The 1153433-nt window shown below is 40.5% G+C and overlaps 2 non-coding genes and 1 pseudogene across 2 annotated transcripts; 2 read left to right on the top strand and 1 right to left on the bottom strand.

Annotated features, from left to right (window-relative positions):
- Positions 1-597922: 597922 nt before the first annotated feature.
- Positions 597923-597994, bottom strand: TRNAS-GGA (transfer RNA serine (anticodon GGA)). Its single transcript has one exon. It is a non-coding gene; the product is annotated as a tRNA-Ser (tRNA).
- An 87305-nt stretch (positions 597995-685299) lies between these two features.
- TRNAC-ACA (transfer RNA cysteine (anticodon ACA)) lies at positions 685300-685372 on the top strand. Its single transcript has one exon. It is a non-coding gene; the product is annotated as a tRNA-Cys (tRNA).
- A 395206-nt stretch (positions 685373-1080578) lies between these two features.
- Positions 1080579-1080940, top strand: LOC138088784 (ribosomal protein eL22-like; annotated as a pseudogene).
- Positions 1080941-1153433: the final 72493 nt, after the last annotated feature.

Raw genomic sequence — 1153433 nt, 5'->3', positions numbered from 1 at the left:
CTACAGAGACTAAGAATGCCTCCTCTTAGTGTGGATGAGAAAATGATGAAGCTGGCTTTATTTCTGGAGGGAATTAGTGTGTGCCCTGCTAAGCAATTTACTCGCATGTCCTTTATTATGAGCTCCATTCCATAAATGAAGAAACTGAGGCTCAGTGAGGCTAAGAAGCTTACCGTTATGCTGCATGAAGGGGCTTAATTACTTTCTCCACTCCGCTTCAGTCCTTTCAAGGTTGTTCAAGTTCAAATGTGTTCTCCTGTCATCCACATCTCCCTGCTGACTCATTCTGGACCACTTTTGACTAAAACCCCCCAAACATTTTCATACTGGTCATGTCTCCTCTATCTTTTTTCTTGTGTTTTATCTTTTCTTTTTTGAACATGAATGAACTTATTATGGAGCAGACAGGTGGATGAGAAACCTGGGCATTCAAATCATACCATGAACGATGAGGAAGTCCGAGAATAAGCCCTGTAATTTGGTAGTGAGAAGTTGCTGATCACACCGACTTCACACTCTGAAGCCCCAGGGGTAGTATTAATAAAATGCATGAGCTTTGCATTTTCCTTCTCAACTCATCTGGAAAGAGTGACTTCTGAGGTGAGAGTGGGTGAATGGAGGGGTTGGGATCAGTCGAGGGAGGGTGTCTTTGGGCTGCCAGGGCTCCTGGGAGACACTGAGGGACAGCGGTCAACAGAACTGAGCGAGGACCACGGGGCCACCGCAGGAACGGGGGCGCCTGGCGGTTCCGAGTTCTAATTCCTGCTGTGTCATCGCGTGGCCTGAGCACGTTACCCAAGTCTCCAAACTTCATCCTCAAAACGCAGCCAGTGGTATATCGGTTCTGGAGGTCTGAGACCAAAATGAGATCATGAAAGACTCAACTTTGTGCTGGGACCAATTTCAGTCAGCATCTTCTCTTCCTCGTGAGCCCCCCACTCGCACCTGAGGGATCAGGTAAATGTTGAAACATAAGACAATCTGTGCGCCCACACGCTCCATGCCTAGGGTGGGGAAACCATACAGAAGAGAAACTCAGAGCTGCCAGGGAGAAAGGCAGTCACTGAGGTCAAACTGGCCCAGATGGGTCCTTTATCCTCATTTTGACAACTTCATTAATTAAAAAAAAAATCAAAATCAATATGTTTTTGTGGTTAAAAAAAAAAATCAAACCAGGCTGGAGCATCTGGAATAAATAACAAAAATTCCTCTTGGTCACCCTTCAATCCCACTCGTGTCTCCAGAGAGAAGTACAGTGACCAGTCTCCTTGTGTGCTTTTCTAGGCATCTTGCTGGGGCTTTGAAGTGTGCATATGTAGGCACATATACTTCCTCACCAACACCATGAATGTTCTGTGACCTGCATGCTTCACACAGCTTTTACAGAGAGAATGAAATGCTGGCAAAGGGAAGAAAAGATTCCCCTGGCTCAGTAGTTTCCCCACAACTCTTCTGTGTGGTGCGGATGCCCCCCAAATGCAGAAATGGCTGGAAGCGGACATTCTACCTTCTCCGTGTGGCCACCACTTCACGCTCTGGTCCTTGGGCTTTTGTCTATCAAGGGACTTGGGCCCTTTGGATAGAATGATCCTTCCCCATCCAAGGGGAAATGGGACAGGCCCAGGAGGAAATAAGTGTCCGGATGACAAATTGCATGAGTCAACGGGACTTGTGAAAATGACCAATATTATTTTAAAACATATACTGTCTGCAGAGGAGGGAGGCAGTTGCTTCTGCTTTGGCTCTTCTTTTGAGAGTGAGTAGAAGCCCTTCAGAGGTGATGTTGGATGCCATACTTTTTTTTTTTTAAATTTTTTAATTGGTGGAAAATTGTTTTACAATGTTCCATTGTTGGTTTCTGTCCTGTGCTCAGTTGCTCAGTCATGCCCGACTCTTTGTGGCTCCATGGACTGTAGCCCAATAGGCTCCTCTACCCATGGTATTTTCCAGGCAAGGATACTGGAGTGGGTTGCCATTTCCTTCTCCAGGGAATCTTCCCAACCCAGGGATCAGACCCGCATCTCCTATGTCTCCTGCATTGGCAGGCAGGTCCTTTGCCACTAGTGCCACCTGGGAAGTCCAATGCAAATCAACCATAATTATATATAAACATATATATCCCCTGTCTTTTGAGCCTCCCTCTCTTCCCCCAGTCCCACCCCTCTAAGTCATCACAGAGTGCCAGGCTGGGCTTCCTGTGCTGTAGGTCAACTTCCCACTGTCTGTTTTACACGTGATAGTACATGTATGTCCACGCTGCTTTCTCAGTTTGCCCACCCCCACCTTCCCCTGCTGTGTCCACAGGTCTGTTCGTTCCCTACTAGCTTCATCATTACCATTTTCCTAGATTCCATGAGGCTGCTGCTAGGTCACTTCAGTCGTGTCCAACTCTGTGCAATCCCATAGATGGCAGCCCACCAGGCTCCCCCATCCCTGGGATTCTCCAGGCTAGAACACTGGAGTGGATTGCCATTATTTTCTCCAATGCATGAAAGTGAAAGATGAAAGTGAAGTCGCTCAGTCGTGTCCAACTCTGTGCAACCCCATGGACTGCAGCCCACGGGCTCCTCTTTCCCTGGGATTTTCCAGGCAAGAGTCCTAGATTCCATATATACGAGTTAATACATGATTCTTGTTTTTCTCTTTCTGACTTACTTCACTCTGTAAAAGAGGCTCTAGGTTTATCCACTTCACTATAACAGACTCAAATATGTTCCTTTTATGGCCGAGTAATATTCCGCTGTAGATATGTACCTTGTCTTTTTTATCCATTCATCTGCTGATGGTCATCTAGAGAGTTTCCATGTCCTGTCTATTGTAAATATTCCTTCAGTGAACATTGTGGTACATGTGTCTTTTAGAATTGTGTTTTTCTCAGGGTATCTGCCCAGTAGTGGGCTTGCTGGGAGCTCTTACTTTAATGTGGTTAATATTTAAATGGTGATATTAGTGTTAATGTACCTTTTGGGTACACAGTTTTGGAGAAAGTTATTAATTGGGCTCAATCCAAATAGTCTGAGGATTGTTGAGGGTACGACAAAAGCTCCGTGGAGTTTCATTTGGCAGATTTCCCCACCCACCTCCCTCAGGACGTTTAGTGTGGAATCTGATTCTAACTAAAGTAGTTTCCTAATTGCTTTCTATTGACATACTCCAATTGTCTGTATTCTTGCTGACCATCTATCTATTCATTTGCTTATTAATCAAAATGTTTTGAGGTGGCTTGATTTGCCAGGCCCTGTGCTATGTGCTGGGTATTGATATGGACACAAAAGAGAGCGCCATTGGTTGTCCATAGAGCTGCAGCTGGAGCCGACTTTCAACAGAGGGAATACTCGAGAAAGCTTTCAAAGTAGGAATCGGAGTCTGCCCCCCCGAAAAGGGTAGGGGAAGAACATTTCATGAGGGGAAGCACCGTTAACCAATGTTGGAAATACAGGATGAGAGGGTAAGATTTTGGGTGATGAAAGAAAGTCATGGCCTGGACTCACGTTGTTCCTTATGGACAAAATCCCAAATACTGATTAGAGAAAGATTTCCTTTTGTTCTATCTAATTGAGTTCCAATGAGCCACTGATTTACTCAAGAAAGATTTACTCAGTAACTACTACAGTCCTTGCATTGCGGTGGTGCTAGGAATACGATGTTAACCACTTCTTTTTGGCCATTTCCCCAAAGGCTCAGTAAATAGTATTAACGTTTAACTTGGCAGTGATCACCCTTTTCTTCCTCCCATGACAAATCATCTTTCTATTTAAGGGGCATCTATTGTGAGAATGGCATGGGTTTTTATGTTCTGGACAATGTAAGGGAGAATTTCAAACAGTTTTATTGCCTTCTCAGAAAAATCAAAATACAAATTTAGATGTCAGTGTAACTCATTGTTACATCTATTGATAATACATCGATATGATCAAACCTGATCTTGTGATAGACAACTCATAAATACCTTAATAAAACTTATAACCATGCCTCTGAATGCCATCACTTTGTTCAGTGCCCCCCTCCCCCTTTTCCCCCCCACAAGGGAGAAATGACTTGGTTACACAATGAGTTTTATCGAGTGGCAGGAGAAACATAGTGGCTGGTGCCCAGGCTGCTGCATTCTGATGCCTCCGCAAATAAAACGCCCACGTCACACAGTCAGTCCATAACCAAAACAACAGTGGGATCTGTCCTGAGGTCAGCATTATTGCAATCCAACTTCCTAACCCCTCCTACCTCCACCGCCTCCTCCCCACTCCAGAGGTTAAAGGACAACTAGCTCAATTCTTGACATCCTGCCTTTGGTCTCTCTTAGCTTGGTTGTCTCAGAGAAGGCAACGGCAACCCATTCCAGTGTTCTTGCCTGGAGAATCCCAAGGATGGGGGAGGCTGGTGGGCTGCCATCTATGGAGTCATACAGAGTCGGACACGACTGATGTGACTTAGCAGCAGCAGCAGCTTGGTTGCCTGGTGTCTTCCCACCTGTCAGTCTTCCAAGAAGAGATGCTTCGCTTCCTTTTAAAAATCTTCTTTGAACAGCCCTTTCACTTGCTACTCCAAGTGTCTCTTTGGTTGACAAAGCCACAAACCCAGATGGGTAATTAGGGATTGAGGGCATCAGTGGTTTGGGATTTCTTTCAGCTAATTGCTGTCCTATGTGAAAGATTGCATCAGCTGTGACAGCTGGCCTGAATAATCATCCCTCTTTAGCAGTAAGTTTTCACCTTCTGTGTAGTGGGGGACTTCCAAGGCTATTTTGACTGGTGATAAATCTGAAAAGGTATTATACATATCTCATTGGGTTGTTGTGAAAATTAAATAGGAGACAGCCATCAAGTTTTTGCCATCTGCCTCTTTACAGTAAGCATTTGATTTCAGTTAGGCATTTTAATCTTCTCAAATCTGCGTATCCTGGACCCTCACACCCTGCACTCAACTCCACTACTCTCTGTTGCTGATGGCACAAGGCCTGAGATGGCTTCCTTTTTTCTGTACTGGTTTTAGAGGTAGAAAGGAGGATGCTGGGATGTGGATATAGTGATTCAGAAGGCTCTGCCAAGCTTTAGTTCTTTGCTGGCTGGGGGCAATGAGCTCTGGAACACGCTGCAAGGTCTAAATGGGCTTTTATTTTGGGTACAACGAGTTATGTTCTCATTTATACCAGTGTAACAAGGATTGCTACCTTGACTATTTAAACTGAGGTGGGAGGGGTGCATGGGCTGGGAGCAGAATGGAGAATTAGATGTTCTCATATATTGCTCTTAGAGTTATTTGGAAATAAGTAATTGTAGCAGGATTTCTTTCTTTCTTTTTTTTTTTTTTCCTGGGCTCATAAGGTCAAGTACAAACCCGGAGAAGGAGGAAGTTAGTTCATATTCTTGCTTTCTTCTAAGGGCAAACAGATCCACTGACCTGTTCCCAAGGGCTCATTTTCCATCTCCCTTGGGCTCATCAGAGTGGATAGTGAGTCTACAAAGGCCGACAGGGAGGAATGCTGCTGAGAGCTTACCTTTTAGGTCCCTGCCTTTTTCTATGGAACATGTCCTGGTTCCCTGACCAGTGTGTTTGTAGTGGAGGCGGCCTGCTGGGCCATACAGGGGAGCTGCAGGGGGTGTCCAAGTTCACATGTCCCACATTCCAGGCGAATGTTTTTGACATTGAGCAATAGCATAGCTCTGCCAGGTTTGGGTCTGTCGGATTGGAATGTAACCTAGAAGGAAAGTCCCGGAGTGATTCAAATGTTCACCTCCCTGCAACCTTTTCTTTTTTTTTTTTAATTCCTTTTAATTCTCCGATGACAAACTCAACCCAGCACTCTCACCCTCCCGCAGCACTTGTTGGTGCTGATAAGTCCGGCTTCCCAAGAGATAGGAATGCAAATCCGAATATTTTGTTGAGTCATGTGTACTCTGCGGCTCTTTCCCAAACATTGCATCAGACCCGTCACTGGCAGCTCCCAGGACTCTGCTGGATGACATTAGAGGTCCAGGAAAAGCTCTGCTCATTTCTTGAAAAAATAAAAGGCCTCTCACTCTCTCCATCTAACGGGTTGTAACATCCTGTTCTTAAGAAAGCCGAACCCCTGGAGGGAGCAGAGGCGCAACCGGTTTTGTAGATAAGTTTGAAAAATAGGGCTCTTGGCTTTTCCCACCCACTCCCGTCTCTTAGCAACAGGACAGCTGATGGTATCCACCCAGGGGGAAAAAAAAAAAAAACAAAACACAGAACATGTGGGGGAGCCTGTCTGCATTCTTGACTGCAGTCTGATTTATTTAAACCTTCCTGCATTCTTGGGTGTGGAGACCCAGGAGTCACGTCAAGAAAGCATTCCCCTGCCCTTCTTGTGACCCTGCAAATGAGTGGATAGAAGACAATCTCAGAAGGAGATGGACGTTCTTCTATGGCAAGAATCGGCTTTATCTGGGAGCAGGCACTTCCTTTGATTTGGGGGAGTCACCGTTTGAAAACTTGAGCACATTCATAGAGGGAGGTAGACTGGGGTATGGCTTTGGAGAGAGCCCTGGACTGGTGGGATGGGAGTCCAGTGCCCCCAGCTCTTCCTACCTTGGGACCCCTGGCAGGAAAGCTCTGATGCTCTCCCTGTTGGCTTTCACAGCTGCAGAGTAAGGGCATTGAATGGACATTCTCTCAGGAAACTTCTAGCACTGGATCTATCATTTGAGAGTACACATGTGTGAGTGTACATGTACATAAACTTTCTGTTGTATCATGCACCCATCTGACTTTCTCTTTCTCTTGAGCTTTAGTGTTATTAAGTGTTAAGTGAAAGAGCAAGAATGTGAGGCCAGGTCAAGCCAAGCCTGAAACCCATATTTTTAATCACAGCCCTAATCACAGCTCTATATTTAGGTTCGGAGAAGGCAATGGCACCCCACTCCAGTACTCTTGCCTGGAAAATCCCATGGATGGAGGAGCCTGGAAGTCAGACATGACTGAGCGACTTCACTTTCATTTTTCACTTTCATGCATTGGAGAAGGCAATGGCAACCCACTCCAGTGTTCTTGCCTGGAGGATCCCAGGAACAGGGGAGCCTGGTGGGCTGCTGTCTATGGGGTCACACAGAGTCGGACACGACTGAAGTGACTTAGCAATACTTAGATTATGCACACAGAGGTGCCATGCGGTTGGTATGTTATGTAATATCTTGTGACCTTTCTGTCTGTACCTGTGAGTCCATGGGAACAGAACTGGGATGTTGCAGAGGGTTTAGGCTTTCACGGCCAGAGGGATCTGGGTTCAGATTCCTGCTCCATCTCTCAATAGTTTTGTGGCCTTGGGATTCTTGACTGTGACATGAGAGTAACAAATCCTGTGTGACCAGGTTGCTCTGAGGATCAGGTAAAATGATGTCTTTGAAACACCTGGCCCAGTGCCTGCTACATGAAAAGTGCTCAGTGAAAAGGGGATTGAGGTTGAAATATTGATTGATTATAGGTTTCTTGATGGTAGAAATTTACTTTAATTGTTATATAACCCCAATATATTTTGTGGCACACAGGAGACAATTATGTTTGCTGAGCCAAAGATATCTCTCTCTCTCTATCACACACGCACACACACCCACCCAAAAATGATGAGTTTTATGATTTCATGTTGCTGGAACTTTTTGGTAGGGCTCTGCATTTTAGAGCACTAAATCATATCTAAGATAACCAGTATGATTTAGTTGCAGTTGGCTGTTTATCACACAACTTGAATGTTCTTCAATCATTTTCAAATATGAGCAGTTGCTTTTCGAAGTACTTTTTAAAAAGCCAGATATTGTCAGGGTGTCTCTCTCTCTTTCTGCCTCTCTCTTGGTTTCTGTGTCTCTCTCTTTCTTTTCTATTGAGCTCTTCCTAGGGAGCAGGCACTGTGCCTGTTGTTTTACATTCATTATTTCAACTTTACTTATAACAACTCTGCCAAATGGGTTTTGTTATTCCCATTTCACAGCTGAGGGTCTTGAAGCTCAGAAAGTGTGAGTCATCCACGACCACTGTTAAGACCACAACTCTCAAGCAGCAGAGAAAAAATTTGAACAGAGATCCCTCTGACTATTAAAATGGGGAGGAGAGAGATCAATTCATATTTTGTCTTAGTTATAAAGCCCACTCCCTTGGGAAAAAAGCCATCTATTCCCTTATTAATACTAGGGAACTCCAAGCAGGCGCTGTACCTGGCTGTGCTAACTCCATTATATATTATCTTATTTAATGCTATTCACAATGCTGAAAGGCTAATCCTTTGTTATTAGACCTAAATATCAGAGGAGGTAATTACTGAGCTGCAATTAGATTCAGTCAGTTCAGTTCAGTCACTCAGTCGTGTCTGACTCTTCGTGATCCCACAGACTGCGGCACTCCAGGCCTCCCTGTCCATCACCAACTCCCGGAGCCTGTTCAAACTCATGTCCATTGAGTCGGTGATGCCATCCAACCATCTCATCCTCTGTCGTCCCCTTCTCCTCCTACCTTCAATCTTTCCCAGCATCAGGGTTTTTTTCCAATGAGTCAGTTCTTCACATCGGGTGGCCAAAGTATCAAAGTTTCAACTTTAGCATCAGCCCTTCCAATGAATATTCAGGGTTGATTTCCTTTAGGATGGACTGGTTTGATCTCCTTGCAGCAAAAGGGGCTCTCAAGAGTCTTCTCCTAAGCCCAAGTAACCCAGGCTACACTTGGCATAACTGGGAATTTAACTTAAGTAGTCTGACTCCAGAGTAAACTCTTCTCACAAGCTCATTTACTGGTTTTGTTAGTGTCCGTGAGGGCAAATGGTCTCCATTACTCTTAGGAGCATTATTACAGCTTCTGTAGAACTTAACTGCTGTTCTTTTAGGTGATGCCCATCACCAACCTCTCCTTATCCCTGAGAATAAACAGTGGACATTGAGGGAATGGAAGCTTTAGAATGATAGACTGATAGATTTACAATACTGAAAGATTTAAGAGATCACCAAACTCAGTGGCTTCTAACCATGGGGCATGAGCTGTTTGGCGGTGGTCCAGAGGATCTTCCTGACCCAGGGATTGAACCCAGCTCTTCTGCATTGCAGACAGGTTCTTTATTGGCTGAGCCACCAGGTAATTCATGATCAATATTTACAAAGTGAGATGAATAGAATGGAAAATATAGACTGCATTGCACTGAGGGTGAAATAATGCTGAGAAACAATTGATTTACTGATCTGTGTGAACCTGTGTTCTGGGTCATTGTGTAAAATACCTTACTTATTGAGGGTCATGCTTGTCATACTTGGAAAGCACTGGTTTCATCCAGTGGTTTTTGAATTTTGTTCCAAGGAGCCCTCAGATACTTTAATGGAGATGAGAGAAGTTGAGTAGGAAGAGCTTCAAGAATATCACTCTTACAGCTAAAGCAGTCCCATGCATGTTTACCTGTTTTTCATGTTGAATTTTCATATAATAGTTTATCTTTTTTAAAAAGGACTCTAGAATCAGTCCTGGGTGTTCTTTGGAAGGACTGATGTTAAAGCTGAAACTCCAATACTTGGGCCACCTCATGTGAAGAGTTGGCTCATTGGAAAAGACTCTGATGCTGGGAGGGATTGAGGGCAGGAGGAGAAGGGGACGACAGAGGATGAGATGGCTGGATGGCATCACTGACTCAATGGACGTGGATTTGGGTGAACTCAGGGAGTTGGTGATGGACAGGGAGGTCTGACGTGCTGCAATTCATGGGGTTGCAAAGAGTCGGACATGACTGAGCGACTGAACTGAACTGAACTGAAAAAAACAATTGAAGAGCCACTGATTAACCATTGGAACTGTGTTGTATTGAATGTTGATTCATCCTTGTGTGACTTCACATGGTTATCAAGTACAATATACACAGCCAATTAGATGGCTGCCACTGAAATATACAGCAGTGTTAGAAAATATGATCTTCCCTGTCTTGAACTTGTTGTAAGAACCAATTGTTATAACAACAACTATTTCTTACACCAGATATGGTAAAGGATTACATGATGATGATATTCAGAATTTGGTGGGTTTTTCGAGGTGGCTCAGATGGTAAAGAGTCTGCCTGCAATGCAGGAGACCCGGGTTCGATCCCTGGGTAAGGAAGATCCCTGAGAGAAGGGAATGGAAACCCATCCAGTATTCTTGCCAGGAGAGTTCCATGGACAGAGGAACCTGGTAGGCTACAGTCCATGGGTCACAGAGTCGGATATGACTGAGTGACTAACATTTTCACTTTTTGAAAAGTTATACAAAGGATTGTTACAAGAATGGTTATGGAAGGATAGAAGCTGGCTAAAGCAATGGAGATGAAATTTTAAAAAAAGGATTATACTTCGGTTCAGATCATCAGCATGAATACAACTGTAATATGAATTTACTTGATACTAGATGACTCCAAGTCTGAACTTGTTAACTGATTTCTAACTCTGTAGGTCAGTACAGTAGTGCCATGTGGACCAAAACCTAAGGTCAGCTTGCCTACATATCATGCGTTCATGGACATATGGTATAGAGGACCCCTGTAAAGAGAAATTGCTTACCCATGGCCAAAGTACTTTGCAGCTTTCCCCATGTTAGATAAAGTCTGTTTCCCTTCTTCTTGATTTTGGTGGACCCTATGGTTTGCCTTGGCCAATAGAATGTGGCCAAAGTGATGTGCCATCTGGAACCTATGCCTCAGGCATGCTGCCTACACAATTTGGAACCCCTGGAGCTCTGATACAGGCGTGTGAATAACTCTTGATTATCCTTCTGGAGGAAGGCAACGTAAGAGAGACCTCAGTTGTCCTAACCAAGGTCATCCAGGACCAGCCAACCTCTAGGCCATCTGCCAGCTGATGGCAGACACGTGAGTGAGCCCAGATACATTCAACCACATTCAGTGCAGACCAGAAGAATTGCCTAGCTGACCACTGCAAGAATGAGCTATTAGTAGTTTTTGAAGTGTTTTGTTAAGCAACAAATTCTTGCAGATGTACCCTCTCTCCTGCTCTGGCAAATCCATGCTGGAAGACACACCATGGCCACATCTGATCGCGATCAACATTAGTTAGAGATGTTAACACACTAGGATTTGCACAGGTTGGAGCAAGGAGAGGGTTTCTGAGGACATACCAAATAAGGAATGAGGAAGCTTCATCTAGAAAGTAAGGGTATTTGTAGGAACATATGCTCTACCTTCTGAGATTTGACATTAGTGGGAGAAGCGGGATGAATTCTCTTTAATGTCTGTGGTTGCGATTTTTATCCCACTGTGTCTATTCTTGCAGTCGCCTTATGGTGGGCAGGGTGTTTCTTCTCCTGAGCACTATCTTTGAGCTTGGGTTTGGATGTGTAACTTGTTTTGGCCAGTGCAATGGAGGCAGAAGTTATAGTGTGCCTCTGAAGGACTCAGTTTTCTGTACTTCTGTTATCACCACCAGAACAGAATGCTGCTGGCCCACTGGTCCCAGAGGAAGACGAAAGTCATGTGAACAGAGCCACCTGGAGCCTGCAATACAGTCTTTCTGGGAGACCCATGTATTCATAAATGAAAGATGAATGCTTGCTCATATGCTGCTATGGTTTCCTATTGATTTTTACCCAGCCGTAGGTGACCAGAAACACTTCTGAGATTAACATTAGAATCAAGGAATGGCTGCACTGGGGAAGCAGTCTTCCATTGCATTTAAAGATGGGTATCTTTGCTGAGGAAAATGAACCTTTCCAAAGTGAAACACATGGTTATATTAGGAGTCTCCTATCCATGGGCTATTCAATCATCAGGAAACTGTACATGGTCTTCTTAGTTGGAATGGGAATCAGATTTTCTTTCAGAGTGACTAAGATGCTAAGCAGTTTGGGAAATGACTAGCTGGTCATTTCATCTGTGTTTCAGCAGAGAGGGAGGACCAGCAGGAGGGTAAGCGTGTGTGTGGGTGTGCGGAGAAAGTGTAAGTTAGGAACAGCAGTTGGTGTGGGAAGCTGCAAATGCCCCACCAAGATGTTGACCTTTGATTCAAACTGGGAGCTTGAAGACCTTGTTTTGCAACCGGGAGCCCCTCCTGCTTATATCCAAAGATCCAGTTAAGTCCAGTTTTCTCTCTGGGAAATTTTCCTGACCTTCCTGGTCTTCAGAGACCAACTTATCTCTGAGCTCTTCATCTTGATGTAGTTCATATGCTGTCTTAGCTTTTTCCTTGACTTTCTCAGGCTAAGATGGTGGATTTCCATGTGCTCACATAGTGTTTCCTCAAATTAAAGAGCTTGCTACTCTGTGCTATGGTCTTGTGTCTTTCTTTAAAGCCGTGTGTTGGTTGAAGTAAAGAATTTGGCTTATCCATTCTGGTGCCCCCCTCTATGTACCATAGTGCCTGGCACACTCTAGGGCCTCAGTAAATACTTCTTGGATGAATGGATGTAGAGTCCTTTCATCTTTTTGACAAACTGAACTCCTGAAAGGCAGTTGGTATTTACATTTCCATAGTGCTTCAAGGTCTGTGCATTTATTCATTCAACAAATATTTGATGAATGAGCCTTATCCTGACTTACAAAGCCTTGTGCCATCTGGCTCCTATCCATCTCTTTGACATTATTTTGTGTGGCTCTAACCCTCATTCATTCACCTGTTCAAGCCATACTGGGCTTTTCTTCTGTTCTTTGTATTCTTAAAGCTCCTTCCCATCTCAGAACTTTTGCAGTCTCTTTGGTCACAATCTCTACCCATTGCTCTTCTACGACCCCCTCCTTCTTGTCATTCAGTTCTAGCTTAAAGTTCTCCTTCAGGGGTCCTATCCTGAGTGTCCAATCAATGATACCACCTGCCTCTCTATCACATTCTTCAGTCCCTGTTCCCTACATGACATTCAACTCTTTCTGATAAATAATCTCATCCCTTCCTTCCTTATTTGCTTGATTGATTGTCTCTCTTCCAAAATATATCCAAAATATAAGCTTCATAATAATAGGTACTTTAAAATTTTTTTACTTCTCTATTCCTAGTGTCTGATAACTATGTCTTGAATGGATGAATGAATGAATATGGGTTCAGCACTGAACTGTGTTGCAAATTTAATGGAAAGAGGACTGATAATTTTATAGTTTTGCTGAATGTATGATCAAAGTACACATGGTACAGCAGAAAAACCAAAACCAAGCCAATGAACACTAAACACAAAACACTGGCGTGCGTGTAGCCCACTGATGCACTGATGCCTCAGCTTCCTCTGTGAGATGAGGATAAAAACACCTGGCTTGTCATGAGCCTTAAGTGAGAGAAGGAAGGGATGGCACCCGGCATCATACCTGGTGTACAGCAGGTGCCCCACGAATGGTGTTCTCCACCCTCCCCCTCTGATGAGGCAAATAAAATGCACTGAAAACCTTATATTGGTCTACCTAGACGATCCACTCCAGAGAACTGAACTTCAATTCCAAACATGGCTCCTAGGCTTAAATTCAATTCTGAAAATGTTGCTGGTGTTCCAGTGTCGACAGTGGAGGTGGAGCTGATTATTGTTCATTTGTGAACCACATACTTTGAGTCTTTGAAAGCCTTGGTGAACCCGGGAAGTCTCATTAGTTGCTGTTTTAGGGCAGTGTGATGTGGAACTATGTGATAATTGGCCGTAAGCCACTGAAAAAGCCCAAAGAGCCAGGAAATGATGTAGTCGGGGCTGATCATCAGCAGAGGTGCTGTTGATAACTGCTGGTGTTGCCTGACATGCCATCCTTGGAGAATTAGTCCTTTAGCTTAAATCGTTGCCTGATTAAAAACAACAATTTCAGCAGTCACTAGCATCTTAGTAAGAGTTTGCTGCATAACATAGTTCCATTCTATTAATAGGCCTTTATATAGGTCTCATTCAATTCTCACATCTAAAACAGTGGTGGTGTTGAGTGGCCAGGGTTAAGGCAGGTTGAGTCTGCATCTTGGGGTAGTTCTTTCTAGAGGCTGGGTGGCTGAGTGTCTGGGGTGTCAGGTCCCATCAAAACCCTGGAGATGGGGCAAGTTTGGCCAGTGCAGGGGCAAGGGCAAGGACGATTACACAACAGAGCTCCCAAAGTGAACTCATATTTGTTTCCAGCCTGTTTTTCCTCTCCCCACTCCACCTACACAGATGTGCTCTTTAAATATTTATTTGCCCACCTTTGCTGTGTGTGGTAGACTTGATCCCTTTGAAGGTGTTTACTAATTAGATCAGGCTGGGAAGTTGGGCAACTTCAGATGTCTTTGTCCTGTGTAAAGTAGACCCCGGGCACAAGACTCCTGAATAGCTCCAGGGAAGTCAGTTGCTCGCTGATCCCCACTACCCCCAACCCCCACCCCCTGCCTACTTTCTTTATTGGAGGAAGTCCTAATGATTGCTCAATTAAGCTAAATGACACTGGCTCTTTTTCTGCCATTAGCTCCTGACACAATTCTGAGACAGACATCAGAGAGCCTGGAGCCGGAAGGCTAAATGCTCTTAGCGAACACGATTATGGATCAGTTGCATGCTGGGCTCAATTTGACACCATCCGCATGCAGTTCTTACTCCGTGACACAGCATCCAGGCCACACGTATTGACTCGCATCTGATCTTGGCTTGAAAGGAAAATCACTGCTGCAGGAATTCAAGTTCCACAGCCCCTCAGGTCCCTGGCCTCAAATATTTAAAAATAATATTTGCTTCAGGAGAATTTGTGCTCATGCATGAGTGGATGTGTCTGAGGGGATGTGAGCAGGGTGTGTGTGTATGTTTGGGCATATATATCCAGTTGAAAGAGTTTTAGAAGAGATGATGCATGTGGTGAGTGGGACAAGTCTATTGTACTGGGTCTAAAGGCATCCTTGGTTTGTGGTTCAGGTTTATTTGATGTCTTTCAGCCACTTTGGCTATTGTCACTGTTCTGATAGTCAGAGAGAGGTGAACAGCTGATGATGACCATGTGGGATGTCCATCTGTGTTCTCAGGGGATCCGTTAAGAGATTCTTGCCTTGAACATCTTAGCTTGTTTCAACGATAAGATCAAAGCACTTCCCGCTTTCAGATCAGTGGCAAGAAGCCTGAAAATATGCTGGGATCGATGCCTGTCAACCTGTGACAAAGATGTAGGTGTCCCTGGGCTTTGCTTGCCCTGGCCCTCCTCTCTGTTCTGTGGACTCTTGCGTACATGTCTGTCACAGTCCAGAATCCGGTTTCTTGGTATGTTCACTGGGAGACTGGGAGCACCTTAGCCTTGTAACCTCAGCACCTCACTCTGTTCCTGGGTCAGCAATGTGTATCAGATGAACCGAATAGGCACATCTCATAGGGAGATGTAGGCTTCCTCCTGATATTACTAAAGAATAAAAAGGAGAGCAGAGCCCCCAAAATGAGCATTGGATGGAGAATCTTGGGTAGGCAGGGTGGTGCAGGGCAGGCCAGTGTCCACCTGTCCCTGTGAAATTTGACTTTACATTTGGGGGTGGGGTGGCTTCCCTTTTAATCCTTCTGCTACCCTAAGATTGTGTGCATGCTAAGTTGCTTCAGTTGTGTCTGACTCTTTCCAACTTTATTCACTGTAGCTCACCAGGCTCCTCTGTCCATGGGATTCTCCAGGCAAGAATACTGGAGTGGGTTGCCATCTCTCCAGGGGATCTTCCTGACCCAGGGATCAAACCCATATCTCTAATGTCTCCTGCATTGGTGGGCAAGTTCTTTTCCACTACTGCCGCCTGGGAAGCCCATAATAACAGCTGACTCATTGGAAAAGACCCCAATGCTGGGGAAGATCGAAGGCAAAAGGAGAAGGGGGCAGCAGAGGATGAGATGATTAGATAGTATCACCAACTTAATGGGCATGAATTTGAGCAAACTCCAGGAGAGAGTGAAGAACAGGGAAACCTAGCTCTAGTTCATGGGGTTGCAGAGAGTCAGATGGGACTTAGCGACTGAACAGGAAGAGCACCATCAGGTTGGCCTCCAGTTCATTCTGTTTCTTGATGCAACACTTCGGTTTGAATAGGGATAAACTTCGTTCTTGTGATTGTGTCCTTTGGGAATAGAGCTTAGTATTTAGAGCTTCTAGGGCCATACTCAGAGAAGGCAATGGAACCCCACTCCAGTACTCTTGCCTGGAAAATCCCATGGATGGAGAAGCCTGGTGGGCTGCAGTCCATGGAGTTGCGAAGAGTCGGACATGACCGAGTGACTTCACTTTCACTTTTCACTTTCATGCATTGGAGAAGGAAATGGCAACCCACTCCAGTGTTCTTGCCTGGAGAATCCCAGGGACAGGGGAGCCTGGTGGGCTGCTGTCTATGGGGTCTCACAGAGTTGGACACGACTGATGCGACTTAGCAGCATCAGGAAATCTGCTACCTGAATCTGAATCCCATCCCCACCATGAACACGCTGTGTAACCTTGTGACCTTACTTGTCTCTCCATAGCCCTTCATCAGTTTCCTCAGTGGTGAAGTGGAGGGAATACCATTCTTTCTTTTTATTTTCCTTTTGGCTTGTGGGATCTTATTTCCCCAAGCAAAGATCGAACCTGAGCCTATTCAGTGAGAGCATGCCCTCCTAATCACTGGATTCCAGGGAATTCCTGATACTGTTATTTCTGAAGGTTCTTATGAGGATCACAAGAGATTCTAAGTAGAGTCTTAGAAGACTATCTGGCTTCACGTAAATGCTCACATGGTTTAGTAGCTAAGTCGTGTCCAACTCTTGTGACACCATGGACTGTAGCCCACCAGGCTCCTCTGTCCAAGGGATTTTCCAGGCAAGAATACTGGAGTGGGTACTCATTTCCTTCTCCAAATGCTCAGGAATTGTAGCTATTCCTTCCTGCGACACAGGGATACTCCCTCCCATCTCACCTGTAACTGTGGGAAGCACTGGGTACTAGACAGAAAGCACCTGGCCCTGTAAATATAGTGATTACTATTGCTAATATTGATTCCCCAGAACAGATCAAAAATAGAAAAGAGCTTACAACCTCCTTAGGGATTGCACAGAGAAAATTTGGCACTGGGAACACCTGGACATTCTTCTTCCTTAACTAGTTCACTCTCTAGGGTTATGAGTCTTAAAAACTTTGAGGACTGTGTCCCAGGGACAAAAGACCCAAGGAGGAAATTTTTCCTTTTATTGCTTGATTTCCAAGAGGTGCCCTTTTCTTCCCTCTGGAAAATGGACAGCAGGCAGGATGGCACCCACTTCAGAAAAAAAGCCCCCAAAACCCTGTCTCTTCTGTTCAGGAGCTTTAGAGTTACCTAACTTCAGATATGCCAAATCTTAGGGCAGTGCCATTACTGTGGGTACCAGGCCATCCCAGGACCATCATGCCACAGCTTTATTTTATTTTATTTTTTATTTTTTTACTATACTCATAATATATGCACTTAGGAATAGAGGACTATTTCAACGTGCTGTATTTTTGAATAAAAATGCAATATGACTCCAACTATTATTTTGAAATCTTTTTTCTCCACTTAAAAATATATCATAAACTTCCTGCCAGATCAGTGAAAAGACCTTTATATCATTTTGAATGAGCACTGAATATTATATAGTATGAACACACCACAGTGTTCTTATGTGGCTCAGTGGTAAAGAATCTGCCTGCAGTGCAGGTGACACAGGAGACGCGGGTTCGATCCCTGGGTCGGGAAGGTCCCCTGGAGAAGGGAATGGCAACCCACTCCAGTATTCTTGCCTGGAGAATCCCATGGGCAGAGGAGCCTGGTGGGCTACAGTCCATAGTGCTGCAAAGAGTCGGAGACAACTTAGCACACGAATATACCACAGTGTGTTTAACAAATGCCTGTCTATAGATACATGGGTTGTGTCACAGGGGCCTTCATTAAAAAAGACTCTGAAATGAACATTCTTATCCTTAAAATTTTTTGCATCTAATTTTTAGTATAGAATATATCACTAGTAGTGGCATGTCTGGTTTAAGGGGCATGTATTTTATCACACTTTTGATAAATACTGCCTAGTTGTCCTTTAAAAAAAGGGCTTTGCCAAGTTCTTCACCAAATAATAGGGCTTCCTTGGTGGCTCAGTGGTAAAGAATCTGCCTGCCAAGGCAGGCTCAGTGGTAAAGTGCAGGAAAGGCGGGCTTGATCCCTAGGAAGATCCCCTGGAAAAGGAAATGGCAACCCACCAGAAATGGACAGAGAGGCCTGGGGGGCTACAGTCTATGGGGTCACAGAAAGGGTCAGACACGACTTAGTGACTGAACAACAGCAACCAGCTGTTCGTGGTGTTAAATTCAAGCACGTTTTTCAGATTAGTTTCTAAGTTACTGGTGGAGAGTAACTCAGGATCATTTCCTGCTCGTCGGCAGAACCTGGTGAGTCTGAATGAATCATGACAAGGCCTCCCAAGTCCTAGCAGACACAGAAAAGAATTTGAACAACCTTTCTGCTGAAACTGTATTAGAGAAGTGATGGCAACAACTGGTCTTTGTGAAGGCGACTGTGGCTGACAGCCTTTGTAATTCACTGTGTCTTGTAAAGCTTTTATGAAATCTCTGTCATCCCCTTGGTAAGAAGGATGTTGATCACAAGGAATACACCATCTATGACTTCTTCCAGGTTTCTGATCCTTCCAAGGAGGGAAAGTTAACGTTTTGGGGGCTCTTCCCAAGAAACCAAATTGCTTAAGTTGTGGGACTTGTTCCCAGTGGTCAGATCTTGTTTGATGAGAATTACTGCAGCTTTATGTTATTCTATATTGACCTCCCTGGTGGCTCAGATGGTAAAGCATCTGCCTACAATGCAGGAGACCGGGGTTCAATCCCTGGGTTGGGAAGATCCTCTGGAGAAGGAAATGGCAACCCACTCCAGTACTCTTGCCTGGAAAATCCCATGGACGGAGGAGTGTGGTAGGGGTTGCAAAGAGTCAGACATGACTGAGTGACTTCACTTTCTTTCTTATGTCATTCTGGGGCTTATGGGCTTGGGTGAGAACTCCCTGACATCTGTTGGAATTTGATGACTGAATGGTGCAGAGAGGAGAAATGGGGAAGGCAGATGTTTATTGACTCAACACAGACTTGTTAAAAAAATATCAGCTACATATATAAAATATCTTTGCATTAAAAAAAAATTGCTAACTCTCAGGAGAGAAAATGATTATCATTCACTGCTATTTCTCCTAGGTAAGCAGATGATTATACATACCTATGTCAAAGAGAAAAGTTCAGCATAGGTTCAAATATGGGTTCCTGCAAGGCACAGCCTGCCGTGTATTTTCCAGCATCTACTGACGAGACTTCCTAGGATTTCATCTTTCTCTCTATTTTCCTCTTCACCTACTCTCTTCTTTTTCCATGTGGGAAAATAGAAACAAAGAAACAACAAAACCAACCAAGATTTAGAATCAGTTTTCCTGGAGTCAAGTCTCCAAGCCTCATTTTTGCCATCAGCAAAGTGGGCATAAGGGGATCACAGGTAAGTTGAATATCAACTACCCAGTTACCAGAAAGCAGAAACATGAGCTCTAAAACTTGGCATGTGTTCATTTTCATAGGGTTTACTTTCTGCTTTTAGAGATTCTGCTGCTCCTGTCCTTCTGGCTCCATCTCTGCTCTCCCAGACATGTATAGGCATATTAGCTCTGCTGGTAGAACTATGGGTTCTTGAATTTTGAGGTTATTTGAAGACTCCCTGCCCTTCTCTTCTTGGTGCAAACTACTGCTCAGGAAATAATGCTAGAATCAGAATAAGCCTCTTTTCCTTTTTTGATGTCTTTTTCACTGCTTCCAAACTTTCCATATAGCTTTTCTGTCTTTACCTATATCATTAGGCTGCTATTGTCATAAGGGGTGTTTTTGATTTTTTTTCTCTTTCTTTCCTTCTCAGCACATCCTATACAAGGTATTCTTTCACTCCTTCACTTAGGAAACATGTATCAAATACATGGTTCTGAGCACTGTAGTTGGTGCTGGATTTGTCCCCTGACCAGTTCAAATGCCTCCTTCAGATTCCCTTCGCTTTTACTTAAATGCCAAGCTCCTTTGCCTCGGATTCAAAATTGCTTATATACTTATTGCAGCGTCTTTTTTAAATTATCTCACTCCATAATATTATCACCTCTCAGCTCTGGCTGGAACAAGCTCTCTCTCTGCCTTTGCATTTAGCATTATCTCTTCTAGGGATGCCATCCTATCTCTCTTTCACTTATTGAAATCTAACCTTCAGTGGAGAGCTCAGATGCTAATAATTTTGTGAAACCCTCCTGAGTATCCTTCCTGGGGACCCTTGTCGCTTCATATCTGAACCAGTATAATTCATATTATTAGTGACCTTTCTAAGCATGTAGGAAGACAGTGAGATTTCAAGGTGTTTGAATGAAAACAGAGAAACATCCTGGCTTACACCTTCTTGCATCCTCCATGGGCTCTAATAATACAGTGTCTTGGGACGTTCCTGGAGGTCCAGTAGTCTAGACTTTGTCTTCCAGTGCAGGGCGTGCAGGTTTAGTCCCTGGTCGGGGAGCTAAGACCCCACGTGCCTCATGGTCAAAAAACCAAAACATAAAAGAGAAACAGTATTCTAACACATCCAATGAAGACTTTAAAACACTAAAAACACCCCACTTAAACCAGTGTACTGCTCAACACATGCTTGTCTATTTATTGTTTGAGTCATATAATAAAACACACACACCAGAAATAATGCACTGTTGGAATTATCCCAACATTTTATTACTTTTCTCTCATTTTGGGGGATGATGTTAGATGTTGTTAGTTCAGACTCCTATCGAAAGTATCTTCTGCAACTTGGTTGCCACAGCTCCTTAATTCCTCTTCCATCAAAGACCTCTTGCTTGGAAATTCATATTATCTGGTCTTGCCTGGAGATCTTGGTATCAAGCAGAAAGAGCTGCAGTTTTGTATAGATGTCTAGGTCTGGGTTGTAATTTTAACTGTAAACTCTGTAGTCTTGGAAAAGTTGTCTTGCTTCTCTGAGTCTCAGGTCCCTCTTCTACAAAATAGAGTGAATAAGAACAACTGTAGGCCTGTTTTGAAAATCTATTGTGATAATATGTGTATATAGTACTTACTACCTTACTCAATTCATACTAGGTGCTTATTAAATTATAGATATTACTGATATGGACCATGAATGTTAGAGTGCTCCACATTTTCTAGAACATTTTGGAAGAACCGCTGGAGTTATAAGGATCCATACCAAACTCACGTGTGGTGGGCTCTCTTGAACTTCCTTTTAGGGAGCTGTCCAGCACCCAACCTTCTTCTCTATTGGTACAGCATCTTTTCTGTAGTCTTGTCACAGAGTAGGGGCCTCTACCTACCACAGATCTCAGAGAGTATACACTCAACCCTCACCCTTAATCCACCAGAGCTGAGTAAACATCCAGGCCTGGGTCCATTAGATGCTTCTGAGGCCTGACTTCTCAGATTTGGGATCCCAGCTGTATGACTCTTGCTTCTGAGATTTCAAAGCTAAATGACTCCTTAGAATTCACTGACAACTAGGTCAGCTTTGATGGTTATGTTCAACTGCATTCTTCCTTTTTCCTCTAAGATCATTGTTGCATTTTCTCTTCCTTAATTATCCAGACTAGCCTCTTGTTCTTGTGAGTCTCTGATAAACTTCCAGTAAAACCTGTCCCCTCTCCCCCATTTTTTGTCTATATGCTACTTGAAACTCATCACTGACAATGACATAACTATGCAATTCAGGCACTTCATTTGGTGACAAAGAATCCCTGGGGCATCAGCCTGATCTTTGATCCCGTCCCTATGATGGCCTGGTGGGCTCTTCTGCTGCCATTGTCTTTGCAGCTGGGCTTCGTTGTTTATCTTCTGGGAATCCTGAAGAGAGGAAAGATGCTGGGTTACTCTCTGGCTTAGCCACCAGCCTTCAAATCCCCTCTCTTCTGTCTTTACGGGGTGGTACTTCTTGTCTTGAATTGTCCTTATGCTCCAGTCTTTCTCCCCTGCCTTCAGAAAACTGGCTTAGCCAATGAGCTTGGATGCCTTTTCTCTCAACACCTGAACTTGTCTAGAAAAATGGTTCTGAAGAGTTTATTTGCAGGGTAGCAATAGAGAAACAGACATAGAAAATAGACTTATAGACATGGGGTGAGGGGAGGAGAGGGTGAGATGGATGGAAAGAGTAACATGGAAACTTATATCACCATATGTAAAATAGATAGCAAGCAAATATGGCTCAGGAAACTCAAACAGGGGCTCTGTATCAACCTAGAGGGGTGGGATGGGGAGGGAGAGGGAAGGGAGGTTCAAAAAGGAGGGGATATATGTATACCTATGGCTGATTCATGTTGAGGTTTGACAGAAAACAACAAAATTCTGTAAAGCAATTATCCTTAAATAAAAAAACTAAATGTAAAAAATTTTAAAAAAAGAAGATATGGGTTGATAATCTTTATGTAAGCTAGTTCATCTCCTTGTTCTTCAGTCTTCCCACCTATAAACTAGGCTAAGTAGCCATGAGGGTCAGTTTGAGGAAGAAATAAAATGACTATCATGCTGGGATCTTTGCAAAGTAAGACTGATGTGGTGATAGGAATATTTTTCACAGTAACAGTGACAATAAAATCAATGGTGAGAATATTAGGAAGGATTGGGTGGGTTTTGGGTTTGGACTGTTAACTGCTGAGAACTGTTCATTAAATAGCAGTGGGGGGGGGCTGAGGGTTAGAGGTCAAGCTACTGTTTTTCTTAATCAAGTAGTGACCTCTTCTGGGGACAGAAAGAGGCAAGCAGGGTCTTAACACCAAGGGACTTAAAAAAAAAAAAAAACATCTGCATCAAGAAAAGCAATAATAGAGTAGATGGTCCCCAGGGGGAGAATCTTTCAGGGTAGATGTTTGCTCTGTGCAACCAGGTGAGGACAAACACTGGATGAACTGAAGCTGAGCAACATTTGCCCGGGAGCCTCGTCTGGAAGGACTCTCAGCGAGCTAGTGAAACTTTACGGACCCACTGGGTGCACTATGGTGAGACAGCTGGTCATGCAAGCTGCCCAGATCCAGGAAGCCAACACTAACTAGCCTTTGGGGAGAATGGTTCTAAAAAGGTCCAGACGAGAAATGCATTTTTTTTTTTTTAATGTCTGTCTAGATAAAAAGAGAAGTACTAGTTCTGATGTAGGAAATAAGGTTCAGAGAATAGCGAGGCCTAGAAGAGCAATGAGTTTTGCCCAGTGGTCCTTCTTTGGGGACAGGAAAGAAACAAGTTCTTACTGAAGACTTGTCAGCTGAACTGAGCATAAGGAAACCAGGAAAAGCTGTTTTTTTTTTTTCCTCCAGCAAATGTCACCATATTCATTTGTTCCTTCAGGCTCTTGGAAGGAGGAAGAAGGAAAACCTCCAGGAAGCCGTCTTAGCAACTCCAGTCACCACTGTTTTCCTCTGTACCGTGTGCTTAAAGGACTTAGGCTGCACAGGATGGTGGAGCATTTGGTAAGCCAGTCTGTACTGGGCAGCGTGCTGCATGGCACTCTCCTGAGGACACAGATCATGGCTTCTCCTTAGACTTCTGGGTGGCAAAGTGCAGGGTTGAGGGAAATCATATTGTTCTACCCCTTCTTGAATAGGATTGGAAGAACTGACGCAGAGAGAGGCGGGAACTCATCCAAGTACAGAAATATAGGGACAGGGCTCCCATTAGAACTACATCTTCTGATCATTTTTCCCCTTCCCATTAGCAGTCACCACTCTTCTCCTTCTCTCCAACACCCCACTTCATACTAAATCAGCAAGTAAAGTTAATAGTATAGACATACTGGATGGCATCACTGACTCAATGGACATGAGTCTGAGTAAACTCCAGGAGTTGGTGATGGACAGGGAGGCCTGGCGTGCTGCAGTCCATGGGGTCGCAAAGAGTCGGACACGACTGAGCAACTGAACTGCACTGAACTAGATGGATTGGGCTTCTCTGGTGGCTCAGTGGTAAAGAACCCACTTGCCAATGCAGGAGACCTGGGTTGGGTAGATCCCCTGGAGAAGGAAATGGCAACCCACTCCAGTATTCTTGCCTGGGAAATCCCACGGACAGAGGAGCTTGGCAGGCTATAGTCCAAGAGGTTGCAAAGAGTCGGACATGACTGAGTGACTGAGGATGCATTAAATGGATTAATAATATGCTGTTTTTTGTCGCTAAGTCACGTCCGACTCTTACAACCCCATGGACTGTAGCCTGCCGGGCTCCTCTGTCCATGGGATTTCCCAGGCAAGAATACTGGAGTGGGTTGCCATTTCCTTCTCCAGGGGATCTACCCAACCCAGGTCTCCTGCATTGGCAAGTGGGTTCTTTACCACTGAGCCGCCAGAGAAGCCCAATCCATCTAGTTCAGTGCAGTTCAGTCGCTCAGTCGTGTCCGACTCTTTGCGACCCTATGGACTGCAGCACGCCAGGCTCCTCTGTCCATGGGATTCTCCAGGCAAGAAGGGTGGAGTGGGTTGCCATTTTTTTCCTCCAAATAATATGGTAGCTAAACTTTATTAAACAGCTACTATATGGTAGCCCGTGTTCATTCATTTATTCAGCAAATATTTATTGACTACAATGTGTTAGACACAGGGGACACAGTATTAAGCCCTCACCCACTGTAAAAATCTCAACCACAAAGATAAAACTAAAATGATGCAATCCCTGAAGGCCAGGGATCTGGTGCTGTAAGAGAAGACGGGGCTATTAGTCCAGGAGAGCTTCTCAGTCAGTGGCCATTCTACTCATGTAGCTGCTCAGACCTGATATCTTTGGACATCTTGCCTCCTCTCACTTTCTTACGCTCTACATCCTATCCGCCAGCCAATCTGGTTGTCTCTGCATCTGCCATATTCCAGAATCTATTTGTCTGACCACCTCCACTACCATCTCCCTTCTTTCAGATGTCCCCTGCCTTTTGCCTGTTTCGTTGGGATGTGGTTTCTCTGCTTCCACTCTTGCCTCGTGGTCAAATCTATTCAGACAATTCCGGGTCACACACATGTTTAAGTCGCGTACAGCAGGACTTCTCAGAGGCTGTCATATGCTAATCAACATGGTAAAATGCAGAGGGGGACATAGTACATACAGCCTAGTCCAGACATATTTGGCCCCAGAAAACCTTTCTTATAGAGCATCTCACACAGCTGCAAGTCCATGGAAACGATTCTGGATAACCCAGAAAAAGTCAAGCAGATACATTATGTAAAGTATTAATATTATCCCATGTGATGTGGGAAATGGAGCCACTCACAACCATCTGGCTGAACTGAGAGTCGGGTTGGCTGGGTTTTAGCCACAGTTAGCTTTTGCTGAGCTGTGTCACCTTGGGCAAGTCATTTGCTTTCTCCGAGCTTGGGTTCCTCATCTGTGAAATGCAGATAATAATTCCCATCCTGTCTACTCTGCCAGGCTGTTGAGAGAATCAAACAAGATAATGTGAACGTTAAAGAAAAGCTATCCTTACCCCTCACTCCTGGCTAAACTAAACCAAAACAAAACCCAGTACCACTACTGTGCTACTGTGGATGCCTAGAAAAACATTATTTCCTGTTATACCAGCTCTGCACTTAATCGTAATCAATGAGCAACAAATTAACTTTTAGTTTATTTATTTGAGTGACCAGGAATAAAACCCAGGGAATTGCTGGCTGTTGGCTAAACGTCAAACAAAACAAAGAATTAATTAAAGTTAAGGCTGTGGGGAGTGCCAGTTTGTGACATGTAAGGAAGCAGGCAAGAAAAGCCAGTTGCCTGGACTGCATAGTCGGAAGAATGAAAAGAGCAGGGATTGTTATAAAAGGCTTGGGAGATAAGAAAGCCTGAATGAACAACACTGTAGAGAGACTATGAAATGCAGTGATGCTGATAAAGAATGAATGATCACCTCAGCTAGTGCTGGTGGCACGGTTCCCTGCAGAGTCACTGGAAGGCCCTGGGTGTGGTCCCTCAGTGAGAGTCAGTGAGGTAGTGTGGAGCCTCGAAGCTGGCAAAGTTCTGTCGGTCTTTGTGAAATGCCTATTCAGAGGGCCTGGTTCATGCCAGGTCACCAAGCTCTGATGATGTCCCATTCCAGATCCTGGATACTGCCAGCTTCTCTTTTTCTGCAGGGCTTTTGGCAGTGATTGACCAGTGACCTTGGTCTCAGGACTCTGATCCCCCAAATTAATTCATCACATCAAGATGCATTTGTTGAGTCCAACTCTATGATGACAATGATGATAATAGTATTAAGGATGACAATAAAAAGTACAGCATCCATCTGGCAGCTTAGAAAGGAGATATCAAATCCCTCTGCTGACAGCAGAAAATGAAAATGCCCATCTCGAGATGCCTAGAAGGGAACAGAAATCACCCCTGGTGGTCATGTGTGGAAGGAGGGGTATGTGTCAAAAGTAGGAAGGGGCTGCCCCTTTTACAAAAGAGGGCTGAAAGATTTGAGTGAAGGTGTTCATTGTTAGCTCTGGGTATTTCTTAATGTCAGCCAGTAGAGCTAATTCTCTGATATTGTCATCGCCAATACTTCCATCTCAATACATACATGCATCTCCTTGAGTCTCTACACAGATATCTGTCCTTGCACAAAAGAAACTGCCTTAAGAGCCCATGGTAAAACCTCAGTGCTTTATATTTTCATGGGTGCGCTAGATCACTCAGTTGTGTTTGACTCTTTGTGGCCCTAGGGGCTATAGCCTTCCAGACTCTTCTGTGCATGAGATTCTCCAGGAAAGAATACTGGAGTGGGTTGCCATGCCCTCCTCCAAGGTATCTTCCCAGCCCAGGATCAAACCTGCCTCTCTTACATCTCCTGCATCTGCAGGCAGGTTCTTTATCACTATTGGCACCTAATAGTTTCGTGGATGAAAGAATCATTAGAGAGTGCATCTGTCAGTTTTGCTGCATAACAAAGAACTCCCTACTCTCCAGACCTCAGTGATTATAATAACTAGAATTTATTTTCCTTTTATTTTACGTGGCGCCTACAGTCATCATGGGCTTCCCTTGTGGCTCAGCTGGTAAAGAATCCAACTTCAATGCGGGAGACCTGAGTTCAGTCCCTGGGTTGGGAAGATCCCCTGGAGAAGGGAAAGGCTACCCACTTCAGTATTCTGGCCTGGAGAATTCCATGGACTGTATAGTCCATGGAGTCACAAAGAGTCAGATACGACTGAGTGAATTTCACTCAGTCATCATGGCCTCTGCCTGAAACTGCGGGTTGACTGTAAGTGAGTTCCATAGGCTTTTTTGGGATCTGTGACTGCATTGGAAGAACAGCCCCAAGGTACAATGGGCTGGTTGGGCAGAAGGCAAGAATCTAAGAAAGCAACCTCAGGTATGCAGTCACGTTAGACTTTTGCAGGGTGTGCCTCACAGTCCACTGGCCAAACAAATTCAATGGGCCAAATCTAACAATGGAATTGGGAAATTCACTTGCCCTGCAGGGAAGTTTTGTAAGGGTGTAGATGCACAAACCTTTTACAGAAGGACGAAGTGTAATATAGACCATCCCAGGAATATTCTGAGCATGCAAATTCCAGGGCCCTTCTCCAGCTATTTTAACTTATTAATAATAGGTCCGATTAAGTAATAACAGTACAGTAATAATAATAAAAACGATGGCTAACATTATCTGTTTGCCTGTTGTGAGCCTGAGACTGTATTAAGTACTTAAACACCTGATGCAGCTTAGCTTAATCCTACAATCTCTCTGTGAGATAAGAACAAGGATGATCTCCATTTTCCTGGAGAAGAAACAGAAGCTCAGAGGAATTCACAAACTTCCCCAGGTCACACAGCTCATAAATGGTGGCGCAGACATATGGATCTGTGGAGTGGTACTTCAGAGCCCCAAGTCTTTTTCAGTTCCCCAAATATGCCTATCTGTCTCCGGCCTCAGGACTTTTGCACTTCCTTTCACCTCAGCCTGTGTAACATTGCCTCCCATTCATTCACTTCAGTTCTCAAGTTTCAAGTGGAAAGGCCACTTCCTCAGAGAGGCTCCTTGCCCTCGGCCCTTGACTGGCTCACTTTGTGGGTCTCCTAGGTTTTCTGAGCCACTTCCGACCCTCGGTACTGAGTCGACTCTCTCGATGGACAGCACCACCTCCTGAGTATCACCTGGCCTCCTAACACCTCAGGCTTTCTCCTGAGGATCATCTGGCCTCCTAATACCTCAGGTTTTCTCAGCTTTCCCCAAGGAAGGCAGGGGATGAGAAGGAGCCAGCAGACGAGTCTCTTTCCCTTCCTTCTCCTGGATGACTTACCATGTTTCCTCTGATGGCCCATCATCTGAGCCATTGGCTATATTTTTCCCCAGACTGTTGCCAGCTTGGGTAACATCACTTCGCATCTGCTTTCCCTCTTTCTTCTTTTGCTCTTCCTCGTCTTTCTCTTGTGGCCCTAGTCTGCACCTCCCAAAAAAGCCTTCACAAATAAGCTTTAATTCAAAGGACAGAGGAACTGGCAGGCTACAGTCCATCGGGTGACAGAAGAGTCAGACACGACTCAGTGACTAAACAACAACAAGGTAAGCTTTACCGCAGGCTCTGCTGTCTTGAGAATCCAGCCTAAGGGACTCCCTCTTCTTATCTACTTGTAACCCCTCTTTTTCTTTCTCTAATACCCTATGCTTTTCTCTCACAACTGGTAATCATATATAATATATACATTAATGTGATTATCTATATAACAGCACTTTCTCTTTACCTCCTGTAAGTTCCAAGAGGCAAAAATTATGCAGGGTGTTTTGTTTGTTTGTTTGTTTGTTTTTGGCCTGTGACTTGCAGGATCTTAGTTCCTCAACCAGGGATTGAACGTGGGCCCCAGCAGTGACAGCACCAGCTCCTAACCACTGAACAGCCAGGGAAGTCTCAGTGCAACGATGCAGTGGTTTTCCTGCTTTGCTCTCTGTACCTGGCGCATGCCCAGCACAGAGCAGTTGATCAACGACTATTAAATGAATGTACATGTCTAGGCTTCAGTCCTCACTTTGTCTGTGCTGTTTTTCGATAGGTTACTAAGGCTCAGTGGTGAAGAATTCACTTGCAGTGCTGGAGGCTTGCAGAAGACATGGGTTCAATCCCTGGGCTGGGAAGATCCCCTGAGGAAGGACATGGCAAGCCACTTCAAAATTCTTTTCTGGAAATCCTCATGGACAGGGAAGCCTGACGGGATACAGTCCATGGGGTTGCAGAGAATCGGACGTGACTGAGTGATTGAACAACAGCAACAGCAACACTTCTCTATGCTTCATTTTCCTTCCTTTTTGGAAAAATGAGACTGGGTACCTACTTCAGAGTTTCTGAGACCTAAATGTACCTAAATGTTCAATAACTGATCGTCGCTGCTGATCCTGTTATACTAGACCCACAGTCAGCAATCTTTCTTTGTAAAGGGCCAGAGAGTAAAGATTTTACACTTCACAAGACAAATGACCTGTGTCACAAAGACTCAACCCATGGCATGAAAAGAGCCATAGACAATATCTGAACAAATAGGCTTGGCTGTGGTCCAGTAAATGCATATTTCCAAAAACAGGTGACAGGCCAGATTGACCGTCATTGTAGTGTCGTTGTAGCTGGTCAATCTCTGCAATATATAGCCTGAGCAGTGTGACTCTGCAAGTTTGTAGTAAGAACATCAACAGATTGCAAATGCTTGTGAACCTTCTAGGCAAAGCTTGTCTCTTCATTTCTTTCCAGTGTTAAACATGTGCGGTCTTTTCCTGGCAGTGACAGTGTGCTTTCAGGGAAATCTGTGTTCTCAGAGTTTGTGTTTGTTGATAATATTTCTGTAACACATGTGAGTGATAAGAGTCTTCCCACATATTTCCCCTCTGACTCCCTTTTCCCCGGTAACAGTGCGCCTTCTCCACCTACCTCCAGGGCTAATCTGTGATGAGAAAACTTGGGATTTGGGAGACTAGAGCTTTACTTGTCTGCTTAGTAGAAACTTTAGTTATGTGGTAAGTCTAGTTAGAATAAGTGGTTTCCTAGAAAAGAAATAGATGATCAACTTGAAAAAAAAAACATAGCCAAGTCTTGAGAAAAGGGCAAATTTTTATATATGTCAAGTATATGAAATGAGGTTAGGAGAAGGTGAATCTCCTTTAAAGAGACCATTAGTAGATTTTTTTAGGACTTACTATGTGTCAGGTATGTGGGAGGGGAACCCAGACACCATGATGGCTGATTCATCCAGAACTGAGTGGACTGTAGTTACTTATAAGAAAATTGAAGTGCTGTCAGCAGAAGAAGGGGGAAGGGATGTTAGAGGTTAAACACTATAGCCGATGTGGGTGAGTAGGACATGGCTCCCCACCTTAATCCTGTGAGCATCAGTTGTGCTGAAGAAAAAAGTTATTGTGAAAAGCGCCTTGTCCATCACCTGGTACAAAATAGAGCTGGAATAAAGGGATGCGACATGTTTTCATGTTTCTCTATTGTAATTATGTATAGAACATAGTGCTCTGCACATCCTGCTGCTGAGCTGATGGTATGCTTGCTGGACACTGATGCATGTCGCCTTTGGATGTCACTGAGGACCCATGCTCTGTATGTCTTCCTGTTCTCCCATCCTTAGAGTTTTGGCCATGACTCTCCTCATGATTTGCAACATGTCTGCCTCAGCTTCAAGCATCATGTCTTCCTAAGACATCATCTCATATGAGAATGAAGCAAGCAGGTGCAAAAATGGCTCCTTTCATGTATTAGGGAGGGAAAGTTTCCAAGAAAGCCTCCTGTAAAATTCCTTACATGCCACTGACCAGAAGTATGTCACATGTCCATCCCCAGACCAACCTCTGGCAAGGGGAGTGCAGCAACCATGATGAGCTGTGAAGAACCGTGATTCATCCACTGGGGCTGGAACAGGAACAGGACATGGCCTTGAGACAGGTGGTTCTTCCTTTGGCATCTCTCTTTGCTTTTCATGGCTAGAGAGGGTATCTGTTTTGTTCACAATTCTTAAGCTTGATCTAAACCAGACACTCAATGAATATATTTGTTGTGGAATTAATAAATGAATGAATGAATACATTATGACCAGATTATCCTGTTTTTTTTTTCATTTATTCATCTTGTTTCCTCATTTCTCAGAGTCTGGCAGTCCGTCCTTTCTGTCTGAAGGTGAGCCTTTCCTAAATTTGGTAACATGGTAAGAGATGACTCTAATGTATGACACTGTCCACTTGCAGTCTTTGGAGCGGGTTGATCACTGTGGTCAAGGAAAAGACAGGGAGGTTGAAGCCGCTAGTGCATTCAAGGACTACATGCCCAGGCATGACCAAGACCATTCTCAGCAAAATGGGAAATCAAGATACGCTGTTCCATTTCATTTTCTCTCTGGGCAGTTTCTTATGGCTTTTCAAGCTCCTTTAATACAATGTGAACAAAATCACAGCGATCTGCAGAAAATATTAAAGAGAAATGGTTTGAAATCTCCAAGCACCTTGCAGACATTCATTATCAAGCATTTAATGAAATAATTATAAACCTCTTCCATTGAGCTCATAGCTCAAAATGTCTAAACACCCTTTCTAGGTATCACTTTGTTGATCCAGCTTGAATGAAACCATAGAAAATAATTTTTTAAAAAATAGGCAGGTCTCCTGGATTCTTCATGATTTCAGTCTTGTCTACCCCCACAGTTGGGCCAAAGGTTTTACGCTTGATTTTGGAGTATCGTTGGAATGGAGATAGAATGATAGTTCAGTTCAGTTCAGTCTTTCAGTTTTGTCTGACTCTTTGTGACCCCATGGACTGCAGCACATTGAGCTTCCTTGTCTATCACCAGCTCCCGGAGCTTGCTCAGACTCATGTCCGTTGAGTCAGTGATGCCATCCAACCATCTCATCCTCTGTTGTCCCATTCTCCTGCCTTCAATCTTTCCCAGCATCAGGGTCTTTTCCAAGGAGTCAGTTCTTCACATCAGGTGGCCAAAGTATGGGAGTTTCAGCTTTAACATCAGTCCTTCCACTGAATATTCAGTGTTGATTTCCTTTAGGAAATATTCACCAGTGTTGATTTCCTTTCTCTAGTTGATGGGAGAGCTACTTTCTAGGAGCAATGTGCGGGCTTCTCAATGCGGCATCTTCTCTGGATTTGGAGCAGGGGCTCTAGGGCTCAGGGGCTTCTGTAGTTACAGCTCCCGGGCTTTAGAGCTCAGGCTCAGTAGTTATGGTGCATGGGCTTTGTTGGTCCGTGGCATGTGGGATCCTCACGGGTCAGGGATCGAACCCATGTCTCCTGTATTGGCTGGCAGATTCTTTACCACTGGGCCACTGGGGGAGCCCAACACTTGCCCTTGTATGATCAGTTCTTTCCAACTTTCTGGATAAAATCCACGCCAAATGTAAGCAGGAGCTATTAAAAAATGTCTCTGACTTGATCACCCGAACATCTGAATGGACTAATGTGGAAGTCTGGGTTCTGAAAGCTCATAAGAGGACAGGAAGCAATGCCCAAGAGATTTGCTGGAGGAAACACTTGTGGAGAAAGAGGAGGAGGAAGTAGAAGGAGGCACGGAGAGCCTTCAGACCCTGATGTGGATCTCACACCTGTGAAAGGAAAGGAAGAAGGAAGAATTGGAGAGGAAGAATCTCATGCTGGAGTGCATTTCTACAATCTAGTATTTGACTGGCCAGTGGGAGTTCTTGAGCCCAAACTGTTCAGGACAGCAGTTCCCTGTCTTGCAGAAATGGGCTCCGCTTGCCATCTTCAATCATTTGCAGAAAGCCTCTGAGGGGTGTAGTCTTGGCATGAATGCAGTAGTGGACCCAGCAGCGAGGCATTCAGTCAACGATGCTTCCCATCAGAGAAAACGTGAGTACTATGTTTTCATGGCTACCTACCAAATTGTCATGGGTTTTCTCTTTCAAACAGAGATCTTAAGAAGTATGAAAAATAAACCCAAATGTTTGTGGTAGTGTAGGTTTTGCACCCTGAATCACTGTTCCATCCTGTCCTAGGACTTTCACTTCCCACTTTGTTTCAGCTAGACCAAGTATGTTGTAAACCCCACCCAGGTTTGTAGAGTTCCTCATTTGACAATTTTTAAAATATCTGTATGTGAACAAGTCACATGAACTTCCTTCATTTCACCTTCTCAATGAATTAAGATTTATGCTTTTGGAGTGTCATCTGTTTTCTGCTTCTTTACACATTCATGGTTCTTTCATATGGGAAAGGTTCACTGAGGTCACTTTGCTCTTCTGCCTTCAAGTCTGACCAGATGGACCCAAAGGGTTTGGTCAAGATGTGCGAGTGTGCGTGCTTAGTCACTCAGACATGTCTGACTCTATGCAACTCTATGGACTGCAGCCCACCAGGCTCCTCTGTCCATGGAGATTCTCCAGGCAAGAATACTGGAGTGAGTTGCCATGCCTTCCTCCAGGGGATCTTCCCAACCCAGGGACTGAACCCAAGTCCCTCACATTGCAGGCTGATTCTTTACTGTCTGAGCCACCAGGGAAGCTGACCATCGAAAAAGATGTATGATAGAAAGGGGATAATTCACAGATGGTGTGTGTGTGTGTGTGTGTGTGTGTGTGTGTGAGTCACTTAGTCGTGTCCAGCTCTTTGTGACCCCATGGACTGTGGTCCACCTGGCTCCTCTGTTCATGGAATTCTCCAGGCAAGAATATTGGAGTGGGCTGCCATTCCCTTCTCTGGGGGATTTTCCCAACTCAGGGACTGAACCTGAGTCTCCTGCATTGCAGACGGATTCTTTACCATCTGAGCCACCAGGGAAGCCCCACAGATGATGAGAGGGAGGCACTGGAAGTGTCTGTAGGGTTTACTGAACATATAGCATTCTTGAAATACATAATCATCATGGCATATTGCTTGGGTGATCTCTGAAGGATTGCACAAGAATTTGGCATTCGAGAATCATAGAAAATGGTTGTGTGTTAGATGTTTGAACTGGGGTTGCCTTCTTTCAACAGAAAATCCGTTATTTTTCCCATTAAAAAATTGTATTGATGGGGATTGTGGCAGAGACTAGCCGGACACTCCTCAAACCTCTTCCTCTTCCTTCTGACCATATCATTCGATGAAATTTCCTGTCTTCCTTATAGTTATTTGTGACTGTGTAATAAGTCACAACCAATAGTAAATGAGCAGAAATGGCGACTATCGCTTTCAGATCTGCCATCCCTGGCAGCAAATTCTCATGTTCTCTCCCGCTCTTTGCCTGCTGTCTGGATGTAGAGGGTACAGTGGAAACTCCAAGGTCCTAGGAAATGGCAGAGCCACTGAATGAACAAGCCAGGGTCTCTAAATAACTCCAAATAAAAGAAGATGTTGCTGGCCCATATTGGACTGGAAATTGAGTGAGAAATAAGTACTTATTGAGTGAAGTGGCTGAATGTTTGAGTAAGTCTTATTGAGATAAAACAGAATGTATGGGAAATTTCTGATGAAGAATCATGCCAAGAGAAGGGAGACCTGGTGGAAGGTCAGTGAGCTCAATTCGACAAGCACTATTTGAAGGATATCTTTAATTTTATTTTCAATCAGTGCATGCATGCATGCATGCTAAGTCCCTTCACTCATGTCCGACTCTTTGCCACCCTATAGACTAGCCCACGAGCCTCCTTTGTCCATGGAATGCTCCAGGCAAGAATACTGGAGTGGGTTGCCATGCCCTTCTCCAGGGGATCTTCTCAACCCAGGGATCAAACTTAAGTCTCCTGCGACTCCTGCATTGCAGGTGGATTCTTTACTGCTGAGCCACAGGGGAGGCCCTTCAATCAGTGCAGGGAATCTGTAATAGTAGACAATTGGAAGCTAGCATTATTCTTTTCCCTGTGGGGAGAGGTTTTGATCTCCGTCCTAAATGATCTTACTCCAGTAGAGGGGAAAAGTCACAGTCACCTATATTTTTTTTTAAGTTTTTATTTTGTATTGGAATATAGCTGATTGGAGTATAGGCTGTGTATTGTCACCCTGCTTATTTAACTTCTATGCAGAGCACATCATGAGAAACGCTGCGCTGGAAGAAGCACAAGCTGGAATCAAGATTGCCGGGAGAAATATCAATAATCTCAGATATGCAGATGACACCACCCTTATGGCAGAAAGTGAAGAGGAACTAAAAGTGAAAGAGGAGAGTGAAAAAGTTGGCTTAAAGTTCAACATTCAGAAAACGAAGATCGTGGCATCTGGTACCATCACTTCACGGGAAATAGATGGGGAAACAGTGTCAGACTTTATTTATTTATTTATTTTTTTGGCTCCAAAATCACTGCAGATGGTGACTGCAGCCATGAAATTTAAAGACGCTTACTCCTTGGAAGAAACATTATGACCAACCTAGACAGCACATTCAAAAGCAGAGACATTAGTTTGCCGACTAAGGTCCGTCTAGTCAAGGCTGTGGTTTTTCCTGTGGTCATGTATGGATGTGAGAGTTGGACTGTGAAGAAGGCTGAGCGCCAAAGAATTGATGCTTTTGAACTGTGGTGTTGGAGAAGACTCTTGAGAGTCCCTTGGACTACAAGGAGATCCAACCAGTCCACTCTGAAGGAGATCAACCCTGGGATTTCTTTGGAAGGAATGATGCTAAAGCTGAAACTCCAGTACTTTGGCCACCTCATGCGAAGAGTTGACTCATTGGAAAAACCTCTGATGCTGGGAGGGATTGGGGGCAGGAGGAGAAGGGGACGACAGAGGATGAGATGGCTGGGTGGCATCACTGACTCGATGGACATGAGTCTGAGTGAACTCCGGGTGTTGGTGGTGGACAGGGAGGCCTGGCATGCTGTGGTACATGGAGTCGCAAAGAGTCAGACATGACTGAGCGACTGAACTGAACTGAACTGATAGCTGATTAACAATGCAGTGATAGTTTCAGGTGGACAGCAAGGGGACTCAGCCATACATATACGTGTATCCATTCTCCCCCCAACTCCCCTCCCATTCATGCTGCCACATAACAAAGAGCAGAGCTCCCTGTGTTCTAGAGTAGGTCCTTATTGTTTACTTATTTTAAATACAGCATTGTGGACATGTTGATTGCCAACTCCCTAACATGCTCACCTATTAAGTCATACTCATTTAATCGACTCACACTTTTGAGTTCCTATCACGTCAGCACTATGCTAATAGCAGGGGTGTAAGAATAAAGGCACACCACATGTTCTCAACAGGTTTCACCTTCTTCTGGGAGAGGAAAAGTGACTGCAGTTGGTGGCTAACAGCCCACAAGAATGGAACCACCAGCGATATGGAAATTCAGTAAGAGAAAACAAGTCACAGAGGCTGGAGTAATGGAGAAAGACTTCTCAGGGGCCATGGACTTCAACTTAAGACTCATTCAGTGGGTTTTGAATGATGGCTTTGAGCAGCAATATAGATTATTAGGATGACAGAATGGACAGAATGAACCTTTGGTGTCTGGCTAGCTGGGTGGTGTGAATTCTGAGTCTACTTTCTATATAATAGTTAGCTAGAGAAATTACTCTCTGTACCCTTGTCTCCTCACCTGTAAAATGTTGAAATGGAGGGAACTCACCTGTAGGGCTGTGAAAAACAGAGCAGCAGGTGTCAGTCAGTCTTTTCTGAAAGGATCAGATAGAGTATGCGTTGGGTTTGCAGGTCATGAGGTCTCTATTGTAGCTACTAAACTCTGGCACTTCACTGTATTATTCCTGCAGATGTGTGCCACTCCTGCATTAATATGTCGAAACCCTATACACCCAATGTGATGGCATCTGGAGGTGGGGCCTTTGGGAGGTAGTTAGGTTTAAATGAGGTCATGAAGGTGAGGCCCACATAATGGAATTAGTGTCCCTATCAGAAGACAAAGAATAGAATTCTCTCTGCTTTTCATCATGTGAGGAAGACAGTAAGAAGACTGCTGTATATGAGCCCAGAAGTAGGTTCTCATCAAACACCGAATCTATTTGCATGTTAATCTTGGACTTTTTTGTCTCCTGAATCATGAGAAATAAATTTCTATTGTTTAAGCTGCCAGTCTATGGTATTTTGTCATAGCAGCCTGAACTAAGACTATATGGAAATATTCTAGACAATAGGTAAATAAATACTTATAGTTGTATACTAATGAAATTTTATTTACGGACACAAAAATTAGTTTCGCATTATTTCCATGTCACAAAACATCATTATCATTTTTATCCCCCCCCTCCAATCATTTAAATTGTAAAAATCACTCTTAGCTCTTGGCTAAACAAAAACAGACAGAGGATGAGAAGGTTGGATGGCATCACCAGTTCGATGGACATGAGTTTGAGCAAGCTCTGTGAGTTGGTGATGGACAGGGAAGCCTGGCGTGCTGCAGTCCAAGGGGTTGAAGAAGTCAGACACGACTGAGCCACTGAACTGAACTGAACTGAAACCAAAACAAGGGGCTTGCTGGACTTGATGATTTGGTCTACAGATTGTAGCTGTTGTATCATAGCGTAAGGTATTCCTAAGGTGAGCTATTATCATTGTTAACCCCACTTATCAGACAGGAAAGTGGGCTTTAGTGTATTCACAGAGACCTGGACAAGAATGTCAGCTGTGTGGCTCTTCATCAAGTGTTCTGCTCAGTCAAAAGGGAGGAAGGTCACAATTTAAGGTACCAACCCTGAGTTCCTTACTCACCTCGGATGTGTCTCCACCTATCAGCTCTCTTTACATATTATTTTTAGAACTCTCAAAATGGCAGCCCCTGAATGCAGAATATCCAAAACAGAAGGAAATAGGAACTAAGATGAAGGGAAACACCTTTTTCAGTGAACATTTAATTTGAGTTCAGCTATTCATCCCAGGACAGAAATGAATCAAAGTTTACCCAATGATATGTGAGCATGAAGAGTTAAACCAATTTTTTTGTGTTTGTTTTTTTACTTTGAAAAACATATTTGATTGTTTTTACTTTGAAAAACATTTTTGATTTTAATCATCTATGTCTTGCTGTTCCCCCTTGGTTCAGCCAGCTTCTATAGTAACCCTTATCCTCCTCATTTTCCGGGGAACAATGAATGTTTCAAATAAAAATAGGTGTAAATCACTGTGTAAGTAAAATGAATAAACATGATGTGGCTGGGAACAGTGCTTAATTTGAAGTTGCTTTCTTCCTTTAGCCTGAGGAAATGCATTTGTGTGTTGCCTTGGTTTTTTGAAGGTTTCCATGTATAGTTAGCTCATTTGTATTTTGCAGGTTTTTTAATTGTAAAAAAAGGTGTTTGCATGCTCTCCAAATTTACCATTTCTCCTTCTTCCACCACAGAATAAATAAAAAGAATTGTATAGTCAATGAATTGTAATGAACTTTCCCTTAGCCAGTCTCCCTGCCTATTTCCAGCTTTTATTTAAGTCGCATTCAGATCATCTTTCAGAAACACACACATTTAACATCCTTAATGGCCATGGGATAAAATTCCAGTCCCCTCACATGGCATGTGAATGGCTTTACTATCTGAAGCTTTCTTCACCTTTCCAGTTACATCTCTTCTCCCATTGTGTACTCTGCATTCAAGTCACTCCACAGTTTACGGAAGAGTCCATGCTTCCTCACATATTTATGGTTTTGCTCATAGTTTCCTTGAAATTGAACGTTTTCCACCCAAGAATCAGCCTACCTTGAGCACAGACCAGAAAGAACAAAGGATGCAATTTGAGGAAGTTCTATAGTCATCAAATCTCTCTGTTTTTCCTCACTCTTTTCAAACACCAGTTTCTGCTACTATTTTGAAGAATGAGAAATCCCAGAATGGGAACACCACTCGGTGTCCATTGTCAAATGTGCTGAGCATCCTCTGTGTAGTGGGTGCTGGGAATACAGCCGTGAATCACCTGTCAGTGAACCTGCAGCTAGCAGGGAAGATAAGGCCAGGCCACACATTCCCAGAACACCAGGCACGAAGTTACAAGAAGACTATGTATAAATAGACGGCTCCATATAAAGCTCAGAGGAGGGAAAATCTATATTAAGCTGGAGCAATCAGAAAAGACATTTTGGAGCATTGGCTGTGTGATTTGAACCTTAAAAATGAGACAGATTTGAAAAAGTGAAGATGGTTCAGGAAGTGGAAGAGTGTTGGTGTCAGAGTTCATTCTGAGCAAAGGCAAGGAGGCGGAAGAGAGCTGGGCTTTCAGAGAGAACAGAGAGACCCAGCTTAGCAAGCGCAAGGAGGGGCAGAAGAAATCAAAGAGGAACGGTGCGTCAGGGCCCGGTAATGGAGGGGGCAAAGGGGTTTGCTGATAACTCACCTGCACATCCCCAGACAACGAGCCAGCAGTAAACTCATAAAGCGTCTCTTCTGATTCAAGCTAACAGAATAGCTTGCCTGGCAGGGACACTCCAGAACTTGATCAGAAAGCTACTCATCAGCTTTCAGATGATCAGCATGGTAGTGCCAATGCTTTAGAGTTATATTAAAGTACTTTTGTTCATTTTGGACTTCTATTGAGCTTATCAGAAACATGTACCCTGAAATGAGAATTAGGGACCACTTGCTGATAAGACCTCAATATTGAACAGAAAAAGCCAGAGAAATATCCAGTGTGTATGTGTATTTACCTTTTCTCAGAGAAATTGTAGAGCTTTGCTAATATCATCTCTTGAAGCTTCCCTGCTCCCAGATGGCTTTTAAATGTAGGAATTATAGATACATGGGCAGGAAAAGAAAATTCTATGTGGTAATGAAGATAATCAAAGAATTACCTCTATTTGGATATTTTCTGTGTAAGAGAGTACTACATTGGCCAGAGATGAACCTTGACTCTAGGCTGATCAAACTCTAAATAGATCCTGAGTCCAGCCACCTGTCACAGCTTTTCTCAAATGGTAAGTGGATGACTTCTTATTTCTTATCAACAAATTTTTTCTAGGCCCCACCTAGGCATCGATGACTGTGCTGTCTGCTAACATAGGTAGAGGCATGAAATGAAATTAAAGTAGTCCTACTTCTTGAGGTCCTTTGGGGTAAACACAGATGCAGAGATCTTTTCAATCAATGTATCAGATGGCAGTAAGCACAGGGTGACAGGGAAACCGTGAGGAGGAACATCGTAGCCTGGACTAAAGATTTTGAGAAGAGTCAGGGAGGACTGACTGAAGGAACTGACACGTCAGTATAATTAAGATCACCTCTCTTGTTGGTCGGAGAAGGCAATGGCACCCCACTCCAGTACTCTTGCCTGGAAAATCCCATGGACGGAGGAGCCTGGTGGGCTGCCGTCCATGGGGTCGCTAAGAGTCGGACACGACTGAGCGACTTCACTTTCACTTTTCACTTTCATGCATTGGAGAAGGAAATGGCAACCCACTCCAATGTTCTTGCCTGGAGAATCCCAGGGATGGGAGAGCCTGGTGGGCTGCCGTCTATGGGGTCGCACAGAGTCGGACACGACTGAAGCTATTTAGCAGCAGCTTCTGTTGGTCCAACTTTAAAATCACAGCATCTCAAAGCTGGTTATCCTCGAAGTTAGAGCGCCTATCAAATTTGATTGTCATCCCTTGCTTAACTGTCTTAGCTTCAAAAGACTTCTACTGTTTCTATTTTGTGCATAGCTTGTCTCCACCTCATAACGGTATCTGACACCTTATAGGTTCCTATAAGTATAGGTTGTGTGTTAAGGAAGAAAATATTCGCCTGGGAATTTTCACCCTCTCTCTCCAAGTGCTAAGGGGAATTCTGCTGTAACATTTAATGCATTCCTAACTCTGAGCCAAGTCTAGAAGGAAACAACAAAAGAAAGAAAGGCATGTTAGGATGCTGGACCAAAAGGAACTTGGAAGTTGGCTGATGCTATGCCTCATTTCTGCAGATAGAAAATTGAAATTCAGAGAAGTTACATTGTAACTGTTGGTGCAAGGTCACCCAGTTAATTAGTAGCAGGGTGAGTCGAAACATCAGGTATGGTGATGTGCAGCTCTCACTTCTTTGCTGTGAGTCATAGGTATTTTTCTGTCAGTTAGGGATATATAGTGAGGGAAGCACAAAGGATTCTGAAAAGGGCTTATTTCTTTTGCCAGTGTATAGAATACTCAGATTCTAAAGGAGCCTCATGTTGCAAGGAAGGCTTTGTTTAACAGAACATTTTATGTGATAGGATGATGTTCTACAAAACCCCCAAATTTTAAAGGATGCTTTCTTCCGTGCTAAGCAATTGCTTCTGGCAGGAGCATCTTCTACTTTACAAAAAAAGACCTCTTCTCCTGCTTTCATCTGATATCTCAGGAAGGGCCCAGAGGGAAATGTTGAGAACTCATGCTTGTTTGAGCTGTAATATTCCCTTGAAAAGTGAAGCTTGAAATCCTTTAGGGATCCCGGTGTTCTTTCAAAATTGATTTTGACACTGTAGAACTACATCCTAACTAACTTCTGTGCCAAAGTATATTGTGGCTAGTGGTTGGAGAGTTGAAAGAATATTTAAAAAATAAGTTTTCATATCAAGAGCAGAAAAATAAATGATTCATATGCTGTGCCCTGGGGATTGTCCTTAAAAATAATTTTCTAAAGAGGTTATTGGAAGAAATTATGAGAGGAGGCTTTAATTGAAGGCTATGGGATACTGTCCTAATAGAAAATATTAAATGATAAAAAAAAAAGAGCACCAGGGAAAAACAAAATAAGAAAACTTTTTATTGTGTTGTCAACAATAGAAATCCATGATTTCTAACATCTATTAAGCACTCACTATGTGCTCGGCCCTGCTGTTTAAGCCCTTACAGGAATTAATGCATCTAATCTTTCCAACAATGGCATGAACAGGGTACAATTAATATCCTCATTTTATGTTATTTTTTATTTTTTTAAAAGAGTGAAACGAGGCACAGAAAACGAATGTAACAGTCTAGGTAGTGGTGGAGTTCATGTTCAGACATAGGGAGTCTGGCTCCAGAGTCCATGTTCCCTTTTATTTTGTAAGCTAAAAATTTCAATGCTAAGCTAACGTGTCCTGCAGGCATCCCTCATGATTCCAAATTCCACTTAACATGAATTGAGAGGTGCACACACACATATTTATGTATAAGGAAGTTCAGCAAACCATTACTTCCAGTAATGGAGGTTGGAAACAAACCAAATGCTGAGCAATTAGGAATGTATTAAGTGCTCAATTGAAAAATGAAAAAAAGAAAGCAAAGCACAAAGAAGAAAATGAAATCCCTCATAATCCCTATGCTCTGAAATAACCAGGAAGAAATCTCTGTGTTTCTCTTTTCAGCTTTTTCCTGTATTTTGTTTCTGATACAAAATTGGGATCACACTGGATATATTGCTTTATAATTTGACTTTTCTATGCAGATAGAATTATAAAATCTCTTAAAGATGTTACTTGTTCTTCTATCACTTATTTTAATGGCTTAAATAAGTTCCTTTATTTGCACATATCATGATTTATTTACACCTTTTATTGTTGGATCTGTACTCTTTTAACCCTTATTCTATGATGCCTCAATGGATGGTATCTCATTGATCACTGAAAATAGTCCAAGCTCTCTAACTTGGAGTTCAAGTTGCATGATTTGCCCTAACTATTCTAACTTAATCTTCCTGTGTTTCATAATTCACTAACCCAGAATTATAGAATCATTTGTTCTAGAAGTGTAACTGGGTATCTCTTTTAGCACTTGAGCTGTTCCTCTTATGGCACGAATATATCTACCTAATGATCTAGCTATGTTCTATGAGAAAGAGAACTTCTTGCCCGCAGAATTTCTAGCTGAATCTGCTTGTTAATTCCACATGGGAAAATTGTGTCTTACACTTAGTAGATGCTCAGTAAGTGTTTATGGAATAAATGAAGGCTTTATGTGTTTCTTTTTAACAGTGTCAGTTCAGTTCAGGCGCAGCACGCCAGGCCTCCCTGTCCATCACCAAATCCCAGAGTTCACTTAGACACATCTATCAAGTCAGTGATGCCATCCAGCCATCTCATCCTCTGTCGTCCCCTTCTCCTCCTGCCCCCAATCCCTCCCAGCATCAGAGTCTTTTCCAATGAATCAACTCTTAGCATGAGGTGGCCAAAGTACTGGAGTTTCAGCTTCAGCATCATTCCTTCCAAAGAACACCCAGGGCTGATCTCCTTCAGAATGGACTGGTTGGATCTGCTTGCAGTCCAAGGGACTATCAAGAGTCTTCTCCAACACCACAGTTCAAAAGCATCAATTCTTTGGCGCTCAGCCTTCTTCACAGTCCAACTCTCACATCCATACATGACCACTGGAAAAACCATAGCCTTGACTAGACGGACCTTAGTCAGCAAAGTAACATCTCTGCTTCTGAATATGCTATCTAAGTTGGTCATAACTTTTCTTCCAAGGAGTAAGTGTCTTTTAATTTCATGGCTGCAGTCACCATCTGCAGTGATTTTGGAGCCCCCAAAAATAAAGTCTGACACTGTTTCCACTGTTTCCCCATCTGTTTCCCATGAAGTGATGGGACTGGATGCCATGATCTTCGTTGAGCTTTAAGCCAACTTTTTAACTCTCCTCTTTCACTCTCATCAATAGGCTTTTGCGTTCCTCTTCACTTTCTGCCACAAAGGTGGTGTCATCTGCATATCTGAGGTTATTGATATTTCTCCCAGCAATCTTGATTCCAGCTTGTGTTTCTTCCAGTCCAGCATTTCTCATGATGTACTCTGCATATAAGTTAAATAAGCAGGGTGACAACATACAGCCTTGACGTACTCCTTTTCCTATTTGGAACCAGTCTGTTGTTCCATGTCCAGTTCTAACTGTTGCTTCCTGACCTGTATACAGATTTCTCAAGAGGCAAGTCAAGTGGTTTGGTATTCCCATCTCTCTCAGAATTTTCCACAGTTTATTGTGATACTACAAAGTCAAATATCTAATGATAGGGGGCAAGCTGAGTTTAAAAAAATTTGAACAATTAAAAGGAAAACCATAAGAAAAGAGAAAATGTCTGAAAAGAAGCAGAAATATAAATTCTGAAAAACCAGATCTTTTCCTGCCTCCTCCATCTCTGTCCAGTATTCCTCCACATCAGTCTAACTTCTTTGAATGGTTTGCTGCTCACAAACCTAAGCTTCTTAGCCTCCTTCTCTGAGAGTTTCTGCATCTTCTGTATTACAGTATGTATCAGAATAGCCAGAGCACAGCTGGGGCTCAAGGAATGGTTAGTGAATGAATGATAAATGGAGAGACATGGGTAGACTGCAAGACTTAGGTCCTTGGTCTTGACATTAGCATTATTATTCTCCTATTAACAGATTTTCTTAAAGTGTTCTGCCTGAACCCCCAGGAATACACACACACACACACACACACACACACACACACACAAATTGTGGTGATTATAATAGAAAAAACATATTTAGCTTTATTAATAATGCATAGAGTCAGCAAAGTGTCAAGTTTTTCTAATTTTGCTAGAATGAAATCAATTTAGTGGAGCAACACAACCTCATGCTAATTAGAAGCTCTAACTGGCATCTTAAGAAAACTGTGAAACATTAAAATCACTGAAAATAGTATTTGAAAAAAATGGGTACATGATCTTTTAAAAACTTTCAACCTGTTGGGATAAAAATAATTAGTATAAAAATGAAAGCTGCTTAAAAAATTGGGATTCAGTTTTAATGTTTGTAAAATGGAGATTGATCTCCTAGGTAAATCTCAGATATTTATATCCCAGGTACAGGTTAAAATTACCTCAGTTCTTACCTTTGTCCACTGTTATATCATCAGAAGGTCAAGGTCTCATATCTTGGTTTATTTCCAATTCCTGAATCAGGAGCTGGGCTACACTAGCCATTAAACTGGAGAGGGAAATGGCAACCCACTCCAATGTTCTTGCCTGGAGAATCCCAGGGATGGGGGAGGCTGGTGGGCTGCCGTCTATGGGGTCGCACAGAGTCGGACACGACTGAAGTGACTTAGCAGCAGCCACTAAACAAATATTGTTGACTAGATAATTGAACAAGCTTTGAACTCTTTCTGAAAAGGAAGAAAAGGAATTATATCCCAGGATATAAGTGAATCATTTAGGGAATAATGATGAGTTAAACCATATTAACTTTTGCAGAAGGGAATGGCGAGGCCACTTGGAAACAATTTACAAGTTGAATAACTGCATTGCTGGTGGAGGCAGTTAGGTAGGGATTCAATGAACCAAGCATCTTTGGGAATGGTCACAGACAGTAGAAACAAATAGGTAGAAATTTTTTGAAACAAGAAAAAGAAACACAGACAATTATTACTACTGATTTTAACTATCCATCCTTGCTGCCCACAAGTCTTTCTTTAGTGCATGAATGAAGAAATAAAAGAGCAAGACCCATAATGACTGAAAAATGAAAGTGAAAGTCACTCAGTCGTGTCTGACCTTCTGCGACTCCATGAACTATATAGTCCATGGAATTCTCCAGGGCAGAATACTGGAGTGGGTAGCCTTTTCCTTCTCCAGGGGATTTTCCCAATCCAGGGATTGAACCCAGAAGCAAGGACTCAAAAGATAGAGTTTGCAGTATGAAGATGAGGATGATGATGATGACTGCAATGATGCTTATCAATGTTTTATGATAATCTACTATGTAAAAGGGACTTCCCTGATAGCTCAGTTGGTAAAGAATCTGCCTGCAATGTGGGAGACCCTGGTTCAATTCCTGGGTCAGGAAGATATGCTGGAGAAGGGATAGGCCACCCACTCCAGTATTCTGGCCTGGAGAATTCCATGGACTGTACAGTCCATGAGTTTGCAAAGAGTTGGACACAACTGAGTGACTTTCACTTTCACTATGTAAAAGACACCTTACATAATGGGGAAGGATGCAATGGAAGGAGAGAGGATGATAGATTAAGGGGATTAAATAACATTATTAAGTAAAGTACCTTGCTGCTGCTGCTAAGTCGCTTCAGTGGTGTCCGACTCTGCGACCTCATAGATGGCAGCCCACCAGCCTCCCCTGTCCCTGGGATTCTCCAGGCAAGAACACTGGAGTGGGTTGCCATTTCCTTCTCCAATGCATAAAAGAGAAAAGTGAAAGTGAAGTCGCTCAGTCATGTCTGACTCTTCGCATCCCCATGGACTGCAGCCCACCAGACTCCTCTGTCCATAGGATTTTCCAGGCAAGAGTACTAGAGTGGAGTGCCATTTCCTTCTCAAAGTACCTTAATCTAGTAGGAATCAATCAATATCAAGTCTTCTCTTTAGTCATTAGGATCAAACAGACCTCTATTTGGATACAAGTATATCAGTTACTCACCATGTAACTCTTGGCAAGTTGCTTAACCTCTCTGAGCTCAGATTTATTACCTATAAAGGGAAAAGAATGCCTAGTCCACAGTACTATTGTGAGGATTTAATGAAATATTAAATACAAAAGTGATCTGTTAGACTTCCCTGGGGGTCTTGTAGTTAAGAATCCACCTGCTAATGCAGGGGACACGGGCTCCATCTCTGGGCTGGGAAGATTCCACATTCTTCAGAGCACCTAATTCTGAGTGCCACAACTACTGAGCTTAGGCTCTAGAGCCTACATGCTGCAACTACGGACATCTGTGTGTTCTAGAATCTGTTCTCTGCAACAAGAGATGCCACCGCCATGAGAAGCCCGTGTACCACACTAGAGAGTTACTCCCACTAGCTGTGGATAGAGATAGCCTGCAAGCAGCAATGAAGACCCAATGCAGCCAAAAATAAATAAAATTTTAAAAGAAGTCATTTGTTAACTGCCACACAAATATGAGATTTCAAAGGTTATCTATTCGTATTACTCAACAATTAGATAAGATGTGTACAAACAACCATGAAGAGTAAGCAGGGGATATTTGTGTAAGAGTTGGAAGGAGAGCCGTGTGCTGAAAGCTGAGTAGCTGACATGAGGTAAGAGAACTAAAGGCTTCCCTGGTGGCTCAGATGGTAAAGAATCCACCTGTAATTCTGGAGACCTGAGTTCGATCCCTAGGTTGGAAAAATCCCCTGGAGAAGGGAAAGGTTACCCACACCCATATACTTATCTGGATAATTCAATGGACAGGGGAGCCTGGCGAGCTACAGTCCATGGGGTCACAAAGAGTCAGACATGACTGAGGAAATAACACACACACAAAAGGGAACTAATGGGGACCATTAGTTTTCTTCCCGCCATTCCTTCCACCTCTGCCCTGCCTTGATAACTCAATGATAACTCATAGGATAGAACCATCCATTCATACCTTAGATCCCTTGTACTTTACTGGTTTATTTTTTTGCCTCTACACAGTGCAATGACTGCCACACCTTGTTGAGATTTTGATCCAAGCCACAGAAGAAAACAATGAAACAGAGAATTGGGAAGTAAACCCATGACCTTCGATTCAGGAAATTGGTGCACCAACCAGCTTCCAGAGATGAAATATTCTGCACAAGCATCAACAGATGTATAAATCAGAGAATAAATCAACATCAACAGAGTATAAATCAACATCCCTGCTTTCAACAAAACCCCCCATTATAAACACAAGTTCATTTACTCTGTATATTCTAGGGGATAAATGCTTGGTGTGTTTAGAGAGGTTATCAGAGAACCAGGAAAATTGCCTTTTGTCTTCAAGCAGTGCATGCTTCAGTGGGGAAGTTAGCCTTATTCATGAGAAACTGTATCATATATTTAGGAGAAAAGAAAAGGACCCTGGAAGGATGGAGGGATTGCTGAGAAATGAAGTACTCTCATTTGATCATTACATTCTAGAGTACATGTCATGTCCCCTGCAAAGTCATCAATAATTCCTCGTAAGAATGATCAACAGATTCATGATTCTCCAGAGAATACATTTTATTATTATAAGGTTTATTTTATTATTGCAAAACTAATACTAATGTACCTTCTTTGTGATACTAATGTACCTTCTTTGTAAAAATAAAAAAAAAAATAAAAATAAACAACCATAAAAACACAGAAAGTTTCATGACCAGAGATGACTGTGAAATTACATTTGGGGTATTTTTTTTCTATGTATTTACTTATTTTACAAAAATAAGATCACACTGTGCTTCTTTGTAGCCTTTTCCTCACTTGATAATAGAGCTGAAGAGTCTTCATAAGCATTTGCCTACAACTTCATCTGAATATCTATTATCAATGTCATGACTCTATTATGATGGTGATGTGGGCTTGGGGATTGTTTCATTTTATTTTTCCTCAGCATCCAGGACAATAATGGATAACAGGATGTTCTTACAATCACAGAACATTAGAGAGCTCAAAGCTCCCACAGGCATTGTCTAGTTAATTTCCTATTTTGCAGATGGAAAGTTAGGACTCAACATGTAAAATGGATTGCAGTTCAGGTGGTCAGAAAGTTGTAGAGCCAGAATCAGAACCAAGTGCCTGGACTGCAAGCACAGAGTCCTTTCATTACAAAGTCCAGACTGAAGGCAAACCCATCATCTGTGAAACAGACATGCAGTGAGAGAAGAGGGTATACTTGGGCAGGGGAAGTTTGGGGAGGAGAGGTCTCTTGTGGTTCTTTTGGAACTTTCAGTTTTACTTCAAACCCTGAGACCCCAGAGGTTCATAGAGGGGTGAAGTTGCAACATGAGGTATGGGGAGGAGACAGCTTGAGGAAAGAAACTTATGAGCTCAGGTTTGCAAAACCCACAGTTGTACAATAGCTCAGCTCCAGCCAACACCCTGGAAGATGCAGCAAAGCCCTAGTAGAATGTATAGCCACCCAGAGTCTCCATTCTGGTTTTATATTATATCTTATTAATCCTTCAGCACTGGGCTCTATGAAACCAAAAAACATTTTGGCTTTGCTCTCGGTTGGGAATGATTTTTCAGTTTTCATTCTGACAACCCAGAATGTTCCTGACTTCCTGGAATCACTCTCCAAGCCTCCTGGCTGTAGCAGGAGAAAAGAGGTGCTTTGAAAACTTCAGACCAAGGTCAACAGTGAGTGAAGAGCAAGGAATGCTGGGAGTTCTAGATCTGCTATTGAAATGACACCATTGTGCCAATTCGTCTTCATAGTTCCGCTGGTGTGATTGACCTGAAATGTACATGCGCTGTGCCACTCCTTGCCTAAAACCTTCCGTGGCCTCAGGGAAAAGTTCACGTCCCTTTGTGAAGCATGCAAGACCCTCTACAACTTGACATCTGCTCACCTCTGTCTCATCTCTGCCATTCTGTCTTTGGCAACACCAAACTCCCTACGGGTTCCTGTAAAGAATCACGTTAGTTTTTCGTCCAGTTTCTACTTTCCCGAAGGCCCTGCCTCTTCTTTCATCTGTAGTTCATCTCACTTAGCTAGACCCTCTGTGTTCTGTGTCTACTTGTTTGTATGTGCGTTAGCTGCTTAGTCATGTCTGACTTTTTGGGACCCCATGGACTATAGCCCACCAGACTCCTCTGTCCATGGAATTCTCCAGGCAAGGGTACTGGAGTGGGTTTCCCTTCTCTTCTCCAGGGGATCTTCCTGACTCAGGGATTGAACCTGGGTCTCCTGCATTACAGGCAGATTCTTTACTGTCTGAGCCACCTAGGAAGCCCTCTGTTTACTTCAATAACCCTAAAATTCTGTAATCTGTGATAATGTCTGAAGTATCCTTGGTGATTTTCAGTCAAATAATTGAACTTTTATCTTAAATCTTGTATTCTCATCTAGGATCAATGTTATATCACCCAGTGACATGTTCTAGATGAGATCAAGAGCATTCTGCATGGTTTGGCCATAGACTAATGGCATATTCCAAATCACAGGATACCTGCTAAACATGCAACATTAATAAAGCAAGGAGCATCAATTTGCCAGACTTGAATCTAAAGAGGATTCCATTGCTTATTTTTCCCAGCTGCAAATTATCTGAATGGCATACACAGTTTTCTCTAGCAGTGCACTTAGAATATTTACTTAAATACTGGCAGTGATAAAATGGTGGGAAAGAAATTGCACATTCATCAAAAGTAGGCGGCCTGATAGAAGTGCATAAACATGGTACTCATCTCAAAATTAAATTACCATGTGTACATGGTTTGGCTTGTCATTTATGTACTTGTATATTTATATACCCATCATCCTTAATCACCTACAAGAATGAATGAGTGCATTTAAGAACAAATGTTTGCAACATAAGCTAATGGTTAATTGAAGAGTTCTTCTTGGAGGAGAGAGCTGAAAGACAATAGCAGATTAGACAAAGACTTTTTAAAAAGAACAGCAAGACTTGCTCATACCATTCAGCTTAACTTTTGCTCATTCTAAAGGAAATTCCTGCTGGGAGATGCCTCAAAATTATTATTTTGAAAGCATGCCATACCCAGCCCAGAGAGATAGCTGAGAGTATCAGAAAGAATTTAGCATCAGGAAACTTCAGGATAACTCCTTGCATAGACTTTTCTGGGTTTGTGATCATAAGTAATTCATATAACTTCTTCAAGTCTATTTCCTCAAATTTAATTTGGGGATAATACTGCAGCCTTGCTATTAGATTTGAAAAACATAAAATACATGAGCTTTCATTGAGGTGCTAATTAAATCTTATTTGTGTTAATATGTTATTTTCTACCCTTATCTGTATCTCATAAAAATCAAGGTCCTAGAATCCAAAAATACTACTGCTACTAATGCTATTAGGTGCTACTATTACAACAATAACAATAATGACTACTATTAGCTGATAATTACTGAGAATACTTACACCTGCATTGTTTTAACATTTTACATGAATAAGTTATTTATACCTCTTAAAATGCTTAAGAAGTGGCTACTATTATTTTCTCCATTTTATAGGCAAACAACTGGAGACCCAGAGAAGTTAAGAAACTTGCCTAAGATCATACAGTTGGTAACTGCAAGACTGGGATTTGAACCCAAACTTAATCTCCATAGTCCTAGCAGTAAGAATTATGCTTTCTTCCCTATCTGAAAATAATAGTGGGGCTTCCTGTTGGCTCAATGATAAAGAATCTGCTTGCCAACGTGCAGGAGACAGTTCAATACTCTATCTGGGAAGATCCCATGTGCCGTAGAACAACTCAGCCCGTGCAGCACAGCTATTGAGTCTGTGCTCTAGGGCCCGGGAGCCACAACTGCTGAAGTCTGTGAGCCCGAGAGCCGCTGCTCTGCAACAAGGGAAGCCACCACAATGAGAAGCCCGCGCACCGCAACTAGAGAAAGGCCCATGCAGCAACGAAGATGCAGCACAGCCAAAAATAAATACAGAAACACATAAATAAATTTAAAAATGAAAATAATAGTACAATTAACTTAGAGTTGGATAGCTCTTCATTTTTTCATAGAGATAATCTCATTTTATCCCTCCAGTAGTCCTTTGAGATAAAGGTTACTATCTTTTACAGATAGGAAACTTGGGTCAAAAAGATTAAGAGATCAGCCCCAACTCACCTTGCTCCGGCAGAGGAAAATCAGATGGACTGTGGACGTCTCTCATCCTGTTTCTATCTCTATTCTGTTTTTTGCAGTCACCTCCTCATTGAATATGCCTTCCACAAAGACCCCAGTGGAGTCCTGGTATGTTTTTATTTGTTTTGAAAGCTCTATTCTCTACCATTCTTTGCGACACTATCTGTGAGACTGTTTCTACAAGTATCATGTGGTTCTGCAGAATTTAGGAGTTACAGTGGACTTCCAGCCTAGAATTCATCGGGATTTAAGGGAGTCACCCTGAGAGAGTGAGTCCAGGCAAACTGGACCTCTGATGTCAAGGTCACCTCCTCTCCAGACCCTGAGCTCAACGCTCAACCACACTCCCTCTAAGGGAAACACAAGCTCATCCTTAAACAGAGTCTACACTATGTCATTGCTCTCTGCAAGTGTTAAGCATGAGCTCTATTCTCTGCCGTCTTCAGTTCTGAACACTCCATAATCTGGCCTTGATTAACCTGCCTCCACCCGCCAGCCTGTTGTTTCCCAGTTATGTCATCTTCCTTGGCACTGACATAGCACCCTGGGCTTAGGGTGTTCCTTTAACTAGAACTCTCTCTCTTTTAACCCTTGTTTTGGCTAACATCGTCTCAGCTTATATGTGACCTTCCTCGACCCCCTAAACCACGCCTCTGCTCTTCCATCTCATGTAATCTCTTTGAAAAAAAGATATTCTACTCATTTTAGCATTTGTTGCATTGTCTTGAGATTGCCCATTTAATTGTCCATCTTCTGAAGTATGTAATGAGCTCTGTGAGGGCAGCGGTTTTTGGTATCTCCTCTAATGTCTGTCGGAGAAGGCAACAGCACCCCACTCCAGTACTCTTGCCTGGAAAATCCCATGGACGGAGAAGCCTGGTAGGCTGCAATCCATGGGGTCGCTAAGAGTCAGGCACGACTGAGCGACTTCACTTTCACTTTTCACTTTCATGCATTGGAGAAGGAAATGGCAACCCATTCCAGTGTTCTTGCCTGGAGAATCCCAGGGACAGGGGAGCCTGGTGGGCTGCCATCTATGGGGTTGCATAGAGTCGGACACAACTGAAGCGACTTAGCAGCAGCAGCTAATGTCTGTACATAGTAGTTGCTCAATAAATAACTGTTGATTAAACGCCTCTGAAGTCACCAGATATTGTGAAAGAATCTGACTGATATCCTTGCCTTCTAGGCTGTGAGTTTTCTGAAGACATTCAGCCTTATTCAACACTGAGTCTTCAGTGTCTTGTATGGAGAAGGCACTCAGTAAATGAGGAACTGACCAGAATTTCAGATCCTCAAATCCTGCCCTTCAGCCTCTCCATAACCTGCCCTGCCTCTTCTGAAATGCATTCCTCTCCACCAAGGCTCCATCTTCCATTTTCTCTTTATTTCTAATGCCTTCATTTGTGGTTTGTTTTATATAATTTGTTGTTGCATAGTCAGTAAGTCACGTCCAGCTCTTTGTGACTCCATGAACTGCAGCACAGCAGGCTTCCTTGTCCTTCGCTGTCTTCCAGAGTTTGCTCAAACTCATGTCCTTTTGAGTCAGTGTTACATAATTTTAGCAATTGCTTATATTATTTGCTCTCACTTTTCCTGTGTTTTATTTGTTCATATCCCTCCCTTGCTAATGAAAATAAGTGTAAGCATAAATGGAATCATACTTTTTTTGTATGATTATAAAAATAGGAAAAGGAGTACGTCAAGGCTGTATATTGTCACCTTGCTTATTTAACTTCTATGCATAGTACATCATGAGAAACGCTGGACTGGAAGAAGCACAAGCCGGAATCAAGATTGCTGGGAGAAATATCAATAACTTCAGATATGTAGATGACACCATCTTTATGGCAGAAAGTGAAGAGGAACTCAAAAGCCTCTTGATGAGAGTGAAAGAGGAGAGTGAAAAAGTTGGCTTAAAGCTCAATATTCAGAAAACGAAGATCATGGCATCTGTTCCCATCACTTCATGGGAAATAGATGGGGAAACAGTGGAAACAGTGTCTGACTTTATTTTTCTGGGCTCCAAAATCACTGCAGATGGTGACTGCAGCCATGAAATTAAAAGACGCTTACTCCTTGGAAGAAAAGTTATGACCAACCTAGATAGCATATAAGCAGAGACATTACTTTGCCAACAAAGGTCCATCTAGTCAAGGCTATGGATTTTCCAATGGTCATGTATGGATGTGAGAGTTGGACTGTGAAGAAAGCTGAGCACTGAAGAATTGATGCTTTTGAACTGTGGTGTTGGAGAAGACTCTTGAGAGTCCCTTGGACTGCAAGGAGATCCAACCAGTCCATCCTAAAGGAGATCAGCCCTGAGTGTTCATTAGAAGGACTGATGCTGAAGCTGAAACTCCAATACACTGGCGAAGAGCTGACTCATTGGAAAAGACCCTGATGCTGGGAGGGATTGGGGGCAAGAGGAGAAGGGGATGGCAGAGGATGAGATGGCTGGATGGAATCACCAACTTGATGGACATGAGTTTGGACATGACAGGGTGGCCTGGCATGCTGTGATTCATGGGGTCACAAAGAGTCGGACACGACTGAGCAACTGAACTGAACTGAACTGAAATGAACTTCTACCCACCTTTTTCATATTCCAAATATTATGTATCCATCAGTGATAAATGCCCACATTTAATAAGCTCTTAAAGTGTACTGCTTGAAGGTGCTTTTCAGACAAATCATGTTGACCTGCACGAGGTCATTGGAAGTAGGCACGGGGGAAACTGAGTCTTAGTAAAGCTATGTCTTATCCAGATGGTGAATGACAGAAGCAAAATTTGAATGCAGAGCCCATGCTTTGACTCATTTCTACCTCTGCACTAGTGATAATTTAGAAAAGAATGGGAACAATAAAAATATTATTAAGGACAGCCATAATTCTGATTCCCTAGTACAGGCATCTACTACCACCATTTAGGTACATGGCTTTTCTGTTTCTGCATGTAGTAAGTCACCTCTGGCTTGAACATGGCTCATAACGGGCCCTCAATACATCAGTTACTATTGAGTAATAATTGTAACTTCAGAACACCATCAAATAATGATTTACTACATAAGACGTAAGAAAGCACGTGTACTTTATTATATTATTTTTTGACCGCACTGTGTGATATGCAGGATCTTAGTTCCCTCACCAGGGAGTGAACCTGTGTCCCCTGCATTGGGAGTGCAGAGCCCTAACCACTGGGCAGCCAGGGAATTCCCACCATACGTATTTTAAAGCATCACAGCTTTATTTCTTATTAAATGAGAAATGCTCATGATAAAAGTTTTAAAGAATTTTTTTTAAGTATGAGCAAGAAATCAGCAAATCACTTCAAAATGCCACCAACAAGAGACAACCAACACTGACCCCGGAGGACATTGTTCCAGACATCCCTGTGCATAGATAGATAGTTTGGAAGTACATAAAGCTACTTAGGGTGGATAAAATGTTAGCTAACTAATTACAGATCATAACACTTTTTCAAATAAAACATTACATAATTTCACTTGAATGTAACTAAAGAAAAATAAACTGAAGTGAAACTGAAGAAATTGCTGAAATTTAGATTGTGTTTCTTTCTTTCTCCATGGGCAATGATAGTATTTCCTCAAATATCTAAGTTATGTTAAGCAAAAACTTAATGAAATCAAGTAAGTTAGTTTCATTTTTTTCCCTTTTAATATACATCTTTCAATTTTTCAGGCAATGCTAATTAAAAATAACCTCCTACTATAAAAAAAAGTGTTCTTTTTGAGAAACCTCCGTGCTGTTTTCCACAATAATATTGGTATTGAGCATCTTTTCATGTGTGTGTTGGCCATCTCCATTCCCTCCTTGGAAAACCTATTCAGGTTTTCTGCCCATTTTTAAATCAGGTTATTTGTTTTTTTTTGATGTTGAGTTGTAAAGCTATTTATGTATTTTGGGTATTAACCTTTCGCAAATATTTTCTCCCGTTAAAAACAGAACTACTATATGACCCAGCAATTTCACTCCTGAGTATATATTCAAAGAAAAAAAATAATGAATGCTAATTCAAAAAGATGAATGCATCCCAGTGTTCATAGCATCAGTACTTACAACTGCCAAGATATGGCAGCAACCTAAGAGTCCATAAGAGATGAATCAATAAAGATGTGATGTGCACACATGCACACACACACACTGCACGGTATACTACTCAGCCATAAAAAGAATGAAATTTTGCCATTTGCAGCAGCATGAGTGGACTTGGAGGGCATCATGCTAAGTCAGAAGTCAGACAAAGGCAAATACTGTATGATGTCTCTTATCTGAGGAATCTGAAACATACAACAAACTCATGAATATAACAAAAAAAGCAGCAGACTCACAGATAGAGAGATCAAATTAGTGGTTTCTAGTGGAGAGAGGGAAGGAGGGAAGGGCAATATAGGGTAAGGAATTAAAATGTACAAGCTATTATGTATAAGATTCAAGGATATATTGTACAACACAGGGAATATAGCCAATATTTATAATAAATGGAGTACAACCTTAAAAAATTATAAATCACTATATTGTACACTTGTAACATATAATATGGTACATCAATTATATTTCAATAAAATAAAAGAGATAAATGATTCATCCTCTGATACTTTCTCCTATCTCCTTTTCTTTGCCCTGATTTTTGTTTCTTTAATAATTTTAAATTTAAAATGATTGATAACATGTTCTGTTCAGCCATCAAAATTTTTGCTGTTGAAATGAATATAATCCCTGCAGTTTGTTCTTTGAACTATGTCTTCACATTACAGGGGTGTGTGTCTGTGTGCTGTAATAAATTTATTTTGAGATTTGATTAATCTTCCAGTGTATTTTCCAAAAGGGCTCGAATAGTTCCTCAGTTCTTTCATGTTTCAGAATATCTTCAGTTTTAATCTTCTTAAGTTATGTTTACTCCTTCACTCAGGACTTTGTGTACATTCATCTGATTTCTTCTGGAAGAATATGGTTGTGGTGAAGTCTGAGATGACCTGGAGCCCACCTCATCCCCTTTTCATCTGCCTGGAAAAAAAATCTTCCTCTATAGATAATGTTGATCTGAATAAGTTCAGTGCCTCCTTGTATACTGCACTGTTTTTTTCTAATACGTTAATTTCTTGTAATTTGCAGATTTAGTATTTTTCTAATATCTCAAATGTATATGAAATGACATCTCTGAAACAATCTCAGTTTTTGGTTACTCTCTGTAAGAAACGCGAGTGATCTTTATGTGGGACAGCTTTGAAGTCTTTATTTATCATCATCTATAATTGATTTATTCATTTATCTTTTCCTTTTTCATCACTGTGAGGCTCTAAAGCCTTTTCTTCTTGCTGTTGTTTGAACTTTCAATTGCACCTAGCCTCTTCTCCACTGGTTTACATTTATTTATTTGATTTGTACAGATGCTGCTTTGACCCTCAAGTGTTTCCTTAACCTGGTAATCTGCCATTTTATCCCAGCATATTGCTTCATCATCTTGTTTTTGAGTCTTGTATAAATGACTTCATGCTGAGCTTTTTATTGTTCTTTTGCAGATTGTCTTTCCTTTCCCTTTTGTGTTCTAGAATGCTTGCATAGTTGAAATGCCATTTTCCTCCCTTTTTTCTCATGCTTAGCATGGAGTGCTCTGTCCAGAACTTCTCTTTGCTCTGATCCAGTGTGGAAAGATACGATTATTCCTTTTTGACTTCATTTATGATCGGGTAGTCTTGTCACTTTTATACATTTATTGATTTTTGGCCGTGCTTGGTCTTCATTGCTGCGCACGGGCTTTTCTCTAGTTGCAGTGAGTGGGGGCTACTCTCTAGCTGTGCACAGGTGTCTCCCTGCGGTGGCTTCTCTTGTTGTGAAGCATGGGCTCTAGGTGCGTGGTCTTCAGAAGTTGTGGCATGTGGGCTCAGTAACTGCGCCTCCTGGCCTCTAGAGTGCAGGCTCAATAGTTGTGGTGCTTGGGCTTAGTTGCCCCATGGCATGTGAAATGTTCCTGGCCTAGGGATCGAACCCATGTTCCCTGCATTGGCAGGCAGATTCTTATCTACTGTACCACCAGGGAAGTCCTGTCTTGCTACTTTGAGTTAAATTGATTGGGCTGGAGGTTTCTTTTTGAAACTTCTGGAATCTGAGGATACAGGGCATGCGGTGAGAACTCAGCTCGAGCTGCTGGTTGACCCAACATGGGTTTTTCTCTAGAATCTCACAAAGTACCCTGGACTGGGGCCCACCTCCAGACATTTAGATGTCCCCCCATCCATCCCATCATCTCAGCATGAAGCCACAGAAAAAGCTGGTCCCTGGTGACTCTTCCTGTTTCTGCTGAGTCCTCTGCACCTCATCAGTATTTTATTTTCATTGCAGGTGTGACAACATTTCTTCAACATTATTTATCATATTATGTCACTCCCCTGCTCAAAGTCCTCCCAAGGCTCCCATCTTACTTGCTTAAAGCCATTTGTGTTGTTCAGTCGCTCAGTCGTGTCCAGCTCTTTGCTACCCCATGGACTGCAGCATGCCAGACTTCCCTGTCCTTCACCAACTCCCTGTCTCAACCACTCAAAGCCCCAGTCTTCCAGTTTTTACTGGACCCTTGGTGTGATGGCCCCTGGCACCACCATCCTATCCCTTGCTTCCCTTGACTTAAACCACACTGGCTCCCTTGCTGAACCCCAAGTGTGCCAGGTTCACATCTTCCTTAAAGAAGCTCCCAGCAGGTGTTCTCCCTGCCTAGCTGGCTCTCTCCCAGACAGCCTCATGACTTCCCCTTCCATCCATCAAGTCTTGGCTTAGATGTCAGGATGTCAGTGAGGTCTTTCCTAAAGATGCCCTTTCACGTGACCAGTAACCGGGTGTTCCATCCCTCTTCTCTGACTATGGGGCTCAGCCATCTTACCCAGGAAGAAGCGTGTGGGTCTCTAGGTGAGAGAGAGCTTCCTTCTGCAGGTTGCATGACTGGCTGTGAGACATGAGACTTCACAGACCCAGCCGGGGCCACTTGGCAGAAAGGCTGAGAGCCCACGGATGGGACAGCCTGCAGAGGCTGAGGTGCTGAGTGAAAACTAAACTTGCAGTTTAAACTTGAAAGCTTCTGTGAAGAAATTTACAAAATAAAATAATCCAAACTGAACTAAGACGTTGCCACCTTTTTCGCCCCCTCTTCCTCTGTGAATATGTTTTCAACCAGACTGTGTAGAAGAGAGAAGGACAGGCCACCATGGATGTCAGTTTGGGGATGTACATATTTTTGACCCTTTACAATAGCAGGTGCTTGGAAATTGAAAAAGTTCAAAGTAAACTGCTGCTGAATTCTGATTCAAAATGGTAGCTGGCTGAGAAGCTAGCAAGAAGCTGAGCATTTCAGTTCAGTTGAGTCATTCAGCTGAATGAAGCTGAGCCATTCTGTTCTTGTTAAAACCGTAGGTGAGAAGGAAAGCTAAGACTGAATGAATATAAGTATGGACATCAAGCAGGGAAAAAGAGAGTGAGATGAATTGGGAGATTGAGATTGCTGTATATACACTACTATGTAAAAGGGCTTCCGTGGTGGTTCAGATGGTAAATAATTTGCCGGCAATGCAGTGATCATACCCTGGGTCAGGAAGATCCCCTGGAGAAGCGAATGGCTACCCACTCCAGTATTCTTGTCTGGAGAATCCCATGGACAGTGGAGCCCGGTGGGCTACAGTCCATGGGATCGCAGAGTCAGACACGACTGAGCGGCTAACACTTTCACTTTCACTATGTAAAAATAACCAATAAGGACCTATTGTATAGCCCAGGGAACTGTAGAGTGCTCGGTGGTGACCTAAATGAGAAGGAAATCCAAAAAAGAGGGAATATATGTATCCGAATAGTTCATTCACTTTGTTGTACTGCAAAAAATAACACAACATTGTAAAGCAATGTTGTGTGTGCACACACGCATGCTCAGTAGTGTCTGATACTTTGTGAGTCAACAGAACGCCACCTGGGAAGTCCAGCCTTAAAAAAAAAAAAAAAATTAAAAAAAAAAAAAAGACAGCCTGAGGACAGAAGGTAGAAGGGTTTACAGTGTTTATGGAGAAGATGGATCTGGACTGGGGACCAGCTCTCTTAACTGTAGTATACGGCACTCCATTGCTTTCCTTCATGAAAAAACTCTACTTTGGAGATTTTAGAAGTATTATCTCTCCCTTTTCTCCCATTATCCCCGGTTCAGATAAGCACTAGGAAATGCTGGAAATCACAGGAATGGAGTCATAGAAATGCTGGAGTCACAGGAAATGCTGAACAGAAAACAAGGAGAGATGGAAGTAGCCACAGGGAGGCAAGGGACCCTGCGAAAGTCTGGAAGTAGCTACCTAGTCGTGGAATCTTGGGCGGCCTCCCCCTGGCAGGAGTGGGGAGCTTGTTCCATCCTGCATTGGCTCTGAAAACCAGAGGCTGGACTGGGGGCTGAGCAAGAGGAAAGCATATTCAATGTCCCTCCTGATAGATGAGAGCCGGGTATGAAGCAGGATGTGGACTAAACCTGTGAACATAAATTGTGGATTGGAGAAGAGCATTTGACCCCCAGGGCGTGCATGGAGCAAATACTCTTTTTGATATATTTAATTTATTTATTTGGCTGCACTGGGTGTTAGTTGGGGCACACGGGATCTCCCATCTTCCTTGTGGCATGCAGGATCTTTAGCTATGGCGTGATAAGAACTCTCAGTGGTGGCACGTGGCATCTAGTGCCCTGACCAGGGATGGAACCCGGAACCCTGCCCTAGAAGCGCAGAGTCTTAGCCACTGGGCCAACCAGGGAAGTCTCGCAAATCACTCTTCCTGGCTTTAACAAACACTGGCAAACCAACCTGGTCCTATCTGAGGAGAAGTAAAACCAACAATATCATTATCAACAAAAAAAAGGGGGGGATTGAAAAATCTTGCCACAGGAAGGTGGGTCAGGTGGGAGGACTAAGGCAGAGAAATCCAGAGAACAGTTTATCGTAGAATCCAGATGGTCATTTCAGAAAACTGTATGAGGCTCGCACAATCTGCCTGAAGGTCTCTCTGAAGCAGAAGCAGCGGTGTCTGGACAAAAGATCTGGAGGGGAAAAGGCAAAACAATTATACCGAGGAATGACGATGGGAGGAAGCAAGAAAAATATGTGTGCTTAATGGCTGGAATGAGGTCCGTCTGAGAGGCAAGGAAGGGCAGTATCGCTATTTCCTGCTGCATGAAAGGTTACCATGGGTGTGGAGGACATGTCTGAGAAAGTCCCTCAGAATTTAGGAAAAAGGAGACGCCGCGTTGCAAGGATGAGAGTGACCATAAGGGAGATTGCAGAGATGTCGGCCAGAAAGTGTTCAGCTGTGTGCCGCCAGTGTGGATGTGTGCTCAGTTGTGTCCGATTCTTTTGTGAGCCCATGGACTGTAGCCCACCAGGCTCCTCTGTCCATGGGATTTCCCAGGCAAGAACATTGGAGTGGGTTGCCATTTCTTCCTCCAGGGGATCTTCCCGACTGAGGGTCTGAACCCTCGTCTCCCGCATCTCCTGTACTGGCAGGCAGAGTCTTTGCCACTGTACCACCTAGGACACCAGTATTGCTAAAGGAAAGGGAGAGAAAGCCCACAGGAGGCAGAAACAAGTCACCCTGATTCAGGAAAGCACAAGGATAAGAGCCTCGAATCCAAGTAAGTCTAGTGGAAAGGACAAGCTTCCCAGGGTAAATACAAATCTCTATAAATATTCAGAAGTGAAACACTGGGGTTGTTTCATGTCAATAAAAATTAACCTAGTCTTCATCGTCTTCTTTCCAGCTCACAAAATGGCAGAAGACAATTTAGTAACAAGGGCTTCTCTTGTGGCCCAGTGCTAAAGAATCTGCCTGCAAGTGAAGGAGACAAAAAGAGACACGGGTTCGATCCCTGGGTCAAGAAGATCCCCTGGAGGAGGAAACAGCAACCCACTCCAGTATTCTTGCCTGCAAAACTCCATGGACAGAGGAGCCTGGCAGGCCACAGTCTGTGGGGTTGCAAAAGAGTCAGACAGGACTGATCCACTGACCATTACCACATCAGAGTTTCAAAAAGAAAAGCATGTGATCCTGAAATGTTCCATATATGTCCCAGTGAACACTGATGTATGCAGAGAACAGGATGCTATCACTGGATGTGCCAAGGAGATAAAATATATTATTTGCAATCCCTCCTTGAAAAATTTCTTAAGGCATGTTTGCAAACTGAGCAATAAAACCCAGTTAAGAGCTTGTCAACCATATAGGACTCTGGGTGAGCAGTGATAGCAATTAAAGAAGAGATGAGCTTCAGTGTCACTATTGTGGTTATAAAATTGAATTAAAGTCAGACATTCATTCAGGAAACAAAATGCTTATAATATGTAAAATAATACTGTCATAGCCATGATCTGGATCCCAAAACTTCAGAGAATTATTTTAAAAGACTGGGAAGCACACGAGACAGTGTGGGGAGAAAAATAGTAAAAAATAAAGTGCTGAACTCATTGTCTTACAGGGGACTTATGAATTTATCATTGTAATGTGTTTCTAGATTTTAGTTTTCTTTATGTGGGTGTGTGTGTTAGTAGCTCAGTCGTGTCCGACTCTTTGCGACCCCACGAACTGTAGCCTGCTAGGCTTCTCTGTCCGTGGGATTCTCCAGGCAAGAACACTGGAATGGATTGCCATTCCCTTCTCCATTAGTTTTCTTTAGGTCTATCTATGTTTTTTATTTTTCTAATACAAATAAGTATTGACTTGACTAACAAAGAAACAGCAGAAGCTAAAGAAAGTGAAAGTGAAAGTGAAGTCGCTCAGTCGTGTCTGACTCTTTGCGACCCCACGGATGGTAGCCTACCAGGCTCCAGGTCCATGGGATTTTCCAGGCAAGAATACTGGAGTGGGTTGCCATTTCTTTCTCCAGGGGATCTTCCCAACCCAGGGGTTGAATCCGGGTCTCCTGCATTGCAGACAAACACTTTACCATCTGAGCCACTAGGGAAGCCCGATTTCACTTTATCAAAAAATAATAAATAAACCTCCCTGAGATGAATTTGACCTGAAATTTTGAATATCTACATAAGCTCTAGTCTCAGAAGAGCCCTCTCTGTCTTTCATGTCTTTGGGAAAATGATACAGAGAGAGGCCAGGTTGGAGGTGGCACCCTACTGTGGCTAATGTCACTGACAATGGTGAGATATTTTCTTGGGATGAAGGGGGAAGGAAGGGTAGTGAGATGAGGTCAAGCTTCTCCAGTCTTGCAAAGCTAAGGCTGTTTCAACCTCCATGTAACCGAGGAATGCCCCGTGGAATTCAGAATTCACTTATAGTAGAAGAATGAAGGTTCTGCTATTTTCTTTTGAAGAGAGCAGTGGGTGTGTGACCTCAGAAATATTATTTTACCTTTCTTGGTCTTTGCTTCCTCATCTGGCAAGTAAGGGTAATAGGTTTATCTCAGAGGTCCCTTAAAGGAGCCAACACATCAGGGGCATAAAGCATCTAACATAGCAAGAGAAACCGTAGGTGCTTCACGGGTGTCTCCCCTTATCTTCCCAGGACTGCAAAGTTTCTGTCAATCTAAACTTTGAGGGAAAGGTGAAAGATGAGCTGCCAGTGGGCTGGTGCTCTGGAGAGTTCCAGTGTGTCTCTGGGAAGGTTAGGATGGGGCTATCAGGGAAATGGAGTTTACGATCAAGGTAGAGAGGCTAGCCCTGACACCCACTGAAGTCAACAGTTTCTTTCTCTTGACACAACGACTCCAAAGTGCCTATGAACTCTCTTCTGAGATTTCAGAGGAATACTTCCCACTTATGTTTCCATTGAGGAAGGTATTGCTGTTTGATTGAGTAACTCTCATTCTTAACTCTCTTTCTGTGGAAAAGTTGCTTGCAGTGATCCATCTTGAACACAAGATGCTGAGAAACTTGGGCTATGTATAGCCACCTCTTCTGGTTGCAAAAGATGAACACTTCTTGGGAAGGCGGTACTTCTCTTATTCAGGCTCTTGCAGCCTAGAAAGGGAAACTCCTTTGATGAATCATTGACCAAGGCCAGGGCTTGGCCAGCTCTGGTCTTTCAAAACATTGTCTCTGGCATCGCATTCTCTAGGAAGTCTTCCTGAATCTCCTCTAAAGTTGGATTATTAAAACCAACTCCACCTTGTTCCCTGCTTCCTTCTACATCTTCCTCTGCTTGGGAGAAGCTAGTCTGACAGTACAATCCCTCAGTTTCTGCTTGCAGGGGTTAAGGTTAGATTCTGGTAGGCAGAGGTGCCAGTTTGGTGTTTTGAAGGCCGAGGAGAAGGAGAAGTTTTTATTTTCTATAGCAGCTGTCCTGTCCAGGAGTAGTGCCAATACATGTGGGATGTTGCCAGTGGCTTCCTCTCATTCATTCTCTTGAGAATTCACAACTTCAGCACTACTTCCTGCATTCTAGTCTCTGCAAATTTCCCTACTGACCTGACTCTAGGCCATCCCACTACTGTTCCAACTTTCAATTCACATTGTTAAGTCTCTTTCTACTTGAAATATCTGGTAAGCCTCCTGTCTTCCATTTCAAACTTGGAAACACTCAGACCAAATTAAGCACTCTGTTCTTGGCAGGCTTTTAGCACCTTGGACTCTTATTGCCCAGATCAACAATCCGGAGGTTGAGTCCACGGACTGTGGAGTAAAGCCACAATTTTCACAGTGTCTTCAGCTGCCAAGACCTGCGAAAGATTCTTTAAAAAGAAACCTAATTGGGAAAAGAACTTGTGAAAAAATAGATACATGTAAATGCATAACTGAATCACTTTATTGTACACCTGAAACTAATAGAACATTGTTAAACAACTATACTCCAAATTAGAAGTTTAAAATATATATATTCATGATAAAGAAGATGTGCTGATTTTTCCCTCTCTTTACGTTGATCAAATAAAAATATTTTAATTTGCTAAAAAACTGTGGGGGTGGGACTTCCCTGGCAGTCCAGTTAAGGTTAAGCCTGGTGAAGACATGCTTCCACTGCAGGGGGCACAGATTCAACCCTGGTTGGGGAACTCAGATTCTACATGCCACATGGCATGGCCAAAAAAAAAATCTAAAAAAAATGTGAGGGCAAATCAAGAGCCTCCACAGCTAATTCTGATATAAAGGTTTTCATCAGTATTTGTAGCATTAACAGATAGTATGAGTATTGAACGAGGACCTAAACCCATGAAATCAATAGTAGTAAATTTGCAGACTCTGATGAGTCATTTCAGTACCACAGGGTTAACCACTCATTTTAGCTCTTAGCGCGCGCCTTAAGAGTGTTGCTTTTTTCTTGATTAGGATACAACATATTTATCTACTAGTAGAAAACCAACTGCCTGCCACTTGACAACCACATTTTTTCTGGTTTTGCAGAACTTGACAGTTAAGAGAGGTGGAAAGAATTTGGTGAAAGATGACCCCTAGTCTGCTTTAGAATATAAGGTCCTACTTCTTTTAGCTGGTCTTGCCATTTTACACCACTTTATCTTGGAGCACTGGGGCAGAAAATGACAGGTGTCAATCACCTTCAGACAAAATACCACATATATCCTACAGTAGGAGCAGGCAAAATTTTCTGCCTATAGGTAGATTACAAGACCCTCTTTGCAGACACTTATTCAGGCAATGCATATTCTGCACAAAATTACATTTTTGACTCCTTACTCCAGCCATCCATGCTCTTCAATGGAGGAAGACCCCCTGTTTCTGATTATTCAGGCTCCTTGTAAGCCTCTCACTCACACAGACTGAGCACCTGAGAGTATGGGCCTAACCGAGGGATGTACAGGCTTGCCTGCTTGATATATACCAACACACTGATGTATATGGGGCTTCCCAGATGGCTCAGTGGTAAAGAATCTGCCTGCTAACGCACAAGATGCAAGAGACACGGATTTAATCCCTGGGTCAGAAAGATACCCTGGAGAAGGAAATGGCAACCCACTCCAGTATTCTTGCCTGGAGAATCCCATGGACAGAGGAGCCTGGTGGGTTACAGCCCATGTGGTCACAAAGAGTCGAACACAACTGAGTGACTGAACATACACATGCGCGCGCACACGCACGCACACACACACACACAGAGGTATATGTCCTCTTGACCTTTCCCATATATACTGTAATTGTATTTTTCTCTTTCTCCTTTTCTCTTTTTCTTTCCCCCCATTTTAATCAGTTTTAGCTATGTAGTTCATTAGTGTTAAGGATATTCACATCACTGTGCAACTAATCTGCAGATCTTTTTTCATCTTGCAAGACTGAAACTCTGCACTCATTAAACACTAACTCCCTCTGCCCTCCTCCTCCCAGGCTCTGGGACCTACCATTCTACTTTCTGTTTCTGTGAATCTGTCTACTTTAGATAACTCTTATAAATGGAATCATACAGTATTTGTCTTGTTGTGACTGGCTTATTTCATTTGGCATAATTTCTTCAGGGTTCATCCATACTGTAGCATGTATCAGAATTTCCTTCTTTCTTAAGGCTGAATAATATTCCATTGTATGTGTGGACCATGTCAACCACTGATTGACACTAGGGTTGCTTCTACCTTTTAGCTATTGCAAATAGTGCTATCATGAGATATGCACATCTCTTTGAGGTCCTACTTTCAATTCTTTTGGGTATATACTCAGAAGTGGAATTGATCACAACAGTTTTCCAATGAACCACAACCTGTCACAGAAGTATTTATTTCAATGATGTTCATGTAAAATAAACTTTAGAATCAGTTGGCCCTTAGGAAAAAAAAAAAACAGGACTTCAGAAGCACAGGCAACAAAAATGAGGGAAAGCCATTTTTTGAATGTCTAAAATAGAAAAGCTTGGCCTCTGATAGCCAGGTATATGAGATATGTTGTTCCACAATTCAGGTATGAGTAATGTCTACCTTTATAAGGTCAAAAATAGATTATCATTCAGGGCCTTCATGAAGACAGACAGCATGTTGACAGAAATATTTTCATGCTTTAAGACCAACATATCTGGTCTCCAATGTACGAAGACATTATTTCAGCAATAAATAGTTTTCAATGTAAAGCTCAAAAATTGTATAATTATATTTTTATATTTTTTGAGGAATCCCTATACTGTTTTCCACAGCAGCTGAATTATTTGACATCCCATCAACAGTTCTAATTTCTCTGCACTCCCAATTTCCTCACCAACACTTTCTATTTTCTGGTGTGTGTGTTTTAAAAGCAGCCATCCCAATGGGTATGATGTGGCTTTTCATTTCTTATAATTAAAAAAAACTGAAATCACACAATCTGGGAACCTACATTTTTCCCTTTAATATCATGAACATACTTTAAAGTCAACAAATATTTATTTACAATAGCCTTTCCAATGTCTGCATAGCTTTCTGTTCCATCACTTGCTTTCTCTGCAGCCTTGGCCAGGTTACTCAACCTTTCCCTCCCTCCCTTGTAAACACTTTAAGAGACCTTAGGAGAAAGCTGTGAGGATTAAATGCAAAGAACCTAAAACAGCACATCTCGATACATGTTAGCTATGATTATCAGTGCTTTCATTATTGTTTGCCCACTGCATTGATGGATGTAAGCAATTCCTATTGACTTTCAGATTAGTTTTGCATTTTTATTATTATTTTACTTTCATGGACATGAGCTACATACCTATAGTAATTTCTTTAAAAAAAAAAAAAAGCCATGCAAACAGGTCCCCCTTTTCAGGAATTAGTTGACCAAAGGAGAAATTCCACCCCAGCTGAGACCTCGCCTCTATTCTTGGCTTCCTCAGAACAGCTTTCGGTCACATAGAGCAGGCCTCCCCACCCCTTCCAGAAATACACTGCTCTGGCCTTGGTTTTTAAACAAGTCCTCTCATAACTCATTGCTGAGGTATCTCACCTGCAGATCTGTGGACCTGAAGTTTTTCTGGGGGCTCGGCACAATGATGCATGGCTCAGAGAAAGTTTAGTCAAATATTTACATGGAGGAATGTGGCACTTCCTACCCTGGTGCTCTGATTACCATCAGAGTCTTATCTTTCCCCATAAAAGGAAGTGCGGACATGTATTAAGTTGTCAACACTAGCAAAATACAAGGTCTAGCATAGAGGGCCTGCCTGGGAGGCTTCTTGAGGTCCTAATAACATCTGATGGTAAGAAGGAGATTCAGCCGGAAGAGGGAGATTGTGGGGTTTCTGAGGCTGGGAAGTCTATGAGGTCAGGTCTACTTTGATGGACAGTGATCTGCCTTCTCATTAAACTCAGTTTTTTTTTTAATGTTTTAATTGGAGGATTATCGTGTTGAAACATGGTGCTGGTTTTTGCCATACTATAACATGAATCAGCCATAAGTAAAATATGCCTCCTCCCTCTTGAACCTCCCCTGACCCCTCCTCATCCCACCCGTCTAGGTTGTCACAGAGCGCTGGGTTGAGCTCCCTGCATTATACAGAGACTTCCCACTAGCTGTCTATTTTACAGATGGTACTGCAAATGTTTCAGTGCTACTCTCAATTTGTCGCACCCTCCCCTCCCTCCACTGTGTCCACAAGTCAGTTCTTTAGGTTTGCGTCTCTATTCATACCCGCAAATAGGTTCATCAGTACCATTTTTCTAGATTCCATATATATGTGTTAATATACGATATTTTCTCTTTCCAACTCACTTCATTTTGTGTAACAGGCTCCAGGTTTATCCATCTCACTTGAACTGACACAAACTCGTTACATTCTATGGCTGAAACTCAGGGTTTTTGAATGGTCAGTAGACTGCATTGTTATCATCAAAGGGAGGGAACTGCTAATGACCAAGATGGGCCTCCATCTCAAGCATCTTGGTGATAGAAACACACATCAGACAAGCCTTCTCTGAAATGAAGCTGAGCATTATGTGGGGAGAACTTGAGCTTAGAGTCAAGACAGAACTGAGTTGAAATTCTGCCTCTGACACTAAAGACTTCTATTATTGAGCAGGTAACCAAACCTCTCTGAGTCCCTGCCTTCTTGTCTGTAAGCTAAAGACAGCATGCCCTACCATACAGGTTTCACATAAAGGTTAAATTAGATCACACGTCTAAAGTTCCAGCATGATGGTTTGCTACCGGAGATAAAGAGTGACCATACCAAATTGATAAATTCCCAGATAAATGCAGAGAAACTGATGGTTTTGAATTTGGGGAAAGCAGTAACATGCAGAAACTCCCTACTTTTATTGGCTTTTTTCTTAATATTAAAAATAAGACTTCTAGGAGCTGAAAGACTCCCTGTGGGAAAGTATTACTTTAGACCAATATCATCACACACGAGCCTCACTATGAAATACTTATCTTAGCCCAAACTTTAAAAGATCATCATGTTTCTTCTGTGGGTTGTCAGCATCATCCCAGCACACTTGGAATAATTCACTCATCCATCCATTCATTCTGCCAACCATTACTTAGGGTTTACTGCCTCCCAGAAGCTGTTACAGACACTGAAGATCCCAAGTTGGAGGAGATCCAGTCCCTGCCTTTGGATAACCCTAGCCTAGTGGAGGAGGGAAAACTCTAAATCAACCCTTTTGTGTTATAAACTGACAATCTGAGCAATAGGCACAGTTATAAAGGTATCAATGGGGGCAGCAGACAGTGGAGTTTTAGAACTGGAAGGAAATGTAGAAGCCGACCGTCCAAACCCTGCTGATGCGTGGAGTCTGCCGCAGTGATCTTTAATCTCAGGGGGTTCAGGACCCACCTGCACTCCCAGCCCTGGGCAGCCTTTGGGCAGCTGTGACAGTCTGAAAGTTTTTCCAAAAGTTGAATCAGTATTTGTCTCCTGGGAACCGTCACACAGCTCCGTGGAGTTAATCCCCTTCTTTCGCATGACAAGCCTTCAGATACTGGAAGTCAGCTCACAGGTGACAGGCCAGCAGAGATAATTTTAGCCTTGCATGGCCCAGGGGAATACTGGGATATCCTGGGATGCATCTGACTTCAAGAAGAGACTCTGTCTGACATTGAGGACATGATGAGACTGTTTCATTTTGGATTTATTTGGATTTTAACGACTAACCTTAATAATTTCACTGGAATTTAGAAAGTACTTTGGTATTCATTATTTCACAATGTCCTCACATCGACCTGGTGAGATGGTTCAGAATGATTTATTATTTCCATTTTGTTCATAAATAAAGCAAGACTCTGAGAGGTGGCATGCTCAAGGTCACACTGATAACTTCTGGTTGAGTTGGGACCCAAATCTTGAGATCCTGAATGTAGAACAAATGCCACCCTAGTGTCTTGTCCCTTCAATGCTAGCTCTCCTGCATTCAGTTAGGAGAAATATACACAACAGGTCAACAGAAGCCAAGAGGATGTGGTGGGGAGAAGCAGCTTGGCAGCCATGTGCAGGACACCATATAGGTCTCAGAGAAGGATGAGGCCATCTTGGAGGCAGAGCCAGTTCCCATCAGCTGTCACATTCAGGGAATTGGATTTTATACTGCAAACCGTGATGCACCAAATTGGATTAAAGCAGGCCAGTTGCAGCTCCATTTGGGATAGGCATTTGAGGGCCAGTCCTTCGGTGGCCCTGGTGAGGAGGGTGGACTGGAGCCAGAAGTTGGGGTGGATGAGTGGGAGCCAGTCTGGCTAAAGATGAAGTAAGTGAACTGTCATCATGAATCAGGGGAGTGAAGATAAAGGACAGTAGAGGCCATCCCGGGAAGAGGAAGGATCTTCACATATTTTAGGAGAGAAAACCAAAAAATCTGATAACTGGGTGCTTGTGGTGATTGATCAAGGAGAGGGAGAAGTCAGGCTGCTCATATTTCTTGGGAACTCCTAGACTGGGAGGAAGATGATGATCTTATTGCCACACTTATCCTAGACTCAAGGAGGTGTTGCAGGAAGGAGGTGTGCAGTACCTATTAGTAGGTACGTTGATTTCTTTGGGCTGATCTAAAAATAGAGAGTGTCCCTTCATGTTGGTGGGGTGACCCCGGTGGCTGGCTACTCCTTTATACCCATTCCCTCTCTTTCCTGAGGCAGCTGACAAACTTGACTTCCTGTGGTTAGGCTAGGCCTTGCAACAGGACTCTGATAGTCTAGCCTTGTCCTTGCCACACTCGGCCACATTTTGTCCTCTCCGCCAAATTGATGCAGAACATGATGGAGGCTTGAGAGGGAAGGAAGGTCCCTCTCTGCTGTGCATCAGAGAGCTGGCCATCAGCCAGGAACACCCGTTTTAGACATGAGTGAGCAAAAAAGTAAATTCCTATCATGTTTGAGCCATTGTGCATAGCATTTCTTTGTTACACCAGTGAGCCCCACCTAACCTAGTCTCCTTTCCTGTTTCCTAAGTCACCTGAACAGGAAAGCTAAATAGCTTAGCACAAAACGTTTCATGTCAGTCACTGCACTCAGTAGATTTATGTGCGTTACCTTATTCAATCCTGTAAGTGTTCTGAGATATTTAAACACTCTTGTTTTGCAGAAGAAAGGAAAACTCCCTCAAATGTGTTGCTTTGCTTAAGGTTATACTGTGTTTCCTTAGAGACATACACAAGACTGTGCAAAGCAGACTTTTTTCATGGTTTTGAATTTTGTTTTCCTTTTCAGCTCTATTGAGATGTAATTGACATGTAACATTGTGTAGGTTTAAGGTGCTCAGTGGGATGATTTACTGTGTGTGTATATTGTGAAATGATTGCTGCAGTAAGGTTGATAACACCTCCATCACCTCTACAGCTATCTTTTTTCTGTATGGTAACAACTTTCCAGATCTCTGTGTGTGTGTTCAGTCACTCAGTTGTGTCCATCTCTTTGCAACCCCATGAACTATAGCCTGCCAGGCTCCTCTGTCCATGGGATTTTTCAGGCAAGAATACTGGAGCAGATTGCCATTTCCTCCTCCAGGGGATCTTCCCAACCCAGGGATTGAACTTGTGTCTCTTGTGTCCCCTGTGTTGGCAGGTGGATTCTTTACAACTGAGATGCCTGGGAAGCCCTTTCAAGATCTATTCTCTTCCAACTTCCAAGTAAACAACACAGTATTGTTACTTACAGTCATCACATTGCATATTACATCCTCAGAACTTATTCATCCTGTAACTGGAAGTTTGTACCCTTTGTACACTTACAGTTTCTTACAAAATTCCCTGTCTCTGTGTCTCCAACCACACTTATAAAGCAAGATCATGATCCAGAAGAATAGACAGTGACGAGGAAGAGAAGGAGAAAAAACTTAATAGACGGAATCCTTTTGTTTAGGTCTGACTTCTGTAAATATCAGAAACAGTAAAGAGCATGTGCATGGGATGAGCACACGTTCACAATGACTAAGTTAACAGTGAGTGCTTCTGAAAGCAGCTCTGTCCTCCTGATGGCCCGGTTTTCGTGTCCTTTCCTTCCATGTTGGGTCTCTAGGCTTTAGTCACCCTGGTCTTCTTTCAGTTCCTCAAACAACTCATGCTCCTTCTTGACCCCATGGCTTCAGAAGCGCTATTTCCTTTGCCTGGAATATCACTACCCGCATGCAATTGGTTAACTTGTACTCATCCTTCTGCTTTCCCCTTCAACATCACTTTCTCAGGGAAGCCCTCCTTGACCCTGAGATTACTGTATGTCCCTTGATAACTCTTTCATTGCATTCTAAGCTCCTGCAGGGCAGTCATCAGAATTTTGATGACCTAATAACTTTTAGGGACTTCCCAGGTGGTGCCAGTGGTAAAGAACCTGCATATCAATGTAGGAGAAACAAGGGATGCAATTTCCATCCCTTGGTTGGGAAGAACCTCTGGAGAACGAAATGCCAACCCACTCCAGTACTCTTGCCTAGGAAATCCCCTGGCGAGAGGAGCCTGGTGGTCTACAGTTCATGGGACCACAAAGGGTCAGACACAAATGAGCACGCATGCACCAGCATGCACCAACTTCTTTTAGAATTCAGTGTTTGCTAGTCCATTCTTCCCAGTAGACTCTCAGCTCCATGAGGACAGAGATGAAGTCTATTGGGTTAGTTTCTCTATCCCCAGAATTTAGTAGAAGGGCAGGCACATAGCTTTCACTCCATAAATATTGGGTGAATGTGAAAAAGATTTTTTTTTTTCTGAGTAGAATAATAAAAAAAACAAACTTAAAGAAGAGCCACTCTTCCAAATGGCTTTCTGGGAAACAGACTACACATGTAAAATTCTGAAATGAATCAGGCTACTTGGTAACTTGAGACTGACTTAAATCTAAACCAAGTAAGGGACTGTTCCATTCCACAAGTGAGGAGGCAGACAACACGAAAGTCTGACACAGATCCCTGGGTCATGAGTCAATGGTGGGGGCCTCTCCCACTCAGTTGCCCCTGCTCACTTTTGGTACTTGTGTTGGATGTTGACTTTGATGAGGATTTGGGGGTTGAATGGCAGGAAGCCCCTGTCCCAAAGGAAAGGGAAAGAGCATCAAAGTTACCTGGCTTACCTACTTCAGGTGCTCTAAGACCTTGGACCACTCTGCGCTTCCATTTCCTAACTTGTAAAGTGGAGAGAATCTTTTTTTTCTAGGGTCTACCTGTAGGAATCTTGCAAGGTTCAAATGTGCCATGTGTAGGTGGAGAGACCAACACTTAGTAGGTGCTCCAAAAATGTTAATTGACATCTAGTATTTTCCCAGTATTGGGGTTTCTTTCAGATGGCCAGGATATGTTTCATGTGAACGAGTAAGTCAGCAGCTCCATTAATAAAGACAAGAATGACTTTTCCGTTCACTGGTGGCTAAAAGGTTGATTTAATTCCTTTCCCAGTGACAGAGATCTGAAGACAATGATTTTATTCCCTGATCATGAACATGCCCCTTCTTCATAAAGTGTGAGAAGTTGAGCAAAGAGGAGTGCGCTGGTGGGGCCATGTTGCATGAAGCCTCTCTTTGAAAGAGCTTGTGTGTGTCCTATTCATTAGCAGACATGATGTGGTGAAGGAGTTTGTTTCTCCAGATTCAGACATTTCTGAGGACTTACTAAGTGCCAGGTACACCCTGTGAAACACTTTCCACATGCTATTTTGTTCACTTCCTGCTTTATTTCTGTGATGAATTTATTATCCCTATTTAAGGTAAGGGTAAGGAAATTCAGAGTCAAATCAATGATTTTGTCCTTGGTCACATATAGCAGAGTTGGTGTTTGGACCCTTGTGTGAAGCCGAAATGCGTGCATTTCCAGATGTAGTTTGTTCTCTTCCTAGTGGGCTTCCCAGGTGAGTCAGTAGTAAAGAATCCAGCCAGTGCAGGAGATGCAGGAGACAAGGGTTTGATCCCTGGTTTGAGAAGATTCCCTATAGGAGGAAATGGCAACTCACTCCAGTACTCTTGCCTGGAAAATCCCATGGGACCCCGTGGGCTGCAGTCCATGGGGTTGCAAAGAATCAGATATGACAGCTTCTGAGCATGCATGCACACACTTCTACTAAAGTGCATTCTGCAGAGAATGAAGACCAAAAATACCAATAGGAAAACCTCGTCTAGCTTTGTTATTAATACTACTAACTATGAATAGCTCTTATTATCACCTGATAGCCTCGGAAACAACTGGTTTCCTTTGGAATGAAAGAACTTTCCATTTTCTTTTATAGAAGCTCAGTGGTTCTGATTTCTCTGTTTGATGGGGCACAAAAGCCCCTGGGTAGAAGGCTGTTTAGTGGAGTGGAAAAGGGTCAGACTGGGGACTCTTTTGAGCCCTGATTCTCCTTTGCATGACTTTGGGAAATTCATTCACAGTCTTCAAGCCTCATTTTTCTTCTGTGTGAAATGAGGACAATTATGTTGCTTGCTCGCCTACGTTTATGGGTTTTGTGAGGATCTATCAAGATAATTGTTACACAATGTTATGCAAAAGACCTCGTGTTATTATTCTAAGGCAGAGTCATCACTTTGTTCCCACTTTTACTTTGCCTACAGAATCTCTTGGCGTCCCACCCGGATGAGAATTTATGGCTCCCTGGATAGAACAGCAACATCTTGCTCCCTGTGACTTAAATGCATCCTGACGTGTTTCAGCTTTTGCGTACAGGAACGGTTTCTAGTTGGAGGAGACACAATTCTATTTTGAGGTTGTGGGCTCGAGTCACCACTAAATGCAGATTCATTTGCTTCCATTGACGTAAAGTGAATCCTTCATTTGTGGACAGCTCTGCTGCCCAAACCCAATCTGTGACTGCAGCCAGTGGCCTTATCTGGCGAGTCTTGTCACTGTCAGAACCAAAGCCAAATACAGCAAGGACTAGTGATTTCACTGAGGTGGTCTTTCCTGTGACCACAGAAGCCTGCTTAGGGGGTTTCAGTCACTATCAGAGACCCGTGATGGGATAACAGCCCCTGAGTTCATTTTTGTTCTGGTTCATTATCTGGATAAGCTCCATACCCAGCTCTCTTCTGCCTTATCTGAGGGGACAGAACCAGCCATGAGTGAGTCATAGGATCTGGTCAATCACATTTCTGCAATTTTATTAGAACAGCTGGGTAGATTAGCTTTGTGAAACATGGAAAAAGTGTCTTGGGCATTCATCAGAGTCTCCCACAATTCCTAGAATTATTATTATTATTTTTTCACGGTAGCCTCTGTGGAAAGAGAGCACGGAAGCCAGGAGACCTGAGTTACTGGGTCCTGACCCCGGTAACTCCAGGGGTAACCTTGAGTATGGTCAGAATGCTTTTGGTCTTGGCTGGTGGTATGGACAAAGTCCCATAGAGCTTAGGGCTTGGCAAGAGGGGCAGAGAAAGTTTTTCTAGGGAGACATTGGAGACTAGGGTTTTAAACCATGAACTTAATTTCACCAAGCAGACAGAGGCAAGGGCAAGGGGTTTCCAGTCAGAGAACCTGACTGAACAGAGTGGTGCGAGATGAAAGTTAGTGAAGGGTCTCAGGAATGGTACATCTTTGATTGTGGTGAGAAGGAAGGTTGTGCTGCAGAGCCTGGAGAGGTAGAGGGTGGAAGCCAGGTCTGGACAATGGGCATCTCCCAAAGGCTGTTGAGCGTGGGGAGGCGGGAAGGGAATATGATTACAATTTATTTCATTAAGCAGTCGACAGCCATGATAAAACTGAAGGAATCACTTGTTGCTCACATTGGCCCTGCACAGTATGTGAACCACCACTGATCTCCCCATTTAGCAGATGAGAAACCTGAGCCTTGGAGAGATTACATGCTCAAGGACAGAATACAGAAGATAAAAATAATATTTCAGCATCATGATTCATACTTAAGCCTGACAGGATTCCACTGAATTCTTATAAATGTCAGAGATTAGACTGTATTTGCTCTGAGGCATTATCAGGGTTTGGACATTCATCCAAGATTCTAAAATGGAAAGAGGCCAATACTGCTTCAGTAAAATTCAGAGTCATTAGCAGGGAGATAATTTGGCCTCTCTCTTAATTATTTCTTACTCAGAACCAACGTTTCATTCTTTTCATTGGCTCTAGGGGAGGCTGGGACTTGTCTGAAGATGGTGGGGCAACTAAAATTTTTGTAGCATTTTCTGCATCAGCTCTGATAAGGCAGACTTCATTTACGGATGTTAATGCCACAGTGGAGGCCTGAAAGATTCTGGGAGAGTGAAAGGAATTTTAGTCTTTACAAATACATCAGTCTCCCCTTATCCACCGAGGGGATACATTACAGGACACTCAGTTGATGCCTGAAACTACAGATAGTACCGAACCATATATATACCATGTTTTTTCCTCTATATACATACCTATGATAAAGTTTAATTGATAAATTAGGCACTGAAACAGATGAACAACAACAACTAATCATAAATTAGACTGTGATAAAAGTTATAATGTGACCTCTTTTTTTTTTTTTTCCTCTCTCTCAAAATATCTTGTTGTACTGTACTCACCCTTCTTCTTGGAAAGTTGTGACATGAAAATGCCTATGATGACAAGTGAGTTGAATGACGTAGGCTTTATGATATGGCATTAGGCTACTGACCTGATGATGCTTCAGAAGGTCAGTCTGCTTCAAATGATCCTGGACCATTGAACTGTGATGATGCTGGTGACAGGATGCCAGGAGCAGATGATGGTGATGGCTGAGAAATCCCAGGTAGGCTGCAACGGGATGGGATGAGATTTCATGAAGCTACTTAGAATAGCACACAATTTAAAACTCATGAGTTGTTTATTTCTGGAGTTTTTCATTGACTATTTTTGGATCAAGTTTGGCCATGGGTAACTGAAATGGAAGAAAGTAAAACCACAGATAAAGGGAAAAACTGTATTTTCAGAGAGGGTGATGCTTTTCCACAGACTTGCAGATAAACTCAAAAGAATCCACTTGGCTGGATCGAGCTTAACAAGGGTTACCATATTGCATCTCAGATCAGGAAAGAATAAGACAGGGAAAGCATTGGAACTTATTTCTTGAGTTGCATTTTCAACAGTCATAACAAGGAATTCTCGCTTTTGGCACTGGGAGTTGACCAATCAGGACTGAAGTACTCACCCTTCATTTACAAGTGTAAACTTTGGGAAGTCACTTACCTGCCATCAATCTCAGTTTACACACCTTTAAGGTAAATCTAATATCCCCTTCCATATAGAGGTGTTGTGAGAATGCTGCTGACACACACACATCTAGAGTGGGTTCAAAATATTTATGAAAATTATGTAAGTTTGGAATTATTTCCCCCCCCACAGGTCTTAGATGCTTTTTACTGGTTTTTGTTCTCCATAAGGTTTTATTATAGTGATTCTGATTTTGTCTCCTAAATTCCTCTCCAGTGGCTCATGACATGGCTCCAGGAAGACTTTCCCAACACCTAAAGAATTTCTTTATTCCTTTTCCCAGTCTGGTATTTCTACTTACTATTTTGCCAGCTCCTAGACCTACTGTGTCTGGGATCCAGGGTGAAGCCAAAGGTAGGTGTATCCTTCAACGCTCCTAGCTATAAAGTGCATTGTTGAGATTAGGAAGACGATCACATTTGGGGGCTCCCCAAATTTACTTTATCCCAAGATACAAATGACATTCTAAAATGTATGAGAATAGAATTGATAGAAAACCAAGCTAAAGCTAGCACTTAATTGGAAAGAAGTTTATTTTTTAAATTTTTATATAGAATAAACCATTGCGCATTTATTACAAAATCACTAAGAATTTATAGCAAAAAATGAGGCAAATTCTAAAATATTACAAGTTTCTTTTCAAAATGTGTTGATGCATTTTCACCATCATTGGGTTCCCATGGGGGTAATTTAATGTCTTCTGCTCTTGAAATTAACATCCCCTCTCCTTTTCTTATCCACAGCCACAACCACCCTGATGCTCTGGATTGCTCCGAAATTCCAAATTTCCTGATGCCTCACTGACTGGAACAGACTGGAATGCAACACAGCTGATGAGAACAGCAGAGGCCTCAAATCACAAGGGCAGGCAGCCCCAGGAGCTAATCCTTGCTCCACCACTTCTGGTGAAAGATAAGGTCCAAGTTACTTAGCCTTCATCATAGGTCACATTTCCCGGGAAAAAGAGACGACGTCTCTGAGGAGTGTGTGGAGGAGGCTCATCGGGGAGTGAATTCAGAAACAACATCTGAGATGGGGAGGGAGGCAGGACTTGGCAGAGGGAGAAGTTGGACCATGGTGCAGCTTCTATGGAGACCTCTAGTGATCCCACAGAGAGCTGCAATGGCTCTTCAGAATTGTTCTGGTTGCGGACAAATGGTTAGGCGCTTGTTCTTCCATGTTGACCTATCACAGATGCAGGCTGCCTTCTGAGAAAGGGTCTGAGACAAAAGATCTTTTTGATTGACTCTTAGAGCAGCAGCCAGAGGTCCTGGTAGTAGGCAGAATGAACACCTCCATCCTGAGGTGTACCTGGGCAGCCCATTGTACCTTTGCCTACATTCTCAGTATATCACAGAACCGAGAAGTGCCCTTGGCCACTCCACTGAAACTGCAACCCCTTAATCTCATGTCCTCCTACCCCATCTGACTGATATTCATTGCATTTATCATGAACTGACATCCTTTATAAGAATTTATCTGCTTAGTATTCTGTAACAACCTAATAGGGAAAAGAATTTGAAAAAGAACAGATAACATGTATATGTACAACTGAGTCCTTCTTCTCACCAGGAACTAAGACAACATTGTTACTCAACGATATTCCAATATACAATAAAAATTTTAAAAAAGAATTTATTGTCTTTCTGGAACTGCTCTAGAACAGTGGTCCCCAACTTTTTTGGCACTAGGGACTGGTTTTGTAGAAGACATTTTTTCCATGGACAGTGCAGGCAGAATGGTTTGGGGATGATTCAAGCACATTACATTTATTGGGCTCTTTATTTCTATTGTTATTACATCAGCTCCACCTCAGATCATCAGGCATTAGATCCAAGAGGTTGGGGACCCCTGCTCTAGGACACACTCCAAGTTACTTGAGGGCAGGAATTTTGTTTTGCTCATGATTGTGTATCCAGTCCCCAGAACAGAAGTTGGCATGGATTGAACTCTCAATAAATATTTTAACTGAGTGGAATAAATATAACACATACTGAGTACTTATGGGAAGTGTTCAAGTTCTAAGCACTTGCAGTAGCAAACACAATTGTCACAACTCCATGCAGGGGGCACTATTGTTATCCCTATTTTAAAGATGAGGAAATTGAGGCACAGAATGTTCAATGACCTTGCCAACCTCATGCAGCTTAGAAGTGTTGTATTCAGGATCAGAACCCGGCAAGGGGATTCGTACCATAAGCCACCATCCCTTACTCTCTCTCCAGCTGGTCCTCCATCTGAGTCAGTTAGCTGTGCCCTTCTTCCCTTCCCCTTTCTGTGTCCAGTAATCACATCGCTGCATGCTTCAGATACTTTGGTTGAATCTTGTTGTTTTATAGCTTCAGACCAAAAGGTGAGACCTCGACTGAGTTCGAATTCCTGCACTTTTCTTCACACTTTCTCAACGCTAGTACCTTAGAACCTGATCAACTCACACAACTTCTTTTTTTTTCAGTCTAACACTGCCATTGACAGATGTAGATGCAGAGGCTATCATGGTTTATGGTGCTTTTTTGCATCCATTATCTCACTTGATTAGCCCAATAGTCATGGGATACGGGCTGTACAAGGATGGCCACCTGCAGTTTATAGAGGAAACAGAGGCTCAGAAAGATTAAGTGGAGCTATTTGGAAGCAGAATTTTTAGTTCTAAGTCACATGTTTGCTCTATTTTGCTCTTTCTTTTTTCTTGTTGGTGCCTGGAAGGCAGAAATTAAGCCCAAAGCATTTCTGCCCTCCATATTCATTGAAAGTCACTTGGGACATTGGTGAGCATTTATCATTGGCTTCTTCCTATTTGACAAATGAGGAAACTGAGGCACGACAAGGTTACATGATTTCTCCAGGTTACATTGTAATGTCATGGAAGCTGGGATGTTAATTTCAAAGTTCATGCGCTTGTACCCCTTAGCACTCTCACTGCTTTTATTCTGGGGTCTATTTCAAACCTCCATCTGCCTTTCCCTGAGTAATGTAATAGGGTTCATGCGTACATTCTCAGTCGCTCAGTCCTGTCCAACTCTTTTGTAACCCCATGGACTGCAGCCTGTCAGGCTCTTCTGTCCATGGAATTTTCCAGGCAAGAATACTGGAGTGGGTTGCCATTTCCTCTTCCAGGGGATCTTCCTGACCTAGAGGTCTTGCATAGGCAGGCAGATATCACTGAACTACTTGGGAAGCCCAGTAGGGCTCATAGTTAACATTAAAAAAGTAATGATGGTTACAAATAGAAAAGCCCAGTTTACTTTAAATGCACTCAGGATATATTACTGCCCTGCGAATCTGAGAAGGTGTTTAAAGAGACAGTGTTGGGAAATTTTACTTATTATACAGAGCTCCTTTTATCCAGTTACATCAGAAAAAAATCCATGGTATCTTTCAGAGACCTAAGGAAAGCAAGAACATTTATCCTCCTCTTTGAATTTAACTTAAACATAAAGACACTGGGGTCATCTTCCTGAGGCTGAGCTCCAGGTGACAGATTCCAGACAGGAGGAAAAGAACTTGAAGGAGCCTATTTTACACAGGCCACTGGAATGCTTTCTTTGGTTCTGAGCCTCATAAATGGACACAGATACACAGAAATATATAGCTACCTCTTGAGAGAAATGGACCATAAAAAAAGCTGAGAGCCAAAGAATTGATGCTTTTGAAGTGTGATGCTGCAGAAGACTCTTGAGAGTCCCTTGGACTGCAGGAGATCCAACCAGTCAATCCTAAAGGAAATCAGTCCTGAATATTCATTGGAAAGACTGATGCTGAAGCTGAAGCTCCAATACTTTGGCCACCTGAAGTGAAGAACTGACTCACTGGAAAAGACCCTGATGCTGGGAAAGATTGAAGGCAGGAGGAAAAGGGGACAACAGAAGATGAGATGGTTGGATGGCATCACTGACTCAATGGACAAGAGTTTGAACAAGCTCCAGGAAATGGTGATGGACAGGGAAGCCTGGCATGCTGCAGTCCATGGGGTCACAAAGGGTTGGACATGACTGAGTGACTGAACTGAACTGAACTGACCTGAGAGAAATGGTTAGGAGAATAAATGCTAAAGTTCTGTCCTTATAGTGAAGAAAATCAATTCAGTTCCCAGACTCTCAGAGCTCCTCATGGCCCTGGCTTGAGAACCACCACTCCGGTCAGAATGAGGGCAGTTGTGGCAGTTTTAAGACCTGACTATATCTTCTTTCACATACTGTCAAGAGGGAAAGTCTAGTTCTCTCTCTGGCTTGAAAGGAGGCAGGAATTTATGACTGCTTTGACAAGCAAAGTGTGGGAGAAGTGACCCTAAGTCATTTATAAGACTGGGTTAGAAACAGTCATGCAGCTTCAGCCTAGCTTTCTCTTAGGACACGAGCTTTTGGATGGAGACCCTGACCATGCTGTAGAGTCCACATGGAGTGAGTGAAGCCCAAGGACTCTAGCTGATGCCACATAGAACAGAGATATTTGAGGCTTATCTGTTGAGTTTGGCCCAAATTGTTTATTCATGAACTATGTAGACGGTTATCTTATTTACATGTCACATTTAAGCAGTTTGCTTCCCAGGTGGCGCTAGTGGTAAAGAATCTGACAATGCAGGATGTGCAAGAGATGCAGGTTCAATTCCTGGGTCAGGGAGGTGTCCTGAAGTAGGAAATGGCAACCCACTCCAGTATTCTTGCCTGGAGAATCCCATGGACAGGGAGCCTGATGGGCTACAGTCCATGAGGTCACAAAGAGTCGGACACGACTGAGGCAACTTAGCACATTGCAGAATAACAGATAATCTTAACAATAGCCAGTGCCATAGATGACATGCTGGAATGTGAGCTATCATTCACAGAATTGAATGGGTGTGAAGGTAGCATCTTATGTTTGGATTCAAACTACCATTTATACAATGCATTGAACATAGAGTTACTTCACAAATGGTTGTTGAATGAACTGATGAACAAATGAGCAAAGAATCTTTGGGAGAGATCTTTCTCAGCAGAATCACCCTTGGGGTTGTAACTGACCACATTTCTAATTGAAGTCACTCATAGGATGAGGTTGTCAAAAATCTGTGCAGTCCAAGTTAAAGGAATAAATGTTTTTCTTATCTCCTGTAATGATTTGATCATAAGGAAGGCTGACATCTTTGGGGAGGTAATTTAAGGGGAATTGACAAGCTGAAGGGAGGCAAAGATTGTGTTGATGCTTCAAAACCCATTTCAGGAAAAGGTGAGGAATATTTATTTAGTCTGAAGAATAGAAGGGGAAACAGAGTTGTTTCAAATTCTTGAAGGAAGTGACAGATTTCTTTTCTCTTATCCAACAGCTGGATGAAAACAAACAGGCTAATGCTATAAAATACCAGCTGGTCAACTCTTTTAGTAAAGGAACTGATGTAAATACTTTAGGCTTTAAAGCCCTGTGATCTCTGTTGCAACAATCCATCGCATCTTTGTGGAACAAAAAGCAGACATGTAGACAAATGAGTATAGCTGTATTCCAATAAAACTTTATTCACAAAAACAAGCTTTGACTGGGCCAGGTTTGACTCTTGCCAATAGTCTTTCAATCCTTGCTATAAAGAAATGTTTTTTTTTTTTCTTTCCTAGATAAGTCCAAGCTACCCAATACACAGAGCCATCATAAACTTCAGAACTAATTGTCTTAGAGAAGAATGATGTTTCCTTAGTATGTTTAAAATAGGCTGGATGTACAGATTGGATAAAAATACTCTCTCTTGATGGTATGTGCATATATATGTATATCAAAGGGCTTATATTGAGAATATATAAATAATTCTTACAACACAATAATAATTAAAAAAATAAAATGCCCTTTACTCCCCATGGGTAAAAGTTATGAACAGGCACTTTACAAAAGATATAATGATGGCAAATAAATATCAAAAAAGATACACTATCTAATTTATCTTCAGAGAAATGCAAACTTAACCATATAAATTACCAATGTACTCATTTAAGTGGCTGAAATTAAAAAGACTGACAGTGTGTGTGGGCTTAGTCACTCAGTCATGTCCGAATCTTTGCTATCGCATGAACTGTGTAGCCTGTCAGGCTCCTCTGTCCTTGGAATTTTCCAGGCAAGACTATTGGAGTGGGTTGCCATTTCCTCCTCCAGGGGATCTTCCCTACCCAGGAATTGAACCCGGGTCTCCTGCATTGCAGGCAGATTCTTTACTGTCTGAGCCCTATCAAGTATAAATAAGAATGTGAGCAAGCAGAGCTTTTGGGCTTTGATGGTCAAAGTACGAAATGTTATTGTCACTTTGAAGATTTTTTGGCAATTCTTTATAAAATCAAATGTTCACATATCATCAACCAATAGATCCTATTCCTGGATATTGAGCCAAGAGAAATTAACACATGTGTCCACAAAACATTGTTGATGTTCAGTCACTAAGTCATGTCCAACTTTTAGTGACCCTGTGGACTGCAGCACGTCAGGCTTCCCTGTCCTTCAATATCTTTCAGAGTTTGCTCAGATTCAAGTCCAATAAGTCAGTGATGCTATCTAACCATCTCATCCTCTGCCTCTTGCTTCTTCTGCCTTCAATCTTTCCCACAAAAAGACTTGTACACAAATGTTCAGAGCAGCTTTATGCATAACAGCCTTCAAATGAAGCAATCCAAATTCTTGTTAACAAATGAATGGATGAAGAAATGGTAATATAGCCATGCAATGGTACATATTATTCACAATGAAAAAGAATAAACTATTGATACTCTCTACAACATAAAAGAATCTCAAAATATGTTGAGGAAGGGAATTCAGACACAAAATACCTAGAACTCTAGAACAGGAAACAATTATTTCTAATGACATCCCACCGTAGTGGAAAGTAGATGAGTGGTTGCCTGGCGCTGGGGCTGGGACTGATGGACTTTAAATGGTTACAAGGAAACTTTCTGGTATCATGGACATGTTTTATAACATGATTGTGGTGGTGCTTTCATGACTGTATAAATTTGCCAATGCTCACCAAACTGTGCCATGTCTTTAACAGGTTCTCAGTAGGGTCTTGGAGAAGGCAATGGCACCCCACTCCAGTACTCTTGCCTGGAAAATCCCATGGATGGAGGAGCCTGGTAGGCTGCAGTCCATGGGGTCGCTGAGAGTTGGACATGACTCAGTGACTTCATTTTCACTTTTCACTTTCATGCATTGGAGAAGGAAATGGCAACCCACTCCAGTGTTCTTGCCTGGAGAATCCCAGGGACGGGGGAGCCTGGTGGGCTGCCGTCTATGGGGTCACACAGAGTCGGACACGACTGAAGTGACTTAGCAGCAGCAGCAGCAGCAGCAGCAGTAGGGTCTGACTGTTTGCAGCCCCAGGGACTGTAGTCTGCCACGCTCCTCTGTTCATGAGATTTTCCCGGGAAGAATACTGGAGTGGGTTGCCATGTCCTCCTCCAGGGATCTTCCCAACCCCGGGATCAAACCTGCGACTTTTGTTTCCTGCATTGTGCTTCCTGCGTTGACAGGTGGATTCTTTACCACCAGTGCCACCTGGGAAGTCTTATTATATGCACAGTTTTCCTCAATAAAATTAGTTTTCAAAAAATAGGGCAAATGGCCATCCTTCGGGGATCTACTACTACTAATAAAGATACTCAAAGTGAAAGTCTCTCAGTCGTATCTGACTTTTTGCAACCCCATGGACTATACAGTCCATGGAATTCTCCAGGCCAGAATACTGTAGTGGGTAGCCTTTCCTTCTCCAGGGGATCTTCCCAACCCAGGTCTCCAAAACCCACATCTCCCACATTGCAGGTGGATTCTTCACCATCCGAGCCGCCAGGGAAGCCCAAGAATACTGGAGTGGGTAGCCTATCCCTTTTCCAGCGGATCTTCCTGACCCAGGAATCGAACTGGGGTCTCCTGCATTGCAGGTGGATTCTTTACTAACTGAGCTATCAGGGAAGCCCAACAAAGATATTAATAGCTAATATTTATTGAATGCTCACAGTCTCCGATATTGTGCCAGGTGCTTTGATTATCTGTACTAATTCTAGAACTACCTTTTGAAGTAGCAGTAGTGTTGGCTCCATATTCCAGAAGGAAAACCCAAGCCTTAGAGATTTAATGACTTTCTCAAGGGTATGCACTAGCTGTTTGCAGAGGTGGGGTCTTAAACCAGATGTTTCAGATCCTCAGACTTCAGCTTTATTTGTTACACCATAGAACCATGTTCTAAAAAAGTTTCTCCTAATTTGAAGTTCTAGGAATATAGGGAAAATCAGCTGTCTGAAGTTGAGTTAGCAGATAAGAATCAGATATCTGTTGCCTCATCCGAGCATATGTCTGAGCTATTTGGGGAGTAGCACCGCTGCTGACCATCTAGATTGCTTGGAAAGATAATCTGGAACATCATCTGAAGCATGTGAATGTCAACTCTTGGGTTGAAAAATAAAATGTGGTTGTATTTAGCGTTAGGACTCATCTGGTCATGATCTCATGAAGCATTTCTGAGGAGATCTGGTACACTGTTGATATACTGGTTCCTATTTTTATCCAAAAGTAATTCAGCTGTTTTTTTTTCTGCTAACAATTTCTGGACTTTTTCATAGCATGGAGTGTTTATTAGATTACAGTGCTTAAGTTCACAGTTGGTTAAGAAGACATGGTGATGAATCAAGCCAATCAGGGTAAGAATTATGGCTCACAAGGCAGGAATCCTCTTCTCTTTGCTCTGCCACGGACTCTGGCAACTCATTCTCTGATCTCAGCGTCCTTATGTGAAAAATGAAGTAATGGACACTTAATTACTTTTCAAGCTTTCATAAGGATTTAATTTATGAATCTGTTAATAAACATACCATTTCCACAGGCTCATTGGCAAAGATGGAACTGTATTATTCAGATTTACTGTAGCATCAAATTACCCCCAATATCAGTGGCCTCAGTATGAATTTTATTTCTTGTGTATGGGGCTGTGGGTCAGGTTTGGTCTGTGGACTGGGTCTTGTCTGCATGTCAGGTTCAGGGGCCCTCCATATGTCCCTCATTCCCAGAGCCAGGCTGAAGCAGCAGCAGACACTTGGACATCTACTTCTCATGGTGAATACAGGAAGGGAGAGACAGATGGGAAATACACAAAGCTCAAAACTGACCTCCAATTGGGCAAAGCAAGTCATGCGGCCAAGCTCAGAGTCATGGAGCCTGGTCATCAGGCCCTGATGTGGTGTTGGGAGCATAAAGGTCTCCTGACTAATGACGCAATCTGCAGTGAGTGAAACCTCAGAGACTTTAAGAAAATTTTAGGTAGCTGGATCTAAGAGTCAAAAGTCTTCTCTCTCATTTACTCAGAGACTGATTTACTAACTTCTAGTTTCCTTTTCTTCTCATCCTCTCCCTGGGTTCACTGGCTATTAAGGGTAGACTTTTAGACTCAGAAGTCAAACTGTAGGTCCTTTGAGGGCTTTTGGCATTACTAATCATTCACACAATTTAACGATTCAAATATTTTTAATAACACTGACTTGTAGCATTAGTAATCTATTGTGATCTTGATGGTGTTAGGAAAACATTTACACGGGAGGATGTATTTTCTGAGTGGGGTCAGTCCTATGGTATATCTTGCTCCCATACCAGCTGTGACATTCTTTTTGGCTACATTGGTTCATGACTGTCAAAAAGGTAAAATGAGGAGTCCTGCACGGAGTAAATTACTGCATCCTCACTCACTCTTTAGCTTTCCTCTACGTAGGAGGAATTCACAGGCTGGAGATGACTGAATCCTGTATTCGTTGAGTCAGGCTTCAGTCATCGGAGCATGAAAGTGTCCATAGACAACAAGTAACTGAACAAATTTGACTGTGTTCCAACAGCAATTTGTTTACAAAAACAGGTGGCTGGCCAGATGTGCCCCATGGGCTGTAGTTTACAGATCCCTGCTCTAAGTGACAGCTGAGTGATAAAAAACCAATCTTGTTCTGATGGAGACTGATGTTACAACAGAGGTTGGTGGGTTTCCAACAAATTCCTCTTTTCTGGAAACTTGATAGTATGTTTTTCTTGGAAAATCAAGTCTTTCATCTGGTCATGCAACCCCTTACTATGTGATGTGTGTGAGTGTACATTTTTAAAAAGTTTTTCAGCTGTACTGAAATAAAGTTGAAATATACCACTGCATAATTTTAAGGTGTTTTGCAACTTAAGGTACAATGGCTTGATGTATGTGTATATTACAAAATAATTACTGAAATAAGTTAATACATTTTTCAGAGAGTAGTAGGGTAGGGTAAAAAAAGAATAAGGATGCTTTTCATGAGTGGAATGAGGGAGAAAGTTTCTCCCACTATGTAGCATTGTCCCCACTGTCACTGATTGGAAATATCTGTGGACTGAGATGTAATATGGTATGCTTACATTTTCACAGAAAAATCACTAAAGCTAGAACTGGAGCCCAGATACCTTGTCTTTGTTTCAGAGTTTCCGTACCCACCCGTGGCTTCTCAAAAATAAATTATCATTGGAGAACTGGAGTTTTGACTCAGTTGGATACCACTTGTTTTACTGTCCATCTTATATTTTCTTTGAAGTAACTTTTTAAAAAGCTTAAATAGAAACATGACAGAAGAAAATGTGATCTTACTACTTTAAATGGAAGACGAATATCAATACTTATCCATAATTATTTAAAACACACTCAAAACTTTACAGGAGAAGAATAACATTGATCTAGGCACCACTTAGAATCACCTCCTTAGTATGGTCATACTTGAGCACACTGAGCAGGACTTTCTGCAGACCTCACCTGTCAGAAGCAGTCTTTGCATAGATGCTGCAGCTTCCATGATTCACCTTCCACCATCTCAGGTTAACTGACAAAGTTACGGCCTCCAAAAATTGAATGTAAATTACATACAAATGAACCAAGCGTTGACTCTGATGAAACAAAACAACAAAACAACAAACCCCTTATGAACCATTTTACCTTATTTCTTCTTTACATAAACATAAATGGCACAAAAAAGCAGCCTTGAGGAAAGAAAAGGATCAATGAATCCTTTTATTCCCAACTCTTTTGCAGCATATTTTGATCACCTGCAAGTGTGCAAGCCCCATAGTAAGTGACAAGTGCAGCAGGTTCTTGTCCTTGAGGATTATGTTTGAGGCTGGATTTGGGGGTTATAAACCAGCTGGACTCATGGTGACTTGCTGACAACAAACCACTAAGCTTTGAGTGACCAGCTTGCTGCTGAACCTCACACTGGCCATAAGGGCACTTCTGCAGGTGGACCGCCTTTAAAAAAATTTTTACTTTCTCTAACATTTCACTTGACATAGTAGTCTCTAAGATCACCCATGTTCAGTGACAAATGTTCCTTCTTCTTATGGCTGAGTTCAGTTCAGTTCAGTTCAGTTCAGTCACTCAGTTGTGTCCGACTCTTTGCAACCCCATGAATCGCAGCACGCCAGGCCTCCCTGTCTATCACCAACTCCCAGAGTTCACTCAAACTCATGTTCATTGTGTCGGTGAGGCCATCCAGTCATCTCATCCTCTGTCGTCCCCTTCTTCTCCTCCCCCCAATCCCTCCCAGCATCAGAGTCTTTTCCAATGAGGTGGCCCAAGTACTGGAGTTTCAGCTTTAGCATCATTCCTTCCAAAGAACACCCAGAGCTGATCTCCTTCAGAATGGACTGGTTGGTTCTCCTTGCAGTCCAAGGGACTCTCAAGAGTCTTCCCCAGTTACCACAGTTTAAAAGCATCAATTCTTCGGTGCTCAGCTTTCTTCAGAGTCCAACTCTCACATCCATATTTTATATATATATATATATATATATACACACACACACACTGCTTCTGCTGCTGCTGCTAAGTCGCTTCAGTTGTGTCCGACTCTATGTGACCCCATAGATGGCAGCCCACCAGGCTCCTCCATCCACAGGATTCTCTAGGCAAGAATACTGGAGTGGGTTGCCATTTCCTTCTCCAATATATATACACTACATCTTCTTTATCCATTTGTATGTGAATGGACATATAGATTGCTTCCATATCATGGCAGTTGTAAATAATACTGCTATGAACACTGGGATGCACATATCTTTTCAATTAGTGCTTTTTTCTGGATACATACCCAGGAATTGCTGGGTGGTTCTACTTTCAGTTTTTGGAGAAACCTCCATAATGTTTTCCACAGTGGCAGCACCAATTTACATCCCCATCAACAGTGAACAAGGCTTCCCTTTTCTCCACATGCTCACCAATATTTGTTATTTGTGTTCATTTTGATGATAGTCATTCTGACAGGTGTGAGGTGACATCCCTTGTGGCTTTGATTTGCATTTCCCTGGTGATTAGCGATGCTGAGCATCTTCTCATGTACCTCTTGCAGACAAGATTTCTTTTTTAATTCTCATTTCACCAGTGAGGGTCAAAGAACTTGAGCCATTTTCCTGGGGTTACATGTTTAGAAAGGAGAGGGAAGAGAGGAAAATGGTGAGAATGCAGACGTGAAAGGCATGGTTTTCTTTGGCTCGAGAGAGGCAAATGGAGAGGGTCTGAAGAGGCAAGAGTGGCTGTAGCTGATAAAACCCAGCCTCCTCCTGTGTCTTGTGTTCGAAAATTAGGAGGGTGTGTTTCTCAGTTGATGATTTCAGTGTAACTGTTAGAGTGAGGGAGGGAAAAAGGAAGCCCGATTGCTAATTTTGTCTTTGTGGCATTTTACTAAAATGCCCCTCAAGGTGGCCAGAAGTTGGAAGCCCTCAAGGCTTGAAGCTCTGGAGTAGCATGCAAAGAGAGGCGCTGGGCTGGGGGTGGGGCACCTGGAGGTGAGGCACCACACAGCTTCTCATTTGGGTTTTGACTCTCAGCAGCTATTAAGGTGTTTTCTCTCTGGCTCTTCATTTGCATCCTGTCATACCCATATGGCATGATTTTATTTATCTCTTGAAGGGGAATGACTGATGTAGAGTGAGGCAAAGCCAGAAGCCTGGACTTTCCGAACCTTCCTTCTGTCCTTCCCATCCTCCCAGCCTCAATCTTTCCTCCCTCTCTTCTTTGCCTCCCTCCCTCCTGCCATCTTGACTTTTGTAGATGAGAACCTTGGCTGAGTGACAGGATTCATTTTTTTCAGGTGAATGGTGGCCAGGGGGCATTTGCCTTGTAGAAGGGTTTATCCTGGCAACATTCACAACCAGGGTGAGTTGAAGCTGTGACCTGCTGCCCTTTCTTCACCATGCAGGAGCATTTGGAATTGATATATATATATACACTGCTGATACTTTGTATAAAATAGATAACTAATACTGCTCTTAAGCTCAGGGAACAATACTCAGTGCTCTGTGGTGACCTAAATGAGAAAGAAATACGAAAGAGAGAGGATATAGGTACGTATAACTGTTTCATTTTTCTGTATGGTAGAAACTAACACAACATTGTAAAAAAACTGTATTCCGATAATTTTAAAAATGTGTACTGAGGATGATTCTGCTCAGATAGATTAAGGGCTTAGTTTACATGCCGGTTTGCTATTTTTCCGAGATTTACAAAGAGAAAGTGATCAAAGTGAAAGTGTTAGTCACTCAGTCTTGTCCTACTCTTTGCGACCCCACGGATGTATAGTCCACCAGGCTCCTCTGTCCATGGAATTTTCCAGGCAAGAAGACTGGAGCGGGTTGCCATTTCCTGCTCCAGGGGATCTTTGCAATCCAGGGACTGAACCTGAGTCTCCTGGGTCTCCTGCACTGGCAGGGAGATCCTTCACCACTACCTCCACCTGGGAAGCTCTAACCTCATCGATTTTGCCATTTAGGTGTGAATTGTGCGATTTACACATAGTTTCTTAGAGCTCTTCAAGACAGAGTTTGCATCCTATGTTGGGGTTAAGATAACAATTGTTTCAATCTTTCTTTGTTCTCAAAAAGATAGTGGGTGATTCACTTATTCATTTATTTATTCTTGGCTTGCTAGCCTATGGGAGTCAAATGCCTGAGAAGTATGAAGTATTAAACAACAACCCCCAAATCAAACAAATAAAAAAGGCCTTTAGAAATACAGCTAAAGTAGGATTCACTGTTCTTTTAAATACTTTAATTCTGTGTTTATCTATTTAGCAAGCACATAGTTTAGGTGTATAATATGCTGGGCACTGGGCTAGATGTCCAGAACCCAGAGTTGGAGACATGTTCTCTGCTTTGAATCTGTTCAGAGTTAGTTAATTTCACAACTTAGGGGCTACAGCTACACAAGAGCTATGGAAAAGGGCCCAGGAGGATAAAGCTTTAGGAAATTTGGGGATTCCATGAGATATATCATATTATGCACGTGCATATTTTTGGGAGGAGGGGTTCATAACTTTAATGGGAATCAAGTATTCATGAACAAATTTAGAAACATGGCTTCTGTAATTGCAACAGGTCTTTTAGATGACCTACCCACTGTGTTCTACAGGTAAGATCTTCTCTCCTTGCTCAGTGTTGCATTTGGAGCCTGGTCTACTGGCTTTATGGGGCTTCTGTGGTGGCTCCAGTGGTAAAGAATCCTCTTGCCAATGCAGGAGAAGCAGGTTCGATCCCTGGATCAAGAAGATCCCCTGGAGAAGGAAATTGAAATCCTATCCAGTATTCCTGCTTGCGAATGCCCACGCCCAGAGGAGCCTGGCATGCTACAGTCCATGGGGTTGCAAAGAGTCAAACCTGACATATCAACTTAAACAACTACCGGCCTGAAAGTCTATCTTCTGAGGGTAAACATCAGAAGATACTGGGTCAGCATCTTTGTGTTGTTTGTCCTTTGGTGCAGGGCCTTGTATCATGATGTTTTTACATGTTCTGTAGTGCTTAGCTCTTATCTTGTAGCAAATAGGAGAAATAAAACTTCATTGATTAATTATGTTCCAACCTTCTTACTCGATTCTCTCAAGCCTTGCTTGTCCCTGATTCTGCTCCATCTCTGGCCTCTGTGAAGTATCCTGCCTCTCCCAAGTCAGGATGAGAATAAAGAACATTCCTTAATTGGGGTGTGTGCACCACACAAGCTTACTCTCACCCCTAAGGCTTTGTTCCTTGACTATCATGTGGAGAGAGGTGTTTGGACACCATATTAATAATAGCTCTTAGTATGTATGTGGCACATTCCATTTTCAAAGGCATTTATAAACATTGAAAGATGAAAGTGTACACCACCCATCTTGGGAAAAAAAGGAATGTTAATCACCACCATGTCTGTTCCTTGGAGAGGGTCACAGAATCAGAGCTGGAAGGGATGTCAGAGGTCACTTTTCAACCTCTGGTCCCTAGAGGAATTCTCTTTCCTTGGAGCCCACCAAGGTTGGGGTATTATTCAGAATTTCTTCTTGAGTTCAAGCCAAGTCTGCCCTTCTGTAACTTTTCAATTATCTATCTATCTATTTTATTACTTCCTCAATAACCCAAGGTAGCTGATTTTTTAAAATTATTTTTTAATTGGCAGGTAATTGCTTTACAATAATGTGCTGGTTTCTGCCTATATATGTGTTTGTGTGTGTGTGTATATACATCAACATGAATCAGTCATAGGTATACATGTGTCCCCTCCCTCTTGAATCTCTGTCCCACTTCCCACCCCACCTCATTCCTCTAGTTTGTTGCAGAGCAAGGGATTTGAGCTCTTTGCATCCTAGACCTAGAGCAGATTCCCACTGGCTATCTGTTTCACACGTGGTGATGCATGTGTTTCCATGCTTCTCTCTCCATTCGTCCCACCCTCTCCTTCCCCAATGTGTCCACAAGTCTGTTCTTTATGTCTGCGTCTCCACTGCTGCCCTGCTAATAGGTTCACCAGGACCATCTCTCCAGATGTCATATACATGCATTAATATATAATATTTGTTTTTCTCTTTCTGACTTATTTCACTCTGTATAACAGGCTCTAGGTTCAGTCACCTTATCAGAACTGACTCAAATGTTCCCTTTCTATGGCTGAGTAAACTCCCATTGTATATATGTACCACGGCTTCTTTAGGAAGTTGGTCTTATTGTTCCCATTTTATAAAGGAGGCAACAGAGCCTTTGAAGAGCTGAGTTCCCCACCATCTCACAGCTGGTGAGGAATAGAGCTGGGCTTTACACTCGCTCTGACTCTAACAACTCTATTCCTTTGAGTTGGTTTCTTATTTCTGAGCTTTGTAATTACTGCCAAAAAGCACAGAGAATTTAAGAAATTAATTTCTGCAACTAGATCACGGGTAGTTGTGTTATTCTATAGGACTTCATTTTTCTTACCATAGTTAACCACTGAGTTTGCCCACTGGTAAGATAGCCAGTAAGACTATCTATAGGAGAGATATTAGCAGCATCATATTTACATTCAGATCTAATACAATTTTTGTGCACATAATATTGAGGCATAATAACAGCAACAATAGTATAATAATGTAATAATAATAATAATAGCTGCTACCAGTGGAAAGCTACCATGTAAATGACACAGTTTTGTGCTAAGCACTTAGTTTTCTCCTACAATCCTCCACCCACTACATTTAATCTCTATTTTAGAGGAAGCCCAGTGTCTGAGACATTAACTAAGATGTACAGGTAGTACTAATATGGATCTTAGGATTTGGGTCCAGAAGCAAACTCTGGGAGATAGTGGAGGACAGAGGAGCCTGGCGTGCTGCAGTCCATGGGGTCACAGAGTCGGACACGATTTAGTGACTGAACAACAACCACCATCTGGCCCTAAGGCCTGGACGTTTAATCAATGTAATACACCAGAAAACACCATCCACGTGGAAAGAAGCACATGGGGCCTCCAAGTACCTTGACAGGAGAAACTTACACCTGGAGACAAGTGAGGATAATCTCGTGCAGTTGTCAGGCGCTATTTCTAAAGCATGAGGCCCTTGGTGACACAAGAATGGGGTCAAGGTGGGGGTGGTTGGTATTTCTGAAATCCGGAATTCTAGCAATAGCCATTCTGAAGAGTCCTTTCTGAATCTTGGTTGTTCATCTTTTGCACTGCATATGAAGCTCCTTGAAGGACAAGGTCCTTGAAGATGTTCCATAGTACGCGGTTACAGTGAATGGCACATAATAGGGGCTCAATAAATGTCTTGAGTTGCTATGGAGTTTTGGGAGCAGATAAGAGACACCATTTTTTGCCTGGAATGGTAGGGGGAGAGGGATTATGAATGAAGCAGGGGTGACGTGAAGACAAACTATGGGTCCTCCCTGCTCTGCCAGTGACAGCTGTGTGCTTTTAGGTGAGTCCATTTGCTGTCTCTGAGCCCACATTTCCACAGAGCAGAATGTTACCTGCTTATCTTTACAAGAGAACTGTTATGAACTTGTAATACAGAGCATATGAGAAATACATGAAAAAGAATACAGTCACATAAATGTGGCAATGGCATCAACCGCAGCAATGATAAGGAAAGCTTTCTTGTGTTGATTGCCATCCTGGCACTCTTCATACTTTGTCCTCATGAGAACCCTGGGGACCATTATCTCTAGTTTGCAGATGAGGAAACTTTGAGATATTATCACTATTATCACCATTATATAATTACCAAACGCATGCAAACAAATCCCAACTTTCACTCAGTTTTCTGGGAGATGGCAGAGTGAGAGAGTTGGGAATTCAGAGATACCTCTTCTTTGGCTAAGAAAACCAACCTTACAATTAAGTCTAATTCAGCTTGTGCTGGGAACTTCTGTACAAAATTAGATTCACAAGGAACTCTTTTTTTTTTTTTTTAAACATGTTAATTGAAGTATAATTGCTCTGCAATGTTGTGTTAGTTTCTGCTGTACAATGAAATGAATCATCTATCTGTAAATATACATCCCCTCCTGCTTAAGCCTTCCTCCCACCCACCCCCATCCCTCCCATCTAGGGAGTTCCCTGTGCTATACAGCAGCTCCCGGCTAGCTACCTGTGTTATATATGGTATGGTATACATGTCACTGCTACCCTCTCAATTCCGTCCAGCCCTCCCCTTTCCCTGCCAGGTCCTCAAGTCTCTTCTGTGTCTGCATCTCTAGCCCTAGCCTGCAAATAGCTTCATCAATACCGTTATACATATGTATATATACACCCCCTATCCAAACCCTCTAGGTCATGACAGGGCCAAGCTGGCCTCCCTGTGTTATATAGCAACTTCTCAACAGCTATGTGTTTTACACATGGTGGCCTATATATGTTGCTGCTGCTTTATCCATTCATCCCACTCTTTCCTGCCCTCACTGTGTCCACAAGTCCATTCTCTATATCAGTGTCTCTCCATCTTTTTTATTATTATTTTAAAGAAGTCTTGTAAAGTGGAACTTGCTCCTTTCATCAAACATTCTGCAAGAACTGTGATCCAAGGAAATATCCAGATTCTTCTAGAATGGACCCTTTTTGAATAAAAGCAGCTGATTTTGAAACCATGTGACCAGAATTTGGGCAACTCTACTGTCTCAGCCTCCATATTGTGTTGAAGAAAGTAAAATAATGACATTTTCCCAAGGCTGGGGCTGGGTGAGTCTTAATTTGTGAGTGCTTATAAGTGGCTTTGAAGCTGGTGGAGGTTACTGAAGTGCTAAATGTTATTATTATTTATTGTGGTTTTAAGCGCTGTTTCCCCTTCCCATTGTCAGGCTACAAAACAATACAGGACCTGATAAAAGAACCTCTGAAGTATCCAAATGTCAATAAATTGGGTAACTTTGGCCTGAGTTCTGTGATGGTATCTGAAAACCTAGTTTTAGTTTTGCAGCAATTTTGTGTGGGTTGGTGGTTGCCTCATTTACCTTTAAACTTGCCAGCAGCAGGCCCTGACATACGTTCGGCACACACGGGTGATGCAAGCACTCTTTGGACAGGCCTGGGCTGCTGACATCATGCTTTGCTGAGTGCTCTTTGAGATGCAAATTAGGTCCTGGAGGGGCCCCTGGTCCTTTCATCATGATGCTTAATAGAAGAGAATTAACATTCATTGAGCCACACACCTCCTGTGTGCCAGACACTTTTATGAACATGATCTCACTTATTCTCACAACAATCTAATGGAGCAGGTCTGAATGGTCTCATTTTACAGATGAGGAAACGGAGGTTCAGAGAAACTGAAATAATTTGCCCTTGATCATGTAACTAGTTAAAGAGGCTTAACTAGAATTGAAATTCAGGACTGTCTGGCTCCAAAGGCCATGCTCTTCTATTGAACTACAAGCAACAAGTTCTACTTTACCCTCAACTGCCTGGTCAAGGTTCCCCAATTCCCTGGTAAGTCTCTTCAGTGTCTTTCCAATGCTTTCAGTGGAATAAAAGCCATACTTCTGCTACGTATGCTCAGTTGCTCAGTCATGTCCAACACTTTGTGACCTTGTGGACTGTAGCCTGCCAGGCTCCTCTTGTCCACAGAATTTTCCAGGCAAGAATACTGGAGTGGGTTGCCATTTCCTCCTCCAGGGGATCTTGCTGACCCAGAGATCGAACCCACTTCTGTGTCTCCTGCATTAGCAGGCGAGTTCTTTTACCACTGAGTCACCTAAGAAATCCTATACTTCTACCATAACCCAACACAATCTGTCTCTGGCTTCCTGTCCAGCTTTATTCAACCCCATGCTTGTTAGTTTCATGACTTAAATATGCCAAAACTTCCCATCTCTGTGTTTTTGCACATACTGCCTGCAAAAGCTTATCTTTTCCTTTTTCTCCAGCTAACTCTTGCTACGCCTTTGTATGTTATTTTCCTGGGGATATCATCTCTGAAAATACTGACCAACAGTTCTCCAAGTGTTGTCCTTAGTCCAGGAAAGAGTAGCATCACCTAGGAACTTATGTGAAATGCAAATTTCAGGGCTCACCCCACACATTCTGAATCAAAAAGGCATGTCTGAAAACTACCAGGCTTTCTCGACCTGGACACTATTGAAACAGTAGGATGTTTAGCAGCATGCCAGTTTTTGCCTATTCAAGGTCAATACTCTTGATCATGTCCACACATCCCTCCAAGTTGTGACAACCAAAAATATCTTCAGACATTGTCTAATGTCCCCTTGGGGGAAGGGGGCAAAATTGCCCCTGGTTGAAAATCACTGCTTTAGAAAGTATACCTCCCTGTGAGACACACCTATGGCATCCTACTGGAATCATTTGTTTAAGGCATGTTTCTGTTGTCATAAACTGGCAGGTAACATGTGACAGTATACCCAGCTGGTTCTCAAGAAATACAGCTGTATGGATAAAGTGATGTGATGAATTTGGACCATTATCTCCTGAAGCCCAACTCTTGAACTGAGGAGGAGAAAGGACTTGGGGCTAAAGTGGGATCACAGGCAAGTAGGATCCCTGAGATTCTTCACAATTTAAAGGTTAAGTCTCTTCCATCAGAACCCTGGAGCAAAGGGAATATTTTGTGCCCAGTTCAACAGGATCTAAGCACTGTTTTTTAAAATTTTAGTGGCAGAGCATCTGATTAAATGCAGGAGAAATAAAAAGCAGTCATTTTAGGATGATGCAGTCGATCCTGACCAAGATAGGCTCAGATAGACCACTGTCATCGAAAGAGAAACAAAACCTCATTCTGCCTGCTAGAGCACCGAGGAGATTGACGGCTAGGAGACTTGACTCAGCTCACCTTCTAGGAGCTGGCCTTTATGTTGATGGTACAGTCACACCAAAGAGGATGGGGGAGGGAGGTTCTGGCACTTCTGCTGCCTTATACTTCGTCAGCCTGAGAAGTCATTTCTAGATCCCGGGTAAAGGACTGCGGCAGATTCTTGCTTGAATTCCTTTTCTAAATGGATGCTCAGAGAATTCCCTGGTGATCTAATGGTTTAGACTTTGCCTTTCAATGTAGAGAGCATGGGTTTGATCCCTGGTCAGAGGGAGCTAAGATTCCACATGTTTCATGGCCAAAAATCTGAAACATAAAAACAGAAGAAGGGCTTCACTGGTGGTCTAGTGGTTAGGAATCTGCCTTGAAATGCAGGGGACACTGATTCAATCCCTGGTCTGGGAAAATCCACAGGCCACAGGGCAACTCAACCCGTGTACCACAACTACTCAGGCCTGAGAGACCTACAGCCAGTTCTCCACAGCAAGAGAAGCTGCTTCAACTAGAGAAACTCCATGCTCAGCAACGAAGACCCAGCACAGCCATAAAAAATAAAAATGTTAAAAATAAAAAAAAAATCTTAAAATTAAAAAAAATTACTAATAAGTAAACAAAACCAGAAGCAATATTGTAACACATTTAGTGAAGACTTTAAAAATGGTTCACATAAAAAAGTCATAGAAAGAATGTAAATAGATGCTCATTGCCATCATCCTTGCTCCATATGAAGTGGTTGTGGACCTGGGACACTTGATTAGCTACGTAAACATCTGTCCTTTCAAGGCTCACATTGCTTCTGGGAATGAAGCCCAGCCAGCTGCATAGAAGGTATTGCAGTCACCTGGCTAATATCAGGCTTCATGTAATCTACATGACTGTTACAACCTGAGAGTTACAGTCAAGGTATGGGAAGGTGTAGATGGAAGAGGCAATTCTTTTCAAGTTATATATATGTATATATATATTTTTTTTTTCTCAAACAAAACTTTAATTTTTTTTATTGAATACTTTTTTTTCTAACAGTTCACCCTTTATTAAGGTCAGGGCCCAGGTCACTTGGAGCTGGTATGCTTGGTCATGGCCTTGGTGCCCTTGGACACAGTGTGTGTGGCTGCCACCCTAGGCAGCCACAGATACACAGTTTTCTGGACCTCCCAGATGTCAGGATGGTTCAGCCGAAGTACTGGATCAGCCACTCAAGCACATTGTTCACGAATGGGCCCATGATGCCCGTGGCTTTGGCGGAGATGCTGATGCCGGGGCGCGCCTGCTTCAGCACCTTGCAGATGTACATGGAGTAGCCTTCTTTACGCCGCTGTGCCTTCTGGACTTCTTGTCCCCAGGACTCCAGCCCCTCTGGCCCCCAGATGGCTGCGGCTGTCCAGGCTCGGCACGCACCCTCCTGCTCCTCCTTGAAGAATTTTGAATTTCCATACAAATCGTGAAATTATTTGTTCTAGTTCTGTGAAAAATACTGCTGGTAGCTTGATAGGGATTGCATTGAATCTGTAGATTGCTTTGGGTGGTATACTTATTTTCACTATATTGATTCTTCCAATCCATGAACATGGTATATTTTTTCATCTATTAGTGTCCTGTTTGATTTCTTTCATCAGTGTTTTATAGTTTTCTATATATAGGTCTTTAGTTTCTTTAGGTAGATTATTCCTAAGTATTTTATTCTTTTCGTTGCAATGGTGAATGGAATTGTTTCCTTAATTTCTTTTTTTACTTTCTCATTATTAGTGTATAGGAATGCAAGGGATTTCTGTGTGTTGATTTTATATCCTGCAACTTTACTATATTCATTGATTAGCTCTAGTAATTTTCTGGCGTAGTCTTTAGGGTTTTCTGTGTAGAGGATCATGTCATCTGCAAACAGTGAGAGTTTTACTTCTTCTTTTCCAATTTGGATTCCTTTTATTTCTTTTTCTGCTCTGATTGCTGTGGCCAAAACTTCCAGAATTATGTTGAATAGTAGTGGTGAAAGTGGGCACCCTTGTCTTGTTCCTGACTTTAGGGGAAATGCTTTCAATTTTTCACCATTGAGGAGAATGTTTGCTGTGGGTTTGTTATATATAGCTTTTATTATGTTGAGGTATGTTCCTTCTATTCCTGCTTTCTGGAGAGTTTTTATCATAAATGGATGTTGAATTTTGTCAAAGACTTTCTCTGCATCTATTGAGATAATCATGGCTTTTATTTTTCAATTTGTTAATGTGGTGAATTACATTGATTGATTTGTGGATATTGAAGAATCCTTGCATCCCTGGGATAAAGCCCACTTGGTCATAGTGTATGATCTTTTTAATGTGTTGTTGGATTCTGATTGATAGAATTTTGTTGAGGATTTTTGCATCTATGTTCATCAGTGATATTGGCCTGTAGTTTTCTTTTTTTGTGACATCTTTGTCAGGTTTTGGTATTAGGGTGATGGTGGCCTCATAGAATGAGTTTGGAAGTTTACCTTCCTCTGCAATTTTCTGGAAGAGTTTGAGTAGGATAGGTGTTAGCTCTTCTCGAAATTTTTGGCAGAATTCAGCTGTGAAGCCATCTGGACCTGGGCTTTTGTTTGTTGGAAGATTTCTGATTGCAGTTTCAATTTCCGTGCTTGTGATGGGTCTGTTAAGATTTTCTATTTCCTCCTGGTTCAGTTTTGGAAAGTTGTACTTTTCTAAGAATTTGTCCATTTCTTCCACATTGTCCATTTTATTGGCATATAATTGCTGATAGTAGTCTCTTATGATCCTTTGTATTTCTGTGTTGTCTGTTGTGATCTCTCCATTTTCATTTCTAATTTTATTGATTTGATTTTTCTTTCTTTGTTTCTTGATGAGTCTGGCTAATAGCTTGTCAATTTTATTTATCCTTTCAAAGAACCAGCTTTTGGCTTTGTTGATTTTTGCTATGGTCTCTTTTGTTTCTTTTGCATTTATTTCTGCCCTAATTTTTAAGATTTCTTTCCTCTACTGACTCTGGGGTTCTCCATTTCTTCCTTTTCTAGTTGCTTTAGGTGTAGAGTTAGGTTATTTATTTGACTTTTTTCTTGTTTCTTGAGGTATGCCTGTATTGCTATGAACTTTCCTCTTAGCACTGCTTTTATAGTGTCCCACAGGTTTTGGGTTGTTGTGTTTTCATTCTCACTAGTTTCTATGCATATTTTTATTTCTTTTTTGATTTCTTCTGTGATTTGTTCATTATTCAGAAGCGTATTTAGCCAAAGCAATCTTGAGAAAGAAGAATGGAACTGGAGGAATCAACTTGCCTGACTTCAGGCTCTACTACAAAGCCACAGTCATCAAGACAGTATGGTACTGGCACAAAGACAGAAATATAGATCAATGAAACAGAATAGAAAGCCCAGAGATAAATCCACACACATATGGACACCTTATCTTTGACAAAGGAGGCAAGAATATACAATGGAGTAAAGACAATCTCTTTAACAAGTGGTGCTGGGAAAACTGGTCAACCACTTGTAAAAGAATGAAACTAGATCACTTTCTAACACCACACACAAAAATAAACTCAAAGTGGATTAAAGATCTAAACGTAAGACCAGAAACTATAAAACTCCTAGAGGAGAACATAGGCAAAACACTCTCTGACATAAATCACAGCAGGATCCTCTATGATCCCCCTCCCAGAATTCTGGAAATAAAAGCAAAAATAAACAAATGGGATCTAATTAAAATTAAAAGCTTCTGCACAACAAAGGAAAATATAAGCAAGGTGAAAAGACAGCCTTCTGAATGGGAGAAAATAATAGCAAATGAAGCAACTGACAAACAACTAATCTCAAAAATATACAAGCAACTTATGCAGCTCAATTTCAGAAAAATAAATGACCCAATCAAAAAATGGGCCAAAGAACTAAATAGATATTTCTCCAAAGAAGATATATGGATGGCTGACAAACACATGAAAAGATGCTCAACATCACTCATTATTAGAGAAATGCAAATCAAGACCACAATGAGGTGCCACTTCACACCAGTCAGAATGGCTGCGATCCAAAAGTCTGCAAGCAATAAATGCTGGAGAGGGTGTGAAGAAAAGGGAACCCTCTTGCACTGTTCGTGGGAATGCAAACTAGTACAGCCACTATGGAGAACAGTGTGGAGATTCCTTTAAAAACTGCAAATAGAACTGCCATATGACCCAGCAATCCCACTGCTGGGCATACACACTGAGGAAACCAGAGTAGAAAGAGACACATGTACCCCAGTTTTCATCGCAGCACTGTTTATAATAGCCAGGACATGGAAACAACCTAGATGTCCATCAGCAGATGAATGGATAAGAAAGCTGTGGTACATATACACAATGGAGTATTACTCAGCCATGAAAAAGAATACATTTGAATCAATTCTAATGAGATGAATGAAATTGGAGCCGATTAAACAGAGTGAAGTAAGCCAGAGAGAAAAACACCAATACAGTATACTAACACATTATATATGGAATTTAGAAAGATGGTAATGATGACCCTGTATGTGAGACAGCAAAAGAGACACAGATGTATAGAACGGACTTTTGGACTCTGAGGGAGAGGGAGAGGATGGGATGATTTGGGAGAATGGCATTGAAACAGGTATACTATCATGTAAGAAACAAATCGCCAGTCTATGTTCGATGCAGGATACAGGATGCTTGGGGCTGTTGCACGGAGAGATGGTGTGGGGTGGGAGGTGTGAGGGGAGTTCATGTTTGGGAACTCATGTACACTCATGGCGGATCCATGTCAATGTATGGGAAAACCAATACAGTATTGTAAAGTAAAATAAAGTAAAATAAAAATTTAAAAAAAATAAATAAAAATTAATAAATTAAATGACTGTGGAAGAAAAAAAGAAATTTTGAAAAGAGGAAGGAAACTGGAAAAAAGTAGGACTTTTTCTCTTCAAAGTGTTCATTTCTGCTTCATTTTTTGTTATCAGACTCTATCAATAAGTTTCTTTCATACTTTTTCACTTAACGCTATCTTTTAAGCCTGTTTCCAAACTTCGCAAAATTGCATCCACTTCAAAGTGACCCCAGTATTCAATTTCAATTCATTCCCAAATGTAAAGTCATCAAAATGCCCCAAACTTAGAAAGAGAAAATACAATATTCTAGCCACTCAGAAAGCACAAACTAAAGTGTTCATTTAAATCTAAAGACTGAGGTCACAGCTTCTTTGACACCAGATCTCTAAAAATTTAATAATTATGGGTTTACTGATCTGCAATGTGTAATAAGGGCTTCCCAGGTGGCTCAGTGGTAAAGAATCTGCCTGCAGTGCAGGATGGAGAATGAATGGCAACCCATTCTAGTATTCTTGCCTGGGGAACACTATGGACAGAGGGGCTGGTGGGCTACAGTCCCCAGATCTGTAGCTCTTTGGCTACAGATCGCAAAAGAGTTGGACACAACTTAGCCACCAAACAACAACAGCAAATATGTAATAAACTGCATAAAACCAAAGCTACAGCATAATCTCACACACCTTTATTATAGTCTAGATTGAAATTGATTGAAACAACCCCATTGTTAGCATTTGCTGTCATAAATAATTTTGCAATATACATCTTATATCTAAGAATTTTTGTTTCCCTGAAATTAAGAGCATTGCAGATTAGAAATTCAATGATTGGTTCAAAAAATATGAGTGTATCTAACCTTGCTACAATTTCCAAAGGAACTACCTTCCAAATTGTACTTCCATTTGTGATGTTTGAGTGCATTTATTTCACTTACGTTCATTAATATCAGGTGAACCTACACCTCAGTGTTTGCATTTCTCAAATGATGGATCAGATTCAAGGGGGCAAGTCAGTGTGAGTATTTGGTTTGAGGTAGATACTTGTGAACAGGCACAATCTGTTCGTCTTTCATCCTGCACACCTCTAACATCAAGAACATCAGTTCGCTTTGATTAGAGTTAAGGTGTTTTTCTGCCAGAGACTCTTCAGGCTTCCAGTTGTGAAATCTGTTTTAATAACTGGTGTCATGAATGCTTTCCTTCCCATCCCACCCTTGAAATAAATTCAAATTCCCATAAGAACCAGATCTCTTCTTGGAGTTAAAGATAATTTGTCAGCATGTATGTTTCTTACAGAACCAAATTACCAAAGGGGGCTGTAACCTGGTTTCAAATACTTTTGGATGTCTTTCCTCAGAGCTACTTTTCGTCACTGCAATTAGAGCAGTGCAATTTCAAACCCAAGGGTCCTTGTCCAGTCAGAAAACGGTGGAGAAAGCCCCCCCTCCCCCACCCAGGGGAATTGCTTCCTTAGCTTCTTTGTCTTTTCTCCAGCCTCCATCCTTCACTCCTCACTTCCTCCCTTCTTTCTTTCTCTCTGTCCCCCTTTTCTCCTTCCTCTCTCCCTCCCTCCCTTCCTCTTTCATTCCCTTGGCTTCTGTTTAATCTCTGGTGAATTATACATACATAGGAATTCATTAGGATAATTAATACTGCAATATCCCTGTTAAAAAGCCATGGCTTATTAACAGGTTAGGATAACCTCCCAATTAACTAGACTGAATAAGGAATGTAACTTTTGGTAAATTAAAATTTCAAACTAATTAGGGATATATATATTTTTTCTCCTTCAAGTCTTGTTGAAACTCTTGTTTTGCCCTATAATATATCTCTTCCCTTTCATTTCTCAGGAGTTTTCCCATTATGGTGATATTTTCTTAGAGGAAGAAAAAACCTTCCCAGATCTTTATTCTACACCGGGATCTTGTATAGGACTGACGATGTGTTATTAGACCAGGTCTCACTTCTGTAGCCTCAAGGGCATACTCTGGAAACTTTGTTATTACTGTTCTGATTTTATTCCCTATTGTCATGGAGACTGGCTAGCAACACAACACATCCATTTCTTCTTCTTTCTGGGTACACAGACTATATCTCCCAGCTTCCACTGTATTAAGTGTGGTTAAGTGAACTCTAACAAATGGAGTGTGGTCAAAGTGAAATGTTTCACTTCCTGGTTCAGCACATGACGACCTCTCATGGTCCCTTCCGTGCTCTTTCCTGTTGACCAGCTTGGTGCAGACATAGACAAGCCATTAACCTTCAACAGGGAGCCCCATGTTGAAGATGATAGAGCAATGAGATGGAGGAGCCTATTTGCAAGAATCAGGACGAGGACTATGGCTGATCAATGCCACCCATTTTAGTTTTGACATGTGTGAAAATTTCTATTGTTTGGGACAATATAAAATTTTGAAATTTGTTTATAAGAGCAGAGCATTGACTATAAGAGCATTATAAGAGTATAATGACACTTTCATTAATGTTGTTATTAATAATAGTAAGGTCAAAACCCAAATTTCAATTAACTCATGTTTATAATGAGTTGATTCCCAGGGAATTAAAGTTTTCTGACAATAATTGCCTAGAGTTGTCTCCTAGATTGTAGAAACAGCACCCATGCAGGGGAGGAGATGGAGGTTTAGCAGGTGGGATCAGTGATTCCAAAATTCTTATGGTGCTTCCCAAGCCTTTCCCAGCCAGAGAACTGATGCCTGGGAAAGAGAGGAATGAATATCATCTCCATTTTTGACCTTTAACTCTCAACATATGAACTCTCAGTATCACATTTGAATTATTTAAACTGTTGTGTACAAGAAGTGTCTCAGTTCAGTTCAGTTCAGTTCAGTCGCTCATTCGTGTCCAACTCTTTGCAACCCCATGAACTGCAGCACGCCAGGCCTCCCTATCCATCACCAACTCCCAGAGTTCACTCAAACTCATGTCCATCGAGTCGGTGATGCCATCCAGCCATCTCATCCTCTGTCATCCCCTTCTCCTCCTGCTCCCAATCCCTTCCAGCATCAGGGTCTTTTCCAGTGAGTCAACTCTTCGCATGAGGTGGCCAAAGTATTGGAGTGTCAGCTTCAGCATCAGTCCTTCCAATGAACACCCAGGAGTGATCTCCTTTAGGATGGACTGGTTGGATCTCCTTGCAGTCCAAGGGACTCTCAAGAGTCTTCTCCAACACCACAGTTCAAAAGCATCAATTCTTTGGCACTCAGCTTTCTTCACAGTCCAACTCTCACATCCATACATGACCACTGTGTCTAAAGAACAGATAAAATGAATACTGGCTTTTAGATAACATCCATGGAGTACATTGAGATCCCGGCTAAAATGCAGTGTTCAGTGTCTGATTTAAAAATTAGAAAAACAAACAAAAAAAACTTGTTCTGGAAGAAGGGACAGCCTTTAAGTAGAGAACTGCAATGTAAGAGGCTCAATTTCCCTTCTCATGGACTGCACATGATGGTCTCTAGGTATATCTGCAGTGTATGCATGAATCATCCCTTTGACATTTGGGGGTACAGTTTGGGGTTTGGGTTAATAATAGAGTCAGCTGCCAATTTCTGTCTTTTAATGTGGAGATTTTGTTGGGGTGGGTAGAAGGCAAGGATCTAGAGACTTTAAAAAGACAAATAAACTTTGCCTTATTTCTTTGAACAAAAAAACTTGACAGGGCAAGGAATGACTTCCTAAATGCACAAAGGAGATGCTCCCACAAATTGTTGCTGAATGGCTCTTTTTTTTTTTTTTTTTAATCTGGGCTGACGAGGTGTTCTCTACCCTGGGAGAGTTACTTCTTTTGTCTTTGTGGCTTGATTCTCTTGTATCTCTGAAAACATTCATGCCTTTCATAAATACTATTGACTGAAGATTGTTTATATTTAACGGGAGCTCATAAATATGCCTTTTAATTTTTCTTCAGTCTTCTGGTTCTTCTTGATGTTTTTGATTTCCCATCACTCATCTGAGCCTCACATTTAAGATGAATTTGCATATATATATATACATATACTTCATGAATGTATTTCTTTATCAAAGGAGCCCTGCACTGGGGTTAGAATGCCTTGATTCAAATCATTGCCACTAACTACATTTGTGATGGGTCACAGTAATTTCTGATCTGCATGATGAGAGCTGGAAAAGAGTGGGAGACTGAGTCTCCTTGAGGTGCCTGCACAGTGCCCAGGAAATGGGGTTTCCATAGCACGTGCTCCAGGTGCAGCATTCTATGATCAAGGGATGTAACCTGTCACTGATTGCACCCTCCTTCCTAAATCTTTGTTATCCATTTCTTTCTCCTTCCTCTTGCTCTTGTTATCTTGAAGAGATCATTCAGCGGTGGAGTCAGGATGATGGATATGCCAGAGAAGCTGAACTGTCAGCTCCTCAGGAAACGCCCAGATTGTGGACCATTCATTACATCACTAGACAGCCATTGAGCATCTAAGATTTGCCTGGTACTATGCTAAGCTGTTGTTGTTGTTTAGCCAGTAAGTTGTGTCCAACTCTTTTGTGACCCATGGACTATTGCCCGCCAGGCTCCTCTGCCCATAGGATTGCATCCAGGCAACACGGCTGGAGCAGGCTGTCATGCTCTTCTCCAGGGGATTTTCCCGTCCCAGGGATCAGATCCGTGTCTCCTGCATTGGCAGGTGGACTCTTTACCACTGAGCCCCACTACACTAAGTACAGTGCTTTTTCCATCTATTTTTTACCTGTGCTATCTTCCTAATTACACAAACAACACTGGGTCATTGAGTCTTTTCTGAAGATACCAAAAAAGACATAATAAGAGGAAATCACTCACAGTTTCACTTTCTAGAGTTTACCACTATTGGTAGTTGAACGTGTATCTTTTCCAGGGTTTTTTTCTATGTAAAAGCGCACTTTACAAAAGGGAGAGAATATGAAGTTACATTGTACATCTTATTTTATAATTTCATTTTCCATCTTAAAAAATCCACTGACTTCATTTCACTTCTTCTTCGATTCTGACTGTTTCATTGGAAGTGATCTTTTTCGGATGTGATGTAAATTCATTTCAGGGTGTATGCAACAGAAAAATACTGTAAGAGTCCACTCCAATGGACTGTACTTCCAATTTGGCCAAAAGGAGATGAAGGCACAGATGATGTCCAAAAAGGTCTTTATTGTGAATGATTTACTGTCATCAGGTCAGAATCTTTTTTGGGTGTGAGAGGAAAATTACAAGACTGAGCAGATTCAAGAGTGAAACTCATCTGTGTCAGTGTGTGTTGGTCTAAGTAGGACACGCACGCAAACATGCTACCCTTTTACTAACAGATCATTGTTTCAGATGCAAAATAAACAGCTGAAGGATTTCTCAAAAGTTTTCCTTAAATGAGATAGGAAACAGCCTGCTCATACAAAATAGTCTAGTCCTAATTAACACATATTATAATCATTATTATTATTTATAATTAATGTTCCAGGTACCATGTGAATTATCTGATCATGATTTTGTTTTAAAAGTTCTATGTCATAGAAACTTTTGCTCTCATTTAGTGTTGAGGAAATTTAAGCTTATAAAGATTAGGAGATTTACACCCAAGTCGAACAGCTAGCTGGTAAATAACCAGTCCCTGGGGCAAGTTAAAGCTGCCTGACTTTAAATCTGAAACTCTAAGACTACCACACACTGCTGCCTCTCCCATCTAAAAAGGACACAAACTATATTGAGTGAATAAATAAATCAACTTATCTTACAGATGGATCTTAATATATGTTAATTGACTGGGAACCATAGTTCTCTCACCAAATTTGCTTCTCCACATCAAATGAGACAGTGAATTACGTGTAATGAACCTACTGGCCAAGCTACATTTCCAAGTATTTGAGACCTGGTTTTTCCAGTAGTCATGTACGGATGTGAGAGTTGGACTGTGAAGAAAGCTGAGCACCAAAGAATTGATGCTTTTGAACTGTGGTGTTGGAGAAAACTCTTGAGAGTCCCTTGGACTGCAAGGAGATCCAACCAGTCCATTCTAAAGGAGATCAGTCCTGGGTGTTCTTTGGAAGGAATGATGCTAAAGCTGACACTCCAATACTTTGGCCACCTCATGCGAAGAGTTGACTCATTGGAAAAGACTGTGATGCTGGGAGGGATTGGGGGCAGGAGGATAAGGGGACAACAGAGGATGAGACAGCTGGATGGCATCACCAACTCGATGCACATGAGTTTGAGTGAACTCCGGGAGATGGTGATGGACAGGCACCCTTAAAACTCAACATTCAGAAAACTAAGATCATGGCATCTGGTCCCATCACTTCATGAGAATTAGATGGGGAAACAGTGGAAACAGTGTCAAACTTTATTTTTCTGGGCTCCAAAATCACTGCAGATGGTGATTGCAGCCATGAAATTAAAAGACGCTTACTCCTTGGAAGGAAAGTTATGACCAACCTAGATAGTATATTGAAAAGCAGAGATATTACTTTGCCAACAAAGGTCCATCTAGTCAAGGCTATGGTTTTTCCAGTGGTCATGTATGGATGTGAGAGTTGGACTGTGAAGAAAGCTGAACGCTAAAGAATTGAGTGAACTCCGGGAGTTGGTGATGGACAGGGAGGCCTGGCGTGCTGCAGTTCATGGGGTTGCAAAGAGTCGGACACGACTGAGTTACTGAACTGAACTGAACTGAAAGTCTCCTGGGGATAACCATGAGACTGAGGGGAAAAAACACTGGAGGCAATACACCATCAGCACAACACTTCCTCTTTGAGTTAATATCGTGGCATCAAGCCATGGAGTCCTCTACCCACCATGATTGCTATCCAGCATTCGGTTGAAATTAAGACACCAGGATTTGGTGCAACCCTGCTGCTCAGGGCTTCTTGACTCTGCCTCTGTCTCTGGACCCATATACTTAACTTGAAAATGAGACTTGGGTGGAAGATGGCAGAATAGGGGTTTTTCAGGAGTCTTTGCCTTCTTTTGACTCCTAATAGCAACAACAAAGAATCAGAGATTGTCATACTAAGTGAAGTAAGTCAGACAGAGAAAGACAAATAACATGTTATTACTCATACGTGGAATCAAACTTAAAAAATGACATTCGAGTTGACCAAATAGTTCATGCGGGTTTTTCTGTAACATGTTACGAAGAAACCTGAACAAACTTTTTGGCCAACTCAATACAAATGAACTTACTTAACAAAACAGAAATAGACTTACAGATATTGAAAACAAGCTTGCTTATCCTTACCAAAGGGGAAGTGTCGGTGGAGGTGGGGGGGATAAATCAGGAGCTTGGGGCTAACATAGACACTGCTATATATAAGGCAGATAACCAACAAGGACCCACTGTATAGCACAGGGAACTCTACTCAGAATTCTGTGATAACCAATATGAGAAAAGAATCTGAAAAAGAATGAATATATATGGATGTATATAACTGAGTCATTTTGCTGTACACCTGGAACCAATGCAAAGTAGTACATTGACTATACTCCAAAAAAAAAAAAAAATAGAATATGAGTAAAGATTTCAAAGAAGCCAAGAGATTGCCAGACATCTACCTTATAACAGTCAAACATGGTGATGTCTGGGTTAAGAAGGGTAAGAACTCTATATTTTGACCTTGAACAGTATAACAATTACACAAAAAGCAACTGCCAATATTCCAAAAATCCTGTTCCATGAGCTTCTCAATGAGTCACATTGAGAATAGGATCATGGAAGAATCTTAGGAGAGAGGAGACATATGCCTCTGGAGATCAATTCAACGAACTCTGCAGAAGAACATGAAAGAGAAACCAAGCCAAAATGCCATTTCTATCATCCACAAGCTTCCTGGTCAACTAAGACAGATGATGCATTTCTATTTCCTCAATGACTACCATAATGCCTTGCTCATGGTAGCTATAATATTCTAAAGGAATAAAAGGCTTTAGTGTGATGGATACAGTTGAAGGACACACAAGGACACTTAAAACTTTGTGCCATATTTGAACCTCTGGATTTAACTTGTCAGGTAAAGCTGTGAGGTTCGTTTGAGTCCCTTTCTAGGAAGCATTGTCAGGGACATGAAATGCGAAGAGTGTGAGGTCATTCCTTAGTTCTAACATCCAGAAGCTATGCTTTTTTCAGAGGGTGTCTGAGGCAGCTGATCCAACCCCCAGTTATATCTGTAGGCTTTGTAGACAGTGAACATGTGGTAGTAGTCAGTCCACCTCCTAATCAGCAGGAGGATGAGGCCTGGTGATGCCAGCCCCTCTCTGACTCCATGATATAGCTATCCTGAAGACTCCCAGGCCCTGGTGCCGGAAGCAAGCAACCCAGGCCTCCCCAGGCCTGAGTCTCACTGACCCCCTCAGATGACTGTCTCTGAGCCCAGGGATTCATGCATCACACTGTCTTTAGCTCTAGTGAGACTTTCTGGAAAACCAATGACAAGACACTTTCAGGTATTGGCCATTGTGATGATTCTAGAGAACTGGACACATCTAGGAACACAAGGGGCTGCTTCTACTTAATTTATTCTTTTTCTGCACAAGCAGGTGGGAGGATACTCTACTTCAAGTTCATCTCTGGGTACCCTCCAGTCTGTATCCTGACCTCTCATGTTCATTCTTCTGATGGTGGCTTAAGTGGTCATCTTCCCTGGGGATTAAAACTTTACAGTAACAATAGCAAACTTTCCTTGATTATTTCCCAGGGGCTCTCTGAAAGGCTTTACATGCTTTATCACATTTAACTCAAGGAAGACTTTTTTTTCTTTAGGACAAATGAGACACAAGCTGTCTAAATAACTTGCCAAGATCACAAAGCTTGTGAGTCCTAGAGCTAAGATATGAACCCAGATCAATCTGACATCACAATCTTAACCTGTACTCTATGCTGAATAATTCTGATAGTGAATCTTCAGGAAGTTATGCAGGGATTTAGGGCTTCATCTTTGCATTCCCTTGAACAGCAAGGAGATCGCACCAGTCAATCCTAAAGGAAATCAGTCCTGAATATTCATTGGAAGGACTGATGCTGAAGCTGAAGCTCCAGTACTTTAGCCACCTGATGGGAAGAACTGACTCATTGGAAAAGACCCTGATGCTGGGAAAGATTGAAGGCAAGAGGAGAAGGGGACAACAGAGGATGAGATGGTTGGATGACATCACCGACTCGATGGACATGAGCTTAAGCAAGCTCTGGGACTTGGTGACGGACAGGGAAGCCTGGCGTGCTGCAGTCCATGGGGTCCCAAATAGTCAGACAGGTATGAGTGACTGAACTCAACTGTGCCTTCCCAATACCAATGGAGTCAGGGAACCTTGAACTCTATGTTCTCTTTGTAATAAATTAATAAATATGTGATTTGGACATTTCCTTCCTTCCTTCCTACGTCTCTTCTTTCATTCCCCAAACCTTCCTGAAGTCCCAGAAGGATACAACTGAATAAAGGTATAGAACCCACCTTGAACTTCATGCTGATCCCGACTTTACATATATTCAAGTGATTCATTTCCAAACCCAAATGTTTGAAGAGCATGGAATCTCTTGAATTCTCCTTTATTAACTCTCTCATTCCCCTTCACTACTTATTTATTTACTAATATTCATTGAACACTATCTATGGATCAGGTTCTATTCTGTCTTAATAATTATCAAAGAGACTTCTGAGTTGTGTTCATTCCTGTGTGTGTTCACTGATATCATCAGCAGCATCAGCACCAATATCAACACCATCACCGTGAGTTCTTCATAATCTTATGTACAACCCTTCCTTGAGACTTTGCAAATGATTTTCATGTCGCATTTCACATTCTGTGCTCCCAGCCTTCCCGAGGAGGCAGAGATCACTCCCTCTGCCCTGAAGATAGGAGAACTAAGGCTTAGGGAAGGTAAGTAGTTTACTCCAGGCCACATAATTCGTCAGTAACAGACCTGAAACTATAACTCATCTGACTCCTCATCCAGGACCCTTCCCTCTGTATGCTTGGGAGGTCAGTGTTGCTGACATAAACTGAAAAGGGTAAACACGCTACACTGCTAAGAAATGATAGAGTACTGTGGTTGAGAGAAAACCTGTGTTCAAATCTCCATCCCTTCTCAGTTGTTTGACCTTGGACGGTGACCTCTCATCACCCCCTGAGTCTCAGTTTTCTCACCTGTAACTTGGGAGTTATAATAATATCCACCTGAATAAGGACTGAATAAGGTTATACGTGGAAAGTGGTTGCACAAGTGCCTGTTACAGAATAGGTATTCAACAAAAGTTAGCTAGTGTTGTTGTGGACTCTGACACTCTCTTTTGGACAATGGGCTGTGGCAGAGAGGGCAGCTCAGGGAATAGGCATGATGGTATCCTAGAGTACCCATCTGACTGAAGGCCACACACCCTACTGGGCACCAACCCAGAGCTCAAAGGACAGCCATGGCTTGTTCCAGCCAAGGGGAATTAGCTGCCACTTGACCTTGTGTAATGGGACTTGACCCATGCCAGTTACAACTCCCTAGGGTCATGTACCATCGGGTCAGCCCTCCTAAAGATTTTTTCTTTCCTGAGATTCAGTTGCCCAGAGAAATGGCCCCAAAGTAGTGTGTTGTGTCTGTGTGCTGGGTGAAAATGTGTTGGAGATGCAATTGGTCAAGGAGAAAGAAGAAAGAAGGCAGGGTGGGTGGATACCATAGGACCACAGAATCTTGGCTTTGCAAAGGAACTAATTACCCTAACTCATATGGAACTGGCCTTTCTGGGACCTTCATATGACATTGGACTGGACCAAGATTTGCGATCATATGGATTAGGACCTTATATATAAATAGAATTTAATTTGTAAAACTATCTTTTGGGGGGGTCTATTATTACCTCTGTTTTATAAATAAGGAATAAATAAAGACACAAGCTCACAGTGATCATCTTGAGATGGTCCAAATATAATTTCTCTTTTTCTCTCCCCAAGGTGATTATCCAATCACATGCCAATCTTACCATCTATAAGGTGAAAAAGTCAACGTCTTCATTTCCAGCCTTGTCTTCTCCTTTGAACTGTAAATTCCTGCATCTAAATGCCTACTTGACACTCATACTTGGCTATCTAATAACATCTCTAACCTAGTATGTCCAAAATGAACCCTTGAATTCCCTTCCCAGTGGCACCAGAACTGGCTCCTCACCCAACTTCCAATTTTGTTGATTGACACCAAGACACCAGTTCTTCAGGCCCAAACCTAGAGATCTTCCTGGATTTCACCTATTCCCTTATCCTCCCCACATCCACCTAGTCAATGAGACCTCTTACCTCTACCTTGAAAACATTTTTCAGATCTGTCTGCTTTGCTCTGAATAAACCCAAACCATTCTTGCCCATAACCCATCCTCACGCTCCTTAAGCTCTGTGGTACCTTCCTAACTGGTTTCTCATCTTCCTTTGCACCCTGTAATCCACTCTCTACACAGCTATCATGTGGATGCTTTTCTCAGTAAAAATAAGCTCCTTCTCTGGCCTGCTTACTGTCCTCAAATAGCATCTACATCTCTGCAAGTACGATTCAAGCTTCTTCCTGATGCGACTCCTGGAGTTCATCTCCTACTATTTTCTCCCTGGCACACTGTGACCCAGCCAAACTGGCTTTCTCGGTGTTCCTCAAGTACTCCAAACTTTCATCAGTGGTAGCATCTTTGCACTAGCTCTTCCCTTCCCCTGGCTCCCTTTGGCTTCAGACCTTCACATTGAGGGTCCCTTCTCCCTATTTCTCCCCAGTTCAAACATTACTTTCTCCCAGCCAACCTTGACCACCCAACCTATTATATGTCTTCCACTTGAATAGCTTTCTTCCATGTCACTCTTGCTTGTCCAAGAGTGTGTCTCAGTTTGGTATCATGTTAATCATTTGGTTTGGAATTTAACACCCATCTCCCAACTAGAATGTGAATTCCAGGGGAACAAGTGTTCTGTCTCTTCTGGTTCACTGTCATGCCTACGTTGCAGAGTGAGTGGTCTGATATAGAGTAAATGCTCAATAAATGTTTGTTGGCTGAATGAGTGGCTGCCATTCTGAAAATTCTGTGATTGCTTGGTTGGTGAGTACTAATGGGGAAGGGAGTCAAATGTGTGTATCAGTGTGGCCGCAAATATTATCCCAAACCCAAAGTAGCATTTTAAAAAAGTTCTACTCATTTGGGTGCATTTTGGAAGGAACCAAATAAAAACCAAAAGCTCTCTCGGTGTTCTGATTTTGGTTTAGATGACACCTACACCTTGGTATAGATGACAAAACAAAATGCAACTTAAAAACAAGACATTCAAAAAAGAACCCAACAAGACATTCTAATGCTGTGTGGTTTTTCTTGGGTGGAGAACTCAGAGAGGACAGGGCTGGGTCCCTCCTGACAGCTGGTCCAGCTCACACCTCCTGCATCTCTATAGACCCACCTCCATCCAGCCTCCTGCCCCGGCACCCCATCTTCTCTGTGTGCCCTGGCTTGCCTTCTTCTCTCGTCCAAGTCTGAGCCATCTCCACCTGGATGGTACCTTCCCCTCATCCCAGTGGCCAGGTGAGCAGAATTAATGGCTCTGGGAATTAATGTCATCTTGAGTCAGCAGTTTATCTTTGCTGAACCCCATTGTTCTCATGTCTGGAAAGGGGCTGATACAATATCTATCCTACAGAACACTTGTGAGGAAGAAATGACCTGGTTCTTGTGACATGCTTGCTATATAGGACTTTGGGCATGCCAAGTGTCTCATAAGACTTAACTGCAGTGCTTCTTCTGCAATAACCCTAAAAATGGCATTTTCATAAGTAATTTCGTTCTTGGAAATGCAACTTTTCAATTTGAAACTTAAATCATTTTCATTCTAAATCTCCAGCTGTCCGATATGGATGTGTGTGAGCCCTTTTTCTGTACCAAGAAGTGGGTTTCATGAGAACAGAACCATCTGATACAGAAGTAAAGAACACTTTTCACCTTCCTTCTTAGAATGCTTCTAAGCCCAGACTAATAATAACTACTGGCATTTATAGAGTACTTTATATTTTGCTATTGCTACTACTGTTATTACTACCACTACTACTGCTAGTATTACTAGTACGACTCTTAGTACTTCATTACCACTTTTGCTATTACTCTTGCTGCTTTTGCTACTACTGCTATTACTAACACTAGCTACCATTTATTGAACATTTACTGTGTGACAGACAATATTTCTGCACACTCTACACTTGTTACCTCATTTGATGAGTGCAATAGCCAGTGAAGAAGGCAATGTACACAGTGCTTAGAAATGCACATGGAAGTCAGATTTCTTGGCTTCAAATTCTTGGCTCCAATGATTACTAGCTGTGTGATTCCAAGAAAGTTACCTAACCACTCAGTTACTCAATTACCTTAAAATAAAGATTAATAATAGAATCGAATCAATGAGACAATGCAATGAAAAATTTTGATAATTTCTGAACAGGGTCTGGCATTTAATGAACACTCAAGTTGCTGTTCAACGGAGAAGGCAATGGCACCCCACTCCAGTAATCTTGCCTGGAAAATCCCATGGATAGAGGAGCCTGGTAGGCTGCAGTCCATGGGGTCGCTAGAGTCAGACATGACTGAGTGACTTCAATTTGACTTTTCACTTTCATGCGTTGGAAAAGGGAATGGGAACCCACTCTAGTGCTCTTGCTTGGAGAATCCCAGGGATGAGGAAGCCCGGTGGGCTGCCGTCGACGGGGTCGCACAGAGTTGGACACAGCTGAAGCGACTTAACAGCAGTTAGCAGCAAGTTGCTGTTGATATCAAAAGCACTTTTCAGTGTATTTAGGGCTTATTTATTACCCCTCTGCCCCATCCTTGCCTCTCCCCCAGGACACTGTATTCTGCAGGTCTAATGCATATCTTACAGGACTATGATAGTCTTTTTCTCTGTGAATTCTCCTACAAGCTAGATACATCTTTACAGTAGAGGAATAAACCTTGTTTACTGTTGTAGCCACATCTTCTGGTACATCTTGTTTTTAACAGACATTTGTTGAATGGATAAAGGACTGAAATTTTGAGTGTGTATTGTAACTTCAATCTTTTCTTAACTCGCCATAATATTGAATGCACATAACAATCCCATAATGTGGAAAACATTCCTTCCCCTATTCTTTCCTTTTTTTCTTTCTTTTACAATGACAAAGGGCTTTCTTTCCCCATTTTACAGATGAGAAGACTGAGACCTGTGATTAAGTAACCTGGCCAAAGTCAACAGTTTCTGTACAGAAGACCTTGAATCTACAACTTTGGACTCTGCATTCCTCGATCCATATAGACTGAACATACGGGATAGACTTGATTGCAATGACTATTCTTAAATGATGAGGCGTTACCTACGAATAACATCTTGGCATCACTGAAAATAAAAAGAATATGGAATCCCTCTGAGGACCCCTGAGTATTTCCATCAATTTGAATTAGTGAGTATGCTACTGACCTTGTCTATGTAATGAGAAAATACCCAAGTCTGTGTTTGGGCTCTTGGCCGAGAACTGAGCTGACTGCATGGCTGATCCACATCAATGTAGGGAAATTGCCTGTTAATCTTTTATTACCGTGTTCTTGTTCAAAGAACACTGTTTCCAATTTGCCTGTAGTGTATGGACTCAGTAATTGGAAGAGTATATTATATTATTTCTGGCTGGAAAGCAATCTCCAGGTTTAAATGTTTGAAAGATTAAATACACATACACACTTATATCTTCCTTATTTACAATGGTGATAAAATAAACATAGAAACCATATGTAGAAAATTCAGAAAAGTTTAAAAATAAAGAATCACTCTTAATTCCATGACATCAGTACTGTTATTCTTAGCATATTGATGACTTTTCTTCCACAAATCTTCCTTATTTTCACATTTTCATTATAACAGTATTTGTAAAAACTGTTTCCCTTCCTTCCCTTTGCATCTTAACAGAATAATTTTCTTTATTATTATAATACAGTAAAAGTGTTAATCACTCAGTCATGTCCAGCTCTTTGAAGTCCTTGAACTGTAGCATTCCGGGCTCCTTGCAGGCAGATTCTTTATGCTCTGAGCCACCAAGGAAGCCTCTATGATACAGTAACCATGGTCATAATATTTAATTGTTAAATACTGTTTCTATAGACTATTATTAATTTTTCACTCCTCACTAAAAAATAGCTTATATTAGATCTAATTTCAATCTGCAGGGCCAATGGTGAAGAGATATGGAAAGACAGATTTTTCTTTGCCATTGGTCAGAGCTCATAATATTGCTCCATTGGTAGATTTGGGGTCTCACGGTCTTCACTCTTGGCAGATGAAAATAGCTACAAAGTCATAACATTTTTGTGGAAGAACTTTAGAGATCATCTGATAAAATTACCTTGTTTTGTAGATAAGGAGACCAGGTCCAGTAACCTATGTGATGGTGGACCCAGGTGAGAGGTGTGCATCATTTTTGGAGAAGCAAGGAGACTGTAGTTGTCAAGGGAGACATACAACACAAGGATATAAGGCCCGAGGGAAAATGTGTGTGTGTGTGTGTGTGTGCTCATGTAGGGTCTCATGGGTACTAGTAAAGAAATGAAAGTGAGTGTTAGTCACTCAGTCATTTCTGACTCTTTGCAACCCCATAGACTGTAGCCCACCAGGCTCCCCTGTCCATGGAATTCTCCAGGCAAGAATACTGGAAAGGATAGTTATTTCCTTCTCTGGAGGATCTTCCTGACCCAGAGATGGAACCTGGGTCGCCTGCATTGCAAGCTGATTCTTTACTATCTGAGCCACCAGAGAAGTGCCAGGTTACTAGTTAGGACTTGGGCTTTTACTTTGATGAGATGGAGAGCCAACAGTACCACTCAGGCTGTTGTGAGAATAGAATGTAGGGGGCCAGAGAGGGAGCAGGGAGATCTTTGGAGGCCATGAAGAAATCTTGGCCAACCTAAGTGGTGGTGGCTCAGGCCAGGGTGGTAGTAGAAAGATAGCCCCTTCCCTACATCTGTTTTATAGGTTGAGATGAGAGTACAGTATTGGAGAGCAGATAACAGTAAAGGCAGACAGACTGAATGTGCATGTGAGACAGAGTGAGCAGTCAAGTGTTGACTTCAAGTTCTTTGGGCTTTAGCAATGGAATACCTGATGTTTCCACAAACTGAAGCTGAAAAACATTGGGAAGAACAGATCAGGGATGCCGAGGGGAGGCAAGGAGAGGTCAAAATTAATACTTCTGATTGAATAATCATGGAATAATTATTGAATAATCATTCAATTGAGAATATGTTAGCTTTGAGATGTTTATCAGATTTTTGAGTGGAGATGTGAAGGTAAAGCCTGGAGGAGTAAGTCTAGTGTGCAGGAGAGAGGTATAGAGATACAAATTCAGAGGTTTTGAGCATTGAACTGTGTGTTAAAAGTCATACAATTAGGTAGGTGAGAGTAGCTTAGAAAGGGCTAAGGACTCCTCTTTGGAGAGATGAGGAGGAGCCTGTAGATGAGACCGAAAAATGGTATAAAGTGATGTATTTAATGGCTGCGTGCCATCCCACTGTATGGAGGAAATATGATTTCCTTAGCCATTCTGTGGGGGAAAGGCATGGAGGTGTTATTTCTAAAGCACTCTAGAATTTCTACTACCCACATTCTAACAGTTCTCTTACATTTTCCCTGATCTTTCACACAGATGTCAGCTATGTGGTAGTACCTGGCGGCTTGATCCCCTAATCGAAGCCCTGGGAATGTCTCATTAAACCTCTGACTAACTCTGTCTTTTGCAAAACGTATTATAATTAGCCTTGAACTGGGCTAAAGTTAACCTTTACTCTGTCTCTGAGGAGAGAGACATTCATTCAATTCACTCCAATCATCCTCATTCATTTTATAAATTAGCTGTAAGTTAGCTGTAAATTAGTTAATCTATACTGGGTAACAAATAGTATAAATAGTATTGCCAGTGAGCATAATCTACTTAAAGGAATGAACTGCTTACAAAGCTTTCATGCATTCACCGTTTGCTTACAATGATGGAGATTCTGGCCCTTTGGTTTTAGCCATTATCTCTCATGCAACTGACCTCATAATGGCTTGCAGATGCCATAAGGCCAAAGAAGAGGTAAAAACCGAGGCTCTGGGATGATCCAGGTCCATATTAGGATCCTAAGACCTAATCTCCAGTGGTGTGTCCTTGGGAAAAATACCTTCTTATAATCATTACAATGAGAATATAATACTGATAACTAGAGACTGGTCTTCCCTGGTGCCTCATAGGGTAAGGAATCTGCCTGCAATGCAGGAGACTTGGGTTTCATCCTTGGGTTGCGAAGATCCCCTGGAGAAGGGAATGGCAACCCATTCCAGTATTCTTGCCTAGAGAATTTCACGGACAGAGGAACCTGGCGAGCTCCATAGTGTCGCAGAGTTGGACATGACAGAGTGACTAAAAAATACCTTAGAGACCAGTAGGAATTAAGTTAACTACGGCATATAAAATACGTGGCACAGAGTAAGTACTCAACAAAGATGAAGTTCTTAATTTTCCCTATGAGTTTCATCTTCAAAGCCCAGCTATAATAGTATCTCCTCTATAAAAGGAAATTGGTTATTTGCAAGCACAATAATGGCTCCAATCTGGAAGCTTATACAGTTTGCAAACTTTTCCTCCCTTTTATGTTATTTCATGCTATCTCAAAATGAAGTGGGATATCTGAATGCCTTTCACCCAGGGAAGACCCTGGGTCTCTTTCATGAGCGTATTCTCCCTTACCCCTTAGAGTGGTATAGAGCAGACTGTGTGCTCAGTATTCTAATCTATTATATATCCTATTCAGAGAATTTCAGTGTGAATCTGTTTAATTAGTATTGAGGTGACTGAGGTCCCCATGTGAACTTGAAGGTGTTACAATGGCATTTTTGAAAATCCTTCAAATTCATGATCTGTTCGTCCCTCTCTATTAGCCTGAGTTAAGGAGGTTAATTGGAGTGTATTTAATGAGATCTTCTTTCTTTGATGGGTGTTCCTGTATCTCGGGTAATTAAAAAACCCCACCATCTAAACTGAGAGCAAACCATGATTACTGCTTAGGAAGAACAACACGACTTTAACTTTTCCCTCAGCTTGGGCTCTTTTAATTTTTTCCTTTTTCTTCCTTTGATTAAATGACTTTCCTATCCCACACCACCCCTCTCTCCTGCCACACATACGTGCACTTGACGACAATGAATCACTTACTAGGCTTATTTGTTTAGTAAGCAATAAACTATGAAGAAGGTGGCAGTTGATTAAGCTGTAGCTTTTTCAACCTTAAATGCTATTTCTTTACGAGCCTTGGGGTCATGGAAAAAAAAACAAAACTGCTTTCAAAAGAAATATCTGTGATATAGTTTTAATTAATATGATCGTGCTTATATGCTTCTACTTGAACTAGAATAAGAAAATTCAAGTTAATGTGTGTTTATAGGGAGCTATTCTTATGTACTATGCCAAGAGGTATGTAAAATAACTAAATAATCACTGACTATGTATTTGAAATTCAAAGTTACCTCTTGTCAAGATTTTTCCATGTGGGAATGAATGAAGTTTTACAGAGGTAATTTTGAATTAGATATAAGGAACCTGAAATTTCAGGCCAAAGGATTTACATTTTTTTCTTCTCAAATAAACAGGGCTGATGAAAATATCACACTTTGCCAAAAGGCATTGCAATGCAACCCAGGAGCTATTTAATGCTGAGTTACCTTCAATTTCTTTAAAATGACCTGGACTCCATTTGATTAAATTTTTGTGTTCTTAGCTTTGCAAAATAAACTTGCCTAAATTGGTAAATCTTTTGAAAAGTGGGATGACTATACTAAGGAGATACTGGGGACAAAACACTTTATTTTACTATGAATGCTCCAGGTACCAGGAGTCAGGTTGTCTCCGTAGACAAGTTTTCATCTCTGTCAACCATTTGCCAAGTACACATATAAATTCAATTTGGGAAAGCAGTGAAAATGGAGAGTTAAGTGTAGGGGAGAAGGTTCAGGGAAGGTGTTTTCCAGGAGACTTAATTTACCAGGCGCAATAAAAAGAAAGCGCCACCTTAAGATGCCAGAAATGACTATGTCATTAGCCACAAAGGACATTCAGCAGAAGCCCTGTGGGTTGTGTGTGAAGATGTCCGCCAGGGGCTTGGAGTCCAGATTCATCCTGAAAGAAGACATATTTGTCTAACTATTTTCTTGCTGAGTAAAAATGACCCCCGGAGAACTCTCTTTAGCTGTGTCTTGGGGAGGGCCAGTCCAACTGGCTTGATGGCCCAAACATATTAGGCTAGGGGTAGGATTGATCTTCCCCAAATATCTTTTTTATCTTTTTGCTCCATAATCCAGGAGGCTTCAGAGGGTCCTTAAGGTCAATAGTCAAATTCCTTGCAGTGTTACCCCAGAGGCCAACATACTATGACCTTGGTCTATTTTTCACACCACCCCTATCTTTTCCCATCATAGCTACAACTGAGATTTTCATATATATCCACAAAACAAAATGTCATGTCCCTGCCTCCGGTTTTGCACCCCATTATGAACATACATGACCTTGCTTCCATTTTCTTACTGCCTGATTAGGAAAGTTCATTCTTCAAGGCACAGTTTAGGTCTCACCTTCAGAATGTCCTTTCTGAACTGCTGACCCTGCCGTGAACTCTCCTTCCCTCACATGACTAGATGTATTCAGGGTCCTTCTAGTTTTGAGACCCGAATTTTACGGATTGTCATCTGTATCACTCCTTTGTCATTCATTTTTATGCTTCCAGACTGTTATCCTACACGTGTTTCTGTAGTATCAATTTTAGTTTCAGCTCATCTCTATAACTAGGCTACAATCTTCTTTGTGGGCCAGACTCTGTGTTGACTTATTAAAGTCACTCAACTTCTCAGTTCTTTAGTTTCTTCATCTTTATAATAGGGATAATAATAGAAACCACATTATAGAGTTGTTGTGAAGATTAAATGAAGAAACATGAAATAGAACTTAGAAGAGAGCCCTGATTAGGGAATATGCTTAATTCACCTGTGAATTGTGCTTTTTTGCTTCTATGACCCCCCAGGAAAGTAACGTCATAAATGTTGGACTTCTATTTAGAGTAGAGTTTCCCCTATGTCTACTTAACCCATGCAAATTCATACGTACTCTTTTGTATGTAGTTATAATACTGTAAAATTATATACCTGCACATATCTTGCATATATACTGACTACTGCATATATCATATATTTATATGTTTATTTTACTGTGGCAAATTATATATAGAAGAAAATATATATTGCCCTTTCTGGACAATTTAACAGATTCTCAATGGTAATTTGAACTATATATAATTTCTACATGTTGTATGCAATTCAGCTCCATTACAATGCATTGGGTGCTTTACACACATGATCTCATGCAATCTTTGTGCCCATTCATTATATAGAAGAAGAATTTAAGGCTAAAGGAGGTTAATTAACTTGCTCAAGGTCACACAGCTAGCAAGATCAAGATTTTTAAATCACAACCCGAAAGTCTGAAACCCAAGCCTTTGGCCATTCATCCCATTTGTATTGACCTATGGGCAACAGGCATGAGGTGTGGTCAGTGGTCAACAGCAGGGATGGAAACTGGTCATCTCTGAAAATGTGGTCTTGTCTTTTGTCCTCATGGGAACTTTGTCAGTGCTCCGTGGCTGAGGGCATCTTCAGGAGGCTGGGGATAACCTTAGTCTGATCCTCTGGTTCTCTTAGGGACATCTTGTGCGTTCTGCATGTAAATGCAAGCTGTGTCTGGAAGCCAGACCTTGGTTTGGTACCCACTGGCTGATCTAGATGAGGCTCTGATGTCATCAGCTTGATGTCACTTAGTGCCTCTTTTATTACTCTCAAGGAGACATCTGACAGCACCAGATCACGTTGCTAGGTGAAAGGTCACAAAGGTTTGTTTTTAGGAATGTTTTCAGCCCAAATGCAAGCTCTTGATTTGATTTGACTTGATAGAGTAATTAATTGGAAGAGAGTTGGTTCATAGCTCAGGACTCCCTCCAAACACGTTATTATCCAAATAGAAGAGTAACATGTTAGTTGCTGAATTCAACAAACATTCACTCTGCTGAGCTCCAGGCATAAACAGGTCCACGGGACGTGGCCCTTGCATTCAAGGAGCTTCTAAACTATCTATATTTGGTAATAAAAATTTCATATTTGCTTTGTACCAAGACAGATGACTAGCTGCACTTCTGTATGACTTGCTCATTTTAAGTTCAGCTTGTCTATCCATGTTGGCTATGCTTGCCTTGGCTTTAGAAAGAAAGAATGATAAAAAATATGGGGCAGGACATTGCTCGCAGAGTGAGGACTTGAGAGACACAGCTCAGATTCTAGTTCTGCTTCCTATTTGCTGAGTGACCTTGGAAACATAATTAAATCTTGCTAAGATTTTCTATGTTTAATGCAGATAATCCTATTATCTCCCTTATGGCATTGGTGTATCCTATTTGGTAGTGTTCTTCAGAGTCCTCTGTGAGCTATAAAACGTTATTATTTCATATGAGGTTAAATGTACTGTGTTCTACTCTAGTCAACAATCTGGAAATCTACAAATCCGTCTTTTGCTATCTCTAGTATTTTTTAATTCACCAGACTATTAAATTAATGAGACCATCCCATCTCCTGGCTTTTAGGTGAATGAGAACTAATGGTCATATTTCCTGTCTTTGAAGAGCTGGCAATTAGTTAGGACTATAGTGATTACATTCCCTGGAAATGATCAGGCACCTAATATAATTATCCTTTCCAAAGAAAGGGTTTGAAAAAGTTTAAGAAAGGATTTCAAGGGTACCTTTAGATAAAGAATAGTGAGAAGACCTGAAGGGATTTACATGAAAATTTTGTTGTTCATGGGTCTTATGATATGTCCTCTCTGAATTCTGGATTAATCCCAGCACATCTGATCTTACCTTCTATCTTCTGAAATCAGGTTTTGGATGCTGACTGCTATGTAACAGCAGTCTTTCATTTTGGAATATGCAGATAAAATTAAGTCAGTGTGGGTAGTCAGGAGTATTTTGACCTACTTCCAGGGAATAAGTTTGATATGAAGTCTATTTCTTCTTAGCAATGACTCTGTTATTCAGGATAGAAGTCATAATAGGATGAAGATGTCAAGAACCTAACTAAGAGAATATTAACCCAGAAGAGAAATGTGGGTGGTAGAACAGCCTTTTTTAGCTGAATGAGCTTTGGAGTCAGACTCGGGTTTAACTTCTGATTATCCTTCTTATGAACTGTGTGATCCTGAGCAATTATTTAACCTTTCTGAGTTTGATTTTCCTCATCTGAAAAATAAGATAAGAATACTGCCCACCTCCTTGGGTTGTTTGTGAGGGATAAACAAGATAAGGAATGTAGAACATTTGCTCAAAATATTGATGACTCTCACCATGATTATAATTATCATCATCAAGAACATCATCAACTTCCTCATCAGCACAATCTGCTTTGACTTCTCCACTTATTCCGGTGGCTCAATTGAGGTCCATCTCTATTTTCCCATTTATTTTATTCTAGCCTGCCATCTCCTGTGTTAAATAATGGGGCTTATTTTTTTCTTAAAACAATCATTCATGTTTTCTAAAACACATTTGCCTCAGCCATCTGAAAATAACTCTTGAGGATAAGAATAAATTATACATTTTGATCCTTGTATAAAATGGCCAAGAAAACCACCTGGATTTTCAAAATCCCAGCACTGGGAGATGAAATATGGTCTCAACAAGAGCTGTAATACAGTCCTTCTTTGACTGGGACGTCCTCTGCTCCCCTCACACTGGAATCCCAGGGTATCATTCATGCTCTGAGGAACTAGTCTTTTTGACCACTTTGTGCTAATTGCCATTTGCTGACCATCTTCCATGGGGTCTCAAAGAGTCGGACAGGACTGAGCAACTGAACTGAGCTCAACTGACCATCTTCCATTCTCTCATTTAGTCGTTCACTTTTTCAAAGTCAACAGTTACTTTTTCCATGTTAGGTAACAGACTAGGGGGTAGAAAGGAGATATGATGGCTGTCCTAGTGAAACAAACAGTCTAATGAGAAATGCAAAAAAGTTAGTGGACAATTACAATTCAGTGTGATAAAGGCTATAATGAAAGAAGCATGGAGGGCTGGGAAGCATAGATGCATAGTAACTGACCCTAACCTGACCTGTCTCTGTGGACTGGGGAAGGGATGCAGAAAGAGTTGATGTTGAAGCTGAGTCTGGTCAGTAATAGAGGGAGGTTGCAGGTGGTACAGTCAGAGGAACCAACATGAAGCTAAGGGAGAAGTCCGTCTTCCAGTTCTTCCCAAGCACCAGCAATCAGCTGTTCTCAGTTGCCTAACCCCTTTTATTTTACTTTCTATTTTCTTAAGAAATTGACCAGATACAGGAGACACAGGGCAGTGTGAATGACAGACACCAGCTAACCTTGGAATCCTTACTCTGTGGCCTTTGAACCAAACACAAGTGTTTTCAGGCAGAGATGACTACACATTTTGCTAAACCTAGGCAGGACCCTCTGTGACACGTGATTCTGTATCCCTTCCTGCTTCAAACTGAGACAGGTCTCTATCTCTCTCTTCCTTCGGCTTTTATAATGTGCACAAATTACACTCTGGACTGCAAATCTGAGAGACGAAATGAGATGTCTAGTATTATATAGTAAGTTGAGAGCAGGGACAGGAGTTGGAGACAGGTTCCAGCTCCATGAGCATCATCCCTGCATAAAAATGAATTTTCAAGCCTCCAAACACTTGGCCCTGGTTTTCTCTCTACCTGGAGTGCCCTTTCCTACATCCTACCAGGATGTAGGTGAGGTTCTTCATCACCAAGGCCACCTCCTGTAGAGACTTCTCACAATCCCTTCCCTTCCACTCCCAGTCCCACCTCTCCAATCTTACGAAGGATTCACCACTTGCTCCTCTGTGCTCTCTAGCTCTTGTTGAGGCATCTCTTTTTACAATTTATCTCTCAGTGTTATACATGTGTTATATTGAAACCATGAAAGACTTGTAAAGACTGGGACTATCTCTTAGTCATCTTGATATTCTTGGCACATAGTAGGTCCTTGATGAACCTTGCTGAATGACTCAACAAACAAATCCAAGATATTCCTTTTCTTTCTGGAGTCAAGGTGCCTTTTAGTTTAAAGCCCTCCACTCCCTTTTTTAAGCCCTAGAGAAGGTCAGATCCCTTCCAAGCCAGCCTTTCTCTGGACACAGCTCATAGAGCTAGGGAGTTGTGTGGACCCAGCTATTGGGCAATGTGCAAACAGAACACTCTTGTGATGGATGGGTGGGAGATTGCCATCAAGTCACCATCAAGTCCAATGACTTGACAAACTGGTATTTTTACAGAAGCAAATACAAACTGTGGTTACTCAAGCAGATAAAATGGAAATCCTTTCCCTATCTTAAATAGAATTTCCTGGGTAAATTCTTTTGTCTCCTTGCAAAGATCACTGTGTACTCTGCAGCTTTCAAATACAGTTTTCAAATCCAGGGGTCCAAGTCTGGGCCCATGGAGCTCAAGGATGAGTGATTTCTGAGCCTTGGAAGGTATCTTTCCATAGCCCAGGGTAGCATAAAATCAGGGTGGTAGAAACTATGGCCTCAGACTTGGATTCTAAACATGGTTTCACTCTTGCAACTTTGGGCAAGTCACATTGCTCTTCTAAGCTTCAGTTTCCATGTCTGTAAAGGGAGGTGTTCTCCTAGAAAGGTTTTGGAGACAATTAACTGTGCTATCCAAGAGGGGCCTTAAAATAAACTGGGTTTATACTTGGCACTTGATAAAGCTGACTTCCTTCTCCTTCTAGGAAAGTGAGGAAGCTGGGGCAGACAAGAGATCCTGAGATCTTTTTTTTTTTTTTTGAGAGTGCTAAAAACTGCTAGAGACATTATTTTGCTGACTAAGGTCCATCTAGTCAAGGCTATGGTTTTTCCTGTGGTCATGTATGGATGTGAGAGTTGGACTGTGAAGAAGGCTGAGCACCGAAGAATTGATGCTTTTGAACTGTGGTGTTGGAGAAGACTCTTGAGAGTCCCTTGCACTGCAAGGAGATCCAGCCAGTCCATTCTGAAGGAGATCAACCCTGGGATTTCTTTGGAAGGAATGATACTAAAGCTGAAACTCCAGTACTTTGGCCACCTCATGTGAAGAGTTGACTCATTGGAAAAGACTCTGATGCTGGGAGGGATTGGGGGGAGGAGGAGAAGGGGACGACAGAGGATGAGATGGCTGGATGTCATCACTGACTCGATGGACACGAGTCTGAGTGAACTCTGGGAGTTGGTGATGGACAGGGAGGCCTGGCGTGCTACAATTCATGGGGTCGCAAAGAGTCGGACACGATTGAGCGACTGAACTGAACTGAACTGAACTGAAGAACTGCTAAAGGAAGAAGCACTGTGTACTAAATACCACTGGTTTAATAAATGCTGGAGAGGATGTGGAGAAAAGGGAACCCTCTTGCACTGTTTGTGGGAATGCAAACTGGTACAGCCACTATGGAGAACAGTGTGGAGATTCCTTAAAAAATTGCAAATAGAGCTGCCTTATGACCCAGCAATCCCACTGCTGGGCATACACACTGAGGAAACCAGAATTGAAAGAGACACATGTACCCCAATGTTCATCGCAGCACTGTTTATGATAGCCAGGACATGGAAGCAACCTAGATGTCCATCAGCAGATGAATGGATAAGAAAGCTGTGGTACATATACACAATGGAGTATTACTCAGCCATGAAAAAGAATACATTTGAATCAGTTCTAATGAGATGGATGAAACTGGAGCCGATTATACAGAGTGAAGTAAGCCAGAAAGAAGATCACCAATACAGTATACTGACACATATATACGGAATTTAGAATGATGGTAATGGTGACCCTGTATGTGAGACAGCAAAAGAGACACAGATGTATAGAACGGACTTTTGGACTCTGAGGGAGAGGGAGAGGGTAGGATGATTTGGGAGAATGGCATTGAAACATGTATACTATCATGTAAGAAATGAAGTGCCAGTCTGTGTTCGATACAGGATACAGGATGCTTGGGGCTGGTGCATGGGGATGATCCAGAGAGATGATATGGGGTGGGAGGTGGGAGGGGGATTCAGGATTGGGAGCTCGTATACACCCATGGTGGATTCATGTCAATGTATGGCAAAACCAATACAGTATTGTAAAGTAAAATAAAATAAAAATAAAATTAAAAAAAAATCCTTAAAAAAAAATAAAGACCACTGGTTTGAACCTTTTTTTTTTTTCCCCCTTTTTTGGATAGAGACAAGGGTCAGTGTTTCCCCTTCACCACCAAAGGCTGTTTCATTTTCTGCTTGCTCTTACCTCAGCTGCCTGAAACTACCTCAGCTGCAAAAAACTACCTTTTTCTGAATGGAGCCCCCTGGGCCCCCCTTCCCACCGCAGTGGTTCTCGGGTTCTCCTCTCACCTCTTGGACACCGGCCAGTACTATTCAGTGACAATTTCCCAAATACCGGGAACTCAGAGGGAGTACCACGAACCGCAACTTCGCTCTAACCTTGACCAGTGTTGTGGCCCCAAGCAGCACATCCTGTTAGAAAAAAAAAAAAAAGGTACCGAAAGCAATAATTATAACACCGAACACCCCTCCCTGTCACATCCCCAACCTGTGAAATTCCCCAGGAAGTGTTAGAGGGTTGAGACTGATGGGGCGGCCCTACTTGGAGGCCCTCAGAACAGACCAGAGCCTTCCCCTGACTCCACTACTTGTTCAGGCCAGAGATGAGATACCTTGCCCATTTCTTAGAATCTATGCACATAGACCAAAAATGAAAAGATGCCAAGTTGTATCCAATGAAAGTCTCCCTCCCATTCCTGTCCTGCACCCTGAATTCCCCACCAGAGAGCCAATTTCCTGGTTCTTGTGTCTGTCTGCAGTATTGCAAGCATGTACACAGTCGCATTTTTTCATGCAAAAGTAGCATGATATACATGATATACCAATGGCTTCCCAGGTATCTCAGTGGTAAAGAATCTGCCTGCCAATTCAGGAGGCTCAGGAGATGTGGGTTCAATCCCTGGAAGATCCCCTGGAGAAGGAAATGGCAACCCACTTCAGCATTCTTGCCTGGGAAATCCCATGGACAGAGGAGCCTGGCGGGATACAGTCCATGGGGTTGCAAAGAGTCAGACACGACTGAGCAAATGAGCGCACACACACATGCACACACACACAGCATGACATAGATGTGATTTGCACCTCCTTTTGGTACTCAGTACTAGATTTTGAAGTTCAACCCCACACTAGCAGACACAGCCCTCTCTTTTTCTAAAGAGAGGGATAGAACTCATTTACATGCATGACTTGGAGTTTATTCAATAAGTCATCTGCTGATGAACATGTAAATTCTTTGCAACATGCAAAGAATAACTGTGCCTAAGTCACTTCCCCAGAATTCATCCCAAATTCATTTAGGAAATACGATGGTGGTGGTACTGTAAACTGGCTTAAACTCCTGAAATTCCTGGAATGTTCCTGGCCAGCTTGGCTTCTCCCCTGGAAAAACTCTCACTCTCCTTTAAAGACCTGTTTCAAAGGTCACTTCCTGTCTTAAACCTTTCTAGACCAGCATCAGACAAGCAAAGTTGCTCCTGAATCTTTCGGCTTTCTAGGCAGTAGTTCCCAGACTAGCTATGTAAGGATGGCCCCAAGGACTTGTAAAGACCAGACTGTGGGCTCTGCCTGGCTCCAGAGTTTCTCATTCATGAGGTCTGGGGTGGGATCTGATACTGTGCACTTCTAACAAATTCCCAGGTCATGCGCTTGCTGTGGGTCAGGACCACACTTAGAGAAACACAGAGTCAATGATTTTCTTCCTTCTGGAACCACTTGCTTAGTGAATCTCCTTACTGAAAAGACCCCTTCCCACCCCTTAGCCCAGACTGGGTTAGCTGCTCTTGACATACTCACTTATCTTTCTTCTTTAGGTTGAAAATTCCATAAAGGCAGAGACTGGCTACATGTTTACTCCACACTAGATCTGCATGGCTTGACAGGACTCCCAGAGATACAGTAGGTGGACAATACATGTGTGTTCAATAAATGAATGCTTTGAAATTATTATTGCATCTCTTCAAGAGTACTAAATTTCTTAAGTCCAAAGCCTCTAGGTCCTTAAATATCTCGTCTCCATCTCCATTTTCACCTTAGCTGATCTATTGCTTTATAAAAAGTCTTCCCACTTTCACCCTCACCCTTCTTTAATCCCTTCTGCCTAGGGTGGACACACTGATATTCTAATAATATTGATTGGAAAGCTTGGTAACTAAGCTTATTTTCAGTAGTAGGGGGCTGGTTAAATAAATTACTGTATATCTATGTCACTGTATAAAGAATTTCCCAATTATTTACCATAGTTATATATCCTCTCTTACCAATGTCATTCGATTAGTTAAATGCTATGACAATGGAGGGTAGGGTAGTTTAGTATGACTAAATGATGTGTTTCAAATGTCTATTTCACAGATCACCTTTCCATCAAACTTTTATAGAATTACTAGTTTTCTATTGACACAAATTATGCCTGGATCTTCAGTGAAGTAATTGAGGATATCAAGGTTCTCATTGGTAGAGAATTTCTTGTGGAAATCAATGAAGGGACTTCAGAGTCAGGTCAAGGTGGATCTTGATGGCCATGTCTATAAGCTTGGATTTTATTCTACAGATAATAGGAGATGTGGAAGTGTGCAAAAGGGGAGAACTATGCTTGATTTCCATTTAGAGATATACCTCTGGCTTTGATGTGGAGCTTGGGTTTAAAGGAAGGAGGGAGAACATTCAGGAAGTTCTCCCAATAGTCAGGTAAGCAACGATGAGGGTCTCAGCTCAAGGGCCATGGTAGCAGGGTTGGAGAGGTAGGGAGGATAGAGAGGCAAAATTGACAGGACTTGGCCTTTGCATATGGGGTTTATGTGTGTGTGTGTGTGTGTGTATACATGTGTACATGTGTGTGTGTAGGAGAGAAAGCATATGGGTACACATCTGTGTGCATGAATGAAGCATGTGTATGCAATACACATGTGTGCATATATGTGTAAGAGAGAAAGCATGTGTGTGGTTTGTGTGTGTATGTTTGTGTGTGGTTTGTGCATATATGTGTGTGGTTTGGGTGTGTATGTTTGTGTGTGGTTTGTGCCTATATGTGTGTGGTTTGTGCATATATGTGTGTGGTTTGTGTGTGTATGTTTGTGTGTGGTTTGTGCATATATGTGTAAGAGAGAAAGCATGTGTGTGGTTTGTGTGTGTATGTTTGGGTCGTGTATGTGTGTGTATGTTATGGAGGTGATGCTTGTGAGAATCAGTTAGGATTAACAATGACTCCAAGTTCCTGGCCTGAGTAACTGGATAGTTAGCCATGTGGTACATCTAGTCTTGGGCTTTCCTAGGGGCTAAGAGGTAAATAATTCACCTACAAATGTAGGAGATGAAGGTTCGATCTCTGGATTGGGAAGATCCCCTGGAGAAGTAAATGGCAACCCACTCCAGTATTCTTGCCTGGGAAATCCCATGAACACAGGAGCCAGGTTGGCTGCAGTCCACGGGGTTGCCAAAGGGTCAGACATGACTTAGCAACTGAACAATAGCGATGACAACAAACACTAGTCTTAGACTATGGAAGAAACAGCTTTTGGACATGTAAGTTCAGTTTGGACCATGTGAAATTTGAAATACTTCAAAATCCTGCAAAGAGTTGGATATTCCAGTCTGGAGGTCCAGAAAAGAAGCCAGTACAGGATCGATACATAGGTTATCGGTATACTCAGATGGATTATCCCAGAAGAATGTGGACTGAAGTCTGAAGGGTTTGGAGAGGCCAAGTGTTTGGAGGTCACCAGTGTCTGAGAGTCAGGCAGAGAACATGGATTCTAGGAGGAGAAGAATGAAAAAGAAAGGTGAAGCACTAGAGTGAAGGCAAGAGGAGGATTCAAAAGTCAGGAATGGTTGGGTTAGAAGACTGCTGGTAATTGCTGGAGAGAAACTGCAAGGGTGTAGAGCAGAAACTCAAAAAGTGTAGAGAGGAAGGTGGAGCTGGGGTGGGAAGGGGGTCAATTCTATCAGTAAATTCAGATGCAGAAGGACAGAGAGCAATGAGATTGCAAGTAGCTGTTTGCTCTCCAGATTAACTGAACATTGTTCAGATTTTGTTTGCTATGAAAAATGAAAGAATTTTGTAAGTCTTCTTATAATACCACTTTATCACTTTACCACTGAAAAATCTCGAAAACAGTAAAAAACCAACAAACTCAAAGCTTAAAAATAGGAGAAAAACAAAACAAAACACCCCACTCCAATGTGGTTCTTTGATTTTGTTTTATGACATTTTCCTCCAAATTGTGCGACAGTCCTTGCAGGAAAGCAGAATGAGTGATGACTGCAAACACTGTGTTGCAGCATCTGCTAAAACCACTTGGCAGTCAGACTCATCTCGCTACGTATTGGTGCTGAAAATACCACATGGATTGCCTTCCCGACCTCACTCTGCAGCTGGGTGACCTTGGGCAAGTCATTTCACCTCTGGTGTGGTTTCTCAGCAGTATGAGGCTCTTGAAAGGAACTCATCGAACAAGGCTTTTTATACCTTGACAGCTGGCAAGGACTCCACTTTGTTCAGCCCCAGCTGAGCACAGTTTAAGAAGGGATAACAACTTGGGACAGCCTCCCCTAACCACATCTTTGTACTTAATACAGCAAGATGCTCTTCTTTGCTAGACACCTAACACACTAGTAGTTTGCAAGTTGTGGAGTCAGGTGGCCAAACTATTGGACCTTCAGCTTTAACATCCATCCTTTCAATGAATAGTCAGGGTTGATTTCCTTTAGGATTGACCAGTTGGATCTCCTTGCAGTCCAAGGGACTCTCAAGAGTCTTCTCCAGCACCACAGTTCCAAAGTATCAGTTCTTCAGCTCTCAGCCCTCTTTATTGTCCATTAGCTTTCTGAAAGTTTGCTAGCAACTTGTTTTGCAACTGATTGCTCCAAGGCCAAGATAAAAGGGCATTCAGGTTTTTGATGATGGTCATTCTGACTGGTGTGATGTAATGCATATATATGGAATCTAGAAAAATTATATTGATGAACCTATTTTCAGGAAAGGAATGGAGATGCAGATGGAGAAAAAGGACTTGTGGACACATTTGGGGAGGGAGAGAGTGGGGTGAATGGAGAAAGTAGCATCAACATATATGCACTGTCACGTGTAAAATGGATGGCTGGTGAGAAGTGCTGTATAAGACAGGGAGCCAGTCTGGTGCTTCTGTGTTAACCTAGAGGGTTGGGATAGGGGGAGGGCAGGGAGACTCAGGAGAGAGGGGATATACTTATGGTTGTGGCTGACTTGAGCTGTTGCGTGGCGGAAACCAAAACAGCATTTTAAAAATTTGAAAACAAAAAATAAAAAAAAACTACATTCAGAACATCTGTAGTTTAAAGCAATAACATTTTAAAATGGCAGATTTCACAACTGAATTTTGTTATTAGCTCTTAGTTACTAACCACTGTGAAGCAGTGATTCTTAATCTTTAGCAGCATCAGAAACACCCAGAGGCGTTGTTAAAATCTGGAATGCTGGGCCTCAACACCAGAGTTTCTGATTCAGTGGTCCTGGGGTGGAGCTCAAAATTTGCATTTCCCACCAGTTCCTTGGTAAGTGGCGCTGATGCTGCTGGTCCCAGGATCACACTTTGAAAAACACTGGTGCAGAGGAAGGACCCCTGGCTTTCAGATCACAGGTGACTCAATATCTCTGAGTCTCAATTTCCTCATCTGTGAAATGGGGAAATACAGGCCCAACAAACCCAGTGCTCAAAAAAAGAAAGAAGGAAAGAAAAAAGAAGGGAAAAAGGCAACTAAAATGTTTTTTTCTGGATTTGTATGTTGTTGCTATTGTTTGTTCATTTGTGGCATTTTCTTCCCAGCTGTTCTCAGGAGGGTGGGGAGAATGACCATTTTAAGCACAATTTCGAACATCATCTATTTGATCTGGTAGTCACAATTCCTTAAATCTCTGTGCTGGAAGGAACTCTATAGTTTTCTTCCTCCATCCTCAATCTACAGCCTTGTGACACTGGGGAAGTCCTTCACTCCCTTGGAAATCTTTTCTGTTTGCCTCTCATTGGGCAGAAATGGATCATGCTGCTACCCCTAGAACCATCTTCACTTAAGGTATCTGCCCTTTTCTTTCTTAAGGCTTCAAGACCGTGGAGGGCTGAGACGGCCTTTTATCAATTTGGGAGTATAGGGACAGTCAGTTCAATTGCTCAGTTGTGTCCAACTCTTTGTGACCCCATGGACTGTAGCATGCCAGGCCTCCCTGTCCATCACCAACTCCTGGAGCCTACTCAAACTCATGCCCATTGAGTCGGTGATGCCATCCAGCCATCTCATCCTCTGTTGTCTCCTTCTACTCCCGCCCTCATTACCTCAGATACATGGTAATGTAAAGGTCAGAATCAGATAGAACTAGGTTCAAATCTCTGCTATGCCACTTATTTGCTTGTGAACTTGGACAAGTGACTTGAACTCCTGGAGACCCAACATCTCATCCCAAAATTGGAAATAAGAGTACAATCGATCTTCCAGGAGGTCTGTGGGGGTTAAAGGAAATCAGAGACAAAGATTCTTGACAGGCTTTTGAATACAAAGTAAAGAATCAATAAATGACAGATATTGTGTACATGGAAATTCCCAGAACAATGAGGTAGTTACACTGGACCCACGCCCCTCATCTCCCACTCCCCGAACTGAATCCTAGCTGAACAGACAAGAGTATTAAAGGAATAACCCAAACCACCAAGAAAAAGAACAAAAATAGAACAGCCCATCTTTCCCTAAATAGGACCTTCTAAAGCTTCCCTTGTGGGTAGCAAGGGGTGGTACCAGGCTGCTCCAGGAAGATGAGCAGAAGCAGCTGGTTGGTACATCACGGGGAAGCACCGGCCAAAGCTCTCTGGTCCACCTGCAGCAGCAGTTTCTGCAGTGTGTCCTTCACCAGATTCTAGAAGCAGAAGAAATTCAGAGAAGCCGAGGAGGGGGGCAGGGGGAGCAATGAGAGAGCTTAACAGACTTTGCAATTATCTCCCTGAGACTGTTTAGAATGTAATGTTCCTCTCCGCCCCCTTTCCTTTTCACGTTGTAATTTTCTTCACAGAAAAAACACAGTGGAGAACATATTCCAGGCTTTCCAGAGCTTGCAACTAAACCCAGCCACCAGACACAGGAACAGATAAGGGAGAGGGGGAAAAAAAACAGGCTTTTTTTTTTTTTTTTTTTTTCTGCCTGCGGAGATTTCACAGAGATGGGAAGCTAAGAAATCCAGTTAGGTTTGGACACTGCATTACACACCCACCTCATGGTTTCAGTATGATCTGTTCTTGATGCTCAGCGCTCAGCAAGTTTCAATAGCTCTTTTCCTTGCCAGGAGGGTCAGGGCTATCCCATGGAATCTGCCCTCTACCTCCATCCCCAGGAGATAACCAGGAGGCAGCCTGTGTTTGCTCCACCTGGATTCCAACGTAAGTATTTAATTGCCCACAATTTCTCTCCAGGAAATGAAGAGAGACGCAGTGCTTGGGGTCAGGGCATCAGCTGTCTTTGGAAGAGCTCAGGACTGAGGGGTCAGAGGGCATGAGGAGGCAGGATTCTTTCTCAGGTTTCTACCTCCTCCCACTTCCTATCCAGGCCCCCATCTTTTCTCCCTTGCCTCTTCCCTGCCACTCTCTGTCTAGCCTTTCCCCAACCTTTCAGCCATAAGCTCAAATGAGCAGCCAGGCTGCGTTTTGACACATATCACCAAGTTGCCCTCTAGAAAGGTTGCATGTTTCCTCCAGCAGAACATAAAGGAATGTGGAAAGAGAACATCTGATTTCTTATCTCTTTCCTTTTCACTCTTGTGGACCTGTCTGATGGAATCACTTTCCCAGGATAGCTCTTAATGCTATTGTGTGCTTGGTTGTGTCTGACTCTTTGTGATCCCATGGACTGCAGCCCCACAGGCTCCTCTGTCCATGGGATTTTTCAGGCAAGAATACTGGAGCGGGTTGCTGTTTCCTCCTCCTGGGGATCTTCCCTACCCAGGGATCAAACCGTGTCTCCTGCTTTAGAAGTTTAAAGCTGCCCTGCTAAACCTTTGCTTTTCAGAAGATTCCATCATCTCTGAGAGCAAAACTCAATGATCACAACTGAGGGCTTCCTGGACCAAACAGGCCCCTGCTGCCCTACTAGCTGGTTAGTGATGCTTATATGTGTCCGGTCAAACCAAACTGAGTCCAGATGACATCAGAACAGCACATCCAAACCTGCCGGCTCAAGAGAAATAAGAAATGTTTGTTGCTTACGCCATTGCCATGAACTGACTATGTACCATGTGTCAAACACTGCGAAATGCAGAGAACACAATGAATGAAGTAAGATCCCTGCTTTTGAATGGGCCACAAGCATTCACAATGTGATTAAGATGGAAAAGCACTAAAATGTCAGTTTTACAAGTGGGTAAAACAGCCATGGAACAGTGCTACGGTTTGCTTAAGCGGACAGTGTGACATTGTGGCCTCACTCAGAGAAGAATCCCAGAACTTGACCATCCTTAACTTAAGCATTTTTTCACAAGAAAACTTATAATCAGAGGAAAAATGGAAAGAACACTTCCTTTTCAATCCCTACTTCTCAAATCACCTGAAAAATATTTGCAATTATTTTACACTGGGGAAAATATTAAAAAATTTTCCCTAGCTTAGCTTATGGTTTATTTGGAGAGATGGAGCAAAAAGTCCTGAATTTCAATAACAATCAAGAGTTTAAGGGTAATGTTCATCAGCTAAAATGAAATTGTACGTTCAAATTAATGGTATTCCCTAACTTCCCTTGTGACTCAGCTGGTAAAGAATCCCCCTGTAATGCAGGAGACCTGGGTTCGATCCCTGGGTTGGGAAGATCCCCTGGAGAAGGGAAAGGCTGGCTACCCACTCCAGTATTCTGGCCTGGAGAATTCCATGGACAGTCCATGGGGTCACAAAGAATCAGACACGACTGAGTGACTTTCACTTACTTATTCCTTTTACATGTTTCTTTTGAGGTTTTGGCTTGTTGATTTTGTTTTAACTTTATTTGAGGGCAAAATCAGAGCATTTCATATCTATAAAGAAGAGAAGGACTGATACTGATCAAACACTTGTCATGTTCCAGCAGCATATTAGGCCCGCCATATTCCTAATGACAGTGATCATAGCAGGCAGATTTTGTTATTGATATGAAGGCTCAGAGAGGTTTAGTAACCTGCTAAAGATCACACAGTGAGTATGTGGAATACAGTTAATAGAGTTTTTCAATTTAAAACTTACTCTTTCCCCCCACCTCCCAGTGCTAACATTCTTCCTTTTAAATCACCTATTTCAGTCTCTTCCCCGATGACTCAGGAATCTTCTTGGTGGTGATTTTGAAAGGCCCTCAATGAGGGGAGTGAAGACAGAAGCTACAGTCTTCCAGAAGACTCATGCGTTTGCAGCTGGAGAACACTTAGAGTCACAGAGTTTATGGAGTCCCGGTGGGATAGATTAGCCCGTGGGGTATGTAATGACAAGGTTCACCAACATTCCTAGATTGAAGAGTTTATGCGTGCCTCCCTACTTTCACCAGCTGTACTTGCCTCTGACTTAATTATATGCTCAGGGCACAGATGCCTCTAGAATTGCAGGCCATATCTTGCTTCCCAGGATGGGTTATTGGTTAGATGACACTCAGCTCTTGGAATGCAGGGGGAAAATTGTTGTTGGCTGGTCTCTAAGTAGTGGATCTATATTTGAATCATTATAAGCCAAGATTCATTCACCTGGATCCTGCCATGCTTGAATCCCAACATTTGTAGCTTCACGGAGCAGACACCTTCTCTGCAATCAGCTCTCGAGTCGGGAGCTAGCAATTTGGGGAAGATGAATTCCTTTCCTATCTCTGACTTCGACTTGTGTAGGGAAGACCCCAGGAAGTTTTGGAGAGGCATAGCTGATGTTATAAGGCAAGTGGAGGACTTGGAGTCAGAGCTGTGGGTTTGAAGCCTTGTCCTTGTGTTGGTCCTTTTGCAATCTGATTATAAGATTTACTGTTCTGGTCCTCGGGGAAGGCAATGGCACCCCACTTCAGTACTCTTGCCTGGAAAATCCCATGGATGGAGGATCCTGGTAGGCTGCAGTCCATGGGGTCGCCAAGAGTCAGACACGACTGAGCGACTTCACTTTCACTTTTCACTTTCATGCATTGCAGAAGGAAATGGCAGCCCACTCCAGTGTTCTTGCCTGGAGAATCCCAGGGACAGGGGAACCTGGTGGGAGGCCGTCTATGGGGTTGCACAGAGTCGGACACGACTGAAGCATCTTAGCAGCCGCAGCTGCAGCAGCTCTGGTCCTAGGAGTTGGGGCAACCATAGGCTTTCTTCTCATCCCATAGTGATGAGAAGTGGGGCATGCAAACCTACTAACTGGCTGCATAATTTTAGAAAATTAGTTGGTCTTTCTCACCCTCAATTTCCTTATTTGTAAATGGGAGCTAACAAGAATGCCTTTCTCCAGAAGTTATGAGAATCTAATGAACTAGTGGCTATGAAAGCACTTTGCAAATTATGAAGGGACCACACCCCAAATTTCTGCATGGGTGGGGCCTGATTTGGTTACCACTGATCAAGTGCTTATACTTAAGTACTAAGTGCCTACTAACCACGTGGTTGATGGTCAATGTGTTTGGTGAAAGAATAAAAAAGTTATGTTATTTAGCAAATCCTCTTCAGCTAGACAGGCTGCCCTGGTGACTCAGTGGTAAAGAATCTGCCTGTCAATGCAGGAGACTCGGGTTTGATCCCTGGGGGAAGATCCCCTAAAGTAGGAAATGGCAACCCACTCCAGTGTTCTTGCCTGGGAGATCCCATGGACTGAGGAGCCTGGTGGGCTCCGGTCCGTGGAGTCCCAAAGAGTCAGACACGACTTAGCGACTAAATAACAACTTTAGCTGCTGCTGCTGCTGCCAAGTCATGTCAGTCATGTCCGACTCTGTGTGACCCCATAGTTGGCAGCCCATCAGGCTCCTCCATCTCTGGGATTCTCCAGGCAAGAACACTGGAGTGAGTTGCCATTTCCTTCTCCATTGAATGAAAGTGAAAAGTGAAAGTGAAGTCGCTCAGTCATGTCCAACTCTAGGGACCCCATGTACTACAGCCTACCAGGCTCCTCCATCCATGGGATTTTCCAGGCAAGAGTACTGGAGCGGGTTGCCATTGTCTTCGCTGAATAACTTCAGCTAGATGCTCAAAATTCTGCTTTTTCTTTCTATAACCTGATTACAGTGTATCTCCAGAGAGGATCTGGCTTCCTTGACCATGAGAAACTTATCAAGAGGAACATTGTGTCAGTTAACTATTGTTTTGACAAACCACCACAACATTCATACTACTAATAATAAAAAAATCCCAACCATTTATTATTATTGAGTCTATGGGTCAGTTGGGTATTTCTGCAAATCTAGGCTGGGCTTGGCTGGGCTTATCTGTTCTCATGCATCAGATGCCAACTGCTGCGTCAGCTGGGGAGGGGCTGGTATAAGATGCCATCTGATGGGAAGTCTCCAACTCTTCAACAGGCTTCCCTGGGCTTCTGTTCTTGGAGGTGGCATGTTTCCAAAAGACAGTAGAATTGCTCAAGGCCTCTTGAAGTCTAGGCTCAGAACTGGTCCACTTCCTCCACATTCTATTTTCCAGAGCAAGGGTATAAGGCTAGCCTAAATTTTGGGCTTAGAAATATAGACTTCACATATCAAAATGCTATAGACACAGGGAGAATAGAAATTAGAATGTGTTTACAATCAGTATTTCACATAACCTTTGGGCTAAGCTAGGGAAGTTATGCTGTAAACCAAGAAAAAGAAAAATGTGGATTCTCTCCTTTCTTATCCCTTTGCCATCAATGATGCTCAAAGAAGGACTGCTTTCATGATCTCTGCTGCCTAGACAATAAATGTAGCTCCAGCCACATCTGCCTGCCTTCAGACCAATTTGGCAAATATTTTTCTAGTGCCTTCTGTCTCCCTGGGGCTGTAAAACTCAGAAGAAGCAGACATTCCAAGAATACAGTCCTTCTCTCCTTTACCCCAGCCTAGAAGGAGGTACAGATTTATCTGACCTATAAGAAAGATGGATAAATGCCTCTCCATATTCTTATTGTAAATTACTCTCCAACTTGTCATCAAGGTTATTTCATTTTTTTCTCAAGGTTATTTTAATAGGGTTTCTTGTGTTGCCTACAAACTAATGTTCCTATTTCTTCTTCTGGAATTCAAAGCTTTCATGAATTGTCCCCAATCTCTCTTTCTAGGCACTTGCCCCATTATTTCTGGGAAAGAAAGCAACACCTCCATTATATTAGAATCTTCAGCATTTCATAATTTCATATTTGTTTGCATGTAACATTTTCTCTGCCTGTATATGCCCATTCTCGTCTCTTCCTGTTACAGTCCCAATCATGCTACTGAGATCCTGCTCAGTTATCAACCTCCTCCACAGAGCCTTTCTTTCCTAACCTATTTAAAATCAATTTCTTATTTTTCTCTGTTCCCCTAATCATTCTTTTTTTTTTTTAATATACTATAATATCCTATTCTTGGGTTTTATACTACCCTGGATCACAGTTCCCTGAGGCTGGGCCTTAGTGCTCTCACCTGAGTGTCCTCCAATTTACCTGGAATGTCTTCCTCTTGTGAGGTACTGAGTCAACGCTATTGACCTGATTGAATCTCTTCCCACTTCTCTCCACCGGCTCTGCAGCCCTGCTTCACATCTCAGAGCTGGCGAGAGACGTGGTCACTTTCCAGGACTCCATTTAGCCAGTAGCATAAACAGCACTTCAGTTGGGCTTACTCCTAGGCCACTGAATTGGCATGAGCTACAGGTCTAAAAAAGTCCTGCCCTGTAACAGGGGGTCAGCTACTAATTGTAGTTCCTCCTCTGGACACTTTTCTGAGGCTCATGCTGCTTGCTGACTTTATTTTTAGGTGTCTGGCAAGTTAAAAGAGGGATGCAACTGTCTTTGGTTTATTATTATACTATGAATGGTCCTTGAAAACCCAGAGCCCTGATAATGATAAGATGACTTGCTCTGATGAGGACTCTACTTTACGTTTAAAACCCCTTGTTTTAGATGAATGGCGTTTGGACAGTGTGAATCAGAACCATTGGGGTATTTGAAAGGCTGTGAATTCCTGGGTGTTATCTCCAAGAGTGCCTGAATTCTTAAGTCTGGGCTGGTCCTAGGATCATGCAATTTTCTCAGGCTCCCTAAGGAATTCTGCTGCCAGCCAGTCTTACTTTGAGAAAAACTACTGTAATATTATAAGCATCAGACAATGACAATGCTTCAGTACTGTAGCTGGGCAACTAAAGAGATGCCAAAATTATCACATCCCAGACACCAGGGAGGTCTCCAAATACATCTCCTGTCACCATGCCACTCCTCTGCTTGAGAACTTGTGATGGCTCCATCTTTCCTTTTCTAGGTCAAGCCCAAATCCCTTCCCATGCCATTCCAGTCTCAGCTCAGCTGATCCCTGGGGTCTCACCTTCTGTGGGTGAAGTGCTATTTCATTTCCTTTGCTTTTGATTCTGCTTATTTTGTATTCCATTTCTTCTTAGAAGTCACCACATTTTTATTGAATGCCTTCAGTATATTAAACACTGTCCCACATATTGGGCTTCCCTGGTGGCTCAGATGGTAAAGAATCTGCCTGTAATATAGGAAAGTGGTATTCAGATCAGTCTTTAGGGATAAAAGCAATATCGTGCCTGTTGCTGCTATAAATGAGTTTCTTTGTCTTGCCCAAGGTCACACATGCTGGTAAGTGGACTTCAAACCCAGAGTGACTGAGCCAAGGGCCATGGTCCTTTTACATGATGCCAGGCTACTTATATGAAGCCGATTTCAATTGTCTTCTTCCTTCACAGACTTGCAGAATAAACTTATGGTTACCAGAAGAGAAGGGTAGGGGGAAGGGATGGGTAGGGAGGTTGGGATCAACATGACCACACTGCTCTGTTTACAATAGATAATCCACAATGTCCTACTGTATAAGCACAGAGAACTCTGCTCAGTGTTAAGTGGCAGCCTAGATGGGAGGGGAGTTTGAGGAAGAAAGGATACATGTGTATGTGTATGGCTGAGTCACTTCACTGAGCACCTGAAACTCACAACACTGTTTACTGGCTATACTGCAATATAAAATAAAAAGTTAAAAAAGTTGCATTCTTCTTTCAAAATTACACCCTCCTGCACTGTTGGTGGGAATGCAAACTAGTACAGCCACTATGGAGAACAGTGTGGAGATTCCTTAAAAAATTGCAAATAGAACTACCTTATGACCCAGCAATCCCACTGCTGGGCATACACACCGAGGAAACCAGAATTGAAAGAGACACATGTACCCCAATGTTCATCGCAGCACTGTTTATAATAGCCAGGACATGGAAACAACCTAGATGTCCATCAGCAGATGAATGGATAAGAAAGCTGTGGTACATATACACAATGGAGTATTACTCAGCCGTTAAAAAGAATTCATTTGATTCAGTTCTGATGAGATGGATGAAACTGGAGCCGATTATACAGAGTGAAGTAAGCCAGAAAGAAAAACAGCAATACAGTATACTAACACATATATATGGAATTTAGAAAGATGGCAATGACGACCCTGTATGCAAGACAGGAAAAAAGACACAGCTGTGTATAACGGACTTTTGGACTCAGAGGGAGAGGGAGAGGGTGAGATGATTTGGGAGAATGGCATTCTATCATGTATACTATCATGTAAGAATTGAATCGCCAGTCTATGTCTGACGCAGGATACAGCATGCTTGGGGCTGGTGCATGGGGATGACCCACAGAGATGTTATGGGGAGGGAGGTGGGAGGGGGGTTCATGTTTGGGAACACATGTAAGAATTAAAGATTTTAAAATTAAAAAAATAAAATTAAATAAAATAAATAATAAAAAAAATAAAATTAAATATCAAAATATCAAAAAAAAAATTACAGACAAGTACTCTCTCCTAATCTCAGAGGTAAACCCCACTTCCCTCATCTGTAAATTGGGTGCATATCAAGCTCAAATGTCACTATGAGGTGCTGTTCTGTGTGCTCAGTCATGTCTGACTTTGCGACTTCATGGGTGTAAGCCCGCAGACTCCTCTGCCCACGGGATTTCCCAGGTAAGAATACTGGAATGGGAAGTCATTTCCTTCTTCCAGGGGTCTTCCTGACGCAGGGATTGAACCCAAATTTCCTGCATTGCAGGTGGATTCTTTACCACTGAGCCACCTGGGAAGCCCCATTCTCTCATCTGTAAATTGGGTGTGCATACCTAGCTCGGAGGTCACTGTGAGGAGAAGGGGCTAGATGTACTGTGCACTGTGTCTGGCACACCAGATGATGAAGGGGTCCTACTGACTGGATACCATTTACCTAGAAACAAACGACAAGTCTCTTCAGGCTGGAGACATGACAGTTGTGTGGCTTTTGTGGAATAATGGGATGTACTGATCAGAATAAAGTTTCTGGCATCATTGCATGATTTGCCCTTTTTCTTGGAGGCCAGAGGTATTATTCAAGGATAACAATATTAGGAATCATTCTTCCGGCTGGAAATTTTTATCTCCTTTTTCAAAGAGTAATCTCAGGGCAGCCACAGCCATGGAGACAGAATGTGGCAGGTGTAGCCACTCTCTGGATTAGAATTTATTTTCTGTGTTGGAGAGGAGAAAGGCTGTGGTCAGGGAAGACGAATGGACACAACTGTTTGGTCATGGTCTGCAGCGCCTTCTGCCCATGCCTCGATCAATCAGCCCCCTTGTATTGAAGACCCTCTGTTCCATTTTTGAGTGACTTGCAGCCTTTTTGTGTCATCTTGGAGGGACTTCTCATCACTTGGGTGACCTCAAACTGTGATGCAGCTTACAGCAGGCCCACAACGAAGAGGAGATTTGTTTCTTTGTTCTTTCCAGGTAACTGGAAGCAAAGGGTGTTTGGAGTGTTCCCTAAGAAGAGCTCCATCGCCTGCAATTGCCCAGTTTTTCTTGCTTTGTCAAGTGTGGACAAAGTTGTAACAGTCTCCCACGAGGAAAGAATGAAGTGTGATGAGAATGAAGGGGTGGGCTTTGAAGTCAAGTCAATGCAAATTCAGATCCTGGCTCAGTGACAAAGCTCTGTCTGCCTCAGTTTCCCCAAACTGTAAAACGAGGGCGATGGTGAGTGCTTCATAAAGATGTGACAAGGATTAAAAATAGTTACAGCAAACATCAGATGTGTAGTGAGACCACTGTATGCAGCGTGCATGCATGCTAAGTCCCTTCAGTCATGTTAGACTGTAGCCTGGCAGGCTCCTCTGTCCGTGGGGATTCTTCAGGCAAGAATACTGGAGTGGATTGCCGTGCCCTCCTCCAGGAGATCTTCCTGACCCAGGGATCGAACCCATGTCTTTATGTCTCCAGCAATGGCAGGTAGGTTCTTTATCACTAGCGCTACCTGGGAAGCAGGAAAGAACAGAAACCAGATTCATAATCTCAGCATTCACAGTAGTGGCTGGTTCCTCATTTCAGTTCAGTCGACATTTATTTTGTGTGAGTCTTGTGTGTCTTAGGGTACTAGGTTAGCCTCTGAGGGTATAAATATGATGGAGATCTGGTTCTCATGGTGAGTTCATAGTACCAGAGTGCCAGGAAGAAATCAGAGCCCAGGTGATTTAAAGGACTCACATGGGGTCAATAGCTGCTTGTATATATAAAACCAGCTATGATATGGTATTATATCCCTCGCTTTGTCCACAGACCAGCAGCTCTTGTTCTAAGAAAAGAGCAAGGGACAGTTACATCCTTATGAACATAAGCTACCCAGAGATCAGACCAGAGGAGATTATTGAATATAACTAACCAAATAAAAGCTAACCAGGATAAAGTCTGATCACATTGGTGGATGGAGTCATCGTTTGCCAAGACTGAGCTCCTCATCTGCTGGCCTGGGGAGCCCTTGGCTGACTGTTCCCTTCCAGACCCAGCAAACAGGTCACTCTGGTGATCTAAGAGATGAGCCTGTGGTGATGTCAGCCTCCCCCTGGGCACACGCACATGCACTTTATCACATGCACTTGACTTTCACTCCCTCATGCTGCAGTGTCACTGCTCAGGAGTGACTCAGCAAGGGTGTGACTTTGTTTCTACTTAGAGAGAGGTCTGGTTTTCTCAGGACAAATGTCCCCTTGTCTACCCAGGTGTATGAAGTCACACCTTTCAGCCATTTCCGATCTGATTTAAGAGAATTAGGATGAGGATTTATCTTAGCATCTGTGGATTTGCTTTTTTTTTCCCTCTAAATTTCATTATGAAAATGGTCATACATACAAAAATGTTGAAAGCATTCATACACCAATCACCGTGATTCTACTACAATCTTCTGATATTACTTACTTGTATTTTTACATATTTATCCAAGGTGAGGAAGGCTTCCATTCTATTCTGGCGATGTGCAAACAGGTTTAATGACTTTAAAGTAAAAGCTTTCTAGGCTTTGCCCTTCCATTTTGTAGGAAGAACATGTTAATAGGAGATATTGGTAGGAAAATACATTTGAAATAAGACTATAATTAATGTTTAATATTTCAAATGAGGTTGTCAAAATAACTTCAAAGTCAACAACAGACTTTAAATTTAACATGTTACTGAGTGTTTTCTCTGTGCCAGGCACTGGGCCTGTTGACTGCGCATTGTCAGCAGACTTGACAACCTGAACTCTACCCATAAATGATGCTGTGCAATCATGTGTCCTTCTTGGGAGCAACTTGAAGAATTGACCTGTTTACTTCCACTGTTCTCTCAGTTCAAGGTCTGAGTCATTTCATTAAATGAGTGTTCTGCCTTGGCCCTCTCCCAGCCAACAGCTGCAAGGTACCAGATTGGCATGAAGCAGGTGAGTAAAGTTAGCTTAAATTTAGCATCACAGAAATCTGTTCCTATGGACTCCTGGGAACCACTCAGCGTCCTCAGGACAGGGTAGTCACCTACACAGCCACTAGTCCCAGGAGGGAACTTTTCTTTCAGAGATTAACAAAGGCAGCATGGTTTTTCTTTAGTCATCACACTCCCTTGTGTAGAAAATAACGATCATCAATGGGCAGAGCTAGAGAACTATCGTAAAAGAAGGAAACGAAACATACACTTTACATACATTTTCATAGAGTCCCAAGCCCACTCTGTAAGGAGAGAGCTCTTATTATTCCCATTTTGCTATGTGGTAGGTGATTTATGTTGGTTTGTCTGAGAATTTCCCATGTTTCACACTGTAAGTTCTACACCTTCAAAATCTCTGTGTCTTGGACCAGCCGGGACATCTGGTCACCTGAGGTGGATCTGAGATTCTGCATCTACTGCACAGAGCATCCTTATGAACTTTGCCTTCTCCTGCCTCTCCTGCATATGGTCTTCTGATCATTCAACCACATTGTAACTGGGGACATGACTGAAGCTACTTAGCAGCAGCAGCAGCAGATACCCATTTTACTGATGGGAAATGGAAGCTTAGAGAGAATAGTGACTTGCCTAGGTCCAGTGACTAAGCAGTGACAGAGGCAGGTTTGGAATCCATCTTTTTTGGGCTCTGGGCACCTCTATACAAGTCCAGTTGAAAGGTAAGCAGTGGCAGCTGTGAAGAGGCAGTGGCTTCTCTGGGGACTTTGTCACCTGCTCTCAAGTCTCTAATAATTCATCCACCTCAGTTCAACAGGCTCAAATTTGTTCCTTGTTATGGCTGAGTAACATGCCATTGTATATTGTGTGTGTGTGTGTGTGTGTGTGTGTGTGTGTATTTATATATATATACCACAACTTCTTTATCCATTCATCTGTTAATGGACCTCTAGGCTGCTTCCATGCCTTGACTACTGTAAATTATACAGAGTGAAGTAAGTCAGAAAGGGAAAAGCAAATATTGCATATTAACACATATATATGGAATTTAGAAAAATGGTACTGATGGACTGATCTTCAGGACAGGAATGGAGACACAGATGTAGAGAATGGACTTGTGGGCACAGCAGTGGAAGGAGAGGGTGGGACAAATTGGGAGAGTAGCATGGAAATTTACACTAGCATGTGTAAAGCAGATAGCTAATGGGAAGCTGCTGCATAGCACGGGGCGCTCAGCCCAGGGCTCTGTGATGACCTAGCGGGGTGGGCTGGGGGAGGGGTGGGGTGGGTGGGAGGCTCAGGAGGGAGGGGATATATGTACACTTATGACTGATTCACGATATTGTATGGCAGAAACCAACACAAACTAACACAACATTAATTATCCTCCAATTAAAAAAAGGAAAGTGTCTCCAGTGAAATTTCATTTTCAGAAATTTAACTGTTTATTCCAAAGGGCTTCATGGATTTCTGACCCTGGGCATGATGCAAAACAGCAGGGAAGGGATATAGTGGAGGATGCCAGTAAGGGCAGCTGGAATCCAGGGGATGCTGTGGAAACAGTGGTCCAGCCGTCATCATCAGGAGCCCAGAACCAGCCTAGACTTGGTGTCAAGGCCTTGTGAGGGAAGGCCAGCTCAGAGAGGGCAGGAGACCCCGAGCGAGGAGGGGCCAGAGGGCAGGGCTGGACCTCTCCTCACGCAGCAGTCAATCTGTCTAAGGGAAGAGCTTTCCTTCATGTGAGTCTTATTTGACCTGACAGCCTGGACCAGCTGGCAGGAGCTGCACATGCTGGGAGAGTCCTCCGCCCTAAGAACGCCCTTCATAAACATGTCTATATTGTTCTTTTTCCTCCCAGTGCATGTAAACACATCATATTTGAAACAAGTTGCTGATGCCTTGTATTTTATTCATCCTTTCATTCAACATTTACTGTAAGCCCACTGTGTACCAGGGACCTGTGTGAAGTGCTGGGGAGCGAGGGATCAATAAAACATGGCTTTTCTCTTAAACAGTGATGATTCATTGAGAAGACCGGAGAAGGCAATGGCACCCCACTCCAGTACTCTTGCCTGGAAAATCCCATGGACGGAGGAGCCTGGTGGGCTGCAGTCCATGGGGTCACAAAGAGTCGGACACGACTGAGTGATCACTTTCACTTTTCACTTTCATGCATTGCAGAAGGAAATGGCAACCCACTCCAGTGTTCTTGCCTGGAGAATCCCAGGGACGGCAGAGCCTGGTCGCCGTCTATGGGGTCGCACAGAGTTTGACACGACTGAAGCAACTTAGCAGCAGCAGCAACATTGAGAAGACAGTGATGGAAGCAACTCATTGTGCTGTGCAAAAGAGCAAAGGGCTTGGAGTCTTCACATACCTGAGTTTCCATCCAAGATCTGTTACCCTGATGAAGTTACTAAAAATTTTGTGTGAACCTCAGCCTTATCATCTGTAAAATGGGGTTATTAATTACACAATTGCTGTCAGGATAACGTGTAAACATACATGTTTAGTGTTAAGTCTAGGACCTGTTACATAGTGATTACTGAATTCATGAGATTTTGTTTTTCTAGTTTTACCACTCACCAGCTCTACAAGCTAGTTTATTTTTCTGTGCATCAGTTTCCATTCTGTAAACTGGTATCATAGCAATAGCTGTCTTTTAAGTATGTTGTGATGGTTAAATCAGATAATACATGCAAAGCACTTAGAACAATGCCTGGTATACAATATAAATCGAATATACAATAGTAATTATTACTAATGGTAATGGTAACACATGCTACAACAGATGTGGACAGAAAGTAAGATACTTAGGAGAGAATTCTAAGAAAATGGGTCGGAATGCATCCCAAGGAAAGGGGCAGCATGTGTAAGATATGAGAGGTGTGAAGAAGCATATTCTAAAGAACTGGGTCAAATTGGGAGATCAGAGTCAGGGGGCAGTGGGCAGAGGAGGGATGGGCTCTAGGATAAACCAGAATCCAGGTTCTGCCAGTTATTAGCTAGTGACTTAACCTGTCCAAGCTTCAGTCTCCTCACCAATCACAGATTGCTAATAGTTTCTGTAAGTTTTAGGATGAAGTGACATACCTTCCATAATTGCTCCGCCAGAGCCTGGCACTAAGGAGGCCCTTAATAAGAAGCAAGTAGTTATTACTCTTTTCACTAGAGAAGTTGACAAAAGGTGTAAGGGGGCCAAGAGAGGGAGGCCATGCTACGGAGATAAATCATGACCAGATTGAAAGGAGCAGGTTATGACGATCTAAAAAAGGGAGACTTTTTTCCCCCTGGAAGTCTTGGGGGAGCACAGTCTTCATGACTCATGTTGGCGCTGTCTCTTTTTTAAAATTACTGTTTTAAATTGAAGTATAGTTGTCTTCCGGTGTTATATGGTGTGCTAAGTCGTTTCAGTCGTGTCCGACTCTTTGTGACCCCATGGACTGCAGCCCACCAGGCTCCTCTGTCCATGGGATTCTCCAGGCAAGAACACTGCAGTGGGTTGCCATGCCCTCCTTCAGGGGATCTTCCCGACCCAGGGACTGAACCCGAGTCTCTTACAACTTCTGCATTGGCAGGCAGGTTCTTTACCACCAGCCCTACCTGGGAAGATCCCCACTGTATTATATTCATTTCAGGCATACAATAGAGCGACTCCATACGTTTACAGGCGGCGCGCCATACTGATTTACTCTAATATTATTGACCGTATTCCCTGTTCTGTACTTCACAGCCCTGTAACTTGTTTATTTGACAACCGCTAGCTTGTACCTCCTGGGCTCTTTCTAAATGTTGCGCTGGCTCCTTTTTGCCCTGAGCCCGGCTTCTGAGCTCACATTCCCTCGGTTCCATCAGAGTCTAAATTTATCCTCATTGTAATTATTCACACTGTGTCCCATCAGCTTGTGAGCAGCAGAGCTAACGGAGGCCAAAACTGGGAGCAGGGAGGGAGAGAGGGAGGAGGCACAGAAAAGAAGAGAAAGAAAGAAAGAAAACTTCATGGAGTAGGGCTGCCCGGTGTCAATTGCAAGTTGCGGGCATGGGCCCGTCCCCTCTGAAATAACTCCTAAGGACAGAGCTGGCTCATGTGTCTTTGAACATTAAAATTAGAGTGAACCAAGATTAAATGCTCCCGAGAAACTGACCAGCCTAACATTTTTCTACTCCGTCTCTCTTTTTATAACTATGACCACAGTAGTAATTCAATTGGAAACATGTCCCGTCCCTGATTGCTCCAACGCTGGCACTAGATCATTCCCAGGGCTTGATATTTTTATTAAATGCACACGGCCGTTATTTTCTGCTGGGACTAAAAATACCTCTGACTGAGCAGCAAAGACTCAGTGGGGGCCTCCTCCCTGTTCTCTCAGAGGCCAGGACGGAGGGAGGAAGAGCAGACTGATGGGCCTGTCAATTAATTTAGGCAGCAGCTCGTTTCCAAGGAAAACTGCCCCAGATACTAACAGAACTGTAAACATAAAGATGGGGCTCCAGGCTGACAGGATGAATAACGGGAACCTGCATCCCTAACCTCATTTACGACCACTCTTCTCTCACTTCCAGCTACCCCACCACGGCACCGTTTCGGGACACTTGACGTAGCTTTAGGCCCCTAGTTTTGGCGCACGCTGTTCGCTTGTCCCCTCCCTCTCTGTGTGTTTGTGATTGTCTCTTAGTCTCAGCTCATCACCGTCATATTTTCCGAGCCCCTAGTCCATCTGAGGTGCTCCTGTCTGATTCTCCTGCTCATTTTGCTTACTCCTGCCGAGACTCATCTTCTGCATTATCACTGATGGGTTTATGTCTGTCGGCCTGTTAGACCTTTACCTTCTTGAGAGAGGGATTGTGTCTTAAAAAAAAAAAAATTATTTATTTACTTGCCTGCACTGGTTCTTAGTTGTGGCATGTGGAATCTTTAATGGCAACATGTGGGATCTAGTTCCTTGATTGAACTTGATCTGCTCTGGGAATGAACCTGGGCCCCTGCCTTGGGAGCATGGAGTCTTAGCCACTGGACCACCGGGGAATTCCTGGGCTTGTGTCTTAAAGACTATTGTCTTCCTGACACAGGGCTGGGCCCCACAGGGCTGGGGTAGGGTGAGACAGGTGAGGCATTATGGACACAAAATTAAGGGGGTGTGGCTTTCAGGTGCTGATGATTCTGAGAGTGAGTGTCCCTTTAAAGTTCGCACCCAAGGCTCAGAGCTTGTCTCATCCTGGTCCCCGCCCTGGGGCCCAAAGTGATCAAAAATGATTCTTGGGTGCAGGCAAGTCAATTAGCTTTTCCTTTTGGAAGCTCTGTCCTGTCTATTGGCTTTTATGACAGCGCACCCTTCTGGTTTTTATCCTCCCAGATCCTTCTCTGTTCCTCCTTGAATTCTTCCTCCATCTGCTCCAGAGACGTTGCTAATGAGATGCTGCTCCTCCAAGCTCTCACAATATTGTCGATGTACTACCCATCTGTTCCTTCAATCACGCATTCATTTACTCTGGCACTAGCTGCGGAGTACTGACCTGGCACCAGGAACTGTTTGTAGGTGTTTCAAATATGGCAGAGAGAAAGCCAGAGAATGACTCTGCCTTCATGGAACTTACATTCTAATGGAGCATGCAGAGATCAGAATAAAACATGTATCATAAAATGTTAGTTGTTTTATTGTTCTATAATCTTTGAGAGCAAGGGTCTTGCTTTATTCAGTTCAGCTTCTCACAGTGTCTGGTAACCCATTATGATGCTCAACACATGGATAAATCAATGAGCACTTGAATGAATGAAAGATTGAATGGAGACCTAGTTTATTTTATAAAATTTTTTTCCTTAACTTGAAAAAGATTTATTTGGAGACCTAGTTAATTATTTTTTTTTTATTTTCTTAAATTTTTTTTTTAATTTGAAGGATGATTGATTAACAATGTTGTGTTAATTTCTGCTGTACAAGAAAGTGAATCAGCTATATATACATACATATATATATACACACATATATCCCCTCCCTCTTGGATCTCCCTCCCACGTCCAACCCATTTAGGCCATCGTGGAGCGCCGAGCTAGCTCCCCGTGCTATAGCGCAGCTCCCCACTGGCTGTCTATTTTACACATGGTGGTCACGTATATATGTCAATCCTACTGTCTCAATTCATCCCATGCTCTTCTTCCCCTGCTGTGTACACAAGTCTGTTCTCTACATGGAAACCCAGTTTAAAAGCAAACCTACCCTAAATAAATGCAAATAGCGTCCCTAAACTCCTTGGGCAAATTTTAATGATTAATTAATTAGTTATTAATTACTAGCTATTTCATTGGTTCATTCATTCATTCATTCAAATGTTTATTGAGTGCCTCCTCTGTGCCTGGATATGTTCGAAGCACCTTGAAAACACCTGTTATGGTACCCTGCACAGTTTTTCAATTATTTGTTTATTTGCCTGTCTCCAACATTCCTCAAGGAATGCTCAAAGAGTTCAAGGAATTCTCAAGGGAATTCCTCAAAGAGCTTGCCTAATTCATCTCTGGATCCTTTGACTTAACACAGTACCTGGTACCTCGTCGGTCCTGAAGAAAAGTTCCTTGAATAAGAAGTGTAAGTTTAATAATTTACAGAGGAAAGAAATAACTACAGCATAACAAGGAGGGTGGGTGGCTTCTACTTCTCTGAAAATTCCTGGGTTGATGTTTTATTTATCTTAAACTGGGCTTCCCATGTGGCGCTAGTGGTAAAGAATCCACCTACCAAGGCAGGAGACATCGGAGATGTGGGTTCGATCCCTAGGTTGGGAAGATTTCCTGAAGGAGATCATGGCAACCCATTCCAGTATTCTTGCCTGGAGAATCCCATGGACAGAGGAGCATGGTGGGCTGTAGTCTATAGTGTTTCAAAGAGTTGGACACGACTGAAGCGACTTAGCACACGTACATAATAAAATGTAGCAAATACCTAGGTTTGGAAGGAATCTTCATCCTCCCACAACTTTCTACTTTGGGTGACTTTAGAATATCATTTTTGTGCCCCAGAATTACAATGATTTTAGAGGACAACTTTGTAAAAGTCAGGGAGATTCTGAGCAACCCTCTTAATCTATAATACAGAGCTTCTAGCGCAACAGCTCAGTGAGAACTTCTCTCTTCTAGCGCAGAAAGCAGTTTCCAAATAGACTGTTACAAACCCTTTGAGAAGATTCCAAACCTACCTCACTATTGAGACTTAGGCTCCAGCCTCAGAGTTGCTCCTAACTCACAGTGTGACCTCAAATATACCACTTCTCTCTGAAACTAGATTTCCTTTCTGGAAAAGGAGATTATGCTTCTTAGTTGCACAAATTCTCCCACAATTTTGATCCTGGAAGGAGTCCCCATGTCTTCCCCTCCACTCTGGGGGCTAGTTCAGGAGCATCCTTCTTTCACCTTCTAATTGCTTAAGCAGGGGTCCCCAGCCTCCAGGATCTAGTGCCTGATGACGTGAGATGGAGCTGATGTCATAATAGAAGAAATAAAGTACAAAATAAATGCAATGTGCTTGAATCTTGCCGAAACCATCCTCCCACCCCAATCCGTGGAAAAATTGTCTTCCATGAAAGCAGTCCCTGGGATCAAAAATGTTGGGGACTGCTGGCTTAATGGACACAAAAACTGATCTTCAGAGGGAGTATTCCTTGCTATCCCAAGGTGGTCAGCTCCCAGACATTTACTGAGACTTTACTATTCACAAAATCTGCCAAAGGTGGGTGGTATTGCAGAGACTGTATTTCTACCCTGAATAAAGCTGTTGTTGAACTGTTTCCGCCGGTTAATGAATTCCCAGGAATATGTTATGATGTAGCTGACATCAAGGAGAGGTGAGAGAAAAGTCATGGCAGTGAGCTTTAATTATGGAACCACAGTCTTACTCAGAATCAAACACCAGAGCAAGGGCTCAACACACTCTTTAGAGACACCATTACAGAAAGGCTCTTGCTGAAGGGCATCCCAGATCCATTATTTAGGAATCAAGAGGAAGGGAATCCCTGAGAACCTAGTTAATTAGGAGAAGTGTTTAGGAACAGGGTGGAACTTGGAGTTGATTCTAAAGGATGGGGGCCAAAGATGGTGAAGAGGACAAAAAAACCTCTAAAGTGAGCAGGGACCCATTGTGTACACTGGTTTATCTGTTCATTAAACCCGTGATCAGAAGCACAGGTCTTCTGTGAGATTTTGAGTCAATCTGAGTCCGGGGTCTGGGTCCAAGACTCAGGATTGGCTGCGGGCAGAACCAGACATGTCATTAGCAGTGTGGTCATATGTGTGACATCCATCAAGGTCTTGTGTGGGCAGATACCTTAGACGAAATTTCTCTACCTTCTTTCTGCCTCTAAGTGAGTTTTACTGTAGGAGAGTCTCTTGTAGGAGGGGAAGAGAAACACCTCCTCTCTCTGTGAGATCAGGAAGAGACTTAACACTCACTGGCTTTTTCTACCTCACTATTAGGCTTATTTCTGCTTTTTGAGTCTTGATACTCAAAGGATGTGAGAGATCCTGTGAGCAGAAGTCCTTTGCAATGAAGAGTGAATAAATCCTGTCTGCTCATTTGGAAGATAATTAACTGAGAGGTCTTGGAGGTAAGATACATTGGTTTCTATTATTAGAGTCAGAAATTTGGGTTGTAAAAAAATCCTTCCTATAAGATAATGTATGTGTGTGCCTATGAGTATGATTGTGGTTGAGGTGCTTATCTGCAAGTGTTCGTATGCATTTTGGTGGCCATTAGTTATTTTCTATTAAAACTGATAAAAAGGGGAGTTATACAAAATGGTAAGCTGTTAATAACTTGGAGTGATTAACAAAATTTTGAAAATTCTGGCTAATTCTCTTGTCTGTATACCTGAAACTAACATAACATTATACATCAACCACACTCCAATAAAAATTTTAAAAATTTGCTAATAAGATACATATTTTTTAATTGTGGCAAAAGACACATGATGTAAAACACTATTTTAATTTCAGTGATTTTTTAAGTGTACAGTTCCATGTCATTAAGTACATTCACACGGTTGTACAACCATCTCTCAAGCTTCTATTCATCTTCCCAAACTGAAACTCTACTGCTCAGCAATAACTCCCTATTCCTCTCTGACCGCAATAGTCCGATAACTATTCTGTTTTCTGTCTATAAAACTGAATACTTCAGGTATCCCAAATAAGTGGATTCATATGAGTCACTAGCTTATTCCATTTAGCATAATTCTCATAGTGTTCATCCATATTGTAGCATGTGTTAGAATTTCCTTCTTTTTTAAGGCTCAGTAATATTCTGTGGTATGTATATGCTGCATTTTGTTTGTCCATTTACCTGTTGAAGGACATCTGGCTTGCTTTTACCTTTTGGTTATTATAAATAATTCTGCTATGAACATGAGCATACAAGTATCTGTTCAAGGCCTTGTTTTTTCTTCTTTTGTGTGTATACCTAGGAGGGGAATTACTGGATTCTATGGTAATTTTACTTTTAATTTTTTTGAAGAATCACCATACCATTTTTCACAGCAACTGTACCATTTAACATTCCTATCAGCAATGCACAACATTCTAATTTCTCTGCATCCTCTCCAATAGTTATTACTTTCTATTTTTTTCCTTGTTTTTGTCTTTTATAATATCCATGCTAATGGGTATGAAATGATATATCATTGTGCTTTTGATTTCTATTTCTCCAAAGACTAGTGATATGGAATATTGTTTCATGTGCTTATTCTTTCTTTCCCATTTCTATTTTTGCCTTTGATTTAAAACTAAGCTCTTCTTTGAACCACTAAACTAATTTGTACTGAAAAGCAATTAATTTAAATTCAGTATTGTTCAGTGAAACTCTACAGGCATTTATGGTACACATGCTCTGTGCGAGATTTGGCATCATGCTTTCTCTAGGACTCTGGGTTGCTCTTTTGAGACAATCATCTAATTAGGGGAGATCCATAAATACATAAAAGTAAGCCATGAGAATTACTACAATGAAGATAGTCGAATTACTGCATAAGTGAAGCAGAGATTATTGCGGGAATACATAGGTCAACCCTTAGAAGACTCTTTGAATGATTGATTGATTCATTCATTTATTCATTAAATACTTATCAAATATCTGTTTTGTTTCAAGGAATGTGCCAGATACAGGAGATGTAAAGAGGAAAAATCTCTAGTCTAATCCTGCTTCTTTACGATGGTCAACTTTCTCCTTTATCTCCAAGACATCACCAGAGAATCGAAGATCCCTAGAAATGACGCTCCTGTTTGCTACCCTACTTTCCCTCTGTCCTAAACCTTTCTACCATATTTCACATCACACTTCACTTTCCTGCTTAGTCTTTAATACCACGGCTGAGGACATCTATCTTCATATTTTACCTCTGGGTTTACAGCACTGATTGTGTCTGTTTTGGTCTTCCTGTGGTGACCCTCCTTGTTTCTGATTTGCGTCCAACCACTTAACCTATGGGCTTCCTAGGTGGCGGCGCAGTGGTAAAAAATCTGCCTGCTAATGTGGAAGATTCAAGAGATACAGATTGGACCCCTGGGTCGGGAAGATCCCTTGGAGTAGGAAATGGCAACCCACTCCAGTATTCTTGCCTGGACAAGTCTGTGGACAGAGGAGTCTGGTGGGCTTCAGTCCTTATAGTTGCAGAGTAGGGCACGACTGAGAGACTGAAAACGCCCACATGCAGTATCTGCTGTGGGTAACCACCTGGTCTGCTCCAGCATCCAAGGGGTGGGAACTTCCCCAGAGCTGGATGCCTCTTGTCCTCTAGGAAACATAATTTGACAGTTCCTACCTCTAAGAGGATCACAGCTTGTTGTGAAAGTGATGTGCTAATGTATCAACACAGTGCAACATGCTTAGTACTGGAATAGAAAGACATTTGCAGAGCAATTAGTGAACACAGAGGCCAGTTATGGAAGCTCTTACCAAAGGATCTTTGAGCTGAGTTTTGAAGTAGGGGATGCACTTTGACCTAGCTGTAGCATTTAGTGTTTAGTATTTATTTATGTATTTAGTATGCAGCATTTAGTGCTAATGACAGGAACATTTATTAAAATGGTATAATAACTCCTAATTTTTATGGGAAATTACAAAGTCATACCTTCTGACCAGATGTACCTTCTAACCCCAGACCAAGACCAAGTCATTGAGTGTTATTTTCATTTAGTGCTTGATAACTTCTGCTAATAGGGATGAAGAAGTATGAGACTGTGATCTATATTTTGACATGCGTTCTCCAGCCTGGGGCTGTCCTTTGACAGCAGAGCCTTGTGTATCAGTTGGGGGAGTACAGATTTCCAGATGAGGTCCTCTGATGATGTGGTAAACATCTTGGAAACTTTTGATACCAAAACATAAAAGTTATCTATATTCTTTCTACAGTGGTTCCAGTTGGTTGATTAGATGGTACAGAGAAAACATTGTGAGCTAAAAAGCACCACTTTAGATATTTCCGTGTTGGTTGTTGTATAAGATTTCCTATATTTAATGCAAAAATTGAATGAAGCCATCAGAATATGTATCTGAGTCATTTGAAAAGTGAATGCTATAGATTTGCCACATGCCAGGAAATTCCTATGCATCCTGTACCTTCAAGTGGATGCCTCAGTACTTGTTCTCATTTTAGTATCACTGCCTAGTTAGCATACTTTGGTGGGCGTGGAAAAAGCCATTTTATGGATGTGAGTGGAAACCATCCTGAATGTAAGAAAAACCTACATTTCAGATCTTGCTCCCTCACTGCCTGGTGACTAAGTGAAATTAGACAAGCCCCTAGACGGACATGGAGAATAAGTTGGCATTGCTGTTTGCTAATTTTGTCACCAGAAAATAGAAATTGAGTTAAGATAACAAGAAACAGGCTGGGCACAGACAGACCTTTGATGTCACCAAAAATTCCACCCATGCACAATTAAGAGAACCCAAATGTAACAAATATAGTAATAGCAGAAACAAAGATGTTAACTCAGATTTACAAGAGTCCCTCAAAACATGTTCTGAAATCTCATGAGAAGACTAAATAATTAGCATCTTTAGAGTTGATTCATTGGTTTATGATGCTCTTAACAAGGACCTATTGAGGGGATAAAATGCTAATTATACTCTCAAGTCTAATGTTAATAGATATTATGTTTTGACTACCTACTGAGGGTCAGGTACTTTGTAAACAGTTGATATTCATCATCTAATTTAATACTTACCACCAACCTTATGAGGTTGATTCTATTCTTATCCCTATTTTGCAATGGAAGAAATTGAGGTTTGGCAGGGTTAAGTAACTTGCCCCAAATCTAATGCCTGTTAAGCAGCAGAGACTGACCCTATCTGATGTCACACCTGGGCTCTGGTATTGTCTTCTCAATTCCTTGCATGAGCAGAATGCTGAACTACTGGTTTGCACCTATGTTGTTCCCTAGAACTTCAGATTTGAGAAAGATCCTTTCATTCAACATCTAACCAGTGAATATTTCCCTGCTTGGAATCGATGATGAAACATCTTTCTTCCAAAAAAATAGCCTTTATCTTTCACTCCTCAGGTCAAAGCTTCTTTCTGTGGTTTCCTTTACCTTTAGGATAAAGTCCTAGCTCCATCATGAGCATTCAGTGACCTTCTAGGACTTCTCCCCATGTAACTTTCCAGTGTGAGTGCTGTATCCTAACCCAGACTCCCTATTCAGGTCAAACAGGTCTTGTCATTGCCCTTGAATCACCTCCCTTCTCCTGCCACCCTACTTACTTAGGAGAGTTCCTGTCTATCCTCTCTGTATATCTAAAACATATCCATTTGAGAGTGCTCATTTGCTAGGTCCCTCTCAATTCCCACTCCTTGGGTAGCACACTCCTGACATGTCAAGACGTCCATTTCAAAGCCGTCTATATATTCATTCATTTATGCACGTATTTCCTCATTATGTATTGAGCATGTCCCATGCACCTTTATGCTATGAGAGGCCTTGTAAACTACATAATATTCCATATTTCTTAAAGTATGATTAATTTTTGTAAATGTACAGAAATTTTCTTGATAGTAGATCATATTTTCTCATCTTAAGTGAGAACGAGAAAAACAAACATGGTATATTAACACCCTAGTGACGATAGTGGTAAAGAAGCTGCCTGCCAATGCCCAAAACATAAGAGATGTGGGTTTGATCCCTGCATTGGGAAAATCACCTGGAGGAGGAAATGGCAGCCCATTCCAGTATTCCTGCCTGAAGAGTCCCATGGACAGAGGAGCCTGGTGGGCTACAGTGCATGGCGTTGTGAAGGGTCGGACATGACTGAAGTGACTTAGCACACACACAACACATATATATGGAATCTACAGAAAGGCAGGATTGGAGACACAGATGTAGAGAACGGACTTGTGGGCACAGCAGGGGAAGGGGAGGGCGGAATGAACTGAGGGGTAACACTCATGTACACACTGCCATGTGTATAATAGACAACTAGTGGGAAGCTGCAGTGGAGCACAGGGAGCTCTGGGATGACTTAGAGGGCCGGGGTGGGATGGGGCAGGGAGGCGGACTCACGAGAGAGAGATACGTGTATCTGTATAATAGATTCACTTCATTGCACAGCAGAAGCTAACACAAGACTGTAAAGCAATTATGCTCCCCTCAAAGCAGAGCTGGACATTTGCACGTTTAGCACTGGTATAGGAATTGGTCAGTAAATGGTTTTTTAATGAATTTTGGAATCATATCTCCTTTCTACCTTATTCATTTATAGAACACCTACAGGGATTCAAAACATGCATAAATAATTGGCAAGAAGTTTATGTCCACAAAAATATCAATTATGGAGAAATGACCAGGGTTTAAAAGGTGTTTTTTGGTTCATTATTTTCTGTATTATTTTCTTATAGAAAACCCAGAAACAAGTTATACGAATGTAACTGTGAGAAGCTATTTCTGTTATCCTTTTCTTATCTAAAGTTGAAAAGAGTATAAGCTAGGAACCTTGGTACAGCCATTTATTTTTTTCTTCCATAGATAATGTGCAAGAGATTTCTGGGACAAAGGTCCAGGTGGATTTTTAATAACTTCAGAGGAAGAACTTCTTTGTGGGAGTTTCAGCGTCAAAGTTAACTTGTACTCTTGAATTTAACTCAGTTGACCATAGCGGTTTTTGCCTTGCAAATGGGATTTATAACAAAGACATTGATAGATAACATGCTTTCTGGCAATGGTTTCACCCTTAAGGAAATGGTCCGGTTGGGGATGCCCTAAAACTTCATCTCCTGAGCATCATTTCTGGGAGATGTTAACAGAAGTACTGTACACACAGCGAGGGTTTTCCATGGACAAGTATGTTGGGAAGTACATCTTTACTAAGCACTTAATAAATATCATAGCCTTGGATATTTACTAAACACATAGGCATATGAAAGTCTATCTGGAGAGTCCATTTGTAATGAAGTCTAGCTGACTTTTTTCCTCCAAATTATTGGACAAACTTCAATGTCATCTTCCACACCCACCCTATTTAAATTTTATTTCTCCCCAAAGCTTTACTTCTTCATCCATTCAGTTGGCAAATTGGCTTTCCCTGACATTGTGCTAGACACGGAGGTATGGGTCGCAGCCTGTCCTCAGTAGCTTGTGGTCTACTGGCGGATAGACAAGTACTGATGGATACACAAGACTGGAATGCAAGCTGAATGAAGCACTCGCTGGGGGCTGTCAAGCAGACGAGGCAAGGCCAGTGGTCCAGTAAAGAAGATCCAGGCAATGAGAAGCGTGTGAGGGCCATCAAATCAGGCTAAAGGCGAAGTTCGGCTTGATTAGGGCTTGCACAGGGCACTAGAGGGGAATGACATGAAAGAAGCAAGATATGACGTGAAAGAAGCATGAAGAACCTTACAGCGAGTCCCCTATGTATGAATGAGTTCCATTCCAAGGGTTTTCACTTGTAAGTCCAATGTGTTCGTAAGTCAAGCTTAGCCTAGGTACCCAACTAACACAATCAGAGGGCAAGTGGAAATGTAACTGACAACTAACATTGATAAAATGCACTTGTTTTTCAAATAAAAAGATTTTAGTGGTCAAAAATAAAAGTAAACTCTATGAAAATGGTGTTTTCATAGTTGTAGGGGTGGGGTGGATAAAGGTAGGTCTGGTCCGCTATGACTCTGGCCCTGATATTGAAGGTCAAGCAAATTACAGGTGCTCAATAAATATTTATCCAAAGAAGGAAGAAGGAATGAAGTTCACATGATTTCATGGCAGGGGACAAGGAGGCCTTTGCAAAACCTCTCCAGAGAACAACTGACTACACAGCCCAGTGCCCTCTCTTTTCTGCAGCTTCCCGTCCAGGTGTCTTTGATTTCTGTAATTGTCTCCCTCCCAGACTCCAGGTCAACCCCCTTCAGGTTGCACCAGTGGAATGCTTGTTTGCATCTTTGGAAATTCACAACTTGAAGGTTCTTAGGTAGGGGACTTACTGTATTTCTAAGAGATGTTTGCCTCTGGTTTTCTAGAACAGACTCTATGACTGGGTTTATTAATCTTTGTTTGGCTCTTCATTTCTTCTTTCCAGCAGCAGTGAGGGGAGGCTCACCGGGGTGACTCAGAATATGGGGGAACCAGTTTCCAAAGCTGTAAGAGTTGGTCAGAACAGGAAGCAGCTCTTGATGCCTCTGGAAACTCCCCTGAGAGTGATGAGTACTCTTGATAACACACATTTTCCCCTCTGGCAATTGTTTGTGATATAGCACAGCCATTTATGCTTTTATTGCTCCACCACTGCCCTCTCCTTCAAATGTGGGCATTCAGCTCACCATGGCGCTGCTTAGAAATTCCTGTAGAAAACTATGTCCATATCATGAACTGTCATAATTGACAAATGGTGACATTGAATCCCAGGTTCTTTCCGGCTCTTTAGATCCTGGCTGCATAACAATGTTTCTCCCAAGTAATTTTTAATTTTTGTCAGTTATGTATGTATGCATGTATTTATAAGATGATAAGTAATTAGAAGAGAAATAAAATATTCATAAATAGTGTCATGTCTTATCAGGTCTTAGAACAGGGAACACCATAGTAAAATGACATGGGGAAAAGAAAACTGTAGAAGTTGTCTTTTCCTGTATCTGCTAATATAAAATGATGGGGTTGGACTAGTTGGTCTCTGAGGTCCCTTCTCGCACTAATGTGATTTCTTGGATTCTAAGCAGTGGTAGATGATTGTGGACTGTAGAGGTGGAGAGTAATTGCCTCAATTGGATATTTGTCTCTCACTGACTCTCTGGGAAATGGTGGGTGTGTATTTTGTTTGTTGTTAAGACTGGAAAATGTGAGCAATTATTATTGGCAACATCCATAGAATTTCCCCTGTGGTGTAAAATACAGATAAGACTTCTATAATATTATCCCTTGATGACAGAAATGTGTGATGGCTGAAATTCTCTAAGGGGCTCAGTGAGACTGTGCTTCTGGTCATCCTGGCTTGACTTGTCTATGGGTTGCCCAGGCCTTTGGGCTGGTTCCATTGATCAATTTATTCATCCATCTGATAAATCTTTATTGAACATCAGTCATGTGTTGAGCATGGTGTTACAGGCTGGGGACTCAAGGGTGAATAAGAGCTCACAGTCATAGGGGAGCATGGATTTGCATTCCATTCAGCAGACATCTATCGAATGCCAAAAATGTGCTCTGCTTTTCACACAGAGAGACAAATAAGAATGAGAAAAATGAGACTTCCCTGGCAGTCCAGTGGTTAAGATTTCACCTTCCAATATTGCTTCTGTTTTATATTTTGGTTCTTTTTTTTTTTTTTTTTTTTGGCCATGAGGCATGTAGAATCTTAGCTCTCCAACCAGGGGAGTCTTTTAAAATTTTTGCTTAAATTACACTGCCTCCAACCAAGTCATGATCTTGCACCTTGCACATGGTAGCCAATATTGTCTTTCCAAAGAAAAATCTGATCTGCTTTTTTTTCCTTTTTTTAAATTGGAGTATAGTCGGTTTACGCGGCTATGTCAGTTTCTACTGTACAGCAAAGTGAATCATCCCATGTATACATACATCCCTTCCTCTTTGATTTCCTTCCTGTTTAGGTAACCACAGAGACCAAGTACAGTTCCCTGTGCTCTAAGGTAAGTTCTCACTAGTTATCTGTTTTACACACGGTATCACTAATGTTTGTCTGTCAATTCCCTTCTCCCAGTTCCTCCCACTCCACCATCCACTTTTTTTTGCAACAAAGAATTAACTCTTCAAAGACAAGCCTCCTGCCATGTTTACTGTTGTGTTCCTGACACTCTGCAAAGAGCATCCAACAGGAATCTCTCAACAAATACATAAATAATTAAATTCAGCTCTCACCTCCCCATCTGTTGGAGGCACACACTTCTGTCTCTTCAGGCTTCCTCTAATCCTAAAATCCTCTATTCTGTCTGGGTTCCCCTTCTCTTTCTCACCTCTCTGATTCAACAGCATTGTCTAAGAGAGCAGCTTTCTGCCTTCATCACTGTGTCTGGTCCAAAGCAGATATCTAACGTAAATTTGATGAATAAAGGAATCCTTTCATAAATATATGAGTGGAGTCATGAGCCTGTGAGAGGACATTCCCTGGAATATGCAAACATTTGCAGCCTATTTGTACCTTCCAACTGAATTTTATGTGGCAGGAAATGAACAGCTGATTTGGGTCAGAAGGGATTCGTAAAGTTAATCTGGTCCATTCCTCTGAGATGCTCTGGAAAGCCGGTGAATTTGGGCAATGCTTCACCCTCTATTGGAGGGTGGCAATGCACAATAGCATTCTAAAGGTAAACAACTTGATAGTAGAAAGAACACTTCGACTTTTACAGTCGTTTTAAGTCTTTCCCAAACCTTATACCGTGGAACCCTTTCTTCCTTCTATTATCTACTAACATCCTACTGCTCCAATGTCTCAATCAATAGAGTTTGGAAAATGTCAGCCTAAGCAGGCCTTCACTATTTGTGCAATTTAACTTTTACAAGGTGAATAAAATTTATTTCAATGAATATTCTCCCCACTTTCTGAACCAATCAGATTCAGAGGAACCTTAAAATGACATTTTTTTTTTTCTTTTTTTAACCCGCCAGAGCAGAAGCAGGTTTTAACATCTCCCCTGTCAAAGTAAGTCTTGCCTTTCTTTAGAGGGGAGGAAAAAAAAGCAGGTAATTACCTAGTGATGGGAGAGCTATTCATTTTTCTTCCGTTGAGTACCAATGTCAGTCTTCTCAAACAAAGGGGCTATTGAAACGGTGAATTATAAAATTTATTTTTTCCAACTTGTGGGCACCAGCTGGGATCAGTAGGAAAGGGTCTCTAGTGCAGCGGAAGGTACTTACAGCCAGAGGTCTCTTATTGTTTCCTTCAGGCACTTCATGTAGTTATTCTGCATGCCATTTGTTCCTTCCATAAACATGCATAGAACCTCCGTTCTGCTTGCCAGTATCCAGACTGTCAAAACCCATCTCTGGCCTCCTTGAGTGAGCTAAGATTGAATACACTCAGGTGCCATTTTGCTCTCTACTGTTGGGACACTCATCATGTCCCCGGCACCAAGCTATGTGCTTTCATTGTCTTGCAAAATCCTCATAGTTACCTGGGAGATGATTCTCATAATGATATTACAACTCTGGAAACTGAGGGTAAGAGACTTGGTCACACACGGCAGTTATTAGGGGTCAGTGTCAAAGTTCTAACCTGGGATATGTCCACTTCGTGGCTCACGGCTCTCGCGATTGGACAGGGTGATGTCATGGGTAGAAAACTCGAACGTTAAACTTTTGCTCAGGGTCAAGGGTAAGCTGGTCTGGAACAAACAGCCTCCAGTCCTTTGTGTGTGTTTTTGGGGAGCTATCACTCAGTTGCAGGAACTGCACAGGAACTTTTCCATCCTATCTCATGCAAATTCCCTCATAGCAGCACTGGCTTTGTGAAGAATTATATTTCCTGCTGCAGTGATTAGATAGTCAGGCTCATTTAAGCCCTATCAGCCAGAACTTAGCTCTGTGTTTTGCTGGTAAATTTGTGAATAAGCTCTTCAAACCAGCTTCTCCCCTCCCTTGTTTTTTTGCTGTGGGATAATAATTCAGGCTCTTTGTTTTCCATTTACTTCCATAGGCATTATTTCCTTTGAGATGTGCCTGTTGTCTGGCTGGAAAAACAAGTAGTTTCGTCCCCATGAGTGAGTGGCAGCACTGAGGATCAGAGGCGCCTAAGAGCAGGGTTGAAAGTCACACAGATTAGCAGCCTATGAACCCTGCCATCCTAGTACTTGTCAAATAGTAAGGTATCCTTTTTTAGCTGTCTCTTTTTCCCATGGTTCTAAGAATATCTTGAAGGCATAAATGTCTTTCACTTGTATTTTCTTAAGATGTAACCAAGAGAATCATTTCAGTTCAGTCGCTCATTGTGTCCGACTCTTTGCGATCCTTGGACTGCAACACTCCAGGCTTCCCTGCCCATCATCAACTCCCAGAGTTTACTCAAACTCATGTCCATGGAATCGGTGATGCCATCCAACCATTTCATCCTCTGTGAGTATGGATCATATCAATATGTAAAATATTAGAGAAATGGATCTTTGAAAGGAATCATGATTCCTGAATTTTTATCTCTTCAGACTTATATATCTAAATGCCAGCCTAACATGGCCACATAGATGCTGCAGGCACCATAACAATAACATGACCAAAGAAAAACTCTTGATTTTCCTTTACAAACCTGTTTTCCCCTGAACTTTGCCCACCAAATAGCTTTACAGTTTTTCATGCCAGAACTCTGAGTTATCTTTGAGTTTTTTCTTTTTTTTTTTTTAATGTGGACCATTTTTTAAAAGTCTTTACTGAATTTGTTACAATATCACTTCTGCTTCATATTTTGGGTTTTTGACCTCAGGGCATGTGGAATCTTGGCTCCTTGACCAGGGATCCAACCTGCAGCCCCCTGCATTGGCAGGCAAAGTCCCAACCACTGGACCACTAGGAAAGTCTGGTTTTTTCCTTTCTTCCACCTTCCAGGTCTAATTGGACACAAAGTCCCCTTGACTTTCTGTTAAAACACATCTAGAATTTTCCACTTCTAATTATTTCCTGCTTTCCACCTTAGTTTAGGCCACCATCTTCTCTTACCTGAATCACTGAAAATCTTTTTCTCATTGGTCTACCTTTTACTCTTGTCAGCTTAAACGCGTTCCCCACAAAGCACTCAGAATGATCTTTTAAAAATGGTAAATGAGAGAATTCTCTGTTAGCCTGGTGGTCAGGACTCTGCTTCCAAGGCATGGAGCACATGTTCCATCCTGGGCCAGGGAACCAAGATCCTGAATGCGGCATGGCATGACCAGAAAAAAAACAAGCAAATAAGACTAAATCACTCTCTGCTTAAAGCTCTTTGCTGGCCTCCCTTATCATTGAAAAAAAAAAAAAAAAAAGACCAAAATACCAAAATTTTCCCATGGTTTGTGAAACCCTCTGTGACCTGCCTCCTCCACCCTCTTCGATAGTGTTCTCTGTTGCTGTTGCTGCGTCGCTTCAGTCAGGTCCAACTCTGTGCGACCCCATGGACAGCAGCCCACCAGGCTCCTCCGTCCAAGGGATTCTCTAGCCAAGAATACTGGAGTGGGTTGACATCGCCTTATCTATCACTCTCCAAACTCCAGCCATGCTAACCTTGATATGCCTTAAGCTTTCTAAGCTCACTGGCCTAAGGGCCTTTGCACTGGCTATTCCCCTGTCAGGAACATCTTATTCCATCATCCTGGTTATATGACTGGTTTCTTCTTTGCATTCAGATCTCAGCCTAAATGTGACCTTTTTAGAGAGGGTAGCCTTCTTTTAATACCCACCAGTTTAAAGTAGTCAAATAAAATTTCAAATTATCATAAGTCTCTCTTTAAACACTTATCCTGAAATTCATCTTGTTTCTTTTGTCTGTTTCTCCCTACACCCACTTTTAACTCCCTGTATTATAAGTTCCTGGAGAATAGGAATGCTCCTGTGTTTTTCATCACTGTATCTTTTTGTAGTGCCTGGACTACAGTTTAAGCCCCATGAAAATTTATGCTACGGGTCTCAGAGGTGTCACTTTACACTCAATAGTGATTATTGGTATTTCCAGCAGAGTAGATGGTCAAGGACTAGAAGGATGTTGTCTAAATTAATTCTTGAACAGCCTAGGATGAAATCCATTATTATCCCTCATTTTTTCAGAGACAGCAACTGACATTCAGGCTTCCCAGGTGGTACAGTGGTAAAGAATCTGCTTATTAATGCAGGAGACGAAAGAGACTCAGGTTCAATTCCTGGGTCAGGAAGATCCCCTGAAGAAGGAAATGGCTACCCACTCCAGTATTCTTGCCTGGGAAATCCCATGGACAGAGGAGCTTGGAGGGCTATAGTCCAAGTGGTTGCAAAGAGTTGGACACAACTGGGCAAGTGAGCACCCATGCATTCATGCAATTGACAATCAGGGTGGTTAGGCATCTTGTGTAAGGTCAACAGGCATAGGGACCAGTTAGACTCGGAAGGTGAGAGAAAGAAGAGAATCAAGAATATTTCAGGTAACTTCCTTGGGGGTCCAGTGGCTAAAACTCTGTGCTCCCAATGCAGGGGCCTAGGTTTGATCCTGGTTGGGGGACGAGATCCCACATGCTACAACTAAAAGTTTGAATGCCACAACTAAAGACTCAGTGCAGCCAAATAAATAAAAATAAACTTTTTTTAAAATTAAAAATAATCAATCAGATTTTGGTGTAAGAAACCATGACATTGTTTCCTGAGATGGGAATCCAGGAGGAAGCAGGTTTTCAAGAATAAATCAAGATTTATCCTTTGGTCATATTATTTTTGTGATGTTCAAAGATCCCCACTTCATGCTAGTGAGAAGGTCGTGATCTGAGCTCTTGTCTTTGAACTCCAAACATCATGCTGCCTTCCTCAACAGGGTTTTGAACTTTCACAGTCTCCTTCCTTCTCTGCAACTAGAGTGCTCCATCTAAGTAATTTTCCATACATATTTAGAGAGCTGGTCGGCCATGCATTTCTGTAGTCTGCAGATAAGAAAGATAATATTCCAACTGGGAAGTGTAAGTGATACCCCTTAAAAGGAAGCCAAGGAGGCAGTTTGCTTTGTGCACTCATGGCTGATAAATGGGGCCTTTGAAGGCTGGGGAAGAAGTGAATTTCATGGTCCGAATGGGAAAGACAGACTACACAAGAAGGGTAACTTTCCTCTGAGTCCTGGGCTCTGATAATGATGTCACTCTCAAATGCAGACAGGGTTTTACAGTTTCCAAAGCACTTCACATAGTTTAGTGTATGTGAACCTTACAACAACAGACAAGATGGGATGTTTTATTCCTGAGAAGCAAAACAGCAAATTGAGGATTAAGAGAATTAAGTGATTGTACAAGATGACAGTGTTAAAAATGGGATGGGACCATCCTTTAATGCCAGCCTTCCAGCTAAGCCCCAGCCTCTACATGCTGCTCCCCTGACAAAATCCCTGTGGTTTTTCTTGTCGGTGCCCCTGTGGGGGACCACTTCCCTCTGGTCCTCTACATATCTCTGTATTCTGCCCACCTTAGTTCTGGAGTTCACTTTCCTGACTGATCTGCAAAGCTGCATTTATAACTCCTCACGGTCTCTGTTGAGGAGTTAGCTGTCAGTCAGCTTTGTGCATGCGTGTTAAGTCACCCTACTCTTTACAACCCCATGGACTGTAGCCCCCCAGGCTCCTTCCTCTGTCCATGGGATTCTCCAGGTAAGAACACTGGAGTGGATTGTCCTGTCCCCTCTTCCAGGGGATCTTCCCGACATAGGGATCAAACCCATATCTCTTATGTCTCCTGCACTTGCAGGCAGATTCTTTGCCACTAGTGTTACCTGGGAAACCCATCAGTCAGCTTCAGGAAAGGGTTACTGAGACACGAAATCACTGGGAGTGGTCAGGGTGAGTTAGTGGTTGGACAACTAATAGCTCTGTTTCTTCTGCTTTAAATTGATGGTTCTCAGACTTCACTCAGCATTAAGAATCATGTGGAGAGATTGTTAAAACCCAGCTTACTGGGTCCCACCTATGCTGGTAGAGTAGGTCTTGGGGGAGCACCTGGGAATTTGCATTTGCACATAATACTCTTGTTCTAGGACTCCCCCGGTGACCTACTGGTAAAGAATCTGCCTGCCAGTGTTGGAGACCTGGATTCAATCCTTGGGTCGGAAGATCCCCGGGAGGAGGAAATGGCAACCCACTCCAGTATTCTTGCCTGGAGAATCCTGTGGACAGAGGAGCCTGCCAGGCTACAGTCCATAGCGTGGCAAAGAGTCAGACATGGCTGAAGTGACTGAGCATGCATGCATGCATAACCTCTCTGGAGGAGCAACCGGCAATTCCAGCTAAAATTTAAAAACTGTTTGCTGGGGGTTTGACGTATACGGCCTTTATCATATTGAGTGGATTCCCTCTATGCCACTTTCTGGAGAATTTTTATTAGATACACGCTACTACTATTAATAACAACCTGCTGTAAAGCACAAGGAACTCAGCTCAATACTCTGTAATGACTTATAAGAGAAAAGAATCTTTTACAAAGAGAGTGGATATACGTATGTATATAACTGATTCACTTTGTTGCACATATGCAACTGACACGATTTTTGTAAAGCAGCTACATTCCAATAAGATTGTTTTCAAAAATTCTAAAAAGTATGCTTTGACCAAGAGTTACACTTCTGGGATCTTTTTCTTAAAGACATAATTATGAGGATGAACAGAATATTTAGGCACTGTGCACCTGGCATTGTAGGAGCTCTACATCTCTGTAAAATGAGCTGTTGAATGGAAGGATGCTCATTGCTAAGTGTTCATAATAGGGAAAAATTAGATGCAGTCTAAATGTACAAATGTCAAAAGGGATTGATGGACAGCATTAATATACATACTTCTGACTGGAAGCCAGGCAAGATTAAAGTGTTAGAAAGGATGACATGACAAAATAGCAATATGTGAAACCATTGGTATGACTTTGTTTCACTATATATTTTCAAAAGCAGTAACTGTGTTGGGATATCAGTTAATTCTTGTTTGTAATGACTTGTGTTTTCTACATTTGGTTCTTGATAAGCATATGTTATTTGTGTCATTAAACAAAACCTTAAATTATACCAGCATAAAAGGCTTTTTAGTTCGGAGCTCAACTCCGTGATTCAGGGCCTTCTTCTGGATGTACCATCTTGGAGGAAGCAAGAGATTTTAGGCATGGAGGGAAGAATGTTTTCTGCCTTTGAGGAGACTTTTGCAATTCCCAGTTAATGGAAACCAGATGTGTTTGAACCCCAGCTTTCCGGCTGGGTTACTCTTTATCTTGGAGTGTTCCTTTAACTCCAGTGCAAGCGGTCCTTCCTGTGGGGCTGATGTGCAAGGCTGGTTTTTAGTGGAGGTGAGCACCCTGCGGCTGTAAACATTAACCTGATTGGGCATCGTCTCAAAGTCAGCTTGGGCAAATTGTGTACATCTCCTTTGAAACTTTAAATTAGTTGGTCAATATTAACCAGCAAGGATTTGTTTGATCAACATTTCAAGGGAGGTTATTGATTACTCTTTGATGATTTCAAAAATAGCAAAGACATTGGTATCTGCTTTCTCCATGAAAAAAAATGTCACCACCAATAATCTCTGTAGGAGACATAACATTATAAACATGAAACTTTATGCATCTGGACTGAAAAAATGAATAATGTTACTTCTGGTTGACTGAATTTGGAATAATATCTCTTCATTTTGCAAGGATTTTCCTGGAATAAGTAATTGATTTTATAATCACTAAAAATGGGATAAAATATGAACTTGTTAAAAAAGAAAATGTCACTAGGGAAAAGAAGAAATTAGTAAATAGAAAACTGAGAATCTAGAAATGGCATGTATAGAGCCTGGTGGTCATTGTGTGATGATTGATAAACTGCCTCAAAGGTTTGCCTTAGTTTCTAAATCTATGCATTGTGTAGATTTTGAAGTGAGAATTTCAAGTTAGGGTTTTTCTTATCAGTTGTATAACTTGGAGAAAATCCTCAATATTTGTAGACTGCAGTTACCTTGTTGCATAATGAGAACCCAGAACTTCATATTATATAGGCCCCTGGTCAGTAAAAGTTTACTTATGATAACGATGCTGATAGTAACACGAAATCTAGACAAAACTTTTCCCTATCACATAGATTCCCTGCATAAATCAGTGAATTGAAAATGCATTTATAAATATTATTTGCATTATGAACAGTAAAAAATAGCAATCAATTGGGAAGTAGTTAAAAAGAAAAAAAAAAACCCTTTAGTTCCACCATTTCATCACTGAAAGATAATAATATATTTTATAAATGAAGGATTGTAAGGTTAAAAAAGTTAAAAACTCTCATTCCAGGTTGGAGATTGGATGAGAAGACTTTTTGTTTCCCTTCGACTCTAAAATCCCTTGTTTCCAAGGGTCTAGAAAATTCAATTTGGAGATATCCTGTTTTCCCAGTATTTTTGAGGTTTAACTCTGAAAAAGTAATGAAACATTGTTACCATGAAAACACCATTGATTTTTATTAGAAGCAGTTAAAAATACAGCTTCATTTATTCAACAATTGACAAATATTTCATGATATTTATTGCATTTGGAGCTAAGTGCTGGGGATACAGTTGTGAACAACAATAACAAAAAAGTATATAATCTCTGCTTTTATGGGCATTGTAATCTGATTCAGGAGACAGACTTCAAATAAGGAAATCACATACATCAAAACGCAGAGTTCCAAACTGTAATAGCGAATCATAAGGAAACACAGAGCCTCCTCAGAGACAGCATAACTTGGGGGCTATTTAATCCAGGAGTCAGAAAAAGACTTTTGAGTACTGTTCATGATGGAGGATGGGTAGATACTAACAAGCCTGTAGGATGGAATTAGATTAGAGTGGCTGCATTAATTTACATTCCCAACAGTAGTGTACAATGTTTCTCTTTTCTCCACATCTTTGCCTGCATTTGTTGGTTGTACCCTTTATGATTATAGCCATTCTGACAGCTGTTGGGTGATATCTCATAGTGGATTTGGTTTGCATTTCTCTAACTCTTAGTGATGTTGAACATCTTTTCATGTGGTGTGTTTCCTTTGGAAAAATGTCTATTCAGGTCTTCTGTCCATTTCTTAATTAGGTGGGAGTGAAGTTAGATTAGAGGAATGAGTGAATATGGGAATTAAGATCCCGAAGTGAGAAATAACTTGGTGTGTTTGAGGATATGGAAGCAGAGCAGTGTGGTTAGGGCCTGGAAGTTAGCAGGATGTGCCCTGGCAAAGTGGCCCTGCTGGGTATGGTAAGTTATAGTAAGTTCCCTACATATGAATGAGTTCCATTCCAAGAGCAAGTTCATAAGGCGAGTTTGTTCATTAGTTAGCTTAGCCTGGGTACCCAGCTAACATAATGGGCTATATAGCACTGTACTATAATAGGTCTAGCATACTTTTCACACAAATAATGCAAACATAAAAAGAAAGACAAAAAACAAAGAAAACGTGTTTGATCTTATAGTACAGTACCTTGAAATTATGGTAGGACAGTACAGCAGCTAGCATACAGGCCCTGGCATGCATGTTTGCATCTCTGAAAGTCTGAAACTTGAAGGTTTGTATGTAGGGCACTTACTGTATTTGGATAATATCTGAAATGCAAAAGTGGGTGTTGAAGTGTTTTTCGTGAATAAGTGGCCTGATCAACTAACGCATTCAGGGAAGAGAATCTCTGCTGCTGTATGGAGAGTGGATCAAAGAAAGTGAAAGGACAAGGGTAGATGCAGAGAGAACAGTGGGAAGGCTCCCAGGTGGTCCGGAAAAAGTGATGACATCTTGACATAGGATAGGGTCATTGAAGAGTTGAAAAGTGGGAGATTCGAATATTTTGGAAGTCAACTTGATAAGAATTCATGAAAAACTTACCTTGAAGGTTAGGGAGAAGGAGAATGTCTCTCATACTTCTGGCTTAATAAACTTGCTGGATGGCAGCTCTTGTCACTGAGAGAGGAGGTCAAAGGGGAGGTTTGGGGGTTCGATGAAGCTTTCCGTTTGGAGCAGGTTGAATATGAGAAAGTGTGATATGTCTAAGTGGAGATGTTAAGTAGCAGTTGAATATACAAATCTGGCAATTGCATGTATATCTCATTTCTCCCATGGATTCTGAGAACCAATGAGATTCTCTCTTGCTTTACTGAGTCTTCCCTGGTGGCTCAGATGGTAAAGCGTCTGCCTGCAATGCGGGAGACCCTGGTTCAATCCCTGGGTTGGCAAGATCTCCTGGAGAGGGAAACGGCAACCCACTCCAGTACTCTTGCCTGGAGAATCCCACGGGCAGAGGAGCCTGGTACACTACAGTCCGTGGGGTCGCAAAGAGTTGGACACGACTGAACAACTTCACTTTCACTTTTCTTTCACTTTCATTGTGTTAGTAATTTTTGCTAAGCTACATCTAATAGGCATCTCTGAGGCTATACTTGGTGGCTCAGATGGTAAAGAATCTGCCTGCAATGCACAAGACCCCAGTTCAATCCCTGGGTTGGGAAGACCCTCTAGAGAAGGGAGTGGCTACCCATTCCAATATTCTTGGGCTTCCCTGGTGGCTCAGATGGTATAGACTCTGTCCATGGGGTCGCAAAGAGTTGGACACAACTGAGTGACTAACGCTTTCTTTTTTCACTTTCATGAGGTAATACAAGACAATTTCCAAATATTATCTTCTTTTGGACTGATAGGCAGTGAAATGTTCTTCTCTAATTTCACTTGAGCAAATTGGGACCCAGAGACGTTAAATATCTGAGATAACGCACACATTTTGGAAGTAAGTAAAGTCTGCTAACAATGGATGAAACAAAGATTCAAACCTGGGTCTTGTTCTAGACTGGATCTCTGTCTTCTTATGCCATTTCTGCTGTGAACTTCCGTCCCTTCCTTCCTGCTTTCCTTCTCCCTTCCTTATTTCCCTCCCTCTTTTCTATCATCCATCTATCTCTATCATCATCTTTATTATCATCTATCATCTTTCTTTATATAATTTAGCTTTCTGGGTTTTTTAAAAGTCTATCTATCCATCCATTTCTCCAGGAATAAATATCTCTTCCAAATTGAAAGCACTTAAAAGGTCATTAATCTGTATGGGTAAGGATATTGAGACCCACAGGAGAGAAACCTCTAGATCAGCGGAACTGGGTAATATTCCACTTCTGCTCATAGCATCCCCCCTCCCACTTATCCAATACTTTTCATCACTGTGGCTCCTTAGGGAATGGCTCTGCTAGAAGGTAAGCCCCAAGAACACTGCAGCCCTTACCAGGAAGAGTTTGCATCTCTATTTCCAGCATTTCCTTCCCATGGCGCTTAACAGTACGGGGCTCCCCCTTGAAGTCCTGCAGGGTGAAAGTATCAGCAGGTGGCCTCTTTCAAGGAATCCACAGTCAGTCTGCTAACCCACAGCTTGTCTTCCCTGCTGCTGGGGCAGGACAGAGAATGGGTTTATAACCGGGACAAAATAGTGATCAAAGGAAAACTTAGAGTAAGGGTTCCAGAAATCTCTTCTATGGCTGATTTATAGGTAGAGAGAGTGGAAGCTGCCAGCCTCAAGGCTGCATGCAGATTTCGCAATCTGCCAGGAGTTAACTCTTTGGGAGTCACTGGACCGCAGGGCTTCAGAACAGGAGAGGAGCATCAGAAGAGAGGTGCCAATTCCTGACTTATCTCTGCTTTGAATTCTCTCCAAAACTCAATGGCATGGAATGAAGAATTTTTAAAAAAAAAGCAAAGGAAAAAGGATAAATCCACTGTTCATTTTTACACCTACTACATTTAATCCAGGAGTCAAATAGATACTAAGGAGCTCAATGGTTATGTCTCTTGGCTGATTACTACAGCACATATTTATCAAGTGCCTGCCAAATAGCAGGCATCACCAGGACACTAGGGAATCAACTGCGAAAAAGACCATTTTCTCTGTGCTGTAGCTCTGGGCTCCATGGTTCGTCCTATTTATACTCCCTCTCCTTCACATCAGACCCCAGACTCATCTCCTGGTCAAAGGTCTTGGCGTGTGCTCTGGCCTTTGTTGAGACAGTCCTACTGTGCTCTGATCTGCCAGTGAAACATCTGTTTACCCTTCTCATTTTATCTCCAGTAATGACTGCCCAGGTTTCTTATCATTCTTATCTGATGTTATGGAACACACTTAAAGACCTCCCCTTAGAAACTTGACTTCAAATTAAGGCTGCCATATTCCACCGAGTAGACTAGATTTGAAGGGATAAAAGATATAACTACCCCCCCCACACACAAAGAGATGACAATCAATTGGAATGGAGGTAACTGAAATTGAAACTGGCACTGTATCACAATAGGTGCAGTGATGATGTGCAGATATAGAGGTGAGTCTGCATATTGGGAGAACACAAAGGAGAGATCACTAGTCCAGACTAGTGGGGAGGTCAAAGGAGGCTTCCTGGAGGAGGTGTCATCCAAGTGAGTGGTACAGAATGGGTAGAATTTAGCAAGCAAAAATGATGGGAAAAGAGCAGGTGCAAATACAAAGGGTCTTGAGAGATTGCAGCCTGTTCAGGCACCTGCTATTAGTCCAGCCTGAGTGCGGAGTAGGACATGCAGTAAGAAAAGTGCTGAGAACCAGGAAAGGAGAAGATGATGCTGGTGCTGGTGGAGTGTAGATCGTAGAAGTTCTGATGTCTTGCTCGGAGTTTGGGTTGATCCTAAAGGCTTGTGACAACATCTCTTTTTCCTCCTCTTTTCGTTTTATATTTTAAATGGGAAGATAATTGCTTTACAATGATAAGTGCTTTACAATATAATAAATGCTTTACAATACAATATATACAAGATGTAAGATAAATGCTTTACAATATAATATATCCCTTCCCTCTTGAGCCTCCCTCAGCTGTAGTGAAGTGGATGAAGCTAGAGCCTGTTATATAGAGTGAAGTTAGAAAGAAAAAAAAATATTGTATATTAACTCCTATATATAGAACCTAGAAAAAAATAGTACTGATGAACTTATTTACAGAGAAGAAACGCAGACTCAGACAGAAAACAGTCTGATGAACACAGTGGGAGAAGGATAGGCTGGGATGCGTTGAGAGAATACCATTGACATATATTCACTATCATGTGTAAAATAGGTAGCTGGCGGGAAGCTGCTGTGTAGCCTGGCGCTCAGTGACATCCCCCCTTCCTTTTGATGAGTAAATGTATTAGGTTTTGCCATAAGATGCTATGGAAAAATCCAAGCGCACTTTTTGGCCACCCCAATGTTAACAAACAAGTGCCGCGACATCTCAGGGTGCCAGGACTTGATCTAAGGTTCATAGTTCTTTTTCTCATGTCTTCACAAAACCACGAAACCACAGAGGTAAGCAACATTCGCATGAAAAGGGCCCCCTTTCCTACCCTCCTGTGACCTCCTGTCCCCTACCTGCCCAGTCCTAGGGAGAAGCTGCAACTCACAGACATGCAGCTGTCCTGGGCTAAAACACGACCCACCCCCAACCCTGATCCCCTGTTATTAGTGTAGCTCCAAGCACGCCGAGCAAATACCCTCCTTTTAGGAGTTGCATGAGAAACAGCCCAGAAAAATAATATTAAGACCTAAAAGATGCAATTTAAGTTTCCTGTGGCTGTGGAGATGCCAGTGAAGGGGTAATTACTGATGTTGGGCAAGGACAATGCCGCAGGGGACCCTGTAATTGGAGGTCCCAGGCTGTGGGCAGTAGAGGAAGGGGAACACCCGGCAGAAGGCCTGTGTGCCCTGCTAGACTGGGCTTGGGTGTCACTGGTGCATGGCACCCATTCTAGGGACCATTCATTTCAGAGGTAGAAGGGGCTAACGAGAGTGGTGAGTCCAGAGAGTTTTGTCATGTGACCATGTTCAGCATTTTCAGAGCTGTCTAATGCCTGACCCTGAAAAATAAGGAACCCACCTTCGAGGATTAGCAGAACCAGTAAGAAAAATCCTGTGGCTCCTCTCTCAACTATCAACAGCTAGAAAAGTCTAGAAGAGATGTTGCTAGAGATGAGTCTGGCACTAAATATGTGAATACAGGAAAATCACTAGTCTCTCTCAGCCTTGTTTTTTTTTCATCTGTCAAATGGGAGCAATCACCTTTGTTGACGGGGTTGACAAGAAGTTTAAATGAGAAAATAGGCATAGAAGTCTCCAATTAAAGACTAAACTGAATGCTATGAAGACAAAAAGTGCTGCTGATTCTGAGCAGGCAGACGTTAACATGACGGGGAGCCCCCAGAGATTCTGGTGGAGAAGGTGGGTAGACACAGTGAACATGCAGGAGTTTTGCTGATGTTTAAGTTTTTATCACACCATTGAAACAGTAATGCATGCTCATTGTGAAACATTGCATCAGAACTATAAAAAAGAAAATTGAACTAATTTCTAGTCTTATCACTCAGAACCAATGCTTGTTAACATTTCTGGGAAAACTTTTTCACATATACCTTAGTTTGGTGAAATAGAAGAGAAAGAAAATTCTGATCAGTTAATATTACTTGAACACAGAGGCTTAGCTTGAGCAAGGAGAACGTTTGGGTCAGGGGTGGAAGAAAATGAAGCAGAAGATAAAGTTGGAGACAATCAGATGGATCTGTATGCAAAGGCACCAACAGTTTTCCCTTCCTACATTTTCTTTTAAAGGAAAGTCATAAAACCCTAAAGTTCGGTCTCCTCTTCCTGCTCTCTCACCTCCTGATCTTTATCAGTTCTTTATCAATTGACATGATTTGTTGTGGGAAAGGCAAACTCCCATTAGCCAAGGGAACAGAGTTTGAGGACGCTTTGGTCCCCAGTGGAATTGTTGTGCCTGAGTCAATAGCACTCTCCTGAAAAATACACTGGGAGTCTATGCTATGCTGGGTTATTGTATGGGTCGCCCACTGGGTTATTAATGATTGGAACACTTTGCAACCTTCAGTCTCTGAACCCTGCTGCACATATGAGCCTCTTCCTAGAGTGAATTTTCTGGCTCCTGGCTTTCTGGAAGTGGGGCATTCTCCTCCCACCTGGTGCATCTTTTATAATACATTTAGATATATTTCAAAAGGTGAGATGAGGTGGTGGAGCAGGAGAGAAAGGGGTGTGTGTCTGTGTGTCTGTGTGTCTGTGTATGTGCGCACGTGCTTGTGATAGAGAGAAAGAAACCCAGAAAAAAGTCAAAGATGTGGCATAAAGAATGGATGGGGGAAAAGGCAGAGAAGAGGGAGAGAATGATGATGGGAGACAGTAAAGGATGCGTGAGTGACAGCGTGAGTGCAGAGGAGTCAGAGACAGTCTAGTTAATGATTAATACAGGATCAAAATGAAATATTCATGAAAAGAAATTGGAGCTATAGACGAATCCAAATGCCACTTCCCCAATCCCCACCTCCCCATTTCTACTCAAAACTGAATTCCTTGGAGATTCATGCCCTCTATTGTCATTACATGGGAACAATTGATGGATGTAACCTTGAGAGGAAAAGCTTGTTCCTTTGATGGTATTTGGCTCCATTAAAAACATGTTGACTAATTAGCGCTGAGCTTCTGTGAGAGTGAAGCACTTTGGGGAATGTTCCTGGCACCTTGGCTTCTCCCTTCCTCTGAGCTCTATCTGTGGTCAGAGGCTCCATGTTCCTTGATTCAGGATCTTCCTTTCCTGCAAGTGACAATGAAAACATCCTTTGACATGCCTACAGGGCCCAATGGTGGTTAAATAACCGAAACTCAATACATCCAGGTGTACTGCCATTTGCCCTCTGACCCCTGGTGGCTTAGATAGTAAAGAATTCGCCTGCAATGCAGGAGACCTGGGTTCGATCCCTGGGTCAGGAAGATCCCCTAGAGAAGGAAATGGCTACCCACTCCAGAATTCTTGCCTGGAGAATCCCATATACTGGTTGGGGATAGTCCTTGGGGTCGCAAAGAGTCAGATGCAATTGAGTGACTAACTCTCTGTCTCAAATCGGCAGGGGATGAAGCTCATGTCACCCCTAGATCTTGTCCCCGGGGGAGTAATGCCGAAGTTAGTGATTGGGAATTAGGGTCCTCTAGGCCTGCCCCTGCCCCTGTAGTGTGGGGGAGGGTCACCCTTGGGGAAGTTGCACAGGCGCTCTGCTTTTCACACTCCTCCATACGCCTGCACCAACCCCCCTGAAGAATGTTTTGTTTTTATATTGAAATTATGTATGGGCTAAATTTTTGCTTTTGCATGGTTTTTAAAGTACTGTGTTGCCTCAGTTCTGAAGGAGCTGGGAAGTTAATCTTCTTACCATAAGAATAATGGGAGCTGTCAAATTCCCATTAGGATGATGTCTTTAATGGTCTCCTTACCTTCTGACTTTCCTTGCATAGTCTTGGAATCTCAGTTACTTCATTTAAAATGAAGATGATAATATTTATTTTATTAGGGTCATCTGAGGATCAAAGGAGGGCTTTTGAAAATGTTAAATCTATTCAGATGTTAAATATTGTTGTGACAGTGTGCGTTCAATCTTGCCTTAGTCTGGAAGCTCAGGGAAGATAGGAGACACCTCCGTATTTTCACTGTTGCATACCCAGCGCCTGTGCAAAATGCCAGGCACACGGTAGTTGCTCAGTTAATATTTTCTAAACAAATGACAAAGCACAGATCTTCAGATGTTAATCTTTACTGCCTTATACCTATTTTCATCCCTGACGCAGGATACAGCATGCTTGGGGCTGGTGCATGGGGATGACCCACAGAGATGTTATGGGGAGGGAGGTGGGAGGGGGTTTCATGTTTGGGAACACATGTAAGAATTAAAGATTTTAAAATTAAAAAAAAAAAAAAAAGAAACAGAAAAAAAAAAATTAGACTTTGTAGCTGCTGACATCCTTACTCCAGTCCCCTCAACCAGCCACTCCCAGTCCCTACCCTAGGCTCTGGGGGAGAGTTAATGAATAATTCAGCATTTCAGATGATCACTTGGACCAGACAACACTGGACCACAGGACTTGAAAGAGGCAAATACAAAGAGATTGGACCACTATAGGCAGAATTAACACAGGTGAAACAGCTGTGTGCCTTCAGAAATGGTTTCTGTTTAACTCTATGGAATGGGTAAGAGGTAATTCCAAAACAGCACAGAGGTCTGAAAAGGGCACTGTCTCTACAGAGATATGCAGGCGTGACAGGCCAAGGATGGCTGGACGTAGATATCCAGAGGTTTCTAGGTACAACCTCAGATGATTAAACCACAGTTGGTCCCATCCTACAAACAGGATCTGTGTACAGTTTTCATATTATTGTATTCATTTCACTGAACCAGGACGTGTATTTCTGTTTCAAAGGCTAGAATAGGCCGGACTTTCTATACGGGTTTAGCAGAATTGGTTGGTTAAATGTAGGCGCTCTCCTACCCCCTTCCCCTGCATCGTCTTTCTTCTCTAGCCCTTAATACTATCTAACTTGCTGCCCATTTTCCTTATTTATCTTTATTCTTCCATGTTTCCTTCCAGATCTATAAGTTCCACAAGAGCAGAAATATTTTTATTTTTGTTTTTCCTCTGCTCTGCACTTGGCATGTATTAAGTATGCACTAATTATTATTTGTTTATTTAGCTAAAGAGTGAATTTCCTATGTAAGTGATGCTTATTCCTTCATGTTAAAAGAAAACCAAACAAATATATGTAACTGCATCTTCCTGTGTGATAGAAATGCCTTAGAATATATTAGCCAATCCCCTAAGTTTCTCAACAGAGCTTGAATAATAGTAGATTGGATTTTTAGTGCTTATTTCTCTTAGTAATGAATGCTGTATTGAATTTATTTAATTTTTGTTATCAGCTTTTTCTGTAGATGAAGAAGATGAAGCACAGAGAGGGTGAGTGATCTGCCCAAAGTCACATAGTAATTAAGTTACAGATCTAGCATTTGAACCCGAGCCATCTGGTCTCAGAATCTGAGGACTTAAGCTTTACACTAGACTGCGAACGAGTTTCATTATCTGCACAGAGTCAGTGTCTCCTCTATGAAGGTGAAATCTGCCATAGTGACTCCCTACCCTTGAGATGGGAATGCTTCTTCTTCGCTGTTAGCTATTACTAGGAAATGTTGGCAAGATCCTGAGAAGTCCTACTGCCATGATGCTTCTGTTCTGCTAGATCCAAGAGGAAACCAGATCATGAAGACCTTGTTTCATGCCCCAAGGGAATTCATCTGAATCCCATTAGCGAGCTTCTGGGGAACTCTAATACTCTATAGAAAAACCAGTACCCCCTGAAGTGCAGCCTCTTTACAGACTGAAACTGTTGAGAAAATGTCCTCCACAGGCTTCGAGGACAGAGGTGTCCAGGTGTTGGACAAGTGACCAAACCAAGCATTGATGTGTGTTGCTCACGGCTCTTTATTTGTGATTGTGTTAACATGTGCTGGTTAACATTGTGTGTGTGTCAGTCACTTTGCACTTCCATTTTCATTGCATTGTAAAGGTGATGGTAAAAGCAACTCAGTGTGATACTCGGTCATAAGGCACAAAGCACTGCCCGCCCCCTCCCAACTGTTTGCAAACCAGAACAGAATTTTCATCTTGGAGACAAGTCAGGTCCTCATAATTCCCTAAGTATGAGTATGTTCTATACTAAAGCAATCATATGGGCTTCCCAGGTGGCTCAGTGGGTAAAGAATCTGCCTATAATGCAGGAGATCCAATCCCTAGGTCAGGAAGATCCCCTGGAGGAGGGCATGGCAACCCACTCCAGTATTCTTGCCTGGAGAATCCCAATGGACAGAGAAGCATGGTGGACTATAGTCCATAGGGTCACAAAGAGTTGGACACAACTGAAGCAGCTGAGCATGCATGCAAAACAATAATGCAAACATTAAAGGTAATAACATGCATGGGCTTTGTGACAGCTTAAAAGCTTTTGCCCTTGCGTCTGAGTCTGTGGTGGGAGGAGCCAAGGCCTACTATCTACATAGATTGTGCAAATTTACTGTCATTGTCTTGGCCTTTCAAAGTGCTTTCTCCAGCCAATCAGGAAGGCACCAGCCACATAAAAGCTGGGTGAAACAGACACATGGGCACTCATTTGTTTCCTAACCAGGTTTTTTTTTTTTTTTTCCTCTTAAGAAATAACTATTGATAAGCATGGGAAAAAATTCAGTGATCATCAATATTTTTATCAGTCAGGATCAAAGATCCATCCTATAGATAATATTTTAACACTTATTTCATGTTGGGAACAGTACTAAGTGCTTTATTGGATTAACCCATGTAAACCTCAAAACATAAATGAAAAGCATGGGAATTAAGAACATGGAAAGCCTGTAAGATAATTTTTTTTATAACAGTGTAAATTACTGTATAATATACCCCAAAATCTACCTTATTGACTATGCTGTTTAGGTCCTCAATGTTCTAACTATGTCATCACCTCTTTATCTCCTACTAGGAGTGACATCTCAGCATCTTCCTTTCCCTTTTTTTAAAATTAATTAATTAATTTTAATTGGAGGCTAATTACAATATTGTAGTGGTTTTTGCCATACATTGACATGAATCAGGCATGAGTGTACATGTGTCCCCCATCCTGAACTCCATCCCACCTCCCTTCCCATCCTGTCCCTCGGGGTCACCCCAGTGCACCGGCCCTGAGCACCCTGTAAGACCAACTTTTTACTCATTCCATATCAGAGAAGCCAGCCTTGGGGAAACCTGTAAATATCCCCTGTGACTAAGAATCTCCTCCTGATTTCCACTTTCAAACCTCTGATTCATCAAACATTGCTCCTCTACTGAAGTCGCCCTCATTTCTCCTAAAATAGGATCTCCTCGCCTCATTTTCAACCCCAAACAACCTAGCTGTAATGTTCTCTGCACTGATCCTATTCTGCCAGGAACTGTCATTTCCTGAGGGTATGTGGTATGCTCTGAGCAGGGGATTTGGAATCAAAAGGCACCCGTCCGACTTCTCCAGACTCACTGGGTAAGTGGTGCCTGTGTGTGTGCTCAGGTGTGTCCAACTCTTCAGGACCCTATGGACTTTACCCTGCCAGGCTCCTCTGTCTGTGGGATTTTTCTGGAAGGAATAGTGAAGTGGGTTTTCATTTCCTCTTTCAGGGGAACTTCCCGATCCAAGGATTGACCCTACACCTCTGGTGTCTCCTGCAAAGCAAGCAGATTTTTAACCTCTGAGCAATGGGGGCAGCCTAAGTGGTACTAGCAACAGTATTATCATCCTCAGCCATCTTACGAGACCTAATCAGGAAACGTACAGATAGCATTTTGTTACTGGAAAGGAGGTTCACAGAGTTTGTTACTTTTGTGTGGGAATAAGTGGTGAGCTGAGATCAGCTTCATGACACTTTGAACATTGCCTGGAAACTGGCAGTCTGGTCTGATATTTTAAAATTAAGTTTTAGTGAGTATAAATGCTTTACAATGTTGTGTTAATTTCTACTGTACAGCAAAATAAATCAGCTATATGTAGATATATATCCCCTCTTTTTTGGATTTCCTTTCCATTTAGGTCAGCACTGAACACTGAGTAGAGTTCCATGAACTATACAGTGGGTTCTCATTAGTTACCTATTTTATACAGAGTATCATTAGTGTATTCTACCTGGAAAAAAATCCCATGGACAGAGGAGCCTAGCAAGCTACAGTCCCCTGAGCTCTCAGAGTCGAACATGACTGAACCACTAGGCATGGGTGCAGCAATAATGTCTGTGTGTTAATCCCAGTCTCCCAGTTCACTCTACCCCACCTCCCAGTCTTGCCTGATTTGTATTGAAGGCATCTTTTCAGGAGATGACTAAGTGTCTTCTTAGAAGCCAAATAGCTCTGTAGCATTCCAACATCACCCTTCCCAAGACTCAGAAGTAGGCTATTTAGACCCTTAGTTGGTGCTGGGTTTTTTGAGATCAGTGAGGTACCAGGAATATTTTTGACAGCTGGGAGGAGATGACTGATGGGGATGCTTTTGTCAGCAAAGAAGAAACTACTCTTTTTTAGAAAAAAATATACCTTTATTAATGTAATGAAATCCTCTATCATGAGGTCAAAAGGCTCAAAATGAGAGATTAGAGTGGATTAAATTAGATTAGAGATTAGAGTATAGTGCTGTATACAGGAGAAGTGGACAACTCTTCACCAAGTTCAGTTCCCAACCATGCAGACATGCTTGGTTGTTCCGTACTTCTGGAAGGAAGACTGCATTTGCAAGATGACGGAACAATTTCCATGGCAACAGACTGTCTGGTGTCGGAACAGAAATGAAAGCTTCACATGCCAGCTCTGTGTTTATGTGATGCTTATCAAGCTGCCTCTTGCAACCCTGAGAAGGCTTGATCTCTCAGCAGACAAGGATGCCAGTGCAGAAATCGTGCCATCCTATCAGTATTTTCATATCTCAAAGCTGAGTGTGCTATTTTTGTCTTGTAAAGTTTTTGGTCGTCTGAGTGGAGCAGTCAGGGTCCTTGTAAACAGATCTTCTGGGACCTGCAGGGGTGAACAAGAGGGAGGCAGCGAGGGCTTGGGTCTTCTGGGAATGCAGCATCATCACCTACCTGTCCCCTTGCTGCAGAATAAGGGGAATAAGGAAGTGCAGTCAGACGACCTGGGTGGACCCTTGACTCTGGGTGGCTGGCCAGGTGGTATTGGCCTGAGCAGACAGGCTGGGCTGGCCTGCTTCGCCGCTGCTCCCTGTCGCTATAAGCATTTTCCTGCAGTTGCTGACCCTTGCCCTCACCGTTGGGTCCTAACCTTTGATGTTTCCAAGGCTTTCTCACCATGATCTGTGCAGGTGAGACCTCAAATGAAAAGACTTTGCTCTCGGTTCCTTTCCTGACCTCAGGCTTCTTCACAAACCACGAAGCCCCATTGTGTTGCTTCTTAGGACTTAGCACTTTCTGACTCATTCCTGTCTGTGCCAACCATAGGCCAAGTGCATCAGGAGATGCCTGATCACACCTGCCTGGCTCGGAGACTGGATGCTGCGCAATGTCTCCAAAAGGGCGGGACTTTCTATCACTGTCAGTCAGCAAGAGGCCCACAGGAGGCACGCACGTGAGCATTTTCAAAAGGGTGTTTGTTGTTGTTTAGTTGCCAAGTCATGTCCGACTCTTTCATGACCCCATGGACTGTAGCCCACCAGGCTCCTCTGCCCATGGGATTTCCCAGGCACGAATACTGGAGTGGGTTGCCATTTCCTTCTCCAGGGGATCTTCCTCACCCAGGGATCTAACCTAGGTCTCTTGCACTGGCAGGTGGGTTCTTTACCACTGAATTACCCGGGAAGCCCAAAAAGGAGTTGGTCTCGATTAAAATGTCTTCAATTTTCCTGTGGCCATGGCTGCATGTTCTGTGAACACATTGAAAAACATTTTGGTTTCCTTTTTTTTTTTTCTCATTGGAGTTAGCAAAATTGAATTTTGCTTATTTTTTTTAATTGAATGAAGTATTCTTTAAGTTCATATTTTTTAATATTCAAAAGTTTCACACACATAATTTCATAAAATCCTGTAATAAACCCCCTTTTCCCATCTCAATATCACTTCTCCCCACTGGTGACCACTAGTTTGTTCTCTATACCTGTGATTCTGCTTCTTGCTGGAGAAAAACCACTTTGCTGTACATTTTACACGGGTGGATTGTATGATACATAAATTGCATCTCAATAAAGCTCTTTAAAAATGAGTTAATAGGAGAATGACAATGACATAAAACTAGTGAGATCAACATCTTACAGGTATTTAGTTCAAAACTGAGTGGATTTAGAGAAAAATATTGTCTATATCATAGAACAGGTGGTATGTGGATATGGTCTGGACGTTTAGGGAAAACTGGTAGAATGGGAAAAGTCTGGCTGTTTCCTCCCCTTCTGCCCACTCCCACCATAAATAATTTCTGAACTCTTTCTGGCTAGATTATATGCCATTTCTAAGACTCCATACACTTTGGACCCACCCTTAATAAATCAGTCATCACACACTGTGGTTATTGTTTTCCCCCTCCTAAAATCTTCTGAATCAAGCACTGATCCTCAGCACTTTGTACCATGTTTTGTAGGCAACTTGTGGACTGAGAGTCAGGCTTTCTCAGTCTTGACACTGTTGACACTTTAGCTTGGACAGTTCATCACTGCAGAAACCTTCCTGTGCATTGCAGTATCCTTGACAGCATCCCTGGTCTCTACTTACTAGCAAGATGCCAATAGTACACACCTCAGTTGTGACAGTATGAAGCTAAGTTGCTTCAGTCATGTCTGTCTCTCTGTGACTCTATGGACTGTGGCCCACTAGGCTCCTAGGTCCATCTCTAGACCCTAACAAATATTCCCTGTTGGGGGGGGGGGGAACCATTAGTACTGTTCTCAGTCGGTTCTTGTTGAATATTCAGTTGATATTTGTGGTCATTTTGGATGAGCCAAGTGCCATTCTAGGCAGTGGGGACACAGCCTGAATGAGGTGAACAAAGTTCCTACTCTCAAGAAGTTTATATATTCAATAGAGGGAAACAGGCAGAAACTAACTGAGAAAGGGTGATGGGATGGAAAGTGGTGGTTGGTCAAAGATAGCCTTTCTGGAGAGGTAACATGGGAGTGAGACCTGAAGATCTAGAGGGGCCAGCCATAGGGAGGGAAGGGACTGGCATAGAGACCGTTGGAAGGAGGAAGACTTGGGAAGTCTTGAGGGAAAGAATAAGCTTGGAGTGTTTGGGGAGCAAGAAGGAGGCTGGAGGGACCCAGACTAGTAAGAGAGGTGGGAAGTGGACCTGGGTCATGTCAAGCTTGCAGAGTTCAGGGCAAGATGCTTGGATTTTGCTCTGAGTGAGATGAGAAGCCATTGCTGTGTGTCAGCATGGAGTAATTCGTGTTTTTTGTTACTCACTCTTGCTGCTGCATGCAAACGGTCTACAGAGGTGCCCAGGTGGGAAAACTAAGGTCCATGAGACAGCCGTCATCCAGGAAAGCATTCCTGAAGCCTGGACTAGGATGGTGGTGATGGAAGTGAGGGAAATGAAGATGAATGATCATAATTGAGGGAGGGTATCAATAGCAATGAAAAGATGAATGAATGAATGCCTTGAGAGGACACGTGAGCAAGGCAAAAAGAGAGATGGAACTTCTCTCTGAAATGGGGAGTCCACAGAGTTTATGGAGAGGAGAAACATAAATGGCTAATCCAATTAGACTACACACTCATGAGATTTTCCAGCCCATGGTGCAAGTTGGGTTTCTATTTTGGAAAGACCATTGTTTTCTTCCTATAAAGGGGGTTAATCGACTGTAACACCAGCTTAATTATACCTGTTTCTTTGACTGCTTCTTTAGTTTAATATTTACTCAGCTTAGCATTTATCATTATCTCAGGGTAGGGTGAGGCCACTGGAAAAAAAAAAATCCCTGAATGTAAGCTTTCAATAGTTTAAACCTTGCATTAAAAGCAGACCAGTCTTTCATCACATTTTTTGGGGACAGGCAATAAAGTCCATGATTATTGCTTTGATTCAGCTTTTGTGAAATTCATAGTATTAGTAACAACAATGTGATAGGTACAACTACTGTTATTGAGCACCCACTAAGTACCAGGTTTTATGTTATTTTAGGTTTAACTCCCACTAAAGCCCTATAGGTAGGTGTGCCTTTCCTCATCTAATAGAGGCCACTTCAAGTACCACATTCAAGATCACACAGATGGTGTGTTATTAATAGTTTCCTAGGTTGGCTGTGATCAATTACCATAAACTGGATGACTTAAGACAATATAAATTTATTCCATCATCACAGTTCTGGAGGCCAGAAGTCCAAAGTCAAGGAGTTGGGTGGGTCACTTGATCCTGAAGGCTCTAGGGGAGAATTGGTCTTTGGCTCTTCCAGCCTCTGGATGCTTAAGGTGTCCTTGGCTTGTTGTTGTTCAGTCGCTAAGTCATATTTGACTCTTTGCAAACCCATGGACTGCAACACACCAGGTTTCCTTGTCCTTCACTATCTGTCTCCTGAAGTTTGCTCAAAGTCATGTCCATTGAGTCAGTGATGCCATCCAACCATCTCATCCTCTGTCACCCCCTTCTCCTCTTGCTCTGAATCTTTCTCAGGATTAGGGTCTTTTCCAATGAATTGGCTCTTAGCACCAGGTGGCCCAAGTATTGGAACTTGAGCTTCATCTTCAGCATCAGTCCTTTCAGTGAATAGTCAGGATTTATTTCCTTTAGGATTGAGTGGTTTGATCCCTTTGCTGTCCAGAGGACTTCCAAGAGTCTTCTCCAACATCACAGTTTGGAAGCACCAGTTCTTCAGCGTTCAGCCTTCTTTATGATCCAACTTTCTCATCCATACATGACTACTAGAAAAACCATAGCTTTGACTATATGGACCTTTGTCAGCAAAGTGATGTCTCTACTTTTTAATATGCTTTCAAGATTTGTCAGAGCTTATCTAGTGATTGCAAAACTCTGCCTTTCTCTTCTTTTTCTCCCATGTTTTCTCTGTGTGTCTTTTATGAGGACACTTGTCATTGGATAGAAGCCCCATCCATATAGCCCACAATGATCTCATCTTGATATTCTTAGTAAGCACATCTGCAAAGGCCCTTTTTTTCAGATCGGTTCATATTCATGATTTCAAAGGTTAGAATAGGAACATATCTTTTATGAGGAGTGGTAGGCACCATTTAACCCCTGACAGCTGGTTACTTGTAAGTGTCAGGGCCTTTGCCTTACAGCATAGAGCCTTGTTCATACTAAGTTTTCATCATAAAGATGTAGATATGCCTTTATAGCCTCAAAAATTCTTCTAGCTTGTTTTGAGTGACTCTGGACTAAGAGTCAAACAATTTTTTCATCTAAAATGAATTTAGTAGCATACCACAGCAAAATAAAAGTTAGAATTATAGGTTTCACAAAGGCAGAAGTCTTCAAAATGATGGTGAGTATTTTAAGAACATTATCTTGTAAAAAGATGCTGGTCTTGCTAATTCTAATTATAAAAGAGGGTCAGTCAGTTCAGTTCAGTTCAGTCGCTCAGTCCTGTCCGACTCTTTGTGACCCCATGAATCGCAGCACGCCAGGCCTCCCTGTCCATCACCAACTCCCACAGTTCACTCAGACTCATGTCCATCAAGTCAGTGATGCCATCCAGCCATCTCATCCTCTGTCGTCCCCTTCTCCTCCTGCCCCCAATCCCTCCCAGCATCACAGTCTTTTCCAATGAGTCAACTCTTCGCATGAGGTGGCCAAAGTATTGGAGTTTCAGCTTCAGCATCATTCCTTCCAAAGAAATCCCAGGGCTGGTCTCCTTCAGAATGGACTGGTTGGATCCCCTTGCAGTCCAAGGGACTCTCAAGAGTCTTCTCCAACACCACAGTTCAAAAGCATCAATTCTTCGGTGCTCAGCCTTCTTCACAGTCTAACTCTCACATCCATACATGACCACAGGAAAAACCATAGCCTTGAATAGACGGCCCTTTGTTGGCAAAGTAATGTCTCTGCTTTTGAATATGCTATCTAGGTTGGTCATAACTTTTCTTTCAAGGAGTAAGCGTCTTTTAATTTCATGACTGCAATCACAATCTGCAGTGATTTTGGAGTCCCCCAAAATAAAGTCTGACACTGTTTCCACTGTTTCCCCATCTATTTCCCATGAAGTGATGGGATCAGATGCCATGATCTTCGTTTTCTGAAGAGCTTTAAGCCAACATTTTCACTCTCCACTTTCACTTTCATCAAGAGGCTTTTGAGTTCCTCTTCACTTTCTGCCATAAGGGTGGTGTCATCTGCATATCTGAGGTTATTGATATTTCTCCTGGCAATCTTGATTCCAGCTTGTGTTTCTTCCAGCTCAGCGTTTCTCATGATGTACTCTGCATATAAGTTAAATAAGCAGGGTGACAATATACAGCCTTGATGTACTCCTTTTCCTACCAATAATCTCAAAATATATCTTGGGAGTTTTCAATGCAATAAAAAAATAAGCTACAACAACTAAATGGCAACTGATATCTGGATGGATAGATGATACAGATTTTTTCTTTCCTTTTCCCCGCATGTTAATTAAAAGTTAGTTGTACTGTTAGAAAGTTAGGCCAAGTTTTTAGTTTCCCTCATTCGTGTTAAATCTTAAGTCTAATGAAAACCCCAGCAACTGGGTCTAGGCATCACAGAGTGAGGCAGAGAGCAAATGAGTCACTTTCTAACATGACAGGGCATTTGAGCAAACCAAATGTTCTTGGTTGAGGAGAATTCCAGGCAGTTGACTGCACAGAGCTGGCTGGATCAATTTGTCTGAGTCTGAATGGTAATCTTTAAGACAGTTGATTAGTTGGCCATTAGTTGCTTGCTCTGCAAGGCTTCTCTCTCTTTCTCAGGAATGGGAATGGCTCTGTCTTGGATGATGGGTGGGCCTGGCATTTCAGGAAATGGAGACCATCCTCCTCCCTTCCACGGCAAGAATCTTGACATTCCCAGGTCCCAGCTGACGTTTAAATGAGAAAGGAAGGGAAGGCCCTAAGAAGAGTGAAGAAGAAACTGAGCTCTTGACTTCAGCAGCCTCCAAACTCAATGACCTTGATTGGATCCTTGTGGGAAAAAAATGCATGCACATACACACAAACACGCACATCAGTACATATGTATGTAAGAAGATATCAGTTCAGTTCAGTTCAGTCGCTCAGTCGTGTCTGACTCTTTGTGACCCCATGAATCGCAGCACACCAGGGCTTCCTGTCCATCACCATCTCCCGGAGTTCACTCAGACTCACATCCATCAGTGATGCCATCCAGCCATCTCATTCTCTGTCGTCCCCTTCTCCTCCTGCCCCCAATCCCTCCCAGCATCACAGTCTTTTCCAATGAGTCAACTCTTTGCATGAGGTATCCAAAGTACTGGAGTTTCAGCTTCAGCATCATTCCTTCCAAAGAAATCCCAGGGCTGATCTCCTTTAGAATGGACTGGTTGGATCTCCTTGCAGTCCAAGGGACTCTCAAGAGTCTTCTCCAACACCACAGTTCAAAAGAATCAATTCTTCCACGCTCAGTCTTCTTCACAGTCCAACTCTCACATCCATACATGACCACAGGAAAAACCATAGCCTTGACTAGATGGACCTTAGTCGGCAAAGTAATGTCTCTGCTTTTGAATATGCTATCTAGGTTGGTCATAACTTTTCTTCCAAGGAGTAAGCATCTTTTAATTTCATGGCTGCACTCACCAACTGCAGTGATTTTGGAGCCCCCAAAAATAAAGTCTGACACTGTTTCCACTGTTTCCCCATCTATTTCCCATGAGGTGATGGGACCAGATGCCATGATCTTCGCTTTCTGAATGTTGAGCTTTAAGCCAACTTTTTCACTCTCCACTTTCACTTTCATCAAGAGGCTTTTGAGTTTCTCTTCACTTTCTGCCATAAGGGTGGTGTCATCTGCATATCTGAGGTTATTGATATTTCTCCTGGCAATCTTGATTCCAGCTTGTGTTTCTTCCAGTCAAGCGTTTTTCATGATGTATTCTGCATAGAAGTTAAAGAAGCAGGGTGACAATATATAGCCCTGACGTACTCCTTTTCCTATTTGAAACAAGTCTGTTTTTCCATGTCCAGTTCTAACTGTTGCTTCCTGACCTGCATACAGATTTCTCAAGAGGCAGGTCAGGTGGTTTGGTATTGCCATCTCTCTCAGAATTTTCCACAGTTTATTGTGATCCACACAGTCAAAGGCTTTGGCATAGTCAATAAAGTAGAAATAGATGTTTTTCTGGAACTTGCTTGCTTTTTCCATGATCCAGCAGATGTTGGCAATTTGATCTCTGGTTCCTCTGCCTTTTTCAGCTTGAACATCAGGAAGTTCATGGTTCATGTATTGCTGAAGCCTGGCTTGGAGAATTTTGAGCATTACTTTACTAGCATGTGAGATGAGTGCAATTGTGCAGTAGTTTGAGCATTGTTTGGCATTGCCTTTCTTTGGGATTGGAATGAAAACTGACCTTTTCCAGTCCTGTGGCCACTGCTGAGTTTTCCAAATTTGCTGGCATATTGAGTGCAGTATTTTCGTAGCATCATCTTTCAGGATTTGAAATAGCTCAACTGGAATTTCATCACCTCCACTAGCTTTGTTCGTAGTGATGCTTTCTAAGGCCCACTTGACTTCACATTCCAGGATGTCTGGCTCTAGGTGAGTGATCACACCATCATGATTATCTGGGTCATGAAGATCTTTTTTGTACAGTTCTTCTGTGTATTTTTGCCACCTTTCCTTAATATCTTCTGCTTCTGTTAGGTCCATACCATTTCTGTCATTTATGGCACCCATCGGGACAGTGTAAAAAAGTTTTGGAAGAAATATGATACCTTAACCATACTGTTTGCTCAGTTTTGTAGGCTGCTTTTAAAAATATAACATTATAGACATCCTTTTTAAAATGTTGCTGTATGACCCTAAGACATTATTTAAATTGCTCTCTACAATTCTGCAGAGGAGTTATGTTGCAATTTAACCTACCTCAGCATAACAGGTTGGTTATGTGGATTGTTTGCTCTCCTCTGCTCTGTTTAGTAAGAGCAAAGAACATCTGGCTAGAGGATCTTTGTGCCTGAAGCCTTAAAGATATATTTATCTATCTTCTGGGAATGAAGAAGCTGCCTGTAGTAAACAAAGGATGCTGTGGCTATCAGGTCATCAACCACTGCAGCCACCCCCCCACCCCCCACACTGTGCATGCTGAGGCAATTTGGGATAGAGAAGAGCAGGATACTGGCTCTAGGTAGTGACCATGCATATCAAAGGAATGATTCCAATAAGCCCAAACGCTTGCATTTTCCCAGCATAGATTAGCAGCAAATTCATTAACTAGAGATATCTGCTTTTCTTGAATTAACATGAATATTTTGATGTTCCAACTACTGTTTTTTCTTTTCTTTTTTTATTATTTGCAAAACCTCTTATATATCCTGGCTCTCCCCATTACCTCTTTGGAGCAGACTCTCAGAGTTATCTGAAAAGCTGCTTTCTGGGCTTAAGTCCTCATCAAGTCGACCAAATAAAACATAATTCTCATCTTTTAGGCTGTGCATTTTATTTTGGTGAACACTATCTTTTGTCCGTCCATCTATCCATTAGCTATCTATTCACCCATTGAGCCATTATCTATCTATTTATCCATCATCTATCCAACCATCCATCCATCTATTCATCTATCTCTCTAGCCATTATTTAACCATGTATTCATTATCTATCCATCCATTTATCCATTGTCTATTTATTGTCTATCTACCTGTCTGTTTATATATCCATTTCTCTATCTCTATATCTACCTGTTTATGTATCTAAGGGAGAAAAACAACCTTTTAGGACCAACTGGAGAGAGCTGAAGTCTCCGTCCTTCTCTCTCTTTCTCCCTTCTTTTCCCTGTTTCTTCTCTCTCTCCCTATTTCCCTTCTTCTTTTCTTTATTCCCCACTTTACAAATTGCTAAGACAATTATCTCTTCCCAGTAATCCTGGAGCATTGTCTGTTAGGAGCTTTCAAGGGATGAATATAAAAATCATGAGAAGGGATGCCTTTTTGTGCATCGATACCCATGGACTTCTGCATATAAATGATGCAAAGAGTCTTAAAGTTGAAACTAGCTTTGTGCTATTTTTTTCTGGAAAAATTGATGGGCAGACAGAAGACCGACAACATTCTGATTTGGCATTTAGAAAATACACAAATATGTTAAACCACCCAAACCAACACCATATTCTTAAAAGATACTGACTGACACCCTACCCCAAATGTCAATATATTTAACTTCATGAAAAATTAACTTCATTGGACTTGTTTTTCTCATTTTGTTGCAGATGAGGGAGTGCTTGATCATGAACTAGCTTTTAAAAGTCATTAGTTCTGCCTGCAATGCAGGAGACACAGGAAACACAGGTTCAGTCCCAGAGCTGGGAATATCCCCTGGAGGAGGGCATGACAGCCCTTCACCTGTATTGGACAATACTCCAGTATTCTTGCCTAGAGAATCCCCAAGGACAGAGAGCTATAGTCCATGGGGTCACAAAGAGTTGAACTTGACCTAACGACTGAACAACTGGATTCGAGGAACTGCTTTGAGCCCTGCCTGCTCCTTTTTAGTTTTCCCCCACCCCTTCAGCTCTCATCTTTAATCTTTCTAATAAATTACATTTTTGGCTTAGATTAGTTGCTTGTAATTGGGTGGCAGAGCCTGGAAATTAGAAACCTAGACTCTTAAACCTCTGTTCTTATCCCAGTTCTGCTATTTACAACTATGTGACGCTGGACAAGTTGCCTAATCTCACAAAGGATGTTTTCTTACCTATGAAATGGGGCTAATAGGAGTGTTGGAAAAGTGAGCCGCTTCATATAATTCGCTTAGTAGACTGCTTTTTAAATTAAGTCCTTAATAAATATTAGTTCTCTGATGTGCCTTAGCAAGCTAAAGAGAAGCATGTTCGCCCCCATCTCAATCCAGGACCAGACAGTTTGAGCAATATTAAATATAGAGAGATATCAGGAAAGAAAATCATGAGAATGAAATTTTACAAAGTCAGAACTAAGGATAAACTGAAGACATACAAAGCAGTAGAATATGGAGGATTTAGGGGCTTGAAATTTTGCAGATTTCAGAGCATTAAGAACTCACAAAATCATATGATCCAGTGTCTTGATTTTCAGGTATTTAAAAGTTTCGATTTCCAATTTACAGCAGAGGTAACTGTTGACCTTTTGTTTGGTATTTATTGTGAGTCTGACACTGCGCTAGGCTCTTGGGACAAAAAGGAAAAAGATATGGCTAGGACTGGAATCCAGGTTGGATCTAGAAACACAAGGCGTCATGGATGCAGCAAGTATATCTGAATAATGGCACAAATCCTGAGTGGACAATCAGGAAATCTGACCAGTACTAATGACCTGTGCTACTTAGGGTCACATTAAGCCACAGGAATAAGCAAAATCTCTAACATTTCAGTGGTTTAGCATGAAGTTAGTTTTTTGCTCCCAGAACTCTTCTGCATGGGTATTCTTGGTTTACAAGGAATGTTTTCCATTTGATGATTCAGCAGTGTAGGTTTTTCCCATCTTGTGGAATTATCACCCTCAAGAGCCTCAGCATCCTCTGGGTCTAGTCAGGAAATGGGGGAAGGGAGGTAGGAAAAAGCACAGCTGTTTCTTAACCTGAGATGGTTAAGGTGCTGAAAAGCCTGGGAATGACACTTCTGGCTTCCCCACCCTCTCCGTTGATGTGATCACATGGTCTATTTTGGATGCAGAGGCCACAAGACATGTGCTGCCCCTCCCAGCAACTCTGCTGTATGAAGGGAGCAGAACCATTGCTGGAGGTCCCGCCATCTCTGCCCCTCTGAAAACAGAACTCTCTGGGTGTTAGTTCTTTAATATTAAAATGATGGATTTGCACTGCCATGTGTAAAGCAGGTCGTTAGTAGGAAGTTGCTATATAGCCCAGGGAGCTCAGCTCTGTGCCCTGCGATGACCCAGAGGGGTGGGATGGGGGGTGGGGTGGGAGGGAGGCCCAAGAGGGAGGGGATATATGCATGCATATAGCTGATTTGCTTCATGGTGCAGCAGAAATTAACACAACATTGTAAAGCAACTATTGTTGTTCAGACACGACTCTGCGACCCCATGGACTGCAGTGTATCAGGCTCCTCTGTCCTTCACTATCTCCCGGAATTTGCTCAAGTTCATGTCCATTAAATCAGTGATGCCCATCTAACCATCTCATCTTCTGCTGCCCTCTTCTCCTTTTACCTTCAATCTTTCTCAGCATCAGGGTATCAAAAAAATAAATAATAAAATGATGGCTTTGACCTCAAGATGACACATTCCAGGGTTCTAAAAGTTTATGAACACTAAGAGATGCTTGGTGTTTATTTGACACACCAAATTTAAGATTCCATTTATCCATCAACAGACAGACACACAGACAGTAGAAAACAGACAGAGTATTGAATCATTCTATTAACATTATCCTAGCTTGGTAATTCTTTATAGCCTTATCTAGAAATAGTCTACATACCTTAATTTAACACCACCATACCTTGAAAGGCAAATATTTTGTGTTTACATATATTTGTGTGTATTAAAGTTTTTCTTATCTAAGGAAATTCTGGTTTTATTCTTCTTGAGGAGCAAAAGAATCTGATATTTTGGCTATGATTTATTTTTAGTAGTGAGGTTTGCTCAAGTGATATTTATTTATTTTTATTAAAAAAATTTTTGGTCATACCACATGGCATGTGGGGTCCTAGTTCCCTGAACTCATGCCCCCTGCAATGGAAGTATGGAGTTTTAACCACTGGCCCGCCAGGGTAGTCCCATGGCTATTACTGAAACTGCAAGCTTTGAATCTGAGGTCAAGTTTTCCTGTTTCTTCCCCTTCTGCTCATTCTCTTTTTCACTCTCTTGTTTCTCCTCTTCTCATTTTTCATCTTCTTGAGCAGCTGCTAAAATGAACTGACTCCATGAAGATTAGTTCACACAACGTAAATCAGGAGATAGGAATTTTAGTGTGACTCTATGACTATGCAAATTACACTATGCTTCATATCAGGTGAAGAGCTGCCGAGAAAATTAAAGGGAAATGAAATCTTACTTCCAAATTTTCCCTACACTTGTTGTGAACTGGAACTGACCATTTTGGTTTTTTAACAGTGTTTGTGTGCTAAATGGACTTGACCGCTGTATCCTTCCAATATTTTTCAACCACAGTCTGTAGAACCATTGCATTTGTCCCATGTGTTAATTCAAATCAAACGTGAACACAAAATTGTGATGGCAAGCAGTCATTTTCTCCTTTGTCAGCTGTTTCAATCAATCATTGACCCAAAGGGTGGAAACAGAGCTGACAATACTGCCTCTGAGATCCTATCTATCCTCTAGGATTGTTTTAAATAATAATGTACCACGACTCCATAAAAATCGGCAAGTCAATACCCTTTTCCCTCCTATGGCCAGGGCTACTAGATACAACACCCTGTAGACACTCCGTAGACACTTAACTAGGCAGCTAGGCAGTAATATGTCAGTTCTCTTTCCAATAGTGGAGACAGAGATGCAAAAATGATGTATGCAATAGTTAAAAGTAGGCTCCAAGATCACATTGCTTAGAATGTACAAAACCAGAATTTTGCACTGAGACAAAAATGATGAGGGGGAGGTGACCACTGAGAGGCAGAAGGGCAGCAAGTGCTTGTCTGTAAAGCAGAACTCTTTTCTTGGAATCACAGAACATGAACATCTCATCTTGAGAGGGCTTCTAAATCAATTCTATCCATTTGCTTAGTTCATAGGTGAAGTGGCTGAAGTGCATCAAGTGGCAGGTCACCCAGCTAGATACTAGGATTCAGATCTCCTGGTCCCCAAGGCAGCGCATGCACCATTATTCCAGAATCAATCCATGACACTGGAGGTAAGAGGTTCTTTCAAATCAAGGGTTTCTTTCAACCATTTTTTAAAAAAGTTAATTAATTATCTGTTTTTGGCTGTGCTAGGTCTTGTTGCTATGGGTGGGCTTTCTTGTTGCAGTGAGCAGTGGCTACCCTTCTGTTGAGGTATGCCGGCTTCTCATTGCAGTGGCGTCTTTTGTTGCACAGCACAGGCTCTGGAGCACAGGCTCAGTAGCTGTGGTACACAGGCTTAGCTGCATTATGGCACGTGGAATCTTCCCGGGGCGAGGATGGAACGTATGTCCCCTGCATTAGCAGGTGGATTCTTAACCACGAATCCAAGCCAATTACAAGGGAAGTCCCCAAACTCTAGGTTTTATTAGCTAGTTCTTTGCTTCCTTTTAAGTAGATTATGACATTGAGGACTTTGGTTTAAAACTGTCCCTATCCTTGCTCAGATCTGAGTTTCTTTCCTGAGGTAGAATTGTCTGCTTATTCAGTTTTTACTGAGTACTTGTTGGTCTCACATCCTGGACCTGGAGTAGGAGGCAGGGTTCTAGCATGAAGGTCACAGAGATGGCTCTGTTGCTTACTAGATATTTGGTCATGGGCGAATCATTTAATTTCTCTTTCTCCTTTCTTTTTCCCACCTCTAAAGTGGGGGCCACTGTGAATACTTATCTGACAGGGTTGTTGTAATAATACAAGTTATGTGTGGAAATGGATTAAAACAGTGACTGTGAGTATAAGGTAATATACTCCCTTATTTAGGGAGGTTATAATCTAATTGAGCAAGCTGGTATTATTTTTATAACTAAGGTACAAGTGTTATGTTAGAAGGAGACCAGGGTTCTGGAAGGCTATACAGGCACTCAGGCTAATGGAAGTGGGGACTCCGAGGGTCCAGGAAGATGGCTCATCTGGACCAAGTCCTAGGGAGGTCATGTTGGAGAGGGAAGACCTGCAAGGGGGAAGGGCCTGCCACTTCCTGGGTGTGTATACCTCCATGTGCTCCTTTATCAGCAGAGAGACAGGTGGGGACAGGGGCAGGAGTTTGATGAGCCAGAAGAAACAAGGAGGTCAGACCATGTGGAGCCTTGTGTGTCTTGCTAAGGAGTTCAGACTTGGTCTTCAAACCAAGACCATCCAATTTGCAAAATCATTCAAACCACCTGTTGTGTGATGGGAAGAATAGGACTGAAGAAACTCAAAATTTGCTTGTGATACAGAGGAGTTTTGTCCCATGAATCCAGAAGCATTACTAAAGTTTTAAATTATGCAATGACTATTCAAAATATTAACAATTGGTTTGAACATGAAATGCAGAGTTGATCTCATGTCTTACACAATTGCTTCCTTCCAAAACTTAATTTTTTTTTTTACCTTATTTAAAGTGGCATTTGATAAGAAGAAGCAATTTACTTTAAAATACAGAAGAACGTCTTGCTGGTGGTGATTTTGAGAGACTGAGTAGGAAATTCATCAGGAGACTGTGAGGGTGACTAACAGGATTTTGCAAGGTTTTGTCAAACACTTGTCAGATGAGACCTGAGGATGAGACTATTTTTCCCTCTTCACAGGGGAACACAAGCCAGGCTCATCTCTACGACTGCTCTCTGGTTCCATGGGCTTCTCAGGCTTTGGAACTCTGGAAGGGGTTTTGGTGGCGATTTTCATAATTTCCATACTTTTTAAAGCTTTCTCCATGTCTTTCAATAAGCCTCATTTTTCAATACAGTCCCAGATGATCTACTTCCAGAATACCCTAGATGTTCTTTAATTTGGTACCCTCTCTTCACAATTGGACATCCAGACGGCCGGCTTCAGGCCACTGGGGATTCCGATATAACCAAAGATTGGCTTGTTTCAGCACACTGAGTGGTTTTTATCTTTGTCTCAATCGTTTAGCTGCTCGTGCCAGTGCTTATGTTTTTCCACTTCCCACTCATCTTTATAAAACACTAGGGAAAAGTGCACGAGAACACCAAAAGGATCGCACAAACACAGCTACAAAGGCCAGTGATGCTGCAGAACATATCTGGATTCTGTTTATGAGGTGGCTTTAAGGATGTCCACAAGAAAAGGAAATATATGGAAATCCATTTATTCAGTCAACACATTGTCTTAGGGTGACTTTTCCAGAAGCAGAGTCTAACACAAGGATTTGCATGAAACTGACTCATTTAGGAGGAGTTCCCATTAGAGCCTCCAGGAGATTGAGGAAACGTAACAGGAAAAGGAAGCAAGCCAATCAAGGGTATACAGTTACTTTGGACACAATAAGAAAATAAGCTAGGAAGGTCCTGTGGAGGGGACCTTCGTTCACTCCTGTAGGTGAGAACTGCAGGCAGTGTAGGTCAGAGCCCAGAGTTGTCCCGGCCTGGAGGTAAAGGGGCTGGAGTGTTTATACCCACTACCCCACTTTCTCCCTGATGGCTCAGCAGTAAAGAATTGCCAGCAATGCAGGAGACATGGGTTCGATCCCTGGGTAGGATAGATCTCCTGGAGGAGGAAGTAGCAACCCACTCTAGCATTCTTGCCTGGAGAATCCCATGGACAGAGTAGCCTGGCGGGCTGCAAAGTCCATGGGGTCACAAAGTGTAGGACATGACTGACACGACTGAGCATGCACACACCCCATTTCCTGATCACTGGCCCGAGCTGTACACATTCCCAGCCTTCAGCTCTCTGTGCTTCACTGCAGGTCAATCCACCTGGCCCTCATCAGCCATGGGGCAGCCCTCCAAAAGGAGAAGCAAGAGCTGGTTGTTGAGAGTGAGAGCCCTCTGGGCAGAAGTGTGCACAAAAATGATAAAGGAAGTTTAAGGGAAGGCGGACGAATCCCTCTGCCAGGCACACTGCAGTGGAGAATGGGATAAATATTCTACCTCCTCTCATGGAGCTTATAGTTGGGTAGGAGGAAAATAGGCAATAACAAACCAGTTGCAGATTATTATACATGCATTGAAAAGCAAGGCAAGGGACTGGTACAGAGACTAAGAAATCTACTGTATATAGATAATCAGGAAAGGATTTTCTCTGGTGGTGATTTTAAGCTGTGGCCTAAAGGATGTCAAGGAGTAAACCACTGGATAAGGCAGGAGGGGAAAATTTCCCTTGTCTAGGGCTCAAAAAACTGAGAGAAGACCAGAGAAGCTGGAGCCCAGAGCCTGAAGGGAGATGGTAGCCCCGTTATCCTTTGCTGCCTTTACATATCTCCCACCGACTTAGGGGCTCAAGACATGTCTTGGCGTTGTAGTCATGCTGGAGGCTGTATGGTCAAGGAGGGCCTCACTCTGGCAAACGCTACTGGTTCTTGATGGACCATGTCTCTAATAGGTTAGTTTGGACTTCTTTATGTGGATGGAGTATTTGAGACTGTGAGGTAGAAGCTCACAGGTAATGTCCTGTGAGGCCCTGCTTCAGGCCCTGCTTCACTTCCACCAAATGCAATAGGTCAAAGGCAGTCATAGACCAACCCAGAATCAAAAGAAAATGACTTCACTTCTTGATGTGGGAGGCACTGCATAGTATTTGCAACCTTTAAAAAATCTACTACATGAGGAGGATATGACTTGAGATATGCCAGGGGTCATGTGAAGCAGGTCATTGTGGGCCATGGTAAGGTGCATAGATAGAGGATATGTGAGTGTCCAGGATCCATTCTTGATCAAGGTCTAAATTAATATGTAAATATATTAAAGGTGCCTGGACATCAATTTGATGCCTGGACATCAAATTCTTCTTTTATCACTTAGCATGTGGTTTGTGTCTGTGGGCACATGAAGTCCCTAATAGAGAACCACAGAATTAAGCAGAATTACCCACCTGGTCACTGACGAAGCTCTTCAATTATTAGATGCATGGTCTTGAGCAAATTGCTTACCCTTTCTGTTAAAGAGAATACAAGAAACAATGCTTTCCAATGTATAGTCCAGTTTGTGCTGTGGAATGGGTGTTCTACAAAGTCTGCTACTGTTATTAATAAAAGCAGGTAACTCTAGGTCAGTGATCTGCACAGAGTTCATGGAGGGTAGTATGCCTGCTGTTTTCTTCTTCCCTTATCTTCTTTTTTGAAAAGCCACTATTCTTTCTTTTATCATAGACTTTTCCTTTCCTTTTCGCCAACATTTTTGGTATTTGCTCTCATGGATGTCTCAGGCATAAGAATGAAAGAGATTTCAGCAGAGAAACATCTGTAGATCTTAACAAGTGGTGGTGGTGGTTTAGTCACTAAGTCGTGTCTGACTGTCTGCAATCCCATGGGCTGTAGCCTACCAGGCTCCTCTGTCCGTAGGAAATCCCAGGCAAGAATACTGTAGTGAGTTATCATTTCCTTCTCCAGGGGATCTTCCCGACCTAGGGACTGAACCTGTGTTTATCGTGTCTCCTGCACTGGCAGTTAGATTCTTTACCACTGCGCCATCTTACTTAGCCCCCTTAAGAAGTAATCCTTTGCTTTATTATCTTAGTAAAGACGACAGTGAATTTCAACAAAAATAATCAACAAATTTCATTCTTTTATTCCATTATGAAGACAAAAACCATGAGAAGTGGTTCTTGGCATCATCTGGTGTAACTGTTTCTCAGAAGACAGACAATGAAATATTTCCTCTCAGGAAGATTCCACGAAAACACACAGATGTATCTGATGCAGTCTCTCAGACCTGAGCTTCCAGACAACTAATTGTTTCTGTCTTTAACACTTTGAACTGCAGGGAATCCATAAATTCCATAATTTGCTATATATCATTGCTCATACAAAAATGATGGTCATTATCTCAGACATATTTATGGACCTGGCTAATACTAAGTATTTAAAATGTTATTGGAGATTTAAATCTAGGCAAGTGACTTTCACCAAGCTTCCAGAGATATCCAATTTGCTGCTCCCCTTCCAGAGTGAGCCAGCCAGATATGGAAAAAGTATTACATGGTTGGATGAAAAGGAAACAGAATAACAGAAATCGCTTCCACCCCTAAAGAACAATGATCTATGAAACAGCTAAAGGGAATAAGGAAATGAAGTTTCTCAATTAAAAAGGAGAGTGAAAAGGAAATCACACACCAAAAAAAGGTGGATGAAGGACCTAGGCATTGAGACACTCTACGTCCATCGAGAGACAATGAACACTCTTGGAAATCAACTTCCTGTGCATGCTTGCTGTATTTACATCTCTTGCTTAATTTCCTCCAACTGTTTCCTGCAGAAATAACAGTCTATTTCAGAATATTGTATAGTGTCCAGAATACATTTATATCACTTTATCTGATTTTCATAGTTTCATGAGACCTGTAAGATAGGGCTGGCAGATGATAGCCCTGCCTCAAAACAAACTAAAACAAATGGGTCCTCACACTCTAAAGCTTTATTGAAAATTTTTCTATTTTATCTCAGCTTATAATAGCAGGGAATAATTGAGAGAGATAAAAAAGATGAGCCACACACACACACACACACACAAAAGACACAGGGTTGGGCTCTGAACCAGATCTCCTATTATTAGTTTGATCAGCTCTAGAAAGACCCTTGGGAATAACCGATTCCAAATTCTTCACTTGTCACAAGCAGAAACTGAAGTCCAAAGGCAGGGAAGTTACTGCTTCCATTCTCTGTAACAGCTGAAAAAGCTCATTTTAGAACATGGAATTTCTAGAACTTGGCCAAGAGTTCTTTCTTGATTCGCAAACCGATTTTCAAAGCACACGGTGAGATTTCTATACAAGAAAATGTGAAAAAACTAAAAAGGAAGCTAAACTAGTAAATTTTCACAAAGCTAAGGCCATCACTCTGTCGCAATGCATTTTAATGATACATTGATTAATGCACAGCAATTTTTCTCTGTTGCTGAAATCTGTCTCTGTTTAAACACACACACACACACACACACACACACACAAAACAGTGAATCAATAAGTGTTTGTATATTCTGACTTCCACCATCTTTTGTGCTTCCTTTGTGCCCTAAACCTCTTATTTTCCCTCTCACTCTCATTATCCAGGTATTTTCTCAAATCTCCTGCCCAGTTTCACCTCTGCAGGGAGATCTGATGGAAAAGAGACAGACCTGAAGCCAGAGGGGGTTGGGTTTAAACACCTCACTTGGTCTCTGCCAGGCGTGTCAGGTTGGACAAAGCACTCATCTTTGACATGCTGGTTTTTCTAGAAGTACCACTCTTCCCTTAGTAATCACCATCCCCTTTCTCGCTTGAGTCGATATGTACTCGCTGACCCACTCTCCATCAGCTATTTTTGAATCTTTGCCTCGTTTCAGTGTTTGTAGGATGTGATTACCTGGGCAGGTCACCTCCAAGGTCTTGGGGAGGCAGGCAGAGCAGAGATAGCTCTGCAGCTTACAAGCTGTGCAAAACAGAGCACTTTTAAAAATTCTAATTGAGCCTCATGCATCCCCTCATTCATTAAGCACTTGTAATGTGGCAGGTAGAGGAAATGCCACGGCAAACAAGATAGTAGGAAGACAGACAACAACCAGACTAGGAAACTCTCAGGTTGTGATGAGTGGTATGCAGTTATGATGGGGGTGTGTCCTCCTGTTACGTTCTCACCGGGTCTTTTTGTTTTGATTTTTTGTTTGCTTTGCTTTCTTTTACTTGGAACTATTTTAGGCCTTAAAAAAAAAAAAACTGTTTTTATTGGAGTATAGTTGATTTACAATGTGGTATTGGTTTCAAGTGTACAGCAAAGTGAATCAATTATACATATATATACTCTTTTTTAAGATCCCTTTCCCATATAGATCATTACAGAATACTGAGTAGAGTTCCTTGTACTATACAGTAAGTCTTTATTAGTTTTCTATTTTATATATAGTATTGTGTATATGTCAATCCCAATCAGGTCTTGTACATTTTTTTCAATTTTCCCTGGTGCCCTGTAATTGTTTGCATATTAGAATATGCATTAAAAGTCCTCCATTAGAATCCAAGTTTATGAAGAAATATGACCTTATCATCTTACTTCTAAATTACCAATTCTACTTGAGCCAGCTCAGTAAAAGTTTGTTTACATTTTCAATACTAACCTCATCCTTTCCTTCATCTTATTTTTTCTCTGTTCTGACTTCCTTTCTTCCTGAGGTCATAACATATTTGCACATGTTTTTATAAACTACCAAAAATCTTTTCAGAATGAGATGACTTTGTATAGGTCACTAGCAAATAGGTAAATAGACATATAAAATGCCTGAAGAGTGTGGAATGGATAAGTGAGTAAATTTAGAAGTAAGTAAGCCTAGGTTAAACAGCATTTCAACTTTTTTGCTGCTAACACTAATTTAGGACTTATGATGGAAAACAGTAAAATAGTGAAGTGAAGACTTATCAGACAGACTTGAGTTTGAATATAAACTTTCCAGCTTCTAAGAGTTTTGTGACTTTTGGAAAGCAGCTAATCTTTGCTGACCCTCAGTGTTCTCATCTGAAAAATTAGGTTAATGACATTCGGTTCATCAGGCTTCTGAAAAGATTAGAGAGTATTATGTACAAAGAATTCTGCATCCGATCATGAAAGCTCACCTCTTTGAGTCCTACTTTGTACCAGTGCTTTATGTTTGCTAAAGACAGAGGCTCAGAGGGACTGATCAGTCTACCAAATGGTTAGAATCAACCTGATGTTCTTAATTGCAACTCTAGATCTTTAGGACCACAAAGTAGGCACTCAATAAAAGTAGCCACTGTAGGTATTATTTATTACCTCTTTTTGCATTATCTCTTTGGCAATATTTAACATTCCACAGAAATGCATTCTATGAGATGACAAAGCACAGACCTACACTGCTGATATAAGGCATGATGACCTCAAACTAGGATGAACACACAACCTTGCTTTCCAGGAACTGTCCCAGGTTACTCTAATTGTCACTGGGTAAGAGTGCCCCAACTTCCTTTTTACAGAAATGTCCTGATTTATACAGTGACCCAATAAAGCTGACTCATCCAATGACAAGAGTGCCTAAGGAGGAAAAAAGAAAGAAATAGAAACACAAAGCACTCTCATTCTGTAAACATGTCTTCTTCTCACGTACACATCCTCAAAAGAGTCTCTGATTTATGGGTCCTGATACATAGCAACTGGAAGCGTGTAAGATTTGTCACCTTGGATTTTGAGGGTCTAATTATTTACACTCAAAAACCATGTCTTCACCTCCCAGAAATGATGGAGGGGTGGTATGTGAAGTCTCATGTTAATGGGAGGGCTGCAAAAATCAATGGCAAGATTGGGGACAGAGCCATTTAATCTCATTTCTGCAGCTAGACGTGCCAGCCCATTTGTCTTTCTCAAGAGTACGCACACAGCTCTATTAGGTGCTGGGCATGCCATAATTCTACTGTAATTGCAATAGCATTATAAATTATTGTTATAACATCATGGAGTAAGTGTGCCAGAGCTTTGGTTCATGGCTCTGTATGTTCTCTGTGTGTGGCCATTTTTTTTTTTTGGAGATGGTATATGTGGCTGTGGGCATAAATATGCCCATACCCTCATGTCACATGATTAGTCTGCTGTCTGCTTCTCTGATCAGCTTTCTGAGATTGTGCAGTGTAGTGAGAGGATGGAGTTGTGTGCTCTACTTAACACTACTATTACTACTACCTATGTGACCTCATAAAGGTCATATTCCCTTCCTCACTTTCATGGTATGTCAAGCAAGTGCACTGAATTGAATCATGGATTTCAAATTTCAGTCATTTTGCTACCTCCTTATTTTGGGATGGTTTTTGCAAATTGCATGTACTATTAATCTTTTTCTTTTAATTGCCTATGCTCTATGCAAATCATTGTAATCACAGAGTTATGCAAATAGTGTGCACAAGGAGATATGTGTGTGTGTGTGTGTGTGTGTGTATATATATATATATATATATATATATATATAAAGTGGTTTTCCCCAGGTTTGAGAGTTTGTGTCACAGATGGAGACAGAAGGCACAAATGCCCTCTGTATTATTAGATGCACTTGAAGTCTGTCCGTTGGGCTTCCAAAACTTGTGTTCTAGCTCACTGTTATTCTTGTAAAATATGGTGCCTGCCCTGGCAGACATACAGCTGGTGCCAAGAAAGTGTGTCTGATAACCTTCTTCTCCTTATGTCTACTACCCACACTGATATGTTTTTGCTTTAGAAGCCCCTGGGGTGAGCCTAACATCACCACATGTCCCCAGTCTCGTTCACAGTCTATTGCTAAGTCTTGAGATTAAAGGCATTCTGTGGACTCAACTGTCAAACCTTTTGAAATTGAATTTGGAGGCAAAATGGTCTGACCTGCCTCTTGAGAAATCTGTATGCAGGTCAGGAAGCAACAGTTAGAACTAGACATGAAACACCAGACTGACTCCAAATAAGAAAAGGAGTACATCAAGGCTGTATATTGTCACCCTGCTTATTTAACTTTTATGCAGAGTACATCATGAGAAATGCTGGGCTGGAAGAAGCACAAGCTGGAATCAAGATTACAGGGAGAAACATCAATAACTTCAGATATGCAGATGACATCATCCTTATGGCAGAAAGTGAAGAAGAACTAAAGAGCCTCTTGATGAAAGTGAAAGAGGAGAGTGAAAAAGTTGGCTTAAACCTCAACATTCAGAAAACTAAGATCATGGCATCCGGTCCCGTCACTTCACGGCAAATAGATGGGGAAATAGTGAAAACAGTGTCAGACTTTTTATTTTGGGGGGCTCCAAAATCACAGCAGATGGTGATTGCAGCCATGAAATTAAAGTACACTTACTGCTTGGAAGGAAAGTTATGACCAACCTAGTTCTGTTCAGTTCAGTTCAGTCGCTCAGTCATGTCTGACTCTTTGTGACCCCATGAATTGCAGCACATCAGGCCTCCCTGTCCATCACCATCTCCTGGAGTTCACTCAGACTCACGTCCATCGAGTCAATGATGCCATCCAACCATCTCATCCTCTGTCATCTCCTTCTCCTCCTGCCCCCAATCCCTCCCAGCATCAGAGTCTTTTCCAATGAGTCAGCTCTTCGCATGAGGTGGCCAAAGTACTGGAGTTTCACCTTCAGCATCATTCCTTCCAAAGAAATCCCAGGGCTGGTCTCCTTCAGAATGGACTGGTTGGATCTCCTTGCAGTCCAAGGGACTCTCAAGAGTCTTCTCCAACACCACAGTTCAAAAACATCAATTCTTTGGCACTCAGCCTTCTTCACAGTCCAACTCTCACATCCATACATGACCACTGGAAAAACCATAGCCTTGACTAGACGGACCTTATTCGGCAAAGTAATGTCTCTGCTTTTGAATATGCTGTCTAGGTTGGTTATAACTTTTCTTCCAAGGAGTAAGCGTCTTTTAATTTCATGGCTGCAGTCACCATCTGCAGTGATTTTGGAGCCCCCCAAAATAAAGTCTGACACTGTTTCCACTATTTCCCCATCTACTTCCCATGAGGTGATTGGACTGGATGCCATGATCTTCGCTTTCTGAATGTTGAGCTTTAAGCCAACTTTTTCACTCTCCACTTTCACTTTCATCAAGAAGCTTTTGAGTTCCTCTTCACTTTCTGCCATAAGGGTGGTGTCATCTGCATATCTGAGGTTATTGATATTTCTCCCAGCAATTTTGATTCCAGTTTGTGTTTCTGCCAGTCCAGCATTTCTCATGATGTACTCTGCACATAAGTTAAATAAGCAGGGTGACAATATGCAGCCTTGACGTACTCCTTTTCCTATTTGGAACAAGTCTGTTGTCCCATGTCCAGTTCTAACTGTTGCTTCCTGACCTGCATACAGATTTCTCAAGAGGCAGGTCAGGTGGTCTGGTATTCCCATCTCTCAGAATTTTCCAGTTTATTGTGATCCACACAGTCAAAGTCCTTGGCATAGTCAATAAAGCAGAAATAGATGTTTTTCTGGAACTCTCTTGCTTTTTCCATGATCCAGCTGATGTTGGCAATTTGATCTCTGGTTCCTCTGCCTTTTCTAAAGCCAGCTTGAACATCAGGAAGTTCACGGTTCACATATCGTTGAAGCCTGGCTTGGAGAATCTTGAGAATTACTTTACTAACATGTGAGATGAGTGCAATTGTTCGGTAGTTTGAGCATTCTTTGGCATTGCCTTTCTTTGTGATTGGAATGAAAACTGACCTTTTCCAGTCCTGTGGCCACTGCTGAGTTTTCCAAATTTGCTGGCATATTGAGTGCAGCACTTTCACAGCATCATCTTTCAGGATTCGACCAACCTAGACAGCATATTAAAAAGCAGAGACATTACTTTGTCAATCAAGGCTATGATTTTCCCAGTAGTCATGTATGGATATGAAAGTTGGACTATAAAGAAAGCTGAGCACTGACGAATTGATGCTTTTGAACTGTGGGAGAAGACTCTTGAGAGTCCCTTGGAATATAAGGAGATCCAGCCAGTCCATCTTAAAGGAGATCAGTCCTGAGTGTTCACTGGAAGGACTGATGTTGAAGTTGAAACTCCAATACTTTGGCCACCTGATGTGAAGAACTGACTCATTAGAAAAGACCCCAATGCTGGGAAAGATTGAAGGCAGGAGGAGAAGGGGACAACAGAGGATGAGATAGTTTGATGGCATCACTGACTCAATGGAGATGAGTTTGAGTAGACTCCAGGAGTTGGTGATGGACAGGGAGGCCTGGAGTGCTGTGGTCCATGGGGTCGCAAAGAGTCAGACATAACTGAGTGACTGAACTGAACTAAACTGGTCTTGTCCATCTGTCCTTCAGGCAGATCCCCATTGTACCATCTCTTCCCAATCCTCTACTCTTCTTTTATGGTACTACAGAGGCAATTCTAGAGATTCACAATTATGCAGGCAACAAATCAGGCTTCCCTGGTAGCAGAGCAGTAAAGAATCCACCTGCAGTGCAAGAGACAAAGGGGGTGCTGGTTCGATTTCTGGGTTGGGGAGATCCCTTGGAGGAGGAAATGGCAACCCACTCCAGTATTCCTGCCTGGAAGAATCCCATAGCTAGAGATGCTTGGTGGGCTACAGTCCATGGGATCACAGAGTCAGACATGACTGAGCGACTGAGCACACAAGTAGCTAACTTAGCACTCAGAGTGATCATTTGAAATTAAATAGAGGGGACCTCCTGGTAGTCCAGTGATTAAGACTTTGCCTCCCAGTGCAGAGGGTGCAGGTTTGGTTCGATCGTTGGTCGGGAAGTTAAGATCCCATGAGCCTTGTAGCCAGAAGTCCAAAACATAAAACAGAAGCAGTATTGTAACTAATTCAGTAAAGACTTTAAAAATGGTCCATGTTAAAAAAAAATCTTTAAAAAATAAATTAATTAAAGTAAATAGAAATCAGATCTTTTCACGTCTTTGCTTAAAACTCTTCAACATTTTTTCCTGTCACTCAGAAAAAAAGATATAATCCTTAAGTGAAGTGAAGTGAAGTCACTCAGTTGTGTCTGACTCTTGGCGACCACATAGACTGTAGCCTACCAGGCTCCTCTGTCCATGGGATTTTCCAGGCAATAGTCCTGGAGTGGATTGCCATTTCCTTCTCCAGCGGATTTTCCCAACCCAGGGATAGAACCTGGGTCTCCCGCATTGTAGACAGACACTTTACCGTCTGAGCCACCACTCAAATCTAGGTACATGCTGGCCCCAGCTAAAATCTCCATTTGTACTTCCTCCTACTCACCTCTGTCCTCAGGCAATCTGGCCATGCTGTGTGCCATGCAGTTTTTAAGAAGCTAAGACATTTCTGCCTTGGGGTGTTTAATGCTTCCCCTTGCTTCTGCCTGGGATATTTGTCTGTTATTCTCCCTCTAGAGTCAGACACGACTGAAGTGAATTAGCACACACGCTCGTATGCACAATCGCACACACTCTCTCACCTATAGGTCTCTGCCCGAGTGTCCCCTTAGCTATGAAGGGGACTACCCTATCTAAGGCAGCAACTTCTCTTTCCCTTGGCCTGCTCTATCTCCCTTACTGTGTTTTACTTTTCTCCATCTTTTATCTTTTGACATATAATAAGTTTTTTTGGTCTGTTGTCCATCTCTCCTCTTTAGAATGAAAGTTCACAAAGACAGAGATTTCTATCTGCTTTCCTTATTGTCTCAAACTCAGTACTAGACTGGTGACTGACACAGAGTGGAATTCAGTACGAGTTTGCTGAACACATCTGAATCCATAATTGTTGAAGCAAGCCTATTACTTTTCCTTCCTATTTATTATGTTTCTATCTTGTTCTTTTTTTCTGCTTAAAAAATTCACATGTAATAATTCATGTCATCCAGAAATTATAATAAATAAAATGCTGTATAGTGTATAGCATTAAAAATATTACTTGTATTTTAAAAAACATGATTTCTTGAAAGAGAAGTGAAAAAATGCTGACTATCCCATCATGTTCATGTGGGAAATTCTTATCCTTGTTTTTGACTATGTTGATTCTCATTAGAATTCTCTAGAAAGCAGATTAAGTAGATTTCCTAGTTTTTTTTTTTTTTTTTTTAATGCTCTGAGTTTTCTGAATTGAACTGTTTGGGACTTCCGTTCTAGCAGTGTAGATACAAGTTTGCTGAGTCAATCATTACCTCTCATTCAGATTCCTATAAAAGAGTTGTCTAGGGATAGAAGTGTGTGGGCTATGAAAAGAAAATTTACATCTGAAAGGAATGCATTTTTCTATTGGGAGAAGTACTGGAGTTCACTAATACTCTTGCTTTAGAGAAAGTCAAGTTTATCTTCGGTCACATAATGTAACACCAGAGCCGGAAAGAACCACAGATGCGTCTTGCCTCATACATTCTGGAACACTATTCAGATTATGCAGACCAGTGGGCAAGATAACTGTTGTATATACATACAATTGTTAAAAGGTTGCAGTAATAGCCATTCACACTTTCTTTGTCTTATTCTTGTCAAAGACTAAAATAGTAATCTAACAATTCTATATAGCAGAAGCCCCACATGTTACTCTTGCTCTACTATTCTTAAACATGTGCTGCAGTTGTTAATCTCTCAAATCTTTCTTTCCAAGGGGCCCCCCAGAGGACCATGGATTTGTGTCTGGACTTGGAGGGTAGATGAAACTCCTTAGACTTTTGTGCACTGTGTGAACCAAGCCATGTCTCCAGCCCAACTAACCGAAGAACATATAATTGGAGTCAGCTGAAAGCTCATGTGAGTATAATAAATATATAATTATGTAATATATAAATAAATAAGGTGGCCCTTGATTTTTTATTTTCTATTTTCTCTTGTGCATCTATCTCTTTCAAGGCTTCATAAGACGGTAACATGAAAACATACCTTACCATATGTAAAACAGATAGCCAATGGGAATGTGCTGTATGACTCAGGAAACTCAAATGGGGGCTTGGTAACAACCTAGAACGGTGGGATGGGGAGGGAGGTGGGAAGGATGTTCAAGTGGGAGGGGACATGGGTAATCCTATGGATGATTCATGTTGATGTTCAGTAGAAACCAATGCAATACTGTAAAGCATTTATTCTTCAATTAAAAATAAATAAATTTTTTAAAAAAGACTTCCACAAGAAGGGCTGATAAAGCCTTGGCTGCTGCTGCTGCTAAGTCGCTTCAGTCGTGCCCGACTCTGTGTGACCCCATAGACGGCAGCTCACTAGGCTCCTCTGTCCCTGGGATTCTCCAGGCAAGAATACTGGAGTGGGTTGCCATTTTCTTCTCCAGTGCATGAAAGTGAAAAGTGAAACTGAAGTTGCTCAGTCGTGCCTGACTCTTAGCGACCCCATGGACTGCAGCCTATCAGGCTCCTCCGTCCATGGGATTTTCCAGGCAAGAGTACTGGAGTGGGGTGCCATTGCCTTCTCCAAAAGCCTTGGCAGGGTGTGGGTTTTCATGGGACCTATAAATACCCTCTATATGTGTCCCCGAACTCACCATAATCCCAAACAGAAATTGTCAGTACACTTCAGCTATCTGTCCAATTGAGAAGTGGCTATCTTACTGCTTGTTTGTACAAGCATAGCTTAGCAGGGCACGAGATGAAATTCTCTCCAAGTTTAAAGGCAGCCACGTATTTAATTAAGCAAAATCATATGTTTATCATTTCCCAATATTTCTAAAGTATTGGTTCAATCTGTGCTGCAGATGCTTTTTAAGATGTATTGTAAGCTAGCCAGGGTGACTTTGGGAATGCTTAGATTATGACTACATTAGCAGTGCAAGCAAATAGGCCACAGCGGGAACCTGCAAAGCTGCAGGCCTGATGAGTCCATAATGGATCCTCTCTTTGGTAAGTAAACTGGCATCTGCTCCTCTTTGAACATCGTTAGAGCAGATTACCTTTCCCTTCTCTGTGCATCAGAGAGACTGGGGTTTTCTTCCGCTCTTTTCAAAATTTAATTAATTAATTTATGGCTGCACTAGGTCTTCATTGCTGTACAGGCTTTCTCTAGTTACTCTAGAGCTACTCTCTAGTTGCAATGCACAGGCTTCTCATTGCAGCAGCTTCCCTTGTTGCACAGCACAGGCTCTAGAGCACGGGCTCAGTGACTATGGGCTTAGCTGCCATTGCAGCAGGTGATATCTTTCTGGACCAGGGATCAAGCCCATGTCCCCTGCATTGGCAGGTGGATTTTTAACCCCTGGACCACCAGGGAAGTCCCTGAGGTTTTCTGCTTTCAGCAAGAAAAAAATTATTTTTGGACCCAAACTTTTGAAGATAAGATTGGAAAGAAAGGTCTAGGCAAGGGGAAGTACAGACAGAGGAGTACAAGTAAGTGGAAAGATGTCTTCATGATTATCAAATGGCTCTGTGTGGCTGGAGGTTCAGAGCAAGGACAGGAAATAAGGGGAAGAAAAGAAAGGCAGGGGAAGGTAGCAGAAGAAGCAGCCAGGGTTGGATCTGGAAAGGTGTAATCTGCCACATTAGGGGTCCTGGACACTATTCTACGAAAAATGAAGATCTATTAGATTACTTAATGCATGGAAAAATATGACCAAGTTTATATTTCAGAAAACTGACTCTGGCTGCAATTTTGAGAGTGGATTTAAAGGAGGCAAGATTGGAGACAGGACTAACTTTGAAGCTATGGAGGTGGATGGGGATGACTGTGTAATGAGGGTAGCATGGCAGACATGGAGTTGGTCATTGTCATACATTAGGTGACTCCGTTCTCATTGCAACCCAGAGGTAGAGAATATTATGTCCCCTGTTTTACGGATGAGGACTGGCAGTCACACAGAGCGTTAAGAGGCAGACTAGTATTCCAACATGGGGGTCTAACTCTGGAGGTGGAATGTATTCTGGAGCACAAAACATGGAGTGCCTGAAATAAGCCAGACCTTGTAGATCACAGATCACTATGTCAGGAAAGCACCTGTTCACTGGATGGTTCTAGTTCCTCTGTTGACTCTTCCCAACTTTATAGCTTGAGCATTTCATTTACTTTTAACACGGATATTGTAGAGCTAAGTGAGATAATTCACCTGATGCTAAATTCTTAAAGAGATGGGAATACCAGACCATCTGACCTGTCTCTTGAGAAAACCTGTATGCAGGTCGGGAAGCAATAGTTAGAACTGGACATGGAACAACAGACTGATTCCAAATAGGAAAAGGAGTACGTCAAGGCTGTGTATTGTCACCCTGCTTATTTAACTTCTATGCAGAGTATATCATGAGAAACGCTGGACTGGAAGAAACACAAGCTGGAATCAAGATTGCTGGGAGAAATATCAATCACCTCAGAAATGCAGATGACACCACCCTTATGGCAGAAAGTGAAGAGCAGCTAAAAAGCCTCTTGATGAAAGTGAAAAAGGAGAGTGAAAAAGTTGGCTTAAAGCTCAACATTCAGAAAATGAAGATCATGGCATCTGGTCCCATCACTTCATGGGAAATAGATTGGGAAACACTGGAAACAGTGTCAAACTTTATTTTTTGGGGCTCCAAAATCACTGCAGATGGTGACTGCAGCCATGAAATTAAAAGATGCTTACTCCTTGGAAGGAAAGTTGTGACCAACCTAGATAGCATATTGAAAAGCAGAGACATTACTTTGCCAACAAAGGTCCATCTAGTCAAGGCTATGGTTTTTCCAGTAGTCATGTATAGTTGTGAGAGTTGGACTGTGAAGAAAGCTGAACGCTGAAGAATTGATGCTTTTGAACTGTGGTGTTGGAGAAGACTCTTGAAAGTCCCTTGGACTGCAAGAAGATCCAACCAGTCCATCCTCAAGGAGATCAGTCCTGGGTATTCACTGGAAGGACTGATGTTGAAGCTGAAACTCCATGCAACCTCATGTGAAGAGCTGACTCATTGGAAAAGACCCTGATGCTGGGAGGGATTGGGGGCAGGAGGAGAAGGGGATGATAGAAGATGAGATGGCTGGATGGCATCACCGACTTGATGCACATGAGTTTGGGTGAACTGGAGTTGGTGATGGACAGGGAGGCCTGGCGTGCTGTGATTCATGGTGTTGCAAAGAGGTGGACACGACTGAGTGACTGAACTGAACTGAATTTTTTCCTCATCCATCCTGAGGAAATTTATTATGTAGTTATAAAGGAGAAGGAGAAAATTTAATCCAGAATTTATAAAGATTTTCAAATGAAAGTGGTTAGACTAATGGAAAGTATTGTCCCAGAAACACTCTGAAATCCTTGAAGGCAAATGTAAGTCAAGTAAATTACACTTAATGGTAGGGCAGATATTCCATGAATAAATGTAATTTGGTCTGTTTTTAGTTTCCATAAAAAAAAAATTAGTGCCCTGTGTTAGATCTATTAGCTAAAAATAAGTCTCCTACATGTTAGGTTCAGAAAGAGTCATATTTTAGATTCTAAAATTGGAATACCACTTATATATCCAGTTTTCATAGAAAATGGATTTTTTCTAACCTTTCAGTAACTATAAGTTTTTTTCTTATGATGAAAATAAGGACTGGATTAATTTCTCTAAACATCTTAAAATAAATTTAGTAGATTTTTTTCCTACCTTCTCTCCTTCCCTCCCTTCTCCTGTCTCTCCTTCCTTCCTTCTTCCCTCTTTTTTATTCTATTTTTGGCTGCACCGCATGACTTGTGGGATCTCAGTTCCCCGACCAGGGGTTGAACCCGGGTGAAAGCAGTGAAAGCACTGAGGCCTAACCACTGGACCGCCAGGGGACCCCCACCTTTTTCTCATTCTATTTAAGCGTTAACCAAAGGCAGGGAAACCCATTTGAAGAAAAAAGTGCGCTCTTCCCTCTTCCTCCTTATGTTGTAAAATCTGCACATCGTTGACAGAATGTTGATTTAGAATTACGCTAATTGGCAGTGAAAGACTTCATATAATCCTGTTTATATGACCTCCAATAATGTTGAAAGATCAAATAAAAGACCTACCCTGGCAATTTTCAGAAGCCGTCATAGAATATAACAGAAATGATTTAGATGGATGAACTTCCAGTTTCCACAAAATGTGAATTTACATTTTACACAAAACCCACTTCATCAGTCACCTGGCCTACCCTACAAGGAAGACTTCTGTGGGGACCAAGTGCCCGCTTTTCTTTATGGGCACATTCAAAAAATCCTTATTAACTGTTTCTAATAAGCTGCAAATACTGGTCACTTCTCTAGAAGAATTATCACTAGGTCTTTGTGTCCTTTATTCAGGAGGGACACTGGTTTTCAGTATCAATGCCAAGAGCCATCAATAACACAACTGGCAATAGTCCCTGATGTTAGCAAGGGTCATCATCACCTTTTAACAGGTAGATACTGAAAGAAAGGGCCAGATCTTCAAAGACTGGTCTAAAAAAATATACACAACAAAATCTGAGACCATTCATGCTTTCCTAAAGGCAGATCTTTTTTTGACTTTGTTATAAAATAGTGATTCACACAATTGCTTATGTAATTTTCAACATACTATATCTTTTATCTAAGCTTCAGCATCTTTCTTTCCTGTTCTTAGAATAAGAACATCAGAACCCAGAGTGACCTTACTTAAGAAGCACCCTTTCCATCAGGGGCCAGGGCTCTGGTGCCCCAGAGGCAAACAGTGCTGAGAATGAGCAGCAGGACACGCACACTTGAGACAGAGAGGAATGGAGACTGATGATGTGGGAGACAGAGGGACACTGTTTCAGACTGAGTAGCCAGAGACCTGAGCAAAGCTAGGGCGTGAGCCATGCAGATGTCAGGAGCCAGGGCATTCTTGGCGGAAAGAATGGAATGTGTAAGCCACCTGAGGTGGGAGTGGATGTGGCTGCGATAATAGTTATTCACAATCTTACAGGGCTCTGGCAAAGCCAGCCTAGGACACCATGTGTGATAGTATCTAGAACACTCTCTGGAACTTACTAATCATTTAAAGAATGCTTTTAAAGAATGAGAACTCTCCTCAATTGCTGACTTGACAAATTCAAATGCTATCTATAGAGCGATTATATGGGGCACAGTTGAATTCCTCAATGATTCACAAATCAAAGGCTTTAGAACCTGACAGTATCTCTCAGCAGAGTTGGTCTTCATAGTATTGTTGAAATAAGCTTGTTTAGATTCTAAAGAAAGCAAAATATGCCATCATGTAATGAGACTTTACTAGTCAGAGTAAATAACAGTAACCACTGTAACAAATAATCCTCTAAAATATGATTTAACCCCAAAACATCTTGTTCTCACTCACAAAATTCAACATGGATATTCTTGGTCAGGCAACTTCCTTCCACATGGTGATTCAAGCATCCAGCTCCTACTACTTTGGGATGCTGCAATCTTTAATATAGTTGGCGTGGAGGGATGAGAGGAGCAAAGTGGTGTCTGTGGACTTCCAGGAACAGACATCACTTCTGCATACTTTCATCACGGCCAGAACTCATCACAAGGCCCCACCCAGCTGCAAAAGTCTGGAAAAACCATTTACCTCAATATTCAAAAAGAAAAAAAAAAAAATCTGGTGAGCACATGGGCACAGACGGTATAGCCATTGTCTCATTTATAATATCAAGGAGGCAGGCGATATTGCTCCCATTTGTTTCCTGGGAAGAGACCTGTAAAAGGTCGCAGATTTGGCGGGTGTCACAAAGAGATTCCATCTTAGGTCTGCATGAAGAGCCGATGGCTTTATGACCACTTTACAGTGTCTCCTGAACAACAACAGGAGACGGTGTCAGAAAGAGGCTGAACTGAGTGGAGCTGGGTTTCCTGGGGCACCTTGTTGCTGTGCCCTTAATAGCTCAGCAGCTTTGGGAAGACACTCCCTGCCTTGGCATGCCAACTTTCTCATAAGAAGCGGTACTATTTGATCATAACTGCCTCGCAACTGGACTCTCTACTTCTACTCTTGTTGCCCTAAGTCTTCAATTGATTTGCTTCCCATATAGAAGTCAGAATGGTCTTTTAAAAAACATGCCAAGTAGAGACCCAGGCGTGGACACAGGTTGGGGAGGGGATGGTGGGATGAACTGGGAGAAGAGCACTGACATATAAACGTGTCAATGTGTAAAACAGAGAGCTAGTGGGAAGCTGCTGTCTACCATAGGGAGCTCGGCTTGGTCTGTGGTAACCTAGAGGGCTGCGGGGGGAAAAGGGTGGCAGGAAGGCTCAAGAGGGAGGGGATATATGGATATATAGAGCTGATTCACATTGTTAGCAGAAAAAATTCTCTAGCTCAAAAATTCATTTAGCTTTCTGGCTTTTACATTTTTTATAAGTATGTCAGTTGGAGAACCACTTCTGCACCCCTTGTAATGGTCCTTACCAGGACTAGAGGATACTGGGGAACAGTTCTGCTAGAGTCAGATCCGTATGGAATACTCAACTCCTTCTCATTCCCTTTATTTCTGGTCCTCTTAAACAACTTCCCATCGGTTAGCAGACCATTCTGTCAGAGAGCTGCTGATTCCTGTTGGTTTAGGAACGAGTCCAGAGTGGCTTGTGTTCAATAGCCCTGTTCTCTTTTCCGGAGCACCCTGAGTTTGGAAACTGCCAAATCGCTTTCACCCTAAACATGACGTGAAATGCACCCACCCGTCCAGGCTTCAGAGCCGGCCAGCTCATAAACCAGGAGATTGCGGAGGAAAAGCAGCTCTTTGCGCTGCTCCGAAACTCCTCCTCCTCCGCGTGTCCAGACTCCGCCCCCCTGGGTGCTCGGGGGGCGGGGCGGGGGGGGGTGGGTATGGGATGCTGAGGTTTTACAGGTTTAAAGTCAAGACTACAACTCTGGCCCTCAGCCAGCTTCCTCGGGGGCGGGGCGGGGGGTGGGGGTGAAAGTCCCTATCAGAATTCCCTCCGCCTTCTCTTCACCTTTTCCTCTCTGTCTGGTTGGAGCAGAACCTGCTTTCCCTTTCTTTTTCTTTGCCAGAAACAGGAGGCTGTTTCCTATTCACTGGCATGAACAGTGGCAAGTAAATGATGTCAAACATGATACCATGTTACTAAGACAAGATGGTGATTTTTGCAAGCCTCTGACATGGGAAAGCTTGGCCTGAGATGAATGAGGAATTTCCAGAATGTGGTTGCTGAACGTTTTTCAGAATAAGTCGAGTGCTGTAGGTGTTACGGGGAAGGAAGAGATATTAATCACAACCGGCTGGTAAAGCACTGGCTGGCCATAAGTTTTCTGTAAGCCCCAGGGTAATCTAACCCATGCGTTCATTCATTGTTTTATATTGAGCGCCTCTGGCCAGAACTGGGTGGGGGGTATCTCAGGTGTTGCAGTGGTAAAACATTCCACCTGCCAGTGTAGGAGACACAAGAGATATGGGTCAGGAAGATACCCTGGAGTAAGAAATGGCAACCCATTCTAGTATTCTTGTCTGGAAAATTCCATGGGCAGAGGAGCCTAGTGGGCTGTAGTCCATGGGATTGCAAAGAGTCGGTCACGACTGAGTGACTGTGCTCATAACACACCCATAGGAGACACTGAGTTTGGTCATGGAACAATAACCCCTGTAACTGGACTATCTACTTCTACTCTTGTTCCCCTAAGTCTTCAATCTATTTACTTCCCATAGAGAAGTCAGAATGGGCTTTTAAAAAGCATAAGTCAAGTAGAGAAAGGACATGTGGACCTGGATGGGGGATGCGGGGGTGGGATGAATTGGGAGAGTAGCGTAGACACAGACGCACGACCTGGTGTGAAATAGATAGCCAGTGGGGAGCTGCTGTATAGCACAGAACTCAGCTTGGTGATCTGTGATGACCTTGAGGGGCTGGGGGGAGGAGAGTGGTAGCAGGCAGGCTCAAGAGGGAGGGGTAGATACATACATAGAGCTGATTCTTGTTGTTGTACAGCAGAAACTAACACAACATTGTAAAGCAATTATACTCCAATAGTAAAATGAAAAGATAAGTAGATAAATAATAAGCACAAGTCAAATAATGTCACTCTCTCGTTGTTGTTGTTTAGTCACTAAGTTGTGTCCAGCTCTTTTGCAACCCCATGGACTGTAGCCTGCCTGGCTCCACTGTCCACTGGATTTCCCAAGCAAGAATATTGGAGTGGGTTGCTGTTCCCTTCTCCAGGGGAGCTTCCCAACCCAGGTATCAAACCTGCATCTCCTGCATTGGCAGGTGGATTCTTTGCTGCTGAACCACCAGGGAAGCCCCACTCCTTCAGTAAATACATTTTAATACCTTCCCACTGCATTTAGAATACCCCAAACTCTTTTCTGTGGCCTGCAAGGCAGAGCCTGATCTGGTCTGGCTTTGTGTCTACTCGGTATTTAGTCTTGCTTCTGTCTCCCTGTTTCTTACCACTTCCCGTCGTCACACTGGCCTCCTAGCTCCCTACACGTACTGAGCTTCTTGCCCCGGCATTCAGTGGGGCTCCTATGGGCTTGTCCTTGGCCCAGCGCATAGTGGACCTGAATCTTTCTTTTCCTTTAGACCACAGCATAAATTCGACTTCCTCTAAGAGCTCTTTTCTGATCGCCCAAGCTTAGAGGTTGCCTTTTCCCTCTATTCTCTTCTGTATCACCCATTTATGTTCCTGCCAAGAACTTATCACAATCTATAATATTTTGCTTGTTTATGCGTTTGCTTTCTCATTCATTGACTGTCTCCCCTACTTGAATGAGAGCTGTTTTTCTTTTTCACCAGAAAACAGAGCCATAAAAATGATCTCACTAAAGCCCAGTCTCTAGGACTGTCAATTGAGTGGGGAAGAAAGATGTTCCAAGGCATACCCCAGGTATGCAGTTATAATGACCATATCAGAGGGAAGCAGGGGCAAGAAGACTAATCCTTAATCTTCTCAGGCTAAATGGTCAGGGGGAGCTTCATCAGTAAGGTGAGTTCTGAGCTGGGCCTTGAACTTGACCTTGATGTGATTTGTGGATAGGGCTTATGGGATAGAGTCTTCAGTGTGTTGAGGGATGCAGGGATCTCTGGGCAGTTGAAGCACAGTGTGTATGAGCTGAAGAAGGGAGAGAGAAATTGGTAGGCAGCTGTGGCCAGATCTGGGAGACTTTGGGATGACGGAGTGCGGAGAGCGTGTCAGTCACCACAGACACCTTGAATCCAGTGAAAAATTACATTCCTCCCTCTGCCGACAGTTTGCTAGACAGCTATGCTTCTGTTGAGAACTGTCTCCTTGGTGTGCTTTTGAAGGGGAAGAATCCATTAACTACACTTAATTTCTTGCCCTTATTATGGCCCCCAATTATATGTTTCCAAGACTTCAAGCCTATCTGTGTCTGATTTGGAAATCTTGGAGCCACTTAGAAGAAGAGAATGAGACAGATATGACAGGATTATTTTCTTTTTCATTAATGTCATTCAAATATACCTTTTGGAGAAGGATCAAGCTATCGTTGCTGTTTAAAGAAGGGCTGTTTAAAGTGACAGGATGGAGGCCTCTGCCTTTAGGAAGGCGCTCACCTGCTGTCCCTGAACAGTCTTGAATCCATTGCAAATACAAAGGCTTCTGTAAAGCCTTTGAGTGTGAGTGGGGTCGCTGCTGTAGGATTTGCTTTTTCTTCACTTGCTTTTCTCCGTTCAGGAGGACAGGAGGTGGTAAAAAATCACGGGTGTGTATCAATATGGGAAACTGGAAGGTCAAGAGTTCACGCATCTTTATTTGGTGTTGTTCTCTATTAGTGCTAATTGGTATAATTCTGCTTTTTTATTAAAGTCATGTAGTCAAATCAGTTTGTTTTCACAGTGGTGAGTTAGAGAGAATGAGGAAGTTCAGCATGAAGGCTAGGAGGGTGAATTTGGGTCAGACAGACCTGGGTTTGCCTCTTGGTTCTGTTCTACTTCCGGATGATATGATCTTGGTCATGTTGTATAACCTCTCTGAGCTCTGTTCTCTCTCCTGTAAAATGGAAATAATAATTCCTATCACAGAAGATTGCTTAAAATGCTAAAGAGATGATGCTGGCAAGATGCCAATTATTGTGTCTGGAATGTAGTGCACGTCAGCCTAGCCTAGTGCATTATCTTATTATTATTATTATTTACTTCTACTGTCACTAGAGCAATTTCTGCATGTTTACTAGGCTATACATGTTAAGTAGGCAGAATTCATATCTAATTCCTTTTTATCTCCCATAGCAGCGCAATGACTAGCACATAAATAGCCCTTGATAAATATGTATGGAATGGTTTTTAATTATTAATATATTAATTTGATTTATTAATAGTTTCTTAATGGTTTTAATTCTCATTAAATTATTTGTTCAAGAAACATTTGACTAAATTCTTTTTTTTTTCCTCTCTTAGACTCTTTTTCCCATGGGTTTTAGCCAAACTCCATGAGGCAAGAGGCAGGGTGGCACTCTTTTGATAGGGTTAAGAACAGGGGTTTTGAAGTCAGGCAGAACTGGATTAGACTACCTGCTATGTGGCCTCCTGGACTCAAGCTTTTCCTCTACAAAATGGGGCTAGAGTCCATGGTGTTGCAAAAGAGTTGGACCCAACTTAGTGACTAAACCACAACAATATTTGTAGTAATAATACTGACAACAATACATACTTTGTAGATTTGTGATGCTAAGCCCTTAATCTATATTATCTCACTGATTCTCACAGACACCGAGGGAAGGACATGTTGTCATCATCTGTTAAGTGGTCTCCTATGGGGAAACAGAGGATCAAACCAGGTGAGATGAGTGAAGAGCCTGGTTCGTAGAGGCTGATGACATTGCAGCCCATCTTCCTCTCCCTTCCGTCATGTCACGGGGCACTGAAGTGCAGAGACATTCCAGCCACACAGCTGCAGAGGGTTGGGCTGAGGATCCCAGTTCATCCAGGTGGTTCCTGGTCTGTGCCATTTCCACTGGGCCCTAGAGCTTCCATCGGAGGTGCTTGGAAGATGCTTTTGCATTTATACGAACCCCTCCGTCACTCTCTAAGCCACCTTCACCTAGCTGTTTCAGGGCCAGGCAGAATGAGTTGGCCAGTCACAAGCCTGCTCTCAAGCCCAGCTTGCAGGTGATGGAGACAAAGGTCACACTCGACCCGGGCATAAAGACCTGTCTGGATTGGCAGCCCTTACGCTCACGTCCCTAGAAGCACCCCACCATCGTCCTCACAAAAGAGCCAGCACTGTCTGCCCACCAGCTTCCTAATGGGTAGTAGCTTACTGTGGAATCAGTTTGAGGGCTTCTTGAAGCTGCCTTTTACCTTTTAAAATAGCTGATGGTTGAGCCTTGCTGAGAGGGCCAGAGCTGAGTCATCTTCGGCGTAAGCTACATTCACGTTTGCTGCCAATTGCCAGATGGGCACTCTCTGCTTTTCTGATGCAAGGGACAGCAAGCTCCCTTCTCTGAGTCAATGTCACCCTGCTGGCTGGCTCTATCCACACAGTTCAATAAAACAATTTAGCCTGGACAGAGGGAATGAGAATGAGAGAGAGAGAGGGGGAGGGAGGGAGAGAGGGAGGGAGAGAGAAAGTTGGAGCTGGTGGTAAGGGAGGGAGAGAGGGAGGAAGAGATTCCTTAGACTCTAGGATGAAACCTGAGTCCTCCAGTTCACATACCTGGCACGACCAGGCAGAATGAAGACGTCTCGTTTGGAATCACCCCTGCCCCCTGCTCTCCACCCTTGCTGTTGATACTCGGAATCTGGGAATAGTGCCTCAGGGAAGAGTTTTGACTCCCTGCCCTAAGCCTTTGTTTCTGTGGCATCATGATTAATAACTTGCAAGGCTGTCCGGGGACTAGCCTACCTAATACGAAAGAGCAAGTGCCCCCGTCTCTGACTGCCACCCTCAGACTGTGTCGGGACCCGGTGTGGTCCACTTTCAGAGGCCAGGAAACTTCCTAGAATGTTTCATTCTAATAATGTGATTAATTGTGCCTATTGTTTAATATTTGTCACCCTTACCAGAACAGGACATGGGTAGGTGTGTGGATCACGTCAGCCTTGTTCACCACTCCATTTTGTCTGTCTAGCCAAGTGTCTGGCAGCAAGGGTAGGTACTAAATTAATAGTTGTTGAATGATTACACTGAAAATTGTTTGAACACATTCCTAATGGGTTTCCATCAGTCCCTTGTATTTGTTTATATCCCCTCCCCAAACCATGCAGCTCAGAGGTGATGGGGTAATCTTTGTAAAATACAAAGCCTACTTTTCATGCCTTTCCTTAAAGTCCTGCTCCTTTTACAGACAAGGAATATTTCAGCTCCCCATTTTCAACCCCTGGTCTTTCCTCTTTGTAATTCAAACTCTAATCATCCCAGAGTTTTGGGGTGGCTCCAAGACATGACATTATTTAGAGCATCTCCATCTTTTCACATGAGATTCCTTCTGCCTGGGACTTCCCTGGTGGTCCAGTGGCTAAGACTACCAATGCAGGGGGCCTGGGTTTGATCCTTGATCAGGGAACTAGATCCCACATGCTGCAAATAAGAGTTTGTATACCTCAACTAAAGATCCCACTTGTTGCAATGAAGAATCAGTGTAGCCACATAAATAAAGAAATATTAAAGAAAGATTCCCTCTGCCTGAAATGTCCTCTCTTGTTTGGAAGTCTTCTTCATACTTATTCTTTTTTTTTTTTTTTGGCCATACAGCAGGTGTAATCTTAGTTCCCTGACCAGGGATCAAACCCATGGCCGCTGCATTGGAAGCTCGGAGCCTTAACCACTGGACCACCAGGAAAATCCCACACTTGTTCTTCTTGGAAAACTTCTGCCTGTTTACCTCCACTTGAAGCCATCCCTGGGCAGTCACTCAGGCCTCCAAGTAGGATCATGGGGCCCCTCTTTATGTCCCCAGCTCTGTTCTACCTTGATTTGTTAATCGTCGGTTGCATACTCATCTTCCCCTAAAAGATAGTAAGTTTGGGGGAAGGGACGATGGGGTGGGTGAGGATGAGACAGTGGGAGGGGAGGGGAGGCAGAAATCATGAGTGAGAGGACCGAAAAGAAGACGGCTGGAAGGACAAGCCTGCACCAGAAACGGTGCGTCTCTAGCCCAGGATGGTTGCAGGGTGTGCTGGATCCATCAGGCACCTGCAGCAGCCGCAGCTGAGGGTTCTGAAATAGATTGCACACCAGGTGAGTGTGTGTGCACCTGTGCTCCAGTGCAAGGCCTGGCACGCGGCCCAGAGTCAGGCACCGATCCAGATTAGGCTTGAATTCCCCCATCAGCAAACAGCAGGGCAGGGAACAGAGGCGCCGGCTAATTTTGAGTGGGTCAATGCCTTCTCTGCTGGAGACGTCCTAAAACAGGTCAAGAATCACGCCAGAATCCCGGACTGCCTCAGCTGGTCCTCGGTGATGCTGGAGGCATGTGATTGGGGTTTTGCCCCTGACTTTGGAGAACTGGTTAACTGGCCCATAATATCAAGCTGGTTTGGGGCATTTTGAAATAGAAAGTGGAAATTAACAGCATAGTAGAAAGGACCTAGGCCTTACAGTCAGATAGATCTAGCTAATCCTCCCACGTAACCGTGGATAATCATTTAACTCTCTGAGCCTCACTTTATCCTTCAATAAAATGGAAATAGTTCTAGTATCTGCCTTATGCCCTGCTGAGGATTAGATGTGATACTATACTGTATCCCCAGGAGGCTTCCCAGGAGGTGCATGTGGTAAAAAACCCACCTATCAATGCAGGAAACATGAAAGATGCAGGTTTGACCCCTGGGTCTGGAAAGATCTCCTGGAGCAGGGCACAGCAACCCTCTCCAGTATTCTTGCCTGGAGAATTCCATGGACAGAGGAGCCTGGTGGGCTACAGTCCATAGGGGTGGCAAAGAGTCAGACATGACTGAAACGATTTAGCACATACACTATACGGCATCCCAATGTTTAGTGCTTAAGTGTTTCTTAACTAGGGGCAATTTTGTCCTCCTGGGAACATATGGCAATGTGTCGAGACATTTTTGATTGTTACAACTGGGCAGTGTGCTATTGCCATCTACTCAGAAGAGACTGAGGATGCTGCTAAACATTCTGTAATTCATGACACAGCACCTCCCTCCCCAACCAAAAACAAAGAATTGTCCAGTCCAAAATGCCAACAGTGCTGAGGTAGAGAAAATCTGCCTTAGAGTAAGCTTGGCCATCTGGAGGTAGTAAAAATGCTAACTATTAAAATATAATCATTATCTCTTTCCACTTATATTTACTGAACATATATTTAGAAAATCTGTAAGAAGCTATGGCAAATTAAAAATGGCTATAATTTCTTTGGTGCTTCTTCCTTTAAGAAGTGGGGTCTCTGTCACCTCACTTTGAACCTAAGAAGGCTCTTCGATTGCTTTGAACAACAAAATATGGTATAAATGAACATCTGCTAGTTTATGGAACTAGTAGCTTCTGCTTCCTGCCTCTTAGAACATCCTCTTTGAGAATCCTAAAATACCATGTGGGAAGGCTGGCTTCTTGAGAGTATCACGCTGGAACACTCAAGGCAGGTGACCTGGTGGACAGCCCCAGTGAAGTCTAGCCTTCCAGCCACTCCTGCCAAGGATCAGCCATGTGAGCAAATTCTCTTGAACACTCCAGAGCAGCCCGTCCACTAGGGAAATATCACTGGCAAAGTGATATAGTCATCACACTGAGAATTGCCCAGTTGGGTCCTGCCTGGATTTCTGCTTCACAAAACTGTGTAATATGATAAAATTTACTGTCTTTAGCTATGTCCTGGGGTAATTTGTTTTGCACTGATACATGATCACAAAGAAGGATTAGATCTGCTCAACTGATAATATCTTGATAAGAAAAGATCCCCTCAACAGAAAAGAGAAAAGTGCAAGACAAAATATTTGTAAGTATGGTCATGAGAGGAAGCCACTGCAGTGGCCTTGAAGATTACTGCATTTAAATCACAAAGATCAAAAGTCTTACTACCTGAATGATTTGGGGCCAGTTTCTTAAGCTCTTAGGGCATCAAGGTTTTTAACTGTATATGTTGATAATAATAATACCTACCACATGGAGTTATTCTGAATATTTAATAAGAAAAAAATACATGAAAGTGCCTAATGCAGTCATTGGCACAAAACAAGCCTTTGTTAATATTTGTTGAATTTCAACACTTTTAGGGGTTAGGAGAAAAAAGATTAGTAAAAGCTTGTGTTATAGAGGTTAATTTCTGAGAGTCATAAATCTTGAAGAAAATCATAAATTATTATAATTCTGAACTTCTTCCTGAAGCATAAATAGGCAACATTTGGATTTTCGATTGGTTTAGGATGTGTATGGAAATAGTTTTCTGGGGAGAGGGCTCAGGTGATTATTCTAAAAGCCCATTTGAGTTGGGCTGGAAGTCTTCTGAGAAAGCACTCCTTTAATATACATGTTGGACTTTACTCATGGAGAAAAATGGAGTAGTTAGGAGACACAATAGAAACTAAATTTCAAAGATGAACGGTGGGTCTCCTGGGGAAAGTCTCTTATGTGTATTATTAAAAAACAATTTACACAACTTGAAAGTTGCTAGTTAAGCTTTATTTGGGGTAAAATGAGGACTGCAGCCCAGGAGAAAATGTTTTTGATAGCTCTGAGAAACTGCTCCGAGTAGGCGAGGGGAGGAGTTAGGATATACAGGAGTTTTGCAACAAAAGGCGGGTGGGTGGGGACATCAAAAGATTACTGTTAATTAAAGCAACCAGATATGACAAGTTGAGGAATTTAGTGCTTTTTTATGTATGGGAAGACGCAAGAGTCCGGGCTCACTGAAATCATTCCTTTGATAGGCACCTCAACTGTGTGGGGCCAGTACCCGTGTTTTCACATCCTAAGTCTCCTTAGGGGAGAGGCTGCAGTCCGGGACTGCTGTGTGGCAGGCATTCTTTCTTCCCTGAGTGTCCTCAGGGCCCACCAGCTCACCACCAGTGAGGGGCTGCAGTGACTGTGACATGCTTTGCTTACCCATTTGACAGGAAATATTCCATTTCTCAGTATCCAGGTCTAGTCAGATGGATTTAGTAACTCAACCCAAGGTTTGGAGGCAACCGGATCTTGATGGGGGGACGAGACTAGATCTTTAGTATCATGACTGGAATGTCTAAGCAACCGCAGGGAAAGACGCTTGCATCTGGAGAGAAAATACAGTGATTGCGACTCATCCTTAGAACCTGAGTGGTGCTGCTGTGGAAGCCACTTTGAGAAGAGGAACGAAAGAGTGAGAAGCAAAGTGACTCTGGAGCAGGGGATGCACGGCCCAAGAGGAGCACCAAATACAGCCTCCCCTAAAATATGAGGCCCACAGCAGCATGGAAGTTAACCTCAGGGACTCAGAGGGAGCCAAAAGACCAAGGAGCGAGACCCCCGAGAGTGAAATAAGGTCATGAACTTAGAAAAGGGGAAGTGACTAAGCTAGCACAATTTGGGTCTAAATTTGAGTCCATGGGTTAATGAAGTGTGGAGACATTTGGTTGACAAAGACATAATAAAACACTAATCCTGAATTGTGACTTTCTTAACCTTGAAAAATGTTTATTTTTCTCATCCAAAACTGTCCAAAGGAGTGATTTGAAAAAGCTTCCTTTCAGAGAGCTCATGATCTTTCCACTCCCTGTATAATTCCCGCTGCATGTCTGGTATATTTTGTTTCTCTAAGGGTAATAGTTGGTCTGTGAAATTGGGCAGACTATGGCTCCATGGCTCCAAGAGTATTAATTGGTCTGTGAAATCGGGGAATAGCTCATGAAGCAGTCACAGAACAACCCATGACTGCTGTAGGGGGAAAGACAGAAGGTATGCCAAGTGGCTCATTGGTAAAGAACCCACCTCACCTGCCAGTGCAGGAGATGCAGGTTCGATCCCTGGATTGGGAAGATCCCCTGGAGAAGGTAGTGGCAATCCTCTCCAGTATACCTGCCCGGAAAATCCTATGGACAAAGGTGCCTGGTGGGCTACAGCCAATGGGGTCACAAAGAATTGGACACAGCTTAGTGGACAGAGGAGCCTGCTAGGCTGCAGTCCATGGGGTCGTGAAGACTGGGCGACTTCACTTTCACTTTTCACTTTCATGCATTGGAGAAGGAAATGGCAACCCACTCCAGTGTTCTTGCCTGGAGAGTCCCAGGGACGGGGGAGCCTGGTGGGCTGCCATCTATGTGTTCACACACAGTCGGATACGACTGAAGTGATTTAGCAGCAGCAGCAGCAGTAGTTGTAAGTGAGCACCCATACAATCAAAACAGCTAGATGAAAGGAAGACTTTGCCTCTGGTTGATTACTCATCCTGACTCCTGCATCCATCCACAGGGGAGCACTGGGCCAGGTTGAGCCCAATTCAACTCCATCTCCGGGGCCTGTCTATGCTAAAAATTCTTTCCCAACTCCCTACCCTGCATGTAGTCCTTATCTTCATGGTACCACAAAGTTCCTTATAGGTGCTCCTATCTTGTCTATTCTCCTTGTGGAATAAGAAAAAGTGCGCTTTGGGGATAAAACCTAGGATTTGTAATGAACTTTCTTAGTACTATGATTTAAGAACTCCATGACGTGGGGACAGCTGTAAAACTTTCCGAACCTTGCTTCTTTCATCTGTAAAATGCTAATAATAAACAAACCTTTTCCAAAGGCATGTGGAGGAGATGGATATTAAAATGTTCTGTAATATTATTTAGATGTTCTTTGGCTGATTCCTTCATTTTCTACTCATCAGTCTGCATTGGAATGGTCTTTTTTAGAACCAAACAACCATAAGCGGTCAGACTGCCCAGTATGCTTGAATTTATACCCTTCCAAAGAGGTCTTCTCAGGGCTGAAAATCTCTTATGTTCACTTGTCTTAGGGCAGAGAAACCCCAAGATACTAAGGAACATAAACAAGAAAGATGAATATGAGCCATGGTGTTTGGACTTGTGTGGTCTTTCTCCATACCTACCAGGGACTACCAATGGAAGAGAAAAAATAAGAGTGCATGAAGCTGTTTACTTCTTTCCAGAGTGTTCACCATCATTATCTGATCTGAGCTATAACATAACTCTGTGACGTAGGAACAGCAGACATTATTATTGTTACCCTTGGTTTACAAGCCAAGGCTCTAAGCCTTAGAGAAGTTCTGTGTTTAATGATTGCTTGATATACAGACTTTGGGTCATGAGGACAGTCACTAGAATGTGGCTGATCTGTCTTTTGTCTCCTGATTTTTACTGTATTGGATCACATATGGAGTTAGAGGGAAGTGCTAGTACTTTCCAAAATAACAAATATGTTCTACAGAAGAAATACTGTTTTTTCCATTTAATACTTCAGTTCAGTTCAGTTAGTCACTCAGTCATGTCTGACTCCTTGCGACCCCATGAATTGCAGCATGCCAGGCCTCTATGTCCATCACCAACTCCTGGAGTTCACTCAGACTCATGTCCATCGAGTCCGTGATGCCATCCAGCCATCTCATACTCTTTCGCCCCCTTCTCCTCCTGCCCCCAATCCCTCCCAGCATCAGAGTCTTTTCCAAGGAGTCAACTCTTCACATGAGGTGGCCAAAGTACTGGAGTTTCAGCTTTAGCATCATTTCTTCCAAAGAAAATCCCAGGGCTGATCTCCTTTAGATGGGACTGGTTGGATCTTCTTGCAGTCCAAGGGACTCTCAAGAGTCTTCTCCAACACCACAGTTCAAAAGCATCAATTCTTCGGTGTTCAGCCTTCTTCACAGTCCAACTCTCACATCTATACATGACTACTGGAAAAGCCATAGCCTTGACTAGACGGACCTTTGTCGGCAAAGTAATGTCTCTGCTTTTCAATATGCTATCTAGGTTGGTCATAACTTTTCTTCCAAGGAGTAAGTGTCTTTTAATTTCATGGCTGCAGTCACCATCTGCAGTGATTTTGGAGCCCCCCAAAATAAAGTCTGACACTGTTTCCACTGTTTCCCCATCTATTTCCCATGAAGTGATGGGACGAGATGCCATGATCTTCGTTTTCTGAATGTTGAGCTTTAAGCCTTACAACAGCCCTTCTAAGAAGTGGTTACCATCTCCATTTTATGAAGCAAATAAGGCTGAGCAAGGCTAAATGACTGTACCAGGTAATATAGCAAGTAAGTGGTGAATCCAGGATTTGAACTCAGTTCCTCTGTCTCAAAATCCTGTGCTCCTTTCTTCCCAGTGGGCCTCCTCTGTGTATGGTATTTCATGTCAAAAGAGTACTACTGTATATCTAAAATGACCTTCTGGAAATAATTCTTTTTACTAAAATAACAAGGTTCTTTCTCAGCAGAAAAAGATTTCACTTAATGGCAGTCACACACCCACTGACATTTCTCTTTGCTCTGTTAACTTAGTTGTTAAAAAAAAAAAAAAAAAAAGGTTACAATCAGCGATTTTGCCACAAGAGTGGAACTGACACCCTTAGCCAGCTGTGACCGAATGATCCATTATTCATGAAGCACAGAGGCTCCATGACTGCTCACCACCTTGCTCGTCTGTGATGGACTCTCGTTTGCTCTGGTCCCTTTGGGATATTTTCTGATTGTGACCACACAGAGCAAGCCCGTTGAATCACTTATACCCAACAACCTCCCTACGCTAAAGATTCAGAAGGACAACTTTCTCTATTTCAATATTATAGAAAACATCTTTTTGTTGCTGTTACAAGCTAAAGACGTTTCTCATTGTATCCAAAATGGGAATCATCTGCAGTATGGCTTTAAGCCACATGGAAGCAAGTAATAATCAAAAAGAAGTCTTTCCAAGGGGACAAGTGGAGTGTTTTAAATTCCAACAGCTGTGGGCAAGGTGATTGATCGTACCACAACTGTAGGGACCATGGAGAGATGGTCTTCTCAGAAGAGGAGGAAAATATCCTAGTAACATTAAGTATGGAAGTTGTTCTTTTTCTGTCCAAAGCAATGGAGATTTACAAAAGCTTTTGTAGTGAGTGCGCGCATATTAAGTTGCTTCAGTTGTGTCCAACTCTTTGTAACCCTCTGGATTGTAGCCCTCCAGACTCCTCTGTCCATAGAATTCTCCAGGCAAGAACTCTAGTGGGTTGCCATGTCCTCCTCCAGGGGATCTTCCCAACCCAGGGATTGAACCTGTGTCTCTTATATCTCCTGCATTTGCAGATGGGTTCTTTAACATTAGCAACACCTGGTAAGAGTTGGGCTTCACTTACTCATTTAAAAATGGTTCCTTTAGTTATAAATTTATGAGCTTCCCTGGTGGCTGAGGAAGATCCCCTGGAGAAGGGAAGGGCTACTCATTCCAGTATTCTGGCCTGGAAAATTCCATTGACTGTATAGTCCAGGGGATCTCAAAGAGTCAGACACGACTGAGCAACTTTCACTTTCACTGGTGGCTGAGATAGTAAAGAATCTGCCTGCAATGCAGAAGACTCAGGTTCAATCCTTGGGTCAGGAAGATCCCCTGGAGAAGGGGATGTCAACCCACTCTAGTATGCTTGCTTGAAGAATTCCATGGACAGAGGAGCTTGGTGGGCTACTGTCCATGGAGTCGCAAAGAGTTGGACACAACTGAGCGACTAACACTTATTTACTCATTTAAAGATGGTTCCTTTAGTTCTAAATTTATGTCAGATTCACATATTTCCAAACTAGCAAACAAAACAAAAAATCCATGTCCTTGCTGCATGCAAAATCCAGGCGTATAGCTGAGTACATATAAGCACTTGGGTTTCAGTTTCCATATAACCTGGTATAATTTTATGCACATATGTAAATGCAGATATGTATGTATAATGTATATGTATGTATAAAAATTAGATAATTATGTGTGGAGGGAGAGAGGGGGTGGTAATAGCTCTGAATGAACCCTTTGTTACGCTTTTTACATCCTGAGTTAGAGAATCCTCTAAGATAAGAATGAGAGGAGGAATCTGAATTGAAGTGGTTCAACTGTCCCATCCATTCACCTTCTTGGTGACTGGAATGGATCAGTAGTAGTCGCTCCCCAAGGACAATTCTTATTTGGATACGGCATCCCTTAAGGTAGTTGCTTGAGATAGCAGGGTCAACAGCCTATCTCAGGCTGCCTATCTCAGCTAGTTAAAGATTAATGTAGAGGCTGGATTGCAAGTTTCAGGACCTGGGAGAGTCTGCAGCCCTATCACTTGTTTGATAAGAACAGCAGAGTTCAGGGTAAGGGAATGTGAGCAGATCTCAACCATAATCGATTTTTGGTCTTAAAAGACAGTGTAGCACCGCAGCACGGAATGTTCCAAAGTTCTGGATTCAGGAAATGCGGGTTCAAGCCTGGTTCAGCTACCTCTTTGTTTAACAATCTTTGGTAACTTAATTAATCTCTCTGAGCCCAGTATTCTAATTAATGATGAGTGAATAACAATATTCCATTTTGGCATGGCAATGGAGAGTAAATTAGCTTGTATGAGCAGAGCATATTACATAGTATCTCATGCATAGGAAGCAGTTAATGAATTATACTTTTGTTTGTCTTTTATCCATTATCTATCTATTCACTCACTTATCGATATATCTAACTCAGAGTTATGTATGATTGGTCAGAGTCAATCTGTTGTGCTTTCCAGATGATGATTTTGGAACAATGAATAAAGAAATCATTACTTGACACATTAATACTATAATAATCATTGATCTGTAAAGTTTGACAATGGTAAGTACAAATAGATAATGACAGGAAAAATTACTTTTATTTTGGAGGATTTATTTAACATTTTAAAAGTAAACGTAGAATTTCTGTAACACATATTATTATTAAGCACATAATATATTCTGAACTCACAATATTAGTGGAATTTTATGAAATAATAGAACACACACAAGCATTTTACAAATTGTGTGCACCTTCTAAGCACCTTCTAAGTTCAGTGGGGCTTCCCTTGTGACTCAGACGGTAAAGCATCTGCCTACAATGTGGGAGACCCAGGTTCGATCCCTGGGTTGGGAATTTCCCCTGGAGAAGGAAATGGCAACCCACTCCAGTATTCTTGCCTGGAAAATCCCATGGACGGAGGAGCCTAGTTGGCTACAGTCCATGGGGTCACAAAGAGTGACCGACTGAGCAACTTCACTTCATTTCACAGTTCAGTATATGTTTAAAAATCTGCTTAAAATTTCCAAAATTTTGTTTACTTATGAATAAACTTTTATTGATTGCTTAAGAGTTTGATCATTAGATTCATTAAACGTTGCCTTGAAAAGAATAACATTGTTCATTGTGATGACAATAAAATATATCAGAAGTATAGAAGGTGGACTAAATTATTATTACCTGCTATTGAAGTCATTCAGAATGCTATATACAATTGGTTGCATTGATTTCATTGATCAGCCTTATATCTGGGCTCCTGATCTGTATTCCACAGTATATCCATCTCTCACATTCATGCTGGCACATGTTCTTCTCAAGTTAAACTTTTTAATTGTTTCATATCTGTACATTCACTTTATTCAGCAACCTATTAAATGCCTACTGTGTGGGTTCATTCATTCATTCATTCATTCATTCAACTTCTTTGGGGAGTTTAATATATTACAGACATTAAATTAGCTTCTAGGGACACAATGCAAACTTAGACATAATCTTCACCTTAAAGCAGCTTGTGATACAATGTGGATGAGTGGCAAGGCTGTATAAATATTAAAACAATATAATACAGCTGGCATAGACAAGAACTCTGAGTCATGGATCATTTTGGAGAGTCAGTTAGCCCACAGTTAACCTGGAATCTGGGGCAGCTTCTTGGAGGAAGTGACACCTAAGCTGACTATTTTAAAATAAAATAGATTAACACTAGATGAAATCGAGAATTAACATTTGAAGCAGAGGAAATAGCATGTGCAAATACCCTGGAGCAGAAGAAACAACCGCATATTGAGAAATAGAAGGCAGCCCAGTGTAGGTGTATTAGACATTGAAGTTGGATAAATCAGAAAAATATTTCTCTTAAGTAGTGTTTCATCTGCAGTAAAGGAGAAAAATGTATCAGAAGAAAGTGTGTTAAGTTATTGTATTAACATGTGCCAAGTCTTAAGGGAGTAAAGGAGAGGGTGCGTCAGTCTGCCTGGCAATATCAGGGAGGGCATTATAGAGAGGGTGACTTTGTTCCTCCGTTTGATCATAAGCTCCTTGAAGTCAGAAGCCAAGTCTTTTTTTAAAAATGATGCTTTATTCATTTTGCCCAGCACAGTAACATGTGCCTCGTAAGTACTGGATAGATCCCTGGCTTAATGGTATTTGTTACAATGAACCCTGAGTGACTGGAGCAAAGGCTAGTACAAGATTGTGTGCATGGTGGTGACAGGCCAGGTCAGTACAGGGATACTACCATATTATTTTTCTGTGGCTCCTGCCAGAGGCTGCATAGTTTCTATTAATTCACTTTTGCATTCGTTCATTGACCAGCTATGTGTTGGGCATTGGTTCAACATGGTGAATGTAAAGATTAATTGCTCATGGCCTTGCCCTTGACAAAGTTGAACATGGTGCTGGGAGACAGTTATTAGATCAATGAGATGTGAGAAATGCTCTGACATAGTACAAAAGACTGAAAACCATATAAAGAGAAGTGATGATGTTTGTGGGTTTGGGTGATGAAATATGACTAGGACTTTTCCTTGGCTTCTCTCTCTTCTCTTTCTAGGGCCTTCCCCTTAGTAGTTGATCCAGGGCTGTATCTTCTCCTAACCTCTATGTGTCTAATTCCCAAATCTATTTCTGCAGATACGGCTTCTTTCCAAAGCTTCATCCTAGATATCTAATTCTTGTGACATCGCCACCTAATGTCCTGCTGACACCTCTAACTGAATTTCTTCAATGCTGAGCTCATCTTTTTCCTACAAATCCTGTTCATCATCCCACTTCTTATTTTAGACCTAGTGATACAGACTCTAAGTTTCACCACAAACTTTGATTCACCTCTTTCCTTTCCCCACACTGAATCCAATTTTTTTTGGTTAGTTCTCCCTCTGTGACACCACTCACGCCATCTTCTGTCATTCTTATTTTTACCCTAATTCAGGTCCACATTTCTTCTCTCATGGAAGCAACAGACCTTCAGCCATAAAGAAAACATCATGGATATTTATGAAGCAAAAGCAGACCTCCAAGGTTTACCTCTTTTTTTAAAAAAAAATTATTCATTTGTTTATTTATTGATTTATTGGACTGCTTTTGGTCTTAGCTGCGGCTCCCAGAATCCTCCTTGCATCATGTGGGTCTTTCTTTGTGGTGCACAAACCCTTTAATTGTGGCAAGTGGGCTTAATTGCTCTGCAGGATGTGGGATCTTAGTCCCCTGGTCAGGGATGGAACCTGAGTCCCCTGCAACGCAAGGCAAATTCTTAACCACTGGATCACCAGGGAAGTCCCCAAGGTTTACCTCTTGACGGACACTTTCCAGGGGAGAAGGGAGATTCTGGACTAAAGTTTCCCATCTTTGGTTGTATTGGAATTACTGGAGAGCTTTAGAAAATGCTGAGTCCTACCTTCTGCCCTCAAGAAACTCTAGCTTAATTAATCTGAGGACTTTCAAAAACTCTGTAGCTGAGATTCTAATGTGAAGGTAAGGTCGAGAACCGCCAAACTAGACCAAGCGAACTCAACTCTCTGTTCTTTGATTGACACACCCATCAGAAAGTTACACATTAATGCAGGATGGAAATTTTCAAAGGCTTTAAAAAATACTAAACAGAAGGGAAATAAATATAAAATACATGAAGTACAAAAACCTGTTTCTGATGCTATGATAGTCAGCTTTCTCTAGGTTGACAGATGAATACGTCAGTACTGCACAATAGTCACAGCATCTGTTAAAAAAACTATATAAACATAGAGGCATAGAAACATCCTTCTCTCATACTTGTTTTCTTTTCTTCCAGTTTTTCTCCACTCAGTCAATCTCAAGCATTACTGTCAAATTAATTTTCCTGACAAAGGTTTTGAACTTACCAATCCTTTTCTTAAAATCTTTTAATAATTCCTTACTACTCATAGAAAAAAAATAAAAAAAAAATCTTTTCCAGTTTGGCCAACAATTGACCATTCCAACTTTATTTATTATAATTCTCTTTCATGCAATCTCATCTTCTGGGCCTTGCTTTTATTGTTCCGTATCATTTGTTCCTCCCAATTGCACATATATGCAGTCCCCTTATCCGTAAAGATTCTACTCACATGCTGCCTCCTCCACAAAGCTTTTCATGATCATTTTGGCAGGAAGTTACTTTTCCATCCTCTTAAATAGCATAGTCCTTTTGTAGTCTATAAAACTAATTTATGAACAATGAGAAAATTTTCACATTAAAATCACTTGGTTCATAAAAATATTTCAACCATTCAACATGCAACAGCAACCTGCTGTATGGGCTTCCTGCTAGGAATAGACATAGACCATGGAAGACATGGTTTCTGCCCACAATGAGGCTGAACTGGATGCAAGACTTTACTTAAGCAAGTAACATTATTATTTGTGATTGTGTCTGGGAATTTGAGGGGAAAATGCAAATGAGTGTCAGACTGTAAACTTCCACACTCTGATAAGAAAGTGAATTGTCTTTCTAAATGAAATCAATAGTTGAACCAATGATGATTAGGTGCTAATTCTAAGAGGCTGGTCCTAGAAGTAAGTGAAATTATGGAGAAGAAGATCTTGATTTTGATGAAACAACCTTGGAGGAGATGGACAACAAAGTAGGCTTAAAGGAGGCTCTGGGATGGAGGGAATCTGACAAAGCTTAGCCTTGGTTATAACTGGGCTTCTTGCAGTGCTCATCCTACACACTGGATGATGTATGAAGACTTCAACTACTTTTGGGGTCTTGCTAAGGATAAGTGCTATTGGTGGGGACCCACCAGCAGCTGAGCCCTAAAGAACTGATGCTTTTGAACTGTGGTGTTCGAGAAAACTCTTGAGAGTCCCTTGGACTGCAAGGAGATCCAACCAGTCAATCCTAAAGGAAATCAGTCTTGAGTATTCATTGGAAGGACTGATACTGAAGCTGAAGCTCCAATAGTCTGACCACCTGATGAGAAGAACTGACTCACTAGAAAAGACCCTGATGCTGGGAAATATTGAAGGCAGGAGGAGAAGGGAATGACAGAGGATGAGATGGTTGGATGGCATCACCGACTCAATGGACATGAGTTTGAGCAAGCTCCAGGAGTTGGTGATGGACAGGTAAGCTTGGCTTGCTGCAGCCCATGGGGTTGCAAAGAGTCGGACATGACTGAGCCTCTGAAATGAACTGAACTGAACCCCAGCAGCAGGCTGTGCACTGAGCAGGATCGCTAACATTTGTCACCAGCTGCATCCACCATGTAGAAGATGGAGGCAATGAGGGTCTCACAGAAAAGAACTGGGAGACTGAGGCAGGGAGGAAGCGGTAGCACTACTAACTCATATATTGTCCACTAAAACAAGTAGCAAATTGTACTTTTACTTCTAAGAGCTTATTGAGCCTCATCGTAATCAGCCCTTACACCAGGGTCTAGAGAACTATTTTTTAAATCCTCCATCTACTTTCAGGGAGCCCCAAGAACTTTCACAGAGCCTTTATCTCTTTCTACTTTTGTTATATTAACTTAGATAATGTTTTTATATCACCCCTACTAGGCTAGGAGTCTCTTAGAGGAAGATCCAACTATCTTGATATTCCTTCAATTGCCTACTGCTATTTTTAGTACTGAATAAGTGTGTGGCATCCACTGGTTCAGTCAACAAATGAATGAATGATGAATGTCTTAGTGGGTTAAGTCTGTTGTCACAAACTGAGTGGCTTCAACAAGAGAATTTATCATCTCACAGTCTTGAAGGCTTGAAGTTCAAAGCCACAGTGTCAATAGTGTTGGTTCTTTCTGAGGCTCTGTTCCAGTCCTTTCTCCTTGTAGATGGCCATCTTCTCTCTGTGTCTCTTTGTATCATCATCCTTCTATGCATGTTTCTGTGTCCAAATTTCCCTTTTTTATATGGACACCAATCACACTGGACTAGGGCCCATTCTAATGGCCACATTTTAACTTGATTATCTTTATAAAGACCTTACCAAATAAGGTGCTGAGATACTAAGGATTAGGAATTCAACCTATGAATTTTTGAGTAGACACCATGCAATCCATACAAAGAATCAGGTCTCTCAAACACCACGTTCTTCTTTCTTTTTCTACTTCCTCCCTTTTCCAGGAATAGTCTAGAGCAATAATGTCCAATAAAACTTTCTGTGATGAGGAAAACGTTCCCTATCTGAGCTTTTCAACATGGCTGCCTCTCACCAACATGGCCATTGAGCACTTGGAATGTGGTTACTGTGACTGAGGAGATGAATTTTAAACTTTGTTTGGTTTAAATTCATTTTTAAGCAAAAGTGGTCATATTTTACAGTCCAGATTTTACAAAGGAATACTTCTAATACAAAAGCATACTGTAATTGATTTATTCTGGAGAATTGATTCACACTATACAATGGTGTGCTGCAATTCATGGGATCACAAAGAGTAGGACACGACTGAGCAACTGAACTGAACTGAACTGATACAATGAGATTGGTTATGGTCTACATGTGTAATGCTCCCAGGTGAAGTTATCTTCGCTCTGAAACTCTGTGACTCTGTTTGACTTCATCTGGAGATGACATCAAAACATGTACATTTGTGGCCTTGGGGATATAAGGCTAGGCCTTGTGGTCCATCTGACTTCTCCTGTTCATAGGCCCTGCTTTGGACCCACACACTGGTCTCACTTTTTTGGCATCTGATTCCTTCTGGAAATACTTTATCACTAAATGTCAGTTGATTTACATTAATTTAAATTTAAATAGCCACATGTGGCTGGCAGCAAGCACATTGAAGGGCATAGTTCTATACATTGGAAAGTAGGACCAATTACTCATCAAAAGTGAAAAAATGTCACTTCTGTGATTTGAGGTAGATAAGGCTTATGTGAGTTCGTGTTTGCATGGCTTTTAATATCAGAGATGAATGTTAGGAGTATGTACTCCTCATAATGATAAGAACAAGACAAGGCAGAAAATGGAAGTTGCCTCCAAGGGCCAAGTGGTAACTGGTAGAAGTGGAATGCTGACTCTTCTGAATAGCAGCATTTACACTCCAGTCTAGTCAAATGCCGGAGAAGGTAATGGCACCCCACTCCAGTACTCTTGCTTGGAAAATCCCATGGACAGAGGAGCCTGGTGGGCTGCAGTCCACGGGGTTGCAAAAAGTCGGACATGACTGAGCAACTTCACGTTCACTTTTCACTTTCATGCATTGAAGAAGGAAATGGCAACCTACTCCAGTGTTCTTGCCTGGAGAATCCCAGGGATGGGGGAGCCTGGTGGGCTGCTGTTTATGGGGTCGCACAGAGTCGGACATGACTGAAGTGACTTAGCAGCAGCAGCAGCTAGTCAAATGTTGGCATGGGAGAAGGTAATCCCAGTGTTGTTGGACTGACTGATTTTCTATGAAAACCTGGACATCTAGGTCTTCATGTGGGACCTTGTGTTTTTTTTACACGTTGGAGACTGATTTTACCTTTTCTATCTGGCTAAAGCATCTTGTTGGCTGGATGTAACCTTGAGTATCCCAATTTGTAATCTCTGTTTCGAAACAAAAATTTTGCAGAGACTTTCCTAGAAGATCTTAACATCACAGAACTTTGGGGAAATATCAGTGTTAAAAAACATTCCAGTACAATGAGTTCTCTTTACACATTCAGATTTAGAGAGAATATGAATCATGATCATTTTTAAATGAATGTATTGTGAATTTCAGGATCAGCTTGCTTCCAGAAGCTCCCAAAACTTGCACCGTGCTGTGATATTCCTGGGACTGACAGATGTGTTTCCATCTCTGATTTTTCCCATCAGTTCAATTCAGAGAACAAAAAAGAGGAGCTGATAGAAGGAAGATTGGCAATTGCCAGCTCCAGAGATACTCAGATATCTCTTGGACACACAGGGACTCTTTAAAAAGACATACCGTGATAACTATAGTAATTTCTTTGTCTCTTACAAAGATATTTGATTTTACTGAAATTTTTTTGCTCATTAAATTAGTCCTTTCAATCACTTAGCATTCACTGAGCATCCGCCTCATGCCAGGTCATGGGCAAGATGCTGCAGATAGTGGACCAGCCAGGTCAGACGTAGGCTCTGCCCACATCAAGTCTGAAAAATGAGCAGGGAAACTGGACTTTTACTAATCTTTTTCAGTGCATTCATTCCCATGATAAGATGTGCTATAAAATGAAAATCTCTAGGAAATCTTTCAACACGGAGTCCTAGGTTGTCTCGGGGTGTGTGTGCGATTGCAAGTTAGCTCTGCCAGGAGGGAGGTGGGGCCAGGACCAGGCATGTGAAGTCTTGGGAAAGAAGATGAGCTTGACACTGTCCAGGAGCTGAAGGCAGGCCATTGTGACTGTAAGATGGTGGAAGGCAAGGTGGTGAGGGAGCAAAATGAAGGTGGTTGGTTTGTGTGAGGATTTGTAGCTCATGTTCAAAGACAATGGTCTAAGACGCCCTTTTGGCAAGAACAATAGGTGCAAGGAAGTCGGTCCTGTAGAGGCTGTGAGGGAAGAACTGGGCTTCTGCAGCTATGCTACCTGTGAATCAGAGCTAGTCCTCAGTGAAGTTTAACCTTAGCGCAAAGCACACAACCCCAGTGCAAAACCTCCCTGTGCTGTGGAAGTTTAACTCACTCGGTGTTGATTCTCAGTGGAGGCATTTCTGCCCCCCACAGGATATTTGGCAATGTCTGCAGACATATTTATTGTTAGGATTTGTAGAGGAAGTGCTCCTGGCATCTAGGGGGAAAAGGCAAGGGATGCTGCTGAACATCCTGTAATGCACTCATGGGGCAGCCCCCACAGTAAGGAATTATCAGCTCTAAAACATCAATTACACCAAGGGTTTGAAACTCAAGTTCAAGTGCACATCAAGGGAAGTAGTAATTGATGGAATTAGGAACCTGGACAGAAGCAATAGCAGGTAGAGATGCCGAGAAATAGGGGAACATTTTCAGTTTCATGACTAAATTAGCAAATGTGAAATTATTTAAAGATACAAACCCTTTGTTTTGTCTATTTGCTTCTTTCTTCTCAGTTTACCAACTGCCAGTAGCATCTCTCGAAATATCTGGCCTCAGCCAATCAGCCTTATTTGCCTTAATAATCCTGACTGTAATTCTGTCTGCTCAGCATTGAAATAACTGTTTAGAATATTGATTGAATAAATAAATGAACATTGACTTATTTCCAGAGAATGAAATTTTGTTTAATTATGATAACTATTGAGCTATTCATTTGTGCAAAGCACATTCTACACTTTGATCTAATCCTTTTAAAAGCGCTGCAAGGGAATTATTAACTATAATTGACAGAGAAAGAAACAGAGGCTCGGGGATGTTAAGACCCCTGCCGAAGGTCAAACAATAAGTAAGTCTGTTTGATACCACTGCCTGTCCTTTTTCCTAACTTTGAAAGTGATTTTGCATTGAGAATGGGATGTGAGCCAAATTTTATTTGCTTCATGCACCAGTGGGAATCAAGTATGACTACATACATGAAAATGCCCAAAATAGTTTATTTTGATGCACATAAATCAAGTGCAAGGTAGACAGAGTGACTGCAAAGCTATCTATCAGAGGTCCAGACTCCTCTGTTTTACCTAGACTTCCTTTAATTTGCATCTCAAGGCTGCCTCATGGCCCACCATGTCAGCTAGATCTCTAACCATCAAGCTGTTCAGAAAGAATGGGATGGGATAAGCAGGAGCAATAAGCCTTATGTCCTGCTTGATTCAGCTCATGTTTCAGTAACTCCACCTGAATATCTATCTAAATGCTTTGCCTTACCAATCATTGGTCATTCCTCTGCAAGAGAGCCTAGGAGATGTCATTTCGGGGCTGAGAGTATTACTGTTATCAAGGAAGGGGAGGGATACTTACCATATGAAGCCAGCAGCCCTCTCTGCCAGACCACAGTAGCAACTATCACACTTAGAGAGAAGCTTAGCGGTTTCTCATGTGGTTGAGAAATCCCAATAGAAACAGCAGTGTGACAGTTCAGTTACTGCCAGTTGATTGTGTTTGGATCCATGAAGCCCTTTAGGACTCCACTCTGCTCTAATGAGCCACTTGGCTTCTGACTGTCCTCTATCTCTTCTCCCCAAAATTTGACCTGCCCTGCTTGCATGTTTCTCCAGTCTGACACCTCTTTCCATCTTTTCTTTCTTGGTCCTTTTTATCTTTTGCTTCTGGTCTGCTTTGTCTCTTTTCCACACTTGGAGATTCTGAAAACAAGAAAGAGGGAACTGAACCCTGCAGAGCATTCTGTGACCCAACGTTTTTACATGAAATTATATTCATTATGAAACACTGCAAGCAGGAGAGACAGATGTTTTACTTCACCAAAGAAAAGGGGCTCAACCTGAAACGAACATAACACTGTAAATCAGCTATACTCCTATAAAAGTTAATTTCAGAAAAAGAGCCAGGATATGATTTAACATGTTACCTTTTGCATGTAGTCATGAAACCATCTGTCCAAATGGAACTTCAGCTGGAAATCCTGCAGATCATTTCGGGACACATAGCATGCGTGAGAGCTAAACCTTCATTTTGTTAAGCCACTGCTATTTGGGCCTTCTTTGCTACTGAAGCATGTTCTAGCCCAATCAGTAATAAATGAATTGATTTTATGCACATGCACACACACACACACACACACACACACACACACACATGAAGGAGGCTCAACTGGATTGCTAGAAAGATTTTTTTTGTCTTGGATAGGCTGTGCAAGGTCAAACACTGAATCTATGGAAGAAAGGAACGTCTATGATCTAAAACATCGCTCAAGGGACTAGACTAGGTTAGTATAGATAGATTGGTCTGCCCTCTGCATAGGAAAGTAGAAGCTGTTTACCACACAAAGCCTGGATCCTGTGAAGAATGGATGAGATAATGCAAGAATCAAACCTAGATTAAGCTATGATTGATGATAATTGAAGTTTAGTATATGGAAAAACTACCAGCCTGTACCTAAGTGTTCACGTTTCTATAAATCTTGCTCTAAGTTGTGATGTATCATCTATATATTCCAGTAATGAACAAATAATTTATATCACTCCTTTAATATAAAGATACATTTTGTAGGAGTGCAGTCAGAGAGTTTGTTTGTGACTCATCTCAGTCACTTTTTCCTGCTTGGGCTCACCTTTGAGCCAAGAAAGTTTGACTGAAAACACCGCATCTCATCTGCTGGCAGTTTTCCAACTTGCATCTTGGGAAAACACAATATGTTTCTTTCAGGGAGGTCATGTAAACCTAAAACCTATTAACCATTATAGCCAGGTGAGCTAGAGAAAACAGTGTTAGAGCAGTGCTGCTTAAAGAATAGTGTGTGGACCAACGCTGATGAGAAAAGTACAGCATCTCCGTCCAAGGCAGGGAGAGCAGTGTGTACAAAGGTCCTATGGCAGGAAGGAAGCTGACGTGGCTCAGATGCTATGGGAGAGGAGAGTATCTTGCAAACCTAAGCTTTCTTCAGTATACATGCTACTTAAACCTTTTAGTCTGGCTATCACTTAATGTTTTTTTTTTTTCCTTCTCCATAAACCAAGAATCCTAAAGGAAATCAACCCTGAATATTTATTGGAAGGACTCATGCTGAAGCTAAAGCTGCAATACTTTGGCTGCCTGATGCAAACAGCCGACTCATTGGAAAAGATCCTGACACTGGGAAATATTGATGGTAGGAGGAGAAGGGGGTGACAGGGGATGAGATGCTTGGATGGCATCATTGACTCAATAGACATGAGTTTGAGCAGACTCCAGGAGATAACGAAGGACAAGGAAGCCTGGCATGCTCCAGTCCATGGGGTCACAAAGAGTTGGACACAACTTAGCGACTCAACAACAATAAAAATAAACCAAGAAGTCCAGATAATTGTATTCATACTTTTCTCCATATTCAGGAGTCCCTGTATTGTAGTGGCTTGTTTTCATAAATGGTGACTCTTACTTCTTCTGGGAACTCTCCTTTCCCCAGTCAATGGCTGCAATCATAGTGCTGAATTTTATTACTTCACTCTTGATCAATGGACTAAGTTTATCCATCCAGCAAAGCACCACATCCTCTGCTACATTCTTCCTTTGCTTTGGCTGTACAACATTCTTGGTCAATTTTCTCTAATACTAATTAATGCTGACTATTTACCTAGTTTCCCACCTTCGATATTACCAAATGCTATAAGTAGAACACTATTATTTTGAATGATTTCATCTCTTTGCTGGAAGTGCATCTCACCTCTGCTGCTTCTCCAACTAATAAATTTGTTTAAAGTAAAGGGAACTTTCTGGCCTTCTCTATTACCTCTCAATCATTACTTCTTTGTTCAGATCTTTCCCTGATTTATAGCATACTCTCATTGTGGCTGAGACGGTAAAAGTGTCTGCCTACAATGACGGAGATCTGTGTTTGAGCCCTGGGTCAGGAAGGTCCCCTGGAGAAGGAAATGGCAACCCACTCCAGTGTTCTTGCCTGGAGAATCCCAGGGATGGGGGAGCCTGGTGGGTTGCCGTCGATAGGGTCTCACAGAGTTGGACATGACTGAAGCGACTTAGCAGTAGCAGCCTGTGTTCTAAAGCCTGTTTGATCCTGAAGAAAACAACTCAAATAGAAAAGACACTTCATGAAACATGTACATTCAGTTCAGTTCAGTTCAGTTGTTCAGTCGTGTCCGACTCTTTGCAACCCCATAAATCACAGCACACCGGGCCTCCCTGTCCATCACCAACTCCCAGAGTTCACTAAACTCATGTCCATCTCAGCCTGTCATCCCCTTCTCCTCCCGCCCCCAGTCCCTCCCAGCATAGAGTCTTTTCCAATGAGTCAACTCTTCGCATGACCTGTACATTACTATATGTTAAATAGATGACCAGTGAAATTTGATGCATGAAGCAAGGCACCCAAAGCTGATGCTCTGGGACAACCCGGAGGGAAAGGTGGGGAGGCAGGTGGGAGGGAGGGTTCAGGATGGGAGGACACATGCATGCCTGTGGCTGATTCATGCTGATGTATGGCAAAAGCCATCATGGTGTTGTCATTATCCTCCAATTAAAATAAGATAATTAATAGAAAAGAAAAGAAAAGACACTGCAGCCTCACCTCAGACAAATCAGTAGAAACTTACATGGTCAATTAAAATGTTAGTCCTCCTCACTGAAGAATCTGACACAGATTGTGTTGTGTTTTTTATTAATATTTTATTTAGCCAACCTACCATTACAGAAGCCAGTCTCTCTCCATGAACTTCTCTTTAACTTTTTTATTAACTTATTAATGGGATTGGGGAGATGGATATCGTTTAATGGGACATTTCTCCCTCCCTCTGAAAAGCATGACATCCATAAATTAAAGAAGTTATACATTTGCATCCAGCCAAGGGGCTGGCTCTGAAGAGATGGTTTGTAATCCGGAATTCTGGACTTGTGAGAAGTCTGAGAAGTAAGGGAGAGGGGAAGATTAACTACAGAAAGGGCAAGGAGACAGACAGGTTGGGGTCTGTGGATGAGAAAGCAGAGGCAAAACGGGCCCTAAAATAGATGAACTAAACACAACGTGATAATGAGAGCCTGGGTCGTGGGGAAGAAGGGCTGGGAGACAGACAGTGACAGCCAAGTTTCTTTGCATCAGGAGGCTTCCAGTCTGAGGCGGGATGGAGGGTTTCCCATGAGCTGGAAAGAATGGAGTGCTTCCTGAATTTCTGTCACTGTGTGAGGGTACAGAGCTTCCAAAGGTACAGTCCCAGATGTAGAACCAATGACCTATTGAAAAAGAAGGACCTTCAGTACAATATTATCAGAACAATGTGGTAGAATGCCGTGATGGAAATATGTTATGCAAGCACTAATGATGAAGACCTGAAGTCTTTCTGGGAAGATGAGGAATGACATATCAGAAAAAGAGCCTGGCTTAGGTCAGTCCACCAGAGGCAGAGCCTGAGATGGGGATTTATTTAGGGTATAATCTTAAGGGAACCAGGTAGTAAGGGACATGGGATAGGACAGAGGAAGGACCTATGCAAAGGTGTCCTTTCACATTGCACCACAGAGGTGGTCCTACCTAATGCAAGGGACCTGAGGTTTTATTTCCCTTCATCACTCAGTCATTTGCTCTGGGTGGGTGGGTGTCTGTGTGTCATATCCTGGACATCTCTAGGAAAGCCAAAGACCATCTTTCTGGAGAAGGAAGCCATGAGTGGTTAACTTTAGCAGCCAGTGCCTGCAGCCAGTGATGGATGAGCGCACCAGTGCTGTACATGGACACTGGGCAGGGAGCTCACAGAGTCTGGTAGGGTGACATTTGAGGGCACTCCTTTGCTGAGATGGCTTGGAGGATGCTCCAGCATCCAATGGAGAAGCAAAAGTACATGCAAGGAAGCAAAAGATTTGTAGGATCAGTCTTTCTTAGAAGGGCCATCAGTCAGGTGTGTGTGAGATGGGAAGATGGGAGAAGTGATCAGAGATGAGGCTGAGAGAATGGTTAACAGCATGGGTTTGGGAGTGAAACAAGTCAGGGTTTGAATTCTAAATGTTGCTTATTGACTGTGTGGTCTTAAGCAAGATGCATTATTTTTCCTAGCCTCAATGTCCTCAACTGACAAATGGGTATGATAAGGTTACTTATCAGGGTTGTTGTAAGAATGAAATGAGGTAATGCAAGGAAACCATTGTGAACAGGACCTATGATGTATTAACTTTTGATAAATGGCAGTTATCCTAATTATTATAAAGTTGGAAATAGTGACTGATTTTGAACATCTTGAATTATATTCAAAGGAGTTTGGATTTGATCTAGAAATGATAATCATGATGATGATGGTGGTGGTGATGGTGGTGATTATAATGGCAATGTGCTGTGTGCTGTGCTTAGTCGCTCAGCCATGTCTGACCCTTTGTGACCCCATGGGCTGTGGTTTCCAGGCTCCTCTGTCTTTGGAGATTCCCCACGCAAGAATCCTGGAGTGGGTTGCTAAGCCCTCCTCCAGGGGATCTTCCCAACCCAGGGACTGAACCCAGGTCTCCTGCATTGCAGGCAGACTCTTTACTGTCTGAGCCACCAGGGAATAATGGCAATAGTGGCAACAATAGCAGCAGCAGCAGCAGCAGCAGCAGCAAAATCTAGAGGTAAAGTGGAGAACCAATGGATGTCTTTAAAAAAGTAGGGAATTTGCAGGTCTCTGCTTGAGGAAGATATTTCAATCAGTCCTGTAGAGAATGGATTGATAGGAAGAGGCCCCCTCAATAGTCTATGCAAGAGAAAATGAGAGTTTGAATTTGGTCAAAAGTGGCGATAGAGTCCCTTCCCTTGGTCCCAGGAAGGGACCAAGGCCAGATGAGAGTGAAGCCAATGGAATCCCATAGCAACAGGGCTCAAATTGCATGCTTGGGGCTCAGCCACCACTCAGATGAGCCCCTTCTACTACACATGGTACAAACACAGCAGCCTCTCACTTTGGAAGCGACCTTTTATTAATGGAAAATTGGCTTTGTGAGATGCAGGTGGCCCCTGGTAAGGATGATTTCAATGATGCTCCTGAGCCTTCTCTGTCACTTTTAATGAGTTTCTATGTACTCAAATTCATTAATAAAGAGACAAAAGAGGAACCTGGGCATATTTTACTCTCATCATTATCTGGAAGAGTTTTTTGATGAAACTCATTGAGCATGATGAAATCGCTGTTTCTGCTGAAAGCTCATCTCTGTACAGATTGACCTTGGTTACAATCTTTGATGAAAATTGGGGAAACATGCTTTATTAAGTTGGTCTCATAAAAGCCCTCTATGGAGGAAATCAATAGACATATCTCAATGCTGCTACTGCTGCTAAGTCACTTCAGTCGTGTCTGACTCTGTGTGACCTCATAGATGGCAGCCCACCAGGCTCCCTTGCCCCTGGGATTCTCCAGGCAGCAACACTGGAGTGGGTTGCTATTTCCTTCTTCAATGCATGAAAGTGAAAAGTGAAAGTGAAGTTGCTCAGTTGTGTCTGACGCTCAGCGACCCCATGGACTGCAGCCTACCAGGCTCCTCCATCCCTGGGATTTTCCAGGCAACTGTACTGGAGTGGGGTGCCATTGCCTTCTCCGATAGATAAATGCAAATAAAAATCTCCTACTCAACTTCATTGAATTTCCACTGTATCTTCAGAAATAAGACCGTTAGAAGAGAACTTCCTATCTCTAGATTATACTGTTAGGTTTGATGGAGTGTCATATTTCTTCTAGCTCTAACATTCTGATCCTTTGGCTTTTCCAAATTATAATAAGAGAGTAATGCTAACATTTATTGAATCATTGCTTTGTGGCAGGCACTGTGTTAACCACTTTACTTAGATTTCATGCAGTTGCTACTATTGCAATTTCCATTTTACAGATGGGAAAACTGAGGATTGATGAGGTCAAACAGAAAGTGGGGAAGGGCAGGGATTGAGAGAACGAGTCCAATATACGGATTTCAATTTCTTTGAATTCTGAATTCTGTCTTTTGCCTCTCTTTTTCACTTATTTTTAATAGTACTGTTTTGTGACATCCAGAACAAGTCCCGCATCTGGTCATTTAACAGATAACTGGTAAAAGTCCTGTATGCTTCTAACCTCTCCCGTTGTCGGTGGACTATCTCAATGCATGCTCTTCCTGTGGACCAAAGGAACATGAGGTCACGTTGTCCTGTGCTGTTTTCTGCTTGTTTAATGGGTGGGATCCATCACCTCCCAGTCACACTTTGGGAGAAATGCCATACCCTGGCATGCCCATCATAAATTTTTAGCTCATGCTGATCACTTCCTGTTGGAACTGAACCACTAAATATCTGTCTCTTTTCCATGCTAAGCATTTGTTAATATACACCATTTTCCTGCCTCATACTTGAAATTATATTTACTCAGCCAGATTGCAGGCTTCCTGAGGGCCAAAGACAATATTTCTTTTTTCCTTTCTTCCACCTTCCCTACAGCACCTTATCCATAATATAAGGCATGGAGAAGCACAATAATCACAGATTTATTAGAGATGCTTTCCTGGTATAGAAATAAGATGGTGAAGAGAGTGAGAAACAATTTCCTGGAAAAGAAGATATCCTATTTCCTGTGCCAAGTAGTTTTCTTGTTAATAGTATTCCACTCTCAGAGCTCCCTATTCAAGGATGGAGAACCTACTACAACCATCTGCATAAATAATATATGCTAAAATGCTTCTTTGTGCCACAAATATTGACCTTGTTTAATAATTGATGATGAACTCCGGTACTAGCCTGGAACCATGCTGACACAGTTTTGTGTCCTTGCCATGGCTTATATTTATAGCTTTTGTTTTCTTAAGCCTGAAATTTGCTTAAATTTCTTTGAGGAAGGGCATTTTTCCCCTGGGGATCTAATATGATACTAGAAACTGAATCCCATAAGACAAGTACAGTGGAGTTGAAAGGGAGGCATCTCACGCCATCACTGTAAAGAAAGTCACGTTTCTTTCCTTTAAATGATATTCCTACTTCCCTTCTTTGCCATAATCTTTCAAAACTTTATTTTTGTCAAATAATAATACAAAACATGGGACTTCTTTGGTGGTCCAGTGGTTAAGATTCCATGCTCCACCACAGGGGTTATGAGTTTGACACTTGGTTGGAGAGCTAAGCACAAAAGCAACCAACCTACCAAACAAACAAAATCTACTTAAATTACTAAGTGCCAGATTCCCTTGTAAGCACTTAACTTGTATTGTCTGATTTAATCCTCAAAATTAAAGGGGAAAATTGTGATTATTTATATCCTACAGAGGAGAAAACTGGAATTTGGGAGGTTAAGTAATGTTTTAAACACAGAGAGGAAGTGACAGGGTTATGATTCCAACATCAACAGCACGAATGAAAACCTTATGTTCTGAAACAGCATGACAAACTGACTTCCTGCTTGCACATCCTCGTAGCGGAAAATGGCTGAGTTTGCTTTCTAATCATCACTTCTTATGGGAACAGCACTTCACTTTCCCCTTAGAAACCATCACTGCTAAGCTTTTTGTTCACACTTGGTTCATAGAAGCTAATTTAAATATGAGACTTTCACACAAGACCAATATGAAATTGATTGCAAAAATGATCTCAATTTCTTACCTTCCCTGTATCCATGCCCTTTGCAATGTGACTTTAAATTTCTTTCTGGGGACTTCCCAGGTGGTCCAGTGGTAAAGAATCCACTTTCCAATGTGGGGCACACAGGTTCAATCCCTGGTCAGGAAACTAAGATTCCACATGTCTCAGGGCAACTAAGCCCGTGCATCACAACTAGAGAGAAGCCCACACATGCTGCAATTAGAGAAAGCCCATGTGCTGCAGTGAAGAGGCTGTATGCTGCGACGAAGACCAAGCACAGCTGGAAACTAACCAACCAACCAACCAAAAAAAAAAAAAAAACCCAAAACTCTTTCCAGTGAGTTTCTTCCAATGCTTTCCATATGAACTGGCTTTGTGACTTTGTATGACCAAAAGATTGTGGCAGAAGTAAGTTATATGAATTCTAAGTCTCGACCTCAAGCTGACTTGTGAATCTCCATCCTCTGTCTTACACCCGTGCAACTGCCATTAGAAAAAGTTTTGGAAGATGAGAGACATATGGAGGGGAGCCTGGTTGTTCTAACTAACGTCACTCTAGAGCAGCCAGTCTGCCATTGCCCAAACAAGCTGAGAGCCCAGACAAGATCAGCAGCCAGCTGTCCCCTTGCTGACTTCAGAGGCACCAGTGAGCCTGACTGAGGTGATCAGAACAACTAATTTCAACTGTAGACTCGTGAGTGACAACAGAGTATCATTGTTCTAAATGATGAGTTTTAGGGTGATTGTTTACAAAACAATAGATAACTAGTCTAACTGACTAGCAGAAATCTTTTGAAATTTTTTTATAGCTATTAGAAAAATAACTTGATTTTTTTATACTGCTAAGCAATTTTTCTATCATTTTTTTAATATTGCTAAGCTATTAGGATTTATGATGAAATTATTCATGGTCATTTCTACCACCAATAGAAAGATGACTTAAAAAATACCAACACAAAGAAACAGATAAGAAAGATTAAAGCAAAATATTTCTGATAACTTTTTTGATCACTTGGATGCACCAATGCCTGAAGCCAGTGCCAGAACTTTCTTGGAAGATGAAGTAATAAATTTCCTTTCTGGCTTAAAACACCTTGGTTTGACTGTCTGGCCCTTATTAACTAAAGAGTTCTGCTTAATATGATGACTATAGACTTTACAATAGCCTTTAATGAACATTATTAAATTCTTTACCTTTCTCTGTCCTTTCTCTCATACATGTCCTCATCCTGGAATGTCCTCTGCTCATATTTTTATCTTAATCTTTTGAAGTCCAAGCCTTGCTTCAAAATCTTATGAAAGTAAAAGGTGGAAGATTTGTATGATCTGAAAAGAAACTAGAGTATATGGAAAATATTTGCAAGTCATATATTTGATAAGCGGTTAACATTCAATATATACAAAGAATTCATATAACTTGATAGTAACCCATTTGCCCCAGTCAATCCATCTGATTAAAATATGGGCAGACAAACTGAATAGACATTTTTCCAAAGACAAATGGAGTTCACAAATGGCTGATAGATACACAAAAGGTACTGATTATCATGAATCATCATGAAAATACAAATCAAAACCACAATGAGATATCACCTCATAGGTGTAGAATGACTGTCATCAAAAAGACAAAAGATAGTAAGTGTTGGCAAGGACACACAGAAAAAGGAACCGCTGTACACTCTTGGTGGGAATGTAAATTGGTGCCGTTATGATAAAAAAAAAACTACAGAAGTTCCACAAAAATTTAAAAATAGAACCTCCATGTGATCCAGCAGTTCCACTGCTAGGTATATATCCAAAAGTATTGAAAACTGGATATTGAAGTGTTATCTGCACTAGCATATTAATTGTATTATTATCCATGATAGCCAAGATATGGAAACCATCTAAGTGCCCATGAATGAATGAATGAATGAATGAAGATTTTTTTTATACACACACACACACACACACACACACACACACACACACATATATGTGTGTGAATACTATTTAACCAGGAGATCAAACCAGTCAATCCTAAAGGAAATCAGTCCTGAATATTCATTGTAAGGACTGAGGCTGAAGCTGAAGCTTCAATACTTTGGCCACCTGATACAAAAATCGACTCATTGGAAAAGACCCTGAAGCTGAGAAAGATTGAAGGCAGGAGGAAACGGGGATGACAGAGGATGATATGGTTGGATGACACCACCAATTCAATGGACGTGAGTTTGAGCAAGTTCTGGGAGTTGGTGATGGACAGGGACACCTGGCGTGCTGCAGTCCATGGGGTCGCAAAGAGTCAGACACGACTGAGCTACTGAACTGAACTATTAAATCAATAGAAAGAAAGAAACCTTGCCCTTAGCAACAATATGGATGGACCTTGAGGGCCAGGGAAATAGGAAGAATTTGGTAAAATGGTACAAACTTTCGGTTACAAGATGGATAAGTCCTGAGGGTCCAATGTACAATACAATGACTATAGCTGATAATACTACGTTGTATAACTGAAATTGCTAACAGAGTAAAACCTCAGTGCTCTCACCAAGAATATAAAAAGATAAATATGTAAGCTGATGGATATGATGATTAACGATGGGAGAAATCGTTTCACATGTGTATATATATGAAATCATCATGATGTGTACTTCAAATAATTTTATCTTTCAATTATATCTCAATGAGACTGAAAAATGTTATGAAAGTACGGTCAAAGATCCAAAATGAGGTTAATTAGCAGGGATGAGAATGAAAGCTACTAAGGATGAAATAGGAGGAATATCATGCTTTGGAGCAATTATGAGCCAAGGTTAAAATCATTCATTCAGTCACTGAATAGATAGTTGTTGAGTAACTCCATGTACATAGGGTCATGCTAGGTTTTGGGAATATAGAGAAAGCAGATAATTTTTCTTACTCCAAGAAAACTTATTTTCTAGAGAAGACAGATACACACAAGAAGTGCACAATTTCAGAGAAAGATAAATATTTAACTTCAATACAGCTAGGCAGTGGAAAGGCAGTGATTCATGTGGAACTGAAGCAAATGAGTGGTCCTGGAGGCCTCTCTAAGCTATGACATTGACTAGGAGCCTAGGGGATGAGAAGCCGCTAGCTTGAAATCATCTGAAGGAGAAGCATTTCAGGCAGAGGTAAGCTCAGTGCAAAGGTTTGAGAGAAGCCTAAGATCTTGTGTTTTGACAAAGGGAAAAGAACAATAAAAAATTCTTGTTTTGAGGTAAGTGTGGGAGGGCTTAGCAAGAGGTGAAGTTGGAAGATTTGCCAGAGTCTTCAGGTCATGCTTAATAAGGAGTTTGGATTTTACTCTGAGTGTAAAGGTAAGCTGTAGAAGGCTTTTCATAGGAGAATGGCAGGATCAATTTTACAGTTTTAAACTGTATAGCCGTAAGAAGAGTGGAGTGTATGATCAAAACTGATGACACACAGACTTGTTAAAAGGCTTTGTGGTAGTTCAAGGGAGAGATGATGGTGGAAGCTTAGACTACAGAGGAGGCAATGGAGATAAAGAAAATAAGAAAGATTCAGAGCTGCCACACAGCAGAAAGAAGGGATCAAGAATCATCAGCACAGCACTGTCATAGATACATGCCGCACACACAAATGCTCAGATGCAGCTACATAGCACAGACCAAATGCAAGCGCCCAGTCATTCAGTGCCCTGCTCTTTGTGACTCTTTGGACTGTAGCCTGCCAGGCTCCTCTGCCCTTAGAGGAGCTACAGTCTTTCCAGGCAAAAATACTGGAGCAGGTTGCCACTTCCTACTCCAGGGGATCTTCCCATCCCAGGGATCAAACCTGTGTTTCCTGGATCCCCTGCATTGTAGGTGGATTCTTTACTGCTGAGCCACCAGGGAAGCCCAAATATCACAGATAATCAGACTGAATTTAAAGTTAAATAAAATCACCTGAGTTTTTTTAATGAGTTTTTAAAACTCTTTTATACTTTTGCATCTCAAGAAGAGATAAATTTATGATAGTCAAGATATATTCAGACTCACATATACATATATACATATACATACACATATACATATATATGTATCTACATATATATTAACTTTATAAAATTATAGTCATCATGTGCAGTACTAAGTTTATCTGCTTTTGCACTTGACATTAAATTTACTCATTCAGGAAATAGTTATTGAATGTTATCTGCCAAGTAATTTTCTAAGAATTGGAGGCTAATACAAAGTACAAAATAGACAAAAATATTATGGCCCTCATGAAACATACATCCCAACTTGAAAAAGCAAAAATAAACATAATTAGTGGGATGTATAGGTTTCAGGAAGGTCATGGAGGCTAAGGGGAATACAAGAGAGTTTGGAGGGCTGACATTTTAGAGATGAAAGCCGCAACATTCTATTACCTTAAATAATTAACCAAACATTTTAATGACTCCTCAATATTCATTATGTTAGCAAAACTTTAAAACCCCTATTTTTAATGACAGTATATATTCCTGTATTTAATATTCCTATTGAATTTGTACATTTTGATTGCTCTTACTTTTCTCTATTATATATAGTTTTATCTAATTCCCTGCAGACACCTAGATTTCTTGTATTTCCTTCAATGTGAGCTTATTTAAGGCTCTTGAAACCTATACCTTCCACAAGGAGGTATAATTTGTCTTCCAAACATCAGTATTTGAGAATGCTTTACTGTTGAACACTAACTCAAATTCATGAGATACAGAGGCAATAAAACATTGTCAATTCTAAAAGGCCTTCAGTTCAGTTCAGTTCAGTCACTCAGTCGTGTCCGACTCTTTGCGACCCCATGAATCGCAGCACGCCAGGCCTCCCTGTCCATCACCAACTCCCGGAGTTCACTCAGACTCATGCCCATCAAGTCAGTGATGCCATCCAGCCATCTCATCCTCTGTCATCCCCTTCTCCTCCTGACCCCAATCCCTCCCAGCATCAGAGTCTTTTCCAAGGAGTCAACTTTTCGCATGAGGTGGTCAAAGTACTGGAGTTTCAGCTTTAGCATCATTCCTTCCAAAGAAATCCCAGGGCTGATCTCCTTCAGAATGGACTGGTTGGATCTCCTTGCAGTCCAAGGGACTCTCAAGAGTCTTCTCCAACGTCACAGTTCAAAAGCATCAATTCTTCGGTGCTCAGCTTTCTTCACAGTCCAACTCTCACATCCATACATGACCACTGGAAAAACCATAGCCTTGACTAGATGGACTTTTGTTGGCAAAGTAACATCTCTGCTTTTGAATATGCTATCTAGGTTGATCATAATTTTCCTTCCAAGGAGTAAGCGTCTTCTAATTTCATGGCTGCAGTCACCATATTTGGAGCCAAAAAAATAAATAAATAAAGTCTGACACTGTTTCCCCATCTATTTCCCATGAAGTGATGGGACCAGATGCCATGATCTTTGTTTTCTGAATGTTGAGCTTTAAGCCAACTTTTTCACTCTCCACTTTCACTTTCATCAAGAGGCTTTTTAGTTCCTCTTCACTTTCTGCCATAAGGGTGGTGTCATCTGCATATCTGAGGTTATTGATATTTCTCCCAGCAATCTTGATTCCAGCTTGTGCTTCTTCCAGCCCAGAGTTTCTCATGATGTACTCTGCATATAAGTTAAATAAGCAGGGTGACAATATATAGCCTTCACATACTCCTTTTCCTATTTGGAATCAGTCTGTTGTTCCATGTCCAGTTCTAACTATTGCTTCCTGACCTGCATACAGATTTCTCTAGAGGCAGGTCAGGTGGTCTGGTATTCCCATCTCTTTCAGAATTGTCCACAGTTTATTGTGATCCACACAGTCAAAGGCTTTGGCATAGTCAATAAAGCAGAAATAGATGTTTTTCTGAAACTCTCTTGCTTTTTCGATGATCCAGCAGATGTTGGCAATTTGATCTCTGGTTCCTCTGTCTTTTCTAAAACCAGCTTGAACATCTGGAAGTTCACAGGTCACATATTGCTGAAGCCTGGCTTGGAGAATTTTGAGCATTACTTTACTGGTGTGTGAGATGAGTGCAATTGTGCGGTAGTTTGAGAATTCTTTGGCATTGCCTTTCTTTAGGATTAGAATGAAAACTGACTTTTCCAGTCCTGTGGCCACTGCTGAGTTTTCCAAATTTGCTGGCATATTGAGTGCAGTATTTTCATAGCATCATCTTTCAGGATTTGAAATAGCTCAACTGGAATACCATCACCTCCACTAGCTTTGTTCGTAGTGATGCTTTGTAAGGCCCACTTGACTTCACATTCCAGGATGTCTGGCTCTAGGTGAGTGATCACACCATCGTGATTATCTTGGCTGTGTAGATCTTTTTTTGTACAGTTCTTCTGTGTATTCTTGCCACCTCTTCTTAATATCTTCTGCTTCTGTTAGGTCCATACATTTCTGGCCTTACTACACATTTATTTTTGAACTAAGAGAATTTATAAGATCCACTGAGCCCATTATCAGCATTTAAAAGATGGTAAGTTGAGAACAGAGGAAAGAATTGATTTGGCTAGATCTTCAGCAATTTAATGACAAAATCTCTACTATATCCTAGGTTATTTAATTCTCAGTCCTAGGCTCCTTTCACTCCTTGATTCAATCATTCTTATCAAGTGGACAAACCTTAAAGTGTTCAAGGGACTTTCCTGTATGAACAGCAATATTTATTTTTATATAGCATTGCAAGGGCTATATACTATGGTGCTCTTTACCCTTTTCTGTGGAAATCTTACTTATATTTGAAAGATCCAGGCAGCTATCCAGGGTTCAGCACCAAGGAGAGCTCCAGCAAGCCTGTGGCCCTTGAAGTTCTACAGACTTTGAAGCTTATTTCATGAACAATTTAGTATTGTCTGTCTTTGGGAAGGAAATTCCTAAGCTTTAAGAGAGCTGGTGTATTAATATTAGTGTTGATCCCTCAGAATAGAATAATAGATCTCTCCACGGAGACTACTAGCTCTTCACCCACATCAGATTGGCTGTGGAACCAGATCCCAGCTAATGGAATATGGGCAGAAATGATGTGCTCCAACTTCAGGTCTGGGCATAAAACCTCCCATGCAAATTCTTCTAAGTTCTTTTCCTTCGAGATGATAACATAGAACAAACTTAGAAGTCACGTGTCGAATATGACACAGCCATTACAAACCTGGGTTTTCAGTGGCCAACTGAGGAAGAGCAATTTCTAACTTGGATACCTGACTCTGAGCATGAGAAAGAAATAAGCATCTTGTTCTTTTAGCTCTGAATTCTTTATTTAAGGGGGGAGGGACGATCAAGCTATTTTATTGGGTTGAAATAAAATGGGAGAGAATCAAAAGGTTGAGAGGACAAAGAGATCCAACATTCTTCTCGGAGGGGAGGGGGATCTTGACAGTTTCACGGTTGCTGAAAAGTCACTGAATTCTTTGAGTTCTTTTTGTCACAGTAGTTTACAATAATTTACCTTATCTTGCCCTAATATAGTTCTTTCTTTGATTAATGTAGAATCTTTCTGCTTTGTTTGAAATCTCTGCTCCCTCCCAAAATTGCTATTCAGAACTGATTGTGTGTTTCACAAACCCCCTTTCCTTACTTACACCTGCTTTTCTTCGTGCACATTTATAAAATAGTAAAGCCACCTAATTTGGAGTTTTTCATCTCATTTCCTCAAACGTTCATCATCATACCTATCTTGAAATTTCTTATCTTTACCTTCTTTCTTCTGCCTGAAGAGATATCCTTATACCAATGTTTTCAATTCCATCTCTTCTCACCACCCCAAGAAAAGTTGATATAACGTTTATCAGGTCTTCTCCTTAGAGCATCAATCTCTCATTCTATGTTGCAACCAATATTTCTTCTTATCACAACGGTTTGCTTTTCATGATCACATCAACCCCCTTACCTCTCCTTTTATTTCTTTCTCTTTTTACTGTTATCTTTATTTCTGTCTTGTATCCATTCAACACCAAACTATGAGAAAAGTCATTCCACATCTTTTTGCATTGACTTTCAATACAATCTCTTCCTTTCCCTTGAGATTTGATATGCTCCATGTGTTTTGAGGCTGGAATTGCTCTAGCAATCATTTTATCAGTGGTTTCTTAATTCTACTTTCTTGACTTCTACCTACATTTTAACCTTGTCCATCATTTTTTCTTCTCCTTCTTTTGTCTTTAACCTCATGGAATACTGCAGCTTTTCTATGTGCTTCTGCCATATTAAAAAGCAGAGACATTACTTTGCCAACAAAGGTCCATCTAGTCAAGGCTATGGTTTTTCCAGTAGTCATGTATGGATGTGAGAGTTGGACTATAAAGAAAGCTGAGCACTGAAGAATTGATGCTTTTGAACTGTGGTGCTGGAGAAGACTCTTGAGGGTCCCTTGGACTGCAAGAAACTCCAACCAGTCCATCCTAAAGGAGATCAATCCTGGGTGTTCATTGGAAGGACTAATGTTGAAGCTGAAACTCCAATACTTTGGCCACCTGATGCGAAGAGCTGACTCATTGGAAAAGACCCTGACACTGGGAAATATTGAGGGCATGAGGAAAAGGGGACAACAGAGGATGAGATGGTTGGATGGCACCACTGATTTGGTGGACTCTGGGAGTTGGTGATGGACAGGGAGGCCTGGCGTGCTGCAGTTCATGGAGTTGCAAAGAGTTGGACACGACTGAGTGATTGAACTGATACTGATTCTTCTTAGTTGGTTCTTCTCCTTCTGGATTTATACTAAATGCATATTTTTTCTTAGCCCCTGACTTCAGCATCCATGAGCTGTTTTCTCTTTCCAACACTTTTTCTGTGAGGCTTTGTCATACTAAAGTAATTGCTGGGCTTCGAAGTTGCATGATATCTGTGACATTGCTCTTGTTATTTCCTCTTGCCTTCCTTTTCTTAATATTTACTATAATGATATTCCTTCTTCTGTTACTGTTCAAACATTATACCCACTATGAAGCTTTCTCTGACTCTCTCAGATGAAAATTCTGTTGCAGTCTAAAGTCATTTTATACTTTACTTATACCTCTACCATGAAATATTTTATTTTACTGCCATGAAATATTTTTGAATAGAGCTAGACAGACACAGAGTTGGCCCTCATCAAATAACTTCTTCCTGAGAAGAAGAAGAATGAAAGAGAGATTGAAAGGTTCTTTTTTTCCTGGATAATTTTGTACAACTGCAACCAAATAGCACATGCACTGTCTGTGACCATCAGGATCTCGAGTCTAAATAGCAGTTAACCTCCATGAAACCTCATGCATCAAGCTCTGGATGTGTTCTGTGCCGTTTTCTCCTTTTCAGAGAATGATGAATCAGACTCGTCATGGTATTCAATTAATTCTATACAGCTGACTCCTGGGGGAGTTTGTACCCAATGTCCTCTAACTGATGATCAATCATGCTCTTGTGGTTGGTACCCAAGGCAGCAGGCAGCAGGCCTGTGACACGCTCCAGGTTGTCGAACAGAACATGTCCCCATCCAAGCAGGAAAGGTTCTGGTGACCTTTGATGGCATTTGAGAGAAGTCATTTGCTCTGGCTTTTCTGAGGCCATATTGATCTCTGCCCAGGATTCAATTTTAGACAAACAGGAGACATAATTTATGTAAACTGGGCAGGTAATTAAACTCCCCTCCCAGGCAAAAAAAGGTCAGAGAAGAATATTTAAAGTTTTATTTCTAAGTAGAAGCAGCTAGCTAAAAAAAAGAGAAAGAAATCTCACTGGGACTGTCATGTTGCCAACTGTTACCCTGTAAATTATATGACCCAGATTATCTTCCTAAGACTAGGTCTGAGTTCTTTTTGCTGAAGGAGCAATAAAAGACAAAAATACTCATCAAGTACAAAGTTTGCATATTCAAAACAACTGAGGGGTAGGAGGCTTACTGCTAGGTTGTGCTGACACCTTTCAATAACTTTTTCAGAGTGATTTCTAAACAATATCATGTTTAAATAAAAGTTGCAAGACTATATAAAGATTTTCCCTTTTCTCCCCCTGAACCATTTGAGAGTAATTTACAACAGGATGTTGCATCACCCTCAAATTGTTTAAGGTTCATTTTCTGTAAATAAGAACATCCTTCTCTATGATCACAAAACAACTATCAAAGACAGAAGGTAGCATGGATACGTTACTACTATCTAATCTTCAGCCCCAATTAAGGTTTTCCAGGTATTCTACAATAGCTGTTTTTAGATAGCACGTCTCTTGGAACAATTTCTTTCTCCATCTTCCTTGGACTTTAGTGATCTTGATACTTTTGGCCAGTCACTGGCCAGTCATTTTGTGGACGGCTCCCTCGGTTTAGGCTGGTTTCCTGTTCACTGGTGGACTCACGATGTGCGTCTTAGTAAGCACACCACTGAAGTGCTGCCGTAGCCTTGTTTCCTGTCAGGTCACACGTCATTTCTACTTGTCCCACTACCAGTGATATTAACATTGACCACTTGATTAAGTGGACTCTACCGGGCTTCTCCACTGTAAAATTATTCCTTTTTCTTTTGTTGGTTAAAAATGTTTTGAAGGGAGCTATTATGTATGGAACTATGTAAATATCCCATTAATCATCAAGCTTTCAATTTATTCATTGATATATTTATATCAGTGTAGACACTTGGATTCTTCTTTTATTCAATAGGTCATAGCCCATTACTCTTATTATTTTTTGAGGCTATAATTGTCTGTAATTTGACAAATGGGAGCTCTTCTAGGTTGACATAAGTGTTCTTTTGATATGTCCCCATTCATCTTTGAGCACTTTTTTTACACTGGCCAAAAAAGGTGCCCCAGGCTCATTTTTTTTATTGTCCCTGTACAGCCCTAGATTCAGTTTCTCCAAGAAACTCTGACTCCTTTTACTGGAAAACAATACTTTTTAGAAACCAAGAGGTGACTGCCAGATGTGATCATTGCTATCAGAATGACTCAGCTCTTTGGCCCTTTCTGTGGCCAGAGCATGAGAACACATGCATATGCTTTAGAGGTCCATGTATGCACCTTTGCATGACCCTCCTGGTTGTGCATATCTATATATTAAAGACCATCAGATTATACTGGCACCTCCAATTCCAATTCAACACTACAAGGTTCATTCTGGTTTTCTCTCTTTTTACATTTAAAACTCTCTTTTGCAAGAATCTTGAAGCCATTATCCTTAATGAGCTTACTTACTTGATCATTCTCTCTGCATGTAAACAGCTCCTCACCCCAAAGGTCACCCTTTGCTTTTGCAGAGATCACCTGGGCACCCTGCTTGGGCTTTCCTGCTCTCTTTCACTGTTTAGCCCTGATTCCTTCTGGGCACCCTCCTCACCAGCCCAGGCTGTGACATACCTCTCTGCCACCATTGCTGGTTCTCTGCCCACTGAAGGGATGCCTTCCTCTCCTCACCTGAGCTTCAATCTCCCAGGCTGGGCTACTGCTGCTGTGATTCCGCTGCATGGATGCCTCCTTTGCCCTGCCCAGGCTCTGGTGCCCTGCATTGGGCTAATCCCTTCCCCTATGTGGAAATCCTTCCTTGACCACTCAGGCTCTGATGCTGTGCTGTGATGCCCTCTACATCAGGTTTCCTAAGTCTTTCTGAACTCTGACATCCCATATCTGAATGCCAATTCTGCTGTCCCCCTATGTGTATGTGCCTCTCACTTCATTTAGGATCCAGTAACCCTGCAGGTTAACACTGCCACATGAATGCTTTCCAGAGGCCAGTCAGACCCTGATATCCATGGTAGGCTGCCCCTCCCCTGGGGCACTCCCCAACATCTGACTGGGTTCCAGTCCTCTGGGCTGGGCAGCCCTGCTGCGCAGGTCCCCTCCTTACTCTGCTCAGACTTCAAAGCCGGGCCTGTGTGACTATGATCTGCCTCTTCCACCCACAGACACCTGCCTTACTCAATGTCCCCTTGAATCGCTTCTGCATTGAATTATTTGGGAAGGAAGGGCTTCCCAGGTGGTTCAGTGGATCAAAAATCTTCCTGAAATGCAAGAGATGCATGAGACCCAGGTTCGATCCCTGGGTCAGGAAGATCCTCTGGAGGAGGGCAGGGCAACCCACTCTGGTGTTCTTGCCTGGAGAATCCCATGGACAGAGGAGCCTGGCAGGCTACAGTGCATGAGGTCACAAAGAGTTGGACACAACTGAAGGGACTGAGCATGCACTCATGCATTTGGAAAGGAAACAGGAAGAGAAAACTATTTTTTAATTATTATTTTTTAACTTTGGAAATTTATGTGACTTTTTTTGTTTGTGTGTGTGTGTTTTTTTTTTTTTTTTTTTTAGTTAATTCTGGCATATTTGTCAGAACATGGTCCTTAATTTTCCAAAAGTATTCTAACCTCTTTGTTATCTCGTGGTCTCAAAAAAGCATCTGGTTTTTATAATCTTCCTAGATAGGTGTGATCTTCTGACATTATAATATTAACACCTGAAAAAGAAGTGTTCCCAGTAGAAAACAGATGGCATGTGGAAATTGGGATGATTTAAGTAGAGTTTAATAAAGGAACTACTTACAGAGTTGGAGGTGAAGCAAAAAATCCACAAGGGATCATGCTGGACCTTGGAGGTAGTAACTATAGGCATACTCAGCATTCCCAGGCCTTGTGTCTTTGGATTCCTGCTTAGAATCCTGAGATTCGCACCCAGTCCTGGCATGGGTGGACTGCTCCTAGCTCTCTTCTTAGACCAACAAGCTGGTGGCTTCATCCATTCTAAATTTTTCCAGTTTTTGTACCCAGGAGGACTTCTGTTTTCCTTTCAGAGTAAGGCCTCCCCCACTCTTACGCTTTGTTCTCCCCTTTCTATAATTTCCTTACAGTCACTCCAGTTCCTTACATATTAAAAACATAAATAAGAGAAAGAGAAAAAAAGCAACCATGGGACTTCTGAGACATACTTTTCTATTCCTAGAATCAGTTTGGGTTTCCTGGTTATTATCTCCCTGTAGGCTCAAGCAAACAACACTGTTCTGGAACTCAGAGCTTGATAGTGATGTCTTCCTTCTGAGCACCATTAGGGAGAGAAAGCCACATAACCATCAGGAACAACCAGCGATCCTCCGGTCAGTTTAGTTGCTCAGTCGTGTCTGACTCTTTGTGACCCCGTGGACTGCAGCAGACCAGGCCTCCCTGTCCATCACCAACTCCTGGAGCCTATGCAAACTCATGTTCATTGAGTCAGTGATGTCATCCAACCATCCAACCATCATCCTCTTTCATCCCCTTCTCCTCCTGCCTTCAATCTTTCTCAGCATCAGGATCTTATTTTAAATGAGTCAGCTCTTCGCATCAGGTGGCCAAAGAATTGGAGTTTCAGCTTCAGCATCTGTCCTTCCAATGAATATTCAGGACTGATCTCCTTTAGGATGGACTGGTTGGATCTCCTTGCAGCCCAAGGGACTCTCAAGAGTCTTCCCCAACACCATATTTCAAAAGCATTGATTTTTCAGCACTCAGCTCTCTTTATAGTCCAACTCTCACATCTATACATGACTACTAGAAAAACCATAGCTTTGACTAGATAGACCTTTGTTGGCAAAGTAATGTCCCTGCTTTTTAATATGCTGTCTAGGTTGGTCATAACATTTCTTCTAAGGATTAAGCAGTCCTTAGGAATTAGCAAAGGGGTCCCTCCAAGGGGTCCTTAGGAATTAGCAAATTTTCATTTAACTCATCATATAGAGTCTTCCACTATATGTACAGGCTATGAAATGGGTATTATTATCTCAATTTTACAGATGAGGAATCTGGCTCCAAAACTATGTAGTTTTCCTGAAGACATAGCCTGTCATGACAGGATCAGGATTCAAACCTATCTTTGACTATAAATAAATTCCTTTCCCACATTGCCTACTGTTACTCCATCACTCTCATCTGCATATAATAATCTACAATTTATTTATACAATGAACATTCATGATTGCTAACACAGCTCTCAAAATAATAGCTTGTGGTGAAAACTAGGGTCATTTTGTGTCTGTGCACTTAAAGAAATGACATTTTGTTGTCATAGTTCTTTTTGTTGGTGGGGAGGGGACCATCTTAAATTTCAGGTGTTTAAAATATAGAGTGGTTGAGGTTGCTTAAACTGTCTGTGACTTATCGGTTGTTTTGGAGTCAATTTCCAAAAACTGTGAAGCATAACCATCCATATGCTAACTCAGTGATCGCTAGAGAGAAGACGGTGCTATAACAACTCTTTGAGGACTGGTGTTCACCATTGGGATGTAGGGCTCAGATAACTATTTAACCAATAACTTGCTGTTCATTTGTAGGGAATAAGGTCAGATGACATAGTCCAGCTATAGAATTCTTAGACTGGCCAAAACATTTGAGCAAGACTACTCTTCTGGGGCATAAGGAGGTACCCATTTTTGCCCAATTGTGGTTGATGAAGGAATGCCCTTGCTCTAATGAATAGTCTTTGGTCTCTGTTGGTTGAGACTTTGTCAGATCTGCCACACAGACTGAGGCTTTCCCTGCCCAGTCCTGCTTCCTCCTCTTTTTTTATTCACTGGCTCATCCCGCACCACCCACCCTATAAGCCTTTAGCACTTGTAACTCTGGCTCAGCATCTCATTCCTGGAAGCCTCATTTGGTGCAAAACTACTAAACAGAGTGTTGAATCTTTTAGCTCCAGGGTTTACCAGTAGTGACACAAGCAAAAGTTAAACTCAAGACTATTGGGCTCAGTTGATCACATTGCCTGATGATATCTGAGGAAGTAAGAAGCGTCATTAAATGGCTGTGTCAGGAATTTATAGATCTCAGCAAAACTGGGTTGGAAGCAATGGGGGATACTGACATAAGAGTGGGTGAGAGGTTTAGTCAAAGTAGCAGTCTAGGCTGGAAACTATGACACAACCTGAAGGAAAGTTAAGGCAGGCCAAACCTGCTTATTTCCTGTGCAGCCAAATCATTCCCATCTCCATGACTCCATCTTTTTCTACTCATATATCTCTTGTAACTCTTACCAGATATTAATTAAGAAAACAGATCTTTCTTTAAAATAATCTTAGGCATGCTAGAGCAGCAAGCACCATGCCTTGGGGCTCTCTGGAGCTCACCAGGGCACAAAATGGGACCCATGCTTCCTAGGTGCTCAAAGAATGTTTACTGAATAAATTTATGAACAATGATATATGAAAGTCCCTGATATATTAGTTTCTAATTATGTGTTCTAATCACAACAAATTATTTCTTTAGACTTCACAGGTGTTATTCACAATGAACTGACATTAAGGTTCTTCCAGAGAGAAGAGTCAGCCTTCTCTGTTTTAGCTGGCAATGGAGTCTACTGGAAAATCCACTATGGCACAGTGGAGTCACCAAGGAAGAGAGACTGGCTTGTCCGATGGGGTGTTAGTTGGGATGGATTTGCCACCAAGAGAGTCAGCAACAACCATATCATCTTGGTATTACTCAGATATGTAACACTGTGACTTTAGCTTCCAAGAACCATCCTTTCTTCACCAATCATCCCACTGAATATTTTTTCTGTCCATCTGAACTTCTCATCAGAAAACGTGCTTCAGATATTTGGTCATAGCACACCTTTTTGAATGTTCAGACCTAAATCTACACAAATGCATAGTATTCTGTTCTGTAAAGCCTTTATTAGCATTGCATAATTATTGAATATTATTCCATTCTCAACACTGGTACTATTAAATGATTTGAATGTATTTAATTTGCTTTTGCTTCCTTTATCTTAAGGATATTTGTCTGTAACATCATTTTCTTGGGTCTAAAGTATGGTTTTTTAAATAAAAATGATATCACATTCATGTATGGTAACTTGCTTCAGTCCTGTCTGACTCTGGGTGACCCCATGGACTGTAGCCCATCAGGCTCATTTGTCCATGGGATTCTCCAGGCAAGATGACTGAAGTGGGTTGCCATGCCCTTCTCCAAGGCATTCATGTGTAGAGGACTCCACATTTCACAAAGAACTACCACATATATTATCTCCTGGGGGTTGGGACAGTTGTCGTACAAATCCATGTGCATTAAGAGATTTGAATGAGTTCATTACCATAGTCCTTTGGTCTGTTTAAGGATGGGTAATTGCAATATACTTTGATCACAGTGATTATGAGACCTTCTTGAACATTTTCAATATGCTAAGGGATGTGAAAAATGTGTTCCAATGAAACAGATTCCTGAAATTTTTTTTCTATAGCAGTGTAGTGTATATTCCACCTGTCTAGTCATTCCTGGAGGGTGGAGGTCATAGGGCACTGTTGTCCTGGCAGACTGTGGGCTGAGGGTTCTAGGCAGATGCCATGCAGCATCCTTATCCTGAAACCAGTAGGGCCACTATTAAGTGCATTCAAGGGAAATGCCAGACAAGCTCTAAGAGAAATACTTCATGCTTTATTGGCCAAGTCAATTGGAATTACTAGAACAATGATTGCTAAACCAGAATCACATGAAGCAGAGGCCAGAGTGAGAGGAATCTGGAGGTGGGTTGAGAGTCTGGGAGCAATTTAAATGTGAGAATGCCGACAAGCATAGCGGCATTTGGTCTAGTACTGGGAGCCTCTCGCTTGGACTCTTCAGGAACATTGAAAGCCGCTGTCAGTCTGGCTTCACATTAGAAACATGTGAGTTGCTTTGACAAGTATATAGTTGCCTGGCTCCACCTCCTAAGACTCCAGCTCTTTTGATTTAGGGTTGGCCTAGGCAGGTGCATCTTTTTTCTTAAACTGTAATTTTATTTGGAGCAGAATTTTCCTTAAATAATGTTTTTTAACACCTTAGGACAAACTGTTCCAAAAAGGGACATTTTATTTCAGAAGGGGCTTGAGTAAGTGGTTTTTTATTCCTATCTTCCCATCATTGTGAACATTTGCTTTATAGTTAAGTATATTCTTAGTTACACCCTTGTAATCAAATCAGGTGATGAAATTGCTGTCAGTACTGAAATATTATAGATAAGAAGTAGGCATATGTACTTTTGAAAGTTCTTCAGAAAACTTGATCAGTTGAGAACAAGTGATCCCAAACAAATAACATTTAAGGTACAGAACTTACTAATTCTGACTGCTGTTTCATAAACACACAGGTATTTTTGATGAATTCTTGTGAAAGGTTGGTAATGAATAAAGTCAGTCTCCCCTGCTGAATTGATACACATAAGGTCAGTGCAATGGCAGTGAAGAATTCTTGCTGTGGTCCATCTACTGTTAGTGATATGTGGTATGATGTGTTCTTAGGGTGTGAACCCTTCAAGGCAAGGAAGTGTTTCGGGCAGGATCTGAGTAGGGAAGAGATGATGCACTCAAATTGGGTACTGCAAAGAAAGTTTAAGTACATTTACAAACGTGTCAGTGGGGAGTGTGGAAGCCCTAAGGAATAATTACCATCAAGGCAGAATTTAGCACTCTTGGACCTAAAGGGGAAAGAGGAGGAACAGTTCCTGGAAACAGGTCAGGAGAGGGCTGTGACTTTGTTGAAGGAGGGAGCCCTAAGAGATGGAGCCAAGGAAATAAATTATCTGACCACATCCTTTCCTTCTTTCCAATTGGCCACTGATGCTTCCCAATCAAAATCAAGCCCAGTCATAATCTAGAAGGCAAGGAAACCTATTGACTTGGTTCACATAGGTTTAACTGATAGGACACAGTAGGGAGCATGAATCTAGAAGGCAAGGAAAGACAGCCACACAGGGACCAAACGCATTTCATCTATGTGATCATTCCCCATGATACCTACATGGCTTGGCATATATAATATTCTAACAAAATATAGAATTACTACGGTCAGTGACCAATGAGTTTACGAGAGAGAGAAGTAGCATTTACTAGATATGCTCCATGTGTTGAGTGTCCTATTTCATTTTGTTGAGTTTCCTAAGAACTTGGTAAGATGAGTTATTATCACTGCCATTTACAGGTGAGAAAGAGCAAGTCAGAGAGGCTGAGCGGCTTAATGAGGAGCACGTGACCAGCACATAGTAGAGCAGGAATGAGAGTCTGTAGAGCAGCCCATTCCTGGCTGACTTTATACCCAAATCTCTTTGATTAAAATCATGCCACTCCAAACAGAAATACCAGTCATTCCTACAGGAAATTTTGTGCAATCTCCCTGTGATGAGGTCGATGTAAAGACTGATTCAATTCCCTTTGTCCTAACAAAGCCTGTCCAGAGTTCCAGAAGTCCAGGGCTTGTTCCCGCCCTCTCAGAGTGAGCAGTCTCACACATATTGTAACCATCTGTGGCAAGCTCAGTTCACAAGTGGCCCAAGCTTTAAAATAGAAGCCATCATTTATCTATCATTCACATGTTCATTCATCTATTGTTTCCATTGTTTTTATTCACTCAATAGTTCTTGTCAATGTTCTAGGCCTGGGCAATAATGCTGTAAATAGTTTAGAGTCTATGATCATATAAAACTTACATCATAGTGGGAGCAGACAAACCAACAAACAGCTAAATAAACAAGAAAAAGTGAGTAGTGATATGTATTCATATATGCAGAGAATTAAAGTAGGTGATGTGATAGTGATGGGTGGCTAGGTCAGTTTGCATGATTAAGAAAGGCTCTTTTGAGGAATTTGCATCTAAGCTGAAATCTGCATGATCAAGAGGATTTTCCAGAGAGGAAACATTTAGTGGAGAGGGTCTAAGGCAGGGATCCCAGGAAACGAAAGACAACTGAGAATGCTAAAGCATGGCAAGTTAGGAGAAAAGTTGTGAGAGATGAAATTGGTGAAGTGTACCAGGGCTAGAGGACACAGGATTTAGTAACCTCTCTGAGGACGGTGGGAAGCCATTGGGAGGCTTAGAGCATGGCAGTCAGGTGATCTCATGCACAATTAAAAACATTACTCTAACTAGTGTCCAGAGAAGAGATTATAGTGGGAAGGAGTGGAATTGTTAAAATGACTATTACCGGGATACAGAGAAATGCTGGCGAGTTGGACCACGGTGATGAGTGAAAGTAGATGGTCAACGGGACTTGCTGATGTATCAGATGTGAGAGATGTAAGAAACCGTATTAAAAACAAACTCACTGAGATAAGAAAGAGCAGGGAGAGAGTAGATGGGGACAGTGAATGGGGATGAAAATCTGGAATTTTGTTTGAACACTGCTAATTTTTAAACACTTGTTAGAAGCCTAAGTGGAGGTGACATTAGTAGTTAGATGCAGATATCTGGAAGGTCACGGCTGAAGACACTCTTGGACTTACTGATTTAGAGACCCATAGGAAAGCCCTGGGACTTGATGAAATTACTTAGAAAGTGGTTACAAAGAAAGAAGAGGCAGAGTCTTGGCCAAAACCCCAAGGCATTCCAACATTTTGAAGGCAAGTAGAAGATGAGCCAGCAGAGAATGACAAGGAGTCACTTTTATAAAATATGTGAAGATCCTGGCATTGCAGAACAGAGAGACTTTTAAAAACACAAAAAGAATTCATCATTGAAATCAAATTCGCAGGCTTGGAGATACTTTGTCCACCCGGCACTACGTTGTGAGCTATAAGGGCAAATATAAATCCTTTTTCATGTTCATAGCAGTAACTTACATTTGTAAGTGCATGGTTGTTTACAGGACATTTTAGAATATATCAGTTTCTTTGAGCAGTCCCCAGTGTGTGGGAGTTAGGTGCCATTATCCTTTATTTGACATTTTAGAGAGGTTACATGACTCTCCTAACTTCTCACTAAAGACGAGAAGGGCAGGAAAAATTTGTGTAAAGCATCTGATACCAGTATCCTCGTGCCCCACTGTCCTTTCCATCAATGCAAATTCTTTGATTTTCCCCTGAACCAGCTTCACAGTTGACAGTATAGATGAACTGCACTACATATGGCATTGCTTTCTAGCTCTCTCTATCCCAAAGAAAGTGGACACCTGGGACCTGACTTTCTCAGGCTCAGTTAGGTACACTGCTTTCCATACAGGCTAGCATTTTACTGTGTCTCAGAAGACAACAGTGAACAATAGCTTTGAGACACGGGGGCTTTATTTCAAAGGCTGGCCCTGTCATTCATTAGATGTATGTTATCACATAACTCACTTAACTTCTCTGAACTTCTTTTTTCTCCTGGGCAAAATGAAGACAGTGTCAGTTTGTAATGGGTATTTATTGATACTGCTGCCTTGTATCCATTTTTTTCTCCCTATTCCACTGTTACAGCAACAATTTCACTTTTTCTTTTTTTTGATAGTACCATCCTACCCCTCCCTCGGTTCTTCCCCTTTGAATGAATTTGTCTCAATCATTTCTCTCCAGAGTACAAACAGGTGACATAGGTTAAGGTTAAGTCAATCGATGCAATCAAGAGCATTCATACCTCAGGCTTTGATGATTGGCTTAGGGTGAGTCACATGATCTAAGCCTGACCAATCAGAATCAAGAAAATTTTATTCTGGTTTTTCTTTTCTAAGCTGATTGAAGAGACAGATTCTCTGTCTCTCTCTGCTGGACTGGGTGCTATGCTTGTGAGTCTGAGCTGAGAGCTAATGGTCACCACAAGAGCTTTGAGAAGACAAGTTTATCTAGAAGCTGCAGATGAAGAAAATGATTCCAGGGATATCATTTGAGGCACTGGTTGAATCATGTCTGAGTTTCCTGGAATCTACCCTGAATTTGCAGACGACTTAATAAATCTTTCTTGTTTGAGCCAGTCTGAACTAGGTTTTCTGTTGCTTGAATGCGTGAGTTTAAATTGATAAACTTATCTTTAAAGGGTTGTAGCAAGGATAAAATGAATAATTATGAAAAGCACTAATCCAGAGGAGACTCTCAATAAATAGAAGCAATTATTGTGATTTCATCTTTAGGTTTTTTCTAAATGAGACACTCTTTCCATAATAACGATTGGAGTAGTCTCAAAAATTGAAAGCTATACAGGGCTCTGAGCAGAACCAGGAGCTGCAGGTGCACGTGTATTTTCAAAAGATCAAAACATCAAGTCAAAATGCCAGTTACTCTGATGCAGACTGAATATTCATCATCAGAAGTACATATGTAGAAAACATATACATGTGCAAATGTATAAGACTCTATAAACATTTCTCCTCATATCCAGTGACTATGTAAGTCTAGGGTAAAAAAGAAAAGAACAAAACTCGGCATATCCTATCAGATGAAGTCAATGGAGTGTTCAAAGCAGATTACATTAATTCCAAAAGTAATTTTTAATATTTGTAATGTAGTATATTACTTGATAATATTGTGAAACCTTCTGACAGCTTATTAGCCAGTGCCATTAAAACCAAATGTCAACTTTATCAACTCTTGTCAGTGAAATTAGCAATGAAACTGTCTCTAAGGAATGGAGGCTCAGTTTATGTTGGATAATGGTGTGAGTAATCACTTGGATTATACAGCAACTTTTTTTCTGAAGGGTTTAAAGTTTTTACATATATTTATTCCTTGGCGGCTGCGACAGCGCATGAGTGCAGCCAAGAGGAGCTACCCCACGCCCGAGGTCAGGGGTGGCAGCCAAGAGGAACAACCCTGCATCCGAGGTAAGGAACAGTGGCTGTGCTTTGCTGGAGCAGCTGTGAAGAGATATCCAACGTCCAAGGTAACTGAAACCCAAGTAAGACGGTAGGCACTGAGAGAAGGGATCAGAGGGCAGACAGACTGAAACCACAATCACAGACAACAAACCAATCTGATCACATGGACCACAGCCTTGTCTAACTCAATGAAACTAAGCCGTGCCGTATGGGGCCACCCAAGATGGATGGGTCATGGTGGAGAGGTCTGACAGAATGTGGTCCACTGGAGAAGGGAATGGCAAACCACTTCAGTATTCTTGCCTTGAGAACCCCATGAAGAGTATGAAAAGGCAAAAAGATAGGAAATTGAAAGATGAATTCCCCAGGCTGGTAGGTACCCAATATACTACTAGAGATCAGTGGAGAAATTGCTCCAGAAAGAATGAAGGGATGAAGCCAAAGCAAAAACAATACCCATTTGTGAATGGGACTGGTGACAGAAGCAAGTTTCAGTGCTGTAAAGAGCAATATTGCATAGGAACCTGGAATGTTAGGTCCATGAATCAAGGCAAATTGGAAGTGGTTAAACAGGAGATGGCAAGAGTGAACATCGACATTCTAGGAATCAGAGAACTAAAATGGACTATAATGGGTGAATTTAACTCAGATGACCATTATATCTACTACTGTGGGTAGGAATCCCTTAGAAGAAATGGAGTAGCCATCATAGTCAACAAAAAAGTCTGAAATGCAGTACTTGGATGCAATCTCAAAAATGACAGAATGATCTCTGTTTGTTTCCAAGGCAAACCATTCAATATCACAGTAATCCAAGTCTATGCCTCGATCAGTCATGCTAAAGAAGCTGAAGTTGAATGGTTCTAAGAAGACTTACAAGACCTTCTAGAATTAACACGCAAAAAAGATGTCCTTTTCATTATAGGGAACTGGAATGCAAAAGTAGGAAGTCAAGAAACACCTGGAGTAACAAGCAAATTTGGCCTTGGAGTACAAAATGAAGCAGGGCAGAGGCTAATAGAGTTCTGCCAAGAGAATGCACTGGTCATAGCAAACATCCTCTTCCAACAACACAAGAGAAGACTCTACACATGAACATCACCAGATGGTCAACACCGAAATCAGATTGATTATATTCTTTGCAGCCAACGATGGAGAAGCTCTATACAATCAGCAAAAACAAGACCAGGAGCTGACTGTGGCTCAGATCATGAACTCCTTATTGCCAAATTCAGACCGAAATTGAAGAAAGTGGAGAAAACCACTAGATCATTTAGGAATGACCTAAATCAAATCCCTTATGACTATACAGTGGAAGTGAGAAATTGATTTAAGGGACTAGATCTGATAGACAGAGTGCCTGATGAACTATGGACGGAGATTTGTGACATTGTACAGGAGACAGGAATCAAGACCATCCCCAAAAAAAGAAATGTAAAAGAGCGAAATGGCTCTCTGAGCAGGTTTTACATATAGCTGTGAAAAGAAGGGAAGCAAAAAACAAAGGAGAAAAGGAAAGATATACCCATTTGAATTCAGAGTTCCAAAGAATAGCAAGGAGAGAGAGGAAAATGCTAAGAATCAATGCAAAGAAATAGAGGAAAACAATAGAATGGGAAAGACTAGAGATCTCTTCAAGAAAATTAGAGATACCAAAGGAACATTTCATGCAAAGATGGGCTCGATAAAGGACAGATGGTAGGGACCCAACAGAAGCAGAAGATATTAAGAGGAGGTGGCAAAAATACACAGAAGAACTGTACAAAAAAGATCTTCATGACCCAGATAATCATGATGGTGTGATCACTCACCTCGAGCCAGACATCCTGGAATGTGAAGTCAAGTGGGCCTTAGAAAGCATCACTATGAACAAAGCTAATGGAATTGATGAAATTCCAGTTGAGCTATTTCAAATCCTAAAAGATGATGCTGTGAAAGTGTTGCACTCAATATGCCAGCAAATTTGAAATACTCAGCAGTGGCCACAGGACTGGAAAAGTCAGTTTTCATTCCAATCCCAAAGAAAGGCAATGCCAAAGAATGCTCAAACTACCGCACAATTGCACTCATCTCACATGCTAGTAAAGTAATGCTCAAAATTCTCCAAGCCAGGCTTCAGCAATACGTGAACCGTGAACTTCCTGATGTTCAAGCTGGTTTTAGAAAAGGCAGAGGAACCAGAGATCAAATTGCCAACATCTGCTGGATCATCAAAAAAGCAAGGGATTTTCAGAAAAACATCTATTTCTGCTTTATTGACTATGCCAAAGCCTTTGACTGTGTGGATCACAATAAACTGTGGACAATTCTGAAAGAGATGGGAATACCAGACCACCTGACCTGCCTCTAGAGAAATCTGTATGCAGGTCATGAAGCAACAGTTAGAACTGGATATGGAACAACAGATTGGTTCCAAAAAGGAAATGGAGTATGTCAAGTCTGTATATTGTCACCCTGCTTATTTAACTTATATGCAGAGTACATCATGAGAAATGCTGGACTGGAAGAAGCACAAGCTGGAATCAAGATTGCTGGGAGAAATATCAATAACCTCAGATATGCAGATGACACCACCCTTATGGCAGAAAGTGAAGAAGAACTAAAGAGCCTCTTGATGAAAGTGAAGGAGGAGAGTGAAAAAGTTGGCTTAAAGCTCAACATTCAGGAAACTAAGATCATGGCATCCGGTCCCATCACTTCACTGCAAATAGATGGAGAAACTGTGGAAACAGTGGCTGGCTTTATTTTTGGGGGCTCCAAAATCACTGCAGATGGAGATCGCAGCCATGAAATTAGAAGACGCTTACTCCTTGGAAGAAAAGTTATGACCAATCTAGACAGCATATTAAAAAGCAGAGACATTACTTTGCCAACAAAGGTCCATCTAGTCAAGGCTATGGTTTTTCCAGTGGTCATGTATGGACGTGAGAGTTGGACTATAAAGAAAACTGAGCACTGAAGAATTGATGCTTTTGAACTGTTGTGTTGGAGAAGACTCTTGAGAGTCCCTTGGATTGCAAGGAGATCCAACCAGGCCATCCAAAGAAGATCAATCCTGGGTGTTCATTGGAAGGACTGATGTTGAAGCTGAAACTCCAGTACTTTGGCCACCTGATGCGAAGAACTGACTTATTTGAAAAGATCCTGATGCTGGGAAAGATTGAGGGCAGGAGGAGAAGGGGACGACAGAGGATGAGATGGTTGGATGGCATCACCGACTGGATGGACATGGTTTGGGTGGACTCCGGGAGTTGGTGATGGACAGGGAGGGCTGACGTGCTGCAGTTCATGGGGTGGCATAGAGTCAAACATGACTGAGTGACTGAACTGAACTGATTCTCACAAATCCCTGAATAGAAAGAAGGGACCAACTCTATTACCCCTATGTGGTTGGTGGTCACTTTACAGCTTTGAGTTTGTGGAGCTATGCTCAATATCGTATTTACATCTCCTCTAACTACTTTTCTTGCAGTTAGGATATAGTATCATTGGGTGTGGAGAGATGCCTGCATAGAAGAGACTAATACTAGAAAAAAGAGAATGGAGTTATTTTCCATTTTATTAAATTGAAACATTCAGTTCAGTTCAGTTCAGTTGCTCATTCGTGTCTAACTCTTTGAGACCCCATGAACCGCAGTACGCCAGGCCTCTCTGCCCATCACCAACTCCTGGAGTTTACTCAGACCCATGTCTATTGAGTTGGTGATGCCATCCAACCATCTCATCCTCTGTTGTCCCCTTCTCCTCCTGCCTTCGATCTTTCCCAGCATCCGGGTCTTTTCCATTGAGTCATTGCCTCTTATGTGAGACAAATTGAATAGACTTTGAACATTTGCTAATCAGAAAGATTTTATACATGTGGTGCCTCCTAAACCATACATGTCATGGATTACTAATTAACCTAAAGTTGCTTTTCTTTTGGGTGGACATGTAGTCAAGATGGGCTAGGGTTTGCTGTGGTAACAAATACTGCTATAGTCATAGTAGTTTAAAACTATAATTTGTTTTTGTTTTTTGCAGCTTAAATGCAAATCTATAGTGGGTGGGCTAGAGGCCCTTTGCCTTTTCAATAAGGGTCTCATCTGTCATAAAGACCCCACATAGGAAATATTGACAAAGATATGGAAGAAAAGAAACGCTTGTACACTGCTGGTGAGATGGTCCACTGGTAAGCATAATGGAAAACAATATGAAGGTTCCTCAGAAACTAAAAATTACCATAAAACCCAGCAATTCCACTCCTGAGTATGTATAGCCATGTGATTACTTTTAAAACAATGGCATGGGAACAGAAATGGTGTACACTATTATGAAACAAACCATAAAACTTCCTGACTAACCCCCATTCTATAGTAATGGTAATGGTGGAAGTCACATATTGAAAACAGTAGAGTCATAAGGTGTGAGGAGCTAGGGTCATGGAATCATTTTTTAAAGAGAGTTACCCAGGAGAGTCAGAGATCTCCATAGAGGCATACCATAAGAAATAAGCCTATAGTGCTAAGCCACTGTGCTGTGCTAAGTCACTCTAGTCGTGTCCAACTCTTTGCGACCTCATGGACTGTAACCCACCAGGCTCCTCTGTCCATGGGGCTTTCCAGGTAAGAATACTGGAGTGGGTTGCCATTTCCTCCTCCAGGGGATCTTAAGCCACTGAGTTTGTATTTATTCTTTTTTAAAATTTTTATTGCATTATAGGTGATTTACAGTGTTGTGTTAGCTTCTGGTGAATAGCAAAGTGAATCAGTTATACATATACATGTATCCACTCTTTTTTAGGTTCTTTTCCCATATAGGTCATTACAGAGTATTGAGTAAAGTTCTCTGTGCTATACAGTAGGTTCTTATTTATTATGTATTTTATATATAATAGTGTGTACATGTCAATTCCAATCTCCCAATTTATCCTTCCCTCCTCTCCCCGCCTCCCATGGTAGCTATAAGTTATATTTATTCTTTTTTATAGCTGGTGTGGATTTTTCTCTAATATATCAGAATGTATAGAAACCATCTCAATCATTTCATAGCAATTGCTGCCTTGGGTTGCAATGACATAGGACTTCCCTGGTGGCTCAGCAGTAAAGAATCTGCCTGCAATGCAGGAGGTGTAGGAGTCATGGGTTCAATTCCTGGGTTGGGAAGATCCCCTGGAGAAGGGGTCCCCACTCCAGTATTCTGGCCTGGAGAATTCCATGGACAGAGGAGCCTGGTGGGCTCTGGTCCATGGGGTTGCAAAGAGTCAGACATGACTGATCATATATAGACAAAGAACACGCGCATGACTCGATTGAGTACACCCAGGTCATCTGGAATAGTCTCTCCATCTCAAGATTCTGGGGATTAGGTATTGTTGGGGGAGGAAGGACATTTTCCTGTCTACTACAGAACCTAAAGACAGTGTTTCTAATGAACTTGTGTATGCAATCAAAATCACCCTGCAAAGCACTTAATAAGTAAGAGATTAGACCATTTTAGAAATGAGTATATTAGCTTTCATTGGCTCCTGCCCACCCAGTTCTCACTCCAGTGTTGCCTCAGAATCATTTTCTTCAACTGGGTGTTGGACAAAGCCATTGGTTGGTACTAGGGGCCATCATGTTAGAAAAAGTATGTTGTTGTCATTTAGTTGCTATCTTGTCCAACTCTTTGGAGACCCCATAAACTGTAGCCCACCAGACTCCTCTGTCTGTGGGATTCTCCAGGAAAGAATACTGGAGTGGGTAGCCATTCCCTTCTCCAAGGTATCTTCCCAACCCAGGGATCAAACCAGCATCTCATTCATTGGTAAGTGGATTCTTTACCAATGAGCCATCTGGGTAGCTCTTGAAAAAGTATGTATACAAATACAATATCACACACAGTGTAGAGACATCCCTAGAGAAATCCAGATGAATGATGCTTGCAAACTGAGCTCACCAAAGAAGCAACCACACATAGCATGCATGTGCCACTACAGAGCATGAATAGAAAATACTGGGGCAGTGAGACAGGCTTGAATTTGGGGCATCTTTAATTAGACTTAATCTTGTTCAATGACAATTTTTGTGTATAGGTCTCTTCTGAGCTGGAGACTTTATTCTAAGAAAAATGCACATGTACATAATTTAATACCTTGCCTATCATTCTAGGAGAATTATAAATTTTGAAGTCCACACATGGATTCCCATGAGTTAAGAACTTTTGGCCTAGACTACCTTAACTCTGAGGATAGGATTTTTCTTGATGATTCCATGTACCAATCCCTAAAAATAATTTTCTAAGACTCCAAGATTTATGAGTATTAAATTCTGAGAACATAAGACTGTTACATGACAATTCAACCAGAAATACAATCCAAATACCTTTTCACTTGGGTCATGCTTTGGACACAATTCTAATAAAGTCTCTTTTGATGTCTCCATGGATGACGTTTTGACAAGTCTTGCCCAGGATGACCTTATTGGCAGTTGAATTGTGGAATGATCTGAGTGGCTATCCTTGAATAATATTAATAATGGCTCTGTGTCACAGGGGAGCATTGTCTCAAGTGGAGAGTGAGGACTAAACAGTATTTAATAGTTATATCTATTATTTAGGAGATACACAGAAGGGAGGTATATGGAATATAAAGATTCTACAATTTAAAATGCCCTAAACAAATATTTTTTTTGCAAGAAACCAAAGATGTGATTAGAAATCTAAAGTCCATCATTTACAGTGATGCCATAAATTACATTAATGGAAATACACTGAGTAGATGACCGTCTTGCACATCTTCTTATCGTTTCTAAGGGTACTCTTGGCAACTCTGCCTAAGAGACGTCAATGAATTTGAGCAAGTGCAAGTGTGAGCATCCAGTATGATGGGTGGTGTGTGGTAAGAGTAGAATTGATCCAGAAATTATAAAGACTAGCTTTAGGAAATGAAGGACTTTTCCCAAGAGTAAAGAAGACCATGGAGAAAAAGAAATCTGCTTTCAAATACTTGCAAAGAATCTATGTTTTGCATGGCTCCTGGTGGTGAAGTTCCAGCTTGTACATGGAAGTCATAAAGAGGTACTTTTCATCCGTTCTGAGTGAATAAAAGTCTACGCTCAGTCCCTCATCATGTAATGATTTGTCTGAGTGTCTGTTGGGTTCTTATTAGGGTTTTTCTTGGAGAAGACAGTGGCAACCCACTCCAGTGCTCTTGCCTGGAGAATCGCATGGACAGAGGAGCCTGGTGGGCTACAGTCCATGGGGACGCTAAGAGTCGGACATGACTGAACGACTTCACTTTCACTTTTCACTTTCATGCATTGGAGAAGGAAATGGCAACCCACTTCAGTATTCTTGCCTGGAGAATCCCAGAGACAGAGGAGCCTGTTGGGCTGCCATCTATGGGGTCGCACAGAGTCAGACATGACTGACACGACTTAGCAGCAGCAACAGGGTTGTCATTGGCCAAATTTGCTAAAGAAATCGTGTTAACATTCTGTGGGTGGTTAGATTGTGGATCCCAAAGATTCTTAGGATCTTACAACTATAATACTTTGTATCGGTGATTTACTGTAAGCCTTAAAATGATAGCCAAGTAAGAAGAACTCTGATTTAATGGTTAGCATCAGTATTAAAATGCTAAGTAAATAATGATTCATCAGTCCAGTTCAGTTCAGTCCCTCAGTCATGTCTGACTCTTTGCGACCCCATGAATTGCAGCACACCAGGCCTCTTTGTCCATCACCAACTCCCGGAGTTCACTCAGACTCACGTCCATCGAGTCAGTGATGCCATCCAGCCATCTCATCCTCTGTTGTCCCCTTCTCCTTCTGCCCACAATCCCTCCTAGCATCAGAGTATTTTCCAGTGAGTTAACTCTTCACATGAGGTGGCCAAAGTACTGGAGTTTCAGCTTTAGCATCATTCCCTCCAAAGAAATCCCAGGGCTGATCTCCTTCAGAATGGACTGGCGGATACATACATTTCAGTAATTATTGTTTTGATATGAGATTTATTTAGAACCAGGTGTTTGATAAGTATTTCTAATTAAATAACTATTATTTGTTGAGTGCCTATGTATTCCAGATGTTTATGAAACACCTATGAAGTAGATATGGCATTATTTCCAATGTGTAAAATTTAAATAAAAGGGTCAATGATGTGCAATGTGTACATGGCAGGGCTAAGATTCAAAGTCCAGGTGCCGACCCAGTCTGCCATTTTGCCATCTCCTAATTTGGAAGGAACTCACATTTCCTGAGGCTATAAATATGTTGGGTTTAGAATACATAGTCTTCAGGAGTGGTTTATTTCGGTCCATTTACTGTGGGTCATTTTCTCTGCTTGAACCCTTTAAACGCTAATAGGACCCATACAAATGTCTGAACTTGACAAACATTTGAAAAGCAAACATCAATGAAAAACATATAAAACCCTTTAGTGGGCTCTGAGGAGTTTTCCTAAATGAATCAGAGGAAGCTGAGAGGGGAACATCAAGCTGACCATTAGCACACATTTGAAGAGTCACAGATGCGATGCTTTTTAAAGCAGATTTGCATTTGTGAAAGGTTACTCTCCTCTGAATGTTTGCACTTACATCTAAGACATAAGAAGGCCACTTTACCTCGTTCCTCCAATTTGTCTGTTTTGTGATCAATATCAGAGTCTAGACTAGCAAGACTACAGAATCTTACTGCTGCTTAATTTCCCAGAAGGTCAACTGGACTTCCTGAGTGATCAGGTGGACCGCACAGAGAAGTGCATTGGAGAGGCAGAGGTCCTTATGTTCCACTAAGATGCACAATTAACAGAGCTGAATGCTTCCTGTTGTCTTCATCCACCACTCTGTGGAGATCATCCAGCAAAATGTTTATGTGTGAAATAAAGAAAATGCTGCAGGACTGAGTCACAGAGCCCTGCTTTTGAAGAAAAGTCAAAGATGTATGTGGCATTTCACACTCTGTCTAGCAATGACCTGAGAATATGCTGCTCTTAATAGGATTTTCTCCCCCCTGGTAGAGCCTCTTGCCTTCCATCAGAAGACTGCTTAGTCAGGCTCAAGCACTGATGGCATCATCGACTCAATGGATATGCGTTTAAGCAAATTCTGGGATGTAGTGAAGGACAGGGAAGCCTGGCGTGGGGATCGCAAAGAGTCGGACATGACTGAGAGACTGAATTACAGCAATAACAAGCACCGAAGTTATCTTTATTCAAAGACATTAAAACAGGTCCACAGGAGTCCCCCTTGGGAGGCATCCTTTAATTCCTCTTCCTCATAGTCCTGTCCAACTGAAGGTCTTCAGTCCCAGGGACTAGGCATCTGCCTTAACTGAGATCATGTTCTAATTTAAACATATAAGTTTATGGTACTTAACCTTTCTTTCTGTCCCTGTGTCTACATCCTGTGCCTTGGAAGATTAGATCCTTGGGAACCCAAGGCTAACTACATGCGGATATTTCTCTCATCCAGCAAAAATGTACTGACTACTTACTCTGTGCTGGAAAACACAGTGATGAACAAGATAGAGATATTTTCTGCTCTCATGGAGCTTACAGTCTAGGAAAAGGAGATGACCAAAAATGTAAATTAAATGTGTGTGCTCAGTTGCTCAGTCATGTCTGACTCTTTGCGACCCCATGGACAGAAGCCCACGAGGCTCTTCTCTCCATGGAATTTTCCAGACAAGAATACTGGAGTGGGTTGCCATTTCCTCCTCCAGGGGATCTTCCTGACCCAGGGATCGAAACTGTGTCTCTTGAGTCTCCTGCATTGGCAGGCAGATTCTTTACCAAAAATGCAAATTAAATAAACAAGAAAAATAAGATGCTAAGAGGAGGCCACAGCTGAGGAATGCTCAATGATCTAAGGGAGCAAGAGTACAGACATGTGGGAGAAGCTATTCAAGGTGGAGGGCAGTGACGACAAAGTGAATTAGGAAGCCTATGCTTGGTGTGTGTGAGAAAAGTTATAAGGGCTATGTGACATTAAAAGGGGCAGAGTGGGAATGGCGGAGGCCCTGGCTTCTGTGCCTTGGTAAGTTGCACTGGGTCTTTTCACTTCTAGCGGTGGCACTGACTTTCTATTGCTGTGCATCTCTGAGTTGCCTCACGGTCCCATGTTTTGCTTCCCTGCTTTCTTATCACCCAGGTATCTAATACCAAGTGCTAGATTCTCTTTACTGAAATATCTGAAGTGATTCCTATTTCCTGGCTAGACACTGTCAGACTCATACATTAAGTACTTGACATATGTTAAGCACTGCCCAATCCTCAGCCTGACCAGTGGGTGAGATGGATGGGTAGGAACTTTTATAGTTATTACTATTTTTCAGTTGAGAACATTCCATTGAAAGAATGTGTATAATTCATCAAACGATTAGCAAATGGCGAAATCAAAGTTTGTTGTTATTCAGTCGCTAAGTCATGTCTGACTTTTTGTGACCCCATGAATTGTCGCAAGCCAGACTCTTCTGTTCTCCACTATCTCCTGGAGTATTCTCAAATTCATGTCCATTGAGTCAGTGATGCTATCTAACCACCTTATCCTCTGCTGGCCCCAACTTCTGTTAGTTTCAATATTTCCCATCATCAGGGTCTTTTTCCAGCTTGAATCTCAGCAATTCTTCCCCAGAAACCATACCACCTGACTTGTATGCTGTATTGTCTCCTATGAACAAATATCTGGGCTCTGCATTTCTCCTATGCATTTGACATAGCGTTTGTGTTTCTAAAGTTTGCACTGCTTACTTTTATCCTAGCTTCTAAAAATAACTTAGATTATAAGATTACCCTCTTCTGGGTCTGGCATCTAATGGATATTTTCCCTCCTCTCATTCCTGACAGACTGTTCTCAGCATGACATCCATTTTTTAAAGGCTGAGCTGATAAAAATTCTCATAGTATTTTTCAAGGTTATATAACTAAGAAACAGGAAAGGTCACTTGCAAATCCAGGTTAATTTGAGTTTCAATCCAGCTCCCTCATTTCAAATAGTGTTGCCAAGAGTAATTTCTTTGCCTTTGTTAGTATGAAATGGAAATATCATTGGTTGCTGAGAAGAGTGAGTTAACTTCTGCTAACTATAACAGTTCCTTGTACATAGATGGCACTTGACTGTTAGCTCTAATTAATCTAAGTATACCAGATTTAACTGTTTCTTCAATTGCTTATTTGGCATCTTCATTTGGCCTCCTATCTTAAACTCAATTTATTATCTCTCATATCTGTTTTTTATTCATTGTTTTCTGTTTCAATAAACCATCCATTCAACTATCTAATGTGACCCAATTCTCTCCCTAAATTCCCCTACCTAATCAGTCATGAAGCTCATATGTGAATATTTAGGGTTAAAAATTCATCCAAATTGACCCAGAATTGTCCCAGTTTCAGCACTGAAAGTCTATTCTGGGAATACTGGGAAATTTGATCATTCTATGTCTCTTTCTTAAACATTTCCCAAATAATTTTATTTCTCCCTATTCCTAATCTAATCTGTCATTTTTGTTCTCACCTGGACTACCTCAATAGCTTTCCAACTGTTCTGAAAACTTCCCATTTTACAATGGCCAGATCAAGCCTTTAAAAGACCAAAATCTGATCTTACCATGCACTTAAAATATTTCGATGGCTTCCTATTGCCCATGGGATAAAGCCGCAGTCCTTTAATTGGTCTGTATTTCCCTGAGTGATCTGTCTTCTATTTTCCCATCAAAACTCATATCTCATAACAATCATGTTTTCTTGTCTTCACCATATCTGCTGGACTCCAGACACCCTACATGTTACCTAGCAGATTTGCTGTCAGGATGGTTGCTTATTCTTTGCCAGTTGTTTATTACTCAACCCCAGGAGCACTCTTCATCTTGTAGCCCTTGTTGAATTGAATGTTTTTTTAGGACAATTTTTTCAGTAGATAAGAAACAGACTACTTTAAGGAAGGAGTCCTCTATCTGTAAGGATAGGCTAAGTTAGGCTGCATAACAAACAATGCCTAAATTTCAGGGGCTTCATCAAAAGCTTTTTTCCTGCTCACATGCAACTACTTCAAATCCATGGGGACTGTCTTCAGTAGCAGTCCTTCACTCTTTGTGATCCCATGATGTTCTGGTTTTTGCTGCTGCCATTTCAGTATGAATACTTTGGCCACCTGATGCGAAGAGCTGACTCATTTGAAAAGACCCTGATACTGGGAAAGATTGAAGGCAGGAGGAGAAGGGGATGACAGAGGATGAGATGGTTGGATGGCATCACTGACTTGATGGACATGAGTTTGAGTAAGCTCTAGGAGTTGGTGATGGACCGGGCAGCCTGGCATGCTGCAGTCCATGATATTGCAAAGAGTTGGGCATGACGGAGCAACTGAACTGAACTAATTTCAATATGAAGCTCCCTCCACAGTTGCTGAGTCAGAGGGAAAATATTCTGGAGGATCTTGCATTAAACTTTACCTAGGGTTGTCTGGAAAGGACACATAGCACTTCTCTCAGAACCACAAACTAGAGTCATCACATAGGTCAGCTCACTATAGAAAGGAGCTGATGGGAAAGTGTCATCTGGCCAAGTTCATAGAAAGAAGGGGAAACTGGCTATGACTTATCATTAAATATTTATACCATGAAAATTTCAACCTAAATTGTACAAATTTTCCCTCAAGTTTAGTGGGATATACTTCTGAACACTTAAGCCATTGCTTTGTCTGTACAATCATTTTCTTGGGTTTGGGGAAGGCTTCTGGTACTTTAAACCTGGAATAGGCATGTGGGGATGTCGCTTCCTAGGCAACAAGTACCCAGCGTGATATCAAATTGGAGGAAGTGCTAAACAGAATAAACGCTTCACCAGGTAGTGGCTGGCTAGAGGGTGTTTTGAAGGAGAGTGATCTAGAGCTTTTATGGCATGATACAGCTTAACTTGGTCAAAAGTCCTTTGGACTTGATATTGCTTGCACTTGATCAAGAGTTCAAGTCCTCTGACTGTGGGATTTCAGTTGTTTAATATTCCTAAATTTGTTTTTATATTTGTCAAAAAGGGTTATAATTGTCCTGTCTTCCTTCATAGGCTCGTTTGAAGAATCACATGAGACGAAGTATTTTTCGTAAAGACTGGACTCTTGGTTGTACTAGGTAGAATGGATGTGAAAGCCCAATGGAAACTCTACAATACTCTATAAAAATATAATATGGCATTATTATTGCAATAATTATCAGGGACAATTAAAGTGAACCTAGAGGAGGAGGATCATGGTGATCTCTTTTGAGTATTCACCTGAGTGTATCTCCCTTAATTTGTATTCCTAGAGGGAAGAATGTGAAGACATATTGACTTCATTCCATATTCACATATTATAGATTGCCACTAGTGTGCATTGAGTGAAAATCTTTATGAAATAAATGGTGCTGGTACACTCTTCTCTGAGGATTGCAGCCCTTTAGCCTTGAGATAAGAAAAAAAAAGTAAATATTTCAAGTAAATAGCCTAAGATTGCCATATTAAAACCAAAAAAAACCCAAAATACAATGCATGGATCTCATTTAGTTCTGATACACTGAATCCAATTGTAAAAAGGCATCTTCTAGATAATTAGAGAAATTTGAATATGGACATTGTATAAGATGAAATTAAGTGACTGCTGTTAGTTTTATTAGATGTATTGCCGTCATGGTGTTAGGGAAACCATACAAACAAAACATGACCTTATCATTCAGAAATTCATACCAAAGCATTTACACATGAAATGACATGGCATCTGGGATTTGCTTTAAACCAATCTAGTAAGCAAATAAATAAACAAAATTAGAAAAGGCACTCATAGATGAGAGTGCCTGGCACTCTGGCACACTGGCAAAGCCATGATTATTGTTGAAACTCAGGGCCTTGATAGGAAGGGGTTCATTTGCATATATTTATGTTAGAAAGTTTCTATAATAAAAGAACTTCAAAAATTTCCACATAGAAGAATGAAGTCATCTTGGGGGTGTGGAGGAGCTTCTAGAATGCTTTTATGAACAATGAGTACTTTTGGAAACATCGCAAGCAACTCACGCCAAGAAGAGGATTATTGTACTTCACTCTGGAACCTATCCCTTTTCTAAGGGTGACTAAGAGATAAATTCAAACGTATGCTCATAACAGAATAGTAGTCAGTTCTCTTTCAAAGAAGGGGGAAAACTGACAAGAAACTGACAACTGGTCTTCAGTCACCAAAAATAATTTGAAAGTCAAGTTTTTCTCAGGGCAGTCCTCTTTGTTTTCTATGTGGGCCCCCACCAATGACTGTTGAATATTCTGACAGCTCGTAGACCTATTTATCTAAATATGTGTAAGTGTGTCTATATGTATGCTCAATTCCTTTGTTTGCTCAATTCCATGCAGACTAATCACTGATGCAAAGCTGTGGAAACAGCTAAAGATTCCGGAAATGTGAACAGAGCTGAAAAGGATATTAGTGATGATTAATTGACTTTCATTTATTGGGTTGTTCACACATTTAACCAAATTTGAGTACCCACATGTGCCATGCACTATGCTAGGCACTGGGACTCACGTGGTGACTCACTTATGGAAGTTACAGTTTAATGACCCAGGACTCCACATGTTATTAATGAGCGCATAGGGGAGCCTGGTGGGCTACAGTCCATGGGATCGCAAGGAGTTGGACATGACTGAGCGACGACACACACAGGAAGCTGAAGAAGGTAAATCATGACTGTGCATGTGTATGAAATCACACACTAGGACAACGTCCATAAAAACAAAGAGTTTGAGCTTCATCTCTGATATCTGGCTTGCCCTGTTCTCACCCTCACCAATCACGGCACACATATTACAACTAGACAGTCATTCTTCTGTTCCCTAAACATGTCACCTCGCTGAATGCCTCTGGATCTATGTCTCGGCCTGATCTGGCTTCCCTCCTCTGTCCTCGAGAGGACTGACTCCTCATCTTTCTTCACGTCACCACCTCGCACCCTTACTGTAATACTCCCTTTCTTGTCACCCAGAAGAATTACATCCTCTCTCGTGTCTTTTCTCACAGCACTCTGTGCAGACATGTGCGGTAGCACTTAAGACCTGTATTGTCATTTTTGTTTGTTTATACATCTAGCCTTCATGCTGAACTCTGAAACTCTCAAGGTAGAGTTTTTACATGCATCCCTGTAACATCAATGCCTAGGACCATGCCCGAATCATAGTAGGTGATCAGTAGAATATATTAAACAAGTGAAAGTGTTACTCATTCAGTCCTGTCCGACTCTTTGCAACCCCATGAACTGTAGCCGGTCAGGCTCCTCTGTCCATGGGATTCTCCAGGCAAGAATACTGGAGTGGGTTGCCATGCCCTTCTCCAGGGGATCTTCCCAACCCAGGGATCAAACCCAGGTCTCTTGCACTGCAGGCAGATCCTTTACCATCTGAGCCACCAGGTAAGCCCGGATGAATAGATATATTAATGAGTCATATACATGAGCTTTTGATATAAATGTTTAGTTCCCTAAGAGCAGTATACAACAGTTCTTTCAATCCAAGTCATAGGATTTCAAAGTTGGGAGAAGTCTTAGAGATTATCTATTCTAAACCCATAATTTAGCTTTCAAGTATACATTATGATGAACTGGACTTTCCTGGTTGGCATGGAATGAATTGCCTTGTTATGCTTTGATTACTGTAATGATTCTGTGTTAACAGATTCAGAAAGAAAAGAGAAGAGCCAGGACACATGAGAGAGGAGCGGGGAGAAGCCAAGGCAAAGTTAAACATTTACAAAGGGGCTTATCTGCCTTCGGAAAATGGTCACATACTGTCCTAATGACCTCCTTATTTAGTAGTGCGGGCCCCTCCCTTGCCTCCTGATTCCCTTACCTAGATCTAGTCTTTCAGTTTTCCCACAACACTTATTAACTTTTAACATGCAATATCACTTATTTATTGAGCATGCCCATTGTTTAAAGTCTTCTGGTTCCTGATTTGGCGCTCCTTTCAATGTATTCGTTTATGCCTCACAGGTTTACGACTTTCACAGCAAACACTGAGGTTTGGAGGCCACAGGGCAGAGAGCAGTAGGTATCAAACCTTCTCTGGTGAAGGACTTGTTTTTGAATTTCCAGTCGTTCATGGAGCTACATGTGGTCCTATTGAACATAACCAGCATGCAGCCTACGTCACATGTACTTTATCATGTGAGTTCGACCACACCGGGACTGTTCTATACCCTGTTGACTCAGATGAATCTGCTGATCATGCTCTTGGCAAAGGGCTATAACATTGGCTAGTGCTCACTCTCAATTTTTGTACTCATCTCATCACACTTGGGGCTTCCCGGGTGCCTCACATAGTAAAGAATCTGCCTGCAACCCAGGAGACCTGGTTTGATCCTGCAGTCAGGAAGATCCCCTGGAGAAGGAAATGGCAGGCCACTCCAGTATTCTTGCCTGGAGAATGCCCATGGACAGAGGAGCCTGGCAGGCTATAGTCCATGGGGTCGCAAAGAGTCAGACATGACTGAGTGACTAAGCACAGCAGCACACAGCACCACAGGCTGGTCATGGGTTGGGACCCGTCCCCAGACCACCTTTTTGACTTGAGGGTCCATTGACCTGGGTTTGAATTCTAGCTCCACCCTTCCCCAGTGAGCCTTCCTGGTCTCAATTTCCTCTTCTGCAAAATGAGGATGATTGCGGTGGCCCCCATAAAGGGCTGTTGTGTAAGTGACAAAAGTTTATGCACGTGAATGGCTGAGAACAGTGCCGGGCACAGAGTCAGTTCTCAATAAATGTCAGCTCTTATTGTTACCACTTGACCTTTTCTCAATCAAGAGCACTCCCTTAATCTCATGGTTGCTGCATTTCACAGCCGTGAGTGCCCTGGGGGTGCAGGAGAAGTTGGCTATGGAGGCTTGCGGAGGAGAGCAGCAGGACAGCTGTCTAGAGATGGAGATAATTCCCCTTTCCTTCCTCTTTGCTTCTCAGCAGCAGAGGGGCTCGTTCTGTGCTTCTAGCAGGGAAAGGAAAGAGAATTCATTGTCCTAGATTTGAATGGCCAAAGATGAGAAGAGATGTTTTTCTTGGCCTGGAGATGCCTGGTGAGTCTCTCCATCCTGCAATGAAGCATTCACATCTGGGTAGAGCTCAGCTTGTCCTAGAAGAGGTGAGCATGTGAGTAACATGAACCCTTGCGTCACTCTCTGAAGAGCTCAGACCCCGGCTTTCATCCTAATTTCACGGGCCTTGCCTGGATTCAGTCAGCACCTCTTTGGGGAAACACTTTTTTGAATAGTTAGTAATGTCCTGAGATGCTGCTGTTGTTTAGTCGCTCAGTCATGTCTGACTCTTTGCGACCCCATGGACTGTAGCCCACCAGGCTCCTCTGTTTGTGGGATTTCCCAGGCAAGAATACTGGAGTGGGTTGCCGTTTCCTACTCCAGGGGATCTCCCTGACCCAGAGACCAAACCCATGTTTCCTGCTTTGGCAGGCAGATCTTTACCACTCAGCCACCAGGGAAGCCAGTGTCCTGAGAGCAGCGGTGATGCCAATGTTCTGGAAGATGATTTCTCCACCCTGGATGAGCATTTATTTGTCGAAAGGATTTGTGTATATAAGCGTAAGCCACTTCCTAAGGATATGACATCTCCTTATGTCACTTTGACACACTGACACTTAAAACAGATAAAAGAGAACAGTCAAGTAATAAACAAGGAATAAATCTGTTTGCTAAGCTGGTTCGCTTAATTTAACCAATATTTCAGGGACGGCATAACTAAACTTTTATGAATATACATACTTAGCATTGAGTCAGCTAAAAAGTTCATTTAGGTTTTCTGTACCATCTTATGTAGAAAGCCAAATGAACTTTTGGCCAACCCAGCACTACAGACTTTTGTATAGCACCTCCTATAAGCTAAAGGTTTTTACGTTTTTGGTTTTTTTTTTAAGGTTTTTATGTTTTAACTAATTTAATCCCCTTAAAGTCAGCTACCAAGATTGTCTCTATTTAGAGATCAAGAAGCTAAGATGCAAATAGGTTAAGTGATTTACCCCAAGGTTGCAGTGTAGCAAGTGGCAGAGTTGGGATTTGAAATCAATCTGGAGTTAAACACCCCTGTTCTTAACTGCCATGGCACCATGCAGGATGTTAGAGCTTCATTTATGGTCAAGTATATAAAAAAGTTTAACTGTTTAAGAATCAGGTAAAAAGACGGAGCTTTGGTCACTGTGATGTATGGCTCTAGATGAGTTACTTTCTGTCTCTGAACCTTAGTTTGCCAACCTTGTGAATGGAAGGATTTGATAAGACACTTCTTGAGGGTTCTTTCAGTCACAGCATCCAAGGATTCTCGGCCTCTGGTAGTGTTTCCTTCTCAGCAGCTCTCTTTTGCCTCCCCACCTCTCCTTTACCTAGCACGTCCTACCTTTCTTGATTAGTCTTATTTATTGCCTGACTTCTATCACAGCAGGCTGAAAGGAACATTCCATGTTGTTTCTGCATAAAGGTTAACAACTCCACCAGGCACAACCCTGGGAGAGATCCAGAGTGTAAGGATTCCCACATGGGACAAAATTAAGGGTCACCTATCTCTTCATTATGTCAACCCCTCCCTTTTGCCCACCCTCAATACAGACATCATAGAAAAGTCCAGGATCAGAGAACAAAGGAAAGATCCTTTTAAAAGTCCTTAAATTATAGGAGTCTCCAAAAACCTGAGACTGTATTTTTTTTTTTTTTGATTCACTGATACATCCTCAAGGCTCAGCATAGCACCTGCAAGATATAAACAGTTTGATTTATTCAGGAACATACTAGTTGTGTCTTCCCTTTCACTAACAATTGGCTGACAGGGGACAATAGTGGATACTGATGGTGTGTACAAAGACTTCTACCATTTTATGTAATTATTCATGAGGGCTTATTAAAAGCTTTGCTTTAGAGTAACTTGCCTGCCCTGAAGTATGTAAAGCTCTGGCTTATTAGATATATGAGTTAAATAATCTCTAAGAATTGTAAACTCCTCTTTTTAAATCAGAGATTTGAGTTGAAGATTGCAGTAAGCAGCTGTGGGCTTCAATCAGTCTGAGCCTTTTTGGAAAATGGAGAGTGGATATAGTAGTATTATGAGGTGGCATTGAGTGATAAATGTAGATCCTGGAAAGCTTGGGATGGGGATTATTATTTTTTTTTTAAGGATCATCTCAGTTCTCCCTGACTAATCAAGGTGATGCCTGGCACAGTGGAGGTACCTGATAAATGTCAGTTAAACAAAGGAATGGACAGCGAGATGTAAAATCCAGGGATGACGGTGGAGACTGGGTTAGTAACTGGACTCTGAAAACAAGGATCTGACTCAGACCTCCTTGCAGGTGTCCAAAGACCTGGCTCTGTGATTTGAATCCATTGTACTACCTTCCAGTAGGGTGTCTGCTTCAAGGACATACTTTATTGAAACCTGTTTTTATTCAAGCTTCATTTTTTAGTTTGGATTTCCCATTTAGCAGGAAACAAATACCCTTAGGGGCATACTTTCTAAATTCTCTTGAGTCATAAACACCTGAAGAGAAATAGAACTAAAGACTGGCAGGAGCTTCCCAGGTGGCTCGGAGGTAAAGAATCCATCTGTAATGCAGGAGACGTGGGTTCAGTCCTCCGGTCAGGAAGATCCCCTGGAGGAAGAAATGGTAACCTCTTCAGTATTCTTGCCTGGGAAATCCCATGGACAGAGGAGCCTGGTGGGCTACAGTCCATGAGGTCACAAAGAATTGGGCATGCGTAAACAACAGCAACAAAACAACTGGAGGCTGGTTTTGATGAATGTAGGGACAGAGACTATGAGACTTGTAATCATCTGGGAAGGAGTGTAGATAAGGAGAGGCCTCCAAAGGAGTAAGATGCTTCCCTCTACTCCATGACTGGTGCAAAAGCACCTTCCTCGTAATTTTGCTGAGGACTGTCCTTGACACCGCCTATGTCTTAAATTACAGTCAAATTGAAGGGAGATAGCAAATCTCAAGGTGCGATTAAGAACCTTTTAAAAGGGCAAAGTTCAGAGGGAACAAAAACGGTCTGCACAAAACCATAAACAGTTATGGTCCTTCGGCCTTTTTCATTCATGATTGTTAATCAGCTCCTTGCCCAAGGATGGAAGATGTGATATTTGTGCATGTGCTAATCAAACTGTGCCAAACGTTAGGCTCACATGAGACTTACCCTTCTGCAAAGTAAACACAGGCCCTTATTGGTTATCACATCAACTGCAAAGAATTTTAAGTCAGGTACTGCTGATCCCAGTGTGCTTAGTTGCTCAGTCATGTCCGACTCTTTGTGACCCCATGGACTGTAGCCCATCAGATTCCTCTGTCCTTGGAATTCTCCAGGCAAGAATACTGGGGTGGGTTGCCATGTCCTTCTTCAGGGGATCTTCCCAACCCAGGGATCGAACCTAGGTCTCCTGCATTGCAGGCAGATTCTTTACCATCTGAGCCACTAGGGAAGCCCAGTAAAAGAGAGTAAAACCTGAAGAAGTTAGAGCGCATGTGCTTTTCCTTGGGGCAACTTCTGTCCGTCTCTCCAGTTTCATATTTCGTAGCGTCATAAAGTGAACTATGCAATGCCTCACATGAACACAGCTGTCACTGACATTGCCAATAATAACAGCTCCTGAGAGGCTGAAGGTGAGAAGTAGGTACAGTATTGGCATTGTAAGAGGAACATGGGCCGCAGGGCCAGACAGGCCTATTTCTGCAAATATTATTACAATGTTACTACCTCTTTTCCGCTCTGGTTCCTGTCCAGTGCCATGATCTTTGTATATTTTGCAGCTCTTTTGTTTGGTGTAAACAAACAGGATTGTTATGTCTTCTTGTTGAACTGAACCTTGATCATTATAAAATCTTTCTTAAAAAAAAAAAAAAAACTCTAATGGTGATTCTTACTTTAAAGTAAATTCTGCTTCTCTCTGTAATGATTGAGACCACATTAGCTTTCTTTCTTTCTTGTGGTATAGCTTTTCCTGTGTTTTTACTTCCAACTTCTAACTTCCTTTTAAGTGCGTTTCATAAACAGCATATCACTGGATTTATATTTTTTTGTCTTAAATCTAGGCTGACAGTTTTGTGATTGAATTATTGATAGAATGAATCACCAATTTATATTGAATCAGTTCAGTTCAGTCCCTCAGTCGTGTTTGACTCTTTGCAACCCCATGAATCGCAGCACGCCAGGCCTCCCTGTCCATCACCAACTCCCGGAGTTCACTCAGACTCACATCCATCGAGTCCGTGATGCCATCCAGCCATCTCATCCTCTGTCGTCCCCTTCTCCTCCTGCCCCTAATCCCTCCCAGCATCAGAGTCTTTTCCAATGAGTCAACTCTTCGCATGAGGTGGCCAAAGTATTGGAGTTTCAGCTTTAGCATCATTCCTTCCAAAGAAATCCCAGGGCTGATCAGAATGGACTGGTAGTAACTCCTTGCAGTCCAAGGGACTCTCAAGAGTCTTCTCCAACACCACAGTTCAAAAGCATCAATTTTTCGGTGCTCAGCTTTCTTCATTGAATACTAATTACTAATAAAATTGGGCTTATGTTTGTGTGTGTGTGCACTCAGTCGCTTTGTCATGTCCAACTCTTTGTGACCCCATGGGCAGAAGCCCACCAGGCTCTTCTGTCCGTGAAATTTTCTAGGCAAGGATACTGGAGTGGGTTATCATTTCCTCCTCCAGGGTAACTTCCTGACCCAGGGATTGAACCTATATCTCTTGCATCTCCTGCATTGGCAGGCGAGTTCTTTACCACTGTGCCTCCTGGGAAGCCCATTTTGGCTTATGTTTACACCTTGTTTTCTACTTGCCCCATGCCCTATTTATTTCCCCTTTTTTCTCCCTCTTTTTTTTCTGGATTAACCTAGTATTTAAAAAAAAAATCACTCCATTTTGTCACCACTTTCTTTTGGAGGAATTACTTCTATCCCTCAAAAGTTCATCTCTTTAACCTCATGCTCCAAACAACATTAAAAGATGGCAAATGCCTTGGGAGGAAAAAAGAAATTTCATGCTGCCTTTTCAGGCCACTCTCAGCCGCAGTGCCTCCCTCGCACTTGGCTCTAGTTTCTAGGGCTCTTCCAGTTTCCAATACGCTTTACCTGTCCCTGTCGCTATCGAGCCCCCGCAGCTGCCTCTTTCCCTTGCTGGGGCTGTTGGCTTAGGCCAAGTCCAGTCCTCAGTCTGTGTTCAGGACTGGCCAACACCCTCACGGGAAGAGAATGGTAGCCAGCTCAGCTGCCCTAAGAAAGACTCTTCTCTACAGTTCTAGCTCATTCAGCCCTCTATGTTTCCCCAGCTTGCTAATGTAACTAAAATTATGATTTTGGTGGTAGGGGGGTAATTTATCATTTCTCATGTGAAGATTTGACTCATTGGAAAAGACTCTGATGCTGGGAGGGATTGGGGGTAGGAGGAAAAGGGGATGACAGAGGATGAGATGGCTGGATGGCATCACTGACTTGATGAAGATGAGTTTGAGCAGGCTCTGGGAGTTGGTCAGAGAAGGCAATGGCGACCCACTCCGGTACTCTTGCCTGGAAAATCCCATGGATGGAGGAGCATGGTGGGCTGCAGTCCATGGGGTCGCTGAGGGTCGGACACGACTGAGCGATTTCCCTTTCACTTTTCACTTTCATGCATTGGAGAAGGAAATGGCAACCCACTCCAGTGTTCTTGCCTGGAGAATCCCAGGGACGGGGGAGCCCTGTGGGCTGCCGTCTCTGGGGTCGCACAGAGTCGGACACGACTGAAGCGACTTAGCAGCAGCAGCAGCAGCTGGGAGTTGGTGATGGACAGGGAAGCCTGGCGTGTTGCAATTCACAGGGTCACAAAGAGTCAGACACGACTGAGTAACTGAACTGAGCTGAATTTATCGTTTGCATTTTTGTAGCCATTTTAGTAGAAGCAATGGCCTGTGACTACCTCCCCAGAAACTGAAGTCACCATCATCATTGAAATTACACATTTGAAATGCAGAGACACATATGAGAGGTAAAGTGAGCAGGGCTGGAGTCAGATTGCTTGGTTTGAATTACTGTTCTGCTAGGCAGCCTTTGTTGGGCTCTGGACATGGGATTTCAGCACTGCACTTCTATTTCTTCTCTTGTAAATTGGGAATAATGGTGGAACTCATAGGTCACTTTGAGGATCTGATAATATGTATGTGTGTGTGTGTGCACTCATTCATGTCCAACTCTTTGCAATCTCATGGACCATAGCCCACTAGGCTCCTCTTTCCATGGAATTATAGCCAGTCAAGAATACTGGAGTGGATTGACATTTCCTACTACAGGGGATCTTCCCTGTCTAGGAATCAAACCCATGTCTCTTGCATCTCCTGTCTTGGCAGGTGGATTCTTTACCACTGCACCACCCAGGAAATCCTTTGCTAATGTAATGACTGTCAAATATTTCACATGAAGACTTGTACATAGTAAATAATCAAACTGTTAGCTATTATTCAATATTACTGATTATATTAATTAGGCATCCAGAAATCACTGGTTTTGAATCAGATATCACTTAGGAACAGTGCTACTTGGAATGACTTGCTTAATCTCTTTATGGATTCATCCTCTCATTGTGAAGCATTGGATTTGTAATTATATCTCATAAGGGCTTAGTTTCTAATTTTATAAAGCCTCAGCTTTGAATCATAGGGGTGTGAGCTGGAGACATCATGATCTATAAAGCAAGGTTACTCATGACCAAGACTCATGTCATGGGCTTGAAGCTGAGCTAAGGTCTTGGAGAGAATTCTACCTTTTGAAGGAATAGCACAATGAGTATTGTTCTCATTCTCATGACATGGAAATAGATTTCTAACAACAGTGTTCCAGGTCAAGTTGCATATTCCAGTTCAACTTTATGTGAGCATGTTCAATACAGATGTCCAAGTTTTAAACAAGCATCAGAAAATTCCATATTATTTTTAATAATATCATCTATCAATGCATAGCGAAATTTTTCTGTGTTTTCATATATTTGTGTTATTTAACCAACTTGGGAAATATGTTTGATTCTGAGATTATGGCTTTTATTTTTTTTTATTAAAGTGATTCTTGTTTTGTAAAATGATGCCAAATAGTAAAAATAGTTGAGTATTTTAAGTGATTTTATTTTGTTAAAATAAAATCCTGGAAAACTTAGAATAATCTCTTAGTTAAAAAAGCAAGCAAGCAAAACTTTTTGTTCATTCTTGAAAGCAGAAAGTCTGAGAAGAACTCACTTGGGTATATCATAATTCAGATTCCCCTCAAACTTTGTTTTTCTCCTTTCAGCTTCAGATACGTTGTAACACTTGCCAAGTATCCACAAACTGTGGATTTCAATTTTTCATGTATACTTTGGTGGCTCAGATGGTAAAGGATCTGCCTGCAATGCAAGAGACCATGGTTCAATCCCTGGGTCAGAAAGATCCCCTGGACAAGGGAATGGCATCCCACTCCAGTATTCTGGCCTGGAGAAACCCATGGACAGAGGAGCCCAGTGGGCTACACAGTCCATGGGGTCTCAAAGAGCCAAACACGACTGAGCAACTAACACTTTCACCCTTACCAAGTATCACATTGTTGACATTTTAATTCCCTTTGTTACGAAAGGAAGAAACTGAAGCATGGAGAGTTTGGGTGAGGTGTTTGAAATCTCAGGATCAATGCTGAAATCTGGGAAAAAGATTTCCCAGAACTCCCAATTCTGTGAATTCCTAGTCTCTTCCAGGCAAGTGGAAAAGATGTCGGATCTCCTTTCCGGTCTCCAGTCAGGGTAAACGTAAGAGAAGGTAGTAAGTCTCTTCCTCTACCCTGTGTATCACTCACCTGCCTCAGAAGCTGTATCACAAAATCACCCTGTTCCTTGGTGACTTCTGAATCCAAACCAACTCCTAGTCCATCTCTGGGCCTGCAGGAGGCTGGCCGCTCTCCCGCCTCTCTGGAGGCTGCCAGTCAAAGATGTGGATTCCAGCACATAGTTCATACCCATGTTTCCAAGAGGTGCACAGAGGACATTTTGTCAGGCTTGCCCTGCACCTCAACGCCCTTCTATTTTTTTTTTTTTTCTGTCATCAGCACAGACTGTTCATCTGGTTTGTGCATACTTTGTGGTTTTTTTCTCCCGTAGAACTTGGAGCCATGGTAATAAAGTCAGTTTTCAAGGAAGCAGTGGATTGAATGTGACTCTTTCAATGAAGCTCAGAATCACAGCACTTACTTGTCTCTCGATGTTGACAGGCACATTTTTCTGAAAGGACTCTGGCTTGCCTGTGTTGTATTTATGTGGGCCTCACACGATGACATGGTTTTGATCATTGGAAGTCAACTACCACATACAAGGTCCTAGAAGGTTCGCTTCTTAGCACTGTATGAACTTAGCATTGTTGATTTTTAAACAGGAATGTCAACATGTGTTTGGTTCAATTCCTTGTCACTGGGCTATTATTAACCCTACCTGGTTGATGAGCCAACTGAGGTTAACCAAGATTAAAATTCCCCCAAATAAGTGACAGGGGAAAAGGAAGTGAAGCTACCTTGTTTTTAAATTCTTTAAGTAAAGAATCCTCTTCTCAGGGAAATCTAACTTTTAAACCCATTAAAGCAACTGGCATGCCATTATTTCAGAAGTTCTACTTGTTTATGTTTATTTTACTATCAATAAATGAAAAAATCTTGAGGCAGTTTTGATGAAATAAATAAGCAAACTTGCCAACCTGAAGTGATAATTTCTTTCATACTGGCATCAGCACTCCATTTACTTCTGGTTTTTGTTTCTTGTTTGAGTTTTGCAGTCTCAGGTGAGCCTCCACTCACACGTGAACAGAGGTGTAAAAGTAGCAGTAAGAGAACCAGATTTCTGAACATTCTCTGGTTAAACTGACCAAGCAGCTGTGAAGAGCATTGAGCCTTTTCTACTCAAGTTGAATCACTAACCATATCTACCTACTGCCCATAGTCCTTATTATAAACACAAATATCAGAGGATCCAACACCTACAAGTACTAAAATAAAAAAGGTGATGCTCTGGTGTTTTGTGTACCTTTTTGCTGGACCACCTACACCACACTGTGCTGAAAGTCTGCTCTGAGTACATAGAACCCCTGCTGAACAGTTAGTTGAACACAGTGTATGTGTGTTCATTTGTGCCATTTTTCTGAGAGCAGATGTGTACAGGGCTGAATTGCAAGAAAAAGGAATTCCAAGTTAGGAAAAAACCTTTCTAAATAATAATATAATTCCATGAAGTTTAGTTGTACTTGCAGAAATGGGATAAGAATCTCCAAGTTTTACACAAAAACTAGTTGACTTAGCCTAAGAAATCGCATTAGAGGGTCTCTGAGGTCCTAAAATGTAACTAACACATTTGAGTGTCCTTCCTGTGATAGTTTTTTTTTTTTTTTTAAATAGTGTATATTGGGTTGACCAAAACGTTTGTTTGGGTTTTCCTGTTATACTTTATGGAAAAGCCCAAATAAACTCTTTGGCCAACCTGATATACTATGGATATTTAAGTTGAAAATTGTTAAACTTCTAAAACAACCTGGAGAATTCTTTCGTATAGTGTGTACCTCTCTAGATTCTGGCTCTTGTTGGCTGCCCCATCTACAACTTCTATAATAATCCCCTCTCTGTACCTTCTGCAAAGTCCTTTCCCATTGGAAGATCTTTGTATTAGCTGTTGCTTTCTCTGCACTCCTTCATCTGTGTCTACTTCCCTCTTAATCTTAAGATCTCCACTCAAAGGTCGCTTCTGTAGTGGGAGAAGACCTCTACTGAAGGGATTATCTCTTCTAAAGCACCCTCCTTCCTTCAGCCACATCCTATCACATCACCTGTTAGACCCTAAGACATATCACAGGCCTTTGCTTTTCACTATGTTGTTCCCTGCCTTCCTCAACTAGGAAGAACATGCTGCAAGGACAGAGCGTCTATGACCTGACTATATCTGGATTATCCTGATTTATACATAGCCATTGTTCTGACTCTTGTCTCTAAATTATGTCATTTTGGACAATAAATTACATGGTCTCTTAAGTCGAGTCTGTCTAGTCTAAAGTCTCACCCCCTAGTCCTGATTTTGCACACATGACAGGATAAATGTTTAGTGAGATTTTGCTGATAGTCACATGTCCTGGATTGGAAATCATGAGTCCAGCCCCAGGTCCCATCAGGTAGTGATCCTAAGACCCCTAATGATCAGAAAAGCAGGTTTTAGCAGACAACATCATCAAATAGTTTCCATGATCCTGCTTTCTACTGTATCAGGTAGATAACCGAGTACTTTTAAGCAAAGTAATTCTATTTCTAGAGGTTTACATGTAACGTCAAAGTTAATTAACACTTCCAAACATCCACTGACACAGGAGCAGTTTAACTTATTGTAAGGAAGAATTCTCCGAGTTAGGAAGACCACATGAGGTAGTGAGTGCCTGCTTCTGGAACTGCTCAGTGAGCTTCCCAGGGAAGCATATTCCTGTGGAAGGAATGCTAGGCTGTATGTTCTGATCTTGAACTGTCAGGTAAGAACTGTGACACTATCTCCCTGAGACCAAGACTTCTCATGTGACACATTATTATATATAAAGTAAATAACTAATAAGGACCAACTGTGTTTGGGGTACTCTACTCAACAGTCTGTAATAGCCTATTTGGGAAGATAATCTAAAGAAGAATGCATACTAAGTCATTTCAGTTGTGCCAACTCTTTGCAATCCTATGGAATATAGCCCACCAGGGTCCTCTGTCCATGGGATTCTCCAGGCAAGAATACTGGAGTAGGTTGCCATTTCCTTCTCCAGGGAATCTTCCCAACCCAGGAATCAAACTCTCATCCTTGCATCTCCTGCATTGGCAGGCAGGTTCTTTATTTTTAATGCCACCTAGGAAGCCCAAAGAAGAATGGATATATGTATATACATAACTGATTCACTTTACTGTACACCTGAAACTAATACAACATTATAAATCAACTTAACTGCAATAAAACATTTTTTAAAAGATAATTAAAAGATGACTTCTCATGCATAAAATGTAGAATATAATTTTGGTTCTTCCTATCAGACTCTCCCATTTTCTGTCTCTTTTTAGTTTGCTGTTAATTAAAGGACTAGATTCATTATTTTATTATAAAGTGCAAGTGACAAAACTGTTTGTTGGCATATGAATAAGAAGGCAGTCCAGCATAAAATTATTCATCTCAGATGGTTGCCTGGATTTCCATTCCAGGAGTTGAGGGGTTAGGCAAACTATGTAAGGAACTCAGATGAACTGTTCAAGAGTCCTTTAGACAGAGATAAGTCTGTTCCTGTCTTTTATGTCTCAATTTTGAACTTTGTAAAATGGTTGTGATGAGTTGTTTTACTTCTGTTCCTAGATCAAAAGAGGATTCCATTTGAGAGTGCCGCTTGTGGTTGAGGAAGTACTATAGGGATATGAAAGTCTTGAGGTGTTGCACAGAATCTAGGTGGGGGCTCTTGCATGTCTAGACGGAAGCGAGAAACATTCAAGGGTGAATGAATTTCCCTTCCTCCAAGGTGATGAAGTTGAAGGCACAGTTGTTCCTATAGATGTAAGAGCCTTGAAAGGTGAGAGTGTAAGAATGAGCCTAGATGTCCATGACGGAGATAAAAGCAGAGTCGAAAGGAAAGTGGTACTTTTTAGCACTTATTTGGTGCAAGATTGTCTTACATAGTGATCTCATTTATCTTAAGTTTCATACAGAGCCAATGAAGGAGATGTTGTAATATTATTCTTATACTCCAAGTGGAGAAACTAAGGCTCAAAGAGCTTAAATAACTTGCCCTGGATACTGTAGGTCATGGGCAGCTGGCTGGAATCCCAATAAGCAGAGACAGAAGTAAAAACTGGAAGTACGTGAATACTCCACAAACCAAGCCTTGAGTGTTGGTCTGCCCCTCCTCCAATTTAGTGATATAAACAGTAGCAAGCTCTCCCTTTTCTTACTCCTTGGCATCATGGTTTTCTCACCCTCACTTCTCGTGGGACCACTCAACTTCAGTTCCACTCATAAGGACAGCAAGAGAAGTACAAGGAATTGTGTCCATTCATCTGTATCCGTGTCTTGTGTGCCATCTACTAAGCTTGTTTACTTGTTTAGTGATGAAAGTAACCTTAAACCTAGTCCCAGCCAACATTCTCAGAAATCCTGGGACTCAACCCAGACCTCTGTGGTTTTGCTTAGGCATAAGGGCACACTGGTTGTAAGTGGCAGAACCAGAATTTTAACTCACTTCTTTCTAACCCACGCTCTACCTGTTCCACCATTCAGCCCCCTTGGTTATACACAAAAGGATAAACTCTACTTCATAGAAGATTCTTTTTCTGAACCATAAAAGGATGGTTATGGGGAATTTCAATTCTTTAAAATTCATTCAGACCCACAGGAGTTAACATTGTATTAGTAGATAATGTATTTGCTTATCTGCTTCCAAAGAAATGAGTCTAAATTAAATACAAATGATGACTGTTCTATAAATATCTTTTTTTTAATTGGCAAAGGAGATGGAATTGATGACTACCTAGTTCTTTTATCATCAAGATCTATTTTCTTTTTCATGATGACCTTAGAGTAGCCAGGGCATTTATGATCCTATTCATATGGGCTCCCTGCCCAGAAGCACAAGGGAATGAGTCTTTCCCTAAAATGAATAATTGTGATGACTCTCAAGCACCTCATTGCCCCCTAAAATAATTTAAATATTTTATTGCTATTAATAAGTATACCTTTCATGTACATCTATGTTTCATTTATTTTCTGCCTCTAAAGAGCTTCACAAAGAGTTTCTTCCCATAGCATCTCCAAGAGTGAAAAAAAAAAAAGGTTCTCAAAGTGTTGCTTCTAGAATTATCACTGTGGTGTGGTGGGAAGCACATGTATTTGAGAATGTAACAGACTCAGGGTTAAAGGTCATACTTGAAGTTCCAACAAACTATGTGTCCTTGGGCGTATAGCTTAACCTTTCAGAACTTTGGTGACCTCATCTATAAAATCCATATCATTGTGCCCACCTCCCTGGGTGTAGGAAGCTGTGTGGTACTGTCTGGGTTTTGTGATGGGCTTCCTCATTGCTCAGTTGGTAAAGAATCCACCTGCAATGCAAGAGACCCCAATTCGATTCCTGAGTTGGGAAGATCTGCTGAAGAAAGAATAGGTTACCCACTCCAATATTCGTGGGCTTCCCTTGTTGCTCAGCTGGTAAATCTGCCTGCAATGTGGGAGACCTGGGCTCGATCTCTGGGTTGGGAAGATCCTCTGGAGAAAGGAAAGTCTACTCCAGTATTCTGGCCTGGAGAATTTCATGGACTCTAAAGTCCATGGGGTCACACAGAGTTGGACATGACTGAGAGACTTTCACTTTCACTTTCTTTTTGCGATGGTTCAGTAAATCTTGTTTCCATTCCCTTACACCTTCACAGGCTCCTGACTGATCTGATCTGGCACACTTTCCTATATTGGTAGTCATCACTGTGATTAAGTCAAATATTTATGTTATTTAGCTAAATGAAATTGATTTTAATCAATTTTAAAGAAAATTTTATTTGTATTGTACAATAATACATCTTTATCTATAAGCATGTCCAGCCTGCAGGGGCATGTATTTGGTAAAAAGTAAGTCCCTTCTCATCTACCCTGAATACCTATGTGCCACTTCTTAGAGGTGTAACAATTTAAAGCACAAATTTCAAGAAAATTACAACATGTATAGATGTATAAATATGGGTATAATATTGTTTCAGAATCACTTACTATGGCTTCTCTCCATTTTTTTCACTTAATTTATCTGAGTTATTTATTAGCATCAATTTACTTCATTCTGTTGAATAGACTCATATTATACCATAAGATAATCATACAGAATAATATTTTTAAACATAAATTAGCAGCAGTGTTTAATATTTATTTTTGAGGTAAGCATGCTGGTTTTGGAAACAAATTTTGGTTCCAATTCTGGATCTGCCTCCAGCACAGTAAACTTGGACTCTCTAAGCTTCTATGTTCCCATCAGGACAAGATTAACTGGCTCAAAGTATCATAAGGATTACATAGATAATGCCAAAGATGACCTAGTATACCACCAACTTACATAACTTACGTAAGTTTCCAGTATATGTTAATGGTAACCTCATAACTTCTGATTGAAGAGCATTCCTTGTGAGTTGATGATTTTGAGAAACAACTGTTAGAAGGACGCTGCAGGATGTTGTGTTTATCACTGATGTTTTTTAGCGACCAATAGAGGGAGGCTGGGTAAGTAAACCACAGGTCTTGACCGCTCTAAAGAAATCTGCAGACGACAACATTTTGAGGTCATCTCTCACGCTGTATTTTTCATTGCGTGCAATCAACTTGCTCCCTTTCTAAGAATAAAAGGGAGGTGTATCTTCTCACATAACTTGCACCTTACAGAGACTGAGAAATATTGTAGTAGAGATATGGGCTTGATTATGGTGGTGGTGGAGAAAGAAGAAATCTTAGTAGGAGAAGGTAATATTTACTGAATATCTGTGTTTGGGACTTTACTTGAATTATCTGATTTAAGATCCACACTATGAGGTGGGTGGTATAATTTTCAGCACACTACCTAAGTTTGGGGTGTATGTTTCCATGTGTGTAAGACAGGGATCTTTGCAGGAAGATCTCAGAGCTTAGGAGTGAGGTTTTATCGAGATCATATGTGCAAAGGGTTTAAGGTGTAAGGTTTTATTGAGATCATACATGCAAAGGGTTTAGAATGAGATTCAGTGTATGGAGAGCATCTAAAGAGCAAACTGAGGGTATAGTGGGGTTTTGAGGCACCCTCAAGGGAACCTGTGGTATAGACATAGCAGTCGAATTTACTGCTGCTTCTGTACACTTGCCATGAAAGTGAGTCGAATGACTCATTGCCTTTATAGAGAAAAGAAATTCGATTTAGGAAAGCAGAGTGACCCGGGTGTATCTGATATTAGGACATTTCAATATCCTTCCAAGCTCTCTGTTTGGGGATGTTCTCCACTACCATCAGCAATGCAGTTTCTGGGTTTTGAATCAGATGCATGCTTGCATTTTCCACTTTTACTCAGAGGATCGGGAGGCTGGAGAGTGTAGGAATCCAGGGCCAAAGTTCCAGTGTTCCTCTTATGTTCCTTTGGACTAGTTACCATCATGCCTCAATTCCCTCATCTATAAAATTAAGACATTTTTGTAACCCCTTATTTCCCTATCAGGTTTACTCAGTTTTGTCTGTTTCTTACCTCTTATCCAGTGAGAGTGGTAATTGCTGCTTAGTTGCTAAGTCATGTCTGACTCTTTGCCACCCTATGGACTGTAGCCCACAGGCTACTCTATCCATGGGATTTCCCAGGCAAGAATACTGGAGTGGGTTGCCATTTCCTTCTCCAAGGGGTCTTTCTGACACAGGGATTGAACCTTCATCTCCTGCATTGGCAGGCAGGTTCCTTACCACTGAGCCACCAGGGAAGCCCATCCAGTGAGAGCTAAAAACCTATAAACCCATCTTCTCCCACTGCTCATTTGCCAATGATCTTCAGTAGTCATTGAGATGATTTATATGTTCAGGTTAACCTGAGCAAAGATATAATGAGAATTAGTTGAAATTCCTTCTCTGATCCATTGACCTGGGACCGAATGAAGGGGCCAAGCCCTCTTGTAATGAGTTGTCTCTGAGCAGTCTGTCCCAGTGACATCAACATCACTTTTTTTTTTTGGGAGGGGTGCTATGATGAGCCATCTTTAAATGGCTCACACCTGTTGTTACTATATGTGTAGTTAAGGCTCAGATGCTTTGACATCAAAACAAGAATGGTTGCTGGGAGACAGAACAAAGATGTAGAGTTCATGCACACTTGTGTCAGTACTACAGAATGCTCAGCAGCATGTCAACTCAAATACTCGAGAGGCATGTTGGGGAGACAAAAGAAATACAGATATTAAATGCATCTAACAGAGAGTTTCAGACTTCTACAGTCAAAGGAGGTTGAAATAATGTTCCTCCATTTCAGCTGCCATATGCAATGAGCTGCTTTACCCTTATTCTAGCACAGATGTGTCAAACTCCTGTTGTAACATCCCCTGAGATGGAAACCTCATTTCCTCACAACTGTCCTGAAGTCTAGACAATTCTGTGATCTTGTATCCCTATCCCAAACTGAAGTCTTTATGACCTTCAAACAACAATCTCAGCTATATCTCTATTGGCATAGAGCCCAAACCCAGTCATTCTTCCACATGGCAGCTCTCAATACTTCCCAACTGTTTTCTTTACAGTAAGACATTTCCCCCTGATATAAACACATCTTTCTACTATTTCTCAAAGGATATGATCTCAAATCTTGTCGTAGTTATGACAGAGACCATGGTTGATTCAGTTCAGTTCAGTCACTCAGTTGTGTCCGACTCTTTGCAACCCCATGAATTGCAGCACGCCAGGCCTCCCTGTCCATCACCAACTCCCAGAGTTCACCCAGACTCACGTCCATTGAGTCAGTGATGCCATCCAGCCATCTCATCCTCTGTCATCCCCTCCTCCTCCCACCCCCAATCCCTCCAGCATCAGAGTCTTTTCCAATGAGTCAACTCTTTGCATGAGGTAGCCAAAGTACTGGAGTTTTAGCTTTAGCATCATTCCTTCCAAAGAAATCCCGGGGCTGATCTCCTTCAGAATGGGCTGATTGGATCTCCTTGCAGTTCAATGGACTCTCAAGAGTCTTCTCCAGCACCACAGTTCAAAAGCATCAATTCTTCGACACTCAGACTTCTTCACAGTCCAACTCTCACATCCATACATGACCACTGGAAAAACCATAGCCTTGACTAGACAGACCTTTGTTGGCAAAGTAATGTCTCTGCTTTTGAATATGCTATCTAGGTTGGTCACAACTTTTCTTCCAAGGAGTAAGCGTCTTTTAATTTCATGGCTGCAGTCACCATCTGCAGTGATTTTGGAGCCCCAAAAAATAAAGTCTGGCACTGTTTCACTGTTTCCCCATCTATTTCCCATGAAGTGATAGGACCAGATGCCATGATCTTCGTTTTCTGAATGTTGAGCTTTAAGCCAACTTTTTCACTCTCCTCTTTCACATTCATCAAGAGGCTTTTGAGTTCCTCTTCACTTTCTGCCATAGGGTGGTGTCATCTGCATATCTGAGGTTATTGATATTTCTCCCGGCAATCTTGATTCCAGCTTGTGTTTCTTCCAGTCCAGTGTTTCTCATGATGTACTCTGCATAGAAGTTAAATAAGCAGGGTGACAATATACAGCCTTGACACACTCCTTTTCCTATTTGGAACCAGTCTGTTGTTCCATGTCCAGTTCTAACTGTTGCTTCCTGACCTGCATACAGATTTCTCAAGAGGCAGGTCAGGTGGTCTGGTATTCCCATCTCTCTCAGAATTGTCCACAGTTTATTGTGATCCACACAGTCAAAGGCTTTGGCATAGTCAATAAAGCAGAAATAGATGTTTTCTCTTGCTTTTTCGATGATCCAGCAGATGTTGGCAATTTGATCTCTGGTTCCTCTGGCTTTTCTAAAACAAGCTTGAACATCAGGAATTTCACAGTTCACATATTGTTGAAGCCTAGCTTGGAGAATTTTGAGCATTACTTTACTAGCGTGTGAGATGAATGCAATTGTTCGGTAGTTTGAGCATTCTTTGGCATTGCCTTTCTTTGGGATTGGAATGAAAACTGACCTTTTCCAGTCCTGTGGCCACTGCTGAGTTTTCCAAATTTGCTGACATATTGAGTGCAACACTTTCACAGCATCATCTTTCAGGATTTGAACTAACTCCACTGGAATTCGGAAGGTTAAATCATATACACTTGTTCACTAATTCAACCAGTCATTAAACATAAATATCTTATGTGTCTGCTGAAAGCAAGGCATTCTGAATTATGTACAGATGATTCATATCTGATCCCTTTCTTCAAGTTGTCTCAACTTTGTCAGTTTTTCCTTGCTGTGAGACTTTAGATGATTTGTTTAACCTTTCTGAATCTCAGTTTTCTCACCACTAGAATGTGGATCAATTGAACAGCCTCACAGGACTGATGTGAGTATCAAATACAAAAAATTTTCGTGGCACTCTGAGCAAACTGTGCATCATGAGGACATAGGGCATCCTGGTTAGAGAAGAGAGGAAGATCGCAAACTAACTAACTATCCATTGTAGATAAGGGATCCGTATCACAAAAGAATTACTAACCATGCACTAAGATTGAAAGACTGAATGTTAAGTGCAGTCTTTTCTTGGTGTTGTTAAATACCAGAAAAAGGAAAAGTTTCTAAGCGCAATTCCAAATTAGGAATTGTTATGTGAACTTCCAAGCAGACAAAATTAACCCACAACAGAGATAGTGATGAATCTAAGGGAGAAAGGCAGAAACTTTTACTGTACAAAAATCCAAGTGAGAAACGACTGCATTTAAAATTCTTTCCGTGAGGCAAATGAAAGAAAAATACTTTTGGAAGTTGGCCTGAAAATGCACAAGTGTGTGTCTATCTCTGTCTACATGCACTTGGACGTGTGCATTTTCAGTGGCATTCATATTATATGTTCCCTGCTTCCCATGACATAATAGCCAATGGCATGGCAAGCGCTCCACAGAATATGGGGCAACTGGTGGTCTCCTCATTGGAATGCCCCTGACCCTGGGATGAAATCCTAGTCAGGGGGCTTCTGATTGAATTTTTATCCATGGCAGAGGTCAGAGCTTTCTCCAGGGAGATGGAAAGTTATAGGCAGATGATTAGATCACATGCTTTCTAAAATGGAACACTTTTGAGAGTACAAAAAAAATGACTTTAATAATTGTTCCAGGACAGTAGGTGGATACTAAGACTTTCCCAGACAAACAGGGATGTGTGGCTTAAGAAATGAGACCTAGGGTCGGTATAGACCAGGTTTCTCTTTCATTTCTGCCCCCAATTAACTGTATCATTTTGGGCAAATCATGAAACTTCTCAAAGACTCTTTATTTGTCAGACAGAGTCAGTAATACCCATTTCAAAGTTGCGTAGAAAAGACTGGAAAACATGCTGTGTATAGAAGTACCCAGTTCGGTCATGACATCTTGAAGCTTGTGAGATGTGTTGGTGTTCTTTTGGTCCTTGGTTATGTCGGTTTTTTCTCACCTCTCTGCCTTCTCTTCCTTCCTTCCTGCCACCCTGCCCTTTTCCAGTCTTCAGGTAGCAAAGCTAAGGACAAGAACTGGCACACCCATCTACGCAGAATCCATCAGGGCTATCATTATGATGATTATGATCTACAGGCTCACGTGCAGACAGGGTAGAAAAGAAGGGAGATTTTTGAAGTGTTTACTTAATGTCTGCACCACATGGCTTGCAGGGTCTTAGTTCCTCTCCCAGGGCTGGATCCTGAGCCCCCAGGATTGGAAGCACAGAGTCCTAACCACTGGACTGCCAGGGTATTCCCAAGAAGGGAGAGTTTGTAAGAAAGAGGTCAGCTATAGATCAGGGCATTTGATTCACTGGAAAGTGGACATCTATATAATATAGATAATGAAAAAGAAGAAGGAGTATATAAACATAGAATGGTGGAATTTATTCAACCATCCACCCATTCATTCAAAAGTACTGAGTGCTTCTTGAGTCTCTGACCCTGTGCTAGGCATGGCAAACATGGTGGGAACATAAGACAGATTCTATGCTTATGAAATTAATACTTTAAACTTTCAAGAATCCTGAGAAACCCTAAACTGTTCTATGAATCTCAACAAGGAAGAAAACAATGGTATTTTAGCAAGTATACTTAAAGTGTTTTCTTATTACTGAATTTTTGCATTTACTGGCAAAATCAGAGATGCACATGGACACCTGAAACTGATACTGTGTGCTCAGTATGTCCAACTCTTTGAGACTCCATGGACTATAGCCTACCAGGCTTCTCTGTCCATGGAATTTCCCAGGCAAGAATACTGGGGTGGGCTGCTACTTCCTCCTCCAGGGGATCTTCCCAATCCAGGGATCAAATCTGCATCTCCTGCATTGGCAGGTGGATTCTTTACCACTGAGCCACCTGAGAATCCCCTTCTCAAATTGCAAATCTCATATTACAGATACATATGCATCAGCATTTCACTCTGTTCTCCGGTATAGAGATTGCATAACAAAAAATTGTTGTTAATTATCATCAGCAGAAGTCATCATCTCTAATCCAGGAGTGTTTTTGTAAATAAAGTTTTATTGGAACACAGCCACAGCATCTTGTGTATGAATGATCTGTGGCTGATTTTTGCAACTGAATTTAATTGGGACAGAGTTTCTCAGACTCATAAGCATCTGGCTGTCTAAGAGAAAATTTCCTGACTCCTACTCAAATGATCATCCAAAAAACACATTTGTATATTAAAAGCTCTGAGAAGTGTTGTAGTCAAGATTAACCCAGAACTTCTGGGCTGGGCATTTCCTAATATGATCATCAATGATTCCCATTCCCTGGTGTCCCAGTCCTTGCAGAATCTTCTCTCTTTGAGTATAAGCTGGATTTTTCTTTGCTGTTAATGATAATATTCTCTTGCTGATGAGATGTCACTTTAGAGATTAGGTTATAAAAGAAAACGTGATTCTGTCTCTGGTCCTCTCTTGCTTAAGATCACTGGCTGCCATGTCGAATACACTTGGGAAGTCTCTGGTGAAGCCCACATGGTGAGGATCAGAGACCTACAAAGAACAACGTAAGCACATTTGGAAATACACCTTCTGATGCTGCCGACAGCCACGCAAGCGAACTTGGAAGTAAATTTGTTCTCTGTCTCATTTGAGCCTCGAGGTGATTGCAGCTATGACTGATTATCCCAAGGCTTCTTCATGGGAAACTGAGCCAGGGGCATCCTGCTAAGCAGACACCAGATTCCTGGCCCCCTGAGACAGTGAGGCAATAAGTTCCTGTGGTCTTCAGTTGATAAGCACTGGAGTAGTTTGTGATACTGTAAAAGATGATACAACTTCTTAAAGTATTTGGCCATTGAAAACACTCTATTTTCTCTGTTTCCAGCTCTTTCCCATGAATCATTTATTGCCTTCTATCAGGATGCCAACCATCCAGAGAATGCCATTTGGGAAATGATAATATAAGATATTAAATAATAGAATCTTCCAAATATTCTGAACTAAATAAAAATAAAGATAAATTTTGTCTCTATCCTAGACTTGGATTAAAACCTCAAAGGGGTTGGTTTTAATGACTTTTATTTGATATGGTACTAACATGTAATCTTTACAAAAAGGATGATTATTCAGATCAAGTTTCCCACACCACCATCAAAAAGAAATATAGTTATGGAAAATCATCAGAAATAACAACTGCTTCAGAAAAGAGTTTATTATTTGCTGCCCTCTAAACTGTGTTTTCCTTGTTTTAGAAAAGATAGAGATGCTGTGCAATAGAGACACATGTTTGTAAGCACTAATATCTTCCCTGCGTCCTCACTGGCAGACATAGAACTGAGCATCATTATTGTTTATGAGCTCCGGGGAAATGTCTTGGTTGTCCTGGAACCTGCTTTGCCTTCTGATTTAGCCCTCAACTGACTCATTGTTTCATGACGTCAGTTTTGCTGACTCATTAAACATGTGGGTTAGTGATGTATTTTTCCCTCATAAATGACCATAAAGTCTTTTCAATTGAGCTGGATCAACAACAGAAGAGACAAGAGCTCAGAATAAATGATTCTGCAGAGCTTAGATACTCAATCTATCTTTCATTGCCAGTAGCAGTTGAGCAAAATGCTCATCAATTCAATGATGTCTCTATAATAAGCTTGTTTTTAGTATCTATTTTGAGGCTTCCCTTGTAGCTCAGCTGGTAAAGAATCTGCCTGCAATGCAGAAGTGGGTTCGATCCCTGGGTTGGGAAGATCCCCTGGAAAGGGAAAGGCTACCCACTCCAGTATTCTGGCCTGGAGAATTCCACGCACAGAATTCCATACACAGAATTCCACTATACAGTCCCTGGGCTCGCGAAGAGTCAGACACGACTGAGCGACTTTCACTTTCACTAGTGTCTATTTTGTGCTCAGGGCTGGGCTTGCACAAGAGCTTGCTTTTCTCTCAGTGAAGAATTTAAGCCCTTTCCTAAGTGGAACCCATGGTGACTCAAAAGAATGTGCACCTGAAAATTAGACAAGAGGGAATTAGAATTCTAACTTCACCACTGGCTGGGTGTTTGAGCTTGGGCAAGATATTTTGTTTCCCCATCCATCAAGGTGTAAAACCATGATTTTGAAAATTATGAAATGCACGTGAAGTATCAGTTCAGTTCATTTCAGTTGCTCAGTCGTGTCCAACTCTTTGCGACCCCATGAATTGCAGGACGCCAGGCCTCCCTGTCCACCATCAACTCCCAGAGTTCACTCAAACTTAGCATCAGAGTCTTTTCCAATGAGTCAACTCTTTACATGAGGTGGCCAAAGTACTGGAGTTTCAGCTTTAGCATCATTTCTTCCAAAGAACACCCAGGGCTGATCTCCTTCAGAATGGACTGGTTGGATCTCCTTGCAGTCCAAGGGACTCTCAAGAGTCTTCTCCAACACTTCGGTTCAAAAGCATCAATTCTTCAGCGCCCAGCTTTCTTCACAGTCCAACTCTCACATCCATACATGACCACTGGAAAAACCATAGTCTTGACTAGACAGACCTTTGTTGGCAAAGTAATGTCCCTGCTTTTTAATATACTATAACCAAACATAAAAATTTGGTTAGCTTTTTCTATAAAAGACCTTTTGCTGTCCCCCTGAAACTATCACAACATCGTTAATCAACTATACTCCTATATAAATGAAAGTTTTTTTAAAAAATAGGCAAATCCATAGAGACAGAAAGTAGATCTGGAGCTGTCAGGACCTGGTTGAGGGGGTGGGGAAGGTGATTGCTAATGGGTATGGGGTTCTTCTTGAAAGACCCAAATATTCTAAACTTATAATAGATAGTGGTAATGATTTCACAGTTCTGTAAAATACTAAAAACCATTGAATTGTATACTTTAAAAGGGTGTATTTGATAAGTGAATTCAATTTCAATATACAAATTATAAATGAAAAAACAAAGACCACATAGTAAATACATTACACTTTGTGGTCATTACCTCTCTGTCACAAGTGCTCTAGTTGGCAAATGTAGCACGAAAGCAGCCATCTCTTAAAAATGATCATTCCTTTCCTTGTTTTACTCTCTTAGGAGACTTACGTTTCACAGGAAAGCACTGTGAGGTCCTTTTCTACACTGCATCCTGGATGCGCTGAGCTACTGTTCTGTTTGTGTGCCAGTACCACTTACTTAGCTCATTATCTTTTGAATCTTTATTGTGTAGCTGCTTTTTTACCTCTGATTTACATGCGCTCTCTTTGACACAAAGGTTAGAAAACTTCAGCATTTTCCATAAATGACTAAGACGCTCAGTAGTTAATAAAAATCCTAACTCAAAGGATCTTAACTAGTTGAGAGATTACTGGGAAGCAGTATAGATCTCAAGCAAGGGTCAGTTAACTAAGGCTCTTGGACCAGATCTGGTCCATTGCCAGTTTCTGGAAGTGAAATTTTATTGGAATGCAGTCATCTGTTTATGTATTGTCTGCAACCAGTTTCCTGATACAATGGAGTGGAATATTTGTGACAGAGACCATATGGCCCACCAAGCCCGAAGTATTTACTACTGGCCTTGTATAGAAAATATTTGATAAGCCCTAATCTAAAGAGTTGATCTCTGGAGGCAACTTTAGGGGCTAGACTCCTGAAGGGCTGAACTGATAAATATTATTGTGGAAGTAAATTAGACTTGATAAAACAATAACCATCAGAATGTGGGAAAAAACAGCCTGAAAGGTCTAGAACTAAGATGCATTTCAATAAGATTAGCAAAGGTAGGTGGGAGAAAATAGGCATGAATTCAGGTATTTTGGGTATAAAGACATAGATTCCTTTCACAGCTCTGTCACTTTCAAGCCTATGACCTTGAACAAAATACGTTGCTCTTAAAGAACTGGTTTCCAAACCTGTAGAATAAGGATGGTGGTTAGTCTTTTGTCAGAGAATTTTCTAAAGAGTCAATGAGATAGAGTACTCCATAAACTTTAATGCTTTATACAAATGTCATTGTCACATTGTTATAACTCACAACAGGCATTGGAAATATGTTTGCTGAGTTAATTAAATTAATTCCTTACTTGAATAGAAGTTCATCTCTAAGGTTATTGGCAAATTTCTACAATTCTACATCACATTATACGTTATTTTAATAGTCAAGTATGGGTTAAATTCATCCTTGTCCAATGTATTCCAATTACATTTTGTTTTCAACTCAAATGATATTTTAGATTTTAAGGTGAACTTCCAACGTGGACCCTTTCAAATCCTTGTAGATGATGTTCCATGTGTAAAATGATAAAAGCCGTGAAAGGCCATTGGATCCTCTCCGTACTGATCAATGGCAAGATCAAGCATTTTTGACTCTTCTTTAGGGACTGTTCCATCACTGGGCCTGGAATGACCAGCCTGTCTCTGAACCACTGGAACCATATTGGATAAAAACCTTTTCCACTCTTCCTTCAGCCCAGGGTCATTGATACCTTGGCAGTTTAGGTAAGTCTCTTTGTGTTCCTACCCCATGCGCCTTCAGGCCTTGTTTCAGATTCCCCATGCCCATTGGTTTGTAGGCATCTGCAAATGATATCTTTGGGAAGGTGCTGGAAGAATCCAGGGGCTTTTACAACCAGGATGAGAGGGGAGGAAGAGTGAGGCAGTTAAGAAGATGATAGAGAAAGAGGTCTTCCTTGAGGGGGGAAAAAGGGGGTGAATTTAAATGAAAAATTATTATTCTGGGAAGATGCTGGCAGGATTCCCAGATTCCCCTTTGTGTGAATGGCATTCGGTTCAATTAGGTTTCCAGGCTGGAACACACTCCAGCTGTGACTGGTGCTGCCATGTCAGTGATTTACTCTCTGCCACTTTTAATCCACACATTTTCAGGACTGGTGACAACACATCCTGGCACCTAATTTGCAGTGACTGGTGTCATTCTGACATCAAAATGTCAAAAAGTAGAAAGTGCCTATAGGGAAAATTCCTTGCGAGTGTGGGCCACAGAGGGAGTTTGGGTGCCCAGGGAAAGAACCTTAGGAAGACCTAAGGCCTATGCCCAGACTCCAACGCAAGCTCTCATTCTCTCCTCTTTGCTTCACATACATTTATTTCAGATACTGTGTATAGACAGATATTCTCACCATTTTACAGATGAAGAAACTGAGTTGAGATGAAGAACTTGTGTATAGTTATTCAGGCAGCAAGTATTACCTGTGTAGAGAACACAGGTTAGTTTGTCCATATTCTTTCCATTTTAAAGAGTTGCTCTTATAAGCCCTGGCTGGACTCTTTACTGCCAGAAGTGTCTATTGCTTCCTTCTCTTCCTATTCCCTCCCTCCCTCCCTTCCTCCTTCCTTTCCTTCTTTCCTTCCTTTCTTCCTTTATAGAGCTTAGAATTGGAGTTCAGTCCAACAATCAGTCCATGCCAACAAAGCAACTTTCTCTTTCTGCTGTCAGAATTGAGAGTGGTTGTGAATAAAAGCATGGTGGTCCCCTAACCACCAAATCCAGTGCCAAGCCAACTCCATCAGAGTTCCTCATCTAACTGATACATGTGAGTTAATTTCTGAAGGAAAACGATTAACTTTTTCTGTAAAGATTAGATAGTCCACATACTAGACTTAGTGGTCACCTGGGCCCTGTCCCAGCTCTGCAGCTCCAGTGTAAAAGCAGGCATAGACTGTCTATAAACAGATGAGCAGGGCTGTGTTCCAAAGTAAAATCTTATTTACGAATATAAGCAGCAGACCAGCTTTGGGCCACAATCTGCTGACTTGTGTACAAGACTGCCTTCAGCTTTAAGGGGCTGAGCTGGAATTTCTCTGCAGTCTACGTCAGATAGCATGAAAACAAGGAAATTGCCTGGGGAAAATGTCTGATTGGCAGAAAGTGCCTCCAAAGAGCTCTAGCTTCCCTGATTTTTGTATGATGAGGTGAAAGAGGGTGATCACTGGTGACCAGAACAGCCAGACCCAAGAGCAACTGCTCCCGTGAGCCTAAATATGAGAGGGCAATTGATGGACCTCAGTCCTCAGGGCCAGCACTGGGGTTGAACTTGAATTTTTCTAGAGACATTGAAGAGAAGATAAAATAAGGAAGAGGTGGTGGAGGGATTTAGGGACCCATGTAGGGACAGAAGTCAAGCATTTCAGGCATCGCTCTGACATCAAACTGACTTTGAAAGATGGCAGGTACTTCTTTTGTCCTGTGTTCTAAGCAGCCAGGGCACACTCCATCTATCCAACCATCCACTCCCTCACTGACTCATTCTTTACACATTCACACCAATCACATTAATTACTTTTGCATTGCAGGTCTCCGCCCTTGAGAAGCTTAGAATCTAACCGCACGGGCCTGAAAAGTGACTAACAAGTGCAGGGACATCTTGTGGATGCCAGGATAGAAGTTTATATAAGGTACACAAAAGAGGCACAGATAAATGAGTGTGTATCAGTCTCAGGTCAGAATACCTGCTTTTATTGAGCTTCGCAGATACTGCATTTTTTGCACACAGAACGTTTGTGGCAACCCTGCATCCAGCATACCTTTTGGTATCGTTTTCTCACCAACATTTGCTCACTCCATGTCTCTGTATCACATTATGGTATTTATCACGATATATCAAACTTTTCCTTATTATTATATTTGTTATCGTGAACTGTGATCATTGATCTTTGATGTTACTTTGGCAAAAAGATTATGACCTGCTGAAGGTTCAAATGATGGTTGGCAAATTTTAGCAATGAATGATCTTCTATTTAAGGTATATACATTGTTCTTTTAGACATAATGCTACTGCCCACTCAATAGACTATGTGCTAAGTCGCTACATTCGTGTCCATCTCTTTGCAACCTTATGCACTGTAGCCTGCCAGGCTCCTTTGTCCATGGGGTTCTCCAGGCAAGAATACTGGAGTTGGTTACCATTTCCTTCTCCAGAGGATCTTCCAGACCCAGGGTTTGAACCCGCGTCTCCTCCATCTCCTGCATTAGCAGGCAGATTCCTTACCACTTAACCACCAGGGAAACCTAATTTGTCATGAGGAACCAATAAAAAAAAAAAATTCACTTTGGGGCTTTTGCTAAGTGCAGCTTAGTAAGTATCAACACATTTTTATTATTGATATTAATAATTATCTAGATAGCTAGTGTTTATACAGGGCTTTAGCATCTGAAGAATGCTTTTACATATCATCTTTTTTTCTGGCAATTGTATGAAACTGGATGAAGATGGAGGAGCAGAGATGTTAAATGACTTAGTCAAGTTTTCATAGTTTATTAGTAGCTGGACTGAATCTCAAAGCTGCTTCCCCAATTCCAAATTCTGGTTTAAAATTCTTTAGAATCCACCATGCCAGTTTTAGTTCTATTATTTCCCTCTGTTGCAGATATTAAATGAGCATCATGAAATATTATTTTTTAAGTTAACACAGAAGGGCAGGGAAGATAGAGCACTGGGAGCTTAAAGTTGGGAGGGAAATTGATTGCTGAGGATTTGCTCTATCAACTTCTGCCCTCCAAATGGGCAGGGGGTGTTTGTGGTCATAAACGTAAGCTAATTCTCTCTTAGTCTCTGGGAGGTTATAAAAAGAAGACCTAAAGTGGTAGGAAGATTTTGATATCTCTAAGGAGAGAGAATGGATCCAGTGATCTCATTCTTTGGGGCTGGAGATGAGTGTTAGAATTATTCAGAAAGAATGTCACATGAGGATTTCTGTGTTTACTCAGTCTTACATTCTGTATAAGGATCAGGAAGAAAGGTGGGGGGTGGGGGGGTGGAGTGGATATAAACCAAAAGGATTTTCAAACTTCCTTATAGTCCAACAAGTATTTTCTCATTGGTTATCTCATTGAGGCCTCCCAAATTTTTGGAAGTATCATGATTGTTTTTAAGTAGTATTATCACCACTTTCATAGAGTAGATGGGAAAACAGACTTAGTGAGATGAAAAGCCATGTTCATACTCACTCAGCAAATGACAGAGTTGAGAGCTGCTTCATTCTTAGTTCTATGTGAGGTCCAGGCTTTTCTTGGCTTATTGCTGTCTCTACTGAAAAGCTTATTTGTATTTTGTCCAGACGGAAGGAGATCTCTATCTTTTTTGGCCACCAGCCACTTTCATTGCTAGAGGACAGGGCAGAAAATTAGTTCCCCAGCGTCACGCACAATCTGCCTCCTTGAGTAGCCTGGGTGTTCCCTGGTGCCTGACACATACACAGAGGAGATTCTGACACACACACAGAGATGCTTGATACATGTTTGCCATGAAAAAGTGAGGAACTGATTAATGGATTAATGGGTGGAAGCCACGGACGTGTCATTGACCCAGATCACAATACCTCAAGGACTATGGGCATGACTTTTATTCTCCCTGGGGACCATTTTTCAAATCCTTGGCTGTCAGAGCTGGAAGAGGTTTGAGGTCATTCTAATCCAACCTCCTGATGTTGCAGACAAGGAGCCATGAAGCCCACTGGAGAACTATCTAGCTTAAGGCTCAGCTTGGCAGCCATAAAGCGCCGCTTTGTAACTGTGCAACCCTATGGACTCTAGCCTTCCAGGCTCCTCTGTCCATGGGATTCTCCAGGCAAGAATACTGGAGTGGGTTGCCATTTTCCCCTTCAGGGGATCTTCCTGACCCTGGGATCAAACTGGCACCTACTGTGTCTCCTGCTTTGGCAGGCAGATTCTTTTACCACTGAGCCACCTGGGAAGCCCCTGGTAGCTATGCACAAAGGTGCAAATTAGTCACGAGGCTGGCCAATTCAGTGGGGGAAACTGTGCATGCTGGTGAAACACACATTAGGTCTAGTAATGCATGGGATGATGGAATAAATGAACAAATCCATGTTCATTCCTGGCAAATGATCCTAAATATATGCCTTACAGAGAACGAGCCATCCCGTTCTTATCACGAGGAAAGAGAGTAGATGTGTCTGGGTGTCCACTCCAGAAAGAGAGAGTCTCAGAGCCTGTTCATGTCTGACTTTTAAGGATTCATTTACTTCTGGGTCAAGAATACCCTGGCTGACAGGTACAAATCCCCTCTGCCTTTCCAGAACCATCTCAATTAGCTAGATGTTAAAAACCTCCTGTCTCTTCATTCAGAGAAATCGAGGTTAACTCTACTGTTTTCTCCTCCTTTTTGGTCTCTGATGAATTCTTGAAGACCAGCTTCCCCTCCCAGCAAATTATCTGCTTTCCCATAGAAAAATGCAACCACAATGGCCATTTACGTTTCTGAGGAACATACCTGGAACAAAGGCATCTTTGTGTAAGGCTAAGTAAAGAAAACCTCTCTTTTCTGATTTTTTTCTTTTAATGCCACTGGAATAAAATTTAGTTTCCACAATCCTGAAACTACAGTAAGATCAATTAACAGAAATATGGGTCCAGGTTAAGCCAGAGACTTCCTTCTCTGAAGGCTTTTGAGAAACCTACCTGAGCAAGTGAAATTCATTTGTATGTCCTTTCAAATTGAGGATGCTGGAAATCAAGCAATCAGACTTTTGTAAATAACAGGTGATTTGTGTCCATATTGTATGGCTGAACAGGAAGAACATTGGCTCAGAGTTTGGGTCCTGCTCTATCACCATCATTTCCTATTTATATGACTTTGGGAAGGCAGGTCCCTTATAGTCTCCACAACACTCAGTTTCTTATTTCTAAATAGGAGAGCTTCCTAGGTGGCGCTAGTGGTAAAGAAGCTGTTTGCTAATACAGGAGAGTTAAGAGATGGGGGTTGATCCCTGGGTCAGGAAGATTCCCTGGAGAAGGGCACTGCAACCCACTCCCGTATTCTTGCCTGGAGAATCCCAAGGACAGAGGAGCCTGGTGGGTGATAGTCTATAGGGTTGCAAAGGGTCAGACTTGACTGAAGCAACTTAGAATGTACTCAGAGGTTACCTGGGAAAAGAACTAACACAGTCTGAGGGACCTAGTTGGCTCATGGCTTGATTTCAAGCAGTGTGTGGAACTTTTGGAAACTAGATTTCAATGGAATGAACCTTGGACAAGAATGACATTGGGCAAGTAACTATTCCTTTGGACCTCAGTTCCCACACTGTGTTCTGAGTGTAGCTAGGTTGATCTCTGAGAGGTTTTCAAATAGTAGGAATTATATGCAAATGACTTAAAAAGTGCTCTATATAAGTATGGGTATGTATGACCAGCCTGGATAGCATATTAAAAGGCAGAGACATTACTTTGCCAACAAAGGTCCATCTAGTCAAGGCTATGGTTTTTCCAGTGGTCATGTATGGATGTGAGAGTTGGACTGTGAAGAAAGCTGAGCACCGAAGAATTGATGCTTTTGAACTGTGGTGTTGGAGAAGACTCTTGAGAGTCCCTTGGACTGCAAGGATATCCAATCAGCCCATCCTAAAGGAGATCAGTCCTGGGTATTCATTGGAAGGACTGATGCTGAAGCTGAAACTCCAATACTTTGGCCACCTCATGCGATGAGTTTACTCATTGGAAAAGACCCTGATGCTGGGAAGGATTGGGGGCAGGAAGAGAAGGGGATGACAGAGGATGAGATGGCTGGATGGCATCACCAACTCGATGGACATGAGTCTGAGTGAACTCCAGGAGTTGGTGATGGACAGGGAGGCCTGGTGTGCTGCAATTCATGGAGTTGCAAAAAGCCGGACACGACTGAGCAACTGAACTGAACTGAACTGATGTATGTTAATGTGATATATGTCCATAGACGAGTCTGGCAGGCTATATAGTCCACAAGGTCACAAAGAGTCAGACATGACTGAGTGACTAAGCACAGCACACACACACACACAGGAGTTAAATAATATCATCAGTTAAAAGAGGAAGGTGGCAAGGTTGGGAGAGAGCAAATCCAAGGCCACAATACCAAGAACAGGAATCACCAGATCCTGAAGACTATCAAGACCCTACACGGATCTGCCATACGACACTGTCATCTCTGAGATGGTGCCACGATGAAATATATAGGTATGTTGGGGGCAATACTAAGGCACTTTGATTCACTTGCCAGCCTCTCAATGATTCCAACACTGACTTCCTAGGTCAAGCTTCCCTGAACCTAGACAAAATTAGAGAAAAATTAAATAATCTATAATCTTTTCCTCCTTATTAATTTAGACTGATAACTAACAAACTGACTATGAGCCCCTCTAGGGTGGATGATGTCTCTCCCCTTTGAATTCCCAGCTCCCACTGGACACATGGGTCTTTGACTTGAGCTTACCTGTACTTTGTCTCGGAGAAGGCAATGGCACCCCACTCCAGTACTCTTGCCTGGAAAATCCCATGGACAGAGGAGCTTGGTAGGCTGCAGTCCATGGGGTCGCGCAAAGAGTTAGATACGACTGAGTGACTTCACTTTCACTTTTCACTTTCATGCATTGGAGAAGGAAATGGCAACCCACTCCAATGTTCTTGCCTGGAGAATCCCAGGGACGGGGGAGCCTGGTGGGCTGCCATCTATGGGGTTGCAAAGTCGGACATGACTGAAGTGACTTAGCAGCAGCTGCAGTACTTTGTCTACCTCTGTTTTCTGCTCATCTTTGCAGTATTTTTTAATTGACTTTCAGTTCAGTTCAGTTAAGTCACTCAGTCGTGTCCAACTTTTTGCAACCCCATGGACCGCAGCATGCCGGGCCTCCCTGTCCATCACCAACTCCCGGAGCTTACCAAAACTCATGTCCATTGAGTCGGTGATGCCATCCAACCATCTCATCCTCTATTGTCCCCTTCTCCTCCTGCCTTCAATCTTTTCCAGATCAGAGTCTTTTCAAATGAGTCACTTCTTTGCATTAGGTAGCCTAAGTATTGGAGTTTTAGCTTCAACATCAGACCTTCCAATGAACACCCAGGACTGATCTCCTTTAGGATGGACTGGTTGGATCTCCTTTCAGTCCAAGGGACTCTCAAGAATCTTCTCCAACACTACAGTTCAAAAGCATCAATCCTTCAGTTCTCAGCTTTCTTTATAGTCCAACTCTCACATCCATACACGACCACTGGAAAACCATAGCCTTGACTAAACAGAACTTTGTTGACAGAATAATGTCTCTGCTTTTCAATATGCTGTCTAGGTTGATCATAACTTTCCTTCCAAGGAGTAAGCGTCTTTTAATTTCATGGCTGCAATCACCATCTGTAGTGATTTTGGAGCCCCAAAAAATAAAGTCTGACACTGTTTCACTGTTCCCCCATCTATTTGCCATGAAGTGATGGGACTGGATGCCATGATCTTCGTTTTCTGAATGTTGAGCTTTAAGCCAACTTTTTCGCTCTCCTCCTTCACTTTCATCAAGAGGCTTTTTAGTTCCTCTTCACTTTCTGCCATAAGGGTGGTGTCATTTGCATATCTGAGGTGATTGATATTTCTCCTGGCAATCTTGGTTCCAGCTTGTACTTCCTCCAGCCCAGCCTTTCTCATGATGTACTCTGCATATAAGTTAAATAAGCAGGGTGACAATATACAGCCTTGACGTACTCCTTTTCCTATTTGGAACCAATCTGTTGTTCCATGTCCAGTTCTAACTGTTGCTTCCTAACCTGCATGCAGATTTCTCAAGAGGCAGGTCAGGTGGTCTGGTATTCCCATTGCTTGATGAATTTTCCACAGTTTATTGTGATCCACACAGTCAAAGGCCTTGGCACAGTCAATAAAGCAGAAATAGATGTTTTCCTGGAACTCTCTTGCTTTTTCGATGATCCATCTGATGTTGGCAATTTGATCACTGGTTCCTCTGCCTTTTCTAAAACCAGCTTGAACATCTGGGAAGTTCAGAGTTCACGTATTGCTTACGTGAGGAGCTACCCCACGCCTGAGGTCAAGATGCTTAGCCTGTGGAATTTACATTCCTTATCCCTAAGTATTGAGCTGGCAAAAATGTTTTTTCAAGTTTTCCCTAAAATGGTATAGTAGAACCCAAACCAACTTTTTGGCCAGCCCAATGCAGCATTGGGATTGAGTTGAATCCTAAGACAACCATTTAATGTTTCAGTTTTTCTTAGATATTTGGGACCCTTCCCCACTGAAAGTGGGTACAGCACTCTTATCTCCCTAACCACATGCAGGAATAATAAAAACCTATCAATTGAGATGCTACTCAAAGCATGAGAAGGCCCTAGGGAAAAGAAAGAAGACGACTCATCAGGAGGAAAAAATGTATGGGCTAATATTTTATTCATTTCTCCACACTGAAAACTCTCAGTGGGCTATTCCATGTTAACAGCAAGACATACTTGGCCCTGGGATGTCTGCCACAAGAAAAAAAAAAAAAAAAAAGGTATCTTCAGTCTTATCAAAATTGGGCTTGGGCCAGCGAAGTCTGTGCATCTGGTGTCCCTGAGAGAGGTGCATGGACAAAATCTAATTGTACCTTACTGAGAAGTTAGCCAAAGACAATAGCTCCTGCAGGCATGCTCAGTCATGTCTGACTCTTTGAGACTCCATGGACTGTGGCCTGCCAGGCTTCTCTGTCCATGGTATTTCCCCATCAAGAAGGCTGGAGTGGGTTGTCATTTCCTTCTCCAGGGGATCTTTCTTGACCAAGGGATGGAACCTGCATCTCCTGCATTGGTAGGAGGATTCTATACCACTGAGCCACCTGGGAAGTCCCGAAATGGCAAAAAGGAAGAGAATGTTTATTGAGTATCTACCATGCTCCCGGTCAAGAAGGCTTTAACCGACAAACCTGCAACCCCAGATCCTTAACTCTTCAGTTATACAACCTAGCAATGTATTTAATCTTCCAGTATATTATAAAGTTTTAATGAGCATGAAACCAGATCAATTAAATAAAGTTCTTAGAACACACCCTAGCATGTGGTAGCACTTGATAAGTTTTATCTCTTATTATGTTGAGGTTTTTCGCAATGTTTGTGTGGGGGTGGGATGGGGCAGAGAGGAGAGCATATTTTCAGTCACCTAGGTGACCAGGGGTATTACTGATATTCAGAGCTCAGCTTTCAGAGATATTTACTATTTTACAATGTATGCAACAGACTCACACAAAAGAGGGTTTCCCCTCCCCAACGTCCATAGTACTTTTGTTGGGAAACCACAGAGCTAGGACCTATAACGTGAGTTGCATAAGTTTTAATCATTACCAAATACAATAAGGTCAGTTATGATTACCCCTAATTCACAGATGAGATACCTAAGATTTTCCATCACTTGCTCAAGGTCAAAAAGCTATTAATTAGCATGGCTTGCTTTTGAATGTACACATTTGTGTCTCTAAAATTAATAGGCTTTTTGCAATACACTGCTTTCTCAATTTTGGGGATCCAGATATTGGAGTTCAAGTCCTTTAGAAAAATGGAAAATTGGGAGTGAGTCCAAATTTCTATCATAATTTGAGTAGAAATATCCTAATTGGGTGGAAGAAATAGCTAATTTACAGGACAGGTTGTTGAAGTTTAGCAGCTTTGGCTATGTGAGAAGCTGCTCATTAGCTAGGAGGGAGCTTGTGTTACTAATAACCAGTCTCTCCTGTATCTGGAGTCTCTGCTATCACAGATGGTGTGATCACACCATGGAGATGCCATGGACATCCACAGGGGCCACCAAAAACATGAGCTTCCCACATAGGTGTTTTGAGCTGATGTGCGGAGAAACCTGGTAATTAAATGAAGGATCAGACACATCAACATGATACAATTTAGGGCACTAGATGAAAGCACCTCTGTGAAATATGTATTTTTCTTCAACTAAAAAAAAACAACAACACAGAAACATAGCCTCCAAAGGCTTCCTGCATCTACTTCCCAATGTCCACAAAAATCCCTTGGACGGGGTGCCATGCATTATTACCCAGCACCTGATTTCATCTGTGTCTATATTCACTTATTCATTTAACAGTTGTTTCTTGACTCCATTCAAGGACAAGCCATTGTGCCAAGAACTGCGGATACTAAGATGAATGTAGCATATTATTGTCTTTAGGTTTATGATTTAATGAGGGGGGTGTTAAGAAATGATTGCTATCCCTTGTGCGAAGAATGATACTAGAGGGATTTACAAGGTACAAAGGTAGCACAAAAGTCAGAAAGGCTAAAGGCTCATCTGGAGAATCCAATCAGGCTTCCTGTATTTCAGTATTGGTTTGGGCATTTGTCAAGGGTGCAAGAGGAAAAGACTTTCCAGGAAGAGAGGTGAGCAGGTGTGCCACAGTAAGAAGCTCAGCTCCAAGAAGTTTGGTGAGGTGTGAACAAAGGTAGGAGGGGAAAGTGTAGACATACAAGGCTGGAGAGCAGGCGGGGGCAAGGTCAGGAAGGGAGCTTGCTGAAAAAAGTTGCCTTTTATTTGACAGTTAATAGTGAACCAGTAGCAGTGTAGGGATATAACAAAATAAAAACTGAAAGTGGATGCCTCTTAGTATTTGATACAGGAGAAAAAAAAAAGGTATTGAGATCTGCCTTTTATCCCATGATGTCCCTGTTAATATTCAATGAGATACCAAGTCTGTGCCTCTGTCCTTCAGGGCTGTATCTCACATTTCTTTCTTAGGATCCACTCAGTATGTGTGTATTAACTCCTCAGTTGTGTCTGACTCTGTGACCCCATGGACTGTAGCCCACCAGGCTCCTCTGTCCTTGGAATTCTCCAGGCAAGAATACTGGAATGGGTTGCCTTTGCCTTCTCCAAGGGATCTCCCTGACCAAGGGATTGAACCCTGGTCTCCTGCATTACAGGCAGATTCTTTACCAACTGAGCCACCAGAGAAGCCCAGGTGTGAGTAAAAACACCATAGTTGCAAATTAAATATAATGGGAGTCTGAATTAGGGGACCACTCTTACTATTTGACACAGAAAAAGAAGGTATTGACATCTGCCTTTTGTCCCATGATGTCCCTGTTAATATCCAATGAGACACCAAGTCTATGCCTCTGTCCTTTAGGGCTGTATCTCACATTTCTTTCTTAGGATCCATTCTCTGGTCCCCTAATTCAGACTCCAATTATATTTAATTTGCAACTATGGTGTTACTCACAATTACTGTCTCCTTCCTTTCAGCCTTACTGAGTTTTTTAAAATCAGAAAATCAGGGAATATGTGCAAAATACAAGATAAAAGCTCAGTACATACTTCTTGAGAGATTGCTTCTTGTTGTTTTGTTGTTTAGCTGCTAAGTCAGTTGCAACTCTTTTGTGAGCCCATGGATTGTAACCACCAGGCTCCTCTGTCCATGGGATTTCATAGGCAAGAATACCGGAGTGCATTGCCATTTCCTTCTTCAGGGAATCTTCTTGACCCAGGGATCAAACTCCCATCTCCTGCATTGCCTGTATCTCTTGCATTGCAAGTGAGTTCTTTATCACTGAGCCACCTGAGAAGCCGGAGACTGCTGCTGCTGCTAAGTCACTTCAGTTGTGTCCGACCCTGTGCAACCCCAGAGACAGCAGCCCACCAGGCTCCCCCGTCCCTGGGATTCTCCAGGCAAGAACATTGGAGTGGTTTGCCATTTCCTTCTCCAATGCATGAAAGTGGAAAGTGAAAGTGAAGACGCTCAGTTGTGTCTGATTCTTAGCGACCCCATGGACTGCAGCCTACCAGGCTCCTCTGTCCCTGGGATTCCCCAGGCAAGAACACTGGAGCGGGTTGCCATTTCCTTCTCCAATGCATGAAAGTGAAAAGTGAAAGTGAAGTCGCTCAGTCATGTCCAGTTCTTAGTGACACCACGGACTGCCGCCTACCAGGCTCCTCCGTCCATGGGATTTTCCAGGCAAGACTACTGGAGTGGGTTGCCATTGCCTTCTCCGGAGAGACTGCTAATAAATGCTAATTAAAAGTCACATAGGATTTTATTACTTACATAGTAATTTTTCATACCCTTTACATGTTATAGCTATCTCATGTTGTGTTTATAAAGGACTGAAGATTGTGATAAAGACAACAAGCAGACATGGTGAGGGTACAACGTCAAGAGTTAAAATCCCAGACAGCAGTACCAGGAGGTGAGAAGGTGAATATGGGTATGGGAGTGGGTTACTGTTTTGGGGTTTAATAAAGTTTGTGAAATGGAAGAATATTATTATAGATTGAACGGTGTCTTGTTAAAATTCATACATTAAAGTCCTAAACTAACCCCTAGTACCTCAGAATGTTATCTTGTTTGGAAATAAGGTCATTGCAGATATTAAATAAAATTAGTTAAGAAAATGTCATGTTGGAATAGGATGGGCCTTTAATGACTTGTGTCTTTATAAAGGGGAAATCTGGAAAGAGACATGCATAGAGAAAAAACTGTGAGAGGAGACTCAGGGAGAAGATGTTACTGAGTCCAAACTCACTCTGATCACCTCACATCATGCCAATAAATCTGAGAGATGAGGGGCTGACGCAAGGATTATGACTTTATTCAGAAATCTGCTGGCCATGAAGATGGCAGATTAAGTTCTCAAAATAACCATCTTATTTGTGTCTGGATGCTAGGGGTTTTTTTAGGAACAGAGATGGAATAAAGTAAAAAGACTATTAATATTGTAAATATTTCCTAGAACGGCAAGCCTCATGGAGGGGATGTATTAATTTCCTCCTTCCTGTGGCCACCCACAGGTAGACACAGTCCTGAATGAAGGCACTTTGGTTTAAAATTCAGGCAGAGGGTCCGAATTTCCCAAGGCAGTCCATTATGTATAAAGCAGCATCTTCTTAGTGAGCAATAGCACTTGGGAGCAAAGGAGTCAGAGCTGGTTCTTCCCTGCAACAAAGACAGATGTCTATAAGCCAAGGAGTGAACCGTGGAGCAGACCCTGCACTCTTAGCCCTCCAATCTTGCCAACTCTTGGATTTTGAACTTCCTGCCTACAGAATTGTAAGACAATGCATTTCCTGTTGTTTAAGTCACTCAGTTTGTGATACTTTGTTCTGGTAGCCCTAGAAGACCAATATGAATGTCAAGGAGTTATGACATTGGGCTTTGGATGACTGATCCATGTGACTGCCTCTAGTGGATACTATTGGCATTTCACCTTTATTCCCTTGAGTGGGTGAAAGTGGCTCAGTCATGTCCAATTCTTTGCAACCCCCTGGACTGTAGCCTGCCAGGCTCTTTGGTCCACAGGATTCTCCCAGAAAGAATACTGGGGTGAGCATCCATTCCCTTCTCCAGGGGATCTTCCTGACCCAGGAATCAAACGCAGGTCTCCTGCATTTCAGGCAGATTCTTTACCATCTGAGCCACCCGAGAAGCCCTATTCCTATAGAAGCCTTTTATCATTTTCTTAAACTCTGCCCCACTCCCTCCCCACTTCATTGGGCCTTATCTACTTTCTGGAAGATAGCCCTTAGCTGATAGAACAGGTTTGCCCTCACCTGCAGACAGTGGGAGTTTAGAACCACCCTCCCTATACCCAGTGGCCCTAGACCAATAATTGAAGGGTGAGGGTGTAGAAACACCCAGCTTTCTGGACTCTGAGGTGGAATCTCCACTCCAGGGGTCCCTGGCAGGATGAGGATGAAGCTCCCTTTCACAGAGCTTCATCGGAGATCACCCTCTTGGCCTGCTACCGCCATTTTTTAAAACCAGATTCTCCTGGGAATACTGCTTTCCTAAATCATTGCATCCGAATCCTCACTTCAGAATCTGCTTCTGAGGGCCCCAGCCTAGGATAATGTTGACTCTCCACCCAGAACCCGAAAGACTAAAATTAGAGTATAGGTAGTAAGACTGTGATTTCCATATGAGCAAACGAAGTGACTCTTCCCTGGTGACTCAGTGGTAAAGAATCCACCTGCAGTGCAGGAGACCTGGGTTCTATCTCTGTGTTGGGCAGATCCCCCGGAGAAAAGAATGACAACCCACTCCAATATCCTTGCATGGAGAATTCCATGGACAGAGGAGCCTGGCAGGCTACAGTCCATGGGGTCACAAAGAGTCAGACACCACTGAGAGACTTTCATTTTCACTTTCAAAGGAAGTGAGGTTGGTAAATGTCAGCCAAGGTGATAGCTGAAAGGCAGAATGGAAAGATGACATGTTCCTTAGAAGACAGGGTTTGCATGAGGATGAAAAAATAACACGTGGAGGTGACAAAAGGAACCTAGGAGAATGTCAACACAACCGCTATATCTTTGGCACAGAGGAAGTCATGGTAGTAGGAATAACATGAGTGGGACTTCCTTGGTGATCCAGTGACTGACTGCACGATTCCACTGCTTGGGGCACTGGTTTGACCCTTGGTTGAAGAACTAAGGTTCCACATCCCACTCAGTGGGGCCAAAAAAAAAAAAAGAATAACATAAGCATACTTGTAATCACAGCAGATAGATTAAAGGTTTACGCACCTTGATTCTTAGAATATTATTTTACACCTCACTGTACTCCAAGAGTTAAGGCAACCTGTGTAGCTTGTAGCAAAGAAGTGACTTTTTCACCTGCAGAATTTGGCTCTGCGTTACTTAAATGCTTTGGAATTTAAGGTGATGTTTTTCTCTTTCTTTAAAATGTCTGAGTGCTGTGTTGGTAAATGTCATAGACAATAACAAATGTGATGGAATGTGCTGAGGATAATGGGAGTGACTTTCTCGTTCACCTGAACCATGACTTGTCTGTGTTTAACAAGAATAATGAGTGTAATTTAATACAGCACCTTTGTAGGAAAGGAACTCAAAACACTTTTCACAGAGAATATTAAAATGCTGAATTATGCAATAAAGACATAGATTTAAGTAGATAATAATAAATCACATTTACAAAATCACACAGTGTAGCAGAGGGTACATTTATTTAAATATGCATTATATTGTTATTAGGTAGAAGTATGAACATAGAGAGGTCCATATGGAATAAAGAAAACAAAGGTCATAGAAAGATTAAACAGCTATTTTAATGAATAGAACCAGCACCAGATACAACACAAGAGCCAGACACAGATGGAAGATAATTGGATCCAACATGGTTGAGCTGGGTGGCTTTAAACAAATCAATTAACCGATCTGGGCTTTAATCTCTCCACATATGTAAAAGGAGCTAATATTACCTGCTTTATAGGGTTTTATGGGGAATTAATGAGATAATACATATTTTAGCAGGTGTTCAATAAAAGATAGCATTTTAAAATATTACCCTTATTTTCAATAAGATGTAATAACTACAGCCACCTTCTACTACCTCATAAGGTCCTGCTACACACTTCAACATACATCAGTGACACGTCAGTCTATAAATCTTAACAATCCCATCGCTCTCTATTCCATGGAATACAGTCATAAATCATGTACAGCACCCAAAGAAAAAAATTGGAATTCATCTAGTTCAACCACCTTACTTAATATATAAAGAAACTGAGGCTCAATGAGGTGAAATGGTCTGCTCCTAATCACACACAACTGTAGCTACTATTTTGTTCCATGGACTCTGTCCACCCTTTAGGTGCATTATTATATTGGATTCTTATGAGAAGTTTATGAAGGAGATATTCTTAGTTATCCTAAAGAAAATGAGGCACAGAAAGAGGAAACCCTTTGCCTAAAATTACCTGGCTGTCTGGTGGCACAGTCAACTGACGTCTGGATTTTCAGTCAACTGACGGTTTAGCAGATGTCTTCGGAGTCTCTACCTTCCATCCCATCTTCCCACCTCCATGTTGCTACTGAATTTCCATAAGGCCAGGAAGCAGCTTGGGTCTTATTTTGTTGGTGTTAATAGCTATGTGAGCAGGTTGCCGGTAACTACTGTCACTTCTCCTTTCCTAGAGATCTTCTGTGTCCCAATGGGAAAAACCAAAAATACCACATACTGTTTATTTTTTAAACATCAAACAAGAGGTGAGACTTAGAATGAGTTTTCAGGTAATCCATATTTTTTGACATAAAAGTGTTTGCTGACCCACTAGCCATAGGACACAGATTCACAAAAAATGATTACTCTGTTGACTTTTTATGTCATTATAGCTATAAAGGGTTGTTGTTGTTGTTGTTTTTTGGCTAAACAGTTTTAAATTTAGAACAAAAGTAAAATATCAGCTACTTTGTTTTTATTTTTTTGAAGTATAGTTGATTTACAATATTGTATTAATTTCAGGTATAATATTGATACAAAGTGATTTGGCTATACATATACATTGGGTCGGCCAAAATGTTTGTTCAGGTTTTTTCATAACATTTTATGAAAAAACCTGAACAAGGTTTTAAGACAACCCAATATATGTGTATATACCTATGTAATCTTTTGTTTTTCAACTCTTTTCCACTCTAGGTTATTGCAAGATACTGAATACAGTTCTTGTGCTATACAGTAAATCCTAGCTTTTCAAATATCAGTGACTTGAAATGATGGCTAAGGAAGCAATGGTTAAGAACTTAGAAATTTCACATCAGGCCACCAATATGACTTTCTGAGCCTGCAAGATCCTTGGCAGCAACTTCTTGTAATAAATCAGCATGTCAAAAGAAACAATGACCCTTCCCATGAAACAGGAATAAAGCCACTGAACTCTCCAAGTGGACTTGGAACAGAAGTCTCCAAGACAACCTCGATACATCTCCTTCCTTTCCCACTCATTGAGGGCAAGTACGCAGGGTGATGGAATTCCTTCAACCTAATCAAGAGGTTCACCAATCCAGAACGACACTAGGGGACTCAGATAAGAGAGTGAATTAATTGCCCATTGTAAACAGCAGTTTCCTTTGGCCAAGCCACCAGCCGTTAGTTATTCTCTGATGTGAGTAACATGAAGCATTTTCACTTGGACTGGAACCTAGGAAGCACATAAAAACACAATAGTTCATTTTAGCTTCCTGACAACAATTGAGGTAGGATGATTTGTCACCAGAAATTGAAAGGGAACCAGATCAATGGTGGGATATTCTCAATTTCATAGATCTTGAGAGATGAAAGGCAATTGATATATCATCCTGTCCAAACCCCTTGTTTTACCCGGGAGGAAACGTGCACCCAAGAGGCAAGGCAATCACCAGGGCACACTGGTAGTAACACGGTAGAGTGCGATCTAGTTGCTAGCCTCCTGGCTCTCTGACATTGCTTCTCCAGTAATATAGTGTGGTCTTTCTGATTGTGAGCTGGGGGTCTGGCATAACTTCCTCTGTCATATGTGTAATGAGCACTTACTATGTTCTTAGCTATGTCTCCAGGACCAACTCTAGGAAATTAAAATGAATGAAGTAAATGATAAAAGAGCCACTTGTTAATGTGTATTGCCTCTTTAATTCTCACAGTGGCACTGAGTCCCTTTTACCAGTGAGGAAACCGAAGCTTGCTTATGACTACACAGCTAATTGATAGCAAAGCTGTGATTCAAAATGAAGCTGTTTAGCTCAGTGTTCTAGGCTTATGACCCCATCATTCTGCCTTTCACAATCCAGATGCTTTCCTCTTCAACTTGTATAACCCCTGACATATCCACAGGGCCTTTTTCTAATCTAGTTGTCAGGGATGAACCATGATCTGGGAACATACAAAGCCCCTGACCTCCAGGAGCTGACATTCTAGGGGTCATAGACCAAAGATCATAAATAGATGCATACAGGATATGCTCTACTGGGATAAGGGCTAAGAAAGAAAATGAAGCAGTGGAAAGAAGAATCTGGCCAGAGAGGGTGCTCTTTTAGGTGGGGTAGTCAGGGAAGGTCCCTCTGAGGAGGGAATATCTGAACAGAGGGTGAAAATGAAAAAGAGCAAGAAGAGACATGGCCACAAAGGGAGATTTGGGGGAGGGGTCAGCAGAGCCTGGCAGTTAAGGGCATTCACCATTATGTCACTATTCCTGGGATTAAATATCTACTGGACTGCACAGCTTGAGTAGGTTCACTCAAATTCTCTGAACCTCCTCTCTAAAATGAGACTAAAAATACTGCTCACTTCTAGGGTCATGTGAAAATTAAATGAAAATAATTTAATATCTAACACACACACACACACAAATATCTAAGACACACACAAAAAATCATCTTTTTCTCCCTCTCTCTAAATTCTATGCTCATCATCCTTTAACTTCAAATCATTGCCCTAGATGCTATTTCCACTTTTCAAAAAAAAAAAAGACATTTTATTTTTACATTTTTATCACTTTAACAAAATATTGTGGAGAAGGCCAATAAAATAAAACAGATAAAAGGGAAGCTGTTCTGGTTGACCCAGGGGAGCAGCAGGCAGGCACAATCTGCTCAGCTCCACCTTTACATAGCCCATCCCATGTGGTCCCGAGAAGGCCCTAGACTTCAGAGAAAGCACTTAATCACATTCCCACCTGACAGAGCTCCTAACAAAATGACTGATGTGAAATATGGGCTGAACATGTAATTGTTAAAATAGTGTTGAAAACTGCAAAGTCTAGCCTCTTGGCTCTTTGATTTTTTGAGTCAAGAGATTACTAGGCCATACCGCACAAAGCCATCCTCCTTGAGGTGGGTGCTGGGGGGGTTGTTTATTTAGCTCAGGCTTAGTCACAAGTTCAGAACATTCTGTGGGTTTTACTGGAACTCGGTATCATGGCTCATCCAGTCTCAGATCACTCTGGCTAAGGCTGCCAGTGATCTCCCCTGGGGGAGTGACTAGGGTTCCCAGGCTCTACAACAGCCAATGGGCTTCCTGCTTCTCCTTAAGCCTAAGGGACAGCCCCTGTGTGTCCTTGTCCCCAAGAGCTGAAAGGGGCCTTGGCCTGTGTGTGCAGTGCCCTATGAGGGAGGCCTCCCTGTGTTGAGGAACCTGGACAGCCTGCTACTTTAGATTTCTAGAAATATGTCCATCACCTGCAGGCCAACTTATGTTTTCATTCCTTTTGTGTGTTCCGCTTGTATGCAGCTGTGAATCTGGGTGTGGTTAGCCCAAATATGGGTCTGTTGTTGAGGGTTTGTTTGTCTCTTGGATGCTTACTTCACTTCACTTCACCACAGCACTTACCAAACCCTGTTTGCTTCAGTTTTTGAACCTCACTTTCTTCAGGGAAAGAGACTTGTGTTTGTTGAAGACCCTCCTAGGTGCCAGTCAGTCACGCCCAACTACCGAAACTTATTCAATCCTTTCAACAGTCCTCTGAGGAAGAACTTGTCCTCTCTCTTTAAAAGAAGAAAATGAGTCCCAAAGACATTAAATATGTCACTCATGCTCATGCAGTGAGTGAAAAAGAGAGTCATTTCCAGCCAAAGTCAGGCAGGCTCAAAAGGCTGTGCTCTAATGAGAAAATCCATCTAATTAAAAAAAAAAAAAAAAGCTGGTGCACAGTTTAATCCTCTATGAAATAGTCACATTTTTAAGACCTGAGGTTGACTTATCCACATGAATTTTTAGGTGGATTAATTTCAGTGACAGTAGGTATGTGTGTGTGTGTGTGTGTGTGTGTGCATCTGTGTGGGGCAGAGAAGAAGGCAAACAGAATATGGGGGAAATTAACTTAATCCTTAGAATGACAGCAGTTAAGAACATGGGTAAAGTAAGATGGGCTTGGGGCATCAACCATGGTACTTAGTAGTTGTATAGCTCTGGGCAAAAAAGATAATCTTTATGAGCCTCAGTTTCTTTAAAATAAACTGAAATTCTTTGCATTCTAGAGGGCATGATGTGAAGATTGAATAAGATGTTTATAAATTATTTAGCACATGCTTGGAATAAGAAAAGTCTTCAATAAAAGTTAACTTATGCTTTATGTAAATACATCTCATTTTAATCCTGTGAGCATCCTATGAAGTAGTTAGTATTAGCCCATTTTATGTGTGAGCAGATTGAGTCTAGGAGAATTTGAATTCAACTGACCATGGTACCAGAGCTAATAAATGGCAGAGTTGGGAATTAAACCTAGGTTGATATAGCTACAAAATCTGTTTATTTCAATTAAATCACTGTGCCGTCTGTGTTGAGTGAAATTCTGCTTTCTAGTGACTTGGAAACAGCACATTATAGATTTTAAGGACATGAGATAATACTGCAAAAATCACTTGTAGTACTGCAAAAATTAGGTGAGATAATAAAAATAAAGCACCTTGCATACTGGCATATGGTATAGCACTCACTTGTGCTAAATTTCCACTGGTATTTCCATTGTTAGCACAGACCCTGGTACAGAGCAGGTGTTCGATAAGTGATGGCTCAATAACTGCTGGCATACACTTTGAGTTTTGGAAGCATCATGGGTAAAGTCTACCCCTACTCAAGCACCATACAGATAGCAGAGGCATTTATCACATCTTTTCCCCAATTTCTTACCAAGGCTACCTTTCCCCACCACCGTCACCACCCCCGCCCCCCCCACCCCCCGCCCCACCATCCTTCTGGCCATTTCTCATGCTTTTGGACAGAGGTCCATGGAAAGTCTGCCAGGATCACTGTGGGAAAAACCCAAAGGAGAAAGTCACAGGCTTGACTCCCCCCACCCCCTGGTCACCCAGCCTCATTTCCGTTTCCCAAACAAGACACACTTTTATGAGACACTACTCTGATTTTCCCCTCCACTCTCAAGAAGAGAAAACTTTAAAGCCTGGTTGAGGAATGTAGCCTGGGTGAGGCCCACTGGGTGGAAATATTTGATGAGCTTGTAACACTTAGATTAGAGCCTGAGCACCATGCATTTGCAATGGGAAGTGGTTTTTTAGATCTCCCCAGAAGAGCTGCCTCACTCAAATCTTTGTTCTTAATATGGTATTAACCTGCTTTTATTCTTCAACTTTAGCTCTCTACCTGTTAACCCCAATTGCTCTTTCCCTTCTAATATTAGAAAATATGACATTGTGATAATGTGCAAGTGGTACATTATACGCTGGTAAAAAAATTTCTAAAGGAGATGGGGAGCTTTTACCCCTGCAGTTTTAGTTCACCTGACAAGTGGAAGGAGAGCAGAGAGCTGTCACTCTACATCAGTGTGGAGGGAAGCCAGGAAGTGCTACCTGATTCCCAAGGACAGGCAGCCTGACCCGGATATTCTCTGGGGCAGTGCTCCCCAACCTTCAGGCCATGGATCAATACCAGTCCGTGGCCTGTTGGGAACCAGGCCACACCACAGGAGATGAGTGGCGGGCAAGTGAGTGAAGCTTCAGCTGTATTTACAGCTATTCTGCATTGTTCATATATCCCCCTGCTCTGTAGAAAAATTGTCTTCCATGAAACTGGTCCTTGGTGCCAAAAATGCTGGGGACTGCTGCTATAGGGCCTGAATACCAGAGGAGGCCCACATGCCTTTGGTTACAGAATATAATCCATTGTTTCCATACTGAGAAAACTCTGCTTTCTGGAATTGGGGATACACAACCCTCAATGTGTAAATTGCTAAGGTTTTTTTCATTTACTCATATACTCATTTCACAAATTTCTTGATGATACTAATTGGCATTTATTGAAGATATTTTCCATCTGCTTTTGTTTGTTGTTTGTTATACATCAGACATTGTACTGATTTTTTAATGAGTTGTTTTACTTCATCTGCATGATATTTCTGAGAGATGAGATTGCTATCACCATTTTTAGGTGAGGAAATTGGAGCTCAGAATATTTATTACTTTCTGGTACTCTTAATTGTGGGGTTATTGGAACTTACCAATATTCATGTTTATTACTGAATTAATAAAAGAGCTAAAATCCAAGCCCATAAGGAATTCACCCTATGTCTCCTAGGTGACACAGTTAGTTAACTAGCTAGCTAGATTAAAATAAGAGATGTACTTTGAGATTTAACTTTTAATAACATGAAAATCAAAGTAAAGCAATACAACCTCACATAAAGTATATATACGTAAGCTTTTTTAAACGTGCATAGACAAAAGTTCAAAAGAAAGATAAATCTTTAAACACTGTAAGTTAAGAAGAAACTCAAATATGTCACAGTGGGAAATATCTGAGTAACATTATGGCAACTTGTGTCTGGATAATGAATGCAGAATAGACTTTTCCGGTTGATGGTCAAGGTTTGATTGCTCCCTATGTGATTAGGAAGATCAAAGCTTGAGCCTGAGTACAGTGTGGAGGTGAAATGTATGCCTTGCAAATACAGGATCCTGTAAGGTTTCCACTTATATTAACGGAGTCCTGAGTGGATAAGAAATGTCTCTCATGAGCAATCAAAACTTAAGCCTCTACATTTGGCCACCTGGTGTGGAGAGCTGACTCATTGGAAAAGACCCTGATGCTGGGAAAGATTGAGGGCAGTATTAGAAGGGGACAACAAAGGATGAGATGGTTGGATGGCATCACCGACTCAATGGAAGTGGGTTTGGGTGGACTCCGGGGGTTGGTGATGGACAGGGAGACCTGGCGTGTTGTGGTTTATGGCATCTCAAAGAGCTGGACATGACTGAGTGACTGAACTGAACTGAACTGAACTTGAGGCTATGGGATCTGAGCTTACAGGTCCTCTCTGGCATAGGTTTCCTAGAGTTACTGACATAAAAATTCATGAGGCTCAATACTAAGTTCAATATACAGGAATCAGTTCAGTTCAGTTCAGTTGCTGACATCCACAAACTGGATGTCATTCTGAAAGATGTATAAAGCATCCATGACTTGCACCTGTGTGAGTCCATCTGAGGCCAGGAATAGTCTCATTCACAAATGGAGACTAGCCCTTGAAAAATTATCAGTGAAAGGACCAGTCAACATCAAGTACTAAAAAAATTGATCAACCAAATTGCAATAAATAAGTACATAAATAAAGTCCTTATCTCACACCATCCACAAAAACAAATGCCAGGTGAATTAAGGACCTAACGGTGAACAACAAAACTTTAAAAGTTGTCAAAGAAAATAAAAGAGGCTTTTGTTTTTACTGTACTGGGTAGAAAAGGATATTTTTTTTTTTAGTAAGCCACAAAAAGACCAAACCAAAAAGGAAAGGATTGATTAACTTTGAATACCTTGAAATTCAAATCATCTACACAACAAATGGACCAACAGCCAAGTGGAATGACACAGACTAGTAAAAGCTATTAGCAAAACATGTTATTGACATAAAGTTGGTATAAAAAATAAGTCAGAGGAAACCCAGTCATAGAACAGACATTAAAAAAATAAACTGGCAACTTATGAAAAAGGAGGCAAGAAGAATGGCCCATCAACAATAATATTCCAGTTTACATTATTTTAGCATTGATAAATAAGTTTAAGAAAATACCAAGTGTTGGTGAGGATATACAGAAATGCAACTTTGTTTTCTGCTGGCTGGAGTTAGATTAGAATCCAATTCATTCAGCAATTTGGCAATAACCATAAATCTGTAGAGGGCACACAATGCCTATCATGTCTCTCCTCCCTCAGGCAGATCATATATTTTAGGAGAATTGACCTTGCTCCTGGGTCTATGAGGCTCAGTACTAAGTTCAATATATAGGAATCAGTTCAGTTCAGTTCAGTTGCTCAGTTGTGTCCTACTCTTTGAGACCACATGGACTGTACCAACTCCTAGAGCTTGCTCAAACTCATGTCCATCGCATCGGTGATTCCATCCAACCATCTCATCCTCCGTCATCCCCTTCTCTTCCTGCCTTCAATCTTTCCCAGCATCAGCATCTTTTCCAATGAGTCAGTTCTTCGCATCAGATGGCCAAAATATTGGAGTTTCAGCTTCAGCATCAGTCTTTCCAATGAATATTCAGGACTGATTTCCTTTAGGATGGACTGGTTGGATCTCCTTGCAGTCTAAGGAACTCTCAAGAGCCTTCTCCAACACTATAGTTCAAAAGTATCAATTCTTCGGCATTGAATTGCTTAGTTGGATCCATTCAGTCCAATTCTCACATCTATACATGACTACATGTATACATGACTGGAAAAATCATATCTTTGACTAGACAGAACTTTGTTGGTAAAGTAATGTCTCTGCTTTTTAATATGCATTCTAGGTTGGTCATAGCTTTTCTTCCAAGGAGCAAGCATCTTTTAATTTCATGGCTGCAGTCACCATCTGCTGTGATTTTGGAGCCCAGAAAAATAGTCTCTCACTGTTTCTATTGTCTACCCATCTATTTGCTATAAAATGATGGGACCAGATGCTATGATCTTAGTTTTCTGAATGTTGAGCTTTAAGCCAACTTCTTCCCTCTCCTCTTTCACTTTCATCAATAGTATCTTTAATTCTTCCTCGCTTTCTGCTATAAGGGTCATGTCATCTGCGTATCTGAGGTTATTGACATGTCTCCTGGCAATCTTGATTCCAGCTTGTGCTTTATCTAGCCTGGCACTTCACATAAGGTACTCTGCATATAAGTTAAATAAGCAGGGTGACAATATACAGCTTTGATGTACTCCTTTCCCAATTTGGAACCAGCCTGTTGTTCCATGTCCAGTTCTAACTGTTACTTCTTGACCTGCATACAGATTTCTCAGGAGACAGATCAGGTGGTCTGGTATTCCCATCTCTTTAAGAATTTTCCACAGTTTATTGTGATCCACACAGTCAAAGGCTTTGGTGTAGCCAATAAAGCAAAAGTAGACATTTTTCTGGAACTCTTTTGCTTTTTCGATGGCTCAACAGTTCCTCTGCCTTTTCTAAATCTAACTTGAACATCTGTAAGTTCACAGTTCATGTACTGTTGTTGTGTACAGAAATAGATAGGTAGAAATTCTACCTGGCCATGTAGCAGCTAGAAGAGTTAAGGAGATCCCATTCGACCAAAGTCAGGACTTATATTCAATGCACATCTCCTTGTGTTTTGTGAACTAGTTAGTGTGAATCCCATTGGCAATCATTTTGGAGCCATGAGGGGAGGAGCTTGCAATAAGGGTGCCAATGCTGAGTGACTGGGGCAGAGAAATGGAGAGAAAGGACTTCTTGGTCTTATCTCATCACTATACGTGTGTGTGTGTGTGTGTGTGTGTGTGTGTGTGTGTGTGCGTGCACACGCTCAGTTGCTTGGTTGTTTCTGACTCTTCAAGACCCCATACAGAAGCCCATGAGGCACCTCTATCCATGGAACTTTCCAAGCAAGAATGCTGCTGCTGCTGCTAAGTCGCCTCAGTCGTGTCCGACTCTGTGCGACCCCACAGACTGCAGCCCACCAGGCTCCCCCGTCCCGGGGATTCTCCAGGCAAGAACACTGGAGTGGGTTGCCATTTCCTTCTCCAATGCATGAAAGTGAAAAGTGGAAGTGAAGTTGCTCAGTCGTGTCCGACTCTTAGCGACCCCACAGACTGCAGCCCACCAGGCTCCTCCGTCCATGGGATTTTCCAGGCAAGAGTACTGGAGTGGGGTGCCATTGCCTTCTCCGCCAAGCAAGAATACTGGGGTGAGTTTCCATTTTTTCCTTCAGGAGCTTCCCCTAAAATTATTAATATTTGTTCTTGGATCTTTCAGTCTTATGAACCAAAAAAACTATTCTATGCTAATTGTCATTTTGAGTTTTTATTTATCCTTGTAACCACAACCAACACAACCCTAAAATGAGTAGGATTTAACTAGACACAAGGAAAACAGGTCATTTACCCAGAGCTGTGGGATAAAAGAAGATTGTGTTACTGTGTTTATTTTCTCTGCTCTGATATGTTCTCCCATACCACCCTGTTCCAAGCTTACCCGTTTTCACAGTTAATTGTAACTGCTTCTTTCCTACTTAAAGCAGAGATGCCATATCTATTATGGCCACCATTGTATACATAGACGCCAGTTCAGTGCCAAGCCTATAGCAGGTACTTCATAAAAATTTGCTAATCAGTGTTGAATGAAAAGCATAAAGCAGAGCTGGTAGGCAGGATCAAAGGCGAGGGTGGGATGATTTGAGAGAACAGCATTGAAACATGTATATTATCATATGTGAAATGGATCGCCAGTCCAGGTTTGATGCACGAGGAAGGGTGCTCAGGGCCAGTGCCCTGGGATGACCCTGAGGAATGGGATGGGGAGGGAGGTGGGAGAGGGGTTCAGGATGGGGGACACATGTACACCCATGGCTGATTCATGTCAATGTATGGCAAAAACCACTACAATATTGTAAAGTAATTAGCCTCCAATTAAAATAAATAAATTAAAACAAACAAACAAAAAGACCCCAATAGTTCACACAATCCATTTAGAGCAGAATTTGCTGGGCATCATATTCAGCCCTGGGACCAAGAGGCAGGTTGTGAGGAATGGCCAGTGCAAAGTACTTAGAGGAGAGAGACAACAGAAGAACGTCATAGGAGAAAGGAATTTGCAAATTCACTCATGCATTCATTTATTAATAAGAAATGGGATTTAGGACACAAATAGGATGGCTCACTTACTGTAGGCCAGAAAGTATTCTAAAGACTTAACTTTTACTTTATTTCATCCTCATGACATCCCTCTACATAGGCAATTGATGGAAATGACTACCTATATGTGCTTACTTTATTGAGCAATACTAGTTGGATAAATTAATACACCCAAGCCCTGTGTTCATCTCTTTTCTCATGTTACTTTCCATGAAGAGTGACTGGATGCCACTCCTGAGACAGTAAAGCCGAAAGCAACTGCTGGGGCAAAGAGAATAATCCTGGCAGGTGGTGCTCCATTGTTCTGGAACGCCTTTTTTCAAACTTTGATGTACAGGACCTTTTAAAAGCCCCACCAAACAAAGTTTACCCCTAACAAAGTTTAAATCATGGAGAGAATGATAATCCAATCTAAATGGACACAAAGAGACTTCTGTCTTGGTTAGTACGAAAGTAAAGTTTTTGCAAGATGATAATAGCAGACAAGGTGAAGACAGATAATGGACTCAATTAGAATACGGCCTATTTATTTATTTGTTCAGTCACTAAGTTGTGTCCAACTCTTTGCGACCCCATCAACTGCATCACGCCAGGCTCTTCTGCCCTTCACTATCTCCTGGAGTTTGCTCAAATTCATGTCCATTGAGTCAGTGATGCTATCTAACCATCTTATCCTCTGCCATACCCTTTTCCTTATAGCTAAGGAAGGAGGCTGTTTTCCTTATCAGATGCTTGAGAATCTCTTCTGTGGCATGAATGAGCAAGGAACAAATATAGCTTTAAGAGTATCCTACAGAATGAAGTAAGTCAGAAAGAGAAGAGCAAATATCAGATACTAATGCATATATGTGGAATCTAGGAAAATGGTATAGATGATGTTATTTCCAAAGCAGAAATAGAGACACAGATATAGAGAACAAACCTATGGATACCAAGCAGGGAACAGGTGGGATGGGAGGAATTGGGCGATTGGGGTTGACACATATACACTATTGATACTATGTATAAAATAGATAGGGCTTCCTGAGGCTTTCTTGGCCGCACAGTGGTAAAGAGTCCACCTGCCAATACAGGAGATTTGGGTTTGATCCCTGAGTGGGGAGGATCAACATAGGAAATGGCAACCCACTTCAGCATTCTTTTGGGCTTCCCTGGTGACTCAAAGTGTAAAGAATCTGCCTGCAATGCAGGAGAGCTGGATTTGATTCCTGGGTTTGGAAGATCCCCTGGAGAAGGGAATGGCTCCCCACTCCAATATTCCTTTCCTGGAGAATTCCATAAACAGAGGAGCCTAGCAGGCTATAGTCCATGGGTCATATAGTCAGACATGATTGAGCAGCTAACAGACACACATAAAACAGACAAGTGAAGGGAATATACTGTATATGCATAGCACAGGGAATTCTACTTAATGCTCTGCAGTGACCTAAATGGGAAAGAAGTCCAAAAGGGAGGAGATAAAATATGTATACATATGGCTAATTAGTGTTGCTGCTATGCAGTAGAAAGTAACACGACATTGTAAAGCAACAATACTTCAATTAAAACAAATAATTTTTAAAAAGAGACTATGGAAGAAATGTACTAGACTTAGTGACATTGCCACGGGCAGCAGAACTGAATGGATAAGAGTGTCAATGGTAGAGTTAGAATTCTAGGTTACCATCCCCTCCATTCAGAGGAACTATGTGAATTTTGCAGAAGATGACACAGAGTTTGGAATCGGAGTCATTGTTGTAAATAGTCTTTTCTACCACAAGAGAAGCATAGGCATGTGGACAGAGATTTGGGAGGAAGAGAAAAAGGGGGCCAGTGGGGAGAGCAAATGGGCCAAGGGAAAGAACGATGGATGAGAACAAAGGAAAGGAATGTGTCTGAGAACAGAGGGTAGATGGCGTTTCTACAACAGGGAACCAAAGGGATCCAGTGTCACTGAGAGGTCCGAGGGATTGAGGCTTGAGGCAAGATCTGGGGTAAGTTTCACAAAGGCAGTGTAGGTACCATTATGGGAGCAGAGATTCAACTATAGATGGTTGCAGCAGGAAACACTTTCAGGGGAAATTTAGATGCTACCTGATAGCTAATAATGCCATGCAGCTAACATCATCCTCAGGACAAGAGGCAGTGTGGCTCCACTCCTGTGTCCAGATCTGCTCTGTGACTAGGGAAAAGGGTTGCTTTCCTTTCTCAGTACACGTTCAGCCTCCTTGCAGTTGGGTATGGCTAGGGGACTGAGTTACCGCCCCGGGGATGTGAGCTGAGTGATAAGCACCCATCATGAGTTTCCATGGACCATCCTCCTGCTCGTTGTCAATTTCGAGCTTCACAAGCGGAATCCAAGTATGTAGAGGAAGATGTACTCATCGGAGGAAGGTGCCTTGGTCCCCAGATGACTTCATGGAGGAAGGAGTATCCTGTCTGCTCCCCGCAACTGTCACTGGACTATGACATGAGTGAGAAATTCAATGTCATTGTGTTATGCCACTGTTATTTTAAAGTTGTTTGTGACTGTGGTTAATCTATCCTGCAATTAGAATAATTACCCTGGACCTCTGCTTCTTCATTTATAAAATATGGCTTCCCAGGTAGCTCAGGGGTAAAGAACCTGCCTGCCAATGCAGAAAATGTGGGTTCAATCCCCATGTCAGAAAGATCCCCTAGAGTAGGAAACAGCAACCCATTCCAGTATTCTTGCCTGGGAAATTCCATGAACAGAGGAGCCTGGTGGGCTACAGTCCACGGAGTTGCAAGAATTTGATAAGACTTTGCAACTAAACAATAACAACTAATAGCCACTTACCCAACAGTTTTCCTTTTTTCTTGCTAACAGGATCCTGATGATGATGGGTTAATTATCATTCTTTTGCTTTAATGGAGTCTGAGTCCCTCTTCAGCCCTAATCATGAGATGGGGTCTGAGGGTGTGTGTGTATGCGTGTGTGTGTGCATGCACGTGTATGTGTGTTGGGCAATATAAACCAGGTGTGGTATTCTGTCTCTTGCTTGTGAATGACCCAGTAATGGGCATAGATTACTGAGATGTGGAGGAAAGTCTTCTGGAAAATCTTTCTCATTCTTAAATAAGAACTCAAAAAGCAACATTTATTCCTCTTTTCTAATTTTGCACATTGTTATGTGAGGATGTGATGCCTGGAATTACAACAGTCACCTGTAATCATTAAGAGAAAACTGCAACAGCTGACAGGCTGAAGATGGCAGAATCTCAAGGTTGTGGGGCCAATTCTGGAAGCATCCGACTGCCAGAAGCGCTTTAAATGGGATAATGATATTTTCTTTTATTTTTATCTTTCTTTGTTGGTTCTTTGCTACTCACATCAGAAATATCCTAACCAGAAATTTCAGTTAGGACTAAATCAATGAAGACATAAGAATTGCAGGCCATGCGCTAGGTGATCAAGAGCGTCATCGTAGTAATTACCGCCATCACCATTATCATAGAATCATGGATTTCCTGAGCCCAGCCCAGTCTTCCTACGTCACTGACACCCTGATCTCAACAGGAGAGTAAAATCTCCTTTCAGACTGTGACACAATGTATTCCAAGGGGTGGAATAATAGCCTTAGAAGGGCCACCAGAGTCTCGCCTCTTTTGGAAATTGAGGCAGAGATTTGATGATTGATGTCACTGGGATATACCTTTTCAATAATGAGATATTTGTAGGGCAAAGTGAAACCTTTGGATAACAGGTGTTCTATACAAATACGGGTATTACTAGCTGGATAATATTTAACAAACACTCCCTTCTTATCACAAGCAATTCAAGGCAATAGCATAGGCTATTACAGCTCCTGGCAAGCAGCAGGTGGGGAAAGTGTGGAATCCTTACGTTATTTCTAGTAATTGATGAATGGGGATAAACGCAGAGCCTCTCACCATCCTGTTTTCTTCCTTCACTCAGGTTGTTCAGAAAGACAAATGCTGCTCTAAGAAAGATAACGCCAATATAAAGTGTGTCTTCATCCTTCCAGAACCCAATAAAGAAAATCAAATCAGATATGTGTGATGAAGAACTAGATGACATGAAAGGCTCTTTGCTTGCACAAGAATGATAATAATAATAATAATAATGGCATCATGAGAAGACAGAGTGAAAGAAGAACAAAAGCTTTTTTTCTGGTTTCCTCTATCTGTACCTTTCATATGTGAACTTACTGCTCTCATTTTAAAGTATATACCTTATTTATTTATTTACGCCATGCTGTGTAGCTTGTGAGATCTTAGTTCCCCAACCAGGGATCAAACTTGTGCCGACTTCAGTGGAAACTCGGAGCCCTAACCACTGGACCACCAGGAAATTCTCTGTAATCTCTTTAAGTTTGATCCTCTAACAAACCAGTGAAGTTGTCTCCATTATTCATATTGATCAGATGGGGAAAATGATGTAGTGAATCTGACTGATGTATCTGGGATCACAACCAAAAAGTACAGGTAAAGGTCTTAAAATCAGGTCCCTGAGTCCAAACACCATGTTACTTTTGCTTAACTACATCTCCTTTCATTTCTTTCTCTCGAGCATGAAACTCTTGGATGGTCAAAACTTAAGACTTAGAAATTATAGTCCTCCTACCCTTAGACACATAGGAAGAGCAATGCTGTGGAGGGTCCCAGAAGACCTGACTCAGAGTTCTGGCTAAAATACTATAAATGCTTCGTGATCTGGGGAAAACATCTCTCTCTCAGATCTCTTTCTTGAGTTTTGAAAGAAAAGGCCCCTTACTAGGTTGTGTCTCAGGTTTATTATAGTGTAATAATTCTTTTCTCTTCTGTTTTGCTTTATACCAATTGACCACTATTAAAAGAAAATAAATTTAACATGGGAAAAAACACTCCTGCTCATGTGTGCTATTTATGCTCATCCTATATAGATGTTTTCTTAATGTGCATAAAGAAAAGTCCTTATGAATGTCACTTTTCATAAAGATGCTGCAAGTTGTAATTGTACAGAACTGAACATTTTAGTCATAAGGACTTCTCTGGGTCACAAAGCTAACATTATATAAAAATTGGCCAACAAACACTCTCATAAATCAAACTCAATCCAGAACCAAGTTGTTGGATTATTGAGCGCACATCTCACTCTGTTCCAAACTCTCTTGGCTGGATCACTTTTCTGGAAGATGAAACTGTGAGGATTATTCCTCTTGCCACAGACTAGATATCCAGCTAGACCTCTGACATTGCTCCTTAAGATAAACTAGATTTCTTTCTGGCTATGTGACCCCAGCCTCTCTTGTTCCAAAAATATTTAGCCCAAACACTCAAGGTCAATACAGAACTTCTTTCTTCTCCTTAAAGGACATTTTTTTTTTTTTATTCTGGCACCTGGACAGCATCCATTCATGTTACAAACCACACCTACCTTGTAGCCACATGTGTTTCTCATTTATTCTTCAGACCAATCATGTCATGCAGGGAAATGATTGTCCCATTTCACAGAAAGGGAAATTGACTCAGAGTGATCTGATCCCATGTCAAAGCTGATGGTACTCCTGAGAGCTTAAACTAATCTTCTAGCCTCCTGTCTTCCTCTGTCTTCCTTCTCTAGCCCATCTCTACAAATTGTTTCAATGAATTGTTATCCTTGTTGACAATGTGATTTCTATGAAACTTTGTATACACTCACTTCTTTTCATGATCTATTAATTTTCTCTGCCTCAATTTTCCTATCTTTTAAAAAGACAAAAATTAATAAGGTTGAGTTACCTATGTTTGATCTGTCAAAGTAGTTTGAATTCTTCTGAATCAGGATGAATGCAAATTGCCTTGTTATTTCACTAATTGATGGTATCTGCTTGGAAATGCAACTATTAGTACACAATAAATGATAAGGCCTATAATTATGGATGACAGTAATTGCTTTTTATTTTATTTTGCCCTTACCTTCATCCAAGTTTATCTCCCTGAGTTATAGCTACCTCTGTAGGGGTTAGCAAAATATATTTTAAAAAAGTCTAAACAATAGGTTCTTTTCCCAAGGGTTTGGAAATTGATGAATCATCTTACTCTGCTTGCAGCCTTCAAGCTGCGTGCTTTGACACATGGGCGGAAGAGTGGGCTCTTTGAAATTCGAGCTGATCATGTCACCTGCCTGGCGCGTGACCTGTTGTTCCACATGCCACCTGACCCCCTGTGCCCAATGTCACCTGGAGCCTGAAATCTGGAAGTGGAAAGTCCTTGACTGGAGTCAGTGGAGAGAAAATCATCACCTGCTTGGGCAAAAACATGCCTAGTGACTGCGTCACTGTTTGTTAAATGGGATCAGCTAATAGTTGCACAGCGGGCCTTCAAAGCCCTAGGCTGCGGCTGATGAAGTTTCTGTAAATGACTCCCGGTGTGGAGGCCTTGGACTTTGAATTTCAGGTACACTGGCATGTTTTGAGCTTGCCGACAAGCTCTCTGGTGCGCTCTGTTTGGTTAAACTGTAGTGGAAAAGAACTGACTTCAGTTCTACCACCCCTCATCTGGATCCAGCCATGCTCCTGCCTCGGGGCTTTGCATGTACAGTTCCCTCTGCCTGGACACCCTTCTCCTGAACATGCTTCCTCCTGCATACCAGCAGTTTGCTCCTGTGTTTCATTTAGTCCATCGTCGCCATGTTGAGCTCAGTCATGTCTGACTCTCTGAGACCTGATGGACTGTAGCCCTCCAGGCTCCTCTGTCCATGGGATTTCCCAGGCAAGGATACTGGAATTGGTTGCCATTTCCTTCTCCAGGGGATCCAGGATCGAATCTGTATCTCCTTCATTGGCAGGCAGATTCCTAACCACTGAGCCACCTAGGAAGCCCAATGATTTCTTTTCGAATCACCTCTTTAGAGACTTCCCAACTGCTCTCTTTGTCCTTATCCTGCCTTGTACTTCTTCATAGTACAATATCCTATTGATATTTTACATAGTTATTTGATTAGTCATCTGTGGTTTGTCTCCTGCACAAGCCACAACTCTTTATCCATTGCTCTGTCTAAAGTAGCACCGATTTGTAGCAGATCCTCAAGAAATATTTCCTGAATAATGAATGAGTGAAGGAAATATCTTCCCTTACTTTGCAAGTGGAAACACTGAAAAATAGAGGGAATAAGCTAGTCAAGTTTGACAGCCACTTAGTGACAGAGTTAGTATTAACGCTTTGATTTCCTGGCTCAAACAATCCTGTTTGTTTTTTTTTTTTCTTCCATTTAACATTGTTCTCCAAATATTTGGCAACTACTGGAACTGGAACTGGAAGACATCCTTGACTCACCATGTGTTTAGCAATCTTTAACCATTTTGTGTCTGCAGCAATAACTAGAACTTCATGAAGGATAAGAGCTTATTAACTTCATTCTTGAATTTGTCTGCTTTTTAACTTCTCAGAGCAAAACTGACTGAAAGTTGCTTAAGCTACTTGCTAAATTTTAAAACACTTTAATATAAATGATTATGAGCATTTATTATGCAAATGTGGATATACATAAAGTGCAAAATAATAAACTTTATAGTTCCATATGTCATCTTTTAGGTATAGATCATATATATTCAATAACTAGAATCATGCTTTTGAAAAGTCTTCTAATTTGTGTTTTTACATGTTATATCGTAGACACGTTCTGATTCACAAAATCTAACACTGGCTTAGGGACTGCATGTATTCCAATATGAGTGTGCCACAATTTTACTTAACCTTTTTGCTATTAATCTATCATTAGGGTTATTTCCATTTTTTAGTTTTTGGATTTGTAAGCTTTAGTGCTTTTATTCTTGTCAAAACTATGCAGTTGATAAACTGTCTAAGTCCTTACTAAAAATGCTGCAAATAATCTAAAATCCTGGGTTGGAAGCTCAAAGCTCACCTTCAAATCAGTGCACACTGATGACTTCATTCATTTGGGCTTCCGGTCTTTGATCTGGAAAGTGGGAACCCGGGGTCGGTGGTGCTGGACACATTGGCCAATCTGAGAGCAAACAGAGGCTTGGAGCCTGTGTTTATGTTTCTGTCGTATGTGTGCAACTCTGGCCTTTGTAGCAAAGGGGACAGAAAGCCAGACTCTGTACCTTAACAACCTGTAACAAGTTGTACTGGGTTTGAGTCAGCATGACTCAGCCTCAGAGTGAAACTCCATAGTTCTGCAAAGTTCTGCATAGTTCTGCATAGTTCTTGGTCCTACCTCCCATGGCAGGGGGAAGGGAAAGCCCTCAAAGTTCTCTCCCTCTGAGAAAGCAGCCTGTGTTCAGTGTGTGGCCAAACCTGTTGGGAGATTCTAGCCATAATTCTAGTTGGGGATGGCCTTGCTGCATGGCTCCCATACTTGGAAAGCTCCAGTCATTGCCACCTCTCCTTGTAGCCTTGCCTCTGTGATAATTGCCGCCATTGACTGAGCATCTTCTGTGTGCTAGCATGTAGCATGTTATGCCAGGTGTTTTCAATAGGCTGTCTTTTCTAACCCTCAAATAGGTCCTGAAGTCAAGTATCACCAGTTGTTTTCCAGATAAAGACACAAGTTCAGAGAGGTTAAGAGAGCTGCCCAAAGTCACCCAGAAATGAGATTTATAACTGAACTACTTGACTTGCAAGTTCATGCATTATGAACTCCTCTGGTTTTTCAGAATAAAAGTCTTTCTTTACACTCAATGAGCATTGACTTTGTACCAGAGTCTCTACTATTTTCCACTGAAAGAGCTGAGTAAATGAGCTTCAGTGTCTTAAAATGGAAGAAAATAAGCACAAAGGACAAGATTTGGGGCTATTTAAGCCTCTATCCTTAGGACCTAGGGTATTATATTCAGCACAGGAACTACTTCATCACAGAAACTCAATATATATTTGTGGAAGAAAAGAATGAATGAAGGATGGGTGATATGTTGTAAAGCACTGAAAACCTGGTCTGAAGATTTTACTTGGTATTTGCTGTGCAGCCTTTGGGAGCTATGAGCCTATCTCCTTATTTGCAAAAGTGGGGTAATTATCCTTGCCTGATTCCACTCAATAGTAGTGAGGATCCAGTGGATCAGAGATCAGCTATGGATATCAGAGCTACTAAAAAATGCAAACATCATTTTCCCAAGTATCAAGAGCTATTATCCTGCAGTCCCACTTCTGGGCAGGTATTTGGAGAAAACCAAGATTGAAAAGATACATGTACCCCAGGGTTCATGGCACCATGAATAATACCCAAGACATGGACGCAACCTAAGCGTCTTTCAACAGAAGAATGGATAAAGAAGATATGGTATATTTATAGAGTGGGATATCACTCAGCCATAAAAAGAATGAAATTATGCCATTTGCAGCAACCTGGATGAACCTAAAGATTATCATGCTATGTGAAATAGGTCAAAGACAAATACTGTATGATATTACTTATATTTGGGATCAAAAAATGATACAAATGAACTTATACAAAATAGAAATAGACTCAAGGCCACAGAAAACAAGCTTGCAGTTACCAAATTGGAAAGCAGGGGATGCCTTAGCAGTTTGGAATTAACAGATACACACTACATGTATGAAACAGGTAAACAACAAGGACCTGCTGTATCGCATGGTGAACTATACTCAACATTTTATAATGACGTATAAGAGAAAAGAATCTGTGAAACAGAGATATATATGTATGTATTGAGATAACTGAGTCACTTGGCTATATACCTGAAACTAACACAACATTATAAATCAACTATATGCCAATAAAAATAAACTCAAGGAAAAAACCAAAGTATCATGAGCTGTAATAGCTGTTGGTGAATTAACCTACCAATATTTATCTTGTGCCACACGCCAGGTATTGGATTAAGAGATTCACAGTCACAACCCATACTTGTGTCCTTTCCATAACAAACATGTGTCCTTTCCATAACAACACTGGTTGATGTAAACAGCTTAGCTGACACACCTGAGATGGCACAGTGAGCCAGGGCAAATGCAGGGGTCAGACCCCCAGCTGCCCGATGCTGATGTCCCAGCTCTCGCGGCTGCTCAGTCATTGGCCCTAGCAGCTTCATGAGAAAGTCATCCCACCTGAAACATTACTCTAGGAAGAGGAATTAAGTGCTGATTCTGATAGCTTCCCACTGAGTTAGAATCAACTACAGGAAGTCAATTCACTTGCCAGAAGTCACCCCAGGGATGCACAGCTGTGCAAACCAAGAAGCCCTAATTACCCTCAGATCTTCATCTTCCAAGTCCTTTCTGTTCAGTATCCAAGGCCATCTTGCTTCAGCTCTGTCTGCTCTGCCCATCCCTCTTCGTAACTGCTGGGGAGTAGGTGTGGAGTGAAGAAGTTATGCATATTGTGTGTGAAATTCAACTGAGGTGCCCAGGGCATTTGGGGAGAAGGAGGGAACCCTGAGATTTTTGTACAGAAGCAACTTCCTGCCTCAGCTCTTTGCAGGCACAACCTCCTTTCTTCTTAAACCCTTGCAGTTCTTTCTTGCATCTCTGTTCTTGGGTCTCTGTGCTTTAGCTCGCTCTATATTTATGTTTGGAATGGTCTTTGTTGGACACAAAGACCTCTATACCTTCCCTGTGGCCTTTATAATACAAGGGGAAGTCTCGGCACTCCCAGATTTCATCTCTTGCTCTCAAAAGCCCTCACTCCAGCTCACTTCTTCGTGCTCAAGCTTCTTGATGGTCCTTGAATTCTCCATGGCCTTTGGCAGATCCCTCTGTGCCTCCTGTCATCTGGGCCTGGACTCTGCTTTACTCCCCACTCCCTCATTTTTCTTAGTGATCTGCTGTCTCTTCAGGGTCTAGCTCAGGCAACAGATCTTTGTGTAGGGTATTCCAGGTGGTATTATCTCCTTCCTCTTCTGCGCTCTTGTGGCACAAGGTACCTAAGTCAATTCTGACACATCTCCTGTTCCTACTTCTATATGTCTCTGACTTTCCTGCTGGACCATGAGCTCTGCTGCACAGGAATGATGTCAGACTCATTTTTACCAGCACAATGCTTGGTACGTAGCAGGTGCTTAGTACACATCTGACAAGTTTAATTGAATCAAAGCCTCCAGCATGAGGAGTAACTGATGAAAATTGTAGAAAACTTGGGAAAGAACTTGAATAGTCCAAAGAAATAATTAATATGAAAGAGTAAAGAATAATATGGGGCTTCCCTTATAGCTCAGTTGGTAAAGAAGCTGCCTCAATGCAGGAGACCCCTATTCGATCCCTGGGTTGGGAAGATCCCCTGGAGAAAGTCAAGGCTACCCACTCTGGTATTCTGGTCTGGAGAATTCCATGGCCCGTATGGTATGGTCCATGGGGTCACAAAGAGTCAGACACAACTGAGCTATTTTCAAAGAATAATGTTTTAAAAATAGTAGTTATTACTTAAAAGATAAAGTTCTGGGTATTAAAATACCCAAAACAAAACAAACAACCCAAAAAGTGCAAGTGAAAATTTTTATTTCTAGGCTCCCTCTAGGACTTTCCAAGAAGCCAGGTTCTATTTATGTATTTAATTAACTTCTATCCCCAGTGGTTTCTTTTGATGACTTTCTGTTTGAGGAGCTTATACCACTGAACAGTCCTGAAACTGTGACTGATGTTGGCTTTGCTAGATTGATTTCCGGGTTCTGCTGCGTTAGCATAAGATTGTAATATTTTGTTAGTTTGCCGGCTATCACCTCCTCTGTTCCTTTGCTTCCAGGTCCAGCCACCTTCTTGGCTCCTTGTCCTAGCACCAAAAAGAGAAGAAGAGGAAGTGGAAAAGAAGGAAAAAGAGAAGGCAGATGAGTTGTGATACTTCTGAATTACCTTTAAAATTCACTACAACCTTTTGTTGTTGTTGTTGCTGAAATCAGTTGTTGTGTTGACCTCATACTAGGTAACATAGATGAGGTAAGGGTACCTCACATACCAAGCCTTATACATGTGGAGATTTTGGAGGGATGAGAGCTGAAAAGCTTCAAGGTTGAGAGCTGAAAGCTTATAGCCTTCCCCCAACCTCTCCACATCTCCATGTAATAGAGTTATATATGTATGTATGTATGTATGTATCCATATACCACATTTGCTTTATGCTTTCATCCACTGATGACACTTGGGTTGTTTTCATAGCTTAGCTATTGTGAGTAATACTGCAATGAACATGGAAATACAGTTATCTCTACACAAACCTATTTTTATTTCTTTAACAAATCTTCCAGGTGATTCTGATGGTCAGACTAGCATTTTCAGTAGAAATATAATGTGAATCACATGTAAATTCTTAATAGCTATGTTTTAAAAAGCAAAAACAAAACAGGTGAAATCTGTTTTCATAGTACACTTTATTTAACCCATCTATCCAAAACATTACCATTTCAAAATATAATTAATACAAATAATTACTAATGAAGATTTTTACATTTCATATGCAGTCTTTGAAATATGACATGCTTACAGCACAACTCAATTCAGATGTTCAACGTTAAAGTGAAATATAGCCTTATCAAAACAGTAATGTTTTGTATAGTGGTAAAAATATTTTACCCTGCCTTAGTTTTTTACTCTCAAATGAGTTAAAATAAATAAGTATTAGCTTATCAGATGCACTAGCAACATTGCATGCAAGTATCCAATGGTCACAAATGGCTCATACCTACCTATGGGGCAACGCAGGTGCAGACACTCACTGCCCACAAGTTCCAAACTCATTAGTTTTTGGGAATTCTAAAAACTGGTTGTCCAGTGGTTAGGACTTTGCACTTTCACTGCTGGGGCCCAGGTTTCATCCTTGGTTGGGAACTAAGATCCCGCAAACTGCTGCCAAAAAAAAAGCTCATTAGATTTTTACTTTTTATTACTTCCCAGGTGATTAAGTCAGAAATTATAATGAGGTGTTGCCTTTTCAACCCCAGGCATTTACCTGGCATACTCTCATAATTCTGCAAAACCGAGATCATTGATGTTTTATCTTCTTGACCACCTTCCAGAATCTGCACCTTCCTCTCCATAATAGTCATGAATTCTCTGTTTGGGGCTACTTCTCAACCTGATTTACATGGCAACGATGACAGTAGATACTATTTGTCTACTAGTTATCAGCCCCAATGAAGCTGCAAGGGCTGAACCTCATTCATACTTGCACATTAGGTGCTCAATAATTTTGAATCAAATTGAATGAAATCAGTTATTTTTCAGTGTTCTGAAAGATATCTTCAAATGATGTTCTTAGATAGAATGGCCTTGTGTTGCCTTCACACTTGTATTCTGACCCCATTAGAGATTTCATTCATTCATTTCATTTATTTAACAATTATCTGCAAGGCATGTGCCAAGTGCTAAGCTAATATGCCATATCAGTATGGGTGGGCTAGGATATAACACATGTAACCAAAAACCAAAACGAATTAAACTGATGAGAATTATTTATTGCACACTGTATAGATCCACTGTGGCTTTGCTGGGACCCTGATCTATGTTATGCTCCCACATGGGCCCAGGCTAATTAAGCTGTTCCCTGGAGCATTGTCAACATTGGCAAAAGGAAGGAAGCAGTAAGATGTGTATGAAATGTCACATGAAATGGTACATGTCATCTCCATTTACCTGTCATCGACTACAGCAAGTCGCATAGCCTTGCCTAACTTGCAGAGGGCAGGCAGTGCAACTCTGGCTATCTTGTGCCTGGAAGGCAGAGAGTCCTAATATTAGTGAGTAGCTTTAATACCTACTATAATGAGCAGACACAGAAAATTCCCATCTTCATGGATTACATTGTCTGATGGGAGAGCCATTAATCAAAGTGCTGTGTTAATATATAGAGAGTGATGATCATCAGAAGTGTTGCAAAGCAGATGTATGTATTACCCTTGAGAACATAGAATAAGCAGATCTGGGAACTGAGAGATTATAGGAATCAACTAGGTAAGGAAGGAAAGAATACCGTCCAGGCAACAGAAACAGTATGTGCAAAGGCCCTGAGGTTGGAAGTAATCTGGTATATTTCAATATGCGAAAGGCCACTGTGATTGGCAGGTTAAAAGAAATGGTAGATATTGCTGGAAGTGTATCTTCCTTATAAATGTATCTTTCTTATAAAGTGTATCATTCTTATAAATTCAATGGAAAATGCTTACAGTGTTTTAAGCTTGAAATGGTGGCATTATTTTTCGAAGTTGAGAGTTATGTCAACAAAGTGGAGGGGATGGAAGGAATTGGTTGAGCACTGAATCAAGAAGATGGATGTTAGCTAGAGAGAAAAGGTAAGGCTAGGAAGAAAATAGCAGTGGCCTTTTGTGGAAGACTTTCTTTAGAAGTGATCTGTGGTTGGAAGAAAATGTTAATTTTACTTTTAGATGGTGAAGAGACAAAAGGGTGTTTCCACAGGGGTCTTAGTTCATTCAACAACAGTGTTCAAGGAAGGAAGTAACATGTCCATGGTGTTTATGAATATCTCTTATATCCCACTTCATCTTTGCAGGACAGAGAGGCTCAGGGAATTTATTTACGCAAGCTCCAGGACAGTCAACTCTATGGTAGAGTTGAGATTCTAGTATGAAGCCCTTTAGTGGGTACCATCTTGAATCTTGGATTTAAAAAAAAAGAAGTGAAGTTGTTGAAACAGTCTTTGAAGTATATTTAAGTCTTTTTTTTTTTTTTAATAGATACTCCCCAGAGATAAGTCTGGAGGTAGAAATTGCATCAGTTCTTTTCCTTATTTCTATAATTCACTAAATCTCTATCACTCTTTTTTCATTATGCTGACTTTTTACCAATGAAATTTCAAGAGGTTTTTTCTCTCAGTGGGCCTATTAAACTCCACAGTGCTTATGCGTTATCAAAATGAAGAACCTGGCCTACATTTTGCATTTTTATACTTCTAGTCTCTTGTCTTTGACCTCTTACTTTAATTAATTTCTAAGGTGATTACCAGAATGTGCCTACCCACCATATCATTTGCTTACTATCATTTAGATTTTAGAAGCTGATTCATTAGCTGGTACCACCCAATTAGCCAAAGGCTAGAATATGACTTCTGCTCCAGGAAGTGAATTGGTGTAGGAAGACTTGTGGTTAGCTTCATCTGTCTCCATTGCTAATCAATGTCAAAGCAATTTCATGTGCCTAAGCAAAAAGATGACAAATGATATTTTGGAGAAATTTTCTTCTTTTCTTGGCACTTGCAATGGCGTTTAATTCACTGGTTATTTTTTCAGAGAATGATTAAGAACAATGATTAGTTTCCTAGAGAATATGTTAAATTTTAATTATAGTTTTTAAACTAAGTCGTTCTGTGTTCTATATGAACTAAAAGATGTTTCCAGTAGTTTCCTTAGTAACATTAATAGGCATACCCAACTTCCTTTAACAGCCATTCTCTATGATAAAACTAGGGCATATACTCATTTGTACAGTGTGATAGTTAAACCACAGGCTTCAGAATTGCATTGTTTTGGTTTAAATTCCCACTGAAGTACTCAAAAATAATTTTAAAATTAACCAAATTTCTCTGAGCCTCCATTTTCTCATCTGTAAGATGAAGATTATGATCATTTGTATCTTATTGAGTTCTGTAATATTTAAACGAAAGAGGTACATAAAGTTTCCCTAATAATGCTAGCTATTGTTGCTGCTAACATCACATAAGCACACATGTGTGCACACACACACAAATAAGCAAGGACAAAGGAATATGGATCTGGAGGCTATTTTCTGAGTCAATGCATTATCTAGGACACATGCAGGAAAGTGGAAGTCAGCTTAGAAAAGCTTCTGTGTTTCCAAGATTGATGGTTTGATGAAGACCTATTGTGTGACCACTTGTGGTCTTACTACTGAATACATCATAACGTGTACCCTCAAGGAGTTTAAATTCTAGCAGAAAAGACAAGTTATGACACTCTACAGCAAGAAGGAGGAGGAGGAGAAGCGAAAGAAGAGGATGGGGATATGAAGGGAGAAAAGGGGTAAAAAGATGGGAAAGTGGTTGAGGAAAGGAAGCAGGAAGAAAAGTATCAGCTCCAGAGTTTCTTTTGTTTTAGGAGAAAACACACTTTCTACTTATCTGAAAAGTTGTGATTCTAGACTAAAAATTTGACCTGAGTTGAATGGAATAAGCTATGATTTTAAAATTTTTAAAATTTTTACCAGTGAGCCCCATGTAATAGCAAAACCAGCAAAAGCTTGCCAATTTCACTCACAGGTACAATCTTCTTTTAGTGAACTTTATGGTAAAGCAGAGTCAATAGAACATAACTGGAGTATAGTGGTGGAGACTGTGCAAGAACTTTCTTTATATACTTAAATAAAGTGATACAGTCAAATTAAAAAGAACAACAAAACTTCTACCTGTTCATTATGTCAATAAAAACGAAAACGCAAGTAACAGCCTACATTTATTGAGCTTTTCTAGGTACCAGGCACTGTGATAAGATCTTTCTATATAGTATCTTGTTTAGATTTTATGACAATGGAGAGATAGGACCCATTTTCCTCCTTTTACAAATGAGAATACTGAGCCTTAAATATATTAAGCATCTTTGTGAAAGAAAGCAGTTTGGTGAGGACAGCAAATATCCAAGATCATAGGATGGTTGGGAATCGAGAATCCAAAGGAATGGGTGTTCGGGGTGAGCTGGGAAAATAGATGCTATATCCTTCCCTGACCTCCTCCATATCCTTGAACATTTGGGAAGGCTTGAAATTTCTCTAGAACTTGGAACAGTTATTCATGGCATTTTAGTTCTATGTTAATGGAGTCATTCAGGTTGTGCAAACCATTATAACATAGAGCAGCATATGTCGTGACGGTGGAGGGTCCAGGGACCTAGAGAGACACAAGTGAGGGGGACTCAGCCCAGTGTGAACAGTTGGACAAGACATCCTTGGAGAAATGGCCTTGGATAAGATTTAAAGGAGGAGTGGGAAAGAGAATTAGTGGGTGACAGGGAGGAGATCACAGGTAGAGGGAACAATGTAAGCAAAACCAGGATGTGAAAAGTAGTTTGGTGTGCGGAAAACCATAATTAGACAGGTAAATGAATACAATTAAATTACTTGTTTAAAGCTGTACTACAACGAACCTTGGAATGTTTGTATCTTTTTGAATTATGGTTTTTATCTGGGTATATGCCCAGGGATGGGATATAGAGACTGTCATACAGAATGAAATAAGTCAGGAAGAGAAAATATATATATATATCAATGTATATATGTGGAATCCAGAAAAAAAATGAACTTATTTGTAAAGCAGAACTAGAGACACAGATGTAGAGAATAACATATAGATACCAAGGAGGAAATGGGGTGGAATGGAATGGGAGATCGGAATTGACATATGTACCCCACTATGTGTGAAATGGACAACTAATGAGAACTGACTGTATAGCAGAGAGCTCTACTTGGTGTTCTCTGGTGACCTAAATGGAAAGGAAATTTTAAAAAGGGGGGTATATGTATATGTGTAGCCAATTCACTTTGCTGCACAGCAGAAAATGATACAACATTGTAAAGCAACTATACTCCAATAAATTTTTTTAGGCTATACTATACATCCATGGGAAAACCAGAAAGATTGATTCATATTCTAATTACCTGTTCTTTTCTAGAAAATTCAGGCAACTGAATTATCTGCTTTCCTAAGTCTCAGCAAATGTGGGTTAGGGAGAGAAGGTGAGACGAGAGACAGGTACTCTCAAAAGCAGTGGAAAGAAGGTTATAACGATAAAGTCACACATAAAAATTTTAAATAATAGCTGACTGCAGCCATATAGTAGGCTTTCCAGCTAGCTCAAATGGTAAAGAATCTGCCTGCAATGCAGGAGACCCAGGTTCAATCCCTGGGTTGGGAAGATCCCCTGAAGAAAGGCATGGCAATCCACTCCAGTATTCTTACCTGGAGAATTCCATGGACAGTAGAGCCTGGCGGGCTACAGTCTATAGAGTTGCAAAGACATGTAGTACCTGGACAGACTCACAAACTTCAACAGAACCACAGCTTCAATTCATTGTATCATAATAGCATGCTCTAGCCCTGTGTTATGAACTGAATGTTTAGGCAGAGATTAGATCAAGAAAATTGGGTCCTCCATGATGGGATTGATGTCCTTCAATAAAACCCACTCCAGTACTTTTGCCTTGAAAATCCTATGGGTGGAAGAGCCTGGTAGGCTGTAGTCCCTGGGGTCGCGAAGTTGGATATGACTGCACAAGTTCACTTTCACTTTTCACTTTCATGCATTGGAGAAGGAAATGGCAACCCACTCCAGTGTTCTTGCCTGGAGAATCCCAGGGACGGGGGAGCCTGTTGGGCTGCTGTCTATGGGGTTGCACAGAGTTGGACACGATTGAAATGACTTAGCAGCAGCAGCAGCAAGGAGAGGAAGAGAAGTGAATCCTTCTGTAAAGATTCAGCAGGAAGGCAGCTGTCTGCAAATCAACAAGAGGTCTCTCCCTTGCCTGATCTTGGATTTCCCAATCACCAGAATCATGAGAAATAAATGTCTGCTGTTTGAGCAATTCAGTTAGTGACATTTTGTTATAGCATCCAGAGCTGCCTGACACTTAATCCCTCATCCAGTGCAAGAATGGTTTCTGAAATATGCCTGGAGCATTGTGGGTCGTTTGCATCTGGACATACAGCAGTGATGTGTAAGGTCACTTCAGCATGTCTGGGAACTGAGGAAGAAGAGGGTAAAGTACCTCTCAGGTTATATATTTGGGGGAAGATGGAAGGTATAGCTGTAAATGGACTGTTGCCTTAGATTAGGGAGAACTATTGGTTTAAGTTTAGATACCTATAGTATAAACAAAGGGAGATATCCAGCAGGCATTGGAACATCTGAAGCCTAGAAAAAGGTCCAGGACAGCAATTTAGACTTGGGGTATTTGTGGCTGAGTAAGTCATTAGAACAATGAGAGTGGAGAAGTTTGCCTAAGAGACCATGATTATTCAATGAGAAGAGGCAAGACTCCCAAAGAAGACAACATCAGAAAGTTGAGAAAACCCACCAGGACAAAGAAATTGCATTCAGCCCTTTCTCCTGATACTCTGAAGCTTCTGTAGCTGTCTCTTCAATGCTGGTATCCTGAAAGAGCTAGAAATTTTAGCTATCCAGAACAGAGCTGAACTTTCACCTATCTTTTTAAAATTTCTTTGTAATTGAATTATTGCTGATTTGCTTTATTTTATTAGCTACAAGTAAAGAACAGAGTGATGAAATATTTTAAAAGATCATATCCCATTAAATATTTTTATAAAATATTGTCAATTTTCCCTGTGCTACTGTTTGCAATAGATAGGACATGGAAGCAACCTAGATGTCCACTGGCGATGAATGGATATGGAAGTTGTGGTACATATACACAATGGAATATTATTCAGCTATAAAAAGGAACAAATTTGAGTCTTAATGCATATATGTGGAATTTAGAAAGATGGTAATGACAATCCTATATGCAAGGCAACAAAAGAGACACAGATATAAAGAACATGATTTTTGGAGTATGTGGGAGAAGGCAAGGGTAGGATGATTTGAGAGAATAGTGTTGAAACATGTAAATCACCATATGCAAAATAGATGACCAGAGCAAGTTTGATGCGTGAAGCATGGCACTTAAAGTCGGTGCTCTGGGACAACCCAAAGGGATGGGGCAGGGAGGGTGGTGGGAGGGGGTTTCAGGATGGGTGGATACATGTGCACCCATGGGTGATTCCTGTTGATGTATGGCAAAAAACCACCGTAATATTGTAAAGCAATTATCCTCCAATTAAAATAAATTAATTAATTAAAATATTCCCTGTGCTGCACAATATATACTTGTAGCTTATTATTTCAAACTTAGTACTCTTTAACCTCTTTTTTTAATTGGATATGTGAGAATGTCATCTTTTTCACCTGTCTTATTTAGCTATAGTTTTATTTAGCTTATTTATCTACAGTTCTACAAATGTAGCTTGTGTCTATATTAATGTTTTGTTAGCCATATTCCCACTGTTGGCTTCTTTTCAATTTTTAGTCAAACTAAAGCCTCTGTGTTATGTTCTCATGAACTGTTTTAAAGCCAAACTTCTGTAATTTATGCAGTTGGTTTTTGACCTCAAATATGTCTCATCGACATTAATTTTTTTATCCTTTGTTCCTTGGTTACCTTAGCAATCAAGAAAACAATGAGAATATGTTTCATTACTTTAATGAAAAAAGCCAGGTAAATGATTACTAAAAAATTATTATCAGAAATATTTCAATTAAAAGCTGTGGTTTATTGGGTCAGACTTCAGTTACCTGGGTGGTCATAAAATATGTATCGTTCTTTTAAAAATTAATTCTATAAAGATGTTCTAAAAGCCTGCTATTTGCCATGCACTGAACTAGAGGCTGGGTGTTCAGGATGTAAACAGTCCAGTCTTTACCCTCATGATTCTAAGTGAGGAAAAGAATCAGGAAGCAAATAAACAGAAATATAAAATCATTATGTACCATGAAGGTAAAATACAGGCTCCCATGAGAAAGAATAACAGAGACATTCATGTTAAATGTTGAGTCAGGGCAGTCTTTTCAGAAGAAGTGGCCTCAAGCTAAATTTGAAAGTGCGAGCAGGTCTCAGTGAAGAGAAGATGAAGTGGATGGCAAATGGCTTCAAGACAGATTGGGGCAAAGAAAAGATCCTAAGGAGCTTACCTGGTGGCTCAGCTGATAAAGAATTTGCCTGCAATGCGGGAGACCCAGGTTTGGTCCCTGGATTGGGAAGATCCACTGAGAACGGGACTGGCAACCCACTTCAGTATTCTTGGCTGGAAAACCCCATGGACAGAGGAGCCCGGCAGACTACAGTCCATGGGGTCACAAAGAGTTGGACACGGCTGAATGACTTCATTTCACTAAGGACCAAAAAGAAGGTTGAAGTGATTGAATGGCAGCATGGAGGTGACCTCTGATGGGACTGCTAAATGAGGAAGAAGACAGGTCAACCTAGCCTGGTACACTAGGGTAAAGATTTGAGTGTGTGTGTGTGTGTGTGTGTGTGTGTGTGTGTGTGTGTTTGCCAAATACAACAGAAAGCTATTGAAAGATTTTCAGAAAGAAAGCACATTTTTATTTGAGAAAGATGATTCTGGGAAACTAGTTAGAAGGTCACTGCTAAAATTCAGGTGAACAATGTTGGTGGCTTGCACCAGGATGTCAGAAGTCAAGATGGAGAGATTCACAATGGGCTTAGGAAAGATGTGTGGAAAAAGGTATAACTCATGATGGCCAGATTTTTGGCCAGCTCAGCTGGGTGAATGGAGGTTAACATTTACTAACATAATAAGAACAAGGGTAATAATAGATTTACAAGGGCAAGTCAAGATTTCCAACATTAACATATTTAGTCTGATAATCTGTTGGTTGTTATGCCAGTTGGGAAAATAAGAAATCGCACTTCTGGTGAGAGATATAAATTTGAGAGACTTCGACATGAAGATGAAATTTAAAGCCAATAGATAAAGTTGTGTAGGAGATAGTGGAGATCAAGAACTGGCTTGAGATCAATGCCTTAGAAGCTCCAACCTTGAGAAATTGTGTAAAAGGACTTATTTGGCCAAAGCAATTGAGAAGGAAGACAGAAAAAAGAGAAGGAATTCCTGGACTATAATTTCTTGGAACACAAGAGAAATGAATGTCAATAAGAAGAATGTGATTAAATGTTACTAAAAGGTCAAGTGATGGGGAGGTCCTAAAATGGCAGAGGAATAGGACGGGGAGACCACTTTCTCCCTCGCAAATTCATCAAAAGAACATTTCAACGCTGAGCAAACTCCACAAAACAACTTCTGAATGCTGGCAGAGGACATCAGGCACCCAGAAAAGCAGATCATTGTCTTCAAAAACAGGTAGAAAAAGATATAAAAGGTGAAAAAAGAGACAAAGGAGGTAGGGAGGGAGCTCCGTCCCAGGAGAGGTTTGCAAACACCAGGAAACACTCTCCCTGCCGAGTCTGTGGCGAGCCTTGGAAGCACAGAGGGCAACATAACAGGAAGGAAAAATAAATAAATAATTAAAACCAACAGATTACGAGCCCAACAGTAACTCCCCCAGCAGAAAAGCAGCATAGACGCCTGCATCTGCCACTAGCAAGTGGGGGCTGGGCAGGGAGGCACAGGAGGCGCTGGCTGCAGTGCTTTGTAAGAATCAGGCAGGAACGCCCCACAAGTAACCAGAATGAACTAACTTGGGCTAGCAAACCAGACTGTGGGATAGCTACCACGCGAAGAGCTTGAACATAAGACACCACCAGGACCACACACAGAACAAGGGACGGAACAGAAACAGCCGGCTACAGACCATCCCCCGCCGCTGACAGGCAGCCAGAGCCGTAAGGGCTGGAAGGGGGCAATCGCAGCCCCGAGAGACTTTACCTACCAAACTGCAAGCAGTCTTCTTTGCTAAGACTTCTGGGGGTTCTGGACAGTCACCATCTGCCTCACAAGGGGTGCCAGCGGTACACCCAGAAAACTGAGCAGCAGAGAAAGGAAAGGCGATAAGTCGCAGAGACCATGCTTGCCAAACACCTGAGCTACTCAGACCTGGGAAGGGCAAAAAACTCAGTCCCAACTGAATCTGTGCCTCTGAGGGCTACCTGAGAGCCAAGCCTGAGCAGCTTAGACCAGGGAGGTGCATGCAGCCTAGGGCCGGCCCCAGACGGTTCCCGGCGGAGCAAGGTAGAGCCTGAGCGGTGTGCGCAGCGAGCAGGGGCAGGCCCAGCGGGGCTGAGACACTGCATGCACACAACAGTGTTATTTGTTTGCAGCATCCCTCCCTCCCCACAGCACGACTGAACAAGTGAGCCTAAAAAACAAACAAAAAAAGTGTCCACCACCACCCTCCCTGTGTCAGGATGGAAATCAGACACTGAAGAGACCAGCAAACAGAAGAAGTTAAACAGAGGGAACTGCCTTGGAAGTGACCCCACACTGCCCACAACACCAGAGAAAGGGTCAGGTATATCTTTACTATTTTTATGACCATTCTTTTTTTTTTTCTCTTTTTTTGTTGATGTTGTTGTGTGGTTGTTTTTTCTTCTTTTCTTTTTCTTCTATTTTTTTTAAACTTTTTAAAATTGTTAAGCCCTCTATTTCTCCTTTAATTTTTATTTTTATAACCTACTATTACTTTTCAAAAAAAGAAAAAGACCCTATTTTTAAAGTAAACACCATATATAGTCTTTGTGTGGCTGTTGGTGTTGTTTTTTTAATAATTCTTGTGGCTTTTTTTTTCTTCTTCTCCTTCTTTTCTTTAATATTGTATTTTTGAAAATCCAACCTCTACTCTAGATTTTTAATCTTTGCTTTTTGGTATTTGTTGTCAATTTTGTACATTTAAAAATCCAGACTTCACTACCCCCCCAATTTTACCTGAGAGCAAGATTACTGGCTTGACCACTCTCTCCTCCTTTGGACTCTCCTTTTTCTCCACCAGGTGGCCTCTGTCCCTTCCCTCCCCCTTTTCTTCTCTACCCAACTCTGTGAATCTCTGTGTGTCCCAGAAGGTGGAAAACACTTAAGGAACTGGTTACTGGCTGGATCTGTCTCTCTCCTTTTCATTTCCCTCTTTCATCCTCCTGGCCACCTCTGTCTACTTCCTCCCTCTCCTCTTCCCTGTATAACTCCGTGAATACCTCTGAGCGGTCCAGACTGTGGAGCGCACATAAGGACGTGACTACTGGCTAGCTTGCTCTCTCCTCTTTTGATCCCACCTCATCTCATTCCCGTCACCTCTAACTACCCCCTCCCTCTTCTTTTCTCCATGTAACTCAGTGAACCTCTCTGGGTGTCCCTCAATGTGGAGAAACTTTTCATCTTTAACCTAGATGTTTTATCATCAGTGCTGTATAGATGGAGAAGTCTTGAGGCTACTGTAAAAATAAAACTGAAAACTAGAAGCAGGAGGCTTAAGTCCAAAGCCTGAGAACATCAGAGAACTCCTGAATCCAGGGAACATTAATCGATAGGAGCTCATCAAACGCCTCCATACCTACACTGAAACCAAGCACCACTCAAGGGCCAAGTGCCAGAGCAAGACATACCACACAAATTCTCTGGCAACACAGGAACACACCCCCTGAGCTTCAATATACAGGCAGCTCAAAGTTACTCCAAAACCATTGCGTCTCATAACCCATTACTGGTCACTCCATTGCACTCCAGAGAGAAAAAATCCAGCTCCACCCACCAGAACTCCAACACAAGCCTCCCTAACCAAGAAACCTTGACAAGCCACTGATACAACCCCACCCACAGTGAGGAAACTCCATAATAAGGAGAACTCCACAAATTCCCAGAATATAGAAAGGCCACCCCAAATGCAGCAATATAACCAAGATGAAGAGACAGAGGCACACTCAGCAGGTAAAGGAACAGGAGAAATGCCCACTAAACCAAAAAAAAAGAGGAAGAGATAGGCAATCTACCTGAGAAATAATTTTGAATATTGATAGTGAAAATGATCCAAAATTTTGAATTAATAATGGAATCACAGATAAATACCCTGGAAACAAGGATTGAGAAGATGCAAGAAAGGTTTAACAAGGACCTAGAAGAAATAAAAAAGAGTCAATATATAATGAATAATGCAATAAATGAGATCAGAAACACTCTGGAGGCAACAAATAGTAGAATAATGGAGGCAGAATATAGGATTAGTGAAATAGAAGATAGAATGATAGACATAAATGAATCAGAGAGGAAAAAAGAAAAATGAATTAACAGAAATGAGGACAATCTCAGAGACCTCCAGGACAATATGAAATGCTCCAACATTCGAATTATAGGAGTCCCAGAAGAAGAAGACAAAAAGAAAGACCATGAGAAAATCCTTGAGGAGATAATAGTTGAAAACTTCCCTAAAATGGGGAAGGAACTAATCACCCAAGTCCAAGAAACCCAGAGAGTTCCAAATAGGATAAACCCAAGGTGAAACACCCCAAGACACATATTAATCAAATTAACAAAGATCAAACACAAAGAACAAATATTAAAAGCAGCAAGGGAAAAACAGCAAATAACACACAAGGGGATTCCCATAAGGATAACAGCTGATCTTTCAATAGAAACTTTTCAGGCCAGGAGGGAATGGCAAGACATACTTAAAGTGATGAAAGAAAATAACCTACAGCCGAGATTACTGTACCCAGCAAGGATCTCATTCCAATATGAAGGAGAAATCAAAAGCTTTACAGACAAGCAAAAGCTGAGAGAATTCAGCACCACCAAACCAGCTCTCCAACAAATGCTAAAGGATATTCTCTAGACAGGAAACACAAAAAGCGTGTATAAACCCGAACCCAAAACAATAAAGTAAATGGCAATGGGATCATACTTATCAATAATTACCTTAAATGTAAATGGGTTGAATGCCCCAACCAAAAGGCAAAGACTGGCTGAATGGATACAAAAACAAGATCCCTATATATGCTGCCTACAAGAGACCCACCTCAAAACAAGGGACACATACAGACTGAAAGTGAAGGGGTGGAAAAAGATATATCATGCAAATAGAGACCAAAAGAAAGCTGGAGTGGCAATACTCATATCCAATAAAATAGACTTTAAAACAAAGGCTGTGAAAAGAGACAAAGAAGGCCACTACATAATGATCAAAGGATCAATCCAAGAAGAAGATATAACAATTATAAATATATATGCACCCAACATAGGAACACCACAATATATAAGACAAATGCTAGCAAGTATGAAAGAGGAAATTAACAATAACACAATAATAGTGGGAGATTTTAATACCCCACTCACACCTATGGAAAGATCAACCAAACAGAAAATTAACAAAGAAACACAAACTTTAAATGTTACAATAGACCAATTAGACCTAATTGATATCTATAGAACATTTCACCCCAAAACACTGAATTTCACCTTTTTCTCAAGTGCTCACGGAACCTTCTCCAGGATAGATCACATCCTGGGCCATAAATCTAACCTTGATGAAAAAAAAATCGAAATCATTCCAAGCATCTTTTCTGACCATAATGCAGTAAGATTAGATCTCAATTACAGGAGAAAAACTATTAAAAATTCCAACATATGGAGGCTGAACAACACCCTTCTGAATAACAAACAAATCACAGAAGAAATCAAAAAAGAAATCAAAATATGCATAGAAAAGAATGAAAATGAAAACACAACAACCCAAAACCTGTGGGACACTATAAAAGCAGTGCTAAGAGGAAAGTTCATAGCAATACAGGCATACCTCAAGAAACAAGAAAGAAGCCACATAAATAAGCTAACTCTACACCTAAAGCAACTAGAAAAGGAAGAAATGGAGAACCCCAGAGTTAGTAGAAGGAAAGAAATCTTAAAAATTGGGGCAGAAAGAAATGCAAAAGAAACAAAAGAGACCATAGCAAAAATCAACAGAGCCAAAAGCTGGTTCTTTGAAAGGATAAATAAAATTGACAAACTGTTAGCCAGACTCATCAAGAAACAAAGAGAGAAAAGTCAAAGCAATAAAATTAGAAATGAAAATGGAGAGATCACAACAGACAACACAGAAATACAAAGGATCATAAGAGACTACTATCAGCAATTATATGCCAATAAAATGGACAATGTGGAAGAAATGGACAAATTCTTAGAAAAGTACGACTTTCCAAAACTGAACTAGGAAGAAATAGAAAATCTTAACAGACCCATCACAAGCACAGGAATTGAAACTGTAATCAGAAATCTTCCAGCAAACAAAAGCCCAGCACCAGATGGCTTCACAGCTGAATTCTACCAAAAATTTTGATAAGAGCTAACACCTATCCTACTCAAACTCTTCCAGAAAATTGCAGAGGAAGGTAAACTTCCAAACTCATTCTATGAGGCCACCATCACCCTAATATCAAAACCTGACAAAGATGCAACAGAAAAAGAAAACTACAGGCCAATATCACTGATGAACATAGATGCAAAAATCCTTAATGAAATTCTAGCAATCAGAATCCAACAACACATTAAAAAGATCATACACCATGACCAAGTGGACTTTATCCCAGGGATGCAAGGATTCTTCAATATCCACAAATCAATCAATGTAATTCACCACATTATCAAATTGAAAAATAAAAGCCATATGATTATCTCAATAGATACAGAGAAGGCCTCTGACAAAATTCAACATCCATTTATGATAAAAACTCTCCAGAAAGCAGGAATAGAAGGAACGTACTTCAACATAATAAAAGCTATATATGACAAACCCACAGCAAACATTATCCTCAATGGTGAAAAATGGACAGCATTTCCCCTAAAGTCAGGAACAAGACAAGGGTGCCCACTTTCACCGCTACTATTCAACATAATTCTGGAAGTTTTGGCCGCAGCAATCAGAGCAGAAAAAGAAATAAAAGGAATCCAAATTGGAAAAGAAGAAGTAAAACTCTTACTGTTTGCAGATGACATGATCCTCTACACAGAAAACCCTAAAGACTCCTCCAGAAAATTACTAGAGCTAATCAATGAATATAGTAAAGTTGCAGGATATAAAATCAACACACAGAAATCCCATGCATTCCTATACACTAATAATGAGAAAGTAGAAAAAGAAATTAAGGAAACAATTCCATTCACCATTGCAATGAAAAGAATAAAATACTTAGGAATATATCTACCCAAAGAAACTAAAGACCTATATATAGAAAACTATAAAACACTGATGAAAAAATCAAAGAGGACACTAATAGATGGAGAAATGTACCATGTTCATGGATCAGAAGAATCAATATAGTGAAAACAAGTAAACTACCCAAAGCAATCTACAGATTCAATGCAATCCCTATCAAGCTACCAGTGGTATTTTTCACAGAACTAGAACAAATAATTTCAAGATTTGTATGGAAATACAAAAAACCTCGAATAGCCAAAGCAATCTTGAGAAAGAAGAATGGAACTGGAGGAATCAGCTTGCCTGACTTCAGAGTACACAAAGTACTACAAAGCCACAGTCATCAAGACAGTATGGTACTGGCACAAAGACAGAAATATAGATCAATGGAACAAAATAGAAAGCCCAGAGATAAGTCCACACACATATGGACACCTTATCTTTGACAAAGGAGGCAAGAATATACAATGGAGTAAAGACAATCTCTTTAACAAGTGGTGCTGGGAAAACTGGTCAACCACTTGTAAAAGAATGAAACTAGATCACTTTCTAACACCACACACAAAAATAAACTCAAAATGGATTAAAGATCTAAATGTAAGACCAGAAACTATAAAACTCCTAGAGGAGAACATAGGCAAAACACTCTCTGACATAAATCACAGCAGGATCCTCTGTGATCCACCTAACAGAATATTGGAAATAAAAGCAAAAATAAACAAATGGTATCTAATTAAAATTAAAAGCTTCTGCACAACAAAGGAAACTATAAGCAAGGTGAAAAGACAGCCTTCTGAATGGGAGAAAATAATAGCAAATGAAGCAACTGACAAACAACTAATCTCAAAAATATACAAGCAACTTATGCAGTTCAATTCCAGAAAAATAAACGACCAATCAAAAAATGGGCCAAAGAACTAAAGAGACATTTCTCCAAAGAAGATATACGGATGGCTGACAAACACATGAAAAGATGCTCAACATCATTCATTATTAGAGAAATGCAAATCAAGACCACAATGAAGTGCCACTTCACACCAGTCAGAATGGCTGCGATCCAAAAGTCCGCAAGCAATAAATGCTGGAGAGAGTGTGGAGAAAAGGGAACCCTCTTACACTGTTGGTGGGAATGCAAACTAGTACAGCCACTATGGAGAACAGTGTGGAGATTCCTTTAAAAATTGCAAATAGTACTCCCTTATGACCCAGCAATCCCACTGCTGGGCATACACACTGAGGAAACCAGAGTTGAAAGAGACACGTGTACCCCAATGTTCATCGCAGCACTGTTTATAATAGCCAGGACATGGAAACAACCTAGATGTCCATCAGCAGATGAATGGATAAGAAAGCTGTGGTACATATACACAATGGATTATTACTCAGCCATGAAAAAGAATACATTTGAATCAGTTCTAATGAGATAGATGAAACTGGAGCCAATTATACAGAGTGAAGTAAGCCAGAAAGAAAAACACCAATACAGTATACAAACACATATATATGGAATTTAGAAAGATGGTAATGATGACCCTGTATGTGAGACAGCAAAAGAGACACAGATATGTAGAACAGACTTTGGACTCTGAGGGAGAGGGAGAGGGTGGGATGATTTGGGAGAGTGGCATTGAAACATGTATACTATCATGTAAGAAATGAATCGCCAGTCTATGTTCGATGCAGGATACAGGATGCTTGGGGCTGGTGCCCAGGGAGGATCCAGAGAGATGATATGGGGTGGGAGGTGTGAGGGGGGTTCATGTTTGGGAAATCATGTACACTCATGGTGGATTCATGTCAATGTATGGCAAAACCAATATAGTATTGTAAAGTAAAATAAAGTAAAAAAATAAAAATAAAAAAAAATAAAAGGTCAAGTGAATATTTTGTGTTTAGTGCTTCTATCATAGATATAAGGTCCTTGTGGATAAACATGACTTCATTTACTTTTGGACCCCTAAACATTTAGTTCTCACATAGTAGAGTCATAATATAATTTTGTAAAATCAATGAATGAATAAGATAGCAAAATTATATTGGTTGTCATAATTTGTACAATATTTTAATGCATAATTACAGTCACACAGTAAGGTAGTTTATATCAGCCCCACTTTCCAAAAGAAGAATTGACCTCCTGGAGAAGTTCAGTTTCTTGACAAAACTCAAATGTCTAGGGGCAAAATATGGACAGGACAATTGTATTGTTCACTCAGGATGATGGATCAGTGATGTCATACAACTAGGTATTAACACAGATGAACATGTGTCATATTAAGACATGTTAAGATACACATCTTGGAATGTATTTGCATATGGTTCTCTGTCTGCCTGCAATGCAGGAGAACTGGGTTCGATCCCTGGGTTGGGAAGATCCCCTGGAGAAGGAAATGGCAACCCACTCCAGTATTCTTGCCTGGAGAATCCCATGGACGGAGGAGCCTAGGGGGATGCAGCCCACAGGGTCGCAAAGAGTTAGATACGACTGAGTGACTTCACTTTCTACTTCCTTTCTCTGTGTATATATGTGTGTCTGTATCTCCCAAAATGTGAAATATAATCAAAGACAAAAACCTTGAGGTTGGCAGTCAGCTCACAGAAGCAGTGGCCACATTCCTTAGTCTAAATAGAGCATGCTGGTTGTTACAGGCACAGACAGATGGGAAGAGGCTGAAAGTGTGAGATACCAAGAATTCTAGCCACATTCACTCATGGCAAACAAGTGCAGCTGCAGTGTCATCTTTAGATACTGAGCACAATGACCTAGAGTGAAGGAATTAGTCATTCTTCGCCTTCTTTGTCTCACATTGTCATTTTGCTGTAATAACGGTTAACGGATGGAAGGATCTTCCCTCCCCCATCACTTCCAGTTCCCATCACACCTGCAAATCCATGTAAACCCTAAAATGTGGGATGGGGGATATACAGGACATCTAGGATTTGGGGAGCTTTGCTTTAGCTCAATGGATTGTATCATGATTTCAGCTTTAGAAACTGCATCTTCTTTCATCTCCCTTCTTTTATTCCTTCCCAGCTGATCTGGGAGTAAATGAACCCAGGAAGAATTCCTTAAGACACACATTTTTAAAGAGAAGATCCTCATGATCTTTTGGTTCCATAAGGACAGAAGCTTATTATTTCACAGCATTTTGATTCTGTAAATTTCTAGGAAGGAATCACAAAATGGAACATAAGTCCCTTTGTGGTTCTTGGAGCCAATGATCTTAGAAGATGAGTCTGTAGCTTATTACACTGTTGCTGTTTAGTCACTAAGTCATGTCTGACTCTTTGCAACTCCATGGACTGTAGCCCACCAGGCTCCTCTGTCCATGGGATTTTCTAGGCAAGAATACTGGGGTGGGTTGTCATTTCCTTCTCCAGCTGATTTTTGTGACCCAGGGATCAAACCCACATCCCCCTAAATGGCAGGCAGATTCTTTACCTCCAAACCACCAGGGAAACCAGCTCACTACATTAGGTACTTCTAAATTCATGATTTTAGGAAAAGGATCCTAGGAATGCTTTGAGATTAGCAGCAATGCTTGAAGCAAAATCAGCAGATCTATACTCTCTAGGCTTTTAATGGCTTCCTGGTGTGGACCATGTTTTCCCAGATATACCTTTAATGACTGAACAGCAGTTCAAGTGATGAACCCAAAGGAGTCTTCTGTTCTTTGAGATATTATGAAAACTCAGAGAATAGCACACAACGCTAGACTCAGGAAGCTGCTATACAATATTTCCCAGCACGTGTTGAGTCCTATGAGTGGCTCCTTATTGAAAGGGTGAGACTGGTAAAATGTTTGGGTCATAATTCAACCATAAGCTCTTCTTGGCTAATACAATATTTCATTCTGGGTACTAAGAAAAGTTCATGTTTAAGAAACCAATTAATTTTGTTTTATCCTATGCTTTCCAAATTTCTTTAACTATAGGACATTTGGGTTGCTTTTGTCTTCTCTCTACAATAGGAGTGTGTTTTATTGAACAGAGATTTGGCAAAGTCCAACTAAGACCAAGCTTGGAAAGACTTGGGTTCAAATCCTAGGTCTATCATTTTCTAGATTACCGCTTCTGCCATTTAGAGTGGCGTGAACTTGGACAAATCATTTTAATTTCTGAAACTCACGAGAATAGTAACATTTGCCTCAGCGATCATTGCAAGGATTAAATGAGGCAACAGGGCAAAGTAGAAATCATAGTGTTTTGCACATAATAAAAGCCTAGGAACATTAACTAAATCTAAATCTGAATTATGGCACAGAGGGTATCAAAATTAAAAAAAAAAAAAGGCACTTTCCATCACAGTGAAGACTGCTGTGGCAGACTTTGCAAAGCACACACACCAAGATGTCACACCACTGTTTGCTGTTTAATTCTCTGTAGCAGATGTGTATGGTAGAAATGCTTTTAAGTAACTTGGTAAAATGTCCTTGAATGCTTTCAGCTTTATTTTAAAGCCCGATTAGTAAGTAGACTGAAAGCCAGACCTTTGCATTGAACTTCCTTGAGGAAAAGCATCACAGAACTGGAAAGCTAGAAAGGCTATTCAAATACTTTCCTGGGAGATGCCAATTTTTTTCTGAATGCTGAATAGAAACATTACGACACTCCATCACAACATTAATGTCCGGTTTGGTCATGATGCTGAACACTGGAGTGGGTTGCCATTTCCTTCTCCAGTGCATGAAAGTGAAAAGTGAAAGTGAAGATGCTCAGTCGTATCCGACTCTTAGCGACCCCATGGACCAGGCTCCTCCACCCATGGGATTTTCCAGGCAAGAGTACTGGAGTGGGTTGCCATTGCCTTCTCTGGAACATTTATTTTACATTGTGCAATTGAAAAAAAGAAAACATTTTGTTAAGGAAGCTCTTGTGGCCTAACAAGTTCAAGTTTAAAAGGAATCATGTTAATGTACAGCAAAACCAATACAGTATTGTAAAGTAAAATAAAGTAAAAAAAAAAAGAAGAAGAAGTTTGACTTCCAGCTCTCTTTCACTTTTAAAATAAGTGAATGTGTTATTTTTTTTCAGCCAGCAAGGAGTTGACTGTATCCATTGACTTATGAACAGAATTTCCTTACACTAGTCCAAGTCAACCCTGTATTTGTAAATTAGCAAAAAATGACCAGACTTCCGACCAGAATGGAAATCCCTAACTGATCTTTCAACTGCATAGTACAATTTTGTCTGTGAAGAAAGTGAAGAAGCAGCTTTCTGGGAAGGGTTATCTTGTCCTAGCTTAAACTGGAACACATTAGTCACCACCATAACTTATTAAAATCTAGCAAAACAGTGGGTAAAGAACAATCTCTCACTGGTATGCTCAATTTGTCAGTTAGCCTCCTAACAGTCTGAATCAGGAAGAGAAGAAGCTGGATCCAATGGGTGAGAAATGTACTCAGTAACAACTTACACCTCCAGGCATTTCCAGTAAAAAGGGGGTGATATTTTCTCCAGACACGTCTGGAATCTGGAGATGATGACTCAGATTCACAAACTATCTCAGTCACTTAATTTTCAGGCCATGAATGTGACATGTGAGATTCTGTGTCATTCGAATCAACAAAGATCCATGTTAGATACATGAAATGTATCTGAGCCTGAAGTTGTACCAAGTTTGAAAGATGGCTTCTTCCAATGATTCAAGTTGAAGCACTTTGTAATGAAAATCCATCCAGTCTATGCAAAAGTCTAAGGATGTGAAATAGGGGCTGGTGAACTTATTTTAGGCCAAATGGTCTTCACCTAAAATATCACTGAAAAATGTTGTTGCTCAAGTCCCCAATTTAGACAAATTGTGAAGTATGACACCAGAGTCTGAGGAAGGGAAAAGAAGATAAGGAGGAGATTGATATTTAGTTAGCACTCTCTTTGTTCCCTAGAGGCACTGTGTTAATTAATATGCATACGTGTTTTCATTAGTCTTTATTACAACAGTCTGAGGTAGGCATCCACAGTGCCTTTCTAAAAAGGCAAAGAGAGAATAGACACCTTGCTCAAGGTCACACAGGGAAAAAATCAAATTCTGGTCTTCTAATTATAAAACAAGGGCTTTTTTTCCTTCTCTGCTCAATTATCTCTAGGACGTGTTTTGTAAATCAGCAGTTTGGGTGTTATTCAGTAAGATAGTATTCTTGTTAATTTTCTCAAGTCCTTTTAGCATGTACATCTTTGTTCCTCTAAGTTAAAATTAAACTAGCTAATATTATTGAATGACAGAAGCCAAGCCAGGAACTTTATTTGTAAAATCTTCTTTAATCACTGTAAAAAGGCTACAAGTTCTAGCTCTCATTTTACAGATGAGAAAACAAAACACTTTCAGCGTACTTAGCCCAGCATCACTCAGTTTAGAAGTGAAAAGACCAGTTTTGAACTTAGGTAGTTTGCTTCCAGACATGTTCCCTCAGCTATTTTCCTAGGCTAAATATACATACATACACTGTGCATTTGCTTTATAAAACTGGGATGGCTTGGTTTAAACCTCTTCAGAAATACAGTCATCCATGGAACCAGTACAGAACCTCATCCTTTGTCCACACACATGCTATGGCTATCTACTTCCTATAGGATGAGGTTTGATCCTGGGAATGTCTTTGCTTTCCCATTGAGTGTCTCATTTTGGTTGATGGACTGTCATTAAGATGATAAAACCTACCAGTCAAGACTAGTGGGTGGCCTGCAATTGATGTATTTATACTGGTAGATAAATTATCAAAAAAATTTGAGAGTTGCTTGCCATAAAAATAAGAGACCAGTGGATTGCTGTGGATTGCTAGGATAAATATTTTATAGCTCAATTCAATGGGTGGAAAAGTACTTAGTAATATGAATGTGACTCATGAATACTAGACCCTAACACAGGTGTGATTACCTATAGTAACAATGAAGTGTGTGCCTTTTTAGGACTTTGTTTACAACAGAAAGCTTTATCAACATAACATGAAGTCTGTAAGCTTCAGATTCAATTTAAAAGAAAAAAATCTTTTTGCATTTATCATCATTCTTACATGTCGATTCTTACATGACATTCTTACATGTCAATAACAGTTAAAATATTACTATAATCTTATTCAAATATGTTAACTTAATTCTTTTAGAGACATCATGTAGATTTGAATTGTCCCTAGAGTTTGTATAAGATCAAGGGAAGCCTACTACTCTTTCTTCTTTTTTAAAAAAATATTGGGGAGGGGGATAGCTTATTCATTTAATTTATTTATTCAAAGTTTTGACTGTGTTTTCTCTAGCTGCAGCATGCAGGCTCAGTAGTTGCAGCACATGGGCTCTCTAGTTGTGGTGCATGGGCTTAGTTGCCTTGCATCGTGTGGGATCTTAGTTCCCCAACTGAGGATCAAACCCACGTCCCTTGCACTGGAAGGTGGATTCTTAACCACTTTTGCTCCAAGGAAGTCTCCTACTCTTTCTTCTTTAAGAGACATTGCCACTCATCCTCCATCAAAGGACAAAGAGAAAATACAGTTGCTCAAGTCACATTGATCTGTGCCCTCACACTGATAGTAAAACCTATATCTTAGTCATATAAAGAGTGATTTTTTTCAATGCTTTAGTAGGACACAGAGAAAATATTCTTTCCAAAATGACTCACAAGAAATAAAATAAAATGACTTTAGTGAACAGAAGTTTTGTTAGATATTTCTTACAGTTTAATTTAAAATGTTTTATCTTTTAATATCTGGGTTTGCCTCTAGACGAAGACTATGACTCTTCTAATTCATTTTCTTTTTTAAAAGATTCTCAAATACTTTCTCCAAATGGCCACAGAATTTTCATCCAATTTCCCTTCATGGCCAGTGTGGATCCCACAGTCATTGCTTGGGTTGGGCACTCAGAAGAAAGGGCTAAGCAGGCCAGAGCATGGCTGGCCTCTGTTTAGGAGGTGCAGAGAACCTGGTGTCTGGGTGTGGAGGGAAGATATCTCCAGGAGGCATGGGGGCAGTTTCTGAATGTCCATTCCATGAGGACAGTCCTGAAGAAAAAAGTAAACTTCAAAGGATCTGCAGTGAGTATCAGGCAAGCATCAGGAATTGACGCCTGGACAGATGCCTTAGAGCAATGGTAGATGGAAAAATTAAAGCCATTTCAACTAAGTCAACATATTTTTTAAACTTTTTATTTTGTATTGGAGTATAGCTCCATAGCAATGTTGTGACAGTTTCAGGTGAACAGCAAAGGGATTCGGCCATACTTATACATGTATCCATTCTCTCCCAAACTCTCCTCCCATCCAGGCTGCCATATAACAGAGCAAAGCTCCCTGTGCTATGCAGAAGGTCCTTGCTGTTATCTATATTAAATGCAACAGTGTGGGCATGGCATCGCAAACTCCCTGGCTATCTCTTCCTCCCTGTTCTTCCCTTCAGCAACAAGTTTGTTTCCTAAGTCTCTGAGTCTCTTTCTGTTTTGTAAGTTCATTTCCTTTTAGGTTCCACATATAAGGGATGTCATATGATATTTTTCTTTTTCTGTCTGACTTACTTCATGCAGTCTAACGATCCTTAAGTCCATCCATGTTGCTTCAAGTGACATTATTTCATTCTTTTTAATGGCTGAGTAATGTTCCATTGTGTAAATGTATCACATCTTCTCTATTCCTCTGTTGATGGACATTTTAAGCCAACATATTTAATAAGACATTAGCTACAAGCTTGTTTAGACATTCTCAAATGTGAACCCTTCCAAACATAATTTGAACAGAAATTAGACAAGATATGTTTGCTAATCATGTAAGCAGCCTTTGTCCCAAGTTGAAGCTTCACGTAGTGATCCTGTTTACTCAATGTCCTCCCCGCAGTCTCAGTGTTGAGATGCATTGTGCTTCCTTAGAAGCTCAGCTTCATGTTTCTGGCCCTCCCCAGATCACTAACACAAAGAGCTTGCAAGTGAACAGGGTGACGAGCCAATCTTTATGTTGCGTTATAAACATAGTACAGAATGTGGGGGTGTTTTGTTTCTTAAATGTAACAGTTTATTTTGGTGAAATTATTATCATTTTCAATCTCTTTCATTGTGTTCCAAAGTCTGAGCAATTCTTTTAATTAACATAATTATTTTTTGTTTTTCAGTTACATGTATGTGTTTCATAAGTCACATGGACATTTTCTCTGTACTGATCCAAAGCCTAAGTAGACGTGAATGACTATGCAGTGAATTCCAATCTGCTTTCCTGCATGCAGCGTTAGTCACTGTGTGGGAACAACTTACTGGTTCAACCTAATAGAACACGAAGATTCTCAGAAAAATGAAAGCCATAGATTAGAGCAGAACTGTGCAGTTCACATTTCAGCATCTTTTCCAAGACCTCATATTTTTAACTCTTGTCCAGGGGTTTTAAGAATTAAGCAAAAAATCAGCCTTAACTTTCTCTACTGAAATAGTGTGGGGAAATAGTTGTAAATGACATCAGAAATTCTAGGCTCATTTCCCCCAATTACTGACTGAGTAAACACGGAGAGGTCACATAATTTCTCTGAATCTTCACTACCTAACTAATCAAGTAGGAGCACCAATCCTTTCTTTGTCTTCATTGTCTCACAAGGTTGTCCCTTAGATCAACTAAAATAGCTCAGCACATCGGAAAGCATAAACAAAATGTGAGAAATGTTTATTATACTTTCTCTTCTTGCTAATTTGTCAAAAAAGAAACTCAACCATGACCTCAAATAGCCAAAAGGTAGTTGGGTTGGTATACGGTTTGCCATGTACAACTGTGCAGTCTGTACACTGTAAGACTAGGGCTGTCAGGATGGGATGCAAGGTAACCTGAGGTCTGCTGACAGATCCATGTAACCTGGCATGGGCCTGCTTTATTATTTATTTTTGCTAGTTAACACAGAAGGACTATTTGTGTTAACAGAAGCCTGGATATTACAAGAGAAATTGGGGCTCTGTGGAATCAGTCTTGAATATTTAAAAAAATGATAGTTAATATTACTATATTAAATACATTATCATTCAATGGCATACATCTTAAAAGAAGAGGTTTACAATCAGGAAACCTAGATTCTAGCCCTGGCTTTGCTGGAAATCAACAATTTTAAGCAATTTCCCTGAATACTTGGAGCTTCTCATTGCTCATTTTTAGAATAAATTGGTTACCTTCCATGTAACATTGATGGTTAACTAAGTGCAAATCTATTTCTGTAGTACTTTGAAAATGCAGACACGTTCATCATTCCATAGATGGTCTGACTGAATCTTATCTAACTATTTGCCTTACTTTTAAAAACCTTGATTAGTTGGTTCCTGAGAACAATAAACTCAATATTTAAAATACAGAAAACTCAGGCAGTCAGCCACCACCCAGGCAAATCAGACCTGATGTTCTTTACCCATGGCAAAAAACCCACGCCCACTCTCTATCTCCTTTCTCCATCATGTTTGGTCTCCAAATTCCCTTACTCATCTCAGTCAAAAATCGCTTGCTGGCCATTATGTAAAAGATAATTGATTTAATTACTTTAGGCTAAACCAACAAGGCCAAACATCACACGATGGGATTCACCACTGGCATCTCCAAGGTCTTAGGTTCCAAGGCACCCAGTTTAAACAGCAGGTTCACAGAATCGTGAAGAATGTTGGGGGAAGGGGGCTTATGGAGCATCAAATTCATCTTATTTCTTTTGTAGAGAAGACATTGAGGCTTTCTCTGCAGAGCAGGCACAGGCCCTGAATCTTGTGTCATGAGTGGCGGCATCTGACTCAGAAACCAGGGCATCTGATGTTGGGCGCATTACTTTTCTGATGACATCATGGTTTGACTGTGCCAGCTACATCTCCTGACATTCTCCCTCTTGCTCGTTAAACTCACGGCCCTCCCAGGGCTGTGTCTAGTGTCTTTGAGCACCTTGGGAAAAGGCAACCAACCCTTCCTCTGTGAGACCATGCACAAGGGCACATGGATTTGTGCACAGACCATGAACTGGTTTGCCAGAATTTCCTCATGCTGAACTTGTCTCTACTTCAGGGTCTTTATTGTATTTACTTGTTTGGCCACATCAGGTCTTAGCAGCTGCACATGGGCTCTCTAGTTATGGCACGTGGACTTAGTTGCTCCAGAGCCTGTGGGATCTATGTTCCTCAACCAGAAATCATACCTGCGGCCCCTGCATTGCCAAGTGGATTCTTAGCTACTGGACCACCAGGGAAGACCCACCTCATGGCCTTTAAACTGGCTATTTCTTCTCCATGGATGCCCTTTCTCCCTGTAGACTCCCATAGAAGTCTCCTTCTCATCTTTCAAATTGTTCCTTAAATGACAGCTCTTATGAGAAGCCACTATCTCCTACTCCATCTGAAATCCTTGACCCTGTCATTATTCTCTATACTATGTACTTTAATTTTTTCATAACCCTTATCAGTCTTCAATATTATATTTGCATTATTTATTTTTAGACTTGATAATTATCTTTTTTTTTCCTCCACTTGAATGTGAGTTCAAAATTTTTTTCTTGTATTTACTACCTTATCCCCAGGCACAAAGTAGGTGCTCAACATATTGTTTTTGTTTTTTTTTTCTGTTTTGTGTTATTTTTCAAGTGGACTATTTTTAAATCTTAATTGAATTTTGTTACAATATCACTTCTTCTTCTTCTTTTTTTTTTTTTAATGTTTTGTGTTTTGGCTCTGAGGCACGTGGGATCTTAGCTCTCCCATCAGGGATGGAACCTGCACTCCCTTGCTTTGGAAGGTAAAGTCTTAACCATTGGACCACCAGGGAAGTCCCAACACATACTGTTGAATGAACCAATGAATAATTGAGTTTATGAATGAACTAGTCTTCTTAGATTCCAGAGGGTTTTTCTCTTTACTCTCATTTAGCAATGAAGCTTGTTGATTTGGGTGGTTCTAAGAAATTAGATTAGTATAATTCAGCCTTCGTTTAACACTATTTAAATGTCAAGTCCCTCTTTTTCTCTCAGCACTGAGTCATTCTTACTCTTTTTTTGTCTCATTTTACAGAGAATTACAGTGTAAGTAGAAGTATACTCCCACAAATTCTTTCTGGAAGTATCACAATAGATTCAGAGGTCAACATGCTGTTTGTGCTTTATATTTGCTTTGAAAAAAAAAAAAAAACTCAAAGAAACCTCACACCTTGTCTTTATTAAGATACTAGTTGTTGATATTTGGTTGCTATTGCTCTGCTGACCACGATGCTCTGAAGCCAGAACTGTGCTTTTTTAATGTTCATGGAGGTCTCAGCAAACGGTGTCATGCTAATTTTGTTGTCTACTCAAATCCCAAAATAATGACGGATTATGGGCTAAGGGTCCTAGTGGAAAGCTACCAGAAGGGCTTCTTACCTGTTATGACATTTTTATTTAGCTCAGTCTTTATTTTCCAATCTACTTGTTTTAGAGTCACTTCGTTTAAGGGGTTATTATTCACAGAAAGAACATTTTTTTTTCCTGTGGCAGAGAGAAGAATGTAAGATTACAGTTGATGCAAGGGCAAGTTCAGAAGCAATCCAAGCCAGACTTTGGCTTCTGTGCAGAGCCAAATCCATCAAACCGAGGAGATGAGACAGAACAGTACACCCTTTAATTAGCTCCTACTTGCAGAGTAGTTTTTGACGGGGAAGGAAATACTTGGGTTCTCCATACAAGTGTCTTCTTGTCTCTTAGGGACTTCCTGTAGCCTTGAGGGAGGCTCTATTTGTTTGCAGATTAGGTATTTTTTTGTTGTTGTTTAAGTCTCTTTCTCTCTATATATACATACATATATATATATATCAAATTTACTTAGCCATTCACAAAGTTGATCTGTAAAGTTCTCAAAGGGCAGAAATATTCACAGTTTATACAGAACCTAGAGTAGTTTTTGGTACATAATAGTGCTTTTGAATCAATCAATCAATGAGAAAATAAGGTAAATCAGTGAATTCATTCTTTGTACCTGATTATTTATAATGAGGAATTAACAAAAGAATAACATGTGTGTAGTTAATTTGGCCATATCCCAGCCTCTTGTCTCAGTCTGGGGGAACTTCAGAGCTCTTTGCAGAATCAACTGAGGCCTCCGCTGTGACTGCACTAATTTCTTCTGTTGAGTCCCACTCCATCCAATCTCTTCCTTCCAGATGTGGTTCCCACACTTTCTTCCCAATAAACCTTTTGTTTGCAAATCTCTGCTATTGACTCTGTCTCCAGGAAACCCAACCTAAAATCCTAACATAGAGGAAAAATGTCCTAGTTGGTCATCAGTGGATGCTAATTTCTTTTCCTTTTTTCTTCACAAACTGTGCCATGATTTAAGTGTTTTGCTGCCACAAAATTAATGGTAAGCACATTCTTGTAGTATAAATGCAAACTGCAAATGCCCGCATGTGTCCTTTCTGTAGTATCCAGAGGGATAATACAGGTAAAGGCCAAAATGCTGAAATACCAGCCCATCTCATGTGGACTCTGCAAATGAAATTTCAAAGTTCAACTTCAGTAAGGTTTGCTTCCAGTAAGTTTGAGTTCCTCCTTTTATTAAAAGTAAAGAAAAGCCAGAAAATTACACCAGACTATTTTTATCTATTAAAAAGAATTTTCTTGCTCCCTTTTCTGGGCACAGAAGACGTTTCATTAACAAAGAAATTAGGTTAGTTACCTTCATCTGTAGTAGTTATACAGGTTTTCCTACAATTAATTTGGTTTTCTTTTTACATGCATTCTCAAGCCTGGCTTTAAGGAAAAATCCCTTAGATCTAAGCAGGAGTCCTCTGACCCATTTCTATCTTCCCACTTCTGATTCTCCTTTGAATTAAGACTACAGTGTCTCAGGTAAGACTCTATGCCTCATTTTCCTCTCGTGTAATGTGGAGTATACTCTCTGGTAATGGAGTATTTTGTTTAATATGGTATCGAGATAAATTCACTTAAAAGCACATTTCATTTTTTAAGGGCTCGATGTTAGGAGAAGGATAAGAACAGTTGGCTCTGCATTTATGCAGCATCTTTCATGTGCTGTTAGTTGCTCAGGTGTGTCTGACTCTGTGACCCCATGGACTGCAGCACGCCAGGCTCCTCTGTCCAAGGGATTCTCCAGGCAAGAGTACTGGAGTGGGTAGTCATTCCCTTTTCCAGGGGATAGTCCCAACCCAGGGACCCAAACTGAGTCTCCTCCATTGGCAGGTGGATTCTGTACCATCTGAGCCACCAGTGTTTCTTTTGTGTAACATTATTGCAGCAATAGTCAATACATACATGTTTCTAGCATATGAAAGAAACATTTATGGAGCCATCTTTTCTGTGCTAGAACCATATATTTGTTGACTATTGTTGAAATAATGTTATGCAAAAGAAAACCAACCCAAACAAAAGGCATATGAACAATAAGCATTTGTTTTCACAGTTGGTCATGGGATTTGGCTACCATTTGGCTGATGGTGGTTGGGCTTGGCAGAGTGATTCTGCTTTAAGTTGTTGGACCTTCTGGTCTTGGCCCCAAGAGGTGAATTCAGTTCATGTCTGCTCTTTGTGAGTTTGTTCTGGAGCCTGAGATAAAAGGGCCTTGCTTTCTGAAGGAACCCACTCCCCAAAGGAAAATACAACCCCTAAACTCTAATTCTGTAGTACCATCTGCTATTCTCCATCATCATCTATAATTACATAACAGTTGCCTATTGACCTGAACTTTTGGGTGACAATAGGTCTTAGTCATTTCTAGATCTTGTAAGTTGGCACATAAGAAGTGCTCAATAAATGTGTTTGATGCTTAAGTGAATAAAATCTGCATAAATCTATACCAATTCATTCTAGAATACAGGATTGTGCTAAATGATTAATGGTTGAGTTACAATCTGTAATAAGAACAAGCTTGACCTGCTTGGGCACTTGCTGAGTCCTTTGAAGTTGACATTATGGAACACAAGTGACAGGTGGCCATTTCATGTCAGTATTAGTGCTTAATTCTGGGTCCTAACACTGGGTGGAATGGACAACTGATCTGACCCCATATGTTTTGTATTCATTCATGAGAACACTATTGAGTAATTGAGAGATTTCAGCAAATGTCCATGCACAGCTCTGAGTTCTTCAAAATATTGCCATTGGAATTATTTGGAGAAAATTATTTATTATCTATAAAGTATTAAACAAGAACTATTCCAGTAACTCAGGCTTCCCTGGTGGTTCAGTGGTAAAGAATCTGCCTGGCAACACAGGAGCCACAGGAGATGCAAATTTGATCCCTTCATTAGGTCCTGAGTCAAAGGATCAGAGAAGGAATTTCAACTAACTCCCAATATTATCTTTGCTTGGGTTAGCCTGAACACACAAATCATCTCAATGACTACTGAAGATCACTGGCAAATGAGCAGTGGGAGAAGATGGGTTTATAGGTTTTTAGCTCTCACTGGATGGGCTTCCCCGGTGGCTCAGTGGTAAAGTATCTGCCTGACAATGAAGGAGATTCAGGTTCAATCCTTAAGTCAGGAAGATTCCCCTGGAGAAGGAAATGGCAACCCACTCCAGTATTCTTGCCTGGGAAATCCCAGGCACAAAGGAGCCTGGTGGGCTACAGTCCATGGGGTTGCAAAAGGGTCAGACACAACTGAGTGATGAAATAACAGCAACAAATTTCAGTAACTCACTTATTACCTCATGGAGAGCAATTCAAAAATAATTCCATCAAGGCGCATAGCATTCATGGAGATTATTCACATCAGAGTTCCAAGAGTCAGCTTTCAGAAGCTCAGCTTCAACGGGAGGTGTTTAGTAATGGACACAGAAGCTGTGAAGACTCAGGTTTGATTCCCTCCTTCAACTTTTAGCAGTGAATGATGCTGGGCATGTTGTTAACTTCTTTAAGTCTCAATTTTCTCTTTTTCCAAAGGGATATAATCAAATCGACATGTAGCTTAATAGCGAAGATTAAATAGGACAATGTATGCATGGTAGCTGGTGATCAGTTCTTCTGATTTTTTTTTCATGAAAAGTCCTTTTTATATTTTGAAAGTAGCTTTTTTGGTGAAATATTCATGGACTTTCCAGTCACTTCATTTAACTTTTGTTTTCCCATTATCTTGGTTTGCTATGCATGTGTGCTAAGTCACTTCAGTTGAGTCAGATTCCTTGAAACCCTAGGGACTGTAGCCCACCAGGCTCCTCTGTCCATGGGAGTCTCCAGGCAAGAATATTGGAGTGGGTTGCCATGCCCTCCTCCAGGGAATCTTCCCAACCCAGGGACTGAATCCATATCTCCTGCAATGATGGTGGTTTTTGTTTGTTTGTTTGTTTACCACTAATGCTACCTGAGAAGCTCTGGTTTGCTATAGAAGTATAAAATTATTTTAATATTTATCTTTCTAAAATCTATTATCAGTATGATGTGGGTTCAGTTCAGTTCAGTCACTCAGTCGTGTCTGACTCCTGCGACCCCATGAATTGCAGCAAGCCAGGCATCCCTGTCCATCACCATCTCCCGGAGTTCACTCAAACTCACGTCCATCAAGTTGGTGATGCCATCCAGCCATCTCATCCTCTGTCGTCCCCTTCTTCTCCTGCCCCCAATCCCTCCCAGCATCAGAGTCTTTTCCAATGAGTCAACTCTTCATATGAGGTGGCCAAAGTACTGGAGTTTCAGCTTTAGCATCATTCCTTCCAAAGAAATCCCAGGGTTGATCTCCTTTAGAATGGACTGGTTGGATCTCCTTGCAGTCCAAGGGACTCTTAAGAGTCTTCTCCAACACCACAGTTCAAAAGCATCAATTCTTTGGCACTCAGCTTTCTTCATAGTCCAACTCTCTCATCCATACATGACTAATGGAAAAACCATAACCTTGACTAGACAGACCTTTGTTGGCAAAGTAATGTCTCTGCTTTTGAATATGCTATCTAGGTTGGTCATAACTTTTCTTCCAAGGAGTTTCATGGCTGCAGTTACCATCTGCAGTGATTTTGGAGCCCCAAAAAGTAAAGTCTGACACTGTTTCCACTGTTTCCCCATCTATTTGCCATGAAGTGATGTGACCGGATGCCATGATCTTCGTTTTCTGAATGTTGAGCTTTAGGCCAACTTTTTCACTCTCCACTTTCACTTTCATCAAGAGGCTTTTGAGTTCCTCTTCACTTTCTGCCATAAGGATGGTGTCATCTGCATATCTGAGGTTATTGATATTTCTCCCGGCAATCTTGATTCCAGCTTGTGATTCTTCCAGCCCAGTGTTTCTCATGATGTACTCTGCATAGAAGTTGAATATGCAGGGTGACAATATACAGCCTGGATGTACTCCTTTTCCTATTTGGAACCAGTCTGTTGTTCCATGTCCAGTTCTAACTGTTGCTTCCTGACCTGCATGTAAATGCCATTAAATTTTTTATTAGGTTATCTTCATTCTGATTCATTTATGAGCAATTTCTCAGTTATTTAACTGTTCTGAGTCTCAGTTTCCTCATTTGAAACTATTTTTTCGAGTTTATTGAAGATGTAAGAGTCTATGAAGGCTTCATCCCCCTGTCTATCTACTTTTCACTATCTGTTTTCTTATTTACACATGCATCCATCCAGATGTCCATAAAAAACACTTTTCATGAAAGAATATGAAAAAGATTGTTGCTGTTGTTGTTGTTGTTGTTTAGTTGCCAAGTGATGTCCAACTCTTTGTGACCCGTAGATTGTAGCCCTCCAGGCTTTTCTGTCCATGGGATTTTCCAGGCAAGAATACTGGAGTGGGCCATTTTCTTCTCCAGAAGATCTTCCCAACTCAGGGATCGAACCCATGTCTCCTGTCTTGGCAGGCAGATTCTTTACCTCTGAGCCACCAGGGACGCCTATGAAAAAGAATATGTGTATGGATCACTGAGTTACTTTGCTGCATAGCAGAAGTTAACACATTTTAAATCAAATATACTTGAGTAAAATTAAACAAAACAAAATGCTCTTCATGCCATTCACAAAATGACATTTTTATAATAAATGAATCTTCATATTAACTTGAGGATACAGGTAAACAACTAAAATTAACCAAAACTTGCTGAAACTGATGCAGTGAGGATAAATATTATTATTGTGGATGAGAAATATCTACACAGTATTATATAGTAAAGTATATAATTTAACCAAGTAAAATTGAATTGGTGGCAAAAGCATACAAAATATGCATTGAGCTAACCCAAAACATGGAAATTCAACTTAAGTGAGCATATATAGTATTACTAGTGCTTTGTCCGGAGAAGGCAATGGCACCCCACTCCAGTACTCTTGCCTGGCAAATCCCATGGATGGAGGAGCCTGGTGGGCTGCAATCCATGGGGTCGTTAGGAGTCGGACACAACTGAGCGACTTCACTTTCACTTTTCACTTTCATGCATTGAATAAGGAAATGGCAACCCACTCCAGTGTTATTGCCTGGAGAATCCCAGGGACGGGGGAGCCTGGCGGGCTGTCATCTATGGGGTCGCACAGAGTTGGACACAACTGAAGTGACTTATCAACATACACACCATGTAATAAGCCAAGATTTTTTTTCACTGTTTCCACTAAATATGAGCCTCTATTTGGTTTTAAACTTTAATATTAGATCTTAGTTAATCCTTTTCTGAATTCAGCCTCTAAGAAGACAGATATTTTCCCCCAGTTCTCTCTTTCATATCCACCATTCCTGCCACTGTCTTACTCCAAACCCTTAGGAATTCTCTCTCCTGGTGTTTAGCTGATCTCCCTGCATTCAGAGTCATCCTTTTTCAATTCATTTCATTGGCCAATCAAGTGATCTTTAAATATATAAAGGTGATTCCTAAAATCCACCTGATGATTTTGCATTTCTCTTAGGCAAAAGAACAAACCCCTTAGCAGAACACACATCACAATCCTACCATCTACCCCAAGATGGTGGTGAACTGATCTTCGTGCTCTTCCTTGAGCTTTCTTATGCCTCTCTGCCCTTTGCATAGATCTTTGCCCGGGAGGAAACAGCTTTTTCCCATTAACACATCTGACTCTATTTAAATCTCTGATCAAATACCTCCTCCTTCAGGAAGCCACCTCTGACCTCCACATGCGTCTACCCTCCCCCTAGCAAGTGTATTATAATACTTTCTTTCTTGCTCGAAAGGTAATCTTGTTTACTTTTCTTGGTGCCTAACCCACTATGTTGTTGCTGTTGTCGTTTAGTCTCTCAGTTGTGTCCCAGTCGCTTGCTACCCCGTGGACTGTAGCCCTCGGGGCTCCTCTGTCCATGGGATTTCCCAGGCAAGGATACTGGAGTGGTTTGCTATTTCCTTCTTCAGCGGATCTTCCTGACCCAGGGATGGAACCAGCATCTCCTTAATTAGCAGGTGTATTCTTTACCATTGAGCCACCAGGGAAGCCCTAACCCATTATAATTATCTGAAAAAAAAAAAAATTGTTTTCATTTCCCCCAGTTCACTGTGCCCAGTTGAGTGTGAAGGTCCATGAGTCTAACATAGTGCCTGGCATGTGTTAGGATTTAGTAAACATTTGTAAAATGAGCAAAGTGAACGAACTTTAATATAAAGCAGCCGCAAATTAGTCATCACATCCCAAATTTCAAATGAGAAAGAAAATTACCATACAAGATGATTTGTCTGAGTGCTTTGTTTCCTTGTCATAGTATGTCAGGGATCAAAGGATAGCGTTTTTTTCCTCTTCAAGTGGAGAATAGCTTTGTTTTTACTGCCTTTTCGTCCCTCCTATTAAAGGGAGCTTTCATCATAGACTTTAATATGACTTGATTGTCTCTGTATTCATATCCCTTGATACCCTGCTTTTCACTGTAAGTCAGCAAGATCAAAATCTTCTCCTAATTATCTTCACTACCTGCTGAAGTATCTGCTGCTGGGAATGTGTCAGTTGCTCCAACAATTATGCTGGTGGTAACGGCACACATTCCCATGAGGCAGGGCAGTGATGCCTGGACTTCAAAGGGCCTACGCCAAGTGGTGATGTATATTGTACTTCAATTAAAGTATAATTAAGGTGGCATGCTATATTCAGACTTCTGCTTGTGTCAAAGATAATCCATTTCAGTAGTTCGTACTGCCACCTTTATGGCAGCTCCAGAGTTACATGGCGGATGGTGAAGCACTGCTGTCTAACTCCTTCAGTGCCCATGCATGGGAAGATGACCCTGGATAGTCAGTGGGATCAGGTTTATTTCAGCATCCAGGTAATGAGCTGAAGCTTTGAGCCAAACCCAAAGGTAGTCTGATGTACAATACTTCACCAGTTCCTGGTGGCAGATTTTATTATTCTCATTTTTTTCAGACAGGTTACCTAAAGCTCAGAGAGGTGCTATACCATGCCCAAAGTCATGAGATCTGTCATTCATTAAGTCCATAACCTTGAGAAAGTTTCCTAACCTCTGAGAATCAGTATTTTTAGCTGAAAAGGAATCTATGGCTTTGTTACTGTGGTTTGCAGGTAATTTGCCATGAAACATACATATGCTTGGGCTTCCCAGGTGGCTCAGGTGGTAAAGAACCTGCCTGCCAATGCAGGAGATATAAGAGACATGGGTTCCTTCCCTGGGTCAGGTAGATCCCCTAGAGGAGGAAAAGGCTACTCACTCCAGTATTCTTGCCTGGAGATTCCCATGGACAGAGGAGCCCGGTGGGCTATAGTCCATGGGGTCACAGAGTCAGACACAACTGAAGTGACTGAGCATGCATGCATGCATACAAACAGCTGTGTGTATATTTTCACTGGTCTGTCCTCTATCCGTCTTGTTGTTTAGTCACTCAGTTGTGTCTGACTCTCCATCATCTGTCATCTCAAGTAGTGACCAACAGAATAGATACTCCTTAACTTTTAAAAAATTGTTGCCTTTTTGGTTATTTTTAAAGACCTCAGGAGCAGGTGAAACAGCCAGTCTCCCAGTTTTCTCATGCCTAATGGTACACAGAATATCATGAACTCTCTATCACTCTATCAAGGAGCAAGTGGAAAAATACTAATATTTGGTCAGTCTCCAAGTTGACAGAAAAAAGCTATGTAAAGACTCAATTCCCCTCATACATGTCATAGTTGAAAGGGTAACCCAGAGGACTATAGATTTGGGGGAAGGTGTTTAGATGAGGTCCTTGGCACTATTTGGGCAGCTTATTTTCTGGTCTCCTACTGGTTACTTGGTGAAAGACACTGAGGTGGTTTGTTGCAGTTAAGAATATAGAATCCAGAGTTAGAAAAGTATGAATTTACTTTTAGGCTCTATGCATTAATAATTGTGTAAATATAGCTGTTGCTCTTGCTATTTAGTCGCTAAGTCACCTCTCCAACTCTTTGCCACCACATGGATTTTAGCCCACCAGGCTCCTCTGTCCATGGGCTTTCCCAGGCAAGAATACTGGAGTGGGTTACCATTTCCTCCTCCAGGGAATCTTCCCAACCCAGGGATCGAACCCACGTCCACTGCTTGGCAGGTGAATTCTTTAACACTGAGCCAAATATGCAAGCTACAAAACTTATCTAAGTCTCAGTTTTGTCATCTAAAAAAAGAATCAAAACAGCACTTGCCTCACAGTGCTGTTGAAAGGTTTAAATAAGAATGCATATTAAACTCTTGGCATTGTGTTTGCCAAATTCTCAGAATGCAATAGATAAACATTATTTTTACTCTTAAATACATAAGTGTGTAGCTACCAAGAACGTTCTCTTACATAACCACAATGATGTTATGTCATTTAACATTGATATCATGCTACTATCTATGCCCTGTATTCAAGTGTTATCAACTGGCTCAGTAATGTTCTTTTCAAAAAAAAAAAAAACTTTTTATTTGATATTGGTGTATAGCTGATTGATGTATATGAATAGCTGAGTCCCTTTGCTGTCCACTTGAAACTATTACTTTTATTATTATTACTACTTCTACTGTTCTTCCTCTGTCTCCTTGTAATCTCATTTCTTGTCACACACACACACTCTTGTCTAACCTCAAAATCACCTCAGGTTTTAAAATATTCTTGAAGCTACTATAACGCAGTGATACAAGTGAGTGAAAATACAGACTTAAGCAAATTACCTCTGGAATGCATTCCAAACCTCTATCTTTGCATTTCAATCAGATTCACATCTCAAAGGCCTGAGCCTTGTCTGACAATTCTCCTGGAAATAGCACAATGGAAGCAGAGTCCCTGAGCCATTTTAAAAGCCAGGTTTTCTAGTTCTCATAATTCACTGGATTTCAGAGTGTACCGAGCATTCTCAGTGAGCTGTACCAAACCTTCAGAAACATCCAGTCATGGGTTGGATGGAACAGTGCTCTGAACAGAACTCTATCATTTCCTGTCTCAGACCTAATCAGCGATACCAGAGTGGTTCCTGTTGCAGGGTTCCGGTTTAACAAGATGAAAACAGACTCAGTGTAGAATTCTGCTAATGTTTCAACTTGCAAGACAAGATTTAGTGGGGTATAAACTTACTTAAATCTTGACATACAAGTTTAAACACAGGGGGCAGAAGACCAATTAAGGAAGATAAAAGGGAAACAAGGAAGAAGTGAGAGAGGAAAAACAGCATGAGATGGTCGTTGTGCAAATACTTGGTATTGCAAGACTATTTTCTAAGTATTTGCTATCTGCTAAGAACTTTCGTTTTCTCCTGATATCTACTATACCCTTTCAGCAAAAGATATTTTTTAAAAAAATTCCAAACACTCAATGAATTCTCATAAATGGTATTAAAATTGAGAGAAAAAGATTCTCACTTTTTAAAGAATTATACTAGGCAGTTAGAAATTTGAATGGTTGGCAATTTTTCAAATATACAAATTTACAGTAAAATACCCAGTTTTCTGGAAATAAGTGATTATGTGGGGCCAAAACTAGCTAATAGCTTTGTATTCATTTTTTCAAATGCTAAAGTTATGTTTTATTATTAGATGTACTTTCCCCTCTAATATATCTTGCACAATTCCTGGCCTTATGAAACTATGAAGTAGACTCCATCAAGTAAATTGAATCTTGTCTTCATGTATAAACGTGCTTGTTAACACCATCAATTACACCATATACTGACTTCAGGGTCAACCTGGGTAGTTAATTGCCCTACACTGGCTGGCCTCAGACTGCTGTATGTTAGGAATTCTTACGTTTGTTTTTTGTGGATTTCTGTCCCCTTTCTCTCTCTGGTTACACATTGTTTGGAAAATTACATCTGCCCCAAAAAAAGCATTCTAATGAATCCTGTCTGCAGTGGCAAAGAAGAAAGAATTTAAAACAACAACAACAACAAGATCATCAAACCTTTGTTTGCTTTCAAAAAGTGAAGTAAATGTTTACTCCATGCCACATATGTGTTAAGTTGAGGCTACTGACATGCTAAACCCAAATAGCTCATAGATTAGTGACGAGAACAGGCATTTATAAACTTAACCATATGGCAAGAAAAGCAAAGTATTCCGACAGGGATCCTAAACTAGGGGCCAACAGAAGATGAATGACCAGATAAGATGAATTAGGCATATCAGAAAATTAGAGGAAACAGTCCAATGGGCGAGTCTATAGCCATTTTAGCTGGTACTTAGTTCTAACCCATTTTTGTCACACAAAAATGAGGAACAAGAGGTGGAGAAAGGGGGAGTAGCATTCTACAGACTTAGCACCATCTGACATACAGTATAACTTATTCATTCATGTGTCTGTTTCTTTTCTCCTTCCTCCAGGGTGAGAACTTGAGACACTCAATACATATGTATTCAGTTCAGTTCAGTCACTCAGTCGTGTCCGACTCCCTGCGACCCCATGAATTGCAGCACGCCAGGCCTCCCTGTCCATCATCAACTCCTGGAGTTCACTCAGACTCACGTCCATCGAGTCCGTGATGCCATCCAGCCATCTCATCCTCTGTCGTCCCCTTCTTCTCCTGCCCCCAATCCCTCCCAGCATCAAAGTCTTTTCCAATGAGTCAACTCTTTGCATGAGGTGGCCAAAGTACTGGAGTTTCAGCTTTAGCATCATTCCTTCCAAAGAAATCCCAGGGTTGATCTTCAGAATGGACTGGTTGGATCTCCTTGCAGTCCAAGGGACTCTCAAGAGTCTTCTCCAATACCACAGTTCAAAAGCATCAATTCTTTGGCGCTCAGGCTTCTTCACAGTCCAACTCTCACATCTATACATGACCACAAAAAAACCATAGCCTTGACCAGATAGACCTTTGTTGGCAAAGTAATGTCTCTGCTTTTGAATATGCTATCTAGGTTGGTCATAACTTTTCGTCCAAGGAGTAAACGTCTTTTAATTTCATGGCTGCAGTCACCATCTGCAGTGATTTTGGAGCCCCCCAAAATAAAGTCTGCCACTGTTTCCACTGTTTCCCCATCTATCTGCCATGAAGTGGTGGGACCAGATGCCATGATCTTCATTTCTGAATGTTGAGCTTTAGGCCAACTTTTTCACTCTCCACTTTCACTTTCATCAAGAGGCTTTTGAGTTCCTCTTCACTTTCTGCCATAAGGGTGGTGTCATCTGCATATCTGAGGTTATTGATATTTCTCCTGGCAATCTTGATTCCAGCTTGTGCTTCTTCTAGCCCAGTGTTTCTCATGATGTACTCTGCATAGAAGTTGAATATGCAGGGTGACAATATACAGCCTTGAGGTACTCCTTTTCCTATTTGCAACCACTCTGTTGTTCCATGTCCAGATCTAACTGTTGCTTCCTGGCCTGCATACAGATTTCTCAAGAGGCAGGTCAGGTGGTCTGGTATTCTCATCTCTTTCAGAATTTTCCACAGTTTATTGTGATTCACACAGTCAAAGGCTTTGGCATAGTCAATAAAGCAGAAATATATGTTTTTCTGGAACTCTCTTGCTTTTTCCATGATCCAGCAGATGTTGGCAATTTGATCTCTGGTTCCTCTGCCTTTCCTAAAACCAGCTTGAACATCTGGAAATTCACAGTTCACATACTGCTGAAGCCTGGCTTAGAGAATTTTGAGCATTACTTTACTAGCATGTGAGATGAGTGCAATTGTGCAGTAGTTTGAGCATTCTTTGGCATTGCCTTTCTTTGGGATTGGAATGAAAACTGACCTTTTCCAGTCCTGTGGCCACTGCTGAGTTTTCCAAATTTGCTGACATATTGAGTGCAACACTTTCACAGCATCATCTTTCAGGATTTGAAATAGCTCAACTGGAATGCCATCACCTCCACTAGCTTTGTTCATAGTGATGCTTTCTAAGGCCAATTTGACTTCACATTCCAGGATGTCTGGTTCTAGATGAGTGATCACACCATCATGATTATCTGGGTCATGAAGCTCTTTTTTTTGTACAGTTCTTCTGTGTATTCTTGCCATCTCTTCTTAATATCTTCTGCTTCTGTTAGGTCCATACCATTTCTGTCCTTTATCGAGCCCATCTTTGCATGAAATGTTCCCTTGGTATTTCTAATTTTCTTGAAGAGATCTCTAGTCTTTCCCATTCTGTTATTTTCCTCTATTTCTTTGCATTGATTGCTGAAGAAGGTTTTCTTATCTCTTCTTGCTATTCTTTGGGACTCTATATTCAGATGCTTGTATCTTTCCTTTTCTCCTTTGCTTTTCACCTCTCTTCTTTTCACAGCTATTTGTAAGGCCTCCCCAGACAGCCATTTTGCTTTTTTGCATTTCTTTTCCATGGGGATGGTCTTGATCCTTGTCTCCTGTACAATATCACGTACTTCATTCCATAGTTCATCAGGCACTCCATCTATCAGATCTAGACCCTTAAATCTATTTCTCACTTCCACTGTATAATCATAAGGGATTTGATTTAGGTCATACCTGAATGGTCTAGCGGTTTTCCCTACTTTCTTCAATTTCAGTCTGAACTTGGCAATAAGGAGTTCATGATCTGAGCCACAGTCAGCTCCTGGTCTTGTTTTTGTTGACTGTATAGAGCTTCTCCATCTTTGGCTGCAAAGAATATAATCAATCTGATTTCGGTGTTGACCATCTGGTGATGTCCATGTGTAGAGTCTTCTCTTGTGTTGTTGGAAGAGGGTGTTTGCTATGACCAGTGCATTTTCTTGGCAAAATTCTATTAGTCTTTGCCCTGCTTCATTCTGTATTCCAAGGCCAAATTTGCCTGTTACTCCTGTTTCTTGACTTCCTACTTTTGCATTCCAGTCCCCTATAATGAAAAGGTCATCTTCTTTGGGTGTTAGTTCTAAAAGGTCTTGTAGGTCTTCATAGAACCGCTCAACTTCAGCTTCTTCAGTGTTACTGGTTGGGACACTGAGTTGGATTACTGTGATATTGAATGGTTTGCTTTGGAGATGAATAGAGATCATTCTGTCGTTTTTGAGATTGCATGCAAGTACTGCATTTTGGACTCTTTTGTTGACCCTGATGGCTACTCCATTTCTTCTGAGGGATTCCTGCCCACAGTAGTAGATATAATGGCCATCTGAGGCCAGAGGCAGCAGCCAGGAGGAGCAACCCCACATCCAAGGAGCAGTGGCTGCGCGGGCGCAGGAGGGCTTAGAGGAGCCATCCCACGTTGAAGGTCAGGAAGGGCAGTGGTGAAGAGATACTCTTCATCCAAAGTAAGGAGCAGTGGCTGTGCTTTGCTGGAGCAGCAGTGAAGATACCCCACGCCCAAGGTAAGAGAAACACAACTAAGATGGTAAGTGTTGCAAGAGGGCATCAGAGGGCAGACACACTGAAACCATACTCATAGAAAACTAGTCAATCTAATCACACTAGGACCACAGCCTTGTCTAACTCAATGAAACTAAGCCATGCCTGTGGGGCAACCCAAGATGGGTGGGCATGGTGGAGAGGTCTGACAGAATATGTTCCACTGGAGAAGGGAATGGCAAACCACTTCAATATTCTTGCCTTGAGAACCCCATGAACAATATGAAAAGGCAAAATGATAGGATACTGAAAGAGGAACTCCCCAGGTTGGTAGGTGCCCAACACGCTACTGGAGATCAGTGGAAAAATAACTCCAGAAAGAACGAAGGGATGGAATCAAAGCAAAAACAATACCCAGCTGTGGATGTGACTGGTGATAGAAGCAAGGTCCGATGGTGTAAACAGCAATATTGCATAGGAACCTGGAATGTCAGGTCCATGAATCAAGGCAAATTGGAGGTGGTCAAACAAGAGATGGCAAGGGTGAACGTCAACATTCTAGGAATCAGCAAACATATGTATTGACTATATCTTAAAAATCTCAAAGAAAGATAATAACACTTCATATACAATATGGATGTAAAAATGTATTTTTTGGTGAGTATGTATTAGATCTTGCTTCCTTCCCTCCCTTTTCTCTTTATTTATTTGACAAATGAGTATCAAGACAATGAATATTATGTACCAGACACTGTTTTAGGTGCAGGGAGTATAGCAGGTATTTAGTAGGAGTATAAATCCCTCTTCTCATGACACTTACATTCTATTTGGAAGATGTGGACAATAAACAAATAAATATTATATTTGTAATGAGTATATACTTATACATGAGTTTATAATTGTTCAATATGTATTTATGTATACACTTATTTGTTTACTGTCTGCATCATCCCAACTAGAATAAAAGCATTCTGTACACACACACACACACACACACACACATGTGTGTTGTGAGGATATACACAAATATGTATAGCTTCACAAAACATAGATATATGAATATATATACATATATGTAAGGACTTGTATATATGAAGGGGCTTTCCAGTTAGCTCAGTGGTAAAGAATCTTCCTGCCAAGCAGGAGATGCAAGTTCGATTCCTGGGCCAGGAAGATCTCCTGGAGGAGAAAATGGCAACCCACTCCAGTATTCTTGACTGGGAAATCCCATAGACAGAGAAATCTTGTAGGCTACAGTCCATGGAGTCACAAAGAGTGAGATACAACTGAGCAACTGAGCATGCAGACATGCATACATAGATTATATATAATAGTAATTGCACTGGTTAAAAGTAGAGAAAGAAAGAATATACCAGGGCAGCTATGGGAGATTTTATTCTTAAAGACAGGAAGTCAGAGAGTCTCAATGAAAATCCACAGTATGAAAGGCATATGTAATTTTAAGGAGATCTGATAATAAAATAAACCTTTAGCACTTGGAAAGCTGAATACAAAGTTATTAGCTATATTGGCCCCACAGAATCACTTTTGAAGTGAGATGAGTTAATATGGTGTGTATTTTTCACAAGCCATTTCAGTGGCCCAATTCCAATATGGAATTGGAAGAGTATGATTTAATGAAGTTTTAGGGTTTCACCAGGTGAGTATGAGAGGAGAAAAGTAAAGGATTTGAGATGTACATAAGAGTATGATCTCAATGACAGAGCTTGGAATCTAAGCTTTCTGTTTCCTTACACTGAATTTGGGGAGATGGGAAGATAAACAAACATGTTTCTTGCTCTTAGAGAAAGAACATATAGTCCAGTGAAATTTCCCAAATTTCAGTCAGTCAAATGTCCCCTTGTGTTTTTTTATATCTTTGTGCTCCCTACATTATTTAATGTTTTCTCTAATTATATATACTTTTATAACTTAATGAACTTCCTTTGAAAAGCAATATTTCTGGAATTTTGCTCAGTAGAAAACTCAGTTTCATTTGCTATAAATAGAAGGTAATTGTTAAATGAAATGCAATGAAAATAGTCACATGATTGAATTTTCAAACCAATAACTTTGTGTGCTGAAGTCTCCAAGCATACGTTTGCTTGTCTCTTTGATAAATAATGGAGATTACAAAGCATTCAGTTCAGTTCAGTTCAGTTCAGTCACTCAGTCGTGTCCGACTCTTTGTGACCCCATGAATTGCAGCACACCAGGCCTCCCTGTCCATCACTAAGATTCGCTATATACATTACTTTGCCGACTAATGTCTGTCTAGTCAAGGCTATGTTTTTTCCAGTGGTCATGTATGGATGTGAGAGATGGACTGCAAGGAAAGCTGAGTGCTGAAGAATTGATGCTTTTGAACTGTGGTGTTGGAGAAGACTCTTAAGAGTCCCTTGGACTGCAAGGAGATCCAACCAGTCCATTCTGAAGGAGATCAACCCTGGGATTTCTCTGGAAAGAATGATGCTAAAGCTGAAATTCCAGTACTTTGGCCACCTCATGCGAAGAGTTGACTCACTGGAAAAGACTTTGATGCTGGGAGGGACTAGGGGCAGGAGAAGGGGATGACAGAGGATGAGATGGCTGGATGGCATCACGGACTCGATGGACGTGAGTCTGAGTGAACTCTGGGAGTTGGTGATGGACAGGGAGGCCTGACGTGCTGCGGTTCATGGGGTTACAAAGAGTCAGACACGACTGAGTGACTGAACTGAACTGAACTGAACTGATAGGCATACTAGCACCAATTTCTTCTTAGGGTCCTCAGAAGTATTGAAGATAATGAAAAGGAGAACTTCTCCCACTCACCCTTCATATAGTGCATTGTGAAGCACAACAAAAAGGCAACTGCCATCCTCTAGTAATGCATGCTCTATGTTTAACGAAACACACATCCAGGCAGAAGACAGTCATGCTAACAAGCAAGTACAATATGTGGGTCAAGGGATGAGAGACAGACCTGGCTAAGGCAACCAAATTAGTTTGTCATGTCTTAAAAATTAAAGTTTTGAAACCAATAGATGGCTTTAGTATGAGTGCTGTTAGACTTATGTCATAGTTGAATTAGAAGCTAAATTTCCAAGAGGTAAGCTCCACAAAACTGAACATTCAAAAAATTAAGATCATAGCATCTGGTCCCATCACTTCACTGGTCCCATGGGTGATCCAATACTTGATGTGAAAATCCGACTCATTGGGAAAGACCTTGATACTGGGAACGATTAAGGGCAGGAGAAGGGGGAAGCAGAGGATCAGCTGGTTAGATGAGCATCACTGACTCAATGGACATGAATCTGAGCAAACTCTGGGAGATAGTGAAGGAGAGGGGAGCCAGCGTGCTGCAGTCTATGGAGTCACAAATAGTCGGACACGACTTAGCGACTGAACAACAACAGCAAAGCTCTGTGCCAAGTGAGGCATAGGATGATGGACTTACTCAGGCTGATTGGCGACAGACAGTCATGGGAGACTCCGCCACTAAGGTGGGTTTAGTATCTTTCTTACATTAAGGCTTGTTTGGGGTATCTACTTTATCTATTTGATTTCTTATGATTTTCAATCCTATGTTGGAGAAAAAGAAAGAAGAGGTAGTGAGATCTTCTAAGAATGAGCAATCCAAGTTGGAACCTATAATGTCTAAACTAAGTCAAGATAAGTTGAAATTAAAGGATATTTGACTGCAGAATCTATAGAGATTCGTGATAGATGAATTGGGAATAGTACTTTAAAGAGGGAAGATCCTAAGATGACAGTGTGGTCCTGACATATTTAAGAGCAGGTAGAATGTACAGCATGATTTAAGAAACGTTTTTTATGCTATCCAAATCTGTAAACTATTTTAACTGGAAAGAGGCTTTCCTGGCTAGTTTCTACCTTTTCCTTTATTCCAGGCAGGTGGAGTTACCAAATATTTAAGTTTCTTATTTATGAGTCAAATGTTAAAACATATATGAAATTGCTTTATATATGAAGGTTTGATTTGCAATAAAGAACTAGTTTGAGATTTGCCATGAGAAGGTCCCACTTGGTGGTAAGCCCGATGAAGGCAGAAATAATGTCTATTGCTAAATAAGTAGTGAAACAAGTCCCAAATCTTGCTATGTTGTATTTTTACTCTTTGAATCCTATTACACAGCTGTATTTGTGTATTCCATTAGAAAATATTTATTGAGAACTACTTTCTGCCAGGCATCCTTCTAGGCCCTGGAATATACTTAACAATCAAACTGAAATACTCTTTTCATAGATCTAGAAAATGATAGCTTAATCAAATAACCACATAAACACATGTAAAATGACAGTAACAGCTGTCATTGCATGTTACTAAGAGACATAAAATTGCATTGCAATGTTGCTCTGAGCTGTTGTGAGAACATGAATGCATTCATTCATTCATTCAACAATTAATTCTTGAGTCCTTTTTCAATCCCATCTTAAGGATGGAGACAGAATAATCTATGAAAAGGAAGTTACCTAAATTGGAACCCAGAATATCTAAACTAAGTGAGCAAAAGTCAGGATGGAGAGGAAGAGTTGGGATTAAAAATAAATGTAAAATTCAACTGTAATTGCCTACTACTCAGAGGGCTCTGAGCCATCAGGGGAACATGAATGCATTCATTTAATAATTTTGGTGGACTCGTATGATGTACTGAGAACTCTCTTCTAGGGATACAGTTCAGTTCAGTTCAGTTCAGTTCAGTTGCTCAGTCATGTCTGACTCTTTGCGACCCCATGAATTGCAACACAGCAGTGAGCAAATCAGGCAAAGCTTTCTGCCATCATGGAGATGACATTCTAAAGGAAAGAGATAAATAATAAATGAGATAATTAACTGGCAATTAATTAATTGGTAAGCAAGGAAAGGGACAAGAGTGTAAAGAAAACCATGGTTTTGGATAATACACACTTTTTTTTTTTCCTCCAGAACAAAAATGGAAACAAAAGAGTTGAAAACTCTCTCTCCTTGGACTGATTTTTAAAGGTTTTTCAGTGGAAATTCTTATAGGTACAGAAAGGTACCATCCCCTAGGCCTGGAAGAGAAGGAATGAGTGGGAAGGGGACTTTTAAATAAGGACAAAAGATATGAGCTCTTCTGCCTCCTCTGTCTCAAAAATGAGCTAAGTGTACAGAACCAAGGTTGTTGTGATGATGAAATCAGATCACCTAAGTGAAAGCTTCTAAACTCCTGCTGAGAGCCCCAGAAATGTTGGTTCCTAAGGGGCTAAGTCTAATCGTTCCTTGTATTCAGATGAGGTCCTGATATCTCATTCGCATGCGTGTACATTTTTTCCTACATTACTCTACCTAACTTTCAGAACAAATATGTCAGTCTCTCCTACCCACTCTGAAAGTGATAAGTAATATTTGCTTGCAGCTAACATATTTGACACTTAAGCTTATTCCTTTTGGTTCACCTCTTAGCTCAGTGGTCCTGAAGAAACCAGGATGCAATAGAGTCTTGTTTTGTTTGTTCAAGGCATAGCTTGAAAGATATAGAAAAGTAACACCAATGGCATTTGGTGGCAGTTCCAGGGAAGAATGAAAAACACCCTAGACACATTTCCCTGTGTGAGTTCCCGGGGTATCTTCAGTAGGGAGGAGAGGATTAGATAGCATGTTGCCTTCCTCAATGACCTTGGTAAAATGCATAACTTTCTTAGATCTCAGTTCTCTCATCTATAACACAAAGTGAGTGCTAACATTCTTTGACCCCTTGGAAGAATTAGGAGGGGGAAATAAGTTAATGTTTGGAAAGGCCTGGGTGACCCTGTGAGCCAAGACATTATTAAAGCACAAAGTAAATTACAGGCACTGTTTGCTATCCCATTAGTAACTCAAACAGTACAAGGGGCTCCTCCTGTCAGATCCTTGTAAGTTAAGCTTGTAATACACACTTGTCTTTTTTTCCAGAGCAAAAATGGAAATGAAAGAGTTGAAAACTCCCTCTCCTTGGACTGATTTTTAAAAGGTTTTGCAGTGGAAATTCTTATGCATACAGAGAGGTCCCATCCTCTAGGTTCACTCTGTCCCAATCCTTTCATCAAGTCCTAGGAGCTAGGAAATAAGAAAAGATTTTGAGTCTGGAACCTGAATCCAAGGTTTCGAGACTTGTGATGTTTTAGCCAACTTGCTTAGCATCTCTGACAGTTTCTGGACATGTAAAATGAGAATCACCACCATCATCATCCCTTCTTGGTTATGATGTCTCTTTAATCAATTAAATATGGATAAGCTAGCCTCCCACAGTCTCATTTATATAATATGAAGATTAAGGATAATAATAATCCATAGAGGTTTGGAGAAGATCTACAGAGATAGTAATTAAGAGTGTTTAACGTTGTAAAAGGTCTATAGTCTATATATACTAGCTGTTTAATTATAGACTCTTACCTCTTACTATATTAAGCACTCAATGCTATCTCTGTAAATCCTATCCAAAACTCTATGAATTATTGTTATCCTTAAACTTCACATTAAATGAATGAGGCTGTGGAAGGCTAACTTACCCATAGTTAGAAACTGCAATGGCAGGAAGGTTAGACTTTGCTGCGGATCTATATGATTTCTGGCAGGAAACCTGAACCTCAGCTCACTATGTTCTTTTCATCTTTTTATTCACTCAGCTAGGCACAGAATAGGTCAGAGATCCTTAGTGCTAGGCACCCGAGAAGCAAAATTGATTTGTTATTTTTAAAGCATTATTCAAGTGGTGGTTTTTGGATCAATAGTCACATTTCCATAGACCAAATGCGTTCACTAGCCCCTTGTGCAAGACAGTAAACAGACATCTAACCCCTCTGCATTTTTATCCCTGGGAATTTCTGTTGTTATTCAGTTGCTAAGTCATGTCTGATTCTTTGTGACCCCATGAACTGCCAGGGTCCTCTGTCATTTACTTTCTCCCAGAGTTTCTCAAATTCATATCCACTGAGTTGGTGACACTATCTAAGCAAATTATCCTCTGCCACCCCCTTCTCCTTTTGCCTTCAGTCTTTCCCAGCATCAGAGCCTTTCCCAGTGAGTCAGTTCTTTATATCAGGAGGCCAAAATATTGGAGTTCCATTTTCTGCATCAGTCCCTCCAAAGAATATTGATTTCTTTTCAGTTCAGTTCAGTTCAGTCGCTCAGTTGTGTCCAACTCTTTGCGACCCCATGAATTGCAGCACACCAGGCCTCCCTGTCCATCACCAACTCCCAGAGTTCACTCAAACTCATGTCCGTTGAGTCGATGATGCCATCCAACCATCTCATTCTCTGTCGTCCCCTTCTCCTCCTGTCCCCAATCCCTCCCAGCATCAGAGTCTTTTCCAATGAGTCAACTCTTCACATGAGGTGGCCAAAGTACTGGAGTTTCAGCTTCAGCATCATTCCTTCCAAAGAAATCCCAGGACTGATCTCCCTATAGAACTGAATGGTTGGATCTCCTTGCAGTCCAAGGGACTCTCAAGAGTCTTCTCCAACACCACAGTTCAAAAGCATCAATTCTTTGGCGCTCAGCTTTCTTCACAGTCCAACTCTCACATCCATACATGACTACTGGAAAAACCATAGCCTTGACTAGACGGACCTTTGTTGGCAAAGTAATGTCTCTGCTTTTGAATATGCAATCTAGGTTGGTCATAACCTTCCTTCCAAGGAGTAAGCATCTTTTAATTTCATGGCTGCAGTCACCATCTGCAGTGATTTTGGAGCCCAAAACAATAAAGTCTGACACTGTTTCCACTGTTTCCCCATCTATTTCCCATGAAGTGATGGGACCAGATGCCAAGATCTTTGTTTTCTGAATGTTGAGCTTTAAGCCAACTTTTTCACTCTCCTCTTTCACTTTCATCAAGAGGCTTTTTAGTTCCTCTTCACTTTCTGCCATAAGGGTGGTATCATCTGCATATCTGAGGTTATTGATATTTCTCCCAGCAATCTTGATTCCAGCTTGTGCTTCTTCCAGCTCAGCATTTCTCATGAAGTACTCTGCATATAAGTTAAATAAACAGGGTGAAAATATGCAGCCTTGACATACTCCTTTTCCTATTTGGAAACAGTCTGTTGTTCCATGTCCAGTTCTAACTGTTGCTTGAACATCTGGAAGTTCACAGTTCATGTATTGCTGAAGCCTGGCTTGGAGAATTTTGAGCATTATTTTACTAGCATGTGAGATGAGTGCAATTGTGTGGTAGTTTGAGCATTCTTTGGCATTGCCTTTCTTTGGGATTGGAATGAAAATTGACCTTTTCCAGTCCTGTGGCCACTGCTGAGTTTTCCAAATTTGCTGACATATTGAGTACAACACTTTCACAGCATCATCTTTCAGGATTTGAAATAGCTCAACTGGAATTTCATCACCTCCACTAGCTTTGTTCATAGTGATGCTTTCTAAGGCCCATTTGACTTCACATTCCAGGATGTCTGGTTCCAGGTGAGTGATCAGACCATCGTGATTATCTGGGTCATGAAGATCTTTTTTGTACAGTTCTTCTGTGTATTCTTGCCACCTCTTCTTAATATCTTCTGCTTCTGTTAGATTCATACCATCTCTGTCCTTTATTGAGCCCATCTTTGCATGAAATATTCCCTTGGTATATCTAATTTTCTTGAAGAGATCTCTAGTCTTTCCCATTCTGTTATTTTCCTCTATTTCTTTGCATCGATCACTGAGGAAGGTTTTCTTATCTCTTCTTGCTATTCTTTAAAACTCTACATTCAGATGCTTATATCTTTCCTTTTCTCCTTTGCTTTTTGCTTCTCTTCTTTTCACAGCTATTTGTAAGGCCTCCCCAGACGGCCATTTTGCTTTTTTGCATTTCTTTTCTTTTAGCGTTGACTGATTTCATCTCTCAGAAGCCCAAAGGACTCTCAAGAGTCTTCTCCAACACCACAAAAGAGTGAGGGTTAGTGTGTGGCTGTTTGGAGCCAATACTTGGATATTCCATAGGTTTATTCAGGCTTTGTTTAACTTTTAGGCTATGATGTTAAACCAAATTACAACTACCATAATCTTCAATTTATCCCCCAGTATAAGTTCACACTAATAAAGGATAGAGGTTTAGAGGCTGTAAGAGGAGAAAGGAAGTGGCAGTAAAAGCCAGTGGAAGTATAAAACATTTAGGCCTAGAGGCCACTTTTGGCAGTCTTCAAAAGTCTTCTAGACACAAACCCTCATGTAGCAGAGAAGTTATCTCATACCCTGGGCTATACAACAATGTTCGGAAAATTATTTGGAATGGAGATCTAGAATGCACTCTTTCCTAGTTTCTTAAAAGGAAAGACCAAAGTTGACTATGTGTTTATAAGAGGTATTGAGACCAGTATTTGCAACCAGTATTTCAAAGTATTGGTTACTTAATTTTTTCTCAATTTTAATAAGACAAGTTATTGAATACTCACCCTTATTAACATTGTCTTTAAAAATTACTATTTTTATTGTGATGGAAAGGGACAAGACAAGAAAAGTTATGAAGTGAAAGATCTAAACACCCTGGTCATTAGAACTAGTAACTCCAGTGGAAATGATGTTGGTTTTGCAATTTCAAGGCATCTTCGACAATGATATTTAAGCTGTGCCTAGGATAAAGTAGATTCAAACCCATTGAAAATGTTACAGTTTGCTGCAGAAACACCTCAAGTGCATGAATTTGGCTATCACAGGATTGAAAGACAAACAGAAAATTATTTATTTATTTATTTTTTCATTTCAAGGGGGAGCAAAATGCCATTTTAAAATGGGCTCTCAGTCTCCAAACTTAGATCTTCCATGTCCAACTTCTGTAAAGTGGTGTTTTTTTGAGCAGTAAGCTCATATACATTCAGCAATATTCATTCTCTTCAAGAGAGAAAATAAAGAGTTCAGGTTATTTCTCCTACCGCTCCACTAAATGTAGCAATGTACTAGAATAATCCTCTAGATTGCTGTATACGATGCAAAGTACAGAAAGAAGGACATGTCCTTTGCTGGGAAAAAAAAAAAAAAGAACTACTGATAAAGGTTCTATTGTCCTTGAGTGAAAAATATTACTCTTCAAAATGGCCTTTAACCTTTCTAATCTATTTTCATGGTAATTTTGATTGTATATTAAAAAAAAAAACTCACATACTCACGTTAGAACTTTTGCAGAAAGATGTATTCTGACCCTACAAAATTATATTCTAAAGGTCAAGTTGGACCATAACTCTCCATAGTCAATGATTCTGTATTGGTCATTTCACAAATATTTAATAGGCACCTACTAAACAGAGATCAAATTGCCAACATGCGATGGATCATGGAAAAAGCAAGAGAGTTCCAGAAAAACATCTATTTCTGCTTTATTGACTATGCCAAAGCCTTTGACTGTGTGGATCACAATAAACTGTGGAAAATTCTGAAAGAGATGAGAATACCAGACCACCTGACCTGCCTCTTGAGAAACCTATATGCAGGTCAGGAAGTAACAGTTAGGACTGGACATGGAACAACAGACTGGTTCCAAATAGGAAAAGGAGTATGTCAAGGCTGTATATTGTCACCCTGCTTATTTAACTTCTATGCAGAGTACATCATGAGAAACCCTGGGCTGGAAGAAGCACAAGCTGAAATCAAGATTGCCAGGAGAAACATCAATAACCTCAAATATGCAGATGATACCACCCTTATGGCAGAAAGTGAAGAGGAACTAAAGAGCCTCTTGATGAAAGTGAAAGTGGAGAGTGAAAAAGTTGGCTTAAAACTCAACATTCAGAAAACAAAGATCTTGGCATCTGGTCCCATCACTTCATGGCAGATAGATGGGGAAACAGTGGAAACAGAGTCAGACTTGATTTTGGGGGCTCCAAAATCACTGCAGATGGTGATTGCAGCCATGAAATTAAAGAACGCTTACTCCTTGGAGGGAAAGTTGTGACCAATCTAGATAGCATATTCAAAAGCAGAGACATTACTTTGCCAACAAAGTTCCGTCTAGTCAAGGCTATGGTTTTTCCAGTATGTATGGATGTGAGAGTTGGACTGTGAAGAAAGCTGAGCACCAAAGAACTGATGCTTTTGAACTGTGGTGTTGGAAAAGACTCTTGAGAGTCCCTTGGACTGCAAGGAGATACTACCAGTCCATTCTGAAGGAGATCAGTCCTGGGATTTCTTTGGAAGGAATGATGCTGAAGCTGAAACTCTAGCACTTTGGCCACCTCATGTGAAGAGTTGACTCATTGGAAAAGACTCTGATGCTGGGAGGGATTGGGGGCAGGAGGAGAAGGGGATGACAGAGAATGAGATGGCTGGATGGCATCACTGACTCGATGAATGTGAGTCTGAGTGAACTCCGGGAGTTGGTGATGGACAGGGAGGCCTGGCACGCTGCGATTCATGGGGTCTCAAAGAGTCGGACATGACTGAGTGACTGAACTGAACTGATTCTGGTACAGGTGCTAGGAAAAAAAAACAGCAAATAAAGGAAGCGAAATGTGTCTCCTGTTGAACTTTTATCTCAGTTCAGAGGAAGGCAGAAGATACACATGTACTTAACCAAGGTGAGTCCATGTAGTAGGAAGCACCAAGGAAAAAGTGAAGCAGAGTGGAGAGACTAGCGGTGGGTCAATTTCAGATTGCGCTGGGAGGTGTCGGTTCTGAGAAGATGATATCTGAACAGAGATTTAATTGATAGTTGGTGGGAAGCAGCCAGCTATATGAATGCCAGGGAAGAGGGGACTAGAGCTATGAATTCTTGTAAAGGTTCTGAGGCAGGAAGAAGCTTGGCATGTTTGAAGAACAGACAGAAGATCAGCAGCATTGGAAATTCAGAAGCATTAGCAATTGGTAAACACTTTTTCTGCATATAAAATAATACTTGATCTGATATTAGCTTATTTTCCAACCTCAGCTCTCAACATTGCTCTACTCGGTTCTCTAGATTTGCTGAACTGCTTGGAGAGTTTGGTGTGCACATACCGGGCTGTTCACGTCCCCCGTTTTTAGTACATGCTGTTTTCCCTGCCTGAAAGTGCTTCTCCACTTTGTCATCTGATAAACCTTACTCATCTTTCAAGATCAGTCTTCCATCCCATCCCTGTGGAGTCACAGAGAAGGAATGATTAACTGCCTGAATTATCCAGGCCTCTATAGATATCAAAATATTCTGTCACTTGTTTTAGAGCCTGTATTCTAATGCAGTACCCATCTCTTCTGCTCGATTTTGACCTGTCATCAAATTCAGTATAACATTCTAGATTGCAGACTCCAGAAAAACATGCACCTTTCCTGTGTCTAATGCAGAATTAAAGCATGTGTGCTCAATCACTAAGTCGTATCTGATTCTTTGCTACCCCGTGAACTGTAGCCCACCAGGTTTCTCTGTCCATGGGATTCTCCAGGTAAGAACATTGGAGTGGGTTGCCATTTCCACCTTCAGGGAATTTTTCTGACCCAGGGATCAAGCCCACGTCTCCTGCATTGGCAGGCAGATTTTTTTACCTAATGAGCCACCTGGGAAGCTGCAGAAATAGAGATTAGCACTCAAATGAATCAATCATTTCTCCTTCTTTCTTTCCTTTCAATTCATTTTAACTAATTTATTTTAACTGATTTTTACTAACTCACTCATTTGATATCTCCTTTTCCCTCTTCCCTTGCAGCCATGTTATTAGAAAATCACATTGAAGCTACCTGCAGCACACGCATCATCTATTCACCTCTACAAACTCTCACTGTACCATCCTCCTCCTTCAAGAGAGATGACCCTGGCAGTCGGGTCTCCTCACTCCTTGTGCATCAAGAAATTTCTCACCAGGCCTTAACCTTGCTCCCTCTTCAGGCCTCACACAGAGGCTGTCCTAGACCACCCTGTCACAAGCAACATACTTTCCCATACTCTTTATTACGTTACCATTTATTGCTTTCATAAGATGTATCAAAATACTGGATTATCTGCTTATATATTAGCTTATCATTCAGCCTCCCTCATTTTACGATAAGGTCACTGACCTTGTATATTTTACTCACAACTGTGTCCAGGACCCAGCATATGTGGTACATGTACAGCTTTAACAAGTGAATGAGTGAATGAACCGATACATGAGCAGTTGTAATGTGCCAGGCTCTGCATTAGATGATAGAATACAAAGAAGTTAGTTCATTGACTTTGGCACAGATGCCCTCTTTCCTTCTTTGTAAGTCCAGTTTTTCTTTCTTCTGTTCTCATGCATTTTTGGAGAGGATATTTGTTTAGTGCAGGGAGTTGGAACCTTGTGATAAAGCCCTAAAGCAGAGGTCATGGCTCTCATCTGGAAGAGAACCAGTTATTTGCGTCCTTAAAGGAGTCCCTAACCTTGAGAACTTACTTTGCAGTCATTTGAGCTTGATAATTAGGTGATGTGAATGGGTTAGGGGCTTCCCAGGTGGCGCTAGTGGTAAGGAACCTGCCTGCCAATGCAGGAGATATACCAGATGCAGGTTTGATCCCTGGGTCGGGAAGACCCCCTAGAGGAGGAAATGGCAACCCACTCCAGTATTCTTGCCTGGAGAATCCCATGGACAGAGGAGCCTGGTGGGCTACAGTCCACAGGGTCACAAAGAGTCAGACATGAGTGGAGCAACTTAGAACAGCAGAGCACTATGGGTTAGGTAGAAGATATTTCTCTATTAGCATTCATCACAAATACTGTGGTTAATAGTTTAAGTATCTACCTTTCTTACCAAGTTCTGAGATACTCAATAGCAAGCAGTGCATCTTACTTATTTTTTCATTCTCTTCATCTAGTACCACAATAGAAGTGCTCATTTTTCCCTAAAACAACTATCACAATAATTAAGGCACCTATTTAATCCTTTTTCAGAGCATATAAGAAGCTTTAGAGATTGTGTTGCCTACTTTCTAATATTTCAGATGAGAAAATGATGGGAAAGATTATGTTCAAATTAAATAGCACACTCAAAAATGTGATTTGGGTCCATGACTCCAAGTCTTGACAGCTTCTTTGGTCCAAAGTCACATATTTATCAGAGAGAAAAAGCAACATTCTTGGGAATCATGCTGGGCTGATGAAACCTCTGCTCTCATATGGCAAGGCAGCAAACAAGTGATTTAGAAATGAGTGCTGAGTTGGCATAGAGAGCTGATGTTTCATCTATAGAAGACTCAAGGCATATGCCAGTTTGACAGCAAGGAAATTCTGAATACTCTGAGTCTGTCACTGGCAAGAAGGAGATGAGAGCTGTCACTGAATTAATATATCAGGTGATGCTGGAGAAAAACACTCCCTTCTGGAGGATGGTCTACTTGCAGTGACAGCAAAGAATTAGACATAGCCTTCGAGATGATCTATGTTTACTGGAACATTCAATTAACCAGAGCATTGCTATTTTGGAGAACTTTGAGAAAATCCTTGTTTAATTGCCTTGAGTTTTTCAAGTTATTTGAGGAGCAAAGATAAAAAGAGAGACCATAAGCAGTCAGGATCCCAACGTTCATTGAAAGCCTCTGTTGGGGAGTACTGACTTCCAACAGAGCCTAATCATCATGGTGGTCTTAACTGTTTATGTAACATCTTGGATAATCAATTCCTCATCCAAATTTTTAATGCCAATTCCCTGTGTAGTTAGATTCCATTGATATCTCAACAGTCCATACTCTAGACTTTTTATCATCTGAGCTGTGAACAAATTTCTAGGTTCTTTATAAAGCCTTTTTGATAATTACGGTTTGCACACAAAGGTTAGAGAGCAGGGCTGTAGAGACCTCTTATCTGGTCTGAGCAATCCTGCCTTCTCAAAAACTGTTGTATTAGCTCAAACAATGTTCATACCTTACACAAAATGTAAAAATAAATTAAAAAGCCACTTTATTCTCTATGGGACTTCCTTGGTGATCCAGTGAGTACGACTCTGTGCTTCCAATGCAGGGGGTACAGGTTCAATCCCTGGTTGAGAAACTTCTAAATGCCGTGTGGTGAGGCCAAGTAAATAAATAATAAAATAAAACAGCTCTACAAATAAAGTATATTAAAATTAGGATGCTCACTGGGTCTATGGGAAAATAAAGGAAGAGAAGCTGGAGCGTTTGTTGCATTTGCTAGATGGACTGTAATACCAGTTATGCCTTCCCTAGACCATCGGGTCATATTGCGTGGAAGGCACGTTGGAGTGAAGTAACCGTTTTAGAGGGAGCTTAATGGAGAAGAGCCCAGCTAGAGACACTTAAGAGAGGCTTAAGTAGAAAAATTGGGGGTTGGGTTGACCCAGTCCCACTCTGGTCAACTTTTCTAACATCCTGATCTTTGTGAGTCATCATTTCCCTTCACCATTTAGTGACATGCTGGATGGATTTTTTTTTAAGAGTAAAAGCAACTCAGAAAGATGAATGTGTACAGCTGAGCTAAAAAATTCATCAGCCTTAAGCAGAAGAATCACTTATGAACATCTCATTCATTAGGAAACCACTAATTTGACATCTGTACTCACTTTAACTTTTATATAGTCACTCTCTATAAAGACAGCATTCAAAACATATACACTGTAGCCACAGATGTAAGAAAATGTTTAACCTCCATAAGAAAATTCACTGTATTCTGTAACGATTTAGTGGCAGAGTAAGAACTAGATTCTAGACCTCCCATTTTCCAATCTAGTAATTTTTCTCCTAGTTGATAATTTAAGATATTCTGGAAAACAAATAAAAAACTCATGCATTTCTGTGTAAATGTTGCATGTGGGCTATTTGTATACAGAGGAGCTAAAACAATAGTTATTATTTTTACACAATTTCTATGTCACAAGTACTTCCCTAAGTACTTCAGATACACAAAGTCATTTAGTCTGGCAAACAGCTTCATAAAGTGTGGACTACTGTTAGGCCTGTTTTAAAGATGAACAAACTGAAGCCCAGAGAAGTTAAGACTGTTAGCTAAGGTCATATATCTCCTAAACAGTCAGGCCTGGGCTACAAATCCTGGACATTGACCTCCAAAGCACTGCACTATACTGCCATTTTTATGTTCTTGTGGCTATTGAGCGTGGAACTTGGAAATTTAGCAAATAGTCCCTGACTAATGATGTGCTATAAGGAATCACCTTGGCCTATTTAGGGGTGCTAAGATCTCAAGGTCTCTGGAATTTGGATGAAAGAAGGCAGATTGAGAATACTGGAGTTCCTGAAGGTATTACAAAGATGGAAAATCATCATAGTTACAAAGTGGAGTCTATTCCAGAGTACCCCTGCAAAGTTCCAAAGGCATAAACTGGGTCCTGTGTTGATACTGAATTGAGGGGTAGAGGATGAAATTGGTGCCCTAAGACTTTAGGAAGACAGTCTGTTTGAGTGGGTAGATTAACAATGGAAATAGTGACAGACTTTATTTTCTTGGGCTCCAAAATCACTGCAGATGGTGACTGCAGCCATGAAATTATAAAACATTTGCTCCTTGGAAGAAAAGCTATGACCCCGAACCCAAACAGCATATTAAAAAGCAGAGACATTACTTTGCCAACAAAAGTCTGTCTAGTCAAAGATATGGTTTTTCCGAGAGTCATATATGGATGTGAGAGGTGAATATGAAGAAAGCTGAGTGCCAAAGAATTGATGTTTTTGAACTGTGGTGTTGGAGAAGACTCTTCAGAGTCCCTTGGACAGCAAGAAGATCAACTCAGTCAATCCTAAAGGAGAGCAGTCCTAAATATTCATTGGAAGGACTGATGCTAAAGCTGAAACTCCAATACTTTGGCCACCTGATGCGAAGAACTGACTCTTTGGAAAAGACCCTGACGCTGGGAAAGATTGAAGACAGAAGGAGAAGGGGATGACAGAAGATGAGATGGTTGGATGGCATCACCAACTCAATGGACATGAGTTTGAGCAAACTCTGGGAATTGGTGATGGACAGGGAAGCCTGGCATGGGGTCGCAAAGAGTTGGACACAACTGAGAGACTGAATTGAACTGAGGGCTGCAATAGAATGGATATGAGGGAGAAAGAGAATTGAGAGAAGTAAGAAAACTTGCAAGGATACAAATGAGGTAGAATGATTTCTTGGGACAAGAAGGTGAGATTGTTGCAAAATTTGAGGTCATAGGCAAATATTTCAGAGGAAGTGGATTTCCACCAAAGCATATGTCAATATTCTACAAATATCACTGAAGGGGCCTTGGTGTAGGAGCCAAGCCTAACTTTGAGAGGTGAGTGGGAATTCAAAGAGCTTGGATAGGCTAATTCTCTGGCTCTCCTTCAAAACTACATTTGTTACATATTTTTTCAAAGTTCATTTGGAGAGGTTCAACCTCAATCTTATATACCCACTTGAAAACACAAACATCTTGTCCTTCACCAAATCCATACTTATTATAGGGCAGTTTAGATACCATCTTCTGTGATTTGAACGTCTTATAAAGTGAGGTCCTCACTTTATACCCCATAAAGTTTACTTTATAGTGTCTTATAAAGTGAATTCCTCCTCTTATACACCATGAAACTTACCAAAGTTTTGTTTTCTTTTTTTTTTTCTCAATCATGTATAGTAGTCTCAGAAGATAGTTATAATGAATACAATTATGTCTGGGCACATTTCCAAAGAGGTTGAAATTCCCAGCAAGTGCTTAGTTCAGTTCAGTCGCTCAGTGGTGTCCAACTGTTTGTGACCCCATGGACAGCACACAAGACTTTCCTGTCCATCACCAACTCCTGGAGCTTGCTCAGAGTCATGTCCATCGTGTCGGTGATGCCATCCAACCACCTCATCCTCTGTCATCCCTTTCTCTTCCTGCCTTCAATCTTTCCCAGCATCACGGTCTTTTCCAATGATTCAGTCCACATTAGGAGGCCAAAGTATTGGAGTTTCAGCTTCAGCATCAGTCCTTCCAATGAATATTCAGGACTGTTTCCTGTAGGATGGACTGGTTTAATCTCCTTGCTGTCCAAGGGACTCTGAAGAGTCTTCTCCAATACCACAGTTCAAAAGCATCAATTCTTCAATGCTCAGCTTTTTTTATAGTCCAACTCTTACATCAATATATGACTACTGGAAAACCATAGCTTTGACTATATGGACCTTGGTTGGCAATGTAATGTCTCTGCTTTTTAATATGCTGTCTAGGTTGGTCATAGCATTTCTTCTAAGGAGCAAGCAGCTTTTAATTTCATGGCTGCAGTCACCATCTGCAGTGATTTTTAGAGCCCAAAAAGATAAAGTCAGATACTGTTTCCATTGCTTCCCCCATCTATTTGCCATGAAGTGATGGGACCAGGTGCTATACTAGCTAATACAAGTGCATAGCTAGTATTCTGCTAAATAGAACTCTTAAAACTTTTGAGTTCTGGATATGTCCAGTAGAATCCATGTAATCTGGGCAATTTGTTTCCTGAGCACAGACCTGCTACCTTCTTCATAGAGTAAGGCTACTAAAATAAGCCAGACACACAGTGTATGACAGTTTCTGTGAACTATCCAGAAAGGCCAATTCATATAGATAGAAAATAGATTCTTGCAAGAATCTGGAGGGAGAGGGGAATGAGAAGTGGCTGTAATGGGTACAGACTTGCTTTTTAGGGTAATAAAAATGTTATATGGATATACTAAAAAGAAAGGAATTATATACATTAAAAGTGTAAATGTTACACTATGTGAATTATATTTGTATTAAAAAAGGAGATACAAAGGCTCTTCCTACTGCTGACATTTAACAAATTTTCACAAATGAGGTATCCTTTTTTTTTTCTTTTCTTAAATTTATATTTTTAATTGGAGTATAATTGCTTTGCAATGTTGTGTTAGTTTCTTCTGTACAACATGAATCAGCTATATGTTTATATATACCCCCTCCTTCCTGAACCTCCCTCTTACCCCACTCAATTCCACCCCCCTAGGTGAAGTGTCTTTTTTTTTTTTAAATTGAACTCAACCTGGAATAGAGTACAAAGTAAAAAAAAAAAAAATTTGATGATACAATCTTCTTTTGCTCATGGGCGTCAGACTACAATTTTTGCAGCTCCATCTAATCCTGGCTCTCCTAGCAATGAGAACTTGATAGTTCTTGGCAAATTTGCCAGATGGGCAAGTTCAGGAAGAAAAGAGAGTCACCTGAACTGGGGCCTTAGGAAATGAAAGATAAGTGTATTTATCTCAATGGGCTTCAGTCCCATTTCAGTGAGCAGTTTGAACTTGAATTCTAGTGATTTGGCTAACATACAAATAGCACACATTATATGCAGATTTCCCAAGCACATGAACACAATCACATTCACAGTTGGAAGAAAGTGAAACAAAATCTATATATAACTGTAGGGTCACACACTAAGCTAAAAATACCCTCTTTATCAAGATACAGCTTTGTACTGTACCCTCTGTGACACTAATGGTCAATTGTAAAATTATAGCATAAAATTTTAATCTGCTCTTTCTCCCTACTTGGAGCAACTGATTCCTAAAAGCCTGTCTCCTGTTTCCCGGACTTTGAGCAAAAGTGATCATTTGACCACCTGTTTTTGTTTTAAAATTTGTACCATTTTGCAATATGTGTGATGACACAGGATGCCTAGCTGTGCAGTTCTTACCCCACTTGTGACTTAAGGATATCACCACTTAGCTGGAGGCTGGGAAGCTTTTATCTGTTGTTTCTGATCACCATCCATAACTGGAAATTGTTGCAGTTGAAGGAAGAGGCAGTGTTTGCCCTTAGTGCTGTGCAAGTTGCTTCAGTCATATCTGACTCTTTGCAACCCTTTGAGCTGTAGCCTTCCAGGCTCCTGGGTCCATGGGATTCTCCAGGCAAGAACACTGGAGTGGGTTGCCATTTCCTCCTCCAGGGGATTTTCCCAGCCTGGGGATTGAACCCTTGTCTCTTACATCTCCTGCATTGGCAGCAGCATCTTTATCACTAGTGCCACCTGGGAAGCCTTTGCCCCTTAGAACATGCCTCAGAGCCTCTACCAATAAAAAGATGCAGCACTGAGAGAAGAAGAAAGCAAGAGGAATGTTGGGCTTTTTTTCTTTTTAACACTTCCCTCACCCATTTGATTGTATCTTCCTTCTTTAGCTGGAGGCAATCAAAACTGTTTCCATGTTGTTTTTTTTAAGGAATGCTTGGTATATATGAGGTTTTAGAGTATTTTCCTTGTCCAAATTAAACAAACAAACAACTGTGAGCCTAGAAGCCTGTAAGAGTGCAGGGTAGGAAGCAGAGGCAGATAACTTGGTGCTGGTGATGGATTTGAGGTTAATAATATTCCTTAGTGTATTAAAGACCCTGAGAAGCCTGCATTCAACTATCAATACAGTCGCATGGAAGTACATTTCACTGGTTGTCCAAGAGATCCTGTTTGGGAATGTGACCTACAGATTAAATATTTTGACTCTTGGGTTTCACTGGTGGCTTAGCGGTAAAGAATCTGCTTGCCAATGTGGGTGACACAGGTTGGCTCCCTGGTCTGGGAAGATCCCACATGCTGCAGAGCAACTAAGCCCATGCTCCGCAACTATTGAGCCTGTGCTTGGGAGGTGCAACTACTGCAGCCCACATGCCCTGGAGTTTGTGCTTCACAAGCGAAGCCACCACGATGAGAAGCCCAAGCACCACAACTAGAGAAAAGCCTGAGCAGCGAGGAAGACCGAGCACAGCCAAAAATAAGCAAACAAAATTATATTTTAAAAAATTAACTCTTACCCTGGCCTTATCTAATGCCTTTAAAGATGTTAAAACTCAAGTTTCTTACCTTAACACACACTTATTTGTCAGAATTGTTTTCAGACACTATAGTGACTTCCTATTTTCAATTGAATACTTTCCCTGAAATGGAAAAAGTTCTGTTTTTTGTGTCTCTTCTGGGTATTCTTATCAACTCTCCTAACTTGAGGATCACATATGAAGGCACATTTCCTGTATGCTGCTGCTGCTGCTGCTGCTAAGTCGCTTCAGTCGTGTCCGACTCTGTGCGACCCCTTAGATGGCAGCCCACCGGGCTCCCCCGTCCATGGGATTTTCCAGGCAAGAGTACTGGAGTAGATTGCCATTTGCCTTCTCTGACATTTCCTGCATAGCTCAGGTTAATTATTCCTATTTAAGCTAAAACAATCCCCAGCTTCAGTGATTTGAAACAGTGGTTTATTCCTTTCCCACATTATAATCCAGTGTGAGTTGGGTGACTCCCCTTGAGTGATTTAGCTCTTCAAGCTCCTTCTATCATAAGGCTGCACCACCTTGAGCCTCTTTCACATTCAACATTCCAGACAGAATGAGAGGGCATATTGAGATGCATATGGGAGATTCTTAGGACAGATATATGAAGTCTCCTTAGTCCGGGTGAGTGAAGAAAGTTCCATTTTAGGCTCTGATTTTTCTCTCTGATGAAGGAACTTCTTTGTCCTTTGCAATTCATTGTCTGTGGCTTCACCCTTGGAGATCTTATGTTTTCCCAACAGTCCCTTAGGGACTTCTTAAGTGGGTGTTGGAGAATAGATCATTCTTGTTAGGGGCTTGGAGACTTGCTTCTGCCTGTGAAGATAGGGTCCCAAATGTTGCCTCAAATGCTAATGTCAAAAGACTTCTTGAATGAGATTGTGATTTCTTTGACAACACAACTCTTTCAACAGTTCCCTAACATCTAATCTCTACATTCCCAGTCATTTCTATGTTCAGGAACCACAACCTGAATATTTTTTTCTAGACATAGCTCTCAGGTCTACTTTATTGCTTTGTTTCGTAACCTCCTCACTTATTTCTCTGAAATAAAGGTAAATTAAGGTTATCAGGATTGAATTGGGTTGACTGAATCAGGATTGATCATTGTCCCCAGTCACTTCATCCTGAAGAGTTTTTCAAAGAAGAATTTTTCAGAGAAGAGTTTTTCTGAGACTTTGCATTTCAAAGTATTTAAAAATCTTCTATATTAGTTTTGGGAGTCTAGAATCTTAACTTTTTCAACTCTAAATTTCTGGATTTTTCTCTATTCCCTATCATTTCTGCCGGAAAATATTTAATTCTCCTGTGAGTTCATATCTGACAATATCTTGCCAAAGGCAGCCATTGGTAGCCAATACACACTCCTAAGGTTCTGCTTTCCAAGCTTTTCTGTTAGAGCTGCTGGTTGACTAAACGTGATCTGTACCTCAAATGTGCATGCATGTGTGTGCACTCATAGTTGTGTTCAACTCTGTGTGACCCCATGTACTATAGCTTGCCAGGCTCCTCTGTTCATGGAATTTCCCAGGCAAGTGGGTTGCCATTTCCTTCCTCAAATAAACACAGGCAAGAATTAAGCCAAATTCTTTGCAATTCGTACTGCATCACCTGGAGTGCTATCCCTCCAGCCTTCTGTGTTAGCTTCCTTGATGCCCAGGTCTTGCGCTTGTGCATGCATGCTAAGTCGCCTTCAGTTGTATCTGACTCTGTGCAACCCTATGGAATGTAGCCTACCAGGCTCCTCTGTCCCTGGGATCTTCCAGGCAAGAATACTAGAGTCGGTTGCCATGCCTTCCTCCAAGGCATCTTTCCAACCCAGGGTTCCAGCCTGCATCTCTTACATCTCCTGCATTGGCAGGTGGGTTCTTTACCACTAAAGCCACCTGGGAATTAATGCCAATTAATAATGCCAATTGTTTTTAAAGTTTTTGTTAAGGCAGCCCCTGACCTGAGAGTACTGACTTTTGTATGAAGTTACATAACCAACGATCCTAAAATTGCAGTGACTTTGCTTGCAAACATGTTGAATTCTTGCTCAGACCAGAGCATTCTGCAGATTGGATGGCTTTTCCTAGGTTTTCCTCAAAGAGAAGGATCCACGATTCCTTCATGTGACCCTCATCTCTGAGTCCTTTTATTTTGTCATTTGGGCAAGTAGAAAGCATGAGTTGAATATCTTGAGAAAATTTTAAGAACTAGGTTTGGAAGCAGTGCATATTACTTCTGTCAGGTCTCTTTGGCCCGAAGTAGTCATAGGATCAAAAAGGATTCTAGTAAACATAATTATCCTCTATCCTTGGCAAAAGGGAGAGAGATTGGGTAGCATTATATTACTTGCTTTCATGCTTCCAAATCTTTGTATTTCCAACCTAGGTTTATCTCTGAATTGAAAATAGATACCAAGGAATAGCTAAGGTGGCTCCATGGTAAACAATCTGCCTGTAATGCAGGAGACACTGGAAACACAGGTTCAGTCCCCAGATTGGGAAGATCCCCTGGAGGAGGGAATGGCAACCCACTCCAGTATTCTTGCCTGGAGAATCCCACTGATAAAGGAGCCTAGCAGGCTATAGTCCATAGGGTCACAAAAAGTTGGACACCACTGAAGTGACTGAGCGTGAACCCATGCACATGAAGTTTCAGTTTTCTTAGGTGCTCTCACATGCATTATATTATTTGATTCTCAAAGCAGCCTTGTAAGAAATGCTTGTTTATTCCTCTTTGACAGAAGATAGTGGTGAAGTTCACAGATTTAATTTTTTTAACATTTATTATCAAGCTTCTACTATATGTTTTTGAATTGCAGTGCTAGAGAAGACTCTTGACAGTCCCCTGGACTGCGAGGAGATCAAACCAGTCAATCTTTAAAGAAATCAACCCTGAATACTCACTAGAATGACTGATGCTACAGTTGAAGTTCCAATACTTTGGTCACCTGTTGCAAAAAGCTGACTCATTGGAAAAGACTCTGGTGATGGGAAAGGCTGAAGGCAACAGGAGAAGGGGGTGGCAGAGGATGAGATGGTTAGATAGCATCACTGACTCAATGGACATGAATTTGAGCAAACTCCGGGAAACAGTGAAGGACAGAGGAGCCTGGCATTCTGCAGTCCATGGGGTCATCAAGAGTTGGAGATGATTTACCGACTGAATAAGAACCACTGTATGCTAAATATTCTGCTGAGCATTAGTGACAAAACTTTGACCTGGAAACAATCTCTGTTCTATTGCTTAAGTTCTAATGTAAGAAACACATACTGACTGATTAATAACATCAGTAAATGTGCATTTACAAATGAGATCAGTGCTCTATAAGAAACATGCATGATTGTGCAAGAAAATGTATTTTTAAAAAACATAGCCTACAAAGTTTCTTTTTGGAGCAATGAAAATATTAAAAATTAGATTATGGTAATGGTTGCACAACTCTGTAAATATGCTAAAACCATTAAACTGTACACTTTAAATGAGTAAATCCTATAGTATGTGAATTATATCTCACAAAGTTGTCAAAAAAGGAAATATATACTGGAAAAAAATACCTGAACAATTTACCCATGTTATATGAGTCATATGGACTATAAACACTTCAGACAATCAAAAGAGTGAAAAAGTACTTAGGTTTTACAATCAAGTCTTCAGGTAATTTCTCTAGGCTTCTTTTTCTTTGATAAATCAGGAAATGTAAAGAAATGTTACTTAAAAGGAAAATCCATGCCAACTCATTAACTTTTTATCTTTAAATTTTGCCCTATTCTTGGGGAAAATTATGTTAATGAAACAATCGAAGCCACATTTTCCCTTGATGACTTCTTCTGAAACAGAGTTATAGCATACTGTCTGTTGTTTTTCAGTGCTACAATAGACATTTGAAAGATAAAGCAAAACAAAGCACACAAAAATGTAGTCTAAACTGAGGGGTCCAAGGAGAGCTTCCTAGGAGAATTCAAACCCTGATATCTGAAGATGGATTGGAGTTAATAAGAAAAGAAGGAAGGAAGAAGAACATCCTGCAACAAGGTGCTGTGTATACGCAAAGGATCATTTAAGGTATCAGGAGGTGGCTTATTCATCAGGAGAATAAAGTATAAGGAGATATCAGGCTGGAGGGCCCAGGGAAGCTTAGATTGTGTCAAGTTCAGACTTTTTATCCCCCTGTCCCCTAAACAGTGGGAAGATATTGAATACTTCTGAAGAGGACAGACAAGGTTAATTTTTTTTGCATTGATTTTTAAATTTTAAAACAATATTTTTTTTTAATTGGAGGGTAATTGCTTTACAATGTTGTGTTGGTTTCTGCTGTACAACAATGCAAATCAGTCATAACTGTGCATGTATGTGTATATATATATATAATCTCCCCTCCTTTTTAAGCCTCCCTACCATCCCACATTCCACCCCTCTAGGTTGTCACAGAGTGCCAGGTTGGGCTCCCTGTGTTGTACAGCAGCTTCCCACTAGCAATCTGTTTGACACAATGGCAATGTATATAGAGACAAGTTTAATTTTAGGAAGAATTTTTTTTTTTTTCTATAGCGGTCATCTCTATAAATTTCTTACCTAATTTCAGCTAGAAGTAGTTGAGTTGGGCTCTGGAACTCAAGTCATCAGACTATGGAGGCTACCAGATAGAACAAAATGCAGCTGGTACAGGTTTGTACTTTGGGAGGCCTTGGTCAGACCTGACCTACCAGGAAGCTAAGTATTCCTGGTAATGCAAGAAATATATTCAAAGTATATAATCATCAAATTTCTTTTTTTAATTAATGTAATTTAAAAATTTGAAGTATAGTTAATTTACAATTGCACATTAGTTTCAGGTGTACATCATGCTGAGTCCGCCATATATGCACACAGTTATTCTTAGGTAGATCCTTTTCTCATATAGGTTATCACAGAGTATTGAGTAGAGTTTCCTGTGTTATACAGGAAACTTGTCTATTATCTATTTTACATCTAGAATAGCATACATAAAAGTGTGTGTTCATCCCAAGCTCCCGATATATCCCTCCTCCAACATGTTTCCCTGTGGTATCCGTAAGTTTGTCTTCAATATCTGTAAGTCTGTTTCTGTTCTGTGAATAAGTGCCTTTGTATCATTTGTTAAAAATTAGATTCCATGTATTAGTGTTATTATATGATATTTGTCTTCCTCTGTTTGACTTACTTCACTTAGTATGATCATCTCTAGGTCCATCCAAGTGGCTGCACATGGCATTATTTCATTCTCTTTTATGGCTGAGTAATATTCCATTGGTATATATATATACCACATCTTCTTTATCCATTTCTCTGTCAATGGACTTTTAGTTTGCTTCCATGTTAAAATTTCTTGATTATGCCAACAGTATGGATCTTTGAGATTTGAGGTTGCTTCCATAGAAAGATAGGGAGCAGAAGGTTCTGGAGTGTACTGATTATTGATTCATCATCCAGTATGGACTGCTCAATCATGAACCCGGAGCACATTTCTGAGGAAGCAGGGTGGTGTTGAAAGCTGCATATCTTCCTTCTGGTGTCTTCATTTCCTCTATATCCTTTTCATTGCTTGCTGGCCAGTTCAGTATTAAACTGAAGCAAAGGTAGTTTCCAAATCTACGTCTCTGTTCTAGCCACTGCTGATAGGTGACCTGTTTAGGGTGGCATGACTGCATTTGTCATTTTCAGCTGGCATCAATTCTGACTAATCAGTGCCCACACTATAGCATCCTACTTTCACCCCTGGTCTTGGCAGGTCTTCAACCTAGAAATAATAAATAGGCTTTGTGAATTAGCCTAGCTCCACCAGACTGTGCTAGGCCGTGATATCTATGTCAGAGCATAGATACATTATTTGGTAAAAGATTCTGCTTTCTTTCCCTCCAAAAACCCAAGTGTGGACTGGCAGAGACCTCTGCCATGGTAGGTATGATGAGTAGAACAATTTGAGATGAGTGCAGAGGAAACAATGGAAATCATGTATTAGTCAAAAACCCTGCAGAATTTCTCTGAATTAAGATCTTATAGTTAAGCATACAGTAGAGGGGATTTCCCACTTCTACCCCAGCAATCCTGGGAAATTCTCCAAAGCTGCTCAGTCACTTCAGTTGTTCTTCATGAATGAAGTCTATAAACGTGGGAACCATTTTTCTTTCACATGCAATTCAATGAAGAAGACAATTTGCCTTCTACCTATAAAGATCCCATGGTAGATACTGAGGTTGGAACAAGTCATATGTGACCATATTTAATTTTAATAACACTGTCATGTGAATATATGTTTATCCTCATTTTGCAAATGAGAAACTTGAGTGTGGGGTAGTTAAATATTACAGTAAAGATTATGCAAGTGGAAAGTGGCAGAATGTGGTTTCAAAGCCAGATCTTTCCTAATGTCATAGGACATGCTCCTTACTTATTCAACACTGACTCTTAAATATATTTTGATAAATGAAGAACCTTGAAACACGAGTTGTATATATCTTGCCAAGATTGTAGTTCTGATTAGATACATAGCTGGGCTTCAGTTAATATCTGTTGATGTGTCTCTTCTTGAAGAAGCCCTTTCAAGTATTTTAGGAACAAGAGAAAGAAACTCAAGGTGAAGGTGACTGACTGTCTCATTCAAACTGTTGAAATTTAAGCACAAAAGAACAGGGCTCATTTGTAAACAAACCTATCAGAACTTACCAATATTAGTGGGAACCAAGTCCTCACCAGACTAATTCTTTTGGGAATATGCCCACTTATTCCAGCAGTGCTGAGTGGCAACAGAGAATAAGCATGGACTTTGAAATCACAGGACCTGTGTCAAACCCCAAGTTCACCAATTTCCAATTGCTTGAACCTGGGATAAACACTTCTCTCTCTGAATCTGGATCTAGAGAAACACGCGGTTGCATACTCACACTGTCCTTTATAGTACTGCTTCTGATCATTTTCTTCCCTTCCTCTCACAGTCTTTCTCTCTCTTCCCTGCCTGTCCTTCCTTCATTTTTCTTTCAACCATGAGTATTTAAAGCCCTTTCCAGCCACATCTTTCCTGAGATGTTTTATCATGACAATACTGTTTCCTAGCAGGATGGTGGTTCTCATCTCTGTGCCTCCCTTACCTCTTCTGGCTGGAATGGCTTTCATTTCTCATTGTCTTCATGAGATTTTACTTGTCCTTGAAGATCTAACGGAAGTATCACATTTTCATTGCCATTATCTCTATTTCCCTCTTTCCTCTTCTCCAAATACAACTGCTTTCTTCTCTCTGGTCAAAGATTCAATCTTCAAATATTGAATATTTAACATCTCATCATGTCTGGCTCATTAACGGGGCAGAACTGTTGTCAGATATCTTACAAGAAGGATTGAGATATCTTATGGAAGATAATGCAGCATAGTAAAAAGGCCAGAGAAAGAAGTCTGTTTTAGCCTTTAGAAGCAAGGAAAACAGTGTGGTGTCTACCAGTAGGCTCGATCCTGCCCTCTTCCCATACCTCTGTTCCACTCATTCTTTGGTTCTAGGATTGGATTTAATCAAAGATAGATTTCATCTAAATTGCAATATAATACTGACTGGTTGTACTTGCCTAGGATAATGGGTTAAATGGAGTTTTGCATCTGTAGCCAAGTTTAGTGATTGATTAATAATGTCTCATGATTGATTAATGATGTCTGCCGGAATCTTAGAAAATTAAAATGGCCACACACGTATGCACGTTTACTCTCCCTAGACTAGACAGTTTCTGAGTCCACATCTAGTGCTGAAAGTTTATAAATAAGAATTAATCAAATCTGACCTCTATTTAATGCTTCACGAGTTATCCTGATGTCTACATTATGAAGATCAGTGCCAGTGAAGTATTAACAAAGATTTCAGTGTTCTGGACTGTTGGATAACTAGTTGTGTCTGTTCTTGTTCTTAGGCTGTCTCATATTTAGCACTTCACAGAACAGGCTTATTAACTAAAGTTATCTAATAGTATTATTTTCTACTATGCATGATGAAATCCTATCTGTTTCATTTTGGTTTAATCTGAGAGACACTAGGTTCTCTTCAGTATGAAGACTCCTAAGGACCCACTGATGAATAACACTGATGACTTTACTAATATATTCCCCAGCATTTACAGTAAAACAGACGTGAAAACAAATTAGTAAAATACAAGGTGAGGTGTACAATCGCAGAAGTTTCCACCACTGCTTTTCAAGCTTTTCTACCAACATTGGAAAGACAGATTGCCTATATCAAAGAATCGGAAGCCAGAATCTATAATAGGAAATCGTAAGTATAAATGGTGTCTAAAGATTCTCTATTGATACAATTTTTAAAAATTTAAAAATCCTATACAACAGCGTATCTTTTTGTTGCTAATTGATAGTGTTTTTCTCTTAAGGTCTTTTCATATAATTTGTGAACAAAAAAAATGTGCCAAGTATCTACATGGATTCCTGGGACTTTTATATGTTTATAGGGACAAATATATCAACACATATATGTGTGTTATACAAAAACACACATATACAGAAAAGTGATATAGATGAACCTATTCACAGGCAAGAATAGAGATGCAGACATAGAGACTGGACACATGGGCATGAAGACGATGGGATGAACTGAGAGACTGGGATTGACATGTATACACTGTCATGTGTAAACTAGGGGGAAGCTGCTGCACAGCACAGAGCTCAGCTCAGTACTCTGCTGATCGAAAAGGGTAGAATAGGGGTAGTGAGAAGGAGGTGCAAGAGGGAGGGGATATGCTGCTGCTGCTGCTGCTAAGTTGCTTCAGTCGTGTCTGACTCTGTGCGACCCCAGAGATGGCAGTCCACCAGGCTCCCCCGTCCCTGGGATTCTCCAGGCAAGAACACTGAACTGGGTTGCCATTTCCTTCTCCAATGCATGAAAGTGAAAAGTGAAAGTGTTGCTCAGTCATGTCTGACTCTTAGCGACCCCATGGACTGCAGACTACCAGGCTCCTCCGTCTATGGAATTTTCCAGGCAAGAGTACTGGAGTGGGTTGCCATTGCCTTCTCCTAGGGGATATATATATATATATATATATATATATATATACACACACATATATATGATATTTGATTTATTCTACAGCAGAAACTAACACAACATGTGAGGCAACAGTACCCAATTAAAATAAAAAAGAAGCAAGGATGATTCCAGTAGAGAAAGTTTATAAAGTATACAGGAAGAAGCTATTCATCTTGTTTCACAAAGGATAATAAGGAAAAGCTTCATCACTGAGGTCAAACCTGAGTGGGGAGGAGGAAAGGTAATTCATTCAGAAAAAAAAAAAAAACAATTTATGTAAAGAAAGAGATTTTAAATGACACAGTTTGCCCAGGAAACTGAGACGAGTTTTATGCTATTGCATATGAAGTTTCCAGATTGAGCAAAGCGTGAATAAGTCTGAAGAGAGAGGGAGGAGCCAGAATGTACAATAAGCAATTCTGTTAGGAACATTACATTTTTCTAAATATGCATTTTTCTTAAATTTATAATTGCTCTTTTCCTTCTTGCTTAACTTCCCACTCACAGACCGAAAGCCAGATCAGGTGAAAGCATTTTTTCCTTATTTCATTCATAAACCGTACTTCAACATCAAATCATCCGTGGCAAACCTCAGTTTGGCCTTGGCCGCCTATCAAAGTCCTCCTCTCACGCGTGATCAATGGTCCTTTTAGCCCTGGAACTGAGCCAAAAGGAAACAGCCCACTGATGAAAGAGTGAGGTAGCAATGCAGTGAGACCAAAACGTTCTGACCAGAGAGCAGGCTGAGTATTTCTTCTTAATAAAAAGCTTTCTGCTGGTATAGGGATTGTTCATGAAATGACCTGCAAAGGGGTGGCAATGTCCTCAGAAAGTTATTAATAACCATCTTCTATGTTTAACCTCCAGATCATTTTGAAGAAATATTTACAGTAGAAATCTAGATGTTGCTGCGGAAAACCAGCTTATTTTGAGGGTCTGCAGAACCAGAAACCTTTGAAGATGACCTTCCAGCGTCCTTTGGCAGCTTGCCATAAAGGTACCCTTCTTAGGTACTGGTCCTGGTTCTCACCAGAAAGAACTGGACGAGATCTTCACATGCACAGAATCAGAGGCAATGATATTTATTTTCCTGAGAAGCAAAGAGATTTTAACTAATATTTGTAATGTGCATTACCTTTGGAGTCCCCTGTGAATTTTTCTCAGTTGGAATAATGGACTGTATTTCCAAATTCTTTTGGGTAATGCTTGTATCTTATGCAGTCTTGAGATTACTTAGTCAAGGTGGTGCTGGGAGTAATAGACATTGTTAGTAAGACAATTTCCGCAGTATTGATACCAGGTGTTGATACCTTAAACTACATAATACTAGCAAGAGCTACTCAGTTACCACACCTTGATCTCCAACTTCCAGCCTCCAGAACTGTAAGGAAATAAATTTATGTTATTTAAATCACTCAGTCTGTAGTGGTTTGGTATGATGGCCCTAACACACTAATATAGCTCTCCTTTACTAATCTTAAAATATGTAATTAATTGCCAAATTGTGTCGTTTCTACTCCTTAAAAACTTCATGAATTCACCTACTTCTTTTGGTCCATAAGGTTGTGGTCATTTCCAAGATTATTACATGTTTTTTCTTATCTGGATGAGAAAGAGTCTCTCAATAGGTCAGGAAGTATTCCATCTCATGTTCCTATAATTGATTCTTTCCAGTAATAATAAGATTATTTAAAATCCAGCAATGAAAACGTACAGGATCTAAAAAGTTTCCTTAGACTGAGATCTTGACTGAATGATGCAACATAGCTTTTGCCTCCATCTCCCTCTCTGATTTTGTTTCTCTCCAAAGGCCCCCTTGCTCTCTCTGCTGTACCTTCAGGATTCTTTTTTCAGGCCCTCTAAGGGCCATATTCTTTCACTCTTAGGCCTGCATTGCAGGAAAGCCAGGTATGATTACTGGGTAAGGAATATTCCCTGGAGAAGGAAATAGCAACCCACTCCAGTATTCTTACCTGGAAAATCCCTTGGACAGAGGAACCTAGCGGGTTATGGGTCATGGGGTTGCAAAAGTCGGACATGACTTAGCAACTAAACCATCACATCAAACTTTGGTCCATTTTCTCTGCCATTACAATTTCTATCCCTGAACCTCACAACGAGGTTAGGCTATTGTTTGATATACTTCCAGGACATCTTTTTTCTCCCCTCTAATAATATTCATGATAGATTGCTGTAATCTACTTTCAGTGATGATAACCTTAGCCTGGATGAGACCCCAGAAAACAAGGAAGTTATCTGTCCTATTCACAGTTGCATATCCATTACTTACAGTACAGTGCCTAGAGCATAGAACATATTTTAAAAGTATAACTGAATGCTGTTGGTTGAATCATTTAACTTGGATTTTAAACCTCACTAACTGGACCTCTCCTCTATACATGGTTCTTGTCTTTGTCTCAGTAGCACAAAAATTGAAGCCAGATCTGAAAAAAGGTCAATAGAAATAGACAGAGAGATATAGATAATCAATTTATCAGTTCAGTTCAGTCGCTCAGTCACGTCTGACTCTTCGTAACCCCATGGACTGCAGCACACCACGCTTCCATGTCCATCACCAACTCCCAGAGCTCATGTCCATCATATCGGTGATGCCATGCAACCATCTCATCCTCTTTCATCCCCTTCTCCTGCCCCCTTCAATCTTTCCCAGGATCAGGATCTTTTCCAATGAGTCAGTTCTTCACAACAGGTGGCAAAAGTATTGGAGTTTCAGCTTCAGCATCTGTCCTTCCAACGAACATTCAGGACTGATTTCCTTTAGGATGGACTGGTTGGATCTTGCAGTCGAAGGGACTCTCAAGAGTCTTCTCCAAAACCACAGTTCAAAAGCATCAATTCTTTGGCACAGCTTTCTTTAAAGTCCAATTCTCACATCCATACATGACCACTGGAAAAGCCATAGCCTTGACTAGATGGACCTTTGTTGGCAAAGTAATGTCTCTGCATTTTAATATGCTGTCTAGGTTGGTCATAGCTTTTCTTCCATGAAGCAAGAGTCTTTTAATTTCATGGCTGCAGCCCCCATCTGCAGTGATTGTGAAGCCCAAGTAAATAAAGTCTGTCACTGTTTCCATTGTTTTCCCATGTATTTGCCATGTAGTGATGGGGTCGAAAGCCATGATCTTAGTTTTTTGAATGTTGAGCTTTAAGCTAGCTTTTTCACTTTCCTCTTTAATTTCATTAAGAGGCTCTTTAGTTCCTCTTTGCTTTCTGCTATAAGAGTGGTGTCATCTGCATATCTGAGGTTATTGATATTTTTCCCTGCAATTTGTGCTTCATCCAGTCTGTCATTTCAATATATAGACACACATATATATGTGTATATGTGTGTGTATATATATATATACACATACATACACACAAATTTAACTTGAGAATCAATGCAAAATCAGTTAAATCCACTCTATCTGCCATTTGGGTGCTACAAAACCATCACCAACAATTCAAATGATGAACCTGAACAAATACAGAGAGATTCCCTGTAGCCTATTCTCATCCCAAATGGAGGTTTGGTCAAATGGAAGGTGACCAAGGGTGAAGCCTGGGAAAAAGAATACTATGGCCTGAGGATTTCCTGGGAACGTGAGGTAAACCACAAGAGTCAAAAGGAGTCTGTTCTCTTTATGATGAAGTGGCCTGAAGAATTTCCCTCGGCCCAAGTAGTAATAATCCATGATTTTGTTTTCAACAATACATCATATTATGATTGTTTATAATTCTGCCTTCCAGGGTCTAGAACTTTTCTCCTTGTGCCTTTAGATCAAAATTACAATAAGTCATTCAGTTTTTCAAATAAGCAAAAATTCTGATGCTCTATTTTTGTGTCAGGAACTCTACAAGGAATAGAGCAATAAATGAAAGAGACATGACCCTTGAGCTCTGGGGACTTTACTCTTTATAAAGCATTTTATAAAGGTATTGTTTTATGTATTCTCCAAACTACCCCAGTAAGCAGATATTGAAAGTGAAGCTAAGACAATTCAAGTGAATTGCTCAGGATCATAAAGATATGTAATGAAAGGAGCTAGCAGAAGGCAATGGCACCCCACTCCAGTACTCTTGCCTGGGAAATCCCATGGACGGAGGAACCTGGTGGGCTGCAGTCCATGGAGTCGCTACAAATTGGGCATGACTAAGTGACTTCACTTTCACTTTTCACTTTCATGCATTGGAGAAGGAAATGGCAACCCACTCCAGTGTTCTTGCCTGGAGAATCCCAGGGACGGGGTAGCCTGGTGGGCTGCCATCTATGGGGTCGCACAGAGTCAGACACGACTGAAGCAAATTAGCAGCAGCAGCATCATCTACATGAAGTTCTTCTGACCCAAAGTCCATGTTCTTTCCACTGCACTCTGCCTTTGCATAAGTGAATTTCCTTCCCGAGATTACAGTGATTTCCACCTGTACTGAAAACCAGAGGGGAGGAGCAATCTGGTGAAGGATGTTAAAGCATGGATTTAAGTGTGGCATTCTGAGAATCAGAACCAGATCTGGCTCTCTCTTACCAGTCAAAAAAAAAAAAAAAAAAAAGCTCTAATTTGTAATTCCTGGAAACCTAAGAAAAACTTCTGACAGTTAGGTTGGGACCAGGAGACTAGCTCTGTCTAGTGGGGCTGAAAGGGAGAGTGACAAAAGATATATCCTACTGTAGCAGTGCCCTGAAGAAGAACCTTTAGTGGAGAAAGAACTTGCTTTGTAAACAGAATAACCATAGCATCAGCTATTATCATAAAAGAAAATTGACAGAGGTTACTACTAAAATCTGTGAAGAACTTTTGAAAATATACATCTATTAATAACTGAGTATAGGATCCAAGTCCTTAAAATATTCTATTCAAATATTCATGCCAGGCTGAGCTTAGCAAAGTAAGGTTGTGACTATGGTGGAAATATTTCCAATTTTCTAAAACTTGCTTATTTAAAATATACATTTAATGTATAATTCCATCAGGTATAGAGTCAAAGCATTTAATATTTGGAAGTACTCTTGTTACACAGAATAGGGAAACACAAGGTTTTATAAAGGAAATAACAAGTAAGTACTTTTACCAATAGGATACTCATTTTGTGAGCACACAATTAAATTTTTTTAATTAAGCTTTAATTTTGAAATCATTGTAGATTTACATGAAGTTGGAAGAAACAGACTCACAAATATAGAAAACAAACAAAATGTCTAAGTTTTAGTCACTCAGTCATGTCCCACTCTTTGCTGTCCCATGGACTGTAGCTTGCCAGGCTCCTCTGTCTACGGAATTCTCTAGCCAAGAGCACTGGAGTGGGTAGTCATTCCCTTCTCTAGGGGATCTTCCCAACCCAGGGATTTTTACCAATGGTTACCAAAGAGGAGAGAGATAGAAGGAGGGGCAAATTAGGGGTATGGGATTAAGAAATACAAACTACTATGTATAAAATACATAAGCATTAAGGATGTGTTGTATAGCACAAGGAATTATCAGTTCAGTTCAGTCGCTCAGTCGTGTCCGACTCTTTGCAACCCCATGAATCGCAGCACGCCAGGCCTCCCTGTCCCTCACCAACTCCCGGAGTTCACTCAGACTCACGACCATTGAGTCGGTGTGCCATCCAGCCATCTCATCATCTGTCGTCCCCTTCTCCTCCTGCCCCCAATCCCTCCCAGCATCAGAGTTTTTCCAATGAGTCAACTCTTCATATGAGGTGTCCAAAGTACTGGAGCTTCAGCTTTAGCATCATTCCTTCCAAAGAAATCCCAGGGCTGATGTCCTTCAGAATGGACTGGTTGGATCTCCTTGCAGTCCAAGGGACTCTCAAGAGTCTTCTCCAACACCACAGTTCAAAAGCATCAATTCTTCAGCACTCAGCCTTCTTCACAGTCCAACTCTCACATCCATACATGACCACTGGAAAAACCATAGCCTTGACTAGATGGACCTTTGTTGGCAAGGTAATGTCTCTGCTTTTGAATATGCTGTCTAGGTTGGTCATAACTTTTCTTCCAAGGAGTAAGCATCTTTTAATTTCATAGGGAATTATAGACACTATCTTGTAATAACTTTTGAGTAGAATCTGTTCTCTGTGCTATACACTTAAAACTAATATAATATCTATACTTCAATAAAAATAGATAAATCAAAGGTATCTCACATAGCTGTTACTGAGTTATCTCAATTGTAATCACTTGCAAAACTATAGAAAAATATTAAAAATATGGTATTGACATTGATACGAATACAAAACATTTCCATCATAGTGTGACTCCTTTTTATAGTCACACTGATTTCTTTCCAACTTTCATCCAGTCCTTAATTAGTGGCAACCACTAGTCTGTTTCCCACTTCTGCAATTTTGGAGCACCAAGGCTCAGCTAAAATTTCCTGCTTGAAAATACTTCACACATGTCACACATCATTGCTGGGAGGATTAAATACCTCCCCATGCAATGTCTCTAGCAGGAGATACTTGCAAATTTGTGTCTGTTTTCCCCTAGGATTCGTCCAAGTACCTTTTTCCTTTTCTGACTTTTATCTGCATCCATTTGCTGTAATGCATGGTAATGGTGAGTACAACAGTTTTCCTGGGTTCTGTGAGTCCAGTGATAATCAATCATGAGAATGGTGTTGGGAACCTTAACAGCGTAATATTTTTATTTTATTAAAGTCAGTGTATTTTAAACATTTCCCCAGAGACTTCCTATTTGATTCATGGATTATTTAAAAGTATGCAGTTGAGTTTACATGTACCTGGAGATTTTTCTGTTATCACTGTTATGAATTTTAATTTCATCCCACTGTGGTCTGAGAACAATTATTTTCAATCTGTGAAGTGTGTTGAGTCTTTTTGTTAAAAAACTGTCCCAGGGTATGATCTATCAAGGTATGTTTTCCATAGATACTTGAAAATAATGCATATTTTACTTTTGTTGGATGGCATGTTCTATAAATGTAGACTAGATCTCGTGGTTGGTGGTGTTCTGAGGTCTTCTATAATCTTATTGATTATTGGCCCAATTATCTTAATAAGTGGTGAAGGAGAGGTTGTTGAAGTTATCAAATATAACTATGGGTTTGTCTATTTATCTTTTGAGTTCTACCAGTTTTTGTTTCATATGTTTTACACTCTGTTTTTTGATTCATACACATTCAGGAATACTGTATCTTCTTGGTGGAGTAACTCTCTTATCATAACGCACTGTCTCTCTCTGTCTCTGATAATTTTCTTTGCTCTGATTATACTTTATCTAATATTTATTTAGTCACTTCTATTTTTTTTCATTAAAGTTTGCACAATATGTTTATTTCCATCTATTTACTTTCAACCTCCCTAAAAAATTATGCTTGAAATGAGTTTATTATAGACAGTATACAGTTGGGTCATGTTTTTAATCACCTTGCCATCTTTATCTTTTAATTGGTATATTTAAATCATTTATATTTAATGTAGCTATTGATTTGCTAGGGCTTAAGTTATCCATTTTACTCTTTCTTTTAGTTCTTTTTCACTTATCTGTTTTCTTTCTCTTGCCTTTTTGTGAGTTGCTTGAGTATATTTTAGGATTTCATTAAGATTTCTTTATAGTGGTTTGAGTGCATCTCTTTGGATAGCTACTGTTAGTGGCTGTTCTAATTATTACAGAACTTAACACATACACATATCATTACTTAGCAAAGTTCCTGGTGTTACTAGCTAATCTGAAGTGGAGATATCCTACCCTCTTTTATAAACTTTATCTTCCCCTGTTTATAATATAATTGTCTTAATATTTCCTCTACATACATTTAGAACCACCTCAACAGTACTGCAGTTTTTGCTTCCACCATCAAACCCAAATTGGTTCCCTGGCTGATCTGTCTTCTCTTCATCTTTTCAAGTAGACTTAGGTTTGTTTTCGTATGTAATACGCAGGGGAGTGGGGGCGCACGTTGTTGTTGTTTTACTTAGCAGGAGGAATAGGAAAGATATACAGCTACTCCACCTTCCCAGAAGTGGTTTCACACCATTTATTTTTATAGCAAAGAGGTTATCAATGTTTTTGGTTTTTTTTTGTTTGTTTTTTTTTTTGCTTGCTTGCTTAGTTCTCTTCTTCCTTCCCTTTCCTTCCATTTTTTCTCCTCCCCTTTCTCTCTCTCTCTATCTGCTCTTTCCTTTTCTGTTTCCCCTGTGCTACTCATTCTTTATTTTTGCATTTTATATTTGTTCTCTGTATCAATCTTAAATTTCACTTTAATACTCATTTTGTAACCAGCTAATTGAATACCTAAGCAGAGACCTTGGTGGTATTCTAACTCTTTCTTCTTCTTTGCCTCAATATGTATAAAACTGAGTTGCTGCTTGGGGAGCCACAACCGATTTTTTTTTTTTTTTTTACAAGTCTCTGTTGGTGTTCATTCCCTCCTTTGAAAGGTAGTCAGAACTCTTAGCTTTCTTCTCCAAAGTCTTCTGCAAAAGCCTTCAGCAAAATAATCTTTTCTGACATGGTAGGAAAAAAATGGGTTTTGAATTTATACTGTGCTGGGCTGGGTTTGAATTCTGGATCTATGATTTTTTTGTGTGTGATCGTGGGGAAGTTATCTAACTTCTTTGGTTAGATTTCTTCTCAGAAAACTGGGTTTAGTGAGATAATGATTGCAAATGATAAAGCACAACTCCTGTTACATAGTAAGTGTTCAATAAATCTTAGTTAAGTCTCTAGTTATTCATTCTCGGTGCTCTTTAGCCCCCAAAGATCACTTTACCCACTTTGGCTATCAACTTTATTTCCCAAGGTCAGTATATATCTATCACTATCTTTGTTGTTGCTATTTTGTTTTCTGGAAGGGTTGTCTGTGTGTAGGGTGAAGAAGTTTCTGAGATAATTAGAATTTATTGACCATCATTATAATCACTAAGATTATCTTCATCCAACTCATGCTCCCATCTTATGACAAACAAGTTCCTCCATAAATATTTACTTCATTAATAAAGGGGCACTTCTTAACAACATATTCTTAACCTCTCATTTACAGTACCATGACTGTCATCAGATCCAGTGTTAAATATAGCGTGTTTTTTTTTTTTAATAATGGTGATTTTGCTCTTCATGTGCTTATGACAGAAAGACTCCTCAAAGAAAATCTAGATAATTATTGATTTGAGACAAAATCACTTTGACTGTTATCACTTCATGAGAAAAACAGCTTAACTAGAGATTATTTCAGAAAATTAACTCCTGTGGTTGTTTATCTGTAATATCAGTTCATTCTGGATTTGATGAGTTCTGTGCAAGAAAAAATACAAAGCTCACCTTACATTTGAAAATACACAGAAGAAAGGTTTCATTGTATTTGAAATCTAGTCGCAGATGATGAAAGCAAAGTTCATTTCAGTTAGAAAAGGAATTTCCAACTATCTTCCCCAATATTTTTCATAACTTACTTTTTATATTTGTATTTTAACTTATAGCTTTGTGCCATGATATTATTTTATTAAAAATGCAAGATGTTTTAGGTAAATACAAATACAAAACAGAAGCATCCCCCCCCCCCCCGCCCAATTTTCTCCTGTTATGCATATTGTCTCTTTGTCCTGCACGTTTCTTTTTTTTCTTATCTCTTTTGGTCTTTATATACCAAGTTGGACACTTTTTTCAATTTAATGGTAATCCTTGGCTCTCCATCGATAATTGAGAATAGGTGCTATAAAGCTTATGGGAAGTTCTGGTTGGTTTTGTCAACTGGTGAGCTTTTGAATAAGATGACATGGCAGGAACCAAATTATGTCATTGATGTTTACCCAAATTTGGCTTCCCTGGTGGCTCAGAAGGTAAAGAATCTGCCTGAAATATGAGAGATGCAGATTCGGTCCCTGGATCGAGAAGATCCCCCTGGAGAAAGGAATGGCAACCCACTCCGGCATTCTTGCCTAGAAAATTCCAAGGACAGAGGATCCTGGTGGGCTACAGTCCATGGAGTCGCAAAGAGTCGGACATGACTGAGCAAGTAACACTTAGCCAAATAGCTGTAGTTGCAAGCTTAGGGGCTGTTTTGTGCCTCCAAACAACATTCTACTAACCTCCTGTTTGAGAAAGAGATGGCTCAGAGTGTGGTGAACTGGGGGACAGTAGTGGTAGCAAATCCCACCCAGGTTCTTGGAATCTAGCAAAGAAGAAGTGCTAAGAGTGTCTTCATCCAGTCTTTTTTGTTCTTGATCTTCCTAATTGTCTCTATGGGTGTGATATTCTTGAGTCTGAGGCCCCCCTGGCTCAATTTATCCATAGAATGACACTTCTACTAGACTAAGGTAGACATTTTGCCTGAATTTGGGAGTAAAGATAGTTGTATTGGTGTCTAATAGCCCTGGTTCAGTTTGTCAATGAACCCTGTCTGAGACCTCTTATTTATTCCAATATTTAATGGCACGTGGTACTGCTAATTTTTGAGACATTCTACATTCCAGAACATAAGTTACCTTGGTACACACACTTTAGTGACTTTTCGCTTTTAGGCACTTATTGTTCAATTTCTCTGCTTTGCTGTTTTCCTTATCTATTTTCACTCTATCTCAAATTTATTGACAGTTCATTTTTTGAAGTTCTATTCTCTTCCATTTTCTTCATCTTTAGGGTTCATAGCTTGTTTCAAAGCACAGCAGACAATGACACACATTTATTCATCTATGTAGAGCTTTAAATCTTTCTAAGTTGTTAAAAGAGAACTCTTGTTAATAACTCTAAGATTACCAGGGTAGATATTGGGTTAAAAGGAATATGCTTGCAAGCTATCTGCAGAAACTTGGCAAAGGTCAATGATATTCTGAGAAATTCTTCACGCTAGGTTGACTACTGAAAATTTCTGGATTAGAACATCTTTTAGTGTGATATCTTTTCCCTTTAATTGACCTAGAAACCTGAAAATAGAATTTAACTCAAAACAATGTCAGAATTTTAATGTCATGGCTGGTATCACCCTCTCTTTTACCCCATCCAATCACCAAGCTAGGTTGATTTTTCTTATATTTTGAATCTGTTTCTTACTTCCACGTGCACAGCCAAGAGTGAAGTCCAAATCACCACTGTTTTCATTTATATTTCTGTCATAGCCATTTAATTGAATGGCTTTTCCTTTTTACACCCATTTTTCACTTTGTAATCAGAGCTATTTAAATCATTAGTACACACATCTTTTAAGCTCAGAAACAAACATTCCTGGCTGCCATTTCTCTGAGTATAAAGACCAAAACCCTTACCACGGCCCATAGGGTCCCATGTAGTCTGAAGTTCATCTGACCCCTCTGGCTTTGCTGAACTTCTTTTAGCTCCTGCTCTATTATAACCTTCTCCTCAGCTCAGAAATTTTACTCAGTTATTTTGCCTGGAACCACTGAATTCTCAGAAACTCTATCCTTTGCATGCCGGGCATTTAGGGTCATTACTTGGTAGAGTAAGAGGTCAGGTGCAGGGGGAAACCCTGAAACATTTGCAGAAACTGCTCATCTCTATCTTTTCAAGCTATGCACTCCTGAGTCACGCATGAGCTCTTTGGGGGTCATTTCTTTGCTTATAATGGGTACTGAAATAATGGATGTAAAATATTTATCGCAGCGCCATGTAAATAATGCTTATTCTGTACATATGAGTCCCTTTCTTCTTTTTTCCCTTCTGTTGCGGTATTGATAACTATTTGGTGAAGGGTAAAGTTTGGAGCAAGTTTTAGGTACAGTAAGAAATAACATGTTAATACAAATAGACTGGCAATAACTCTCAACGCTAAAATAAAAACCAATTTCAATAAAAGCAATGAATTCTAAAAGAAATTACAGAAAGAACTATTTTTGACATCCTTTTCAGAATTATCCTTCTTTTCCACCCCCCTCTGTGTAGATTCCTAATCAAGTATGTATCTTTAAGGTTTCAAAAGAAAATGTTCCTAAATGTGAGGTATTCCATTTAGAAGGTAAGCAGAGAATATTAATGATAATGACAGTTCTAGTGTTGACTTTTACATTTATAGTCACATTTCTTTTCAAAGCACCACTCTATCTTTATGTAAAGGCAAGGAAAAAATTAAAGTGAAAATTTCTCAAATATGATTGACTGCACATTCGTGTCATGCAGAATAATGCCTAAGTGTGGGTTCCTCACAGGTGGAGGGGCCCATTATTTCACAGAAGCTTTTGTTTTATTCATTTATCATGAGTCCAGCTCAGGAAAATGTCTACTCACTGAGAAATTTCCTCAGGCAATCCCAATATTTAAGGTAACTCATCAAACAGTACTCTCTATAATTGTTGGCCGAAATATAATTTTTGTCAAAATTTCTCACTTCTCTAAATTGTATTATATCACATTCCCAAACTGCAAGTGTTGACTAAGGTTTCTGTCTTTTCTTCTACTTTCCTTTCAAAGGTGTCATGGTACCAGCCATTCCTCCAAACACTACTGAGTATGGTGGGCCATCAATAGCAAAAAAAAAAAAAAAAAAAGGACCTGGATCAATTTCTTTAGACTTGCTTCTCCCGTTTCTAACCTTTATAACAACCTTTACTTGACCATACAATCCAAGTCCCCAAACTCTGATCCTAGAATTTTATTTTAGCTCTATTCCAAAAATACCTATGATGCAAAGGTGATGCACTGGTAAAGAATCTGCCTGCCAATGCAGGAGATGCAAGAGGCATGGGTTTGATCCCTGGGTTGGGAAGATTCTCTGGAGGAGGAAATGGCAACCCATTCTAGTATTCTTGCCCAGGAAATCCCACGGACAGAGGAACCTGGTGGACTACAGTCCATGGGGTCACAGAGAGTCAGGTATGACCGAGCACAAACACACACACACACACACACACACACACACACACACACATGTACTGCACACATCTTATTACTCTTGTTTTTTTCCAACTTCCCTCATGGCTCAGACGGTAAAGCGTCTGTCTACAATGCGGGAGACCCGGGTTCGATCCCTGGGTCAGGAAGATCCACTGGAGAAAGAAATGGCAATCTGATGGACAGAGGAGCCTGGTAGGCTACAGTCCATGGGGCCGCAAAGAGTCGGACACAACTGAGTGACGTTCCTGTTCCCACTTGCTTTGTTATCCATTCTCAGAGCATCAGTCTGTAGTTTTTTGTAAACTATAAAATGACAGAGGTGCATAATTCAGATTGAACTGATTTCAGTATAAACTATATTCTTTGTTAGTAAAGGGATTTTTGCTTTTTCACTTTTCTATTTGAAATAAAATATACTATTTTAATAGTTATATCACATAAATTTTTATTTAAATCTGAATTTAAGATTTTCAATACTCTTCCTCCCCAGGAAGGGGATGGGATTTCCCAGAAAAAGGTTAAGAATTTTGTTCCATTAGTATTTTGGATAATTTCCCATTGTCACCATTGGTATGCAGAAAACATAAAGTAATTTTCATTGTATCTTTCAATTCAGTGCAATGAAGGCATCTGCAGTGAAAGAATAGGTTTCAGAGGTCTTCCAAATTTAAATTGTGCTTCATTGTGGATTTCAACACAGATAAAATATAGGATGTCCTTAGGACCCAATGGGAGGGCCTCCTAGCCAACCTCCCCCTTCAGCAGATAATGATCTGGAGACTCAGAGATGGGGCAACTGACTATTTAAAATCTGCAACTCTCTTTATCTGGGGGGCCTTTTATATTTTTTTCTTCTGACTACTGATTTTCTTTTCGAGTACCTTACTAGTCCTACAACCGTTACTATGTGAAGATTTTTTTTAAAAAAAGCAAAAAAACTATGTTTCAGGCAACAGAGCTGAGAAGAATCTTGATCACTGCATTCTCATCTTTCATTCTCTCTTTTTGAACAGACCTGAAGATGCAATTCAGCAGAACAGAAATGTTGGGGAAAACCCACTCTGAACTTAGAGCAGTATGAAGTAGGCTCAATTAAACTGAAATGAAAAAATAGGGAGTGACAGAAAATCTCACTCACATTGTGAAGATTACCCACCAAGTTAAAGGGTGTTATATTCAATTAAGCCACATAATTATATTCCACGATCTTTACAGAGGAGCAGACCCAAAGAGGAATATATATTATTAAGGTATTGGTCTATGGTGAGGGGTTGTTAACAGATATATTAACAGATATGTGCTTTCCTACTGTTAACAGTTAGGTCCTCTCTGAGCACCAGGAACCTGCTTGAAACCCCAGAGGGTTTAATTGGCTCAGATCTCACATCTTAAAGTTAGTAAAAGTGGTTTCTTAACTCGGGTCTTAAAGGAACAAAAGTAAATATTTTGTTGATAATGGCACCCACCTCATTTATTAAACACTTATAGGTGACAAAAAGTATTCTAGGCACTTTGTGTATATAATCTCTTTTTATGATAACCACAGTTCAAGAAATCTAGTGTGCATGCTCAGTGGCTCAGTTATGCTCGACTCTTGTGACCCCATGGACTGTAGCCCATAAGTCTCCTCTGTCCATGGGATTCTCCAGGCAAGAATACTGGAGTGAATTGTGATTTCTTGCTCCATGGGAACTGCCCAATCCAGGGACTGAACTCTCATCTTTTGTGGCTCCTGCATTGTAGGCAGATTCTTTACAACTGAGCCACCAGGAAAGCCCAAGAAATCTAGAGGTTGGTGTATTTATCTTCATTGTATAGTTGAAGAAACTGAGTCTTGGAAAAGTTGTCATTTGTATTACTAATTAAAAAGCCAAATTTCCAAAATTTTCCAATTTTATATACTCTCTACATTAACACACCCTTAGTGTCCAGGTATATTTGAAAGAGGTCTGGTATTAATTCATAATTCCTAATCACTAGAAAATATCAGAGAAATGAGGTTTTTGTTTAATTCGCCTAAAATTTATTACACACCTACTTCCTACTAAGTTCTGAGCTTTGCACAGAGGGAAAGAGATAGATTACAGAGATCTTAACTTAAAGGAGTACATGTGCTATGCTGTGCTTAGTCTCTCAGTCATGTTCAACTCTTTGCAGCCCCATGGACTATAGCCCACCAGGCTCCTCTGCCTGTGGGGATTCTCCAAGCAAGAATATTGGAGTGGGTTGCCATGCCTTCCTCCAGGGGATCTTCCCAACCCAGGGATCGAACCCAAGTCTCCCACATTACAGGTGGATTCTTTACCGTCTGAGCCACCAGAGGAGTTCATAGTATCATCTTAAAGATGGATGTGAAAATCTATAACTTCATTCTAATTTGGGAAATGCAATGAGAGTGGTCTGGGTTTTACCTGTGACTGACTCTGATTTTCTTTATGATCCTTGGGGCATCAGTCTTGGCCATTTCTGTATTGCAGCTTTCTATTCCTGCAAGTTAATTGATTGAGTACATTTACTGACTGAGTTACTGTGCAAGACAGTAAGAGGTACAGAAATGGCCAAACCATCGATTGGTCTGGTGCTTAGCACCCAGAGACTTGAAGATCTCACCAGATCCATTGGATCCACCCAGACTGGCCAGTTTCTTCTATATCAGTGATGAATATTCAGAGAGATTTCTATGATTCTGTATGTTCAATTTACTCATCTTGAAAGTTGTCTCCATTAATTACTATCATAGTTGATTTGATTTTTTTTTTTTTTCGTTCTTCACAAATCCTCAAAAGTACTGAGGGTATGTATTAACATTTTCCTTGTCTCCCTATTCTGAGAAACTGCTGCTACAACATCTGTCTTTCCTCTGCAATGGTAAGTATTTTGTAGACCTCTTTTGCTTTTTGCCCAGAGAGGACAACTTTTATCTGAGACAGGCTTCCTTGATTCCCTTCGAAGCACCAAGTCTGCTATCAAATGTCTCCCAGGACAGTAATTCAAGTTAAGAATTATCTTCTGGCAGCTTCCCTCAGATCTTGCTAATGCACCATTTCACTTCCATTTGTCTCTGAAATGTAAGAGCAAGACTCTGTTTTTTACTCCTTAATTCTTTTACCAGATATGAATCATTTGGTTAATTTAAAAAATGGCAAGGGTGCCTCATATTTACTAAACAAATAAAATGTGAGAGGAGATTATTCATTGCAACTTTCTTTTTAAAAAGGGGTTTTCCTTGGAGTGTTCCTTAGAGATGGGTCTGTGTATGGTATCTCTCATTTGAAATTCTGAGCTCTGACTCAGTGACATTTTGCTATGTGATCTTGGGAAGGTCATTTTAACTCTCCTGGCCTGCCCATTTTTACAATGAGGTTTATAGATGAGGTATTTTTATTTCCGCTGTAACATTTGATTATATTGTTTGAAATTAGGGGTCATTTCTTAGGAAGTTTTCTGAAAGCCCACCCTGCCTTGCAGCAGTTCGCAGCCAACATAGATTAGACACAAGAAAGCATGAATTTGTAAGATTACAAAGTCTTCAAGTTCATAGGAACTGTCAAGATCGTGCAGCCCAGCCCCCATGGGGATACCTGAATACCTTCTGCAACATCTCCACCATGTGGCCAACCTGCCTCCAGGTAAGGACCTCTATCAACCCTCACTACCTCCCAAGTCAACCAATTTTTTTCCTTTTTCTTTTTCTGTAGGCTATTATGAAATTCTTGCTTGAGTGTTTCCAAAATATGTTGCCATGCAATTTTCACTATTGGGTCAGACTTCTACTAAGAAGAATAATTCTTCTTTTTTTCTGAACAAGTTTGACTCAGTTCTAATGAGATGGATGAACCTAGAGCCAGTTATACAGAGTGAAGTAAGTCAGAAAGAAAAAAACAAATATAGTATAATAATGTATGAATATGGAATCCAGAAAAATAGTCTTGATGAACCTATTTGCAGGGCAGGAATAGAGACACAGACATAGAGAACAGACTTGTGGCCCCAGCAGGGGAAGGAAAGGGTGGGCTGAATTGAGAGAGTAGCACTGAAACATATGTATATCACCATATGTAAAATAGATAGTTGGTGGGTAGTTGCAGTATAACATAGGGAGCTTAACCTGGTGCTCTGTGACAACCTAGAGGGGTGGGATGGGGTTGGGGGTAGGGGGTAGATTCAAGAAGGAGGGGACATATGTATACTTATGGCTGATTCAAGTTGTTGTAAGGGAGAAACCAACACAGCCTGGTAAAGCAATTATCCTCCAGTTAAAAAAAGTATTTCCTTTTTCACATAAAAATCCTTTAGATATTTAAAATGATGACACAAATACCCTTGTCTCCAGGATAAACAAACCGAGTTTCTTAAAGCATTCCTGCTGTGGTATGGTGCTGAGCGTGTTCCTAATTTTGATCAATTTCCTCTTAATCTGGCCCAGATTGTCAGTGCCATTCTTACTGGCCTTCAGACCCGATCAAATGTCCATGGCAGTCTTTGATGATAGAATTTGAAAATGGACTTTTAAAGAGAAAGAAAAATAATCTGATGAGAGGTTATCATTGTAATTTGAGTCAAAAGTGACAGGGACCATGGCAAAGAGGGAAGGAGGACACTAATATGTGTTAAATATTGTGTGTTTTGTTTTAAATATGTCATCACAAGTAAGATAGTCAGTGAGCCCTTCCCATTTTAGAGTTTAAGTTACCTTTACAACACTAGTATATGATAGATCTGGGAATCCAGTCTATTTTCTATCATTCAGGTATCCAGTAGTACTGCTTAAGAGGGACTTTTCTGGTGGCTCAGTGGTAAAGAATCTGCCTGCCAATGCAGGAGACACAGGTTTGATCCCTGGGTTGGGAAAATCCCTTGTAAGAAGAAATGGCAAGTCACTCCAGTATTCTTGATTGGAAAATCCCATGGACAAAGGAGCCTGACAGGCTACAGTTCATGGGGTCACAAAAGAGTCTGACATGATTTAGCCTCTAAACAACAACAACTGCTTATCTGAAAGATTTCAAAGATTGTATGAGAATTGTACCTCAACAAATAGAGGGACAGGATGGAAAACCTTGTTCCCAAATTGATTTTCCAGAGGAATTATTTTGGAAAATGTTGTAGGTAAAGGCAAACACCACACAGAAATGCCAAAAAAAAAGAGAGAGAGAGAGAGACAGGCTTGAATTAAGGAGCAAAAAGAACAGTGTTTAAGATGACACCCAGAACAGGGCAGACTTTGGCTCCTGAACATAGCAGGTGTATGCTTTGTGATGTATGAATGAGTCATACCTGTGAGTAGCTTCAGAGGATCAAGAGGAGTATTAAGTGAGCTGATAGATATAAGTACTTAGAATGCTAACTGGTACTGAGTAAATGTCCAATAAATGGTAATGATGGTCACAAGAAATTGCTATTGGTTCAGAAACTTCACTTGTGGAAAAATTAAAATTATCTTGGGTATATGATGGAGGGGTATAGATTCATTGCCATGTCTCACAGTTTCTAAACTCCTCTGTCTTTTAAAATTTTTATTTTTTATTGGAGTGTAGTTGATTAGCAATGTTACTTTCAGGTGCACAGCAAAGTGACTCAGTTGTACATATACATGTATCTATTTTTTTTCAAATTCTTTTCCCATATAGGTTATTACAGAGCAGAGTTCCCTGTACGGTACAGTAGGTCCTTGTTAATTACCTGTTTAAATACGGTCATGCGTATATGTCAATCCTAAACTCTCAATTTATTCTCCCCGCCCCGCCCCCCCCGCCCCCCCGCCACCGCCTTACCTTTCCCCTCAGTATCATACGTTTGCTTTCTATCCTCTCTTGAAATTTGATAATGGACACTCAGACTGAGACTGACCCGATCCTTTGCAGTGAAGAACCATGAAAGTATCAGGATTGTTCCCTAATTTCAAACCTTCACTGGCTTCCTTTCTTGTACAGGATACAGTCTAAACCCCCAGTGAGAGTACACACACACAGCATAATATGTTCCTGCCTGTCTTCACACCCTCAGGCTCCCTGCACCCTCACTTCTCACTTTTTGCCCTTGAAATACTGCACCTGGCCACAGAGCCCCTTTGCCACTTTGTGTTTTGTCCTTCTTGTTCCTCATCCTAGAAATAACACTATCGGCCAAAGGAAGAGCTGAATCACATCATCTCATTCTCACATGACATGGGGCCATCTGTTGATGGCTTGTGAAATACTCAGTGTTTGTGTTGGCCTAGTAGAGGATCACATGATTTATATTTCACAACCATTTATGAATTGCCTTCTGTGTGCCAGGCAAGGTGCTGAGATGGAAAGGTTAAGATAGAACCCCTCTCTTTAGGAGGTTGTGTGGAGAGATAAAATAAGTGCAGTGTTAAATATCATGGTCAAGGTCAACACAGAAAGAAAGCTCAGCTGGGAAGCCCTGGATTAACCCTGAGTGTATCAGGAAGATGAGAGTGCCTGGGCTTTGCAGAAAGGGCAGTTCACCTAGCAAAGGAATGAGTGGGTGAGCATCCCCATGGAATGAGAAGTGTGACGGGACTTGATCTGTGAAGGTCTATGTCTTTAAAAGAACCAAGTTTCCCAGGAAGAAGAGTTTTGCTCAAAACATCCAATGGTCAGGGTTTATTAGGATAGCTCCCAAACATAATACCTCAAGGAAGGGAAGTGGGAGATATGAGACTTCTGAGGCCATCTTCAGAGCAAGGCTGTGAGCATCTTTAAGAGATCAGAAGAGGATGGTTTCACCGGGAAAGGCTTTGCCAACTATGAGCTTCCGCAGGTGGAAAGAAGACAACACAAGGAGTTTCCATCTTGGTTTTCTGAGCATCCCTCTGAGTCTGATATGATTTAAAAAAAAAAAAAAAAGATAAGCTCCCCAGAAGGCAGCCACCCAAAATTTCAGTCTATCTGAGTTCAAGTCCAGAATTTAAATTCTCAAATGCCTGCAGTTGCTGACAGGTGGCAAAAATTTGTGAGTCAGGAAAGGTGTAACACAAAGGGAGGAAATTGCTTGAATTGGCAACCATTGACCCCATTTAGTTATATTCTCTTTCAAATAAATGCCTTGGGACCCAAAGGAAACAAACAAACAAACAAATGACCCCTCCGGTTCCTATCAGTGATCCCTTTCCAGGTATTCTTTTCCATCTCTGTGTTCCCATCACTAAACCCGTACCCTCCTGTATCTCTGCCAAACAGAACCACGTGATCATGAGCACCACAGAGGGAAATACAAGGAGTGGGCTTTGGAGTAAGGTATCCGTGGATTCAAAGCCACTTCTGACCTGTATAACACGATTCAACTTCCCTGAGTCTGGTTTTGTTTATAATTCCTACCTTGGAGTGTGGCTGAGATTTGGCATCATGTAACCTGCCAGAGTGAAAGATCAGCAGATAGATGACAGCTCTGAAGACAGTTATTTCCACTACTATTATTTCTACTTATGTGGAAGGAGCAGGCAACTAGATCAAGACTTTGGGCACTAGTGTGAAATATGCTGGGTTCTCTGGGTCAGACAGTATGTGTATTTCACTCACTGATTATCTGACCCATCAACCCCTTCAATGGCACAGAACGTGAAGTGCATCCTGCCCAGTAGCACATCTCTCCCTCCACCCCTCCACACCCCTAGAATCTAGAAATGCCACCTCACCTTGTCTACCTTCCTGAAGCCAGGGCCCACAATCTCTCTAATCTTTAATTAGAGACGCTGACCTCTGAAGGCCCCTCTAAAAATACATGTAGATGTGACTATTTTAATACCCACCCTCACGTTAGTACAAAGGAATTTGATGGATGCCCAGAATGAACCAGTTTTGCAAGAAAGTAGGTGGGGAGGAAGAAGGGGAAGACCCTGGCAAGGTACAAAATGACAAGGAGGATGTGGTCACTGGATGTCGGGGGCAGCTTTTCAACCCAGAAGGGCATGAGGCAAGGAGAGCAAGTGATTCTTTGGGTGGAAACACGGTAGTTCTCTGTGGTGAGTCACCTGGCTGGGGTTCCCCAAACGGTAGATACTTAGTAGAGCCTCTGCGCTGTGAGCCCTTGAACACAGAGGCTGTGTGGGAACGTGGATCAGAAATTCTGACTCCTCCATCCTCATCTTGCTCACCGGTTGTGAGATCCCAGACATGGGGTATTCTCTCCTGGAGCCCATTTCCTCATTTGTCCATGGGAGTGGGTGTGTGTTTGGGGAGGGAGGGTTATTTACGTCTCTGACTCTGTCCTAATGTGATTCTTCGCTAACAGAAGAGGAACAGAAAGTGAGACTGAGAAAGGTGATAAGAAAGACGGAAACCTGCTCAAAATCCTTCCTCCTTTAGTGGGCTTGGGCTGATGAACACGGAGATGAATTCACCACCCTCCCATTCAAGAGCCACTTGTGGTCCAGTCAGGGAGGCAGCTAAGAAAACAGGCAACAGTCCAGGAACATGCAATGAGCATCGTGTGCTAAATGCCAGGGCCAAGAAAGCCCAAGTTCTGGGTCCTGTGCATCTGACCCAAGGCAAAGGGGAACCAAGAAGCTGTCAAAACCTCTGGGTGGCCACACCCCTGCTCTGGCTTCCTTCCGATCCTGGGCCCAGCTGTGCCAGGTGGTGGGAGTGGAGACAGGCATAGACCTTTTCCTTCTCTTTACTCTGTAAATTTGCATCCTCTCTTGAGCAAAAGACATCCTTCATATGAGAAAATGCCATAAGTGAGAGGATCAAGATATATTCCTCAAAGAAACACCACAGAACTTAGTGAGATTCTGAAATTGCTAGAAATGTGAAACCCGTGATTTTTTTGTCTTGCCTACTTTTTTATAATGATGAAAGAAGAAAGGGATGATGATGGTGCTGACGGCAACAGTGCTGACTGTAACAATGATGATGATGAGAGCAACACTAACAGCTAAGATTTATCAAGCCCTTACTATATACCAAGAACTTTGCACGCATTATGTGAAACAGGAGATTTATTATTGTGTCAGCTTTGCAGATGAAGAAGTTGATACATAGGCTTGCTGTGCGTGCTAAGTCACTTCAGATGTGTCCAACTCTTTGCGAGCCTGTGGACTGTAGCCTGCCAGGCTCCTCCATCCATGGGAGTCTTCAGGCAAGAATACTGGAGTGGTTGCCATGCCCTCCTCCGGGGATTTCCCAACCTGGGGATCAAACCTACCTGTCTTACAACTCCTGCATTGGTAGGCAGATTCTTTACCATCAGATCCACCTGGGAAGTCTATATAGGCTTGGCTAAGATCACACAGTTTAATAATAGGAGGGACTCTTTTCAAAGCCAGGTGTGTCCAACTTCAGAATCTGAGCTCTTCACCACTCTGCTTGCTCCCTGCATTGCTTTCTGATTTTACACTCTTGGTCTTGTGTGCTGGTCTTCCAGGGAAACAGGAAAGAGAGCAACTGGAGAGGTAAGGCTCTCGTCTAAAAAAGGGATGCCTGAATGTAGAAATTGGGAATGATAGCTGTGAAGAAGAGAACGAAACAGTCTGAAGGACTGGGGTCAGCCAGGAGAAATTAATGCATCCCTGGAGAGAAAGCTATGATCAAGTGGAATGGAAGGAGAATTTATCCAGCCGCTGTTGCACAAAGCATGAGACAGCGGCTAATAAAAAGGAGGTGATCTGGACAGCTAATCCCCAGCATTGGTCTACTCCTCCTCCTGAGAGGGCAAAGTGGAAGAGGAAAGGGTACACTCTGGAAGGGTCCCTCCTAGTGCTTGCAGCCTACATTTTAAGAACTCAGTTATCTCTCCAGTGTTTGTGGTTCTACTTCCCCTTTGGAGGTATCTAGTAGCCTCACCCACTCACCCTCTGTAAAACTCAGGTGACTCTTTCCAAAAGTCAGTAGCTGCAAATGTCCAACCTTGCAAAGCATCTTTCCTGTCTCACTGGCTTCACAGGTGCAGGTGAGTTTGCACTGAAGGCTCAACTTCCTTCTGCTCAGCTCAAGAGAAACAGGCAGGCAGCTTTGCCACTGCCTGTCCTCAATCTGCTGCTGTTCCACACCTTCCTTCCAGAAATTGCTTGGGCAATATCATTATGAGGGCTTCCCAGCTGACCCAATGATAAAGAACCCACCTGCCAATGCAGGGGCCTCAAGAGACTCGAATTTGTTCCCTGGGTCAGGAAGATCCTCTGGAGTAGGAAATGGCTACTCACTCCATTATCATTGCCTGGATAAATTCCAAGGACAGAGAAGACTGGCGGGCTGCTGTCTTTGAGATCACAGAGTCAGACACAACTGAGCGTACACATGAGCACACACACATATACACACATCATCATGACACCTCTTCCAAACATTGCTTAATGAGAGCCACCCATAAGGGAGGTTGATCTATAACTTGAAGAATTTGGAACTCTGTGGAAGCTTTGGGGTTTTTTCTGAACAGGAGTGCTATATATAGTTGTTGCTTTTAAGTTCTTATCTACAGCGAAACAGAGCTTTCTCCTTTCTCTGTAAAGGGTACTTGAGCTCACCCAAAATACCTGTATTCAGATCAGCATGGTTTACCTTTTAGAAGGCTGCAGGCAGGATTGGTCTCCTGAGGGGGAAAGTGGAATTCTTTTCCCTTCCAGTGCTTGTCCCTTGCCCTGTTTAACCCTCCCACCCCTCCCGCATCCAGATTCTTCCAGCCTTTCTCTGAATTTTTCTTTTAATGAAGGAGTTACAGAGTGCTATCTGACAGAATGGAAATAGAATTAGTACCTGACCTCCTGCATAGTTTCTGTTAAGTGCTTTTCTAATGTTGAAGACCCATAGTTTCACTGGTTTTGAATAAATTCCTGCAGAGTGAAGAACATTGGGCTGGCAGTGAGACGGAAGAGCACTTGCATCTCAGCATTATGCTTGAGCTTTGCAACCTTGGCCAAGGTACTTTTGTTTCCTCATTTGTATATAAGGTCATTGGAAGATTTAAAAATCATTTAGAAGTGATAGCAATAAGTAGCTTGTTGTGAAGGACTTGGAGTTGGTTGCACATCATCAAAATCTTTCCAGATTTTATGCCCTGGGTGCTGAGGGTAAATATTGCTGTAAACATCATAGTCACGTTTTTCAGAACATGTAATTGTCTTGGGTGCCATAAAAGTTCTTAAAATAGTTGACTCTTTTATTGAAGTAGATTTTTCATTTTTTTAAACCAGCTGCTGGCAGTGTTAACTTTGATCATTTGATTAAGATGTGTTTGCCAAGTTTCTCCATTGTACAGGCACGATCTTTCCATTTGCAATTACTAAACAGCTTGTGGAGAAAACATCACCTAAAATGGGATGAACTGACACTATGTGAGCCCTAATGAGACGTACTGACATCACTTGGCGTGGTGGTGTTTCTGTCCAAAGTGAGTCAAATCATTAGGCAATATCAGCCAAACCCAACTAAGGTGCTGTCTACACAGTTACTGACTGGTGTTATCCAAAAGTGTCAGTCTTATGCAAGACAGTAGGCTGAAGAATAATCCTCAAAGAAAGAGACCGAGAGACCTGGCAACTAGAAGCAATATGTGATCCTAAATTAGATATTGGACCAGGAAAAATTAATATAGATAGTACTATTGGCAGAGAAGGCAATGGCAACCCACTCCAGTACTCTTGCCTGGAAAATCCCATGAATGGAGGAGCCTGGTAGGCTCCAGTCCATGGGGTCGCTAAGAGTCAGGTATGACTGAGCGACTTCACCTTCACTTTTCACTTTCCTGCACTGGAGAAGGAAATGGCAACCCACTCCAGTGTTCTTGCCTGGAGAATCCCAGGGACAGAGGAGCCTAGTGGGCTGCTGTCTATGGGGTCGCACAGAGTCAGACACGACTGAAGTGACTTAGCAGCAGCAGCAGCAGTACTGTTGGGACTGTCAGGCAAGTGTATGGTCCTCAGTTCTGTCTAGTCACAACAAAGATTTGGAGTGATGGACATTAAAGCCCTCGGCGCGTCACAGCTCTCGGGCCTTGGACAGATCATGTTATAGCTCTCAGGTCTCAAACAGTGTTATAGCTCTTAGACAAATCAGTGTTACAGCTCCATGTTACAGCTTTATTTTATTTAGAAAATAGCAGGAAAATTCATCCCCAAGGCATGAGGGCATGCCGACCCAAAGACGTGAAAAGAAGAGAGTGGGGGAGCGCGCCAGTGCACGGGAGAGAGAGAGAGACCCCGGCCCTTTGGCTCCTCTTTTTACGTGTCTTTTCCTGTCCCTGGGCCTGCCCTATGTAAGTTGAGCTGGCCGGGAGTGCTGTGTGTTCTACCTGAGGTCCTCACTCTGGTCTTCGGAGCTTCCTTTGTTCTATTTTCATGGGCTTTTCCCTTTTTTGTCTTTTAGCCACCGCCATTCTGGAGTCCTGTTTCCTATTCTAACTACCTAACAGGACAATTGGTGAAATTTGGCTATGATCCTAGACAAATTAGTAATATTGTGCCAATGTCAAGTTTCCTGAAGTTCATAATTTGTATCACAGTTTTGGAGGTGAACACCCTTGCTCTTAGGAACTACAGAATGAAATATTTACCAATAAAGGGACAAGATGTCTGCAGCTTACTGTCATTCATTTAAGGGACAAGGTTTTTATATATATACATACACATACATACATACATATATGCCTGGTCAGGACGGGGTCAGGAAGATCCCCTGGAGTTGGGCCTGGCAACCCAGCCCAATATTCTTGCCTGGAGAATCCCATGGACAGAGAAGCCTAGCAGGCTGCAGTCCATAGGGCCACAAAGAGTCGGACACAACGGAAACGACTTAGCGCGCATGCACGTACATACATGCATATGTATTAGAGGGAGAATGACAAAAACAACTGTGGCAAATTTTTAAAACGGATTGAATCTGGATGAAGTGTATATAAAGTTTGGTTTTGCTTAACTTTTACAAATTTTCTGTTAAGTTTGAAGTGATTTCATTTTTTTTTTTTTTTTAAATAAGACAGTCAAATTAGAAACCAGTATTTCAGGAGAGAAAAGAAAGTAAACGGCAAAATCAAAGTCCTACATTCCTCAAAAGCTCAAAGCAGTGGGGCCTGGTTTCCATGAGTTCTGTTGGCTGAAAGCTGTGATTTTATTGTTGTGATCATGCTCCCAAGGAATATATAATCATTGCTTCTCTGTCACAGATGGTGACTGAGGTGGGGTAAGAATGCAGAGAAAATTCAAGCATTCCATTTGAGCTTTGTTGCTAAACTTTTGAACAAAGTTGCCTAAGAAGATGTGATTCAAGCATTTGGTCATGGATGTCCTCAAGATTTATTGAACATTTGTATTTTTCCCCTATGCTAGGTTCTGGAACAAAGATTTGAGTAGTATCTTTTCCTTCACACAAGGGGCTTGGAGTTCAGATGGGGAGAGAGTAATATCATAAGTAGCAATAATACAGAGTTGCAATGATTTTAACCATTGCAATAGATTAAAACATAGAAATAAACCTAAGGTGTTATAAAGCAGGAAAGAACCAGTAAAGTAAAAAAGTCTTAATCCGTATATGACATTGATGTCTGAGTAGAACTGTAGCAGCTGGAGAAAAAGATGGTGGCCTGAACAATCACAGTGTATTTGCAGAAGGTAACTCACATGATGTTGATGGACTCTATACTTCACTTTCACTTTTTACTTTCATGCATTGGAGAAGGAAATGGCAAACCACTCCAGTGTTCTTGCCTGGAGAATCCCAGGGACGGGGGAGCCTGGTGGGCTGCCGTCTATGGGGTCACACAGAGTTGGACACGACTGAAGCGATTTAGCAGCAGCAAATGGGGTGAAAGTAAAGATGTTGGAAAGAGCTCTGTGCAAAGAGTGTCGTTTCTGTTGTGCTAGAGGGTTTAGGTGATTTTTATATTCTCCTTATTACCCGAGGACCAGACGTCTGAGTGTCTCACAAATCCTACAGTTGACAGTGGTTGGTCATTTTCCTTTAACACTGAAATAAATAGACTTAAGCTTCCATCTAGATACACTGAAGAACCCAGCAATAATACATCCTCCTGTTAAATCTGCTTGGATTGTTGTTGGGGAAGGTCACAAATTTCCCCTGTTCTTCCTTCATTCTTAGTTTCTTTCTGGATTCTTGAGCTCACTAATGACTTGCCACTTGTGGGTTTTATCCTCTTAGCTTGAGTCAACCCAACTGCAGAATCTAGTCTTCTTTCTCTGTTTTGATTCAAGATTTAGACAGAGGAGAAGGAAGGGTTTTTTGGTGGCAGTATGCAGGAAACAATGAGAAATTACTAACACGATGTCCACTCCCAAGAATTCTGTAGATTCACTCCTCTCAGGGCTTTCTCATTGGCTGGAGTTTTCTTTATGGATTTACTGGCTGTCCCATTAGCCAGATACTCTGTTTCCTTATATATTCCACTCTTTCGCTTCCATTCCTGGGCTCCTCTCTGCCTCTGGTTTGGACTACCTGAAAAACCTTCTTAGAGTTTTTCCTTTTTAATGCACAGAATAATTTATTTTTCAACCAAATCTCAGCTCTGTCAATCTTTAAAACGATGCGTTATTACATTTTTCTCCTAAACAGAAGATCATCACTCTGAGGTTTTCAACTTTTGACAGCCAAAGAATTGGTAGACTCTTTAGCACTATAATCTTTCCTTTTGTATGATTCAGCATCTGGATGTGGTTTCACTTGTACTTGTAAAGAAGGGAACTGTATAAAGATATATCCTCCCATCAGTGTGTGTTTTTCTACTCCATGGAGGACAAATGTGGTTATAACTATTTATTAAAAGGACTAATTATCTTTATTTTCATTTCATTTCACTTCTGCAAAGAAGAGCCGTTGTAGGAGAAAGTACGTGGACACTGGAGACAGACAAATTTGAGTTCTTCCCCGACTTACTTGAGTGAGTTAATCGAGCTCATGCAGATTTACCCACTTAGGGACCCAGTTTTTTTTTTCATCTGTAAAGTAGGAGCAGAAATTTCTAGGAGAGTAATATCAACAAAATTGCTGCACAGGAATTAATAGTGCCTGTCTCCTCCCAGAAACGTAAATTGAAAAACTCTGTGCACAAAAATATCTCCATGGGAGCTAAGAATTCCAGGTAAGAGAATATAGCACCTAGAAGAAGCACAGACATGAGACACATTGAAGAGGGCAGGGAGCATGGAACCACGCTTCCCCTGTCTCCTCTGTTTGAAATCCAGGCTGCTCAGTGTGGAAAGAAACACCCTCCCTGCAGGAAAAGGGGAATGAAGTCAGCACCAGACTTTACAGTGGACCCCAGCGCTGGTCTGCCCCAATACCAGGGCCACTCCCAAGGGTGGGTGGCTCCTCCTGAGATCCTCTGAAACCTGCCCCCAGCCCACCCAAGTGTCAGCCAGTTCGTGAGGCCCCAGGTCATTCCAGGCCCACAGTCAGCCCTCATGAACCCAGGTTCCAGGTGGGAACTTACAAACCAGACTCCCACGTGGCTCAATGCCAGGCTGGTTTCCTGACCAAGTCTTTCTATCCACCCGGCACCAGGCCAGCTCCCATGGGTCCAGCCTCAAGACCAGCTCCTAGGACCTCAGGTTCCAAGACCATCTTAGTACCAGATTGGCCACCACAGACCCAAAGTGCATGCCAGCCCCCAAAGCCCCAGGCTCCAGAGTGACTCTCAAAACCTGAGGTTTGGGGCTCATCCCATGGTAGAAAGGAATAGAAATCTTCTCTGAGAAATAATGGCTGTGAGTGCGTGTGTGCTAAGTTGCTTCAGTTGTGTTGACTCTTTGCAACCCTATGGACTATAGCCCACCAGGCTCCTCTGTCCATAGGACTTTGCAGGCAAGAGTACTAGAGTGGCTTGCCATGCCCACCTCCAAGGGATCTTCCCAACCCAGGGATTCAAGTCTCTTAAGTCTCTTGCATCGGCAGGCAGGTTCTTTACCACTAACGCCACCTGGGAAGCCCAATAATGACTGAGAATCTCCCAAATCTTGGGAGAGATTTGGACATCTGAGTTCATGAAGCTAATAAGTCACCCCAAAATTTAAATTCAAAATGAATTATACACATATTTGTTGCTGTTGTTTAGCCACTAAGTCATGTCCAACTCTTTGCTACCCCACAGACTATAGCTCTCTAAGGCTTTGTTGTCCATAGAATTTCCCAGGCAAGAATACATCAGTGGGTTGACATTTCCTTCTCCAGGGGATCTTCCTGACTCAGAGATTGAATCAGCGTCTCCTGCATTGGCAAGCAGATTCTTTACTGCTGAGCCACCAGGGAAGCCATGTTTGTTTACCCATCATCTATGGCTGTTTTCTCTTTAGTAGAAGAGTTGAGTAGTTGCAAAAGAAAACATACAGCCCACAGAATAAAATAGATTTCCTATCTTGTCTTTTACAGAAAAAGTTTTTAATCCACTGCTGGGAATTATGCAAAGTTGAGGAGTTATCACTTTCAACTCCAGGTTTCAAGATCAATGGTTAATTTAAATGTATTATAAAGTCTTCAAAATTCTTACCTTATTACAATTTTTGACATAGTTCTTGAATCCACGAGTCTATTCAACTCTAATATTAATTTATGCATGTTTGTATATATTAGTAATAATCAAGTATACTTTGTGTGTATATTTGTATATGCCAAAGTCAGAGCTACATATATGTAGATTTGTACCAAGAAACGAATTTGAATGTAGAATATGGCCATTTTAGATCTCCCTGAAAAACTGTGTGCATTGATGATCAAGGTTGAATAAAATTACTCAGCATAAAATGAAGAATGATACTATCAAAATCATTTGTTTTTAAATACATAATCAGGTGCTCATTTATATTTTGTGGTACTTGCTGCTACATGTTCATTTTCTTAGGTAATTTCTTAAGTGCATAAGCATGGGTTAGGGCTTGTGTCACTTATGATGGGATCTCATCAGTTCAGTTCAGTCGCTCAGTCGTGTCTGACTCTTTGTGACCCCATGAATCGCAGCACGCCAGGCCTCCCTGTCCATCACCAGCTCCCGGAGTGCACGCAGACTCGCGTCCATAGAGTCAGTGATGCCATCCCGCCGCCTCATCCTCTGTCGTCCCTTCCTCTCCTGCCCCCAGGTGACTCCTATTTTCATTTTATTCCTATGATGCGGGCTTTGTTGGACTCAGAGAAGTAAAACAATTTCATTTCCGTGCCACTTTTAAGATGCTCTTTGGATTATGGATGTCTACTTGTATGGGCCTCTTTATTAAGATAATAGCTTTGTCAAATGTCACAGAATTATTTCAAGGATAGGACAAGTTTCCTATTTCAGGAACCTTTCAGTGGAAAGCCAGTCTAGCTCTGTGAAATGACTCAGAATCCAAGTTTATTTAGAAAAAAATATATAGATCCTTGACTTCCATGTGCAGGAAGAGGAAACAGTGGTGTGTACTTCCCATCAGAAGGGTAAAGTGTTCTTACAAGTAGGGAAGGAGCAGGGGAGGTGGGTGGAGGGAACACCAGGCAGGAACTGGGATACCAGCCTCACTCCTGTTTGGTTGCAAACCAACATGGGGACTTTAGCACAGCTTCTTAATTGCTCAGTCTTCATTCTCCCCTTTTGAAAATCAAGGACTTAGTTGAAATCAGTAGTTTTCATGTTTTTAAAGCAGTGAACACTGGCGAAATGATATCCTGACCTGGTGGAAGAGACGAGGTGCTGGACTCTCGTTCGACCCCTGGACATAGCTCCAGAAGCCCCTCTTCAGAGCTGAGGACTCTTTAGAACAGCCTGACAACTACAGGACCATTGACCAAACTGCCATTTCCTTCTCCAAATAACCTGTGCATCTGTGGATAGCAGTAATCATGTGCCTTGTTTGTACACGCATTAACACATTGCATTTGCTGAAAAACAATGTGTTCTCCTAAAAGATCAAGCCTTCCTATTGCAGGTGTATTTTCATTATTAATATGCTAGGCAAATCCTGCAGACAGAGATGGAGGTTCAGTCATCTCAACCCCATGTGCTATCAATGGAAGTCACCCAAACACAGTAATTGCAAAAGAGATTCAGGGTCTTCAGGTTGTGCGACTTACTCTGAACTTTCACGACTATGTCTCCTGTTATACCCAAATTCTATGAGGTCTATATATTAATCCTCTTCTTTCACCAGTTCCTAGTCCAGTGATTAACAATTGAAAATGCCCTGAAGTTTTTCAATAAATGAATAAACAAATGTGAATTTCTAAGTTCACCATACTTATTGTCAAACTGATACACTAAAAATGAATCATTATCTAAACAAAAGCAAAAGCATAGGAGGAAAATCTGCCCATTGGAAATTGAGGATTAAAGTCACTGAGCAGTAAGAACCATAGACCCGAAGTTCCATGCCAACATTAACTTTGGTTGTCATCTCAGATACCCATCTATTAATATCAGCCTGAGAGAGATAAACCACACAATCTCTAAATTTCTTCCCAGCACTGATATTCCATAAGGCTATGATTCAGTTGACTCAGAAAATAATCCTTTTAAAGTCTTTCTCATAAATTATTCAAGTAATTACTATACGTCTTCATGTCCTGAACCCTGCCATCTGCAAACTCCATGGATTCTCCCTAGTGCAGCCTTTCGAGGACCACGGTGGTCTAGTCACCAAGTCATGTCCGACTCTTGTGACCCCATGGACTGTATCCCACCAGGCTCCTCTATCCACGGGATTCTCCAGGCAAGAATACTGGAGTGAGTTGCCATTTCTTTCTCCAGAGGATCTTGCTGACCTTGGAATCGAACCCTGGTCTCCTGCATTGCAGGCAGATTCTTTACCCATTGAGCGACACAGGAAGCCCAAGGAACATGGGGAAATATCAAACGATCTCAGACCCACACTTGACATTGACCCTTTATGCTGCACCATCCAACAAGCTCCCCCTGCTACCACCTCCAAATGTGTACCCAAATTTCTTGTTCTGAAATGTTCAGGGACAAGGGACCACACAAAACGTTAACACCAGATGTCCACTGTGACTGTAAGCTGTTAGAGAAGCCCTCCACTGTATGTGGCACCAATGTGGAAGAGGACCATAAAGATGACGAGCTGCAGCTATTTGTAGTATTTTATCAAAGCAATTGTATTGCATAAATAACATCAGTAACTGTATCAGGGTTGTTTGGGGACAAACAAACAAAAGCCTCCTCTCTGTAATGTAGCAACATCACCAATTTTACACTGTACCTCAGATATCCAAAAAAAAAAAAAAGGAAGGTTTCTTATTTTTGTGTAACTCATCTAGGATTGGTTCTGATACTCAAGTCTTCTGGATAGGAAGAAAGAAATATCTTGACAGATAAGGACATTTCAGTTTTTTTACAATACAAATGGGATTCCTAACAGTTCCAAAGAATCTGTGGGGAATAAACTATCAATATTTTCACCCATTTCTCTTTCCTCTTCCCAAGATGACACCTGGATGTGTTACAAAACTCTCTACATTTCTGAAGGAGGAAGGAGTCTTTGGATCAATGGTCAGGTCCTTATTTCGCTCTAGTCCTTGCTGGCTTTGGAGATGATGCCTCTTTTTCACGAGTCCTTATTTGCATGGATGCATGCACTGCAGAGGGGCTTCCTAGGTGGCACAGTGGTAAAGAACATGCCTGCCAATGCAGGGGATGTAAGAGTTCGATCCTTGGGTCAGGAAGATCCCCTGGAAGAGGGCATGGCAAATCCCTCCAGTATTCTTGCCTGGAGAACCTCTTGGACAGAGGAGCCTGGTGGGCTATAGTCCACTGGGTCACAAAGAGTCAGACGTGACTGAAGCAGCTTAGCACACATGCATGCATACACTGCAGAATGAAAGTTCTGGCATAATTCTTGGTCAGCATGCAGCTGATTTAAATACCAGATGAACCATTTCATAACCATGTTAACTTCTTAATCAAGTTGTTTGTACTGTCCTTAATTTTTTGCTTCTGTAAAGTGGAAATTATCTTGGGGGTTCTGTGGGATAATATATGTTAGGTGTTTAGCACATAGTCAGCAGTAAATAGGGGCTTCCCTTGTGCTTCAGCTGGTAAAGAATCCACCTTCAATGCAAGATTCAATCCCTGGGTCGGGAAGATCCCCTGGAGAAGGAAAAGGCTACACATTCCAGTATTCTGGCTGGGAGAATTCCATGGACTATAATAGTCAATGGGGTCACAAAGAGTCAGACATGACTGAGCGACTTTCACTTTCATTTCACTTCACTGATGGCTCAGTGATAAAGAATCTGCCTGCCGATGCAGGAGATGCAGGATCCTTGGATCAGGAACATCCCCTGGAGAAGGAAATGGCAAGCCAGTGCAAAATCCTTGCCTGGAGAATCCCATGGATAGAGGAGCCTGACAGGCTTCAGTCCATGTGCATGTGCTCAGCCTCTCAATTGTGTCTGACTCTTTGCAACAGTATGGACTGGAGCCCACAAGGCTCCTCTGTCCATGGAATTTTCCAGGCAAGAATACTAGAGTGGTTGTCATTTCCTTCTCCAAGGGATATTCCTGACCTAGGGAACAAACTCCTGTCTCTTGCATCTCCTAGACTGGCAGGCGGATTCTTTACCACTGCCTCCGTGGGGTCACAAAAAGAGTCAGACACAACAACTACACAAGAATAACTAAATAAATGCTAGTATTATTGTGTAAATTATATAGATACTAGGCACAGCAAACTGCAAATTTTAGGCTCACAGTGGGATGGAACTGCATGTAAGTTATTGTTGTTAATTCTAGTTTTAGAGTCTAGGTCTTCTCGTTTCAAGGTTGGACTCAAACACTCAAGAAAGAAGGCACTTTCATCTTTACTCTGTCTGGCTTTCAATCATTTCCTTGTAGATTTGCAAACTGATACTAATTTCACAGCATTAAAGTGTGAGAAAAAAATCATTCCAATAGTGACTGTTAAAAAAAAAAAAAAAAAAACCTACAGGGCTTCTAGCTGCCGGGCTATTGTACTTTCTAAATTATTCATTTTCAATGTGTGTGTATCTGCATTGGTGGTTTCATTGACCAGTAGGTGTATGTTCCCTTACTATGTGGTTTGCCGCTCTTTTTTGCTCACTTAGTCAATCTGCTCACAAGGATATCACATTCTTAGTTTTTAAATATCTTGGCCTTTATCCTTATTAGCCCTCTAGTCAAACAGTTCTTTCATTTCCTCTGGGTATTTCATGAACTGTAGCAGGTAGTTCACTAATAATAACTTTAATCTTTCAAAAAAATTGGTGGCGTCTGCAAAACGATGGGCTTTGTGTCATGAGCTGAGAATGAATACAGTAAGAAACACAGCTTTTAACTCTTGCCTTGACCAGTGGGGGTACCATGGTGGAGTTTTTGAGTTGAATGTGTTCTTGGAAGTCACTTGCTTCAACTGGTGGTAGAAATAAAAGATGCCTTCTATATCATCTGGATCATTTCCGTCCAGCTGTTGTCCCAGTTTTCTTCTATTCTCACCACATTTCTGTGTATCTTTCTCTACTTCCTTCCCTCCCACTCTCTTCTGGCTTCTGCTTCCATCACTTCAGTACTTCTGCTTCTGTCGTTTATGGCAATGGCTGTCCATCCAAAAGGTCTCAGCAATATCCAAACATCCAGTTTCAGGCAATCTCCGCACCTAACACTTGTACTTGACCATTTTGGGATTTGGAAATGCAATTCATTTATAATTTTATTTTTATTGGAATACAGTTGATTTACAGTGCTGTGTTAATTTGGGGGTATATAACAAAGTGAATCAATTTTACATATACATGTATCTACTCTTTATTTTAGGTTCTTTTCCCATATAGGTCATTATGGAGTGTTAAGTAGAGTTCCCTGTGCCATACAGTAGGTCCCTGTTAGTTATCTGTTTGATATAATGATGCATAGACAGTGTTGACCACCATTTTCTGAAGGCAGTCCTCTTTTCCTGACTGGTGCAGTAGTCTTCTGTTTCAATGGCACCTTTGATTGGTCACTCCTTCTCAGAGCCTTTTACAATCATTGTTCCTCCACTAAATAGACACAAAAAAACCTCAGGGTTCCTCATGGCCATTTGCTCTCTCAGTTTAGAACTTCTCCTTAGGTCACATTTTCTGTGCCTATGGTTTCATTAGGGCTTCCCTTGTAGCTCAGCTGGTAAAGAATCTGCCCGCAAGGCAGAAGACCCCAGTTAGATTCCTGGGTCAGAAAGATCTGCTGGAGAAGGGAGAGGCTACCCATTCCAGTGTTCTTGGGCTTCCCTTGTGGCTCAGATGGTAAAGAATCCACCTGCAGTTTGGGTCAACACCTCAAAGGCTATAACTTTCACATCAATATTTCTCATTTGAATCTTCTTCTTTTTCAAGCTCTAGACCTCAACCAGAATGTCAATTCACTGATTTGACATTTCAGCCCAGATATTTCACGAGTAAAGATAACACTGTTGATCTCAGAATATTTTTCCTGGAAAATGAACTCCATCCAGTAGTCACATATGGATGTAAGAGGTGGACTATGAGGAAAGCTGAGCACCGAAGAATTGATGCTTTTGAACTGTGGTGTTGGAGAAGACTCTTGAGGGTCCCTTGGACTGCAAGAAGATCCAACCAGCCCATCCTAAAGGAAATCAGGCCTGAATATTCATTGGAAGGGCTAATACTAAAGCAGAAACTCCAATAGTTTGGCCACATGATGCAAAGAACGGACTCATTTGAAAAGACCCTGATGCTGGGAAAGATTGAAGGCAGGAGGAGAAGGGGACGACAGAGGATGAGATGGTTGGATGGCATCACCAACTTGGACATGAACTTGATGGTGATGGGCAAGGAAGCCTGGAGTGCTGCACTCCAGGGGCTCGCAAAGAGTCAGACACGACTGAGCAACTGAACTGGACTGAGAGTGTTTCCTATCTCAGTTTGTGGCACCTGCAGTCTCCTATTTGCTCCATCATTTTGAACATATATCTAACAATATTCAAGTGTAGGCAAGACCCTTTCTAATTTTTTTTTTTTAATCCAAACATGTATTCACATCTTGATGGTCCTAGTTCTAATCCAAGGTACCATGCCTTACTCATAGAAGCATTTCAGAATCTTCTAACAGGACTTAATCCTTCTCTTTCTTGTCCCTCTTTTTCCTAGTTTCCTGACAAAGTAATCTTTTGAATGCCCTTTTGACCTTGTAACTGCACTCATCAAAACCCTCCATGACTTTCTATTATTCTTATGATACTGAGGAGCTTTCCTGTGACTCGGTTGTAGCTGCATGTTCTGGTCCCTCCCTAATTCCACAGCCTCATCTTATGCCTCTTTCTTCCTCTGTCTTGTCCTCTCAATCATTTGGCTGCTCATTCACCCTCAGTACTTAAAATCCATCCCAACTTACTATTCCATCTGCCATTCCTCCCTTCCAACTAACTATTACTCATCTGTTATGTCTTGGCCTAAATATTATTTCCACAGTGATGCCTGTCTGAATACTCAGGTCAAATTACACCACTGTTTATATGCTCTCATTTTATGATATATTATTGCAACTATAAATACAGATCATTTGTATGATCATATGTTATATTCTGTTTTTCTGGTAGACTGTAAGAGCTATGAAAGCAGAGGCTATCTATATTATATATTTGTTCTATCTTCATCACTGGCAGTCTAAAGTTATTTATTGAGTAAACGAATGAGTTGGACATACATTTTCTGCTTAAGTGTTTTAGGCTGCTACCAAGAAATCTAGTATTTTCCCCAGTTATTTTATTCTGTGTCCCTCATTTATGTGTGGTGAATAGTGCCTCATTGGTGGTATTGTTGTAATGAGTAAATGTATTTCACATCTCTAACTATGTTAAATTCTATAGGAGCAAGTATTTAGAGCATATAAGCCAAATGAATTGCAAAGATGCAAGCGGGCAGGGGGGTAACTTCATTTTGGAGTACTTTGAAATCTTCTACTTATTTTCTGAAAGGAGAACCTTAGTTACAAAGTTGGTAACCTCAGCATGAAGACCAGAAAAAAATGGAGGGTAATTGTGGATTAATTTCAATATGTTCCTACAGAAGAGTATCACATTTACTAGTGATGTACTCTGGGGAGAAGCACAGCTTAATTTCTGAACCCTCTCACCCTCATTGACTGAGTCAAGCTCACAAGACTATTTTCAGAGGCCCAGAAATAGCATAGACTCTTGAAAACAGGAGGGAACCACTTGAGGTACTCAGCACATTTGTTCGGTCAGGCATTGCTCTAGAGAGACAAAGACACATCTTCAACACCACCTGTGTTGCACTTAATTCACTTAAAATCATTTCCTTTTCAGGGACTGTGGTAAGGACCCACAGCAGAATGCTAGATCAGGCAAATCTCAGCACATCTGGGGCTCTTCCTTTCACCCCCGCAGAGACGGAGGCCAGGTGCCTTTCTAGGAAACAGAATTATCTGAATTGTTCTATTGTTACGTATTATCTAATAGTGGAAATAGCCAAAATTAATTTGAAGAATCAGGTTATAAATAGCCACCCACCTACCTACTTACCTAAAACATAACTGGTAAGAATTCCCCCTTCCACCAATTCTCTCTCCATTTCCCTCCCTTCTTCCTCTTTACTTTTTAAAAAATGTTTAATATTTGTTTATTTGGCTGAGCCAGGTCTTGGCTGTGGCATGTGGGATCCAGATCCCTGACCAGGGACTGAACCACAGCCCTCTGCACTGGGAGCGCAGAGCCTTAGCCAGTGGACCACAGGCAAAGTTTCTCTTTTTTTCCTCCCTCTTTAAAATGTATCGGTTTTATACATGGATGCACAAACGTCATCCTCACCACCCTGCACCCTCACTCTGAGCCAGTAAGCAGATTCTTCAAAGTGAATTTAATTTCGGAAAAAAGTAAGAGACAAGACGAGGTAGTATAAAACGGGACTTGTGAAAGGGAGGCTTAAGTCAGATGGACCACTTTTGAATTTGGGGGTGTCTGGCAGGCAGTGTAATCTTGAACAAGTTGCTTGACATCTTCAGGAACCCTGTCTTCAGTAATATAAGTGGAACTATCCCTATGGCTGAGTTATTTTCCATCCAGTCACGTCAACCACTTAGTCCAGTGTCTGCAACATATTAAGTGCTGAGAAAATAATAACAACTTCCTTTCTAATTATTTTGCTTTTGGTAGTTCAACACTAGTTGTTAGTTAATACTATGCTAGCAAGCAAGGGATTCAGATGCTTTAAGCGGTCATTTATTATCCTAGGACTCTCTTCAGCTTTTTTTTCTCACCCACTCGCAGTCAGAGAAACTTGAAAGAAAGAAATAGATGAAACAAATTCTACCTTTTGTGGATATCCCTGGAAGACTCCAGAGAAAGCTGCAATTGCAGAGGGGTTGCAGGCTTAGGAGAAGTAGAGCTTGTTTCATCAATTTATTTCTAACTCTGAGGTTTGATGACTCTTTTTTCAGCTGTAATTCTGAAGAAAATATTATTGAGTGTTTAGCAGATTGACGACCCAGACTGGGATTGAATTGTGCCCCTTCAATATTCATATGCTGAAATCCTAAGCCAGTACCTCAGATCATAATCTTGTTTGAAAATAAGGTCATTGCATGAGCTTCCCAGGTGGCACAAGCAGTGGATAATCTGCCTGCCAATGCAGGAGTCACAAGAGACACTGGTTCGATCCCTGGGTCAGGAAGATCCCCTGAAGAAGGAAATGGCAACTCATTCCAGTATTCTTGCCTAGGAAATTCCATGGACAGAGGAACGTGGGGGCTACAGTCCATGGGGTTGCAAAGAGTGGGATATGACTGAGCGACTAAGCATAAACACACACACACACAAGGTCGTTGCTATGCAGTTACTTCAGATGAAGTCTTTAGAGTGGGCTCTAACCAAATATCACTAGTACATTCATTTAAAAGGACATTTAAACATAGAAACACATTTGTGGAACAATGTCATGTGAAGGTAGAGGTAGAGATCAGGGTGATGCTGCTAGAGATCAAGAAATGCACAACTTTCCATAAAACCAACAGAAACAAATGAAGAAGCATGGAAAGGATTCTCCTTCAGAACTCCCAGAGAGAACGAACCCTGCTGCCACCTTGATCTTGGACATCCAGCCTCCAGAATTTATGGAGACAAAACATTTCTGTTGCGTAAGCCACTTATTTTGTGATGCTTGATTACAGCAGTTCTAGCAAACTAATGCAGGTCAAAAATATTACATGTCAAATGTATTGCATGTACAAGAAATGTGATTAAGTTATTGCTTCCCCTTTGAGGGGATGAAGTCTCATCAGGGATGCTCACATTATACTTCCCCAGTGGATTCACATGCATTTATTGCTGGAGGCAGATTTTCATGCCTTCTCATGCTCATGAACTTCCACAACACACTTTTTGAATCTTTTATAGCACACCGACTTGTAATGTGTGTATTGCTCCCCGAGGATATGAACCATTATTAATCCCTTTTATCCCTACACAATGCTCTTGCAACAGATAAGAGCCAGAGAGATGAAGGAAGGGTGGGGGCGGGGCAAGATAAGAGAGTAGAGGGGAAACAAGCTCCTTCAAACGATGGTGACTCAGCTTCTTCCCAGGAGTGTTTGATGTGACGTGTCACTCCCAGTTTTCCCATCTCTTAACTGCTTTGAGTTCTAGAAAGTTCCTTCTAATTTTGAACGAAAATTTGTCTTCCTGAATCTTCTGAAATGTGAGTCTTAGCTTTTCTTTTTAGAAAAATACACAAAAATTTCTCATCCTCTTTCTTCCTTTCAGTCCTTCAGATAATTAAAGATCTAGAACTAGTGACCCAGAGACTTCTCTCCTAGAGAGTCTATCAAACTGCAGATGGAGATGGTTTCTGTTTCAGTTCATATTGATTGAGGGTCTAATATGGGCAAGGTTCTCTCATATATTCATTTCAACCTTAGGGCATACTTGCAAGATAGGTGCAAGTTCCACTGTAGAGTAAGAAATGTTAAACCGGGTGAGGCAAAGTGATTTGCTGGTTACACAGTTGAGAGGGGTTTCCCAGGTGGCGCTAGTGGTAAAGAACCCACCTGCCACTGCAGGAGACTTAAGAGAGTTTCCATCCCTGGGTTGAGAAGAACCCATTGAGGAGAGCATGGCAACCCATCCCAGTATTCTTGCCTGGAGCATTCCATGGACAGAGGAGCCTAGAGGGCTACAGTTCATAGGGTTGCAGAGAGTCAGACACGACTGAAGTGACTGGGCAGTTGAGAAGTGGCAACTGTGGAATTCAAGCACAGCTCTGTGACGTGAACTCAGTTTTTGGTTCCACAAAACCAGGGGAGTACTTTTTTCAATGGTGATTCTCTCTCTCTAACCTTAACTTTTGCATTAAGAAGGGGACTGAGGTCCATGACTACATTAATAACAACTGGAGCCTTACCCTTCTCAAACAAGGTCTATTCAACAAGAACAAGCACCAGCTGGCATATGGCATTGGATGCCAATAGACCTGATGGTGCCAGGCAAAACAGCCTTGATTGGCAGCTGTTCCTTTGTCCAGCTGTCCAACAGATGGGGAGATGAGCTACAAAATGGCCTAGCTGGCATCAAATAAACCTATTCCTATTTTTATGCTATCTGAATGTCAGAGCAATGAAACTGATGAGTGATGTTGTCTCTAAAAGAGGGAAAGGCCTACACAACTGTTCAAAATCTGAACCCACCTCCCCCCCATATTGTGCAGTAGGAAAGAAATGATTTCGAGGTGAGATGTCTGGGTTTCACCCTAGATCTGTCATTGACATGCTATGTAAACAAGAGTTTCTCTCTTGGATTCTCTGGGCTCAGCTGTCTTATTTATAAAAACCTTCACAATTTTGTTTGATGATAAATACAAGGGTGTATTTGAAAGTTATTTAAAATGTAAAAAGTACAAGGAAGTATAAACAGACAAAAATTTTAGGTAATTTCAGATAACTACAATTTTGGGAGGCGATGGAAGGAAAAGTAGAGCATTTGTTTACCATGATAAAAGAAAAACTCCACAAAATTTAACAGAGCAGATCAGAGGACTCATCGTCCTATGCAGAGAGCTGTAAACCACACATCTACATAAAAGAGCAGAGCACCGAGTTTCTATGAAATTGATTTGTCACTTGTTCTGTGAGTATTTTCAGAAAATACAGAATTATTTTTTTCACTTTGACTTGGTTTGTTTTTCCTATTGTGCACTGGACTTCAACTGTAAAAGTAAAGCCCTTCTTTATAAACTTTACACCGAGGGAATTGGTGTCATTTCTAAGGAATAAATAAGGTGTATTATAATTCAGCAACTATTTTGATGAAACAGTGGATTATTTCTGAAAGATTGTGAGGAATAGTTTTGACTCTCTTGTGTTGGAAATCTTGATGCCAATTAGGTGCTTATGCTGTAAGCATAAAATACTAGAATTTGGTGAGACACACTAAATTATATCGTCCAAATTCTTATTATAAGGAAAAGAAACATATTCAGAGAAACAAGATGGAAAAAGATAGCAAACATTTATGTAGCATCTCATAATTTTTTTGCTTCCCATAGTGATAGTGATAGTGTTAGTCGCTCAGTCATGTCTGACTCTTTGCGACCCCATGGACTGTAGCTCACCAGGCTCCTCTGTCCATGGAATTCTCAAGGCAAGAATACTGGAGTGAGTTGCAATTCCCTTCTCCAAGAGATCTTCCCAACCCGAGGATCAAACCTATATTGGCAAGCAGAGTATTTACTGTCTAAGCCACCAGGGAAGCCCCCTTGCTTCCTATGACTAAATGTAAATTGTTCATCTTTTAATTTCCCTTTGGAATTTGTCCATTGGTACTCGTGTGTGTGTGTGTGTGTGTGTGTAAAAGCCTTCATTTGGGCACAGTAGAAAATCTTTATATTGGAAGACTGGATTTGATGCTATTCAGGCTGAAACTAAGAGCTTTTTCATCAAGACCCTAAAGTCAGTGCTGATGAGCCTGTGATGGAGCATGGGTGACAAAAAGCAGTCAGGTATTCTACAGGCAAGTTGGGTATTTCTCTTGTGACACTTATTACCGTGTGTGTCAGTCTATCTCTTTAAGTTGAACATTCTTGGAGGTAGAACTGCATTCTTGCTCTACCTTGCCATCTAAAGTTTTCACATTAGTTCTATGTGTTCAGTAATGTTGATTAAGGTCAATACTGCAATATTTAAACAGAAGTTTCATTTTTCTTACAGAAAGTCAAGAATATTAAAGAAAACTCTCCCACTTGGGAGCTAGGCTTTTGGCAATTATTGGGAGGTAATTTAGAATTTACTCTCTTCATTGGAGGAGAGTCATGAACTACACAGATATGGGAAATAAGGGACAAAGAAATAAAGTGGCAAATGTGCAGTAGATGAAACTTTGTGTTGTAAAGGTGGGAAGACTGTACACTTTAGAAAGACTGAATTTGGTTCTGGGCAAAGTGAGACTTTTTAAGGAATTTTTACATTCAGCATTGACTGGTCTTAAATGAACCATTGTGAGACAGCATCAAGCTTATCAAAGGACAATAAATCAAGAACACAATGTGTAGAAGAAAGGGAAAGAGAGAGAGAAAGGGAAAGAGAGAGGGAGAGGGGAAAGGGGTGGAGGGAATAAGGGAGAGAGAGATAGAGAGAGAAAAAGAGAGTCACGGTTTTGGTATACAGTCTGTGATGCCCTCAACAATTTCTCACATCCTGGTACAGACTCTCATTGCAATGTGTCTGCTGTTTCTTCCATCAGTTTGCAATATCTGTAATAGCTGGAGTAGGGACTGGTCCTATAATTGCTTTGGCCTGAATGTGTCATACATGACATTGTGCATCTTGCAAACTTCAGTTTCAAGAAGTTTGCAGTTTTTGTTCTTGTCCTTTGGGAATACTTCCACCATCATTAGAAGAAGTATTCCTGGTGAAGAATCCTGGGCTAGCAGTTTGGAAGAAAAGAGGGTATGTGTGGCACAGACAAATTATACCAGCTCTTGGACCAATCAGCCAACAGCCAGCATCATTTGCCAGAAATGTGAGTGAGGCCATCTGGGAACACCTAGCCTCTGTTGAGCCATCAAGTATTAGAGTGACCTCAGGCAAGATCAGCTGAAGAAACACCCAGCTGTTCAGTTCACTCGCTCAGTCGTGTCCGACTCTTTGCGACCCCATGAATTGCAGCACGCCAGGCCTCCCTGTCCATCACCATCTCCTGGAGTTCACTCAGACTCACGTCCATCAAGTCAGTGATGCCATCCAGCCATCTCATCCTCTGTTATCCCCTTCTCCTCCTGCCCCCAATCCTTCACAGCATCAGAGTCTTTTCCAATGAGTCAACTCTTCACATGAGGTGGCCTGAGTACTGGAGTTTCAGCTTTAGCATCATTCCTTCCAAAGAAATCCCAAGGCTGATTTCCTTCAGAATGGACTGGTTGGATCTCCTTGCAGTCCAAGGGACTCTCAAGAGTCTTCTCCAACACCACAGTTCAAAAGCATCAATTCTTTGGTGCTCAGCTTTCTTCACAGTCCAAATCTCGCATCCATACATGACTACTGGAAAAACCATAGCCTTGACTAGATGAACCTTTGTTGGCAAAGTAATGTCTCTGCTTTTCAATATGCTGTCTAAGTTGGTCATAACTTTTCTTCCAAGGAGTAAGCGTCTTTTAATTTCATGGCTGCAGTCACCATCTGCAGTGATTTTGGAGCCCCAAAACAATAAAGTCTGCCACTGTTTCCACTGTTTCCCCATCTATTTCCCATGAAGTGATGGGACCAGATGCCATGATCTTCGTTTTCTGAATGTTGAGCTTTAAGTCAACTTTTTCACTCTCCTCTTTCACTTTCATCAGGAGGCTTTTTAGTTCCTCTTCACTTTCTGCCATAAGGGTGGTGTCATCTGCATATCTGAGGTTATTGATATTTCTCCCGGTAATCTTGATTCCAACTTGTGCTTCTTCCAGCCCAGCATTTCTCATGATTTCTGCAGATAAGTTAAATAAGCAGGGTGACAATATACAGCCTAGACATACTCATTTTCCTATTTGGAACCAGTCTGTTGTTTCATGTCCAGTCCTAACTGTTACTTCCTGACCTGCATATAGGTTTTTCAAGAGGCAGGTCAGGTGGTCTTGTATTCCCATCTCTTTCAGAATTTTCCACAGTTTACTGTGATCCACCCAGCTGAGACCAGTCCAGTTTGTTGGACCTCAGAATCAGGATTGTTACCCTAAGGGATAGGTTTTTGAGGTGGATTTTACAGAAGTGTATAGCAGATATAACGTGATCCTTCAGAATAGATTATTCATCCTAATGCAGCAAGCACCTATTAGTTCTATGGACATATTTATACCCTAATCAGAAGATATTGATCATTAGCACTAGAAATAAGTTTTAGTTTTCCTGAAGATTATATATCCTGTTATGGAAGTAAAGTAACTCTTATTAGTCCACAGTATCGCCAGTCTATGTCTGATGCAGGATACAGCATGCTTGGGGCTGGTGCACGGGGATGATCCAGAGAGATGTTATGGGGAGGGAGGTGGAAGGGGTGTTCATGTTTGGGAATGCATGTACACCCTTGGTGGAATCATGTCAATGTATGGCAAAGCCAATACAGTATTGCAAAGTAAAATAAAGTAAAAAAAAAAAATTAAAAAAAATGGATATGCAGGAGTATACAAACAATGGACAATTTTTCTCTTTCATTGATTAATTTCTGTATTTTTTCTCCCAATCATTTTTTAATAACCAGGTAATACTTCTACACTTCTAGTAAAAGAGAGGCTTCTATTTAAGTTAATACTACCATTATATATGGCTTTCCCTGGTGTCTCAACAGTAAAAGAATCCACCTGCCAATGCAGGAGATGCAGGTTCAATTCCTGGGCTGGGAAAATGCCTGGAGAAGGAAATGGCAACCCACTCCAGTATTCTTGCCTGGGATACCCCATGGACAGAGGAGCCTGGTGGGCTACATTTCATGGGGTTGCAAAGAGTCAGATACTGTGCAACTGAGCACACACAATGGGTTACCTTATGTCCCAGTGGTCTAGGATGGCCTCACTTCTAAGTCTGGAAGTTGGCAACCTGTCACCTGGAACAAGTAATGGAGATGACTGAGTCTTTGCTCCTCAGCACTCTGCAGGCTACCTTGGTCTTAATTCTCACAGTAGAGATTCCAAGAGCGTAAGAAGAAAGATGCATATGATGTGTCTAGAGGATCCAGGGTGATAAAAGAGTGCTCCAAGTATATCACATTCAAATACTCTTCTCTGAACTACTTCCTGTTGCGTGCTGTATGAAACTCATATTTCTAACCTTGACATTCAGTGCTTACACAACAGGCATTGGATAACTTTCATTATCTCCCATCGCTGCTCTCCCTCACTTTCTAATTTAGATCTTATTAAATTAGATCTAAAGAGCACTGTTTATATACTTCCAAATAGGGCTTTCCCTTCCCTTTGGGTTTTCTCATGCCAGTCCCTCCATTTAAAAATGATTTCCTCTGACCACCTCTTGTGGAAACTGTGCCACCTTTTTAAGACCCAGGAAAAATGCAAATCCCATGCATATTTTAAAATTTGTTTTGTAGCACTTGTATGATATTCTCATTTTGGAACCTTCTAGCATGTTTTGCCTGGATCATATAACTCTTAGTGTACATTTCCTGTACAATAGTTAGGTTATTAGTTCTCTTGAAGGCAAAAGTATATTTCCTTTTATTTTGCATCTCCTGTAGTACCTAGAATAATGTCCAAAACACACTTAGCAAAGGGAAAAAAACGTTTGCTGTTCGCTGACTTGAATTGAATTGAAAATTCAAATTACTTAAGAAGGTATTATTTTCATGCTTTTGAAACTAAGATTGCTATCATAATGTATCTCTCCATAAGGGTCTTTGAATGTACTTTTAATAACAGCAAAAACTATGACTGTGAAGATAGCATTTTCCATTCCTCCCTCAAAAACAGAGTTTCAAGGCCATTTGTGAAAGAAGGTAGGAGGCAAAATCACTTGCCTGAAGTTGTAAAGGTGCTGTCCCATTTCCCTGAAACCACAGGATTGACTCACTCCTGCTCCAGATCTTTGGGCCATCATGCCCACCCATGCCAGCTTGCCAATCAGCAACTGCCCTTGAAGAGTCTCCTCCTCCTCCTGAACTAATAGCAGTACTTGGTCTTCATTGATTTCCTTCTTTGCACAATACAAGGAGCCTTACTCTTCTTTGAAAGATTTGGCAGTTAGTAGTATGCTCCCCTAACCCCTGACACTGTATCTGGGTCTAAGTTGAAGCTATTGTTTTTACTACCAGCCATTTATCACTTTGGGGCATTGATAGTGAGTCTCAATATATTCAAAAGTTTTCCTTAACAGTTGAATAACACTGGACATTGCCCATGCACATGTACACAACACACACACACACACAAATCAAACACATATTTGATTTATAAATATTTTCTATAAGCACCAAAAGTATTAAAAATTAAAATTTGCTGAAAAAATTTCCCACACTGAAAAATCACAGAAGATGGTATATTGCCATGTTTGCTTTAAATTTTACTTACTATAAAGGAGAACAGTTAAGATAAATTTTAAGTCTTCTTCACATATGCACTATTGATGTGCTTAGTTGCTCAGTCATGTCCAACTCTTTGTGACCCCATGGACTGTAGCCCACCAGGCTCCACTTCCCCTGGGGATTCTCCAGGCAAGAACACTGGAGTGGGTTGCCACTTCCTCCTGCAACGAACTATTAATACTATGTCTAAAACAGACAACTGATGCAAATGTACTGTATAGCACAGAGAACTCTATTTAATGCACTGTGGCAACCTAAGTCCAAAAGGGAGACGATATATGTATATGTACGGCTGATCCATTTTGCTGTACAGTAGAAACTATCACAACATTGTAAAGCAACTATACTCCAGAAGAAATTAATTAACAAAACAAGTTTGAAATCTTCTTTATTCTCCTCTCCAATCTCATGCCCTTCTTTCCCTTTCATTGATATAACAACTGTAAAGAATTTGGTGACCTTCATTCCAGTCCTCATTGTGCACATTTGCTTTCTGTATATGTGTCCACAAAAAGCATTACTTCTTAAAGGTTCATAAATGGCATCAGATTGTACTTAAAATTCTTCAACTGATTGTTTTTAACTCACAGGAATTTGGGATTGACTCTTGCTATAAGCCAGGCTTCAGCAATACGTGAACCGTGAACTCCCTGATGTTCAGGCTGGTTTTAGAAAAGGCAGAGGAACCAGAGATAAAATTGCCAACATCCGCTGGATCATGGAAAAAGCAAGAGAGTTCCAAAAAACATCTATTTCTGCTTTATTGACTATGCCAAAGCCTTTGACTGTGTGGATCACAATAAAGTGAGGAAAATTCTGAAAGAGATGGGAATACCAGGCCACCTGACCTGCCTCTTGAGAAATCTGTATGCAGATCAGGAAGCAACAGTTAGAACTGGACATGGAACAACAGACTGGTTCCAAATAGGAAAAGGAGTACGTCAAGGCTGTCTATTGTCACCCTGCTTATTTAACTTATATGCAGAGTACATCATGAGAAATGCTGGACTGGAAGAAACACAAGCTGGAATCAAGATTGCCAGGAGAAATATCAATAACCTCAGATATGCAGATGACACCACCCTTATGGCAGAAAGTGAAGAGGAGCTAGAAAGCCTCTTGGTGAAAGTGAAAGTGGAGAGTGAAAAAGTTGGCTTAAAGCTCAACATTCAGAAAACGAAGATGATGGCATCTGGTCCCATCACTTCATGGGAAATAGATGGGGAAACAGTAGAAACAGTGTCAGACTTTATTTTTTGGGGATCCAAAATCACTGCAGATGGTGACTGCAGCCATGAAATTAAAAGATGCTTTCTCCTTGGAAGAAAAGTTATGGCCAACCTAGATATATGTTAAAAAGCAGAGACATTGCTTTGCTGACTAAGGTCCATCTAGTCAAGGCTATGGTTTTTCCAGTAGTCATGTATGGATGTGAGAGTTGGACTGTGAAGAAGGCTGAGCACCGAAGAATTGATGCTTTTGAACTGTGGTGTTGGAGAAGACTCTTGAGAGTCCCTTGGACTGCAAGGAGATCCAACCAGTCCATTCTGAAGAAGATCAACCCTGGGATTTCTTTGGAAGGAATGATGCTAAAGCTGAAGCTATAGTACTTTGGCCACCTCATGTGAAGAGTTGACTCGTTGGAAAAGACTCTGATGCTGGGAGGGATGGGGGCAGGAAGAGAAGGGGGCGACCGAGGATGAGATGGCTGGATGGCATCACTGACTCAATGGACGTGAGTCTGAGTGAACTCCAGGAGATGGTGATGGACAGGGAGGCCTGGCATGCTGCAATTCATGGGGCCGCAAAGAGTTGGATACAACTGAGTGACTGAACTGAACTGATTACACTTAGATTGAACTGATTCATTTTAGTGCACAATATAGTAATTATTTTGCTAGATTGCATTAGACTAATTTTTCATATATTTACTCCTATTTATATATATTTGGATTATGTCTTATACTTTTCTACTATTATAAACAATATTGCAATGAATGAAAAAATGCTGTACTGTGTATGTTTTTTTTTCCCCCTAGGATGTAAATTCAAAATGGAATTATTAGGTTCTTGGTTATTTTAACCTCATTTATGACTCCACATATTCAGAAAGATGTGATACAAGTTTTTTAGTCAATATCCAAGACCCTTTATGATGTAGTTCTATCTACCTTTCCATTCATATTTTATCCCCTAATGATACTGAAATATTTCTTTCTCCACAGTGGCATAATGAAGTGCTCAATCTCTAACCTTTGACAAATTTCTTCCTCTGTTTGGAATTCCCTCCTTCTACATTCTTGGCCTCATTTCACCCTTCAAATCGTATCCTAGGTTGACCTCCAATAGTAATAATAATAATAATAATAGTAAATAACATTCATTATGGTTATGTGCCTGAATTTATCCTTTGCCAACTTCTCGTCCTGTCCAATACTAGGTGATCCCTTATTTAAAGATCATCCCAAGAGTTAAATACGTCTTCCCCTGTTCCCACCTTGTTATTCCCCCTCTCATGCATATACATATATAAATATGTGTGTTATTAGATCTATAAGAACAATGTTAATAATCATCTTTGTGTGTGTGTTAGTGGCTCAGTCGTGTTTGACTCTTTGTGACTCCACGGACAATAGCCCTCCAGGCTCCTCAGTCCATGGGATTCTCCTAGCAAGAATGCTGGAGTGGGTAGCCATGCTCTCCTCCAGAGGATCTTCCTGAATCAGGGATCAAACCCAGGTCTCCTGCCCTGCAGACAGATTCTTTACCTCTGAGACACCCGGGAAGCTCCAATCATCTTTATGGTTTTCATTTGTTAATTGCCTGCTCTCACCAGTATCATCACTTTAGTTGTATTTCTTCCTTTAAAGCCACTTGAAGCAAGAATTATTACCACTAGTCATCACTCCAAACTTACAAGACATTGAAGTTCTGAAAACTTCATGAATTGTCCTTTTAAATTCTATATTTCAATGACTGGTTTACATATCCACATCCCCACAAGTCTAGAAACAACTTGAGGAGCCACCTGCACTGCAGTATTCCTAATGCTTAGCATTGTAACCCTAGTACTTAGTGTAAGGTAAGGGCTTATCAAATATTTGTTAAATAAGTAAGTTAAGCATCCTAGGTAATGAGGCATCTTTTCTTTTCTTTTCCTGGAAGTCATCATATAATGAAGAATTTGCAAAGAGTTCTGAGCTCTTCTCTTGTCACTACAGATTGTGGTAAAGGCATTTTGCCAAAGATGAGTTAAAAGTCACCTTTTGATGTTAAAACCACTCCTTAATAACCAAGTCATAAAGCCACAAAGGCTTCACACATTTCATCCCACCCGTTTCGCTGAGAGATAGCATCTTTCCTTTCCCAGGGTTTAATGCTCCCTTGACTTGGTCAATTTCCAAGTTTTAGAATTCATTGGTAGCCCAAAAAGAGAGAGTGCGTTAGTTATGCTAGCTTCTCCTGAACCTAAATATTACATGAACTTAAAATGAAATACCATCTCTGATTGTGATACAAAGGGGCGCCATCAAGCTCCCGTAGAAGAGACTCATTCATCTTAGTAAAGCTGAGCTACTTTCCCAACTGCGAGTAAAAAGAAGAGTGAAGATATTTTATAAGATGTGAGTAGATCATTTAGTGCAGACATACATGGAAACGTCCAGAGGGTTTGGGATATCAGTAGGAAATATCAGAACTCTAAATACATTGATCATTTCCCAGCTGGAATCCTTGACAGGAAGTCTGTGAACTCAGAGAAGGGAGACCTGGCAACAAGCACTAGGGACAATCCCTGGAGAAATAAAGTTGTATAATCTATGATCTTATGATTTCTACTTGTGTAAGAGCCCCTTTCAGGGAAGACATTATAATGCAGGGTCTGCAGCCAACTGGAACACATAAGCAGAGACACCTGTGTTTGCACTTTGTAGATACACCTTGTGAATTAATTGATTTGTTGTTTTAGGAATCCTTGACAGTGTCTTTCTGAAAACTGATACCTAAAGAGAATATTTGTCAAATGGAAATATTTTATTATCAAAATTTTCTTGAGTTGGTGGAGAATCAATGCCTGGAATATCCATGTAGAATAAATGAAACACCAGATTTAAAATCTGCCAAGCTTAATGCCTTCAAAGTCAGCAATGTTGATTTTGCTCATAAAAAGTTATCATTTCTTGAATATCTACTTGAAACTAGACACTTAACTGAGACACATTTCTCCTGTGTATTATACCATACATAATCATCTGTAATCCCCATAATAAAGCTGTGAAATATGCATCACCCATCTTCCCTACCCTCATTTTAAAGATGAGGAAATGGAGGGCTAATAACTCATGAAACTCACTAAGCTAGTGGGTATACTATAGTACCAGAACCAGAACTTCAAACTAGTGAAAACTCAAAATCACACTGCCTTTAATGGGCATCTCCAACAGCAGAATTAGACTCTGCCAATTACCAATGGGTGACATTTTGAAACAGTCATCAGGAACAGTTGGCTTGACAGAGCATGACCTTGTCTTCTGCCCAGACCTGTAGTGGCTCTTTCTATCCCTCTAGAGACAGGCCAATTCAGTCTCCATTCCAGACACAGAAGGCCTCCCAAGCTGCTTCTGGAAGTGAGGCTCATGAACCTAATTAAAGTTAGATGTTACTGTTCCAGCAGGATTGTAAAATGACAAGGCTGGGGATGTGGCTTCGAGTTATAGAAATGTTAATATTATATGTCAGCATCTTCTATTATATAAAATGAGAAAGTCAGAGGGAGAGATAGGAGTGAGATAGACAGATACACAGCTGAATAGAGTGTGCTAAGTAAAAACATCATGGTAAAATGTGGGGCTTAAACAGACTTGTTTTCCATCATAGCCATGTAAAAAAATACTTGAGTTGTTTGCTTAATCTCTGTGGGCTTCAGTTTCCATGAGGATAAAAAAGAGCTCCTCCATAGTGCTGCTCTGATACTAAATAAAGGTGACAAGTGAATGGTGCTTAAGACTAACTCTGGATCAAGAGTTCTAGGGACTTAAATCTTGGTCCCAGTGCTTTGCTTCTTCACATATAAAATGAGGGCAGTAACAGTACAAACTTGTATTAAAAAAATAAAACTTGAAACCAGCCCAGGCTTTGCATTTCTCACTATGAGAAAGTAATTTTCTACAGATGAACTATATGACATTTAACGGCACATGGTGAAAATTTAAGCCTTATTCCTCTGAGTGACTCATAATGTGTTTTCTAGAAGAAAAAACTGTCCTGTAAACCAAGAAAGGCCTTCTCAGAAAAAGAGCAAACAGAGGTCTGGTATTGTTTCTTGTGATTTGGAAAGCCTGTTCGAGAGGACTGCTTTCCAAATTGTGGTCACCATCTTGAGCCTGCAGACATTCATTTTACTTTAATATTATGGTTTAATTGAGAGACTGGACACATCCAGGATAAAGAGAATTTCAGGGAGTCTTATGGCAACCTCTCAAATAAGCACACATATAATCAAAACCATTTAGTACATTAAAATATTTACTTCTGATCTTCACTGGCTTTAGAATTTTGTAGACACAGTTGAAATATCACTGGTATTCACCTTATTTTCATAATCCTGCCACTCAGTCCAGGGGCAGTAATTCTGCTGAAATCAGTGTTTTTTTCTTCCACAATGGAGTAATTTTACTCCATCAGTGAATATTTTGAAAGGGTAAGATTCCATTTTAAGCATTTGCATACATTGTTTTTCAGTGAACAGATCAAAGTGTAAGATTAAATTTATGTTTTGGAGATTTATTTGTACTGATGCACATATTATTAAGTTGAATGGCATATGACTGCCAATAATCAAGTAATGTTGACCTATAAAAATGATAGTCTTAAATGAGTAAACACAGTATAGCAGCTTCACTCAGTTTAACTGCTGTATTATGCTTCACAACTTTTAAGATGCATTCCCCCATTGTTACATATTGAACTTAATTCTACTTTCTTTATGATGACAAACTGTACTATAATTAATTTTCACAAGTCTGGGTCAAAGACTTTTAAAAGTCTGGAATTTTTTACTATTTTATAGGCTAGCAATTTTGTCTGCCACCATTTCATGAATTCTGGCAAAAGTCATGAGGTGCTTGTGGCAGAGGCAGAGGACTTTATTACTCATGACTCAGGGCTTCCCTGGTGGCTCAGATGGTAAAGAATCTGTGAATCTGCCTGCCATGCAGGAGACCTGGGTTCGATTCCTGGGTCAGGAAGATCCCCTAGTGAAGGGAATGGCAACCCACTCCAGTATCCTTGCCTAGAGAATTCCATGGACTGGGGAGCCTGGCAGGGCTACAGTCCATGGGGTTACAAAGAGTCAGACATGACTGAGCAGCTAACACTAACGTGAGAATGAACATATCTGCACCATTTCCCCTTGCCTCTCAATTCCTTAGGAGTAACCTGTTTGGGCAGGAGTAGAGACTATGCATGCAGAGGCTGTGTACAGTAGCTGAGGAACTCTGAGCTTAGGGAACCTGATTTTTTTTTTATAATGCACTGTGTGTTGATAAGTATACAACACTCATCCCAGGAGAATTCCCAGTAAAGTAGTTATAGGTATGGGTAGAATGACCTTATGAGAACAGTAGGAATATCTCAAAGGACTGCTGTTCATATGACCCTTGCAAGATAGCCACATATTTTTCTTTCAGTAAAGGAATCATAATTAGTCCTAATGAGTTAAGAATACCAAAAAATTGGGACTTCCTGGAGAGGTTATGAGTTCACCTACCAATGCAGGGGATGTGGGTTTGATCCCTGATCCAGGAATTAAAATCCCACATACCTTAAGGGCTAAAAAACAAACAAACAAACAATAAAACCAGTAGCAATGTTGTAACATTGTAACAAATTCAATAAAGAGTTTAAAAATGTTCCACATCAAAAATCTTAAAAAGAAAAAGAATACAAAAGAAGTGAGGAAAGGAAGAGAAGATTCTCCCTTTCCAAGATTTTCAGGAGGAGTCATTTTCCTTATGCACACCTCTGCCTTTTTTCAGTCTATCCTTTTATCTCACCTCTCCTAATGGGGAGTGAGGCAATGACTGGAAATTTGCAGAGAATAAGCAGACATTCTGGGCTTAGCAATGAGAGACCGTCCACTTCCTGTTTCTGTCCATAGAAAGCATATCCTAATGCTCTCTTCCATGCCCAGCGGTTCCCATTTTGGCAAGACTGTGCCAGTCTACACTGGTAGGACTTGGTAACTGAGTTTTCCTGCTTCTACTTTTACATTAGCAAGTCTGCTTGCCTTTCGTTCTCAAGATAGGATTCTCCAAATTGGCCTTTATCAGTAATAAAAGTGTTTTGTTTTTTTAAAACCCCTTCTGCCATTCATTCAAGATATATATCTCTATATATCTCTCTATATATAGGTATGAAGTATGAAGTGAAGTATGAAATTAGTCACTCAGTCCTGTCTGACTCTTTGCAACCCCAGGGACTGTAGCCCACCAGGCTCCTCTGTCCATGGGATTCTCCAGGCAAGAATACTGGAGTGGGTTGCCATGCTCTCCTCCAGGGGATCTTCCCAACTGAGGGATCAAATCTGCATCTCCTGCATTTCCAGGAGATTCTTTAACCACTGAGTCACCTGGGAACCCCATATTATCTCAATTTATGCAAAGCTCTGATGATAGAGAGAGGTGTCATTTGCTGGGAGTTATTTAGGTCCCCATTATGTAAAATAAACTTAACATGTTGTTTAACATGTTGTGTTGGTTTTCTAGGACTCCATAGCAAAATATCTCAGATTGTGTGGCTGAAGCAAAAGAAATGACTGTCTCATAGTTATGGAGGCTAGAAAGCCCAAGTCAAGATATTTTATTTCTCCCGAGACATCTCTTGTTGGCTCGTGGATGGCTGCCTTCTCTTGTGTGACCTTCTGTGTGCAAGCTTCCTCAGCATCTCTTCCTTTTCTTGTGAGGACCCAGTCATTTTGGACCAGAGCCTCATCTTTATGAACTAATTGAATCTTAATTATTGTGTTCAAGCCTTTCCTCTAAATATAGTGACTTTGGGAGGCAGGGCTTCAACATGATTTGGGGGCAAACATAATTCAGTCTGTAACAAACACATAAAAAAGCAGAGTTTAAAACATATTTAAAATTTTCAAGTTTTTATTATTATGCATAAAACTGATATAAACAATTGTGTATAGGTTGTTTTGTGAACATAAATATTCATTTGTCTCAAGTAAGAGCTCAGGAATACAGTTTCTAGGTGATAAAGGATTTGAATGTTTAGTTTACTTTGAGAAAGTGCCAAACTTTTTTCCCATCACCTGTACCATGGTACAACCCCACAAGCAATTTGTGAACAATCCAGTTTCTCTTCGTCTTTTGAGTATTTAGTGTGGTCATTCATTACTTATTTTTCAGTCACTTCTATAGGCATATGAAAGTGAAAGTGAAAGTCACTCAGTTGCATCTGACTCTTTGCAACCCCATAGACTATACAGTCCATGGAATTTTCCAGGCCAGAATACTGGAGTGGGTAGCCTTTCCCTTCTTCAGGGAATCTTCCCAACCCAGGCATTGAACCCAGGTCTCCCACATTTAAGGTGGATTCTTTGCCAGCTGAGCCACAAGAGAAGACCAAGAATATTGAAGTGGGTTGCCTATCTCTTCTCCAGTGGATCTTCCCCACCCAGCAATCGAACTGGGGTCTCCTGCATTGCAGGCAGATTCTTTACCAACTGAGCTACGAGGGAAGCCCCCTCTATAGGCATATAGAGATATCTCATTGTGATTTTTACTCTTCATTTTTCTAATGACAAATTAGTTGAACATCTTTTTACGTGCTTATTTGCCATCTGTATGTCCATACCAGTGAAGAGTCTCATCATGTATTTTGTTTATTTTCTAATTGAATTGCTTGGCTTTTTGTTTGATACTCTGGTAGAGGTTTATTTTCTGATTATGGCTGTCCATTTCCTCCTGCACAGATTATGGAGGTGGTTATCTTTCCTCCATTGAATGGTTTTAGTATTTTTGCCGAAACTGTTGGCCATATTTGTGCTGGCCTGTTTCTGAATTCTCTGTTCTATTCCATCAGTCTATGTGTCTCTTCCACCAACAACACACATTCTTGATTATTGTAGCTACAAAAGAAATCTTAAAATCAAACTGACTGATCTCTTTCATACTTTATTATCCTTTTCTCAAGATGAGTTTAGCTATTCTGTTTCCTTTGCCTTTCCATACAAATTACAGAATAATCTTGTCTGCATCTGTAGAAACTCTTGTTGGAACTGTGATGGAAATTGCATGAAACTTGCATATCAATTTGCGAAGGATTGTCATCTTTTCTATATTGTCTTCCAATTAAAAAAACAGTATATTTCTATATTTATTTAGACCTTATGATCTATCTGTTTAGATCTTCTGGCATTTAGATCTTCTGAGAAGGAGAGGTGCAGCTTTATTCCTGCCAAATAGAAGCAGGAGTCCAGGTTACCTACTTGGCCTCGGTTGATGCCTTCACAGGGTAAGTTTCTCATTACTGTTGGGATGTGGCAGGAATCTGGGTTCCACACAGGGTCTCCACTGGCACTGGATTGAGGGTGGCTTTATTACTACTGGGTGACGGACAAAGTGCTGACTCCTCACTAGGTCTCTCCTGTCAACACTCCAGTGGGAAGGGGCATCTTGTTACTGCTAGGATAGGGTTCAGAATCTTTCTGTGTCTCTACTGACAGTGCAGATGAAGAAGGACCTTCTACTGGCCAACCTGGATGAGAGTCCAGGCTCCCTAACTAGTCTTCTCTGACACTTTGGCAGCAAGAGAGTTGGGGTATCTTGTTGCAACTTCTTGAGGGTGGATATCTAGTTGTCACTAGCATGAGTTGGCCTGTTTTTCTGTTTTATTCGGCTGGAATACTGTGGCTATTGTTTGAAAGTTTTCTGTCTTCTTAAGCTGCCTGTTTCTTCATCATTTGCCTAGAGAAAGCAGGCTTCTGTTTTTTTGTTTTTGTTTTTGTTTTTTTTAATCTGTACCTATTGGTGTTTCTAATTCACTGGCTTATTTGACTTCAAGGCTGGGGATAGAAGATGAAAACAAAACAAGACAAAAACACCCACGGGGACTCACCATCTTTTCATCCCTAAGATCCTATGGTTCCCAGCTCTCTGTTTTATTTTCCTATAAAATTCAGAGTCTTCTTTATGTTTGTTTTATACATAATATCCAGCGTTTAATTCCATTTATCAGGAGGAAAATGGAAAAGTATATCTTTTCTATCTCCAGGAAATGAAAGTCCCCTGCTTGACTTTTTAGAGACTAAAGAGTTGAAAATACACACAAGATTATCATTCATAAAAATATTGTGGAAAACCTTTTGTGTCAGTACATACAGATGTTCCTTGGCCCACACACAGCAAATCTGAAAAACAAACTAAGCTCTAGACCCCTAAAGCAATTCTCACTGGGAAAATTATGTTCCTGGAACACAATATTTACCACTGCCAAGAAGCATAGAAGAAGCTTAGTGATATGTGAGTGAAAAAGAAAATCTTGGTATGGTCTCTCCAGAGTGTCTGTCAGTTGATTCCAGGTTGCTGGATTTCATGACCTGAAAATTCAGTTGGGAAAAATCTCTAACTAAAATTTTGTCACTATATATCCACCTATTTCAGAAGGAAATCCCCCAGTACATAATTTCTTTCTAGTGGACACTGGTGTTCATCCTGAATTCCCTCAGTACTGCCAACCTACCCAGGTCTTCATGACCAGTAGCTGAATCTGCAGTCTACGGGGTTGCAAAGTGTTAGACATGACTGAGCAACTAAGCCTGCACATGTGCACAACCTTTATAAACTACCACACTGGGTATGTGGAGAGTTAAATGAGTCGGCCTGTGTGTATGTCAGATACATTGTCTGATGCTAAGCAAGTTTTAAAGAAATGGGAAGCCATTTACTTTACTTTTCCCCATCTTATCTGTAATTATAGGAAAAATAAACAAGCAAACTCCGTCTTATTTGTTGACTGTGGTCCTTGGCCACTGTGGAAAAGAAGGATAAAGAATGGCTATTAAAGGAGACACCAACAATGGTTTGGCCTCTGGGTCAGAGTGTCCTGGCCAAGTCATCCATTGTCACAGATGAGCAATTCTATTGTAACAAGGCCAGAGTGACCATTCTCTGTGATTTTTCTGGAAATGCATTTTAAATATCTCTTCTACAGGAAATGAGGAAAGGCTGTGATGACACAGAGAGTCATCAAAGGTTTGGGATCTGCAGTTAGTGTTGGATACCCTGGCTCCTGGTGCATTTATAGTTGCTTCTAGCTGTATCAGAACCGTAGAACTAACTGGGAAATTTGGCAACAAGCTCAGTCCTCCTTCAGGAGTCACCTTTTGAAGACTTTCTCATTAAAATAGGGATTCAATAAAATTTCCTGAGTTCCTACTTTGTGCCAATCCCTGGAAATGACAAAATAAGATGCAGCACATAATCCATTTTGACACGTATAGAAATGGGCAGTAGCAATACAGTGTTTAAACCTATGGGAACAGAAAGCCCAAGGGATTAGGTACCACTGAGCAACCAGAAGAAACAGTGATGAATCTTGTCACTTTGTTCTGATATGGACATCAGAAAGCCACATTGATAAAAAGGTAAGCTTGCTCTTCACAGGTGAATCCCAAAAAGGATGCCAAGATATTGTGATTTAGTAGAAGGGACATAAAGTTTGATTTAGGCACACTTGAACTATAATTTCAAACCTAGTTTTTGTAGTTGTTCAGTCCCTATGTCTTGTCCAACTCTTTGTGACCCCATGGACTACATCATGCTAGGCTCTTCTGTCCTTCCTTATCTCTTGGAGTTTGGTCAAATTCATGTCCATTGAGTTGACGATGCTATTTAACCATCTGATCTTCTGCCAGCCCCTTTTCCTTTTGTCTTCAGTCTTTCCCAGCATCAGGATCTTCTCCAGTGAGTCAGCTCTTCACATCAAGTGGCCAAAATATTGGAGCTTCAAAATATTGGAGCTTATCAACAGTCCTTTCAAAGGATATTCAGGGTTTAGGATTGACTGGTTTGATCCCCTTGCAGTCCAAGGGACTCTCAAGAGTCTTCTCCAGCACCCAGTTCAAATGAAGCAATTCTGCACTCAGCTTTATCTACGGTCCAGCTCTCACATCTACACATGACTACTGGAAATACCACAGCTATGACTATACAGATCTTTGTCAGTAAAGTGATGTCTCTGCTATTTAATGTGAATTTTATTATCACCTTTATCTCTTTTCTTTCCTTGTCTATCAAATGGTCATAATAATCCTCCCACTAAATTTGTCCATTGTGAGAATTAATTATATAAGGTAGAGTTGGGAATATACTAAGCTTGCAATAAATGATAAATTACCAATCTACCAACATGGTATCATGGGCTTCCCTGATAGCTCAGTTGGTAAAGAATTCACCTGCAGTGCAGGAGACCCCAGTTCACTTCCTGGATCTGGAAGATCCAGTGGAGAAGGGATAGACTATCCACTCCAGTATTCTTGGGCTTCCTTTGTGGCTCAGCTGGTAAAGAATCCACCTGCAATGTGGGAGACCTAGGTTTGATCCCTGGGTTGGGAAGATCCCCTGGAGAAGGGAAAGGCTACCCACTCCAGTATTCTGGCCTGGAGAATTCCATGGACTGTTGTCAATGAGGTTGCAAAGAATTGAACATGACTGAGCAACTTTCACTTGCTGGAAATACCTGTTGGCTTACCCAACATGGTATAGTCTTGGAGAAGAGTTTTGAGGTTTTGAGGACATGAGTTAGAATTTCAGATTTTCTATTCAGCATCATTTGACCTACAAGAATTATATAACATTTCCAAGGGTCAATTTCTTCATCAAAAAAAAAAATAGATACAGTACATTTGAAAGCATATGAAATGTAGTGGCTTGACAAATATTGTTCTCCTACTGTGAGTCTTCCATGAATGATTTATCCAGCTTTATTTTGAAACTGTGTATCCTCAACCAATATTAAATTCCCTATTTTATCTGTTCCTCAAGGTCTCTCTCCTGCTTCTCTCTGAGTAGAAAAGGACTTCATCTGCTTCCAGTGGGACTCTTGTCTAGGCGTTGAGAAAGTTTATTCATTGGGAATTCACAATGAGGAAATCAATAACTAGTCTTCAAGGAAGGCATACACATATTTTTGCTATGGAGACCATCCTTTTTCTCTCCTTTTCAAAACAAAAGAGTATACCCATAAACTTGGAGATGGTTTCAGTAATTCTTTTCTAAAGAACTTAAACAGTTGCTTTAAAGTTATAGATTGTATGTGTGTGATTCTATGTGTGTGAATGTGTGTGTGTGTGTGTGTGTGTGTGTGTGTGTGTGTGTAGTGTGAGAAATTTGAATGTGATGATGGAGATTAAGAGAAATATGGGGACAGAATATGGTTTCCTTGGTCTCCCTTCTTGACCTTCTTTCAGCACAGTGTTGTGTAGTGTAGGCTTCTGTTGATCCCTACATGGTCCTTATAGTTTTTGAGTCACTCATGTAAAATATCCCCTTTTCTCCTGTATCTCTCTTACCTTTCCACTTAACTCTTCTCCCTATCTTAAAGGATATTAAAGCTCTTCCCCTTCAAATAATCAAGTATCACTCTCCAGATATTTTCTTCTACCTTGCAGATTGGACAATTTCCATGGTCAATTTCCATTGAGGACTGGGAACCAGAGCCTGCTGGCCCTACCAGGAAAGGAGTTAGGATGAGTACTAGTCACACACTTAAACTAAATGTATCATTTCTATTAAGATCTGTCCCCTTCTCCCAAACTACTATCTAAGAATTAATAAAATGTTTGCATTACGGGGTTGGCCAAAGCATTCATTCAGGTTTCTTCTGGAAGATGTTATGGAAAAACATGAACAAATGTTTTGGCCAACCCAGTATTATCATTTTGACCCTACTTCAAAAGAGTGAACAACTCTGGACTGATTACACAAAGGAGATGTTGATTCCTACCTGTCCTACTGTTCCTTTCATATAACTACATGGTTGTATAGTTGTTAGGCTGCTTGTGTTCATCCATTTTTAGGTAAACTTGAATAAACAAGAAGGTCCTTACTGAATACAGGGAACCCTACTCAATACTCTGTGATGGTTTGTATGAGAAAAGAATCTTAAAAAGAGTGGTATATGTATATGCACAACTGATTCACTTTGCTATACTCTTGAAACTAACACAACATTGTAAATCAGTTATGCTCCAATAAAAAAATGTTTTAAAAATGAAATGCAAATGCCATTACTTGATAAAATTAAAGTAATGATAAGCCAAAGCCAACTGGAAAAAAAGTAAAAGAAAAGGGTGATTTCAACCATCCTGTGCATTTTTCTCAAGTTCTATCTCTTGAGGTAGGGACAACTAGAAAGCTTTAATAATAAGGTGGGATAACATGTCTAAAGCATCTTCCCTTACACAGAGTCCTTTTCATACATATATTATCTAATTCATCATCATAACACCATCATGAGGTTGGAAGAATTTCATTCACATCATTTAAAGATGGTGAAAGAGATTCAGAGAGGGGAAGTGACTAACTTAAGACCACACAACTCATGAACTACGGAACTAGATTTTACACCGATGTCTTCTGAATTCACCTAACAAGTCCCTGACACATTATGGAGGACCAATTATAGTTAAGGAGCTTAAATAAGTTTGTCACTGTTGGATAATCTCTAAGATTCCTCTAAAATTTGTCAGCTTAATATGTGGACTTTCTTGAACAAACACTATTGTCCTTATGCCTCACTCAGTGTTTATAAAGACATCCAATATAGATAAATCACAAGTATCATTCATTATCTTATTGAAAAAGAAAGGTGCTGGCAGCAACTCTATCTTTGATAAGCAGTTTGGTGCAAGACTAGCACTTACTGCTGATGCCCCTTAAGTTAATTACACAGGGTTTAATCTAATTTGAGTTTAATCTAATTTGGGGACACCATATTAAGTCTTCTGAATTCATCATATCTCTCTATGGAGTGGTAGCTAAGGGCTCTACATGTCCTCCTTTCTGCTGCCATGAAATTCTAAGCATTATTTTCTTAGCTCTAATAGATGCCTGTTTCTTATGTGACCTGGAAATATGTGTGCAGTGGTTGATATTAAACAAGGGTCCTTTCCATCTTTCTCTTTCTCTCTTTCTCTCTCTCTGTCTCACACACACACACACACACACACACACACACACACATTCATGGCCATAGTGAGAAATTACTATGTAATCATTGGTCAGTAGCTGAGCTTATCAGAAAAATAAAACAAATTCAATACTTATATAAACTCTTCAACTGATAGTTAGGCTATTTTGACCACCTTAGAAATGCTTTGACCTTAAACATGATATTTCAATAAATGGCTTTGTTTCAACTCATCAGTGATCAGGTTGCTTTCAAAATGCCCCACTTATCTCCAAATCTAGCTCCAAAATATTTTTCCAAATTAAACTTTTCTCCACTGGCCTTTTTTTTTTTTTTTTACCCAATTAGCCTCTAAAACTGTAAGCATCAGACTCCTTAGAACAAAGTCTCTGATATTTGGAACAACTGGCCTGTTTCCCACTTGCCAAAATTTTAAGGATCAACAGAAATGCCACCCTTATCCTAAACACTTAATAACTTAATTTTGAAGGTGAATAATCACCTTTATTTTGAATTATGACTAAACACTTATTTATGTCTGTTCTACTAGATTGCAATTTTTTGAAGATAGGAGACTGACTTTATTGGTGGTAGAAACTGAAAAATAATTAAAACATAAACTAAAATGTATTGAATGAAGCAATATGTCTATAAAATCTAGAGAAGAAAGCAGTCATCTTGGAATAGAATTAGAGATAGTATTAAAAGTAAATCTCAAAATCAACTTTGATCCACTCTATGGTGTACCACTCTATGGTGTAATTATCGGTTTATATATCTCTAACTACCACTGAAATGAGAACTCTTTCTTGGGTGGGGGTGGAGAGATGTATCCTGTATCCACAGAGACTATGCATAGAGACTCTACACAGACAACACTATTATTTGTTGAATGAGTAAGTAAATGTCCAATCTTCATTCCTCTCAGCTACCACCTAGAGAAGAGAGTAGTAGCATTCTAAATCCCAGATAAATAGCAATGTCCTCTTTCAGACTCTATATTGGGACACTAAATCATTTGCCCTTCTTTTCCAGAAGTGGCAAACTTCAGTTTCTTTCCAGTGTATCTCCTGATCTTCTTTTGTTCAACAGCAGCAAAGTCAGTGTGACACCATAAAACACATTTGAGGATACAAATATTTAAGCTTGACTCTGTTTCTGACTTGCTAATGACCTTGAAAAAGTCATTTCCATCCTCTGGTCCTCTATGTCTCATTTGTTAAATGAAGCTTTTTGGCAGAGAAAACAAGTTCCTTTGGGGACAGTGAACAGTTTTCAGGGTAATTAGAGAAAATTAAGCTCTCTGGAATCAAATATTAATAAAAAGAATAATAATTCTTGGAAACAATTAACTTCAGTGAAACTGTGAGTTCAGCATACCACTTATGAGTTCAGATAAATGGCTTGTACATTTATACACACTCTGACACTAATTTACAATGCTATAGAAAGAGAGTGTCTGTTGAAGTTTTGTAGAAAATCAAAATTGGTACCAATTTTCAATGGCAGGAAAATATGATCATGGTAATTATGGTGTAATTATGATGCTCTAAATCTAATTTTAGCATCTGGGTATAGGAAAGAATGGAAACCCAATATAAAAGAAGAACAAAACACATCGACTTTCTAAAGATAATGGAGCCATAAGAAATAACAGAATTGTGTTATAAAAAAATAAATAAATCCACAAACCTGATTATAATCCCTCCCCAAATTTTCCCTAGTGAGAAATATCCAATTTTCAGTGCAAAACAATTGATGATAAGTAACCCTTAAAAGGGAGAAGGCAATGGCACCCCACTCCAGTGCTCTTGCTTGGCAAATCCCATGGACGGAGAAGCCTGGTGGGCTGCAGCCCATGGGGTCGCTAGGAGTCGGACACGATGAGCGACTTCACTTTGACTTTTCACTTTCATGCATTCGAGAAGGAAATGCAACCCACTCCAGTGTTCTTGCCTGGAGAATCCCAGGGATGGCGGAGCCTGGTGGGCTGCAGTCCATGGGGTCGCACAGAGTTGGACACGACTGAAGCGACTCAGCAGCAGCAGCAGCAGCAACCCTTAAAAACTCAATTAGGCCCACTGCTGTTAGGGAGAGACATTTCTGAGCCAAGATGGACCCATAAGACATTTTTTTCGATTCTTCTATTGAGTGGGGCTTGATTTGCATGCTGATATCCATATATTGTTCAATCTAAAAAATGGATTCATGAACTAAATAACTGCAGTTTTGTACCCAAAGAATAATTTTCTGATCCTCAGAATTGATAGGCATGTGAAAAAGAGAGAAGTTTTGGTGCCAGGAAAGAAATAGAAAGAAGAACATGGATTTGAACCCTTTGACTCTTTGCAACCCCATGAATCGCAGCATGCCAGGCCTCCCTGTCCATCACCATCTCCCAGAGTTCACTCAAACTCACATCCATCGAGTCGGTGATACCATCCAGCCATCTCATCCACTGTCATCCCCTTCTCCTCCTGCCCCCAATCCCTCCCAGCATCAGAGTCTTTTCCAATGAGTCAACTCTTTGCATGAGGTGGCCAAAGTACTGGAGCTTCAGCTTTAGCATCATTCCTTCCAAAGAAATCCCAGGGCTGATCTCCTTTAGAATGGACTGGTTGGATCTCCTTGTAGTCCCAGGGACTCTCAAGAGTCTTCTCCAACACCACAGTTCAAAAGCATCAATTCTTCGGCACTCAGCTTTCTTTACAGTTCAACTCTTGCATCCATACATGACCACTGGAAAAACTATAGCATTGACTAGATGGACCTTTTCTCCACTTAATAGTTTTTAGACCACTTATTAGGTCACATTTTGGCCTCTCTTTATTATCTGCAAAATGGGATAATAATGTTTATGTTTTGAGGAATGATGATATTCTGTATAAAGCATCCATCAGTGTCTGCTGCTGCTGCTGCTGCTGCTACGTCGCTTCAGTCGTGTCCGACTCCGTGCGACCCCAGAGATGACAGCCCACCAGGCTCCCCCGTCCCTGGGATTCTCCAGGCAAGAACACTGAAGTAGTAAATGTTCAGTAATGAAATATTTGCTCTCTTCCTGATTAAAGGAATGTTTCTCAAAACATCATCTTCTCACCACCCACTTGCATCAGAATCACCTTGCCTGCTTCTTAAAGATAGAGATGCTTTTTAAAATAGGAGAATCATATATTAATGTGTATATGTGGAATCCAGAAAAACTGTATAGGTGAAAATATTTGCAAAGCAGAAATATAGACACAAGTGTAGAGAATAATGTGTGGATACCAAGGGGAGCAGGGGGTTGGGATGGATTGGGAGAGTGAGACTGACGCATATACACTGCTGTGCATAAACTAGGTAACCAATGAGAGCAGACTGTGTAGCACAGGGAAAGCTGCTCAACGGTCTATGGTTACCCAAGCGGGAGGGAAATCCAAGGAATAGGGCATACGTGTGTGTATACCTGATCCACCTTGTTCAGCAGAAGCTAGCACAATATGATAAAGCAACTACACTCCAATGAAATAAATTAAATAGTAGAGAACCTCACCTGGTTTTTCTTGTCCTAAACTTTCCCAGGTAGCCAACCTACTAGAAGATATCTTCTGATACTTTCCTATATTAGGACTAAACACTGCTTTATATGAAATAGATAACCAAGATCACAGGGAACTCCACTCAATACTCTGTAATGGCCCATGTGAGAAGAAAATCTTTTTAAAAAGTGGGTATATTTAAATGTATAACTGATTCACTTTGCTGTATACCTGAAATCAACACAACATTGTAAATAAACTATACTCAAATAAATTTTTTTTAATGAAGGCTAAATGCTCTTATCACTAGTATTGAAATGTTGCTACAACTTCTAATCATTCTATGATTACATTCAGTGTTCCCACAAATGTGGATGATCACGGCTGGGAGGAGCTACCCCGCGTCTGAGGTCAGTGGCTGTGGCTGGGAGGAGCTACCCCACGTCTGAGGTCAGGGGCGGCGGGCGGGAGGAGACACCCCGCATCCGAGGTCAAAGGCAGCAGCCGAGAGGAGCTACCCCGTGTCCGAGGTCAGTGGCGGCCGGGAGGAGACACCCTGTGTCCGAGGTCAGAGCTGCGGCCAGGAGGAGCTACCCTGTGTCTGAGGCCAGTGGCGGCTGGGAAGAGACACCCCGTGTCCGAGATCAGGGGCAGCCAGAAGAAGCCACCTCTTGCCCGCGGCCAGGGGCGGTGGCCTTGAGGAGCCACCCCAAGCCCCAGGCCAGGGCCAGAGGCCGGGAGGAGCAACCCAAGGAGCGGTGGCTGAGCAGGCACAGGAGGGCCTAGAGGAGCTATCCCACCTTGAAGGTCAGGAACGGTGGCGGTAAGGAGATATCTCTCGTCCAAGGTAAGGAACAGTGGCTGTGCTTTGCTGGAGCAGCCATGAAGAGATACCCCACGCCAAGGTAAGAGAAACCCAAGTAAGATGGTAAGTGTTGCAAGAGGGGATCAGAGGGCAGACATACTGAAACCATACTCACAGAAAACTAGTCAATCTAATCACACTAGGACCACAGCCTTGTCTAACTCAATGAAACCAAGCCATGCCTGTGGGGCAACCCAAGATGGGTGGGTCATGGTGGGGAGACCTGACAGAATGTGGTCCACTGGAGAAGGGAATGGCAAGCCACTTCAGTATTCTTGCCTTGAGAACCCCTTGATCAGTAGGAAAAGGCAAAATGATAGTATACCAAAAGAGGAACTCCCTAGGACATTAGGTGCCCAACACGCTACTGGAGATCAGTGGAGAAATAACTCCAGAAAGAATGAAGGGATGGAGCCAAAGCAAAAACAATACCCAGTTGTGGATGTGACTGGTGATAGAAGCAAGATCTGATGCTGTAAAGAGCAATATTGCAAAGGAACCTGGAATGTCAGGTCCATGAATCAAGGCAAATTGGAAGTGGTCAAACAAGAGATGGCAAGGGTGAACATTGACATTCTAGGAATCAGCGAACTAAATGGACTGCAATGGGTGAATTTAACTCAGATGACCATTATATCTACTACTGTGGACAGAAATCCCTCAGAAGAAATGGAGTAGCCATCATGGTCAACAAAAGAGTCTGAAATGCAGTACTTGGATGCAATCTCAAAAATGACGGAATGATCTCTGTTCGTCTCCAGGGCAAACCATTCAATATCACAGTTATCTAAGTCTATGCCCCAACTAGTAACACTGAAGAAGCTAAAGTTGAATGGTTTTATGAAGACCTACAAGATCTTTTAGAACTAACACCCAAAAAAGATGTCCTTTTCATTCTAGGGGACTGGAATGCAAAAGTAGGAAGTCAAGAAACACCTGGAGTAACAAGCAAATTTGGCCTTGGAATGCAGAATGAAGCAGGGCAAAGACTAATAGAGTTTTGCCAAGAAAATGCACTGGTCATAACAAACACCATTTTCCAACAACACAAGAGAATACTCTACACATGGACATTACCAGATGGTCAACACTGAAATCAGATTGATTATATTCTTTGCAGCCAAAGACGGAGAAGCTCTATACAGTCAACAAAAACAAAACCGGGAGATGACTGTGGCTCAGAAAATTCCTTATTGCCAAATTCAGACTTAAATTGAAGAAAGTAGGGAAAACCACTAGACCATTCAGGTATGACCTAAATCAAATCCCTTATGATTATACAGTGGAAGTGAGAAATAGATTTAAGGGTCTAGATCTGATAGATAGAGTGCCTGATGAACTATGGAATGAGGTTCATGACGTTGTACAGGAGACAGGGATCAAGACCATCCCCATGGAAAAGAAATGCAAAAAAGCAAAATGGCTGTCTGGGGAGGCCTTACAAATAGCTGTGAAAAGAAGAGAGGCAAAAAGCAAAGGAGAAAAGGAAAGATATAAGCATCTGAATGCAGAGTTCCAAAGAATAGCAAGAAGAGATAAGAAAGCCTTCTTCAGCAATCAATGTGAAGAAATAGAGGAAAAGGACAGAATGGGAAAGACTAGAGATCTCTTCAAGAAAATGAGAGATACCAAGGGAACATTTCATGCAAAGATGGGCTCAATAAAGGACAGAAATGGTATGGACCTAACAGAAGCAGAAGATATTAAGAAGAGGTGGCAAGAATACACAGAAGAACTGTACAAAAAAGATTTTCATGACCCAGATAATCATGATGATGTGATCACTAATCTAGAGCCAGACATCCTGGAATGTGAAGTCAAGTGGGCCTTAGGAAGCATCACTATGAACAAACCTAGTGGAGGTGATGGAATTCCAGTTGAGCTGTTTCAAATCCTGAAAGATTATGTTGTGAAAGTGCTGCACTCAATATGCCAGCAAATTTGGAAAACTCAGCAGTGGCCACAGGACTGGAAAAGGTCAGTTTTCATTCCAATCCCACAGAAAGGCAATGCCAGAGAATGCTCAAACTACCACACAATTGCACTCATCTCACATGTTAGTAAAGTAATGCTCAAAATTCTCCAAGCCAGACTTCAGCAATATGTGAACCGTGAACTCCCTGATGTTCAAGCTGGTTTTAGAAAAGGCAGAGGAACCAGAGATAAAATTGCCAACATCCACTGGATCATGGAAAAAGCAAGAGAGTTCCAAAAAACATCTATTTCTGCTTTATTGACTATGCCAAAGCCTTTGACTGTGTGGATCACAATAAACTGTGGAAAATTCTGAAAGAGATGAGAATACCAGACCACCTGACCTGCCTCTTGAGAAATCTGTATGCAGGTCAGGAAGCAACAGTTAGAACTGGACATGGAACAACAGACTGGTTCCAAATAGGAAAAGGAGTACGTCAAGGCTGTATATTGTCACCCTGCTTATTTAACTTATATGCAAAGTACCTCATGAGAAATGCTGGGCTGGAAGAAACACAAGCTGGAATCAAGATTGCTGGGAGAAATATCAATAACCTCAGATATGCAGATGACACCACCCTTATGGCAGAAAGTGAAGAGGAGCTAGAAAGCCTCTTGGTGAAAGTGAAAGAGGAGAGTGAAAAAGTTGGCTTAAAGCTCAACATTCAGAAAACGAAGATGATGGCATCTGGTTCCATCACTTCATGGGAAATAGATGGGGAAACAGTAGAGACAGTGTCAGACTTTATTTTTTTGGGCTCCAAAATCACTGCAGATGGTGACTGCAGACATAAAATTAAAAGATGCTTACTCCTTGGAAGAAAAGTTATGACAAACCTAGATAGTATATTCAAAAGCAGAGACATTGCTTTGCCGACTAAGGTCCGTCTAGTCAAGGCTATGGTTTTTCCTGTGGTCATGTATGGATGTGAGAGTTGGACTGTGAACAAGGCTGAGTGCCGAAGAATTGATGCGTTTGAACTGTGGTGTTGGAGAAGACTCTTGAGAGTCCCTTGGACTGCAAGGAGATCCAACCAGTCCATTCTGAAGGAGATGAGCCCTGGGATTTCTTTGGAAGGAATGATGCTAAAGCTGAATCTCCAGTACTTTGGACACCTCATGCAAAGGGTTGACTCATTGGAAAAGACTCTGATGCTGGGAGGGATTGGGGGCAGGAGGAGAAGGGGATGACCCAGGATAAGATGGCTGGATGGCATCACTGACTCGATGGACGTGAGTCTGAATGAACTCCGGGAGATGGTGATGGACAGGGAGGCCTGGCATGCTGCGATTCATGGGGTCGCAAAGAGTTGGACACGACTGAGCAACTGAACTGAACTGAACTGAACTGAACTGAGGGCATAGATATATCTTCCCACCCCACAGCAAGCATGGAGACATTTTCATACTTACCCATCACCCAGAATAAAAAGCTCAAATGAGTTATGAGAATTCACAGTTCTTCAGGCCAAAATGATAAAACCAAGTTTAAAGGTGAAATGAGAAGAAAATGGGGAAAGTTTTTCATATTTTTCTTCTCTATTTCCAACCCAATGGTCTTAATGTTTGGGATCCTTAGTACCTTTCTTACATGTGATTGCTCATTGTTGTGATTTAAAAACTGCTTTTTTGTTTTCTTTTTTTACAAAACCAATAAAAACACAAGTACAAATATTCATAGGTGCATGAAAAAGCTGTTGCATCTATGTAAACTAATTCATAAAAGTCCTTAACAATACTTGTAATTTAGATTTTTTTTAATTTTTTTATCGTGAGCAAGTGATTCTATTTTAAACAAAAAGTTGCTTTTGTTTTTGTTTGTTTTTTCACTCTTTCATTTCTTCTCCTCCACCCACCGAGTAGGTTGGTTTTGTGGGTTTTCCTTCCTTTCATTGTCCATGAGACGACCCTGTGAAATGGAGCCAGAGATGTAAAACAGGACACTGTTTTAAATCTTACAAATGTTTTCCACGTCTGATTTTTTTCCCATTCAGCCTGACATTCTTTATCTTTAAGGAAAAAAACAAAAAACCAGCAAAAACAATATTACCTTGAATCAAAAGTGATTCTTGACTTTTAAGAAATTTTTCATAGACACAAGTTTCCTAAAAGGGGCAGGTGTCATGAGGTGTATGTGCTCCTAAAGTTAGCTGGTATTCTTTTCTCTGTGAAGTAACATATTCGACTTCAGCGGTAAAAATTCATTTCTGGAAATGCCTGCCTGATCTGGATGTAGGTGCCAGGAGTCTGAACAAGGTTAAATCTTCCTGTAGGGTTTGACCACAACACACTTAATTAAGAAGGGTGTTGGGTTCTCCTCTTTTCTGCTGGAAGGTCATTCAAGGCCATTGGGGAAAAAAAATGGCTTTTATCTATGCCAAAGTACTTATATTTTCATTTTAGAAAAGGAAGATTTTTTTTCCATTCCTACCTAGTACTTTTACTTGGGGTCTATTCAAGCTAAACTTAACTTTTACTCAGAAAACTATACACAAAGCAGGACTTCAAAATCAAGCACTGGTAATCCATCTTTTGCCTTCTCTAAATGAAATTTCAAACCTATGGGTAATTGAGGTCCCTGTTTTTTGTTTTTTATTTTTCTAGTCCATCTTATCTCATTCACTTATTCATCCATTTGCTTCATCATTCCTTCATTCAGCAAATACTCACCGGCTTACTTTGCAAGACAAAGTGTTGGATCTAATATTGATTATAGTGAAGTGATGGTAATGATGATGGTAGTAATGATGGTGTCAATCATGAACCATTGGATATCACTTCAACTGATAGTGTATCTTCTGTAGTTTTGCTTAACTCTCAGAACAACTGTGTGATTTTGTTTGTTCAAGCTCATCCTCTCCATTTCACGGTTGAAAAAATTTTCTGGCCACATAATAATTGAATAGAGCAAAAATTTCAACTCATATCTCTTACTCCACTTACTATATTCTTTCATTCATGTAAAGGGGTTGGAAAAATGGAAAATTTTGATCCTTGTCCTTAAAAAGCTTATAGTCAAATATCAAAAACACACACAAAAATAATCAAAATACCTAGAAGAAGGACAATGATGAAAGTCATATATTGCAAGTATAAATAAACATCCATTCTATTTTATTATGCATCTATGGTATTTTAGTGTATACATTTTCATCTCACACAGGTAACCCTTCTTGATATTTCAGGAAATATTATTCCTATTCTTGTTCTGCAATCTTCATGTTTTTTTTTTTTTTTCTCATGCTTTCATTTATAACTAAAGTTAATGTACTATACAAATTCATTTCCTGCCTCAATGTCCCAGCCCACAACTTCTTTGGTATGGCACTCGCATTCTGTATTATGTAAAGTGTTAGTGGCTTGGTCATGTCCGACTCTTTGTGATCCCATGGACTGTAATCCACCAGACTTCTCTGTCTATGGAGTTCTCCAGCCAAGAATACTGGCATGGGTTGCCATTTCCTTCTCCAGGGGATCTTTCCAACCCAGGGATCGAACCTGGGTCTCCTGCATTGCAGGTAGATTATTTACTATACTATGTAAATCAATTCCTAAATCGTATCAGTTTGTGCATTAGCATATCACAGTGTTAGGGACTGAAAATAATAGTAGTGTCTTGTAGTTTTAGATTATAGATTTCATGTACATTAAAAAAGCCTGAGTTAGCCCTGTGAAATGGCTCTGGTAATTCACAGCCTCAGTTCAGTTCAGTTCAGTCGCTCAGTTCTGGCACACTCTTTGTGATCCTATGGACTGTAGCACGCCAGGCCTCTCTGTCCATCACCAGCTTCTGGAGTTCCCTCAAACTCATGTCCATCACATTGGTGATGCCATCCAACCATCTCATCCTCTCTTGTCCCCTTCTCTTCCCACCTTCAATCTTTCCCAGCATCAGGGTCTTTTCCAATGAGTCAGTTCATCGCATCAGGTGACCAAAGCATTGGAGTGTCAGCTTCAACATCAGTCCTTCCAATGAATATTCAGGACTGGTTTCCTTTAGGATGGACTGGCTGGATCTCCTTGCAGTCCAAGGGATTCTCAAGAGTTTTCTCCAACACCACAGTTCAAAAGCATCAATTATTCGGTGCTCAGATTTCTTTATAGTCCAACTCTCACATCCATACATGAATACTGGAAAAACCATAGCCTTGACTAGATGAACCTTAGTTGGCAAAGTAATGTCTCTGCTTTTTAATATGTCATCTAGGTTGGTCATAGCTTTTCTTCCAAGGAGCAAGCCTCTTTTAATTTCATGGCTGCAGCCACCATCTGCAGTGATTTTGGAGCCCCCAAAATAGTCTGTCATTGTTTCCATTGTTTCCCCATCTATTTACCATGAAGTGATGGGACCAGATGCTATGATCTTAGTTTTCTGAATGTTGGGTTTTAAGCCAATTTTTTCACTCTCCTCTTTCACTTTCTTTTATTTTTTTTTTTATTTTAAAATCTTTAATTCTTACATGTGTTCCCAAACATGAAACCCCCTCCCACCTCCCTCCCCATAACATCTCTGTGGGTGATCCCCATGCACCAGCCCCAAGCATGCTGTATCCTGCGTCAGACATAGACTGGCGATTCAATTCTTACATGATAGTATACATGATAGAATGCCATTCTCCCAAATCATCCCGCCCTCTCCCTCTCTCTCTGAGTCCAAAAGTCCGTTATACACAGCTGTGTCTTTTTTTCCTGTCTTGCATACAGGGTCGTCATTGCCATCTTTTTAAATTCCATATATATGTGTTAGTATACTGTATTGGTGTTTTTCTTTCTGGCTTACTTCACTCTGTATAATCGGCTCCAGTTTCATCCATCTCATCAGAACTGATTCAAATGAATTCTTTTTAACGGCTGAGTAATACTCCATTGTGTACATGTACCAAAGCTTTCTTATCCATTCATCTGCTGATGGACATCTAGGTTGTTTCCATGTCCTGGCTATTATAAACAGTGCTGCGATGAACATTGGGGTACATGTGTCTCTTTCAATTCTGGTTTCCTCGTTGTGTATACCCAGCAGTGGGATTGCTGGGTCATAAGGTAGTTCTATTTGCAATTTTTTAAGGAATCTCCACACTGTTCTCCATAGTGGCTGTACTAGTTTGCATTCCCACCAACAGTGTAGGAGGGTTCCCTTTTCTCCACACCCTCTCCAGCATTTATTGCTTGCAGATTTTTGGATCGCAGCCATTCTGACTGGTGTGAAGTGGTACCTCATTGTGGTTTTGATTTGCATTTCTCTGATAATGAGTGATGTTGAGCATCTTTTCATGTGTTTGTTAGCCATCTGTATGTCTTCTTTGGAGAAATGTCTATTTAGTTCTTTGGCCCATTTTTTGATTGGGTCGTTTATTTTTCTGGAATTGAGCTGCATAAGTTGCTTGTATATTTTTGAGATTAGTTGTTTGTCAGTTGCTTCATTTGCTATTATTTTCTCCCATTCAGAAGGCTGTCTTTTCACCTTGCTTATAGTTTCCTTTGTTGTGCAGAAGCTTTTAATTTTAATTAGATCCCATTTGTTTATTTTTGCTTTTATTTCCAGAATTCTGGGAGGTGGATCATAGAGGATCCTGCTGTGATTTATGTCTGAGAGTGTTTTGCCTATATTCTCCTCTAGGAGTTTTATAGTTTCTGGTCTTACATTTAGATCTTTAATCCATTTTGAGTTTATTTTTGTGTGCGGTGTTAGAAAGTGATCTAGTTTCATTCTTTTACAAGTGGTTGACCAGTTTTCCCAGCACCACTTGTTAAAGAGATTGTCTTTACTCCATTGTATATTCTTGCCTCCTTTGTCAAAGATAAGGTGTCCATATGTGTGTGGATTTATCTCTGGGCTTTCTATTTTGTTCCATTGATCTATATGTCTGTCTTTGTGCCAGTACCATACTGTTTTGATGACTGTGGCTTTGTAGTAGAGCCTGAAGTCAGGCAAGTTGATTCCTCCAGTTCCATTCTTCTTTCTCAAGATTGCTTTGGCTATTCGAGGTTTTTTGTATTTCCATACAAATCTTGAAATTATTTGTTCTAGTTCTGTGAAAAATATGGCTGGTAGCTTGATAGGGATTGCGTTGAATTTGTAAATTGCTTTGGGTAGTATACTCATTTTCACTATATTGATTCTTCCAATCCATGAACATGGTATATTTCTCCATCTATTAGTGTCCTCTTTGATTTCTTTCATCAGTGTTTTATAGTTTTCTATATATAGGTCTTTAGTTTCTTTGGGTAGATATATTCCTAAGTATTTTATTCTTTTTGTTGCAATGGTGAATGGAATTGTTTCCTTAATTTCTTTTCCTACTTTCTCATTATTAGTGTATAGGAATGCAAGGGATTTCTGTGTGTTGATTTTATATCCTGCAACTTTACTATATTCATTGATGTTCTTTAGTTCTTCTTCACTTTCTGCCATAAGGGTGGTGTCATCTGCATATCTGAGGTTATTGATATTTCTCCCTGCAGTCTTGATTCCAGCTTGTGCTTCATCCAGCCCAGCGTTTTTCATGATGTACTCTGCATATAAGTTAAATAAGCTGGATGATGATATGCAGCCTTGATGTACTCTTTTTCTGATTTGGAATCAGTCTGTTGTTCCATGTCCAGTTCTAACTGCTGCTTCTTGAACTGCATACAGATTTCTCAAGAGGCAATTCAGGTGGTCTGGTATTCTCATCTCTTTAAGAATTTCCCACAGTTTGCTGTGATCCACACAGTCAAAGCCTTTGGCATAGTCAATAAAGCAGACATAGATGTTTTTCTACTGTGCAGTGCTGGAGTGGCAAGTGGTGGAGAGAAGATACCCATGTCCAAGGTCAGGAACAGCAGCCATGCTTTGCTGGACCGGCCATGTAGAGATACCCCACATCCAAGGTCAGAGAAGCCCCAATAAGATGGTAGGAGTGGCGAATTCATGTTTAGAATCAAACCCCATACTCTCCAGAGACACTCAGAGGGCTCAAACAAGCCTTGTGCATGCCAGGACCCAGGGATCCCACAGAGACTGAGACAGAACTGCGTTTGAGCATCTCCCGTGGAGGTACAGGTCGGCAGTGGTCTGCCACAGGGACCAGGGCTCTGGGTGTGGGTATGGCATAAGTCCTCTTGGAGGAAGTCGCCATTAATCCCACCATAGAGCTGCCAGGACTGACGTAGGACTGGGAAATAGACTCGGAGGACACATTAGCATCTTGTGCCCTAAGACCAAGGAGGAAGGAACAGTCACTGCACAGGAGACTTGCCTGTGGGAGTCTGGGAGTCTCTGGCGAAGGCATGGGTCAGTGGTGGCCTGTTGCAGGGTTGGAGGCATGGACTGTAGCAGTACATGCCTGGGATCTTTTGAGGAAGATCACCATTATCTTCATTACCTCCACCATAGTTTGGCCCCAGGTAAATAGCAGTGACAGGGAACACAGCTCCACCCATCAACAGAAAATTGGATTAAAGATTTACTGAACATTGCCCTGCCCTCAGAACAAGACCCAGTATCCCCCTCAGTCAGTCTATCCCATCGGGAAGCTTCCATAAGCCTCTTATCCTTCTCCATCAGAGGGCAGACAGACTGAAAACCACAATCACTAACCAACAAAAACTAACCAATCTAATCACATGGACTACAGCCTTGTCTGACTCAATGAAACTATGACTCATGCCATGTAGGGCCACTAAAGACAGATGGGTCATGGTGGAGAGTTCTGACAAAATGTGGTCCACTGGAGAGGGAATGGCAAACCATTTCAGTATTCCTGCCTTGAGAGCCCCATGAACAGTATGAAAAGGCAAAAAGATAGGGCACTGAAAGGTGAACTCCCCATGTTCATTTTTTCTTGAGCACAGAAGAATTGATGCTTTTGAACTGTGGTGTTGGAGAGGACGTTTGAGAGTCCCTTGGACTGTAAGGAGATCATCCTAAAGGAAATCAGTCCTGAATGTTCATTGGATGGACTGATGTTGAATCTGAAACTCCAATACTTTGGTCACCTGATGTGAAGAGCTGAATCATTTGAAAAGACACCGATGCTGGGAAAAATTCAAGGTGGGAGGAGAAGGGGACGATAGACGATGAGATTGTTGGATGGCATCACTGACTCAATGGACATGAGTTTGAGTAAACTCCAGGAGTTGGTGATGGACAGAAGGCCTGGTGTGCTGTAGTCCATGAGATCACAAAGAGTCAGACACTACTGAGTGACTGAACTGAATTGAACTGAAATGTTTTAATGGAACTCTCTTGCTTTTTTGGTGATCCAGCAGATGTTGGCAATTTGATCTGTGATTCATCTGCCTTTTCTAAATCCAGCTTGAACATATGGAAGTTCACGGTTCACGTATTGTTGAAGCCTGCCTTGGAGAATTTTGAGCATTACTTTGCTAACATATGATATGAGTGCAATTGTGTGGTAGTTTGAGCATTCGTTGGCATTGCCTTTCTTTGGGATTGGAGTGAAAACTGACTTTTCCAGCTCTGTGGCCACTGCTAAGTTTCCAAATTTGCTGGCATATTGAGTGCAGCACTTTCACAGCATCATCTTTCAGGATTTGAATAGCTCACGTGGAATTCTATCACCTCTACTAGCTTTTTTCATAGTGATGCTTCCTAAGGCCCACTTGACTTCGTATTCCAAGATGTCCATTTATAGGTGAGTGATGACACCATCGTGGTTATCTGGGTCATGAAGAACTTTTTTGTATAGTTCTTCTGTGTATTCTTGCCACCTCTTCTTAATATCTTCTGGTTCTGTTAGGTCCATACCATTTCTGTGCTTTATTGTGTCCATCTTCGCATGAAATTTTCCCTTGGTATCTCTAATTTCCTTGAAAAGATCTCTAGTCTTTCCCATTCTGTTGTTTTTCTCTATTTGTTTGCATTGATCACTGAAGAAGGTTTTCTTATCTTTCCTTGCTATTCTTTGGAACTCTGCATTCAAATGGGTATATCTTTCCTTTTCTCCTTTACCTTTTACTTCTCTTATTTTCTCAGCTATTTGTAAGGCCTAGTGAGACAACCATTTTTTCTTTTTGCATTGCTTTTTCTTGGGGTGATCTTGATCAGTGCCTCCTGTACAATGCCATGAACCTCTTTCCATAGCAGGCACTCTGCGGATCAGATCTAATCCCTTGAATCTGTCACTTCCACTGTATAATTGTAAGGGATTTGTTTAGGTCATATCTGAATGGTCTAGTGGTTTTCCCTACTTTCTTCAATCAGATTAATTATATTCTTTGCAGCCAATGATGGAGAAGCTCTATATAGTCAGAGAAAACAAGACCAGGAGCTGACTGTGCCTCAGATGTTGAACTCCTTATTGCCAAATTCAGACTTAAATTGAGGAAATTAACAGCATACAAGCAAGGAAATGAAGTTCTGTGAGTTGAGGTGATTTTCCAAGACCATAAAGTGAGTAACAACTTACTGATAAAGCTGTGAAGAATAAATGAGTGAATATATGTAAAACTCTATAAATAGTGTCAGAGATTTTGTAAGAACTCTGAAATGCTAGGTATACAAAAAACTTGAGCCCAGTTTTCTACAAGTTCTATTTTGTCTATAGCATAGCTATATAGAAGTTCCAAGCCTGCTTCAAATTCAAAGCTTGTCTTCAAATTTTACTTCTTAAATCACTCTGATCTTTATAGAATGTTGTTGTTCATTTGCTAAGTCATGTCCAACTCTTTGTGACCACCTGGACTGCCAGGCTCTTCTGTCCTTTACTATTTAGATTTTTAGCAGAGAATACAAATATGTGGATATATGATGCTATTCTCATGACCTACATCCATGCAGGAAACATTCAAGGAGAAAACCCTGGGACTCTTTCTTCTAGCACTGTATGGAACCATGAAACAGATCTGTGCCTGCAGGAATCTGGGAACACACTAATAAACTAGTTATTGTCGTGTGAATCAAAATGTGCTTATATCTAAGCTTTGTGATTTCAATTGTTTAATGATTTCAGTTGGTCTGCATGACTCTAATAATATTTTCAAGCATAAGAAACACTGATTTAAGGATATAAAGTATCTTGGGACAAAACCAGTATCTTATATTTCTTTTTACCTCTGTTAGAGTCTGAAAGCTTCTGTCCTCCCCAAATTCACATATTGAGATCTTAATGCTCAGTGTGATGGTGTTAAAAAGTAGGGCCTTTGGGAGGGAATCAGGTCATGAGGATGGGTCTCTCATGAATGGGATTCTGCCCTTATAAAAGAGACCCCAGAAAGCCCCTTCCACCATGTGAGGACACAGCAAGAAGATGATTGCAACCTGGAAGAGCACCCTCAACTGACTGTGTCGGTACACTCATCTTGGACATCCATTCTGCAGGATTCTGAGAAATAAGTTTCTGTTGCTTATCAGCTTCCCAGTCTGCTTATTTTCTCATAAAGCTTGAATAGACTAGGATAACTTTCAAAATGCATAAGTTACTGCTGGGTACATGATAACTATTCAAAATAATCTTAATGAGAAATAAAAGAAAATCAGATAAAAACAACAATTAATAAATATTTATTGAGTATTGGTGTATGGCAAATGCTGGTTAGGTTTTAGGAATACAAAGCATTGCTCCCTAATCACAAGAAGTTTACCTAGAAACAAAGAGTAACTAAATTAAACTACACAGAATATGATCTCAAATCATGATGGAATTAAGCTAGAAATGAATAACACAAAGACTATAACCAACCTAGACAGCATATTAAAAAGCAGAGACATTACTTTGCAACCAAAGGTCCATGTAGCCAAAGGCGTGGTTTTTCCAGTAGTCATGTATGGATGTGAGTTGGACTATAAAGAAAGCTGAGTGCTGAAGAATTAATGCCTTTGAACTGTGGTGTTGGAGAAAACTCTTGAGAATCCCTTGGACTGCAAGGAGATCCGATCAGTCCATCCTAAAGGAAACCAGTCCTGAATATTCATTGGAAGGACTGATGCTGAAGCTGAAACTCCAATACTTAAGCCACCTGATGCAATGAACTGACTCATTGGAAAAAAACCCTGATGCTGGGAAAGACTGAAGGTGAGAGGAGAAGGGGATGACAGAGGATGAGATGGTTGGATGGCTCAACCAATGCGATGGACATGAGTATGAGTAAGCTCTGTGAGTTGGTGATGGACAGGGAGGCTTGGTGTACTGCAGTCCATGGGGTTGTAAAGAGTCGGACGTGACTGAGTGACTGAACTGAACTGGACTGTAAAATGTCCTGGGGATTCTGGAAATGTGTTAATGACTACAATATGGATTTTGAATCTCTCAGAATTTCCAGATAAAACAAACAGAGTAACAGGATAACAAAACTAAAATCCATTGGCAATATTTATAACAAAACAGTACCCTTATGAACCCCACCAAGCAAGGAAGGAAAATTTGTCATGACCTAAGGACCTGCAGGCTGAAAACATATACCATGAAAAAGCACAGGGGGCACTTCTACTACTACTAAGTCACTTCAGTCGTGTCTGACTCTGTGTGACCCCATAGACAGCAGCCCACCAGGCTCCCCTGTCCCTGGAATTCTCTAGGCAAGAACACTGGAGTGGGTTGCCATTTCCTTCTCCAATGCATGAAAGTGAAAAGTCAAAGTGAAGTCGCTCAATCGTCTCCGACTCTTAGCGACCCCATGGACTGCAGCCCACCAGGCTCCTCCATCAATGGGATTTTCCAGGCAAGAGTCCTGGAGTGGGGTGCCATCGCCTTCTCCGAGTGGGGGCACTAGAGGATGTTTAACAGCAGGAAGAACAAGAAAACACAAAATAGCCTGTAAGTATCCACTGGAGATTGCAACAAAGTGATTTGAAAGCAGCAGCAAAACCTTAAAGAGTGGTTTCTTCCAATTCAGGGAATGGTGAATGGGAATTGACTGGACAGGACTGAGTGACTTCACTTTCACTTTTCACTTTAATGCACTGGAGAAGGAATAGCAACCCACTCCAGTGTTCTTGCCTGGAGAATCCTAGGGACAGGAGAGCCTGGTGGGCAGCCGTCTATGGGGTCGCACAGAGTTGGACAAGACTGAAGCGACTTAGCAGCAGCAGCAGCAGGAGGAGTTGTATTAATTCTAGATCTTATGAACTCTCAAAACTCACCAGTCAGAAACCCTTTCTAGGATAGGGCTCAACACTGGCAAGAAATTTCTAGGAGCTGAACGAAGAGGACACTGGAGAAAAACTGGAATGAGAAAAGAAGGTCCAGATAAAAGAGGGGTGGGGAAAGAAAGCATGAAATCCCAGAAGGAAATCTGGACAGTACCTGAAGGATCAAAACAGGGGATAAAGTTGAAAATGCTACTTTGAAACTTGCAACCTTCTAAAAATTCATGAAAATTTATTTCACATAAAACTGAGCAGCAGAAAAGTATTGAGATCATATCCCATGCTAAGTCATCATGAGAAAAAAAAAAAACAGAATAAAGAACAATTTTAAAAGCCTATAGACAATAAAATTATACCAGAAAGTTATAGCCACAAAGCAGGTAAAAACTGTCACCTTCTATTTCAAAACAAGCTAAAATACTTTTTAAAGATTACTCAGAATATAAAAGAACATCATTTCTAATCAAACTTAGAAAAACTCAGACAAGAAGTAGAAAATTTTAGGAAATAACTGAAAAATTTTAAATATTAATAATAGAAATGAAGGCTAAACTAGAAAACACATAAAAGCAAGCAAAGAAAATAGAAATGCCCAAATGTTTTGTGACTTCTGGTTCTAGCATAGAACTATGAATTGGCCATGGATATAGTGATAAGGGGCTTTCCAGGTAGTGCTAGTGGTAAAGAACCCGCCCGCTAATGCAGGAGACGAAAGAGATACAGGTTCCATCCCTGGTTTGGGAAGATCCCCTGGAGGAGGGCATGGCAATCCACTCCAGTACTCTTGTCTGGAGAATCCCATGAACTATAGCCTGGAAGGCTATAGTCCCCAGGGTCACAAAGAGTCAGACACAACTGAAGTGACTGGGTATGCACACATATGGTGATAAAGAACAGACACAGGCCTAGCTGTTGTTTTCTATGCAAGAATAATCACACAGCAGAAAGCTAATTTCTTAGAAACCATATGGATACCACTTCTATGTATAGTGGTCCAACCATTGCACATTATTGCTTGTTTAGGGCAGAGTGAAAAGAATGAAAATTATAAGCAATGTTAACAGTTTCCTCACCTGTAAATACTACTACTTACCTTTCATAGTTGCTCAGAGAGTGACGTGTTACTATAAGAGGCAGTGGTTGATAACTTGGATCTTAAGACCCAACAATCTTATGACTTAGGAACTGTGTGAACATAGGCATATTGCTGACTCTCAGCAAGTTCATATGTTATGAGGGGATAACATCATCAACCTCACAGCATAGTTCTAAAGATTAAAGGAAAGTGTTAGTTGCTCAGTCACATCCTACTCTTTGCCATCCCGTGAACTATAGCCCACCAGACTCCTCTGTCCATGGGATTTTCCAGGCAAGAATACTGGCGTGGGTAGCCTTTCCCTTCTCCAGGGTATCTTCCTGACCCAGGGGTCAAATCCAGGTCTCCAGCATTGCAGGCAGATTCTCAACCATCTCAGTCACTAGGGAAGCCCAAAGATTAAAGGAGGCAGACATCAAATATTTAACAAAGTGCTTGGTTCATGCCAATCCCAGGTGTCACTAGTGGCAAAGAATCCACTGTTAATGCACGAGATGCAAGAAATACAGTTTTGATCCTTGGGTCAGGAAGATACCCTGGAGGAGGATATGGCCACCCACTCCAGTATTTTTTCCTGGAAAATCCCATGACAAAGAAGCCTGGCAGGCTACAGTGCGTGGGGATGCAAAGAGTCGAACACGACTGAAGTGACTTAGCACGCAGGCGTATTTATCATTTTTCACTAATAACTTCTCAAAAGTCTTTGAAGTCAGGAGTTCTGTTTCCTTCCTTTTGCATTCTTCAGGCTGGTCAGTAAACAACCATTGATAAGCAAATGAAGAAATAAACAGAAACCAGAATTACACTTATATGTTGGCATTGCCTACCTCAAAGAACATTTGAATCAGAATCATTTGAATAGAAGAGAATGCTCAGGCCTTGGACTAGGATTTACTTGCTGTGCAATAAAACTTACACAAGCAATTAACCTCACTGCTTCTCAATTTTCTCCTCTATAAAACTGAGTTATTACTAAAATCTTTGTCACATGGTTGGGGTTCAATTAGGATAAGTTAAATATTGGAAATCTAAAGCATTATGCAAATGTGGGGCATTATTATCATGATTATTGTAACAATATTGTCATTATAAATTGCCACATCTTGAGCATTCTACTGCTCTGCAGAGGACATGTTCCTCAGCTTCCCCAGGGTGCTGGTATACCAGGATGCTTCTGTAGAAGAGAAACAATATATTTGATCCAAGGAAACAGAACCTTCTAAATATATTGGCATTTTCATAAAGGCCACACATGCACAACCATGTAATGGCCTCACCCACAGCTTTCACATTGTGGTAGAGATTGCTACTTGTCCTCTAATATCCTGTTGTCTTTTGTTAATACAACTTATACATTTAAGCTGAGCACAAACTGAAAATTCTTAAAGAGATGGGAATACCAGTCTGCCTGACCTGCCTCTTGAAAAATCTGTATGCAGGTCAGGAAGCAACAGTTAGATCTGGGCATGGAAAAACAGATTGATTCCAAATCAGAAAAGGAGTACTTTAAGGCTGCGTATTGTCACCCTGCTTATTTAACTTATATGCAGAGTACATCATGAAAAACACTGGACTGGATGAAGCACAAGCTGAAATCAAGATTGCCGGGAGAAATATCAACAACCTCAGATATGCAGATGACACCACCCATATGGCAGAAAGTGAAGAGGAACTAAAAAGCCTCTTGATGAGAGTGAAAGAGGAGAGTGAAAAAGTTGGTTTAAAACTCAACATTCAGAAAACTAAGGTCATAGTATCTGGTCCCATCACTTCATGGGAAATAGATGGGGAAACAGCAGAAACAGTGACAGACTTTATTTTGAGGGGCTCCAAAATCACTGCAGATGGTGACTGTTAAAAGATACTTACTCCTTGGAAGAAAAGCTATGACCAACCTAGACAGCATATTAAAAAGCAGAGATATTACTTTGCCAACAGAAGTCTGTCTAGTCAAAGCTATGGTTTCTCCAGTATTCATGTATGGATGTGAGAGTTGGACTAAAAAGAAAGCTGAGTACCAAAGAATTGATGCTTTTGAACTGTGGTGTTGGAGGAGACTCTTGAGAATCCCTTGGACTGCAAGGAGATCCAATTAGTCCATCCTAAAGGAAATCAGTCCTGAATATTCAATGGAAGCTGAAAATATTCAATGTTCATTGAAGCTGAAACTTCAATACTTAAGCCACCTGATGAGAAGAACTGACCCATTTGAAAAGATCCTGATGGTGGGAAAGATTGAAGGTGGGAGGAGAAGGGGACAACAGAGGATGAGATGGTTGGATGGCATCACCAATGTGATGGACGTGAGTTTGAGTAAACTCCGGGAGTTGGTGATGGACAGGGAGACCTGGCTTGCTGCAGTCCATGGGATCACAAAGAGTCAGACATGACTGAGCAACTGAACTGAACTAAGATCTACGTAGAATAAAGATTACTTTTCTCCATCTCTTGACAATGAGCTACAATGGCATGCCTAAGCTTTGGTGCATTTTTTTTGTTGAGTGAAAATAAGTATGCTACTTTCAGGAAATATTCTTAAAGGGAGATCCTCTTCTTCCTTCCTGCTGACTGGAACATAAGCATGATGATTTTATTTGAGCAGTATCTTGAACCAAGAGTTGGAAACCACGTGCTGAGGATGTTGAAACTACAAGATAAATAGATCCTGGGCCCCTGACATTGAAGAGCCCACACTAATCTGAATTGCTATGAAACTGCTAAAGAAAGTAAGCAGCATGGAGATTTTGTCCATGCACTATTGTTTACCCATTATAGCTGTTTTTGCAATAATATAGAATCTCTTGTCCTAATCTGCTGCTCAGGACTAGAATCTGCTAGAGGCCTGATTCTGGTTTGATACCTTTGATCTCTGCAACTAATTCACCACCACAACTTTGTGGTGAGGCTAATGGTCCAATTCTAGAAGCAGCCTTTTACATATACAAAATATTTTGGTTAGAGAACACAAAAATTTTTGTACAGATATCTTAGTGATAGAAAGTTACCATCTTAAAATTGCCTTATCAGTGAACATCTATGGTGTCAGATGGGAATGGACACAGGCAAAAGGCTAAAGAATAATGGAAAGGGTCTGATTCTAAGGATTATAGCAGGTACCCAAGCCAGCTGAGCTGATGATAGCTCATGGCAACCAGAGTGCCCTAGAAAGCCTTTTTAGGGAGCTGGAGGTACCAGCACTAACCTGGGAGGCACAGCTTACTCTACTTGTCCCTGTCTAGCAGAGAGGAGACCGTGTGCTGTGGGAGGGGAAGTGCAGGCGAAGAGATGGCTGGATGAGGGTATCACTTGCTGCTTTCTGTTCCCGGCCACCGATACCAATCACTCACAGAATGGCTGCTCAGTAAAGGCTGCTTTTCATGGGATACATTAATTTTTGCTTGTGCTCTGCTGCCAACTTGGGCAAGCCATATCACTCTTCTAGGTATCAGTCTTCCAATCCTTAAAGTAGGAGTGATAATAACATTTACTTCCAGGGGAGTATTAGGATGAAATTGGATACTGCATTCAAATATACTGTAGAAACTCTAAAATCCTATATAAACTTAAATGGCTTGAAAGAGAAAAAGAAAGTTATCTCTTTATTGTTGCTTTTTAACTATGCAGTAGTTTTTGTGTCTATAAAGCAGTATTCATTTCCTCATTGTGTAACAGTTATGATTCATTTCATTTCAAAGGATAGAAAACCTACCAATTTAAGTTAAAGAGACAATGTATTAAAAGGATACAGAGGGGTTATGGAAGCTCAGAAATGAATCTGGAATGAAGAAGGTGAATGTTATAAAGATTTCCTCTCTCTCTTCATTGCTTCACTTTGCTCTTCTGACCTAACTTTTCTTTCTTTCTTTCTTTCTTTTTTTTTCTGCAAACTTTCTTTCTCTGTTTCTCTGATCTGCATGGTGGGTAACATAGCTGACCCAATGGTTTGCAATTGCATATTTTATGTATTACTATTCAAGATACATAAGCTTTATTTTCAAAACTGGATTCTCAAATTCCTATTCAATCAAATCAGGAGATGTCTAAAATAGCCAAAATCATTGATCGTGAAGAACAAAGCTATAGGACTCGTACTTTCCAGTTCCAAAACTGCTGCAGAGCTACAGTATTGGTTTCCTTAGCTCATTGAGCATATTTGTGACATGTGATTTAACTTCTTTGCCTAGTGAATCCAATAGCTAGGCTTCCTCAGGGACAGTCTCTGTTCATTTATATTTTGCTTGAGAGTGGGCCATGTTTTTCTGATTCTTTCTTGTCTTCTAATATTTTGTTAAAAACTGGGTATTTTGAACATAATAACATAGTAAATCTTGGAATCATATTATCCTTCTTCCCTAGTGTTTGCTGTTATTTGTTGTTAAGCACCATAGTTATGTTTGTTTAGTGACTTATCCAAACTATAAAATATTTTTGCAAAGACTGTATTCCTTGTTGCATGTCATCACGGAGGTGTGTTCATTATATTCAACTAAAGTGACATGATCCCTCTTTTTGAGAGCCAGTTGTCTCTTTTTTTTTTTATTTTTTGCCCATGGGTTTTGGCGATGTATTTTGTTTTCAAAGTCTGATCTACAAGATGTTCACTGGAGACCATTAACTCAGTAGCAGGTTGACTGTACCACCAAGGAATATTAGATACATTGACTATAGTAAGAGTCCTAAGTGGTCTTTCAACAATTCCTGTATAGCATTATGCAAAGGAGTTTAAGAAGAAAATGTTCCTTGGGCTATTCTGCCTCAGAACTAATGGTGAAAGAATCTAAAGCTCATTGCAATGAAGTAAATTAAGAACTAACATTTGAGCAAGAGGACCAAACTTTACTTCTACTTCTGGCATTCCCTAAAGGCTCAGATAGCAAAGAATCCACCTGCAAAGCAGGAGGTCTGGGTTCAATCCCTGGGTGAGGTAGAACCCCTGGAGAAGGGAGTGGCTACTCACTTCACTACACTAGCCTGGAGAGTTCCATGGACAGAGGATACTGACAGGCTACAGTCCATGGGGTCGCAAAAGGTCAGACACGACTGAGCATAATTCTTCCAAGGGTAAGATGAGTAATTAGTGAAAGATTCAGAGAAGAGGTCCTAGTCAAGGTAGGTGATCTCTAAGTGGAAAAGAGAGAAAGGGAATCCAGGCAGAGAAATTAGCCTAACATACATGTCAATTGCTAATAGTCACAACTTTCCAGAACTTTAATTTCTTCTTTTGTCAATTGGGATACTATACTATACCTACTTAATTAATGTGGGGATTCAGATGAGATAATGCATAGAGCTTTATATTTCTGTATGTTATCATTTATACTGGTATATTCTCATGCTAGGAGCGCATTGCTCTCTTTGGAAGATGATTCAAATAACTGAATCTCTTTTTTTCAGGCAAGGCTTTACTGGAGCCCCTGCTGCAGCAGAGCGGAAAGAGAGCAAAGAACAGATTCCCTTGCTTGCTCTCTCCCTGAGTAGGAGCAAGTTTCTTTTTGATTTGAAGCTCTTTTCATCAGAAAACTCATGCTCATGATAAATCAAAATGGATCAGTAATGTTGGGGTATTGGTCTCAGCTCTATGTTTTGGCATCACACAAATAAATCTTTTTTCCTAGGGATTTCTTCCAACATCTGTTCTGTTATTATGGTACCAGCTAAGACATAGTTATATCAGGACATAGTTATTGGCAGTTATTGAATTGGACTTAGAAGGGCACAACAAAGTTATTCTACCTAAATCAGTAAATTCAATCAAATATAAGATAAACAGTGTTTACTAATGGCATATGTGCCCAGTTGCTCAGTCATGTCTGACTACTTGTGATCCTATGAACTGTAGCCCATCAGGCTCTTCTATCCATGGAATTCTCCAGGCAAGAATACTGGAGTGGGTAGCCATTTCCTTCTCCAGGGGATCTTCCTGACCCAAGGATTGAACCCACATCTCTTGAATCTCCTGCACTGAGAGATGGACTCGTCACCACTGAGCCCCTGTGAAGCCTCTTACTAATGGCACTTCCCTAATAAGTAAACAAGAAATAGTTAAGGTATATATCCTGACCTTGAAAAACTCCCAGCCTACTCAAGAGGCAGACAAGTGACAAAGAAAAACAACTCCATGTGATGGATGCTATAATAGACTCAATATTTAACACATTGCCATGAGGATCTAACAGTAATTATTCCAAGAGGAAAATGGATAATTACTCAAAGATTCAGAGATGAGGTCCTAGTCAAGGTAGGTGATCTCCAGGTAGAAAGGAGAGAAAAGGGAATGTAGGCAGAGAAATTAGCCTAAGAAAAGATATAAAAGTGGGAATGTACTTAGTGTCCTACAGGCATAGGAGGTAAAAAAAAGACTGTCCTCCAAAGATGATCATGGCCTCCTTCCCAGTGCCTGGGAATATGTTACTTTATGTGGAAAAAGCAACTTTACTGATGTGAGTATGATAAGATATTTAAGATGGGGCGTTTATCCTATATCATCCTGATGGACCCAGTTATAAGGATCCTTTTTTAAGGAAGAAAGGAAGCAAAAGAAGGTCAGAGTTAGAGACAGTTTTGAAAATCCTGTATTATTGACTTTGAAGAAGGAAAAATGGAGTCATAAGCCAAGGAACAGCAGGCAGTCTCTAGAAGCTGGGAAAACCAAGTGAACTTGTCCTCCTCCAGAGAATCAGGAAGGGACACAACCCTGTACTTAGTACAAGATTTGCATTGGACTTCTGACCTTTATCACTGTAAGATGATCAGTCTGCGCTTTGTTAAGCCGCTAGGTTTGTGGTGATTTGTTACAGCAGGAATAGGAAACCAACACAGTAGAAATCAGAGCATGGCTGAGAGGTAGGGCGGAGTGTGAGTGTGTGTGTCTAAGGACTGAGGAAAGAGAACTGGGAGACGGCAGAGGTAGAGAAGGTTGGGGTTGGTTGTAAAGGGTTTTGATAATCGGTTCCGAATCTAAATGGTCTGAGTTTTCCGTCCTTAGAGAATGTGATCCTGAAAGTAAGCTCTCATATACAGAAGCCGCCATTCCATTAGCTCATTGGTCTGGTTCAATCCCCGAGTACGATAATTGAAACCCGTAAATAACCCCCCTCCTACCTGGACCTCCATTTGAGAATTTTGAGGCATCTTCTCATCTTGGCAGGCACTAGTGCTCACTCACACACACATACACCACAAACGTGTGTCCACACCCATACACATCCCTCACTGTATTGTACTGAGCACCATCATTTTTACCTACTAATGGGCATTTCAGGGATCAAGAGTGGTGCCCATAGTTTTAAAAATATATTTGCAAACTTTGATAAGAACTATAAAACAAAAAAGTAGGCTGCTATTTAGACACATTTGTGGGGAGTTTGTAGATACGTGAGATAGGAGAAGCCTTTTTGAAGTCGCTGCCTCTCTCCTCCCCTTCTAATTTCCTGTGTCACCTACATTCTCAGTTTGTGTTTCCTCTTTCATCACTTCGGTCAGAGGAAGTGACCAGAATTATGACAGGAGGATCTAGAAGATGTTTTTTTTTTTTTTTTCTCTTATCTCCTCATTTCAAATCCTTTCTTGTACTCTCAATTCTTTTGTAAAACAAAAGGGTTGGTATGTGCATGACTAAATTTTCCAGTTATGAGAGTTGTTAAGGGAACTCTCAAAATAGAGAGTAGACCACCAAAATTAAGCCTGAGAAAGGGAATATGTGATACTCAAAGTCCTTGGAAGCATAAGAAAGAGGCTTTTTGGATGTCAGCAGACCTTCTCTGGGAATGGAGTCATTTCTCTGCTGTGCAGAACATTGCAAAACACACTGTTTCATAATCACGGCATGGCTTGCTGTGAAATCACTGGTGGCCTCTTTGCTTCCCAAATCACTTTTCAGTGAATGCTTTGATCCTCTATGATATCAGTCTCTTGGGTTACTAATTGCTTCCAAGTGAATTCAGGCTTGCCAAGACTCTGGGTGGTGTCTCCCTTCGGATAAAATTCTTTGTGCTTATATATTTGTTTGCTTCCAAATTCCTCTGAATACTTTAACAACTGAAATTCTCTCAATCCAATCAAGTTGAAAGATACAACTGGATACCTGGGATTTTTCCTGGCACTGTAGCTGACTCCCAGGGGAATACCCTAAGAGCACACATCTCTAAAACTCTGGTTTGCATCCCAAAGAAAATTTCTATCTACCTCAATGGATTGCAAGATAATGGTATGAAAATAAATCTGAAAAATACTCAAACAATTCAAAAATTATTATATAAGACCCACCCAGGCTTTTCAACTCTCTAGAGACTTTGAATTCACCATTGAGTATTCATCTTTCTCATTATTACATCCAACTGATAACAATTCTATTGGTTATGCTTTCTAAACTTCCCCAATATGTTGGATCCTTACCCTTATGCCCTTCTTACCCTGCCCTCTCTAAAACCATTAATCTGGCATTGACCTACTTTAGGTCTTTCCTAGAATTTTAAGTAGTTTCTCTACTGATCATTTCTCTTCTGATCATTTTTGATTCCCAGTTTCAAGAATTAGATCTTTCCTTTTAAAAATAAACATGCTGTGTTCTCAGTTGCTTCTGTTGTGTATGATTCTTTTCAACCCTATGGACTATAGCCCACCAGGCTCCTCTGTCCAGGGATTCTCCAGGCCAGAATATTGGAGTGGGTTGCCATTTCCTCCTCCAGAGGATCTTCCCAACTCAGGGATTGAACCCGAGTTCCTGGGTCTCCCACTTTGCAGACAGATTCTTTACTCACTGAGCCACCTGGGAAGCTCTGAAATAAACATATTAATGTTTATTTTTTCTTGGCTCACAAGGATTAAACAAGGGAACTTCAGTATTATCCATGAAAGCATCCAGTAAATTTCCTGGCACATAGTCATCACTCAGTAAACATTTCCTTCCTTCCTTGATCCTCAGGATCAGTTTCCCCATCTTAGAATTACCTTTCTAAGACAAAAATTTCATTATCTTGCTACTCTCTTTAAAGAAAATCAATGACTTGTTATTGTTCAAGAGATTAAGTTGAACAGTAAGGCCAGACCTTCATAATCTGACCTTGACTAAGCAAACAAACAAACAAAAAACACAGTCTACCTTGCTATCCCCCTTATCCTATGGCTCAACAAAACACACCTCACTCTGGCCACCTCAAACTATTTTAAACATCAGACATTCTCTTTACTCTTTGCCTTTGCATGTACTGATACTTTTCTTTGTAATTAGCTTCATCTCACCAGTATTTGCCATTCTTATCCTTCTGCAGAATTATCTTCCTAACTTTTCATATGGCAAACTTCTTCATCCTTTATGTTCAACTTCAAGTTCACCTATCCACCTATGTCTTTTCAGAATTCTTGAGCCTTGCCGATTGCTCATAAAACGTCCAGTGTTTATCATCACCGTGATACTTAGCACAGTGAATCATCATTATTGGTTTGCATTTGGAGTTTCCAACCAGGCTGAGAGTTTCTGAAGCATCAGGAGATAGTTTTATTCATCTTTATGTCTCCATTGCCTAGATTTGTGTCTGACATAGTAACAATTCCCAAATCCTTATTGAGCAAATACATGTTGGTATTTTATATTAGACTTGCTCCTTCACTCCTTCATCCAATATAATTGAGTATCTGCCGTATGCCAGACACTATGTTAGGCTCTGTGGAAGATAAATGTAAAAACAGATCCTGCTCTCAAGAAATTTATGTTCTGATTGAGAACATAACAGATATTTCACATACCAAGAACAGAGAACAAAAAGCGTCAAACTACTTCCAGAAGAGAGAGATAAAGCTCTGCAACTGATGGAATAGACACACTGAGTAATGCTTACAGATCAGTCAGCAAGTCATACTGAATCCCAACACAATTTGCATTCAACCTATTGTTATACTTAAAATTGATGATATGCTGGTTTCTATTCAATGCTAGGTCATGGATTTATGCTTAGGGCAGGGGGGTGAAGGGAAAATTTTGTTTGTATTTTAGAGAAAGGACAAGATCTTACTCATTTTGTTTTTCTTTTGTACTCAGTGCACCATCTGGTCCATGTGGTTACTGAAGTGGTCTTCACTGAAATTGCTTAAATTGCTGATTTCATGAGATCAGGGTGGAGTTTCAATATAAATAATTTAAAGATGATTTAAATTGGTTTGAATTAGTTACTTTGTCAACATTTTAAGTGTAAGAGATGTATTCATTTCTTTGACCAGTTTTATTCATTCTTTCAATCATTGCCTTAGTCAGTTTGAGCTGTTACAACAAATACCATAGGCTTTTTAGGCAGTTTGAAGGACAGAAATTTATTTCTCATAGTTCTGGAGTCTCATAAGTTGAAGATCAGGATACCAGCAGGATCTTTTTCCTGATTCGCTTCCTTCTTGCTGTGTCCTCACGTGGTGGGGAGAGAAAAAGAGAGGGTGGAGGAGGAGAGAGAGGAAGCAAACTTTCCCCTGTCTCTTCTTATAAGGACACTTATTCCATCATGATGGCTCTGCTCGTGACCTAATAACTTCCCAAAGGTCCTACTTCCAGACAGCATCTCTCTGAGTATCGGGGTTTCAACATATGAAGTTGTAGGACATGAAGTCACAAACAATTCATAGCCATCATGTTATTCATTTATTCATGTGATGTCAATAAATAGTAATTAAACTAGCTCTTCCTAGTTCTTAACCATTAATTATCCTCTTTATCTTATGAATCACTGTTCATTCCCTGAATAAATTTTCATTTTCCAACTAAATTTTAAACCACCTTATGGCAAGGGTCCAGTCTTCGTCTTCTACTAAACTGAGTAGATATCCAATGCTAGAATTTACTCGACAACTTCCCACTCTCTTCTTAACTATGACAAGCAGCTCAAGCCTCAATATAGACTTTAAATGGATTCCTATTTATGAAAATCAGAATTGATCAGACAGACTCATTTCTGTTCCATCTCCATGGAAACTTTTATTTTGCCTGGCTGTGGAGGAGGAAGCGCCATGGCAGGAGATGACATAACCTTGGAACAGCTCTCCTTTCAGGTTGGAGCACTTACTCAGAAAGCACTCATTTGTGTGCTGAAGTCCCCAGCCCTGGGAACATTAGGAAGCTCATAAAGACGGGTCTTCAGAAGCCAGAAGATTAAACAAATGCCAGCTCCATAAGGCCATGCTCTTTCATCAGAAGAGAGACACCACGTAAACAAAGAACCTGAAGGTGGAAATGAAATTTTAGAACAGAAAGAGCACACAAAAGAAGGATTCATACCAGGCCAGCCTGGGGGAGGAGGGGAAAAGCGAGGAAGTGAGGCACCGAACAAGCAGAAAGCCTGCAGAGAAAGAAGTCAATAGATCAATTAAAAACTGTGAGTCATTGGCTTCCTGATTCCAGGGGGCTAGTGGCAGAGGATTCAATCTGATTTAATATGTGTTAATTTATTAATGGTGGGATAGAACTTAAAAGCTTGAGTGGGAGAGGAGGTTACAGTGGAGAGTAGATTCTGGATGGTGGGAATGAGAGGTCTGGGGAAGAAACATTAATTGTATACCCTACGTGGTGCCAATCTTTCTATGTATTTCCTATTAGGGAGCCCTTAAAGCAAAATTTTGATGCAGGCAATGCTCTTCTCATATGATAGATGAGGGAACCAAGACTTGGGGACTATGTAGCTTTCCCAATCACACCGTTAGTAAATGGCAGATCTTATTTCCCAGTGTAAATGTGCCTGATTCCAAAATTTCATCCTGTCCTCAACCTCATTTTATCACCAATGCCTTACTCAGTGCATTATGATAGAATCCAAGAGCAGGAATATAGCACAGAGTACAAAGCAGGTTTAAACCTCTTAAAAAATGCTCTGGATGAGTAAGAAAAGAAAGGCATGTAAACAATGAGCCAAATCATGTGATAGAGTGAAATGTGTGTTTGGGTGGTTATAAACAAAGTGCTGAGGATCCCAGATAAAAGAGTGCTTCGCTGCAGTTCTTGTAAGGAACAGGAAACGCTATCTGAGAATGTGGTGCTAATGGACTGAAATGAAAAGATCTTGGATTGAGTTTAGTAAGCGAAGAATTAAGGGAGGACTATCACGCACGAGGAAGAGGCAGCGATTATCATGCACAGGACATGGAAATAAGATTGGAAAAATTGCTTGTAACCAGCCTGTGGTAACCCTTGAATATAAGTCTCAGCATTTGGATTCTGTACTGTAAGCAACAGAGGTCAACAGAAGAAATCTGAGGAAAGAGAAACGTGGTCTGCTGCACAGATGTCTGGGGCAAACCCTGCCTCAATATAGTCACAGCTTACTTTGAGTAAGTAACATAAGGTTAAAGAGCTATAGAGAGGCTTTTACCTCCAAATTCCTAGTCCTTCCTCATCCTTACCTAGAAGGTCTGGAATTTTCTTTCTTTGTGTTTAAAGTTTATAACATGGAACCTAAGGATGTAAACTAGAAGTTTCATTATCATAATTTCCCACCCATTATAGATCCAGAAGAAATGTCATAAGGCTCCACGTCTCTATCTATCTGGGATAGAGAATAATATTTAGATGGTACCTACAGGCTAAACCAAGAGGAGGATTGGCGGTCTTTCATTGTGGCAGAGGTATAGAAGAGGATTTAGTTCTAATGAATGGGTTCAGAATCATAACTTCAGTCCCTAAGGACCCCAATCCTAGAAAGCTTGGACACCAGTAAGGGACTTAGATATGAGAATCAGTTATAAAAATGCAGACCTTGAACTCAGAGTTTAGAACCCAGGGCACTGTTTGGAATAGAACTCAAAGCCTGACTGTCCTGACAATGGATGCTCAGGCCATGGGATTATTTCTCTTCTCAAGTGAACAGACTGACTAGGAAGAATGGAGTAAGATTAAATCTGTGGGCAAAATAGAAAGCTCCAGTTTTAAGGTCAGATGAGCAGAGTAGCCGAAAATTAGGCTAATCTGTAGATGGCCAAGAGGCACTGAGGATTATCATAAAATAATGAGCCAGGGAAATTGAAAGCAAGAACACAAAGAACAGTTCCTTGCACTCCACAAAGCAAATATAACTCCTGGTCTTGGAGCTCTGTCTGGGGAAGTTAAGCATGTATGGAGTACATGCAGGGATCCCCAGGGGCACTAGTGGGAAAGAACCGCCTGCCAATGCAGGAGACATAAGAGATATGATCTCTGGGTTGGGAAGATCCCCTGGGGAAGGGAATGGCAACCCACTCCAGTATTCTTGCCTGGACAATACCATGGACAGAGGAGCCTGGCAGGCTACAGTCCACAGGATAGCAAAGAGTCAGACATGACTGAAATGACTTAGCATGCACACATGCGTGCATGGAGTACACACATCTGAGAAAGGGCAATGGATGTCAGTCTTCCTAATAGAAATCTCTAGTGAAACAAAAAAGAAAAATAGAATAGTCTGCAGGTCAAACAGAAGTTGGAGCTGGTTTTTTAAAATATCAAGGTATTTTCCCGAAGGAAGAATCTCATCCCCAAGGGAAACTTTAATTTCAGTAGTTAAAACAGTTTCTTCACTTTACTACCGTGAAAAACTCCCAGAAAAGTGACAGAGAGAGAACCAGTATTTGATAGATATTAATGTTCCCTTCTTTTCCCTCTCTTATTTTCAACCTGCTATTTCCAAGGCATTTATGATGCTTGTGATGCCAAAGCAATTGGGTTAAGAACATGGTTCTTCAAGAGTTTTACTAACATGGATAAGATTATCTGAAGCAGTGTTTTTTGAATTGTCGATGGTGAAGACTTTTTCTTTCTAAAAGTGTTCAATACGTTATAGATGAATACTTTCGTAAACCCTAATAAAAATGAATGTCAGATGAAGGATCTCAAGCTATGTCTTCTGAATTTAGGGAGTCATTGAAAAGTTTTCTTTAAAAGAGTCACATAATCAAGCCTGTGTTCTCGAAAAATAATTCTGGCAGCAAAGTAGAGGATTCAAGGTGTGTTTGGTGGATCCTTAGGAACTAGATGATATAATATTTCAGCCTAAAGATGAAAAGAAGATGTAGCAGGGGAATTTTTTGAAGGTACTTTTGGCAGGATTAATTCTGCCAAATTAAAGAAAGGAAGGAAGACAGACTGAGAGAAACCATTGATTGTAGGGATGAAGGTGATGGTCCGTGATTCACTCCCTAGATCAAATTGCCGTAACTCTTTTTTAAATTGCTGCCAGAGCCTCCAATCTAGTCTCTACTTTATTCTTGACTCTTTTCAACGAATTTTGATACTCCAGACATACTCATTTTAAAGTCTAATTATGATTATGTTGCTATCCTCCTTTTCCCTCATTGCTCTCCACTGCTTTCAGGAAGAAGGAAAACACATTTTCATAGCCTACAAGCCCCTGTAGTAATATCTGCTTATTCCTGTAGCCTTAATATGTCTCAGTTTCCTCATCAAATATTTAAAAAACATTAAAAAAAAAAACCCAAAGCCAGAACTTGTTTTCTTTTTTAAGCAAGATGATTAAGCATCTCTCTTGCTTCTGCAAACTGTGTTTCGAAAGACAGTGAAAAGATTTCAAGAAGGCATAAATTCACAAAGACAAAAAGACAAGAAACAAGAAAATTATCAATAAGAGAGAGCCAAGATATTTTGGAACTCTGAAACCCAAGTTAGAAATACAAGGGTCTTGAAAACATTCTATTCTGTACCCATGAAACTCCAGAAAGTTTCAGAAGTTCAAATGATCAAATACTTCTGAAATGGGTCTCAGAATGATTGCCTAAAGATTGTGTAGGAAGAAACCACACCTTTAGATACTTTCTCCTCTCTAATATTATAGACATCATTTCCTTCCTACAGCACAAAATAATGGAGGGTTAGTCCTTAGAGCAGTTGAACCAGCGACAAAGCTGATGTTTGAGAACCAAAGAGAAAACAGAGATTACACAGAAAGCCTACATACCCTATAATAATATTCTCTTCCTTCATGAAGCAATAAATCAGTGGGAAATAGGGCTTAACGTTTAAGGACAAAATTTTTATGGGGTATCTGACCAACCAAAGGGAAAAGAAATGTAAATACTGACATGTGGGAATTCCTAAACACTATGAACAATCCAGATCTCCCTATAAAGAAGCTCATCAGTAGACAAGGCTTACCCATGCATTGTGGGTTTTGGGCAGTTTTTAATTTCTGATGCTTTACTGTCATATATGAACAAATGAAAATGCAAAGTTAATAGGACATTTAAAAATCAATCAATATAGTTTACCATATTAACAGAGTAAATGAGAAAAACCAGATGATTATCTCAAGAAATCAAAAACAAGCTTTCATGAACAAATTCTAAGTAAACTACACTTACAAAACCTGCTATGTCTAACATTATATCTTTTATTGCTTCTAGTCCACAGCAAACAGAAGATCCTAGTTATTATAGTAATGCATGAAGATATAAGCACGATCAATAAGCATATCCAAGAATACTCAACATTGCTAGTCATCAGGGAAATGGCAGTTAAAATCACAGTGAAATACCACTAAACATCCACTTACAAGGCTGGAATTGACATCAGAATCAAAAGATATCAGTACTAAGTACTGGTGAAGATGTGGGGCAGCTAGAATTCTGGAAGTGTAAAATGGTACCACTCTTTTAAATACAGCTTGACAGATTTTTATAAAGTAAAAAATACATTTATATGTGACCTAGATATTCCATTTTGAGGTATTTATTTAAAAGAAATGAAAGCATGTGCCATAGTCCTTCTTTTTTAAAATTTTTATTAATTTATTTATTTTGGCTGTGTTGGGTCTTCCTTGCTGCATGGCCTTTTCTCTAGTTGCAGCAAAGGCAAAAAGGGGCTCCTCTCTCGTTGCGGTGCCCAGGCTTCTCATTGCAGCGGCTTCTCCGTTGTGCAGCACAGGCTCTAGGGCACACAGGCTTTAGTAGCTGCAGCTCATGGTCTCCAGAGCACAGGCTCAGTAGTTGTGGCACACAGGCTTAGCTGCTACACAGTATGTGGGATCTTCTAAATCATGGGTTGAATCCGTGTCTCTTACATTAGCAGGCAGATTCTTTACCACTGAGCCACCAGGGAATCTCATCATAGTCCTTTGGTATATGCAGGGTATTGGTTCTATGACTTGCCACATTTACCAAAATCCACAAAATGTTCAGGTCCCATCATTGCCATTATATATCTGTGGTTCTGTATCCACAGATTCAACCAGCCATGGATCATGCAGTACTATAGTATCTACTGAAAAACAATCCATGTATAAGTGCAGTTCAAATCTCTGTTGTTCAAGTATCAACTGTATTCACACATAGGCTTGTCCGTGAATGTTTATGGCAGTTTTATTTTTTGTAGACTAAACTAGAAACCACTCAAGTGATCATCACCATAGGAAAGAATTAACTAATTGTGGCATGTCTTTACAATGTATTGTGTTTAACAGTAAAAGGGGATAATGAATAAAACATACAAACAACATGGGTAAATCTCAAAATCAATATGCTGATGCACAAGAGAACATGCTGCATGATTCTGCTTAAATGACATTCTAGAACAGACAAAACTAATCTATAATGACAGATTGGGGCTTGCCTAGGGCCAGGAACAGACAGGAGTTGATTGCAAAGGACTACAAGGGACTCTCAAAGGGTGATGTAAATGTTCTATATTTTGGTTGGAGTGGTTATATGGGTGAATATATTGGTCAAAGCTCACTGAATTGTATCCCCAAAATGTAAGTTACATCTCGATAAAATTTATTTAGTTTTTTAAACAGGAAAGATATTATGAAAGGAAAATTTAGGAAAACTTATAAAAAATGCAGTATGTATGTTTCCAGATTCTTCAGTTCAGTTCAGTTCAGTTCAGTCGCTCAGTCATGTCTGACTCTTTGCGGGCCCCATGAATCACAGCACGCCAGGCCTCCCTGTCCATCACCAACTCCCGGAGTTCACCCAAACCCACGTCCATTGAGTCGGTGATGCCATCCAGTCATCTCATCCTCTGTCGTCCCCTTCTCCTCCTGCCCCCAATCCCCTCCAGCATCGGACTCTTTTCCAATGAGTCAACTCTTCGCATGAGGTGGCCAAAATACTGGAGTTTTAGCTTTAGCATCATTCCTTCCAAAGAACACCCAGGACTGATCTCCTTTAGAATGGACTGGTTGGATTTCCTCGCAGTCCAAGGGACTCTCAAGAGTCTTTCCAATACCACAGTTCAAAAGCATCAATTCTTCAGCACTCAGCTTTCTTCACAGTCCAACTCTCACATCCATACATAACTAGTGGAAAAACCATAGCCTTGACTAGATGGACCTTTGTTGGCAAAGTAATGTCTCTGCTTTTCAATATGCTATCTAGGTTGGTCATAAATTTTCTTCCAAGGAGTAAGCGTCTTTTAATTTCATGGCTGCAATCACCATCTGCAGTGATTTGGGAGCCCCCCAAAATAAAGTCTGACACTGTTTCCACTGTTTCCCCATCTATTTCCCATGAAGTGGTGGGACCAGATGCCATGATCTTAGTTTCCAGATTCTTAGTAGATGTTAAATTAATATTTTTAATTTGATTGATGATATAAGGTATATGTGGGCTTCCCAGGTGGCACAGCGGTAAAGAATCTGCCTACCAATGCAGAAGATGCAGGTTCGATCCCTGGTTCAGGAAGATCCCCTGGAGCAGGAAAAGGCAACCTGCTCCAGCATTCTTGTCTGGAACATTCCATGGACAGAGGCACCTGGTGGGTTACATTTCATGGGGTCACAAAGAGTCAGACACAACTGAGCATGCACACTTAAGGTATATGTAATACTCCTAGCATGGTGCTTGGTACATGGAAGATATTTAATAACTGTCTATGGGACAAATGCCTAAATGGGTTCATTAATCTTTAGAATCCACCAAAATAACTGCAGATGGTGATTGCAGCCATGAAATTAAAAGACGCTTACTCCTTGGAAGGAAAGTTGTGACCAACCTAGATAGCATATTCAAAAGCAGAGACATTACTTTGCCAACAAAGGTCCATCTAGCCAAGGCTATGGATTATCCAGTGGTCATGTATGGATGTGAGAGTTGGACTGTGAAGAAAGCTGAGTGCCGAAGAATTGATGCTTTTGAACTGTGGTGTTGGAGAAGACTCTTGAGAGTCCCTTGGACTGCAAGGAGATCCAACCAGTTCATTCTAAAGGAGATCAGCCCTAGGTATTCATTGGAAGGACTGATGCTGAAGCTGAAACTCCAGTACTTTGGCCACCTCATGCAAAGAGTTGACTCATTGGAAAAGACTCTGATGCTGGGAGGGATTGGGGGCAGGAGGAGAAGGGGATGACAGAGGATGAGATGGCTGGATGGCATCACCGACTTGATGCACATGAGTTTGAGTAAACTCTGGGAGTTGGTGATGGACAGGGAGGCCTGGCGTGCTGTGATTCATGGGGTCGCAAAGAATCGGACACAATGGACCTACTGAACTGAACTGAACTTCCACTTATCTTGAAACTGTAAATGCTTAAGAGCTTCTTTATAAAGGGGCAATCTGCCTTTCTTCCAAGGAGGTACTTCTCTTGTTTTAAAGAAGAGGCTGAGTAGACGATTCCACTAGAAATACAAATGCAGTTGCTAAGGCATCAAATTAAGTGACTTTACAAAGAAGAGAGGCCCCAAAATTCAAAGAGGAGAAAATACAAGTAGTTAATGAAGTAAAATTGGACAAATAGAGTGGGACTAGAGAGCAATAAGAGCTTACTTAATGCAAAGCAGCTTCCTGAAAGGAAGCTCAGAGTATAGTAATATGGCCCCAAAGGCTGATGTCAGTGATCTGAACCACAGGTAGGAGAGAAGCTTGGGCCTGAGCTATTTCAGAGCTCCAAGCTCTTTCAAACACCTGAGAAAGGTCTTCTAGAGCTTTCTACTCCACCTTTACTTAATAGGTGAGGAAATGAAAGCTTGAAGAAAGGAAACGACTTACCCACCCATGCACAGGCATGGAGTCAGAATTTTCCCAAACCTTGTCAGTCATGGTTGTATTTGCTGTTCGGTGTAAGTGAAAACCAATCTATTTCAGAACTAGATTCAGAGCCTCTGAAAAGAGGCAGCTTCTGACTGGCTCAGGTCCTGGTGGAAAACATGTTCTTTTGACTTTTCGCTGCTGAGAACTGAATTGTGATTCTTCCGGAGAATTGAGGGCTTGAGTTCCTGAGGCCAAATATGGAAAGAAATTGTCCCATGCCTCTGGGGAGTCCAACCAGCCTGGACCTCCCAAGCTGAGCCAGTGACACTTTGCTCACCAGAAGGTGGTGTCTTCTGGTGCTCGTGAGCAAAGAGAATTGGTCTGAGCAGGCTTCCAGCTGGCACCAGTTGCAGCTGTGGTTTCTGGGGTCTCAATCTACTCCGGTTATTGAACCACATTCTTTTTTTGTGGTTCTAGGTGTCATCTGGCTAATTATGGCATGTTGCTGTAACTAAAACCCAATTCTTGTATTTTACTACTGACATCACACGCTTATTTATAACCTTCAAGGAACATGTTCAACACCTCATGAATCTTACCACATCTAGTCAGTACCATACATGGCTTGAGTGCTTATTTACATGGAGGGCAGTAATTACAGCCTTTCTCTACATTACACTAAGAGGACTGCCCAAGAGGTCCTTTGAGAACAAATCATACCAGCTTTGGGTTTTGAATTTTAAAACTAGATATTTTTCCAATAAATGACAGTATAAGGCACCATAATAAAGTAAAAATAGCTCAGGATTAAGAATCAGAAGGTATCTGAGGAAGGTTGAAATAGAAGATAGATGATGCCTAGTATCAGAAGGCCAAAGAACAGAGCACCTGTCTGAGTTGGTTTATGTTGCCATAACAAGATATCAAAGACTGGGTGGATTATAATTGGAAACTTATTTATTGCAGTTCTGGAGGCTGGAAATCTGAGAGCACAGTACCAGTATGGGCAAGAGAGGGCCCTCTTTTGGGTGGCAGACTTCTAAGCTTCTGAGTTGTATCTTCACATTGAAGAAAGGGTAGGAGAATCCTCTTTGGTCTCTTTTATAGGAACACTAATCCCATCATGAGGTCTCCACTCTTATGACCTAAGCACCTCTGAAAGGCCCCATCCTTAATACTATTACACCAGGCATTAGGATTTCAACATATGAATTTGGGGGGACACAAACATTCAGACCATAGTGGCACCCATTGTTTGTTACTTGTGTTCATTTGACACTATGTTCAATTATAAACTTTAAGCAATTTATGGACAGCCTTATTTAGTCGCTAAGTCAGGTCTGACTCTTTCGAGACCCCATGGACTGTAGCCCCCAAGGTCATCTGTCCATGGAATTTCAACTTCTGAGGCAAGAATACTGGAGTGGGTTGCCATTTCCTTCTCCAGGTGATCTTCTGGACTCAGGGAATGAACCTGCATCTCCTGCTTGGCAGGTGGATTCTTTACCACTGAGCAACCAGGGGAAACAAGCACAGTCTTATATCCATTTGATTTTCTATACCAATGCTCATCACAGTACCTGACACTCTTAATAGTCCAACAAATGTTTTTAGAATGGATGAATGAATGACAGACAGATACTCCTTTTAATCTTATTTCAGATTGAGAAATTAGGCTTTAAAATGTTAGCTGTTGTGTATAAATTCACACCGCCATTGTGTAGAAAAGCCTAAAATCTAATTAGAAGTGATCTCTTTGATTTCAAAGCATATCCTCTTCACTACATCATGGGTTTTTAGTCAACCAATATATAATTAGTTAGATGTGTCCCCATTTGGGTGAAGTTTGGAAGATTTGGGATTGCAATGTAAGGAGGAGCATTCATCTTAGCTGTACTTAAAAAAGACAATTGAAACATCTTTGTAGAGAACTGTAGTGGGCGAATGTGGAAGAAGAGAGTCCATCTGAGGCATTAGCTGATGGACTTCCACACTAGTGGTAAAGAACTTGCCTGCCAGTGCAGGAGACATGAGAATGGCATTCAATCCCTGGGTTGGGAAGATCCCTTGGAGGAGGAAATGGCAACCACTCCAGTATTCTTGCCTGGAGAACCCCATGGACAGAGGAGCCTGGTGGGCTACAGTCCATGGGGTCACAAAGAGTCAGACACAACCGAAGAGACTTAGCAGGCACATGTAGAGAAGAAGGAAAGAGAGGAACTGGGCATTATTTCAGGCCTTCGTTTCAGATACTGGGTGAATACTGGTACCATTCTCTGAGGTGCAAAAGTCTGAAGGGAGAATGGTTCTGCAGGGTAGAGAATCGAGAGTTTTGTTTTGAACACGGTATCATTGATATGTGTAACAAATAAGCAGGTAGAAATGTGGAATTGGCTGCTGGATAGATGAGGCTAGAATTCTGGGAAGAGGTGAAGGTAGAAGACAGACATTTAGGAGACTTTGATAGTAGGGAAGCCAGAGCTGGTATTTAAACACTAGGCCACTCACTGTAAAGGTCCCTTCAAAAAAAAACCTGGTATACAGCAGTCAGACAACCATATCATACTTGACAAGAACGCTCACTATACCTCAGAGTGACTGGGTCTGATGACTGACGCCCAGTTTGGGCAGAAAGGTTGCAAGTAAAAACAGTCTTTACTGAGAATTCCCTCGGGCACAATATCAAATATGAAACACCGAGTAGACTGAGCTATAGACTTCGGCAGACAGAGAGTAGACGCAACCACTACAAGGTTTAGAGAAATTACAATGAGCCTTTGGGTTAGTCAAAACAGACTAATGGTATCAAAAAGTCAGCTATGTGTAGTCTGGATATAATGACTAACTTCTTTCTCTCTCTCCCTATCTTTTTTCCATCCAGGAAAGAAAACAATCATCAGCACCCCACATCCTGGAGCTTGGATGCACTGAAGTTTTGGGACTCCATTCAGCTGCTGCTGGAGAACTGACTGTATGATATTGCAATGATTCATTCAGTGTCTGCCTTCTTTGCATAGGCTGGGATCCTTTAAGATGGGAATAAACCCTTTCTTAACCATATCTCCAGCCTCTCAAAATCTCTGGAGGATTATACTGAATTAATCATTGTGCACTGAGGAATTCAGTGAGTGCTTGAGAAGGTTAATCTTCCAAATATCTAACAGAAAATTTCTGACACAAAATAAAAATAATTTTTCTATGAAATTTTCTTTCTGTGAACAGCAATGTGTCTTCATACTGCCGCTGCTGCTGCTGCCAAGTTGCTTCAGTCGTGTCCAACTCTGTGCGACCCCATGGATGGCAGCCCACCAGGCTCCTCCATCCCTGGGATTCTCCAGGCAAGAATACTGGAGTGGGTTGCCATTTCCTTCTCCCGGTGACTTATAAAATATATGGATTTTCCTGCCACCAGTTTTTGCTTCAGTCCTCTTTCTTTAAGGGCAAAGAATTATATACACACAATACATGATCATGGTGCTTAATTTCTTCAAACATGTTTCCATGGAGCCCTGCCCTGAGGCTAGCCCCTTGAACAAGTCAACCACAAATGGTAACTAAATCTAACCATTCTCTTGATTTCTTTGTTTAAAACCCAAGAGCAGAAGAATACATTCTTTCTCCTAGATCCAGGGTTCATCTTATTTTATTCCCCCTGTGATTGATTTATTCATTCAGAAGAAACCCTCAATGAATTCAGGTAATTAACTAGAGATATAAATACCTGGGGGTGAAGTGTTTATACCTCTAAAATATTTTTCAACAAATAATTTCAAAAATTGTAAGAAAAAATGTCAGAGGACTCTGTCTCAACCTTTAGTTCATATAACATGATATTTTTAATTTAGGCAATTTATAAGTATCTGTTTTTACTGTACACTTCTTTATTTTTGTGCCCATTCCCCAATCAAATAGGAACTTGTGTCCAAAGAGCTATCTGACCTCCACAATAGATAAGTACTCTTGTATACTCAGAGCCTAGCACAAGGCAAGACACTTAAAATGTGTTCAATGAATATATGTTGAACATATGAATTACCTCCAGCATTTATATCAATCTTACAAATTGGAGAGTACTATTTTTTTTAAGAGGGAAAAAATGTTTCAGAGATGTGACATCTCTAAAGTAAAGGAGCTGAGATATGATTTTAAATCCTGCCTTTTTTATTTTAAATCCTGCCATTTTTAAGGAACAAAATAGTGCCATTTGCAGAAATATGGACAGACCTATTATAGGTCATACAGAGTGGAGTATATCAGAAACAGAAAAGCAAATATCATATAACATCACTTAAATGTAGAATCTAGAAAAAAATCTTGAGATGAATGTATTTGCAAAACAGAAATAGGGTCACAGACTTAGAGACTAAACATCTGGACACAAAAGAAGGAAGGAGCCGAGGATGACTTGGGAGACTGGGATTGACACAGGCATACTACTATGTATAAAATAGATAACTAGTGAGAACCTAATAATAGTACAGTACTCTGGACTCTGCTCAGTGCTCTGTGGTGACTTAAATGGGAAGGAAACCTAAAAAAGAATCAGTATATGTATACTTACAGCTGATTCACTCTGCTATACACCAAAAAAAAAACAAAAACAAAAATACTAACACAACATTGAAAAGCAACTATCCTCCAATAAAAATTAGCTTAAATTCTGCCTTTTGTAAAATGCCAATGTACTGGTTAACCATATCATACCACTCTCATTGTCAAAACTTGGTGAAATTCGGTGATTGCAAATTTCTATACCTCTGGCTGGTTTTCTACAATGATTAGCCATACAGACTCTTTTTTTTTTTTTTTTTAAAGAAAGTTTACTCTTTTAGTTGAAAGACTCTGAGAGTGAGAGGAAACTCAGGCCACAGGTTGATGATGGTGGGAGATTCAAAAGAGAAAATTTAAAACAAGAAAGATTGAAAGAAAAATAGGACACAGTGAGCATATGTATTGTAAATGACTATGGATGCCTAACTAGCAGTAGGATATGTGATTTCCTGACATTTATGGCCAGTTTGTGTTGATCCCTGGTGTCTCAGATGGTAAAGAATCTGCCCCAATGCAGGAGACCTGGGTTCAATCCCTGGGTCGGAGACCCGAGTTCAATATCTGGGTCGGGAAGATCCCCTGGAGAAGGGAATGGCAACCCATTCCAGTATTCTTGCCTGGAAAATCCCATGGACAGAGAACTATAGTTCATGGTGGGCTATAGTGCATGTGGTCTCAAAGAGTTGACCATGACTGAGTGACTAACACTTTGTTGATGTTCAGAGAAGTCTCTAAAAAGAGATTCTGTAACTAAAACTAAACATTTTTGTTACAGACAAGAATGATTTTTAAAAAGAGAATATTAAATATTATAATGTATTTCTAACGGAAGTCTGTCAGAAAAACAAAATTAGCAGATATGTCTTCCATTCAGTTCTGTCAAGACTATTGGTATAGATATGCCACGATCAATAGAAGTCTAAAGTGAAAGCTTTCTCAAATATGTACTCTGAAATACATACTGTTTACTTTGTGATTTTAGAGATGTACTTTTTGGTGCCTTCATTCTAACATTAGGGAAAGCAAGTCAAGATATAATGGTCCCATCATTTCATGGGAAATAGATGGGGAAACAGTGGAAACAGCAGCAGACTTAACTTTTGGGGGGCTCCAAAATCACTGGTGATTGCAATCAGATGGTGATTGCAGCCATGAAATTAAAAGACACTTACTCCTTGGAAGGAAAGTTATGAGCAACCTAGATAGCATATTCAAAAGCAGAGACATTACTTTGCCGACTAAGGTCCATCTAGTCAAGGCTATGGTTTTTCCAGTAGTCATGTATGGATGTGAGAGTTGGACTGTGAAGAAGGCTGAGTACCAAAGAATTGATGCTTTTGAACTGTGGTGTTGGAGAAGACTCTTGAGAGTCCCTTGGACTGCAAGGAGATCCAACCAGTCCATTCTGAAGGAGATCAGTCCTGGGTGTTCTTTGGAAGGAGTGATGCTAAAGCTGAAACTCCAGTACTTTGGCCACCTCATGCAAAGAGTTGACTCATTGGAAAAGACTCTGATGCTGGGAGGGATTGGGGGCAAGAGGAGAAGGGGATGACAGAGGATGAGATGGCTGGATGGCATCACTGACTTGATGGACGTGGATTTGGGTGAACTCTGGGAGTTGGTGATGGACAGGGAGGCCTGGCATGCTGCAGTTCATGGGGTAGCAATGAACTGAAGGAGACCAATTGGTTACTTTTGTGAGAAACCAGGAGGCAGTTGATGGCAGCCTTCCTGGAGGAGTGTCATTATGGATAAAAATGAAAAGTTGAACTCAAGATACAGTGAGGACATCACAGAACGCTGAAACGGGTGGGATGGGGGTGGGCAGGGAGACTTGAGAAGGAGGGGATATGTGTATACATATAGCTGAGTCATTTTGTTGTATAGTAGAAACTAGCACATTTGTAAAGCAACTATACTCCACTAAAGGGGCTTCCCAGGTGGCACTAGAGGTAATGAAGTTGTCTGCCAATGCAAGAGGCATAAAAGATGCAGGTTTAATGCCATGGTAACCCACTCCAGTATTCTTGCCTGGAGAATCCTATGGACAGACGAGCCTGGTGGGCTACAGTCTATAGGGTTGCAAAGAGTTGGATATGACTAAAGTGACTTAGCATGCATGCACACACTGTATATATGTCAATGTTACTCTCTCAATTAGTCCCAACTTCTCCTTGCTATAGGGGAAGAATCTTCCTTCATAGGGTGGAAGATGGGATTAGATTATCTCTAAGTCCAGATATAATTTTCTAGTGGCCATACTCCAATTTCTTTATGTATTTACTAACTGTGAGACAACATGGGAAAAGCTCTCCACAAATTATTTTATCAATGCTGCTGAAAATTCCATGAGGTAAATATTATTATTATCTTCATTTTATACTCAAGGAAACTGAGGCACCAGTCAGCGAGAAAAAGTGTCCAAATTGCCGCATAGCTCTTACATCTTGGAGCCAGAATCTCTACTGAATTTTCCTTATCAGAGAGGTTCTCAGCCTCAATACTATTAACATGCAGATTCAAAATGTTCTTTGCTGCGGGGCTGCCCATAGGATATTTAACAGCATCCCTGACCTCCGTCAGTAACACCTGCTTCCCTAAACTGTGACAACTAAAATGCTCTATGCTGTGCTTAATGGCTGAGTTGTGTCTGGCTCTTTGTGACCCCCATGGACTGCAGCCTGCCAGGCTCCTTTGTCTGTGGATTCTCCAAGCAAGAATACTGGAGTGGGTGGCCATTCCCTTCTCCAGGGGATCTTCCTGACCCAGGGATCAAACCCAGGTCTCCTGCATTGCAGGCAGATTCTTTACCATCAGCACCACCAGGGAAGCCCTGGGGTCAGTTGAGACTGACTAGCTTTCTATTGCGCCCGAGTCCAGTGCTGTCTGACACCCAGCTCTTTGTCCCCTGTGAACCCCATGCTCTTCATGTAATTTCCTTCTCCTTCTGACTATACATTTCTTGCAGTGATATAAGAAGCCTGCACTGTTTCTATAATTTGGAATTCTTTTAACTTGTTCTTCAAAAAAGCATAAATCTCTCCACAGCATAGAGAAATGAGTTCAACAAGGAAAATACTCCATAGATTATTGCTCTTACCATCAGTGTTGATATCATTAATGACCACTGTGATGGTGGAACTCAGGGTGGAACTCTGAGAAACCCAGAGGAAGAGATCTTTCAAAAGCCATGAGAAGAAGTGCTGGAAGGTTTGGAGGAGTCTGAGCAGAATGAGAGTATGACCACGTAGTTGGGTAAGTTAAGGTGTGAAGAAAATGAAATCTTGCAAAGAAGTTGAGCTATTGGATAAATCTACTCACATGAGTATGAAAATCACCAGAGGAAGGAAGACAGCTGTAGGCATCAGAGAAAAGAATTCATGAGACAGGTGCTAAAACATTTCGTAAGAGAAGTATCCAAGAGTTCTGTACTGGAGGTATCAAGTAACAGATGATGTAGCCCAGCTGTGTCTTTTTCAAAGGATATTTTTAACAGAAAAGAGGGTAAACAATTGAGAAATGCCCATGAAGAACAAGGAAGATACCTTCTCCATAAACACACCCACAAATTACATGGGAGGCAAGACTGACTCTGACTTATTAAGCTTGACGGGAATCAATATCCTCAGGTTTAGGTTATAGAGAATTTGCTAATGACAGACTACAAGTTCTTGAGTATCTTATGGAAAGATTTGGAGAATTGAGGGGCAGTGTGAGACAAGTCAGATTAGGGAAAGTACACTTAACTGGGCTGAGGACCAGGTAATGAGGTGTGGATTTGTCTTAAATTACTCCACATATTCGATGACATTCCAATCAATTTTTCAGTAGCGTATTTTTCCCCCCACAGATCTTGACAAAATGTTACTTAAAATTCATACAGAATAGTTGTTCAAGAATAACTAAGAAAATTCTGCCAAAAAACAAAGATGTTATACTTACCCTAGTAGACATAAGGACTTATTTTTAAGCCACATTAATTAACACAGTGTAGGACTGATCAACAGGATGAAGCATGAAGCCCAGAGACAGACCCTGGCAAATTAGGAAATTGCTGATGTACAAATTAATGGGAAAATGGGCTTTTCAAATACAGAGTGAGAATGGTGAGCATTCTCTATTCGGAAAAAAAAAGAAACAAAAACCCTCAAACTCATTCCATATTAAAAATACATTCCAGGTAATTTGGAAACTGAAGATGCAAATGCTAATTCAGTTTGAAAAAAAGTGTGTGTAAAACACGTGTTTGTCTGTGTGTATATATATCGTGCTGTTGGGAAATAATTCTTAAGTAAGACATAATATCTTGACTTTTCAATAATATCATGATTTTCTGATCAACTGGAACCCTGGATCCTTGCCAAAGAAACAGCTGATGTGATAAGAGTGGCATCAAAGATCTTCCTAGTTTCTTTTAACTAGTGGATATATTCCACTTCATTCAGCAATTATTGTGACAGCCACAAGTTGGGATCCTTAGTTGCTGAAGTACTATAGCAAGTGAAATTTATTTTCAGATTCTAGCAAGAGTTTGAGTGTCATGGTTTTTAGCGTTGGGAGCATTTGAGTTTTTGTCTCATTATGTATCATCAGAGGAGAAGGCAATGGCAACCCACTCCAGTACTCTTGCCTGGAAAACCCCATGGATGGAGGAGCCTGGTAGGCTGCCGTCCATGGGGTCACTACGAGTCGGACACGACTGAGCAACTTCACTTTCACTTTTCACTTTCATGCATTGGAGAAGGAAATGGCAACTCACTCCAGTGTTCTTGCCTGGAGAATCCCAGGGACAGGGGAGCCTGGTGGGCTGCCGTCTATGGAGTCGCACAGAGTCGGACACGACTGAAGCGACTTAGCAGCAGCAGCAGCATATATCATCAGAATGATTTTAGGAAAAGATACAGAATATGCCAAGGTCTCATATCATATTATTTTAGCACAGGAAGCTCCCTGAATGGAATGTCAGAATTATCTGGGAATACTCAGGTGAAGAAGAAGACTTTAGGTGGAATAAATGCATTTGTGACTTGTTCACCTGGAAAGGAGACGGTGGTGGAGGGGCTGACCCTCAGACAAGGTCTGTTATCTCTTTAGGTCTCAGCTAATTAAGAGACACTATTTCTTGCCTTACATAACACACAAGGTTGTTTGGGATGTCAAAATCACTTTGGGGAAAAAAATGTCTTTAAACGTTGTTACTGTTTGCAAAATAAGCAGCGTGTTCAGTCGCTCAGTCACTTCTACCTCTTTGTGATCCCATGGACTGTAGCTCACCAGGCTCCTCTATGGGATTTCCCAGGCTAGAATACTGGAGTGGGCTGCCGTTTCCTCCTCCAGGGGATCTTCCACGCACAGGAATCAAACCCAAGTCTCCTGCATCTCCTGCATTGGCAGGTGGATTCTTTACCATTGAGCCACCTGGGAAGCTCAAGCATCAGGCACAGGGTGAGATAGCAGGATGTACAAGACCTGCGTCAACCCTCACCAGTTGTCCAGTTGGGAAGCCAGACCTGGAAAATGCTATCAGGCAGCATTAGGTGAAGTAAGAAACAGAAACTAACAGATACGCGAATAAACAAGTCATTGGAATATCAAATCTGGAAGTTCCTTTTTAGACCACAACTGTTTGCCCAAGTGAAGAACAGCTTTGGTAAAAATGATAATGTTACTAATGTGAGATTATGCTACTTATCTTGCTTTCTATTACATAATGGTGCTTAATGTCAAGTAGCCAGGACATGAATACAATCTGCTGCTCTTTTCTGTATTCTAAAATATCAGAAGTCAGTTTCCCAGACAGATTACAAGACACATGTCTGTTATCTTTAGATGAATCACACGCCTAGCCCAATACAGCAAATTACTAAGTCTCCGTGGAGAGAAGGATGCTGCGATGCCCACATCTAGGTCTACAGTACCATTTTTTCCTTTTGAAATGTTGCACTGCAAGAGACAATGATCCCACTTGATTGAAAACAGATTTGCCAATTTACAAGGCCAAAGCAATAATTCTATAAAAAGCCTCAGTCATCCTATTCAAACCACTGAAGTTGAAATGAAAATATCATGTCTGTGTACTTCGGGCATGTTTCTTACTCAGCAGTCAGTGTCTCACCCCCCTTCTACTTGGGCCAAAGAGACAATCTGTTCCCCACAGCCTGAGAAATCTTTTTGTCATTTCGCAAATTTGCAAAAAAAAAAAAAAAAGAAAAAAGAAAAAACCAAGTGCTTGGCTTTGTGGAAAAAGAGAGTTTGCTGAACATTCTCACACGTTTTTCTCTCCTTGCATAAATTTTCCTTGTTGCACTCTTTCAGGGGGTCTGAGAATTAGTCCAAGGATCTACTTTGGTGATGCCCCCGATGGCTTGGAACAATATTGTACAAACTTATCAGCCGACTGGCTTTGTTGAACACTAGCCATGGACACACAGACACTTTGACAAACACAATAAGACGATCCAAAATAAGCATCAACCATAGGATCTTCCCTGAGAAAGATTAACAATCACGATGGTAAGGTGTGATTTATTGTCAAGGAGCTATTTCAGCAGTAGTACTTGAAACAGTGTTGTGTCGACACATTATGAATATCACAAACTGAAACCAAATGAAGATAGATAATCTGGCTTGAATGTCTTGTTGTTACTGTTGTTCAGCCACTAAGTTGAGTCTGACTTTTTTGACCCCATGGACGATAGCCCTCCGGGCTCCTCTGTCCATGGGGTTCTCCAGACAAGGACATCTGTCCATGGGGTTCTTCAGGCAAGAATACTAGAGCGGGATGCCATTTCCTTCTCCAGGGGGTTTTCCTGGACCAAGGATGGAACCCGTGGCTTCTGCATTGGCAGGTGGATTCTTTACCAGTGAGCCACCATGGAAGCCCCCTTTCTTGAATTATGAACTAATATAGAATCAGATCACTTTAACTCTAGTTCCCATCCCCATATGGAAGATGGGAAAACTGAGGCTTTGAGTTGTCCAGGGCCTTGTCCGTGACCAGCTGTCCAGTTTGAAGGAAAGAATCTAGTTTCCTTCCCAGACCTTTATTTTTCTTTAGCTGTCTGAATCTTATTTTCATGATGACAAACAAACTTTTAAAACCTATATGCCTGATTCACTTCTCTTCTTTTTCTTTCAATTTATTTCATCTCCTGCAGCCCATATTTTCTGTGCAAATTGCATGGTAACTAATCATGTCATGCTCTTGACACCTTTTCTATTATTGCCTTAATGTTGTACAATAACTCTTTAAGTCTTAATTTTTACCTACCCTGTGAAAATAGAAATTATGTCTTTCTTTTCATTTATTCTATAGGATCCTGCTAGTTGCCTGGCACACAGTAAATATCAAAAGTTTGTATTGCTGAAAAGTCCTTTTTCTATTATTTCATTCTGAAATGTACATACTGAGTTCACAGTGGACCTTGGATATGGAGTTACAGAGGAGAAAACTGGGAGACGTTGCAGAAGGGAATGCCTGCCTGCACTCCCACCCCAGTGGGTAGCAGATGAGGACTTCTTCCCATTATCAATGCTATGCTTTTTCTGTTATTTTCAATTGTGCCAGCTATGGAATAACCCACTAAAGGTGTAGAACTGTTCAGCAGTAGTACTTGAAACAGTGTTGTGTAGACACATTGTGCATATCATAAGCTGAAACCAAATGAAGATAGATAATCTGGCTTGAATTTCTTGCTGTTATTGGAGAATGCTCACCATTCTCCAAACTCATTCTCTTATTAAATATACATGAGAGATGTTTGACCAATGAACTTGTCATCAGGAATCCAGCTCTGACAACACCCATCATGAAGCTAAAGGAAGTCATCTTTGTCCCAAAACATATCCTGGTGTTGGGAGCTGATCCCCAGGACGGTCTGAATGCTGAGAGACGACTGATGAGCTCAGCCATGACTTCATTAGAGAATCACGGTCTGGCAAGGCCTTCATCCTCTTTTTCATAACTCTGGCCCTCATCATTGCCATAACCGAGAGAGGCAACAAGAGGCAGAGCTGCGGAGCCGGCAGCCAGTGGGCCGTATGGAAATGTTTGAGGATTAGGAACAGTGCCACATGTGCTCAGCTCATTCTGGGTGAGGAATTTCTCCCCCATGCAGTGAGGAGGAAATTATTTGCAGTGAGTCACATGGGAGGAAGCAAGCAGGGCCTGAGTCAAACCAGCCCCAACTCCATCACTTTCTGGAAGTAGCTTGTTGTGATCACAAATGACTGATTAGCCATGGAGCAAGTACCAAGTACCATTGTTCTAATAAAGCCATTTTGGATGAATGGGAGAGAATGTGAATTCTCTCAAGTCAATAAAAACAAAACACCTTCTTCCCCATCATAACTGACCACCTACTATGAGCTAGTGCTGTTCATATTTAACACTCCTAATTCTTTCCCTAACCCAAAGAGATCAGCATTATCCTCAAGTTACAGATGAGAAAACTGAGCCTCGTTCAGATAAGAATCTACATGGAAGATTAAAAACAAGTAGAAAGAGCAGGATTTGACTTCAGGTCTCTCTCTCTGGTTCAAAGCTCATGGTCTTTCCATTATGAAGACAATGTGTATATTAGTAAGTGTTCAAAGAGAGCTGCAGAAGCACTAGGTGTGTAAATCTATGTATAATTAGGAGTATGTCACAGGGATTTGACCTTACCCAAACATGCAGCTGGTGGAATAATGTCTGTAAGGCTGTTGTCTTTGCATTTAACGCTAGACCCTGAAACCCACAAGGCAGGCAGTAGAGAAGGAAAGCTAAATCAAACTGAAAAGTAAGCCATAACCCCAAACACAAGTTGGAACTCAAAAAAGATGGGCTGAAATCCATCTCGGTTCTCACTGCCTCTGACCTTGATGGTGCGGGTGTCTTGAAGAAAGTGACTGGCACTTTGCATCAACAGGACAAAACACACACACACCTGGCCCAGAAAATGGATAAGCGTGGGAAGGAAGTGGAGGAAGCTGGGTTAGTTGTTAATCCAACTATTGCCTCCTGCTAACAAAGTGAGCTGGCAGATAACGGCCATCCTGTATAATACTGAAGGGTACTGTCACCCTTCAAATTTTGCGTAAGAGTCTCTATGAGTCCACACTAACCAGAGACATTCTGGAAAAAGAAAAAAAAAGTTCTGGGAAACTTAGTTTAGCCTCACCAGGTTAACACATTATAAAGCCCCCAGAGTGTTTTTGTGGTAACAGGGCTCTGGTGAGTGAGTGAGTGAGTAAGTAAAAGTCGCTCAGTCATGTCTGACTCTTTGCGACCCCATGGACTGTAGTGGGTAGCTGTTTCTTCTGCAGGGGATCTTCCCAACCCAGGGATCAAACCCAGGTGGCCCACAGTGCAGGTGGATTCTTTACCAGCTGAGCCACAAGGGAAGCCCAGCCTGGTCTCCACAGGACTCCAGACTGGTCTTAAATGTCTTAACCAGACCACGTTGTCATCCAATAAACTTGACCTCCTGGTAGCTCTTCTTGGTCCCTAAAATAGGTCCTGAGTCCCTTTACTTTGTGTTACAACCTTTTTCTTTGCCCCCTGACTCTGTTTCCAGTGTCCCTGGCTCCTGTCTACTGCCTAGAACGTTGCATTTAAGATGTCCAATTGCTCCTCTGCACTGATCTGGTTTCTTCTATAACACCTCTATCTCCTCTCCCCTCCTGGATGACAGCTGGTTTGGGCTGTTATTATTACTGTTGTTACTGTTATTTTTATTGTTAGAGGGCTTTGGTTCCCAGGAGACATTTATGACCAACTTTGTATTAGGCTGTTCACTTTCTCTTCTCATTTCCCCAAACAAAGAAGCCCTACAAGAAGCAGAATGTAATGCCACTCCAGGGGAGCAATTTGTACAGAGGAGTAGAAATCCCACTTGTACCTCCCAGAGGAACGAGCTTCAGATACGGCTTTTATAAACAGACCCTTGGATCTCAGCTGAGGGGATTTGAAAAGTCAAACATGCTGGGGCCATGACTATAAAAGTAAAATTACAAGGCTCAGGAACCTTTCCAGAGACAAGCTTATTTCAAACACTGCTATCTCGTAGGTGTTATTCTTAGCAGAACACAGGCTCGTGTTGGCTTTCATTTCGACATCCAGCTGGGGTGAGAGTTGCGCAGTAGCTTCATTAGGCGGCTGAGGAGTTCATTATAACAGAATCCCGGATTTTCCTGGAGTCTTATCATGGCCTGTGAACCCGTCTCCTTCCTCTCCCTAAAGAGCTCTCATTCATTTCATTGGGAATTTGTTTATTCAGTCAGTAAAATTGGTGCTTATACTGTGCCAGGTACTGTGCTGGGTCCGGAAAATACAAGGACAGATAAGACAGAGCTCCCACTCTCAAGGACTTAGAAAGAAGATAGAAGGGAAGAAAACACACTTAGCAATGTGCTAGGAGCACTGTAGCAGATGTCTGGACAATGGAGCCATGGGAACCAAAACAGGGAAACCACAACTCACCGGGGGTGAAGATGGGGATAACTAAGCCTTCCTTGACGAGGTGGATATATATGGCAAAACCATCACAATATTGTAAAGTAATTATCCTCCAATTAAAACAAATAAATTGAAAAAATAAATAAATAATGAATGACTTTTTAATGCTTATCTTGCTTTATTTCTTTTTTGAGTGTTTTTAAAATTGAAGTATAGTTGATGTACGAAACTCTGTTGCTTTCAGGCATACAGCAGAGTGATTCAGTTATACACAAGTATGGTGGTGGTGGTTTAGTCGCTAAATCGTGTCTGACTCTTGTGACCTCATGGACTGTAGCCTGCCAGGTTCCCCTGTCCATGGGATTTCCCAGGCAACAATACTGGAGTGGGTAGCCATTTCCTTATCCTTATGTGAATATAGCAAATGCTGAATGTTTGACAACCTTATTGAATCAGACACATCTCATCCTCCAAGGCCTTTTGATTAGTAATTTGTGGTCTTGATCTCCTTCTCATTAGCCGTTCCTCCTTATCCTCTATTCTTCTGTCTGACCTTAAAAAGAGTATCTGAAGGCAGTGCAGCAAAATGCTTGTGTTCAAATCCCAGCTCTGCCATTGACTCTTGTGTCACTATAAGCAAGTATTTTAACCATTTTGTGTCTTGTTTCCTCATATGAAAATGGGGATCATAATAGCACTCACCTCCCTGATAGCTCAGCTGGTAAAAAAAATCCACCTGTAATGCCAGAGATCCCAGTTCGATTCCTGGATTGGAAAGATCTCCTGGAGAAGGGAAAGGCTACCCACTCCAGTATACTGGCCTGGAGAATTCTGCATCATAAAGAGTTAGACACTACTGAGAGACTTTTACTTTACAGGGTTATTGAAAGAATGAATGGGATGTCAATGGAAAACAGAATATTGTTGGCAGTGTGGTCAGCACTACAGGAATGTTTACCATTAATAAGACATTTCCTTTTTAGAACTGACATGAAGCCAAGTGCAATGTTCTAGAATTGAACGTTCTACCATCCTTTCCTTTCACTTCCAAGATTGGAAGATCTCCCAGAGGCACTGTGACTTTGGACAAGTCACTTAATTTGGGGGCCTCCGTTCACCCATCTGCATAAATTTAAAACATAAAGAATGTCTACTATGTGTCAAACATCCTTTAAACTCTCCATAAACATCATCTCATTTTATCCTCACAATAGCTCAGTGAGGTGCACTCTCTCATTTTATTTGCAAATAAAGAAAATGGTATACAAATGCTTGTCTCCAGAGGCCATGGGCTCAACCCCTCAACTAGATGGAAGGAGAGAACTACACTTGGCTTTCACTCTCATCCTACCTGGGGGGCTCTGAGTACAAAGATTTATATTTATCATCTCATTCAGTTCTCAGAATAACACCCTCCTATATGACAGTATTATTTTTGTCCCATTTTATAGATATGCAAACTAAGAGAGGGCAAGTAGCCTAGTAAGAACCTACTGAATATCACAGGGAAGTCTACCCAGTGCTCTGTAGTGACCTAAATGGGAAAGAAACCCAAAAAGAGAGAGAGAGAGAGATGTCTCCATATAGCTGATTCACTTTGCTGTATGGCAGAAAGTAAGACAATGTTGTAAAGCAACTATACTCCAATAATTTTTTTTTTTTTTTAAGTAAAATAAAGAGAGGATAAACATCGTGCTCTGTGTAACGGAGTTAATGACTGGAAGAACCCTACTTGACCCAGCTCTATCTGAGCCTGGCACTTGCGTCTTTACCCGTTGAGTTAGTTATGCTATTTCTCTCCACATAGGAATGAGGTGAGAGGATGATCACATACACACACATCTCCAAATGAGTCTACAAATAATTCCAAGAGATTTATACTCTTCTAAAGGTTGTTCACATAAGTATAAAAGGCACCACAGCATGCTTTCATCTGAACTTTTATGTAACTCTACTCAGGAACTTTCATTAAGCTTTACTCTGTTGACCTGGATGAGAAAGCAGACTTTTTCAAAGTTCACCCACTTAAGAGATGCTGACATTATCCTTAGTCAGCCCCATTATCCTTAGCCCTTCTGAATGTTGCTGGTACTCAGGTCATCTCTCCAGGATCCGAGTCCTTGGACTCTGCAAGTTCTTAGGTTCTTCTTGGTCTAAATATCTGTCTCTCTCGCTGGTTGTTGTTCAGTTGCTGAGTCATGTCCCACTCTTTGTGACTCCATGAACTGCAGCACATCGGCCCTCCCTGTCCTTCATAGTCTCCCAGAATTTGCTCAAACTCATGCCTATTGAGCCAGTGATACCAACCAACCATCTCATCCTCTGTCATCCCCTTCTCCTGCCCTCAATCTTTCCCTGCATCACCTTCCAAATCTAATTTAGTGATTTCCCACCATTGCGCTTTCATTTTTTAGTACACAAGGAAGACTTTCCTACATACTTTATCCCTTCATCAGGGATTAGCAGACTATAGCGCATAGGCCAAAGCTGCCAGCTTGAAGTTGTATTGGAACACAGCCACACCCATTTATGTACTGTCTGTGGTTGCTGTAATGCCGGCATGCCAGAGTGCCTGTGACACCACATGGTCCACAAAGCTTAAGATAGTTACCATCCGGCCCTTTACAGAACAGGGCTTCCCAGGTGGCTCAGTGGTCAAGAACTGGCCTGCCAATGCAGGAGACACAAGAGGCCTGTGGAAGAGGAAATGGCAACCCACTCCAGTACTCGTGCTTGGAAAACTCCATGGACAGAGGAGCCTTACGGTCACAGTCCATGGGGTCACGAAGAGCCGGACACGACTAGCAACTGAGCACACACCTTTCAGAAAGAGTTTGCTCCCCAACCCTGTCTTAGAGTATAAGCGTTCGGTGGCCTGAAATGTATCTTGCGTCACTTAGAATGGAATATAGGAGGCAGTGTGGTAAAATGGTTAGGACCCAAAGACTAGAATTGGACTGCTTTGAATTAAAACCAAACAATGCTTTGCCAGTTCTACCCCCCTGTGCAGATGCAGAAACATCCCAGAGTTGAGTTTTTTTTCATCTGAAAAATAGGACTTGATGATGCAGTATGTATGAAGTTAATGGAAATGATGGTAGCTGAGATAGTTATGTGCACTAGAGAAAAATATACATGGAGCCTAGTGCCTGAAAGGCCTCCCCTCTGTATTAGGTGGTATGATGATACTGGCCAAAATGTTCATTTGGAATTTTTCATAAGATGTTACAGAAAAACCAGAATGGAGTTTTTAGCTAATCCAATAATACTGAACCATTGTTGAAACAGATCTTGAATCCACTTCCTCTTCCCTATGACCTCCAGTGCCCTTTTTCAGACACTTTTCAGCCTTTTACACCATCGATCTCTTGCTCCACCCCAACCCAATCCTCAGGGCAGTGCGTTTCATTCCTAAAGGGTAACTAGTTATTTTACTCTGGCTTGTGTGTGTGTTAAGTTGCTTCAGTCATGTCCAACTCTTTGCAACCTCATGGACTGTAGCCCACCAGGTTCCTCTGTCCATGAGACTCTCCAGGCAAGAATTACTAGAGTGGGCTGTCATGCCCTTCTCCAGTGGGTCTTCCCTACCCAGGGATCGAACCTGTGTCTTCTGCATTGGCAGGCAGTTTCTTAACCATTGAACTGTCCTTTAATAGCTCTCCATCACCTAGAACAGCTTACAAATTCTTCAGCGCCTATTTCTCAGATGCACAGAAAACTGCAGCTTGCTTCCCCTGATGTGCTGCTTCTGCTCTCCTTTCTCCTGGAGACAGCACCAACTCAAGCTGTAAAAAGTACTCCTTACTTAAAGATCCTACCTCTGTCCTGGAGTACACTCACCTTCTCTGCCTGAAGCAGCCTGATCACCTCCCCTTGTCTGCCTTTTGACATCTTACCCCTTCTGGGTAGTTCCAGTATTGGTTACTTATATGGAAGAAGTAGGAGATGAATGCTTGAAATTCAGTTAGAACTAAGTTTACGTACAGTTTGTGTTTAATAAATGCTTTGAAATAAAATTTTAAAAGGAAAAAAATCCATCCTAAAATTCAGTTATCCAGATATTCCCTAGGAATCTCCTCCTAAGTGAAGACCAAAATCATCGTAGGTTTTTCTACTAAATTCTCATGATTCTACCAAAGTGGGCACTGCCTTTCTTCCTTTATGGAAATTCTTTCCAGGCCGGAACCCCTTCCCGCCCTCAAAGCCCTGCAGAATGCTGCTGCAGAATGCTGGGGGTGGGTAGCATGTTTCTTGCAGCAAAGACAAAGACTACATTGTTTCTTGTCTGTCCTCAGAATAAGATGATGCAAGAAAAAGATGAGACAAGACTGGCCGATGAGCTGAGCGGATGGGCTTCTGGATAAACGCAGGAGAATTATCATCTATTCTTGGACAATTAAAATCGAGATGGGTCAAAAGGTGCAGAGATCCCCACCCTCTCATCTGAGTCTCAAACTTTCCTCTTCTCTTACTTATCAGAGAAAGGTCTGCACTTCGGAGCTAGTAAATCTGCTTGGCAGGTAATCGCTACCCATCCACCAGCTGCTGCCTTGGCAAAAGGCGCATCGCCATTGCCATGGCAACACAGAGGCAGGCAAATGGCGAGCAGGCCTGGCCCCTGGCCAAGGTAATCCAATGACATCGCGCTTTGTTAATAGAAAGAGAAAAGCAGGCCGGAGTCTCTTGCCTCTGCCTTTGCCAGTAAAGGCTGGACGAGAGCAGAGTGCAGGGCTCATTAACCCGCCTGACCAGCTGTTGGCTGCTGCTTGCCAAATCCGACAAGTGGCCCGGGCTTTCTCTCTCCCTAACCCTTGTCATCTTCCAGGGAGGCTGGGCCCTCGGGGAACAAGGGCCTTTTCTTGGTGATGTCATCCGGGTATTTGTAGAATTTCCTCTTTGTGGGAAAGTTCTCTGGCAGAATCTAAAGGGATCTAACTTCCCTCAGAAGACCCCTTGGCCTTTTGAATTTTGAAGAAAGATTTTTCTAGATGAGAAAGGAGTGTAGGGTTATGCAGGAAGCGGGTTGGTGAGGGGGATGGGTCACTGATATTTTAAGTCATGCCTAACCTTAAGCAGTGTTCAGACAGGAACATTTAACATCGCAAAACCCCTCATCAGGAAAAATAAGGCAAAGACTATCTTCAGTGAGAAAAAATGGATTACCCTGGAAAAACTAGTTGTGACGGACAGGGAGCTAACATATTGAGTGCCTAGTACATGACATATGGCTCATGTATACAAAATCCGGGCCAGGTGGGTGCTGTTATCACAATTGTACAGACGAGAAAACCAAATGTGTAAGGAGCTTGCCAAGGTCACACACTGACCTTGAAGCAAGGTGCTGTTCCATGGCTGAGCTGAGATTAAAGCCAAGATCAGTCCAAAGTGCATATCTTTCTTTCAGTCCACACAACAGTGACCTCAGCTATTCTCACAGTGTTATTGACATCTTGGAGAACATCTGGTTTCATGGGAATAAACAAATAGGTCAAATGATTTCTTGGAATTCATCAATATGTGCCTAGTAAACACTTTACAAAGATAAACACCAATTTAGTTTTCCATGACCTTTATTTAAGGTTTTAATACTCCCTACATTAAGTGTCCATGTACTAGACATTTTATGTACATTATCGTTATTCTCCAAAATAGGGATTCTAACCACACTGTATGGATGAAGCAACAAAGCCTTGGGTTGCCTATAGGGAAGTTAAAAAAAAAAAAATGCATGACAACAGGGTGGATCAAACTGGGAAATCTGGGACATTGGTGGCTATATATGTCTGTAGCCTTGAAGTCTTAACAAGCAGGTACCTGGAGCAAAGCTAGAAGGGGAGGGCAGGGTTCCTGTGATTGAGGGGTGGAAATGCAACATGAGGAAGGTCTGGAAAAAAATCTAAGACAGACTGACATTTTACCCCAGGAGCACAAGCTACATCCAGGGAACTGGTAGGTCTTATCTCTCTGAAACTGGCTGATTTTTTCTTCAAATAGAAATAACACTTGCAAGAGGAAAGAAGTCAGAGCAAAATAGAGTTCATGGCCAAAAGAAAGCCATAGTCTGGTGCTATTCATGGTTGAAGTATTTGCAGCCAGAACAATGGACTAGCAGAGCCAAAGGATGGAAGGAAAAGATAAGCATTCGTCATAACAATCATTCTACTTGCCCTTTTGCATTTAAAGCTGTGCTTTCTGTGACATAGATATTATAGGATCAACTAAAATGCAGAAAATAGTTCATCAACTTAAGGAAGAAGTGAAACGAGAGGACACATTTTCTCATCCGTCGTCACTGTACTCTCTGGCTTTCCGAGAGCCACGTATAGCTCTCAATAGCTCAAGTTCAGGAATGTGGCCCAGTGAAATAGCATGAATTAATGTGGGCATAGGAGGTCAGAGGTCAAGGCAAACAGGGACCCAAGATAGGATGCTGAGCAGTAAAGTGGAGAAGCTAATTCCTTGTTTGGTTTGAGGTTAAGAATGGATTGAGGAAATTAGACAACACTGAGTTGGGAACAAGGCAAATTTAGTGTGGTAAGGATAACACACAAACCCATGAATGAGTTGTGAAGTAGACATTAAAGATTCTTATAACAGACTGGCAGGGGGCAAGAGAGATGCTGTAGGGAGAAGAGCTGGAGCAGCAGCCTTCGCAACTAAAAGCCTCCTCAGCTTTGCAACTTTAACATGTAGGCATTTCCCCAATGTCAGATTTTATGTATATAATATTACAGAATCCTCCCAGCAACCCACTGAAATAGGCATCATTATTTATCTCTCTATTTAAAGATAAGAAACTGAGGAAAAGGGAAGTGAGGTAAACTGCCCATGCTCCCTGAGTTGGCTATCTTTTGCCGTTTAACTAATTACCTCCAAATGTACAGGATCAAAATAATACATACTATCTTACATTTTCTTGAGTCAGGAAACAGGACATGGCATATCTGGGTTTTCTGCTTCACAGTTTCCCATAAGACAGCAATCAAAGTGTCCTCTATGAGTGGGCTTGACTGGGGAAAGATCTGTTTCTAGGTTGATTCACACAACTATTGGCAAAATTCAACTTCCCACTGTCTAACACAAGCTGTTGGCTGGAGGTCAGCCTCATTTCTCCCACATGGCAACTTGCTTCTTCAAAGCCAGCAAGAAAGTGCTGAGAAGATGGAAATCACAATATTGTGTTACCTAATCACCAAAATAACAACTGTCCGGTGTTGCCGTATTCTCCTGGTTAGAAGCAAGTTATTCAGAGGAGGGGATTACACACAGCTACAACTGCCAGGAAGTGGGATTGTTTGGGAACACCTTAGAGGTTCTGCCTATCCCCAACTCCCCAGCTAATAAGCAGCAAAGGCAATACTTGAAGCCAGATATTTTTTCTCCAGAGTCCATGCTCTTAGCCACCATTATCTTACAGCTACTCAGCCACATGACCTAGGGGTAAATACTGTACTTTTGTGAATCTCCATTGTCCTTGTCTGTAGAACATCCAGTGATAATATTTGCATTTCAAGATTGCTCTTGGGATCAGATATAACGCATATAAAATCCCTAATACATTCGTGTTTCCTAATGTGTTGAAGGGCACCTAAATAAACTGAAATGGTGGTTAATATAGATATTGCTATTTAATCAGAATAATTCAGCTTAACTTGGAGGCTAAGGGGGCACTACCAAGCTCCCATTGTACAGCACAGGGTCTTTATCGACCTGTGCTGTGTCATCCTTGGTGTCTGGATTTTCCTTCTGCTGCTGCCGCTGCTGCTGCTAAGTCGCTTTAGTCGTGTCCGACTCTGTGCGAACCCATAGACGGCAGCCAACCAGGCTCCCCTATCCCTGGGATTCTCCAGGCAAGAACACTGGAGTGGGTTGCCATTTCCTTCTCCAATGTATGAAAGGAAAAAGTGAAAGTGAAGTCGCTCAGTCATGTCCGACTCGTAGCAACCCTATGGACTGCAGCCTACCAGGCTCCTCTGTCCCTGGGATGTTCCAGGCAAGAGTACTGCTAGAAACCCCATTTAATTCTCAACATTTGCTTTCCTCCCACCGCAGTGGGGTTGATGTTCCTTTCATCATACAATTGCCTCTGGGACTGAGATAGACCATAGTCTGCAGGTATAACTTATCAATGGACCATTGGTAGGAAAACTCAAAGCACACCCTGGACTATTCCAGAAAACTTTTCCAAACTCATCTTCTCACCTTTTTTTTTTCTTTGCCTTTCTTCCTTTCTTCTTACTGCCTCACAAGACTGTAGGTAGCTAATGCACATCCTAACAGAAGCAGAAGATATTAAGAAGAGCTGGCAAGAATACATAGAAGAACTGTACAAAAAAAGATCTTCATGACCAAGATAATCACGATGGTGTGATCACTCACCTAGAGCCAGACATCCTGGAATGTGAAGTCAAGTGGGCCTTAGAAAGCATCACTACGAACAAAGCTAGTGGAGGTGATGGAATTCCAGTTGTGCTATTTCAAATCCTGAAAGATGATGCTGTGAAAGTGCTGCACTCAATATGCTAGCAAATTTGGAAAACTCAGCAGTGGCCACAGGACTGGAAAAGTCAGTTTTCATTCCAATCCCAAAGAAAGGCAATGCCAAAGAATGCTCAAACTACCACACAATTGCACTCATCTCACAGGCTAGTAAAGTAATGATCAAAATTCTCCAAGCCAGGCTTCAGCAATACGTGAACTGTGAACTTCCAGATGTTCAAGCTGGTTTTAGAAGAGGCAGAGGAATCAGAGATCAAATCACCAACATCTGCTGGATCATCAAAAAAGCAAGAGAGTTCCAGAAAAAACATCTATTTCTGCTTTATTGACTATGCCAAAGCCTTTGACTGTGTGGATCACAATAAACTGTGGACAACTCTGAAAGAGATGGGAATATCAGACCATCTGACCTGCCTCTTGAAAAACCTATATGCAGGTCAGGAAGCAAGAGTTAGAACTGAACATGGAACAACAGACTGGTTCCAAATAGGAAAAGGAGTATGTCAAGGCTGTATATTGTCACCCTGCTTATTTAACTTCTGTGCAGAGTACATCATGAGAAACCCTGGGCTGGAAGAAGCACAAGCTGCAATCAAGATTGCCAGGAGAAATATCAATAACCTCATATATGCAGATAACACCACCCTTATGGTAGAAAGTGAAGCGGAAATAAAGGGCCTCTTGATGAAAGTGAAAGTGGAAAGTGGAAAAGTTGGCTTAAAACTCAACATTCAGAAAACGAAGATGATGGCATCTGGTCCCATCACTTCATGGCAAATAGATGGGGAAACAGTGGAAATAGTGTTAGACTTGATTTTTTGGGGCTCCAAAATCACTGCAGATGGTAATTGTAGCCATGAAATTAAAAGACGCTTACTCCTTTTTAAGGAAAGTTATGACCAACCTAGATAGCATATTGAAAAGCAGAAACATTACTTTGCCAACAAAGGTCCGTCTAGTCAAGGCTATGGTTTTTCCAGTAATCATGTGTGGATGTGAGAGTTGGACTGTGAGGAAAGCTGAGCACCGAAGAATTGACACTGTTGAACTGTGATGTTGGAGAAGACTCTTGAGAGTCCCTTGGACTGCAAGGAGATCAGTCCTGGGTGTTCTTTGGAAGGAATGATGCCGAAGCTGAAACTCCAGTACTTTGGCCACCTCATGCAAAGAGTTGACTCATTGGAAAAGACTCTGATGCTGGGAGGGATTGGGGGCAGGAGGAGAAGGGGACGACAGAAGATGAGATGGCTGGATGGCATCACTGACTTGATGACATGAATTTGAGTGAACTCCAGGAGTTGGTGATGGACAGGAAGGCCTGGCGTGCTGCGATTCATGGGGTCTCAAAGAGTCGGACAGGACTGAGCAACTGAACTGAACTGAACTGAATGCACATCCACGCCTGTCTTCTGATTGACTTTAAAGCTGTTTCCCTATAGCATGCAGGGGAGCCTAGTGGCCTGCTGTCTATGGGGTTGCACAGAGTCGGACAGGACTGAAGCAACTTAGCAGCAGCAGCAGCACCTGCAGCATGAATGAAGCACATGTCTTGTCCTGGACAAGATCCTGGGTAAAACTGGGTAGAAGCTCTGTCAGTTGCTACTGCACTGCAGCAATTGTGTTTCATTGTTTCTCTAGAGTAGAAACAATGCAAGGCACAAGTTGCTGTTCCCAACTTCTCTGTTGCCAGATCTTTTTCAGTTCAGTTCTGTTAAAAAGGGACAAAAGAAAATCTCTAGGCTATAGAGAATAGCATCCTGTGAGTCTTACAAATCTAGACTAATTGATCTTACATTTCTGGGAGTTCCCCTGCTCAGCAGGGAAAGAATCTGCCTGCAATGCGGGAGACCTGGGTTCGATCCCTGGGTTGGGAAGATTCCCTGGAGAAAGTAAAGGCTACTCACTCCAGTATTCTGGCCTGGAGAATTCCATGGACTGTGTAGTCCATGGGGTTGCAAAGAGTGGGACACAACTGAGCAACTTTCACTTTCACGTCCTCTTCTTACTTTTATAGAGCCAGCAATGATTCCTCTAGCCCACATTCTTGACACTGTTACAGAAACTCATCCCCAACGCACAACAGGACCCAGGTGACAACACCTGAGAAATACTATTTTTGGTCATTGCATTGGGAACTGGAATGGTGGAGTTAAAAAATGGGAAGTCCTTTCATGAAAGGGCTCCATTGAGTATGTTTTAGCTTAATTTCTATCTCATGCTTCATAGTGGCAGGAGACCTGTATTCCAGTCCTGATTCTTAAACCATCGCTATGCGGTTTCGAATAACCTCTTCCCTCACCAGTAATCAGTTCCCGCAGCTATCATATGGAAAGCTTTAATCACACTCTCTAAGTGTCCTGGGATTGGACAGTGAAATCACGTTTTTCTTTGCATCTGTCACTGAGTTTTCTGTGTAAAATGTAGCTCAAGGAAAATTCTTTGTGAATCTGCACTCCAAGCTATCCTAAATATGGCAAAGCAAATCCATTTCCTGTTAAGTTTCCTTGGAAGCACAAAAGAGCAGAGATTGTGAATTCTCAGCTAAGTACATTTTTTCCCCCAGACCTACTTGAGGGAGGATGGGATGGGAACACTGTGTCAGACAAAATTAAAACGTACCACACAAGTGGAGCCCTCGGCTAATCCAAACAGAATGATGGGGGTGGATGGTCAAAGTCTGAACCATTTTAATGCAGGCATGAAGATAGGCCACACAGTTAGATCAGAATTTAAATAACTTCACTTCACATGTTGCATTTTAAAGCCCCACTCCCAAGCACTCAGAAAAACTTCCAAATGTTTCATTTGGGGAAGCAGATGCCCCTGCATGAAGACTGTTCCTCTATTGTCTTCTCCTTTCTCCCTTCCCCAGAGTTAACTGCTTATTCTCCAGGACTGAGAATTCTGGAAGATGAGGAGTCCTCTGAAAAGACGAGCTTCCCTGGTGGCTCAGCTAGTAAAGAATCCACCTGAATGAGGGATACCTGGGTTCGATCCCTGGGTTGGAAAGATCCCCTGGAGAAGGGAACAGTTACTCACTCTAGTATTCTGGCCTGGAGAATTTCAAGGGGGTCACAAAGAGTCAGACACTACTGAGTGACTTTCACTGAAAAGACAGTCTCTCGCCATTTTAGTTTGAATCTCCTGTGATATAGGCTTGGTAAGGGCAAGTTCATGGGGTCATCTGAGACAGTGTCCCAAGTACAGACCAGAAGATGCAGATGTTTGTCAGCCACTATGTGAGGTCTCTCCTGATTGGCCAAAACTCATTGAGCATCTCCTCAATGCCAAGCACCATCCTAGGAACCAGACATAAAGTGGTGAGCCAAACAGTGTAGTACCTGCCTTCCTGGAGTTGGTTGCTGTTGTTGTTTAGTCCCTAAGGCTCTTTGCAACTCCATGGACCATAGCCCGCCAGGCTTCACTATCCATGGGATTTCACAGGCAAGAATACTGGAGTGGATTGCCAATTTCTTTTCCAAGGGCTTGTCTCGACTGAGGGATTGAACTTGCATCTTTTGCATTGGCAGGTGAATTATATATCACTGAGCCACCAGGGAGACTTAGACTTACTGTCTTTTAAATGTAGCCAGAGGAAAATTGAAATTACTAGGGAGGAAAGTAAATTGGTACCGATTCGTTTGTCCAAGGGATGAGGTGAGATCATAAGTGACCAAGGAGTTCAAAGGTTCAAAGTGAGAGGCTGGTGTGAGGAAGAATGTAATATAGGCAGAGTAAGCTATTCAGAACCAGGATATGGAAGATGGTGAGAACAGAGGAGTCCCAGTGCTTATGGAGCAAGCTGAGTAGTAAAAATTAGATTATTTCATTTTAAAGAACTCTTTTAGATAGAAGAGTAAACAGCCATCAAAGACCCCCTTCTTGCTTTGTCTCTTATTGTGCCAAATCAAATATTCTTAAAAGTGTGCATTTTAATATTTTCATTTGATATATTCATATGTATACTCCCTTCTTTCTTTTCCTTAGCTACTGCTTCACAGTATGCTCCATACATAGTTCAAATGAAGGCCAAAATACTTGTTTAGTGCCCAAAATGTGCGCTAAGTGGACACATGACTATATTTTCACAGATAGTGTAGTCCTGCTGCTGCTGCTGCTGCTAAGTTGCTTCAGTCATGTCCAACTCTGTGAGACCCCATAGACAGCAGCCCACCAGTTTCCCCCATCCCTGGGACTCTCCAGGCAAGATCCCTGGAGTGGCTTGCCATTTCCTTCTCCAATGCATGAAAGTGAAAAGTGAAAGTAAAGTCGCTCAGTCGTGTCCGACTCTTAGTGACCCCCTGGATTGCAGCCTACCAGGCTCCACTGTCCATGGGATTTTCCAGGCAAAAGTACTGGAGTGGGGTGCCATTGCCTCCTCTGTTACTACTTTTATGAATGGCTTCTTTAAATAAGAATACAACTAGAGGAGAGTAAGTTAAAGAAGGACTTAGAAATTGTTTTAATCTCAAGAAACCTACTGGAGTCAAGGATAGTGCCCCAGTAAAAGAAAAGTTTTGAATATTTGAAGGCAGCATGGTAACTACCTGCAAATCACTGATTGGGTGAAATGTGAATAAGGAATTCATCATGTGAGGATAGATGGTGGAGAATTATAAGGAGAACACTACTGATGCAATCTGATGTATATATAGAAAGAGATGTATAATACTGCCATGAGTTTTCTAAGGAGGTATTATGCATAAGCATAAGCATAGGATGGAACTTCTCTGGTGGCTCGGTGATAAAGAATCCACCTGCCAATGCAAGAGACACAGGTTCAATCCCTGAGTTAGGAAGACCCCTTGGAGAAGGATATGGCAACTCACTCCAGTATTCTTGCCTGAGAAGTCCCATGGACAGAGGAGCCTGGTGGGCTGCAGTCCATGGGGCTGCAAAAGACTCAGACATGACTTAGCAATTAAACAACAGCAACATAGGATGAAGAATAATGTGACACATGGCTCGTGCGGTACACATTGTCATGGACTAACCAATCTCCCCTTAATGAAGAAACTGCAACCCCAGCTATAAGTCCTTTCAGGGACTGCCCGAGCTCTAGAAAGCCACTCACCCAAGGTCATGCCCCTTCTCTGCATATCTCAGATTCAAAGACTGATCCATGTGGGAGTATAGAGGTCTTCAGTTCAGTTCAGTTCAGTTGCTCAGTTGTGTCCGACTCTTTGCAACCCCATGAATAGCAGCACGCCAGGCCTCCCTGTCCATCACCAACTCCCGGAGTTCACTCAGACTCACGTCCATCAAGTCAGTGATGCCATCCGGCCATCTCATCCTCAGTCATCCCTTTCTCCATCTGCCCCCAATCCCACCCAGCATCAGAGTCTTTTCCAATGAGTCAACATTTCGCATGAGGTGGCCAAAGTACTGGAGTTTCAGCTTCGGCATCATTTCTTCCAAAGAAATACCAGGACTGATCTCCTTCAGAATGGACTGGTTGGATCTCCTTGCGGTCCAAGGGACTCTCAAGAGTCTTCTCCAATATCACAGTTCAAGGCATCAATTCTTTGGCGCTCAGCCTTCTTCACAGTCCAACTCTCACATCCATACATGACTACTGGAAAAACCATAGCCTTGACTAGATGGACTTTAGTCGGCAAAGTAATGTCTCTGCTTTCGAATATGCTATCTAGGTTGGTCATAACTTTTCTTCTCTAAATAATTCCTGAAAGCCAGTCTTGTTCCTGCCCTTCTCATGGGGCCACCTAAAGGTTTTGAGAATGTTTGTAGCTTGATGACTTCCTCTTCCCAATCTTATTTCTTTCCCTTCCTATCAAAGGTATTGATGCTAAGAGGCTTAAAGTATCATGCATGATTGCTCTAACTCTCTCTCTCAGAGTCTGATTCCCAGAAACCCTACATGTTACAGAAATCAGCATATCAAAGTGCAAGACATTATCTTCCTTTGGTAATTATGGTTATTTGAACATGACTTATATGTAGAGTACAGCATGAGAAACGCTGGGCTGGAGGAAGCACAAGCTGGAATCAAGATTGCTGGGAGAAATATCAATAACCTCAGATATGCAGATGACACCACCCTTATGGCAGAAAGTGAAGAGGAACTAAAGAGTCTCTTGATAAAAGTGAAAGAGGGGAGTGAAAAAGTTGGCTTAAAGTTCAACATTCAGAAAACGAAGATCATGGCATGTGGTCCCATCACTTCATGGCAGATAGATGGAAAACAGTGAAAACAGTGGCTGACTTTATTTTTGCGGGGCTCCAAAATCACTGCAGATGGTGATTGCAGCCATGAAATTAAAAGACACTTACTCCTTGGAAGGAAATTTATGACCAACTTAGACAGCATATTGAAAAGCAGAGACATTACTTTGCCAACAAAGGTCCATCTAGTTAAGGCTATGGTTTTTCCTGTGGTCATGTGTGGATGTGAGAGTTGGACTGTGAAGAAAGCTGAGTGCCAAAGAATTGATGCTTTTGAACTGTGGTGTTGGAGGAGACTCTTGAGAGTCCCTTGGACTGCAAGGAGATCCAACCAGCCCATCCTAAAGGAGATCAGTCCTGGGTGTTCATTGGAAGGACTGATGTTGAAGCTGAAACTCCAATACTTTCGCCACCTGATGCGAAGAGCTGACTCATTTGAAAAAACTGTGATGCTGGGAAAGATTGAAGGCAGGAGGAGAAGGGGACGACAGAGGATGAGATGGCTGGATGGCATCATCAACTCAATGGACATGGGTTTGGGTGGACTCCGGGAGTTGGTGATGAACTGGGAGGCCCGGTGTACTGCAGTTAATGGGGTTACAAAAAGTCAGACATGACTGAGCGACTGAACTGAACTGAACTGAACTGAGAGATTAAGGATTTCTGCTTCATTATTTAAAGGCTGTATCCCTTTTTCCTTTTCACTGTCTTCCCTCTCATGTTCCTTTTCTCCTTTCCCTTTTCCCTCCCATCACTGCCTTTCCCTACTTAGTTTAAGGTTGTTAGCCCGAGACTGAACATGAGCCATCATTTTCCCAATATCATTAGAATGAGACATATCACAACAGAAGCAATTTTCAGGACCATGGGCAGCAGCGCATATGCCACCCTTTTCCCATCCCATCCCCCCCACACTATAACATTTTTATTCTCTCAGGAGTCATTCCAGGAAGACCCTAGAGTAATCTTTGTCAATGGGGTTGATATTATTGATGTGATTCCTGCATTGGGATAGGTGAATTAGACCAGGGACTTGTCATCCATCTTTGAGATTTTATGATTTTGTGCTTGAATTTCTTATGCCAGTCCTGGTAATATCACTACCCTTCTGTTCAGTTCAGTTTAGTAGCTCAGTCATGTCTGGCTCTTTGTGATCCCGTGGACTGCAACATGCCAGGCTTCCCTGTCCATCACCAGTTCTTGGAGCTTGCTCAAACTCATGGCCATTGTGTCGATGATGCCATACAACCATCTCATCCTCTGTCATCCCCTTTTCCTCCTGCCCTCAATCTTTCCCAGCATCAGGGTCTTTTCAAATGAGTCAGCTCTTTTCATCAGGTGACCAAAGTATTGGACCTTTGGCTACAGCATCAGTCCTTCCAATGAATATTCAGGACTGATTTCCTTTAGGATTGACTGGTTGAATCTCCCTTCAGTCCAAGGGACTCTCAAGAATCTTCTCTTAACACCACAGTCCAAGAGCATCAATTCTTCAGTGCTCAGCTTTCTTTATGGTCCAACTCTTACATCCATACCTGACTACTGGAAAAATCATAGCTATGCTTCATCCAGTCTGGCATTTCTGTAGTTGCATACTTTGAATCTGCCCAGGTATTAGATCTATACATTAATAAAACTGGATATGAGTGCTTCTGTTGGAAAATTTCACTGAATCATTGGAAACTATTCATGATCCTCTATGTATTTGGCTGTCTGGCTTGTCTAACCAATAAAGACAGCTAAAGAGTAGGCAGATCTCCTTATATGTATTATATGAAGCATTAAATGTCTTACTCTGATTAATTTAAAATTGTAATATTTTCTTTACTCCTAAAACTATCTAAGAAGTATATCTGGAACTTTTCTTTTCTCCATACATGTTTCAAGCAAATGTTGACTTTTTAACTTAAAATGTTAATATAGGAATGTTTGCACATTACTTCCATCATCTTTGATTTAAGTTAAGTGGAATATATCATAGGGAAAGAGAGGGAGAGCCTTAAATATTACTAGTCTCTAAGCTTCATGAGGACAGAGACCTTCCCTTTCTTGATTGCCTGATATCACTAGAACACCCCAAAAGAATAGTGTTTTAAGAAAAAAAAAAAAAAAACACTTAAATTGAGCCAAGTGGAATCAAAGGCCGAGTGGAATCATTTCCTACTTGCTGGAAATGAAGCAAGGACATTCATTTTAAGGTCATTTCTGCTCAGAAGGGAAGAAATCCAAGTTTTGTGATATTGATATGAAGATAGTTTCCATGGAGTGCAAACTCAAGCAAAGAACAAATAACTCTCTCCTCCACAGGGAGCTTTTGTGCTTTCCCTGACAAAGTGTTGCCTCGGACTTCAGCGAGGACATATTAGTTCTACTCAAGGGACTGGAAACTGTCCTTAGGGGAAAGGAAAGTTAACTTGAAGTACTGATCTCATTGATTCTCTTTTCAAATGAGTTGAGAAATGGTCAGCATGACCTGCCTTGAGTGGGTCTGCCTACTGGCCCTATGCCTTAGGCCACAAAGACTCTAAAAGTAGCCAAGGCACTGTAAACAGCCTGTTCTTTAATAGTACTTCTAATAATAATAATAGCAAAATAATAAATGAAACATAAGAATTATAATAAGAGCTTCCAATAGGGGTCTTCATTACATGCCAAGCACTACTTGAAGCATTTGACAACACTTAATTCTCTGAACAACTCCTGTGATGTATTATTGGTTTACAAATTTTGTATTTCACAAATGTGACAACTCAGGCTTGGATTTGTCCAAAGTTAAGAAGTAAAAACAAAATGAAATGTTTGTTAAATTGATGGATAAATTCTATAACCCTGATAGTTCCACCTGTTGTACAACAAATTCTTCAGAAAAATACTTGATTTCTATGAATTAATCAATTAAATAAAATTAATTAATTCAAGTGAAGACTTGATTGGGCATAGAATTTCAAAAATTAAAAATAATGTTGACAGTTGGTCAAAAAAATCAGAAAACCTAAGACGTAGCCACCTCTCTTGCCATTCATGGTGGCAAAAAAAATGTGTGGAATTTCCTCTTTCCCTGAATTACAGAAAAGTAATCTTTATAGTGTTTTCTGGGGTATTTGGAAAACAATAGTGTCTGAACATCCCTGACAGACAGGAAATAATGAATAAGCCTCCTAAGTGAAGTAAAAAGAGATAATTATTCATCCTGGTTTGATCAAAACCAGCGTTGTGAAAATGAGTTTAAAAATATGCTTTAAGTACATTTCCTGACCAAGCCAGTTTTCCACCTGGATGAAATTAATTAAAAATTCTGCACACCATCCTCACCCTCTGCCTCCAAGTCCCTCTGCTGATAGAGAGGTAAGTGGGGATCCCCAGCTTTGTGATTGAGAAGCGCCCAGAATCTGGCTTGGCTGTGTGATGACAGGCGAGTCTTTTCACTTTGGTGGACTCCAGTTCCTCCTTTTGAGGACGAACAACAACCAGCAGGCAGCAGCAACCAACCTGATCCCCAAAGCACTGATCAGCCATGCACTCTTTGATTCTGAATCACAATAGACATTATCACCAATTCTTCTATGTTTTATTGCTCTAGAAATTTCTTACAGTATTAAGCATACAGCCAGACCAAACCAATATACTCATTCACTCTTTACTTTTTTTCATTCAACAAGTGTTTCTTGAATGCCTGCTATGTACCAGGTGTTGTAGGCTCAAGGGCTGACATGGTGAAAAAAGTTTTTAAAAATCTTGTCATCGGGAAGCCTCATCTATGCTAGAAGGACATGGACAAAAGGCAAGGAAACAAGTAAAATAAAAACTGTGTCAGATAATGAGAGTAGATCAAGCAGGGAAACAGAGTGGGCAGTATGGAGCGCCAACCTGAAGCAAATGGACTGCCAGGTTTATTCAGCGGAGAACTGCAGTTGGGGATCTGCAACTATGGTGAACCACACGCTAATCCTCCCATGGCAAGGGAGGGAAATGTCTTTCCTAGATAGTAAAAGGAAGTTGAGAGGGTTCTCAGAGACAAAGAATCCATGGCCGTTTATTGGCTGAGTCCTTGCCAGGAAAGAAGAGGAGTCTTTCTTCTTCCTATTGGACTCTTGCTATCATCACTGGGTATGAGAGCTCCCCCTTCTGGTCTCTGACTTTCTGTAGGTGAAGTTTCTTTTGGCTTATTATTATAATTTTTTCAATAGGAGGTGGCTTTCTCCTGGAGGCTCAGCAGTAAAGAACCCACCTACTAATACAGGAGACATGGGTTCCATCCCTGGGTTGGGGAGATCCTCTGGAGTAGGAAATGGCAATCCATTCTAGTAATCTTGCCTGGAGAATCCCACGGACAGAGGAGCCTGGTGGGCTACAGTCCATGGAGGTTTCAAAGAGTCAGACACGATTTAGCAACTAAAACAACAAACAAAAATAGGTTGGGTTGATTTGGTCCCACAGAAGACCAGGCATTATATGAGAGACAGTAGAGGCATGGGAGAGAGTGAGCTGAAAAGACATCTGGGGGAAGAATTTACAGAGCAGAGAGAATGCAATGCAAGGACATTGAGGCAGAAGCCACTTGGTGAGGTCAAGGAAAGCAAGGCCACTGTGGCTGCAGCAGTGTGAGGGAGGGGTGGCATGACCTGACTCCGTTCCAGGGCAAAGAGATTGACGTGGGGCCAAGGTAAATGCAAGGTGGTGGGGTTGGCAGTCCTTCTATAAAAGACTGCATTGTGGAGTAACTGCCTCATAGACACTGTACCTGGGTGCTCACCACCCAAGGTGAGTCTTCAGAGTTCATCCGTAGGTGTGACTCAAATACTTGCTGTACTTCTCCAGATAAAGTTTGCTCATGGCTTACTATAAAACACATGGGATTTGTTTTTTTTTAAACACTGAGGAGTTTGGATACTTTTTTGTATCGTTTCAACTCTTAAAACAGTAATAATGTTGCACATATGCAAAAATTTATGTAAATAATCCAAGTCAAGATGTCAGGAAAATTCAATGGAATGTGTATAATAATAAATAAATCTAACTGCATTACAAAGGAACAGTGTAACCAGTCTGATGCAGGTGGGAAAAAGGAAAACTAACCCTAAGTTACCTTTAACAAAATAGTATTTTTGACTGCACATGCTGGTATGTGCTCAGTCGTGTCCGACTCTTTGTGATCCATGGACTGCAACCTACCAGGCTCCTCCGTCCATGGGATTTTCCAGGCAAGAGTACTGGAAAAGTGCCTTCTCCAGGGGATCTTCCTGACCCAAGGAGCAAACCCATGTCTCCTGCACTGGCAGGCAGATTCTTTACTGTACATTGTAGAGTGAAAGACAAAAAAAAAAAAAAAAAAACCCTACAAAATATTGGTTATGGTACAATTATAATACAAATAACCAATATTTCCAGTACTCTTGCCTGGAAAATCCCATGGATGGAGGAGCCTGGTAGGCTGCAGTCCATGGGTCACAAAGAGTCGGACACATCTAAGAGAATTCACTTTGACTTTTCACTTTCATGCATTGGAGAAGGAAATGGCAAACCACTCCAGTGTTCTTGCCTGGAGAATCCCAGGGACGGGGGAGCCTGGTGGGCTGCCGTCTATGGGGTCGCACAGTGTCGGACACAACTGAAGCGACTTAGCAGCAGCAGCAGCAGTACAATTATTATTCAAAAGTATTAGCATGATCTCATAAGTTTTAAGATAGATAGGAATGTGGTTACAGTTCAGTTCAGTTCAGTCGCTCAGTTGTGTCCGACTCTTTGCAACCCTATGTATCACAGCACGCCAGGCCTCCCTGTCCATCACCAACTCCCGGAGTTCACTCAGACTCACGTCCATCGAGTCCGTGATGCCTTTCAGCCATCTCATCCTCGGTCGTGCCCTTCTCCTCCTGCCCCCAATCCCTCCCAGCATCAGAGTCTTTTCCAATGAGTCAGCTCTTCGCATGAGGTGGCCAAAGTACTGGAGCTTCAGCTTTAGCATCATTCCTTCCAAAGAAATCCCGGGTTGATCTCCTTCAGAATGGACTGGTTGGATCCCCTACAGACAAGGTTAAATACATACATTCTTTCTAACCCTCATCTCTGAAAGAACCTAGATGTAAATGACACCTCAGTAGCAATTAATGCATCTAGCACCCAGGTATTGGTTTTGAAATACCATTATCCAATAGAAATTACCAGGACTTCTTGGAGAAATGACGTATGGCAGGGAAAGTACAACATGGAGTTCACTGACAAACTATGGGTAGCTTAAAACTAGACATGGTGAAATCAGGAAACAAACAACAAGAGTGACGAGAAACCAAACATGACTCTCATTTTTCCTTATCTTTTTTTTGTTGTTGTTCTATTTTGTTCTTTTCTTCCTTCTTTTTCTCTGAGAACCAGGTGACCATCATATCCTTGTTTTGTGGTACCAGCATAAGAATATGGTTTACAAGTTGTGGTATCAATCTGAAGGAGTTCCTAATAGCTCAATCATGTTTAATAGGTACAAGAAACTAAACAGTAATGGATTATAACTCTCAAAAACTAAAATAAATCCATAAGTTAAAGCCATTTAAATTTTAAGAAAAACAAACAAACAAACAAATAAATGGGAGAAGTGGAAAAATTCTTCCTTACAGAACTTTAATATATTCAGAAGAAAAAATAGAAAAAGAAAATCACCCTTTGGGGAACATCATAGTAATAATTGTTGCCAAGAAGAACTATTAATAGATAGTAAAATTAATGGGTGATAGTAGAATAATAAACAGCTTATTTGCATAACCTCAAAATATCTCCCCACAAAGTCATTAATGAATACAAAGGGGGAAATTGCAAATTTATAAGGCAGCAATCTGGTAACTATAACCTTGTGTGCATGCGTGCTAAGTTGCTTCAGTCGTGTCTGATTCTTTGCGACCCTATAACTGTAGCCCACCAGGGTCCTCTGTCCATGGGATTTTCTAGGTGAGAATACTGGAGTGGGTTGCCGTGCCCTCCTCCAGGGGATCTTCCTGACCCAGGGATCAAACTGCATCTCATATGTCTCCTTGTATTGGCAGGCAGTTTCTTTACCATTAGTGCCACCTGTGAAGTCCCAGCTATAACCTTATGCAAGTGTTATTAAATCACCAGTAATATCAATAATAAGGCATCAACATTTTGCAAAAAGTGATTAACTTCCTGAGTCTTTGTTTTGTTATCAGCAAAATGGGCATATCCTTGCCTACCTCAGAAGGTTATCATGAGAGTTAAATGATGTATATGTATTCACAGAAAGTATGTAGTATACAACTTGGTACTCATATTCAATCAGTGCTGATCCTCCTTTTTCAATAATTTGATCCCAGTATCAAATTATTTCTGTTTGTTTCAAAAGGATCACATTAGATTCTACACTCAGTATGTTGTTCAAATTTTTTTCTCCAGTTTGATCCCCAAATTTGAGTCTGCCAAGTTACTTTAGAAATCGCAACTTTTCTGCCATAGGCAAAATTCTCATGATACTAGATTAAACTTCCCCATCTCACAAGTTTACAAGGTTTAGTTACAGTTTACAAGGCCATTTACATTACTGACACATTCCATCACATAGGCAGCCTACAACGTAAATTATTTTGAACCACATTTTATAGATGAACATAGAACCTCAGAAGAATGATGATTTGTCCCAAGAGCAATGGTTCGCAAATGGACAGTCACAACTTGAACTTGAGAGTATTGCTCTTTTGAACTCATGGCGGCCCTCTGAACTATGGCAACTGACTATAGTATACATCACAGATTCCTTTAAATGGCAGCTCTGTGGAGAGAGGACCTATATTTTCAACACTGAGCCCTTCATCCATCTTTCTCTGATAGGAATATAAGTTTCAAGGCACAGAAAAGTTGAAGCTAAGATAGATGTTTTAATGAGCAATTGCAGCTGCTACATTTCCAGTTGGCCTCTTGGTTTTGAGAGTTGTTCCAAATTGTTTGTTCTGGTTTTTATTCAGCTCTTATCTCTTCCTTTCTTATAAGAGGAAAAATGAGAAAACTCATATAAACAGACAGGACAGGAGGTAACACAAGGAAGATAGTTACAGCCTGCTGCTATCCACAGCTTTCCCATTCTCACTAAAAAGAGGATAAAAGGAAAGTAGAAGTAGAAAAGAAACCATGTTGAAGAGGAAATAGTCAGCTTTAAGGGCCGTTATGTGCAATCCAGATACCCTTGCCCTGCTAACCTTTAGGGAGAAAGATAGTTCAGCTGTGAGATAACTTAGCTGTGTCCTCCATCACTAAGTAATTCGTTCTAATGAGTTTTCCAAGGAAAATTAATTTTTCAGCACTAAAGGAAAGAAGGCATGGAGTCACAGAAACAATCTGAGCAGACTTTGCAACGAGGGTTATCTAAAGAACTGAAACTAGAGAAGCGTCAAAGGCATTATCAATTCTGGCATTCAGGGACATGATCTGACCACTCTGCCCCCCGGCTCTGACATATCCAAAATGCCCCCAGAGTCTCTGAATATGAAGAAACATACTCTATCTAACCCATCCACATTTCACCCGAAAACCTGGGCACCAATATCACTGTTCGAACAAATTAGCAAGAAGAGCAACTGTGATGGAATCCACAGAGAAGGTATTAGTTGGAGGAACAGATTGTAATGAATAATCCAGTCTTTGTCATCACTACCCCAGAGAGCACTGTGCACACTGACCTGTTGCTTATGCTAGAAATGATTTTTATTTGATGGCCCTTTTGGAGAAAGCAAATAGTTCATGCATTTTGAGTTGGCCTGATTGGACTCAGGACTGCCTTTCAAAGCTGGCTGCCTTATGGGGCCTCTGGGTCAGGTGACTGGTGGATTCTGCATTGGGCTTCTGTGTACAAAACAGAAGAGCCATTGGCAAGCACTGCAGGTATCTCTCCAAGCCATCCTGCTGAGTGGGCAAACAGGCAGGCTTATGCTTGTACCACTGTTGCAGGTACCATCAGTCACTGGGGGCTGGAGAAATGAGACCAGTGCTACCTATTAGACTGGCTGACTTCCTCAGTTTGGCTCTTGATTTTTGTTTCCAGTCTTCAATTAGGGAAAGTGTGTCCCTGGAGAAGGTATAAATCAGCCTCACAGATGAACGCAGTGTAGAGGCGTGGGAACACAAAGAAACCAGACTGCAAGCATGTTCCTATCGGCGTGAACAGGGACCGCACTTAGTTCCCTTGTACTTCCTTATAAGGGTACGGCTCACCTTGGGAATGACTGTGAGGTTCAGCTCAGTTCAGCTCCAACACATTTATCAGGATCCGTTATCTGCTGGGATTTAAGCTGGGATCTGGCTATGAGAAGAGATGCTAATAATGATCAATATTTACTTTGCACTTTCTCCTTACTCAACAAGGCTAACAATATTAAATCTGCTATCTCATTGAATCCTTACAACAACCCTGGAGATATAGTCTATTGATATTAAATAACAAAGGAGGCTAAAAATGAGAGCTCTTAAGTGCTTGTCCGTGTGCATATGCCTAAAAAAAGAGGCGACTAAGCTGCAGATCTAGGTCTGATTTCTCAACCTTGCATACACTGCTTATGGCAGATTGCTAGCTGCTCATCAAAATCCTTTTCCACACATTTGTAAGGTTTTCGTTTGAAACTGAGTCTAGCCATATGCAACTTCTCCCTGGTAGATTGTAAATAGTTGATTATGAAAAACACTTTTTTAGCAAGGAATCATTTTGGAATTCATTTGAAAAGACCATCATCTGAGAGGTTAAGGCAATTAGGAATAATAAGACTGACTATGCATCCATTTATCTGAACCTCAGACATCTTATCCATAAAATGAATTCTCTGGACTCAATTATGTCTTTCCTATCTCCTTAAGTTGAGATGTAGATGTATTCTTTTATTTTTTGAAGATTCTTTTTGATATGGATCATTTTCTACGTCTTTGTTGAATTTGCCATTATATTGCCTCTGTTTTGTGGGTTTTTGGTTTTTTGGCTGCAAGGCACGTGGGATTCTAGCCCTCCAACCAGGGATCGAACCCACATCCCTGCACTGGAAGGCACAGCCTTAAACACTGAACTGCAGCCTTATTCTTGATGTAACTGATACCATGCAGAGATTTTGCCAAATGTGAGGACTGAAGAAATCACTGGGGATGGTGACCCATTTTGCTGACCCAGATACATGGCCTGTTTATGTGTATTCAAATGAAAACCTAGGAAAACTATGACTGATCAAAAAGGAGAAAATGTCAGAATGAGCAAAGAGCTAAAGAAGTTCCATGTCCTTTGGAAACATCTAGTTCACTTTTAAGAACTGTTTACAAATTTCTTGCAAGTTGTTTCCCTGACCTACATAGGCCCTCTTCCAAGATTTTCAAGCAACATCTGCATTCTTCACTTTATTTAGGATTGATTCCATTAAACACATGGACCTATGTTTTCATGAAGCTTTATTTCCATGCAGATGCTACAGCTATTCATTACATTTTCTTGTGCATTCTAGGTTGCTATTTTCTCATTTTGTCTCTCTCTCTCCTCCTCACTGAGTCACAAGTTAGTCCTGCAGATTCTAGAACTAGAATATTTGAGGCTCTGTATCCAAAATAGCCTGGAGCCACTGGGTGAGTATTACACCGAAAAATAACTTCAGGCTTTAATCTCAAAGGTCCAGAGGAAGGGAATGGCATAAAAACCTGATGAGGGAAGAGAAAGAATCTCAAAAGTGCTAAATAGAGGGTCCTAGTAATCACTTTAATAGACATAGCATTTTTACATTCATTTTATTGGCCTCTGGCTGCTTAAGTTATGAGTGGCTCCATGTTGGTGAAAAGTTATATGTTATGGATAATGTATTATTTATTTAGTCATTCATTCAGTAAATATTCATTGAGTATCTCCTAGGTCCTAGGGATATGGTCATAAGCAAAACAGGAAATCACTGTCTTCATGGAGCTTACATTCTGGGAGCAGGGAAGTGACAGATGAGCAGCAGTAAAAGAATGTACTGTGTGGGGGTCAGGTCTCCACAGGCTGCAGAGGTTAAGGTGATAGCAGTGGTTAGGTGTGTGGCTGGGGGTGCCCTAGGTCTTCTAGGGAAGACCAGACCTGGAGACATTGGAGCTGAGACCTCCAAGATGAGAAGGGGCTAGATACAGGAAAAGCAAGGGTAAAACACTCCAGTCAAAGAGAAGGGCAAATGTAGGACTCTGAGGCAGAAGTGAACACAGGCATCATCTAAAGATAGCCAGCAATGTATGACAGAGGAGAAGCTGGCATCATTAGAAACCAAAAAGGCAGAGCAGGGCAGTTTACTCAGGGCATAGGAGACCACAGTGAAAATTGTACTAGGAAATTCGCTCTTATTTTCTTTCTTCTTTCTTTTTCCTCAAATATTTTGGTCTTTCTCAATGTTAAACTTTTTATTTGGCTCCTTTGTTGTTGTTATTCTGTCATTAAATCATATTGAAAAGCAGAGACATTCCTTTGCCAACAAAGGTCCGTCTAGTCAAGGCTATGGTTTTTCCAGTGGTCGTGTATGGATGCGAGAGTTGGACTGTGAAGAAAGCTGAGCGCTGAAGAATTGATGCTTGTGAACTGTGGTGTTGGAGAAGACCCTTGAGAGTCCCTTGGACTGCGAGGAGATCCAACCAGTCCATTCTGAAGGAGATCAGCCCTGGGTGTTCTTTGGAGGGAATGATGCTAAAGCTGGAACTCCAGTACTTTGGCCACCTCATGCGAAGAGTTGACTCATTGGAAAAGACTCTGATACTGGGAGGTATTGGGGGCAGGAGGAACAGGGGACGACAGATGATGAGATGGCTGGATGGCATCACTGACTCAATGGACATGAGTTTGGGTGAACGCCGGGAGTTGGTGATGGACAGGGAGGCCTGGTGTGCTGCAATTCATGGGGTTGCAAAGAGTTGGACAAGACTGAGTGACTGAACTGAACTGAACTGAACTGAAGTCATATCTGACTCTCTGCAATGCCATGGACTGCAACCCACCAGGTTCCTCTGTCCATGGGATTTTCCCAGGCAAGAACACTGGAGTGGATCACCATTTCCTTCTTCAGTGGATCTTTCTGACCCAGAGATCAAGTCTGTCACTTGCATTGGCAAACAGATTCTTTACCACTAAGCTAGCAGGGAAACACGTTTGACTCATCAGTTCAGTTCTGTTCAGTCACTCAGTCGTGTCCGACTCTTTGCGACCCCATGAATTGCAGTACGCCAGGCCTCCCTGTCCATCACCAACTCCCGGAGTTCACCCAAACTCATGTCCATCGAGTCAGTGATGCCATCCAGCCATCTCATCCTCCATCGTCCCCTTCTCCTCCTGCCCCTAATCCCTCCCAGCATCAGGGTATTTTCCAATGAGTCAACTCTTCGCATGAGGTGGCCAAAGTACTGGAGTTTCAGCTTTAGCATCTGTCCTTCCAATGAACACCCAGGGCTGATCTCCTTTAGGATGGACTGGTTGGATCTCTTTCCAGTCCAAGGGACTCTCCAGAGTCTTCTCCAACACCAATGATCCTTTATTTTCTTTCCTTGTCTCATTTTCTGTCCCACATCTCACCTTCTTTTGAAGGGATTTGCACTAATTTCTTTTTCTCTCCATGCTCCCCTCTTAGTTAGAGCAATATCTATGAGAGCATTACCTGGAATGCAGTCCTTTCTCCCCACAGTTTGTAGATCCCACCTGTAACATGACGATCAGATTCCCCTGACTCTGCTAAGGAGTTCCCTGTAAGACTCAAGCAATATGACTGCCTAGACCTTTAGGATTGTACTTAATCATTCATGGGCTTCCCCATTTGCATTCTGGTTTCACAAACATGCCTTAGGCTTGTTATCTTATTTATTGCTCACAGTAGTCCTTTAAGATAGATAATATGATTCCTATTTTTATTGATGAGGAAATTTCCAGATGCTCTCAACATGAGGCAGATAGTAAATTGTAGAACTGGGGGGTATGGATGCAGGTGCTTGTAATATCTTTGCTGCTCCTTTGAGTTCATGCTTATGTTTTGTGTTGCTCTTCAACAGTTAACTCATTGTTTCTTAGTCTTGTCACTTTGATGGTGAATCTAGAGGGTGGAGACTGTCCATGAACCACTTTCCTGCAGACATCTGGGCCTTCTTCATGAATCCCCATCTTCATTCTTGTATGTTTGCTTCTCATACAGCTTGAAAAATTTCGAGCTCACTAAGAAACATGAAGTTCACCTTCCTCTGTGCTCCTTATATGCCTTCTAACTAGCTTATCACATTATTATAATCACTTTTCCCCTTTTAGGTAGTCTCTAGCCTCTTCTGAACAAGGGTAGCCTCTAGCCATGTGCAATATGGCTTGTATGTCTGAAGAACTGAATTTTAATTTCATTAAAATTCCTTGATGGACTTACATTTAGAAATTAAAGCACAATGAAAATGTTTCACTACATATAACTTTTATCATTTTGGTAAGAAAGCACTTCACTTTAACTATCGAAAATTTAACCTCTGAATTGAGATGTTCTCTAAATATGAAAAGTGGGCTTCCTTGGTGACTCAGCTGGGAAAGAATCCATTTGCAATGTAAGAGACCTGAGTTAGATCCCTGGGTTGGGAAGATCACCTGGAGAAGGAAAAGGCTACCCACTCCAGTACTCTTGCCAGGGGAATCCCATGGACAGAGGAGCCTGGTAGGCTACAGTTTATGGGGTCGCAAAGAGTCAGGCACAACTAAGCGAATTTCACTTTCACTTCACTAAATATAAAATACAATTGGATTTCATAAACAGAAAAAATGCAAGATATCTCATTAATATTTTTGTATTGATGACATGGAAGTGATCGTATTTTTGGACATACTGGGTTAAATATAATACATGCAAGCATGCTAAGTCACTTCAGTCATGCCCAACTCTTTGTGACCCTATGGACTGTAGAATATCAGGCTCTTCTGTCCATTGAGGCAAGAATACTGGAGTGGGTTGCCATTTCCTTCTCTAGGAGATCTTCCTGACCCAGGGATCAAACGTCCATCTTGTTCAAACATAGTACAGCATAAAAATTAATTTCACCTATTTCTTTAACTTTTTAAAATGTGGCTACTAGAAAATTCAGAATAATGTATATGGCTTGCAGTGTATTTCTATTTAACTGTGCTGCTATCAGACTGCAAGATAAGGATGATGTTCTATTTATCTTTGTACTCCCAGATGTTAACACAGTTCCAGGTTTATAGTAAGTACTCAAAGTAAATGGTGTGAATGAATGAGTCAATGTAAGAATGACTTTGCTTCATCTTTTATAATTTGCACACTGCCTTACATGTCTGAAGTAGTCAGCAAACATTAGATCTTCAGTTGACTCATTGATCACAGGTCTAGATTAGAATATTTTATCCAGAAAATGGATCACTTTTTTCCCTTTCCTCTGGACACAATTTGTGACTTTCAGGTCTTTTTTGGAGGGAACATAAACAAACTCAGAGGAAAAAAAAAAAAAGAAAAAACCCCACAAGTTGGAACAGTAAATGATCAGAATTTTCTTTGCTTTTATTATCAGAGTACAGCATGAGCTTTTGAGGAACATACCATCTGCTCTCTTTATCTGACTCTAACACGAACACGTTTCCCCAATTTTATATAAGTGACAATTAGGTTGCCTCTTACAAATGAGGAATATATTTAATGTGGAGGGAAATAGTCATTTCCTTCTTTTTAATCAACAAATAGCTTTTATTAAATCAAAGTGGTTTCTTATCATCAATGACATCTTACTTTAGGGTAAGGTCAATAGAGATTCAAGACCAATACATTTGCATAGACAGAATATAGACAGAATATTCAGGGATATTCATTTTTCAAATTTTTTTCAAATGAGGTGTTCTTTCAGAGTTCTTCCAGGATTTTTACATGATGACAATGAGTATAAAAAAAAGAACAGATTAGTGAGATCCAGAGCAGATCAAGAGAAAGTAAAATGAAGTTTCAAGAAAACCTGGGGGTGCTTTATTGGGGAAGTCATCTGAAAATAAATGATGCAGTTGCTTAGAAATTCTTTTAGTGCATTTTCAATGGATAAAGTACACGACTGGAGTAAGGCCCTTCCTGATTCGACTCTTGCCGCCTCCTTTCATTTTTATTTCCACCGTCCTGCCCACCTCAGGCTCTACCTATCAGACTTCAACGCATTTGTCTGTCTGTGGTCAAAAGTTTGAAACTCCATCTTCTCTGTATATTCTGTATTGCCCTGTGCTAATGACCAGAACTATCCAGTAAGGTGCTTACCTGACAGAAAGGACATTTTTGATCAGATACAATCAGTGGAGTTAGATTAATAAGTCTCAGAAGATTTATGAGATTATATGGGGCATTTATACATACAGGTAACCAGAATTATAATTTGCCTTTATGCTGGATTAGCTTTAATAAATATTCACTCCCCTTCCCTCATGGAAGGAAGGTACTTCCTGTTCCACTGATACTGAGCTTATCTAATTTGCTTTGGCAGTTAGAATTAGTGGATACTAAACATGCCACATTCAAGTATTTTTTTTTACATTTTAATTAATTTCTTTTTAATTGAAGGATAATTGTTTTACAATATTGTGTTGGTTTCTCAAGTTTTAAATATGACTGTGCAGCTTAGCTTGACTTTGTGCCTTCTGCTGCTAGCAAAGCTTGTGCCAGATGTGGGCTGGTAGGCACATGGAACTCAAGCAAGCAGAGCTGGAATAGTAACTGACAAGTAATCTGATATAAAAAACAAACAGAAAATGCTTACTGTTTTAAGCTCAGATTTGGGGATTGTTGTTAAGCAGAGAAACTGACTTATACAATCAACTTCTCATAGGCCAAGAGACCTTCAAACTATATATGCTTGTGAAACATGAAATTTTAAATAAAGACAGTATAGGCTTTGGCACTCCCATTGGAAATGTTAACCTATTCAGTTATGGGCAAGACTTATGAATAAAATAAAAAAGATTGGAATGTAATTGGAATGTATCTTCTAGGCTTCCCAGATGGCTCAATGGTAAAGAATCTGCCTGACAATGCAGGAGATACAAGGAGACCCAGTTTCCATCCCTCAATAAGGAATATTCCCTGCAGGAGGAAATGGTATCCCACTCCAGTATCCCTGCCTGGAAAATCCCATTGACAGAGGAGCCAGGTGTACTACAGTTCATGGGGACACACGGAGTCAGACATGACTGAGCAACTGCACACACACACACACACACACACACTTCTAGTTATTAAAAAGTGTTAATTAAGACTCAGGCTGTAAAGTAAGCATTGTGATAGGTAAAGCCTTTGTAAGAATGATAAATTTGAAGACATTACCATTATGATCAGAATAGTTTTAGGCCAAACTTAGCAGAAGATTAAATTTTCCTTTTAAATCATTCTAAATTTTAAAACTATATCATTACACAGTATTATCCATATGCTTTTCTCAACTGTTTCATTACAGAGGAGGCAGTTAAACAGATCAAGAGACTCTATTAACTGGCAAACTCAAAAGCAAATATGATGAAATATAACTACAGGGAATAAATGATCTGAAGTTTCTCAGACCCTCTCAGAACTCAAGGAAGGTTTCATATATATACATACGCTTTTTTAGTTGCTCAGTCGTGTCTGACTCTTTTGTGACCCCATGGACTATAGTCCACCAGGCTCCTCTGTGCCTGGAATTCCTAGGCAAGTACACTGGAATGGGTCACTATTTCCTTCTCCAGGGGATCTTCCCAACCCAGGGATCAAACCTGTGTCTCTTGCATTGGCAGGTGGATTCTGTACCACTGAGCCACAAGGGAAGCCCTATATATTTACACTTAAAGGCATATTGCAAAAACTGTGTTAGTTGCACTAATATCAATAATCCAATCTATGCTTCAATTTATGTAATTGTTCTATTTCTGAAAAATTGAGCTTGAGTTACACATCAGTCTTAAACATAAAAGTATGTCGAATCACAATACAAATGATCATAGACTCAAAGGATATCAAAATTTAGAAGAGACAAGTTTCCCCTAATTCAGCTCCTTTCTTAAGGATTTTTATAGTTTATCCTTGGGAAACTACTCTTTGTTCCTTAAAGAATATGTTTATCCACTTTGAAGGCAGCCTTTTCATTTTAAGACATTAGAAAACAATTTTTCTCACATTGAACCAAATCAATCTCTTTGTAATCCCCACCCACTAGTTATGGTTCTCTATTTAGAAGTTACACAACTTTTTTCTCCATACAGTGGACACTATTATGTCTTCCTTAAATTCATTGCTTCAAGATAAACTTCTCTATTTTCTTTGACTATTCTTAAAACCCAATTTATCGTGTGAATATTTTTTAGAAGAAATTATTTTTGTAAAGTAAATAACCATCTTAAAACATGCTTTGTAAGTTTAGTAATAGTAAGTTTGGTAATAGCTTTTCTATAAAGCCAAATAATTACAAATTCACAATTAATTAAAAATATCCTCTTCATGATATTACTAATATATGAAATTTGCTAGTCTTTACAAGCCTATGTCCTATTCTTAAATTCTCTTTATTGTTTTGAAGTTTCCACTCTGGATTTTATATTTGTATTCCTTTTATTAAGTTTTACTGGGACATTCTCATTACTTTTTAATTGTGGATGATATTTTCCTTGGAATTGTGCACTCTTAGGACATCTGTGATATACCTTTCTCAGAGTTTGGGGAAACAAATGGAAACCACCATAAGTGTTTTCAATAAGAAAGAGATTTGAAACAAGCATAGTTGCTTGTAAACTTTCTGGAAGGATCTGAGGAACGTACTGAACGGTGAAGAACCAACCTGCTCGGATAGGCATTCCTCTAAAGTGAGGAAGGAAGGGAGATAGGAGCCCACTGCAACAGAGTTCAAGAACAAATTGTTATACTCTGATTCAGTGACCAGGGAGCCAAAACCAGGAAGCAGAGACCAGCATATGGACTCTGGAGCTCAGAATCCTTCCCCACCAGCCACCGGGTTCCTCTGTTCATGGAATTCTCCATGAAAGAATACTCGAGTGGGTTGCCATTCTCTTTTCCAGGGGATCTTCCCGACTCAGGAATTGAACCTGGGTCTCTTGCATTGCAGGCAGAATCTTTAATGTCTGATCCACCAACACACACACAAGTTTATTCAATCTTTAAAATCCTGTTGTTAGGTACTATCTTCATTTTGTAGGACAGAAAATTGAAGCAAAGAGGCTAAGCAATTTGTTTCTAGCTTCCCAATATGGCAAAGCTAGAAAATGGACACTGATCCTCCACAATTTTACTTGTCACAGAGAAACTTTCCAAAGCTACAGGAAGGTGCCTTTGGCTGTCCGCCTGTCAAAACTTGCATGAGTGTCCTGAATAAGTGGGATGTAATTTGCACCCAGATCCTGAGCTCCAAGAGGCCTCTGGAAAGGGTAGTTTTTAGCCTTCTGTGCTCAGCAAAAGAGCTAATACATCGGGAGATAGTGGGAATGGATATAAAGCATCAGTTGGCCACATCCTGAGCAATACTTAAGCATTTGGTCTTGCTGAAAAACATAAAATTAACCTTCACTGAAAATCAGACATGTTTGAGGCATCACATTAGCCACTTAACACACACAAGCTTATTCAAGCTTTAAAATCCTGTGGTTAGGTATTATCTTCATTTTGTAGGACAGAAACTAGGATCAAAAGTGAACATGTTAGTTGCTCTGTCATGTCCAACTCTTTGCTACCCCATGGACTGTAGCCCACCAGGCTTCTCTATCCACCAGGAATTCTCCAAGCAAGAATTCTGGAGTGGGTAGCCATTCCCTTCTCCAGGAGATCTTACCAATGCAAGGATCAAATGTGAGTCTCCTGCACTGCAGGAAGATTCTTTACAGTCTGAGCCACCAAGTTTATTCAGTCTTTAAAATAACATTGTTAGATATTATCTTCGTTTTGTAGGACAGAAAACAGGAGCAAAGGGTAAGAAATTTGTTCATGCCCACCTGGCTACTAAATGCAATAGGCTGATACCTTCTAGTTTAGAGTATTTGTCTTCTGATATGCTTTTTCTTTTGAGAAAGAACTTAGAATATTGTATAGCATCTCCTTCCATCACTGGGTAGTTTTAACTGTTATAAAGCTCATTATTACCAAGGCTAAATCTCATTTGTCTACACTCCACTCTTTGGGATCAGATACAATGATTCCATTATACCTTTTACAGAGCAACACTGTGTATGGATATGTGGTTTACCAATTTTATTGTTTCCTTTTCTTCCCGTTTTTGGATGTCCTTTCAGTTTACTTTGTGCTAGGATCACAATTAATGCTATAAATAAATGAATCCTCATCAAAGTTTCTAGCCCAAGTCCATGTTTATGAGCCAACATTTTATTATGAAGTGCGATTGCTCTTAAGTTACCCAAGCCAGGCGGAACAAATGTATGAGGGAATCTGGGGAGACAATGGGTATAAAACAAACCATTGATTTCTTTGGTAAGTTCTTCAGAGAAGATGTATTGTATCTATTAGGGGTTATAGCCCATCACACTGTAAGCTTCTCCTGAGGAGAAAAAAAAAAAAAACTGATTTGTTCCCTGGAAAGAAATATACCCTCCAAAGACTGGTGGAAGGAGCCACATGGATTGCAAGCTTTTTCTCCCTGCAATTACAGTGCAACAAATGCTCTAAACTAATAAACAGACAAATGATTGCTGCAATCTGCTTCAACAGTCCACATTTCAGAGGGAATATTCTAGGCAAATTCTTTTGACTTGAGTCCTAAATGAAGCTAGTAACAGTTCACCCAGATAAATAAGATCCTGATACTGCCATCACCACAATATATGTATCTTTCCATTTTTCTAGACCATTTTGGGAAATGAGGCTAGAGACTAGAGAGCAGTTACATTATTGCTTGTGTGCAATAAGCCAGCATAAATTCCTTACATGCTTGTCACCAAAAAAAGGTACTGTTTCAGTCTTTTGAATAGAAAAATGTTATTCCTCTTAAACAGGGGGTGGTGGTATGGGGAAGCAGCAGAGACTAAAAAAAGCTCTTGATTTTGTAAAGAAAAATTTATCAACCTAATCAGTTCTTTAGGTTTACAATCTTTTAAAATTCTCCTGTATGGATGACTACAAGAATATAAGTGTATAATATATCTCAACGAAATAAAAAAATAAGATTGACTAAAATCTGTGTTGCCTTGTACTGAGATAGGCATGTTTGTGAAGAGGAGCCAAAGTTCTATGAAGCCCTTCCTTATGCCCAAAGGGGGATGTAGGTGTCAAAAGCTAGATACACACGGTCTCAAATGTCAGTGAGGATTTCCATAATCCCAGGACTCTTGGGATTTTTCTTGGGTTAAAGAGAAAATTTCGAGGGAGAACAAGATGGTGGAGGAGTGGTGGACATGGAGTACATCTCTCTCCACGGATACATCAGCAATACACCTTCAGACACAGAAGTGCATGCAGAACACCAGCTGAGAGTGGACAGGAGTTCCTGACCAGAGGAAAAGCATATATAGACCCACGCAAAACTCGGTGGGAGGAAGGAAGCAGGGAGGAAACAGGAGTGTTAGTAGGACTGGACCTGACCTCGGCCCGTGGGGGAACTGAAGCTGGAGTCCGATCCCCACATCGGGGCAATTGTCTGACTCAGAGGAGAAACATTTAAGGCTGAGAGTGAAACAGCTGATCTGTGGCAGCCTAAATGGAATGAGAATCAGACAGTCCTTGCTGCAGCCATACATACCCCGGACAGGGACACAGGTCCCCAGGAAGGCACAGAGGCTGGGATCTGGAGTTTGGGGATTGTGGAGCAATCCCAGGGTCGGGGCTGCTGTTGACTGCCAAGATGGATTGAGGGGATGTGAGGGAGGAGATCGAGGTGGGAAATGCCTGTGAAGGAAAGCTGGGCAGCCATGGAAGCAAGGTGATACTGCTGAGTCACACTTAGGGGGTGGAGCCCTCACTGTAGCCTGTCTCCCCGGACAAGCCAGCATCGGCAGATGAACAACAGAGAAGCTGGCCCATCAGATGCCTGCCGCACTGAACTACAGAGCAGGACCCCAACCAGGGAGCTCTTTTAAGTGCCTCATTCCACAGAATAGGACCCCAGCCAGGGGGAACCCTCTATGTGCCTGAAGGGGCAAAGCTATGGAGAAAGACAGGCCAAAGAGGCCTTCTGATCGCCAGCTACAAGAGGCTGGAAAAAAGACTCTGATAGGGCCATAACTCCTGTGGCTGAGGCAGTCTGTGTCCCTGCACAATTGGCACCACCAGGGTCCCCGCAAGCCAAGCAGCTGTGCTACCTTCACGCTCAACTCTCACTGGGGCAGAGCTGCCACAGGCAAAAAAACCCTTGCATCTATGCACACAGGGTCGCTTCAGCAGTGTCCGACTATTTGTGACCCTGTGGACTGTAGCCTGTCAGGCTTCTCTGTCAGGGAGGGGGGTTTCCAGGCAAGAATACTGGAGCATTTTGGCCAATACTGGTTCCCATACTTCTAGAGCACTATATTTCCTGCTGCCCTAGCTGCCAACTGCCCTGAGTACCTGGTGCTGCCAGAAAACCTGCGACCCAAGCAGCTACACCACCTCCACACCTGGCCCTCAAAGGGGCAAGCCCAAGTCCTCCAGGGCACCGTCAGGAGCAAACCCCAGTGGACGACTCACATGCAGAGGTGGAAATAAAGCCACAGTTGAAACCCAGGGGCAGTATGGCTAAGGAAGACCCAAAACCTTGCCACCAGCTGTACAAACTGCAGATTAAATCCGCACAATCAACTAGGCAGACTCAGTGTCTATGGAATATATAAAACGCCATTGAGAGCAGCCCCCAAAAGAAAACACACTAGTTTTGGTAGCTGTGGACATTGGAGGCAGGAACACATAGGAGTAGGACCAGGTTAGAACCTGAGCTGCGCCCACAGCAGGTCCAGAGATCAGCACAGTGTTGGAGGGCATCCTAGGGAGGTTAGGTGGACTGTGACTCCCAGCAAGGGAAAGGATTCTGACAGCAGTGACTCAAGAAAAATATTAACTATTCTTATGTTTTGACTTGTTCTGTAGATTCTTTTGGATTTGGGGGGTTTTTTCCCCCCCTTTTCTTTCCTCCTCTGTTGTAGTTGTCAATTTTATTGGCACTATGAAATCTAATTAAGCTTTTGAGCCTTTTTTTCTCAGTCACATTTGTTATTGTTGTTATAAACCTCTGCCTCTATGTTGGGCTCTTGCAGTTCTGTGGAATTTTCCTTCCCCCCTCCCTCTCTTTTTTTAAATTTTTTAAACCTATCAATATTATTTCTAAATTTATTCCTTTGTTTGCTTTTCCTTGTGTTCTTTTCCCCTTGCAGTTAATCTTTAATGTATATAAATGTTATCAACCTATATTTAACTTAGCGATTCCTTCTTTCTTTTCTTTCTTTCCTTCCCTCTCAACATACTTGTTAGCTTCATTTTCATTGCTTTATCCCCCAATTAACACCTTACTTTATTTTTATTTTCCGGTTTCTGCTTTAGTTAGTTTTGTTCTTGTAGATATAATTTTTGGTTTCCTTTGTTTGCCCAGTCAGTCTATTGTACTTTATTTTTGTTGAACTCTTGATTTTGCTGATGGGTGTATATGTATCTGTGTATATTCAGTCGCACTTTTTATTGTTGACATTTGTTGTCTGCCTTACGTTGGGCTTTTGCAGTTCTGTGGAGTTTTCCTATTTATTCTTTCTTCTTCTGTTTTTTTTTTTCTTTTCTCTTTTTTATAATTTTAATTTTCTTTAATCCTATTATATTTTTTCTACATTTAGAAATGTTTGCCTTTGTTTGCCTTTCCTACTGTTCTCTTCCCTTGCAGTTAATCCTTAATGTATATAAATCTTCTTCATCTACCTCTATTTAACTTTGCATATCTATTCTTTCTTTCTTTCCTTCCCTCTTAACATATTTGTTAGTTCTGTTTTTTGGCTTTATTCACCACTTAGCATCCCACTTGCTTTATTTTTGTTTTCCAGTCTGTGCTTTAGTTAATTTTGTTCTTAACTGGTAAATATAATTTTTCATTTCCTTTGTTTTTCTGGGTCAATCTACCTTATTTTTGTTAGACTGTTTTGACTTCACTCATGGGTGTATATGTATATGTGTATATTCTGATATTTTAACTATTATTTGCCTGATTTTGTAACTGTCACTTTTCTGGGATTCATCTTTGGTTTATCATTTTTGGATATTTGTTTTAATCTCACTTAATGCCATAACAAATCACTTGAGGAATCTTCATTCCTGACCAGAGATCATGCCCAGAACTTTTGAAGTGGGAGAACTGACTCCAAGACTACCAGAGAAGTAACCCCAAGGAGTATCAAATAGTGAGAACTCACACAAAGGAAAACCACAAAACCTGGCATCACCCAACCACCAATAGCAGCCTGTGCAGGACACCTCATCTAAAAAACAAATAAAACAAAAATACAAACCCAGTCATCAGCAGACAAGATTACCACCTCATTCAACCTTGCCAATCATAGGAAAAGCAAAAAAACAAACAAACAAAAACTCAGCACAAATCTCACCCTAATACAAAGCTTACACAAATCTCTGGACCAACCTTAGGAGGACCAAAACCAAAAGGAACAAAGAATTCAACACTGAAGCCTGGGAAAAGGAAACCTCAAACACAATGTTAAAACACACACACACACACACACACACACAATGAAAAGGCAGAGAAATACTACACAAATGAAGGAACAAACTGGAAACACAGAAGTCCAAATGAATGAAGAATAAATAGGCAAACTACCTGAAAAAGAATTCAGAATAATAATAGTAAAGATGATCAAAAACCTTGAAAACAAAATGGAGAAAATGCAAGAATAAATTAACAAAGACCTAGAAGAATTAAAGAATAAATATACAATATAAGCATAAAGAGACAATCAACACAATTACTGAAATTTAAAATACTCTAGAAAGAATCAATAGCAGACTATCTGAAGCAGAAGGATGAATCAGTGAGCAGGAATATAAAATGGTGGAAATAGCTTCTGAAGAGCAGAATAAAGTAAAAAGAATGAAAAGAACTGAGGCTAGTCTCCGAGACCTCAGGGACACTATCAAACACACCAACATTTGAATTATAGGGGTCCCAGAAGAAGACAAGAAAAAAAAGGGTATGACAAAAATTTTTAAGAGATTATAGTTGAAAATTCCCCCAACATAGAAAAGGAAAGAGTCAATCAAGTCCAAAGAGGCACAAAGAGTTCCATACAGGATAAAGAAAAGGAGAGAAAAAAACAAGGCACATACTAATCAAACTAACAAAGACGAAACATAAAGAAAGAATATTGAAAGCAGCAAGTGAGAAGCAACAAGTAACATACAAGGGAAACTCCATATGCTTCAGAGCTGATCTTTCAGCAAAACTCTGCAGGCCAGAAGGGAATGGGAGGATATATTTAAAGCACTGAAACAGAAAACTCTACAACCAAGTTTACTGTATCCGGCAAGGATTTCATTCAACATTGATGGAGAAATAAAAAGCTTTTCAGACAAGCAAAACTTAATAGAATTCAGTGCCATCAAAGTACAACAAATGCTAAAGGGACTTAAATAGTCAAGAACTACAAGAGAAGGAAAAAGATCTATAAAATCAACCCCAAACAATTAAGAAAATGGCAATAGGAACATATATGTCAATAATTACTTTAAATGTAAATGGATTAAATGCTCCAACCAAAAGACACAGACTGGCTGAATGGATACAAAAACAAGACCCATATATATGCTGCCTACAAAAAACCCACTTCAGACCTAAAGACACATATAGATTGAAAGTGAGAGAATGGAAAATGCATTCCATGCAAATGAGAAGCAAAAGAAAGCTCTCATATCAGACAAAACAGATCTTAAAATAAAGAAGATTATAAGAGATAGGAAGGACACTACATAATGATCAAGGGATCAGTCCAAGAGGAAGACATAACAATTGTAGATATCAATGCACCAACACAGGAGCACCTCAATACACAAGACAAACACTAACAGACATAAAAGGAGAAATTGACAGTAACACAATAAGAGTAGGAGACTTTAACACACACTCACACCTATTGACAGATCATCAAAACAGAAAATTAATAAGGAAACACAAGTCTTAAATGATACATTAGATGGATCTCGTTGGTATCTTCAGGACATTCAATCCAAATGCAGAAGAATGCACCTTTTTCCAAGTACACATGGAACATTATCCAGGATAGACCATGTCTTGGGTCACAAATCAAACCTCAGTAAATTTAAGAAAATTGAAATCATATCAGCCATCTTCTCCTACCAGAACACTATGAGACTAGTTATCAATTACAAGAAAAAAGGAAAAACTGTAAGAAACTCAAAAACATGGAAATTAAACATCATGTTTTAAAATAACCAACAGGTTATTGAAAAAATAAAAAGGGAAATAAAAAAATTTCTAGAAACAATGAAAATGAAAATGCAACAACTTGTGGGATGCAGCAAAAGCAGTTCTAAGAGGGAAGTTTATAGCAAAGAAATCCTACCTCAAAAAACATCAAAGAGACAATCTAACTTTACATCTAAAACAACTGGAAAAGAAAGAACAAAAATCCCCCAAAATTAGTAGAAGGAAAGAAATCGTAAAGATCTGAGCAGAAATAGATGAAAAAGAAATGAAACAAACAATAGTGAAGATTAATAAAACTAAAAGCTGGCTTTTTGAGAGGATAAAATTGACAAGCCTTTAGCGAGACTCATCAAGAAAAAAGAGAGAAGAATCAAACCAACAATATTAGGCATGAAAAAGGAAAGGTTACAACAGACAATGCAGAAATACAAAGGAATATGAGATTATTATGAACAACTATATGGCAATAAAATGGACAATCTGGAAGAAATGGACAGATTTTTAGAGAAGTTCGATCTTCCGTGACTGAACCAGGAAGAAATACAAATTGTGAACAATCCAATTGCAAGCACTGAAATCGAAGCTGTGATCAAAAATCTTCCATACAACAAAAGCCCAGGACCAGATGGCTTCACAGGAGAATTCTTTCAAACATTTAGGGAAGAGCAAACGCATGTCCTTCTAAAACTCTTTCCAAAAATTGCAGAGGAAGGAACACTTCCAAACTCATTCTATGAGGCTGCCATCACCCTGATATCAAAACCAGACAAGGAAAACACACAAAAAAGAAAACTATAGGCCAATATCACTGATGAAAATAAATGCAAAAATCCTCAGCAAAATTTTAGCAACCAGAATTCAGCAACACATCAAAAAAGCTCATACACTATGATCAAGTTGGGCTTATTCCAGGGATGCAAGGATTCTTCAATATATGCAAATCAATCAATGCAATACACCATATTAACAAATTGAAAGATAAAAACCATATGATCAACACAATAGATGCATAAAAAGCCTTTGACAAAATTCAGCACCCATTTATGATTAAAACTCCAAAAAATGGGTATAGAAGGAACCTACCTCAACATAGTAAGGGCTATATGTGATAAGCCTACAGCAAACATTATTCTCAATGGTGAAAAACTGAAAGCATTCCCCTAAGACCAGGAACAAGACAAGGGTGTCCACTTTCCCCACTATTATTCAGCATACTTCTTGAAGTCCTAGCTACAGTAATCAGAGAAGAAAAAGAAATAAAAGGCATCTAGATCAGAAAAGAAGAAGCTTTCACTCTTTGCAGATGACATGACACTGTACATTGAAAACTCTAAATGTAATATCAGAAAATTACTAGAGCTAATCAGTGAATTTAGCAAAGTTGCAGGATACAAAATCAATACACATAGAAATCACTTGCATTTCCATATACTAACAACGAAAAATCAGAAAGAGAAATTAAGGAATCAATCCCATTCACCATTATAACAACAACAAAAAATTAAATAGGAAAAAACTTACCTAGGGAGACAAAAGAACTGTACACAGAAAATTATAAGACACTAATGAAAGAATCCAAAGACTACATAAACAGATGGAAAGCTATTCCATGTTTCTGGGTTGGAAGAATAAATATTGTGGAAACAACTATGCTACCAAATGCAATCTACAGATTCAATGTTATCCCTATCAAATTACCAACGATATTTATCACAGAACTAGAAGAAAAAATTTCACCATTCATAGGGAGACACAAAAGACCCTGAATAGCCAAAGCAGTCTTGATAAAGAAGAATGCAGCTGGAGGAATCAGTCTTCCTAACTTCAGATTATACAACAAAGCTAGTCATCAAGACAGTCCATACTGTCACAAAAACAAAAATATAGACCAATGTAACAAGATAGAAAGCCCAGAAATAAACCCATGTACCTATGGGTACCTTATTTTTGACAAGGGAGACAAGAATATACAATGGGGTAAAGACAGCCTCTTCAGTAAACGGTGCTGAGAAAACTGGATAGCTGCATGTAAAAGAATGAAATTAGAACACTTCCTAACACCATACTCAAAGATAAACTCAAAAACAGATTAAAGACCTAAATGTAAGACCAGAAACTAGAAAAATCTTAGAGGAAAACATAGGCAGAACATTTGGTGACATAAATCAAAGCAAGATCCTCTATGACCCACCTCCTAGAGTAACAGAACTAAAAACATAAGCAAACAACTATACATGATTAAACTTGAAAGTTTTTGCATAGCAAAGGAAACACTCAGCAAGGCGAAAAGACAACCCTCAGAATGGGAGAAAATAATAGCAAATGAAACAACTGACAAAGGATTAATTTCCAAAATATACAAGCAGCTCATACAACTCAATTCCAGAAAAACAAACAACCCAATTAAAAAGTGGGAAAAAGACCTAAACAGACATTTCTCCAAAGAAGATATGCAGATGGCTAACAAACACATGAAAAGATGCTCAACATTGCTCATTATTAGAGAAATGCAAATCAAAACCACAATGATATATCATTTCACACCTGTCAGAATGGCCATCATCAAAAAGTCTACAAACAATAAATGCTGTAGAGGGTGTGGAGAAAAGGGAACTCTCTTGTCCTGTTGGTGGGAATGTAAATTGATACAGGCACTATGGAAGACAGTATGGAGATTCCTTAAAAAACTAGGAATAAAACACCATACAACCCAGCATTCCCACTCCTAGGCATACGCCCTGAAGGAACGAAAATTGAGAGACACATGTATCCCATTGTTCAATGCAGCACTATTTACAATAGCTAGAACATGGAAGCAACCTAGATGTCCACTGACAGATGAATGGATAAAGTAGTTGTTATACATATATACAATGGGATATTACTCAGCCATAAAAAGGAACACATCTGAGTCAGTTCTGATGAGATGACAAACCTAGAACCTATTATACAGAGTGAAGTGAGTCAGAAAGAGAAAGATAAATATTGTATTCTAACACATATATATGGGATCTAGAAAAACGGTACTGAAGAATTTACTTACAGGGCAGCAATGGAGAAACACACATAGAGAATCAACTGTGGACATGGGGAGAAGGGAGGCGAGGGTGAGATTATGGAGAGAGGGGAGAGGGGGGAGGTATGGAGAGAGTAACAAGGAAATTTATATTACCATATGTAAAATAGATAGCCAATGGGAATTTGCTGTATGACTCAGGAAACTCAGACAGGGGCTCTGTATCAACCTAGAGGGGTGGGATGGGGCAGGAGATGGAAGGGAGGTTCAAAGTGTGGGGGGGGGGGGAGGTTCATGTTGAGGTTTGACAGAAAACAACAAAATTATTTAAAGCAATTATCCTTAAATAAAAAATAAATTCGGTTCTGTTCAGTCACTCAGTCGTGTCCAACTCTTTGTGACCCCATGAATTGCAGCACACCAGGCCTCTCTGTCCGTCACCAACTCCCGGAGTTCACTAAAACTCACATCCATAGAGTTGGTGATCCCGTCCAGCCATCTCATCCTCTGTCATCCCCTTCACCTCCTGCCCCCAATCCCTCCCAGCATCAGAGTCTTTTCCAATGAGTCAACTCTTTGCATGAGGTGGCCATAGTACTGGAGTTTCAGCTTTAGCATCATTCCTTCCAGAGAATACCCAGGACTGACCTCCTTTAGAATGGACTTGTTGGATCTCCCTGCAGTCCAAAGGACTCTCAAGCGTCTTCTCCAACACCACAGTTCAAAAGCATCAATTCTTCGGTGCTCAGCTTTCTTCACAGTCCAACTCTCACATCATACATGACCACAGGAAAAACCATAGCCTTGACTAGATGGGCCTTTGTTGGCAAAGTAATATCTCTGCTTTTTAATATGCTATCTAGGTTGGTCATAACTTTCCTTCCAAGGAGTAAGCGTCTTTTAATTTCAAGGCTGCAATCACCATCTGCAGTGATTTTGGAGCCCCCCAAAAGAAAGTCTGACACTGTTTCCCCATCTATTTCCCATGAAGTGATGGGACCAGATGCCATGATCTTTGTTTTCTGAATGTTGAGCTTTAAGCCAACTTTTTCACTCTCCTCTTTCACTTTCATCAAGAGGCTTTTTAGTTCCTCTTCACTTTCTGCCATAAGGGTGGTGTCATCTGCAGATCTCAGGTTATTGATATTTCTCCCAGCAATCAGAAAAAGTAAAACTAATTTTAAGGGTGTGAGTGTGTGTATGTGTGTATGTACATGCACGTGCAAAGTAGAACAACACGGTTCACAGAATGGAGCTTCAATAGAAGGGGGAACCAGTCAGTAACATCTCTGGGAGAAAGCAGATCAAGGGACCCAAATAATGATCAAATATGCCTCTGTGATCTTGAGTCATAAGAAAGTCAAAGAAGTAACTTCCGCATCCTGTGAGCCAGGGGAATTCCATACCCCACAACTGCTGTCTAACATCTGAGAAGAGCATTTGACATTGGCCAGATTCCTCCTAAGTCTTTTTCAGAAGACACTGAAATATTCTCTCTATACTCCTCTAGCCATGGGAGCCCACTTTGGTGGCATGGAAGAGGCATGCAGACTGTGTTGGATCTCATACTAACCAAGGGTTTTCAGATACAGGTTGACATCCACATTTGTTCTGTGAAGCAGGTCTCTTCTGCTTTACAATACAAATACAAATATTTGTGTTTTCTATTATATGTTTGGGTTGAGCAGGTGCAGTTGAGGTAGGGGAGGCTCTTCTGGGGAAAAAGGAGGGGTGAATCATGAAGGGATTTTCAGAAATGAGCTATAAACACACTCTAGTTAACTTAAGCAAAAAGGGAGATTTACTGAGAACACGGAGCAGCTTGCTGAAATAATAACAATAATATAAAAACAACTGCAAAATCAAAAAGGGAAAGCACCAGGATCAGTCTAGGGTGTAAGGATGCAGTGAATCTGCAGTGGGAGCTCCATGTTTGTGCCATCCTGTTTAAGAAGAAAGTATCTAACTGGCTTATCGGGGGTCCCTGACTCACCATTTTTTTCTGGAAGAAGTCAGGGCAATTTCATTGAAAATCTCTCCATAATAACATGACATAAACTAATCCTCCAATCTATGTACAGTGTGTTTAACAATTTTGAAAATAGGGGGAAGTGATGCTGGGCAGGAACAGAGAAACCATCATAACCATTAAAGGGGTGGAAGTTATTGTGTTTTTTTTTTTTGTAAAAATAATGAAAAGAGAGAACAAAAATAATATAACAGAAGGACAAGACAAAGCATAAAAAGAGAAGCCTGAGTAAGCAAATGGAATAAAGGAAGAGATGGGAGAAGAGGATAGAGGAAAGGAGAAATGATTGAAAAGAGAGGCATTTACCCTAATCCTTCATCAATGTGTGGCATCAATATTATGAATCTCTTTTATCTGAAGAAACTGAGGCTTAGTGAGCATGAGTAACTTGCTAGTGGGCACACAGAGGAGATTCAAAACCAACAGGTTTTCTATTGCAGAATTCTATTCTTGCGATGATCCTTTTGTTCACAAATCCTAAAAGAGATCTTCTCCAAGCCCCCAAATATTTTGATAATCAAACAGAATGAGCCACTTTTCATAGTTATTGTGTATTAACTGGAAGCTAGGCCACCCAGGTCAGACACCAACTCAATTCAATTCTGTATTAAGGGACAAGCACTGTGCTGGTGAATTCCCAAGGCAGGGAACTAAGACATCAAACTGGGAAGAGTCAAAGAGAATCAATGTGGTAGGATTATAACACTGGTTTCTTTGGGTGGTAGCCAGCAGAAACTGACCTTGGTCGACTTAGGTAAATTTACAGGGGAACTGCCCACATGCATGACATAGGTAAGTATGTAAATTGATAGTTTGAAAACATGAACAAAACTGGACATGGTTAATGTATATATGGCAGAATGCTAGAAAAGCTCATTAGATATTGGATGAAAATATTCAGAAACAATAAGACTTCAACACCCTCAAACAAATGGGCCAGAAACAACAAGGAAGCATGCAATAGGGTCATCAATTAAATCCTGCAATGTGATCTCCCAGTTGAGGGTTTTGAAGGAGTTCAAGTTGCATATGCTCCAACAGAATAATATTGCTACCATAAAGCTTATGCAAACTTAACATTCAGTTAATGCAGAGAACTATGCTATTCTTAGTCACTCAGCCGTGTCTGACTCTTTGTGACCCCATGGACAGCAGCCCGCCAGGCTCTGCTGTCCATGGAGATTTTCCAGAAGTGGGTTGCCATGCCCTCCTCCAGGGGATCTTCCCAACAGGTCTCCCACATTGCAGCGGATTCTTTACCATCTGAGCCACCAGAGAAGCCCAGTGCAGACAGTCCTGATTTATTCTGTTCTCTTTATATTGCACTTGAAGGAGTCCTGCTCCTTAGCCACAGATTAGTGCCCGAGAATGTTTTAAACAATTCTACCCTATGAAATGTCACAGCAATTCATCTCCTTATTTTTTTCACATGTATTTATGAATTTATTATGGATTATAAGTGATTGTATAGTTCTGTTTGTTTAATTAACTTTCATTGGAGTATAATTGCTTTATAATGTTGTGTTAGTTTTTCCTGTACAGAAAAATAAATCAGTTATATGTGTAAGTTTATCTCTTCTTTTTTAGATTTCCTTCCCATTTAAGTCACCAAAGAGCATTGAGTACAGTTGCCCTGAGTTATACAGTAGATTTTCATTAGTTACCAAGTTTATACATAGAATCAATAATGTATATATGTCAATCCCAGCCTCCCAATCCATCCCCTCTCCTTTCCCCCTTCCTTGGTATCCATACATTTGTTCTCTATGTCCATGTCTCTATTTCTGCTTTGCAAGTAAGATCATCTGTACCATTCTTTTAGATTCCACAATATGCATTAATGTGATAATTGTCTTTCTCTTTCTGACCTACTTTACTCTGTACGGGCTTCTCTGTTGTCTCAGCTGGTGAAAAATTCTCCTGCAATGAGGGAGACCCAGGTTCAGTCTCTGGGTTTGGAAGATCCCCTAGAGAAGGGCATGGCAACCCACTACAGTATTCTTTCCTGGAGAATCCCATGGACAGAGGAGCCTGACAGGCTATGGTCCATGAGCTGGCAAACTAAGATTTTCAGTTTTTTACTCTGTACAACAGTCTCTAAGTCATCTCTTTAAAGCATAAATTCCAATCAAGTACCTGGAATGGGATGAGTTCCCCATTAGAAAGAACAGCACAGAAGACCCCACCATAAGTGTAAATTCAACAGTGAGGAATTCCAATTAGCTGCATTTTTTCAGAGGCTACAGCTGGTCTGTGAGCAGCTTAGATGATGGTCTCTGGCTCTAACTGTGAACAGTCAGCCCTACTTTCTGCCAGGGTTGCAGGATAACCCATGTTATTTAGAATAAGAAGAGAATCAAAGAAAGCATGTCATCAAGCTCCATCTGTTTTGAGCTTGCAGAGGATCAAGGAGGAGAAGTTTCCTGACCACTGTGGAGACAGAGGCTAGAATTTTGGTGTAACTTGAAATTCAATGCTCTTTTCATTACTCGGCTCTTTCAGCAACATCCTCTCTTCTGAATGTACAAACAGCTCCCTGGTTACTGCTTTCTCTGAATACAGTCCAACCTATACATTGACTGGCTTCACAGATTAACCAAACAGATATCAACACAGCAGATTTCTTGGTTACATTACAGGAATTCCTCTTGTCCTGTTCAGCATAGTGTGGTAGAAGAGCACCTTCTCTGTTTGATCAGACTTTACTAAATACAGATTTTTTTCTGTAAGTGCCCAGGGCTCCAAACAAATTTGATTACATCGATGGAATATAGGTAGTTCATCTAATGGAAAGCAGGCAGGGAACCTAATGGAAATCAGGAAGCTACTTTGAAAGAAATAAATTGATTTTGCTTCCTCTGGATTTGGATTTCAGTAGAGGTGGTGTTTGGAAAGCCACCTTGATCTCTCTAAGGCTGCTTCCCACTGTAAAGCAATAAAGGGTCCCTGGTTTTCATTGCCACCCCTTCCCTATTCATTTGCCTGTATCTTTCTCAATATTCAACACTTCTCTGAACCATTACTGTTCCAGGGACATCTCATAACTCTCTTTGAGATCATAGAACTTCAGAATCTCCTATTTTCCTTGAATGCATTGACTTCAGTTTGAGGTAGTTGTATTTGTTTTTTTCTTAATCAAGGTACAGTTGATTTACAATGCTGTGTTAGTTTAAGATGTGCAATAAGGTGATTCAGTTTTATATATACATATATGTATACACACACACACACATATATACACATTGTTTGTCTCATTTTTTTCCATTGTAGTTATTATAAGATATTGAACACGTACTGCACTGTAGGACCTTGTTGATTTTGCATGCATGCATGCTAAGTCACGTCAGCCATGTCCAACTCTGTGTGACCCTGTGGGCTGTAGCCCACCAGGCTCCTCTGTCCATGGGATTCTCCAGGCAAGAATACTGGAGTGGGTAGCCATGCCCTCCTCCAGGGGATCTTCCCAACCCAGGAATCGAACTCAGGTCTCTCTCTCTCTTTTTTTTATGATGTTATAAGCCATGCTGAGTTTTTACATCTATAAGTACAAACTGGGAATGAACCCAGGTCTCTTAAGTCTTCTGCATTGTAGGTGGATTCTTTACCACCAGTGCTGCCTGAGAAGCTCATTGTTTATTTTTTTATTAAATTAAAAAAAATCGTTTGGCTGCTCTAGGTCTTAGTTGTGGCACATAGAATCTTTGATCTTTGTTGAGACGTGCAGAATCTTTAGTTGCAGCATGTGGGATCTAGTTTCCCAAGCTGGGGCCCCTGCATTGGGAATGCAGAGTCTTAGCCACTGGATGACCAAGGAAGTCCCTATTTTATACAGAGTGGTGTGTATCTGTTAATCCCAAACTCCTAATTTAGCCCTCCCCCACATCCCCATTTGGTAACTGTTTAGTTTGTTTTCTATGTCAGTGAGTCTATTTCTGTTTTGTAAATAAGTAAATATTATATTTTAGATTTCACATATTAATGATAACATAATATTTGTCTTTCTTTGTCTGACTTACTTCACTAGTATAATAATTCCTAGGTTCATCCATGTCACTGCAAATGGCAATGTCCCATTCTTTTTTATGGCTGACTAATATTCCATTGTGTGCTTGCTCAGCTCCGTTAGTTTTCCCAGCATGTGGTTTAGAAGACAGTATCACCCTTTGTAGACACAAGGACCTCTTAAGCAAAATAGTCATAGCCAAACTAGCCATAATGACTAGCAACATTTATTGAGCAACTGCAAAGTGGACATTATCTTATCTAATCCTCAAACCAGTTGCAAGGTGATTACCAGTTTTCTTATTTGACCAAAACAGAAACTAAGAGTCTGATACAGGATTCTCAAGGTCACGCAGTGAGTTAGGGGCAAAGTCAAGATTAAATCCTAAGTCTATAATGATTTCAAAGCTTATGCTCACTTTGCAGTTCTCAGAAGGCAGTGACTCAGTTTTGTACTAGGGATGGTTCTGATTACTCTGGTCTAAATCAGAGTACATATTTGTTTCATTTGATCATCCTACACAGAAGTTTCTTTCCAACACAAAGGAGAAGTGCCATTTGAAAACACCCAGAAATAGTTGCTTTGTTGAGAATTAATTTATTGGATTATCCTAATAAATGTTTAGGAAAAAAGATGTTCAGATTTTTCTCTTTCAAAACTGGGATCAAACAGTGTAAATAATTCATGGAAGATGGAAGAGGTAGGGTCCAGCTAATCTAATATCAGTCAAGTTGACCCTCTTTCTTTCTAAGCTGATTCACTTACTCACATTAATTAAATCTGGCAAATATAGCAAAGGCCAAGAATAAAACTTGTAGCATTCAGAGCTAGGAAAAGATTCAGTGTCTCTTCTGAAAGAAGGCTCGCTGACAGGGCAAACCAACCAATTGAACTTTACTTAGATTGCCTAGTTGTCACTTTTGATCTTATTTTCATGTATGACCTTGTGTGCAAGCTCAGCAAAGTGATGCGGAATACAATGTACTAATATAGTTATTCAATCTTGGTGAGCAAGACTTACATCACAGTTGGTGAAGTTCACTAAATTAACTTCCTCAGGCTATGGAAATATTCAACCAGTTTTTCTTTTTTATAAAATTTTATTTTATTTTAGATTTTTATTTCCTCATTGATTGCTCCTGTACTCTGAATTCCATGAAGCTTAATAACGGTTGGCTCTAGCAAATCTGAGCAAAGGTTTTATCTTGTTTCTTATTCATTAACATATTAAAATATATATCATGGTTGCTCTGCACTAGATAATTGACCACTTAATACCTGAAGGCAACACTAAATTTGTACTTGTGCCCATTCCAGAGATACAGAGCATAAAAATCAAATCACCTGGGCAGGTATTTGTAATATATATGAGAGAATGATGAGGGGAAAAAGCAGAAAAAGGCTGCTTTTTTTAAGAGGTTCTCAGATATAACTAGCCTTACATGAGACAGTAATAATTTATCAAAAGCATATTGTGGGACAAACACTATACTAAATTCTTCATATTCAGTCAATAGAGCATAAAGATTTCTTTGAATTTGGCAAGATACCAACCTATCATCTTTCTTCATCTCAGATGGGTGATTTGAAGCATGTTTCTAACCCTCCTTGGATATCTTATCATTTAAGAGAGGATTTTAATTATGTGTACTCCATTGAGCTGACTTCATGAGACAAAACTTATGAAGTATTTACCTCTGCATCCAGCACACAGTAAGAGCTTTATAACTCACTACTTACTGCTGCTTCAATTCAGTCTCTAAGACCATGATGTGTCATTGATTAAGGAATCAGAAGACGGGAGTCCTGGAAGTCCTCTTCTTCTCTCAAGAACTTTGTGACTTTAAAGGTCCATATGAAGAGGTCCTTACTGGGTCAGAACCCAGATTCTAATATGACCAATGAGTCTGAGTGACTGAGCCCACATTCTGCCTCTTCTGATGTGTCCACCAGCATCCACTGGTTTGCATGTGCTCTGCAGAGTCTTGAGGGATTGGAAATGAGGAATAATGACTTGTGCTACCTTCATCCTTGAGGGTTCAACCATTAACTAATGTGTCTGCCAACCTTAACATATTGACTGAAAGGGCTGAGAAGGCAGATCAGAAAAGAAAAGAAAGGGAGACTGATAGATCTTTATTGAGTAATCACCAAGCCCTGAGGATCATGCAAGAACAAAGGGGAGATGTGATTTAGAGAACAGTGGAAGAGCTCACCCTTCAATGTGGGTTGTCCCAGCTCTTCTAGTGGTGTTTATAAATACTGGTTAAAGAACAGGGTGTGATAGTAAAGTGTATGTGTCATTTTGACTGAGTCATATACCCAGATTAAATATTATTTCTGTGGGTGTCTGTGAAGGTGTTTCCAGATGAGATTAGCACAGTAGACTCAGTAAAATGCCCTTCCCTCTGTGAGTGGGAATCATCCCATCTATTGAAGGCCAGAATAAAATGGAAGACTGAAGAAGAAGGAATTTGCCACCTTTCCTTTTCTGCCTCACACTTGAGATGAAATATCTCAGCTCACTTTCTCCTGCCCTGAACTGGGACTGGCACCACTGGCTTCCTCAGTTTTCATGCCTTTGAACCTGGGCTGAATTATACCACTGGTTTTTCTATGCCTCCCACTTGCATAAGATGCATTATTGGAATTCTCAACTTTGATAATCTTGTCTGCCAATTTTTCATCATAAATAAATAAATGAACAAATAAATTTATATGTGTATTTAATTAATTTCTTGGTTCTGTTTCTCTGGAGAACCCTAATACACAAGGTATGCTCTAGATGCTGCATGACAGGGTAACAAATTATACCATGAGCATAACAGAGAGTAGGAATGTGTCTATTCACACTTTGCAGGATGGCTAATTTGGTAATTAGAACCAAAGAGGTCAATGCCAGATTGTCTGCTTGGATGGGAAGCCCTGGAAACCCACTGAGGCTATCAACACCAAGGTGGACTCTCAAGGACAGGAGACAACAGATACACTGCATCCAGGATTTGAGAAGTGAAGCTGATGCTGAGCCTTAGAGTCTGCTGGAGGGTGATATAGCCCACAACTTACATTTTGGTGCTGGAACTGACCACATTTGCTTGGTGGAAAAAACAACTTATATAGCTAACTATATGTATAGCTGATTCACTTTGCTGTACAGCAGAAAATAATGCAATATTGTAAATCAACTATATTCCAATAAAAATTATAAAATAGAAGATAGGATTTTTTTTGGAGCAAGTGTCACATGACAAATATTGGACTGATGCTTAAACTGAAGCTCCAATAGTTTGACCACTTGATGTGAAGAGCCAACTCATTGGAAAAGACATTGATGCTGATAAAGACTGAACGCAAAAGGAGAAGAGGGAAGCAGAGGATAAGATGGTTACAAAGCATTACCCACTCAATGGACATGAATCTAAGCAAACTCCAGGAGGTAGTGAAGGACAGGCCAGCCTGGTGTGCTGCAGTCCATGGGGTCACAAACAGTCGGACATGACTTAGCAACTGAACAACCACAAACGTGATAAATATCATGTCAGACACTATAAAGCATTTATGATTCTCCCAACTAACAACTCAAGTATTACTAACCCATTTTAAAGATGAAGAAGCCAGGAAACAAGAAGATATAACTGTAACTATCCATCAGACAGATGAGACTCTAGCACAGATTCACCCACGCCCCAGGTTCTCATCCTTTCCTCTGTGATATGGCAGCTGGCTAGAGAAGGAAATGGCAACCCACTCTAGTAGTCTTGCTCGGGAAATCCCATGGACAGAGGAGCGTGGCAGGCTATAATCCATGGGGTTGCAAGAGTTGGACACCACTTAGCGACTAAACCACCACCACCACCATGGCAGAAGATGATAATGAGATGCTTAGGAAAGCATCCAGCCGTCCCTGACATTTCCTGGCTGCCATAGCAACCCTGTGATCCAATTCCACTGTCCTGAGGTGTTACTGCTACATGCCTCCAAGAGAGGAACATCATCTGAGTTCATGAGACTATTTGATGCTGGAGAGTCTGTTTGCTTTGGCCTATTGTAAATGAAACAGTGGTTTGAATAAACAAATGACCGCTGTTGCTTGTTTGAATAGGAGGGAGGATGTGACTTATAGGCAAGACTCCCAGCTAAATCAACTAACTAGACAGCAAGCTCCTCATGTTAATCATGACTAAATGGGAGTCCTGTTCATTTAATACAGATTTAGAGATATATGAATTAGAGGCTGGCTGGCTGCATTCAAAAGTAATTAATGAATGAGGAAAAAAATGGGCTATTTGTCTCAGTCTAGTAAAGCATCCCTGCCATTTTCAAGATGGTATTGCGATTAGACTCAGCCCAGAAATATATATTCTCTGACTCCTAGTTCAGCAAAATCAAGAAGGCTAAGGAGTATTAATAGTAGAGCTGGAACTACAATGCCAAACCATGTACCTATTTCACAAGGCTGCTAAATAGCATTAAAAATAGTAATATGGTGACAAAAACAATTCAGTACTGGGAAGGAAGAGAAGAAGGGAAGGAGAACAAGAAAGAAGAGGAGGAGGAAGGTGAGGAAAAGAAAGCAACTATGATGACAAGTGTATAATGAGTCCTTTCTACACACCCTGGACTAAGCCCTTTTTGTATACGGTCCCATTTCATCCTCACAAGAGTGCTCCCAGGTAGTCATTTTAATCCCTATTCAGACTTCTCTGGTGGGCCAGGAGTTACAACTTTGTCTTCCAAGGCAGGGGGTGCAGGTTCAATTCTTGGTACTGGAGCTAAGAACTCACATGCAGCCAAAAATATCAAAAAATAAAATAGAAGCAATATTTTAACAAATTCAATAAAGACTTAAAATAAAATGGGCCACATCAAAAAAAAATCTTAAAAAAAAAAAATCCCTATTCTGTGGATAAGGAATCTGACCCTGGGAGTTTCTGTAATTTCTCTAACATTGGTCACCAAGTGAGTGGCACAGCCAGGATTTGAAACTTTCAATGGGAATGTACTGAATCCCATATTCTGAGGCTAATCCCTTCAAAGGCTTGCCCTGAAAGATGGTAGACCCTGCCCTCAAAGGGAGTATAATCTGGCAGGAAAATGTTCTCATGCCATTGTATACTATCAGTGTGTCCTTGCAAAATTTCTTCTGCTTCTCAGGGTTAGTTTTTCATCTATAAAAGGGAGATAATAATACGTTATCTGTCCATCACATAGGATTGTCAGTAACATCAATTATGTTCCATAAAGTTAGGATTACTTCATTATTATTGCACAAATATAAGTAGTATTACTCTTGCTGATTTTGTCTCTATAGCTCTCTTGCTGAATCAAGGGTGCAGTTCTGCTTAGCAATGTAAAAATACTCCCTTCTCACTTTCCTTTTCTCAGAGAACTAGAGGGTACTGTGGCACAGGTCATAGTTTATGCAGTTGAGCCACAGGATGGATTTCCTGTGGAATCACTGGCCTGCCACTCACCCTCTGAAGAGGTTCATTCACAAGCTGACACTAAGTGGGCAAGCACGCCTCTGGTTGCATTTCTACCCTGTTACAGCAGGCTGCATTTATTTTTCTGAAAAAGATTTCTCATGATCCCTGGCTCATAATGCTACTACTATTTTACTAAGTCACTTCAGTCATGTCCAACTCTGTGTGACCCCAGAGATGGCAGTCCACCAGGCTCCCCCATCCCTGGGATTCTCCAAGCAAGAACACTGGAGTGGGTTGCCATTTCCTTCTCCAATGCATGAAAGTGAAAAGTAAAAGGGAAGTTGCTCAGTCGTGTCCGACCCTCAGTGACCCCATGGACTGCAGCCTTCCAGGCTCCTCCATCCATAGGATTTTCCAGGCAAGAGTACTAGAGTGGGGTGCCATTGCCTTCTCCTGGCCCATAATAAGTGCCTAATAAACATACCAATGCCTTCCTTTCCTCTTGCCCTCCCCATATGGGCAACAAAAGTGAGATCAAAGAGAGCGGTGGGGTGTGAAAAATATGAGGGAGGTAAAACTGATCAGACTTAGAGGAAGGTGTTGGCTCATCCATGTCACTAGCCAACTAAAGGAACTATAACTATCCAACAAGCAGAGATTATGAGAGTCTTATTCACCCCTTTATATTTAGTGACTGTCATAGAGGTGAGCAGGGAGTCCTTAATAAATACTTGATGAACACATGAATCAGAATAAGAAGTCAATAGTTAGTATATTCAATGTGTAAAGCACTTCCTCTTGGAGGAGGTTGCCATTAACCCCACCATAGAGCCCTCAGAACTTACACAGGACTGGGGAAACAGACTCCTGGAGAGCACAAACAGAATCTTGTGTGCACCAGGACCCAGGAGAAAGGAGCAGTAACCCCACAAAAGAATGACCCAGACTTGGCTGTAGGTGTCTAGGAGCCTCCGGTGATGGCATGGTGGCCTGCTGCAGGGTTGGGGGCGCTGAGTTCAGCATTGCTTGCATGAGACCTTTTGAAGGAGGTCATCATTATCTTCATTACCTCCAGCATAGTTTGGCCTCAGGTCAAACAACAGGAAAGGAACACAGCTCTACCCATCTGAGCATGGCCCCACCAATCAGAACAAGACCCAATTTCCCCCTCTGTCAGTCTTTCCCATCAGGAAGCTTCCATAAGCCTCTTATCCTTATCCACCAGAGGGCAGACAGAATGAAAACCACAGTCACAGAAAACTAACCAAATTGATCACGTGGACCACAGCCTTATCTAACTCAATGAAACTATGAGCCATGCCATGTAGGGCCACCCAAGATGGATGGGTCATGGTGGAGAGTTCTGACAAAACGTGGTCCACTGGAGAAGGGAATGGCAAACCACTTCAGTATTCTTGCCTTGAGAACCCCATAAACAGTATGAAAAGGCAAAAAGATAGGACACTGAAAGATGAACTCCCCAGGTCAACGGGTGCCCAATATGCTACGGGAGACCAGTGGAGAAATAACTCCAGAAAGAATGAAGAGCCGAAACCAAAGCAAAAACAACACCCAGTTGCGGATGTGACTGGTGATAGAAGTTAAGTCAGATGCTGCAAAAAGCAATATTGCATAGGAACCTGAAATGCTAGGTCCTCGAATCAAGGCAAATTGAAAATGGTCAAACAGGAAATGGCAAGAGTAAACATTGGCATTTTAGGAATCAGTGAATTAAAATGGACTGGAATGGGTGACTTTAACTCAGATGACTATTTTATCTACTATTGTGGGCAAGAATCCCTTAGAAGAAATGGAGTAGCCATCATAGTAAACAGGAGTCCAAAATGCAGTATTTAGATGCAATCTCAAAAAGAATGATTGCTGTTTGTTTCCAAGGAAAACTATTCAATATTACAGTAATCCAAGTTTATTCCCTGACCAGTAATGCTGAAGAAGCTGAAGTTTAACATTTCTATGAAGACCTACAAGACCTTCTAGAACTAACACCCATAAAAGATGCCCTTTCCATTACAGGGGACTGGAATGCAAAAGTAGGAAGTCAAGAGATACCTGGAGTAACAGAAAAACTTGGCCTTGAAGTATAAAATGAAGCAGGTCAAAGGCCAACAGAGTTTTGCCAAGAGAACACACTGGTCACAGCAAACACCATTTTCCAATAAGACAAGAGAAGACTCTACACATGAACATCACCAGATGGTCAACACCGAAATCAGATTGATCATATTCTCTGCAGCCAAAGAGGGAGAAGCTCTATACAGTCAGTAAAAGCAAGACTGGGAGCTGACTGTGGCTCAGATCATGAACTCCTTATTGCCAAATTCAGACTTAAATTGAAGAAAGTAGGGAAAACCACTAGACCATTCAGGTGTGACCTAAATAAAATCCCTTATGTTTATACAGTGGAAATGAGAAACAGATTCAAGGAATTATAGATCTGATAGACAGAGTGCCTGAAGAACTATGGACGGAGGTTCGTGATATTGTACAACAGGAAGTGATCAAGACCATCCCCAAGAAAAGAAATGCAAAAAGGTAAAACAGTTGTCTGAGGAGGCCTTACAAATAGCTGAGAAAAGAAGAGAAGCAAAATGCAAAGGAGAAAAGGAAAGATATACCCATTTGAATGCAGGGTTCCAAAGAATAGCAAGGAGAGGTTAGAAAGCCTTCCTCAGCAAAGAAATAGAGGAAGACAATAGAATGGGAAATACTAGAGATCTCTTCAAGAAAATTAGCAATACCAAGGGAACATTTCATGCAGAAATGAGCACAATAAAGGACCGAAGTGGTATGGGCCTAACAGAAGCAGAAGAGATTAAGAGGTGGCAAGCATACACAGAAGAACTGTACAAAAAATGATCTTCATGACTCAGACAACCACGATGGTTTGATCACTCACCTAGAGCCAGACATCTTGGAATGTGAAGTCAAGTGGGACTTAAGAAACATCACTATGACCAAAGCTAGTGGAGGTGATGGGATTTCAGTTGAGCTGTTTCAAATCCTGAAAGATGATGCTGTGAAAATGTTGCACTCAATATGCCAGCAAATTTGGAAAACTCAGCAGTGGCCACAGGACTGGAAAAGGTCAGTTTTCATTCCAATTCCAAAGAAAGGCATTGCTGAAGAATGTTCTAACTACTGCACAATTGCATTCATCTCACATGCTAGCAAAGTAATGCTCAAAAGTCTCCATGCCAGGCTTCAACAGTACGTGAACTGTGAACTTCCAGATGTTCAAGCTGGATTTAGAAAAGGCAGAGGAACCAGAGATCAAATTGCCAATATCTGTTGGATCATTGAAAAAGCAAGAGAGTTCCAAAAAAATATCTACTTCTGCTTTATTGACTATGCCAAACCCTTTGACTGTGTGGATCACAACAAACTGGAAAATTCTGAAAGAGATGGGAATACCAGACTCCCTGACCTGCCTCCTGAGAAATCTGTATGCAGGTCAAGAATGAACAGTTAGAACTGGACATGGAACAACAGACTGGTTCCAAATTGGGAAAGGAATTCAAAAAGGCTGTATATTTTCACCCTGCTTATTCAACTTCTATGCAGAGTACATCATGCAAAATACCAGGCAGGATGAAGCACAAGCTAGAATCAAGATTGCTGGGAGAAATATCAATAACCTCAAATATACAGATGACACCACCCTTATGGAAGAAAGTGAAGAAGAACTAAAGAGCTTCTTGATGAAAGTGAAAGAGGAGAGTGAAAAAGCTGGCTTAAAACTCAACATTCAGAAAACGAAGATCATGGCATCCAGTCTCATCACTTCACGGCAAGTGGATGGGGAAACAATGAGAACAGTGAGAGACTTTACTTTCTTGGGCTCCAAAATCACTGCAGATGATGACTGCAGCCATGAAATTAAAAGACGCTTACTCCTTGGCAGGAAAGTTATGACCAAACTAGTGTGTGTGAGTGTGTGTGAAGTCGCTCACACTCAGTCATGTCCAGCTCTTTGCGACCCCATGGACTGTGGCCTACCAGGCTCCACCCTCCATGGGATTCTCCAGGCAAGAGTACTGGAGTGGGTTGCCATTTCCTTCTCCAGGGGATCTTCCCGACCCAGGGATCGAACCTGGGTCTCCTGCATTCCAGGCAGGTGCTTTAACCTCTGAGCCACCAGGGAAGACAGCATATTTAAAGGCAGAGACATTAGTTTTCCAACAAAGGTCTGTCTAATCAAAGAAAGGTCCGTCTAGTGAAAGCCATGTTTTTTCCAGTAGTCATGTATGAATGTGACAGTTGGACTATAAAGAGAGCTGAGCACCGAAGAAGTGAGGCTTTTGCATGGTGGTGTTGGAGAAGACTCTTGAGAGTCTCTTGGACTACAAGGAGATCCAACCAGCCAGTCAGTCCTTAAGGAATTCAGCCCTGACTGTTCATTGGAAGGATTGATGCTTAAGCTGAAATTCCAATACTTTGGCCACCTGATGTGAAGAAATGTCTCTTTGGAAAAACCCTGATGCTGGGAAAGATTGAAGGAGGGAGGAGAAAGGGATGACAGAGGATGAGTTGGTTGGAGGCATCACTGACTCGGACATGAGTTTGTGTAAACTCCAGGAGCTGGTGATGGACAGGGAAGCCTGGCGTGGTGAAGTCCATGGGGGTCGTAAATAGTCGGACACTGTTGAGCTACTGAACTGAGCTGAAAATGTAAAGCACTGTGCTAAGCATTCAGCATAAAGTTTCTCATTTAATCCTTATAATTGTTTTTTTTTTCCATTTTACAAGTCAAGAGATAAAAATCTAGAAAGATCAGAAGCTTACTCAGGCTCATATGTCAGACAGGATTTAAATCAAGGCTAACTCTGCTTTGGACTTTCAACTATTGTGCAAAACCACTCATTCAGTCCAACTCTCTATAACTTTACAGAAGAAATGAAGGACTGAAAATATGTTGCAACTCACCTGAGGCACTTTATAGCTCCAAATAATGCCAGTGTGGGGTACTTCCTAGATTTCAGAAGTATGTGCCACAAGAAGGGAGACAGAAGAGACACACAACCTTCATGGGGAAATAGGAAAATCTTTTCCTTGGAGTGGATGGGCACATTGCTGAATTTCCTAAATTACTGGAATTCTTGGCAAATGGAAAGTAAAGTCTGCAAGAAGCCTCAGAGGAGAAGAAAGCAGAACCCAGTAGTTTTGAAGATGATTCATTACTTGTACGACCCAAAAGGGAAGTCAGAAAATACCCACAGGGATTAGTGTGTGGTAACATCAACTCCAAGACCACAGGGTTGACTCTGATAGAGATGCATTTGCAGCAATTCAAAGCTATGGATGATTGAGTGCAATGAAAGCTTTAGGAGCATAGTCATATATGATGTATTCAGAATTGGCAGGAAAAAGCCAAGAACAGCAAGTTTCTCTTGGTTATAATTTCCTTGTATGGTCTCAGAATAATCACCATTTCCATACTATTTAGAAATGATTGCTGGAGATGACATAACTAGGTGGGGTTTGTGAGATTGTAGTAGCTGCTGTGGGCAGCTCTTGGCACACAGCTGTTGCTGTGCAGTGTTACCCAAAATCCATTACCAGGCAGCAGTTACCATGAGACCACTAATGGTCACTAATCCATTGGGTGCCACAGCGGGCCCCTTCCCCAAGCAAGCAACTGTCTGTGAGTGACCGTTAGTGGTCCTGCTCAGTCAATGGCTGGCATCACATTGGACTCTGCCCCAGGTGAGCAACCGTCAGTGAGCGGCCATTAGTGGACCATTCAGCCAACGGTTGGTGGAGTGGTGGTCATCAGGTGGGGAGTGAGGTAAGAGGCGGGTCTCTGCCTTCTCCCCTGGACCCTCCAACTCATCTGGTCTCCGTCCAGGGGGTGATCTGGGGGCCCAGGGAAGAGGCTGGGGGCTGTGTTCCACAGGGCTCCAGAGTCCTTGCCAAGGCCACCCACTGGCTGGGCCCAGGCCTTGAGGCTGTCATGAATGAACCTCTCCCTCATCCCCACCTCTGCAACCTCATGGCATCAGCCATCTGCATGGGTCGCAGTCTGTGGGGCCTGGGCCCTCCCCTCCCCCATTTGGGCAGTCTGAGGAACCTGAGGGCCAGCTGGGTCCTGGGCATCTGGTTCCTTACAAGCATGGATGGCAGTTCAGGGTCTGGGGACCTGGCTCTGAGGGAACTGCCAGCTGAGACCTGCCTCCTCTTAGCCAGGACTGGACCTCAGAGGGGGAAAGTTGTGCCTGGGGACATGGCCCTTTCTTTTCAGAATGGAGAATTTCATTGGATGGAGATTTACAGGAGAAAGGGCCTGACCATGACCTGACCTCAAGAACAAAACCTGTGACACCAAAAATGTTTGCCAACAACTCACACGCCCCTCTCTCACCTTACTCAGAAAAGAGCTTTGCTGAGAGCTTCTGGGGAGTTCGGGGTTTTTAAGACATGAGCCACCATCTCCTTGTGGGGTCCTCAATATACCTTTCTCTGTTCCAGACTCTGATGCTTTGGTATTGTTTGGCCTTTCTGTGTGTTGGGCACACAAGTTGTGTTTCAATAACAAGATTACATCTCAGACAGGACAAAATGATATGTGTGGACAAGAGGACTTAAAAATAATATATGAAATTGGCCAAAAAGTTCATTAGGGTTTTTCTGTGATATGGAAAGCCTGAACAAACTTTTTGGCCAACCCAATAAAAACTGTGGAGGTTGAGGTAGAGAGAATTGACTAAATTATCCAATTTCCCATTAGAAACCTAGGACATTATCCTTCAGGGCCCCGTTGAAACCTCTGAGCCACTCTGGGAAGCTTTTTTCTGATCTGGTCAACTTTCTGTGACATCTGGCTCTTCTGACTCTAATTATTCTAAGAACCTGTATTTCAATTGAGCATTCAGTGTATATTGCATGCTTTTTTTGTTGTTAGTCATGTCTGAATCTTTGCAACCCCGTGGACTGCAGCACGCCAAGCTTCCCTGTCCTTCACTCTCTCCGGGAATTTGTTCAAACTCATGTCCATTGAGTCGATGATGCCATCCAGCCATCTCTATGGCTCCCTTCTCCTCCTGCCCTCAATCCTCCCCAGCACAGGGTCTTTTCCAATGAGTTGGGTCTTCACATCAGGTGACTAAAGTATTGGAACTTCAGCTTCAGCATCAGTCCTTCCATTGAATATTCAGGGTTGATTTCCTTTAGGATTGACTAATTCGATCTCCTTGCTGACCAAAGGACTCTCAAGAGTCTTCTCCAGCACCACAGTTGAAAGCATCAATTAATGCATTAATTTTTTGGCAAGCATATGGCACTCTCCCCAACTCCCTCATCAAATCAGTTCTCCTACTCTTAGAGATAGGAACTATATCCTGTACATCTTTTTATTCCTTGTTGTATAAGAAATGAAGCATGGTATTGTTAAATAGACATACAATCTAGATTTACACAGAAGCAGGTCCCTACAACTGCTCTGCCACATTGTTGCATAATTTTGAGCAAGTAAGAGAGAAAACTAACATTTGTAGATACCCTACTATGTGATTATGTATCTATGCCCAAAATCACCTTTTAGAACACTGCTGCTGCTGCTGCTAAGTCGTTTCAGTTGTGTTCGACTCTGTGCCACCCCATAGATGGCAGCCAACCAGGCTCCCCTGTCCCTGGGATTCTCCCAGCAAGCACACTAGAGTGGGTTGCCATTTCCTTCTCCAATGCATGAAAGTGAAAAGTGAAAATGAAGTCACTCAGTCGTGTCCGACTCTTAGCGACCCCACGGATTGCAGCCCACCAGGCTCCTCCGTCCATGGGATTCTCCAGGCAAGAGTACTGGAGTGGGGTGCCATTGGAGCTCACTAAGTCTGGGCCAGGCGCAGTTTCTCTGACCTTAAACGCATCCAGAGGATGGAATGTCGTTTTAACACTGGATGTATTAAAGGGAAATCTCTACCTCACTGGGTTGCTGTGAAAATTGAGGGAGCTACTGTAAGTGTCAGTGCTGAAGACACACTGAATCTCTATCTTTTGCTGAATGCCTGATAAATTGTTTATGCTCAAAACATGTTCACTGAATACATGAATAAGTGAATAAATAGTCCATGTATCCTTGCTGGATCTTGGGCACTGTCTCCTGAGTTTGCCTTAAAATTTCTTGTCTCAGATCCTATGTCTAGGAATTGATGCATTTCTTAATTGCCTGTCAGGAACAGAAAAATTAATTTTTTGTTGTGGTCTGTTCTGGTGACCGAGACTTAGGAGACACTGGCAAAGAACATCTTTAGCGAGGAAGTTTTGGAGTTTTACCACACCTTGTTCAGCCATAACAAATATTCCTTTTACAAGAATTATCTGACAGCCCATTGGCAAATCGAGAAATAATATCAGTAAAGTGTAAAAGTTATGCCAGTAGGTACACAATTTTTTCAATATGTGGATGCTTTGAAGCAATCAAGAGCAACTTATCTCACAATTAAAGAGTAAGTACTGGATTAACAATTGAAAATTTATTGACGAGACTTTCTTTAGTGCAAGAGAGAGCTAATTTAATGGCTTCCAGAACTGCATGCTTTCCATGTTAACCTAACAGTGAAGAATATGTATGCAAATGAAGAATTGCAAGATACTTCCTCCTAAATTGAAACAGTGTATCAGTGAAGGAAGCTATCTTCGACCAGACTTTTAATTGTGATTATTGAATGGAATTGATTGCTTTCTATGTTAGAAGCAAATGCTTTTCAAGGACTTACCTCTCTAAGTAGAAATCTTAAGCCCCACATTTTAGGTTACAAAGATTGATAGGATGCAGGATACAAATATTTTAAAAATATTTTTCAACTAAATGAAAATGAAAGCACAGTTTTTCCAAAGTTATAAAATGCAGAGAAATCTAGCTATACAGTTTTTCAAATCCCAACAGTTATTATTTTTACTAGTGTTCCTGTACATGGATTTTGAGTGTCAATTCTCTGACAAAATATAACAATTCTTAACATGTGTATGAGGAGCAAGAGAGAGTCAAGCTGTGTTAGGCAAGAGCTGATAAAACTGCAAGGAAAGATAGATGAATCCACTATCATAGTTGTAGAGTTCAGCCTCCTTCTGTCAAAAAGGGACATATCCAGTAGGCAGAAAATCAGTAAAAGCACAGTTGACCTCAAAATACTATCAATCTACTGGATATAATTGACACCCATAAACTATTTTATACAATGCCACATTGTTCTCAGTGCATGTGAATCATTTACCAAGACAAACCACATTCTGAACCATAAAACACCTCTTAGCAAATCTAAAATAATATAAATAATACAGTAACTGTGCTTAGACCATACTGAAATCAACTGCAAATAAATAACAGAAAGATAAATGTAAAATCCCCCAATACATGGAGATTAAATAATAGATTTGACTAATTATGTGAATTGACAAAATCTCAAGGGAAATTTTAAAATAGTTTTTATCAAATGAAACACAACTTATCAAAATTTGTGTGATGCAGCAAAAACAGTGCTTAAAGGGAAACTTATGGCATTGCATGCATATATCAGAAAAGAAGAAAGAGCTAAATTAATAAAGTTTCCACCTCAGGAAACTAGAAAAATTACAACAAATTAAATCCAAAGTAAGCAGAAGAAAAATAGGAAGATTTAGAGCAGATATTAATGAAATGGAAAACAGAAAATCAGTAGAGAAAAGCACCAATTCAAAAGCTATATCTCCAATCAATAAGCCTCTAATAAGGTTTACTAAAAAGAGAGCGAGAACATGAACTGCTAATTTTAAAAATGAAACAGGAAACATTACTATAGTTCATAGGGACACTAAAATGATAATAAAGGGTATAGAGATATGAAGAACTCTCCACCCACAAATTTGATATAGATGGCAAATAAGCACATGTAAAAATTCTCCACATCATATGTCATCAGTGAAATGCAAACTAAAACAACAGTGGGCTACCACTGTACAGATACTGTTGTTTAGTCACTATAAGTTCAGTCACTCAGTCGTGTCTGACTCTGCGATCTCATGGACTGCAGCAGGCCAGGCTTCCCTGTCCATCCTCAAATCCTGGAGCTTGCTGAAACTCATGTCCATCGAGTTGGTGATGCCTTCCAGCTATCTCATCCTCTGTCATGCCCCTCCCCGCCTTCAATCTTTCCCAGCGTCAGGGTCTCTTCCAATGAGTCAGTTCTTTGCATCCATGGCCAATGTACTGGAGCTTCAGCTTCAGCATCAGTCCTTCCAATGAATATTCAGGACTGATTTCCTTTAGGACTGACTGGTTGGATCTCCTTGCAGTCCAAGGGACTCTCAAGAGTCGCCTCCAACATCACAGTTCAAAGTGCCAATTTTTTGGTGCTCAGATTTTGTAATGGTCCAACTCTCACATCCATACATGACTGCTGGAAAACCATGGCTTTCACTAGACAGACCTTTCTTGGCCAAGTAATGTCTCAGCTTTTTGATATGCTGTTTAGGTTGGTCATAGCTTTTCTTTCAAGGAGCAAGTGTCTTTTAATTTCATGGCTGCAGTCACCATCTACAGTGATTTTGGAGCCCAAGAAAATGAAGTCTCTCACTGTTCCCATTGTTTCCCTATCTATTTGCCATGAAGTGATGGGATCAGATGCTGTGATCTTCATTTTCTGAATGTTGAGTTTTAAGCCAGCCTTTTCACTGTCCTCTTTCACTTTCATCAAGAGGCTCTTTTAGTTCTTCTTCACTTTCTGCCATAAGGGTGGTGTTATCTGCATATTTGAGGTTATTGATATTTCTCCTGGCAATCTTGATTCCAGCTTGTGCTTCTTCCAATCTGGCATTTCACATGATGTACTCTGCTCTACATATAAGTTAAATAAGCAGGGTGACAATATACAGCCTCGATATACTCCTTTCCCAGTTTGGAGCCAGTCTGTTGTTTCATGTCCAGTTCTAATTATTGCTTCTTGACCTGCATACAGATTTCTCAGGAGGCAGGTAAGATGGTCTGGTATTCCCGTCTCTTTAAGAATTTTTCACAATTTCTTGTGATCCACACAGTCAAAGGCTTTAGTGTTGTCAGTGAAGCAGAAGTACTTCTTTTTTTTTTTAATTCTCTTGCTTTTATATGATCCAATGGATGTTGGCAATGTGATCTTTTGTTCCTCTGCCTTTTCTATAACCAGCTTGAACATCTGGAAGTTCTCAGTTACGTCCGATTCTTTTGTGACCCCATGTTCTGTAGACCACTAGGCTCCTCTGTCCTTGGGACTTCCCAGACAAGAACACTGGAGTCGGTTGCCATTTCCTACCCTGAAGGTCAAGGGGATCTTCTTGACCCAGGGATCAAAGTCAAGTCTTCTGCATTGGCAGGCAGGTTCTTTATACTGAGCCACAAGTGAAGCCCCATACACCTATTAGAATTGCCAAAACTCAGAGCACTGACAACACCAAATGCTGACAAGCATATGGAGTAACAAGAAATTTCATTCAGTACTGGTGGGATGCAAAATGGCACAGCCACTGTGGAATAGCGTTTGCCAGTTTCTTATGAAACTGAACATACAGTCACCATATGATCAAGCAATGGCACTTCTTGATATGTAACTAAATGAGCTGAAAACTCGTGTCCACAGGGAAACCTGCACTGGCATGTTTATAGCAGCTTTATTAACAATTGCCAAATCTTGAAAGCAACCAAGATGTTAGAGATGAATGAATATATAGCAATGAAATATTACCCAGGACTAGAAAGAAATGACCAATTAATCCATGAAAAAACATGCTGCTAAGTCACTTCAGTCATGTCCAACTCTGTGCGACCCCATAGATGGCAGCCCACCAGGCTCCTCCATCTGTGGGATTCTCCAGGCAAGAACACTGGAATGGGGTGCCATTTCCTTCTCCAGAAAAAACATGGAAAACCTTTAAATGCATTTCATTAACTGAAAGAAGTCAGTCTGAGAAGGTAACATACTGTATGGTTCTAACTAAATGAAAAGGCAAAACTGAAAATCTTTAAAAAAAATCAGTGGTTGACAAGGGGATAATGAACAGGTGTAGCAGAGAGGATTTTTAGGGAAGTGAAAATACTGTACATGATACTATAATGATGGATATATGCTATTATACTTTTGTCTAAACCCATAGAATATGTAACACCGAGAACAAATCCTCATGCCATCTACGGACTTTGGGTGATTATGATGTGTCAGAGTAGGCTAATCAGTTGTAACAAATGTACCACCATTGTGGGAGATGTTGACAATGAGACTACATGTATGATGGAAGGGGTCGTATGGGAAATCTCTGTACCACTTCCTCAATTTTGCTGAGAATCCAAACCTGCTTTTAAAAAAGGAAAAAAAAAAGTTATTTTGAATAGCTAGCATATTTGTCACATTTCTTAAGCATGATGATGGATTCTGACTTTTTCGAGTGTTTATATGATTCATTTGTTTTCCTGATCTGGCTATGTTGGAGATAATTTGTCAACACACTCTTTTAGCCTCAAATGATTAAAAATATTCCAGGATATTCAAAAGTCATCCAAAAAAGGAAAAGTCTTAGCAAACTGAACAATTCTAGAGGCTTTAGCCTCTGTGTGTGGAGCACTGGGCTGGGTCTTTGGTGCTGCCCACGAGCTTTCTCTATTGTGCCAAGCGGGGGCTATTCGTGGTGGGGTGTGTGGGCTTCTCATTGCAGCAGCTTCTCTTGTTGCAGAGCATGGGCTACACGCATGAGGGCTTCAGTAGTTGCAGATTATGGGCTCTAGAGAGCCGTCTCAGTTATTGTGTGGCACGGGCTTAGTTGCCCTGTGGCATGTGGAATCTTCCCAGACCAGGAATCAAACCTATATACCCTTCATTGGCAGGTGGACCTTTACCCACTGGACCACCAGGGAAGTCCTGTTAGGTCTTTAATATTCAGCCATTCCTAGTGCAAGCATAGCATTTGGCACTTAGCAGGTATGAGTAGCTCCACAGATGTGTGTTGTGTTAGTTAGCTTTAAATGTATCTCCTTTAGGACAGATGGTGCATCTCTGCAACTTGAGATGGCTTTAGATGAAACTGAGTGGGAGGGCTTAAATTAAAGCACTCCATTGAAAGGCTGCATTTTTCGTGTTGCCCTCCTAAGTGTCTCAGTAGATAAATACTAGTTAATTACAACTGAGTGACATGGAGCCTTGAAAGGAGTTTGGAGGATTGATTAATATATCTCAGAAAGCCAAGTCAAATACCATGTAAATGACTCCTAGAGGGAAAGAAGAAGTCCCTGGCCAAATTTCCACAAGTTCCTAAGTTGATTTTGCCTTTCTATGGCCTCATCTGGTTATGGGGTTTTCTGTAGCCTGCTGTAGTTAAGACACCCATACAGTGTCCTAACTAAATCATGCCTTCATAAAATAAGCAAACATTGCTGAACCCTGACTACACATCAGGCACAAGGCTGGGTGCTGGAAACATGAAAAAGATGTGATTCAGATCAGCAAGAGTTCACCCTCTAGTTAGAAAGGCAGGCTGGTGTGATGAGCATAGGCATGTGCAGGAAAGAGGCTTGGAGGAGCTGGAAAATCTCTGCTTTTTGAATCAGAGACTGTGTTTGACTCCAGACCTTCCTAACTTTAAGCTGAATATTCTTTGACAAGTTATTAATTCTCTTTAAAATTCAGTTTTATTTGCTTCAAAATGATGGCGATGCTACTTATAAAGCACTTGGCACAGAGGAGACTCCTGATATATGATTATTCATACTCTCATGTCCGGGTGGGATAACCCAGGGATGGTAGTGTCTCGCACAAGCCCAGACCACAGCTTCTGCCACTGTCAGGGGAGTATGTATGTGCATGTGTGATAATTCGCTTCAGTCGTGTCTGACTCTGCAACATGCCAGGCTCCACTGTCCATGGGATTCTCCAGGAAAGAGTACTGCAGTTGGTTGCCATGCCCTTCTCCAGGGGATCTTCCTGACCCAGGGATCCAACCATGTCTCTTGTGTCTCCTGCATTGGCAGACAGTTTCATTACCACTAGCACCACCTGAGAAGCCCCAGGGTCACTTCACAGCCACTAAATCCTCTGATGTTTTTATTTCACTACTGAGCTCTCCTCACCTTTTAGGAAACTTGGTGTGGAAATCTGAAGGATGCTGTAAACACTGGATGTCCCTAGGTGGTTTTCAGAAAAGAAGGAAAACACAGGAGACAAGAAAAAAAAAAAAAAAAAAAAGACCTAGACTGGCATCTGGTCCCATCACTTCATGGGAAATAGATGGGGAAACAGTGGAAACAGTGTCAGACTTTATTTTGGGGGCTCCAAAATCACTGCAGATGGTGACTGCAGCCAAGAAATTAAAAGACGCTTACTCCTTGGAAGAAAAGTTATGACCAACGTAGATAGCATATTCAAAAGCAGAGACGTTACTTTGCCGACTAAGGTCCATCTAGTCAAGGCTATGGTTTTTCCAGTAGTTATGTATGGATGTGAGAGCTGGACTGTGAAGAAGGCTGAGGGCTGAAGAATTGATGCTTTTGAACTGTGGTGTTGGAGAAGACTCTTGAGAGTCCCTTGGACTGCAAGGAGATCCAACCAGTCCATTCTAAAGGAGATCAACCCTGGGATTTCTTTGGAAGGAATGATGCTAAAGCTGAAACTCCAGTACTTTGGCCACCTCATGCGAAGAGTTGACTCATTGGAAAAGACTCTGATGCTGGGAGGGATTAGGGGCAGGAGGAGAAGGGGACGACCGAGGATGAGATGGCTGGATGGCATCATGGACTCGATGACTGAACTCTGGGAGATGTGATGGACAGGGAGGCCTGATGTGCTGTGATTCATGGGGTCGCAAAGAGTTGGACACGACTGAGCGACTGAACTGAATTGAACTGAAGACTTTAAACTGTCATCAATCCCTGCTGTCATCTCAAGCTGGGCTGGATTTCCTGGTCTCACATGACAGTAGCAGAAACAAAGATAATTTTGTGGGCTAGGTGTGTCTGGAACTCCAAGCTGATAGGTACATGCTGCTGCTGCTGCTAAGTCGCTTCAGTCGTATCCGACTCTGTGCAACCCCATAGACGGCAGCCCACCAGGTTCCGCCGTCCCTGGGATTCTCCCGAAATAGGAACCATTAAAGTTTCAAAACTCAGTTCAGACCTCAAAATCAGAAACAAATCCTGCCTCTTTCCTAAATTCAGATTTGGAGCAGATTCATATCCTCTAACCTACTCTTATTTGGAGCTATGTCATAGGGAGGATAAAGCCCTCCCTGCCCCCTCCAGGGATGTCCATTTCCTAAACCTTGGAAACTGTGAATACATTAGATTACTTAGTCAAAGGAAATTAAATGCAGGTGAAATTAGGTTGCTAATAAACTGATGCTAAATAGGAAGAATATCATCAATTACCTAGACATGGCCAATGTAATTACAAGGGTGCTTAAAAGTGGAAAAGCGAGACTGAAAAGAAAGTGGGAGAGGTAACTATGAAAGAAAGGCACACAGAAATGCAACGTTGTTGTCTTGAGATAGAAGGGGCCACAAGTCAAGGAATGTGAGCGCTCTCTAGGAGCTGAAAAGGCAAGGGAATCAATTTCCCCCAAGGCCTCCAGAAAGGAACACAGCTGTGGGAAACCTCAATTTTAGTCCAGGGAGACCCATTTCAGACTTCTGACTTACAGAACTATACGATCACACATTTTGTTGTTTTATGCCACTAAATTTTTGTGGTGATTTGTTATAGCAGATGTGGGAAATAAATACAAGTTGGGACTGCAGACTGGATCAAGATCCTGAAATTTACTGGAACCTAGTGAAGTGTATTTGCTCAGTCATGTCTGACTCTTTGCGACCCCATGGACTGTAGCCCACCAGGCTCCTCCCTCCACAGGATTCTCCAGGCAAGAATACTGGAGTGGGTTGCCATTTCCTTCTCTAGGGGATCTTCCCAACCCAGGGATCGAACCTGGGTCTCCCTCATTCCAGGCAGACACTTTAACCTCTGAGCCACCGGCAATTTGGAATTGGAACCTAAGCTGGACTCATTTGTGAATTGTTTACTGGCCAGAAAATCATACCAAATCTTTGTCAGTGATTTCCCTAACAGAAGACCCAGACAACAAAAGTGCTCCCTGCATTTACTTTTAGTAAGTCAAAAATATATTAATAATAGCTACTAATTTATATAATATTTTCACATTAATGATGCAAAATAGAAAAAAGTTATTATTTGCTGGACACCTTTTATTTGCCAAGTTCAAAGCCAAATACCTTTTAAACATTATTTAATTAATTTTCAAAATAACTCTAGGAGCTGTATGCATTTTTTCTCTTGCTTTCATAGGTAAGGATACTAATATTCACAGGATCATAAAAGGAATGAGAAATGGGATACAAGTGTGTCTAAACTCCTAAGTTCACACTCCCTCTCAATTTTTATTTTAAGCTCTTAAAAACAAATGTATCTATGTCAAAATTATTAAACCAGAAATGTACTGCATCTGAAGGGCCTCTCAAGCTGAGACACACACATACACACACACACACGCATGCACACATACACACACATATATATATACGTATATTACATTCAGGCCAAAGTAAATGAAAGTTTTCAGTATTCAATTCAAACATTCAAACTTTATAAAAGAAAAATATTACTTTATTATGTAAGAATTACTGTAAAATTCATTTGAGAACATTTAGCCCTAAATTAATATAAAGCATATTTTTATGGCTCAAATGTAGATTCAAACTGTATCTTCTGAGAAATTAGCATAATAATACCTTCCTATAAGTCTGTGTGTCAGTCAGATTAGATTAGGCAATGGATATGGAAAACACTTTGTAAACTCTAAAGTGTTCTATGCATGTATTCATTGTTTGCTATTTCTTATAAACCTGCTAGTAACAATGCACATTTCTGTAGCCCATGGAATGTTTAAGGGTTTTCAATATATATTCTCTCATTTAATATAATTTCTAAAGGTGAGCAAGAAGGCATTCTTCAGGAATGAAGAAGAGAGGCTCAAAGTTCAGATTCTTTCCAAAAACATTTACCAAAGGCAGCTATGTGGCATCACTATGGGAGACACAGAACATCAAAGATGGATTAGACTTGAATTCTTTTGTAAAGAGCTCACCATCTACCGGGAACAAATAGAGTATAAATAATTTCAACATGATGAAGTAAATGATAGCATTAAATGACTGCACAGTGCCACACAGAGAGTTGTTCAGTCACCCAGTGGTGTCCAGCTCTTTGTGACCTCATGGACTGCAGCAGGCCGGACCTCCCTGTCCCTCACCACCTCCTGGAGTTTGCCAAAGTTCATGTCCATGGCATCAGCGATGCCGTCCAGCCATCTCATCCTCTAACATCCTCCTCTTCTGCCCTCAATCTTTCCCAGCATCAGGGACTTTTCCAACGAGTCATCTGTTCACATCAGATGACCGAAATACTGGAGCCTCAGCATCATAATCATCGTTCCTTCCAGTGAATATTCAGGGTTGATCTCCCTTAGTATTGACTGGTTTGATCTCCTTGCTGTCCAAGAGACTTTCAGGAGTGTTCTCCAGCATCACATTTGAAGGGATCAATTTTTTGGCATTCTGCCTTCTTTACGGTCAGCCCTCACAACCATACGTGATCACTGGGAAGACCACAGCCTTGATCATCTGGACGTTTGTCTGCAGAGTAATGTCTCTGCTATCCAACATGCTGTCTAGGTTTGTCATCGCTTTCCTGCCAAGAAGCAATCGTCTTCTGATTTCATGGCTGCAGTCACTGTTTACAGTGACTTTGGAGCCCAAGAAGAGGAAATCTGTCACTACTTCCACCTTTTCCTCTTCTATTTGCCATGCAGTAATGGGGCTGGATGCCATGATCTTAGCTGTTTGTTTGTTTGTTTTTTAATATTTAGACTTAAGCCGGCTCTTTCACTCTTCTTCTTTACCCTCATCAAGAGGCTCTTTAGTTTGTCTTTGCTTTCTGCCAATAGAGTGGTATCATCCGAAAATCCACACAGAAAAAATTAACCCCAATTTCCTGGCTTCTAATCTCTCTTCCTCTCTTTCTTTTCCTCTTTTCAAACACATTCTTCAAGCCTTTTTTTTTTTCAGTCCTTCTGATCATCTCACTCCTGTGCTAGAAGGTGCCAAGCATCTCTCTGTCTTCTCACAACTCTCCAGATTGAAATCCCCCCGGGCAAAGATGATTCGTTTCTTCAGATGGCCTCAAATCATATTGTCCACAGCAGTCATAAGGAGTGATAAAAATGGGTAGAGATAGAGCCTTAAATTCTTCTCTGCACCTATCAATATGCTGGACTCTTAGTATATAGGCTCACTTATTTATTCATTCATTTAGAAAACACTCATTTAACATCTACTATCTTGTAGGTAACATTCTAAGTGCTGACAGTGTAGAAATAGCATCACTAATTGTAATAGCTATTGTCTACAGCGCGCTTCTCATGGACCAAGCATTCTGGAGGGCTTCCCTGGTGGCTCAGATAAAGAATCTGTGTGCAAGGCAAGAGACCCAAGTTCAATTCCTGGGTCAGGAAGATTTCCCCTGGAGAAGGGAATGGCTACCTACTCCAGTATTCTTGCCTGAAGAAGCCCATGGACAGAGGAGCCTGGCGGACTACAGTCCATGGGGTTGCAAAGAGTCAGCCCTGACTGAGTGACTAAGCACACATGTGCAAATATTCTTATAAATATTTTGCTTAAGTTAATTTAATTCTGATGACAAAAATTATACTATTGTCATTGTTTGAATGAGGGAACTGAGAAAAAGATTAGGTAATTTGCACAAGGCACACTTAGTAAGTGGAGAAGCCATAATTTAAACTCAGCCTGGCTTGGGCCAACACACTTAACCATTAGAATAATCCCAGACTTTGAGAAGAAACTCTTTTGCAGTCCTCATTTCTGAGAATTTTATCTTGAAAGAGTCTCAAATTTTATTACTTTATTGTGTATAATCATATGTGCTTTTTCTCCCCCATTCTGATAATGTATTAACTATCCTGATTAATTTTTTGAAAAACAAATACACATTATGATTCCAAAATAAATCCTACTTTGCTGTGATTTTTTTTTACTACATCTCTAAATTTGATCTGCTAATATTTTGCTTAGGATTTTACTTATAATTTATGAGTTACATAGGCTTATATTTTTATTTTACCTTTTCTGCTTTTGGTATAGAGTCAGACTGTTTTCATAATATGTTAGGGTGTTCCTTTTCACCACTATCTGAAAGATTTGTGTAAGACATTATTTTTCTTGAAAATGCTTGTAGGAATAGACTAATGAAATAATTTAGGCCAGAAGTTTCCCTTTCCTACTTTGGTATGTTACTTTGCTTGTTTGAGGGAAGATTTTTAATTACAGTTTCAATTTCTGAGATTTGGGGATTTTTTAGTCATATTGTTATTTATTGATTGATTAATTTCATTGTGATCACTGTATGAATTCAATCTTTTGAAATTTATGTGGATTTTCTTTTTTGCTTAGTAATGCCTGTTTTGGTAAATATTCCAAAAACATTTGAAAATACTATGTATTCTACAGTTTTTTGGTTGTAGTTTTGGCACATAATGTCAATTAGTTCAAATTACTTAAGAGGGTTTTAAAATAAATATTCTCTCTCCTGTATGACTTTTGGTTTGCTCTTTAAAAAATATATTTTAGACTCTACAGCAATAATTGATATTTTGTCTGCCTTTACAATTAATTCTGTTTTTTATATGTATCTTGAACTATTTAGGAACATATACATTTGGGCTTGTTATGACTTCCTATTGACTGTTTCCTTTTTCTTTATAAAAGATTCTTATTTTTTTCTTTAATACATTCATCAATGTCTGTTTTCTCTTATACTAATACGGTCATATCAGCTTTTGTTCAATTAGTGTTTGCATGCTATATATTACTATCATTGTTATTATTTTACATTTAATCTATGTTGTCAAGTATATCACTCCTAAACACATACTTGACTCTTGAATGCATATATTTATTTTTCTTAGTGTGATAACTTTGCATTTCCTTTGGGTCATTACATAGCTTACATTTAGTGTAATTACTGAGATCAACTTAAGTCTGCTATTTTAATATTTGCTTTCTAACTGTTAAAACTGTGGCTTGTTTCCTTGTTCTTCCTCTTCGATTTTTAGGATTAGTCAAGAAACACTAGTATTCTGGGTTTTTTTGCTGTATTCAATTTTACTTACATTTGTATTATTTGTAGTGATATGTTGGTTATATGTTCTTAACTTATTGCTGCTTCTGCTGCTGCTGCTAAGTCGCTTCAGTCGTGTCCGACTCTTCGTGACCCCATGGACTGCAGCCCACCAGGCTCCTCCATCTGTGGGATTTTCCAGGCAAGAGTACTGGAATGGGGTGCCATTGCCTTCTCTGTAACTTATTGCAGCCGACCTTAAATTAGCTCTCTACCAATTCTTGCAAGGCCCTTACAACAATTTAATCCATTGAGTCCATTCTCTTATTTCAATTTATTTTATTTATACATAGTTATAACACCCAAAGTACATTGTTTTTATCGTTTAACAACTGTAATATTTTAGTTATCCAGTATGCATCCCTTCTCATATTTTCATTTTTTTCTGAAATATCATGTTTTTATGATTTTCCTCCAATGTGCAAAACTTGCTTTAGAATATCTTACAGTGCGAGCCCAATATCAATACACTCTCTGAAACTCATCTGAAAATATTTTAATTTCATCTTCACTTTTTGGAAGGCAGCCATACTCACCACAATACTTCCAATGCTGCCATTTCACCTTCATTTTTAATCATATTTTTGTTGAATATAGAGTTTTAGTTTTTGTTTTTCTTTCAGCACTTTAAAGATGCTTTTCCAGTATCTTGTTTTTCATAGTTATTATTTGAAAGTTTTCTGACAGTTGAAAACAATGTGCCTTTTTCTATTGTACCTTTCAAAATCTTCCTTTGGCTTTAGTCTTCAGAAATTCAATTATTGTGTCAATACACCTTTTTGAATCTCTAAGTTTTATCTTTCATCAGTTTTGTAAACTTACCAGTAGCTTTTCAATATTACTTCTCCTTTCATCTTTCCTTCAGAGATTCCAGATATATGTTTGTTAGCATATTTTACAGTTTCCCATGATTCTATTGTAATCTGTTCAGATTTCTTCATTTTTCTCACTCTACTTTGGTTTAAATAACTCCTATTGATCTTTCTACATATTCACTAATTGTCTTTTCTGCTGTTATAAATAATGAGTTCTTAATTTATAATATTATATACTTTTGTTTTAGAATATCAATTTGGTTTATTTTAAACATTGTATCTCTTTGTTAGAGTTACCTATTGATTCATATTTTCCTCATTTTAAAAATATGTGTATTTACTTTAAAGCATTTCTAATGAGTGATACACTAATCTATTTTTATTGGCTGTTTTCTCTATTGATTATGAGTTCTATTTTTCTCCTTTATATTTCAAACTATTTTTATTGAAGTATAACCCTTCTGTAAAGGACCATAAGGACTAAAGATGGTGTTGCTTTTCCCCAGATGGTATTTCTCTCCTCTAGTAGGCAGAATCATGAGCCAACTTGATTTATTCAGCAAGCAAGCTAGGTCAAGATTGATTTGCAACCCTAGTCAGACTCAGTTTACCTCTGGTTACAAATTTCTCAAAGGCAAGAACTTTCCTGTGTTTTATTAAAGATCCAAACTTCTAGCAGAATTTTGGCTTAGAGTGCTGTTGATTCCCATGCTTCCTTGGCATTCTGCAAAAATCCTCTTTCTCTCTTTGGAAAATCAAACTTATCATTGGTAGCTCCTCTAGATTCTAATTTTCCACATGAGTCTGAACGGTTATCAAATATTAGCTTCTTCACCAGTATTCTACATATGAAAGAACTGATCTTTAAACTATGCTCAGATTCTGCAAATATTCCCAGTGAGTAAAATACTCCTTAAATTCCACCAAGTGAAATGGATTTTTTTCCTGTTAAGATTAATTCTTCTAGACCTTTTACATGTACAAAGCCCTTCAGTGATTAAAAAAGTATAACATTTATAATTTATCCATTTTTCTAATTGTTATTATGGGGAAAATTGTCTACTAATAGATTTTAAAATTTAACAGGGAATAGAAGTCTATAATTGATTTTGTAACTAGAAAATTCAACTACATTAATTTTTAAAAATAAATTTAGAGAATAAAATTATAAAGCAATGTTCTACACTATTTAAATCCTATCAATTTCCTTATTTGTAAAATTTATAACTTGACTATGAAATAAAAAAGAGAAAGCAATTTCAGACCATTTTGGTAAATAAAGTTTGTCTTGCAAAACAGCCAGTTGAGTCATAGTAATAGGATCTCTCTCTTCATGATTCTTCTAATAATCTTTTTGTTAAACAGCTATTATGTACTATGTGCCACATCAATGCTGCGGATCTGTACTGAATATAAGAATAATAAATTCTAGGTTCAGAAGGTGGTTGATAGTCTCATGAATGTCACTTATGCAGAGGTTACGTCTTGCTGAAGGGATTGACAGTGCAAATAAATAAAATTTATTAATGTTATTGTCTTATGACAGTGAGTCACCTGGGTGTGTCGGCAGCCGTCAAGAAAAAAGCCTATGTCCCAAAGAGATGTTTTTAAGACTGTTGACAAAGAGAAATATCTCTTTTTAATAAATGTAAAATGACATCTTATAAAGTTAATGTGGCATAAAACTATAAAATGCAAAACTGTTGTAAAGGCCAATTATTTAGAAAATTGATTGTGCAGAATGTTAGCAAGTTTCATAACTGACTTGTAGAAGCAAGTAGTAACATAAAATATATAATATGCAAGTAATCAAAGAGCAAAATAGAGGCTAGAAAAATTTCAGGGCAGAGAAAGTAAAACTACCACCTAGATGTAGTGAGACTCTTTATGTATATTGAGTCTTTGGTATTTAAAATTTAAAAAGACAAATCCTGAAAAAAATGAACACTGAAGACCCTAAAATCAGAATTCTAAGAGTATAAAGATACCTTCCTTGAAACATCCCTTGTGTTACTTTCTAGCTTCCTTAATAGGAAGACATTGGTAAAAAATAAAAGTGTTTATTTTTACAGAAAAGTTTCTATTAGTTGGAAATTGTTCCATTAAAGGATATAATGATGATAATAATAACTTACATCTGTTAAGCACTATTAAGTGTCAGTCCCTGCTCTTTCTATGTGTTTTATGTGTTTCAGCTCTTGTGATTTAATTCTATAGTCATCTTACAAGTTAGATACTGTACTATCACTATTTTCATTTTGCTGATGAGGAAAAAGGCAGCTTTTCCTCTTTTAATCCTCTTCAGTAATTCCTTTCATCCTCATAATTATACTAAGGTTGAATACTATTACTGTTTCCATTTTATGGGTGAAGAATTTACTAAAATTCTTCAATTAACCTAAAAATTAACTCAGTCAATGTCACACTAGAAAACTGTGATGCCAAACTCAACTCAGATATTCTGGGTCCAGAACCATTGCTTTTAATCACTAACACTAAACTATATCCAATTTAAAAGGAGTATTATAACAGTAATATTTTTAAGAGTGTTTATATCAGTCAACTTATAAAATTACTATGACAGATTACTCATAGAAACTAGGTGCTTTCAGGGTTCCTCAAACTTTTAAAGACATATATGAGTTGAAATCATTGACCTAAAATGGTTTACTCATGTTCTTAAAAAGTCTCCTCAATGCCTCATTATTCATCAATGTTTATGTTCTTTACGGTCTTTCTTCACCAGATTCTCAGAGGAAAATGTATTCTTCTTTTCTTTGTTGCTTATATGTATGTAATTGCTAACCTTTTTCACCTGTTCCAAGACCTCATTCCATCAACCATCTTTGTCACTCCCCTATATATTCAACTAATGCCAGTTTTTTGTTTGTTTTAGTTTCCAAGTTTTGCTATAAGAAGGTACAACATCTCAGCCAATAAAACCAATATTTCCCTCATCCTATAAAGATAAAAATAACACCTTCTCCAATCCTATTAATGTTTAATATCTTATCTTCCTTTATTATCCAACTTTATTGAAAAGGGAGTTTATACTAAGTCTTCCTGTAGGAAAGAGTTGTTTGCTTGAAACCGAAAGAACTTAGCACTGACTAACTTAATAAAATAAGAATATATCGGGAAGATGTATGATAGCTAACAGGACAGAAGCTGTACCTTTGGAAGGACTTTCTGGCAGAGAAATGCTCTCCAAACATTTCATCTTTAATATGTCATTTCTTACCCATCTTCCTATTAGGTGGTGCTCTTGGACTGGCTCTGACCAAAAGTCTGTTGGTGTTATAAATGAAGCTTATTTATAGTGAGGGCATAGAATTGCTGATGCAGGGTTCTCTATTTCTCTGCTACATTAACTGTCATAGGTGGAGTTCTCCAGGAACAAATACTGAGATAGAGTTGAGTCATGAGTATTTTTTACATGCACACATACATGCGTGTGTGCTAAGTCATGTCCAGTTCTTTATGACACCATGGACTGTAGCATGCCAGGCTGCTCTGATCATGGAATTGTCCAGGCAAAGAATACTGCAGTGGGTTGCCATTTCCTTCTCCAGGGGATCCTCCCAACCCAGGAACTGAACCCATGTCTAGTCTCCTGTGTCTCCTGCATTGGCAGGTGGATTCTTTACCACTTTGCCACCTAGGAAGCCCTTCACAGTTTTTTATTAGGGATCAATACCTGCTAAGGGAAGAGGGCGCAAGTCAATTTGGACAGAGAAAGAATTTGTCTGCAATGCAGATCCAAAAAAGCCTCAGCCAACCCAGGGGAAGATTTGGAATAAGTACACAGTTCCCATTACAACCTGAGTTGAGCAGAAATGGCCAGGTCTTTGTAATCCCAATGTGCTCCATGTCAGAGCTGCCCAGGGAGAGGCAGGACCTTGGGCATGAGGACTCTCTACAGTAAAGGTAGACCGTGAAGTTTCTGAAAACTGAGGTTGTCTGGTTACATCACTCTCCATAGCTGGGAAGCAAGTCCTTCCTTGAAGGGAAATCTGGGTAGAGCATCTCTGTGTCTACCACAAGTATCCAAGATGACTGAGTTTGGTTACTATGATTCATATGCCTAGATGTATATGGCTAGGAGAAGAAGGATAAGTAGTGGTTTCACCAGAACTCCAAAAGAGGAAATATAATAGTTTCCAAAAGGGAAATGAGATTCTGTTATCAGATAGAAGGTAGAAAGGATATTGGGCATACAGAAACAACAGAATTTTTATTCTTTATCATTTCCTCATATCACTTCCACTTTCTAACTGATGGAAGGTGGATTCCCCCCTTTTCAATCTACTTAGATTTTGCTAAGCTCACAAATATTTTTATTAAGTTAGTTATATATGGTTCAAAATATTCCCTGCCCTTTCTTGTGGAAAGATGATATCTGCTTTCTCCTAGAAAGTCAGGCTTAAGCACATGACTTTGGCCATTTAGATAAAACAGGATGCGGCATGTATAGTTGATTGACAATGTTTCAGGTGTACAGCAAAGAGATTCAGCTATACGTATATATAAATATAAGAATATATGTGTGTATATATATATTTCAGATTCTCTTCCATTATAGGTTATTACAAGATATTGAATATAGCTCCCTATGATATATAATAAGTCCTTGTTGTTTATCTAGTATATATATATATATATAGAAGTGGTATTGTTGTTCAGTGGCTAAGTCATGTCTGACTCTTTGCAACCCCATGGAGTACAGCATGCCAGGCTTCTCTGTCCTTCATTATCTCCTGGAGCTAGCTCAAACTCATGTCCATTGAGTCAGTGATGCTATCTAACCATCTTATCCACTGCCACCCCCTTCTCCTCTTGCCCTCAATCTTTCCCAGCATCAGGGTCTTTTCCAATGAGTCAGCTCTTCGCATCAGATGGCCAAAGTATTGGAGCTTCAGCTACAGCATCAGTCCTTCCAATGAATATTCAGGACTGATTTCTTTTAGGATTAACTGGTTTGATCTCCTTACTGTCCAAGAGACTCTCAAGAGTCTTCTCTAGCACCACAGTTCAAAAGCATCAGTTCTTCAATGCTCAGCCTTCCTGATGGTCCAATGAGCACATCCATACATGACTACTGGAAAAACCATAGATTTGATAAGATGGACCTTTGTTGGCAAAGTAATGTCTCTACTTTTTCATATGCTATCTAGGTTTGTCATAGCTTTTCTTCCAAGGAGCAAGTGTCTAAATTTCATGGCTGCAGTCACCATCTGCAGTGATTATGGAGCCCCCCAAAATAAAATCTGTCAGTTTCCACTTTTTCCCTGTCTATTTGCCATAAAATGATGGGACAGGATGCCATGATCTTAGTTTTTTGACTGTTGAGTTTTAAGCCAGATTTTTCACTCTCCTCTTATAGTAGTGTATATCTCTCAATTCCAATCTCCTAATTTATCAGTTTTAAGAGAAGCTGGTCATTCTGCCTTGTTCTTTTTCTGTTCTTCAGTGAACCTATGTCCAAATAGTAGCTGTTGTGCCTGGACCCCAGAGTGAGGACAGGAAGCAGCGCAGCAGACAACCAATAATAGAGAAACAGAAACTGAGGGTTTGGGGTATATGATCATAGTGAGGACTCAGTGGACTTTGAACAGGGATTCATATCCCACTCACATTTTGTTGGATGTCCTATCCAATCCCAGAGTCTCAGACTCAAATGGCTTTAGAAACTGGACAGATGATTTCACATTATTCCAAAGCCAGTGGTCATTTTGTTAGGGAGAGCTGGTGCCCAAAGAGAAAAGGAATTATATACACTTGGCTGAAAGTATTCCAGTTCAAATGGTTTGTAAAATCTCTACCCAATCAAACCCATCTTCTGGATGAAATCAATCCTAGGATCACCAGTTGACCCTCCAGCTACACCAAGTAGACCTCTCAGTGTGGCCTAGGGTGGCACTTCCTACAAGCTTATAAGGATTAGTTCTTAGCACACTGAAGCCTGAATTCCAAGCAACCAGGCAGGTTCTTTCTATAGGGAGATCAGTGCTCATGAAGAGCATTGTACCTTTGTACCTTAGTACAAAGAATGGAATTTAAGCCATCCCAGTACAGTTTCATGAATAAAGTTTAATTCTTTTTTTCATTATTTGCTGTAAGAAAAGAAAAACAAACAGATTTCCGCCCAAATATCTAAATTCCTTTCATCCCTGCCATCCTGAAATCCGTGTTTAAAACAACTTAAATCACCAGAGGAGCATTAAAGTCCTCTTTAGAGCTAATCTGTCCAGCAATGCCAGAAAAATGCAGACTGAGCAAGCAGCAAGTCGAAGCAAATTCCCTGGGACCAGAGCTCTTGAAGGGACAGAGGGATGATTTTCTTCAACATAAAAAGGAACGGAATACATTTGCTCTATTTTCCACTTTTCTGTTCTGAAATACGAGAGACACTTTGAGTGTGTTCCTTAGGCATCCTGAAGAATAAACTATTTCTGGCCCCACAAACCCATTTCTTTTTGTGGAAATCAGATTCCACCCTCCCAGGGACTTTTCAGAAGAAAATCAAAGCTTTCAACTCCGGAAACATCCAAATAGCGTCCTTTCCTCAGAGTATGCTGGTAGCTGAGGATCTCCAGCCTCACTGTGGGAGTGTGGGTTCATATCCTGCCATTGCTAGGCAGATGACATCACTCTTCTTTTCCATAAAGAGTTGTTCCATATGTGCTGCTTGCTGAGCAAAACACACATATGTGGGGACTGCAGATGAAATATGCATGCGATGTGGGCCCAGGCCAATTTCGTCTCTTAAAGGAAACAGCATCACTATTTAAGTGGTACCAATAAAATAACATTTTATCTTCCGAATTTAAAAACAATTCCCAAGCCTGCATGGAATCAGCCCTTTCAAATAGTTCAGGAATCTTTTGTTATGTCCTCTGAACACAATAGTTTCATGTTTGAGAGTTGCTGGATCTAATAGAAAATAATAGGGACCTTTCTAATTGCTTGTAACCGGCCTGGCACTTAACGTTTAATTCTCATCATAAGCCTTTTCTAACAATGACATGCTTCCCATTTTAGGAGTGATAAAAATTACAACAGAGGCTCAGAGAAGTTCAGTAAACTGTTTAGAGTATTAATACTGGAGCCTGGGCTTTCATCCCTGGAAATCTGATCGTGAACCTGAAGTTCCTTCCACCCCTGCTCATCAGAAAACAATGAATAGGTGAAAGGCAAATGAGTATTTTTGATAACATTTTTTTAAAATAGGATGACTTGCCAAATCTCTTCTCTTTGGAATGCTTCACAATCTGTTCCCTTGATTTTTTTTTTTTTTTTTCCCCTTCTTGAAGGCAGGCTGGAGTAATAGAAACAGGCTCTTGGAGGGCTTTGAAGCACAATAGTATATAAAGACGTGACAGTGACTGCTGTCCTGAAAGCACAAACTAAATCTCTAGCAGGGTTTGATCATCTCTGAGTCTAAGCTGGGAGCTAAGAGATTTGTGACACTGGCAATGCCATTAATTCTGGGACAAGGGTACTAATACATCGCCTTGTTCTGTCTGCCCTAAGGCTTTTTCCAAGATACTCGGTGAAAAGAACCACTTCTCTTTCATATTTTTGAGGAACTCCAATTGATCTTTTCAGCAGCACCCATCTCTCCTCCCCTACCTTTCTACATCTTCCTAGGTGGCAAATGGATGGAAGGATTGGCTTCTTGGCCCTTTAGCAGCGGAATAACAATTGTTTCCCATCTCTCTCTTTTCTTCCCAACTCCTCCCTTTTCCCCATCCTGGGAAGTTAAGTTTCTTCCAGTGAGGTCTTCCCCTGTAATCCCAGAGGCCTCTTCATTTCAGTCCATCTACAGTCATTAACAAATTGAGAATTTCTCCAGAGCTTAAAGTTTGACTCTCTGGAGCTGGGAACAGATAGTGCTAATGATAAAAACAAAACAAAACAGCCTCCCTGCCCACCCAAACAGCTGTCACCAATCACACTCTCCAATCCTCAGGGGGATCCGTTGAGCTTACTAGAGTGAAGGATCAATCTCGAGTTGCCCTGGCAACAGTAATCAGCTTTGAGAACATCCTCCTGGGCTGTTTGGATGCACAGAGAGGAAAAAGCAGGATGGGAAACAAAGGTTTGTTCTCCCCATGTTTTGAGAAGTCCCTGCACAGCAGTTCACTGCGTTCACCATAAGGAGTACTTGTAGATCTCACAGCATGAAGAGGGTCTGCTGTGATGAGACTGACTTCACTTAAGAGGCCCTTGAAATACGCATGCACACCCTAAAAGTTTTCAAGAACGTTTATCAGGACCCAAATTTCCATGGGGAGTTGGAAATCAATTCTTCAACAGCAAACTCCACCCCTGACAGTTGCTCAGATCCACACCCCTCATTCTAGGTTGGAAAATGAAAGAATCTCCTGAAATCCACATTGGGAAAGTAAGATGTGGTTGTCAGTGAAGACAAGAAGGCAGGGTTGTCCACCCCCATCCCACACACCCTCATTGATTCCAGCTTTAGCTCTGTGCAAGTTTATTTTTAAAAATGTGGATGCTCCATTTTCAGAGAGTGATCTAAAAATATACTCCTGCATGCCTGTGGCTGTGATGTGTGTATAAATCCAAAACCTCAGAACAGAGTGGATTACACTGAGCAGCACAGATAGACCAAAAAGCAGAACAGGATGATTCCTTCTACCTTCTGTGTCAGGAGGCAGCATTCGTGGCATTAAGCACATCAAATGTTGTCAGAGTTGGTTTCATGAATAGGTTTCTGTGAGGAGTAACTTAAAGGACATGGAAGAAGACTGTTTTCCAGGTGTGATCCCATATTGCCCTTCTTCTCTGCCTAAAATGACATTTTGATAAAACTAAAATTGTAAGAATAAAAACAAATATTGATTAAGGGTGTTCCATGTAAGAATAAAAGCAAACATTAAGAGTGTTCTATGTACTGGTGTGTGATCAGATCCCCCCCGTCCGGAGATGGCTCTTCTCTCTCTCACTCTCTGTACATCCCCTGCCGGACCAGTGCTTGCTTCACCTACCCCTTACTCACACCACTGACCTTCGTACATACTTGCCCCCACCCCAGTTAGTGATTGTTTTAACCCTTAGATCAGAACATCTCCACCTGATTGCTGATCAAATGGGTAGTGAGAGGCGTGCCCCTCGGTCAGTTTCCCTGGTAATCATGAGCCAACCGATTTCAATTCCCCCTCTAACTGGTAACCTCCCCCTTCCTCCAGGAGCTGCCCTGTCCTGTCTGCTGCCTGCCTGGTACCATAGAGTGTTGTTGCTGTGTGGCTGGAGCGGGAGCGGTCACGTCCTGGGACTTGCAGGCATACTTAAGATGGACTCATGGCCAAGTGACGGTTCTTGGCTTCTCGACAGGGGGACAGAATTCAAGAGCCAGCCAAGGAATAGTGAAGGTAAGTTTATTTAGAGGGATACACCTTCCATAGGTGAAAGGCGGACTGTCTCTGAAACTGAGAGCGGGCCCTGAAATTGATAGCGGTTTTTGCAGGCTAAGTGATTGTACACACTAGTGAGTGGGAGGAATATTCTTGCTATTTGGTGGAACAGTGAGGGTGTCTGAAAAAAAAAATGGGGCCACTGCCAACTTCTTTTATGGTCCCTCTCGGAACTGCTGTGGCATAAGAACCAGGGGTGTGTGAGGTGGGGGTGATGTTTGCCGTTACAGGGAAGGTATCCTGAGCTCAAGGTCAATGACCGTGCTGCTCTTCCCCAAACCATCTTGGTTTCGGCTGGTTCAGGCTGGCCTTTCTGACATGCCTACAGCTGTGCCCTTCTTCAGTGACCTAGCCTTTGCGTCCTGCTCCTTTCCCTTCCATCTCAGCTCCAGGGCCTTGCTTCAAGGTGTTAGATCCCCCATCCATGAAACCACTGAGGTCTGTTGCTAACTCTGGGCTCTTTCTTTGGTCTTGAGGATGGCCAAAGGGCCTACAGGCCTGCTGGGTGCAGCCCCAAAATTGCTGGAGCAGCCAGGAGACCAAGAAAACTCCTGAGAGCCCTGAGATGTCTGGAAATAAGGACAAGGAATGGAAAGTTCACAGAGGCTGTCAACTTACACATGGGGCCCAGGAGTCACTGGGTGTAATTCTGAAGGTTATGGAGGACTCCTGCAGTGGCTGACCTCTTGGGGGCCACCAGGACAGATGGAGAACTCATAGGCACCCTAATTCTGTTGTGGAGATAGTGACTGCCATCGCAAAGGGAAAAGGTGTTAGATAATATGGCATTGGCCACAGCTGAGGGCTGGCAGTTGCTTTTCATATTGAGAAAGGCCACAGAGGCCAAGTTAACAGCTGAAGTGAAGGTTAGCTTAAATGCTGATTCACGTTCCTCTGGAAGTGAAGCAGGTGCATCTGACTGCGTGATATGTATTATGGTTACTCTTACTTATTTACACTGAATTGGCTATTTAGAAACTGTTAAACAAGAATCCCTGAAAATGTCCTAAATGGGAATCTTTTGACTTTATAAGACAGGTTTCTGCCTATAAGCTTAGAGGAAGTTAACTTTCTAGAAGGAATGGGTATTTCTCTTCCTGTGCTTTTGAGAGAGAAATAGTATACCTGAGTTCTCAGGAACTTAAATGCTTGAGAGCAAAGGATAAAAAGAAGCCTTAAATTCTAGCAAGAAAACGGAGATCCTTGTGCCTGTATAGGTATATGTATGTGTTTGCCAACAAAGGTCTGTCTAGTCATAGCTGTGGTTTTTCCAGAAGTCATATATGGATGTGAGAGTTGGACTGTAAAGAAAGCTGAGCACCAAAGAATTGATGCTTTTGAACTGTGGTGTTGGAGAAGACTCTTGAGAGTCCCTTGGACTGCAAGGAGATCTAACCAGTCCATCCTAAAGGAGATTAGTCCTAGGTGTTCATTGGAAGGACTGATGTTGAAGCTGAAATTCCAGTACTTTGGTCACCTGATGTGAAGAACTGACTCATTGGAAAAGACCCTGATGCTGGGAAAGATTGAAGGCTGGAGGAGAAGGGGATGACAAGAAGATGAGATGGTTGGATGGCATCACTGACTCAATGGACATGAGTTTGGGTAAACTCTGGGAGTTGGTGATGGACAGGCAGGCCTGGCGTGCTGCAGTCAGTCCATGAGGTCGCAAAGAGTCAGACATGACTAAGCAAGTGAACTGATGTGTATCTTAAAAATATGAAGTGTCTCTGCCTGCAATGGCATTGCCAAGTTGGTTTGTCGATGAGCTCTGTTTAACTGGCTTAAAAGAAATCACACACACACACATATGAATTCTCAGAAAGCTTCCAAATTGGCCCACATCCTGGTGAATGACTGGTCTTAGCATAAGAAGAACTCTTACTCGTGATACTTTTCAGCTGTCTGTGGTCTCTGGTTGCCTCCGTGTACCTGACCCCAGGGATATCAGGGGAGAGGGGCAGACCAAGATTGTAAAGGTCATGTGGGGTATGTAGAGGTGAAGTGCATGATCAGGCCACCCAAGATGGCTGTTCTTTTGCTCTCGGGACACCCCCTGTCAGACCAGTTCCCGCTTTACCTAGACCCTACCCTCAGGACTGCCCTTCCTGTATGTGTGCCCCCACCCCAGCTGGTGACCGTTCTAACATTTATATCAGAGCAACTCTGCCTGCTGGCTGATCAAAGAGGTGGTGAGGGGTGAGCCCTCTGTTGGTTTCCCTGGTAACTAATGAGCCAAACTGATGTCCATTCTCCCTATAACCGGTAACCTCCTCCTCCCTACTCCTGGGAGCAAAGACTGCTGCCACGTCTGGAAGATATACATACACATATATATAATCTATATCCCTTAATATAATGGAATATTACTCAGCCTTAAATAAGAAGCTCTATCACTTACAACCACATGGATGAACCTGGCAGATATTATGCTAAGTGAAATAAACCAGACACAGAAAGACAAATTTTGTGTATCTCATATGTGGAATCTAAAATAGCCATACTCATAGAATCAGAGTGAAAGGGTAGTTGGAAGAGGCTAATAGACAGGAAATGAGGAAATGAGAGGAAATGAGCTTTTGGTCATAGGATCCAAAAAAGTTGATAAATGCTGGAAATCTAATGTATAGCATGGTGACTATAAAATGATACTGTATCTTATACTTCAAATTAGTGATAAAAGAGTGAATCTTTCGTGTTATTACCACACATACAAAAAGTAATAACTATAAGGTGATGCTTATGTTTATTAGCTTTATTGTGATAACCATTTCATGATATATAGGTATATGAAAACATCACATTGTATACCTGAAATAAATACAATTTTTGTCAATTTAACTGTAAGAAAGCTAGGGGAAAAGCTTGGATGTGAGTTGGGCCTGGGTAACATTAACTCTGGTGCTTGGGGTAATAATAGAGGTTGTGAGAAGTGGAGTTGTGTAGCTACCAAAATGTAGTATGAAAGCTCTGAGAAGAAAGGAAGGAGGGTTCAAGGATTGGTAAAGGGCAGTAGTTTGCAAGCTTACTCTGTAAAGAGACAGATAGTAAAAAGTTTCCACCCTACAGACCTATGGTCTCTGTTGCAACTACTCAGCTTTGCTGTTGTAGCACAGAATTCCCCATAGAGAGAGCAAATGAGAGAATGATTGTGGTTGTGTTTCTGTGAAATTTTTATTTATGGAGATTGTAATATGAATAATTTTCCTATATCATGAAACGCATTCCTCTTTTTTTCCCCAACTATTCAAAATGTAGGAGACTTCCCTAATAGTCTAGTGATTAAGACTTGGCCTTCAAATGCAGGACATGCAGGTTCAGTCCCTGGTCTGAGAGCTGAGATGTGACATGTCTCACAGACAAAACCAGAACATAAGGTAAAAGCAATACTGTACCAAATTCAATAAAGACTTTAAGAATAGTCCACATCAAAAAATCTTTAGATCACAAGCCAAAAAAGAAAGGGAGCAAAATATAATAACCATTTGTAACATGGGCCATAGGAAAACACACAGCAAGCCAAGTTTCACCCATGAGCTATAGTTTGTCCACCCCTAGCATAGGGCATCGGAGAAGGCAATGGCACCCCACTCCAGCACTCTTGCCTGGAAAATCCCATGGATGGAGGAGCCTGGTGGGCCGCAGTCCATGGGGTTGCTAAGAGTCAGACATGACTGAGCGACTTCTCTTCCACTTTTCACTTTCATGCATTGGAGAAGGAAATGGCAACCCACTCCAGTGTTCTTGCCTGGAGAATCCCAGGGACGGGGGAGCCTCATGGGCTGCCGTCTAGGGGGTCGCACAGAGTCGGACACGACTGAAGCGACTTAGCAGCAGCAGCAGCAGCATAGGGCATGGAAAACCTGCAGAGGATTTGTCCTTACAGGGAGAGACTACCCAGGGCTACAGTGGAGACCTCACCTTTCAGGACCCAGTCAACTTCCAGGTACTTTGGAAGGAAAGGTGTATGTATTTTTGGTGCCACTTGTAAGTGCCAGGGCCTGCGCTGGCACTTTATATTCCTCATCTTTGCTTAGCCTCTCCTAGGAAGTGATGATATTACTCATTGTTTATCTTACAGCTGAAAAAGCCTTTCTCTGCATCACAACACAGCCAGTACATGAGGGGACCTGTGATCAACAGTGGTGACTAGCTCCAAAACCCTTTCTCTGTCCACGGTTCTACACTGCCTAGCAGGACCAGAGCTTGATCCAGGCAGGCCCTGACTGAATACAGTAGTTCATTTTTGTCTCAGTGACATGACAGAAGCATAACACTTTGGAGGTTGTGACTACCTAGTGATTTTTCATCCAACTCCCTAATTTTGCTGGGCAAATAGATGGCTTACCAATGCTAGATTTGAGGTGAGATATGATGATGAAGAAAAAAATAGACTAAGGCAAGCACTCCTGACTAGGAGTAATTTTGCCCTAGGGGACAATCCATTATATCTAGAGATATTAATATATTTGGTTGTCACAAGTAGGGAAGGAGGTGTTGCTGGCATCTAGCAGATAACAGCTGGAGGTGCAGAAAGATATTAAACAAGGCATAGGAAGAACCTTACAGAAAAATAACTATCTGGCTCCAAATATTAGTAATGCTGCTGTTGAGAAATCTCACTCTAAAGGTTCAGTATTCTGCCATCCTGAAGGCTCAACTCTCACCAAATCAAGTTTCTGCTTTTAAAAAAGATAATTTTTATGGCCTATGAGATGGTATATAACCATTTTAGGATGCTCTATTTCTCCTTCCCTAGCCTGAAATACACCCCAACCAATTACCAAGATCTATGACCTAGCCACACTTGATTGCTTGAATTTCCCTGAAAATCCTACTGACTTTCTGCCTCTTCACCCTTGCTCAGGTTTCCTCTCTGCCTGGGAACCTCCTTCCACCCTATTCTATTTTATCAAAGTTCTTCTCATTTTCCCAAATCAAGCTCAGATTTCACCTCCTCTTTCAAGCCATTCATTGGATGTTGCTCTCTGACTCCCCCAAAGCACTAATACAGGGGCAGTAAACAGAATCTAAACTTAGGCACTACTGCTAGCTTTTCCCACTTGAACCCCCAAGGCTAGTCACCTTCAATACGTTTCTGAGTTCATAGGTGTCTCTGATTTTATGTTTCCTCTTTTGCTTAGTATCATGCCAGACACTGGGCTCTGAATAAATCCGGAATGTAAAGTTTAATACCATTGGTTTAGAACAATGAAGAGAAAGGCAAAGAGACTAGACATTGATTTAAGAAACAAACTACCGTATGTTTTAGCATTTCCAAAATCTGTACGATGAACCAACTTCCCATCTACTGTTGAAAAGGTACACCCATGGCTGATTCATGTCAATGTATGGCAAAAACCACTACAATATTGTAAAGTAATTAGCCGCCAATTAAAATAGATAAATTAATTTTTTTTCAAGGGAGCATTTTTGTTTTCATAGATTGAAGGCCCCTAGGAGCTGGAAGGAAGAACCAGTCTAGATCAGGACTCACAAGGCAGAGTAGAATAGCTGTGACTACTCATTCCTCTCCATCTTGTGTGACCTGTATTTGCTGGGGTGTCAAGGAGGCAAACAGAGGGATTCTTATCATCCAGAAAAGGGCAGGATTTATCCTCCTACAAGAAGGAGCATGAAGGACTTTCCTGGTGGTTATTTCCATTGGTTCATGAGGGCATTATCTCTGATACAATGGAAATACTTCTAGTGGGTGAAATTTCCACGTATGCACATTGGGTAATCCAATTGTCAGATCAACCTTGGTAGGTTTATGGTTAAATCATCCAAATTGTTAAGCCTATTATTGCCAATACAGGTGCCCCTCTCTCCCCAATCTGAAAGTAGTCCATTCCTGTGAAAGCTTTTGTAAGCTGAAATGCTTAAAGCAAAGGAGCAATTACTTTAGGACACATCTTGCTAACAGATGCACAAAATAAATCAAGATAAAGTACAGATGCTCACAGACAGTATTCAAAGTTACGGTGACTTGGTGCTAAGATGCTGGTGTCAGTCCTGAGAAAAAGCTTGGCGGTGCCACTCTCCCTGACTGGGGTACATACCTCTATGACAACTGCTAGACAACAAATGCTGACCACTATTTCTACTTTTCACCTTTTTGTCTTAGAAGCAAAATCTTCTTCAAATGTATTTTCGTTAGCCAAAATAGGTATTGATACATGTCTTGATAAAAGTAAACTTTTGAAAAGTGGGAGATATCCATGTTTCTTAAGCCTCTACAGAGAGCCCAAGAGTGAGCTGAACAGTTAGAAAGCAGGATTTTACCTCTGCCTTTATGGATCTGATGGAAGAATATGATCAAGCATAATGCAAGACCTTGTTGAAAGTAAATGTAAATTTTTATGTTACACACATCTAGTACTTTAGGTTTTAAAAAAGGATGAGGTCAAATGAAGCAGGGGTCAGCAGAGCAAGCTTTAGGGGAGAAAGGCCAGTGCCTGGACCCTGAAAGGCAAGAGAGGTCTAGATAGGTGTGGAAGTGAAAGAGAAATATGCTTATTTTTAAACAGTCATTAAATGGGAATGGCCCAGAGAATAACCTCACCTTGAGGGAGGCTGAAGTCATATTTTGTTTCTCAGAGAAAAAGCTGAAGTTCCCAAAGCATTTCCAAAAACATTTTGAAGAGAATTGGATGCTGTACCTTTTTATGATCTAACTATTTCCGGGTATGATTCCATACCTTTTAAAAATTTCTGCTCTCATTCTCAGAAGCTCTGGGAAAGGATTCTTTGTGGTTTGACATTCCTTTTCATTTACTCTGGAGGAAAACTCGCCATGACAATTTCCATATGTTGATCTTCTCCTATATATATTTATGTCAACAGTTTCCTTTTTAACAATTTTCAAAACACATGCTCTTTCCCAAGTTATTTGCCCTAGAAGTAGTGCAGCAATAGCAGCATTCATGGATTATGGGGACTGCGCCATTTATACAAGCAAGTATGCCATTTCTACTTGGTGAAAGTCATTGTCCCAGAACACATCAGGTGGCAAGATTCACCCAATAGTTTGAGGTGCTTCTGCTGTAGTAGGTGATAAACCTGACTCTGATACAGGTTGTTGGTTTTATTAAAGATTGTCATAATACCTATTTGTAATATAAAATGTATCCCAATGCAAAATAACACAGGAGTAGGAATGAGAAACAGTCAATAAAAACAAAGTCTTAAGACTGGAAGCTCTTGATTTCTATATCCTCTGAAAAATTATGTGGGATTGGAAACAAGAAGTAAAAATTAACTTGAGAATATTTGAGGTTTACAAATAACAAAACAGGAATTTCCTAAAAATCCATTACAAGCTTTTTTGATGCAGCATGCCCCTATCCTTAAAGACTGAATCTGAGTTTTGAAATTTAGATATATTATTAATAGTTTTGAGTAGTTTAGAATGTACATTATGGTAGGCCAAAGAGGAGACAAGATTTACCTAAAGTAGTGAATTACCCAAGTTCATACTTCCAAAAATCGACAGTAAAAGGTCCACTCATTCTGAGTGCTCTTTATCCTGGCCACATAGACATTTACTGGGGAAAAGTTTTCCCAGGCAGTCCCATATCCTTACAGCTTCAGGCCAAAACAAGTATATATTGGTAAAGGGAGCTCAACCAAAGTCAGAGGTTGAAGAGCTCAGCCCATTATCTATCTTTAGGGCATCGTTTGTCCTTCTGCCCCATTTCCATCCTTGAAATGAGGATGCAACTAGAGAAACTTTGTCTTATCACTGTCGTCTAGTCTCAATTAAAAAGAATCAGTGAAAATTTACAATGGCCAGCATACAAGGAGTGTTCTTTGTGTGTTAGGTGTCATGTAAAGCACTTCCCATGCATTTTCTGACTCTAAACTTACAGCACTGTCAGCCAGGATCAATGAGTTTCTACATGGAAAGCGCTGAGCACAGTGCCTAGTCTACAGCTCTTGGAAACTAAAAAAGATAGAAAGGAGGAGAGAAATTAACTGTTTTTCAGACAATATTATTTTCCCTATTTTAAAGGAGAGGACACTAAGTTTGTAGAGAGATAAGATTATCTGCCCAAGGACACCCAAGTAACAGTGAAGCCATGATTCAAACCCAGGTCCTGAGATCCAAAGTCCAGGTCTAACGAGTATTTGAACATCTAACAATGAGAAAGTTGTACAGCCATGGAGCAAAGATGTCCCTCCTTCCTTCAACAAAATTATGAGTTGTCAAAATTTTTTAAAGTACTACATTTTGGTGAGCAAGTGCAGAAAGAGAACTAGCATAATGGCAAGCTAGGACTTCGAGAGGTCTACATGGGATCAGAATTTATAAGGTGGATGTTTTCAGGTTCATGTATTGCTGAGAGTAAGCTACATCTGAAGTTTCTTTCACATTTCAGTTCTTAAACATCCCAAATCAAAAATATGTAATATTTTCACTTGGGTTTTCTATGTTTATACTCTTATTCAAACTTCTAATGAAAATGTTTTTCACTGTTAAAAAATGGCCACAGTCTGATTTCACAAAAGATAGTCTTCCTTCCTTTTATTTTTTGATGCATTCATTTTCCACGTGTTTATTCAAAAGCACGTCAGTTAAGCAAAGCTCTGTTGATACTCTGAAGAGGAAAGGGTACTTTGCTAGAGAATGAAGGAAGTCTTTTCAGAAAAATTGCAGATTGAATACAGTGTTGATGAATGAGAAGTTTGTGGGTTATGTAAGGGAAAAGGGAGTCAGAGGTCAGGCGTCCCAGGCAGAGCCTTCCTCTACAAAGTGCAACAGAAGATGGTCTTTTTGAGATGATGAGTTCAGGTAGTGGTTGCAAGCTGCAGGAGAGGCCAGGAGGGATTTTTGCTGTTTAGGAAGTGGATGACAGAAGTAATTTTTGAGCCACACACCAAAGAATTTGAGTTGAGTGGATAATCTACAATACATTATAAAGTAAGACATTTGGAAAGGAAAGGTGTAATCTTTCCACTGGGTGCAAAGAAGAGTTGTTTAGACTAGTTTCTTGGTTATAAGGAAAGAGAGCCATTTGATACTCTGAAAATTTGTTTCAATCATAAGCCCTCTTACTTCTATATCTCCTTACACTTTGAAAAGTAACACTTTCATGAACATCTCTGATCTGTAGTTAGGAATAATGGGGATTTAGGTCAATGATCTTTGGAAGTTTTCCCAACAGTATAATATTGACCACGCATCCTGGAGCCATCTGCTATATTTGTGGCTAGAAATACTATTTCATTTTCCTTCTCCTGCTGCACCACAACCTGATGCAGCCCTTCTTTTTTTTAATGTGTGTATATCAAATCCAAAATAAAAATAGCTCTTTTGGCTATATTTCTTAGTCCTTCCATTCATCCTCTTTATCTCCCCCTCCTCTCCTCTTTTTTCTTTTTTTAAAAATTTATCTTTTATTGAAGGATATTTGCTTTACAGAATTTTGTTTTCTGTCAAACTTCCACATGAATAGCTATAGGTATACATATATCCCCTCCCTTTTGAACTTCACCCACATCTCCCTCCACATCCCACCCCTCTAGGTTGATACAGAGCCCCTGTTTGAGTTTCCTGAGTCATTCAGCAAATTTCCGTTGACTGTCTATTTTACATATGGTAATGTAAGTTTCCATATTACTCTCTCCATACATCTCACCCTCTCCTCCTCTCTCCCCATGTCTACAAGTCTATTATCCACTTCTTTTTCTCCATTGCTGCCCTGTAAGTAAATTCTTCAGTAACATTTTTCTGGATTCCATATACATGCATTAGAATACAATATTTATCTCTCTCTTTCTGACTTACTAATAGGGTCTAGGTTCATCCACCTCATTAGAACTGACTCAAAGGCATTCCTTTTTATGGCTTAGTTCTTTGGAAGGAAACTCCAGTACTTTGGCCACCTCATGCAAAGAGTTGACTCATTGGAAAAGACTCTGACGCTGGGAGGGATTGGGGGCAGGAGGAGAAGGGGATGACAGAGGATGAGATGGCTGGATGGCATCACCGACTCAATGGACATGAGTTTGGGTGAACTCTGGGAGTTGGTGATGGACAGGGAGGCCTGGCGTGCTGCAATTCATGGAGTCACAAAGAGTCAGACACGACTGAGTGACTGAACTGAGCTGAACTGAATATCCCATTGTGTATATGTACCACAACTTCTTTATCCATTCATCTGTCAATGGACATCCACGTTGCTTCCATGTTTTAGCTATTGGAAATAGTGCTGCAATGAACAATGGTATACATATGTCTTTTTCAATTTTGGTATCCTCAGGGTATATGCCTGGAAGTGGCATTGTTGGGAAATATAGTGGTTTCATTCCTAGGTTTTTAAGGAAACTTCATACCATCTTCCATAGTGACTGTATCAGTTTACATTCCAACCAACAGTGTAAGAGCATTCCCTTTTCTCCACACCCTCTCCAGCATTTATTGTTTGTAGACTTTTTGATGATGGCCATTCTGATAGGTGTGAGGTGATATCTCACTGTAGTTTTGCTATCCATTTCTCTAATAATGAGTGATGTTGAGCATCTTTTCGTGTGTTTGTTGCACATCTATAAGTCTTTGGAGAAATGTCTGTTTAGGTCTTTTTCCCACCTTTTGATTGGGTTGTTTGTTTCTCTGGTATTGAGTTGTATGAGCTGCTTGTATATTCTGGGAATTAGTCTTTGTCAGTTGTTTCCATTTGCTATTAATTTCTCCCATTCTGAGGTTTGTCTTTTCAGCTTGCTTAGTATTTCCTTTGCTGTGCAAAACCTTTTAAGTTTAATCAGGTCCCACTTGTTTCCTTTTGTTTTTATTTCTGTTACTCTAGGAGGTGAGTCATAGAGGATCTTGCTTTGATTTATGTCATCGAGTGTTTGATGTTTTTCTCTTTTAAGAGTTTTATAGTCTCTGGTCTTACATTTACATTTAGGTCTTTAATCCATTTTGAGTTTATCTTTGTGTATGCTGTTAGGAAGTATTCTAATTTCATTCTTTTAGATGTAGCTGTCCAGTTTTCCCAGCACCATTTATTGAAGAGGCTGTCTTTACCCCATTGTATATTCTTGCCTCCTTTGTCAAAAATAAGGTACCCATAGGTGCATGGGGTTTTTTCTGGGCTTTCTATCTTGTTCCATTGGTCTGTATTTCTGTTTTTGTGCCAGTGCCAAACTATCTTGATGACTGCAGCTTTGTAATATAATCTGAAGTCAGGAAGGTTGATTCTTCCAGCTCCATTCTTCTTACTCAAGACTGCTTAGGCTATTCAGGGTCTTTTGTGTCTCCATATGAATGGTGAAGTTTTTAATTCTAGTCTTGTGCAAAATGTCATTGGTAATTTGATAGGGATTGCATTGAATCTGTAGATTGCATTTGGTAGTATAGTTATTTTCACAATATTGATTCTTCCTACCCAGGAAGGTGGAATATCTCTCCATCTGTTTATGTAGTCTTTGATTTCTTTAATCAGTGTCTTATCATTTTCTGTGTACAGTTCTTTTGTCTCCTTAGGTAAGTTTATTCCTAGATATTTATGTTTTTTTGTTGTTGCAATGGTGAATGGGATTGATTCCTTAATTTGTCTTTCTGATTTTTCATTGTTAGTATATAGAAATGCAAGTGATTTCTGTGTGTTGATTTTGTATCCTGCAACTTTGCTAAATTCACTGATTAGCTCCAGTAATTTTCTGATACTACATTTAGAGTTTTTGGTGTACAGTATCATGTCATCTGCAAACAAGTGAAATCTTCTTTTCTGATCTAGATGCCTTTTATTTCTTTTTCTTCTCTGATTACTGTAGCTAGGACTTCCAGAACTATGTTGAATAAATGGTGAAAGTGGACACCCTTGTCTTATTCCTGATCTTAGGAAATGCTTTCAGTTTTTCACCATTGAGAATAATGTTTGCTGTAGGCTTATGATATGTGGCCTTTACAATGTTGAGGTAGGTTCCTTCTATGCCCATTTTTTGAAGAGTTTTAATCATAAATGGTGCTGCATTTTATCAAAGGCTTTTCCTGCATCTGTTTGGCTTATCATATGGTTTTATGTTTCAATTTATTAATATGGTGTATCACATTGATTGATTTGTATATATTGAAGAATCCTTGTATCCCTGGAATAAACCCAACTTGATCATGGAGCTTTTTGATGTGTTGCTGAATTCTGGTTGCTAAAATTTTGTTGAGAATTTTTGCATCAATATTCATCAGTGATATTGGCCTATAGTTTTCTTTTTTGTGTTATCTTTATCTGGTTTTGGTATCAGGGTGATGGTGACTTCATAGAATGAGTTTGGAAGTATTCCTTTCTCTGCAATTTTTGGAAAGAGTTTTAGAAGGATAGGCATTAGCTCTTCTCTAAATGTTTGATAGAATTCACCAGTGAAACCATCTGGTCCTGGGCTTTTGTTTTTTGGGAGTTTTTTTTTTTTAATCACAGCTTCAATTTCAGTGCTTGCAATTGGGTTGTTAGTAATTTCTATTTCTTCCTGGTTCGGTCTTGGAAGATTGAACTTTTCTAAGAATCCGTCCATTTCTTCCAGGTTTTCCATTTTATTACCATACAGTTGTTCATAATAGTCTCATAATCCTTTGTATTTCTACATTGTCTTTTGTAACCTCTCCTTTTTCATTTCCAAGTTTGTTGATTTGATTCCTCTCTCTTTTTTTCTTGATGAGTCTGGCTAGTTTTATAAATTTTGTTTATCTTCTCAGAGAACCAGCTTTTAGTTTTATTAATCTTTACTATTGTTTTTTTCATTTCTTTTTCACTTGCTTCTGCTCGGATCTTTATGATTTCATCCCTTCCACTAATTTTGGGCTCTTTGTTCTTTTTCTAGTTATTTTAGATGTAAAGTTGGGTATTCTATTTTATATATTTCTTGGTTTTTTTTGAGGCAGGATTGTATTGCTATAAGCTTCCTCGTTAGAACTGCTTTGGCTGCATCCCATACATTTTGAGTTGTTGTATTTTCATTGTCATTTGTTTCTAGAAATTTTTTGATTTCCCTTTTGATTTCTTCAGTAATATGTTATTTAGAAATGTATTTTTTAATCTCCATGTGTTTGTGTTTTTTACACTTTTTTTTTCTTGTAATTGATATCTAGTCTCTCAGCGTTGTGGTCAGAGAAGATGCTTGATACAATTTCAATTATCGTAAATTTACTGAGGTTTGATTTGTGACCAAAGACGTGGTCTATCCTGGACAATGTTCCATGTGTACTTGAGAAGAAGGTGTATTCTTCTGCATTTGGATGGAATTTCCTGAAGGTATCAATGAGATTCATCTCATCTAATGTATCATTTAAGGCTTGTGTTTCCATTAATTTTCTATCTTGATGATCTGTCCATTGGTGTGAGTGGGATGTTAAAGTCTCCTACTATATTGTGTTACTGTCAATTTCTCCTTTTATGTCTGTTAGTGTTTGTCTTATGTATTGAGGTGCTCCTATGTTGGGTGCATAGATATTTACAATTGTTTTGTCTTCCTTGCAGATTGATTCCTTGATCATTATGTAGTATCCTTCCTTATCTCTTGTAATCTTCTTTATATTAAGGTCTTTTTGGTCAGATATGAGGATTGCTACTCCAGCTTTCTTTTCCTTCCCACTTGCATGGAATATGTTTTTTCATCCTCAGTTTCAGTCTATGTGTCTTTAGGTCTGAAATGGGTTTCCTGTAGACAGCATATATATGGGTCTTGTTTTTGTATCCATTCAACCTGTGTCTTTTGGTTGGAGCATTTAATCCATTTACATTTAAACCAATACAGTATTGTAAAGTAAAATAAAGTAAAAATAAAAATTAAATTTAAAAAAAATTAATTAATGAAATATATGTTCCTATTGCCATTGTTTTAATTATCTAGGGTTGATTTTGTAGATCTTTTTTCTTCTCTTGTATTTCTTGACTAAGTTCCTTTAACATTTATTGTAAAGCTAGTTTGGTGGTACTGAATTCTCTTAACTTTTGCTTGTCTGAAAAGCTTTTGATTTCTCCATCAATTTTTAATGATATACTTGCTGGGTACAATAATTTTGGTTTTAGATTTTTCCCTTTCAGTACTTTAAATATATCCTGTCATTCCCTTCTGGCCTGCAGAGTTTTGCTGAAAGATCAGCTGGGGTTAAACATATGGGGTTTCCCTTTTATGTTACTTGTTGCTTCTCACTTGCTGCTTTTAATATTCTTTCTTTGTGCTTAGTTCTTGTTAGTTTGATTAGTATGTGTCTTGGCATGTTTCTCCTTGGGTTTCCCTTGTGGCTCAGCTGGTAAAGAATCCACCTGCAATGCAGGAGACCCTCATTTGATTCCTGGGTCAGGAAGATCCCCTGGAGTAGGGAAAGGCTACCCACTCCAGTATTCTGGCCAGGAGAAGTCCATGGACTGTATAGTCCATGGGGTCACAAAAAGTTGGACAGGATTGAGCAACAGTCACTTTATCCTGACTGTCTTCATCTCTTGGACTATAATTTTCAACTATAATCTCTTCAAAAGTTTTCTCATATCTTTTCTTTTCCTCTTCTTCTTCTGGGGCTCTGGAAATTCAAATGTTAGTGTGTTTGATATTGTCCCAGAGGTCTTGTGTCTATCCTCAGTTCTTTTCATTCTTTTTACTTTTTTCTGCTTTTCAGAAGTTATTTCCATCATTTATCTTCCAATTCACGGATTTATGCTTCAGCTATTCTGCTATTGATTCCTTCTGTAGAGTGAAGAAGGGCTTTCTTGGTGGCTCAGATGGTAAAGCGTCTGCCTACAATGCGGGAGACCTGGGTTCAATTCCTGGGTTGAGAAGATCTCCTGGAGAAGGAAATGGCAACCCACTCCAGTACTCTTGCCTGGAAAATCCCGTGAATGGAGTAGCCTGGTAGGCTACAGCCCATGGGGTTGCAAAGAGTTGGACACAACTGAGCGACTTCACTTCACTTCACAGTATTTTTAATTTCAGTTATTGTATTGTTTGTCTCTGTATGTTTGTTCTTCAATTCTTCTAGGTCTTTGGTAATTGATTTCTTGCATTTTCTCCATCTTGTTTTCAAGGTTTTTGATCATCTTTACTATCATTATTCTGAATTCCTTTTCAAGTCATTTTCCCATTTCCTCTTCATTTATTTGGACTTCTGTGTTTCTAATTTGTTCCTTCATTCATGTAGTACTTCTATGTCTTTTCATTATTTTTTATTTTTTTAACTTATTGTGTTTGAGGTCTCCTTTTCCCAGGCTTCAAGGTTGAATTCCTTGTTTGTTGGGAGCCGTGTTAGGCATTACTGACAAAATGGAGGCACGTCCCCAGCCCCCTCTCCTCATTCCACAGGCACAGACCTGGGATGAAGGAGTTAGCTCTTGTGATTCTGAATTCCTTTCTTCGGTTGAGTTGGCTGGAAAGAATGTTAAGGTGCTTATTGTTCTTGAGAGAAGCATGAGAAAGCACAAAGCCTTCTGCAGTTGTGCCCAGAAAATAATCTATAAAGTAACCATTGACATTTGTTCAAGGATTTTTACAAAGAATGTCCCAGGATGAGCACATAGGCCGCAGCTTGAGGTCATGGGAAGGATTGTTATCTGAGACCTGTTTGTGAGGGAAATGTTTATGGCAAAGGAAGTTTGCTGAGTTTAGTGTTTACAAATAATGAAGAATAGTTAGAAGCCTTTTTAGGAGATAGTGAGCTTAGGATACTAGGGGCAAGCAGGATTTAGAAAGACAAGAAATAAACCGAGGAATGTGGTACGCAGCCCAGACATCAGCATGAGTCACAGTGTAGTCACAAGTCAACACGATTCTGAGAGAATCGCTGAAACAGGAACTCTGCTTGAAGAGCAACAAGGAGATTATAAATCTGGGTGAGGGGGAGCTGAAAATGTAAAACCTCTGACCTACCGCTTTTGAAAAAGTATCAAACAAGACCTGATGCTTGAAATAAACATGTAGTCCTGTATCTTGAGTCAGAGTCATTTCCCACCAACACTGCTCATCCCTTCAGGCTGATTCCCTGGCTGCTGGAGCTGGACTCTGGCACTTGCTCCTTTTGGTTTCTGCCCTCCTAAGGTTGGGCCACTGGTTTGTGTAAGCTTTGTACAGGGTGAGATTTGTGTTGAGTCTTTTGTTTGTTTGTTTGTTTTTCCTCTGATGGCAAGGCTGAGTGAGGTGGTAGTCTTGTCTGCTGATGATTGGGTTTGTATTTTTGTTTTGTTTGTTGTTTAGATGAGATGTCCTGCACAGGGTGCTACTGGTGGTTGGGCGATGCCACATCTTGTAGTCAAGTGGTTTCCTTTTTGTGAATTCTTACTATTTGGCACTCCCTGGGGTTAGTTCACTGGGAGTCTAGGGTCTTGGAGTCAGTGCTACCACTCCAAATATTTAGGTCCTGATCTCTTTAAGGTGATGATCAAGTCATGTAATCACTTTATGCCTCAATCTCCTGATCTTAAGTACTAACAATGATAAAGACAAGACTCCAATTTTGATCTTCTGCTCCTATTCTTCCTTTTCTTTACCTTCTCTTTCCAGATCAAGTTCAAGGGAAGTAGTGATGCTCATTGTCCTTGTACAAGTTCACATGGTATGAAGAAGCACTGTGGGAAGAGTCTATCAGTAGCCACCACTGTCAGTAGTCTTGGGTACTCTGGATGAATTTCTGCTTCAGCAGCACTACCTCCAAGCAGGTCTTGAGGAGACCAGCTCCATTTGGCATGAACTGGACACCACAAGGTCCCAAAGCTGAAACCCCATCAGGTCCTGAGGACCCCCAACTTCCATGAGCGTTGACTCTACTCTCCTTTCTTTTCATTCATATTTCTCCTTTTATGTTCTCCCTCCCTTTCTCCATCCCTCCCTCCCTCCTTCCTTCGTTTTGTTTTTTTCTTTAAGAAACATTTAATGGAAGATTTTTATGTGCAAAAACTTCATTAAATGATGCAGATTAACTGATACTTAAAGGCATAGTTCTTTCCCTAAAGCAATCATTCTATGGTAGGAAAGAAAAATGAGTTTATAATTTTCAATAAAACTATAATACACGGAAGTAGCAATTTACAGGGGTTTTTTTCCCCTTTCTTTGACATTTCCCCTATGAGGATCTATAGATTTTATGCTGCCAGAATTCTCTCTCATGTTATTACATACCTCATTAAGCATACAGCTAATTCTTTTTCAGTGTCTCCATTGAAATCATTTCCATTCCGTGTCCTCCTACTTGTCATATTTGTGACTCTTTAGCTAAGGGATGGGGCTTCCCAGTTGGCTCAGATGGTAAAGAATCTGTCTGCAGTGCGGGAGACCCATGTTCAATCCCTGGGTTGGGAAGATACACTGGGAAAGGGACTGGCAACCCACTTCAGTATTCTTGCCTGGAGAATTCCATGGACAGAGGAGGCTGGAGGGCTACAGTCCATGGGGTCACAAACTGTCACAGCTGACCGACTAACACATATACACACACAGAGAGCTAAGGGACAGTGGGACAGCATATTGTCTCTGATTATAGTATGTTTGCAAAATTTTAGATTTCCTGTTCTAGTGTCCCAGTGACTTGAAAACACTGATCTTTTTTCTCTTTTTAATTTGTTTACTATCCAAAAAAACACATTTAAGGGACTTCCCTGAGGGTACAGTGGTTAAGAATCTGCTTGCCAATGCAGAGGACATGGGTTCAATCCCTCATCTGGGAAGATTCCATGTGCCATGGAGCAACTAAGCCTGTGAACCCTACTGAAGCCTATACACCCTAGAGACTATGCTCTACAACAAGAGAAGCTGCTGCAATGAGAAGCCCATGCACCACAACTAGGGGAAAGCCTGCACATAGCATCAAAAACTCAGTGCAGCCAAAATGAATAAATTAAAAAAAATACATTTAAACTCAGGCAGATGTAAAAACTCCCATTTTCTCCATCAGAAACCTAGAGAAATTATTTTACCAGGGTTTTTTATTTCTATCTATCCCTCTACAAGCTCCTGAGCTGTCTTTGGCTTATATTTCAAAACTGGATTTTGAAGGTGATTTTTAGAAAACTAAATTCATGAAGAACATACAGTATTTTTTAGATAGGACAAAAATATATGCAAAAATGAAATGAGATTCTTTCCTTAATTTCTTTGTGATACCTTGTTGCAAGAGACTTTGGTGTATTAATTCTATACTCTGTAATTTGACCAAATTCATTGATGAGCCCTAATAGTTTCCTGGTAGAATCTTTAGGATTTTCTAAGTATCATGTCATCTGTGAGCAGTGACAGTTTTACTTCTTTTCCAATTCAGATTTATTTTATTTATTTTTCATCTCTAATTGCTATGACTAGAACTTCCAAAACTATATTAAATATAAGTGGTGAAAGTAGACATCTTGTCTTGCTCCTAATTTTAGAGGAAATGGTTTCAGTTTTTCACCACTGAGAATGATGTTTGTTATGGTTTGTCATATCTGATCTTTATTATGTTGAGATATGTTCCCCCTATGCCAACTTTCTGGAGAGTTTTTATATTAAATGGGTGTTGAATTTTGTTGAAAGCTTTTTCTGCATTTATTGAAATTATCATACGGTTTTTATTCTTCAGTTTGTTACTGTGATGTATCACATTGATTTATGTATACGAAGAATCCTTGTATTCTTGGGACAGTTAAGTCTGTCTGTGTCACTTAAGGCCTGTGTTTGCTTAGTGATTTTTTCTGTCTGGATCTATCTATCGATGTAAGCGGGGTGTTAAAGTCCCTCACTATTATTGTCACTGTTGATTTCTCCTTTTATAACTGTTATCGTTTGCCTTATATATTGAGGCGCTCCTAAGTTTAGTGCATTTATATTTACAATTGTTATGTCTTCTTCTTGGATGACCCCTTGATCACTGTGTAGTATCCTTCTTTGTCTCTTGTAACAGCCTTTAAAGTCATTTTGATATGAATGTTTTGAAACAGAGGTGTTGCCTGATTCATCTTTGTAGCACCTAACATAAGGTTAGGTACACAGTTGGCATTCTCCAAAAAAAAAAAAAAAAAAATCAATCCCTAGATTTATAATTATTAGGTCAAAGATTATGAATGGCTTCTTAGCTCTTCTTATTCATTTCCCTGCTATTTACCTGAAGAGTTATATAGCTTTCCGTGACATAATCAATATACAAGTTTCATCACAGTAAGACAGTCCTGACTATTAAATTTTTATAATTTCACTAGTTTCATCACTTAGTAAAAAGATGCCCTTATTTAGAAGTCTTTGAATTCTAATGCGGGTTTTTTCCTTAAAATTTTAATTTTTTCTTGGCCCATTTTTCTTTCTAAAAGTCACCTCTTTATAAGCAAGAATTTCCTTAAAGAGCTTTCCATCAGCAAGTTTTGTGTGTGTGTGAAGGAGGAATAGGAAAAAGAGGAGGAGGAAAGAGAGGAGGGGATGAAGAAAGGGAAAAAGGAGAATACAAGCCCAACTGTTGCACTCCATAAAGTAGATTTAAATGGGTTCCATTCAGGTAAGCCATCTTAATAAGACCCAAGGGCATGAAATTTAAAAACATATCAAGTTCACCTTTTCAAAGGAGATGTTGGTAAATGAAGTTAGGATATTCATGTATATTCAGAACTCTTAAACTTTGCTCCCAGCATCAGATGCTAAAGTACTACACAGCACATGAACATCTTTGTTCTGTTGAAAGTGATATCACTCAGGTCAAAATGTCTCTGTGGCATATTTTCATTCAGGAAACTGTTCAAGGCACGAACAAGGACTACAGCTTCAGAAGCTAAAATCAAGTGCCTTTGCTGTGAAAAAGCAGAAGATTTTCCTCCGTTTATATATATTCTTAATTTTAAAATTAATTCTAGCTTCTTATAAGGAGCTTTAGAGAATATATTTAGACAATGAAGGCTTAAATGTACATCAGCTTTGTTATTTGTAAGAATAAAACTCGTATAAAGGAAGGAAAGAAACATTTGATAAGAATCCCCCTCCGATTAAACTTTTGTAGGTGCTTTTCATTGTTGCTTCTTTCATAACAATTGAGGTCCCTTGCTATTGTGCAGAGATTAAATAAATTGCCAAGATCACATAGTTATTACATGAAAAGGCTAGAACTCTATCCAGGTCTTTCAGACTCCAAAAGGCCTCCACTTCTTCACTGGCTATCATGTTAGACATAAATTTAGTTTCTGACGCAAAATAACCTATAAATTTGCAAAGTAGATTGATTAAAAACAGTGAAACATACTAGGCAATGAGTTGAACTGTGCCATTTTTCTTTCTTTACTGTGAAAACTATGATTCTGTCTAAGGAAATCCTGTGCAATCCCACCCTCAAGACATACTCCTTCATTCTATGTATTCAGTTTTTTGCCAGTAATTTTATCACCAAGCATCATAGAATGTTTGAAGTGGAAGAGGTTTTGAGGGTTGTCTGTTCTATCTTATGTGCCTCAGATATTGTGAAATAACGTTTTCCAAATTTGCTTGAGTCTTTGCATTTGAATTTGAGAAAAAGTGAGATCAGTTAAAAATTATTTGTGTATTATTTGAACCACAGAGAAGTAGTTCATAAGTATTTAATAGGTGAGTAAATAAAAGAATGCTTATTTTCCCCATGATATTTTTAAATTTTTTTGTTTTTGTTTTATTTATTTATTTGTCAAATAAGAGAGAACAGTGGTTCTAGCAGTGTATAGATTTTTTTTCAAGCACCAGGTACTGTCCACTCTCATAACAAACTACTTAAGAAATGGCCTTTGGTATTTCGCTTTTCTCTGTGTCCTGATGGGGAAGAAATTGCAGACTTTTTCTATCTACAATATGCAGGTGTTATTATAAACCTGGTTCAGGTACCTTGTCACCTCTAGGAGGTGAGAGAAAGTTCTCTCATCTCTATATCTAGAATAGCTGGATTCTTCTGGCTATTGATTTACTTTTATCTGCTAAGAATTACCATTTTCACACTTACCACATTTGCCTCTTTATGTTACATGCTAGGAAACTCAGACCCAGAAACACTAGTTTTCCTGAAACATTTGAAATTCTATGCATATAGTGTTAGTCGCTCAGTCATGTCCCACTCTCTGCGACCCTCTAGACTGTACCCCTGCAGATTTCTCTGTCCACAAAATTCTCCAGGTAAGAACACTGGAGTGGGTAGACATTCCCTTCTCCAGGAGATCTTTCCAACTCAGGGATTGAATCTGGATCTCCTGCATTGCAGGTGAATTCCTTACCATCTGAACCATCAGGGGAAGCTCTATGGCGTATAGTTTGTATGTGAATCACGTCTGGTTCTAGGACTCTTTCTCATTTTTTTGCTGTCTTCATTTACCATTTACCCTTTGCTTGTCACTGTTTTTAATATCATGTCACTGTAAACATTGCCCCTGTTGAAATAAGATAAAGTTTAATACATGCATCAAGATAAATATGTTCACAGACAAAAAAGAGTTAAGAGTATATGCACATTCATGCTTTCAATGTTGCATATATTTTAAAAAAATTTAATCACATTTAATGTGAATTTTTCCCCCTCTCAAAGCATGTGAAAGTTGGCAATCTTATTTTAGCTTCTGCATTGCTCTCCTGGTTGAGGACAGAACATTCCCATCTACAGGGTATTCATTTCAGGTCTGCTGTCTGGAAACAGATCTTACTTTAGCTTCCATTTGAGAGACAGAATTCTTCTCCCAAATTGAATCGCCAATACCCTAGAATGATTACTTGGAGGAGTTAGCTGTAAAGGCAAAAATTCCACGAGGTTTTTTTTTTTTTTTTTTTTGGTTTTGCTAATGATTTGGAGACTGAATCTAACATCCAGCAGTGCTTCGCTCTTCTTTATCTGGTGAGGGAATGACTTGGTCTTGGTCTGCAGCAGGGAGAAGGCTCTAACAATGTGGTCTCGGTGGGGAGGGGCGACTTCCAGCACAGGACATGGCGGAGCTTGTGGAAACCAGTACACCTTGTCTAAATCTTGGATGGGAAGGTTAAAATAGGACTTAACAATGAAAGCCTTCTCCCCCAAAGCCCATTAAACTGTGCGGAAATCATGACACCTAAGAATTGTTTCACAGAGTATTGATGAAGTTTGGGAGTAGGGAAAATCATTACACATTTCTAAGATGCCATGATTATCCAGCCAGTTTTGAGGATTCTTGCAAAGGCCAAATAAGCAGAACATTATTCCAAAAATGGCATTTATTTCAACTCCTCTGTTCCTGTTGGGCAAAAGTCAGCTAGTGTGAGCCTTGACTGTGTGTTAAACTAAGCTAATAAATACTTAATGTATTTACTTTATTTCAGAGATATGTGTGCTGGCAGACCTTTTTGGTTGCTTTATTTTGCTTGTCTTTTTTCTATGAGTTTATATGTATATATGAATTAAATGCATATCATGTAAATATATAGGACATTTAATCTCATTACTTATGTATGAAAATGCATATTTTTTGGAAGTGTGTTCTTGAGTACCTGGTGTATGTTGGGAACTGACATAGAATTGAGAAAACAAGGAAAGGTGGTCTCTTTCCTTATGAAGCTCCCAATAGAGTGAAGGAAATGGGCAATGATGGCGGTTCACTAGCAAAATGCTAGGATAAAGTAGGGTGGTTCATTAACAAAACGCAGGGACTTGGAGGGATAGAGAGAAGGAGGAGCTCAGAAAGTGCTTTGAAGACCAGGCTACGTTTCATGAAGCATGCAAGGATACATACAAATTTGTTAGCTTTACAGTGTTTCTATTAAAGGGTGGAAGTTTATCAGCTGCAAAATGAATGGGGAAGCAGTCTGGGCTGAGTGAGTATGCTTCTGCAAGCAGAAGCATAGAGGTTTGACAAGTTTGAGAAACTGAGAAATTTCATTATAACTTTCATGTCATTGAGTACTAGGGCCTGAAGTCATAAGTGTAAACAGGACTTTGCATTTCATGATAAATTTTGCTGTATATGTCTCAGAGCATTCAAACAGGAATAATACATAGTGAGATCCATCCTTCCTAAGATTACTCCAAAGGCTTAATTGCTTTACCTTCAACTCCCAAGAGTTATTAACATGTTGATGCTAATCTGTCTATTAGAGCTGTTACCACAGTCCATGACAAAGGCAATACAATTACAATTAGGGTCTCTCTGTAGATATGGCATGTATAACCCAATCAGCTCACAAGTTCTTAAAAAGACTATTGGTGCATATGCTAACTATAACTTGAGTTTTTCTCTGAAATACCTTAACCATTCCACGCAGCATTCATATTCAGTAAGAATGTCCATAACTTTTTTCTCCCATGATACACAGGGAATATCTTTTAGTAAAAATAAAATTTCTCTAGAATCAGAGAATTAGTTATAATACACTCCTATTATCCGCAGAATCAGGAATCATCCCAGGAGAATGAAAATATGGAGATCTTTTAGCCTACAACCTCACGTAGCAAAAAGGTAAATTTGAGTCCTAGACACATTAGGAGTATGTCTATAGTTGTACAGTTAATCCTTACTTAAATCTCATCTATATATCAATATTTTATCTATAATTCATCTGTATATCATGAAAGTAGTAAGACTGTATTTTAAACAAAAAGAGAATAACGTCCAGACTCTGCTACTCTAACATAGATATTATTATGTATATGGGTTATTTCTAAACTTTTTCCTAAACATTTGTATGTTTAGTTGAAATTAGGAGGTCTAACTTTATACCCCCTTTAATGTTACATACACACAAGCATACACACAAAGATACATAGCTTCCATAATAGCACATATATACGTATACATAAAGTATATGGGTGGCTATTTATTTTATAATAATAGGACCATACTAAACCAATACAATATTGTAAAGTAATTAGCCTCCAATTAAAATACATAAATTTATATTTAAAAAATAAATAAACAACTATTTTGAATCTTACTTTTCTGTCTGAATTTATCATGGGCCATTTTCCTGGTTCTAATATTTTTAATAGCCTCAAATACTGCGTAAAATTAGCATTTTATTTAACTGTTAACCATCCCACTTTCAATGGCTATGAACACACTTTTCCATTTCCTCCTCATGAGCCTTTGTCTGGAGAAACTGAGAAAAGTATCTTAAAGAGTATAGAGGCTGGACTAAGAACCTAGTGATCAGGGTAGAAGTGGAAGAGTCAGCTGGGTTGGGAGGTAGTGACTCATTGCATGGGGAGATGGAAGGAAGGATGTGCTCTGACATCATTCTATTCCCAAGGTCATCACAAATTTAATTCAGACCAGTACATTTTTCTTATAAAAAGAAGCCAAGTCCATAGATTAAAATAATGAAGGATTTGAGATTTGAATGAAAAGACTTTCTGTATAATCAAAAATTTTATTTGATTAAATTCTGTAAACTTGCAGTGTCGTATTTCACAAAGTGTGAAATATTTCACAGAGTCACACGTCTACCTCGGCCCCATCCATCTGCCCTGAGGGGTTACCCTCTAAGTTCTGATAAGGCTCGAAGACCTAACCTTATTTATTGTTGTTTTATTTTTCGCCATTTTCACACCCTTTCACAGAATCAGAGCCATGTAAATAATAACAATAGATAATGAGACAATACAGTGATTAACAATAACAGACAATCGGCTATGTAAGGTGCTCTTTGAGACGTCTGTACAATGAATCCATGTCAGCCCTGTGGATTATGTCTGCAACCAAGTGATAAAATGCTTTCAAAGCCTGGTTGGTCAACACTGATTCCAAATTAAGAACTCCTTGCTCATCTGAGAAGATGTCATCGAGCATGTTCCTCCTGCATGGAGCGAAGGAAGATATGACCCCAGGGACTTCTGCTCTATCAGTGTTTGTTGTGGCTTCTTCTCATGAGAACGCACACAGGGTCCTCAGCATTTCCGTTTCCCTTCTGCCAAAGCGTGTGAAAATGGAGAGTAATAAAACAACAATAAACAACCAGAAAGTTGCAGTCAAACTCGCTCTCGCTTCAGGAGGCAGAGTTTGGGCTGGCTTTCTGTGTTTGGCCAAGGGATAGCACAGGAAATGGGAGTGGAAAGTTCTCTCTTTTTTTTTTTTCTCCTTGTTAACATTATCTCAAGTCTATCCTTTGGATATAACCTCTGAATATAACCAATTACATTCAGTTATTCATTATTAACTTTAGACAGTTGGTGGGCCTGTGATCGTTTGGATAAAAGTCATTTGTATCTCCTTTATATCAAAACATATACTTAGTAAATAATTTTGTTTCTCTGCTTTTTGGCATCTTACCCAAATGATTAATTCTAAACCTTCCTCTCTTTCTCTTTTGTCTTTGTTTTTTCCCTCAGCCTGTTATTGCTGTAGGTACTAAAGAAGAGTGAAATGATCTCAAGCTAGGTCACAAAAGAGAGAAATCTAGGAGATGGAGAACCTGGAGGATTTAGCATTTATTGACACACGGCTCAGCTTTTCAATTGTATCAATGCAATTGTATCAGCTTTTCAAAGCAATAAACACTCACCGGGTGTCCATCTCCCCAAGGTGCTCCAGGAGGCAGGAAGAGGTGGAGAGGAAAAACACAGTAGGAAAGCCTCCTTAAACATGTGGCCATGCTTTGGGGAGAAAACCCAAGTGCATGTTGGTTAGGGTTATAAGCTAGGAATGCACGCTGTGGGAACACACACCCTGAAGCATTTTATTCTGCCTGGAGGGTTCCTGGGAAGCTTGGCACCGACTGACTGGACTGTCCCTGGCAATATAGATTAATAAGGCACTAACTTTCAACCTTTTCTAACTGAGACTTACAGTTCAAAATTATTTTATATGCCTATTCCAAACACACAAACCCATGCACAGGTACTTAAGTGTTACAAAATAATACTCTGTGATGCACCCTTGTGTTTTGTTGTTTTTTTTTTCCCTTTCATTCTGCTTTTATTATTGTAGATGCTGGTTGAAACCCATTTAACTGAGCAACCTTGATCAAGTAATGAATTGTGATCTCAGCTTACAAAATTCTGGAGTAAAGCATGGTCTTTGGAGTGACACAAAACTGTTTTTATATCTTAGTATGTGCTGTGTTGTGCTTAGTCACTCAGTCATATCTGACTCTGCGACCCCATGGATTTGGGCAATTTGTTTAACTTTTATGAATTTGAGATTCTGTGACTATAGAAAAATCATATGTGGCTACTCTCTACCTGACCAGAATTAAAGGAAATAATACTTGTAAACAGCTTCTTGTAGTGGGGAGAATCAGGGATGCGGGCATACTAGGCACACTGATTGGTTTGGTAGAGCTGTCCCACCATGCATAACAAGATCGATCTGGTGAGCGATATGCCTGAAAGTTTACAGAATACTAGGTGGAAGTGAAAATAAACAGCTTACCAAGGGCTTCCCTGATGGCTCAGATGGTAAAGACTCTGCCTGCGAAGCAGGACACCCATGCTCTATCCCCAGTTGGGAAATTTCCCTGGAGAAGAAAATGTTAATGCACTCCAGTATTCTTGCCTGGAAAATTCCAAGGACAAAGGGGCCTGGCAGCTATGTAGTCCACAGGGTTGCAAAGAGTTGGACACAACTGACCAACTAACAAAAGGGTCTGCACCCAGATCATGTGTGTGTGTGCATGTGAATCAGTGAGTATATGTGTACATGTTTGTGCATGTACATACCTGAGTGGAAACTGGGGAGGCTAGTGTCAGTATACAGACTGAATTCGAGTCTCCTTTATTTGATAACCTCTTCACCAGTCCCAGTGAGCTTTGGTAAAACCAACAAGCCTAAATCTTTCCTGGAACCTTCCTGTTAACAACAGACCACAGTCTTTCTATGACCTTGACAGTGTTACCTCCACTTTCTGAACTTACTCTTCCTTACATATATACTACAGTATATTAAACCGGATTAATAAATTTTAAAAAATCTCTTAGAAAATGAGAAGTTTATTTCAAGAATAATCTTCCAGGAATACTGATATTTAATCATGGTCATAGAGGGAGAAAGAGTTGTAGGCACATAGTAAGAGCTAATATTCATTGATCACTTATCATATTCCAACCCTGCGGTACATACTTTACATGCATCAACTCATGTAAGACTCATGACATCCCTATAACAAAATTGTTATCATGCCCATTATACAGAGGCAGAAAGCTTGCTCAGGGTTATGAAGTTAGTGAGTGCCACGACTAGGCTTCAAATTTAGATACAAATGCATCTAAATGCATATCTTTCTGTAGCTCCTTTACAGAACTCCAGGCCTTTGGGGACTGCATTTGAAAAACCCCTCAACTTAGATAATCTATCTCTGAGTCACCATTTTTGCTCTAGCAAACAATGACTTCACAAGTGACTTCATGAGGCTATAAATAAACTAACTTCTACAACTCTTTCCCACATCCGGGAAGATATATACATATATACACATACACACACCAAATATAAACATATGTTCATATAGACATACATGTTTACCTAGACAAATATATATTTACCAATATGAATAAACTATATATAAAAGAATAAATTATGTATCATGGATGTATGTGAATAAACTATGATGAACATATATTACAAACACATATGATTAACTAAATGAAGGTTGCCGTGATACAAACACTGAGTGTGCAATAGGTCCGTGATACAGCCAGGACAATGCCATTTCTTCTGAGCCTTATACAACCCTGGCCTCTGTCTAAGCCAGCACCAAAGACTGGAAAAGAGCCAAACTAGGAAAGTGATCTTCACACCTAATCAAGCTTCCGTTTTGCAAGCAACGATGAATTATAAATCCTGGATAACAAATCAGGCCCTATTTATTGATCCTGGTCCTTGTCATTATGCAGTTCCTTCTGCTGGGGTTGAGGGCAAAAGACTCTATCTGCAATTCCAGGGTAGCATTCTGAGACACATACAGAGTATTTATTTTCACTGAAACCCATGCTTAGCTTCAGGGAAACACAATTGTTAAATATAATGCATATTTACTATTTTGCCTTGAAAGAGGATTAGTGAAGGCGGACATTGCTTTAATTTCTTCCATGTGGCTCTGAGTGCTGGTGGTTAATTTCCTCTCCATACTTCAAGAGGACGTTGTGGTTAAAGAGTTAAAGGCTAATTAGGCTCCCTGTCAAAAGCAACAAAATCCTGGCTTCAGTGGATTCCCTCTGACAAAAACACCTTTTACTCCAAGGCTGCCACCTGGCCCAGTTTCCAACTTCTGATTGGAATTCACCCTGAGTGAGGGCTCCTAGAAAGAGCAGGAGGCTTGTCTCCCAGATGCACTGGAGTCAGGGAGTCAAAGCTTGATTTACATAGAAAAGAAGCTTGCATTTTTCAGTTGTGGTTGTATCGAGTGGGGATGGAGACCTAGCAGATGGTGGGAACCAGACTGTTAACGCGGAGCATTGAGTAAGGCAGGTGGGGCAGTAATTCATCAGCCTCCCTGGACACATCTTTATTACAGGAAGTTAATAAAACAACCTATCGTTTCCTGTGTGAGGATTAGAAACTGTAGGGAAAATGTATCAGAACTTCCAAAATCTCTGTTATAGCTCTATGTCTTATAAGATTGTTGGGAGAATAGAGTGCTGCTGCTGCTAAGTCACTTCAGTTGTGTCCAAATCTGTGCAACCCCATAGGCAGCAGCCCACCAGGCTCCTCCATTCCTGGGATTCTCCAGGCAAGAACACTGGAGTGGGTAAGCGAGGCTAAAAAGATATTTGCACTTTGCTTGGCACATAACAGGGCTCCCACTGCTGTTTCCTCATGACCAATAATAGCTTTAACTTCCGAGGATGCTCAGTCAAAAACCATTTTTTCTACTTACTGTCTGAGTCACATGGGACAATAATAGCAGGTAATACTAGCTGAACCCTTACTGTATGTCAGAAATGAGTGCAAATACTTTATATGTATGAATTTATTTATTGCCTTATTTCATTCTCTCAAATGGTAACTCTCTCAAGTGGTAACTCTTTTGCAACAAAAAATAATATAGAACATTAATTGAATACTTATTGTTCTAAGCATATACATAACTATATTAACTTATTCTCCCAACATTGTTAAATAAGTACCATTATTATTCTCAGTTTTAAAGATGACTAAACTGAGTCACAGAGGGATTATATAATTTGCCTAAGGTTATAGAGCAAGGCCTAGTATTCCCATGAGCAGTGGGGTCCCAGAGCTCTTGTTCTTGACCCTCCTCAAGTCATATTGCCATTTCAGACTTGATTCCCTCATTTGTAAAGTCTGGTTAAAGCAATGATATCAATATCTAGGTCATGACTGAATAAGATAGCAAACTTGAAAACACTTTACAAATGCTACCGTGGTATGTGAGTGCTAAGTATTATTATAATTATGGGAATTATCACAGTAAAACCATAAGTCGATATAGACTATTAAATACATGATGAGTTTATTGGAAGGGGAAAGACAAGATGAGCATTTGTTGAATACCTACTAGCCTACTATGTGCTACTTTTTAAAAAAGTAACTCCTCCTCATTTTGCTATTTTTATTACCAATGTATGAAAGTACAAAGAGAAGCTCAGGAAAGTTCAGCAATGTGTTCATATGACTCATCTGGGAAATAGCATAGGCAGAATTAGAAACCAAGCTTGATCAAGTCTGAGACCTACTGTCTTTTAATTCACCATGACAGTGTATGCAAACAAAGGAGATATATTAATCTCTCCCCAGGGAATTTTGTCATGTGATGCTCATGTGGGTCTCTTTTAAAAGTAATTATGAATGGAGTTATCTATTGGAATATTGTACAATTGAAAATGAAATGCTTTCTCCTAAGATTTCTCATTGCCTTGAAAGTCAAATTTTCCAACCAGATTTTCATTATATATGTTCAGTCTATCTGGATTATTCACTAAAATATCACTGGATCATTCACTAAAATATCACTGGATCTCCTTTACATACTTGGATTTTGGATCTGGTGCTAATAATTTACCTAAAGATAGATTTGTAGGAAAGAGAGTGAGTTCCATGTGCAGCTAGATTTCAAGGCTGGGCAGTTACTCATAGTCATTGCCTTTAAACACCCGGAGTCCAAAAGCCACATGTGAGCTTCAGAACAAAATGGGTTCAAGTCTTTGCTCTTGCTTTTATTGTGTAATTATAAGCAAATCATGTACTTTTCAACCTCTTTTCGCTTCTGAAAATGGGATTATTACACCTGCCATATGGGGTGAAATTAAATGGTGGTTTTCACATAGTAGTTGCCCAATAAATGTTAATTTTCTTCCTACCAGATCCCCTCTAGAATAGAGTTTTGGATTAATAGAAGTGCAGGCAGATGCATTATCTTTTCCTGGGATCCAGGAAAGATAGGATGAAGATAACTTCATATTATAGGACTAGAGAAGGATTTACCGAAAACAGTTAACTTCAGGTTTTAGGGTAAGGAGGGCATATCCATTAGGATGCCTGATACTCAGCACATAAAAGAATGACTTTTAAATGCCATCCATTCTGGGGTTAAGGAGAAAAACTATGTAGTGGCTAAAGATACTAGTGAGAGATTCCAGGGGTCCCCAAGCCTTGAGCTTCAGATCAGTACTTGTCCATGCCCTGTACACAATCAGGCCACCTCATCCCATCCATGGAGAAGTCATCTTCCATGACACAGGTCCCTGGTGCGAGCAAGGTTGGGCACCACTGATAAATGGGATGGGTGTGGGGGGTCAGGAGCTTACCTTTATACTCATTTCCTTCCTAGTAACTTGATGAGAATTGTCATCTGCTTATTGAGCCTGAAGTTACTCTTTTCCCTGGTCTTGGGTGCTATTTATACAGAGGCCTCTCTCAACAAAGGGACATTCTTCTTGAGGGAAGTGACTTCTAGGCTGGATCCCTATCTTCATTTTTCTCATTAGATGAGGAGACTATTGGCTAACATTTATCAGGAAAGTTGTGATTTGGAGCAACCAGGAGACACTCCCACAAAATTAAACGTCTTCTAATTTCTTGAACAGTACAAACCACTTTAGGCCTGGGGGACTCTGTACGAGCTTTTTTGTCTTTTCTGCTTTGGCCACACTGCTCATCTTTGCTTGGTATCTTTCAGGTGTCATTTATTCAGAGAATTGTTCTTTGACTCCACTCATCTCCCCAAGACTATCAGTCCTTGCTGTATGTTTACAAACATTTAATTGCACGGTTTCTGCACAACACAATTCTATTTCTTTGTTCACCGTATTTCTCTCCCAAGTACTTTGTATCCTCAGTAACAACTTGCTCTGTCTTGCTCACTGCTGCATCTCAGTGCTTCACACCATATGTAGCCTTTAATGGGCACTCAAATGATGTTTATTGAATGAGTTTATAAAAGAGTGATTGAGTATGTGGACGTAAATGAGTCAAGTCAGTGTGCTGTAGCAGGAAAAATACTGGATTGTGAATGAAAATGCCTTGGGACCATTCTTAACTTCAGTTTTGACCCCTTGGCCACCTTAATTTCTTATGCCTAAAGACACTTATGCTATTATCTCAAAGGGTTGTGGGAATTAAATCAAGTGCCTGGTGTATGCATGGTGGATGCTTGATTCAAGTGGTCCTTTCCCACTGTAAGAGGGATCATTGGCGGAGGTTGTTACATTACCAGGGGTTCAAAATCCAGCAGAGCTGTTGGAGACCCTTAGTCAAAACACCCTCTTCAGAAGCTTCTAAAGATAAACTGAATCAAGAGGAGTTGACTCAGAAGGTAGGTTTCCAAAGCTAGGGACCTGTTTCCTTGCTTCTCCATCTGCACGGGGACTGAGGATGTGTGTGTGTGGAGGGGTGGGGGTATAGATGCCATCTCTGGGTGAGAAAAGCCTCTTTCAGGAAGGCTCTCACTCTGGCACAAGTGACCCAAGTCATAAAGGTGATTCATTTTCCAGTTTCCAAGGCTTCAAAGGAACATATATATAAAGTGCCTGGGCTGGAGAGAGGCACGCCTCCTGCCTCTCCCCTGCAACAGCCTCAGCATTACAAGGAACCCTTATGGGCACTGAACTGCTCCTGAGCGTTGCTGGAAATGTGAACGCTGTGCATACACATAAGCACTCACACGTGGTGCTGGGCAGGATGTTCTGCACATAACTCACCAATGTGCTGGGCTGGAGTTATGTTCCTTTGAAATACCTCAGCAAAAAGTCACAGAGACAAAATCAGAGATGCAGGGGCTGGAAGCTTCTGTCAGCCTCTTGTTTGAGAAATGCCTCCCGTGATTCCAACCATGGTACATAAAGGGGCTGAAGACTGGACTCTTAGTGAATCATGCCTTTACAAGGGATGGGAGGGCCCTGGAGGACACACATCCCAAATGGGCCCTGGAAGGCAGGCCCCCTGCAAATGCTCTTTGGCAAGCCCAGCTCATGGGAAAGTATGATTTCCTGCTTGCCAGGGATGCCTGGAAGTCTGTGCATTTTTTTCTTTTCATTTATTTTCTGCTTTGCCGTGGGATTTGGGAAAATCTAGAGCATCTCTCAGAATTTCATGTGGTGCTTATTAAACTGTTTAGTAATCTGTCCTAGGGGAGGAGTTTGGACTTTGAGGCAGGACTAAACTGAGCTTAATGCTCAGCTTTCCACTCACCAGCTGTGTGACCATGGACATGTCACTTAACCTCTCTGAGCCTCTATTTACTCAGTCTGTAAAAATATCATCTTTGGGGGCCTTGCTTTAGAGTTTAAATGAGACAACATGTGTGAAGTGCCTGGCAACTAGGACACTGCCTCCCTTTCCATTTTACTACACTTTTTGCTTTTTTTTTTTTTTTTTAATGAGTGAGAATTATTTAGAAAAGTTGTTGTTTTCTCAGATGTAAGCTCAATCAAGGGCCAGAGAATATATGATTATTCCCACATATTAAATATATTTAATATTTAAAGTTTATTTATAACTTTACCTAAAAGTTATTTAAAGTTTTTTTTTTTTTCTCAACTTTACATTCATATCTGTAATTGTTCCTTTTTCCTCAGGGAAAAACAGCACCCGATTAAGTGATTGGACCATTTATGACACCAGGAACAATAACTATGAAGTCTTTCAAACTCTGGTTACTTACATTTCATTTATAAACGTTTTACATTTGGCTTACAATAAAATTACATATTCAGTGGGATCAATAAACGGAGCACAGAGAGAACAGAAGTAAGATAGATTTGAAACACAGTGCCTTGCTCGGGAGGCTGAGAGTCTCAGGTCAGTTGCCCAGCTTGCAAAGCCCTCTTAGGAAGGGAAATTAGACCCCAGGATGGGAATTTATCGAGGAAGAATGGAACGCCCTGTGAAGCTCCACTGATGGAGGAAAGAGCATCTCCCTTGGGTTTCCTAAAGTCTGTTCTCTTAAATATCCATGAAGAAAGAGTAAGGATCCCCAACCAAGATTACTGGCTGCAGTCTCTGAGTGTAATTGTGTGGTAATCCACATTATCAAATCAGTACAGTTTCCCAAAACTTCAAAACGGTGGATTAAATCAGTGCCCAATGGAAAGATAGTTCTACCAAGAGCACTCAATCCAAATTCCCCTTTCTAAGTGGTTAATTATGTATATGGAAATTTCTGGATCTGTCATAGTGATGATAAGGCATTGACTATCATAGAGATGTTTTAAGGCATCATCCTTAAAACATAGCAAGGTACCACAAGTTTATCAAAAGTAAGAAGTAAATGAAAAAGTAAGAAAGAAGAGTTAAAGTCAAAAAAAGGCGGGGAGAAAGAGATTCAGAATGTCCAGGTTTGTTAGGAAAGTGCCTAATTTTCTAGCATCCCAGCAGTCACTAAAAAATACAAAAGGTGTAAAATGAAAATATAATTACACAATTTACAGTCCATGGAAGAAATGTTGGCATACTATATGCATTAGGTACTTAAAATGCTTTCTTACCAATCCTGTCAAATCCTTGCGAAGTGACTAATATCATCTCTCAACCATAGCAGGAATCAGAGGAAAAGAAGTCTAGCCCAAGTTCCTATAGCTGTTGTTTTTCAGTCACTGAGTCATGCCCAACTGTTTGCAACCTCTTGGACTACAGCACGCCAGGCTTCCCTGTTCTTCACCATCTCCAGAGTTTGCTCAAACTCATGTCCATTGGGTGGTGATGCCATCCAACCCATCTCATCCTCTGTTGCCCATTTCTCTTCTTGCCCTCAATCTTTCCCAGCATTAGGGCCTTTTCCAATGAGTCAGCTCTTTACTTCAGGTGGCCAAAGTATTGGAGCTTCAGCATCAGCCCTTCCAATGAATATCCAGGGCTGATTTCTTTTAAGACTGACTTGTTTGATCTCTTTGCTGTCCAAGGGACTCTCAAGAGTATTCTCTAGCACCACAATTCAATTCTTTGGTGCTCAGCTTTATTTATGGTCCAACTCTCACATCTGTACCTGACTACTGGAAAAACTGTAGCTTGGACTAGACGGACCTTTGTTGGCAAAATAAATGTCTCTGCTTTTTAATATGCTGTTTAGGTTGGTCATAGCTTTTCTTCCAAGGAGCAAGTGTTTTTTAATTTCATGGCTGCAGTCGCCATCTGCAGTGATTTTGGAGCCCAAGAAAATAAAATCTGTCACTATTTTTACTTTTTCCCCATTATTTGCCATGAAGTGATGGGACTGGATGCCATAATCTTGGGTTTTTGAATGAGTTTTAAGCCAACTTTTTCACTCTCTTCTTTCATTAAGAAGCTCTTTAGCTCCTCTTCACTTTCTGCCATTAGATGCCAAATGGTATCATTTGTATATCTGAGGTTGTTGATATTTCTTATTTCTCCTGGAAATCTTGATTCTAGCTTGTGGTCCATCCAGCCAGGCATTTCTCGTGATGTACTTTGAATAGAAGTTAAATAAGCAGGGTTATTATATGCAGCCTTGATGTACTCTTTTCCCAATTTGGAACCAGTCCATTGTTCCATGTTTAGTTCTTTTGACCTCCATATTCTCAGGAGACAAGTAAAGTGGTCTGGTATTTCCCTACCTTGAAGAAATTTCCATAGTTTGTTGTGATCCATACAGTCAAAGGTTTAGCATAGTCAATGAAAAAGAAGTAGACATTTTTCTGTAATTCTCTTGCTTTTTCTATGATCCAACAGCTGTTGGCAATTTGATCTCTGGTTCCTCTGCCTTTTCCAAAGCTGAGTTAGGATTTAAAGTCAAGCGTTTTTTTTTCTAGTCGATATTCTTATCACTACAGAATGCTATTTTCTCTTCTCTATGCATGGAGAGGCTTCAGTAGACATAAAACCATGATTTTAAAATCTCAAACAAATCCTTTCCCAAATACTGTCTTCTATTGAAAGACTTATGGAAGTTTGGGAAATCAAAATTGATACCTCCTATTTTCCTCCTAATAACTTTGTAGCTCCCTAACACCCTAAACTCCTGAAATATAGGCCTTCTGTACATTTTTCAGAGACAGGCTTTTGTGTTTGTAGAAGACATATTGGTGCTTCACTATGCTTTACACATCTTTCCTTACTTTTTAAAAAGCTTTCCAGTATTTAGGAGAAAATGAAATCAATGACCTAGTTTTAGGGCATATTTTAGAAGAAGGGATCTAGTGGAAATTTATATGACTGTTGCTGCTTTTAGTGTCTTAATTGTTCATTACCCAACTCCGTTCCAAAAAATATCCCTGGTGGAGATTGATCCTATATCATTGTGTATATGGTCTGGCACGGGAGTGGTTCTCATGATCTGTTTCTCTCTGCTGGCTCACATGAGCAATCCTCCAGCACAATCAGGAAGCAAGCTATGACCTAAGTCAGCCAATGAGAGTCTTGCTGTCAAAGGCATGAGCCCGCCAAGATCAGATCACGATAGCAGCATTGCCAGTAGTGTCAGTCTAGCGGTAGTGACGTTGGCACTGGGCCATGAACATGGGGATGGTATTGATGGTAGAGGTGGTGGCCTCACCCAAAGGAGGTGAGGTCCTTGCAGGTCCTGTGTTAGATGATTTAATTCCTCCTAGATGAGCTTCCCCCTGGACCTTACAATATTGGTGTTACTGTTTGAATTCATATAAATGAGAAGCTTAAAACTGATGAAGAGTATTAAGTTAAGCTATGTAATAGTTTATTTTACTGAGTATTTATTAGAAACTAACCTTTTAAAGTACCATCTCATTTAAAGTGCACAACCTTTGATATTAGGTAAAGCTATAATTCTGAGTATCTAAGACAATATTAATTGCACACTGTTGGCATTCTTCATGTATTCATGTATCACTAATACAGTAAAATGCTGCCAATATACTAAGATATGCCATTAATTGTAAGATGTGTTTTGATATCAGAGGTATTAATTTAAAAGTATATTTTAGAATAGCTGAATTGCAGCAGGTTGTTATTCTCAATTAAAAATAGGACAGCTAGATCCAGAAAGGTTTAGGAACTTGCTTGAGGTCACATAATTTGCACATGGTAGTGTTAAACCTAAATCCACTTGGCTTCAAATATTGAGCTTGAGCTATTAATCACTATCCTATATTGCCCTATAGTCATCTAACCATTTAGTTGTAGGATTGAAATTCAAGCTCATGTTTGTCTGACTCCAAGTTAATAAGGGACAAAACTCACTCTGTATCTATCATATGTCAGGGATAGTGCCTGGAGGTTTATGGTTGCCATTTTATTTAACACTGATAATAAACATGTAGATTAGAGATTACTAATCCCATTTTTGGAGAAGACTCTTGAGAGTCCCTTGGACAGCAAGGAGATCCAACCAGTCCATTCTGAAGGAGATCAGCCCTGGGATTTCTTTGGAAGGAATGATGCTAAAGCTGAAACTCCAGTACTTTGGCCACCTCATGCGAAGAGTTGGCTCATTGGAAAAGACTCTGATGCTGGGAGGGATTGGGGGCAGGAGGAACAGGGGACGACAGAGGATGAGATGGCTGGATGGCATTACTGACTCGATGGACGTAAGTTTGAGTGAACTCCAGGAGCTGGTGATGGACAGGGAGGCTTGGCGTGCTGCAATTCATGGGGTCACAAAGAGTCAGACACGACTGAGCGACTGAACTGAACTGAATCCCATTTTGGAGATAAGGAGATTGAGACACTTGCTTATTAAAAGCCACAGAGCTAATGAAGAGCAGGGCCTTCTGTCGTCAGAGCTACATGTTTCACCTCCTGTACCGCTGCTTGTTTTATCCCTAGCTGAATTTTGCACAAAGCTCTCATGGAGATGGGCAATGCTTATCTAAAGAAATTAATCCCTGCTGAAAGAATTTTGGACATTGATCTATAGCTACCTCATATTTTACTGCAAACACTATTACTCACACTATTACTTACACAAAGGGGTTTTTTTTTTTTTTTTTGGTACCTCCTTCCTTTGCCCAATCCTGTCAAATGATATAACTATAGGGACCACTCAGGCTTAGCAGGTGGCACTAGTGGTAAAGAAACCACCTTTCAATGCAAGAGACACAGGTTCAATCCCTGGGTCAGGAAGATACAGTGGAGAAGGAAATGGCAACCCAATCCAGTATTCTTGCCTGGGAAATCCCATGGACATAGGAACCCTGCAGGCTACAGTCCATGGGATCGCAAAAGAGTTGGACATGACTGAGCACACAGAGGAACCACTCAGGAAATAGCTTTACCTGCTTGGGCATGTGAAGCTCACAGGTGAATAGCATAGTATGTAGAACCTAAACAAAGAAATGGCAAGGGTTCAGCACCCTCTGTTCTTCTGTGCTCCTTGAGAACTTCTCTACTTTTGCATAGTAGTTATAGCTAACTAGCATTATTGCCTCCTATCTTAGGGTTCTGCTGAAAAGTAGAGCCTGTGATGAGCACTTTGGGGCAAGTTTATATGGGAGATGATCACAAATGCCCAATAAGTGACTGGAGAAAGCAAGATGGGAAGGGTAGAAAAACAGAGTGCATTTATGAGTGACTATTTCTGGGGGCCACTGCCAGGCTTTCACTGAGGAACTCTGAAGAACATGACTCAGAATTATCCCGGTGAGGGGTGGGAAGCTGGGGTGTTTGTCCATTGATTCTCGCCTCATTGGCTGAATTCTCTTGGGACATTAAATTTGTAGTGCTTCTGGGTTTTAATCTACGTGCATTGGTGCAGACTTCCACTGATGTGGAAGAAAGCCCTCAGATAGAGAAGCAGAGAGGTATAGGTACCTGAGACAGGAACTTGTCAGACCCCAAGAACTGTCCACTCTAGCTGCAGGTAAACTCAAAGGTACGTTAGAGGGATGGGATGCATAATCTACACCTTCTCACTGGGGACTGAGCATTATGTTGCTGTATTTATATTATCAATACTCAACTTAGTAGTATGTAAGTGTCAGTTGCCCTAATAAGTTATATTCTTTCTAAAATCAGAGGCTGTTTTATTTGTCCTGTCTCTGTACCTACAGACAGGCAAAATGCTGAGCAGTAAGGTGAAGATTTGGGGAAAGGGCTATCAGTGCATAAGCATGAAAGTGAAAACCTGTAGAGCTTTACCCAGGAATCAAGTGGAAAAGAAGGTGGTCCTCTCAAACACCACTCTGGAGCCCATTGCTCCCATGGGGGTAGCTTGATTGCAAAAATGCCTTCTGTTCTTCACTCTTCCTATATCCTTACCACTTGAGTGGCAAGGCACTTCCTAGTGCCTCTCATATTGGGCATGGCCATGTGACTTGTTTTGGCCAACAGAGTGTTAGCATTCATGATGCAAGTACAGGCTTGAAATTGTTCGTGTGGTTGTTCTTGCATAGCTTTTGTAATTCTGCATTGTTACGAGAACATACGCGGATTAGCCCACAGGAGCAGGATGGGCAAGCAGAGCAGAACCAAGTTGCTTTGGTTGTTCTGGCTGAGGCCAAACTAGACCAGCCAATAGCCTGTTATGATCCCACGTTTATATGTGAGCCTTGACAACCGCGACCATGCTGACAGGAAACCCGTGTTTGAACACAAGCTTATGCGCAAGCCCAGGTGAAATCAACCAATGCTCATACCCCACCCTCTGAACCCCACAGACACAGGAGCAAAGCAAATGTTTATTGTCGTAGGCCACTGAGGTTTGTGGTTGTTTGTAGAACAGCATTTTTGTGGTAATATGTAAGTGATATACCCCATACAGAGTATACAGAGAAATAAACAAAAAAAATATGGCAAAGTGCTGTTGAAAGGCATATGCTGGGCAACCAGCTAGTCTCACTCAGCAGCCGTTGACTCTCTGATGGTCACCCACCTGAAGCATGTGTCACAAAAATTAGTGCATTGGTAAATTTACCTATTATTATATGTCATCATCTGCTTGGGATTACTTGTCACCTGTAGGAGCTGCAATCATTAAAACTGTAGATGACTGGAGTTTCAGGTTTGTAGGGCAGAGAAGCAGTGTGAGATGGAGCTGGCAACACAAGGAGCAGCCAGACATAGATGAATTTGGATGGTTTCCTGGAGTTATTGGGGATGCTTGAGGGATTAATGAAGGTCATTCGAAGGAATGAAATATTCTGGGAATGATGGGCATTTCCTGCCATTACTCAACCGAGGGTGGATCCTTACCTCAGTAAAAAAACTGGCTCTGTGAGTTGGTGAAAATGCCATCTGCTACTGCAAATTTTACTCATGGGCTTTTTTTTTTTTTTTTGTGAGTAACATTTGCCGGGTTATATAGCATATAATCAGAGACATGGGGCACCTTTAAATGTTGCAATATTTCAAGGCAGAAAAGTCTTCTGTTAGAAGATGGGAAGAAGCCCAAATCAAATAACAATTATGAATAATACTCTAGTCAGCCCATAACAAAAGGCTCTGGATTTTATAATATGTTCCTGCCAGAGGCCATGTGTAATATTTCCTTGTTAGTAGTTCCCAGCCACTATGAAATCCACAAAACCTCTCCCAGCTGTTTAAGACTTATTCTCCGTCCTTTCTCATTCTGGGACATATCCATAAGGTTTAGAAAATATGACTAAGTTTCCCAACTTGAATGACACTAATAGTAATTTTCTAAGGCTTTGGAAAAAGATGTAAGAAAACCACAGTGCACGTCTGTTTAAAAACTGTTCTGTTTAATGATTTGTACTGTTCTAAAGGTGGAGGGTGAGACAGAACTGTTTAATAAGCTGGCTTTCAATGATCTGAATGATGTTAGAATTTCATTAATAATCAGTACAAATTAAATTACATTAAACCTTGAGGTTCAAAAGTGAAACATTAAGAAGGAGTTGAGCAGGTAGACAAATTTACTTCCATTTTGTAAAAGAACTTTATAGGACTTTAAACATGTGTAGAGAAGTTATGAATTCTCCTCTTGACATACATGGGATTGTAGTACCTTATTCTTCTTGAGTCAAACTTCTCTTGAGTAAGAAACAGAAATCTAGGCATATTTAGAAATGCAAGAATAGAAATACAAGAAATATAAGAAAGTCCTACAAAGAATGAAACCTTGAATGAGAAGAAAGTACCTTGAAAATAATTAAGAAAATATATAATGCAACAAGTCCTCATTTCTCTGGCACTTGTAGCAGGTTTTGGGATCTACTGAAAGCCAACATTTATGCAGCCAGTGACTGAGCCAGACAATGTGCTGAGCATGTGTGTTAACTTGTTTAATTTTTATTACAGTGCATTCACATGGGTACTATTTTTATTTTCATTTCATAGATAAGGGACTTGAGGTTGAGAAAGGTTAAATTCATCACCCCAAACTGCATAGCTAGTAAGCAGCAGTGCCACTAGTCAGCTCCATGTCTGGGTGATGCGAGAGCCCATGGTTTAATCACCACACTCAAACGTTTACACCTTCTGATGCTCTACCTGTTCAGAGAGCAAAGTCCCAGTGACCCTCTAATTCCAACAAAAAAAGATATCAAGGTTGTTTTCTGTTGACCCTTGGAAACATTTCAGTTAGATGACAATAATTGCATACTAGTCCAGAAGCCTTTTAATTTGTACCTACGTTTTCTTCTTTCTTTAAACCTTGCTATAAGTACTTAGCAATACATGACCAGTTAAATTGCTTTCTAAATTGGCAAAGCATTATCTTTAATAGTTAAGGCATAATTACCTAGAAAGCTTACTTGTATTGTTTCTCATCCTGAAGAAAGTTAAGCCACTTAGTTCTCAAAGCAATAGAACAAAAAACTTGGGGCTGTTTCCTATAATCTTGCAAGCCTAAATCTGTAAAGGAGTTATAAATGCTGCAAAAGTGCCAATAACCTTGAATTTATGAGCCTTCATATTCAGGGGGAACCAGCAAGGTAGTTTTCACCATCACTGTACCTTTCGCTTCCTTCTGTGGCAGCAGTCCCTGGCTGTGTCTCCTTACAGCATCTTATTGCCCCCGTAACAGTGTAAGTCCCCTACTCTGCCTTTGCTAACATTGTTGCAAATCTGGGAGCTTTCTCCTTCTTTAACAATGCCAGTCCTTGCATTCTTGTTAGGAAATTAAGGTCATAAATCATATGTTCAGAGATTTTTAATATATATTTTTTTAAATTATGGTTTAGGTATGATGAGGCCAACAGATCAGGAGGTAACTGTCACTGAAGATAAGAGTTTGTTATACTCACAGAAAGAAGCATGCCATGGGCCACTTGGGGAAACACCAGGGTTGGTTAGCGGTTAGGGGAAAGAGGGAAACTGGACAAAAGTTCTCAATTTGTGGTTCCATAAAAAGAAACATACAAGGGTGATCAGACTTAGGATTGGCTAGTTTGACTGATTTCAGAGAACTCTGAGGTATAAGCTCTCCCTAGTTGTCTGGAACCTGGCCCTGGAATGATGAGGGCAGGTAGATAGTGGTGGCTGGGAGAGCCCAACAAGGCAGGTGGCTGCGGGTATGGCTCTGGATTGACTGGTTCACATTTGAAAGTCATGTTCATGGCCAAGTTGTTTGCTACCTCTAGGAACTGGCAATTCCTGGAAGGAACAATTCTTCCAACATCAGCAAGCCTCCAGATGTCAAAGCACCAGAATATAAAAAAAGGGAATTCGTGGTTAATACAAGAGGGAAAGTGGGACGAGTTCATCTTTCTGATGGGACATGTGGCTCCCACATGTGTGTGTGTGCATGCACACATGTGTATACACATGTGAATGTGTGTCTATGCCATATTGGTTTCACAGTTTCACCTGAAGTCTTAGAATTTCTAGTGATTCAATATGCATTTCTAGGAAATGAGGCCTGCTCATGGACCACATTATAAATAGCACGCGTCCCCCATCCATCTTCTGTTGGCTTGGCCTGACTCCAAAGACTCTGAGAAGCACAAGAAATGCTATACCGACTCTTCCTCCTTTTCTAGGAAGTCATCAGTTCTGGGTGGAATTGTAGGTTTAGATCATAGTGGTGGTTCTTTTAAACTCTCATTTTAGCTACTACTAAACTGAAGGCTCTGGTCATGATTCAAGGTGGAGACTTGTTCATCCTTCCTCTTAGTATGGCTGGAAGCTATCCCTAAGAGTTGACCATTTTAACTGACCATTTTTTTTCCTTTCTTTCCTTCCACAAGAATATTTATTATCTTCTATATGCTAACACAAATCCAGACACCTTGAGGGTATGCAGAGAGAAACAAAATAAGACGTTTATAGCCTCATAGAGCTTCTGAGATAAATCTTTTAAACCTGCATTTTTTATTGAAGTATAGTTAATTTCTAATGTATTAATTTCAAGTGTAGAGCAAAGTGATTCAGTTATATACATTTATGTGCATTTATGTATTTTTTGGATCCTTTTCCATTGTAGGTTAATGCAAGATATTGAATATAGTTCCCTGCGCTATACCATGGGTCCTGGTTGTTTATTTTATATAGAGAAGTGTGTATCTGTTAATCCCAAACTCCTAACTTACCTGCCCGCTTTGGTAACCATAAATTTGTTCTCTACGTTTGAGAGTCTATTTCTGTTTCACAAATAAGTTCATTTGTATCATTTTTTAAGATTCTGTATATAAGTGATGCCGTAGGATATTTGTCTTTCTCTGCAGAGATAAACCTTAATAATAGCTCTCTGAAAGTAAAGCTATACTTATTCATTTGATAATTCAAGTTCCTGTTATATCTTAAATATTGTCTGCGCTTTGAAAGAGACACTGCTTTCAACCGGTGCTAGAAAATATGTCAAAAGTCACTCCTAAGGATGACCCACAGACATGGTAAAGAGTGTCTACATTGGAGAGAAAAGAGTCAAGAGTTGGGGGTCCAGAGTCACATGTATCTGATTTCAGATTACATCTCTGGGTCTTACTACTTCTAGGAACTTGGGCAAGTTGCTTAAGTATCTTAGTCTTAGCACTCTGCTTAAAAAATAATATTTATTTAAAAGTCATAGAGGAGGAAAGAATTAATTCAATTAGGATTATTGTCACGAAAACTGAATTTGTGGAAATCCCTTGAAATGAGGTCCAATACATATTAAGTATTCAGAAATAAGCTCTATTGCTGTTAACATTACTGTCAATAGTGATGTGTTTAAGGAGGAAAACCACAAACATTAACATCAGGGAAGTCTGAATCTTGGTGCTGATTCTGCTGCTTATTGGCATGCAGTCCTGGGGTATGTTACGTACTATTTCTGAATCAGAAATAATCACATCTACCTTGCGTGTGTTTCCTAAAACTGAAAGATAATGAGCGTAGCATGCCTATAGCTTATTATTTTCTGGCTTTCACAAGAAGTGGTAGCTGTTATCTAGTGTTTAATTAAGAATCTTAGGGTCCTGGAAAATCAGCTATGTATGTCTGTGGGAGAAGATGAGGGCAGGGAGGTCAAAGGATCCTTCTGCATTTTGTGATGCTTCTTTCTTTTCTTATGACACTGTTTGAGTAGAGGTCACTGGTTGGCACCTGTACAGTATGCCTGTGGTTCCACCCACCCAACCCACCACGCCTTTGGTCCAGTCTCCAGGACCTGTGTTTCTGCCTGTCTCTGCAGCTACCTATGACCACAATTGGAGGAAGTCCAGCCAGCTCGGGGAGCCTCACGTGTGCCTCTGTATTCTTGGCTGCCTGCCAGTGGATTCATCTTGCTGGAAGAATGTGTAATATGTACTGAGATTCTGTGGGGCCTCAGGGTGGGAGGACACCCAGAGCTAAGGAGATCCGGAACTGGGGTAAGGAGGGCAGTCTGTGCAAAGACATTTTTGCTGTTGGCCCCATCTTAGTGGTGAAAGCTTCAGGGCTCAGTCCTGGGGGAGGAAGGGATGAAGGGAAAGAGAAAAGAAGGAAAGATGGTAAGAAGGAAGGCAGTGTTACTAACTTGAAAAGATGTACTGCACAATAGGCATTTTATGAGAACATACTAATATTTCATGACATATATTGGAAGCTTCATATTGACTATATTTGAACTAGAGAAAGGAACTGGGCACCAGAGAATTGAGGAAACAGGTAAATTAAACTCCAGTGTCATCTCTAGGGATGGGTAATGTCATTGTGCTTAGTATGATAAGGTCAACTCTCTATACTTAAAATCTAGTCTAAGCAACAAAAAGATGTCATTGGGCTACACAGATATTTATAAGGTATAAAAAGCAAAAACATTTCAAAATATATTTTAAATGATCCTCATTACATGCATTAGTGTGCTAAACTGTGACACAATTTTAAAAGAAACCTTACTTTTTTAGGACTCTTACATTACCTATTCTTAGAGTTACCTTTTAAAATCAATCATCAGTGCTCAAAGAGAATTTCAGCTTTTTATTGCCCCCAGAATCATATTTCTCTTTGCGTTGCATAGCTCACAGATGTTGTTGTACATTTATAAATGGGACAGACCTGAAAAACTGCATGTAAAACTAAAAGCGGCCAACTAAGTGCATGGAAGAGTCAGCTGAGTGTTCACGTACATGCAAACCACTCTGAGCGGTTTGGTGGGTTCTAGCACCATTGGCACAGCATCTTTGACTTAGCTTTGTCACTCCTTATAAACATTTGGCTAAGTAAATTGTTCATAACTTTACCTGGTTACGTCCTCTTTCCAGACACTTCAGATTTATCTTCCTCAGTCTTTGCAACTTTCCTTTGCCTTTGTTAATTGGCCAACTTCTCCCTACTCTCTCTAAAAGAAATTTACAGTAATACTTTCCAAGGTGTTCCCCCCATTGAAAGTGGTAAGTTCAATGGCAACTTGGCTTTCTTCTCCACCTACAGTCATCTGGATATTCAAACATTTGGCTGAGGGGACAGGAGTTACTGTATCCAACTGGAGGAAATATCACCTGTGAAATGGAAGAGGTGATTCCAACTGTTTTATGGGGCTCCTGGGAAAATAATCACACTACAAGAGCTCAGGATCATAAGTGTGTGAAGCCTGGTGTTTAATCACCTATGCATTCCTTTTGTGGTATTCACTAAAAGACTATTGGCCTCTGGAGGAGACCAGGAGACTGGCCAATGTTCACACTCATCCTTCCCCCTGTTGACAGCCAAATAAATACTTAGAGTTCTTCTTCCCAACAGAGGCTATACACCTCGTATACACACATTGCTAAGAATAATTTTCAGATTTATGGAGTTTGCAATGCCAAGTTGAGTGTGTGTGTGCCTGTGTGTGACAAAATAGGTGAGATTGGTGAATAAAGTAGAATTCTTTTGTTGAACAATCCTGTACTATTTGGGGGCTACTCATAAAGAAGACGCTTAAAGAATATACACTGCACGTAAAGTTTGACAGAGTGAAATGTATATTCTTTCAAAAAAGGCATAAAATTACAAGTTCCACCATGGAATAAGAGCCTTTTAACTTCACCAAAGCGAAAAGGAAGACTAGTTCTTTCTGTCCTTTTTCCCTTCAGATGAAGGAAGGTAGTTGTCATGTTAAAAAAAAATTGGTTTTGGAAGAGCACAGTATATACACAGTATGGGTTAATTCCCACAATCTCCATGCAAGATGGGAATTTTTATTTTCGTTGCACAAATGAGATGGTGCAATTTGAAACATGTTTTGAGTGACAATTTATAAGTGTGGAGCCAAGTTTTGACTCATGTTGGATTATAAGCTTATAGAGGGCAGGCACATTCTGCACTCCCAGAATCTGAACCAGTGCTTAAGAATGGACCTCAATCAATTAATGGATCTCAATAGTAATAAAGAGTGAATAAATGAATTATCAATTAAATAATCAAATAGGCTGAATGTAATTAATCTATGATTAATAGATTAATCCCTACCTTACAATACAAACCTTCAGCGGTCACAGATCAAGGATAGGTAATGCATTGCTGGAAATAAAGAAGATGTGATGTGATTCACCAAACTGAACCTCAACTTGTTGCATAAAATGCATCCAAATAGCACAGTCTTTTTTTTCTCTTTTTTTGCACCACTGTAATGAATAGATAAACAGCCCATGTAACTGTTTCCAATGGTTATACCAAGGCATTTCTATTGAGACTTTAAGAACTCTATTTCATAAGGGGGTACTTATTTAGAAAAGGGAATGATTTCATAATAAATTTCTAAGAAACCTTACTCCTTACTCTGAGTTCTGCTTAAAATGCAGTTTATTAATGATAGGTTTTAATAAAGAAACCTCTGTATTCTAAAAGATGGAAAAATAATATGGACTAGAAAAGTTGCAATTAGCTAGTAAAATAAGTGCACAGTACTATCACTTTGTGTTTTAATTTGCAGATCTCTGATTAGGAATGATTTTGATTATCCAATCATGTATATGCTTTTATTTTCTGTAACCTTCCTGCTTGTATATTTTATCTAGTTTTTTTTGGGGGGGGCGATTGATTGACAGGAGATAAATTTATGTTCCAGATATCAATTTTTTAAATTGATTTCAAATACAGGAGGGGAGATTCTCATTAAATTTACAGTTTTGGTTTTCCCATTTATATCTCTAATCATTCCAGAATTCACAATTTTTTTGTGGGGTTAGATAGTGATCTGGATTGTCATTTGTCATGTTAAAAGGAAGCAGTATTTGTTCATAACGATCTACTAAAAAATGTGTCATTTTCCCATTAATTAGTTGTGCCTATTTCATTATATATTTAGATCTCATTTCTGTCTCAGGGCTATTTATTATCTTCCATTAGTCAATTTTCCTTTTATTATACCAGTAAAACACTGTGTTTATTACTGTGTTCTTGATGCATGTCTTAATATCTCATAAGGATAAGCTTCTTCCCTTTACTATTTTTAAAGTTACTTTAGCTAATTTTAGTCTGTTACATTTTAGTCTTACCAAGTATATAAAAATCACTCAACTTAAAATTTTATTGGGCTTGCTTTAAATTTGTAGATTAGTTTAGGGAGAATTGATATGTTTAAAATGATGTTATCCTATCGATAAGTGTGGAACTTTCTCTATGTATTAAAATCATCTTCTACATCCTTTACTGGATACGGAGTTTGTCCACAGGAATTTTGTTATCCTGGCTAAATTAATTCTTAAATAACTCAATATTATGTGGGATTATGGTATATTTTACTTTAAAAATATTTTCAGTTTAACATATTTAGTTCATTATTTCCTGTATAAAGAAATAACATCATAGGGTGATATTGCATAGACTCTTATTAAGCTCTTATTAAGTCTCTTTGGTTATCTGTTGATTTCATTACATTTTTATGGTCATTCATTTCATTTATATATAAGTAAATATAAATATGGGCTTCCCAGGCAGCACTAGTGATAAAGAACCCACCTGCAATGCAAGAGATGTTAAGGGACACCAGTTTGATCCCTGGGTAGGAAAGATCCCCTGGAGTATAGCACCGCAACCCACTCCAGCATTCTTGCCTGGAAAATCCCATGGACAGAGGAGCCTGGCAGGCTACAGTCCATAGCACTGCAAAACATTGGACATGACTGAAGTGACTTAGCATGCACACACAAATATACACACATATGCACCAGGGCTTTCCTGGTGCCTCAGATGGTAGAGAATCTGCCTATAATGCAAGACCTGGGTTCTGTCCTTGGGTTGGGAAGACCCCCTGGAGAAGGGAATGGCAACCCACACCAGTATTCTTGCTTGGAGAATTCCATGGACAGAGGAGCCTGGAGAGCTACAGTTCATGGGATTGCCAAGAGTCAGACACATGTGCACAGGCATGCACAATTAATGTTGTTGTTGGCACTATTATTTTAAACAAACTGTTATCTGCTGTATCAATTAAGAAAAAGGGTAAAGGTTTGTTTTTAGCCTTCACTTATTCTTCAATACTCTTCCTTATTTTATGTGGATTGTAGATCCAAGTTTCTAACTTATATTCAAACTCTCTAAAGAACTTCTGTTAACATGCCTTGAAAGGCACACCTACTGGCAACAAACTCCCTCAGCATTCATTTGTCGAGGAAGTCTTTGTTTTTCCATCACTTCTGAAAAACAATTTTACAAAGTACAGAATTCTAAGTTGGTCTATTTTTATCTTTCAACGCATTAAATATTTTACTGTCTTCTTGCTCGTGTGGTTTCTGAGAAGAGGTCACATGTGATTCCTCTACAGGCATTTTTTCTCTCTGGTTTCTTTCAGGATTTTTTATTTATGTTTGATTTTCTGTAGTTTGAAAATGAGATGCATGCTAAGTTGCTTCAGTCATGTCTGACTCTTTGCGACCCCATGGACCGTTCGTTCCCCACCAGGCTCCTCTATCCATGGAATTCTCCAGGCAAAAACACTGCAGTGGGTTGCCATTTCCTACTCCAGGCAATCTTCCAGCCCAGGGGTGGGACTCAGGTCTCTTATGTCTCCTGCATTGGTAGGTGGGTTCTTTACCACTAGCACCACCTGGGAAACCCTGAAAATGACATGTCTGGATACAATATTTTAGTCATGTATCTCTCTGGTGTTAAATAGTGGTGGTAGAAGAGTTCTACTGTCCAAAAGATTTCCTATACTCCACCTGTTTGTCCCTCCCCCTCCACTCAAACTCTTGGCAGCCATTGAGTTTGTTCGTTGCTATGGGTTTTTGTTTTTTTTTTTTTCATTATCACCACTGTTTTACCTTTTCCTAAATGACATGTAGTTGGAATCATTCAGTATGCAGCCTTTTCAGACTAGCTTCCTTCCCCTAGAAATAGACTTTTAATATTATTTCATGTCTTTTTGGGCTTGACAAATCATGCCTTCTTATCACTGAAAATATTTAATTGTATGGAAGTATCATCATTTGTTTATACAGCCTCCTATTGTAGGACGTCTTAGTCAAAGCTGCTTTAAACATTTTTGTGCAACTTTTTATGTGGACTCAAATTTTCAGTTCACATGTGTATACACTGGAGAGTGTAATCGTTGCATTGTAAGGTAAGAGCATCACTAGCCTTGTAAGTCACTGTTTTCCAAAATGTCTGTGCTGTTTTCCTTCTCCATAAGCAGTGAATTAGTTTCCGTTGTCCCACATCTTCGTCAGCTATTGTTCTCATTGTTGTGAATTTTAGCCATTCAGTTGATGTGTAGTGCTATCTCATTGATCTTTTCATTTATAGTTCCCTAGTGTTCAGGTATTTTCTCTTTTTTAAAAAAATTGGATCATGATTCGTATTATTGTTGACTTTTAAGAGTTTTTCATCCTATATTTTGGATACTGTCACATATCTCTCTAGGTTTTGCACGTATTTTCTCCCATTCTATGGCTTGTCATTTAATTCTCTTTATTCACGGTTTATGGCATATTTTTTACTTGAGATATTCTTTAGGTAACATAAAATTCACCATACAAAGTATACACTTCAGTGGTTTTTGGAATGCTGAACTATGTTTTTTTTAAAAAAATATTCTAACAACACAAAATGTCACCTGATATAGAAATACATTTTTTTCTTTTTCCATTTTTGCGTATTTTTATTTATTTATTTTATTTGAGTATAGTTGCTTTGCAATATTGTGCTGGTTTCTATTGTACAGCAAAGTGAATCAGCTATATAGCTACATATATCCCCTCTTTTTTGGATTTCCTTCCCATTTAGGTCACCACAGATTACTGAGTAGGGTTCCCTGAGCTACACAGTAAGGTTCTCATTAGTTTGCTGCTGCTGCTGCTGCTCAGTTGCTTCAGTCGTGTCCGACTCTGTGCGACCCCATAGACAGCAACCCACCAGGCTCCCCCGTCCCTGGGATTCTCCAGGCAAGAACACTGGAGTGGTTTGCCATTTTATTCTCCAACATGTGAAAGTGGAAAGTGAAAATTGAAAGTGAAGTTGCTCAGTCGCATCCGACGCCTAGTGACCCCATGGACTGCAGCCCACCTGGCTCCTCCGTCCATGTGATTTTCCAGGAAAGAGTACTGGAGTGGGGTGCCATTGCCTTCTCCGCATTAGTTGTCTACTTTATACATATTATCAATAGTTTATATATGTCAGTCTCACTCTCCTATTTCATCCCACCCTCCCCTTCCCCCTGCTTGGTTTCCATACTAGAAACACATTTTTTAATGTTGATGGAGAAACTTGCCATGTTGGGATAACTGGAAAATGGCACATATAAATTTGCAGGGTTTATAAGGGTGCTTTGTGCAGGATTATCAATAGTAGTATTGAGAATGCTGACCTCTTTATGTCGTTGTGTCTCTGTTTTACCAGCACTCTTTTTTTCCCCTCCAATCTCAACACACACACACACATACCCACAGCATCTAGCTATTAAGATTATCTACAAGTTTTACTATCTTGTATTTATAAAGTTGAGAGAACAGAGACCTATAGTTGCCCAAGGGTACTAACCAAAATTAGTGAAGAATTGAAACCTGTTTATCTGTTCCTGGATACAATGCTTTTAAAGGTGTACATTTTGTTAGCCTTTATATATGTGTATACATATGTATACGTGTGTTTGTGCACATGTATGTCTTTTATGGGATTCCCTGGTGGCTCAGATGGTAAAGCGTCTACCCCGCAATGCAGGAGACCCGGGTTCAATCCCTGGGTCAGGAAGATCCCCTGGAGAAGGAGACGGCAACCCACTCTAGTACTCCTGCCTAGAAAATTCCATGGATGGAGGAGCCTGGTGGGCTACAGTCCATGGGGTCAAAAGAGTTGGACAAGACTGAGTGACTTCACTTCACTTCATACATATGTACATGTGTGTTTGTGCACATGTATGTCTTTTATTATATAAATTTGACAAAGTCAAAAGCCAACTGACCTTGAAAAGACAGTTTTTTATACTTACAGATCTCAACAAGAAGGGATCATGCTGCACTATAGGCAGAGGAAGGAGGGGGACCTGAAGAAGTATTGAGGTCAACCAGGAGGCAGAGGGAGGAGGAGAACTGTGGCCCCAACGTTACTGTGATTTCTGCAGGAGGGAATGGACAGGTGAGACAAGGTAAGCAGGTTGCAATAATCTCAGCAGGCTTTGGAATGCAGAGGCTGTCCTTTGGTGACCAGAACCTAGTCTTAAGAGGGAGGGGGAGTGATTAGGGCAGGTAGAGAGTGGCCTGGAGTATATGGAGCTGGATAAATGAGGTGATTAGAAAGTTATCCAGAGCTGGACGGGCTCTGTATTGGTCAATTTAAATATGAAAGATGCATTCATAGGCCATAGATGAGGCAGCCCTCGAGGGTCAGCACAGCCCCCAAATGTCAAAATATCAGAATTATAGACTGCTGCTGCTAAGTTACTTCAGTCGTGTCTGACTCTGTGCGACCCCATAGATAGCAGTCCACCAGGCTCCTCCGTCCGAGGGATTTTCCAGGCAAGAGTACTGGAGTGGGTTGCCATTGCCTTTTCCAGAATTATAAACTAAAGGGACACCATGGATATAAACATAGACATACACTTGTGTCTATGTGTGTGTGTGTTTGTGTGTGTAGGAATATACATATGTATCATAGATACAGTTATGTCGTTCTACAGTTAGGCTAAGAAAGAGAGGGTGATTTTTCTAATCATGACATAGCTGTTCAAACATGCATCTAAACTGGCAGTTCCATGCTTAACATCAGGACAACATGCATTCTACCATGTAAGCCATTCTGCTCATGGTTTGAGTTTGGCTCCATGGGGACATAAAAGTCTGGCAGAACACATTTCCTTGGTACTTGAAACAGAGTAATGCAAGAGCAGAGGCCTCCCATATATTCTGCATCAAAGGTTGGCAGGCTTGGCAAAATATCTTACAAAGTGGGGGAAAAAAGAGGAAAAGAAATAAGCTAAGATTCTTGATATTATTAGTTTATATTTGTTTTCAAACCATTCTGCATTCTTGTTTAACTTGTTTTACGAGCAAAAAGGCATTGTGGTGGTGGTTGTTTCAATGGTGTTCTTTTAGTACAATTTTTGATTTTAAAGGTTTGTGCCAGAGGCCTATCTGTACATGTGCAGGATTCTAAAATTTAAGGCTGAAAAAATGGTATAAATTTGGGTACTCATTTTAGACACCAGGATATTGAGATCAAAAGGCCTTATATAAGATTCACGTTTCGTTAGAGGCTATTCTGATACTAGAATCCATGAATTCTTTTTTCCTGCACCTTGCTGTGATTATTTAAGGAAGTGTGCCAACACTATTCTTAGCTTTATGGTCTGTCCTTGGCTTACATTTAGGGTCTCCCATATCCCCAAATACATTGCCCACGATAACCAGTGAGGACTACTGAATAGCACAGAGAACACTACTCAGTACTCTGTAATGGCCTATATGCGAAAAGAATCTAAGAAAATGGATGTATATATTTGTACAACCGATTCACTTTGCTGTACACCTGAAGCTGACTCAACATCGTAAATCAACTCTACTCCAATAAAATTTTTTAAAAAATATACTGCCCATAACAGTCAAATTGATTTAGAGGTAGTTCCATAAATGTACTACAACAGACTGTTCATCTTTCCTCCCTCAATGACCATCTCAAGCTTCGTCCTTAGGGGCACAGTCCCTGATCCATCCTAATTTGGGTTTTGTGCTCTGTCTATGTAATAATCATGTTATCGATAATAGAACACCAAACTGTAGGCTTTCTTGTCTCTCTTCTTGACTAGATTAAAGGATCTTTGAGGGTTCAATCTTTGGCTGTCAAGTCATTTCTAGTGCCTCTCTTTCAGTATTTATACCTAAGGTTGCTTATAGATAAATCATTCACCATAGAAGATAAATGATGTGTTTACATGTGGGTGTGGATGTCACCTGTGTTTAAACATAGATGATCTTCTGATTATTTCCAAATCACTTGAATAAAAAGTATGGTTGTATAATTGAAGTGTGTGCTGTAGTGCTTGTGTTTGAAAATCAGCGAAAGCAAAAGCCGGCAAAGGTTTCAGTCAAACTCTGAATTAGACGTTGTCTTTCCTTATAGCTTTACATCTGTCAGAATGTTCTTGCATTTATTTTACATAAGACTTCCTTCTATGCCTCTAAGGTTCAGCTCCAAGAATCACTTGTTCATATTTATGTTCTTCGTAAATCTTTAAAATAACATCTTGTTCCCATATTTTGTTAGCATTAGATCCCGTCTCTCTTCTTTATGGTATAATCTCCACTGCTCCCCCTTCTTATATTGGGGAACAACTGGATGTGTTTTTCTTCTTTGCAATGTAAATTCCTTGCATGCAAGGATTTTTAAGTCTTCTTTGATTCTTATAAGAGCTTTATTGGGACATAATTCACACTCATTTAAAGTATGCAATTCAATAGTTTTCAAATAGTCATAGATTTGTGTAACCATTACCACAATTTTAGAGCTTTTTCATCATCCCCAAAAGTAAGAAATTTTTAGTAGTCCCTCCCATTGCCCTCCTCCCCAACTTTCTTCTGCTTTAGCCCCAGACAACCATTAACCTCCTTTCTGTCTCTATAGATTTGCTCTTCTGAGCATTTCATACAAATGTGATCACATGTATAGGGTCCTCGGTGGTGTGTTTCTTCCATTTAGTATTTTCAAGGTTCATCCATGTGGCTGAATAATTATATAATTCCACTCTATGAAGATACCACATTCTACATTTTAATTTATCCATTTATCTATTGATAAGCTTTTGGGCTGTTTCCAGTTTGGGCTATTATGAATTATACTGTACAAACATTTGTGTACAAGGCTTTATGTGAAAAATACTTATTTTTATTTCTTATAATTACATACCTCAAAATGGAATTGCTGAGTTATATTGTAGCCATATATTTAACTTTTTGAAGACCTGCCAGACTGTTTTCTAATGTGGTTGTACTATTTTATATTTCCAGTAGCAGTATATGAAACTCCAATTTTCTATATCCTCTCCAGACTTATTATCTGTTTTATAAAATTATTATAGCCATCCCAGTGGGTGGGTGGTAGTGTCTCATTGTGGTTTTGATTTACATTTCACTGATGGCTAACGATGTTGAACATCTTTTCTGTGCCTGTTGTCCATTTGTATATCTTCCTTTGATGAATGTCTCTTCAGATTCTTTGCCCATTTTAAAAAAAAAAGTCTTAAAAAAAATTGGTTATCTGGGTCAGGATTCCTAGTGTTGCTTAACTGGGTCCTCTGTCTCAGGCTTGTAAGAAGGCTGCAGTCAGGCAGTGGCTGAAATTATCAGAAAGCTCAGCTAAGGAAAGATCAGCTTTCACACTCACTTATGTGATGTTTGGGTTTCCCTGATAGCTCAGTTGATAAAGAATCACCTGCAATGCAGGTGATCCCGGTTTGATTCCTGAGTCAGGAAGATCCCCTGGAGAAGGTATAGGCTACCTACTCCAGTATTCTTGGGCTTCCCTTGTAGCTCAGCTGGTAAAGAATCCGCCTGCAATGTGGGAGACCTGGCTTCGATCCCTGGGTTGGGAAGATCCCCTGGAGAAGGGAAAGGCTACCCACTCCATTCTGGCCTGGAAAATCCCATGGATTTGTATAGTCAATGAGGTCACAAAGCATCGGACACTGAGCTAATTTCACTTTCACTTTCACTTTATGTGAGGTTTGCAGGATTTCATTATTCTTGAGTTGTTGACGATATCCAATTTATCTATTTCTTTTCTTTTGTTGTTTACACTTTTGATGTCATATCTAAGAAATTCCCTACTAACCTAACATCATGAAAATTTAAGTCTATGTTTTCTGCAAAGACTTTTGTAGATTAAACTCTTACATTTACGTTTTGATACATTTTGAATTGGGTTTTTTATATGGTGTAAAGTCAAAGTACACCTTCATTCTTTTGCCTGTGATAATTTAGTTGTCCTAGCACCACCTGTTGAAATGACTATTCTTTCCCCATTGAATGCTTTTGGAATACTTGTTGGAAATCAGTTCACCACAGACATGTGGATTTATTTTTGAATTCTCAGTTCTATTCCACAGATCTATATGTCTTTACTTGTGCCAGTATCACACTGTCTGAATCACCATTGTTTTATAGTAAGTTTTGAAATTAGAAAGGGTGAGTCTTCCTAATCGTTCTTTTTCTGAATTTGCTTTGCCTATTGGACTCCTTACAATTCCATGTGAATTTCAGAATCTGTTCATACAAAGAGATAAACTGGGATTTTCATTATGACTGCAATGAATTTGTAGATCAGGTCGAAGAGTATCACCATATTAGCAATATTATTCTTCAATCCATTAATGCAAGATCCCTTTCCAATTAGGACTTCTATAATTTCTTTCAATAATGTTTTGTATATTTTAGAATATCAGTTTTGAACTTATTTTATTTGATTTATTTCTATGTATTTGATTCTTTTTGATAGTATTATAGGGACACCGTGGTCAATAAAATGAAGTAGGAAAACCTAGCTTTTTATCTTGTTTCTCAATAAGGAAACAATAAACACATATACAAAAGGGAAATGTATAAAATAAACTTATAAATGTGAGTCCATTGTTATCAGCTTCATGGTGGAGGCAATAACACAGAGTTAAGAACAGTTGGTGGGCCATGAGTGGAAAGGTGTCAAAACTGGGAGATTTTCTAGCCACTTAAGAATAGAGCCAATTTGACTTTGAAAAGCACAGGCCTGGATGCAGATAGGGATATTCTTCTTTCTTCCTACCTGCTATCTGTAAATAAATTCAAGTAATGAGGTATTGATAATGGGGATACAAATTCTCATCATAAACAAGATGACTGTTTTCTAAACTGAGACCCATTTGAGAGTGAAAAATGGTGCTCTTACTAATTACACCAATGATATAGGCATAAAGGGGGACTGTTCTGGGCAAACTGAGAAGAATGATAATCTGAAGGATGCTCGTGGAGGATTCCTCCCCCACCCCGCCCCCACTTGGTAGATGATGATGGAGGCTTGAGAACTGGAAAGTTATCCCAATTTAAAAACAAGCACTACTGCCCACAAGAATATTTTTCATTTGTTTTTGTTATATTTTAAAGTGTGGCTTCTGGGACAAAGATACCCTCTCAGGAGTCACTCTCTCCTCTGAGGAACCCCTGGATTCATTCTAGGATAGAGAAAAAAGGAAATGCAAAGATTCAGTGGTGAGAATAAACTTGAACTGTCCTAGGAAATGATGAGAGGCCAAAATGCCAGGAGAGAAATGAGTAAAGAAGAAAGTGATGAGCTGAGACAGCTCATACAGGCCGGCTTCTCCTCCTCATTTCAGAAGGCAGGAAGGCAGAGATGAGCGGTATTTACAGCGTCATTCAGTTCAATTCAGTCGCTCAGTCGTGTCCGACTCTTTGCGACCCCATGAATTGCATCACACCAGGCCTCCCTGTCATCACCAACTCCCGGAGTTCACTCAGACTCACGTCCATCGAGTCCGTGATGCCATCCAGCCATCTCATCCTCTGTCGTCCCCTTTTCCTCCTGCCTCCAATCCCTCCCAGCATCAGAGTCTTTTCCAATGAGTCAACTTTTTGCATGAGGTGGCCAAAGTACTGGAGTTTCAGCTTTAGCATCATTCCTTCCAAAGAAATCCCAGGGCTGATCTCCTTTAGAATGGACTGGTTGGATCTCCTTGCAGTGCAAGGGACTCTCAAGAGTCTTCTCCAACACCACAGTTCAAAAGCATCAATTCTTTGGTGCTCAGCCTTCTTCACAGTCCAACTCTCACATCCATACATGACCACAGGAAAAACCATAGCCTTGACTAGATGGACCTTAGTCGGCAAAGTAATGTCTCTGCTTTTGAATATGGTATCTAGGTTGGTCATAACTTTTCTTCTAATTTCATGGCTGCAGTCACCATCTGCAGTGATTTTGGAGCCCAAAAAAATAAAGTCTGATACTGTTTCCACTGTTTCCCCATCTATTTCCCATGAAGTGATGGGACCAGATGCCATGATCTTCGTTTTCTGAATGTTGAGCTTTAAGCCAACTTTTTCACTCTCCTCTTTCACTTTCATCAAAAGGCTTTTGAGTTCCTCTTCACTTTCTGCCATAAGGGTGCTGTCATCTACATATCTGAGGTTATTGATATTTCTCCCGGCAATCTTGATTCCAGCTTGTGTTTCTTCCAATCCAGTGTTTCTCATGATGTACTCTGCAGAGAAGTTAAATAAGCAGGGTGACAATATACAGCCTTGACACATTCCTTTTCCTATTTGGAACCAGTCTGTTGTTCCATGTCCAGTTCTAACTGTTGCTTCCTGACCTGCATACAAAGGCAGGTCAGGTGGTCTGGTATTCCCATCTCTCTCAGAATTTTCCACAGTTTATTGTGATCCACAGAGTCAAAGGCTTTGGCATAGTCAATAAAGCAGAAATAGATGTTTTTCTGGAACTCTCTTGCTTTTTCCATGATCCAGCAGATGTTGGCAATTTGATCTCTGGTTCCTCTGCCTTTTCTAAAACCAGCTTGAACATCACGGAGTTCATAGTTCACGTATTGCTGAAGCCTGGCTTGGAGAATTTTGAGCATTACTTTACTAGCGTGTGAGATGAGTGCAACTGTGTGGTAGTTTGAGCATTGTTTGGCATTGCCTTTCTTTGGAATTGGAATGAAAACTGACCTTTTCCAGTCCTGTGGCCACTGCTGAGTTTTCCAAATTTGCTGGCATATTGAGTGCAGCACTTTCACAGCATCATCTTTCAGGATTTGAAATAGCTCAACTGGAATTCCATCACCTCCACTAGCTTTGTTCGTAGTGATGCTTTCTAAGGCCCACTTGACTTTACATTCCAGGATGTCTGGCTCTAAATGAGTGACCACACCATCATGATTATCTGGGTCTTGAAGATCTTTTTTGTACAGTTCTTCTGTGTATTCTTGCCACTTCTTCTTAATATCTTCTGCTTCTGTTAGGTCCATACCATTTCTGTCCTTTATCGAGCCCATCTTTGCATGAAATGTTCCCTTGGTATCTCTCATTTTCTTGAAGAGATCTCTAGTCTTTCCCATTCTGTTGTTTTCCTCTATTTCTTTGCATTGATTGCTGAAGAAGGCTTTCTTATCTCTCCTTGCTATTCTTTGGAACTCTGCATTCAGATGCTTATATCTTTCCTTTTCTCCTTTGCTTTTTGCCTCTCTTCTTTTCACAGCTATTTGTAAGGCCTCGCCAGACAGCCATTTTGCTTTTTTGCATTTCTTTTCCATGGGGATGATCTTGATCCCTGTCCCCTGTACAATGTCATGAACCTCAGTCCATAGTTCATCAGGCACTCTATCTATCAGATCTAGTCCCTTAAATCTATTCCTCACTTCCACTGTATAATCATAAGGGATTTGATTTAGGTCATACCTGAATGGTCTAGTGGTTTTCCCTACTTTCTTCAGTTTAAGTCTGAATTTGGCAATAAGGAGCGTCCTTAGCTGAGTCCAAAGCATTGCTTAGCCCCTTGCAGACTTGGTGCCCTTGGGCCAGTTGTTCAGTTTCTGTCTTCATCTCTTTATCAGAGCGAGGATAATAGAGCCTACATCAAGGAACTGTGAGGCTCAACTGTGCTAATCCACTTAGGTTTTTTTAAGTGTTAATAGCTGATATTGTTATCTGCCTCAGTGGGAGCTGTGATTTTTTTTTTTTTTTTTAAGGAAGAAATGGACCAGACCCAGGGACTGATTTTTGAGAGCCTGGTCCTGAGTGTTTCTCCTACTACTTGATCATTTTATAGATAGAGATTTAATTTTAAAGATCCTCTAAATTCTGGATGATTATTCATAGGTCCACTAGCCTATGTGGAGGTCCACAAACCGATCTCCATTTTTAATTTTCAATGGCAGAAATGCTGGGCTTGGGTGCCTCACCTCTGCAGTCTATATCCATGAACCCTCAAATTCACCTTGGAAATACCTAGAAATCTTTCCAGGGCTTATTCCTCCAGATGGTAAGAAACTCAAGACCTACTCTGAAAAGTAATAATGGGACCAACAACAGCAGTAATAATAGTGAATTGTAGCCCATGTTTATTCTTCACTTTATGCCAACTGACCACCGTGCTGAATGATTTCAAGATTAGTGCATTACTCAACCCTCAAAACAACCTTATGAGTTCAGATAGTTTAGGCAGCACAGCTCGGGCCTGGGGGGTGCGGGTCAGGGATTCAAATCCACTCGTCCTGCCCTTATGTCTGTGCTATGCTGCCTCCCCATGGGGAGAAGTGGTTCTAGGGCAACAGCAAATATTTTAGGCAGAGAGTCATCCGTGTCTCCTTTAGCCTTTTAACCTACAAATCCTGAGGGAATAACCTAACTGATCCCTTTGCCAAAAAGGAAATGATGCCATCTTACAGCTATCTGGATTTTCCTAGCACTTATGCCACTCATGGGAAGTCAGATGAAACGGCTTAGGAAAGAGCATCCCCATCAGGTGACTGAAGAGCTGGGGATGACGTTCATCTAGGGCCGCCTGAATGATCCTCTTGTGCCCTGGTATGTGGAACGTGCTGTTGAAGAGATCTAGCCTATTCCCGGAGAATGACTTTTCACCTAGAGAATCCATGCCTCGCTCAGCAGCGGTAGCAGCAGTGCTCTTAACTCTGGTGCCATCCTGCACTTGTGCCTGGTTAAGTGGCACTGGGCATTTAACTTATTAGACCTTTGGTGGATCCAGCAAATTCATGGAAAGCCATTACAGGAAAAGACCTGACTCTGGGCTTGCCTCCATGTAATTCTACTCTGTCTTCTATTTCAAGGTGACTAGCACATCTCAGTTATCGAATTTCAGGGAGAGAGGGATTTAGGGAGGCAGCCTTGTGTAGTAGTGACAACCATGGAAACTGCTTCTGAGGTCAGTGAAGGCGGGATTCACATCTCAGCTTTGGAAATTAATACCTAAATGACTAGTTACTTAAAACTCTGTGTTCTTCAGTTTCCTTTGGTATCTAGTATATAGGGTTGTTGAAAGGATCAGTTGACATCATGGATGTGAAAAGGCTTAACTCATGTGGAAGAAGCAGTTCATTCATTGACCCAATCTCCATTCATGGTCCTTTTTCCTTTGGTCTCCTTCCAGCTCAGGATGGTCATATGAGACTCTTTTGTCCAATGGAACTAAAGTAGACTACTTTTGGATGGGCTTCTAAAAACACTTGTACTGATAGAATATTTCTTTGGCCTGTTTCTTCTCTCTCCCACACACACTGCTTTTTTAATTTACTGGAACACATGTATGAGATCTGCGGTATAGCTGCCCTCTTATAACCATGAATAAATACATGAAAGCAATTAGGGCAGTCTTTGGTTAGAACTACAAAGTGTCAGTACTTTCATCATCATTAACTTTATCATTATTATGAGCATAAAAATAAGATCTATTGACTTATGATTATGAAGCAAAACAAAAAACTTCCCAAGTCCACAGTAGCACTGATGAGCCCACTTACCCACCTAATCCACCTAACTTTGAACTTCTTGAAATATTAAAGATATGGCCTTTTATTTCTCTAAGTTGTTTTAGGCATTGCATTTCTCTCAGGTCGATGAAATCCTAAGTGATAAAACACGTAATTTTTTGGTTCTTGGATGTTTCATTATTTTAGTCTAAAAGAGTGGCTAATGCTGGAACTCTCAGTACAACATCTCAAGCAAATGGTCACTCACCTATGCTTGAGTACTTCCAGTGAGTAGAAGTTTGCTACTCCTCAAGGCAGGTTAGTCTATCTTTGGGCAGATCTAACACCTCGAACACCTCAAAAGAGATTTCTCATGAAAATATTTGTTAAAATATCAACTACCTTAACACTGAGAAGTAGTATTCATGATAAAAAAAAGTCTGGGCCCTGGTGTCTGATTTATCCAAACTGGCGTAACTACTCACCACCAAGTCGGTATGTAATCAAAAGGAACTCTATACTTCCCTGGTGGCTCAGATGGTAAAAGCTTCTGCCTACAATGCAGGAGACCCGGGTTCGATCCCTGGGTTGGGAAGATCCCTTGGAGAAGGAAATGGCAACCCACTCCAGTACTCTCGCCTAGAGAATACCATGGATGGAGGAGCCTGGTAGGCTACAGACCATGGGGTCACAAAGAGTCGGACACAACTGAGCAACTTCTTTCTTTTCTTTCTCTCTTTCTATACATCTCAAAACTGGAATCTAAGACTTAACTGTAGAAATTGTTCCTTGGTCATAGATTTGTAATTATATTCATGATTGCCTGACACCCTTTGGAGGAAATTGGTGTTCATGAATATGTATTGAATAAGTGAGCTCTTATGTACATAGGTTTTGGTGACCGCCTTAATTGATGGATACCTGGCCTTGAGGTGTAAGAGGATTTAGCTCATTCTCCTAATGTGTGTGAGCCAGGAGATTGCAGACAGGAAAGCATGCTGGGGAGACAGCAGAAACAGAATTTATCACGTCCACTCCTCAAGACTTGTCTAACTTCTGTGAAGTCCTCTTCTGAGGGGCCTGTGTGTTGTTTTTCAGGGATGGTTGTGTCAATTCCCTGGTATTTCTGGGCTTGTGTAAAGTCACACCTTTACCCTCAAAGTCCCCTCTGGTGAATGCTGAAGGAGTAGTCAGATAGAAAGGAGAAAGATTTCAACAATTCCTTGAGGAAATAAAGCCAAAATGTATAGAGGCCCAACTAATCTGATTTTCTCTCTTATAGGGTATTCCTACCCCTATTTGACGCAAATCTCTGCCCTAACATCCTAAAAGCAATGGGGTTTTCTTTTAGGTGAACTCATGAATGAGACGGAGTTTATTGTTAACCATCAGGAAATTTTAGCAAAGGATGCCCTGGGCCTGCTTTGATAATACTTTGTTCTTCACAGAAATCATTTGAACTGGAATTTGGGGAGCTCTTCACTGAAGTGAGGGCCTGCAGGCAGAGACAGAAGGCATGTGCCTATTCATTAGAAGATGCTCAAGAAGCATCTCTTTCTATCTTCACCACACCCCACATGCAAACATTAAGCTGTACAAAGATGATATGTTAGGACTGATAAGGGACCCTTTTCTAACACAGCATTCCTTTTGTACCAAATCCCAGGGAAATCAGAGTTGATGAGAGAACCAGTGAAAAAAGTGAGTGAAAACATGGATTTTCAGGGCAAGTTTCATGCTTTCCACTCCCTTCTCTACTACTAATCATGTACGGGGTTGGCCAGAAAGTTCATTCAGGTTCTTCCATATTATGTTATGGAAAAACCCAAATGAACATTTTGGCCAACCCAATAGTTTTAGGAAAGTTTTTTTAAAGGCCACTAGTCTTTAAGTTTTCTCCTCTACTAAGTGGCAATAGTGATGTCATTTTCTTCTAAGACTGTTGAAAGAATTGATGATAATATCCTTCAAGCATTTAAAAACAGTGATAGTCTAACAGTAAGCATCCAATAAATGTTATGTAAAACAGTGATAGTAGGCATCCAGTAAATGTTAAGTGTTGTCCCTTTATCCACTAAATATCTTACAATCTTGTATTACACCAAGAATGCTGCTGAAGTCTGGAAACAAAATGTTGAACAAAACACACATTGATCCCTGAGCTCATGGAATTTATGATATATTGAAGAAAAGGTAAGTTAAATAGATAATACCAATACAGTGGTAAACATTCTGCCAGCGGTAAGCACAAGTGTGCTCTGGCGATCAGAGGAGATGCTGACCCCTAGTCAGTGAAGACTTTCCTGTAGAAGTGATATGTAGATGGTTGCACCATGGTATTAGTGCTGCTGAGGAGGTAGAATGTGACTGTTTCAGGCAGAGGAACCTAGGCCTCCCCAGGAGTTTTGTGCAAGATACAGTAGGGCTATTGTAAGGAGCAGAATAAAGTTCAGAGGGGTGGTGGCGGGGTGGGGGCGGGGGAGGGTTTCGGGGGCGGGGGAGGGGGCGGTGCGGGGGGGGGGAAGGGGCGGTGCGGGGGGAGGGGGCGGTGCAGGGGGAAGGGGAACATCATAGGGAAGAAAAGGCAGAAGGTATCCTCCAGGGGGAGGATCCAGGACCAGGCCGTGTACGCGGGAGGCACTTTTAATGGGGAGTTTGCTGATCAGAGTTCCATTCTGTAATGGAGGGTGGGGAAAAGCAAATGACGAGACTGCCCCTTCTTTGGTTCTCAAGTCTCCTGTCCTTTAATCCATTGGAAACATCTTTGCCTCGGTCATGTACAGAGACCTGGACTCTCAGCCCTAGAGAGATAAAGGGAGCTCAGATCCAAAGCAGTCAAGGCAAGGAGGCCTGGGAAGGATTGTGTTTCTTTCCATCCCCGATTCCGCAGGGTCAGGTTAGAGGGCAGGCAGAGGGCAACTGAAGCGGCTCTTTCTCTCTGGTTGCCTCAGGCTGACTGTCCTGGTTTCTCCAGAGGCAGTGGCCACGGCTCACCAGAGCCAGCCCTCCCAAACGCTGAGGAGGTGGTACCGCCCTCCTCTTCTTGTGGTCTGTGGCAAATACTGCTTTCATCTGCAAAGCTCTTCAAGACCCAGATTTCCAAATCTTCCACGGTAGTGACTTCATTCAATATATTCTTCCAATAATGCCATGGAATTTTGAAAAAGATGGATTGAAATTGTTTGGTTTAAATAAAAAAAGGAAAGCAAAAGTAATGAGTTTTGTTCAGAACACCAAAGTTTTAGTCTCTGCCTGGAACTAGCTGTTTGACCTTGTAACAAATCCTGTAAACTTCAGACATCTCTGCTTCTTAAGGATTGGGAATGAGTGATTTCTAAGCTCCTTTTCCCCTTGATTTCCTCTGATTTCATCTTCCAATTTTAGAGAAGAGGAAACAGGCTTAAAGTACAGAGAGGTTTTTACTCTCAGCCCTAGAGAGATAAACCATTTCCCAGTTAATCATTTAGCTGAGGCATATCCAGGAGGTCTTTGTTTTTATATAAGTTAGCAAAATTACTCCATAGTACCAATCATGGAGAGTTTTGCCTCCAATGTTGAAAAGTAAAATCATAGTATGCACTGGCTTCATAGGCCTTGGTTGGTTTAAACTAAAGATCTCCATTTTTTTTCTCAGTTCCCTCTTTGCTGTTTGAGTCAATTGGAGGGATAAAACCATTTGCTCTAAAATTAGCTGGTAGAATTCTTTCATCTTGGACTCTTTTGAAATGAGAATTGAAACCCAAGCCTCAAGTAACTGAAAATCTAGTTTTTCTTCCACAAACTCTTGGAATGTCTGGACTTCTGCCCTGACCAGACCAACATAAGGGTTTCTCAAGTAGGATACCATTTTTATCTCAAACCAGCTCTTTAGAGGGAGGTTCCTGAAAAAGCACTGGTCCAGGTTCTGTACCTCAAACCATGTCATATTTCTCTCTGGGGCTTCATGGATCAACCGTTCAGACCCAGGACATCCAGAGAGCCCTCCATTGCCTTGGATGAGTTACCATCTCTGAGCTGGACAAACATGAAATATAAAACTGACAGAGCTGTGCATTCCTCGGGCAGCACATGTGGGACTCTAATGTGCACTTTCAAATCTAAATGCTGAGCCAGTCTGTTCTCTGGCCACCACAGAAGAGCCAACAATCAAGAGAGTGGAAAGGAGGCCAGCTCGTGGGATCCGCTACACATCCACCCGAGGCCTGCGGTTACTTGAGCACCATGGAGTAAGCAAAGCTCATGACATGTAGGCGTGGCATGGCATGGTTTAGGGGCCCCCCGGTCCAGTTCAGAGTCAACTACTTTGGAATCATCAGGCAAGTGTAGAATTGTCCTCTGGGGAGGCATTCCCCATTAAGTTATCCTGTCATAAATTATATAGCACTGGCTGCCAGGCTGCTGGCCATGGAAAGCCCAGCTGTCCATATCAACTAGTCCTCAGGAACACTCTGAGCCTTAGCATCACTTGTGAGTGAATACAAGCAAAGCATTTCATTTCTAATCACTAGAATCAGAAAAACAAGAGTTCAGATATCAAATACTGACCAGTGATCTTGGATAAGTTACACTGAATAGATTATCAAAGGAACAGTTTTATGCATACACACACATTGCATTTAACAGTATCTGACACATAATGGCGCTCACTATAAACTATAAACATTGGTAATCATAATAAAAATATTATTAGGATCTATTACTCATGGAAATCATAAGCTTTGGGGTTAGATGAAAGGTTGAATTCTGTGTGTACTATTTCCTCTCCTTGTGACTTCTGGGCAGATATTTTGTTTGCTTGCTTGCTATGAAAGTGTTAATTGCTCAGTCGTGCCTGACTCTTTGCGACCCCATGGACTGTAGCCTGCCAGCTCCTCTGTCCATGGAAATCTCCAAGGCAAGAATACTGGAGTGGGTTGCCATTCCCTTCTCCAGGGGATCTTCCTAACCCAGCGGTTGAACCCGGGTCTCCTGCATTGCAGGCAGATTCTTTACTGTTTGAGAAACCAGGGAAGCTTTGCTTGCTATGATGTGGCTTTGTAATGTCTTAGAAGGAGGGTTGTTTTGAAGATTAGAAATATTTCATGGAAAGCATTGAGCATGTTGCCTTACATGTAGTATATGCTTCATACGTGGTTCTTGGTTACATAAAGAAGTTGCCCCAGATGACCTCTGAGCTCTATTCTTTCGTGAGCATATGACACTAATGTTTGTAATCTGAGAGTGCTCCAAAAAGCACTGTAAGTGTAGAGGATGCTTGTCATCAGGCATTACTGCAAGGGCCAGTTCATACGGTGGGGCGCACACCTGGCCCACACATGTTCTTTTCCTTGTGTTCTTCCCCAGCTCCCTGTGAATACCCTTGCTGCCTCATCTGACCTCTGTAGAATGACGTTCATGGGCTTTTACACAAGTTCACTAATGTAACACTTTATGAACTGATCAGGACAGAACTGCTCAGACCTCGAGCACCAAGTCCATTTGTGTTTCTATGGATACATGCAGTCTCATCGTTTCCCCCACCCCCCAGGAACAGGATAAGCTTCCAGGACCCATGAAGTGAGATCCCTCTCCCCTTGTGTTGAGACGCTGGGTGTATAGTGCAGGACTCATTATTAATATTCAGACTCCACCCAAACTTGACATTCTCTGGGATGTTTTAAGTTATGGGGCAGGAGGGGATCAAACTGAACACATTTAGATTCTGTAAGTTTTTTTTTTTTTCCAAAGGATTAGCTGTACTGGGGACGCACAGCTGTTCTTTCCACAAGTCACTTTAGAGCAAGCTGCAGACAGTGGTAAGGACAGAAAGCTCAAGACCAAATTCTGCATTCCTCTCTTCCTGGCTGGAAATCGTTCTGAAAATTCCTACATTGTGCAGGAAATGTGTTCAGCTGAAGAGCGGGGAACTCCAGCGGGTCTAATGGAGAGTCATCCTTCTTTAGTCTCTAACCAAGCCCTCCTCTCTGCTGGTCCACATCTTCTCTTCTCTTTCACTCCCCTTATGAGGACATATGGTTTCTTCTTTTTAACTTTTTCTTCCCCAAAATAGATTTGCCATGATGCTATAATTTTAAGTTTTAGGGCCTGTTACATACACAGGCCACTTCCAGAGCCCTACAATTAATATTGCATTTGCAGTTTTATACTGATTTTCTTAAGTTTTAGATCTCATAAAACCAGGCTCTCCTCTTGATAACATATTTCTATTTCCTCTTGGGAAATCACAGCACTCCTATTCCCTAAGTCCATTTGGCTTGGGGATTGATGAATCCCAATGCTGGTGTGCTGGAAGCAGGATCTGGTCTAGCCAATCATTTATTTCATCTTTTGATCACAGAGATTGTTTCCAGAGTAGGCAAAGGGTGTATCAGTCCAGTGGTACTCAAACACTGGAACAAATGGGGAGAAAAAAAATCTTTTTTTCCCATTGAGTTTATTTAAAAGGAGGAAAATAGCTCTGTAACTTCTGAGGACATTCTCATCATCACAAGAGAAAAACTCACCTAGTCAAGAGTCAAGAACTACATGTTTGCTCCTAAGTGCAGTCTTCATTCACTAAGCAATTGGTCTGTGCTAATAATTACCAAGCATGTCCTAGACAGTGGAGTTCCATGAGTGAACACAAAATGGGTAACGTTCCTGTCCTCATAAGCTGATATCATAATTGTGTGAGGTTATATAAAAATATATATGCATGTGGGCTTCCCAGGTGGTGCTAGTGATAAATAACCCACCTGCCAATGCAGGAAGATCCCCTGCAGGGGAAAATGGCAACCCACTCCCGGATTCTTGCCTGGAGAATCTCATGGACAGAGGACTGGGTGGGTTATAGCCCATAGGCTTGCAAAGAGTGGGACATGACTGAAGCAACTTAACATGCACGGATGCATATATGCAGGTGACGATCAGTGCTATGATGAAAGAGTAAAGTAAGGAAACTGAGAATAATGGAAAACTCTCTTTTTTAATTTTTATTTCTTCAGTGCTTAGGGGCGGTATGTGGTGGCGTGACAGTTGAGTAAGACCTAAACAAAGCATGAGTGTGAACCATTTGGATGTGTAGGAGAAGTGTGATTTAGCGTGGAGAATACAAGCCCCAAAGTCCTGATGCAGGAGGATGAGCAGGGTGTGTTCAGTGAGGGAGGTCACAGTGGGTGGTGCAAAGGGAGAAAGAGGGAAAGGAGAGGGGAGGGAGTGTTGAGAAAAGGGGTGATGTATTTATATTTACATTTTTAAGGACTGGCTTGGCTGCAATATAAAAAAAAAAAAAAGAGAGAGACCGCTGTCAAGTCAGAGTGGAAGCCTAGAGCCCCACAGGAAGATGACCACAGTGGTCAAGGAGAGAGGATGGGGGTATGGCAAGGACTGAGACAGTGTGGGTGGTGAAATGTGTTTGAGTGATGAGTGTCTGAAATATTGAGGTTAGAGAAAGAAGGTTTTCTATTGAATGTGTGAAGATATATGTAAAACACAGGAGTTAAGGATAATGTCCTACTAGGGGCAGGGGCAGAGAAAGCAATGGCACCCCACTCCAGCACTTTTGCCTGGAAAATCCCATGGATGGAGGAGCCTGGTGGGCTGCAGTCCACGGGTAGCGAAGAGTCGGTCGCAAAGAATCGGGCATGACTGAGCGACTTCACTTTCACTTTTCAGTTTCATGCATTGGAGAAGGAAATGGCAACCCACTCCACTGTTCTTGCCTGGAGAATCCCAGGGACAGGAGAGCCTGGTGGGCTGCTGTCGATGGGGTCGCACAGAGTCAGACACGACTGAAGCGACTTAGCAGCAGCAGTAGCAGCAGCAGCAGCAGGGGCAGAGGCTTGGTGTTAAATGGAGTCACCCTTAACTAAATGGGGTGCACCAAGGAAGGAGCAGGTTTGGATTGGCATTTATAAACACTAGCATCTTCCTCCTCCTCTTTTTCTTATTAATTTTACTTGATGTCTCTTTAGTATTTGGAACTAATGACCATTTCTTCTTAATTGTCTCTTTAACACTGCATTGAACAAGTTCTGTTTTGTTGGTTTTTTTTTTAATCTTTCTTTCCCCCTGCTTCTGCTAAGTCTGGGTAAATCTGTCTATTGTTCTTTTTTTTTTTTTTTTGACTATTACATTTCCCTCTTTATAAGAACTACTCTTATTAAGTCAAAAAGAATTCTATCCCTATCTTCAAAGGGCAAAGGCTAAGATTCTATGTGTGGTTGTATCTGTGAGCTAAGTATTTGGAAAAGACTTGCAAACAATCGTGTGTGTGTGTGTGTGTGTGTGTATGTTCAGGGCTAATGGTGCATCAAGCATTGTTTAAAACAGATAAAAATCAGATGAACTTTAAGTTTCTTTGTGATTCTGAGATTTAATTACCTAATGAACTTGAATTCCATTTTATCTCCCAACTCAATAATGAATACCTGGGGGCCAACCCATCTTGCTGAACACTGTTTATCTCCATTGGCACAGGGTCAGGATATGGCACTATTTTGAATGGATATTAAAAGGCTGAAAGACAATGCCTGTGACAGAAGAATTATAATGGCCTTTTGCAGATGCCAAATGTCACTGTGTCCTCTAGGCTCTGCCTAACATCTGTGGGAGAAAGTGAGCATGTCATTTGAGGGAATGGAGCCAGATCAAGGCCACTGCTCCGTCCACTGGCATGCCTGATGAACAACCTTGCCTTGTGGTCTCAGGAAGTCAAGATGCATTGTACTCTTTACCCTCTACATACAGCGGAAAATAGACAATAGCCAGGCCAACAAACTTTCCTGAGTTAAGTAGGAAATCCGAGAGTCAGCAAAATAGTCAATAGAATATGGATTCTGAAGCCAATTAGGCCAGGTTTTATGCCAGCTGTATTATCATTATCTGCTTCCTGAAGTTGCTCTCATTTGGTTTCTTTATCTATAAAAGCAGGTGTTCATTCACCTATTCAATAGTACTTATTTAGTGCCCACTGTGTATCAGAAACTAGGTTCTGGACTTTCAGTGATGAGTAAGAAGTAAGAGGCATACCTGATGTTCCCAGAGTATGTACCTCCTATTTGGCACAATCCTTGAGAGCACTCACCACCTGGAGTACAGTTACCTCTATACAGGAAGGTGTTCCATGCTTTATCAAATCTCTCTTATGAAGTGGTCTTATTCATCTTGATGCTCCCAGCTCCTATGGTGGTACTTGTTTGTTGGTTGCTATTCACTTCTGGAATTGTTGTCCACTCATCTGATACATTTTCTACTATTTTTATAATTGACTCACTGTTTCTCTAAATAAATCTCATGCCTCCCCTCTTGAATTCTGTTCACATAATGTAGCAAGTTGCATTGTGTACTTCCCTCACCACACACCCAAAATAAATTCAAATCCTAATCTCTAATATCTACGAATATGACTTTATTTGAAAATAGGGTCTTTAGAAATGCAAATAAGATAAGATCACAGGGATTCGGGTGGCCCCTAATGATTGGTGCTCTTGTAAGAGAAATGTGAACACAGACACACAAGGAAATACCATGTAATGATGGAAGCAGAGATGGCAGTGATGGGTCTACAAGCCAGGAGTCGTCAAGGATTGCCAGCAACCACCAGACGTTAGAAAGAGTCAAGGAAGGGTTTTCCCCTAAAGTGAAAGGGAGAGTCACTCAGCCGTGTCCGACTCTTTGTGACCCCATTGACTATACAGTCCATGGAATTCTCCAGGCCAGAATACTGACCTGGGTACCTTTCCCTTCTCCGGGGGATCTTCCCAACCTGGGGATCGAACCCAGGTCTTCCCCACTGCAGGTGGATTCTTTTTTACCAGCTGAGCCACAAGGGAAGCTCTTTCCCCTAAAATCTTGAGCAAATATGGTTTGGCCAGTACCTTGATTTTGAATTTGGAGTCTCCTGAAATGTGGGCAAATAAATTGCTACTTTTAAAATTTATTTATTTATTTATTTGGCTGGGTCAGGTCTTAGCTGCGGCATGAAGGATTTTCCCCACATCACGTGGGATCGCTCACCGTGACACCTGGACTCGGTAGTGGTGGCACATGGGCTTCAGAGCGTGTGGGCTCAGGGCTTGTGGCGCAAGAGCTTAGTTGCTCCACAGCATGTAGGATCTTAGTTTCCCAACCAAGGGATCAAACCCACATCCTCTGGATAGCAATGCAGATTCTTAATCACTGGACCACCAGGGAAGTCCCAATTACTATTGATTTAAGCCACTGATTTTGTGGTAGTTTTTTTGTTTGTTTTATAAAGTCAGCCTTACGAAACATAACATAGACTTCCATTTGAACTACATTTCTCTCCTACCTTTACCTGCTGAAAGTCTATTTCTTCTTTAAGGATCAGCTCAAATATTACCCTAAGAGTTCAATTTGTACTAACACACCTACTGAAGAACCAAGTACCACTTAGAACATATGTGTCTTGTATTTTGTATAGTTTCCTGCATAATAATATGAAAATAAAAACTAACACATGTCACACTTTAAAAATTATCTGTTATGAGACACTAACCTTTCAGAGTTGGAAACACTAATATTATCTCTGTTCTACAAATGAAAAAACTAATCCGAGAAGTTAAGCAACCCACCTAAAGAGCCATAGCCAATTTGTGCCCACAGGCAGAGGGAGTTCCCCACCTGCTATGCATTCGGGTCTGGTAGTCTTTAGACCACCTACATCAGTCTTCCTTATCAAGAAGACCTAATCTTCTAGAGCCTCTTCTCAGCTAATAGTGGGCATAGTGTAAACAGCCAAAATATTTTTTAAATGGATTTTAATGGATTCCCAAGTTCTGAAATATGCATGGAAGTTCAGACTCATGAAAAAGCACCATGTCTGGTGGATAATATGCACTATTATATTGGAAAATGCCTATTGAGTGGATGTGCTGAACCTATTGTTCCCTCTGCCCCACTTCTCCAGCTCTGCTCTTCCCAGAACTTCTGCCCAGGCTAGTACAGGATGCTTCTTTCAGGAGGAAACCTGAGCACAGTTCCATGTAAGCAGAGGAAAGGAGGAACAGAAGGACTTTGCAATTGTGTCTCTACTGAGAGAAATGCATAACACCTCCCTGGCTCCTTTCAAGTCCAGGAAGCTTCACCAGCATAGATCACAGGAGATGAGAAAGAGCTCATGTCTGAGGAGTAACCTTCCTCCTCAGAAATCTCCCCCATCATCTTCGGGAGATCACCAAGTCAGTGAAGGGGAAGTGGGACTTCCACATTCCAGGGTGAAAAGGATGCTGAAGTTCTAGAATTATTCACAAGCTCTCCTGTTTCCTCTCCCTGTTATGGAACAGATGGAAAAGGATTAGGGCCCAAACAACTTTGTGCGTTGCCATAAGTTACACAAGACACCTGCTATTAGCAATCTCCTGGATGAATCAATGCCTTCTCCCCAGTCAGAAGCACTGAAGACTGAACTTAATCTCTCTGCTTCTCGCTCTCATCTTTCAAGTGTCGTAACTGTGGACTAGCTGAGGTTTTAATAAGATGTGCTCTTTCTGACTCCCGCCTTTTGGATCATGAAATGCTCTTAGTCTATGCCTTTGCCCCTAGAGGCCCCTGAACAAAGTCAAATGGCAACAGCCTACAAGAACAGTATGTTTGCTCCCTCTTCTAGGGTCAAGCTAATCTATATCTTTTGCTTTGTGCTTCGTGTGCATCTTTACAAACTGCTGAAAGCTGAGCTTGGAGCTGTGCCCAGCACATGCTGATATCAATCTACGCATTTGTGGTATGCCCTTCCTGGGCTGTGCTATAAGAGTATTAGCATGAACAGAGTGTTTGGACAACTGCCTGGGAAGAAGTGAACTTCACCCCAGTTTTACCACATCAGATATTGATTTGTCATGCTGCATCCTAATGACAGGCAGAAGGCAGGTTCTTGATTTTTCCCAACAGAAAAGTGTCTCTCTGTCAGGTAGGGCAATGAAATAAGGAAGTCAGTTTTGGATGATGGTCTTGGTCAAAGCCTTGAAGGACCACATTTGGCACATGGTTTTGCCTGGGTACCATCTGTTTATCCTTAAAAGCATCATTCACTTTCATCATCCTCCAAGAAGTCGCTCTTCCCCCTTGGTTCACAGATAGCATTGAAAACTCCCACTTTTATGCTTCAATCAGTTCCACTAATTTACAATAACATGTTTCCTTCTCTGTCTCCACTGTAAGATTATTATCACCAATGATGTTGTTTCCCTACCCAAGTCCTTTAGGATCCCTTTAACCTGTTGGATTGGGTGTACCACCCCCCCTCCCAGTGCTGTGCGTATTTCAGATCCCACATTTCACTTACAACTTTCTTCAGAGGCTTCCCCTTGGACTCCTAAAGCCTCTTATCCTTGGACAACCTGAGATTATGATGTATAATATTTCCCCTGCTTCCCCAGTGGCTCAGCAGTAATGAATCTGCCTACCAATGCAGGGGATGCAAGTTCAATCCCTGCTTCAGGAAGATTCCCTGGGAAAGGAAATGGCAACCCACTCCAGTATCCTTGCCTGGGAAATCCCATGGATATAGGAGCCTGGTGTGCTACAGTCCATGGTATTGCAAAGAGTCAGACATGACTTAACCACTAAATAGCAACAACAACATGAACTCCCCCCCCCCACCACTTCCCTCAAGTCCTGATTTGAAAGCAGAGCCCAGGACAGATTCTGTAGTGCAATCTATGCTCTTGGCATCCACAAGGATTAGGCTAAAGTTAGACCTCAACTGAAACTAACTTCTGTATTGCTCCTTTTCCTTCTCTATCTTGCTTTTCTCATTCTCTTACCTGAAAGCACATCATCACTCAGTCACTTCTAAATGAATTCCTTCCTTCAACTCTGATTCTAGGAAATTTTTTGACCTAAGCCTACAATCTCTATTAATTCTTACTACCACCCAACCAGAGGTAGGTATTAATATTGCATCTGGAAAAACTGAAGCTCAGGGAAAGTAAATAACTTTGCAATATATGTAACAAACACCTGTCATATACCAGGTGCTCAATAAATAGATATTAAATGAAATAGTAATACCAAGTCTCCATTAACTCATCAAATGACCTTGGGCCCCAGAGCAGTTATAGATCTGTGGTAGGATGGGATAACCTGAAGAAGACCAGAACTTGATAGGTAGACAGGTCCTCCAGGATCAATACTTAAAAGGAAATTCAGAAGACTTAGAGAAAGAAAGTAAGCCAAAAGTGGGTGAAATGCAATGTTAGAGCCCTGGCAGAAGGTAGAAGAGATCTAGCCATAGGAACCACAGTCTGAGAATGGCATTTGAGAGTTCCTGCAGGTCTCAGCGGAGCCTTGAAAAGTCTGCAGAGAAACTGCCTAGAAACCTAAGACAGAGCATCAGACTCAGAGGAATGAAGGAGAGACAGTGTTTTCCGAAATGGCAGGGAACGGAGCTTAGTTATCACTGTAGCAGTCATGCCTAGCAAAGCACCTGGCCTATCAATGGCAACAATAAATATTTGTGGAATAAACAGTTCAATGAGAGAAGGCTGCATAATATAAATTGAGTGTGAGGCATGGTCATGAACTTGTGGTAAGACTCTAGATACTAAACCTTAATGACCTGATTACACAGAACTGTCAGCCAAATTGACTTATTGCAGAGCTTCCCATCTCCTCTTATGCTAGGTCCTGAAGTTATCCCTAGAAAAGAATCGAAGCCAGATCATCTCACTGGTGACTAGTGCTGGAGGAAGTTTAATGGCTTCTGATTGGATGTTTGGGTTAGGAAGCCAAGTGGGGGCATTCCAATGGTAAATCAGTTTCTTTCTCTGGGACTGGCCATAGTTCACTTGTTAATCTAGGTATTTGAAGCAGATGGATTTTCAGAATGTTACTTCTTCACTATGGATAATGAGCTTTTTTTTCTTTTTGGTAGGTCAATTGAATTTTTTTTAATCTATTATTATTTATTATCCTGCTATAGGATAATTGCTTTACAGAATTTTAGTGTTTTCTGTCAAACTTCAGCATGAATCAGCCATAGGTATACATATATGCCCTCCCTTTTGAACCTCCCTCATATCCCTCCCCACCCCACCCCTTTACGTTGATACAGAGTCCCTGTTTGAGTTTCCTTAGCCATAAATAGATTTCCATTAGCTATTTATTTTACATATGGTAATGTAAGTTTCCATGTGACTCTCTCCATATGTCTCACCCTCTCCTCGCCACTCCCCAAGTCCATAAATCTATTCTCTATGACTATTTCTCCATTGCTGCCCTGGAAATAAACTCTTCAGTACCATTTTTCCAGATTCTGTATATATGCATTAGAATACAAAATTTACCTTTCTCTTTCTGACTCACTTCATTCTGTATAATAAGTTCTAGGTTCATCCACCTCATTAGAACTGACTCAAAGGCATTTCTTTTTATGGCTGAGTAATATTCCATTGTGTATATGTACCACGACTTCTTTATCCATTCATTTGTCAATGGCATCTAGGTGGCTTCCATGTTCTAGCTATTGTAAATAGTGCTGCAATGAGCAATGGGACACATGTGTCTCTTTTGATTTTGGTGTCCTTGGGGTATATGAGTGGGATTGTTGGGTCATATGGTGGTTTCATTCCTAGTTTTTTAAGGAATCTCCATACCATCTTCCATTGTGGCTGTATCAATTTACATTCCCACCAACAATACAAGAGTGTTCACTTTTCTTCACACCCTCTCCAGCATTTGCTGTTTGTACACCTTTTGATGATGGCCATTTTGACTAGTGTGAAGTGATACCTCATTGTAGCTTTGATTTGCATTTCTCTAATAACGAGCAATGTTGAGCATCTTTTCATGTGTTTGTTAACCATCTGTATGTCTTCTTTGGAGAAATGTCTGTTTAGGTCTTTTTCCCACTTTTTTATTGGGTTGTTTGTTTTTCTGGAATTGAGTTGTATGGGCTGCTTGTATATTTTGGAAATTAATCCTTTGTCAGTTGTTTCATTTGTTATTATTTTCTCCCATTCTGAGGGTTTTCTGTTCACCTTGTATAGTGTTTCCTTTGCTGTGCGAAAGCTTTCAAGTTTAACCAGGCCCTACTTGCTTACTTTTGTTTTTATTTCCATTACTCTAGGAGGTGGGTGATAGAGGATCTTGATTTGATTTATGCCATCCAGTGTTCTGCCTATGTTTTCTTCTAAGAGTTTTATAGTTTCTGGCCTTATATTTAGGTCTTTAATCCATTTTGAGTTTATCTTTGTGTATGGTGTTAGAAAGCATTCTAATTCCATTCTTTTACATTTAATTGTCCAGTTTTCCCAGCACCATTAATTGAAGAGGCCGTCTTTGCCGCATTGTGTATTCTTGATTCTTTCCTCCGTTGTCAAAAATAAGATACCCATAGGTGCATGGGTTTATTTCTGGGCTTTCTATCTTGTTTCATTGGTCTATATTTCTGTTTTTGTGCCAGTACCATACTGTCTTGATGACTGTAGCTTTGTAGTATAATCTGAAGTCAGGAAGCTTTATTCCTCCATCTCCATTCTTCTCTGCTTTAGCTATTTGAGGTCTTTTGTATTTTCTATGAATTGTGAAATTATTGTTCTAGTCTTGTGGAAAATGTCATTGGTAATTTGTTAAGGACTGCATTGAATCTGTAGACTGTGTTTGATAGTATCCTTTTCACAATATTGATTCTTCCTACCCAGGAACATGGAATATCTCTCCATCTGTTTATGTCATCTTTGATTTCTTTCATTAGTGTCTTATAATTTTCTGTGTACAGTTCTTTTGTCCTCTTAGGTAAGTTTATTTGTAGATATTTAATTCTTTTTGATGCAATGGTGAATGGGATTGATTTCTTAATTTCTCTGTCTGATTTTTCATTGTTGGTATATGGAAATGCAAGTGATTTCTGTGTACTGATTTTTGTATTCTGCAACTTTGCTAAATTCACTGATTAGCTCTAGTAATTTTCTGATACTATCTTTAGGGTTTTCTATGTACAGTATCAAGCCATATGCGAACAATGAGAGCTTTACTTCTTCTTTGCCAATCTGGATTTCTTTTATTTATATTTCTTCTCTGATTGCTGTAGCTAGGACTTCCAGAACTATGCTGAATAATAGTGGTGAAAGTGGACACCCTTGTCTTGTTCCTAATCTTAGGGGGAATGCTTTCAGTTTTGCACCATGTAGGTTTATCATATGTGGCCTTTGCTATGTTGAGGTAGATTCCCTCTATGCCCATTTTTGGAAGGGTTTTAATCATAAATGGGTGGTGAACTTTGTCAAAGGTTTCTTCTGCATTGATTGAGATGATACGGTTTTTATCTTTCAATTTGTTAATATGGTGTATTACCTTAATTGACTTGCATATATTAAAGAATCCTTGTATCCCTGGAAGAAACCCAACTTGATCATGGTGTATGAGCTTTTTGATGTGTTGCTGAATTCTGTTTGCTAAAATTTTGTTGAGGATTTTTGCATCTATGTTCATCAGAGATATTGGCCTGTAGTTTTCTTTTTTGTTGTTGTTGTCTTTGTCTGGTTTTGGTATTGGCTGATGGTGGCCTTAGAATGAGTTTGGAAGTATTCTTTCCTCTGTAACTACTGGAAAGAGTTTTAGAAGGATAAGCATTAGCTCTTCTCTGAATGTTTGATAGAATTCTCCTGTGAAGCCATCTGGTCCTGGGCTTTTGCTTTTGGGAGATTTTTGATCACAGCTTTAATTTCAGTGCTTGTAACTGGGTAGCTCATAATTCCTTTTTCTTCCTGGTTCAGTCCTGGAAGATGGAACTTTTCTAAGAATCTGTCCATTTCTTCCAGGTTATCCATTTTATTGCCATATGGTTGCTCATAATAGTCTCTTATAATCCTTTGTATTTCTGCATTGTCTCTTGTAACCTCTCCTTGTTCCTTTCTAATTTTGTTGATTTGATTCTTCTCTCTTTTTTTCTTGGTGAGTCTGGCTAAAGGTTTGGCAATTTTGTTTATCTTCTCAAAGCACCAGCTTTTAGTTTTATTCATCTTTACTACTGTTTCTTTTGTTTCTTTTTCATTTATTTCTGCTCAGATCTTTATGATTCCTTTCCTTCTACTAATTTTGGTGGTGTTTTTTGCTGTTGTTCTTTTTCCATTTGTTTTAGGTATAAAGTTAGGTTGTCTATTTGATGTTTTTCTTGTTTCTTGATGTAGGATTGTGTTGCTAAAATTTTCCTCTTGAAAGTACTTTTGCTGCATACCATAGGTTTTGAGTTATGTTTTCATTGTCATTTGTTTCTAGAAAGTTTTTCATTTCCCTTTTGATTTCTTCAATAACCTGTTGGTTATTTAGAAACATGTTGGTTAATGTCCATTTGTTTTTGTTTCTTACAGTTTTTTTTCTTGTAATTGATATCCAGTCACACAGCATTGTGATCAGAGATGATTGACATGATTTCCATTTTCTTAAATTTACTGAGGTTTGATTTGTGACCCAAGATGTGGTCTATCCTAGAGAATGTTCCATGTGCATTTGAGAAGAAGGTGTATTCTTCTGCATTTGGATGGAATGTCCTGAAGATATCAGTTAGATCCATCTCATCTAGTGTATCATTTAAGGCTTGTGTTTCCTTATTAATTTTCTGTTTTGATGATCTGTCCATTGGTGTGAGTGAGGCATTAAAGTCCCCTACTCTTATTGTGTTACTGTCAATTTCTCCTTTTATGTCTGTTTGTGTTTGTCTCGTGTATTGAAGTGCTCCTGTGTTGGGTGCATAGACACTTACAGTTGTTATGTCTTCCTCTGGGACTGATCGCTTGATAATTATGTAGTGTCCTTCCTTATCTCCTGTAATCTTCTTTACTTTAAGGTCTATTTTGTCTAATATGAGGATGGCTACTCCAGCTTTCTTTTGCTTCCCATTTGCATGGAATATATTTTTCCATCCTCTTATTTTCAGTCTATCTGTGTCCTGAGGTCTGAAGTGGGTTTGTTGTAGACAGCATATATATAGGACTTGTTTTTGTTTCCATTCAGCCAGTCTGTGTCTTTTGGTTGGAGCATTTAATCTATTTACATTTAAAGTAATTATTGATATATATGTTCCTATTGCTCTTTTCTTAATTGTTTGAATTTTGTAGATCTTTTTTTCTTCTCTTGTATTTATTGACTATATAAGTCTCTTTAACATTTGTTGTAAAGCTGGTTTGGTGGTACTGAATTCTCTTAACTTTTGCTTGTCTAAAAAGCTTTTTATTTCTCCATAAATTTTGAATGAGATCCTTCCTGGGTACTGTAATCTTGGTTATAGAATTTTATGTTTCAGTACTTTAAATATATCCTGCCATTCCCTTCTGGCCTGCAGACTTTCTGGTGAAAAATTCAGCTATTAAGCATATGGGGTTTCTCTTGTATGTTACTTGTTGCTTTTCCCTTGCTGCTTTTAATATTTTTTCTTTGTTTTCAGTTTTTGTTAGTCTGATTAGTATCTGTCTTGGTGTGTTTCTCCTTGGGTTTATTCTGTATGAAACCCTTTGTGCCTCTTGGACTTGATTGACTATTTTCTCTAACATGTTGGGGAAATTTTCAACTTTAAACTCTTCAAAATATTTCTCATACCCTTTATTTTTCTCTTCTTCTGGGACCTCTATAATTTGAATGCTGGTGCATTTGATATTGTCCCAGGTGTATCTGAGCCTATCCTCAGTTCTTTTCATTCTTTTTACTTTATTCTGCTCTTCAGAAGGTATTTCTACCACTTTATCTTCTTGATTCATTCTTCTCCTTCAGATATTCTGCTATTTATTCCTTCTAGAGTATTTTTAATATCAGTAATTGTGTTGTTCATCTCTGTATGTTTGTTCTTTAATTCTTCAAGGTCTTTGTTAATTGATTCTTGCATTTTCTCTATTTTGTTTTCAAGGTTTTTGGTGATCTTTACTATCATTATTCTGAATTCTTTTTCAGGTAGTTTGCCTATTTCATTTATTTGGACATCTGTGTTTCTAGGCTGTTTGTTCATTTATATAATATTTCTCTGTCTTTTTTTTTTTTTTAACTTATTGTGTTTGAGGTCTCCTTTTCCCAGGTTTCAAGGTTAAATTCTTTCTTCCTTTTCCTTTCTGCCCTCCTAAGTTTGGGCTGGTAGTTTGTGTAAGCTTATAGGGTGAGATTTGCACTGAGTTTTTTGTTTGTTTGTTTATTTGTTTTTCCTCAAATGGGCAAGGCTGAATAAGGTGTTAATCCTGTCAGCTGATGATTGGATGTATATTTTTGTTTTGTTTTTTTTTGTTGTTGTTTAGATGAGGTGTCCTGCACAGGGTGCTACTGGTGGATGGGTGATCTTAAGTCTTGTATTCAAGTGGTGTCCTTTGTGTGAGTTCTCACTATTTGATACTCCCTAGGGATAGTGGTAGTCCAGGGTCTTGGAGTCAGGGCTCCCACTCCAAAGTTTCAGGCCTTGATCTCTTAGCAGTCCTAATCTTCTCAAAGAAAGGCTACCTCACAATTTCACCCATCTCACACGCTAGTAAAGTAGTACTCAAAATTCTCAAGCTAGGCTTCAACAATAGTGAACTGTGAACTTCCAGATGTTCAAGCTGGTTTTAGAAAATGCAGAGGAACAAAAGATCAAATTGCCAACAACCATTGGATTGTTGAAAAAGCAAGAGAATTCCAGAAAAACATTTATTTCTGCTTTATTGACTATGCTAAAGCCTTAGACTCTGTTGATCTCCACAACCATAAAAATTCTTAAGGAGAAGGGAATACCAGACCACCTGACCTGCCTCTTGAGAAATCTGTATGCAGGTCAGGAAGCAACAGTTAGAACTGGACATGGAACAAAAGACTGGTTCCAAATAGGGAAAGGAGTACCTCAAGGCTGTATATTATCACTCTGCTTATTTAACTTACATGCAAAGTACATCATGAGAAACACTGAGCTGGATGAAGCACAAGCTGGGATCAAGATTGCTGACAGAAATATCAATAACTTCAGATATGCAGATGACACCACCCTTATGGCAGAAAGTGAAGAAGAACTAAAGAAACTCTTGATGAAATTGAAAGAGGAGAGTGGAAAAAGTTGGCTTAAAGCTCAACATTCAGAAAACAAAGATCATGGCATCTGGTCCTATCACTTCATGGCAAATAGATGGAGAAACAGTGGAAATAGTGAGAGACTTTATTTTTTCAGGCTACAAAATCACTGTAGTTGGTGACTGCAGCCATAAAATTAAAAGATGCTTACTCCTTGGAAGAAAACTTATGACCAAGCTAGACAGTGTATTAAAAAAAGACACATTACTTTGCTAACAAAGGCCTGTCTAGTCAAGGCTATGGTTTTTCCAGTAGTCATGTATGGATGTGAGATTTGGATTGTAAAGAAAGCTGAATGCTGAAGAATTGATGCTTTTGAACTGTGGTATTGAAGAAGACTCTTGAGAGTCCCTTGGACTTCAAAGAGATCAAAATAGTCAATCCTAAAGGAAATCAGTCCTGAATATTCATTGGAAGGACTGATGTTGAAGCTGAAACTCCAATACTTTGGCCACCTGATGTGAAGAGTTGACCCATTTGAAAAGACCCTGATGCTGGGAAAGATGGAAGGTGGGAGGAGAAGGGGACAATGAGGATAAGATGGTTGGATGGCATCACTGACTAAATGGACATGAGTTTGAGCAAACTCTGGGAGTTGGTGATGGACAGGGATGCCTGTCATGCTGCAGTGCAAGGGTTCACAAAGTGAACTGAATCTTCTCAAATCTTGAATGCAATGTTCAGGGCAACATTGGTGTTGTGATAATCTGCTCAGGCTACCACTAGAGGGATGGTTTTTGTCCACACAGGTTACTGGACAGCGTTTTCCAAGTCTCTGAGGATGGAGGTTTCTTCCAGGTCTTGCACTTGTCACAGAGCCGCTGGCAAACCACACGTAGGAAGAAGGTCAAATTCAGGCAGAGCTCCAATCTTGCAAGATCTGATATTTGCTGCAAGTGGGGATTTCTAAGGCACTTTTTCTGACAAGTTTGAAATAGCTTGACTCAAGGTGTCTCTGACTTTTATTCCACACCTCTCAAGTCTTTATTTCTGAGATCGAATCCTTGCAAAGGACCACAAAGCCTCTTCTCACAGTGTAAATTTCCTTGAGCAGATGAAGAAACTAAAGAAATGTGCCATCCCAACCTCAAACTTTCTTTTTATCCTTTGCAAAAGGGAAACAGAATGATCAGTCTTTCAACTCTTGCAGACCCCAAATGAGGGGCCTTCTCACATGGAACTGAACTTGTTTACAATGTTACCTCTGTTGGTATGGACTGCTTTTGCCCATATCCTTGACATTCAGCCTGTGTCAGCTCCACTGCACAGCTTTTTGTGTTCTTGGCACCATAATCCTACTTTAACTCCAAACTGGATTAGCTCTGAACTCTCTATAAAAATCCACTATGCTTATTTCTTCCATAGTACTTAATTTCCCACATTAAAATCTTCTTTTCCCTCTTTCTTCGTATATATCTTTCTTCCTACTAGATTTTGAAATCCTTAAGGAGAAATGTCTTTTTCTTTTTCCAAATTGATACACATGAAGGCCAGTACATCATAAACATTCTCTGTTTATTGTGTGAGTAAATAATGAACACTGTGGAAACTTGAGAATGCATGGTAAATGGATGGAGCCATAAGAAATTTTCCTATTCTAACTGCCATTCATATATAATTTTAGAGATAAAAATGTTTTGAAATTAAAAGGAAAGTTTAGTAAATATTTAGAGATCAGAAATAGTAGTTGGGCTTATAGAATAAAATCCAATTGTCTGATATCATAATCATTTCATATTTTAATTCAGTTCAATAAAACCTTATTGAGAAATGATCTGGAAATATTTTCCAAGGACAGTTGCACAGAGTATAAGAGAAGAAATGAGAAGGGGAGAGAACAGAGATGTAGCTTAGGACCAGATGCATTACACCCTTAGCATTCCAGTCAAAGCAAATTAAAATCACAGGAAAACTTATTTAAAAGGACTTATTTGCCACTAAGTATGCAATAAAAATTAATGCTGAAGTATAGGGTTGGACAGTATATAATATCTTATGGAAAAAAGCCCAAACCAACATTGTTGGCACCATGAAGAAATATCCTAAGGATTTCTGGACCCAATGTGTGTGTGTGTGTGTGTGTGTGTGTGTGTGTGTGTGTGTGTGTGTGTTGATGTAGAAGGGGGAACATTTCTACACCACCACCAGGCAATTCTCAGGACACCAGCTGAGTGTCATACAATTCAACTCCATTCCAGCACACTACCTACCTGCACACAGCATCAGATTCCACAAGATAAGAGTTGAGTCTTGCAAAACTGCACTCCTCCCCACCACTCCAGACCTCAGTTGCAAGGCCAGGCTATTACCTGTGCTTCTGACCAACTAGCTGTTGGGGAAAAGGGCCCCAAGCTTCTGTGCTTTCAGAGAGGGCTGCTCTTCCCAACAATCCAGAGGTTCACCAACCCAGGAATCAGAAGAGATTTAGTCAAGTTATGTAAAAGCTTATGTAAACTATGAGAGAAAGTGACCAACTCTTGCTGGTCACCGCAAAGGTCAAAGCTAGTGTCCCAAAGTTAATAAGGGAAGAATGTTTATTGCTGACATTTACATGGTGTTTACTGCGCTCTGGGCACTGATCTAAGTGTTTTATGTGCAGCAGATCTTTTAATCTTCACAACAATCCTGTGGTGTGGATACTAGTGTTACTAGCTCCGTTTTGCAGAGAGGTTAAGGAATTTGCCTCAAATCACACAGCTAATAAGAAGAACAATATCTAAGCCTAGGAAATTGGTTCACAGAGGCTGAGCAATACTAACTTGGAAGACTAAGGCTAACTCTTAGGGAGAAATTATTGAACTAAAAAGTTGTTCAGTTCAGTTCAGTCACTCAGTCATATCTGACTCCTTGCGAGCCCATGAATCGCAGGACGCCAGGCCTCCCTGTCTATCACCAACTCCTGGAGTCTACCCAAACCCATGTTCATCAAGCTGGTGATGCCATCCAGCCATCTCATCCTCTGTCGTCCCCCTCTCTTCCTGCCCCCAATCCTTCCCAGCATTAGGGTCTTTTCCAATGAGTCAACTCTTTGCATGAGGTGGCCAAAATATTGGAGTTTCAGCTTCAACATCAGTCCTTCCAATGAACAACCAAGACTGATCTCCTTTAGGATGGACTGGTTTGATCTCCTTGCAGTCCAAGGGACTCTCAAGAGTCTTCTCCAACACCACAGTTCAAAAGCATCAATTCTTCAAAAACAGTAATAATAATACTGCTTGGAGAAGTGTTGGATGCAAGCAAATAAGTGCCTACTCTCATGGAGCTCAAGTTCTAGACAAGCAGAGTTCAAGCAAGAAGCAATCATATAAGCAAAACATTTCCAGAAACTATATGGGAGAAGCGAACTCAGGTAAAGTCGTGAGAATGGCAATGACTACCTTAGCTTGTGTGTTCAAGAGAGGCTGTTTAATTAGGTGACACCAAAGCTGATTTCTAAATGGTAAGGTGTCAGGAAGACAGTTACCAGGGAAAGCAAGTATGTTCAGAGGCAGGGATAAACTCGACCTTTTAGAGGCTCTGAACAGGCTGACACAGAGAGGGTGCTACAATATTGGGTCTGAAAGGTGGGCAGAGATCATATAATGTATGCTTTGGAAACCAGAATAAAGAGTTTGATAGGAAAGCACAAGAGACATGTTCACAGATGCATATATTCCTGAGTGTGTGTGTAGTATGGTGTGTGCATGTTCTTTTCTAAGCTTTGGGATAGAGCTCTGTTTTCTTTTTCACATGTAAAAATAACAGCATAATAAGAACCTACGTACCATTGCCCCTTAAGAGAGAAAACACTTTTTAAAAAAAAAAGACTTAAACCCATTTCATTTCCCTCATGAACTCATTACTATAACTTTTTTCCTCCTGTCTTTTCTTCCATCCTTCCAATACATAATCCCTAAACTGAATTTGGTGACTTTCATTGTCATACTTGTCTTTATTGTTTTTCTTTATGCTTTCAAAGCATGCCCATGAATTCTTGAGTAATTACAATACTGTGTAGTGAATTTTTTACATTTTCATACATCATGTTGCATGTTTCCTCCAACTGTTTCTTTCTCAGTGTTATATTTGTAAGATTTATCTATGAATGTGTAATCCATGATGTAGACATACAACTTTTTTTTTTAATTCTGCCAATGGATATGTTGGTTATTTCAAAATGTTCACTATCACAAAATACTATAATGAGCATTCTGGTACAGGTTATTATTTGAGAGGTGGTTGAAGGCAGTGCTTCCCAATCTTCCTACAAGCATTTATAAACATAACAGTTCAGAGGAGAGAGCCCATAGGGGGATGAGTGTGTCAGCCTACCTGTAACTCATTAAGGCATATGCCGTAATTTCCCTTTGCTCGATCTATCAATTACTGAAAGAGCTATAAAAAAAAAATCACCATTTCTAAGCATAGAATTGTCAGATCTATTTTGTCACTATCTGTTTTCCATATTCTGTGCTTCTGATAATAGATTCATTGACATTTAGAATTTTTATATCTTCTTGAATTGCTCTGTTTATCACTAGACTGTGATCCACTTTGTCATTAGAGATTTTGACAGCAGGGAGGGATATAACCTGAATCTTGTCTTGAAACGATTTTGCTGGCTGCTTTACGGAGAAAAAAAAAAGAGGGGAATATGGGGCTCGATCCAGAAGCTCCTAAAGCCATCTAGGCAGAGACATACCGGCAGCTTAAACTCAGATAGTTGTCCTGAAGATGAAGACAACCTCATATCTGTAATGCATTTGGGGTTGACAGAGTTTTCTGATTAATTGGATGTGAATGTGAACGTAAGAGACAGACCTAGGATCATAATTTGATTTTTGACTTGTTCAACTGACTGAAAGATGACAGTGTCCTTGTCTTCTGAAAAGCATACTGGTGCCATGAATTTTCTAAAATTGGTTGTAACAGTATTTCCATGCTGCTTGAGAGCTTCCCTGGTGTCTCAGATGGTAAAGAATCTGCCTGCAACGAAAGAGACTGGGGTTCAATACCTGGCTTGGGCAGATTGCCTGGAGAAGGGAATGGCACCCCGCTCCAGTATCCTTGCCTGGAAATTTCCATGGACAGAGGAGCATGGTGGGCTACAGTCCATGGGTTCATAAAGAGTCTGGCATGACTGAGTGACTAACACTTTCACTTTCTTTAGAGCCTTTGATTCCCTACCTTGTATCTGGTTATGTTTCCATGATTTCCTTTGCCAAGTGTGTGTGTCACAGCCTCATAGAAAGGACACCTTCTTCCTGCATCACTGTGTGTTCACCAACCAGAAGGTCTTTGAAACTGTCCTTTTGGGGGTTTATGGAGGCTTCCATTACATGACTTGGCATGATTGATTAATTATTGGTCATTGTTAATTTTGATTCAACCTCCAGCCTCTCTCCCCTCCCCAGAGGTGAGAAGGATGGGACTGAAAGCTCCACCTGCTAAACACAAGGTTGGTTCCTCTTTGGGTGATTTAGGGGCAACCCAAAAGCCAATTCATTAACTTAACAAAAGACACATTTATCATGCTCCTGATTAAGAAATATTAAGGGTTTTAGGTGGTGTGTGCTAGAAAGGGATGATACCAAATATATGTTTCTTGTTATAGGTCATAAGATGTCACAGTCTTTAAACTCCACAAGAAATGATTAAATAAAGTTAAACAGCCATTGTTGGTTTGTTTGTTTTTAGCGACAATTAGGTATTTAGTTATTGTGCCTTAAGTTCTTCCAGCATATTCTCTATTTTGCAAATGTAAAAACTGGTATTTAGAAAACAGTGAAACAAGGAGTCACTGAACTAGGTATTTCTAGGATGCTCCACTCTCACTCTGTTCAGCACCTCACTCTACTGTTCTGAAGGAAACCTTGAAATCTCAGCACCCTTGCTTCTGTGTGCATGTGTGTCTGTGTGCACGTTCAGTCTTGTCTGAGTCTTTGTGATCCAATGGATGGTAGCCCACCAGGCTCCTCTGATCATGCAGTTTTTCAGGCTAGAATACTGGAGTAGGTTGCCATTTCCTCCTCCAGCTTGGTTCTATTAAGAGGGGAAAAAAAAAAAAACTAAGACACACAGAGCACACAGATAGAGATTGCTCCAAAACCAGTAAACGATAGCAGTTGGATTCAATTTCAGTTTCATCTCCTTCCAAGTCCAGGGGTTTTCTCACCCTTCCATCCCATATCTGCCTTTTTATTTAATCCTGGAAAATGTAGGAAAGGGCTGTTTGTTTGTTTGTTTGTTTTCACCCAACAGTATACTGGTCCATATTTTGCTCTCTCCCAAATACTGAGTCAAGAATTTCTGTCTTTCCCTTTACCTCTGGAGTATTGCCCTCCATAAGATAAATTAGATTACTTTGAAAAGAGTCACTGTGATTTCTTTGGGATCTCTTTTATGGGACCTGCCTGCCTGGAGGCTGGCCACTTTCCTCCCTGAAATAAGCTGAGCAGCATAGATGGCATCTTTGAAAGGAATACCCTCAGGCTCCACCACTATATTTGTGACTGGGCTGGTCAGTTTAATTCAGCAGGAAAGAGGAAAGTTTTATTTTGTATACAGTTTCAAGCCATACTGCACATTCTGACCTTGCTTTGTCAGTAACAAAGTTAATATGTCAGTTCATATCTGTATCTCTGTGTTTCAGTAAATTCAACATCCAGAGAGATAAAGGCAATGCCAGTAGTAAAGTAAAGACTCAGGTGGTCATCAGACATCAACTGTTTTTAGAAATGGGCTTCCCAGGTGGCTCAGTGGATGAAGAACCTGACTGCAATCCAGGAGACTCAGGAGATATGGGTTTGATTCCTGGGTCAGGAAGATCCCTTGGAGGAGGGAATGGCAGCCCACTCCATTATTTTTGCTTGGAGAATCCCATGGACAGTGGAGCCTAGCAGCTGACAGTACATAATTCGCAGAGTTGGACACAACTGAAGTGACTGAGCGCATCTCCAGTGTCCTGTAAAATTCACAGGAAATTATTCTCAAGACTCGCACCCTCGCCTTACATGTGTGTTGCAGCTCCTGAACTCCTTCTAAATAGAATTTTTGAAGAGGCAATTGGGAGACAGTCTTAACTATCCAGAGTGTCCTAAAAACCCCAATACTGATGACTAGTTAGTTCCTATGACAACTTCAATACTTGTGGATTCATTTAACAAATACAAAAGTGCCAGTTAGCATCAAGTGTTTATTGACTGATGAATGAATTTAATCTGAAAGACCTGTTAGTTCTGGAATTGACATAGTGTCCTGGACTTTTATTTGAGCAGTCATGCTAGCAAAGCTGAGTACATTGAGAGAAAGTGTCAAGGGAATCAAGGAGATAATGTATCAATGCCACCATCCACTCACTCTAATTTCAATGAAACAGTTGATTTCCCTCAGGCCTACCATAATTCTTCATAAAGCTCCTGAGCCTGAACGAATGTGCATGACCACTCCACTGCTAACATCCGTGTGTCAAAGGAGAAGATAAGGAGCAAGTGAAATTAGACCATGGCTCTCTGGTTTCCCCTAAAAGCTGCTAATGAATGAGAGCATCAGCTGCACCAGTTTGGGCTAGCCAGGGCTCTCATCCTTAACTGAACATGCTACGCCCAGGCAGTGAGCACATCCTGTGAATAGAGATGACTCAGACTCAACAGGTGTCTGATGGGTTTGCCAACCAACCGTCTGTTCCAATGGGCTGGAGTGGCAGTGCATTCTTGGTGGCATGCAAAGACTATGATGAATAGCAGGCTTGTGTCTCCTCACAGAGGGCAGGGATTGGGTTGGGGGCAGGGTGAAGGGCAGACTTTTGTGCATAAATGCATATTCTTAATTCCTGTAGGATGTACCGCCAACTGGTACATCAACAGACTTTTAGATTCCAAAATGCCCCTTGGTGCTTCTCTTCCGTGGAAACTTTCAGTCAATATCAGTCATCAATGGCACTAGTTATAATGATACTTTATGAATGTTTGACATTTTAAGGATTCAAGATACATATTTATGAGCCTATTAAAAACCTTTCCTGCAACACATGTTGCTGTTCTGATGGACATAGTACAGAAAAATTAAAGCTCAGAAAAAAAAAAAACATGAATCCTCAAAGTTACATAGTTAATTCAAGAAGTAGTAGAACAGAATCCAGGTCCCTGATTCTCAGCCCTGTATTTTTTCCTATACTCGATGTTGTCTGTACATGACTTAAACTTAATTTTCAGAGACTCTTGGGAGGAAAGCTGAATTATATTGTTTTGAAATAGACTGAGCTGGACTATAGCAAATTCTTTCACATTTTTAAATTATTGTTTTCATTTATTATCCCTTCAATCTATGCACTCATGTAAATAGATTTTTATCCTATCTATCTATTATCCACATGCATTTTCTCAGCCAGCACTGTGGAAATCACTTGATTCTATACTGCCAAGGTGAGTGCTTTTAGAGTGATCATATGACTTTTCCTCAACTGCCATTATCAGTCACTCCAATAAGCATAACTACATTTCTCATTCTCAGCTATGAATCCTAATAGAAGATCCAAGACTGCTATGGGACTCCATAAACATCAGAGTCCCAGAATCCTTCCATGTTTCTGCTCTGCTGTCCTTCACTCCCATTTTCCAACTTGCAGGTTAAGTTTTCAACTTCATCTTGAAGCTCATAGTTCCATTCCAGCTGAAATATTCACATGAATATTCACAGAATTCTTTGAAGGAGAAATGGGGCAGAAAAGAACACACTTCTTTCCCTTAAAAGCACTTCCTGGGAGTTACCCACCCCATTTATTATATCAATTATATAGTGCTTATATCACCACATCTATCTTCAGGAGAGAATTAGAAATTCGATCGAAAATTGGAAAGCCATATATCTAGGAAATAACAGAAAGTTTTATAACTAGGAGAGTCCTGGGATTTGGGTTTTGCTGAACAAGCAGGGGTGGCCATGTCATCCAGTGTAGCTGCTCAATATGTGTGAAACAAACTGAAAAACCATAAGAAATAAACAGATAATGAAAGGAGTTTCAAAAGACAGAAATGATAAGGCTAGCTTTTCTGAATGCTTTCAAAGCAGGGTGCTCTAAAATAAGTGCTTTATGAGTTTCTGTTCTATCACTTATAAAGGCACTGTGAGGTAGTTACTGTTTTTGTAACAATTTTATAGGGAAGAGAACTAAGAAGCAAATTAAGTCCATTTCACAAGGTCTGACAACAATGACACCGCAGAGCTGGGATCCGTATCACGGTCATCTGACTCCAAGGCCTTTGCTTGTTAGTTACTTGCCTTCCATTGGCTCCCTCATGGTCATAGCCTCTCCATGGAAAGTCTCAGAAAGATTCCTATTTTATGACTAAAATAGGAGGTGAGGAGGTGTGTTTATGCTCCCACAGTAAGGTGGCCAAGAGAAAATTTTGACCCGATTCTTTCCACCATGTCATGGAGCATACAGATTCCTGTGTTAATAGCCTTAAGATCAATTTACAAAATAACAAGATAATTAAGAAAGAGGGGAAGCTGTCTGCACAAGGTCCTTCATTTGCTCATTTCTCAATGCAATCATCGCTTTCATCACCTTCCTTGTCTTTGAGCAGAGTTCAATGGGTGGATCGATATGTTGGTGACAGTCTTGGAACAGATCAATTATTTTTGACTTGATTGATTATTCAGTGATGGAACAGTGAAGGCTTCCTTTGATTGACCTTGTGAAACCAGACAAGAAAAAGATTCCTTCAGACCACCTAAGTATTCTAGAGTTATTCAAAGTATTGTTCTCAATGATGCATGAAGAGAGACAAATTAAAAACGTCCCTGGAGTAGTGGGCGGCACGGGGTATGAGGATTTTGGAAAGATGACTTACAGGAAGAGCTTTACCAAGTTGGCTGTGATATTTACTTATTTTTCAAATTTCAACTAACACTAAATGTGGCTTTGATTGCATTTTCTGGTTTGAAGGGAATAATGTATATTAACACATTAAGGAACATTGATAACGTTGATAAAGTTTGGCTTCTCTCTTTGGTGACTGTAGACCCATAACACCATGGTATGTATCTCTTAGTGACTGATAACCATGTGTGTGTTCACCATTCTTTCCCAGGACACGACTGAAAGAGAAACTGGTTGTTCATTAGGGTTAGGGGTTAGCATTTTGCAGGTATAGCAAATTGCAAAGTGGCCATCTTTTGGAAAGAATGACGACTGCTACCTTTCACTGTCAGGGATGTGTATTGCTCTTTTTATCACATTATCTCATTTGATTGTCAAAGCAATCCCACAACATAAGTGTTATGCTCCTCATTTTACAGATAAGGACATGGAGCTTCAGAGGTATTACTCAGTCTCATGTAACTTCACAAGTTAACACTGTTTCTCAAGGACTCTCCAGGATAAGAACAGAGTCTCTCTCTCTCTCTCTCTCTTTTTTTCTAATGTTTTGGAGCAGATTATCCAGCAAGAAAATGAAACAACATTGTTGAACTAAAAAGAATGTTTTATTTGGGGGCAAATTTTCTTTGCCAATATTTTATTTAACACAGGTCCACTGAAGGAATTGTAATAATTTCACAAGCCAATAGCATGCAGTAAGATGTCACTTAATAAGCCAATAAGGAGATATATGCAAGCCAATGATAGATTAATTATGTTATTTTTCCAGGCAAGGGGAGATGAAAGGAATGAAGTGTGAATTTAATTTGACTAAGCTCTCCTACCTTTCTACGAGTTGGTTCCCAGGAGAGACTGCATAGCCGGCCTAGAGATGATGTCCAGCTGCTGGTACCAAAACGAAAGTCCCTTGTTGTTAGAGACGTTGCTAGGGAACAGAGGCTCTAGTGTTGGCGGGCAAGATGATCTTGCAGGGGCCACTGCATGGTTTTTACCCTTGCAGAACTGAGTCGCCTTGCCCAAGCAGGAGCGAATGCCCTAAGGTCTTTGGAGAGCTATTTTGATCAGGAAAGAGTGGCCTTGCCCAGACCAAACACTCTTGGTTAGTCCTTACACACTCTGGGTATTTACAGTCTAAATATTTCCTGGCGCTAGCTGCCTCTTCACATATTGTTACTGATAAGGCCTCAGCAGGGCCCCTCAGCAGCTGAGCTACAGACAGACACAATTTTATTTAATATCAAAACAGCTTATAAATACAACATCAATTTGTCATAAACAAGTGGATTTGAAATCGTATCAAAGCACTACACAACAGAGGGTAATGCGCACTGTAGAATGAGGGGGAAAAAAAAAAAACAACCAAAAAAAAGCCTCTGTACCTTCAGGATGTTTATTATTGGGAGACATTTTAACTTTTACAGCCTTTAAATTTATATGTGTGATTGTTTGGTACATGGGTGTGGCAGTTGGTGAGAGTATGTCATAGAAGACTAGTGTTTAGCTGACAGAGTCCCTCCAGACAGGATATTTGCAGTATAATTTACATATTTGTAAATGTACTGATTACAGATTAGTCTATCCACTTTGTTAGAAGGCTAACAAAAATTTGTCGAGTCATTACAAGCTAGTGTCCTCTCCCTTTCTCGGGACTACTGCCTTATGCATTTCTCTTCAGCTTAGCAGGCTCTACTGTATGCTAGGCCCCGACCTAGGCAGATGAAATGTGATCTCTGACTTATACAGGCTTCCAGTTATATTATCTGTGATTGTCGCCATTAAAAGATTGACACTGAAAATTAGTGTTGAAGTGTTAATTGTATTTATTATTTTAGTACTCATGTAGCCTATGTTCAAGCCTTCCCCAGTGGCTCAGAGTAAAAAATCCACCTGCCAATGTAGGAGACACAGGTTTGATCCCTGGGTAGGGAAGATTCCTTGGAGAAAGATATGGCAAACCACTCCAGCATTCTTGCCTGGGAAATGCCATGAACGGAGGAGCCTGGTGGTCTACAGTCCATGGGATCACAGCAACCGTCTATATTTAACACAGTCAGTATTACAACATGAAGATAGTAAATGGAAACACACACACAATACATCCTACCATAGAAAGATCAACACTATTAGCATATTAATAAATAGTGGCATTCACATACATTTATTGAGTGCTGATTATGTCTAAAATAGTTTTTCAACTCTATCACAACTAATATCTGGGGTCAGATAATTAATTCTTTGTTGCATGGGCTACAAAGGTATCCTGGGCATCCCAGGGTATTTAACACCATTCTCAGCTCCCCCCCATTAGAGGCCTGTACAGCCACCCCCTCTCCAAAACCAGCTTTAACAACCAATGACATCTCTTAGACTCTGCCAGATGTCCTCTAGAGACCAAATTGTCCCTGATTGAAAACCACCAGGTTAAAATGCATGAAATATACTATTTCATTGGAACAACACTGAGAAATGGAGTATTTCCTGCCATATCAATAAACAAGGATGTCTCACAACCATCAGCACTCCAAATGTGGGGGTGGGGGGTGGGGGTGGAGAATATGAAAAAATGCATTATGCCAGCCCCACACAACTGAGATGTGTATGAATGGAATGGTTTCAGTGCACCCAAATTCTTGCATCTTCCTATACATTAAAAAAAAAAAGCTCTAAATTTCTTAATTTGGGATATCTGGTTTTCTTTAATTAGCAATAATCTTTAGAGGTTCATACTACCTACCATTTTTTGTAAAACTTCTATGTGACCTGACTCTCCCTACCCCTCACCACCCCCCACCCCCCACTCCTCCTCACCGCTCGTTGGAACAGTCCTGTCAGGGTTATTTGAGACGCTGTCTCTGGGGCTTGAAGTCCTAAACATTCCCACCAAATAAAACATAACTCTGAACGTCTAGGTTGTAACTATTTTTTAAGTCAAGTAGCACCAAGAAGCAGCCTTTATTTTTACTTTGCTTTATAGCAGAGAAAACTTATCATTAGAAAGGCTAAATGGTTTGATCTCGTCTACTCTGAAATGGAAGAGCAGAGATTTAAATACAAGCTGTGACTGCCTTCAAATCTATTTCTTTCTCTCTCTTTTTCATTTAGAGGGAAAAAACAATGAAACATCCTAATTATGAAACTTACCTCTCTCAGTGTTTAACAATGTATCATATGCATCTTTCCTTGTAGGTAAGTATAGATCTAAGTCATTATTTTTAATGATAGCATAATATTCACATGTGGGATACCCATTGTTAATTTAGGTACTCCTTTATTGCTGAGCATTTTTGCTGCTTCTCACTTTCAAATATTGTAAATAATACTCCAAGGAACATCTTTCTACCTTAAGCTGTGCATACTGCCTTCCTTTTAAATGTTCTCATTAACTGAAGATTTAGCAAGGAGTGTATTATTACAAACGTGACATTTCTGACTAGGAAAGGTAATGCTACTAATACTTTTATCAGGATACATAACAGTTATGAACCAGGTTTATTCCAGGAAAATTGGTATGTATTCTTATCTAAGTTTCAGTCAATTTTTCAAAATTTGCACATATAACGACATCCTTTTTTTCTGTTATTTAGATTTCTTTTTTCTCCTCCAGAAATCAAAAAATTTTCCATAAGTTCATCATGATCTTTCCAGGAAATAAAGCAGTTTCTGTCCAAATAAGGAATGTGGGAATCTAAACTAATTTTCAGGCTCCAGGCATACAGTTGATCTAATAATTAAATACTGCTTTCTTTCAGAAGTATCCATATTCAGTTGTTTATCTGAAGCCCACAGGATCAGATTTTTTTTTTAATTCAGAGATTGCATATTTTTAAGAAGGTAATTCAGATAGTGTGTGGGTCTCTGTGTATGTGAATATGTGTTAACTACCCCAGAAGGATTTGAAATAACTCTTTGTAACCAAATATATTAATTTTTCTTCAGTGAAATGCATAAAGATTCACTCTAAGTGAGAGTAAGAAATAATATAAACAGCCTCATGTGAAATTTAGTTATCAAATGAGTTGCATTAAATTACAAAATATTTGTTTTTACAACCTTTTGGATTTTGAATTATGATTGGGGATTTTGACCTATTTTATCCATATCATTGCTATTAATAGTTGGCCATGCCACTTGAAACGATTTCATAGCCAATGATTTCTGGAAAATTCTGAGCCAAGTGTATTTTTCCCCTAAACCATCAATATGGTTTAGCTTTGTTTCCCATTCTGACTTTTACATCCTGAGTTGATAGAAATACCCTTTGTGGAATCACCTTGATCTTTAAAAGAATTGCTGCTCAAATGCATTGCCAGCCTTTGCTATGGAGTATTTGGAAAATATGGAGTATTTGGAAAAGCCATCATGAGCCTAAATGCTCTCAGGAGAAATTCTTCTTCCCTTTTAGATACTTTGTCTTCAAGGATCAAGTTTTTACATTACGGGCTTCCTATATCCCCCAAAGTATAAAAATATGAGTCTGCATTTTTATTTCAGTTGCTCCAAAAGTCAAAGTGACTTTTTTGCTTCGTGTTTCTGTGGGAGAAAGTTTCATTGCAAGTCATGAACTTTAAATGCACAACCCTCTCTTTTGCTAAAAAGACAGCAGCCCAAATTTCTGCCTTCTGACTCTACTAGGCATGACATTCTGTTTTATGGTTTTTTAACAGGATAATGGCTTGGACTTTTCTGGAGTGAATATGATTATATTTGTTGATTGGGTTTGTTAAAAATGCACTCACATTTGGCCTCTGCTAACAAGAACATAAAATACATTGCAGACATTAATGACCCCAGATAGTCTGCCCATTAGGACATTAAGAAGCAGATGTGATTAAAGAGACATGTACTCTGTACCTTACAGGCAAAATTACTCATACTACTTTGGATTAACTGAATGTTAAGGATTACAGACATGAGGCTTTTCTGGGCAGACATACACCCCCGCCCCACGCTGCATCCACCCTCCCACCCCACCCCCCACCCCCCGCCATGTGGCACATTCACTAGACTAATAACTAGAACAAGGGCAGCAACAACAAAACCCAAGTATCTATTTAAGTGTCTGACTACAGAAAGTTTTTCTGTTCCCTAGCCAGCCACTTTGCTGGGAACTTTATACATTCCTTTTTTTTTTTTTTTTAACTTGGCTTGACAAATCTTAGAGCTATTATTAGCTTTTAGCACAGGTGAGGAAACTGAGGCTTAGCTATTTAAAATCAGGAGACCTCTACATGAGGAAGTGTTTATTGAAATGGAAGAGAAAAAGCAAAAGGAAAATAATGTTAAAAGAACACTTACTCTGTTCCAGATATTTTATGTCAGTTGGTATTCAAAGTAGCTCAGAAAATATATAATCTTATTCCCCAGATGAGAAAGTTGAAGTTTAGAGAGATTAAGTACAACAAAATTACAATTCTAGTAGAGGCAAATGGGAAAGATCAGATGGAAATACTTGAGTCTGACTCCAGGGTGTACTGCTTTCCATTACATAATGTGTGTGTACTCAGTCACTCCGTCATGTCCGACTCTTTGTGACCCCTTGGACTGCAGTCCATGAATAAGGCTGCTCTGTCCATGGAATTTTTCAGGTAAGAATACTGGAGTGGGTTGCCATTTCTTCTTCCAGGGGATCTTCCTGACCCAGAGATCTAACCAGCATCTCTTGCATCTCCTGCATTGGCAAGAGGATTCTTTACCACTGTGCCATTTGGGAAGCCCCATTACGTAATACTGTCTGCTAATTGGGTACCATGCCTGGATTTACTGGGGAGGTATTAATCTCTGCCTTAGAGTAGCTCAGGCTTCCCCGATAGCTAAGTTGGTAAAGAATCCGCCTGCAATGTAGGAGTCCCCAGTTTGATTCCTGGGTCAGGAAGATCCCCTGGGAAAGGGATAGGCTACCCACTCCAGTATTCTTGAGCTTCCCTTGTGGCTAAGCTGGTAAACAATCTGCCTGCAATACGGGTAGACCTGGGTTTGATCCCTGAGTTGGGAAAATCCCCTGGAGAAGGGAAAGGCTACCCACTCCAGTATTCTGCCCTGAAGAGTTCATGGACTGTATAGTCCATGGGTTTGCAAAAAGTCAGACACGACTGAGAGACTTTCACATAGTACCTCACTGTTGGGAAGTAATTTGTATATACATGACTAGTACTGGAGTGCTAATAGTAATACTGGAGTGAAGAGGGAATTCTTAAAGTATGTTCAAGATGTGTATTTGAGGCTTTGGGGGAAGAAGTTTCCCCCATTTCCTTTCATTTGTAAGGAGATTAGTTGACATAACATTTCTGGTCTCCACTTTGTAGAACATGGTAAAGCAGGAACCCTCATCAGAAACAAAACAACACTACTTAAGAGTGTGTAATAATTGTGCTTTATAATAAGAAAGATATGTTTGATCCCTGAGGCCTCCTTGGTGGCTTAGATGATAAAAAATCTGCCTGCAATGCAGGAGACCCAGGCTCAATCTCTGGGTCAGGAAGATCCCTGGAGAAGGAAATGGCAACCCGCTCCAGTATTCTTGCCTGGAGAATCCCACGGACAGAGGAGCCTGGTCCATGGGGTCACAAAAGAGTTGGACATGACTGAGCGACTAACACACTTGTGGTCCCCAGGCCTGTTTCTGGCACCAGAGCTTCTACAAACATTGGAATTTCCTGGGTGGTGAGAATAATAAAGGTGTCTTGTGTTATGTTAATAAGGTGACTCAAAAGTCATCCTAATTCAACTAAAGATGGGTTTGGGGGTAGGGGCCGGTCACCAGAGGAAACAACTAGATGTTTAGAAGGTTGAAAACTTTCAGTCTCATCCCCTTAATCTCTGGGGAGGAGAAAAGGATGAACATCCACTAAATCACCCCATCAGGTGCCAATGATGGTGATTTAATCAGTCATGTGTGAAGCAGCAAAGGGTTCTCACCATCGAATTCTACAAAGGTTAAATTGCTAGCCTTTGTAGTTGCTGAGTGGTAGTACACCATGAAAGGAATCTAGGAGCAAACCCAGAGTGAGGTACCCTGAGCTTTAGAAAAACAGCCTCTTAGGTAGTGACCGATTTCTCAGGAAAATCTGTGATGATCTGCAGGGTGAGAGGAGGAAGGTGAGAACTGGTGGTGCAGTCCCAGTCTGGTTGGTTCAAAGGTCTGAGAACCAGGAGAACTGATGAGAGCTCCTGTCCAAATATGGGCAGGCCCAAGACCTAGGAAGATCCAGTGTTTCAGTTTTGAGTCCAAAGGCAGGAAAAAAGCTAATATCCCAGTTCAAAGACAGACAGACAGGGAGAATCCCCTCTTACTCAAGAAAGTGCTGGTGGTTTAGTTGTTAAGTCATGTCCGACTCTTGCAACCCCATGGGGTGTAGCTGGCTAGGCTCCTCTGTCCATGGGATCCTCCAGGCAAGAATACTGGAGCAGATTGCTATTTCCTTCCTCAGGAGATCTTCCCAACCCAGGAATCAAACCTGGGTCTCCTGCATTGCAGGCAGATGATTTACCAACTGAGCTATGAGGGAAGACCTACTCAAGGAAGGGTCAGCTTTTATATTTTATTCAGACCTTCATTGATACAATGAGGCTCAACCAAATTAGGGAGGGTAATCTGCTCTACTCAATCCACTGATTTAAAAGTTAATCTCATCCAAAAACACTCCTACAGAAACACCCTGAATACTGTTTGACCAAATAACCAGACACTCCATGGCCTAGTCAAGTTAACACATAAAGTCAACCATCATACTAAATAAAATGCCTCATCTCCACAGGGCATTTTACAAATAATAGCTCTTATGTTTATTACTCTAAGATGACCATTAGAAGACATACAAGACTGTCCTTTCCTTTTGATAAACCTTCAGTCACTGGGTGGAATGAAACATAGTCCTTGGACACTGCTGGGCAGGCTGCCATTTTCAAAAAGGGCCTAAATCATCATGAAATGGGAAAATATAAGGAAAGAAAAACCCCTAAATAATATACCAAGGATTATCCTCCTGGATCTGTAGCCATTATGATCTGAGCTTTGTTAGATTCTGATTTCTTGTGGCTCCTTCTGAAAGAGGATTTATAGTTACTTGGGCTGATGGAGATCTGGCCTGGTAAGAGGCCAGTGATACCCTATTCCTTCTCTGTATTTCCACCTGAACAGAAAGACACATCTCTGTTACATGTCACTTAGAGCATTGCTTACTCCCTCTATAGTATCAGTTGCCGAAATGCCAAGAGAAATAGCATTATCATCATCATTATAGTAATAGTAGTAACAGCAACTTACATTTATTTGGTGCTTCCTATTTTAAGGTACTGTTTTAAGCACATTTGATCTTCATAAAAACAACTTTGAAGTTAGGCACTATTATTACCTCCAATTTTCATATAAGAAAACCAGGTCTTACATAAATAATTACATCCCTTTAATCATAAACACAAAATTGATAACATTTACTGAGTGCTTTCTGTAGATGAGACATTTTCCCAAACACTTGTACTAGATTATCTCATAGAATCTTCACAACAGATTTATTTGATATAAAGTCTTATTAATGAACCCCATTAAACAGATGAGAAACTTGAGTCTTAAGAAACATCCTTTCCAAGATCATAGACTTCAAAAGAGAGTTGCTTGGATTATAATCTATGCCTGGTTGACTCTGGGACTTATGCTCATGATTAGATCACCACCTGGCCTTTTCCATCTTTCCTAAGAGGTCAGGTGAAAGAAAGGACAAAGAGACTGGAACCAGGAGATCTGGATTGTCAGGCCAGATCTGATGTTAATGTCCTAGGACACCCTGATTAAGTCTCTTCCTGTCTGGGTCTCAATTTCATCTCAGTAACCCAGGAAGGGCTCAAACTAGAAATCCCAGTGGGTCTTTCCCTTGCCTCTAGCATGTGACAGTGTAGTATAATGGAAGGACTGTGGAGTTTGGGGTCAAACAGACCTGGGTGTGAATCCTAGTGCCCTCTTTCCTACCCTCACTTAAAAGGTCTATAGTCTTGAGCATTTATTTAATTGGCCTATTCTTATTCATTTATTTAAAACTATAAATCGGGTACCTATTTTGTGCTTCCCTGTAGCTCAGATGGTAAAGCATTTGCCTGCAATGCAGGAGACCCGGGTTCGATTCCTGGGTTGGGAATATCCTCTGGAGAAGGGAATGACAACCCACTCCAGTATTCTTGCCTTGAGAATCCCATGGACAGAGGAGCCTGACCAGGCTATAGTCCATGGGGTCGCAAAGAGTTGGACATGACTGACTAATACCAGTATTACTATTTTGTGCTACAGATAATATTTCTCTGGGATGAACACAAGGATCACATCCATGCCTTCATGGATTATGATCTAGTGGAAGAAAAAAAATTGCAACTAATCATACCTACAGCATAGAGAAGCTTTTTAAGATTAAATGGCAATGCATGCTCAATGCATCCTGCCAGGTACTTGTAGTGCCTTTGAAGCAATGATTGAATCAAGACTCAGTTCATACAGTCCTGAGAAATGCTTGAAATTGCTTCTTTAGCTTTTGTTTTCTGTAGTGTGATCTGAAAAGTTTCATCTCCGCCCCCCCCCACACACACACACACCGCCCCACTTCCTCAGTCCTCACATGGGTGGCTCCCATGAGTTAATTCTCTTCATTTTCACCCACGAGTCAGATGGACCCAGGGGTTGAAACTAAGATGTATGTTCGATTCTGCAGGTCAGGGCTCTTAAGTATCACTCAAGAGCCCTGAGAAAAGGTAAATTATTGTGGCCAATAACAGCAGAAAACACTCCATGCAGGGTCTGGAGCTGGAAGGACAGTGGGCTGCAGGGTTGTGGTTAAATTTCATGAAGGGTTGGGGGGCAGATGAACAGGATGAGCAGAGGTAAGGATGATGTTTACTACAAACTGGCTCGGTGATCTTAGGCAGATCACTGTTCTCTGAGCTATGTTCTCTTCATCTCCTTGGAGCACTTAGAGAAGCTGGGTACTCACCTTTATTGTAGCACTTGTCATTTTACCTAGTAGTCATTTTTTCCAGTTGGGTGAGCTGTGTCCATGGTCTCTACCCTAGTCCAGCCATGGGCACCTCTGACTTGAATCACATCAAAACCTTCCTACACCAAGAAAAATGTTTCCCCCCTTTGCGCTCTGATCTATATGTTCAGTTCAGTTCAGTTCAGTCACTCAGTCGTGTCCGACTCTTTGTGACCCCATGAATCACAGCACGCCAGGCCTCCCTATGTGTCACCATCTCCCGGAGTTCACTCAGACTCGTGTCCATCGAGTCCATGATACCATCCAGTCATCTCATCCTCAGTCGTCCCCTTCTCCTCCTGCCCCCAATCCCTCCCAGCATCAGAGTCTTTTCCAATGAGTCAACTCTTCGCATGAGGTGGCCAAAGTACTGGAGCTTCAGCTTTAGCATCAATCCTTCCAAAGAAATCCCAGGGCTGATCTCCTTTAGAATGGACTGGTTGGATCTCCTTGCAGTCCAAGGGACTCTCAAGAGTCTTTCCAACACCACAATTCAAAAGCATCAATTCTTCGGCACTCAGCCCTCTTCACACATCCATACATGACTACTGGAAAAACCATAGCCTTGACTAGATGGACCTTAGTCGGCAAAGTAATGTCTCTGCTTTTGAATATGCTAACTAGGTTGCTCATAACTTTTCTTCCAAGGAGTAAGCATCTTCTTATTTCATGGCTACAGTCACCATCTGCAGTGATTTTGGAGCCCCCCAAAATAAAGTCTGACACTGTTTCCACTGTTTCCCCATTTATTTCCCATGAAGTGATGGGACCGAATGCCATGATCTTCGTTTCCTGAATGTTGAGTTTAAGCCAACTTTTTTGCTCTCCTCTTTCACCTTCATCAAGAGGCTTTTTAGCTCCTCTTCACTTTCTGCCATAAGGGTGGTGTCATCTGCATATCTGAGGTTATTGATATTTCTCCCAGCAATCTTGATTTCAGCTTGTGTTTCTTCCAGTCCAGCGTTTCTCATGATGTACTCTGCATAGATGTTAAATGAGCAGGGTGACAATATACAGCCTTGACACACTCCTTTTCCTATTTGGAACCAGTCTGTTGTTCCATGTCCAGTTCTAACTGTTGCTTCCTGACCTGCATGCAGATTTCTCAAGAGGCAGGTTAGGTGGTCTGGTATTCCCATCTCTTTCAGAATTTTCCACAGTTTATTGTGATCCACACAGTCAAAGGCTTTGGCAAGTCAATAAAGCAGAAATAGATGTTTTTCTGGAACTCTCTTGCTTTTTCCATGATCCAGCGGATGTTAGCAATTTGATCTCTGGTTCCTCTGCCTTTTCTAAAACCAGCTTGAACATCAGGGAGTTCACGGTTCACATATTGCTGAAGGCTGGCTTGGAGAATTTTGAGCATTACTTTACTAGCATGTGAGATGAGTGCAATTGTGCAGTAGTTTGAGCATTCTTTGGCATTGCCTTTCTTTGGGATCGGAGTGAAAACTGACCTTTTCCAGTCCTGCGGCCACTGCTGAGTTTTCCAAATTTGCTGGCATATTGAGTGCAGCACTTTCACAGCATCATCTTTCAGGATTTGAAACAGCTCAACTGGAATTTCATCACTTCCACTAGCTTTGTTCATAGTGATGCTTTCTAAGGCCCACCTGACTTCACATTCCAGGATGTCTGGCTCTAGATGAGTGATCACACCATCGTGATTACCTTGGTTGTGAAGATCTTTTTTGTACAGTTCTTCCATGTATTCTTGCCACCTCTTCTGCTTCTGTTAGGTCCAGACCATTTCTGTCATTTATCGAGCCCACCTTTGCATGAAATGTTCCCTTGGTATCTCTCATTTTCTTGAAGAGATCTCTAGTCTTTCCCATTCTGTTCTTTTCCTCTATGTCTTTGCACTGATCACTGAAGAAGGCTTTCTTATCTCTTCTTGCTATTCTTTGGAACTCTCCATTCAGATGCTTGTATCTTTCCTTTTCTCCTTTGCTTTCCACCTCTCTTCTTTTCACAGCTATTTGTAAGGCCTCCCCAGACAGCCATTTTGCTTTTTTGCATTTATTTTTCATGGGGATGGTCTTGATCCCTGTTTCCTGTACAGTGTCACAAACCTCATTCCATAGTTCATCAGGCACTCTATCTATCAGATTTAGGCCCCTAAATCTATTCCTCACTTCCACTGTATAATCATAAGGGATTTGATTTAGGTCATACCTGAATGGTCTAGCGGTTTTCTCTACTTTCTTCAATTTGAGTCTGAATTTGGTAATAAGGAGTTCATGATCTGAGCCACAGTCATCTCCTGGTCTTGTTTTTGTTGACTGTATAGAGCTTCTCCATCTTTGGCTGCAGAGAATATAATCAATCTGATTTTGGTGTTGACCATCTGGTGATGTCCATGTGTAGAGTCTTCTCTTGTGTTGTTGGAAGAGGGTGTTTGCTATGACCAGTGCATTTTCTTGGCAAAACTCTATTAGTCTTTGCCCTGCTTCATTCCACATTCCAAGGCCAAATTTTCCTGTTACTCCAGGTGTTTCTTGACTTCCTACTTTTGTATTCCAGTTCCCTATAATGAAAAGGACATATTTTGTGGGTGTTAGTTCTAAAAGGTCTTGTAGCTCTTCATAAAACCGTTCAACTTCAGCGTTACTGGTTGGGGCATAGACTTAGATAACTGTGATATTGAATGGTTTGCCTTGGAGATGAACAGAGATCATTCTGTCGTTTTTGAGATTGCATCCAAGTACTGCATTTCAGACTCTTTTGTTGACCATGATGTCTACTCCATTTCTTCTGAGGGATTCCTGCCTGCAGTAGTAGATATAATGGTCATCTGAGTTAAATTCACCCATTCCAGTCCATTTTAGTTTGCTGATTCCTAGAATGTCAACGTTCACCCTTGCCATCTCTTGTTTGGCCACTTCCAATTTGCCTTGATTCATGGACCTGACATTCCAGGTTCCTATGCAATATTGCTCTTAATAGCATCAGATATTACTTCTATCACCAGTCACATGCACAGCTGGGTATTGTTTTTGCTTTGGCTTCATCCCTTTGTTCTTTCTGGAGTTACTTCTCCACTCCTCACCAGTAGCATATTGGGCACCTACTGACCTGGGGAGTTCCTCTTTTGGTATCCTATCATTTTGCCTTTTCATACTGTTCATTGGGTTCTCAAGGCAAGAATACTGAAGTGGCTTGCCATTCCATTCTCCAGTGGACCACATTCTGTCAGACCTCTCCACCATGACCTGCCCGTCTTGGGTTGCCCCGCAGGCATGGCTTGGTTTCATTAAGTAGAGTAATGTCAAATGTTAAATGTAATCTCATTCCAATTTACAAGGCTTTAATGGCTTTCCACTCTTCTTGAGATAAGTAACAAATCCTTAGCATGACTTCTGAGTCTTCTCCAGGCTTACCTCATTCTTCTTTCTTTATACTCCCTCAACTCCAGCTATACTGACCTCCTCTTATTTCCTCCTGATTCTGGAGCCTTGACCCAGTCTTTTCTCTACCTGGAACACTTTTCCCGAGCCTCAACCTAGAACACTTTTCCTGACCCTCAACCTACTGGTTAGTTGACTGTCATTTATTCTTCATATCTTGGACCAGGTGTTACTTCCTAAAGAAAGATTTTCCTGAACCTTAAACTAGATGAGGGGCCTCTTCATAGCTTTACTCTAGTTTGTCATTTTAACGGGGTAGTATTCTAGAACTTTTTATTTTGTAGTGGGGTGTAGCCAATTAACAAACAATGTTGTGATTGTTTCAGGTGAACAGCGAAGGGACTCAGTCATACATATACATATATCCGTTCTCCCCAAACTCCCTTCCCATCCAGGCTGCCACATAACATTGAGCAGAGAGGTGTACTTTTATATATATATATATATATATATATATATAAGACTTTATTTATTTATTTTTGGCCATGCTGGGTCTTCGCTGCTATGTGGGCTTTCTCTAGTTGTCGAAGGCAGAGACTGTTCTCTAGTTGCGGTGCATGGGCTCCTCATTGTGGTGGCTTCTCTTCTTGCAGAGCATGTGCTGTAGGCGCATAGGCTTCAGTAGTCGTGGTTTGTGGGCTCTAGAGCATGGCCTCAGTAGTTACAGTGCATGGGCTTAGTTGCATGTGGGATCTTCCTGGACCAGGGATGGAACTGTTCTTGGATTGGTAGGCAGATTCTTAACCACTGGACCATCAGGGAAGTCTTATAGGAATATATAGGAACGTCACTCAGTCGTGTCTGACTCTTTGCGACCCCATGGACTGTAGCCTACTATGCTCCTCTGTCCATGGGATTTTCCAGGCAATAGTACTGCAGTGGATTGCCATTTCCTTCTCCAGCAGATCTTCCTGACCCAGGGATTGAACCCAGGTCTCCTGCATTGTAGACAGACACTTTACCGTCTGAGCCACCAGGGAAGTCTTTGTAGGGAAGTCCTAGTGGTCTGTTTCCTTTGTATTAATATTTTATATTTTTTGTTTTAACATTTTTAAATGTCTCTCCCATCTCACTGTTAGTTCCATGAGCAAAGAGCATGCATTTTATTACTTGATGCTTATCATCCACCATAGTGCTTGTTACTTACTAAACGTCAAATGAATGTTTGTAGAACAAATAAATGAAGGAAGGAAGAAAGGAATAACCTTATCTATCCTCACCCTTGGAGACTGAGGGCCAAGCCTTCTTCTTTTTTTTTTTTTTTTTAAATAGCTGTAAAAATAATTTATTTTTTTATTTTTTATTAAATTTTAAAATCTTTAATTCTTACATGTGTTCCCAAACATGAAACCCCCTCCCACCTCCCTCCCCATAACATCTCTGTGGGTGATCCCCATGCACCAGCCCCAAGCATGCTGTATCCTGCGTCAGACATAGACTGGTGATTCAATTCTTACATGATAGTATACATGATAGAATGCCATTCTCCCAAATCATCCCGCCCTCTCCCTCTCTCTCTGAGTCCAAAAGTCCGTTATACACAGCTGTGTCTTTTTTCCTGTCTTGCATACAGGGTCGTCATTGCCATCTTTCTAAATTCCATATATATGTGTTAGTATACTGTATTGGTGTTTTTCTTTCTGGCTTACTTCACTCTGTATAATCAGCTCCAGTTTCATCCATCTCATCAGAACTGATTCAAATGAATTCTTTTTAACGGCTGAGTAATACTCCATTGTGTACATGTACCAAAGCTTTCTTATCCATTCATCTGCTGATGGACATCTAGGTTGTTTCCATGTCCTGGCTATTATAAACAGTGCTGCGATGAACATTGGGGTACATGTGTCTCTTTCAATTCTGGTTTCCTCGGTGTGTATACCCTTCTTTATTATGGTCCCAGCCCATAGTAAATTGCCTGGAATTAACAGAAAGTTTCTACAAGTGTGTGTTGATAGAAGGTACTTGAGCTGTTGTACAGGATAATCTGAGAGTCTCACTGAACAGTAGGTCCCTGTGACACTGAACCTCCATGCTCCCACTTCTCACAATGACAGGGAGAGCCAAGACTCTCACAGTTATATCAAAACCCAAGACTTTGGACAAAGTCTTTCTCTTTTCAAGACTTTAAGATGCTTGATGGTTATGACCCTGGTCATACTTTGTCTTTCTTGTTAATCAAGGACATATGTCTGCTGATTTTAGCAGAGCCTCAAGGGTTCCCTGAGCTACTGAGATAAGGAAAAGTCAGTGTTTGGGTAAGCCTAAGGAAAACGGGGACAGAGGGATTGTGAAATGTTAATTGAAATAAAGTGTGTGCAAAGAGATGAAGGGTCACACACGTGAGAGGAGCAGTAAACAGAGAGGTTTTGGCCCGGGGTATTTAATAGGCTGCGTGCTCACAGGTCTTTCTCTTAAGGACGCCCAGAGAGGCCCCTTCCAGAAAGTGTGTCCCTCCAGAAGGAACCCCATGAGCACTGATGCTAAGTCAGCCTATTAGTTTTCTGGCTTAAGTCCTGTTCTCTTTTAAAGCACCAGGCTGGAAGAGACAGTATTCTTTATATTTAAAACTGTCCTATGGAAGACAGGGACAGAATTCAAAGTTCTGAGGACTGGAGTGGGTTGCCATTCCCTTCTCTGGGGGATCTTCCTGACCCAGGGATCAAACCTGGGTCTCCTGTATTATAAGTGGATTCTTTAATGTCTGAGCTACCAGGGAAGCCCCCAAATCAAGGCAGCCTTATGTTTTTCACTTGGTAATCGCTGATGTCAATCCCTGCTCTGAGTCTCTACATAATTAATAGCTAGTGCTTGCATGGTTGCTTGAAGATTTTAAAGAAACACTCACATGTATTTTCCTAAGCAAATCCCCACAACACTACAATGCTGATATTACTGTTTTGCATTTTATGCAACAAGAAGCTAGGATATGGGACTCAGGCAAAGTCAGGTGGCTGCTAAGTAGAAGAGCTGGGAAGTGGAAATAGTATCCAGGTATGCTGCACTAAGACACAGGGTTTCGTTCATTTTATTTTGAGATTTCTGTGGTGATGCAGTGGTTAAAGTTCCATGCTTTCACTGCAGGGAGCATGGGTTCCATCCCTGGATGGGGAACTTAAGATACCACATGCCATGTGACATGGCCAAAATATATGTGGTTTTTTACTACAATGCCCTGTAGCACCTCATTACTTTGCTGCTTTGACTGAATCATGTGGGCTCAGAAGCATAACAGTTTTTAGAGATCTCAGATTGTGCTCTTAGAGAAGAGAGAAATGCTCATATGTGAATGGAGATCTGAGGAATCAGAGGTTGTTCACTTCCCTTCTGATCAGCTGCCTGTTCTTCATGGTCCCCGCCACTGTCTGCTCCCAGGCCTCTAGCATGTGTATCAGGGCCACTCCGGGTGTCTCCTGACCCAGCTCTCTGCCTCAGGTTTTCTCTCCGTATCTCCCACAACCAGCTGTGCCTGCTCCAGCTGGACTGACTTTCCTTAAAATACAAATTTGAATCACATGATTTTCCTCCTTAAACTCTTTGGGGGTTTTCCATTACCTCCAGGATAAAGTGCAGAATCCTCAGCAGGGCAAATACATCATTCATAGCTTACCCATTCTTTGTGATATCCCTTCATCCACCAAACTAACATTTACCAAGAGCCCACGGGTGGTGTGCAATAAATACCGGGGGAAGCACGTGACTAGGTCTGCTGCACAGGGACAGCCCAGTCTGGAGAGGGGTTTCGGACGTCCTGGTGTTTATATTCTGGCCACCACGGAAGGTTCCTCCTTTCTGAAACTCTGTGCGTGTTTCTCTCATCCTCACCCTCTAGGATGTCTACTGCACCTCCCCTCCATATACTCATCTACCCCAACCACCCACCACCAATTTTCTGCCTAGTGAATCCATCCTAGAAGGTAAATTTGTGTTGTTACATTCTTCACTCTGACAAGCCTCTTACAGCTCCCAAGAGGTTAGTTCGTTCCACTTTCTTTGCCTTAATTAGAGCATCGCCCTGGCGGTGCATTATAATTATTCGTGTGAAGTCTATGTTTCCATAGCCCTGTGAACACCTTGCTGGGAAGGACCCTGTTGTGTCTACTCTGAGTGCTAGCACAGCACAAGCCTCCAGGCACAGGACTGATTTCTCTTCAGCCTTCCCTGCATGTCTGACACATGCAGGTTTAGGTTCCAGAACAACCCTTGGCCACCTGTCCTGCCGCATTCATTAGAGGCAGTCATTCCATGAAGGGTAGTTTTGCTCTGTGTCATGTCCACTGGCAGCGAGTCCACTGCATAGCTCACAGTGAGATCTCAAGGAACAGCTGGTGCTTCGGGAAGATGACAGGGTTTGTTGTTAACACATAATTGACCAGGGGTTTTTGCAGAAAAATAACCTGTGGCTTTAATAAGTCTCCAGTCAATAATGTATTAAAATTGATGGGGAAACATAACTAGCACTTTTTTGTAATATATATATATATACACACATATGCATTTATATACACACATATATACATCATTTCAGTTCAGTCACTCAGTCGTGTCCGACTCTTTGCAACCCCATGAATCGCAGCATGCCAGGCCTCCCTGTCCATCACCAACTCCCGGAGTTCACTCACACTCACGTCCATCGAGTCTGTGATGCCATTCAGCCATCTCATCCTCTGTTGTCCCCTTCTCCTCCTGCCCCCAATCCCTCCCAGCATCAGAGTCTTTTCCAGTGAGACAACTCTTCTCATGAGATGGCCAAAGTACTGGAGCTTCAGCTTTAGCATCATTCCTTCCAAAGAAATCCCAGGGCTGATCTCCTTGCAGTCCAAGGGACTCTCAAGAGTCTTCTCCAACATCACAGTTCAAAAGCATTAATTCTTCAGCGCTCAGCTTTCTTCACAGTCCAACTCTCACATCCATACATGACCAATTGAAAAACCATAGCCTTGACTAGACAGAACTTTGTTGACAAAGTGATGTCTCTGCTTTTCAATATGCTATCTAGGTTGGTCATAACTTTCCTTCCGAGGAATAAGTGTCTTTTAATTTCATTGCTGTAGTCACCATCTGCAGTGATTTTGGAGCCCCGCAAAATAAAGTCTGACACTGTTTCCACTGTTTTCCCATCTATTTCCTATGAAGTGATGGGACCGGATGCCATGATCTTCATTTTCTGAATGTTGAGCTTTAAGCCAACTTTTTCACTCTCCCCTCTCACTTTCATCAGAGGCTTTTTAGTTCGTCTTCACTTTCTGCCATAAGGGTGGTGTCATCTGCATATTTGAGGTTATTGATATTTCTCCCAGCAATCTTGATTCCACCTTGTGCCTCTTCCAGCCCAGGGTTTCTCATGATGCACTCTGCATAGAAGTTAAATAAGCAGGGTGACAATGTACAGCCTTGACATATTCCTTTTCCTATTTGGAACCAGTCTGTTGTTCCATGTCCAGTTCTAACTGTTGCTTCCTGACCTGCATACAGATTTCTCAAGAGTCAGGTCAGGTGGTCTGGTATTCCCATCTCTCTCAGAATTTTCCACAGTTTATTGTGATCCACACAGTCAAAGGCTTTGGCATAGTCAATAAAGCAGAAATAGATGTTTTTCTGGAATTCTCTCACTTTTTCGATGATCCAGCGGATGTTGGCAATTTGATCTCTGGTTCCTCTGCCTTTTTTAAAACCAGCTTGAACATCAGGAAGTTCAGTAGGGGCCCAATATGCTACTGGAGATCTGTGGAGAAATAACTCCAGAAAGAATGAAGGGATGGAGCCAAAGCAAAAACAATACCCAGCTGTGCATGTGACTGGTGATAGAAGCAAGGTCTGATGCTGTAAAGAGCAATATTGCATAGGAACCTGGAATGTCAGGTCCATGAATCAAGGCAAATTGGAAGTGGCCAAACAAGAGATGGCAAGAGTGAGCGTCGACATTCTAGGAATCAGCGAACTAAAATGGACTGGAATGGGTGAGTTTAACTCAGATGACCATTATATCTACTACTGCGGGCAGGAATCCCTCAGAAGAAATGGAGCAGTGATCATGGTCAACAAAAGAGTCCGAAATGCAGTACTTGGATGCAATCTCAAAAATGACAGAATGATCTCTGTTCATCTCCCAAGGCAAACCATTCAGTATCACAGTAATCCAAGTCTATGCCCCAACCAGTAACACTGAAGAAGCTGAAGTTGAACGGTTTTATGAAGACCTACAAGACCTTTTAGAACTAACAAACACCCCAAAAAATGTCCTTTTCATTATAGGGGACTGGAATGCAAAAGTAGGAAGTCAAGAAACACCTGGAGTAACAGGAAAATTTGGCCTTGGAATGTGGAATGAAGCAGGGCAAAGACTAATAGAGTTTTGCCAAGAAAATGCACTGGTCATAGCAAACACCCTCTTCCAACAACACAAGAGAAGACTCTACACATGGACATCACCAGATGGTCAACACCAAAATCAGATTGATTATATTCTCTGCAGCCAAAGATGGAGAAGCTCTATACAGTCAATAAAAATAAGACCAGGAGCTGACTGTGGCTCAGATCATGAACTCCTTATTACCAAATTCAGACTCAAATTGAAGAAAGTAGGGAAAACCGCTAGACCATTCAGGTATGACCTAAATCAAATCCCTTATGATTATACAGTGGAAGTGAGGAATAGATTTAGGGGCCTAAATCTGATAGATAGAGTGCCTGATGAACTATGGAATGAGGTTCGTGACATTGTACAGGAGACAGGGATCAAGACCACCCCCATGGAAAAGAAATGCAAAAAAGCAAAATGGCTGTCTGGGGAGGCCTTACAAATAGCTGTGAAAAGAAGAGAGGTGAAAAACAAGGGAGAAAAGGAAAGATATAAGCATTTGAATGCAGAGTTCCAAAGAATAGCAAGAAGAGATAAGAAAGCCTTCTTCAGTGATCAATGCAAAGAAATAGAGGAAAACAACAGAATGGGAAAGACTAGAGATCTCTTCAAGAAAATGAGAGATACCAAGGGAACATTTCATGCAAAGGTGGGCTCAATAAAGGACAGAAATGGTATGGACCTAACAGAAGAAGATATTAAGAAGAGGTGGCAAGAATACACAGAAGAACTGTACAAAAAAGATCTTCACGACCCAGATAATCATGATGGTGTGATCACTCACCTTGAGCCAGACATCCTGGAATGTGAAGTCAAGTGGGCCTTAGAAAGCATCACTACGAACAAAGCTAGTGGAGGTGATGGAATTCCAGCGGAGCTGTTTCAAATCCTGAAAGATGATGCTGTGAAAGTGCTGCACTCAATATGCCAGCAAATTTGGAAAACTCAGCAGTGGCCACAGGACTGGAAAAGATCAGTTTTCATTCCAATACCAAAGAAAGGCAATGCCAAAGAATGCTCAAACTACCGCACAATTCCACTCATCTCACACACTAGTAAAGTAATGCTCAAAATTCTCCAAGCCAGGCTTCAGCAAATACTGCTAGAAAAATGCAAATACAGGGAAAAAATGGTGCCAGAAGACTTGCTCAATGCAGGGTTGCCATAAATCTTCAATTTGAAAAAGAAATCACAAAATCTGCAAAGTATAATAAAGTACAGCAAAACAAGGTATGCCTGTATATGTATAGACATGTATATACCTGTGTATGAATATAAGTATATATAATGTAATATATTGGGTTGGCCAAAATGTACATCATATGACAAAACCTGAACAAACTTTTGGCCAACCCAATAGATACATCCATTCACTAGGCATAACCATACATATGCACATTCTAGTTTATGTGGAATTCATAGGTATTCACATTATTGCATATTTGCACACAAACATATGGACTACAAAAGTGCCATGTATATCCATTCCCATCCAGTCTCAACAAAGGTATTACATGTATCCACACATGATCCTATGTATCATTCATGTTCACATGAAGCAACACATGCAGAGCACAATATATCATCAGAGAAAGAGTCATTGCATTCACATGTGCAAAATATGCCATTACACATACTGGTGAGAGCAGAGCTAATCTTTTATGCTCTGTGTATCCTCACTTCCAGAAGCATTTTCACAGATGCCAACGTGTTTCCTAATTCCTGTGTTCAGTCACTCAGAGGTATAAGGGATATGCAGATTCATATATATGCACATGCATGTTTATATACTATACTTCTTTTATACAGCCATATGTACTCATACATGCATGTGCTCACATGCACACGCTCATGTACACACAGGTATACATGCACAGTATACCTTGGGAAGTTGCTTGAATTCCCCTCTGTGACAAGACAGCATTTAAAGAGAAATATGAAAAAAAGAAATATATCAATAAGTTGGTAAGTAGGTAGATGGACACAGCAGGAACACCCACAGAAGTAGGCAAATATTTTAACCCTATCTTACATCATCTACCTGTAACTACTGATGCATCTGCATTTTCTATGTATGTATCTTATATATGTGGGATACACGTTTACCACATCCACAACACAAAGAATCCCAGGTCAGATGATTTTTCCTACTTCCCATGTCACCCCAAATACCAAACAGAGCCAGTGGATCCACTGATTCTTTGTGTCATCCTCAAGGAAAACAGAGGGTTATACCCAGGCCACTTGTAAGTGAAATCTTTGCAAGGCACCACTGCCAGAGAGGCCCCCAAAATTAGCATGGCTCAGGAGGAGACTGACCATGAAGGAATGTTTTCCTACTTAGCTAAAAAGAGGCAGCTCCTTTGAACACACACTTTCTGCTCAGAACTCCTAATGCATTCCACATTTGGCCATTAAATCCTAATTGGAGGCCTGCTGGGGAAGGTATGGGGGTCCAGTCTGCCAGCATTTCCTGAGTCACATCTCTGCAAGACCCAGCCTGACCCTGTGCCCTTGTTTGACCTGCCCTTCTGAACTCTTAATCCTACTGCTGGTCACAAAGAATTAGGAGCTCAATTGACTCTTGAAACCACAGGAATGTCCCCTTTGGTCTTCCTCCTGTCATCTGCCGTTGCTACTCCCCACCCCCATCCACCACCCTGACCCCGAACATATACACACTTTGTTATCCTTTCGTTTCCTCCTCCTTGGTAAAGAGTCAGGATGTCTTGTGAGGGCTTAATTGAAAGGCTCCAAAAGCCTGAGATTTTTATGATGGAACAATTGTCCTTGGTAAATGTCAGGCTTGTATTTGATGATATTTATTACTTTTTTTCTGTTAGACTGCCATTAGTGCTGCACTCAATATACCAACAAATTTGGAAAACTCAGCAGTGGCCACAGGACTGGAAAAGTCAGTTTTCATTCCGATCCCAAAGAAAGGCAATGCCAAAGAATGCTCAAACTACCACACAGTTGCACTCATCTCACACGCTAGTAAAGTAATGCTCAAAGTTCTGTAAGCCAGGCTTCAGCAATACGTGAACAGTGAACTTCCAGATGTTCAAGCTGGTTTTAGAAAAGGCAGAGGAACCAGAGATCAAATTGCCAACATCCGCTGGATCATGGAAAAAGCAAGAGAGTTTCAGAAAAACATCTATTTCTGCTTTATTGACTGCCAAAGCCTTTGACTGTGTGGATCACAATAAACTGTGGAAAATTCTGAGAGAGATGGGAATACCAGACCACCTGACATGACTCTTGAGAAACCTATATGCAGGTCAGGAAGCAACAGTTAGAACTGAACATAGAACAACAGACTGGTTCCAAATAGAAAAAGGAGTATGTCAAGGCTGTATATTGTCACCCTGCTTATTTAACTTTTATGCAGAGTACATCATGAGAAACGCTGGACTGGACGAAACACAAGCTGGAATCACAATTGCCGGGAGAAATATCAATAACCTCAGATATGCAGATGACACCACCTTTATGGCAGAAAGTGAAGAGGAACTAAAAAGCCTCTTGATGAAAGTGAAAGTGGAGAGTGAAAAAGTTGGCTTAAAACTCAACATTCAGAAAACAAAGATCATGGCATCTGGTCCCATCACTTCATGAGAAATAGATGGGGAAACAGTGGAAAGAGTGTCAGACTTTATTTTGGGGGGCTCCAAAATCACTGCAGACGGTGACTGCAGCCGTGAAATTAAAAGACACTTACCCCTCGGAAGGAAAGTTATGACCAACCTAGATAGCCTATTGAAAAGCAGAGACATTACTTTGCCAACAAAAGTCCATCTAGTCAAGTCTATGGTTTTTCCATTGGTCATGGATGGATGTGAGAGTTGGACTGTGAAGAAAGCTGAGCGCCGAAGAATTGATGGTTTTGAAGTGTGGTGTTGGAGAAGACTCTTGAGAGTCCCTTGGACTGCAAGGAGATCCAACCAGTCCATTCTGAAGGAGATCAGCCCTGGGATTTCTTTGGAAGGAATGATGCTAAAGCTGAAACTCCAGTACTTTCACCACCTCATGCGAAGAGTTGACTCATTGGAAAAGACTCTGGGAGGGATTGGGGGCAGGAGGAGAAGGGGACGACAGACAATGAGATGGCTGGATGGCATCACTGACTTGATGGATGTGAAACTGAGTGAACTGTGGGAGTTGGTGATAGACAGTGAGGCCTGGCGTGCTGCGATTCATGGGGTCGCAAAGAGTCGAACACGACTGAGTGACTGAACTGAACTGACTAATGACCTTTTCTCCATTAGTCTGCCTATTCCTGAGAAATTATAACTTTCGTCCTGTCATCCCAACCAGGACAATTTTGTATATAGTAAGTGCTGTGTGGACAACAAGAAGCCTGCTCTCCCCTGCCCAACTGACTCTCTGTCCCATGAGATTCAGGGCATACCTCACCAGGTACCAGTAAGCAACCAGGGAAGTAAGGATGAAGCAGCCTTGAAATGATGACTTTAGAGGGCATGGATGACTGGGAGCGAGAGCTTGCCTGAGCTCTGTCTCTCATTAGCCATACTAACTTGTAGAAGGAACAAGCATCTTGGATCTTCGCATTATCATCCACAAAGTAGTGATAATACTATTGATGTATTGTGCTGCATGCTAAGTCACTTCAGTCATATCTGACTCTTTGCTACTCTGGACCATACCCTGCCAGGCTCTTCTGTCCATGGGACTCTCCAGGCAAGGATACTAGAGTGGGTTGCCATGCCCTCCTCCCGAGGAGTCTTCCCAACCCAGGGATTGAATTTGTGTCTCTTACATCTCCTGCATTGGCAGGTGGGTTTTTTACCACTAGCTTCACCTGGGAAGCCCAATACTACTGATACTATATATAAAATTGATAACTAATGAGCACCTACTGTATAGCTCAGGAAACTCTACTCAGTGCTCTGTGGTGACCTAAATGGGAAGAAAACCCAAAAAAGAGGGGCTAAATGTATACATATAGCTATTTCACTTTGCCATACAGAAAGACTAATACTACATTGTAAAGCAACTATTCTCCAATAAAAATTAATTTTTTTAAAAGCCAGAAAAAAATAAAATGAAAAAGTAGTGATAATAACCCTTGTCCTATAAATGCTGTGAAGATCAAATAAATGAATACAGGGAAAAGGGCTTTGAACAATTTAAATATTAATTCAATATCATTAACCTAGAAATAATAAAAGGACTCTCTCTTCATCAATGGGAGCTACAAGATGGACTAAGAGACATGATGATTACCCTGAAATCTGATGAAAATCACTTTTCATGGCCACTGGTACAAAATACAGGGAGACAGATTCTGGTTCTAGCTAAGAAATAATTTCCCAAGGATGAGACGGTAAGAGGATGAAATGGGATGCTTTGGAGTCTGTGGTTTCCCCATCATCAAGGGCTTTTATCTATTGCTTCTTGATCATGTCAGTTTCCTTGCTTCTCCTGCTTCAATTCTACTTTTACAGAGATGACTTCTCCTGTAGACTGAAGTCTTCTCCAGTTACTGAGCTCACCAGAGAAGATCAGGCACAAATCGTTAGACCCCAATTTCCCTATCTAGAAAGGCCTGGGATGAAAGCACAAGTCTACCCTGAAGTCTCCATCATGACTACTGAGTACCACCTGTCAGCAAAGTAGTTAAAAACATGTGTGCTAACATCAGACTCATAATTTTAAATCCTTGATGCATCCCTTACTAGCTTCAAGGCACTGAACAACTAAATGAAATTCTCTGAGCCTCAGTTTTCTTATTTTTAAAATGGGCATAATGATACTACCTACTTTATAAGATCACTGTGAGATTAAAAAGATAATTCATTTAATGTAGGTGTCCCAGTTTCTAGCATGGAGAAACCTTTTGGTAACATTAGCTTTGGCCATTATAATGAGGACAGTGCTGATGATGGGTTGATGATGCTCCAAAGCTGAATTTTCTTGAATATGGATTTTTTAATATTAGACTCAGGAGCCAGTTCCATGAAAAGAATTCAGTTCAAGACTGTTGCCTATATTCAGGGCACAATGGGAAAAAAAAAGATGCTATAAATAAAATATAGCTAATTGGAGGAAGGGGGTTCATTTAGGCTGAGTGAGGGAGGGCAGCTATAGAGCAGTGGCATTTAGCTTAACTCTAAAGCATGAATAGGGGTTATCCAGGTGTAGAGTGGAGGGAAGAGCATAAAGGTAGAGAAGAGAGAGAGCATGGGCAGTGATCCAGAGACATGAAAAATGTTTGGTGAGTTGAATTAACCAGAAAAAAGATGTGCCTGGGGTATGCCAAGTGGCACTCGGCAAGATCCTTCAGAGCCTTGTCTATCAACCTTGTTCAACCTTTCTACTCAAGGAGGTATCTTAACACAAGAATGGCTGGGTCAGTTTTATGTAAGTCACATGCAATTAAATCAGGGGCAGGTTTTAAAGCAAGCAACATCTTAACAGAGCCTAGTAGTAACTGCTCTTAGTCCTTCGCTAAATTAATGAAGAAGGAAAGGAAGGCTGACCAAATCACGGTTGCAATATGCTGCAGTGTCTCACAGAATTGTTAACAACTGTCTTACCAGCTGTCATTTATGAGCACTAGTGCTCAGCAGAGGCTAGATCACCATCACTAAAATCCACAAGGTCAGATTCTTATCTTGTGCAGTATCACCTTCTCAGAGCCTAGAAACTTTATATGTCACATAAGTAGGTACCCAATAAAATTTTTTGAATTAAATGAATCAGATCTAAGGACTACCTGAACCACCATCACCCGTGCAAAGCTTCTTCAGCTCTTGGACTTAGAAGCTCACTCTTCTAATACACTGGTCCTCAGATCAGTTCAGTCCAATATGAAGTGTTCTCAGATCCTAGCATCTCAGACATTTTTGGGGAATCTAGGCCACATGCTAATACTCTTCTAAATAATTCTGCATTCTCACTGGACACTTGACAGCTTTCTTTGTGGACAAGCATATGGGAGAAGTTTAGTAAGATATTTAGTAACTATTCTTGGTTTCTCTCAGTTTTCCCACACATTCCAAACTGAGTGAAATAATACTAGGAAGTTAAATTCAATCGGCATCATAAAACCTATGTGAATATTTTTACAATAATGTGATAAAGGAAGCATTCCAAACTGAAGAATTTGCAGTAAGAAAACAACTATAAGCAAGGTAATATGTGAAATATATCTTCATTCTGCTTTTTTAAAATTTTCTGCATTCTGAAAAATTTTATATGTATTCATCCTATTTTGTTTTTGATGTGAAATGGTAGCCCTAGTAGATTACAGTTCATTTAATGTATTTAGGTGTCAAAATAAAAATCAGTTTCAAAAATGTTTTAGTTAACACGTTCTTAATCTTCAGACTCCTAAAATTTGGGATCCATCCAAACCAGAGAATATGTCAGAGAGATAAATGAAGATTTCAGGGATCCATGTGAAGCAGGCTTTCAATATAAAGTCTGACGCTTGAACAAGTGGAATTTGTACATATGTCATTATTTTTGAGGAAAATATTTGAAATTTTACCTCCATTATGAGGTGGAATATAATTTTAGTTATTCTATAGATAGTTAAGTGAGAGACAGGATTCACAGTTCTTTCTGGAGTCAGATTACATCTTAAGAGCCAGTACATGCTACTAATAGCACCAAAAGATTTACTGAATTAATAAATTAGTGAATGAATGATCTTAGTGGAAGGATTAAGGGCCTTAATACCATATAAATGGGCTTCCCAGGTAGCGCAGTGGTAATAAAGAATCTGCCTGCCAGTGTAAGAGACCCTGGGTCAGGAGGGAAATGGCAACCCACTCGAGTATTCTTGCCTAGAGAATCCCATGGACAGAGGAGGCTGGTGGCCTGCAGTCCATGGGGTTGCTAAGAGTTAGATACAAGTGAGTGATTGAGCACAGACCATACAAATATGAATTGGAATTTTGGCTTTGTCAGTTGCCATTGTTAGTATTTTCTTTATGTCTTAGCCGGTTGAGCCTGCTATAACAGAATATCAGACTGAGCAGCTTATAAAAAAAACAAAAATGATTTTTCATATTTGGGGGTGCCTAGAGTCTGAGATCCACTCCAGTACTCTTGCCTGGAAAATCCCATGGACAGAGGAGCCTGGTGGGCTGCAGTCCATGTGGTTGCTAAGAGTCGGACATGACTGAGCGACTTCACTTTCATTTTCACTTTTCACTTTCATGCATTGGAGAAGGAACTGGCAACCCACTCCAGTGTTCTTGCCTGGAGAATCCCAGGGACGGGGGAGCCTGGTGGGCTGCCGTCTATGGGGTCGCACAGAGTTGGACACGACTGAAGCGACTTAGCAGCAGTAGCAGCAGAGTCTGAGATCAGAGTTGCAACCTAGTCAAGTTGCAAACTACCATTTTCTCCTTGTATGCTCAACTGGCAGATAAAGAGGGTGAAGAGAGCTCTCTGGGGTCCTTTTTTTTTTTAAAGGGCACTAATCCCATTCATGGGCTTCCCAGGTGTTTCACTGGTAAAGAATCCACCTGCCAAGCAGGAGACTCAGGTCCAAACCCTGGGTCAGGAAGATCCCCTGGAGAAGGAAATGGTTACCCACTCCAGTATTCTTGCCAAAGAAATTCCACAGACAGAGGAGCCTGGTGGGCTACAGTCCATTGGGTCACAAAAAGTCGGACACAACAGTGACTAAACAGCAGCAGCAGCAGCAATCTCATTCATAAGGGCTCCAGACTCATGACCTAATTATCTTCTGAATGTCCCACTTCCTCATACCATCAGACTGGAGGTTATATTCCAACATATGAATTTTGGAGGGACACAAAGATTCAGCCCATAACACTAAGCATTCAGTCTACCATTCCCTGTAAGGGGCGCAGGGAATTCTGAGGGAATTCTCACTCATTGCTAATGGGAGCAGAATGAATGTGATGACCTGGCAGAGATTTAAAAGACTATGTGGTTGACTAGTGACCTCTCCCAAGTTCTTTTCAGAGTCCCCCTTTTAGCCAAATCTGACCATGCAGACACATGAAACAAGCCAAGGCTGATCCACAAAAAATAAATGTGTTGTTACAAGCCTCTGAAATAGCTTTGGTTGTTCTTTTCTGCCTCACGAACTTGAAAAATCTGTTGCAATATTTGTTTGATCTCGGCCACTAAACCACTTCAAGCCTCTTTCCTCATCTGTAAAATGGGGATAATATATACCTCCTTTATAAAGGAACTATGGGGATTTTATGAGAGAACACTGTGCCAAACATAATACATAGAATAATAAATGTCTGAAGTCTCTTCATTTATTTGAAATCTTTTCAAGCTCTTTCTCTCACAGAGCTGCTTTATTTATTTTTTTCCCATTCAAGCATCTCCATTTATCAAACACCTATTATGAACAGCATTCTTTGGTAAGCATTGTGCTGACAAGGTAATGTTTTCTTATTCATGCTTTCTAGCAGAAAAGGGGGAAAAAAAAAAAAACATGGGAAAACAATGTGCATATATCAGGTAGAGAGGTTTCTAGATGAAAGCAAATCCCTGTCTTAAAGGGAACTCTGACTCCCACTAGCGTTTTAATTAATAGATTTTAATATTTTATGAACGTTCACATCATCAAACCCAATGAATAGGCCAAGAAACCAATCCAGATATCTAGACTACAAAACAGGATTGTTTTAACCTGTATCAGTGCTGAAATGTAGAGAAAAGTTACTCAGTAACATGGAAGTAGAAAATTGGCAATCAAGGGAAAGCTCATTAAAAATAGTGTTAAAAATATATCCTGGCACCAAAGAGAGGAGTAGTATTTCTTGAAGTGTGGTTCTCTGAACACCTGTGTCAGAATCACCTGGGAGGCTAATTAAAAGGCAGAGTCCTCATCTCTGCCCAGACTTATCTGATTGGAATATCTGATTGAACACATTAAAGAAGCCAATTTGTAAGTCTCTGCAGGTTTGCTTCAGGACCTTACATTTTTTTAATGCCACTATCTTATTACTTCATTTCTGATATGTTTTTACTATAGTATGTAGAGTATACACTGAGTGAAATATACAAATCCTAAATGTTAGGTCTGGTGTACAGTTTATTCATTTGACTGAATTAAACTGATTGCACATGGCCCTCACCACCAAAAACAAGACATGGAACATTTTCATCACCTGAGAAGGTTTCCCATGTCTTTTCTTAGTTCCCAACCTCTGCCCAGAGATAGCCTCTTTCTAACTTCTGTCACCATGCTGCTGCTGCTAAGTCACTTCAGTCGTGTCTGACTCTGTGCGACCCCCTAGACGGCAGCCCACCAGGCTCCCCCGTCCCTGGGATTCTCCAGGCAAGAACACTGGAGTGGGTTGCCATTTCCTTCTCCAATGCATGAAAGTGAAAAGTGAAAATGAAAGTGAAGTCGCTCAGTCATGTCCGACTCTTAGCAACCACATGGACTGCAGCCCACCAGGCTCCTCTGTCCATGGGATTTGCCAGGCAAGAGTACTGGAGTGGGGTGCCATTGCCTTCTCCATCTGTCACCATAGGTTTTATTTAAATCTACATAAATGGAATTACACAATGTATGTAAGTGTGTGGTTTGCTTTATACATATTTTTGAGATTCAGTCATTTTGCTATAGATATCTATCATTTGTTCCTTTGAGTAGCATTACAGAATACTGAGTATATGAAAATTTTTATCAATTGTCCTATTCACAGACATAAAGATTGTCTCAAGTTTGGGGCTGTTATGAATAAGGATTTTATAAACATTCTTTTTTTTTTCTTTTTTCTTTTTAAATTTTTTATTATTATTATTTTTTTTTTTTACTTCATTTTACTTTACAATACTATATTGGTTTTGCCATACATTGACATGAATCCACCACGGATGTACATGCGATCCCAAACATGAACCATTCTTATTTTTGTGGGCATATATTTTTTATTTCTCTTGTATAAATACATAGTAGATATGGTGGATCGTAAACATATATTTAAATTTATATGATACTGCCAAAGAGTTCTCGTATTCCTACCATTAATGTATGGGAGTTCCAGTTTGTCCACATCCTTGACAGTATTTGGTATGTTTAGTCTTTTTCACTTTTGCCATGCTTGTGACATGGCATGACATGGCAGTTCTTATTTTCACTTCAGTGGAGCACTTCAGTGTGCTAAGTCACTTCAGTCATGTCGGACTCTTTGCGACCTTATAGACTGTAGCCCGCCAGGCTCCACTGTCCATGGGATTTTCCCCACAAGAATACAGGAGTGGGTTGCCATGCCCTTCTCTAGGGGATCTTCCCAACCCAGGGATTGAATCCCTGTCTCATGCATCTCCTGCACTGGCAGGCAGACTCTTTATCACTAGTGCAACCACGAGTGAGCGCTCAGTCTCTTCAGCTGTGTCCAACTCTTGGCACCACCAGGGAGACTAACGAAGTTAATTAACCTGACGGCTGATAATGTGCTCCTGGCTATTTGCAGTTCATCTTTGGTAAAATGTCAGTTCAAGTCATTTGACTCATTTTCCCCATGCTTACCACGTTTGGAGAAGCACAGCTCTGGAGGTAAGTGCCCTGACCTCACAATCGAAAGCCTTGGTTCTCGACTGACTCTGCCATGAATCAGGTACGTGAATTGTAGGTCAAGCTGGCTTGTTTGTTTCCTCATCTACAGAAAGTGGGATCTACCTCTGTCATTCCTTTACTTATTTCCTTTTAGTGTTTGTGGAAAGAGCACCAAAGAGAGAAATAAGGGAACAACCAACCATTCCTTAAAGAAGAGACAGTCCTCATGGAGATCTGAAAAAAATGCACATATCAGACCTGCAGCTTTTTGCATTCGTTTCTACATTAACACATAAAGGTTCAATAACTAAAGGCTATTTTTTAGTAACTGCAGAAGCAAATGTAGGGAGAATATTATTGATTTAAAGGTTTCCTTACCTCTACCCTTACTCTCACATCACTCCACATAGTTAATACTCCCCAGCTTCCATGAGTGAGAAAGACCTGAAGGGAGCCACTGAGAGTGCAGAGGTTGATGGATCCCTGAGATTGTGTAATTTTTTGGCCATCTCCGTGAAAGCCAATGACAGGCCAAGATGGGTTTATGGAAGCACAGCTTTGAGGATGATCAGACGAGGCTTTAATATGGCAAGAAGAAACCAAAAGAAGGCAAAGAGTTCTGTGTGCGTGTGTATGCGTGCAGGTGAGCAGTCTCTGAAAAGACTTTCCACACCTTGGCATGGCCCAGACTCAGTTCTTTTGCTGTGTGCATCCAACGCCTAAAGAGGACTTGTAGCCAACACAGCAACAACAGGAGACTCATTGAATATCAAACAAGATCAGCCGCTGTAAGAGACTGTGTAGTCTCTGTTATTCTAAAATTCATCTTGAGGGAAATGGGAGGCAAAGATCTTAATCGGTTTAGTTTTCCCATCTATAACTATGCATGGCATTGAAACAATATAGAAATTAAGTTAATGTATACAAAATAAAGACATGTTTATTTCTCATGGTTTTGTGGACTAAAACCAGTGCTTTCCGTATGCAGGAAGAATTTTTGTGTTCTAATGCAACAAATCTAGCTCTGGCAAGTAGCCATTGAACCAGCACAACCCACAGAAGTATGTCTGAGTCAGACCAGCCAGAAACCTATTCCCTTAGCAATGCTTACTCATGTTATCACCATTTTTTTTTTTTAACTAACAACGATTGGATACTAATGTGAGAATCTATTGCAGACACTTGTTTCCCCATAAAACTATGTACTGAAGACTTATTTAGTCATAGCACTCATTCTCAACAAATCCTTTTGCTGTCTTTGGAAACTCCGAAGTTAAAGAATACTCCCAGGTATATACACTGATTACTATAGATCATAGTAGCAGACATAAGACACAGTGTACCAGGTCTGTGCTGGTGGCAAGTGCCGTGGTGCTCTTTCCCAGTGAACCTAGAGGTGGTGAGAATCCTTCACAATTCAGATCTATAGGCACCCACAGCTGATCAGTCTGAATCATCATAAAAACAGAAACTGCCCTGTGGCTCCTTTCATCGATCCTTGGCCTAGGTACCTGGAATCTGACTCCTCGCTCGAGGAATATCAGGCCTGGAATAGCTAAAACTTGGTCAGACCCCCATAGCCATGTTTATGTCTTGCTCATGATGCCACTTCTTTCATCACATGTCGGGTTCCTCGTGTTCTTTCCCCTGTCCAGCTTTGCCTCTCTAGCTTCTGCAAATAGCATTCCTTTTGCCCCATCATGTGTTTTCAATCAAAGTATATCAGACGCTCTTATCATACTCTTTATCAACTCTTCGGCTTTGTAGACACTGTGTTCTCTTCCTGTATCATTTTATGGCACTCTTCTCGCCATCACCACTGCCACTACTGAAGAGGACCCTCTGATGAGGAGATGAACCTAATGATCAAGTGAGTGAAGTATCACGAGTTTGGGGCAGCAAGTTTCTGTTGTCCTTCAGCCTCATAGTCACTGTCCATATCCCTCCTTTTGACTCTTGGGACTAGCAGTTTATAAGCCACATCTGCCAGACACCCTTGCTGACAGGTTTCTTATCTGTTTAGGCCATTGGAGGCATACATGGGAGTCTGGAAGGAGTAAAGAAGAAAAAGTACTTTCTCCCCCATCTTTTGGTGGTCTCTCCAGGAGTGGCAGCAACTGCTAGCTGGTATGTGTGCACTCCTGGGCTCCCATTCAGGCAGCTTGGTTCCAGCATCATCAGTGTTGGTGTCGGGCAATGGTGAGCGCCAAGTAAAACCGTTTATGTTCTTGTTTGTTTCTGCAGCCTTAGAGGGGTAGCTTAATATTAGTGTCCTAGTTACTAACCTGTGACTGTCTCATTTTTATCCTTCTAGTCCTTCTAACACCTTTGTCAGCTGTCATCTGTTTCCAGTTCCTTATTTCGTAATATCCAGGAAGGACTGCTTCCTAATGCAGAACGTGAAGAGCAAACAGGGAGATTATTACTTATGAGCTGTCTTCAAAGGACTCTAAGAGGCTGAAGTAATAGTTATGAATCATATCCTAGAAGAAAATGCTATCAGGTTGTATCTCTTGGGCTTTATCACCATTTAAACTATAAGCATTCGAACATTCTCTAGAACAGGAGTCAGCAAACATTTATACAGAAGGAGTCAGTCAACATGGTGGGGTTGATGGCTTGTGCAGCCTGTACTAAGTACTCAGCTCTGCTACTGAGCAGGAAAGCAGCCATAGTCAATATGTAGATAGGTGGGCATGGCTGTGTTCCAATAAAACTTTAGTTACAAAAGTAGGCAGCAAGCCATTCTGAAGGAGATCAACCCTGGGATTTCTTTGGAAGGAATGATGCTAAAGCTGAAACTCCAGTACTTTGGCCACCTCATGCGAAGAGTTGATTCATTGGAAAAGACTCTGATGCTGGGAGGGATTGGGGGCAGGAGGAGAAGGGGACAACCGAGGATGAGATGGCTGGATGGCATCACGGACTTGATGGACGTGAGTCTGAGTGAACTCCGGGAGTTGGTGGTGAACAGGGAGGCTTGGGTGCTGCAATTCATGGGGTCGCAAAGAGTCGGACATGACTGAGCGACTGAACTGAACTGAACTGAAGCCAGATTTGGCCCATGAGTGGTAATTTGATTCCTGCTCTGGAGTATCTAGAAAGAGAGGGTAAAACAGATAAAAGGACATAATCCAGGCATTCATTTCAGTCATCCATCATTACTCATTTATTCACTTTTCAAATCAACTATCAGTTATTTATTGATATTGCTCTAGGTAACTGGGCTTCCCAGGCAACTCAGATGGTAAAGAATCTGCCTGCCATGTAGGAAACTCGGGTTCAGTCCCTGGATTGGGCAGATCCCTTGGAGGAGGGCATGGCAACCCACTTCAGTATTCTTGCCTAGAGAATCCCACGGACAGAGGAGACTCATGGGGTCGCAACAGACACAACTGACTAACACTTTTGCTTTTGTGTAGCTGGGCTACAGTGGAGATTAAAATATACACATTTTGAAGAAGTAATATTTAACTTGATTAAATAGCAAGAAAATAAAAATTTTAATAATTCTGGAAGTAAATGTCCCTTACTCCCTAAACTCCACGCCTTCCCCTGTTAGCTTTTCTCCAATCATAACTCTCTGCCACCTGTCCTTGTGTAATCCTGCAATGTCTCTAACTCTGACTTAAGAAGTCCTTCTTTCATGCAATGAAAGGACATTTATTACACAGATGAGCACTAGCTTTCCAATCCAAAAGCAAGGCTTTAATCAGCACTGAGAAACACTTAAAGCACACAGAGCCTCTAAAATGCATTATCCTCTGGAAAAAAAAAAATCCACTCCCCCACACAAAAAACAATTCCCTTGTTTTTATCATGAAAGAAACAAAAGATACCAACAAAATGCTTTCATGTATCCCCTAAATAATGCCTATAATTAAGTGCACCGTGTACGTGATTGGGAAAAATTTCATTTGCTTTCCAGCTTCCCCTAAATAACTCCATAAGATCAAAGCAACAGATCATTTTAAGTTTCTTAGATTTTTTTTTTTCAAGCACTAACATTGATAAGAACAAAAATATCTTCCTCTATTCTGGAAAAGAACAATGGTAACTGAAGTTTCTCAAATTCATCTCAAATCTAATTATCAATTCAAAATCCTATTTGGAACTTGTTTGCTTCCTGTCACAAAATGGAATTATATCCAGAATTCAAGTTATCTTTTAAAATATTTTTTTAACTTTTAATTAGAAGCAATTTCAAACCTTAAAAAAATTGTTCATGTAAGATTACTGCAAAGAATTGATATATCTTCATTTGCCCAGATATCCTGTTGATGTTTTACCAGTTGTCCCAATAATATTCTTTATGATCAAAGGGTCCAATCTAGTATTATATATTGTTCTGAGTTGTCACATTTCTCTGATCTCCTTCAACCTGCATTAGTTGCTGAGTCTTTTCTTGGTTTTTCTGATCGTCACATTTTTGAAGACCACTGATCAATTATTTAGTAGAATGTCTTTCTTTTGGGGTTTCTCCAGTGTTTCGCCATGATTAGACCCAGGTCATACATTTTTAGCTAGAATATCAACAGAAGTGATGCTGTGTTCTCATTGTCTCCCATTCAAATGGCACAAGATGCCAACTTTTTCATTACTGGTGGCATTAATATTGGTCACCTGGTATCATCTAGTTTACTCCATAGTTATTTTTGCAATTAATGGGTATCTCATGAGGTGGTTCTTTGAGTCTGCAAAATCCTATTTTACATCTCATTTCCATCCTTTAGTTTTACCATCCACTGAAATTTCTCACCCAAATTATTTCTATGATGATCATCAAATAACTTTAAACTCCATCCCTCCATCCATATGTATTACTGTAACAAAGAGCCCTCATCTTGCCCCACTTATTTATTCATGTATATCATTGAAGACACATGGATTCCTAGTTCACTGAATGAGCTATAAACCTTTACTCTCATCATTGATATGCACATGCAAATGGCCTGAGATTTGGCTGCCCCATCAAAAAGCTTAGGTAACCTATTCAAGCCACACAGGTGGTAAATTCTGGGAGCAGGAGTAAGGTATAGGTTTCTCACTACATTGATTTTGAAAATATACTTAAGTTTTTTGGAATAATGAAATAAGCATTTTATGACTGTGAATATTCAGAATTAAACATTTTGCATTATCTTCCTTTCAATTCATACATTGCTAGGGTTTTGTTAGGTGAGCAAAAGTTGCTGTTTCAAATCACGCACTATTAGTCGTGAGCTGAATGTTTGTGTCCCCACCTTCAAAATTCATAGATGGAGGCCCTAACCCTCCATGTGATTGTATTTGGAGGTGGAGCCATTGGGAAGTATTTAGGTTTAAATGAAGTAAAAAGGCCAGGGCCTTCATGTTGGGATTAGTTTCCTTATCATAAGAGGAAGAGGGACCAGAGCTCTCTCTCCTCATGTAAGGATACAATGAGAAGGAGGCCATCTGTAAGCCAGCATGATGTCCTCACCACAAACCATATCTTCTGGCACCTTGATCTTGGCATTCCAGCCTCCAGAACTGTGAAAATATATGACTATTGACCACTCCATCTGAGGTATTGTGTTATAGCAGCCCCATCTGGCTAAGACACTATTTTAACAAATCTAACAGTAATATAATAAAAATAGATTTTAAATAATTTTAGCATTTGCAACAACATGGATAGACTTGGAAGGCATTATATTAGGGGAAATAAGTAAAAAGACAGATATTGTATGACACCACTTATGACTTTCCTATAGCTCAGATGGTAAAGAATCTACCTGCAATGCAGGAGACTGGGGCTTTGATCCCTGAGTCAGAAAGATCCCCTGGAAAAGGAAATGGCAAGCCACTCCAGTATTCATACCTGGAGAATTCCAAGGACAGAGGAGCCTGGCAGGCTACAGTCCATGGGGTCACAAAAAGTCAGACATGACTAAATGACTAACACACACACACACATCACTTATATGTGGAATCTTAAAAAAAAAAAAAATACAACAAACTAGTGAATATAACCACAACAAAAAAAAATAAATAAATGAAACAGATTTATAGAGAACGAACTAGTGGTTACCAGTGCAGGGAAAGGACAGTTTAGAGGTGGGGAATTAAGAAGAACAAATTATTAGTAAAATAAGTTACTAGGATATATGGTACAACACAGGGGACATAGCTAATATTTGATAGTAACTATAAATGAAGTATAATCTATAAAAATTTTTAATCACTATATTGTACATCTGTAACTTATATAATAATATAATTAATTAAAGAAAATGAAAAATACTCTCAGTTCTATGAAAGCCATCAAGAAATGTCCTGTGCATATTTCTAAAGTAATGACACTGTTTCTGTCACTGTTAGAAATTTACAGAATGTTTTATGGCATATAGTCTTACTTTAGAAGGATAGAATTTGATAGCATTTGTGTATTTTCCATACAGCTCAGGAATTCCTGGTTTTGATTAAGAAACTCTCCCTCTCCAATCTTATGCCTGCAGGAATAAGGAAGGAGGACTCCGAGAATAATGACTAAAAATGAGGTAAAGAGGATCTGATGGTAGCTTCTTCGATGTTATTTTTTTTCTGCTACCATTTACAAATGAAACCCAACTGCACTTACTCAAAGTTGAATTGCTATTTTGGGCGTTTGGATCAGAGTGAGCCATCCAACAGGGAACTAGGAGACATGGGACTTCATGTCAGGAGATTACAAGAGGACTCTGTGTGTTTGCTGTTGGCTCTGGTTTCTAGCGCTCTAGCCTGGCAGGGTCTTCATGTCCCACATATCTGAGTGCTCAGCCCCTGCTGCTGGTCAAAAGTCTCCGATTTCTTCTTCAGTGACAGCAAGGGCAATTGAGGACTCCTGTCAGTGGCTACCGCTCTGGTGTCTTACTAACAGGCAGATGTGGGAAAAGCATGGTCCGGAATCATACAAGCTTGAGTTCAAATCCCAGCCCTGCCACTTCTTATCCTGATGTCTTTTTCCATCAATCTGTGCCTTACTTCGCTCACTACCATTTGAAATGTAGGAAATACCTATATATATTGTATATTCAATGTAGGATGTAGTTATGAATATGTTACCTGCTGAGTGTGAAATGATTGATACAGAAGTAACACTATACAACTGAGATGGAGTTTCTTACAGGCTTCAGAGTGTGTGAAATCTTTTGAGAAGGCAAGCTATGCATTATAGATCACTGGATAGCTAGGATTAAAATTATTATAAATAGTAAAAGGATTTAATAGCCCAGAGGAAAAAGGACTGGATGATGGGAGGTTTCCCAAGGGTGAGAGAGGCTTCCATGGGTCTTTGTGGTTGGGCAGGACTGGGGTGAATGGAGCAGTGGGGCATTCTAGGTGTTTCCAGTTCAGTTTAGATAGCAAAGTCATTTGAATGTCTACTAAGCGGAAAGATTTATGTTGACATTTTAACTATGATGTTCAACAAGAAAAAGTTCTATTTGTTTCCTAGGCTGCCAGAACAACCTACCAGAGCCCAGGTGGCTTAAACAGAAATGTATTCTCTCTCATCTGTAAGCTGGAAGTCTGAGGTCAAGGTGCTGGCAGGGCCTCCCTCACTGAAAGCTCTAGAGGAGAACCTTCCTGGCCTCTTCCTACTTCTGGCAATCGCTGGCAACCTATGATGTCCCTCTGCTTGCAACTGTGTCTCTCCAATCTCAGCCTCAATTGTCACTTGATCATCTCCCCACCCCCCCGATGTTTCTTTGTTGCTTCTTGTCTTATAAGGACACCTGTCATATTCAACTAAAGACCTGCCCTACTCTAATATTAGCTCATCTTAACTTGCCTCATTGTTATATTTGTAAAATCCCTATTTCTAAGTGACTTCACCTTTATAGGTACCAGGGTTGGGGCTTCAACATATCTTTGCAGAGTTTCAAGAGTTATTTAAAAATAGTCAAGCCACAGTAAGTTCTCTCACCATTAGGAGTTCCTAGTAAGAGACAGAGACAAGAAATAAAAAGGCAATTGTAATATCATTTGAATATGCTATGTTAAGTACTTGTCCATGGGGACATATGGTGATAAATTAGATGATTAGTGTTTAATTAGCAGGTGAAGGGGACTGTCAGGGAGACTTTCTGTGATAATGTGTCAGCTGAATTATGAAGATGATCTGCTGTCAGCCAGATGAAGACATGGAGAAAGTCAATCCAAATGAAAGGAACAACACAAATGAAGTCAAGGAGGAATGAAATACTTTTTAGGTGGAGAAAACTGTAAGCAAAACTTCAATATTGATAGACAAGTGAGAGTCAGAGAAAGCAGAAGAGATAAACCTGGGGATCTAGGTTGAGCCAGTATATAGGGAGCTGTGTCTTATCACTTTAGGAAGCTTAGACTTTCATTCGGCTTTCCATCAGTTACTAGAATAGTGCCTATCACAGTGTGGTCAGGTCATTGGTTGAGGTAAATGGCATATAATTGCCTTAATTACAATCATTACAGTGGGCCAGCCCATAAGTTCACAGTACTACTGTGCACGGAAAATATGAGTGAAAATTAAAATATGACCAGACTGCAAATGCATTGGAGTAATGGTTTTTAAATTGAACTGCCAACTCATGCAAGCATATCAAGGTTGTTTGGAAGTTCAAAGATGGAGTTTCTGATTCATGGATACTCAGTGACATAGAAGAAGACCAGGGACAAAAAAGGATTCATAGCAACATAAATCTTCTTGCTAATCATAATTGCAAACATTTAAGTTATAAGCTGTAATAGGCTAGCACTTTTTGTTAGCAGCAAATATACTGTTTAAAATAAGGCAGATTTGATAGTCTTGGCTCTCAAGGATTTTAATAAGTAGATTCCAAAATGTGTCTGGGGAACTATATACGAGAATGCACAGCCTTTAACATAGAACACAATTTCTTCTTCTAGCCCAGTACCCGTCCTTCATGGGGGCAAGGAGACATTCCAGAGATAGTCCTTAATATTATTTCATACAGTTTCTTCCTCTAAACAAAACTCATTGTTGCTTTGCTATCCACGGCTGTCCTCCTGAGATGTGTCCATTGCAAACAGAGGTGGACCCTCAGAACTATGGTTCCCATAAGAGATTACTGAAGAACAAAGCTATTTGAGGGGCATTCCTTTCTGCAGAGGTTGGTGTCGGGAAAGAGCACCTCTGCTTTTTTATAGCAGGACCCTCATGCCCCTGTGCAGGCTGGAACAGGGGCTTTTGACAGGCCTGGACCAACGGAAGGAATCATGGGCACTTGAAGTGCTGAAGTCCGTGTCCCCAGACACTACTTACAAAGGGCCTTATTTTTGGCCTCGTGCCCTTCTCCAGTTTCATTTCCACTGAAGAGTGGTTTGAACTCTGTGACCTTTTCCATCAACACTCATGGCTAAAATTAAATTGCAGAGTCCAGGTGAAGAAGGAGCTCAAGCCCTTTCTAAAGGCCATCATGATGAACATCGCTTGCCAGGAAGGGGAGGAGAAACTCCCTAACCCAGGATGTGCATCTGAAAGGGAAATAAAAGAAGCTTACACAAACTCCAGTGGATGATGAGGGATTTAAAGATGAATACACTCTGTTCTCAAGGAGCTTAAACTCTAGTGGGAAACCTGAGACGTACAGGGTGAATTCCATTATGGAACATTTTAGTACAAGCGATTTAATGAAGTGATTAAAGATAGTGATAATCATAATAGATATCATTTATAGAACTCAGTTTTTGTATTCCAACTCCTTTCATATACGTAATCTCAGGTGATTATCACAGCATCTCTTTTTTATAAGATGGTTCATCCTATTCCCACTTGAAAACTGGAGAAACTGAGGGCAAAGTAGACAAAATGTACTGAACAAAATAGAAGTGTCTGGAAGCAATGTAAATCTCCTCTCCATTTCTAAATACTATGCTGTGATCCCAAATAAAATGCTAATCCAGGGTGAAGCAGGAAGAGCTGGATTCTGACTGGTACTAAGCAGCAGTACTTTGGTTATAAGTAGATTCTATGGCCTGGATTACAAAATCTATAACATTGGGATTTGTCTTTATGCATCTGTTTTCAGTGTGGGCAGAATATTAAGAAACACAAGATATGTTTTCCAAATGGCTAGGAAGTTAGCTCTCATGTGTTTATTCATACTTCTTTCTAGTCATCTCTTTCTCAAATGCTTTTCCATTCCCTCCACTCATTACTTATAGAATTCAAGAAAAGTTTGATATAAGTCACTGGGAATCTCCTTTTATCCAATCAGGAACCAGGTCCACAGGAAAGCAAACCCTTGGTTTCGGAAGCTCCCAAAATATTGAATTAAACATGTAACTCCAATGTGGAAGGTGGAAGTAGTCTTCTTTTTAAGATATTCCTACACATAACTCCGGGAGTTGGTGATGGACAGGGAGTCCTGGCGTGCTGTGATTCATGGGGTCGCAAAGAGTCAAACATGACTGAGCGACTGAGCTGAACTGAACACATAATCAAGTGCGATGACTAACTTCCTGGAAATACTTACAAACTCTCTTTTAAGAGAGAAAGCCAGAGACATTTTGTGTCATTGTTTATTAGCCCTGAATGAAAATGCCCTTTTGCTCAGCCCCAGGTGAAGAATAAGTCCATAATGTACAAGAGACATCCCATCATTTCTTCAGTATGAAGATATTTCATTATTTCTTCAGTATAAAGATATTTCATTCATCAGTTAAATCTACGTCTCCTTGATGAATATGTGTTACATGACAAGGGATCGTTAATCATGTTTGTTGAAAAAGATGAATGTCCAGGAATAAGTACTTTGATATTGTTTGACTGTCTTGGTTATGTTCAGTTCAGTTTAGTCACTCAGTCGTGTTCAACTCTCTGCAATCCCATGAACTGCAGCACGCCAGGCCTCTCTGTCCATCAACAGCTCCCAGAGTTAACTTACACTCATGTCCATCAAGTCGGTGATGCCACCCAATCATCTCATCCTCTGCCATCCCCTTCTCCTCCTGCCTTCAATCTTTCCCAGCATCAGGGTCTTTTCAAATGAGTCAGCTCTTCGCATCAGGTGGACAAAGTACTGGAGTTTCAGCTTCAGCATCAGTCCTTCCAATGAATATTCAGGACTGATTTCCTTTAGGATGGGCTGGTTGGATCTCCTTGCAGTCCAAGGGACTCTTAAGAGTCTTCTCCAACACCACAGTTCAAAAGCATCAATTCTTTGGTACTCAGCTTTCTTTATAATCCAACTCTCACATCCATACATGTCATGCATGGGTATGTCAAACTGGAAATGCCATTTTGGGGGCTTCTAATATCTCACTTGCATTAGGAAAATCAGTGTAGCATATGGAAGAGGGCTGACCAGTATTTAAAGGCACAAATTCAATTCTGGTTCAACCAATAACTTGTCTGAGCCTCAGATTTCCCCTATAAGTTTTCTTCCCAATAGTGCAGAAAGTTTGGTAAGAGATTTCTAAGATTCCTTCTAGCTCCAAACACCTACCATGTATTTCAGGGTTTGCAACAGAAGACTGACAGTTTGATCTATTCTGATAGCAATTTCCAAGTGTTTGCTCTTTGAAAAAATGGCTGTTCAACCCCGATAAACATACTTTCTTAGTCTGGCCCCATAGTGATCCTTGATAACTCAATCACACCTATTGGTAATCACCATTTCTACTTTTAGAAAAGTACACTGGTGTTGGCCTCCTGCTTAAAACATGGCTCAGTAGTGTTGTATCCTTCTTGTCCTAACACAATGTCATTATTGAATTTATTTGTCTACTCAAAGAGAGATAGTCCTGGAAATGACTTGTCTGGGAAGAAGTAAGAGCAGCCCAAGAATTAAGTGACCATGAGCTATGTGATCTCAAGCATGTTTATTCTACAAGGTGGCTTAGCTTAAAACAAACAAAGTGAGCTTTTGTCTCTGTGATCCATGGTTGACTTCTTTCCTTTCTATACTTGAGAACACTCACCTGATCCTTAGGAGGTAGGGAGACAGATAAAGCCATTAAATTTGTCAGATCAAAGGCCATTGTCAATTAAACAGAATTGTCATTAAATGTTAAGGAATACTTGCTTTTTTGCTGCCTAGAAATACGAGCTATGAAGCACAGAGGAAGTGGAAATACCAGGTGTGATGCTTCTACTTCCTGATTCCATTAGAAAAATCATTGTGAGATAGATGGCAGAGAGCTGAATTGGTATTAGAAGCAATGAGTTCAAGTCTGGCCTCTCTGCTGATGTCAACAAAACATCTTAAATTATGGGGGGGGGGGGGCCTCTCAATTTCAATACCAATGTGAAAGAGGAATAAGAAGGAAAGTATTTGTGGAATATTCCTACTATGTGGCAGGCATTTCATCATAATTTAATCCCCTTTGCAAACAATCATGAAGGTATTATTGACTCCAGACTTATTCATAAGGAAACTAGGACTGGGAGAGATTTAATAACTTCTCCAAGTTACTACTAGTAGAATAGAGATGAATTCTGGTCTTTCTGACCAATGGCTCTTTCTATAGCAGTACACTACCTTTTTAATTTAAGAAGAAAATTTTCTTTTAAAAAGTAATAATTTCCAGTCTCAGAACAAAGGGAAAACCAGAAATTAAAATGATAATATTACACCTATTATCTTGAGATATTTTGGTCAAAAAGGAAGTTTTCAGGGGAAGGTAAAGAAGGACTTATGTGGTAGTGGTGGTTTAGTGGCTAAGTTGTGTCTGACTCTTGTGACCCCATGGGCTGTATGTAACCAGCAAGTCTCCTCTGTCCTTAGGATGTCTCAGGCAAGAATACTGGAATGGGTTGCCATTTCTTTCTTCATTGGATCTTCCTGACCCAGGAATCAAACCTGCGTCTTCTGCACTGTAGGTGGTCTCCTGCATTGCAGGCGGATTCTCCACCACTGAGCCACCAAATACAAAGGAGTTAAATGAATGTGAAAACTTTTTACAGTTAAACCTGAAGATGTATTTAAAGTACAATGTTTTCCTCCTTATAAAGAAATAGTTGTTTATTATTTTTAAAAAAACTTAGGGGAAAATAAGCAAAAAAACAATAATAATAAGGTATTCCCAAAATCACTGCAGATGGTGACTGCAGCCATGAAATTAAAAGATGCTTACTCCTTGGAAGGAAAGTTATGACCAACCTAGATAGCATATTCAAAAGCAGAGACATTACTTTCCCAACAAAGGTCCGTCTAGTCAAGGCTATGGTTTTTCCAGTAGTCATGTATGGATGTGAGAGTTAGACTGTGAAGAAAGCTAAGCATCGAAGAATTGATGCTTTTGAACTGTGGTATTGGAGAAGACTCTTGGGAGTCCCTTGGACTGCAAGGAGATCCAAGCAGTCCATTCTGAAGGAGATCAACCCTGGGATTTCTTTGGAAGAAATGATGCTAAAGCTGAAACTCCAGTAATTTGGCCACCTCATGCGAAGCATTGACTCATTGGAAAAGACTCTGATGCTGGGAGGGATTGGGGGCAGGAGGAGAAGGGGACGACAGAGGATGAAATGGCTGGATGACATCACTGACTCAATGCACATGAGTTTGAGTGAACTCCAGGAGTTGGTGATGGACAGGGAGGCCTGGCATGCTGAGATTCATGGGGTCGCAAAGAGTTGGATACGACTGAGCAACTGAAATGTCTGACTGAAATTTGATTCCCTTCTAATCTGTAAGCTCTTGAGAAAGACTATTTTTCATTGCATCTTTTTGGTTGTAAGCAATTAAAAATTGATGCAAATTACCGTAATAAACACATATTTAACTGAAAATTCTAAACACACATAGCTCAGGTGTACCTGGCTATAAGCAGTTAGCTCAGGTATAGCTGGTTATAAATGTTTTATAGTGTCATCAAAATCAGATTCCCAACTTTTTTCTCTTCAGTTCTCACCTTCCCTTCCCCCTACATCTTATATATTTTTCAGATCTCTTTCCTTATATATATAAAATGAATTCCAGTAACTTCTAGGCTCACATCCAAGATTCTAAAAAAAAAAAAAAAACAAAACCCTTCACTGCTTATCATTGTTTTAATAGGGTTGTACTTTCAGTCTATGAAGCTAGAAGTAAGTATATACTAACTGGCTTAAACTTAAGTTCCATGGTGTAATTTTCAGCAAAATGAGGATTCCATCTAGAACAACTGAGACTGGAGTGGGCTTGCAGTGATCTCCTGGAGAAAATTAGAATATTTTTTTCTGAATACTAGAAGGGTAAATGTGTGTTGAAGAGCATGTATACACTCATGGATGCTCACACACACAAGCACACACACATATAGAATGTTACTTTGGTTAAATTCTACTGTCAGTCATAATCAATAAATGATAATCGATATCTGTTTAATGTGTATCTGTTTACTGATGCATGTGAACAGAGAATAGAGAACACAGTAGAGACTGATATGCCATTTTTTCCCTCAGAAAGAAGATGCTACATCAGCCAGTTTATGTTCTGTTATCCTTTGTACTTACTCATGGTTTGGCACTAAATGAGTGGTTCCAGATCTACTAATTAAATATACCACTTTGCTTCATGTTAAGAATACTTGAAGACTGTTTTCTTTTTTTGCAAATGCAACTTATTATACTGTTTGATTCTCTCCATGAGTCATTGGGACTTGAGGTTATTATAATTTAATAAAAAACTAATAACTCGATGTTAACTTTTGGGGAAAGCTTTCATTCTTGGTTTCTATTTCTTTCCACTACCCAATCTGATAGTTACCACATTTTATGTTTCAAAAGTGCTTTCTTAACTAATATATGATAGATGCCTTTAGCAGCAGTCTATATGTACATTATCTCATTTTGTTTTTATCATCTAGGCTCTTTATAACAGACAATCCAGTTTATTCATTCATTCAACCTACACCTATTTTTAAAGACTATATACACAGCTAGTCACCAGAGGGATGATGACAAAAATGGTATGTTTCTTTGCCTTCAGAGAACTTGCAGTCTAGTAAGTGAAACAAGCAAGAAAGCAGGAAACATCACTAGAATACACAGAGTTAACTTTGGTTGCTATGGGACATCATAGCAAGTAGTCCAGTCCAGGGGTGGGTCAAGGAAGTGGGGGGACATCTGATGGAAGAAGTAAAACCTAGTTTAATACTGTGCCTCATTTTACAAATTAGGAAGGATATTTCCAAGAGGCTACATGACATGCTCACGGCTACAATGCTATAAAGTGAAAGAACTAAGGGACAAACTATATTTTCAACATTTCAAAACAGAAAGAGATGTTTTTCTGGAACTCTCTTGCTTTTTTGATGATCCAGCAGATGTTGGCAATTTGATCTCTGGTTCCTCTGCCTTTCCTAAAACCAGCTTGAACACCTGGAAGTTCACGGTTCACGTATTGCTGAAGCCTGGCTTGGAGAATTTTGAGCATTACTTTACTAGTGTGTTGAGATGAGTGCAATTGTGTGGTAGTTTGAGCATTCTTTGGCATTGCCTTTCTTTGAGATTGGAATGAAAACTGACCTTTTCCAGTCCTGTGGCCACTGCTGAGTTTTCCAAATTTGCTGGCATATTGAGTGCAGCACTTTCACAGCATCATCTTTCAGGATTTGAAACAGCTCAACTGGAATTCCATCATCTCCACTAGCTTTGTTCGTAGTGATGCTTTCTAAGGCCCACTTGACTTCACATTCCAGGATGTCTGGCTCTAGGTGAGTGATCACAGCATCATGATTATCTTGGTCATGAACTTTTTTGTACAGTTCTGTGTATTCTTGCCACCTCTTCTTAATATCTTCTGCTTCTGTTAGGTCCATACCATTTCTGTCCTTTATCGAGCCCATCTTTGCATGAAATGTTCCCTTGGTATCTCTCATTTTCTTGAAGAGATCTCTAGTCTTTCCCATTCTGTTGTTTTCCTCTATTTCTTTGCACTGATCGCTGAAGAAGGCTTTCTTATCCCTTCTTGCTATTCTTTGGAACTCTGCATTCAGATGTTTATATCTTTTCTTTTCTCCTTTGCTTTTCACTTCTCTTCATTTCACAGCTATTTGTAAGGCCTCCCCAGACAGCCATTTTGCTTTTTTGCATTTCTTTTCCATGGGGATGGTCTTGATCCCTGTCTCCTGTACAATGTCATGAACCTCATTCCATAGTTCATCCGACACTCTGTCTCTCAGATCTAGTCCCTTAAATCTATTTCTCGCTTCCACTGTATAATCATAAGGGATTTTATTTAGGTCATACCTGAATGGTCTAGTTGTTTTCCCTGTTTTCTTCAATTTAAGTCTGAATTTGGTAATAAGGAGCTCATGATCTGAACCACAGTCAGCTCCTGGTCTTTTTTCGCTGACTGTATAGAGCTTCTCCATCTTTGGCTGCAAAGAATAAAATCAATCTGGTTTCGGTGTTGACCATCTGGTGATGTCCATGTGTAGAGTCTTCTCTTGTGTTGTTGGAAGAGGGTTTTTGCTATGATCAGTGTGTTCTCTTGGCAAAACTCTATTAGCCTTTGCCATGCTTCATTCTGTATTCCAAGGCCAAATTTTCCTGTTACCCCAGGTGTTTCTTGACTTCCTACTTTTGCATTCCAGTCCCCTATAATGAAAAGGACATCTTTTTTGGGTGTTAGTTCTAAAAGGTCTTGTAGTTCTTCATAAAACTGTTCAACTTCAGCTTCTTCAGCGTTACTGGTTGGGTAACTGGTTGGTTACCCAACCAGTAATGCTGGTAATCAGATTTCAATGATCTGTAAACATATAATTGCAACTCCTGAGGGCATCAGGTTCGAGAAATGACTAGAATATCTTTTTGGAAAGGAAGACACATACATACACGTGACTTGGGCGGAGTCAAAGAAGATGACATGAGAGAAAACTGTTCAGCTTGTCTTTGGGAGAAAGGGTGGGCTGTTGAGTCAAATAAGATGGGGGGAAATTATTTCACACAGAGGGACAAATGTGCATGAAGATATAAAGGGGCCATACATACTTCAGTATGGGTGGATGGTGAACTGGTTTTGAAGTAGAGGTTGAAAAAATAGTTGGTGCCAGATGGTCAAAGACTTGAGTGGCATGGCCAGGGGCCTGGATATTGAGTGTAAGCAGGAACCCTAAAGAATTTTGAAGGCTAGAATGATCTGATTCCCCCTTTCCTTTGTTCGCTTTGAATAAGATGGATTTGGAGGCAGGGAGGGAAATTAGGACATCTTTTTATTAACCTAAGGAAGAGATGATGTAAGGTTATAATAGTGAAAGTAAGAGGAAACTCTGGGAATCATGATCATTTCATGAATTTTAACTTTCTAGTCTAAAGTCATTCACCTGTTTTGTACTTGCTGGATACTCTCAAGAGGTAGCAATGTGTATGGCTAAGATTCTCAAATCAGAATTCAAGTTTGTACAAAGCTCTGTCAGGTACTAGCTGAGTGGTCTTCAGTAATTACTCCAACTTTGAAAAATGGAGATGATCATAATATTCACCTATGGTGTTGCCGTGATAAAATAAATGAACACAAGGGAAGGGTTTAGAACAGTGCCTGGGATATGGAAAGCATTCAACAAATATGAGACAAGAGTATTTCACTCTGCCTTCATTATTTCTGTTTACTCCAGATAAATTTCATTAATCACCACTACTCTTTGATTTTTACCCATGGAGAAATTGAGGCTCAGAGAAGTCATGTGATTAGCTACATATACAAATTGAGTTAGTTGCAGAACTAAGATGTGAACCAGCCATTTGTTTGGCTCTAAAGCCAGTAATTCAACCTTTGACATATTATACTCTTCCCTCTGTCTTGAGTCATGATTTCCCTGTGACGCCTGAAGAATTTCCTGTACTTTACTTAGAATGACTGCATTCTTCATAAAGCCACTCTCTGGCAGCCCAGAGTTTGCTCATCTTTTTGCCACAATTCTGTTGGAGACCTAGAATAGCATGTTTGATAGCTAAGATTCTGAGTCAGGTTTCCAGTTTATTTATTAAAAAGTGGTTACAAAGACTTTTCACTGAGAACTAGAGGTGGTAAACGTTGTTCAGATGCTGGGGACTTTTGATTAAGGGTCGTATCTTCGTAGAACTGCTGGTTTTACTGTTGCTTTTGGTGGTGGTGGTGTGGTTGATCATGGTGCTTTGGTTATTAATCAGTTTTTAATAATAAGCCTATCATTATAAATAAAGATCTATTCATATAGTTTATTAAAAAAATAAATAAATAATTGCTCCCTTCTCTTTATTGACCAGAGTATCAAGTGAAAAATAGTGATGGGAGCTGGGGTTAGGGGAGTGGTTCAGGCAGAATCAGAGGACCAAACCAGACTGGTGCGTCTGTACTTCGTCCTACCTGATCTAGAACACTACCAGAATTTCAAGGCACTATTGAGGGTACCAAATGAGAAGGTAATGGCAGTGAAGGCTTGGGGCTACTGGAAGGCACATATATCCTCATCATAGTCTTAATTCCTTCATCAGTTCAGTCGCTCAGTCATGACTGACACTTCGTGACCCCATGGACTGCAGCACACCAGGCTTCCCTGTCCATCACCAACTCCTGGAGCTTGCCCAAACTCATGTCCATTGAGTCAGTGATGGCATCCACTCATCTCATCCTGGCATCCCCTTCTCCTCCTGCCTTCAGTCTTTCCCAGCATCAGGATCTTTTCTAATGAGTAGGCTCTTCTCATGAGGTAGCCAAAGTATCAGAGCTTCAGGATCCTTCCAATGAATATTCAGGACTGATTTCCTTTAGGATAGACTGGTTTGATCTCCTTGGAGTCCAAGGGACCCTCAAGAGTCTTCTCCATCACCACAGTTCAAAAGCATCAGTTCTCTGATAATGAGTGATGTTGAGCATCTTTTCATGCGTTTGTTAGCCATCTCTATGTCTTCTTTGGAGAAATGTCTATTTAGTTCTTTGGCCCGTTTTTTGATTGGGTTGTTTATTTTTCTGGAATTGAGCTGCAGGAGTTGTTTGTATATTTTTGAGATTAGTTGTTTATCAGTTGCTTCATTTGCTATTATTTTCTCCCATTCTGAAGGCTGTCTTTTCACCTTGCTTATAGTTTCCTTTGTTGTGCAGAAGCTTTTAAGTTTAATTAGATCCCATTTGTTTATTTTTGCTTTTATTTCCTCTATTCTGGGAGGTGGGTCATAGAGGATCCTGCTGTGATTTATGTTGGAGAGTGTTTTGCCTCTGTTCTCCTCTAGGAGTTTTATAGTTTCTGGTCTTATGTTTAGATCTTTAATCCATAGGGAAATGCAAATCAAAACCACAATGAGGTACCATTTCACACCAGTCAGAATGGCTGCGATCCAAAAGTCTGCAAGCAATAAATGCTGGAGAGGGTGTGGAGAAAAGGGAACCCTCTTACACTGTTGGTGGGAATGAAAACTAGTACAGCCACCATGGAGAACAGTGTGGAGATTCCTTTAAAAAACTGGAAATAGAACTGCCTTATGACCCAGCAATCCCACTGCTGGGCATACACACCAAGGAAACCAGAACTGAAAGAGACACGTGTACCCCAATGTTCATCGCAGCACTGTTTATAATAGCCAGGACATGGATGCAACCTAGATGTCCATCAGCAGATGAATGGATAAGAAAGCTGTGGTACATATACACAATGGAGTATTACTCGGCCATTAAAAAGAATACATTTGAATCAGTTCTAATGAGGTGGATGAAACTGGAGCCTATTATACAGAGTGAAGTAAGCCAGAAAGAAAAACACCAATACAGTATACTAACACATATATATGGAATTTAGAAAGATGGTAACAATAACCCTGTATGTGAGACAGCAAAAGAGACACATATGTATAGAACAGACTTTTGGACCCTGTGGGAGAGGGAAAGGATGGGATGATTTAGGAGAATGGCAATAAAACATGTATAATATCGAATCATCAGTCCAGGTTTGATGCATGATACTGGGTGCTTGGGGCTGGTGCACTGGAATGACCCAGAGGGATGGTACGGGGAGAGAGGAGGGAGGGGGTTCAGGATGGGGAACACATGTATACCTGTGGTGGATTCATGTTGATGTATGGCAAAACCAATACAATATTGTAAAGTAATTAACCTCCAATTAAAATAAATAAATTTATATTAAAAAAGATAAAACAAAAAAAGCATCAATTCTTTGGCACTCAGCTTCCTTTATGGTCCAACTCTCACATACATACATGACTACTGGAAAAACCATAGATTTGACTAGATGGATCTTTGTCAGCAAAATAATGTCTCTGCTTTAATATTGCTGTCTAGGTTGGTCATAGATTTTCTTCCAAGGAGAAAACATCTTTTAATTTTAAGGCTTGCAGTCACCTTCTGTCACTGTTTCCACTGTTTCCTCATCTACTTGCCATGAAGAGATGGGACTGGATGGGCTCTATTTGCCATGAATAGAAAAGTGATGGATCTATTTGGCCTGAAGTGATGGGGCCTTCGTATTAAATCATGAAAGGTTAATGTTTATATGCTTCTGTATCCCCTCACGTAGAACTTTGGCCAGTTTAGGTCCCTAATAAATATTTGTTGAATAAAATAAAAAAGAATAAGCAAAGACAATGATTACAGAGTTTCAGTTTGAGGTGATGAAAACTTTCAGAAACAAGCTGATGATAATTGCACACCAGTGTGAAGGAAAGTAAAGAGACTGAACTGTACACTTGAAAATGTTTAAGTGGCAACATATATATATACACACACAGAAACGTACATACAGATAGTTATTTTTTTACAACAATAAAAGAATAAGCAAAGAGCAAGCAAGTGAATGACTTAATGCATGCATAGATAAGTGGGATGGATGGGAGAACAGATGAACACATTTGCAAAAGAATAAGTGAACAAATGATTGAATTTTCCATGTGTTTTCAAGGATTAAGTCGTTTCCATAGAATGCCAAGTGCAAGTACTGGTCTCACACAGCATGGGATTCTGGCATGCTAAAAGGAAAAGAATAAACGACATTGTTTTATTTAGCGGAACAGCTGTTGATCATGAGCTGTAAATTTTTTCCTAATGTAATGGCCATTGAGAGAAAGCTCTAATATGTCACAGAATTGAGTGGTGGCAGAAATGGCTGGAACCCTCTTAGGGCCTCATGTGGTTGGTCTGCCAAAACAATGATGCTTAAGTGTTCAGAGGACTATCCCATCTACTCTCTTATCAGAAAAAACAGTAATCTGGACCATATGGGCTGAAAAAGAGAAACCTCTCTAAATAATCTTTTATTTTAAGAAAAAGGTTTTCCCCAATAAAAACACAAAAGGCAAGGTCATACACTGAAAAGATTATGATGAATTACAACTTTCTCTCATAATTAAAAAAAATTAAGTCAATTTAGATACATGCTGCAGTCTCACTTCATTGTTGTGAGATTAGACAAAACAATAAGCTCTTGGTAAGAGGGTTTGGTATTCTACATTTGCCGTAAACACTCAGGTCCCCAGCAACAGCTGAGGGGTGGTCAAGTTTCCATGCAAGACTGTTGAGAGGAAAGAGTTAATGCTTCTCTCTGGCATCTTATAAACCTTGTACCCTAAATGAACTCTAATCTGCAAAATTTTCATTAGAGATTTTTCTTTAAATTACAAAGACTGGGAGAGGTAGCAAGATATATTGGAAAGAAAATGGAATTTGGAGTTATATGAATTCAACCAAAGGCTAGGGCACTTTTGTGCTGTCAGATTTCTAAGGTTTTGAAGTCTTGTTTGGATTGAAAACACAATCCCTACCTTTCAGAGAGAGTATGTCGTAACCACTGAATATAATACTTAGTGCAGAGTAGACATAATAAATATCCTTTGATGTTAATTTAAGAACAACATTTGTCTAGAATTTTTAAAAGTAAATTTTAGTGAAATTTTTAAAATTTTCATTGATTTACACAAAACACTGAGAAATTCACTTTATCTCTTTAGGTCTTCCTCTTGTTTACGTGAATGAATAGGACCTGATGAGTTTTAGAATCCTCCTTTGCTTTGACATTTTAAAAACTCTAGAGAAGAAATTTAGGGTTACCAGGGAGGAAAGGTGGTATGGAGGGATAGATTTGGAGTTTGGACTGACATGTACACACTACTCTATTTAAAACAGATAACCTACAAGGATGTACTACACAGCACAGGGAACACTGTTCAGTATTCTGTAATAACCTAAATGGAAAAAGAATTTGAAAAAGAACAAGTATATGTATAAGTGAATCACGTTGCTATACACTGGAAACTAACACAACATTGTTAATCAACTACGCTCCAATATAAAATAAATTTATTTTCATTAAAAATCTCTTTAGTAAAGGTCAGGGATTCAGAGTGACCTTTCAGTTTCCTGGGCTTGGTAGTTGACTGGGGTCTTACTACACCAACAAGGAAAGGGCATTAACAGTTTTATATAGAAACCAAAATCTCCACAATGTACACCAAAAGCCTATTCCAGGGAAAGGCTGTTTACCAAAGTAAGTTTCTTTGGTATTTTCTGTACTTAAATCCAATTCACAAGCAATTTATGAGTGACTGGACTGATGTCCTTCCTGGATGTCATTCATAGGACTCTTCAGACGGAATGGAAACCCTTGCCATCAGGTTGGGTCTGGGAGTCACAAGTAATCAGAGAGGCCATGATATCCCACAGACACTGAGCACGTGGAGATAACGGCAGGGCAACCACCTCATCATCCATGCAGCCTGACAAATATCTGAGTCACTCTGACCCTACCTCTTTACTCCAGATCAGTTAATTCACTCATTCCACAAATCCTGTCGGATCTAACTTCTTGAGGTCATTGGAATCTATCCCATTCTCTCAAATCCCCATTATCTAATTCCAAGTCTTGGACTACTTCAACAGGTTCTAACTGAGCTTGAAGCCTTTAATTTTAATCCTCAGCAAGCCATTTTCCAAGCTGTTGCACTCCACCTTTGGTGGTCCCCATTATCCTTAAGGCATAATTCAAGCTCCTTTACTGAAGGTGATCCTGAGGGTCCATATTAGCAGGCCTAGCTTTCTTATTGTACCACATCCCCAGCCACTCATCCTTCCCCGTGCTTATCTCCATCCATCCCACACTACAATCTTGCCCTTCAACCTGTCATAATCTAACTTAATTCGGGTCTTCATGTATCTACTGTCCCCTGGATGGAATACGGTACCCCCTTTTCTGATATTCATTATAGAGTTCTCTAGGCATAGAGCATAATAAATAAAGCATATTTATTTAAGTATTTAAATAAAGTACATGAATGCATACATGAATAAATGATAGGATTGAGGCTTGTCTATAGCACTTACTATTTCTTTGACCTTGGGAAAATCACTGAATTGTGTTCCCTTACTATTCTCAACAGAAAAATGAATATGAATTCTCTGACATCTTTGATCTTTGATTGAGAGGATTTTGTGAGATCATATATGAGACATATGAGAAGTAATGTGATATCAACAAGTGGGGACTGATTCTTATTTATTTGCTTTCTTCTATGAGACATATCAGCTTTAGTACCAGGAGAAATAGGAAGGTAGAGGCTCTAAATTCTTTACAATCTAGTTTGAAGGGAATGGTAATCTTGCTGACTGTTAATCAAACAGTTTCCCTGAACTTTGATTTCTATCAGTCCTCTTAGATTGTATCTTGCAAGGAGAGCCATTTGTTTTTGAAAACAAGTTGTACTCTGTGTTCTGTTATTACTTAACTCACCACTACCACCTGTTCTGCCTTTATGCCCAATTTGACTCAGACAGAAAAGGATTCTTTTGGTTTGTGCATCCTGAGGAAGGTGGGATCCAAGATAAGTCAGGAGGTTGGAGGAAATCTGTGGACAGTTGATTGAGGGATTGTTGTCTCAGGTCCCATTTTGACAGGTCAGTATAAGGATGAGAGTTGGTCTGGAGCCAAGAATGAGTCCAGCTTTCATACTCTGGACTCTGTGCTGCCCAGGGCAGCATGCCACCCTAGGGAAACAGGCTGAGGAAATGATGACTTTGTTTGGCTGTTCAAGGAGTCTTCCAGATTTCAAAGAAAAAGCATGACGCCCCATATCACAACTGTTACAACCTTTGGGACCGGGCAGGTGTGTCAAATTGGGCACATCTGTCTCTGGGTATTTGTTGATCTGAAATGTACATTTAGAATCTTTGGTATGAGAGAGAGAGAGACTGAGTTCGTCCTGGATGTGTGTACAGAGTTTGTAAGTCTGTACAGTGATGATGTGGAAGGACAGGAGTAGACAGTAAGAATACAGGCACAAAAATATAAACCAATAGGCAGGGTGCCCTCCAAATATCCCTAAACCAGACTCTGGTTCAAGCACTCTTCTTTAGTTGCCAAAAAAGGATTTATTTCTTGGAAACTAGCAATGCAATAAAAGCCGACCCTCAATTTCCTATAATAACAACAAGCTTCAAGTTTGGCATCCATATCACTGGAGACAAATTGTGCCAAGCAATCAAAGAAGTTAGAACCAGCACCCACAGAGGCTGTTCTCAATTCAGCAAAAGATGTTCTTCTAAAGTGACTGAGGTCTTAGTTCTTCCATCCTGCCCACCCACTGAGCTGCCTTTCATTCTCCTACCAGCTCCTTCCACAATCCTTGTCTCTTTCCGCTGGGGCCAGGGAAAAGGTGACTTTCCCTATAGACTCTCCAGGACATCAGCTCCTCTGCCAGGTCAATTTTAACCTTTATTGAGGACATGCCTTGAGCTGAAAATGAGCCTCTATAACATCTTGCTCAATTTCAAGAGTAGCTGCTTATAGCTATGAATGCTGAAATGCCAACGGCATCAGTCAACAATTTATAGAAAGGATGCTGCTGCTGCAGCTCAGTCGCTTCAGTCGAGTCCGACTCTGTGCGACCCCATTGACGGCAGCCCATCAGCCTCCCCCATCACTGGGATTCTCCAGGCAAGAACACTGGAGTGGGTTGCCACTTCCTTCTCCAATGCATGAAAGTGAAAAGTCAAAGTGAAGTCACTCAGTCGTGTCTGACTCTTAGCCACCTCATGGACCACAGCCCACCAGGCTCCTCCGTCCATGGGATTCTCCAGGCAAGAGTACTGGAGTGGGGTGCCATTGGCTTCTATAGAAAGGATAGAAAGCATCAATTAACTTACCAAATCAGCTGATAGTGGATGAATAAAGGACTTTTTAATATAACTGACTTTCTATGTTTTCCAGAATGAGCTTCAGGAAGATATGTTGCATTAATCCTCAATTATCAACCTCAAGAAATGTGTGTTATATTAAACCTTCTATTTAAATAGATTCTGAATATTAGAATATGGCATTTATGAGCCTTAAAACTGAAAAGGACCTAAAAAATCTCAATGATTTGCATCTTGTTGTTACCACTATTGAACAGTTTTATTTACCTCACAATACAGAATTGTTCCATTTAAAAAAAAAAACTGTAATGACCAACCTCCATTTATTAAAACTAACGTATTATTTTTCCTTTTAAATTATTCAAAACACGAATGATGACATCAATATTTTTAAAACAGTAAACAATGATCCCGGTTACTTTCCCTGCTGCTGCTGCTAAGTCACTTCAGTTGTGTCCGACTCTGTGCGATCCCATAGATGGCAGCCCACCAGGCTCCCCCATCCCTGGGATTCTCCAGGCAAGAACACTGGAGTGGGTTGCCATTTCCTTCTCCAATGCATGAAAGTGAAAAGGGAAAGTGAAGTCGCTCAGTCATGTCCAACTCTTAGCGACCCCATGGACTGCAGCCCACCAGGCTCCTCCATCCACGGGATTTGCCAGGCAAGAGTGCTGGAGTGGGGTGCCATTTCCCTATGTCCTATAAAATATTGAAATATAGCTTTTGGATCCTCCACCTTACTAACTACAAAGAACACTTTAAGTCAAGAAGTACTAAATTGAGAACCATTAATCTAGCACAGTGCCCTCAATTCATAGTCATGAAAATTGTAAGAAATTTGACTTTTTCCTTAACCCAAAAAGGAAAGTTATACCTCCAAATTCACACCTCCTTTAGTCAAAAATCAAACAAATACGTAGATGCATTTCTTCCAATACTGACAATGAAGGGGAATTGCCACTTGTGGAGAGTCACTCAGATATCAGAATCTCAGCAGTACAGCATAGCTTGATTTCTGCCTGTGTAAGTTCAGTCCTTATTGCCAAGAAATTAACTTGGTGGCCACTTGACAGTAATTCTCAAGTCTCATGAGGTAGAGTCCTAATTTCTGAATAAATGCCAATCTTGAGTTTCCAAGATTTAATTACAATTTCTAGGTTTTAATATTAAAGACTCTGAAGGTTTGTTGGGCTTCAAATGCTCTTAAAACTTTTTTGATGAGTTAAGTGTAAACGAATAAAAAACATATGCATTAATTTTCCCTTAGAATACATGTGGGTTTAAAAATTAAGGGGAAAAGGACTTGGCAAACTTTGGCTTTGAGACCTGCCAAACCCAAGGCATTTGAAAAAAAAAAAAAATTAGTTCAAATTTGGAGAATCCCAAAGTCTGGTAAAATTCATCTTTTCTTTAAAGAACAAATAAGAGTGGAAATAACTTTTTTAAATGAAATATTTTAGCAGGAATGTCTATGCTTAAACAATGAATGTGTATAAATATCTTGCTATTTTTGATTGCATACTCAAACACACACAAATGCATACACAGGTACACATACAAATATATTTTGGTTTGTCTAAGTTCAAATTTCAGTGCATATCAGCCTTACCTTGTTCATTTAAACATTAGCAATACAAACAAAAAAAAACCCACAAATACTCAAACACATCTCAGCATGATATTTGATATGGTGGGCTATTCAAATACTAACAAATCTTACTAAGTTATTATTTCTAATGATTTCCTATTACAGACCCCAAATACATGAACCCTGAGCTTTCTTTGCTTTCCTTTCCCCAGACAGATCTACTTTTCAAAGATTTATTTCCCAATTCCTCACTATGTACGCTCATTCTCCAGCAATGTGACATTAATTCTCATCACATTACTTGAAAATACCTATCATTTCCACTTTCCTTATTTATCCTCTCTGTCAGGAATGTCACTTCATCTCCACCTACAAAAGTCTGGATCATTCAAAGTATATACTCAAATATTAATTCTTCACAAGCTATCTCATTACTTGTGTGGACTTGGCAAATCTCACCAGATATAGTTCAGTTCAGTTCAGTTGCTCAGTCGTGTCTGACTCTTTGTGACCCCATGAATTGCAGCAAGCCAGGCCTCCCTGTCCATCACCAACTCCTGGAGTTCACTCAGACTCACGTCCATCGAGTCAGTGATGCCATCCAGCCATCTCATCCTCTGTCGTCCCCTTCTCCTCCGGCCCCCAATCCCTCCCAGCATCAGAGTCTTTTCCAATGAGTCAACTCTGCGCATGAGGTGGCCAAAGTACTGGAGTTTCAGCTTTAGCATCATTCCTTCCAAAGAAATCCCAGGGTTGATCTCCTTCAGAATGGACTGGTTGGATCTCCTTGCAGTCTAAGGGACTCTCAAGAGTCTTCTCCAACACCACAGTTCAAAAGCACCAATTCTTCGGCACTCAGCCTTCTTCACAGTCCAACTCTCACATCCATACATGACCACAGGAAAAACCATAGCCTTGACTAGACGGACCTTAGTCAGCAAAGTAATGTCTCTGCTTTTGAATATGCTATCTAGGTTGGTCATAACTTTTCTTCCAAGGAGTAAGCGTCTTTTAATTTCATGGCTGCAGTCACCATCTGCAGTGATTAGGCACCTTTAAAAATATTTTCCAAGTCTCCATCTTGCTCACAATCATAGTTCAGATCTATCGGCATTACAGAAGTGAAGGGATAAAGGATACGTATTTGCCAACAATTTATCCACCCTTACTGGTTCCAACTGATTTAACAAATGGACCTGAGGACCCAGCTGCAAATCAAATACAGCATTAACTTCACCACTGCTAAATCTGGACTAATGAAAAGCTAATTACTTGTTCTGCTTCTAAACACAATTTTTAAAGAATCCAATAATATGTGGCAAAATATGTTGTTAGAAAAAACTTGGGAATATGAGTCAAGGCCCTCATGATGCTGGGCATTATTTGGGTAAATGCACAGGTTCAAACCCAACTTTCCTGTCCAATTCTGATGCAATAACCCCTCCCCCTGATAATGGATTACAGTGGATGAGAGATGGAAATAGTGCCTTTCTGGGTTTTCTCCAGTACTTGGAGGGAGTGGTGGACACCCTTCCTTGACACAGGAAAATCAACAATTAAGTAGTCTTTTTCCAGCCAATATGGGGCTACCATAATGAGGATCCACCTTCCTTCTAGCTCTATGGTTTTTGCTTTTCTTACAGATGCTATGATCCAGCCATAGCTTGTGAGTCCTTAAGTATATCACATTTTTCACCTGTATTAATTTATTTTTAATAAACCTATACTTTGAAAATGTTGTCCTCTATGTTTTGAAAAGCTCCTCTTGTCCACATGGTACAGCCACTCATACCTGGAAAATTTGGCTCAAAAAAATCTCTTCTGTAAACATTCACTGAGCTGCTTTGCAGTGTTGATTAATTTTTAATCTACTCTCTCAGTACCTTGACCATATCTTTGATGATACATAATATACTGGCTTGTAATTTCTACTAAAATTTCTCTCCCAGAAGAATGTGCACTTCTTGAGGACAAGGACTGTATCTTATTTTATTCGTTCCTATCACCTAGGTTTGCTGTATGTAATCAATATAGTTCAAGAAGAAGTAATTTTTATTTGAATATGGCTAGGTGTATTTGATGGATTGGCTTCTCTGATCCAGTCTGAACTGAGAATCTTTTTCAAAATAAATAAATATTTATTTGGCTGCACTAGGTCTTAGTCTCAGCACGTGGAATCTTTGTTCTGCTGGGGATTAAACCCCAGCACCCCTGCTTTGGAAGCACAGAGTCTTAGCTATGGACCACCAAGGAAGTCCCTGTACTGAGAATTGAATGCAACTGACCCAGCAAGGGAATCGGTTTTTGCAGATTGTCATGTAGGGGTGAAGAGGCCTGAGAAGAAAAGGAATGTGACAGTTAGAACATAGAGTCACTTCTTTCAATAAACTTACAGTCTGGGGAATTCCCTGGAGGTCCAGTGGTTCGGACTCAGAGCTTTCACTACTGTGGCCTAGGTTCGATCCCTGGCCAGAGAACTAAGATCCCACAAGCTGTGCAGCATGGCCAAAAAGAAAAAAAAAAAAAGGAAGAAACTCATAGTGGCCATTAAGTTTAAATTCAGATTTTATGATACATAATCAAAAAACTGTAGTGCTTACCCTGCACCTGAGTAAAATTTATTGATAAAAGACTCCTCCGTCACTAATTATTTATCCACTGAATACTAAAAGATGTAAATATCAACCAAAGTTATAGCCTTCCCCTTTCTCATCCCTGCAGGCCTGCTGCAGTCTAGCTTTCTGGAGGCCACATGGTTAGTTTGATCTCTATTTTTGTATGTTGCTTTTTGTGAATCTGGGATTCTGATTTTCTGGGACTGGAGAGAGGCTTGGAGAGAAAGAAAGAAAGCACAAAAATTCTTCTGTAATTAACATTGGCATGAACTGGTGTCACAGCTTCTGGAGTTTGTTGGTATTTACAGTTGACTCTTTTACTGGGGGATTGGTTCATTATTTGGAGATACCATGTCTATCATTTTGATCTCCTACTTGCAGTTTTCTTGATGACAATGATACACTTAGTCTAGCTGGTTGCATATATTCCCTTTGGACTTAGATTTTGTTAGACCACCTACACTTTTCCCTCTTTCACAGGTAATGGAAATGAAGTCTTAAGTACAGTGCCTCAGTAGTTCTAAAGTCATCTCAGTTTCAAATATAGGTCCATCACTTTTGTGACCTTGGACAGATTAATAAATCCTTCTAGGACTAAGGTTCTTTATCTTTGAAAAATGGAGATAGTTATAGTATTAGCAAAAGATTGGCTGTAAAGATTCAAATAATGTATGTCAAGCACACTATAAATATTCAGAAGTGATCCGTAATTATATGTCATTTTTCTTTTTTAAAATTTACTGTTTCTAAATGGAGTACTTGTTTTATATCTAAAAATAGAAAGCATTTAGATAAGGAAAGGACTTTCTGAAACAGTACAGAAGACCGTCTCAGACCATTTTGTTCACTTTGTAAAGCCTTGCCTATAAAACAAGCTGTGAATCATGTTGCCTCCTCATTCATTTTAGCCAGCAGCTCTCAGGGTGTTCATTCAGTTGAGGAGGCAGGACAAGATGTCTGGTCTAATCACGGTATTCATTTAAAGCATCTTCCCACATCATACATAATTGCTAACTTCTCACCAGCCAAAGCGGGTCTGTGGTCCAAGCCCAGCATCAATGGAATGGGTAGATACATTCTTACCAGCTCTGGTGGGAAGTCCTACAAAATCACATGTATGGTGGATGTATTGATGGATGTATTGTTTTACCATAGGGAGGGGATAAGAACTGGGAGAAATAATACAATCTACCACATTGATAGCATACTCACATTCTGCCAAGCACCAAGGAGTGCTTGGCAGATCATCACCCCTCTATTTGTATTACAGTAAGATATACTGCTCTCTTCAAAGAAACCTCTGAGGTCAAATACATTCTGTGAGTTGAGTGAGTGGCTAGCTGAGGGCTGACCAAGTCAGGTATGACCTTGAAACAATACAATATCCCGGTGTGTGTTGTCTTGTATGAACACATATTGGTTGTGAGGTGATAGCAGAAGCCAGGAATTACGCTCAGAAGAGATGACTGAGTTCAATGCCCAGGTAATAATAATAAAACTAAATTATGGATCAAAGAGGCATAAAGAGGAAGTAGTAATAAAGATGGGGAGCCGAAAGTTCCAGGAGCTAGGAGTGGTTTGGGTCCAATAAGAAGTAGCTAGGAATGAGTATCCTGGGTATTTCAAACACACAGAGGCCATTAATTTAGAGACAATTGAGCGTATTTATACATACAATAAAACTTACTATTTACTGAGCACCTCTTTCACCTCTGCCTCTGCACTAGTCACTTTGTATACATTTTGTCTCCACCAATGAAATTTAATTCCTCTATTAACCACAACTTTGTAAAAATGATGCAGATTTCACTATTATTTTTTTCTCAATATTCTGAAGTTATTTTAAAACATGACTCTGAATGATTAAATGTATTGTTTGAATATTCACTTACTGCTTTCTCCTACCTAACATATATAATAAATTCACTCACATATGATCTGTTACTATTTTAACAAATCCTAAGCACAATTTCATCATGGAAAACGGAAAGAAGAAGCAAAATAGAGCATTTACTGTGACTCATGCATAATTTCACTTATTTCTCCCTGCATTACACTGAAGTAGATGACCTCCACTCCTCATCCCACTTCACTGACAGCAAAGCTCAAACTAAAATAATGTCCCAAAGATCAGACTTCAAAGATTGTATTATTTCCTCTATACCTAACCGTCAACTTCCCTGACAAGGTAATATTCTACCAATTAAATGCACCAAGAGTTCTCATCCACATAAACTGGATATCCATATAGAAAGAGAGACCAAATGTGGTCGGGTAATCTAAACACTCCCTCCTCAGTTTATAAGCAAAACCCCAATGGTTTACATATCAACTTCAGTTTCACTAGAGGATACTGTGACTATAAGCCAAAGACATTTTTCCTACTCTTGCCCTCCATTGTGCATCTTGAATTCTGTGTATCACGGACCAATAATTATTGACAGCATTTATATAACTTCCCCTATAATCTCAGATTTTTCCTTAGCAGTAAACATTTCATGAATGAGAAGTCATCACCCCCATTTATGCCTAATTTTGATGCCTTCTGGCCAGTTTAAAGACTTTACTAGAATTCAAGAAATGAAGTGTTATTTTTAATTCCATTGAGTTTTAGGATTTTATCTCTGTTATTCTTCAGTGAATTGTCTGAAGATTGAATTTATCTTGTGTGTGTGTGTGTGTGTGTGCGCGCACGTGCATGTGCATGTACATATGTATGTGTTTATTTACTGGCAATCTACTATTTTAGTAAAGTGAAACAGCTGGAATTTCTTCTAGCACTAAATGGCTCTCTGGAGAACAATGATAGCACTCCCAAAGTGCTTAGATTTTAGACGAATTGTCTTTATAATTAGTTCTTTCCAGTCTAAGAAATTTCTAGAAAATTCTTTTCCTCAATAGTGAATTCATGATTGTTTTTCTCCTTAGAGGTATATTTTAATTTGAAGCTTCCAGGAGCAGTTTACTGGAAAGTAAAGGTTTTGTATGGCTTTGGGGCCAGACATATCTGTGTGAAAGTCCCAGTTCTGTTATCTGGTATATTGGGATAAGAGACTTAAGCTGTCTGAGCGTTAATATTCTAATCTGTAAAATGAGGATGGGAATACTGAACTCATAAGTTTGTTATGGGGATTAAATTAGATAAGACATGAAAATACTTTGCAATGTAGCTAGAGGGGAGCTTTTCAGAGTAGGAGAGCTGAGAGGTGATAAAAGTCAAGGGGTGTTGGAAATCTCCTGATGTAATTATACATTTCCTACCTTCATAGAATCCCTACATCAGAGGCTACTTACAATGTAAAATAAAGTGATCCATTGGCTTACATTTGTCTGATGTTCCTGTGTGTTACAGGGGCTTGTTAGTTCTCTTCTGTCCCTCACTAGACTGTCTCCTTGATGGTGCAGGAAGGATAGACACATGACTTTTGCTCTAAGTATCCGAGGAATAACTTTAGTGTCTTGCGATATATTGTTAGTTTCAGTCCTAGAACAGATTTAGTAAATAATTTCAGCAAGGGTTGAAACATTATTACGACTAGCTATTTCTACCCTTAAGCAGATTAATAAGGGGAAGTAATATGATGGCTGTAGTGGACACTGTGATTCACCAACCAGATTCCCCTCCATCTGTCAAAGGTGTTTATCACTGGTGACTCACAGTTGAGTCTGAGAATTGCCTTAGGAAGCTGCTTTACTCAAAGTTAAGTAAGTGAAGTGAATGTATTAGTTGATCAGTTTTGTCTGACTCTTTGTGACCCCACAGACTATAGCCTGCCAGGCTCCTCTGTCCATGTAATTCTCCAGGTGAGAATACTGGAGTGGGTTGCCATTCTCTTCCCCAGAGGATCTTCCCAACCCAGGGGTCGAACTGTGGTCTCCTGCATTACAGGCACCATCTGAGCCACCAGGGAAGACCTTCCTCAAAGTTAAAAGTCACATTAAATGGTGGGTGTGGCTACAAAGGTCTGGCCCCCTTTCCTCAATAAGAAGCAAAACTGGATAAAGTGAATCCATGAACACTTGGTATTTACATCACTTTTGTTCACTTTCTTGTAATGAGCTTCCCTGAGATTTATGCATAAAAATACATTGTGTGCAAAGTTATTTCAGTTGTATCCAACTCGTTGCAACCCTTTGGACAGTAGCCCGCCAGGGTCCTCTGTCCATGGGATTCTCCAGGCAAGAATACTGGAGTAGGTTGCCATGCCCTCCTCCAGGGGATCTTCCCAACCCAAGGAAAATACATTAATGACCTGGAAAATCTTTGAAACAAGTCTCAGTTGAGCACAGACCAGAGTTAAGGAGGCTGGACTGAAAGATACACAAGTTGCCCAAATAGGAAGATTGATGGCACTTGGAAAGCACCAAGGCAGCTGTGTCAAGTATTTCTTTTCATTTACATAATTCAGATATTTGAATTCTCTATGTCTAGTATAGTTCTTTTCCATGACATATTTTCCAATTGTCCTTTCATACTTCGCCTGGATGTGTGTGTGTGAGTTGCTCAGTTGTGTCCTACTCTTTGCAATCCCATGAACTGTAGCCCACCAGGCTCCTCTATCCATGGAATTCTCCAGGCAAGAGTACTGGAGTGGGTTGCCATTTCCTTCTACAGGGGATAACTCCTACTTATATTAGAAACTCTACTCATAAGTCACTTCTTCCAAGAAGTTTTCTGCAACTTTCAAAGACTATATTAAATTCTGCTCATTTATGGTATTTATGAGATGTAGATCTAATTCTTTTGATATATTTACTTTGTCTTATTATCATTTCAGCCCTAATAGAAGTGTGTTCTTATAATTAGAAACCTTTGTCCTATAAATATAGCAGTTATATTTACAAATTATATTATAAATGTAGCAGTTCAATCAATTACTAAATTGAACTGAAACAAAGAAAGGCCAATTTTTACCATCATTTCAATATTGAGCTGGCTGAGATGAAAAACTATCATTTATGGCTCTGCTGCTAAGCTGCTAAGTCGCTTCAGTCGTGTCCAACTCTGCACGACCCCATAGACAGCAGCCCACCAGGCTCCCCTGCCCCTGGGATTCTCTAGGCAAGAACACTGGAGTGGGTTGCCATTTCCTTCTCCAATGCATGAAAGTGAAAAGCGAAAGTGAAGTCGCTCAGTCATGTCCGACTAGTAGCGACCCCATGGACTGCAGCCTACCAGGCTCCCCTGTCCATGGGATTTTCCAGGCAAGAGTACTGGACTGGGGTGCCATTGCCTTCTCTGATTTATGGCTCTACTAAATAGCAAAGAGTTGAATTTTTTTTAACCTCTGGAATCCTGAGTTTTCATTCCAATAGTATGAATTCAGGTAGATAGGTCCCAGACCTAAGACTTTATAGAGAAAAGAAGAAGAATTTTCCACTAGGAAATACAGAAGGAGGTCAATCTGCTTAAGCCGAGTAACTGTCACCTTCACAATTCTATAGCAAAGCACAGATGTGAGAACTTTCTGAAAACTGTTTCATGAAACTGTAAGTCAACATAAACTCAAAGCTCTCTTTTTCTTTCATATTATAAAAGAAAACACTATTTTCTATTAAAATGTTCAATTACTCAACTATTTAAAATATTTATATCTTTTCTATCCCAAACATTCTCAGGTAACTTTGCACATTATTCACTTCAATGATGGTGTATTTTAAAAATCTGGCCTTGGTTATACATCTCAGACCTTTCATCACAAATCATTCTCTGAGAAAGTGGGTATTTTTAAATAATATTATTATGGAAAAGAATAGATTGAGTGGTTTGAATTACAATTTCCAATAGATTTCTAGTTCAAATAAAACTGTCTCTAGTTTTAATGTGGTTCTTTTTGTACTATAGCAGGAAATAAGAACGGATAGACTTTTAAAGCTAAATGTGGTGGATACAAACCCACAGTATTTTGAAGAGACCTAATAGTGCACTGATTTACTGTTCAGATCAAGAGACTAAAGTTAAAGCAATGAAATAATTAGCCCAAGGTCATATATCTACTTAATAGCAGAAATATAACCAGAACTTCAGTTCAGTTCAGTCGTTTGGTTGTGTCCAACTCTTTGTGATCCCGTGGACTGCAGCATGCCAGGCCTCCCTGTCCATCACCAACTCCCAGAGTTTACTCAAACTCATGTCCATTGAGTTGTTTATGCCATCCAACCATCTCACCCTCTGTTGTCCCCTTCTCCTCCCACCTTCAATCTCTCCCAGCATCAGGGTCTTTTCAAATGAGTCACCTCTTCGCATCAGGTGGCCAAAATATTGGAGTTTCAGCTTCAACATCAGTCCTTCCAATGAACACTCAGGACTGATCTCCTTTAAGATAGACTGATTTGATCTCCTTGCAGTCCAAGGGACTCTCAAGAGTCTTCTCCAACACCACAGTTCAAAAGCATCAATTCTTCGGTGCTCGACTGTGTCTCTTTTGTGACCCCATGGACTGTAGCCAGCCAGGCTCCTCTGCCCACGGAATTGATTCTCCAGGCAAAAATACTGGAGTGGGTTGCCATTTCCTTCTCCACAGGATCTTCTGGACCCAGGGACAAACCCATGTCTCTTGCATCTCCTGCATTGGCAGGCAGATTCTTTACCAGCTGAGCCACCAGGGAGGCCCCATGTAACTACTTAGCTGAAGCAGATTTCCAGGACTGAAGGAGTCTTTAGCTCTCATGCCCCTTCCTAATCAAACATTTTACCCTCTCCCTGACACATACATCCAGGTGATTCTTTTCATATGGACTAATTTTGTCTGTTCCTAAAATGTATGTAAGTGGGATTGCGCAGAATGCACTCTGTGTCTGGCTTACTTGCCTCATTAATATGTTTGGGAAAGTAACTCATTATTTTGTGTAGCACTGGTTTTTTCAGTTTTACTATTGTGTAATACTACAGAGAAGGCAATGACACCCCACTCCAGTAATCTTGCCTGGACAATCCCATGGACGGAGGAGCCTGGTAAACTGCAGTCTATGGGGTTGCAAAGAGTCGGACACGACTGACCGACTTTACTTTCACTTTTCACTTTCACCCATTGGAGAAAGAAATGGCAACCCACTCCAGTGTTCTTGCCTGGAGAATCCCAGGGACGGGGGAGCCTGGTGGGCTGCTGTCTATAGGGTTGCACAGAACCGGACACGACTGAAGCGACTTAGCAGCAGCAGCAGCATGTTGTTGTACAAATACATTAGATTTATTCTAATGTATTCTTTCATCTATCTGTTTGGATTATTACCATTTGGGGAATATTATTAAAGAAAGCTGCTGTAAATATTTTTGTTCATGTCCTTTAGGTCAAAGCTCCCCAACTTCTGGGAGCTAATGCCTGATGGTCTGAGGTGGAGCTGATGTGATAATGATAGAAATAAAGTGCACAATAAATGTAATGAGCTTATATCATCCCCAAAGCACCCTCAGCACCACCCAGTCCATTGAAAAATTGTTTCCATGAAACTCATGTCTAGGCTCACTGAGGTTAGGAACCATTGTTTTAACTGACCTATGCGTTTGGTGGCTTCCCTGTGGCTCAGCTGGTAAAGCATCTGCTTGCAACGTGGGAGACCTGGGTTTGATCCCTGGGTTGGTAAGATCCCCTAGAGGAGGGAATGGCTCCCCATTCCAGTATTCTGGCCTGGAGAATTCCATGGACTGTATAATCACGAAAAGCAGGACGTGACTGAGTGACTTTCGTTTTCATGTGCATTCCTATCTCTTGGGAATTGCTGAGTCATAGGATAAAGCATGTACTTTAAGAGATGCTGATGAAGTGTTTCAAAGTAGTTGTACCAATTTACACTCCTACCAGAAATATATGAGGGTTTTAGCTGTTCTACATCTTCAACCAGGCTTTGCATTACCAGTCTTTTAAATTATTCTGTCAACTCTAATTTCAGTTCTATTTATGTTGTAAGGGGAAATTTAACAATGTGTTAAACACAGCAGATTCTGCACCTAGTTGCTTGAATTTAAATCCTAGGTTTGTTACTTGCCACCTAGGTGACTTTGAATTATTCAACATCTTTGTGCATTAGTTTTCTCAATTACAGAATGAACCTTATAGGTATTCTTACCTTGTAGACTAGTTTAAGGGCTCAGTGAGTGAGTTTTATATAGCTCTTACCGTAGCAGATACCACATACTGTCAGTGTTAGCCTGTTTTGTATTTTTAAGTAATATAGCCACATGTCTCCATTCAAAACCTACTCAATATTCATTAACTTAAAAAATCAAAATAGCTATTACTGGGCTATTATTTAGGTACAGTAGCCCCTTGATTGTACACAGGGCATTGGTTCCAGGACCCCAGTGGATACCAAACATGCTCAAGTCCCTTACATAACATGTTATAGAATTTGTATATAAACCACACATATACTCCTATTACTTTCAATCATTCCTAGATTGTTTATAATACTTAATACAATGTAAATGCTATGTAAATAGTTCCTGGGTGGCAGATTCAAATTTTGCTTTTTTGAAACTTTCTAGATTTTTTTTTCTGATTATGTTCCATCATGGTTGGTTAAATCCAAGGGTGCAGAACCCCTTGGCATAAGGCAGGCCCACTGAACTATGCTAAATGCCGCAGCTGTGGGACAGGAGGGAGGAGGCAAGATGGAGATGTGGGATGATAAACCTGTAGAGGGTAGCAGGAACCAGTCTTCAGGGGCCTTGTGAAGTTAAGGAGTCCAGACTTCACTGAGAAGGTAGTTCAGTTCAGATCAGTCTTTCAGTCGTATCCAACTCTTTGTGACCCCAGCAAAGAACCACAGCACGCCAGGCCTCCCTGTCCATCACCAACGCCTGGAGTCCACCCAAACCCATGTCCATTGTGTTGGTGATGCCATCCAACCATCTCATCCTCTGTGGTCCCCTTCTCCTCCTGCCTCAATCTTTCCCAGCATCAGGGTTTTTTCCAATGAGTCAGCTCTCCACATCAGGTGGCCAAATTATTGGAGTTTCAGCTTCAATATCAGTCCTTCCAGTGAACATCCAGGACTGATCTCCTTTAGGATGGACTGGTTGGATCTCCTTGCAGTCCAAGGGACTCTCAAGAGTCTTATCCAACACCACAGTTCAAAAGCATCAATTCTTCGGTGCTCAGCTTTCATCACAGTCCAACTCTCACATCCATACATGACTACTGGAAAAACCATAGCCTTGGCTAGATAGACCTTTGTTCACAAAGTAATGTCTTTGCTTCTTAATGTGCTGTCTAGGTTGGTCATAACTTTCCTTCCAAGAAGTAAGTGTCTTTTAATTTCATGGCTGCAATCACCATCCTCAGCAATTTTGGAGCCCAGAAAAATAAAGTTAGCCACTGTTTCCCCATCTATTTCCCATGAAGTGATGGGACCAGATGCCATGATCTTCGTTTTCTGAATGTGGAGCTTTAGGCCAACTTTTTCACTCCCCTCTTTCACTTCCATAAAGAGGCTTTTTAGTTCCCCTTCACTTTCTGTCATATGGGTGGTGTCATCTGCATATCTGAGGTTATTGATATTTCTCCCGGCAATCTTGATTTCAGCTTGTGCTTCCTCCAGCCCAGCGTTTCTCATGATGTACTCTGTATATTAGTTAAATAAGCAGGGTGACAATATACAGCCTTGACGTACTCCTTTTCCGATTTGGAACCAGTCTTTTGTTCCATGGCCAGTTCTTACTGTTGCTTCCTAACCTGTATACATGTTTCTCAAGAGGCAGGTCAAGTGGCCTGGTATTCCCATCTCTTTCAGAATTTTCCACAGTTTATTGTGATCCACATAGTCAAAGGCTTTGGCATAGTCGGTAAAGCAGAAATAGATGTTTTTCTGGAACTCTCTTGCTTTTTTGATGATCCAGTGGATGTTGGCAATTTGATCTCTGGTTCCTCTGCCTTTTCTAAAACCAGCTTGAACATCTGGAAGTTCATGGTTCACGTATTGCTGAAGCCTGGCTTGGAGAATTTTGAGCATTACTTTACTAGCATGTGAGATGAGTGCAATTGTGCGGTAGTTTGAGCATTCTTTGGCATTGCCTTTCTTTGGGATTGGAAGAGAAGGTAATTGGGACACATGAATTTAGGCAAAAGGATGTCAGTATCATGTCTGCATGATGGAATAGAAATGGGATGTGAGAGGGAGCCGGATACTAGGTACCTGTTGAAGAGCAGGGACATAGGTACCAGATAGTGTGCTAAATATTTCACAGATATTTTCTCATGTTGGTTTCTCATGTATGGGGTGAACCACTGATAGAATCTCATCATCATCTTCATTTAACATTATGAGTAGATTGAGGACTGAGGCTTGGGGAGATAAGTAACTTCCCCCCAAGGTCACAGAGTTGCATGGGGATTTGAACTCTATGTGTCTGACCCTCGGAGAATCCTGGTGGTACCCAGGACAGTGACATGACCATGTCTGCACCATCAATTTATGTGTGCCACAAACACGATCTCAATACCCTTAGAAACCCTCTAAGGATGGAGTGATCCTCATGTCACAGAAGAAAAAAGATGAGGCTCTGAGAGTAAGTTCTACGTGCAGGGTCATACAATAGAAATGCACACTTGTGTCTGTCATGCTCTTAGATTCCACACTTTGTTGTGAGAACTCACAGTATACACATCTAAGAAATGTTCCTATAGTGTAAAGCACAAGTCAGCACACTTTTTTTCTGTAAAGATCCAGATGGTGAAGATTTTAAGTTTCTCACCCCTTCTGGTCTTTGCGCAGCTGCTCATCTCTACCGCTGTAGCGTGAAGTCTGTACAGGAAGGGGCATGGTTATGTTTCAATAACACTTCATTTGCAAAACAGGCAGTGGGCTATATTTACTAACTGCTATTATGAAATTTCTAAAGAACAAAATCACCCTTTCTGATCAGTTATAACTCCGGTAAAAAAAAATTGCATTAATCTATCAATTATTTAGCATAACCTATTTAACCATCCTATTGTGGTTGGAATATTTAGGGATTTATCTTTTTTTGTTTCTTTTTGTCTTGATTTTTGCTAAATAGATAATGCTGCTCCAAAGCTTTTGCTTTCATAAGACTTTTTCTCTTTCAAAATTATGTTCTTAGGATAAATTCTCAGTAGGGAAATCACTGCTAAAATGTATGAACATTTTTATAAGTATCTATAAAATTTTATTTTCATTTGAAGCATATTAAATTAATTTCCCCACTCCCTTCATTTGTCCCACAGAAGCCTACATTTTGGTATTTATTAAAGTCATCTTCAAAAACCCCCCCTCCATTGTTTTGAATGTAGACCCCAAAGTGATGCCATCAGGTGGGTGGCTGAAAGAAATATGCTAACGTAGAAAATACTTGGGGACAAGTGGCTAGAATTTGTCACAAAATCCTACTGATTTCTCTACTTGCTTCCCTCAGTCTTAAACATATGGAACATTTTGTTTCCTAGGGTTTATCTGATTCTCCTTCAAGTCCTGAAACAAACTGATGTCCATATAAAGTCTGACATTGTCTGAAGAATTGTGTAGCCTGATTTTAGATGAAAAAATTTTATCTTCCCACCAAAAAATGTCAGTTTTTCTTCGATTTTCTTGACTGTTAAGGAAGTGAGATGGGAAAAAAAATTTTTTTCAATAAAGAGTTTTCATAACAAGTCTCAAGTAATGACAAAGAATGAATGTCATATACTGCCAAAGAAAAGCAAAACCAAATGACTGATGGCAGCCTTGGCCTTTTCATCTTAGAACACTCTTCCAGTCCTTTGCCTTTCTCTCTACTCTTACTCCCTTCAATAAGGCCATCCTAGCCATGAAATTAAAAGATGCTTACTTCTTGGAAGAAAAGTTATGACCAACCTAGAGAGCATATTAAAAAGCAGAGACTTTACTTTGCCAACAAAGGTCCGTCTAGTTAAGGCTATGGTTTTTCCAGTGGTCATGTATGGATGTGAGAGTTAGACTGTGAAGAAAGCTGAGCACCGAAGAATTGATGCTTTTGAACTGTGGTGTTGGAAAAGAGTCCCTTGGACTGACTGTAAGGAGATCCAACCAGTCCATTCTGAAGGAAATCAGCCCTGGGATTTCTTTGGAAGGAATGATGCTAAAGCTGAAACTCCAATAGTTTGGCCACCTCATGCGAAGAGTTGACTCATTGGAAAAGACTCTGATGCTGGGAAAGATTGAGGGCAGGAGGAGAAGGGGACGACAGAGGATGAGATGGTTGGATGGCATCACCAACTCAACGGACATGAGTTTGGGTAAACTCCAGGAGTTGGTGATGGACAGGGAAGCCTGGCATGCTGCAGTCCATAGGGTCACAAAGAGTTGGACACGACTGAGCAACTGAACTGAACTCATGAGACTATTATAAAACCTTCTTGTGTGTTCTCTTTGCCTTTAGGTGTCTTGCTAACAATGCCACCTGATAAGGGGGCTCCCCTGCCTGTCAACTGTACATGCCCTCTGGTGCCTATGAGACAGTCAGATTCCCCACACTCCAGTTCCCACCTATGTTTTCTGACACATCTCTCACCTCTTCTTTCCAGTTAACCCCCTCAAAAGCTCCATGGAAATGCTTACCTTTTCTTTGACACATTCTGGCCTTTCACAAACAAATGTGTGTGTATAGGGCATCACTCCAACACAAGCTCCCAAACAAACTCCAGATCACTTGAATCAGAATCTCAAGGTTATGAATTAAGGTTTTCTTTTGTTACACGTTCTCCAGAAAATTCATTTAGTCATTTGATTTGGAAATCTCTGCATAGGCTCACCCATGTTTTGAACAGCATTTTCTTACTGCTGGCAAATTTCAGCTCTTTCTTCAAGATTCTTAAATTTTGCCTCCTTTGGGAAGACACCTCTACTATGCCAAACATAAAAGCAATGCTGACTTGCTTTTCCCTCTCGGAGTACTTTAGCTCCATTCCTTTGTGACTCTATTTGTTGCATTTTTCTGTTTGAGTCTTGCTTTTCTCCATGAGAAAATGCCCTCTGTGTCAATAGCTTCAAATATTCGAGAAGACTGACATGCAGAAAGTGGGATGAATTGTGCTGGGGAGTTGGGTTACATCTGATCTAGACCTTACAGAGAAGTTCTGGGAAGCTTAAGGATGAGGCAGCTCCTACCCCTAAGGAGCTTCTACATTCTTCAGAAAAGCTCTTCTCCATTCTCCTTCTGGGCTGCCCTACTGGCCCTGTGGCTACTCAGTCCTGGCACACAGTACCATTTCACCATGCTTACAAGGTTTCTTGGCCGATTTGCAAAGCATTGTGTTTCTCAAGGGCAGAGCTGCATCTTGTATTCACAGAACACCTACTGTCTGATTCTCCTGAATTTTTGTTGACATCAGTGAAACTTTGTGCTTAAGAGCAGGAGATGTGAAGTTAGAGGCTTGGGTTCAAGTCCCAGCTACTGGGCACACTGTGATCTTGAACTAATTATTTAGCCTACAGAGCCTCAATTTCCTCTTCAGCAAAACTGGAATAATAATACTACTACTTATCTAGTTCTCACCAGGAATAAAAAGCTATTGGCATACCTCTATCACTTAGCAAATGATGATTAAATGTTAGTTCTCATTAACTCTGTAGTTAATTCTTTTTTCCCCCAGGGGTTCTCCAAGTCTTCTTTGGGGTCAGTCATCTGATTTCAAATACTGAAATGTTGCCTGGAATTCCAATCCTGCTATAACTACCCAAGGCAATTGTCATATTGTGAAATGTTAGGACCCCAACAAGGTTCCAACACCATCACTCCCCATGCCTTTCTACTCTATGCATCCTGAGAGTATCATTAAGAGGACCATTAAGTCCTGCTGAGTTAGGATAAAAGTGCTCTGTATACAGCACTGTGCAAACATAAGATATTACTATTATTTTGCTCCTTGGCTGGGCTTTAAATTCTTTGTTGGCAGAGACCATTCTGTCACACACACTCAACCTATTCTTTTTTACTTTAAGAGCCTCAGAAAAAATAAACAATAATGTGTGTTTGAGAAGAAGTGAGCATGAATGCTCCTGCCCTGGACTTCAGACTTCTCAGGAATAGCATAGGTCATGCTGAGAAAATAAGAACTAACTTGTGATAAAGGCTTAAGTGCCACCCTTCCATTTACTTAGGAAGCCTTATTCTGTATCCGTCTAGTAACCTGAAGCTGCCTCTAAATTAGCTATCTTCTTCAGAACATATATAGTATGCTCTCCATGCAGTTTTAAGATTTTTACATTTTTCTTACTGTGCTTCAAAAGTGATTCAAATTTATGGGAGGCAAGTTATTGAAATGTGCCATAAAAAATAGTTCTATATAAAACAAATGGGAATAAAATATCAACTTTCTTTTAAAAACTAAGATCAGGATGTAAAATTCTTAGCACTAGAGAGTACTCTGCTATAATATTAAAAAATAAATAAATGACCTATATGACTTCAAACTAATGCCCTACCTCCCTGAACATATGGAGAAAATGAGTGTATTTTTCATATGGGAATTGCTTCATTGCTCACTGTTTGTCTTATTTTTGCATTTGTCTTACTCTGTGTTTTGGTCAGTTGAGGCTGCTATCACAAATTATAGACTGGGGGCTTAAACAACAGAAATTATTTCTCACACTTCTGGGGGCTTCAAGTCCAAGATCAGGGTACCAGTGAATACTTGTGTGAAAGTGTGAAATTACTTATCCTATGCATGACCTTGTAACCTTATATATAAAAGAAGACAGATAATAGAACCAACCTGACAGGGTCGTTGTGAAGCATAAATGAAGGTGTACATGTGAAATATCTTGAAAATTGCTTGGCAATCAAGGCTATGTAAGTGTCAGCTGTAATATTAGTGTTACTATTAATATCTTCTGGAGTTGTTGTAAGAGGTGCTATTATATGAAAAAATGGTGCTTCAAGGATTTTAAACTTTAGTGGATAGGATGCTTTTCTGACTGTCTTCACTCTACTATTCTCTCATGGCTTACCCTTTTCTGAAGGATTTAAAAAGCAGTGGAGGTGTCAGATTAGGGCATTAGCATTTTCTAGCATTGCCAATTATCATGTACATTCATCTCTCCCACCCTCCCAAGTTCATGCTTGCACAGAGCCTAATGTAATGATTATTTCCTGTATACCAGGTGTTTCAGATTTGTATTTTCTACCTCATTTAGTCTTTTTTTTTTTTAATTATTTTTAGGCCTTACATTAGGTCTATGATCCATTTTGAGTTTATCTTTGTATATGGTTCAAGGTATGATCAGCTGTTGTTGCCATATTTTTGCATAGAGGCATTCAAGTTTTCTAGCACCATTTACTGGTCTGCAGTGCATGACGTATGGGATCTTAGTTCTCTGATCAGGGATTGAACTGTGCCCCCTACACTGGAAGAGCTGAGTTTTAACCACTAAACCACTGGAGAAGTCCCTCTACTTCATTTAGTCTTTAGCACAACCTTTGGAGAAGGCAATGGTAACCCACTCCAGTACTCTTGCCTGGAAAATCCCATGGACAGAGGAGTCTGGTAGGCTGCAGTCCATGGGGTCACTAAGAGTCGGGCAAGACTGAGCGACTTTACTTTCACTTTTCAATTTCATGCATCAGAGAAGGAAATGGCAACCCACTCCAGTATTTTTGCCTGGAGAATCCCAGGGACAGAGGAGCTTAGTGGGCTGCCATCTATGGGGTTGCACAGAGTCGGACACAACTGAAGTGACTTAGCAGCAGCAGCACAACCTTGTGAAAGAGGCAATGTCTTCACAACTTCAGAGATGAGAAAACTGAGTCTCAGAGTGGTGACAGACATTGCCCAAGTATGATCAGCTTTATACAGAAGAACTGGAATTTCACCCTGAGCCTTCTGTGTGAACTTCAGAGCCCTTGCTCCCTCTGGCTCATGATGTCCTAAGCACGACTCTTGTGATTCCAGCTGTCTAGGTGTTTCTATATATAAACCTAAGGTGTCAATGATCTAGAAATAGGCCATCCATCAGTGGGCACCATCTGTAGGGCTGTGTCCCAGGGAGCAACGCTCAGTTCCAGTTGAGAAATTTCAATCCTACAAACTTATTAACTCCTCCCTTGCAGTCCTTTCTCTACCTCTAGAAGAGTTTCCATAGAGCTCCATCTAGTGCTGCTGGGCAGGGCCAGTCTGCAGGGCTGGGTGAGTAGAGACAAAGGGCAGGCTTCTCTTGGTAGCATCTGCCCTAGTACACTTTCCTGGTGGTACCCAAGGCCAGGTGGCAGTATTGGATGATGGGGACAGCCAGGGAGGAGGATGAGTGTAATCCGACGTCTCCTGACAGATCTATATGTTCCCACCCAAACCTAAAAGAGACAATCTCTTTTAAATTCACAAAGAATACATCTCATTACCCAAATGAACTTTCTTTCTCACCATTTATGTATGTATGCATTATCTTTTTTTTCTGAATTTCTCTGCCTTTGCCCATGCTTCTCCCTCATTTTGTAGCACCCTTCAAACCTTTAAGTCTAACTAATATTTTTTTGAGACTTCCTCAACCTGAAGATTGTGCTAAGGGGTTCTACTCTGTGCTCATGAGATCTACCTTATTTCAAAAATGATTATGTAGTTTACAATGATCAAGACAGTATAGCACTGGGAAAATAATTGAATGAAATAGAAAAGAGACTCCAAAAATAGACCTACACAAATATATTTAATGTTTCACAAAGGGGAAAAGGAAATTTAGTTGAGGAAGAATACTTTTTTCAACAAATGGTATTGAAACAACTGGAAATCCACATCCACACACACACAATGAACCTAAATACAGATTTAACCTCTTCCCGAAAATGACCTTAAAATGCATCATAGGCCTAAATATAGGACAACAAAACTTTTAGAAGACAGCATAGGAAAAAGTCTACATTTTTGGTTTGGTGATGACCTTTTAGGTACAACACCAGAGGCATATGGCACCCCACTCCAGTACTCTTGCCTGGAAAATCCCATGGACGGAGGAGCCTGGTGGGCTGCAGTCCATGGAGTCGCTAAGGGTCGGACACGACTGAGCGACTTCACTTTCACTTTTCACTTTCATACATTGGAGAAGGAAATGTCAACCCACTCCAGTGTTCTTGCCTGGAGAATCCCAGGGACGAGGGAGCCTGGTGGGCTGCCATCTACGGGGTCACATAGAGTCGGACACGGCTGAAGTGACTTAGCAGTAGCAGTAGCAGCAGCAGTAGCCAGAGGCATAACCCATGAAAGAAAAACATCAGCAAATTGGATTACATTCATATTTAAAATTTCTGCTCTGCCTAAGTTACTGTTAGAAGAATGAAAATACAAACTGCAGTCAGGGAGAAAATATTTGTAAAACACAAATCTGATAAAATGTTTCTGAAAAATAGTATACAAAGAAATCCTTAAATTGAACAACATGAAAACAAAAAAGTATAATGTAAAAAATGGACTTGAAATATTAAGGCAACCTACCAAAGAAAATATACAGATGGCAAATAAATATATGAAAAGATGCTCTCCATATGTGTTATGAAGGAAACAATGAGATATCACTACAAATCTATTAGGATGACCAAAATCCAGAACTACACCAAATGCTAGTGAGGAGGTGGAGCAACAGAAACTCTGATTCATTGTTGGTGGGGAGGCAGAATAGTGCAGTCACTTTGGAAGACAGTCTGGCAGTTTCTGTGAAACTGAACACCCTTACTGTACATCCAGCGGTCATTCTCCCCAGTACTTACCCAAAGGAGTTGAAAACTTACGTCTGCATAAAAATTGCACATAGATGTTTACAGCAGTTGTATCCATAAAACATAAAACCTGGAAGCCATCAAGATGTCTTTCAGTAGGGGAATGGGCAAATAAGCTGTGATATATCCAGACAATGGAATATTATTCAATAGAAAAGAGCTATCATATCATGAAAAGACGTGGAGGAATCGTATGTGCATATTGCTAAGTAAAAGAAGTCTGAGGGGAAAGAAGCAACTACATAGTGTATGATTTCAAGTATATGACTTCCTCTGGTCAGGAGTATCTCCATTTCCAGAAAAAAAAAAAAAAACGTACATTGTTAACTATTCCAGTGAGACTAAGATAGCTGAAACTTCAGTAGCAAAAACAGCCTTGTTGTTATCTCATCTGCTGTATTTATTTGTTAGTAAGTGATGTCTTATCTCTCAACTATCAACTTTCCCTCTTTCTCCCCATGTTCTCTGATGCTTTCTCAACTTCATCAACTCTGGACGGAGTTAAAACAGCTTCCTGACCAGTGGTAGTGGATTCTGTGATCTGCCATCTTGCTACCCCTTTCAGGAGAAACACACACATTTCCACAGCCTGCAGAAGTGGCAGCTATAGACAGTTGCTTGTTTTATGTCTTCCTGATAATTTCTCTGACTGGTAATTGCTTCATACAAGGTGACCTCCCTTCCTCAGTGTCAACTCACTGCTAGTAACTGTAAGGGCATACAGTCCCATGCCACAGTTTAAGATGTTGCTGAAAGGCCATCCACTCTTCAGAGCACCCTGTGGGACCCACTGAGGGCCCTGTTGTAACTGCATCACAATTCAACTTCCTCCTCTGCTGAATCAGGCTTCCTGTTCCTAGATGTCATTCCTGAGCACGCTTCCTGGTAAGCCACCTGCCAGCCAATACCACCTTAGTTTTGTTTTGTTTTGTTTTGTTTTTCCCCATGGAACATTGACTTAACTCTGTTCCAGGAATGGTCTGAGAAAGCAGATGCTAAAATAGGATATTAGAGTTGTTTTACCCATTTGTTGACTGACAAGGTTTCTATCATGGATGATAACTGGAGTACCCCCGGAATGGGGTAACAGGTTACTCTTAAAAAACACTCACTGGTGTTAAACTAGGTTGGGAGGCTAAGAAAGGCAGGAAACCCACTGAGGTATTTCAGAGGCACTGCCTCAGTGGCTTAACACATCTGGGGAGATAATGAACTCAAGAACAATGAAACAGTACAAGTACGCTATTGTGAAAGGACTCAATACTTTGGTCTATTTTCCCATTATTTGCTGCTAGTATATAAAAATACAATTTAGGTTTTGTTTTATAGAAATCTTGTATCATAGGAACTTGCTAAATTTACTGTTTCTCATAATTGTTTTGCAGAAGCCAAGAAGCTTTCAACATAAGCATTTATTCGTCTGCAAATAGAAGTAGTTTAACTTTTGCATTTTCCATATTCACACATTTTTTTTTCTTCCTTGTTTATGATGGCTAGAACCTCCAGTAAAATGTTGAATTTAAGGTAAGAGTTGGCATCCTTGCTCGTTTGCAGTCTTAGGCAGAAAATATTTGATACTTCATCCTTAAGTAGAATGGTAAATATAGATTATTTTAGAGTGTTCTTTATTAGACAGAGGAAGTTCCCTTTTATTTCTAGATTGTTGAGAGCTTATTTCATGAGTGGATTGTTGTCCTTTATCAAATGTTATTTATATATCTGTCAAAAAAATCATATTTTCTCCTTTATTCTGTTATGACTGTGAATTGTATTGACTGGTTTTAAAATATTATATCAAGTTTACATTCTTAGGATCATAATACATTATCTCTTTTTATTGATTTCTGAAATCAGTTTGCTAATATTTGTTAAGAATTTTTACATTCATGACCATGAGGAATATTGGTCTGGAATTTTATTTTTTAATATTGTTTTTGTCAGATTTTAATATTCAGGTTATTCAGGTTTTACAAGTTAGTTTTTTTTCTGAAAAGTTTGTAAAAGATTCATATTCTTTTTTTCTGAATAGTTCAAGATAGTTGACCAATGAAGACATTTAGAACTGAATTTGTGTGTGTGTGTGTCTCTGTGTATGAGTGTGTGTGTGTTTAATAAAGTAGGTCGGGTTTTCTCTTTCATTTTTGGTCCTTTTTGGTAAATTGCATTTTCTGAAGTATTTGCCGTTTCATCTTAGATGTCAAAATTATTGGCATAGAGTTATTAATAATCTCATTATTTTAATATATATATAGGATCATAGTAATAATCCTTCTTCCATTTCTGTAATTTTTATTCTCTCTTTTTGTCTTCATCAGTTTAGCTAAGCTTTTATGAATTCTGGTGATTTTTTAAAGCTTCAAATTTCTTTTTTTCTCTATTGCTTGGTAGTTTTCCATTTCAATGATTTATGCTCCTATCTATATTATTTATTTCCTTTTACTTCCATTGAATTTACTATGCTCATTTTTTCCCCTAACTTCTTAGGGTGGAATCTTAGTTCATTGTTTAGACTATTTACATTTATAACATTAGCATTTAAATCTACAAATTTCTCACTATTCATTACTTTATTTGCATCACACATTATTATGTTTACATCATCTTTTATTTATTATTATTGTCCCTTTTTCCTACTTTTGAATTATTTGAATATTTTTAGAATCTAATTTAATATATCAATTGGATTCTTAGTTTTACTTCTTTAGATTATTTTTTAGTGATTACTGTAGGGCTTGGCATATATATCTTTAATCTTTCACATTCTACCTACTGCTGATTGTAACCTTTGACATAAAATGTAAAACCTTGCAATCAGGGAGGTATATTCACTACTCTCATTCTATTTTATATACTATAGTTATCATTATGTATACACATAATTCCAACAAAACAATGTTATAATTTTGCTTCACACAGTCATAAGTAAAATGAAGTAATTGAAAAGGGAGCTACTCTTCCATTTTTGCCCAGTTATCTACTTCTTCAAATGCCCTTCATTCCTTTGAAGAACCAAATATCCATCTGGTATTGTTTCCTTTCAGCCCAAAGAACTTCCTCTAGTATTTCTGGTAGTACAGGTTTCCTGGAAACAAATTCCTACTCTCTTATTTGAAACCATTTTTCATTCACTGTCTTCTGATCCTTGTGGTTTCTGATGAGTAGTCTGTATTAATTCAAATCAGTTTCCTTGTATGTACTATTTCATTTCTCTCTGGCTCCTTTCTCTTCATGTGTGGTTTTCAACATTTTGACTATGGCATGTGGTGGTGATGTACCTAGGTGGGACTAACCCATAAGAGTAAAGTGATAAGTCACAGAAACTGTAAGCAGATATAGGCTACTGGGGGCAATATTAAATTGGCTTCCACACCCAGTTCAATGGCCTTGTTGAGAAAATCTACCACCCAGCCCATTGGGCGAATAGATCTATAACTGCACGGTAGGAAATGTGATTTCCAATTTGTTTTGCGGTTTATCATTTAAAAGTGAAGTTTACTCTCAGTATGAAATACAGAAAAGAGGAGCATAATGAAAGGAGCCTTGGACCTTGGATCTCACTCCAGCTCTAATAACCATTCATGGGGGCAAGCCACACTCCTTCACTGGGCCACCAATTTCTATGCATAAATCTGAGAGCTTCTAATAGGTGACTGCTAAGACTTTGACTGTGTGGATCACCACAAACTGTGGGAAATTCTTAAAGAGATGGGAATACCAAACCACCTGACCTGCTTCTTGAGAAATCTGTATGCAATCAGGAAGCAACAGTTAGAACTGGACATGGAACAAAAGACTGGTTCCAAATCGGAAAAGGAGTATGTCAAGGCCGTATATTATTACCCTGCTTATTTAACTTATATGCAGAGTACATCATGAGAAACGCTGGGCTGGATGAAGCACAAGCTAGAATCAAGATTACTGTGGCGGGGGTGGGGGGGTGGGAATGCAGATGACACCACATTATGGCCGAAAGTGAAGAAGAACCAAAGAGCCTCTTGATGAAAGTGAAAGAGGAGAATGAAGAACTTGGTTTAAAGTTCAACATTCAGAAAACTAAGATCATGGCATCTGGTCCCATCACTTCATGGCAAATAGGTGGGGAAACAGTGGAGACAGTGACAGACTTAATTTTTGGGGCTCCAAAATCACTGCAGATGGTGACTGCAGCCATGAAATTAAAAGACACTTGCTCCTTAGAAGAAAAATTATGACCAACCTAGACAGCATATTAAAAAGCAGAGACATTGCTTTGTCAACAAAGGTCCATCTAGTCAAGGCTATGGTTTTTCCAGTAGTTATGTATGGATGTAAGAGTTGGACTATAAAGAAAGCTGAGCACAGAAGAATTGATGCTTTTGAGTTGTGGTGCTAAAGAAGACTCTTGAGAGTCCCTTGGACTGCAAGGAGATCCAACCAATCCATCCTAAAGGAAATCAGTCCTGAATATTCATTGCAAGGACTGATACTAAAATTGAAACTCCAATACTTTGGCCACCTGATGCGATGAGTGGACTCACTGAAAAAGACCCTGATGCTGGGAAAGATTGAAGGCGGGAGGAGAAGGGGATGACAGAGGATGAGATGGTGGGATGGCATCACCAGCTCAATGGACATGAGTTTGAGTAAACTCCAGGAATTGGTGATGGATGGGGAGGCCTGGCGTGCTGCAGACATGGGGTTGCAAAAAGTTGGAAATGACTGAGCAACTGAACTGAAGTGCTTTATTCTTTCTATGTTTCTAGAACTGTTAAAGGCTTCAAAAGCTCAACAGTAGAAAATGACTGGGTGGATTTTGCCACCATCTCTTGTAAACCCACATTGCTGCATTGTGCTCCTTAGCTGATGAAGGAAAGTAGAGATTTTCATCTTCAAACCAAATATAAAATTAAGTCATCTCTTCATTGAACTCCTTAACCATGCTACTTTTGAAATTAAAGGGTCTATCATATCCAGCCTCCCCAGATGAATTTGTGGTTTTTTGTTTCTTAGTGGAGTACAATCTGTCCCTATGTCTTATTTTTTTAAATAGTTAAAGATGTGCTCCTTGTGTAAACAAACTCTTGTAGCCATAGTAACAGGAAGCAAAGCTACCCAGGCAGTGATGAATTGGGCCAGGAAATCTTTTTATCTGAAAAAATCTATACTTTTGCTGTTTTGATTAGGTTTAATTTCTGTAGAAACTTTGGTTCTTTTAGATAAAAATACAGACAGGGAGGCCTACAATTGTTATTATAAGTTTTAACTTATTTAAATAGGATAAATTAAAAAGTTTAAAGTTGCCTTGGAGATCAATTTCTCTAATTTTCTAAGGTAACTGTAGCCTATACTAAAATGAGTGAACTAAGAGAATAAGTTGGAAAAGTATTGATGGCTTTCTAAGTATCAGGTCCTTTATACGTGCTACCTAACACTTCTAATCAGACCACTGTGTAGGATAGTTAGATTTATGTGTACTTTAGATATAAAATTAAGGCTCAGAGACATTAAATTACTTACTCAAGGTCACAGAGTATAGTTTATAAGTTGTTGTGTGTAGTTTAAAAGCTATGGAGGCAAGATTCAAATCCACAGTATTTGAATTTCAAACACTGTGATTCTAAAGTGTCTGTTTTTCCCCCTGGGCCATGTTGCTTCCTGCTACATCATAATATAATTTTTATAGAAATAGGCTAGAACAGGAGTTTCATGATTCCAAGACAAATGTTTTTCCGTAAATTGTATTATTCCTCTTTCTGACTCTCCTTAATCTTAGGGTGAGTTTCTCCAAAGTCTAAAAATAATGACAAAGAGACATTGACAGTGGTTCTTATTAAGAGATTGTTGTGTACCTAGGACAATACTAAACAATAAATTACTGTATTCATTTCTCAAACAGACCTTTAAGTCTAGTATCATGAATGTTCTTTTATGCAGGTACAAAATGGAAGCTTACAAAAGTGAAATAATTTGCCAGATTCCCTGGAAGTGCTGAGACAGAAGGGCACCACTCAGAGCAGCTCAAGGCAATTCCTACACTGCAGAGGAAATTGCTTCAGATGACCTCTTTGGTCCTCCTAAACACAAAGATGCTTTGATTATTCTGAGAATAAGATGATGTTCAAATGCATGCTACAAACCAGTGGTTTTGGTGGTCAGGAAAGAGAGAGCTTGGCATGTGCTGACATGTCAAGAGGATGTACAGGTGTGAATAGTTTTAGTTTTAAGGATATGTTGCAAACTGGTGAGACGGAAATCTGGATGTAGTTAAAACATGAGCTCTTCCTCTTGGCATTTTGTTACCCTGTGGAGTAATAGCTATTGATAAGAGAGTTTGTTTCTTTAGTCCTCGATTCCCTCATTATTGTATGAAAGGGGTTAAACTAGATGAGCTCCAGGATTTCTTCTAGTTTTCTACATTCTAGAATTATATTTTTCTATTCTGTCTCTCCCCTCCTCCCTCCCTCTCCATCTCCCTGCTTCGGTCTACTTTCCTGCCTTCTCCTATAAAACACGTTGTCAAGATGACATCATTGATTAAAATTATTTCAAATAAGGACATTAACAGCCACATGTGACTATTTAAATTTACATAAGTAAATTTAACAAAGAAGACATTTTGCTCTGGACCCCCAGGAACCCTTCTCATATTTTAGTGATTCCTGTATCACTCTCTCCAGAGCAATTTATGGACAGGAACGTGCCCCAGAATTTTAAACGTTTATGCAACTGCACAAAAGATAGCCTGCCTTTGTGGATATTAATGAGAGGTCACAAATTTAAACTGTGAACACCCATAAAGCAATCCAAATGGTGCTAATTGACACATTTATCTGTATCTATGGATAGGAGATAAAGTACTGGACTTTGAAACAAACAAAAGACCAGTCTTAATTTTGCTTCTTAATGGCTGTGTTACCTTGGGTGTATAACTTAATCTCCACGGACTCACAGTTATTTTCATTTGCAAATGAGAGAGAACGTTTGCTTTGTCCTGCGTCTGCAGTGAACATGAAGAGAGATATTTGAGGGAGGATGAATTGGACCTCTGATCCAGTGCTGGTTCATAATCAGCATCAGATGTTTATGAATATGACTCCAGGCAAAGTTGTGAGATACGTTATCCAGCAGTCTCCTAAGAGCACGTTTCTGTCTCTTGCATGGTTCACTCTGTGTGCTATTCTCTACAACATCTTACCCTCACAAACATATACCATGACGCAATGATGTGCAGAAGCTCAGACCTCACCGTTGGATTGGAGATGCAGGTGTCTGCATTCTCACTTAAACTCCATTCATTCTCACAACAGAGTTCGCCTAGATTTTACCTTGTGGAGCCCCTTCTTTGCCATTAAATGACCCACCGTTAGCAGCTGTTGAGTAGCTAACTTATCCCTTTCCTTGGCTGCTTCATCTAATTTACCTGTGTTCTGCAGACTCCCAAGTGTCCTGGTCACACATACTCACCAGCTCAGAAAGCAGTCTAGCAAGTGAATGGTTGCTAATGGATTCTCACAACTGTAGTTGATGATGACTTATTTTATTACGCCTAGAAGCAGGTTTTACCACTGGAGCTATCTGTTCCTCATACAAACACATTATAGCTCCTCTTGTAGTAGCAATAAAGGTAGTACAAGGAACTAAAATCCACACAGCTCTTGCAGACATTATTGCTATTCCCGCATTGACTTGCTTCATTACTCCCCCACTCCCCACCTTGATGTAAGTGGCTTCTGCTCCTTTTTGGCCCCTATTAAACCCTGGACTAAGTCAACGCGAGGTCTACTTAATGTTGAGGGTAGGAATTCTGTCTGTTCATTTGTGTACCTCCAGCATCTAGTATAGATCCTAGTGTATAGGATGATGCTGGAAGAAAGAGAGAAGGGTAGAATGATAGTGAAGGAGAAAAAGATAGAAAAGAATTAATTAATATTTGAGTTGCAAAATGGCTGGCTCCAAACTATAGAGCTAGTCTGTGAACGAGCTAAAAGAGATCCAGGTCATTTGGTTCATAACTACTTAATGTGAGCCTGAATTCTGATATATTTTCCTGTGTGTGTGTGTGTGGTTGTGTGTGTATATGTGTGCGTTTGCACATGCTCAGTCGTAACTATCTCTTTGCAACCCATGGACAGTAGCCTGCCAGGTTCCTCTGCCCTTGCGATTTCTCATGAAAAAATATTAGAGTTGGTTGCCGTTTCCTTCTCCAAGGGATATTGACGCAGGGACCAAACCCATGTCTCTTTGTATCTCTTACACGGACAGGCAGATTCTTTACCACTGTACTACTTGGGAAGCCATATTTTCCTCTAGATTTGGGGAATTTTTATAAGAAGGTGTAAACCCTGAAAGAATCTTTTATTGGATAGAGTCTGTTCAACTGAATAGATAAACATTGAACACGCCCTTGTTTCAGTCACTCTGCTTTACTTTGGAGCTACACAGATAGCACAGAGATTGCTCCAGCCCTCTGGAAGATAAGTAATGTTGAAGGCCATGCAGACCTACACACATTATCAATATAATGCAAAAAGGACATCATATGCATGTCTGATACAGAGTGAGCTCCATGGAAGATGTTTACTCTATCACAAGGGAACTGTCTGGAGGGGATGTTTAAGTTGTGTTGTCACAACATCATTGTTTTGCATATAAGGACACTGAAGATCAGTGATATATAAGTTATACATATCTAATGAAGAGATAAGAATTAGAATTTGTTTTGTTGTTTGTTTTTTATATTTATTTTGGCTGTGTTGGATCTTAACTGTGGCATGTGAGATCTTCAATATACGTTGCAGCATGGAAGATCTTCTAGTTTATGCCTTGCAGACTGTTAGCTGCAGCATACAGGATCGAGTAACCCAGGCCCTCTGCTTTGGGAATGCAGGGTCTTAGCCACTGGACCTCTACAGAAGTCTCAAGAATTAGAATTTGAACCAATGAAAGCTTACCAAATGTTTATGTATTAATCACTATTAACCAACAAGAAACAGAGCTAGTAAATTTCTTCTGCTAACTTTGGATTGTCCTAGGATAGGCTGGCTTTCCCTGATGGCTCAGTGATAAAGAATCCACCTGCCAGTGCAAGAGGAGTGAGTTTGATCCCTGGTTTGGGAAGATCCTCTGGAGAAGGAAATGGCAACCCCTTTCAGTATTCTTGACTGGGAAATGCCATGGAGAGAGGAGCCTGGTGGGCTACAGTCCATGGGGTCACAAGCTTAATGACACAGCTTAATGACTAAATAACTACAACAGGAAGGTGGTAGTATGCTTGAATCAAGAACCCAGTTTCTTTGCACCAGCCCAGGGAAACCACTCAGAATGTCAACAAAAGTGTATTTCTTTGAAACTCTCTAGTGTCTGCACATCCAGTGGGCTGCTTTTGTTTGTGTCAGACATACCTGAAGACGTGTCACACACCCATCTCATATCTCCAGGGTCCCTTAAAATAGTTAATGTACCACAGTCCCCTAAGGTCCAAAGAGCCCAGCAGATACAGCTGGGAGGGCACTATGACCTGCAGCTCTCTTCCCACCCCTGAGGGCCATGCTCTGCTCTCGTCTTCTTGCCTCATACCATGCTCTGAGAGACTGTTTATCCTTGGTCAGTTTCCACGGCAACCACTTCTCCCACAGTACTATCTTTTTATTATAGAAATTGCTAAAAGAATAAAAATATGTGGAAAATAATTAGGAGATTTTATTGCAAGCTTTCTCCAGAGTGTGGCAGGTAGGGAAAGAAGTAGAAGGTGAAGGCTTTAAGACTCTAGCAAAAAAGAAAAAAAATCAGAGCACTGTAGGCAATTGTATTAATGCAAAAGATGTAATCTCATAGCCAAAGTGGAGTGTAATTTCCTGTCTCTGCTGTGGGAATAGGTGCATTTTCATTTTTACTTGTAGATGGTTATGAGAGGTAGGTGAAAGAGGTTTTACACACGGTATGTTAGTTCTAGACATGATTCTGTCTGGATTAACAAAATTAAAGTGTTCAAAGAATTTAGTTGCTGATGGCTGTTGAATCAACAAAAAGCACTACATCTTTGGTGTTGATCAATAAAGAACTGTTTTATCTAGGGGTCTAAACTTGAAGGCAATAAATGCTCCTTTGGGGAGCCTTTGGAAATAAGATGAGGTAAGAGAAATCACTGAATTGGGAGTCAGGATAGCTATTTTCTATCCCCCAGATAGTAAGTTTACTAGCTGCGTGATCTGGAACAAGGCATCTAAACTCTCTACTATTCTGTTTCCCCATCTACGAAAGAAGCAGCTTGGATTTGATGGTTCCAGCAAGTTCTGAGAATCTTGAGCCTCCATATTTGTGAGTTCTGGGATGCTTTATCAGGTTGGCAAGGAAAGAAAAAGTAAACAAGAAAGGGCTGCTAATGACAATAGTGCTTGGTACTTTCTAACAAAATCGGATTGTTGTGTTGGACAGAGTGTTACAGGCCTTATGGGCATCACCTCACCAAATTTCATGATGAAGTTATATGGGAGTGACTATTGCCCCCATTCGGCAGATGAAGAAGTTGAAGACTAAGGAGAAGGAGCGCAGAGTTAGTAAGTCACAGAGCTAACCTGCAAACCCAGGTCTGCCCCACCCAAATGGAGAAATAAAACTGCATCCTAGCCTTGCCACCAGAGACGAATTTAGACTGACTCCTTGTATCACCTTGAACACACACATGGAGCATCCAGTTTTTGTTAATCACAAAATCCAAAACGCTGGGGAAAAACCAAAGTTCCCTCATTGCAGGAAACCATCCTCCAGGCAGAGTTATCTCTCTGCATCATTTATGTGCAGTTAGGAAGGGCCTGGCTAGATGCATCTGTGAGAGCAGAACCTGGAAATCAGAAGAACACCGTTCCGGTGGGGATCCAGATTCCCTTACTGCCACACCCCGCACCATCATCCCCCTCCTGAAAACAGAGAGAGAGAACATATCCAGTGTCCTCTGAGAGATCTCTTGAGGATAGGGTTTCTGTGACCTGAGCACCTAGAGCAGAGGTGGTCACCATAACATCTGAAGAAGATTAATATTCTGTAATCATCAATTTTGATTCTAAGCTACTGATGGTACTCAGTTGGCTCTGGGTCTCTAGTTTATTGCACCCAGATTCCTCTCTGTTATAAAAACCACTGACTACCTTCATCATACTGCTATGTATGCCAAGGGTTTACCTACATTCCAGTTGCCCAAAAGAGTCCCAGTCTGTTATACTGGTGTAATTGTAATGGTAATGGTGACCTTTCCACTTTAAAAAGTACCTATTTCAAAAGCTTGCATAATAAATTATATGGCTCACCTGATGTACCACACCATTACCCCTGATCTTCATGCTCTCACTGAAGATACAAAGAGACTCTAAAGACATAAGCAAGGACTTCCTAAGGGTTTGAAAATTATTTAGTAGCATGGAAGGCTAAAGAAAGAAACAGAACTCAGAACTAAGAAAGAGAACCAAGCTGCTTATCATCAATATTATTAAAAGATGGATTTCTTAGAATGAAACATTGATAGGTAGGAATGCAGTGGGAGACTTCACGAAGTAACTTTCTGATCAGTCGTTGTAAATGATAAGGAATAAAGCACAAAGAAGGCAAAGGGAGGCCAAAGCTTGTGGCAGGTGGCATGTTAACAGATGGCAGAGAAAACCAGAGCTGCTTAGCTTTTAAGCACCTGTTGTTTAACACAAAGCGGATAATTTTCAAACTGCAAAGCATAGAACAGACGCAGTTAGTCAGCAATTGAAGGCTACAATAGATGATACGATAATTAGGGAGCAAGCCCTACCTTCTTCATATTCATTCCAGTTTCCAGATGCAGATTACATTCCAAGGTACCAAAACATCTTGTTAATATGAGTAGAGGAATTGCAAGTCATCTCATAGAATCATGTAGAAGGAAAAAGTATTAGAAAAAACGGAAATGAGAAAGTGCTACCCTGAATTCTGACAGATTACAAAACCAACAAAGAGATAAGATACCTTATTAATCCCAAGAAAAATTCTGGGATAGATTATATATCTGTATCTATAAATAGATACAGATATATATAGTTATACCACATCAAACCAATGGGTATTCTAGAAAGCCCATGTAAGTACACTTGGGATAACTTAAGGTTTTATTTCCTAGTTTGATGAAGTCATTGGAATATTTGAAGAGAAGAAAGACATAACTTTTACATTGCTTTGATGTTAGCAATATATATGACAAGGTCTCCCCTGATAGTCTTTATCAACTTGTTATAAAAGCAAATGCTATATAAAGTGGATCATACCTCTTGTACTACTCCTAGAAGATCCTTTGATGTTGTTGTTTAGTAACTAAGTCATGTCCAACTCTTTTGTGACCCCATAGACTATAGCCCACCAGCCTCCTCTGTCCATGGGATGTTTCAGTCAAGAATACCAGAGTGGGTTGCCATTTTCTCCTCCAAGGGAATCTTCCCAACCCAGGGATTGAATCCACATTTCCTGAATCAGCAGGTGGATTCTTTACTACTGAACCACCTGAGAAGCCCAGAAGATCCTAGTTTCTTCCTATTAACAGAAAAGTTATAGCCCAAGGTAATACAGGATGAATTTGAGGAGCCAGGTTTCAAACCCAGACAACAAGGTCTTAAAATCCATTCATTAGGTCACTATGTTACAATGCCTCTCCATTCCATAAGATGTAAACATCTCTTTAATAAATATACAGGTGGCATAAAACCAGAATAAAAGGCAAATGACAGAATCAATGTTTGAAAACATCCAGAATGTTTCTGGATGTTTGGAATATGATTCAAAACTTTGCAAAAAATGCAACAAATATTCCCTAATTCTATGTATTGGTTTCACACTAGATACCATTAAGAGAAAAACTTCATTAGCAAATGATTCCCATTTTCATGAACTTTCCATAGTAAAGTCCATGTTGCATGATTAAGAAAAAACAAGGGTGAGTATAGAAGTTTAAAGTGCAAACTTTGGAATCAGCCAAAACTGGACTGAAGTTTATATCAACTGCAAATCAGATCAACTCACCCACATTGTTTTTAGCCTTGGAAGCAAATATATATATATATATATATATATATATATATATGCTGGCCCAAACTTGTTAACCAAGACTAATGCATGATGTACCAAGATAGCTTTCAATTCAGGATGAGGAAAGCTGCCCTAACAGTTAGAGTTGCTGCTGCTGCTGCTGCTAAGTCGCTTCAGTCGTGTCCGACTCTGTGCAACCCCATAGATGGCAGCCCACCAGGCTCCTCCGTCCATGGGATTTTCCAGGCAACAGTACTGGAGTGGGGTGCCATTGCACAATTAGAGCAGTGATCAGTAAAAGCTGTGGCATCTTCAACACTGGGTGCACTTACTTGGAAATTAGATGACTGCCTTCCATTGAGTTCAGAACCTATTCACTTTCTCCATCTCTTTTCCTCTCTTAGTATCCTTGATATCCTCCAGGAAAATTGAAAACCCTTGACCTCCCTCCCCTTTCTGTCTTCATCCTTTTCCCTTTTGGTTCACTCTCATCAGTGCCAAGTGGTCTTTCTCTCCTCCCTTCCCCTTATCCCAGTGCTGGAGAACTCCATCATATAGTTTGGTAACACCACAGGATGGACTGCCTGGGGCCATAGTACCTGGGTTCAAGTCTTAGCCCTGACTTTTACGAGTGTGTGACCTTGAGAAAGTCTTTAAACTCTTTGAGCCTCTTTGGTGAAATGAGAATGAACAGTGGTTCACACACTACTGTGATAGTTCCCTGTGATTTTACATTGAGGACTTATTCAGAAGTCAAGTATGTGTGGATATACATTTGCCTGTTTATTGTGAATAAAAATGGGCTGGAGACTATGGCTTGAGATATTATCAGAATCAAAGTTCCTCATGTAGTTCCTGAGGAACAGACATCTCTGTAGAACTACTGGCCTTCTCAGTCTAGACTAGAGAATGGAGGAACCAAGAATCTGTGAGTCTCAAAAAAAAAAGCTCCTCTGCAAAGTCAAGAGAAAAGAGATGATGCATATTAATACCTTACTAATTTCACAAGCCCACTAAATAAACTTATTCCTACAGAAAGAAGTGAAAGCAGGAATGGAGGAAAGGGCCAATGCTTCTTCCAAGAGAATGATGCAGAGTCAATTTTATGGACCCAGACAAACACTCTAAAAGAAAACAGTACCGCCTACACAAAAAGGCAATAAATAGGAATCCAGGTATAGGATGCTATGGTGTTCTTGCTGTATACAAAGAGAGCTTTGCTAGTGGATGAAGTCTGTGGGAAAAAGAAAAGAGGTTGTCTGCTTCAGTATATTACTAGAGCAAGTGAAGTCATAAAATCTATTTAGTCTAGTACCTGAGACTACCCATGTACAGAGAAGCAAGTTTAAGACAAGTCACTTCAATTCATAGGTGATGTTATTGATGGAGACAGAAAGTTGGGATAATGAAAACAGTTTGCAATAAATGTACACATTTTCAGCTTTTTCTGATTATTTTACCAGTGCCACTTATTGATATTGACTATCCCTCTTGTGATATTTATGCTTTGCCAAAATGTGAGTGCAACACATCTTAACATTTTTATTTACCTAGTAGTTTTGCTATAGAGTTCTCAGTCAAAAGGCATTATTCAGAGAGCAAAGCATTCAAGGGAGATGCTTCATGCCAGAAGATTCAAGTATTGAAACTTCAGATACTGCCTAACATATTATTTTAATATCATTATCATGCTGCTGCCTTCAATGAGGTTTTGCCACAGCTGGCTTTTTTCATTTGTTGTTTTTGGGTTATAATAGACTATAGTAGCTTCCAAGGACAAAAAAAAAAAAATCAATATACACTGCTAAAAATACCTTGGTGTTATCCTAGCTTGTAGTCCTGCCAGCCTTAAAAGGGAAGGAAAAAACAGCAGAGATAGGTTTTCAGACCTTGGCATTTAGGATTCTATTTGATGATTTCTAAATCAATGCACCAGAAATACAGTCTTTGTTTCTTTTGTAAGGACGGCTCTCTTGCCTTGTTTCTCAGTAGCAGAAAACCCATAGTAGGTACTGCACTGTTGAGGCTCCACTGTGCATTTCTCTGTGTCAGCCCGCTTTCAGATTCCTGCTCACAAGGCTGGGCATGGTAAAGTTCCATGGAAGGGGCGTGTGAGTATGTGTGCTGGGCACTGCGGAGGCACGTGGGCGTTGACTATTCCCAGAAGCTCAATTTCAGAAATTAGGGGAGTCTGGGAGTAATGCCCAGAAGCACAAGTTAAAAACTCCTTTTCTCAGCCTCTGTCCAGGCAATGAGGAACTTTGCTTCTTGGGATTAGTCCAAAGTGCTCTCTGGCTTATGACATTTTCTCGAACTAGAGAAAGTATTTTTTGGTAAATGTGCCTTCACTACTGCTGATGGGAGAAACTGGAAGTTGACAGGGGTTGACATCAAATTTGATATGATTAAGCTAAAAACAACTACTGAGACCCCCGAGACCCTGTATTAGACCCTGAGGCCTAATAAAGTTCAGATGTCCAGAACTTTATTACGCCCTGTGGGGAATAGAAAATTTCAACCGGACTCTCACTCCCCTAAAATTCAACTTATGCTAATAGTTAGCATCAAACTATGAGTCTTGGGTGAGTTTGTGGCAGAATTCAAAGGAAAATCTATCATAAATACCACCTGGATCAGCTTTTTGGAGAGGGTGGTGAGTGTGATGAGACTTTAAGGATGAACAGGATTTGAATGAAATGAGGTCCAACATATAAGACATGTTGACAATAGAAGGTTATGGGTTCTTCTGGATAACTTGAGCCAACTAGGGCTGAGCTTATTGTTTTGAATTACTTAGGGCAGTTATTAAAATGCTATTTGAGCCAGAATTTATTTAACTAATGAGTTCTGAAATCAACTAGGCCTAGATTTTAAGCCTGGATTTTCTCTCCTACAGTCCTGGGTAAATTAACTTAACCATTATCAACTTCACTTCCCTGAAATAGGTAAGTAATACATACCACATGAGGTCGTGTTGAAGAAAAAATTTTATCATTTATTTTTTCAACTACTATTCTTTATGCCATCTTGTACCAGGTATATAAAATTTGAAAATTCTAGGCCCTAAATTATGAATGTAAACAGACAAAAATTATTATGTAAATTGTCCACCTCACGGCAAGAAAGAAAAAAGAAATCCACTAATGATGGCTTTTAATTTGATGCTTTGAGCTTTATGGAAAGAGGAGCTGAAGTGGGAGGAATTGTGATTAAGAAATATAGATCCATCCTGGGTGAGTAGAAGAGAGTAAGGGTGGCCAGAGAGGCCAGCTAAGAAGCTATTGTAACAGACCACATAATAAGAGTGTCAACTAGGGTGGGGGCAGTGAATAAGAAAATTGCTGAGGGGAAGAGTTCAATATGGCACTTTCTCCCCTAGACTTTTATGCCAACATATCCAAGAATAGTTCTGAGTTCCCAGTCTCTCTCATCACGAAAGAATCATCACTAGACTTTCCACTGAGTATATATTAAGGCATTCTGACCTTTATTTACTTCTGAGAACAGCAGTTTTCCCAGGATCCCAGTTGGGAAAGAGGCTTATAAATAAACCATTTTGCTTGTTCACTGAACTAGACTGTCATTTGCAACGATATGCTGACTCAGGTGATGCTGAGTGAGTCCGACTGTTAACGTGAAGGTCTTTGAGGAGAAAAGAAACAACACTGCTCTTCCCCTGAAGTCAGACGAAGCAAAATCAAGGAGGCTGTGGTTTCAGCTCATTAAATGATCCCAAGTGTATTCATCAAATGCCTTGTCAAAAGTTGTATTATCGACAAAGGGATTCTCTTTTCTCTAATTGTGTATAGCTTGGAGCCTAAGAAATTGCCTGTTCTAGAAGCAAGTAAACCCTTTCCTTCCTGAGAAGGTAGGGATTCTTGATTTTTAAATCATAAGTACACTTGGAGGAAGAAAGCAGTGACAATAGCAACAGTAAACAGTGTTTATGGAGCTCTTACCAAATGCTGGAGCATTTACCATTTGTTAGGTGCATTATACACCTAAATTAATTCAAATAAAAATTAATGGAAAACTTACTATTATGCCCCACTGTAAGGAACCCAGAAACTTGATTAAGAATAACAGAATAGTTATCATCAAGAAAAGACCAACACCATCTTAAAGTAGAAGCTTACAAGGAAATGTTAAACTATCCTTTCCCAAAAGATGGTAACGATAACCCTGTATGCGAGACAGCAAAAGAGACACAGATGTATAGAACAGACTTTTGGACTCTGTGGGAGAGAGAGAGGGTGGGATGATTTGGGAGAATGGCATTGAAACATGTATAATATCATGTAAGAAACGAATCGCCAGTCTAGGTTCGATGCAGGATACAATACACTTGGGGCTGGTGCACTGGGATGACCCAGAGAGATGGTATGGGGAGGGAGGTGGGAGGGGGGGTTCAGGACTGGGAACTTATGTACACCCATGGCGGATTCATGTTGATGTATGGCAAAACCAATACAGTATTGTAAAGTAAAATAAAGTAAAATTAAAAAAAAAATACTGATAAGAACTTGACAGGAGCCTACTGTCTGCCACAGGGAAGCCTGACTTGAAATCCTGGAAATGCTCTAGAAAAATTGCAAACTCTCCTCCTGTTTTCCAAGTCAGGACCTCCTACCACACCCTTTTTTCCTTTCCCTTTTTGATTTCATAACTTTTTGCTTCTTGTCAGTCATTTCCAGTTCACCCTCATTGTTACCATCCAATCCCTTTCCTCTTTTTCTTAATATTTATTTACTTTTAATTGACTGATGATTGGTTTACAAAATTGGTGGGATTTCTGTCATAATTCAGCATGAATTAACGATAGGTGTACATATGTCCCCTTCTTCTTGAATTGCCCATTCCCACCCCTCTAGTTTATTACAGAGCCCCAGTTTGAGTTCCCTGAGTCATACAGCAAATCCCACTGCCTATCTACTTACATATGTTGGTGTCTATGCATCCAGGCTACTCTCTCACCCTCTCCCTTTTCTCTCCAACCCTTGTCCATAAGTCTGTTCTCTATGTCTGTGTTTCCATTGCTACTCTGCGAACAGATTAGTCATGAATCCCTTTTCTCCTATTTTCCACTGCTCCACCCTGCCAGGGAGCTTAGTAGTACAGCTGGGAAAACCATAGAGCGAGTACTGCTCTGGGGTCATAGTGTCTGTGTTCAAATCTGGGCTCTGATCTTTATTATCTGTCTAACCTTGACAAAGATCTTCAACCTGAGCCTCATATGTCAAGGGAGTGAACAGTGCTTAACAAACTAGTGTGACAATTCAGTGTGATTTTAGATAGATAGAAAAATAGAGATACATACATATCAATCTATATAGATATATAGGCATCTGCAAGTATATCTCAATATCTATATATATAGATACATGTATGTTAATGTTGATATATACACATATAGTTGAGATATAAATCACAATCTGTAATTTTCTTAATTAGCTCTTTATTTACCTATTTAACATTTTTCTACTGCAAAACTGCAAGGCTAAAGTAGGAAGGAAAATTGGTCTGTCTTGCTATTGTGTCATCCTCAATGCCTAGAACAGTTTTGGGGACATAGTAGGTTATTTATTAAATATTTTTGTAAATAATAAATGGATGGATTGCCAATGCTTAATAAATGTTTGTTTCTTTCTGAGCTTCAAGCAAACATTGGGGAGTTTTGCTTCTGTTCCTCAGCTGCAACCTGGAGGAAAATTGCATAATCACTCTAATTGACTTCATAACAAATTTATGATTTCCAGTCTCAGCTAGGCTCTGAGTGTTTCTTGATAACCCTTTAATGTGTGTCTACTCAATATCCTTTGTTTTTTTTCCCAAAACAGCTCTTTATAACATCTTTTCTTGAGTTTTCTTATTCTCCAGTCTACTCTCCCTTCTATCCATCTACAGAGAAAAACCAGAGCCCCACTATGGCTTCACTCAGCTTTTGCTGTCCCTTCAGTCTTGTGATGGTAAAATTTTTGTGGGAAGTTGACTGGATTAAGTGATGCCTAGTTAGATGGTAAACCATTATTTCTGATGTGTCTGTGAGGGTGTTTCTGGAAGACTTTAGCATTTGACTCCCAGCCTGAGTTAAGCCATGCCAGCGTGGGTGGGCATCATCCAGCCCACTGTTGAGGGTTGACCAGAACCAAAGGGGAGAGAAAGGGAGCGTTTGCTCTCCGTTTAAGTTGGGGCATCCATCCTTTCTTGCTCTCAGACATTGGTTCTCAGGCCTTTGGACAGGGGCTGAATTACGGTACTATACCAGCTTTCCTGGGACTCCAGCTTATAGATGGCAGGCTGTGAGACTTCTTGACCTCCATAATTGCATGAGTCAATTGCTATAATAAATAAATTTTACCTATATATCTAGATAGGTAGACAGATACTATTGCTCTGTTTCTCTGGAGAAGCCTGGTTAATGTATCTACTTTCTGACCATTCTCCAAGTCTTTCCTACCTTCAGTCTCTTTCTTCCCCCTCAGGTTATATGAAGATACCCTCTACTAACTGCCAGTAGAATTCCTCAAATGAAATTATTTCCTGTTGGCTTCGCAAGTGTGAAGGGAAACACAAAGGCAGACTATGAAAAAGACAGAAAGAATGGTTGTTTTTTTAAGGATTAACATGAAACCTATAGGTGAACAAGAACTAAGCCTAAGGATATAGAAAATATTCTTACCTATCAAAGCTAAACTTCTTGGTAGCATCTGACCCCTGGGATCTAGAACAAACAAAACACAAATATCAGATGAAAGTTGCACTATTGTATCTTAGGGGCTTCCCTGGTGGCACAGATGATAAAGAATCTGCCTGCAGTGTGGGAGACCTGGGTTGGAGACCTGGGTTCAGTCCCTGTGTTGGGAAGATCCCCTGGAGAAGGGAACAGCTACCCACTCCAGTATACTTGCCTGGAGAATTCTATGGACAAAGGAATCTTTGGACTACAGTCCATTGGATCTCAAAGAGCTGGACATGACTGAGTGACTAAAACTTTCATCTTAGGTTCATATAGCCCATTAAAATGATGCTTGCTACAGCATCAAACCACATCAACCCTTTGAAGGTTGAGAAGCAGATGTTATTATTCCCATTTTACAAATATGAACCAGGCTCAGAGGACTGAAATGATTTGCCCATGGTCACAACCTTGATAACTTTCATGGCTGCACCTGGACACTAGATTGTCTTACATGAAATCCCAGACTTCCTCCACCACAACCCTGGACCTCTACTGGACTGAGTCTATGTCACAGACCCACAGTTCAGTTCAGTCACTCAGTCGTGTCCGACTCTTTGCGACCCCATGAATCACAGCACGCCAGGCATCCCTGTCCATCACCAACTCCCAGAGTTCACTCAGACTCACGTCCATCAAGTCCGTGATGTCATCTAGCCATCTCATCCTTGGTCGTTCCCTTCTCCTCCTGCCCCCAATCCCTCCCAGCATCAGAGTCTTTTCCAAGGATTCAACTTTTCCCATGAGGTGGCCAAAGTACTGGAGCTTTAGCTTTAGCATCATTCCTTCCAAAGAAATCCCAGGGTTGATCTCCTTCAGAATGGACTGGTTGGATCTCCTTGCAGTCCAAGGGACTCTCAAGAGTCTTCTCCAACACCACAGTTCAAAAACATCAATTCTTCGGTGCTCAGCCTTCTTCACAGTCCAACTCTCACATCCATACATGACCACAGGAAAAACCATAGCCTTGACTAGACGGACCTTAGTCGGCAAAGTAATGTCTCTGCTTTGAATATACTATCTAGGTTGGTCATAACTTTTCTTCCAAGGAGTAAGCGTCTTTTAATTTCATGGCTGCAGTCACCATCAGATACTTATTTTATGTTCCAACTTTTGCCCCAGTCACTTCTCTTATGACCAGACTCCAAAAAGACTAATTCCAGATGCATCTATTGTAATAACTAAATGTACCATCTCAGGAGCTAGGCTTGTTTTATAGCCTGTCTGTAAAAGTCACTAGCTATGCGGGGCTTAGCAATTTCCTTGATCTAGTTGTCCCTCCTCTGTAAAATGGAGATAATAATATCCTAATATCACACACTCATCCAAAGATAATATGAATGAATACACATATGTGTGTGTTACTCAGTCGTGTCCTACTCTTTGCAGTCTCATGAACTGTAGCCCGTCAGGCTCCTCTGTCCATGGGATTTCCCAGGCAAGAATACTGGAGTGGGTTGCCATGACCTTCTCCAGGGGAATCTTCCTGACCCAGGTATTGAACCCAGGTTCTCCTGCATTGCAGGCTCATTCTTTACCATCTGAGCCACCAGGAAAGCCCTAAAAAGACTCCATGTATATGAACTCATCTTATGTAACCAAGGAATGTGTGGTGAGTTTTTTCTTCCTCTGTGTAACACATGGTTCACTTTAAACAGCAGGTAGTCAGATACACATTTATCAAGCATCTACTAAGTGCCATCTTATTTTTTTTCTTGACTCCATCCTGGTATGTTTTACCTGATTTCTAAAGTACTGATATCATTCCTCGATTCTGCTTTGGCAGATTCTTGCTGCCTGACTTGGTCCCCTTTGCCTCCCTATAAATCTTTCTCCTATCCTTGTCCTCAGTTTTAATAAAGGACTGTATGGCAGGAATTATTTTTAGAAACGGCTCCTAAGATCCCATGCCCTAATACCCAGAGTTTGTGAATTCCTCCTATAATTATTTTATACAGCACATTTGACCTTAAAGAGAGGTTATCCAGGTGGTTCTAATCTAATCACGTGAACCTTTAAAATAAGAGAACTCTCTTCAGCTGGCTGCCAGAGAGGAAGTCAGAAGGCTTTCGAGCATGAAACAGCACAGGGACGTGCTTTTGTTTGTTTGAAGCTGGAAGGGGCCACATGAGAAGGGATGTGGGCAGCTTCTAAGAGCAAACAACAGGCCCTGGCTGACAGCCAGCCAAGAAACGGGGCCCTCCATCCTACAGCTGCAAGGAACTGAATTCTGCCAACACCTGAATGAGCTTGAAAGTGGGTTCTCTTCCAACACCTCCAGATAAGAGTCCAGCTGGCTTACAACTTAGTTTCAGCCTTGTGATACCCTGAGAAGAGCCCAGCTTAGCCTGCCAGGACCCCTGACCTACACAAGGTAATGAATGTTATATTAAAACGCTAAGTCTGTGACCTTTTAGTGGTGATAGAAAATGGATACTGCGAGTTTCCTCTTCAAAAAATGTCTATACTGTCGTACTGTTGGAAGGGAACTAAACCCAAGGTTCTTTCTTCTGGAAAACACAAAATCTTTACTGTGAAGCGGATGTCTTCCTTTTGTGTCTGGTAGTTGGGGCTGGGGAGGAAGGACAGGAAAGAAATGTGGCAACAGACACGCTGCTTAATCAAAGCCTCCAGGTAGGGTTTCAGCATCTTGGCAACTCAATGACTGCTCTTCGTAGATGATGTTTGTAGAAAAATCTTTAACGTACACCTTGGGAAGATGAGTTTGTAGAGGAAAGTGTTAGGGGTATCAGCTGTGGCATTAGATATCCCTTACTACCACTGAACTGCTGTGTAACCTTGGTTAAAACACCTTATCTAGTCAAGCCTCACTTTTCGTATCTGTGAAATGGGGAAACTAAGAGCACCAAATATAGTCATCTGTTGTGAGAATTAAATAAGAGAATGTTTATGAAGAATTTCCTTCAGTCCCTGGCACCTATTACATGCTAAGTAAATGGTTATAATTATTCATGTATTTGATGCAGAGTCAACTCACTGGAAAAGACCTTGATGCTGGAAAAGACTGGAAAAAAGCAAACTAGAGAAGAGGGTGGCATAGCATGAGATGGTTGAATAGCCTCACCGGCTCAATGGCCACAGACTTAGACAAACTCTGGGAGATGGTGAGGGACAGGGAGGCCTGGCGTGCTGCTGTCCATGGGGTCACAAAGTGTCGTACATGACTTAGCGACTGAACAACAACAACATTCATGTATTTATTCAAAAATTATGTATTAATCATCTGCTCTGTGCCAGGCATTGCTAGACCATAGAACACAGATATGAAAGAGGAATAGTCTCCACCCTCAAAACGCTCTCAGGGCACTGTGTCCATATGTATCCTCACTCATTCATACATGTAAATTTTCATATATGTTTATGTGTCCTCAGGATGTGAGTGTTGTGAACACTGCATTCCCTGAAACCACTGAAGAACAAAGTACTGCATTCAAGCCTATGGGGAGGGTGGAGGTTACAGATCCAGCCATCCATCTTTCTTCTTCTCCTCAGAGGTAGGCGGCTGTTTACCCTGGGAACACTGACGGTGTAAGTATTAAATCATCTCAGAGCCATGGAGCTGGGAGGTCCCAGCACGGCCTTCCCTCACACCCGCCCGGTTCTGTTCTGGCACAAAGAGGGATATGTTATGCCTCATACATGCCGAGAGCCAGGCCACAGGAAAAGGGTTCCCCATGCCAAATAATTTTGCCCAGTTCTACCCTCGGACCAGGGAAGCAAAAAGTGATCCATCAGCTTGATTGTCTGGGAGTCCCAGGGCTGTTCAGTACAGATCCATTAGTTAAAAGGATAAATATTTACTCTGGGCTCATCAGAATAACCCAGAAAAGGGATTCTGTGTTTTATCAGTAATAAAAAACACTCCCACTTAAGCTTGGATTTAGAGTTTCTTGGTCTTTAAATCTTCCCTGCCTTGAACCAGTCAGACTTCCTGTGAGAGACTAGATTAGGATTTCCTCCTGGCCTCGGAGTCGTGCTGGGGGGCTGGGGGCGGTGGGAGCGAACATGAGCACAAAGGGAAATGTTCTGACAGGAGAGCCATGTTTTCTTTTCCTGAGCAAAGTATGTGTGGCCTCAGCCTGGCTCCTAGGACACAGGTAACTGAAATATTTGCCCTTGGGAGAGAAGATGCAGAATGCTCTCTCCAACGGGTGAAATCAGAGATTTTAGATAAACAGCTTTTGAGGGACCCTGTTTCCTGAGCTATGCTTTGATCACAGGACAACAGCGCCAGGGAAAACACTCTTGTTATCCTTTCAAGGGAGAGGCTCGAGAAAGAACACTTGCCTGGGTCGCGGAGGTGAGGGTATGGTCAGGATGAAGGCGGAATGGGGAGGGGCCTGGGGTGGGAGCTGGCCCCAAGCAAACCTAGGGCGCTTGACTCTCACATCCTCCAGCCCCATTTTCCGTTTCTACATCCCCACCCCCCTCTCCTTTCTGGTAACTGAACTGACCTGGCAGAAAGAACTCAGACTGTGAAAGCAAACTAATTTTCTTCAAAAATGGGCCCTGAGTGGAATAGACACTCAGAATGTGCTGAATGAGTGAAAGGGTCCCTCATTTTTCTGTCGCAGGGGTGTTCCTTTCCCCTTCCCTCTGAGGAGGCCTCCATTTCTCTGTCTGTATTACGGGGATAATAATGCTACCTCAAGGGCTGTGTAAAGGCAAACAAGCAGATTTGATATATACTGAGCACAGAGACTGGTGCATTGTGGGGTCCCAGTGACTATTTGCGTCTATCTTATTATCAAAGGGGCTTTGAAACTTGGGAAACATACTGGAACCAGATAATGTGAAAACTGTTCCACCAAAGGCTTACACAGGACCTCAGGCTAAGGTTTGCGAGAGATGGTGAGGAAACTTTGATCAGGTGAGCAAAATTGTCCTTTGGGAAGGCTTGCATGCACTGCCACCAGCATCCCAGGCTCTCTGTCATACAAACCAGCCAGCTTCTTTAGAGCCAGGCAGAGGCTTCCCATGCACTCACTCCAGGGCACTTTTATATCCTGCAGACTTGATCTATGGATTGTCAATGCAGTGATCAGTGGGCAAGTCCTTCTCTGTCCTTCATCTACCAATAAAATGTTTCCACTCTCCTCCCACCACAGGGGAGAGTGCTGCGCTAGTTCCACAAGATAGGTTAGGTGCCAGTAGTATTATTATAATAAGCATGCAACTCAAGTTTTCGTAAAGGAATAAGTGAATGTGAAGATGTGATATAAGTCTCTGTAACCTTTTCCTTTGAATTCATAATATGCTTTCTAGCCATCTCTTTGGTCACTTGACTTCCCGGTTGATGTAGAGTAACTCCTAGCTGCTTTGCCATCGTGTGGGGACTTTGACCTATCACGGGTGCTCGCAAACATCCACCCTCCAGTCATGACTGGAGAGGCGTTTAAGGAAGGGAAGGAAAGCTCGGCTCTCTCAGTGTTGTTACCTAAGGATGCTCATCTTGCCCGTATCTTTGTGCCTGTTGTGATCTGTCTCCGTGTTCCTCCAAAGACACAAGGAATTGAGATGCCTCTCCCACACATGATTCCACTGCAGGACAGCTTTCCCATCTCTTTTCTTCCCACCTCATAATGAAAAATTTTCCCAGAGAGTGAAGTAAGTCTGGCTCAGATTCCAGGAGAGACCATATCCTGTCTTGGAGTCTTGAGTTGTTTGTTTTGGGAGCCTTTGAGTTTTGATCCTACAACCCATCAGAATGGAGAATATTACTTTAATATGATTATATCATTAGCCTATTGATATATAGGTTTATTTTATCATTTTAATATATTTATGTTTATTGTTGATATTTTCGTTCTTTCTGAAGATTTATTAAAGGTATAATTTGCTTAGGCATTTTTATAAACATAATTGATGGGGTTCCTGTCATTATGGGACTTACGACTCTAGACGAGGATACACAAACAAATAAATGAGAAAATAAACTGTGAATACTACAGAGTTTCCCTTAGGACTATTTTTATTCTATCACTTATTCTTCAAAGTGCCTGCCATGCACAAACATCCTTTTCATGTGCTGACGATAGGGTAGTGAATAAGATATTAATATAATCTTTGTCCCCAGCAGCATATATTTAGGGAGTCAGAAGTTAAATATCAAATTATACAGTTGTTTTAAGGGAAAACTTCAGGGCACTAAGAAGGTATAAAATGAAGCATTATAATTTAGACATCGAGAAATGCTTCTTGGCAGATAAAGTTCTGGCCACCAATGAATATGTTTTGCTGAAAACGCACCCTTGTGAGGACCCCTTCTACACTGACTTTGGGATTGGTCATGGTTAGCTTTGCTCAAGAAATTACCAAAAAGAATGTTGAAAATATATCAATTTTGAAATGTTGAAGAAGTATCAATTGGCTTCTTTTGTTTGATATGTTTGTTTATTTGGCTGCACTGGATCTTAGTTGCAACATGCAGGATCTTTGATCTTTCTTGCAGCGCACAGAATCTAGTTCCCCAACCAGAAATTGAACCTGGGCCTGCTGCTTTGGGAGTATAGAGTCTTAGCCACTGGACCAACATGGAAGTCCCTTGATTGTTTTTTTTTTTTGCTACATATGGTTAGGTACAGGAAGAGAGAGATGAGCTAACGAGAGAACTACTCACTTTGTAAAACACTTTAGAGGGACAATAATGTAACCAAGACTTTCTAAGTTGGAAAATAAAACTCTTTCATAACCTTTTTTCAGGTAAGAAATGGCCTCAAGTTAGATTAAATCAAGAATATAGCTCTATAATTCTTTGTTAATATCTCTAAAACATTTAAAGTTATGCTTAATAGGCCCTCTCAGCTAGGCAAAACTGTTTCTAAGAATTTTAGCAGCATCTTCCTATGGAAGCATAATCCCAAAACAGTCTGGATAGAAGGCTATCTCAGAAAGGAATTGTGGGCGTGCATTTTGACTTTTAGAATGGATGCAGTGTGATACATAGCAAACCCAAAAAAAGTTTTAAGAAAGTTCCACAATCTAAGATTAAAGAAAATGGGACCTTCCTCCAAACCCCCATTTTCCTTTGAATAAGTCTTTATTCACTATTTATTCTGTTACAGGATAACAGTAGCCGAAGGAACCTATGTTGGGGAGCACAGTCAGAGTAGGGTGTCCTGACAACTTGCACCTGGTTGTACTTTATAACTTTGATAAATCAGTGTTCTTCCTTCCGTCTTTCCCTTTTTGAATGAAAGTATGTGTTAGTTTTTGTTTCTATTTCACCACTGTGATTAGTCATTTGGTGGTAAATAACTTGTCTTTTCATGTCTCATGTCTCTGGATCATTAAGGACCATGGTCAAGGAACTGCTCTCAAGGAGTTTCATCTGCATCTAGCCTTGAAAGAAAGTGAAAGTGGAAGTGGACGTGAAGTCTCTCAGTCGTGTCCGACTCTTTGCGACCCCATGGACTGTAGCCTACCAGGCTCCTCTGTCCATGGGATTTTCCAGGCAATAGTACTGGAGTGGATTGCCATTTCCTTCTCCAGGGAATCTTCCCGACCCAGGGATCGAACCCAGGTCTCCCGCATTGTAGACAGACGCTTTACCATCTAAGCCACCACGGAAGCCACCAGGAAGCATCTATCCTTAATGCAGATTATAAGATTGTAGACTTTTAGACTAATACCATGATAGAATCATACCTGGGGACTCTTCTTAGGGAATTAATATGTTTTTTTCAAGTTAGAGGGACAGGAATCATTAGAGCCAGAGGGAAAACTGTGATAAGCCTTTTTTTTTTTTTATCATGACTCCCTATATACAGGCCCTTGGGTAGCCCTCTCACACATGACTCTGGGCTTGGCATGTGACTGTTCACTGATGGAACATCATAAGATGTGATACAGGCAGTCATTTTGTGCACTGAAACTTGTTCTTTCTTGCTGCTGGAGACTCTGCATCCGTGTAAAGAAGCTCAGGACACCCTGCTGGAGACATGACCCAGCTGAAAACTACATATTCCAGGTCATGAATCTCGAACTATCTGTCTTCACTTGGTGACTTGGATGACGGAAAATGCAGCAGTGATCTTAGAAGCCAAGCAAAACTGCCCAACCCACACTGTTTACCCATAGTTTCATGAGAACAAAATGGTATTTTAAGTCACTAAGCTTTGAGGCAGTTTGTTACTCAGCAAAAGTGTAATAGCTTTTCTGAGGCAAAAATGTCAATTGAAATATGAAGGCTCCGGGGAGATGAGTTAGGCAAGGCAGAGCAAAAGCAATTTTCCAGGTAGAGGAAATAGCATTGATGAAGAACTACCCAGGTGGTGAGTTTGGGCCATATGGAAGCGTGTCAGAGTGGCTAGAACAAGAAGAGTGAAAACGGTATGAAGTAAGTTTGGTGAGGCAAGAGGCAGACAGATTATGCATGGCTTCTGTATTCAGTAGCTATTGCCATAGCTCTGCTGTATACTAAAGTGTAGTGAAAAGTCTCAGTCGCTCAGTCATGTCTGATTCTTTGTCACCCCATGGGCTGTAGAACCCCAGGTGCCTCTGTCCATAGAATTTTCCAGGCAAGAATACTAGAGTGGGTAGCATTCCCTTCTCTAGAGGATCTTCCCAACCCAGGGATCAGACCCAGGTCTCTCCTGCATTGCAGGCAGATTCTTTACCACCTGAGCCACAAGGGAAGCCCTGTACACTAAAACACTCCAAAAGTCAGCGGCTTTAAGTAACTATTACCCATAATGTTTCTGCTATCAAATTTAGGAGCAGCTGCTACAGCTGATCTTACAAGCTGAGCTCAGCAGGGCAGTTCTGTTTCAGGATACTGGTGAATCTGGGCTTTGCTCTTCACGGTTGTTTGAATGCAGGTCTTTTCCACTTGTGTTTTATGCTTAGGTCCAGGCTGTGAGGCAATAACTACAGAGAACACTCTTTTTAAATTTAACGTATTTATTTTTGGTTGCACTGGGTCTTTGTTGCTGCATGTGGGCTTTCTCTAGTTGCGGTGTGTGGGTTTCTCATTGACAGGGCTTCTCTGGTTGCAAAGCATGAGTTCTAGGGCATATGGGCTTCAGTAGTTGTGGCACTCAGGCTGAGTAGTTGTGGTGCATGGGTTTAGTTGCCCTGTGGCATGTGGAACCTTCCCTGACCAGGGATCAAACCCATCTTCCCTTCACTGGCAGGTTTAACAATTAACATTGTCAACTCCTAACCACTGAACCACCAGAAGAGTCTTAGAAAACTTTTCATGGTGACAGCAGAGATGCAAGAGAGAAACCTAACCACACAAGCTTGGTTCTGTTTATCTGTGACTATCCCATTGACCTAAGCAAGTCACATGGATGAACCCAAAGTCAAGATAGGAAGTACATTTCAATCATCAATATTTACAAGGAAATACTTTTGGCCAAAGCAAGTCACACTGCTCATAACAGCACTATTTATAGTAGACAAAACGTAGAAATGATCCAAATGCCCATTAACTGGTGAATGGATTTAAAAAGACATATCCTTATAATGAAGTGGATGACAGAGGATGAGATGGTTGGATGGCATCACTTGACTCAAAAGACATGAGTTTGAGCAAACTCCAGGAGATGGTGAAGGACAGGGAAGCCTGGCATGCTACAGTCCAAGGGGTTGCAAAGAGTCAGACACAACTCAGTAACTCAACAACAGCAATTCATATAATGGGGTAGTCTTTGACAATAAAAAGATACAAATGCAAGTACATGATACAATATGGTTGAACATCAAAGACATTCTGCTAAATGAAAGAATCCTGATACACAGGACTGCATATCGTATGGGTACATTCATATGAAATTTCTTGGAAAGGCAGATTAATAGAGACAAAATCTATATATCAGTGGTTACTTGGGACTGAAGGTTAGAGTGAAAAGTACTGCAAAGGGACAAAATGTCGATGGAAATGTTCTAATACTGAATTTGGGTAATGATTATACAACTGTATTAATTGACTAAAGGGGCTTCCTTGGTGGCTAAGACAGTAAAGAATCTGTCTGCAATGCAGAATACCTGGGTTCGATTCCTGGGCCAGAAAGATCCCCTGGAGAAGGGAATGGCAACTCACTTCAGTATTCTAGTATGGAGAATTCCATGGAGAGGAGTGTGGTGGACTATAGAGAGTGTGGGGTCGCAAGAGTCAGACACCACTGAGCTATTAGCACAACAACAATTTACTAAAAATCATTGAGCTGCTCACTTACAATAAGTGAATTTTTTTAAATATAAATCATATTTCAGTACCAGTATGAAAATGTATAACTAATGGAACCGAAGATACCTTGACGTTGTGCTTATAACAATGAACATTTTCCACAGCACTATTAAATAATTATTTTATACACTGTAGTAATATTTTCAAAACTCTGGCTGACTACTGTCTCTTTAAGCAATTGCTGAGGTTAAATTTTTTCTTTAAAGTTATTATTCCAAATTTTAGTCATTTTCCTTAAACAACTTTGGCTGTAAATAATAAACATTTTATTTGTATTTTGTTCTTTGAGCTACTGCATTTTAAGTTAGTGCATGTGTATAAAAAATTGGCATGCGTAAAAGCAGCTGCAATTAATGAAGCATGCTATACTTATTGAGTTCTCATATAATATGTACAACAGAAACATGCTCTTATAAACAGGTCGAGAACTGTAAAATGTTCACTAATTGCTGGAATTTGTTCTTCTGTTTGAAATAAAAATGGATTTAACAGTCAGAATAGCTATTCAAGGGGTAGTAGAAGCAGGAAGCAGGGACCTCTGTTATTAGCTAATCCAGCAATTATTCCCACATTGGAGCCTTGTGTTCTACATGAATATCAACTGAGTTTGTTGAGGAGGTACAGCTGGAGAGGTGAAAGCAGCTGCCTACTCGAATGCAAAATTCCTTTGGTTAGGAGAATGCACTAACATTAATCTAATGAGATGTAGAATGAGCTTAATTCTCTGAGTGGAAAATGCCTATCTCCTTCACAGGCCAACAGCAATTTTCATACTTCCTTTCAAGGCACATGGAGAATGTACCCAATGTGACATCATCTCATCTACAAACTCTTCCAAATTATTGTTTACAAGTTAAGCATTTATACTGATTCAAGGTGAATGTGCCTGAGAGCCTAGTCAAGAGTGAGCTTAGGAAATTTTATTCTTTTATTAAGAGGCTGGGGAGGAAGTCACAACTAAGATTCAACACAAGAATAATTAAATGTCTCAGCTTACAAAACATCATCACAGGCATTGTTTCTAAGTTGATATTTGTTCAACAAATATTCACTAATTCTGTTAGGTGCTCTACTCACATTATCTCATTCAAACTCTCTGAAGAAATTCTTGTTCAAATCCTTAAGTAGGTTCTATACTTGGTTCTCACTTTTGTGAATTCTGTGTCATCACAATGTACACCGAAGGGTTTAGGAACTTCAAGTGCTTATGTATTTTTTCTTTTTTTAATGAGTTGATTTACAATGTTGGTTTCACTATGTATGACATAGTAGTTCCATGGTTTTATAGATTATACCCCATTTAGAATTATATATACACACCCTGTGCTTCACATTACATACTTGTATGTTATTTATCATATACTCAGTAGGCTGTTATTCATTTTGTACCCAGGAGTCTGTACCTCTTAATCCTCTTTGTCTATTTTGTCCCTCACCTACCTCTCTCCACTGGTTACCGTTAGTTTGTTCTCTGTATCTGTGAGTCTGTTTATGTTTCTTGTATTCATTCATTTTACTTTCTTAGATTCCACACACAAGTGAAAACACACAGCATTTGTCTTTCTTGTCTGACTTATTAAGGATATTCTCCAGGTCCATTCATGCTGTTGCAAATGGCAGAATTTCATTCTTTTATTGACTATGTTCTGGTGTGCATAATCATTTTCTCTTTATCCAATCTTCTGTTGGAGGATGCTTAAGTTGCCTCCATACCCTGGCTGTTATAAATAATGCTTCTATGAACATTGGGGTGCACATATCTTTTCTAGTCCTCACTTTGTTCATATGTATTCCCAGGATTAGAATTGCTAGATATAATTATGGCAGTTCTATTTTTAACATTCTGTGGAATCTCCATAGTGTTTTCCTATAGTGGCTGCAAAAATTTACATTCCCACCAACAGTAGAGTTCCCTTTACTCTACATCCTCACCAGCATTTATTATTTGTTGTGGTTTTGATGATAGACATTCTTAAAGGTGTGAAGCAATATCTCATCATGGTTTTGATTTGAAACTCATGGATGATTAGTGATGCTGAGCATCTTTACATGTGTCTGTTGGCCATCTATATGCCTTCTCTGAAAAAAATGTCTATTCAGCCCTTCTCATTTTTTAATAGGGATTGTTTGTTTGATACTGAGTTTATATATATTTTTGGTATTAACCCCCTATTCAACATATCATTTGCAAATATCTTCTCCCATTCAGTAAGCTGTTTATTCATTTTGTTTTTGATGATTTCCTTTGCTATACAAAACCTTTTAAGTTTGAATAGGTCTCATTTGATTATTTTTGCTTGTTCCCCTTACCTGAAGAGATAGATCCAAAAAAGTATTGCTAAGACTTATGTCAAAGACTGAGCTGCCCGTTTTGCTTTGTTTTTTTTTTTTTTCTAGGCGTTTTATGGTTTCCAGTCTTATATTTATCTTTAATCCACTTTGAGTTCATTTTTGCATATGGTATGAGAAAATGTTCTAATTTTAATCTCTTATGTATAGCTGTCTAGTTTTCCTAACACCACTCATTGAAGACAATGTCTTTCTCACGTTGGGTACATCTCCTTTGTTGTAGATTAATTGACCAGAAGTGTGTGGATTTACTTCTGGACTATCTATTTTGTCCGATTGATCTGTGTCTGTTTTTGTGCTACTACCATACTTAGATTACTTTAGCTTTTTATCATAGTCTGAAGTCAGGGAGCGTGATACCTCTAGCTTTGTTCTTTTCCCTCAAGATTGCTCTGGTAATTCAGGGTCTTTTATGGATTATTTGTTCTATTTCTATGGAAGATGTCATGGATATTTTGATGGGGATTGCACTGAATCTGTAGATGGCTTTGGGTAGGAAGGAAATTTTAATAGTGTTGTTCAAAGCCATGAACATGGGATATCTTTCTATTTCTTTGTATCATCTTCAGTGTCCTTGTTCAGTGTCTTATAGTTCTCAGATCATCGGTCTTTCACCACTTTGTTTAAGTTTATACCTAGGTATTTTATTCTTTATGATGTGATTATAAATGGAGGGTTGTTTTCTTTCTTTCTCCTTCCAATAGTTCATTAGCATACAGAAAAGCAACAGATGTCTGTTTATCACTCTTGTATCTGTAACTTTACTGAATTCATGTATCAGTTCTAATAGTTTTCTCATGGAGACTTTAGGGTTTTGTGTATATAGTATTATGCCATCTGGAAATAGTGACAGTTTTGTTTCTTCCCAACTAAGTTGGATGCTTTTTGTTTCTTTATCTCTTCTGGTTGCTGTGGCTAGAACTTCAAATACTATGTTAAATAGAAGTGGTGAGAGTGAACATCCTTGTCTTATTCTTGATTTTAGAGGGAAAACTTTCAACTTTTCACTACTGAGAATGATATTAGCCATATATTTTTCATAAATAGCCTTTATTACTTTAAGAAATGTTCCTTTTGTACTTGTTGAGAGGTTTTAATCATAACAGGATTTTGAATTTTGCTAAATGCTTTTTCTGCATCCATTGACCTAATCTATGTGACTTTTAAAATTTATTTATTTTTTAATTGAAGGATAATTGCTTTGCAGAATCCATGTGATATTTTATCCTTCTTTTTGTTAAAATGGTGTATCATGTTGTTTTTTTGGATATTGAGCCATCCTTGAACCACTGGGAAAAATCCCACTTGCTCATGAGCATGATACTTTTTATGTATTGTGGAATCTAGGTTGCTAATATTTTGAGGAATTTTACATCTCTATTCATCAGGGATATTACCTGTAATTTTCTTTTTTGTGTTTGTAGTGTCTTTGGTACGTGCGTAACTAACCATGTCCTCTTAACAGTGAATTTGAGAACATTCTCTTCTCTTCAATTTTTTTTTTTTTTCTTTTTTGGTATTAACTCTTCTTTATATGTTTCGTAGAATGCCCCTGTGAAACTATCTGATCTTGAACTTTGTTGGGAGTATTTTCATTACTAATTTAATTTCAGTACTAGTAATTTTTCTGCTTAGATTATCTATTTCTTCCTGATTCAGTCTTAAACGATTGTATGCTTTTAGATTTTCCAATTTGTTGACATAACTGTTCAAAGTATTCTGATAATTTTTTTGTATTTCTGTGGTATTGATAATATGTCCTCTTTCATTTCATATTTTGTTTATTGGGGTCCTCATTTCCTACCTTTTGTTTTAAGATTTATTTATTTTATTTTTTGCATATGGTGGGTGTTCATTGCTGCACATCAGCTTTCTCTAGTTGCTGTGAGCAGGGGCTACTCTCAGTTATGGTGGGCAGACTTCTCATTGCAGTAACTTTTCTTGTGGAATGTAGGCTCTAAGTGCAGGCTTCAGTAGTTGTGGCTCATGTGCTCTAGAGCGCTGGCTCAGTAGCTGTGGTGCAAATGCTGAGTTGCTCTGCAGCATGTGGGATCTTCCTGGACCAGGGATTAAATTGATATCCCTTGCATTGCAAGGCAGATTCTTAACCACTGGACCACCAGGGAAGCCCCTGTCCCTCTTTCTAATGAACCTATAGGCTTAACAATTTTGTTTTCTCTTTTTGAAAGACAGTTCTTACTTTCATTTTCTATTTTTTTTTCTAATTTGTTTATTTTCTCTCTGATCTTTATTATTTCCTTCCTTCTGTTGACTTGGGACTTTCTTTGTTTTTCTTTTTCTTGTTTTTAAATGGTAGGCTGTGTTGTTTATTTGAGATTTTTTCGTTTCTTGAGATATGATATAAACTTTTCTCTTAGAATTGCTTTTGCTGGATTCCATAGATTTTGGAAAGTTATGTTTTTATTTGTAAGTTATGTTTTTATTTATATGTCTCAAGGTTTTCTGTGATTTCCCTTTTGATTTATCCATTGAGCCATTGAATTTTTTGTTGTCATGGTGCCATGTTGTTCAGTCATCGTGTGTTTGTATTTTCCCATTTTTCTTCCTGTAACTGATGTTTAGTTTCATACAAACAGAATATAAGGCAACAGTTTTAAAGGAGACAATAGATGTGTTGGACTTGATATCTATAGGACAGTCCATCCCTAAACAGAAAAAACAAGTATTCATTTCAAGTGCATATGGAACATTCTCCAGGATAGATTACATACTGGGCCACAGGTCTCAACAAATTTAAGAGAGTAGAAAATAATTTAGACATCTTTTTCAACCACAACTGTGTTCATGGTAGAAGAAACACTGGGTTAAGAGTTAGGAGGGATATATTTGAAGGCCCTGCTTATTTGCAGGACCTACAGAATCTTAGGAAATCCAATCACCCTGCTGAGTCTACATTTTCTTATTTGAATCTGAGGGCTGCTGCTGCTGCTAAGTCACTTCAGTCATGTCCAACTCTGCACGACCCCCTAGATGGCAGCCCACCAGGCTTCCCCATCCCTGGGATTCTCCAGGCAAGAACACTGGAGTGGGTTGCCATTTCCTTCTCCAATTCATGAAAGTGAAATGTGAAAGTGAAGTCGCTCAGTCATGTGCAACTCTTAGAGACCCCATAGACCGCAGCCCACCACACTCCTCCATTCATGGGATTTTCTAGGCAAGCGTACTGGAGTGGGGTGCCATTGCCTTCTCCAGTATCTGGGGGCAAATCATAGCTATTTGTCTCCTAAGCTCATTTCAGCAAGTCAAGTTTTGCTTGGAATATTTGATGGACCAATTATATAGGCTAAGTCTTCATTTCATTGAAAGCTGAAATTTTTCACAATGAACTTGCATCACATCTCTTTCATGGGTATATATTTGACAGAAATGTCACCACACGGCTGCAATTTTTTGTTTTATTCAATTAGTCAAAAAGACCAGTAAGATATCTGGAAAACTTTTTAAAAACTCTGAATGTATTTATGTTTGGAGAAGACTCTTGAGAATCCCTTGGACTGCAAGGAGATCCAACCAGTCCATTCTAAAGGAAATCAGTCCTGGGTGTTCATTGGAAGGACTGTTGCTAGAGCTGAAAGTCCAATACTTTGGCCACCTCATGCAAAGAGTTGACTCAGTGGAAAAGACTCTGATGCTGGGAGGGATTGGGGGCAGGAGGAGAAGGGGACAACAGAGGATGAGATGGCTGGATAGTATCACTGACTCAATGGACATGAGTTTGGGTGAACTCTGGGAGTTTGTGATGGACAGGGAGGCCTGGCGTGCTGCAGTTCATGGGGTCGCAGAGAGTCGGACACGACTGAGCGACTGAACTGAACTGAGCATTCTTGCAGTGATTAGTTTTAACTAAGCTGAGCCCTGGTGGCTCAGTGGTAAAGAATCTGCCTGCCAAGCCGGACACATGAGTTTGATCCCTGGGTTGGGAAGATCCCCTGGAGAAGGAAATGGAAACCCACTCTAGTATTCTTGCTTGGGAAATCCCATGAAAGGGGCACCTGGCATGCTATAGTCCATGGAGGTGCAAAGAATCAAACGTGACTTAGCACCTAAACAACAACAGCAAATCCTCTCTCTATTCTATGCAATTATTTTTAAAGATCTCAGATGTCACTGGGAGTTTAAGATAATTCTGTAACTGTCTCATCACTCATGTAAGAAGTTGCATTAATTTTTTTTTTTTTCCAACATAGTGTTTCTGGTAAGTCAATGTGTCTGACAATCACAGGGAAAAAACTACTTATCTTTTCAGTTATGTTTGACTGATTTCCTTTTTCTGAGGAGAATTGAAGGAGGCCTCTGGAATTGTCTTTAGCTCTGCGGTGAACTGCTAATTCGAAACCACAGGGTGCTCTTTGAGAAACTGCAGACTTGCATCTGATAACCATTTTATGGGAATGTGCCTTGGTCCTTTAGTTGTGGTTCCCCGCAAAATGCCAAGATGAGTGACATGCTTCCAGCAGATGAAAGCTCCACGGGGGTCTGTGCCAGAGACCTCTGACTACATCACTTGGCATTTGCTGATTTCGGCCTATTTTCAGTATAAGTGAATGTCTCTGGGCTACACTCTCATTTGAATCTTTGGTATTTCAGTGAAATTCACATGTGGTCTAATGGAAATGCTGTCTCCAGAATGATACAAAGTGAACCAAGAGAATTAGATTCTAATGTTTGAGAAAATATATAGAGAAGTTCTCCAATCATTGCCTTTAGGTGTCTTTTTAGGAAGAGTATTTTATTTGTAAGATGGCAGCACCTCCATAAGCACTGGCTTTTGAATTTCTGTTCAGTTAAGACAGGGATGGAAGTAAGTCAGAATAAAAAGGAGAAAAAAATTAAATAATAGTTGTTGAATCCTAGGAATATAGTATGTATTTTTAAAATATAGTATTCTCTTAGGCTGGCAGTAAAATTGCTAAAGTGCCCTACCCTGGAACTAGACTGCCTGGTTCAAATCATAGCTCTATCATTTAAAGCCCCAGGACTTTGAGCAAATCAATTAATTTCTGTACCTTGGTTTTTGCACCTATAAAATGGAAATATTTTAGTAGTATACACGGTTCTTGTACAACGACATTGGAAATTATGAAACGTTTGTGATTTCTTCTGTAACACATTGCCTTCCATGCCCTTAGCTCCAAAAGGACTTGACATGCTCACTCACACAAGAGGCAAAAGATATGTTTGTTTTCTATTTATTGATGGTTTACTCTGTGCTAATACACTATATGCCAGAAAATGGGCATTAAATAATACATCCCCACTGCCCTCCAGACATTCATAGTGGGATACAAGAAACACACATAAGAACAAATAACTTACTATTGTTCTTATAAGCCTAGTTCTTTTATGGAGGAAGTGTATTAATAGAAAAAATGTCTTGGTCTGCAGAGAAAATAACATTTGGGCTCTATCTGAAATAAATATTAGGGACTGGACATTGCAGACAGAAGAAAAAAGCAATAACAAGACAGAGGCAGGAAAGCACATGGTGTCTGAGTACACATTTGGCAAGACTGCCTCATCTTTGGTTGGTCGTGGACATGTCGATCTCACCCGTTATATTTAAAATGGCCTAATGGCCAGCAGAGACCCTTTTATCTCTATATTTCCTTAGCAGAATGTCTTATATGTGATATAAGTGCAAGAAATGTAAAGTGGATTGGTTTTAACTGAAAATGTGACTTAGATAATAAGTGCTATAGGATTTCAGAAAAAAACAGTAATTCATTCTATCCTGGAGGTTTTATGGACTAGATCTGAAAAATAGAGTGCCTGATGAACTATGGACTGAGTTCGTGACATTGTATAGAAGACAAGGATCAAGACCATCCCCATGGAAAAGAAATGCAAAAAAGCAAAATGGCTGTCTGGGGAGACCTTACAAATAGCTGTGAAGAGAAGAGAAGTGAAAATCAAAGGAGAAAAGGAAAGATATAAGCATCTGAATGCAGCGTTCCAAAGAATAGCAAGGAGAGATAAGAAAGCCTTCCTCAGCGATGAATGCAAAGAAATAGAGGAAAACAACAGAATGGGAAAGACTAGAGATCTCTTCAAGAAAATGAGAGATACCAAGGGAACATTTCATGCAAAGATGGGCTCGATAAAGGACAGAAATAATATGGACCTAACAGAAGCAGAAGATATTAAGAAGAGGTGGCTCCAGTTTCACCCATCTCATGTTGGAGAGGATTTTGTCTATGTTTTCCTCTAGGAGTTTTATAGTTTCTGGTCTTACATTTAGATCTTTAATCCATTTTGAGTTTATTTTTGTGTGTGGTTTGAATCAGTTCTAATGAGGTGGATGAAACTGGAGCCTATTATACAGAGTGAAGTAAGCCAGAAAGAAAAACCAATAGAGTATACTAACACATATATATGGAATTTAGAAAGATGGTAATGATGACCCTGTATGCAAGACAGCAATAGAGACACAGATGTGTAGAGTGGACTTTTGGACTCTGAGGGAGAGGGAGAGGGTGGGATGATTTGGGAGAATGTCATTGAAACACGTATACTATCATGTAAGAAACGAATCGCCAGTCTATGTTCGATGAAGGATGCAGAATGCTTGGGGCTGGTGCACGGGGATGATTCAGAGAGATGATGTGGGATGAGAGGTGGGAGGGGGGTTCATGTTTGGGAGCTCATGTACACTCGTGGTGGATTCATGTCAATGTATGCCAAACCCAATACAGTATTGTAAAGTAAAATAAAGTAAAAATAAAAATTAAAAAAAAAAAGGTAGAGGTGGCAAGAACACACAGAAGAACTGTACAAAAAAGATCTTCACAACCAAGATAATCACGATGGTGTGGTCACTCACCTAGAGCCAGACATCCTGGAATGTCAAGTCAAGTGGGCCTTAGAAAGCATCACTATGAACAAAGCTAGTGGAGGTGAAGGAATTCCAGTGGAGCTATTTCAAATCCTGAAGGATGATGCTGTGAAAGTGCTGCACTCAATATGCCAGCAAATTTGGAAAACTCAGCAATGGCCACAGGACTGGAAATGGTCAGTTTTCATTCCAATCCCAAAGAAAGGCAATGCCAAAGAATGCTCAAACTACCACACAATTGCACTCATCTCACATGCTAGTAAGTAATGCTCAAAATTCTCCAAGCCAGGCTTCAGCAATACATGAACCGTGAACTTCCTGATGTTCAAGCTGGTTTTAGAAAAGGCAGAGGAACCAGAGACCAAATTGCCAACATCCGCTGGATCATCAAAAAAGCAAAAGAGTTCCAGAAAAACATCTATTTCTGCTTTATTGACTATGCCAAAGCCTTTGACTGTGTGGATCACAATAAAATGTGGACAATTCTGAAAGAGATGGGAATACCAGACCACCAGACCTGCCTCTTGAGAAACCTATATGCAGGTCAGGAAGCAACAGTTAGAACTGGACATGGAACAACAGACTGGTTCCAAATAGAAAAAGGAGTACATCAAGGCTGTATATTGTCACCCTGCTTATTTAACTTCTATGCAAAGTACATCATGAGAAATGCTGGGCTGTTAGAAGCACAAGCTGGGATTAAGATTGCTGGGAGAAATATCAATAACCTGAGATATGCAGATGACACCACACTTATGGCAGAAAGTGAAGAGGAACTAAAATGCCTCTTGATGAAAGTGAAAGAGGAGAGTGAAAAAGTTGGCTTAAAGCTCAACATTCAGAAAACGAAGATCATGGCATCTGGTCCCATCACTTCATGAGAAATAGATGGGGAAACAGTGGAAAGAGTGTCAGACTTTATTTTGGGGGGCTCCCAAATCACTACAGATGGTGACTGCAGCCATGAAATTAAAAGACGCTACTCCTTGGAAGAAAAGTTATGACCAACCTAGATAGCATATTGAAAAGCAGAGACATTACTTTGCCAACAAAGTCCGTCTAGTCAAGGCTATGGTTTTTACTGTGGTCATGGATGGATGTGAGAGTTGGACTGTGGAGAAAGCTGGGCGCCAAAGAATTGATGCTTTTGAGTTGGAGGACTCTTGAGAGTTCTTTGGACTGCAAGGAGATCCAACCAGTCCATTCTGAAGGAGATCAACCCTGGGATTTCTTTGGAAGTAATGATGCTAAAGCTGAAACTCCAGTACTTTGGCCATCTCATGCGAAGGGTTGACTCATTGGAAAAGACTCTTGATGCTGGGAGAGACTGGGGGCAGGAGGAGAAGGGGACGACTGAGGATGAGATGGCTGGATGGCATCACTGACTTGATGGATGTGAGTCTGAATGAACTCCGGGAGTTGGTGATGGACAGAGAGGCCTGGCATGCTGAGATTCATGGGGTCGCAAAGAGTCGGACACAACTGAGCAACTGAACTGAACTGAACTGAACTGAAAGGATCGTGGGGCTTCCCTAGTGGCTCAGTAGTAAAGAATCTGTCTGCCAATGCACGAGAGACCACGCGTTTGGTCCCTGGATTGGGAAGATCCCCTGTAGAAGGAAATGGCAACTCATTCGAGTATCTTACCTGGGAAAATCCTATGGACACAGGAGCCTGACGGGTTACAGTCCATGGGGTCACAAAAGAGTCGAACATGACTTGGCGACTAAACAAAAAACAACAGCAAAGGATCATGAGGATATTTTGCAAGTTAGATTTTGGTAGAGAGGAATCCAGTTAGAGCAAAAAACATAAGCAAATGAACTTTTAATCCCACCTTAATTATCCTTTGGGTTCCAGGAGTTACAGCATCAGAGGAGTATATAAGCTAGCTCCATGTTACTCATCTCCCCTTTACCAACAGTCTTTCTCTTCAGTTTGAAAAGTATCCTATTCCAAATCTACAGGGATGGACACACAAGATTTAAGTTGACATCTACCTGTCCTCACTGATTGTCCTGAGAAGGGCAGTTACCCAATCAGACAGAATCACCTCAAAGATGATATAATCACACACCTTGATATTATCTGAGACTCTCCAAAATTTCACAATTTTCCAGCTACATTGCAAAATAATCTCTTTTTCTCTCTCTTTTTGGTTTATATTTTCTTTCCATGCTGTCAAATAAAAGATTATACCCTAATAGGAGATGAGTGGCAAAGCTTGAGAAACCATCATTTGGGGAATTATTTCCTTAGAATCAGAGGTTTAAGTAGCACATGGGAAGAAATTTTTCAGGTGTGATCTTAAAAACGGCTAACCAAAGCAGCCATGATTGGACTCAACATACATAACTGATTACTCAGTTAAGTGAGTTAAGTGAAGTCGCTCAGTCATGTCCAACTCTTTGGGACCCCATGGACTGTAGCCTACCAGGCTCCTCTGTCCATGGGATTTTCCAGGCAATAGTACTGGAGTGTATTGCCATTTCCTTCTCCAACGGATCTTCCTGACCCAGGGATTGAACCCGGGTCTCCCGCATTGTAGACAGACGCTTTACCATCTGAGCCACCCAGGAAGTCAATTACTCAGTTAGGTACAATCTAATGTTGACTCTCCATTACAGATATTGGATAGCCTCACGCCAGGACTTGAAAGTTATACACACAAGCAACATCCTACAAAGACTACATGTATAGTCCTAGTCTTTAGTCACCATGTATAGTCGTCATTAATTTATCACTCATTCATAACAGTCATAAATTAATTGTTAGGCCATTCATTCAACAAATGACCATATAACCAATTTGAAGAGCGTGAGAGAGATTGGGTATATCCTAGAGAATGGGAAAGCTAACTGGTTTTAGAAATTATTTTCAATTCCCTAAATTTGCCTGAAACACACATCCAGCCAGTGTTCTGCCAACTAGTGTTAAAATAGTGTTGTATAATTGTTCCAGGCTATACCGGAGAAGGCAATGGCACCCCCACTCCAGTACTCTTGCCTGGAAAATCCCACGGACAGAGGACCCTGATAGGCTGCAGTCCATGGGGTCACAAAGAGTCGGACACGACTGAGCGACTTCACTTTCATGTTTCACTTTCATGCATTGGAGAAGGAAATGGCAACCCACTCCAGTGTTCTTGCCTGGAGAATCCCAGCGGTGGCAGAGCCTGTTGGGCTGCTGTCTATGGGGTCGCACAGAGTCGGACACGACTGAAGCAACTTAGCAGCAGTAGCAGCAGCATAGTGGTATTATGACACTGAAATATTGTCAAAAGACTTTCACCAGTTTCTAATTGCTTTCTGACCTTTACCCCTTCTTTCCACACCATGTACTTGAAAGAGGACCAGCACTTAACCTGATACTTTTTTAGCTACTTTGTAACACATCTAAACCATATCTTACACATCTTCAGTCAGCTATCATAACTTTAAAAAAAAAACAGAGTGTACAGTGTAAATATAAATGCGGACAAGGTGGCTCACGGTGAAGTGAGCAGCATGGTGGACCATTGCAGAGCATTCTCAACTCATGTTAGCATGGTAGAAATCATGTGTCATTGGCTGAGACCTTTTACAGTGTGGCTCACCAAACGTCACTGCCCGACCAACTTGCTGAGAGTCATAGATAAATAAAAAGTATACTAAGGGCATAATGTCATGTGTTGAGATATGTATACATTAAAAATATTATAGACACAAGTAGCTTTCCACTAATCAATGTTGTATGTGGAGTCATTCAAGAGATATATGTTTTTATCATAAGTGCAGAAATTACTTAGACATTATCCCACATACTATGCATTATGCCACAGAGCTGGTGTGATCCCACTTCTGAGTACATATCCAAAGGAAAGAAGATCAGTATCTGAAAGAGATACCTAAACTCCCATGTTAATTGTAGCATTATATGCAATAGCCAAAATATAAGAAAAACCTATGTGTATACTGATGATGAGTGGATAAATAAAATTGCTTGTGTATAGAGACAGAGACAGAGTGTGCATGCCTGTATTTATCTCTCTTCAGCAGCAGTGGTCTTTCCTCAGATTTCAGTCTGTATGGTTCCCTCTAGTTTCAGGCCTTACTGGGTTGAAGAAGAGCTATAATCTTTCACTCAATACTCTTTCCACTATTCTATGTATTAAGTAGAAATGGAACTATATTGTTTATTCTTTCAACAAATGTCTCTGTAGAACCCATGATATTTCAGTAACCTCTCTGCGTGCTCCAGCAAGAGTGCTCCTCAGTAACAGGTTGAAAATTTAGTTACTAACTGTTAGATGCTCAGTCTTTTGAAACGAAAAATGTCTCATATTTTAATTCAACTTAGCAAGTTCTATTATAGGAATATAAGCAAAGAACTATAGGAATACGAAACACAAAATAGAATACTTCTACATAGAGAGCTTAAACTGGGTGATAGAAACAATTACACCTAAATTGGAGCTTAAAGAAAAATCCTTAGCTCCACTATGCAGTATTCAGAAAAGAATTTCACACAGAAGAAACAGCATTTGAGAAAGCATAGTGCTGTGAAAAGTCTGTCGTGTCCAAGGAAGATTCTGCAACTTAATGTGTCAGAAGCATGGGGGAGGCTGTGACAGGTGTTAAGTAGAGATCATCTGTAATAGATTTTAAAGCAAAGTCATGTGGCTTCTATTGTTATTCAGTGTTATTAGTTTTGATGCAATACATTTGGGACACACAGGTACTCAGGTACTGCTGGGTAGATTCAATTAATTAAACCAAGTGACTCATTTTTCCTTCAATGATCAGTCTGTTTTTATAGAATAGGTAATTCATGCAAGTTTATTTCTTTCATTCACTGGAATATTTTAATTCATATCTCCTCTTGAATTAAAAAAAAATTAGAGTTCAGTTTATATCATGTGGAAATCTCTATTTAGAGCTTCCCACAAATAATTGGAAGAGTCAGCACTTCTGGCTGGGATTCTTGTATGGGAGTGACAGATTGGGGCAGAGAGGCTCTTTTTTCCTTTGAAAGATCACGTGTTATCTCAGTTTCCACCTGACATATTACCCAGAGTCCTCAGCTAGCCTGCTTCGCAGCGTTCCTTTATTCCCCTGGTCCCTGTAGCATTTTGAGCATTCTTGCTCTATTATCTTCACATACCCCTCTCATTATAGACTGGAATGCAAAAGTAGGAAGTCAAGAACTACCTGGAGTAACAGGCAAATTTGACCTTGGAATACAAAACAAAGGCTAACAGAGTTTTGCCAACAGAACACACAGTTCATTGCAAACACCCTCTTCTAACAACACAAGAGAAGACTCTACACAAGGCCATCACCAGATGGTCAATACAGACATCAGATTGATTATATACTTTGCAGCCAAAGATGGAGAAGCTCTATACAGTCAGCAAAAACAAGACCAGGAGCCAACTGTGACTCAGATCATGAATTCCTTATTGCCAAATTCTGATTTGAAGAAAGTAAGGAAAACCACTAAACCATTCAAGAATGAACTAAATCAAATCACTTATGATTATACACTGGAAGTGACAGATTGAAGGGATTAGATCTGATAGACAGAATGCCTGAAGAACTATAGATGGAGGTTTGTGACATTGTACAGGAGGCAGTGATCAAGACCATCCTCAAGAAAAAGAAAAGCAAAAAGGTTATCTGATGAGGCCTGACAAATAGCTGAGAAAGAAGAGAAGCTAAAGGCAAAGGAGAAAAGGAAAGCTGTACCCATTTGACTGTAGAGATTCAAAGAATAGCAAGGAGAGGTGAGAAAGCCTTCCTCAGCAATCAATAGAAGAAAATCTATTCTTCAAGAAAATTAGAGCTATCAAGGGAAAATTTCATGCAAAGCTGAGCACAATAAAGGACAGAAATGGCATGGACCTAACAGAAGCAGAAGATATTAAGAAGAGGTGGCAAGAATACACAGAAGAATGATACAAAAAAGATCTTAATGACCCAGATAACCACTATGGTATGATCACTCACCTGGAGCCAGACATCCTGGAATGTGAAGTTAAGTGGGCCTTAGGAAGCATCACAACGAACAAAGCTAGTGGAGGTGATGGAATTCCAGTTGAGCTATTTCAAATCCTGAAAGATGATGTTGTGAAAGCTCTGCACTCAATATGCCAACAAATCTGGAAAGCTCAGCAGTGGCCACAAGACTGGAAAAAGGTCAGTTTTCATTCCAATCCCAAAGAAAGGCAATGCCAAAGAATGTTCAAACTACCACACAATTGTACTCATCTGACACTCTAGCAAAGTAATGCCCAATATTCTCCAAGCCAGGCTTCAACAGTTTTTGAACTGTGAAATTCCAAATGTTCAAGCTGAATTTAGAAAAAGCAGAGAACCAGAGATCAAATTGACAACATCCGCTGGATCATCAAAAAAGCAAGAAGAGTTCCAGAAAAACATCTACTTTTGCTTTATTGACTATGCCAAAGACTTTGACTATGTAGATCACAACAAACTGTGGAAAAGTCTTAAAGAGATGGGAACACCAGACCACCTCACCTGCTTCCTGAGAAATCTGTATTCAGGTCAAGAAGTAACAGTTAGAACTTGGCATGGAAACAGACTGGTTCCAAATCGGGAAAGGAGTACGTCAAGGCTGCATATTGTCACCCTGCTTATTTAACTTCTATGCAGGGTATGTCATGCGAAATGCCAGATGAAGCACAAGTTGGAATAAAGACTGCCAGGAGAAATATCAAAAACCTCAGATACTCGGATGACACCACCTTTATGGCAGAAAGTGAAAAAGAACTAAAGAGCCTCTTGATGAAAGTAAAAGGAGGGTGAAAAAGTTGGCTCAAAACTCAACATTCAGAAAATGAAGATCATGGCATCTGGTCCCATCACTCCATGGCAAATAGATGGGGAAACAACAACAGTGAGAGACTTTATTTTTAGGGGCTCCAGAATCACTGCAGATGAAATTAAAAGACATTTGCTCCTTGGAAGAAAAGTTAAGACCAACCTAGCTGCTACTGCTGCTAAGTCTCTTCAGTCGTGTCCGACTCTGTGCGACCCCAGAGACGGCAGTCCACCAGGTTCCTCCGCCCCTGGGATTCTCCAGACAAGAACACTGGAGTGGGTTGCCATTTCCTTCTCCAACCTAGAGAGCATATTAAAAAGCAGAGACATTACTAACAAAGGTCCGTCTAGTCAAGGCTATGGTTTTTCCAGTGGTTATGTATGGATGCGAGAGTTGGACTGTGAAGAAAGCTGAGCACCAAAGAATTGATGCTTTTGAACTGTGGTGTTGAAGAAGACTCTTGAGAGTCCCTTGGACTGCAAGGAGATCCAACCAGTCCATCCTAAAGGAAATCAGTCCTGAATATTTACTGGAAGGACTGATGCCGAAACTAAAACTGCAATGCTTTGGCCACCTGATGCAGCGAACCGATAAGACCCTGAAGCTGGGAAGAATTGAAGGTAGGAAGAGAAGGGGAAGACAGAGGATGAGATGGTTGGATGGCATCACTGACATGGTGGGCATGAGTCTGAGCAAGCTCCGGGAGCTGGTGATGGACAGGGAGGCCTGGCGTGCTGCTGTCCATGGGGTTGCAAAGAGTCAGACACAACTGAGTGACTGAACTGAACCCCTTTCATGTCTTTCTTCCCCCATCTCCTAGGCCTTAACATGCCTGGCACAGGTCATGCCAGGATGGTCTTCATTTTTTAAAGCTTATTGATTTATTTTTGGCTGTATCAGATCCTAATCACAGCTCAAGGGCTCCTCTTGCGTCACACAGGCTTCTCTCTGGTTGTGGCCCATGGGCTTAGTTGCCCAGTGGTATGTGGCATCTTCATTCCCTGACCAGGGATTAAACCCTCATCCCCTGCATTGGAAGGTAGATTCCTAACTACTGGACCACCAGGAAAGTCCCCAGGATTGTCTTCTTTTTCTCAACATCAGTTATAGCTCCTGAGTTGAATTTACCAGACATATTTACATTCATGATTTTATTTGAAACTCATCTATTGAGGTGAGGATAACAAATATAGAAAGTGTTCTATGTATATGTGTGTATAAACCCATATGTGTGTGTGTGTGTGTGTGTGTAGTGTTGTTCAGTCACTAAGTGGTGTCTAACTCTTTGAGACCCCATGGACTAGAGCACAACAGGCTCCCCTGTCCATCACTATCTCCCAGAGTTTGCTCAAACTCATGTCCATTGAGTTGATGATGCCATCCAATAATTTCATCCTCTGTCGCCCCTTCTCCTCCTGCCCTCAATCTTTCCCAGCAACAGGGTTGCTTCCAATGAGTTGGCTCTTCACATCAGTTGGTCAAAGTATTGGAGCTTCAGCTTCAGCATCAGTCCTTCTAATGAATATTCAGGGTTGATTTTCTTTAGGATGGACTGGTTTGATCCCCTTGCTGTCCAAAGGACTCTCTAGAGTCTTCTCCAGCACCACAGTTCGAATGCATGTGTGCTAAGTCACCTTAGTCAGGTCCGACTCCTTGAGACCCTATGGACTATAGCCCACCAGGCTCCTCTGTTCCTGGGATTCTCCAGGCAAGCATACTGGAGTGATTTTCCATGCCCTCCTCCAGGGAATCTTCCACATGGTTTAAATGTTTGAGGATATCAAGCCCATACTAGAGCTGCCACTGCTGCTGCTAAGTCTCTTCAATCGTGTCCGACTCTGTGCGACCCCAGAGATGGCAACCTATCAGGCTCCCCTGTCCCTGGGATTCTCCAGGCAAGAACACTGGACTGGGTTGCCTTTCCTTCTCCAATGCATGAAAGTGAAAGTGAAGTTGCTCAGTCGTGTCTGACTCTTAGCGACCCCATGGACTGCAGCCCACCAGGCTCCTCCGTCCATGGGATTTTCCAGGCAAGAGTACTGGAGTGGGGTGACATTGCTTTCTCCGATACTAGAGCTAGTAAATAACTAAAATTCAGCTAAAGACTTACATGTTTTGTCACTTAGTTTCAGACTTTTTCTCTAAGACACTGGGTTTCACATTTCCAGATTTTCTTTGTATAATTCCAACCATCACTGAGCAGTCCATTCATTGCAATAGTCTCTCACCTCACTGCCTTTCTCCAGGTTTCCACACATTTTTGGTTTCCTTATTATGTCTTTCTCACTAAATTTGAGGTAGTCTGGAATGAAGTAAATGCAAATTGTTTTAGTGGTTTAAATATTTATACTCCCATCCCCCTCCAAAATCAACAAAAGCTGCTGAGTCTTTAAATTTTAAAAGTAGAATTTAGACCAGTAATTATAGTCATAAAGTTAAAGAATTTTCAATGTTTTTTTTTTCTTTTCTTAGACTTATCATCTGAAAGTAGAAATCTGAATTCCTGATCCTCTTTTCTCAGAATTTCATGTGAGAGAAACAAATCTGTTTACATAGCATTCCTAATGACCATTAGTAGGATAAATAAGGGGAATCGATAGACTTATTATTTGAGCCTGTCTTTTGAAACATAGCAACATCACATGACACATGTTCCCGGAGGAATCAACTGCCTTTTTAAGCAAGGTATGTTTTTAGACAAGGAATGCTTTTTTATTCTCCCTAACCCAGAGGAAAGTGTGAGAATTCAGATAAGATCAACTCAAAAATGAATAATGTAGGTATTTGCTATTGTGTGGAATAGAAATAACCCACCTTTTAAAACATCGTTATTTATGAACTTGACTTGAGCTGCTCTGTGTAAATCTTTTTTTTTTTTTTTTTTCTTTCCTGGCCAAGTGTTTGTGACATGAGAAATGGAATGGCATTTATCACTAGTTTGACACTTTTAGAAGTATATTAAGTAGAAAGAAGTTGACCTCAGTAAGTGCAAGGACGTCACACCTAAGAATTCAAGGAGCAGTTCACAGCTGTCCTCCTTGTTTTACAAGATCTTCTATTTTACTCCGAAGCTTTTCTGTTGGAAGAGATCATGGCAATTGTAGACTAAAATACGAATTAATCCTCCTCTTTCATCAATAAGAAAAATAAGCAAGGATGGTGTTTAAACTGGAGTAGAAAATGGCAACCTACTCCCATGCTCTTGCCTGGAAAATCCTATGGACAGAGGAGTCTGGCAGGCTACAGTCCATGGGGTGGCGATGAGTTGGACATGACTGAGTGAGCACACATGGTGTTTAAAATAATGATTTTCATCAAATAAAATCATTCAGAATTTTGTATATATATGTGTACGTATGTATAACGTGTGTGTGTGTACATATAGAGAGAGAGAGTGAGAGAAAGAGGTTAACAATAAAAAATTGGCTCCTATGATTATTAAAGTGGGCAAGTTTTAAAATCTGCAGGGTGAGTCAGCAGCCTGGAGACTCAGAAAAGCCATCAGTTTATTTCCAGTCTGAAAAGGCCTGAGAACTAAAAGAGCTGATGGTGTAGTTCCCACCATAAGACTGGCAGACTCAAAACCCAGAAAGTGTTAACATTTCAGTTTGAATCTGAAAGCAGAGAAAAGAGTGGATGCCCCAGTCTGGAGTATGGGTCAACCTTTATCTTCTAGCCAGACCTTCAACTGATTGGATGAGACTCACCCACATTAGGAAGGGCAATCGGCTTTACTGATTGTTAATTTAAATGTTCATCTCACCCAAAACACCCTCATATGAACAACTAGAATAATATTTGACTGACTGTCAGGGTACCTAAGAGTCCAGTCAAGCTGACACAGAAAATTAACCATCATACAGGGTAATCCATTAAGGAAGGATATACTCCTCACAGATCACTCACAGGTTTTCCAAGCCTTCCATTCCCAACAACAGTTAGACCAAGGGCCTCTCTTTTTTTTACTAGTTGTTAACTAGTGGTTACCCTCAGTTCCTTGCCACGTCGGCTTCTTCAACATAACAGCTGGTTTCAGCACAGACAAGAATAGAAAGATAATCTGCTAGCAAAATGGAAATAACAATCTTTTTTATCCAAAGCACAAAACTGAAAGCCTGGTACCTTTGCCATATTCTGTTGGTTAGAAATATGTTGCTGGGTTCAATTCATACTGAACTCAAGGAAATTACATTAAAGTGTGAACACCAGGAGCTGGACATTACTGGAGGCCATTGTAGAAGTCTACCTTTCACACACCTTCCCTCGTAGCTCAGCTGGTAAAGAATTGACCTGCAATGCAGGAGACCCTGGTTCAATTCCTGGGTTGGGAAGATCTGCTGGAAAAGGGATAGGCTACCCACTCCAGTATTCTTAGGCTTCCATGCTGGCTTCTGCAATGTAGGAGACCTGGCTTCAATCCCTGGGTTGGGAAGATCCCCTGGAAAAAGGGAATGGCTACCCACTCCAGTATTCTGGCCCGGAGAATTCCATGGATTGTATGGGTCCATGGGGTCACAAAGAGTCAGACACAACTGAGTGACTTTCATTTTCACATAACTGAAATGCATGTGGCATGTTTGAGGAAAAAAATACAAACATTTGAACCAGAAAAAGGGGACTGACTTCAAATTTACAAAATCTGGATTTGAAAGTCATTTTTTAAAATGTATCATGCTAGCTCTATGAGCTTGTGCAAGTTAATTACTATCATTTGGCCAATTTCTTCATTATTGAAGTGGATATGTTTTTATGCTGTACTCCCTTTTTCCTCTGGTTAGACAACTTGGTTTTCTTTTTCCCTCCCGTCTCAGGTCAAGTGATTAAGGTAGCGCTGATATAATTTCCCTGCTCTTACAGGGATTGGCATAGGTCTGGCCATGCAAAGCCATAGTGACGAGCTCAGGATGGAATGCAAGATCCATTCTGTGTTCATGAGAAGCAGTTATAGGGTGTTTTCTGGAAGTATGGGGCAAGAGAAAGCCTTTTCTCAGTGAGATTAAAGCTGAGAGAATGTAAGCCTGAAATTGCCTGTGGCCATGTGGTTATCAAGTAGCCAAAGTCTTAAAGCAAAAGCTTTATAAGAATAAAGCTAATAAAGAAATATAATTCTGAGATACAGAGAAAGGTGGATTCCTAAAGATACTGAACACGTGGATCCAGCCTCACCTGAAGCTAGACAACCCTCTTATATGGGGCAATACATTTCTGCTTAAATCCATCTGAGTTGTGTTTCTGGTCATTGCCTGATCCATCCAGCACCTAAAACAGAGTGCAGCACACAGCCGACTCTTTAGCACTGATTAATGTACAAATGAGCAAATTTTGGAAGATTGACATTGAAATCAAAGGGGCAGGAAGTTGAAATATATTCCCTCTGCACTGAGTCTTCCTGAAACCTAAAATTCTGTGATTGGCTGCTTCCCAGAATATTTATTTGAGACTTGTCTTTTGAACTCCTATCCAAAATATTTAGGGATGACTTAGGCGGCTCATTTCTATTCATTCATCCCTATCCCCAGGCTCACAGCCGAGTAGGTGGGCCAAACTCATAAAACTCTATCACTCACCAGCCTCAGGCACAGGAAACTGGCTCATAGAAGTTCCAACAGGAAAAAAAAAAGAAAGAAAATCACCAAGCATATAAGACCCAGAACAGGAAGCAAAACTAATGAAAGAATGTCCTTGGCTTTCACAGGAAATTATTCTCACTCCACCTCTATAAAAAGTAACAGATTTGACCCCTCATCTCTCCCTACCTCCTTCTCTCCATAACTTTCCAATAGAGGTGATGGGGGAGAGCAGAGGTGAGGCTGAGGCAATGAAAGACAGACCACTTTTCACAAAAATCATCATCAGAAACCACTTTGTCAGAGGCTGCCACTGACAAAAAAAACCCACTATAGCCAGAGGCTTCCATAGCCAGAGTAGTTAAGGCTGGTGAGATGCTGAATTGGACAATTTTGAGTGAAGAAATTCATAGTAGTTACCAGTGATCACAGAAACAAAACATCTCTTGCAGATAAAAAACTAGAGACCTGAACCGGGGCGGGGGGCGGGGTGGGGGTGGGCAGGAATGTTCAGGTTGCTTTTCTCACTGTTTTTCTTACTGTTTACTGTTCACTAAGGGAAATTCAAAACATTTTACATCAAATACCTTGATTGGATTTTGGTACTATGTGGGAATTGAAAGGGAAAGGATAAAATGCAATCAATGATCCTAGACCAACAATGTCCCAGGCTGAAACCTCTGAAGAACCGGTTCATTCTGCATTTTTCTCTATACCCACAGCAGCTAGAATTTTTTATTTTATGGCCAATTGGTCCAGAAAACAGTCTGCTATCCACCCCAGCTGGGGTAGGGGTGGGGGCATTGTGAAAGAAGAGCCTGCAGCCATCATGGCCATGCAAAGAAACAAAAGGTTCAGGTGCAAGATCAAGCCAACCATGGATCAAGGAAAGGTTCAGGTGCAAGATCTAACCAACCATGGATCAAAGCATCAGACCTAGTAAAGAGTCCAAGGGAGAAGGCAGGACAGGACAGGCACTGAAGTGAGAAACCACTCAGCCCAAACCTGAGGGAATTTCTCCAGTCTCATCCATTGTGACTGATATCCACAAGGCTTGGGGCAACTTTTCTGTTATTTCCACTCTCCAGTGTCTGCTATGTAGCTTGGCGGATATATTTATTGGTTGAATGAATGTGTGATTGTTTCTGACATAAAAGAGAAAATATTTAAGACTAGACTACATAATCAAAATGGAGTTAGAAAATGTTTTGGGGACACTTCAATAAATGATTCCTTACACAGGCACACTGTTGTGCAGTTTGGGATTTAAAAAGAGCGTTAGTACTTAGTATATGTTCCCTGGTGGCTCAGACGATGAAAGCATCTGCCTACAATGAGGGAGACCTGGGTTTGATCCCTGGGTTGGGAAGATCCCCTGGAGAAGGAAATGGCAGCCCACTCCAGTATCGTTGCCTGGAAAATCCCATGGACAGAGGAGCCTGGCAGGCTGCAATCCATGGGGTGGCAAAGAGTCGGACACAACTTAGCGACTTCACTTTCACTTTCACTTTAGTCTTCATAATCTAAGATGTCAAACAGGCCTGATATATTATTTCATTTATTCCTGAATCAACATATGTTAAATTACTGTTACTGCAGTCAGTTGTTAGTTATTTGGCATATAGGACTGCCTAAGCTGTGACCTGCTCTTGTGTCTTCAAGTTCACAGTGGAGTGGAGGGTGTATACACACACACTGATAAAAATGACAATGAAATATGCATTTAGACAAATAATTACAATCAACCATGTCAAGTGTTAATGGAGGAACCTAGAATGCACATAAGATGTTGTGCAATTTGTCTATGGGAGCCAGAAAAGCTTCACACAACTGATGACAGGTTAAATGAAGAAAAAGATTTTGGCAACTAGGGTTTCCCCAGTGGCTCAGCCATAAAAGAAGTCTCATGCAATACAGGAGACATCAGTTCGATCCTTGGGTCGGGAAGATCCTCTGGAGAAGGCAATGGCAACTCACTCCAGTGTTCTTGCTGGGATGATCCCAAGGACAGAGGTGCCTAGTCCTACCAGGGGTCACAAAGAGTCAGACATGACTGAGCACACACACACACACACACACCGGTAGGGCAAGATTTGCCAGAGAAAAAGTAGCTGAAACACAGAACACCATTTAATACAACAGAACAAGAAATACTTGCCAGTCAGTGGCAGAATGAGACTGGGAAAAAAAGTTGAGGCCAAATCATGGAGGCTTGGGAAGCATCAAGCTTGAACCATGACATGACTTCCAGGTCATGGGAGTCATTTAGAAATGTTAATTGGGGTGTGTGTTGAAAGTGTTCAGACTTGCATTTTATTATCTAGATTTCCAGAAGAGGAATCCAAGCAACAAAGGTTGGGTAATTTCTCCAGGGTTATAGGGAGAATAATAGCAAAGCCAAGGTTTTGCTGGGTTGAAATTAAAATGCCCTATGTCTACTTCCTGCTCAGTGCTTACTCATTAGAGACAATATTTGTCATGTGGAAAAAGAATTGATTATAATCAAGCTAGAAATTCATGTACCTGAAAATCTTTAGAAGGGAATATGCAGGGGAAGAAACAAGATAGAATAGCAGATACGAATCAGTTCTTATCAGTCTGAATCTGTTTTACATTTCATTCCAGGCTCTGCACATTAGCACCAACACAATGAATCTTTGTAAATTAATGAGGATAACAGCAGGGAAAGAATCAATCAGCCACTCTTGTTCCAAAACCCTCCTAGGTAATAACCTGAAATGAACCTTAGAGTCATGACCCCAGACTAATACCCTGCTTCATACTCTTTGAACAAAACAATTAAATAATCACATTTCTCATGGCCCAACTTCCTGAATGTATTAATTAGATTAAAACACAACTTGTCAGGATCCCTTGAGAGGAAGGGGTTTGCTGAGTGCATTTTCTCCTGCCCTCCAGCTACCAATGGCACATCCTGCTTTCACAATGGAGGTAACCTGTACCTGCCCAAGCAAGCCTCTTTAACACACATCTGAGTGTATTCCTTCTAGACCTGGCCCCCTTACACCTTCCCTCATCTGGGCTACTCCTCTGATCTACTAGGCTCCTCCTCATCTACTGGGCAAACATCAGCATTTCAACTCCAATTGGTTACAGATTCTATCTTAAAATATAGAAGCCAGTTGATAGCTCTTCTTGGCTCAGTTTTAACATCCATTCCACATCCATTCATTCATTTATCCCTCCAGTTTCTATGAGAGATGTGCTCAAATCCTGGTACTGCTACTTCCTACTTCTGTGTTCCTAAGCAAATTATTTAACCTCTCGGTGGCTCAGTTCCTTCATCTGTAAAATGAAGATGATAACAAGTCATGCTTTGGGTAGTTTATATGAGGATGAAATGAGTTAATTGCTGTGAAGCCATTCCAGTGGTGTCTGGTTCATTTAATGAGCAACTTCTCAGTAGGATTTCGGGGATTCAAGTACGAAAATGGCACTGTTCCTGCCACAAAGTTCTAAAACACAAAATGGATCCAGCCATACACCAGGATACATGCAGTGACAGGTGCGTATGTCACCCTGAGAACACAACAGATGGGATGACTACAGCCAGGCCAGCGTACTTCCCGCCAGGATTTCTGCCTGTGCTGCCACTGGTCATGTGATGCTCTTGTGAGAAACATAAAAACTTCAGGTCTCTGCCAAGTAAAATGCCTTTTCTGATTCTCTGACCTAAAGTATCAGCACCCACCTCCCTGCATCATTCTGTTCCATTCCTTGAATTATTTTTCTTCATGGCAGTTATCACTAGCTGGGATTATATTATGCATTTACCTGTTGATTTGTTTACATCAGTATATTTATATTGCTCTCAAAGTGTGGTCCATGGAGCCAGGAAACTTACTAGAAATGCAAATTCCAGCCTTAGGAGATCAGAATCTCTAGGTGAAGTGTTTAGAAAGCCATGTTTTAACAATCACCTGCAGTAGAATTAGATTTCTTTCTAAAGTTTGAGAACCACTGGTTTATAGTTTGCCTCTACTTGAGAATGACAGCTTCCTGAAGCAGAGACTTTTTTGTTTACCACTGTATCCCTAGTACTTAGATCTGCGCTGAACACATAATAGGTGTTTAAACAGTAGTTGAATGAGTGGACAAATGAATGACTGCATTTTAGTGGCTGAGCCAAAATCAGTATCTAGCTAGTTCTTTATTGCCCAGGTCTATTCTCACAACCTGGCTCCACGATATAATTTCTATTAAAAATACCAGCATGCTAACATAAAAAGTTAAATCATTTATATTCAAGGTAAAAGACAGTAGATTTTTGACATATATATTGATATATATATCTTTTTGCTGGAGAAGATACCTAGAAAATGCTTAGTATTTATATAGAAATATATACATGAAAACAACTGTCAGAAGCTCTTCAAAGTACAGTCTTTGGAGCTTAGGTTAATGCTGAGGCTGGTTTCATAATGCTCAGGAGACACAGGGCAAAGGAGTTTGATAGAAATCCAGTTTGCAGCAGATTTTTGTTAAAGTAAACATATTCAACCTGACAAGAATGTCTATATCCACCACAAAGAGCACAAATATATGAATGGGAAAGAAGGGAGGAAGGCAGGTGTTGGCGATGGAGGCAGAGGGAACAGAGATGAATGCTCATGTTAAAGATCTATTGCCTTTTCTTTCTCAAGAAAGCAGGTGTTCTGTCTCAGCTGCTAGCACCATAGCAACAAGCCCACATCACGTACCACACCCTCAGTCTTGAGGCGATTCCTTAGAAAGTTAAGAAGCCAGAGATAAGAGAAGCAGAAAGCTCTCCCTAGAGAGAAGGTTAAAGATGGATGGTGAGAGCATTCCATGTGGTGACCTGGTGCTCAGACAGCAAGTCATTCAAGTCCATTTCTAGAGAAGGAAGTGAACAAGCCCAGTCTGTGGCTAAATGTTAGCATGTGTGTAGGGTGGAAGGTCAGGGTGGGGGCAAGGCTGCAAAGCACTTTAAAGACCAGCATCTTGGCAAAGACCAAAAGCATCACAAAATACAAAGCAGCTTTTTTTTTTTTTTTTCCTAAAGAGGAGATGTTTTCCTTCTTCCCAACATTTGATGTGTTTGATCTCAGCATAACTATAGAAGCAGCAGCAGCAGCAAGGAAAACAGTTGATCTCTCAGGCCTTAGAGTTAGCATTTTTCCATTGGGTTTAAATTTCCATTTTTAAAGTTACTTATTTTCTCACATTTGTATAGATACCATAGGTTACTAATGTACATTATTTTAAATAAAGGTACATGAAAAATTCTTGGTGTTGGGCACTCTTTTTAGCAAGCACAGGCTAAGTTCTGCTAAATTAAGGTATCTACCCAATTAGAATGACTTATCTAAAGTTTACATATTGTTCAAACTACCTGTTCAATGAAATTCAGGGAAGAGGATGCAAAGCATCCTTTCCAGGTAGGTTTGGCATATCCTTCTCACTGGGCCAACTATTATAACCTATACACTCAACACCCTTTAGAATACCTGCCTAGCAACTTCTTACCAGGGGTCCCTAATCCCCAGCCTTCCAGGGTGCAGACTGATACTTCCTGTCAGATCAGTGGTAGCATTAGATTAGAAATAAAATACACAACAAATGTCATGTGCTTGAATCATCCTGAAACCACTCCCCACCCCCACCCCTGCCCCAGTCCATGGAAAAAATTATCTTCTGTGAAACCAGTCCATGGTGCCACAGAGATTGGGGACCACTGTTCTTTAAAAGCTGACTTTGATCTGCAGCTACAGATTTGACTGTTCTCATTTGTAAGAGAGAGGGCATTCTACATGAGAAGACCAGTATAATGAAAGACAAGGAGGCTGGCTTTGAGTAGATTTTATATTTAAGATATGCAAATATTTCTCCTTAAAATTTCAACGTCAAGGCATTTTTTAGACACGTGGGTCAATAGCCAATAAGCCACTGTGGGTCCTGATACCCTCCATTCTTTTTCTCTTAAGCATGATGTTCCCATAACAACCAGACAGGACATCAGCTCTTTCCTTTTGCCTTCTGAAGGCTGAAGGTGCTTGGGAAGGTAGAGAGGAGGAAAATGAAATGGAAGCAGAATGTGTGTAGCCACTGAGTGCCAGGCTGTTGGACATCTGCCTTTCATGCCATATTCACTCTATTCATTCCTGAAATAAGTTTTATTTCCTCTTTATTCTTGATTCTCCTTGATTCTCAGATTCCAGTTTGTTCAGTTTTCAAAATATTGCCAATTTCATCGCACTCTTGTTACTCCAGGTATGGTCCTCAGGCCCCCACCATGGACACGTTCTGGGAGCCAGTTAGAAATACAGAGTGGCAAGACTTTCTCCAGGCCTACTGAGTCAAGTCTACAGTTGCACCAGCTTCTCAGGTGATTCAGGCAGATTTTAAAGTTGGAGAAGCATGGTGCTTTACTCATGTTTCTCAACTTCAGGTGCCCAGGAGAGTCACTTGGAGAGTGATTTTTAAACAATCCCCATTCCTGGATCCCACCCCAAGTCAATTAAGCCAGAATCTCTGTGGTTGGGGCTAGGACATCAGTGCATCTTAAAAGCTTTTCCCACCCCAGTGATTCTAACATGTAATCAGAATGAAGAACTCTTGTGCACCAATTTACTTCATTATGGAGACATGTACTAACTCTACTTATGATAACAGAACCCTCTTACTACCAGAGGCCTGGATACCCAAATCAGGGTTGTTGTTACACGCTCTTCTCTTAAGATAAAGCCTACAGTGCAACAGGACTAGGAGGACTGTTTGTTTCTGTTGGTGTCATTCTCAGGGATGTCAGCTTTCCAAGTTCAGCAAGAAAACATACTTAAGGCAAATGCTTCTTTGCTTTTCATTCATATTCCAGAGCTGTTTAAAGTCTGGTGAAAACATGCTTTGTAAACATTTCACACCCCAATTACCAAAATACTAGTAAATGCTACAGAGGTCTTTAAGTCCCATTCCTTTTTAAAGAGGAAGTGACAATTTGTTGGAGGGAAGATGGTAAAAGGTTGTAAAGTAAAATAGTTGAAGCCTGAAAATTAAACCCTTAAAATTATAATGACTTTCAATCTCAGGATAATGAGAAAATGTTCTGCCTTTTAGCATCTGGTGGGAGATTCCTCTTAGGGAAAGACCCACCAGTATAGTGAAAATATGAGGGGTGGTGGTTTGTTGGTTTAGTCACTAAGTCACGTCTGACTCTTGTGACCCCATGGACTGTAGCCTGCCAGGCTCCTCTGTCCATGGGATTTCCCAGACAAGAGTACTGAAGTGGGTTGCCGTTCCCTTCTCCAGGGCATTATCCCGACCCGGAGAATGAACCTGTGTCTCCTGCATTTCAGGTGGATTCTTTACCAATTCAGGGTTCAAACCCGGTTTACCTGAATTGCAGACAAACTCTTTACCATCTGGGACACAAGGGAAGCCCCCGAAAATACGGGTATCCCCTGCTATCTGAAAGCAGAGCATTCCTATGAAACTTTTTTGAAGCTGAAATGTCTAAAGTGAAGAAACGGTTGCCTTAGGACACCTCTTACTAACAGACGCACAAAATAAATTGAGCTAAAGCACAGATGCTCACAGACACAGTCAAAGCTATGACAGCCTGATGCTAGATGCTGAATGTAGTCACTGCAGAAGGAGCTTGATGGAGCTACTCTCGCTGCTCAGAGTATGTGTTGCCTCTGTGACACTCCCTGCAAAACAAACGCTTTTTTTTTTTCATTTTTTTCCTTTTTTCACAAAAGCAAAATTCTTCTCTGAATTTCTCTTGGTTAGCAAAAAGTATAGGTCTTTGGTAAACACAAAGTGGTATACAGAAAATTTTCAAAACCAGGGAATATGTGTATATAAAAAAAAAAATGCCCCCTTGATGTACATTAGTCCTAAGTGATGTAGGTAGGACTGATGGTGTGGCTTCAGATGTAGGGAATACTTCAGCTTTATAGAAGGAAATAAGAGAGAAAGGAATTCTATAATTCTTTGTGCAGAGAGACATGTCTCCTTATAATGAAACAGTGAATCCCAGTCCAGTGCTGGGTGTAACTGGGTTTCTCTTAGACAATGATTAAGGAACTTGGAACTTAGTTCTGCTTTTAGGTTTATATGGAACCAATTCAGAAGAGAGGCTGAAAATAGAATTGTTAGTTCTTGAGCATTTTGCTAAAATCTTGGAAAAAACTTTGGATAGTCCAAGCTGTGGAATTTAGCATACTGAGGAAATTCGTCCTAAAAAGAGAAAGTTCTGACTGACTGTAGCCTAGTACATTAGGAAAACATGTTGCTTTCTTCCCTGCATTATCATAGTAACATTTGGGGGTTTTGTTGTGGTAGTTAGTAGATCACCTTTCCACCAAAAGTTGAGAGTCATCTCCCCAAATAATGATGTAGATTTTTAAAAAATCAGGAGTTCACAAGGCAGTATGCAGTATGGGTATTTACGTGAAGTAGGGGCATCTTCCAGGGGACTGGAGAGTGGGTCCTTCAAATACCCGCTTCTTCAGGGGCTGCTTTCCATTGTCTGTCATTTGGTAAGCCCACAGGAGCTTGTCAGTTTCCCTTATTCGCTTTGTTCATCAATCTTTGCCAGTGTCTGGTCTTCACCTGGGGTCTGAGGTAGACCTGACCAGGACATTAGCGACCCATGAGCCGCTGATTACATCTGAGAATGAAGCAAGTTTTCCACTCAAAATCACACATACACATGCATGGACAAAAACAGATGTAACTGAGAGCCAAGTTTGAAATACTTCAAGAGGGTTGCATATCAGTACAGGTAAATTGCCCAAAGTTCTAGCTAGAGCTGGAAAAAGACAATGAAAAAAGTGGAAAAAAAGATTTAAAAAGCTATGCACGAATGAAACACAGTCTTAAACTGTATAATGGATTAGACTGTTTGCGGTACCCCACCCCCATCCTCAGCCAAAAGATAGGTTCATGTCTTAATCCTTGCAATCTCAGAATGGAAATGTATTTGAAAAAAGGTCCTTGGAGATGTAATTACATTAAGATGAGGCCATACTGGATTAGGGTGGGCCCTAAATCCATTGGGGCTGCACAAAAGTCAGACACGACTGAGCACACACACACACACACACTAAATCTTAGAAGTGGAGAAATCACACACAAAGGGACAAACACAGACAAAAAGGCCTTGGGAAAACACTGGCAGAGACTGCAATGATGCAGCCACAGGCCAGGAAAAGCCTGGAGATGGCTCAGTGGTAAAGAATCTGCCTGCCAAGGTAGCAGTTGCAGTTTCAGTCTCTGAATCGGGAAGATCCCCTGAAGAAGGAAATGCCAACCCACTCCAGTATTCTTGCCTGGGAAATTCCATGGCTAGAGGAGCCTGGGGTGCTGCAGTCCATGGGGTTGCAAAGAGTTGGACACTACTGAGAAAATGAGTATACATGCAAAGAAGAAAAAGATTCTTCCTAAGGAACTTCAGAGAAAACACAATGATGCCAAAACGTTCATTTTAGACATCTAGCCTCCAAAAGTGTGATAATAAATTCTTTTATTTTAAGACGCCCATCTTGGGGTCCATTGTTACATCATCCTAGGAAACTAATACAGGCTGGAGTATAATTGGGGGCCATACAGGAAAATATATCTAGAGGTGAGCAGGTTATATTTAATCAGTTGTATTTCTTTGACTGCCTAGTTCAGATGTCCTATTATATCACACTGCATTGTAAATGTCCATTCATAGATCCCAACCCTGGAGACTCCACTCACTGATGAGAGAGATCATGTCTGTCTTGTTCAAGGCATATCTTCAGCAGTAGGCCCAGTGCCTGCCACATAGTAGGAGCTCAATAAATCTATTCAGTTGAATCAACAGGTTGACCTGGGTCACAGGCAGATCCCTATCTGGACAGAGGGCAAGCACAAAGATCCTCCTGATGCTGGGTTTCCCTGCCATCAAAGCAGAAACTTGCTTCTTCAAGTACCCAGCTTCTTGTGTTCGCTGTCTTCCTCCCTTTTGTTTTGCCTGCATTTAGATGTAGTGATATGCCTGTGGAAGCAAAGAACAATCTGTACCCTATCTACGTGCACACAGCATCAGTATCTCAAAGGATCTTTGAGTTGCTGTATGCCAAGTGTTACCACATATGCACTGGCATCCTCTAGGATCTATAACCTGGATGCTGCCAGCCACTGGGATTCATCATTTTGACTATCCTCAGGCCTCTCCCTTTCAAAAGACAGTGGGTCTGATGGATGGGATGGCCTCTCCCAGGGGCTCTGCTTGCTTGCGATGCAATTTTGCAAGTCTAGCAAGAACTGGCTTTCATTTCAAGCACGTCTCAAGGATGGAGACTTTTAGAGGGGAAAGCAAATTTACCAAGGAGGAAAGACTGCAAAACTCCAGGTAATAAATGGGGTTTCAAATAAGCTTTATCTTCCTCCTTTTCAACACCCTGCCCGCATCTAACACCATTAAGTCTGTGTCTAGTTATTGGAATTAAGCAACAATAAACAGTTCACAATATATAAATTATAGGTGTTTCTGTTCAGTTTTTTACTGTCTTCTTCACAGTTGCTACAGAAAATTGAGGAGTAATCAATCAGTAGTTTCATTAAAATAGGGCAAGGCTGTATCCAAAATAAATAAGGGGTTCAAGTGCTCACCACACAGGCATGTGCTGATAATGGCTAAGCCGTGCCCTTGAACAGACATGATAAAACATAGTTTCTCCCTCAGCCTGGCAATGGATCTTGACTCTTCCACCTAGTACTAGCATTATCCCAGGAGGAAAGATTCCCCTAGACTCCTCAAGATCACTTTGATATACCTATTTAATAAAATAAAATAAAATAAAATCTGCTTATAGTGACTTAGTTTTTATTAACCAATCACAAATGAGTTTTCATACTATAAAATAAAATCATAATAATTCTATTTAGATACCAATAGAAAATTATATGAGATACCTCATGTATTTCTCGTTCTAGATTTATAGACTTGCAAACAATCTAAAATAAAATAATAAATACATACATGTGTATCACAGACAAATAGGTCTGTGTGAGTATATAAATGCTTTACACACAACCGATCAGCATCTTTATTTCAAAGCAAGATTCTCTCTAATAAAGTCAACTCATATATTATGCTCAGAATCAACATTTCTTCTTTAGGATTATATTGAGTATTGAATGAGTTAATGTGTGTGAACTGTTAGAAGAGTGTCTGGCTTGATAAAGGTCACTCATTTTCATGCTTGTTTGTATCATTTATTCAACTAACTTGTAGTTAGTTTGTTGAACACCTATTATACTTCAAGGCAAAAGTAGCCACTTCCACTCTTTCGGAGTTTAAAACCTAGAGGAAAAATGAACACTAAATATTATCACTCTGTCCAATCGATGTAATTTAGAAGATGTGTGGTACCTTTGTAAGAAGAGATTTGTATTGACATTCAATATGATTTGTGCCCCAGGCCTCCTTCTAAACTATGTGTGCCTTAACAAGGTCAGACTTATACTGAATTGAATCTAGCCATCAAGATCCCTTTTCCATAGAGGGGTCATAGACCAGTTAATTTCTACTGGTTTTCTGCCATTCTTGCCCTTCACTGTCTCAACAGCTCTCTGTGGTTCAACTGAGCTTTTTGTCAAGCAGCGCACTCTCTCTCCCCACTCTTACATCAAATATTATTTTAAGAAACATGATCTGTGTTGATCATTCATCACATTCTTTTCTTTTAACTTTCCTTTACCTACCTGACTCCAGCAGACATCACTTTCCATTGCTTTTCAAGACCATTTTCTAATAGAGACCATTGTAACCACTCTACTCCTGAAATGAGTTTTCCCATTTACAAAATCTTAAAGGTCAGCCATTCAGGCTTTGACCATGACTCCCTCTCCTCTGAGATTTCCCTCTGCCATATTTCCACCAGGCCTGATCTTTGGCTTCATTTGCCCTTTAAATCTATGAAATTTTGCTTTGCCCTAGAAGAATTTTTGTCCCTCTCTAAGTTTTCCTTCAGCTCCTACTGAGCCAGGTCCCTAGGCACATCTCCAGTGAATCCTTAATGTCTTTGGGCAACATTTCCCTTTGTGTGCCCAGGGAATCCCACCCGAAGAAGGTGCCACAGCTCCATTGCATGTTATCCTCTTTAACAATGCCAGCTGATCACACAGTGCCACGTGGGGGTCCTTTGTGTACTTCTGGAGGTGTTCTCACTGTTTTTCCTGAAATACAAGCTTGGGTCTCCCCCACCAAATGCATATGTTTTGAAACCCTCACCTTCAGTGTGATAGAATTTGGAGGTGGGGACTTTGGGAAGTAATTATGTTTGCACGTGCATGCTAAGGCGCTTCAGTCTTGTGCTACTCTTTGCAACGCTATACACCATAACCTGCCAGCTTCCTCTGTCCATGGGATTCTTCAGGCAAGAATACTGGAGTCAGTTGCCCTGCCCTTCTCCAGGGGATCTTCCTGACACAGGGATAGAACCCGGGGTCTATGGTGTCTCCTGCACTGGGAGGCAAGGCGGGTGGGTTCTTTTACCACTAGCACCACCTAGGAGGCCCATAATTATGTTCAGGTGAAGTCATTGGAATGAGGCCCAGTTGGGGGATAATAGGATTAGCGTCTTTATGAGAAGAGGAAGGGATTAAAATCCTCTTTCTCTCTCTTTGCCATATGAGGTGGTGGTCTGCAAGCCAGCAAGTGAGATCTCACTAGACACATCCACCAACCGCTTGACCTCAGGATTTTCAGCCTCCAGAACTGTGAGAAGTATTTTTTAAAACATTAAAGGTTTTTTTAAAGTCTCTCAGTTGATGCTATTTTATAATAGCATCTGACTAAGATATATCTCAACCAGTCTTCTCAAATTTTCTCCATCAGCATATCTTTGCTTCCTTCTTTTATAAACAAAATTTAGTCCACATCATCTGATCCATCTCATCTTTATATTGTCAAATGAGGATTCATAATAATCTATGTTGATTAAAGTGGGATTTGTTTTCCAGACCATTTTCTTTTTCTTCCTTTTGTATACTTCACCAGTGTGTGGACATCCTACATTTAATGTTATTATCTTGCAAACTTATTTTTTCTGTGATCTTTGTTCTATACTATATGACCAACCTTTGAATGGCATTATATTCTAGATGCTGAACAACCAGAATCACTGGTAGAATATTTCATCTGATATATGCAGAGACACTCATACAAGGTTATTACCATTTAAGAGGCAAATGAAAACCTTCTGACTCAAAACTTCTCATTCTGTCTATTAAGCAACTATGGGATGATAAACACATCATATTCCAGCATTTGAGTTGTGATGAAAGAACCATTGTCCATCAGCCAATGCTTGTTTAGGATCAGGATACTATGTTCTAGCTATAAAGCCAACTTCTGCCATTAATTGACTGTATGACTTCATACAACTTGTTTCTACTTTCTAAACCTCTGGTCAATCATGTAGAAATTAAGTGAACTGGACTAGATGATCCCTGAAGTTTTCTTTCAACCTAAAAGTAGTTTTAAATAGATACTTCTATCATGATATTTGTGTGCATGCATGCTAAGTCACTTCAGTCTGTCCAACTTTTTGCGACCCCATGGACTGTAACTTACCAGGCTCTTCTGTCCATGGGATTCCCCAGGCAAGAATACTGGAGTTGGTTGCCATGCTGTCCTCTAGGGGATCTTCCTAACTCAGGGATCAAACCCATGTCTCTAATGTCTCCTGCATTGGCAGGTAGCTTCTTTACCACTAGCGCCACCTGAGTTTTAGTAATGGGTTTAATGTGAGTTCCACATGTAGTAAATCATACGGAAAAGTGGAGAAAATATAAAATGTTGAGAATCTTAGACCCTGCTTTCGGGGCCTAAGATTATAGAAATTCAGTTTATTGGAGCACAAGTGAGGAAATCTGCATTCTAGTTCTAATTGTGGCACTAACTTTTTGAATATCTGAGGGTAAGATACTGCCTTTTTTAGATACTGCCTCAGTTTTCCCTTATGTAAAATGTGATGATGAGCAGTTGGTCTTTAAGTTCTGTGATGCTATTGTCTAGCTACAAGACAAAGATGAAGACATCAATTAATTCAAGAATAAAACACAGTGGTACAAAATTATCTCTCCCTATCACTGAGCTGCTTCTATGAAGGATACAGATGTGGAGTAATTTATTCAGCCACCTCTTTTCTAATGCTTGCTTGAGCCCTGTGGGAGCTGAGCCAACTCCTCAGTGTTCTTCACTCAATAGCTTGTCAGTTCCTCTTTTAATAGTAACATTGCACCCTCAATGAAGTGCTAAGGCATTTTTTTCCTTGCAAGATGAAAAGAGGTGGCCACAGACCTGGCACAATTCTGGGCTGCAGACAGCCTTCCAAATCTCTTTTCTCTGAGGAGCCAAATGATTCATTCAGGAAATGTACGAGTGCCCAGCATGGAGGAAATTAGGAAGATTATCTCCTCTCCCCTCCCTCAATTTCCCCCATCCTCTTGATGTTTGCATTTTGGTAGTTTTCAAAAGGTTTACTATCCAGTTCCTCAAATTTTCTTTCAGAAGTAGGGAGCATGAAATCACAATCTAATGAATTCAGTGAATAAAAGCTATGTTTTATTTCTGAAAACTTAGTCATATGGAGGAATATATGAAAAAGACACTGTTCAAAGATATAGCTGTCTATTGAAGAGGGGCTCCAACCTCTGCCTTTAAAGCCTCATCACTTTCCTGACATCTGTCCAGTAGCTTCCTATGGCACTGAGGTTGGGGGCCAAAAATCTCAGCTTCAAAAGCATAGATGACCTCACTTCCTTGTCTTTTCTCTTGTTCCTGCCTCCTCCCCTCTCTGCTGCCAAGTGCGTACATTCTTCCAATAGATCTCTGTTGAGTGTCTGAGAGAATGCATGTTGTCATGGCAGTTGGCTTGGGTTTGGATGGGTGACTGGAGTTCGTGTTCCAGACCCGGATCTGTGTCCTATGTGACCATGGTAGGGCTGTTCTTTTCTCTGTGTTTCAATCTGTCCAGCCATCAGATTGTATTCCTCTGCCCATAATTAGTCACCCCAGTACAAACTGTGACAACTCTGACCAGAAACTTTTTGAAGACAGAAATGTGGAATCTTTTATCTCTGTATTCCTCACCTCTAGCAAATGCCTTACTCACAGAAGGTATTCACTGTAAATCTGCAAAATGAATAATTTAATGGCTAATCCTGGGGCTTCCCATCCTGCTACATAAACTAATGTTGAGAGCTTCTGACAGCCAGGCAGTGGGATTCAAATGGAAGAAATGCCTCCAGCTATCGCACAGCATGTGCGCATGTGCACACACACACACACACACACACACACACACACACACACACACACACACACACACACACGTGAAGCTCATATAGGTGCTCAATTGTTTGCTCCTATCAACAAACCTGGCCTTTGTCTATCTCACCTATTTCCATTAGATATATTTTTTCTCAACAATGATCTTTGTGAATAGTTTTCTGTGATTTTACATAATAATATAAGAAAGTAGAAGACATGTATTTACCTGGGACTCATGAGCTCCATATATGATGGGTCTATGAGTAGCAAAATGCTAAGACTATGGAAATTATGAAATGAAATCTAGCAAAACAGAGGCTGTGGGTCATTTCCGCTTGGGCTCATCCTAGCAATTCAGCTTCCTTAACCGAGGATCTAGATATTTAAGTCCAAAAATATAAGATTCATCCCAGTTATCAGATGACTATAATAAACTATAGCCAAGCTACTTCAGCATTACCAAAAAACAAACAAAAAAAATCTTCTTGGCACATCCTAAGGGCTGTTGACTCACCAGGTAGCTTAAGCATTGGCTTTGACATTGGACAGTTCTGGGTCACAACTTAGCCCTGCCACTTTTTCAAATAGTGCTTTCTTGAAAGTCACTTTTTCCTGAGCTTGATTTTCTTCATCTCTAAGCAGAAGCTAGTGTAATAATAATATATTTATAACTGATGAAATCATATGGAAAATCAAGGTGGAACGTGGAATTTTCTTAAACTCTAATATGTGTTGATGATCATCAAGGCCCTGGAGCCACGGTTTTTTTAGGGGGGCCCTATACTCCAACTGGGGAGACAGAGTGTAGTCTTATGAAAAGGCATGTCGACAGCTGAGGAAACAGTGCAGGAGATGACATGAGGCAGTGGCAGACTGAGTGCTAAATGAATGGACGGAATCTATCAGGCTGTGTTTTCACAACTCACTGCTGTGCCTGGCTCTCAGGGAGCCTTAGTTGTTTAAGTAGCTGTCTAGGGTTCCATAAAACATGTAGGAGCTTTGTCCAGTCCCACACAGAAAGCTTTAAAAGTTTAAATGGACTTTATCCCAACCTCAGGTTTCAGCTGAACATCTATGCAAGGATTCAGTTTAGTATCTTTGAGAGATTAAGGAGTCTCCGGGGGCCTTCCTACTAGTTCCAGACTCTTGCTAGAGAAAAACACACTGGCTCAATTTCAGAATTAAAGAGACAGATGCTCCAAAGTGATCTTCCCCTAACGTCCTGTGCAGGTTGGATGTCCAGGCCTCGTGCCCACATTTATTTCTCTTATTGGGGAAATAAGTGCTTGGACATCATCCTAACATCCTGCAAAAGGATTGCGTGGCTTGAGCCCTTGCAGAAGAGACCTCAAGCGCATAACTGACATTGTCGAGTGAGACTGACTAGGATATATCTATAACAGTGATATAGTCATAACAATTATTTATCGAGGGGTACCGTCGGCCACAAACTGTTTTAATCTCCCTAGATACCGTATTACTGACAAGACTGAGCAAGAGCTTTGTGAGCTGGGTATTTTATTTCTTATTTTCTGGAGGAGGTAACAAACTTCAGGAGGTTTTATAACTTTCCCACATTTGTTTGGGTCTGGTAAGTGTCACAGCCTAGACTCTGGCCCATGTATTTATAATGATATGTATTATTATAATAATCAAAATGTAATAATTATTAATATATCAATGACAAGAAAAGCCATAAATGACAATCCACTTTTCTTGAAATAGTAATGACTGAATCTTTATAACAATTCCATCCTTTCAGTACCACCATCCTCGTGTCATAATTGAGGAAAATGGGCTTTGAGAATTTGTAGGTATATGATCCAAGGTTACATAACTGGTGAAGGGTTGTTTCATTCCCACGCCTCTGCCCTTTACACTACTCTGCACTCCATTCAAAGAGAAAACATGATTTATAGTCTCCCTAGGCAGGAACTTTGCCATTTCAATCAAGAGCAGGCTGCCTTGTAAGACATGTAGGATTTGTCTGACGGTGGGTGGGAGAAGTGGACTGTTTGGGTGTGTCTGGACAAAGGGCATAGAGTGAGGGATTTCCTACATACAGAAGCTCAGCCATTTGATTTCATGTTGAGGGTATTTGCCCAGATGGTTCTGAGGATAAAGAACAGCTCTACATTTTCCTTCTGTGGTTTCCGAGCTCACAGCTCAAGTGAGGTTGATGACCATCAGATGTGAGGAACACACAGAATGGACTTGGAGTCGAGTTCAGACAAGGGCTCACAAACCAGGGGCTTGCAGCCAGGCCCCGCTAACAGACAGATGGTTTTTATTTATTAAGACTGTGTGAACAAAAATAGAACTGGTTAACAACTTTTAAAAATCAAGAGATTTCGTAAGGAAATCCAGATTCCAAGATTCTTGAGGAAAACAACGACAAACAAACAAAACTCAAAAGTTCTGGTGGCTCTGGGCCTGCACACCTGCATGGCAGTGATCAGGCCTCTTGAGGCGATGGATGCTCCTGTTTGCTATAATGTCCTTTCTGTTCATGTCACTCATCTAGGATGCCTGGTCCTATAGATATTTGAGTTTGCCTCTCCTGTTCAAGCGTCAACTCTGCTACTAGCTAGGTGAACATAGACGAATCTCTTAATCTTTCTAAAAATAAGAGAGCATTGGATGAGATTAGCAGTTTTGAAAGTATTTTTGAGCCATGAATCACTCTCTGTTAATAAATCTTGCCCTTGAAACTCAAGAGTAGTAAAGGTAAAGTGTATTTACAATGAGTGGAGAGGCTAGTACCATTCTCTCCCCTACTCCTGGAAATACTCTGAATTTTAATTTTTTTTTTTTAGTGGGTTGCAATGCGTCTTCATTGCAACATGAGGACTCAATAGTTGCCACATGGGTTTAGTTGTCCTGAGGAATGTGGCATCTTAGTTCCCCAACCAGAGATTGAACCCATGGCCCCTGCAATGGAAGGCAGATTTTCAACCACTGGACGACCAGAGAAGTCCCTGGAAGTACTCTTTAAACATGCAGCATAGAGTTCCCTGGTTCTAATCACCGTAGACTTAAGGCTGCACCAGAGTTGGGAGTGAAGGATTGGGTGGTTATTCTTCACTGGAATCTGCAAACTGATCGTTCTTATATGGCTATTCATACAAGATCGATCATGGCTATTCACTGTCCTCTCATCTCAATTCTTTTTTTCGTTCCTTTTTCGTTGTTTTTTTCTTTCTTTTGTTGTTTCATAAAAGGGCTTAATGTGATGTGCATATCACACCATACTATTTTTCAGTTCTTAAAAATAATAATTTACATGCAAAACATTTATCATTTATTTTACAGCCTGAGTTTTAACAAATTTATACAATACTAGCACCATCAAGATATAGAAGAGCTTTATCACCTCCAAAATCTCTTCATGCCTGAAACTAATCAGTTCCCAGTCCCTGGCAATAAAAACTCACCCATTTTCTGTCCCTATAGTTTTGCCTGTGCAAAGATGTCATATCGAGAGGAGCTACTCCACGTTCAAGGTCAGGAGGGGCAGCCGTGAGGAGATACCCCTCTTCCAAGGTAAGGAGCAGTGGCTGTGCTTTGCTGGAGCAGCCGTGAAGAGATAACCCACGTCCAAGGTAAGAGAAACCCAAGTAAGACAGTAGGTGTTGTGAGAGGGCATCAGAGGGCAGACACACTGAAACCATAAACACAGAAAACTAGTCAATCTAATCACACTAGGACCACAGCCTTGTCTAACTCAATGAAACTAACCCATGCCCATGAGGCCACCCAAGACGGGTGAGTCATGGTGGAGAGGTCTGACAGAATGTGGTCCACTGGAGAAGGGAGTGGCAAACCACTTCAGTATTCTTGCCTTGAGAACCCCATGAACAGTATGAAAAGGCAAAATGATAGGATACTGAAAGAGGGACTCCCCGAGTCCATAGGTGCCCAATATGCTACTGGAGATCAGTGGACAAATAACTCCAGAAAGAATGAAGGTATGGAGCCAAAGCAAAAACAATACCCAGTTGTGAATGTGACAGAAGCAAAGTCTGATGCTGTAAAGAGCAATATTGCATAGGAACCTGGAATAACAGGTCCATGAATCAAGGCAAATTGGAAGTGGTCAAACAGGATATGGCAAGAGTGAACATCAACATTCTAGGAATCAGTGAATTAAAATGGACTGGAATGGGTGAATTTAACTCAGATGACCATTATATCTACTACTCGGCAGGAATCCCTTAGAAGAAATGGATTAGCCATCATGGTCAACAAAAGAGTCAGAAATGTAGTACTTGGATGCAATCTCAAAAACGACAATGATCTCCGTTCATTTCCAAGGCAAACCATTCAATATTATGGTAATCCAAGCCTATGCCCCAACCAGTAGCACTGAAGAAGCCGAAGTTGAACTGTTCTATGAAGACCTACAAGACCTTTTAGAACTAACACACAAAAAAGATGTCTTTTTCGTTATAGGGGACTGTATACAAAAATAGGAAGTCAAGAAACACCTGGAGTAACAGGCAAATTTGGCCTTGGAGTATGGAATGAAGCAGGGCAAAGGCTAAAAGAGTTTTGCCAAGAGAACCCACTGGTAATAGCAAGCACCCTTTTCCAACAACACAAAAGAAGACTCTACATATGGACATCATGAGATGGTCAACACTGAAATCAGATTGATTATATTCTTTACAGCCAAAGATGGAGAAGCTCTATACAGTCAGCAAAAACAAGACTGGGAGCTGACTGTGGCTCAGATCATGAGCTCCTTATTGACAAATTCAGACTTAAATTGAAGAAAGTAGGGAAAAAGACTAGACCATTCAGGTATGCCCTAAATCAAATCCCTTATGATTATATAGTGGAAGTGAGAAATACATTTAAGAGACTAGATCTGATAGACAGGGTGCCTGATGAACTATGGATGAAAGTTTGTGACATTGTACAGGAGACAGGGATCAAGACCATCCCCATGGAAAAGAAATGCAAAAAAGCAAAACGTCTGTCTGAGGAGGCCTTACAAATAGCTGTGAAAGAAGAGAAGTGAATAGCAAAGGAGAAAAGGAAAGATATAAGCATCTGAATGCAGAGTTCCAAAGAATAGCAAGGAGAGATAAGAAAGCCTTCTTCAGCAATCAAGGCAAACAAATAGAGGAAAACAACAGAATGGGAAAGACTAGAGATCTCTTCAAGAAAATTAGAGATACCAAGGGAACATTTCATGCAAAGATGGGCTCGATAAAGGACAGAAACGGTATGGACCTAACAGAAGCAGAAGATATTAACAAGCAGTGGCAAGAATACACAGAAGAACTGTACAAAAAAGATCTTCACAACCAAGATAATCACGATGGTGTGATCACTCACCTAGAACCAGACATCCTGGAATGTGAAGTCAAGTGGGCCTTGGGAAGCATCATGATGCACAAAGCTAGTGGAGGTGATGGAATTCCAGCGGAGCTATTTCAACTCCTAAAAGATGATGCTGTGAAAGTGCTGCACTCAATATGCCAGCAAATTTGGAAAACTCAGCAGTGGCCACAGGACTGGAAAAGGTCAGTTTTCATTCCAATCCCAAAGAAAGGCAATGCCAAAGAAAGCTCAAACTACTGCACAGTTGCACTCATCTCACAAGCAAGGAAAGAAATGCTCAAAGTTCTCCAAGCCAGGCTTCAGCAATACGAGAACTATGAACTTCCAGATGTTCAAGCTTGTTTTAGAAAAGGCAGAGGAACCAGAGATCAAATTTCCAACATCTGCTGGATCATGGAAAAAGCAAGAGAGTTCCAGAAAAACATCTATTTCTGCTTTATTGACTATGCCAAAGCCTTTGATCGTGTGGGTCACAATAAACTGTGGAAAATTCTGAAAGAGATGAGAATGCCAGACCACCTGATCTACCTCTTGAGAAGCCTGTATGCAGGTCAGGAAGCAACAGTTAGAACTGGACATGGAACAACAGACTGGTTCCAAATAGGAAAAGAAGCACATCAAGGCTGTATATTGTCACCCTGCTTATTTAACTTCTATGCAGAGTACATCATGAGAAACGCTGGGCTGGAAGAAGCACAAGCTGAAATCAGATTGCTGGGAGCAATATCAATAACCTCCGATATGCAGATGACACCACCCTTATGGCAGAAAGTGAAGAGGAACTCAAAAGCCTCTTGATGAAAGTGAAAGTGGAGAGTGAAAAAGTTGGCTTAAAGCTCAACATTGAGAAAACGAAGATCATGGCATCTGGTCCCATCACTTCATGGCAAGTAGACGGGAAAACAGTGGAAACAGTGTCAGACTTTATTTTTGGGGGGCTCCCAAATCACTGCAGATGGTGATTGCAGCCATGAAATTAAAAGACGCTTATTCCTTGGAAGAAAAGTTATGACCAACCTAGATAGCATATTGAAAAGCAGAGATATTACTTTGCCAACAAAAGTCCATCTAGTCAAGGCTATGGTTTTTCCTGTGGTCATGTATAGATGTGAGAGTTGGACTGTGAAGAAAGCTGAGTGCCAAAGAATTGATGCTTTTGAACTGTGGTGTTGGAGATGACTCTGGAGAGTCCCTTGGACTGCAAGGAGATCCAACCAGTCCATTCTAAAGGAGATCAGTCCTGGGTATTCATTGGAAGGAATGATGCTAAAGCTGAAACTCCAATACTTTGGCCACCTCATGTGATGAGTTGACTCATTGGAAAAGACTCTGATGCTGGGAGGGATTGTGGGCAGGAGGAGAAGGGGACAACAGAGGATGAGATGGCTGGATGGCATCACCGACTCAATGGACGTGGTTTGAGTGAACCCCGGGAGTTGGTGATGGACAGGGAGGCCTGGTGTTTTGGGATTCATGTGTTCGCAAAGAGTCAGACATGACTGAGCAACTGAACTGAACTATTTCATTTAGAATAATGCATTTTGAGATTTATCTATGTTATTATATATGTCAGTTGTTTCTTTTTATTGTTGAGTGTTATTCTGTTGCATCCATTCACCAACTGATGACCTTTGGGGTTGTTTCTAGCTTCTGGCAAACAGGAATAGAGCCATAACAAGTATCTGCATACAGGACATTATGCAAACAAAAGTTTTTATTTCACTTGGGTGTTTACCTAAGAGTAGGATTGCCAAGTCATTAATAATATACGGGTTTAAAGGCTGATGTACCATTTTGCTTACATGTTAGCAATCTGTGATAGTTTCCTTCTCCACATCCCCACAACCTTGGAATTATCAGTTATAGGAGGGATTTTGTTGAATGGCTTGTCTTGTCATTTCAGTAGTCATACAACAGTATTGCACTGTGACTTTAATGTACATTTCCCTAGTGACTAACGATGCTAAAAAATTTTATGTAATTATTTGCAATCTATATATGTTCCAAGCTGAAGTATCCATTCACATTTTTTGCCCATATTTTGTTGGGTTGTTTGTTTTCTTATTATGGGTGGAAAGAGTTCTTTATGTTTTTAGGTCCTTTAAGAGATGTGGGATATTTAAAACAATTATCTCCCAGTCGGTGGCTTCCCTTAACATCCTCTTTTGGTATCTTTAGAGGAGCATAAGTTTTTTATTTTGATGAAGTCCAATTATCATTATTTTTCTTTTATAGATTTAGCTTTTGCTGTCAAATTGAAAAATTATTGGCCTAATAATAGTTTACAAACATTTTTTTCTGCATTTTCTTCTGCAAATTGCTTTTATTTAATTTTTTATTTTTTTATTTTTCCTTCTGAAATTTTTATATTTAGTTCATTGTCAACTAATTCTTATGTGGATAGTCTATGTCTGACGCAGGATACAGCATGCTTGGGGCTGGTGCACGGTGATGACCCAGAGAGATGTTATGGGGAGGGAGGTGGGAGGGGGGTTCATGCTTGGGAACACATGTACACCCGTGGTGGATTCATGTCAATGTATGGCAAAACCAATATAGTATTATAGAGTAAAATAAAGTAAAAATAAAAATTAAAAAAATAATAAAACTGAAAAAAAAAAAGTATATGGAAGCATGAAAAAAAAATAATTCTTATGTGGATAGAGGTTTCTTTTTGCTCATGGATATATAAATATCCAGTTCAAGACACTATCCTTTTTTCAATGAATAGCTTTTGCACCTTTGTAAAAAGTAATTTGACCATATATGTGTGTGTCTATTCTTGGACTCAATAATATTTTGAAATGAAGTATCTTCTACTTAAACATTCAATTCAGTTCAGTTGCTCTGTCATGTCTGACTCTTTGCGACCCCATGAATCACAGCACGCCAGGCCTCTCTGTCCATCACCAACTCCCAGAGTTCACTCAGACTCACATCCATCAAGTCAGTGATGCCATCCAGCCATCTCATCCTCTGTCATCCCCTTCTCTTCCTGCCCCCAATCCCTCCCAGCATCAGGGTCTTTTCCAATGAGTCAACTCTTTGCATCCGGTGTCCAAGTACTGGAGTTTCAGCTTTAGCATCATTCCTTCCAAAGAAATCCCGGGCTTGATCTCCGTCAGAATGGACTGGTTGGATCTCCTTGCAGTCCAAGGGACTCTCAAGAGTCTTCTCCAACATCACAGTTCAAAAGCATCAATTCTTCGGCACTCAGCTTTCTTCACAGTCCAACTCTCACATCCATACATGACCACAGGAAAAACCATAGCCTTGACTAGACGGACTTTTGTTGGCAAAGTAATATCTCTGCTTTTCAATATGCTATCTAGGTTGGTCGTAAATTTCCTTCCAAGGAGTAAGCGCCTTTTAATTTCATGGCTGTAATCACCATCTGCAGTGATTTTGGAGCCCCCAAACATAAAGTCTGACACTGTTTCCACTGTTTCCCCATCTATTTCCCATGAAGTGATGGGACCAGATGCCATGATCTTCGTTTTCTCAATGTTGAGCTTTAAGCCAACTTTTTCACTCTCCACTTTCACTTTCATCAAGAGGCTTTTGAGTTCCTCTTCACTTTCTGCCATAAGGGTGGTGTCATTAGACATGATATAAATATACAGCCCAGATTTCACTGTGTGGCAGAGAGAATAAACACAAAAAGGGTAGTGGGAGGACTTGTAGAACATAAAACTTCGCATCATCTCTAAGAGTGATGAGAAACCTGTGGATTATATAAGCAAACTTAGAAAGATCTTTACCTAGGCATGAGAAGATCTGAATTAGAGTATGAGTTCTGCCACTAACTAACTTCAAGAACTTTTGCAAGTTACTTATAGTGGTTATCTGCCACAGTATTGAGAAAGACTGTGTACACAGTTTAGTCTAGTGCCAGAGACATAGTCAGTATTCCAAAAAAATAAACAAACAGTGCAATGATTATTAAAATATGGTCTCTAAGATTCATTCTAGCTCTAAATTAGGAATCCAACAAAGTCCAGTGAACTCAAGAGACCTAATTCTACTCCACAGTCAGGCCCACTGGCCATGTGGTTAAGCAGTAACATTCAGTTTTTTGAACCTCAATCTCTTTATGTGTAAAATGGGATAATTATGCCCCATCTGCCAACCACTAAAAGTGCTCATGAAGATTAAATGAATTTCTTTGTGAATATATTTTTAAAATGCATATTGTATTGAAGGAGTATGAAAGGTCTTTATAATTATCTGGCTGCATGAAAAACAGAATGATGAAAGGGTGTTTAAAATAACATCTGGGTAATAATTTGTCTTATATTTTGAAGTTTTAACTAAGTTATTTAAAACTTACCAAGAAACCAACTTACACAGAAAGGTCTTAAACAGCAAACAAGCTGTTCAGTTTGGAAAAGCGTAGACTGTAAATGTCTGTGCCAGAATAATGGACTGAGATTACGGCCCACAGAAAGCAGTGAGGAATGAGATGCAAGGATAATGGGTAAACAGGTATTGTTAAAAGATAAACTAAGGCATATTAGAAAATTTTAAGAGTTTATTTCTGCAAACATAGTTTCAACTGGGCAGCATGAAAAGCTTTTAATAGAAAAGACACAGAAGTAAAGCAAGGAAAGTATTTGACTGGCTATAATGTAAGCAGTTGCCTTACATGGGAAAGTCCATTTGGCTTTTTGTGATGGGTTGTCTTCAGGTTTCAACTTCTTATCCTTGAAGCATTTACAGCTTTAGGTTTTGGTTTGTTCATGAAACTGCTAAGGCATTACAATAACCTCAGTCTAATGGCCTCTTTATTTAATTAATTTGACAACATGAAGACATTATCCAGAGGTCGAAGGTCCAGATGAACTCATTAAAAAAAAAAAAATGTTTAAGACAAACAATATGTTAGAAAATAGATGTCAGAACCACAGGAACATAATGGCGAGCAGGGAAAACCAGTATTAATATTTAATGTTTTTAGTGTTTGCTATGTTTCAGGTACTGTTCAGAGCACTTGACATGTATTAACTGTTTCAATGCTCAGAACAGCTCTATGACAAAAAGTAGCTATTATCGCTCAGTCCACTCCCATTGTGGATGAGCAACGAGAGCAGCAAGAGGGCAGGTGCTGCACTGCGAGAGCAGCAAGAGGGCAGGTGCTGCACTGGACTTCCTCCGTTTGCTTCTCCATCGTGTTCCATGCACCAGCTCCTCCACCTGGACCCAGTGTGCTGCCACATGCTTTCTCGTCCTGTGACACCCAGTTGGGTTCAATGCAACAGAAAACCTCACCTGGAGACCTCAGGGAGGAAGAAAGGGCCTGCACCCCTCCCCACTAAGTCATGTAACTGACTGCATCCCTCAACCTTTGTGCTGAAGGCTCAGCCTCTTGCTTCCCTAGCCAAAGAGGGGCACAGCAGGCTCCTGCCTGGAAGAACTATGTGTCCCAGTTCTGCAGGATTTGGTGAGGAAATGGCAACCCACTCCAGTATTCTTGCCTGGAAAATCCCATGGATGAAGGACCCTGGTAGGCTACAGTCCATGGGGTCTCAAAGAGTCAGACAGACTGACTGACTTCACTTTCACTTTCACTTTATATCCATCTGTTCAAGGGTGGGATTGCTGATAAGATTAGGTTGTGTACAGGGTCTGCACTCTTTAATCTTGCCTTGGGTGGGGTGGGGGTGGGGTGTCTCTGGTTGTCTCAGTCCAGTCTGACTCTTTGTGACCCTATGGACTGTGGGCAAGAATACTGGGGTGGATTTCCATGCCCTCCTCCAGGGGACCTTCCTGATCCAGGGATCAAACCTGCCTCTCTTGCATTGGCAAGCGGGTTCTTTACCACTGGCTCCACCTGGGAAGCCTCTGTTTCTATAGGCTATCAAACCATGACAAGTGTCTCTGAAATGAGGATTGCTTCATCTCCCATTTGTTGGGGGTTTTACTTCTATAAGATCATTCCTTGGTGGCTCAGATGGTAAAGAATCTGCCTGCAATGCAGGAGACCCGGGTTTGATCCCTGTGTCAGGAAGATCCCCTGGAGAAGGAAATAACAACCCACTCCAGTATTTTCGCCTTGGAAATCCCGTGGACAGAGGACCCTGGCGGGCTATAGTCCATGAGGTCACAAAGAGTCATACATGACTGAACAGCTAACACTTCAGGTCTAGAAAGAGTTCCAATATTGTTCCCTTGAGGCAGAACCCAGGACCCTGCCCCAGAGCTGCACTATCATTTCTTGGTGGCTGGCCCCTCCCTTGTCTTTGCATCCCCCACCTCTTCTCTGATTAGCAACTGTTTGAATCTGCTTTATGGGACTCAGGGAAGGTCTTGGAGACTGGACTGTGTTCCCTAAAACAAGGAACAGGGAACACAGAAAAGCTTCAATGCCCAGGAGCCCCACAGGGTCCTGCTCAGTTTCACCTAGGCGCTCAGGATCCCTTCTCTTTGGACAGTTCTCTTTGCCTTCTTCCTAAAGGTTTCAGGACAGTAAAGGAAACCACCTAGTAGTAACCCTGGGGTTCTGCATTGTGAACAATCAAACAGGCTCTCACTTGGCGCCTGAGAGCAAGGTGAAGCCATTTTTCGTATTTTAAACAGGGAAGTGTTAATTCCATTTAGGATGAAGGCACTGCTTTAAGTGCTGAGCAGAGGGAAAAAAAGTAAAATTCTGCTCTCAGAGGACTGGCAGACTGGCTGTGCACATGGACAGAGTTCATATGAGCTCATAGAAGAGGAATATATGATCCCTGGGAGAAAGCAAATGAATGTTGTGGCTGGAGCAAGCTTAGAGGGCATGTGGCTTGTGTAAAATGATGTAGTGATCTTCCAAACTCTTTGGATGAGGGCTTCTGAATGCAAAGAATTGCTTAAACAAAGGTAATTATTTTCTTTCAATGTTAAAAGATTTAACTTATATCATGAAAGATATACATTAATTTTTAGGTTATGAAATATAATAAAAAATCAGATAATTAAAACCTATCCAAAACATATGAAACAATATAAATACTTTACATATATGAATATCCTTTATATATAAACAATTATACAGGGTATAATATACCCTGTCCATTTTCATTTTAGAATATATGATGAGTCTTTTACACTGAGTTATTTTTATGTTATTATAGAAGCCACCCTAGTTTGCCTGCAAAATTGCATTTTTTTTTCTAGTACAGTATTTAACCTATGATTTAATTTGACAGGCTCCCAACTTTTCCGAAACATATCCTCATAGTTAGAGGAGTTTTTGCCGGTATTTCAGGAAAATTTCCACATAGCTCTGTCTACTTAAGACAAATGTTTCCAGCCACAATAAATTATAGGGCCACAAAAATATCAACCATCTTTCAAAGAATGTCTTTTGGCCTAGTAAGGCAGGTACAAGTCCTTTATCTATACACTTTTGGTTCATGAATAACCCATTCTTGGGAGGCCTAGTCATGGTCATAATAATAATTAAGGTACTAATACATACAGGAAGCAGGGAAGGTTCAGCCATCAGATTTTCATCTATTCATTCCTTCACTTATTTCTTCATTTATTCAACAAATATTTAAAAGGTGCTTCTATAATTCTGGTCCTGGAATGGCTTTGGGTTTGGGCTGTGCAGAGTCCAAGCTTGAGATTGTATGTGATGTGCTTTCCAGTGCTTGGTCTGTAGACTTGGTTCTGGAAACATCTGTGTCATCTGGCATTGAATACTTGAAGCATTTAGGACTAAATGCTTTTTCATCAAGGCTACACCTCGCTGTCCATGTCCTTGATTTTTGCCTCTTTTGCACACTAACTTAAATGTCCCGTTACATAATGCATTATTTGCAGATGTTTTAAGTGTCAACACAGTGTAAAAGTGAGGATTTGGGGTCATACCAATGCCTGAATACTATCTTTGCTATATATTGTTGTATTATTTGGGTTAGGTCTCTACCCCAGCTTTATATCACAATATTCCCAACCTAAATAAGGGTAATAACAATAAGAGATAACTCGTATGATTAAATGGATTAAATAAAATAATCTGAGCATTCAACGTAGTCTCAGGAATGTAGAGAAGTCCAGTATCTATTATTTTGAATATTTTCACATTATTGGCCAGGGGATTTTTGCAGAAATTAATGTCTGTAGCCTTAATATATCCCTAATCAATATGGTGCTAACAGTATGAGGGAAAAATGCAAAGTGATTTTCAAGTGCTATACAAAATTTGTCCCAGCAATCTACTGCACATACTCTGCTTTGTTGTTCCTCAGTCACTAAGTCATGTCCAACTGTGACCTTATGGACTGCAGCACACCAAGCTCCTCTGTCTTCCACTATCTCCTGGAGTTTGCTCAAATTTACGTCCCTTGAGTCATTAATACTATCTAACCATCTCATCCTCTGCCATCCCCTCTCCTTTTGCCTTCAATCTTTCCCACCATCAGGGTCTTTTCCAGTGAATCAGCTCTTTGCATCAGGTGACCATGGTATTGGAGTTTGAACTTCAGCATCACTCCTTCCAGTGAATATTCAGCATTGATTTCCTTTAGGATTGACTGGTTTGATCTGCTTGCAGTCTAAGGGACCCTCAAGAGTCTTCTCCAACACCACAATTAGAAAGCATCAATTCTTTGGTCTTCAGGCTTCTTTAGGGTCCAACTTTCACATCTATACATGACTACTGGAAAAAACTTAGCTTTGACCAGACAGACCTTTGTCAGCAAAGTGATGTCTCTGCTTTTTAATATGCTGTTTTTGTCTGTCATAGCTTTCCTTCCAAGGAGCAAGCATCTTTTAATTTCATGGCTGCAGTCACCATCTGCAGTGATTTTGGAGCCCAAAGGGGGGAAAAAAAGATCTGTCACTACTTCCATTTCTTCCCTTTTTATTTGCCATGAAATGTTGGGGCCAGATTCATACTCTGCTTATCCAGTCTCTACTTGACATTTCGTGTTTGAATCTAGGATAGAAAGTTCGCTCTTGATGTTTTGTGTATGAGATTCAGTCAGATACCTGAAGTGAAGAAGAAACTGTGAGGAAGCATAGTCTTTCTTTTAAAATATGTAGAAACACTTTTCTCAGTGGAATCTTCTGTTTTGCAGGAAAGAGTAGCTTCTTTCAGGTTTTCAGAATTCTTCATTGCCAACAACATGGTGAGCAGCCCTCATGGAATTCACCTTCACTATTTACTTAACTAGATCTGAAATTACAAAATTGATTCTTAGATTATTTCTTTGAATTCTCTCCAGGCCTAGCCTTACTTTCATGTTTTTATCTTGATTTTGCAATCTAGATGAGGGGGAAAATACACATTCATATGATCTCTGATTTAGCATGACAACCTTATTGGTGATACAGGAGGAAAATGCTTTCCCTATAAAACAAGACAAAAGCTTTGGACTCTGTAGAACAGTCCAAAATAATCTATTCCAGGTTTTATAAATTAGCTCCAGGATATCAAGGTCAGGCTTCCGCTATCTCCCATCTTTCGGATGTGGTTTAACTACATGATTCAAGATGGCTATGTGTCCTTCAGCTAACAGTGCCTGCCTTTCAGGCAGCAAAATGGAAAATAGGGAAGAAGAAAGCTTGTCCCTCCTTTTAAGAAGAATCTTCCAAAGTGACACAAAGCATGTAACTTGATTTTAATGAAAATATCTTTAATAATGGCCATAATTTACATAAAAGGGAGCAGGAAATTATAGTCTTATACCCTGGCAGAGGAAATGGCAACCCACTCCAGTATTCTTGCCCAGAAAATTCCATGGGCAGAGGAGGCTGCCAGGCTACAGTCCATGCAGTCTCAAAGAATCAGACATGACTGGACACACACACACATACCTAGGTGGCAATATGACCAGCTGAAAATGAAGGTTGAACTTGCCAGTTGGCTCAGTGGTAAAGAATCTTCCTGCCAACCCAGAGATGTGGGTTCAGTCCCTGGGTTGGGAAGATCCCCTGGAGAAGAAAATGACAGCACACTTCAATATTTTTGCTGGCAAATCCTATGGACAGAGAAAGACGGGCAATAGTCCACAAGATCACAAAGAGTTGGACACACTTAACTACTAAACAACAGTAAGTGAATGTTATATAACCAAAGAAGAATGTAAAATTGTTACTAGAAGGGAACAAATAGATTTACCTTCCACACATAATAATACCTAGGTCTTCCAGACTCACTCACCTACTCCAGCACATAGGCCTGGGCTCAAAATTAGGAAGAACATATTATCTGTTCACATTATCTTAATTCTTTTTTTAATTAAAATTATTGCATGTAATTCCAGTTGAGTTATTTCAGATCCTGAAAGATGATGTTGTGAAAGTGCTGCACTCAATATGCCAGCAAATTTGGAAAACTCAGTAGTGGCCACAGGACTGGAAAAGGTCAGTTTTCATTCCAATCCCAAAGAAAGGCAATGCCAAAAAATGCTCAAACTACCACACAATTGCACTCATCTCACACACTAGTAATGTAATGCTCAAAATTCTCCAAGCCAGTCTTCAACAGTACATGAACCATGAACTTCCAGATGTTCAAGCTGGTTTTAGAAAAGGCAGAGGAACTGGAGATCAAATTGCCAACATCTGCTGGATCATGGAGAAAGCAAGAGAGTTTCAGAAAAACATCTATTTCTGCTTTATTGACTATGCCAAAGACTTTGACTCTGTGGCTCACTACAAACTGGAAATTTCTGAAAGAGATGGGAATACCAGACCATCTGACCTGCCTCCTGAGAAATCTGTATGCAGGTTAAGAAGTAACAGTTAGAACTGGACATGGAAAAATAGACTGGTTCCAAAAGGGAAAGGAATACATCAAGGCTGCGTATTGTCACCCTGCTTATTTAACTGATATGCAGAGTATATCATGAGAAATGCTGGGCTGGATGAAGCACAAGCTGGAATCAAGATTGCTGGGAGAAATATCAATAACCTCTGATATACAGATGACACCACCCTTATGGCAGAAAGCAAAGAACTAAAGAGCCTCTTGATGAAAGTGAAAGAGGGAAGTGAAAAAGTTGGCTTAAAGCTCAACATTGAGAAAATGAAGATCATGGCATCTGGTCCCATCACTTCATGGGAAATAGATGGGAAACAGTGAGAGACTTTATTTTGGGGGGCTCCAAAATCACTACAGATGGTGATTGCAACCATGAAATTAAAAGACGCTTGCTCCTTAAAAGAAAAGTTATGAGCAACCTAGACAGCATATTCAAAAGCAGAGACATTACTTTTCCAACAAAGGTCCATCTAGTCAAGGCTATGGTTTTTCCAGTAGTCATGTATGGATGTGAGAATTGGACTATAAAGAAAGCTGAGTGCAGAAGAACTGATGCTTTTGAACTGTGGTGTTGGAGAAGACTCTCGAGAGTCCCTTGGACTGCAAGGATATCCAATCAGTCCATCCTAAAGGAAATCAGTCCTGAATATTCATTGGAAGGACTGATGTTGAAACTGAAACTCCAATACTTTGGCCACCTGATGCGAAGAACTGACTCATTGGAAAAGACGCTGATGCTGTAAAAGATTGAGGGTGGGAGGGGAAGGGTATGATACAGGATGAGATGGTTTGATGGCATCACCAACACGATGAACATGAGTTTGAGTAAACTCCAGGAAGGAGTTGGTGATGGACAGGGAGGCCTTGCGTGCTGCAATCCATGGGATCACACCAGTCAAATTGCTATTGCTCACTCAAACATGACTGAGCAACTGAACTGAACTGATTGCATGCAAATTGCTTCCAAAATAGAGGAAAAAGTAAACCCAGAAGTGTAATGTGATACACAAGCAAATTTTTTCTTTCCTTTTGGATTGATAGACCCTGATTCCATAAATGTCTCTTTATCAAACATTTTGTATATTCATCCAGAAAAAATTTTAACCACAGTAATGTACCTCACAAATGTTTCTACCTTTGGGTTTTTGTTTAAATAATGATGTATTTTTGTTTAAGCATATGTTCTTTAAAGGTTATATGGAACTCAACTATGAAACTGAATTGCTGATACACCTATTTTCCTGAGTATACCTTTAACCATCTGTCTAATTTCATTATCATTGATCTATTCAATTATTCTGCTTCTTAAGAAGACATTTTGGAAATTTCCCCTAGATTTACAAATGTCTCATGTAGTCTTATGGAGCATATGAGCATATTTTTATCTCTTCATTCTTTTTTGTTCTTTCAAATTTTTTTTTAATTGAAGGATAATTGCTTTACAAAATTTTGTTGTTTTCTGTCGAACCTCAACATCAATCAGCCAAGGGTATATATATACCTCTCCCTTTTGAACCTCCATCCCATCTCAGGCCACATTCCACCCCCCTAGATAGATACAGAGCCCCTGTCTGAGTTTCCTGAACCATAGAGAAAATTCCCGTTGGCTATCTATTTTACATATGGTAATATAAGGTTTCATGTTACTCTTTCCTTATATCTCACCCTCTTCTCTCCTCTCCCCATGTCCATGAGTCTATTCTTTATGTCTGTTTCTCCACTGTTGTCCTGTAAATAAATTCTTCAGTACCATTTTTCTAGATTCTGTATATATGCATTAGAATATGATATTTATCTTTCTTTTTCTGACTTCCTTCACTCTGTGTAATAGGTTGTGAGGTGCATCCACCTCATCAGAACTGACTCAGATGTGTTCCTTTTTATGGCTGAGTAATGACTCATTGGAAAAGACTGATGCTGGGAGGGATTGGGGGCAGGAGGAAAAGGGGACGACAGAGGATGAGATGGCTGGATGGTTTCACCAACTCAATGGATGTGAGTTTGAGTGAACTCCAGGAGTTGGTGATGGACAGGGAGGCCTGGCATGCTGCAATTCATGGGGTCATAGAGTCAGACTCGACTGAGCGACTGAACTGAACTGAATATTCCATTATGTATGTGTACCACAACTTCTTTATTCATTCATTTGTTGATGGACACCTAGGTTGCTTCCATGTTCTAGCTATTGCAAATAGTGCTGCATTGAACAATGGGATACATGTATCTTTCAATTTTGGTTTCCTCAGGGTATATGCCTAGTTCTAGTTTTTTAAGGAATCTCCATACTGTCTTCCACAGTGGCTACATCAGTTTACATTCCCACTAACAGGGCAAGAATGTTCCCTTTACTCCACACACTCTCCAGCATTTATTTTTTGTAGACCTTTTGATGATGGCCATTAGACTGGTGTGAGGTGATATCTCATTGTAGTTTTGAAGGCTTTTATCTAATAATGAGTGATGTTGAACATCTTTTCATGTGTTTGTTACCAATCTGTACGTCTTCTTTGAAGAAATGTCTGTTTAGGTCTTTTTCCCACTTTTTGATTGGGTTGTTTGTTTTTCTGGCATAGTGTTTCCTTTGCTATGCAAAAGCTTTTAAGTTTAATCAGGTCCCACTTGTGTACTTTTGTTTTTATTTCTGTTACCATAGGAGGTAGGTTATAGAGGATTTTGCTTTGATTTATGTCATTGAGTGTTCTGCCTATGTTTTCCTCTAAGAGTTTTATAGTTTCAGGTCCTGTATTTAGGTCTTCAATCCATTTTGAATTTATCTTTGTATATGGAGTTAGAAAGTGTTCTAATTTTATTCTTTCACATGTAGCTGTCCAGTATTCCCAGAATCATTTACTGAAGAGGCTGTCTTTGTCTCATTGTGTATTCTTGCCTCCTTTGTCAAAAATAAGGTACCCATAAGTGGATGGGTTTATTTCTGGGCTTTCTATCTTGTTTCATTGGTTTGTATGTCTGTGTTTGTGCCAGTACCATACTGTCTTGATGACTATAGCTTTGTAGTATAATCTGAAGTCAGGAAGCTTGATTCCTCCAGCTTCATTCTTCTTTCTCAAGACTGCTTTGGCTATTCAGGGTCTTTTGTGCTTCCATATGAATTGTGAAAATTTTTATTCTAGTTCTGTGAAAAATGTCATTGGTAATATGATAGGGATTGCATTGACTCTGTAGACAGTGATTGGTAGTATAGTCATTTTCACAGTATTGATTCTTCCTACCCAGGAACATGGAATATCTCTCCATCTGTTTATGTTGTCTTTTATTTCTTTCATTAGTGTCGTATAATTTTCTGTGTACTTCTTTTGTCTCCTTAGGTAAGTTTATTCCTAGATATTTAATTCTGTTTGTTGTAATGGTGAATGGGATTGATTCCTTAATTTCTCTTTCTGATTTCTCATTGTTTGTATATAAAAATACAAATGATTTCTATGTATTGATTTTGTATTCTGAAACTTTGCTAAATTCACTGATTAGCTCTAGTAATTTTCTGATAATATCTTTAGGGTTTTCTAAGTACAGTATCATCTCATCTGCAAACAGTGAGGGCTTTATTCTTCTTCTCCGATCTGGGTTCTTTTTCTTTTTCTTCTCTGATTGCTGTAGCTAGGACTTTAAAAACTATATTGAATAATAGTAGGGAAAGTGGACACCCTTGTCCTGTTCCTGATCTTAGGGGAAATGCTTTCAGTTTTTCACCATTGAGAATAATGTTTGTTGTGGGCTTATCATATATGGCCTTTACTATTCTGAGGTAGATTCTTTCTATGCCCACTTTTTGAAGAGTTTTAATATTGCTGGGAGAAATATCAATAACCTCAGATATGCAGATGACACCACCCTTATGGCAGAAAGTGAAGAAGAACTGAAGAGCCTTTTGATGAAAGTGAAAGAGGAGAGTGAAAAAGTTGGCTTAAAACTCAACATTCAGAAAACAAAGATCATGGCATCCGGTCCCATCACTTCATGGCAAATAGATGGAGAAACAGTGGAAACAGTGGCTGAGTTTATTTTTCTGGGCTCTAAAATCACTGCAGATGGTGATTGCAGCCATGAAATTAAAAGATGCTTACTCCTTGGAAGGAAAGTTATGACCAATCTGCTGCTGCTGCTGCTAAGTTGGTTCAGTCATGTCCAACTCTGTACAACCCCATAGATGGCAGCCCACCAGGCTCCCCCGTCCCTGGGATTCTCCAGGCAAGAACACTGGAGTGGGTTGCCATTTCCTTCTCCAATGCATGAAAGTGAAAAGTGAAAGTGAAGTCGTGTCCAACTCTTCATGACCCCATAGACTGAAGCCTACCAGGCTCCTCCGTCCATAGGATTTTCCAGGCGAGAGTACTGGAGTGGGGTGTCATCACCTTCTCTGACCTAGACAGCATATTAAAAAGCAGAGACATTACTATGTCAACAAAGGTCCATCAAGTCAAGGCTATGGTTTTTCCAGTGGTCATGTATGAATGTGAGAGTTGGACTGTGAAGAAAGCTGAGCGCCGAAGAACTGATGCTTTGGACTGTGGTGTTGGAGAAGACTCTTGATAGTCCCTTGGACTGCAAGTAGGTCCAACCAGTCCATCCTAAAGGAGATCAGTCCTGGGTGTTCATTGGTAGGACTGGTTTTGAAGCTGAAACTCCAATACTTTGGCTACCTGATGCAAAGAGCTGACTCATTTGATAAGATCCTGTTGCTGGGAAAGATTGAGGGCAGGAGAAGGGGATGACAGAGGATGAGATGTTTGGATGCATCAGTGACTCAATGGACATGGGTTTGGGTTGACTCAGGGAGTTGGTGATGGACAGGTAGGCCTGGCGTGCTGCAGTTCATGGGGTCACAAAGAGTCAGACACGACTGAGTGACTCAACTGAACTGAACTGAATCATAAATGGGTGCTGAATTTTGTCAAAGGCTTTTTCTGCATCTATTGAGATTATCATATGGTTTTTATCTTTCAATTTGTTAATATGGTGTATCACATTGATTGATTTGCATATATTGAAGAATCCTTGCATTCCTGGAATAAACCCAACTTCATCATGGTGTATGAGCTTCTTGATGTGTTGCTGAAATCTGCTTGCTAAAATTTTGTTAAGGAATTTTGCATCTATGTTCATCAGTGATATTGACATGTAGTTTTCTCTTCTTGTGTTGTCTTTGTTTGGTTTCAGTATCAGGGTGATGGTGGCCTTGTAGAATGAGTTTGGAAGTATTCCTTCCTCTGCAATTTTTTGAAAGAGTTTTAGAAGGATAGACATTAGCTCTTCTCTAAATGTTTGATAGAATTCTCCTGTGAAGCCACCTGGCCCTGAGCTTTTGCTTTATGGGAGATTTTAGATCACAGCTTCAATTTCAGCGCTTGGGTTGTTCACAGTTTCTGTTTCTTCCTGGTTCAGTCTTGGAAGATTGAACTTTTCTAAGAATCTGTCCATTTCTTTCAGGTTATCCATTTTATTGCCATATAGTTGTTTATAGTGGTCTCTCATAATCCTTTGTATTTCTGCATTGTCTGTTGTAACTTCTCCCTTTTCATTTCTAATTTTGTTGATTTGATTCTTCTCTCTTTTTTTCTTGATGAGTCTGGCTAAAGGCTTCTCAATTTCGTTTGTCTTCTCAAAGAACCAGCTTTTAGTTTTATTAGCTTTACTATTGTTTCTTTCATTTTTTTTCATTTATTTCTACTTAGATCTTTATGATTTCATTCCTTCTACTAATTTTGTTTTTTTTTTTGTTCTTCTGTTTCCAGTTGTTTTAGGTGTAAAGTCCAGTTGTCTATTCAATCTTTCTCTTGTTTCTTGAGGTAGGATTGTATTGCTATAAACTTCCCTCTTAGGACTGCTTCTGCGGCATCCCACAGGTTTTGAGTTGTCGTGTTTTCATTGTCATTTGTTTCTAGAAATGTTTTTATTTCCCTTTTGATTTCTTCAGTAACCTGTTGGTTATTTAGAAATGTGTTGTTTAATCTCCATGTGTTTGTGGTTCTTACAGTGTTTTTTCTTGTAATTGATATCTAGTCTTATAGCATTGTTGTCAGAGAAGATGCTTGATATGATTTCAATTTTCCTAAACTTACTGAGCTTGATTGGTGACCCAAGATATGGTCTATCCTGGAGAATGTTCCACGTGCACTTGAGAAGAAGGTGTATTCTTCTGCATCTGGATTGAATGTCCTGAAGATATCAATGAGATCCATCTCATCTAATGTATCATTTAAGGCTTGTGTTTCCTTATTAATTTTCTGTTTTGATGATCTGTCCATTGGTGTGAGTGGGGTGTTAAAGTCTCCTACTGTAATTGTGTTACTATGTCTGTTAGTGTTTGTCTTATGTATTGAGGTGCTCCTGTGTTGGGTTCATAGATATTTACAATTGTTATGTCCTCCTCTTGGATTGATCCCTTGACCATTATGTAGTGTCCTTCCTTATCACTTATAATCTTCTTCATTTTAAAGTCTCATTTGTCTGATATGAGGATTGCTACTCCAGCTTTCTTTTGCTTCCTATTTGCATGGAATATATTTTTCCATCCTCTCACTTTCAGTCTATGTGTGTCTTTAGGTCTGAAGTGGGTTTCTGGTAGACAGCATATACATGGGTCTTGTTTTTGTATCCATTCAGCCAGTCTGTGTCTTTTGGTTGGAGCATTTAATCCATTTATATTTAAAGTAATTATTGATATATATGTTCCTATTTCCTGGGGAAGGATATGGCAACCCACTCCAGTATTCTTGCCTGGAGAATCCTATGGACAGAGGAGCCTGGCAGGCCATGGTCCATAGGGTCGCAGTTAGTTGGACGTGACTGAAATGACTAAGCACACACACACGCATGCATGTTACTATTGTCATTTTCTTTATTGTTTGGTGTTGATTTTGTAGATCTTTTTTCTTCTCTTGTATTTCTTCACTATGTAAATTGCTGTTGTCAAGCTGGTTTGGTGGTACTGAATTATCAACTTTTGCTTGTCTGAAAAGCTTTTTATTTCTCCATCAATTTTGGATGAGATCCTTGCCTAGTACAGTAATCTTGGTTGTAGATTTTTCCCTTTCAGTACTTTAAACACATCCTGCCATTCCCTTCTGGCCTGCAGAGTTTCTGCTGAAAGGTCAGCTATGAAGCATACAGGGTTTCTTTTGTATGTTACTTGTTTATTTTCCCTTGCAGCTTTTAATATTCTTTCTTTGTGTTTAGTCTTTGTTAGTTTGATTAGTATGTGTCTTGGCATGTTTCTCCTTGGGTTTATCCTCTTTGTGCCTCTTGGACTTGATTGACTCTTTCCTTTTCCATGTTGGGGGAATTTTCAACTATAATCTCTTCAAAACTTTTCTCATATCCTTTCTTTTTCTCTTCTTCTTCTAGAAGCTCTATAATTCAAATGTTAGTGTGTTTGATATTATCCCTGAGATCTCTGAGACTATCCTCAGTTCTTTTCATTCTTTTTACTTTATTCTGCTCTTAAGACATTATTTCCACCATTTTAGCTTCCAGCTCACTAATTTGTCCTTTTATTTCAGATATTCTGCTATTGATTCCTTCTAGAGTATTTTTAATTTCAGTGTGTTGTTTGTCTCTGTATGTTTATTCTTTAATTCTTCTAGATCTTTGTTAATTGATCCTCTCTGTCTTTTCATTATTATTTTTTTAACTTATTATTTTTGAGGTCCCCTTTTCACAGGCTTCAAGGTTGAATTCTTTATTCCTTTTGGTTTCTGCCGTCCAAAGGTTGGTCCAGTGTTTTGTGAAAGCACAGTATAGGGTGAGATTTGTGCTGAGTTTTGCTTGTTTGTTTGCTTTTCCTCTAAGTGGCAAGGCTGCCTGAGGTGATAATCCTGTCTGCTGATGATTGGGTTTGTATTTTTGTTTTGTTTGCTGTTTGGAGGAGGCATCCTGCATGGGCTGCTATCGGTGGTTGGGTGATGCCTGTTTTCATATTCAAGTGGTTTCCCTTGTGTGAGTTCTCACTCTAGGCAATGGCACCCCATTCCAGTATTCTTGCCTGGAAAATCCCATGGGTGGAGAAGCCTGGTAGGCTGCAGTCCATGGGTTGCAAAGAGTAGGACACGATTAAACGACTTCACTTTCACTTTTCACTTTCATGCACTGGAGAAGGAAATGGCAACCCACTCCAGTGTTCTTGCCTGGAGAATCCCAGGGACAGGGTGGTGGTGGGGTGGGGGGGTGCCTGTTGGGCTGCCGTCTAGTGGATTGCACAGAGTTGGACACAACTGAAGTGACTTACCAGCAGCAGCAGCAGCAGGGTTAGTTCTCTGGTGGTCTAGGGTCTTGGAGTCAGTGCTCCCTCTCCAAAGGCTCAGGGCTTGATCTCTGGTCAGGAACAAAGATTCCACAAGCAGTTTTTTATGGCATTAAGTAAAATTAAAAAAATATCCAAAAACAAGAAATCAAAGATGAACCCCAGACAAATGGCAGTTACAAAATCAGGCAAATAATAATTAATACAGTGGAATATACACATATACGTATACACCCATAGCAAAATCAAAACAGTCCAACAAATATAAAGTATAGTAGATTGACCTGGTGAAAAAAGGAAATCAAAAATTATATTTACCAGTTAAGAGAAAGACTAACTGAAGCACAAACTGGAAAACAAAACTAAAGCAAGGTGTTCAGCGGGGAATAAAGCAATGGGGGGAAAAAAGAAAGCTAACGATTACATTGAGAGACAAGGAAAGAAATAAAAGAGAAAATAGATATGCAAAGTTAAATAGAGATAGATGAAACTTATATACATTAAAGATTAACTGCAAGGGAAAAAGAACAGTAGGGAAGGCAAACAAAAGAATAAATGTAGAAAAAAATAATAGGTTTCTAAAAATTAAAAAATAATATAAAAAAGAGTAAAGAGGGAAAAAATAGAAGAGAAAAAAAAAAAAAGGAAAACTCCACAGAACTGCAAAAGCCCAATATAGAAGCAGAGGTTTATAACAACAATAAAAAGTGTGACTGAATATACATATATATAATTTGGAAATCCAAAATTATATCTACCAGAACAAAGCTAATTAAAGCACAAACTAGAAAACAAAACTAAAGCAAGGTGCCAAGTGGGGAATAAAATGATGAAAACAAAATTAACAAATATGTTGAAAGGAAAGGAAAGAAAGAAAGAATAGATATGCAAAGTTAAATAGAGATATGTAAAGATTTATATACATTAAAGATTAACTGCAAGGGGAAAAGAACAGTAGGAAAATCAAACAAAGGAATAAATGCAGAAATAATAATAAGTTTAAAAAATTAAAATTTAAAAAGAGAGGAAAAAGAAAATTGCACAGAACTGCATAAGCCCAATAGGTCTATAAAGCCCAAGAGGTTTATAACAATAATAAAAATGACTGAGAAAAAAAAAAAGCTCAAAAGCTTAAGTAGATTTCATAGTGGCAATAAAATCGACAACTACAACAGAGGGAAGATAAAAGGAAAAAAAGAAAAAAAATCAAAAAGAATCTATAGAACAAGTGAAAACTTAAGAATAATAAATGTTTTTCTTGAGTCACTGCTGTCAGAATCCTTTCCCTCACTGGGAGTCACAGTCCACCTCACCTTCCTAGGATGCCCTCCAACACTGTGCTGATCTCTGGACCTGCTGTGGGGGCAGCTCAGATTTTAATCTGGTCCTACTCGTGTGTGTTCTTGCCTCCAATGTCCCAGCTATCATAACTAATGTGTTTTCTTTTGTGGGAGCTCTCAATGAGCTTTTGTATAGTCCATAGACAGAGTCTCCCCTAGTTGATTGTGTGGATTTAATCTGTAGTTTGTACAGCTGGTGGGAAGGTTTTGGGTCTTCTTCCTTAGCCACACTGCCCCTGGGTTTCAACTGTGGCTTTATTTCCACCTCTGCATGTGCGTTGTCCACTGGGGTTTGCTCCTGAGGCTGCCCTGGAGGACTTGGGTTTGCCCCTGTGAGGGCCAGGTGTGGAGGTGGTGCAGCTGCTTAGGTCACAGGGTTTCTGGCAGCACCAGGTACTCAGGGCAGTTGGCAGCTAGGGCAGCAGGAAATATAGTGCTCTAGAAGGGTATGGCGACTAGTATTGGCCAATATGCACTAGTATTCTTGCCTGGAGACCGCCCTGACAGAGAAGCCTGGCAGGCCACAATCCACATGGCCTCAAAGAGTCAGACAGTAACGAAGCAACCCTGCATGCATAGACACAAGATTTTTTTTGCCTGTGGCAGCTCTGCCCCAGTGAGAGTTTGAGCATGAAGGTGGAGCAGCTGCTTAGCTTGCAGGGACCCTGGTTGCACCAAGTGTGCAGCGACATGGACTGCCTCTGCCACAGGAGTTATGGCCCTATCAGTCTTTTCTCCAGCCTCTTGTATCTGGTGATTAGAAGGCCTCTTTGGCCAGTCTTTCTCTGTAGCTCTGCCCATTCAGGCACTTAGAGGGCTCCCTTGCCTGGAGTCCTTCTCTGTTGTTTGGTACATCAGGCACATAGAGGAGGCACCCTGGCTAGGGCCCTACTCTGTAGTTCCACATCACGCAGTTAAAGAAGCATCCTGGGTTGGGGTCCTGCTCTGTAGTTCAGTGCATCACGCATCTGATGGGCCAGTCTCTCTATTGTTCAGCTGCAGATGCTGGGGTGTTGGGGGAGAGAGGCTATGGTGAGGGCTCTACCTGCTATGTGTGACTCAGCAGTATTGCCTTGCTTCCATGGCTGCTCAGCTTTCCTCCACAGGCATTTCCCACCACAATTTCCTCCCTCACCTCCCCTCTATCCGTCTGTCCACAGTTAACAGCAGCCCTTGCTCTAGGAACACTCCACAATCCCTAAACTCTGGCTCCCGCACCTTCCTGCAGACCTGCATCCCTGTCCAGGGCATGTATGGCTGTGGCAAGGGCTTTCTGATTCTTAGTCCATTTAGGCTGCCACAGATCAGCTGTTTCACTCTCAGCCTTAAATGTTTCTCCTCTGACTCAGACAATCGCCCCAGTGTGGGGATCGGACCACTGTTTCAGTTCCCCCACCCGCTGAGGGCAGTTTCAGTCCTACTAACACTCCTGTTTCCCCCCTAGTTCCTCCTACCGAGTTTTGCATGGGTCTGTATATTCTTTTCCTCTGGTCAGGCACTCCTGTCCACTCTCAGCTGGTGTTCTGCATGCACTTCTGTGTCTGAAGGGGTATTCCCGATGTATACGTGGAGAGAGATGTACTCCACGTCCACCTACTCCTCTGCCATCTTGTTCTCCTGCAACTAGACAGTGAGTTTCAGCTCACTATCAGAGATGCTGGGTACTTCAGGGCCACAGGGTTCCTGCTCTGCTCTTCATTCTTAACATTGCTTTGAGGATCTCTCTGTCATTCATCTGTTTAAGAAGTTAAATAGAACAATTTATTTTGTAATTATTTAAATTAACTTTTCTTAATCCTACTCATACACTTTTTTACTTTGCTTTCATTACAACATATCTTGGAGATTATTCCATGTTGTTATATGCAAATATAGATCTTTTTTCTTACAGATATATGTTACTTCATTTTAGAGTCATGATATATAATCCTTTTAGGGCTTCCCTGGTGATTCAGTGGTAAAGAATCTGCCTGCCAAGCAGTATATGCGGGTTTGATCCCTGGATTGGGAAGATTCCCTGAAGAAAGGAATGGCAACACATTCTAGTATTCTTGCCTGGAGAATCCTATGGACAGAGAAGCCTGATAGGTGACAGTCCATGAGGTTGTAAGGAGGTGGACACAACTTAGCAACTAAACGACAGTAACAAGTAGTCATTTTAACTAGTTTCCTATTAGTAATTGTGGACGGAGTTGGAGAGTTGTCAAATCTGTTTCCTTTGCCTCTGAGTAAACAAGTAGGCTACATTGTCTAATAGATTCCCATGTGAGTGGGTGTGGCCATACAACAGATATCTGGCCAATGGAATGTAGACAGAATTTACATAAGGCTCATCCTCACTTGATGATTAACATTTGTGGCTACATTTTCTCCCCTCTCTTTTGGAGACCTTAGAAGTCCAGGATTAAAGATGATTGGAGTTACATAATGGAATTAAGTCATATCCCTGAATTACTATTTGGGAGAGTGTCCCCCACCAATCAAGAATACCCATATTGACTACATGAGTGAGAAATGAACTTCTGTTGCAATAAGTTCTTGTGGTCTGTCATTTACCTAATTAAGACATACCCTATAAGTATACACAAATAGAACAACACTGTGTATTCTTTTACCAAAGACTTTGAATTCCTATAAATTTACCATACAGAATCAGTTTCTGAAGATAACATTGTTGATCAAAATGTATTCAGTTTCAAAGATAATTTTAAAGCACCTCACTAAGAGTCTGAAGCACTTTATGCTTTTACAGCTATTCTAACAATATTCTGCACTATCAGATTACTTGATCTTTGGTAATCTTTGAAAAGTGGTAGCTGAGAGTTTTGAGTTAATAGTTGAGACTGACCATCTTTCCATGCTTGTGGTTTCCATGAATTGTTCACAATTCTTGGATATGTAGACTGCCCAGTTATGTCATTTTTCAGTTTGCTCTTGAGATTTGAGTCATTTTCTTGGTGATTTGTGATTTTATACATCAAGATTTTAAAACATCCTAATACATATACATCACATAAATTAACTCCTTTTTCTTCATATACTGCAAATGATTGTCTCTAATTTTATGTTCATCTTTTGACTTAGATTATAGCTTTATGACAAAGAAATCCTTTCAAATTATTGTTTAGTCAAATTAATATTTTTTCTTTCAAGAACTTTGGGCCACCTTTTCTTATAAAGGCCTTGCCCTACTACTCTTGTGGTGCTCATATTTAACTTCAAAAATTAATTTAAGGTAAATGGGAGCTAGAAGGTATAGCTTAGTCTTTTTTTTTTTAACCAAATGGCTAATCAGTTGTCCAAACACCCCTTATTATTCTTGTCTACACTGACTTGACATGCTTTCTTTATCATATATTATGTCTACACACATATGTAGTTTCTTGAGAGACTCCTATTGAACAACTCTCTGTCTATTCGAAGACCAGAATGAAACAGATTTGTTACAGCATTAAAGCACACCTAAATATTTAGGTTAGTCTAAGTGTCTCTTTAGTCCCATTGTGCAGCCTTTGATAGCCATTCTTATTTTTCTACTTATTTCTGAAAAAAATCAATTAATATCTTTATTGGACTCATATTAAACATATAGATTGTTAAGTCTAAATATTAACAGAGGGCTAAAAGCTTTATATCACTCTCTTTTTAAGAAAAACTTGTGTCAACTACAAAACATCAGACTCCTTAAAATTCTGCTCTAATTTTTCAAAATGGTTTTAATTTTTCTTTTCTAAGTACACTTAGAAAATAATGACAATTTTATCTTCTTTGTCATCTTTAAACGTATTTATTCTTCTTGACAAGAGTCATTGACTACTACTTTCTAGAACAAATTAAATAATTTAGAGCTAGAAGTCAACTTTGTTTACTAGCAAAGACAAATTTTCTGCTTGCCTAAATTTAGCAAGTGATGCCCTTTTTTCCTGTTTGATTCAAATGGAGCTAAGTCTGGAAAATATTCTTCAGAGTAATTTATTGGGAGGTACCCATTCCTTAGGCTCAGGGTTAATAATGTTTTATTTCTTCTTAATCCTTTTGTCACTTTTGGTTCCTTTTGATAAGTTTTGGGAACAGAAAATACGTAAACATGCATGTACTCTTCACATTTCCTGAAGTCCAAGTTTTTCATAAATCTTTTTGAAGCATTTTACTATTCCTGACATCTTTTACGAGAAATAGTTAGATGGATAGCACACAGGTTGTTTTGGGATCCCAAACAGGAAGCACATTTGTGTTTAAAGCCGAAATCACTCACGTAATTATATTTATGTCAACCTACAAGCTGAGAGTTTCTTAATTATTATTATTGATGACTTCTACAGAGGATTTCCTGAGAAGCCCACATATGTTCTGAATCAATTGTATTGTCTCTAGTTAGTCCTAAAACTACCATGACTGAACCCAAATCAGGGAGCCTGGGCACAAGCTGGGTTCACGGCTAATTAATCTCCTTCATGGGAAGTCAAGTGAGTACCAAGACTCAAACGTGGGATGGTGAACAGAAGGAGCCCCAGGCATGTACTTTCTGCTTGTGAAAGAAGTAAAGAAGAGAGGATGTACACTTTGTGAACTTTGTCTCTCCCAGTGGGAAGGAAACTGAAGGTATTTGGTTCCTCTCACTAGAAGATACCAAGATATCTGGCTATGACCTCCATGCCTGAGAAAAGCAACACAGAAGTCTGTGTGGAACATGAGGCTGTCTGACTCTTATGGGTACCTGTGATAGAAAGTTAATTAGGGCCTGATATAAAATAAAGATCAAATGCCCAATAAGTCAAGGCCCTGGGCTAGATGTATTTGAAGAAACTGAGATGCAGTCTCTTTCTCAATAACTTTCTAGTTTGGTTGATGATGAAAAGATAGTTTAAGTAAAGCTAAGGAGTTTCTGAAACTAAGATTATGACATCCAGTCCCATTACTTCATGGCAAATAGAAGGGGAAAAGTGGAAACAGTGACAGTTTTTATTTTCTTGGGCTCCAAAATCACTGCAGACAGTGATTGCAGCCACAGAATTAAAAGATGCTTGCTTCTTAGGAAAGCCATTGTAAACCTAGACAGCATATTAAAAAGCAGAGACATCGCTTTGCCAACAAAGGTCCGTATAGTCAAAGCTATGGTTTTTCCAGTAGCCATGGATGGATGTGAGAGTTGGACCCTAAAGAAGGCTGAGTGCTGAAGAATTGATGCTTTTTAATTGTGGTATTACAGAAGACTCTTGAAAGTCCCTTGGACAACAAGGAGATCAAACCAGTCATCTTAAAGGAAATCAGTCCTGAATATTCACTGGAAGGTCTGATGCTGAAGCTCCAGTACTTTGGTCACCAGATGCAAAGGGCTGACTCATTGGAAAAGACCAAAAGTGCTGTGAAAAAGTGAAGGCAGGAGCAGAAGAGGGCCACAGAGGGTGAGATGGTTTGATGGCATCACTTGACTTAATGGACATGAGTTTGAGAAAACTCCAGGAGATGGCAAAGGACAGGGAGGCCTGGTGCACTGCAGTTTACAGGGTCGCAAAGAGTCAGACACGACTTAGCAACTAAACAACAACAAGAGGCACTAGACTGGTCACAAGTGTATAGGTGCTAAAAAGACACAAGCATATGAATATGAACAAGACACAACAAAACAGATCTATATTTTAATCCAGGAAGGAAGTTGGAAAAAATAATAGACCATTAGAAACTATAATAAGCACTAGGATCGCAATAATGGAAAGTAGTGTGAAAACATACAAGGCCAGGTAACTCAGCTTATATGGAGTAACTGAATGTTTCACCAAAGCAAAGTGCTCCCTGGATGTCTTGAAGGATGTTTAAGAGAGATAGGCAAAGAAGGCTCAAATGGATTTTCTAGATACAGGGAGCAGGAAACAAGTAAAAAAAAGGCAATATTTCTTATGATCCATTCGCAAGCTGGTCACTATCTGAAACATTTTAATCTGTATTCACTCATTTTATCCACAGTACAACCAGCTGTAGAGTGATCTGAGGTCGAGTGTTCATTGTAGTTACTGTGTTTGAAATGTGAGGTGGAGGGATGGGTGCAGGAAGTGCGGTAGAGAAGCTGGTAGGATGCAGGTCAGGGAAGCTTAAACAAACAACTGGGCTCACAGGCATGACAGTGTAACAAACAATACTGAAGAACATGCATTGTGAGGGTCTCTGACATACTCTAATAATGCAGATGCTTGCTGAAAAATGTTCTTGTTTGTAAAACAGAAAGGATAATTCTCTTTGCCCTGTTAACATGATTATTTTGAGAATGAAAAATGAGCCTATAAACACTAAAGTGCTCCATGAACTATTAGGTCCTCTGCAAAGGTTGAAGGATAAAGGGCCAGAGGAATTCATTTTCCTATGGATACACTTGCAAGTTGTTTGCAGGGAGAATGACATTGCCTCCAAATACCCTGAAAAGTTACTCTTCTCCCAAAAGTTTTGGCTGTAGCCTGGATTCCCTCTCAAGGGAAAGAAAAGTGTTGGCCCTGTCCAGATTCCAAGATCTTTCTCTCTGAGGATAGTACAAAGAACTTACATAGTTCAATCTGATTATTTTCTGTTGAATATAAATGCACAGTAGGCATGCCACCAATCCATTTCCACATCCAGAGTACAATCAGCCCTTACAGAAGAGGCTGCCAGCAAGCATTCGTAAGGCTTCCAGACAAAACTCTGTTAATCCATTAGCACAATGGATTGTCATGTCCTATATCCATTTGGCAGTGTATAACTCAGAGTTCTTTTTCAAGCATTCTCCTCCTGGTCAATGGTCAAGCTAACTTTTATTGAGGGTCTGTAATGTACAAAGTGCTGTACATAGATTATTTACAATCCATGCAACAGTGCTGTCCACAAGGTCACTTCCCCAGAAGGGAACAGATTTGGGATCAAAGACCTTATGTCTAACAGCAAAATGTATTTTATTTCCTTCAAAACATATTTTTCTGCACACTTACAAAGAATGTGTTTGCAAATTAGAGACAAAAATAACCAAGACTTTTATTTTCTCTGCTGCTAAGAAAGATTTTGGATAGAATATCTAGTGTCCTAAGTCTCAATTTTTTACCCATCTGCAATGAAGGGATTGGACATAATCATTTTTCATATTGCTTTTCCCTATACATCTGTGCAGAGGGGTACAATTCTGCTCTCCATAACTCTGTGTCTGCCAGCCAATCAACTGAGTTAAGGCAGCAAGCAGCATAGTGACAGATGTCACAGCCAGATCTCCCCAAAACCCAGGATGTGAACCTCAGCTAACATTTTCCACATGTCCTCACCCACAAGGGATAAGAGAAGAACAAACACAGTCTGAGGAAAACTTCAGCACATTAAACTCTGCACCTGATTGGGAAATGTACAGAGTTTCGAGATTCCTTTCAAATGAGACTGAGTGGCTGATAGCCAGAAAACTAAAATCTTAAGCAGACATAAGATGGAGAAGCCAGATCTGGGGTGGTGGGTGGGGAAACTGGAGTGAAAATAGTTGAAACTAAGAACTGGGAACAGCATCTGAGGGAAAGATGAGGCATACATATAAACTCTTCTGAACAAGTAGGTATCTCATACAGAAAATCTAAGAATTTCTGGTATTCACACAACACCTCCTCTTCCGAAAAGTTCAAAAGGCTAGGCAGTCACACCGGACTTCAAATGCAAGTGCAGTGAATTCTAATAAAGAAGGGATGTGCTGACCTGGAATTCATTCCTCTCAGGGGCATCACTATCCAGAGGAAATGCTTTCAGTGTGAACATTCTGGATGCACTAAACTGTAGCAAGATCCTTGATCACTGTACTCAGGAAGAGAGGCTCTTATGGCAAAAAGTCTCAGAAAGGTGATTTCTTTCCCTCCCATCCTCCAGCCATTTTCTCCCCAAGGTTAAATGATATAAAGTTAAAAGAAACCTATTAATTACCCAAGTGGTGACCACCAAAAGGGGGGAAACATTCATTTTGATATGTATTGATAGAGAAATGTCTTAATGCTTTATTTTATATCTCTCATAGTGTTATTCTTTCAACATTCTTATAATGAAGAGTAGATGTTAGAGTGTGATTTGAGGTCTAAATTCTTAAAGGTATGATGATGGAGGAAGGGAAACACAAACTGGGCGCCTAATATGTCAGGCATCCTATAAGGCATTTTCTCAGATTATCACACAACTTTATGAGATGGGCAATACACTCATGCTTTAAGGTGAGCAAAGCCAGGCTCAGAGAACTTTATGTAAGTAGTTCAAGTCTAAACTGTTTCTAGTATCAGTTCAGCTCAGTCACTCAGTCGAGTCCAACTCTTTGCGACCCAAGGACTGCAGTGCACAAGGTATCCCTGTCCATCACCAACTCCTGGAGCTTGCTCAAACTCATGTCCATTGAGTCAGTGATGCTATCCAACCATCTCATTGCCTGTCGTCCCCTTCTCCTCCTGCCTTCAATCTTTCCCAGCATCAGGGTCTTTTCCAGTGAGTCGGTTATTCGCATTAGCTGGCCAAAGTATTGGAGTTTCAGCTTCAGCATCAGTCCTCCCTATGAATATTCAGGACTGATTTTCTTTAGGATGGACTGCTTGGATATCCCTGCAGTCCAAGGGACTCTCAAGAGTCTTCTCCAACACCACAGTTCAAAAGCATCAGTTCTTCAATGCTCAGCTTTCTTTATAGTCCAACTCTCACATCCATACATGACTACTGGATACCATAGATTTTATGGTACCACTGTCTGACTGTTTAGTTCAGGATGAAATGATAATTTAATCTCTCACTCTGTCTTCAATACCTTGTACTTTAGCAAGAGCAGAATTACTATCAGTTCCCTGAATTTATCCTTCTCGCTCATGCCCTCGTGATCTTTATAAATGTTTTTACCTTGGTAAAAATGATGAGTCCTTCCTGGACACCTTCACTGCTTGTCTCCATCCCTCTGGTGAACCTCAGAGTGAATTAGACTCTTCCTCCCCTGTGCTCCCACTTTATGAAAGTATTATACAAGAAAAAAGTGCCATTGAAATTATCTGTTTTGTGTCCATAACCCAGTGAGATTTGGGTTATGAACACAAACCCAGTTGGGACTTCCCTGGTGGCTCAGACGGTAAAGCATCTGTCTACAATGTGAGAGACCTGAGTTTGATCCCTGGGTTGGGAAGATACCCTGGAGAAGGAAATGGCAACCCACTCCAGTACTCGTGCCTTGAAAATCCCATGGACAGAGGAGCCTGGTGCAGGCTACTCTCTATGGGGTCGCAAAGAGTCGGGCATGACTGAGCGACTTCACTTTCACTTTTAAGGGCAGGACTGTTTTTAATGTCCATAGCTTTGGGACACCCAGCATGAAGTAAGTGTTCATTATAACTTTCCGATGGAGGAAGGGAAGTTGGGAAGAGGAGAGTGGTAAAGGAAGACAAAAGAAAAGAGAGAGATGATGGAAAGTCAGAAGTATATAAAAGGGGGAACAGGGTAAAAGGAAGAGATGAGCAGAAAGGAGAATTAATGGAGAAAAGGAGAGACACGAACAAAAGAGGAGGCAAGGAAGTTAGGCTATCTACTAAAACATAAATTATTCCAACATTTAGTAGCTAAAATCGTAAGTATTTTCTCCCAGTCTTTGGTTCAGGACTTCAGAAGTGGCTTAGCCTAGTAGTCCTGGCTCAGAGACTCTGAAGAAGTGTCAAGTATCCACTCGAGGTGGATCATTTGGAGGCTTAGCTGTGCTTGGAGGACCTAGATCCAGGATGAGTCCTTCACATGGCTTGCAAATAGGAGCTAATTGCTAGCAGGAGACCTCAGTTTTTCACCATGTGGACCTCCATAGGGAAGTGTGAGAATCCTCATTATAGAGTTGATGACCTAGAGCATCAGGTTTTGAGAAGAGAATAATTTTAGCTGCATGTTGGTTCATTCAGTTCCTGTAGCCAAGAAATATGCTTATGCTTCATCACTCGGTTGTGACCGACTCTGCAACCCCACAGACTGTAGCCTACCAGACTCCTCTGTCCACAGGATTCTCCAGGCAAGAATACTGGAGTGGGTTGCCATTCCCTTTTCCAGGAGATCTTCCTGATCCAGGGATTGAACCCAGGTCTCCTGCATTGCAGGTGGATTCTTTACTGTCTGAACCACCAGGGAAGTCCAAAGAGACAGCAACCAGATAATCAATCCATGCTCCAAAAAAGAGGGTAGTTTCTCTCTTAACTGGGATTAGGAACACAGGAGGAGAAGAGTTAAGGGTCTTGAGTGCTGTATCATTCCCTGTGGATAATGCAACAAATTACCATAATCTTGATAGCTTAAAACCATAGAAATTTATTCTGGAAGCTAAAAGTCTAAAACTGAGGTGACAGGAGGAATGCACTCCCTCCATGGTCTCGAGGGAAGAGGTCTCCCTGCCTCTTCCATCTTCCGGTGACTCTGGGAGTCCCTTGGTCTATGGATGCATCATGCCGATCTCTGTCTCTCTTCACTTGGCCCTCATCCTTTTTTGTTCACATCTTTTTTTTCTTCTGTCTCTTGTAAGGATACTGTAGTTGGATTTAGGACTTCTCTGGTGGATCAGACAGTAAAGAATCTACATGCTAATACAGGAGACACAGGATACCCAGGTTCGATCCCTGAGGCAAGAAGATCCCATAGAGAAAGGAATGGAAACCCACTCCAGTATTCTTGCCTGGAGAATCCCATTGACAGAAGTGCCTGGCAGGCCATAGTCCATGGGGTTGCAAAGAGTCAGACACAACTGACTAAACATACATCCACAAGTAATCCAGGTAAACTCATCTCAAGATTTATCTGCAAAGACACTTCTTCTAATAAGATCACTTTCACAGGTTCTGGCTAGACCTATTTTTTAAGGGGCCACCATTCAACCCACTACAATGTATTTGATTATTATAGAGTGCTTTTATCTTTCTTTTTCCTACTTGGTTACTGCTAATATGTAGAAAATGTCTTGACTATTTGAAGATGTATCTGTATCTTGCCTTCTTTCTGAGCACTCTTTTTAGTTCTTATTGTTTTTTTAAGTGATGCTTAGAATTTCTAGGGAGACAATCAAATCATCTGCATAAATGATAATTTTGTTCCCTCCTTACCATTCATAACTGCACTTGACAATCGTACTTTTGAGACGTGGTTCTTAAAAAGCAAATTATCTTAAGAGCAGGCGTAGGAGTTATTGCTAACAGTTAAAGGAAATCAGATTTGCCGAGGCACAGGAACAAAGTAAGAATGTCAGGGTAATTCAGGTCACAGACTTAAAGAGCTGTTTTGTCTTCAAAATTATTTAATCTCTTCCCTTGATTCTGCCAATAGATACAGCAAGGCTCAAATACCTGAAGCTACATCAGAGAAAGAACTAACAACACCAAAAAATAAATCTCACCTTTCAATCTCCAATAGCCAAAATGACATTTTAAACTTGAATGTGTAACCATGTCAGCTTAAAATCTTTGATGGCACTGTTTCTAAGGCAAAACTTTGCATGGCCTGCAAAGCCCTGGGTGACCCTGATCCTGCCTGTCCCTGCAGTCTCCTCACATTAGGTCACTGTTTCGTTCTGTTCAGGATACATTTCTCTGAACCTGCCAAGCTGCTCTCAGGGCTCTCAGCTTTCTGGATGAAGGAAAATTATTATACATAAAATAATGTACATGCCTCCATTTGCACATGCCTCCATTCTCCCCTTGCCAGACCCTGTTCTCTGTTTAACTCTGGTTGCCCAAAAGAAGACTGGTGTCACCATCTCCCTAGATGTGATCAATGCTAGACTTCTCACTCTCATCACAAATCAAAAAGTACCTTCATATCATGTATAGCAACTACAGTTAATTAAAGTCTTTATTTAATGTATTTGTTCAATGTCTTTCTTCGCCACTAGAATGTAAACTGCGTGAAAACCAAAACTTACTTGTTACCCATTATTATGTCCGGCACTTTGCACATTACCTGGCCCACAGTATTCATTTAGTTTTAAAAACTGTTGAATAAGTGAAACATTCATATTTATGCTTGTTTTGTGACACTGTAGCCTTTCATTCTTCATTCCTTCAAATTTTCCATTGGTCTCTCTTCTTGCTATTGCTGTGTATTTCCTGAGACTCTTCTTTCTCATTTTCTAACCACCTAAGGCAGAGTGGTGATTTTAGAAAAACACAAAGCTTAAACAGCATCAAATAATAATTTTAAACACTTGAAAGAATCAGAAATATTGTATAAAAATTAGTGTGGGCAAAATCAGTTATGATTCAGGAAATATCTTAAGGGGTTCTTTTTTAGTGACCTTTATTTATGCTATAATGAGAACAATAAACTTCATAGTCAGCGTTTATGAGATGTTGTCTTTATAGAGACATTTATTTATTCTCAATTCTCACTTCCTTCCCAAACCTAAAGGATCTCATCTTTCTAGAGTATATTGTAAATTGAGGAACCAAACATGTAATTCCTTCTGTTGTTTTGAGAAGTTTTGCAGGTCGTGAGCCATCTTCTAAAACTGATCTAAAGCTTAAAGTTTCCCAAAATGAGAATATCCAGCCACCCTACAATTGTCACAATTACATATTGTTCTTGTTTTCTATTTTATGCATATAAAAACAAATAATAAAATACCACAAATCAATTTTTCATGAAGGCAATAGAGTACAGTAATTATTTCACTAAGAGCCTGCCAAATTATTTTCAGGAAGTACATATAGAAAATGGCTGTGTTCTCAGCATCCCTCACATAGCATCAAGTCTCAGGCACAAATTGCATGGCGTGAAGGAAAACAAAATGCCATTCCAAACATCAGGTTTCTATCCTCTTGCAATGTGTGTGAAATGCACCCATGATGAGGTCCTAAGGGTGAAATCATTCTTCCTCCTTCTTGGTAACTTTCTTAAACTGTGCAATGATTACTGAGTAGCACCAGATTTCCAAACCTGAAATGTTATGTAATGTGCTTCTTTTCTGTGCCCTGATTACACAGCCAAATGACCATATGGGACATGTTAACAAATATTAACAATAATTCCTCATTATGCTGGATTGGTCATGTCCCACATGGAGGGAGTTTCATCTTTAATTCTAAGTGCTTATGTAAATGAAAGAAAGATAGAATGCAATATAGTATACCCAGTAGACCCAGATGGGATAGGAACAAAAACTATGTCATAAGGTCAAGAGTTAAAGGGAGGAACAGGTGGCATATAACCTGGATCTGACAGACGGACACCTGAAGGCTGCCTGCATCCACGTGAAAGATGGTCATGTTGAAGACGGATAGCCTCCTTATCTTTAATGCCTCATGGGAGAGAAGGACCCAGTGGACAAAATCCAAAGTTTAGTTTTCTTTAAGGAAAAGTATTCAAACTTCAGAAATACAAACTTTAGTTTTAAGGAAAAGTATTCTTTTTAAAATTAATTTTTAAATTTACTAAAGTATAGTCAATTTGCAGTACTATGTTCGTTTCAAATGGACAACATGGTGATTCAATATTTTTATAGATTACACACCATCCACATTTATTATAAAATATTGACTATATTTCCTGCACTGCACATTACATCATTATAACATTTATTTTATAACTGCTAGTTTCTACCTCTTAATCCCCCTCATCTATGGGGGTAGTTGAGGAAAAGTATTCTTAAAAGAAATGCTGTTAAGGATTAATGGTTATCTTAAGAGGATCGGGATTAGACTCTCTACCATCACCCTCCCTCTGGCAGAGGCTGACAGCATGAGCAGCCGTTTGCCGACATTCTTAGAGAAAATGTGTGTGTCCTACGGAAACATGTCCTGCTTCAGTCATTTTCAAACCATAGTCTGGCGGGGCAAGAAAAACGTATAAAGAGGCAGACATCTGGGTCTCCTGTTTTTGTTTGTTTGCATCTTTCCCACTACTTAAGAATTTCCAGAATAGTGTTTGTGTCCAGTCACTCTGGTCATCGCTGAGGGCTGTTGATTTTGTTTCAGGGTTCTTTTGGCATCATTAGCAAATGGTAGACTCTGATATATTTAATGTACTGAAGTCATTATTCTTGATGATTCCCAAATATCCCATCTTAGGCCAGTGAGAGCTCCTTCAAACTGTCCCCTATGTCCTTTTGATGTGACACCGTTAGTCTCTGTGTGGCTTTTCACTCTGGCACAAGAGGTCCCAGGCTCATCAAATATATCCCTGCCTCAGACTGGAATCAGCCATTTCTCCAAGGAGCGCTGTTTCCTTTTGCTCAGGAAAGTATTTAGTGGGGGCAGAACTGATCCATTTATATATGCTTTATATATAGGTGTTTGGGTAAATAATCATTTGAAAATAAAGCAAAACTTTGCCATAAAGCGATTTAAAAAAATAGCCATCCCTTAAATCCCTTCTTTTTTTGTGCCTCTAGATAAAATTCATTCCTAATGGAGGAATTCAGTATTTTCCACAGAATTCTTTTGGACCTAGAAAGTTTATCGCAGGAATTCCATCCAACAATAGTTTCCTATGTAATACTTGGGAAAACTCTAAGTTGGTAAGCAGAATTTTTTTAAAACATTGAAAACGTGTGGCTTTGGGACCAGATTGAAATAGCTAACTTTTTGGCTAACACAGTTCTAGCTGCTTTTGAAAAGGTGTTTTCATCATAAAATAATTCATACAAGCATAGACTTCCATAAAATCATATATCTGTATAGGCAGAATCAAAATTTTAATATTTTGCCATATTTAATTTTTTTTCCAGATAAATCTTGCTTCTGAAATACAGCCTGCAAATACGTGTAGCTCTTTTTTTATTTGTGTTAGGTGCTCTATTATATTCCATTCTATGAAAATACTATAATTTATAGTAGTGATATTACTAGTATCACTTAGAAGACTACTGAGGTTGCTTTCAGCTTGTGTTACTATAAGTGCTATTACAATACACATTTTTAAACATGGGTCTTTGTGCTTTCAAGTGAGCTGCTTTAGATTATACACACAGAGAAATTTCTAGATCACATGACACACATCTTCAGCTCTACTGTATATTACAGAATTGTTTCAAAACCGGTTATACCATTTTTCACTCCCGGCAAAGGTGGCTGACTTCCCCAAGCATAACAAACACATGCTTTTTTATTGTTTCCAGATTTCTGCCATTTTATTATATTACCACATATCTTAAGTTTTAAATGTATTCTATTTATCCAGTTAAACAGAGCTTTGATTTAAATCCATTTATATTTACTACTTCTAGTTTATAAATAAATATCTCTAGATTATAAATTTACTGCTAAGTAAGTACCACATTGGATATTATACTTTTATTGACATTTCATTTTATCTTGTTTGTATGGTGGTATATGTTGTCTTGAGCCAGATTTTCTGTATACCTGAATGTGCTTATAGGGGCTATTTTGATCTATTTACCTCCCTTGGGGCATGTCACACTGATTTATTTACTGTAGCTTCACAACACATTTTGATGTCATGAAGGAAAATTCCCCCAGACTTGTTCATCCTCAAAATTATGTAACATCTCATAGTTGTTCTATGTATATTTTTAAATCAGCATATTAAATTCCACAGAAAAGCTGAACTTTAATTTTATTTATAAACCATTTTGGAGCAAATGATATGTTTATGGTATTTATTTCTGACTAAACATAGGTATATTTCTCACTTGACTTAGGCTTACTTTAATATTGCTTAGAAAATGTTAAAATTAAATTTCCCAATGAACAGTATGTATATCTTTTGTTAGGGTTGTTCTTTGGTTCTTATATTTTTTGATTTTATAAATGGTATATACTATTTATATTTTATTTTTAAACAACCTGTGACTGCTGTTTATAAAGTAACTGTATTTTGCCTATTGATAGTCAATATAGAAAGTCTGCTAAACATTCTTAATTCTAAAAATGCATATAACCTAGACGGTTTAGATAGATAACCATATTATTGACATGTAAATCAGTTTGCTTCTTCATAGAAAAATGTGTCTAATTTCTGACTTTAAAGCAGATAGTTCTAACATTTCACTGTTAAATATTACCTGCGCTGGAGTTATGGTATATATTCTTTGTCAGGAAAACAATTCTCTTTTATTCCTAAAATTTTAAGAGCTCTAAAAATTAGGAATAGTTTCTGAATTTAACCAAAAGATATTTTGTTATCCTAGCAGATTATTACTTTTTCTTTCTTCATTAGTTTGTCAATAGATATTTTAAAATTAAGCCATCCTTCAATTCCTAAGAAACTTTAAAAAATACTTTGATACTTTTATATTGATGGTTACAGTGAAATCCTTCTATATTGGCTCTTGTACTTGTTTGATAATTAAGTAATATCTGTATAAGATTAGAATGACCTCTTGTAATTTGTGCATGTGTGTTGAACTCACTTAGAACTCATCTAATGTTCTCCTTTTGAGAAGTTTTAAGCTAATCATTTGGCACTCCACTCCGGTACTCTTGCCTGGAAAATCCCATAGATGGAGGAGCCTGGTAGGCTGCAGTCCATGGAGTCGCTAAGAGTCGGACGTGACCGAGCGACTTCACTTTCACTTCTCACTTTCATGCATTGGAGAAGGAAATGGCAGCCTACTCCACTATTCTTGCCTGGAGAATCCCAGGGACAGGGGAGCCTGGTGGGCTGCCGTCTATGGGGTCGCACAGAGTCGGATACGACTGAAGCAACTTAGCAGTAGCAAGCTAATCATTTAATTTCATTAGTGGTAACTAGTATATTTATTTTCCTTTTATTCTTGAATCAATTTTGGAAATATATATGGTCTTGCTTACTGTTCTCTGACAATCTTGGATATGTCATTTGTTGTCTTCTATTATTTTGGACAATTCTTGGCCTTTGGTCTTCACATATTTGTGTTTTCCCTACTCTCTCTTTTCTCCTGGGAATTAGTCATGTTAGATCATTTTACATTGTCCCAAAGTTTTTGGATTCTAATTACTGTTTGTTTTTTAATTTACTATATTTTTTCTCTTTACATTTATGTTTCCATCGAACTATCTTCAAAATATTCATGGAAGAAATATGCTTTGCAAAGATAAATTTATTTGTTCTCTCGATGATAGACTTGGACATACACCTTACATTGGCAATGGAATGTGGATGGAATTGTCATTTGCCAGGTTTGAACCTAAGTCTTAGAGACATATACTGTTTCTGCTTATCCACTTGGGGCTATGAAAAGAATGTAACTTGGGAAATTTGGCACTGCACTTGACCCATGATCTGGAGAAAAGCCCACCTAAGCCCTATCTAGATCAACTAAAGCCTAGCTGTCCTGTGTTTGTATGAGCTAGAATGATACTCTTTGCTATATGGCACAAAGGCTGCTGGTGGTTTCCTACTTAGAATTATGTGAAAACTACAAACTTGTGCATTTGTTTAACTTTAGTAGTTACCACTAAAAATTTTTCCAGAGTTCTTGTATAAATCTATATACATCAACCAACAGTGCTCAACATTTTTCCCAAAATTGGGAGTTGTAGGTCAATTTAATTTTAGTCTGTATGGTGGCTAAAAAAGACCACTGTTTTATTAAACACACAAAATATGAGAGTAATTATATAATTTTAAGTAAGTTTTAAAAATTTAATATAATCTAATGAAGTATAAACAGCAGTAAATAAATGTTTGGAAAATCAGGCAGGTATCATTATCTGGAAGAAAATTAAGTGAAAGTACATGATAGAAGCAAGACAACTGCTAATGACCTAAATAATTCAAGGACATTGAATTTTTAAATAATTAAAATTTTCTAAGGTTGTTTCAAAAAATCAGTGACAACAGGTTGGAATACATCTACTTCAACAGAATAGTTTATGTAACGTGGGTTTTATTCATTGCGATTGAATGGCACCTGTACGGTATGCCTGATGTTCTTGTCTTTGACCTTGAAGGAAAAGAGAAAATCTTTTGTTGCACCTATTTGAAATAACTCTGAAACAAGGCTCCCTTGATGATAATATCCATTCAGGTGAAAATACTCATTCACATTATAATATTCATTCACGTGAAGTCATCCCTAATGGTAGTAAAAAGACCAAAAGATAAAGGATTCCATAGTTCTGGGTGAGTTTGGTTAATTATATAAAATGAAAGATAAATACAAGCATGATCTGTTTAACAAAACTTTGAGGTACATAAGAAAGAAAAATATAAAATGTCCTAAAATCATCTGTGATCACCAAGCATACGAGACTGAAGTTAAGTCTCTGTTAATCTGATACCTTCCACTTCATCAGTGCTCTGATGAAAAGCTCGACTTCCACAGGTAGGACTTTTATCCTAATGGGAAAGCAAGTACTTCTGATAACAAGCCACCATAGTTTTTACTAGGGTCTGCCTTAGGGTAAAAATCAGTCAGGTAAAAATCTTTGGGGTAAATTCAAGTATCCACTTACCACTTCATGCACTCAAATTGCATTGACTTCAGCTGTACTTGGAAAGAATTCTCGCACAGTCAAGTTTTGGCTCTCTTGTACATAGCTGCATACAGAGGCATGAGGCATGTTTAGGGAAAAAATGACACTTATACTAGAAGTTTATATTTTTATATAAATATATAATTATTTTCCAAGTAACCTTTTGGTACTATAGATAAAAGAGGTCCTCAGATGGTAAAGGTATGTTTGCTAATGAACTAAATTGTGTGCTAAGCAAATTTTACTCATCAGGTAACCCCCAAGTTATATTTGCTTGAGTGTCTATTTCCTTAATTACAAATGCAGTTGATCTTCTTTAGGTTTTTTGGTTCAGGGTTTCTTTCGTTTCACATATTTGTTTTATTGAAGCATAGTTAATTTATATTATATTAGTTTCAGGCATACAATATAGTGTTTCAGCATCTTTATCAATTATACTCCACTTAAAATTATTGAAAAATATGGCTATATTTCCCTGTGATGTGCAAAATAGTCTTTTTACTTATTTCTTTTATACATAGTAGTTTGTATCTCTTAACTCCATAGGATCATGTCCCTCTTCCCATTGGTAACCACTATTTATTTCTCTGTATCTGTGAGCCTTTCTCTGTTTTGTTATAAACATTTTACATTTTATATTCCACATGTAAGTGATAAAATACAGCATTTGTCTTTCACTGCATTATTTCACCAGGCATAATACTTTCAAGCTCCATACACCTTATTGCAAATGGCAGAATTTCATTGTTTATTATGGCCAAGTAATATTCCTGTATTTGTGTGGGTTTGTAAGCCGCATCTTTTTCCAGTCATCTGTTGATGGACACTTATGTTGCTTCTATACCTATATATGGTTATCATAAAAAATGCTGCTATGAACATTGGGTTGCCTATATCTTTTCCAATTAGTGTTTTCACTAATTAGTGTCTTAGGATATACCCAGCAATAGAATTGCTGGATCACATGGTGGTTCTATTTTTAGTTTTGGGGTAACCTCTATAGCGTTTTCCACAGTGGATTCACCAATTTACAATCCTACCAACAATGTACAAGGGTTCTCTTTTTTGCACATCTTATCAAAATTTGTTGTTTGCAGACTTCTCGGTGATAGTCATTCTGAAAGGTGTCAATGTGAAGTGGTATCTCATGTGGTTTTCGTTTGCTTTTCTCTAATGATTAGCAATGTTGAACAGTTTTTAGTGTATCTGTCAGGCATCTGCATGTCCTCTTTACTCTAATGCTTATTTTTTGTTTGGGTTGTTCATTTTTATTTCACACTGACTTGTATGAGTTGTCTATATATTGACGATATTAACTACTACAAGTCACATCATTTTGAAATATTAAATATTTTCTCCCATTCAGAAGTTGTCTTTTTATTTCATCTATTATTCCTTTGTTGTGCAAAAGCTTTTAGTTTTGTCCCATTTGTTTATTTCTTACTGCTCTTTCTTTTGCCTTAGGAGATAGATCAAAAAAATATTGCTTTATGTCAAAGACTGTTCTGCCTATATTTTCTTCAAGGAGTTTTATGGTTTCTAGTCTTAGATTTGGGTCCTTGATACATTTTTTAGTTTATTTTTGTATGTATTGTGAGGAAATGTTCTAATTGCATTGTTTTACATGTAGCTGTCCAGTTTTCCCAGCATTACTTAATGAAGAGAGTTCTCTTTTCACCATTATATATTCTAGATTCCTTTTCATAGATTAATTGACTGTAAACGTGTGAGCTTATTTCTTGGATTTCTTGGACCTCTTTAATTCTCTTGATCAATGTGTGTCTGTTTTTGTGCCTGTACCATGCTGTTTTGATGATTATAGCTCTGTATAATATTAAATCAGGGAGCATGATACCTCTAGCTTTGCTTCTTTTTTCTCAAGAATGGTTTGGCAATTCAGAGTCTTTTGTAGTCCATAAAAGATATAGGATCATTTGTTCTCATTCTGTGAAAAATCCCATGGATATTTTGATAGGGATTGCATTAAATCTGTAGATTGCTTTGGGTAATATAAACAATTTAGCAACATTCTCTCAATCCAACGACACATGATATCTTTTCATTTCTTTGCATCATTTTCAAATTCCTTCATCAATGGTTTGGAGGATTCAGAATAGAGATATTTCACCTACTTGATTAAGTTCATTCCTAGGTATTTCATTTTTCCCTGCTGCTGCTGCTGCTGCTGCTAAGTCGCTTCAGTCATGAACGACTCTGTGTGACCCCATAGACGGCAGCCTACCAGGTTCCCCCATCCCTGGGATTCTCCAGGCAAGAACACTGGAGTGGGTTGCCATTTCCTTCTCCAATGCATGAAAGTGAAAAGTGAAAGTGAAGCTGCTCAGTTGTGTCCGACTCTTTGCTACCCCATGGACTGCAGCCCACCAGGCTCCTCTGTCCATGGGATTTTCCAGGCAAGAGTAGTGGAGTGGGGTGCCATTGCCTTCTCTGTCATTCTTCCCTAGGTGATTATAAATGGGATTGTTTTCTTGCTTTCTCTGATGGTTAATTATCAGCGTATAGAAAGGCAAGATTCCTGTATGCTAATCTTGTATATTGCACCCTAACCATGTTTGTTTGTTCTAGTAGTTTTTGGATGAAGATGTTTCAGTTTTCTATATCCAGTATTGTGTCATCTGCAAATAATGACAGTTTACTTCTTCCCTTCTGATTTCTATGTCTTTTATTTCTTTTCCTTATCTGATTGTTGTGGTTAGGACTACAAAACTTCCAATACTGCAATAAATAGAAGTGGTAAGAGGGGCATCCCTGTCTTCTTTCTGGTTTTACATCTTCATGTTTATTCCTCTACTGATTATTGTAGTCCTAGTCAATTGCCTGCTTTTAGTCTTTGTACTACTGCTGCTGCTGCTGCTGCTGCTGCTGCTAAATCGCTTCAGTTGTGTCCGACTCTGCAACCCCATAGATGGCAGCCCACCAGGCTCCCCTGTCCCTGGGATTCTCCAGGCAAGAACACTGGAGTGGGTTGTACTAGCTTATTTAAATGGTTGGTTCTCAGCGTTTACTATATTTTCACTTTGTGGAATTTTTCCTTTCCTATAGCTCCATCTTGTTATAGCTATTAATTTCTACTCAGAGAAGAACTTTTAACATTTCTTTTAGGGTCAGTCTAGTAATGATGAACTATCAGGTTTTGCCTATCTGAGAAATTGTTTCTCCTTCAACTATAAATGATAATCTTGCTGGGTAGAGTATCTTAGTTTTGGAGGTTTTTCCCTTTCAGCACCATGGGTATATTATGCGACTCCCTTCTGACCTTTAAAGTTTCTGCAAAATACTTAGTCGGTAGCCTTAGAAGGGTTCCCTTGTATATGACTTTGTTTTTCTCTTGCTTCTTTTAGAATTCTCTCTTTTAACTTTTGACATTTTAATTGCAGTATTTTTGGTATGGTTATATTTGGGTTCATCATGTTTCAGACCCTCTGTGCTTCCTACACATGGATATCTGTTTCCTTCTTCACATTTGGGAAGTTTTCAGCCATAATTTCTTCAGATACATTTTTGACCCCCTTCTCTTTCTCTTCTGCTTCTGGGACCCCTATAATGTGAATGTTTGTATGCTTGATATTGTCCTCAGTTCAGTTCAGTCGCTCAGTCGTGTCCAACTCTTTGCGACCCCATGAATCACAGCACGCCAGGCCTCCCTGTCCATCACCAACTCCTGGAGTTCACTCAAACTCAAGTGCATCTAGTCGGTAATGCCATCCAGCCATCTCATCCTCTGTTGTCCCCTTCTCCTCCTGCCCCCAATCCCTCCCAGCTTCAGAGTCTTTTCCAATGAGTCAGCTCTTTGCATGAGGTGGCCAAAGCACTGGAGTTTCAGCTTTAGCATCATTCCTTCCAAAGAACATCCAGGACTGATCTCCTTCAGAATGGACTGGTTGGATCTCCTTGCAGTCCAAGGGACTCTCAAGAGTCTTCTCCAATACCACAGTTCAAAAGCATCAATTCTTCAGCGCTCAGCTTTCTTCACAGTCCAACTCTCACATCCATACATGACCACAGGAGAAACCATAGTCTTGACTAGACGGACATTTCCTAGATGTCCCTTAAACTGTTCTCATTTTTAAAAATGTGTTTTTCTGTTTACTATTCTGATTGGATGATTTCTATTCAATCTTCCAGGCCACTTTAGCATTCTGTATCACCTACTCTGCTGTTAATTCTTTCAAGTGTGTTTTTCACTTCAGTTATTATATTCAGTTCTGGCTTGTTCTTTTTTATATTATCTAATTCCTTGTTGACATCCTCACTGTGTTCATCCATTCTTTAATTCAGTTAGCACTCTTACTATGAAAGCTTTGAATTCTTTACCTGGTAAGTTGCTTATTTCTGCTTGGTTAGTTGTTTTTGTAGGACTTTCTGTGGCTCTTCAATTGAGACAAACTCCCCTGTGTCTATGAAATTAGGTGAAATGCTTTCTTACTGTGGTCTTGAAGGGGAGTCATTATGCTGGAGCATCCACATAGAATCTGTGTGTGCCCAGCGGCTTTGGTGGAAGTGCTGACTTTGAATGAACATGAGTCAAATCTTTCCTCAATGTGTGCTGGTAGCTATAACCTTGGTCGAAGGTGGGGCTGGAAATGGAGGGTCTGGATTCAGAGCCAGATGTGAGTGGAGGTTTCCCCTCTGCTCAGCAGCCATCATCACCCTGTGAGGGATGGAGACATGTCCCATGTTGCCAAAGCAGAAGCCCTAAAGAGGTGAGGCTGAGCTGGCTCTATTCCCTCTAAGTGCCTACATCCTCACCCCAAATGGGAACAGTTCTGAAGCAATGGGTGGTGTGGGCATGCAATGTGGGGGGTTGGGGCATTGGCTGCAGCAGTTCAGCTAGGGTCAGAGACCCAGACTGCTTCAACACCCTGCTTGTCTAAGCACCAGTAATGGCTGCACCCAGCTTGCTCGTGAAGATACCACTGCAGGTCTGAGCTTTCTTTGTCCATCACAGTTGACCTCCCCCTTCAGCCTTTGCTGCCCACATCCTGGAGTGGAACTGTACCCCAGGGCATTGGTGCCTGTGTGGGCTCTTGGCGCAAGTCAGGACAGGGGCTGAGGGGGTCCAGCCACAGAAAGAGATCAGGGCTTTTTCTGGTGTGCTGTGTGTGTAAGCATCTGTACTACTGTCCCTGCACTGCTCAGACAGATGTGGCTTTGGGTCTGAGCCACCTCTCTGTCTCAAGGCCAAGTTTTCACCTAGGATGTGGAAGCCTTCGCTTCAGTGTGAGACTGTGCTGTGATGCAAGCAGGGCTAGAAGGTTCAGTGAGCTCAGGTTGGGGCGTATGCCATGTCAGGCAGGGGAAACCAGGCGGCCACTGGAGGAACTCTCCATCCACCCTCCCCACCCTGTTTCAGGAGCAAGCATGCACATTGCTCATGAGCGGAGTTCTGGTTTCCTCCAGCCCTGATGTTAGTCCTGGTGGCCCTCCAACCAGCCAAGGGGATCTGTCTTCTGGAGGATCCCAGTATGTGGCTGGCAAAGCTCAGTCCTCAGAGAGGGTCTCTACCCACGTTATAGCCCTTTTGATCTGAGCCCCTTCACAGAGGCAGTTCCAGATCTGACCACTTATCTTTTCTTCCTACCCAATTCTGTGTGTGTCTTTCTTACAACCTTGGTCATATAGGAGTCTTCCAGCCAGTCTGATTAGTTTTCAGTGAGACTTGTTCCACATGTTGAAGTATTTTTAATGTTTCTGGGGAGGGAGGGGAATTTTTCAGCCTCCTACTCTGCCGTTTTAATCTCCTCTCCTCTCCTTCTTTGTATTAGTATATTCACCTTTTTTCTTCTCCTGGGAACTGCATCTTTCTTTTGTCTATTTTTTGTCTATTTTGGTGTTGGTCTTTTAATATTTGATTTGTTACACTTACTGTGTCTTAAGGAAATTAGCTTCAATGTGTTCAGCAAAGGTAGATTATGAAAAGGCAGATAAAGTAACTCAGTAAAGGTGGATAAGTGATAAATCATGCTAAAAATAGTTGTGAAGTTGCTAAAAGTTACTTAAGATATTAAATGAATTTTCACATTGGTTAGCTGAAATTTCAATCCAGCCCTGGTTCACTAAAAAGCCTAAGCTTTGAAAGATTAAATTTATTTTCCCACGTGTCAAGAAACAGACATCGGCATTGGCAGTGTCATATGTGTGTGTGTATGTGTTTATGAGCACTACCACAATCTCTGAATTATTGTTTATGCAGGATTCATATTTCAGCCATTCACGTATTAGTCATACGAATTTCTGTTAGGGTCCTTTAACGGACCAGGACCTGGCGGTCCGGAGGCGATGATTAGAAAAGTGAAAGAGAGAAAGAGGCTGATGCTCCCTGGTTTACGCAGAGAACCAATCAAGTCCTTGACACAGGACTTGCATCTCTCATGAAGGCACCAGGCACCCTCTCGAGGTGGGTGAAGGCACAGGGTGCCTTTCTCAAGAAAGTCTTAGAAGCCCAGGCAGGAGAGTGAGCAAGATGGGTCTCTGTGCTCCAGAGAATCAGCCTAGGAGAGAGAGAAAGAAAGAAAGACACAGGGACCCAAGCTCTGATGGACCAAAGGTGCTTTATTAGCAGAAATGCAGGCTTATATATCTTTAGTAAGATGATTACTCAGCTATTAACCAGGATGAAATTTTATCAATAGCCACAATCTGGATAGTCTAATACATACAAGGTCACTAACGCTGAAGAAAGAGTCACTGCATGTCTCATCCCATGACCTCAGTCTTGAGAACTGCGTGCAGCTTTACTCATTCTTGGAATAGGAACTGATAAGGAACAGAGAATCCTTGAGAAATAGAAAACAGCATGCAGGAATCCTCCTGTTAAATGTTCCCGGACAAATTTCAGCAAGGTATTTGAACTTTGTATGCATCACTTTCTTCACCTGAAAAAGCTGATATGATAATACTTACCTCTTATTACCTAATTTTTCACATTTGTATGGTTTTCACACAGCTGAAACATAAAAATTACATGTGTTCTCCTCTCACATGAGAATTAAATGAGAAGTGGCAGTCCTGCAGAGTTCAGGAGGCCTGTTCTCTTTTCTCTCTGCTTAGTCTGAGAGGCAATTCCTAAGCATTAGTAACATGACAGAGAAGAAAGTTTCCTTGTGTGTGTGTTGCTCAGTCATGTCTGACTCTTTGCAGTCCCATGGACTGTAGCCCACCAGGCTCCTCTGTCCATGGAATTCTCCAGGCAGGAATACTGGAGTGGCCATTCCTTTTTCCAGGGGATCTTCCCAACCCAGGGAGATTCTTTACCATCTGAGCCACCAGGTTTCCTTGCTGCTGCTGCTGCTGCTAAGTCACTTCAGTCGCGTCCAACTCTGTGCGACCACATAGATGGCAGCCCACCAGGCTCCCCAGTCCCTGGGATTCTCCAGGCAAGAACACTGGAGTGGGTTGCTATTTCCTTCTCCAATGCATGAAAGTGAAAAGTGAAAGTGAAGTAGCTCAGTCATGTCCGACTCTTCGCAACCTCGTGGACTGCAGCCTACCAGGCTCCTCCATCCATAGGATTCTCCAGGCAAGAGTACTGGAGTGGGATGCCATCACCTCCACCAGGTTTTCTTAGGCTTCCTCAAATCACACAGCAGCAAAACACAGTCTCCACCTAAAATATGGGTGGAATTTGGAAACATTTCTGGATGGGTGTTCCTCCTGTGGAGAATTTGTGACAACTTTTCCAAAACTTTTCCTCAAATCTTTATTATATTCTGTTAATGACTCAGTGGACTTTTGGCAGAAAGGACAAGTTTCCTTTGGTTCAAACACTTCTATAGAGAGTTCTGATTAATCTATCCAATGGTCTGAAATCCAAATAACATATGCAATCTTTGGCTGAAAATGCTCACCCGTGGTGTTATAACAATAATTCCTCTCCTTGTTTTCATATATAACCTTTTGGAAATATTTCTGTTGGAGCCAACATTTCTATATTTTGGAAACTTGGCCTATGAACAGATGATGGCTCAAGTCTGCCATTTATTTTCCTTTCAGGCTGTACTGGAACAGGAAGAATGGTTGTTAGACTATTTCTTACAGGAAAATTTGTAGGACAACCCAAGTAAATGTGGAATAAAGCCCCTTTCTCTGTCATCCATGTCACAAAGCATATTCATTTCAAGATATCTTTCCTGACCACCCAAATTAAAGTAGTTGTACCCCAAACAGTCACTTTCTGGAATGGGCCAGAAAGTAAACATTTTATGCTTTGCAGGCCATATGGTCTCTGTTGAAACTGCTGAACTGTACCACAGCTGCATGAAAACAGCTGCAGACAACACATAAACAAATGAGCAGGGTTGTGATCCAATAAAACTTTATTTATCATGCTGAAATTTGAATTTCCTATAGTTTTTTGTGTCACAAAGTATTACCCTATTTTTGATATTTTTCCAACAATTGAAAAGAATGTAAAAGCCTTTCTTCAATCACAGACCGTACAAACCCAGGTGGTAGGCTAGATTGTGCTGGTGGACTACAGTCTGACCTCTTGTTCTGCAATGGTGCTTTATTTAGGATTTTTTTTTTACATCACTTATTATTAATTAAAAGATTCTACTTATGTATTTATATTGTTTCTTTACTGTCTTGTGCTAGATTTCAAGTTTTATCTCTGAAAGAAGGGACATTATATCCTGTTCACCCTTGAACACAGCATCACAGACACTCAGTAAATATGTATTGAATGTGTAAATCTGCAGCTTTCTGGTAAATCAGTTCTTCTAAATAAGTAATTCATTTAACATGTAGACCATATTGAATTCTTTAAGTGATTTTTTTTTCAAATATTACATATAGTATAGAATTTCATGGTGAGGAAACAGTACAGAAAAATGCTTTTAGGCTTTAGAGTTGTGAAGCTCAGCCGGTTCTATCAATTAGTGTTTGTGATTTTGCGTAAGTCATTACACCTGTCTGTTTTCTCAATATAAAAAGAGAATAGGAATCGTAGCTATTCTATAAGACTTATGGTGGAGTTTTGCCTGAACTTCCACTTTCCTCCTCAAGCCCACCCCCACTCTTATCCACCCTGTTCACTGCCCTGGTAGGCCAGCAGGTAAGGATCACATTAGTGATGTGCCTTGCCCTCTGAATTCCAACTGGGCTTTGCTAATGTGGGAGGGAGAAAAATGAGCTAAGGAAAATTTATTCTCTTAACTTGCTCCTAAGTTTCAAGACTGGCTGTATTCCTGGAAGAAAAGTATCAGCTCACAGAATTATAAATTTATAGGTGTTCTGTAATGTACCCAGTCAGGGAGAACAATCCTGCTACCAGCTCCAGGGTTCTACACTATCTCCCTTGGTTTCTCTATACTCACAACATTAAAAATAATCTTTTTTCAAGTTTCAGATAAACCTAAATTCCTTCCGGGACCATGAACTGATCATAGAAGTTTAAAGAGAAAGTTCTTGAGAATGAATGGTAGCTCGAATTGAAGCTATTCTTAGAAATCTGGTTGTCTTCCTTGAAATTATATTAAAATACTGACCAATTCTTCTTGATTCATGTTTCTTTACAGAGTTACGAACTTGGGGGAAGGGGGTGTTTATAAGGTATTTCCTAGCTTGCTGAAACATTTTTTTTTTCACTAGATATTTAAAATCAGAAAAATTTACATCAAAGTATGAATTTTCAAATTCTCTTGAAAAGGCCACACTTTCTGACTACACTAGCCTGGATCTGAGAGCATTTAACCGTTCCCATCGCTCTGGATTTGGCAGGCAGCTTTAGTCCCCATCATTCCCTGTTATGCACAACTCCTAGTTCTACGTAGTATTATGTTAACAACCTTGCCCCTGTGAACATTTTTCTTAGAGAATAAGAAGCAAAGTCATCAGCTCCCAGGGAGGGTGGGGCCAGAAGGGCGTAAGGAACAAAATGGAGCATACGGCCCTCTAGGACAACAAAAGAGTGATAAGACCTGGACACAGTAGGATTACCGGGTGGGGAAAAAAGTGCCCTCTTGGAGTTCTGGGTTATACATGGAATGATCCATGAGCAAGCCTGTGTGTATTTATCCTGTCCCTTTGTGTCTTTTTTGGGTAGATGTTGAGAAGACAGTTGAGTTGGGCTTGACCAGAGTAGGGTTTTGTCCAGAGAGAACTGGAGAGCAAGAGAGGCCAGAAGGATGAACCTCTTTACGAGGGAAGGAACGTAATTATGGATCATGGGATCTAGGTTGATTAAAGAGCACTGAGGACAGGAAGGGGTGATGGACATTGGTTAAGAACATGTGTACAATAGAGCCAGACTGCATGGATTCAAATCCTATCTCTATCTGTACTACCTGGGTAAATACATATATTGTCACATATAATATATAGAATAACAATGTATGTTACATATAACAGATATATGTAAAGTGCTTAGAACACTGCGTAGGTCATGGTAAATGCTAGGCAGTGCTACAAGAGTACTTTTCATGCCTTACATTGGATTTAATTTTAAAAATAAAATTTTAATTTACATTTTGATTAAGATATTTATGGAATGTTTACAATGTAAAAAAAAATTAAGAGATATTCTGTGGGGGCTGGAGAGATGAATCAGATATGAAGTGGATTAGAGACTCACAAAGCATCTTTAGGGCATATAAAGGATAAGCTCCATACAGGGAAGCACAGAGAAGGCTCACTATGGGGGGTGTTCCTGACAGACCTGGTTAGTTTTGGACACAGAGCAGGAAAAAACAAGTGGCTACTATGTGAAGTTCATCAGTAGGTGCTGAGTCTGGGATTTCGTGGATTTTTTTCTAACAGTGCCTTGGAAGCAGACAGTGGAATTTCCCCAAAAAGTCTGATTCATATAGAGAATTTCTGACACTCTGTCAGTCAAAGTGAGGAGATCTTTTCGAGGAGGTGGAACTTTTTTTCTTTAATAACCAGTTTTTGTTTTGAAGTAAAAAAAATGAGGAACGTGTATGGTGGCAAACATGTCAAGGAGTAAAAATGCCTGTAGATGATAAAGAGTTTTGCATCCAGCACTCAGTCCCTTTCTAGAGTAATCACAGTTAGCAGTTGTTTGTGTCTATCAAAAAATATTCTTTTCAACTGTATTATGTATATTTATACATATTTTTTAAACATTTTTATTTGGAAGATAATAGTTTTACAGTGTTTTGCTGGTTTCTGTCATTTATCAACATGAATTAGCCACAGGCATATTTATGTCCCCTCCCACTTGAACCTCCCTCCCACCTCCCACCCCATTCCATCCCTCTATGACATCCCATTGTCACGGAGCACCAGTTTCAGCTCCCTGCTTCATACAATAAATTCCCATGGCCTATTTTACATATGGTAATGTGTTTCCATATTACTCTCTCAATTTAGCCCACCCTTTCCTTCCTCCATTGTGTCCACAAATCTGTTCTCGATGTCTATTTTTCCATTGCTGCCCTGCAAATAGGTTCACCAGTACCATCTTTCTAGATTCCATACATATGCACTAAAATACAATATTTGTTTTTCTGACTTACTTCACTCTGTTAATAGGCTCTAGGTTCATCCACTTCATTAGAACTGATTCCCTGCAAGATGAAAGTGAAGTTGTTAAATGATGCGTGCACTTTAAAATAAATTGTGCTTTAAGAATATTAGGAAATACTGTCAAGTTGCCCTCCAAGAAGATTATGCTAATTAATGTTCCCAACAATAGTTTGGGAGAGAGAATGTTGTTTAATATAGTCTCACAAGAACCAAAAATATTTTATTATATCTACTCTGTAAAAAAAAAAAATTTTTTTTGTTTCATTATACCTCTCTGATTTAAGTTAACATCTTTAGAAAAATAAATACAAATTTAAAAACATATGTATTGAACATTTGTGCCTTTGTCCATTTTACATAAAGCTAGTATCTTTTGCTAATTGATTTGTAAGAATTTTATTTAAGAAATTTATGCATTTTCACCTATCATATTTGCTACAAGTATTTCCCAAGTTGTTTATACTATACTAATTTTATTTAGTGTTCTTGGCAAGTAGAATTTCAAATTTTTATGAAGTTATATTCATCAGTGTCTTGTGACTTCTGAATTAAATGCTTAGAACAATGTGACTGCTGTAAGTACACAAAAGTCTGTATACTAAACTATTGGTTAATTTCTATAAATGATAAATTTGGGATTTTTAAAGTTTTATTGTATACTGTAGTTGATTTACAATGCTGTGTTAGTTTCTCATGTACAGCCAAGTGATTCAGTTATATATATATATATATCCATTCTTTTTTCAATTTTTTTCCCATATGGATTACTGCAGAATATTGAATAGTATTCCCTTTGCTATGCCTTAGGTCCCTGTTGATTATTATTTTATATATAATAGTGTGTAAGATATTATATAATATTTCTCTTTCTCTGACTTAATTAAAGTCTATCCTTGTTGTGGCAAAGGGCAATATTTCGTTTTGATGGCCAAGTAATATTACATTGCCTATATTTACCATATTTCCCTATCCATTCCTCTGTCAGTGGACATTGAGGTTGCTTCCATGTCCTGGCTATTGTAAATGATGCTGCTATGAACACTGGAGTACATGTATGTTTTCAAATTATGGTTTTCTCCAGATATATGCCTAGGAGTGGGATTGCTGTATTATATAGTAGTTCTATTTTAAGTTTTTTAAGAAACTTCCATAAGTTCTCCATAATGGCTGTAACAATTTTCAGTCCCACCAACAATGCAGCAGGGTTCCCTTTTCTCCATACCATTTCCAGTTACTTATTGTTGGAGACTTTTTGATGATGACCATCCTGAACTGGTGTGAAAAGAAATCTCATTGTAATTTTGATTTGCATTTCTCTAATAATTAGCAGTGTTGAACATCTTTTCATGTGCTTTTTAGCCATCTGTATATCTTCTTTGGAGAAATGTCTATTTAGAATTTCTGCCCATTCTTTATTGGGTTTTGTTTGCTGGTTTGTTTTTTGACATAGAGCTGCATGAGCTGATTTTGGGGACTAATCCCTTGTTGGTTGCTTTGTTTGCAAGTATTTTCTCCCATTCTATTGGTTGTCTTTCCATTTTGTTGGTGGTTTCCTTTGCTGTGAAAAGCTTTTAAGTTTAATTTGGTCCCATTTGATTATTTTTATTTTTAGTTTCATTAAGCTATGAGGTACATCCAAAAAGACATTTTTGTGACTTATGTCAGAGAGTGTTCTCTTTTAAGAGTTTTATAGTATTCAGCCTTCATTTAGGCTTTTGATCCATTTTGAGTTTGTCTATGATGTTAGAATGTTCTAGTTTCATTCTTCTTTTAATACATGTAACTGTCCAGTTTTCCCAGCACCACTTATTGAAGAGACGTCTTATCTCCTCTGTCATAGATTAATTGACCGTAGGTATATGGGTTCATTTCTGGACTTTTTATCCTGTTCCATTGATCTATATTTCTGTTTTTGTGCCTGAACCATCCAGTCTTTGATTACTGTAGCTTTGTAGTATAGTCTGAAGTCAAGGGTTCTGATTCCTTTATTTTTCACTTTTCTTTCTCAGGAAAGTGCTAAATTTTGTATGTGATAATTTGTTCTTTTCTCAGTAGATTGTCCCAACATCATTTATTGATTATTCTGCCTTTAACACACTGATTTAAAATGCTGATATTACCATAATCTAAATATCCACATTATTTGAATCTTTGTCAAGACTCTATCTCATTTCTTTATTTATATACAATGTAAAAGTACCAAGCTCTTATTACAGAGGCTTTGTAAAATGTAAAAATGTAGTTTGTTCCTTTATATTCTACAAAATTTTCTGCCTAATCATTACCTGACTATAGACCTATCATGCCTGGTTTTATAAAAAACAATTCTATTGGTAATTTTATTGGGATCACATGCAATTTATATATTAACACAGGGTAAATTAGAATCTTTACAGTATTATTGTATTATTTTAAATAGAACTGGGCATTAATTCCCATTCAAAATGTATTTTAATTTTTCTTAGATCACTTAAAATTTTTTTTTTCATTTTTGGTGTCCTTTTTATTAGAGCACTTGAAAGTTTATTCATATAAATCTAGTACATTCCTACTTACCCCTATCTCTGGATATTTGGGGCTTCCCTGGTGGCTCAGAGATTAAAGCGTCTGCCTGCAGTGCGGAAGACCTGGGTTCGATCCCTGGGTCGGGAAGATCCCCTGGAGAAGGAAATGGCAACCCACTCCAGTATTCTTGCCTGGAGAATCCCATGGACGGAGGAGCCTGGTGGGCTACAGTCCATGGGGTCACAAAGAGTTGGACACGACTGAGCGACTTCACTTTCACTTTCACTTTCTGGGTATTTACTTAGTAACTGATTTTTCTTTAACATTAGTACATTTTATTTGAACAAAATAAAGCCAACAGTGTTTTCAATATCAATTTAAAATTTTTCTTTTACTAAATTATTCCATCATTCACAACAGTTTTCCCAGTTGATTTTGGGTTTTACAAGTTTATGCAATTATCTAGGTATTTGTAAACTAAATTTTTACTTCTATGTTAGAACTTTTATAATCTCATATTTATCATTCTCAAATCATTGGAAAGTATTTCCCACAGAATTTTAGGTAATAGGAGTGATAATTAACATCCCTGTCTTATTTATTTAATGGAAACATTTTTATGTTTCACTATTAGGCACATTGCTAATTAAGTATTATACATTTCTACTCATCAAATTTGTTAATCTATAATGATATTGGCATTTTTACCAAGTACTTGGTTAGCATCAATCATGTTTCTCTGCCTTGACCTGTAATTAATATGGAAAACATATTGACATATTAAATTTATTAAAAGAATTACTCCTGAAGAGTATCTCTCAATCTTTTAATAAGCTGCTGAACTTGATTTGCTAGCTCATTTTAGAAGTTTTACATCAATATCCATTAGGCAAATCCATCAGTAGTTTTATTTTATTATTCTGCCTTTATTACATTTTCTACCAAAAATTTCCATATTTGTTAAAAACCCTTTACAAACTTTCATTTCCTTTATGCTTTCAAACAATGTAATTGCCCTTAGATATTTTGTAAAATTTACTTTTGAAATAAATTTATGCTGATGCTTTTTGAGATGGCTTTTGACAAATTTCTTAATCTCTTGTTTCATTACATATATTTTCTAGAACGTTATCCTTTATAGTCAAAATTTCAAATTCATTTGCATGAGATTAAGCAAAGTGATCCTCATATTTATCTCCTCAATATACCTGGTTGTTTATTCTAATATCTTATTTTTATATTTCTGCCTGTTTCTTCGATTCAGTGTTATATGTTTTTCAATATATTTTTCATAGACTTGATCATTTTTCTTAACTTGTTCTAAGTGCTAGCATATGTTTCAAGCAGGTAGTTGTATTGGTAATCGTTCATATAATCTGTCATTTATCTTACATTCATTCACCATTTATGATTGAAAGAGGAGAGTGAAAAAGTTGGCTTAAAGCTCAACATTCAGAAAACGAAGATCATGGCATCCGGTCCCATCACTTCATGGGAAATAGATGGGGAAACAGTGGAAACAGTGTCAGACTTTATTTTGGGGGGCTCCAAAATCACTGCAGATGGTGACTGCAGCCATGAAATTAAAAGATGCTTACTCCTTGGAAGAAAAGTTATGACCAACCTAGATAGCATATTCAAAAGCAGAGACATTACTTTGCTAACTAAGGTCTGTCTAGTCAAAGCTATGGTTTTTCCTGTAGTCATGTATGGATGTGAGAGTTGGACTGTGAAGAAAGCTGAGCGCCGAAGAATTGATGCTTTTGAACTGTGGTGTTGGAGAAGACTCTTGAGAGTCCCTTGGACTGCAAGGAGATCCAACCAGTCCATTCTGAAGGAGATCAGCCCTGGGATTTCTTTGGAAGGAATGATGCTAAAGCTGAAACTCCAGTACTTTGGCCACCTCATGCGAAGAGTTGACTCATTGGAAAAGACCCTGAAGCTGGGAGGGATTGGGGGCAGGAGGAGAAGGGGACAACAGAGGATGAGAAGGCTGGATGGCATCACTGACTCATGGACTTGAGTCTGAGTGAACTGTGGGAGTTGGTGATGGACAGGGAGGCCTGGCGTGCTGCGATTCATGGGGTCACAAAGAGTCAGACACAAATGAGTGACTGAACTGAACTGAGACACTAAGCACATGCTGTAGAATACAAGAAGGCATCCAAGGTTCCCTTTACTGTCAAAGACTTTAGTTAGTCATGTTCTGGCACACTGGGCTAGAGCTTGAGAGGAGCATCAACCTGGAAATTGATGAGAAAATGTAAAGACTTATGGTCTCTCAACTAGGATGAAGCAGAGCAAGTTCTTAAACGTGGATCTATAGGACCTCAAGGTTAATCCTATGTATTTAGTGATATACCTTCAAGTATATTTTTAGACATATTCCTTAACAACTACTTTCTGAATCTGTAGATATCTGAGAATGTCTTGCTGTTGCTCTAATATACGTGCACATACACACTCTGTCTACCATAATGGTTTGAAAATAGAGTTGTTGAATCATAAAGTTCATTCTTCATGATTCCATGATTTTCTGGAAAAGTCCTGGTCAGGATTACTTACATTCCTCTGGAGATGAACTGTTTCTTCCTAACTCACTAATCACAACCTTACATTGAGAATTATTTTCATCACCTTTACCTTTCTAAAATTTCACAGAATATGTTCAGATGGTTTCCTAGTTTCTTAATTTTTACCTAGAATACAGTATATGGTGTATTTCAGCCTCCATATTCTGGTGTGTTTTTTTTTTTTTTCAGCTCAGGAAATTATATTTTATGTCTTTGGTTTTTTCCTTGTTTACTTTTTCTTTCGGTTGTTGTCATGTCTCGCTTTGGAGTTATAAAAGGCAAGGTCACTGAAAGTGCTCCTCTGCTTTATAAAAGTAGGTCCTCAATAAAGCATCATTTCTAGGTCATTGCCAAACTCACAGAAGATAGCAAAATGATCAAATGTCAGTAAGAGCTGTACGCTATAAGAAACAGCTAAAGATTCCATTGTCTAGAGGTAAGTTCTGATACTACCACTCCAAAATACAGAATATTGTAAAGAGAATCAAAAAAGAGGAGAAATGTGGAGAATCTAGTACAAAGATTTGAAATGCATGTAACCAGAGTCTCAGTCTAACCAGACATACAGCTTAATAAGCTGATTGTAGTTGAGGCTTAAAAGGATCAAAACCATGTATTTGCTTATGAATCTGCAATTCAGGCAGGGACCAGAAAGGATGGCTTGTGTGCACTGTTCAGCATCAGCCAGAGCAGCTCATCAGGGAGCTGCATATCCCATTTTCAGGATGATGAGCTGGGTTTGATTGCTACTGGGAGTTCAGCTGTGCCTACGATCCATAATCCTAGGTTTTTCTCTATGTGATACTTCCCACAGTCAGCTTGAAACTCCCAATTAGTCAGGATTTTTTTTACAATAAAATGGCTGTGTTCTAAAAGAATACATCGTATGGCATCAATCACATAGCAACAATTCCACGATATTCTGTTGGTCTAAGCCTACATCATCCAGTGCAACAGCCAGGGAACATATATGTCTATTTAACTGTAAAGCTAGAGCTCAGTTCTACAATTATACTAGCTACCTTACAAGTACCCACTATGGCTAGTGGATATTGTATCAGTTCAGTTCAGTTCAGTCACTCAGTCGTGTCTGACTCTTTGCAACTGCATGAATCGCAGCATGCCAGGCGTCCCTGTCCATCACCAACTCCCAGAGTTTACTGAAACTCATGTCCATTGAGTCGGTGATGCCATCCAGCCATCTCATCCTCTGTCGTCCCCTTCTCCTCCTGCCCCCAATCCCTCCCAGCATCAGAGTCTTTTCCAATGAGTCAACTCTTTGCATGAGGTGGCCAAAGTACTGGAGTTTCAGCTTTAGCATCATTCCTTCCAATGAACACCCAGGACTGATCTCCTTTAGAATGGACTGGTTGGATCTCCTTGCAGTCCAGGGACTCTCAATAGTCTTCTCCAACACCACAGTTCAAAAGCATCAATTCTTTGGTGCTCAGCTTTCTTCACAGTCCAACTCTCACATCCATACATGACCACTGGAAAAACCATAGCCTTGACTAGACAGACCTTTGTTGGCAAAGTAATGTCTCTGCTTTTCAATATGCTATCTAGGTTGGTCATAACTTTTCTTCCAAGGAGTAAGCGTCTTTTAATTTCATGGCTGCAATCACCATCTGCAGTGATTTTGGAGCCCTCCAAAATAAAGTCTGACACTGTTTCCACTGTTTCCCCATCTATTTGCCATGTAGTGATGGGATATTTTATAGGCAGCACATTTCAATAATTGCAGACTGTTCTGTTGAACAAGACCTTGATAAGGAAGCCACAGGGACCCATTCAGGTTCAAGCAGAAGGAGCTAGAATACACCACTTCTGGAGGAAGCATCATGGTTGTAGTATAATAAGAAGTGTGTGGGGTGGGACATATTGTTGTGTCTGTCCTTGTGAAATACAATTTGCTACATCAGTTGGACTTCCCTGGTAGCTCAGCTGGTAAAAGAATTCACTTGCAATGCAGGAGACCCCAGTTCAATTCCTGGGTCAGGAAAATCCCCTGGAGAAGGGATTGGCTACCCACTCCAGTATTCTTGGGCTTCCTTGGTGGCTCAGCTGGTAAAGAATCCATCTGCAATGCAGGTAGGCCTGGGTTCGATCTCTGGGTTTATAAGATACCCTGGAGAAGGGAACAGTGACCCACTCCAGTATTCTGGCCTGGAGAATTCTATGGACTGTATAGTCCATGGGGTCACAAAGAGTTGGACACAACTGAGTGATTTTCACTTCACATCAATTAATTCATACTATAAAAAATGATGTAGAGAAAAACTATCAACTGGTATGTGTACTATAGCTTAATATATGCATATCCTATAACCCAGCAATTCTACTCCTAGGTATATCCAAAATAGAAATGTTGCATGTGCAACAAAAGAACAAGAATATTTTTAGAACAGACCCAAACTGGAAGCCATCCAAATGTCCATCAGTAGATAAATGTTCAAGTAATGATTTAAATATTAGATCTGACTGTGTTTTCTGTGAAAGTTGGAAAACCTCTCCAAAGTGTACTTTTATTAACTATAAAATAGAGGTGATTCTATCCAGAATTGTTGTGAAAATTAACTAAGATCACATATGCAAAAGCATCTAGAATATGGTTAGCACTTGATAAAGTGTTAGTACTTTTTGGAACACCAGTGACTACCACAGTTACTTAGTATGCACAGGGTCTTTATAAATGTGTGGAACAAATGAATTTATTAATAATCTGATTTACACATCTGTAGTCTGCCTCTCTACAGCTCATAGAAGTGGATTCTCAAAATTAGAAAGGACACCTCTCTTTGAAGACAATAACTAGTATATCACAAGTACTCAGTATTTGAGTATAAGTGGACATTTATGCAGAAACCTAACACAACTCACTTATTGAGATTCTATCCTCTGTTTAAAAATCCCACCCCCTCCCCACAAGAACTCTTCTTCTTAATTATTGAACCCATACTTGGCAAGATAATAATGGAATCTCAGAAAAGTAAAAGAGGAAGAATGGTTATGGATCTAAGAGCATACAGGGAGCCACCTCTGGTCTGGGAACTGCAGCTGGAAGTCTCTTGAGAAAATGACACCCACGTGGAATTCTAGGGCTTCAGGCTTCAGCAGGGTTTCAGCAAGGGAGGGAGACCACAAGTATGACCTTCCTGTTGGTATTTGGGAACCTCCGCTTCAGGTCCAAACCAGAAACAGGAAGCTCAGTGCTTGCTAAGCAAGAAAAGGGAATCAACTAGAACACATTCCAGCTTGAGGCTGGCGTTGGAATAGTTCTTCCTTTGTCTAGGATATTTCTTTCATTCCTGTAATGGTCCCAACCTGCTGAAAAGGAAACATTCCTTTCAATAGTATGTAGCAAAAATGTCTCAAGCACTTCCTAGGTATGCCTGTCTAATTGTAAGATCTATTCTCATTTTACATAAGCATTGTTTTACATTTGGTCTTAGAGAGATAGGTAAAACGCTGAAGATGGAGGGTAAGACAAACACATGTTAAGAAGATACAGTTCACAGTCAAAAAAGGTTTTGGTGACTTGCGATACAGAAAACATGGTCTTGGATTTGGTTTTTTTTTAGTATCTTTCCCATTTCAGTTAAAGTCACAACAGAACTGTACGTGAAGGACAGGGATGAATATTCCTGGCAAAAACGTATGAGCAAAGACATAAGGGGTGAACAAATGAGATATTTTGTAGGAAAGGTAAATCATACCTTCCTTTGGGGTCCAAGGGCATATTGAAGGTATAGGAACAAGGTTAAAAAACAAAAAATGTATTAAACACCTACTATGGCCTAAAACATATGCTAAGCTCCTCACTCATGTTACTCATGTTCCTTAGTTAGGGAGTTTAAGCTTATTGTAAAAGATCAAACAGAACCCATGAAGCTAGAATTCATATTTTTTGTGAGTTTTTTTTTATAAGGGCAGTGCATTTTGGACCATGAAAGATAAAGCATTTAGGACACTTCAGGGTAGACAAGGGGATGTCTTAAGTGCAAAGCTAGGCACTAATTTAAGTGTTACAGGAAGTTTGAAGCATGATTCCAATATGATGGAGTCTGACTGTGCTAACTGTTGTCAGTGGGGTGGGCAGGCTGGGGAGTAAGTTACACATAGGGCCTCAGATCCTGGGAAAGCTGGTTCATTCATTTGCAAAATGCCCAGCCAGTGTATGTGGACTGGCTCTGGTTTTCATTATTAGCAGCAGAAAATTGGGGTGGAGGCCTGGACAGGGTCACCACTGGAATCAGAACCAGAACTGGAATGAATTCTCAGGGCACTTGGATGCTAATTACGCGCATGTCACCTCTTGCTACTCCACCTAGGTTCCTGACCTCCTGACTTCAGTATTTCTTTCCTGTGTGAGCTTTGAAATTTTGAAAGCAGATTAATTTACTGCTTTCATCTGGAAGAATTTTCCGATTTGGATACAGATATTTAAAAAAATCCCCCTAGCTTTTCTGTGTTTCATATAATGTGCACACTGTGCATACTTATTGAGAAGCCGAAACAAGGCAAATATTTACCATCTTCTCACCGCTGGATCTCTATAGCACTTCATCCTACTTTTATGGTCCTTTAGTGCAGACTGATTCTAATGAATACGATACCCACAAGAGGCAGAAACTGTCCCTTCTACTTCAGAGCTCAGAAAATATCACATCTATCTTGCTACTGCTGCTAAGTCACTTTAGTCGTGCCCAACTCTGTGTGACCCTATGGACTGCAGCCCACCAGGCTCCCCCATCCCTGGGATTCTCCAGGCAAGAACACTGGAGTGGGTTGCCATTTCCTTCTCCAATGCATAAAAGTGAAAGTGAAGTCACTCAGTCATGTCCGACTCTTAGCGACCCCATGGACTGCAGCCCACCAGGCTCCTCCATCCATGGGATTTTCCAGGCAAGAGTACTGAAGTGGGGTGCCATTGCCTTCTCTGCACATCTATCTTAGGCTGCTTCTAACTTCCAGTGTTATGAACATTGAGTTCTACATGTCTGTCCTTATATTTGCTTGTTTATTTGTGACTTTCTATTTCCCTAGAAGTTGAAATTCCATTATCAAATATCTTAAATCTTTAAAATATTTATCTAAAGTTTTCTCAAAGTTTCCATTTTTACCCCCCATCAACAAATTAACACATTATTGACCAGGGGATTTTTACAGAAACTAACATCTGTGGCTGGCGATTTGTTATGTAAGCGAATATTGAAACACTCTAGTCAATAAGGTTTGGGTAGAAGAAGCCTGGTGGGCTATAATCCATGGGGTCGCAAAGAGTTGAACATGACTTGGTGACTAAACAACAACAAAAGACATATTAATACGTCTCTGGTCAATAAGTTGTTAAAATACTTTCAGATGCTCTTAAGCAAGTCAAAAAGGCATTGCTTGGAAATTTGACTGAGGAAGTTTCAACGGTTCACAAGGTCAATGACTTGCTGTGCCAGGATTTTTCCGGTCATCCCCTGACTCCACCCACTGCTCTGGATGGAGCACTGGGGATTGCGTCTTCTAGGTATTCTTGTCAGCTGGCTTCCAGGTAGATGTGGCCACTGGGTGACGCTGGTGGAAAAGTGCAAAGTCAGCAGCAGAGAGAAAGCAGGAGATTTCTCCCCTCTTGCTATATGCTTCTGGCAGTGTTTCTGATGGTAGCTGCATCTCTTCTGAAGTTAGTTCCAAACCCTTTCCAGACAGACCCTCCCTCGCTGGCTCAGGCTCCCACACGGTAGCCCCATCACAGTTTAGCGCCTCCCGTTTCATCGTCTGCTCTCTGGTACACTAGCATCTCCCCATGTTCCTTCAGCCCCTCTGTTGCCAGTGGCCTTCTGCTGTTGTTACTCTTTGGCTGTCTCGCTGTCTCCAGTTTGTCTTAACAACTTCTACCTGTGCGTTAAATTGCCTCTGTGAATCTCCGTAGTGTGGACACTGTTTTCCCAATGTCCCCCTGGCTACTACACATAACTGAAATATGCTTGTCTACAAGTGGTGATATGAGGAGCAGGATCTAGACCTGCTAACTGATGTCTGGTGCTCCTTCTGCTGAATCATGAAAGAAGCCTTAGTATTTAAAAGAGGGCTTTAAGTGACCAGTGTAGACAACTGCTGTGGCAGGCCAGAGTGGGAAGCTATGGCCTGAACAGGTCATAGATGGCTGTGTGGAAAAGGTGTCAGCTAGACAATGTCTCAAGGGTGTGCCTAAAAGCAGACCATTCTTGGGCAGTTAAAAATACCATCATAACTACTGCTGGATATCCCCAGTCAAATTCTGACCTACATCCTCTTTTCTACTGCCCCTAGGGAAAAAATTTTTTAATGTGAGAAAAAATTTTGAAAGAGTTTAAATTTGCAATTGCAAAGTACATATTAGAAGATTAAAGATAAATATCAGAAATACTCTAATCCTACTTTACCCTTAACCTTACTTCACTGTTAGTGGTGCTTTGATTTCTTCAGGTATCTAAGGAATGGCATAAAGCGAAGAAGCACTAAAGAGCCTCTTGATGAAAGTGAAAGAGGAGAGTGAAAAAGTTGGCTTAAAGCTCAACATTCAGTAAACGAACATCATGGCATACACTCCCATAAATTCATTGCATATAGATGGGGAAACAATGGAAACAGTGAGAGACTTTATTTTCGTGGGCTCCAAAATCACTGCAGATGGTGACTGCAGCCATGAAATTAGAAGATGCTTGCTCCTTGGAAGAGAAGTTATGACCAACCTAGATTGCATATTAAAAAGCAGAAACATTACTTTGCCAACTAAAGTCCATCTAGTCAAAGCTCTGGTTTTTCCAGTAGTCATGTATGGATGTGAGAGTTGGACCATAAAGCAAGGTGTGCACTGAAGAATTGATGCTTCTGAAGTGTGGTGTTGGAGAAGAGTCTTGAAAGTCCCTTGGACCACAAGGAGATCCAACCAGTCCATCCTAAAGGAACTCAGTCCTGAATATTCACTGGAAAGACTGGTGCTGAAGCTGAAACACCAATCCTTTGGCCACCTGACGTGAAGAGCTGACTCATTTGAAAAGACCCTGATGCTGGGAAAGATTAAAGGCAGGAGAAGAAGGGGATGACAGAGGATGAGATGGCTGGATGGCATCACCAACTCGATGAACATGAGTTTGAGCAAGCTCTGGGAGTTGGTGATGGACAGGGAAGCCTGGCGTGCTGCAGTCCATGGGGTCACAAAGAGTCAGACACAACTGTGCAACTGAACAGAACTGAAGGAGAAAACATGATCTTTTACTAGATATTTTTATAATCTCTAAACATTATAATCTATTCTTGAGTATGAATAAAAGAAATGAAAAACCACAGAATAGCTACTATGTAAGACTTAGAGCTTTCTGAATCAGTGATTAATAATGATTTTATTTAAAAAGCACTACTTGATTGGGTCTCCTTAGGTATTCACTTCACAAAGCCCCCTGATAGCTCAGTTGGTAAAGAATCAGCCTGCAATGCAGGAGGCCCCGGTTCAATTCCTGGGTCCAGAAGATCCTCTGGAGAAGAGATAGGCTACCCACTCCAGTATTCTTGGGCTTCTCTGCTGGCTCAGCTGGTAAAGAATCCACCTGCAATAAGGAAAACCTGGGTTCAATCCCTGGGTTGGGAAGATCCCCTGGAGAAGGGAACGGCTACCCACTTCAGTATTCTGGCCTGGAGAATTCCATGGACTGCATAGTTCAAAGAGTCTCAAAGAGTCAGACATGACTGAGTGACTTTCACTTCATTTCCCTTTCCTGACTGGAGTATTTCTGTTGTCTCATATCAACCTTTTAATTCATTGTCACCAATTTCTATTCCAAGGATCTTGTTAGGAATTTTTTTTTGTTTTTTAGCAGTGACTTCCACTTCATGTAAAATGAACATTCTATAATAGAATTTCAGTGACCTCTACAAGGTTCATGTCTACAAAGAAAAGTATAAATATGGCTTTTTGTGTATCTTCCTCCTTGATCTACACTTAGACTGTAATTGATTGAGTCTAGCTTTCAAATGTTTCATTTGCTCTTTCAGAGCAATAAAAAGTGAGTAACCTAAAAATCTAATTGACTGAAATGATCAGTTTTACCACAGTTCACTACACTTGTTCAGAAAGCTGCTCTGAGTGGCAATTTGAAAGAGCTGTCCTTTGAAATTGGCATTCTCTAAGTCTTCTTCTAAATTACAGTTGGGCCATAAATACAACAGGTTAAAACTAAAGCAGCTGAGAAATTATATAGGTGAAAAATTACAAGGATATAATCTTTCCACTCGGGCATGTAAAGATTTAATCTCCCAGAGTAAAAACCCAGAACACAGTGATGGGGTCAAGATAACAGTGGGAAGATGTCTCAGGACAGAGTTCCCATGGTGTTTTCAGGGGACCAGGTCTGTAGCTAACAGGGGCAGGTGCTACGCAAAAGGAGCCCAGAAGCCCTTTCACCACATCGGCCCAGCTGGGAGCTTATCTGTGGCATCTTGCTTTCAAGGAACGGTTCCCCATTGTCTGCTTAAGAGAACAGAGATAAACCACCAACATGGGAACCTCACTGCATATTGACAGGAGAAAAAAGTCATGAATGAGAAAGGCTAGGGGGCTTAGTTATATAAAAGAGGGATCTATTCTATTATCATGTCTGTTGTAGAAGATACTAAAATATCAATCGTCCAATTAACTAAATAAGCAGTGTTCTTCCTAGTTCGTCTCCAGAATCTCTCTCAATCCTAATTCCCATACGGATGTCCATGACCACTGCCCTTCTTTAAGTCCTATTCAGACCACACTAGAGGTTTGCTTCTCAGCAGATGATGTCTCCAAACCACTGTTGCTTCCTTCTAATGCAGCCTTATTATTGCAATCAGAGTGGTCCCTTTGGAAAAATAACCTGTCCATTGTCCTCCTACCCATAAAACTCTCCTGTGGCCACACCCTGCCCTCAAGGTCCAGCCTGAGATCCAAAACCCATTATTTACATCTTCCATGAAATAGCTTCTGCTGACATCACTGACCTAAGCTTTTAACTCTCTGCCCCATATACCTTATGGACAGCTCTTTCTTTGCCTGTGTCCACATCTGCTTTGGAGAAGTTTAATGAAAGCCTTTAAGAGGAAATAATAGTCATCACATGCATGGCAGTCCCAGGATCTGCAGGCACAGATCCGAAAAGAGACGTGTGGAAGCTATGTTACCTTTTGTGATCCTGGTTTTACATCTCATAGCATCACTTATGTAGCATTCTATTAGTTGTATTCACAGAGGTCTGTCCAGTTTCAAGGGGAAGGAACACCAATACTACTTCTTGATAGAGGTTAAGGGAGGCCGCATGATTCTGGAAGAGCATCAGAGACTAGTAGCATTACTGAAGCCATTTTTGTAAAACACAATTTGCTACAGAGAAGGAGTACAGATTACTCTTTTAAGCAGCTTGTCTTAGAAAAGGATTGAAAGATAAGAGAATAAAGCAGGATCAAAGTAAATGTTTCTTTGACCTGGACATATAAATGCACCACTGGCAACAGGAGCAGTTTGGAAAAAAATGCAATAGCCTGCTTAAGAGACTGAATATTTTTTGAAAGTTTGCACTTTTAATCACCTTGCTGAACAGTAAGGGTCCCCAAACTATAACTTGTAGATCAAGTACAGACCACTGTCTGTTTCTGTAAGCCTGCAAGCTAAGAATATATTTTTTTTAATTATCACTGGAGTGTGTTTGATTTACAATGTAAGTTTCAGGTGTACAGCAAAGTGAATCATTTGTGTATATGTATGTGTGTATATATATATACATACACACACTCTTTCTTAGATTCTTTTCCCATATAGGCTATTAAAGTATATGGAGTAGCGTCTATGCTATACAGTAGGTCCTTGTTGGTTATTCCGTATGTTAAATAAATGTGGTGAGAGTGGACATTCTTGTCTTGTTCCTGATCTTAGGGGGAATGATTTCAGATTTTCACTGTTTAGTATGATGTTAGCTATGGGTTTGCCATATATGGCCTTTATTATGTTGAAGTAAGTTTCCTCTGAGCTTCCCTAGTGGCTCAGAGGGTAAAGAATCTGCCTTCAATGCAGGTAGACCTGGGAAAAGTTCAATCATAATTCAATGTTAAACTTTGTCAAAAGCTTTTTTTGCATCTGTTGAGATGATAATATGGTTTTTTTTTTCTTTAGTTCGTTAATGTGGTATATCACATTGACTTGCAGATATTGAAGAATCCTGTATCCCTGGGATAAATACTGCTTAATTATGGTGTGTAATTCATTTAATATATTGTTGGATTTGGTTTGCTAGCACTGTATTTTTGCCTCTGTTCATCAGTGATATTGATCTGTAATTTTCATTTTTTATGGTATCCTTGTCTGGTTTTGATATCAAAGTGATAAGTGGCCTCATAGAATAAGCATAGAAGAGTTCCTTCCTCTGCAGTTTTTGGAAGAGTTTTAGGATAGGTGTTATCTTTTTCTAAGGGTTTGTTAAAACTGACCTGTGAAGACATCTGGTTTCGGACTTTTGCTTGTTAGAAGATTTAAATCACTTTCCATTTTAGTACTTGTGATAGGTCTGTTCATATTTTCTATTCCCTATTTTTCTTCAGTCTTGAAGGGTGTCCCTTCCTAAGAATTTATCCATTTCTTCTAGGTTGCCCATTTATTTGGCATATAGTTGTTTGTCGTAGTCTCTTAAGATCTTTTGTAGTTCTGTGTAATTTTTCCTCTTTCGTTTTTAATTTTATTGATTTTAGCCCTCTCCCTTTTCATCTTGATGATTATAGCTAAAGGTTTATCACCTCCTCAAAAGAGCTTTCCACTCCAGTTTCTTCTCTAGAGTATGTGCAAGGTAAGCTTGTAAAAGATGATAAATCCAATCATCCTTCAGTGACTTTATAGTGTTCACCAGAAATGATCAAAATATCTTAAGTATGGACACACAGACCTTTTAGATGTTGCTTGAAAGTCCCCTTTCCAACCTTAAGCCCTTCTCTCCTTCCCCAAGGATTTTCCCAGTAAATGCTCCGTTCCTGACACAAAACAGGGCCCCTTGCTTAGTCTTCTCTTTGTCTAGGATGCCCCATATTTTTACATGAAACTCCCCCTCCTCTACTTCAAGATTCAGCTCAACTATGAACCTCTGGGAAACCTTCCCCAAGGCTCCCCAAGGAGCGTTTACGGTTCTGTCCCCTCTGTTTCCTGTCTCTATGGCCCTGCTTGGCCGTGTGGCTCTCCTGGTGTGTGTTCCGTGTCTCTAACTCTCTTGTTCTCTCATGGGAACATAATGCATGATGTTATAGTCTTCCTGTATCCAATCTACATTTGCCCTCCTGCTCAATTACAGTGTCATGTTTCAGACCAGCAGCAATTTATTATTCTTTCTGAATCCTCAATCCTGAATATCTTCTAGAACACATTTTTTGCTGGAAAGAAAAAGGAGAAGGAGAGGAAGGGAGTAAAGAAGAGAATAAATACAGGAAAGCAGTGTCTGTAGAAGTGAGTGAAATCGAGTCAGCAATGACCATGGAAATGCTATTTAATGGCTACGCCACCTGTGCTGAATGGTCAACACCAGTCAGCCAGGGAAATTGATCCTAGAAATGATGATGCCCCAAGAGGCCACTGCAGTGGGTTGAATTGGTGGAGAAGATTTGTCATCTAAAGTCCAATTTCCTGGTTTCCTTCTTAATAGCTGTACAGCTTTGGGAAAAGTGGGTTTCTGCTGAGTGCTTCCACTTCCTCATCTGCCATCTGGGATAATATTATATTTATCCTGATTTTTAAATTTTAAAATATCACCTTAAAAATAGATAAATGTGAGAAATATTTGTTTAGATCACAGCCCAACACACTGAAAATAATCAAAGCTAGGCTACATAAAAACTACAAGCAATGCTAAGATAATCAGACTGAATCATAACTCGGAAGTCTTTTTGCAATTGAGAAAACAGGCCCAGGAAGTGGGAGGAGAATAAGCTCTTCTTAATCAAAATCCAGAAGCAGTGGATTTTGGTGACTTCCCAGAAGTCACCACAGCTAAAGGGGCAGTAAGGGCAGATAGGAAAGGACTATGGAGACGAAGACAGGGTTAGTAATTAATAATTGTTACAAAGCAGAAAGCATATGCCAAGAGCTAGTTCATCTGTTCCTCCTAGCATCCACCAGAGAAGGTGACATTTTTCCAGCTTTGTAGATGTGGAAATTGAGGAAGTGGCCACTTAGTAGAGACAGTTAGGAGAACATATTCACTGCTGCTAAGTCACTTCAGTCGTGTCCGACTCTGTGTGACCCCATAGACAGCAGCCCACCAGGCTCCCGTCCCTGGGATTCTCCAGGCAAGAGTACTGTAGAGGGTTGCCTTTGCCTTCTCCAATGCATGAAAGTGAAAAGTGAAAGTGAAGTCACTCAGTCTTGTCCGACTCTTCGCGACCCCATGGACTGCAGCCCACCAGGCTCCTCCGTCCATGGGATCCTCCAAGCAAGAGTACTGGAGTGGGTTGCCGTTGCCTTCTCCTACATATTCACTAGTGCCGCCTTAAAGCCCTTATTAGACAGATTAGCCTGTGAAAACACAAACCCCATACCTGCTGTAGAGTGCCAAACACTGGTGGGGAAAAAAATGACCAGCGATGCAGTGAGTAATGAGAACACAGCCTCTGAGTTAAGAGAAATATTATTCTAAGTCATTGTTGGAATAATTAAAAGGGAGAGTGAATTGTAAAATACAAGTTGTTTCAAAAAAAGAACATAAATTGATAGTTGGGCTGGTTGCATAGTCCTGGTTTATATGTTAAAATGTACTAGCTTTGAACAGCTTCTTTGAAATGCTCAAGGGAGACAACAAAGTATAAACTGCTTTGAGGAGATTTTCTTTTCTATTTTTTTCTTTTGTGTCTCTCAAAACTTTTAAAAAGTACCTTAAGGAAAACTCACCAGTTTGGCTTAGAAACCATTTATTTAAGCTCATTAGGCATATACTTTCTGAATATTATTCAGAATTATTCTTGTTTCCATCATTTACAAGACTTTAAAGCATCAGGGTTATCACTCTCCTTCTAAAAGATAGTTACCGGTTTCTCAATCCTCTTAGGAAAGTGTCCTCAAACCTATGCATGCAGAGAATTGCCAGAATACAGCTTTAGGGGGATTTGTAAGTTATGCCAGAATAATGTGTATCAGGGTTCCCGAAACCCAGGGGTCTAATGCCTGATGCTCTGAGGTGAAGCTGATGTAATAACAATAATAGAAATAAAGTACACCATCAATGCAATGCGCTTGAATCATCCCCAAATCATCTCCCAGGCCCCGGGGTCCATGGAAAAATTATCTTCCACAAAACCGGTCCTGGTGCCAAAAAGTTTGGGGACCACTGAGGTATATGGAGTTATCTTTGAGACTAAGATCAAATTATGTTTACTCTATTACTGAATTCCCAAGAGTGTATGTGCAAAGTCATGTCAGCAGTTCTAGGTCCTGACCTCCAGTAATACTTTAAAAGTATAAGTTTTTAAAAAAGTTTCTGTTTTTTCTGGAGACTTCAGTTAATGACAGTTTCACATATACCCCTCTATTCCCTGGTGGCTCAGATGGTAAAGAATCTGTCTGCACTGCAGGAGACCCAAGTTCGATCCCTGGGTTGGGAAGATCCCCTGGAGAAGGGAATGGCTACCCACTCCAGTATTCTTGCCTGGAGAATTCCATGGACAAAGGAGCCTGGCAGACTACAGTCCACGGGGTCACAAAAAGTTGGACATGACTAAGCGACTAACTCTCTCTCTCTCTCTCTCTCTCTCACACACACACACACACACACACACCACACAAGATGTTAAGAGCTAAGGCTATATAGGACAAATTCAGCAGCTGTCTATAAGTAAGGAAGTTACAAGGGATACCGAGATTTGAACCATTTGAATGGTTTCACACGTGATGCTTCTTCAGGTTCTTGTGAGGTCCTGATTGACATGAATCATGGCAAGAGTATCCATATCATACCCTCAGTGGTACTGACAACTCTAGACACAGTGGCTCGAAATAAACAAGAAAAGCCTTGTTGCAGCAAGTGCCTTAGTGGTCACTTCTAGGGCCACGGGTGCTAAGGTTAGGGTCTTGAGGGCTAGAACTGGTAGCAAGTTTTCTTCTGGAAAGATGAAGATGAGGAGTTTAGAGAAAGCAGACAGTGAATAAAGGGAACCGAACTTAACTGTATGCAAGGAGGCTGTGGGTTATAATGTTTTGAGAAATCTTTGACAGTAAAATATACGGTGTGCACCTGGGTTTAATGGGCTGAATGGCTCAAGTCCAGAATGGGTCTATTTTTTCCTCCATTTTTGGTTTCTTCTTTATGTCTTTGAGTCAGTCGAAAACAGCCAAAGTAATCTCTACATCTTTTTTTTCAAATACTCTCTTTTCCATTTTGTCACTATGATAATCTTCCTATAATATGTAATTATGATAAATTACTAGCTAGAAGCTATTGACACAAAGAATTGAGTTTTTCAACCTGTGGGACCACCTACCTTAGAGGGCCACAATAAATACAATAAGAAAAATATAGCACATATCAGAGTGTGGAATCCAGATATTTGGGAACTAGCCATATTGTGATAAATATCGTTGCTTATTTTAATTAGTAGTATAAAAAAACACAGTTGTTTGAGGAGATGTAATAAACTTGCATAAGCTACAAAATATGTAAATATATATAATTATGAAATAACAGTTGAATATTTATCCTACTGATATATGTTAAAACATCTATTTGCAAATAGAAGCTTTCTACAAAGAGTTAGTAGAATTTATATGAAAAACAATGGTATTTATAATAAAGGTGAAAGTGAAAGAAGCTCAGCCGTGTCCAACTCTTTTTGACCCCATGGACTATACAGTCCATGGAATTCTCCAGGCCAGAATACTTTCCCCTCTCCAGGGGATCTTCCCAACCCTCAGTTAGAACCCAGGTCTCCTGCATTGCAGGTTGATTCTTTACCAGCTAAGCCACAAGGAAAGCCTTGGGGTTCAAATCCTAGGTCTGCCACCTACAAGGTGTTTGGTTTGGTGTCATGTAAGCCATCATGGAGAAGGCAATGGCACCCCATTCCAGTGCTCTTGCCTGGAAAATCCCATGGATGGAGGAGCCTGGTAGGTTGCAGTCCATGGGGTCACTTAGAGTCAGGCATGACTAAGTGACTTCACTTTCACTTTTCACTTTCCTGCATTGGAGAAGGAAATGGCAACCCACTCCAGTGTTCCTGCCTGGAGAATCCCAGGGACGGGGGAGCCTGATGGGCTGCCATCTATGGGGTCGCAAAGAGTCGGACACGACTGATGCGACTTAGCAGCAGCAGCAGCAGCAGCAAGCCATCATAACCTCTTAGCCTGTTGATTCTCTTTTAGAAGGGTGAAAATTTAAACTGAATATGCACAAACATAATGTGTTTAGAATAATCCTGAAACCCAGTGGGCATGCAATTGAAATTAGCTTTTTTACATTCAAATTCTCTCTACCTGGCTTTTCATGGATGTTAAGTATCAATAACAAGTCAATAAAAAGAAAATATGCTCACTGGTTGGTTCAGTTGAATGTGGTCCTGAAGTTCTAAGAAACCATGAAGGTTAAACATTGTAATCTACAGTTAACATACAAGGATGTTGTCTATTGATGAAGAGAAAGCTACTGTTTTTATAAATGGGGCAGTAGGCAGAACTTATTAATATAGAGGTTTTCTATAATCTCTGTGCAGTTCTAGAGTTTGAGGAACTAAAACAGAACAAATTGGATTTATATTGATTTCCCTCCAAATCCACTCAGATCAAAGAGAAAAACAATGATTTTCTTGAGCAACTCTTATAGCTGGACACAGTCTTCAGACCCAAGAGGCTTAAATTCTCATGAGAGAGACTAATACGTAACACCTAAGATGCACAGCTATTGAGAAAGCATACATAGAAGTGGAGAAAGTTGGCTCAAGGAGTCATGTATTCTGACCCTGGCCACGCAGAAAGTTTCAATTTATGAAGGAATATCAACAAATAAGACTCTTGAAAGTCTCACAAGCCATCAGCTGCTGCCTCCTTGATACGCTGCCCCCATCTTTCACACCGGTGTCCTCTTCCATGGCTACTGGGAAGCATTCTGATTGGAGAGGAAGAAGACCCAGCATCATGTGTGTCCTTCTCTCCCCCGTGAGGTGGCTTTGTCATCAACATAGTGACAGGAACCTCGCTACCTCTCCAGATCTTCACAGTGCTTGGCTTCTTGTGGGCTCTACCTACTTGTTGGGATCCTGAACTATCAAAGATGAGAAAGGCCTATGTGCAGTCTAACTATGTACAAGTAAGCATTTCCCAACCAGCTCCAGTGTGTCTGTGTAAATATTTACATTTATATAAAAACAGATATACTTTGGGTGGCTCACTGGTAAAGAATCCGCCTGCCAATGCTGGAGAGGTGGGTTCGATCCCTGGGTTGGTAAGATCCCCTAGAGAAGGAAATGGCAATCCACTCCAGTATTCTTGCCTGGAGAATCCCGTGGATAGAGGAGCCTGGCAGGCTACGGTCCATGGGGTCACAAAAGAGTTGGACACAACTTAACAACCAAACAACATATAAATTTCTATAAGGGATATGTAGCTCAAGTTAAATAAAAGTGACTTATAAATTCTATAAAGCCAAATGACTCTCACTAAATATTTTCAATGATTGTACTGAATTCTTCACTATAGCTAACCTATCACAACTGAGAAATGAAAACTACCAACTAATGTTCATTTATGTTAATAAATAGAAAAAGAAAAAAACTTGGTTGGAACTTCTTTCATTTAAAGACATTGAGAGCTTTCTTTTATGAACTGGATCGTAGTTTTCAAATATTGGGAGAATATTTCTTTACTTTTTGTGCAACTCAGATGAAATGCCTATAGATAGGACATTTTGCCTTCAGTCTGTATTATGTTTTCTATCACTTTCATAAGGCAATACAATCAACAAAAGAGTAAACCCAAAAAAACCCAATAAACCAAACTTTGATTAGTGGTATTTGCCGATTTTCATCATGTAAATACTCGCATCTGGCAGATGTTAAGCTATAAAATGATCCCACTGAATGGGAAAAGATGTCAGCAGCACAGCTATTTTATAATATTTCCACCATGGAGGTGCAATAGCTAATAATATCACTCTCCTAAAGAGAATAGATCATAGTCAAATGAAGTCAAATATTAAAAAATAATGATTTTGAGTACTTTATTTTAATGTAACATGTTAAATGTGCAGTCTGTATAGTTTGTCAATGGTGCTGTGTTTTTTTTCATTTTTTTATTGGAGTACAGTTGCTTTAAAATGTTGTGTTTCAAAAAGATGGCGGAGGAATAGGACGGGAAGACCACTTTCTCCCTCACAAATTCCTCAAAAGAACATTTCAACGCTGAGCAAACTCCACAAAACAACCTCTGTAGGCTGGCAGAGGACAGCAGACAACCAGAAAAGCAGACCATTGTCTTCAAAAACAGATTTTTAACCTTTGCTCTTAGGTTTTTGTTGTCAACTATGTTCATTTAAAAACCCAAACTTCACTACCCAAGTTTACCTGAGAGCGAGATTACTGGCTTGACCACTGTCTTCTCCTATGGACTCTCCTTTTTCTCCACCAGGTGGCCTCTGTCTCTTTTCTCCCCCATCTCTTCTCTATCCAACTCTGTGAATCTCTGTGTGTTCCAGACAGTGGAGAACACCTAAGGAACTGGTTACTGGCAGGATTTATCTCTCTCCTTCTCATTCCTCTCTCTTATCCTCCTGGTCACCTCTGTCTACTTCCTCCCTCTCCTCTTCCCTGTATAACTCCGTAAATACCTGAGCGGGCCAGACTATAGAGTGCACATAAGGAAGTGACTACTGCCTAGCTTGCTCTCTCCTCTTTTGATCTCACCGCATCTCATTCCAGTTACCTCTAACTACCCCCTCCATCTTCTCTTCTCCTTGTAACTCAGTGAACCTCTCTGAGTGTCCCTCAATGTGGAGAAACTTTTCATCTTTAACCTAGATGTTTTATCATCGGTGCTGTATAGATGGAGAAGTCTAGAGGCTACTGTAAAAACTGAAGACCAGAAGCAGGAGGCTTAAATACAAAGCCTGAAAACATTAGAGAACTCTTGAATTCAGGGAACATCAAGCAATAGGAGCTCATCAAATGCCTTCATACTTACACTGAAACCAAGCTCCACCCAAGGGCCAACAAGTTCCAAAACAAGACATATCACTCAAATTCTCCAGCAACACAGGAACACTCCCCTGAGCTTGAATATACAGGCAGCTCAAAATTATTCCAAAACCTTTGACGTCTCATAACCCATCACTGGTCACTCCACTGCACTCCAGAGAGAAGAAACCCAGCTCCACCCACCGGAACTCCAACACAAGCCTCCCTAACCAGGAAACCTTGACAAGCCACTGATAGAACCCCACCCACAGTGAGGAAGCTCCATAATAAAGAGAACTCCACAAATTACCAGAATATAAAAAGACCACCCCAAACGCAGCAATATAACCAAGATGAAGAGACAGAGGAATACTCAGCAGGTAAAGGAACAGGAGAGTTGCCCACCAAACCAAACAAAAGAGGAAGAAGTAGGGAATCTACCTGAGAAGGAATTCCGAATATTGATAGTGAAAATGATCCAAAATCTTGAAATCAAAATGGAATCACAGATAAATAGCCTAGAGACAAGGATTGAGAAGATGCAAGAAAGGTTTAACAAGGACCTAGAAGAAATAAAAAAGAGTCAAAATATAATGAATAATGCAATAAATGAGATCAGAAACACTCTGGAGGCAACAAATAGTAGAATAACGGAGGCAGAAGATAGGATTAGTGAAATAGAAGATAGAATGGTAGAAATAAATGAATCAGAGAGGAAACAAGAAATACGAATTAAAAGAAACGAGGACAATCTCAGAGACCTCCAGGACAATATGAAACGCTCCAACATTCGAATTATAGGAGTCCCAGAAGAAGAAGACAGAAAGAAAGATCATGAGAAAATCCTTGAGGAGATAATAGTTGAAAACTTCCCTAAAATGGGGAAGGAAATAATCACCCAAGTCCAAGAAACACAGAGAGTTCCAAATAGGATAAACCCAAGGCGAAACACCCCAAGACACATATTAATTAAATTAACAAAGGTCAAACACAAAGAACAAATATTAAAAGCAGCAAGGGAAAAACAACAAATAACACACAAGGGGATTCCCATAAGGATAACAGCTGATCTTTCAATAGAAACTCTTCAGGCCAGGAGGGAATGGCAAGACATACTTAAAGTGATGAAAGAAAATAAGCTACAGCCCAGATTACTGTACCCAGCAAGGATCTCATTCAAATACGAAGGAGAAATCAAAAGCTTTACAGACAAGCAAAAGCTGAGAGAATTCAGCACCACCAAACCAGCTCTCCAACAAATTTTAAAGGATATTCTCTAGACAGGAAACTGAAAAGGGTGTATAAACCCGAACCCAAAACAATAAAGTAAATGGTAACGGGATCATACTTATCAATAATTACCTTAAACGTAAATGGGTTGAACGCCCCAACCAAAAGGCAAAGACTGGCCGAATGGATACAAAAACAAGACCCCTCTATATGCTGCTTACAAGAGACCCACCTCAAAACAAGGGACACATATAGACTGAAAGTGAAGGGCTGGAATAAGATATACCACGCAAATAGAGACCAAAAGAAAGCAGGAGTGGCAATACTCATATCTGATAAAATAGACTTTAAAACAAAGGCTGTGAAAAGAGACAAAGAAGGCCACTACATAATGATCAAAGGATCAATCCAAGAAGAAGATATAACAATTATAAATATATATGCACCCAATATAGGAGCACCGCAATATGTAAGACAAATGCTAACAAGTATGAAAGGGGAAATCAACAATAACACAATAATAGTGGGAGACTTTAATACCCCACTCACACCTATGGACAGATCAACTAAACAGAAAATTAACAAAGAAACGCAAACTTTAAATGATACATTAGATCAATTAGACCTAGTTGATATCTATAGGACATTTCACCCCAAAACAATGAATTTCACCTTTTTTTCAAGTGCTCATGGAACCTTCTCCAGGATAGATCACATCCTGGGCCATAAATCTAAACTTGATAAATTCAAAAAAATCGAAATCATTCCAAGCATCTTTTCTGACCATAATGCATTAAGATTAGATCTCAATTACAGGAGAAAAACTACTAAAAATTCCAACATATGGAGGTTGAACAACACACTTCTGAATAACCAACAAATCACAGAAGAAATCAAAAAAGAAATCAAAATATGCATAGAAACTAATGAAAATGAAAACACAACAACCCAAAACCTGTGGGACACTATAAAAGCAGTGCTAAGAGGAAAGTTCATAGCAATACAGGCATACCTCAAGAAACAAGAAAAAAGTCAAATAAATAACCTAACTCTACAACTAAAGCAACTAGAAAAGGAAGAATTGGAGAACCCCAGAGTTAGTAGAAGGAAAGAAATCTTAAAAATTAGGGCAGAAATAAATGCTAAAGAAACAAAAGAGACCATAGCAAAAATCAACAAGGCCAAAAGCTGGTTCTTTGAAAGCATAAATAAAATTGACAAACCACTAGCCAGACTCATCAAGAAGCAAAGAGAGAAAAATCAAATCAATAAAATTAGAAATGAAAATGGAGAGATCACAACAGACAACACAGAAATACAAAAGATCATAAGAGACTACTATCAGCAGTTGTATGCCAATAAAATGGACAATATGGAAGAAATGGACAAATTCTTAGAAAAGTACAATTTTCCAAAACTGAACCAGGAAGAAATAGAAAATCTTAACAGACCCATCACCAGCACGGAAATTGAAACTGTAATCAGAAATCTTCCAGCAAACAAAAGCCCAGGTCCAGACGGCTTCACAGCTGAATTCTACCAAAAATTTCAAGAAGAGCTAACACCTATCCTACTCAAACTCTTCCAGAAAATTGCAGAGGAAGGTAAACTTCCAAACTCATTCTATGAGGCCACCATCACCCTAATACCAAAACCTGACAAAGATGTCACAAAAAAAGAAAACTACAGGCCAATATCACTGATGAACATAGATGCAAAAATCCTCAACAAAATTCTAGCAATCAGAATCCAACAACATATTAAAAAGATCATACACCATGACCAAGTGGGCTTTATCCCAGGGATGCAAGGATTCTTCAATATCCGCAAATCAATCAATGTAATTCACCACATTAACAAATTGAAAAATAAAAACCATATGATTATCTCAATAGATGCAGAGAAGGCCTTTGACAAAATTCAACATCCATTTATGATAAAAACTCTCCAGAAAGCAGGAATAGAAGGAACATACCTCAACATAATAAAAGCTATATATGACAAACCCACAGCAAACATTATCCTTAATGGTGAAAAATTGAAAGCATTTCCCCTAAAGTCAGGAACAAGACAAGGGTGTCCACTTTCACCGCTACTATTCAACATAGTTCTGGAAGTTTTGGCCACAGCAATCAGAGCAGAAAAAGAAATAAAAGGAATCCAAATTGGAAAAGAAGAAGTAAAACTCTCACTGTTTGCAGATGACATGATCCTCTACATGGAAAACCCTAAAGACTCCACCAGAAAATTACTAGAGCTCATCAATGAATATAGTAAAGTTGCAGGATATAAAATCAACACACAGAAATCCCTTGCATTCCTATACACCAATAATGAGAAAGTAGAAAAAGAAATTAAGGAAACAATTCCATTCACCATTGCAACAAAAAGAATAAAATACTTAGGAATATATCTACCCAAAGAAACTAAAGACCTATATATAGAAAACTATAAAACACTGATGAAAGAAATCAAAGAGGACACTAATAGATGGAGAAATATACCATGTTCATGGGTTGGAAGAATCAATATAGTGAAAATGAGTATACTACCCAAAGCAATTTACAAATTCAACGCAATCCCTATCAAGCTACCAGCCATATTTTTCACAGAACTAGAACAAATAATTTCAAGATTTGTATGGAAATACAAAAAACCTCGAATAGCCAAAGCAATCTTGAGAAAGAAGAATGGAACTGGAGGAATCAACTTGCCTGACTTCAGGCTCTACTACAAAGCCACAGTCATCAAAACAGTATGGTACTGGCACAAAGACAGACATATAGATCAATGGAACAAAATAGAAAGCCCAGAGATAAATCCACACACATATGGACACCTTATCTTTGACAAAGGAGGCAAGAATATACAATGGAGTAAAGACAATCTCTTTAACAAGTGGTGCTGGGAAAACTGGTCAACCACTTGTAAAAGAATGAAACTAGATCACTTTCTAACACCGCACACAAAAATAAACTCAAAATGGATTAAAGATCTAAATGTAAGACCAGAAACTATAAAACTCCTAGAGGAGAATATAGGCAAAACACTCTCAGACATAAATCACAGCAGAATCCTCTATGATCCACCTCCCAGAATTCTGGAAATAAAAGCAAAAATAAACAAATGGGATCTAATTAAAATTAAAAGCTTCTGCACAACAAAGGAAAATATACGCAAGGTGAAAAGACAGCCTTCTGAATGGGAGAAAATAATAGCAAATGAAGCAACTGACAAACAACTAATCTCAAAAATATACAAGCAACTCATGCAGCTCAATTCCAGAAAAATAAATGACCCAATCAAAAAATGGGCCAAAGAACTAAATAGACATTTCTCCAAAGAAGACATACGGATGGCTAACAAACACATGAAAAGATGCTCAACATCACTCATTATCAGAGAAATGCAAATCAAAACCACAATGAGGTACCACTTCACACCAGTCAGAATGGCTGCGATCCAAAAATCTGCAAGCAATAAATGCTGGAGAGGGTGTGGAGAAAAGGGAACCCTCCTACACTGTTGGTGGGAATGCAAACTAGTACAGCCACTATGGAGAACAGTGTGGAGATTCCTTAAAAAATTGCAAATAGAACTACCTTATGACCCAGCAATCCCACTGCTGGGTATACACACCGAGGAAACCAGAATTGAAAGAGACACATGTACCCCAATGTTCATCGCAGCACTGTTTATAATAGCCAGGACATGGAAGCAACCTAGATGTCCATCAGCAGATGAATGGATAAGAAAGCTTTGGTACATGTACACAATGGAGTATTACTCAGCCGTTAAAAAGAATTCATTTGAATCAGTTCTGATGAGATGGATGAAACTGGAGCCGATTATACAGAGTGAAGTAAGCCAGAAAGAAAAACACCAATACAGTATACTAACACATATATATGGAATTTAGAAAGATGGCAATGACGACCCTGTATGCAAGACAGGAAAAAAGACACAGCTGTGTATAACGGACTTTTGGACTCAGAGAGAGAGGGAGAGGGCAGGATGATTTGGGAGAATGGCATTCTATCATGTATACTATCATGTAAGAATTGAATCGCCAGTCTATGTCTGACGCAGGATACAGCATGCTTGGGGCTGGTGCATGGGGATCACCCACAGAGATGTTATGGGGAGGGAGGTGGGAGGGGGTTTCATGTTTGGGAACACATGTAAGAATTAAAGATTTTAAAATTTAATAAAAAAATAAAAAAAATAAAAAATGTTGTGTTTCTACTATACAGCAAATTGAATCAGCGATGCATACACATATACCTCCTATTTTTGGATTTCCTTCTCATTTAGGTCACCACAGAGCATTCAGTAGAGTTCCCTGAGCTATGTAGTAGTTTCTCATAATTATCAAAAATGATGCTGTTTAAGACAAGTTCCCTAAATTTCTGAAAATAAAACCATCATCTCTCAAATTCCACAAGGGCTCCAACACACAACTGCATATATAAACCCTAGGATTAAAACTTCTCACTTTACAGATGAGAAACTGAGGCCCTAGGAAGAAATAAAAATGGTCCAAATTTCAGTAATTTCACTATTTTAGGTTTAGTGAGCAGAACTATGGATTTGATTCTTATTACTGCTTACTCCTAAGTAGTTTGATTCTCCAAACCTCAGCTGCCTTTTTGTATTTTATAGAAATAATAGTTTCAAAATGTTAATAATTCCAAAATAATAAACTTATAGGGAATAAAGTATATTCCAGGTCACATACTTAGTTGATATTTAGAAAGTGCTTCATTATTAATAGATATCATTTGTTATTTTTTAGTCACTAAGTCATGTCCAATTCTTTGCAATCTCATGGATTGTAGCCAACCAGGCTCCTCTGTCCATGGAATTTTCCAGGCAAGAATACTGGAGTGGGTTGCCATTTCCTTCTCCAGTAATAATTATTAGTAGTAGAAGGTTACTACGTGCAACGAAGGCAACTTGAATCCTAGTTCCACATGACAACCTTTCAGATACCTGTAGATAGTTATCACATTCCACTAAATAAATATCACTCAACTGCACAACCCAAGTTCTTTCAAAATCTCAATATTCAACTTGTGCTATTCTTAGCACTTGGTGCTAGTAATAAAACTTCTAACTGGAACGGTTTTCCTCTTTGACCATCTATAATTAAAAGTATCTTGAATGAAGGTTTGTTTGGTTTTGCTTTTGATCTACATCTAGAATTATTAATAGGTTCAGATCTGAGCAGCATTTCAAGAATAACATTAACAAACAGTGTGTCACGAGGAGGTTTTTATGATAAGGGTTCTAGAAACCCTTGTACTTCCAGAGAGAGCTAAAGGAAGGGGGCCTGTTTGTCCTGGAGGAGAGAAGATTTGAAAAGAATTAGATGCAAAATCACATAAAACAGAGCTTATTTGACTATTTGACCCTGCTGTAATCCCAACTTGCCATTTGTGTTCTCACTGGGCTTTTGTGAAAGTATAATGAAATACTGAAAGAGAGAATGCATAAGTGAATAGACTATGAGCCACATGTAATATAAGCACTGCATAAATGAAATTGGGCTGTTTACTATAGGCTCTTGACCCTGAATTTCCTCATTGGTGATATGGGATGACAGTAACCTCTCCAACAGGTTGTTATAAAAATTAGTTATATAACAGAAACACTCAGCACATGACATACACTTGATAAATGGTTATTATCCTTATTCTTGTTCTCCAGCTTTCTAACTTTTGAACTAACTGATCAATCACTTGAGTCCCTCAAAGAACTGAGGGGAAACAGGGCAAGAGCTGGACAGTATGTTCCAGGGATCTGTGTTCAGCAGAGTAAGTTGCATACTGGAAGCTTGGGCTTTATAAAATTTTTGGAAGGAATAAGGGGGAATCATAGAAATGTATTGTTGGTGCAAGTGACATAAGCTTAAACAGCTAATGTGATTACTACATCTTTAAACCTATAATGAATTTCAATAAGACTCAAATAATTTCACAATTTGTATGGAAATGCAAAAAAACCTTGAATAGCCAAAGCAATCTTGAGAAAGAAGAATGGAACTGGAGGAATCAAACTGCCTGACTTCAGACTATACTACAAAGCTACAGTCATCAAGACAGTATGGTACTGGCACAAAGAAATATAGACCAATGGAATAAGATAGAAAGTCCAGAGATAAGTCCATGCACCTATGGACACTTTATCTTTGACAAAGTAGGCCAGAATATACAATGGAGAAAAGACAATTTCTTTAGCAAGTGGTGCTGGGAAAACTGGTCAACCACCTGTAAAAAGAATGAAACTAGAACACTTTCTAACACCATACACACACACACACAAAAAAAAAAAAAAACTCAAATGGATTAAAGATCTAAATGTAAGACCAGAAACTATAAAATTCCTAGAGAAAAACATAGGCAAAAACTCTCTGACATAAATCACAGCAGGATCCTCTATGACCCACCTCCCAGAATAATGAAAATAAGAGCAAAAATAAACAAGTGGGACCCAATTAAACTTGGAAGCTTTTGCACAATGAAGGAAACTATAAGCAAGGTGAAAAGATAGCCTTCAGAATGGGAGAAAATAATAGCAAACAAAGTAACTGACAAAAAATTAATCTCAAAAATATACAAGCAGCTCATGCAGCTCAATACCAGAAAAATAAATGACCCAATCAAAAAACAGGCCAAAGAACTAAGCAGACATTTCTCCAAAGAAGATATACAGATGGCTAACAAACACATGAAAAGATGCTCAATATCACTCATTATTAGAGAAATGCAAATCAAAACCACAATGAGGTACCATCTCATGCCAGTCAGAATGGCTGCTATCAAAAAGTCTACAAACAATAAATGCTGGAGAGGGTGTGGAGAAAAAGGAACCCTCTTACACTGTTGGTGGGAAAGCAAACTAGTACAGCCACTATGGAGAACAGTGTGGAGATTCCTTAAAAAAATGGAAATAGAACTGCCTTATGACCCAGCAATCCCACTACTGGGCACACACACCAAGGAAACCAGAATTGAAAGAGACATGTGTACCCCAAAGTTCATCACAGCACAGTTTACAATAGCTAGGACATGGAAGCAACCTTGATATCCATCAGCAGATGAATGGATAAGAAAGCTGTGGTACATATACACAATGGAGTATTACTCATCTATTGAAAAGAATGCATTTGAATCAGTTCTAATGAGGTGGATGAAACTGGAGCCTATTATACAGAGTGAAGTAAGTCAGAAAGAAAAACACCAATACAGTATATTAACACATATGTGGAATTTAGAAATGTGGTAACAATGACCCTATATGCAAGAGAGGAAAAGAGACACAGATGTAAAGAACAGACTTTTGGACTCTGTGGGAGAAGGCGAGGGTGGGATGATTTGAGAGAATAGCATTGAAACATGTATATTATCATATATGAAACAGATCACCAGTCCAGGTTTGATGCATGAGACAGGGTGCTCAGGGCTGGTGCACTGGGATGACCCTGAGGGATGGGATGGGGAGGGAGATGGGAGGGGGGTTCAGGATGGGGACACATGTACACCCACGGCTGATTCATGTCAATGTATGGCAAAAACCACCACAATATTGTAAAATAATTAGCCTCCAATTAAAATTAATTAATTAAAAATATTTTAGAAAAGACGTATAAAGAGCTAGTGAGAAAGTATACACCAGTGTCCATACATGGGCCTGAGATATTTGAGAAGAGTGACAAGTGCATGTAAAACCTTGAAAAATTACCTCCTAATATCTATCCTCTGACAATGTGTTCACCTAAAAGACGATTTTTGATCCTAATAGGTAGGTAGATGAGGTATGTGCTAATTCTGGCCAACATGATTAAGGCAGAATTATTTTTTAAAATTTCTTCCAAGTTTCCTTTAAAAGAGTCAGTAAGGGTTTTTTTTTCTTTCACCTTTTAAGAAGTCTTTCTTTGGCCTACAACTAGGAATTGAAGCCTGGAGTTTCACCAGCAGCATTCTGGGAATAGGAAGTGACTATAGGAATGGAAGGAATGAAGTGGATCCAAACAGACAGAGTTGCCACTTACCAGACGGTCACCATCCTACACTGAACTGTACGACCTCCTTTCACATGACAGAGAAAGGTACTCTATCCCGTTTCCTACCCCGTTACAATATCAGAGATGTTCAGTAGTAAGGGAAAGAACTCAACACTTTGCCTAATGTTTGAGTCCTAGTATATTAAGACAAAGCTAACAAAATCTCTAATAGGCAGGGGTGCCCCAAGCGATATGAGTTCATTAATAACTAGACAGTAGGGAATTAGACTTCCAAGCCTGTGAATGCTGATCAAGTTTCTTAAATGTCTGTATTAAAAAATATAACTCTTACTACAAATGTTGAAACTGAGGTTCGAAGAGGAGAAATGACATTTCCAAGTTCAACTGATACTAACACAGTATCCAGATTTGGGAGCCTCATTTATGTATTCTCCTCACCATATCATGCTGTCCTTAAAAGACATGAAATACTCATTCACTACAAGTATCTATTTTTGTCTATTTTCCTAAACCATGGAATCACAGTGATTGCATTCACTTGAAAACTATGGCAGAAAATGTAAATGTACTTGAGTCAGTCTATTCTTAAGGCATTCAGAAATTACAAATGAGCTTTTTTTCTTAGAGTATCTTGAAAAGAATTCCAACCTTATTTAGCAAATAGGAACTAAAGAGAACACGAAGACAGGCCATGGCAGAAACCCCATTTTTTTAATCTTCAAGTTGAACCCCTCATCTCCCCACATTCCTAACACTGAAAGATGAGTCTGTACTTGACAAATGGCTGCCTGGTAGAGAGACCCCCCCATCATTACCCAAATCCAGTTAGAAAAGGAATGCACCCTCGAGAATGGGGCCTGGTGAAAAGAGCTTAGAGACAGTCTGGGCTGAAGCAGGGTCCTTCTGATTCCATTTATCAGTGGTGTGGTGGTGTCTTTTGAAGTGGCTTCCTTCAGTCCTGCCAGGAGCTCAGAGAGCCACCAGCGTAGGAGGAAATGCCACCCACAGCCTCCATGAGGCTCCTCAAGAAGGGGGCACAGCTGGAGCCAGGCCTTGCCTAGACCAGGCTGTGCCAGGGAAGAAGAGGAGAGAAACATGCTGACTCATGTCTTTGGCCACCTCCAAATTATTAGGAATTTCCTGAACCAGGGATTGCACATACACTTATTTTTTTTCTGGGATATGAGAAATCATGAGGCCTTTTTCTAAATAAGAGGGAAAAACAAATTCGCTACCGTGAAAGTGTTAGGGACATCATATACACACATATTTTTCAATAGCCCCTACAGATCTGCTTTCCAGCCTTCTCTTCTCTACTGTATTACGTAGGAGGCTGACATCATATATACTGTATCAGTGGGTTCTGTTGCCATCAAGCTACCAGATGAATTTGGCCAGCTGGAGACACCAGTAAAGAGATCAGAAGGGCTGGAAAGAAGTTTGGTCAAACTACTTAATACTCCAGTCTTCTTTATATTAGATCCCATAGGTTGGTTGAGCCCCTTTTCCAGTAGTCAGACCCTATCAAGCAATGTTCAGAAAACAAAGATCATGGCATCTGGTCCCTTCACTTCATGGGAAATAGATGGGGAAACAGTGGAAACAGTGTCAGACTTTATATTTTTGGGCTCCAAAATCACTGCAGATGGTGACTGCAGCCATGAAATTAAAAGACGCTTACTCCTTGGAAGAAAAGTTATGAGCAACCTAGATAGCATATTCAAAAGCAGAGACATTACTTTGCCGACTAAGGTCCGTCTAGTCAAGGCTATGGTTTTTCCAGTAGTCATGTATGGATGTGAGAGTTGGACTGTGAAGAAGGCTGAGCACCGAAGAATTGATGCTTTTGAACTGTGGTGTTGGAGAAGACTCTTGAGAGTCCCTTGGACTGCAAGGAGATCCAACCAGTCCATTCTGAAGGAGATCAGCCCTGGGATTTCTTTGGAAGGAATGATGTTGAAGCTGAAGCTCCAGTACTTTGGCCACCTCATGTGAAGAGTTGACTCATTGGAAAAGACTCTGATGCTGGGAGGGATTGGGGGCAGGAGGAGAAGGGGACGACAGAGGATGAGATGGCTGGATGGCATCACTGACTCGATGGGCGTGAGTTTGAGTGAACTCTGGGAGTTGGTGATGGACAGGGAGGCCTGGTGTGCTGTGATTCATGGGATCGCAAAGAGTCGGACATGACTGAGCGACTGAACTGAACTGAACTGATTCAAGCAATATTTATGGAACAAATGATCATGGCCTATCTTCTCTATTATCTGTTGACGTCTTAGTAAGACTGTCAATTGAGGGGTATATAATGGGCACATGATCTAAACTAGGCCTATGGATTTTTTTTTCTCTTGGGAAGCCTGGTGATAGAGATGGAGAAAGAGTTGGAACTGACTGATGCCTGTGTTTGAGCCTTCTTACCACCACCAAAGAAAAGGTCCATTCGTTCCTTAGATTCTGAGAGCTACACATTGGTTTTCTATTCTTTTTTATTTTTTTTAGGTCCTGGTTACTCAGTGTTTCCTTAAGTTTTTTGATCCATCCACATTCAATTGAAAAGAAAGCTATAACTGAAGAAATTAAAGCTCAGAGTATTGTAGCAACATGTCCAAAGTCACACAGCTAGTAATTAGAAATCATGGGATTCAAATTTAGGTTTGTTTCCAATATAAAACACTGCTTACAGGAAGGCAAGGTTTAGGAGTTCAAGACCTATGTACACAAAGACTTGAAAAAATGAATCTTGCTATTAAAAACTGAGTAAGCTCATGGAAAATGTCTGCCCAGTGCCCAGATACAGAGAAGTAAACAAAATAAAGAGCAATTTAGAAAGTTTCCATGACCAATAGAATTCTATTTGACATAGTATATGCCCTCCTGAAGAAAAACTCTCAGTGTATGAGTCTAGGGTCATTTTCAGAGGACCTTTCTCATATAGGGCTCTTTCTTATATTTTTCACTGCTTGCTCTCTCTTCTGAGAGTAACTGGATAAAGGAACATGTATTTATCTATTACTGACAATGGGATTTTGTAGTGTATGGTATCTGATATAGATTGAATGTGTGTCCCCCAAAATTTTTGTGATGGAATTATGAGGTGGGGCCTTTGGCTCTGCCCTCATAAAGGGGATTAGGATCTTACACAAAATGACCCAGAGAACAACTTTGCCCCTTTCACTATACAAGTACACAAATGAGAAGGCACTGTCTATGAACAAGAAAATGGGCCTTCACAAGACAACAAACCTGCCAGCACATTGATCTTGGACTTCCCAACCTTCCAAACGTCAAGAAATAAATTTCTGTTGCCTGTTAAGCTATCCAGGTTATAGTGTTTTATTATAGCAGCTGAACAGACTAAGGCAATCTCTCTTAATTCTTACCGTTATCCTGTGCAGAAGTTATCTTTGTCCTACTTTTCAGGAAATAAAGGCATCATTGCCCAAAGTCATATCATTGTAAAAGAGAGAGCAGAACCTTAGAGTTTGGACCATGTTTTAAAGAGCACTTCTCAGCAAGGATGCTATCTCACAGGCATCCCTGAAACAACCACAAAAATACTATCCTGATTGAGAACCTCAAAATTACACAGGCCTATGAACATATATTTCTATCCCATTTTTCTTCGTAAAGCTCTACTTTATTCTTTTTCCCCTACATGCAGCAACATCTTTGTTGCTGTTTTTAAGATGTGATAGATTGATATATCTAGCAGAAGATTGGATGTAACATCCTAAATAAGGAAAGTGTTAGTTGCTCAGTTGTATTCAACTTTTGCAACCCCACCAGACTCCTTTATCTGTGGAATTCTCCCAGCAAGAGTACTGGAGTGGGGTGCCATGCCCTTCAGGGGATCTTCCTGACCCAGGGATTGAACCCTGGTCTCTAGCATTGTATACAGCATTGCTATATACAATATTTGTAAGATAATTTTGACAGTGAAAGAGGAAAGTGAAAAACGGAGAAAAGTAAGATCATGGTATCTGGTCCCATCACTTCATGGCAAATAGATGGGGAAATAATGCGAGACTTTATTTTCTTGGGCACCAAAATCACTGCAGATGGTGACTATAGCCTTGAAATTAAAGATGCTTGCTCCTTGGAAGAAAAGCTATGACCAACCTAGACAGCATATTAAAAAGCAGAGATATTACTTTGCTGACAAAGGTCTGTCTAGTCAAAGCTACAATTTTCTAGTAGTCATGTATAGATGTGAGAGTTGGACCGTAAGGAAAGGTGAGCACTGAATAATTGATACTTTTGAACTGTGTTGTTGGAGAAGACTCTTGAGAGTCCGTTGGACTGGAAGGAGATCCAACCAGTCTATCCTAAAGCAAATCAGTCCTGAATATTCATTGGAAGGACTGATACTAAAGCTGAAGTTCCAATATTTGGCACCTGGGAAAATTGAAGATGGGAGGAGAAGGGGACGACAGAGGATGATATGGTTGGATGGCATCACCAACTCAGTGGACATGAGTTTGAGTAAGCTCCATGAGTTGGCAATGGACAGGGAAGCCTGTTGTGCTGCAGTCTAACGGGGTAACAAAGAGATGGACATGTCTGAGCAACTGAACTGATACTATCTGGTAGATGTCATCATAGGTAAGACTCACCTTTACATTGGCAAACATGTCCTGAACACTTCTGTGTCACATGCTGGAAATAGTATGTTGAATGTCCTCCACTGGCCCGCTTCTCCTGTCCTCAACACACAAGCAGTCCAGGCAATAACTTCCAGAGCCATTGCCTTTGTTTGTCATGTGAGGTCCCCCCGGAGCCTGGGGGTGATCCTCACCCCACCTGTTAGCAAATCTCTCAGCATCTATTGTGCACATCTGAGAAACCCCCTGCCAGATAAAGAGGGGCTTGGGGCATGTATACTGGCAATAGAGCAAGAGGCTCTTTATTGGAAGATCAGCCAGAGAAGGTGATGTGATAAAGAATACATGTCAGACCATTTTTAAAAAGAGAGAAAATGTACAAATGGCTTAAGAGAGATTTTCTGCATTGGGAAAGTTTATGAGCAAGCATTTGACAAGCAGGTATTGAAGCTTCGTTTTCCTCCCCCTGTTCTTTGTCAGCAGATTTATTAGTGCAAATCTAAGAGCTGACATCAGACATACCGACATTTCAAGCAAAGCCTAGTCCCAAGTTAGAGACCTCGATCAGGAAATAGTGAAGAAACACACCAAGCAGAATGTTAGCCAAAGATGCTGGTGCAATGCTGGGAGTGTAATAAGATCAGAGAGTCGGCCCAGCCTCTGGAAATTGAGAGCCCAGCTTCTACAGCCAAAGAAACCTACTTCAAGCACTCATCATGTGCAAAGCCCTTAGATTCACACATTCATAAAAGAGTCTCCTGTTCAAGTTACATTAACACTTGTGTCTACCTTTATATTGACTAAAAGATTTCTCAATTTAAAATGAACTGGTTCTTTTCTCTAAGGGTTTCACTGTAAGGAATGATGGCCATTTATTGAAAACCAGGAACTTGGCCACATTCTCTACCTTGTTTATTTAATTTAACCTCACAACAAACCTGAATGTAGGTATTATAATAGAAATCTTTGATACTGATGAGAAAAATCAAGGCTCCAGGAGCCTACGGAAACTGCCCCCAAGCCAGAGAGCTGAGAACTGATGCCATAATTCAAGCCCTTAATTAGAAAAAATAAAATAAAATCCCTGATTTTTTGTACAAAACTTGTTCTTCCTTTTAACATGTTCATAATTATATTTTATATAAACTGGAAAAAAAAAGTACAAAGCTTCTATGTTCACCCTGGACCATAAATGAAGAAGATGTTTTCCAGTATTAGCTTCTGTATCTTTTTTTAAATAGCACATTGGATTTTTAGTTAAGAGTATATTTATGTTACAAATATCTAATAGAGTCTTCTTAGGAAAGATAGAAAATGTGTTATTTAAGAAAGAAAAAGCAAAAAGAAAAGGAAGCAGGCACAACAATGTTGGCAATACCCTTCCCTCTATGTCACACCCATTTTTACTCTGTAAGCGGAATTTTTGGTGAGTGCATGGAGACTCTCTGACACTTTTGGATACATATCAATGAGTCACCCCCTGGAAACATTGTGGTGATTTTTCTCCAGTCTTGAGTTTTATCTCAGTGTTCACTTAATTTTCTATTGGATCACTAGGAAATATGAACTTTATCTGATTATTGTATTCATTTTTTATCATGTATTTACTCAGTTTATTTTTTGATAGGCTCATTTTTCTTATTGACATATTCACAATATTATTTTTTCTGACACATATGTTACTGTGTACCATTTGCCACTAAGTAGTATGATATGCAAAAATACTATTTTCAAAATATTTATATTATCCATCTTTTTCTTTACTTTTTCTGACCAATACCAGTATCTTAAATAGGTCTACTTTTAGCACTTGTTATATTTTTATAATTTCATGATTTTTGCTTAAACAACTGATAAATATAAAGTTTATTTTGGTGTGTAATAGGAGTCAGAAAGCATTTTTTCAAAAGTGAAAGTGCTCGTCACTCAGTTGTGTCTGACTTTTTGTGACCCCATGAACTGTAGCCCACCTGCTCCTCTGTCCACAGGATTTCCCAGGCAAGAATACTAGAGTGGGTAACCATTTCCTTCTCCAGGGGATCTTCCTAATCCAGGGATCAAACTCAAGTCTCCTGCATTGCAGGTGGATTCTTTACCATCTGAGCCACCAGAGAAGCCCAATACCTTTAGTAAAATGAAAGACAAGCACTACTTAGTACTTATATTTGTTACTATTTTCCTTACAAAGAAAAAAATTCCTTTGCTCCAAAATGTGCCCCAGTTGCTTAGAAATTTGTAGACACTGTTAACATAAGATATATAAAGGAAAACAGAATATGCAGATCTTCCTCATAGGAATGTATACACTGTTAGGGAGGTAATAAGAATATGAAAAAGTGTATTATGTTAATTATATCAATTGTGAAATATTAATGAAGGCCAGATGGATAGGGCAATTTGGGGGAAGAGTGAGAATGAAGTTGAGCTTCAGAGAGTAAGTAGAATTTGGCAAGATGGAATGGATGACAAAGGACACAAATGCTGAGAGGAATTACTGGGCAACATCAGGACATGTAACAGCAGCAAGTACACCAAGCTGAACAGCGCTGAGTTGAACAGGAGATGAAATTAACCATGGGATGTGACAGCTGACAGTGAGCAGTTAATCTGACTTTTTACGTTTACAATCATTTTGCAACAGAATTTGACTATTCTTTAACAGATTAGATTAAGCCAACCATTGACCTAGAGAAAACCAAAAAGAAATACAATTTGAACCGGTAGCAACAATTCGCATAATTCATCCCTATGTTCCCTTGTCCATTGCCATTCCATCGGAATTTTAGCCACTAGTTATCTTTCTACTCTTTCATTGAACAAATAGTTTCTGTGTCTCCATGAGGCACCAAGCACTTTACAAAGTACTAGGGGTCAAAGGAAGCAACCTGATTCCTGCTCCACAAATGCTCACAGCATAGAGGAGGGAAAAAGAGCACAATTGAAGAGACTGACTGCTGTCGCACAGGAGTGTTAACCCTGAGAGCACAAGGGAAAGCATAAGCTCATGCACGCTCAGTCGTGTCTGACTCTCTGTGAGCCCATGGACTGTAGCCCGCCAGGCTTCTCTGTGCATGGGACTCTCCAGGCAAGAATACTGGAGTGGGTTGCCATTTCCTTCTCCAGGGGATCTTCCTGACCCAGGGATCGAAACTGCATCTCTTGTATCCCTTACACTCGCAGGCAGATTCTTCACCACTAGCGCCACCTGGGAAGCCCTGTGAGAGCATGAAGGAGCAAGGAATGCTACCTGGGTCCTTCACAAAGGCTTGACAGCTGATGGCACTGAGCTGATCTCTGAAGGCTGAATAGCAGTCCATCAGTTTGGGAAGGCATGGTTCCTAGGTGAACCTCAAGGGACTGGAGCCCATAGTGTGTGTAGGGTAAGGTCATCAGAGAAGCCCCTATTTTATAGCCCTTTTCCCTCTGATGGTGGGTCTTCACCGAAGGCATTAAGCCTACTTAAATCCCTCTTCTTAATCAACATATGCTGGTTGGATGCTTAACCACTGATTGGGTGTGAGAAAAACCATCAGTTGGATATCATGTGGGCATCTATGCAATAAGGAACATAAATCATGACATATGACATTCACAGAACACTCATTATGTGACAGAAAGCATTCTATCCATTTTTACTTATTTCATCCACACAGTCCTTACAACATCTTTTTGCAGCTTTGGAAACTGAGGCCCAGAGCTATCAGAGACATATCCAAAACTCCTGGACACAAAATAGTGAACTTGAGATTCAACCTTAGGTAGCCAGACTCCAGAGCTGTCCTACTGAATATTAAATACCATCCTAACTTGAGTTTCCTGGAATTAGGAAAAGAAACCACAACTCTGGCCTAGAATAACACAACACTGACAGTTCATCTCCCAGATTAACCTGGAAGGGAACACAGAAGAGTGAAAATGATCAGAGAAGAATAGATAGACTTAGATTTTATGGCTCTTAGGGTAGACACAATGTAGTTCACACTGAGTTATAACATCATTATGTTATTTTTTTTTCTTGGTTAAACAGGCTATGTGTGTATAGTCAGGTAAACAATATATGATCCCATCGATTTGGTCCCTTTTTCTCCTCCACTCACTCCAAAATAAGAGTGGGATTTTTGCTTTCTTCAAACTAAGATGCAGATTACAATGATCTGGTATTTAGCAAGGTCTCTATAATCATGACTTAGGTAAAAATGCATCTTTTAGGTACAGCCTCAGAGATTGTTTGAACCTTCTACACATTATCTAGGTAGAAAAGCAGAGCATGTCCAGTAGGTATGGCAACGAGACTAGATTAGCCCTCCCAGCTCCCCCTTCAGCCATCTCCCGGCCACCCCAGCACTAACAGTTCAATCAAGTGCAGTCTGTGATGCTCAAATCCTTCTCTAGAGAATATCCAGTTTGACCCCATCTAGATGAAAATAGCATTAGAGTGAACAATCAGAAGTTGAATCAGAACAGTCAGTGTTGGTCTTCTCTTCAGAATGGCCTTAGGATGACTCTCCCAGGCGGGGTAATGAATGACTTAACATCTTCATGATTTCTCATCACCATTTAGAAGCTGAATTCTTCAGCAGTGGCTAGTGGACCACAGCCAGTCCTATAATGTGTTTTTGCTTAACTCACTATTTTAAATGAATGAATGATGAACAAATACTACACTAAAATATTCAGAGATTTCCATAAAAATCTGGTTTTCCAATTTCCTGTGAAATCAGAAGGCCTGGCAACAACAGCCCACTTTTCTGCACTGTGCCTGTCAACAACTCTCTCTAGTTTACTAGAAGCTACACCACTGAGATGGGACATTCCTTACCCTATGCATGTGGCCTCTTTCACTCAAGGTATTTGTCTGGCCCCAGTCTGGATTTGTTTTTGAACACTGACTTAGAGCATTGGGAAGAATGAAACCTAATTTTCACAGACTACTCTCCTACATATTTGTATGGCTATTTGCTAAGTGATAACTATGTCAAAGCAAATGATTGAACCATGGCTAAATCAGGCAGCAAGTGTTGAACAAACATCATATGTGTTTATGTTTCTGTTTTCATTGTGTATAGTCTTTTATTTCCAACATAAATCAAAGCCTGTCGGAAGAATTTATCTATCGATGTGATTAATGTAAGAAATTATATGTGAACTGCTTAGCTCCCTGGGGTGAAATTCAACTACTCCTGCAATGTGCAAACAATACTCATGTTTCCTAATATTAATAATCAGAAAAGAAACCCTTGTGTTAAATGATTAACAAAGAAGATAGTCCCTTAAATAAAGTGTGGTGTCTATGTGCAAAATCCATAAAAATTATGCCCAGCAACAGGAAAAGCATCCAGATTTAAGAAAGACCCAATGTAATGAATGGTTTTCCTGAGATACAGAAAAACAAAAGCATAACCTGTTAAATTAAGAAATGGGTACCATGTTTTCAAGCCATTGTTCTTTTAATTAAATATAATAGACTCTTAGGCAAAATTAACATGACACGTTTTTCACATGTTTAGCCACCTGGCAAAATCTTATCTGTCAAAAGCCACATCAAGCAGCTTCTGTGAATCATTTAAACAAAACTCCATCTCTTCTTTGTAGCTCCCCATGATGATCTCAACCCTCAGTTGCCATATTTAATTTACTTAAGTATGATTATTAGTTACATGCTGCTGCTGCTAAGTCGCTTAAGTTGTGTCCGACTCTGTGCGACCGCATAGACGGCAGCCCACCAGGCTCCCCCATCCCTGGGATTCTCCAGGCAAGAACACTGGAGTGGGTTGCCATTTCCTTTTCCAATGCATGAAAGTGAAAAGTGAAATTGAAGTCACTCAGTTGTGTCCGACTTCTAGCTTTTCTTTTAAAATTGTGAGCTATTTGGTAACAGAAAAGAAAGCCAACTTCTTTAACGTGGATGAATAAATACATGAATGAATATTAAGTAATCAAGCTTTAAGCAAGCTTTGGGAGGCAACTGTACAGCTATGAAAACAGCACTGAATATATTTGAAATATTTAGAACTAAACTTTGTGTCTGTCACCTACAGCTTTGAGACACTGAACATGGAATTTTACAGATGGACAGAAATATCACCTAATCTATTTGCCTAATGGGGCTATTGTAAACATCTAACAACATATCGCCTATAAAAGTAACTTGAAAGTGTTAAGAGTTTATCAAGTATATGGGGCTCACAGACATTAATTCCATCATTTTCAGAAACCAGTAACAATCATTTGCTTTCATCTTCAGCTAAAACTTGCAAATACAGCCAGTGACATTTTTGTTTTTTTATTTGTCAGTCGGGGCTCTCTCAACAGAGACCTTCCATAGTGTCCATATTGTTTCTGTGGGTACCTCTGTGAAAAACCAAGATGGTAGTGCATTTTCAAGTTAGTCAGACTGGACATTCGATTTCTGGTGGGAGCAGGGGATGGAAACAAAGAATTCTGAAGAAAGTGGAAAGAAAACGATTGCAGGTTTCCGATCAAAGAATACAAAACAAATCTAAATTCTTACCATTCATAATGGGAGAGGTGGAGAATAGATGTTGGGGTGAGCATAATTATGCAGAAATTCTATTTATTCTCACAAAACCAATGACCGTGGAGCCTCAGTACTCTCATGTATAAATTGGGAATGATGATAAATAGGCTTTCAGGTGTTGGGGATTAAATGAAATAACCTGCATACGGCATCTGGTACAGCATCTGGCACATTCCTTTTGGAGGGGAATGTTCAACCTCCCTAGGTATGCTGACAAGAGAGAGCTAGATTGGCAGTCTATGGTGTGCCTAGGGGAAGATTTAATGTTGCCTTTCATGTGGGACCCAGCCCCAGCAGTCTTCAAGGGAAGTTATTGCATCTGGCCCCAGAAGCTGAGCTGTCGTATCTGACAGGGCCCGAAGTGCAGCTCTCCCTGGGGTGCTGTAACTGAGACAAGACAGGGCAGGTGGCAGTAATTGGCATCACATCCACTCAGGGATTGGATATAACATGGATTACCATGGAATTCTCTGTTTTAAAGAGAGGCTCCTATGAATCTTAGCCAGTTCTAAACCCTTTGATAATTATTTCTATCATCAATTACACAGCTGAAGGTTGAAAGGAAAGGCCATATTTTCTTGGGAATAAGCAGATTTACCCTCTTGTTCTCAAATAGAACAGTAGTATTAATAGCTAGCAGTTTCCCATCACTATTATACTACTCAGACTTACACATCAGTGCTTGGACCCAGAGGGTACCACTTCATTTCCTGATACACCTCACCATGTAAACTCTAAAATTCTAAGTTCCCTAGACACATCATGCCCTTCCACATTTTCATGCCTTGCTTCTTGTAGATCCTTCAACTTAAAAAAAAAAAAAAACTGTTCCATTTTCCACTTCTATAACATCAAACATCTTTAGGAGGCAGCAAAGACTAAACCCAGATCCTAGGGCATAAGGTTTGTCCTTTCTAATCCTCAGTTATATGCAAAATAGGAGCAAATCTCTACCATGTGGGATCAGAACATATATGTAAGAGCTACACAGAATTTGGCAGAAGTAACTCCAATGTGCTTAGGTCTCTGCAAACCAGCCCTGCCCCTCCACCTTGAAATTAATGGCAGCATATTACTACACATTTCAAAGAGAAGATAGATATTAATAGGTGGATAAATGGATAGACAGCCTAATGATAGATTCTAAAACCAATGCTTGAAAATGTGGCATTTGCTAATGGTTTTCTGGGAGAATCAAAAGATATGGTTCCTTTTACTTAGCAGCATTCACCTTCAACAGGTACTTTTCAGCTCTGTCATCTCATAGCTTAATTATATTCTGAGTGGAGAAAGAAGAGGATATTACATTTATAAACAAAAATATCAAATGAAAAATGACTTTTTACAGCAATTATTTTTAAAGGTGTGTCTCTATTAATTAGGGTTCTCTAGAAAAAAAAATGTGTGTGTGTGTGTGTGTGTGTGTGTGTGTGTGTGTGTGTGTGTGTGGCATCCCAGGTGGTGCTAGTTAAGAACCTGTCTGCCAATTCACAAGACATAAGAGATGCAGGTTCAATTCCTGGGTCAGGAAGAGCCCCTGGAAGAGGGCATGGCACCCACTCCAGTACTCTTGCCTGGAGAATCCCATGGACTGAGGAGCCTGGTGGGCTACAGTCCATGGGGTTGCAAAGAGTTGGACACAGCTGAAGTGACTTAGCACGCACACCCATGTGTGTACATAGATTTACATTAAGGTACTGCTTCATGAGATTTTAGAAACTAAATCCCATGATCTGCCATCTGAAAGATGAGCGAGGCCAGTGATAGAGTTCAAAGACCTGAGAACTGATGGTGTAGACTCTAGTCTGGGTCTGAAGTCTTAAGAACTAGGAACATGAAAATAGAAGATTATTTCCAGCATGGCAGTTAGGCAGAGAGTGGATTCAACCTTCTTTCATCTTTTTGTCCTATTCAGGCTCTCTATGAATCAAAAAATAAGTGATAAATGGTTGGATTAATGTGGCCTATCTCTTTGAAGAAGGCCATCTGATAGTCTTAATCCACCAATGCAAATGCTAATCTCGTTAGGAAATACCCTCACAGGCACACTTAGAAACGATGTTCAAGTATTATCTGTGTAGCCAAAGGCCCAGTTAAGCTGGTGTATAAAAATAACCATTATAGTCTCCAAAGGCTTATACTGGGAATTTGTGAAGGGTAATGGACTTGGGGTAGGTACTTGTACCTCTATTTCTCGTAATGACATTGACACAATTTCTTACTCTGGGTGGAAATATGAAACTGGGCTTCTTCAGATAATTTCCCCTTCTCACCTGCTGTTTGGAATCACTGATTTAACAAATATTTATCAAGCACCCACTCTCTGTGAGGTAACAGTAAGGAAAAAAGGAAAGATGATAAGAAAGAAGTTAGTCTCTACTCTCATGTAGACTATACTTTAATGTAGGAAAATACATTCACACCAAATAACATACTGCAACCATGAAATAAGTGTACATGGGGCTGTAAAAAAAAAATAACAGGAAGATCTATTTTATATGAGAGTGGGGGCACAGAAGAAGCCTCTAACAATGATTATGTTTCCTAAAAACGAAGAGCTTACTTTCTAATAGGCAACATGTCTTCTGTTCTTCATTTCTCTTTTCCTCCCTTCCTCTCTCCCTTCCTTTTTTTTTCTTTTCATTTTGGTTATAAAAGATAAAACATGAAAATGACCCATTTCAAAAAAAAATCTAGACAACAAGGCTTTACCTATGACTTCCCAACAGCAGAATTCAAAAATAAAGAAGTAATAGTCCTAGTGAAATTGGGCTTGGCTCACCCATCCTCAGAGTGCAGGGAATGATTATTCAGACAGACCTGGAAGCTACAATAGATTTGGTTGTTGTCAAGAAGACAGAGAAGCTGAAGAATACATATTTAATAATAGTCCCAAGTAGATAAGCAGAATCATGTTCTAAATTAATCATAATAATTGCCGTGATTTGATAATAGGCCATGAGCCATGTTCCAGTTCCGGTTTGAGGGACATCCTGTGCACAGTGTCCTTTAATGCTGGTAACAGTCTGTTTTATTCACATAAATGTCCAAATGGCTTTGTCTAAAGAGCCATACAAAAACTCTCAGCTGGCTCTGGTCAGTAAACTCTCAGGGAAGATGAGAGGACCTGGCAGGGAGATCTGCAGTGAGTGGGGCTGGTGTCATGGCTCCAGGTGAGGACAGAGGAAAGAGGATTCAGTCGTCTCCAGGTGTAAAAGCCAACAAGATGCCAGAGAGCATTCTTAGTTCAATTTATTTATTTCAATTTATTGTTTAATCTTTCACCCAACAAAAAATATTTTGAAATCAAATATATGATATATCAGTAAGTAATTACAATTAGCCTTTATATATATAGTACTATTATATTACCATGGACAGAGATGCTGGGATGCAGAGAGGATTATCCAGCCTACAGTCATCTACAGGGGCTTCCCTGGTGGCTCAGAGGTTAAAGCGTCTGCCTGCAATTCAGGAGACCTGAGTTCGATCCCTAGGTCAGGAAGATCCCCTGGAGAAGGAAATGGCAACCCACTCCAGTATTCTTGCCTGGAGAATCCCATGGACAGAGGAGCCTGGTGGGCTACTGCTGCACACAGAGGCCCAAGGTTGGGAAAAAGTAGCCCATAGGCTATTCTGATCTAAGTCCAGATCTTTTGTTTTCCATATAGGAAAAGTGGAAAAGGGAAGCCATGCAAAGGGAATAACCAGCTCAAGGTCACATAGTATACTGCTACTGCTGCTCAGTCATGTCAGTCGTGTCCGACTCTGTGTGACCCCATAGACAGCAGCCCACCAGGCTGCTCCATCCCTGGGATTCTCCAGGCAAGAGTACTGGAGTGGGTTGCCATTTCCTTCTCCAATGCATGAAAGTGAAAAGTGAAAGGGAAGTCGCTCAGTCATGTCCAACTCCTAGCGACCCCATGGACTGCAGCCTACCAGGCTCCTCTGTCCATGGGATTTTCCAGGCAAGAGTACCGGAGTGGGGCGCCATTGCCTTCAGCTAGGATCAAAGCCACAGTCTATACCACATTGTTGGACTCCTAGGCTCAATGGCATTTCAACATGCTAAGCTACCTGCATCAAAGCTCAGACTGACCCTTGGGTCAGCTGCCCCTTTAAAGGTTGAAACTGAGTTAAATCCTCCACTGATCACTACTCAGGAAAGATAGTTGGGGAATGGCCCATCACATAACAAAGCCAGATTAAAGAATATGCATGACTCAATGCAAATCATATCTACTTTCAGAAGAGCAAGTCAGAGCCTAGGCTTGTCCCATTAAAGGGGAAACAGCATTTTCTCTGTGTGCAAGAAATTGTGATAATTAAATCAGTATCAAGTTGCTTTTCTCCCTCACATGTAAGCTCTCACATCCAGCAACTCTCACCATCACTCACAAAAAAGAAAATAAAGCTAGTTAGATTTATTTTGTTTCTATGAAGCATGGGCTTGATGAATTGTGCACTCTCTATCCATTTCTTAAGGGTGTTTTACAATAGGCAAAAAGATTACCCCCAGAGTTTGAGACAGTTTCTCAAAAATACAAGCAAACAGTTCAAGTGTCAACTAGCAGAGTACAAAACAAAAGAGTACTCTAGAAGCCATCTGAATAAACTGGGTTTTAATACTATTCTACGTGTAGCCTTGGGCAAGAAACACGGTTCCTCTAGACTTTGGTTTCTTCCTCCATAAGAAGATGAGCTCTAATGTCTTTGGTGGCTCTGCCTTTCTGAAAGTTTCTAATTAAGAATATGTATAAACTACCACATGTAAAAAAGATAGCTAGTGGTAAGCTTAGGCATAGCACAGGGAGCTCAGCTCAGTGCTCTGTGATGACTTAAATGGGTGGGATGGAAAAGGTAGGCGGGAGCTTCAAGAGGGAGGGGATATATGTATAGGTATAGCTGACTCATGTTGTTGTACAGCAGAAACTAACACAACATTGTAAAGCTGTTATACTCCAATTAAAAAAAGAAAAGAATATGTGTAAAGTACATAAGTTTATTCCAAGGCACAGGAGTACATGTCATCTCTGGAGTGGAAAGTCAGGGTTCATGCAAGAGATCATTGTTAGATAGTCGAAGGTACCCAACGAGTCCACAAGGTATTCATAACCCAGTCAAGTGTCAAAGGATCATTGAGGGGAAATTCCACTCTCATCTCCAGACTGTTTTCCTATGACTCCCCATCCAACTTAAGTACATAAAAAGGGCTTTTTTAATGTTAATATTTGCATATCCCAACTCTAACATTTCCCACCAAAATAGAATACTTTTGTACCCCCATCAATTCATCACAAGAGGATGTCTAAAATCCACATATTTATAAATTAAAAGTACAAGGTACAATTTGTATCACTATTAAAGAGGGCAAAAAAGAGGGGAGGGTGTGAGCAGTCTAAACGAAACATCATGTAAGAAATAGAATAAATTATCTAGCAGTAAGATTAATGTTCCTAATACTTGCTGAAACTTAAATTCAAGATGGTATGAATTCAGGAATAAAAATGACTGTATCTATGAAATTTTGAATTTTAAAAAGAGCCCTTTTATAGGCTTCATCTAATTTGTAAGCACTTTTTAATTTTTAAATTAACACAGTGTAAAATTAATTTTTTTATGTGAGTACAGCTCTATGCATTTTAACACAAAGTATAGATCTCTGCGGTCACCACCAAGCCACAGGAGCATCAGGCTCATCACTCTCAATAACTCCCTCATGCTACTCGCTTACAGTCATCATCTTTCCCCTCCATGACCCCTAGCAACCTCCTGATGTGTTTGTCAGTTTACATGGCACCATGTTTGAAACTTCTTTCATTCACCTCTGGAATTCAAGGACTTGTGTTTATCAAAATTTCTTTTCAATCGTGTCTGACTCTTTGTGACCCCCTGGACTGTAGCCTACCAGGCTCCTCCATCCATAGGATTTTCCAGGCAAGAGAACTGGAGTGGGTTGCCATTTCCTTCTCCAGGGGATCTTCCTAACCCAGGGATCGAACCCTGGTCTCCCGCATTGTAGGCAGACGCTTTACCATCTGAGCCACCAGGGAAATCTATGGAGGTACTACAGTTTACCTATTCTCCCATGAAGAACATTTGGGTTGTTTACAGTTTGGGGCAATTACAGGCACAGCTGCTATAAACATTCAGGTATAAAGTTTCATGTGAACAAACATATCTGTTTACCCAGGGTTAAATACTTAGGAACAGGCCACACTGTATGCATAGACTTAATTTTATAATAAATTGTTAAACTCTTTTCCAGAGTGCCTGAACTACTCCCAGGTATCTGAATGAATGCACACATTTTCTGCCACCGGTCCTCATCTGTCTCCTGGTTCAGGCCCATCCTCTTCCACGTATATCCTACCCTGTTGCCCAGCCAGACCAAAGGATTTGCATGTCTTAGAGACCACCATGGTCTCTCACTTTTAGGCCTTTGTTCCCTCTGCCTGAGTTGGCTGACCTTCCTAGAAAACTTAGCATTTTTGAAACAGAGTTCAGGCCAAAATTCTCTTACGTCTTCCTTGATTTTCTTTCAAGCAGTATGTTTTCTGCATTGTTCTCTAATCATGCTTCTTCCACCAAATCCTGACTGTAAATAGGCAGTAACACTGAAGTGTTTGATGTTCTACCTTCATTCATTCACTTACTCATTCACACCTTCAGCAAATATTTATTGAGGATCTACTATGCTCCAGGCATTGCCTAGATATTCATGTTAAAGCCCAGTCTGGTATCTGGCACAAGATCAGGAGAGGTATTCTGGGTGCAGAGCATAAACAACGTGGCTAAGGTTACACACGCTTTAAAAATTAAAACCTAGATCTATTGCTCATCCAGCTGCCTCTCAATTAAACATACGTAACCCCAGGGGCAACTGCATTGTTCTAAAAGTCTCTTTGCAGGGAAGGAACTGTTTTATTAATCTTTATATCACATGAGCTGACATGTGAGTACTCAGTAAATATTTGCTGGAATGCATTGAGTCGGTAGTGGAAACTGTATTTTACAGTGTTAGGTTTGCCATTTGATACAAAACCAAGCTTTTTTTTAAAATATTTTATTGGACAATAAACTTCTTGTTTTTATATTGAAAGATTTTTGTCCAACAAAAATTATGTCTCCTCATCATAGTCAAGGTTTCCTTAAACATAAAATAAAACATATCCTCTCATTTCATATTTCATGTAGTAAGCATATTTCCTCCATGGCAGCTCATTTTCTTTGGCATCTGAGATTTGCTCAAATAATTGACTGCAGTCTGCAACAGCAGTTTGTAATGCCTGTGGTAGTGCCTAGATAATAAGACATTGTGGTAATTTGGTCATTTTGTTCAAATAGCTGGCAGATTTAATAAATGCCCATTGAAACTGTTATTTAACTAATGTATCATTTATTCATCAAACACTGATTGAGTGCCCGCACCATGGTAGGCACTGATACTGTAGAGATGAATAACACATTGTCCTGATCATTCTGAATAAGAAAAAGACACTGTGTAATCTAGTCCAGGAAGGATGGGGACAAATGCTTAGTAAAGGAATGCATTCCACAGAGATTTGAAGATTACCACCTACCTCTATATCTTTGCCTGCTTATTCTTTTGTTTCAACTTCAACAAATGCAAATCCCTTAGGTTTCTTGCAGATGACAGTAAAGGGTGTTGGATTTAGCCAGCATTTCTCAAATACTCTCTGCATCTAAGCATGATTAATACTCTTTGGAAGCACTCCTAAAATGTAGCTAGATGTGAGCAAGAATGTTTTAAAGCAATCTAAAGTCAAAAAGTGCCTTAACTAGGTACTTGGAATATTAGACCTTCACTCTGTCCTATGTGCTAGTTACAACTAAATTACTGTCTATAGTATGTTAATATGTATAACCACCACCACCACGTCTTTCCAAATGGAGCCCACAGTTTCAGTTCAGTTCAGTTCAGTCGCTCAGTCGTGTCCAACTCTGCGACCCCATGAATCGCAGCACACCAGGCCTCCCTGTCCGTCACCAACTCCTGGAGTTCACTCAGACTCACGCCCATTGAGTCCGTGATGCCATCCAGGCATCTCATCCCCAGTCGTCCCCTTTTTCTCCTGCCCCCAATCCCTCACAGCGTCAGGGTCTTTTCCAATGAGTTAACTCTTCACATGAGGTGGACAAAGTACTGGAGTTTCAGCTTCAACATCATTCCTTCCAAAGAAATCCCAGGGTTGATCTCCCTCAGAATGGACTGGTTGGATCTCCTTGCAGTCCAAGGGACTCTCAAGAGTCTTCTCCAACACCACAGTTCAAAAGCATCAATTCTTCGGCACTCAGCCTTCTTCACAGTCCAACTCTCACATCCATACATGACCACAGGAAAAACCATAGCCTTAACTAGACGGACCTTAGTCGGCAAAGTAATGTCTCTGCTTTTGAATATACGATCTAGGTTGGTCATAACTTTTCTTCCAAGGTGTAAGCGTCTTTTAATTTAGTGGAAAATAAAAAAGCCTGTGATGATACTATGAGAGTATAAACAACAGAGTAATTAGCTTTGTTTGAAGGGAAGGAGTCAGCAGTGACTTCATAAAGGAAAAGATACTTAATTGAATCTCAAAGGATTATTAGGTGTTTATCAGACAGACAAGGGACCAAAAGGGTTTATAGAGGAAAGCAGGGAGTTATGTAGAGCATGATATTTGGAAAAAAACTAAGTATTTAATGATGGTTTGATGAGCTGGTAGAACCTATTGCCAGTAGACTATATGGAATCTTCCTCTATCTTTTCCACTGAGGCACTTCAAAACATTGAAGAGTGCCTCACTCACATTAGATGCTAAATAAATATTTGTCAAATGAGAAGCAAGAAAGATTGGCAAGAAGGGGGCCACACACACACACCCTTCCATGTTTATCGGATTTTCACAAATGCCAAGGTATGGACACAGCTTAAGTGCATATCAGTGGGTGAATAGGTCAAAACAATGTGCCATATATATACAATGGAATATTATTCAGCCTTAATAAAGAATGAAATCCTGCCACTTCCGATAACATGGATAAACCTGGAGGGTATTATGCTGAATGAAATAAGTCAGGCTACAACGGTCGGAGAAATGCAGAGAGATTTGTAAAAGGATTCAAACGTTTAGTTACAAGATGAATAAGATCTGAAGACCTAAACTATAACATAGTAACTGTAGCCAAACTATACTGTTTAACTGAAATTTGTTAAGAAAGTATAAGTGTTTTTACCATTAAATAAATAAATACGGGATGTTATGAATATGTTCATTAACTTAGAGGGAATTCTTTCACAGTGCCTACATATAACAAAGTTGTGCTTTATAAACATATTATAATTTTTATCTGTCAACTGTATTCATTAAATTCAGAGAAAAATCTACAAATGAATCCTGCTGGCCTGGGGAATACCAATTCTGTGGCTACATCCTCTAACTGCCCAGATAGAGAAAAGGAAGCTCCATGTGCATCTTTGTTGATATTAGCTCCAGATCTCCTACCCTGGCATGGATTAGGAGGGTGGTGATGCCCTGGAGCCAGCTTGTATTGGGAATTTGCTATCCGGAGGTTTTGCTAGCCAGTTGTTAAATACCACCATCCTTGAAATCAGTCTTAATGGGAGTATTCACATGACAAAGATCAACAAAAGCTACAGAGCAGGGTTGCTTTTGTTTTCTGAGAGCTGGTTCATACCACCTGAGTGGAAAATTGATTCGAAGCTGCCTTTTTGTAGAAAGTGAAAGTGGCTCAGTTGTGTCCCACTCTCTGCAACCCCATGGACTATACAGTCCGTTTCCATGGAATTCTCCAGGCCAGAATACTGGAGTGGCTGGCCTTTCCCTTCTCCAGGGGATCTTCCCAACCCAGGGATCAAACCCAGGTCTGCTGCATTGCAAGTGGATTCTTTACCAGCTGAGCCACAAGGGAAGCCCAAGAATATTGGAGTGGGTAACCTATACCTTCTCCAGGGGATCTTCCTGACCCAGGGATTGAACTGGGGTCTCCTGCATTGCAGGCAGAAGAAAGGCTACCCACTCCAGTATTCTGGCCTGGAGATTTCCATGGACTGTAGAGTCTAGGAGATTGCAAAGAGTCGGACACAACTGAGCGACTTTCACTTTTGTAGAAAACCTACTGTTTTCCCTTTGAGTACATGCTTTTCTGGGCAACACAGGAAGAGAAGTAGTGAGGAACATGAAGAATTCCCAAAGCTATCCCTTTATTTTATGACTTCACTTGGTTGACCATTTGAACCATGACAAGTCCACTTTGGGATGGAGTAGAATTTTTCCCATAAAAGGAGATGCAAAGGGGATCCCAAGGGTGGACTCCTCCTATCTTCTCTAAGTATATATGATTAAATTGTAACACACAGGGTGTGATATTACTGATGAAAATGGTCTAGGACCAATTGACCCATGTCTGTAAAATTACAAATGGTGCTATATCAATCAACATTTGTTTTCCAGTATGAATGCAGTTATGTTTTACATTATGAATTGTGGGCCTGCATAATGTTCACTCCTGGAGAAGATGAAAGCTTATATATTACGTCTTCCCAACTCCCACAGCTCCTCTCTTAATCAGATAAGCCTTTCCAGCAATTATAAAAAACTATCCAGTTGTAGCAAGGCTTTGTGAAACTCTTCAGTGCTCCCCAGTCTGTCTTACATCTTGTGCCTCACCCAGCCCTCCCGGATCCTCTCACGTTGCTACAACCCCCTTTTATGCTCAGCCACATTTCCTCAGTACTTTACAATCATTTTGTTCTGTATTTTTGGCTCATCCTCAGGTAGAGAGAAAAGAGTAGGCAGCTGTGGAACATGGTTTACTTAGAGGAGTCCTTGCAGGAAAGAAATACTTTTGACTTTGAGAAAGTAAAGGATCCCTATCAAGTTTTTATATGACTTTACATATGGCCATGAGTTGAGATTTGGGTATTAGCCTTGCCCATCTGAAGTCACTTTGTCTTGGCTTTGGATCTGAGTGGATTCTGCCATATCTCACCTTTGAGACCCTGCCTAACCTATTCAACATTTCCCTTCCTCCATGTCCTCACCTGGAATATGGAGATAAAATGCAGCAGAGGCTTGTGAGTGTAGGCCAAACTAAATGGTGTATGCACGGTCCCTGGCATAAAGTAAGAACTTAATAACTGCTTTTTGGCTTATTTTTTAATGCTATAAAACCTTAGCCCAAGGGAAATTTATGTCACATATGGTCTTCTCTGTAGATTATAGTGTAGAATGCTATAGTTATTTATAAGACAAGCATATATGACAGAGGTCAACAATACAGTTACATAAACACTAATAACAACAAACACTAACAGACTTAACAGCAGTTACCAAGCTCCACGAACTCTTCTAAGCGCTTTACATAATCTAACTCATTTAATCAACAAAATAACCCTATGAAGGTTCATTTCCAATTTATAGATCAAAGGAATGGAGGCCAAGTTTAATTCACCCAAGTTCACCCAGACAGAAAGCTACAGAGCCAAGATTTAAACTCAGGGAGTTTAGAATCTTTGCCCCAAACCACTAAACTATATAGCCTTTTACAACAAAGAAAACATTTTTATGTACATTGTCTCACTGACTTCACAAAACCCTGGGAAATAAGCCACTTCAGAAATTCCCTGGCATTCTTCCCTTTGGGCTTCAGCTTGATTTGCTGTCCCTAAATCTTAGTCGTAGCTCTGCCTGGGGCTTTCAGCATTCAGTTGTGCTGCCTTGAAGTTGCAGACTGAATTTCCTGGTTGATTTCTAGAACTGTAAAACACATGGCCATCCTAGAACACCAGCCTCTGCTGGCCTCCATGTGATCAACAACTTAAGTGTTTTGTTGTGGTTTTTTTTTAAATTGGAGTATGATTGCTTTACAATGTTGTGATAGTTTCACAAGAAAGTGAATCAACCATATGTACACATATGTCCCCTCCCTCTTGAGCCTCCCTCCCACCACCCCACCCATCCCATCCCTCTAGGTCATCACAGAGCACTGAGCTGAGCTCCTGGTGCTACACAGCAGCTTCCCAGCAGCCATCAATTCTACACATGGTAGTGTATATACATGTCAATGCTACTCCCTCAGGTCACCCCACCCTCTCCTTCCCTATGTCCACAAGTCCGTTTTCTACATCTGTGTCTATTCCTGCCCTGCAAATAGGTTCATCTGTACCATTTTTCCAGATTCCATATATATGCATTAATATACTATATTTTTCTCTTTCTGACTTACTTCTCTATATGACAGACTCTAGGTCCATCCACTTCCTACAAATGGCTCAATTTAGTTCCTTTTTATGGCTAAGTAATATTTTATTGTATATATGTACCATATCTTCTTTCTTTGTTCATCTGTCAATGGACATTTAGGTTGCTTCTCATGCCTTGGCTATAAATAGTGACAGTCTGGTGTTTTAACAAAGGCTCTTTGGGTAGCAAGTAAAACAAATAAAAAACATTCTGCAAAACAAGCTTAAGCAGAAAAAAACTACAAAATATAGAATCTAAGAAAAGGAGACAGAGATATTTGATGGAACCCAAAGAAAAGGAAACACAGAAAAGATTAAAACCTAGAAGCTGAAATCTGCCAGAAAAACCTAATCTCAACATCCCTTAGCCCCTCTCTCAGTGACATCATGCTTCAGTCCATGTTTTGTTTACATTTCCTTTAATTTTTTTCTTTCTACAAACTGGTTTTCTCTCCTTTCCTGGATGTCAACACAGAATGGTCATCTTATACCTCCAAAGTTCATATGCTTCTCATATGAGACCAGCAGACTCTAACACCTTGAATTCCCATTTTTTTTTTTTAATGATGAGTTCAGTCCATTTTTATTTTCCTTACTAATTCATTTAGACTTAGTTATGCCTTCTCAGGGGATTTCTATTTGTCTTGATTTTTCCTATTATTCTTTTTACCTTCTTTATTTTTATTTAGATTGATTGATTTTAAAAGTCCACTTGTTTCCCTAAACTTTAAAAAAACTTCATTGTTATCTTTTGCAATTTTTGAAAATACATACATAGAAGTAATAAAGTATAAGAATTTTAGATTTTAAATTCTGAATTGGGAGAATATCCTTAACCCCTGGGAGGATTCTGTGTTCACTTTTGATTCTGTACCTGTACGGAAGTGTTGGTAAAATAGGGTCACACAGTAAAATTATAGTGGACAAATCAAAGCCCACGCCTGTTGAGAGATGGCATTTGTTAGAAAATGACATATCACTTGTTGGCTGGGCAGAGACCCCAGGAAAAACATACTATAAAAAGGTCTACTTGATTCAAATCTCCCTTCACTGAGGAATTAGTGACATTCCTCAGTTCTGTCCTTCTCTTTGCCATTAAGGTCCCGATGACTATATTATTCACTGGGATTCTTGCAGATGGCTTTTTAGCAATGAAGAATCTTCTTCAACATAAAATTCTCTATCAGAACACAGCTCAATATGGGCAGTGTAACCTAACAGACGCTGTAATAAATGGAGAACATCCTCCAAACTGTGAACTGTTTTTCAAGATGAGAGTTTAAAATGTTCTCCTATTTTAAAATTCAGATTTTTCAAATGCACATTTACTTATCACAGGGTGGAATCTTTGTCACTCTTAGAAAAAGAATCTGCAGATTCTAGCTTCAAGTCAGAACATTTTTTACACTCAGAAAACATTCTCTGCTTGCAGAAATATTACTGAGAGCAGGAGATGACTCTTTCAGCTGCTGAAATCTGTCTCTTTGCCAGGTGATTTTAAAAATCATTAGTTATATTCCAAAAGTACTTATTTAACACATTTTTTCCTTAAATTACATTAGTTGTTTTTTTTTTTATCCTTGAAGAATAATTTAAAGCTGAGTATAAAACATGGGTTTCTGCTCAGCTCTTCTCTCTGATAGCAAGTTGGGTTTAACATAACCAGGTATTAGAAATCCCACATCTTCTCTTCCTTACCTGAGAACTTCAGCAAGTGATTTAATCTCTCAGAGCCTCATTTCCCCATTTTAAAATAAGGATAACCATGCCTAAGGATAAGGAAGCATGTAAGATTCTTAGCAGAGACCCTGTACTTATAGCATAAACTCCATAAATATTTGTTCTCTATTTGCCCAACCATTTCTCTGTCATTGAGCCCATATTATTTTATGCTGGTCCATTTAATGAGAGGAGTCAATACTTTACTAACCTGAGATTTACAGGACATTTTACTAATTGGCTGTACATCCAAACATATTCATGTGCCACGTGACACTGGAGAAAAGAAGGTACAGTTACTTCTGGCAAGAAATCGCTCCTGTCATGTGTCTATAACCAAACACAAGATATTACATTGCAATCAGAAAGAGACCTGGGACTGTACAAGAGGACCTGTGTTAAACTGCCATTCTTTCCAACCCAAACTCCACCTCTACTGCCCCAAAGACCATCAAGGTACCAACTCATAGTCCCTCGTCTATGTGGTCCCCAGAACAAAAATTACTGATGTGTGCTATGGTTCACTTAAATTTCTTTAACTACTAGTGAGTCTTCTCAGTTTTTCTTAGGTTCATTTGCTAGTTTTATTTCCCTTTTCTAATTACAACTTCATGTCTCATGTATTATTCTATTCACTGATAATCTTCCTTTCATTAATTTGTAAGAGACCTCACTTATGACATTGTCTGCCAAATATGTCATAGTGTTCCCAACTAATTGTTTGATTCATCCATGTTCCTTTTTAATCAACATGGTGTTTAAAACTTTAGATATTCAAAACCAGATATTTGGTTTCAAAATTTTTTTTTTTTAATTTTCTATTCACTTCATCTTTAGGAAAACATTATAGCTAACTGACTATCACCAATTACTGTAGGATAGCTTAGGGTCACCTCAGTAAGTAGAACTTACTAAGTGAAACACAAATAAACAAAATTTTTGTTAATGAGAAGAATTCAACACAAATGATATCCAGAAGCAGAGAATCTGTTCCAAAGTAAAAATTTAGACTTGATTTAACAGGACTTAGTAATTCAAAATTCTGAAACTGAGGCCATTTAATAACACTCTGCTCTTTCAAATGAGCTGCCCAAATGAACAGGAACCAGATGCAGAGGGGCAGGGACCCTTCTACAAGCACTGGAGCAAATTGTGAAGGCTTACCCAGAGCAGGGGAGAAGGCAATGGCACCCCACTCCAGCACTCTTGCCTGGAGAATCCCAGGGACGGGGAGCCTGGTGGGCTACAGTCCATGGCGCTTCTAAGAGTCAGACACAACTGAGCAACTTCACTTTGACTTTTCACTTTCATGCATTGGAGAAGGAAATGGCAACCCACTCCAGTGTTCTTGCCTGGAGAATCTCAGGGACAGGGGAGCCTGGTGGGCTGCCATCTATGGTGTCACACAGAGTTGGACACGACTGAAGTGACTTAGCAGCAGCAGCAGCAATCAGAGCAGGAATTGATGCCAGAAGATTCATGGCCCTGAGCTGCTGGCCTAGGACACTTCCAACTGCCCTGTCTAGAGAATAGACTAGCTTTGATTCAAGTCCCTTTCTGCTACACAGTGTGCCCAAGGTAAGGTTGCAGTAAAGCAGCCAGTGAAAACCCATGTAGCCACACCAGAATCCACTTACCATCAGCAGGAAAGGACCTCATATGTCCTAAGTACCTGCTATGTGACAGGCATATTATCTTCCTTATCTCATTTAATTTTCACAACAATACTCTGTGATGTGATTCATTATTCCCATTTCACAAATTAGGAAACTGAGGCTGAGAGAGATGAACCAGTGTACTAAATATTAAACAGCTAATAACTGGTGTGGGAAAACAGGAACTCGTGTCTGATTATCAAATATATTTTTCTATTTATTGTATCATAGAACTTCTTCTCCAATACTTTGGCCACCTGATGTGGACACCAACTCTCCATTAGAAAAGACTCTGATGCTGGGAAAGCTTAAAGGCAGAAGAAGAAGAGGGCAACAGGGATGAGATGGCATCACCAATGCAATGGACATGAACTTGAGCAAACTCCGGGAGATGGTGAGGAACGGGAAGCCTGGCTTGCTGCACTTCACGGGGTCATGAAGAATTGGACATGACCTGGCAACTGAACAACAAGAAGAACTTCTTGTGCCCAAAGACTCCTCCAAAAAGCCAAATTATTTTTAGTCAAAATATACTTCTCATTGTCTGGTGATGAGTATCATCTCTCTACTCTAGAACACATGGCTTTCTTTCACTTGGAATATCTCCACGTATTTGTAGCCAGAACATCCATCCATCTCTGACACTGCTGTGGGAAGTCCCAGGACTGCCTAAAATAGGCTACAGTTCTTTGAGCTGAGCTAAAAATAAGAGCCAGTCTCCTTGAGGGACTTGCTCTCCCACTGTAACTGCTATTAGTGGAAAACACTGTGTTGCCCTTTCCCTGACCTCCTTTGCGAAGAAGAAAATGTTTCTCTCCACCAAGTCTTCCAAGTCTAAAAGACAGCTAATGAGGTCATATTGTCCAAACACCTGCATCAGGGCAGTATGGTGCATCCTCTTCAGGAGAGAGACACGGTTAAAGGGATAAGTATGATTTAATTATAGGAACAGAGATGAAAAATATAATAGAATAATAACAAAAATAATCATAGTGAACATTAACTAAATATCTGTAATGTATTAGACCATAACACAATATTAAGTCTGAAAAAATTTTTGTGCTCTAAGCCAAACTTAGGTAGGTTATATTATATTCCTTATATTAAATAAGAAGCAGCAGAAGTGTATAAGGATCCCTAGTGGCTCAGATGATAAAGAATATGCCTGCAATGCAGGAGACCCTGGGTCAGGAAGATCTCTTGGAGAAGGAAATAGCTACCCACTCCAGTATTCTTGCCTGGAGAATTCCATGGACAGAGGAGCCTGGCGGGTTACAGTCCATGGAGTTGCAAAGAGTTGGACATGACTGAGCGACTAACACTTTGACTTTGAGTCCCCCAAGGTCTCACAGCTAACATAAGTAAAGCTAGGATGTGACCCAAGATCTGTCTGATTTTTGCTCCATTGCTATTGTAAGGGACTGGCAAAGGATGATGAGAAGAATGCAAAACAATAAGGAAAAGATCTGGCTTTAAAGCAAAGTACTGAATTCAGTTGATTCATTTGGGGTTGCCAGAATATTTGGAGATGTCTGAGAAGGACTGAGAAACCAGCAGTAAATGCTTGTGGGGAGACACGAGGATGAATGACAGGACCCAAGAGGGTGTTCAGAGTGAGACGAGTGGATGGAATCCTAGAGAAAACCTGAATTTGAGAGCTGAGATATAATGGAAGCAATTTTTTAAAAAGAAGAAACAAAAGGACTTATTCCAGAACAATAACATAAGCCAATATTTATTGACACACAAGTATAAGCACTCTTAGAGCTTCAACTGAGTAATGTATTTCTCACAACAACTTAGGAAACAGATGCTGTTAGTATTTCCCTCTCACAGATGAGGCAATTGGAGCACAGTTACGTAACTCAGGCAAGGTCCTTCATCTAGGGAGGAAGAGAGCCAGGATGTGTACCCAATCTAGTACCAGAGCACATGTTCCTTTTCGTCCCTAAAAATCTCTTTTTTTTTTTTTTTGAAGCATAACCTATAGAGAAAAAGTCAACAAATCATGAGCATAAAATACAATAAACTTTCACAAATTGATACATTTTTATAACCACTATTTGGTTAAAAAGTAGGTTACTCCCAGCAATTCCAGAAGGCCCTTTCTCACACACCTTGAATGACTATGCATTCCCCTCCCTGAAATGTGACAATCATATGACTTCTAACACCATGTATCAGTTTTGAACTTTATATAAATTGAATGGTACAGTTTATATCTTCCATCTCTAGTCTTCTATTCAAAATACTTCTGTGAAATTTATCCACTTTTTGATTTAGTTATTAGAAGTACATTCCATCTCTGTGCAGTTTGATTTTTATGAACATAGCAAAATGCATTCTACCCTACTGATGATGGACATTTTCACTGTTTCCATTTTGGATATAACACAAATAGTTCAGTCACAGACATTTTCCAATCTTTTGGTCCATATGTGCACACATTTCTGTTGCATATATAACTAAGAGTAGGATTGCTAGATGATATGAGACATATGAATATATTCAAATTTACCAGATAATACCAAACAGATTTTTAATGCAACTAAGTTATACATATATATTTGCAAATAATATATCTGATAAATTATATATATCATAGAAAACTCTTACAACTCAAAAGTAGAAAAACATCACAAAAAATTTAAAGGGTAAAATATACAAATAGATACTTTACTAAAGATGTCATACAAATGGACTCTGACACATGAAAAGATACTAAATATCATTAGTTAATAAGAAATATAAATTAAAACCATAATACAAATACTTCTGTATAGCCACAGAAGAATGCCTATAATCAAAAGACTGACAATACCAAGTGTTGACAGGGAAGTCAAGAAATTGAAACTCTCATACATTACTGGCAAGAATGTAAAATGGGACAGCCTCTTTGGAAAACAAATTGGCAATGTCTTCTAAAGTTAACTTTAAAATGCACTTAATTGTATACTTGAAAAGGGTGGATTTTAGGATATATGATTACAGCTCCACTTGCATGTGTGCGTGCTCACTCACTCTTGTCCGTTTCTTTGCAACAATATGGACTATAGCCCACCAGGCTTCCCTGCCCTTTACTATCTCCCGGAGTTTGCTCAAACTCATGTCCATTGAGTCCATGACACCACCCAAACATCCCATCCTCTGTTGTTCCCTTCTCCTCCTGCCCTCAATCTTTCCCAGCATCAGGGTTTTTCCAATGAGTCAGCCCTGCATCAGGTGGTCAAAATATTGGAGCTTCAGCATCATTCCTTCCAATGAATAGTCAGGGTTGATTTCCTTTAGGATTAACTGGTTTGATCTCTTTGCAGTCCAGGGGATTCTCAAGAGTCTTCTCCAGTACCACAGTTCAAAAGCATCAATTCTTGGGTGCTCAGCCTTCTTTATGGGCCAACTCTCATATCCATACATGACTACTGGAAAAACCATAGCTTTGACTCTAAGGACCTTTGTCGGCAAAGTGTTGTCTCTGCTTTTTAATACACTGTCCAGGTTTGTCACAGTTTTTCTTCCAAGAAGCAAGTGTCTATTGATTTTGTGGCTGCATTCACCATCCGTAGTGATTTTGGAGCCCAAGAAAATGAAATCTACCACTGTTTCCCTAGTTGCCATGAAGTGATGGGACTGGATTCCATTATTTTAGTTTTCTGAATGTTGAGTTTCAACCCAGCTTTTTCTCTCTCGTCTTTCACCTTCACCAAGGGGCTCTATAGTTCTTTGCTTTCTACCATTAGGGTGGTGTCATCTGAATATCTGAAGTTTTGATATTTCTCCCAACAATCTTGATTCCAGCTTGTGATTCATCCAGCCTGACATTTTGCCTAATATACTCTGATTAGAAGTAAAATAAGCAAGGTAACAATATACAGCCTTGTTGTACTCCTTTTCCAATTTTGGACCAGTCTTGCATCAAGTCTCATGATTTGATTTTACAGAGTTCTCTGAGATACAAGAAAATTACATATACAAACACATACTCATGTACACATATGTGCACGCACATGTTTGGGTGGTTTTGTTTTTTGTTTGCTTTTTTTTAAAACAGGTGAGGAAGAAAGATATGTCTAAGAAAAAGAGTTTATAAAGCTAGGTTTGTAAAGCTGTAAAAAAAAAAAGTTTGTAAAGCTCAGAATGGAAACTTCTATTAAATATTCACCCATACTGAAGGAAATGAAATCATGTTCTTCAGACTAAACAGAGGTGCATTCCTTTGGCGGGAAATTAGAGTAATTTTATAAAATCACCAAGTGTTTTATTTGGCACTTTGTCTCTTTAGCCTACTCTGTATCATACTTAAATGTCACTTCAAAAAGAAACATGACTCCTCTTGCTGCAAACTCATATGTCTTATTGGAAACTAAGATATTACATCTCTCTTGACCCATATCTCCCACTCCATCATCAAAACTTATACTCAGGTTCAATGCACGAGACAGGGTACTTGGGGCTGGTGCACTGGGATGACACAGAGGGATGGGATGGGGAGGGAGGTGGGAGAGGGGCTCAGGATGGGGAACACATGTACACCCGTGGTGGATTCATGTCAATGTATGGCAAAACCACTACAATATTGTAAAGTAATTGGCCTCCAATTAAAATAAATAAATTTATATATTAAAAAACTTAGACACAGATGCAAATACATGTACAAATTCTTACAATAGGAATTCTTAGATACATTAGTCACATATGCAGACATGTTCCTACATAAATGGCATCTTAACCACACTTACATCAGTATTCACTCAGGTACATGAACACACATTGCACAACTCCAGGGAATGTTATTCACATCCTAAACCATGCAAATGGTGACTCCTTTAGTTGTGCAGTACTCAACCTATACAACTAAACATGGCAACCTTGCTCACTCACCCAGTCAAAAAGTCATAAATCTATGGTTCCTTTTTCTCTCTAAAGCTGCCTTTCACCAAGCATAAAAAATAAAAACGAAAAGAAAAATAAAAGCAAGGGGAATTTTAAGAAATGAGGTAGTGACCTAGACATGAAATAAGAAAATATCAATAAGATGAATTGCCCACAGCTTGCTGACCATGACCATCATCAGATGGAGAAAAATGAACATATTTTAAAACTTCTAAATGCACAGCCAAGCATGCTGCAGCCAGCAACTATGACTGCTTTTCCAAAAAATATATTAAAATTAGATGAAGACAAAGCTGATCAGAACATGGGTAGTCAAATCAAACCATAGTTTCATAGTTGTCTATTTTTACTTATTGTTCAAAAACACAAATTTCCCTTTTCTCACTTCTAATCAAATAAGAAAAACCATAGTGAACCATTACATTTCAAATTATAGATTCTTTAAGCCAGTATTTACTAATAGGTTATGAAGTTCACAAATCTTAACCCTTATTTGAGGACTGAATTCTAAAAATACTCTGTTAGGGTTAAGTCAGAGGAGCCCATAATTACCTGTATTGAATCTCATCACCATTACTTCTAATCATGTGATATTGGGTAAGTATGTTAATAACTTTCACCTTAGTTGCCTTATCTATAACATGAAAAATGTTTCATAAAGTATGATGAAGATTAAATGAGTTAACATGTATAAAGTCTTAGAAATTTCCTGAAAGATATTAAGTGCTCAGTAGATCATGGATTAAAACATTTGTGACTTGCAGTTTCAGATATGCCGCTTGAGCTGAGTCTCTCAGCCACACACACACTTGCATTCAAAGCCCAGCTTTGCCACTTGGGATCTTGGGAAGTCTTGTGCAAATAAACATCTCTGAGCTTATGTTTCCTTATTTGTAAATGTGTCTAGTGGTGGAGGATTATGGTGGTGATAATGAAGGCAATCGCACAAAGTAAATATTCAAATACCAACTCCCTGCTTCATCAGGCCATATGTAGAGTACTGCTATTTCTGAAATTTCACTTTGCAAAAGGCCCCTGCACCTGTTACCCCTTGCACACCTTACTAATAGCCACATACATCATCACTGCATCAAAACTATTTCATGACACCAGTGTTCTGTTGGTCCCATGCCCCCAAATTTCTTCCTCCCTAGACCATTCATGCAATTCCCCAGATGCAAAACCTAAAAATAATGCATCTTATCACAAAGGAGATACAACCATTACAAGAGGTAATGTTTGTGAAAATGGTTTTACAGTTTCTACATACTTTAAATATGTTTTTTATTAGAGTATAATTGCTTTACAATGTTGTGTTAGTTTCTGCTGTAAAACAAAGTGAATCAGCTATATGGGTACATAAATGATTTCATATGTGTTATCTCCATTTTATACAAAAAGGAATTGAGTCAGCAATTAACTAGTTCAAGTTCATGCAGATTGGTAAGAAGCAGAATTTGACTTTGAATCCCAAATGTACTAAGCCCAGAATTTTTTTCTGTAGTCTGCTGCTAATTGATGGGTGTCAAAAATTAGTAACTGGTATAATACCTCCAAAATATTTGGTGAATGAATGAATATATAAGTAAATAATTAAATAAAGGTACACTAAACAAAAGTTCAGGAATACTGTAGTATTACCATATACTGTAGTATACTGTTGCTGCTGGTGCCAAGTCACTTCAGTCGTGTCCAACTCTGTGCGACCCCATAGATGGCAGCCCACCAGGCTCCCCCATCCCTGGGATTCTCCAGGCAAGAACACTGGAGTGGGTTGCCATTTCCTTCTCCAATGCAGGAAAGTGAAAAGTGAAAGTGAAGTCGCTCATTCGTGCCTGACTCTTAGCAACCCCATGGACTGCAGCCCACCAGGCTCCTCCATCCATGGGATTTTCCAGGCAAGAGTCCTGGAGTAGGGTGCCAATGCCTTCTCTGTAGTATACTGTAGTATTACCATATATATACCAAGTATTACTATGGCATAGAGTTTTCATAATCTTTCATCCCATAAGTTCTAAGAAAGGCCAGAAGTTCAATCATGTGTTGGGATTTATTGATCTAAGAACATTTTTGGTCAATATACACATATGAAGAATCTGCCCCACACCAGGTACCTTACTAGTAACAGAACTGTCATAGGCTGTGAGCATTTCAGAGACTAGTTTGTCAAATCATGTGTTTGGATTTCATTCACATAGAGAAAACATGGACATTAATCCTGTAATGTAAAGGCAAAACCTGTCTCCTAAGAGAGACATTAAAGAATGATGTCTAGTAAGAATTAGACAACCTCCCATCCTGGAACTGTTTTTTGCAGATGTCACTTTGGTATAATCCTTTGAAGAAGAGATGAGTCATGCTCTACAGATCAGTAGGCCACCTACAGTCCACCATTCATCCACATTGTTACCTTTTACAATGGCACCAAAAAAAGACTCTTGGAGAAGAGATCCAGAAAATATCTTCAGGTTTTAAAATAGAATCTCAAAATTAGGGCTGTTTATTTTTCAAAGTAAGGTTGTGACTTGAAACAGTTTCTGAAATGGATCAAAGATTCTTTTCCTTCCAGTTGACCTGGGAGACAAGTGGTGTTCCAGAAATATGTTAAATAAGAGAAGCTTCCTGAAATTAAGTGTGTGCCATTTGGGGCACCATGGGGATTGGCTAGTAGAAAGGCTTTAGATATTTGGGGGTGGGGGTGTCAAGCATACAGCTGGTTACCATTTGTTAAACACACACACACAGTCAGAGAAACCAGAACTGAAAAGATATGTTGTGGGGAGGAGAAAAAAATGCTAAGCTTAAGTTTTTGTTTGTTTCCATTTTTTGGTCAGAGGACTCGTCATAGATAATTAGATGTGGCTATGGAGAAGAGAAATGGCAACCCATGCCAGTATTCTTGTCTGGAAAATCCCATGGACAGAGGAGCCTGGTAGGCTACAGTCCATGGGGTTGCAAAGAGTCAGATATGACTGAGCAACTTCACTTTCCTTTCCTTTCCTAAGGGGAATTCATCCCAAGGATTTTCATCACCTTTTATAGATGAGGAACTGGAATCCAGGGAGATAACTAAATTTTTCCCAGTCAGCTCAGAAATCCAAGACAAGAAGGCTGGTCTTCCAGCTTTCTTCCAGTAAGCTACCCCACCACTCAGCTGCCCCTTCTTCAGTCACTCCTCTCTCCCTCCTCATCCAAAGCCGGAGACAGAGACCATATGCATGTGGAGGGAAGAGACGGTGTGGGGAAGTGTTCCTAGCTTATAACGGTTGTGAGAAAGGTCAAATATTAAGGTTGCGAACAAGGTTAAATATTATCCAGGTTTCTTTTTGCCTGTATATAGACCTAGAATACATTCCTTGTGAGAAAAGTTGTAAAACTCACCAAAACAGAAGAAAAAAAAATATATGAGGGGGGCAGTCCTAAGATGGCAGAGGAATAGGATGGGGAGACCACTTTCTCCCTCACAAATTCATCAAAAGAACATTTCAATGCTGAGCAAACTCCACAAAACAACTTCTGAATGCTGGCAGAGGACATCAGGCACACAGAAAAGCAGATCATTGTCTTCAAAAACAGGTAGGAAAAAATATAAAAGATGAAAAAAGAAACAAAGGAAGTGGGGAGGGAGCTCCGTCCCGGGAAGGGAATCCCATCCAGGGAAGGGAATCTTAAGAAGAGAGGTTTCCAAACACCAGGAAACACTCTCCCTGCTGAGTCTGTGGCGAGCCTTGGAAGCACAGAGGGCAACATAACAGGAAGGAAAAATAAATAAATAATTAAAACCAACAGATTACAAGCCCAACAGTAACTCCCCCAGTGGAAAAGCAGCACAGAAGCCTGCACCCGCCACTAGCAAGTGGGGGCAGGGCAGGGAGGCGCGGGAGGCACGGGCTGCAGTGCTTTTTAAGATTCGGGCAGGAACACCCTGCGCGTAACCAGAATGAACTAACTTGGGCCAGCAAACAAGACTGTGGGATAACTACCACGTGAAAAGCTCGAACATAAGACACCGTCAGGACCGCACACAGAACAAAGGATGGAACAGAAATAGCCGGCTGTAGACCATGCCCCGCTGGGGACAGGCAGCCAGAGCCGTAAGGGCTGGAAGGGGGCAATCGCAGCCCCGGAGAGACTTTACCTATCAAACTGCAAGCAGGCTTCTTTGCTAAGACTTCTGGGGGTTCTGGACAGTCACCATCCGCCTCACAAGGGGCGCCAGTGGTACACCCAGAAAACTGAGCAGCAGAGACGGGAAAGACGATAAGTCGCAGCGACCGCACTCGCCAAACACCTGAGCTACTCAGACCTGGGAAGGCACAAAATGCAGTCCCAACCGAATCTGTGTCTCTGAGGGCTACCTGAGCGCCGAACCTGAGCGGCTTAGACCGGGGAGGTGCATGCAGCCTAGGGCCGGCCCCAGACGGTTCCCGGCTGAGCATTGTAGAGCCTGAGTGGCTTGTGAGCCACAAGCAGGGGCAGGCCCAGCGGGGCTGAGACACTGCATGCACACGACAGTGTTATTTGTTTGCAGCATCCGTCCCTCCCCATAGCGCAACAGAACAAGTGAGCCTAAAAAAAAAAAAAAAGTGTCCACCACCACCCCCCCGTGTCAGGACGGAGATCAGACACTGAAGAGACCAGCAAGCAGAAGATCATTCTTTTTTTCTTTTTTTTTTCCTTCTTTCTTTTTTTTTTTTTTGTTGTTGATGTTGTTGTGTGGTTGTTTTTTCTTTTCCTTCTTTTTTCTAACTTTTTACAATTGTCAAGTCCTCTATTTATCCTTTAATTTTTATTTCTATAATCTACTATTACTTTTCAAAAAAAAAAGACCCTATTTTTTAAAGCAAACGCCATATATAGTCATTGTGTGGTTGTTGTTGTTGTTTTTTAATAATTCTTGTAGCTTTGTTTTTGGTTTTTTCTTCTTCTTCTTTTCTTTAATATTGTATTTTCAAACATCCAAACTCTACTCTAGATTTTTAATCTTTGCTTTTCGGTTTTTATTGTCAATTTTGTACATTTAAAAACCCAAACTTCACTACCCAATTTTACCTGAGAATGATATTGCTTAACCACTCTCTCCTCCTTTGGACTCTCCTTTTTCTCCACCAGGTGGCCTCTATCCCTTCCCTCCCCCTTCTCTTCTCTACCCAACTCTGTGAATCTCTGTGTGTTCCAGACGGTGGAGAACACCTAAGGAACTGGTTACTGCCTGGATCTGTCTCTCTCCTTTTCATTTCCCTCTTTTATCCTCCTGGCCACCTCTGTCTACTTCCTCCCTCTCCTCTTCCCTGTATAACTCCATGAATACCTCTGAGCGGTCCAGACTGTGGAGCGCACATAAGGAAGTAACTACTGGCTAGCTTGCTCTCTCCTCTTTTGATCCCACCTCATCTCATTCCCGTCACCTCTAACTATCCCCTCCCTCTTCTCTTCTCCATGTAACTCAGTGAACCTCTCTGGGTGTCCCTCAATGTGGAGAAACTTTTCATCTTTAACCTAGATGTTTTAGCATCGATGCTGTATAGATGGAAAAGTCTTGAGGCTACTGTAAAAATAAAACTGAAAACCAGAAGCAGGAGGCTTAAGTCCAAAGCCTGAGAACATCAGAGAACTCCTGAATCCAGGGAACATTAATCGATAGGAGCTCATCAAATGCCTCCATACCTACACTAAAACCAAGCTCCACCCAAGGGCCAACAAGTTCCAGAGCAAGACATACCATGCAAATTCTCCAGCAACACAGGAACACACCCCTGAGCTTCAATATACAGGCAGCTCAAAGTTATTCCAAAACCATTGACGTCTCATAACCCATTACTGGTCACTCCATTGCACTACAGAGAGAAGAAATCCAGCTCCACCCACCAGAACTCCAACACAAGCCTCCCTAAACAAGAAATCTTGACAAGCCATTGATACAACCCCACCCACAGTGAGGAAGCTCCATAATAAAGAGAACTCCACAAATTCCCAGAATATAGAAAGGCCACCCCAAACGCAGCAATATAACCAAGATGAAGAGACAGAGGCACACTCAGCAGGTAAAGGAACAGGAGAAATGTCCACCAAACCAAACAAAAGAGGAAGAGATAGGCAATCTACCTGAGAAAGAATTCCAAATATTGATAGTGAAAATGATCCAAAATCTTGAAATCAAAATGGAATCACAGATAAATAGCCTGGAGACAAGGATTGAGAAGATGCAAGAAAGGTTTAACAAGGACCTAGAAGAAATAAAAAAGAGTCAATATATAATGAATAATGCAATAAATGAGATCAGAAACACTCTGGAGGCAACAAATAGTAGAATAACGGAGGCAGAAGATAGGATTAATGAAATAGAAGATAGAATGGTAGAAATAAATGAATCAGAGAGGAAAAAAGAAAAATGAATTAAAAGAAATGAGGACAATCTCAGAGACCTACAGGACAATATGAAACGCTCCAACATTCGAATTATAGGAGTCCCAGAAGAAGAAGACAAAAAGAAAGACCATGAGAAAATCCTTGAGGAGATAATAGTTGAAAACTTCCCTAAAATGGGGAAGGAACTAATCACCCAAGTCCAAGAAACCCAAAGAGTTCCAAATAGGATAAACCCAAGGCAAAACACCCTAAGACACATATTAATCAAATTAACAAAGATCAAACACAAAGAACAAATATTAAAAGCAGCAAGAGAAAAACAACAAATAACACACAAGGGGATTCCCATAAGGATAACAGCTGATCTTTCAACAGAAACTCTTCAGTCCAGGAGGGAATGGCAAGACATACTTAAAGTGATGAAAGAAAATAACCTACAGCCCAGATTACTGTACCCAGCAAGGATCTCATTCCAATATGAAGGAGAAATCAAAAGCTTTACAGACAAGCAAAAGCTGAGAGAATTCAGCACCACCAAACCAGCTCTCCAACAAATGCTAAAGGATATTCTCTAGACAGGAAACACAAAAAGGGTGCATAAACCAGAACCCAAAACAATAAAGTAAATGGCAAAGGGTCATACTTATCAATAATTACCTTAAACGTAAATGGGTTGAATGCCCCAACCAAAAGGCAAAGACTGGCTGAATGGATACAAAAACAAGACCCCTATATACGCTGCCTACAAGAGACCCACCTCAAAACAAGGGACACATACAGACTGAAAGTGAAAGGCTGGAAAAAGATATATCACACAAATAGAGACCAAAAGAAACCAGGAGTAGCAATACTCATATCCAATAAAATAGACTTTAAAACAAAGGCTGTGAAAAGAGACAAAGAAGGCCACTACATAATGATCAAAGGATCAATCCAAGAAGAAGACATAACAATTATAAATATATATGCACCCAACATAGGAGCACTGCAATATGTAAGACAAATGCTAACAAGTATGAAAGAGGAAACTAACAATAACACAATAATAGTGGGAGACTTTAATACCCCACTCACACCTATGCATGGATCAACTAAACAGAAAATGAACAAAGAAACACAAACTTTAAATGATATCATAGACCAGTTGGACCTAATTGATATCTATAGGACATTTCACCCCAAAACAATGAATTTCACCTTTTTCTCAAGTGCTCACGGAACCTTCTCCAGGATAGATCACATCCTGGGCCATAAATCTAACCTTGATAAATTCAAAAAAACCAAAATCATTCCAAGCATCTTTTCTGACCATAATGCAGTAAGATTAGATCTCAATTACGGGAGAAAAACTATTAAAAATTCCAACATATGGAGGCTGAACAACACCCTTCTGAATAACCAACAAATCACAGAAGAAATCAAAAAAGAAATCAAAATATGCCTAGAAACAAATGAAAATGAAAACACAACAACCCAAAACCTGTGGGACACTATAAAAGCAGTGCTAAGAGGAAAGTTCATGCAATACAGGTATACCTCAAGAAACAAGAAAAATGTCAAATAAATAACCTAACTCTACACCTAAAGCAACTAGAAAAGGAAGAAATGGAGAACCCCAGAGTTAGTAGAAGGAAAGAAATCTTAAAAATTAGGGCAGAAATAAATGCTAAAGAAACAAAAGAGACCATAGCAAAAATCAACAGAGCCAAAAGCTGGTTCTTTGAAAGCATAAATAAAATTGACAGACCACTAGCCAGACTCATCAAGAAGCAAAGAGAGAAAAATCAAATCAATAAAATTAGAAATGAAAATGGAGAGATCACAACAGACAACACAGAAATACAAAGGATCATAAGAGACTACTATCAGCAGTTGTATGCCAATAAAATGGACAACATGGAAGAAATGGACAAATTCTTAGAAAAGTACAACTTTCCAAAACTGAACCAGGAAGAAATAGAAAATCTTAACAGACCCATCACAAGCACGGAAATTGAAACTGTAATCAGAAATCTTCCAGCAAACAAAAGCCCAGGTCCAGACGGCTTCACAGCTGAATTCTACCAAAAATTTCGAGAAGAGCTAACACCTATCCTACTCAAATTCTTCCAGAAAATTGCAGAGGAAGGTAAACTTCCAAACTCATTCTATGAGACCACCATCACCCTAATACCAAAACCTGACAAAGATGTCACAAAAAAAGAAAACTACAGGCCAATATCACTGATGAACATAGATGCAAAAATCCTCAACAAAATTCTAGCAATCAGAATCCAACAACACATTAAAAAGATCATACACCATGACCAAGTGGGCTTTATCCCAGGGATGCAAGGATTCTTCAATATCCACAAATCAATCAATGTAATTCACCACATTAACAAATTGAAAAATAAAAACCATATGATTATCTCAATAGATGCAGAGAAGGCCTTTGACAAAATTCAACATCCATTTATGATAAAAACTCTCCAGAAAGCAGGAATAGAAGGAACATACCTCAACATAATAATAGCTATATATGACAAACCCACAGCAAACATTATCCTCAATGGTGAAAAATTGAAAGCATTTCCCCTAAAGTCAGGAACAAGACAAGGGTGTCCACTTTCACCGCTACTATTCAACATAGTTCTGGAAGTTTTGGCCACAGCAATCAGAGCAGAAAAAGAAATAAAAGGAATCCAAGTTGGAAAAGAAGAAGTTAAACTCTCACTGTTTGCAGATGACATGATCCTCTACATGGAAAACCCTAAAGACTCCACCAGAAAATTACTAGAGCTCATCAACGAATATAGTAAAGTTGCAGGATATAAAATCAACACACAGAAATCCCTTGCATTCCTATACACTAATAATGAGAAAGTAGAAAAAGAAATTAAGGAAACAATTCCATTCACCATTGCAACGAAAAGAATAAAATACTTAGGAATATATCTACCCAAAGAAACTAAAGACCTATATATAGAAAACTATAAAACACTGATGAAAGAAATCAAAGAGGACACTAATAGATGGAGAAATATACCATGTCCATGGATCGGAAGAATCAATATAGTGAAAATGAGTATACTACCCAAAGCAATTTACAAATTCAATGCAATCCCTATCAAGCTACCAGCCATATTTTTCATAGAACTAGAACAAATAATTTCAAGATTTGTATGGAAATACAAAAAAACCTCGAATTGCCAAAGCAATCTTGAGAAAGAAGAATGGAACTGGAGGAATCAACTTGCCTGACTTCAGGCTCTACTACAAAGTCACAGTCATCAAAACAGTATGGTACTGGCACAAAGACAGACATATAGATCAATGGAACAAAATAGAAAGCCCAGAGATAAATCCACACACATATGGACACCTTATCTTTGACAAAGGAGGCAAGAATATACAATGGAGTAAAGACAATCTCTTTAACAAGTGGTGCTGGGAAAACTGGTCAACCACTTGTAAAACAATGAAACTATATCACTTTCTAACACCGCACGCAAAAATAAACTCAAAATGGATTAAAGATATAAATGTAAGACCAGAAACTATAAAACTCCTAGAGGAGAACATAGGCAAAACACTCTCAGACATAAATCACAGCAGGATCCTCTATGATCCACCTCCCAGAATTCTGGAAATAAAAGCAAAAATAAACAAATGGGATCTAATTAAAATTAAAAGCTTCTGCACAACAAAGGAAACTATAAGCAAGGTGAAAATACAGCCTTCTGAATGGGAGAAAATAATAGCAAATGAAGCAACTGACAAACAACTAATCTCAAAAATATACAAGCAACTCATGCAGCTCAATTCCAGAAAAATAAATGACCCAATCAAAAAATGGGCCAAAGAACTAAATAGACATTTCTCCAAAGAAGACATACAGATGGCTAACAAACACATGAAAAGATGCTCAACATCACTCATTATCAGAGAAATGCAAATCAAAACCACAATGAGGTACCACTTCACACCAGTCAGAATGGCAGCGATCCAAAAATCTGCAAGCAATAAATGCTGGAGAGGGTGTGGAGAAAAGGGAACCCTCCTACACTGTTGGTGGGAATGCAAACTAGTACAGCCACTATGGAGAACAGTGTGGAGATTCCTTAAAAAATTGCAAATAGAACTACCTTATGACCCAGCAATCCCACTGCTGGGCATACACACCGAGGAAACCAGAATTGAAAGAGACACATGTACCCCAATGTTCATCGCAGCACTGTTTATAATAGCCAGGACATGGAAACAACCTAGATGTCCATCAGCAGATGAATGGATAAGAAAGCTTTGGTACATGTACACAATGGAGTATTACTCAGCCATTAAAAAGAATTCATTTGAATCAGTTCTGATGAGATGGATGAAACTGGAGCCGATTATACAGAGTGAAGTAAGCCAGAAAGAAAAACACCAATACAGTATACTAACACATATATATGGAATTTAGAAAGATGGCAATGACGACCCTGTATGCAAGACAGGAAAAAAGACACAGCTGTGTATAACGGACTTTTGGACTCAGAGGGAGAGGGAGAGGATGGGATGATTTTGGAGAATGGCATTCTATCATGTATACTATCATGTAAGAATTGAATCGCCAGTCCATGTCTGACGCAGGATACAGCATGCTTGGGGTTGGTGCATGGGGATGACCCACTGAGATGTTATGGGGAGGGAGGTGGGAGGGGGGTTCATGTTTGGGAACACATGTAAGAATTAAAGATTTTAAAATTAAAAAAAAAATTATATTTAAAAAAAATAATAAAATAAAATAAAAATAAAATGCATAATAAATTTTGATGATCACTGCAAAAAATTAGAATATCATATTTTATATTGATTACATGTGGAAATGATAATATTCTGAATATATTACAGTAAGTAAAATATAAAATTAAAATTAATTCCATCTATTTTTAACCTCTTTAATGTGGCTACTAAAACATTTAAAATCACACAACTGGCTTTCACCATGTAACTATTAGATGGCATTGCTGTATTAGTTCCCAGATTTACCCATGAATATACATGGCTAAGGGCTTCCCTGGTGGTTCAGCAGTAAAGAATCTGCCCACAATGCAGGAGACACGGGTTCAATCCCTGGGTCAAGAAGATTATCTGGAGGAGGGCACAGCAACCCACTCTAGTACTCTTGCCTAGAGAACCCCATGGACAGAGGAACCTGGTGGGCTGCACAGTTCAGTTCAGTTCATTTCAGTAATTCAGTCATGTCAGACTCTGCGACTTCATGGACTTCAGCATATCAGGCCTCCCTGTCCATCACCAACTCCTGGAGTATACTTAAACTCAAGTCCATTGAGTCAGTGATGCCATCCAACCATCTCATCCTCTGTTGTCCCCTTCTCCTCCCGCCCTTAATCCTTCCCAGCATCAGGGTCTTTTTAAATGACTCAGTTCTTCATATCAGGTGGCCAAAGTATTGGAGTTTCAGTTTCAGCATCAGTCTTTCCAATGAATATTCAGGATTGATTTCCTTTAGGATGGACTGGTTGGATCTCCTTGCAGCCCAAGGGACTCACAAGAGTCTCCTTCAACACCACAGTTCAAAAGCACCAATTCTTTGGTGTTCAGCTTTCTTTAGAGTGCAACTCTCACATCTATACATGACTACTGGAAAAACCATAGACTTGTCTGTACGGACCTTTGTTGGCAAAGTAATGTCTCTGCTTTTTAATATGCTGTCTAGGTTGGTCGTAACTTTTCTTCCAAGGAGCAAGCATATTTTAATTTCATGTCTGCAGTCACCATCTGCAGTGATTTTGGAGCCCAAAAATATAAAGTCTCTCACTGTTTCCATTGATCCCCCATCTATTTGACATGAAGTGATGGGACCGGATGCCATGATCTTCATTTTCTGAATGTTGAGTTTTAAGCCAAATTTTCAATCTCCTCTTTTACTTTCATCAAGAGGCTCTTTATTTCTTCTTCACTTTCTGCCATAAGGGTGGTGCCATCTGCATATCTGAGGTTATTGATGTTTCTCCTGGCAATCTTGATTCCAGATTGTGCCTCATCCAACCCAGCATTTCTCATGATGTACTCTGCATATAAGTTAAATAAGCAGGGTGACAATATACAGCCTTGACGTACTCCTTTTCCTATTTGGAACCAGTCTGTTGTTCCATGTCCAGTTCTAACTGTTGCTTCCTGACCTGCATACAGATTTCTCAGAAGTCAGGTCAGGTAGTCCAGTATTCCCATCTCTTGAAGAATTTTCCAGTTTGTTGGATCCACACAGTCTAAGGCTTTGGCATAAACAATAAACCACGGCAGCTGTGCAGCACTGGAGCGACTATGAGGAGATACTCCATGTCCAAGGGCAAAGAAGTCCCAGCAAGATGGTGGGGGGTGGGGGGAGGGGGGATTTGCATTTAGAATCAAACCCCTGACCCGCCAGAGATGCTCAGAGGGCTCAAACAAACCTGGTGCACACCAGGACCCAGAGACCCCACAGAGACTGAGACAGAACAGTGTTTGAGTGTCTCCTGTGAAGGTACCAGTCAGCAGTGGACTGCTACAGGGACAGGGGTTCTAGGTGGAGCAGACCTGGGTCCGGCATAAGCCCTCTTGGAGGAGGTCACCATTAAACCCATCACAGAGCTGCCAGAACTTACACAGGACTGGGGAAACAGACTCTTGGAGGGCACAAACAGAACCTTGTGTACACCAGGACCCAACAGAAAATAGCAGTGACCCCACAAAAGACCCACCCAGACCTGCCTATGAGTGTCCAGGAGTCTCCGGTGGAGGTGTTGGGTCAGGGGTGGCCTACTGCATGGTTGGGGGCACTGAGTGTAGCAGTGCATGCTTGGGACCTTTTGAAGGAGGTCACCGTTATCTTCATTACCTCGCCCATAGTTTAAGTAAGTGTTAGTTGTTCAGTCGTGCCTGACTCTTTGCGACCCCATGGACTGCAGCCCACCAGGCTCCTCTGTCCATGAGACTTTTCAGGCAAGGATACTGGAGTGGGTTGCAATTTCCTTCTCCAGAAGATCTTCCCGGCCTAGGGATTGAACCTGGGTCTCCTGCACTACAGGCAGATTCTTTAATGAGCTACAAGGGAATTCCCCACCATAGTTTGGCCCCAGGTAAATAACAGGGAGGGAACACAGCCCCACCCATCAACAGAAAATTGGATTAAATATTTACTGTGCATGAACCATTTGGGGGGCTCCAAAATCACTGCAGATGGTGATTGCAGCCATGAAATTAAAAGATGCTTACTCCTTGGAAGAAAAGTTATGACCAACCTAGATAGCATATTCAAAAGCAGAGACATTACTTTGCCAACAAATGTCCATATAGACAAGGCTATGGTTTTTCCAGTAGTCATGTACGGATGTGAGAATTGGACTGTGAAGAAAGCTGAGCACTGAAGAATTGATGCTTTTGAACTGTGGTGTTGGAGAAGACTGTTGAGAGTCCCTTGGACTGCAAGGAGATCCAACCAGTCCATTCTAAATGAGACCAGCCCTGGGATTTCTTTGGAAGGAATGATGCTAAAGCTGAAACTCCAGTACTTTGGCCACCTGATGCAAAGAGTTGACTTATTGGAAAAGACTGATGCTGGGAGGGATTGGGGGCAGGAGGAGAAGGGGACGACATAGGATGAGATGGCTGGATGGCATCACTGACTCGGACGTGAGTTTGAGTAAATTCCGGGAGTTGGTGATGGACAGGGAGGCCTGGTGTGCTGCGATTCATGGGGTCACAAAGAGTCAGACACGACTGAGTGACTGAACTGAACTGAGCATGGCCCCACCCATCAGGACAAGACCAAGTTTCCCCCTCAGTCAGTCTCTCCCATCAGGAAGCTTCCTTAAGCCTCTTATCCTTGTCCATCAGAGGGCAGACAAACAAAACCACAATCACAGAAAACTAACCAATCTGATCACATGGACCACAGCCTTGTCTAACTCAGTGAAAATGTGAGCCATGCTGTGTAGAGCCACCCAAGACGGAGGGGTCATGGTGGAGAGTTCTGACAAAACGTGGTCCACTGGATAAGGGAATGGCAAACTGCTTCAGTATTCTTGCCTTGAGAACCCCATGAACAGTATGAAAAGACAAAAAGATAGGACACTGAAAGATCAATTCCCCAGGTCGGTAGGGCTGCACAGAGTCGGACACAAATGAAGCAACTAAGCAGCAGCAGCATACATGGCTAATACTTAATTCCATTTCACCTCAATGACTTTTATGAATCCGGAAAATTGGAAATCTGGAACTGATGATTTCTACTTTATTGTAAACTCCTCATCAGGTTAAGTATAGCCTCTTTTGTCTTTCTTAATTTCCTTTTCTTTCTTGTGCCAGCCTATATTCTCTAAACCAAACTGTACCATGAGAATTCACCCAGTAAGTCATTTCCCTTCTCTCCATTTATGCACTTAAGAAGAAATCACTGATTGCTCACCTGTAAGATAATCACTGTGCTTTCTAGGCCCAGGAGTGAGAAGACTAATAAAGACAATATTCTTGTCTTCATGAAGCACACAGTATAGCAAGAAAGGCAGACCACAAAATAATTACCATCTAGTGAGATACCTTTCAAAATAGAGTTAGGTTCAAGATGCTTTGGAAGGACAAAAAATAAAGACTTGCTCTCTCCACCTGTGAGATGGGGCAAGAAGAGTGATAAGAGTGTGTGTGACCCAGGTGATAGCTGATCTGAGTCTTAAAGTTGAAGCCCACATGCTGGAGCTTGCCAAAGCAGAGGGAATACCTTGGGATAATCATCAATGTGTGAAGGAGCCCAGCTGGGAATTCACTGCAGGCAAGGAGGGGGCAGTTAGTAATGTTGAGATCGTGTTGTGAAATATGCCATGCTCTGGTTTTCAGTGTGTATATCCTAGACAGAGGGTGGGAAGCTACTTAGGTTATTAATTATGGAATTTATATATTCAGACATAAGCTTTAGAAAGATCATTCTTACAGCAGGAACTGAAGATAGAAATGCAAGAGTTGAGAGAAGTTAAGAGCCAGTGTTGATCTCACAGCCTGGAAGGTTTCAAATAGGCTTTCTTATTCCCCAAGAGTCAGTGGAAATATCCTTTCCTCTAGGAAAATTTTCCCCATGGGCCTAATAAGAGCAGGTAAGCCCCTCTTTGTTCTCTATCCGCTGCTATTTCCTGCAACTGTCCTCGGCAGGAAGTATCTACTGCAGATTCCTACTCACATTGCCCACCAGTCTTTCGGTTCCTCCTAAGTTCAGTGTCTGGCAGGAAGCTGAGAGAGCTTCTCTGACCACCCTTTCATTTTTATTCTCTATAACTGCACCTTTTTAGTTTCTTCCAGAGCACATATCACAATTTATAACTTTACATGCATGCCTTTACATCTGTATTGACTGTTTTGTCCAGGATCCTATGATTCCCAGTAGAGAGGTGTTCCTGTCACAGGCACCAATTCATCCACAGCTTGAACACTGAACAGATAAGAAATGTGCTGAGTGACTGAAGGAATGCACAGAATGAGTGACAAACAAGGGTTGTTTTTGTTTGTTTTTCTGGCTGTGCTACGTGGCTTCTGGAATGTTAGTTCCCCAACCAGGGATCGAACCCCACTCTTCGCAGGGAAGGCATGCAGTCCTAACATTGGACTGCCAGATAATTCCCCAATTATGGCTTTTTAATAAATGTTTAAAAATTTATTGAATAAATGAGTTTATTTATGGATAAGTAAATGAATGACCTATTCCAAGAAATAGACTGGTATTGATATTTTATTTTATTCAGAGCCTGGTACACTAGCTCTCCAGCAATTAATCCCATAATCTATGCTAAGTAATAATTTCAAGATAGGAGTACATTCACTGGTGTTGGCAGAAATTTCCCAGGGATTCATTCTACCAGGTGTGTTGGAACTAGAGAGTTTAGTTACTGTATTCTGAAGGTGGTAATGCCCCCTTCTCCCCAAGTTGTTCATGGTTTGTTGGAGAAGACAGGTGTGTCTACAACTTGCACTAAACTGTGAAGCAGTGAGCTGAGGCAGCACAGGGTCACAGGGACTCCCAAACCTAGTGTTGTGATCAGGGAAGGCCAGTCCTGAGCTGATTCCTGCGGAAGAAGTAGGAGCTATTCTGTAGAGCTGACTGGGTGGTTGCTCCAGGAAGGCAGAGGTGAAAGGGTAGACACCAGGGAGGAACAGAATATAGCATCAGCAGCTTCACGGGTCCATTCAAAAGGAAACCCCAGGGTCTTGCTTTCTTCTTCTCCTTTGCTGTTTCTCCTTTCTGGCCAGCTTGTACCCTCTCCTTTTTATTCTGAAAAAAAGTTACTACTTCCTCTTGTCCTCATTGTTTATTTTTAGTTTGTCCTCCTTGTTCCCTGATATTTCTGCTCTCCCCAGGTAACCTGGGAAAGGGCACAGTTAACCGAGGCAGTCTGTTGTAGAAGATAAAAGCATGAAATTCAGAACTAGGTTGCCTGGGTTGGGATTTTGTGCTGCCACTTACTTGCCATACAACTTTGGAAAAATTTCTTAAACTCTCCAAACCTGTTTCTGCTTCTGAAAAATGGGGATAAGAACATCATCTGCGTCAATGGGGTGTTGGGAAAACTGGACGAATCAGCGCATAAGAGTGCCTTTCGTGTAGTGAGAACCTCACGCATGTTAGCTCTCACTGCTAACTAAGAGGCAGAGCGCTACAGAGAGAACAGTACAAAGTCAAGGAACTGCATGTCATGTTCAGGCAAGAAGTCATCTGACATGACTGACTGGATCACTATGTTGAGTGGATACAAAAAAGCATGAAAAGAAAAGGGAGCTTGGGTCAGACCACAGAGAGACTTCGGCTGGTTGGTGTCCACAGGCTATTAAATACTCAGTCAAACAATAGAGATTGTATTCATCTATTACCCATAACTGTGCTGAATTCTATAGGGAAGATGATAGAATTATTAGACCCCATTCTCATATCATATGGAGGACAAATTTGCCACATGGTCTGATATAAGCAGCCAAACTAGGAACAAGTATGTAATTCAAGAACTGACTTACACACAAACGAAACTAAGACAAGCCCTAGAATGTCATCACAATACTAGTTACAAAAATACGTAATGAAACACCAGAGCCAGTCTTTCTCAAGTCTCAGTATCATAGACTATCAAGGGCAAACAGAACATTAGGAGAGAAACATCCAACCCCATTTTTCACTTTATAAAGGATAGAATTAAAATGCAGAGAGAAGCTTGCCCAATGTCTCAAAATTTCTAATGGCCCAGCTGGGATCAGAATGCAGATGTCTTAATCACTAGAAGATAAAGATTATGCACAGAGAAAAGAATGAAATGAAGCCAAAATCTTTATTGAGCACCATTCTGTATGGGTTCCCTATGCTAGCTGTGATGTCATCATTTCAGCAAAACATTTAACACTTCAAAATATCACAAAAAATAATAAACATATCTACATATAGGAAAAAAAAGTGAAAGTATTAGATATTCAGTCATGTTTGACTCTTCTTTACCCTATAGACTTAACCTGCCAGGCTCCTCTGTCCATGGAATTCTTCAAGCAAGAATACTGGAGTGGGTTGCCATTTCCTTCTCCAGGGGATCTTCCCAACCCAGAGATTGAACCCCAAGCCTCCTGCACTGCTGGCAGATTTTTTATCATCTGAGCCACCAGGACTATACTTATTGAGTGATGAATGTCTACCCTTCTCTCTAAATATTAGGAGTACTGTGTTCCAAATGTGTGTCAATAATAGCTACCAAGACTTAAATACCTACCCAGGGACAGAGAGCCTGAAGTCTTTGCAACATGTTTTGAGACATACTAAAAGGAGCATTCAACTGAGCATCATACCGTGGGATCTGAGATGGCAAGAGAAGGGAAGATCTCACTCTCTCAGGGTGGGGTGGGGAGGAGAGGAACTAGCTCAGCCCCCAGTCAGCCATAAGAGGCTAAGGAATGCATTTTTCCTCACTGCTCAGACACAGCAGCAGCGCATCAGAGTGCTTACGAACATGGGCTCTAAATAGGGCTGCCAGCTTTAACAAAAACTAAGCAGGGACTTCCCTGATGGTCCAGTGGTTAAGAATTCGCCTGCCAACTCAGGGGACATGGGTTTGATCTTTGGTCCAGGAAGATCCCACAAGCCACAGGGCAACTAAGCCCATGCACTTCAGCTACTGAAGCCTGGGCATCTGGAGCCCATGCTCCATAATATGAGAAACCACTGCAACAAGAGGGCAGTTCCCACTTATTGCAACTAGAGAAAACCCACGTGCAGCAACAGAGACCCAGCACAGTCAAAAATAAACCAATTTTTTAAAAGCATAAACAAAACTAACAACACACATAGCACACTCAGTTAAATTCAAGTTTCATATAAACGACAAAGTTTGTTTTCGTTTTATGTTTTTTAGCATTCGAATGTCTCCTGCAATATTTGGGATGTATGTTGACTAAAAAAATTTATCGCTTCTCTGAAATTCAGAATCTCATGAATGTCCTGTATGTAAAGTGGCAATCTAGTTCTGCAGTTGGACCACCTGTTTCAAACATTGTTCTGTGGTTCATTAGCTGTGCGACATTAGACAGATTCTTAAAATTTCAGTGCTTCTTTAAAAATGTATGGAGAGAAAATATTAACAGCATAGAAAATGAGAAAACGTTTGCAACATTCTTAGGACAGTAGTGTCTGAATCATAATGTGCACTCAACAAATTACTGCTATTGATGTTGTTGCTGCAATAATTGGGTGAGACTAGATGATTTCTGAGAAGAGTTAAACCTTGTGTTTCTCCCAATAGTAGCTCTGAGAAGCATTATGTTTGAGTATCAAAGGCATAACTTCTATAAATAACACCTGAGTGTGACAAATATAGGGCAGAGAGAATTTAGTATTTGACTGAAATATTACCCTTTTCATTGAAGAATACCTGCAAATAAAAAGGTGAAAAACACAAGAAATAGCACTTTCCAATGAAAAGGTCTCACAGTGAAATGTAAAGTGAGTTTAAAGCAATACAAGAAAAGATTTGCTAAATGGCACCTTGGCCTCTTTCCCACGGCTGTATACTAAAGAAGTCGAAACAAGCCCAGTATTTCTGAGCAGAATAATTAGGTCGGCCTTGTTCCCAGAGGATTAATTCAATTTCCACCAGATCATGGCAGCCACCTTTCATTTCCACAAACAGACTCCATCATCACAGTGATTTCAATTAGAAAAGTGATGCTCTATTGACTTATGGTAGACACAAGGAGACGCAGCAGACAGATAACAAACTGGATAACAGCATTAATCTTACGGTTGTGGCATCAGAAAGATTTTTAAACGTATTATCTCTTTCCCATAGGAATAACAGAGAAGATGTTTTACTCTCCTATTGCAGGAGGTTTAATCTTTATTCGAGGTGATGGGTTGATACACAAATTGAGACTGAAGTTAAACCTCTCTCGCTTCCTGAGAGGTATTAAGTTCCTAACTGGTCTTTGGCTGGAGCTGTGTCCACCAGAAACCACACCTCCAAATACCAGCCCTCAACAAATCTCTAGGTGAAAAGGAAACTCCAGGTGAATTGCCTGCATTTCCATAAAGGAGGCAGATAGGTTGACAAAACTACACAGACAAGATGGAAACAGCTCCATGCTAACAGTTAGTACCCCATGACCTTAACAAATGGAGTAAAACCTAGAATATTTGGAATGTCTGCTCATGTTATGTATTTGAACTTCTAATCATCTCATGCCTCTTTTCCCTCCTTGTTGTTTAAAATCTCCTTGTTTAGCAGTGATTCATCCTTGTCATCATGCCATTTGAGCTGGGTGACCAGACATGGCCCACCTCTCCCTGAATGATGCATAAATCCATAGGATACTCTATTTAAGATTTTTCTAAGGCATCTTGGCCCAGACCCCAAATACCAGGCTGCATCTCAATGTCTGCCCTGGCCTAGGATAACACCATCCAGATTTCAACCTTCTAATCACCTTGGGAAGAAGAAATAGTAAAGGAATGTAAAAAGCTATCACAAATCTAAGCATCAAGTGAATTTCTAAAAGCTCCAACCCCATCAAAAGAGACAATCAGCAGAATGAAAGGGCAACTTATGGAATGAAAGAAAATATCCACAAATCACGTATCTGATGAGCAGCGCAGTTATTATCCAGAATACATAAGGAATGCCTACAACTTAAACAAAAACAAATCACATGATTAAATGATTAAGCAATGGTGAAGGGCTTAAATAGATATTACTCTGAGGAAGATATACAAATGGTCAACAATAATCACCAATTATTAGGGAAATGCAAATCAAAACCACAATGAGATATAATTTTATACTCAATAAGATGGCTCCTATCATAAAACAGAAAATAACGAATGTTAGCAAGAACGAGGAGAAATTTGAACTCTTGTGTGCTGTTGGTGGGAATATAAAGTTATAAAACCACCATTTAAAACAGTGTGATGGTTCCACAAGAAATTAAACATTGAATTATCATATGATCTAACAATTCCACTTCTGGGTATATTCCCAAATAATTGAATGCAGGGTCTCAAAGAGATATTTGTACATCTATGTTCATAGCACCATTATTTACAATAGCCAAAAGGTGGAAGCAAATCAAGTGTCCATCAACAAATGAATAGATAAATATACATGCAACTGCATCTTATATAACCTTAAAAAGGGTGGAAATCTTGACAACTACTCTAACATGTATGAAACTTGAGGATATTTTACTAAGTGAAATAAGCAGTCACACACACACACACACACAACAAACACTACAGCATTCCACTTATATGAGGTACTCATATATAGTACTCAAATTAATAGAGACAGAGAGTAGAATAGTGGTTGCAAGGGGGAGTGAGGAGTGGGGAGTTTTTTAATGGATACAGAGTTTCAGTTTTGTAACATGAAAAGAGTTTTGGAACTTGGATGCACAATGAGAATGTGCTTCACATGAATGAACTGCATACTGAAAAATGGTTAAGATGATCCATCTCTACAAATGATCCAATATTGTTCCTTTGGTGGCCGAGTAATATTCCATTGTATGTATGTACTACATCTTCTTTACCCGTTCATCCGTCAGTGGACATTTAGGTTGTTTCCATGTCCTACCTATTGTAAATAGGGCTGCAGTGAACATTCAAGTGCATGTGTCTTTATGAATTACAGTTTTCTCAAGGGATATGCCCAGTAATGGGATTGCACGGTCACACGTCATACACAGTGAGGTAAGTCAGAGAAAAACAAATATATATTAACATGTATATGTGGAATCTAGAAAAATGAATCTGTTTTCAGGGCAGGAATGGAGATACAAATGTAGAGAACTAATGGACTTGTGGACACAGTGGGGAAAGCGGAGGGTGGGACAAATTGGGAGAGTGGGACTGCTACGTGCACTACCACGTGTGAAATGGATAGCCAGCAGGAAGCCACTGTGCAGTGCAGGGAGCTCAGCCTGGTGCTCTGGGCTGGCTCAGAGGGATGTGTTGGGGGGAGAGGTGGGGGAGACTCAAGAGGGAGGGAATACACACACACACACACACACACACGATTCACTTCGTTGTATAGCAGAAATTAACACAATATTGTAGAGCAATTATACTCCAATAAAAATGACTAAGAGGGTAACATTTACGTTATGTGTATTTTTCCAGAGTTAAACATATTTTGGAAAGGCTCAATCAAACTCATGCACCCTCTACAGAAATGATACCACCACCAAGGCCACAAAACTGGTCTTCAGGGAGAGAAATGAAAAAAGATTCTCATCTTTTTATGTATAAAACATAGATAAGCATAATGTCATAGACAAATATACAGTGTATCTGGGGTTTTAAAATCCTATGGAGATGATTAGAAGTAAAAATGTCTAACAAGGCTCCTTAGGGGGCCAATAATGAAAATTACTGAGAAACTCTACCCTAAGCTATCATCCATGTTCCAGTTACCAATTCCAAATTGCAAGAGATCTCTGCCCACCTCAGACACTTGGCCATGACCAAAGTTAGAATCCTCACCTACAACCAGTATTTATTGAGCACCAGTGTCAAGAGTGATGCATCAGACCCAGGATTGTGCTGAAAGGAAAACTCTTATTAACCAATGAGAAAGCAGTTATGTCCAGCTCTGTTAAACCAAACCTTCAATGGTCCTAAGCACAGTACACAAGTATAAAGCCCAAGCACAACTTACCCCAATCTAATTAGGCTAATTTCTCTCCAGTCATATTCTATCTTAGGATGTCCTATTACCTGTGACTACAAAGCCCTACCTTCCCATGGCTTATTCTTTAACAAATGAAAAATAATCTACCTTTTACAAGCCAGCCCAAACGTTATCTTCTCAGGAAAATCAAGTGAGTCACTCCTCCTTCTGTGGTTCTGAGTCACTGTGTAAGTGCACACATCCATGGGATATTGTACGTTTTTTTAAATCACTCTGTTAATTATATGCTTACCTTTTGCATAAATGGGGCTCTTTTAAGGCAGAGAATATATGTTATGTTCCCTATTTAAAGCCCTGAGTATAATACACAGATTTACAACAGACAAATTAGTAAATGAGTGAAAGTATAAGAGAGCATTTTTGTTTTTTTTTTTTAATCTAGAGGACAGGAGATTTCATAAAGAAAGCATTTCTATTTGAGTGTGATACTGTCTCAATGTCAAAAACAGGTGATTAAAAATGATTTTGAAATCCCCTCTGGGTCATCAAACTAATACTTAAGGTAAAAAAAAAAAAATCAGAAATTACAGACATATTCACTGAAGCAGGGAAGAAAATCACTTATTCTCTCTTCCCAGAAACAACCATCATTAATATTTTAGACATGTTTTCTTTTAGCCTTGTACTAAGCATTTTTCTCTCTATAATTGAGATAATATAATTTTATAATCTACCTTCCTTACTTAATGCTATATCAAAGTATTTTCATTATCATTAACAAGCATTATAAATATAATTGCTAGTGATTGCATTCTATTCCTTCACATGAATATATATCATGATTTACATAATCATTTTCATAGTACTGGATCTTTAGGTGGTTTCCAGCTTCTCGCTCTCATAAATAATGCACATATTTGTTCATAAATATTTATTACCATTTCTGATTATTTCCTTGGAATGCATTCCTAGAAATAGAAATAGTGGGTCAAAAATTTTAGAATGTGAAAACTTTTGAGAAATAAGGTCCAAATATTTCATAAAATGTTGGTTGCTATTTATACTTCCACTAGCACTGTGAGAGGTGTATGTTTGATAGCATCTTGGCACGCACGAGATAATACCAGCATTATTATTAAATTATCTTTATCTTCTCTTTCCTTTTTTCACTGTAACAAATCTATTATTAGGTCCAGCTGTTTCTTATTATAAAATGCTACTACGCTTTTTCCCCTTTCAATTTTCAAGTTGCTGTCATAAACTAGATTCTTAGTTATTTTACACAAACAGATGTACCAAAATCTCTCATGCAAGTGTATCCCACTCATATCCAGGCTGATGCAAACTTCAAGGTTAACTTCAACCTAGTCTTCAAAGTCCTTTTGCCTCTATAGTCAATATCATATAAGCTCAAGTTCAATTGTTCTTTGATCCAAATGGATTGTTTGTTTTCTCAGGGCAAGAACCACTCACATAATAACTTTTTCCACCAACATCTGATGAGCATCTATGATGTATAAGACACTACACTTAACACAAGACCTACAAAGAGAAGAGACACAGTCCAGGCATCTAAAGATCAAGAGGAAAAGAAGGAGAGTAAGTGAATAGACAGTAATAACACAGACCAGTGGATGCTTTGGGAGTAAGAATCATAGTGGTAGAAAGGAATGGAAACTATTATGATCTAGACTTTACAGGAAAAGCAACATCTAGCTACTAATCTTACAGTTTCAGGTAAGAAATGAATGAGGCAAAGCCATTTGTTAGGAATGTCATATGTGTGTCCACCTTCCTCAATTCTTACCTTGAAATCCTAGCCCTCAATGTGACAGAATCAGGGGGCAGGGCCTTTGAGAGTTAATTAGGGCTTGAGGATGGAGCCCTTATGAACAGGATTAGTGCCCTTATAAGAAAAGATACAAGACCTTGCATCTTGGTGCCCTGTCTGCTATGTGAGAACAGAGCAAGAAAGTTGCCTTCTCTAAACTAGGATGAGGGATCTCACCAAAAACCCAGTCATGCTGTCACCTGATCATGAGTATTTCAGACTCCAGACTACAAAATGCTGCTAAGTCACTTCAGTCGTGTCCAACTCTGTGTGACCCCGTAGACGGCAGCCCAGGCTCCCCCGTCCCTAGGATTCTCCAGGCAAGAACACTGGAGTGGGTTACCATTTCCTTCTCCAGTGCATGAAAGTGAAAAGTGAAAGTGAAGTCGCTCAGTCGTGTCCAACTCTTCGTGACCCCATGGACTGCAGCCTATCTTCCAGGCAAGAATACTGGAGTGGGTTGCCATTGCCTTCTCTGAGACCAAGAAATAAATGACTATGGTCGGTGCTTTACTTGAAATGATGAACTTAGAAACCATCGGAGAATTCATACTAGAGAGAAACATTAGAGATGCAACAGTTGTGAGAAACATTTTAGTGCAAATGTCATGAGTGCGACAAAGCCTTTAGTCAGTGTTCAGGCCTTATAATTCAGAGAATTCATACTGTATCGAAAACATACAAGTGAAATGAATGTGGCAGTTTCTAGTGCATGTTCAGCATGAACTGCCCATTAGGCAGATCATGTAGCAGAGAAACCACATAAATGTTATTTATGTGGCAAACCCTTTGATCACAAGGAATGACGTTGCAGATCATCTGAAAATCCATACTGGAGTGAAAACTTACACATAAGTACAGTAAAATATATCAACTTTTTGACCATCAGAAAATTCAAACTGGAGGAAAACTACACAAATGTTTTAGGTGTGGGAATGCTTTGATTCTGTGTTCAGGCCTAGCACCATCCCTTAATTTTTTGTTTTTTCAATATTGTGATGGTTTTTGCTGTACATCAACATGAGTAAGCCATAGGCATACATATGTCCCCTCCCTCCTGAACCCACCTCTCTCACCACCGTATCCCTCCAGATTGTTCCAGAGATTGTCAAACTCCCACTGGCTCTTTTACATATGATAATATATACGTTTCAGTGGTAATATCCTAAATCCTGCCATCCTATTTCTTTTCTTTTTTTCAATAGTTTTTCCTTAGCATTACTTTTTCTATTCACATGTTATGACCCAGATTTAATGTTTAATTTACATTTTTTTCCTGCCTTAAGTCAGTGGGTTATTATGAGACTTTTGTAACATTAAAATGCATGTAGACACTGGCAGGGAACATAGTAGGTGCCCTGTAAATGTAAAGAAAGACAGTTCCTTTAGGACTTGAGTTCAATCAATTAGTACACGTAGAAATATTTATAAATAGTGCCAAGTTGATAATTTTGGTGAAAATAAATTCTAGTGTCTTCTTAAGATTTCATATTTTACAATGTGCTTTGTTGTCCACAACTGACAGATCTTTCAGAAACAGACAACAAAGAAATGAGAGAAAATATACTACAATTTTCAACAAGAAGTAAATTGCCTAATTACCGTCAAGTGATCATCTAGTAACTTGACATTCCATTACATTGAAATTGAAGTGAAAGTGAAGTTGCTCAGTTGTGTCTGACTCTTAGCAACCCCATGGACTACAGCCTACCAGGCTCCTCCATCCATGGGATTTTCCAGGCAAGAGTAATGTAGTGGGGTGCCATTGCCTTTTCCGGAAATGGTAACGGGGGAACATAAATGTCGGTATCATTTTGTATGGTTGATTTTCTCAAGTTTCCTTTGTGATAAATGTAAGCCTGTCTGCTAGCCTTTTAGAGCTGGGTAGGAGCTGTATCTTTCCAGAGTTCTGAGGGTAAGTTCTTTTCAAGCTCTGTAATTTCCTGTTCTCTTCTTTTGCTTATTATTTCCATCCTGAAGAGTACTCTCTCCATGTGTCTATTTCTCAGTTCAAAATTATACTTGTTTTTTAAGGTATAACTCACTACCTCTGCCCTCTAAGGTCTTTCCTGATCCAGCCAACAAGAAGTAATCTTACCTCCCCTACAGCATTTCTTCTTGGATATTTACTTCTTTTGTTGACGCCTTAAGCTTGGGCTGTGTCTTTACTTCTCTATATTCCCTGGTAGTACATGGCTTTCTACTCTGTACATGACTCTCACAATTACCTATGTTACTATGTGACAAGATATTTGATTTTTAGAAATATTATTTGAATATTACATTGAAGTATTGGCTTAAGTATTATATATTATGATGTAAACAAGTTTTCGTCATGTAAGTATTTGAAGCTTTCTCATCATAAGCATGGAACAGAAACTTTTATCAAGAAGAATGCATTTCTCATTAAAAGTTTTTTTCTCTCTTAAAAAAAAAAAAAAGTCACTCCATTTATGGTATTCTGTTACAGCAGCCAGAACTACGAAGATACCACTCCACACAGAGGCACAGGCAGGTGTGAAAACACAGAGGTAAGAGAGAGGAGAATGTGAGAAGACAAGCCATACAGTGAGGAAAACGTCTGCACAACATCCACTTTACAAATGATTAATAATCAAAGGACATTAGGAAAACTGAATAAAGTATGGTCTTTAAATAATAATCTATCTTTTTAAATTTATTTTTATTTATTTATTTTTAATTTTTACAGTGTTGTGTTGGTTTTTGCTGTATAATGGCATGAATAAGCTATATATATACATATATGCCCTCCCATTTGAGCCTCCCTCCTATGCCTCAATCCCACCTCTCTAGGTCATCACAGAGCACCAAGCTGAGCTCCCTGAGGTATGCAACAGCTTCCCACTAGCTATCTATTTTACACATGGTCATGTATAAGTCAATGCTACTCTTCCAATTCATCGCACCCTCCCCTTCCTCCACATGTTCAAATGTCTGTTCTCCACATCTGTGTCTCTGTTCCTGCCCTGCAACAAGGTTCATCTGTATCGTTTTTCTAGATTCCACATATACACATTAATATATGATATTGTGTTCCTCTTTCTGACTTACTTCACTCTGTATGACAGACTCTAGGTTCATCCACCTCACTAAACTGACTCAATTTCATTCCTTTTTATGGTTAAGTAATATTCCATTGTGTGTGTGTACATACATATAACAAAAAGTGATGTGTCAATCAATACTGGCTTATTACTTGTAATAAAGGTACCACCAAATGTAAGAAATAAGTAAAGACCCAAATGTGAAAAGTATCCTTTTAAAACTTTTGTAAGAAAACACAGGATAATTTGTATATGAAACTAGGAGAAGAAAGGATTTCCTAAACAAGATATTAAAAACATGTCATACAACCTAGAGGGGTGGGATGGGGTAGGAGGTGGGAGGGAGATTCCAAAGGGAGGGAACAGATGTATACCCATGGCGATTCATGCTGATGCACAGCAAAGACCAACGCAATACTGTAAATTAATTCTCTTTTGGTAGAAAATAAAATTTTTAAAAATACAAGTCATAAAAGAAAAAGTTGCTAAAATTGCCACATCAAAATTTTTACATTTTCAGTAAATATGTATACAAATATATATATATTTTCAAAGATAAACAATTCCGTCAGGCTGAAAATGTGCATGTTGATAATTTGGACATTTCACATTTCAGGATGTAACCTACAAAATTTCTCATACATCAACCCCAATGTACACTCATGTTTGATTCATGTCGATGTATGGAAAAACCACAATATTGTAAAGTAATTAGCCTCCAGTTAAAATAAAGTAATTAATTTTTAAAAAGAGAAACTTGTTCATTGTAGCACCAATTGTACCAACAAAAGAGAAAAAAAAATCAAGAGAAGAACACATACACTGTGACTTTTTAAATAGAACACAATAACTATTACAAAGGGAACCATGTGTCTATGTGTGTTAGCAGAAACAATAAAAGATAAAGGAAAAACACAAATGGCATATACAGTTTGATATCATATATATATTAATACACATATATGTATACACGTAATACTATCAAAAGTTATGTGTAAATACCTGCATGTATAATAAATATTTTTAAAAGCATAAATTAGAAGAATGAACAACCGTGTGATTTCTTGCCTTTGATTAAGGAGGGAAGAAAGAGAAAGGAAATAGAGCAACTAAAAGTAATTTCAAGTAAATTTATATTCTTCTTTGTCAAAGCCTGAAATATGCATAAAAATGTGAAGATTTGTAAATAACAGAGCGGCAAGAACATGACTGTTTATTATACGGCACTATAACTTTGTTCATATTCGAATCTTTTATATTGAAAAAAGTAATTTTAGTAATCCAATGACAGAGGAAGCTGGCACGGGGGTAGTGCAGTGTTAATCAGGAGAAGCCAGCTGATCAGCAAACCTGACTTTAATGCAGAAGTTCAGAGAGAGCGGGCAGTGAAAGGGTGTGTCCTGGATTTCTAGTAGAGTATGGAGGAGGAGGTGCTACTCACTGAGAGAGAGCTGGGGGAGATGAAAGGAGTTTGATGTGATGAGAATCTTCTCTTGTACTGGTCATCATGAGAGGTATGCTAGAACACTCAGTAAATGTTTTCTTGACTGATTAAAAAGGAAATACTCGGGAAGCTGGCACAAAGATGCTCTCTTTCAAAGACCACATCCTCCTCCTTCCTGGGTATTTGGGTACATTAGGTCTATGTGTTCATCACAGGCTAAGTCAACCAGGTAGATAAAAACAGGGACAGCATTCTCGCATAATCTAATACAGATATATAGACAAAGGATTCCAAGTGAATCTTATTCTGAACTTCCACAACACCCTGGAGAACACAGCTACTACATTTCAAGTGGCAGAATATGCTTCCTCTTTTAAAAAGATCAATAAGATTCTCTGGAGGAAAGCCGTAAATGACTTCCTTTTTAGAATTTTATCACTAGCTTTCCCGTTATACAGGCACAGTCTATAAAATCATAGCCAAAGATAATAAGGCTGAAAAGAAAGTCAACAACAATACGGAATAAAAGCTTTTCTCATACTTGACACATCTGAGACATTTGCCACTTGTTAGAAGTCCCTTCAAATCTAACCCAGCTTTCTAAAGAGCCTTGGTGACCAAATGACCGCTCGTTTCTCTTTGTCCACTGCTAGGTGCCAGCCAGAAATAAATAGCACAATGTACACCACCTGGGGACTCCCCAGGTGGCTCGGTGGTAAAGACCCACCTGCCAATGCCAGAGACACGTGAGAGGTGGGTTCGAATCCTGGGTTGGGAAGATCCCCTGGAGGAGGAAATGGCAACCCACTCCAGTATTCTTGCCTGGAGAATCCCATGGACAGAGGAGCCTGGTGGGCTATAATCCAAGGGGTCACAAAGAATGGGACACAAAGGAGCATAAGCACAAATATCACAGCAGTCTGTAATTTTTTTCATCTTCATGCTCTTTTTAAAACCTTTTATTTTATGTCCTGGAGCATAGTTCATAAACAATGTTGTATTAGTTTCAGGTGTAAAGTGATTTAGTTATCCATGTACCTGTATGCATTCTTTCTCGAATTCTTTTCCCATTTGGGTGGCTTCATAATATTGAGCTGAGTTCCCTGTGCTACGCAGTAGGTCCTTACTGGTTATACATTTGTAATGAATCATTAGACTACTTGGGAACAAGAGGTAGTGCTGGATTAAGGAGTGGACCAGCCAAGCAGCTACTCAGTATCTGTAATCTACAATGGATTTTATAAGAATTGAATTGCCAGTCTATATCTGACGCAGGATATAGCATGCTTGGGGCTGGTGCATGGGGATGACCCACAGAGATGTTATGGGGAGGGAGGTGGGAGGGGGGTTCATGTTTGGGAACACATGTAAGAATTAAAGATTTTAAAAGTAAAAAAAATAAATACATAAATAAGCAAATGCCATATATATTTAAAAAAATTAAAAAATAATAAAACAAAGCTGGAGCAAATCAGAAACATGTCACCCATTGGATTATATCTGTTATAATCTTATAACAAATCTTATATAACAAGCAAAAGGGAAACTGCCCCCACTGCCTTAGAGGGAGATGACATACCTAAGCAGAGATTCAAAATACACCTCAACAGCATCAGTCTCTGTCCCCTACAAAGTTCATTGCACACATGTGTAAATTACAGTGTGCAGCTCTGGCCTCACCACTAACCCCATGACTAGCCAACTGAGCACTACTTGGTATCAGCAAATTACCTGCAATCTCCACCCCAAGTGATGCACAATCTCATTGTATTAGCTAAGACCCGAAAGGATGAGATGGTTGGAGGGCATCACTGACTCAATAGACCTGAGTTTGAGCAAACTCAGGGAGATAGTGAAGGACAGGGGAGCCTGGCGTGCTGCAGTTTGTGGGGTCACAAAGAGTTGGACATGACTTAGTGGCTGAAGAACAAAGAAGGGGTATGTCTTTATCATGCCAAGCAGGAGATGTGGGCTCAATCCCTGGGTCTAGAAGATTCCCTGGAGAAGGAAATAACAACCCACTCTGGTATTCTTGACTGGGAAATCCAATGGACAGAGAAACCTAGCAGGCTACAGTCCATGGGGTCACAAAAGAGTTGGATACAACTTAGCAATTAAACAAAAAACTCTTTAAATATGACAGCCAAGTTGTCTGGCCCAGAAAATTATAATCCCAAAACATTGCAAATAAGTAAAAATATTTTGCATCTGGATATTTAACTTGTGTTTTAACCAGATTCACAGGTGATTCTTATACATTTCAGCTTTCAAGAACCACTGGTCCACACTACACCTAGATAACTTCCCGTCTCTCACGAGTCTGAAGTGAGCATCCCGCATTTTTGTCCCTATTGCCACTCACAAGCCTCTTATCACACATGCATGGCACTGTGTTGAAATGGTGTGATTAAAATCTCCCTTTCATTTCTGGATGTACTCTCTTCAAGGCAAAACGGTGCCTTGCACCCTCACCACTATAACCTTTGGCACCTAACAGTGCCTGGCACAGAAAGTTTTCCCTAAATATTTGGCAACCCCACAGGATTTTGAGCTTATCAAGGTCAAGAACCACATATGAGTATTTGTGCATCTTTTAAAGCTACAAGGTTCTGGCATATAATGATTGCTCAATTTACGTTGATCTCATGATCACTCTTCTCTACTATCCTGATTATTGTAATCAGATGGTATCTGATCTTTTAAGAATGTTAGACATTAGCTGAGACTTGCTTTTAGTTTGTATTTTTGTCATCACTATTTCATACAGTTTTGTATATTAATTGTCCTGATTTAAAGGAACTGTGTCCATTTGGTTAGCACTGAGTGCCTTCATCTACACATTCATTTACATATGCAATCATGCATTTATCCAACAACTTTTCACCGACTTCTTTGCACTGTGTTGGCCCAAGAGTACTCATTCAATATTTGTTTAATTGAACTTATTAGCTGCCTTTGATCAATATTGATGATTTGGGTCCCTGAGATTCACTGGTAAAATAATCACACTGTGAAATAAAAATTATAAAGTCATCAAACATTAGAGCTGCCAGATGCCTTTAGAGATTACTTCCTCTAACCCCCATTTCTAGCAGATGAAGAGGCTGAGCATCAGAGAGGAAGGGGGACATGCTTGACTGTACATTACAAAATGTTTTATGTAGCTTTTCCTGCAGAAATCTACATTATCTGTCTGATATACTTGCATTGATCACAAGCCAGGTTGTTGACAGATCCCCACTTAACTTGGGCATAGAATCAAATAATTTTAAAAATACCCTCAAAGCCCCCATATAATAGTCACATGCCTTCTAAAGCTTGCAACTGACAATGTACTCATACTGCTGATCCTAAGAGAAATCTGGAATGACTGGGATGGACAGCCACATATAAATATTCATGATACAAACTCATCAAGCTTTGAACAAGAACATATGTGAATAATTAACAAGGTAGTGATTTGTAGTATCATCATAATAGATAACCTGGCTCCTAACAAGAGGCTAACTGAAGCTGTTTTTCCTTTTACAAGGCAACAGGAAATTCAAGACAGTACATTTAGTATTTGTTTTCACTTCTGCAATATAGTTTTAGAAGTTAAATCTTCAAGAAACAGTTTTTCTTCTAAAGTAGTGATTATTGCTAAAATGAAAGTCGCTCAGTCGTGTCTGACTCTTTGCAACCGCATGGACTATACAGTCCATGGAATTCTCTAGGCCAGAATACTGGAGTGGATAGCCTTTCGCTTCTCCAGGGGATCTTCCCAACCGAGTGGGCAGATTCTTTACCAGCTGAGCCACCAGGGGAGCCCCATTATTGCTAAAGCTGTATTTAATATGATATGTTCTAAACTTTTAGAGAAAGTGACACAAAGATGTAACTATGGAGTTTATCCACTACTTCCTGCTACTAATATTTTTCTTTTCCTTCTTTCCCACCATGTATCTAAGGAAAAGTAGCATGGCCTCTTGCGGCTACTTGCTTCAGTACTGAAACATCGGGGTTATTTTCAGTTTACCTCTGTGATTCCACCTGACATCTTCATTTCAGTCTCCCACCTGTAGGCTGCAGTCTGTATCTTCACCATTAGGCAGGGAGCAAGAAGCAGCAGCAAAGGGAAGAGACAGAGACGGATGGACAGAGACTCAGGATTCCTCCCACGGCGGCTTTTCCTTAAGACAAAAATTCCCTCCGCCTTTTCCACCTTACAAAGAAGAAATTCTGAGAAACAGTTTCATGTGCATCCTATAAAGGTATGGTCCAATATCTCTATTTTTCCCCACACTTCTCAGAAAAGAGTCTCCTTTTTTCTCTTACAAGAAAATCATGACTTTGGAAAGCCTTTTAAAACCATCAATTTTAAAAGCTAAATACATGTCTACCCTGCTGCTGCTGCTGCTGCTAAGTCACTTCGGTCCTGTCCAACTCTGTGCGGCCCCATGGACTGCAGCCTACCAGGCTCCCCCATCCATGGGATTTTCCAGGTAAGAGTACTGGAGTGGGCTGCCATTGCTTTCTCCTATATGTCTACCCTGTGACCCTGCAATTCCATGACTTTGGATAGATAAATGAATATATTTGTCTGCCAAATGAGAAGGATAAGAATCTCATGGCAGTTTTATTCATAATAGTTAAAGCCTCAGTTCATTTCTGTTCAGCTGCTCAGTCGTGTCTGACTCTTTGTGACCCCATGAAATCATAGCATGCCAGGCCTCCCTGTCCATCACCAACTCCCACAGTTCACTCAAACTCACATCCATCGAGTTGGTGATGCCATCCAGCCATCTCATCTTCTGTTGTCCCCTTCTCCTCCTGCCCCCAATCCCTCCCAGCATCAGGGTCTTTTCCAGTGAGTTAACTCTTCACATGAGGTGGCCAAAGTATTGGAGTTTCAGCTTTAGCATCAGTCCTTCCAATGAACACCCAGGACTGATCTCCTTTAGGATGGACTGGTTGGATCTCCTTGCAGTCCAAGGGACTCTTAAGAGTCTTCTCCAACACCACAGTTCAAAAGCCTCAATTCTTCGGCACTCAGCTTTCTTCACAGTCCAACTCTCACATCCATACATGACCACAGGGAAAACCATAGCCTTGACTAGATGGACCTTTGTTGGCAAAGTAATATCTCTGCTTTTCAATATGCTACCTAGGTTGGTCATAACTTTCCTTCCAAGGAGTAAGCGTCTTTTAATTTCATGGCTGCAATCACCATCTGCAGTGATTTTGGAGCCCCCAAAAATAAAGTCTGACTCTGTTTCCACTGTTTCCCCATCTATTTCCCATGAAGTGATAGGGACCAGATGCCATGATCTTTGTTTTCCGAATGTTGAGCTTTAAGCCAACCTTTTCACTCTCCTCTTTCACTTCCATCAAGAGGCTTTTTAGCTCCTCTTCACTTTCTGCCATAAGGGTGGTGTCATCTGCATATCTGAGGTTATTGATATTTCTCCCGGCAATCTTGATTCCAGCTTGTGCTTCTTCCAGCCCAGCGTTTCTCATGATGTACTCTGCATAGAAGTTAAATAAGCAGGGTGACAGTATGCAGCCTTGATGTACTCCTTTTCCTATTTGGAACCAGTCTGTTGTTTCATGTCCAGTTAAAGCCTAGCACAATCCAAATGCCTGTCTAGAATGGATAAATTGCAGAATATAAATAAAGTGGAATACTATCCTACAAAAAAGACAATGCCTGTTACCAGAAATATCACAGTTGAATATCACACACATAGCAATGCATGAAAGAAGCTAGACACAAAATAGTGAACACTGCATAATTTAATTTTATGAAATTCACAAATAGGAGAAAGTAAACAGTGATGATGAAAGTCAGAACATTGGTTACCTGATCTTGGGGTGAGAGAGGCATGAGGGATCACTCTAGGGTGTTGAAAATATTATATATAGTATGTAATAAATAAATATACACATACATATATATTTACATATACATGTGAAAATCCATTGATTTATACACTTAAGATTTGTGTGTTTATCTATACCTCAATAAACATTTTGTTGAAATGATAATTGGCTCTTTCCTTCCAGCAGTGGGAAGTTTCTGAGATTGTGTATACAGTGGTGTTCCTAGTCAACTGTTCTTTCCCTTTGCTACCATCCACTTGGGTTATCCACATTTTTTTCATAGGAGACTTCCTCTAAGGAAAGCATGTATCCTGACCACAACAAAATATTTTGAAATAAAAATTTAAAAGAAATTTAACAAAACATTTTAACAAAGCATCATTTTCATTATACATGCAAATTCAGGGCAGATGTGTTCAGAAGAATAATGCAAGTCCACCCACCCGTAGAAGAAAATTAAAACTGAATATAAATTTCTGAAACACTGTAATGATTTCCCGCCTTGGCTTCTAGTCAAGTCTGGCAACAGGAATACAGAAACGCTGTGAGAAAGTCCTCTCAGGGTACACATGACTGGAGTTATCAAAGTGTTGGTTGACTGGGGAACTCTGACTCAGTTTTGAAGTTTAGGAGAGCCATTTAGGAGGGAAAGATGAAGCTCATTTTGGGGGTGACCCATTCAATCCTTTTTTTTAAGTGGGGAAACTACTGCATTTTGAAGCAGTATATTTATGTTCAGTCCTTGAACTAGGAATTACTAACAATTTAATTTTGAACAAGTCACTTTATATCTCTAGCTACACAATTTTCTCTTCTGCAGAACAGAATATTTACCCCTAAAGTGTACCCTGTGAGGTTCTTTAAAGCTGTGTCTCATATTACAGGAGAGTTATTACCTCATTTAACACCTTTACCATCAGCAGCATTATGAAGTAAGGCTTATAGACATTAAGCAACTTTCCCACTAAGGCAGAGCACTTTTTGTTTGGGGACCCCACTTAGAGTCCTCAATGTCTGACTCCCAGCTTCTGTGGCATGTGTCTTCTAATTTGACTGGTTAGCTTTCTTAGTATTGTTTCTAGACTAAAATACTTGGGAAGAGGCTTATCAATCACGCAAGTTAGTCATGGCAGGCTTTTCCCAAATAAACTGTGTCATCATTTTTTTATAGTCTATCATGATAAAAGGGCTTCCCTGGTGGCTCAGACAGTAAAGAATCTGCCTGCAATGTGGGACACCTGGGTTCTACCCCTGGATTAGGAAGATCCCCTGGAGGAGGACATGGCAATCCACTCCAGTATTCCTGCCTGGAAAATCCCCATGGACAGAAAAGCCTGGCGGGCTACAGCCCATGGGGTCACAAACAGTTGGACTCAACTGAACGACTAAGCACAGCACAGGATCATGATGAAAACTTTGGGACTTCATCTTGTCACAAATCAAATGGAACAAAAAGTGATCTTTTATAATTCACATAACAGTTTATCTTGCTGCCCTAACTTGTTCCTCCTTGAGAGAAGAGAATGTTGGGGGTGGGTTAATGGGCACGATCCCTGACTTCAACCTGACTTGTTGCTCTCAGACACCTGTTCATGGTACATCTTGGTAACCAGGCAGTTCACACCTGGTTTCAACCAGCAGCTTACCCCTGACTGTTAACTGGCTCTCTGCTCTTGACGTTGGAAACTAATAGAACCACAGTCTAGAAACCAGCTTCCAACTCCCAACACCCACTCCCCTTCAGACTCTACACTCCGGCCATCCTGGCCATTTTTACACATACAGCCTCCCAGTGAGCCCAAGAGGTATCAGAAGCCTGCTGTGTATTGAAAATCTTATTTAGAAACAATGCCTGAAGGAATTAGAACATTGCTAGCCTGTCCAGGCTTCCCTCGACTCTACATCAGTCTTTCTCTAAAAAGCTGTAGTTCACTGGTTCCCCAGACAGACCTGGGCAATCCACTCAGGTTCCATTGTCTCACAGACTATTTGCAATTGGAGATGCTTCTTCAGAGCATCAAAAGGAGAGCATCATAAGTTCCTGAAGTGGCAAAGACTCCACATGATAGTCACTCAAAGGATATTTGCAACCTCATCTGTCCAAATAAGAACCACAGAACTCTTTATAAGTCTGCATATGATGACCAAAGCCATAGTTTATAGAAATAGGGTAGGTGGTTCAGATGGTACAGAATCTGCCTGCAATGTGGGAGGCCCAGTTTCAATTCCTGGGTTGGGAAGATTCTCTGGAGAAGGGTATTGAGCATGTTTTCAGGTGTTTATTGGCCATTTGTACATCTCTTTTGGAGAAATGTCTATTAAGGCATTTTTTTTTTTTTTTTGCGGAGGGGGTGGGGCAGGGGGCAGGAGCTTCCATGGTAACTCAGACGGTAAAGAATCTGCTTGCAATGCAGAGAACATGGGTTCAATCCCTGTGTCAGGAAGATTCCCTGGAGCAGAAAATGCCAACCCACTCCAATATTCTTGCCTGGGAAAAAACCATGAACAGAGGACGAAGAGTGAGCAACTAACACTTTCACTTTCAGCCATGTATAATTTGGATGCATTTTGATATTAACAAAACTTTTTTAATTGAATAGCATAAGGAGAAATTTCAGGTTCTCGTTATTAAAATGGGAAGGGCTGGGCCACATAATAGGAACTCCTGCCCACTTAGAAATAGAGAGGAAAATCTTGTGACCTTCTTTCTCTTCCCCCGTCACTCATGCCTCTGTCCCGGGAAGATTAATGGCCAGGGGAACAATCAACTCAGCCTCTTTTCTCTGTGACTGCTGTCTTATGATAAGGTCACTAGAGCAGGAATTCTTTGCTCTGTGCCACGTGGACAAAGTTAAGTCCTGGAGAAATTACTGGGAGCCCATTTTGTTCTTGAGCCCAAGCCATATATCCCAATGTACATTTGCCAACCACAAAGTTTATGAAAATACTTTATGTGTGTGGATATTGAACACAAGCTTCCCTGGTGGCTCAGTGGTGGGAAGATCTCCTGGAGTAGGAAATGGCAACCCACTCTAGTGTTCTTGTTCAGAATACTGTATTTTCAATATGCATGTGAACTGAACATAAATTCCAGCTATTCAACAACTTCAGATAATGCTGGAGAACAAAGAAAACTACTCCTACCACTTGACTTAAGAGCTAAAACACTATCCCTACAATGGCAGTTCTTTGTATACTCTGTCTTGTTCCCATTTTTCTCCTACACATTTCCCACTGCAGAGAGAACCACCACTGAACTTTGTGTTTATCATTTCCCTGAATGTTTTTTATATTTATACCACTTATGTATTCTTCAACAATACCAACATTTGTTTTGCTCATTTATAGACTTTGTATGTGAATAGTATCATATTCACATCTTTTTTATAAAAAGTTCCTATTTTTTTAACCTGAGTAAAATATTTTACTCAATAGTATGTTGTCAGGGTTTAACTCATGTTGATAGATGTATTGCTAGTGCATTCATCCTAACTGATTATAGTATTCCCAAGGATTAAGATACTGTATATATGTGGTGATGGATATGTAGGTAGTTTCCCATATTTCATTATTATAGACAGACTACTATGAGTATTCTGTGATATGTTTCCTTATAAACACATGTGAGAGCTTCTCTAGGGTATGTATCTCAGAGGAGAATTATTGCCTCCTAAGGTAAGTGCATTTTTACTGTTACTATATATTGCTAAAGCTGATATTTGGATCTCTGATTCTTAGTTACTGCAGATCCCATAGGAGAGTGGAGATGATTAATGATTCCTCCTCCCTCCACCTAAGGTAATCTTTCTTTCTCCTCTTTCTCATAAATACTTAATCATTTTCTAAGACTCCGCTAAGTTCCTCTCTTCTGTGAAAGCTTCCCTGAACCCCACAGGTAGAGTGATTCCTCCCTCATTTGAGTTTTCATGGATGGCACTTTCATATGAGACAGGCCAATTACCAAACCCTATCTATGTAGCTACACAAATTTCACAAAAACTATAATCTCTAGAAGAGCAGGCTCCAAACCACCATACAGTAGGGACATTAGGTCCTTTAACTCAGGGGTCCCAACCTCCAGGATTTATGATCTGAGGTAGAGCTGATATAATAAAAATAGAAATAAAGTACACAATAAATGTAATATGCTTGAATGACCCTGCAATCATCCACACCCCCTGCCAAGTCCACGGAAAAGCTGTCTTCCTCGAAACTGGTCCCTGGTGACAAGAAGGTTGGGGACTGCTGCTTTAACTGATTCCTAATCACCCAAAACACCAACAACTAGAAGAATTACCCCATGGTAAGATCCTTGGCATTGCCCTTGACCCATCATAGCCTCTTTTACAGAAGTTGGAAAGGAAACCAATTTTATTAACTCTAACACCTATAAGCACACAGATAACATAGTCCAGACCCTTGCCATCTACTTGACCAAAGAAGGTACACATGAGAAACTATTATAGGAAAAATCCTTGTGCAGGATGACAAAATTATGGGGCTTTGAAAGTTGAGAGGGCTTAGAGGTGATATCAGCAAGATCTCCTTTTGATAAATAAGAAATTGTCTTTTGAGGTGATGCTTCACCTGGGATAACACAGCCAATTAGTAACAAAGTCAGAGCTCATAGTAACTCATTTTCTTTAAATCAGCAAACATTTATAGAACACTCAACCATACCACCTATCTCTATATATGTTAATTTAGGATAAACCTGAAGAATTCAGCTTAATTAAAACCATTTTCTTGCAATCTCCTGATATGGGATCTCATTGGAAAGATCAGCCATTTACATAGAAATCTTACCAAAGGGAGTTTCCCTTCTTTCCACATAGACTGGCCCACTGGGGCTGCCCTAACAAAGTGAGTGGAATGAGAGGAGAGGTCTCAGTTTTTAATGAAGACTTAAGTATCAATTTGTAGATCATCATGTCCATTATTCATTGAACATTTCTGACTCATTTGTTCCTGATATACAAGGGGATTGATTTTCTATTATCCAAGAATGCCTAAAAAAGATGCATTCTGTCACAATATTCAACCTCTTGCCTGTGTAATTGCCCCCAATAATTAAATAATAGAGTTGAACACAAATTGGAAGCTGTGTTTTGACTATATTCCATGAGTCCTGGTTGTTAAATATACCAGTTACAAATTTTACTAAGTAACAGGTAGTTTAAATGATCTCATTTAATTCTTATCATGGCCCCATAAGTTGGCTATTCATACACTCACTTTTCAGAAATGGCTCAGAAGTCAAGTCACTAACCTAATTACATACAGTATTCAGTGAATAAAAAAATCTTCTACTCCCACCCCATCCCACCAGAAAAAAAATAAATAAATAAAGAGCATCTTTGTGTCTCCAAAGGCCATTCTCCTTCTGCTCTATCATGGTGTCAGATGATACAGGCAAATGGCAAGATGAAATAACAAAATAAGTAGCACAATTTTAATAGGTATAAGATGAAAGGCAGGTCTCATATGACTGTCAAATCCAAAAGAAAACCTATACTCCTCCAAAAAAAGAAGTCTTGGGAAGAACTGTAAGTACTGACTAACATCACCTAAGGCACCAAACAGAAATTGCATTTGTAACACATAATATTCTTAGAATCTTTATTTTCTTCTAATTTCTCATATACGCAGCTGCTCACAGCCATTCATCTCTACTCTCAAAAACATTCAAAACTCCTATTCTAAACTCAAGGAGTTTACTGACTTTTCTCTCTAAATTCCCTTACTAGCCTACCAGATCAATGGTTTCATGCAAGGAGAAGTTCCTTACTCTTCATAATAATAATAAAGTAAACATTTCTCCCATCCTGTATCCTGTCTACCTGACCCTCATCACCACAGTCAACTTGCTGAGAAGTGTAAGAGATGACAGGAGAGGGGAGAAGGCCATGACGACTACAGGTTATTGTGTTTTATAGTACATACATAGCTTTACAGAATGGGTGTCTCCATTTTATTGGAGTAACATCAAATAAGGACATTTGAAGGACATCAAATAAGAATAGCAATTATATCAGGCCTTAAAACAAGGGCTGTGTTGAAGTATTTATAATACTAGCACACCGACATTATACCTACCCTTATTCAAAATAATACAAAGTTAAGATTCAAGTATTCTCCATCATGAAACATTTCCTCCTACCTTTCAAAGGTATTTCCTGAGAAGAGCTGCCATCCCTAAATGCAAGCTCTAGGAAACCTATAATCAGTTTCTCTCTCTCTCTCTAATTGAGCACTTTCTTTCCTTAGATTTTAGAAGAAGCATGAAAATGATTTACTGATTTAGGAACTGGGTGGAGCAGACCACAAAAGGACAAATCAGAAACATCTGGAATGAACTAGCCGAGGGAGAGGGATTGAGAGAGAGAGAGAGAGAGAGAAGTAGGGCTTTCAAATGAAACAAAGTACAGATGATTTGGCCAAATTTAAGCCAAGCCAAACACTCACATTAAACATTGCACTTGGGTCTGGTTCAATAGCGGGAGCCGGCAAGAGGGAGCGTCAGCCAGCATTGCATCAGACGCACACTGTGGATGGAGGAAATGAGTTTAGTCAAGCCAGCTGTGACTTCAAAGGGGCTGCTCTCCCAGAGAACAGTGGGAAAGGGTTCCCTCTTCAGTGAAGACTGCAAAGTTCAGCCAAATTCAGTCCAAAGGGAATGGACTTACAGGAGGAGAAAATTACATTCAAAGTACAAGAAAGAATACTTTCCTTCCATGAAGTAGCTTGAGAGAAAAGGAAGACACATGGCAAGGAAGAGGGGTGACAAGAAAAGATTCAGATGCTCATTTGAGGACTGGAGTCCTATGTGCGGATGCAAAACGGAGTGGTTTGTGTACGGATAACGTTGCTTTTCGGTTCAGACACCTCGTTGTATGAATCATGTTTTGAAATCTCTGGGAGAAGAGGCCAATGGACCCCTCCCCCAAGTGACTCCCAAAGATAGTCTCTTTCCCTCTTTGTACTTCTAGAAAACCACACATTTCTTTCCAATTGTTTATTCAACCCAAGTTTATTGAGAGACAAACAGTGGGCTAGACCCTGGAAATACAAAGACAAACAAGACAGTCCTAGTTCAGGAGTTCAGGAGTTCACAGTCTCAAGAAAACCTAGACACATCAATAGAGGATTATGGTTTGGAGCAATAAATCTTATACTAGAGCAATGATTCCTGAAGTGTGATCACCGGACGGGCATCAGCATCACCTGCGAAGTAGTTAGAAATGCAAATTTGTGGGGCCCCCACCCAAACGTTTCCTTTCCATTTCCTTTCAATCCTAAAGGAAGTCAACCCTGAATAGTCATTGGAAGGACTGATGTTGAAGCTGAAGCTCCAATATTTTGGCCACCTGATGCAAAAAGCTGATTCATTAGAAAAGACCCTGATGCTTGCAAAGATTGAAGACAGGAAAAGGGGATGACAGAGGATGAGATAGTTGGATGGCATCACTGACTCAATGGATATGAGTTTGAGAAAATTCTGGGAGATGGTGAAGGACAGGGAAGCCTTGCGTGCTGCTCTCCATGGGGTCACAAAGAGTTGGACACGACTGAATGACTAAACACCACCACCACCCAAAAACACTGAGTCAGAAAGCCCAGGCTGGTTTGACAAACTCCTGGGGTGATTCGGAAAAGCTTGAGAGCTTCTGCTTCTGTAGGTCACTTCTCAGCCCCTTCCAAGCTAGATTCTAAAAAGACTTCTCTCCAGTATTTCACAAGAATGAGTCCCAGGTATAAGTCTTGTGTAAGTAAGCTATAAGAACTTTAAGGGCAGGAGTTGTTTTTCCTTTTATGAATTCTTTCCTTTCTCTTCCTACTTTCAGAAATCACCCAGTATTTAGAAGAAGATATGGGCATTGAAATTTAGATATTTAATTCAATAGAAATTTAATTCAGAACTTAGGTGGCGCAAGGGTTTAACACTCATGAGGAGAAATGGGCACACCTATACCTACAAGTTTTCATAACTCTCATTGGTGGGAGGAGAACATAAATACTATCTCTCCCAAGCACTCACCTGATGCTTGAGGCCTCCTGGTGATACTTCTTTGCCAAGCATTTGTTTTTCTTATGCTTGAGCACCTCTCCTGGTCTCACTATCTCAGGCTGCAGTTTCCTTTCTTTCAAACAGCTCTGGTAGAAGGAGCTAGCTTCTTCTGGGCTGAAATCCATCATCATTTAAATTCCATTTGTTAGTTATAGTCCTACCCCTTGGGAATCCATAGCAAAGATACTTACATATTAATGTGACATTTTTCAAGTATTTGAAGATAGTAATTATGTAGCATATGACATAGGTTAAACTCACAGTCTCTGGAAGCAGCCTGCCTGCATTTAAATTCTTGTTCTGTCATTTATGAGCTCTGTGACCTTGAGAGAATTATTTACTATCTCTGCAGCTTTGTGTATGTGTGTGTGCATGTGTATGTGTGTGCATGTGTGTGTGTGTGTATAATGACATTATATAAAAAGACTTTTATAAGGAGTGCATGAATTAATATATGTAAATGTTCCCAGAACACAGTAAAGTGCTTTAAAAGTTTTAGCTATTATTAATCATCATCATTATCATAGAGAGCTTGTCAGATACCTGACATAGGCCATCTTTCCAATTCTATAGTCAGGCATTAGGTGAGTCTATTCATTCCTTTGGGTTCAAACACTATCGATACACTTGAGAAATATCTCTTCATTCTCCTTCTGAGCACACAGCTAAATGTAAGTGGCTAGTTGCGGATGCATGAATTGTTCTAGTCACTATAATTTGGATAGAAATGATGGGCACTACTTCTAGACCTGACCCCTAAAATCATCCTGAGAAATCCTGCATGCTCTTAGTCCCTCAGACAGTTAAAGGCATAGGAAGCAGCCAAGGACTCCAAGAAGGTCGTGGGCAGTGGTGGAGCCTCACACTGGAAGAAGTATATGTCCCTGAGTCAACACTTAGAGGGGAACTGCCTAAGAAAACCACCAGCCTGGAGCATCCACACTGGGCTTCGTGTGAGTGAAAATAAACGTCGGTTGCATTAAACCTTCGAGACTCTGTAGCCCACCACGACGACTACATTGACTCCCTAATTTATCCCTTGTTCAGCTTTTGATTCTGAGCTTCAGAACTCTATATTTTGCTTTCTATTCAGTCTTTCTACATGAACTTTCAAATAGGGTAATAAGTAAACTCAAGTCTTCTAAGATCAGACCATTTGTGTTGAAAAGCCAGTCCTACCAGATATCAAGCCATACTACCATGAGTGAATTATACAAATGCTTCAAAATTGCATAAGCTTCAGACCTGTGGAAATAAATAAATAAATAAATAAATGTATTATATATAAAACACTCAGAACAGTCATTGGCCAGTAGTAAATGCTCAAAAAACACCAGATATCCCACCCTAGTTTTCCATATGGACTATAGGTATTTTCCCTACCATCCAACAGTTGTTAAAACCAGAAACTTACAATTTAATCCTGAATTTTATTTTCATCATCATCCCACATGGAATAAATCACCAACAACTGATAAATCAAGCTCCCTAAATATTTTTCAAATCCATCCACTAGTCTATCCTATTTTCTTGTTCCTTCCTCATCCTAGTCAAGGCCACCAGTACATGTGGGTCTATTATAATTGCATCTTTACTATTCAAATCCATTCATTTGCCCTTCAAATGAATTCTCCACATGGAATTGTTAGTGTTCTTTTTAAGCTCAAATCTGATACGGTCACTCCAAAATTTAAAGTATATTAATACCTTTCATTAACCTTTGGTAAGTCCAAATTCTTGACCCATCACTTCAACTTCTCATCATAACCCACCAGGTGACTCTCTGGGTTTTAGCCATGCTGGGCTTCTGTGGGCTTCATAAAGGTGCTCCCGATTATCCCATCATGTTGACTACTTCTATTTACACTGAGCTTCCTCTCCACCCCGAGCTTACCTAATTCGTTCTGATCATCCTTTATGTTTCAGCTCAAATGCTACACTCCTCAGAAAGCCTTCTTAGCAATCTCTGCCCACACTAATGAAAGACATTCCCACATAGCATGCACCACATTTCATTAAACTCAGTGCACTTGCCATTATTTGTACAATCATGTCTTCCCAGCTAGCCAGAAAGCTTCATGAGGGCAGGGACCATGTACGTATGGTTCTCTGTCTAGGATAGTGTGGCTTGTATGCAAGAGAGGTTCACTGAATTTTTTTAAGCGTGAGTTTGAGTCTGTTTAGGTGATTTTCTGTGTATGTATCCCATGTGAATTTTTATTTACTTGGATCATGGAAAAAAAGCCCTATAGACAACACAAATTAAATTCAGTCAACAAATTTAGAAAACCCAGCGTCTGACCTCTTTGAGTTGAAAATCTAGTTGGCTTGACTATAAAAGTAAAAATATTTTTTATAAAGTAAAAACTATATTATATAATTATACCAGGGCTTCCCTGATAGCTCAGTCAGGAAAGAAACTGCCTGCAGTGCAGGAGACCCGGATTCAATCCCTGGGCTGGGAAGATCCCCTGGAGAAGGAAATGGCAATCTACTCCAGTATTCTTGCCTGGAGAATCCCATGGGAGGAGGAGCTTGGCAGACTATAGTCCATGGGGTCACAAGAGTCGGACACTACTTAGTGACTAAACCACCACCAATATATTATATAAAGTAAATGTATGTTATAGTATCATGCATGCATGATAGAATGATTCTAAGACCTCCACTAGGGTATGGGGCATGGGTACTTGGGATGGGTCAAAAAGTTGAATGTTTCTGGAATCAGTATTATGAGTGCTCTCATATTCTAAGCACCCAACAAGCTCTCCATCCACAGTTCACAGAGCATCTGTGACACCAGACCAGATTACGAAACACAGATGAGGAGGCTGCAAGCAAATTGGAGTTCAGAATTCAACCAGGTTGGTTTTCTATCAAGAAAAGATTTGTGTCATGTTGGTCCAAAATTTGATGAAGTGCAAGGTTGGTTGGAGAAGGACCGACAGAAGGATGCCCAATAAACAGTGCCATCTAGAGAAAAATGCATTCCAGGGAAGGAGACGCTGTCAAGTGGACTCAGCATAGTCACTGAATTGTACCAACGAGGTTTCAGAGCCTAGCTCCAAACCTACTAACTAACTCTGTTTTTGGTGTAAGTATGGAATTTCTGTAACATTTTTTGCTCACCTATAAAGTTGAAACAATAGGCTCCAAGTCACCAGATTGCATATGACAACCTTAGCTATCTCTTAGCTATGGCTCAGAGAAGTTTGGAATTTTTCCTGGAGCAACAAACTAATAACTGATAATAGGTAGCATTGTACCTACTACATCTCCTGACTCTCAGGCTACAGCTCTTTCCATTAAATTTTAAAGGAATGCCTTCTCCCTTACAAAAATAATAGGTGGCTATGGCCAAGAAAGTAACAAGTTAGCCTAAGTTTTACTGAGTACTTATAAGCACCTTGAGTTATACCGGTGATATGTGTCCAATTTAAACCAACAGATGATGTTCTCGGTTTTAGAGAGCTTTATGGTTATAGTTTCCAGAAGAGTTAAAAAAAAAAAAAAAGCCAAAAATAAGTGGTCCAAATTCAACACTACTAGTACTTCATTCTGCTCTCAGCCAAAGAGGAAAAAATTGTGATATGAGCCTTTGGCTCAGGCAATAGCTTTCCATTAGTTCCTGAATGGTGTGGGTTTTCTCTAGCTACTTTGGAGTCACAACCAATGGTTCTGTTGCCTTCCCTGGTTCTAATAAAACTCTGTGTTGGGTTTCGGATTACTTTCATTCCACGAGGACCCCTTGTCAGTCCTCTGGTGGCCTTTATTGTCCACAGCCGCTGGCAATGAATCTGGGGGCAAAGGCCTCTGGTTACACCCACCACTGAAATCAGTCTCAGCTACACCACACCAGGAACGGATTATAGGGTGGAATTCAGCATTTGTCCCCACAGGATGAAGGCAATAGCTTTGCAGTTATTCCCCAACTACTTCTGATTCTGTAACTTATTCCCTCCTGCACTAGAGACAGCCAGCATTTCTTAGCAACTCTGACCTGAACAGAAAATAAAACAGCATGCTGCAAAGGAGTCAGATTGAGTTTTGGGAATGTTTTCTCCAAGAGAAGAGGTCGAATGAGTTTAAATACAAAGACTTCTAAATCCCTCCAAGTATTTTCCCCTCCTTAATGGTTTCAACCAGTGCCTTATTATTATTCGCCCCATGTTTGAATAATGGAACGCTAAGATCACTGTATTCATCAAGGGAAGGAAATGCTATATATTCTGAAAAGCACGTTGAATAAAGCTCTCTCCCTCTGTGAGGCCATGCTTCATGGAGTTTTCCTGTCTGCTAAATGCATGGCCCTGGCTTGAAATTCAAGAATTTGAAAAATTGTAGAACACTCACCACACCAGTGCCATCAGACCACATCACATTCCAGGGCCTTCATTATCCAAGCAAACTATTCCAACCCCAGATTACCACAAATAGTATCAAGAGTTTCTATCTGTATACATAAATATCAGATTATTACAAATAGTGTCAAGATTCCATATAAATATGAATTATATTTATAGTAGATGAATTATATACATGAATATATAGAAAGAACTAGGAGAGAGAAGGCCTAGGTTCTGGTCCTCAGGTGCTGCTACCCAACAGTAGACTGAGTTTGGAAAAGTTCTGAGCCTCAGTTTCTTCATCTGCCTAATGGGTTAATGAGTCTCTTGCTCACAAGTTAAGGTTCTTTTATCACACTAATGAAATAATGAGGGTCCTGGAGCTCAGTGATGCAGGACATGTCCAGTGACTTCTGGGAGAAAGGGGTTTTCTTAGGTCAACTGTACTATCTATCCTGGAATCAAAATAATTCAGAGGATGTATTCACTCTTAAATCCGCAGCATCTCTGCTATCTTCTATGGGAGATGTGGCAAAGCTAATTGGAAAGCTCGGAGCCCTGCTCTGAGCAGGACACAGCCTCCTCCTATTTCCTGTCTAGCATCATCCTGAAGAAATTCATTCAAGTGGGACAATCAACCCATTGTGTGCAAGAAGCCCACGTTTCTTGAAAATCTAATTTTCAGGTCCATTCCCCTGGGTGAGTGGTAATATTCACTTAATTCAATGCTTTATGAAAAAAGAATTAAAACTTAACTTCACTTATTCCAAATGCCGTATATGGTTGTACATGCGTAATTCTGAGTGTAAAATGTAAATTACTTGGAACCATCCAAACATCCCCAAAATCACTGGGGAAGCACAGGCATCGAATGGATTGTTATGCAGCCGTGAAATAGTTATGTAGATTCTTTTGACTATGATGAAGTGCTCCTGTTATAACCTTAAATAACAAAGCAAGTGGTGGATTCATGTCAATGTATGGCAAAACCAATACAGTATTGTAAAGTAAAATAAAGTAAAAATAAAAATTAAAAAAAAAATTGTGTAACCTGCATTACAGGTATCCCCTGCTTTTCAAAAATTAGCTTTCTGCTGCTTCACTTTTACTGAAAACCTACTCAAATACCTGCTTCCACAAGAACTAATCACAAGAAATTAAGAGTTTCACTCTTACAAAAAAAAAAAAAAAGGCAAAAAGCAAAAACAGTGTTCAGCATTTGCTTGACCACTAGCTTTGACAGAGGCAGTGGGCACTCTGAACGGTATATCCATTAACAGAAGCAAGTTTGCTTTATCACGATGGACTCCAGTGTATAAACAGAAAGTAGCTTTGTTCTTTGGTTTGGTTGTCCCTTTAAAACTGTACAGTGGACTTGTAGAGACAAGCCTTTAACTTTTCTAGGTCATCTCCAATTCATACATACACACACATGTATGTGTGTGCATACATACACACACACACACACATACTCTCAAGTCATCTTCAGGTATGAAAACTATCACATTTCAATAATTAAACTATCCAGTTCAGTACACACCACCACCCACTAATACAATTTCAGATTTCCCTTCTAGGACAACGTGGGGTTTGATGAGGCACAGGTACACAGTCAGCCTCCTCCTTTTCCTTTTTCTCCTTTACAAGGCTGCCTCAGGCTGCCCCAGAGTTGAAACAGGCTTGGACAGCATCTGATCATTGTGTGTCTTCTGGGCTGGCAGGGTCCCATATGGATGACTTCTCCTTGAAGAGTTTCCCTAAGTTCATCAGAAATTCCATGGGCCTCCACCACCTGAAGCTCCAGTGACCTACCCTATCTCTCACTACACTTTTCCTCTCCAGGTCCCAGCCCTTGATACGGCAGTCCACCTCTCTCCTGCATTACTCAGACACCTCAAACAGTCCTTTCATGGGGAGCCACTTTTAAAACAGCCCAGATCTATTACATGTAGAGTTATATGTAGGGTTATTGACTTATTTGTGCATCTGATTGGCTATGCCGTGATCTAAAAGCTGCATATATCATACATCAATACCACTATCACTGGCACTGACTTTGGGCAAAGTTCTGTGCATATGCTAAGAAGATGTTAAAACACCCCAGATACCATATCTTTTCCTCAAGGTATTAACCATCTTCCAGGGAAAAAAGGTATATTCACAACTAGCTGCAAAGACCAGCAGGATGAGCCACCTGCCTGACCCTGGTTTCCCAAAGCAAATCTGACATCTGTTACCATCTACCATGACATTTCTAAACCTTTCTTCGACTGTCTCTCTTTCTCCAGCGAGACTGTGACCCCAAAGCAGGAAGGGTCTATGCTTTGCTCATCTTTTCCCCTTCAGTTCCAGCCTTGGCTTATGATAGGAAAACAATAAGAATGTGGTTATCAAGTGACTGAAATGCTGATTTTTTGAAAGAGTGTGAGGATCAGACAATTTTTGTAACAGTATAGCGTGAGTGTTAAAACTGAAATCTGTTTCTAGTTGATTTAGCTCAATTCCACTATTGCCTCTCAAGCTCCAATTTCAGAGTGAATAATGCCTTCCTTATTTATGAGTGCTAATACATTTTGAGAACGATAGACACGCTAGAGCATTTGGTGAGCTGTGTAAGTGTTCGGCAAGCATTACTCATTATTTGAGCAATGGGCATAAGAACACTAATAAGAACTGAATTCTCTGATGCTTTTTAGCTGAGTGCTTTCATAAGACCCTCTCTGAAGTTCATCTGGCTGATCCAGGTGATTGGTACACAAAAACTGTAATAACACATAATACACTACAGTATTCTGTGAACTACTGTAAACAGAGCACCTAGAGTATAAAAGGGATTTAATAAATGTTTGTAAAAAATTGCATTTGACTTTATAAAAAGTACTAAATCTATAGAGGGATTGTAAGGCTCATTTCATCCATCTTCTCAAAGCTATGGTTTTTCCAGTAATCATGTATGGATGTGAGAGTTGGACCACAGAGAAAGCTGAGCACCGAATAATTGATGCTTTTGAACTGTGGTGCTGGAGAAGACTCCTGAGAGTCCCTTGGACTGCAAGGAGATCAAACCAGTCAATCCTAAGGAAATCAGTCCTGAATATTCATTGGAAGGACTGATGCTTAAGCTTTAATACTGTGGCCACCTGATGCAAAGAACTGACTCACTGGAAAAGACCCTGATGCTGGGAAAGATTGAAGGCAGGAGGAGAAGGGGACGACAGAGGATGAGATGGCTGGATGGCATTACCAACTCAATGGGCATGAATTTCAGCAAGCTCCGGGAGTTGGTAATGGACAAGGAAGCCTGGCATGCTGTAGTCTATGGGGTCACCAAGAGTCAGACGTGACCAAGTGACTGAACTGAACCGAAGGTTCAGTCCATTGTAACAAGTATAGAAACAGCTGCGATTTCATAAACAAAGTTCCCTGTGAGTAAATTTATTCAGTGTCACAAAGCAAAATAATTGAGTTGCCTGTCTGGGAGATGGTGAGCCCCCCTTTCTGGAATGGTATATGTTTACAGTAACAACCATTAAGCCAGGTACGGAATGCAAGTTAGGCTAGATGGTTTTGAGAATCCCTTCCAGTTTAGACTGTATGAGTTTGAACATTCAGAAATTCATCATTTATTCACTCAAAAAATAAAAAAAATTGCTGTCCAAGTCCTGGTCCCCAAAATCCCTAACTATACAGAAGTTATTTATATTGAAGGAAGATAGACAATAAACACATAAATGAATTAACGTTTACAATGCCAGATGACAACGCCTGCTAATATAAGACCTAGCATTTTTAGTTAGTGCTGAGTTTTAAAGTTAATTTAGAATGCAAACCTAAGTAGCAGGAAAGCAAAGAGTTTCAAATTCATGGGCCTCTGAGTCCCAGATGTTTCCTTTTCCTCTAACATTTAATATCATCTGATGCAGATGGATCCCTGGTCAGCTGAGTGAACTAATTAATAGTTGATAAGTTTCATCAGGGAGAAGAGGATTTCTGTCACAGGGGTTCGGTATCCTTCATCAAAGCATCCAGGTGATACTATGAATTTTTCCCCTCTGGTTAATCAGGAAGACTAAATCCAGAAGGAGGGTTAAACAAGGTCAGAGAGATGGAAAAACAGTCACAATTTGCATTTGAGAGCACATGATGGAATCTATTTATACCTACCTCCAGGGACATAAGAGAAAAAGACTCCAATATGCACAGATAAGATTTTCAAAGATCCTAAAAAGCTAAGAGAACCATTCAACCCACTCAGAGAAGATTAGTAATAAGTATCTGCTACTAGACAGTATTAGGTTATTTATCACAATACATTTATAATTTAGAAAAGCAATTTTGACACATTTATATCCAAGACTGGATTAGATTATGTTTAAACAAAGACACAGAATATTTCTAGGCTTAACCTCTCATACAAATAATTCCTGAAATAACCTCAAATCTATTATTTAACATATTTATCCATGCACAAACAAACCTAAGAGCTAAGCAAAATTAGCCTTCAGATTACAGGTGGAGGTGTTAGAAGAACGTAGATTCTTGATGTCACAGGTCTTCATATATGTTTAACCCCTCCCAGTTGGAAGCCCTCTTAAACTTTAATAGGCATATAAGAGAGGGCACATAGGTTGCAATGTACCATCCATTAGCTTGTTTGTTTGTTTGTTTGTTTTTTCACACACAAACATGCTAGTCACTGGCAAGGGGTCTGAGGCTTACAAGTCCAGGAAAGAGAAGACAAGTTCCAGCAATAATAAAAGCTGGGATGTGGAAAGCACCATTAGAAAGTAATAGAGTGTTATGCGAGTTCACAGGAGTAATATACCACATTCATTTTCTTGTCAGAGGATCCCAGTGGGCTTAGTAGCAGCTGTACTCAGCTCAACTGGTGCAAGGAAGGGGCGGAAGAATGGAATTACTATGGTCCATTGTTCCAATGCACCCAAAACTTCCCAAAGCATCATCCTTGTCAGACACTGAGCACAAACATCTGTCCTCATAAGGATGTCCCCATGGGGTCAGATGCCAATCCAGAGACCCACCCTGTGATGCTGGACGTTTGGTACCAAGAAACCAAATGAGCTGGTCATCCTACCTGAGAAGGCAGTTCTCTGCACCTGAGCAGACCCTGAAGGCGCTGACAGCTGGTATCTGTCTGCTGAACCTCCTCTGGATATCAGGTCCTTCCTAGAATGGGCACCTGGAGAGTACCTCTCCATGGGTACCACTCTTTCCTTTGCTGTAGTTAGTCCACAGTTTGGTAGACAAGGAAGTTTAGCCAGATGAATTTCAGTACCTAATCAAAAGAATTGAGCATGTGAACCTGAACCTAACCCATGTAGATAATTCTCCTTCCAGTTCTCTATTAAAATGGGCTCTGTCCCTGAAAAGAGACAAGGGGTTTGTCTCAAGGGATAGCATCCAGGAGAGGTTGGGGATATCAGGCATATTTTTCTCTGGCCAGTTTAAGAAAGGGGGTATCCTGGAGAAGAGACCAGTGGCCAAAACTTTGGAAAGAGGAGGAGCAACAGTCCTTGGTTTTACAGTGAGAAAGGGGCTGAGCCCTGGACCCTGCCAGGAAGGACTGGTAGCCTGGGGACAGGTTTGATGCAAGAATTTGTACTCCCAAAGGCAGTTTTCCTCCCCCTTTTACTAGCCCCCACTTTATAAGCCAGCAATGAGATACGCTGAATTCTATAGAGGTGTTCACAAAAGCGTTCCCCCTTTCCTAGAGGGAAAACAGATGAATGTTAGGTCTGTTAATGGCAAGGAAAGGAAGTGGTTGAAGTGAATTCTGCACTTCTTGGCCTTTTAAGCCTGAAGATGACTAGTTAAAATAATCTGATGTACAGACCCTGACCACCATTCTAATGAGCCCTGCTAGCTGGCACAGAAAATTAATAATAACAAATTAATTCCAGAGAATTCCATTTTAGGTACTCAATTATTAATGGTATTACAGTGTTATTAATGGTGTCAATTATTAATGGCATGAATAATTAAGAGATCACATCCATGCTATGATGTACAAGGGTTCCAACATTGAGCAAATTGCCCAGAATAAATAAACCTACCATGGTTCAGACCTATAACACTCAGCCTTTGACATGTTTCTTGAAAGAACTCGGTACATCTGTTATTAGAATAATTCTATTGATGAGATTTCTGTTACCAGGACTCCTGCCCAAGTTTTATGTTATGACAGTAACAAGAAAAAGGTTATGGGATGGAGTGGGGGGAGGGGCATGTTTCCTTGGAAGTTGAGATCTTTCTGGGAGGACTCTGGCTGAAATTGGTGTCCAAGGGAATCTAGGAATGAGATCAGGAAGAGCTCTGTGGATTCAGTGAATCCAGAAGAGCTAATCAAGCAACCTAAGGCTGATCAGTTAGGGTTGAGCTTAATTTTAAAGACAGCAGAATTAAAGATTTTAAAATTTAATAAAAAAGAAAAAAAACAAAGATAAAAAAAAAAAATAGGCAAGGAATTATCAAAAAAAAATAAAATAAAATAAATAAAGACAGCAGAAACCCCAAACAGCTGTTACCCCCCAAATAATGCAACCACTGTTTTGATAAGTAAAAATGAGGGAGATACTTCAGCAAAGTATATTTGGGCAGGGGGCAGCGGGGGTGGGGGGGTTGGGGGGGTGGGGTTGGTGGCACAATTTAGCCACTGTGTGAATGAGTATCCTGTCATCTCTCTCTGAGCTTCAGTTTTCTCATTTGTATAATGGAGATAACATAGGGTTGGCCAAAATGTTTGTTCAGGTTCATCCATAAGTTGATATGGAAAAATGCAAGAAAACTTTTTAGCTAACCCAATATTTACTCTGAAGACTATTCGACAAAATCAATGTGTGGTTCAGAATAAAGCCACAAGAAGTAATTTCTATCTGTGTTGGTATTTTATTTATTTATTTAAATATTTTATAATCCAACTTGCCAATTGTATAAGTGAAGAACTCAAAGCCTAGGGAGTAGATGTGATTTGTCACTAAGTTTGTGTGTAGGTCATTCTCCCTTGCCCTTCCTGTTTGCTATCTTCTCTATCCTTCTCTGAATTCTAGGAACCAACTTCCAGCCATGATATTGACAAGGCTCCAGTATCTGGATGGGTTCCACCAACAGGGAGACCCAGCAAAATGTGGGAAGAGGGAGGAGAATGAGATCAGGAAATGTCTTCTCTTAGCTTCTCCCATGAGCAGATCCTATCAGCTGCTGGCTCTACAGAAGCTACTAGTGCTCCAAAGGGGCTAACTCAAAGTGACTTTATCGAATTCTGAACCCGCTCCCATCTCTGTACCCTTCCAGGTGACAGATGGTTACATGTTTGCTGCTACTGTCTCCAAATTATTGCACTGTCCCTTTGTGAAAAATGTTTATCAAATTATCCTACTTTGAGTTTTCTGCCAGATAACAATAAGTGACAGAAATGATACTGGAATGCAAGACTCCTGGTTCTTGGTAGAGAATCTGTCCTTCACACTCATTTAACTTTCATTCGTATGTTCATTAAATTATTGGCCACTAACAGAAGAGCCCTGCACTGGGCACAGAGAGCTTAATAATCAGCAACACATGGCTGCTCATTCTTCCCAAACACCACTTGCTAGTGCTCCAATGCGCAAGCTAGCAAACTGTTTCTGTATAGAGAGCCAAATAGCAAATATTTTAGACACTGGACCCTATGCCTTCGTGTCAACTATTCACCTCTTCCACTGTGGGACCCTAGCAGTCACTGGCAACATGTCCGTCAATGAGTGTGGCCATGTAACCAATAAAACTCCCTTCATGTCCACTGAAGTGTGTACTCCATATAGTTTTCATGTGCGACAAAACATTCTCCCTTTGACTTTTTTCCTCCAGATATTTAAAAATTATTTTTAGCTTGTGGGTCATACAAAACCAGGAAGCAGTCCCGAATGTGACTTCAGGCCATACTTTGCTAACCTGTATGCTGACACGTGAACTCAGTGCTAAGAGAGCAGTCAAGGAGGCCAAGAGCTGGGAAGAGAAAGCTGAGAAAGGATTCACAAAGTAAGTGACATCTGCACAGAGGATTAATGGATGATTAAGTTGGTTTGGCAGGGGAAAGGGAAAGTACTTTTAGGACACAAGTAATGAGCAAAAGTAGGCTTCCCTGGTGGCTCAGACAGTGGAGAATCTGCCTGCAATGCAAGAGACCCAAGACATGAGTCTGACCCCTAGGTGAGGAAAATCTCCTGGAGAAGGGAATGGCAAGCCACTCCAGTATTCTTGCCTGGAGAATCCCATGGACAGAGGAGCCTGGAGGACTATAGTCCATGAGGTTGCAAAGAATCTGACATGACTGAGCAACTACGCACAATGAGAAAAAGCAAAGAATCTTAGAAGAGCAAGATGTGGGCAGGGAGTGGAGTCTGACCTAGTAGGGCCAGAGAACAGAGGTTTTAGGTGGTAGGAGGGCAGATCCTGGGGTTGAGGGCGTGGGCAGGCTGCTCCTGGCCACATCCTGGAGGAGAAGAGTGCCCTGCTGAGAGACTGGACTTCAAAGGTAGAAAAGCCAAGCAGTGGGGTTTTGGGCAGCAGCAAGACGAAAATGGCAACCCACTCCAGAACTCTTGCCTGGAGAATCCCATGGAGGGAGGAGCCTGGTAGGCTACAGTCCATGAGGTCACAAAGAGTCGGACACGACCGAGGGACTTCACTCACTCACTCACTCACTCACGACCTGAGTGCAAAATCCAGCTCTACTCCTCTCCAGCTGAGTGATCACAGACAAATTACATAACATGTCTGAGCCTCATTTCTTACATGCAAAACGGTCCTCATAACAGCTCCAGCTTCATGACGGGCGTAGTGAGGATTAAATGGGGTGATGCACACAGACTGCTCTCAGCAGTGCTGGCTCACAGTAAAGGGCTCAATAAAGGTTTGCTATTATTAGCATTATCATGATTGGGCTCATTGACTAGCCTGGCTCTCGCGACGCTTTCTCTAGCCCAAATTCAGAGTGCTCCTTGCCACTGCTGATGCGGATGGCTGCTGGACAACTGGCAGCCCTGAGGTGAACATAAGGTTTTCCTTTTAGCCCTGTGATAGCATCAGCTCTAATGAGTCTGCAGTGGCAGAAATCCATTTCTCTGAACTTGAACCTCATAGACCTTGGTTCATTGAATGTGTAGCCAAAGCCACAGTTCTCCCAGTTCAGACAAGACCCTTCTTAGAGTGTTTGAGCACACAGAGCACTGATTATGACTTACCTAAGAGTTTTCTTTCCTGTTTAGGCTCCAAAGGGAGAGGACAATGTTTGGATAGTTCTCTTTTTTAACAATTCCTTCTTGAGTCTCCTGGCTAGCAGCCTTCAGTGAATTTCTGTGGTGCTCCATCCATCTGAAGGAGGAGAAGAAAGGCAAAAGCAGATGGACATTAGTCAGTGACATCACGTGAAATAAACAAGTTCTGTATAGCCAAAAGATGCCCAAAGTGATACATTTTGTGATTAATTCGGTGGATCCTTAAAAGACTTCAGATTTTATTTAAATACATTGGAAATCATAAATTTAATTAAGAGACACTTAGGAAAACTAAGAAATGATGAGGAAGAAGACTAATTTGTTATTAAGACAAAATAATTTTGGTATTTAGTTACAATTTATGCACTTAACCATTTAACAGATTTTGGGGGTACATTTCAAGGTGATGACTTTAATGTCACTTTTTAAAAAACTAAAAATTCTGTTGTAAATGTAATAAATGTTCATCACACAATATTTGGGGAGAAAGGGAAAACTATAGAAAATTAAATATCATGTACGCAGTAACTCTAAACCCATAAGTGGTATTGTAATATTAATTATGTAGTTTCTCCAAATTTTCTTTTCTTGGCATATTGTAAATCTAGATAACGTCAGGGGAGACCAAATAAAGAATGTGGGAGGTCTCACTTGAAAATATGAAATGGCTGAAGTGAAAATGGCAGAATGAGAGCTTAACTACACAGTCAGAAGAGTACTGAGCCACCACTCTTCACCACCTCCCTAGGGTGGAGAGGCATGTGTTTTTCCTTCAGCCCAAGTTCAGTGGGAAAAGGAGAGATAGATAAACAGATAGGCAGGTAGATAGATATTTCTAATGAGTATCAACACTAGCAATAGTGACAGCTGATTATATAAGAGAAAAGATGCTGCTGCTGCTGCTGCTGCTGCTGCTGCTGCTAAGTCACGTCAGTCATATCCAACTCTGTGCGACCCCATAGACAGCACCCAACAGGCTCCTCCATCCCTGGGATTCTCCAGGCAAGAGTACTGGAGTGGGTTGCCATTTCCTTCTCCAAAGATGGGAACCAGAAAAAAACTGAAATGACATATTCAAGATATTGAATAAAACAATGACTACCCTAGACTTCCATACTTGGTGAAAATATCTTTGAAAAATAAAAGTTAAAAACCATTTTAACAGATAAAATATAAAAGTATTTTCCATGTTCAATTCTACACTCAAGGAATGAATAAAAGGAGACCTTCAGGCAGGAGAAAATGATAGGGGCTTGAGGAAACTGGAAGGAATGAGAAGCAACTGAAATAGTAAACAGGTAAGAAAATCTAAATGAACACTGTCAACTTAGAAGAAATGGACACATTCTTAGAAAAGTACAGCTTTCCAAAACTGAACCAGGAAGAAATAGAAAATCTTAACAGACCCATCACATGCATGGAAATTGGAACTGTAATCAGAAATCTTCCAGCAAACAAAAGCCCAGGCCCTGACAGCTTCACAGCTGAATTCTACTAAAAATTTAGAGAAGAACTAACACCTATCCTACTCAAACTCTTTCAGAAATTTTCAGAGGAAGGTAAACTTCCAAACTCGTTCTATGAGGCCACCATCACCCTAATACCAAAACCAGACCAAAATGCCACCAAAAAAAAAAACTATAGGCCAATATCACTGATGAACATAGATGCAAAAATCCTTAACAAAATTCTAGCAAACAGAATCCAACAACATATTAAAAAGATCATGCATCATGACCAAGTGGGCTTTATCCCAGGGATGCAAGGATTCTTGAATATCCTCAAATCAATCAACGTAATACACCACATTAACAAATTGAAAGATAAAAACCATATGATTACCTCAATAGACGCAAAGAAAGCCTTTGACAGAATTCAACATCCATTTATGATAAAAAAAAAAAACCCTCCAGAAAGCAGGAATAGAAGGAACATACCTCAACATAATGAAAGCCATATATGACAAACACACAGAAAACATTATCCTCAATGGTGAAAAGCTGAAAGCATTTCCCCTAAAGTCAGGAACAAGACAAGGGTGCCCACTCTCACCACTACTATTCAACATAGTTCTGGAAGTTTTGGCCACAGAAATCAGAGCAGAAAAAGAAAGAAAAGGACCAGATTGGAAAAGAAGTAAAACTCACTGTTTGCAGATGACATGATTCTCTACATAGAAAACCTTAAAGACTCCACCAGAAAATTACTAGAGCTAATCAATGAATATAGTAAAGTTGTAGGATATAAAATTAACATGCAGAAATCCCTTACATTCCTATGCACTAACAATGAGAAAACAGAGAAATCAAGGAACAAATTCCATTCACCATTGCAATGAAAAGAAAAAAATACTTAGGAATATATCTACCTAAAGAAACAAAAGACCTACATATAGAAAACTATAAAACACTGAAGAAAGAAATCAAAGAGGACATTAATAGATGGAGAAATAAACTGTGTTCATGGATTGGAAGAATCAATATAATGAAAATGAGTATACTACCCAAAGCAATCTATAGATTCAATGCACTCCCTATCAAGCTACTAATGGTATTTTTCACAGAACTAGAACAAATAATTTCACAATTTGTATGGAAATACAAAAAACCTCAAATGGCCAAAGCAATCTTGAGAAAGAAGAATGGAACTAGAGGAATCAACCTGCCTGACTTCAGGCTCTACTACAAAGCCACAGTCATCAAAACAGTATGGTACTGGCACAAAAACAGAAATATAGATCAATGGAACAAAATAGAAAGCCCAGAGATAAATCCATGCACCTATGGACACCTTATCTTTGACAAAGGAGGCAAGAATATACAATGGACAAAAGGCAATCTCTTTAACAAGTGGTACTGGGAAAACTGGTCAACCACTTGTAAAAGAATGAAACTAGATCACTTTCTAACACCATACACAAAAATAAACTCAAAATGGATTAAAGATATAAATGTAAGACCAGAAACTATAAAACTGCTAGAGGAGAACAGAGGCAAAACACTCTCCAACATAAATCACAGCAGGATCCTCTATGACCGACCTCCCATAGTAATGGAAATAAAAGCAAAAATAAACAAATGGGACCTAATTAAACTTAAAAGCTTTTGCACAACAAAGGAAATTATAAGCAAGGTGAAAAGACAGCCTTCATCATGGGAGAAAATAATAGCAAATGAAGCAATGGACAAAGAATTAATCTTAAAAATATACAAGCAACACCTGCAGCTCAATTCCAGAAAAATAACCCAATCAAAAAATGGGCCAAAGAACTAAATAGACATTTCTCCAAAGAAGACATACAGATGGCTAACAAACACATGAAAAGATGCTCAACATCACTCATTATTAGAGAAATGCAAATCAAAACCACAATGAGGTACCATTCACCAGTCAGAATGGCTGCTATCCAAAAATCTACAAGCAATAAATGCTGGAGAGGGTGTGGAGAAAAGGGAACCCTCTTACACTGTTGGTGGGAATGCAAACTAGTACAGCCACTATGGAGAACAGTGTGGAGATTTCTTAAAAAACTGGAAATAGAACTGCCATATGACCTAGCAATCCCACTGCTGGACATACACACTGAGGAAACCAGAATTGAAAGAGACATGTGTACCCAAGTGTTCATCACAGCACTGTTTATAATAGCCAGGACATGGACACAACCTAGATGTCCATCAGCAGATGAATGGACAAGAAAGCTGTGGTACATATACACAATGGAGTATTACTCGGCCATTAAAAAGAATACATTTGAATCAGTTCTAATGAGGTGGATGAAACTGGAGCTTATTATACAGAGTGAAGTAAGCCAGAAAGAAAAACACCAATACATTATACTAATGCATATATATGGAATTTAGAAAGTGGTAACAATAACCCTACATGTGAGACAGCAAAAGAGACACAGATGTATAGAACAGTCTTTTGGACTCTGTGGGAGAGGGCAAGGGTGGGATGATTTGGGAGAATGGCACTGAAACATGTATATTATCATATGTGAAAAGAATTGCCAGTCCAGGTTTGATGCATGAGACAGGGCACTCAGGGCCAGTGCACTGGGATGACCCAGAGGGATGGGATGGGGGGGGAGGTGGGAGGGGGTTCAGGATGGGGAACATGTGTACACCTGTTGTGGATCCATGTTAATGTATGGCAAAACCACTATAATATTGTAAAGTAATTAGCCTCCAATTAAAATAAATAAATTTATATTAAAAATTTAAAAAATAAATGAACACTGAGTAAATAAAGATAAATCTTATAGAATATAACATACAGAGAGAATATATTTAGAATTAAAATAATAACAATAATGTTCAATAATGTGGGACATGGTAAATGGAATTGAATTCTCTAGGATAATGACAGAAAGCATAGTGAAAAAACATATAGCTAATAAAGTAATAAAAGAAAATTAAATAATAAAAAAATTACTCCAAGTGAAATTGATAGAAATGGAGAAATGGTACATAGAAATAAAAATAGACTATTAGTTACTTTAAAAGTAAGTGAATTAAATATTTCAATTAAAATAACAAAGGTTAATAGCATAAATTAAAAATAAATTGACTATATATTTCTTAAAAGAGTCATATCTTAAACACAAGGATACAGAATACTTGAAAGTAAAATATTGGAAATATTTATACAATGCAAATATTAGTAAATTTGATATTCACTAATATTTGGCAGTTATTTTAAAGCAAGAAACATCTCTACTAATTCAAAGATGTGTTTTTTTTTTATAAAAGGATTAACCTATGTGAAAATGTTCCAATTCTAAGTTTACACCTATCTAATTACACTGTTTTAAAATACATAAATCAAGTACTAACAGAACTAAAAAGAGAAACAAAGTCACAGTCGTTTGGCAGATATTCATGCATTTCTTATTCAAATTCTAATCAAATAGGCAAATCAGCAAGAATGTAGGATATCTGAGTAACATGAAAAACAAACAACCTGACACATAGAAAACAATGTTCACGTTAACTGCAGGCAAAAATAATCAACAGAAGGATGGGAAGGATGAACACAAAGCAAACTTTCATTACTGGAGAAGGTGACTTCCAGGACAGGCTTTAACCCTTTGTCAGAATAAGTATTGCAACCATTCCTCCTGACACCACTGTATCCATTATATTAAACTTTTTTCCCTGTAGAAACTGGACAATTGTAGGCCCACTCCAACAAGGAGGAAGAAAAGAAAGCTGAAGCTGTGTACAAGCTTCACACCCAGATCTGGGACTTGCTTTGTCAGGACAGTGGCTCAAAATATTTCTGTCCTAATCCACTTCTCTCCTGAAAGTGGAAGTTTCTTCCTAAAAACACACAAGTAGGAAATTTCCCCTAACACCATCTCAAGGAGATTCTATGATTCGGTGAGTGACATATGTTAGATATAATTCTAACACTGATCACAGTTTTAATGAAATGTCTGCATTCCTTGCACTTCATCTCTAGAACCAGATATTATTAACACATATATCCCAACCCTTTACACAGTGCTTGGCACATCACAGATTTCTAAAAGAATTTCTCAAATAAATAAAAATTGGAATAAAATGAGAAAAGGCTCCTGGCAGAGACTAAACAACAGCCTAAGAGTAATAACCAGCACTTTCCAGAGTAACCCTTCCTGAGACATGCGGACCCTTGCATTGTACATGTGGTCCTTGGGAAACCTGGAAATCACCCAAATTCAACCAGAGTAACTTTGTGCATCTTCAGATCTCAAATTTGACCCAGAACAGTTGCTAGTTCATGCTGAATTACAGCTGGACATTCTGAGGGAAGATGTGTGTTAATAGGTCTATGTGGTTTGCATGGAGATGGAAACTGGGTCAAGGTCAATAGCATAGTACAAGGAAGAAGCAGTAGCCAACCTCAGGTTTTTTATATCCTGGAGATGGGGGCGCCTGCATTTGCACTGCCAGGAATTTCCACTTAATCCTCCACATCAATCCTTTAAAATCATTACCTCTTTGAAATGAAATAAAACACTGAGGTCCAGAGAGAATGAGAAAACTGTTCTAATTACTGTTATAACTGAGAATCAGATCCTGATCTTTCTATGTCCCCAAACCTGGGCCCTTTCAGCTTTTCTCTACAGATTCCGAAAACACCTTTTAAAAGATGCTGTGGGTCTAACTGCCTTTGTTCAATAAGCTACTGATACTGACTTCAGTTTCCTTGGGAACTTCCCCACTGGGGAAAAATGCGATGACAAACAGGAACTCCTCAGTCCTCATTATAACTATATTCTCTATGTTTCATTCATAAAATAGAATATGGACTAATAATCAGTATCTGATGATATCTGTTACTCACTAGGATTGGAATTGCTTCTTGCAGGAAAGACAGGGAAAGATAGGGTATCCAAAGATCCAAATCTGGCCCATCCATCGGCAATTCTGCTTTCATGAACAGCACATCCAGAATACTGTCTCCTTGATACCTTTTTTAAAACTGTTTAACAACTTACCAACTAGTCGCATAAGAAATAAAAAGGTCAGGGACTTCCCTGATGGTCTAGTGGTTAAGAATCTGCTTTGCAATGCAGGGGGACATGGGTTTGATCCCTGGTTCAGGAACTAAGATCACACATGTCATGGGGCAACTAAGCCCATGCACCAAAACTAATGAACCACTGTCTAGAGCTCAAGAGCCACAACACAAGAAGCCACCGCAGTGAGAAGCCCATATATCACAACTAGAGAAAGTCCAAGAACAGCAGTGAAGAGACCGTGTGCTGGACCAAAGACCCAGCCCAGCCAAAACTAATAAATAAAATAAATAAAAAGGTCACCCCAATCTATATTTCCTTTTTTATGTGTTGGAGCTCGATGGATTTTGAAACTTGTTAATATGTGCTACCAACATTTTCTTCATCTTTCATTGGTGCCTCAAAATGTGTGATTTCTTTTTTTACATAATAAAGAAGTACTTTTACAAATAGAGAAGTATTTTCTCTTCTACTCCTCTCTCTCTCTCATCCCCACTCTATCTCTGTCTTGCCTCATTTTTCTTCTGTTTCATTCTTTTTCACATTCATCTATTGTTCTTCCTTTGTTGACCCTTATCTTTTTATCATGGTGAGTTTTTTAATTGAAATATAGTTGATAGACAATGTACTTTCACGTGTACAATATTTGTGATTCACAATTTTTAAAGGTTATACTCCATTTACAGTTATTTTAAGATTTGACTCTGTTCACCACGTTGTACAATATATTCTTAAAGCTTATTTTATACATAATAGTTTGTATCTCTTAGTTCCTCCTAACCCTGTATCACCCTCACTCCCTTCCTTGGACAATTATCTTTTCACACCAATGATAACCAGATGCAATTCCCCAAATTCTACCCACTGGAAGTCTTTTTCCTTGATACTGTCTTTCAAGGCCATTAATGCAATGCTAGCCCAACAAACCCTCCATCAACCTGGGGCAGGGAAGCCTCTGGAGTAAATATTACCTATCAGAGTATCCCCGCATTGGCCACAAATGACTGTCTTACGCCTCCACTTCAATTAGGCACAAGATATAGGCTTCCCAAGGAACGGTGAGGTCTCAGGTTAGGTAGTTCTGGGTGGCTGCAGTAGACACTGAAGAGCTGACTGATGAAGGCGGTCACACACTCAGTGCCTCGAATATAGTACCTATACATTTGCAAGAGATGGGAATCTGACCTCAGTGACTTACTGTTTTCTTTTATAATATTTTGATTGAAGTTAGAACTGGACATGGAACAACAGACTGGTTCCAAATAGGAAAAGGAGTACATCAAGGCTGTATATTGTCACCCTGCTTATTTAACTTATATGCAGAGTACATCATGAGAAACCCTGGACTGGAAGAAACACAAGCTGGAATCAAGATTGCCGGGAGAAATATCAATAACCTCAGATATGCAGATGACACCACCCTTATGGCAGAAAGTGAAGAGGAACTAAAAAGCCTCTTGATGAAAGTGAAAGAGGAGAGTGAAAAAGTTGGCTTAAAGCTCAACATTCAGAAAACGAAGATCATGGCATCTGGTCCCATCACTTCATGAGAAATAGATGGGGAAACAGTGTCAGACTTTGTTTTGGGCTCCAAAATCACTGCAGATGGTGACTGCAGCCATGAAATTAAAAGATGCTTACTCCTTGGAAGAAAAGTTATGACCAGCCTAGATAGCATATTCAAAAGCAGAGACATTACTTTGCCGACTAAGGTCCGTTTAGTCAAGCTATGGTTTTTCCTGTGGTCATGTATGGATGTGAGAGTTGGACTGTGAAGAAGGCAGAGCGCCGAAGAATTGATGCTTTTGAACTGTGGTGTTGGAGAAGACTCTTGAGAGTCCCTTGGACTGCAAGGAGATCCAACCAGTCCATTCTGAAGGAGATCAACCCTGGGATTTCTTTGGAAGGAATGATGCTAAAGCTGAAACTCCAATTTTTTGGCCACCATATGAGAAGAGTTGACTCATTGGAAAAGACTCTGATGCTGGGAGGGATTGGGGGCAGGAGGAGAAGGGGACAACAGAGAATAGGATGGCTGGATGGCATCACTGACTCAATGGACGTGAGTCTGAGTGAACTCCGGGAGTTGGTGATGGACAGGGAGGCCTGGCGTGCTGCAATTCATGGGGTCGCAAAGAGTTGGACACAACTGAACTGAACTGAGAGTTAACTTACAATATTATATTTGTTTCAGGAATACAATATAGCAATTCAACATTTTTATAGATTATGCACACCATGCAAATTTATTACAATACCATTGACTATACTGCCTATGCTTCCATTATATCCTTGTGATTTCTAACGAGTAGTTTGCAACTCTTAATCTCTTTCACCTCTTTACCCCTTCTTCATCCTACATCCTTTCTGGCAACCACTTCTTTGTTCTCTGTATCTGTGAGTCTGTATCTGTTTTGTTATACTTGTATGTCTTTGGTTTTTTTTAAAGATTCTATATATAAATGAAAACATACAGTGTATGATAGACAGATAGATACATATAGATCTTTATCCATTCATCTGTCCCTGGACACTTAGGTTGCTTCTGTATCTTGGCTATAATAAATAATTCTGCTATGAACATTGAAGTGAATATATCTTTTCTAATTCATGTTTTCATTTTCTTTGGACAAATACCCAGGAGTGGAATGTGGAATTGCTGGATCGCATGTTAGTTCTATTTTTAAAGTTTTTGAGGAACTTCCATGCTGTTTTCCACAGTGACTGTACCAATTTGCATTCCTACTAACAGTTATATAAGAGTAACTTGTGTCTGTTCAATAGATCAATAAAGTCTACAACCTTCTTGCCAGTACCCTCATGGTCACAAGGTGGCGAGTGTCATATTTACAGTCAAGGCCAGAATGAGAAAGGACATTGCAGTGTGTCTGTCCTTTCTCATCAGAAAAACAAAACCTCTTTGAGAATTCTGCAGGAAATTTTCATTTTCCTAGGTCTCCTTGGACAAAACTTAGATACACTGGGGCTTCCAAGAATGCTAAAAGAGTGAGAATAAGATTATCATGATCGACTTACACCAATAAAAATTTATTGCTTGGCTGTGGGCATAATGCTTCCACTCAAAAAAAAAAAATCCATGAGAGTGCTGTTAGCAAGGAGAAGGGAAGAACAGCTGAACAGTAGGTAGAATACCAACAATATCTGCCACAAGGAATAAATATTTATGGAATGGAGAATGATTTTTTGGCTACACAAATAATTCCTGCCTTGGGAAGAAGTTTGACTCAATCATTTCTGAGGTCATTTCAATACCAGTCCATGAACTAAGGGGAACATTAAAGACTACCCATAATTAATCAAAAGAAATCTTTTAACTGTGGCAAACCATCAAGAGAGCCAGCAAAAGAGAGGAAAATTCTTAAGCATCGTAGCCAGACTCATTCTGTATCCCCAGAGATACCTCCAGGCAGCCACTGACTTTCAGAACAGAGCTGTTGGGGCCACAGTGAGCCAAAGAGGAATAATAACCACTTTGTCCTCCTCCTGGACCAGGGAAAAAGTGATCAGCTGTAGCCTCCATGAAAAGCCTTCCTCTTACCACCTTTAACGACTCGCCCCCGCCTTCCTCCCCACCCTCGACGGAGTCCCCTGCTCAAAATCTGACGTAAATTGTTTCCTTACCATGGCAAGCTGCCTAAGATTTCTGGGAAGTATGTTTGAACAGGAGTCCTGCCACGGCTGGAATCAGCAGTGCTTCTGTGTAGCCTGCAATATAAGTTGTAATTAGGGATATTGAGATCCCTGAAGTTGTAGGCCAAGCAAGCGTGTCGTCTGTGTGTGTGTGTGTGTGTAATTTTTTTTCCTATTTGTTTCTTCACTTAGAATATGAAAACCAAAGGGCATTAGAGACTGTTAGTTTGATGGAGTATGGCATTCCTCCCAAGGCTGTTTTCGCTTTCTCTCCATTCATTCATTCACTCACTCATTCTTTCAATTAAAGAACTTTTCTCCAGTAAAGAGTGGCTAACATGGAGATAAGGATCTAGAGATTATGGTGAAAGGCAGACTTTAAACCAATACTTTAAATCGTTTCTTGATGACGTCTACTCTTTTACCTCCTTCTGTTTTTCCCATTCTTTACTGTTTCCAGGGTTGAAGTAAAATATTGCCTGCTGAGATGGTATAGCTGAAGAAGCATGAGCTATGGAATAAAAAGACGTTGATGAGAATTCCAGCTGAACCACTTATGAGCTGCTGGACCTTCAGCAATTTACTTAATCCTCATGAAGCTTTTTTCCTTCATCTGAGCAGGTGGCCAGTGGTCTATTCACATGCTGATATTCCAATTTGCATTCTTCTTCACTTCCTCACTTATATTTTCTTAAATACACTATCTCCAAAGTTGTTAGTAATTTTTCATGGAATCATCTCTCTTCTTGGCACATAGAGATACTCATTGTGTCCTGAAGGCTATAGTTCGCTATGTGGTCCACTTAGTAAAATGCTCCAATACACTGGCCACTTGATGAAAAGAACTGACTCATTGGAAATGACCCTGATGCTGGGAAAGATTGAGGGCAGGAGGAGAAAGGGACAACAGAGGATGAGATGGTTGGGTGGCATCACTGACTTATGAGTTTGAGCGAACTCTGGGAGTTGGCAATGGACAGGGAAGCCTGATGTGCTGTAGTCCATGGGGTCGCAGAGTCAGACATGACTGAGCAACTGAACTGAACTGAGTAAAATGCTATTGAGGAATAGTATACAAATCATAAATATACAGCTTCATAGATTATCACAAACTGACAAGCCTATGGAACCAGCATTTATATCACAGAATGGAACATCTTTAGCACCCCAGAATCCTCTGTATCCTCTTCCACAATCAAAAGCTAACTTCTATACTTATATCTAATACCAATAAGAGTATTGTAGGGACTCTTTCATTGCATGGGGCTTCTTTCATTAAATTCCATGTTTATAAGATACACTAATGTTGTTACCTATAGTGTTACTCTTCACTGTCATCGCTGTATAATATTCCATTGTGTGACTATATCACAACTTGTTTATTCATCTTTCTGTAGATGAATATTTAGATTACTCCAGTTGCAAACTATGATAAATAGTGGTGCTATAAACATTCCTTCACATGATTTTTTGTCAACAGATACACACCCTTTTTTAGCATATCTAGGACTAGAATTACTGGGTCATAGAGTATTAAAATATTTAACTTTAGTTAATATGGTCACTTTTCCACAGTGCCTGCAACAATGTACACCCCCACCAACATGTATAGAATTCCTGTTACTCAATACATTTAGTAACTCTTCTTGCTATTAACTACTATCATCATTCCTTATCAGTTCCTTCTAAATAATGTACTTATTGTTCAACATGTTTTGATATGTTCCATCTTTTACAGCTGAGCCATTCTGATCAATGTACAGTGATATTGCTTTGTGAAAGTAATCTTCATTTCCCTGATGACCAAGGAAGGTGAGCAGCCTTTCAAAAGTTTATTGGTCATTTGAATATACTTTTAATGATGTTTCTGTTCAAGTTTCTTGCTCATGTTTTCCTGTTGAATTGTCTTTTACTTATTGACTTGTAGTTCTTTATATATTTTGTAGAGTCCTCTGGCTAGCACACGTGGTGCAAATATTTTCTCTTGCTCAGTGGCTTACCTTTGGTTTGAGTCATTCATTTCTAAATATTGCTCTGGAAACAAATGAAGTGGAATCACACCTCTGAAGCTTCTTATCTATGAGACTTCAGGTGAGTTAATAAGTCTCTCTGAACCTCAGTTTCCTATCTATAAAATGGGAATAATAACCCTCACCCAACCTATATCATATTGCTGTTGGGAGGAAGAAATGAAGTCCTACCTATGCAACAGCTTGAGAATTCATACATTATCTAGGTCAAGAATTATAACTATGGTTTATAACTATTATAGATAACTCATATTACTATTATTAGTGGTAAGTAGGCACCAGAGGAAAAAATAATCGAATTGTATGCTGGGTAGTAAAATAGCTTAGGACTAAATCACCTGTGAGGGTGATATCCTTAGTTCACATCCATGAGATAAAGGACTTTTAGTTATACATCCTACACAAAAGAAGGATCCCGTAAGACTGAAACAGTGTTCCCAGACGGGAGCCTCAGCGCCCATACAGGCATTTCAGAACTTGACACTGAAATTCTCATTTCCTCTCAGTTCCCTTACTGTCCGCTGAATACATCCAGTCAGACAAAGATGTCTTCCCCAAGAAGGCAGTGCCACTTCTCAAAAACCTGAGCCTCTAACAAGATGTGTTTTCCATCCATTTTTATCCTTAAATGAAGAAACAGCTGACTTTTGTTGAGAACTTAATGATATAAGGGCTGTGAGGGAATAATGTAGAGTACTAGAAGGTCGAATGCTGACACACTGAAATCATCTTATCCTACCTCCTAATTTTACACCTGGAGAAATGGAGATTTAGAGAGGCAAAGTTACTTACCTAAGGATGTACATGAAGTGAGGGAAGGACAAAAGCCTACAATTTTGCTTTACAGACTATAGGCTGTGGAGGACCATAAGTGTCTGTTTTGTTCATTGTCATAACACGTGGCACACCAAGCATGGTGCCTATCAAACAGCCTTCCTGACACTTTCCAAGCACACCAAGCTCATTTCTATCCACAAAGAGAACTCATTACATGGGAAGGGCTTGGCACTTAAAATTTTATAGAATAACGTAAATAAGTGACTGATTGTTTAGGAAAACACAGAGCTGGGAAAACCTGGACAAATGATTAATTGTGGGATATTTCCCATGTTCCTCAGAGAATCCTCCCCAAACCACCTAAAGCCTAAGACAGAGGTAGTCTGTGTTCACATAGCGATATGCTCTTAACTCTGTTATAGCAGTGTGTACTGCATTACCTCATGTCATAGATAGCCATTCGTGTGTTTAAAATCCACTAGCCTGTGCCTAGTACAGACCTTGATACCTGCTGGGTAATCCATGAATAGTTACTACATGAGTAACTCAACCAACCAACCGATAGGCAACAGTTGATCTCCCTACTACTTCTGCATCTCAACCTACATTCCCAGGGCTGAAACTAGGGATATCGAAATCCCTGAAATTATAGATCTGTTTTAGTATGTTGTCTTTAGGGAAGGAACGCGCACACACACATATATGAATACTTTCTATTTCTATGTCTTCTACCTCTGTTGTTGACTTTGAGTATGAAGAAAAACAGTGTAAGAGACTGCTAGTTTGATGACGTATAACACCCATTCTAAATTCTAAGTCTACTTCTTTTCACTGTATCCTCACAAGGCAGAAGGGTTGTGGGAGCTCTTTGAGGTTTCTTTCATAAGGGTATTAATCCATTCACAGAGGCTCCACCTCCATGACCTAACTTACCCCCTGATACCATTACATTTTGTTTAGCGGCTAAGTTGTCTTTGACTTTTTTGTGACCCAAGGGACTATAGCCCACCAGATTCCTCTGTCCATGGGATTCCCCAGGCAAGAATACTGGAGTGGGTTGCCATTTCCTTCTCCAGTGGATCTACGTTGAGGGTTAGGATTTCAACATATGACGTTGGGGGAGAGCAAAGCATTCAAGCCATCACACTCATCCTTGAGCACTTTGGTAAGATCACCCATCGCAATCAGGACCAAGAAGCTGAGCTAAACTGATAGCCCCTCAAAAGTTCTCCCTGTCTGTGCAGACTCAGTGGTCCCATTAAGATAAGTGCACTGCAGAGGCACTGAACTAGTTTCTGCATGACCAATCTTTTAAAATTTAATCATTTAAAATAAATACAAAAATACATATATAGCTGATTCACTTCATTATATGACAGAAACTAACACAATATTGTAAAGCGATTGTGTGTGTGTGTGCATGTGTGCACTCCATTCTGTCCGACTCTTTACAACCCCACAGACTGTCGCCTGCCAGGCTTCTCTGTCCATGGAATTTTCCAGGCAAGAATACTGGAGTGGGTTGCCATTTCCTCCTCCAGGGGTTCTTTCTGACCCAGGGGTAGAACGCACATCTCTTGTGTCTCCTGCATTGGCAGGTAGATTCTTTACCACTGTGCCACCTGGGAAGCAGGTGGGAAGAAATTATACTTCAATAAAAATTAAAACCATTCCTTTTTAAAAATGAATAATAATGCATATTTAAGTAAATAGCATCCCTATTTTTCATTCTGATCTTTTAGGAAAAAAACAGTCAAGCACCATTTTTCTGACTTTGTTGAAGAAACTAAGGCTTATGGAGTTTAGATGCTTTGACCAAGGTCACAGATTTACACAGTTTCGTGATTGAATGACTAGGACTTTTGCTGCTTTTGCCCTAGATCCCTCTCCTCTTTTTATATCATCAGCACCATTCATCTACTCTCCATCATCATTTTCTCCAGAGAAGGGGGGAAAAGCACAAAATTCAGGCAAGTATGGTACCTCTGGGGATTCTTCATGACTCACTAAAATAACTGGACACATCCGCTGGGAAACAGAGTCAGAGAAAAGAATGTGGGAAGACCCTCGCCTTTCTCTGAACTGACAGGGCAGGTCTCTGACTAACATTCTCAGATTCCCACAAGGAGAATAATACTCCTTGTCTCTCAGCTGTGTAACTCTGAGCCAGAGGCATCTCTTTATCTTTTCTAAGAAAATGGAAACCAAAAGAAAACTGTCTTAACCAAGAGGCACAATTGAAGCAAGACAATGTCCCTTGCAAAAGATGCCCCCAGAGTCCAGGTATGGCCAAGTAGACCAGACATGCTGCATTTGGGTCCTCACTAGGGCAGACAGCCTTTAATTTCACTTCAAACCATTTTTATCAGTCTCAACTAAAAGTTGACATATTGAGACACATATAATATCACAATAAATGTGCATTTTTGTATTGAGTTGTTTCTAATAACATATATTCCCTAATGGGGTTTTGAGAATACAGAATACTAACAAGTAGAACCATGCCCGTTGGTCCCAGGACCATCTCTGATATAGGAGCACAATTGAATCCACAGAGTGTGGAAAATGACGTGTTATCAGTAATACTATTATGCTTCCTGATTAGGGTGAATTTATTAATTTATATAATAATACCAAGAATAATTGAGAGCACTTTTTGAAACTACAGTTGTACTAGAGAGAAGAATCAGACACAATTTCACTCATGAAATAGACACAATTTCACTCTTATGAAATAACTATTAAGTGCTATTAAATATATCAGTTTAAGTACTTCATCTATACAGTTTTCTATGATTCATACAAGAGATACAAAGAATTTGAGAAGCAATTCCTAGCCTCAAAGAAAGACAGCTACGTCCTTAAATAACTACAGACCAAATCATGCCATAGCGGTTGTCTGCACTCTGCGGTATGTTAAGAACAAATGTATGAATGACCAATTCTGCATGGCGGCAGGGGGCGGGGGGGCAAAAACAAATCCAGCAAACGTCTGAGTCTGCTGGGATGGCCAGTAAATCAATCAGACTCAGTCCCTGTAAGATGGTCTTCCAAACCCCAACTCAATGACCAGTGGTTGATTCAGTGACCACACAGACACACAGACGTATTTAACTGCCAGCCCTCATTGAGTCTGGTTTCATTGGGTGAGTTTCCTTCAGGGCTGCTGCATTCAGTTTTCTTCTTCCGTTCCAAAAAAAACTGAGGTCAGAACACTGGTCCAGAATGTGACAAAGTCTAAAGTCTTGCAAAATTTTCACAAGAAGGAAAGGTCATTGTTTGTGTGTACAGGGCGAGAGTTCAGTGTTCAGGGAGAGCCTGATATTTAGTCTTTTAACTCTAGATAGGCGTTATTTCCTCCAACTCATTGAGTATCACATAATATTATATAGTGAACCTTTGGTCTATGGGCTCTCAAGAACCAGTCAGTTAAGCTTTTCCAATATTCCATGAACCATCAATAGTACCAAGTCTTACACTGGGCACTGGGAAATCAAAAATAAATGAGCCATGATCCTTGTCTTCAAATGTTATACAGTTCAGGGAAGAGACAAGAATCAAACAAGGCAATTAAAAGTCTGATTCCAGGGGTTGATGTGAGCAGAGGAGGGTGACAAATTGCAGGAACTGGGAAGGTGGGAGGTGGAAGGAAAACTTCCTAGAAGAAGAAGCATCTAACCTGAGTTCTGAAATGAAATGCAGAGGATATGCAGGTGATAAAGGGGGAGGGAAGGGAGTATTTCAGGAAAGAACTAGTGGAAATAGACGTATGGAGGACAGAAACATGGAGTGCAGTCAGAGCCTCAAGAAAGTTCAGAACAGATGGAACATGGCAGGAGGGACAGAAGCCTGAGAACAGAGAGGGGTAACTCTAGAGTTATATTTTTGCCAGGTTTCATAGTTCATGCTTTGAAGGCAGCAAAAACTTTGAAGGTTTTCAATAGGGTAATAAGGATGTGGGTCTGTGGTGTGTTATTGAAGAGTACCCCAAAAGCTACTTCTTGGAAAGTGAGTTACAGAGAGTGAAGATGGAAGTTAGAAGCCAACCAGAAGGCTGTTTTGGTAGTCCAGAAAGGAAATGACAGAGTACTGTCATTTTTTTTAGAAATGACAGTGTGGTAGAGAAACATTAGTGCAATAAAGAATCTCTAACAACTTATAAAGAATTGGTAGTTAAATAGATGTTGGACATAAAGGAAAGGGAGGAATCAAAGCTGACATCTAAGTTTGAAGCTTGGAAATGGATAGATAATGGTTCTATTTATTAAGAACAACAATACTTTATTTTCAATGGGTTCTGTTTTTTCATATTTTCAGTTCCCATATCAAATAAGAGATAATTTGCTACTTTCTAGAACCAGAGCTCTGGAACTAAGTTATCTTTTTACCTGATATGAAGTCATCTAAATTAACATAGTTTCCTTAAATATGTACAAGGGAAGGAGTCAGACACAGAAGATCACACTGTATGATTCCTCTTCTATATGAAATATTTAGAGTAGGTAAGTCCATAAAAACAGGACACAGCTTGGAGGTTGCCAGGGGCTTGGGAGAGGGCAGGGTGGGGAGGAACTGCTTGATGGCTTTAGAGTTTTATTTGGGAGTAATGAAAATATTCTGCAACTAGACAGTTGTGGTGGTTGCACAAGAATGTAAATATATTAAGTACCGATGAATTGCTTGCTTTAAAATGTTAATTTTACATTCAATGAATTCATCTCAATACATTTTTTAAAATGTACACTCCTTAACCCTTTCTGGAGATCCTCACTTCCTCTACACAAATGTAATATTGATCCTGACAAAATCAATGTTATAATCAGAGAAACAGGAGAACTTTCAGAATGAAGTAAACAGCACAGTCCTTTGGAGCCTTTAGTGGAATCTCGTTGACACTTTGATGATTCCAAGGGGGGAGGGACAGCCACGGATGTGTTGATGTGCCTGTCTGTCTGGAAGTCTTTTCTTCTTTCTCTTACAGTAAACAGTTTTCCCCCAGCCTGAAGGCCATTCAGCAAGCACTAAAGCAGTTGTGGGACCATCTCACCGCCTCCCCTCCCAGAGTAACCTGTCGTGGTGGCTCTCCAAGGACACGCCACGTTTACGGGGTATCCATTTCAAAGATTGGCTAATTGCTCCACAGGCTGCAAAAAGTGCACTCTCAAATCATAAAAGGGAAACACTCTGGCTTTTCCCAGGCCACAAAGCATGACCAAGTTGATTAGGACTCATAATTCACACTCCCAATACCTGAGCTTGATCCTCGGAGAAACAGCTGCCCTATAAAAAGCCCAGACAGAGCACGTATATCAGGCTGTTCAAGCGGCCCCAGTCACAGCTTTGCATCCGCAATAAATGGCTTCTGCCATGTCTGGACTGGGGCTGCGCTGGAAATGAAACAATAAGAGTGGAAAAACCACCCTTATTTATTGAGTTCACCTACCCTTAACAGCAAATCAAACCCCCACTGATGCTGCTCACAGAATCCAAAGAGCTAAAGATGGAAATGCTTCAGTGGACCAGCTATGCTCTCCCGGGACTCACCCTGGTCTTTGCCCCACAGCACACACATCAATGTCCATGTTGCCAGCACTTGGAATTACAAGGCAATCAGTGTTCGCTCGTGACACCCGGCAACAAAGCTGATAGGTCTCACCAATTAGAGTTCTTCTTCTGCTGCTGCTGCTAAGTCACTTCAGTTGTGTCCAACTCTGTGTGACCCCATAGATGGCAGCCCACCAGGCTCCCCCATCCCTGGGATTCTCCAGGCAAGAACACTGGAGTGGGTTTCCATGTCTTTCTCCAATTCATGAAAGTGAAAAGTGAAAGGGAAGTAGCTCAGCTGTATCTGACTCTTAGCGAGCCCATGGACTGCAGCCTACTAGGCTCCTCCATCCATGGGATTTTCCAGGCAAGAGTACTGGAGTGGGGTGCCATCGCCTTCTCTGAATTGGAGTTCTAGAGCCTTGAAAAGAATCAACTTGTTAGTGGAATGAGTGGAAAGCAAGCATCAGGAGAGAAGTTACACAAAATCATATCTTATGGCCGTTCATGTCAAGATGAGAGATGCAGTGTGAAAGAACATGTTTTATAGCACAGAGAAGAGCCATATTCTATGGCAAAACGAGGTGGGTGAACAATGTTCAGGGGAAGATAAAGCCCATCTTGGATTCTGTATGCCAAGACAGGTTTTTTTCTTGCTGACAAGGGCTCTCAAGTGATGTTGAATATCACTCGGTTAGATAGACACACAAGCTTTGGGATTGCCTCGAAGTGGCTTTGAACCACAGCTCCACCACTTCATCCACACATCTACTGATTCATTCACTCACTTACCGGACAGTTATTTCTAAGTGTCTATTTTGTGCTTGTGTATAAAGCAGTGGACAATCTATGGTCTTCTTCTCAAGCTTATTACCCAGGAGTTATGGAACAAGAAAGCTAGGATCATGGGAAAGTTGAGACATGCTCTGATAAGAGGTGACACAAGGTGGGAGTACAGAATGGAGGAAATTGACCCAGAAGTATGGGCTGGAATTCCTGGAGGAAGTGACATCTAAACTGAGGCTCCAAGGACAAGTAAATAAGCGAATTGAGATACTGTACTGTGTGTACAGAGTAGTAAAATGGAGATTAGAAAGAGTGGATAAAAAGACTCAGAATATAGAGTACTGGGGAAATCAGAGAAAAATGAAATGAAACTAAAGAGTCTTTGTAGGAAGAAAAAAAGACAAAGACTTAAAATTTTTACATAGAGAAGTGATATAGGAAGAGAAATTTTAGGAAAATGCTACCAGTCAAATAACTTTGGACCAGCGACTTCATCCCACTGAGCCTCAGTTTTTAGTGTGCATAATGCTACCTAACTTGCTGTACAAATTTAATAAGAATACATATAAAATGCTAAGTGCCTGAAACTTAGTAACTAATTTCTCAGCAGTAACCACAAGGAACTATCCATTAGCAAATTTGATGTAACTCTTCACCTTCTCTTCCTGTACAAGTTCAAACATTTTATGAAACATTTCCTGTAAATTCAGGTACAAATTGGTTAATTCAATATTACAGCTCTGACAGAAGTTTAAGTTCATTTATTCAATCAATTATGCAGCATATATTTAATTTACTGAGCATCTTTTCTGTCCTGGTCAGTCACAAGCTGGGGACTGGGGATGCTGTGATGAAAATACTGATTGGATGGTGATTCATTTAGAAAAATAAGTGGTTGCTTACGTCAAATACTCAGCAAATTACTGTGGTTCAGTGTGGTTTGGGGTTTATGCCAGAGACTACCAGTTGCCAACAAGTATCTATTCCCTTCTTTTCTTTATGTAAAGAATTCTCATTTTAGGTGCTGGAAATGTTCTATTCATACTTGGATGTTTTCTTACAGAAATGTATTTAGTTTGAGAAAATTAATCAGGGTACGTATTTATTATAAAACTATATATAATTATAAAATACATTATATACACAATCAAAGAAAATTAAATTTTTTAAATCTTCATTTTTATCTGGGCATATTGTTGTTCCAGTGCATAAGACACGGAAGATGTGGGTTTGATCCCTGGGTCAGGAAGACCCCCTCAAGTAGGAAATGGGAACCCACTCCAGTATTCTTGCCTGGAAAATCCCATGGACTGAGAAGCTTGGTGGGCTGCCATCCATGGGGTGGCAAAGGGTCAGACACAACTGAGCATGCACAAATTGCTGTTCCAGCTTAAAAGATACACTCTAGGACTCCTGTGTAGCTAGGAATATGTCATGACTGAGTTCTGGCCAATGAAGTATAAACACAGATGTGAGCAGTACTGCCAGTAAATTTTTTTAATTTATTTATTTTTAATTGGAGGATAATTGCTTTACAATGTTTGCTGGTTTCTGCCATACATCATCATGAAGCAGCCATAGATATATCTGTCCCCTCTCTCCTGAACCTCCCTCCTACCTCCCATCTCACCCGTACAGGTTGTCACAGAGCAGCAGTATGAACTCAGAGTCATATAGCAGATTCCCACTGGCTATCTGTTTTACATATTGTAGTGTATATGTTCCAATGCTACTCTCTCAATTTGTCTTACCCTCTCCTTTCATCCCTGTGTCCACAAGCCAGTAAGTCTTTTACAGGGACGTACACATGTTCCTTCTCATTCTCTCCCCGACCCTCGGCCTGGGAACACATATGATGTAGAGGCTATCTGTAGTCAAGAGAACAAGAGCCACATCTGAGGGATATTTGAGGGGTTAGACAGAAGAAGCTTTCATTCAGTTTGACGACTTTTTACAAATGCTAAAACAGTCCTGACTTCTAAATGTAGTTTATGTGAGAAAGTAGCAGAGTGGTCTTGTTTTAAAATATTCTTATTTTGGATTTTTCTGTTAATTCAGGTGAAGTTAAGTTTCACTAATACAAAGTTCAAGGTAGAATTCTATTCAATCCTTGCTTTCACACCAGGGACACTCAAATGATTATACACACATACATATACATACACACATACATATATATATATGATTTTATGTGTATGAGTTTATACTTTTTGCTGTTGTTTTAGTCACTAAGTCATGTCCCACTCTTTGAGACCTCATGGACTGCAGCCTCCCAGGCTCTCTGTCCAAGGGACTTCCCTGGAATAATACTGGAGAGGGTTGCCATTTCCTTCTACAGGGGTTCTTCCCAACCCAGGGATCAAACTCAAGTCTCCTGCATTGGTAAGTGGATTCTTTCCCACTGAGCCACCCAGGAAGCCCATCTGTGTGCATATACATATACATATGTGTGTGTGTGTTATGTGTGTGTGTGTGTGTGTGTGTGTGTGTACTCGTCAAGAAGCAACAGTTAAAACTGGACATGGAACAACAGACTGGTTCCAAATTGTGAAAGGAATACATGAAGGCTATATATTGTCAATCTACTTATTTAACCTCTATGCAGAGTACATCATGTGAAATGACGGGCTGGATGAAGCACAAGTTGGAATCAAGCCTGCTGGGAGAAATATTAATAACCTCAGATATGCAGATGACACCACCCTTATGGCAGAAAGTGAAGAAGAACTAAAGAGCCTCTTGATGAAAGTGAAAGAAGAGAGTGAAAAAGTAGGTTTAAAACTAAACATTCAGAAAACTAAGGACATAGCATCCGGCCCCATCACTTCATGGCAAATACATGGGGAAACAATGGAAACAGTGACAGACTTTATTTTGGGGGGCACTAAAATCACTGCAGATAGTGACTGTAGCCATGAAATTAAAAGACGCTTGCTCCTTAGAAGAAAAGCTATGACCAACCTAAAAAGCACATTAAAAAGCAGAGACATTACTTTGCCAACAAAGGTCCATCTAGTCAAAGCTATGGTTTTTTCAGTAGTCATGTATGGATGTGAGAGTTGGACTATAAAGAAAGCTGAGCACCAAAGAATCGATACTTTTGAACTGTGGTGTTGGAGAAGACTCATGAGAGTCCCTTGGACTTCAAAAAGATCCAACCAGTCCATCCTAAAGGAAATCAGTCCTGAATATTCATTGGAGGGACTGATGCTGAAGCTGAAACTTCATTACTTTGGCCACATGATGCAAAGAACTGACTCACTGAAAAAAGACCCTGATGCTGGGAAAGATTGAAGGTGGGAGGGGAAGGGGATGACAGAGGATGAGATGGTTGGATGGCATCACTGATTCAATGGACATGAGTTTGAGCAAGCTCTGGCAGTTGGTGATGGACAGGGAGGCCTGGCGTGCTGAAGTCCATGGGGTCACAAAGAGTTGGACATGACTGAGTGAAATGAACTGATGTATATTAGTTGCTCAGTCGTGCCTGACTCTTTGCAGCCCCTGGAATATAACCCTCCTGGTTCCTCTGTCCATGGGGTTTTTCAGGCAAGAATATTGCAGTATCGAATTACCAATGGCATTTTTCACAGAAGTAGAACAAAAAATTTCACAATTCAGATGGAAACACAAAAGACCCTGAATAGCCAAAGCAGTCTTGACAAAGAAGAATGGAACTGGAGGAATCAAGCTTCCTGACTATACTACAAAGCTATAGTCATCAAGACAGTATGGTACTGGCACAAACACAGAAATATAGACCAATGAAACAAGATGGAAAGACCAGAAATAAACCCATGCCTATAGGTATCTTATCTTTGACAAAAGAGGCAAAGACAAAAGAGGCAAGAATATACAATGGGGCAAAGACAGCCTCTTCAATAAGTGTTGCTGGGCAAACTGGACAGCTACATGTAATAGAATGAAATTAGAATGCTTTCTAACACCATACACAAAGATAAACTCAAAATGGATTAAAGACATAAATGTAACACCAGCAACTATAAAATTCTTAGAGGAAAACATAGGTAGAACACTTGATGATGTAAATCAAAGCAATATCCCCTATGATCCACCTCCTAGAATAATGGAAATAAAAACAAAAGTAAACAAGTGGGACCTGACTAAACTTAAAAGCTTTTACACAGCAAAGGAAACTATAAGCAAGGTGAAAAGACAACCCTCAGAATGGGAGAATATTATAGCCAATGAAACAACTGACAAAGGATTAATTTCCAAAATATATAAGCAGCTCATACAAGTCAACACCAGAAAAACAAACAACCCAATCAAAAAGTGGAGAAAAGACCTAAAACAGACATTTCTCTAAAGAAGACATACAGATGGCTAAGAAACACATAGAAAGATGCTCAACATCATTCATTATTCAGTTCAGTCGCTCAGTCGTGTCCAACTCTTTGCGACCCCATGAATCGCAGCACTGCAGGCCTCCCTGTTCATCACCGACCCCCGGAGTTCACTCAGAATCACATCCATCGAGTCAGTGATGCCATCCAGCCACCTCATCCTTGGCTGTCCCCTTCTCCTCCTGCCCCCAATCCCTCCCAGCATCAGAGTCTTTTCCAATGAGTCAACTCTTCTCACGAGGTGGCCAAAGTACTGGAGTTTCAGCTTTAGCATCATTCCTTCCAAAAAAATCTCAGGGTTGATCTCCTTCAGAATGGACTGGTTGGATCTCCTTGCAGTCCAAGGGACTCTCAAGAGTCTTCGCCAACACCACAGTTCAAAAGCATCAATTCTTCGGCGCTCAGCCTTCTTCACAGTCGAACTCTCACATCCATACATGACCACAGGGAAAACCATAGCCTTGACTAGACGGACTTTAGTCGGCAAAGTAATGTCTCTGCTTCTGAATATGCTATCTAGGTTGGTCATAACTTTTCTTCCAAGGAGTAAGCGTCTTTTAATTTCATGGCTGCAATCACCATCTGCAGTGATTTTGGAGCCCAAAAAAATAAAGTCTGACACTGTTTCCACTGTTTCCCCATCTATTTCCCATGAAGTGATGGGACCAGATGCCATAATCTTCATTTTCTGAATGTTGAGCTTTAAGCCAACTTTTTCACTCTCCTCTCTCACTTTCATCAAGAGGCTTTTTAGCTCCTCTTCACTTTCTGCCATAAGGGTGGTGTCATCTGCATATCTGAGGTCATTGATATTTCTCCCAGCAATCTTGATTCCAGCTTGTGTTTCTTCCAGTCCAGTGTTTCTCATTCATTATTAGAGAAATGCAAATCAAAACTACAATGAGATATCACTTCACACAAGTCAGAGTGGCCATCATTAAAAACTATACAAACAATAAATGCTGGAGAGGGTGTGGAGAAAAGGAAATGCTCTTGCACTCTTGGTAGGAATGTAAATTGATACAGCCCCTATGGAAGACGGTATGGAGATTCCTAGGAATAAAATGACCATATGACCAGCAATCCCACTCCTAGGCATATAACCCTGAGGAAACCAATATTGAAAAAGACACATGTATCCCATTGTTCAATGCAGCACTATTTACAGTAGCTAGCACATGGAAGCAACCTAGATGCCCATCGACAGATGAATGGATAAAGAAGTTGTGGTATATATACACAATGGAATATTACTCAGCCATAAAAAGGAAGACCTTTGAGTCAGTTCTAATGAGCTGGTTGAATCTAGAGCCTGTTATACAGAGTGAAGTAAGTCAGAAAGAGAAACATAAGTATCATGTTCTAGTGCATACATATGGAATCTAGAAAAATGATACTGAAGAATTTATTTACAGGGCAGTGATGGAAAAACAGATATAGAGACTAGACTTATGGACATGGCAAGAGGGGAGGAGATGGTGAGATGTATGAAAAGAGTGACATGCAAACTTACATTACCATATGTAAAACAGATAGCCAACAGGAATTTGCTGATTGGCTCAGAAAATTCAAACAGGGGCTCTGTATCAACCTAGAGGGGTGGGATGGGGAGGGAGATGGGAAGGAGTTTCCAAAGGGAGAGGATATATGTATACCTATGGCTGATTTATGTTGAGGTTTTGAGAAAAATCAAAATTCTGTAAAGCAATTATCCTTCAATTAAAAATAAATAAATTATTTTTTAAAAAAATAATACTGGAGTGGGTTGCCATGCCCTCCCTCCAGGGAATCTTCCTGACCCAGGGATCAAACTTGGGTCTCCTGCATGGGCAGGCAGATTCTTTACTGTCTGAACCACCTGGGAAGCCCATATGTGTGTGTATGTGTACATATACATATATAAACGTTCCCCTGGAGGAGGGCATGGCAACCCACTCCAGTGTGCTTGCCTGGAGAATCCTATGGACAGAGGAGTCTGGCAGGCTCCTCTGGGGTTTCAAAGAGTTGGACATGACTAAAGCAACTGAGAACATCTGCAGACATACACACACAGACACACACATATATATTTATGTGTGTGTATATATGCTTATATGTGCATACACATCCATACATACACATAGATACACATAAATGTGTACACATAATACATGTATATACACATAAATCTGTATATACAGATATATATGTGTATATACACACATATATACATATACATATAAGCAAACAAAAAACCAAGGAGCTACCAAAAGTGTAAGAAAAACTGTAGAACAGTATGAGTCTTAAATTAAGACACAGTCTTAAAGTCTTAAATTAAAGGTATGGCTTCACTTTCTACTATTTAATTGCAGCTCTACATTCTTGTATGTAATATGGAGATTTTTTTTAAATCTACTCTGTTTTCTCCATTGTTTCCATTCTTTCCTGGTGGCAAGTCAGGCTAAATCTAGTAAACTTAAAAAGGGAATGTATTGGAATGTTGTCCAAGATGTCACAAAGTAAATTGATAGGCTTGTATTCAGCCTTAGGAATGAGGCAAAAATCGGAATGAAAGTCAGTATAGGATCAAGGTAACAAGAGCATCCTCCCAACTCAGCAGAGTGCACACCTGAAATGAAAGAGCCGGACCATTTCCCACCCCCCCACTCCTGCTTGTGAGTCACTCGATACAACATGCAAACTCGAGGGAGAAAACTCTAATCGACTCAGTGTAGATTACAAATCCATTGGCTGCTTTGAAATAGTGAGAGAAAGAATCTCAAGGGAAGAGAACACATCGCCTCCAGGGGCCTCCAGTCCTCTATTAGGAAGGCAGTGGACATTGATTAATAGTCCCACTGAGATTGTACAAAGTGGGGGCTACTTAGGTCCCTCAAATTAATGGATGCTGGACAATCATAAATCAACAAATGTCCACCCTTACCACCTCACAAGGTTGTTGAGAGTGGAATAAATCAGAGACGAAAGCTCTGGAAACTGAAACACAATATACAAATTATGACTGTTGTTATTATTAATAATATGAGAATTTGTGAAAAAAACAAAACACCTCTAAAATCATGGTCATTTCAAACTTTGAAGATTTCCCTCCTTTACTAAAGAAATTATTCATTAGTATTGGGCCCAAAATTAATGTCCCTCAAATTAATAGCAGGGAATATGTGTAGATAATGTTGACATTGACTGTCAAGTGAAAAACAAGTGCCCTTTTTACACAGGTTTGGAAGATCACATTTCATTTTAGGTGGGCTTTGAAAGTAGAGTGTGGAGGATGGGGAAGTGTGAATTTCTAGACAAAAGTCATCATCTAGAATGTAATTCTTAGCAATGGTCTTTAAGTGCATGAATGGCTTCAGAGCTATTAAATCCTGAAACTGCATTTAAATATTTTGTTTGTTGCACATAGAAGTCTGCGTGTGTACATGTTCAGGCACTAAGTTGTATCCAACTCTTTGAGACCCCATGGACTGCAAGCCCACCAGGATCCCCTGTCCACAGGATTTTCCAGGCAAGAATACTGAAGTGGATTGCCATTTCCTTCTCCAGAGGATCTTCCTGACCCAGGGATTAAATTTGCGTCTCCTGTGTCTCCTGTATTGACAGGAGGATTCTTTACCACTGCACCACCTGGGAAACCCAAAAGAGTGTGTATATTTATATTTCTCCAGGATATAGCCAATCCGTTCACAGTTCACCTTTTTTTCCCTTTACAGTCCTCTGTCCTATTCAGGAAATATTAGACAACAAAATGATTTGATTAAAGCATGAAACATTTAAGTAATAATACATGGCAGGCAGAATTAAATAAGCATTTTAGTCACCACAAACAGTAGATCAAAGAAAAAAATTGTACATTAAAAAGCTACTGAAATTCAAAAAAGTTCCTAAAGCATATCATGCTTCAAACAGAGACAGAAATAGTATTCCCAGCATAGAGTTAGTGCTTTGTTTAAAGTAAATAAATTCAAAAAAAAAAAAAGATACTAGATTTCTGAGGAACTTTCCACCCATTCCAACTGGTTTCATATTTTAAGCTGCAATATTTTGAAGTTATTAGGACATTGGAATTTTCCATGGAACCTGTGTCCTTCCGAATCTCATTACCTCATGCAATAATGATTATGACCTAAAGTAGTTAGATTAATATATGAGGATTGAGGCTTACTTTTTTTATACAATAAAGACTCATTTTTTTAATCCTCTACTACTGTTTTTACAGCTCATTTACATATTCATTGATAACTTTCCATACATCAAGCCCTGTGCTTGGTACTTGATTTTTTGTTTTAACCTTTCACAATAAGGTTCAAATTATTATGTTGACTTTCACAATGCAGGGAAATTGGAAGCCTACTGAGGGTAGGTGACTTGGCTAAAATGACCAATTAATACGTGTCAAAGCTGGAATTACAATACAGGTCTTACAAGCTCACTTTAAGTCTTTATATTTTGTTTAAAAGACCAAACTACTTTTAAAAATACCATCAGTAGTGCTTCCTGGGTGGCTCCATGATAAAGAATCCACCTGCCAATGCAGGAGACACAGGTTCAATCCCTGATCCAGCAAGGTCCCACGTGCTGTGGAGCAACCAAGCCCCTGTGCCGCAACTACAAAGACTGTGCTCTGGAGCCGAGCAGCCACAACTACTGACGCTTGCGCACCCCAAAGCCGCACCTCCACAACTGGAGTATCCACCGCAATGAGCAGGCCACATACCGTGGCTAGAGAAAAGCCCAGGCAGCAGTGGAGACCCAGCACAGCCAAAAAGACACTAAATAATTTTAAAACAAAAATGCTAATATGCATTTGCCCCACCTAAGAGATTTTCTGTTTGTTTCTTTGTTTGCTCTTCAAGACTGTGTCAAAGATTCAGAGATTACATGATCACCCAAAGAGAGCTGACACAGTTGAAATAGGTCTAGTATCCTTTTGTGAAAGTCAAAGTGTCTTAAGACTCTTTATGATCCAATGGACTGTAGCCCTGCCAGGCTCCTCTGTCCATGGGATTCTAGTAAACCATTAATACTAGAATTTTATCATCATGAAAGAAATATCCTGGCACACATAGATAAATATTAATATTTCACCCCATCCAGTCTCTTTAAGAGGACATGTGATTCATTCTTATATGTTCCAAGGACCCTGGCCAGATTTGGAGTGTGGTCCAGATTTAAGATCTTGATTCCTGCCATAGTTCTTGGGCCTCTTGACCCTCCTATTAATTTACCAAACCTGAGTCATAATTCTAGATGGTCTTACAGGGGATCTTTAACTCAGAAGAGCCTCATAAAAGCTTTTATGGGAAATTAGACACTAATGTCAGGGTTTCACACAATTGAGATATCTTGTGGTGTTGGATTTGTGGTGCAGTCCTTCAACTGCAAGGAGATCAAATCAGTTAATCCTAAAGGAAATCAGTCCTAACATTCATTGGAAGGACTCATGCTGAAACTTTAATACTTTGCCCACCTGATGTGAAGAACTGACTCATTGGGAAAGATCCTGATGCTGGGAAGGATTAAAGGCAAGAGGAGAAGGGGATGACAGAGGATAGGATGATTGGATGGCATCGCTGACACAATGGACATGAGTTTGAGCAAGCTCCAGGAGTTGGTGGAGTTGGACAGGAAAGCCTGGCGTGCTGCAGTCCATGGGGCAGCAAAGAGTCAGACACGACTGAGCAACTGAACTGAACTAACAGTATACTAGATCAATCCCACCAAGATGTTACTTACCCACTGCCTCCTACTGCTGCTGCTTAGTCACTAAGTTGTGTCCGACTCTTTGCAACCCCATGAACTGTAGCCCGCCAAGTTCCACTGTCCACGGGATTTCCCAGGCAAGAATACTGGAGTGGGTAGCCATTTCCTTCTCCAGGGGATCTTCCCAACCCAGAGACCAAACCTGGGTCTCCTGCATGACAAGCAGATTCTTACCACTGAGTCACCTGAGAAGGTCCTCAAATTAAAAGATATATTTTTCATTGAGGTGTGGTAGTTTTCATATCTCCATTTCTCTTTGAGAAACACAGGAAACCAGACCAGAGTGTAGGGTTATAGCTTATCCTCTTAGGATCATAAAATTTCAGTGCTAGAAGTGACCTGAGAGACATTCCAGCTCAATATTGTATTGTTAAGAACACTGAGACCCTTAGACAAAAAAAAAAAATTTGGCCAAAGCCAGATAAGGAGTTGATAGCAGGCTGATATTAAGATCTAAGGTTCCTAACTCCTAATTCAATACCCTTTCCAATATACAGGCCTCTATGTACTGACCCAATCATTTTCAATACACAATTATGGACATTCTGCTCCCATTTTACAAATCAAAGCAGTAACCAGTGTGACGTGTGATTTATCAAGTGTGGTGAAGACTGACCCCAGGTCCCACTTCCTGTTGTCTGCAGTTTGCCTACTTCTTCAATGTTAATTCTGAGACTAATGATTTTTTTATTCAACAAACTTTTACTTAGAAACTGTAACACTGTAAACTATTTATTACCAATGACCAGCTTTGCTCATCCTGGTCACCTCTGACAATATGAAGGTCAGAGGATGGTAGGAATTAAGATCTACAGAATTAAGGAAATACAATTTGGTAGAAACAACCACGTAAGAGATGAGATTTGGAATATGAAGGAAGGAATGACTCACTCTTCCAGGGGGAGATAAGGAGACTTCATGATGGACATGACATTGTAATACTGGGCCCTGAAGACTGAGAAGTACTTTGCTAACTGTATAAGGTAAAGGGTATTCCAGACAGAGGAAAGAGAAAAATCATATTTGGATTGGCCAAAAAGCTCATTCGGCTTTTTCCATAAGATATTATAGGGAAACCCGAATGAACTTTCTTGCCAATCCTATATAACAGTGTGGGATCACCTGTTATAGAGTTCATAGAGTTCATAAAAGGTAATTGGGAGATATATCCTGGTAAAGAATCCTCATGCCAGTTCAGGAGATGCAAGAGACACTGATTCTATCCCTGGGTCAGGAAGATCCCCTGGAGGAGGAAATGGCATCCCCCTCTAGTATTCTCGCCTGAAAAATTCCATGGACAGAAGAGCCTGGCAGGGTCTCTCTGCAACCGTCCACGGGGTCACAAAGAGTTGGACACAACTGAACACGCACACACGCAACTTAAATGCTAGACTAGAACCAGGCAATCAGGGGTCTTGAAGGCCATGAATTATAAAGAAGGTCGGCTTCTGGATGCTAGGAAGCCAGTAGAAGCAGAATAGCATCAGTTTCAGAGAAGGCAATGGCACCCACTCCAGCATTCTTGCCTGGAGAATCCCATGGATGGAGGAGCCTGGTAGGCTACAGTCCATGGAGTCGCTAAGAGTCGGACACGAATGAGTGACTTCACTTTCACTTTTCACTTTCATGCATTGAAGAAAATGGCAACCCACTCCAGTATTCTTCCCTGGAAAACCCCAGGGATGGGGGAGCCTGGTGGGCTGCAGTATATGTGATCGCACAGAGTTAGACAAAATTGATGTGACTTTACAGCAGCAGCAGCAGGTTATATGTGTGTTTTGGGAAGGTCCATGAGACAAGACTGCAGAAGATTGCTCAGAGGTAACAAGAGTAGAGGCAGGAAGACCATTTCAAATATTTCAGTACTCCTGATGACAGATGATGAAAATCTCAATGATTAAAGTAAGCTTAGAGGAAAATTACACTTTTGGCGAATTCACAAGGTAGGACTCGGTGATACACTGGATACTGCTTATGACAGAGCAGCAACGGCTGAAGGTGATGGAGACTCTAACTTAGGTGACTGTCACATGGTCATGAAACTATATACGCTAGAACAAATGTTTAACTATTTGGGTTCACTGGGACTTTAACGTATCTGACAGAAACTCAAGCCACTACCGAGAAAAAGTCACATATGGACATATACAATTGTTCATGCAATTTTAGATGCTTTATTGGCTCCCTGAAGCCTGTGAATGAATGGGACTTCAGATTATTAATCCCTGTTTTAGCAAAATTCAATGCACAAGCACTGGTGAGGTTGAGTTGCCAATTATTAACATCCTAGAATTAATGTCAGCTTCTGACACTGGAAGTTGGATTACCTGTACTCCAATGTATCAGCTGGGGGTATGGTTAAAAGCACTAGTCATGTGGTAGCCATGGGGCAGGAAGTGTGATCACAGAGTGGGAACAAAGCACAGAGTGGGGATCAGAGAAATGATCGTCACCACCCCCCAGATTTTTCTGAGTTATTGTGAGTCATGGTCCTGAATGAATCAAGCATATCCCACGTTTTTACCATCCCTCCACATCTGAGACTCTATTTAGTACTCACAATAGCCCTATGACATCAAGAGATCCATGTCGGAAGATGAAATGATCAAAGCTCAGAGACATGGAGTGATCTTTCCCAAGATCACAAACAGTTAGCAGCAGAGACAGGGCCTCATCTGTTCCTTCCTTCTCAAGGCTGTTTTCTTTGAAGACATGTTGCCTGAGACACCAAGATGAAAGATGCCTGGATACTGATCCAGTTTTTTTTTTTTTTTTTTTTTTCACTTCACACTGATGATGCTGTTCAGAGCACTGATACCCAGGACACTGCTGAGGTCACAGCTTTCAACAGTGGGGAGGCCATAGGTTGGAGCCACGAATGACATTGTTTGCAGCTTAAGGCAGACATGGGTTCAAATGCCAACTCTGCCACTGATATCTCTGTGAGACTGGTCAAGCTCTGTAATATCACTGGTGTTGTTTCCTTGTCTTTAAAATAGAGTTAGCAACGTGTGTCTCCAAATTTACCAGGCTCAAGTGAGCATGAAAAGTGAAAACGACCTCTCTATGCACTGGCTCTTCTTCTGAAGGCTTTCAGCAGGCACCCCAATTTCCCTGGGATCATAAATCCTATTTGCAGGCTTCTGACACAATCCCCTTCTCTCAGATCACTCACTGGGGGCAACCAGCCTTCCAGAACAGTCCACTGGCTGCCCTGCCTGGAACACGCATCTCTCTTGTGTACATCGCCAAAACAATATGTGCCAAGAATATCTGGGACCTTAATACTTGAAGGGCGAGTCTTCACAGACTTAATGAGCATCTATTTTTAAACGACACATGCTCAGAAATAAAGGACAGTAAGAGTGTAAATGTGGAACATTCCTGACGGAGAGTGGTTACGGGGTCTGTGTCATGGAACATTCCAACTGTGTTGACTGTCCTCATAATATTCATATATTTAGACAGTCACTTGCAACATTTGAATGCCCACCATCTATAAGGAAATAAAACATGAGGTAGTGTGTCTTAGTCCAAGAAACTAGACAAGAAAATGCTGAGCTATTTTTTTCATTTAAGTAGTTCACTGTAACTAACACGAGTAATCCTGCCATGATGGAGAGGCATGCCTTTGCACACCATTTACTGCAGAGAGAAAATGAGAAAACCCCAAAACTACCATTTTGAACATATGATGTGTATCCGCTCACTAATTCTGTGACTTTGAGAAAACCTCTCTGAGATCCTGATTCCTGATTTCTCAACTGGGGATGTAATGCAGGCTCATCATCCTCACACTGTGCTTCCCCCATGGTTTAGCAATAATGAATCTGCCTGCCATTCAGGAGATGCGACAGGAGCTGCAGGACTGAGCCCTGGGTCAGGAAGATCCCCTGGAGAAGGAGATAGCAACCCACTCCAGTATTCTTCCCTGGGAAATTTCATGGATAGAGGAGACTGGTATGCTGCAGTCCATGGGGTTGCAAAGAGAGTCAAATACGATTGGGTGACTAAACAACATCTTCACTGCCTCTTTAAGAAGAAGACTATAAAGCCCCATATTACACTGAGGGATTATTATCCCCTTTCTGAACTTCCTTCTTCTATTGTGTTGCTTCTTAATTAAAGTTTTAAAGATTCAGCGTGCCAAGGACATGCACTGTGGTTGTCTTCCAGGGCATTAACATGCCACTCTGGATTGTTGTTCTTTGTCAACATTAAGCAATGGGATATGCATAAGATCATTTTCTTGGATGGTGTGTATATATATATAAAAAATATATATACACACCATATATATGATGCCACCATCTATATGCCATATAAATATGCCACTATATATATATATATATATATATATATATATATATATATATATATATACATACATATATATACACATATACATATTGGAGAAGGCAATGGCACCCCCACTCCAGTACTCTTGCCTGGAAAATCCCATGGGTGGAGGACCCTGGTAGGCTGCAGTCCATGGGGTCACAAAGAGTCGGACACGACTGAGTGACTTCACTTTCACTTTTCACTTTCATGCATTGGAGAAGGAAATGGCAACCCACTCCGGTGTTCTTGCCTGGAGAATCCCAGGGATGGGGGAGCCTGGTGGGCTGCAGTCTATGGGGTCACACAGAGTTGTACACAACTGAAGTGACTTAGCAGCATATATATATATATATATGGTGGCAAAACATGGAACTTTATTCTGATCCAAAGTTTTCTGGGCAATTTTAAGTCCTTCAGTGTTCGCTGTATATTTTAAAATCATCTTATCAATTTCTACAAAAACATATGATGGGATTTTTACTGTAAGGTATTGAATATTTTTACTGTAAGGTATTGAATCTAGATTCAATTTTGAGACAAATGATTGGTTATATGTATTTCAGACTCTTGATCTTATCTCTCTTTTATTGGAACGCATCTGCCCACAAGGAAAAACATATCTTGTATCACCCTCTGTGCCCTAAATTTACTTGAGGAGTTTCCTATACGTGGGACAGTCTTTAAATTGTCTGCTTATATCTACAACTGAATAATTCCATTTCATGTGTGGAATATCAAAGTTATTTGCTCATACGCCAAAGCCAGTAGATCTATCAATAATAAAGCTGACAGCTCACTTTCTACATCTTAATTATTTTTTCTACCTCTCAACTCTAACATCAAATGGAAAATAGTCATTAAGGACATCTTCAGTTAGATACACCTTGACAAGCCAATAAAAAAACCAGAATTACAATTCCTTCTAATAATGCTTGCTTTGCTTAAATTTGAATTTAGATTACCTGGGCTAATATAATAGAAGCAGTACTAAAACTAGCATTTGATATTTTGATCGGTCACATTCACAAGGATACATCTTACAAGGAGAGAATATTGAGGGATTAACAATTATTGAGCATCACATTTATTCCTCATTGCAGATTTCTGGAGTACTATTATTCCCACTAAGCAAAGTGGGGAAACATCATTTTAGAGGTTAAGTAACCAGAGGCTTGAACTTACACACTTAAATAGAACCCTCAGAAAAGACATAATCAACTTTTCATGTAAAGTGCTTAAAATCTTTAAATGTTTTCACATATATTTTATATGCTACTTGGAATTATACTGTAAAGATGTCAGGCAGTTAGCCTCAGCTTACAAAGGGCAGAACTGAGGCTCAATAGATTACCTTATTTACAAAGCAGAAAAGGAGACACCAATGTAAAGAACAAATGCATTGATACTAAAGCAGGAAAGGGGGCCAGGATGGATTGGGAGATTGGGATTGACATGCATACACTACTATGTATAAAATAGATCACTAAAGAGGATCTTATGACAAACCTAGACAACATGTTAAAAAGCAGAGACATTCTTTTGCCGACAAAGGTCCATCTAGTTAAAGCTATGGTTTTTTAAGTAGTCATGTATGGATGTGAGAACTGGACCATAAAGAAAGCTGAGCACTGAAAAATTGATGCTTTTTTACTGTGGTGTTGGAGAAGACTCTTGAGAATCTCTTAGATTGCAAGGAGATCCAACCAGTCCATCCTAAAGGAAATCAGTCCTGAATATTCATTGGATGGATTGATGCTGAAGCTGGAACTCCAATACTTTGGCCACCTGATGCAAAAAAACTGACTCATTTGAAAAGACCATGCTTGGGGCTGGTGCATGGGGATGACCCACAGAGATGTTATGGGGAGGGAGGTGGGAGGGGGGTTCATGTTTGGGAACACATGTAAGAATTAAAGATTTTAAAATTAAATTTAAAAAAATTAATTAAAAAAAAATAAATAAATAAAATAAAATAAAATTGCTTACTTTATACCTAAAAAAAAAAAAAAAAAATGAAAAGACCATGATGCTGAGCAAGACTGATGGTGGGAGGAGAAGGGGATGACAGAGGATGAGATGGTTGGGTGGCATCACCAACTCAATGGACATGAGTTTGAGTAAGCTCTGGGAGCTGGTGATGGACAGGGAAGCCTGGCGTGCTGTAGTCCCTGGGGTTGCAAAGAGTAGGACACGACTGAGCTACTAAACTGAACTGAATAAGAATCTACTGTGTAGCACTGGGAAATCTACTCAATGCTCTGTAGTGACCTAAATGAGGAAATCCAAGGAAGCAGGGATGTGTGTGTGCTTGTGGCTGATTTGCTTTGCTATACAACAGAAACTAACACAACACTGTGAAGCAACTATAGATCAATTTAAAAAACAACAACTGCAACAACTGAGACTCAAAGAGCTTAAGTGACTTGCTCCTGGTCATGCACTCACCACCAAAATATGGTAATGGGTCTTGTTACTCACAATGAGGCAACCTATTACTATATCATACTCAAAAGTAGGTTATTTCTAGTCACTTTTATTACTTTTGACATTAGGTCCCTAAGCACTTACCCTATTTTTAGACAACAATGTAGGCCAGGAGAGAAAAAATATGAATATTTCCTTCACAGCTTATAGGAAAGAAGGACCCCAGTATTGATCTACTACAATCAATATAATGGATGTTTTAGGACTGGATAGATGGAAATCTATACCAATTCATTTGGCTGTTTTGGTGCTTGTAACTAGTAGAAAATACTTGAGTAACTATCTCATTCCAATCACTGTAAGGCAACTGGCTCTTAACTTTCTAACTCATCATCTATGTGATATTTTTTCCTCAGCATGGATTCCATAAAAATGGATAAGAATCAAATATGGTTCTAATAATAAATCAAAGATGTCAACTTACCATAAAAGAATGAACAGTCTGATCTAGTCTAATTGGTTTATTTGTCAACTAATCCTTACTTATCTAGTCTAAGCCCTTTAGCTTCAGTCAGTCACAAAATAATACTCTTAATCCAGATAAAATGTAATGAGAGCATAAATGAAGACAGTGTCACATGTCATGGAGAGAAGTGCCACAGAGCCTACTACATAGCAGGTGTTCAGTGAGTAACTGTGGAATAAAATATTCCACTTTCTAATAATGTATCCATATTCTATGAAGACTTAGATAATTGAATTCATAGTATATTGTGGGAAGTGGGTGATGAAAAAGGATCAATCAAAGATGGGCATATACTCAGAGAAAACCCTAATTTAAAAAGACCCATTCACCCCAATATTACAGCACTGTTTACAATAGACAGGACATGGACGCAACCTAAATGTTTATCAACAGACTGATGGATAAAGAATAGGCGGTACATGTATGCAACAGAATATTACTGAGCCATAAAAAAGAACAAAACTGTGCCACTTGTAGATATGTGGATGGACCTAGAGACCGCCATACAGAGTGAAGTCAGAAAAACAAATATTGTATATTAATGCATATATGTGATATCTAGAAAAATGGTATATATGATCTTATCTGCAAAGCAGAAAGAGAGACACAGACAGAGAGAACAAAAGTATGGACACTAGGTTTGAAAGGGAGAGAGGGGAAGAATGACTTGGGAGACTGGGATTCACACATATACCCTATTGATACTATGTATAAGATTGATAACAAAAACCTACTTGTTAGTTATCTATTTAATCTATAGCACAGGGAACTCTACTCATTGCTCTGGGGTGACATAAATGGGAAAGAAACCCAAAAATGAGGGGATATATGTAAACATATGTGAATCAAGAAGCAACAGTTTGAACTGGACATGGAACAACTGACTGGTCCAATATTGGGAAAGGAGTACAACAGGGCTGTATATTGTCACCCTGCTTATTTTATGTATATGTAGAGTACATCACGGAGAAGGCAATAGCACCCCACTCCAGTACTCTTGCCTGGAAAATCCCATAGACAGAGGAACCTGGTGGGCTGTAGTCCATAGGGTCGTGAAGAGTCAGACATGACTTCACTTTCACTTTTATGCATTGGAGAAGGAAATGGCAACCCATTCCAGTGTTCTTGCCTGGAGAATCCCAAGGACGGGGGAGCCTGGTGGGCTGCCATCTATGGGGTCCCACAGAGTTGTATTTAAGCAGAACCATGCCCATCCACTCTTGAGAAGGAAATGGCAACCCACTCCAGTATTTTTTCCTGGGAAATCTCATGAACTGAGGAGCCTAGTGGGCTACAGTACATGGGGTCGCAAAGACTCAGACACAACTTAGTGACTAAACAAACAGCAACAATGCCCATCCATTACAACATGACTGAAGCAACTTAGCAGCAGCAGCAGCAGAGTACACATCATGTGAAATGCCGGCTGGATGAATCACAAGCTGGAATCAAGATTGCCGGGAGAAATATCAACAACCTCAGAACTGCAGATGATACCACTCTAATGGAAGAAAGTGAAGAGGAACTAAAAAGACTCTTGATGGGGGTAAAAGAGAAGAGTGAAAAAGCTGGCTTGAAACTCAACATTCAAAAAACTAAGATAATGGCATCCAGTCCCATCACTTCATGGCAAATAGAAGAGGAAAGAGGGGAAGCAGTAACAGATTTTATTCTCTTGGTCTCCAAAATCACTAAAGACTGACCACAGCCATGAAAAAAGACACTTGCTCCTTGGAAGAAAATCTATGAAAAACCTGGACAGCATATTAAAAAGCAGAGACCTCACTTTGGCAGTAAAGGTCTATATAGTCAAAGCTACAGTTTTTCCAGTAGTCATATACAGATGTGAGAGTTGGATCATAAAGAAGGCCGAGAGCCAAAGACCTGTTGATTTCAAATTGTGGTGTTAGAGAAGACTCTTGAGAGTCCCTTGGACAGCACGGAGATCAAACCAGTTAATCCTAAAGCAAATCAGTTCTCAATAGTCACTGGGAGGACTGATGCTGAAGCTGAAGCTCCAATACTTTGGCCACCTGATACAAAGAGCTGACTCATTGGAAAAGACACTGATGTTCAGAAAGATTGAAGAAAAGAGGAGAAGACGCAGTAAGAGATGGTTGAATGGGATCACCGAGTCAACAGACATGAGTTGGAGTAAACTCCGGAAGATGGTGAAGGACAGGGAAGCCTAGGGTGCTGTAGTCTATGAGGTCACAAAAAGTCAACTTAGCAACTGAACAAGGTGTAGTAGAAAGAAAGTAACCCTTGGATTCAGATATATCTCAGAGCAAATCCATTCTCTCTATTTACTGGTATTATTCAGGACAAATCAAATAATCCCTAAGAAGGTGGGTTTCTTAATGTGCAAAGTGCTGATCAGTGCTGTAACAGGAAAAGTACAAGAAGCGACTAGACCTAGACCCATGACCAGGAGTGACTAACCAAACTAGGAAACTTCAAAGGAGGCATTCCAGAAAGGAAGTCATATAAACAAATTCAAGAAGAATCAGTAGGGGTTATGAAGCAAAAACTGGAAAAAGAAAATAGTAAATATTTTGCAGTCTATACAGTCCCTGTCACAACTGTTTCATTCTGTGTTGTAGTGCTAAATCAGCCATAGACAATATGTAATGGATGGGCATTGTTGCTGTTTGTTTAGTCACTAAGTTGTGTCTGAGTCTTTGCGACCCCATGTACTGTAGCCCACCAGGCTCCTCAGTTCATGAGATTTCCCAGGAAAAAATACTGGAGTGGGTTCCATTTCCTTCTCAAGAGTGGATGGGCATGGTTCTGCTTAAATACAACTTTATTGCAAAAACAGACAGCAGGCAGTATTTGGTCCATAGGCTATAGTTTGCTGATCCCCAGTATAAAGAAAACAAGAGGAAGTCAAGCATAGAGATTGAAAAATATTTGAAGGACATTTAGTTAATTACTAAATTCACTCATTTAGCGCATCTCCAAGGAATGCGTTCTATGTACCAGGAACTTCCCTAGATGCTTAGGACATGAAAGACAGAGTTCCTCTTTTGGTGATACTATAATACAGTGAATCAGAACCCTATATAACTGAGAATAGACTTAATAATAATAGCTTTGTAAGCTAAAAATCCTGAAATGCATATAAATCATCATCATTGAGATAATTCAATTTCATATTCAGTATGATTACTTTATTTTGAGGCCTTTTTTAACACAATGTCAAGCACATATTTACTGACCACTTGAATAGAAAGATGTAAGTTGCTGAAAGTTCCAGGAAAACAAACCTAGTGTAGAATTTAAGACCCATGCCTAGAACCCTGCTAGTCCTATAAGTGATCTCCTCTGGCACTCACAATAGCTTTTCAAGGTGGTTCTTCTTGGTCCCACTTTACAGATGGGAAAATGTGGCCTAAAGAAATTTCATCTCTTCCTGGGTGCTAGGGAGTTGAGATTTAGACTCTAAAGATGGTTGTCTTGTCCTACCTCCAAACTGCCTATTTGGAGAAAAAACATGGACAAAGCAGCAGGGAGTTGGACGCTGGAGTTTCATGGCAGGGGAGTAAGCAGAGAAGTTAAGATGAGTCTGTCAGAGGCCCACAGAGAACTCAGATAGTCCTGGGAACTGAAATCAAGCATCCTAATTGCCACTTCCTGCTTCTAATCACTTTCCCAAGAGAGCTGCCCCAGCGATTCCTGAGTGGAAGGAAGGCTGAGAGAATCTTTTAAATCCCAGCCCTTGTTATAAATTTAGACTTCAGGAGAGGAAAAGAAGAAGAAGGAAAAAAAAAAAACGTTGGCTTAAGAAAGTAAAGTTTCCCACTCATCAGATCAAGGGCAGTGGACAGAGGGAAAGAACATCAGTTCAATCACTTTGCCTGCTGGCCCCAAGGCAGTGGAGCCCTAGTTTTCCCTGAAAGCTCAGCCACCCAACTTGGAGGGAATGCAGTCATGCCCAGAATTACGTAGCAACACAAGGCAGGCTTCTGTTTCTCCCTAATGAGTTGATTATATCCTGTCAGAAGAATCATAAGGCCATCAAATGTCAAGTCAATTTTCTCAAACATATTATTTTCATAGCAGCTGGGTCTGACTAAACTCTTGAAACAGAGCATCCTATTGTTACAGTTTACTGGGAATGTTAAAGTGAAATTCAATTAAAAAAGAAAGAAAAAATCCTCACAGGACATATGATCCTGACTCATGCAAGTTTACAGTTCAGTATTTAGAGGCCGGTTTTATTAAGATGATTTGGTCACTTAGTTTGTAATTAATAGATCATGACAGAGGAAATAAACGTGGGATATGTTATCTGTCCATAAGAGCCATTTTCTCAGAAGGCAGGTGGGATGTGTCTTTAGCTACTGACTTGACTTAAGGAGAAACTTGGAATTTTCAAGGTACTGAATTCTGATCCTTATATTACCAACATATGATCCTGAATGAATCTACTTTATCACAATCTCGAAAGACACAGACATGATACTGAGATAAAATACTGGACTTGAGTCGCACAACTAGAGTTTCAGCCACTTATGTGCTGAATGGTCTTAAGTGAATTTATGAAATGAACACAGTAATAACTATGTAAGACCTGCTGAAGGAATTGAAAAGATACATGGCACAATGATACAGAATAAATATTCAATGAACTGTAGCAATGAAAATGATGCTAGCAAGGATAATAATGACAAGTGGAAAAAGATAAAGAATTTGGTAAAACGTGCATCCAGGGCCAGTCAGAGAGAGGGAGAAAGCTATGAAATGTGGAGCTAAATCAGTAACACAGCCTCCAGTTTACATTGACTGATGTTTGTATTGGACAAGGTTCTCATTCTATAACATCAAACATCACCGTTAGAACATGACTCCCTCCACCTAAATCAAACTATGAGCACCAAATTCTGTTGTAGATTTTCTATTTGGTTTTCAGTCATTTTTATTTTTTATACAATTTGCTGATGTGGCAGGCAGAATTATGAAATGGCCCAGGAGACTTTTGGACCCTGGCATATTCATACTTCTTCTTTAGTCACGCAAACACTAATATAGCTACTGCTGTGAAAGGGTTTTGCAGAGGTAATTAAGATCCCATATCAACAGACTTTATAACAAAGAAAAAATAAACTTTCAGTTGCTAATGGGGAAAGGGGGAGAGGAATAAATTGGGAGACTGGAATTGACATATACATACTACTACACCATGGCTGATTCATGTGAATGTATGGCAAAAACCACCACAATATTGTAAAGTAATTAGCCTCCAATTAAAAAAAAATAGATAACTAGTAGGGCCTACCATACAGCACAAGACATTCTACTCAATACTGTAGTGACCTACATGGGAAAAGAATATTACAAAGAATGGATATATGTATATGTATAACTGATTCAGTTTGCTGTACACCAGAAAATAATGCAATGTTGTAAATCAACTATACTGCAATAATAATTTTAAAAAAAAGAGTATGAGGGTGGGCCTGACCTAAACATATGAGCCCTTTAGAAGCAGAGAGTTTTCTCCAGCTGGCAATAGAAAAGAAAGTCAGCAATTCAACCATGCAAATAATTGGCCACACCATTACAAGCTTGCAAGGCAGGGCACCTGGGTTCAATCCCTAAGTTGGAAAGATCCCCCCTGGAGAAGGAAAATGGCAACCCACTCCAGTATTCTTGTCCGGAAAATCCCATGGACTGGGAGGAGCCTGGCGGGCTACAGTCCATAGGGTCACAAAGAGTCGGACACAACTGAGTGACTTTCACTCTCACTTTACTGACTTGAATATGGAAGGGTCTACCTGGCAAATAATGCAAAAGGCTTTTAGAAGCTGGGAGCTGACAGCCATCAAGGAAATAGGAACCTGAGTTCTACAATTATTAAGAACTGAATTCTGCCAACAAGAACGAGATTGAAAGAGAGATTTTTTTCCTAGAGCCTGAAGATGAAAATTCAATCCAGCCAACATCTTAATTTCCACCTTGCAGTACCCTGGGCAGAGAACCCAGACAGTTCATGCTGGACTTCTGACCTAGAGAACTAAGAGCTAATTAATGGATATTATATTAAGTCCACTGATTTTGTGGTAATTTGTCACACAGCAATATAAGACTAATACAAGTGGTCTGACTTCTCAAAGTCAGAAGTTATTCTAAGTTCTCTGGCCTCTGAGTAAGACTTGTTTATTCATCCAAACTCAGATGAGGAAAGATTGACAGTAATAATACTAATCACTCAAGTTAAACATGTATGAACATGTGCTCACTCTCTCAGGCTTCATCTCAAAATATCAGAATAATTGAGACAAAGTAATTTGCTGAAGCAATTCAGCAAATGCCCCCAGTTTCCTTTTTCCAGTAGACATGCCATAACTTCAGTAAGCATTTATTGAACAATTATTGTATGCTAGGCTCTATGACAGACTTCAGGATGTAATTTTAGTAACAGAACCACAGATCCTCAAAGAGGTCACTAAACAGTAGGGGAAGCAGATAATGGAAAGCCTAGTCCTAGAAATCAGGAAAGGCTTCCAAGGGCAAGCAATTGTTAAGCTGAAATCTCACTCAGATGGATGTAAAGGGAAGCAAAGGTTTCCAGGAAGCAAGAGTACCATGTGCAGATTACCAAGAATGATGGAAGCCAGAGTCCTCTGGAAGAAGCGCACAGCATCCATCCTGGCTGAAACATGTCAGCAGTGTGGTGGGGTGCGGGATGGAGTTGAAGAAGGTAGCAGAGACCATTGGTACAGTGAGATCCTCCTAAGAAATTTGGAATTCTTCCCAAAGTCAAGAATAACCCCTGAAGATTAATAAGCTGATAAGCAACACTATCAGTCTTGCTTAAACCAAAAATCACCTTGCTAGAGTTTACAGAACTCAAGTTTACAGCTTGAAAGTGACCACTCAGCACTGGAGACAATACACCATCATGTCAATTCAAGTGAAGTTGACAAAAGATGGTGGTCTGAATTCAGGCAGTGCTAGGTGGATGTTAAAAATGGAGACTTGCAAATTCTGGATTTTAGATTTTTCAAGACTTGATTAGATGTAGGAGGAGAGGGAATATGAAGTGAGATGTCTGTTTTGGGAAATAGGCTGGGTAGAAATGCCATTCAATGAGCAGAGTACGCTGGAGAAGATGATCATTCACTTGGGGGAGGGGTGGGATGGGGGAGGAGGTGGGAGGTGATGGGTTTGGTTTGGGACATGCTGGATTTTAGGTATTCATGGGAAACTGAAAAGGATATACAGAGGAGGGAGCTGGTTTATTTGGTAGCATCAGGTGTGACTCTAGAACCTGGTTTATGTGGATCGTAAATGCCAAAACATGAATTCCCTATCAGCATCATGTATTTCTTAATATTTTTTTTCTTAACTCTTCCTTCAGATAATCAAATTTGTTTTAACTTCTAGAAAGCGTGGTTGATAAAAACTGAAATACCATGTGTGCTGCCATCACTATTAGTCTCCCCCTTTCCTTTAAGGTGGATGCAAGTACATTTTAAGTGCTGTGAACATAGAAGCATTCAGAAATTCAAAAGTCTGAGAAAGCACTGATCAATGTGTAGGACAGTTTCCTTTTATTAAATCTAATTTCTTTATGTTGTTAATATGGATACCTATTACTCATATTGTTAAATTTAAATAGAGGAGATTAAAGGTAAGTAGCAGAATCAAGTCCTCTCTAGAAAACAAATGATCTCATTGAAGTGCTCATTTGTGTCTGCCTTCTTATAAAAATAAAAGCAACATTATTCCACGGTGACTAGCAAAATAGGGACCAATAGGGAACATCTTCCATTAGAGAAATTCTAATTAGGTTTTATTTTACAGATAGTTATTTACTGAACAAATATTATCATTTGAAGTAGCTAGTAAACAATGACAGGTGTATCGGAATATAATTGGTGCTCTGATCGTGCAAGCAAGCCTTCAAGATGGCGCCAAAGAAAGACAAGAAGCCTAAGAAGTCAACCTGGAAATTTAATTTGGATTTTACTCTTCCAGTAGAAGATCCATCTATGTTTTTGATTCTGGAAATTTTGAACAGTTTCTGCAGGAAAAAGTTAAAGTGAATGGAAAGAGTGGAAAATTTGGGAATGTCGTTCACACTAAAAGTTTCAAGAATAAAATCGTGGTCATTTCTAAGAAATGGTATTTGAAGTATCTTACCAAGAATTACCTTAAAAAGAACAATCTTCTTGATTGGCTTCATGTGGTTGCATCTGACAAGGAGACCTACAAGCTTCCTTACTTCCAGATTAGTCAAGATGAAGGTGAATCTGAGTCTGAGGACTAGATGAAGCCGTCCTTTATAGGGCTTTGCTTGCTAATAAAACAAATCAATCATACAAAAGAAAGAAACATCTTGAAATGGACCTTTAGCTTATCAGTGAATGAAAAACATTACTCTGTATGTAAAGAATTCATCTCTTTTATTTAAGTGTATGTTGTTTATATGGTGCTGGCTTTCCTTTAATACTTTTTAAAATTTTTATTGACGTAGTTGACTCACAATGTTGTGCTTCAGGTATACAGCAAAGTGAATGAGTTATACATATATCCACTCTTTCTTTTGTCATACAGACCATTACAGAGTATTGAGTAGGGTTCTCTGTGCTATACAGCAGTTTTTCTTATCTGGTTTATGTATGCTAAGTCATTTCAGTCATGTCTGACTCTTTGCAAGAGAGTGGACTATAGCGCACCAGGCTTCTCTGTCCATGGGATTCTCCAGGCAAGAATACTGGAGTGGGTTGCCATTTCCTACTGTTTTATGTATACTAGTATGTATATGTCAGTATCAATCTCCCAATGTATTCCTCTCTCCTGTATCCACTGGTAACCGTAAGTTCTCTACATCCAACTTCAGTTTTGTAAATAAGCTAGTGGAATTTCTTTCAGGATTTCTGTAATGTACTAATTTTACAAATGTCTTCAAGTTAAAGTATATAGCGAAAAAATGAAGCTCAATTTTAGAGATAAGTATATAATAAAATATTTAAATTCTGTCAGAAAAAAAAAGAATATCATTGACAATAAAACCTTGAATATTAGGGTGAAATAGACTTAGGTTTGCATTTTAGTTACAATATTTATGAGATATGGAAACTTGGATGAGTTATATATTCTTTCTAGATAGTGGTTTTTCTCACCTCAGAATTAGGAGAATACTAGAATTCATACAGCTGACATCAGCATTGTTTGAAATAATATATGGAAAGACCTTTACTCATAGAAAGAACTTTTGAAAGTGGCACATTCACTTGATAAATATTGGCCACTTATCCTTTTTATCATCTTATATTAATTCCCTTTTTGAAGGGCTTCTGACATCTGTTATTATCCTCTTTAGTTACTATTCTATAATTCTATACCACCAAACTTATATACATGGAGATTAAACATTTGCAGTCCAAATAGAAAATAAAGTAGAAAAAATATTATGTAACATTTTTAATTGATCAGCCATATATTCCAAATTGTTCTTTTTTAAATTATATCTTTATGTTTTTAATCTTTTTTATTTTTATATTTATCTATAAAACTCTAGGTGTGAAACTGAATTTTAAACAGAACTGATCTTTTTATCTCAAGTCACACTGAACCACTCTAATATGATAGACATCCACATGAACCACCTTATGTATGTATGCTTGTATGTTATTGTTGTTCTTCAGTCACCCAGCCGTGTCCAACTCTTTGTGACCCCACGTCTCAGTGACCCCATGGACTGCAGCACACCAGGCTTCCCTATCCTTCACCATCTCCCAGAGTTTGCTCAAACTCATGTCCATTGAGTTGGTGATGCCATCCAACCATCTCATCCTTTGTCATCCCATTCTCCTTTTGCCTTTGATCTTTCCCAGCATCAAGGTCTTTCCCAATGAGTTGGCTCTTCGCATCAGATAGCCAAAGTATTGGAGCTTCAACTTCAGCATCAGCCCTTCCAATGAATAGTCAGGGTTAATTTCCTTTAGGACTGACTGGTTTGATCTTTTGCAGTCCAAGGAACTCTCAAGTCTTCTCTAGCACCACAGTTCAAAAAGCATCAATTCTTCAGTGTTCAGCCTTCTTCATGGTCCGATTCTCACACCCATACAAGACTACTGGAAAAACCATAGCTTTGACTACACAGAACTTTGTTGGAAAAGTGATGTCTCTGCTGTTTAATATGCTATCTAGGTTTGCCATAACTTTTCGTCCAAAGAGCAAGTGTCTTTTAATTTCATGGCCGCAGTCACTGTCCACAGTGATTTTGGAGCCCAAGAAAATTAAGCCTGTCTCTGTTTCCATTGTTTTCCCATCTATTTGCCATGAAGTGACAGGACCAGATGCCATGATCTTGGTTTTTTGAATGCTGAATTTTAAGCCAGCTTTTTCACTCTCTCCTTTCACCCTTATCAAGAGGCTGTTTAGTTCTTCTTCACTTTTTGCCATAAGGATGATGTCATCTGTGTATGTGAGGTTATTGATATTTCTTCTGGCAATCTTGATTTCGGTTTGTGCTTCATCCAGCTCAGAATTTTACATTATATACTCTACATATAAGTTAAATAAGCAGGGTGACAATATTCAGCCTTGATGTACCCCTTTCCCAATTTTGAACCAGTTTGTTGTTCCGTGTCTGATTTTAACTGTTGCTTCTTGACCTGCATACAGGTTTCCCAGGAGGGAGGTAAGGTGGTCTGGTATTCCCATTTCTTGAAGAATTTTCCTCAGTTTGTCTGTGTGTATGTGCTATTTATATGTACTTTTTTAAACTGGTAAACTTACGAACCATTTCACTTCTGAATCTCCAACACCTGTCCTTTGGCTTCAACAATGTCCAGGATGTGTGTTGTCAATAACCTAACACATTTATCTGAAGCACAATAATCCAAGGTATTTACTAGAGCTCTAAACTAACATACATAACTCTAAATATTACAATTTGTATAAAACCATGGTATCAAAATAGTCTTCAAGGCTTGAACAAAGACAGTTCTAGTATAGATAACATTTATTGAGTGCTTTACCATAAGCTGGGCACTGTGCTTTACATGCAAGTGTTTTACATGCATTTACTCCTCAATACCACTTTTTGAATTGAGCATTATTATTATTGCTTTCATGGTAAGATTGACATTTAAAGAAGCCAGGAGTCTTTTATGTTGGAAATATTTATGGAGTCTCCAATACCAGGACTCAAAAATTATTCTTCCTACCTCCAAAGCCCCTGCTCTGAAGTTCACTTCATTTTATTGCCTTCCTTTCTCATCCTTAAATATGCATAATTTTTATTAATAATTCAGTATCAACTTTATGGCTTAGACTCCACTTCCAGATTCACTGAGAAATTGATTGGCCATGTCAGATACGCAAGAGCAAGAAGGAGAAGCAGAGATCGGGGGAAACCAACGGGATTAGAGGAAAAGACCTGAACTGGACCTGCAGGGTATTTTGGCAAACACTGTCCCAAGTCTACTCTGTGCCCAGAACACCTTTTTGCCCAAATAACCTAGATTTTGTTCTGAATCATGATGTACTCATTCCTGAGTGATTAACTGTTATTGATTAGTAGCCAATCATTATCATCTTATGCTCTACTTTTCTTGCCACCAATATAGCTGTGGTTCAAATTTTAGCTCGTGAAATGTAAGAAGCTTTCTGGGGGGCTGAAAAAACAGACTTGTTTTCATGATTTCAAAAACAAAATCATAATCATTTCTTCCCACCATCTTAAATACGAAAATGATGTCTGGAGCTACAGTAACCACCTGAGCCCATTTGAGAAAAGCCAAGTAAATCATAATTGAACCTCAGTGAAATGGAACCATTCAACCAGCACTGTCTTCCAGTTTATTGTTACAGGAGATATCCACTATCAGTCAAATGTCCCATTCAGTTCAGTTCAGTTCAGTTGCTCAGTCATGTCCGACTATTTGCAACCCCATGAACTGCAGCACACCAGGCCTGCCTATCCATCACCAACTCCCAGAGTTCACTCAAACTCACGTCCATCGAGTCGGTGATGCCATCCAGCCATCTCATCCTCTGTCGTCCCCTTCTCCTCCTGCACCCAATCCCTCCCAGCATCAGAGTCTTTTCCAATGAGTCAACATTTTGCATGAGGTGGCCAAAGTACTGGAGTTTCAGCTTCAGCATCATTCCTTCCAAAGAACACCCAGGACTGATCTCATTTAGAATGGACTCATTGGATCTTCTTGCAGTCCAAGGGACTCTCAAGAGTCTTCTCCAACACCACAGTTCAAAAGCATCAATTTTTCAGTGCTCAGCTTTCTTCACAGTCCAACTCTCACATCCATACATGACTACTGGAAAAACCATAGCCTTGACTAGATGGACCTTTGTTGGCAAAATAATGTCTCTGCTTTTGAATATGCGATTCAAAGACGTTTGTCTCTGATAAAAAGATATAAGCTATGAATAAATACAGAGATATAAGTATTTATATTATAAGACTTCAGAAGCAAAAGCAAAGGATTTATAGTTATTTTACTGTTTAATGCCTTCTTCTGGTTGCTTTTCCTGCCATATTTAAATGGCTTTCCTAAGTATGGTGATATGTTCCTGGAGAGACAAAGTTTAGTTCTATATACGACCCAATACCAGATATATTCAGCTTCATATTTTGAAGCTACAACCCTGCCTCAAAAAAGTACATAGCTACATACCTCACAGCACTGAATGATGGCAGAACCAACCAAAGACTTAGTGGAAAACTCACTCTGCTTCTTCATATGCATCTAATTCACTGCCCCTTTGTACCTCAGCAAGTAACAGACACAATAAAATTTCAGTGTAATAGACCCAGCTCATAAAGTTTCCATTTCTACCAGGACTTTTCCTAACATAAAACTGGACACCCCAGCAGCACATTTGCTGTCTACAAGTGCTAAAACTGTGGTTAAAGCTGAATATTAACAGCATTTCACACTTGTGTTGTCATCTGGATTATATAACAATGTGTGGATTTTATAAACAGCAACTGCTCGTTTTTGTGGTTGGCTTTTTACTGGATGTGCCGAATAGCCATGTGACTGTATGAGCTGGAAACAGTGAGATCAAGCAGAAGCAAGAAGTGGCATTCCATGGCACAGGCAAAACCAAGTTCTTCAGGAACTTACAGAAGAAATGGCTACCAGAAAAGTCCTCACACTCCCAAACTGTGGTCAGAACACTACAAAAATCTAAATGTCCATTTTCTTGTCGATTGACTCAGTCATGTGAGAGCTTCTCACAGCTCTTCTAACATATCATTTTGTCCTAAGAATACTGTTGGACTGTGATACTGAAAGAGTAGAGCATGGTACTGCCTAAAGGTAAATCACTTTTAGAAGATACATGTCAAATAATAAAAGCACCCATTATGTTGAAAATCACTGTTGTAGGTATTGATTCCTTCAGTTCAGTCACTCAGTCAGGTCCGACTCTTTGCAACCCCCTGGACCAGAGCACGCCAGGCTTCCCTGTCCATCACCAATTCCCAGAGCTTCCTCAAACTCATGTCCATCGAGTCAGTGATGCCATCCTCTGTCCTCCCCTTCTCCTTCTGGCTTCAATCTTTCCCAACATCAGGGTCTTTTCCAGTGAGTCAGTTCTTCACATCAGGTGGCCAAAGTATTGGAGTTTCAGCCTTAGTATCATTCCTTCCAATGAATATTAGCACTAATTTCCTTTAGGATTGACTGGTTGGATCTCTTTGCAGTCCAATGGGCTTTCAAGAGTCTTCTTCAACACCACAGTTCAAAAGCATCAATTCTTTAGCACTCAGGTTTCTTTATAGTCTAATTCTTAGGGCTTCCCTGATAGCTCAGTTGGTAAAGAATTTGCCTGCAATGCAGGAGACCCTGGTTTGATTCCTGGGTCAGGAAGATCCACTAGAGAAGGGATAGCCTACCCACTCCAGTATTTTGGGGCTTCCCTTATGGCTCAGCTGGTAAAGAATCTGCCTGCAATGCAAAGAGTCAGACACGACTAAGTGCCTTCACTTTCACTTTTCACTTTCATGCATTGAAGGAAATGGCAACCCACTCCAGTGTTCTTGCCTGGAGAATCCCAGGGATGGTGGAGCCTGGTGGGCTGCCGTCTATGGGGTCACACAGAGTCGGACATGACTGAAGCAACTTAGCAGCAGCAGCAGCAATGACCTGGGTTCAATCCCTGGGTTGGGAAGATCCCCTGGATAAAATTGATTCCTAAGAACCAACATTTTACATCTGCCTGACAAATGACCTATTTCATGGAATGATGCAATGTTTTTAGAGGTCTTTTTGTAATACTGAGGGCTTCCCAGGTGGTTCAGACAGTAAAGCATCTGCCTGCAATGCGGGAGACCTGGGTTAAATCCCTGGGTTGGGAAGATCCCCTAGAGAAGGAAATGGCAACCCACTCCAGTATTCTTGCCTGGAAAATTCCATGGATGGAGAAGCCTGGTAGGCTACAGTCCATGGGATCAAAAAGAGTCAAACATGACTGAACAACTTCACTCACTCTTTGTAATACTAGTGCTGAAAATGGAAGTGAATGTAATTGCCCATGACTGTGTCCAGAAAAAATGTATGTAACATAAAAGATGAAAACAAATCACAAAAGAGATGAAAAAGGAAGAACAAATTCCCCAAATACTATATATGGATAACATCTTTAGGGAAGAGCCAGTGGAGGTAGAGAATTAGGTACAGATGGATAAAGTGTCTTGTGGTCTACTAAAGATCCTGTTCTAATATAAATATTAGAAGGCCCTCTTGCAAATCAATATTTTTAATGTATTGTTGTGTCAATTGGCTAATATTGACATTTAAGGAAGACATTGGAATTTGTCAAAAAAGGCAAACAGAGATACCTCTATCACTGCAGATCTTCTAATACAACTGTGGGTTTGAGGCATAATCTCATAATGAACTACAGAAGAATACAAGAATTGGATAACAACCGAAGTTAGGCAAAAGATGTTCCAATAGAGAATGGGATTAGAAAGCAAGTGCATTGACAATACGTAAGTTGTACTGGATAAAGATGACCTGCATTTAGCTGTAGGGTTATAACAAAAGTAAGACACGACTGACCTCAGGACATTCTCAGTTTACCATGGAGACAGTCTTACTGTTTCAGTAAAATATCTGTGTTGTAATCCTTTTACATCTATTCCATCTCAAAACTTATAGTCTTACACTGAAAGCTTATATTCATCATCTCAAGGCATCAACTTTTTCATAACATCTCACTCTTTCATTAATTCTGGACCCACATCCAATTCTCTACTCCAATATATCTCCAACGTGATTCTATTTCATGGTGTCTCTCTACCCAACATTTTCAAAACTTTAGTTGCTCCTGCTGTCTATCTGATCCCCTCCATGCTACCTATTTCAAATTCCAAAGAGAAGACCACTGATGGGATATGGCCATGTTTTCAGGACAGGACACATTATGGCTTGCTTATATCCTGCAGGTCAACGCTCCCTGGATAAGTGCCCTTCCTGATCCCAGAGCTCACCAATAAAATGGATTAATAGTCCATGAGAAACCACCTAGTTCTTTTGAGAATGAAATGTGATATTATAAGCCACATGTATAGAACTGGCACCTTGCAGATATTCAAGAAATGCTGTTCCACTTTTTTCTTCCACACCTCCTAGTTCTAGGGCACTGGTTATTTTCCTTTCCATCTGTGACTAGGAATCCTTTTGTGATCCAGGGACTAGAAACCTTGCACCGACTGGAACATGGCAGTCATTCAACATCTCCCCTGTCTGCTCTCACTAAGTTCATCTGACCCAATGGGAATGGAGAATTTCAGACTGCTTCATGGGTCACTCTGGAAAATTCCAAATTGAAGCTTTTTTGAGAAAGGAGACATTACCTCAGAACTTCCACATGTAGCTATTATGGAGTTTCTGTTTATGTGAATGGATATTTTCACCAGATATTGGAAAAATGCTAAAGCTCAACTCTAGTGCAGTAAAGGCAGCTCATTTAGCCATCAGCTTAAGGTATTATGAGAAATATAGTCTAATTAGACAAATGCTCCATGAGAACTGTGGCCAAAGCAAATTATTATTTCAAAAAGAGAAAAATATATAAAGAAAAAACAGATGTCTGTCATTTTCTTTTTGTCAGTGCCTTTGAAAAAACAGACTTGGTCTCAAATGAATGCCTTAAATTCCAAATGACCATTGAGAAATTAGGGAAGCCTAGTCTCTCTGCTGATTGGATGGATGAATAGATGAGTGTTCAAGGTTTTTTTTTTTTAATTTTTATCTACTGTGAATAAGTCAGTGGAATATTAACCGAGAAGGGCTTTAGAATGCTTCTTGGAGGACAGGCATTTGAAGAAAATAAAGGATGAGTAATTAGAAGTGAAGTTTGGGGAAAGAATATTTTTGATTGAATAGAAAGTATAGAGAAAGGCATAGAGAAAACTAAAATAAATATAATTTTATCTCCCATGTAATGAACAGTAAAAGTACCTCTTCACTTTCATTTGTCAATAGAAAGAAGACTTTTTTTCCAAAAGAAATCAGAAAACTTCAAAAAGTACATAAAATGTGTTTTTAGTAAACAATATTTTCTTATTAATTTATGGCCCATTTCTTTTTTAAAAATATATTTACTTTGGATAAAAGCAATGATCATACACTTGATTTGAAACTAGAAAAATTCTATAACCTAAAATATAATTTTTATTGTCCATATGTTTCTACTATTCTTATTCATACAAATACATATTTATTTAATTACCATAGTATATTTGATATTTCATTTTAACACTATTTTGTAAATGTTTTACCATTATCTTTATAATTATTATGTTTAATGATTCATAACAGTTTATTGAATGGAGAAATCATAACTTACTGAGTTGTACCATTTAACTGTTTTAATGTTTTTGCCATCATATATAAATTTACAAAGAATAATCTCCATTAATATGCCATTTTTATTTCAGTTAGCTTCTTTCTTTAGGATAAATTCTCAGAAGTGACATTACTAGATCAGAGAACAGAATCTTTATTACTGTGGTTCTTTATGCATATTGCCAATTGCAATCACAAGACAATTACCAATCACACACCAACCAGTAGTGAAATGAAGTGAAAGTCGCTCAGTTGTGTCCAACTCTTTGTGACCCCATGGACTATACAGTCCATGGAATTCTCCAGGCCAGAATACTGGAGTGGAGTAGCCTATCCCTTCTCCAGCGGATCTTCCCAACCCAGGGATCGAACCAGGGTCTCCTGCATTGCAGGCTTATTCTTTACCAGCTGAGCTATCAGGGAAGCCAACCAGTAGTACATTAGTGTACTAATTTGGTAGCGAACTGCCAGATTTGGGTGCCAACATTTAATTGTTGAATAATTTAGCAGGTATACAAATAATTGGGGGAATTTTAACTACAATGAACTACTCTACTGATACTAATTAAGCCCAGGTCCAGGTAGGGAGTGTCGAGATGACTTTTTATTCTCACTTCATGCAGCAAAATAGTAGACAAACAGAAGCAAGATAAGAAACGGAATCTGGACACTAAGGCCACTGGTGTCCAATGGCCACCAATATCCTTGGTTAGGATATTGTCTTTGATATTGTCTTTGATTTCAGTGCTGTGCAGAGCTGCTATAAGGGAAATTGGGGATTTCATTTGACCCCTGACTTCCAAGAGCTTTTTAAAAATCTTGGTGAAGAGATTAGAATTAGGGACTGTTCTCCATCTTTCAAAGAAAAAAAAAAAAAAAACCTGCCCCTAACTCCATCCCCACTAATGTGCAGAAACCAGAGTACCACAACCAACCCTTGGAGGAATGACTCCACATCTTTAAGTAAGACAGGAAAAAGGGAGGATATTAAGGGCCCCCCTGTACTGGGAGCCATGCTGGGTGCTCTACACATCTATCTCTTTACCCTAACAACAGTCCCTAAGGCCAGTCCCATTCTTCCACTGAGGGAACTAAGGTTCAATGTACTTACTTTGGAAATACCTTCTATTTGTCCTTCTTACTGATGAAGAAGCCAGACCATCCTCAAAGAACTTTGATAGAATTAGAACCATTCTTACCCTGTCTTTCCTTTTTAAATCCCCAAGGTACCTTCACTGTCTCCACCCTGTGGAAACTGGGGGCCTCCATACTTCAGAAGACTGGCACATCACATGAACTGAACCTATTCCCTTCACCCATCTTATACATGTTTAGAACTTCTACAGGAGGTCAGCTGGATCCCACTGATCTAGGAATGAACTTAACTGAAAGTCGCTCAGTCATGTCCAACTCATTGTGACCCCACGGACTGTAGCCCGCCAGATCCTCTGTCCACAGAATTCTCCAGGCAGGAATACTGGAGTGGGTAGCTGTTCCCTCCTCCAGGGGATCTTTCCAACCCAGGGATCGAATCCAGTCTACCACATTGCAGGTGGATTCTTTACTGTCTGAGCCACCAGGGCAGACCAAGAATACTGGAGTGGGTAGCCTATCCCTTCTCCAGGGGATCCCCCTGACCCAGGAATCAAACTGGGGTCTCCTGCATTGCAGGTAGATTCTTTACCAGCTGAGCTACCAGGGAAGCCCAATCTAGGAATAAATGAGATCAGAAGTCCAAATCTTGACTATCTTCTATGATTTTAAGCTAGTCCCCTCTGCTCCCTAGGTCTCAATTCCTCAAATGTGCATGGAGACACAGGGAGAGACCAGGAGATTCATGGGATTATTCCTGCGTTACTGATGAATCACAAAACTTTCCCCATGGACGGCACAACCAGGAAGAAACCAGCCTGAGAACTTGTTCTCCCCAGAAATGTGATTCTACAGTTTCAGTTTCCTGGAACAACTGAAGAGTGTGGTAATCAAATCCATGGAGAGCGACTTTATGTGGCTAATATTCCAAAGCTTTTTAAGTGCAGTAATAAACAGAGCACATCTTGGTGACACAGAAATTATGAGGCAGAGACCATAATAATAACTCATGTCTGCTTCTATTCACCAGAATAGACAAGAGATACTTCCACTCCCAAGACACTAGTGCAGCAAAAAAAAAAAAAAGCAATTCCATTAGTTGCCACCACATGTATTTTGCTTTATGCTAGTTGGTTTTTTTTTTTTTCTTTTTTTCGTCACCCACAAAAGTGAAACCCAATCATCTGGAGAAGCTGTCTTATGTCTAGGAGTTAGTGGTGGTTAATTAACTGAATCATTTGAAGCTAGGCATCATGCTTTCCATCCTGGAAAGCAAAGGTCTTTTTTATTAGGCATTTTTGGCTTACAACAATATATATTCAATAGCTGGGAAACAATTTTGAATATTAATACATCGCATTTGCAAAAGGTTTCCCAAATTCTGAAAATTTCAAGGAAATTCAGTGATCATGTTAGCCTAAGTTTATCTCTTCCATCTCACCACCTCCCACCCTTAAAATAACTCTTGGGGAGATTTTTATCTAACTTTTGCTGAATACATAGACACTGAACCTTACTATTTGATTTTCTATGATTCATCCCATTCTATCTTGTGTAAGAGTTCCAATTAATGGTCTGAGAAAGGGAGGAAGCATTTATTTTTTGGTACATCTGTTCTTCGAGGATGGATAATGAGCCTCACACTTCTCCCCATGTTAAGCACAGACAATTCCTCCACCATTCCTGGCTGGTGATAAATATCAGATCTTTTTCCCATCTTGCTTTTGCTTCCCAAAGTGGAATGCACACTCGACCAATGCACACTTTAATACAATCCATCTACACAACAACACCTCTGATGTGGGCTGTGTCTGAGAAAATGATTAGAATTATCACCTCCCTTAATCTGTACACTCCATCTCTAGTAATATTGCCTAACCATGCTTTAAGTCTCTTTCAGCACTTGTGGCACTTATCTGGCTGTGCTTAGTCCTGTGGTCAATTTGTGAGCTGTACTCTTTCTCCAAGACACAAGCAGGGGTAGATTGAGAATCAAAATGCTCACAATCACTCAGAAGAATGCCATTTTACAAACTCAAAGTCAGCCTAGATTATATTTTGGACATCCCCTTCCTTTTTGCTGCTCTCAGACCCTCTGTGTCTCTTCTACCTCAACACAGCTATCAGGCTTCTCCTCAAAGGTAGTGTGCTATAATGGTTAAGAGCCTGGCATGCTCAGGGTTATCTCCCAGTTCTGACCTTGGCTAACTCTGTAGATTTCAGAAAATCACTTAATGTTTTTGTGCCTCATGTATAAAACAATAGTACCTCCTTTATTGTGTTGAGTATTTAATATATCTAAACATCTCGGACAGTGCCTGGCACATATTGGGTGCTAGCTGTGCTATAACTCTAGCAAAGTATTAGGGATAATCAGGCCTGGGGGACAGGCCACCAGGAGTATAGTCATTACCCAGGCTCCCATAACCAATGTCTCCTTAGACTTGTCATGTTCTTTCAGGCTTTCGATTTCTCTGTCATCAAGTGGGGAAACCTAACAAGATTCCTAGGGTCCTTTCCAGTCCTATTTATCAAGCTGTCATTGTTGGCAAGTCTTGGATCATCTAGCTCCTGCCGTGTGTAGAACAAGCACCCCCAGCTTGGATAGTAGGTGATAAAAGATGAGATCTGGGGGACTTCCCTAGAAGTCCAGTGGTTAAGATTTCACACTGCCAATTCAGAGAGCCCAGGTTTGATCCTCGGGGGAGAACGAAGTCCAGTGGTTAAGATTTCACACTGCCAATTCAGAGAGCACAGGTTTGATCCTCAGGGGAGAACTAAGATCCCACATGCCATGCAGTGAGGCTAAAAAATAAATTTTCTTTAAAAAGACTTTTATAAAAGCTGAGATTTGACTTGTCTCTAAGATACTGCTTTTATCATCCAAACAAATAAAGAAGTCAAGGTGAAAGGCTTTGTAATTATGGAAGGGAAATTTGAGAATACTGCTAAAGACAGTAGTGTCTTTTCAGAGTCTCTTTATATTATACCATGGAGGCAGGAAAATAAAAGTGTTAGTCACTCAGTCCTGTCTGACTCTTTGCAACCCCATAGGCAATAGCCCGTCAGATTCCTCTGTCCATGGAATTCTCCAGGCAAAAATACTGGCATGGGTTGCTATTCCCTTCTCCTGGGGATCTTCCTGAGTCAGGGACTGAACCCAGGTCTCCAGCGTTGCAGGCAGATTCTTTACCATCTGAGCCACCATGTAGGCAGGATTCTCATCCAAAAATTGCTGTAGTTGGTAACATGGTGAATGTATTATTAAGAGCTACCTGGGCAGTCAGGGATGAGGACTGTGTCATCCTGAGGACTGAAATAGAAAAAGGGAATCAGTTTTTCATGGAAATTCTTGGCTTTGCCTGGGCTTCTGAAAACCCACACGGTAAATGCATTGAAAAAGGCAACGCACCACAGCAGAAGGCCAGAGGTCTGGGGCTGCTTTGGCTACAAAACCAACACAGCACCTCATTAACCTCGGTGTCTGAACCAGCCAGAGATGCGCCTCTTTGTTGGCCCAGTGGGATCCTGACACTCTCCCTTAGATCCTGAACGTGACAACTATGAAAGCAGGAAGCATGCATCGGCTGCAAGGTGGTTAGTGACACTAGGGTGCCAGACCCCCCAAGACTAGAATCTGCATCCTGTAACCTCTTCTTTCATTTAGTTCTTGAAGCTGGATATAAAGCTTCAGCCACTCTGAGATACGAAGGCGCAATTTTTGCCTTTTCCTGCTCACTGCCCTCACACAGCTTCCTTGACGTCTAGAGCTCTTTGTGGTAAAGTTCTCTGTCACTTAGTGCATAGCTAGGAATACCTTTCATGATCTGACCATCTCATCTCCTCAGCTTTCACTTTCACACATCCTGATTATTTTTAAGCAACCTTTTTTCTTTTTCTCCCTTTTTGGCTGCACTGTGTCTTCATTGTGGTGTGCAGGCTCTTTGTTGTGACGTATAGACTGTTGTAGGTGTAGTGCCCAGGTTTAGCTGCCCAGAGGCAGGCAGGATCCTAGCTTCCTGACAAGGGATCAAACCCGTGTCTCCTGCATTGGAAGGCAGATTCTTAACCACTGGACCACTAGGGAAGCCCCCACATCCTGCTTTCAGTTCTAAGGTCTAGTTGACCACTCTTCCAGTTTCTTGAACATTCTTGAGCATTTTCTGTCACTTTATGTTGTCCCTTCTGCTGGGCTTGTTTCTAATCATCTTTTGAGTCCCAGCTTTTTTACCTTTTCTAACCCTTTCCTCTTTAGACTACATGTAACCTAAGCACCCTGTACCTCTCCACCGTGGTCCACAACCACAATCAATTGGAATTAATTATTTAATTTGCTGTCCTCCCTTCTGGAATCTATAGGAATCTTTATAATTGCAGAGACCACCTGCTGCTGCTGCTGCTAAGTCACTTCAATTGTGCCCTGACTATGTGCAACCCCAAAGATGGCAGCCCACCAGGCTCTTCTGTCCCTGGGATCCTCTTAGGCAAGAATACTGGAGTGGGTTGCCATTTCCTTCTCCACAAAGATGTCTTTAATTTTCAATATCCTCAGTACTTAACAGAATGACTCACATATATTGGCATTCAATAAATATGAATGACTTGCATGTTAAAGAAATATGACTTTTAAAAAAATTATTTTTTTGGCCACACCACAGTATGTGGGATCTTAGTTCCCTGACCAGGAATCAAACCTGTGCCTGCTGCAGTGGAGGCTCAGAGTCTTAACTGTTGGACCACCAGGGAAGTCCCAAGATACACAGCATCTTTTATTGACTTTCTGTGAATCTCTTCTCCCTTCACCAAAACCATATTCATATTCTTTTTTTTTCTTTAAACATTCTCCCAAATCTTCTCCTTATTTCTAGTGCCTGTCCTTGGCATGAAGAACTGCTGCATTTCAGTTCTTCTTATAATAGTTAACTTAAATGTTACCTCCTGCAAGAAGGCTCTCTGACCTAGTTCTCAGGCAGTGAGATATGCCCTGTACCCTGCCTCTTGTCTATATGATTACCAAAGGAATTACTATACTGATTTACTTGTTTACATGCCTGTCCTGACTGAATTCTGAGGCCTGTGAGTACAGAAATCTGATCTTTTCATCCTTGTTTCCTTCTCCCTGTAATATCTGCAGTGAAAAAAACAGTAGCACTTAATGAATATTGAACAAGTGTTAACCATCCTCTTCTTTTTCATGATGAAAATGCCAAGTACCTCCAAAGGTGAAGAAACCTTACTGATCCGGGAAAAGGACCCAGACCACCTCAGCCTAATTCATTCTTTCATTTAGCAAACATTTCCTTCATTTGCTCTTTCTAGGTGATAGAGTCTCAGTGGAGAGAACAAAAGCCACCTGTAATCACTCTGAGATAGATAGCCTATGCTTACCACTAATGATATTTTCACTTTTTGTCCTCTTGACCTTAACTACCACCATTCTTCTAAAAGACCTCAAGAGAGTAAGACTTAATTTTGCTAAAAGAGTGACTGAAATCCCTACTTGAACACAAAGCATAGGTGTTCCTTAGTAAAAACTTCCTAGCTGAAATTAGTGAGCACCATGATATTATTGTACTAAATGACTTTTTAGTGTCATTGTCTTGATTGCAGCATGCCATCTGGCAAAGTGCTACATTTATTGGAATAAGCTCTGTGGTCATCAAGAATCAATTGGAGATTAGAGGACTGAAATGAGAATGTGAAAAACTCCCAGAGTCACAAGGCTCTTGACTGCTTCTCATGGGAAGAGCTCTCTTAATGGCATTGTTCCCATCGGCCTTAGCTTAGTCTGCTCGAGAAGACTCATCACGCCTTCCTTCTACTTTGACATCCAGTGATTAATTACCCCTAAGACCGTGAATGAGTCAGAAAATAATACAACATTGAATCGGAAAAATCATCACTCTGCTTATAGGAATCAAAACAACAACATGAGGGATAGGGTTGCACAGAAATGGATTTCAGATTAGTAACAAAACTTGCTGAATTAGCCAAATTCAGAATACAGGCTACATTTCTGAAAAGAAAGAGTCTGTCATACAGAGTGAAGTCAGTTGTATTATGTTAGTCGCTCAGTTGTGTCCGACTCTTTGCAACCCCATGGGGTGTAGCCCACCAGGCTCTTCTGTCTGTGGGATTTTCCAGACAAGAACACTGGAGTGGGCTGCCATTTCCTTCTCCAGGGGATCTTCCTGACCCAGGGATCAAACCGGAGTCTCCTGCATTGCAGGCAGACTCTTTATCATTTGAGCCACCAGGGAAGCCCTGCAATCTACTTGATTTCTCTGGATCTCTGGTTCCATTATTTATAGAAGGTAGATGATGACAAAAGCCATTTCACAGGGCTATGGAGAAGGCTATATTATGTTATGAATGTAACATAGTGCCAGTTAGCATTAATTCCTTGGCATTCTCTAAAATTAAATCATTCTCTCTTATAGGTCAATAGGAGATAACCCAGGTTGAAAAATCAGTCTGCATATTTTGAAAAACTGTGTAAGCTCACTAAATGAATTCTAGTTCCGCCCACCCCTTACACCAGCCCCCATGTAATTCATTGATTACTTCTCTGAATCTCTATTTCCTTGTTTTTAAAATGAAGAGAAGGGTTAATACAGTAATTTTCCTACATATAAACCTCCCAGTTGCAAACTTTCAAAGGCAGAAATGTATATTCCATCAACATCAAGTATGAGTTAGGTTGCAGCTTGCCTTCCATCTCCTGTTTCTGATGATCCTTCTGCTCTATCATCTCCCACCTCCCCTCCCGCCTCTAGTAATTCTTCTCCTACTCACTCAATGCCAGCCCCTATATGCTAGCTGTTGTACTACACTGTTGTACTTTTCAAGGTACTGAGATTAAAAATATTTTATTTTTTGCTTTTTACTGTTGTGTGAGAAATATTATAAACCTATACACAGTACTACATAGCCAATTGTGTTAGTTGCATACCTAGGCTAACTTTGTTGGACTTACAAATAAATTGGACTTAAGAATGCACTCTCAGAACATAATTCATTCATATGTAGGGGGCTTATTAGACCTTAAAGGACTATTTTGAAATTCTCATGAAGCAGCGCATGTAAATGACTTAACACTAACTGCTGTGGTAAGTCCTACATAATACTAGGTGTCCTGATGATAGAAAGCATTATTATAAATATATCTGACTTTCATCATTCATGCCTGCCTTTTCAAATATAGCTTCTCTGGTGGCTCAGATGATAAAGAATCTACCTGCAATGCAGGAGAACCAGGTTCAATACCTGGGTCAGGAAGATCCCCTGAAGAAGAGAATGGCTAGTTTTCTGGTGGTCTAGTATTCTTGCTTGGAGACTTCCATGGACAGGGAAGGCTGTCAGAGGTTCCTGTCAGGCTATAGTCCATGAAGTTGCAAAGAATCAGACACGACTGAGAGACTAACATTTTTGCTTTCTCAAAAACAAACAAAAGTGTAACTGGGAATATGAAGCTGTGGTTGCTGGTAATTTTTGAAGGATCTTCCCAGTGCCAAAATTCAAATCCATGAATTCATTATTATTTAAATTGTTGTTTATGGCCATCGCCTGGGCTGATGTTTGACAGTCCAGGTCTCAGAATTCCACTTACGGAATATTTTCACGTCCTAGCACTCTGTTTGAAACTAAGAATAAAGGGAAGAGGAAATACACTTCCTAACCTCAAAGAAATCACATTGGAAAAAGAAATACACAGAAAACAAAAAAAATCTCCCCTTCCCTTCACATCACTTGGGGGGGGGGGGGGAAAAAGATCCCCACTGAGAATTGTAAAAGTTCCTACAATAGTAGCAAAAGGCTGACTGGTCTATAGCTATGTTAACAGGTAACCACCAGAACTGCTTTTAAACCTGTTGCATTAATCAGCAACAACTCCCCTCAGTGAACTTTTTCAAGCCAATCAATCAGTGACAGTGTTCCCCCAAATGACCCTCTTTATGCAGATACCAGACCACTTATCTCCCTAAAACCCACCATTTCAACCTCCACACTTCCCCAAGGCCCTGTAAGACCCACCACCTGCACCAAGTCAGGAGCATGGCTCTCCCTAATCAGGAACAATATCACCAGCTTCATCTTTTAATCTGAGATAATGAGTGATAGGGGACTTCCCATGGGTCTTAGAGGTAAAGAATCTGCCTGTCAATGCACAGGAGACCCAGGTTCAATCCCTAGGCCAGGAAGATCCCTTGGAGGAGGAAGTGGCAACCCATTCCAGTATTCTTGCCTAGAGAATCCCATAGACAGAGGAGTCTGGTGGGCTACAGTCCATAGGGTCACAAAGAGTCAGACATGGCTGAGCACAGCACACAGATGCAATGAGTGATGGCATCCTGATTCTTTGACTCTATAACACAATTTATATCAAGTTAATTCCAGATAGATTAAGATTAAAATGCATGTGAGGGGGTTTCCCTGGTGGCCCAGTCATTAAGAGTCCACCCTGTGATGCAGGGGACACTGGTTCAATCCGTGGTCTGGGAAGATTCCACATGCCACAGAGCAACTGACCCCGTGTGCCACAACTACTGAGCTCATGTGCTCCAAAACCCATGCTCCACAACAAGAGAAGCCACTGCTGAAGTGACACGTCTGCACACCACAACTGGAGAGTAGCACCCGCTGGCAACAACCAAAGCCCAAACATAGTAATGAAGGCTCCATGTAGTCAATAAAACATGTATTAAAAATAAAGTGCACGTGAGTGCATGGTATGCATATGATCATAAGAGCATTAGGACAAAATATACACTTAAAAAAAATACATAGTTTTGCCATAGCAATGGTCTTTCTTTTTACCCAGAATGGCATCAAAGGCAGAAACTATAATAGCAAATTCAGGTAGAATTGAAACTTTGGGAAGGTAAAATGACACGACACTAGCATCAATACTTAAACCACCATCACCACAAAACAATCACCAACAGCACCACTATCACCATTCCCACTACTATAAACAGAACTAAAAAGCAAGTGGCAGAAAGAAGAGGAAATATTTGCAATATATAAGATAACATAAAGATGAATGTTCCCAAGTATAGAGAGAGAGCTCTTAAAATCAGTAAGACAAGACAGGGTTAGATTTTTTAAAAGGTCAAAATATACAAAAGTAATCACAAAAGGAAGGCAGGCAAACAGCAAGAAGGAAGGCTTAAGGACAAAGATTGAAAACAAAGCTCATTATCAATAGTCAAAGAAATGCATATTTTAAAAGACTGACAATGCCTAATTTTTTATCAAAACTATTGAAATATATCTTCATATGCTGCTAGTGGAAAAGTAAATTGGCCAAATCTTTTTGGTTTTTGTTTTCTTTTTTAATATAAATTTATTTATTTTACTTGGAAGCTAATTATTTTTCAATATTGTATTGGTTTTGCCATACATCAACATGAATCTACCACGGGTGTACACATGTTCCCCATCCTGAGCCCCCCTCCCTCCCCATATGATCTTTCAGGGTCATCCCAGTGCACCAGCCACAGCATCCTGTATCCTGCATCAAACCTGGACTGGTGAATCGTTTCATATATGATATTATACATGTTTCAATGCCATTCTCCCAAATCATCCCACCCTCTCCCTCTCCCACAGAGTCCAAAAGACTGTTCTACACATCTGTGTCTCGTTGGCTGTCTCACATACAGGGTTATTGTCACCATCTTTCTAAATTCCATATATATGCATTAGTACACTGTATTGCTGTTTTTCTTTCTGGCTTACTTCACTCTGTATCATCGGCTCCAGTTTCATCCACCTCATTAGAACTGATTCAAATGTATCCTTTTTAAAGGCTGAGTAATACTCCACTGTGTATATGTACCACAGTTTTCTTATCCATTCGTCTGCTGATGGACATCTAGGTTGCTTCCATGTCCTGGCTATTATAAACAGTGCTGCGATGAACAATAGGGTACACGTGTCTCTTTCAACTCTGGTTTCCTTGGTGTGTATGTCCAGCACTGGGATTGCTGGGTCATACACGAAGATCATGGCATCCAGTCCCATCATTTCATGGTAAATAGATGCGGAAACAGTGTCAGACTTTATTTTGGGGGGTTCCAAAATCACTGCAGATGATGATTGCAGCCATGAAATTAAAAGATGCTTACTCCTTGGAAGAAAAGTTATGACCAACCTAGATAGTATATTCAAAAGCAGAGACATTACTTTGCCAACTAAGGTCCATCTAGTCAAGGCTATGTTTTTTCCTGTGGTCATGTATGGATGTGAGAGTTGGATTGTGAAGAAGGCTGAGTGCCAAAGAATTCATGCTTTTGAACTGTGGTGTTGGAGAAGACTCTTGAGAGTCCCTTGGACTGCAAGGAGATCCAACCAGTCCATTCTGAAGGAGATCAGCCCTGGGTGTTCTTTGGAAGGAATGATGCTAAAGCTGAAACTCCAGTACTTTGGCCACCTCATGCAAAGAGTTGACTCTTTGGAAAAGACTCTGATGCTGGGAGGGATTGGGGGCAGGAGGAGAAGGGGACGACAGAGGATGAGATGGCTGGATGGCATCACGGACTCGATGGACATGAGTCTGAGTGTACTCCGGGAGTTGGTGATGGACAGGGAGGCCTCGAGGGCTGCGATTCATGGGGTCACAAAGAGTTGGACACGAATGAGTGACTGAGCTGAACTGATGGCAGTTCTATTTCCAGTTTTTTAAGGAATCTCCACATTGTTCTCCATAGTGGCTGTACTAGTTTGCATTCCCACCAGCAGTGTAAGAGGGTTCCTTTTTCTCCACACCCTCTCCAGCATGTATTCCTTGTAGCCTTTTGGATCACAGCCATTCTTGCTGGAATGAAATGGTACCTCACAGTGGTTTTGATTTTCATTTCTCTGATAATGAGTGATGTTGAGCATCTTTTCATGTGTTTGTTAGCCATCTGCATGTCTTCTTTGGAGAAATGTCTGTTTAGTTCTTTGGCCCATTTTTTGATTGGGTCATTTATTTTTCTGGAATCGAGCTGCAGGTGTTGCTTGTATATTTTTGAGATTAGTTGTTTGTCAGTTGCTTCATTTGCTATTATTTTCTCCCATTCCAAAGGCTGTCTTTTCACCTTCCTTATAGTTTCCTTTGTTGTGCAGAAGATTTTAATTTTAATTAGATCCCATTTGTTTATTTTTGCTTTTATTTCCAATATTCTGGGAGGTAGGTCATAGAGGATCCTGCTGTGATTTATGTCGGAGAGTGTTTTGCCTATGTTCTCCTCTAGGATTTTTATAGCTTTGGTCTTACGTTTAGATCTTTAATCCATTTTGAGTTTATTTTTGTGTATGGTGTTAGAAAGTGATCTAGTTTCATTCTTTTACAAGTGGTTGACCAGTTTTCCCAGCACCACTTGTTAAAGAGATTGTCTTTACTCCATTGTATATTCTTGCCTCCTTTGTCAAATATAAGGTGTCCATAGGTGCATGGATTTATCTCTGGGCTTTCTATTTTGTTCCATTGATCTATATTTCTGTCTTTGTGCCAGTACCATACTGTTTTGATGACTGTGGCTTTGTAGTAGAGCCTGAAGTCAGGCAGTTTTATTCCTCCAGTTCCATTCTTCTTTCTCAAGATTGCTTTGGCTATTTGAGGTTTTTTGTCTTTCCATACAAATTGTGAAATTATTTGTTCTAGCTCTGTGAAAAATACCATTGGTAGTTTGATAGGGATTGCATTGAATCTATAGATTGCTTTGGGTACTGTACTTATTTTCACTATATTGATTCTTCTGATCCATGAACACGGTATATTTCTCCATGTTAGTGTCCTCTTTGATTTTTCTCATCAGTGTTTTATAGTTTTCTATATATAGATCTTTAGTTTCTTTAGGTAGATATATTCCTAAGTATCTTATTCTTTTCATTGCAATGGTGAATGGAATTGTTTCCTTAATTTCTCTTTCTATTTTCTCATTATTAGTATATGCTGCTGCTGCTGCTGCAACCCTAAAGACTCCACCAGAAAATTATTAGAGCTAATCAATGAATATAGTAAAGTTGCAGGATATAAAAGCAACACACAGAAATCCCCAGCCAAATCTTTTTGAAAGGTTATTTGGCAATGTACTCGAAGAGTAGAAACTTTCAGTTATAAGGTGGATAAGTTTTTGGAATCTGATGTACAGCAAGGTGAATACAGGTAACAATATTGAATTATACACTTGAAAGATGCTAAGAGAGTACATCTTAAAGGTTTTCACCACACACACACACACACACACACACACAAATGGTAAATACATAAGATGAAGGATGTGTTATTGAGTGATCATTTCACAATATATACACATTGCACACCTTTGATTTACACAGTGTTGTATTTCAGTTGTATCTTAAAGCTGGGGGAAAAAACGCTATCCTTAAAAAATAAAAGTGCAGTGCATGAAAACTGGTACAGAGTCCTCAGTTTCTCAGAATTTGGGATGATTTTAGGAAGTACATGAGTGCTAAGACCACATGAAATCAGCTAGATTAACACAGTGAGAGCATGACTCCCCTTTCAAATCTCCTGATTGTCAAGAAGAAGGCATCAGTTGGGTGCCAGAGCTATCCTACCTATCATTTGCTAATAGACATTTTTAACAAATAGAGAATGTGCTCAAAGTTCACAGTCTTCTGGAAGAAAACATTTTCTAGTTAGAACATAGTGGCTTTTCCTTATGTTTTATATATGTGCATATATATATTATGTCATGTCTAGGTCAGTCTCTTGTGGGGTCCTTGATCTTTTCTCCTGGGTCCTGATGTGCACAAGGTTTTGTTGGTACCCTCCAAGAGTCTGTTTCCCCAGTCCTGTGTAAAGTCTGTAATAAAATGGAGAAAACAAAACAAAATGGAGCAGTGACCCGACAAGACTGGTTCCAAATAGGAAAAGGAGTGTGTCAAGTCTGTATATTGTCACCCTGCTTATTTAACTTATATGCAGAGTACATCATGAGAAACGCTGGACTGGAAGAAGCACAAGCTGGAATCAAGATTGCCAGGAGAAATATCAATAACCTCAGATATGCAGATGACACCACCCTTATGGCAGAAAGTGAAGAGGAACTAAAAAGCCTCTTGATGAAAGTAAAAGTGGGAGCAAAAAAGTTGGCTTAAAGCTCAACATTCAGAAAACGAAGATCATGGCATCTGGTCCTATCACTCCATGGGAAATAGATAGAGAAACAGTAGAAACAGTGTCAGACTTTATTTTTGGCGGCTCCAAAATCACTGCAGATGGTGACTGCAGCCATGAAATTAAAAGACGCTTAGTCCTTGGAAGAAAAGTTATGACCAGCCTAGAATAGCATATTCAAAAGCAGAGACATTACTCTGCCAACTAAGGTCTGTCTAGTCAAGGCTATGGTTTTTCCAGTAGCCATGTATGGATGTGAGAGTTGGACTATAAAGAAAGCTGAGGGCTGAAGAATTGATGCTTTTGAACTGTGGTGTTGGAGAAGACTCTTGAGAGTCCCTTGGACTGCAAGGAGATCCAACCAGTTCATTCTGAAGGAGATCAACCCTGGGATTTCTTTGGATGGAATGATGCTAAAGCTGAAACTCCAGTACTTTGGCCACCTCATGCAAAGAGTTGACTCATTGGAAAAGACTTTGATGCTGGGAGGGATTGGGGGCAGGAGGAGAAGGGGATGACAGAGGATGAGATGGCTGGATGGCATCATGGACTCAATGGACGTGAGTCTGAGTGTACTCTGGGAGTTGGTGATGGACAGGGAGGCCTGGTGTGCTGCGATTCATGGAGTCGCAAAGAGTTGGACACAACTGAGTGACTGAACTGAACTGCACTGACTCCACAAAAGACTGACCCAGACTTTCCTGTGAGTGTCCAGGAGTCTCCGGCATAGGCATAGGTCGGAGGTGGTGCTGCAGGGTCAGGGCACTGAATGCCGCAGTGCATGCATGTGACCTTTTGTAGGAGGCACCATTATCTCCATTACCTCCACCATACATTGGTCTCAGGTCAAACAACAGGGAGGGAACACAGTCCCACACATCAACAGAAAGTTGGATTAAAGATTTACTGAGCATGGCCCCACCCCATCAGAACAAGACCCATGTTTACCCCACAGTCAGTCTCTCCCAGCAGGGAGCTTCCATAAGTCTCTTATCCTTATTGATCAGAGGGCAGACAGAATGAAAATCACAATCACAGAATAGTAATCAAACTGATCACATGGACCACAGCCTTGTCTAACTCAATGAAACTATGAGCCATGCCATGTAGGGCCCCCAGGGCTCATGGTGGAGAATTCTGATCAAACTTGGTCCATTGGAGAAGGGAAAGGCAAACCACTTCAGTATTTTTTCCCTTGAGGATCCCATGAACAATATGAAAAGGCAAAAAGATATGACACTGAAAGATGAACTCCCCAGGTTGGCAGGTGCCCAAAATGCTACTGGAGAAGAGTGGAGAAATAATTCCAGGAGATGGAAAAGATGGAGCCAAAGAAAAACAACACCCAGTTGTTGGTGTGACTGGTGATGGAAGTAAGTCCGATGCTGTAAAGAACAATATTGCATAGGAACCTGGAATGTTAGATCCATGAATCAAGGTAAATTAGAAGTGGTCAAATAGGAGATGGAGTGAACATCGACATTTTAGGAATCAGTGAACTAAAATGGACTGGAATAGGTGAATTTAACTCAGATAACCATTATATATACTAGTGCAGGCCATAATCTCTTAGCAGAAATGGAGTAGCCCTCATAGTCACCAAAAATGCCAAAATGTAGTAATTGGGTACAGTCTCAAAAATGACCAATGATCTGTTTGTTTCCAAAGCAAACCATTCACTATAACAGTAATCCAATTCTATGCCCCAACCAGTAATGCTGAAGAAGCTGAAGTTGAACGGTTCTATGAAGACCTACAAGACCTACTAGAACTAACACCCAAAAAAGATGTCCTTTTCATTATAGGGGACTGGAATGAAAAAGTACTAAGTCAGGAGATACCTGGCGTAACAGGCAAATTTGACCTTGGAGTGCAAAATGAAGCAGGGCAAAGGCTAACAGAGTTTTGCCAGGAGAACACACTGGTCATGGCAAACATCATCTTACAACAAAGCAAAGGAAGACTCTATATGTGGACATCACCAGATGGTCAATACCAAAATCAGATTAATTCTATTCTTTACAGCCAAAAATGGAGAAGCTCTATACAGCCAGCATAAACAATACTGGGAGCTGACTGTGGCTCAGATCATGAACTCTGTGTTGCAAAATTCAGACTTAAATTGAAGAAAGTAGAGGAAACCACTAGACCATTCAGCTATAACCAAAATCAAATCCTTTATGATTATACAGTGGAAGTGACAAATAGATTCAAGGGATTAGATCTGAGAGACAGAGTGCCTGAAGAATTATGGATGGAGGTTCAGGATATTATACAGGAGACAGGGATCAAGACCATCCCCATGGAAAAGAAATGCAAAAAAGCAAAATGGCTGTCTGAAGAGGCCTTACAAATAGCTGTGAAAATAAGAGAAGTGAAAGGCAAAGGAGAAAAGGAAAGATATACCCATTTGAAGGCAGAGTTCCAAAGAATAGCAAGGAGAGATCAGAAAGCCTTCCTCAGTGATCAGTGCAAAGAAGTAGAGGAAAATAATAGAATGGGAAAGACTAGAGATCTCTTCAAGAAAATTAGAGATACCAAGGGAACATTTCATGCAAAGATGAACACAATAAAGGACAGAAATGGTATGGCAGAAGATATCAAGAAGAGGTGATAAGAATACACAGAAGAATTCTACAAAAAAAATCTTCATAACCCAAATAACCATGATGGTGTGATCACTCACCTAAAACCAGACATCCTAGAGTACAAAGTCAAGTGGGCCTTAGGAAACATCACTATGAACAGAGCTAGTGAAGGTGATGGAATTCCAGTTGAGATATTTCAAATCCTAAAGGATGATGCTTGAACGTGCTGCACTCATATGTCAGCAAATTTGGAAAACTCAGCAGTGGCCACAGGACTGGAAAAGGTCAGTTTTCACTCCAATCTCAAAGAAGGGCAATGCCAAAGAATGTTCAAACCTCTGCACAATTTCACTCATCTTACATGCTAACAAAGCAATGCTCAAAATTCTCCAAGCCAGGATTCAACCATATGTGAACCATGAACTTCCAGATGGTCAAGATGGATTTAGAAAAGACAGAGAAACTAGTGATCAAATTGCCAAAATCTGTTGGATCATAGAAAAAGCAAGAGAGTTCCAGAAAACCTCTATGTCTGCCTTGTTGATTACACCAAAGCCTTTGACTGTGTAGATCACAGCAAGCTGTGGGAAATTCTTCAAGAGATGGGAATACTGGACAATCTTACCTGCCTCCTGAGAAATCTGTATGCAGGTCAAGAAGCAACAGTTAGAACCGAACAGGGAATGACAGACTGGTTACAAATAGGGAAAGGAGTACATCAAGGCTGCATATTGTCACCCTGCTTATTTAAATTATATGCAGAGTACATCATGCAAAATGTCCGGCTGGATGAAGCACTAGCTTGAATCAAGATTGCCAGGAGAAATATCAATAACCTTAGATATGCAGATAATACCACCTTTATGGCAGGAAGCGAAGAGGAACTAAAGACCCTCTTGATGAAGGTGAAAGAGAAGAAGTTGGCTTAAATCTCAACATTCAAAAAACTAAGATCATGGCATCTGGTCCCATCATTTCATGGCTTATAGAGGGGGAAACAATGGAAAGAGTGACAGACTTTATTTTCTTGGGCTCCAAAACCACTGCCAATGATGACTACAGTCATGAAAATAAAAGACACTTGCTCCTTGGAAGAAAGGCTATGACCAACCTAGACAGTGTTCTAAAAAGCAGAGACATTACTTTGCTGACAAAGGTCTGGCTGGTCAAAGCTACTGGTTTTTCCAGTAGTCATGTATGGATGTGAGAGTTGGACTCTAAAGAAAGCTGAGTGCCGAATAATTAATGTTTTTAAAATGGTGGTGGTGGTGGTGAAGGCTCTTGAGAGTCCCTTGGACTGCAAAGAGATCAAACCAGTCAACCCTAAAGGAAATCAATCCTGACTATTCATTGGAAGGACTGATGCTGAAGCTCCAATACTTTGGCCACATGATGTGAAGAACTGACTCATTAGAAAAGACCCTGATGCTGGGAAAGATTGAAGGCAGGAGGAGAAGGGGACAACAGAGGATGAAATGGTTGGATAGCATCACCAACTCAACGGACATGAATTTCAACAAGCTCCAGGAGTTGGTGATGGACAGGGAAGCCTGGTGTGCTGCAGTCCATGGGGTTGCAAAGAGTTGGACACACCTGAGTGACTGAACTGAACTGATATATTATGTCAGACCTCCAAAGAATAATTCTCATCTTCCTTTTATCATGTTTTTTAATATAAAGATTTTTCTTTAAACAAGTAAGTGTGTCTGTAAACCTACTAGTACAGTAAAATTCAGTAACAATTATAAAAATGGGTGAATGTGGCAAAAATGTAAAAGGAAAAGGAAAATATTGTCCTGAGCCTTTGCTTCCATCAATCTATAACATCTGTCACTCTGCAACAGTCTTCCTTGTTGAAAATTTGCTCCACAATTTCGATTCCAACCTGAGTACTGAAATGCTCTCAGCCATTTTTCCAACTTGACTTGGTGACTGCATTCATTCTCAGAGTCTGTCCAGGGTATGTATCGAAGAATCACCGGTCTCTTTCAGACCAATGCATATAGGAGCCACTGATGCTCTCCCAGCTGTGGCAGGGACTTTCAGACTTAAAGAGTCTGCTTGTTTCAGAAGCTACAGGGCATCAACAGAGCCTTCATCAGTCTAAATCACCAAGTGACCACGTGGAGAAGAGCTGAACTGTGTAGACAAATACTTAGTCACTGAGATTTGGGGGTTTTGATTATTTGCATGTCTGTTGCAGACTGTTTCCCTGTGGAAAGAGTATCTGAGACTGGCATTACAGAACATTGTACTGGGAAATGCTATCAGAATAAACACCCATGGGGAAAGAGAAAGAACCAGAATCAGGCAGTAACAGAAGATGGGCAACAGGATGGTCCCCACAGGGCTCAAGTGGCTCCATTGGGAGCTCTGAAGCTACACTGGCCTCTTACAGTTGTCTCAAGCTGGAGACAGGGGCTGAGACTTTATGCCCCCAAAGCAATGAGTCACAAACAAAAGCTGCTCAAGGAGGGAGTTGTGATGCTGGGTGAGGAACTCTCACCAAGGGTAACTCCTGTGGAGGACTTGAGCTTAGACTTAGCAGCTAGGACTACTCCTAGCAGTTGGAAAATTCAGTTCTCTTGGGCTTCCCTTGTGGCTCAGCTGATAAAGAATCCACCTGCAATGAGGGAGACCTAGGTTTGATTCCTGGGTTTGGAAGATCCCCTGGAGAAGGGAACAGCTACCCACTCCAGTGTTCTGGCCCAGAGAATTCCATGAACTGTATAGTCCATGGGGTCACAAAGAGTCGGACACAGCCGAGTGACTTTCACTTTCTCTTTTCACTGTCATTCCTGAAAAGAGATCTGGGAAAAGCATCATGGTGTGCTCTCCAGCAGTATAACTGGCCAATTCTGACCTCTATGGAGAGGCCAAGTCACTTCCCCAAGTCACAAAGTTGAAAATGGCAGAACTAGCATTCAAACCCACAACTGTATGACTCTTAATCTTAGCTATTATGTGGAACTGCTTACCTGTCTAAACATAATCCCAGTCCTATCTTTTGCCTGGAAGCCAGTAAGTGGGGTCATTACCATTTACTAAGAAATTTCTCTAAATGCTATTCTTGTTCAACATCATGAGAAAGAAGTAGGTTCCCTATCATGCAAAAGGCAACCCAGGCTTAGAAAAGATAAGCTATATGTCCTTGTTAAACGGTAAATTAATGAGACAGGGACCCCGATGTGCTTTACTCTAGGATCCATATTCTATTTCTGAAGACTTGGGCCAATCAAAGCCTCACAAGGAAAACTAAATACAGAGCTTCTTTGATCTATAACGGGCTACATCCTGATAAACCCACTAAAAGTTGAAAATATCTGAGGTCAAAGGGTATTTCATACACCTACCCCACCAAACAGCATAGCTTAGCCTAGCTTAGCTTATACACGCTCATGTTGTGTTAGCCTACAACTGGGCAAAACTAACACAAAGTTTAAAGTGTTGAATATCTCATGTAATTGAATGAATACCATACTGAAAGGAAAACAGAGAGTTTGTTGGGTACAGGATGCTTGTCAGCGCACCAGTTGTTTACCGTCCTGGATGATTGTGGGACTGCCTGGGAGCTGCAGTTCTTTGCCACCACCCAGCAACACTGGAGTATAAAATAGCTAATAGCTAGCCCAGTGGCAGGGGTAGGGGGGAAAAGGTGCACAGTAAATCAAGTTTCAAAATATTAAGTACAGTTTTTACTGAATAGGTATCACTTTCCCACCACCATAAAGTCAAAAGAGAAAAACACCCTAAGTCAAACCACCCTAAGTTGATGAATGTCTGTGGTCCAAAGCTTCTGGGGTTCGGCCACATGATCTCCTCCACTACTGCTGGCATTTGTTTAGCAAGGAATGTTCATTTTCGAAGCTTCATAAGTAAGACTTTCCCAGTATCACATGTTTCTATAGGATTGTATTCAGATTTTACAATGCCTAATTTCCTGCTGATATTCTGATGAGGGAATAGCTTTCCTTCACTAGTGTGCTTGATAAGGAATGGAGATCAAGGTATCTGGTCCTTAGTCCTGCTCCTACTATATCTGATGTGAAAGTGAAACTCACACAGTCGTGTCCAACTCTGCAATCCCATGGACTGTACAGTCCCTGGAATTCTCCAGGCCAGAATACTGGAGTGGGTAGCCTTTCCCTTCTCCAGGGGATCTTCCCAATTCAGGAGTCACCACATTATAGGTGGATTCTTTATCAGCTGAGCCACCAGGGAAGCCCCCATATCTGATGAACTTGGACAATTAACCTTACTTGACCCCAAAGCTAAGGGGGATGGACACTATACATAGGTTCTAAATGATAGTTTCTTATTCAGATTCAATTCATCAAGCATTTATGGAGCTTGTTCAGTTCAGTCACTCATTCATGTCCAGCTCTGTGACCCCATGGACTGCAGCACACCAGGCCTCCTTATCTATCACCAACTCCTGGAGTTTACTCAAACTCATGTCCACTGAGTTGGTGATGCCATCCAACCATCTCATCCTCTGTCACCCCTTCTCCTTCTGCCCTCAATCTTTCCCAGCATCAGGATCTTTTCCAATGAGTCATTCCTCACATCAGGTAGCCAAAGGATTGGAGTTTCAGTTTCAGCATCAGTTCTTCTAATGAATATTCAGGACTGATTTCCTTGAGGACTGACTGGTTTGATCTCCTCATAGTCCAAGGGACTCTCAGGAGCCTTCTCCAACATCACAGTTCAAAAGCATCAATTCTTCAGCATTCAGCTTTCTTTAGAGTCCAACTCTCACATCCACACATGACTACTGGTAAAACCATAGCTTTGACTAGATGGACCTTTGTCGGCAAAGTAATGTCTCTGCTTTTTAATATGCTGCCTAGGTTGGTCATAGCTTTTCTTCCAAGGAGCAAGCGTCTTTTCATTTCTTGGCTGCAGTCACCAACTGCAGTGATTTTGAAGCCCCCCAAAAATAAAGTCTGTCACCATTTCCATTGTTTCCCTATCTATTTTCCATTAACTGATAGGATAAGATGCCATGATCTTAGTTTTCTGAATGCTGAATTTGATCTTCATGCTAAGTTTTTGAAATCTTTTCTGAATGTTGAGTTGGACACAATGATCTTAGTTCTCTGAATGGAGCTTATACTATATATCATGTACTAGAATGGATCCTACATATTTACTAATTTTAACCTCCCTTGATCCCTCAGGCAATTCTCATCATTTGAAATAGAGTTCTCAACAATGACTAAAGGTTTAAAACAAAGCCATGCACTCAAAAAAATAATAAACATATCTGGTTCACTTAGCAATAGTCTCGGTTAGGAAAAGCTTTAAATGTGGGTATCCATAGAATTACCCATGAAAATAGCCCATAGAATAACAGTGCTTATTAAAATACTTTAATTTATTCATTTATTCACTAAGAACACACCAGAGACTGCACCAGACTATCAGAGATACAGAAGTAACTAAAACAGTCTATGACCATGAGGATTAATAGAGTGGAAGCTGTGATTTATAAGGACAGAGGGAGATACACATGCATGTCATTAGAAACAACATTTATAAAGGTAATATAAGGAAAATTTGGGGTTTAAATATACTTCAGTTACTATATTACCTGATTAGATTATAAATTATGAGAAATGACATTTCAGTTTCTGTTCAGTATTCTATATCTTTTAGTCGGCATTTGCAAACACTCAATAATTATGTGTTCAATGACTATATGTGATCTCATTAATCCATTTTATAGGTGAGGAAATTGTACAGTAAGTGGTAGTTCTATTGGTGAAACTCAGAAATTTCTGTTAACCACCTTCTAACTCCTCTTTACAGATTCCCATAAATATATACAAGGTGAACCTAGTGAGGAAAATTCACAAACATCTGACTGTATTTCCAGTGGACCATGAACTATAAGACATCAAGAGGCATATCTGTCTTGTTTATCATAATATTCTCTAGTGTGCCAAGTATGTACACACACACACACACACACACACACACAGAGTCTTTCAGTTTGGGCATTTGATTCAAACATGTGTTTCCTTCCAAGGATATATTTTATACCTATTAGTGTTAGTCACAGAAAAGGCAATGGCACCCCACTCCAGTACTCTTGCCTGGAAAATCCCATGGACGGAGGAGCCTGGTGGGCTGCAGTCCATGGGGTCGCTAAGAGTCGGACACGACTAAGCAAATTCACTTTCACTTTTCACTTTCATGCATTGGAGAAGGAAATGGCAACCCACTCCAGTGTTCTTGCCTGGAGAATCCCAGGGACAGGGGAGCCGTCTATGGGGTCACACAGGGTCGGACACGACTGAAGCAACTTAGCAGCAGCAGCAGCAGCAGCAGCAGTGTTAGTCAGCTCCTTTATTCGTTTGCTGAGGCTACTTGAAAAATAGCATAGACTGAGTGACAAACAACTGAAATCTTTTTTCTCACAGTTCTAGACACCGGAAGTCCAATATCAAGGTGTCAGCAAGGTCAGTGTCTGGTGAAAGAGCTCCTTCCCTAGTTTGCAGGTGGTCATCTTACCAGGTCCCCACAACAGCTTTCCTCCTTGCATGTACATGGATAAAGCAAACTGTCTTCTTATATGGCCACCATTTCTGCCTAATTAGAACTCCACTCTTATGATATAATTTAGACTTAATCACCCTCTAAAAGCCCTATCTTCAAATATAACTTCACATTAAGAGTTTGAGCTTCAACATACAAATATTGGGGAAACATATTCAGTCCATCACATCTCCTACTCTTGATCTCTTCTCAACTAGATGAAAAGAAGCAAAGAATCCCATTAATGTAGCCCATACAGAAGAGTGTCCTAGGCATACAGCCGACAATAAGACTGGAAAACATATCTGGAAAAGCCAGGAAACTTCCACTGCAGTAGGTTGAAAAAATGATGAATAGAATAAATGAAGTTATAAAATGTTGTATAGACTTGGGAGGTATGAGAGCACATTAGCTCAGGGCAGAGGAATTGTAAGTCATAAAGTTGAGGTCACCAGGGACTAGATGCGGAAGGATTTTGTATGATTAGCTAAGGATTTTAGGCTTTATTTATCCAAAAAGTATGAGAGAAAACACAGAAAAGGGGGGGGACAGAATTAAAGACAATTGATGATAATAACCAAATTCTAAAAACCAATAGTAATATCTCAAAGTCCTCTATAGAAAAAAGTTACTATTTAGAGGAACAGAAATAAAGGTAAGAGATAAAAAAGTTTAACACTATGTAAACCAGAGAAAATGGCTTACAATCTTAAAAGTGCTGAAGGAAAAACACTTTTCTACCTCCAGAAAAAACACTTTTCAAAACTTAGGTAAAAATAAAGACTTTTAGACATACAAAGGCTGCAAGAATTTGCTGATAACAGATACAGTATACAAAAAATGAAAATTAAAGGAAGAATGGAAATGATATTTAAAAAGTTGTATTGTTAACACAAAAGACTGTAGAGTGCCAAATATGGTAAATACATGGGTAAATACAAATGACATTTTCTAATTTTTTTCAAGTTTATTGTGGTAAGAAAAGTTAACATGAGATCTGCCTTAAGAGAATATTCACTTTTACCATGATGTCCGTAGCCATAAGGGAAGTCTCAAATTTCAAACAACTGAAATAAAGCTGAGCATGCTCTTTGATCACAATAGAATTAAAACTAAAATTATCAGAAGATAGCAAGATAACTCAAAATTGCCCACATGTGTATGAAATCAATAATACATTGCTAAAGAAACCAGTTGAAGAAGAAACAAGAAGAGAAATTATAAGGTATTTCAAACTGGATGAAAATTAAAACATTAATTTTTGAGATGTGGTTAAAGCAGGAAAAGTAAACGGTAAAGTCAATTACCTAAATTCACACATTAAAAAGCTGGATATAGAACAGCAAATAAAAACCCAAACTGTGTGAAAAGGAAAGAAACAAATAGTGTGCGATACACAGAGTAACAGAAAGCAGATCAGTAATTGCATGGGCTGGAAGTTGAAGGTCATTGATCACAAAGGGTCAGCAGAGAACATCTTAGCATGAGAGTTTTCCCTATTTTGATGGTAGTGGTGATTACAAGAAGATATAGAATTATCAAAAGTCACTGAACTTTACAGCTGAGTGTTTTATTGTATGTAAATTCTGCCCCATTTGGATTTGATTTAAAATTTAACAAGTGCTCTCAACATTTAGTGGGATCATTTTGTTAAGCATGGAAGTTGGAAATAAAAGTTAATGAAAATGGCGATTCTGATTACAGCAGCTACTAGAGATAAGGTAAACATCTATTTTCCAAATGCTGACCTGAAAAACCAGTTTGGATAGAAAATATAACACACTTGTCAACAACAACAACAAAAAAACCCTGAGTGGTATGTATAATTACCACCATTTTTTCAAACAAAAGAGATTTAAAAGCTTAATTAACCAACCCACAGTCATACAGACATTAAAGAAAGCAACAGAGATTGAAATCCCAGTCCAAGTGAGTTGACCACTCAGGAACAGCATATTGGTGGCCAGATACATCATTGGCCACCACAGTTGGTGGGTTAACACAAGCAAGATCTTGTCCCCACAATGTGTTTCCATTTGGTGAATTTAGCACTGTTCTCTTGTTTCAACCTACTTTCACTTGATTCATTCCAGTGAATCTATATTTAGGTGCACTTCTTAGTAGTGCTTTGCATGTTTAGTTTTACATACACCACCCCCCCCTCTTCCATTTTCACCACTCACCTTGGACACTTAATTATCAGCATATCCTGTGTCCTCTGCCTGGCATGAAGTCTCTTGGAGCTTGCGCATGAGAGAGTGTTCTATACAATGGAGCCTCTTTTTCTCCATGGAGGCTCAGCCTTTCCCAGCGCAGCAGGTAGAATGCTGCGGGCAACCAGCCAGACTGTGCACACAATCTGTTTAAGAGATGGAAACAGAAGCAGTGCTCGGAAACACGTTCTCGGCCTTTATGCATTTTACAACATATGTGCCAGGAAAGTGTCCCGTTGGCTATATTATTTCACAGGCTGAGTGTCCAGGGCAAAGTGAGACAGGGCTGCAGCTTGGAGGGCGCGTACATCTTGTGTGTATCAGCCTGATAGCAACTGCAATAATGATTTTCCTTCTGAAATAGAGGTCCACCTGAATTTGACTAATGAGTCATAAGAGACATGCTTGTACTTGCTGCTTTTTATCCCCTTCTTCCTTCATAAAGAATGGATTTCACACCTACAAGAGCACCTTTCCCCAATGCAAAGGTTTGAAAACCTGCTGACCCACTTTAAAGGTTGTACATGGATTTGTGACCTGGCCCTGCCACTCAGAGGTTGAAAGATTGTGGGTAATTCACTTATCTTCTCTCAGTTTCATTTTCTTTAGTGGCAAGTGAAGGAAAAGATACCAGCATCACAGGCTGGAGATGAAAAAGTCAATGAGATAATGCATTCAACCTTTTACATAGGCTTTAAGAGAACTATAATGTAATTCACAATTATTGCTCTTGGTAAACATCTCATTGTTGAGATCCTTCTCCTTACTAAACACCCTTGCTTCCTATTCAAGGGAAAACCTTTTGATCACATCATAAAATCATAAAAATGTGCTAGCAGGAACTTGAAATCCAAAGCTTAGTATTTTCACAAGTGAAACTGAAGTCAAAGGAAGGGAAATATTTTGCCCATAATTCTGACCTTGGTTATTCTTATCTGCTCTGAGATTTGACATTTGTTTGGATTCTAGGGCCTTTTGAGATCAATGAATATTATTACTGACAAGACATGTCTATATGACAGATCCCAGTGCTGATCCTATGCCACTGTTAAAGGCACACTTCTTCCTAGACAAAACATAGTGTACATGCAGAGCACAATATTAATATTTTGCACATTTCAGATCATCCAAATTCCAGCACTAAAAACCGAATCATGAAATGTCAGAGTTGGAAGTAACTTTAAGGATAATTAGTCATTCTATCTGTACTTCACGTTTCTTTGTTTGCTGGGTACCAAGAACTCTGGAATTTCTGGTCCAGACTTTTTAAGGGGTATGCCAAGAGGCACTGAAGTGATAGGTGTTCATGGGTGTGTGTTGCGGTCCATATCTTCCAAGCAAAGCCTCTTACCCCTTCAAGGCTGAGAAAGAATGGGGTTCTCAGGAGCCGGTTCTCCCCAGGCCACCACTTTCCAGCACAAAAATCCAAGGCTCTGAGAGTTCTAAATCCAAACCTGGCTTTGCACATTGTTATGACATTGTATTTGTCAAGCTAGAAGGATAGATTTGAAAGTTTATTAGCTTGAATTGTAACCCTTAAATATTTAGACACATGGTATGTGGGCCACTATTTGTACTCTTATCCAGGGCCCTGCAAATGTTAGGGGCAGGCACACTGAAAGCTACACTTGAAGACTGTTTGCTGGAAATGAAGGTTTCCCAAACCATAATCCCAGAAAACTAATCTAAGAAATGCAAAAAAGGTGCTCCTCTAAAAAAAAAAAAAAAAAAAAAGACTTGTGCTAAGTGAAAGAAGAGCAGTCACACTGCTACCTATTAGGTACTCAGCCCTCCCTTGCTGGCTATAATCGTGAGTACTACTACCATCTCAGTAGTAGTAGCTATCATAGCTCTGTTATTTTCCAGCCTTCAGAGCATATATTACTGCTTTAAATTATTACTTGTTTAAGGGTTTGTTACCTGTCATTCCACTAAAATATGTTATATAAGAGAGCGGGCCTTATCTGCCTTAATCACCTGTTTCCTCGGGGACTATAACATTCTTTACCGACTGAGCCTCCAGGGAAGCCCCATTTAACACACAGTAAGCATTAAATGGGCTCCCCAGGTGGCACAAGAGGTAAAGAATCTGCCTGCCAATGCTGGAGACACTCGAGTCACAGGTTCCATCCCTGAGTCAGGAAGACCCCCTGGAATAGGAAATGGCACCTCACTCCAATATTCTTGCCTGGAGAATTCCATGGACAGAGGAACCTGGGGGGTTGCAGTCCATGGAGCTGAAAAGAGTAGGATGTGACGGAGCACACAACACAAGCTTTAAATAAACACTTTTAAAAATTCCATCAGACAGCTGATTTTAGAATACACTCAGTATCAGGCCCCAAAGATTTATAAATGCCAGCTGCTTTTACCCATGACTGGGCAGGGGAGAGTTGCAGTCACAATCACACACCACGTTATTGCCTGCCCTCCATCCTTCAGGAACGGCCACAAGAGAAAATTTAAAACAAACATTTTAAAAATCAAAAAGCAGAGTCATTTTCTATGTCAGGGTCTTGCAGGCTATCTGCAGGAAGGCAATCAAAATTTTCAGGAAAGAGGATATAAGGCTTAAATAAGACTGGGTAAAGCTGCATTATCTCATTATCTCTAAGGGGAGGCAGGAGCCATATCCCCATTTAAGAGAACAAACATATGGACACCAAGTGGGGAATGGGGCACGGGAGGGGTGTTGGGATGGTCTGGGAGACTGGGACTGACACATACATTATTGATATTATGTATAAGATTGATAGCTAATGAGAAGTTGCTGTATAGCACCAGGACTCAACTCAGTGCTCTGCGGTGACCTAAATGAAAAGGAAATGCAAAAAAGAGAGAATATATGTATACTGATAACTGATTCATTTTGCCGTACAGGAGAAACTAACACAATATTATAAAGCAACTATACTCCAATAAAAATTTTAAAATAAATAAAACTGATAAAAAATAATAATAAAAGAACTGCAGACTCAGGGTAATTAATTGACTCTAGGTCAAATAGCCAGTAAGAGATGGCATGGGCTTTGAATTAGGAGAGTTCAGCTCCTCCTGAGCCTGGAATTTTACCACTGAACTTTCCGAGTATAGTGTGAATTTGATAGTGTGTCTCCTTCATTCACGGAACAGCTCAAGAATTCACAGTGTTTCCCAAAGAACAGCAAAATTTCATGATTTCTAGTGGTTCCATCACTTAAACCTTGCGAAACCATGGCTTAGTAGTGAAGGCCTGCTATTGAAAGCTTACCCCATTCATACCACCAAATCACTTCCAGCTTTCCTTGTATCAGGCAGTAAGCATGAGCCTCCAATACTTTTGAGGAAATACCTACATCGAGCTATATCTCTGAGTCCTCAACAGTGTAGCTTGCACATAGAGCAAGGGCTCAATTCACAATGAGTGAATTAACTGGGAAATTGGGGAAACTAAGATTCTGCAAGCCTCATGGTGAGTCAGCAAAAAAAGGGAAAAAAGAGAGAGAGAGAAAGAAGAAAGAAAAGCACTGGAGCTAAAGTTTTAACTTACCTCTACCACTTACTACTGGTACACTTTTAAACTGCTTAATTGCTTTGAGCTTCCATTTTTCCAACGGAGGTAATGCTACTGAACCAGGTTCATTTTTCCTGACTCACAACAAGCTAAATTGCTGAGAGGCTGGAGGCTTGCAGTTAAGAGAGGGTTTTTGACAGAGGCAGCCAATCAAGGAGACAGAAGGACTCCAGATCCACTTCCCAGGAGGCAAGGTGCTTGTGGCATTTATGGGATAAGGAAAAATGCAGCAAGGCAGTCCAAGGTGTGGGGAGAGCCTTTAATAAACCGAGGCGCTTAGCTTGACCTGAGGCCCTCGGATATAAAGAGGTCAAGGAGCTGAGACTTGCACATGCCCAGTCTTAACCAACTTAGCCTAAACTAGACACAGCTGACTCCAAGTTCCTGGAAAACTCAGGCAAACATCTTATTGTTTAGCCTACCATGCTGCTTGAAAGGCATGCCAAGTTTTGGTAGTTTTCACTCAACCTTGATGAGGGAAGGCAGGTGAAATGGATTTGGCTAATGATTACCATGGCAACCCACTGTAGTACTCTTGCCTGGAAAATCCCATGGACAGAGGAGCCTGCTAAGCTACAGTCCATTGGGTCACTAAGAGTCAGGCACAACTGAGCGACTTCACTTTCACTTTTCCCTTTCATGCATTGGAGAAGGAAATGGCAACCCACTCCAGTATTCTGGCCTGGAGAATCCCAGGGACAGAGGAGCCTAGTGGGCTGCCGTCTATGGGGTCACACAGAGTCGGACATGACTGAAGCGACTTAGCAGTAGCAGCAATAATTACCCAGTTTCAGTAATATCTGCTCTACTCTGCTGGCCATTTGTAAAGAACAACTGAAATAATAATAGCAAGCACATTTATATGGCATTTCCAGGTAGCAGACAGTCTCTCAACACTTCTTCTGTGGGATCTTTTTTAATCCTTGCTCAATCGTGCCCAACTCTCTGAGATCCCATAGACTGTAACTCACCAGCCTCCTCTGTCCATGGAATTTCACAGACACGAATACTACAGCGGGTTGCCCTTCCCTACCCCAGGGAAATCCTCCCAACCCAGGGATCAAACTCAAGTCTCTCGCATCTCCTACATTGGCAGGCATATTCTTTACCATTAGTGCTACCTGGGAACCCCTATTTAGTCCTTACAAAAGTTCTAATAGGAACATAATGGGAGGGTTTCTCATCCCTAGAAAAGTAAGACAACAGAAGTTTAAACATCTTGCCCAGGTTCATTCAGCTTATAATTGGGAAGAGCTGGATGGGAACACAGCAATCTAACCATAGGGTTTCTGGCTGTTACCCTCTCTCTCCACTGTGCAATTACATTTTGTTGATTTGTTGTTTAGTTGCTAAGTCGTATCCAACTCTTTTGCAGCCCCATGGACTATAGCCCACCAGGCTCCTCTGTCCATGGGATTCTCCAGGCAAGAATACTGGAGTGGGTTGCCTTTCCTTTCTCCAGGGGATCTTCCTGACCCAGGGATCAACCCCTATCTCATGCATTGCAGGCAGATTCCCTACCACTGAGCCACCTGGGAAGCCCTTTGTTGATTACAAAGCACTACTCAAAGAAGAGAACTTCTTACTGTTATCTTCTCTTTTAGAAAAGACATTTCCTCCCCTACTTTGTACATCCAATTCTTGTCCTGATTGCTCTGCAGGTTTGTTTGTATTGTTATCCTGTAGTCACGAAGCAGAATTTTGGTTCTGAAGAAAGGAGTAGACTTACTTGCCCTATACTAAGCTGGCTTGTCAGCCCTGTTAGCTGTGTAAGGCCTTGTGTTCACACTTCCCTCTGCCTACCCCAGCCTGAGGAGTGTAAACCAAGATTCTCATGAATAAAAGAATGCAGAAGCCCTCTGGTTGTTTATTGCTGGCTGTGCATCCTGAATCCAGTTATCCCCACCACTAGCTCTGCAGCGCCAGGAGTGGTGTGTTTAGAGCCTCATTGATTGAAACCAGCCAGATGTTTGGAAATTGAGATGTGAGCCCATGCTGCCACAAAGGAGCCTCCAGAATGTGAATTCCTGATGGTCGGCAGGGGAGGGGGAGCGAGAGGGGAGGGGCCCATAAAATGAGCAAACAGCACCAAGATGGTTATAGGTGTCTCACTTCAGTGCCTGGGTTGGTAGCTGAGCATACCTGAATTGAGTTTTAAGCTTTAGTAATGAATTTAATGCTCCCGTTTGGGAGATGGCAGTTTCAGCTTTCAGTTTAGTGGAGACAGTATTATTTTCAAATGAAAAGTGGAGAATTGGAGAAACAGAGGTGCTTAGCTTCAAGAATGGAGCTGTTTGTGATAATGATGACTTGAGGAAACAGCATATTGTAGAGGAGAGAGGCTGGGAATGAGGGTTCAGAACCCTAGGTCAGTCACTGGCCAGCCATGTGGCCTTGAGAAGTTCCTATTCTAAACTCCCTTTTCCCCTTGGTAACATAGGAATTACACATTTATCTTAAACATTTGTGAATATAAAATTTCTCTTTCTTATTTCTATGGTTATATTCTAAAGTCAACATAAAAGGGGGAAGGATAAGAAAGAAATAAGGTAGAATTTAATCTACTGAGCAGTTATTAATCACTTATTTTACAAATATCTGGCTGTTGGATACAATTTGCCCCTTGAGCATTATGTCTCCCCCTATATTTACAGAGATGTCTTCCACATCCTTTTTTTTCCCATCCCAGGTTCCCAATCTGGTTGCTTCCTTTCTACAACTCAACAAAAAACTTGAGTTGATCCAGATTAAAATACCAACTGTATTATTTTTGTGAACTGTGCAGCTGCAGGCAGTTTTCTTAACCATTCTGAGGCTTAGTTATTTTGTCTGTAAAGGGGGACAGTGGTATTTATCTAACAGGGGTGTTGTGAAGATTAAATGGGGCCATATTTATAAAGGACTCATTTCAGAGGCACTGGTAAACACTCAAAAGATGATTGCTATTAGAGTTGCATTATTATGACTGCTACATTTCAAATATCTGTATGTATTATCCTGATCAAATATCTAGATTATATGATGCTAGGACTTCACTGGAAACCAGTGGTTATGACTTCACCTGCCAATGCAGGGGGTGATGGTTCAACCCCTGGTCTGGGAACTAAGAGCCTTCAAACCTCAAAGCAAAAACACCAAAACATAAAACTGAAGCAAAATTGCAACAAATTCAAAAAGACTCAAAAAAAATCCATATCAAAAAAAAAAGTATTTTTAAAACAAGAACAAAATCTTTAAAATATATATATGATGCATTTTGTTTTTAATATATTATATGGTGTCATGAACCAACATTTAATTTAAAATATTCAAGGACTTCCCTGGTGGACCAGTGGCTAAGACTCCATGGTTCTATTGCAAGGGGCTTAGGTTTGATCCCTAGTTGGGGAATGAAGATCCCATGTGCTGTGTGGTGTGGCTAAAAAAAAGAATTGTACTTGCATAGCACCTACAACGGAGAAGGCAATGGCACCCCACTCCAGTACTCTTGCCTGGAAAATCCCATGGATGGAGAAGCCTGGAAGGCTGCAGTCCATGGGTTGCTGAGGGTCAGACACGACTGAGAGACTTCACTTTCGCTTTTCACTTTCATGCATTGGAGAAGGAAATGGCAACCTACTCCAGTGTTCTTGCCTAGAGAATCCCAGGGACGGGGGAGCCTGGTGGGCTGCCGTCTATGGGGTCGCACAGAGTCAGAAATGACTGAAGCGACTTAGCAGAAGCACCTACAATCCACATGTACTTCTACCATGCAGTCTGTGGGCGACAGTCACATAAAGAAGCAGAACATAAGCCTAGACTCAGTAGCAAGGAGATTTATAAACCTCCACATTGAGGGAAAGCAGATTGGGTTAACAGTGATAGATCTGAAACAGTAGCCATGATTAAGGTTCTAAGGCTTTTTCCTCTATGTCACTCTTATTGTTCAGTTCCTGAGTTGTGTCTGACTCTTAGCAACCCTCTGGCCTGCAGCACACCAGGCTTCCCTGCCCTTCACTATCTCCTTGAGCTTGCTCAGATTCATGACCATGAGTCAGTGATACCATCTAACCATCTCATCCCCTGTCACCCACTTCTCCTCCTAGCCTCAGTCTTTCCCAGGATCAGGGTCTTTTCCTCTTCTTAACAGGTGGCCAGAATTTTGGAACTTCAGCTTCAGCATCAGTCTTTGCAATGAATATTCAGGGTTGATTTCATTTGTGATAGTTTTTCTATAAAGTTAAATTTGTGATAGTAACATTAAAAATTTTTTAAAGAGAAACGGGAAAAAAAAAAAAAAGAAGAAGCAGAACATGTTACCATCAGGTGGACTGAGCCTCAGAGAGATTAAGTGACCCATGGAATCTTGGACCACAAGCCAGGGGCAGCTTAAGAAACTGAAGGCTGGAAATGCCTCCTGGTTTAGCCAATAAGCAGAAGCAACAGACACGACTTAAAAATTTGTCAACCAAAGCCTGATGTGATGCTGCCCTACTCTTTCTGTCTCTTTTCCCCCCATCTTCTCAGCTCGTGTCCAGCCTAAGCCTCAGTGTTTGGAATATTTGGAGATCCCACAACACACTCTGCTCTTCCATCCCTCCTAACTCTTCCCAGGCTGTTACCCCAGCCCAGGAAGGTTTTTCACAGGCATCTGGGCTGTAGCCCATCTAGCCAGCTTCTCCCTGTGATTCTACGAGTGGTCAGTCAGTCCACTTCACTCACAGTTATCATATTACATAGATAATGATAAGAAGAAAGGAGAATATTTTCTGACCTCTTTCATTTCAGTCACTCAGTCGTGCCTGACTCTTTGAGAACCCATGGACTGCAGCACGCCAGGCCTCCCTGTCCATCACCAACTTAGAGTCATATGAAATATAATTCTTAAGTTCCTAAGAGGCAGGTAATTATTAGCACCCTTCTTCGATATGCAAGCAAACAGGATTGCAGATGTGGGAGAAATCTACTAAGGTCACATAGATGGTCCACAGACCATTCGTTTGCATAAACTGACTTTCAAAAGAGGGAAGACCCTGTGAGAGTCATTTTCAAGGCCTTAGATGCTGAGTACCATGGAGGCATTACATTCAATAAAGGCTGAATGCAAAGACCAAGACTGTTGCAGATATTTTGCTGTTTCTCTATCTAGTCTCAGCCAGACCTTCCCTCTCCCCACACTAACTGCATCTCCAGCATCTCCTATGCACCACATTCAATAAGCAAAGCCTTTCTAAGGATCAGCTGTATCTTACCCTTCACCAGTGCAAGCAAGTAAAAAGGAAAGCCTTCCCTAATACACATTGCCCAGTGAGAGATGGCTGATGCTCAGCCCTGTGGGTTTGAGACACAGATCTGAATTATAATCCAAGCTCTGTCCTTTACCACAATCTTTTAAACACTTATGCTTCATATACATCATCACTTCAGGTCCTTATGCCAAAGACCAGAGATCCTCCTTATTCCTGAGGATCAAAGTGGTTCAGGGACCTGCTAAAAATCAGCTAGTAGGTAAGCAGAGCTGGAATACAAACCCAGGTCTGAGATTCTAAAGCCCTCATCTTAACCACCATACTACATACCTCTGGGACCACTCTAAAGATCCAAACACAAATAAATCCTGTTAAAGAGCAATGCAGGAGACCTGGGTTTGATCCCTGGCTTGGAAAGTCCCCCTGAGGAATTTCATGGACAGGGGAGCCTGGTGAGCTACAGTTCATGAGGTTGCAAAGAGTCAGACACAATTGAGCAACTAACATACACACAAGGAGTTTTAGAAAAGAATGAAAATAAGGAAATCAGTCATAATTTTTCATGGATACTAGATCTATATAGCAGAAAAATTTGAGATCAAAACATCTATCAGCTTCAATTAGCCCCATGTTGAAACTGAGGTTCAGAAAGTAGACATGATTTTTCCAACCTCAAGCAGTTTTTTAGCTGCATATATAACAGGAGAACCAGATGTGCTAGACTTTAACTTATTTACCTTCAAGTCTTCCACTATTAAATTAATATTGTGAAATTGCCCAATGGGCTAGCCAAAGGTGAAATCAGAAATGGAAGAACTGTTTAATGGAGGAAGTCTTCATGGCTTACCCAAGTTTATCTAATAATATAAATTTCTGAAATTCCCTTGGTAATTCTCACATTGTATTAAGCACTTTAGGAAATAAATAAATGCAAAGCATAGCCCTTACCCTCAAAAAGCTTATACTTTGTTGGGAGAGGGAAGATTTAAGCATGAAATATCACAAACACCACTATTAAAACAGCATACAATTATGGTGGTTGAAATAGCTCTCAGATATAATTCCACAAAGTCTTGTCTGGATGTAGACAAAATCCAGCAGAGACAAAAATCAGAATATGGTAATCAATGAAATTTTCATTAAAAAGGAGAGATAGAGATCAGCATTGATGTATAAGGATCATTTTTTTGGCTGGAAAGGAAACAGGTTTCAAAGTTAGAAAGAAAGAGAGAGAGGTGGTATTTCCTGCTGTAAAATTCTTTGCACTGAAAGAATGAGAGTTTACCTTAGTTAAGACTTCCTAGTTGCAAGGAAGGGAAGAACTATTTGTGTTACCTCGAGGAAAAGGGGTTTATTCTAGGAAGTACATATAAATGTAATGAATAAAATAATAATAGTAAAAAGGCACAAAATTATCAAGCTATGTTTCAGGAATTATGCAACAAACTGTATCTGCAATCCCACAGGATCAGTGGTACTATTAGTTTCCACTACATTTCACTTGAGGGAAAACTGAGGCCCAGAAAATTTAAATAAGTTACCCAAGGTCCCACAGCAATTTAAATCTGAGCCTACTCATTGGAAAAGACCCTGATGCTGGGAAAGATTGAAGGCAGGAGGAGAAGGGGAAGACAGAGGATGAATGAGATGGTTAGATGGCATCACTGAATCAATGGACTTGAGTTTGAGCAAACTCCAGGAGATGGTGAGGGACAGGGAATCCTGGCGTGCTGCAGCCCATGGGGTTGCAAAGTCAAACACGACTTAGCAACTTGACAAGTGTAACTTCAGAGTCTTCATGTCTAAATCTGTGCACTAAATGATCTGGAATTGGTCCCTAAAGTAATTCTGTGTGTGTTTGTACGCACACATATACTCACTCACGCATGTGTCTTAAGATTCTCACAAAGTGTCAGTCATAACACTTTTTCCAGTCTCTTTTGTTGGACCCAACTACTGCCAGCTCTGCCGTAATGTCAGTGTATTTGGGAACCACACCCTCTGCCTCAATCCTGAACTGACCTCCTGGTTTTTGTGTTCAGCTTCCAAGTGAGTCAGTTCTGTCCATCATTTTCCTATTCATCAGTTCCCTCATGCAGGCTCAAGGTCACTGGCCTCCTGATCTGCTTTTTAGTAGGATGCTCAGCCTTGTTGTTAGTAGGTTGTGGCTTGGATGTAGCAGTCACATGTCCCACTGCCAATCTAACCAGTGCTTGGGACACAGCAGCATCCTGTTAAGGGATGAGATCAACAGGGTAGGTGGCCACCTTCAGTAAAGTATTTGTTTTCACTCACTAGAGCTCTTTTTTTCCAAAGCAGGATTTTAGAGATGGAAGCATCTTGGATCCATTCCCATTTTACATATGAGCATATTTAGGTCAAGGAAGACAGCCTGCAGCCCCAATCCCAGATCAGCTCACAAATTAACGGAAAAGCTGAGAGCAGAAGTCTAGTGTCTTTGACCTACAATCTGGCTCCCTTTTCCTCGTGGCACTTGGGAATCTAAACTGCACATTAGAGACTTCCCTGGTGGCCCAGTGATTAAGACTTTGCCTTCCAGTGCAGGGGGTGTGGGTTCGATCCCTGGCCAGGGAGCTAAGATTCTCTCAGTCAAAAAAACCAAAACATAAAACAGAAGCAATATTGTAACAAATTCATTATTTTAAAATGGTTGACTTTTTAAAAAAATATTTTAATATTTAAAAAATAAAATACCCACTAAAGTACAAAAACCTCAAAAAGGACTTTTGTCTCATGGCTCCACTTTCTCTCAGGGCATCATGTGACTTTGAAGGAGCTAGGGGTCAAAAGAGCTGTTTGATTCTAATTGTCTCAATAAATTTTAAAGATGTTATTACATTGTAGTCATTAAGAACTGGTGAGAGTAGATGCAATATGATAAGATCAAGGCCATGAAGCTTAATCGTCCTTAGCTGATTGTCACCCTCATGTTTTTTTTCTTTTCTTTTTTTTTTTTCTTTCTTAAGAAAGAACAATGCTTCCCAGGACTCTAAAGCATCTGGATCCAACAGCACTTTATATTTCCTGCCATAAAATTCCTGGACCGGGGCAGCTGCCAGCTAAAGTGAGGACTGCACAAATAAACACTGGAGTTCTGATCCTTACAGCATAGCCAGGCCAGCCTGCCAGCCTGAGAGAGAGGAGGAATCGATTCCTGTGCAAAGAAATGTGACCTTTCATACACTTTGAAATACTCTCTCTGTTCTTATTATTGTCTGACATCTTTCTTTCCCTTTCTTCCTCCCTTCCTTCCCTCTTTTCCTTTCTTTGGAGCAGAGTTAAAAGAAAAAACTTGATTTCAAAAACCATTGATTTGAAAAGACCCTGATACTGGGAAAGATTGAGGACAGGAGGAGAAGGGGACAACAAGGGATGAGATGGTTGGATGGCATCACCGACTCAATGGACATGGGCTTGGGTGGACTCTGGGAGTTGGTGATGGACAGGGAGGCCTGGAGTGCTGTGGTTCATGGTGTCTCATAGAGTCAGACACTACTGAGTGACTGAACTGAAGTAAACTGAAAAACCATCACCTATAGTTGACAGTGGAATTTTGTGAACCTAGGACTCCACTTAATAAATAAAGCATATTAAAACAATGCCATATATATAATGCCTACTATATATAAGAACTGGATCTGGCACTTTATTGAAGTCATCTTCCTAAATTCTACCTCACAACGTGGTCATGACTCTTCCTATGATACAGAGGAGGACACTGCATCTTAGAAAAATTCTTAAATTATTTCCATCTATCGTATGGTTATGGAATGGTAGGATCTATTTTGCAGCAGAAGTGAAGGATCCATTTATTGATCCATGGATTGATTTTTCAAACCCCTAAATTATCCACAAATGCAAATTTCAGTGGTGGCAAAATCTCCTTAAGTTCAAAGATTCCAGGAAGGATAGATCCACGATTTATTCAGATCTTTCCTACGTTTATCATAAAACAGCAAATCTCTCCTCATTCATGTTAAACCGAATGTGTGTGTGTGTGCTCAGTTGTGTCCAACTCCTTGCAACCCTGTGGACCATAGCCCCCCCAGGCTCCTCTGTCCATGAAATTTTCCAGGCAAGAATACTGGAGTGGGGTGCCATTTTCCTATGCAGGGGATCTTCTCAAGCCAGGGATCGAACCTGTGTCTTCTGCACTGGCAGGTGGATTCTTTACCGCTATACCACCGGGGTTATATTTTCTCCCAAATCCTATACCCTCTTTGTAACCCATCATGAGTCAACATTTGTCATTCCAAGTTCAGCCCATTTTGCTGACACTGCTATTGCTGTGTCTCTTGGCTTCATGACAATTCAAGTAGCAGCAGAGACGGGAAGAAGGGTTTCTGATATTATCACGGCAATGGCCCAGGTCTCCTTTTGTACTCCAAGGATTTCCACACACTCTGTGCTTTGATGAAGCAAGCTACCTAAATGTTACATAGCAGGGCAAATGTTTTGTAACAAGACATTAAGGAAAATATCCTCCATCTTGTAATATAACAATACAAAGTAGTAAGCAGGGACAACAAAATAAAAAACAAATGGAGAGTCTATCCATTATGCAAATGCACGGTCATTCAAAGTCATTCAAAGTTATTATTGCTTACTGGAGATAAATCAGATACTAAAAGCAGAGATTTCTGAATTCTCTGGTCTCATATGATATTAAACTCTATATATGTTTCTGGCAGCATCAAGCCCCGACAAGCTTAACTTAAGCATCCTTTACAGAGGGTAGTAAGAGTCAAGGAAATTCAAGCCACATGGAGAGCCATGTAACAATACATGTCTGAGCAAAGGAGGGGCAATGACCAAAGTCTGAGGCAGAAACGCGAGATAAAGACTAGCTGAGGTGGGCAGAATGTAGGGGAGAGAGACAGGAAGCTTACCAGGGAGGCCCTGAAGACATGCTGGGGCAAAAATACCCCATCTGGAAACCTCTGAGGCTGGGCCATGCCAGTAGTGTCTTGGTTCTTAAGTCAGCGTCCTGATGAACACACATAATTGTCTGCTTTGTGTATGCTTCCTCTCCAAAGACTGGAATCCTCTAAACAAGAACTATTTCTGTTTGCTTCTGTGTTGCCAGCACCCATAGGGTACACAGGACCACATCAGCCAGTTCAGTTCAGTCACTCAGTGGTGTCCGACTCTTTGCAACCCCATGAACCGCAGCACGCCAGGCCTCCCTGTCAATGACCATCTCCCAGAGTCCACTCAGACTCACGTCCATCGAGTCAGTGATGCCATCCAGCCATCTCATCCTCTGTTGTCCCCTTCTCCTCCTGCCCCCAATCCCTCCTAGCATCAGAGTCTTTTCCAATGAGTCAACTCTTCACATGAGGTGTCCAAAGTACTGGAGTTTCAGCTTCAGCATCATTCCTTCCAAAGAAATCCCAGGGCTGATCTCCTTCAGAATGGACTGGTTAGATCTTCTTGCAGTCCAAGGGACTCTCAAGAGTCTTCTCCAACACCACAGTTCAAAAGCATCAACTCTTCAGCGCTCAGCTTTCTTCACGGTCCAACTCTCACATCCATACGTGACCACACGAAAATTCACAGCCTTGACTAGATGGACCTTAGTTGGCAAAGTAATGTCTCTGCTTTTGAATATGCTATCTAGGTTGGCCATAACTTTTCTTCCAAGGAGTAAGTGTCTTTTAATTTCCTGGCTGCAATCACTATCTGCAGTGATTTTGGAGCCCAAAAATATAAAGTCTGACACTGTTTCCACTGTTTCCCCATCTATTTCCCATGAAGTGATGGGACGGGAGGCCATGATCTTCGTTTTCTGAATGTTGAGCTTTAAGCCAACTTTTTCACTCTCCTCTTTCACTTTCATCAAGAGGCTTTTTAGTCCTCTTCACTTTCTGCCTTAAGTGTGGTGTCATCTGCATATCTGAGGTTATTGATATTTCTCCCAGCAATCTTGATTCCAGCTTGTGCTTCCTCCAGTCCAGCGTTTTCTCATGATGTACTCTGCATAGAAGTTAAATAAGCAGGGTGACAGTATACAGCCTTGACGTACTCCTTTTCCTATTTGGAACCAGTCTGTTGTTCCATGTCCACTTCTAACTGTTGCTTCCTGACTTGCATATAGGTTTCTCAAGAGGCAGGTCAGGTGCTCTGGTATTCCCATCTCTTGAAGAATTTTCCACAGTTTACTGTGATCCACAAAGTCAAAGGATTTGGCATAGTCAATAAAGCAGAAATAGATGTTTTTCTGGAACTCTCTTGCTTTTTTGATGAGCCAGCAGATGTTGACAATTTGATCTCTGGTTCCTCATAGATATCTGGGACCGCATAGCTGCTCAAAAATATTAGGAAAGAAATACAGAGCTCTGTGCTCCACCACACTCTAGAATGCCTGGGATCCAGAAAGAGACATTCTCTGCGTCTCTCAAGCAGTTATCTAAATGAGACTATTTTAAAATAGATAACTATCAGGAAGCTGCTGTATAACACAGGGAGCCCAGCCTGGAGCTCTGTGATGACCTAGAGGGCTAGAATGGGAGTGGGGGAGGCTCAAGAGGTAGGATGTGTGTGTGTGTGTGTGTGTGTGTGTGTGTGTGTGTGTGTGTGTATAATTATGATGGATCTGCATTGATGTGCACCAGAGACCACCACAACATTGTAAAGCAATTATCCTCCAATAAAAAAAAAAAGAATATTTAATGCAAAGTCTATCCCTGGCAGCATCATCTCCTTGAGCAATGCCTTTTCCCCAAAAAGACTAACTTGCCCATTCCAACAATTTGGTGCTTCTCAAATATAATGTACCATACTTTGTGTAAGACATTGTCTTTGAGAAATAGAGTCAATATGGGCTGATTACGTTATGTTCCCAAACTAGCAGTCTAGGTAGGGACCCCCCTTCAGACTGAAGGTCTGGGGGTTAAAAAAAAAAAAACCTTGTGGCTGAAATAAAAGTGTCTACAAAATTTGCTGCAGTTGCACCAAGGAAATATATTTCCTATTCTTCTCTCGATTAGCATTCTAATGGTTTCTGACTCAGGTCTAACAGCTTGGAGAGAATATTACAGGCAATTGTGTAAATAATACAGGTTTTTTTTTTTTTTCAGTGTGTCCAAATGTATAATTAAATGGATAATGTTACAGCTCCCCAAACCCACTAAGGCTTGCTACCTAAATGGAGAGCTTTGGAAATTTCATCCCAATACATGGTTACATGATACATTGCTTTTATGGCCCGCTGGGCAAATGACTAGTGGTTTGGAAAGGGTCTGAATGCATATTTATAGTAGAGAACACAATGATATTCAGAGGGCCAGTAAAATCGTTCTAGTAAATAACATGAATTATACAAAAGCATCTCTTTATGTATCTGAACTTTTCGGATGCAGGATGCGTGTCAGCACAGACACACTTCAGCTCCTTAATGTTTGAAGGTAACTCTGGCTCCAAATTCTATGCAATCAGAGGTCAGGGTTAACCAGATTGGAAGGAGAAATTCTATTTTCTGAAGTCCTGCTACGGTCAATGTCTTCTAGAATTCTCAGAGGATGTATCTTCCATTATCAGTAAAACAGGCTCAGTCTTGAACCCAAGCTTGTGTGTCTGTGTGCGCCCTTTTGCTCATGTTTCACAGAAACCTACAATGAGGACTTTATCGTTTGTGTCTCTGAAGGTCATGTGTGAGAATAGGGCTCTGTGTGTGAACTGTGCTCAGCACAGAATCCAAAGCTTTGATACTAACCCTTCTATACCAGCTGTGCAACCTCAGAGAAGCCCCTTCACCTCTCTGAACCTCAGCTTCTTAATCTACAAACAGAATATAATTCCATCTTCCCTCTCCACCTCACAGTTTTATTACAATGATTGAATGAGGTGATATACTTGAACGCAGATGACTCCTAATGAGCAACATCAGCCCATGGTAAGCAGCTTATGAAATAAGAGTGTTTTATTCATAACCTCACTTTTTCGACAAAGTTTTTGGACATGATAATAGGTGAAGATTTAATGGACATGAGTTTGAGCAAACTCCAGTAGATGGAGGAGAGGGAAGCCTGCAGTCCACAGGGTCTCCAAGAGGCAGACGTGAGAGTGACTGAACAATCACCAGCAGCACCACAGGTGAAGGCATGCACTAGGATGTGGGGATAAAACAATAGCAAGAGGCAAGTCTCTACCCTCCAGGAGAAGCTCACAGTTTAGTGGAAAAGAAAAATAATTGAGCACAGTGTAACATGTCTTATGGGCTTCCCTGCTGGCTCAGTGGTAAAGAACCTGCCTGCCAAGCAAGAGTTGAGGGTTTGATCTCTGGGTCAGGAAGATCCCCTGGGGTAGGAAATGGCAACCCACTCCAGTATTCTTGTCTGCAGAATCCCATGGACAGAGGAGCCTGGGGTCGCAAGGATGGGGTCACAAGGAGTCGGACATGATTTAGTGACTAAATGATAGCAACAACAAGTGTTATAATTGGGGAAATTTGTAATTTTTTTAAAAAGGCAGCCTTGGGTAGAAATGAAGTATCTATTTCAGTCCTGGGATGGGGGTGAGGCTGGTATTGGGGATTGGTAAGGAAAGTTTCAAGGAAGATGTGACAGATCCATAGGCAGCAGGTTTTGATGTTAGAAGGGAAAGGAACGGGCAGAGGAGGATGTTCGAGCTGAGACGTGAGTATGCGGAAGGTTTGGGCAAAGGAAAGCTGCAGGCTGATTGCCAGGAGCAGATATGATGAGCAGACCATGGAAATCTTGGGAGACGTGAACACGGGGACATCCCCCAGCAGCGCTCCTGGGTCCCAAGAGGGTGGGCATAGCCTCCGAACCCTCTTTCCCTTACCACCCTTGAGAACTTTTCTCCAGGACAATTGCAGGCTCCCTTCTCAAAGCCTGGGGGTTTGCAGCTGCCTCTCATCAGCTGGGCAACATGACCCTTCCTGGGTAATGCCCCCTCCACAGGCTTTTCAGAGGTTAGAGAAGGTTCCATTTCAAACACACTTGAAGTGTAACATAAGAAGTACCCCCACCTGGGTAAAGGAGAGCCACAAACACCATGCATTTCCTAGTTTAATCCCTAGGTCTTTTTCAAACTGAGAGCACTGCCCATTAGTGGGTCTGGAAATCGAAGTAGAGGGCTTTGATCAGCAGCACTTTAAATACGATATAGAACAGACTAGGATAGAATAGGATGAAATAGAATAGAATAGAAAAGAATGGAAAAATGGAGCGTTTAGTTTTTGAAGAGGGCATTATATCATGAAATACTTGATTCCAATTATACACATTTGCATGCATGTGTGCACTTGTAAGGCACAATGTATTTCTTGCTGTGAGTCTCTGTCACAAAAATTTAGGAAACACTGCTTTAGCTGAAAGAGAATGTGAAGCATGCCCAATCAGTTACTGATGAACACTGTTAATAGATGCTTTACATCAAAAAATAAAAATAAAAAAAGTGAAGTTAACAAGCTTTTCTTCTAAAAACCAAGTAAACTGTGTTTAAGAAGGCAAACACCTAAATGCATGTATATAACTAAAATTGATATTACACCATAAGAAATGAGGTGCCTTCTCAGGCAATAAACAGAAATTGCCTGAGATCCTTGGCTGTGTGACACAGGAAGCCACAGGCGGCGATGGCAAGTGTATGAACAGGCTCCATGTGTGTGATGATCACAGGTTTGAACATGCTTGAACGTGATTTGGTATTTATTATTGATCAAACATTTATGTTCTCAAGAAGGACTATAACTTCTATTTAAAGTTTCTGAGGCCAAACAAGTATGGGAAATTCTGCCATAGTTATTTTATATTTAGGAAGGACCCGAGTGAATACTGAACCATCTCATTTTTAGGTGAGATTTAGACCTTGGGCAGTGACATGCCTTGCTAAATAATAACAAAACAGCTATTGGGTGTTGAGAAAATATCATATGCCTGGTGCTCGACTGACATGATCTTATTTAGTTTTCACAGGAACTTCACAAGATAATATTTTCTTCAAATTACAGATGGGAGAAGACTAGAGTTTGGGAGACAAAATTATTAAAATAACAAAAAAAGAGGACATTTTTCCATGTGCACAATTAATAAATGGTGGACCCCCAACTCAGATTTGTGAAATGCCAAGCCTATGATTTGGGGCGGGGTGAGGGTCCCATTCCTCTTTGGCCCATTGCCACAGAGAAACACACATCTTTCTTGCTTCACCCTGGTGTTTCCCTTTGCCCCATATTCATAATTCATTACAGGAAAAGGAAATTTACATGAGGAAAGTCTAAAATCCACCAAACCATTGTTTTTTTAACCAAAAGTAGGGTCATGTTACCAACAAGGTCGTGTAGCCCTTACTCCCGTATACTTCATTCTATTAAAGGCTGTGAGTGGACTTCATGGTGGTCCAGGAGTTAAGAATCCCTCCGCCAATGCAGGAGACATGGAGTTAATCCCTGGCCCAGGAAGATTCCACATGCTGTGGAGCAACTAAGCCCATGTGCCACAACTGCTGAAGTCTGCGTGCTAGGGCCTGTGCCCCACAACAAGAGAAGCCACCGCGGGGAGATGCCCACACACTACAACTAGAGAGCAGCCCCGGCTCGCTGCAGCTAGAGAAAGCCCACGCACAGCAATGAAGACCCAGCCAGCCAAAAATAAAACAGATACATAAAACTAAGTTTAAAGAGGCCATAGGGAAAGTGAAAGCTGCTCCAGCATGTCGGACTCTTTGCAACCCCATGGTCTATACAGTCCATGGGATTCTCCAGGCCAGAATACTGCAGTGGGTAGCTTTTCCCTTCTGCAGGGGATCTTCCGAACCGAGGGACCAGACCCAGGTCTCCCGCATTGCAGGTGGATTCTTTACCAGCTGAGCCACAAGAGAAGCCCAAGAATACTGGAGTGGATAGCCTATCCCTTCTCCAGCAGATCTTCCTGACCCAGGAATCAAACTGGGGTCTCCTGCACTGTAGGCGGATTCTTTCCCAACTGATAAGGAAATGGCAACCCACTCCAGTGTTCTTGCCTGGAGAATCCCAGGGACAAGGGAGCTATCAGAGAAGCCCCTAAAAAGGCTATAGCTGTTGAAAAAAAAAGAATATGAATATAAGCCATGCCATAGTTCCTCCATGAGGGCTAACTAACAGCACACAGACCCTATTTTTCAGATCTAAGTGTTCTCAAAGCAGATTCTAAAGTTAATTTTAAACAATAAAATAGGAAGCCCCGTTTTGGGTTTGTCAGTCACAAATTGTACTGAAAATCCTTGACTCTTCAGAGTGATGAAACTGCTTTCATCAAGCAGACTTACATTCCCTTTTACCTCTGTGGAACTATGTATTCTCTACCAGTCAGAAGCCAGGAATACAGCAGTAAGGATGCCCTAAAGATCCAACAAACAACTTCAATGATCATCCTGAGATTTTACGACCTGTCAGTGTTCAGAACACTCCCAGCACATGCCCTAGTCATAGTGAACTAGCTTTGAGCCAATGTCTTTGGAGATTCAAAACATTCTAGAGATAATTTGATCATTTAAAAGAGAACAGAACTAAATATAATCACATTGCTTTTCTTAATCTATCTAAATTATGTTGCTTTTCTTTAATATATCTTTCTGAAAATATATATGTCCACAGGTTACAACCAGGTGGGAACAGACAGAGCATATAACACAATCTGCTTATGTTACAGACACAGAAAATGAGGTTATAAGTGGGACACAACTGGAAAAGAGTCACCAGGCTTTAACATTTCAGTTCTTCAGTTCTTCATAGTCTTTCGTCACTATGGTGTATTTGGCTTTGCTGTAGACTAGTTTGAATACAATTCACTTCTTGCAAAATCCAGCTTATGCCTCAGAGAAACAGGGTAGGTGGCTGGGTAAAATAAGAATAAGATGTGAACCGTTAGTCCAACAAGTTACATCATTCAAAGACTTCCTGAAGACATGAAGACTCGAGATAGTAAAATGCCCTAAGTGTATTACCTACCAAAAAAAAAAATGTTCTGAAAGAATTTGTACATCTTTAGTCCATTTTGAAAGAAGCCCCCAAGCAAGAACAGAATAGAAACAAAAGGAGGCTGAAGCAAGGATGAAATAAAATGCTGTTTAAATGAATAGGACTTGATTCTAAGATGGCCCAATTCAAATTCTCCCAGAGCAGTCTGTAGCCTTCTGCATAGCAGGTTCCTCCAGGGAGGCCAAGGGTGTTATTTATGGGTCTTCCATGCTCCCATATTACTAAGAAGAAGGGATTTTAAAAAAAAAAAAGAAAGAAAGAAAGAAAGGGGAAAGATAGCATGGAGGGAGCATTGCTATGTTTCCTAAATATTTTGATACAGTAAGTCTGCTACAAAAGAATGAGTTCCCTTCTGAGCACTCATAAGTCCAATTCACATGTAAGTCCAAAAAAGTTAGCCTAGGTACCCAATTAACACAATCAACTATCAATTGCCACTTTTATGCTTGCTTCCAAACATCCTAGGTTTGAATTAAAGACACTGTCCTACCATACTCTATACAGTACTGTACTGCTAAGTACACAAAAGCATAACCACTCGTAGAGGACGAACACCCATACCAATGTATGCCAGACATGTGAACTAACTTACATGACTGGACATCCGATTTTACAGTTTCACCTCTTTGAAAGTTTGAGCTCGAAGCTCCATATGTAGGAGACTTACTATAATCCAAATTACTCTCTCACTCTTCAGTGTATACGTAGGAGATAAACTCCCTAAAACATGAGATGTTGAAATCCACAATCTGTTCATAATACCATGGGTACCATAATTGTGCAACAACTTAAAATAAAACCTACACCTACTGGCTTGTGTTCTGCTAATATGATGTTCAAAGGTCTGCTTTCCCACGCTTTTTTCCTCAGCTGCCTTCGAGAGCCTGTACACACACCTTCCTGACATCCTCCTCCCACCCAAAAGCCCTTGAACCCAACTAGTCCAGTCTTCCCATTTTACTGATTAGCAAACTGAGTCCCAGAAAAGGACAGGTCAGATAACACGTAACCAGGAGCAGAGCTGGGAAGAGAGAAAATATCCTGCTTTTCTGTGTTCTCTGCAACTTACTAGTCAACTGCTTAATCAGACTTCATCTTGATATGGAGTTAAGAGTTGGCTGTAAATTGATCCTTTATTTCTAGCGATTCCTAGTGTTTTGATAGTTTCATATCACTCCAAAAATAGGAACATAATTCTAGATGTGGTTGCCACAGTTCATATCGTGATCAAATTCAGAGGAGAATATTTAAATAGAGGAAGCCTCTGGATGATGGAAACAATTGGCCAGCCGTTTATACCAAGAAAAAAAAGCATCAGTGTGCTTGACTGATGGAGACCTGTGTTTGTTGGAATAAAGTTTGGAGTGATGCTGGCTAACTGACCGTGGGAAGGAAAGTTACCATGACAACTGGCAACAATCACTAGGGTCTTCCAATAAGACACTGAATTCTACTCCTTCTCCTGCTTCTCTCCCCACTCCTCTTCCTCCTCCTTTTCAAGAGATTCATTTCAACTTAAGCATGGTTGGGCCTGAGTTACAGAATGGTGAGTCCTGATTCAGAAAGTTGGGGAAGCGATTGAAAAGTGAATAAATGTTTTTACGACTTGGTAAGTGATTGGTTTTATCTTTCTATTCGTAATTTCTGAATGGTCTGGCGCAGCATGCTGGCCTGTGTCTTTTCTCCTCGGGTCTTGCTGAAACAAAAGAAAACCACAATAACATTGAGTTCTGTGCTCCTGAATGAAGTACACTCACTTCATTTCCCACCTTCCATTAAGTGCCCCATAACTACTCATTTATGCAATTGTAGCAGGTGTCTTGCAGGCCAAAAATACCCTAATATTTCAGGTGTTCAAGAATGGAGAGACCAAACCAGAAAAAAATGCAAGGGAGACCCTGGCACTTCCCTGTGGCTAAAGAAGTCTGTTAACAGGAGGTTCCACCTGGCAGGGGGCGATGGTTGCTTACCTAGCAGGTGCAAGATCACAGACATACGCACACACTTGCAGAAGCTCTACATATTCCATCTGGCTTGGGTTCCCCCATTCTTGTTATTTCTGTTAATGATCAGATACCCGCCCCGACTACACTCTGAAAAGTTACAGGATGGGGACCAAGCAACGCATCAGGCTCAGGTCTTTGGTTTCAAGAGCTTTTCATTGCACACATGCACACTGGTGTTACCATCAAAGGACTATGGTCTTGTCACCATCAGAAGGTGCACAGAGGTTTGCATTATTGAACAAGATAGCATCAAGGTTTTTTTGGTGTCTTTGTTTTTAGGTACATCTCTTATTAAGTAGACTTTTATCCCAAAAGAATCATAAACTCTAGAGATAAGAGGCAGGTGCTCACTAACGAGCTGCATAGAATAACTAGAAAAATACAACTTTGTAACAAATTACAAATAAACTCATTCAAAGCTTCAAACCATGTGAGAAAATATGACTTTCAACATGAAGTAATTAGAGTGCTTTACTTCAAGGATGGAATTCACTAAACTGGAAACTGGCTATTAACTAGGTAGTTAAACAGGAAGGGTTTTTTCTCTTATTTTTTAATATTTGGTCCCAATCTTTTTGCCTCCTCCTCCAAACAAACAAACAAAAAAATCTTATTCTGACCCTTGGGCAAATGAACCAGTCCAGAAAGCCAAGTTTTATATTTCTTTTAATAACTGTAGCTTTCAATTTCAAACTGTTGTGTCCCTAATGGACATAATTCTTAAGACACACACACACACATACATACACACACACACACATCCCTTTTTGCTGCACAAGGAGACACAATTTAACTTGCCTGAACACCATCTAGTTTTGACTAATGAGTAAACTGGTTATAAAATATTGGCTTGCCGTTGAAACAAGATCTAAGGTTATTGTTTACTGCGTGTGGTACATGGATGCTTCAGGTATAGTATCTATCATCTTTACAGTTATGCTGTTAGATATCTCATTATTCTCATTTTCTGCTGAGTTAAAAAGCTCAAGCTCAAAAAGATAGGTTGGGGAGAATTGCAAAACTTACTGGTGATGGAGCCAGAATCTGGCTACCAAGTTTGATTCTTTCTATCGCTACATTAAGAGAAGGAAGGAAGGAAGATGAAGCAGGATGAGAGGCTCTGGTGGGCTGCTCTCTGCACTACTGTTGCTGAGGTTCAAGGTTTGTATAGTGTGAAGATCTGAATGTGTCAGTGGCTCTGAAACCCTTGTCCTCAGGACATTTGATACGAGTTCTATTTTTCTTTTCTCCTCCACTTTTCTCAAAGCCTATTCCCTTTCATGGCTTGCTAAACCTCCTTGTACATTTGCTCAGTGAAGTGAAAGTTGCTCAGTCATGCCCAACTGTTTGCAAACCCATGGACTATACAGTCCATGGAATTCTCCAGGCCAGAATACTGGAGTGGGTAGCCTTTCCCTTCCCCAGAGGATCTTCCCAACCCAGGGATCAAACCCAAGTCTCTGCATTGCAGGTGGATTCTTTACCAGCTGAGCCACAACAGAAGCCCAACATTTGCTCAAAATTAAGTCAAAAGCAGCCTCATCTTTTACATCTGCTCCATGCAATCTGAGCAGGAATCTCTGCACTAGAACATTGCAGGGCGCAAATGGCTCAAACCCATGCACAAGTCACAAACCTAATCGTTTCACTTGTGAAAATCTGCTTTAAGAAGCTAAAGAGGAGCACCAGTCATCATTTTACAGTATTTGATGATAGTGATGTGGAAAAGGAATATCACAATTTACGTATATTGACTATTTATGTAATGTTGATTTAACTTGTCAAACAAAAATATATTGTGTAATCTGTCCAAGGTCAAATCATACCATTGCCTTCCTTGGAACATGCCAAGAGGTTTTCTGAGATTTTTAGAAATTATAAACCTTCACTGTAAGAAATTCTACCTAAATTGAGTCATTGATTTCCTTACATTCTTTTCTTTTTGCTTTCCTTCTCATCTTCCTTCCTCTAAGACCAATTTGCTAACAGGAAATAGTGTTTTAGGGACAACAACAAATCTATCACAATAACTATCATCATATGTAACTGTGTCTAACATCCTGCATCCCTTTTCCCAAATCCAAAAATAAAACAGAAATAAATGTGACGCTTTATAAGTGTTCTAAAATTAGACAGTGATGATGGTTGCATAACTTTGAATATACTAAATATACTAAAATAAGCATTGAATTGTGCACTTTCAGTAGGAATATTGCATGGTATGTGAATTATATCTCAATAAAGTCATTACCAAAACAAAATTTTTTTAAATTCCTTTAATCTGGTAGCCTCTTACCTATGTCAATATAGATATTAAGTCTTTGGAATAAAGGACACCAAAACTGAGGCATTCCAAATAAAAATGAGAGAGAAGGGAAGGTGAGGGGAAAGAACTTAACAAAGAAAAAAAGAGGAGAGAGAAATGAAAATGAGCAAAGCAACTTGATGGGTGACAACAAAAGTTTAAAGATTTTCCCAATTCCAAATTTAAGGAAACCCCGTATCCTCAACCTTGACTCTCCCTTCACCAGCATTTACAGGAGGAGCTTAGGGCTCCTCTGTTGACTGGAAAATCCCCATTAACTGCAGCCCATACTGTTCACAGCAGAATTTTGGAAATTAACGTAATTAATCCAAGCATAACATTCTGCACTCTTTCATCTACACCCCTAAGAGAGCCTCAAGATTAACTTCCTTTCGTATATCCCATTGTTCTCAGCTTCTAAAAGACATTCAAAGTGCCAGGCTTCCCTCATGAGCTGATGCTTATCCCCCAACTAAATTTTGAATTGGACGAAAACTTCGTTTGCATTTCTCCATGAGATGGTACAGACAAACCTGAACAAATTTTTGGCCAACCCAGTATTTCTCTTCATCGGATGTCATACATGTTGCCAAAGTAAACACCTCAGGCTCCCCCATCCGCCAGATATTCCAATGCTTCAGGTAAATTCTGTGATGTTTTTCCTTCTTGTTTTATTTCTGACAGTCATGGACAGAGGCTTATTTCTCCAGCTATTTTTCAAAGGAAAGAGAGGCAACACCTTCAGGAAGGCAGCAGAATGTGTTAAGTAAACAACTTCAGAAAAATTCAGAGAAATGACCTTCTGGAGAACTTCTGTCCCTTAGGAACTCAAGGCGTGATGTAAGCCATGTTGTGCAATCTTACCTGCAGTGCAAGAATAGGGTAGCGCCAGCAAATTAATGAGCCGCGTAGTCTTATCATGATCCTTTTAAAAGTCTTATATCATGATTGTCTGGAAAAGCTTATACACTGGCACCACCCTAGCTATGAACTCTACACTGAGGTCTTTAGTTAAGTTGTTATCTAATAAGTCCTGCTTCCCAGTGAGTGTCAGTAGCCTGTCCTCTTCCTCTCTCCCTCTCTCCCTCCACCCCCATTCATCTCATATTTAACACCATCTCACACACTAATAAAGTAATGCTCAAAATTCTCCATGCCAGGCTTCAGCAATACGTGAACCATTAACTTCAGATGTTCAAGCTGGTTATAGAAAGGCAGAAGAACCAGAGATCAAATTGCCAGCATCCACTGGATCATCGAAAGAGCAAGAGAATTCCAGAAAAACATCTATTTCTATTTTATTGACTATGCCAAAGCCTTTGACTGCATGGATCACAACAAACTGTGGAAAATTCTTCAGTTCAGTTCAGTTCACTCACTCAGTCATGTCCAGCTCTTTGTGACCCCATGAATTGCAGCACGCCAGGCCTCCCTGTCCATCACCAACTCTTGGAGTTCACTCAGACTCACGTCCATCGAGTCAGTGATGCCACCCCGCCATCTCATCCTCTGTCGTCCCCTTCTCCTTCTGCCCCCAAATCCCTTCCAGCATCAGATTCTTTTCCAATGAGTCAACTCTTCGCATGAGGTGGCCAAAGTACTGGAGTTTCAGCTTTACCATCACTCCTTCCAAAGAAATCCCAGGGCTGATCTCCTTCAGAATGGACTGGTTGGATCTCCTTGCAGTCCAAGGGACTCTCAAGAGTCTTCTCCAACACCACAGCTCAAACACATCAATTCTTCAGCACTCAGCCTTCTTCACAGTCCAGCTCTCACATCCATACATGACTACTGGAAAAACCATAGCCTTGCCTAGACGGACCTTAGTGAGCAAAGTAATATCTCTGCTTTTGAATATGCTATCTATGTTGGTCATAACTTTTCTTCCAAGGAGTAAGCGTCTTTTAATTTCATGGCTGCAATCACCATCTTCAGTGGTTTTGGAGCTCCCAAAAATAAAGTCTGACACTGTTTCCACTGTTTCCCCATCTATTTCCCATGAAATGATGGGACCGGATGCCATGATCTTCTTAAAGAGATGGAAATACCGGACCGCCTCACCTGCCTCCTGAGGAATCTGTAGGCAGGTCAAGAAGCAACAATTAAAACTGAACATGGTACAACAGACTGGTTCCAAATTGAGAAAGGTGTACGTCAAGGCTGTATATTGTCAGCCTGCTTATATTTAACTTACATGCAGAGTACATCATGTGAAATGCTGGGCTGGATGAAACACAAGCTGGAACCAAGATTGCCAGGAGAAATATCAATAACCCCAGATATGCAGGTGACACCACCCTTATGGCAGAAAGTGAAAAACTAAAGAGCCTCTTGATGAAAGTGAAAGAGGAGAGTGAAAAAGTTGGCTTAAAACTCAATATTCAGAAAACTAAGATCATGGCATTTGATCTCATCACTTCATAGCAAATAGATGGAGAAACAATAGAAACTGTTAGAGAGACTTTATTTTCTTGGGCTCCAAAATCACAGCAGATGGTGATTGCAGCCATGAAATTAAAAGACACTTGTTCCTTGGAAGAAACGCTCTGACTAACCTAGGCAACATATTAAAAAGCAGAGACATTACTTTGTCAACAAAGATCCGTCTAGTCAAAGCTATGGCTTTTCCAGTAGTCATGTATGGATGTGAGAGTTGGATTATAAAGAAAGCTGAGTGTCGAAGAATTGATGCTTTTTGAAGTGTGGTGTTGGAGAAGGCTCCTAAGAGTTCCTTGGACTTCAAGTAGATCCAACCAGTCCAACCTAAAGGAGATCAGCCCTGAATATTCATTGGAAGGACTGATGCTAAAACTGAAACTTCACGTGATGTGAAGAACTGACTCACTGGAAAAGACCCTGACGCCGGGCAAGAATGAAGGCAGGGGGAGAAGGGGACGACAGAGGATGAAATGGTTAGATGGCATCAGCAACTCGATGGACATGAGTTTGAGTAAGCTCCAGGAGTTGGTAATGGACAGGGAGGCCTGTCATGCTGCAGTCCATGAGGTTGCAAAGAGTCGGACATGACTGAGCAACTGAACTGAACTGAAGCATCAGATCCTCCTTCTAAGTAAAGAGAAGTGGCAGAAGAACAATGACAGGAACATGTGCATTATTTATTTGGAAATTAGAAGTTTTCTGGAAGTCAGCTTCTCCTGATACCTCCTGCTAGACTGCTTCATGTGGAATCTAACTGCAAGTGTCACTGGGAACACTGAGAAGTCAGGGTCTTCATGACTGGCTTAGTCTTAGGCCAGTGATGATCCATGGCATGGCTTGGAGCAATTTCTATTCCATATAAAACCATACTTTTGTTAGCAAGAAATGAGGTCACAGATAATCAGCTAAGAGTGTCTGCCACAGGATGCAGCAGCAACACAGAATATTTTGAAACCAGACCAAGAATAAATATTTCTAATTTCAAACTAACTGATGGGAATGAATGTCAAAGCAACCTCTCCTTAGGTCTTCTCATTGGGAACCCAAAACATACATAATCCTGTAGGCATTCCTCTCTCAGCAGTTAGGGCTCTTCCTCCCTCCTTGTGGCTCAGCTCATAAAGAATCTGCTTGCAATGCAAGAGACGTGGTTTCAATCCCTAAGTTGGGAAGATCCCCTGCAGAAGGGACAGGCTACCCACTCCAGTATTCTGGCCTGGAGAAGTCCATGGATGAGTCCATGGGGTCGCAAAGAGTCAGACACGACTGAGCAACTTTCACTTTCCCTCCTCTTCCACTCTAGTTTCATTTCCAGGTTCTTTTCTATCACTCTCTTCTTCTCCCAGGTGTCATTCAGCCTCATGAGCACAGGTTGGAAGATTATCTCTTCCTCAAAATGCAGCTTAAATTCCTTATAAACTCCCCTCAACCTGCCTAGTGAAAAGAATCTTACTTCCTATCATGCCCCACCTCAGCCCTGGGAACATGATCTGCAGATCTTACCTTGCATTCTGATGCATACTGGTCCTCATGTATTACCCAGAGGTTCTCTGGAAGCTAGAAATTCCCATGTCATTGAAGATTTTTCAAGCAGAGAAAGAAATGACAACTCATGTCAGTATTCTTGCCTGGAGAATCCCATGAACAGAGGAGGCTACTGGGCTACAGTCCATAGGGTCGCAGAGTTGGACACAACTGACGTGACTTAGCATGCAGGCAGCCTTTTAGCTAGGATAATATCAAGGAAATTCAAGTATAAGGTGGAGATTTGGAGTAGATGAGCCTTGAGGCCGCTTGCAGCAGTCACTGAGTGAACATTTAGGACCAGGTCCTAGGCCTCATGCTTACCTATATATCTGCATATAAACCTCACACAATCCTAAGAATCACATTACTTTTCAAGGTTAGAAAGTAAGTAAGGGGTGGAAATGGAAGCCAAACCTAGATTTCTTTAACTCCAGATTTATTTCCATGTTACGTGAGAAAAATAGAGAAGAAAAGAAACAAAATGAGTGGTTTCCACTCCACCATTCTAATCCTTACAGCAAGAAAAAGCTGAACCCTCTAAAAATCTATGATTTTTCTTGGACCCATCAGAGGATGCAGGTCATAGGGCAAACTGCCACTCTCAAAATCTGGACAGACATACAAATCTAGAGTCATAGAAAACATCACCTTACCTGGTGCAGAAGCTCATAGAACTATAAACTGGTAAGAACATTTCAATAGTAGTTCTGCTGAATTATTGCAGTCTGAGTGTGAACTCTTTCAACAGTGAGAAATTTCTGGGGACCACAGTCTTAGAAAGGTCCTTATTTCCAAGGGCTTTATCTCCAGGAAACACACCAGGTTCATTCTCAGGGTGAAGAATCAAGAAGGACTCCCCCTGAGTCTCTGGCAGAGTGAAGAGGAAACATTGTGAAATATGCTCAGAACTTTCTCCGTAACAGAAACCTGCTCTCCCAGGGAAAAGACGTGACCCTCCTAGAGAACGTCATTTCTCTTCCTCCAGCCTTCTCTAGACCTCCTGCATCACCTAAGGGTGGGGAGAAGGAAGACAAGGTCACAGCCTGAAGGGACAGGCTGTCTACAAGACTGATCTTTAATTATAAGATTGTACTGAGATGGCCAAATAGTTCCTTTGGGTTTTTCTGCAACATCTTGGTAAAAGCCCTAAATGAACTTATTGGCCAACCCAATATAGCACTCTGCTTCCCACACCTCACCCCCATAACAATAGGGCTCCTGCCTAATGCAAATGACAGCTGAAAGAGCTGTAAGAATCAGATTCTATCACATGACGAGTTCTTAGGCAAGCTTAAAAGCAAGAGAGGTGACAAAACAAGGGCTTCCTTTAGGAACTGGAAGTCTCTAACACCTGCAGCTGCATCACAACACAGCTCAGCTCCTCACCAGACTAACACAAAACTTCACACTCAAGACCTATTGCCCAAAACATTAGGTCTCGTTTGCAACAAAAAAATTGCAAGGCATAATAAAATTCAAGAAAAGAAATAACTAATGACTTGTGATGCCTTTAATATAGATATACCTGGTGTGATCTGTCAGTTTTCAAAACTCAAAACCAAGGTCACAGAGGGCTTGTCAGGCCATCTATTTAAGTCAGCAACCTCTAAAAGTTTTCACTGTTTTCTCCATCAGAAAATAAAAACCACCTTTCAAAAGATACAGTTACAAATTATTTGTATATATATAATTTTTCCAGTGAGTCAAATTCATCATAATTCTCACAGAAATTAAAATTAAAGTGGATGAAATAAAAAGTAATCATAAATTCGGGTTCTCAAACTTGTCCAAAACACCTGATGGGTCATGTACAAATTGAACATGTACACTTATTTTGGAACCCATTGGCAGAATTCTAAGATTTCTATTCCCTGATAGCTACACTCATGCATAATTTCCTCTTTTCAAATGAGTCTACGGCTTGCATCTCAATAAGAGAATGTGGTAAAGGAGATGGAATTTTGTAGAGGTAATTAAGTCTCTAATCTCTGGACTTCAAGTTAATCAAAGAGAAGACTATCTTGAGTAATCCTACCAAGGATATCAGCTGAGCTCTTTAGAAGGACCAGGTCTTCCCTGGAAGAACAAACTCAAAGCAGGAAAAACCCTCTCCTGCTGACCTTGAAGAAGCAAACAGCCAGGTTGTGAACTGCCTGTAAAGAGGGATGGTGTCTAGTCTAAGAGTTGAGAACCTCACTCCTACAACCACAAGGAATGGAAATCTGTCAATAACCTGTACGAGCTTGGAAGAGGACCCCAAGATTCAGATGAGAATGCAGCCCAGCCAACACCTTCACTGCAGCCTTGTGAGAAGCTGCACAGAGGACCAGGTTAAGTGACGCCTGGACCCCTGGGCCGCAGACACTATGGATAATAAATGGTTGTTATTTTAAGCCTACAGGTTTGCAGTAATTTGTTACACAGCATGCATAGAAAAGTAATACAACTGGCCTTAGCAAATTTGTTGACTCCGAAAGTTCACAGTTTTCAGTGGCAAGGACTCTTGGGTTGGGAGATGCCAGCCTTGTGTTCTTTTGGTGCATATTAAATGGAATGTCCCCCTCTTTTAAGATTTTCTATGGCTGGGTTTCCCAAGTCTTACATCTCAGTCACAGGGATCAAACAGCGACATCATGTTTACTCATTTTACCTCTCAGAAGCCCTATAAGTTCAATGAAATTTCTCAGACTTAAAGGTTCTCAGTTACAGCTCCTGACATGAACGGTCATTAAGATTTTTTGAACAGGTGTTGCAGTGGGGGTGGGTAAGGCACCAACAACCTCTTAGAGTTCCCACATCAGGAACAAAATATCCGCCACTCATGGGAACACAAACCTCTCTCACATACCCTTTGTCCTCCCATGTTCATATTTGCCAACCTCATGCCTTGAAACACACACACATACAATTCCTCCATCCCAAAACACACATATGAGCACACATAAACATCCATGTACACACCGCTTTCCTCCTCCTCTCCACAACACACGCACACTGCTGCTTCAGAGATTCAGATGAGAATCAAGTGAAGAGATTAAGTGTCAATGGGGCTTCATACTTCAGATTTGACTATTCATTATGAAAGGAATTACTGGTAAATGTTTGGATGTGAAAGCCCTATTGTATTTGACTCTGGGTTGTGCTGTGTTCTGGGTTTATCTGGACAGGTGGGGACGCCTGCTGGAGTCCATCCTTTGCAGCCCAGAGCGTCACTGAGATCTTGATCGAAGTCCCTCCAAATTCAGAGGACCTGAAGTTGCATTTTAGTTTCTCTCTCACTAACTACATGAATTCTAAAAAGCAATTCATTTCCTTGATGCTCTTCCAAAATGAAGATGCTAAAACCTACTTCACAGGATTGCAATGAAAATTAATTGAGATAAAATGAAAGTATCTCCATAATATGTGACAGACTCCAAAACCACGTGCCTGCTTGTTACATCAGCTAGCCTGTTTTACACTTGTATTTTAGGATTAGAATTTTTCATTTCCAGCAGAAATAGGAACATAAACATAGAGAACAAATAATACAGATGTCAAGGGCAAAGTTAATGACTAACTGATTTGAGAGTTCAAAATGCCTTTTACTTCATGGTAGGAAAACTCTATGATGTCACTTCAAAGCATAAATGGACTTAGCAACAGAGCACAGACCACCACTTTACAACCCATTAGTATGGTTATTTTGGCTTCCCTGCTGGACCAGGTGGTAAAGAATCTGCCTGCAATGTGGAAGACTGGGTTCAATCCCTGGATTGGGAAGGTCCCCTGGCGGAGGGTGTGGCAACCCACTCCAGTGTTCTTACCTAGAGAACCCCCATGGACAGAGTAGCCTGGAGGGCTATGGTCCATGGGGTCACAAAGAGTCAGACACGACTCAGAAAACTAAGCACATACTTCAAAGCACCCGTGGTATCCATACATTTGTTCTCTATGTCTGTGTGTCTATTTTGCTTTGCAAATAAGATTGTCTATGTGGATCCAAGGGGAAAGGGTGGTGGGGTGGGAGGAACTAAGAGATTGGGATGACATAGTATATACTATTGACACCACGTATAAAACAGATAAATAGCGAGAGCATACTACATAGCACGGGGAACTCTGCCTACTGCACTGAGGTGACTGAATGGGAAGGAAGTCCGCCGGGGAGGGGATACATTTCTAGCAGATTCATTTTGCTGCACAACAGGAACTAACACAACATTGTAAAGCAACTCTTTTCCAACAAAAATTAACTTTAAAAAAAGAACTTTGCATTTCATGCATGCATGCATGCTAAGGCACTTCAATCATGCAACCCTATAGACTATAGCTCACCAGGCTTCTCTGTCCATAGGATTCTCCAAACCAGAATACTAGAGGGGTTGCCACGCCCCCCTCCAGGGGATCTTCTTGACCCAGGGATCAAACCCACATCTCTTCTATCTCCTGTATTGGCAGGCGGGTCCCTTACCACTAGAGCCACCTGGGATGCCCTTGCATTTCATGTCTTACCTTACAACACAGTTGCCTGCTTCAGTTCTGATCCCTCTTAGAGAATTTATTTACCCTATATAATGAAGGGAATTTTACAGCATCAAATCATGCCTAATTAAACTCCTGATACTTTGAGGTAACACTGTGCAGTCTCTTCCTCTTCATGTTTCAGTATTGGAAATAATCCTTGACAGCTCTAAAATGAACAGAGCTCTCAGACATAGCATTATGACTGGCGAAAAAGAGGAAAAGACTTCCAGGGATCTATTTTGCACTCTTTTTTTTGTTAAATTATTAAATTGAGTAGCAACTCCATAAACACCAATTAATGTCATTTATTTAAAGCATACCCTAGCAGTCAACCTTGTCCCTTTATATCAAATAGGTATAAATAATAAACAGTGTTTGTTGAGTACTTTAAATTTCACAAAACGTTACAAACTTATCAAAAACTCTATATGAGTAAAGAACCCAACTTGTGGCACACTTATTGTAAGTCAGTCACCAGTCTAGGCACCTTTTTTACATTTTCTCATTGAATCCTTGTATCAGCCTTATGGAAGGAGTGTCTATTATTACAAGCTGATAGTGAGTAAAGTAAGGCAGGGCAGTTATCTATGTCCCCATGGATTATACAGATATTAAGCTGTTGGTCCCAAACTTGAATTCAAGACTTGTTATTTCAAATTCCTAACTATGTTTTGCTGGAGGAAAAGGGTTGATTTCCTTGATGGCCTTCAGTTCAGTTCAGTCTCTCAGTCGTGTCTGACTCTTGGCAACCCCATGAATTGCAGCACGCCAGGCCTCCCTGTCCATCACCAATTCCCAGAGTTCACTCAGATTCACGTCCATCGAGTCAGTGATGCCATCCAGCCATCTCATCCTCTGTCGTCCCCTTCTCCTCCTGACCCCAATCCCTCCCAGCATCAGAGTCTTTTCCAATGAGTCAGCTCTTCGCATGAGGTGGCCAAAGTTTCAGCTTTAGCATCATGTCTTCCAAAGAAATCCCAGGGTTGATCTCCTTCAGAATGGACTGGTTGGATCTCCTTGCAGTCCAAGGGACTCTCAAGAGTCTTCTCCAACACCACAGTTCAAAAGCATCAATTCTTCGGTGCTCAGCCTTCTTCACAGTCCAATTCTCACATCCATACATGACCACAGGAAAAACCATAGCCTTCACTAGACAGACCTTAGTTGGCAAAGTAATGTTTCTGCTTTTGAATATATCTAGGTTGGTCATAACTTTTCTTCCAAGGACTAAGAGTCTTTTAATTTCATGGCTGCAGTCACCATCTGCAGTGATTTTGGAGCCCAAAGATATAAAGTCTGACATTGTTTCCACTGTTTCCCCATCTATTTCCCATGAAGTGATGGGACTGGATGCCGTGATCTTTGTTTTCTGAATGTTGAGCTTTAAGCCAACTTTTTCGCTCTCCTCTTTCCCTTTCATGAAGAGGCTTTTTAGTTCCTCTTCACTTTCTGCCATAAGGGTGATGTCATCTGCATATCTGAGGTTCTTGATATTTCTCCCAGCAATCTTGATTCCAGCTTTTGTTTCTTCCAGTCCTTAGGAGGGCCATATTTTGTAAGCTAGGAGAGGAGGACAAAACTTTGTAGGAAACACAATTTATAAGCCCCTATTAACATTTCTGGTTTTGTCTTGGCATTGATGCCTCTTGAGAGGCAAGACTTCACCTTCATTGGATCTCCTACAACACACAAACAGGATCTAAATATTATAATTTTTAAATGAATTCTCATAGAATTTTCTAAAACAAAAGTTTACTGAGATATAGCATTCATACACACACACAAATGCACAAAATCTTATGGAACCGTAAGATGAATCCATCTCAAACTATTACAAAATTTTCCTTGGCTGGATGGAGAATGGAAGATGATTGTCCATCTCTTATAAATCAAACCATCTCTCCTGCCTTAATGTAGTAAAATGACCAATATTTCTTGAATATGAAGGGAAAAAAATAGAAGGTATTTTAATTACATGAGGAACCAGCTCCTTCAGAAAAGACAGTGGTGACATGATTAAGGAATGTCTCTTGATAGTTTCTGAGACACTTCTCTCAATGCATTGTTCATATTTGCCAATCTGGCACAAAAAAAAAAAAAAAAGAGAGAACAGATTGATGCTCTTCTAGAGGAAAATGGAATAGCTGTTCATACATATTTGTCATATTTTCTCAGTCATATTTGTCACTAAGATGTGTTCCTAAGAAGCATTTTGGACATACTTATGCATCCCAGTACTGACCTGGTCAGTGGACCTACCAAGCTGGTTGGGACCAGTGAGGGCTCCTTGGATCCAGAGAAGGAGAGAGCTCTCACTACCTACAAAGTATAAAAGAGCTTAACAATAAGAATGTGGAAGCAGAGAAAATGGGGAAACTTTCACATAAAAATTCACATTTGGGTCTTGCAGGTCAAAAAGAATTTCAAGCTAAGGGAGAGGATATTCTAAATCTCGGAGCAGGAAGAGCGAAAGCACGGAGTCCCAAATACACTTCTTGTGTTTAAGGCTATAGGACACAGAATGAAAACAGTCTTTATGCCCCCTCTGACGGATAATGGTTTCCAGGACAGATTTTTAGATTCCATTCGGATTCGAAAGGAAAGATTTCTATGATCGATTAGTACTGCTTACGCAATACCAAGGGAAAGGCGCACCTCACATCTTGCTTTCCCTATCCCTACCCGAAAAAGAAGAACATTGGAAGACATCCTCCTGGGATTTCCCTGGGGGTCCAGTGGTTGAGAATCCACCACGCAGTACAGGGGGCTCAGGTTTGGTCCCTGGTCTGGAAACAAAGGTCTCCATGCCGTGGAGCAACTGGGCCCGTGCACAACAATTACTGAAGTCTGTGTGCATGGGGACCCACACACCCCAACTAGAGAGTTCATGAACTTGAACAAAAGATCCTGAATGCCACAACTAAGATCTTACACAGCCAAATAAATAATACATAAATAAATATTTTTAAAAAGAAAAGGTCCCCCAACCTTTGAGGTACAAGAGAAATACCAAGGAGAATGGAATGTGAGAAGGGTCTTGAGATAAAGAAGAATTTAGGTGTATGCAGCTTCCTTTCTTGGTCCTCTTGAGTCACTGCTTTCTATTTGGCCAGGAAAAGTAATTCTGAATTGACGCAGGTGGTTCAGTCTAACGTCCTCTGAACTGAGGAACAAAAATCCATGCTCGGTCTCTCCTAACACTCTGCAAAATCTCTAGGCTTTCAGCTTCTTTTCAAAAAGCACTCTCAATCTGAAAGAAGCCTCTTTTGATGGCACATATAATGCAGGCTAATAGTTTAGAGTCCAGCATAAGAAAGAGGTGTCCTTTCCTAAGTCTACTCGGTTTATTATAAATTTTAACTAAAAAAGATTGCAGCCATCCACTGCTTTCTGGCGCCACCTTTAGCAGCTGGAAACCCATTTCATTTTGCGGTGAAAATGTCCCACTTACCAATTTATTAGTTCTCGCTTTATAATTCAACTAATTTTTTAAAATTTATTACTTATTACTGAGTACTTGTTGAGGCCAAACACCATGCTTTGTACTGAGACTAGTTACAAATTTGGGGAAGACATTGTGTCTGACTTCTAATAAAGCCTGTCACGAAATGAAGAATCCAGAAAAATGAATAACGGCCCTGAGTTGATGCCAAGGAAGAAAGCTGTATTGGGCACCATAAGGACGCAAGGAAATTCTAATTCTACCAGGAATGTTTGAGAAGAGAGGCGACAGTTCATATATGACCTACAAAGTGACGAGAGACGTGAGCTGAGTTATGCGAGACAAGTAAATAGCTCATGTTGATGAGAACGGGAGGACAAGGAGAACTGGTCAGTGAGAAGGAAGTGAACTGGTGTGGGCTCCCCAGGGGGTGCTTGCGGTAAAGAATCCGCCTGCCATTGCAGGAGACATAAGAGACGCAGTTTCGATCCCTGAGTCAGGAAGATCCCTTGGAGGAGGGCATGGCAACCCACTCCAGTATTCTTGCCTGGAGAATCCCATAGACAGAGGTGCCTGGCGGACTACAGTCCATAGGGTTGCAAAGACTTGGTCATGACTGAGCACAGCACAGCACATAGAATGGGAACATGAACCAGCTGGGCATGCCATGGAATTCAAATTAAGGCAAAAGCCAAGGATGTGAAGGGGTAGTGGGTGCTGGAGGCGATGGCACTGTCACTGCCAGCTGCACATCTTACTGTCTTTTCTCAGAACTGACAAGCTGATGAATCCCTGCATCCATGTCGTCATTGTTCACTGCCCCCTGTTTCCTAACCCACCAGTAATTTCAAATGCTCCCTGTTACCTGCAGGATAAAGTATTTTAAAAGTTCTTTAAAATGCAAATGGAGTCCTTCATTAACTGGTGCCCAAGCTTCCCTGGCTGCATCTCCTACCACTTCCTCATTCATTCAATCATACACTCAAAAAAGATTTAGTCGGTAGCATCCACATTCCCAGGTGGCGCTAGCGGTAAAGAATCTGCCTGTCCAATGCAGAAGATACATGAGACTCAAGTTCGACACCTGGGTCAGGAAGATCCCCTGGAGTATACAAGAATACTCCAGGGTTCTTGCCTGGAGAACCCCATGGACAGAGGAGCCTGGCAGGCTACAGTCCATGGAGTCACAAAGAGTCGAACACAACTAAGTGACTGAGTGCACACACACACACACGTATCTATATTCCAGGCGTAGTACGAAGTGGTTGTGCAACAAAAGAGGCATTGCCCCTCCCTCATGACAATTATTTGCTAACACCAAAAAATGCACATAATAAAGCCACAATAAATTACAC

The sequence above is a fragment of the Capricornis sumatraensis genome, chromosome 11, assembly GCF_032405125.1.
Source record: "Capricornis sumatraensis isolate serow.1 chromosome 11, serow.2, whole genome shotgun sequence".
Taxonomy (NCBI): Eukaryota; Metazoa; Chordata; class Mammalia; order Artiodactyla; family Bovidae; genus Capricornis; species Capricornis sumatraensis.
Note: the sequence above shows the minus strand (reverse complement) of the source record. Positions and strands in the feature narration are given on the sequence as shown.